The sequence below is a fragment of the Hemiscyllium ocellatum genome, chromosome 2, assembly GCF_020745735.1.
Source record: "Hemiscyllium ocellatum isolate sHemOce1 chromosome 2, sHemOce1.pat.X.cur, whole genome shotgun sequence".
Lineage (NCBI taxonomy): Eukaryota > Metazoa > Chordata > Chondrichthyes > Orectolobiformes > Hemiscylliidae > Hemiscyllium > Hemiscyllium ocellatum.
Window position 1 is genome coordinate 60,300,463 of NC_083402.1, and position 1,153,433 is coordinate 61,453,895.

The window sequence follows — 1,153,433 nt, forward strand, 5'->3', positions numbered from 1 at the left end:
CTTTACATATAGGTCAAAGATAAACATCTCAAACTCTAAGAAGAGAGTCGGTTAGGGTACAACTAATGGCTTGCTTGTGCGTGCAGCCTCCAGACTACAGCACAAAAGCCAATCCCTAGGAGCAGGCGTATGTACACAGACTGAGAGCTGGCAGCTTACAATCTCGTCAGTGTCCTCCAGGCAGCGTCAGTGGAAGATCTTCTCATGAGCATGTGACAGTTGGTGCAAGAGTGACTTTCTTTGTACTTCATGATTATCATTCATCCTGTATGCCTGATATGCTCTTATGATGTGGAAGAGCCGGTGTTGGACTGGGTGGACTAAGTTAAAAATTACACATCACCAGGTTATTGTCCATCAGGTTTATTTGGAAGCACTAGCTTTCAGAGCACTGCTCCTTCATCAGGTAATTAGTGAGGCAGGATCATAAGACACAGAATTTATAGCAAAAGATATGCTGTTATCAGCATTTCCACTGCCAAGACTCTGCCTCACTTTCAGGCAGAAAAGATTGTGTCAGACCAGACAGCAGCAGCTGCTTCAGGATAGGAGCATTGGGGAAAGGCCTTGGCACGATTTGAAGGATGTGGAGGTGCAGGTGTTGGACTAGGGTAGATCAAGTTAAAAATCACACACCAGGTTATAGTCTCCTGGCGTTGTGTGATTTTTTTATCTAAAGGAGGAGGATGAGAACAAAAGGTATTGTCTCTGTCTTGAGGAATGTGGGGCCTTTATTTTCCTATCCTGAGGCATTTTACCATAGTTTTCACAACAGACTTGGGAAGTGACAATAAGATGGGAGGCAAATCCCTGAGAATTGTCTTCATGCTCATCTGCTTTTGGTAGGGATGAAAATTCCTCATGATGGGTTTCGGGCAGAATGTTCCCTCCCCCAACAATTCATGCTCATACCTGAAGCCTTCAATAAGAAGGTCATTTGTTTCCCTGGAAAAGTACCCAGCAGGAGTCACATTCCTCAAATAGAAAAAAAATACTCTGGATCACTGCTGGGAAACTGAATAGTCTGCCTCAAATATAGGCAATACAAAATAAGCAGCACATAAAAGGTAATCTGCATGTTTAATTGGTCTTGTATCACTTAAGTCAGCAGTGTTGAGGTTGAATAAGGCTCTGGTCAGACTGCATTGGAATATTGTGAATTTGCAGTTTTGGGCCTCATATTGAAGGAAGGATGTATTGACTATGGAGAGATCCAGAAGAAGTTTACAAGAATGATCGTGGAGTGAAAGGGCTTGTCACATGAGGGGTAATTGAGGACTCTAGATTTGTACTCGATGGAGTTTAGGAAGATGAGAGGGGGAATCTCTCAAAACTTATAGAATACTAAGAGGCCTCAATAGAGTGGATGTGGAGATGTTTCCTGTAGTGGGAGAGACGAGGACCTGAGGGCACAGCCTCAGAGTTAAAGGATGACCTTTTTGAACTGAGATGAGGACGAATCTCTTCAGCCAGAGGTTGGGGAATCTGTGGAATTCATTGCCACACACAGCTTTGGAGGTCAAGCTATTGGGTGTATTGGCAGTTTAACGTTTGCTAATTTAGTTTAGTCAGAACCCTCCAAATTCTTTGATTTAAACGGATACTTTCACGGTTCTGGACATAGACAAATTCTGCAGCGGTATTTTCAATTTCCTCCAGAGTCTGTTATGATGCGGCTTCCATAGGGTCCCCATGTGCAAGTCCCATCTGCACTGGAATAATGGCTGTCTGACCATCGGAAAATCTGGGCCATGATTGCATTCACTAAAATAAGGAACAGTTTCTTAATCAAGACTAGCATTGAATTTTCATGCAGCAAGTTTAATATTATAACTCAAACAGATTTTTTAAAAAAAATCAACTTGTATAATCAGTATTGGGGAAGAATATACATTAAAAATTAAATAGATAGTAAAATGGAATGAAATATCACTATTTTGAATGTGATTTAAATTGCCACATAGCGCGTAAGAATGTGTCAACAAAGGCAGTCAGTCTGTAACGCAGAGAGACACTAACAGCACAGGTTCAATTCCTGGAACAGCTATGAAGGTTCCACCTTCTAAACCTCACTCCCTGCCTGAGGCATGATAACCCTCACATTAAACCACCAGCAGCTCTCTCTCTCTCTCTCTAATGAGAGTGGGACTAAAGCGATTTTGCCTTTCCTTTTAACATGTGTATGGATTTTAAATGAGGGCATACCTAGGTTTGTATCTGATAGCCTTGTGGTGGAGGATCCTGTCAATGCCATGCGTCAAACACAAATTAAAAACAGTTAGCATTCTGAACATGAAACAATTTTCTAATGACAAGTGAATAGATGTAACATTCACTTTTCTCATGTATGGGGGTTGTACATTAGTTGCCCATGAAAAAAGGCTAAACCATCAGAACAATCCATGAGCATTCATTTTCCATCCATAACCAGTGAAAATCAATTCCAACGATGCAAAAAGGAAGACAGGAAATTAGAATGAAAAAGAGCTGAATATTTGAAGTGTTTGAAAGTAAACCTTATTAAAACCTTTATTTGCTTTTACACAGAATTGTAACAAAATGTAATAAAGCTTCCAGGACTCATAAATAAAACATATATATAAAACAGGACATTAACCTGCAAGAATAAAGGATATTTCACAGTTGGGTGTCATGACACATACACTTTGTTTGTTTACAGCTCAAGATGATTTCAAAGCAATTCAGTTTTCTTGAGGAAGGCAGCAGACATCTGTGGACAAGCCTTGCTTTTCCTTTTAGCTGGATTAAGCAAAATATTTTTCTTTATATTTCCAAGTAAGGTAAATCCTGATGTGTGAATAACTGCAATAATCAGTTTTCTTCAAAACCACAAATTTACTCACTTTTATAACAGTTTACAGCTATTTTTCCTTTTGACTCATTTCTGATTTCTCCGAATAATCCCCTGGTCCAGCTGATTAAGATGGAAATGAGGAGTTCCTGACAATAAAATATAAAGATAGCTGAATATAAATTTCTGCAGGTAGAACATTTTGTATAGCAGCTTGCTTTGCCTGCAGACAATTGAATTTGCCTCTAACTGATTCTTACTTGGAAATCTCTGATACCACCAGAGTATCAGACTGCTCCCAAATATTACCTCAGTCAGGACTTTTCAGGAGCAAGTGAAGGCATTCTTAATAGGTATACTCTGTATAAATTATAATGAACAGCCTACAGTATCAAAAAAAAATGCCAACATTTACAGAACATGATACTACATGTTATATCATACTATTTCCCTTTTTTGGGGGAATAAAGTCTACCCTTAGCATTGCAACTGTACTCCCTTCATTCTGTTTCAAATAATGCAGCATCTCTCTAAATCCACCCTCACCAACCCACCCCCCACACCCCCTCCCCCAGACAATGTGGCTCTCAATCCTTTACATTCCTGGATAACTGTTTCTGTGACATTAGAACTTCCTAAGTACAAACTTTCCTGTTTGACTTCAGCCACAGCAATGGAATGCCATGTAAGTACACATTTCACTTTATGCCAATTTATCCATTTTCCTTAACACAGTGGCTCTGCTGGAAGTTTACATGTGCCTCTTATCTATTATCCTGCTTAATCTAGGTACTGAGAGTCAGGGTCATTGGAAGTGGTTGCATATAAGGGCCATATAGGGGACTCATGTCACTGATGGCCTTCATGCCAGCTTGAGTCTTGGTACTGCCTCTTATTGTCCATTGCTGTAATTTTATGAGGAATCAACTGGGGAGCTGCTACATACTGCTATCCTAAAGAATAGCATTACCTTGCAACTCTGACTCCCAGTTGACATGTTTCGCTTTTTATTCCCCATCACCTCCTCCTTGTATATGCTTCTGAGATGGATATACAGGGAAAGTGGGCAGAAGATTTGAATACTTGAGCGCCACCTGCTCAGAATGAAGAACGTGGAGGAGGTGATGCCATGACTGCAGAGTAGTCGTTCAGTCAGTAAGCCAGTGTGACTAAGATCCGCCATGCTGAACACTCTCCATGGAAAGAACTCCAGGATTCCTTCTTGGACAGCCTGCAATATTTATGATTGGAGAAACCCCTGTTTCCAATGCTCTGCTATTGACAGTGAGTCCTTCAAAGATGCCAGCAATTGAAGACTGTGCACCATGTGGCAGAGGAAGGGAAGTGAGAAATTTGAGGAGATGAGGCTTTTAAAGTTGAGGAAGGGGTTTGAAACTTTTACATGAAATTGCTGAGAGACAAACTGGATTGCCACAGCCACTGATGAAGTCTCTGAACAGGAGAGCACCATGAAGGTTCAATGAACAAGTCTGTTTTCAGAAGGTGAGGAGTTTTTTTTTATTCATTCACAGGATGAAGTTGTCCCTGGCCAGGCAGCATTTATTGCCATCCCTCATTGCCAAAACGCAGTTACGAGCCAACTACATTACTGTGGGTCTGGAGTCACATGTAAGCTAGACTGGGTAAGGAGGGAGGTTTCCTTCTCTAAAGGATATTGGTGAACCAGACAGGTTTTTCTGACAATCGATGATGGATTCATGGTCATCATTAGACTTTTAATTCCAAATATGAATTAAATTCAGATTCTGCCATCTGCTATGGCAGGATTTGAACCTGGGTCTCCAGAATCTTATCTGGGGCAACTATCCAGTGATAATACCACTAGATCATCACTTTCCCAAATGGTCTCAGGGTGCCTATGATGGACAAGAGGAGAGGTGTTTGAAATAGGCTATATTACTTGATTAGCTCAGGTCATGGTATTTTTATGGCACTCTCTTCTAGACTAGGTTTGGAAAAAAATAAACCAATGTTATAGATGCTTCTCATCAGAAGCATGCAGACACAAGGATCTCTTCATCTTACCTTCAATAACCATGAATAATGGCTGAAACGTATGACTAAAAGTGTACATTCCTTGTCTCTGGTTTGGTTCCATATCCTTCTGCTTTCTGGATACTCATCAGTTACAAATTTAAAAATTGCTAAGACAGAAATTATTTGAGAGTTACTGAGCACTGCTCCTTACTTTTCTTTTTGTCAACCAGTCCTGTTAAAAATTGTTTTGAAAGGCTGTGCGTAGGTTTGCAGGCCATTCATTGCTTGTAACAGTTTTACGCTATTCTCACACCAACACTTATATCGATGGAAATGCAAATGAGTAGACCCAGAAAACCTGTGCATAACTGCCTTGAGAAGTTTCCAGTGTATGTAAATTTTTAAAATTGTAACAGCAGTGTAGCTCAAGTAATTTCCAAGTCACTCGAAGACTGTGGTTCTATTCCAATATTTGCAGCAAACAATCTGTAGAAATAATTTTAAACATAGCAAGGTTCCAAGTCTGAGAAAGTCCTGAATTACTTTTGCCAGTTCCCAGTGTTGTTGTCAGATCTTCACTACAACCACATGTCTAGTTAGTGTAGCAAGAGACACACCTCAACACTAGCAACTGGGATCAGGCACTGGAGACCTGCAATCCTCCGAGATGAGTTTTAAAGAATTGCATAAACAAATAACTTAAAAACAAGCAGAATCTTTACAATGCGACCACAGAATATACAATTTGATCCAAATACATCACATCATATTTACAGAAAGGAGAAATGGTGCTGATGGCAGTTCTGTGGTTAATAAGAAAATGCATCATCAGTAGGGTTTTTCCACTACTCACAGCATGGATCAGAAGGCTTGGCAGAGGAATTGGTTCATGAGTGAACTTTTGAAATGTACTAATTTGATTGAAATCAAACAATTCCTCATGCTTTAAGGATCTGGTAATCTGTGCTTCTGTCTAAATCAGACTTGTGCTTTTTATTCTGTCCACTTTTTTAATCTCCTGTGTCCTCCTCCTAAAACCATGTAGTAATTGCACAAGACACTTTACCCTAGTAATTCCCAAAATGTTAGTCTTTACAAGTAACTTCTTACAGGATCTTTGGTACCAGCAGAAAGGGCACCTTTAACTTTTTACAGTTCACATTCAGCACATTACATAAGACAACTGCTTTACATTCATTGAGCTATAAAACTACCAACGATACCGAACTGGAGTGCTAACAGGCCTTCAGTCCTCTCATAACTCTTGTAGCGGATATTACCCTTGGCTGATTCACATAAGTAGATAAGAATGTTGTGACTTGAGACTGTGGCTCAGATGTATAACACCTTGAAAGCACTTTGGCATTGATTGCTTGCTGAGACAGCTGCTCAAGACAAATACTGACCTCTCGTTAACACTAAGCCTGATTATTTCTCAGGTCTTTTGAGGCTACAACAAATGCAGAGCCCTACTTCTGATGACAGTGATCACAGGCCTGAACCATTCTGTCAATCAATATTCAATCATTGTTAACACATCACTGCTTGATCTTTACTCCTCACAGTGCGATTATATTTATTATTTCTTCACAACAATCTGAGGCTGTAAACGCAGCTGGGAGAATGGGCACTTTACAGCATTGTTGTAATTATTACTGAGGCGTTATCTTTTCACATAAAATCTATAGTGTGCAAATATTGCACTAACTCTGGGTTTAGCTGTGGCTTTTAGGGTTACACACATTTCCCCGTTGTTAGCTTCAGAGCTCCTTTGTCATGTAAAGATTTTAATGTTTTGAATTCCAGTGGCATCCGATGTGGCCCAGCATTAGAAAAATATCTATACTTTAGGTTGTCATAGTAGTGGTATTTAACTGGTGCTCCTTTTGAATCTTTTGGGAAGGGCCAGTATCCATACAGGTGAATTTCATCACAGAATCGAGTTGCAAGCGTGTACATCAATAAGCCAGTGCTTGGTCGCTTGATGTAAATCTTGTTTGTCAGCCAGTATCTGTAATGAAAAACATAGAGAAATATTGATAAGGTAAGAGTAAATTCCTTTGTCTTACAATTTCAAAAATGGCCAGGAATGTTCCTAACATAGGCTCAGCACCATATAAAAATAATATACTCATCTCTGCCTACCCAAATGTGCTAACCACTAAGCTCTATGGACATAATCAAGTGCCACCAGACATTTACTGCTTATGCACAGGTATACATTTACATCCTTGGATAGATTTTGGAAGGCTGATCAGGGTATTAGCTGATCAGGGCATTGCCTGGCAGGTTGCCGCTCCAGACCATACTTGGAGGCCATAAGACCATAAGACTTTCCAATATAGGAGCAGAATTAGGCCATTCAGCCCATCAGGTCTGCTTCACCATTTCAAAACCATCCTCCTGCTTTCTCCACATAAATTCAATCCCCTTATCAATCAAGAACATATCGATCTCTGTGACACTCAATGGCTTAGCCTCCATAGCCCTCTGCGGCAATGAGTTCCACAGATTAACCACCCTCTGACTAAAGAAATTTCCCCTATCTCAGTTCTAAGGGGTCATCCCTTCACGCTAAGGCTGTTGCCTTGGATACTAGTCTCTCCTATGAGTAGAAACATCTTCTCCATGCCCATTATATCCAGGTCCTGTCTCAATGAATGAGGCAACCAATTGAATGGATGCTCCACAATAGTTCCCTTGTTCTCGATCACAGGTATTTCAACTGGCAGGGTTACCAGTTCCAGGTGCAGGTAGTGAGATTCTGGAAGGGGATTGAGGTGGGCAAGTGAACCCAACCCCGGCCAGGAGCAGCATGACTTACAGATCCAAAGGACTGCTCCTGCTCCTCTAGGTCCATACAAGATATGTTAATCTTACATTTCAAGGGCTTCACTGGCTGGACTGTTAGCTGGCCATCAATGAGCTACTTCAATATGCAGTCCCCTGAATTCACTAACACGTCCCAAACCCTGCTCCTAGGGTTGTATACAAACTGTGTGTGGTAGCTGTCATAGTGTTCTCCCGAGGAAACTGTGGAAAATCTCTAGGGATGAACCGCTTCAAAATCTGGTCAAACTGGACCCAGTACGAAGGTGAACCAAGTTTAGCTGATCAGACAAAGACTACTCAGTTTTGAGATGTGGGATAGCTTTACCTATAATGCAGTTCATTAACTTTTAATTAAGTGCAGTACTGAAATACCTGCAGAGACCTGTTACTTACACAGTTGATGTTCACATTGTTCAGCGAGTGCTCGATGTTTTCTATTTTATTTAACTGTTGTAATGGCCTAATTTTCTTATCCTTAGATGGACAGGCCTCAATGCAAGTAATCTGGTTTCAAGCATCTTAACCATCTTATTTTACAGAAGGTCGCAGGATATTAACATTCACTGAAAATGTTTTTTTGCAGACTTAGTAAAGATTCTTCGCAAGAAATGAATGTACTAATTGTGTCACAGAACCGTAATCCCTATAGAATGCTTTATTTACAATATATTTACATGGATTAATATCACGTTATGAGAACAATTTAATTTGAACCAAACAAATCCATTATTTACTAATTAGAAAGATAGTAATTAAACCATTAAATCTCAGCATTTAGATACATGATCATTATAAAGGATGAGAGTTACTGAAGAGAATTAAGGACAATTACGATTATACTGCCAGATTTCAGAAAATTAAATGTTAATGTTGGAGAGGAAATCACAAAGGATTAATTGGAAAACTGCATTAATGTAATTGAAGAGGAATTACTTTCAGAAAGGAATGAGGAACGATGCAATTAAAATGCACACTACTGAGAAACAAAAGAATAAAGACTCGACTCTACAAAATTCCGTAACTGGTACAAAGTCTGTAATGTTCTAAGGCTACATCTGACCTATACCCACAGCTCAGTCTTACAAAATATTTAAAAGGTTGAACATGGTTTGAAAATGTGTTGATTAACCTATATTACCAGATCCAGAAAACTTCAGCAGAGATGATTTACAATCATGTTACTGGGACTGGAGGGTTTGAGTTATAAGGAGAGGATGGATAAGCTGGGATTTTTTTCACTGGAGAGTAAAAGGTTGAGGGATGATCTTATAGAGGCTTTTAAAATCATGAGGGGCATGGATATGGTGAATAGCCAAGGTCTTTTCCCGAAGTTAGAACAGCTCAAATCTTGACGGCATAATTTTAGGGTGAGAGGGGAAAGATTTAACAGGGACCTGAGGAGCAACTTTTTCATGCAGAGGGTGTTTCTTGTGTGGAATGAACAGCCAAAGGAAGTGATAGATAAGTGGCAGATACAGTTATAACATTTAAAAGACATTTGAAAACATATACGAATAGGAAGGGTTTAGAGGAAATGGAGGTTTCAGAGGTAAGCAGGTAAGTGGGACTACTTTAGTTTGCGAAATTTGGTTGGCATGGACGAATTGGATTTCTGAGCTGTATGACTCTATGTCTAAGTCCCAGCAGTTGAACAAAAAGGCAGAGAGATGCTCTCATGTACGTCAGTCATGGAAATGCGGCCAGTAACTATTCAAACCTGCCATCACACTCCAATCTGGACAGTATCGTCTGACTTCTACCGCATGCTGTTAATTAAAGGCCCCTATGATCATGCAAAACAACCAATATGATTCAATGATGGAGACCTGCCATCAATTTGAAATATATTTGAAATGTTTACAAATAACTAAATCAATCTGAAAAATAAGCAGTCTTTTGTTAATAAGTTGCTGATAAGTTATTGTTAGTGCTGGGGGATAACTCACCTACTCAATTTTGTCTCTCCCTCACCTCCAATAGATAATATAAATGTGAGATCTCCGACTTTAGTCCTGTCAGTTTTACTTTAATTAAGTTCAAAGGGCCTCTCAATTCATGACCGAATATTAACTCAAAGGGAGTGAACTGAGGAAATTCATTTGGGCATCTTTAATGGCAGGAGAAAGTGATGCTGGAGATCAGAGCTGAAAATGTATTGCTGGAAAAGCGCAGCAGGTCAGGCAGCATCCAAGGAGCAGGAGAATCGACGTTTCGGGCATGAGCCTTTTCCAGCAACACATCTCTAATGGCAAACAATACAAATGGGATGCCTTTATTCCAATCATGCAGGTAATTCTGAGAATATGCTCTCAACATGGTCTTCAAGGTCTGATGCCACCTTTCTAAATTTCCCAGAGATTCAGGATGATACGCACTGGATTGAAAGCACTGTATGCCTAAGCTATTCATAACCTCCTTAAACAGCCAAGCAATAAAACTTGACCCTTGGTCAGACTGAATCTCTCTGAGTAGCCCATATGTGTGAAGAAAGCTACTAACTCCTCTATCACATTTTTTGCCTTGATACTCCGTGTTGGAATTGCCTCTGGAAATCTGGTAGACACATCCATTATGGTTAACAAGTACAGGTTCCCACTTTTAGTTCTTGGGAGGGGACCTACACAGTCAATTATAACCCGCGTGAAAGGTTCTCCTAATGTGGGAATTGGCAACAAAGATGCTGGTTTTATTACTGCCTGTGGCTTACCTACCATTAGGCATGCCTGACACGTCTGGCAAAAGTTAACCACATGCTTGTGCATTCCAGGCCAATAAAAATGTTTTTGTACCTTAGCCTGAGTCTTTCGTACCCTTAGGTCACCTCCTACAGGTAGTTCCATGTGCTACCCGGAACACCTCCTGTCTGTATGTTACCGGCAACACAATCTGGCGCACTTTGGCCCATTCCTCCTCTGCACTCGCCTGCTGTGGTCTCCATATAATAACCTTCCAGAATATTCTCTGCCTCCTTTTCAGAGTACGCATCCACATATATATCTTTTATTATCTTGTCTTGCTGTTGCAAGTCCCTTAGCCTTTCAGCACTAAACACTTCTGTCTGACCCTCTACCTGTTCAGGTTTTTCCTACACCATTACATCAAACAGTGTATCCACCAACTGATCCTCAACTCCTTCATCTTTCTCTTTACTTTTTGCTTTGTGCTGTGACTTATGATAGTGAGATCTGGCTACTACACAGTCTGGGAAAATACCAGGATATTTCTGCTTTAATTCCTCAGTTTCTTGGTCTTCTTTGGACTTCTCCACAACAAGGTGTGTCACTCCCACCTTGGATCCTGCCAAATCATTCCCAAGAATAAACTGAATTCCTAGAACTGACACTCTGTCAATCACTCCTACTGTAACTTCCCCAGACTTGAGTTGGCACTGCAACCTCATCTTATATAGAGGAATGCTAAATTTCTGTCCATTTATCCCACAAGTTACCACACTCTCGGGTAACTGATTAGAAGGAGTGCATATTCACTCATCCCTTACTATCAGCGACTGGTTAGGTCCTATATCTAGGAGAAAGTGAGGACTGCAGATGCTGGAGTTCAGAGCTGAAAATGTGTTGCTGGAAAAGCGCAGCAGGTCAGGCAGCATCCAAGGAGCAGGAGAATCAACATTTCGGGCATGAGCCCTTCCTCAGGATAGATCCTATATATCTCAAGATTATAACTTCTTGTCCTTCTCCCTCTGTTCTTTCTGAGTAAACCTTACCCACAAAGATGAATTCTTTGTGGAGATCAGGTACTAACTCCATACCCAGCCCCTGCCTAGGCTGTGCAAACTTCTGCAGCTCCTTGACTCTTCTTGGGTCTCCTTTACTCCATTCACTAATGCCACTGACTTAGTTTCTTTTATCACATCTTTTCCACAATGCCTTTCTTTAACAACCAGCACTGTGACTTTATGTGTCCCACTTTACCACAGTGGAAACACCTGGAGTCTTTTACCTCCTTTCCACCCTCTTGTGCTTCTTTTTTATCTTTTGGTAAATTCTTGTCAGTGCTCTCTACTCTTGGTTTCGGAGTGTAGGATCTCCCCTTCTCCCAACTTCTATCCCTCGCAGGATGAAATTCTGGCCGGAAGCTTGTCTTAGGCACCAACATGTATTCATCTGCTAATTCTGCTGCCCTTCTCAGTTCCTGAACTTTCTGTAATTCCACGTGAATTTCTACCATCTCTGGAAGTGAGTTTTTAAACTCTTCCAGCAGAATAATCTCTCCTAAAGCCTCAAAGATCTTATGTGTCTTCAAAACATGCAAACATCGATCAAAATGACTGTGTTTAATTCTTTCAAACTCAAAATAAGTCTGACCTGGTTCCTCCTTTGTGTTTCTGTACTGCTGTCTATATGCTTCTGGTACCAATTCATAAGCACTTAAAATAGCCTGTTTAACCTCTTCATAATCTCTTGACCCCTCATCTGACAGTGCGGCAAAAACCTCACAAGCTCTGCCTACCGATTTAGTCTGAACTAGCATTACCCATAAATCCCTGGACCACTCCATCTGCCTAGGCAATTTTTCAAATGAAATAAAGAAGGCTTCAACATCTTTCTCATTAAAACATAGCAGAGTTTATACATATTTATATATATACTTTCTCTTTTAATCTCCATCCTGTTAACTTGACTTTGCTGACCAAATAGCAACTTCTCACGTTCAAATTCTCTCTCTTTTTGTCTCTCCCTTTCTTCTCTCTCTCTCTTTGCTCAGCCAAGAACCTTCTCTCTTCTTTGTTTATCTTCTGACTCCATTTTCCTCAATTGTAATTTAAGCTTTTCTATCTCGACTGCACTTGTCTGTTTCTCTAACAAACCTAAGTGTTTGAATAACTCCCTTACAATTTCAGCTTTACTTTTGTCCTTGGTTAAACCCAAATCTAACTTCTTCACTAATTCTAAAAGTATAGCTGTTTTCTTTCCTTCTCTACTTTCTTGACAAATTTGAGAATCACTTTCAAATCCCAGAATCTCTTTAACAACTTTAAGAGCAATTTCTCTCACATTAAATTTACTCAACCATAAGTCACAAAAATTAACACATTGTCTCACTTACATTTTATTTAAAGATCCAGGACACTAACCTGCAAGTTTTTAAATCTGCTTGCATTTCTCGTACCCCCAAATCTACTTAAGTCTGCCTAATCCCGGACCCGAGCCCCCAAACTGTTACGACACGGGGTCAACTCTCCGACTTAATTTATAACCAGCCACACAGAAAAGATTTATCCCGTGCAGTAATCTGTGAAAATTTGACAGACCAAGAACTAGTTAAAGATAAAAATAACAACGTTATTTCTTAAATTATTGCAGAGAATAATTAACTAACAATTAGTTACAATTCCTCCCTCTAACCTATCTTTTACCTTCCCTTCTATAATGCTCTTTGGATAAAACTCCCAATTAAGATTTACAGAAAAATCCAAATTTTAAAACCAGCCAGCAGTCGATTCTTCCCTTTATCTTCGTCAGTAGATTGGCTCTCCAGGTCAGTGTTGAGGTTTTTCTCTGTGCAAACTGCTTCTCGAGACAGGTATCTCTCAGAGAGTTTGACTAGCAGTCTACATTTGTTGGTCGGGTGGCAGGTCTCCTCCCAACTCTTCAATTTTCCCCAGTCTTATACCCCAAAACAATGGATTGTGTCATTAGCTTTTAAGATTGTCAATATACTCAATTCAAGCATGGTTAAAATTTGGTATTTTTTTTAGGTATAATTTAAACTGATTGGCCGAATTTGAATCTGTTTTGTCGTTTCCAGGCAACCAGCTACCCCAGTAACTGGAGCACATTACATTGTGTGTTACTGAGAACACTTGGTGCTGTCACTGCTAGATTTTACTCTCTTAAAGGTACAGTATACCCACATCTTCATAACACTTCTATCCTCACTCTCCAAACCTGTCCAAATCCTTTTGCAGAGAGAAAGTGAGGAATACAGATACTGGAGAGTCAGAATCAAAAAGTGTGACACTGCGAAAGCACAGCAGGTCAGGCAGGATTCAAGGAGCAGGAGAGTCGACGTTTCAGGCATAAGCACTCCACATTCCTGATGAAGAACTTCTGCTCGAAACGTCGACTCTCCTGCTCCTCGGATGCTGCCTGACCTGCTGTGCCTTTCCAGTGCCACATGTTTCGACAAATCTTCCTACAGCCTCCCCACCTCTGCAATGCGACCTGTCCCTCTACCTATCTTTGTATCATCTGCAAACCATAGCGACTTTACCTTACTAACAAGGACAGGACACTCTGCTTCCAAAAGGAAACAAAGCCCAATGTTTTTTGCAACTCCAAGAAATGCCATCAAAAAAAAAATGACCTGTGGTTCCACTGGATTTGCACCAGATCCATTTGAAAGCAGCATGCTGGTGGAATAATAAAGGAAAGGCAGTTTTTAGTGGTCACCAGTTTCTGCTGGAATGCCTCCCTGGACAGCCTGGATGTCAATATGAAGGTTACCAAACATAAGATAGAAAGGGCCTTCTTTAAGCAGGAACAAATTGGTTTCTTAACTTTCTTTCGTTCTGTGAGTACAGCACTAGTTGTTCAAATCTCTCATTAGAAACACTTTACCATTCAAGCAAATCTACTTCGAATTTATTTCTTGGCCTCAGGATCCTTCTGTATTGGGGTGTCACTGCTGGTTTTCCACCAAGTTTAAAATCAACATGATTCCAAATCTGTTGTTCAGATTCATCACTGTCTCTTTTTTCTTCTCAAAGCCTTTCTTTAAAGTAGCCGAATTTGATTTTCATATCTATCTACGTTGGCAATCTTTGTTTTAAAGATCCATATTCATTCAGTGTGAAGTTGTTTTATTCCCCCTGTCCATTGAGAATGTTACTGTTTAGGCTATATTTCCACACTTTTCTTTTCCGATTCACTTAACTGTCGTACTTTTGTATTCAGTTCTCCTCACAATAAATTATAAGGTCCAATACATTTCCTAATTAATTGCTGTACCTGCATACTAGCCTTTATGATTCATGCCATAGGAAACCCAGATAACTCTGCATCTCAGTGCTCTGAAATATTTCGCCATTTATATCATATGCTTTTTTTTTCTTAAAGCTCTCTTTTTCACCTTTCACATATCAAAAAGGGATCTGGGACCTCCAAAGGTCAGTCCACCAATCTCTTCATGCTGGAGGGCTTCGTAAGACTTCTTACTGTCCTTATTTAGATGGTTAATGAGATTACTGACCACTAATTGGCCTGCATGTCAAAAATCATGAGCGGCATCATGTACCATTGTAATGGGTGGGCAGAACCCTGAAATGCAACTATCATTGGGTACCAAACCAGGAAAAAAATGCAATCCATCATATCTGCCATTTTGTGCGCTTATATTTGTCCATACTCTGCCAGTGGGAGCTGAAATTTATTGTAATTAAAGAGGTATCTTGGTACAACTACAGAATGTATGGGACCTGTACAATCAGGTCAAGCAACTGTGTGTCTCCTTTAAACAATCAAATTGAAGAATTACTAATTAACTACAGCGTTTCACCCAAGAACAGTAAATTAAAACAGTTTATTCAGTATGAAATGTTGCTGTCTGGTACGCTTTAATACTGAGTAGCGTTGTTAGCCTTATTTGTTATATCTATAGTGAAACACAGCTCATTATCTTTAGGGGGAAGAAAGCAAATTTCCAAATGAGTCCTATAAATATTTTACTTCTATTTCCAATGGACAGGTGGATATTGTGTACATAAATACACAAGCCAAAAGAAAGCTAAATCTTCATCAAAATCTCCACTAATGGATTTTCCATTTCAGCCTTGTGGAAGCAGTTGAAATCCTTCAGTTATATCTGACTATTCAGTGAATCGGATATTTTTCTCGCAAGCTTCAGGAGTCTTGATGTCAGCAAGAAAGAACAGCAACATTTTATGGTGCTTCTGAGTTCACCGTTTAATTAAAGACGGAAAGTCAGTGCTAACAGAGGGCCAGGAGCTCTATAGGTTGTCGTAGACAGTACTGAGGCAGCTAGGGAGAAGGTGAATATGTTTCAAAACAAAGGCACCCTAATTGAGGTGATAACTGATAACGTTTTATAGAGGTGCCAAGGATGCAGGCCCCACTGCAGGGAGGAGAATCTAACAGCAGCAATTGGAGGGTGACTCCATTTTTGGAAGAGGAAGAGTAGAATTTTTCCCTCCCTGATTTGACATGAGCAATAATTGGAATGATATGAAACATGGAGGGATGAAAAATTGAGAATCTCAACATGGCGATTTCTTTACTAATGTTCTCCTCATGTCTTCAAAATCCCATCTTTGAGCAGTGACTGCTTTATTTACATGCATTCATCTCTCATTTAAACCTCAACGTGCCTTATTTTTACATCCTTCCCTATTCTCTTTTCCTTCCCCCAGAAATTAGACACACAAATTCCCAACATGCAAGTCAGAGCAGTATTTGGCAGCTATAGTTTACCAAGTGATTCTTATGACCACCATTACACTGCTTCTTCATAACATCTCTCTATGCTCCATGATCACCTTTACCCTTGACCCTTCATCCACACAAATCTAATAAACAAACCACCAATCTCAGCACATCATCATGACTGCTCTCACACGAAGTCATGCATCATTTCAGCCCTTTAACAGTCTACTTTGGAACTCAGGGACACCGATAACTTCTCTGCTTCTGTCAGATCATAATGCAAGCAGGGACACACAAGCATCTCACGTGACCAGTATGTATTTATGGCTCTTAGCTTGCTTTCTTAGTGTACAGGGCCCTTAGCACTCAGCTATAGGCTGCCAGCTACTGTGGCTTGCCTTGTAGTGCAGAGAGAGAGAGAGAGGCAGCTCACTTGTCAAGATGACATCACTGAACAGTGAAGGGGGTAGTTATGTTGTTCTATGGCACCATATTGTGGCAAAGTTACACTTACAGCAAGTGTCAGCAGCTTTTCAAAGAGTCATAAAATCCCTACAGTGTGGAAAAAAGCCATTTGCCACAATAAATCCACCAATTCTCCAAAGAATAAGACATCCAGACCCATTCCCCTACATTATTACTCTACATTTCCCCTGACTAATGCACCTAACCTACACATCCCTGAACACTACGGCCAATTCACCTAACCCTTACATCTTTGAACTATGGGAGGAAACTAGAGCACTCGAAGGACCCACAGGACACATGGAGAATGTGCAAATTCCACAAACTCCAAACCTTTGTGCCAAACACATTGGCTAAATGCAAAAGGCCACATATGAAAATCAAAGAGAAGCTGTTCTCAGCAGGGTGAAGAGGACCACAGTCAACTAAGAGGTATTGCTACTATCAGTTATTAGGGTTGTCCAATTCCAGTCGAGAAAGTTGGCCTTGGGTGTCAAGTCCTTGGTCCAATCAGAGTCCAGGGATCTGTGTTCTTGCATTCCCGGAACTGGATCACTATTGGACCTGTAGGTCAAATGCAACCAGTCCTGGAATTGTAGTTATATCAGTTGAGGTGCCGTGGATAGGCCAATATTTGCTGTGATGGGAAAAAGGGCAGAAATGAGTCTGATGGAAGTGAATGGAAGAGCAGTTAGTGATGGTGCAAAAGCAAGAGAGGTGATGAGGTATTCCTAGTGAGTGAGTAGGAAGTGCAGAGGCAAGAAGGTAGGTAGTTTAGGGGGTTGAGGTGATTTGAGAGTCATTAAGTGGGAACAATGCATGCAATAGTGAACCTTATATCCATTAGCTTTAGGGAGAGTTGTGTGCCACAGCAGGGTTAGAATGAGCACTGGTCTTGTGAATTTGAGGCAACAGAGAAAACATGGTTGCACCTTCCCTCCCAGAATAAAGAATATCATTCAACTTCCTCCTGAACCACTGGGCATCCTCATGATGCAGGACACAGCATTGGCCCAGTCTGTAATTTGTGTCCAGGTTCAATATCGTGACATGATCTCTGTGGTGGTCTGCAGAAAAAAGGGCTGCCTTCCTCTGCACTACCTCATCCCTCAACATGTGCAAAATTCTGCCCATGAGGCAGGAAGCAACCTGTCTTTTCCTGAACCTCCTCCCCATGACTAAGAAAACACTACCCACTCTCTCTGAGGAGAGTGGTATTAGTAATGCTCACTTTTGTACTCAAGTGAACACAGTAACAAAATAAAACAGTTCTGAAGACAATTTAAAATTGATTCTTGGAGCAAAAGGTAAAAGCCCATGTTGGATCGATCAAAACTGGTCTTTATTGTCTGCCTAGCAACCTGTCAGTAAGACTGCTGGAGTCTCACTGGTACAACAATTAACAATGCAATGATTCAATGGGCATATTGCTGACTTTGGATTTTAATGGCCTTAATAGAACATGAAAGGAAATATATCTTTTTCCTAAATCTGCCACTCACCTTACATTACAGACAATGACATAGTACAATCAATGTTTAGTCTGCCCAGGATGCTGTTGATCAAATCACCACTTAACACTAAATGAACCTGAGTTACTGCACGTAATCATTTTTGTATCTGTCTGCATCAAGCCTTTAACAACCCTGAGCTTGTATTGATTTGCAATTACAGAAAGATGGAATTATTATTCTACACTGACATCCTGCCACTACTGCTTGCATTAGTCTAAAGCACTTTAAAAAGTTATCTATAGTTGATAAAGACTATTTTAGTACCTCTTAAGAATTCCAAAATTACCGCACTTGATCTCTACATTCTGTGGAAATGGAAACTATTGCCGACAGATGGAAGAGAGGTTTGATTGTGTTTCATTCTGAGTGAATAAACAGCAGATCTGTATTGATCCTGCATGAAGTCAGATACGAGTTGAAAGTTTTAACATGTCTCCAGTACCATTAAAGCAAAAGATTTCTCTGTTTGCTTTTTTATGTTGTGATTTAACTTTAGAAATGAATTCTGTAATTATTGCAATTCTTGTTGTTTTGGTCTTGTACAAATTTCTGTACTTATGCTGGATTTATACTCATGTTTTCATATTACAGTTTTTTATCCTAAAAGAGAAATAACAAATTCTGGAAGCTCAACGAGAGGAAAGAATATATGAAAACTCCATTTGCCCCGGACTAATAGATAAATGAATAGATCATCATGGCTGCAGCACCAAATAGCACACTTTTAACTTTGATTCTATCAAAACTCTTTCTGTTGACTGCCAGCCAATCAGCCCAGAGTGCTCCTGTCCATACTCAAACAGTAAGGTCCAGAATCAGGCCTTCAAAGCATAGAGCTGCTTAAGGTCATCCTGTAAAGCCATTGACAGTCTCCCCCACTAAAGGTTACTGGCTTTCCAGCAAGCCATACTGCACTCACTGGGACAGCATTGTGTAGGATTGCTAGAACAAAGGCACAGACATAAAGGGTATGCATAAGGGTGACTAGGTGACTACTGTATGCAATGCTGGATGGCTTAGATGTTAAATCAAGTTTGGAATTTTTTTCTTAATGGTGTATTTTGTGGCCAAGGGTTTGCAGTAATAAAGGTAAGAAAAGGCTGTGACTTATTGTTGAATGGGAATGAATGTTGCATTTATCAGCCGGTCAGATGAGTCGAGCACAGGCAGCTCAGCCGGAAAGCAGTCTTTCTCCTTATTTCTACTTCTTCGCAGTTTACCACTGGCTTCAAGGTCTCTGCCCTAATGGCCGTGAGCCATTCCTGATACAATGTGGACCCTGGGCCTGAAGGATTCCTCGAGAGTCATCCAAGTAGCAGAACTATTGCTTACATAGCCACTGGGCTGCTCGATGCCATTTCATGCAGTATGGTCTCGAGTTAAACATGCATTGCCCACATATGGGTTGGTTGCACTCTAAAATCATGAGGTTTGTGTTCAGCAGACAGTCCTGGTGGCCCGCCCTCTGGTTTTTCATGGTGCCTCAAATACAAAAGGCAAAGTAGATAATAGCAGAACAGATGTGTCATGAATACAGCCTGGACACTGATCCTGCTCCTCAACCTGCATATGGTCAGATCAACTGGATATAGATGCAATGGAACCATGTGCAGTTGTAGGACATCTCCAAAGTTGGATTTAGATACTCGCAAAACAATTGATGTATCATCAATGGCAGTCAGCATCATGGGGAAGACCAAGGTCATGTCAAAGCTACGTCCATGCACTGCCAACTTTTCTTTGGAAATGCTCTCTCTGTGTATACTAAATGTCAAAGTTCTAGTTTACACAACACCAAAAAACTAACAGTGGTATTTTAGTGATATTGCATAAGCTAGGGAGGAAGGAACCACATGACAAGATTCAAGGCCAAGGTGATATTTACAGCCAATGGCAATGCTGCTAACCACGCTTTGAGACCCCAATTCTGCTAATAACAGGTGGCCTATTTCAGTGAGCACCATCTATTCCAAGCAAAAACACCTGCTTATGTTAAGGTGTGAAATCACACCCTTGAGGCCCTAGGTGGATGTGGTGTCCTACTAACATTGCCCTCCCCAAGCCATCAAGTACTCCATCCTCTCTAAGTGGTTTCTCCTCCCTTCACTCTCCATGTCATTCTGCAGGATAAGAAAGATAGGAATTATAGCACTCGTGACTTACAGCAAGTAATTTGAACAGAACTCTTGAAGTCAGATCAATGCCTTCACCACATATTGCACAATCCCATGAAGACCTCACCAACTTTAATAAACAGTATAAACTCCAAACTCTTCAAGTTCAGCAACAAGCAATAGTAATCAATCAGTCTCTAGTTTACTCTCAACTTTAAGGTGACAACCAGTTCTATTTGCCTCGAACTATTCAGCTCTAGCACATCAGGTGTCTGAGTTTGAAACAAGGATAAAGAAAACCGGGATCACTGAGAGACAATTTAAAAAAAGGAATGCAATAGTTTTAAGAAGTGTTTTATTTCAATTTATCCTGTGAATGGGATGTAGGAATTGTTGGCAAGGCCAGCATTTGTTACCCATTCTTAATTGCCCTTGCACTGAGTGGCTTACTCGGGCATCTATGAGGGCAGTTACAGTTCAGCCACATTCTGTGGGTCTGGAACCACACATAGGGCAGACCAAATAGGAATGGCAGATTTCTTCCCTAAAGGAATTAAGAAACAAAGTCAGTTTTCATTGTTGGTGTTCATTATCATGGTCACTATCACTAAGATTAGCTTTATTTTCCAGGTTTATTAATTGAATTTAAACTCTACAAGATGCCCTAGTGGGATTTGCACCTGAGTCTCCACAGCATTAGCCTGGACATCTAGATTACTAGTGTCAAAGATTGTGGTGCTAGAAAAGCACAGCCAGTCAGGCAGCATTTGAAGAGCAGGAGAGTCAACATTTCGAGCTTTAGCTCTTCATTAGGAATGGGTTTATGCTCAAAACGTCGACTCTCCTGCTCCTCAGATGCTGCCTGACCTGCTGTGTTTTTCCAGCGCCACATGTTTTGACTCTGATCTCCAGAATCTGCAGTCCTCACTTTCTCCCATCTAGATTACTAATTCAGTGACATTGCCACTTCACTACCATCTCTCCATTAAAACAAAAACTTGGAATCGTTGGAGTAAAATTAAATAAAGCGGTAAAAGAATCAGGAAAGGGTTTAAACTAGTAAAGGACCATCTTAAGACTAACATTAAGAAATTCTTGTGGATACAGTAAGTTTAGGTTGCAAAGCTGAACTTGTGGCCCTTGGAGGAAAAGGAAATGAGAGAAATTCCAATAGAGGTGTACAAGATTAAAACAAGTTTGGAAAGAATAGACGAGGAAAAATTATTCTCATTAGCTGATGATGCAAGAACTAGGGGACACATTAAATACTTTGGCCAAAAGGTGTGGATGATTATAAGGAAGAAGTATTTTATGAGCTGAAATTTGCAGTCTATGTGTTCATTGGAGTGGAGACATATCAATGACTTAAATGATCAATTGAAATTTGTTGGGCACTTAAAGAAAATACTTGCACGACTGTAAGGACTGAGTGGCTCCAATAACACTCAACAGGCTTGACATCATCCTGGGCATAGAAGCTTGCTTGATTGGCACCATATTCCTCCCCCACTGATGCTCAGTAGCAGCAGTGTGTAGCATCTACAAGACACACTGCAGAAAGTCACTGAAGATCCTCAGACAGCACCTTCCAAACCCATGACCATGTCCATCTAGAAGAACAAGGGCAGCAGATACATGGGAACACTACCACCTTCAAGTCCCCCTCCAAGCCACTCATCATCCTGACTGGGAAATGTATTGCTGTTCCTTTACTGTTACTGAGATAAAATCCTGGAATTCCCTCTCTAATGGCATAGCAGGTCTACTTACCTACAGTGCATGGACTTCAGCATTTCAAAAATGCAAATCACCAGCACCATCTCAAGTGTAACTAAGGATGGGCAATAAATGCTAGCCCAACTAGTGATGCCCATGCCCCATAAGTGTATGACAAAAGAGGATGGGGCTGAATCGATTGTTCTATGGACTAGCATAAGCTTGATGGGGCAGAAAGAGTTGAGGAAGCAAAAGCCTTTGAGTTTGTTTTACTATTTTCCTGATCTATGAATGAATAAACGTCAAAAAGTGTTATTCATCAGTAATTCTGATGAGATTCTGTTGACATGCATGCCTCTAACTTGGTTTCATTTCCTTTCTACTTATTCCTTTTCTACTATCATACAGGGTGAACACTGTGATTGCTTTTTCATTCCAATCCTGTGTTAGTATGGACAATACAACAATACAATTGTCGGATTTCAGTGTGCATATGTTTCCCAGACACTGGAGAAGCTCATCAAGAAGAATGCAATACTTCAAATGTGATTTCAAAGACATTTCAAACACTGCCCATGCACAGTTATTCTGCTACTGCAATTATTTTCTGACTTTGCCTGAAGGTATAAATATAAAAAATATGGAAAACAGGGCAATCATATTCCCAACTCTCCCACTTGAATAGCTTATATTACAACGAAAAGAAGTGCAGTTGAGAAAAGCAAGTGGTAGCTGGTATTTAACACCGGGACCTGCAGCAATATGTTTTACATTAATATATGTATTCACCTTTTCAAGGTTAAAGATATGCACCAAACTTTTCACTAGAAATTGTAATCTCATTTGTTTTGATTAAAGTTATTGATGCTCTTTTGTCCCAGACAGTATCTTTATTAATGCTAGTTTTGGTCAGTGGCCACACTAACAATAAAACAAGTTTGCTTCTCAGAACTAAGGGCAGTATTATTGTAAAACTCGTATAAAACATGCCATCAGCAAAAGGAGTCCCAGAAACACAAATGCTAAATATCTGATATAGATTCATAGAGATGTACAGCATGGAAACAGACCCGTCCATGCCAACCAGATATCCCAACCCAATCTAGTCCCACCTGCCAGCAGCCGGCCATATCCCTCCAAACCCTTCCTATTCATATAGCCATCCAGATGCCTTTTAAGTGTCGCAATTGGAGTAGCCACCACCACTTCCTCTGGCAGCTCATTCCATACATGTACCACCCTCTGAGTGAAAAAGTTGCCCATTAAGTCTCTTTTATATCTTTCCCCTCTCATCCTAAACCTATACCCTCTAGTTCTGGACTCCCCCACCTCAGGGAAGATACTTTGTCTATTTATCCTATTCATGCCCCTCATGATGACGCAACATGACCCCCCAACTCCTGTACTCAATACTCTGACCAATAAAGGAAAGCATATCAAACGCCTTCTTCATTATCCTATCTACATGTGACTCCACTTCAAGGAGCAATGAACCTGCACTCCAAGGTCAATTTGTTCAGCGACACTCCCTTGGACCATACCATTAAATTATAAGTCCCGCTAAGATTTGCTTTCCCAAAATGCAGCACCTCCCATTTATCTAAATTACTCTCCATCTGCCATTTCTCAGCCCATTGGCCCATCTGATCAAGATCCCACCGTAATCTGAGGTAACCTTCTTTGCTATCCACTACACCTCCAATTTTGGTGTAATCTGCAAACTTACTAACTATACTTCTTATGCGAGATCAAAAATTTATCAATCTCTGCCTTGCAGACACCCAACGTCCCAGCCTTCACTGCACTCTGTGGCAATGAATTCTCCTCATTTCCGTTCTAAATTGACACCCCCCCCTAATTTTAAGCCCTCAGGTCCTAGTCTCCTCGCCTAAGGGAAACAATTTCCCAACATCTACCCTTTCTGAGCCATGCATTATCTCGTAAGTTTCTATTAGATCTCCCCTCAACCTTCTAAACTCTAATATGTTTTAAAGTCATTCTTGTATTTATAAACCAATATTCAAAAGCTCTGATTAATGGACTCAAAATTACAAGTCTGATCAAATTTTTCATTTGCATCATGGACACTAACATTACATTTCCAACTGTACAGCAGGCAGACAGCTATATGACATTATTTACATTGACTCTTTTGGTTGGTTAATATTTTACTTTCTTCAATATGTCATATTGTTTGCATTAATAGATGGGCTAACAGCTTTGAAAAATTTGCAATGTCACTGGATCTTACATGATTTCAGGACTGCGAGACTGTGCCTCAAGTTAGTAGATTTATAATGCACTTTATAGGCAAACGTTGTCGTTTATAGGGAATTGCAAGAAACAAAATCAATATGAACTGTTGTTATGGCATCCTTCCATCCTTGAGAGACAATGCAGCAACTACTCATTTCAGATGCGGTGAGTTCTAATAGTGCATTTTAGCTGATGCTAAGGAGGCCAACCTTCGACAGGCAGGATCTGCCAAAGTGTCACATACGAAGGTATCAGTCAGGTGTCATTGTGGATTGTTGCTTTCAATAGTGGTATCCATTGCCAAGCTATTGTAGCCACTGGTCACAGTGGTGGTGCATGCGAGCCCACAGGAGGTGTCAGCTATTTCCTCTGGCATCAACTAAAGACCCAGTAGTGTTACAAAAGACTATGAGGTATAGGAGCAGAATTAGGCCACTCAGCCCATCGGGTCTCCTCCACTATTCAATCATCACTGATATGTTTCTCAATATTATTACAAGCATTAGGGCTTTAATGTCAATTTTGCACATATCCTTGAAGTGGAGTTTTGAACACCAACTGGTCATCTGGCTCCATCCATCTCAACATACAGGAAGTCTTGGATATGCAACTGTCTTATACACTGCCTTAAGGCATACTTCCTCCAATGCCTAGAGGAACAACACCTCATCTTCCGCCTCGGACCACTTCAACCCCAGGGCATTAACGTCGACTTCACCAGTTTCTCCATTTCCCCTCCCCCCACCTTACCTCAGTTCCAACCTGCCAGCTCAGCACTGTCCTCATGACCTGTCCTACCTGCCAATCTCCCTTCCCACCTATCTGCTCCACCCTCCTCTCCGACCTATCACCATTATCCCCACCTTCATCTACCTATTGCACTCTCAGCTACCTTCTCTCCAGCCCCACCCCCCTCCCATTTATCTCTCCATCCTGGGTGGGAGGGAGTTGACTATCACAGTATCATCAGTGTAGATGGGGTCTCTGATCATGAGGTAATTCGCTTTTGACTTTGTTTTCAGATTTACTGTACAGCTGTCCATCTGATTTGGTATGTGCAAGTAATGAAGAATCTTTCCACATCTGCACAGAAGATAAAAGGTCAGGAGCCTGAAGAAGATGATGTCAAACAGAGTGCGCGAGTGAGAATACAGCCCTGTTTCACTCTACTCCTTACAACGAAACTACTGGAAATTCAGACATCAAACTGAATAGTGCAGTGCACTGTGTCATTAAAGGAGCATATGACACTGAGGACCTTGCAGTGGGCGGTCAATTTTCCCTATGTTGTTATAGAGTCCTGCTTTGCTTACGATATTGAATGCCTTAGTATGTTCTATGAAAGTAAGATAACTGGGTACTCTCTATTCCCTAACCTTCTTGTTTGGCTGGTGTATAGAAAAGATCTTGTCCACAGTGGATCTGCCAACATGGAAATGGCATTGTTCATCTGGATGCCCTCTATGTGAAAGCAGAACCTAACAAAGGCCTTTCTCACATATCTCAGGAGCAAAATTCCCCTTTACTTGCTACAATCTCACCCGTTGCCTTTATTTTGTATATGATGTTTTTCATGTCTCACATCTCCTGGGACACAGCATATCTTTTAACAAAAAAAAAATTAAATGTGTGGCAATAGATGGGATTTCCATGCTTGAGCAAATTGCTAGGATTTCATTCTAACCAAGTATTTTGTATTTACTAAGATATGTGAGATTCTCAGTGCTTCCTCGGAAATTGCATGGAACTACAATCTGTAGGCATGGAAATGGTTGGCAGGGAGGTAGAGTGGAAGATGGGTGCACAGGACTTGGTTCCTTTGTCTTTATCTGCTTTGGCCTCTTCTTTACTCTCACTAGCAACATTCTCCAACATGGCATTAATAATTGTGATATTACAACTGGCTTGGTAACAAACTTGAGATTGCTGAAAGAAGGCACAAGTTTTTGTGTTGCAAACATCATGACAAGTATCCAACATTTCAAAGGGAGCAACAAATTATGTTGCACAGAAAAAGGATGCTGATTGATTGGCAAGTTGACTCTGTTTAGTTGGGGTATTGTGATGGAGAATGTACTCAAGAATTACTGTCCCTAAGGATAATCTTAACTGATTGTTAGTGCAATTCTTAGCACACACACAATTGATCAGTAAGTGCTGTTCAATCACAGAATCACATCTAATGTTAGACATTACATTTTGTGTTTTCCAAACATGCACTGGATGAACATGGCCAGCATTCTGCCTATTATAATCGGGTGATTGAATGAGTTGTTTAGTATGACATGCCAGTCACTGGGATGCATAGTCTACATACTTAACATCACAGCATATTATATACTGAAATTCATACACGTTACTGACTTGTGTGGTCAACAGATGCTAGATTAAGAGGAAACACAGCCTAATGACTGGTGGATCATGTTGAATGACATTCAGAATTTGATTAACTCTTGTTGTCAAGAAAATGGGTCCTTTTAAAGTTGTGAATGTTTAAATCTTTGGGAAGAACAAGAAACAGAAAAGGACCACAACACAATTGACATTTTTGCCTGATGGAACAATGGTTCATTTAAATTAACATAGCAGGCCTGAAAGTAACATTTGATTGTGATGAAGACCCCAGGCTCCAAAAGCCATTTTGTTGAGCAACTATGACAGGAACATCTTGAAGCAATCACTGCTTCTCAACAGGGAGACAGAAAAAGGCAACATGACCGTCGCATTGAACCAAATTATCAAAAACCATAAGCACCAGTATATGAAAGCATAACAAAGGAGTAATTGCTCTCTCTCTCTCTCTCAGGACCTGATCCATTCAGTCTACCTGTAAGAGCAACTTCCAGCTATTCAACTAAAGACTCCATCAGAGTTGTTGAATCCATCTTCATTTTTTTTCCCCAATATCTTCACTTTGGAAGAAGAATCTTCAAGCCTGCTAGGCTTACAATGATAGTTCATTCTGGTCTTATAATCTTCACACATAACTTTTATGCTGATCATCTTTAAGTCCTTGTGTCCTTATTCTTGTTGATATCTTTATCATTATGACTTGACTAACTTACAGCAGCAGTTTTGCAATAAACTAACCAGTAATTCTTTAATAGTTACTTTAAGTTGAAACACTTGAAAACAAGAAAGGGATGACATGGGTTACTACAAATTCTTAATTCACAGACCACTTCAATATATTGTGATTAGACTGTATCCATTGTAAATGATCTAAACCTCAATTTTTAATGAAAAGTGGAATTTAATCTGTTGTGAGAAAAGCAACATTTTGAACTGCAAAGAAATTGAAAGATGGTCAGAAGTAATAATTCAAACTGTTGAAACCCAAACCACAAGTTGTAACTGCAAGCTTTGTTGTAAAAAACTAACAAGAACCTAAGATGATGATTTCAGTGTTTTAAAGTTTATGTCATGAGTTTTTAAATTGATAGAAGTTATTATCCTCAGATATGCAGCATGTAAAAGCAATTGTTAGGGCATAAAATATCCAGTAAGACAAAGAGGCAGAAATTTCTAAGAATATTGGTTAAGAATTTTGATTTCAGTCCAGATTAAATTGAATTGGAACCAGACAGATTATATTAGCCCAACTAGAGCTAAAATTAAACTGGAAATGGAGCTGGAATTTAAAGATCAGAGAGAAAAGCAATAATAACAAGCTTCAAAAGAGTTGGAAGACAATCCAGAGAAAAGAAGCTCAAGAGGGGCATAGATTTTTTTCAGCTTTGAAGCTGCCATTTGGAGCTACAAGTTCAGAATGAATGAGACCAAAGGCAACTTGAAGCTGTGAAGGAAAATCTTAAAGCAGTAACAACTTCAACTCGTGTTTCACCAAAACAGGCATTGAAGTCCTCAAGTTTTAGATTAGATTAGATTAGACTTACAGTGTGGAAACAGGCCCTTCGGCCCAACAAGTGCACACCGACCCGCCGAAGCGCAACCCACCCATACCCCTACATTTACCCCTTACCTAACACTACGGGCAATTTAGCTTGGCCAATTCACCTGACCCGCACATCTTTGGACTGTGGGAGGAAACCGGAGCACCCGGAGGAAACCCACGCAGACACGGGGAGAACGTGCAAACTCCACACAGTCAGTCGCCTGAGTCGGGAAATGAACCCGGGTCTACAGGCGCTGTGAGGCAGCAGTTCTCTAAGTTTGGTCCCAAGTTTGAAGAGATAGATGTAGAATCCTCAGTTATTTCTGGTCAAGGTACAAATACTTCAAAATGTGTTGCACTGATGATCCAGAAAACTTTACACGAAAAGCCCAGAAGATCTGTTTTACTTTGTCTTAAGTTGGAGAGTGTGACAGCAGTCATCCTCCACACTCACCACCACACCCAACTAAATTAAACAACTGCATGCTTAATCATGAAAATGGAAATTAGGAGAACAACAAAATTGGAAAACTCCAGAAATAAAGTGAATAAGACAAGAAACTCAAGTACCAACAAAATTTAAGGTAACAACAATTATTGCAATCAGCCATGGAGCACAGTGACTCACCTGCTCTCACTATGTCTCTGGGTCTGTCAGCTGAATTGCAAACATTGCCTGTCAGCCAACAGTGAATGAGTTAATCCTAAGAAACCAAAATATTGGGGTTGCTGAAATGAAAAATGGCATTATACCCAACAGTGCATGGCAACGCATTGGTACCAGAACTATGCTGTTTAGTTGACTGGCTTCAAATAAAACTGCAATAATATGCACAATACATTGTCCTGGAGGTATTTTTCTTCAGTTAAAATATCAAGGAATTTAGCATTGAAGTACAAAGTGGTCATGGTCTAATTGACAGGCAGATCAGGCTCAATATACTGTTCTTAAACATGCTATTTGCTGCAGCAGTGTCAGAGACAACAAGAAATTCTCAATTCAATCTTTATTCCATGTTGAATTAGCAAAAGCACAGTCAAGTGATAGTTAAGAGTCTGATGCAATTACTTTTACCACTGCTGGGCTGAAAAACTGAAGAAAATCTGATCAAGTTTCCCAGTCCTAACCATTAATCTGCAATCTTGGTGAACACAGAAGTGAAGCCACCATCAGGTTCAGTTGTGATGACTTCCATTCTCCATAGTTAGGCCTGAGTACTGGAGAAAATACCTGCTGTTTGTGGAACCCCATGCCAGCATGCTTTCTAGTCTTCAATAGAGCAGAACAGAAAGGTTGGGAAAGAGAAAAGATACTATGTTTGCAATTTTAAAAGTTCATACAGTCAACTCAATAAATTTAGAATTAAGGAGAAAAATACTCAAGAAAAATACAAAAATGAGGAACTATTGAAAATGCGAAATGAGCAAGAATGAGGGGCACAGTTTTAAAGTAATTAGTCAAAGTCATATTAAGAAAGACGTTTTCATGTGAAGGTGTACAGTCTGGAATGGACTGTCTAAGAGTGTAGTAGAGGCTAGTTCAATTGAGATATTTGAAAAAGTGCACGGATATTTGAAAAAGATCAGTGTACAAAGTTATAGAGAGAAGGCAAGAGAATGACAGTAAGTGAGATGACAGTAAGTGAGCTGCTCCTTTGAAGAGCTAGCTCATGGCAAAATTATCTGCTTCTGCATTGTAACAATTTTGTGCAATGAGCAGATATTAAGCAATTTTACTGAGATAGTACAGCTCAGCACAAAAGAACCACCACAGAAACATTAATTGGGGTAATAAAATATCAAATAAATAATTGAAATGAGCAGACTGAAAATCTTAGTACTGTACTGTTTGTGCAAGTCTAGTCATTTCAAACTACACTCAGTGATTGTGATTTGCTTCTTGCCAACATCCTATTCATTCACAATATTGACAGTTGTATCTCCCTCAGTGAAATGCAGTGAAATTAACATTCTTCCTGTCACAACACCTGTAATTGTAAATGTTGTATATTTTGTCAGTTGCTTCCTCATTAATTGTGCAGAATATCTGGTTATGGAGGTGGAGGATTAGGGATTTATGGATTGAGGGAAACGGCAAGTAATATTTGCCGTCACCTAACTTGGCCTCTTCCTTACCCTCTCGCGCAGCATTCTCCAGCACAGTATTAATAATTTCGATAAAGGCCAAGTCTATGGATGTAAGAACCTCCTCGTCAAATCGGAGATCCAAATTCAAGGCTGGTGTGACAGCAACAGAAAGCATCAAGAAAGCTGTCAAAGTCAGCTGGAGATGCCCAGGGGAGATCCTCAATAGTGTCAGATGAAGCTGCTTCCTCTGTTGGTGGTCTGAATTAGTACTGCTGTTGGCAGCAGAATCCACTCTCAACTCCACTTGTGAAAAACAGCTGATGTGTATCAAAAAAACACTCTAGCATCTTATCTGACCACAGCCTCCTGATGTGAGGGAAGATGTTTTTGTGAAAGAGGAGTATAGCAAAGGTTTAACAAATTGATTCCTAGGATGGCAGGACTGACGTATGAGGAGAGACTGAGTCAGTTCAGATTGTATTCAGTCATTTAGAAGAATGGGGATTCTCAAAGAGAACTACAAAATTCTAACCGGAATAGATGGGCTAGATGCAGTCAGGATGTTCCTGATGATAGGGCTGTTCAGAACCAGAGGCGATAGTTGAAGGACAAGGGATAAAGTTTCAGAATGTTTTCACAGCATAAACGAGACCAACATCATAGACACCATGTTTGACAATAGAAGCACCTTCTGCAAACTTGAGATTCATCAAAACTCTATTTCTAATTCCTATTTCACACCAAATCACATTCCACTCCTCTCCCTATACACAATGACTTCTGTTGACTCCTGGGTAATGTGGTATAAATAGTTAACTATACATTTATTTTAATAATAACTGAGTATGTCCATAAGGAACTATGGCATAGTGTCCCTAGATCACATGGAACAGGGATCCAAGTCTGTAGAACAGAGGTGTCCCCATTTACCATCCCTTACAAACAGTTGTTCAATAAAGCCTGCTAATATTCACATATGGGAATGAGGACCTGTTCTTATTAGTCAGTAGCAGATAAGATACAAGACTAACAGCAAGGCTGACCTATGATGTATTTAATCTTTTAATCTTTTGTTCAAGAAAGGATCAAGACAAAAGATGGAAAATTATAGGCCAATCAGCTTAACCTCGGTTGTTGGTAAAATTCTAGAATCCATCATTAAGGATGAGGTTTCTAAATTCTTGGAAGAGCAGAGTCTGATTAGAACAAATCAACATGGTTTTAGTAAGGGGAGGTCATGCCTGACAAACCTGTTGGAATTTGTTGAGGTAACAAGTAGGTTAGACCAGGGAAACCCAGTGGATGTGGTCTATCTAGACTTTCAAAAGGCCTTTGATAAGGTGCCACACGGGAGGCTGCTGAGCAAGGTGAGGGCCCATGGTGTTCGAGGTGAGCTGCTGGGATGGATTGAGGATTGGCTGTCTGACAGAAGGCAGAGAGTTGGGATAAAAGGTTCTTTTTCAGAATGGCAGCCGGTGATGAGCCGTGTCCCGCAGGGTTCAACGTTGGGGCCACAGCTATTCGCATTATATATTAATGATTTGGATAAGGGGACTGGGGGCATTCTAGCGAAGTTTGCCAATGATACGAAGTTAGGTGGACAGGCAGGTAGTACTGAGGAAGTGGGGAGGCTACAGAAGGATCTAGACAGGTTGGGAGAGTGGTCCAGGAAATGGCTGATGGAATTAAACGTGAGCAAGTGCGAGGTCTTGCACTTTGGCAAAAAGAATAAAAGCATAGACTACTTTCTAAATGGTGAGAAAATTAGTAAAGCCAAAGTACAAAGGGATCTGGGAGTGCTAGTCAAGGATTCTCTAAAGGTAAACATGCAGGTTGAGTCCGTGATTAAGAAAGCGAATGCAATGTTGTCTCTTATCTCAAGAGGGTTGGAATATAAAAACAGAGATGTGCTACTGAGACTTTATAAAGCTCTGGTTAAGCCCCATTTGGAGTACTGTGTCCAGTTTTGGTCCCCACACCTCAGGAAGGACATACTGGCACTGGAACGTGTCCAGCGGAGATTCACACGGATGATCCCTAGAATGGCAGGTCTAACATATGAGGAATGGCTGAGGATCCTGGGATTGTATTCGTTGGAGTTTAGAAGATTGAGGGGAGACTTAATAGAGACGTATAAGATAATACATGGCTTGGAATGGGTGGACGCACGGAAATTGTTTCCGTTAGGCGAGGAGACTAGGACCCGTGGACACAGCCTTAGAATTAGAGGGGGTCAATTCAGAACAGAAATGTGGAGACATTTCTTCAGCCAGAGAGTGGTGGGCCTGTGGAATTCATTGCCACAGAGTGCAGTGGAGGCCGGGACGCTAAATGTCTTCAAGGCCGAGATTGATAGATTCTTGTTGTCTCGAGGAATTAAGGGCTACGGGGAGAACGCTGGTAAGTGGAGCTGAAATGCCCATCAGCCATGATTGAATGGCGGAGTGGACTCAATGGGCCGAATGGCCTTACTTCCACTCCTATGTCTTATGGTCTTATGGTCTTAATTCTGGCCTTTTGAGCATTCCCATTCACAATCGCACCACTAATGGTACCCGATAGCAGCTCAGGCTTGAAAATCTGACATTCCCTTCCTAAATCTCCTCCCGTCTCTACCTCTCTTTCCTCCTTTAATAGGAGATCAAGGCCATCAGCAACTGTTTCCCAATTTCCAATACTAATATTCACCACCTCCACACCTGCTTCCCAGTGTCCTTATAGTGGAGGGATGGATGCTCTGGTGGTTTTGATGCTGTGGTCAATTCACGACATGTAAAGTCTCAGGATATATGGCTGTCAGTTCATCGAATGAAAGTGGTTGAACCAACACAGATGTCATTGGTTTAATAACAAGTTGATAGTAATAATATGCTGAATTAGTGTACTCCAGAACCAGTGACTTTATCCATCAAGAGATGCAGAGTACATTTCTAAGATAGTGAAGGTGGGAACGGGTTCAGCCTCTTCTCCTGCCAAGTATATGTTGGCTGGCGCTTGAAACCTGTTCCATTCTGCTTCCGCACTTTGCTCATAAGTGCCGGAAAACACGTGTTCAATCAAATCAAGGAATTGATTTGTTAAATCTGATAGTAATATGGCTAACATTGGAATGGGCTGACATTTCTACTTAAATGAGAAAACTTCAAGGTTTATATTCTGGATCAGTGGTGCTGGAAGAGCACAGCAGTACAGGCAGCATTCAACGAGCAGCGAAATTGATGTTTCGGGCAAAAGCCCTTCATCAGGAATAAGGAAGGGCTTTTGCCCGAAACATCGATTTCACTGCTCGTTGGATGCTGCCTGAACTGCTGTGCTCTTCCAGCACCACTGATCCAGAATCTGGTTTCCAGCACCTGCAGTCATTGTTTTTACCTTCAAGGTTTATATACTAAGTCTGGTGCACAGAGGTAGTGACTTGTGTATGGGAAGTGAGCACTACTGGCTCGGCTTACATTTATTATCCATCTCTGATTGCCCTGGTACAGTGAGCTGCTTTGTTAACTTAAAGCAATCTTTTTCAGTTAGACACCCACAAATCTATTAGGTAAGGAGTTCCAAGGCACAGTGACAGTGAAGGCACAGTGATATAGTTCAAGTCAGCTTGGTCTGTGACTTGAAGGTTAACTTGTCAGGGTTGTGATTCAATGCATCAGCACCTTTAAAGGTGCTGGGAGTCATAGACTTGGAAGATGCTATCACAGGAGACTTGGTGAGTTACTGCAGTGCACCTTGAAGATTGTTTTCACTGTGGTCTTATGCTGAAAAATAAATGTTAAAGGTAGTGGATAGGGTGTCAAGCAAGTGGACAATTTTGTCCAATTGGTTTCTTCTGTATTGTTGGAAAACCATTCAACTAGGGCAATGGAGAGTACTTCATCACATCTTTTGACTGTAGGTGCCATGTAGATGGTGGCCACATTGGAGAGACAGGAGGTGAGTTATTCGCCACAGAATCCCTTGCCTCTTGTAGCCACAGTATTTATATATCTGGTCCAGTTTAATTTCTGGTCAATGGTAACCCCCAGGTACTTAACAGTTGGGGTATTCAGCAATAATAATGATATTGACTGTCAAGGGTTTCAATTCTCGCTTGTTCAAGTCGGTCATGTTTTTTCACTCATCGAATATAAGCATCGCTGGTTTGGCCAGCATTTATTGCCCCATTCTGAGCTACCCTTGAGAAGGGGATGGTGAGTTGCACTCTTGAACCACTGCAGTACATTCACTCACAATGCCATCAGGAATGGAGTTCCAGGATTTTGGGCCAGTAACAGTGAAGGAACAATGATATATTTCAATGTCACAATGGTGAGTTGGTCAATGGGGAACATGCATTTTGTGGTGTTCCCAAGGACGCTACCCTCTGGAACTCCTGGAGTGATGCCCTGCAGCTGAGATAACTCTGCCTGGCACTAGTGCGGTATGAATGTTACTCATTGAGAATCTGTTCAGAATCATTTTTGTTGTGATCAGATCCAGCTGTAGTCAACAGCCTGAATGTGGATGTCTCTTGGAGAAACAGGTTGGTAATTACACAAAGCTTGTTGTATCATCAAAGCACAAACAGTCTCTATCCAATCTGGTGTATTTTTCTTCGCCATGCTGTCTAAGCTATATTCCATTCCCACTCATGCACTGTAGTTCCAATGTAGATAAAGATATTCTGGTTTAGGGATGCAGCTGATAGCAATGTCAATCTCATTTCAGAACTGGTCTTTCTCCTCTGTAGAGGAGCAGAGTGTTGGAGTATTGACATGCATCATGTTCATTGACCCTATTCAAGTTGAGAGACTCATGGAGAGAATACATTCTGAACCATTTGTCACGTTTTATCATCACAAGCTAGAATTGATCATTACAGAGGTTTTAGCTGCACAGTTAAAAAAAACACAAGGTAATCAGAAGAGTTACCTTGATTTTGTGAAAGGAAAATCATATTTAACCAAGTTATTGGAGTTATCTGTAGGAAAACGTGCAGCTCGCTAGGATTTAGAATTGAAGTGATTTCAATCTGATTGAAATTTTCAAGATATTGACAGGAAATGAGAGGGTTGATGAAGATAAACTATTTCCACTAGTTGAGGATTCTAGAAATAGGGGACATAGTCTGAGAATCTGGGCCAGACCATTCAGGAGAGATGTCGGGAAGCAATTCTAGAGACAAAGGATGGTAGATGTTTGGACCTCTCTTCCACAAACAGCAGTTAATGCTGGATCCATTGTTAGTTTTAAATCGGAGATGGACAAATGTTACAAAGCAAAAATATTAATAAATGGGGCCATGGCAGGTAAGTGGAGTTAGGCCACAAATCAGCCATGATCTCATTGAATAGAAGAACAGGCTTGAGGGGCTAAATGGACCACTTCTGTCTCTATGTTCTAATGGATAAAGTGTTGCCTATTAATGTACTTGGACTTCCAGAAAATATTTGACATGGTGCCACAGAAAAGATCATTTACAAAGTAGAAGCTTATGGTATAGGGGGTAACAGTCAAGACTGGGGTGCTGGAAAAGCACAGCAGGTCAGGCAGCATCCAAGGAGCAGGAGAATCGACATTTTGGGCAAGAGCACTTCATTAGGAATTGTAGGGGGTAACATACTAGTACAAATGGAACTGACTGAAAACAGAGTTGCAAAACTGGGTCTTTTTCTGATTGTCAGGAAATGTTGAGTGGGGTATTGGAATGGACTGTGTTGGGGCCTCAACGTTTTATAACAGATGACACACAAGTATGTACAAAAGTATGCTGTGAACAGGATGTTGGAATATTTCATGCTGAAATAGATAGATTTGACTATGCAGTCAAAAGTCTCCCAGATTGAGTTTCATGTGGAGAAATGTGAAATTGTTCACTTTAGCAGGATGGATTAAAAGAAAACCTAGTACTAATTCCACCAAGGATGACTACAGAGTTCTGAGATCCAGACAGATATTGGCACTTGAGTCTATATTTTTTAAGGAATAATGTAAATGCATTGGAGATGGTTCAAAGGAGGTTAAATAGAATGAGACCTTGACTGAGAATGTTATCTTATGAGTATAGGTTGGTGTGGCTGGGCTTGTCTATCACTGGACTTTAGAAGAGTGAGAGGAAATTTGATTGATATAGATAAGATCATGAACGATCTTGGCAAGGTGGCTATAGGAAGGATGTTTCCTCTTGAGTGTGAGTTCAGAACCAGGTGGTCCCATTTCTAAATTAAAGATTGCCCTATTAGAACAGAGTTCAGGAGAATTATTTTCTCTCCGAGAATTGTGTGACTTTAGAACTCTCTGCCCGAAAAGGGATGGAAAAGAGATCATTAAATATTTGTAAAGCAGAAAAAGATAGATTTATATTAGGCAAGGATATCAAAGGTTATCATGAAAAAATAGAAATGTGGAATTCAGAACACAAACAGGTCAGAACCGATTTTACTGAATGTCAGAGCTGGCTCTTTTCAGCTGATCTCTCCTTTCTGAAAATTGACGAAGACCGAAGCATGGATATTCAAGGGTAGGTAATATTCCCGGACAGAAAAATGGGGAAAAGGCAAAAAGGTTAACTTTGTTATTTAAAGGTAACATTAATATAATACAGAGATTATCTTATTTCTAAGATCAACTTGTAGAATCAGTCTGGGAGAGATAAGAAATAACAAAGGCAGGAAGTCACCTGACAAGAATAGTTCACAGGTCCTCTAACAGTAAACATTGCATTCAACTGGGTATGCAGGAAGTTATAATGAAAACTCATGAGAACAATGCACTGATAATGGAAGGTGATTTTAATTTATACATAGATTGGATGAATCAGTTCAGCTACAGTGAATGAACAAATCATACTACTATTGGATAATGGGGGCACCACAATGGCAGCCATGGGATGATCCTCAGAGAAAACTCACTAGATCTCAGAGAGATTGACACTTTGCCAAAATTTGGTAAGAGTCAGCCCAGGGAACTCGAAACAGAAACAAATCAATCATGATCTTGTTGAATGGCAGTGACCATAAGAGCAGAATTTGGTCATTTGTCCTATCAAGTCTGCTCCACCATTTGATCATGGCTGAAATGCTTCTCAAGCCCATTTTCCTGCTTTCTCCCTATAATGTTTGATCCTTTTACTAATCAAGTACCTTATCTATCTCTGTCTTAAGGATACTCAATGATTTGGACTCTACAGCCTTCTAAAAAACTGAAGAAATTCCATCTCATCTCAGTTCTAAAGGGTCGATCTCAGTTCTAAAGGGTCATCCCTTCACTCTGAGGTTGTGCCTTCGGGTCTTAGTCTCTCCCACTGGTAGAAACATCTTCTGCTCTTGCAGGCTGAGGGTTTGAATTGCCTACTTCTCCTATTTTGTTTGTTCCTATGTCACGAAGGTGAGCAGAGTCATTGGTTTCTTTTAGGGAAGAAAACCTTCCTGAAGTGTGGTGCCCAGAATTACACAAAATACAACTCTTTTTTCATCGTCTATAAAGGTTCACTATAGTTTATTTTCTTTGATAGTCTATGCTTCTGTGTATAATGCCTGGGGTACCACGTATCTCAATGATCATTTTTCAACGTACAATGCTACCTTCAACTACCTTCAATGACTAGTGCATATAAACATCAAGATCCCTCTGCTCCTGCACAATCTTTAGAATTGTGCCCTTTGTTTTACAATGCCTCTTCTTGTTCTTCCTACCAAAATATATTAAGTTTCATTTCTCTGTATTAAACCCGTCACATGTCCACCTTTCGACCAACCTTCCTGTGACGTCTTGAAATCTATCACTGTCATAGATCATAGATCATAGCTGAGAATAGTTCTAAGTTTTGTACCATTTGCACGTACTGAAAGGTCCGACATCGAATCTATGCTGCCACTGTCCTCTTTATTCCATCAGCTTTGAGTTTGATAACAAGACTATTGTGGAGCATTTTATCAAATGCCTTTTGCCTTTTGCAAGTCCATGTACATGGTATCAACTGCATTATTCTTATTAACTCTCTCTATTGCATCATCTGAAAACGCCAAAAAGTTAGATAAACAAGATTTATCTTCATAGGACATTCACTGAAGAACGTTGAACATGGTTACTTCTATGTTATTGGAAAAATACATTGGATTCATCGCATATTATCTAATTTGTCAAATAGTATAAATATTTCTGCTTCATGACATTATTTTGGTCCAACATTTAATGTACATTTGAGCAATGAACATTTTATACTCCCAGTTCATTCATAAACTTCAACAGTATCCTTACAACTGAGTAGTTAAGGAGGAAAGCATATTCCACTGAGTTGAATCAACGTCCCTGAGGGCTGTAAATGGAAGATTGTTGCCTACATACTGAATTCTCTATTGTCACATATTATATTGTTTGATGTTTTAAAGGTAGTCTGGGAATGAGAGTTTTGTTCAGAGGTTTCCCTCATCAAACATCATTACTCTCCAGGGATTGGATTGAAAACTGAGCATTGAATGAAGAAACTTGCTTCTGGTCAGCAGTTTTAAAGCATAAGACATGATAATGAACACTAAGAAAAATCTGTCAGCATGTAGGTATCACCCATCATCATATTTAGGGATTTGGGAAAATTTGGAACAATGTACTTCCTCTTTATACCAAAGAAACAAAAAAAAATGAACAGTTTTAAACATTTATTTTAAAGCTAGCAGGAAAACATAATGATTACCAGGATTAATAAGGACAATGAAACTCAAATCAACCACTTATTTGAGTAATAGAACAACATGTTCCCGTTGGTTCCTAAGAGGTAACCTCCCATTTAGCTGGAATGCACTTGCAATTTTCCAATAAATTATTGGAATGTGTAAGGTCCACTCCATTAATGGAGTGGAATCTCTGATTCAAACCAGTCTGATATACAATGAACAATTTTCACCTTAAACTAAACATCCTCACTATGCAGTGATTTAATTTGCAACATATTCTTTAACATGGACGCAGGGTATTTGTTACTTGTATAGCACGTGTTTGTAACATCAGTAAAGATTATTTACAGCTTTATTCGTGAGCAAACCATTCACTTCCATGAAGGCAGACACTCATCAGACAAAAGTGCATTACAGAAGGGTGAATGGCTATTAACTTTTCAATAGTAATCTTTTGACTTGCACTGCCTTGGAATGTTGCTGATAGATGGATTTATGGTTGGGAAAGATTGTAACTGCAAAAAAATTAAATGATGATATCAATCATAAGCCCTTTGCACACTATCCTACTGAGAAAGGATTCATTTTTGTGCACTGTTCAAAATAATGGCAGGCTCCAATCAAATTTTTCTTCATGTCACCTATTCTTTATCTCATTTAGTGTTGGGAAGGTTACACACTGACACTTACAGATTCAAGCTCTATGATTAAATTGAAAGGTGATATATTGTTTACATGCACAAGTCAAGTTATGCAGAAAATACATGCAAAACTGATTACTCGTTAATCCCAACAGCTTCTTTTTCTAACAGCTTGGATTAAAGTGTTTGATATTTTTCAGAAAGCTAATTATTCGATACAACAGTTCACTCATATTACCATGCTGAGTGTTTAATGTTGCTGGTCTAAACATCACACATCCCTGACCAGCAGACATACAAAATTCTATCTATTTCACAATCCAACACACATAGCGAACCTCGCCTGAGCACTGAAGATACACTTACCCTCGGACAGCATGTATGAGCCGCAGGGATGGGTAAGCTGTCTGAATGTTCAGTCTGTTCTTCAGAATCAGCTCATTTACATATTCAACGTATTTTTCCCCACCTTTGACCATGAACGCAGGGATCCACAGAACACTGTCATTCAACACTGTCAGTCTGTTGACAAATTTCTCTCGATCTGTCTCATTCCGAAGACTTCCAAAAGCTCTTTGGACGACTGATGGATTCATAGTGACAAAATCAGATTTGAGTCCAACATCATTAGCGTATTCCACAAGGGGTGCAAGATTACACCTGCACAAATAAAAAAAAATGTCCATTAGATTCTGTTCGAATAAATGTATGTATTAGAATTCAGAAATAAATGGGTAAAAATTCCTGATGAAGGGCTTATGCCCGAAACGTCGAATTTCCTATTCCTTGGATGCTGCCTGACCTGCTGTGCTTTAACCAGCAACACATTTTCAGTTCAGAAATAAATGACAGCCTATGGAAATAATCAAAAACTATTCAAACAATCTATTATTTAATGTGAGTACGATTTTTGTTCTTATAATAAGGTACAAATAAAAATCTGTTTGCACCAATTTTTGAGCGTAAGGTCTACGCTCTGCAATCTCTCCATTTCCATTGGAAATGAGGTGGGCAGCAGATAAAATTCACATTTGCTGATTACAGCATGGACACAAGGTACTCCCATGATCCCATTGTCCAGGTGCACTGCTGTCTGCTTCTGCACGATTTAAGTGGCTGACTGGTATTCTCAACAAAGCATGTGCTGCAGGCCAGTTCAACTCAGTGTTGCATAGCATCTGCTGGGGGAGACATCAATGAAACAAGAACCTCATGGGAACAGCTCATGATAATGTACACTGAGCTGTGTGTTGAATTGAAAGGCCCGCCAGATAAGCTCCAGTCACGCTCAGCATTATTTGATAAATGTTGTCCAGTTGTAGAATCAAATCTAATAGTGGACACTGTGTTTTGTGTTTTGCAAGCTTAGATTGATTGGGCACAGTCAATACTTTGCTCATCGTGAACAAGTAAAGGGATATGCTGTGAGATATGCTTAAACAGTTTTGGGGATATATGGCCTACATATGTAGCATAACAGAAGCTGCGTATATTAATATATATGATCACATTCTTTGTTGGCAGAAATAATATGTGCAATCACAGCACAAGTTTAATCTCAACAATGTAAGTGACAACCATTTTCCAATTTGTTTCTTAGGCAATGACATGACCAATCAGAATGAACCTGCTTGGTTTAAAATTTAACAAAGTTTGGCAGTTAACTGTCTATCATCATCTAGATAGTGCATTCTCTTTGGCAATATCTTCTATCAATGAGACTCTAATTGCCAACTAATTATTACTCTCTTCTCAGACTGTATAAATGTTACTTTCCCTTTACATTAAGGTTTCTTGCAAGGGCTAACTAAAAAGATCAACCTCATTGAATTAGAATTTCTATAATTTAAAACATTTGTTCTCAGTCAATCTTCATCTTGTTCTACAACTACTCTCTTCAAAAAGAAAGGGAGTGATAAACTGAGTTATTACAGACCAGTCAACCCAACTAAAGGTGATGGAAAAATTATTGGAAATATTTTGAGAGATATGACAAATAGAGTGATGCAAATTAATCAAGGATAGTTAATATGGATTTGTTACAAGTATCAGCTAATAAAGCTTTTGAATATTTTTGAGTAAGTAACAAGGATGGATGATAAGGGTAGCATGTTTGATGGATTCTAAGTAGATGTTAGGAGGGCTATTGACAATGTCCGAAGTATGACAATCTGGCATACTGACCTCTGCAATTGTGAAGGCTGAGTGCCACCTTTCAGACATGCTTGACCACGACCCCACCACTTAACATCAGACCATTGTGTCCACAATGGCCACTAATTTCATTTCATCCTGTGATCTCCCTTCTGCTGCCTCTAGGCTTACAGGCCCTCAAACCTGCACAGCTCACTTCTAACCCCTTCCCAAAATCCACAAACAGGACCGTCTGGGAAGATCCTTTGTTTTCTGCCTTTTCCTGCCCCACAGAACCCATCTCTTTCTACCTTGATTTGACTTGTTTCTCCCCTTGTCCAGTTCCTTCCCACTTACATCTGTGATTCTTTTGATGCTTTACAGCAGTTTAAGAATTTTTAGTTTGCGGGCTCTAGTCACATCCTCTTCACCCTGGGTGTACAATTTTTTCACACGTGCATCCCCCATCAGTATGATCACAGGGCTCTCCACTTCTGAACTGTCTCCAATACCACCACCCTCCTCCCCTGGCTGAGCTCATCCTCACCCTGTGCAACTACACCTTTAACCCCTCCCACATCCTTCCCATCAAAGGTGTGGCCATGAGCTCAACTTCTGCCTGTCTCCTTGGGGGCACATGGAACACGCCTTGTTCTAGCACCCACCCACAACTCTTTGTCCAGAACATCAATGACATCATTAGTGCTACTTCTCTCTCGTCCAGAATTGGAAAAAATTAACCAATTTCATCTCCAATTTCCACCTTGCTCTGACCTTCACCTGTCCATCTCTAACTCACCCCTTCCGTTCCTTGACATCTCCATTTTCATTTCTGTGGATAGGCTGGCCACCAATATTTACTACAAACTCATGACTCCACAGTTACCAGGACCTTACATCCTCACATCCTGCTTTCTGTAATGATTCTAGTCCATTTTCCCAGTTCTACTGTCTCTGTTTCATCTGTTCTGACAATGCCAACTTCAACAAGGGAGCCTTCAAAATGTCCACCTTCTTCCTCAATTGAGGACTCCCCATCACTATTGTTGACAGAGCTCTCAGTAGAGTCCAACCCATCTCCCACACTTCAGTCTGCACCCCCTTTCTTTCCTCCCACAACAGTGATAAGGTCCCCATTGTCCTCACCTACCATCCCAGCAGCGTCCACATCTAAAGGATCATTAGATGGATTTCTGCCACGTCCAGTGGGGTGCCAACACCAGACGTATTCCCCTCCTCTCCCGTGTCAGCTTTTGCAGGGACCATTCCCTTTGGGACATCCTGGTCCACTCCTCCTCCATGGCCAATGCTTCCTCACACCTCCATGGCACCTTCCCATGTAATCGCAGAACTTGAAACACCAATCCATTTACTTGCTCCCTCCTGACTAGCTAAGGCCCCAGACAAACTTTCTAGGAGAAGCATTGATTTATCTACACATCATTCAATCCAGTCTACTGTATTCAGAGCTCACAATGTGATCTTCTCGACAATGGGGAGATGAAGAGCAGACTGGGCGATCACTTTGCACTGTACCAATGTTCTGTCTGCAAAAATAACTGTGCTTCTGTTTTCCTTCCACTTCAACAGATCACTGTGTTCCCCAGCCACTATCTTTGACTTGGGTTTGTTACAATGCCTCAGCAAAATTCACCCCTGGCTGGAAGAACAACATCTCAGTTTCTGCTTGGGAAACCTGCAGCTACTGGACTCAACGTCGTGTTCAGTAATTTTAGGGCCTGTACACTTTCTCCCATGTCCTTACCCCAACCATCTCACAAACCAAGCCTTGTCATCACAGGAGATGCTACCACAAAAAACCCATTGTTAGTTAATAATGGTTCCCATTAGTAGCTATTCATTCTCTGAGGCTGACCTTTACCCAATCCTTTGTCTGCCCAATTGTTGCTCTCTCTCTGTGATTGGGCTCTAAGTCCACCTATTGTTTACTCCTTTCCCCTCCTCCCACCCTTTTTCTAGGATAAATGCTAACCTTTTCCTAGCTATTATTATTTCAGAAGAAGGGTCACTGAACCTGAACTATTAATTCTGCTTTCTCTCCACAGATGCTGCCAGACCCATTGTGTTTCCACAGCAATTTCTGATTTTTTTTCTGATTGCCAGCATCTGCAGTTCTTTGACTTTTTTCTTAATGACAGGCTAGTCAGAAGTTTAGAAGTTAATGGAATCCAAGGGCTAATGGCAAGTTGGATCCAAAGTTGGTTCAATGGCAGAAAGCACAGGGTAATGGTTGACAAATACGTTTGCAACTGGGAGGTTGTTCCGAGGTGGGGGCAGGGTACTGGATTACAAACTGTTCATTGTTTGCATCAATGATTTAAACTCAAATGTAGTGGGCATGACTAAGAAGTTTGCAAATGATATGGAAATTGACCCCTTGGTCATTAGTGATTAAGAAAACTGTCACTGCAAGAAAATATCAATGGATGGTGACATAAGCAGAAAAGTGATCAATAAAATTCTAGATAATTATAAAATAATGGTACTTGGGGAGGCTAAAAAAATGAAAATATGCACGATAAGTGGTTGAGTACCCAGAAATGGAGAAGAAGAGGACTTTAGAATGCGACCCCACAGCTAACAGGGTTGCTGAAAACACAAGGCAGACAGATAAATTAGTCAAGAAAGTACATAGGACACTTTCCTTCATTGGTCAAGGTCTCAGGTATAAGAGCAGGGATTCTATGCTCGAAATCAAGGGAGCTGAATGAAGGGTAGTTTCATCAGTTATTTGACGAGATAGAGTCATACAGTCATAGAGATGTACAGCATGGAAACACACACTTCGGTCCAACCCGTCCATGCCAACCAGATATCCCAACCCAATCCAGTCCCACCTGCCAGCACCCGGCCCATATCCCTCCAAACCTTTCCTATTCATATACCCATCCAAATGCCTCTTAAATGTTGCAATTGTACCAGCCTCCACCACTTCCTCTGGCAGCTCATTCCAGACACGTACCACCCTCTGAGTGAAAAAGTTGCCCCTGATGTCTCTTTTATATCTTTCCCCTCTCACCCTAAACATATGCCCTCTAGTTCTGGACTCCTTGACTCCAGGAAAAAGACTTTACCTATTTATCCGTTCCATGCCCCTCATAATTTTTTAAACCTCTATAAGATCACCCCTCAGCCTCTGACGCTCCAGGGAAAACAGCACCAGCCTGTTTAGCCTCTCCCTATAGCTCAAATCCTCCAACCCTGGCAACATCCTTGGAAATCTTTTCTGAATCTTTTCAAGTTTCACATCATCTTTCTGATAGGAAGGAGACCAGAACTGCACGCAATATTCCAACAGCGGCCTAACCAATGTCCTGTACAGCACAACATGAAACTAGACCTTGACTAAATCCCAATGAGAAGGAAAACTGTGGTGGAAAGATTAACTTAGAGAAGGTTGAGTGCCAAGATTTCACAAATATTTCTGGTAATCAACCTTATTTAAATAGGATGCAAAAAAAACCCCAGTGTTTTCTCATTTTTCAAGCCTCTATTTTCTTGCACTGGAATCAAAAAAACATAGCAGATGGTGAAAATTGGATTCAGTATGAATCTGGAATTTTAAAAGAACTAGGCAAATGGCCAACAGACAATGTAAGTTATATGTTTATTGTTGTTAAAAACCTATCAAGTTCACTAATTCCCTTAGGGAAGGAAATTTGCCACCTGTTACCTGGTCTGACCCAAACGTGACCCCGGACTCACACCAGCAATGTGACAGCAATGACTCTTAACTGCCATCTGAATGGTTAAGGATGGGCAATACATGATGCCCTAGTCAGTGGTATCCCAATCTCATGATAGCAAGGACTTAGAATCAGCTGGGCTAGTGCCACAATTAGAGATACTTTGGCCATACCGCCAAACAAGGGCTCGATGCTTCTGTCTAGTATAAACAAACATTAAGAATCAATTTATTTCCATGCAGAAGGAATCAGAGACCAACAGCTAACAAATAGACAAAAAGAACTAGAAGCACAATGCAAAGATGTGCCTTAGTCAAAGCACAGGTCACACAGGTCAACTCCTTTACATGACGACCCTATCTCAGTGAAAACAGGGGTCAAACAAAGCTGTGTCATTACTTCTCCCCTTCTCACATTGCAATACATGATCTTACCTCCAGCAAATTATGCAAGACATGGAGATAATATGAATGATTGATGGATAACCAGAAGAGAAAGAGAATAGAAAGAAAAATTGAAAAAGGAAATGAAAGAAAGGAAATGAGAGGTGGAGGTAAAGAATTGTTTGCTTTGGAGACGGAGGAGATAAAAACACAAAGGAAACATGGAAAGGTAGTTGAGGGAGAAACACATGGAGGATGGTCAGAATGAAAGCATTTTTACAACAGTGGAAGAATTATTGAGCACAAGAAAATTTAAAAATGAACTAGTAAAAGAAAATTCAAAAGCCGACCCTTCAGTCATCAGTCTGGATAATACAGAGAAGCTTAAAAAGCTGTATGCTAACTCCCAGAAAACTGTCAAAGTCACTCACAAAATTTACAGACTTGTAAATCTATTTGTGCAGACAGACAAGGAGAACTGTCATGGCTGGACATGTTATTATCAGTGGTGCATTACCAACAAGACCAAACCCTTAGTGACTCAACCGAGCTGTTCATTTTGTCATGTTGAGCCAAACCTGGGAAGAACATTTACGAAAACATGAATGCTTAGATATTAAATTACCTCTATCAAACGTTTGTTCTGAAGTTCAGCACTGCAGTGGCTCCCCTGATGAACTTATTGAAGGCAAGAAATTTGAATGGACTAAACAAGGTCAGGATGCCTTTGACAATGTGAAACCTGACAATCTCACCAGTTTTAGTGGCATCAAGTTAAAAGATGGCACTTAAACAGGTACTGAAAAATGACAGGCCAGGCATTCAAACCATCTCTTCCAATCACTGGAAGACAAGACTTAGTTGAAATGACAAGGAATCATAAAATCATACAGAATACAAGAAGATCCTTCAGCCGAATTAACCTGTTGTGCCAAAATACATCATTACCTCCACTAGTACCACTTAGCTGCACCAAGCCTTGAATGTTATGACATGTCAAATGCTCATCCAAGTACTTTTTTAAATGTTGGGAGATTTTCCACCTCAGCTAATCTCCCGAGCAGTGCATTCCAGATCCCCAACATCCCACAAGTGAAAATATTTTCCTAAAATCCCTTCTAAAATCTCCTGTCTTTCACTTTAAAATTATATCTTTGTCATTGACACGTCAACTAAGGGGCACAGATTATTTCTATTAGCTTTATCCATGCCCATTATGATCTTGCACACCTCAACAGGTTCACACCCCTACCTTCTTTGGCCAACTCTCTCATAGCTGAAACATTCCATCCCAGGCAATATACTGGTGAATCTCCTTTGCACTCCCTCCACGTGCAGTCATGTCCCACCTGTAGTGTGGTGACACAGAACACCAGATGTGGCCTCAGCAAGGTTCTGTACCACTCCAACATAACTCCCTGCAGTTATAATCAATAACTACATAGATTTAGCTTTTTCTGACTTTTTATTTCTTTAGCATAATAAATTTATGGTCTTGTGTTAATCTTAGCAGCCCAGTGTGAATATGTTCAGTGACTAACCACTCTGATAATGAACTGCAAAATAAAACTTATGATCTATCAAGCTAGGTTTCATTCTGAGATCTGATTTGTCCAGTGTTACCATCAGCTGGGTTCATAACTCCAGCAGCAGTTGCTCAGTAAAGATGTGCTCGCTAATGCACAGTTTCAATGACTAATGTCCAAACATGATAAAAAGAGCCGAATTCCAGACAGAAGGTGAAACATTAGACTACATTTAATTGAATATCACAATAAGGAACCCTAGCAAATTTGGAATTAATAGGAACATGTGGAAAAATATGAGCTTATGCACCTTGGCAGGAAGTACAGAAGAGCTGAATATTATTAAAACGGAGGAAATACAGCGGGAAGGTACAACACAGAGGGTTTTTGTACATGAATCACTAAAGGCTAGTACCCACGTTCAGTGGGTATAACAAAAGCAAATAGCTTGTTGACCGTTACTTCAAAGAGAATAAAGTCTAAAATAGACAGGTCAGCTTTTGCTCGAAACATCGATTTGCTGCTCCTCGGATGCTGCCTGACCTGCTGTGCTTTTCCAGCACCACTTTAATCTAAACAAAGGTCTTGTTAAAACCATCCATTAGACCACAATTAAAATACCGTGAACTGTTTGATCTCCTTATCAAGAGAAAGATGTATGGCAATGTAGACAGTTCAAGGAACGTTCACATGTTGATTCTGGGTCTGGAGATATTTTCTTATGAAAGGAGGCTGAGTAGTTGGAGCTTGTACTCATTGGAGTTTAGAAAAATGAGAGAAGACCTTATTGAAACACACAAGATTCGTAGTGGGCTTGACAGGGTCGATGCGGAAAGTCTGTTTCCCTCTGTGTAAACTGGCAACCAAATCTCAGGTTAATGGGTCACTCTTTTAAGGCAGAGATGAGGATGAATTTGTTTTCTGTGGGTAGTGAATCTGTGGAATTCTTTATCACAAGAGGCTGTTGAGGGTGGGTTGTTAACTCTATACAAGACTGAGATAGACAGATTCCTAATCAGTAAGGGCTATGGAGATGGGACAAGAAAGTGGAGTTGAGGATTATCAGATCAAACATGGCTGTATCGAATGGTGGAATAGACATAATGTATTGAATGGTTTATGTCTACTCTTACATTTTATTGCCAACAATGTGTATATATTTAGCTTTGAATTAGTTTATTCCACTTAACTACAGAAAAGCTGTTTTTTTTTTAAAAGCTGTTCAGATTCCTAAGAGCCAAGTTTAAACATAAAGTTAGCAATTAGAATATCTTACACATACCAAGGTAAGTGACAGGTACGTTGACTGCCCCAAAATGGACCATGCAAAATGTATTGTGTGTGTAAACTTCACATCATTTCTAAATTGGTGAAGGGTTCTTAAGCTCCTCTCTGCATGCACATGTGAATAAACCATTCTATTTTGGACTCGGACTGTGAAAAACATTGACTCTGTTACTTAATGCTGCCCACTGGGTCCTTCACAAAGGCTGTAGCACTGCAGCAACACTGCCAAGGCCCTGCAGTCTCAGGCAAGCAATCATCTGGCTGTCTTCATGGATAAGCTGGCAGTTAGCAGGGGGAGCTAAGTCCAGCACTTTTAGAGTTTACTGAATATGCAAATTGATCCACCCTGCGCTTGGTTCCTCAGCATAATAGGGGATCCTGAACACACTCCTGTTACTCCTACCTCACTCAGAGACAGGGCAGTCCCATCAGGCAGCCAACACACAGAGATTCCACACCTCCCCCCGTACCACAACCTGAAGAAGTCTCCTCCCAGCATACTCCAGAGATGACCAGACATTCCACTGGGAGTTCAAGCCAAGGAGGGAGCACAGTGGTTGTTCCTTGGATAGTGAGTTTCAGCCTCTAGCTGAGTAAGTGAAATCCCAAACATCCACCTTCCCTTCCTGGTAGCCCTCTCCATCAATCCCAATGATGTTACACTTCCCTAACACCACACTCAACCTATCTCTCAAAGTCTGCATCTGCTCACTTTACCCTTTGACCCAAGCATATGAGATGAACATGTCATGTCTGGTAGTGCACTGATCCGCTCATGGAAGCCAACGAGTGCAGCTCACTGTTGAATAACCTCACTCCCACATGGCCCCTCTCCCTCCCGTGTTCTGTTATCTCCCACATTTAGTTGAGTTACCCTCTTTGGTCCTGTCAGCTCCCCTATCCCATCATTCAGCCCCCACTCCACATCATAAATCACTCCAACAGGTAAGAAAGTTATTCAGTCATTGATAATAGCGCTGGCTCCCTGTAAGAGGAGCTCACCTCTTTCCACTTGGTGGTAATTTTTCTCATTATAACAAATATTTTTTCTTCAGGTAATTGTCCAATTCTCTCTAGTAGACCATAACTGAAGCTGCCTTCACCATATCTATAGGAACTGCATTCCAGATCCTCACCACCCGTTGCTTCAAAACATTTTTCTTCACATCACTGTGCCTCCTTTCACCAATCACCTTAAATTGACAACCTCTCATCCACAATTCTCCCATCAATGGGAACAATTTGTTTCCTATTTGCTCTGTCCAGACAACTCATGTTATTGAACACTTTGATTAAATCTTCTCTGAATCTTTTCTTCGCCAAGGAGTATAGCTGTAAATTCTCCAGTCTATTCACCTCACTGCTGGAAATATTCTTTCAAGCTTCTCCATGCCCTTTTTACCTCCTTCCTAAAATGAGTACCCAGAACTGGAGATGTACTTCAGTTGAGTCACATAGTGTTTTGGATAGGTTTATCATAACTTCTCTGTTTTTATACTCTATTTCCCTATTTATTAGGCCCAGGATCTTAATTAACTGAGATGACCTGCTGCCTTCACTGGTCTATACACACATAACTCCTTGTAATCTAGCATCCATTTTAGAATGAGACCCTTGAGTCCTGATGAAGGGTCCTGCCCAAATGGTCCACTCTCCTGCTCCTCTGATGCTGCATGACCTGCTGCGCTTCCACATTTTACTAACTCAGAATTATATCCTTTAGCTTGTTTTGCCTTTATTCCATTTTTGTACCAAAATGTATCACTTCACAATTTAGTGCCATAAATTTCAGTAAATTAGTTGCTGCACAAATTCATTGTTAAAGACCTTATCAACAGTACAGACTGTTTGCTTACCCAATGCAACGTTTGCTAATCTAGCCTTAATGAAGGGGAAATAGAACAAAACAGAGCATAGCTAAGTACTGCACCAGTAGTTTTTACTTGTTACTCCTTTTTTGTTAATAATAATGAAAAATAGATATTAACAAATTGTTGTAATTTTTCCACCAAGTGATGAATAATTGCTCTCAGTTAAAGTTCATTCATGTTTAAATTTCCATGCAACATGCCTGTTTTTTATCCTCTGTATTAGATAGAGCATTTTCCTTTATCAAATCTACAGATGTCCATAATTCTCAGAAAACATCAAATCTATATTTTGCAAAAAGAGCACATTTACATACTTTTGTTAGTTTTTACATATCAAAGGCATAAGCAATGGTACCATCTTTATCATACTCATTAAACTCTTTCCAACATTTTTACCTTTCCTCGTAAAAATGATAATCAATCTGGGCACAATACTCCGAAATGTTTACTGAGCCCTTCATTACAAAAAACATTTTAATCATCACTAATTTCTTTCCCTTGACCTCATTTTTTTAGACATCTGTTTGCATTGTTTTCTAAGCTGCAGCCAGGATTGAAGGCTTGGTCTCTTACCATAATGGTACAGTTAAAATCAGGAACTCGACATGTAGGTGACAGTCTGGCTTTACACCACTACGTGGCTTGGTCTACAAAGTCTACAATGTGTAGTATTTTGTAACGAGGTCAACCAGGTGAGCCTCAGAGAGTATGAGTTTTCTGATTGGGGTTGTTAATCTGGTTCAATCATGGAGTCCTGGCTGACAGATAAGGAGTGTCAGAGGTTATGTTCACTCTGACAGCTGGCTCTGAGGAAGCCAGACTAGGGTCAAGTACTAGACATATGTAACTAAAGGGCAATTAGGTAATGGGATACCAACCTCTATGTAGTTATTTCACCCTCTGTACTTGGAGTAAGCAGACACAAGGGCTTTATGTATTCTGCTCTTAAGACTCAATAACGTCCTTCAAGCATTATGCTTTAACGTTACTCTATTCCAAATGTTACTCTACAAAGAAAGCACAAATATACATTGCTTTCTTTATAAGGCTCCTCTTCTGTTGAAATTTTGTTCAATTGGGAAATTTGAAAAATTGAATTTGAAGAAAGGACTTCTTTGAAAGAAAGTGGTTGTCTCTCTTACACATTAGACCTGATTTTAAGCCATTCAAATATGATAAAAGTACAAAGAATTAAAATAGTGTTCAAGCCAAAGGTAGACTCATGCTTTAGAAAACCACTGTTAATTGTAAAGATGATGAGATCCTATTATAGAGAGGGTCCTACCTTATTATAAATTCATGACTGTCAATCTCCTTCCCACATCCACTACCCAGAAGAATCCCAGAATTTCCAACAACTGCACAAGTACTGAATCGCTTGTTCTTCATCGGGGACACTTCAGGGAGAAGCCTGTGCAAATTGTGAGAGATGTTGAGGGTTCGGCGCCTGTCCAGCACATAATGAATTATATCTCCTGGTTTCAAACTGCTTTTCACCACTGATATATCTCTCTCAGCATCTAAAAAGCGAAGGATATCCTTCCTGCATTGGAAGAAGTGACATTCAGTCAAAATGATAAATTACTCAGAAACCGTACTTTACACATTTTGTGGACTAAGACAACATAACAAAAAAAAAGAATAAAATGCATTTTTCTAACAATATGAGGGAATAGGACTGCTGGAAACACTCTCTCCATTATAATAAATTTTCAAATAGACTAAAATGATCATAAGGGCACTTCAAAACAATGATCAATTCAAACATGAAACACTGTATGCATTACTGGGCTCCTCACTAAAGCCTTAGAGAAGCTCCATTTGGTAATCAATAGTGAGGATTCTGAGTCACAGGGAGTAGATACAGCAACTTCTTTTTTTAAAACTTTGAAGGCATGGGGGTGGAATATGATTAGAGGTTTTCAAAAACGACAAAAATGCATGGACGAGATAAACATAACTTATTTTCCTTGGTACATCGGTGAAAATAAGTTGACACAATCTTATGCTGAGAGACAAAGGAGAAAATTTGAAGAAACCTGTCCATGCAGTGTGTTATGAAGTATACATATTGTAGTGGTGATGGTCACAACTAAATTGAATGCAAAAGTTAAAAAGATACCAGACTAATTATGAAATAGAAAATATAAAATAATACGATTTGACTACTTTTGAGAATTCAACAAATGGGACTGCATGTGGAGTAAGCAGACACAAGGACATTTTGTATTCTGCTCTTAAGGCTCAATAACATTCTTCAAGCATTATGTTTTAATGTTTAAACAAAAACTGTGCGTGTATAACTGACTCAGGAAAGGTAAACTAGCACAAACATGTGAAAAACGATGGTCTGCTCTTTTTGATCCTGTAAGATCCAAATGTACACTGTACATTATTACAATGCATTGAAAAACCATTCATTGTTTACAGTTTTGTCTTTGAAATAAAGAATTCACAATATCACTTAACATGCCATCTTCTCGGACGTGAAGGATTTTTTCTTGTCACACAGATTTTCACTTGCAGAATTTTAGGTATTATTTTCAAACAACACTGTCAACATAGTAAATTCCTTGGAAAACACTTTGCTTTGTACATAAATAGGAATTGTAAAGACATGGTAAGTGGTGCTATTAAATCACTGGTCTCATCTGCCATACATTTTTTTTTAAAAGAATAATACTTTGAATAACAATTACAATCAAAGCTGAAAAACTGTTCAAAATGTTCATATAATGGATATTGTATCTGCTGCATTTCTGAATTTATGACATATAGCTGTATAAACAGAGTTTTCAGAATGAAATGTTACAGTGAGCCACAAAACAATTCACTAGCACTGCTGTCCAAGCAGACAAATGTTTTATTTCAATAGCATCCTACTTCAGTTGTAGGATCCTGTTGCTGTTTCCAGTGGGTGCAACACGTAATATTAAAGGAATTGGCAGAGGCTTAAATTGAAACAGCATAGGAGGTTTTCTGAATTTTTTTTAAGTGAGTTCAAAATACTTTTCTTGGAGTCACAATGACTGGATAATTTTCTATCAATCCTTCTGTGGCCCACTTCCCAGACTGCCTCTCCCCATTTCTAGAATGACTATCCAGTTCAGCTGCATGAGGGAGGATACAGTTTCCCCACACCTGGCCATGCCCCCACCCTTCCCTGATCTATGAACTACTGTCACTATGAATTAGGTTGCACACCTCACTGATGCCAAAAGGGCAAGTGGAGCAAATTCAGCATCCACCAAAATAATCTCTAAGTCAGCATCTTGAGTTGTAAACTATTTTAAATATAATATATAATAGCATCCAATTTCAGATGTCTGACTAACAAGAATGAAAATTATATGTGAAAATCAAAGAAGAGTGTTATTGGTGAGTTGTTCTTGTCTCTTATTCCAATACTTCCTGGGAACAGGTCATCAGTCTGGCCCAATGAAAAACTCGATGTGGTCAGAAAGGCTCATCCTCAAAAAACTTCACCCTGCTCCTGTTATGGGCTTTTTTAATCGATAATGTAGCATTTTCTCAAAATTCTCTACATTAAACAATGCACCCCTCAGAATTGCTTTTGAATGCGTTGGGATCTCAAATTGCTTAGAAATTTCAGGGAAATGAATGGAAAAGACTCCTAAATTTAAAATTTCTTGCAATCTTGTTGTGCAAGTTATACCATCTCCGCTTATTTCTTATTTATCTCTAACATTCTTCCTTGAAATAATTGAACACATTATCAGCTCATATAAGTCAAACTCTAGTAAGATATGAGTGGCATGCCATTTCCATTAAATTCAACTTTGTGTCTCATATTATTGTGGATATCACCCTTAAGTGACAAATCTGCGACAGCAGCATATAATTTTGGGATATCACAAGTTTAAATATTTTCTAATCATATTTACTTAGAAATTAATATGTCAGTCACGTGACAGTGCTAGTGTAGAGAAATGGTAGCCTTAGTAGACGTTAAAGTCATCCTGCTACCCAATTAATGTGAAAACCTTGACTCTTAGAAACCATATTTACTATCACTTTCAACATTTTCTGCTCTCCAATACTCTTGCCTTTTGATATTTTAAATGAGAATTGTAATACTGGAAAGGAGTAACCTTCAACACAAACAGAATTCTAAAAGAAAATTATATATTTTGCGACATGAAGAGAATTTTTAAAAATCAGATTCGGTCAAGAAAATATATTTTATCAACCCACACAGCAAGGTATAAGTTGTTGATCACAGCCACAACTAGAATCCAGTTCTATTTGCCTCTCTTTGCTGCTAGTTTGGACTTGCATTCGCTAGAGTCCAGAATGTAAGAGAGTTAAGATAATTGTGAAATAAAAAGCCAAGAGCCGATTTTCAAATTTACACACTTGGTTCCTGAATTTTAAGTTCATCGAGTTAAACAATGCTCTGTGGTAGATGACAATCCAAGTCCTCATTTGGAACTATCTGAATTGGGTACATGTCCTTTCAACTTCAGGTGCAGAGTGCCTGGACTCAAGGACAAGTATCTGGGTGTATTGAATCCAATCACACTCTACTTGAAGCAAAAGAGTCAGTCAAAATTATTACTTCCTTCCTGATAGTATTTAATTAAACTTTAATATCACCAAATACTTTAAGGGTCCAAGTCTTACTTTTCATTAATTATTCCCCCATAAACAGGGAATAGGTTTTGGGCTTTTTTTTTCCCTTGATATACAGAACTAAATGAGATAACTTAAGTTTTTAAACACCTAAATATATATTAAAATAAATCATGCAATTCAGTGTTGATATCAACAGCATAAATCATAAAACTAGATTAAGACCAGAAAAATAAGATCCAAAATTGAAACTTTAACTGTAAAAGACCTAATATTTGTCAAGGAAATGGATAGCCAATAAATGTTTAAGTAAGGCATTTATTTCCCAAGTGTGTGTGTGAGACTTATTGAGCTGACCTTTCACACAGATGGAGAGGCTTTTCATTTTTAAAGAAATGGTGATGGAGACAAAATCCGAAGTCCTGCAGGTGAGGAGTTAGGTGTTGGCTCATCTTTGGTGAATGGGGGTCATTTGCACACTTGTGCTTCATAGGGGCTGACTCAGTAAGTTGCTAATGAGATTTCCAAAACATGACTTATGTACTTTAAGCCTGATCTTTAAGAAGATCAAAAATTGCTCGCTTCTGTGATAAGCTAAGAAACCTTTTCATGAGGTAGAAACCATTTTGAAAAGGGTCCCATAATCTCTTCGGAGGAGATCAGGTGCTCTTTGGTGAAGATAAAGTGTACGTTGTACTTTGGGAAAAGTCATATGCCCTTTCGGATTGTTAAAGTAGATGTGAATGTGCATAATAAGTGCACAAATACATCAGACTGTCAAACTCATTGGAACTGTCCTTATAGACATCAATCTCTTAAGGCATTTAAATCTGCTATTTAAATATTTGAAAAACTGCCTACATTCCTTAGAAAAAACAACACTTACTATTTTACAGTCTGTTGACATAAGCCTGCAGGCTATCATTATAGGATTAATATTGTGTGAAATTTTACAAACTTTTATTATTACAATAGATATTACAAAATCAGTTTGGTTCACATTTCCAAGGGGTTATACACTTTGAAATTTAGACAATGAATTAAAATGTTTTTTTTAAATACGGAATTAAAGAAAATATAATACAATGAAGTTATTTTTATCAATGAGTGGTATTTTTTAAACAGTGAGTTTATCAATAAATAAATAAGAACTTTATTTAACCTGATTATGGGTCCTGAAGTCTACCTAGTGTGTAAAACTGAGTTGGCATGGTAGGTGCAAAGTGAAGGGTGGTGGGATGGGGAGGGGACATTAACTAGTTTGAACTGGCACTAAGTTACAGACTACTAAAAAACATGGGGGAGTGGTAGGGATATGGAGGGACATTGGTTGGCATAGAAGGTATGAGAGGCCATGGAGATGGGCAGTCATTCATGGGCTTGTATGAAAGGTGTGTAGAGACATTGGAGTGGGTAAGGGAATAGATGGAACATGAAGAGTATGTAGGGGATTGTTTAATTGTCAGTTTGCAATGTTTGTTCATGTACAAGTATAAGGGAAATAATCATCAATACACTTATTTTGATGCATGTAGTGTCTTACCAATGTAGTCACAACTGCTGTAAAGTGAGTCAGCCATTTGCTTGCCAACTAGTATTGACTCTTGTGAACAATGTTTACAATAAACTCCATTTTTAACCTCCTGTATAGTTCTTAATGTATTTTTTAAATTTATATTCCTTCACAATTTCCACTAGAAACTAACACCATTAAATTGAATACACAATGAGAGAGGAAGTGAGGACTGCAGAGGCTGGAGATCAGAGCAAAGTCTGAAGAAGGGCTTATGCCCGAAACGTCGACTCTCCTGCTCCTTGGATGCTGCCTGACCTGCTGCGCTTTTCCAGCAACACATTTTCAGCATACACAATGAGAGAATAATGAAGGACCTATATATCTATATGAGAAAGATTTTCTTAAGGGATTGGACACAGGAGGTGAATTAACTGGGAACTTCAAAGTTCTCCCAAGGGTTTAATGCAACATCGACTTAGGTAATTAAGTGTACCATCCCAGTTTCAATCATAGTTCTGTGCTCGGAGCAAATTCATGGCCACTAGTGGGGATGGGTATGGTTAATCTCTACAGGGAAGGAAAGATACTTGGATTTCTGCACCAATCTGTTATGTGAAGTTACATCTGGAGTGAGATACTGTCCCAAGCAAGTGTGCGTGACTGGAAATTTGGTATACTGTGGGAGTTGAACTGGTCAAGTCTTATTTTTATTCTTTCTTTTAAGTTCAGTGGTCTAGTTAAAAGGTTAACAAGGTAGCTGACTCAACAGACTGAGGGACAGTTAACAGTCAATCACCCGTATCGTGGATAGAGCCTCAATAGGTGGTGATTACTATTGTAGTTTAACAACTGTGAGTCATTTCAGACAACCCCAGCTCTATACAAAAATTGTTAAAAGTGCATGTTCAGTAGAAGGCATATCACGAACAAGCAAAAAAAAGAAAATTTTGCACACCATGGGAGTCCAGTATACATGGGAATTGATGTTTTCTGCATTTTATTTTCAATCATAGTAGTTTGAAAAGTTTTTTTAACGGGATAAATTGAACCCCAGGATCTAGAGCCCAGCACCCAACAAAGAGGGACATTACAGAAAACTGTAAGTTCATTGGTTGGCAATAGTTGCTAGCCAGCCAGGTGGAACTCATAGAAAATGAGTTCTGTAATCTGGTCCAATCAGGGAGCCCTGGCTGACAGATAAGAACATGAGTGCCATAGGGTCTGTTCGCTCTGAGGAAGCTGGATCTCTCCATGTGTAAGGAAAGGTGATTTGGCAGGATACCAGTCTCTGTGGAGCTATATCATTTTTGTTATAATTAATTTTTAGATTAAAGGTAGCAAGGAGAAATATTTTACAGATTAAAAACTAAAAACTCTAGTCAAAAACTAAAAAAAACACAAATTAAAATCTAAGTAAATAGAGATTCAAGTACAGGCAATGTGTTGTACCTACATGATGTGGGAGCTGGTGGACCTCACTGTGGTTCATCTGTAGCAAATCTTGGTTGCTTAAGGAACTCTGGCTCAGAGTTGATGAGCTGGAACACATCAGCGAGCAGTAAAGTTACCTGGTCAATGTGTTTCAGTTAGATTAACTACATCAAGTTCAGGTGATCAGGGACAGGAGGAAGTGGCTATGAGGTAGGTCGGCAGAGGAATCCAGGAGATGGTGCTTCAGGAATCCCATCTCTTGAGCTTGTCTAAGAGAATTGCGATTCTTGCTCCCTGTGTGGACGAGGGTAAGGGCTGTAGGCAGAAGAAGCAAACTGACCATAAGCACAGGGCCAGGACGGAAGGCTGTGTTATCTGCCAGAACCTGGGTTCAGCATATCTCATCTGGGCTGCAGAGGAACTTGGAATGGGACAAGCAGGGATGTGAGGGCAAGGTGCAGTAGTGGTGATCCACATGGGTACCAATGATATGGTGGAAAGAGGGAAGAGGTTTTGCTAAGGAAATATGAGCAGCTAGGGGTGAAATTAAAAAGCAGAACCAAAAAAGGTCATAATCTCCAGATTACTACCTGAGTGATGAGCTAATTCACATAGCGCCACTAAATTAAAGAGGTAGAAGTGTGGCTCAAAAATTGGTCTGTGAGAAGTGGGTTCAAATTCGTGGGACACTGGCACCTTTGCTGGGAACGGAGGGAGTTGTTCAGATGGAATGGGCTCCACATGAATTATGCTGGGACCAGAGTCCATTGTCAATCATATAAATAGGGCTGTGGATGGGACTTTAAACTAAAAAATGTTGAGAGGAAGGGTGTCCAGTTGTGTGGAAAATTTGAAGATCAAAGTTAAAGGAGAAGATGAGAGTACAGATTAGTGATGCGTCTGATAGTTACCAGAAAAAGATAAGAAGACTCAGATTGTGTAAATGTCACATTTCACAAGCAAATCATACTAGAGCAGGGAAATTTGATGACAGAACAAAGTTAAAGGATTTCTACCTGAATGTATGAAGCATTGGAAATAAAATTTGTGACTTAGCAGCACAATCAGAGACAACTGTGTTTGATTTGGTAGAGATTACTTAGATGTGGTTGCAGGGAGGCCAGGTTTTGGAACTGAATATCCAAGGTTACTCAATATTTCGGAAGAATATGGAGGAAGGAGAAAGAGGTGGTATAGCTTTGTTAGTGAAGGAGCAAATTAATTCTGTAGTGAAAAAATTTATCAGCACTGGAGATCAATACACAGCGCAGTCTGTATAAGTAAGAAATAGCGAGGGAAAAAAGTTCCTGGTGGGAGTAATCTATAGGTCCCCAAGGAGTAGTCCTGCAAAGGGGCACAATATAAACCAGGAAATATTAGTGGCTTGTAAGAAAGGTACAGCCATAATTATGGGTGATTTTTAACATGCATATCAACTAAATTAATCAAATTGACAAGGGCAGTCTCAGTGGAGAGCTCATTGAATGTGGAGATTGTTTGTTTCTTGGAGCAATATGTTAGAGAACCAACCAGGGAGTAGGCTACTTCCGGATTTGGTGTTGTGTAATGGGGTGGGATTAATTAATGATTTCATAGTTAAAGATTCTCCAGGGGAGAGTGATCATAGCATGCTAGAATTTCACATTCCTTTGGAGGATGTGAAACTCAAGTCCCACACTAACGTTCTGGAGATAAACAAAATTACACAGGCATGAGGACAGATCTGGCCTCATGGGGTTAAGGTAGGAGCAACCATGGCTCATCAAGGACGTTTAAGATAAAATTAAAACCAAAACCAGGGCATACCATATTGCACAGTGGTAAGCTGAAAGAGTTAGAGATCAACAAAAGGATACTAAAACCATTACAACAAAGAACAAAGGTAAGTTGTGAAAGAAAACAAATTCTAAGCAAAAGTTTCTAAGTATATAAAAGGGAAGAAGGAAGCTAAAGTGAATGTTGGTCCCTTGGAGGACAAGAGTGGGAAGTTAATAACAGGGAATGCAGAAATAGCAGAGTCACTAAATTAATATTTTGCTTCAGTTTTCATGGTGAAGAACAATAGTACCATCCCAAAAGTAATGAAGTAATGGTGAGGTTATAGAAAGGAAGGAACTTGAACAATCATCATAACCAATGAAAAAGTATTAAGCAAAGTATTGTGATAGAAGGCAAATGAGAGCCATGAGTTGATGGCTGACATTCTATCATCTTCGAGGAAGTGGCAGCAAAGATTGTGGACCATCGGTTATAATATTCCAAAACTGTCAGGATGCAGGAACGGTTCCAGTGGTTTGGAAAAATGCAAATTTGAAAAGGAAAGGAGGCAGAAAGTAGGAAACTAATAACTTTTTAATTCAGGATGTGCCATTGCAAAATTGTTGACATCCGTTAAGAAAGAATAACAGGGTATTTGGAAAGTCAAAATACAATCCACAGATTTCAACATGGCTTTATGAAGGGAAAATCACGTTTGACTAAGTTGATAGCATTTTTTGAAGAATGAATGAGCAAGGCAGCATTGGGGATCCTGTAAGTGTAGTATGTCTGGACTTCCAGAAGGCATTTAATAAGGTACTACATTAAAGGTTAATAAGCAAGGTAAGATCATTTGGGTTGGTATAATTTATTCATTTGGATAGAAGATTGACTAATCAACAGAAAGCAGAGAGTTAGGATTAATATCTTTTTTTTTCTGGTTGGCCAGATGTAACTATGGGGTGCCATGGGTTTCAATCACTGGGGACACAAACATTTATAGTCCAGGGATAGAAGGTGCGAGGCCAAATTTGGAGATCACACGAAAATACCTTGGGACAAAAGTTGAAATTTACAAATGGATATGGATAAGCTGGGTAAATGGGCCAAAGATGAATTTTAACATGGATAAGTGTGAGTTTATCCATCTTGTTTGGACAAAGTCAGAAGTCACACAATGCCAGATTATGATCTAACAGGTTTATTTCAAAGTACTTCTTTGTCAGGTGAAGACAGTGCTCCAAAAGCTTATGATTTCAAATAAACCTGTTGGACTACAGCCTGGTGTCATGTGACTTCTGATTTTGTCCACCACATTTCAACACCGGCACCTCAACATTTTGGGTGCAGGAATAGGAAGGCATCTTATTATCTAAATGGAGAGAAAATTTAAAATGCATTGATGCATTCTTAAGTCCTCATACATGAATCATAGATAACTAGTACGCAGTACAGCAGGTAATAAGCTAATGCAATTTTGGTATTTATTGCTAAAGGAATAGAGAATAAACATAGGAAAGTATTAGCAAAAGTACCCCCAGAGTATTATGGATAATTTTGATCCCCTTAGTGAAGGAGAGATGTAGTTGCACTAGAGGCAGTTCAGAGGAGGTTCACTAAATTGGGTCCAGAGATGAGGGGTTTGTCTTATGATGAGAAAATGAGCTGTTAGGCCTATACTCTCTAAAGTTTAAAAGAATGAGAGAGATCTAATTGGGGTATATAGGTGTTAAAGGGGATTGACTAAGTAGCTGTAGAAACGATGTTTCCTGTTGTGGGGTAATGTAGAATGCAAGCGTGTGCGTGTGCTGTGCATGTGCGTGTGCATGTATGTTATACCGACTCTCTGCTTTCTGTTGGTTAGTCAATTCTCTATCCAAATGAATAAATTACCCCAATTCATATGATCTTACCTTACTTATTAACCTTTTCTGCAGTACCGTATTAAAGTTTTTGGATGGGAGCAGCAGATTTAAAACTGATGAGGAGAAACTACTTCTCTCAACCATTCATGAATCTGTGGAATTCACCACCCCACACTATGGTGAATGCCTGGACATTGAGTAAATTTAAGGAAGAAATAGAAATATTTTTAATCAGTAATTTGCTGAAAGGTGAACAAGCAGGAAAGTGGAGCTGAGGCAGAGATAAGATCAGCCATGATCTTACCAAATGGTGCAACAGGCTGACTTGCCTTCTCCTGTTTCTAGTTCTTAAGAGTTATAGAATCATACAGCATGATGCATGTCGACCTGATAGTCCAATTTGACCTAGTCCCATTTGCCTGCATTTGGCCTATACCCCTCTAAACCCTTTCTATTCAGGTACCCATCTAGATGCCTTTTAAGTGTTGTTGTTATATCCACTTCCACCACTTTCTCTAGCAGTTCATTCCATACAAGTACCAACCTCGGTGTGAAAACGTTATCCCTGGGGTCCTTTTCCCTCTCATCTATGGCCTCTAGTTTTGGACAACCCCATTCGAGGAAAAGATCTTGGCCATTCACTGTATTCATTCCCCTCATGATTTTATGAACCTCTGTGACATTACCTCTCAGCCCCTGACACTCCAGGGGAAGAAAAGCTCCAGCCCATGCAGCCTCTTCCTATAACTCAAACTTTCCCATCCCGGCAGCATCCTCGTAAATCTTTTCTGTACCCTCTCAAGTTTAACAACACCCTTCCTATAGAAGGGTGACAAGAATTGAATGCAGTATTCTAAAAGTGGTCCCACCAATGTCCTGTACAGCCGCACTATGACATCCCAATTCCTATACTCAATGTTCTGACCAATGAAGGCAAGCATGCCAAATGCCTTCTTCCACTCTGTCTATCTGTGACTCCACTTTTAAGGAACTATGTATGTTCTTATGACCCCTACTGAAAAGTAAAGAGGTAGAGGAGCAGGGCTAACTGTAATGCTGCCCAAAATCAAATATCTATCAAGTGCTACTATCTAGTCTTATATTTCACACTTATAAGTGGAACTGAATAATGCAAGATGCCGATTGTATTTTCCACAACAATTCAGTGCCTTCAAGATTGAAGGGGTAAGTCCATTCTACAAAGCTTTTACATTGTTGTCATAGCCTTTGAATGCAAAGTTGATTCCTGTTTACCTTGGAGATGGTCAGTTATGGAAGGTTTCACATCTAAAAAGGAAATAAAACCTTTCTAAACACCGAAAGATTCAGATAGAATGCGGATGCTACAGTAGTGTAAAGGTTTCCTGTTTGGATAGCCTTATTGCTAAACACTTCCTCTAATTCTAAATCAATAAATGACTGCAGTTGAAATATTTTTAAAAGCTAGCCTTCAATGATTAAAACCGCAAGTATCTTCAACAGGAACTTCCTCACCATTGTCTCTTCAAAAAAGGACATTTATGGAAGAACTTCAGCTTTTTGGGTTTCAAAGTTTAGTGTCACCTTCAGTTTCAGCAGAACTGCTCATGAGGCTGCACATAGTAAAGGCATGTTAATTAATTTCATTTCAGCTACACTGTCCTGTAAGCATTAAATGGGGATACAAAGTCTTAAATGTGTATGATGAACAGAACTAACTGCCATCGCAATACTGACCGCTTCAACCTGCCCACCCCTTTCAACCACTCCAAGCCCTCACCCTCACAACATTCATCCCTCCACACCTTTCACTCCAACCCCAATGTCACCATCAAACCAGTTGACAAAGGGGGTGTGGTGGTAATATGGTGCACCGACCTCTATCTCACTGAAGCCAGACGCCAACTCACTAACACCTCCTCCTACTGCCCCCTCAACCACGACCCCACCTCTCGTCACCAAACCAATATCTCTTAAACCTTTCACAACCTCATCACCTCAGGGGATCTCCCATCTACAGCCTCCAACCTCATAGTTCCCCAACCCCACACCTGATGGTTCTACCTCTCACCCAAAATTCACAAACCTGACTGCCCCGGTTAACTTGTTATCTCCGCCTGCTCCTGCCTTACCAAACTCATCTCCTCATATTCAACTCCGTCCTGACCCCACATATGAACTCCCTACATACGTGTGGGACACCACCCATGCCCTCCACCTCCTCCATGACTTTTGTTTCCCTGGCCTCCAATGTCTCATCTTCACCATGGACATCCAGTCCCTATACACATCCATCCGCTTTGACAAAGGCCTCCAAGCCCTCCATTTCTTTCTCTCCCACTGACCCAACCAGTACCCCTTCACCTACACACTCATTTGATTGATGGAATGGTTCCTTATCCTCAACAACAACTCCTTCGAATCCTCCCACTCCCTTCAGATCAAAGAGGTAGCCATGGGCACCCGCATGGGCCCCAGCTATTTCTGTCTCTTTGTAGGATATGTGGAACAGTCCCTCTTCCACAGTTACACCGGCACCATCCCTCACTTCTTCCTCAGCTACACTGTATCGGCATCACCTCGTGCTCCCATGAGGAGGTTGAACAGTTCATCAACTTCACCAACACCTTTCACCCTGACCGTAAGCTCACATGGATATCCTCCTTTCTGGACCTCTCCATCTCAGTCTCTGGGAACCGACTCAACATGGACATCTATTTCAAACCCCAACTCCTACCTCCACTTCTGTTAAAAACTCTATCCATTACTCCCAATTCGTCAGCTTCTGCCATATCTGCTCCCAGAAAGAGGAATCCCACCTCAGGACATTCCAGATGTCTTCCTATTTCAAAGACTGCAACATCCCCTCCCACATGATCCAACAATGCCATCCAGCACATTTGCTCCACTCCCCGCACCTCTGCCCTCAAATCCCACCCTTCCAACCACAACAAGGATAGAAGCAAGGATAGCCCTCACCTTCACCTCCCGATACAGCGCATTATCCTCCATCATTTCTGCCACCTACAATCTGACTCCACCACCAAAGGTATATTTCCCTCCCCACCCATAACTGCATTCTGCAGACACCATTCCTTCCGTAATTTTCTCCTTAAGTCCACGTTCCCCTACCAACCCACCCGCCACACCCAGCACTTTCACTTGCCACAGCAAGAGGTATAAAACCTATGCCTGTAGCTCCTCCCACACCTCCAAGGCCCTAAAGGATAATTTCAAATCTGGTAGAGATGTTCCTGCATATCCCTCCTCATCTACAGTGTCCATTGCTCTTGATATGGTCTCCTCTACATTTGGGAGACAGGATGCAAACTCACGGAGTGGTTCAGGGAACATTTCTAGGACACATACACTAAACAACCTATCGTCATGTAGCCAACCACTTCAACACCCCCCCCCACTCCCAAGGATATACAAGTCCTGGGCCTCCTCCACCACCAAATCAAAGCTACCTGCCAACTGGAGGAAGAAAACCTCATCTTTGGTCTCGGAACCCTCCAACACCACGGTATCAACATTGACCTCACTAGTTTCCAAATCTCCCCTCCCCCCACCTCATCTCAGATCCAACCCCCCCCCCAACTCAGCACTGCCCTCTTGACCTGTCTTATCTGTCCATCTTCCTTCCTATCTGCTTCACCCTCCCCACCCATCTATCATAATTACCTTCCACCTGCATCCACCTATTGCCTTCCTAGTTATCTTCTCCCCAGCCCCACCTCACCCCCCCATTTCTCTGTCAGCCCCTTCCCCTGTCCACACTCCTGATGAAGGGCTTATGTCCAATTCTCCTGCTCCTCGGATGCTGCCTGACCTCTGTGCTTTTCCAGCGCACTTTTCAACACTTATCCTCAAAAAAGAAGGATCTATTCTGTTCACCATACTAACAGCCTAAAAAACCTCTTGTTTCACTGATACTTTTCCAAGTTAATATTTAGGGACTTTTATGATAATGTATATAATTTCTTTTAAGTGATAAACTGTATGTTGCAATTTTATTCTTCGGAAACATCAATAAGCATTCTTGGAAGGGGATGAATCAACTATATGATTTGAAGATAGTAACCAAACTGAAAGGAAAGATTGTGGCAAAGATTAATGGTAAACCAGAGCATTAGGAAACTTTTTAAAAAATGAACAAAAAGGGAGAGAAAAAACAAAATTCTGAAGGTAAAGGTAAAAGCAATATAATCCCATGTGGCAACTCTCTCAGTGGAGACAGAAAAACCAGTGCTTAAGCTGAGGGTCACAATTTCTCAGACAAGTGGAGAGGTAATGAAGGAGAGCCCTTGATTTTAATCTCAGCGAGTGCAGGAACTAGCAAGTCACACAAAAAAGGATATTAAGAGCTTATTTAACTATAAAATGAAAGAGACAGATAGAAATGAATATAACTTCCTTCAAGAATGAGGCTGGAGAAATAATAGTGGGAGGGAGGACATGGCAAAAGGCTTTTATTTACATCTGTATTCACATTAGAATAAACAAATGGCATTCCAAAAATACTGTACAATAAAGAGATAAAAGGAGGGAAGGAAATAAATGCAATAAATATCTCTGGAGAAAAAGTGCCATGCAAAACATTGAACCGATGACCATTAAGTGTCCTGGATTTGATGAGTTGCATCCTGAAACATTAAAGGAGGTAGCTGTGGAGCTGGGGGATGAACTGGTAGCAATCCCCCAGAGTCCTTAGATTCGAGAGAAGTCACGGAGAATTGGAAAACAGCATTGGATCAGCTTAATGAGAAAGGAAGGGAAACAAAAAGCAGGTAATTATAGATAGTTAGCTTACCATCTGTCATTAGGACCTATGATGAAGGCTGTACTAGGAAAGCATTTAGGAATGTAATCAAACAGAGTCAGCATGGCTTCATGAAAGGGAAATCATGCCGGACAAAGCTATTAAAAGTATTTGAGGAAAGAACAAGCAGGATAGATAGAGGAGAAGCAGTAGATATTTTGATTCCCCAAATGGCATCCAATGAGGTATTGCATATCACGCCACCATGTTAGCTAAGAGGCCATGGTGTTGTGGGTGGTATATAAGGATGAGTAGGGAACTGGCTTACTAATAAAATGGCGTTGGGTAAATCAGACATTTTCAGAGTGGTAATTTTTGCCTAATGGAGTACTATAGGGGTTAGTGTTGGAGCCATGACTATTTACAAGAAATGTTTAAGACCTGAATGAAGAAAGTGCACTCACTATCATCAAGTTTGAGGGCAACATAAAATTAGATGGGAAGACAAGTGGTGATAATACAACAAAGTTTGCAGAGAGATATAAGCAGATCATGTGGGTGTGCAAGAACTTGGCAGATAGAATATAATTTGGGAAGATGTAAGGGACTACACTTCAACAGGAATAAAAGAACTGAATATAATTGGAGAAAGACTGCAGAAACCTATTTAAGCTGTAGCAGGAAGAGATTTGGGTGTCCTCAGGCATCAATCACCAAAAGTAGCATACAATTAAATAGGTAATATGGAAAGCAAATGGGATATCACCTTTATATTATAGGAGTCAAGTATCAACAAAAAGGATTGTTTTCTAAAACAAGGTATTAGTCAGCCCTAATGTAAACTGTGAACAGTTTCCCATCCCTTTTCTAAAACAATTTATTAGCCAGTCCTAACGTAGACTGTTAACAGTTTCCCATCCCTTTTTCTAAGGAAAGATAGACAGGTTTTGGAATCAGTCTACTCAAGGCTCACGAGGGTGATTCCTGATTTGGAGGGATTTTTCTTATGAGGAGTATCAGTAGGTTTAAGACAATGACAAGCACACTTATTGAAACATTCAAACTTTTTAGGGGGAATTGACAAGATAGATGCTGAGACATTGTTTTCCCCTTGTAGGAATATCTCAGACAGAGATGTGGAAAAGTTTCTTCTTCCAAAAGGGTAATGAATCTGTGAATTTTGTTTTACTGCAGAGTGCTGTAGAAATTAGGTTGTTCAAGTTTATTCATGGCTGAGACAAAAAAAATTTAAATCATTAAGGGTATCAAGTGTTATGGGGAAAAGGTAAGACAATGGAATTAAAAATTATCAGCTCAGACTAATCTCATTGAATGGCAAAGCAGACACAATGGACTGAATGGGAGAATTCTGCTCCAATGTCTTATGGCTTTATGAATGAATAACCAGCACACCACTCTGGTGTTAATTCAACAAATAAATACATATGGCATAATGCAAAATACATATGGTAACGCAAGAATATTTTGAAATGTTAGAAGGAATGCCTGGAGTTTCTTTGGCATTTGACTGAATGTTGAATTTTCCAAGTGTATTTTAACTTGCCACCCACGGACACCCTCATCAGTCTGACTGAGCTTGTGGAACAGCACTTGAATGAAGGTGTTTGCATAGCATCACTCAGGACCTATCTTGAACAGAACAACTCAAGGTCAGCCCACAGCAAAACCCCAAAACAAAGTCAAGCCTCAGCCGTATGGTTAACATTTACTTCAGGATCCAGGCCAGCAAGCCATCGTAGTTCCTGCTGGTTATGTAGACTTGCGACAGCAAAAGAATCCTACTGGATCTAAAGAAAAAGATAACTCAGAGGCCGATATTCAGGACAGTGCACACCCTGGAAAGTCCAACTACATCTGATTTGGTATAGTTAAATTACTTAGCAACATCCAAATCAGAACTAATCAAAATAAACATCTGGTTAAACAGCCACCCAGTTCTAATAGAGGTCAATACCTGTGTAGCCATTTCTCTGACCGCAGAACCTGTCTTTAACAAAGTTTGCTCTGGATTCCAACCTTTAAGTTTGCACAAGATCTCAGCCAGACTGAAAACCTATACCAGGGAACCCATACAGATTATGGGTACAACATCAGGTCTGGTCTCATATGAAAAGCAGCTGTTATAGTTACTACTGATTATAGTGAAAGGCTCAGGCCAAAGTTTGATGGGGTGCGATTGGTTGAGAAAGATTCACCTAGATTGGGGGCTTAACTCTTTTGATTTGAAAATGACTACCTAAATAAACACTAGGAGGTTTTTCTAAGGACTGTCAAAGGAACCAAGGCCACCTTGCATGTTGATCAAAAGCAACTCCATGATTCTGCAAGGCTCACCCAATGCCATTTGCCTTATGGACGAAAGTAGAGACAGAAATCAGAAGGTTGGAAAGTGAAGGAATCCTCAAACCTGTCCAAGTGACAGAATGGACAGCACAGGTCTTACAGATTGTGAAGCCCAATGTTTGCTCTTGTGGGGATTTTAAACAAATGGCAAACTGCTTTTCACAGTTTGGGTAAATACCCAATCCCTCACATAGAGGATTTATATGCAAAGCTGGAAGGAGGTGCTATCCTTCATGAAGCTGGACATGAACCATGCATACTTGCAATTGCAGTGAGATGAGGATTCCCAGAAGCATGCTCCAGTTAATGCCCGTAAGGGTTTATACCAATATAAAAGTCTGCCGTTTGGAGTATTGTCAGCTTGTGCAATTTTTTCAGCAAATGGTAGAAAAACTGCACACATCTTTTGCGATACATGGACTTACGAAAGGGATGGTCACAGATAATAGGCTATTGTTTACCAGCAGGGAATTTGAGTAGTTCCTAAAGTCAAATGGCGCTCAACATACAAGGACAGCTCCATAACATCCATCATCCAATGGTCTGGCAGAGGAGCAGCCCAAACCTTGAAGGCAGGCTTGAAGGTACAGCCAACAGCTTCACCAGGTACCAAACAGCATCACTGGCTGCTATTTGGTTATAGGACCACAACTCATACAGGAATAGCTCCAGCAGAGTTGCTAATGGGGACAAGACACTACACCAGGATAAAGCTGATCTTCTGTACTTGGATAGGAGGACGAAATGGCATCAGAAATGCCAATTATGGACATATGACTCTGCTAAGCAAGAGAGACAGTTTACTATCGGGGACAAAGTTTGGTGTAGGAACCACAGGTATAGCCCTGCATGGGTAAGAGGCATCGTTGACAGGGGGTCAGGTCCAGTGATGTATAAAGTTCAGATACAACAGCTCGGAACAAGCACATGGACCATATGAAAGCTGAAAGGTCGCAAATGATGCAGGTGCAAAAAGTGCCCAGCTCCTCGACAGCTTTCTTGACTGTTGTGTAACACATCGTTCTCCCTCTCCATCAAACCTTGAAGGTAACTCCATCTGAGATGGACCTGGAGGATGTCACTGCCTTGACACCTTGGAGTAAGGATGAAGGGCTTATGCTCGAAACGTCGAATTCTCTATTCCTGAGAGCTGCCTAACCTGCTGTGCTTTGACCAGCAACACATTTGCAGCCTTGACACCTTGGCCTCGTGAAGAAGAGAATATATTTATTCCAAGAAGCTGTAGTTGCTAGAGGCCGGCTACTGTGTTTTACACTCTGTCCGCATCAGAGGCCAAGTTGGAGGAATCTGACCTAGTGCTAAAACATCACAGGAAGAGTTACAAAAGAAACATGAACAGGTCTATGTCCTTGGACTCCAAGGAGGAGGTATGTAGTAATTGTAATGAAGTCAACCAGGTGGACCTCATAGAATATGATTTCCCTGATTGGAGCTGTTAATCTAGTCCAAACAGGGAGCCCTCTGTTCACTCAGAGCTGGCTCTGAGGAAGCTGGATCAATGTCAAGGACTTTCCTAATGTAAACAAAAGATGACTTGGTGATGGGATACCAGCCTCTGGAATTATTTTGCTCTCCGTGTTAAGGAATTCTTCCTTATCTCTGTCCTAAAAGGCCTATCCCATATCTTTAAACTGTGACCCCTGGTACAGGACTCCCCACTCTTTGAGAACAACATTCCCCCATTTACCTTGTCCAATCCTGTTAGAATTTTGTAGGCTTCTATAAGATCACACACTCACTCCCCTGACTTCTTGTAAACTGTAGTGAATATAGTCCGAAACGATTCAGTCTCTCCTGTCATTCCAACCATTCCTTCAGTCAGTCTGGAAAACCACTTTGCAGTCCCTCTATAGCCAGAACATCCTTCTTCTGATGAGGAGACCAAGACTGTGCACAATACTCCAGGTGTGATCTCAGCAAGGCCCTGCACAATTGCAGCAAGACATTCCTGCTCCTATACCCAAATCCCCTTGCTATGAGGCCAACATATCATTTGCCCTCTCCACCACATGCTGCATTTGCATGCTTACTAGGGACATACTGAAGCCTGATGGTGATGTCCCTATGATTAAATAAATTACTATTTCAATTGTCGAGTTTCTTGTATTGGCACTTTACAGAAAACAGCATTTGCAACGAATGATCATTCCCCATGAAATTATATTTATCCCACCTTCAGGAGAGTAAAAGAGGGGAAACATATGAATAAAAGAAGTATTTTTAAAAAGTGATTTGCTTAATTGGAATGATCTATGTAATATTCTAAATTAGAAAGCATGATGAGATCTGTAATCCTGACTTCACTTCAAATAAAAAATTGACTATTATCTTATTTGCTTTCACAAATTTCTTACAATCTATAGAAGTATCTACAGTCTTCTCTCTCATGTGGACTCTCCTTTCTTGCAAGCCTGCCTTTGATAACTAGATGTATCCAAGGAGCTGTCCATTAATTTAGTTTCCATTCTGCACTGTGTTGGTTGAGGGCAGGGGAGGGGGAATTAAATATTTCTCTTTCCTGTTCTTTCTTTGAAAATATTGTATCCTGCTTAGTCCACTTTGATTCTCAGTGAATACCATCTAAATTTAGTTGTAACTTCAATATCAACATCAGAATTTAATTATAAAATGCATACAGGGAAATGTATTTTTCCTCTATTGTATTTCCCCTGAATTGTATCTCTGATTCATTTTGCAAGTTAGCTGACTAATAAACTAGACCACCAGCTACGTTACTGCATTTCAGACTTAATCTCTTTCAGTTACATTTTTTTTCACAGCAACATTGAGTATGAGATTGCAGCCCTGTGGACTTGCTGCTATTAATACCAACTAATGTCTGAGGAATATACTTGGTTCATTAAACATTTCTATCATCAATGCTCATATTGCTCAATTATGTAATTCATAAAATGAGTACTGACTACAATTTAAAACATTCAGCTAAATGTCAGGTAGCGGGAGGGGTGTGGGGACAATTGTCAGACTGCAGTCTGGTGACTAATAAAGTAGCAATGAATTTTCTATTACAATTAATATGCTAAAGACCCAAATAGCTCATCTCCTTTTTTTGGTTCTACTTAGACCTGTGATCACACAGATTGGTTACAACATCACAAAAACAGAATGTAAACTTACTGAGCTTTCCTAGGTAAAATGTGGCTTCAACATACAGCAAGGCTCGAAAAACCTTAGATTAATACTGTCTGTGTTCTCTTCCCAACTGTGTTCTAAAGTTCTGTTTTTGCTCTTTTTCTGTTAAAATTGTTTGTAAATCAGTAGGGCACCTCTGAACAAGGGATAAAGTTAGTCATCTTAAGGGTGTTGACTTCACCATGTAAACACAGCTTTTCAATGCTTACAACATTAGATGACTTTTCCGTAATCAACTTCATAAACTTTATACCTGATCTTGATTACTAAGGACGCATTGTTTTTCCAACCTTCCACAGAGTGTTCGAAACGTGGAAGCACATTCTTCCGGTTTGCTTTATTGGAGGTGTTAATCATCAGTCTGGTTGGAATCGCCTCTCCATCTCTGTAACGATTAAGATTTTTTTTAAAAAATAAATTACTATAGATCTTGCTTTCAACCATTTATCGACTCCAGTTTACGCGAGATAACCACTTAAATGTGCATCTCGCATGTTGCAGGAATACTCCCCAGTAGCAACTGACCATCATTCTGGTGACACCAATTGCTTCACTCATCTCACTAGTCACGCACAAACAACCCTGTTTTCCTGTTTATGTCATTAAAGGCACTTCTTTTTTTTAACCAAGCGCACGCGATCTAGCCACAGGTTAACTTGCGAACTATGTCTGAGAGCTTAGTCTTCACCACAGCTCCCCATCCAGCAAACGCGAGAGCTTGGCGGTAATCGTCTCTCACACCATCCAGCGGACATCTGACTAAATGACTTTCTGACAAACGCTGAGAGCTGACTTTCCGTTCTCAAACCGCTGCCTGCCTTGGTTTCGAAACAAAAGAAAATTATCTTCTTTTTTCGACAGACGGCTTGTGTGAAATTATTGAAAGAGTTCAAAAAAAATCGATAACAATCTAATATAAAATAATAACCGACTGCAACGTCATGGAAACCAGTCAAGCGCATTTAAGTCGCAATGACAGTTTCATAAATGAAACAGTGAGCTTAAATGTCAAATCAATATTAACGGGAGAATCACTTAATAGTTCTGCACCCTTGCAAAGTCAGTTAAAAGAGACAGACTCGTTACACAGACGAAAAAATGTGTTCCTTTGCAGTGCTGAGGCTTATTGTGACTTCGCTTCAACATCAGTCAAATCACAACCATTCAGTGTGTGTACCAGACCAAATACTGGCGCGCTAACCACATCTGAGGTGCAGGCACAAGCCCACCTACTGGAGAAAAAGAGATGCCAACTCAGTAAAACACAACACAAAGACGACACTAATTTAGAGGAGGTTTGCTCCCGGAACAGAAATACAGTTCATTTCCAATATCTAGAGTTGCCAATTTTACACACACACACACACAACACTCTAGTACTGTCATAGATTGCTGCCTTTTTCCTTTCACACTAGTTGTATGTGTGTGTTTGTGGGGGGGGGGGGGGGGTACGCGGGAGTGAGGTGGGGTTTCGTGCAGCGCAGACTTGCCTTTCTCACCGATTCACTTCCACAAAGGTTTCATTTCCAACCCAATACTTTTCCTTCACAAAAAAAATGTTAGCGAGCCACGTCGTCAGTACAAGAAATCACAAAGACTAAGCAGCAAAACTAAGTCATTTTTAAATGTGCATTTACAAAAAAAACTCTTCCGGAAACAATAATAGGAGCTCTTAAAATTAAATCACTTGTGGATTAAAACGTTATTTGTCAAATTAAAATCAAAATTAATACAACCAAACCAATTGAATTTATTGATTTGCAGGCAAACTCCTTTAAAAATATTTTCACCACTTTTTCATTTAACATGATAATAATGCACATTACCCCATTTGCGTTTGCTGGTGCTCCGATCTTGTTATATCCTTTGTTTTAAAACAAATGACTATGATACTTATGGTACATAATGTCCAACATTTTCGATGGAGACGCATTTTTTCTAATATGTGTATCTGGTGATATATAGAAATAAAAGAGTCCGCTTTCCCTTCCAGTCTGGGAAATAAGTAAGGCGCAAAGGTTTCTGTCTGAGAGACTGTAGACAGACAGTTCACCACACGCCCCTGCTCCTCCTCTTTCTCTCGCTCAGTGAGGAAGAACGAAGCACAACCCTCCCTGACTGACATCTCCTGACGCCAATAACAGAGCGGACACCGCTCGGCTCCTCGCCTAATCGCCCGAGTTTCACCAATAGGAAAGCGAGATTGCTGTTCCCAGAGGGATACCTGATTGACAGGAGGCAGGCGCTGTGCCAAGTGTCTTTAAAAAGACAGCGGGCGTCTGGCGGATGGGAAAAGAGAAGCGAAAGGGGCACTTTCAGTGTTGAAGTATTTACAGGAGTGAGGGTTTATTTTCGAAAACGAAGTGGGTTGAAATAAGTTGAAATGAACAAACGTTTCCTGCGTGCTGTATATCTCAGAACCGTCCTTTAACCTGATCTGAGTGCGTCCACACTTTTTGCATTTGGTACAGCGTTAATAAGCTGAGTAGGACTTTACAGCGAAGACAGACCTGCAGCAAGTTAATTCCGAGTACATAAACCAGTCTAATCGATATCTGTGCACAGCTCTTGCGTGTACTCATTTGACTCAAACAATTAATTACTGCACATACTTGTTCCGAAACTGACTGCCACATACCGGCCGTTTCCTGTTTGAAGCCTAGAACCGCCTACTTCCAATCGATCTTTACATTGTTCCAAATTGATTCGAGTTGTTTAACTTACAAAGTTTGGACTTTTAACTAGCTGTCGTTTAGTATTGTAGTGATATTCTAATAGTTGCGTAGAAAAGTGTTGTGAGAAAATCTCTGTCCTGTGAGATAAGTGTTGTGCGAATCTCTAGGTATAGTTCTTTGTTTTTAAAACAAAATACATGTCCTCTCCAAAGCCTCTGGTCAGCCTGCAGAGTGCTGATTTTGCTTGTGGCTGATTTGGTGTGGTTGGAGAAAATATTTATAAAGCAGAACTTACATCTCTTATATGATTGGGGAGCGTATATGAAAGCACAGTATTCAGATGGTTAAGTCATTGTTTAGTTATGTTTATAATAGCAATATATTCTGCCCGATGCTGGAATCTGAAACAAAACCGGCAGAAAATGCTTGAATTGGTCAAACGGATCGTCCACTGGGCGCATCAAGCTAAAAGGAAATGCAAATACATTAGCCTAGTAATTTTCAGCGTAGCAAAGATTAGCGATAAGTCACAGGATTGGGGAAAAAAACTAGCAAAACACAATCAAAAAGGAAGAAGGATGAGATACTTTTTGAGGATAAACTTGCAAGAAGTAGAAAGATAGACAGCAAGAGCTTAATATATACAAGTAGAGGCCTCTAATTTAACAAGCCTCTCAGAGAAAGAGGAACCTGAAAATAGTAGAGGTATCTTGATTAAACTTAAAATGTAAGCCATAACTATTAATTTAACCTGAGGCAGTGTTTTGTAGAGGAATAAGATGGTGTTATTTTCTGGATCTGTAGATTGTGAAGGAGCAAAAAATGGCCTTTAGTACAGTGATATGTGCTTCTTGTCAGATGTGGGAGTTTAAAGAGAGTTTCAGGGCTACTGCAGATTATATCTGCAATAAATGCCGTTGCTTGCGAATCTTATCAGATCGAATGGATCAGTTGGAGACACACTTAGAGGCAATGAGGAACTTGCAACAGCTACAGTATGTGATGGATGGCAGTTATAGGAAGTGGGGGAAAGTCTCAGATACGGTCACATAGGTGGGTTAACTCCAGGAAGGGTAAAAGAGGTAGGCACCAAGTGCAGGAGTCTTTTGTGAATATACCCGTTTCAAACAGGTATGCTGTTTTGGAAAATGTAGGAGGTGATGGATTCTCAGGGGAACATAGCATGAACAGCCAAGTTTCTGGTATTGAGACTGGATCTAATGCAATTAGGGGTACGTCGGCTTCCAAGAGATCAATTGTGTTAGGGGACTGTCTAGTCTGAAGTACTGACAGATGTCTCTGTGGCCAGCAGTGAAAAAACAGAATGGTGTGTTGCTTCCCTGGTGCCAGGAACAAGGATGTCTCAGACAGGGTGCAGAATGTTCTCGCATGGGAAAGGGGTCAGCAGGAGGTCATTGTCCACATAAGAAGGGAAAAGAATGAGATTCTGAAGGGAGATTACAGGGAGTTAGGCAGAAATTTAAAAAGGAGGTCCTCGAGAGCAGTAATATCTGGATTACTCCCGGTGCTATGAGCTAGTGAAGGCAGGAATAGGAGGATAGAGCAGATGAATGCATGGCTGAGGAGCTGGTGTATGGGAGAAGGATTTACATTTTTGGATCATTGCAATCTCTTTTGGGGTAGAAGTGATCTGTACAAGAAGGACGGATTGCACCTAAATTGGAAGAGGACTAATATACTGACAGGGAAATTTGCTAGAGTTGCTCGGGAGGATTTAAACTAGTAAGGTGGGGGAGAGGGGAGGGAGGTGGGACCCAGGGAGATAGTGAGGAAAGTGATCAATCTGAGACTGGTACAATAGAGAACAGAAGCTAGTCAAACAGTCAGGGCAGGCAGGGACAAGGTAGGACTAATAAATTAAACTTCATTTATTTCAATGCAAGGGGCCTAACAGGGAAGGCAAATGAACTCAGAGCATGGTTAGGAACATGGGACTGGGATATCATAGCAATTACAGAAACATGGCTCAGGGATGGACAGGACTGGCAGCTTAATGTTCCAGGATACAAATGCTACAGGAAGGATAGAAAGGGAGGCAAGAGAGGAGGGGGAGTGGCATTTTTGATAATGGATAGCATTGCAGCTGTTCAAAAAATGAGGTCTGCAGATGCTGGAGATCACAGTTGAAAATGTGTTGCTGGTTAAAGCACAGCAGGCCAGGCAGCATCCAAGGAATAGGAAATAAGCCCTTCATCAGGAATGAGGAGAGGGTGCCAGGCAGGTTAAGATAAAAGGTAGGGAGGAGGGACTTGGGGGAGGGGGGATAGAGATGTGATAGGTGGAAGAAGGTCAAGGTGAGGGTGATAGGCCGGAGTGGGGTGGGGGCGGAGAGGTTAGGAAGAAGATTGCAGGTTAGGAGGGCGGTGCTGAGTTGAGGGAACCGACTGAGACAAGGTGGGGGGAGGGGAAATGAGGAAACTGGAGAAATCTGAGTTCATCCCTTGTGGTTGGAGGGTTCCCAGGTGGCATCCCTTGTGGTTGGAGGGGAACCCTCCAACCACAAGGGATGAACTCAGATTTCTCCAGTTTCCTCATTTCCCCTCCCCCTACCTTGTCTCAGTCGGTTCCCTCAACTCAGCACCGCCCTCCTAACCTGAAATCTTCTTCCTAACCTCTCCGCCCCCACCCCACTCCGGCCTATCACCCTCACCTTGACCTCCTTCCACCTATCACATCTCCATCCCCCCTCCCTACCTTTTATCTTAACCTGCCTGGCACCCTCTCCTCATTCCTGATGAAGGGCTTATGCCCGAAACGTCGAATTTCCTATTCCTTGGATGCTGCCTGACCTGCTGTGCTTTAACCAGCAACACATTTTCAACAGCATTACAGCTGTGCTGAGGGAGAATATTCCCTGAAATACATCCAGGGAATTTATTTGGGTGGAACTGAGAAATAAGCAAGGGATGATCACCTTATTAGCATTGTGTTATAGACCCCCAATAGTCAGAAGGAAATTGAGAAACAAACTTTTAAGGAGATCTCAGCTTTATTTGTAAGAATAATAGGGCGGTTATGGTAGGGGATTTTAACTTTCCAAACATAGATTGGGACTGCCATAGTGTTAAAGGTTTAGATGGAGAGGAATTTAAGTGCATACAAGAAACTTTTCTGATTCAGTATGTGGATGTACCTACTAGAGAAGGTGCAAAACTTGACCTACTTTTGGGAAATAAGGCAGGGCAGGTGACTGAGGTGTCAGTGGGGGAGCACTTTGGGCCCAACAACCATAATTCCATTAGATTTAACATAGGATAAGGATAGACCAGATCTAAAGTTGAAGTTCTAAATTGGAGAAAGGCCAATTTTGACGGTATTAGGCAAGAACTTTCAAAAGCTGTTTGGGGGCAGATGTTTGCAGGTAAAGGGATGCTGGAAAGTGGGAAGCCTTCAGAAATGAGATAACAAGAATCCAGAGAAAGAATATTTCTGTCAGGGTGAAAGGGAAGGCTGGATAACTAAAGAAATTGAGGGTTTGGTTAAGAAAAAGTAGAAAGCATATGTAAGTTGTAAATCACAACACCAGTTATAGTCCAACAGGTTTAATTGGAAGCACACTAGTTTTCGGAGCGATGCTCCTTCATCAGGTGATTGTGGAGGGCTCGATCGTAACACAGAATTTATAGCAAAAATTTGCAGTGTGGTGTGACTATAATTATACATTGAAAAATTGATTGTCTGTTAAGCCTTTCATCTGTTAGAATACAGTGATAGTTTCACTTCTTTCATGTGTAAATCACAAAACCCTTTTTTTAAAAGTTGCATTCTCAGGTTAGCTGTTAACAATGGTGATAGCTAGACAATATGTTGAAGGTGTTAGCCCCCTGTGTTGTCTGTCTATGACCTGCTGTTTAGATTGATTCTAATCTAAAAAGTGAGATAACAGAATTTTACATAAATTCATGCAGTTTTTGAGCAAGTGCAACTCTGCAAGAACAAATTCACCCCACAAAATATATGTGTCCATATGGGTCTTTGCCTGTCTGTGTGTGTGTATCTGTCTGGGGTGGGGGTTGTAAGTGTGAGAATGTATGTGCATGTGTGTGTAGTGAGTGCAGTGTGTCTTAAGCCTGTGAAGGGGTGCATGTGTGAGTGTGGGAGTGTGTGTGTCTATAAGGGTGTGTGTGAGTGTCTGTGTGCGCGCTTGTGTGTACCTGTGTCCGTGTGTATGTGAGAGTGTGTGTGTGTGTGTGTGCGCGCGTGTAGTGCAATGGTGATCACCTGTAATGTGACATGAACCCAAGGTCCCGGTTGAGGCCCTCCCTATGGGTAGCGAACATAGCTATCAGCCTCTGCTCGGCCACTTTCCTCTGCTGCCTGTCCCGAAGTCCACCTTGGAGGATGGTCACCCGAAGGTCCGAGGCTGAATGTCCTGGACCATTGAAGTGTTCTCCAACTGGGAGGGAACCCTCCTGTCTGTTGATTGTTGTGCAGTGCCCATTCAACCGTTGTAGCTTTTGATTTACACATGAAAGAAGTGAAACGATCGCTGTATTCTAACAGATGAAAGGCTTAACAGACAATCAATTTTTCAATGTATAATTTCAATTACATCACACAGTAAATTTTTGCTATAAATTCTGTGTTATGACCGAGCCCTCCACAATCAACTGATGAAGGAGCGTCGCTCAGAAAGCTAGTGTGCTTCCAATTAAACCTGTTGGATTATAACCTGGTGTTGTGTGATCTTTAACTTTGTACACCCCAGTCCAACACGGCATCTCCAAATTATGTAAGTCATAGATAGGATAAATCAAGTAAATCCTTAGAAGAGTATAAAGGAAATAGGAGTATACTTAAGAGGAAAATCAGGAGGGCAAAAAGGGGACATGAGATAGCTTTGGCAAATAGAATTAAGGAGAATCCAAAGGGTTTTTACAAATATATTAAGGACAAAAGGGTAACTAGGGAGAGAATGGGGCCCCTCAAAGATCAGCAAGGCGGCCTTTGTGTTGAGCCGCAGAAAATGGGGGAGATACAAAATGAGTATTTTGCATCAGCATTTACTGTGGAAAAGGATATGGAAGATATAGAAAGTAGGGAAATAGATGGTGACATCATGCAAAATGTTTACATTACAGAGAAGGAAGTGCTGGATTTCTTGAAACGGGTAAAGGTGGATAAATCGACCTTATAGAGGTTTACAAAATTATGAGGGACATGGACAGGTTAAATAGGCAAAGTCTTTTCCCTGGGGTCCGGGAGTCTAGAACTAGAGGGCATAGTTTTAGGGTGAAAGGGGAAAGATATAAAAGAGACCTAAGGGACAACTTTTTCACGCAGAAGGTGGTACGTGTATGGAATGAGCTGCCAGAGGAAGTGGTAGAGGCTGGTACAATTGCAACATTTAAAAGGCATCTGGATGGGTATATGAACAGGAAGGGTATGGAGGGTTACGGGCCAGGTGCTGGCAGATGGGACTAGATTGGGTCGGGATAACTGGTCGGCATAGACAGGTTGGACCGGAGGGTCTGTTTCTGTGCTGTATATCTCTATGACTCTAAGTAGTTACAGAGATATTGGATGGCCTGTTAGTAATATTCCAGAAATTCTTTGATACTGTAGAAGTCCCAGAAGATGGAAAAACTTCTGATATAACATATTATTGATAAAGGGAAGGAGACAAAGTGAAGGTGACTAGAGTCCTATTAATTTGACATATATTATTTGAAAAATGTCATAACAATAAATTGGATCTAGTTAAAGGTTTAGGTAAGTTAAGAACTCGGGAAATACAAAGAGATCAATTGGAACTCAGGTGGGGCTAGGTTGCATAACCAGAAATGACTAGTACTTGGTAGCCAGTTTCTGAATACGTATATGCATTACTTATTTGTTTGAGTTACATGAGTACACACAAGTGTTATGCACAAATACCTATTAGATTGTGTAGGTTTTGTCATCAGAATAACTTGCTATAGACACACCTTCATTACAAAGTCCCACATAGCCCATGAATGCTGTACCTAATTCAAAGGATGGAATAGCAGAGTAGTTAGTAATGCATAACATAAAAGAGCAGAATCAGCATGGTTTCACGAAGGGGAAATCATACCTAACAAATTTATTAGAATTTGCTTCACTGAATAATAAGCAGGATAATTTAAGGAGAAGTAGTAGATGTAATATATTTAGATTGTCAGATGGTAATTTGATAAGGTATTGCACACAAGGCTACTCAATAAGATGAGCCATGGTCTTGGAGTTAGTGCAACATGCATGATAATATACTGACTAACATATGGAAGATAGAGAGTTGTGAAAAAGGGACAGCTTCATGATGGCAATCTGTAACTAGTGAGAGCCACAAGGATCGACTATTATTTACAATAAATATTAATTAATTGAGTGAAAGTGAATATGCTATCACCGAGTTTATGAATTACTCAAAAATAGATGGGAAGTGGTGAGAATGACACAAAGAGTCTGCAGAGGGAATTTGGACAGGTAAGTGATTGGGCAAAGACTTGGCAGATGGAACAGAATGTGGGAAACTTTAGCAGGGAAGCTCCTGAATGATATATAAATTCTCCATATCATTTAAATGGAGAAAGATTGGTGAAAACTGCAACATAATGGATTTGGGAGTCCTCTTACATAAATCACAAAAGATTTGCTTACAGTAGGTATAGGGAAAGCAAATGGAATGTTAGCCTTTATTTCAAATGAAATGAAGTATAAAAGTAGGGAGGATTTGCTAAAACAATAGAAGGCACTAAAATCACTTCAGCTGGAATACTATGATCAGTTTTGGTCCCCTTATCTAAGGAAAGACATACAGACATTGGAGATAGTACAGAGAAGGTTCACTAAGCTAATGTCAGGTAAGTTTTATGAGGAGAGGTTGAAAAGATTGGACCTCATTGATATTTAGAGGAAGGAGAGGCAACCTTACTGAAACAGAAAAGATTATAAAGGATCTTGTCATGGTACAGTTGGAAAGGTTGTTTTCCTTTGTGGGAGAATCTCAGACCAAGAACACAATCTCAGAATAAGGGTTGCATATTTAAGATAGAGCTGAGGAGGATTTTTTTCTCCGAGAGAAAACCAATGGAATTCTGTGGAGGTTAGATTGTTATTTATATTAATGACTGATATAGACATATTTTTAATAAGTAAGGGTATCAAGGATTATGGGAAAAGGTAGGAAAGTGAAGTTGAGGATTATCAGGTCAGCAATAATTTCATTGAGTGGCAGAGCAGACTCAATGGGCTGAAAGGCCCACCTCTACTCCAATATATTTTCATAAAATCCCTATAGTGGATCAAGCCATTCAACACATCGTGTCCACACCAACCCTCCAAAGAGCATCCCATCCAAATGTGCCCGCCCCCTACCATATCCCTGTATCCCTGCATTTCCCTTGGGCAATCCATCAAGCCTGCATATCCCTGTATGCTACGGACAATTTACTATGAGGATAGCAAAGAAACAGGCAAAGAAGCCTCTTGCTGAATGCTAGTACTCTACCCCTTGACTGATCAACTTAGTAAATGGATAACACAACTAAGAGATTGGATCTAAGCTCTGCAGTACGATCCATCCAGTTTTGACATTAACTCAGAATGTTTGCCAATGGGATTGTGCAAATTGGCACCATTCATGACTCCTCAGATACTGAAGAACACCATGTCCACATGCAACCAGACATAGGCTGACAAATGGCAAATAGTATTCTCACCATACAAGTGCTAGACAATGACCATCTCCAATTAGAGAGTCTAACCATATTGATCTCACCCTTGATTGAAGGGCTTTCTCAGAGGGGAAGAAAATGTAAAAGAAAACACTAATACTTAGAAATTAATGTACTAGTCACACTGGGGCATTCTTCTGAGGTGTATAGATCAAGTCAGACCAGCACATGTCATCTGCAAGTTCTACTGACTCTTTCTTCTGGGCTACCATCACAGAATCCCACACTATTAAAGCTGGAGCATTACCAATGAGCAGAAACTGAACTGGACTAGCTATATACATACTGTGACTGCATGAACAGATCAGAGGGAGTGAATCTTGCCGCAATGGCTTACTTCCTGACCCCCCAAAGCCTGTCTACCATCCACAAGGCACAAACCTGTAGCTTCTGTGTTTTAGGCCTCAGGCTCCTTGTATTAAAATATATTCCAGTTAGGCTCGCTAAACTGTTATACAGGGAGACAGTACACCAAACTAAATCAGCTTCCCCACCCCGGGTTCACGACACAGTAAATTTAAACATTTGGTACCTCTTAAAATTGCTCAACTATTCCTAACCAGTTTTAGAATAACAGGCATCAGACACCAAGTTTATAACTTGAACTGAAATTAACAATTTATTATTCATAATGTACTTATAACAGAATATGGATAGGCAAAAAGGCAATCTACTTAATATCTCTCATCTGAGTTCAATCTTCTCTGATCAAAAGCCCCACTCACACACAGGCAGGCAGACAGACAGATACAATTAAGGGATAAATTAAAAGATTACAATTTTCCAGTTTAAATGTTTCATCATGGGTATCAGGCCTTCAGAAATTCTCAGTTAATAGAGTAGTTGAAAAGCAAGAAAAGTGTAGGTCTTGCTGAAATTCCAAAGTCATCAATGCATGCAAACAGATCCAATAGTCTTCTTACAGAAGAGTATTTTCTTAACAGAACAACAAGCAAGTTAACAACTGCAGTGAAAACCCAAGGGAGAGAGAGCAAAACACAGCAGCAGCATCCGGAAGCGTTTTTATAACACCTTCATGGCAACAAAACCTCTGTCAGAATATGCTCATTCTTTTTTACCTCTTTATGATTGGTTGGCCAGTACTGATCTGCACTTGATTGACCAATTGAACATCACACCAGATGTTTTTTATTCATTGATAGGACGTGGATGTTACTGGTTGACCAGAAATCATTGCCCATCCCTAGTTGTCTTTGAGAAGGTGATGGAGAGTTGCCTTCTTGTACTGCTGCAGTCCATGTGCTGCATGATGACTCACAATGTGTTGAGGAGGGATTTCCAGGATTTTACCCCAGAGACAGTGAGGGAATGGTGATATATTTCCAAATCTAATGGTGAATGGCTTCAAGGGGAACAGGTAGTGGTGTTCTGTATTGCTGTTGTTGTCCTTCTAGATGGAAGTAGTCATGGGTTTGAAAGATGCTGTCTAAGGATTTTTGGTGAATTTTGGTAGTGCATCTTGTAGATAGTACATACTGCTGCTTTTGAGCATTGGTGGTGAAGGGAGTAGATGCTTGTGGTTTGATGCTAATCAAGCGGGCTGCTTTGTTGTGGATGGTGTCAAGCATCTTGAGTGTTGTTGGAGCTTCACACACCAATGGCTTTGTATTCCATCTCACTTCTGACTTGTAACTTGCAGATGATGGAAAGGCTTTGGGGAGTCAGGAGATGAGTTACTCACTGCAGTATTCCTAGCGTCTGGCCTGCTATTATAGTGTTTATGTGGCAAGTCCTCTTGAGTTGGTGGTCAATTGTAACCAGCAGGATGTTGATAGTTGGAGAGTCAGTGATAGTAACACCATTGAATGTAAAGGGGAGGTAGTTATTGTCTCTTATTGGTGAGTCTGGCATTTTTGTGGGGTGAATGTTATTTGCTACTTTTCAGCCCAAGCCTGGATATTGTCCAGATCTCATTGCATTTAGGCACTGACTGCTTCAGTATTGAAGGAGTTGCAACTGCTGCTGACCATTGTGAAATCATTGGTGAACATTACCACCTCTGTCCTTAAAACGGAGGGAAGACACTTGATGAAGCAGCTGAAGATGGTTGGGCCTAGCACACTATCCTGAGATACTCCTGCAAAGGTATCCTGAAGTTGAGATAACTGACCTCCAACAACCACAACCATCTTTGTATGTGCCAAGTATGCCTCTAACGAATGGAGAGTTTTCTCCGATATTAATTGATTACAGTTTTGCTCAGGCTCCTTGATGTCTTACTTGTTCAAATGTAGCCTCGATGCCAAGGGCTGTCACTCTCACCTCACCTCTGGAATTCAGCTGTATTGGCCATGTTTGAGCCAAGGCTGTAATGAGACCAGGAGCTGAGTGGCCCTGCTGAAACCGGTCAGATTGCTCGCTCATCTTGTCCAAAATAAGCTGCTGCCCAAGTTTCAAAGTATCATTCTCAACTTCAGTTTGCAGTTTGAAACCAAAATCAAAAAGAATTAAATTATTTTAAAAATTAAAAGTCTCAACAAAACTCACTTCTTTCTTATCAAGCCTACAGTATCTTACTTTCTAGACTCATTTATTACAATTTTGACTTCTATCTGCATCCCTACGTTTGAATTACTGACTGAAGTCCCTAAAGTCTGAAGCAAACAGAATTTCCTTCCTTTGGAAATTACTCCCATATCACAATTGCCTTTTCACACAGCAGCTGAATTACCCATAGTGCTTTCACACAACTACTGTCACTTTTACTGCTTCCCAATGCCGAAACAACTGGTTTGCGAGTGAGATACACTTGTGCAATTCCTTCACTGTATACATGGTCCCATTCTTCTATCTGGTGGTGACCTGTTCCCTGACAACCTATACTTTCTTATGGCTGCAGGATGTTCAGATCTTAAATGTTCTATCCATGATCCTCTCAACCTTTTGAATGTGCCTCAAGCTGCCACTCAGACCCCAAAACCTGGAGCTTGAGTACCTCCGGCTGGAAGCACCTCAAGCAAATGTGATCATCAGACCATCAGGAGCATCTCGAATTTCCCACATCGTGCAGGATTTGCAATTCACAGGCTCTCCAGTCCTATCATGCCGATGTAGAATAAGGACCCACTCCTTATTTTATCCTACTCCTGCTTAAATATAGATTAGAAAAATATTATTATTATAGAGTCATAGAGTCACAGAGATGTACAGTTCAGAAACAGACTCTTCGGTTCAACTCGTCTATGGTGACCAGATATCCCAACCCAATCTAGTCCCACCTGCCACCACCCAGCCTATATCTCTCCATGCCCATCCTATTCTTATACCCATCCAGTGAATTTGCATTAATGAAACAAGCATTATAGCAGAAAGTACTAGTTTTCATGAGGTTAACTCCAGTTCTCATTTTACAGAGGTTACCTGATCTGCTTATTCCAACATTTTCTGTGTTTTATTTAGTCATATATATTTGGCACAGTACTTAAAAGTTCCATTCTCAACAATAATTTTCACATGTTCACAAAGTTAAGCATTCATTTTCAGTAAGAAAGAAATCACTTTCACATTCCCATGACATCTCAGAGTGTGTTGCAGTTAATTAAATATTTTAAAGTGAAATTAGTTTGGTCATGTATGAAACCAGTCTGCCCAGAGAAAGACCTTTTAAACATCGCAGAATTGCAAAATAGTTGCATGACTGAAAGAGGCCATTTAGCCCATCATACCCCTGTTTTCTGCAAGAACAACTCAGCTAGTCATGCTTCCCCTCTTTTCCCCTGGAGCTCCCCTAAAATGATTTTTTCTTTAGATGTTTAAACAGTTCCATTTTTGAAAGCCACCACACAGTACACACAAGATTTCTAACCACTGACTATGTATGTTAAACAGAGTCGCAGCTGTACAGCATGGAAACAGACCCTTCAGTCCAACTTGTCCATACTGACCAGATATTCTACATTAATGTAATCCCATTTGCCAGCACTTGGCCCATATCCCTCTAAATCCATCCTATTCATATAACCATCCAGAAGCCTGTTAAATGGCATAATTGTACCAGCCTCCACCACTTCCTCTGGCAGCTCATTCCAAATACACATCACCCTCTGTGTGAAAAAGTTGCCCCTTAGGTCCCTTTTAAATCTTTCCCCTCTCACCTTAAACCTATGCCCTCTACTTTTGGATTCCCCCACGCCAGGGAAAAGATCTTGTCCATGCCCTCATGATTTTATAAACCTCTATAAGGTCACCCCTCAGCCTCCAACACTCCAGGGAAAACTCCCAAATAGATCCCAGTCTATTCGGCCTCTCCCTGTAGCTCAGAACCTCCAACCCTGGCAACATCCTTGTAAATCTTTTCCGTGCCTTTTCAAGTTTCATAACACCTTTCCTACAGCAGAAGGACCAGAATTGTACATTGTAACATGCTGCTACAGAGCCGGCAAATTCTCACCCTTACTTATCTGTTCCCTTTCACCAAAAAATTTTCTTGCTCACTATGCAGGGCAGAAGACAACATTGATGCCAGCATCAAATAAGTATTTCCTTCCCCAGAAATGATTGCAGAATTGCTGAGCATTTCCAACATTATTTTAATAAAGCCGAATACATGTTATGTAAAAAAATCACGATTAAAATGAAACTGCAGTCATTGAGGGAAGGAGGGTGGGGAAGATACAGTGACAGGACGACACGTTACCTATTGAAAATAAAAACTTAATTAAAACAAACCGAGTAAACTGGTTTTGCTGATGTTGCTTTGCTTCATGTTGCCAATTACTTCAAAGTTGAGATCTTTGGTTCTCAACTTCTCTATAATAGAGTCATAAAGAAGTATAGCTTGGAAATAGACCCTTCGGTCCAACCCGCCTATGCCGACCAGATATCCCAACCCAACCTAGTCTCACCTACCAGCATCCGGCCCATATCCCTCCAAACCCTTCCTATTCATATACCCACCCATTGTAATTGTACCAGCCTCCACCACTTCCTCTGGCAGTTCATTCCATACACGTGTGTCCCTTAGGTCCCTTTTATATCTTTCCCCTCTCACCCTAAATCTATGCTTTCTAGTTCTGGACTCCCCGACCCCAGAGAAAAGACTTTGTCTATTTGTCCTATCCGTGCCCCTCCTAATTTTTTAAACCTCTAAGATCACCCCTCAGCCCCCGATGCTCCAGGGAAAACAGCCTCAGCCTGTACGGCATCTCCTCATAGCTCAAATCCTCCAACCCTGGCAACATCCTTGGAAATCTTTTCTGAACCCTTTCAAGTTTCACAACATCTTTCCAATAGGAATGAGACTAGAATTGCACGCAATATTCCAATAGTGGCCTAAACAACGTCCTGTACAGCCGCAACATGACCTCCCAACTCCTGTACTCAATACTCTGACCAATAAAAGAAAGCATACCAAATGCCTTCTTCACTCTGCTATCTACCTGCGACTTCACTTTTAAGGAGCTATGAACTTGCACTCCAAAGTCTCTTTTGTTCAGCAACACTCTCTAGGACCTTACCAATAAATGTATAAGTACTGCTAAGACTTGCTTTCCCAAAGTGCAGCACCTCGCATTTATCTGAATTAAATTCCATCTGCCACTTCTCGGCCCATTGGCTCATCTGATCAAGATCCAATTGTTATCTAAGATAACTTTCTTCACTGTCTACTACACCTCCAATTGTGATGTCATCTGCAAACTTACTAACTATACTTCTTATGCTCGCATCCAAATCATTTATATAAATGACAAAAAGTAGAGGACCTAGCACTGATCCTTGTGGCACTCCACTGGTCACAGGCCTCCAGTCTGAAAAACAACCCTACACCACCACCCTCTGTCTTCTACCTTTGAGCCAGTTCTGTATCCAAATGGTGAGTTCCTTCTGTATTCTGTGCGATCTAACCTTGCGAATCAGTCTCCCATGGGGAACCTTGTCAAACACCTTACTGAAGTCCATATTGATCACATCTACTGCTCTGCCCTCATCAATCCTCTTTGTTACTTCTTCAAAAAACTCAATCAAGTTTGTGAGACATGATTTCCCACGTACAAAGCCATGTAGACTATCCCTAATCAGTCCTTGCCTTTCCAAATACATGTACATCCTATCCCTCAGGATTCCCTCCAACAACTTGCCCACCACCGACGTCAGGCTCACTGGTCTATAGTTCCCTGGCTTGTCCTTACAACCCTTCTTAAAGAGTGGCACCACGTTAGCCAACCTCCAGTCTTCCAGCACCTCACCTGTGACTATCGATGATACAAATAGCTCAGCAAGAGGCCCAGCAATCACTTCTCTAGCTTCCCACAGAGTTCTAGGTACACCTGATCAGGTCCTGGGGATTTATCCACCTTTTTGTGTTTCAAGATATCCAGCATTTCCTCCTCTGTAATATGGTCATTTTGCAAGGTGTCATCATCTATTTCGCTACTTTCTATATCCTTTTCCACAGTAAATACTGTTGCAAAATACTCGTTTAGTATGTCCCCCATTTTCTGTGGCTCCACACAAAGGCCACCTTGCTGATCTGAGGGGCCCTATTCTCTCCCTAATTCCCTTTAATTTCCATAATGTATTTGTAAAAACCTTTTGGAAACTCCTTAATTCCATTTGCCAAAGTTATTTCATGTCCCCTTTTTGCCCTCCTGATTTCCTTCTTAAGTATACTCCTCTTTATACTCTTCTAAAGATTCACTCCATCTATCCTGTCTATACCTTACATATGCTTCCTTCTTTTTTTTTAACCAAACCCTCAATTTCTTTAGTCATCCAGCATTCTCTATACCTACCAGTAATATGCTTTCTCTGAATTCTCATTATCTCATTTCTGAAGGCTTCCCATTTTCCAGCTGTCCCTTTACCTGCAAACATCTGCCCCTAATCAGCCTTTGAAAGTTTTTGCCTAATACCGTCAAAATTGGCCTTTCTCCAATTTAGAACTTCAACTTTTAGATCCGGTCTATCCTTTTCCATCACTATTTTAAATCTAATAGAATTATGGTCGCTGACCCCAAAGTGCTCCCCCACTGACACCTCAGTCACCTGCCCACCCTTACTTCCCATGAGTAGATCAAGTTTTGCACCTTCTCTAGTAGGTACATCTGCATACTATATCAGAAAATTTTCTTGTACACACTTAACAAATACTTCTCCATCTAAACCCTTAACACTATGGCAGTCCCAGTATATGTTTGGAAAGTTAAAATCCCCCACCATAACCACCCTATTATTCTTACAGATAAAGCTGAGATCTCCTTACAAATTTGTTTCTCAATTCAATGGAAATCAGTTTTTCTCTATCTACTCCTTCTAACCACTGTTGATTTTGAACACCTCCATCGACTTTCCTGGTGATCTTCTTTAAGGAGAACAGGCTTTATTTCTGTGAACCCCATCAAAAAACCTAATTAAGTTGGTTAAATATGATTTGCCCTTATCAAAATTGTGCTGGTTCCTTAATTAGTCCTCAATTGTCCAGATGGATATCAGTTTCTCCTAATCATCAATTCTAAAGGATTTCCCATCACTGAAGTTAAATTGGTTGGTTTTGTTTTATACCTCATTTGAAAGCTGGCACCTCTGACAGTACAAGGTTTTCTTCAATATTTCAGTGAACTATTACCCTAAACCTAGTGCTCATGTCCTGAACTGTTACTTCAGCCTATTACCATCTTACTAAGAGACAAATTTTACTACTGGGCAAGCTGACATTTTCACTGAAAGTAAAAGTAAAGACAACTGAGGTTCAAAGTAACTTCAACAAAATGCAGGAACATCACTTTTAGCTTGGATACTTTTGAAACTGACAGGAAGAACATAGCAAGCCCATTTGTTTTCTCATTATTTTACTAAACCTGACAATAAGTTCTGTAGAACATACAGTTGCAGAGTAACCTGAATATCCAAATTTAATGGTTCTCCACAGGATGTTCTTCCTCCCTCCTACCGCAGTTCCTTGACCGTAATCAAGGGAAATCTTGATTAGAACTTGATGAGGACTTCCATTCTTAATTTACTAGTCTCACTGTAAATGCCCTTGAAACATTGCGGCCTATAGAATGAGATTTAACTCAACTTTTTTTGAGCACATCGTAAATTCATAATTACTGCTAAGCACCTTCACCGAAGAAGTTCATTTTATGTTTGTGGCATGTAAAATACATAATGCAAAAAACTTTTTAAAATGAAATACATTATTTTTTATAAAATGTAGCTTCTATATTAATCTAATTCTAATAAGTGTTCATTTTGCAAAATAAATAAATATTGAATGAAAGTAAATGCTTTTAACTTTCTGGTTTGCTGGCTGAATACAGCAAACTGATTGGTTGCTTATCTGCTTGTGGATATCACTACTGATGCATGTTTGGAGATCCCTTTAGTTGAGTATTAGATTTAAGCTGATATCATTACAGGGATAACCATGCTATAGAACTCACTTGATTTTTAAGACAAACTTTTCGGATTTCACAGCAAAATGCAATCCATTTAAGGATTTCATGTCACTAAATATTTATGAAGCACGGTGCATACAACAGTCTGTACAAATGCCAAAATATATTCTCAATGAATTAGATTTGCACTTAAAGAAAACAATGATGTGACAGAAAACACAATGAACAATTAACCCTCTACTTTAAAATGATGCAGAAAAATATTTGAAATCTCCAGTTGAACTGAGCAAAGTGCTACAGGATCTTTTAAATTTTGGTTCAAGATCTACGAACACAATGCATAGTCTTTTTTGTCATGTGCAGACAGTGGTAAAATGAAACGTGAAATGTAATATAGTGAAAATCTCAGGATATGTCAAAATAATTATGAAAGTAGGCCATGTTGCAACACAGTAAGAATTCACAGGATGAGAGTATCACTGGCTGGGTCAGCATTTATTTCCCAGAAGGCAGTTAAGAAGCAGCCATGTTGCTATGGGTCTGGAGTCAGATGTAGGCCAGACTAGGTAAGTATGACCGTTTCCTTCCCTTAGTAAACCAGATGGGTTTTTTTTTCCCTGGACAATGGTTTTGTTATCAGACCCTGAATTCTAGATTTTTATTGAATTCATATTCACCATCTGCCACAGCAGGATTTGGACCCAGGTCCCCAGAAAATTAGCTGAGTTTCCTGGATTAATAGTCTGGTGATAATACCACTAGGCCATTGCCTCCCTTTATAAGATTTTTGCACCTCCTGAAACAGTATTCTTGTGTAATATAAAAAATGTTTAAAGTTTGGGAGATTTGTAGCTCGGGTGCTCATTGTTGGTTCTGTTCGCCGAGCTGGGAATTTGTGTTGCAGACGTTTCGTCCCCTGTCTAAGTGACATCCTCAGTGCTTGGGAGCCTCCTGTGAAGCGCTTCTGTGATCTTTCCTCCGGCATTTGTAGTGGTTTGAATCTGCCGCTTCCGGTTGTCAGTTTCAGCTGTCTGCTGCAGTGGTCGGTATCCTGGGTCCAGGTCGATGTGCTTATTGATTGAATCTGTGGACAGAGAACAGCCAGGGAATTCCTAGAGGCATGTCACTCATCCACAGATTCAATCAATAAGCACATCGACCTGGACCCAGTATACCGACCACTGCAACGGACAGCTGAAACTGACAACCGGAAGCGGCAGATTCGAGCCACTACAAATGCCGGAGGAAAGATCACAGAAGTGCTTCACAGAAGGCTCCCAAGCACTGAGGATGTCACCCAGACAGGGGACGAAACATCTGCAACACAAATTCCCAGCTCGGCGAACAGAACCACAACATACAAAATGTTTAGAGAACAAAAACTAATGAGAAAAAGCTACAACAAAAGCAATCACAATTTCAACTATGTATTAGTTAGCATGCAAATATACCCTCAGCTATTTATTAAGAGAATTTGTGGGCTATTGTGAATTGTCAATAAATTTAGATTTTTTTCAATTGTTTATGAAAGTGGACAGAGGTACGTAATCCTCCGTTCTCTCAATCTCATTATTCTCTACGTCATGCACAGTTCAAACTAACAATTTTCTTCCTTGATCTAATCCCCTCTAATTGACATTGGCGCTGTTTTTAAACTCATTTTTGCCTTATTACCTCTTTCCTCACCCCACTCTCACACACCCTGCCACCAGTTTAGCCGCCACAGCCATGACTGTATCCTATCTGCTAGTGATATTCCAGAGGGTCAATTGCTACTGTTATCTGTCGGTATGTTCTGCTCTTGAAAAACTACTACTAATTCCCTCTGTTACTACTGGAGTTTCCTCTGATATTGCCGAAAATATCAGGTTTATTTTAGAATTTACTTCAAGCAGATAAGCCACTTTCTATTTATGTAACATCCAATTACCATAGTTTTTTTCCCTTAAGGAGGAGCCAAGAAGTGGGACAATGATAACTGACTTGTTATAGGTTACATGCATTCATAATACTGTAAGAGCTTTGAATACTGATCTTCAGATGGAATCATTTCGCATTGAGCCAAAACACCGACTCTGCACATTTAATATGCATTCTTGATTTGTATATATATGTATAGGTGGTGAGGGGAAAATGAGCAAGGAAAGAAATAATTATACTCTCAACTCAAAAGGCACATTTTAACCACTTCAATTCCATGAAATTCAAGTTAAAAATACAGAATGGCTGCCAAATGCAAAAAAGAAATAGTGACTTTTGAGAAGATGCATAGTTCAGGTTGAGGTTCTGGATGTAGGTTTGCTCACTGAGCTGGAAGGTTCATTTTCAGACATTTCATCACCATACTAGGTTACATCTTCAGTGGCCCTCAGATGAAGGACTGCTGATGATTCCTGCTGTATATTTATATGTTTGTGGTTCTTTGGGATGGTGATGTCATTTCCTGTGGTGATGTCATTTCCCGTTCTCTTTCTCAGGGGTGGTAAATGGGGTCCAAGTCAATGTGTTTGATGATAGAATTCTGGTTGGAATACAATGTTTCTAGGAATTCTCGGGTGTGTCTCTGTTTGGCTTGTCCTTGGATGGATGTGATGCTCCAGTCGAAGTGGTGTCCTTCCTATCTGTATGTAAGGATACTAGTGTGTGTGGGTCATGTTGTTTTGTGGCTAGTTGATGTTCATGTGTCCTGGTGGCTAGTTTTCTGCCTGTTTGTCCAATGTAGTGTTTGTTACAGTTCTTGCACGATATTGCGTAAATGACATTAGTTTTGTTTGTTGTTGTATAGGGTCTTTCAAATTCATTAGCTGCTGTTTTAGTGTGTTGGTGGGTTTGTGGGCTACCATGATTCCAAGGGGTTTGAGTAGTCTGGCAGTCATTTCCGAGGTGTAGGTGAGAGTGGCTAGGGCTTATGGATGCATTTTGTCTGCTTGTTTGGTTTTGTTGCTGAGAATTTGCAGAATGGTGGCGCAATGGTTAGCACTGCTGCCTCACAGTGTCAGAGACGCAGGTTCGATTCCAGCCTTGGGCGACTGTGTGAAGTTTGCATATTCTACCCATGTCTGTGTGGATTTCCTCTGGGTGCTCCAGTTTCCTTCCACAGTCCACAGATTTGCAGGTCAGGTGAATTGGTCATTCTAGTATTAAGTGCATTAGTCAGAGGGAAATGGGTCTGGGTGGGTTACCCTTCAGAGGATCGGTGTGGATTTGTTGGGCCAAAGGGCCTGTTTCCACACCGTAGGGAATCTAATCTAATCTAAATCGGTGGACAGTATTCATTGGGTACCCATTCTTTTGGACACACTGTATAGTTAATTTTTCTCCACTCTGCGTAGTTTTCTGCGCTCTGCGTAGTTTTCTGCGCTGCCGTGTGTGGTGGCTCATTGAAATCATGTTCTGATGCAGCATCGTTTGTGGATGTTGGGATGATTACTTCTGTAGTTCAATATTTGGTCTGTAGGTGTTGTTTTCCTGTAGATGCTGGTTTGAAGTTCTACATTAGCTGTTCGCTCTACTGTGACATCTAGGAATGGCAGTTTGTTGTTGTTTTCCTCCTCTTTAGCGAATTTTATGCCAGTAAGGGTATAATTGATGGTCTTGAAGGTTTCCTCTAATTTGTTTTGTTTAGTAATGAAAAAGGTGGCATCCACCTAGCGGACCCAAAGTTTGGGTTGGATGGTTGGCAGAGCTGTCAGCTTCACTTCAATTCATTCATCAGGAAACTTTAGGAAACAGTAATGCAGAACAGAATTAATAATCACATGTGCAAGTAGTAAACAAACTTGGATTCTTAAGAGTGATCTTTAGCTAACTTTCTGAATCTTTTTGAAAAGGTAGCAGAAAAGCTTAATGAAGGCAGTGTTGCTGATGTAGTGTATGCAACAGATGTCTGAGATAAATGGACAGTAGCAACAAAAATATTAAATTGCTTGAGTGCCAGAAATAATATGTAATTGTTCATGAATTTTTTGACAGTAACACTGTGGGCTCATTTTATTTTGTCTAAGTGTCATTTCTGTCAAGGTCATTGGAACTTTTTTTTAAGGCCTAATGATACCTCTCACTGAGCCTCACCAAAATCACCTCATCAACATCCTATCCTGCCATTTGAGTCCCCTATTGCTGATTCCTGCACCGTCTTGTCATGTGCTATTCGCAGGACAACCGGCCATCCACCAGATATCTGCCAAGTGACCAGTATCCTGGGTACATCCGGAGAAGTGTTAGCAATCCAGCAATGCTCCTCACCAGCAATGTAATGGCACAACAGCCACAAAATCACGATGTTCATGGCACATAGCCAGAATGACTCTCTGTTACACATACAGCACCATTCTCCCACCCAGTCATTGTTTAACCACCGGGCTACCCAGTTTATCTGTCCTTAACTCTCAATTAAACAGCCTCTTTAGCTCACTGCTACTCTGTTCCCAAATTTGTGTAATAGCCTACAGCTTGTGATTGTCTGAGGGGGAACATTACATGCAGGCAAGGAATCAAAAAAATTACAAATATGATCTTATATTTACAGCCAGCAAAAAAAACCAAACAAAATGAATAGGGGCTGCAGTTCATCCCCAAAATATAAACCAATTGCTGGCACGTTGATCCATGTCTATTTTATATTCCGTGATGCTGTGCTGCATTCAACTCCCACGGACCACAACTGGGTGTCAGTCAGGTCCTGTCTTGTTTCTAGCTTCTGATGCAGCTGAATTCTGTTATGCACAAGGAGACTGTCCTCCTCTCTAATATCCCTGTCCCCCTTCTGCTCCCCAGAAGAAGACTTCTCCCTTTCCCTCAGCATCCTGCACATCAGCTGGTTGCCTACTCCAATTGTACAGAGCACTGTATGCCAGGATAATATGGTTCTCTGTGTCTGGATGATACTGGAGCTCTCCCCCTGTAGGTGTTAGAGTGATAGCTCAGTGTGCCATACAACATAATATTCCTCCCCTCCACCCCCAGCTAGTATCTGACTGGCAAACGTGACACGAAGCCCGTCTGTTTATCTGTGCAAAAGAGCATATCAAAACAACAGTATTGATAGCCTTTGGACTTTGGCTGAAATGTCAATATATGAAAAGGAAAGGTGTAGTTAATTTTAATTAAAATTAACTAATTTTAATTAAAAGTTAAAAATGTCCACAGTACTTTGGGGTTCTGATCACTCACAAAAGTATTGAGAATAAAGAGCATAGATTTAAAGTAGCTAATCAATGAAACAGTAGTGATGCGAGGGAAATCTTTTTCATACAAGTAGTTAGGTTTGGAGTGCACTGCCCAAGAGTGTGGTGCAGTAGGGTGAATCCAAGCTTTCAAAGGGCATTAGTTATTTGGAAAGACACAGAGAAGGCAGGAGAATGGTACTTGGTAAGACGATCATATGAAGAGGTAATGATGGGCTCAATGGCCTCCTTCTATAATCTTACAATTCTATGATTTTGTCTGTAATTCTATGATGACAAATATGAAGATAATACTTCACCAGTTAGTGGCAAAAGTAGTGACAGATTTCTAAAATAACATTGTAACAATGCTTGTAATTCTATCATTTTTTATGGATATCTCAAAATTCTTCACAATTCTGTAGTGAATTAATTGTCATTATGAGATGATATTCTGTACCAATAGCAACCCACAGTTAACAACTGATGAATAATTAGTTTTTTTTGGAGCGACAAAGGGAGACAAGTTGGCTGCAGCAGGTGTATTACTAACTTCTCATCATCAAAGGGTGCTGTGTAATTTTAAAAAGCAGCTGAATAGACATACAGGAGCAGAGGTTAACATCTCATTGATTGAATAAAATTTCCAGCATTTTACATTACCTCAGAATTGCACTGGAGAATGAAACTGATTAGTGCAAAGTCCAATAGAACCAAATGTATATTAATTAAGCACTAACTTGTCAAAAGAATGAATATTTAATAAAATCAGCATCACAAGTTAAGACAATATGCAGTAAATTTAATTAATTTTTAAAATATTTATCACACTCTTGCTTACAATTACTTCTTATAGCTGTGAGTGATAAAATCTATTTACCTTAACTAATGGCTGAATTTAACGCAGGGAGACATCAGGCTTCATGATTTCTCTCCCTGACTCTGTGATACCACCTCCCTCTGGCCCAGGAAGCCACTGCCAAACCTGCTTAATCCATTTGATCAATGAACCATGACTAAATTTGATGTGCTCAGGGATAAAAGATGGAAATTGGTTCATCACTGAACCTAATTCACAACTGACTGGCAGCATCTGAGAATTCTGTCTTCATCCATTCTGCCTTCAGGGAGGTTTTGCTATTTTGTGCTCTGTGCAGTTGTGTGTCAGCACCACAGAATAAGAAGGATGTGAACACATTGGAAAGACGGTAGACATGACTTACAAGAATGGTTCCAGGGATGAAAAATTTCAGTTAGGAGGATAGATCAGAACTGTTCTCTCTGGAGAGATAAAGACTAAGCGAAGATCTGATAGAGGTTTCAAAATCATGAGCAGACTTGATAGATGAAATATAGAGAAACCATTCCCACTCATAAAAAGATCAAGAACCAGAGGGCATCGATTTTAAGTGATTAGCAGAAGGAGCAAATTTGATGCAAGTAAAAGACATTTTCACACAGCAAGTAGTTAGGTATGGACTGCAATGACTGGAAGTGTGGTAAGGCAGGTTCAATTACGTAGAAACATCGAAAATAGGAGTGGAAGTAGTCAATTCAGCCCTTCAAGCCTGCTCTGCCATTCATTATATGGCTGATCATCCAACTGTTCCCGTTGTTGCCCTATATTCTTTGATCCCATTAACCCAAGTGCTATATTCAATTCTTCTTGAAATCTGACCATATTTTACCCTCAACTGCTTTCTGTGAGAGAGAACTCCATAGGCTCATCATCCCTGGGCGAAAAGACATCTACTCATCTCAGTCCTCATAGCTTACTCCATATCCTTAGATTGTGACTCCTGGTTCTGGACTCCCTGGTCATCAATAATATCTTGCCTTTGCTTCTGACTGTCCTCAAAACCGGGAAATGTACTTGACAATGAAGTGGATCATTATAAACTTCATGAGGATGAATAGACATTTGAAAACTTGGCAAGAAAGTGATAGCTTAAGTATAAAGAAGAAAGCTACAAAGTGATCAATTTTGGTTGGAAGAATATTGAAAAAAAGATTTACTGTTATATATTGTACTTTGTGACCTAAGGATGTTCCAAAGCATGTCACAGTTAACTAATTATTTTTTGAAGTGTAGTGACTGTCTCATGTCAGAAATGATCCACCCACAACAAATTCCCACAAATAGAAATCTGATAATGACCAGGCACTTTTATTGTCAAGGTTGATTGAGACCTGGATACTGGGTGTGGGGTTAGTGAGAGCTAGGTGTGGGGTTAGCGAGAGCTAGGTGTAGGGTTAGCGAGAGCTAGGTGTGGGGTTAGTGAGAGCTAGGTGTGGGGTTAGCGAGAGCTAGGTGTGGGGTTAGTGAGAGCTAGGTGTGCGGTTAGTGAGAGCTAGGTGTGGGGTTAGTGAGAGCTAGGTGTGGGGTTAGCGAGAGCTAGGTGTAGGGTCAGCGAGAGCTAGGTGTGGGGTTAGTGAGAGCTAGGTGTGCGGTTAGTGAGAGCTAGGTGTGGGATTAGTGAGAGCTAGGTGTAGGGTTAGCGAGAGCTAGGTGTGGGGTTAGTGAGAGCTAGGTGTAGGGTTAGCGAGAGCTAGGTGTGCGGTTAGTGAGAGCTAGGTGTGGGGTTAGCGAGAGCTAGGTGTAGGGTTAGCGAGAGCTAGGTGTGGGGTTAGTGAGAGCTAGGTGTGCGGTTAGTGAGAGCTAGGTGTGGGGTTAGCGAGAGCTAGGTGTGGCAAGCTGTGCTGATGAAATATAGGCAATGCTGTGAGTTTTATCTCAGAAAATATGCCACTTGCCAAGGTCTTTCAATTTTATAGGTAATTAATATCAAAAAGGGGTTTGTTTTGTTGATTGTCAATAGTAGTATAGTACATTTGGGTGTCTGATAGTTCTAATCTTACCATTTTTCATCATTAGAAAAAAGGCCACTAAATTAAAACACTTAAATGATGGCAATGTCCTTATTTAGTAGAAAATGAAGTTTAGATTATTAGCGACAAACATATTACTATTTCAGTGATTTTTAGTGGCTGTCATTGAATTTGATATTTAATTGGCTAACATAGCAGTCGTTAGTTTATGTAAAAAGCCTTCATTCCTGAAACAAAACCTGCAGTGGTTGTAGTTTAATGATACATTACTTTCTACCCATTAATGGTCATCATGAACATTTCAGGTTAATTTATGATGAATTATGGAACAGAGAAGGGGAATAGAGTACATCTAATTCTTTAACCAGCTTTTAGTCCAGTTATAAAATATGCTGTCACATTAATTATGATAATAACAGAAATACTTGCTAGTACTTCAAAAAAGTATCTTCATTTATAGAATTCTATTCAGAGAGAAACATAATTCTTGATATAACTGAATTTTGTGATCAATCAAATCCATTCTTAATTATATAATTGCAGCAAAAGTTTCAACAAAATATGTCCCCTTTATTTGAATATTTATGATGTTTGAAATTATACTGTTTGATTATGAAAATGTAAATGCTTCTATGCTTACCTGTGGTCCCTCTGTCCACAATGTGTTAAAACATAATTTGTTTATTTAAAATGTGTCAGAAACTCCCAAAATGTAGAAATAAAGACATTAATTATTTGTTTAGTAATATCCGAAATGTCTAAATTAAAGCCATTTGTTTTGAAAATTGTCTTTCGTAATGTTAAAAAAAGCTGAGCTAATTTTAATATTCCACTCTTGCAACATTCTGTATATTACCACACGATTATAAATAGATTTTTAACATAGAAGCAAGCTAAAAGCACTTTTCATTAAACATTCCTTTAGTCGACAACTTAAGCTTTAAATTACAGAAGCAAACTCCTCCTTTCTCATTAAACAAAACTGTAAAAAATGCTGTCTCTAAGCAGACATTCAATTTTCCTGGAATTAATCCAAAGTAATTCTCTGCTCCTAAGGAGCTATTATTTCTCTTCTCTTCCTTTATCAGCCTGGCAATTTTTAACCCCAAAAACTATCCTTCATAATGCACACTTATTTCAAGAGCTTCCTCTCTTTGGCTCAAACTGAGAATATTTGATCTTGTTTAAATCCCCATGAATTTTGGCTGTGCGTTGAAAATGCAAGGTACACTTATGTACCTGAATAGTGGACCTTAGAAATTTTCAACCTCAAACAGCTCTCTCCTGAAATTTGGCAGATGAAAGTATGTCTGTGAGTTTCTGGAATATCTTTGAAACCCTTTGGTCCGAAAGCCCATTTCAGTGGCAATTTGATTAACATAGGCTTTATACCCAGATGGAAATGTTGATTAAGTATCTTTTAGAATTTAACCTTCTTTTGTATGGAATTGAATGGACATTTTAAAGCATAATTTACCTCTCAACACATTCCTGGGGCTTGGAGGCTAACAGTTTATCCATTGGTAGCACAGATGTTATTGCCAATGTCCACAAATATTATGCTGAATGTTTGATTAAATATTGTAAAGATATGCGATTTCATTGAATAATATGTTTTTATGATCTATGTTGGATTATACAGTCAATTATTGTCCAATTCTTTCACTTTTGGAACCAGGTTTGAATCCATTCTAGACATATGACGTGAATCATCATTACAGTCCTAAATGAGGGGCACCAGTATCCTTGGGGGGAGGTTTGCTAGTGCTCTTTGGGGGGTTTTAAACTAACTCTGCACGGGCATGGGAAACTAGACTGTAGCTTTAGGGTGCAGGACCTTGAGTGTAGGGAGGTTAGGAACATGACATCAATCTCGAAGGAGGATGCCTGTAAACAGGAAAGTGGCTTGAAGTGTGCATACTTTAATGCGAGAAGTATACGAAATAAGGTAGGTGAACTTGTAGCGTGGGTTGGTACTTGGGATTTCGATGTTACGGAGACATGGGTAGAATAGGGACAGGAATGGCTGTTGCAGGTTCCAGAGTTTAAATGTTTTAGTAGGGTCAGAGGTGGGGGTAAAAGAGGGGGAGGTGTGGCATTGCTTGTCAAGGATAGTATTACAGTGGTGGAAAGGGCGATGGATGAAGACTCGCCATCTGAGATAGTTTGGGCTGAGGTTAGAAATAGGAAAGGTGAGGTCACCCAGTTAGGAGTTTTCTACAGTCCTCCTAATAGTCCTAGAGACGTAGAAGAAAGGATTGCAAGGATGATTCAGGGATTAGGGAAAACCCAAAGGCTTTCTATAGGTATGTCAGGAATAAAAGAATGACTAGGGTAGGAATAGGTCCAGTCAAGGATAGTAGTGGGAGGTTGTGCGTGGAGGCTGAAGAGATTGGAGAGACACTGAATGAATACTTTTCATCAGTATTCACTCAAGAACAAGACATTGTTGCCGATGTGAATATTGAGTCACAATTAATTAAAATGGATGGCTTTGAGATATGTAGGGAAGAGCTGTTGGAAATTCTGGAAAGGGTGAAAATAGATAAGTCCCGTGGGGCTGATGGCATTTATCCTAGGATTCTCTGGGAAGCAAGGGAGGAGATTGCAGAGCCATTGGCCTTGATTTTTATGTCCTCGTTGTCTACAGGAATAGTGCCAGAAGGCTGGAGGATAGCAAATGTGGTTCCCTTGTCCAAGAAGGGGAGTAGGGATAACCCTAGTAACCATAGGCCGGTGAGTCTCACTTCTGTTGTGGGCAAAGTCTTAGAGAGAATTGTAAGGGATAGGATTTATGAACATCTGGATAGGAAAAATGTGATCAAGGATAGTCAGCATGGTTTTGTGAAGGGCGGGTCGTACCTCACAAACCTTATTGAATTCTTTGAGAAAGCGACTAAGGAGGTGGACGAGGGTAAAGCGGTAGATGTGGTGTATATGGATTTTAGTAAGGCGTTTGATAAGGTTCCCCATGGTAGGCTACTGCAAAAAATACTGAGGTATGGCATTGAGGGTGAGTTGGAGGTTTGGATTAGGAATTGGCTGGCTGGAAGAAGACAGAAGGTAGTAGTTGATGGTGAAGGTTCATCTTGGAGTGCAGTTACTAGCGGTGTTCCACAAGGATCTGTTTGGGGACCATTGCTGTTTGTCATTTTTATAAATGACCTGGAGGAGGGGCTAGAAGGTTGGGTGAGCAAGTTTGCAGATGATACGAAAGTCGGTGGAGTTGTTGATAGTGAGGAAGGATGTGGCAAGTTGCAGCAGGATATAGATAAGCTGCAGAGCTGGGCAGAAAGGTGGCAAATGGAGTTCAATGCAGCTAAGTGTGAAGTGATTCACTTTGGTAAGAGTAACAAGAAGATGGAGTACTGGGCTAATGGTCAGATACTTGGTAGTGTGGATGAGCAGAGGGATCTTGGTGTCCATGTACACAGATTTCTGAAAGTTGCCATCCAGGTAAATAGTGCTGTGAAGAAGGCATATGGCGTATTGGCTTTTATTGGTAGAGGAATTGAGTTCCGGAGTCCTGAGGTCATGTTGCAGTTGGATAAGACTCTGGTGCGGCTGCATCTGGAGTATTGTGTGCAGTTTTAGTCGCCATACTATAGGAGGGATGTGGAGGCACTGGAACGGGTGCAGAGGAAGTTTACCAGGATGTTGCCTGGTATGGCAGGAAGATCGTATGAGGAAAGGCTAAGGCACTTGGGGCTGTTTTCATTGGAGAAAAGAAGGTTTAGGGGTGATTTGATAGAGGTGTACAAGATGATTAGGGGTTTAGATAGGGTTGACAATGAAAACCTTTTTCCACGTATGGAGTCAGCTATTACGAGGGGACATAGCTTTAAATTAAGGGGAGGTAGGTATAGGACAGATGTTGGGGGTAGATTCTTTACTCAGCGAGTCGTGAGTTCACGGAATGCCCTGCCAGTAGCAGTGGTGGACTCTCCCTCTTTATGGGCATTTAAACAGACTTTGGATAGGCATATGGAGGATAGTGGGCTAGTGTAGGTTAGGTGGGCTTGGGTTGGCGCAACATCGAGGACCCAAAGGTCTGTACTGCGTTGTATTTTTCTATGTTCTATGAAATGACTTTAGAGAATCTCAGACCATATTAAGCACAAGTCCATTTTAGAAAGCTGTCTATAAAGCTCTAAAATATGATCACATTGAGAGAAACAACTAAGGTATCTTACACAAGAAAAGTAAACGTCTTAATTGTATTTTTGGAGTTACTTTTTTGAGATTTTAACATCAGAAAAACATAGCTTTCCTCTCCAATTGACCATATGATACTGAACCTGGTGCAAAATTAGAATGATGCTATTCCTTAGTACATATACATCTCATCTTAGTAAATGAAGCTTCTGAAGGAAATAATACACACATAGAAAAATAAAAGTCTGAAATGCATTAGCACATTTTGTTATTCATCCATTCAAGTTAATAATGTGCAGTAAATATACTTTGCATTGATCTTGTTGTGGCTGCACAATACACCAAACTCCTTAGCTTTTAATGTCTTTCTAGCCCAGACAAAAATTCACCTCCTTTCAGTCGAAAGCAAAATAGAGAAAAACAAACGCAGTTTAGAGAGACGAAAGGGCAGTTGCTATTCTCTATAGTCCAAGCATTGTGCCATGTTGTAGATCAGAACAATTTCAACAATGTCAGAAGCTCAAGATTGCAGATGCTGGAAATCTGAAATAAAGCCAGAAAGTAGATCAGATACTATCAATTTCCTTCATATTTCTCTTCTGTTGTTGTAACTGTTTTGCCACATTTTGCTGTGTCTTCTACCTTTTCCATTTGTCTAGACCTGTACTTTTTTTTTGAATACTTTATTTCATTTGTGTCCTATATCTTTTATAATTCCTGGCAGCATTTTTCTTGGCAAGTGGATCTCTTGTCCAAAGTAATATAAATTGCTCCTGTATCATATTAAATTCTTTTTGAACCTCTCCCACTCATCTACTCTTCCAATCACTTATTGAATATTCTGGTAAGTTCTGTTTCAGGAAGGCAAGATGGTTAGAACTGGAACTGCTCTTTACACACTGTTATATTCACTTCCAGACTTATATATATCAAGTAAAACTGAAACCAACACAAAAAAACACAGCTCTAATCTGTGTCTAATTAGAGACCTTGGAGTGCAGGTTCATAGTTCCTTGAAAGTGGAGTCGCAGGTAGATAGGATAGTGAAGAAGGCATTTGGTATGCTTTCCTTTATTGGTCAGAGTATTGAATACAGGAGTTGAGAGGTCATGTCGTGGTTGTACAGGACATTGGTTAGGCCACTGTTGGAATATTGCGTGCAATTTTGGTCTCCTTCCTATCAGAAAGATCTTGTGAAACTTTAAATGGTTCAGAAAAGATTTACAAGGATGTTGCCAGGGTTGGAGGAGTTGTGATATAGGGAGAAGCTGAATAGGCGGGAGTGTCGGAGTCTGAGGAGTGACCTTATAGAGGTTTACAAAATTATGAGGGGCATGGATAGGTTAAATTGGCAAAGTCTTTTCCCTGAGGTCGGGGAGTCCAGAACTAGAGGGTATAGGTTTAGGGTGAGAGGGGAAAGATATAAAAGAGACTTAAGGGGCAATTTTTTCACACAGAGAGTGGTATGTGTATGGAATGAGCTGCCAGATGATGTGATGGAGGCTGGTACAAGTGCAACATTTAAGAAGCATTTGGATGGGTAAATGAATAGGAAGGGTTTGGAGGGATATGGGCCTGGTGCTGGCAGGTGGGACTAGATTGGGTTGGGATATCTGGTCAGCATGGATGGGTTGGACTGAAGGGTCTGTTTCCATGCTGTATATCTCTATGACTGTATATCAGGCAGCATGAGCAGCACTTTGGCTCAATGGTTAGCACTGTTGCCTCACAGCTGCCGGGACCTGGGTTTGATTCCAGCCTTGGGCGAATGTCTGTGTGGAGTTTGCACATTCTCCCCATGTCTGTGTGAGTTTCCTCTGGGTACTCTGGTTTCCTCCCACAGTCCAAAGATGTGCAGGTTAGGTGAATTGGCCATGCTAAATTCCCCATAGTGTTAGGTACATATGTCAGGTGTATATATGGGGAATGGGTCTGAGTGGGTTACTCTTCAGAGGGTCAGTATGGACTTGTTTGGCTGAGTGGCCTGTACCCATACTGTAGGTAATCTAATCTAATCTGCTGTTGTATCTCAAAGAACTAAGACCCCCACCTGAATGATGCACCACTAAGTTATTGTAACAAATAAAAATTGATTTAATTTGATTTTGATTTATTATTGTCACATATACCTAGGTACAGTGAAAAGTTTTGTTTTGCATGCAGTGCAAAATATACCTTACAAACTGCATAAGGGTAATAGAACAGAGTGATGAATACAGTGTTACGTCTGCAGCGAAGGTGCACAAAGAGCATGATCAACATTAAATTTCAAATTTGAGAGGTCCATTCAGAAGTCTAATAACAGCGAGGATGAACTTGTTCTCAAATCTTTTGGTAAATGTGTTTATACTTTTGTATCTTCTGCCCAACAGAAGATGTTGGAAGAGATTATAACCAAGGTGGGAGGGGTCTTTGATTATATTAGCTACCTTCCCGAGGCAGCGAGAAGTATAGATGGAGTCATTGGATGGAAGGTTAGCTTTTGAAGAAACAAAAGTCAAATTACAATAGAATCCCATGACTAATGACAAAACCCAGTTCTTTGGGAGCCAATAATACTTCTCAACCCCCTTTATCAAAGTTTAAACAAGCTGCAAGGTTGGAGAACTACACCTCAACTTTCACAATGAACAATATTCATCAAGTATGTTCTCAGTTAGTCAAAAACACTTATAGTTTCTATCATCAGACACCAACAGGATTGTGTCTACTTCTTTAGGTTAATTGTGCCACTAGAACAGGAAATGCAAATATATCAGCTGACACCACATATCCAGGGCAATCTTCCATGTACAAGGTACGTAAGAGAGCTGGCAGCGGAGTCAAATGACACGCCTCATCTGCCCACTATTATTATTTGAGCTGTGGGGCAATTGCATCCATTAAGCAGACAATTAATAGCCACTCAGAGTCAACTCTCACTAATACTGGAATTTACCTGTATGCACAATTCCCATGGACTATCCTTGGTCTACACTCCTGATCCACTTCTAATGACAGCCTTGAATGATGAAGGATCACACTTTTACTGGTTATTTTGTAACTCCCCAAATGATTTAGCAATAATCACCAGATTGATTAGACGCAAGCCGGAGGAGTGACAGTGGTTAATGCCCGAAGTTCATAGACCTGATCACACCAAGTGAACAACTAACTGTTGCTATGCCTCTGAAGTGAGATCAGTACTCCCCTTCATTAAATGTGGCCATATACCGAATTGACGATAATCCCCTTTGATTTGACTAAGGACCACTCACCTTACACTTTTGCACGTGACTTTTCATTTGAAGCACATGCAGTATGTTTGCCATAAGCTGCTGATACATGCTGCACAAGTGACATGACAAAACAAAATGCTATACAGCAAGATTGCCTTGATTGATGTCTTGTTGGCAAATGTGGAAAGTTGCCTGGCTTTTTGACTGCACTAAAACATAAGTCAAGACATAACTGTTGTGATTTTGTAAATTATGAATGAACTGGCAATGTGCTTAAAGGGCAGACAAAAATGCTTTGACCATTCAAGTGAGTGAACACCAACATTGCAAGCTAACAGCCCTGAGAACCATGCTGTGCCATCACATGAGATAGGTTGCTGTCTCTGCACAGAAGTGGCCTGGCAGTAACATTGCACTGTAATGTGAGCTCCAAACCTCAGTATTCATGCTGAATTGTATAGTAGGTTTGTCTCAGATGTGCTGTGATAATGTCACTAGGCTGGAGCTTTACCATTGTCAATGTCCATGGGCAGAGGTTGCTGGTGGTTGCTACCCACAAAGCATGCCCTGAGATGTTGGCAAATGCTGAACAAGATGGATGCCCATAAGAAGATGTTGGCCAGGTTGCAGCTGCCAGAAAACCACTCTGTTTTGGCAGCATTTGGTTTCTCACCTGTACCTGAGAGAAAAGCAGCTTCATTTAAATGAGCAGAATTAAGTAACAATGAGATGTTAATACATGCATTTATGGGGGGGGGGGGGGGGGGGGAACGGGGCAGCGATGAAGTGCTAATGTCTCTGAGTTAGTAATCCCCAGTTCTTGGGACATGGATTTGAATCTCATTTTGTCAGAAGTTTCAATTCAATAAAAATCCGGGAATAAAATGCCAGTTTAATGGTAAACATGAAACAGTTGTCGATAATGGACATCTAATAACTAATGTCCATTAGGGAAGGAAATCTGCTCGCCTCACTCAGTCTAGCCTACATGTGGCTCCATGTAGACTCACAGTATGAGGTTGATTTTGAACTGACCTCTGAAACGATATAACAAGTTACTTAGTTCAAAAGCCAGCAATGCTGATGTCACATGAAGGAATTAAAAATAAGTAGGCATTTATCATTCACTCATGAGATCTTATCTAGCCATTAAAAGCTTATGTAGAAAATCAGACTTTTGTTTTGATGTCAAGAACCTAATATTTTCATTCTCACTATACTTTCTCAGCTGTCTCATCATTGCCTTTGTCATCTAAAGACTGGGAACATTTAGGCCACAGAACATACTTTAACAAAAAGGAGTAAAAAGGGACCAGATATTCCTTATGTATACCAGCCAATTTTCCTTTCTACTGAAGATAAAACACAACAAAATTGGTTTGAAAAGCTGCACAGACACTTAACAATTCTGATGTAAATTAGAGGGAAGATGAATGCTGCTGGAAAATAAGAAGAGAACAGGAAAGAATTGAAATAACAGACACGCTGCAACTTCAGAGAGAAGCTGCATTTCCATGGCAGCTTGAAGTCAAACCCTGCAACAGACTTTCTTGTTGCTGGTAACAAGCTCAGGAACATTGGAATAGATAAGAAAGAAAAATGCCATTGTAGTATATCTTGCCAGATCCAGTGTCCAGAAAACAATTTTGCAAAATACTTCTCAACCCCCTTTATCAAAGTTTAAACAAGCTGCAAGGTTGGAGAACTACACCTCAACTTACACAATGAACAATATTCATCAAGTATGTTCTCAGTTAGTCAAAAACACTTATAGTTTCTATCATCAGACACCAACAGGATTGTATCTACTTCTTTAGGTTAATTGTGCCTCTAGAACAGGAAATGCATGCTTGTGGTTACCCATCGGAATATCTGCTGAATAGTGTCATTTCATGATACTTGTAATGGGGAGACAATATCACAAATATAATTTAGCTGTTAAGGTTACTAAATACTAAATGTTTATGCTTCAAGATCTTTCCAATTATTCATAGATAATTCAGCAGGAGGAAATTATTCCTTACATCTAAACTGTCACCAAGGCTCTGCTAAACATATACCCTGTACACCACTCATGAACTCGAGCATCAAACAGCACAAATTTAAACGGAAAGATTGTTTAAATTGATAATTTCACAAGTGCATAGATCATCATCAATTGTAGCTTTTCAACCCTATTAAAATAGAAAGGGATATTACTCTATCAATGCACAGTTCAAATGTAAGTCAGCATGAACATTTTCCATGTTAATGATCTGTTATGCTGCAAACTCTATGTCCTTCAATTGTCCATCATTCAACAAGTCTAGATGGATGGCGCCTGAAATATTCTATTTATCCTCTTTCATGTGACACCAGTTCTCAGTCCTATCAATATTGATTTTTACAATCTTCATGTTGAAGACTACTAGAACAGAGCCTTAGATAAAGCTCAGTCTATCAGCGGGTTCTTTGATTGATGTTAAAATAAAATCAATTGGAAAGCTAGCTAGAAAAGCTACCTCATCTTGAAGCAAGAATTCTTGTGCCTAGATGGCTTTGGAATTTGTATTGCATTATTGCCAAGAGAAAGTGCCACCTTTAATGATAAGGTGATATATCTTTCGTGATATTCTAATCGAGAGATATTAGTACTTATGTGACCAATGAATAGTAGCATTCAGGGAATCGGCCAGACTAATCTGGATTTAAGGTTGTAGTGAAATGCACAGTCACCATTATTAACTGGATTTTGCTGTATCTTTCAACTGAAGTTTAATGTTATGACTGTTAAGGTAAAGTGGACCAATTAAGCAATGGAGCCCTGGGGTTCATCAGGGTAAACAAAGGAATTTACAAAGTAAAAACACAAAGTATGAATAACATTCTTTCTTGAAAGGTCAGTTATATATTAGATATTTGAAGTACAATTCAATTGTTAATATCCATTTGAAAATCCATTAAAGTTATGTTGCTTGATCATTAAAAACATATATAAGTGAAAAATTAACAGAAATAAAATTGCATCATAAAAGTCTAAAGAATTAAACTAAAATGAAGAGTAATGTAAAATTCCCTGTTACTGTGTGCAAATGATCTTTTGACATGTCACTAGAAATGGCGCTGGTTACTGGACAGTACAAGAGTGTACTACTTGACATCAGGAACAGGTTGGCAAGGGAACAAGCTTGGGAGGAATGAGGTCTTTGTTTAGTATTTTGTTGAGATGATAGCCTTCTTCTGGAAGCTAAGGATGAAATAGTTTGATACTTTTACAGTAAAGACTACCTTGTTGGTGTCCTCCTTGAAGGTGAGGTTTCCAGACTGAGACTCCATGACCAGTACCCCCGTCCAAGTCAAACAGCAGCAGCAAGGCTTCAGTGTTACTAAAGGGACTAAAGGGTATGGGAAGAAAGTGAGAGCAGGCTATTCAGTTGGATTGTCAGCTGTTATCATATTGAATGGTGGAGCAAGCTCAAAGGGCCAAGTGGCCTACTCCCGCTCCTATCTTCTATGTTTTTATGATACAGACAGAGCTTATACCTTAAGAGAGTCTTCTTAATTCAATGTTTTCTCTTTTGAAAACTGCCATTGCTTTTATTTCTAGCACTTCCACTCATAATCTACTCCACAAATCTCCCACCACATTCATTAAAAACATATTCTCTAATTTATTTATTTTCTTTTGGACCCCTTAAATTTAAGTAGTATCTATTTTATATTCAAATCTAATAGGATTTTGTTTCTGAATCAAAATACTGTAATACCTATGACAACATAAAGATTATAATTAAGTTACATTTTTTGAATGTGAAATGCCATCACAGAAATACTTTCCTTCTAATTCTTTGTAATTTCACTGATCAGCCATATAGACTTCCTTTGAGTCTCTTTAATAATTTACTCTCTTCCCTGGAATCTGAAGGGGAAAAAAAAACTGAAGATAGTACTGTAGGTATGGCCTCATCAGGATTTGAAATAATTTTAGGATTCTGCTTAACTATAGAACCCAACATTTCATTTGGCATTTTTCTCTGTTCTTTAAATTTTCAACTATTTAACAAATATTCAATAAAAGTCTCTTTTCACGTGCACATTTAACATTTAATCCATATTCCCATGTTTTCTACCAAATTGCATTACTTTACGCTGATCCATTTAAACTTCATCTGTCACCTCTCTGTGTACAGCCTGACTAGATTACTTTGTATTATTTCAAGTGGTTATTTTCAATCATTGCAATTGATTTGTTGACTTTAACATAAACTTTTAGCTTCACCAATGAGTAATCTGGTGAAATGATTACCCACAAGTTATAAAACCACTTAAGCTAATGGACCTTTGTAGTTCTATAATTGGCAGGTGGGTTGCTTAGTCAGGTTAACAACATATGATAAAAAGGTGAAATTGATCACTTGGTCCGATCAGTAAAATCTGACCATTTTAGACAATATCTATTTTTATGCCATTTTATTAAAAAATTATAAACATAGCAACATCTAACACATGACTGAGAAACTCATCTTTTAGTCTAGTATTTCCCCGTACATCATCAATCTTTGCCATCTATCTTTAAATCAAACAAATAAGTTTAATTCTTGACTATATATCTCATGAAGGTGCTGGTCCTTAACCAGCCTGTTGCATTCAAATGCCCTTGTGAAAACTAGGTACAGACAGTTCTTCTACAACATGATGATTGTGTTCTTGTGCCACCCCATGCTATACAAAAATCGTGCAATAAAAATAGCATTTAAAGAGTTGACAATGCAATCACGTTATAGCCAACACACATTTTAAAAATTCGTGCTTTAGAAACAGTGCATTATAGCAGAACGACCTGTACATAGTAACTGCTGCCTCATGCCTATGCATCAAATTGTAATCTCTTTGATCCAATGTAAGTGTTCTGTGAAAGTAACAGTTAACATCTGCATACCATACTGGTTCAGTTAGCATCCATCTGTTAAGGTAGTTCAATAGAAAATAAGAAAATATGTTTCCTGTGCTTGGTTATCACAATAATGCAAGAGATAAGGAAATGAAGCACTTATGATTCAAAAGGTTATGTAGTCCATTTAGTTTGCAATGGCTAAATTGACTGTATGGTTCCACATATTCTTCCTTTGTGCTATCTTGACCTGCTAGGCGAAAGTGAAGACTGCAGATGTTGGAGATTAGAGTTGAAAGAGTGTGCTGGAAAAGCACAGCAGGTCAGGCAACATCTGAGGAGCAGGAGAATTGATGTTTCGGGCAAAAGCTCTTTATCAGGAATCCTTGACCTGTGACAGCCAGAGTGACATCAAAGAACATTAAATTACCTATCTAGCACATAGCTTATACTTTGCATATGTTTTAAACTATAGATGTGTCATTACATTAATGAGTGCATACCAAATAAGAAATAATATTTAGAGGAGCAAATCTGATGGGCAAATCCAAAAGATGCAAAGACAATAGAGTTTTGAAAATGGTGTCTTCAATTGTCGTAGTATGGATTGGGACAATAATAGTGCAATTGGCAGAGAGGGGCAAATATTTACGAAACATATTCAAGAGAATTGTATTGATCAACAAGGTTTCTAGCTCAGCAAAGGAGACATCACTAGGTTTCATCCTGGGAATTAAATTGCATCAAATGATAGCAAGATAATCATAGTAATGGTATTAAAAGATTTGAATTAGCTATAGAAAAAGAAAAGGAACTATCTAGAGTCTAGGGTGAAAATGCTTCATTGGACAAAAACCAATTTCCCTGGGATGAAAATGAATCTGTTCAATACGAATCAGAATTAAAATTGGTAGGCAAAATGATTACAGAACAATTGGCTGCCTTCAAAGAATTGAATGTTTGAGTTTATTTAAGGTATATTTCCACAAAGGCAGAATAATCAAAGTCAGATGCTCCTGAATGCTAAAAGAAACCGAAGGTAAAATGAAAAGGATAATGTTTGTGTGTAACTGAGAATAAGACTGGATATGAAAGTGATAAAGGAAACACGAAGCTAAGTCAAAGAAAGAAAAGAGAACAGCAACCTAAATAAAAGGAATGCAAAATTTCTCTGTAAGTATATAAAGCACAAGGATAACAATAGGCGAGTTATTCATGAACCAAAAATGGATCTACACATGAATGCAGATGAAATGGTTAAGCTAAGAAATGAATACTTTGCATCTGTCTATATCAAAGAAGAAGATGCTGGCAAAGTCAATATGAATGAGAAAGTAGTTGAGATGTGGAATGGGTTAAAAATTGATAACTAGGAGATACACCATAACCCTTTCAATGTGAAAATCCATTGATCAGAAATACAAATTGTCCTGAAATATATTGACTAGACCTTTGATGTCACTGACATCATTATAATAGTGTGTGGGTGGTGCAAAGGTAAGTAAAACTGTAGATTATGAAGAGGGTATATAAGAAGTCTGTTGATAATGGAAGGGAGAGAAAGATTTATTTGATAGTGTTATCCTGGAAGAGGCAATGGAGGGCTTTGGGAATCCTGGTACATGAATCATATGAAGATAATTTGCAGGTACTGCAAATGATTAGGGGAGACAATGGAACATTGTAATTTCAAGGAATGGAAAATAAAATTGGGAGGTTTCTCATCAGTTGCAGAGGACTTTTGTGAAACCAGATCTAGAGGATAATGTACGGTTTTGCCCTTCCTTCCTTCCAAAACAAAAGGTTGCATTTGAAAGGTTGCATAGTTGCATTTGAAGCAATTCAGAGAAAGTTAACTTGAATCATCTCTGGGTGAAGGTTTTATCTTGTGAAGAAAAGTTGAAATGTGAGGCCTGCACCAATTAGTGTTTCAAAGAATGATGTGATGCTCATGAAATACATAAAATTTTGAGGAGATTGTATTGGATGGAGTTGAGAGAAAGAATCCTCTTCTGTGGAAGACTAAAATAGTCTCCACGTACATCACCTCACTTCTTCTGGCTGAGCTTGTTCTCACTTTGAACAACTGCTTAAGCTGTCTTACCTTCTCCAAGTCATGTGTGGCTATGATACTCGCGTGGGTCCCAGCCTTACCTGTCCCTTTGGGGGTATGTGGGATATTCCTTGCTCCAGTCCTATTTGGATCCCACACACAACTTAATCTCCCATACCCCATCAATGATGTCGTCAGTGTAGCTTCATGGTCTGATCTGGAGTTGTAAAAATTCATCAGTTCTGCTTCCAACTTCCATCCTTCCCTCACTTTCGTCTTGTTCATCCCTAACTCTTCCCTTACCATCCTTCACTTCATTGTTTTCATTGTAGTGACATTCTTCCATCAAGAGCATTACAAACTCATCCATCCTAACATTTACCACAGCTACACTTCTTTACATCCCACTTCCTGCAAAGTGCCTATTGCATTCTTCTAGTTTCTCCATCTGTTCTGATGACACCATCTTCCATCGAGGTGTCTCTGACCTGGCCTTCGTTATCCTCATTCTCCCTCATTGTAGCTGTCAATACCCTCACCAATGTCCGAATTATTTTCCACACATGTTCTCAGCCCACTCCTGGAAAAACAATAGGGGTCTCCTTGTCATCATTTGCCTCTCCATCAGTCTCCATATTCAAAGGGTCTTCCTCTGCTGTTGTTGCCACATCCAGCTGGATTCCATCACCAAACACATCTCCCTCTTTTTCTCCCCTGCATTGTCAGCATCCACAGGCACCATTCTCTTCATTAGGGCTGATCCACTCCTCCTCTGTCCTAAGATTTCCTCAATCTTATTTACTTCCTTCCTCTTCCCTGTCTGAGGCCCCAAGCACACCTCCCAGGTGAGGCAGTGTTTTACTTGTCCTTCTTTTAATCTAGTCTGCTGCATTTGCTTCTCACAATGCAATCCCTTCTACATTGGTGAGACCAAACACAGACTGGGTGACTGCTTTATTAACACCTCTGCTCTGTAGGAATAATTTCAACCTCCCAGATGTTTGATATTTCAGTCAGCTATGTTGCTCTCATGCTAACATTGCCATTGGCCTGCCACAGTTTTCCAAATAAGCTAAATGCAATTTGGAAAAACAACACGTCATTTTCCATTCAGGTTCATTACATCCTGTAGTGCTCAACAATGAATTCAGACATAAACCTCTGTCCTCTGCTGGCTTTGCTGTCAGCATGCAGACCCACTTTCTCCTTTTCACCTCTGTTATTTACATCTTTATCTGTCCTTTAGCACTGTTAGCACTGACCAAGTCAGTAGCAAATCTAATAAAATAACAAAACTGGAAGTCAAAACACAGGTCTTCAATTGTGGTTCCAACAAAACTGTACAATTACTGCAAACTTTCCATTTTCTTATATTGTAATCTATTTGTCATTAATCTAATACACCACGTGATTTCCAATTGGATTATTTTACCTGAATGTTAAACTCTGAGATTCATGCATAGGGATTATAGATGTTCCCTTCATCCCACCACCAATCTCTGAATTACAACTTTTATTTATTTCACATCTTTTAAAACTTAGGGATTAGCTGCAAACATTAGACTTGCTTGCAAACAATGTCCACATATTATTAAAAAATAAGAAACATTGGAATACCACTACCTCCATCTTTCCTTTTAAGTTATGTATCATCCTGACTTGGAATTAAATTGCTTTCCATCTCACTATGACAGAATCATAAAACTCCCTCCCTATCAGCACAATGGGCAAGCCTATAGTACCTGGTTCAAGAAGGTAATCATCAGAGTCTTAAAAGAAAAGGGTTCAAGGTACAGTGGCACAGTGATTAGCACTGCTGTCTCACAATGCCAGGGACTCAGGTTTGACTCCATCCTATGGTGACTACCTGTGTGGAGTTTGTTTATTCTCCCCGTGTCTATGTGGATTTCCTCCCACAGTCCAAAGATTAGCAGGTTCAGTGGATTGGCCATGCCAATAATTGCACTGGGATATGTAGGTTGGGTGGGATGTTTTTCAGATGGTCAGTGCAAACTCGATGGGCTAAGTGGCCTCTTTCTGCACTGTAGAAATTCTATTCTATGATACAAAGAACTGAAGTGAGGAATAAAATTCAGCATAAGACTTATTGAAACATATCGGTGAGGAAACTTAACACTCTTGTATTTCATTCATTCATGACCCCTCTAGTTGGTTGCTCTGCTTAACTTCCTTATTTGTACTCCCAGGAGATGACCCCTATTCCAGCAGTCCTGTCAGAGTACAGGACCTTCAGAAAGAGACAGGCTGCTGATCATAATACTGCAGAATGATCTTTGCCCACTGTGACCTGACAGGCTCTGCACACTGAGGCGCTTGTGCACCAGTGAAGGATTCTCCTCAGTCATTATGGCTTTTTGAGATGACAATGTCACTGGTAGCGGTGTTGAGAAGCTGCTATTGCCCCTTGGAACTTGCTTAAAGGAATCTCAAGGAGTGGAAGGTAGCAGCTTCACATTTTTTGCAAGGCATCCTTCTACCTCCATGCTGACCAGGGAAGGCTGAGAAGCAGATGGAGACTCCCTGTCACTCTGTCACATCATCACTGCTGCATTAAGCTCCTGACCAAGCTTGTAGGTCTGCATACAGTTCACCACTGACCAATCTGCTTGTTCAGGCTCTTACTGAGGGTTGTCAATCTATCAATGGAAGAAAATATGTTCGCACATCACAAACACAACAGCACTCAAGTGCTAGAGGGACTCCTCCTTCATGTGTGCATGGCTGCACATTGTGTCTAACCTCTGACAGATATTTCATTATCTCCCTCAACAACTGCAGCAATTGTTTAGGTGAAGCTGACTTGAGAGGCATGTCACCAGCCTGGGTGCACAAAATGGGCATTGATGGATTGGCAGCCATTATACACTCCAGTGATTTACATTAATTGAAATGCAATGGGAAAGAAAATCAGAGCAGGGCAGGGTGGGGAGGAATGGGTGTAGAGAAGCACAATGAGCCACCAACCTGCTCTGCTCTGCAATTCTGTGCCAGTCAGAACTAAATTTCACCACCATTAACCCTTGCCTTCTTAACAATTTATCATACTTTATACTGAGATTTTTCTAATTAAATTTGATTTCATTCCAAGGGTAAACATGCAACAAATATTTTCATTTTAAATTATGTGATAGAGAAATAAATTACATGATTTATTTGAATTTTTACCAAAAGCATTCTATCATCTCAGGTTAATTCCCAGTTACCAAAACTGATTTTTGTATCTTTATGCAATTAGCCGCATGTCAAGTCTATTTCTCTTAAGATATAAAAAAAAATTATTTGTGGTAGTCAAAATATAATAGTTCATTATTTTGGTAATGCAGGATTTTGCAACCAGGTTAGATGCCCTGAGTTAAAGCTATGGGATATCCTCAACCTGAAAAGAAAGGCTTGAAGCTGATCAAAACTTAGACCTTGAACTTCATCTTAGAGTCAGAAAGTCATAGAGATGTACAGCATGGAAACAGACCCTTCGGTCCAACCCGTCCATGCTGACCAGATATCGTAACCCAATCTAGTCCCATCTGCCAGCACCCGGCCCATATCGCTCCAAACCCTTTCTATTCATATACCCATCCAAATGCCTCTTAAATGTTGCAATTCTACCAGCCTCCACCACGTCCTCTGGAAACTCATTCTATACATGTACCACCCTCTGTGTGAAGTACCACCCTCAGATTATCTGATTGACACAACTTCACAGACATCCCATCCCTCTCCAGCACTCAATTTCTGAATACTGACTGCAGTCTTATTGCTGATTCTGGGACAGGGGAACAGATTATAGGAATATTGCTAAGACTGTGGGTTCAGAGAGCCTTTCCTCAGCCTACTGGATCCACCACCAGATTTCTTTTATTCAAGGTAGCAAATCACAGAGTCATACAGCACAGAAATGGGTCTGTCGGCCCAACTCATCCATGCTCAACAGAACTCATCCCAATTGTCTGTGTTTGGCCCAGATCCCTCTACACCTTTCCTATTCAAGTACACATCCAGTTGCCTTTTAAATTGTACCCAAGTCTGTCACTTTCTCTGGCAGTTTGTTTTATATATGAACCACCCTCAATGTGAAAAAGTTGCTCCTCAGGTCCCTTTTAAACTTTTACCCCTCACCTTAAGCCCATGCCCTTTAGTTTAGTACTTCCCGAGCCTAACTGGAAAAGATCTTGGCTATTCACCCTATCCATGCCCCTCATGATTGTGACTGGGAATTGCTGGCAAATACTGGTTGAGCAGGACCAACACCTACCAAGTTCACCAGTGACTAATTCTGTGCTGGAGGCTTCAACAGACAAAACTCCCCAAACTAAAATATTTAAGGATCTGCGCACCTGCCTTGGAAATCCATTCATGAAGCTTATACAATAACCTTAGATGTTGCAAAGGCTTTGTACTCTGCTGAGAGTGCACTCTACACTGCTACCACACCATCTTGAAATGTGCCCATCAGCTCTCCATTTACCATTGGAAACCTTAAAAGGAACTTTGTCTTGCTAACACATCATCCTATCTATTGACATAGAGTCAGAGAATCATAGAGATGTACAGCATGGAAACAAACACTTTTAGTCCAACTCATCCCTGCCGACCAGATATCCCAACTAAAGAGTTGCCCCTTAAGTCTCATTTATATCTTTCCCTTCTTTCCCAAACCTATGCCTTCTGGTTTTGGACTCCTCCACCCCAGGGAAAAGACCTTATCTATTAACCCTATCCATACTCCTCATAATTTTATAAACCTCTGTAAGGTCATCCCTCATCCTCCGACACTACAATATTAGTTTTGGACCATGCAACAATTTAGCACTGTACTCTGGAAAGGACAAGTGCTGATCTATAAGTTGGTCTTGGAGTTAGCATTATGTCAGGGTCTAGTCATTCAACTTGCAGATATTTAGCTATGCTAAGAAGATTGATACATTAGGGCAGGAGAAGGCCATTAAGCACTTCCAGCCTTTTCCATCAGTCTAGATCATGACTGATTATCCACCACAATGCCATATTCAAGGGTCACAGATTGGCTGCAACTCTTCTCAGGGAGGGTGAACAGCTGGAGGTCATGATCCACATTGGAACACACAACATAAGCAGGAAGGGGTTTATGGTCCTGCAATTAGAATTTAGAGAGCTGTAAAATGAGCAAACAGGTTCTCTGGATTACTTCCAGTGCCATGTGCAAGTGAGCACAAAAACAGGAAAGTAGGAGAGCTGGAAGAAAAACAATGCTTTAGATTCCCGGGACACTGGGACTGACGCTGGGGGGAGTAGCACCTGTATCAGCCAAATAGAAACTGAAATGACTGCCGATGCTGAAAATCAGAAATTACTGGAATAACTGGAACAAGCTAGATGGGTTGCATGTGAACAGAGCAGGGACTGAATTTGCATAGAGTATTTCGCTAATGCTGTTGAGGAAGATTTTAAGCAAGGATGTGGGAATCAGATGAGAATATTATAAATTAATATCAGGGAACAGAAAATCCTGGGAGGGGGTGGATAGCCCTAAAATAGAGTAGAATAGAGATTAAAGGAGAAATATGTGTAAGGGAGTTCTCAATGAAACCTAAATCAAGGTTACATTGCATGTGTGTTAATGTACAGAGAAGATTTGATAAGACGAGGGAGTTATAGGCACAAACTGCTTTATGGGATTATGAGGATGTAGAAGTAATGGAGACTTGGGTTAAGGATGGTCAAGATCTTGCTACTAAATATTCCTAGTTTCAAGGTGTTCTAAAAAGGTAATAGAATACAAAAAGGATGAAGGGTTACATTTTTGGTTAAGGAGATCATTGAAGTACCAGAGCAAAAACAATACTTCTGATGATTCAAGGAAAAAAATTGATTTGGCTCGAGCTACGAATAAGAACAATGGAAATACATTGCTTGGTATAATGTTTAGGCCATCGACTGGTGGGAACTACATAGACGAACAAATCTGCAAGTTAATGACAGAGAGATGAATTAAAAAAGAGGGGTTGTAATGGGGGATTTCAATTACCTGCGTATAGACTGAGATATTGGTAGTGTAAGGGTCAGTGAGAGTCGAGCATGTCTAGATTGTGTTAAGGAGAATCTCATACAGCAATATGTATCATATCCAATAAGAAAGGAGGCACTTCTTGACCTGATCCTTAGGAATGAGGTGAAACAAGTTGATCAAATGACTGTGGAGGAACATTTAGGATAGAGTGATCATTGTGTCACGATGATGATAGTAGAAAATGACTCTAGTAAATCCAGAGAAAGAAAACGCATGAAAGAATTTACAATGGGACTAGAACACAGCTGGGTAAGACAGACTGAGATTGAAGGCTGATCAGATCAACAGTAGCTGACTAATGAGCTACCTGGTCTAGGCACAATCAAGGTACATTCTCTCAAAAGGAAATAGTAGGACAATCGAATTCCGAACTCTTTGGGTTACAAAGAAAGTAAAAATTAAGTTAAAGAAGAAAAAATGTGCTAAAGATAGATGCCAATTAGAAAATATGATTGAAAACCAGGTTGGATACAAAAGTTTCAGAAAGGAGATGAAAAAAAACAAATAAGAGAAGAAAAGAGGGATAATGAAAATAGATTAACAGCTAATATTTCGGGTAATCCCAAAGTCTTCTATAAGTACATCAATAATGAAAGGAAGGAGTAGGACTAGTGCATGGTTGCCTCACAGCACCAGGGAACAGTGTTCAAATCCAGCCTGTGTGGAGTTTGCATGTTCTCCTTGTGTCTGCATGATTTCCACGGAATACTCCAGTGTCCTCCCACAGTCCAAAGCTGTGCAGGCTAGGCAGAGAGTCCATGCTAACATGCCCTGTGGTATGCAGGGATGCACAGTTGCTGGGTGGGCCATGGTAAATGCGGATTTACGGGTATAGGGTTGGATCTGGATGGGATGCTGTTTGGAGAGTTGGTGCAGACTCAATGGGCCAAATGGCCTCTTTCTACACTTTAGGGATTCTATGATTGTATGGTCAGTGCCCTAAAAGACAATTTACATATGGAAACAAGAGGCATGGCTGAAGCGTTAATTGGATACTTTGCATCTGTCTTTGTTCATAAAGCAGAAGCTAACCAGGCTATGGAACTCAGTCACTGAAAGAGTTTCAAATGATACTTAAATGTTGATAAGGCACTTGGGTTGGATGAAGTGCATTCAAGGATATCGAAGGAAGTGAGAGAGGAAATTATAGAGGCTTTTGCAGTTTACTATCCTTTGTGTGAAATTGTCTAACCTGCATCCTGAGACTGTGTCCCCTGACTCTAGACTTACCAACAGGGAAAAGATTTTCACCCCCACCCCACCCCAATTCTAATCTGTCCAACCTCGTTAGAGCTATCTACATTTCCATCAGAACCCTCCCACACTTCTAAACTCTAGTGAATACAGGCTCAATCAAACCAATCTCTTCACATAGCAAAGTCCTGCCATTCCTTGGTAGCAGCCTAGTGAATCTTCACTGTGCTCCCTCTATGACAAGTGTAACCTTTTCCAGGTAGGGAGACCAAAACAGGCCACAATAAAACAGTGCTGCACAAGACCTTCAGCCCACCATGACTGCACCGATACATGATGCCTTTCTAAACTATAAACATTTTGCCTGTATGCAATCCATATCCCTCTATTCCCTGTCTATTCATATGTCTGTCAAAATGCCTCTGAAACATTGCTATTGTATCCACTTTCACCACCTCCTCTGGCAATGCATTCCAGGCACTTACCACCCTCCGTATGACAGTTTGCTTCTTACATCTCCTGTAAACTTATCCCCTTTTACTTTAGACTTGTGTCCCCTCATAATTGTGTCACCACATCCAAAGATATGCAGGTTAGGCAAACTGGCCATGCTAAATTGCCCATAGTGTTCAGCGATGTGTGGGTTATGTGTATTAGTCAGGGGTAAGTGTCGCGTAATAGGAAAGGGGAATGGGTTCTGGGTGGGATACACTTCGGAGAGTCTGTACGAACTTGTATGATCAACACCACGGATTCTATGATAATTGACTTTTCTACTCTTGGAAAAAGACTCTGACTCTTCATTCTATCCATGGGGCCTCTCATAACTTCGCAAATTTCTGTCAGGTTGTTCCTGATCCTTTAATAATGTTCAATATTCCAAATGCAGCCTGTACAGCTTCAACATGACAATTTTTATACTTCTTGCCCCAGTCGATGAAGGAAGCATGCTGTGTGCCTTCTTACCACCTTATCCACTTGTGTTGCCATTTTCAAGAAGCTGTGGACCTCTAAGTCTAGATCCCTTTATATGTTGATGCTACTAAGGGTTCTGTCATTTACAGTATAAGTGATGTGTAATACTCCAGGTGTGTCTCACCGAGACCCTGAAAAATGAAGTAAGAAATCCATATTCTGAACTCAAATTCTCTTATAATGATGCCAAAATGTAATTTGCCTTCCTAACTGCTAGCTGCATCCGTGTGCCTATTTTACATGACTGCTATACAAGGACACTCTTTGTACACCCAAATTTCCCAGTCCATCACTATAGCTCAAATCCTCCAAACCTGGCAATATCCTTGGAAATCTTTTCTGAAACCTTTCAAGTTTCACAACATCTTTCCAATAGGAAGGAGACCAGAATTGCAAGCATTATTCCAACAAAGGCCGAACCAATGTCCTGTACAGCCGCATCTTGACCTCCCAACTTCTGTACTCAATACTCTGACCAATAAAGGAAAGCATACCAAACGCCTTCTTCACTATCCTATTTACCTGCGGCTCCACTTTCAAGGAGCTATGAACCTGCACTCCAAGGTCTCTTTGTTCAGCAACATTCTCTGTGACCTTACCATTAAGTGTATAAGTCCTGCTAAGATTTGCTTTCCCAAAATGCAACCCTCACATTTATCTGAATTAAACTCCATCTGCCACTTCTCAGCCCATTGGCCCATCTGGTCAAGATCCTGTTGTAATCTGAGGTAACCCTCTTCGCTGCCCATGACACTTCCAATTTTGGTGTCATCTGCAAACTTACTAACTGTACCTCTTATGCTCGCATCCAAATCATTTATGTAAATGACAAAAAGTAGAGGCCCCAGCACCGATCCTTGTGGCACTCCACTGGTCACAGGCCTCCAGTCTGAAAAACTACGCTCCACCACCACCCTCTGTCTTCTACCTTTGAGCCAGTTCTGTATCCAAATGGCTAGTTCTCCCTGTATTTCATGAGATATAACCTTGCTAATCAGTCTCCCATGGGGAACCTTGTCGAACACCTTACTGAAGTCCATATAGACCACATCTACTGCTCTGCCCTCATCAATCCTCTTTGTTACTTCCTCACAAAACGCAATCAAGTTTGTGAGCCACGATTTCCCCATGCACAAAGCCATGTTGACTATCCCTAATCAGTCCTTGCCTTTCCAAATTCATGTACATCCTGTCCCTTAGGATTCCCTCCAACAACTTGCCCACCACCGACATCAGGCTCACTGGTCTATAGTTCCCTAGCTTGTCCTTACCACCCTTCTTAAACAGTGGCACCACGTTAGCCAAACTCCAGTCTTTCAGGACTTCACCTGTGACTATAGATGATACAGATATCTCAGCAAGAGGCCCAGCAATCACTTCTCTAGCTTCCCACAGAGTTCTCGGGTACACCTGATCAGGTTCTGGGTATTTATCCACCTGTTTGCATTTCAAGACATCCAGCACTTCTTCCTCTGTAATATGGACATTTTTCAAGATGTCACCATTTATTTCCCTACATTCTACATCTTCCATATCTTTTTCACCAAAGTGTATAACTTTGCATTTACATCGGACTGTGTCTGAATTGTATTTACTTGATTACTCAACTTGTCGAAATCAGCATGAAACTTCTTTGCATGCTCCTCAGCATGCACATTTCCATCCAGTTTTGTGATGTCAGCAAACTTGGAAATGTTACATATACTTCCATCATTTAGGTCATTTATCCAAATAGCTGGGGCCCAGTACCTTCCAATACCCAACTCATCAATTCCTGACACTCGGAAAAATACCCATTTCATTTCCACTCTCTGTTTCCTGGCTGCCAACTAATTCTCGATCCATGCCAATATATTGTACCCATCTCTGTGCTTTAACTTTGCTCACTAACCTCCTTTAGGAAACCTTATCAAAAACTTTCTGAAACTCCAAATATACCACATCCCCTAGTTCTCCTTTATCTATTCTACTAATGGCATCCTCAAACAATTACAGTGCGATTCAACTTTCGTAAACTTGTGCTGGCTTTGTTCAATCCTGTTAATGCTTTCTGAATGTGCTGTTATCTTGTCTTTTATATTAGACTCCAGCATTTTCCTGACTGTTAAAGTTAGACTAACTAATCTGTCATTCTTTGTTTACTTTAATCTTGCCCACATTTTACAAATAATAGGGTTATATTTGCATTTACACAGTTATTAACTTAATTTTAACAATGTTTACAAAACTATTTTGGTTTTTATTATTTGTCATAGATATTTTATTTGTTATTGCATAAACCTCAAAGATATTATCTATTTTTGAAGCAGTGTTCATTTTGTGTTACATGTGAAGTACTTTGTTTGCTTTGACAGCTGACAGGATGTTTATAAGGGTGTTGGCAGCCATGTTGAAAGTTAAAGGGACTTTGATGGATTTCCAGTAATCTACTCTTAAAGTTTCATAATGACAGTCAGAATTATCTTTCAGTACTAACCCTAAAAAACTTTGTAATGCTGCCAGGCTGCTTGTCTGTATTGTTTTAAAGATATTTTTATTCTCCTTGGATTGTGATCATCTTTAAAAGTATAACTCAGTTAATAATACTGTGACACATGAAAACTCAGTTCTGCCTACACAGCCAAGCAGATTAAATAAAGAATTCAGCAATACCAGACCATAACAATGTAATAGCTTATTAATGCTCAGATGCTTACAAATGAGGTTTAGTACCACCTGGACACAGGAATATCGGCTCTGAAATTCAATGGCAGCATGCCTACTTTTCAGACACTAGAGGGTGCATAAGCTTCCAGTATGCTATCTGGAGGCTTAACATCATTTGTTCCCTGAATGTGGAGCAGGAATACTTATTCTAGTTCCATATTAAAGCTATGAGGTACTGCTTGGAACCATTCACTAATTATTCCCATTCTTACATCCTGAATGACCCGATTCCACAACTTGTCCACCAGCTTAATTCATGGCAATCCAATTTGGTAAAGGAAGCATTAAATGGACTTTAGACCCAAACTCGCAAATTTGCTGGCCAACTGTTCTTAAGCTGCTTAGGAATCTATTTAATGCAAAATGCCTACACATATGCAGCTGACCACATTTATGCTTGGGCACTTATTTTCATTAAGAGGGAAAGAATCATTGATTGTCACTGTATCAACACCAGCAATCCATTCTTGAATTGAGGGCTTCATAGCCAAACCAGATTCTGTGCTCTCATGGGTACTTCCTGGCAGGAGTAAGTAAATAGTAGTTAGCTGCAGACCGATGGGTGATTTTTCTTCATCTTATCCTAGGATAACTGTGATCAAATTGCTAAACATTAAATATTGTTTTAGCTAACACCAACTAATTCAGTGGTGACCAAAAATCAAATCTGACAACACCAATTTTTTATGACTTAATAATTTACAAGGCTATTCAATGCTTTTTCTTAGCTATATAGTCAAGTTATAATTTTTTTGTGCTAATATTCAGCAGTGATAATATCTTTGAAGCTCCTTCTTACAATATTGGTGCTAATATTGACCAGTTTTTTTTAACACAAATGATCCTTATCTAAAGCAGGTATGAAAACATATGCAATTTTCCTTTCTCTATAAGATTGAGGCCATTACACTTCCAACGTTGCACTTTGTTAAAAAGAAAGATTTGCATTTATATGGCAGCATTGGCAATAACAGACTATTCTGTTGCAAATATTGAAGTGTCGTCACTGTAAGGTAGGAAATATGGCAACTTATTTGCCCACAGTAACCTCTACAATCAGCACTGAAATAATTTCCAGCTATCCTGGTTTTGCTGTAGTGATTGAGAGGCAAATATTAGCCAGCTCAATAGAGGCAACTGCCCTTCTCTTTGAAATACTGTCCTGCGATCTTTTACATCTGCCTAAGAAAATCTTAGTCGAAAATCACATCCAAAAGATACTATCGAATGCAGCACTGTAGTGGTACTGCTAGATTATTGTAATTTTTGTCCTGGGGGATAAAATTATTGCGGCACACATGCCTTGCCCCAAACACATTCTCCTTGTGGAAGAAAGGTCAGTGGCCAATAAGATGGCCACCCTATGTGCATGATGTATATTACTGGCTAAATTGATGGATTGTGAACTTATGCCTCTCACAGGGAGACAGACATTCCACAGTCTGGAGATTAGCCAGCAGTTCCTACAGTCCCAACAGTGTGAGAGCTTCTGTAGACTGGCCCAAGTTCAAGGTCTGAAGGATTCCAGAATAAGGTAAGTTGTTGAGGCTTTAAGCAAGGTCACTGTAGGCACTTTGTAATGGGAGCGATGGGAAAAGGTTTTGTGTGTAGGCAGGGAGGGAGGAAAGGGGTGATATATTTTCAGGGATTGCATCACTACGTGAAGTTCAGACTCCCTCTTTCCTGCCATTTTAAATATACTGTGGGAAATGTAACATTTAACAAACTCAATTGTTAATTAATTATTTATTTCCATATGGCGGACAACCTATAGATTTCTACCCCCATCCACTCTATGTAGTATGAACTATATTCAAAATTGTGTGCCAAAGTAATGGTCTAAGTACTGCCACAGCAACCTCCTCCCCACTCCCACCCTCATTAATATCCCATGCTCCCTGGTGAGAACACACCGGAGGTGAATATAATTTTCAATGCGAACATAGAACTTGAACCAATCACTTTCCAAGGCAGAAATAGAAGTGTTAGTAACTCAGCCACAGCTACAAGAATGATTTTAAAAATGAGAAAGAAAAGCTGATTGTTTCCTGCTGAGTTTTCTGGCTGCAGGAAGTATCCAGAGACTGAGAATAAGACTTAAATCTCCAGAGAAACAATTACCCTCTAATTGAACTAATCTGCCCACTTACGGCAATTGTGCTTTGTAGTCTCAAGAGACACAACACCACCTCAATCGTAGAATAGTACATTATTCATTCGATGGAATATTATTGTTATCCTTATACAATACCTCAAATGCCTCTTTTTCATAAGTAATGGAGCTGGAAGTTTTTAATAGTGTCCACAAGGAGCCTGGCTTGGGAAACCTATAGAAAGGAAATTGATTCATTAAGTTTATACCTGATAGTTCAATACTTACTTGCAATATTTTTAAAGTTTTGAATTCTTACAGAAATGTTGCACAGATAGACTCTATTTAAATTTCTGTCAACAACATTTAAAGTATTTGATTAGGCATTAACTGATGTTAAAAATTAACATTAAAAAATCCTAGCTTTGCCAGTGACACTCACTTCCCAATGTCCTGCTTAGTGAGGGCATTCCATTTGGTATGGTTCCAAATGGGATACTTACAAATGGTTATGCTCCAGGTATGAAGTGATGAACTGCCTCCCCTTCATTACTCTATCCCTCCCTCATTTGATCACAACAAGGTTAATGTAAATAGCATTCCTCCCCTGGTGGATACTTTTTCCGGCCCACATATTTTTATGTTTCAATAGGAACCAATTTATGGAGACTTTCTTCAGTTAAAGAATGAATGGATATATTAGCTGCTAAAATGTAAGAAAAGATAATAAAATGTAACTTGCATAAACACTGATTAGAAATGTGAGATAAGTCCAAAAATTAAAGTGAAAAAGAATATGTGAATCAGTACCTCCCACATGCCTAAGTGCAAACCTGGCTTCCAATGATAGGGTCGAGAGCATGTTGCTGGAAAAACACAGCAGGTCAGGAAGCATCCGAGGAGCAGGAGAATCAACGTTTCGGGCATAAGCTGTTCATCAGGAAACGTCAACTCTCCTGCTCCTCAGATGCTGCCTGACCTGCTGTGCTTTTCCAGCACCATGCTCTCAACTCTGATCTCCAGCATCTGCAGTCCTCACTTTTTCCAATGGCAGATCAGTAAAGGCCTGTTTTCTAGTTCGCTCTGTAGAAGCTGGAAATTTGAGCTGTAAGGGACTCAGGTCTACTGAAAGAGTCGTCAATGGATGTCCTGTATGTTGGCTCTGCTTCTCAACATGGATCTCTGGAGGCTTTTGCATCAGAGCCAGTGGAGAGTTAGAGAGCCTGGGTATCTCTAGAGTGTCCTGACAGGAAGCTTCTGGAGGACCTGTGTGTGACTCCTTCTCGTTATGGGTATCTACAGTGCCACCTGTCTCCGTGAATAATGGTGCAGGATGACTTTGGATTTAGTAGTTCCTGCTTACTTCCTGAAGGGCACTGGAGCATAAACAACGTGAACATCAAGAAGTCCCTGCAGCACTGTGCCTTCTGCCCCTTCTGCTGTCCCTTAAGCTGAATATTGCAGGTGCAGGTTACATAATCAGTGAGATGAAAAGCAGAAGACTGCATGGGAAAGTAGCTACGGGCCATAGTGAACCAGGTTTCATGGATATCACTTGGGGAAACATTTTGCTTAAAAATGGGAAAAATTCAGTGCCCTGCTTGCTTTTCCATTTGTCAGCATGCTGCAGTGATTTTGAGGCTTAAGTATAACTTAAATGAAGTCAGGTATAGGTACAATAGTCTGAAAGGGCAGCTCTCTTATTGCAGACGGGGAGAGAAAGAGACAACTGGTGATGATTTTAACAGGGTGAGGTTGATGAAGGCAGAATCTTTATGGTAACCTTAGCTGGTAGCAGGAACTGAACCTTCATTGTTGGCATCACTACGCACTGTAAGCCAGCTGCCCAGCCAACTGAGGTAACTGCCCCCCTCTCAATGAAGTATGGGTCTTGGTATAACTCATAGACAATAATATAATCATGATTTTCTGTTGAATCTGCATTTTCTATGGAATATTTCTACAGGATGAATTGATCCCATGTGTACCTTCACCCCTTTTCTATGGATGTTTGAAGCTACATGTCTGATATTTGATTATTCCTCTTTAAGGATGCTATTACATTTATGATCTGTCGCAAAATAGAGTAAATTAGTTCTGATGGCAAACTATCAAGTTCCTTTTGTCACAGATGCCGCCTGGTTCAGAGTATCTCCAATATTTTCTGCTTTTGTTCGAAATTTCAAGCATTTAAAGTATTTTGCTTTTGAACGAATTAACATCCATTTAATCCAGCATGCCTCCTATACCAATAAACTAAGCAATCGAGCTTGTTGAGCATGGCACACAACACTTATAAATGATTACAGAACTGCAAAGGTCTGTTCACCTGGACCTAAATTATGCTGTGTAAATATATTTGCACATGTTTCAAGTCGAAGAACTGCTGGGTAGAAAAGTCTTAAGTTTTTGTCATTGCAAAATATTAAAGGAACCAGTGTATACCCAGCAGAACCTTATTAGTACCACATACATCTGAGTTATATTAGGCCTGGCCTAGTCTCCTAGGAATTTTTTTGAATGAGTAGAAAAGGGATTAAAGAACGTTTGTGCCAGGCTTGAGGTGGTCTTCAATGTGAACTTTGGTCAAGGGTAAACATTGAACTAAAATTGAAACCCAATGTGAGCTGGATAATTTTACAGTCAGCTTGAACTAGCCTTTAAAATTAATGGTGTCATTCAGAAACAGAGGGGAAAATAGTCCTTCTTATGTGTATGCCATATTTTCTGATTCCTGTTCATTTGTCACAGTGAGAACCAGTAGCAAGCGAGAGCACATTATACATGAAGACACAGCAGAAACATTTCAGTTTCTACTTTACAAGTTTATTGAAGCTAATATTCAGGAGACACCCTGATGATATCCTGATGAAGTGCATCTTTTCTTTCGTTAGTTACCCTTTATGAAGACATTGTGATCCTCTGTTGGTAAGAACTGAGAAGTTGAGATGATGTGATGTCTATAACATAGTAGCCACATGGCGTTGGAAAATGAAGCTGTGAAGCTTCATGCTTCTTGGAGTTTTATTTGATTGACTTTATGTTGTTCAATCAACAATGAGATTAAATGCAGAGAGTACAGCTCAATGGTATGGTGTACAGTATGTTATTGTGTGAAAGGAATGGGATTAATGGTAGAGTCATTAATCTACCTTTAGTTGTTGCTTTACCTTTCCCCAAAGGTTGATAATCCTGATTTTAGTGCTTGGATTTTACATTCAATATGACAAATTCAAGACTTTAGCTAAAAATTATGATTGCTGACGTATATTTGATAAAGTAGGCAGAATTGAGATGACAGAACTGAGTTCTCACTCAGACCAATACAGATGCTTTGTGAGGGGAAAACAATGAATTTGGGGTAGTTTCTAGGGCACAGAAGTGAAAGTGCACCTAAGCTGAGGCTGAAATAGTGCAAAGAGAGAGCAGTAGTTGCCATTACACTGTGCTTTTACTGTAGTGGGTAACAGCTGCATCAACTCAAAACTTCTCTTGGCAAAAATGCAAAGTGCTCTTCCTACAAAAAAAAACTGGACATCTTGAAATTGTTTGCCAAAGTAAAAAGAGTTAAATTCAAAAGACCAGGAAAAACTGACCAAAATAATCACATGCAAGTGACTAAAAGGCCTAAAAACAATAAAATAATATCTTTGGGAGAAATAACAAGATCCAAAGGAAATTATTGAGCTGCTGAAAGTAATGAAAATGAGCACAAACCTAATGTTAAGTTTAGACACAGGTACAAGTGCGTCAATATTTTTAGATACAGAGAATCGACAAGGGCAAGACTTCCTCCACTCCTCCTCCTCCATTCAGCTAGTTAATTCAAAATAAAAACTAGTTGGTAGCAGTACTGTATGATAAAAGGGGAAAAAAATTACAGAGATCCTAAACATGATGCAAAATCAAGAGTTTTCATTAAAGAAACCAGAAAGTTTACATAGATCTGTGACTTATTTTTAAGGTTGATCTTTTGTAACTCTACATCAGACCTTACAGTGGAGCAAAACTTTCATCAAAATGGACTCTGTGCCACCTCTCACATTTAATTATCCTTCTATTGTGATTCTTTGAAGTCACTACATATGGCAACCAGACCTTGAGACTAAGTATGAAAGCAAGTAATTCCTTGTACTTTGTTGAAATTTACTTTGAGCAAGAAGTAAAATCCTCACTGAATCTTATTTTTATTTTTGTTGTTTGCTTCAATGTCCTAGGTCTAATTTACATGAAACGTTAGGAAGCTCTCCACTTGCAGAGCCTGTGCTTGATGTCCACATATGATTCAAGTCAGTTGGTGATATAGATTTTCCATTTTTCTTAATTCGCTTATTTTCAACATATTGTACTCTAATCTAACATATCCTCATAGGTTTCCAATTGTGGTTGGATATAGCATGATTTTGGATCTAACTCTTTAATTGTGCTCATGAAAGAAACTCTAAGTCCACTGAAACTAATGTTACACATTCAAACTCAAGAATCAGACTGAATCATTCACAGTGATGTAAATTGTTGGGAGACTTTGATGAGTATGTACGAACAAAAATCAAAAAACAATGTTTGTTACTTTATTCTTATTGTACGCAGCATCTTTAATGGCGAGTAATCCCCTGCCACTACAAGTGAGATAGGCCACAGGAGCATGTAATAATTGAGAGCTGACCAGAAAGTTTCTTTACCTATCAGGTGCCATGACTAACATGTCTCACCCTACTTGCAACTGCCAACCTCTGATTGATTGATAGCCATGGTGATCTGCAGAGAGCTATCAAAAACCTTGTCTACACAGCCATGAAGATTGGGACTGACAAGGAGATGAGTATTCTTTTGGGAAGTATTGCTGGGTATTGGGTAAAGATGAGGAGGATGGGGAAGGGGTAAGGGGATTTGGAGGCAAGAGCTGGAAGGTGGCTCTTAGCAGGCAGTCCTACCAAGATCTATTGCCCAAAATGTCTCCAGATGTGGGCAAATGGATGAAGGATGTCCTACCCATACCCACTGTGCCCGCAGTGCAAAATGGCAGGCATTCCATCCTGGTTCCTATGCCAACAAAATATCCACTTTTCCTGCTTACCAGTAAGGGAGATAATTGGGCCAGCAGAGAGATGAGGCCTTTGAGTGGTCATTTTCCCTTCCGTTCATCTGCCTGGCCACTCCTAGTAAGCATGGTTTCTACTGTAACAGTGTTTTATTTGTTGTACATTAAAAATGCATCAGAAATTGCATACCGATTAAAGGTAGTAAAACAAAAGGTTCTGTGAAGAGAGAAACAGAGTTAAAGTCATTCTGATTCTTCTTCAGACGTTCAGCATCTGCAGTGCTTCACTTTTATTTAATGATGCTTGACTGGACTTGATAAAAGGGGAACTTGAACATATATTGCAACTTTGATTCCTTTCGACATGTAACCTCTTCCAAGCTAGAAATGACATTTTATGAGTACGAATTACATTTTTCATTATACATGAATGTTTCACATTGTAATTCATTGACGCATATTTCAGACATGTGTATGAACAACTATTGTCCTTAGCCTCCAGTAATACGAGTAGTTGGGCACTGAAGCATTTTTCAAAAGACTCTTGGGCACTGGCATGTAACTTTAATTAGGATGACCCCTTCAGCGAACTCTGGATGAGCACTGTGGGAATGCAGCTGAAATCATTAAAAGTATGCATTTTAAATTTGACATCCTTACATGTACAACATTGAAGTTAAAATGGAGCAAATCAATGTCAAGATGCAATAGATGATTGCACACAAGTAACTTTGGACAAGAAAGGGCAAGCAAACCTGAGAACCAAATGGGAAGAATATGATTTTCTATATTTACTCCTTCAGTTCTTTCAAAAGAAGGTGATAAATTAGGTGATTACAAAGTTACTTGAGAAAGAGATTCTCTAATCCCATATTTTACTTTTCTTAGGCTGATTTTTGTAGCAACACCTACTTAATAATTTGCAAAGTCAGGACTTTGTTTTTACATAAGGTTTCAGATCTAACTTTACATTATTACCAAGGCATGGAAATTCAGGCAGAAATTTCTCATATCACTTCTGTGATAAAACAACAGCAAAATAAAGAGCCATATGAAGATAAGAAGATGTTAAGAAATATGGATAAACAATTGGTCACAGATAAGAAGGGTCTTACAGAGAAAAATGTGAGCCGTACATCAAAGGAATTAGGACTCAAGAAGTGAAGATTTGGCCATTGAAATAAGCAATTAAAATCAGAATAGCGCAAGAAGCCACATTAGGCAACATAAATATCTTAGGACCTTCTGCAGTTGGAAACAAACCCATTGGAAAAAGCCAGTTAGAAGAATCAGTAATGCTTAGCAATGAACATACTGAGCACACTGTCTCCCCATTTCAAAGTATACAAGTTGAGCCAAACCAGAATGTTTCACTTGCAAGTTTTGCAGATTTTCCTTCTGGAATTTTAGGAAGTCAGGGAGAAGAAAGACCATGGAAGAACTTAAAAACAAGAATGAGAACTTTAAAATTGAGTTGATTAGCCAGGAATATACATCAGCAAGTACAGTGGTGAGACATGACAGAATCTGGTGTGAGGTAAGAAATTATTAACAGAGCTTTGGATGCCTCAGAGGATAGAATGAAGGCCAGTCAGTAATTTTATTGGAATAATCAAAACTGGAGACAGCATTGGCATTGGCAAGGAGTTTTAGATTAGGTGAATTCAGGTCAATTTGACTGACTTAACATACATGGAAATAGACAATAATGGCACTAACATAGAGTCATTATCAACTACACCACAGAAAAAGGCACTTCAGCCCACTGAGTCTGCACTGGTCAAAAACAACCACTGAACAATTTTAATTCCATTTCCCAGCACTTGGCCTTTGCCTCATGTGCTTTGGCATTGCAAGTGTACCTCTAAATATGACTTAAATATCAGGGGGGTTACTGCCTCTGCTGCCCCTACAGGCAGTGAGTTGCAGATTCCAACAAATTTCTGGGTGAAAACCTTTATCCTCATATGTCTCTAACATTCTGTTCCTAACATTAAATAACGAAGAGTCAGACTCCCTTAAGCAGGAATTGAACCAGCAATCTGAGGATATCAGTTTCATAATATACCATATTCCTCCATTCTAGTAGCTGAGCTAATGAAGGAGACCTAGTAAATAATACAATCTACTGTTTAATGGGAGTCTAACATGACTCACCTTGGAGTCAAATATGAAACCAAGGTTTTTACTGCCTTGGTTCAACCTTCAGATATTGTGAGTGACAGATTCAGGACCAAAGAAATGGTATCTGTGGTGGAAACCAAAGACAATGTTTTGGGGTTTCCAAACATCTATTTGGATGAAATCCCTGCTTATCCAATACTGGACAATAGACAAACTGATGGACAATTTCTAAGATGCTTGTAGTGTCAAATATTAGTGACAATATGTCAATAAGATAGTTCATATAATCAGTGATATAAGATCACATGATAGCCAGATCTACCGGGTGATAGTAGAATCTTTGTGTAATATTTTGTTCGGGACATAGAAGATAATGTTCAGTAAAAGTTCATGTTTACTGACAACCATGTACTGACTCCTGTCTCAATCTCAATCCTGGATACCAACAAGGGACATAATGTATGATGGTAACAGAGAAGTGAGATAGAATTAAATGCTGTCAACATACACAGGGCAACTGGTGCTGTATCCTGAGATAATATCGTTAAGTGTTTTATGTCATTGAAAAATAAAGGAGCACTGAAGAAAACTCCTTCAGGGGTACCAGACGTAACAGTCCAGAGTGTGAAGAGAAGCCATTGCAAACATGGAGGTACTGCTACCAGGAGACTTCATTAAATCAATACTGTTGGATTTTGCTAATTGCAGTTCATGGAAGACGTATACAGTCAGAAAGGACTCCAGATTCAGTACATCAAACACATATCCTAAGTCTCTGAACTTTGATCCCTAATTATGCAACAACACTTTGATCTCCACAATTCTGTTCAAACATTTCTGCATGCCTTCTGTAAACTTATAAGTTTTACTTCAGTCAATCTTCTGCTTTTTTAAAATTTACTTCAATCTCCCACAGTTTTAATTATTCTTTTTTTAACTTGAGAGTTGGAGCAACATGAATGACCCAAACTTAATCACTGTTTTAACTCTTATTACTACAAAAACTGCTATCCTCTTGGAGTTCCATCTAAAGAAATACATCAAAACTTAAAACAAATTGTGTTACAATTATTTACAGAATATATGGACACCTTGAACCTCAATATGCTATTTAACATATCAGAGGTTGATGGACAAGTCTTAAACAGAAAGGGTAAAAAAGGCATCTCAAAATACGTCACTTTATTAGTTACATGAACAGTGTTGTGATTCTCATTAGTTCAGCGCACACACTATCTGTGTGAAGTTTATATTCAGCAAATTTAGAATTAAAATATCAAATAACATTTGAAGATTATTTACTCCAACCACGCTTTTCATAGAAGCATTTCCAGTTTTTGATATTGATGTTAATGCAATAATGAACTGCCCTTTTAAAAATTACATTCTAAAAATATCACTATAGAATACTTTCAATATATTATTCTCATCAAGCTATGATTTAAATTGAAATTTACCTAATTGTCTTTTGCAATGGAAACAAAATGGAATGATATTAATTCATTAACACAACTTTTTAGATGAACGACAAGAGCGTTTTTCTTGCTGGGAGCACTCAAGCTTTTCAGAGTACTGAATTCTGTCTTGTCGAAATGTATTCGGCTGTTAATAGAACTCTGGTGCAGTAGGATATGGTAGGTCCTCCTTGAACACTGCATAGATTGGCTGGGTAATGAAAATGAAAACAGATTATTCTTTGTACAGCACCTTCATGAGTAAAAGACATCATTAAATGTTTTGCAGCCAAAAGAGCTTGACACGTATAGGTGCTGTTATCAGGTAGACAATGAGGCAAGACTCAGTCAGCAGAGTATCAGCCTAGATTTTCTGCTTGTGTGTGTGGATTGGAACCTGAAAATTCAAGTAGGACTATTAAAAAGTAATTCACAGTGGACAAGTTTATGGGCCAACATGAGGCTAGCTTATTTAAGTGGCAGTTTGGAATATGAGGTACATAGCACATGTTGTATTGACAACCACCTGATGAAGGAGCAGTGTTCCGAAAGCTAATGCTTCCAAATAAACCTATTGGATGATAACCTGGTGTTGTGTGATTTTTAATGTTGTATTGAAGGGCCAAGATTTAGTTCCTGCTGAATGTACTCAGGAAGCGAACTACTTCAAAAAGAAAACTACTTCAAAATTCAAAGTATGCTACAAGATGCATTGTCAGATCAAAATCAAGTTTAAGAAGCTGCTTGCAAACTCATTTCTTATATATCAACAAGGCAGCTGAGTATATTCACAAGGAAATATCATAGAAGCACAGAAAAAGAAACAGCAATGCCAAATAAGTCATTTATATTAAAGCTAGAGTCACAAATAAAAGATATTTCCCATACTGCATCTCATGTTTCAAGTGTTGATAATCTGTAGTGCTGGTCAGATGCTCCATGTACAAAATAAGGCATCCTCTAACAGAATTAACATTAACTTGTTAAAACATAATAAGTGTTGAGACTGTCAATGTTATATTCCCCTTTTAGTACCATTACTGCGCACCATGAAGACCAAAGGTTTAATGTTCTTCAGATTCCACAGCTATGGGAATAATAATGCATTATCAACTCCATAAGACCATAACACCATAAGTAATAGGAACAAGAATATGCTGTTCCACCCCTCCAGCCTGCTAGTGTAATTGGTGAATAAGCTTTGAGTATTCAAAAAATGAGTCACCCACTGCAGGATTCCTTGCATCTGGCCTGATATTGTAGTTGCAGTATTTATATGTAGAACTGTTATAGAATCTTTTACAGTGTGGAAACAGGCCACTTGGCCCAACAAGTCCACACTGACCCTCCAAAGAGTAATCCACACAGACACATTCGCCTACACTATTATTCTACATTTACCCCAGATTAATGCACATAACCTAAACAGCCCGAAACACTATAGACAACTTAGCACGGCCAATTCATCTAATCTGCACATCTTTGGATTGTAGGAGGAAACCCACACAGACATGGGGAGAATGTGCAAACTCCACACGGGTGGGAATTGAATTGGCACTGTGAGGCAGCAGTGCTAACAACTGAGTCACCATCCCACTCCATATGACTAGTTCTGCTCAATTTCTGGTCAATGGTAACTCCCAGGATATTTGTAGTAGGGGATTCAGTGAGAATAATGTCATGGAATGTGAAAGGGTGATGGATAGATTCTTTCTTATTGGAGCTCGTCATTGCCTGTCACTTGTGTAACATAAAAGTTATGTGCAACATCTGAACACAAACACCAGGTCTTGCTACATTTCCGTATGGACTGCTTCAGTATCTAAGGAGTCAGAAGTGGAGCTGGACATTGAACAATCATCACTAAACATCCTCACTTCTGAGCTTATGATTGGGGGAATGTCAGTGATAAAATAGCCAAAGGTGTTTGGTCCTAAGTCATTACAAGGAACTCGCAGTGATGAAAGGCCTGGATCAAGCGGTTGTGGAGAAGATGTTTCTACTCGTGGTTAAACTGTGGAACTCACTGCCACAAAGGGCTGTGGAGGCCAAGCCATTGAGTGTATTTAAGACAGAGATAGATGCTTGATTGGTAAGGGGACCAAGGGTTATGGGAGAAGGCAGGAGAAAGGGGCTGAGAAACATATCAGTCACAATCGAGTGGTGCAACAGACTCAGTCGGCCGAATGACTCAATTCTGCTCCTATATCATATGGCCTTATGTTCTGAAGCTGAGAAGACTGACTTTCAACAACCACAACCAGCTTCCTCTGAGCCAGGTCTGTTTTGAACAGTGGAGAGATTTTCCCCTGATTCTCACTGACCCCAGTTTCGCTAGAGTTCCATGATGCCAAAGGCCGTCACTTTCACCTCCCCTTTGGAATTCAGTTCTTTTGTTCACATTTGAAGCAAAGCTATATTGAGTTCAGGAGCTGATAAATTCTGATGTAACCCAAACTGGGCATCACTGAGCAAATTATTGCCATGCCAGTTCTGTTTGAATGCTCTGTTGATGATATTTTCTATCTTTTTACTGAAACTTGAGAGTAGACTGATGGGGCTGTTAATTGGCTGGGTCAAATTTGTCTTACTTTTTATGAACAGGGCATATCTGGGCAATTTTCCATTTGTTGAGCAGGTTCCAGTGATGTAGCTGTACAACTTTATATAGCTTGTTAGAACTGGAAATATGGCCTATGGCAGGTAACTGAGAGACAGATGAAGTAACTGAAGAAATAGTTGCAATAGGCCCTGAACATTCGATGGTAGTAGCATCAAATGGAGGAAGGAAAAATGGTAAATTTCCACAGGGATATGGAAGAGGAAAACAAATAATAAGATTGCCAGGTAACTGATAGCAAGGAGGTAGGATCTGCAAGTGAAACAATAAGGATGGCAGATTTCCTTGCCTGAAGCCCATCAGTTTTCCCCAAATAATTAGACAATGCTAGTCTTCAGTACATTCTCAATTCCAGATTTTTACTGAATTCAAATATTACTATCTACCAAGGCAGGGTTCAAACCTGGGTTCCCAGGACATTGGATGAGTTTATAGATCAATAGTCTAGCCATAATGTCACCAGGCCACCACCTCTTCAAAGTTTGCAGTAATCAATGATTCCTTCACGGTCAGCATTACTGTGATCAGTTTTCTATTCCAAATTTTATGAATTAAGTTTAAATTCTATCACCTGCCATGGTGGGATATAAACTCACGTCCCTAGAACATTAGCCTGGGTCTCTGGATTACTAGCCCAGTGATGTTGCCAATCTACCTACAAAAGGGCTATATGACAATCTCCTTTTATGTTGATGAGGTATTGACCAGCTCTTTAATTGGAAACAAGGAACACAGCACTCTGTGAAACCCAGCCCAATCATTCAAGTCCTTATATCAACACTTAAAAATGTTACAAAGGTTAATAGGCTTCAGACAAATGAAAGGCAGATGGTTGAAAAAAGAAAAAAAGATGTCTGAAAGTGTGGTGATCAGGGAAGATTAAATGACAGGAATAGCGCAGGTACTGGTGGAGGGCTAAAAGGAATGGTTAAATGACAAGTTGAATGACATAATATTTGAGTAGAGGATGTGTGAGTGACAGAATGATAAAAAGCTGCCATTCAAAAGCAAAAGCAAAAGAAAATAATGTGAAAACCCAAACCTGGAACAGATCAGGAATCAAGATTGGGGCTGAAATTATACCTAAAATTATGGAATAGGATAAATAGACAAAGTCTTTTCCCTGGGGTCGGGGAGTCCAGAACTAGAGAGCATAGGTTTAGGGTGAGAGGGAAAAGATATAAAAGAGAACTAAGGGTCAATCTTTTCACACAGAGGGTGGTACGAGTATGGAATGAGCTGCCAGAGGATATGGTGGAGGCTGGTACAATTGCAACATTTAAGAGGCAATTGGATGGGTATATGAATAGGAAGGGTTTGGAGGGATATGGGCCAGGTACTGGCAGGTGAAACTAGATTGGGTTGGGATATCTGGTCGGCATGGATGGGTCTGTTTCCATGCGGTACATCTCTGTGACTCTATGACTATGACTCATGACTGAGTCTGGAAAGGTATAAAGTGTTGAACTATAGAAAAAGTGGTGCTGTTTCTTGAGCTTACAGATTTTTTTCTTTTCATTTACAGCATGGGGATGCCATCACTTTGGTAGGTGTTTATTGCCTATCTTTAATAACCCTGCAGAAGATAGTGGTGAGCTGTCATGAACCTCTGCAGTTCTCAAGGTATAAGGACACTTGTAGTGCAGTTAGGAAAGTGGCTTAAGAGTTTGACCCAGAAAAAATGAAACACTGATGATATATCTCCAGGCCAGGATGGTGTGTGACTTTGAAGGGAGCTTGCAGGTGATGATGTTCTTAAGTATCTGCTATCCTTGTCCTTCCCAGTGTGGAAGTCATGGGTTTGCTCCACCTTGTTGGGGAGACGTCAGCAATAGTGATGTACCTGTATTGGGTAAAAACAATGACTGCAGATGCTGGAAACCAGATTCTGGATCAGTGGTGTTGGAAGAGCACAGCAGTTCAGGCAGCATCCAACGAGCAGCGAAAGCTGCTCCTTGGATGCTGCCTGAACTGCTGTGCTCTTCCAGCACCATGCACCTTGTATTGGAACAGTTTGACGAGGGCTAAGGCAAGACCTGATGCACAAGCTTTCAGCAATATTGCGGAACGTTGTCAGGACCCATACCCTTTGCAGTTTCCAGTGACTTCTAGCATTTCTTGACCTCATATGGAGTGAATTAGATTGTTTGAAGACTGGCATCTGTGATGTTGGAGAGATCAGGAGGAGTCTATGTCTGCATTCTGAATGGAAGTGTTCTGTGTTTAATGTTCCGATGTAGACTGGTAAGCACAATATGTGGGTGGCACAGTGGTTAGCACTGCTGCCTCATAGTACTAGAGACCCAGGTTCAATTCCTGCCTCGGGTGACTGACTGTGTGGAGTTTGCACATTCTCCCTGTGTCTGTGTGGGTTTCCTCCTGCAGTCCAAAAATGTGCAGGTCGGGTGAATTGGCTATGCTAAATTGTTAGGTGTAGGGGAATGGGTCTAGGTGGATTGTGCTTTTGCAGGTTGGTGTGGACTTGTTGGGTTGAAGGGCCTGTTTCCACACTGTAAGCAATCTAATCAGTAAATTTAAAGGACTATACACAAGCTTATGGATTGCCTGGGGGCTTTGGATGGTTGTAGGAGGTAAAACAGCAATTCCTGCACTCGCACAAAAAGGCCATTTACAGTATTTTGTCCCACTTAATTTCCTGCAACTCATTTCATTTGAGAAACAGTGGCCTTTATTTCAAAATTTTCTAATTTTAAATGCACATTTCCACTGTAAGTAAGCACAGCACAATACTCAATCTTCCACACAGCACTGGTTTCACATTTTTAATCTATATATTCTTTATCTGTGCAGAAAATATGAGATGTATCTATAATTGCAATTGTTTGGAGCTTCTGTCCATCAGTTGTTAAATCAAAGGAAAAATTATGAGATGAATAGTGGTGCCACTGAATGTAACAAAACAAGCAATATCAATTATTTTTAAAAATTCATTCATGGAATGTGGACATTATTGGCTGGGCAATATTAATTGTCCATTCCTAATAACCCATGAGGAGCTACTGCTGAGCTGTCATCTTGATCTGCTGCAGACCATTTGTTTTGGGTAGACTCCAGCGTTGTTAAGGAGGGAGTGCTAGGATTTTGACCCAGAGACATTGACAATATATATATCCAAGTAAGCATGGTCAGTGGTCTGCAAAAGAATTCGAGGTGGCATTCCTAATGTGTTTTTATGCAGAATTGTTACTGTAGATAAACATTCACAGGCATCTCACCGATGCATAACCGAAGCAAAATATACATCAGGAAATGTTAGAATGTATTCCCAGTTTGAGATGTGAAGAGGTTTAAGTAGAAAAACCAACTGCTAATTTTAAAACTGTTAGAAGAAAGAAACAAGAAAAAGTCATGGATTCAGGTTTGGAGTAGACAGCCCCTTGGGTGGAGGTTTGATTTGTTAGACAAGGCAAGAAGAGGCTATCTTGTGGATAGAGTCAACTTTTTAATTGGAAATGAACATAGATGGGTGTGAAAAGGAGCTGGTGGATAATGGAGAAAATGTAGAACACAAGTAGATGCATATTTAATTTGGACACTTTAGTTCTCCAGTATTATGGATCATTGATCGTTTTCATAACAGAACTATACCTCTACACTCCTGCTATCACTGTAGTTCAGCTACTTTACATCTTTTTATGCTTATAATATATTTTCCCTGTGTACTCAAAATTGAACAAAGGAGCAATGTTACCTAACAATTATTTACACAGTTTGTCATCACCTTCTTGATCTCCAAAGTTTCTACGTATAAAACTCAAAACCCTCTTTGCCTATTTCATGGTTTTTATTCACCAATAATCCTGCCTTTAAAGACTTGTGTATTTTCGCCTTTAAATCTCTCTGTTCATTTACTTCATTCTTTTGCTGTTAATGGTAGATATCCATTTTATTTATCCACAGATGAACTTTTTTTTTTAATCTGGGAATATCTGCAGATGAAAAGTAATTACAGGTAAAGCATCCTTAATTATAAGCTGACAACATTTCCAATACAAAGCAATTTCTTTTTTAATAACTCAGCATTAATTATTTCAGATTTTCTTTCCACATTGTCATCCAAATTACTCACAGGAAAACCAATTCTTCTGGTCTCTAACCTTGATTCAGGATTGTTAATTTTGCACATAATTCTCTCTTTGTGCATAAGATCCGTGTCAAACAACGTGTTTATTTCAGTCTGTGAATGTTCCCACTAATGCACTCTAAAAGAAAATAGGAACTTAATTATTAATGTGGGCACTGAGCACTATGGCATAACAGTGGGCCTGTGTACAATCTACAGCTGGCTGGTATCCAAGCCTTAATGTTTAGGTTTTGAGCACTGAGAGCTGTTGAGTAAAGAAGTTTGAAGTGTTAATTTTTATCTAAAATCTGTTTTTTTTTACTTAGCAATTTTTTAAAGAAAACTCCATAAGTTAAGTTGTTTCCTTCAGCCTTAAAATAAGCTCTCTAAGAGCATCTTCAATAAGTTAAGGAGGTGGATGGTTAAAACTGATTTTCAGATTCAGGATATCTCGGAGAGGGTGCAAATTATTCTCAAAGGTGAGAGGGACAAGCACAAGGTTTTTATATGCGTTGGAACTAACAAGTTAGGAAGAGATTCTGAGGACAGAACATAGGAAGGTAGGCTGGAATTTAAAAAGGAGGGCCTCAAAGGAAGTAATACTGGATTTCTCCCAGTGTCACAAGCTAGGAGGATGGAGCAGATGAATGTGTGGCTGAGGAGCTGGTGCAGGTGAGAAGCATTCACATTTTGGATCATTGGAATCTCTTCTGGGGTAGAAGTGACCTGTATAAGAATGGAAGTTTGCTCCTGAATTGGAAGGAGACTAATATACTGTCAGAGAGAGTTGCTAGAGCTGCTCAGGAGGACTTAAACTAGTGGTTGGCAGGGGCAGGGAGTTCAGGAGATAGTGAGGAAAGGTATCAGTCTGAGATTGATACAGTTGGGAAAAGGAATAAGTCAAACAGTCAGGACAGGCAGGAACAAAGCAGAGACTGAGGTTGAACTGATAAATTAAACTGCATTTATTTCAATGCAAGAGGCCTAACAGGTAAATCAGATAAACTGAGGGCATAGCTGGGAACATAGGACTGGCATATCATAGCAATTGCAGAGATGTGGTTCAGGGAAGGACTGGACTGACAGCTTGATGTTCCAGATTTTAGATGCTATAGGAGGAATAGAAAGGGGAGCAAGAAAGGAGACGGAGTGGCATTTTTGATTAAGGATAACATTACTGCTGTACTGAGGGAGAATATTCCTAAGAATACATCCAGAGAAGTTATTTGGGTAGAACTGAGAAATAATAAAGGGATGATCCAATGTTGGGATTGAACTATAGATCTCCCAAATGTCAGCAGGAAATTGAGAAACAAATTTGTAAGGAGATATCAGTTATCTGTAAGAATAATAGAGTGGTTATGGGAGGGGATTTTAACTTTCTAAACATAGATTGGGACTACCATAGTGTTAAGGGTTTAGATGGAGACGAATTTCTTAGATTGTACAAGAAAAATTTCTAATTCAGTATGTGGATGTGTTTACTAGAGAAGTTGCAAAACTTGGCCTAATCTTGGGAAATAAGGCAGGGCAGGTGTCAGTGGAGGAGCACTTTGGGGCCAGTGACCATAATTCTTTTAGTTTTAAAATAATGATGGAAAAGGATAGACCAAATCTAAACGTTAAAGTTGTAAGTTAGAGAAAGGCCAATTTTGAAGGAATTACATAATAACTTTTCAAAAGTTGATTGGGGGCAGAGGTTCACAGGTAAACGAAGAAATAGAAAATGGGAAGCATTCAAAAATAAGATAACAAGAGTCCAGAGGTAGTATGTTCCTGTTAGGATGAAAGGTAAGGCTGGTAAGTGTAGGGAATGCTGGATGACGAGAGAAATTGAGGTTTTGGTCAAGAATAAGAAGGAAGCCTGTATCAGGTATAGACAGCAGAGATCTAGTAAATCCTTAGATGAGTATAAAGGCAGTAGGGGTACACTTAAGAGAGAAATCACTAGGTCAAAAAGCAGACATGAAATAGCTTTGGCAGATAGGGTAAGGAGAATCCAAAGGGATCCTGCAAATATATTAAGTACAAAAGGTAACTAGGGAGAGAATAGGGCCCCTTAAAGATCAGCAAGACCACCTATGTGTGGAACTGTAGGAGATGGTGTGGAAGCTCAGCCACGCTACCTGGCTTCTTGTGAACGCCTGTCCAAGAACAGAGAACCACCACTTGATTAACACATTTCAACAGCACTGTTTTTATTCAAGACTGTCAGTATACGAATATACAAACAATCCTGGGAGAAAAGCCACTTTAAACCACGCCAGGTACTAAAGAGTGGATTCTCTCACCCTCGATAGGGAAAGTTGTTACATTTATACATAACTTCTCACGCAATACAGAGTCCCGTGTCATTAAGCTATCGCAAAGTATATTAATCAAAGTATACTTAATTGTAAGCTTACACATCAAAAAATGCTCTAAATCTAACACACAGACACCAGCAGCCATCTGGTTAAGATATTAACACTATCTTTAAAGTCAGACATTAGCCCCCATTATTCTTCTCCTGCTCTTCAAGGTAACAGTCAAATCTCAGAGATGCTCTTAAATGTAAACATTCAAACCTCATTACTATGTTACAGCTAGACCGTGAGGCACCCAGTACTCATCTGATGGCTGCCCTTTGACCTAGTGCTATGTACTACATCATTCTCGGATTCTGTGGGATCGGACATGTTTATCCAGCTTGTGCAGGGACCCTTACAAGTTGCTGTATTAGCAATTTGTTTCGCTCGGCATGCTGGGCAATACAGCCAATGTGCTTCAGCCATTTTAGTTAACATTCTAAGCTCCATTTTCTATATGGTCACTATATCTATTTCCAACTTATCATTGGGGGAGATACTAAATGAGTATTTTGCAACAGTGTTTACTGTGGAGAATGATATGGAAGATATAGTATGTGGTGAAATAAATAGCGACAGTTTGAAAAATGTCCAGGGGAGAAGATGCTGGATGTCTTAAAATGCATAAAGTTGGATAAAGTCTGGATCGAGTGTACCCTAGAACTCTGTGGGAAACTAGGGAAAAGATTGCTGGCCCCTTGATATTTGTATTATCAACAGCCATAGGTGAGGTTCCTGGAAGGCTGGAGGTTGGCTAACATTGTGTAATTACTTGAGAACTGTATTAAGGAAAAACCAGGGAATTATAGACTGGTGAATCTGACATCGATGGTGGGCAAGTTGTTGAAGAGAATTAGGGATAGTCAACATGGCTTTGTGCATGGGAAATCATGTCTCACTAACTTGAATGAGTTTTTTGAAGAAGTAATGAAGAGGATTGATGAGAGCAGAAAGGTGGATGTGATTTAAATGGACTTCAGTAAGGCAACCGACAATGTTCCTCATGATAGACTGTTTAGCAAGATTAGATCACATGGAATACAGAGAGAACTAGCCATTTGGATACAGAACTGGTTTTAAGGTAGAAAACAGGGGGTGATGGTGGAGGCTTGCTTTCTATACTGGAGGTCTGTGACCAGTGGTGTGCCACAAGAATCGGTGCTGGGTCCACTACTTTTTGTCATTTATATAAATGATTTGGATGTGAACATAGGAAAGCGTAAGAAGGAGGTTTGGTTAGTAAGTTTGCAGATGACACTAAAATTGGAGGTGTAGTCGACAGCGAAGAAGATGACCTCAGAGTACAACAGCACCTTGAGCAGAAGGACCAAGGGGCTGAGAATGGCAGATGGAGTTTAATTTAGATAAATGTGAGGTGCTGCATTTTGGAAAAGCAGATCAGAGCAGGACTTATACACTTAATGGTAAGGTTCTGTGGCGTGTTCCTGAACAAGGAGACCTTGGAGTGCAGCTTCATAGTTCCTTGAAAGTAGAGTAACAGGTAGATAGGATAGTGAAGAAGATTTTTGTTATGCTTTCCATTATTGACCAGTGCGTTGAGTATAGGAGTTGGAAGGTTGTGTTGCAGCTGTATGGGACATTCCTTTAGACACTTTTGGAATATTGCACGCAATTCTGGAGTCCCTGCTATAGGAAGGATATTGTGAAACTTGAAAGGGTTCACAAGAGATTTACGGGGAAGTTGCCATAATTGGAGGATTTGAGCTATAGGGAGAAGCTGAATACGTTGGGGTTAATTCTCCCTGGAGTGTTAAGGCTGAGGAGTGACCTTATAGAAGTTTATAAAATCATGTGGTGCATGGATAGGATAAATGGACAAAGTCTTTTCCCTGGGTGGGGGAGTCCAAAACAAGAGGGCATAGGTTTAGAGTGAGAGGGAAAAATATAAAAGGGGCCTAAGGGGCAACATTTTCATGCAGTTGGTGGTGTGTGTATGAAATGAACTGCCAGAGGAAGTGGTGGAGACTAGTACGATTACAGCATTTAAAAGGGATCTGGATGGGTATATGAATAGGAAGGGTTTAGAGGGATATGGGCTAAATGCTGGCAAATGGGACTTGATTTGTGTCAGATATCTGGTCAGCATGGTCGAGTTGGAAGAAGCATCTGTTTCTGTGCTGTAAATCTCTATGATTCAATTACAATGTTTTTGACAGACCATCATTGTGTACTGCTTAAGGAGGAGCTTAGTGAGTAAGGGTGTTCAATGTGGAAGTGAAGGACATGCTCCTTTCTGATAGAAGCATACACAGAAGAGGGCCTGCAACCCATCAAGTCTGTACTGTCGAAAAAACTACAACCTACACTAATCCCACTTTCTCACACTAGACTCACAACACTTCAAGTACTTTTGTAAAGGTTGTGAGATTACCTGCCTCAAATATTCCTAATAATTGGCTCTGAATTTGATAAAGGGCAAGATCTGAATGGTGAATAACTAGCAACTTATTCTAATTGTAATCAATAGTTTTTAAAGTCAGTTCAGCTGGCAGTTCAGCTTAGCCCAGTGAAATGTACACCCCACTGTATAGAGGAAGTTATGCATATATGTATATGCAACATGCATGCAAGCTGTTACCAGCAATACAACATTGAGCTTTGCGTGTCAGAACTTGAGCAAATGTTGGAGTCACTGCTTATGTATCCACAGGTCTCAGAGCTATGTGAATAGTACACGTAGGCAGGTGGCCAAACTTCAGGTTTGAAGTATACAGGCAGAGTGAATGAGTGACCTATCTAATAGAAACAGATAGGCAGTGCAGGAGTTCCCTGAGTTTTGCTTGTTGGTAACCAGTTTCCATTTTGAATACTGGTCATGGTAATGGCTCCTCAGGGGAGTGCAGCCAGAGCTAACTCTATGGCACTACGAGAAGCTCAACTGAATGAGGAGAGAGGAAGAACCATGGAAGAATGAGAATGATTGTAGATTCCACAGCCAACTATTTCTACGGCAGTAAGCATGACTCCAGGAGAGTGTGTTGCTTCCCAGATTCCAGGGTCAAGGAAGTCAGTAATCCCAGAGGGCTGTAGAAGCACAGTCATTATATATGTTTAAATTAGAGATCGACAGCTTTCTACTTCCATTGACATAAAGGGATTTAGAGATAATGTAAGAAAAAGGCATTGAAGTGAATATCAATCATGATTGCATCGAATAGGCTTGGCTAGCTGAATGGAGCAGGAAAATCAATGCTTCAGGCAAAATACTGAGGAAAGTTACACTTTTGGGAATGTTGCATTTTGGTTAAAAATTTAGAGCATGTCTGGTTTCCAGCATCTGCAGTCATTGTTTTTAACCTATTTCAAACAAGAATACTATACTTATTTCTGGTATGCTGGCCTCAATCACCATCATACAAATGAATTAACTGGCTGTTATCACATTGTTTGTGAGAACTTTCTATGTGCAAGTTATTTGCTATGTTTCCTTTATAAGAGAAAATTTAAATCAACTTGTACAGACATATTACGACACATGTCCAGTGTGTAAAACAGTGACCACACTTCGAAAATATGTAATTGGCTGTAAAAGGTTTTGGGACATCCACTGTTATGAAAAGAGCTATAAAAATGAATGTGTCTCTTTCAAATTAAGTGCATGATTTTATCCTATCCTTACCAAATGGAAATCATATCAGTGGTCATATGATTGCAATCCTTGTAAAAGGAAAAGATTTTTAAAATGTCTTTCAGCATTACAAAAAAGGAGTAAATTATTAGACCAAGTAGGTTTATATAAAGTACAGACTTTACAAATTTTCCCGAATTAGAGTAATTGTTAAAAGTTTTCTCAGAAAAACTTGCACATATTTCTACAAGATCATGAATTAGATATTAAATACATGCTGCCCAAATTTATCGTGACTATCTTTAAAAGACATGGACAGAATATGCTAATTTCTTTGATTCTAACTTGTCCTCTGGTTTCAGTGTCTTGATTGAGCTCCATGGTTTACATTCTTGGCATTTAATCAGCATAAAAGCTACATATTTTTTCACACTCAGGAAGCAATCAGTATTCTGTCTTAAGTCAGTGCAGTATTGCCAAAATTGATGAGGCCATTCCTGCAGACGAAAATCTAACATTTTGTGATTTTAGGTGACTACTGAAAGTTTAGCAATAACTGAGCTACATTGATAAATGCTAATATGAGTATTGCTAAAATATTCAGTCATCATCTTTTTGTTAGATTCTCCACAACAATGCCTGTAACAATCAGCATCCACTTTGCAATTATTTATCATACCACTCTTACATAGTATATAGCAATTATTCGTCTTTGCATTGACATTCTTGGGAATGTCTTGTTGAATCCACAATAAGAAGTTCTGCAATACACTAATGCTGTTCTACCAAATCATAATTTTTCTTTTGAACTTACGCACTTGTTTGGCATGTTGGATCTCTATGGCAACTGAAGTAATGGAGATGAATAATGCAGATTAGAATATTTTCAATGTGTAACATTCAATGTCTCATCAAATACTCTGAGGTCAAATGTTATGCAAATTAATTGAAGCAGTTTATGTACTAACTTACTGATGTATGAGTCTCTATTATTTGTCTCAGTTGGGGCAAATTTAGTACTAAATGTAAAGTATTGTTAATTTGGCGTGTTGGGAATTCGGCACTGGGTTGAGGTGGCAGTTCAGCCCAAAGAGAGGAAGGTTCTGTTGAGCAACACAATCCTCTCTTGAAATCTTGAGCCCTGAGAAGTTCCATATAGTGAGATCAAGTCTACAGTCAGGTGAGTGACATTTTTTTCTGGATAAAGGATAGTAAAAGAAGATATCACTGGTATGCCTCAGACTCAAGTCTCAGTCCATGTGATTTTTCTTCATTACGAGGTACCTCTTTCAGCCTATGCTCAATTTTTTTGGGCAGCACGGTGGGACAGTGGTTAGCACTGCTGCCTCACAGCGCCTGAGACCCAGGTTCAATTCCCGACTCAGGCGACTGACTGTGTGGAGTTTGCACGTTCTCCCCGTGTCTGTGTGGGTTTCCTCCGGGTGCTCCGGTTTCCTCCTACAGTCCAAAGATGTGTGGGTCAGGTGAATTGGCCATGCTAAATTGCCCGTAGTGTTAGGTAAGAGGTAAATGTAGGGGTATGGGTGGGTCGGTGTGGACTTGTTGGGCCGAAGGGCCTGTTTCCACACTGTAAGTAATCTAATCTAAAATCTTTATAGTAAAGTTATAGTTAACTGATTAACCCTCTAGGCTGAAGTGGATACTGCAGATGCTGGAGACTAGAGTCAAGATTAAAGTGGTGCTGGAAAAGCACAGCGGAGCAAGAATTCGAGGAGCAAGAAAATCGACGTTTAGGGCAAAAGCCCTTCCTGATGAGGGGCTTTTGCCCAAAATGTCGATTTTCCTGCTCCTTGGATGCTGCCTGACCTGCTGTGCTTTTCCAGCACCACTCTAATCTTGGTTAACTCTCTACTCCACTTCTCCCATCCCTATCCCTCACCCCTCATCACACCACAGCAAGCCATAATCCCCATTGACTCTTTGCTCTATTTACACATCTTTCTACTCTCTTTCCTCCCAAGGTCTCTACACTTTATAGGGAAAGCCTGAGGGGTAGTTTCACCAATTACTCTGAATGCGTGCAACATGTCTTTGTAGGTAGGGGAGGGCCTGTGCATTCCAGCTCCTTCTTACAACAGGCCCCTGAGCCACATTCAAACTCCTTTTTTCCAGAGTGGACAGGGTGTGAGCCCTGTGTCTGTGTTTGTGGGTGCAGACTTGATTTGCCCTACAATGTTCCTCTCTCTATCCTACATGTTCATGGTCCTGCAACATGATATTTGATGTGAATGTTTGGCAGAGTGAAAGAAGAGGAGTTCCTGGTTTATAGTCCATGCAATGGGGAAAAGTCTACTCAAACTGTAGATTGATTATTGAGTAGGGTAAATGATAATCTTCTTTCTTCCACAAGAGATTTCTAAGGTAGATACTCTTAGCCATTGACTTGTGAGTACCTTGGTGAGCTTGGAATGTGGACAAATCCAAGGACGCAAATGATGAGAAACACTTGTTGGCAAGCTTTGCCCATTGTTGGAAATTACCAGATTCCAGCATTTCTCAGCAGAAAATATAACAAAAACTTTAACCTCCTGAAAAAAATGTTTTTTTTTGTCTTCCTTCCTTGGATTGTTAATGGTTATGCTTAATAGATTCTCAGCAGTTGCTTGTTATTTCATTTGTACAGATTTTGTAATCATGCTATTCCACATCACCCACATTTAACATCTCTGGACTCTGGGAGGCTGGTTCTTTTTGTATTTAATCGAGTTTTTAACAGCTTGAGATCAGTTTCAATCTTGACTGCTGGCTTGATTTGGTCAGAGAATTCCCTGTATATTCATATTGCTGCAGGTGCTTCTTTTTCAATATCTATGTTCTGTGTCGGTAAGAGACCTGGAAGTTCATTCGACTGACAGTCTGATCAGATATTGAATCTGATGCATTCCACACCTGTAGATGATGCAACTTTTTGTGTTATGGTTGGCAATCAGGATGATAATGTGCAAGGATTTTAGATGAAATAAAGTTATCTTTGCTACAGTTGAATTATTGCTGTCAATGTACAGTCTGACACCATACATGATCTTGCTTCAAAGACTGCTGATGGATCATTATCTCTGGCTAAGTTGGGTAAGAACCTTTCTACTTGGTTCACCATTCTTATAAACCTATAGACCTACACTCCCCTTGGTAGTGGAAATGTCCTGATGGATTTCATCTTCTGTAGGGCTGCAATGATCTGCCTGAAATGCATGGCCCAAAACCTTTGTAAATGCTTTGAGAAATCATTGACAATTAACCAAGCATTCTATATCTCCCTTATATTTCTCCCTTCCCTGTTGTCATGTTGAGCTTTAGTGGATGCATGGATGAGAATGTCATCCTTGTGACATATGGCATCTTTCACGCCTTCCACTATTCTTTGGAAGATCCTGAATACAAGCATGAGGCAAAGGGCAGGCAGTAAAAGCAATATGTCCAGAGGTATTATGAACGTGGTTGAAAGTTTAAAGTCCTTGTTTAGGGAAACTTTCCAGAAGTCACTGTTCACATCCAATTTGATATATCTTGTTCTATTTGTGACTTTAGCGATACTGTCATCTGCAAACGTCATTGGATACATTGATTATTGCATTGCCTTGTTCAATTATGTCAAGTCAATGCAAATTCTGATTAAATTGTTCTGTTTGGCTGCAAAGCTAACTACTATGTTGCCAGCTGGGTTTCTTTCGAAATATCCCACAATTGGGCATGGCTTCCACCTCAAATTGTTCACATCATCAGGAAAAGCTTTAAGAATGGAAGCTGGCATAATTTCTCACAAGCCTCCCTGTCACTACCATGGTGTGATCTCAGGTCTGAACACTCTACAGTATTTCTGCCTCTGTTCAACTTGTCTGAGGTTCTATTCTGTCTAGAAAGTGTTTAAGCAGATGAGGGCAAAGATAATTGTTCATGTTGAGTTGAAGTTGATGAGTTAATCAACAGCTAAGTGGAATGAATACGTGTTATCCAGATCTTGCTGTACATGGACACAGACTGCTTCAGTATCTGATGAGTTGTAATGGTGCTGAATGAGAAGTGGTGATCAATTATATCTTCATTATACAAGATTTATCCAGTCAGAAGACTGTGGAGAGCACCACAGTGTGCAAGACTTTCACTGAGTCAGACTGAAGAGTTCCACTAGATCAGTTGGTAGTTGACACATCCAAATCAAATTTTCAGCATCTCAATGTCCTGCTTATTGACCAATTGGGTGGCCCCATGGCAAGTACTGTCATGGTGTATGGGCTCCTTGGTGTCAGACTGTTATGGTACAATGGTAGTGTCTCTGCCTTTGGGTTAAGAGGGCTTGGGTTCCAGTCTTACATGCTTGAAATATTTGTCATAAAATATCTGGACAAATTAATTAAAAAAGATCTGCATGGGTTCATTATAAGTATGAGTGCTCATATCTTCAATAGCTTTTGACCCTGAAAAATCTATCTCTGAAGGGTGTGCAAGATGGAAAAACTGTACCATCTGGGTCTGTTAATATTGATAGTTCTGGTGTCTGCTTCAAGAACATACTGTTCTCATGGTGGCAGATCAGCTGGAAATGAATTAGCTGGAAGCTCTTTCTCCTGATGAAAACTGCTAGCTGGTCTGCAACAGCCTTAATGGTTACACACTTGCAATCAATGACACTTTGCAGCTGTGGGAATGGAACACAGGCCCCAAACCTGCAGCCCTCTCAGTCTAAATTTCTAGATCTATTCAGCACATAGCAGCACGGTGCTCATAATCAATGGCCCGCTTGCCCATGACATTGCTCACACCATTGATGCACAGCCTGGGAGATTCCACTCTTCTCCTCATTGGATCACCAGAAAGAGCCAGATGCATCAATGTTAAGTGCTTGGTGATTATCTGGATTTGGGTGATCACTGAAACCCAAGGAATTTAGCTCATTAACAGCAGGGTGTGTAGTTTGGTAGCCTAACTCTGGACCAAGAGTCCCAGTTTCAGATCCCACTTGGTCAGAGTTTGGTTACATGTCTGAACAGGTTGATTAAAAAATACAATTACTATGCCTGTGAGGCTCTAATGGTATCCCCAAGAATCAATGGTTCAAGTCCCACTTGATCTAGCGGTGTGTAGTAATGTTCCTGAACAGATTTATTAGAAAACACTCGACTGTGGTGAGGTCCTTCTTCATCTGACCAACTGTTGACACTCTGCTATGCCTCTTTACCAGTGTGTCCAGCGAGACATTGGCCCTCTTGTGCTTCTCCTGTTGCTCCTGTGGAGTTGTAGGTGTGTGATAGTCTCTCCCTCCGTATCTCTCCTGTTTCTATACAGGGGCCGAAAAGACTGAGTGCATCAATCTCACGCCAATCCTCTCATGGGTTATCTTTGTAATTGACGTTCCACAGAAAATTCCCCTTGCTACTTCAATTTTAACCCTTTAAATTTCTTCATTCAAGGTGTTGCAATTAAAGCAGTTTTTGTCACACAGGATATCAGTATTCTTCACAAAGGTGGCTTCAGATGGAACACATTTGTCATGCTTTTACTGTGATCAATAATACAGCATGTATTTTATGATTCAGTAAATAATTAGTCATTATATTAACGTGTATTTTATTTAGATTATGTTGTTCTAACATTAATCCTATGAATTTCTTAAAGATAGATCTGCTGTAACATGCAATAAAGATTGTTCATTTTAATATATTTCATTTACTAAAACTTGTTAAAATGGCACTCAGGGACTATCGTCAAGGCTATAGATAGCAACTTCAGCTGATATTCACCGGATTTCCATTGCCTTGATCAGTGAACGTCATCAAAACGGTGAATAAAGAACTATTTTTCAGAAATGATTAATCACATGACTTCTCACTTTCTGAGCAGCCTTAAAATGGATGGCATTCTTTAAACCAGGTTTGGGGAGATGTGGTAGCTGCATCTAAATAACTGCCTAATCCATTCCAAATCAAGTCAGTTCACATATGACCATTCATGTGCATCCGCTACTTCAGGAAATGTATTGGACAGCTATATGGAAAGCAATAAGCAGTGTTAATACTCATTCCCCAAACTTCATTTTGTTTCCCTAATCTAACACATCAATCTTTATCCATTTCTCCAGACTTCATACGTCCCACTATCTGGCCAATGAATTTATTTAAAAGGCTACTTTTGGAAAATGGGGTGTTTTCATTGCAAGAATGTAACTTTACAGTTTATTGTATTTTTTCAATGCTGATAAATCCCTAATGGGAGAATGAAAGGAGCTGATAGCTACAATAATGTTGACTTTGACAGGTGCTATACAGTAGCAGCTAAAGCAGTACTGTATGCAGACTTGTGTGACAGCTTGCCTGAAACACCCTGCTGCACTATCAAAGTACAGCTGTGTCATCCTGAGTAAGGATATTTGAACCGCTGCTTCTCGTTATTTTCTTTTCTGATCAGAAAGGAATGGTAGGAAGCATTTCCATTTCAGAAAAAAACAGCCAATGGCCTGATGAGTTTCCGGTCAATATAAACAGAATCAAAAGACTTTGAATATTACCAGGAGCAGGTTATACTGGCAGAGAAGAGATGAAATTTCCATTTGGAAACATAAATAACTGGCATTTCCTGTGTATTGTGGAGTTCAACTTTACTGCTTGTGTGTTTGATCCCCTCATAAGTTCCCTGCCCAGAAGTCAGTGTGATTTGAAGATTGGATTTGCAGTTGGTCAGGGAAGACAGGCTCCAGGGGCAGATAACTACAAGTCCTGATCCTGAGGATCTTTGATGCAGGGGAATAGGTATAATGGAATTGGCTGTGCTCTGAACGCTTGACCAGTTCATGTATGAAAAATACTTTACCCAAGTGGTCTTGTCGATAAGGTCAGGGTATTCAGTTTAGCTTTCAACTTGATTTTATTAACAAAATATTCCTTATTAAAAACACTATGTGAGCATTTCCCAAATTCCCACAATATTTACTCTCTATCTAGCACTATCCATCTGAGGTGGCCCATTGAAATCTCCTTGCTCTCTGATCTAGGACTGGATGTCTTCCACGAAGGTGGGTCTTGCAAGCCAGAGCAGATCTCCTTTTGGGTCTTCTTGTACTGTTGCATGGTTTTCTGTTGTGAGTCTTCACTGCCAGTCTTCACCGAAGGGCTGGCCTCCAGGTGTGTATGTGCTTTATCCCTCCAGCCCTGGACCTTCTAGAATGTTCTGTCACCTTTGGCCAATGTGGTCATGAGCTGGATTCAAAGCATCTAACTGGGGTTATGCCAACATCCTTCACTGCTGCCATGCATTTAAAATGCACATTGAAGTAGTCAATGTGCCAGAAAGTCTGATCAATGATTCTCCAATACACTGGTTGTAGCTGGTTCCTCTCAATCTTTGTAACCTCTTTGGCCTTGGTTTCCACTGTTCTCTGTCACTGATAACTGCTCACTGCAGTTTAATTTAATTTGGCCAATTGGCCTGATTTCTCTGACAAGGGTGAATTTAGAATGTCCACCTTTGGGCCCGTGGTTACTTGACCACAATGAGATATGGGAGCTTGGGCCTGAGGAAACATGTTTGCACCTCCTGGTCCACTGGAGTATTATAAAAACCCTGAATGTACTGAAATTCCCTTGTACTCCTTCAGCCAATCACTGCTAAACCTACAAACCATAGGGACGGCATAGTGGCTCAGTGGTAAGCACTGCTGCCTCACAGTGCCAGGGACTTGCATTTAATTCCAGCCTCAGGCGACAGCCTGTGCTGAGTTTACACATTCTCCCCAAGCCTTTCCTCAGGGTGTCCCGGTTTAGATTAGATTACTTACAGTCTAGAAACAGGCCCTTTGGCCCAACAAGTCCACACTGACCCGCTGAAGCGCAACTTACCCAGACCCATTCCCCTACATCTAACACTACGGGCAATTTAACGTGGCCAATTCACCTAACCTGCATATGTTTGGACTGTGGGAGGAAACCAGAGCACCCGGAGGAAACCCACACAGACACGGGGAGAATATGCAAACTCCACACAGTCAGTCGCCTGAGACGGGAATTGAACCCAGGTCTCTGACACTGTGAGGCAGCAGTGCTAACCACTGTGCCACCGTGTCACAATCCAAAGATGTGCAGATTAGGTGAATTGGCCATGTTAAATTACCCATAGTGTTCAGGGATGTGTAGGTTCAGTGCATTAGTCAGGGGTAAATGTTAGGGGAATGGGTCTGGGTGGGTTACTCTTCGAAGGTTCAGTGTGGACTTGATGTTTCCATACTGTAAGGATTCTATGACACTCTGTGAGATGTTGTTAAGTTCATTAAAATAGTTATTTACCCATTTCCTGGTACCCATTTTGGGTTTTAAAATTCATCCCCAGAAGTTAAAACAGGAGACTCTTACATATGTTACTGGAACTAACCATTTCCACCCTATAAACAACCCATACATTATCAATGAGTTTAGAAAGCAGACCCCCACTGAACCAGTACAAAACCAGAGGTAGGCAGAATACAAAAAAAGTAAAGATTCACATGTATTCCAAGATGTATGAAAGATAGGATCTATTGTTATAATGTTATTCCAGGACATTTCAATAGTTCACATTTGGTACCAGATGACTGCAATGTGGAGTAAGTTGGCTCAAGGGAAAAGAGATATGGTCGATCCAGAGTACCCCAGTCAGTAGCATTCGGGATGGATAATAAATGATGGTCTAGCCAGTGAAACCCACATCTCTTCAATAATTTTTTAAAAATGAATTATCGTTAATAAAAGAAGGCTTAATGTGTTCATAAATTTTATATAAAAGGGGATTAAAATGGCATTACACTAATAACACCATGTTGAAAGCAATACATTACAAAATTTGAAATTAGACAAAAATCTAATTTTCTTTTCATTTACAAGGTGAGAATTTGTCAATGTCTGTCACATGGCTTAATGCAATTCTATTCTGGCAGGACTGTTACTAGCCAATATCTTTTATAAAAGATCATTAAAAAAAGCCATTTATTTCCTTGTCGAGTATTTTTGTATTCAGGTAGTAAAAGCCAATGTTAATAATGGAAGCGTAGGCTAATCTCACTGAGGTACATTATTTTCAGAAAACATTCACTTTCCTAGATAATATGCTTTAAATTTCACAAATTTAATCCAATATTATATGCAACAATATCACCGAAAGTCACAATAATTCCCTAATTATTATTTTCTCTCTCAAACGTCACCTTGTTTAACTAATGCTTGGAATTAATGATACACATTAAATTGTCTCTACCATAGTCAATTTGACCACTATGAACTGAGCTACTTTTACCTCATTACCGATCTAGTTGAAAGAAGAGAGTTGGGTAACATTTGTTCTGTGGATTTATTTGTGCATAGTGCTGAACTGAGATCATGTCAGACAATGAAATGTAACAATTCTAAAACAGGAACCTAATTCACCTCAAATCACCTGTTTCAGTTTTTTATTGATACTGTGACAAGGGTTGGATGACCCAAACGGCTCACAGGATATCAGCTGGTCGTTTAAACAATGAAATGGGGTTTCCTGCCATAATTGTAGCAGTCATTCTATTTTTAATCATAGGCCAGTGGGTTTCCTGTGTCTCAGGAAACTTGAAAGCTTAAAGAAGGTGGAAGGAAGTAAAACCATACAGCCGATGTATTCCCTTTTCTTTGTTATTTCATGCAGTGACCTCCAAGATTCCCAAAGGACTGCATGAAAACGTATGCTAGTTAATCAGTGCTCAGAGGCAGCTCACATAAGGTATTAAACTTCCAACCTTCTTGCTGCTTCTTGCCTGTTATGATCAGCGCTTGTTTCCCTCTTAGAGTGCATCACCAGGTGTTCCTCTCTGATTCTGCCTGAGTGATTTCCCCTGAAATGGATATCTCTGTGTGTGTGCTTGCAGGGCTGTAATGCCTGACAGATTATAATGTGCAGGTTTGCCTTCTACTTTCCCTCAGTGCCAGCACCAACATCTTGGGAAATCTCTACACAGAGAAAGGGAACATCTGTTAGCTTGGCAGGCAGCCACATATGGTGCATATTGTAACAAAGCCTTGCTGTAGAGGATTACCAGTTAAGTCATTGGTTGAGTGCAAAGGGCCAGCTAGCACAAAGTTACCACACTCTCTCTTTGACCAATCCTTCCCACATGAATTATATGGAAGGACTACTTCTTCTGCCAGGTGAGGCTTCAGTACTCCACGTGCAATGCAGTATGTTTCCTAAGGCCACACTTTTAGCGCTGATGGATGCTTTCAGCACTAGGATGTAACCCAAGGTTACATTCCAGACGATGAGAAAGGAGGAGTAAAGATCATGCAATCAGTTTTAGAGTTTGAGAGTGGCTGACAAAAGACATAAATACTCAATGAGCTGAAGGAATGATTAGCTTTTGTGTTGAATGTTGTGCATTGAGTTGGAGTAAAAGCCTCCTAAGAGGCAATGTTTTAAGGAAAAGGTATCTATTTCCAACTCTGTGACTGTTATTTGTGAAATAAAGTGGCAGGTTTTGCTATCAAACTAACGGTGATACTTATGGCATTCACTGATATTTAATTATTAGTAGCGCACCAATACCCATTGATGAGCAGATGCACGATTGTTTCTAGTTGCAATGTTATCAGTTCACACTTTCAGTAACTGAGTGAACAAATTGTTTTCGGCTGAAAGGCACAGTTACAAGTCCAATTCCAATGAATTCTGTCATATATCTCACTGCAGCAAATCTGCGCCATCAGATAGCAAATTGCAGAACTTGGGAGAGAAAACCTAAGTTATTATTACTGAAAAGACAAATATCTATAATACTACCTGAAAATAAGAAGATACAGGAAATATATAGTGATGAGTTTAAAATAGAAAACCAAAGCTAAACTGTTAAAGTGACAATATTTTGACAAAACAGCAGGCGGGAAACTAGTTCACGCACATTGTCATGGTTATCATAGCAAGAAAGGCTTTCAATACAGATGACAGTTTTCCATATCCTTCATTTTTTTCTACAGCACAGTAGTCATATTCCCATGCGACCCTGCACCATATAAGAATTGCGCAATACAAATGAGACTTAAAGTGTTGGCGATGCGATCACGCCATAACCAACACATGTTTTAAAAGTTCACGTTTTAGAAACAGCGTCCATATTCGTCGATTGTGTTGATGAAATGCACCTTATAGCAGAACAACCTGGAGGAATGGATTCGGCTTGTGCTGAAGGGATATGAGGATGTCTTGAGCACAAAAATAACATAAAAACCCAAGCCATCGTTCTTGTTACTTTCAGGAATAGAATGTTGTGACAAGTCTTTTTCAGTCCCTGCACATGCTGAGATATGCAGTTGGAATGTCCACTGACAGGTACATCTCCAGAATTTTGATCAAGTGCCTTTGAACAGATCAGAAGACTTGGAATATCAATAGAGGGTGATCTGACAATCATCAGACAGAGGCTGTTGCATATATTGAACAAATGATGAATGAAAATAAGGGGCTACTATATTCATATGCATACATTAAAAAAAACACAGAAGCTTGGCTATAGATGGACCGTGTTTTTAAAACTAGTAAACTTTCTTTTTGGACCAGGGAAGCAGTAGTGTTATCGTGAACCTTCCCAACCTCAAACTACCTCCTCCTCAAATGCAGACTTTCCAGTCCCTCCGTCAGTTTGTGACATACCATATTGGCATTCATTTTCACAGGTTTTCAGTGGCTTTCCAATCCTCTATAGATTTTAACTCCTGTCTGCTGTTATGTGCAATTCCGGTCTCCCTCCTATCGAAAGGATGTTGTGATACATGGAAGAGTTCAGAAAAAGATTTATAAGGATGGTGCCAGGGTTGGACGGTTTGAGCAATAGGGAGAGTCTAAATAGGCTGGGGCTTTTTGTTCATGGATAAAAGGCTGAAGGGTGACCTTTGTAGAGATTTATAAAATCATGAGGGGCATGGATGGGATAAAGAGACAAAGTCTTTTCCCTGGTTTGGGGGAGTCCAGAACTAGAAGGCATAGGTTTAAGGTGAGAGGAGAAAGATTTAAAAGGGACCTAAGGGGCAACTTATTCACATAGAGGTTGGTGTGTGTATGGAATGAGCTGCCAGAGAAAGTGGTGGAGGCTGGTACAATTGCCACATTTAAAAGATATCTGGATGGGTATAGAATAGGAAGGGTTCAGAGGAATATGGGCCAGGTGCTGATAAATGGGACTAGATTAGGTTAGGATACCTTGGACCGAAGTGTCTGTTTCCATAGAACAATACAGCACAGATCAGACCCTTCGGCCCTCGATGAAACTGGCTCGCAGGCCCTCCATGCTGCACATCTCTATGACGTGTCAGCTCCTAATGTTACAATTAATTGCCAGAAGTCAAGTGAAGGCGCTTGATGGTGCAGTGAATTAATTTTTAATTTCTAGCATGCATGATCTTCTTTCTTTCCAGTTTGCATGTCACCTGTGGCTGATAATAACTAATGGCGCACTTACCTCTGAATCAACAGGCCCTGAATTAAAGTTCCAGATCAGGTTTGAGCACAAATATAAAAGCTAGCATTTCTGCACAGGACTGAAAAAGCTTTGCACTGTTGGGGGTTCTGCTTTTCAAATGACAAAATAAATATGGGCTTTGCCTGTCTGCTCCTTTGTATGTAAAAGATGTGGCGTGACCTTATAGAGGTTTATAAAAGTATGAGGGGCATTGATAGGATAAATAGACAAAGTCTTTTCTCTGGGGTCGGGGAGTCCAGAACAAGAGGGCATAGGTTTAGGGTGAGAGGGGAAAGATATAAAAGAGACCTAAGGGGTAACTTTTCCATGCAGAGGGTGGTATGTGTATGGAATGAGCTGTCAGAGGAAGTGGTGGAGGCTGGTACAATTGCAACATTTAAGAGGCATTTGGATGGGTATATGAATAGGAAGGGTTTGGAGGGATATGAGCTGGGTGCTGGCAGGTGGGATTAGATTGGGTTGGGATATCTGGTCAGCATGGACGGGGTTGGACCGAAGAGTCTTTTTTCATGCTGTACATCTCTATGACTCTACAAGAGTGGAAGAGTTTTTCTTGGTATCATGGTCAATATTTATCCTGTAAACAACATCACATTGTTTGGCTCATGGTGTTGTTTTAACTGGCTTCAGACACAACTCAGTCTTTGAGTGTAAAAATGATGTGCAAGAGACAAAATATGAAGTGAGAGGGTAACATTGCACACACTTGCATCAACATCTAATTCCCACCCCATGGGAATAACAGGGTTTATTTTACTATCCTCTAGTGTGGTTACAAGAATGATCTTGCCTTCGGTGCGCATATTTATATAACACTACTTATGACGCTTCTGAGAATACATCATATAATACAATTGGAATATAAACTTTGAATAGTTCAGATTGAATCACTGAATTTCTCTCTCTTGCTCCCAATAAACAGTCATTGATATATAAGTACAATGAGTGGGCTCTGGTGCCTTTGATTGAAGATGACTGGGAACAATGCAAGTGCAAATTAATGAACATGTATCGACTCGTTGCAGATGCAGACTTTGGCAAGACTCCATTAGACTCTTCTTTTTTCAAGTTCCACCTCCATGTGATGTGATTTCTTGCTAATAGCATAATAACTATTAACCCCTTATGCTAAACCTCTCCTCAAGTCTCTCAATTTTTCCAGAAACTGTTTACTTTTTTACTCCCTTCCTATCAACCTCCAACCAACTCTCCATAAGAAAGGCAAATCACAGCAGGATTTATACATTTAATAGTAAGGTTCTGGGGGGTTTTGCTGAACAATGAGACCTTGGAGTGCAGGTTCATCGTTCCTTGAAAGTGGAGTTGCAGTAGATAGGATAGTGAAGAAGGTATTTGAAATGCTTTTCTTTATTGGTCCGAGCATTGAGTATCAGAGTTGGGAGGCCATGTTTCAGTTGTACAGGACATTGGTTAGGCCACTTTTGGAATATTATGTGAATTCTGGTCTCCCTTCTATCGGAAAGATGTTATGAAACATGGAATGGTTCAGAAAAAGATTTACAAGGATGTTGCCAGGGTTGGACGGTGTGAGCAATAGAGAGAGGCTGAATAGGCTGGGGCTTTTTTGTTCATGGATAAAAGGCTGAGGGGTGACCTTTGTAGAGGTTTATAAAATCATGAGGGGCATGGATAGGATAAAGAGACAAAGTCTTTTCCCTGGTTTGGGGGAGTCCAGAACTAGAGGGCATAGGTTTAAGGTGAGAGGAGAAAGATTTAAAAGGAACCTAAGGGGCAGCTTATTCACATAGAGGTTGGTGTGTGTATGGAATGAGCTGCCAGAGAAAGTGGTGGAGGCTGGTACAATTGCCACATTTAAAAGGTATCTGGATGGGTATATGAATAGGAAGGGTTCAGAGGGAGATGGGCCAGGTGCTGGTAAATGGGACTAGATTAGGTTAGGATACCTTGGACCGAAGTGTCTGTTTCCATAGAACAATACAGCACAGAACAGACCCTTCGGCCCTCGATGAAACTGGCTCGCAGGCCCTCCATGCTGCACATCTCTATGACTCTATGACGTGCCAGCTCCTAATGTTACAATTAATTGCCAGAGGTCAAGTGAAGGCGCTTGATGGTGCAGTGAATTAATTTTTAATTTCTAGCATGCATGATCTTCTTTCTTTCCAGTTTGCATGTCACCTGTGGCTGATAATAACTAATGGCGCACTTACCTCTGAATCACCAGGCCCTGAATTAAAGTTCCAGTCCAGGCTTGAGCACAAATATAAAAGCTAGCATTTCTGCACAGGACTGAAAAAGCTTTGCACTGTTGGGGGTTCTGCTTTTCAAATGACAAAATAAATATGGGCTTTGCCTGTCTGCTCCTTTGTGTGTAAAAGATCTGTGGCACTGCTTCAAAGAAGAGTGGAAGAGTTTTTCTTGGTATGGTGACCAACATTTATCCTGTAAACACCATCACATTGTTTGGCTCATTGTTATATGACTACCAAGCATTAGTTAGCTGCGCATTTTGTATTTTACAACAGTGACTCTGAAGCAAAAAGATACTTCATTAGGTATAAGTGACTTTGAAATATCCAAGAGTTTGGAAATGTACAGCACAAAGACAAGAATTTCTTTGAATAGAGTATATGTGCTGCTAACTGAAAACACAAAGAAGAGAAATATTGATAAATACAATAAAAAGGAAACAAACTGGGCTCGAGATTAATGTCTGAAGTTGTTAAACTTAATGTTCAACCCAGAAAGTTGTAAAGTGAAATATAAGCTGCCGTTCCTCCTCTATTATGAATTTCACTGGATCCATGTCGTAGGTCAAGGACAGAAATGTTTGTTGTAAGATCAAAGCAATAAATATAATGACAGTCCACTGGAAGCTCAGGTTTATCCTTGTAGATTAAATGGAGGTTTTTCACGTAGTGGTCTCTCAGTCTGTGTTTTGTTTCCTCATTGAGGAGGAGAGAACATTATGAGCTGCGAATGTATTAGACAAGACTAAAAGAAGTACATGTAGATCAAAGCTTCATCTGGAAGGAAAACTGTGGGCCTTGGGATTGTGAGGAAAGAAAGGATACCGCATCTCCAGTGATTCTGTGGAGAGAGCATGTGGTCTTAGCTGTGATTGAGGAGTAGGCCAGGGTGTCACAGAGAATAATGCATTGAAATGCTGAAAGAGGAGGGGTGGAGAACAACACTTTCAGTTCTTGAACATTCTCTTTAACCCTGTGACTTACTCTTCTGTTGTGTCAGAGAATCATGGCCATAATCATAGAGGTCTACAACACAGAAAAAGGCCCTACAGCCCACTGAATCTGCACTGGTCAAAAAAACTACCTCATATTCTAATCCCATTTTCCAGCCATGTAAAGCCAGGTATCACAAGGACACATTTAAATTCCTTTAAATGTTATGAGGATTTCTGCCTCTACCATCCTTAAGGCAGGGGCTTCCAGGTTTCCATCACCCTCTGGGTAAATTTTTCTTCCTCTTGCCCATTTTAAACATCCTGCCACTTGCCTTAAATACATGACCTCTGTCATTGTTCCCTTCACCAAGTGGAAATGTTTCTTCCTGCCTACCCTGTCAATTGCCCCTCTTATACACCTCAATTATGCCCCTCCCCCTCAGTCTCTTCTGCTCCAAGGAAAACAAACCCAGTATATCCAATCTCCCTAGAAACTAAAGATGTCCAGTCCAGGCAACATCCTGGTTATTCTCCTCTACATCCTCTCCAGTTCAATCACATCCCACCAATAATGGCAATTTCAGAAATGCACACAATACTCTCGCTGTGGCATAAACAGCATTTTGTACAGTTTCAGAATAACGTCCCTGTTCTTAAATGCTATATCTCAGCTAATAAAGGCAAGTATCCAAAGTGCTTTCTTAATCACATTATCTCGTGACTCACTAACTTAATTAATCTGTGGACATGCACACTGAGGTCTCTCTGATCCTCAGTGCTTCTCAGGATCTTACTATCCGTCATGTATTTCTTTATCTTCTTTGTTTGGTTTAAGTGCATCACCTCCCACTTATCTGGATTGAATTTCATTTGACAAATCAGGTCAATCATCTGACCAGCCCATTTATATCTAATACTGGAGCGGTTGTTCATTTTAATATGAGACAGATACATTTTTGTTAAGCAAGGATACTAAGGGATATGGGCCAAAGACAAGAGTATGGAGTTATACCACAGATCAACCATGTTCAAATTGAATGGTGAAATTCGGTTTGAGGGACTGAATAGCCTAATGTTCCTATGTTTCTCTCTTTCTACAACTTTCTACAATCTAAGGCTATCCTCCTCATTTTTACCCCCTCACCATATCTTCTATCATCTGCAATATTACTGATCAATTCTCCTCCATTGAAATCTAAATCATTTAGGTATACCACAAAAATCAAGGTCCGCAACACTGACCCCTGTGAGGCCCCACTAGATGCAGACTTCCAATAACAAAAATATCTCTCAATCCATCACCCTCTGCTTCCTGCCACTCAACCAATTCTGGATCCAATTAGCCAAATTTCCTTGGCTCCCTTGGGATCTTACCTCTGCTTTTAGTGTCCCATGCAGAACACTATCAAAAGCCTTGTAGAAAGCCAAGTAGACTACATCAACTGCATTGCCTTCATTTACACACCTGGTCATGTCTTCCAAAAATTCTGGAAAGTTGACCAGACATGGCCTGCCCTTGACAAAATCTTACTGACTCTTCTTGATTAGTCTGTGCCTCTCTGAGTGCAGAATAATCCTGTCCCTCAAAATTGCATCCAACAGTTTCCCTCCCTCTTAGATTAAACTGACTGGCCTATAGTTTCCTGACGTATCCCTTCCTTGATTCCTGAATAACAATACCACATTGGCTGTCCTCCAATCCACTAGCATCTCTTTGTGGCCAGAGAGGAATTGAAAATTATTGCCAGCATCCCTGATATTTCCTTCCTTGCTTCATTCAACAACCTGGGATAGATTTTTTTGATTTGATTTATTATTGTCACATGTACCAAGGTACAGTGAAAAGTTTTGTTTTGCATGCAGAACAGGCAAATCATGCCATACAAAGTGCATCGGGGTAATAGAACAGAGCAAAGAATGCAGTGTTATGGCTGCAAAGAAAGTGCACAAGAGTAAGTTTAACATTTAAATTTAAAATCTGAGAGGTCCCTTCAGGAGTCTGATAATAGCGATGAAGAAGCAGTTCTTGAATCTGTCATACTTTTTACCCAACTGAAGAGGTTGAGAGGGGTCTTTGATTATGTTGACTGCATTCCCAAGGCAGCAAGTATAGATGGAGTCAATGGTTGGTTTGTGTGATGGACTGGACTGTGTTCACAACTCTCAGTAGTTTATTTTGGTCCTGGGCAGAGCAGTTGCCTTGCCAAGCCATGATGCATCCGGATACAGTGTTTTATATGGTGCGTCTATAAAAATTGATAAGAGTCTTTATGGACATGCCAAATTTCCTGAGCCTCTTTAGGAAGTAGAGGAGTTGTTGTGTTTTCTTGACCGTAGCATCAAAGTGGGTGGACCAGGACAGATTGTTAGTGATCATCACTCCTAGGAACTTGACAGACACCTTCGACATCTCCACCCCAACACTGTTGATGTACACAGGGGTGAGCTCTCCAGTTTGCTTGCTGAAATCAATTCCCCTCTCTTTCATTTTGCTGATGTTGAAGGACAGCTTGTTATCTTTACAACATGCCACCAAGTATGAGTATATAGGGAGCTCAGTAAGGGGCTGAGTAAACAGCCTTGCAGGGCACCAGTGTTGAGGATTATGGTGGAGGGGGTGTTGTCTATTCTCATTCTGTGGGTCAGGAAGTCAAGGATCCAGTTGCAGACGGCTGAACAGAGACCCAAGACTTGGAGTTTGGAAATTGGTTTGATTGCAATTATGATGTTGAACGGAGCTGTAGTTAATGAGTAGGAGTCTGACATAGGTATCCTGGAACCCAAGTGTTCCATGGATGAGTGTAGGGCCAGGGAGATGGCGTCTGCTGTGAACCTGCAGGTGAAATGCAAGGGATCAAGGCAGGCTAGAAGGTAGAGTTTGTGTGAGGCATTACTAACTCATCGAAGCACTTCATAATTACGGAGTTCAGAGCCACTGGGTGGCAGTCATTGTGGCACACTGCATGAGATTTTGTGGCATCAGGATGATGGTGGTCACCTTGGAGCAGGTGGGGACCTCAGATCTTAGTAAGGCGAGATTAAAGATGTCAGCAAATAATTCCACCAGCTGGTCTGTGTAGGATCTGAGTGCATGGCTGGGGTCAGTCACTTTCTATGGGCCCTTTCATCCAGCCCTGGAGATTAATTTACTTTTATGCCTTCCAGATCACTCAGGAACTCTACTCTGCCTATGCTAGTTGATTTGACTATATTACTGTCCTGCCCCCTGATTAATGAACGCTGACACAAAGTATTCATTTAGAACTCCAGCTCCACACACAAATTATCACTGTGCTCCATATTTGGCCCTACTCTTACCCTCATTATCCTTTTCTCCTCAATGTACTTGTAAAATAATTTAGAATTTTTCTTTATTTTACCTGCCATTCTCCTTTCATTGAATATCTGTTTTTCTGTCTCCATAGGTGATGCTTTATCTGCTTAGCATTTCCAGTACTGAGTCTTTATTGTGTGTTACAACATCTTTGGTATTCAGCTTTTTGATTTTTGTCTTCCTATTCATTGTTTGATTGCTTCATGCACATAAAGACAAGGATGTTACTGTCAGTATTAAGGTGGGTTATAATGTGTGAGCATCGAACGTAGCCATTGATTAATATTTTAGAACTGTACTGTACTTGTCTGTTTTTCCACTTCCATATCAAACATCACTACAGTATCTTTAAAAGATACTTTCTTTGTAATGTTAATATGACAAATTACAGGAAGTTCATGCTGCAAATTTGTATCAAGAGCAAGTGATTAATGTTGTTTCTATCAAAATCACTTATTCAAATGGTTTGGCCTGAATATCAATCTTCCATACACAATGTTGAAAACAATATGTTAATTCATTTTATCATCAAATGTTTTTTGTTTTATTTTTCAAAACTAAGTTCGGTGGTACATCTAGTGGGTTTGGTTCACTCATTTTTTTTGTGCTCATTCTCTAACTTTTGTTCATTACATACATAAAAATTTAAGAAAACTCCCCAAGGAAATTAGTTCAAGTTAGTTCCAGTCTTGGAGCAGAATCTCAAGTGCATCAGAAGAAAATCAAAATATTATAGGACATAGCTGTCATCGGCATTTTTCAAAGATGTTTACATCTTTCCATGTGTGCATCTCCACCTTTAACATTGGTGGGTTACATACTGAAATGCTGGCCTGGATTTTCTAATGGTCAGACAGTCATTACTCCAACATAGGGGGAGTTGTGCCATTAGACCCCACAGGATCTTTAATTCTGAAGGATTTGACTGGGAATTTTTCTTTTTGCTGGGAATTCTTCGATGCATGGAAGCCTTTAAATGTCTCCATCTAAATCAGGGACTCTGGGGACTTACAAAGAAATTAAGTAAAATAGTTATTAAGGAAAGTTTAAACTATTAAATACACGGTCTAATCTTGAGTAACTGTTCAACAGACCTAACAGTTACCTCATACACACCCAAGTACAACTTCCCCAGATCACTTACAACCTCAAGCACTGACTTGACAGCCCAGTTCCTAACTCCCCTTTCCCTTCTCTATCCCCAACCACACCTCTCCCCAGGACCCTACCCAAACATCCCACTGGAGTGGACTGGCCAATCTCCTTGCCATCAGACAAGGCCCAATTCCACCCCTGGTATCAGACTCAATCCAGCCCAATACCCTGAGCCTGCTGCTACCTTGTATCCTCTGCCAGGTCAGACTGGACCTGACTCCCATGCTGCTAGCCTTAACCTGACCTGATTCCCTGCTCCCATCTCACACACTAGGCACCCTACCCCTACCCAGTTAGCACTTTACCCCCTACCAATCTGTCATCCTGACATTCTATCTGCTTCCCAGTTGGCACCCTAGTGACCTGAAACTCTTCCCCTTATTCTTCTCTAGCCTCTCCGCCAGGCACATGACTTGCCGGGAACTCCACATGCCTAGCTCTTTCACATTATTATTAACAAAGTGGTTGTAAGTCCTCTTAAATTTTAAAACATGGCAGCTGACTGCTGTGGAAAGGTGTCTCTTCCTCGGATTGTTCTTATGTCACACAGAACTATCAGAATGGAAGTACAACTCTGCAGTTCTGAGGGAGCCCTGAGCAGACATATTGAGCTCTCAAGTTTCCCCTGAAATTACAAGTGCTGAGTGGCAATCTGCATGAAATTGACACTGCATGGAAAATCTGACCTGTTATATCTGGTCTTTCTCTCTAAAGATGCTGGGTGACCTTTCAAACATTGTCACTTTCTTTAAGTGTTCTAGCATTTGTGGTTTTTACATTTTATCCTACTGCATCAGGGTGATATTTTAATGAGGTCCTCCAAATGGCATCTCTCAAAAATAGCAATATCTATCAAGGTAGTGTGCAATCAGTTTCACCTCGAAGAATGTATATTAACTACTCACATTTGTTTGAGAAAGGAGCCAGTGATTCTGATACAGTACTAAAAGGTTACATCTGACAAGTTAAAATTCCTTAATAAATTGTTAAACTAAATATGATATCTGTGGATCATCATTCTCCTCTTTCCCTTCCAACCTCATAAGATCTGACAAGATCAAAAATTGCTGAAAAAGCTCAGCAGGTTTGGCAGCATCTGCGAAGAGAAATCAGTGTTAATGTTTCAGGTCCAATGGGTCTTCCTCAGGACATTGCTCATGAGCATCCTTTAGGAAAGGGACTGTGCCACTTGCATCTTTCGTAACTGGTCTATGCTACATAATTAACTCATAGTGACTTGGCAAACCATCATTGATACATCAAGCTTTGGTCCTTGCCCCTGTCTCTGTTTTGCTACTATTTGGGTATTGCAAAACCATCTAATTGTCTCCAACAGCCTTTGGAGAAACGTAAAAGTCAAAGGAAAATATTTACAATCAGTTTCAAAGTTCCAACTTTATGTGTGTTTTGTTGAGACGGAAACCGAATGGTCTCGTCTCTACGTGTTCGTTGGAAGGAGAGATCAAACCGGCTAGAGTTTGGAGCAAAAACACCGTTTATTACAGAATCAAAACTGGTACACTATACAACGAATTCAAAAGCATGCAAATTCGTTGGAGAAGGCGTTCTGTCTCTCCCTTCGGATCTGGTGCAGTTATACTTCGCGCTTCCTCGAGTTCCCGGTCAGGTTCCCCTTGTTCGGCTCTTTCATTGGTCGGTTCACCTGTCTGTGAAGGGATTAGTGTCTCTATTGCCTGCCCCGAGATACCTGTCCCACTCCTGCTGTGCCGAACAATGGGTAGACATCCTGGGTTCGGCAGTTTCCGATCTTGTAAATTAAAAGTTTATTGTTGGAAGGGATTCCTCATTGCCATGCGTCTGGCTGTCTGGGCGTTCACAATAGTTCTCCATAGTTGAATATACAGATATTATCATTTAACATAGGACCCGAATGAGTTTGACGTCAGCGGGGGCATTAGCAAGTACTTTATCAATCAAGTGTAGTATCGGTGCGATTTACACTATCCGATAGTTACCGGTTTCCTTTATTAACAATGAGAGTGTAATAGGATGATCTGAAACTGACGGACATGTTCTAATCCCCCAGGAATGTGGCCTCAGGCAGTCAGTCCTAATTCTCTATTCCTGAGATGCTGCCTGGCCTGCTGTGCTTTGACCAGCAACACATTTGCAGCTGCAGTGGCTGGGTTTACTTTACATGGCTGTGTTTTAGCTGGTACCTGACAGTGTCTGCTTTAATAATGGTGCTCCCCTCCCTAGCCCCAATGTAGGTACCCCGATAGCAGATTCTCCCCAACAGTTTTGTACGTGACCACTTTCTTTTCAATTTCTTCCCATGGTCTGATGAACAATGTCCAAGTCGAAAGCTTAATACAGGCTCTTCAAGTCAGCAAGTATTCTATTTGCTGTGCAGATACTTTGCTGAATTCTGTGGTGCAGCAAACAATATATCCTTTTATTTACTTTATTTCCCTTAAAAATAAAATAACTGTAAATCAATGGCATCTATTTTAAAAATACAGAAGAGTAGAAATGCACAGCAGGTTAGTCAATGATTGAAAAAGAAAGGTTTATGTTACAGATGGGAACCTTTCAGCATTTAAAACTGCAGTTTATTCCCAAGTTACAGTGTGTTCAATGTGTGCCATTTTCACACACAATTGGAAGGATCTATGTACAGATGGAAGTCTGTGAATTTCATCTTATAATTGGAATGTAGACCATCTGGCCTGGAAGGTCACGAAACTGCAAAGACTGACTATGCACTTCCTAAAGCAGACAGTTAGAGGAAAGCTGTTCGGCTTTATTTTCAATTCCAATCTAATACAACGATGAAATAAAATTAAATTATATAGTGCAAGCTTTAATGGCAATCTTCTATGCATGGATCTCCACCCACTGGGACCATGTATCGGTAATGTGGGAGTAGGCTGTACACAATTTATCCAGCCACCATTTTAAATGGTCGGAAAATTGTGAACAATTCTGAAAGACACATTCAGCAGGCAAAAGATCCTGAACTAAGGTCAGGTCTGTACACAGGAGAGGGACTGTTAACTCGTTATATTTAACCTAACTAGATACAAAGTCTCTTCCCTGCAGTAGAGGAGTCCAGAACTAGCGGGCATAGGTTTACGGTGAGAGGAAACGATATAAAAGAGACCCAAGGGGCAACCTTTTAACTCAGATGGTGGTATGTATACGAATGAGCTGCCAGAGGAAGTGGTGGAGGCTGGTACAATTACAGCACATAAAAGGCATCTGCATGGGTATATGAATAGGAAAGGTTCAGAGGGATATGGGCCAGGTGCTGGCAAATGGAACTATATTCGGCATGGATGAGTTGGACTGAAGGGTTTGTTTCCATGCTGTATATCTCCATGACTCTATGTAGCTCCCATTGCACATGCTCAGTCGATTTCTTTTTCACAGTAAAGATAAAGTTATCCCTTTATTCTACATATTCTACATAAAGCTGGCAAAGATATTTATTGAAGTATTGATTCTTTGCATCTGCACATCCAGCAAGGAGTTTAGAACATGAGAAATGCAATGTGGAAAATCGCAGGCGCGGTTCCCGACTTTCCACCCATTAAAAATGAATGGATGGAAAACCATGAGCTGTGTGCCCACAATATGCTTCCTGTATGCAGCACTCCCCTCTGAGAGCAATGAGCACATTGAACAACATACTTCAAATCTTCATTGGATGCAACCTATTTCTTGAGGGTGTTGACAATAAGCTTTTCTGTTGTTTGAACATTCATGCTGCCAAGTTATTTTACAGAAATTAATTATGAAGAAAGAGCTCAGCTTGAGCCTTTCTCGCAGGCTGGCTTATTGTACAATGGCATTTTGATGAGATAACAGTGGCAAGAGAATAACACAATATAGGGGAACAAAGCCTCTGACTAGTTAATTTTCTTGACTGTTAACAAGACATTTCAAACTTCAAGTCATCATTTCCATTTTTTATTCACATTTATCAGATCAGACACTCCCATAGCAAAGCATAAACCAACTACTCTAAGTTCCTAAAAATACCTTGTCAATGGGGGTTTATTTGATTTTTCTTACCAATGTTGGTTCTACTTGTCCACTCGGACATGTCCAGATGAGCATGGTTGAAATCAAGAACTCTGTAATGGAATAAAGTGTCAGACTGGCTTGAAACCACTTATAGTACAGCCATTTGATACGTCACTATAGAACAGAATTGTAGCTTTCAGCCAACGACAGATTTTAACAATATCATAGACAAGGTTTGCAATAGAAACTTTAAAAATTGGAATCACCCTGAATTCAATTTTGGTTTCTAAAATATACACAAAAGCTATTGTGTGAATAGAATATCATATTCAGAAGTAAATTGATTGAAGCAAGCAAAGAACAGTTCAGTATGCTGTGCACCAGGGGAACCATGCACAGACCCCAGGCAAGGTTTTGTTACGGTTCCAGATGGATACTCCAAATTGTTAAACTTACAATAAGAGCTTCTCTAAATAAATGAAAAGGAAGAGAGAGGTCAAAGTGAACATAGGCCCCTTAGAAAAATGAATTTGAGGAGATGGTTTCGGGGAACAAGAAATGGTAGAGGAGTTAAACAGAAAACTTGCATCAGTTGTTAACATTGAAGCTCTGAACTTCATTACTAGTAAAAAAGAGGGGAGGAAATAAAAATGTCATCATCGCTGAAGAAGGAATATTAGACAAACTAATGGAGCTAAAAGCAGTTAAGTCTCCTGGCCCTGTTGGCTTGCATTCTTGGATCCTTGAAGAGGTACTCACCAGGACAGTGGATGCTGGAGAAATCATTGGATTCTGGAAACATATCAGAGGATTGAAAATCTAACACCCCTATTCAAAAAGGAAAGAAGGCAAAATGCAAGTAAAAGTGGGCCAATTAGCATAACATCTATTGTTAGAAAAAGCTTAGAAACAATTGTCATGCAAGTAATAGCAGAGCACTGGAAAAATTGGATCTAATTAAGCAGAGTCGGCATGGCTTCATGAAAGGGAAATATTGTCTGACTAATTTATTACGTTTTTTCACAAAAATGTTTCAACCAGAGTAGATAGAGGGGAACCAGTAGATGTGTAATTTTTTGACTTGTAGAAGACATTCAACAAGGTACCTCACAAATGATTAAGTCATAAGAGGCCATGGTGTTGGAGGTGTTATATTGGCATGGATAGGGCATAAGTGTGTGGCAGGAAACAGCGAGTGAGGACAAGGAGGATCTTTTTCAGGTTGGCGACCTGTGATCATTGGGGATTAACAGGAATCAGGGCTGGGATCACAGCTGTTACAATATATGTGAATGACTTGGAGGAAGGAAGTGAATGTACTTTCGCCAACTTTTGCAGATGACACAAAAATATGTGGAAAGGGAGATTTTGAGAGGCATATAAACAACTTACAGAGAGATATTGATAGGTGAAGAAAGTTAGCAAACAGCAAATGGAACATTATGTTGGAAAATGTGCTGTTGGAAGGGAGAACAAAATAACAGAATATTATTGAAATTGAGAAAAGCTACAGAAAACTGCAAAGCAAAGCTACCTAGGGGTACTTGTATACAAAGCACAGAAAGCTAACATTCAGTTTCAGCAAGTAATCAGGAAGGCTAATGGAAGGTTTGCCCTTTTTTAAAGGAGGTTGGAGTATAAGAATAAAGACATGTTACTGCAATTATACAAGGTGATAGTGAGACCACGTCTGGTATACTGTGAGCAGTTTTGGTCCCCTTATTTAAGGAAAGACAATTCATTGGAGACTGTTCAGTAAAGGTTCACTCGGATGATTCCTGGTATGGATTGTCTTATGAGCAAAGGGGTTGGGACACAACTTGCTGGAGTTTAGAAGAATGAGAGATGATTTCATTGAAACACATAAGATTCTTAAGGGGCTTGGCAGGGTACAGGAAAAGGGGAGGAAAGTGAATGTGAAGAATGCTAGTTCAGGCATGATCCTATTGATCATGAGAAGGCTCAAGAGGTTAAACAGCCTACCCCTGTTCCTATTTTTTATAGTCTTATACTCTGAGCTGGTGGGTGAGTAATAATGAATTGGATCCCTTCTTTATTCATCCATCCCCTCGGCTTGTCACATCAAAGCTAACCTTAAAAGGATCCTTTTCCTAATGGATACCTTTTTTCCAGACCCAGATAAACCTATGTTTTAAAAGGAGCCAATTTCACCAGACTTACTTCAGTTAACAAAGAAGAGCAATAAGAAATATTGTACATGCTTCAATTTACATCAGAAATAAGAGGTGAGTCTGAAAATGTATAATTTTTTAAATAAATAGATATATAGATCAGGATATGAATTGTTTGTGGAGAGCAATATTTGAACTGTACAGCTTTTCCAGTGGATTTTACCACGTGAGCACTGACATTGGAAGTTGACTGCCTGTAGTTATTTCAATTTCCCTAATAGTGCAAATTAGTTGAGATCCTATAGTTTTGATGCCTTTTGACCATGCTTGAATTCCAGCATTCAGGTTGAGACAGAGTCTTTTTTGTTGTCCTAGTTTCTTTTCTCTTTTAGCTTTCTAGCACTCTGAATGAAAGAAAATTTTTATTTGAAAAACTGTAGTGACCAGGGGGTAACCCTTTGACTGTTTCCTTCAAAGTGCTCTAATACTTGAACCCAGGCTGGTACACAGGAGAATGTTCAATCCCAGTGGCACACTCTAGAGGGCTGGGACCTGAATTTTAAACTCCTATGTATCATTCAAAGGGAAAACCCAAGATGCATCTGAGGTTTGGAATGTAATTTATCAAGGGGTGGCATGCTGTTGTGCTGAGATCTTGTCAGTCTCGCATTATCTTTGTAGTAACAAGAAATCACATTCCAGTCTGTAATGATTTGCCTCTTTTCTCCACTGAAGGACTCTTGCTTGAAAATTCACTTTGCATTTGTAGATGTGAAATTCCCAGGGTTTCTCTCACCAGTCACTTAATTTACACATATAGCCATTTTTAGCCATATGAGCCTTTTTTGAAAAACACATTTTGGATTTGCACTTAAAAATTCCCACCGTGCCTTGGGGCTTCTGACCTGTGGTTAAGACAGCACATTTTATCGTTGCCCAGGGAGACTTCTTGAATCGAGCATCCGAATTCAGAGACTGAACATCTATTTCAGGCTTCTTTCTATTGGAAAGGCAGTTTCACTAGGATCCTTTAAAAGGACCCGTAACAGCTACCGGCAAAAATGGTCAGCAGAGCATGTTTTGAATATGGAGCAATAAGGAGTAGGGGTGGGCTTTCCAAACCCATACAGGGGGCTGCTGCTGGTCGCTCAATCCAATTCTCTTCCCCTGCCAGATTAACTATTGGCCCAGGGGTGGCATGTGGCTCAGTGGTTAGCACTGTTGCCTCCTAGCACTGGGGTCCCAGGTTCAATTCCAGCCATTAGGTGACTGTCTGTGTGGAATTTGCACATTCTCCCCATGTACGTGTGGGTTTCCTCCCACAGTAATAAAGATGTGCTGGTTGGAAGAGTTAGTATCCTAGATTGTCCATTGTATTAGGCAGAGGGAAATGGGTTGGTGTTAGATTGGTTGGGCTGAAGGGCCTGTTTCCACACTGTAGGGAATCTAATCTAATCAGTCCAGGTGTCCCCATTGGTTGGTCTTCATTTTCACACCTAACACACTGCCTGTTCAGGCATGTCTGCTGACCCCAGCACACAAGAAAAACAATTCTATGTGGCCCTTCTGTGGATCAGTTTTGGCAGGGCAGCTATCATTGCCAATTTTGAGGTCTACAAACACGTAGAAAGCTGGAATGTCAATTTCTGATGCAGAGTGTGGAGGTTGGATTGAAAACAGGATGGACTTCCCCGGGGAGGGGGGGAGGTAGGGGGTGCTTGGGTTTTCCCATGTGATTATATGTTTCTCAATTCATTACATATTCATACGCAGGCAAAACATCAAATTTTAATGGCGGGTGGACAGGAAGTTCAGTACTACTCTAGCTGCAACATTTGGCCACAGGATTTAAAAGGGGCTCAGTAAGCATAAAGTGCACAGAAAGTAACAAATATTAAAGCCACTTGATGCATAGGTGTCTATCTTTTGTAAAGAACTGAAATAAGAACAGATGCACCGTAATTTTTTGTTTTTGCATGGTTTGTTTTTTTAACAGTTTTGCATTCCCTTCCAGAGTACCTTGAGGTGTTGATGAACACCGTTAATGCTTACAAGTCCAGCATTGCAGACAGTGCTGATCCTCCCAAACTTGGATGTATATTTGTTTGTGCTTTGTGAATCAATCAGAATATTGTGATTCCTAAATCTCTGTGACAGGAATATATGTTGCAAACAAAATGTGGCCCACATCAAAGCCCACAGAACTCCAGGCTGATAATCTGGCCATCAAACTGAACACGAGATTACTGACACAAAGAGAACAAAGACATGTACAATGTATGACAAGAAAAACAACATAAGTTTTCACAGAAATAAAACAAGCATTCCCTGAGGGCAGTAAGACTTATGTTCACAACCAGCTATTATTTCTGAGTGTTCACAAACAGTAATGTAAAGTCACTTGTTCTTAAAGCCTGCCATGATTATGTTCTTTTGGATCTGTCTGCCTTGTATTATTATCGCCCTGGATTCCTCAGCATCCTCAACATCAGTGTTTCCTCCCTCAGCATCTCCTTCAGAATCCCTTTCTACTACATCGGAGGAAAGAGGTGGGTGCTCAGTCTCTCCTCACTTCTAAGTTGTCACTCTGCAGTGCACAAAAATCAGTCACTATCCTGGAGACCCTGCTTGGTGGATGCTGAGTGCTGCAGAGTGGATGTCCATATTCAGAACACTAATTGTCTGCTGTCTGATTGTTCTAGTCTATGTGAATGCACTGTTTGTCATATGTTGGTTTTGCATTAATGTTAATGCGCTGTTCATCATCAGTTGGTTTTGCATTAATACGAATGTGCAGTTTGTCACCAGTCGCTTTTGAATTAATGCCATCAGCTCTGATTCTTTTGGTCAGGGTCCAACCCTGGAAATAATGTGGTGGGAAAAAAATGGCTGAGCTTGATAACTATGCAGAGTTCAAACCAAATGACAGTTGCTTGGTTAGCAAGCATACCACCTGCAGGATTTGCCAAGTGTCATAAATAATCTGATCTTTGAGGAAGTGAAAGCCTTCTAATAAAAATCATGTCAACTGAAAATAATACTCTGCAGTATTTAACAGACTGATGAGAGATGGTATACCCCACTGAATTTGTTCAGCAGAATATTTGGCAAGTTTAAAAGAAGTTAGTCACCATTTTAGTGTATTGTCGCTTGGAAAGCAACAGTCAGGTAAAAAAAATGCAAACAATTATATACTGAGAATAACATTGCCCTTTGTTTTAAGTTTGAGACAATCAATTGTAGTTGATTGAGTATTATGCCAAATAGGTTAAGAGCTATTAAATCATTTTGTCAAATGTGTTATTGTAGACGTTTTCAGTCTGCTTGGAGGGCACTTTAAGAATTCTACCTAGAGCATTTCAAGTATGGCAAGTATTCGGAAACAGAGCTGACATGCCAAGTCCGATACAGCTCTTCTTTAGAATTCCAGTTCAGAATTCAGTTTTGAGGAAGAGTCGCATTAGACTTGAAACATTAATTCTGTTTCTGTCTCCAGTGATGCTGCCAGACCTGCTGATGTTCTGCAGCATTTTCTGATTTTTCTTATAGAATGGAAATCCCTCCCTGTTCAAGACTTTGGCTGGAGGATACCATGGAGCTCTGAGCACGACATGGATGTAGTCAATAGCCTTTTGTACCTGAGTGAACACAGTGATGGTTACAAATCTGACAGTTGAGGCACTTGGTTCACAAAAAATTGAACAAACGATAAAAGCATTGGTAACCTTATGAATGCATAATTCCAAAAATCCTTCATTAGAAATTCAGGTTTGTGCAACATAGCTGTTGTCAGCTTCACTTTTGATTTTCTTTCATCCCCTTTTCAATTAAATGCCTTCTTCTCACCATTATTGTGAATGGCCTTATTGTTTCCTCTTTCTTCACCACCTCCCTCGTAATATCAGTGCTATTACTATTGCCCTTGATAGTCTTTCTCTTCCCCCATCCTACTCCCAAAGACATTCTGAAGTCTAACTGATGCATACCACTTCAAACACACCTTCATTTAGTTCCACTGTTTAGCTCTCTTGCCAGTACACCGAATGACTGACCAGCCCCAGTCTTTACCCTTTTTAATAATAAACTCCCATCCTCCATTACTGTGACTCTTCTCACATGATCCCAATTTGCTGTCTCCAATCCCCAGGATCTTTCCATTGCTCCAACAACCTTCAAGTTGTTTAGCGTCCCATTACTTTGTATCCAGCCCAATTTCCTGTGATTTTTAAAAAAAATATAAATTGTTGCTTCTTTTAATGCCATTAGCTTAATTTAAGCTGATTCCCCCTTCTAAATTATGGAGCACTTGACTGCTTCGGTCAGGTGTGTTTTAATCAGCCAGCCTGGATGCCTTGTTTTTGTAAATGAGTGGGCCTGATCTGCCTTTAGTCTTAACGCAGATATAAATATATTGCAAAAAGCCTGATGGCTTATGAATGTGCCTTATCATGAGATACTGAAGTGCCTTTGCTGCATTTGCACAATAAAATGGTTTATTTCTGAAAGATCTAAATAATGAATTAATGATTTACTCAACTGGAACAAAACATGTTATTGCACCAAATACTCATCTTGTACATACGGTCAGATTGTGAACACACATTTCCTGTTTTGGTCGAACAATATGTGCTTGTGAACATGATTTTGGTGTGCTCGGGTGTTACTGAATATTCATGACACACTGATAATGCAAAACAAGTTCCTGACCATGAAGATCATGAAAAGCAACCTGCCTGAAAAGCTCAGAGAATTTAGGACCAAACCTTTAACCTGTTTTTGGAAAACAGAAACTTTGCTTTCCGGTCATGGCATCTCCTGCCTGTCCTTCTAAAACTTCAAGGCAGTCCTGAAAATTCCACTTGATGCATTTACAACAAATAATTGAAAATAAATTAAACTTGAGACAGAAGCATCAATTTGATACATGCACAATTCCTGGGGACTATTACTGTATCAAAACCATTCAAACATTTCAGAGCAAAAACTACATTTCCCCAAGGACTCGTCATTGTTAAGATAATTGAATCAAAAATTGGAGATATTTTATGCAGGGAAAAATGCTTCTGTTCAAAGCCGGAAAATCAACAGATACTTATTCTGAAAGCAAGCCAAAATGGAAATGTTACAATGTATTTAACACTTTATTAAAAATCAATTAAAGCATTCAAGCTACATTCCAATAGTTCATCTTTCAGTGTCTTGACTTAATGCTTCATTATTTTCTCCAGTCTCGCTCACCTCATATTTTTGCTCAATATCTCAGGCTAGCAAGTCCAATGTGACATGTCAACTGAAAATAATACTCGGCAGTATTTAACAGACTGATGAGAGATGGTATACCCCACTGAATTTGTTCAGCAGAATATTTGGCAAGTTTAAAAGAAGTTAGTCACCATTTTAGTGTATTGTCGCTTGGAAAGCAACAGTCAGGTAAAAAAAAATGCAAACAATTTTATACTGAGAATAACATTGCCCTTTGTTTTAAGTTTGAGACAATCAATTGTAGTTGATTGAGTATTATGCCAAATAGGTTAAGAGCTATTAAATCATTTTGTCAAATGTGTTATTGTAGACGTTTTCAGTCTGCTTGGAGGGCACTTTAAGAATTCTACCTAGAGCATTTCAAGTATGGCACCTTTTCTAATTAGGACTGAAATATCTTTCCACAGTTGGAGTGCAGCCAATATCTTCTACAACACTGAAAACTGCAGCAAAGATTAATAAAAGAAATGTATAAATACAAGCAACAATAAATGTGAATTTATTGTTGATGAGTATGAAGGGGTTGCACGAATTGCCCCTTTCCGAATGAGTGCTGCTGTTTTTAGTATCTAAGGAGACTGCTGTTCAGGATCATACTGTATTTGAGGCATACCCCAGAGGCTGCAGAAATATGCCAGCAGCACAAAAGGGATAAGGCAACATTGATTTTAATGACCAGGATGTAAATGTGCAAATTATGTACCTCATTTCTATGCAAATATACAGAAAGTGGGACAGTAGGTTTCTCTTAATATAACCAGCATTGGAAAATACCTTGGCACGTAGATTAATGAAGGAAATGTCTCAAAATGCTCACATAGGCATAATTCTTCACAAAACCATCTGCTTTCTCGTATTTGTGAATGTGAACTCCTGTGCATCCAAATTCTGTTACAGTAATCTGTGATCACTTCTTGCACCCAAAAGAGATGAGCTAGGGCGGATCTGCAGAGAGAGGAAATTAACATTCTATGAAAGCCCAAAAAATTTGATCCTGTAATTATTCCTTTAGTGTACAGAAATACTGATTCGTTATCTACTGAATAGCTAAGGAATATGTTAAGATCAAGACTCCATATTATCTAACAAGAGTTAGTAAGTTTGCAGATGACACCAAAATTGGAGGTGTAGTGGACAGCGAAGAGGGTTACCTCAGATTACAACAGGATCTGGACCAGTTGGGCCAATGGGCTGAGAAGTGGCAGATGGAGTTTAATTCAGATAAATGCGAGGTGCTGCATTTTGGGAAAGCAAATCTTAGCAGGATTTATACACTTAATGGAAAGGTCCTAAGGGGTGTTGCTGAACAAAGAGACCTTGGAGTGCAGGTTCATAGTTCCTTGAAAGTGGAGTCGCAGGTAGATAGGATAGAAGAAGGCATTTGGTATGCTTTCCTTTATTGGTCAGAGTATTGAGTACAGGAGTTGGGAGGTCATGTTGCAGCTGTACAGGACATTGGTTAGGTCACTGTTGGAATATTGCATGCAATTCTGGTCTCCTTCCTATCGGAAAGATGTTGTGAAACTTGAAAGGGTTCAAAAAAGATTTCCAAGGATGTTGCCAGGGTTGGAGGATTTGAGCTATGGGGTGATGCCGAACGGGCTGGGGATGTTTTCCCTGGAGCTTCGGATGCTGAGGGGTGACCTTATAGAGGTTTAAAAAATTATGAGGGGCATGGATAGGATAAGTCTTTTCCCTGGGGTTGGGGAGTCCAGAACTAGAGGACCCAGGTTTAGGGTGAGAGAGGAAAGATATAAAAGAGACCTAAGGGACAACTTTTTAATGCAGAGGATGAACTGCCAGAGGATGTGGTGGTGGCTGGTGCAATTGCAACATTTAAGAGGCATTTGGATGGGTATATGAATAGGAAGGGTTTGGAGGGATATGGGCCGGGTGCTGGCTGGTGGGCGGCACAGTGGCACAGTGGTTAGCACTGCTGCCTCACAGCGCCAGAGACCCGGGTTCAATTCCTGTCTCAGGCGACTTACTGTGCAGAGTTTGCACGTTCTCCCTGTGTCTGTGTGGGTTTCCTCTGGGTGCTCTGGTTTCCTCCCACAGTCCAAAGATGTGCAGGTTAAGTGAATTGGCCATGCTAAATTGCCCGTAGTGTTAGGTAAGGGGCAAATGTAGGAGTATGGGGGGGTTTCGCTTTGGTGGGTTGGTGTGGACTTGTTGGGCCAAAGGGCCTGTTTCCACACTGTAAATAATCTAATCTAAAAAAAAGGCAGGACTAGATTGGGTTGGGATACCTGGTCAGCATGTCCAGGTTGGACCAAAGGATCTGTTTCCATGCAGTACATCTCTATGACTCTATGAGTAAATCACAGATTGCAGAAAAATCATATATAATACTGATAGAGTTGCTGTGAAGCATGACTACTAGCATTCTGTCTACCTGAAAAGAATGTAAGAAGTATTCAACAGAAACGACGCGGTGTTCACATACAAGATCCTATTACCTCCTAACTATTTCAAAGATATAGGCGAGAGTGAGGACTGGAGATGCTGGAAACCAGAGTTTAGATTAGAGTGGTGCTGGGAAAGCACAGCAGGTCAGGCAGCATCTGAGGAGCCAGTAAACCGATGTTTCGGGCAAAAGCCCTTCATCAGGAATGGAGACATGGATTCTCCAGGGTGGAGAGATAAATGGGGGATGGGGATGGGGATGGGGCTGGGAAGAAGGTACCTAAGAGTACAATAGGTGAATGGGGGTGGGGATGGAGGTGATAGGTCAGAGAGGAGGGTGGAGCGGGTAGGTGGGAAGGGAGATTGTCAGGTAGGACAGGCCATGGGGACAGTGTTGAGCTGGAAGGTTGGAACGGGGGGTAAGGTGGGGGGAGGGGAAATGAGGAAACTGGTGAAGTCCACATTGATGCCCTGGGGTTGAAGTGTTCCGAGGCAGAAGATGAGGCGTTCTTCCTCCAGGCGTCGGGTGGTGGGGGAGCAGCGGTGAAGGAGGCCCAGGATCTGCATGTCCTTGGCAGAGTGGGAGGGGGAGTTGAAATGTTGGGCCACGGGGCGGAAGGTGGGCAGGAGTCCTTGTTGGGGTGTCTCGGAGATATTCCCTAAAGCACTCTGCGAGGAGGCATCCAGTCTCCCTAATGAATCGGGAGCAATGGATACAATAAATGACATTGGAGGATGTGCAGGTGAAAATTTGATGGATGAGGAAGACTAATTTGGGGCTTAGGATGGAGGTGAGGGAGGAGGTGGGCACAGGTTTTGCAATTCCTGCAATGGCAGGGGAAGGTGCCAGTATGGGAGGGTGGGTTGTTGGGGGATGTGGATCTGACCATTTAGTCATGGAGGGAACAGTCTTTGTGGAAAGCGGAAAGGGGTGGGGAGGGAAATATATCTCAGGTGGTGGGGTCCGTTGGGTGATGGCGGAAATGTCGGCAACTGATGCGGTTTATACAAAGGTTGGTAGGGTGGAAAGTGAGGACCGGGGGTTTCTGTCCTTGTTTCGGTTGGAGGGGTGGGATTTGGGGGTGTCGTTAATGGAGATGGAGAGGTCCAGGAAGGCGAAGGAGGTGTCAGAGATGGTCCAGGTGAATTTAAGGTCAGGGTGGAATGTGTTGGTGAAATTGATGAACTGCTCAACCGCCTCACGGGAGCACGAGGTGGCACCGATGCAGTCATCAATGTAACGGAGGAAGAGGTGGGGAGCGGTGCCAGTGTAATTACGGAGGATGGACTGTTCTATGTAGCCAACAAAGAGACAGGCATAGCTGGGGCCCATTCAGGTGCCCATGGCTACCCCTTTGGTCTAGAGGAAGTGGGAGGTTTTGAAGGAGAAATTGTTAAGGGTGAGGACTAGTTCAGCCAAACAAATGAGAGTGTCAGTGGAAGGGTACTGTTGGAGACGTTGGGAGAGGAAGAAATGAAAGGCTTGGAGGCCCTGGTCATAGTGGATGGATGTGTAGAGGGATTGGATATCCATGGTGAAGATGAGGGGTTGGGGGCCATGGAAACGCAAGTCTTGGAGGAGGTGGAGGGTGTGGGTGGTGTCTCGAACGTATGTAGGGAGTTCCTGGACTAGGGGGCTAGGACAGTATCGAGGTAGGTGGAGATGGGTTCGGTGGGGCAGGAGCAGGATGAGACAATGGGTCAGTCGGGGTGGTCAGGCTTGTGGATCTTGAGAAGGAGGTAGAATCGGATGGTGCGGGGCTCTCAGACTACGAGGTTGGAAGCTGTGGGTGGGAGATCTCCTGAAGTGATGAGGTTGTGTATGGTCTGGGAGGTGATGGTTTGGTGATGGGAGGGTGGAGTCATGGTCGAGAGTGTGGTAGGAGGAGGTGTCTTCAAGTTGGCATCTGGCTTCAGTGGTGTAGAGGTCAGTGCGCCAGACTACCACTGCACCCCCTTTGTCCATTGGCTTGATGGTGAGGTTGGGATTGGAGCAGAGGGAATGGATGGCTGCATGTTATGAGGGAGAGTGGTTGGAGTGGGGGAGGGGGGTGGACAGGTTGAGGCGGTTAATGTCTCGTTGGCAGTTGGAAATGAAGAGATCGAGGGTGGGTAATAGGCCAGTGTGGGGTGTCCAGGTGGATGCAGTGTGTTGGAGGCGAGTGAAGGGGTCCTTGGAAGGTGGGCAGGAGTCCTGATTGTAAAAGTAAGCTTGGAGGTGGAGGCGGTGGAAGAAGTGTTTGACGTCACCATGCATATTAAATTCATTGATGGGTGGACATATCCTCCCACTTCCTCCAGACCAAAGGAGTAGCCATGGGCACCTGTATGGGCCCCAGCTATGCCTGTTGGCTACGTAGAACAGTCCATCTTCCGTAATTACACTGGCACTACTCCCCACCTCTTCCTCCGCTACATTGATGACTGCATCGGTGCCACCTCGTGCTCCCATGAGGAGGCTGAGCAGTTCATCAACTTCACCAACACATTCCACCCTGACCTTAACTTCACCTGGACCATCACTGACACCTCCCTCCCCTTCCTGGACCTCTCCAACTCCATTAATGATGACCGACTTGACACTGACATATTTTACAAACCCACCGACTCCCACAGCTACCTGGATTACACCTCTTTCCACCCTACCTCCTGAAAAAACGCCATCCCGTATTCCCAATTCATCTCCTCCCAAGAAGACCAGTTCCACCACTGAACACACCAGATGGCCTCCTTCTTTAGAGATCACAATTTCCCTTCCCACGGGGTTGAAGATGCCTTCCAATGCATCTCATCCACATCCCGCACCTCTGCCCTCAAACCCCACCCCTCCAACCGTAACAAGGACAGAACCCCTCTGGTCCTCACTTTCCACCCTACCAACCTTTGCATAATCCGCATCATCCGCTGACATTTCCGTCACCTCCAAACAGACTCCACCATCAGAGATATATTTCCCTCCCCACCCCTTTCCGCTTTCGGCAAAGCCCATTCCCTCCATGACTAACTGGTCAAATCCACACACCCCCAACAACCCACCCTCCCATCCTGGCACCTTGCCCTGCCACCGCAGGAATTGCAAAACCTTCGCCACACCTCCTCCCTCACTTCCATTCAAGGCCCGAAAGGAGCCTTTCACATTCCATCAACGTTTTACCTGCACATCCACCAATGTCATTTATTGTATCCATTGCTCCCGATTCAGTCTCCTCTACACTGGGGAGACTGGGCGCCTCCTAGCAGAGTGCTTTAGGGAACATCTCCAGGACACCCGCACCAATCAATCCCACCACCCATGGCCCAACATTTCAACTCTCCCTCCCACTCTGCTGATGACGTGCAGGTCCTGGGCCTCCTCCACCACCGCTCCCTCACCACCCGACGCCTGGAAGAAGAATGCCTCATCTTCCACCTCAGAACACTTCAACCCCAGGGCATCAATGTCGACTTCACCAGTTTCCTCATTTCTCCTCCCCCCACCTTACCCCAGTTCCAAACTTCCAGCTCAGCACCGTCCTCATGACCTGTCCCACCTGCCTATCTCCCTTCCCTCCTACCCGCTCCACCCTCCTCTCTGACCTATCACCTCCACCCCTACCCCCATTCATCCATTGTACTCTTTGCTACCTTCCCCCACCCTCCCCTCTGACCTATCACCTCCATCCCCACCCCCATTGACCTATTGCACTCTTTGCTACCTTTCCCCAGCATCCCCCTACCCCCACCCCCATTTATCTCTCCACCCTGGAGGCTTACTGCCTCCATTCCTGATGAAGGGCTTTTGCCCGAAATGCCAATTTTCCTGCTCCTCGGATGCTGCCTGACCCGTTGTGCTTTTCTAGCACCACCCTAATCCAAACACTATTTCAAAGATATTTCCAGGCTACACAGATGAAAAGTTCCAGAACCTTTGGATCACTGAAGTGTTGTGTGAGTAAGAATGCAATTTGCCTTCTTGGATCTTTACCCTGGGTGAAATAGAGTCAGAGTTAAGGAGAAAGAAATATACGTTATGCATTTCAGAGCATTTAAAAATGCATAGCATAATCAAGCTGAGTCAGCCTGGCATCACAAAGGGGAAATTATGCCTAAAAAATTTATTAGAATTCTTTGAGGAGGTATCAAACAGAATAAGTAAAAGGAAAGCAGTGGATGTAATATACTTGGAACTTCAAATGGAATTTGATAAGATAACACATGTTAGACTATTTAATAAGAGAATAGCTCATGGTGTTCAAGGTAACACTATAGCAAGATTAGCTAACGAATAGAAGACAGAGAGTTGGGAAGGGTCGAGGGGGATCGTTTTTCAAGATAGCAACCTAAAACTAGTGGGATGACACAGAGATCAGTGCTGGGGCCACAATTATTTACAATACATCTTCATGACCTTTGGAGAGGAAAGTGAAGGTGCAATAGCTAAGTTTGTGGGTGACTCAAAAATGGGTGGAAAGTATAGTGGTGAGAAAAACAGAGTCTGCAGAGGGAAAGAGATAGGTCAGCGAGTGGACAAAATCTTGGCAGGTGGAATATAATGTGGGAAGATGTAAGGTTATGCATTTTGGCAGGAAAAATAGAAGATTTGAATATTGTTTAAATGGAGAAAGACTACAGACAGTTACAGCACAAAGGAATTTGGAAAACCTCATGCATAACTCGCAAAATACGAGCAAACAAATTTCACAAGAATAGAGAAGACAAATGTATTGTTGGCCTTTATTTTGAAAAAAAGGGAGTATAAAAACGGGGAGGTTTTACTAAAACCATACAAGATACCAGTCAGACCAAAGTTGGATATTGGGTATTGGGCTCCTTATCTAATGTAAAATATATTGGATTTGAAGGCAGATCAGAGAAGGTTCACATATGGGTCATACATAGCTGATGAAAAGTCATTAGACTTGAAATGTTAACTCTGTTTCCCCCCCACAGATACTGTTATAGAGTCATACAGATTATAAACACATACCCGTTATGAGTGAAAAAGTTGCCTCTCAGATTGCTTTCAAATCTTTCCCCTCGTACCGTAAACCTAAGCCCTCTAGTTTTAAACTCCCCTACCGTAGGGAAAAGACTTTTGCAACTCACTTTATCTATGCCCCTCATGATTTTGGAAACCTCTCTAAGGTCACCCCTCAACCTCCTATGCTGTAAGGAGAAAGGACCCAGCCAATTCCACCTCTCCATCTAACTCAAAACCTCTATTCTCGTTAACATTCTTGTAAATCTGTTCTGTACTCTTTCCAGTTTAATAATATCCTTCCTACAGAAGTGTGACCAGAACTGTATGCAGTTCTCCAAAAGTGGTCTCACTAATGGCTTGTACAACTGTAACATTATGTCCCAACTCTTTTACTTAATGCTTTGACCAAGAATGGCAAGATGGCAATTTGATTTGATTTACTTAAAAGAGCTATAATGCCATGGGGTCAGGAAAATTCAGCTTACTGGGCATGATTTCATTATTTGAAGGGGGTCTTACTGTGTCCCCATTGTAAGAGTCAACATGAGCCCTACTCCACTCTCAGGCTGGTTTTCCTCAGCCAGTAAAGCTCACAGGTTTGGCCAGCAGCTCTCGGCTTTTTGATTCCAACAGTACCATCAGGTGTGGTGGCCATTGGCTGAGGTTGCATTCACGCCCAACCAAGAAGTACCAGGAGTCAGATAATTTGATGGTGGGGGTTGTAGGGCTGGGGTAGGGGTGTTTCTCAGCAGGGTCAGTAAGAGATTGATCATTCACAGCAGTACAACATAAACCTCAGTTGCTAAGTGACTTGCTGGAATTCCAATGCTTCCCTCAGACAGACCCCATCCTTCTTGATAATTCTGTGCAGTCCCTTTCCACACAGAAGAATCTTGTTAGTGACTGTCACAGGCTATTGAATTTGATAACCATTCTCATAATTTTACTGATAGAATTCTCACTGAAATAAGTGAAGCCTCAACAAACATGTGTGCACTGTTGGATACAGTTTCCATTTAATTCAAGTTTTCCCTGTAAGCAGTTGTCACTGCAGTTCATTTGGTACATAAATTGCCTTTACATTGGTAAATGTACTTTGACAAAAACAGCAGTACCATCCAAAACTTAGAAACTTCATCTTGATGACAGTGGGCAGCAGTGTCCCTCGAGTTTCTTTCCATCATGTACAGAATGAATGTTATTATGCTGGCCTATTGCAATGTAATATGTGAAATGTGCTCCACCAGCACAAACAAAAAAAGACTACATATATATTTTTAATACTAATTTTTGAAAGGTTTCTATAGATATTGAAGGAACAGTATTAAGGCAAGAGATATACAACAAGCTGCACTCTGAAACTGTTAAGTTAATGTGATATTAAAAAAGAAAATTAAATACTACAGTTTTTTAGTAGTCTTTTGAAATCTTATACTTGGCTGTTCCTTTGAGGCACAAAACAAAGTTCTCAATTTTCTTCACATAGTAAATAAGACAGCTTCTTAGTTTATTTGCATGTTTTATTTATACATGAGTTAAGATGTATAAGTTAACATGTCATGTCATGTTAACTTAGCAAACCTTGATAATGTAACCCTAACACCAACAAAAACAGAAATTGCTGGAAAAGCTCAGCAGGTCTGACAGCATCTGTTGAGAGAAATCAGAGTTAACGTTTCGGTTTGAATGACCCTTCTTCGGAACTGATGGTAGCTAGGAAAATGTTTTTTTTTATGCAGAAGATAGGGTTGAGGGGAGGGAGTAAGAAATTAACAGTAGGTGGGAATAGTGCCCAAAGAGAGAGAAGAACAGTTGGAAAGACAAAGGGGTGGATAACCATCAGGCTGGGAGAGTGATTAGCTATTAATGGGGACAGTGTAACAGCAGACGAAGCGCTAACTAGGCCTGGAGTGTGGGGGTTGGGGTAAGTACATAGGAGGAGCTCAAGCCGTAAACTTGTTGATCTCGATATTGAGTTCAGAAAGCTGTAGAGTTCCCAAGTGGAAAATTAGGTGCTTTTTAAACATTAATTTAAGTCTGGCTTGCCACTTCCTGGCTACAACTGCACCACACTTAACTTGTGGCAATTCAGACACGTACCTTGTCTGACTTGTTCCCTTTCCTGGCTCATGCCAGTCCTGACTCACCACGCAGCAACGGCCCTGATTTGTGCTTCTGCCCTCTCCCAATTTCTCACCTCTACTGACTCACACCCCTCCTGGTTTGCACTCTCCTTAACTCACAGATCTCCTGACCGAAGACCACTCCTGACTCACCATCAATCCCCAGTCACAGCCACTCCTGAATTGTCCCCACTCCTGACTCACTGCCTTCTAAACTCAGTCCTCTTGTGAATCTCTCAGTTCATGCTACTCTCAACATCTTCTCACTCAACTTATCATCTCTCTTAATTGACCATCTCCCCTCATTCCACTTTTGTTCCCAGTTTCCATCTGAACCCTGCCACACCTACATGGTGCTTCTCTCCTGCCTTACCAACTACTCTCCTTGCAACTCTCAGCCACATCTCCTATCTTGATATTTCCCTCCCATTCGCTGTTTCCCTACAATCACTGCCTCTTTTCCTTTCCACTGCCCTTATGAACTCCCCGTCACAGCAGATTGCAGCAAGTAGGAAGGTCAGTGAGTCACAAGAGGTGGGGCAGAATTGTTCAGGAGAGAATTGGTGAGTAGAATGAAGTAGCCGGTAGGAAGGAACTAGAAGACATGACAAGCTATGCAGTGTGAGCAGAATTAATAAACAGTTTCAGTGTACAGATGTACATTATACACAGCCACACAAATGCCCAGCTTAGCAGGGCCTTAGAGTGCCAGCCTTTGAACCTACTTTGTTGGCATAGTGAGAAAATCAAATTGCATCCTGTATCAGAGAGAGTCCGTGGTGGTGGTGTCACTCACAACCTGTGCCATTTTCTTTTAACTAACATAGAAATTGCTGGAAAAGCTCAGGAGGTATAGCAGCATCTGTGGAGAGAAATCAGAGTTGACATTTCGAGTGGAGGAATTCTTCCTTAGAATGGCATGATCTTCCAATACAAACTTCTGAGGAAGGGCCAGTCAACCCGAAATGTTAACTCTGATTTCTCTCCACAGACCCTGCCAGAGCTGCTGAACTTTTCCAACAATTTCTGTTTTTGTTTCTGATTTAAAGCCTCCAGAGTTCTTTTGGTTTCCATTACCTTTAAATGCCATTGGCTCTTGTTTTGACAGGTCATAGAGTCATAGACCCTTTGGGTCTTAGGGAAAAGACAACTATAACTCTATCTATATCTCTCATTATTTTATAAACTTTTGTCAGATCACCTTACAACCTTGTATGCTCCAGTGAAAAAAAGCCCCAGCCTATCCAGCCTTTATAATTCAAACTCGTCCCTTGACATATCCTTTATAATAACCGCTTATCCACCTTATATTTTAAAAATATTTTTCAAATATTTACATAACTCTTTGAACTTCAGACCATTCATCCTCCTGTCACACGGTGGCTCAGTGGTTAGCACTGCTGCCTCATAGCATCAGGGTCTCCAGGTTCAATTCCAGCCTTGGGCAACCCTCTGTGTGGAGTTTGCATGTTCTTCCTGTGTCAGTGTGGGCAGGTAAATTGCCCATGGTGTTAGGTGTTTTGTCAGAGGGAAATGGGTCTGAGTGGGTTGCTATTCGGAGGGTCGATGTGGGCTTGGTTGGCCGAAGGACCTGTTTCCACATTGTAGGGAATCTAATCTAATCCTTTTAACACAGTTTCAAACCACAACTTGATACATCGTTTAAGAGCACCTGTTTTAAATACATCATGTTGCATTATAGTTTTCTTCTTCTTACATTTTTGAGGTTTCATTTTGTAAGCAGTGAATTGCTGCAGGACCATGGCCCATTCACTACTCTTCGAGTAGCCTGACCTCTCATGGCTTGGTGTAAAAGCAACCAGACAAGTGAAAGTTCACCTGCTTCATACACAGCAACGGAAGTTGGATCCCAGAACTTTGTGATGGCTATATTTACTATAATTGGCGTTCTACAATCAGTTCTTTTTTTACACGGAGCAGGGAATCACGAGGCATAGATTTGCTGCAGACAGCTTGTCTGTCATTTAATTTAATCCCAATTTGAATCCCAATTTCTTCAAGTTAACTATGGGATTCAGGAGCCACTGTTATCTGCCTCTACTGATAACTCTGAACCATTATCATTAACGCAGTCATTCTCAATCGCAGTTGACACAGGTTGATAAAACAAGGTGCAGCCTTAGTATCTCATTGGACAGCTCATATTACCTTCATCACAAAGACTGTCACTCACCATCCTGACTTGGAAATATATCTCTATTCCTTCACTGTAATTTGATCAAAATCCTGGAACTCATTCCCAAACAGCATCGCAGGCACAGCTACACAGCAGTTCAAGACGGCAGCTTACTAGCGCATTCAGGTGGCATGGTAGCTCGGTGGTTAGTACTGCTTCCTCACATCATCGGGGACTCGGGTTTGATTCCATCCTCGGATGACTGTCTGTGTGGAGTTTGCATATTCTGTCCATGTCTCACCTGTGTGGTCTAATTTTCTCCCATAGTCCAAAAATGTGCAGATTACGTGGATTAGCCATGCAAAATTGCCCTCAGTGTCCAGGGATGTGAAAGCTGAGTGGATTAGACATGGAAAATGCAGGGTTACAGAGATAGGGTAGGGGATTGGTTCTGGGTGGAATGGTTTTTGGATGGTCGGTGTGGACTTGGGCTGAATGCTTCCACACAGTAGGGATTCCAGGATTTGCAAAGACAATTAGGGATGGGCAATTAATGCCAGTCTAGCCAGTAAAGCCAACATCCTGCGAATGAATAAAAAGATATCATTCCTGTCAAATATTTGCAAGTGCCTCGACTTTCTTTCTCCCAAAATAAATCACTTTACACTTATCACATTAAATTTCATCTGACACTTGTCTACCATCCCATCGCTCTATGTGTCCTTGATGACTAATCACTCTCTTCCTCACAGTTTGCAATGTTTGAATAAATGTATGAGGGATGCAGGATCTAAGTGTATAAGCTGGAGGTTTTCACATTCACGAGTGGTCTGGACAGAGCAGACAGGGAGAAACTACTCCCATTCGAGGAAGGAATATGAACTAAAGGACACAGCTTTAAGATAATTGGCAAAAGAAGCAATAACAACACATGAAAAAATGTTTTCACACTGTATGTGGTTATGATCTGACATGTATTGCCAGGGACTATGAGTTTTGAAGAGAAATTGGACAGACTGGAGTTGTTTTCTTTAGAGCAGAGGAGATTGAGAAGGGACATGATTGAGATGTATAAAATCATGAGGGGCATAGGTAGGTTATAGAGGAAGAGACTTTGGTCCTTGCTGGAGAGATCAATGACTAGAGGCATAGTTTTACGAAAAGGGACAAAACGTTTAGATGAGATGTAAGGAAAAAGCAGATGACGGTGAGAATCTGGCACTCATTACTTGAAATGGGGGTAGATGCAGAAATCGTCAAAACATTTAAAATGTATTTAGATGTACACTTGCAATGTCAAGACACACAAGGTGATCGACCAAGTGCTGGAAAATGAGATTAGAATAGTTTGGTTGTTGTTTTTGACCTGCACAGATGGGATGGACCAAAGGCCTTTTCTGTGCTGTAGATCCCTATGGAGTGCAGGTTCATAGCTCCTTGAAAGTAGAGTTGCAGGTAGATAGGATAGTGAAGAAGGCAGCGATGGGTATGTTTTCCTTTATTGGTCAGAGCATTGAGTACAAGAGTTGGGAAGACATGTTGCGGCTGTGCAGGATATTGGTTAGGACACTTTTGGAATACTGCATGTAATTCTGTTCTCCTTCCTATCAGAATGATGTTGTGAACTTGAAAGGGTTCAGAAACAATTTACAAGGATGTTACCAGGGTTGAAGGATTTGAGCTATAGGGAGAGGCTGAATAGACTGTGGCTGTTTTCCCTGGAGTATCGGAGGCTGAGGGGTGACCTTCTAGAGGTTTAGAAAATCATGAGGGGCATGGATAGAATAAAATATTTTCCCTGGGGTGGAGGAGTCCAGAACTAGAGGGCATAGGTTTAGGTTGAGAGGGGAAAGATATCAAAGAGACCAAGGGGTTACTTTTTCACACAGAGGGTGGTACGTGTATGGAATGAGCTACCAGAAGAAGTGGTGGAGGCTAGTACAATTACAACATTTAAAAGGCATCTGGATGGGTATATGAATAGGAAGGGTTTTGAGGGATAGGGCTGGGCGCTGGCAAGTGGGACTAGATTAGGTTGGGATATCTGGTTGGCATGGATGAGGTTTACCAGTCTGTTTCCATGCTGTACATCAGTATGACTCTATGATGGAGGCAGATCAATATATGAATTGAAGAGGAAGTCAGATTGCCAGCTGAAAAGAAAAATGTGCAGTGCTATGCTAAGAAGTTGGGGCAAAGTACTAGATGAATTATTATTTCAGAAAGCTGGCACAGACACAGCACAATGATTGGCCTCCTTCTGTGATAAAAACTTTGCGATTCTGTGAGATCCATATTTATAGTAACATATCTCACATGAAGATTCTTGTCATTCTGCTAATAATTCCTATGGTCCTTAGGTATATTAGATTCCCTTTTTCATTTCTGTCCGCAGGTTTCTTTTCACTTTGAATACAATTTTATGTTATTAATTCCAATGTACTATGTCATTTTGCACAACAACTATGAGGTGAACTCTGCTGATCTCAGTTCTATATCTAAGTCTAAATTGGAGGTAGTAGAGTGATGAGCATTAAAGTTTCGCAGAGGTGATCTATTAGTGATCTCTGTGATCTCCATCGTGAGAGATGCAACGAAGAGTTGGGATCAGTTAGTGGTAGGCATTTGGTAGACTGAAATCTGTCTCGTTTAATCATATTTTGATTCTTCTTTATTTAACAGGTTGGACTTTCACAGAAATACAAGTATACAATACTGCAGATTTGGTTTTAAAGCAAAGATTTGTCTTACAATAGATTAAGCCAAGTTATTCACATGTTCACATAATTTGAAAGATTTTGAGTCATACAGTAAGAAACAATCTCATCTATCTCAACACCATCACATCACACAACTCAAACATTATTGACAATTGTTTCTTTCAATGCCCAGTCAGATAAGAGCTTGAAATTAGAAGTTCAATGTTACTACCAGCTTTGGCCATCTTCCAAGAGTGTGTATTGCTGAGGCATCCCCTATCTAGATATATGAAGCTCTTAGAGATGCAGCTGCTCCAGCAAGCTCAGAAAGATGATCTTCTGGCAGTCATCAATTTGGTAGGTGTGGCCTTCTGCTCCTGCCTACCCCTCAAAGTACACCTTTGCATTCATGGATGCCAGTTGTCGACCATTGGGAAACAGCTATTCGGCATTATTCCAGTCCACCTCTGAATAGGTGGCCCCGTTATTGGAAAATTGTCAGACACAAAGACTTCACCTTGATGAGGAATAATAACCCTCTCTGTCGCAGAATGCAATAGTTCAGATCTGCTTTGAAAAATTTATCGATGTGCTAGAGTTTTCCTTTGATGAAAAATTACACATATATGTCTCTTCATCCAAGGACTTGCTGCTTTGCAGCAACCTCATCTGCATGGAAGGAGTACTGAAACAGCACATGTAGCTCTGGTAAAAGTTCTGTGCTTTACTTAATTAGCTGTCAACTACTTTCTTAATTATCTTAATCGCCTGTCTCCTGCTACCGAGCAGGAGGTTACACTCACAGAGAAGGCACCTTCAGAAAAATGGTGCAGAGACAACTTTAGCAGGTATTCAGTGCATCAGCAGATAATAGTCTATTTTTGTTCATCATTATGGACTACATGCAAATTATAAAAGGTCACATAGCTTCCTGCTAGAGGAGTTGTGGAACAGTTTTAAAATCATTGAACTGATAATTAAGTGGTCCATTCTAATGCCCTGGGCACATGATTCAAATGGTAGTTGCTAGGATTTAAATTCAATCAAATTATTCATAAAAATCACTAATTTAGAAATGGTAAGAAGCCATCATCAAATGTTGTAAAATCGCATCTGATTTATTAACATCCTTTAAGGAAGAAAACTTGCTGTCCTTATCTGGTCCTGTCTTCCGTGACTGCAGACCTACATCAAAGCAAGTTGATTCTTAACTTGCAGCCGTAATCCTTCTGACCGAAATACCGTTTGAAACCAGTTCAAACTTGGGTTTCTCTATCTGTTTCTTCAAAGCTCTGTTGGTTGGCATTAACCTTCCTGTGATGCCCCCTGTTGGCATTTAAGATTTTGCCATTTGTCTGAACACAATACATCGCTAGAACCAAAATGTTTACAGGGTTCTTTGAACAAGAATTGACTTTTAATGAACTTCCAGGTCTGGTCCCATTCATAAACATTAGTTTGTTTGTTCTCCTGTGGCTTTGACCACACCTTCAAGTGCTTCCTTCTATTAGCAAGGGAACTTACAGTTTTGTGATGTGAGCCAAACCTCTATACAGACGCTGATACACTGAAGCCTTACCTCCAAATCGTCTGACCATATCATGCAAGATAATATCTGAATGCAAGAGTTCCATCGCAATAAAACCAGAAATTGTTGGAGAAGCTCAGCAAGTCTGGCAGCATCTGTGGAGAGAAAGAAGAGTTAACATTTTGGGTCCAGTGACCCTTCCTCAAAAACTCTGTAGTAATGTTCGTCTGCCTGGACAGATGGAATTTATTACAAAAGTAGCAGTCCTCTGGAATGTACCTACACCCTGCACATGGTACAGGAGCAGCTCTCTTCTCACCTTGGACTATTGACATCATGCTATTGATAGGTAGTCTCTGTATTTTCAGTGTTGTAGTTGAGGCTAGACAGAGACTCACAGAGTTGGCTGATGGTGAGAAGAGAACATATATTCACAAATGTGACAATGTACAAAATGACGTGTCACAAGTGCCACCTATGTGCCCTCATGATGTCGGCAATTAGCAACTTCATATAACTGCACAGGCAGACATAAGGGAAGATGAAAGGTCTTTTCAGGGGCACTGGACAACAAATCATAAAGGTTGGACCCATGGTTGGGACTCTGCTTCTGTAGTCAGGGGATAATATCGTTTCTCAGTTGGATAGAGAGTAAACGTTGTGGAAATTTGAGAAATGCTGAAATGGTGTTTTTAATAAGGAGTAATTTGTTCATAAAACGGAATTCTATGTCCCTTTGTCTCCTTGTGCATTTGTATGAATCGCGAATTCCCAGTACCGTGGTGTCCTCTCCCGTATGTTGTAGAACAGGTACATGATCTCGAGCAGTCCTCCAAGGCCTGGTGACCTGAGTTATCTCCCTGGGCCAGCTGTGGTGACGGGGCTGTGATGTTCTCACCAGCTGGTTGGACAGACTTGAGATGTGGCAGGTGGTTGAGTTTGGAATGCTAGCATGAGAAAACTTGCCAGGCCTTGTGGAGAGTAACTCAAAGAAATTGCACTTTGCCAAAATATGGTCAGATTCAGCCTAGTGACTTTCTGTTCTTGTTTGCAAATCTATTTTTCTTTGTCTCTTCTCTGCTGATTAGAAGTACCTGTCGATAAAGGCTCATTTGTGTATTCCTAAGCCTGCTCATTATCATTCCAAAGTGAATACTCTAAAAGGAAAAATTGAGAACTACAGATGCTGCACATTCCTGATGAAGAGCTCATGCTCGAACCATTGACTCACTTGCACCTCGGATGATGCCTGACCAGCAGTGCTTTTCCAGCACAACATGTTTTAACTCTGAATACTCTGCAGACAATTTTCCATCACCAAGTTTTATGTTATCACATAGCGTGAGTAAAGGAGATGCAAATTTCTTCACTGAGTTTTAAGGCTTCTTGATTTAAATGTTAATCTAAAGTAGACACTTTTGTATGCTTTATGTGTGTTAATAGGTCTTGTCAGGTGGTCACAGCAGCTATTTTAGGTCAGTATTTGAACCTTTTAAAACCATTTTGGTTTATTCAAATCTCAGGTATTAAGTCAAATGATGGAAGTTGAACATTGATAGTCCAATTTTACTGTTATTATCCTAGCGAGTAGTTTGGGTCTGGAATGCCAGACCTGAAAGTGTGGTGGGGGCAGGTGCAACCGAAGTGTTCAAGAGAGCATTAAATGATACTTTGATGGAAATAATGTGCAGGGTACTGGGTAATAGATAGGAGATTGACACATAGTTAACCTGCTCAGACAGCCAGTGCAGACATGATGGGTCAAATGACCTCCTTCTGCATTGTAGCAGGTCTGTGAGTTTTAAATTTTCAATAACAAAGAAGGAATGACTATGGGTTTGGACAAAATCCTAATTGATGTACTACTCAATAACTAAGCAGGGCTTACATACTACAATACTTGCATCTATTGGGAAATGAGCAATATTTTCCATATATTCCTGTCCACAAAGACCAAAATTACCATGCCATCTGTCTGCTGTCAATCATCAGCAAAAGGACAGAAGGTGTTGCTAGCAATGCTATTAAGTAGCACCTACTCATCAATCATTGATGATCAGTTTGGATTCTGCTAATGCCACTTATCTCCGGACTTGACAGCCTTGGCTTAATACTGAGACAAAAAACTTGATGTGAGAACAGTTCTATTTGATGTCCATCACTGAGTGAATTCATAGCAACCCAAAGGAAGATGGTTGTGGTTGTTGGAGGCTAATCATCTCAGTGCCAAGACATTGCTGACAGAATTGCCCAGGGTTATGCTCTAGGTTCTGTTATCTCTAGCTGCTTCATCAATGACCATCCCTCAATGATAATGTCAGAAGTGGAGAGGTTCACTAGTGCGCACTCAGTGTTTACAACTCCTCAGAAACTGAGGCAATCTGCAGAAGTATTTTGACAATATTCGGGTTTGGGCTGATAAATAGTAAATAACATTCACACCACACTATTGCAAATGCAGGCACTATCTCTCACAAGAGGAAATCTAACCATTGTCTCTTGACACTCAGTGCTCTTACTGTGATGAAAGCTGTATAATATATTATCATTTTGGAAACAGGATTTTAAAATCAATTCAGCTGGGTTTTGGTCAGTTCTTCCCTTTACTGATATGTTTACTGAACTCAATCTTCCAATGATAATTTCTGACTGTGTGCTCACTGTTGAATACCTCTGACCCACATGCACAAAATAAAGCTGTTTTTAAAAAATTAAAATATAGCTTTAAAATTAATTTAATGCATTATTTATCTTACATGATGTATACTTTCATTGAAATTCTATCATCGGGTATTTGTCATTCTTTTAAAATTATATTTAGGAGTGATATCGCTGTGAATGTGCATGTTCCTTTGTGTCAGAAAGCATTCCCCGCTGGTTTAAGGGTCAGAAAAGTGGCCTAAATATATAATTTTTTACAAAGCCTGTCATTGCAATCAAAAGCCTGAGAGAATCCTGCGGTATTAATGGATAAGATGGTTATATTTTTGTACTCAAGGGATGTGGGCATCAATGAGTAGATACTTATTTATTGCCTTTTCTAGTTGCTTCTGAGAAGATTTTAATGGTCTGCTTCTTGAAGTGTTGCAATCCATGTGGTGTGAGTTCCAGGATTTTGACCCATGGAAACTGAAAGAACATAGAACATCAAACATTACAGCACTGTACAGGCCCTTCGGCCCTCAATGTTGCGCCAACCTGTGAAACCAATCTGAAGCCCTACTAGCATGCACTATTCCATTATCAATCATATGTTTATCCAAGAACAATTTAAATGTCCTTAAAGTTGGCGTGACTATGACTGTTGCAGGCCCTTACTACTCTCTGAGTAAAGAAACAACCTCTGACATCTGTTCTATATCTATCAACCCTCAATTTAAAGTTATGTCCCCTTGTGCTAGCGATCACCATCCAAGGAAAAAGGCTCTCACTGTCCATCCTAACTAATCCTCTGATCATCTTATATGTCTCTATAAGTCACCTCTCAATTTTCTCTTTAATGAAAACAGCCTCAAGTCCCTTAGCCTTTCCTCGTAAGACTGTCCCTCTATACCAGGCAACATCCTGGTAAATCTCCTCTGCATCCTTTCCAATGTTTCCACATCCTTCCTATAATGTGGCAACCCGAAATATACACAATACTCCAAGTTCGGCCACATCAGAGTTTTGTACAACTGCAATATGACCTCATAGCTTCGAAACTCAATTCCTCTACCAATAAAAGCTAACACACCATTTGCCTTCTTAACAACCCCGAAGGAGAAAGTGAGGACTGCAGATGCTGGAGTACCAGAGTTGAAAAATGTGGTGCTGGAAAAACACAGCAGGCCAGGCAACATCCGAGGAGCAGGAGAATCGACGTTTCGGGCATAAGCCTGAAGACGGTCTTATGCCTGAAACATCGATTCTCCTGCTCCTTGGATGCTGCCTGGCCTGCTGTGTTTTTCCAGCACCACATTTTTCAATTCTTAACAACCTTATCAACCTGAGTGGCAACTTTCAGGGATCTATGTACATGGGCACCAAGATCTCTCTGCTCATCCACGCTGCCAGTAATCTTACCACTAACCCAGCACTCTTTATTCCTGTTACTCCTTTCAAAATGAATCACGTAACACATTTCCACATTAAACTCCATTTGCCACCTCTCAGCCCAGCTCTGCAGCTTATTTATGTCCCTCTGTAACCTGCAACATCCTTTGGCACTGCACCTACCTTAGTGTCATCTACAAATTTACTAAGCCATCCTTCTATGCTTCTATGCTCTCATCCAGGTCATTTATAAAAATGACAAACAGCAGTGGCCCCAATACAGATCCTGTGGTAAACCACCAGTAACTGAACTCCAGAATAAACATTTCCTTTCAACCACCACCCTCTGTATTCTTTCAGCTCACCAATTTCAGATCCAAAGTGCTAAATTACCCTCAATCCCATACTTCTGTACTTTCTGCATTAGCCTCCCATGGGGAAACTTATCAAACACTTTATTGAAATTCATATAAACCACAACAATCGCTTTACCCTCAACTACCTGTTTGGTCACCTTCTCAAAGAACTCAATAAGGTTTGTGAGGCACAACCTACCCATCACAAAACCGTGTTGACTATCCTTAATCAACATCTTTCTTTTGAGATTATTATAAATCATAGCTCTTCTAATCATTTCCAACACTTACCCACAACAAAAGTAAGGCTCACTGGTCAATAATTACTAGAGTTGCCCCTACTCCCTTCTTGAACAAGGGGACAACATTTGCTATCCACCAGTCTCTGGTACTATTCTTGTTGGCAATAACGACATAATGATCAAAGCCAAATCTTGCCTAATCGCATCGCAATTGCCTCTTTAGCTTCCTAGAGAATCCTCAGATAAATCCCATCCGGCCCTGGGGACTTATCTATTTTCACACTCTCCAGAATTGCTAACACCTCCTCCTTATGAACCTCAATCCTGCCTAGCCTAATAGCCTGTATCTCAGTATTCTCCTCGACAACATTGTCTTTTTCACGTGTGAATACTGACGAAAAATATTCATTTAGCATCTCACCTATCTCCTCGGACCCAATGCACAACTTTTCACTCCTGTCCTTGACTGGCCGTAACCTCACTCTAGTCATTCTTTTATTCCTGATATACTTATAGAAAGCTTTAGAGATTTCCCTGATCCTACCCACCAATCACTTCTCATGTCGTCTCCTGGCTCTTCTTAGCTCTCTCTTTAGGTCCTTCCTGGCTAACTCGTAACTCTCAAGCATCCTAACTGAGCCTTCACATTTCATCTAGATATAAGTTGCCTTCTTCCTCTAGACAAGCGATTCAACAAATTTAGAAAACCACAGATCCCTTGCTTGACCACTTCCTCCCTGCCTGGCGGGTACGTACTTATCAAGGACACACAGTAGCTGTTTCTTCACCATCCTATGCATCCTAAATCTTGCCTAATCGCATCGCAATTGCCTTTCCACCAGCTGGAACTCTTGTCCTGCAGTACATACCTATTCCTTTCCATCGTTAAGGTAAATTTAACCTAATTGGGATCACTATCACCAAAGTGCTCACCTACCGCCAAACCTAACCTGGTTCATTACCCAGTACCAAATCCAATGTGGCCTCGCCTCTTGTTGGCCTATCTACTTACTGTGTCAGGAAAACCCTCCTGCATACATTGAACAAAAACTGACCCTCTAAATTACTCAAGCTACAGCATTTCCAGTCAATATTTGGAAAGTTATAGGCCCCCATAACAACTGCCCTGTTACGTTTGGTCCTATCCAGAATCATCTTTGCAATCCTTTCCTCTACATCAATGGAGTGTTTTGGAGGCCTATGGAAGACTTCCAACAGGGTCACCTCTTTCCTGTTTCTAACCTCAGTCCATACTACCTCAGTAGATGAGTCCTCATCAAACATCCTTTCTGCCACTGTAATACTGTCCTTGATGAACAATGCCACATGTCCCCCTCATTTACCATCTTCCCTGTTCTTACTGAAACATCTAAACCTGCAAGCCTGCAACATCTATTCCTGTCCCTGCTCTATCCATGTCTCTGAAATGGCCATAACATCAAAGTCCTAGGTACCAACTCATGCTGCAAATTCACCCGCCTTATTCCAGATACTCCTGGCATTGAATTAGACATACTTTAATCACCTTCCTTGCCTACCAGTCCACTCTTGCAACCTTGAAGCCTTATTTATGACCTTACTACTCTCAAACTCCTGTACACTGGAACAACAATTCAGATTCCCATCTCCTTGTTGAATGGCGATACTAATCCAGGTCAGGATGGTGAGTGATTTGGAGGGGAACCTGCAGGTGATGGGCTCCCATGGATCTGCTGTCATTGTCCTTCTGAATAGAAGTGGTCCATGGCTTCGTTATTTTGTTTTGAAGTCAGACCAGAGCACAATTTTTCAGTTCAGAGCACATTTCCCTTCAGAGGAATCAATCCCACATCATTGTGTTTTCTATCTGTACAGCTTCCACACCAGATTTTAGACAGAAATCTTCAAGTGTTTAGAATGGAGAACATTAAAGTAATGGGAATTGTGAGAGTCTTGTGCCAACAGACTTGGAAAGCAATCGTGAAAATGGTACCAACAGTCCAAGAAAAAGAAACTGTAAGGTCAGATGGATGCAGATATAAGAAGCTGGAATGGAAGGGTTATTTCTCTGGGATTGCATCTCTGTAATGGATGATGTTAGGAAACAGATTGAAATGTTGTGTTGATGTTGATGTCTTTGCTTAGATCTCCCTAACCAGGAGGTAACATATAGCTTTGTGTATTTATTTCTTCTTTTTGTGTAATAAACATAATCTATTGTTAAAAAGAAAAATCTGCAGCCTCATGTTAATATGTTTTAGTGACTGTCTGTCATGTAACCAACTGTAAAAGTTAAATATATGATCTATCAAGTGAGATTTCATTCTGGGACCTGTTTTTCCAGACAGTCAGTTCTACTATAACACAATGGTTGTGTTTTTGTGCAACCCCGCATTACAGGCAAATAATGCTTTAGAAACAGCGCTTAAAGTGTTGGTGCTGTATTCTTGTTAGAGCCAACACACGTCTGAAACGTTTGCACTTTAGAAACAGCGTTCCCAATTCACCAATCGCAGTATAGTGAATTTGCATTGACGAAAAACACGTTATAACAGGACAACCTGTAATACCTTTAACTGGGACCATAATGTTACCATCACTCCAACTCTATATCCAAATGTCAAGAACTAATTTTTCTTGGATGTACAATTTTCTTTCTAGCTTCCTGTGAATGCTATTTCTGGTGGGATGCCGTGTTTTATTTCCATTAAAGGTTTTTAATTTTGCAGCAGTAGCTATACTCCTGTGCTTTACTACTGCATGAGAGATGTCCTGTTCTTTGCAGTTGTTTTGGAAGATTTGCATTCTGTGAATTTAATGGAGAATTTCCACCTTGTAGAGCCACAATGGTGTCTCCCAACAAAAGTCCATATTGAACAAGAATCATACACTTCTTCAATTTTCCCTGTGCTAATGTGCTTTAAATGACTTGATTGACGATTTCCCCGTCTGTTCCCAGGTAATGTGAGATATTCTCTTGGTCATTTGGTTCCATTTTTCTCTATGTTTCATTCTGTGGTGGCATACAGCCTGAACTACAACTTTTGATATAACTTTTTGCCTATTCAACAAAAATTACTATAGTTCCCCTCGCATCACATCCGAAGGACTGTCCAGAAGCTGAACTGGACCAATTATAGAAATTCTGTAGCTACTGGTTTATTAATGCACTTGAAGGAAGGAAATCTGCTGTCTCACCTGTTCAGGCTTACACATGACTGGAGACCAATAGCAATGTAGTTGACTCTTAATTACCCTCAGGGCAATTAGGGATGGGCATTAAGTCGCATAAACAAATAAAGACAGCAGTTAACCAGGAGAATTAGAATCTCCTCAGACACAAAAAAATAAAAACAGCAATTAAAGACCAAGAATTCTGTGAGGTTAACTCTTCTCCTGAATCCACCATCTGACCACCATCAACAAGTCACGATTCAAGAGTGTGATGGAATACTTGTCTGGGTTAGTGTGGCTCCAACAATACTTAACAAGCTTGACACCATCCACCACAAAGCAGCCAGTTTGACCTGCACTTCATCCACCACTTTAAACATTCACTCCATTCACCATCAGCACATGGAGCAGCACTGCACAACACCTACTTAAGATAATTTATGATACAACTCCCCAACTCTCTTTCAGCAGCACCTTCCAAACCTGGGGACTTTATGACTTAGAAAGACAGGGCAGCAGGCACATGGAAACAACATCATCAAGTTCTCCACTAAGGCACATTTGATTTTGACTTGGTGTTGGATTGTTTCTCCTTCACTGTAGCTGTGTTAAAATCATGGATCCCCGTCAGTAATAGCATATCTATCTACACCAAATGAATTGTAGCAGTTCAAACATGTGACACACTATCATCCTTTCAAGAACAGTTGGGGATTGGTAGTAAATTCTTGTGCTGTTTCCAAAGACTAGCCCTTTACAGAAACTGGATAACAAGATGTGCAGCAGATGCAAGAGGAGGAGATAGTGTTCTCCATCGCTACATGCCCTTGAACTGATTGGCTCTCTAAACCATTTCAGAAGCTACTGAAGAGTCAATCACATTATTGTGGGTCTGCTGTCACATGTAGGCCTGACCAGGTAAGGATGGCAGATTTCATTCCTGAAAGGACAATAGTGAATCAGATGAGATTTATAACAATCAACAATGATTCTACCAAGAATCTATAACAAGGTACCTTTGTTTGTAAGACTACATAGTAACTGGCGACATGCAAACGTTTCACTGTACTCATTTGAGTGCATGAGACAATAAATCTAATTCAATTCAATTCAGTGGTGGTACGGTCACCATTAGATTAGCTATAAATTCCAGATTATTTTATTAGTTCTAATTTTACCTCTAGCTCGGTGGGATTTGAATTCTAGTATCCAGAAACTTAGCCTAGGGTTCTGGATTACTCATCCAATGATTTTACCACTATACCACTGTCTCTCTCCGAGACTCTGCATTTTTACTCTTCATGTCAAATGAACAACTTGACAATTTTCACATTATAATTCATACTAAATTTTTGCAGACCTACTCAACATAATGGTATCTGTCCACAACTTCATAATATCTTCTTCACAATATAATTTAAAGCCTATTTGTAATTTAGCTACCATCTCTTTGCTATCCTCATTGAAATAGATTAGAAAAGGTTGTTGTCACAACACAGGTCACTTCAGGACTCCACTTGTTATATCCTTCCAATCTAATGAAGAGTTATTTGTATATTTTCTCTGATTTCTGCCTGCCAGCCAGCCAATCTTCTACTGTCTGCACAATGGACATTTTTTTCTACAATTATTTTTGATGTGGCACCTCATTAAATGCTTTCTGGAAATCCAAGCACACAACATCTACAACTCCTCTTTATGCACAGCACATGTTATTCCTTCAAATGAACTGGCCAAATGTGATCTCCCTCTGACAAAACTGTGCTGATTCTTCCTAATTACCTTAAGGTTTTACTTAGTATAGATTACTTACAGTGTGGAAACAGGTCCTTCGGCCCAGCAAGTCCACACTGACCCACAACCCATTCCCCTACACCTAACACTACGGGCAATTCAGCATGGCCAATTCATCTAACCTGCACATTTTTGGACTGTGGGAGGAAACCAGAGCACCAGGAGGAAACCCATGCAGACACAGGGAGAATGTGCAAACTCCACACAGACAGTTGCCTGAGACGGGAATTGAACTCGGATCTCTGGCAGTATGAGGCAACAGTGCTAACCACTGTGCCACCGTGCTGCCCATGGCTTTGTAAGTACATGGCTATAACTTCTTTAATGATCAATTATAACACCTTCCTCATGACAGATATCAAATTGAGTGGGGTAAAATTTACTGTTTTTGTCTCCCTCCCTTCTTGAATAGTGGAGTTGCATATGTTACTTTCCAGGAAGCTTAAAAGGGATTTGAATAAATTAAGTTAGTGGGCAAAGATCTTGTAAATGGAATAACATATGGAAAAATGTCAAAATCTCCAATTTGGCTGGGAGAATAAAAACAGTGCTTTTAAATTATGTGAGAGATTGCAAACAATTTCACTGAAGTATATGGGTGTCCTAGTGCCACAATTAGAAAAAAAAAAGTTTAATATGCTATTGCAGCAAGGAACTGGGAAAGCTAGCAAAATATTATTATTTATTTTGAAAGGAATTGAATACAAAAGGAGGGAGGCTATGTTTCAGTTATTCAAGGCCATAGTGAAACCACATATGCCATACTATGTACCATATAGATGACCTTACTTAAGAAAGGAAATCATTGCATTGGAAATAGATCAGGGGAGGCTTACTGCTCCCACTCCACCAAGGACATGCAGGTCCTTGGTCTTGTCCATCGCCAGACCCTGGCCACACGATGCCTGGAGGAAGAGCGCCTCATCTTTCGCCTAGGAACCCTCCAACCACACGGGATGAATGTAGATTTCTACAGCTTCCTCATTTCTCCTCCCTCCACCTTATCTCAGTCCCAACCCCTGGATTCAGCACCGGCCACTTGACCTGCAATCTTCTTCCCGACCTCTCCACCCCACCCCCTCTCCGGCCTATCACCCTCAACCTCACCACCTTCCACCTATCGTATCCCCAGCGCCCCTCCCCCAAATCCTCTCCCCCCTACCTTTTATCTCAGTCCGCTTGGCACACCAGCCTCATTCCTGAAGAAGGGCTTATGCCCGAAACGTCAATTCTCCTGCTCCTCGGATGCTGCCTGGCCTGCTGCACTTTTCCAGCACCACACTTTTCAACTCTGGTCTCCAGCATCTGCAATCCTCACTTTCTCCTCCTTAATATGTGGAATAGAAGGTTGTTTTACATGGAAAGGTTAGACAGGTTATGCTAGTATTTGTTTGAGCTTAGAAGAATAAGTGACAACTCTTGATTGAAATATGTAAGATTTTATGAGTTCTTGGCAGGTTTTTCTGTGGAAAGGATCATTCCCTCTGCGGGAGAATCCAGAGCTAGGAGTTACTGATGAAAAATAAGGGTCACTGATTTAAGACAGAGATGGTGAGAACTTTCTTTCTCATGAGTCTTTAGGACACTCTTCCTCAAAAGGTGGTGGAAGAACAGTCATTTAATATTTTTAAGATAGATGGATAGATTATTGATAAATACGGAGATAAAAGATTTTTAGGTACTGTATTGATGGAATTCTTTCCTGCAGAGCGCAGTTGAGGCTGGGTCATTAAGTATATTCAAGGCTGAAGTAGATTTCCAGTCAGTAATAGATTCAAAGTTCAGAAGGATAAGGCAGGAAAGTGAAGTTGAGGATTATCAGATCCACCATGATCTCATTGAATAATACAGCAAACTGGTTAAGCTGAATGGCCTCCCCTTACTGCTACCAGTGATGGTTTTGTGGGTCAGCAAGAAAGCAGTGTATTCCCCCAAGGGGCCAGGTAGCCAATTCCACCTCCTAATTTGTATGTTCATGTCCTCTTTAAAAGTATCGCTAAAGTGAAAACCTTAATTTATATCAGAGATGTCCCAAATAGGCAGCAACTAATAAATAGCATAGGGAATGTTGAATTCATGCCTGTATCATTTTAATGAAATCCCAGCACTAACTTTACATGGTAACATGAACAGGTACATGCATGACTGAATCCCTAACCCTTACCTTGGGTTACTATGGAAACACACAAAATTGTTCTTACAGAAAGGTAAAATACCAGCGAATAACTGGTTCAGAGTGTGATGGATAAATTTTCAACATTTTTCCTAGAGTGTGAGAAAAGTGTCTCGTGAAATTAATGCATTTGTTTATGGCTTAATATGAATTTGAGATTTTTTAAAATCATGTTTTTAATTGCATAATACAATCATACAAAACTAATTGGAAATGATTAGTGAAGCAAATAACATGATCAAAATATAACAAAGTCAAAAAGTACCAACAATTTTCTGCTAATCAGTAAATGACCCCTTTCAGATATTGTATTCATACTCAGTACAGGTCATCTTTTGCATCCATCATCAATTCATTATCCTTGCAAATACTTCCCAATTCTAAATGTGAAGATGAAAGTTTTCATTGGTAAGCTCTATAAACAATGCAAAATGGCTTGCTAACAAAATGAGGAAAATTAATCATAATCCCATGCAAACATATACAAACTATCACGTGAGCAACTTTCAATTCAACAGTTGTTGAGACGTCATAAGACTTCTCTTATCAAGAGAAAGAAGAAGGCTTATGTTAGGATGAGATGTGAAGGCTCAGATAGGGAGCTTGAGAGTTACAAGTTAGCCAGGAAAGACCTTAAGAGAGAGCTAAGAAGAGCCAGCAGGGGACATGAGAAGTCATTGGTGGATAGGATCAAGGAAAACCCTAAGGCTTTCTATAGGTACATCAGGAATAAAAGAACGAGTGGAGTAGGATTAGGGCCAATGAAGGATAGTAGTGGGAAGTTGTGATTGGAGTCAGAGGAGATAGAGGAAATGCTAAATGAATACTTTTTGTCAGTATTCATACTAGAAAAAGACAATGTGGTCAAGGAGAACACTGGGATACAGGCTACTAGACTAAATGGGATTGAGGTGCATAAGGAGGAGGTATTCACAATTCTGGAAAGTGTAGAAATAGATAAGTTCCTTGGGCCAGATGGGATTTATCCTAGGATTCTCCAGAAAGCCAGGGAGGAGATTGCAGAGCCTTTGTCTTTGATCTTTATGTCATCAATGTCAACAGGAACAGTGCCAGGAGACTGGAGGATAGCAAATGTTGTTCCCTTGTTCAAAAAGGGGAGTAGAGACAACCCTGGAAATTATAGACCTGTGACCCTTACTTCAGTTGTGGGTAAAGTGTTGGAAAGGGTTATAAGAAATAGAATTTATAGTCATTTAGAAAGGAATAAGTTGATTAGGGGTAGTCAACATGGTTTTGTGAAGGGTAGGTCATGCACAAACCTTATTGATTTCTTTGAGAAAGTGACCAAACAGGTGGATGAGAATAAAATGGTTGATATGGTGTATATGGATTTCAGTAAAACATTTGGTAAGGTTCCCCACAGTAGGCTATTGCACAAATATGGAGGTATGGGGTTAAGAGCGATTTAGCAGTTTGGATCAGAAATTGGCTAACTGAAAGAAAACAGAGGGTGGTGGTTGATAGGAAATATTCATCCTGGAGTTCAGTTACAAGTGGGGTACAGCAAGGATCTGTTTTGGGTCCACAGTTGTCTGTCATTTCTATAAATGACCTGGATGAGGGCATAGGAGGACACTAAGGTTGGTAGAATTGTGGATAGTGACAAAGGATGTTGTAGGTTACAGCGAGACATAGATAAGCTGCAGAACTGGGTTCAGGAGTGGCAAATAGAGTTTAATGTGGAAAAGTGAGGTGATTCAGTTTGGAAGAAGTAACAAGAATGCAGAGCACTGGGCGAATGGTAAGATTCTTGGTAGTGTAGATGAACAGAGAGATCTCAGTGTCCAGCGTCTTGAAAGTTGTCACCCTGGTTGACAAGGCTATTAAGAAGGCATACAATGTGTTAGCTTGTATTGGTAGAGGGATTGAGTTTCAGAACCATGAAATCATGCTGCAGCTGTAAAAACTCTAGTGCGGCCATGTTTGGAGTTTTGCATACAGTTCTGGTCACCGGATTATAAGACCATAAGACATAGGAGTAGAAGTAAGGCCATTCGGCCCATCGAGTCCACTCCGCCATTCAATCATGGCTGATGGGCATTTCAACTCCACTTACCAGCGTTCTCCCCTGTTGGGATGGATATATCATAGGCCTAGGGAGGGTAGAGATGTAGTTACTTCTTGGGAAATCGGGGGGCGCTGCGGAGTTGTTGTTTGGACTGTTTACCAAAACTGCCTGTGCAGCTGGACTACCAAGGTCAGACCAATACAACGGCAGCCTTTACTCGGAGACCTTGTTTACAAGACAGACCATCTCGTGGATACCTGCCAAGGCCGAGGCCTGTTCACAGGAGGCCTTTGTCTGTGAGAGATCACGTGTGTGAGTGATTACGTAGCGTTAGCTTAGTGAACAATATATCAAGCAGGGGTTTTTGGAAAGATTTCAGAACGCCTTCTCCAGCCAGATAGATGTCTTGCTGTAACCCGATTCTCTCTCGAATAAAGCAGTCTGTTTCTTAGAATCTGACCCGGTGTCTCATTCCTCCGAAACGAACACGGGGACGGTAGAACCGTCTCAACAGATGGTGACCCCTGACGTGCGGAGGAAACGGAGACACGCTTGTTGGCAGGGGTTGAGAGCCGCCGGGCGGCCGGCCATTCTGAACTGGGTACGGGGACGCCTCTTGCATAAAGGTCTCCAGTAGACATTGACCACTCTAAATTAGTAGTTGTTCCGACGTCTCGAATACCTTTGCCAACCTAAATTGCAGATGTGAGTAGATGACAGAGAATCGTTTGTTCTAAGTGTGAGTCCTTTAGGTGTGTTGGTCATCCTGGAAAAGCCAGAGGTATTGGACACGGTGAGTTCTTTTTATTTGTTGTTTCTATAGTGAGAAGAGTGAGTTCCCCAGGTGTGCGTTGGAAGATCCCTGCAATTTCAAAAGTCCTGGGGACGGTGAGTGTTACATTTTTTAGTCTCTTATCATTAGAGAAGTGATTTCTCCAGGTGTGCGTTGGAAGATCCCTGCAATTTCAAAAGTCCTGGGGACGGTGAGTTATTTATTTTTGATCTCTTATGTTTATAAAAGTGAATCCTCTAGGTGTGCATTAAAACAGCCCTGCAATTTGAAAGTCCTAGAGTGGATGAATTCTCCAGGTGTGCATTAGAACATCCCTGCAATTTTAAATTCCTGGAGACGGTGAGGCATATGTTTATAGCCTCCTATCGTTAGACAAGTGAACCGTCTAGGTGTGCTTTGGAACATCTCTGCAGATTGAAAGTCCTGGAATCGGTGAGTACTATTTTTTCATTCACTTTCTCTCCTGGTGGTGAGTCGGTGATTTCTCCAGGTGTGCGTGGGAACATCTTTGCAATTTCAAAATCCTGGAGGTAGGAGGCGAGGCGATTGTGTCTTACGGACCACACAGCTCCCGGAACGGGAGTTTGGTCGGGGGATAGTGTAAGACGCGGGTACTGGGGTTACGGGAGTATAAACCCACGCGCTGACGGACTTTGGGGACTGGGAAGCTTCCACTGCGCTGACATAATAACGGACGCAACGGTACGAGGGGACAGAGACAGACACAGAGTTCCGGACAGAGCGACTGTGTGTGTGTGAGAGGGAGTCTGTTTATGAGAAAGATAGAGTCTCTGAGTGTGTAAAAATCTGTGTGTGTGTGTGTGTGTGTGTGTGTGTATTTCTGTGTTTGTAAAAGTCTGTGTGAGAAAAAAGAGTTTCTATGTGTGGAAGTCTGTGAAAAAGTCTGTATTGTTGCCCAGAGAGAGAGAGAGAGAGAGAGAGACTTGCAAAAGGCTGCTCAACTAACAGGCAGTTTAACACTTTGTGTTCTGGCTTAAATTCATCTGCTTGTTAGTGAATGAATGTTTGAGCGTTATCACCTAGAACTTGAGTCCCTGGAGTGCTTTTGAATGTGATTTTTTATGAATGCTTAACATGATTTTTTTCAGGTTGGAGATTTTATTGAGATTCAGTGGAGATAGAACAGACTAGTCGGTAACTGATATTGATATAACTGATATAAAAAATTCTGAGTGGGTCTGTGGAATTACGAACTGTGTGTCATATCCCAAGGAGAGAGAGAATGCGAATGCTGCTGAGCACTAGCAGACCGTGTCTGTGAGAGAGATAGATAGAGAGAGTAGGGCAGCACGTTTGAAGTAAACATTTCGGGAGTACAGCCTGCAAAGACTTTAACCCGTCGTGAACTGATTCAGATGCATCTGTTTGTTTGGTGATTATTTTCTTAGTTTTGTTTCTAGAGCCTGAGTTCCAGGACTGCTGTTTAAAGTGATTTCTTTTTATGTGAGCTTAACATGATTTTTTAAGGCTAATAACTCCTGTTCTTTTATGAGTCATGACTCCCTAACTACTTTTCTTACTAACCTCTTTTATTATTACATAAAAGCAATTTATGAAGGACAGTCGAAGTTTCGTTCGACAGTGGGTAGTTGTAAAAAACGAAAGTTTCCATGGTTATTATCTGTGACCTTGGATTCGACCATTGTGCATGCGTTAGAAGTTTTTAACTTGAATTGACAAATTGTTGTAAGACAGCTCTGATTATTTTTACGACCTAAAGTATTGTAATTGAGAAATGATTGGTCAGGAATACATAAGAAAACTAATTTTGGATCTAAATTAGGATACTAAATCTGGACGATTACAGTGGATTTCAAAATTGGGAACTATATGCATTTTACATTTTAAACATTAAACACTGAATAAATGGACGTAAATATATAAATATGTTTACAAGTTAGGAACAGGCCTTAAAGTTAGTCAAGCATGAATTGATAAATTGGTGTTTGAGCATATGGGAAGATAGGAAGATTAGAAAATTTCTTAAAAGAAAGAAACAGGGAAGAACATAACGACTTGTCCCCTTCAGGAAGTGTTGATAGGGGACAAGGAGATTGGGTTTGTGTGTGACCCCCTCACCAGTGGGGAGGTCGGAACATTTAAAAGGAAATGACGGTCCTGGTTGAGAATCCGATAGGATTGTCAGAACAAGTTAATTTATTTTTGAGGCCCAGTCTGTATTTGTGGGCTGAGTTAATGTCTATTTTGAATATACTATTTACTGTGGGAGAAAGGAGACTTATATGGGGATGCTGGATAGGGAAAGATACGGAAGATAGAAGGGTGAAGTGGGATAAATCCATTAAATGAATTGTTAGGAGGGGCACAGAAAGTGTTTGTAAAGAGAGAGGACGAGTGACAGGAACAGAAAGCGTAAATGATGGTAGCTGCGGTTGATGAGGTAATTAGGAGAAGAATGCAGCCAAAAGTGAGCAACCGGAGCAGCGAGTGATAGCATGTAGGGCAGAGAAGAAAGGGAGTAGGGAGAGACAAGGAGGAGCATTTGATAGAGAGTTTGAGCGACAGGGGCAGAGACGAAGGTCTCCACAGGTAGGATGCCATTATTGTGGAAGGATAGGGCATTTTGAGCGGGAGTGTCCTGATCTAAAAAGGGAAGAAAGAGCCATTCCGCTTATGATTTTGATAACGACAGGGAGGGGAACAACAACTGGCATCATTTCTGAGCAGTCAGGGGTTAAAAAACCCAGTGATAGATTGGCGGAATAGCACATTCGGTAGATGGGGAACTGTGCTGGGACAGCTGGCCCTTGGTTTATGCATCTCTGTTGCTATCTTTATTACCTGTGGTTGTTGTTGTATACCATGTATCAGGACGCTTATGACACGAACGATTGACCATGCCCTGACGGGAAAGGATAACCCCCCACCCGCATACCAGGCAGCGGTGCTGGAGGAGCCTGTGATGGGGGCACCCCAAGGGAAGATTACGGGATCGGTATCAGAGGGAATGGAGGAGATATGCTTGAGAGAGAAGCGCGGGACAACTTATGATTTTACTTTATAACTGTATCTCTCATTTCTAATCCTTCCCATATTAGGGCCTCAGAATGTGAGGGCTGAGGTGCAGAGACCCCCTAGTTGTGCATTTTTTTTCTCTCTTTCCCGTTCAAATTGACAATAGGTAAATTTGTGCTTTTATGCTGCAGTTAGAGATTGTGAAGTGCTATATGTCTCGAGACTCAAGAGACTATTGTTCACTCAAGAGATTCCTAGCCATCATCTGGTATTCCTAAATGGCTTCGATTGGTCTTGATGGCCACTGTTCACAATGATAAGCCAGTTACCACTGCCCGTGTCCGTACTTGACAGCTGTAAAATGGATGTGGGTTTTTATTGGTCAAGTGAAGGTGACTGGTTAGCCAATGACGGGTAAGATTCCTCGAGCGAGGGACAACCTAAGACAGGCACAGTCGTGCATTGACCTTCAGAATAATGGCCTGTGGTCATGTGGTTTTAACAGATGCCTGGCTTTTGTATCCGTGTCGGGAATCTGGCCAAGTTTCTGGCTTGCAAAGCAGCTTGATATAAGGAAAATCGTGGACCCAGCAGTTTGACATTGTATTCACTGTATTTTTGACAGAGGAAAATGCCAGTTTTGTGTCATCTTCCAGAACCGAATTAACAACAAACCTTTGGGAAGGAAGGAGAGCTCATTGAATCCTATTACAAAAAAGATTTGACACTATGTCAGTAGTTTGATGTCATGGTATAATATGACCGATTTTACTGGGAGGTTGTACAATTGGGTGTTCTTTGGACAGCAGACCTTCATTCTGCAGGCGTCCTAACTCATCCACTTTGTGTTTTCCTCTGGTTCTCTTCGCTTTTGTTATCATACTCAGTATGAATGTTTTTTTTTAATTGTTTTGTTGGTTTTGAGATAGCTTTTTGTAGATGTTTTCTTTAAAAGAAGTAACCTAGATTTGCCTACTATTTGTTAATTTTTGCTTGTTGCTTGTTTTATAGAGGTATGCTGCTTAAGGATCCCTTCACTCCGAACTAGTGTATCCCTAGGACCGGTTGGCCTGGTTGAGATAACGTGTTCGGAGAAGCCAAAGGGACGCGAGGGGGGTGTCCGCCGACACACCCGGCCCCGGTTGCCGCACGACATTGCGTTTGTAACAGTTTGGGTTGTTGTGGCCTCAGTAGAGGCCAAGGGAGGGAGTGTTGGGATGGATATATCATAGGCCTAGGGAGGGTAGAGATGTAGTTACTTCTTGGGAAATCGGGGGGCGCTGCGGAGCTGTTGTTTGGACTGTTTACCAAAACTGCCTGTGCAGCTGGACTACCAAGGTCAGACCAATACAACGGCAGCCTTTACTCGGAGACCTTGTTTACAAGACAGACCATCTCGTGGATACCTGCCAAGGCCGAGGCCTGTTCACAGGAGGCCTTTGTCTGTGAGAGATCACGTGTGTGAGTGATTACGTAGCGTTAGCTTAGCAAACAATATATCAAGCAGGGGTTTTTGGAAAGATTTCAGAACGCCTTCTCCAGCCAGATAGATGTCTTGCTGTAACCCGATTCTCTCTCGAATAAAGCAGTCTGTTTCTTAGAATCTAACCCGGTGTCTCATTCCTCCGAAACGAACACGAGGACGGTAGAACCGTCTCAACACCCCGTAGCCCTTAATTCCTCGAGACAACAAGAATCTATCAATCTCTGCCTTGAAGACATTTAGCGTCCCGGCCTCCACTGCACTCTGTGGCAATGAATTCCACAGGCCCACCACTCTCTGGCTGAAGAAATGTCTCCGCATTTCTGTTCTGAATTGACCCCCTCTAATTCTAAGGCTGTGTCCACGGGTCCTAGTCTCCTCGCCTAACGGAAACAATTTCCTAGCGTCCACCCTTTCCAAGCCATGTATTATCTTGTACGTCTCTATTAAGTCTCCCCTTAATCTTCTAAACACCAATGAATACAATCCCAGGATCCTCAGCTGTTCCTCATATGTTAGACCTGCCATTCCAGGGATCATCCGTGTGAATCTCCGCTGGACACGTTCCAGTGCCAGTATGTCCTTCCTGAGGTGTGGGGACCAAAACTGGACACAGTACTCCAAATGGGGCCTAACCAGAGATTTATAAAGTCTCAGTAGCACATCTCTGCTTTTATATTCCAAGGATGTGGAAGCTTTGAGATGGGTTCAGAGGAGATTTACTCGGATACTGCCTTGGAGGGAAGGTCTTACGAGGAAAGGTTGAGGGACTTGAGGTTGTTTTCATTCGAGAGAAGAAGGTTGAGAGGTGACTTAATTGAGACATATAAGATAATCAGAGTGTTACATAGGTTGGACAGTGAGAGTCTTTTTACTTGCATGGTGATGGCTAGCACGAGGGGATATAGCTTTAAGTTGAGGAGTGATAGATGTAGGATAGATGTCAGAGGTAGTTACTTTACTCAGGGAGTAGTAGGAGCGTGGAATGCACTGCTTGCAACAGTAGTAGACTCGCCAACTTGAAGGGCATTTAAATGGTCATTGGATCGGCATATGGACATGAATGGAATAGTGGAGGTTAGATGGGCTTCAGATTGGTTCCACAGGTCAGTGCAACATCAAGGGCTGAAGGGCTTGTACTGTGCTGTAATGTTCCACGTTCTACGTTCTAATCACGGATTTACCTTTCCATGATATTACAAGAACTCTTGGGGAGAACACATTGACATAAGATGCAAAAAAATCAGTTGTTCTGAGATATTGTTAAGGTGACTTCAAAGTATTACAGTCTCCCCATATCGAAAAATATTCAACATATGCTTATGCAGATGCTCAGTAAACTTTAGTTTTAAAGTTTGAAAGCAGCTCGTTACATGTATGTTCTCTCTGACTGTTAGAGTGGTAAGTAAATTTATAATTACTTAAAGTTTTAATGAGATTAAGTGACCTTAAATACTATGCAAATGTGAATGGACTGATTGTTCCTCTTGCACACAGTCACCACTCTAACTCTATACAACGTAAACTCATTTTTGTAGGTTACCAATCATTAAATATGTAGAAATGGTTCTGAGGAAGGGTCACTCAACCCGAATATTAACTCTGATTTCTCTCCACAGATGCTGTCACACCTGCTAAGCTTTTCCAGCAACTTCTGGTTATTTGGGCAAAACTATAAGCATGACCTCATGGTTAGGAGGAAAATATCTTAATTTAATAAGGCAAACTTACAACTATGTAAAAACAAACCTCCAAGCTCTCATATTCTTGAAGAAAGCACTGTTTAAAGATACTCTTGTCAGTAATCTCTAAATTCAAGTAAGTTCACTAGATTTAATCTATGCTAATAATGTGTTTGCCTTTACAAGTAATCCTTAGTGCATTGGAGTTTCAAGTCACAGGGTTCAGTCAATTCCACATTGGCTATCCTCAATACCACTTATTATATTCAGCTACAGGGAGCATCAATGTGCAGTGAAAGAGGCTTTCAGACCTGCTTAGAAACAACAGTGCCAGCAAATTAGATGGCAACCTGGCAGAAATGGGTTGGTTTCCAACTGGCAGGTATCAAAATTTCAAAGTGCCTTTTGTGTACTGAAAGTGCATGTTAAGTGAAAGTCATTTCTTTTGCAGATTAGACATGTTGTATGTTCAAGATAAGGATCATTTGCAAAGTAGTAAGGAAAGAGCTAACTGTGTTCAAACAACAAAACTGCTTAGGTTTTAAGATTTTTGAATGATAACATCTTCATTTCCTTCACTCAAAAACAACTTTCATGCCTTTAAACTATTAATAAACTGCAACATAGCAGCTACTTGAGAACTGCAGTAAAATCAACATGGATGCTTTCCACTCATGTTTGTAGTTCATATTACAGGAAGTTTGTAAATGTTCATTTGTGAATACACTCAGTCAAATTGGAGTAAGGTCACAGGTTAAGTGATTATTCTGGATATAATGCACAAGGAACACAACACAACAACAGTACAATTTTGGCAGGTCATAGTGATTCTACTTTGATGCAATTACTGAAATGGAACAGTTCTGAACCACTGACCCATTGTTTCCATAACCTCACCAGATCTAATGCAGTCAACAAATGCCATAAGTCCAACAGCCCTGATGCTTGTACTGATAAATTCTATTCTTCCCTCGAAGTTAGGGAATGGTGTGCATGAAAGTTGCATTATTTCATCAATACATAAGTGAGAAGAGAGGCTACAGTGTAATGAGGCATCTGAAGTAGCTCTCCTGAGAAAAGGATTGATATAAATGGGAAGAGGTGCTCAGGCCCGAAAATTATTGAAATTGATATTGAATCTTGAAGGGTCTCCAAATGGAAGGTGAAGTGTTTTTCTTCCAAATTGTGCTAAGCTTCACTGGAGCACTTTAGCAATCCTGACTCCGAGGCGCTGTCCAAGGGACACGGTCGTGAGTTGATGACTGCATTTCATCTCCCCAGCATTGTGATGACCACTGTGTGAGCAGTGAATATAGATTGAGTGAAGTGTAAGTAAATCACTGCTTCACCTGGGAGGTATGTCTGGGACCTTAGATAGTGAGAATGGAGGAGATAAATTATATCTTTTGTAATTACAAGGAAAGGTGCCATGGGGATATGAGGACAAGTTGGGAATGGATGAGAAGGAGCCCAAGATGCCACAGAAGGAACGGTCCCTGTAGAATGCTGACAATGAAGAGGAGGGGAATTGTGTCTGGTGGTGGCATCCTGCTGGAGCTGGTGGAAATGGTGGCTAATGATTCTGGACTGGGGGGAGGGGGGGGTGGGAAATAAGGGAAAAAGTGTGGAAGATGAGAGCCCTGTCAACCATGGTGCTGGGGAATCTTCAGTTAAGGAAGATGATGGACATTGTGGAGCCTCCTTGTCGAAGTTGGCATTATCGGGGAAGCTACAACAAATGCTGAACACCAGAAGCAGCAAGAATTGAGCAGTGCCAAGTGATCTTACAATGAATGGATCAGCCTGCCATAGCCAGTCTTGAATAGAGGTGAAAATTAAACAATTAACAAGACTTGGAGGCTCCATCAATACCCCCATCTTTAAGGATGAGCAGGGCCACAGTTTCATTGCAAAAGACAAGGCTGAAGCCAGCCTCAATGTGCCAGGGTCACTTGGCTCCAAAGCTCAGAACAATTTTGCTCCAAATATGGATGAATTAGCTGAACTCCAGAGGTAAAATGAGACTGACTGTCCTGGACTTAAGACACTCTACACTCACTACACACACACATACACTTTCTCACACTCACAACCCCCAACCCAGACAGACACACACACACACAGACAAAGACCCAAATGCGCACATATATTTTGTGGGGTGAATTTGTATTTGTAGGGTTACATTGTACTTTGCTCAAAACCTTCATGCATTCATGTAGAATTATGAACTCAAAAACTGTATGAATTCATGTAAAACTCCGTTATCTCACTTTTTAGATTAGAATAATTCTAAACATCATGGCATAGAGAACACAGGGGGCCAACACCTTCAACATATTGTCTAGCTATCACCATTGTTAACAGCTAACCCGAGCATGCAACTTTTTGAAAAAAAGGTTTTGTGATTTACACATGAAAGAAGTGAAACTATCATGGTATTCAAACAGATGGAAGACTTAACAGACAATCAATTTTTCAATGTATAATTTCAGTCATATCACACTGTAAATTATTGCTATAAATTCTGTGTGTTAGGATTGAGCCCTCCACTACCACCTGATGAAGGAGCGACGCTCCGAAAGCTAGTGTGCTTCTGATTAAACTGTTGGACTATAACCTGGTGTTGTGTGATTTTTAACTTCTCTCGCATACATTTGCTCATTTTCCAAATGACTTTATGTCTGTGCTCTCTGGTTCTTGATCTTTTTGTGAGCTGGAACATCTACTCTATCAAGGCTGCTCATTACAGTGAAAACCTCTCTCAGATTTCCTCTCAGCCTTCTTCTCTCTGAGGAAAATAGTCCCAACTTTTTCAATCTATCCTCAACACTGATATTTATTATCCCCAGAACCATTCTTATAAATCGCTTTTGCAATCCCCCCATATCGTTCACATATTTCCTGTAATGTGGCATCCACAAACATACACAATACTCCGGTTGAAACCCAATAAATGTTTTATACAAATTTGACATTACCTCCTTACTCTCTCACTCTACAAAGGAACTGTATGTTTAATTAATTGCACCCTCTACCACCTTCAATGATTTGTGCACACATACATTTAATTCTCTCTGTTCCTGCCCCCCTTTAGAACTGTGCCCCTATTTTTCTTGTCTTTCAATGTTATTCCAACCAAAGTATACTACCCCTCACTTCTCTGCATTGAACAACATCTGTCACTTATCTGTCCACTCCACCAACTTGTCTACGTCCTTTTGGAGTCCTACACTGCCCTCCTCACTGTTTACAATGCTTCCAAGTTCAGCGTCATCTGAAAACTTTGAAATTATCCACTGCATGACAAGATTGATATTATTAATATATGTCAGGACAACCAACTATCCCAATGCCAAATCCAGGTGAACCCCACTGCAAACCTTCCTCCAGCCTGAAAAATATGCATTGACCATTAAATAAGAACTGAAAGTACTACAGAAGACCGAAACCAGAAGCAAAAACAGAAATTTCTGATATAGCTCAGCAGGTCTGGCAGCATTGTTGAGCAGAAATCAGAAAAATCTGACCTGAAACTTTAACTCTGATTTCTTTCCACAGAGGCTGCCAGACCTGCTGAGCCTTTGCTAGCAATTTCTGTTTTGTTTTCATTGACTACTACTCTCTAGTTTCCTATCATTCAGCCATTTTTTTAATCCACATTGCTATTGTCCTTGTTATTTCATGACCTGTAACTTTCCTCACAAGTCTGTTGTGTGCTAATGTATCAAACACATTCTGGAAATAAACCACATCAACAGCATTACCCTTTGTTACCTCTCCAAAAGATTCCAACAAGTTACTTAAATATGACTTTCACTTTGGAAATCCACGGCAGCTCTCCCGAACCAACCCAGCTTTTTCTATTCTATCCCAAATAATTGTTTCTACATGCTTCACCACCATTGTAATAAATCTAACTGATCTGAAATCACTGGGCTTATCCCAACAATCATTCTTGAACAAGATTGCAATGTTTGCAGTCTTCTGGGATGTGCCCTGAGTCTAAAGAAAACAAAAAGGTTAGGGCCAGAGTTGCTGAAATTTCCACTCTCACTTCCTTCTAAAGAGGTTGAGAAAATAACGTTTCCTCATTACCTCTCATTAGAGAGAGGCAATTAGTGATGGGTTTAATCTGATGAGCCTCAGGTAGCATGGTGGAGAAGCCAGGACCTTCATGGAGACTTCAGCCCATAATGGAATTGAATCCATCCTGTTGGTATCACTCCCCATTGCAAACCAGCCATGTAAGCTAACCAGCCAACTCACTGCGGTTAAGAACAACATGAGATGATCTCTTTGAAACATATTGGATTTTTAAAGGGTTTGGCAGGATAAATGTTGAGAGGATGATTCCCATCATGGGGATCTCTAGAACCAGTGGGCATAGTGCCAGAACATAGGGGAGCCAATTTTAAGACTGAAATGAGGATAAATTTCTTCTCTCAGAAGGTTTTGAGTCTTTGGAATTCCCTGCCATTGACAGCTGTGGTTGCAGAGTCCTTAGGTATATCTATGGCTGAGACAGATTCTTGATCAGTAGGGAATCAAGGGTTAGGGGTAAGGACAGGGAAATTGATGTGAGAGTGACACAGTGGCTCAGTGGTTAGCATTGCTACCAGACCTGGCCCCAGGCAACTGTCAGTGTGGATTTCAGTTTCCTCCCACAGTTCAAAGATGAGCAGGTTAAGTGGATTGGCCAAATTAAATTGCTCATAGTGTCCAGGGATATGCTGGATTAGCCATGGGGAATGCAGGTTTACAAGATAGGGTAAGGTAAGGATGTGGGTCTAGATGGGATGCTCTTCAGAGGGATGCTATGGACTTTATAGGCTGAACAGCCTGCTTCCATACTATTGGAATGTTTCTATGAATGTTGGATTAGCCATGATCTTTTGAATGATGGAGCAGGTTCAAAGGACTGAATGATCTATCCTTGTTCCCATTTCTTATGGCCAATGAATCAAAGAGTATCCAACACTTCTTCATTAGCAATTTTAAATTCTACAAGTGACAGAGTTTCCCTCTCTCTCACCATGGCATTGGTAACATCTCTCTCTTTGGTAGACAGATGTAAAGTATTCAGTTAAAACCTCAGCCATGCACCCCCCTTCTCTCCGCCCCCCCTCCCCCCACCGTTTCAATGTCCAAATCTCCTACCTAGTCTCTAATCAGCACTACTCTTCCTTCTACCACACACAGTTTAACTATTTCCTATACAGACAACAAGCAAAACTAATGTCATTTACAAAATATCTTGCAAAAACTGTAACAAACATTACATTGAACAAACAGGCAGAAAACTAGCCACCAGGATACATGAACATCAACTAGCCATAAAATGACATGACCCTCTCTCACTAGTATTCTTACATAAAGCATAAAGATAAGGAAGGACACCACTTTGACTCGGACAACACATGCATCCTAGGATAAGCCAAACAGAGATACACATGAAAATTCTGAGAAGCATGGCATTCCAACCAGAACTCTATCAACAAACACCTCAAGTTAGACCCCATCTACCACCCCATGAGAAAAAGAACAGGAAATGACATCACCATGGGAAATGACGTCGCCACAGGAAATGACATCACTGACCCAAAGAAACCCAAACATATAAATAGAAAACAGGAATTATCAGCAGTGCTTTACCTGGAGGCCCACTGAAGATGTGACCTAGTATAATGACGAAACATCTGGAAATGAATCTTCCAGCTCAGTGAGCAAACTTACATCCAGAATCTCAACCTGAGCTACAAATCTTCTCAAAACTCGCTAAGTTTACTATTTATATGCCTATAGAAAACTTTGAGACTTCCCTTTATATTGGCTGCTAGTTTATACTCATAATTCATCTTATTTATTTTTTCACCTCTCCTCTGAAACGTTTGTATTCCTCTTGGTTTTCAATTGTATTTTCTACCTGATATATGTCATAAGCACCCTTTTCTTTCTTTATCTTAATTTCTATCTCTTTTGTCATCCAAGGAACTCCTACCTCCTAATTGAGGGAACATACCTCAATTGAACTCAAATCATCTCCTCTTTGAAGATATTTACTATTTTCCCCATTCCAGTTAATCTTGCCCAGCTCCATCCTTGTCCCATAGAAATCAGCTTTCTGCCAAATTAATTTCTTATTTTGGACTTTTACTTGTCATTCACCAACATCATCTTGAACCTTGTGATACATTGATAATGGCCTCCTGTCCGTTCTCTCACTAACACTTGATCCACTTGATCAACTGCATTTTCAAGGACCATGTCCAGAAGTTCATCATTTCTTTTTGAATTGGACAAATGTTGCAGTAAGAAACTCTCCTGCATGCAATGCAGCAACAAATACCTGTCGCTGCCTCTTACACAGCAAGTATCCTAGTCTCTATTTGGGTACTTGAAGTTCCCCTTATATATAGGCTACAATGTTGGTATCTCTTTGTAATTCCCCTGATGATTCATTCCTCTACATCATTTCTACTAGTTGGTGGTCTATAGACCACAGAGAGCAAACTAATTGTATACTTTTTCTCTTAGAATTAGCCAAAGTGATTTTGTCTTTAAACCCCAAAGGCACCCTCTTTCTACAGTAATGCAATCCCCACCTTAACCAGTACTATTGCCCCTCCATCTTTCCTTCCTGTTCTATCTTTTTTGAAAACAGTGCACCTAGTAATATTTAACATCCCACTTTGAGCCAAATCTCAGTTATTACATCATATTTCCACATGGTAATTTGAACTCCAATTTTTTTTTGCTCACCTTTATGCATTTGCATACATGCACAGTAACTCGATTCAAACTTTATTTCTTTCTCTCTGACTCCCTGAATTCACTAATGAACTGGGTATTCTCTATACTCATGTACGTGTGAGTATGTTGCAAACTCTGGTGTTTTCCTTTACTATTCTCTTTTGGTTCATACACATCTGCCAACTTAGTCTGAAGCCAGCCAAACAGCACCACAAAGAACTCTGTTCAGATGTAAATTGTCCAGCTTGTATGGTGGCATCTTAGCCAGAGTCAGCCCCAGTGCGTCAGAAATCTAAAACCCTCCCTCTGGCATCATTTTCCCAGTCATGCATTTATCTGTCTTACCTTCCTACTAAATGTATTCATTTACACATGTCACTGGGAATTATATGGAGATTGCTACATTTGAGGTCCTGCTTGCAAATTGTCTACCTAGTTCTCTAAATTCTGATATCGTTAAACAAATAACTGTGGATGTAGGAGATCTGAACAAACAAAAACTGAAATTGCTGGAGATACTCAGCAGGTCTGGCAGCATCAATGGAGAAAAATAATGGTGAACATTTCTGCTCAAATGCGCATGTACCTTACTAGGCCCAGTGAGTAACATTGTCATAAAATATTTCAAAAACAATGATTTATCTCTGTTTATCTTAACATATGAATGTCAGCAATTTAACATTGAATGCCATTATCCTTCTATTTGTTTTTTTAGGTGTCTGAGGTTGCACAATTTTGAAGCACCAAAATTGGGTCACAGTATGAAAATGTTAGAGAAACACAGATAAGCATGATTTACTGCAGCAACAGGATAACATCTGCCAAACCCATGACCTCAACCTCTTAGTAAGATAAGAGAATCAACTGCATAGGAACACTATTACTATCTCAGCCAGACACCATTCTGACATCAACATTACATCTTGAGGGCAATTGGGGAAGGGCAAGAAAATGCAGACCTTGCCAGTAATGCTCACACTGCATGAAAAAAAGAAAGAGTTGTTTGCACAGCCACCAACACCAAGTACAATGAGAGGCATGCTTCAACCAGATCCATTATTACAGCATGCTACTGACACACTAAAGCATAGAGTCATTGAGTCATAGAAATACACAGCACAGAAACAGACCCTTCAGTCTAACTTGTCCTTGCCGACCAAATATCCTAGATAAACATAGTCCCATTTGCCAAATTTGGCCTATATCCCTCTAAAGCCTTCATATTCATATAGTCATCCAGATGCCTTTTAAATGTTATAATTGTATCAGTCTCCACCACTTCCTCTCGTGCTCATTCCATTCCTACACCACCTTCTACATGAAAAAGTTGCCCCTTAGGTCCCTTTTAACTCTTTCTCCTCTCATCTTAAAACTTTGCAGTCTAGTTTTGAACTCCCCCATTCTAGGGAAAAGACCTTGTCTATTCATCCCATCCATGCCTCACATGATTTTATAAACCTCTATAAGGTCTCCCCTCAACCTCTGACATTCTAGGGAAAATAATCCCAGTCTATTCAGCCTCTCCCTATAGCTCTGTCCTCTAACCCTGGCACCATCCTTATAAATCTTTTATGAACCCTTTCAAGTTTCATAACATCCTTCCTAAAGCAGGGAAAACAGAATTGCACACAGTGCTCTAAAACTGGCCTAACGATGTGCTGTACAGCTGCAGCATGACATCCTAATTCCTAAAATCAGTGCACTGACCAATACACGCAAACATACCAAACACTTTCTTCACTATCCTATCTACCTGCAACCCCACTTTCAAGGAATTATGAACCTGCACTCCAAGGTATCTTTGACCAGCAACCCTCTCCAGCACCTTACTGCTAAGTGTATGAGTCTTGCTCTGATTTGCCTTTCCAAAATCCAGTACCCCAAATTTATCTAAATGTTGCTTTCTAACACCTCACTAGCCAAAGATTCATTCTGGAGCATTTGGATCAAAGGAACTAAATGAGTCTGAGGCACCAAGGGTCACATTGTAAAACATTGCAGCAGAATTACTCTATTCAGCCCATCAAGTCTTTTCCTCCATTCAATGAGATCATGACTGATCTCATAATTCTCAATCCACTTTCCTGCCTTTTCCCTGTAACCCTTGATCCTCTTTCTGTATTAAACATTTTGATATATCAAACTTGTGTATTATTTATGACCCGACCTCGGCAGCCATCTAAAGTAAAGAATTGCATAGGTTCAGTACGACTGAGAGATGAACTTCATCCTCATCTCTGTCTTAAACTAGTAATTCCATACTCAGAAATTATGCTCCCTGGAGCTCGGCTTTCCCACATGGGGAAATGACCATTTTGCATTTAACCTTTCAAGTCCCCTAAGAATCTTGTATGTTCCTTTAAGGTCAGTTTTCATTCCTCTAAAATCCAATGAGTTCACTCCCAACTTACTTAAATCCTTTGTCATTAGACAACCCCTACATATCCAGAATCAATTGCAGTAGTGATTAGTTCCAATGCCAGTATATCGTTCTTTAGATAAGGGACCCAAAACTGATCACAGTATTGCAGCGATGGTCTGAAGAGTGCCTTGTATAGTCTTAACAAGACCTCCTTATTTTCTTACTCCATTTACTTTGACATAAAGGCCAACATTCCATTTGCCTTCCCTACTAACTAGTCAATGTTTATGCTAGCTTTTTGTGATTCGTGCACAAAGAACACTAAATTCTCTGTGCTGTAGCTTTCTGGAGTCTTTCTCCAATTAAATAATAATCAGACCTTCTATTCTTCCAAACAAAAGACATAACGTCCCATTTTCCCACATTCTATTCTATCTGTCAAGCTTTTGCTCATTCAACTAACCTCTCCTATATCTGTCCATATTTGTCATACTGACCACTTGCCTTTCCATGTATTTTTGTGTTATTCGCAAACTTGTCTACAATACAATTACTGTGCTCATCCAAGTCAATAATATATACTATAAATAATTGTGGTCCCAGCAATGATTCCCGTGGCACCTCATTAATCCCATGTTGTCACCTGAAACTGCCTATCTTATCCGAATTCTTTGTCTTCTATAAGTCAGTCAATCCTCTAACCATGCTTATATGTTACCTTTAACACTATGAACTGTCATGTTAGTAGCACAAACATCCTCAAACATAACACTATACAACATACTTGCTTCAAAAATTCTGTTACCTTTTCAGCCTGTTCTTTCCTTAAACCTTGCAATAATAGCATGTCAAAATGGAAATGATTTAAGAAACTAAGTTCAGAGCTGACAAAGCTGTAAATAAACGTGAATGGTGTGATTCATGAGCTGAGCCAAGCAGAGATGTTTATCAAGAGGCAGCTAACAATCTCCTGTCTTGATTGTACTTGGACATGAGGCAGGAGAAGCATTCTCGAACTAAGCCCACATGCAATGATTTGAACATATAATTTATCTGGATTCAGGCTCACTCTGCTCTGCTCAGTATTCTGGGAGGATTGTATCTCAAGAAATAAGGGTGAAGCTACTGCTGCACGTCAATGAGATAGAGAGCAGTTGAAATTGCTTTTAGTTTATGAACTTTCTGGCTGCTGTCCAAAAAGAGAACCAGACAGATGGCAAACTTTCCTTTGGCTTACCTCCCACCTCCTTACATCAATGTTTTCTATCCCCCTTTACAATAGCCATTTTTCAGGGGCAAGATACTATGGACTATGTTTCCGATGTAGGCTGGGAATATTCCCTGCCATATAAATTTAACTGTAGCCCTTCACACCTGTAACACATATGGGCACTGGTATTCCATTCCCCAGCCCCAAAAGATACCTACAAGTCCACATGAGGTGACAAGAGGATCCAATTAATGAACATCCTGAATTTCTGAGAATAAAACATGTTTGAACTTTGTTTGATTTCAAAAAAAGTATGACTTGGCCATAGCTTTCATGTTCATGTAGTTTTCTGCCAAACTTCAATGTCAATGGCATAGGTTAAGCCTTGAGGAAATGTATCAATCAGACAATTCTGCAACAGAACAGAATTGCCGAGGGAGAACATTGCATGCTCTGTTGGCAATTTAGAAGTCAAGCGCAATGTTAGCATTCATTTCAAAGGCCTAGAATACAAGAGCAGAGGTGTATTGCTGAGGCTGTGTAAGGCCCTGGTCAGACTGCATTCAGAATATTGTGAGCAATTTTGGTCCCCATACCAAGGATCAATGTGCTGTCACTGGAGGGATTCTAGAGGAGGTTCAAAGAAATGATCCAAGGAATGAAGGACTAATCATATGAGGAGTGTACTTGATCTGTACTTGATGGCATTTAGAAGGACGAAGGGGAAATCTGATTGAGACTTACCGAATATTGAGAGGCCTGGATAGGGTGGTCATAGAGAAAATGTTTCTACTAGTAGGAGAAACTAGCACATCTCAAACTGAGATGAGGAGAAATTTCTTCAAACAAAGTATGACTTGGCCATAGCTTTCATGTTCATGTACTTCATGTAGTTTACCTGTGGAACACATAGCCACAGAGGGCTGTAGACTCCCAGTCACTGAGTATATTTAAGACAGAGATAGATAGGTTCTTGATTAGTTAGGGGATCAAGGGTTACAGGGAGAAGGCAGGAGAATGGGGTTGAGATACATACCAGCCATGATTGAATGGTGGAGCAGACTCGTTGGGCTGAATGGCTTATTTCTGCTCCTATACCTTATGATCTTCTGATCATTTCACAAACCATCTGGAAAGTCTTTCTGGACCTTGTATTGGCTAATAAGCCTGGCCATGTGACTGAGCTTTCAGTGGGAGAGCATTTTGGAAACAGTAATCACAACTCCTTAAGTTTTAAGATAGCTATGAATAAGGATAAGTCAGTATCTTTTAGCAATGTACTAAAATGGAGGAGGGCAAATTATGCCAATATTAGGCAAGAGCAAAGTAGTGCCAATTGGGAAGACATGTTAACAGGGAAGTTCAAATTTGACAAGTGGGAATTCTTAAAAGACTTGCTGATGAGAGTTCAACAGGGCCCAGGAAGAATATAAATAGAGCAGGAAAGTACTCAAGCAGGGAATTAGGAGAGCAAGAAGGGGTCATGAAATGACCTTTGTAAATACGGGTAAAGAGAATCCCTAGGCATTCTATACATTATTAAAAACAAGAGAATAACTAGAGAGAAGGAAGGACCACTCAAAGATAATGGAGGGAACTTGTGCTTGGAAGCAGAAGCTGTGGGTGAGATCCTAAATGAGTACTTTACATCAATATTCGCCCAAGAGAGGATAATGAGATTTCTGTGGAGCATGCTGATATGCTAGGGCATTTTGAGATCAAGAAAGAAATGGTGTTGGGTCTCTTGAAGAGCATTAAGGCAGATGTTTCTCCAGGGCCTGATGTTATCGTCTCCACGTTATTGAGACAGGCGAAAGAGGAGATTACTGAAGTCTTGACCTAGATCTTTTTATCCTCACTAGCCACAGGAGAGGTCCCAGAGAACTGACAAGTAATTAATGTTGTTCTTTAGTTCAAGAAGGGAAATAAGGATAATCCAGGAACTATAGACCAATGAGTAAAACTATAGACCGATGAGTCTCACATCGGTGGTTGGGAAACTATTTGAGAGAATTCTTAGGGATAGGATTTACATGCAATTGGAAAAGCATGGCCTAATTAGGGACAATCAGCATGTGCAGGGCAGGTCATGTCTTACTGACATGATTGAATTTTTCAAGGAGGTGACAAAGCTGATCGATGAGTATAGAGCAGTGAATGTTGTTTACATGGATTTGATAAAGCTTTTAACAAGGTAGGCGTATCCAGAAGATTAAGATGCATGGGAAACACAGTGACTCGGCCACGTGGATTCAGAATTGGCTTGCCCATAGAAAACAGTGTAGTAATGGAAGGGTGTTTTTCAGGCTGGAGGTCCATGCCCAGAGGTTTTCCGCAGGGATCTATATTGGGAAATCACCTGTTTGTGATATATATAACTGATTGGGATGAAAATGAGATGGGTGGGTTAGCAGGTTTGCTGATGATACAAAGATTTGTTGAGTTATGGATCATGTAGAAGGTTGTCAAAGGGTATAGTGGGCTATAGATCAGTTGCAAATATGGGCAGAGAAATGGCAGATGAAGTTTAATCTGGGTAAATGTGAGGTGCTGCACTTTGGGAGATCAAATGCTAAGGAAAAGTATAAGTTAATGGCAGAATCCTGAACAGTATTGATATACAGAGGGATCTTGGGGTTCAAGTCCATAGCTCCCTGAAAGTGGCCACGCAAGTGAATAGGGTGATGAAGAAGGCACTTGGCATGCTTGCCTTTATTGGTCAGAGAACTGAGTTTAAGAGTCAGGATGCCATGTTGCAGCTTAATTAGACTTTAGTTAGGCCACAATTAATTGCGTTCAATTCTGGTTGCCACATTACAAGGAGGATATGGAGAATTTGGAGAGGGTGCAGAGAAGTTTACCAGGATGCTGCCTGAATTAGAGGGCAAGAGCTCTAAGGAGAGGCTAGAAAAACTCAGGTTGTTTTCTCTGGTGTGATGGAGGCTAAGGGGAGACTTGATAGAAGTCTATAAACTTATGAGATGCATAGATAAGGTTTACAGTCCGAATCTTTTTCCCAGAGTTGAAATGTCTAATATAGGGGGCATGTATCCAAGGTAAGGGGGAAAATTCAAGGGAGATGTGAAAAGCAAGTTTTTTACACAGAGAGTGGTAGGAATCTGGAACGCACTGCCAGGAGTGGTGGTGAAGGCAGATACATTAGGGGCATTTAAGAGACTTTATATAAGCACATGAAAATGCAAGGAATGGAGGGATATGGACCAAAGGGATTATTTTAATTTAGTGTCATGTTCAGCACAACATCGTGGCTGCCTTCTTATGAAGATATAGACAGAAACAGCAAGATCTCAGCAAATAGTAATCCCAGGAGCAGCAGCAGCCCAGTGCAGAGGATGAGGAGCACTCAGCTCAGGGAAAGGTCACAGATACAGGGCCCCTGCACATTTCCTGGAGTTGAGTATGATGCAGTGACAATGCAGGCTCTGTATGTCCTGGAACAGATGCTGGAGCAGGACCTGAGGGCTGCAGGAGTGGGAGGTCATCCTCTCCTATGGCTCTGAAGATCACTCTGGTGCTGAACATATGTGCATTTAGCTCCTTCCAGGGTGCAAGGGTGACCAGTGTGGGAACTCTCAGTCATGCACATGGAAATGCTTAGGGACAGTGACCAATTCCATCTTGTCAGGTCATACCAGCTCATTTTATTCCCGCAAGGCCAGTGTTGTAACCGAGGCATGTAGCTGAGTATGCCCAGATGTGGGCTGCTATCGAATGTATAAGTGTGGCACTGAGATGGCCATTTCACAATGCTGCACAATGTAGCAACGGAAAGGGGTTTTATTCAGTTAATGTTCAAATCATTTGCGATCACACTCACCACTTCTTCTACCCTGCCACGACTTCTACCTCTGGAGCACTCTTGTGTATCTAGTGTGTTAAAAAGTTTGGTATAGTACAGAGTGAGTGTGCTACACATTCCCAGCTTGCTGTGCAAAGCACAATTGGAGCAGTCAGAGAGGAGGTGTGCTGATTGCAGAGGAACTGGAAAATGGGAACAATCTTCCAAGAAGGTGAACTTTAGAGATGACTTTAGAGATTATAAAACTATCCTTGTAAATGACCGAGCTCAGCTGATGTGAACACAAGTCAGCAAATGCAATTCTCACATTTTATTTTTTTTAACTTTAAGAGAATGAACCTAAAAAGGATGTTCTATTTGAAATCTTCTTGAATGTTTAGAAGTGCAATTGGTGATGGTTAATTTGATTTGGTTCCATGAACAGTTTTGTGGGTGAGATTGGCTTCCGAGGCAATGGTTTTAAAATTAGCATTAAAATTCACAGAATGTCAAATTACACCTGACATAGCTTGCACCTAAAATTCTATAATCATTTATGCTGTTTTATGTTGGTCTGGTCAATTCCTGGTGACTTGCACTAAAGCTATGCAGGTTAGGTGAATTGGCTATGCTAAATTGTCCATAGTGTTCAGGGGTGTCTAGGTTAGGTGCATTAATCAAGAAGAGTGTTGAGTAATAGTGCAGGCGAATGGGTCTGGTTGAATTACTCTTCAGACGGTCAGTTGGACTTGTTGGGCCAAATGGCCTGTTCCCACACTGTAGGGATTCTATGATTCTAAAATAAACAAACTAGTGAAAATTCTAACTCAACTAGTTTGGCATTAAGCATTCAAATTTGAACATGATAAATAGAGTGATCACTGATCAACTGCCCATTATACCCACTACCTCGCTGCGTTGTGTTCAACAGAAAGGAAAATCAGAATGGCGACTACTCCAACAATGCCATTTGTAAGCCCATTGAATAAACAACTTCAGTACTGAAATATATTCACCTGTCTTTCAAAGCTTTACCACATGTTGGACATGAAAATTACATTTTTGCTGCTAAGAACAGCTATCTACTAATAATCTTCGAGTAAAAAATGAGGTCTGCAGATGCTGGAGATCACAGCTGCAAATGCGTTGCTGGTCAAAGCACAGCAGGCCAGGCAGCATCTCAGGAATAGAGAATTCGACGTTTCGAGCATAAGCCCTTCATCAGGAATAAGAGAGAGAGCCAAGCAGGCTAAGATAAAAGGTAGGGAGGAGGGACTGGGGGAGGGGCGATGGAGGTGGGATAGGTGGAAGGAGGTCAAGGTGAGGGTGATAGGCTGGAGTGGGGTGGGGGCGGAGAGGTCAGGAAGAGGATTGCAGGTTAGGAGGGCGGTGCTGAGTTGAGGGAACCGACTGAGACAAGGTGGGGGGAGGGGAAATGAGGAAACTGGAGAAATCTGAATTCATACCTTGTGGTTGGAGGTTCCCAGGCGGAAGATGAGGCGCTCCTGCTCCAGCCGTCGTGTTGTTGTGTTCTGCCGGTGGAGGAGTCCAAGGACCTGCATGTCCTCGGTGGAGTGGGAGGGAGAGTTAAAGTGTTGAGCCACGGGGTGATTGGGTTGGTTGGTTCGGGCGGCCCGGAGGTGTTCTCTGAAGCGTTCCGCAAGTAAGCGGCCCGTCTCCCCAATATAGAGGAGGCCACATCGGGTGCAGCGGATGCAATAGATGATGTGTGTGGAGGTACAGGTGAACTTGTGGCGGATATGGAAGGATCCCTTGGGGCCTTGGAGGGAAGTGAGTGTGGAGGTGTGGGCGCAAGTTTTACATTTCCTGCGGTTGCAGGGGAAGGTGCCGGGGGTGGAGGTTGGGTTGGTGGGGGGTGTGGATCTGACGAGGGAGTCACGAAGGGAGTGGTCCTTGCGAAACGCTGATAGGGGAGGGGAGGGAAATATATCCTTGGTGGTGGGGTCCGTTTGGAGGTGGCGGAAATGGCGGCGGATGATACGTTATATGCGGAGGTTGGTGTGGTGGTAGGTGAGAACCAGTGGGGTTCTGTCTTGGTGGCGGTTGGAGGAGCGGGGCTCAAGGGCGGAGGAGCGGGAAGTGGAGGAGATGCGGTGGAGGGCATCGTCGATCACGTCTGGGGGTATCTGCGGTCCTTGAAGAAGGAGGCCATCTGGGCTGTGCGGTGTTGGAATTGGTCCTCCTGGGAGCAGATGCGGCGGAGACGAAGGAATTGGGAATATGGGATGGCATTTTTACAGGGGGCAGGGTGGGAGGAGGTGTAGTCCAGGTAGCTGTGGGAGTCAGTCGGTTTATAATAGATGTCTGTGTTGAGTCGGTCGCCCGAGATAGAAATGGAAAGGTCTAGGAAGGGGAGGGAGGAGTCTGAGACAGTCCAGGTGAATTTCAGGTCGGGATGGAAGGTGTTAGTAAAGTTGATGAACTGTTCAACCTCCTCGTGGGAGCACGAGGCAGTGCCGATACAGTCATCGATGTAGCGGAGGAAAAGGTGGGGGGTGGTGCCAGTGTAGTTGCGGAAGATGGACTGTTCCACATATCCTACAAAGAGGCAGGCATAGCTGGGGCCCATGCAGGTGCCCATGGCAACTCCTTTAGTTTGGAGGAAGTGGGAGGATTGAAAAGAGAAGTTATTCAGGGTGAGGACCAGTTCAGTCAGTCGAAGGAGGGTGTCAGTGGAAGGGTACTGGTTGGTGCGGTGGGAAAGGAAGAAGCGGAGGGCTTTGAGTCCTTAGTGATGGGGGATGGAGGTGTACAGGGACTGGACGTCCATAGTGAAAATAAGGCGTTGGGGACCGGGGAAGCGAAAATCCTGGAGGAGGTGGAGGGCGTGGGTGGTGTCCCGAACGTAGGTGGGGAGTTCTTGGACTAAAGGGGACAGGACCGTGTCGAGGTATTGGGAGATGAGTTCGGTGGGGCAGGAGCAGGCTGAGACAATGGGTCGGCCGGGACAGGCAGGTTTGTGGATTTTGGGCAGGAGGTAGAAACGGGCGGTGCGGGGTTGTGGGACTATGAGGTTGGAGGCGGTGGATGGGAGATCCCCTGAGGTGATGAGGTCCTGGATGGTCTGGGAGATGATGGTTTGGTGGTGGGAGGTGGGGTCGTGGTCAAGGGGGCGATAAGAGGAGACGTCCGCGAGCTGGCGTTTGGCTTCAGCGGTATACAGGTCAGTGCGCCAAACTACCACCGCGCCTCCCTTGTCTGCGGGTTTGATGGTGAGGTTGGGATTGGAGCTAATAATGCTATAATATAGGCATACTATAATAGTCAATCCAGTTTGTACGTGGACCTCAAATCTATATTTACTGCTATCACTTCACAGCCACAAACCAAATCATTGGACTGGAACATTATCTTGTAAACAAACCCAAAATCTCTGCTGTAAACAAGTATGGCAGCATTCTTCAGTACTATAAGCAAATTTACCAGCAGTTTCATTCATTTAACTTTCCTGATGTCCAGTTGTGTCTTCTCCATTCCTCTATTAGAACTGAATTTTGTTTTCCCATGTTCATTGATGGGATTTCTCTCCAATTCTTAAAAATACGGCAACCCCACAAATAACAAGTAAGAGACCTGGATGGTTCTATTAACTTCTGTTGTTTAAAACATCAGATTAACAAAAGGAAATTCTTCTACTGAGTAAAACAGTAATGACAATTGGAAAATTTTAATTACTCTTGAGAGAATAAAATGTTACATTTTCTGTGAAATGTGCAATTGCTGTTTCTAGGGAAAATGAGTAATCACCAATGAATCGTTCTGAATTAAGACCTTGGAATACAAAACAAAGCTGTAGAAAATAATTGTGCTAATTTGGTTAATTATCTTCACCTTTGTTCACATTTTAGATAGGCATAATTCTCACTTTAAACTAGAAAATTGGGATTAGGAGTATAATCCTGCAATTCACCGTGTTCTGTGTGATTTACATTGAAAGAAAAACATCCCATGACAATGCAATTAGTTGCAAAGGATGTTGATAGATTGTGGGGTTGTGAAAAGTACTAAATCAATTCAAGTTTGCTGTTTTCTTTCTTTGCCCACAGACTGTACTGGAGGGTTTTGCACTTTGTTTTATGTTTTGATTTAAACCTGAGCAGTGTCAAAATAAGGTTTGCCTTCCCCCACTTCTATAAAAGCAGAATGATGAATACCACATATTCTACAGCCTCCTGTGGATCTACAGCAGAATCTGCCAAGTAAGAAATTATATAGGTCACATCACTCTAAAGGGAGAAAAACATCTTCCTCTCTTAACAGGTTCCTTGAACATTAGTCATATTCCTAAATATTCGGGTGAGTTTGACCAAAGGGTTTGTTTTCCTGCTGATGACTACAACTCCCCTCAAATTAAAATTCCTGCTCTATCTATTCACTTTTTAAGATTTCAGATTTCTTTTTATTTTCCAACAGGTTTAGCAGTAATGTACTGTATACAATTAAATGAGAATACCAATGTACAAATTGTTTCCAATATAGTTAGTACACATCTGGCATTTTCCTCAGTAGCTGTCGCTTGGTTATCTGCAATATTTCAATTTCCTCCTGTACTTGACCTTCAGGTTTGTTTGATGGGCTAAGTGAGCCAGGAGGAAGTATGTTTTTAAGGTGTGAGCAACAAATTTTATCCACTTTTCACTTTATAACAAATATTATCTAAACTGTACATCTGCAGGCTAAAACAGATCATTTTTATGTCCGTATTGGTTTTACACTGATCTTCGGGAAAATCAATTGTAAAAATTGTCATTGAAGGCTCTCATGGGGACTACAGGAGTCAGTGGACAGAATGAAAATAAAAATCTCATTACTGAATACTCTTGGAGAATTGTACTGAACATTCAAATTCAGTGAAGGACAAAAATAATTTATACTTTCACTGCTGAAAAAACAAGAATACATTTTTCTTGTATTCTATCAAAGATGTGAGATATTAGAATTAGCCAATAGAGTGTTCCTCAATGAAGCACCTAACAACAGTATCAAGCACACTGTTCATTGCTTATACACACCATATGATTACTTCCAAGAATTATTGGAAACTGCCCTGAAACTCTAGAAGGGGAAATACATTTTAGGTACTGAAGGTGCTGACATCATTTAGAATGTTGATGTGAACCAATCAACAATAGCTGATCATGGTGGAATGAAGGCACCAAGGTTTTCTGAAACTGCAATCGAAGTCTTGATGGAAGAGTTGGATAAGAGAAGACCTGTCCAGTATCCACAAGTTCCAGAAGTTCAACCAATGTGTACACACATAGAACAATGGTAGGATAGAAGAGGAGTTAATGCCGCAGCATAACTCTAAGGACATACATGCAGCATAGGAGGAAGTTTGATGGTCTCACATAAGTGGTCAAGTTCTGTAAATGCAGATATAAATACTATATCCTACTGACTGCTCCACAACACTCAACTCTCAATAATCCCTTCACTTTCCTACCAAAACGTGTGCTGATTAGGATTTATGCCTGATATTAATAGGTTTCACCTCAACACATGCACTGACCTCAAAACTTCCAGCCACCATCTCATTGATTGCACACACTGCTGAATGTTCAATCACCATCCAGACTCTGCAACATTCATTAGCACTCTGTCCTCTCTCTTTCAGGAGAAGGTGGTGCACAACCACTGGCACAGGGACAAAAGATAGAGAGGCACATTTCCATGCCATAAACTTTATTGAGAGGATGTGCCGCCGATTATCAGAATGGCCATTACGGAGCTTGTGGGCCCTTGTGGGAATTACATCCTTAGCAATGAGGTCATATACATAACTAATATTTTTCCCTCTTCTCACTTAACTCTGATCTATTGACAAAGACATTGCAAGTGATAAAAGCATATATTTTTTACTTTCTTCTTCCCTGATCACAACATGATTCTTTCCCCATTTCCTTTTTGATAAACAAAATTGACAGCCTGATCAGGTAGTGTTAGAAGATCAAATATACAGTGATGATAAAGAAACACTGCTGTAAAATTCATTATCATAATCACCAGCTCAGGTATCAGTACTGAACATGCACAATACAAAGGATAACAGAGAGGTAAAATCTGTGAGTGGTTAGATATACCCAAAAAAGCTCATTCCAGCCAGAGTTGTGTATCCTAACAAGTAAGACTAAGAGACGTTCAACTGCAGACAGCCATAATTAAATAACTATATTCCTATTACTGAACAGCGAAAGTAGCAGAGTGGGCAAAAAAACAACTCACATGTAAATGTAAAACAACAAACATACATAATTTCTCAGAAAATGAGTATACCAATATCAAAAATACCTGAGGTTGAACGACTTAACATTTGTTTTTATATGGGTAAATTACAAATAAAACATGGTTTTCCAGGCTTCCTTAATAGGGGCATAGAGTACAAGAAGGTTGGTTATGATGAACATGGCATAAGAACCTGGTTAGAGCTCAGCTGAAGTATTGTGTACAGTTCTAGGTGTCATATTTTGGATTTAGAGAGAATGCAGAAGAGATTTACACAATGATCCCCAGGGTGAGGAACTTCAGTTATGAGGAAAGATTGGAAAAGTTGGAACTGTTTTCCTTGGAGAGGAGAAAGGAAAGGCGAAATTTGATTAATGTTTTGAAAATTGTGCAGTATATGGACAGAATGGATAGGGAGAAATTACTCCTCCTCACGGGGAATAATTTTAAAATATTTTGCAAAAGAAGCCAACATGAGTGAGAAAATGTTTTCTCACAAAGCAAGTATTTTGGGTCTAGGATGCGCTGCACAGAAATGTGGTAGAAGCAAGTTCAAGTGAGGAATTCAATGCAGCATTGGATGATTATTTAAAAAGAAGCAAGGTGCAGGGTTATATGGAAAGCCAGGATTAGCACTATGTTAAAATGTTCAGAGAGCCAGTAAGATAGGATGGGTTGAATTGACTTCTTCTGCACCATAACAATTCTGTGATTCTGTACTTTACATTTCAAACATGCTTTTACTGAACATCAATGTGCATTTAAGAAAAATATAATTCGGCAATAAATGAAACAACATTTTTCTCTTCATTTCTATATACATCCAATTAACCTGTTTGGTTTCTTACTCTTTCAATCCATTTAATGATTTGATTGATTTATTGTCAGGTGTATTTTGTTACAAAATACAGTGAAAAAGTATTGGATAGTGTCACCACTATCCAGCGCTATCTCAAAACACAGAGAAATAAACCAAGACATAGAAGATAAAGGCAGAAAGATGGAAAAATAAAGAAAAACTGTCCACTTTTATGGTCATTCTTGTTAAGTGAACCATCATGAGCCTTGGGCCTGATGGCCAGGCATGAGTCACTGCCACTGGAATGAAAATTGCCACTCATCGGCATCATCTCACCTCTACTATTGCCCTCGATGGACACTGCCAATCAAACGCCACCGATCCACTGGGTACTGTACAGACCCAAACATGACTCCACTGCCACTGAGTCAGTTTCAGGCACACATCACCAATGCAGTAGTTGCTGATGTTCCCTAGTCTCGTACTAAGCCCAAACTCACCTCCGCCACCATCTCCATGTGCAGGATGCAGATGCTACCAGGAATGCAAATTTGCCTCTGCTGCAGCAGTCATGAGTCGGCACTAGGACCATTTCAACGATGCAGAAGCTACTGGGAAATTAAACCCACCTTTGTCACCGCCTCTGTAAGTCTGTGCTGCTGGGCCTACTTGATTCTGCTCTGCTGGGCCTATTCAAGTCCATGCTGCTGGGCCTACTCTAGTCTGCGCTGCTGAGTCTACTCAATTCCATGCTATTGGGCCTACTTGAGTCTGCACTGCTGGGCCTTTCTCGAGTCCATGCTGTTTGGCCTTCCTGAGTCCATGCTGCCTACTTGAGTCTATGCTGTTGGGCATACTTGATTTCATGCTCAGGGTCTACTCAATTCTGTGCTACTGGGCCTATTCGATTCCGTGCTGCTGGGCGTACTCAGGTCCACGCTGCTGGGCCGACTTGAGTCCGTGCTGCTGGGCCCACTTGCCTCCGATTCTGATGCCATGAACGAGCTCTTCAATAAGAGCTAAGTGAAAGAAAAGGAAAAAAAAAGAGGAAAGAGAGGGAAAAAAAGGAACAAAAAGAAAAGCGGATGGAGAATCTGAGCTGCTGGCTCAGAAGCCATACTCCACATTAATGGTTAGGATTGTGACTTTTATTTGGCCGGACAAAAACTTTGACTCACTTTGTTCTACTGATGGATTCTATAATAATGACAAACATTCAGTTACTTTCTGAATTTCATCTTTTTTCTGATTTTCACTTTGGGCTGTGAGAGAGGAATTTGGAGTGTAGGAGGGTTATTATATTCTTCTTTTGTCAGACATTCGCTTTCAAACAAATAATCCACTTGATGCTGTTGAAATAGTACCCTTGACAAGAGATCTTACTAAATATGTGAATACCCTGAGTATCTTTACAACAACTCCAATTATATACTTCTCCTTAAATGTCTATGGCTTTTCACCATGACTTTCTGACAAACATTGAACTCTCTTATGTTTCCAAATGTGTACCATGACTCACCTTCATTTTGCTTTCCTTTACCTTTGTTTGCCACTGACGTCAAGCTTAAACAAATTAAAATTCATTCTAAAAGCATATGCAGATACTTACCCATAAGGTAAGCTTCTTATTGTAAGCTATGGGTGGTTTTGCATGAGGACAGAAAATTGTCCAGCTTGTGTTGAACAGAATTGTGGAAATTATTATTTGGTTTCTCACTTAACAAATACTTCTGCAAATATCTTTTTACAATCTGAATATATCTATTTGCAGCACCATTTGTTACTGGATAATGGATAATGGAGCTTGTCAGGCCTTATTCTTACTCAGAAAACTTTCAAAATTTCTGATGTGAACTATGGACCATTATTTGGCACCAACATCTCTGGCAACTCTTAAGCTGCAAATCAATAATTTTGGGAGTTGTGGAATTGGACATAAACCAAACATTTATGCAATTTCTGTAGCTGTCAACAAAAGAAAGTACACTTTCACTCAAAGTAATTGAACAATCTTGGTCCCATTGCATTTTTGTGCTTGATCAAGCAATGATGAGAAACTTGGCTTAATTGTTCCTCATTTCAAGGTACACTTCACAAACTTTCAACAGCACTTCAATATCTCTATCTACCTCCTTAATTGCCTCTGCTCTTTCTAATCGATCCAACTCATTACTTGGTGTTTATAACTGTGCCAAAGACATGAGCTTAGTCTTGAAAATTGTTAACTGTACATTATCCTTTGTCTTGAATTAGCTTTTTGATGCCCGATTTTAGCATTTGCTCCTCCTTGTTCAAAGAAAATTTTGTGCTCTCTTCACACTTTCTCATTGTCAGACATACCCCTACTGATTCTGACTGTAAGTAACTCATTCAGTTCAATCGTATTTTTTCCTTGGCCAATTTACTGCTAGCAGGAAAATGTTGTTCCCTCCTACTCCAAACAATGATCAGGATAAACTATCATATTTTAAAATTTGTTCATGAGTTGTGGGTGCCATTGTTTGGGCCAACATTTATTACCTGTCCTTAATTGACCTGGAGAATATGGTGTTGAATTGCCTTCCTGAACTTCTGCAGTCCTTGAGGTTGAAGGATATCCACAGTGCTGTTAGGAATCCTGGATTGTTTATGACTTGGAAAGGAATTTGCAGACGGAGGTGTTCCCATGCATTTGCTGTCCTTACCTGTCTAGGTAGCAGACATCGCCAACTTGCAAGGTGATTTACAAGAAGGCTTGGTGACTTTTTGCAGTTGGTTCACTTTGTTACCATTGTGTATCAGTGATGAAGGAAGCAAATATTAAAGATAAAGGATAGCAAGCCAAAGAAATGGGTTGCATGATGTCAAGCTCCTCGAGTGTTGTTAGAGCTACATTCATTCACAGGTAAGTGAACAATATTCCTACAGATCCCTGATTTGTGCTTTGTCAATGGTAGAGGGGCTTTGGAGAGTCAGGAGGTAAGCTTCTTCCCACAGAATTCCTAACTTCTGACCTGTGTGTGTACCCATTATATTTAAGTGGCTGATCCAGCTCAGGTTCTGGCCAACGGTAAACCCAGGATGTCAATAAAGAGAGATTCAGCAATGTTAATGCCAATGGACTTCAAATGGTAACAGAGACTCTTTGGAGATGGTAATTGCTTGGCATTTGTGCGGTGTGAATGTTCCTAACTAATTTATCAGCTCAAGCTTGGATATTGTCCAGATCTTTAACAAACGCAGGGAGTGCTGGAGAAAAACAGCATGTCTGACAGCATTTGTAGAGAGAAAACAGTTAGCATTTCAACTCTAATTACTCATGCCAGAACAGTGTTCTGTTCTTGTTTTAGATTTCCAGTATCTGTGGTTCTTTTTTGTTTGAATTGTTGTCCAAGTCTCACAGCATTTGGACATGACTGCTTTAGTGTGTGGCAAACAGTAGTCTGGATGTAGGGTGTAAGTTGAATAAGGAGTTGAAATTGGCCTGTTGCAAAGGTATTACTACAGTTGTTATGTAGGATTTCAACATGCAGGTAGACTGGGAAAATCAGGATGTTACTGGACCCCAAGAAAGGGAGTTTGTGGAGTGCCTCCGAGATGAATTCTTAGAACAGCTGGTACTGGAACCTACCAGGGAGAAGGCAATTCTGGGTCTGGTGTTGTGCAACAAACTGGATTTGATCAGGGACCTTAAAGTAAAGGAGCCATTAGGAAGTAGTGTCAGTATCACAGTTGAACAAAGGGAACTATGGAGCTATGAAGGAGGAGCTGGCCAAAGTTCAATGGTACAATACCCTAGCAGGGATGGCAGTGGAACAACAATGGCAGGTATTTCTGGATAATATGCAGAAGGTGCAGGATCAGTTCATTCCAAAGAGGAAGAAAGATCCTAAAGGGAGGCAGGAGTGGCTGTGGCTGATCAGGTAAGTTAAGGACTGTATAAAGATAAAAGAGAAGATGTATAACATAACAAAGATGAGCAGGAAGCCAGAGGATGGGAAACATTTAAAGAGCAACAGAGGATAACTAAAAAGGCAATACACAGAGAAAAAGTGAGGTGCGAAGGCAAACTGGCCAAAAACATAAAGGAGAATAGTAAAAGGTTTTTTAGATATGTGAAAAGAAAAACATGGTTAAGACTAAAATTGGGCCCTTGAAGACAGAAACGAGTGAATTTATTATGGGGAACAAGGAAATAGCAGAAGAGTTGAATAAGTACTTTGGATCTGTCTTCACTGGGGAAGACACAAGCAATCTCCCAGATCTAATAGTGGCTGAAGGACCTAGGGTAATGAATGAACTGAAGGGAATTTATATTAGGCAGGAAATGGTGTTGGAGAGACTGTTAGGTCTGAAGGCTGATAAGTCCCCGGGACCTGATGGTCTGCATCCCAGGGTACTAAAGGAGGTGGCTCTAGAAATCGTGGATGCATTGGTGATCATTTTCCAATGTTCTATAGATTCAGGATCGGTTCCTGTGGATTGGAAGGTGGCTAATGTTGTCCCACTTTTCAAGAAGGGAAGGAGAGAGAAAACAGGGAATTATAGACCAGGTAGCCTGACGTTAGTAGTGGGGAAGATGCTGGAGTCAATTATAAAAGATGAAATTACAACTCATTTGGATAGCAGTAACAGGATAGGTCAGAGTCAGCAGGGATTTATGAAGGGGAAATCGTGTTTGACTAATCTTCTGGAATTTTTTAAGGATGTAACTATGAAGTTGGACAAGGGAGAGCCAGTAGATGTAATGTACCTGGACTTCCAGAAAGCCTGTGATAAAGTCTCATATAGGAGATTACTGAGCAAAATTATGGCACACAGTATTGGGGGCAAAATACTGACTTTGTTGAAAATTGACTGGCTGATAGGAAGAAAAGAGTAGTATAAACAGGTACCTTTCAGAATGACTGGCAGGAACCAATGGGTTACCACAAGGTTAGGTGCCGGGACCGCAGATGTTTACAATATACATTAATGATATAGATGAAGACATTAAAAGTAATATTAGCAAATTTGCTGCTGGCACAAAGCTGGATGGCAGGGTAAAATGTGAGAAGGATCTTATGAGAATACAGGGTGACTTGAAAAGGCTAGGTAAATGGACGGATATATGGCAGATGCAGTTTAGTGTGGATAAATGTGTGGTTATCCACTTTGGTGGCAAGAACAGGAAGGTAGATTACTATCTAAATAGAGTCAAGTTAGGGAAAGGGGAAGTACAACGAGATCTAGGTGTTCTTGTACAACAGTCAATGAAAGCAAGCATGCAGGTACAGCAGGCATTGGAGAAAGCTAATGGCATGCTGGCTTTCATAACAAAAGGAACTGAGTACAGAACAAAGAGGTTCTTTTGCAGCTGGAGTGAGGGCCCTGGAGTGATACCGCACTTGGAGTATTGTGTGCAGTTTTGGTTTCCAAATTTGAGGAAGGACATTCTGGCTATGGAGGAAGTGCAGCGTAGGATCACGAGGTCAATTCCTGGAATGGTGGGGGCTATCTTATGTTGAAAGATTGGAGTGACTGGGTTTGTATGGGAAGGGTTTTTGCCCGAAACGTCAATTTTCCTGCTCCTCGGATGCTGCCTGACCTGCTGTGCTTTTCCAGCACCACTCTAATCTAGACTCTGATTTCCAGCATCTGCAGTCCTCACTTTTGCTTGGGTTTGTATACACTTGAGTTTAGAAGGATGGGAGGGGATCTGATTGAGACATATAAGATTATTAAAGGATCGGACACTTTGGAGGCAGGAAGCATGTTTCCGCTGATGGGCGAGTCCAGAACCAGAGGACACAGTTTAAAAATAAGGGGTAGGCCATTCAGAAAAGAGTTGAGGAGAAACTTCTTCACCCAGAGAGTGGTGGGTGTATGGAATGCTCTGCCCCAGAAGGCAGTGGAGGCCAAATCTCTGGATACTTTCAAGAAAAAAGATGAATAGAGTTCTTAAATATTGTGGAATCAAGGGTTATGGGGATAAGGCAGGAACAGGATACTGATTGTGGATGACCAGCCATGATCATAATGAATGGTGATGCATGCTCGAAGAGCCAAATGGCCTACTCCTGCACCTATTGTCTATTGTCTATTGTCTAAGCCACAAATGGTGCTGAACATTGAACAATCATCAGCGGCCATTCCCATTTCTGCTGGAGGGAAGGATGTTGATAAAGCAGTTGAACCTATTTGGTCTAGAAACAACATTAAAGAACTCTTGCGGAGTTGTCTAAAAACTGAGCTGATTGACCTCTGACAATTATTTTCCTTTGTATTTAGTAGGAGTACAACCAGTAGAGAGTTTGCTCTTGATTCCCAGTGACTCATTTTCCTAGGACTCTTTGTTGCCACACTCAGTCGAATGCTGCTTTGAAGCTAAGGGCAGTCATTCCTAGCACACCTCTGATGTTCAGATCTTTCATCATCTTTTTTTGGACAAAGGCTATAATGGTCAAGAAAGAAATGGCCCTGAAAGAAACCAAACTTCAATTATTAAGTTATTCCTTTGCAAGTGCCTTCCATTCATTTGTTGATGATAAGGTATAGGCTGATAGTGTGGTGGGGTAGGTTGAATTTGTCCTGCTAGAATGTTGTGAAACTTGAAAGGATTCAGAAAAGATTTATAAGGATGTTGCCAAGCTTAGAGGATTTGAGCTATAGGGAGAGGTTGAATAGGCTGGGGCTGTTTTCCCTGGAGCATCGGAGGCTGAGGGGTGACCTTATACAGGTTTACAAAATTATGAGGGGCATGGATAGGATAAATAGACAAAGTCTTTTCCCTGGGGTGGAGGAGTACAGAACTAGAGGGCATAGGTTTAGGGTGAGAGGGGAAAGATATAAAAGAGAGCTAAAGGGCAACTTTTTCAGGCAGAAGGTGGTGCATGTATGGAATGGACTGCCAGAGGATGTGGTGGAGGCTGGTACAATTGCAACATTTAAAAGGCATCTGGATGAGTATATGAATAGGAAGAGTTTGGAGGGATATGGACTGGGTGCTGGCAGGTGGGACTAGATTGGGTTGGAATATCTGGTCGGCATGGACGGGTTGGACCAAAGAATCTATTTCTGTGCTGTAGATCTCTATGACTCTATGGTTGTGCTGAAGGACTCCTCTGTGCTCTATGACTCTGACTCTGACATACCTGAACAATCTTCCAGGTAGATGGTAGCGTTGTAGCAGTACTGGTAAAACTTGGCTATGAACGCAGCTAGATCTGGAGCACAAGTCTTCAGTCCTTTGCCAAAATGTCAGCAGGGCCCACCATTTGTTTGATCTTCAGTATCTTTAGCTGTTTCTAGATATTACATGAGTGAATCAAGTTGTTGAATCTGCAGTTCTGGAAGCTCTGAAAGTGGATACAAATGTTTCAGCCTTGTCTTTCAAAATGATATGCTGAGTTCTCCATCTGTGTGGATCAGGATATTTGTGGAGCCACCAACTCATGCTAATTGCTTAATTGCCACCACATTCATAACATGAATTGGCAGGACTCCAGATCTGATCTGATCTGATTTTTTTTATTTCAAAAATATACTTTATTCATAAAATATGCATAGAATAATTTGATACACTGTACATTTCGTAATACCATTCATATTTCCACATTTACATACACAGCTCTGAATTATCATTATTCCATACAGATCTGTGCATCTCTCACTCACATATTGAGCTGAGGTGCCAGCAGAGCCCAAATGACTGCATGGGCCCCCTGCTTTTCTTTCGACACGCAGATGTTAAACGGTGGTCTTTCCCCACCGCGCCTTGGCGGCAGCTGCCCCAAGCTTCAGCGCGTCCCTCAACACGTAGTCCTGGACCTTGGAATGTGCCAGTCTGCAACACTCAGTCGGGGTCAACTCCTTCAGCTGGAAGATCAACAGGTTTCGGACCGCCCAGAGAGCATCCTTCACCGAGTTGATGATCCTCCAGGCGCAGTTGATGTTCGTCTCGGTGTGCGTCCCGGGGAACAGGCCGTAGAGCACGGAGTCCCGCGTCACGGCGCTGCTTGGGACGAACCTCGACAAATACCACTGCATTCCTCTCCAGACTTCCTCTGCATAGGCACATTCCAGAAGGAGGTGTGTGACAGTCTCGTCCCCCCCGCAGCCGCTTCGAGGGCAGCGTGCGGTGCGGCTGAGAGTCCGGGCGTGCATAAATGATCTCACAGGTAGAGCCCTTCTCACCACCAGCCAAGCCATGTCTTGGTGCTTGTTGGAAAGTTCTGGCGATGAGGCATTCTGCCAAATTGCTTTGACAGTCTGCTCAGGGAACCACTCAACAGGATCCGCCCTCTCCTTTTCCCGAAGGGTCTCGAGGACGCTACGTGTTGACCACTTCCTGATGGACTTGTGGTCAAAGGTGTTTTTCTTCAAAAATTTCTCCACGAAGGACAGGTGGTACGGAACGGTCCAACTACTCGGAGCGTTCCGCGGCAGCGAGGCCAGGCCCATCCTTCGCAACACCGGGGACAGGTAGAACCTCAGTACGTAGTGACACTTGGTGTTTGCATACCGGGGATCCACGCACAGCTTGATGCAGCCACACACAAAGGTGGCCATCAGGGTGAGGGTAGCATTGGGTGTATTTTTTCCCCCATTGCCCAGATCTTTGTATAGTGAGTCCCTTCGGACCCGGTCCATCTTTGAACTCCATATGAACTGGAAGATGGCCCGGGCGACTGCAGCGGCGCAGGTTCTGGGAATAGGCCAGACCTGTGCCATGTACAACAGCAATGACAGTGCCTCACACCTGATGACCAGGTTTTTTCCCGTGATGGAGAGCGACCGTAGCCTCCATCTGCCCAGTTTCTGCCTCACTTTACTGATACGCTCCTCCCAAGACTTGGCGCACGCCCCAGCCCCCCCGAACCAAATACCCAGCACCTTCAGGTGGTCGGTCCTGACGGTGAAGGGGATCGAGGATTGGTCGGCCCAGTTCCCGAAGAGCATGGCCTCGCTCTTGCCTCGGTTTACCTTGGCCCCCGAGGCCCGTTCGAACTGGTCACAAATGCACATGAGTCTGCGCACGGACAGTGGATCCGAGCAGAAAACGGCGACGTCATCCATGTACAGGGAGGCCTTAACCTGCAGGCCCCCGCTGCCCGGAATAGTCACCCCTCTCAGGCTCGCATCCTTCCTGATGGACTCGGCAAATGGCTCTATGCAGCACACAAACAAGGCAGGAGAGAGAGGGCAGCCTTGCCTGACTCCAGATCTGACTGGGAAGCTATCTGATTCCCACCCATTGATTGAGACTGCACTGACGATGTTGGTGTAGAGCAGTCTGATCCAATTGCAGATTCCCTCCCCAAAGCCCATTTTGGAGAGAACATCTCTCATATACATGTGTGATATCCTGTCAAAGGCTTTCTCCTGGTCCAGGCTGATCAGGCAGGCGTCCAACCCTCTGTCCTGCACGTAGGCGATCGTATCCCTGAGGAGTGCGAGACTCTCAGCGATCTTCCTGCCTGGCACAGCACAGGTTTGGTCAGGGTGAATCACCGACCCCAGAGCAGACCTGACCCGGTTGGCAATTACCTTTGACAGGATTTTGTAATCTGCATTCAACAGTGTGATCGGTCTCCAATTTTTGAGTTCCTCCCTCTCCCCCTTCCGCTTATAGATGAGGGTGATGATGCCTTTCCTCATGGATTTGCTCATGGTACCTGCCCGAAGCATACTGACATACACCTCCAGCAGGTCCTGGCCAATCAAGTCCCACAGAGCGGAATAGAGCTCGACCGGTAAGCCATCGCTTCCGGGAGTTTTATTCTTTTCGAAGGACTCGAGGGCCTTGGTCAGCTCGTCCAGAGATAGCGGCTGGTCCAGCCTCTCGCGTGTTCTGTCGTCTAAGACCTCCGTGATAGATGACAGGAACGACTGGGAGGCCGCGCTGTCGGTCGGCTTCGCGTCATACAGACTGGCATAGAAGGATTTACTGATCCTCATGACGTCAGCCTGAGATGACGTTGTCGAGCCGTCTTCTTCTTTCAGGCTGCTGAGCACAGAGCTCTCTTTGTGCACCTTCTGGAAGAAGAAACGTGAGCACGTCTCGTCCTGCTCCACCGAGCGGACCCTGGACCTGAAGATTATCTTGGAGGCCTCTGAGGCAAAGAGCGAGGCTTGCTGGCCCTTCACCTCCTTGAGGTCCTCTGTGACATCGACCCCCATCGTCTGCAGCAGGAGCAGGTTCTGCATACTTTCCTGGAGCTGGGACAGTTTTCCCCGCCTCTCTCTCGCCTCCTGAACACCTTTGAGGATGAAGAACCTCTTGATGTTCCCTTTAACTGTTTCCCACCAGTCTGCTGGAGACTCAAAGAGGGGCATCACGGTTCTCCAACCTGCGTAGTCCCTCTTGATCTCCTCAATGTTTCCCGGGGTCAACAGCTTAGTGTTCAGCTTCCATGTTCCCTTACCCGCCCGCTGCTCGTCCTGTAGGTGACAGTCGGCCAGCAGGAGGCAGTGGTCAGAGAAGAACACCGGCTTGACGTCGGTGGATCTGACCGAGAGCGTTCGGGACACAAACAGGTAATCTATCCTTGAGCGGATAGACCCGTCTGCCCGTGACCAGGTGTATCTACGCTGCGCTCCGTCTGCAGGGGTGCTGAAGACGTCGTGCAGCTTGGCATCTTTTACCGCGTCCATCAGGGCTCTGGACGTGGCGTCCAGTTTACTGTCCCCCCCGCCGGATCGTCCATCTGCATCAATGATACAGTTGAAGTCTCCAGCCAGAATGACCGGCCTGGACGTAGCCAGCAACAGTGGAAGCTGCTGCAGGACGGCCAACCGTTCACTCTTACCCACTGGGGCGTACACATTGATCAGTCTCAGGGGAGCATTCCTGTACATAACGTCGGCGACGAGGAGGCGCCCGCCCACCACCTCCTTAACTTCGGAGATGGTGAAGTTGCTTCCTCGCAACAGGATACCCAGGCCGGAGGCGCGGCTATCGTTGCCTCCCGACCAAACTGACTGCCCATGGGCCCACAAGCTCGACCATCTCCTGTAGCTGCTGAGGTGCGGTATCCCACACTCCTGCAGAAACAGGAGGTCGGCTTTAACGCTGGCCAGGAAGGCCATCGTTGAAACACATCGCGTAGCCGATTTGATGCTACGCACATTGATGCTGGCAACTTTAAACCCCATTTTAACAATTTACAAGGTTAACAGTGTCCATTTGCTGCTGGTCTTGCTCCTCTGGGGTAGCTGTGTGCATCCCCGTGGTGACGGCAAACTGCTGGACCATCCCAGGGCTGAGGTAGCTGTCCGGCTCCACGCTGGATCAGATACTCACAGAATCACTTAGCATTATCATCTCTTGCTTCTGGCAAGTAGTCATGTTTTATATCTTCACCAGGTTAGCACCTCATTTTTAGGTGTGCCTGGTGCTGCTCCTGTAATGCCCTCCATTGAACTAGAATCATCTCCCAGCTTGATGTAATGGTAAAATACGGTATATGTCTGGAGATGAGCTTGCAGAATGGTTCAGAGTGCAATTATGTTGCTGCTGATGTCTTGAGATGCTAAATCTGTTTGAAATCCACCCTATTTAGCGCAGTCAGAGTGCCACACAACACAATGAAGGCCATTCTCAATGTGAAGATGCACAAGGAATGTGCAATGGTCACTTTTATGGTACGCTCATGGATAGATGCATATCTAACATGTAGATGAATGAAAATGAGATTGGTTAGGTTTTGTCAACTTGTTGATTCTTTCTCACCTGATGAGTTTCATTGACTCTGTTATTATTAAGAAGCAACTTGTTATTTATTCCCTCAGTATAATTATAAGACCATTAGATGTTAGAGCATTTCAGAATTCTCATTGCTCCAGTCAGACACTTTTTATCATGTTAATTAAAATGTAAATGTAAAGTCATCATAGTCAGCAAAAAGCCTGGGAAATGCATTACCACATTCAACCTTAGGCATGAGCTGGGAGTTTCCAGTGGACAGTCAGTGGAGGGGAGAAATTGTTTGATATTCACAGTTAATTGATTTTACTCCATTTGAAGATTATAGCAACATTATTCAGACATACTGCAGAAAAGAAAATATGGCTGTGACTGATAAAAATATAGAATGAAAAACAGAGAATACGAGTTTTAGCTTGTACAATGCTGCTAACATGCCTCATGTTTCCATGATTTGATGGAAGTAGAAATATGAAATTGTGAGGCATAGAAATAAATGGGATATTAATGCAACCAACTATTTAAATTGAAGGTGACAATGTAACAATTATAATTGACTAAATGTAGTCCACTTTAACATTGATTCTTATGGTTGCCAGGCAACAACCCAGCAATAAAGATAAACAGTCAAAAAGTTTGCAATCAAGATTGTGATTGTAGCATTTAAGTTATAGCATCTGCGAAGTATAACTTGTGGTGTGTGAGAAGTTGATGCCAGCCAGTCAGATAGAAGGGCCAAGGGTGCAGGCATTGTGAAAGTACAAGGCAGCTAGAATTCCATTGGAGGCAATAGTAGCAGCTGCCTACTCTGGGCCCTATCCCAAACAGAGCTCAACAACATTTGCTTCATGGCCGTTAGAGTTGATAAAATGAGGAGTTGGAAATGCACAGCAGGTCAGACAGCATCGGAAGAGCAGCAAAGTCACTTTCACTGTGCCTGCCCTTCTAGCTGACTGGCTGGCACCAACTCCTCACACACCACAAGTTATACTTTGCACATACTGTCTGATTTGTTGTGCTTTTCCAGCTCCACATTTTAATGACTGTGACTTCCAGTATCTGCAGTCTTTACTGTTTCCTGGCTGTTAGAGTTGACCTTCTGACATATACAGCAAGTTGGGGAGCATTGGATGATGCTGCAAGATGGCAGTAAGACACACAGGCCAGAAACCTGGTGCTGCTCCTGTAATGCCCTCCTGCCCACCCTATTTAGCGCAGTCAGAGTCAAAAATGGGCCCATGTGACACACGATTCGTGAAAGTCGGTGCACTTTTGAAAGCAAGTAAAGTTGGATCAAGAAGCAGAGGTAAGGGAAAATCAGCTGCTATTGGATGAGAATTGGTGACTAATTCCTCAAAGAAAAGTTGGCGGAATTCTACCTGAAGATGCTGAGAGCTTTGAAGGACTTTGTGTCTGACATCAGAGCCATATATGCTAAGTGGGCTATACAGTAAATCTATGAGATTTATCTTTGTCATAACTTCTACTTAATGCATATTTTCCATGACACATTGATCACTATTTTGCTATTAATTAATCCAAACTTGCATTGATTGTGGCTTGATTATTGAAATGGTAGTTTTAAAAGTAATATATTGGTTTTTGCACCGAGATCATTAAGTTTGCTAGTCTCCACAAGGACGATCATGAAATTGGGGACTCAACCAGAATTAGGCTTTGAAATAGGTTCACTGAAAATTTAGAAACATGAATGTGCACTGGCAATGAAAGGTGAGGTTGACCAAGAACAAACTCCTCGTAGCTTTGTTTTGGCAAAAATAATGCACTTGGTTATGTAAATATAGTGAGGAGAAAGTAGACATATATTCAGTGTCATTCAGGAACATTGCTCATGAACCTGAAATGGCCTAAATCATCTTAAACTATGTTTATTCAAGATGTGTTTTTTCTTTGAGGGTGTATTTATCTCTTTCAAAGAGACAAAGATAAACTGATGTTCTCAATCTCAATAATAGGAAGCCCACAGCCAAGATGCAGAAATTAGCTAATGAGAAAGGTCAAATCTATGTGAGGGTTGCTATAAATATGGAAATGGTGTTCAAATGAATACTCGAGTAAAAAGTGAGGTCTGCAGATGCTGGAGATCAGAGCTGAAAATGTGTTGCTGTTAAAGCTCAGCAGGTCAGGCAGCATTCAAGGAACAGGAAATGCGACGTTTCGGGCATAAGCCCTTCATCAGGGCTTTTGCCCGAAACGTCGAATTTCCTGTTCCTTGGATGCTGCCTGACCTGCTGCGCTTTAACCAGCAACACATTTTCAGTTCAAATGAATACTCCACAATGTTGCACATCAATTGAGGAAACATTGATGGTGGCAAAAACAAAGAATTTGTTTACAATGTGGAAGTTCATTTCCATCTTCATGAGTGGCTTGGTACTGCTGCTATTGACTGAGTTGGTCTTATCCTGAAGGACATAAATCTTAGACTGGCCTACAGAAGGTGATTAATTATTTGTAGGGATTGTACAATCATTATAGATGTGTAGACCCATGCTTGCATTTAGGATATGCTCTATCATGATTTGTTACAGTAATGCGATGCTAAGTTATAGATTTTGAATATACCAAGCAATTCAAGACTGCTTTGGGTCAAACATGACCAAAAGAAATGAAATAAAGAGATGATGCGAGAGTGACACCAAGGCAGCCATTCACCCTGGATAAACCAATCAGTGAGAATCAGGGGAAAATCTTGCACTTGCTGCAATAATAATTAGCACACAGAAAGATTGGTGTGGCTGTTGATGTCCTTACCTCAGTCCCAGAGATTACTGCAGGAATTCCTCAGGATAGTGTCGCAGGCTCAACCATTTTCATTTTTGATCCTCCCTTCACCCTAAGATCAGAAGTAGGGATGTCCACTGATGATTGCACAATTTTCAACACCATTCATGACTCCTCAGATACTGACTATGCTGTCCACGTTGATATGCAAGACAACTCAGACAGCATTCAGACTTGGGCAAATAAGTGACAAGCAACATTCATACTCTACAAGTGGCAGACAATGACCATTTCCAATAGGTATGAATCTACCAATCTCCTCTTGATTTTCAAAGGCAGTATCATCACTGAAACACCAACTATCAACTTCCTGGAGTTAATCTTTGACCAGGTTCTGAACTAGACAGTTACATAAATACCATGACTACAAAAAGCAGGTCAGAATTCAAGAATTCTTAGATGTACTTCATAGTGCTTCTCTGCCATCTACAAGGCACAAGTCCAGGAGTGTGAGAGGATCCTATTCACTTGCCTGGATGAGTACTTCTTCAACAACAGTCAAGGTGCTCAAAATCATCCAGGAGAAACCTGCCCATTTGATTGGTACCCCAGCCACCTCTTTCAACATCCACTCCTTCCACCCTACACACATCAACAAAATGCACTGCAGCATCTATGAAGCCTCCTTTCGTAACACTTTCCAAACATGAGACCTCTACTTTCTAGAGGGCAGGGCAGCAGATGTGTGGGAGCACATGCAAGTCCTCCTTCAAGTCACACTTCTCCTAACTTGGAACCATATCACCATTCCTTCACTGTCATTAAGCCAAAATCCTGGAATTCTCTTCCTAACAGCACTGATGTTTGCCCTACAGCACTTGGGTCTCAACCCATTCAAGAAGACATCTCACCAACAATATCTTCTCAAGGACAATTTGGGATGGCCAGCAATTGCTGTCCTGGCACTGATCCCCACATCAGGTGAATCATTAAAATAATTGGAGCCTTAAATGGCATATGAGGCTGATACACTTTTTAAATGATGTCTTAGGGTCAGATTTGCAAGACGTGAAGGAGTTATAGCCGTTGAAACTAACCTCCTTCCTGCTGGTATGCAGTAGGAGGTTGGGCCGGGATGGGTCAAGTGGGGGAATTATTCCTTAAAATCTGCCAAACAGATCAGCAATTTGCTGATTGGTAGCTTTTAATAGCAATGGATTTCCATGAGTGAGACTAACACATCTTGGATTAGTGGAATTTTCCATTGCATTTAAGTCACGAACTTATATAAATTTAACTACTGGTTTGACTTTCCAAAGTTGCATAATGGAGGCATGAGCAGCTAGCTCCAGAAAATAGCTGTGTTTTTACAGCATTCCTGTTAGCCTAGAGTCATGTGAGTGCTCCCCATAGCCCCTGAAGGATGGCATCAGACAACTTTCTATTGAACATGTCTTTCTCCGCTATACTCTGATCAGTGGTCTACATCCTGTTACCCTGATCTGCAGTTCATCTCATGATCGTGATCACTGGAGATTGTCCCAAGGATCCTCAACTGTGCACTTGTCGTCTCATATGTCTGCTTGTCAATTTTCCCAGCTGCCCAGTATGAAAAGAGAAAAAAGAGTTACGATGAGGGTTGTTGTCAAATTTGGCAGTAGTTCCATGTACTCAGCATGGTTTGCCTGCTCTACTATACTTCATGAGAGTGTTCCTATTCATACTTTTCCAAGGCATCTTCCTATTGTCTTGTATTCTGATAGTTGAGCAGGAGAATCTGCGACATGAGGCCACGGCTGAACTGAGAGCAGATCGGTTCAGTGCAGTTTGAGATGGTTGGTTGGCGACGATGGATGGTAAGTCACGTTGTGTGGAAACATGAATGATGGTCATGGATGTTGTGATTGGTGGCTCTCCAGTTGTGGGGGGAGGGACCAACTGCTGGTAAAGTGGAGAAGATGATTGTCAGTGAGAGCCTGATTGTGGGCACAGAGCAAACTCTTGAGGTGGATGTTGGGGTGTGTGATGTTATACTGAAAAGCATCTTAGGCCAAGGGAAAATTCTTCTCCTCCTCCTGGTTTGCCTACAGTGCTGAGACATACCCAAAGAAATTAACCCCGTCAGTCCCCTTTCTCCTGCTATGTTTCCTGAAGCCAAGCTAACAGGTAGAGTCTGGTTAAAGCAGGATCATTGCTAAAATAAAGGTTCACACCCTACTTATTATACTCCAATATCTGGCCCATGTCTTGAATGTGTTTATCCAACCTTTTATCCTGTTTTTTTTGTTGAAATCAACAGTCAGTGGAGTGTGCAGGGTTTCTGTTTCAGGCTTCCCAGTTGAAGCAAACCCATTCATAAATTGCCCAATATGTTACTGAACTTTTTTAAAAAAAAGATTTCTATGCCTGCTCCCCACCAACTCCACACACCCATCACCAAATCAAAGATCATGGGGAAGATCAAGGTATTCTTTGCACTGTCAGCCAATTCAAAACTGTGCACACTGATAGCCTGCAGGCTGATGGAGGCAGCATGGATTTCATTGGCAAAATAATGGAAATGTTTCTACCAAATCTCTTCCACACCAACCCTCCTGATTGCTCTCCCCAAAACCACCAGAAATTCACTACCTGTGCTGCATACATCCAAAGTTAAAGTAGCAGCATGGTAGAACTTGGCCCAGTGCATCTGAACAAGTGGTCAACTGGGAGGTTCCAAACATTCTCTCATAACTTACCCCTCAGCAAATACAATCTGATCCCAGTGGCTAGCTCTATTGTAAAATTCCTTTTTCATTAGTTGTCCTCTTCAGAGGTCCAGGTCTCGAGCATGTTTTATACCATCAATGGGACTCAATTTTCTATGCCATGACACTGAGTCCATATCAAAGTACCTGATTGGCTGTAAACCACACAGAGAAGATCCTAAGGTTTGTGAAAGGTGCTATGTAAATGCAAGTCTTTTGGTTTCCAAATTTATTGAGATTGGAGATGTGCAAGGTGGACTTTCATTAATGCAATGCTGGGCCTTTATTTACAGCAAGACTCAAGCACTCCAAACTTGCCTACATTTTTCACACAGCCCCATTGAGGTCAACAGCCTTTTCATGGCAGGTACATCCTCTACTATCCCCTAAGCCATTGTTGAATCCTCAACTTAATGTTGGAACTTGAAGTACATGGGTCTCAGTCAAGATAGCTTTGTTAAAACATCAAGAGTGGTCATTCAATTGTCATGAGCTCAGCTGTGGTTCAAGTCAAATATGGCAGAATAGAATAAAACATAATGACTTCTAATGAGAATCGGTCTTTTGCAACTGTTTGCTCTTTGTCAAGTGTCATGGTAAACTTTGTCGTGGAGATCTTCAGCATCCTTGTACTAAAACAACTAATCTTGGGCTTCATCCTCTGTTAAATCAGACCTTTGAGTCACCTAATGCAAATTGTCTCCAAAGCATATTAACTTTGAATATGAGTAACACCAGCAGCAAACCACTAGCAGCTTCTGGATGAAAGGGAGGGCAATCAGAAAGGCATTTGGTAGGGGAAGCAAGTGTGTGAGGTAACTATGTGAGAGGTGCCTAAGTGGGCGCATGGTAATGATCATCGGTGAATGTGGAGAATTCATTTTCTGCCTTGATCCACATTCAGGGAAGTTTCTCTTCTCAAACTTTGCATTTCTGATGGTAATTTCCGTAACTGTTTTGAGAACTTCTGACTAGGCCCCATGTAAGCATAGCTACCTCGAGTGCCCTGCACCAAATATCTAGGCCATTCAGTTTATACTATTTCCTATTTTTATAGTAGAGAGTGTTCATGCATAGGAAGCCTTCCTGTTCATGACACATATAACCAGAACAAATTACCTACTCGCACCAAAACATCCTGCAATATGATGCAACAACAAAGCACTATTTACAAATTATTATGGCAAAAAAATTGCAGCATTAAAAAGAAAGCATCCTTTTGCATTATTCAAATGATTATACAGCCTGAATTGGTTTCCTTACTTAAAGTATCAGTTCAGTTCAAGTTGGTTACACAGTGTACAAATTTAATGATTTCAGGTGAAGTTCACAATTTGCTCAAACTTTGTGGTTTTTGATATAATCTGAAAATTTGATGATGGTGTTTGCAGATTCAAGAGGTATTCCAGATCAACTAAAAACCTAACACATTGCCCTACATTTTATTTCTCAGAACAAGATAGTTAAGTGCCTGCTTGCCATCCTCACAAAACAAAATAAGTTCCCCAAAAGATTAAAGATCTTGGTACACAGATATTTAAAATTCTTTCCTTTAAATGAATTTATGTGAGATTGATATGCAGAAGATAACCCCTGAGTTGTCAATCTTTAATGATTTACTCATTTGCTGAGACAGTTCAGGCAGAAATGAAAGATCATTACTGAGTTGGCTGACTGCTTTATGTTAAAGTTGTTGAATTAAGAGTCAATTGCTCTATTGTCCATTGTTAACTTATTCTCTCAAAGCTATCATTAATTTAATTTGCACCCCTCCTGAAGTCATAGATTATTGGAATGTGGGTTTATTAATATCATTTATTGTTCAATCCCAGTAAAATATTAGTCAAAACTACATGAATGGCAGTCCGAGAGCTGGGATCCTTTGTGTCAGATATAGAAACCTGGTTTGATAATTTGTGCAAAATAAACTCGTGATGTGAAACAACATGTGATAAAGTGACTTCTAAAATCAAGACATATGGATAAAAAATAAGATTTTGCATGCCATTAGCAAATAATTTGCAGTAAAATACTACTTCATTGGATGCAAAATGTGTTCAGACCCTTGAGATGTGAAGGAAGTTATATTAATATGTAAATGTAAGGCTTTTAAAAAAGTTTTTTCCATTGTTCCAATAAGTTGTGACTACTAAAGAAAATTGATTTTTATGATAATTACCATTCATGAGAAATGTTGTTTAAGAAGAGAATCAGACCAGGACTAAATAACGGAACAGGAACAAGGAATATAATACCAGGAAGAAGAAAAATTCCCACTCAGCCCACCCATTTCAGAAAAAATTGTCAAGTAAGACGGAATTTTCATTCTGGGGTGTGGAAAATAGATTACATGGGGATAGTGACAGAATGCAATCAGGCCAGTTGTTCCAGTGGTATTGACAAAAGTAAGGTCTTCTAACCTTCATAGCCCAGATATCCCACACATACCTTAATATATACTCCCCATACCACATCCAGGTTCAAGTCCGGTCTGTATTAGAGGTGCATCCTAACTAACATGTCTGAACATGTTGATTAAAAGCAGGCAAGAGTGATTATTGCTGATGCTGCAGATTAGAGTCGAGAGTGTGGTGCTGGAAAAGCATAGCAGGTCAGGCAGCATCCGAGGAGCAGGAAAATTGACATTTCAGGCAAAAGCCCTTCATCAGGAATATAAGGTTAAAAGCAGGAAAAGCTCTGGAATTCTGATCTCTTTTCTCAATTGCTCAATGTTATTTACATAAGATAAACATTTTGAAGTATTTTTAGTTGGAGAACCGCATGTGAGAATTTGTGTCTGAATTTCTCTCTGTGCAAAGGGGTATGTTTATGGGATATTACTATATTAATAATTGGTACTGAATCTATTATTCTGTTAAGTTTTCCAAAACACTTAAGTCATTCTAAATTCCTCTTTCTATGGCTGTATTTTAACTACATTGTTTAAATGTGTTTGATTTAACATCGAGCAGTTTAACCATTTGCATTACACCTGGAACACACACTTTACGTTTGCTTTTAAAATAAGATAAAGTTAAGGTCGACGCTACCTTCTTAAAATACTTTAAGGGGGTCTGATCTTGTCCATAACAAGTACACTTACATGAAGGTATCATGATGGGTTGTAGCTGGTGGATAGGGTGCACATCTTGGCATAGGTGGCATGAAGAGGATCTTTTGATCTTTCAGATTTTTTTGAGGCTGCATGTGGAGGCAAGTGGGAAAGACCTCCACTCTGGGGGTAGAGGGGGGAGGATGGCAGGTTGAGATGTCCCTGTGCATTACATTCTTCTTAGCTCATCATATACGCATGACTGGATAAAATGACGCATTGTTTGGGCAGGATGTTCTGGTGCTCGGTGGGACTTTGCAGTCTCCACCGTTCAGGTGTCATACTTTAAAAGGCACCCAGATTGTGGCTCATGTCTGCCACCCTGGAGCACCATTCAATATCTGCTCATCACCCCCACCCACCTCTAAAGATGTTAGAGACCTGGTAAAACAGTGGCACCACCAATCAGTGATACTTCCCTAGAAGTTCTCCCACAGGCTGTGCAGGAGAGAAGGGAAATATGTTTCCCTAGAATGACAACAAGAAGCCATCCTGATTATTGAAGGCAGATGTGGCTGTGGATGTCTGCACCCATGGGCAGGTTAAAGCACAGCAGGTCAGGCAGCATCCAAGGAATAGGAAATTCGACGTTTCGGGCATAAGCCCTTCAAGGGCTTATGCCCGAAACGTCGAATTTCCTATTCCTTGGATGCTGCCTGACCTGCTGTGCTTTAACCAGCAACACATTTTCAACTGTGATCTCCAGCATCTGCAGACCTCATTTTTTTGCACCCATGGGCAGTCCAGCAGAATATGGCTCCAGTGTTGCAATAGAATGAATAATTTGGATTTCTGCCAAGGTCTCTCCCACTGTCAAAACAATGTTTCATGTTCCCATTTGGGTAACCATGATGAGGAGGTGCTGGTGTTGGACTGGGGTGGACAAAGTTAAAAATTATACAACCCCAGGTTATTATCCAACAGGTTTATTCAGAAGCACTAGCTTTCAGAGTGCTGTTCCTTCGTCAGGTAACTAGTGGGGCAGGATCATAAGACACAGAATTTATAGCACAAGATCATAGTGTCATGCAACTGATACAATATATTGAACAAACCTAATTGCATGACACTATGATCTTGTGCTATAAATTCTGTGTCTTATGATCCTGCTCCACTAGTTACCTGACGAAGGAGCAGCGGTCCTGAAAGCTAGTGCTTATGAATGAACCTGTTGGATAATAACCTATTGCTATTTCCAAATAAACTTGTTGGACTGTAACCTGGTGTGTGTGATTTTTGAGTTAAAAATGAGGTCTGCAGATGCTGGAGATCACAGCTGCAAATGTGTTGCTGGTCAAAGCACAGCAGGCCAGGCAGCATCTCAGGAATAGAGAATTCGACGTTTCGAGCATAAGCCCTTCATCAGGAATAGGATGAAGGGCTTATGCTCGAAACGTCGAATTCTCTATTCCTGAGATGCTGCCTGGCCTGTTGTGCTTTGACCAGCAACACATTTGCAGCGTGTGTGATTTTTAACCATTTGCATAAGTTAGCTTTAAAAAGTTGCCAATTCAGAGGACTGTCCCACAGGAGTCTGTAAAACTAACATTTCCATCAGATGCTCATGCGCAATCAGAGTCTGTCGTTTCAGTGCAGCTACCAAAATAACGTTGTTGAAACCACAGTGGTTCTGTTTCTCTCACAACTGTCAGATTTTACACATAACAAAAGGAGATAAAACATTCAGCAGCTCACACACCCTCAGCTCGCTGACCTTTCATCACAACTAGGTGGACATACACATCTGATAGTATTTCAGCAAAAAGATTGTACAGAACTTGGACAAGAACATCATGGCAAAAAGATGACCTTTTGAGTTAAGTTCTCTTCGGTTCAGCCTTGCTTGCCTTTGCTGGTGTTCTGTTTGGGTATGCGTTTCAGCCTGGTCAGGCTTCATCATAAATGTTTAACAGCATCAAGCGAGACTACATATGATGGGTTTCTCAAGAATTGATCAACATGGAGAGGCTTCACTCCTAACACTGGAAGTGTTTGCATAAAGAAATTGTTTTTGTATGAAGGAGCCAATATGAAAGAGTTTGTACTCACTGCTTGGGGAAGTAGGTACATGGGATGCTAATGTCTATTGTCAATAAATGACAAAATATGCTCCTGAAAATGAAGGGTGGGAAACTGAACCTGCCTAAAAGATTCAGGGAATTTAGTAGCAATTCTTCAAACAGCCGTTTGGAAAATAAACGTTTGCTTCCCAAACATATAAGTTCCCCCAGGTTCCCTGCTGAAAGCCAAGATTGGGGCTAGAAAGTTCCATTCTACCTTTCAAAGGTTTGCTCATGCAGACTATGTTTTTTTTTGACTCATATGTGCCACAAACCAGTTTTGAAAAGCTAGTCTGACCCCATGCAAATTTGTGGAGGATTAGACCATGCCTCTCTCCGTAACAGAGCCGATCAAGTCAGGAGTACAGGACATGAGCTCAGGACTTGAACCAACCCACACACTGAAAAGGAACCGGTGCATGTTGGAAACTCTTGGAATATGACCAAGCATCTGGAATTAAGTCCCAACCTCCATTTCCATAGAGGTCTCCCCAATTCCATAAAAGTCCAGGTTAACTATTCCAGGGGATTCATGTTTACCAAAAATGAGATGTGTCAATTTCAAGGTATTTCATAGACGGTTTCTCTCTGAGAGCCCAAAAGTTTTTTCACAGTGTTCACAACCTGTCTCATTCACTATGCATCACACCTCAGTAAAGCAAAGCAAAGCAAAGCTTAGATTAGATTAGATTAGATTACTTACAGTGTGGAAACAGGCCCTTCGGCCCAACAGGTCCACACCGACCCTCGGAAGCGCAACCCACCCATACCCCTACATTTACCCCTTACCTAACACTACGGGCAATTTAGCATGTCCAATTCACCTGACCCGCACATCTTTGGACTGTGGGAGGAAACTGGAGCACCCGGAGGAAACCCACGCAGACACGGGGAGAACGTGCAAACTCCACATAGTCAGTCGCCTGAGTCGGGAATTGAACCCGGGTCTCAGGCGCTGTGTGGCCCCTCATTCACACTCTCTTGTGCTCAGCAATGACGGAAGTATTCACCATTGGCTAGCATGTCCCAGGATTCTTGGCGCTGGTAGCCTGTTTAAGGGCCAGCCATGCAGATGGACAAATGCTGTCAGTCTGGAGCTGCCCTTCACTGTACACATAGAAATGCTTCTGAAGGTACATTATCTCTTCTTAAAATCCTGTGGAAAGGCTTGTTACTCTTCCTGTAATGCTCAGCATAGCATAACATCTTGACATTGTTCAATGTGGGAGTATCAAATAAAAACTTCAAATGGTAGAAAATGTTCACTTTTATTCAACAGCAGCAAAACTGTAGAAAGAACAAATAAAAAAGAAACTGCATTTATGTTTGGGAATAGACAGGAAATGCTTGCCTTTCTACCAAATGCAAAGTTGCAGCTAGTGAATGATCAGTGCATCCAGCTCTCTTCTGTTTGAACTCTGGCTGGCAATTTGATCCTGTTTGTCTAGATACTACAGCACTCTATCATGCAAAAGGTGATGGTCCTCCTGATCAATGACCTCATCTTCCTCCTTGGAAAGACTGGCTGACCTCCCAACTCTTCAACTTCCATTGCACTTGCCTCATTGTCAGGGAAACAGCACAACTTACTCGGATTATCACACTCTGTCTGGACTGTTGGAGAGACACATACCAGTGGAATACACACATCAGAATCTTATCTTCAGAAGGCCTAATGTTAGTCCACCATGACCCATGGTTGAAGAATGACCTGCATTTTATCTACAATCAGCCTCAGTTAGGGATTGCATAAAGGGTAGCTCTTGTTTACCAGGAACCATTCTCTTTTTTGTTTGTTCATGGGATGTGACAAGGTCAGCACTTATTGCCCATCCTAATTACCCAAAGTGCAGTTAAGAGTCGACCACATTGCTGTGTGTCTGGGGTCTCGTGTATACTGAATTGGGTAAGAACAGCAGATTTCAACCTCTAAAGGATATAAGTGAACCATATCAATTGACAGAGATTACATGGTCACCATTGGCTAGTATCTTTATTCCATATTTTTAATTGAATTCAAACTTTACTACCTACCATGATCAGAATTGAACCCATGTTCCAGAAAGTTAACCTAGATTTCTGGATTACTGCCCCAGTGACATTACTACTACTACACCATCTTCCCAGCAATGACATTCCCTTTACACCACTCCTTCCTTATAATGTCTTTGGCCCCTGGAATGCAGCAGGAATATGAGTTCTCAAGAGTATCAACATCATGGCAAGTCCCTAGTAGAGACATCTAAGATATTGGATCAATGATTACAGATGACATACACATTGATGGAATGGAATCATTTCCTGTTGACATAGTCTTGAGCAATGGTACTCTCAATGCAGCATGCATAGGCTGCATCACCCTGTACCAGTGCAAAGCCAACTGTGTTGGCAAAGCCCACTGTCCAGGTGGCAGGACTGACCTTGTCACAGGGAGATGAGATGAAGTGGTGTGATGCAGCACAAATTGCATCAGTGACAGCCTTGATTCATTTGTGAGTGAAGAATTGAAAGAGGCTTTTTGGAAGTAAGCAATTGCATAAAAGCAATGTGCTACTCCTCAATTTCTCTGTACTTGCATTGCACTGCAACTACTTTGATGATAACCCCTTGTGCTGCTGAATTTATTGACCATACTTCCAGTGAAACAGAGTATGGAATATCAGAAATAGAATACATTTGCAATGAGAACTGTCAGCATTCGCATTGCACACAAATGACAGTTTAGCATAATTCTTCATGAAGTGCGACAGAGAGGATTCCAAATAAGGAGGACCACGGAATGCTTTTACATGGACTATTAACCTAGGGTACTTATTCAGATGAATGAAGCACAAACCATGCTGCATAAATACAGTCTTTGTGAATAGTGACCCACAGATGACACTTCCACGGTTAACTGTGATTACTTCTGCTTCACAGAGATGACAATGATCAATCTATAATGGCTAATGACGTAATGACAATTCTTTTGTGACCAGATTTTGTATCCTACATAATTGGACACTGCATATGTTTCACAGGAAGTGTGCTATAATTACAGGTAAACTCTACCTATATTCTGCATTTGTCTGATTAATGCATTTGTCTGTTGAAGGGTGCCACAATACTCAAAATACAGCCTGCAAGCACAGACAGAAAACAAACTTCCTCTGCCCACTCCACATGTCATTGCTGCCATTTTCCATTTTCATTATGCATTTCTGATTCACATGTAGAAGATAATGCAGGTCATGCTTGGCCCAACGAATAACAGGCTCAATCTGGAAATCAGAGCCACCCCATTCACTAATGTTCATTGCATTTTTCCTAGCATTCCATGTCAACCCAATCAGTACTAAGTTTCCACACAACTTGTTTAATATGGATTCATCTCCCAATCTTACCCCCAAGCCTTGGCCATACAATGTAGTTGTATAAGCCATTCTGTTCCACTTTAGCCTTGATAACCATCACCCCCCATAGTAACAAAAATCCTTCTATGAGCTATTGATTCCTCACACTGTATCTTGTGTTGTGGCCCTTGACAATTATAGACCTCTCTGCAACACAGCATGATCCCTCCAATTCCCAGCATTGAGTTCCTCAACTTTTCAACTGCAACATAAGTTCCCTTTGGCTTTCATAGAGTTGATCCTGAGGACTTGCTGTGGTCCACCCTTCTGACTGATTTGGATGAAGAGCCCTGACCAGACTTGTGACTGAGTTGAAAATGTGTTGCTGGAAAAGTGCAGCAGGTCAGGCAGCATCCAAGGAGCCTTTCTTCAGGAATCTTCTTCCTGAAGAAGGGCTCATGCCTGAAACATCGATTCTCCTGCTCCTTGGATACTGCCTGACCTGCTGCGCTTTTCCAGCAACACATTTTCAGTTCTGATCTCCAGCATTTGCAGTCCTCACTTTCTCCCAGACTTGTGACTGATCTATGTGCAGCTCCCCATTTGACTTGCTGTGAACCCCCAGAATGGTTACACTGGACCTGCAAGACTGACCATGGCTTATGCCCCAGACTGCAGTGATGCAGACCCCCTGACCACTCCACATAGCTGACTGACTGTATCCAAGCCCCTGTACTGATATCAGAGACAACCCGAAACCTATAGTGCCAAGATTCCTGACTGACGCTGTTTCCCTTCACTTGACCAAGGATTTTCCCCGTATTTTTTAAGCCATGGCTATTTGGTTGAAGCACATGTTGTGTGTTTTCTGCATAAGCTGCTGGCACATGGTGCAGATGAAGCATTGACAGAGCTTGGATATGTGCAGTAACATGTCCAACCATTTGACTGGACACTACAGGCCACCATAACAAGCTACCTGCACAAAACAGCAAGGCCTGACAGTAAGACCAAAAGCCTTTAAGTTCTGAATGAGGGAGCAAAGCACAAAGGATGTGGCTAGGTAGAGAAGCTATGAACATTTGGGTAGGCATAAACTGAGTGGATCCCTAAGAGAGGAATTGAGGAGCCCTGAGGTACAGCCTGGTCAAATCCATGAAATGGATGCTTGTTCCTGTGCAGAAAGTGGCCTGGCAACAGCATTACAATAAAAGGTACTTGTGCATTTCAAAATGTGGAATTGAAATAGAGAAACAAGTAGAAAGCGGATGAGTGCCATGAGGATGCAGAAAGGCTGTATATATCTGTTACCAATTACAGTGAACTAGAGGTGTGGGTGGTCACTGCCCATGGAATTTGCCCTGGGGCACTGGCAACTGCTGTCCAAGATAGAAGATAGAGAGGCAAGTGATGAGCTGCCCTCTCCAGAGACCTGCTCTGCCCTTCCTATCAGGAATTGTCAACATTTGGTTCATCTCTGGCCCATGAGAACAAAGCATTTCAATGAGCTGAAGTTAGGTACTACTATCATGCAATAAATGCAAATAGGCCTCTCACAACCTGTGAGTGAGATTCTCGTACAACAATTCGAAACCTGTCTGCGGAATCAGATTCTTGACATTGACAATCTCATTTCTGTGAACCTTGCCACATTTTGCCACTGGCGCACCGTTGTTCATGTTGTTCAGAGGCTTAGAAGTTTCACCCTCTGTTTTGTTTGTTACAATTATGAAATGGCATAGGAAAGTAAATCAAGGTCCAAGGTCAACTGTGATTGTATTGAATGATTGAATAGATTTGAAGGGCTGATTGGCCTAAATATTCTTATTTCAAGAATCAATATTTTTGAAAATATTGATTTTCAACATTTACAAATCAAAATTATATATGGCAATCTTTTCTGCCGGAGACAGAATCAGTGGGTAGAATCCATTCCAGACTAGATTGCAGACTACAAGTTGAAAGCTGACTTGATAAGCGAAACATGACTATTTCTCATAGCTTATTTCAAATACTCTTATGATTGATTAGAACAGCTTTAGCCATGTTTTAAGGCAATGCTGAGTTTTTTTAAAATTCACTATTGGGATGTGGGTGTGGCAGGCTGACCACATGGTGGTGCAGGTAGTGATGTGCTTTCTTGAACAGCTGTAGTCCATGTGCTGTAGATTGACCCACAATGCCCTTAAGGAGGCAGTCCCAGGTTTTTAACCCAGCAACAGTAAAGGAACAGTGTATTTCTAAGTTAGGTTGATGAGTGGCTTAGGGGTAAACTTGCAGGTATTTGTGTTTCAATGTATCTGAAGTATTTTTCCTTATGGCCATGGGTTCAGAACATGCTGTCTAAGAATCTTAGTGCATCTTGTAGTTGGTATACAACTGCTATTTGGCATCAGTGGTAGAATGGAGAGGATATTTGCAGATGTGGTACCAATGAAATGGATTGCTTTGTCTTGGATGGCGTCAAGTTTCTTGAAGTGTTGTTATATCTGCACTCATCCAGGCAAGTGGTGTGTATTCCATCATACACCTGACTTGTTCCTTTTAGTAGATGCACAGGCTTTGGGCAATCAGAACGTGAGTTACTCACCACAATATTTCTAACCTCCAATCTGCTCATGTAGCAACTGTGTTAATGTGCAGAGTCCAGCTGAGTTTCTGGTCAATGATAACACTAAGGATGTTGATAGTGGGGTATTCAGTGATGTAATACCATTGGATGTGAAGGTGCGGTGGTTATATTGTCTCTTATTGGAGATAGAGTCAGAGAGATCTAAAGCACGGAAACAGACCCTTCAGTCCAACTCGTCCATGCCAACCAGATATTCTTAATTAATGAATTGCCATTTGCCAGCATTTGGTCCATATCCCTCGAAACCCTTCTTACTATATATCCATCCAGATACTTTTTAAATGTTGTAATTGTACTAGCCTCCAACCACTTCCTTTTGCAGTTTATTCCATACATGCACCAACCTCTGCGTGAAAAGGTTGTCCTTCAGGTTTCTTTTAAATCTTTCCTCTCTCAGCTTAAATCTATTTCCTCTAGTTTTGGACTGCCCTACCCTGCGGAAAAGACTTTGACTATTCACCCTATCCTTGTCCCTCATGATTTTATAACCCTGTATAAGGTCACTCCTCAGCCTCTAAAACACCTGGAAAATAGCCCCAGCATTTTCAGCCTCTCCCTATATCTCAGACCCTCCAACCCTGGCAACATCCTTCTAAATCTTTTCTGAAGTCATTGGCCGGCATTTTTGTGGTTATTTGCCACTTTTCAGGATATTGTTCATGTCTCGGTGCATTTGGATATGGACTACTTCAGCATCTGAAGAGTTGCAAATGTTGCTGAACATTGTGCAATCATTGTTGGATATCATCACTTCTGAACTTATGATGGAGGGTAGGTCATTGCTGAAGTTGCTGAAGTAGCTGAAGATGGTTAGCCCTAAGACACTAACCTGAGGAACTTCTGCAGAGATGAGATGACTGACCTCCACCAACAACTACCATTTTACTTTGTGCCAGGTAACTCCAATTAGTCATGTTAAAGTCTTTTATATAATATTCACTCTTAGAAAATGAGTATGACTGTGCAGGCCTTACACCTTGTTAACTACAGCAACCAGATCATGAAACTAAAATAAAATATTTAGAGTCCATGCAGAACTAGACTGGTAAAGTCATATTAACAGTGTAGGATGTTATCAGTGAATGTGAACTTTGATGACTGTTCAAAATAAAAGTCAGATTCTGATCCCCTTCAAGGAGAGAACTCTATACTTAAACAGGAAGGAGACCAATTGGATTTGATACAATGGTAAGGTCAAAAGAATTGAGCAGTCTCTTCCTATTTGTACAGCTAATCTCAAGCAAAACAATTACATCTAGCAAGAAAAGCAGGAAGAAACATTAAGTATCAGACATAAGGGAATTAGCATTTGTTATCGGATTACATGTGATAATGTTTTTTTTTGCTGACTACCACTGCTAGCACTGAAGGTAAAGTACCAGTCATCCTCATTATTGCTGATTGTTTCAATCAAGAAAATAAACCCAGTAATAATGGATGAAGCACAACAACTAAAAAATAAAAATTAAAACCAGTTTACAATTGGACAGATTTCTTATATATTTCAGATTCTCTTACAACATTCTCCTTGGACAATAAAATCTGATGATCTAAATGAAATGAAACCTCAAGTTAGTACCATTGACCTATTTTGATATTTGCTTATGGACATTTGCTAATCATGAACAAAAGAAATGGTAATAGAGTTTTAACTTTAAAGTTTTTATTATTCCTAGAATGATACAATATGGTACACAGCCAGTCAGTCCATCTCACCTGTGCCAGCTCTTTGAAAGACCAATATAATTACTCCTGCTCATCTAATCTATTTCTGCAAATACCCCTACAAATTTCCCCTTCAATTATTTATCAAATTTCCTTATGACATTTATTATTGAATCTACTTCCACCAGCTATTCCTACAGTGCATTACAGATCACCATATTATGCAAAGTTAAAAAATCTTCCTCTTCTGCCCCTGGCCATTGTTCGAATGTACTTCAGCAACTTACTGTGGTTACTATGATAGTATTTTCCTCTCCTCTAATCTCTTTCTGTAAAAAGGACAGCAGCAACAATGGTGTCAGATCACGCCAAATTCACATTTCCCTTCAAGTCACATACCAGATCACACTTTATGGACTCCTGGAAAGCATGTGATAGAACTCCACACAAGAGATCAACAAAAACTCAAGTACGTGCTTGAATCTTTTGACATGGGTCGGCAATGACATGGATTCAAAAATTGTGCATTCAAATTTTCAGATAATGCAAAGTCAGAAGCCACCTCATTTTCTTCATGGATGACTAAAGAGTATAGACTTTGGAGTTCTATACTTGGAAATGGAAAGTCATCCACTTCAGGCTCACTTACACAATCAGATTATTATTCTAAATGAGGAGATACTAGGAGCTCCATGCAAGAGAAAGTATTTAGATCCATGTGATGAAATCACTAAATTTCAAACCAGAGATATACAGAGCCACTCTGTAGCTTTAAAAACTATTTTGACTTATGAGTTAACTATAAACTTCAATACTTACAAATTAGCTACTAATTTCAGACACGTATAAAAAAAACCATCACTAATTTAAAATCCAGACCTAAACGTACCTCAGGTATTATTAGTAATTATAAATCCCACAGTTTGCATCACATTAAGTGGATGAGAATAACATGATTTGCAGCCATCTAGGAATTGAGTATAATCTGAGGAAGGAAAAAGTGCTACTGGCCAAACATAAGTTATGAGATTAAGGATTAGATCAATCAGAACAGTGAACATAATGCACACAAGTTAGACATTTAAAGAGCTGCTTATGTTGCATGGTCCCCACCACAGAGTGTGGATGAAATTTGGAGTGGAGCTTTTCACTCTCTTAGGAACTGGTTATCTTGTCACTGTCTGATATTGTTCTGAATATTGGGATTTTGACCAACTGACAGCAGTGACCTTCAGAGTCACATAGAAATCCTGAAATCACACTTCAGTCATTGTGGCATTCCAGGCATGGTGCTGAATAACAATAACCCTCAATTCATAAGTGAAGCATTCAATCACTTTATAAAAGATTGAGAAATTCACCACCGCACATTCTTACTGTACTATCCCCAGTTAAATGAACAGACTGAGGCAGCAGTGAAAATTGTCAAAGGAATAATAAAGAAATCAAGCATAGACTTTACAAGACAATTCTTGAGAGAAGTACAGCGACTGAAGACATTCATCTAATCCAAAAACTACAATCGTAAAATAATCTGTTGAAGTCAGAAGAAGTGACTGTTGAGAGTGGTGAAACTAAAGTGAAATGACAGAAAACCAAACTGAATGTGAATGACAAGGTATGGCATTGCAACTGCAGACATATACATGCAACTGGGGAAGCTGTCCTTCATTACAGGCAGTGGATCAGGAAAACATTCTCACAGCCTTTATGGAGTACGGAACAACCTCCAGCCCCAGAGGTCCACTGTTCCCCAGCAATAGAAATGGATCAGCAACATCAGTATTCAGCATGGGGTCAACGCTTCACAGGGAAGGAACATCACCCTAAGACTGAACAGATGCTGACAAAACAGCTAACAACAACATGCATGCAACCATTAAGAGACTTGCACTATTTAAAAATGATATATACAGTGCAATCTCAGAGATTGATAAAAGTAAAACAGGCCAGAATTAATCCACAGTTTTAGCAATAAATTATTATTTTCTTTGTGAACACTATATTGGGTAATGTATGAAATTTGTTACAGAAAATGATACTGGTGCATGCAATTTCTTTCTGTTTTTGATTTCTTTTATAAAAAGAATTGTGAATGTTTGGAGAAATGCTTAATACTTAGTATGCTGGCTGACTTGCCTTAGTCATGTGGCTTCCAGCTCTGCTGTAAGTGTCTTTGTGTGCAATAACATGAAACATATAGTGCTTTATATATTTTTCTTGGTGCAAGAAAGTAGCTTGTTTCACCACCTCAGAGGACAATTGAGAGTCAAATATATTAGTGTTTCTGAAGTCACACTTAAGTCAGGTCATGTAAAGAGGCAGGTAGTGTTCCCAAAAGAATATTAGTGAGAAGTTTTGCTTTTACAATTATTACATAGTTTAGAGCTTTCTATTCAAAACAGATTTTGTTAGTCGGAGTTTAAGTCATTGTGGGTTTGACTGTATTCCCCTCGATCACTAGTCCAGTGTAATAACCATGGCACTGCTGTACTCAGGATTCCAGAGCTGTTACGGCTCACTGGGGTAATGTGCTGGAAGCCCAGTATTCCAGGAGTCATCACAAAAGTTAAAGATTTTTAAAGGTAAGTTCCAACTTACCTAACTTTCGGATCCAGGTTTTTAGAAAGCATGGATCAGATTTCTGTACTGAACAAGAATGGCTTTCTATTACCAGTAATTAGACTCCAGCTACAGGTCAACAGGTACAAACCATTGTTATATTATAATAAAAATTAAGCTCTAATCCCCTAAGAAACTCTCCCTTTCATGCAAACATCTACACAAACATACATAATAAAACAGGTTATAGACAGAGAAGAAAAACTGAAAAGTCAGTTGAATAGTCTTTCTTACGGGTACCGTTGCTGAGGTAATCCTTATGATTTCCCAAGGTACACAAAACAGACATGCCATTGCTGCACTCGCAGGAACTCCATCACATAAACTGGCAAAAGAATTTCAATAAGAACTGAACAATCTTGTCAATGGATCCAAAAAGACGTTCCATACAATTATCACAGGAATTCCTAGACAACATCAAGAACACAAACATAGATAAGGACAGAGCAATGGCCTCATTTGATGTAATGGCACTGTTCATTTCGATTGACAAAATACTAGAGAGACAATAGCCAACTTCCTGGAGAACAGAATAGACATCACGTTGGGGACCCTATGAACAAGGACTCATACTCAAACTACTGGACCTATGCTTGACAACACAAATATATGAACAGATCAATGGAACACTTATGGGCTCACCCATCTCTGGCTCATAGCAGAAGCAATGATGCAAAGGCTGGAACAAACAGCCCTCCCACTATTCCAAATTCTTGAACAGATATGTGGACGACACTTTGGTTATTATTAAGAGAACGGAAATCGAGAAAGCAAACCGGATTATCAATACCATGCTCACAGGGATCAGATTTACGAGAGAGGAGGAAACCAATAACCAACTCCGATTCCTGAATGTGATGATCGAAAGAACACAGAATGGTGAATGCACCACAAGAGTGTACAGAAAAGCCACACACACTGACCAGATCCTGAACTACAACAACAACCGCCCAAACACACACAAGAGAAGCTGCATTAGGTTCCTGTTCAAAAAGGCTGCAGCACTCTCAACCTATGAAGAGAAGAAGACCTCTACAGACTCTTCATCAAGAACAAATATCCCCTCAACTTCATCCGCAGATGCCTAACAGATAAACAACACGATAATGACATGCCATGACCTAACTCACCAGCCACGTTAATGAATATAAATCATGGCTCAGAACTGACAGCCAGACTTCCCAAACTACTCAATTCATGACAGCCCATAAGCCGACAGCTACACTCAGGCAACAACTCACCAGACGAAAAGATCTGATACCAACATGTGTGCAAGACAAATGTAGTTTACAAGATTCCATGCAAAGACTGCACAAAACACTATATAGAACAAAAAGGCAGACAACTAGCAATCTGCATCCACGAACACCAACTAGCCACTAAATGTCACGACTAGCTGTCCCTAGTAACTATACACACAGATGACAGGAACAAAGATTCAACTGGGACATCATAATGATCTTAGGACAAGCTAAACAGAGGACAGCCAGAGACTCCATCAACAAACACATAGACCTAGACCAAATATACCAGCCACTACAACAAACTACCTGAACCGGCAAGTGGAAGCAGCAGGAATAGAACCAAGTAAAATCCAGAAGACACAGTACAGCAGCACTTCGCAGGAGGCTCCAAAGCACTGAAGATGTCACCTAGACAGGGGACAAAATGTCTGCAAATCAATTTCCCAACTCGGCAAACATACCCACAACTATAACAACTGGCACCCAAGCTACATATCTTTATGCAAACCTTGATCCTTATGACTGTTCTGCTGGCCAGCACATTGCTTCAGATTTATTTCTCCGGATGCTTCCAGCAGCTGGTGAGATACTGGTGCCCAGTTCACTCATGAAACGTAGGAACAGGAACAGGCCATTCAGCCCCTTAAGCCTGTTCCATCATTCAATGAGATCATGTCTGGTCTGTGGTCTAACTCCATATTCCTGCATTTGGCCTGAATCCCTTAATATCTTACTGAACAAAAACGTAGCTGCATCAGATTTATAACTAACAACCGATTTAGCATCAACTGCCATTTGTGGAAAAAATTTCTAAACATCTACCATCTATTGCGTGTAGAAGTGCTTCCTAACATCACTCCTAAACAGTCTGGCCTGAGGTGTTCGATGATACCTCCCTACTCCCACCCCACCAGCCAATGAAAATAGATTATCTTTACCTATCCTATCTTTTCTTTCAATTAAATCACTCCTTAACTTTCTAAATTCTAGATAAAACATATATTTTGCATAATCTCTCCTCATAACTTAACCCCTGAGGTTCAGGTATCAATCTTGTAAACATATGTTGTTACTCCCTTCAATGCCAATATACTTCTTATGGTATTGTGTCCAGACTTCTGACGCTGGCTTATCTGTTAAAAGTCACAACTTATATCAACTGTTGCAGGAAAGATAAACTTGTTTTAGTCAGGTTTACAGTGAGTAATGGCTGTAGAGAATAGAAAGACTGCCCCTGAACTGGGAAAGAATTCAACACTTCTCTCTCTCTCTCTCTGTAACTTGCTCCCAGCTGCCCAAGTTGGGAACCAAACACAGTTGTTGACAGGCAAAAAGCTCTCTGCTATTGATAACTGATCACTAGTCTAAAGACCAATCAACTTCCAGTGGCCAACGAAAGCTGCAGCTGTCCTGTCCCTTGGCTTTCAATTGCCTGCAACTCAAACTCCGATAATGCTTTCTGAAACAGTTTGTTTATATTTTGCATGTAATTGGTCAAAAAGTGTGGTGCTAGAAAAGCACAGCCGGTCAGGTAGCATCTGAGAAGCAGGAGAGTCAACATTTTGAGCATAAGCTCTTCACCATTCCTGAAGAAGGGCTTATGCTCGAAACATCAACTCACCTGCTCCTCTGGACGCTGCCTGACTGGCTGTACTTTTCCAGCACCACACCTTTTCACTCTGATCTCCAGCATCTGCAGTTCTCACTTTCTCCTGCCTGTAATAAGTGTCAGCTTATCTGCTTTCAAAACACGCAGCCACTATTTCAAATATTGAGTTTAAAACAGCTCTTTCACATTTTAATAAAATAAACAAAATGATAACTCATGGTCCTTACAAAATTGTCAACTTTCTGATACTAACTATTTTCAGCTCAAGTTTGTACTGAGTATGCTTTCACATCATAACCTCCGCACATAACGTTATCACGTTTATCCAAACTGTGGATGCTGAATTCACTAACAATAGTCTGTCATGTTTACTTCAGTGACAGAAATTTCTGCTAACACTTGTTACCTTTATTGTTCTGCAGACTGACAAATTCACTCTGCCATTGAAGAAATGGCCTAATGATGTTATCGCTAGACTATTAATCTTGTGATGCAGCTAATGTTCCAGGAACCTGAGTTCAAATCCTACTATGGCAGATGAAGCTATTGCTGATTGTTTGGAAAAGCTTATCGATTCACTAATGCCCTTTGGGAAGGAAATTGTTGTCCTTACCTGGTCTGGCCTGTTAAAGCCAGTGATGCCCACATCCCAAGAATGAATTGAAAGAATTTTAAAAAGCTGCACTGTTCACATTTATCTGGATTTTAATTTCTCACTTGACTTTGTGGCATAGCTTGGGCACCATTCTGACTTTGTTAGTGCTACATTGGCGATATCTATTCAGTTCTACATTATATATCTCGTGCAATATTAATTTACAGAGAAGTCAAAGGATTAAAATCAGAAGAGATGCATAACAATTGCCTGAATCAATATTGTTTCTTTTACTCAATCACTTAAAGTCAAAATTATCCCTTTCATGTTTGGTCTATCAGGAAGGATTTACAGGAATGGCTCTAAATGCATAATGGATAATGGAGCCAGAGGAAACCTTTGATAGTCTCTTAATTTAAATGAGAACCTCTTCATGAGATCCCCACTAGCCAGCAAAAATGAAAACAGTAAACATGGAAAATACTCAGCAAGTCTGGTAGCATCTGTGGAGACAAAGCAGATTAACATATGAGGTCTGTGATCCTTCATCAGATTATATTCAACTGCTAATATTCTGCTTCATTAAAACTTTGAGAATGAGCTTGTGGCTTATCATAACCTATGGCTTTTCTTGATCCAAGTTAATTACACGCAGAGGAACTCTATTCCATTAGCAAAATTAAAAATGTGTCTGAAGACAGTCATTTTTTTCTACTACAGAGCATTTGAATAGCCCATGCATCAGATCTGTGTGAATTAGCTGTTCCATTACCATTTGCATTGAACAAAACAATGTATTTTCCAACATTTCTAACCAAGTCTTAAGATTCTTAAATAATTCCTGTAATTTTGTACTGTGTCAACTCTCTGCCACTTTCTCTTTTTAAAAAAAGAAATTATATTTCCTTCATCAAAGTTGTGAAATGAAATAATTCCTTAATTCAAGACAGTGGAATAGACCAAGTAAGCACTACAGTTAGTTTGTTTAGCTTAGCATTCATGACACAAGGCATTATTTTGGACTGTCTATGCCTTATGAAAGGAGAAATCATGAAGGTCTTATTATTTTCCAATGAACATCTACTTTTACACATTCATAAAATAAACTAATCTGTTTGTGTCTTACTTTAACATTCTCTAACTAAGCAGAGTGATACACATGGTCTTAAAGCTCCTGCTTCTGGCTGTTCTTCCTATTGATCTTACACAAAGAAAATCACAGCTGCCTTAACATTTGCTAATTATATAAGATATTAGCACAGCATATTAGGACTACTGCTTGGGGTTACACCAGAAATTGAGGATTACTCCCAATGACTGCAAAAGTTTCTAGATAGCAGATCAGAATGGGATAACAAGTAGCAGAAAAATATTAATGGCAAGTAGTGTGAGGTGATGCATTTTGAAAGAAGTAACAAGAGGCAACATGGACTTAGAACAGTTCTTAAAAGTATACAAAGGCAGAGGGACCTGGATGCTCATGAACATAGATCTTTGAACTGAGGTATAAGGTTAGTTATGAAGTTTGAAAGAGATAGGTGATGAATAGCTGTTCTCATTAGAGGATGGTATGATGACTAGGACATTACTTAAGATTATGGGCAGGAGGTGCAAGGGTAATGTGAAGACAAATCTTTTCTGCATCAAGTGACAATGATGATCATGAAACCATTGTAGATTGTTGAAAAAACACATCTCATTCATTCATTCGCTTAAATGTGACACCCAATCCACAGCAACGTGATTGATTCTTAACTGCTCTTTGGGCATTTAAAGATGGACAATAAATGCTGACCTAGCCAGAGATGCCCACATCATGTGAATGAATTAAAAAGAAAAATGGAACTCACTGCTTACAAGGTTATTGGTGCATACAACTTCCAGAGATCATGTCGTCACACTGTTTCAGGGACACATTTTCGTCATCATCAAAATGGAGGAGATTAATGGAGAAAGGTTTGTCTGGGATACAGCATGGAGATGACACATCTTTGGCCAGCTTAAGAGCATTGATAATAGACAGGACAGTGCCATGGTTGGTTAACCTCTTATTTTGTCCCAGTGAGAAGATGCGTGCTCATTGCCAATGATAAGCATTTACAATGATAGGCATTGCAACCTTGAGGGGTGATGCTCCAATCAGACCAGCCAATCTCTTCAAAGTCTACATATAGAGGATGCATCTGACACGCAAGCACCTTGTGATCCAGTTCTGGCTTGCTTTGTTCTGAAGTGTTCCATGAAAGGGAAATTGAATCTCTGTGGCCATACCTGTAGGTGTGGAATATAATGGGTTAAGTCATCTCACATATTCAGGGGCCATTTCAAAACAAAATCTTTTTCTTGCCCTTTATGATTCCAGCACTTTCCATTAAAAACAAAACAAATTTGCAGATTTTGCACATTGAATATTTCCAGCACTTTTCTATTATCTCATCTGTGGAGAGAGAAATGAAGTTCATCTGATCTGAAACTAATCCTCTGTTCTGTTTCTCCTTCCGAAGGAGACTGTCAGATCTAGGTATTTTTTGTTTTTATTCATGCCCTCTATATGTGAGTGTGTCAGCAAGGATTCAATTCTTTTTAATTCCTATGCTTGGAGTCACTGTGACTGAAGCCAGTTTTTCAAAAGGGTTCTGCTGTGCTGGATTATACTGCTGGACTGAATCAGAGAGAAAAACACAAAACAGTCAGAAGTCTTTAAATTTGTTAGCTTAAATCTCATAAACAAGCATTATTATAGGGAGTTGAAAAATGTAATGCTGGAAAAACATAGCAGGCCAGGTAGCAGTTTCCACTCACCACCATCTTAAAGGACAATTAGAGTTGGGCAACAAATGTATGTTTTGCTAGTAACACCATTATTCAGTGATAGCTTTTTGAAAAAAAGTACACTCGTTCTGCAGAGCCTAACGCAATCTACCTCAAACATTACTGAAAACAAAAAATGCTAGAGATCACAACAGGTCAGGCAGCATCCATGGAGAGAAAGTAAGCTAAAGTTTCGAGCAGTTAGAGTACAGTTCTAGTGCACTGTGTCTGAGTTTATCATCCAGAATGCTCCTCAGATACTGCCTGGCCTCCAGCATCTGCAGTCCTCACTTTCTCCCATTATTATAGGGATGTGGATGGAGAGAATAGCTTTGATTTCCACACCTGGTATTGATCTGAAATATCCATTTCAGGCAGTGACCTACCTTTGAGGGTACTAACAACTTAAACCAGCCATGGATTAGTCAAGCAGATCCATTAGCTCTTGATGGCTCAAGATAATCAGGTTAGAGTACAGCTCTAGCATACTGTGTCTGAGTCTACCATCCAGAATGAGGGATTGTGGTCATGCTTTCAAACCCCTCCCAGCTAACCCTATTAATGACTCAATTAACTTCCTTGCTTTTTCTGACATGGTATTAGTTTCCAGTCAGCGCATGTTGACTGTTACAACTGATGTTGTAACAGTTCTTGCTTTGTAGTAAGTCTTTGAAGTAATAAAGGAAAAAACCCGATGTCAGTCAATTCGTCCAACGTAAAACCATATACCTTTCTCCCATTGTATACAGGTCTGTAGCACTTTGGGTGGATCTGCAGTGGATGGATTGTAGCTCCTCAAGATGGCCACTCACCACCAAATTAAAGGGCAATTAGAGTTGGGCAACAAATGCATGTTTTGCTAGTAACACCATTATTCAGTGAAAGCTTTTTGAAAAAAAGTACACTCGTTCTGCGTAGCTTAACGCAATCCACCTCAAACATTACTGAAAACAAAAATGCTGGAGATCACAACAGGTCAGGCAGCATCCATGGAGAGAAAGTAAATTAATGTTTCAAGTCTAGATGACTCTTCATCAGAGCTGATGTGAAGTGTCAGGGTGGGGGGGACATCATTTATGCAATAATGGGGGGAGGTTTTGGGCACGTTTGGAGGGTGGAGTTCTGGGGCAGAAGGAATGTTGATAGTTCAGGTTCAGTGATTGAGATGTAAGAATGGCAGGATAGTGGAGTGTCTAACTGCCAGACAGGAAAGAACAGACAGCCCCACAGGGGTGGGCGAAGGAAAGAGAGGGTGACAGAGAATGTAACAAGCAAAGCTAAAACAAAGTGAAGGAGTGCGAGTGGGTTCACAATTTGAACTCAGTATTAGGCCTGGAAGTTTGTAAATTGCTTGGTCTGAAGATGGGATGTTGTTGCTCCTGTTTGCTTTGTGATTCACTGGAGTGTTGCAGCACACCAAGGACAGACAAGTGGACAAGCGAGCAGGATGCTGTGTTAAAATGACCAGTCACGGGAAGATCAGAGAATTGTTTGTGCATGGACCAGATGTGCTCTGCAAAATGGTCACCCAGTCTGCGTTTGGTTTCTCCGATGTAGAGTAGGACACATTGGATGCAGCAAATACAATGCAATAGATTGGAGCAGGTAGATGTGAAATGTTGCTTCTCTTGTAAAGACTGTTTCGGCCCTTGGATGGGAGGAGGTGAAGAGACAGGTATTGCACCTTCTTCAGTTATATGGAAAGGTGCCATGTGAAGGGGAGGACGTGATGGTGTGTGGTAGTCAAAGAATGGACTTAAGGAGTCCCGGAAGGAATGATCCCTGCGAAATGCAGTTTGGGAATGAGGGGAAAATGTGTTTGGTGGTGGCATTCCGCTGGAGTTGTTTAATTTGTGCAATTTGTATTACCCTAGGAATGCTTTTGTAACGACAGTCGAATGAATCTGATGACAGTTTCTGTCATCACATCACAGTAACAGAACACTGACACCCAACATAAATATATGGAATTCTAACTAACTTCACTGATCAGTCTTCTCCAAATGGTTTGTATTCAAAAGCTCAGTTATTACTCCCAAAAAGAATATTAGCAGCAAGGTGTAGTTATTAGAGATGTGAGGTGTCAACAGTCAAACTTAGCAGAGTGTTAGGTTACTCCATCAGTAATCTAGAGGCTTGGTTAATGATCTAGTTTAATGAGTTCAATTAATCTATTAAATTAGTGAAATAAAAATGGAATAAAATCTAGTGTAAGTAATAGGAGTCATGAAACTACTAAGTTATTGTGCAAACCCATTCATAATTGATCACTTAGGGAAGTAAATCTGCTAACTTAACTCCCATCTGAAATATATCTTACTCTAGAATCAAAGCAATGCAGTTGATTCCAGAATGGCTTCTGCAATGATCCACCGTATCTCTCATTTGCATTAAAACTACTACAAAAAAAAGTCTAATGGCATGAAAACCAGATGGAAAAATCAACATCTTTTTTGAGAGCACACTTTTGTGACCAGAACCTGGGCGAGGTTTCTCTATTTGTTATTTTTCCAGATGGATGCTAAACTGCTAAGTATTCATGTGCCAACATATGAATTAGTTCCCATTCTTTATTCACACAGCCCCTCAGTTAGTTGCAACAAAGATTAATTAAAAGAATTCATTCCATTGTGCCTACCTGTCTCCCACACCCAAAGGAACTTAGATTTTAAAAGGAGACAATTTAGTCAGATTTTCTAGAGAGATTTTATTATTTACTAAATGCAAGAAGGATTAGAAATGAAAAGAAAAGTAAATTAAGGTTAATAGCAGATTGATGATTGATTAGTAGCTTGTTTGGATTTCTATTTTTATAGGCTGTTGGAAGTCCCTTTGCCCTTATTTTTTTTTAAACTGGCTTGCACCACCCATAGTGAGAGCTTACATACCTGCAACTCTGGGAAAACTAGGGGATAGTTCTTCAACAGGACCTTAATAACCATCTAACGTTTGAACACAGGTGGGTGCACATGAGAACATTCAGTTCATCTCAAAGAACAAAGAAAATTTACAGCCCAGGAACAGGCCCTTCGGCCCTCCAAGCCTGAGCCGATCCAAATCTACTGTTTAAACCTGTCGCCCAATTCCTAAGCATCTGTATCCCTCTGCTCCCCACCTACTTATGCATCTGTCCAGATGCATCATAAATGGATCTACCTTGCCTGCCTCGACCATCTCTGCTGGCAATGTGTTCTAGGCAAAAACAATGACTGCAGATGCTGAAAACCAGATTCTGGATTAGTGGTGCTGGAAGAACACAGCAGTTCAGGCAGCATCCAATGAGCAGCGAAATCGACGTTTCAGGCAAAAGCCCTTCATCAGGAATAAAGGCAGAGAGACTGAAGTGTGGAGAGATAAGCTTGGGGAGGGTGGGGGTGGAGAGAGAGTAGCATAGAGTTGAAGAGCTTCAGGGTAGAGGAAATGACCTGGGAGTTGCAGTGGGAGAGGGACTCCCTGAGATTCTTGTAGAGAAAGGAGGAAAACTTACTCTATGCTACTCTCTCTCCACCCCCAACCTCCCCAAGCTTATCTCTCCACTCTTCAGCCTCTCTGCCTTTATTCCTGATGAAGGGCTTTTGCCGGAAACGTCGATTTTGCTGCTCGTTGGATGCTGCCTGAACTGCTGTGTTCTTCCAGCACCACTAATCCAGAATGTGTTCCAGGCACCTACCACCCTCTATGCAAAGTACTTGCTGCGTGTATCCCCCTTAAACTTTTCACGTCTCACCTTGAAAGCATGATCTCTCATTGTTGAATCCTTCACCCTGGGAAAAAGCTTTTCCATATCTACTCTGTCTATACCCTTCATGAGTAAAAAGTGAGGTCTGCAGATGCTGGAGATCAGAGCTGAAAATGTGTTGCTGGTTAAAGCTTTAACCAGCAACACATTTTCAGCTCTATACCCTTCATGATTTTGTAAATGTCAATCAGGTCCCCCCCATCTCCTTTTTTTTAATGAAAATAAACCAAACCTACTCAACCTCTCTTCATAGCTGTCATGATTTGGAGATGCCGGTGTTGGACTGGGGTGTACAAAGTTAAAAATCACACATCACCAGGTTATAGTCCAACAGGTTTAATTGGAAGCACACTAGTTTTCGGAGCGATGCTCCTTCATCAGGTGATCGTGGAGGGCTCGATCGTAACACAGAATTTATAGCTAAAATTTGCAGTGTGACGTAACTGAAATTATACATTGAAAATTTGATTGTCTGTTAAGCCTTTCATCTGTTAGAATACAGTGATAGTTTCACTTCTTTCATGTGTAAATCACAAAACCCTTTTTTTAAAAGTTGCATTCTCGGGTTAGCTGTTAACAATGGTGATAACTAGACAATATGTTGAAGGTGTTAGCCCCCTGTGTTCTCTGTCTATGACCTGATGTTTAGATTGATTCTAATCCAAAAAGTGAGATAACAAGTTTTACATAACTTCATGCAGTTTTTGAGCTCAGAGTTCTACATGAATGTGTGCAGTTTTTGAGCAAAGTGCAATGTAACTCTGCAAGTACAAATTCACCCCACAAAATATATGTGTGCATGTGGGTCTTTGTCTGTCTGTGTGTGTTTGTCTGTCTGGGGTGGGGGTTGTGAGTGTGAGAAAGTGTGTGTGTGTGCATTGAGTGCAGAGTGTCTGTGAGGGGGTGCATGTGTGAGTGAGGGAGTGTGTGTGTCTATAAAGGTGTGTTTGGGTATCTGTGTGTGCCTGTGTCCGTGTGTATGTGAGAGTGTGTATGTGTAGGAGTGTGTGTGTGTGTGTGTGTGTGTGTGTGCGTGTGTGTGTGTGTGTGTGTGTGTGTGTGTGTGTGTGTGTGTGTGTGTGTGTGTGTGTGTGTGTGTGTGTGTGTGTGTGTGTGTGTGTGTGTGTGTGTGTGTTTAGTGCAATGGTGATCATCTGTAATGTGACATGAACCTAAGGTCCCGGTTGAGGCCCTCCCTATGGATACCGAACTTAGCTATCAGCCTCTGCTCGACCACTTTCCTCTGCTGCCTGTCCCGAAGTCCACCTTGGAGGATGGTCAGCCGAAGGTCCGAGGCTGAATGTCCTGGACCATTGAAGTGTTCTCCAACTGGGAGGGAATCCTCCTGTCTGTTAATTGTTGTGCGGTGCCCATTCAACTGTTGTAGTCTTTGATTTACATGCAACTGTTCTCTCTCCCTATTCCTTGACTCTCTATCACGTGGCATGGGTAACAAACCAGAGACAACAACTCTGTTTGTTCTAACTCTGAGCTTCCAACTGAGCTCCCTGAAAGCCTGCCTAACATCCTCAGCCCTCTTCTTACCTATGTCGTTGGTGCCAATGTGGACCACGACTTCGGGCTGCTCCCCCTCCCCCTTAAAGACCTGGAAAACACGATCAGGGACGTCACGTACCCTTGCACCTGGGAGGCAACATACCAAACGTGAGTCTCTCTCGCCCCCACAAAACCGCCTACCTGTGCCCCGAACTATTGAGCCCCCAATAACTATTGCTCTGCTCTTCTCCACCCTTCCCTTCTGAGCAACGGGGACAGGCTCTGTGCCAGAGACCTGAATCCCATTGCTTACCCCTGGTAAGTCGTCCCCCCCACATGTATCCAAAATGGTATACTTGTTCTTGAGAGGAACGGCCGCAGGGGGTCTCTGCACTGGCTGCTTCCTCCCAGTCCCCCTCACTGTCACCCTCTGTCTGCAATCTTTGGAGTTACTACTTCCTTAAAGCTCCAATTATGACCCCCTCTGCCTCACGAATGATCCTAAGTTCATCCAACTCCAGCTCCAGTTCCCTAACATGGTCTTGCAGGAGCTGGAGATGGGTGCACTTCCTGCAAGTGTAATCTTCTTCCCGATCTCTCCGCCCCCGCTCCCTCTCCGGCCTATCACCCTCACCTTCACCTCCTTCCACCTATCGTATTCCCAGCTCCCCTCCCCCAAATATCCCCCCCCCCCACCTTTTATCTCAGCCCGCTTGGCACACCAGCCTCATTCCTGAAGAAGGGCTTATACCCAAAACGTCGATTCTCCTGCTCGTCGAATGCTGCCTGACCTGCTGTGTTTTTCCAGCATCTGGTCTCCAGCATCTGCAGTCCTCACTTTCTCCCTGTTCTTTATCCACCTAGCTAGAACACCCTGCACACCATGTGATTTCACGTTCTCCATTAGTTCACCATAGGGAACCTCATCAAATGCCTTAGTAAAGTCCATGTACATGATATCAACAGCCCTTCCTTCATCCATCAACTTAGTCACTTCCTCAAAAGAACTCTATTAAGTTGGTAAGGCATGATCTCCCCTGCAAAAAACCATGTTGCCTATCACTGATAAGCCCATTCTTTTCTAAATATAAATAGATCCTATCCCTCAGTACCTTCTCTAGCAACTTTCCCACCACTGATGTCAGGGTCACTGGTCTGTAGTTACCCAGAATATCCCTACTACCCTTCTTGTACAGAAGGACAACATGAGCAACCTTTCAGTCCTCTGGCACATCACCTGTGTTTAAGGATGCCACAAAGATATCTGTCAGAGCCCCAGCTATTTCCTCTTTCACCTCCATCAGCAACCTGGGATAGACCCCATCCGGTCCTGGGGAATTTGTCCACCTTAATAACCTCCAGCCTACCCAACACGTCTTCCCTACTTATGTCAATGTGATCCATACTAATCAAACTTCTATCTCTAATCTCAACATTCATCATTTTCCTCTCCTCAGTGAACACTGATGCAAAGTAATCATTCAGAATCTCACCCATTATCAGGTTTGACACACAGCCTTCCTTCATTATCCTTTAGTGGACAAATCCATTCTCTAGTAACCCTCTTGCTTCTTATATAAGAATAAAATGCTTTGGGATTCTCCTTAATTCTGCTCGCTAAAGCTGTTTCATGACCCCTTTTAGCCCGCTTGATTCCTTGTTTAAGATTGGTCCTATTCTTCTGATATTCCTCCAGGCCCATTCTGTTCATAGCTGGCTGGCTGTTCATAGCTGGCTTTTCCTCTTGGCTAGTTGTGTGATTTCTCCTGTCATCCACGGTTCACAAATCTTGCCTTTCCTATGCTTTGCCTTCAACGGGACATACCTATCCTGCACTATCTATCACCTGATGAAGGAGCGTCGCTCCGAAAGTTAGTGTGCTTCCAATTAAACCTATTGGACTATAACCTGGTGTTGTGTGATTTTTAATTTTGTACACCCCAGTCCAACACCGGCATCTCCAAATCATATCTTTAACCTATCTTAGAAAGCGTCCCACATATCAAATGTTGACTTCCCTTCAAATAGCTGTGTCTAATCCACATTTCTCAGCCCCTGCCTAATTTTGATATAATTGGCCTTGGCCCAGTTTAGTACTCTTCCCTTAGGACCACTCTCATCTTTGTCTACGAGTATTCTAAAATTTACAGAATTGTGGTCACTGTTCCCAAAAAAATCCCCCACCGCAACTTCTACCACCTGGTCTGGCTCATTCCCCAATACCAGGTCCAATATGGCCCCTTCCCTTGTTGGACTATTGACATACTGTTCTAGAAAACTCTCCTGGACACCTTTAAAATCTCCCATCACCACTACCTTATTGCCTCTACATCTTTCCATAATCTGTTTACTCATTTGTTCTTCTACCTCACCCTCATTATTGGGAGGCCTGTAATACATCCCCAATTTGCACCCTTATTATTTCTCAGCTCCACCCATAATACCTCACTATCCAAGTCCTCCACAGTGTCCTCCTTTAGCACAGCTGTGATATCATCCCTGACCAACAATGCAACTCCAACCCCCTTTTACTTCCCTCTCTGTCCTGTCTGAAGCGTCTATATCCTGGAACATTTAATTGCCAATCATGCCTTTCTTTCAACCAAGTCTCTGTGATTGCAATAACATCATACTCCCAGACACCAATCCAAGCCCTAAGTTCATCAGCCTTATACACTATACTCCTTGCATTAAAGTAGATGCACTTCAGGCCACTCTTCCCCTTACTAATGCTGTCTTCATGATTCTTACAGTCTCCAGTTTCCACCTCACTGTCTACTTGTCTTCTCTTCTGGTTCCCAGCCCCCTGCCACAAATGGGACTAGATTAGGTTAGGATATCTGGTCGGCAGCCTACAAAAATAGAAATCCAAACAAGCTACTAGAAAATTATCAATCTGCTATTAACTTTTTAAACCCTGTCTTTGTTTATTCTTCAAAGGCAAGTGCACAAAAATCTGTCTGCAATTTGGCACATAATTTATAGAGAGTAATTTGTTGTTAAGCATTGGTTCATCAACACTTCATGATCTCAAAAGAGATCATAGTCCAGTTTGTTTGAAGTTGCTTTGACATTTTATGTGGTAAATCCATACAGGATTTATTTGCCAACAGAGCTCAGAATTTGCAATTACAATAAGTTTGCCCCTATGGCAGTCCACTTGACAAAAACACACATTGGAATTAAGGGGCAAAAATGGGGCTCGATGGTGCTTTGGGGCTCAACACTAGGGTCATACCAACGTCCAGCCCAGTCAGAGAAATATATAGAATGGAAACAGGCTCTTCAGTCCAAATTGTCCCTGCCAACCAGATTTCCTAACCTAATCTAGTCCCATTCACCAACACTTGGTCCATATCCCTCTCAAACCTTCCTGTTCATATACCGATCAGATGCCTTTTAGATGTTATAATTGTACCAGCCTCCACCACTTCCTCTGGCAGCTCAATCCATACACGTACTACCCTCTGCGTGAAAACATTGCCCCTTAGGCCCCTTTTAAATCTTTCCACTCTCACCCTAAACCTATGCCCTCTAGTTCTGGACTCCCCACCCCAAGGAAAAGATCTTGTCTAGTTACTCTATCCATGCCCCTCATGATTTTATAAACCTCTATACGGTCACCCCTCTGCCTCCGACACTCCAGGACTAGATTAGCAGAGTGCAGAGCCGGTTGGGAAAGTAAGTGATTGGTATTTAAGAACTTACCTTGATGCCAACGGTCCTTTTGCAGCAGAGAGCGGCAGGAGCTGGGCGGAAGTGAAGTCGGAGCGCAGAGCTGGTTGGAAGGTAAGTGATTGTTATTTAAGAACTTACCTCGACGCCAACAGTCTTTTTGCAGCACAGAGTGGCGGGAGCTGGGCGGAAGTGAGTATAGAAGCAAAGAGGTTCTTCTGCAGCTGTACGGGGCCCTGGTAAGACCACACCTGGAATATTGTGTGCAGTTCTGGTCTCCAAATTTGAGAAAAGACATTCTGGCTATTGAGGGACTGCAGCGTAGGTTCATGGGGTCAATTCCTGGAATGGCGGGACTATCTTATGCTGAAAGATTAGAGCGACTGGGCTAGTATACCCTTGAGTTTAGAAGACTGAGAGGGGATCTGATTGAGACATATAAGAGTATTAAAGGATTGGACACTCTGGAGGCAGGAAACATGTTTCCGCTGATAGGTGAATGCCGAACCAAAGGCCGCAGCTTAAAAATAAGGGGTAGGCCATTTAGGACAGATTTGAGGAGAAACTTCTTCATCCAGAGAGTGGTGGGTGTGTGGAATGCTCTGCCCCAGAAGGCAGTGGAGGCCCAGTCTCTGGAATCATTTAAGAAAGAGTTGGATAGAGCTCTCAAGGATAGTGGAATCCAGGGTTATGGAGATAAGGCAGGAATAGGATACTGATTGAGGATGATCAGCCTTGATCATAATGAATGATGGTGCAGGCTCGAAGGATGGAATGGCCTACTCCTGCACCGATTGTCTATTGTCTAAAAACAGCCCCAGCCTATTCAGCCTCTCCCTACAGTGGGAAATCATGTCTCAAAAACTTGATTGAGTTTTTTGAATAATTAACGAATTGGATTGATGAAGGCAGAGTGGTGGACGTGATCTATATGAACTTTAGTAAGGCATTTGACAAGGATCCTCATGGTATACTGGTGAGCAAGGTTAGATCTCAAGGAATACAGGGAGAACTAGCCATTTGAATACAGAACTGGCTCGAAGATAGAAGAGAGAGGGTGGTGATGGAGGGTTGCTTTACAGAAGGAGGTATATGACCAGTGGTGTGCACAAGGATTGGTGCAAGTCCACTGCTTTTCGTCATTTATATAAATGATTTGGATGTGAACATACAAGGTTTAGTTAGTAAGTTTGCAGATGACATCAAAATTAAAGGTGTAGTGGACAGCGAAGAAGGTCACCTCAGATTAAAATGGGATCTTGATCAGATTGGTCAATGGGCTGAGGAATGGCAGATGGAGTTTAATTCAGACAAATGTAAGTTGCTGCATTTTGGAAAAGCAAATCAGAGCGGGACTTTTACACTTAATGCCTTGGGCAGTGTCGCTGAACAAAGAGATTTTGGCATGTAGGCTCATTGTTCCTTGAAAGTAGAGTGGCAGTTAGATAGGATAATGAAGAAGGTGTTTGGTATGATTTCCTTTATTGGTCAGAGCATGGAGTATAAGAGTAGGCAGGTCATTTTGCAACTGTACTCGACATTGGTTCAGCCACTTTTGGAATATTGCATGCAATTCTAGTCTCCTTCCTACAGGAACGATGTTGTGAAACTTGAAAGGGTTCAGAAAAGATTTACAAGGATGTTGCCAGGGTTGGAGGATTTGAGCTACAGGGAGAGGTTGAACAGGCTGGGGCTGTTTTCCCTGGAGTGTCAGAGGCTGAGGGGTGACCTTGCAGAGATTTACAAAATTATGAGGGGCATGGATAGGATAAATAGACAATGTCTTTTCCCTGGGGTCAGGGAGTCCAGAACTAGAGGGCATAGGTTTAGGGTGAAAGGGGAAAGATATAAAAAAGACCTAAGGAGCAACTTTTTCACACAGAGGGTGGTACGTGTATGGAATGAGCTGCCAGAGGATGTGGTGGAGGCTGGTACAATTGCAACATTTAAGAGGCATTTGGATGGGTATATGAATAGGAAGGGTTTGGAGGGATATGGGCTGGGTGCTGGCAGGTGGGACTAGATTGGGTTGGGATATCTGGTTGGCATGGACAGGTTGGACTGAAGGGTCTGTTTCCATGCTATACATCTCTGTGACTTTGTGACTCTGAAGTGCTGGCAAATGGGACTAGATTAGGTTAGGACATCTGGTCAGTATGGACAATTTGGACCAAAGGGTCTGTTTCTGTGCTGTACATCTCTATAACTCTATGACTCTATAACTTAAATCCTCCAACCCTGGCAAAATCCTTGTAAATCTTTTCTTTTAAGTTTCACAACATCCTTCCAATCGGAGACAGACCAGAATTGCATACAATATTCCAAAAGTGGCCATATTATTGTCCTGTACAGCTGCAACATGACCTCCCAACTCCAATCATCAATGAACTGACTAATAAAGGAAAGTTTACCAAACACCTTCAGCATCCAACTATCTACGACGCCAATTTCAAGCCAACCATTCCAATGCTGTGCACTGCAGACATCTGCCAAAATTGTGAGAACTGCCACACAGACAAGACTGTTTCACACTTGGGAAGCAGGAAAGTGAAGTTGAGAATGATCAGACCACTTTGATCTCATTAAAAAGCAGAGCAGACCCGGCTGACCGAATAACTACCACTGCTTCTATGACTAACACCTTATGGTTCCCCAGATTGTTATGTGGCTTTTCCCGAATCTTAGTTTCTCACTATCTGAATAACCTTCTCTGGTGTGAAATCTTCTATCAGTTGCAAAATATCTGGATGAGATGAATCAGAAATTTTAATGACAGTTCCATCTTTACTTGGTTCTGGTGGTAATGCTTTACATTCACAAGTTGTCAACAATGTGTAAAAATCATTGATGAGGTTGTCAACAGGTTCTCGTGGAAACTGTATTGTTTTATTTAGTTTTGCAATTTTGATAAAACAATTGCTACTTAAAGTAAACTAGTTGTGTAATACTTTTAATACATTATCCAAGGTATCTTATTTAACTTGTTAATCTGTTAACTAACATAGTCTATTAATGGTTCCACAGAATAAAGTAATGTGTAAACTTGTCCTGTTTGTGATTTGGTGTTTACACTCAGAGTAATGTAAATCATAAACTGAATCCTCCATGCTGACCAATTTAATTCTCTGTTGAAGTATCTTAATACCTGCCTAGGCTAATGTAATAGCTTGCCCAATTTTTTTTGTTGATATAAAATTGCTCAATTTAAATTGTGAAAGCATTTAAATGAATCACAGATGGATAGAAAAGGTACAGCAAGTAATCAGGAAAGCTAATGGAGTGTTATGTTCAATTGTGAGGGGAATTGAATGCAAGAGTTGGGAGTTTATGCTTCAACCTTACAGGGTATCCGGAATACTATGCAGAATACTGGTCCCCATACTGGCAGAAGGATATTGATGCATCAGAAGCAACTCATAGAAGGTTTATTAGATTAATATCTGGAATTAGTGGATTTCCTTTTGAGGACAGGTTAGATAAGTTAGGCCTGTACCCTCTGGAATTTAGAAGAGTCAGAGGTGACTTAATTGAAGATAAAGACCTTAAAGGGACTTGACGAGATCAATGTGGGAGATTGTGTCTTGTGGGAGAATCTAGAACTATAGGTCATAGTTTAAAGGTAAGGGATTGCCAGTTAATCCAGGGATAAGGAAATGTGTTTTTCTCTCAATGGTTGTGCGCCTTTGGAGTTATCTTCCTCAAAAAACAGTGGATGCAGAATCCTTCAATATTTTCAAAGCCAGAGGTAGATAAATTCTTGATTATCAAGGGGGAGGAAAAATTATCTGGGGTTTACAGAAATGTTGCGTTTAGGTTACAGCTAGATAAGCTGTAATCTTATTTAATGATGGAGCAGACTGGAAGGGCTGAGTGGCCTGCTCTTATTCCCTGTTTGTCCGTTCATATCTATAAATTATTTACATTCTGCTGTGCATTTAGCTTTTCTTCTTCAAGTTTGAATTATGGTTGAATTATGAATTCAATTGCTAACAGTTCTTCAGAGAATTTCCATTATAAAACACTTGTACAGAATGTAATTAAATATTAAACACTGATAATGCACGATAAGATCTTTCAATGAAGGTTTAAATTGTATTTGGATATTGCTTTGCATTGTTTGAGGCCTTCTTCCACAAAACATCTTTGATTTCTCTTCTCTCTGTGTTGTTTCTTCAATAAAGCTTTTAGAATCATTTATAAGCATTTGAGGTATTGCCAATCTTCCTAATTCTTTTAAGAAATGGAATGCTACTTTTCCATATAAATTTTTAAGATAGTTGTTTCACACAGGTTTGCCCTTCTAAATGGGTTTCACAGATTTATTGATAATATCAGGAATTGTAACAATATCTCTTTCTTCCCAAACTATTTTACACCTTTTTAACCAAAACAAGGAGCTCATACCTTTCAATGCCTTTAAATAATTTCTATTAGACAATAAATACAAAAGGTTGTCTCAAGTTCACCCATTTAAATTGAATCTTCTTCTGATTTTGATTCATAGGCTTTAATCACTCGAACAATGTCTAACATTTGAGGTATTTTTAAATCTTGGCCCTGAATTGAAGATCTGTTCTGCATTATATAATGGCCCAAATATTCCATTCAGGATCAGAAATCCTACTTCTGACCCTAATTAGATTAAAAATTACCCACCCACCTTTAGACGTGCACTGCATTGGTAATTCCTGTGCAAGGATAAAATAATCCAGCAGCTGAAAATGTGTTGCTGGAAAAGCGCAGCAGGTCAGGCAACATCCAAGGAACAGGAAATTCGACATTTCAGGCATAAGCCCTTCATCAGGAATGAGGAAAGTGTGTCCAGCTAAGATTTTATCTTAGCCTGCTGGACACACTTTTCTCATTCCTGATGAAGGGCTTATGCCCGAAACATCGAATTTCCTGTTCCTTGGATGCTGCCTGACCTGCTGCGCTTTTCCAGCAACTGATTCATTTTCAGCTCTGATACTCCAGCATCTGCAGACCTCACTTTCTCCTCTAAAATAATCCAGCAGCAAAGAAGACCTTCCAGGAAATCATGTCCCCATTGCTCCCATTTTTCAGGGGTCAGTATGCTGTGTTCTGTAATTTAAATGTCCAGCTGTACAGTCAGTAATTTTGAAAGCTCCTGTGAAAGGGAACACATGTAAGATAAATGAATCAGATAGTATCGCAGACAATGTATATGATAGCATAAAATTACAAAGAGATATTGATAGTCAAAGTGAATGTACAGATGGAGTTCAATGTAAACAAGTGTGAGGTTATCCAGTTTGGACTGACAAAGGACAGATTTGGGTATTTCTCGATGGTATGAAATTAAATACAGTGAATGTCCATAGAGACTTGGAGATTTAAGTAGATCTTTAAAATGTCACAAGCAACTGTAGAAAATAACCAAGAAAGCTAGAAGACTACAGTATAATGAGGCAGAAGTTGTGCTACAGTTATGCAAAATCCCAGTTAAACTGGGAATACTGTGAGCAGATCTGGGCATCACAACTTAGGAAAGATATATTGGCCTTGGAGGGAGTACAACCTAGATTTACAAGAATGATAGCTTGACTTCAGGTTTTAAATTCTGAGTAGGGATTATACAAATTAGGCACATTTTTCTCTGGAATATCGAAGATTGATCTGATTGAAGTCTCCAAGATATTAACAGGAAAAGACAGGGATATAAAGATAAAACTCTTTTCACTGCTTGGGATTTTAGAACTCAAGGCATAATCAGAAAATTGGGCCAAACCATTTAGGAGACTTTTTAGGAAGTCTTCCTGCACACAAAGAGTAGTAGATGTTTGGAACTATCTTCCACAAATGGTAGTGGATGCTGGATCAGTGGTTAATTTTTAATCTGAGATAGATTTTGTTTTGTCAAGCAAAGGTATTAAGAGATATAAGCAAAGGCAGGTACAGAAATTTAGGCCACAGGTCAGCCATGATCTCATTGACATAGGTTTAAGGGGCTGAATGGCCTACTCCTGTTCCTATGTCCCTCGGGCACCTGTGGTTATGGTGGCAGCTTTTTGAGGGGCTCGGGTGCTAGTCAGTTGAGGTTATAGTGTGCACAGTGGGTAGGGTGGGTAGCAGGCAAGGTGGGTGAGGTTGTTGGCATGCCAGGTGGGTGTCAAGAGGGGAAAAAAATCCATTAAAAATGGAGTACTTGGAAGTGAACTTACAGGTCATACTGGAGCACTGTTCTAAGGTATACAAAACATGTCAGACCAGTATGCATCATTCAAAGTTTTACCGGTTTTTCCTCTAAGGTGGTGTGCCAGGTATATGAGATTGTTAGGGTGCCTGGTGAGTAGGATACCAGTGTCAGGTAAGTGATTGAGTAATTATGGTAGGTTGAGATTGCGGTGGTGTAGGGTCTGACAGTGGGAGGCAGATTAATGCAAGGTCCAACAGGTGAGAGGAGTATATTGGGTCCAGGGGAACATTTGGGTCTTTCAGGGTGGTGGGGTTGGGGGGGGGAGGTTACTGGGTTGAAGGTGGGTAGAAGGTTCCATCCCCATGCACCCTTTATACCAAATCTTACATCTGTGTCCCCTAGTCCTTATACCAGTGGTTATGGGAACCAGCTCTTACATTATATAAACCTGCCATTATCTTGTACACCTCTATTAAAACCTACCCCAATCTCCTTTGTTCCAAGGAAAAATATAGAAGCTCCTCGAGACTTGTTATGTAGATGCATTCCTGCAAAATGACTTTGCATGTTTTCTTACACTAAAGGTGCTTTATAAATGGAAATTGTTGTTCGTGTTCTCTTTCTACTTAATTTAATTCCATGCTGATGCAATTTAGTCATAAATTATGATATTTCTGGGATTACAGGCTATGTCCTCATTATGCTGTCACAATCATATGTTAGCCACATTGCGAATGTGTAGTCAACTCTTTGCACTCCTACCAAAATAAGAACAGGAGAGTAGACATCACTGAGAATATTCTCTATTGTGAATTCTGATAATGTATTCTATGTCCCTGCAGACGTTCTTTAACTCAAATTAAGCAGGAGAAATGGATCTTGAATTTCCATTAAGTCACATTACTTTATTATAAATATAATATAAATTGTGTTCTCTGATGATCTGAAAAGGTATTTAGACAAACTTAAGCAAATTCATTTCCATTATGATTGGAATAGTGCTTGCTGTAAAACCCATGTAAAACAGCTATAAGTGCCCAAGAGACTTCTTACATCTGAGGGGGTAGATTGGCTTTGACCTTCCAGAAACCTGTAGTTTTTAGAAATGTCCTTGTGAATTGGAAGGTAACAAATGTTATCCTTCTGATTAAGAAAGGAAGAGAGAAAATCTTAGGTAACAATGGGAAAGAAATGTTATAATCTCTTATTCGGAAAATGCTAACAGGATACCTTGAAAATCTATTAATCAGATTCAATGGGGATTGATGAAAGGATATTATGTTTTGAAGTTGTAACTGGTTTTGAAGTAGCAGACTGGATAAAGGAAAACTGGTACATGTGAATTTAGATTTGGATTTTCAAAATATATTTGGTGCTACAAAGGAATCAATTACACTAAGTTATGCTTCAAGGTAGAGATAATTGAGATAAATATATTGGCATGGATTAAGAGGTGGTTATTAGAGAAAAATCGGAGTGTAGGATTTTAGTTGTCAGTTTTGAATTAAGAGGCTGTAATCGCCAGGGTATTAAAAGATTAGGGCTTGTGTTTCAGGTATTTACCATCTATATCAATGGCTTAGATGAAGGGACTGAGATGAAGTTATCTACATTTGACCTGGACAATATTGAGGCGTAGGCAAGCAAATGGCAATTTGCAGACATGCCACACAAATGTCAGGTAATGATTATCTCCAATAACAGACAATCTGATCACTGCCATTTGATGTTGAATGATGTCACTATCACCAAATCCCCCTCTATTAACATCCTGAAGTCTACCATTGACCAGAAACTTAACTGGTTACTCGCCATATAATTGCAATATCTAAAGGTGCAGATCGGAGGCTAGGAATACTGTGATGCGTAACTCACTTCCTGACTCCACAAAGGCTGTCTATCATCTATAAGGCACAAATCAGGAGTGTGATGGAATACTCCCCGCTTGTCTGAATGATTGCAATTCCAACAACACTCAAGAAGCTTGACACTGTCCAAGACAAAGCAATCTGCTTGATTAGCACCACATCCACAAGTATCCATTCCTTCCTCCACTGAAGCTTAGTAGCACCAGTGTGCACTATCTACAAGGTTCACTGCAGACATTTACCATAGATCCTTCGACCTTCAAGATCACTTCAATGTAGAAGGACAAGGACCGCAGAAGGCTTATTTAAGGCATAAAGATTATTGGCAGGATGGAAGATTGGGCTAATTTTAGGAATCAACAAAGGATAATGAAAATAAAAGAGTTATAACTTCTACTATGAGAGAAAGCTACCAAGAAACAGACAATAGAAACATCTACAAGTATTATAAGTGGGAAAAGAATGGCTGAAGTAAGCTTTAATCTCTCAGAAAACAAATCTGGTGAATTAATAAAGGCAAACAAAAATGTGGCACAGACTTTGAATATGTTTTTGTATGCCTTCACAGTAGAAAACATAAAAAGCATCCTAACAGCTGTCGAAAATTAATGGGGAAAAGAGAGGGAGGAACTTAAAACAATCATGTTAATGAGAGAAAACGTACAAGAAAAATAAATGAGACTAAAGGTTGACAAGTTCCTTGGATGATAACTTCCATCCTAGGGTTCAAAAGAATTAGCTGCAGAGATAGTAGACATATTGGCTATAATCTAAGAGTCTGGAAAGAACTGTCTGAGGAAAAAGAACAGGAAATGACATCACCACAGGAAATTATGTCACCAACCTAAGGAAACCATAGCGCATAAATAGAAAACGGGTCACTAACACCAGTGCTTCATCCAGAGGCTCACTGATGATGTTACCTAGTATGGTGATAAAACGTCTGAAAACGAACCTTCCAGCTCACTGAGCAAACTTAAATCCAGAACCTCAAACTGAGCAACAAATCTTCTCAAAATGAGATAACATCTAACTTTGGGAAAATACAAAAATCCATTAGTAAAGAGTTAAGAAGAGCAAAGAGAGGGCACGAGCAGTCTTTAACAAATAGAATACAGGAGAACCCTAAAGCTTTCAATGGGTATGTGAGGAATAAAAGGATGATTAGGGTAGGAATAGGGCCAATCAAAGACAGAAGTGGGAAGTTGAGTATGGACCCTGTGGAGATCGAAGAGATGATAAATGAACATTTCCCATCAGTTTTCACTCAGGAAAAGGAGAATATTGTAGAGGAGAAAAATGAGGTACGAGATGTTAGACTAGAAAGAATCAAGATTAGTTACAAACAGGTGTTATCAATTCTAGAAGGAGAAAAAGTAGACAAGTCCCCTGGGCCAGAATGGAATTATCCGAAGATTCTCTGGGAAGTTAGGGAGGAGATAGCAGAGCCTTTGGCTTTGATATTTGAGTTGTCATTGTCTACAGGTTTGGTACCAGAGGACTGGAGGATTGCAAATGTTGTGCCCTTGTTCAAGAAGGGCAGTAGAGATGACCCAGATAATAATAGACCAGTGAGCCTTACTTCCGTTGTAGGAAAAGTTTTGGAGATAAAATTTATAATCATCTAGCAAACAACAATTTGATTTCAGATAATCAACTAGGTTTTGTCAAGGCAGGTCGTGTCTCACAAAACTCATTGAGTTTTTTGAGAAGGTGACGAAGCATGTAGATGAGGGTAGGGCAGTTGATGTGGTATACATGGACTTCAGTAAAGCTTTTGATAAGGTTCCACATGGTAGGCTGTTGGAGAAAATGCAGAGGCATGGAATTGAGGGTGATTTAACAGTTTGGATTAGAAACTGGCTTTCTGAAAGAAGGCAGCGAGTGGTGGTTGATGGAAAGTATTCAGCCTGGAGTCCGATTACTAGTGGTGTGCCACAAAGATCTGTTTTGCGACCACTGCTGTTTATCACTTTTATAAATGACTTAGACGCAGGCATAGATGGATGGATTAGTAAATTTGCAGACAACACTAAAGTTGATGGAATAGTGGACAGTGTGGAAGAATGTTGCAGGTTGCAGGGAGACTTGGATAAACTGCAGAATTGGGCTGAGAGGTGTCAAATGGAGTTCAATGCAGCTAAATGTGAGATGATGCGCTTTGGGAAGAATAGCAGAAAGGCAGAGTACTGGGTCAATGGAAAGATTCTTGGTAGTGTGGATGTGCAGAGGGATCTCGGAGCCCATGTACATAGATCCCTGAAAGTTGCCACCCAGGTGGATAATGCTGTAAAGAAGGCATACAGTGTGTTAGGTTTCATTCGTAGAGAGATTGAGTTCTGGAGATGCAATATCATGCTGCAACTATACAAAATGCTGGTGCGGCCATACTTGGAATATTGTGTACAGTTCTGGTCCCCATATTTCAGGAAGGATGTGGAAGCATTGGAAAAGGTGCAGAGGAGATTTACCAGGATGTTGCCTGGTCTGGAGGGAAGGTCTTATGAGAGACTTGAACCTGTTCTCATTGGCAAGAGGAAGGCTAAGGGTGGATTTGATAGAGACATACAAGATGATCAGAGGATTAGATAGGGTAGATAGTGAAAGTCTTTTCCCTAGGATGATGACGTCAGCTTGTACGAGAGGATATAACTACAAATTGAGGGGTGATAGTTTTAAGACAGATGTCAGAAGCAGGTTCTTTACGCAGAGAGTGGTAAGGACATGGAATGCCCTACCTGCTAATGTAGTCAATTCAGCCACATTAGGGAGATTTAAACAATCCTTAGATAAGCACATGGATGATTTTGGGGTAGTGTAGGGGGACGAGCTGAGAATAATTCCAAGGTCAGCGCAACATCGAGGGCCGAAGGGCCTGTTCTGCGCTGTATTGTTCTATGTTCTATGTTCTATAAAGAGGTAGTAGAAAAGCATAAAATTAACAGGAAGAATCAACATAGTTTTGTGAAAGGTAAACCTGTGAGAATCCTTTGAGGAATTAACAAGAAAAGATAGATAAAGGAGAACAAGTAGATGTTGTGTCTTTGAATTTCCAGAATGGATTTGATGAACTAACATGTAAAGTTTGACCCGGGGAAAAAGTCTAAAAATAAGGAACCTCATACTTAAGATGATGAGAATTTCCTTTTCTCTCAGAGAGTCATTAGCCATTGGAATTCTCTTTCAAAAAGAGCAGTGGAGGCTAGATCATTGAATATGTTCAAGTCTGAGTTCAACAGAATTTTCAAGATTATCAAGGGTTACAGGGAAAGGCAGGGAAGAGCAATTATGGTTACATGATCTTAATAAATGGCAGAGCAGGCCTGACCTGCCAACTGCTATTCCTATTTCTTACAGATCAATCTGTATATGAGCAGCATTTTGAGGGAGCTCCTTAAATGACCACATGGATGCAATCAGTTGGCTTCTGAGCCTGAGGGAATCCTGCAATTCAGGCAAATCCTCAGCCGCCTGGGCTGAATTGGCCAAATCTGTGGGAAAAGTGGCATATTCAGGCCCTTCTTGTATGGGGCATCTGTTACCTGCATTCTACAGTTATGGGTTGTTATTGTGTCACCATAGTCTTACAGACCATAGGGGCTGCTCTGTCATTAGAGAGTAGTGACTGGTAGTGATTTAACCTGAGGGTCACCAGACCTCAGGTGAGGGAAGAGGTTGAGAAGATATCTCTTTCCTGGAGGAAAAACACCTTCATGGTAAACTCAAACCTGTGATAGGAATTGAACCCAAGCTGTTAATGTCACACTGCTCTGTAAACCAACAATCAAGCCAACTGAGCTAAACTGATTCCCCACGGAGTCCACGTACATAGATCCCTCAAAGTTACCACCCAAGTTGACTGTCGAAAAACATGGTGCTGAGAAAGCACAGCCGGTCAGACATCATCCGAGGAGCAGGACAGTTGACATTTCAAGCATAAGCTCTTCATCAGGAATGAGGGTGTGTCCCATGGGGGCTGAGAGATAAATGGGTGGGGGTGGAGCTGGTGGAAGGTAGCTGGTAATGTGATAGGTAGATGGAGGTAGAGGGTGATGGTGATAGGTCAGAGAGGAGGGTGGAGCGGATAGGTAGAAAGGATGATGGACAAGTAGGACTGTTCAAGAGGTGGAAGGTTTGATCTGGGGCAAGATGGGGGGAGGGGAAATGAAGAATCTGATGAAATCCACATTGATCCCGTGTGGTTGGAGGGTCCTAAGGTGGAAGATGTGTTCTTCCACCAGGCTTCAGTTGGCTAGGCTGGTGGTGGAGGAGACCCAAGCTTGTATGCCCTGGGCAGAATGGGAGGTGGAGTTAAAGTGTTCGGCCACAGGGCAGTGGAGTTGTTTAATGCGTGTGTCCCAGAGATGTTCACTGAAACCTTCTGCAAGTTGGCGTCCTGTCTCCACAAACCATCCTCCACTCCCGGAGAGGTCCATAGCTCTCCTTATTTTCCACCTTGGGACCCTCCAACCATGCAGGATCAATTTAAATTTTGCCAGTTTCTTCATTTTCCCTCCCCCTACCTTATCCCATATCCAACTTGGCACCGCCCTCTTGAACTGCCCCACCTATCCACTCCACCCTCCTCTCCAAATTACCACCATCACCCCCCACCTCCATCTACCTATTGCATTCCCAGCTACCTCCCCCCCAGATTCACCTCCCTCCTATTTATCTCTCAGCCAACTTGGTCACCCCTCATTCCTGTTGAAAATCTTATGCTCGAAGCGTTGACTCTCCTGCACCTCAGATGCTGCCTGGTCGGCTGTGCTTTTCCAAAACCGCACTTTTCGACTCTGATCTCCAGCATCCGGACTCCCCACTTTCTCCTTTTTGCCCATGTTGATAGGGTTGTTAAGAAAGCATATGGTATTTTAGCTTTCATTAATGGGAGACTGATTTTTAAGAGCCGTAAGGTTTTGCTGCAGCTCTATTAAACCGTGTTTAGACAACACTTGGAATGCTGTGCCCAGTTCTGGTCACCTCATTATATGAAGGATGTAGATGTTTTAGAGAAGATGCAGAGGAGATTTACCAGGCTGCTGCTTGGATTGGAGGGCCTGTCTTATGAAGAGAGCTTGAGGGAGGTACAGCTTTTCACATTGGAGAGAAGGGGGAGAGGTAACTTGATAGAGATGTACAAGGTAATGAGAAGCAGAGACAGAGTAGACAGCCAGAGTCTTAGAGTCACAGAGTGATAGAGATGTACAGCATGGAAATGGAGCTGAATGCCGACTAATATCCCAACCCAATGTTGTCCCATTTGCCAGCACTTGACCCATATCCCTCTAAACCCTTCCTCTTCACATACCCATTCAAATGCCTTTTAAATGCTGCAATTATACCAGCCTCCACCACTTGCTCTGGCAACTCATTCCATACACGCACCACCCTCTGTGTGAAAAAGTTGCCCCTTAGGTTCCTTTCCTTTCTTTCCCCTCTCACTATAAACCTATTCCCTCTAGTTCTGGACTCCCCCACCCCAGGGAAAAGACTTTCATTATTTATTCAATCCATGCCCCTCATGATTTTATAAACCTCTGTAAGGTAATCCCTCAACCTCCAGTGCTCCAGGGAAAACAGCCCAGCCTATTCAGCCTCTCCCCATAGCTCAAGTCCTCTACCCCAGCAACATGCTTGTAAATCTTTTCTGAACCCTTTCAAAGTTTCACAACATCCTTCCAATAGGAAGGAGACCAGAAATGCTTGCAATATTCCACATGCCTTCTTCACTACTCTATCTACCTGCGACTCTACTTTCAAGGAACTATGAATCTTACCATTCAGTGTATAAGTCCTGCAAAGATTTGCTTTTCCAAAATGCAGCACCTCACATTTATCTAAATTAAACTCCATCTGTCACTCCTAAGCCTATTGGCCTATTTGATCAAGATTCTGTTGCACTCTGAGGTAACCTTCTTCGCTGTCCACTACATCTCCCATTTTGGTGTCATCTGCAAACTTACTAACTATACCTCATATGTCCACATCCAAATAATTTATACAAATGATGAAAAGTCAACTCTCCTGCTCCCCAGGACAGAAATGGCTGTCACAATGGGTTATAATTTTAAGGTGATTGGAGGAAAGTATAGGGGATTTGTCAGAGGTAGGTTCTTTACTCAGAGAGTGGTGAGTGTGTGGAATGCACTGCCAACAGTGGTTGTACAGTCAGAGACATTAGAGATATTTAAGTGCCTGATGGACAAGCACATGGATAACAGTAAATTGAAAGGTGCATGGGTTAGATTGATCTTAGATTAAGATAAATGCACAGCTCAACATCGTGGCCGAAGGACCTGTACTGTGCTGCACTGTTCTTTGTTCTATGTTCCATGTTCTACACTTGGGAACACCACCTCCTGCAAGTTCTCCTCCAAAACACTCACCATCCTGACTTGGACATATATTGCCATTCTTTTACTGTCAACAGTTCAAAGTCCTGGAATTTCCTCCCTGACAGCATTGTGGCTCTACCTACAGCATATGGACTGCAGTGGTTCAAAAAGGTCATTCACCCATCACCTTCTCAAGGGCAACTAGGAAGAGTCAATAAATCCTGGCCAGCCAGGTCCCATGAGAGAATTTTTTAAAATTGCTGACAAAACAAATCTATATGGATAATTAATCTGTCAGAAGATTGGAAAAGATTACAAATGAATATGGGCAAGTGAGTGACAGTTTGAATAGATTGGCTCAAAGTCTTAGAGTCTGAGTCATATAGCACAGGAACAGACCCTTCGGTTCAACCAGTATATGCCAAACATAATCCCAAACTATTCTAGTCCCACCTGCCTGTTCCTGGCCATATCCCTTCAAAATCTTTCCTATTCATGTATCTACCCAAATCTCTATTAAACATTGTAATTATACCCACAACTACCACGTCCTCAGGAAATTCGTTCCACATACGAACCACCCTCTGTGTAAAAAATTTGCCTCTTATGACTTTTATAAATCTCTTTCCTCTCACCTTAAAAATGTGCCCCTTTGTCTTGAAATTCCCCATCCCAGGGAAAAGACAACCACCATCAGCTCTATCTATACCTCTCATTATTTTCTAAACTTTTACCTGGTCATCTCTCAACCTCCTATAAAAAGTGTAAAGTTATTCAGTTTTTATGAAAAATAGGGAAAAACAGAATATGTTTTTAAAAAATGAGAAATTGACATGAGTTCATATTCAGAGGGACTTGAGTGTCACTGTGTACAAATCATTACAAGTGAATGTAAAGGTATAGCAATCAATCAATTGGGAAAACAAAGTCTTTCTGCAATTAAAAACGGTTTTGTTAAAATTACATCTGGAGTGCTATATACAGCTTTAATCTGCCTGACTTTGGAAGTATATAGATGGCCTGGAGGGAGTGGAGAGAAGGTTCTTTGGAATAATTCCTGACATGAGGGAATTATCCAATGAAGGACGATCAAGTAGACTATGTCTCTGTTTCCTGGAGTTTAGGAAAATAAGAGTTGATCTGATTAAAACTAATAAAATGCAAAGGGACTTGATTGGGGTAGATAACGTCATGTTTCCCCTGGTCTGGAAGTCTAGAGCTAAAAGCTACAGTCTCAGAATAAGGCTTGAGTTTGAGTTTGATTTATTGTTGTCACACGTACCAAGATACGGTGAAAAATATTGTTTTGTGTGCTATAAAGGCAGATTGTATTATACAAAGTGCATCAGGGGAGGAGAACAGAACTACAGGCACAGAGTGAAGGTACAGAGACTGAGATCAGAGTTAACATTGAGAGGTCCGTTATATCTTCTACTCAATAGAAAAGGATGGAAGAGAATATAACTGGGATCAGAGGGGTTTTTGATTATGTTGGCTGCTTTCCTGAGGTAGTGGGAAGTATAGATGGTGTCAATGGATGGAAGGCTGGTTTGCCTGATTCTCTATGATTTTTTGCAGTCTTGGGAATAGCAGTTGCCAAAACACACTGTGTTGTATCCAGATAGGATGTTTTCTGTGGTGCAGCTATAAAAATTGGTAAGAGTCCTTGTGGACATACCAAACTTTGTTAGCCTTCTGAGGAAGCAGAGATGTTGTTATACTTTCTTGACTGCTGTGTCAATGTGGGTGGACCAGGACAGATTATTGGTGATCATCACTCCCAGGAACATGATGCTCTTCACCATCTCCACCTCAGCACCATTGATGCAGAATGGGGAATACACGCTACTCTGCTTCCTGAAGTCAATGACCAACTCTTTCATTTTGCTGATATTGATGGAGAAATTGCTTTATTTACACCATGTCGCCAAGCACGCAATCCCTTTCCTGTACTCTATCTCATCATTGTTTGAGATCTGATGTATAAAGGTGGTATTGTCAGCAAACTTGTACATGGAGTATAGTAGAGAGATGAGTATGTACTATTGGTGTGTGTGAGAGAAAGAGTGTGTGTGAGTGTGAGGGAGTATATGGTTCTAAAAGACTATGCATTGAGTGTGCACATACTCCCTCACACTCGGACACACTCTCTCTCAAGCACTCTCACACACACATCCATACTCTCTCAGATGCATAGACTCTTTCTCACTCGCAAACACACTGTCTCAAACACACACTCATTCTGTCACTCATTCTCTCTCTGTCTCTCTCTCTCAGACATACACACACATCTGTGGTGTGAATTTGCAGATTTTGTCTGCCCACATATGCACATAAATCTATAGGATGAATATGAATATGCATTTGCAAATTCATATTCTATTTTTTTCAAACAGCCTTTTATTTGGAGACAGTCAGTCAATGTGCACTTTATAAACCCCTACTTTGGAAATAAAACCAGGTTATGGTACAGACAGACTCCATACAAGACCTCACATCTAAAATACATTGTCTGACAGGAGGTGTCACCTCTTTTATATTGATAACAACTTAAGTTATCTCAGAGCAGTGACTTGAAAGAAATTCTGGGAATTGCATATTGATTAATTGAAACCTGCACCTCCATTCTAACTGATTAATGATTTACTAGCCATCTTAGGTGTGTTCAATTTGTTCGTATGAGTTGTATAACCCTTTGATATCTTCCTTATAAATCCTGTCTCTAAGGTCTTCCTCTCTCACTAGCACCTGAAGAAGGAGCAGTGCTTTGAAAGCTAGTGTTTTCAAATAAACCCGTTGGACTATAATCTGGCATCATGTAATTTTTACCTCATCCAACCCAGTCCAACACTGGCCCCTCTCCTTCAAGGATTATGGTAGAGGAGATGTTGTTGCCTATTCTTACTGACCTTGGTGTATGGATTAGGAAGCTAAAGATCCAGACACAGAGGGGGGAGTTGAGACCTAGGTCTCGGGGTGCAGAAGAGATTTGGTTTGGAATTATTTGGAACTGTAGTCAATAAGTAGAAGCCTGACATAGGTATCCTTGTTATCTAAATGTTCTGAGGATGAGTGTGGGGCCAGGGAGATGGTGTATGCCATGGAACCATTGCAACAGCAAGTAAATTACAAAGGCGATTTTGTAAACTGGAGTTAATGTAAGCCACGACTAACTTCATGAAGCATTTCATAATTATGGAGGTCAGTGCCACCAGGTAGCAGCCATTGAGGCACACTACGTGATTTTTCCTTTGGCATCACGGTGCTGGTGATCTTTTTGAAGCAGGTGGGGACTTCAGATTGCAGTAAGGACAAGTTAAAGATGTCAATGAATATTCCTATCAGCTGGTCTGCACAGGATCTGAGTGCATGGCTGGGGGCTTTCACTTTATATAGATTCACTCTCAAGAAGGCCCATCTAGCATCTGTAGTGGTAAACCGTAGGTACAGGTGCATCTTTCTCCCCACCCCCACCCTCCTCTAGCTTATCTCTCCACCCTTCAGGTTCTCTGCCTTTATTCCTGATGCCCGAAATGTCGATTTTACTGCTCCTCGGATGCTGCCTGAACTGCTATGCTCTTCCAGCACCACTAATCCAGAATCTGGTTTCCAGCATCTGCAGTCATTGTTTTTACCACAGGTGCATCTGAGGCTGTTTTTGATAGGTAAAATCATGCCAGTGACCTTCTGTTCAAAGTGAGCATAATACATGAAGGACATTGAGTAGGAATGTACTGTTGCCCACATTTTGTTTGACTTTGCTTAGAACAGGGATAAGGTGAAGTTTCTTCATTTAGACATTCTTGGATTTTTGGAATTCTCCACCCTAGAAAGCTCATTCATCAAGTGTAAGTACATGACTAGGAAATGTTGGAGAGCTATGGGTCAAGAGCAGGCAAGTGGAACTGCTTTAGTTTGGGATTATGTTTTTCCGTGCCTTATGACTCTATGTTTCTATGCGTTTATAGTTGATTGATGGATATTTGGATATGGAGGAAAGCAAGAAAAACAGTTATATGGTGAGAAGTTGGAGTCAGCAATGGTTTTGTGCATTGCTGGAGCAGGTGAGACATTGGCCTAGTCCTCTTCCTTATGTTCTTATGAACGTAGTCTCTGAAAAGGCAAATCTGACTAAAGATTGCACCATCTAAGTTCGGAAGTGCCTTCCTCAGTGCGTTGGCTGTGAGATACCTTGACTATGTGCTTAATAATTGTCATTATGCCACTTAGATAGAAAGTTCACCACTGACATTGGCAATCTAACAAGGGTATGCCAAAGAAAGAGAAGAAAATTTCAACATTTTTCAGAAACCAACCTTTAAATCATCATAAACGATTTAAAGACTGCTGGCTGTCCATGACAACCTTCACTGCATTAACATTTAATGTAAATTCTCTTTAACACCAGATTACAAACTAGTGCCACAGCAAGTTCAGTGGTCTGAATTGGGCAGGTCAGGTGACACACTGGAGATTCCGCTTTTTTCATCATTGTGCTTTCTGGTCACTAGCAAACATTTTGCTGTTCAATGGTATCATAATTGCAGGTACGGGCTTCATTACAATCTGAAGCAGGCACCATCATGCACAATAATCAAGTCATGGGCATTGCCTCCACCTGGAATTGCAAACTGTAATTCTGATGGTAATGGAATAAAAAACGTAATGAAATTACACGTTGCCTTGTATATTCTAGTTGCAAAATCTGACCTGAACCTGTTTGATGGCATAAAATTGTCAACAATCACAGGAGTCAGTGTGTCGGATTCTAAAATTTAAATGTCCAGCAGCACAATGACAAACTTTGACAGCATGTTTTTTTTATTCCTACATGGGTTGTATGTGTTGCTGCCTGGGCCAGGATTTATTGTCAATCTCTAGTTGCCCTTGACAAGCTGGTGATGAATTAACTACTTGAACCACTGCAGTCCATATGCTATAGGTTAACCCACAATGTTGTTAGGGAGGAAATCCAGAATTTTGATCCTGTGACTGTGAAGAAATGCCAACATGTTTCCAGAACGGTGAATGGCTTGGAGGGGTATTGGCATGTGGTGGTGTTCCTATGTACCTGCTGCCCTTGTCCTTCTTGATACGAGTGATCATTGGCTTAGAAGGTGCTGTCTAAGGAACCTTGGTGAAATTTCTGCACTGAATCTTGAAGATAGTACACACTTCTTTGATTCAACTTCAGTGGTGGAGGGAATGGATGCTCTTAATTGTGGTTCCAATTGAGCAGACTGCTTTGTCCTTGATGGAGTCAAACTTGGAGAGTGCTGTTAGAGCTACAATCATCCAGGCAAGTGAGGAATATTCCATCACACCACTGACGTGTGTCCTGTAGATAATGGACAAGCTTTGGGGAATCAAGAAGTGAGTTACTTACTAGCAGATGGCTAGTCTCTGCACCTGCTCTTGCAGCCACAGTATCTATATGATGAGTCCAGTTTGGTGTCTGGTCAATGGTAACCCCAAAGATACTGATGGAGATTCAGTGATCCTGATTGAATGTAAAGAGCAATAGTTAGGTTCAGTCTTGTTGGAGCTGGCCATTGCCTGGCACTTATGTGAAATAAATGTTACTGCCTTGGACATTATCCAGAGGAACTTTGTCCTTGGAAACATGGGTGACTTAATGGTAGAGCATAATAGGTGAAAATTGCCACAGGTGATTAGCTGGTGGAAAATCCCATTTGGTTGTGAGTGAGAAAATAAAGAAAAATCGGAGATACTTCTACAGAGGTGCCCTCACCACTAACAAACACAACTGTCTTCCTTTGTGCTAAGTCTAACTCCAATCAGTTATTCCACTACTCGCTGTTTCCCCAACCCCAATCTCCTGACTCCATTGACTCAGGTTTTGCTGGACAGCTGACAGAGGGTAAGCATGTATGCTAAGTCTGGTTAAAAAATAGCAATTGGTTAAAGTGTTAGGGTGCAAGGTGGTAAGATGCCAAATGGGTACGGTGCCAGTTGAGCAGAGTACTAGGATGACAGGGAATTAGGCTGCCAGATGGACAGGATAAATTACGGAGTGCTTAGTGTAGCTTGGGGAGGGGTTTCTTGTGTCATGGTATGTAGGTAAAGGAGGGGAGATGTGGATGCTTAGGATCTTGGGGATGGTAGGAGTGGTGGAGGGAGGGGGTTGGGGTGTTGCAATGAAGTCAGGACTGGAGTAATCCGAATCAAAGGATTCCAGACAAGGGAATGCCTATCAGAAGCTTCAATTTCCCACCTCAAGAAGTCTGTTACATTTGGAATTTCACAGAGTCCTGATGCAGATTTGTAATCAGTGCTGCTCCATTGGAATATCAGGCCCAATGTCCCCAAGGGAATCAATACTGACTCAGTGAAACAATGATCATGAGCTGTTGTGTTGATGTGTAAAACTTGCTATTAGTCTGACCACAGGGGTTGAGTGGACAGGGCAGTCAGTTAAATTTTTAGCAAACATATTTCAATGCACAGTCTGACTACTCCAGCTAATACTTTGGTTAATATAAACATAAGGTCAATCGACCGTGTCTGTATCTCAGAAGGAAAAATTTTACTGCAATTTGTTTGGCTCACAGCTTGTTTTAAAAGTTCATTTAAAAATTATGTCAATTCCTCGAGTCTTGAGGGATATGGAGCTTTGTGAATTTTGTATGAAATAATCTTTATGTGCAGCTGCTTAACCTTTAATGTCTGCTTAGTTAGATATGTCCTTACTGCAGAACTAGATACAATAAACAGTATCTTGCATAGGTCAGGTCTCCAGATCAGGGAGATCAGAATGTTAAAGCTCTAAGGATCTGACAGCTATCATTGAACTAGCCCTTTCAGTGCTCAGTGTGGAGATGAAGTTCAGTGCGATGGTGACAATTTGAGTCCACCTGCTTGATACGGTCATTTCTTCAAGCTAAACTGCTCCTTCAGAGAACCCTATCTGTAAAATGTGACAACAGGCTCCATATAAACAAGTTCCAAAAATGGAACTAAATGAAAAGATCCCCTATCTTATGACTCTTTTGCAGATCAGAAGCAGTGATACTAGCTCTTGGACTGTAGATTGGCAATAAATCAAAGGAAGACTTATGTAAACACCCAAGAGAATTGTTGTTTAGAGAAAAGAGACTGGATTGTGTTCACTTTGAACTTACCAAAATAGAATGTGTGCTTAGGTTCTGCTTTGTTACTCCTGAAGGTTAGAGCCATATAGGAAAGAGTGCACCTATTTATTACTAACTTATTTAAGCAGTCAATAAGGACATTGGGTTCATGTCACAGCTGACTGCACTACACCACACACACACACACACACACACACACTCTTACATACTCACATACTCACGCAGACCTTCTGTCATACGTATGTTCTCATACATACACAACCCTTACTCACACCCATGCACACATCTCTTATAGGCTTATACTCATCACACCCACGCACACACTCTAACAAGCATGCACACACACACGAACACACACTCTCTCACATTCACACTCACATGCACACACTCACTCTCTCTGTCTCTCTCTCATGCATGTGCACACACATATAAGTCTATGGGGAGTATTTGCATTTGCAAAATTGTATTTGGAGATACATTCCATTTTGCTCAAAAAGCACACAATCTGCAGGGAGTCATTTAACATTTATAAATTCCTTGCAAATAGAACCAGTCTGACTCAAGATTAGGATAACCTCACACCTTTAATGCATTGTATGAGCTGAGATGTCATCTTTTTAAATAAATCATTAAGTTATCTCAAGAATATGACTTAAAAGAAGTTCTAGGATTTACATATTAATGAAAAGAAGCCTGCAACCCATTTTAAATGATGATAGATTTAACAGCAATCTAGGGTGTTCAATGTATCATTTCGGTTGCATGAAACTATGGTCTTTTGCTATAAATTCTGTGTCTTATGATCCTGCTCCACAGCTACCTGATAAAGGAGCAGTGTTATGAAAATTAGTGCTTCCAAATAAACCTATTGAACTATAACCTGGTGTTGTGTGATTTTTTTTTACTTGTCCATCCCAGTCCAACATCGGCACCTCCACCTAATACTTATTGAACCAGTGATGTAGGGACAAAGCCAGCTAAGGAATGGCTATTACTTAGTTATGTTCTAAAGCTGATGGAAAGATCCTTTATTTAAAGGTGGACTTAACGAAATTAAAATCTTAGCATCAAAGTAATTTATAGCACTCAGAAATCTCCAAAGATAGTATTTGTTCTGGCATCTGTTGCAGCAGTCACTGAGGAGCCTTTGAAGTGCAGATTAACATAATGTTCTGTATGTGGGAAGGAGCTGGTCACATTTCCCTTAGTCTATGTCTAGACTGTCTTAGATGTCTTAGATGTCAACATTGTGCCGAGCCCACTGGACTACATCTACATGTGGAGCATATGTGGACCAGATGGAAAATGCATGTGCTTAGAGCCACAGTGGTCACCTTAATGATTTGACAAATAAATCCATGAACCTTGATGCAGTTTACATGAAAAATCTTTGTTAAATATAACTAATTTTCACTTTTATTACAAGTGGCAAAACTTAACTTACAAATATATTTGATAGTTTAAAAAGGATGCCACTATCAGGTATTACATTTGAAAAATACAGTCACAATAATATCACAATCTCCTGTGGAAAAGGTCACCTTTGACAGATCGAATCAGTCACTGAACAATTTTCTGATTGAAGAGCATCCATTTGCTTAGTGTTTTGTTTCCTTCGCTTCCTGGATCTGAGCTCAGAGTTTACAATGCCAGGAATTCTATTGTTATTCTAAACGTGTAAAAGAAATAACCTGAATTGTCACACAAGCGCCCTAGAGAACACATCTCAAATCTAATTCTCCATTTAAGTCAACTTTTTTTCTCTGCTGAAAGCAAGTTAATAAAAGGCACTGCTTATTTTCCCTTTTCTTCCAATTTCTAATTACTTTCCCATTTCACCATGTTCACTTAAGCAGCCTCTGGGAACTGAAAGATTTACAGTGCTGATATCTTCTGAACAGTCAAGTGACCTGAAATGTTGGGGTATACTTAAGATTCGGATCACTCAATGAAACCAGAGCACTTGTAAATGATTTGCTTGTCACAGCCTTCAACCAAGGTGTTTAGTAAACTCTGAACTCTGGTCAGCATTACTTCCTGCAACTTTCAAATTTTGTCATCAAGCATAATTTCAAAGCCAGTCACTTCTGTTGCGGATATGTTAATGAATTGTATAGGGATTTTTTTAATATTAACAAGCTTCAAGTTCTTCAAAAAGTTTCCAAAATAAATTTACGTTTCATCCTTATAGCTTTCTGATTTTCTTTGTAGATGCTGTCAGTTTTAATAGCTCACATGCTGTTGCCTTCTCTTGGTCGTATCCTTCACAATTAATCAAATTTTGCATGACCACTGAGAGGGAAGGTATTCACAGAGAATAATGGGCTGTATCCTACCAGAAAATGGCAAAGTGTCAGCTTCTACAAGTTTCCATGAAGGGTTTCAAAACCTTTCACACGTGACTGTTTCAAACTTTCCTCATTACATATGTACTACATCCCTGTCAAACCCCGCTTGTTGAGTGCTAGCCTGACTCTTCTATGCACTGTCAGTGGAAATATTTGCCACTGCCAGGGAATCCCAGATTTTCAGGTGCCAGTGCCGTTTGTAAAAAGCCATTGTGGACCCAATCAAGTGCTGGCACTCTGGAGGTGCCCTGCACATTTGGAGATTCCTGCATTGGTCATGCCAGATAAGAGTGTGTTAGTATCCCGCTTTGTCGACAGGGACATGGAGGTCCTGGTAGGTGGAGTGGAATGGAGGAGGGGTTCCTCTTCTCCTACTACTGGCAAAGCAGGTTACAGGTCATTCTGCTATAACGCGCATTTAGTTAATACCAATTCACAATAGCACAATTGACTAAATTGGGAACGCTGTTTCTAAATGTTTCCATTTTTCACTGTTCCCATGCTAGGTTCATTCAGAACGTAAGGAGTCATGGAATACAAGGAAGTCTGGCTGTCTGGATACAGAATTAATTCGCCCATAGGAGACAGAGGATGGTAATCGATGGAAATATTGATGGAAAGTCACTTCATTATAGGAAAGATATGGAAGGTCTAGAGAGGGTGCAGAGGAGATTTACCATGATGCTGCCTCGTCTGGAGGGCAGGTCTTATGAAGAAAGGTTGAGAGGGTTAGAGCTTTTTCCACTGGAGCGAAAAGGATGAGAGGTGATTTGGTAGAAGCGTACAAGATGATGAAAGGCATATATAGAGTGGATAGCCAGAGATTTTTTTCCCAGTTGGAAATAGTTATCATGTGGGGGCATAATTTTAAGGTGATTGGAGGAAGGTTTAGCAGAGGTAATAGAGATAGGTCGGTGCATGGAATGCACTGCCAGCAATGGTAGAAGAGGCAGGTACATTAGAGACATTTGAGCGACTCTTGGATAGGCACACGGATGATAGTAAAATGAAGTTTGATCTTAGAGTAAGATAAAAGTTTGGCACAACATCGAGGGCTGATATGCCTGTGCTGTGCTGTACTGTTCTATGTTCTAGGTTCTAGGTTCTCGGTTCTAAAGCACGAAGATTTAAATCATGAATTGGTTAGAATGCAATTCCAACCCCCTTAGTTTAAATGGTGTTGTTATTACACCATTTTCTTATAGCATAGGATTGCATGAGAATGAAACTACATCATTAAAACAGAACCGACTGTACGATGCCAGACATTACCACCTTGGTCTGAGGGCACCACCTGGATCTATGCCACGGTCTGGAGGAACACGCATCAAAACTGAAAGAAAGTTAGTGACCTTCTCCTTTCTGTTGCAGTAAGTTCTGCAACCCCACACTACCCGGTTCTACCTCTTACCCAAAATCCACAAACCTGACTGCCCCAGTCAACCTATCATCTCCTCCTGCTCTGTCCCACTGAACATATCTCCTCATATCCCAACACTGTCCTGTCCCCCTTTCGTCCAGAAACTCACCACATACATTTGGGGCACCACCCATGCCCTCCAACCCTTCCATGTCTTACGTTTCCCCGGTCCCAAATGCCTCATCTTCACTATGGACATCCAGTCCTTTTACACACCCGTCCCCCCATGACGAAGGCCTCTAAGCCGTCCGTTTCTTCCTCTCCCGCTGATCCAACCAGTACAACTCCACCGACATACCGACACACTCATTCGATTGGCGGAACTGGTCCTCACTCTCAACAACTTCTCCTTCGAATCTTCCAACTTTCTTCAGACCAAAGGAGTAGCCATGGGCACCGGAAGCCTGCCTCTTCATTGGGTACATGGAACAGTCCCTCTTCCGCAATAACATTGGCACCATCTCCACCTCTTCATTCATTACATTGATGACTGTTTCAGTGCCACCTCGTGCTCCCATGAGGAGGTTGAACAGTTCATAAACATCTTCCACCCTGACCTCAAGTTCACCTGGCCCATCTCAGACACCTCCCTTTCCTTCCTGGACCTCTCTGTCTCTATCTCCAGGGACCAACTCAACATGGACATCTATTTCAAACCTACTGACTCCCACAGCAGTCTTTGACTTCACCTCCTCTCATTTCTCCCGCCTCACCCCAAGTAAAACCACAATCCATTACTCTCAATTCCTCCACCTCCACAGTATCTGCTCCCAGGAGGAGCATTTCCACTCCAGGAAATCCCAGATGGCTTCCTGTTTCAAGGACCACAATTTCCCCTCCCACATGATCAACAATGCCCTCCACCACATCTCCTCCACTTTCCACACCTCAGCCCTTGAACCCCACCCCTCAAACTACAACAAGGATAGAAACCTGGTTCTCACTTTCCACCCACTAATCTCTGGATATAGCGCATTAGCCTCCACTATTTCCACCACCTCCAATCAGACTCCCCTCCAGAGATATATTTCCCTCCCCACTCCTATCTGCATTCCACAGTGACCCAACCCTCTGTGACTCCCTTGTTAGGTTCACACCCAGCATCTTCCCTTGCCTCCACATGAGGTGTAAAACCTATGCCCACACTCCACCCCTCACCTCTGTCCAATACCCCAAAGGATCTTTTCACATCAGGCAGAGATTTTCCAGCACATGCACTAACCTCATCTCTCAATGTGGTCTCCTCTACATCAGGGAGACAGAATACCAACTCAGAATGATTCAGGGAGCATCTCTAGTCCTCGCGCATCAAAAAACCCCACTGTCCTGCAGCCGACCACTTCAACTTTCCCTCCAACTCCATTAAGGCGATACAAATCTTCGGCCTCCTCCACGGCCAAACCAAAGCCACCCGCCATCCGGAGGAAGAATGTCACATCTTCAGCCTTGGGACTGCTTCGATCACATGCTAGTTTTCAAATCTCCCCTCCCCACACCTCTCCCAGATCCAACCTTCCAACTCATCACCAATTTCTTGACCTGTCCTACTTGTCCATTTTCCTTCCCACCTATCTACTCCACCCTCCCCACTGATCTATCACACTCTCCAACTAGATCCACCTATCGCCTTCCCAGCTACTTTCCCCCCCAGCCCACCCCCACCCCCTCTCAGCCCCTTTTCACCCCCAATTCCTGATGAAGGGCTTATGCTTGAAACATCAACTCTTCTGCTCCTCAGATGCTGCCTGACTTGCTATACTTTTCCAGTGCCACACTTTTTAGCTCTGATATTCCTGCATCTGCTGTCCTCACTTTCTCCACAGTAAGTAGTGCTGTCTTGTCTCTGCTACTTCACACACATTACAATTCTGCTACTGCATCCACCTCCCTCCAAGGCTCATACTCTATCTCTGTCATTGGTGCACAGTCATAGAGTCATGGAGTCATAGTGTGGAAACAGATCCTTCAGTCCAACTAATCCATGCAGACCATGTTCCGAAGCTAAACTAAACCCACCAGCCTGCATTTGGCTCATGTCACCCAAACCTTTTCTATTCATGTACTTATTCAAATGTCTTTTAAATGTTGTAACTATACCTGTATCCATCATTTCATACATGAACTGCATAAAAAGGTTTCCCCTTATGTCCTTTTTCAAAACTTCCCCCTCTTACTTTAAAAATATGCCCCCTAGCTTTGAACTCCACCACTATAGGGAAAAGACGCTTGCTATTCATCTTAGCTATGCCCCTCAAGATTTTATAACCACTATAAGGTCACAGGTCAACTTTCTAAGTTTCAGTGAAAAAAGTCCCAGCCTATTCGACCTGTCCTTATAACTCAAACCTCCCAGTCCCAACAACATCCTGGTAAATCTTTTCTAAACCCTCTCCAATTTAATAATATCCTTCCTATAGCAGGGTGATCAGAATTGCACACAGTACTCCAAGATCCTGTACAACCTCAGCATGATGTTCCAACTCCAATATTCAAAGATCTGAGCAATGAAGGCAAGCTGCTAAACACCTTCTTAAGCACCGTGTTCACCTTTGACGCAAGTTTCAAAGAAATATGTCCCTGAAATTTACCTCGCATTTATCTAAATTAAATTCTATCTGCCACTCCTCAGCCCATTGACCCAATTGACCAAGATACCTTTGTAATCTTAGATAACCTGCTTCACTCTCCACTATACCACCAATTTTGGTGTCATCTGCAAACTTACTAACTGTGCCTCCTATAATCTCATGACAAACAATGTGGTCCACGTGCCAATCCCTGTGGAACACCACTGGTCACAAACTTCAGTTCAAAAATAACCTTTCACCACCACCTTCTGTCTCCAACCATAATGCCAATTTTGTATCTAATTGACAACCTTACCCTGAATCTCATGTGATCTAACTTTACTAATTAGTCTACCATGTGGAATCTTGTAAAAAGCCTTTACTAAAATCCATGTGTGCAATGTCCACCACTCTTCTCTCATCAACCTCTTTGGTTACTTCCTAAATGCATGTAAATCCTATTTTTCAGAATCAACTCCAACAATTTACCCTCCAGCGATATTAGGCTCACAGGTCTATAGTTCCCAGGCTTCTGCTTCCAGCTTTTCTTAAATAAAGGCACAACTTTAGCCATCCTCCGATCTTCCAGCACCTTACCTGTGGTTATAGATGATACAAATATTTCTGCTAGCAGTCCCACAATTTCTTTCCTAACTTCCCACAACGTCCTTAGATACACTTGTTCAGGTCCTGGAGATTTATCCACCCTTATGTTTTCTTAGACCTCCGGCACTTCTTCTTCTGTAATGTGAACTGTTCTTAAAACATCAATATTTATTTCCCTGAGTTCTCTAGCCTCCATTTCTTTCACCTCATTCAGAGGAAGCATTAGCTAGGCTGCTGTCTGAGCTCCCCACCAGCTCACGTCATGACAACCTGCTGGGTATTTTCTCTATGTTAGAGTCAGGAGCACAGGCTGGTGAGGAATTCACAGTCACGGTATCGCAGCTAACCAAAGAAGAATCTAGTAGCACTCAGAACGAGACCAGGCTCAGCATAAGCAGGAGAGGACCCTGTGGTGTTGGCAATTTATACAAATGTACAAGCAGATGTAGGAACACCATGTAGGTTTGTCAGGAGCAATTGGAAAACTAAACAAAGTTTGTTAGACATAGTCGGTATCCTGCTGTCCCAGTCATCCAATTATCTGGTTCCCTGTATGGATAGATTTTCACAGACAGGCAGGCCCAGCAGTCTCAAAATTTGCTAGATGTACAAACAGACCAGCACTCCATCACTCTAACCATTGGTGGTCAACACCAACGGCAAGATAACACAGGGACAATGTAAATTGGTTTGTCACATCCATAAGTAAGTGTTCACTTTTCTTCATCAGCTGTGTGTGTAAATGTCTGTGTAGTCACATTTATAACATTGAAGGTACAGAACTTAGCCATCCTTAGCACAGTACAGTGTTCAACAGTCCAAGGTACGCTTTGAGAGACTCCTACGCCATGTGTAAGCTAAGGGTAAATGGCAGGTGCTTGCTATAATGGTGAGTAACGACAATTTGGCCAGGTAGTCAGACATTGCCATTGCATCACAGCCAATGGTGGTATTGATTTGTAATGTGACGTGATATGGTCAAAAATGCTTGGGCAAGGCTTTGTGGTCTACACGGAGTTCATTAACATGCATTGTTCAGAGATGTGTTTCAGCTTTCAAGTATGGGTGTCTGAAATGCAGTTGCCCTTCAAAGGATCTCTTATCATGCAAAGTTGAAGTCTTCTGCCTCGTGGAAAGCAAACCCTCACTTTGCCTGCTCTGGGTGTAGCTGCAGCCATTCGTAGCTCCACTGTGCATTTGTTATTTACAGCACAATGGAAGGCATCAGTGGCCGCTCCCCCAGCAGTGAGTCGCAGGCTCAGCCTCATTGTTGGTGAGTCTCCAAATGTAAACTCCCTTCTTGATAGCCATTCTCATCAATCCCACAGGTTTTGAACTTCACAAGCCCCTACCCAACCCTTCTCACTAAATCTTCACTTGCTCATTTTACCTCTCTAGCCCCATGCTTAAAAATAAATGTACCAGATCCTATAGTTCACTGTTCCCTCATCAAAGGCAGGATATCCAACACCACTCTCCTCCTTCCCCCTGCTCCACTGCTACCTTCTGTATTATCCTATTCCCTTCCACACTTTATCATCTTCTCCCTTACACTGAACAGCAAGGCAAAGTAGAGGTACTGACAACCTTTAAGGTTAGGCTGAGGAGTGAAAGCACAAAAAGGCATGGTTGCAAGGTAAAGCAGGGTCATTGTGAACATCCAAGTAGGCACAAAGTGACTTAAATGATAAAAGAGTGAGCTGGCAGCTCTGAGTTACAGCCTGCGAGCTGGGTAAGCTGAGAACCTGTCCAAGTGCACAGTCTCCTTGCAGCAGTACTCCAATGAGAGAAGCTGGTGCATCAAAGTGCAGCATTGATGTGTATGATAAGTGGATTGGAGATGGACCATGATGATGTGCTAAGGTTGGTACATATCATGTGGCAGTGGCCTTGGATGTGGGGTGGACTCAGCCACTGCTTCACGGAGTGTGCTCTGAGATTAAGGTTCCAAGGAGCAAGTGGAGAGTTGAAGTTACCTGGTACCTCCTCTGACTAGGAAATGCTAGAAATACATAACAGGTCAACTTGAAAGCAATTCCAACTTGCTTCAAATACTTTTCACAAAATATATTTCTAATTTAATAAAAGCTTCTATTTTGATGATAGTATTAGAGAGTGCACATGGCATTATCCAAATCCTGATATCATCAAGAATTTGTATTTAAAACATCCCAGGGGTACCCAGAACTGAATCTCATAGTCAGCCATAATAGAAAACATTCAAATAAATGACCCCGAAGCTGTCTGTAGATTTTCAAAGGGAATTCCAGAGGTTAATGTGGTTGCAATTGAAGGGAATGCAGTTGGAAGTGCAGCGATTAAAATCAGGAATGTGCACAAATTGGAAGGACATAGAGATCTCTTGATCTAGGGTTGGACAAGATTACAGAGAGATAAAGGGAAAGGCAAGCAGAAGGAAATAAACATGAGTAATTTAAAAGCATTGTTAGAGCAGGAATAATAGGGCAGCCAGTATGGGGAGGGGGGATTTGGGCGAGAATGGGACTTTATGTGAGTTAGATTTGAGCTACTAAATTTTAAATGATCGCAAGTTTAGAACAAGGAACAAAGAAAATTACGGCACAGGAACAGACTTTTCAGCCCTCCAAGCCTGCACCAATCCAGATCCTCTATCTAAACCTGTCACCTATTTTCTAAGGATCTGTATCCCTTTGCTCCCTGCCCATTCATGTATCTGTCTGGATACATCTTAAATGAGGCCACTGTTCCCGCCCTTACCACCTCTGCTGGCAATGCGTGCCAGTCACCCACGCCCTCTGTGGGAAGAACTTTCCACATATATCTCGATTGAACTTTTCCCCTCTCACTTTGAACTCCTGGCTCCTGGTAATTGAGTCCTCCACTCTAGGAAAAGGTTTATGGTGTGTAGAAGATGGGAGGCTGGCCAGTACAGCATTACAATAACCACATTTAGAAATTATGAAAGCATGGATGAGAAGTTCAGTAATTCATGAATCAAGGCAGAGCTGAAGGCAGATAAAAATAGATAGTCTTAGTCTCGGTATAGAATCAGATGGAAAACTCATCCCAGGGTCAAATCGAACACAGATACAGAAATTGATCAGCAAGAGAAACAGAAACTTTACAATCATATGACTAAATGCTGTAAATTTTCCTTTATAACCTACAGAAATACCTGTCCTTTGTGGAGCAAAGCAAATGAGATAGCATGCTGGATTTCCTTATGGTTTGATGCATAGTAATGATGTAACTATGTTATTATTGTGGCACAGAAAATTATGGTGTGAATAACCTATGTCAAAACATTATTTCCAGTAACTTTTATATCACACTACTGACATTTTTGCCAAAATGTTAATCATGCCACCTCTTTCAATTGAAATTGGTGAAAGTCACAATTTAGTTGAATAAATGTTATTTCAATCAGTGTTGATGGACAGTTACAGACTGATATTGGTGATTTACAGAAACAGTAATGTAATTTCTCAGTGTATTCCTTCTACCTATTCAATGACCTAATGTTGTAATAAACTTTAAAGCTGTCAATGTCAATCAGTTGAACAGTTTCTAGTCAAAATGTAAGGCTCATTAAGCAAATGGATTTTATTTAATCAGACTATCACACCTTGTACTATTAAGTCCAATGGATATTAGTCTAACAATAATTTATTATATAAAAGTCATCAGTATGACTGTAGATGAGAATGATTTCAATTTGTGTAAAATATATATAGCTTTCAGTATTTCTAAAATGCGTTAGTCACTTAATGATGGTTTCTGTCAGAGTTTGCGATCTTTTTCATCACAATTTCTAGATCTTTCTAGATAAATAATGGCATGTTAATGACACATTATTATTGTATGAATTCAATACTAATTTGAAGGGATTAAGAGATATTCCATCCAATTTGCTACTGGATTTTAAAGTGCTGGTACAAAGTGTAATGTGGCCTTTAGCCTCCCATAATTTGTAATAATTTGTGCATTAATAACCCATTACACATCCCAGTATGTTAAATCCTATAACCTAACAAATAGGTATCCATTTAACAACATTAACATTATTAATGCACTGCCAAACGGCATTCTTCCTCAACATAAGCAATTTAAACTGTAGTCTTACTTGATCAGGAAATAAACTGTTCTTTATAAATTTTAAACAGGCCAAAAGTAAAGTTTATATCACATAGAACATAGAACATTACAGTGCATTAGAGGCCCTTCAGCCCTCAATGTTGTGCTGCTCTATGTAACCAATCCGAAGCCCATCTAACCTACACCGTTACAATCTTGTCCACATGCCTATCCAATGACCTCCTAAATGCCCATAAAGTTGGCAAGTCTATGGGAAGTGTGTTCCACCCCCCAACTAATCTCTGAATAAAGAAACTGCCTCTTCTATCTGTCATATATCTATTTCTCTCTCTGTTACAGCTAAAAGCTGAGATTCTCATATGCTAGAATTACATATGAGACAATCTATTTTACTGAATTTGCCCTTGCCGAAGGTATGTTTTATGGAATGTTATTACATTGGGACAGTTAATTAGCAATGGCTTATGTATCTATTATTCTGTTAAACATTTCAATAGCGTTACAATTAAGCCAATTTTTTTCTTTCATTTGTATTTTGGCTGCATTTGAACTGTATTGTAAAAATAAAGTGTGCTTTGCTTAAAATTTGAGTAGTTTTACCAATCGAATTGCATCTGGAATGCAATGCCCTGCACTCACCTTTAAAATAGGCAAACATTAGAGTCTAGGCTATCTTAATATATTTTCAGAGGGTTTAACTTGGTCCATAACTAAATGTCAAAATATGTTTGATCTGCAACACTAAGTCTAATGGGGTTGGCTATGGAACAACCCACTTCATAATGAGCTAGTTTCATAATTTCCCTTATTGTTAAATCTCTGTTGCCTGTTTTAATTCATAAAATTGAAAGGCAGCAGGTCAAAGTGTTATCTAAGTATCTTTGTTGAGAATCCATTAAAGGTTTTGCTTCAGAGAAACAGAAACATTCATGATACATTGTAATAGCTGGTGCTAGTGCATGACTTGAGAACAAAAATCTTTTAAAATTTTCCTATTGGTGTCATAATCTTTACTGATACAACTTTTTGTTGATCAGTCTCCATTGTTTAAGCTGCGATGAGGTTTTGGTGTCAGTGTGTGCCGGTGTACTTCTGAGAGGCTGCAGCATTAGACTGTACTGTCTCCAGTCTTAGTGTCCTGTATGTAGGTGTCTGCCTTACGTAAGGGTAGCCATTATCTGAGGCTTTGAAATTGCAGCAAACTTTTATTTGTGTAAGTAACATGGGTACAAGCTATCTAATACTGTTTGCTGCATTACAGCTGTGGTACAGATTTTTCAGTTCTCTTTTCAGAGTCTTTATAGCATGTAACTGCTGGTGTAATGTTGCATCATAGAAACCATGTTTTAGAGTATGGATTTCAAATTAGTGGCTTATTGGTGTTGGTTACTTTTGTAAAAGGTTAAAAAGAAGGTCAGAGAGTCCTTTCTGGAGCAGTGACTTAAATAAATATGTCTAAGAAAGCAAATGAGTGTAAAACCCCTGCAGTGTTAATGGAAGGAAGTTAATACTGAGGGTTATGATCAGAAGTATAAACATTTTATGCTGCATTTAGGTTAGAATAATCAAGAATTGATTTTAACTTACAAAACCAAGGGATTGAATGTCCTTAGGGCAGTTTTAATGGAGACCTGACTGAGACAGATATATTGTCTCTCTTAGAAAGGAATATTGGTCAGTTCAGGGAAAGTTCAATTCCCTTGATGTAAAAAGTTTACTTGTGAAATATTCAAACCAGAAGTGTTTTGCAATTGCAATAGCTATTTATTGTCAGCTGTATTCGTGAAAATACAGTGAGATATGTATAAGTCACCATAATACGACACCATTTTAATTTCAGAAATGATAAAAGTAAATAGTTGACACCAAGTTGGGACAAAGTTCATCTTTTGTTTCCTTGACAACTCCTGGGTTTCTGAAGTAGCTACAGGATGCCACTGCCGAAGTCACCCCTGAAGAAGCCAAAGCAAGGATTTCCGGACCGGACCCACCACACTGCCACCAACAAAACTGATGCCAAGACCGCTGCACCACCACCATAGCAAGGAGGGACAAACATGACCCAACAAACCACTGATGCTGAAGCAGTCGCTCATGCTGTCGCTCCTGATTCTGCCACCACTATAGCGACCGCTGAAACCGGCATACCACCTCCAGGATAAATGAACCAGACCAACTGAGTCACTGATGCTGAAGACTTGATAAAGCCATGGCCACTATGGCCATCAGGAGGAGACATCCTGATCTACCACACTGCTGCAGCTGCTGCAGCAGCAGGACCTCATAACCACCTTCCTCCACCACAGCCCATTTGTTCAAAATCAGCAACTTATTAAAAGACTGAGGAAGTCTAAGCTTTCTGAACTGTAATTATTCATTTAAGATAACTTCAAAGTTTACAAGAGAGAATGAGGGAGAAGCAGTTAAGTCAAACTTAAAGATTTAATTAAAAAAGCATAATTTCTCTGGATTTGCCTGGGCAAAAACACTGGTATTGGGAGTAGGTAAAAACTGTATTCAGTATTCAGATAGCCTAGTTTTTTTTTCTGGTTTATTTTTAAAGGAAAGCTGCAGCCTTGTGTGTCTATGATTCAAAAAGTATCAATTCATTAAGTAAAAAAAAGCAATCAAGCTAGATTTCATTCTGAGATTGTGTAGTCCAATAGTGACATCAATTGGGATTGCAACAAAATACATTCTTCTTTTACTTCATTTTCCTCCAAGTTTCTCTCAACATTTATATTTATGTATACAGCATTTCAGCAATTTCTTTAATTTATATACGTTCTCAATATCTCTTCCTGATCTTGTTCTCATTGCTGCTGAATAAAGGTGATAGTTTCTATAATTCTCTTATTCCTGATGAAGGGCTTATGCTCGAAACGTCGAATTCTCTATTCCTGAGATGCTGCCTAACCTGCTGTGCTTTGACCAGCAACACATTTGCAGCTGTGATCTCCAGCATCTGCAGACCTCATTTTTTACTCGATAGTTTCTATAACATCAAGTATCATTTTACATGGCTGTTCTTTACCCCACTATTACGCATGGGGACACCTCCCACCATGTACATGCGACTCAGCTAACATTGTCTATCTCATACACTGCAGGCAAGGATGACCGGAGGCATGGAACATTGGCGAGATGAAGCAGAGACTACGGCAATGGATGAATAGACACCGCACAACAATCCACAGACAGGAGTGTTCCCTTCCAGTCGGAGAACACTTCAGCAGTCCAGGACATTCAACCTTGGTCCTTTGGGTGACGGTCCTCCAAGGCAGACTTTGGGACAGGCAGCAATGAAAGTGGCTGAGCAGAGACTGATAGCCAAGTTCGGCATCCATGGAATGGCCTCAATAGGGGCCTTGCGTTCATACCACACTGCAGGTGACCCCATTGCACTACAGACACACAGACAGATGCACACACACAGACAGACGCAGACTCACAGACACTCCAACACACACACACACACACACACACACACACACACACACACACACACACACATTCTCTCTCTCTCTTAAAGACTCATACACTCATGCAGACCCTCTCTCATACACTCACACATACACTCCCACACTCACACATGGGCTCTCTCACGCACCCACGTATATAAGTTTGTGGGGTGAATTTGTACTTGCAGAATTACATTTTATTTTGCTCAAAAACTGCAAGAATCCAAGAAAGATTCTGTAAATCCATTGTTTTAGATTAGAATCAATCAGATTATTGTGACACAGACAGCTCACACCTTAAATGCATTATCTAGGCCGACATGACACCATTTGTTAAAGTTCATCTGAGAATGTAACTTTTAAATGTTCTGTGATTTACATATGAAAGAACTGAAACCAACATGTTCATTCTAAAAGATGAGAGACTTAACAAACAATCCAGATCTCTTTCAATATATAATTTAAGTTGCATCATGCTGTAAATTTTTGCTATAAATTCCATGTCTTATACTCCACAACCACCTGATGAAGGAGCAGCGCTCCGAATGCTAGTACTTCCAAATAAACCTGTTGTTGTGTGATGTTTTAACTTTGCACACCCCAGTCCAAATCATGACATTCTTTTCTCATTATTCCAAATTTGAAAGTAGTCATCCTCACTCGCTCTTGCTGTTTTGAACATAATTACTGCATTTCTATTTCTTCCAACCATTCCCACTGGAATTCTAATAATGTAAGACCATGGATATTCCACTTGTGTGAGGACTGTACTTTCTCATTTCCTACTTCTGGTCCAAACCTCCTGGACTGCTATCAAAGCTAGATTTATACCAGTATTTCTTTCTCCAGTGGTCATTCTGTAGTGGTTAATTATTCTCATTCCATCATAGCCTTGTAGTGTGATATTTGGTCTGAAGTTTTGCTGTTAAAAATTGAATGTGGGTCTTAAACTCCTGCCTATAAGTATCTTTGCTGGTGAGCATCCATTATTGAAGGTTGCTGATCTGTGGTTAAAGAAAACTAAATTCTATTCACAGTTTTTGGTCATAAACAACTTTATAGTTTTTACTCCTCCTCCCACTTTTCCATTGCATTGTGGACAACTATGTCCTGTGATGTGTTGGATTCTGATTTTGCTGTGAATTTGTTAATGTATTCACTCATGAATTGTGGACTGTTGTCTGAAACAATCTCACCTGGGAACCTAAGCATGGAAAAGATTTTCTGCAGCATTCTGAGAACTGTTTCAGCTATAGTAACACGTAGTCTAGCAACCTCTAGTTGCTGAGAATGGTAATATACCATTATCAAGTATGGTTTCCCTTGGAAGTCAAACAGGTCTTGTCCCAACCTTTGCCAAGACCTACTTGGGAAATTAGAACACTGTTGGTGTCTGGATATTGATTTTACATGTAAGGCAGGATGATATGAAATTTCATTTGAAATTGCTGATCACCATACTTCTGTGCATCAGAATAGAACACAGAACATAGAGCATAGAACATAACAGCGCAGTACAGGCCTTTTAGCCCTCGATGTTGTGCCAACCTATGGAACCAATCTGAAGCCCATCTAACCTACATTATTCCATTCTCATCCATATGCCTATCCAATGACCATTTAAATGCCCTTAATGTTGGTGAGTCTACTACTGTTGTAGGCAGTGCATTCCACAACCCTACTACTCTCTGAGTGAAGAAACTACCTCTGACATCTGTCCTATAACTATCAATCCTCAATTTAAAGCTATGTCCCCTCATGCTAGCCATTGCTAGCGCAGGAAAAAGACTCCCACTGTCCAATCTCTTTAACCCGCTGATTATCTTATATGTCTCAATTAAATCACCTCTCAACCTTCTTCTCTCAAACGAAAACAGCCTCAAGTCCTTCAGCCTTTCTTCATAAGACCTTCCCTCCATACCAGGCAATATCCTAGTAAATCTGCTCTGCACCTTTTCCAAAACTTCCACATCCTCCCTATAATGCAGTGACCAGAACTGTACGCAATACTCCGAATGTGGCTGCACCAGAGTTTTGTATAGCTGTAGCACGATCTCATGGTAATCCCTCTACCAATAAAAGCTGACACATTGTATGCTTTCCTAACAACCCTATCAACCTGGGTGTCAGCTTTCAAGGATCTATATACCTGGACACCGAGATCTCTCTGTTCATCTATACTCCCAAGAATTTTACCATTTGCCCAGTGCTCTGCATTCCTGTTACTCCTTCCAAAGTGAATCACCTCACACTTTTCCATACTAAACTCCATTTGCCACCTCTCAACCCAGCTCTGCAGCTTGTCTATGTCTCTCTGTAACCTACAACATTCTTCGTCTCTATCCACAACTCTACCCACCTTAGAGTCATCTGCAAATTTACTAACCCATCCTTCTATGTCCTCATCCAGGTCATTTATAAAAATGACAAACAACAGTGGACCAAAACAAATCCTTATGACACACCAGTAGTAACTGAACTCCAGGATGAATATTTCCCATCAACCATCAACTTTCTTTCAGCTCACCAATTTCTGATCCAAATCGCTAAATCACCCTCAATCTCATGCCTCCGTATTTTGTGTAATAGCCTACCATGGGGAACCTTATCAAACACCTTACTGAAATCCATATACACTGCATCAACTGCTTTACCCTCATCCACTTGTTTGGTCACCTTCTCAAAGAAAGGTCATCCTCTCAAAGACGCTCTGCACTTGGCTGTTCCTTATTGGGAATCTCCATAAATTTTAAGAAGAATTTGTACTGTTGGAGCTTTTTAGGATTAAAGCTGGCGATTGAAATCAATCATTTAGTACAGGCAAATGCTTCTTCCATTCATGATATCAATGTAAGAACTGTTTTTTTTGGACTGAACTTTTACCAACCTTCTACAAAAGCATTTTTTTTGCTTCTTGAACATACTGTGGATTCTTCTGAGAAACTGCCAAAGAATTTATAATGACTTTAGGAAACATTTGTGCTTCTTCAATAAGGGTGGAATAATCTGCTTTTACTTAATCCACTGTAGATCAAGATAATGTTGTCATCTGAAATTTCCCTGATGCATAGTTGTAGCACATTAGCCTGAGTCTGAACTTTCGGATATTTAATTGTATTCTGTCTATCTTCTTGGAATTTTATCATCTAACAAATGATTTGTAGTCTGTCTTTATCTGAAACTTTAATCCAGTCACGTAGTTTGAGAAATGATCACGTTCCCTCTTTATTGCTAAGGTCTCTTTCTGTATGGTTGCATTATGTTGTTTTGTTTCAGTTAACACTCAGGATAGATTGGCTTTCTTCAACCATCATCCTGGACTAGAGTAAGCATTGTGCCTAACCATACGAAGATGCACCACTACCATGAGGTAACCTGGGATTGCAATGAGCTAGCACATCAGAACCAAGTAATTTCTTTCCTATTTTCTGTAATGCTCCAGTTAGTTCCAAACTCCAAAGATGCTGTTGACTTTTTCAGGAAAGATCTCTTCAAGATTGCATGATTGTAACCAGATTTGCAAGGTATCTCGCTTCCTGGTTGACCATTGCTGAAATGGCTGAATATCATTGACCATTACTTTGCAATGGAAATTCTCTTTTTGTTTTAATTTCTTTAGGATTAGATTCCCTACAGTGTGGAAACAGGCCCTTCAACCCAACAAGTCCACACCAACGCTTTGAAGAGTAACCCATCCAGACCCATTTTCCTCTGACTAATGCACCTAATGCTATGGGCAATTTGGCATGATCAATTCGCCTGACCTGCACACCTTTGGACTGTGGGAGGAAACCAGAGCACCCGGAGGAAACCCGCGCAGACACGGGGAGAATGTGCAAACTCTACATAGACAGTCGCCCAAGGCTGGAATCGAACCTGGGACTCTGATGCTGTGAGCCACTGTGCCACCCCAAATCTATCATTATTCCTCTCTTTTAGATGATAACACACAAGAACTTTTTTTTGCCCTAACATACTCTTAATTCTCTTTCAAAATGAGGCCCTGCATTCTGTAGGAGAAAATTACTGCAGATGCTGCGGTGGCACTGCTGCCTCACAGCACCAGAGACCTGGGTTCAATTTCCACCTTGGGCAACTGTCTGTGTGGAGTTTGCACATTCCCTCCGTGTGTGTGTGGGTTTCCTCCGGGTGCTCCGGTTTCCTCCCACAGTGTACAGATGTTCAGTTTAGGTGAATTGGCCATGCGAAATTGCCCGTAGTGTTAGGTGTAGGGAAATGGCTCTGGGTGGGTTGCGCTTCGGCGGGTCGGTGTGGACTTATTGGGCCGAAGGGCCTGTTTCCACACTGTAAGTAATCTAATCCAGTCTAATCTGTACTGAAAACAAGTGCTGGAGATCACAATGAGTCAGACAGCATCCATGGAGAGCAAGCAAGCTACAGTCTTGAGTCTAGATGACTCTTCATCAGACGTGGTGTGGAGGGGCAGCATTATGCTGTAGTTGAGTGGGTTGGCGTGGGGGCTGTAGTGGTGTTGAATATAGAGTGCTGGTGAAGAAACGATGTTGATAGTCCAGATTAAGTGATTAGAATGTGAGAATGGCAGGATAATGGTGCATCTAATTGCCAGGTTTGAAAGAGAAGACAGTCCCACTGGAATGGGGGAAGGGGAAAGAGGACATGGTGACACAGAACATAACAAGCAAAGTTAGAAGAAAGGGAAGAAATGAGCTCTGTGAGCATGTCGTTGCTTTGAAATGCCATGTATATTTATGTCATTGACATGATAAATTGCTTCTTATTTTCCTTCAAGGTTGAAGAGATTGTGTGTTGAAATACTTATCCAAGGGATAGACAATTAAAGCACAATAAGAATAATCACACTGAAGGCATAACAAAGATGTAGAATAATCTTTTTCTGCAGTTTACTGGTATCAGCCAAAAATTGTTTTTAGTCTTTAATGTCACGAAGACCATGCTATTGACTGGTTTTGTCAGACTACCATCCATTGAAGACTCTGGGTAGCCTTATCTCTGGACTGTAATTCTGCGAGGTCTATATGTAACAAGAGCTTATCATTTAGTTTGGGAATGATTACAATCCCTGTTTGTTCTGTGACCAGGTAATATTATTGCACTGTGCATCATATTGTCAAGCGTTCCTCCCCAGCAATGTGTGTGATACCATAGGAATGTATAAACAAATTAGTTTGGCTTTTTGATATAATGTGATGCAATATTCTTCCATGAAATTTCCTAGATTTTAAAAGAAATGTGGGAATTCTTGACAAAAATCTGTCCTTTGTCATCCTGAAATGCAGCCTTCACTCTTTCCAGAAGAGTTAATTGTACTCATACAATTCTAGGTAAACAAGATGCTGCTTGCTTCTTTAAGACATGAAGAATCTCACTCTTTACAGCTAAATGTGATAGTAAGCTGGACCTTGTGGTCTGGTGTCTGCTGGCTGGACCTTTACTAAGATAAGTCATGACAGATTTTCTGCACTGTTGGTGTCCAACTTGAATTCTGACTCATGGAGCCTTTTACTCTCAGTATAATAGTATCTCCAGACTCTCTGTTTGCCCTCCCTGATTGCACCTAATTTTTTTTTAATTGTGCATCATTTGCAACTTCTCGAATTATCTTTAAGAAATTCCTTCCTTCTTAAGAATTTCCTTCTGTTGGGAATGTTTGGTTATTTGTGGTGGTGATGTGTGTGTAAATTTGTCAAACCACTTGATTTGTCCAATTTTCCCCAATGGAAATACACTAGTCCCCCTGCTGGGTGTTCTTGGTTTCTGGTGTGCTGTATTGCTCTACGATATGAACATCCAAGTATGGCTGCCGTGCCAGTTTCCTGCATTTTCTCCATTTTTATGAACCTCTGAGATGAAACTAACATTCTTATGGCCCAGCCAGCTGACCTGAATCTGGGCTCTGACCTCTGACTTCAGTTTGCATCACATTGTGAATTCCTTGTTTCATGGTAAAATCTTCTGTTGACTTTTAAAAAAATTTTGACAATTTCTCATTGTGTACACCTGTGATGAATTGTTCATGAATCAACCCTTATTGCTTCACATCCATCACGGATACCTCATCAGGAAAAGGTAGTAAGAAACAATTCAATAGACTCCCCTTGCCTGAGGGATCTTTGATTAAATTGTGCTTGCTCAGTTTCGATGCTGAGCTTGAATCTGCATTAAATGTCTCAAGGAGCAAATTAAAATCTGCTGTGGTCTGCTCTGCCTAGTGTTTCACGAGGATGTTGTCAGCATCAAGTCTGACTGCATACAGAAGTGTATAAGCCTGGTACCCCTGTTCCTTGGCTTGCAAAGCAGATCCAGTTTGATACGACTGGAACTGTTTAGATTAGATTCCCTACAGTGTGGAAACAGGCCCTTCGGCCCAACCAGTCCACACCCACCCTCCGAGGAGTAACCCACCCAGACCCATTTTCCTTTGAGGTGATGCACCTAACACTATGGGCAATTTTCCATGGCCAATTCACCTGACCTGCACATCTTTGGATTGTGGGAGGAAAACAGAGCACCCGGAGATAACCGACGCAGACATGGGGAGAATGTGCAAACTCTACTCAGGCAGTCACCTGAGGCTGGAATCGAACCTGGGACCCTGGTGCTGTGAGGCAGCAGTGCTGACCACTGAGCCACTGTGCTGCTTCTTCCATAATTTTCAATGTTGACCTCTCTGAGGGTCTTCTGCACTTTTGAACTGCTACAAAAGGTAGTGACCCAACCTCAGAATATTCTGGCTGAGGTTAGCCTTCAGAATTGTTTTCCCCTGAAGTCTGCGTTGATTGTTTTCCTTTCAGTCCGTAGCTCCAACCTATAACTAAATTTGAGTTTCCATTGCTGCCACCATTGTCTGTTCTGTCTTCACTGAAACAATTCTTAGGGGATCTGGTCATACTGGTATGAGGTTTAGGACTTAGGTTTCTACGTTGTATTGCTCCCTGACAATGGACTGTCTCCACTCTTACTGACTTTATCTCCAAATCATGATTTTACCTAGAGTAAGTTAAACACCACACAACACCAGGTTACAGTTTCGGATTATTACTCCATCATCAGGTGATTGTGGAGTATAAGATCATATGACACAGAATTTGTAGCAAAACATTACAGTGTGATGGCACTGAAATGACATATTGAGAAAACCTGGATTGTTTGTTAAGTCTTTCATCTTTTAGAACGACCATGTTAGTTTCTATTCTTTCATATGTAAATCCCAGAACTTTTTTACAGTTATCTTCTCAAGATAGCTTTAACAATAGGTGCCATCTCAGCTCAGATACTGCATTGAAGGTGTGAAGTTAAAGTCCATCTGTGTCCCAATGTTCTGACTGATTCTATTTCTCAAAAAGGGGTTTACAGAACATTACATAGATTAATGTAGTTTTTGAGCAAAACTAAATTTAGTTCTGCAAAGTACAAATTCTGCAAGCTATATGTGTGTGTATGCAGGGGAGACAGGGTGAGTGTGAATATGTGGGTGTGTGTGTGTGGTCTGGTGTGAGTGTCTATGGGAGAGGGTATGTATGTGTATATGTGTGAGTGTAATGGGATATACGTCTGTGAGAGGGTGTGTGTGTGGATGTGAGTGTGGAAGGTGTATGTCTGAACATAGGAGAGAGAGCTTGTGTATGAGAAAGGGTCTGCATGAGTGAATGGGTCTGTACGAGTGTGTGTGCGTGCGTGCATGCGTCCTTATTGAAGCCACCCCCATAGGTACCGAACTTGGCTATCAGCCTCTGCTCGGCCACTTTGTGTTGTTGACTGTCCCATCTGAGATCAAGTGTTCCTGGACCACTGAAATGTTTCCTGACTGGGAGGGAACACCCCTGTCTGGTGATTGTTGTGCGGAATCCATTCATCTGTTGTCATAGCGTCTGTTTGGTATCGCCAATGTACCATATCTCAGGGCATCCTTGCCTGCAGCGTATGAGGTAGACCACATTGACCGAGTCACATGATTACCTGCCACATAGATGGTGGGTGGTGTCCCCACTTGTACTGGTGGTATCCATGTCGACACTCAGACACGTCTGCCATGATAGGGTTGTATGGTGTTGTCCTGAAGGCCGGGCAGTTAGCTGCGAACAATAATCTGTTTGAGGTTTGGTGGTTGTTTAAATGAGAAAAGTGGAGGCCTAAGGAAGGTCTTGGCGAGATGCTCATCCTCATCGATAATGTGTTGTGGGCTGCGAAGAACATGGTGTAGTTTTTCAGCTCTAGGGAAGTACTGGACAACAAAGGGTACCCTGTTTGGTTGCAGCTTATATCTGTCACCTGCAGAAGTCATTACAGTTTCTCGCTGTGGCACATCGGAACTGGCGGTCGATGAGTTGAGCATCGTGCCCTGACCTTATAAAGGTGTCCTTCAGCACCTTCAGGTATCCATCATGTTCCTCCTCATCTGAAGAGATCCTGTGTTGTGTAGGGCTTGTCTGTGGGGGATAGTTGTTTTAATATGTTTCGGTTGGAAGTTCACACCATTGTGAAGTTATCCATGGGTTTCCAGTGGAGTGAGGTGCTGAGGTGCCCATCCTTGATGGAGACGCATGTGTCCAAGAATGAGACAGATACTAAATAGTAGTCTATGATGAGTTTGATGGTGGAATGAAACTTGTTGATATCACTGCATAGTTGTTTCAGTGACTCCTCGCAAAGGGTCTAGAGGAAGAAAATGTCTTCAATATATCTGGTATACAGTGTTGGTTGGAGATCTGCATAGAGAAGAAGTCTTGTTTGAACCTGTGCATGAAAATGTTGGCATATTGGGGTGCAAATTTGGTCCCCATGACTGTTCCATGTGGCTGGATGAAGAACTGGTTGTGGTCGAGGATGACGCAGATGAGTTGTAGGATGGTGCTCGGAGGTTGGCAGTTGGTGTTGAGTACTGAGGCTGTTGCCGTGATGCCGTCATTGTGGGGGTTGCTGGTGGAGAGTGCTGAAACTATTGCCTGACTCTTCATAGATGCACCATGGTCTTTTAATTTCACTGAAGTTTTCTAGCAGATTATTCCATCTCACTGCTCCAAATCTCAATAGCACATAGCTGCTGATGTCAGTTTTGCATCCTCAAGTCATTAACATATGCATTCTTAGTATACTCCACCTTCCTGTTTGTTTTCCTATATAAGCTGTTTTTGAAAGTGAACACAATCCCAGGCATCTTGAATTTGCATTGGACATTAGCTCTGTTACTGCTGATCCACTGATCTTTCTGCAGCTTAAGATAATGATTTCTTCAGCAAATCTTGCTGTAAATGTGGCTTATTGGCTTAACATAAAGCATTTGGCACCAATATCACTGCTTCAGGAATTCTGAACCATTAAATTGATAAATTTACAGAAATGACAAACATCTCATCGATCTGCAAGTGTACTTATCAGTTCCCAAAACAGTTATTAATTGATCAACTGTTGTGCTGTTGTAAATTTTGATGGTTTTGAGGTATGAAATCCTCTCACTTCAAACACTAGGTTCCAAATTCATTAGTTGTAACAATTGGGTTCCTATTGTCTAAATTGCAAATAACAGGTATTTATGAATTACATGGACTTTAATAGGCAAGATTCATAACTTATTAAATTAACAGTGAAAACTGCAAGGAGGTTTCTTATCCTGCAAGATTAAAGATTCCTTGAAAGTGCTGGGAAAGCAATGTCTTTCTTCTCCTCTCTCTGAAGTGTTTTTGTTTTAAACTATGTTTCAGTACAATTATACTACAGAAGCAATGACAATAGTATGCCACAAAATTCCCTTGAGTTTCAAAGTTCTGCTCTCAAAGTCCAAGGAAATTGTATTCTTTATTAGAATAAGGTTCAAATAAAAGAAGGCATTTGGTATGCTTTCCTTTATTGATCAGAGTATTGAGTGCAGGGGTTGGGAGGTCATGTTGCAGATGTACAGATCATTGGTTGGTCTACTGTTGAAATATTGCATGCAATTCTGGTCTCCTTCCAACGGAAAGATGTCATGAAACTTGAAAGGGTTCAGAAAAGACTTACAAGGATTTTGCCAAGGTTGGAGGATTTGAGCTATAGGGAGAGACTGAACAGGCTGGGGCTGTTTTCCCTGGAGTGTCAGAGGCTGAGGGGTGACCTTATAGAGGTTTACAAAATTATGAGGGGCATGGATAGGGTAAATAGACAATGTCTTTTTCCTGGGGTGGGGGAGTCCAGAACTAGAGGGCATAGGTTTAGGGTGAGAGAGGAAAGATATAAAAGAGACCTACGGGGCAACTTTTTCATGCAGAGGGTAGTACATGTGTGGAATGAGCTGAAAAGGAAGTGGTGGAGGCTGGTACAATTGCAATATTTAAGAGGCATTTGGATGGGTATATGAATAGGAAGGGTTTGGAAGGATATGGGCCAAGTGCTGGCAAGTGGGACTAGATTGGGTTGGGATATCTGGTCGGCTGGACGGGTTGGACTGAAGGGTCTATTTCCATGCTGTACACCTCTATGACTTTATGACTCTTTGAAGATTGTCAGATGTCATCTCAATTCTATAAAAATAGTCATGTAGACTAAATAAATGTCTACCTCTTATTCCTTAGGCCTCAGGAGCTAACTTTTCATGTGTGAACCAATTACATTTGTAGAGAGAGAAAAAGAGCAGTTATGCATTCAATGCTATATCTTCTTAACAATATTTTCAGCTAACATAAATCATTCACCTGACAAGCCCAGGGGTACTAAGACAATTGAGAATAAGTATTTTCAGCAAGTTATTAGGATGTCCTTCAGAAATATAGATGCTTTGTATGATATTCTTAATTCATTCCTGATGAAGGGCTTTTGCCCGAAACGTCGATTTCGCTGCTCGTTGGATGCTGCCTGAACTGCTGTGGTCTTCCAGCACCACTGATCCAGAATCTGGTTTTCAGCATCTGCAGTCATTGTTTTTAGCCTTCTTAATTAATTAACAACCGATAAGTATTACAAATTATGTGATTCTTGTTTAAAAGTAAGGGTCTTATTCAGTTCAAAAAGCTAAATTGAAATATTTTCTTTATTCCCCCAAAGCTGACAAACAAACCTGATCTGCACACAGTTTCATTAAAATAATACAATTATTATTAACCTGCAATCTTTGTCACTATTAGGCCTTGAAGTCTTTAATTACACCAATTCTGATAGTTGTCCAGGAGACAAGGGAAATTGTTTTTCCTATGAATGGCAATCTGATGACTGTGGAAATCACCCTGTCATACAGCTAGTTTGCGAAGGTCATCGCAAGCGATCACCACTCTGAAGACCTTGTATGATGACTACTGGAGTGCTCCTCCTGAGTCCAGGTAGCAGATGCACATCTTCAGAATACCAATTGCATGCTTATTGATGGCTCTAGTAGATGCAAGAGCAGCATTGTAGCACTATTTAGCGTCAGTCCAAGAGTTGCATATTCGGGTCATTAGCCATGTCTTCTTGTGATATCACCTTGTCACCCATGAGCCAGCTCTAGAGATGATGATTGAGAAAAAGTGAGGAACCTAAAGAGTTAATGGAATGTAAATGTTTTGATAGCACCTAGATATCTGCAGGAATTATTGCCTACTGTCAAAAATGAAATGGACACTTGTGAAGGAGGGAAAATCTTTCCTGTTCAGGAATCTGGTTGGACCATGCCATGGAGCTTTGAACCCTTTGTACCTGAGAGAATTCAGTGATGGCTGTAATTTGATAGCTAGACTGCTTGGGTTGACAATGAACTCCAAATGCAGTCATAGGCTGCCGTTTCAAGACTATACATGTCCATAGCAGCTTGAAGGGACCTGGTGGCCAGAAAGTTCAGTGTCTCTGAGATCTTCAGCAGCACAGGCATGGTGCTGCCTCCCAAACTGCCCAGCTGGAGATCTGAATGAGATGTCTGTTTGTCTATTTGAGATTTTTGACAAAGTCAAGTTACCCTTTGGTCATTATCAGGCTGCTCCTGTATTGGATGAAAACTTGCCTTCCTGCCACTTCTACATGGTGAGGTGCATCTTCAATGATCCATAACTGTTTTTTCTTCCTCATCTTGCTCATTCTGCCAATGCAAAGTATTTGTAGCTTTAAGTTGTTTCATTCCTTTCTTTGCATGCTGAAAATGGTTCAATCTGATTCTTGCTGGTCTTCATTATCCCCAAAAACATAGCCCCACCACACTGTAATCTACAGCCTGTATCCCCTTGTCCTTAACATTAAGATACATGGCCCTGTGTATGCACCCACAGCAGTATGTACATTAACCAACCACAATAACCCCAGTTGGTTAGTCTTTGGTGCCTTTCATCCCAGCTAAATAAATGACAGCACACTATAGGAATGTTGCTGTTAGGAATTGACAGAGACTATTCATGTTCATTCTTCACTGAGTGTGTCTCTTCCATACTAAACCCTTCATAATGTGCTTATGCAATAGTATTTTTCTGATTCTATTTCAATCCCCTTAATTGGGTATGTTTGTTGTCATGCAGAAATATCTATAAACAGATTTCAGGCTCTTTGTGTTTTGCTGCATATTCTCTGTGAAGCTTTCTTTTGGGAAACAGTTTGGAAAAGAGATGCTGGTTGTACATTTTTCATTTGAGTCATTCGTTCTCTACCCTCTTCCTCTCTCCTACATACTTCCCCCTTCACTGTCTATGGTCTTCTAAGTTCCTCTGACATCTCCACTGTCTTTCTTCAATTTCCCTGTGACAATCATCTGTCTCACCTGTTTCACTAGCTCCCTTGATATTCCCACTCCTGCCCCTGATCCCACTCCCATCTACATCTCCATGCCCAGCCCCATCTTTAGACTTTCCCTTCCTTACTAATTCACCACCTCTACCTCAGCACATCCAATTACCCTATTGCATTGACCACCTGAAATGTACAGCTCCTGCCCTTCCTTGCCCCCTTGCCCTTTTTGTTGTCATTCTTCCCTTTGCATCTCAGTTTTGTCCCTCCTTCTGCAAGGATCCTTCCAGTGTCTCCAACACATGTCCCTTTTAAATTCCTTCCCCATCCCTTCTTTTACAGCAAACCACCTTTCCCTCAATCTTTTGAAATGAATCCTCTTTTGCTTGCCTGTTCTGGTTAAGTTGACTAACATCAGCAATTGTGCCTGTTTTGTGCAGGCAGGCGTTTTGACCAGGTTTGTTCTGCACACCTTTCAGAACTATGAGCAAGCCTGCAAATGAGTAAGACTTCTCATGAGCTGGTTGACTCTGTCAGGCATCATCCCTTACTTTATAAGAGTCAGCCCAAAGAAAAGGCTTGGTTCTGAAAAAGCAAGTTCAAGAAGAAATTTGGACTCACTTAAGCTTGGAGGAAGAAATCTACCCTGTTTCAAGTATATATGGATAGTACCTCTTATAGATATGTAGTCATGTTTGTGAAAACAGTTGTAGTCTAACAAGATTCTGAACATACTTCCAGGGCGCTGGGGTGTTAATGAATTATCATGATCATATCATGAACATGTGTCTTGAAGATAAACTGAAATACTGACTGAGACATTATACAATGTCAGAATATATAATGGCTAGCTGATTCAATATGTCCTATTTTATATTGTTGTTCAAAATTGAAAATATCCCCAAAGTACTCATCTCATTATATATTAACCCACCTAGTAAGAAGGACATCTATCATAAAGAATATCATGGCAAATGTTATTGAGCTTGGAATGCAGTTCCAATAAACTGTTGTTCACAACAGCACAGACAGGAGTTGTATATCGTGGATACTTGCCAATCGATCATCAGAGTATATTGCACATACTGAGCTTACTGAATTAAACAGAAGTTAGCCTTATTTTGTGTGAAGTGGCTGTGAGACCAGAATTCCAAGCTGAGAATATAGATAAATAGTTATTCTAGCCAACATGTTTGGCCTCATTCGTTATGACCAGCATATTCTCTTCCTCACTCATTGTGTGTGTGTCCAACTCAAGCTGTTTAGATAGATGTTTACAGACTTCTGATTGCAGTGGAAAGCCGAATCACATGGGAAAAAGTGATTGTCTGTAGTTTCTTCAGTCCTGCAGGAATAAAGTACCACATACGTTAAAATGCTAACTGTGTTTAACATCCCTTTTTTAAATGTCAGTAGTGGGTTGCATGAGTGTGCGCAGAAATAAATAACAAAAGAACAGATGGTGTTAGCCCTAGATGGGGGAAGTCTCCAGCAATAGTATATCGTTTGCTTTGTTTTATCATATTAATTTTGTCCTGATATCCGCAAAGTATTGTTGGGATTTGGATGATTTTTGATGCATACAGCAAGCTGGAAGCAAACTCACATCAGCCTGCATGGTACAATCAGTGAAATGGAACGTTTAGGCTTACGGCACTTTATATTTAGCCTCCAGCCTCATTTATATGAGTTCAAGCACTGCAGAAGCCTATTAGGCATCCCCAAGGTAGCTTACTGAGGAAGGTGTTTAGAATTTCAAAGCAAAAGCCCTCAGGCAGGTCCTGAGAGGAGATGGGGATATTGAGCAGGTGTGCAGTGGTCAAGAATCTTGAGAAGAGGTAAAATGATTTGAGAGAGAGGGGAATGATCAGTGGAAATGGAGAGGTGATTGAGAGGCAAGGTGCAATCAAGAGAGATGTGATTTATAACAGACTAGGCATTGTAAGAATTAAATGACACTGAGCATTTTGATACAAGGTCTATTCTGCAAAATCCACAGATTTCACATTGTCGGGATGATGTGTGATCAATGATTGTGTTATTGCAAAGAAGTATATTATTATTAGAAGGGAAAGAGGACCAGAAATCAGTGCTGTCTGTAGATTTATATTCCATCTCATTGAGGATGCACTAATATTTATAAGGTGATGAAATTTAAGCAAACATCAACTCCCTTTCACTAAGACTACATCATTTTATTTTTCTTTGTTTTGGATTGTGGGCGAAGTTGGGAAAAAGTACTGCTTTAACCTAACTACTGAATCTATGTTAAAGTAAAGGTTCAAAGTATTTGGATTTTGGGGCATCTTTTATCTTCATTACTTTCCATTAATGTTTGCTGCTCCTCATATTTTAAAGCCTTTGATTGGTTCTCTAGCTTCAAGAGCCGAGCCATCTTTCATGATGGAAAAAGAACCAGACCTTTGGCCTTTAATTGGCTGCCCTGATGGAAATCACCAGTTTCTCCCTTCAGAGGTGGATTCAGAAATGTTTTCTCTTGAGGGAAAAACCCATGAAGTGTATAGCAATTTACCAAACAGACAAGGACATTAACTGTATTACACATGGAAAAGTATGGGTAGCTGGAAAGGTGATCAGGAAATGACCAAAGAAATGCTGACAGTTGACTTTGAGCCTACAGTAGATCCAGGAGATGCTTTCCCACTTCTCCGAGCTCCACAATCTGACAAGTACCATTGTTGAAAAGCATTTTGTGGGAGCTTCCAATGGTTTTCAAGTAGTTTTAATCAAATCTTTTGGACATGTTACAACACAACACTGTGGAAGGTGGGACTTGAAGCCTGATGTTCACACCCAGAAGTAGGGATACCGCCATGGCACTCAAGAGCCTGATGGCTGTTCTTTCAAAGAGAGGTAATTAGTATGGATCTGTATGATATTTTCCTGAGTATAGCTGTATTCAGGGCAGGCTAATTTTACAAAAAGCGACCTAAGCAGGCAATAAGCCTTCTATTTGTGTTTACAAAAGACTTGATGTCTGTTTCAGACACAAGACCAGACACTGAGTTTCCCTCCTTTGCAAACATGTCAGACAACACACACATTCCATCCACCATTTTTTTAGCTGTCTGCATTGTGCCTGAAAGATTGGCCTAGTGCCACTGAATTTCCGAGCCAATACTATTCAAATGGCCAATGTACACCCTTCCTGCATGTATCACACACTTGTGTGCACTGATTATGCAATGTGGGCACACATGAATTCATAAAATAGCTTTTCAATTTCCTAAATGCTTTCAATTGGTCACTGCCATTCGGTAATTGTTTGGCTGCAAATACTCTGAGACAAGGAAACTTTGCCCACATGCATCATACCAGATTTGGGCAGGAACAGAGTGGGTGATCTGACAAAATGAGGTCAACAAAATTTAATTTGTAAAGCCTCATTAAAAGTATGACTCAGCAATTGTTTGGGCTCTTCCTTTGAGAACATTGAGATCCAGGAAGGTGATGGCTCATCAAGGTGGTGCTGAAGTTAAAACAAGAGGAATTAGAGGCAGAGGGAATGACTCTGAACACAGAGGTACCTCTGTTGCATGATGAGGTCACTTCCCCTGTCACTCATTGGAAAGTTGACAGCTCTCCTATTTCCAGTGATGCTATACATCCAGCTCCCAAGTATGAAGATGAAAACTTCAAAACTGCATCTCTACAAAGTATTATTTTCAATTGAGATCTTTATTTAAATATGTTAAAAAGGTTAATGGCTGTGTAAGTACTGATTATTATCCGTACTTACCCCTTCCTTAAACCATGCTCAACATCTGTTTCAGCATCTGCTTATGCCCAAAGTCATATTAGCATTATGTTTGCAAATGTCATATCATTCAGTCTGCACTACAGTAAGGCACCGTATTAAATCTCAAGTGTTTGTGCTGAGATTCTCCCACTATATGTAAGCACATTAAATGCAGTCAAGAATTTATTAGCAGGTAATTTCAAATACTGCAATGCTACATCATTATTAATGCCATGTCCTTGAAGAGAGAGAATTCAAGTGAAATTACAGAAAGTACTCTTAACAATCTTCTTCAGTATAGGTAAAGGGATAGACAGAGACTTAACTCCCTGTTTAGGTTCCAACAATGTGGGATACAAACACCGAAATATTCATTAAGAGCTAAATTAATTCTTACAGCCAGCACTGCAGAACACATCTTGTTGCCTTGCTATTGAAGATCACTTATGGCACTCAGTGAGCTCAACTTTTCAGATCCCTTATTTTTGCTTGAAATCAAAATACTGCAGATGAGAACTTGAAACATAAACAGAAAATGTTGTAGAAACTAAACAGGTCTGCCTGCATCTGTAAAGAGTGAAAGACAGAGTGAACATTTTGGTTTGGTCTGACACTTCTTTATAACTGCGGTAATTTGCTTTTATTTGATATTTAATTCACTGTCTCTTCTCTTTGTTAGGATTTCCACTTAAATCTTTTGACTTGCTCACCTTCAGTGTTTTCTACCTCCTTCCTAGTTGTCTGATAAAGCATTCGCCAAAACTCACTTTCACAGCCACATCTCCTTCCTCAGCAAGTGTCTCCAGCTTCATGTAGATTCCAACTGATATTACATCTGTCAAACCCAAACAGGATCACAGGTATCTTGGAGACAACTGTTCCTGCTGCATACTGAGAACGACACTCAGTGTCATGCACACTCTGGTTGCCTCTCTCCATCAGCACCCACCTTTTTCTGCCTCAGAGCTGTCCTGCTTCCCACTTCCACTTCATTTATTGTCTTATTATGGGATGACATGGTAGCTCAGTGGCTAGCACTGCTGCCTCACAGTGCTGGTGAACTGGGTTTGATTCCAGCCTTAGGTGACTGTCTGAGTGGAGTTTGCACATTCTCCCCATGGGAATGGGTTTCCTCTGGTTTCCTACTACAGTCCAAAGATGGGCAGATTAGATGGATTGGCCACAGTGATATTGTCTTACCGTATCCAGGAAGTGCAGGCTAGATGGATTACCTATAGGAAATGCTGGGTTACGGGGATAGGACGAGGCGTGGGTCTTGGTGGGCCTTGGGCTTGGAAAGGGAACATTCCTCGTCAAGCACATAAAAATTGCTCCTGCAGCAATACATCACCTTCCCATCCTCTCAAGCCAAAAACAACCTGCTGGAGTCTGCTTATAGTATATAACCGTTCCTGACCCCACTCAGCATGCTGCAAAGGCATAAGTCCTGCAGTGACCTTTGATTGCAACTGCATCATTTGGTCTCCATTCAAATAGCTCGCAGCATTTTGAGGTGCATTTATATCCCCTCAATAGATTAAGGGTCCAATGGCAACTCATTAGGTGCATGATGGATCTGAAATGCAGACTAAATCCCAAACACAGCCACAATTATATATTCAGAGAAGATTGAGTTAACCTAGTTGTTTCCATTTTTTCATTAAGCTCAAATACTTATATTCTAGTTTCAGATCTCTCGCAAGGACTAAAAGCTGATAAATAATGGACATTATCCTCAAAACCTCCAGCTTAGATTGTTTTTCTGCTCAAGTCCTTGGGGTGTACTTTAAACCAAATATAAACGCATTTTGGGGTAATTTTTCAGGAGAAGGACTTTTATGCAAGACAATCCATTTTCTGGTGTTCGTTGTCAACTTCATTGTTGAAGGAATTTCCAGTTTCTTATCTTTTATTTTACATTGCTCACAGAATATAACATTTGTCATGAGCACATCTGTTTTGTGAACATGGCTAATTTGGGCACTTTTTAATTTGATTTGTAATCTGATTTAAAAATAAACAGTAGCAAAGCTTTAGTTTTGATCATAATCAAAGGTTTGTTTATTGCATAATGATTGCTGGATGTTACTAAGTAAAAATATGATGGCAGTTATTAGATAAAACAGAAAGACAACAACTTGCTTATTAGTATTGTAGGGGAAGTTTAAGCTAGGAGCATTTGTAATCAGGTAGATAAATAATCAATGCAAACAGTTGCACAGCATGATTGCAATATAGGAGCCACGGCTGTGGAGTGACCCAGGCTGGGAACTGAACACACAAGAGTCTTTCAGAAGGACAGGCAAAACAGAAAAGGTGATGGGTTGGCATTGTTCATCAAAGCTGAAAGCAGTGAATTGGGAGAAAGGATATTGGTATAGGGAACCTAGATGTAAAATCAGTCTGGGTGATTAGAGACGGGTGGAATTAAAATGCTATGGTAGTCACGAGTGACTTTAATTGACAGATAGACTGGGCAAACTACATTAGCAATAATATTGTGGTGTATTAATTCCTGGAGTACATACAAAACTACCCTCTGAGTGAAGAAATATTTCCTCATTTGAATCCTAAATGTCTATCCCATATCATGAGACTGGGTCTCAACTCCTGAACCAGGGACTCCTTGCATCTAGTCTGTTTAGTCCAATTGTGTTTCAACCAGATCTTCTCTTATTCTTTTAAATTCTAGTGAATGCAGACCCATCAAATCAATCTCTGCACATACAACAGTACTGTCCAGAATCAGCCTAGTGACCTCTGTGGTCAGTATATCTTTTCGAAGGAGGCAAGGCAACCAAGACTGCTCACAATACTCTAGCCATGGTCTTACCAAGACTATGTACAACAGCATTAAGACCTCCCTATTTCTGAACTCAAAACCCCTTGCAATGAAGGCCAATGTTCTTAACTGCTTGCTGCACCTGCTGTGCATGTTCATTGACTGGTGTACAATGTCATCAACACTTCCCAATATATCATTACTTAAATACTGCTGCCTTTCCACTTGTAACACCAAAGTATGTAACTATACATTTATCCACATTGTCCTGCATCTGCCATGTGATTGTTACACTCTCAACTCACCCCAAAGCCTCCTTGTATTCTCATCACAACTTACAGCCCCAGCCAGTATTGTGTCATCAGCAAATTCGGGAATGTTGTATTTGATTCTCTCAGTCAAGTCATTTTCAGATAGCGTGAATACCTGGGGCCCGGGCATTGATCCCTGGGGTGCATCATTCATCACTGGCTGCCAGCCACTCTCTGTTTTCTGTCTGTCAACCAATTCTTGAACCATGCCAGCAAACAACCTCTAATCTCATGTGCTTTGATTTTGCCCACTCGCCTTTTGTGGGTTCTTATCAAGAGCTGTCTTGAAATCCAAATACACCACATCCATAGGTTCTCTTTTATCTAGTTTGCTAATTACATCCAAAAAAACACATTATTTAAGATGATTTCACTTTCATAAACCCTTGCAGACTTTGCCTAATTTATTTAATTTCTAGAAATTTCTCAACAATTGATGCTAAGATAAACGGTCTCTAATTTTCGTTTTTTTTTCTTTTCTCTCTTCCTCCCTTTTTAAATAGTGAAGGTACATTTTCCACCTCTCAATCTGTAGAAACAAAATCATAGAATCACACAATATTTATGGTACTAAAGGTGGCTATTAGATCTATTGGGTCAGTGCAGATTCTATTACCCAGTGTCAATCTCCTGCCTTTTCTCTGTAGCCTTGCACACTATTTCTATCCAAATAATCATCCAAAACTCCTGGGATGCCTCAATTAAACCTGCCTCCACAAAATGTCCATGAGACTTCACTCAGTTGATCCAAGGTATGGTGGAATATTCTTATAAGGTAGTGGTTGAGTAGATCGCACCTGTCCTTATTGGAGTACAGATGACCTTATTGAAATATCTAACATTCTTAGCGGGCTTGATAGGTTAGATGTGGAGAGGTTCTTTCACTTCATGAGAGTATGTGTTCACCCACTTAAGATAGAAATGAGGAGGAAGGTTTTTTTCCTCTTAGATGGTAGTGAATCTGTGGAATTCTTTACTGCAGAGGGTTGTGAAAGCTCTGTCATTATGTATATTTAATGCTGAGACAGACAATTTTTTAATCAATAAAGGTATTAGGGTTTATGGGGACAAGACAGGAAAGTCAAATTGTGAATTATCAGACCACTCATGACTAAATGGCAGAGGCGCCTCAATGAGCCAGCTGGCTTATGTCTGCTCCCACACCTTTACTAAAATACTATCCAGAAAAGCAAGCTCCAACACATTGTGTACATATGATTAGGATGCCATTTTGAATCTGAAACAGCACACATGGTGCTGCAAATAAAGGTGCTACATTGTTGAATTTTGCAGCCGTTATCATTTGCAGCTTTTGATAATCATCTGGTTTATCCAAATAATCAATCAAAAGCCAGAAATATTGCAAGGGATTTGCTGTGCAATATCTCAACATTGTGGTCATGATAGATAGTATGTAACTACAAAATCAGCATACTAAGTCAAGCTTAATACAGCTACAGGTGTTTTCTGCAAAGTTACCAATACCTTTTTCATTATTTATGATGGTTTTGCACAGCAGATGTTGAGAAGTCTAACAGCTTTCATAAATGCAGGTAAAATAGAGCTTTCATATAATTTACTTATGTTTGTTTTTAAGTTGATCCGGTCTCCTTGATTAACATTCCTTTATTTACTCTGTTATTCAACAGTCAGAAATTAGCTGGGTGCATGCTACTATGTCATACAGGCAGGATGCTGGAAGAACACAGCAAACCAGGCTGCTCTGAAGTAGACAGGCAGATGGCTGGGAGGCCTGACTTCCTGTGTTCTTCCAGCCTCCTGCCTGTCTACATTGGATTCCAGCATCTGCAGGTTTCTTTTTGTCTCTAACTACATCATACAGTCAAAGAGTCAAAGAGCTCTTTGGTCCAATTCATCCATGATGACCAGATATTCTACATTAATTTAGTCCCATTTGCCAGCTTTTGGCCCATATCTCTCTAAACCCTTCTAATTCATATACATATCCAGATGTCTTTTAAATGTTATAATTATACTAGCCACCATCTTTGCTGGCAGCTCATTCCATACACATACCACCCTCTGTGAAGAAGTTGCCTCTTAGGCCCCTTTTAAATCCTTTCCATCTCACCTTAAACCTATGCCCTCTAGTTTTGGACTCCCCTATTCTGGGGAAAATTCCTTGACTATTCACCCTGTCCATGCCCCTCATGATTTTATAAACCTCTATAAGGTCACTCCCCAGCCTCTGTCACTCCAGGGAAAGTAATACCAGCCTATTTACCCTCTCTCTATAGCTCAAGCCTTCCAACCCCAGCAACACTTCATAAATCTTTATTGAACCCTTTCAAGTTTCATTACATCTTTCTGATAGCAGGAAGACCAGAATTGAACACAGTTTTCCAAAAGTGGCCTAATCAATGTCCTGTACAACAGCAACATGACCTCCCAACTCCTATACTCAATACACTGTTCAATAAAGGCAAGCATACCAAATATCTTCTTCACTTCCTATCTACCTACGACTCTACTTTCAAGGAACTATGAACTTGCTCTCCAAGATCTCCTTATTTAGCAACACTCCCCATGATCTTACCATTAAGTGTATAATTAATATTTCATGCAACCATTGTTACTCTCTCTAAATGTCCTTCTTCCCAAGTTTTGTGAGAAATTAACTGTTGCACAGTCAATTAAGTTTATATGATGGAGACTTTGCTGTCTCTGTTTCTGGTGATGTTAGTTACAGCAGAAATGTACATCTGTATGTCCTCCTGAAAAGTAGATTTTCGCTACTTTACCTACTGCAGATCAGATGGCATCGAACTGGTGGAGTAGGACAAAGAACCATACGGTCCACTCCTGCTCATATTCCTTGTATTCTTGTGAATCCTGAGATGTTCACAATGGTTGTCTCTCAGGTACCACAGACATGAAAATAGAGGTAAGTGGCAAACAGCATTACTACAGTCAGTAGAATGTGAATTCTTGTCTGTGTCCATAGTTCTTTGTGAACTGATTGATACGTTTTGTACATAGAAACATATAGATGAGTAACATATTCAGAATTAAAGCATTTCTTTAATTCAATTAAATCATCACCAGTCTATACATCCATTCCATTTACTTTTATCTGTTCTCATTTTATGGATGGTCTCCCAGTAGTGGCAGATAAAAGGCCTATTGCCACTTTCTCATAGTCTTGCTTACCTATTTATTGATTGAGAAGTTCAATTTAGATGAAAACGTAATGGCTGATTCTGTGCTCTCATTTGAAATCAGTGATTGCAGAGAGCATTAGTCAGGGCAATTTTGCACACAGCTTCATGAAAGAAAAGTCAAGGGCTGCACTTTGCAGTTTTCTGTCAAGCTGTCCCTGTCAGTGCCAGTGCACACTGCAAAGCATGAGAAACTTTTCATTCAAGGTTATTCCAATAAACATTCAAAGAAACTACATCCATATTGAGACCTTTCATAACATTTTTTAAGAGAATATATTTCTAATTGCTGTCTGAGTTCATCTTTTTTCACTGGAAAGCAGACAATTTGCATCATTTAATTTTGTCCCCATGGAATTATCTTCCACAGAAACCAGGTGCTCATTTCTTTTCTCTCTGGAAGAAGTAAATCAGATTGAAATTGTGAATAATAACTCCTGAATGGTATCAAATTGAATTTGTATTAAAGCAGCGATGCATTTCAGTATCATTTTCACATGACTGTAATTCAACACTCACCTGAGACTAGGCAAAGCTTTAATTTTATCACACACTTCTACAGAAACTCACTTTCTCTTTTACTGATATTTAAAAAAATACCGTGTATATTTTTAGCCAGAGGAGATGAATCAGTATTAGTTTACATTTCCTCAAAGAGAATAAACATATCTGCCATAATTATGCAAACTGAAATGATCAAAGGCTTGCTTGAGCGAAAATTAGCAGGATACAATCGTTGGCAAGCTCTTCCCCCATAATAAGGAATATTTAAAGTTATTTATTATGTACCAAATAGAATATAAGAAAAGAGAAGTTCATTTTTTCCAGCAAGCCCAATGGATAGTTTTATTGTTAGCCATGTATTTTATCTTTTGATTTCAGATAATGGATTTGATGAACATAGGAAATTTTAATATTGCAAGACCTTCTATGGATAATAGTTCAAATTAGAGACATTTATGTTTTTAGGAGCTAGTGATAGCAAGCCATTGTCATTACTCAAGCATGAAGGCAGGAATTCATACACCCCTGTGTATTAAGTTTCCAGAAATAATGTGTTAAGAGAGTAGTCAAAACCTGGCTGCCATTATTTAAATCTACTGTCTCAGCCATCCTTCTCATGTGATATATTATAGATAACTAAAAATATCATGTAAAATTGATGTTAGAAGTTCCACAAAATTAAATCCAGAAGGAAACTTGTATTCTTGTTCTAAACTGACACCGTGAGAGAGACGGGAATGAGTAATAGAACACATAATAACAAAAGTTTAGAATTTGGTTACACAGCTGTCTGAAGGTAGTCTGAAAAGGCTTAGTGACTGAAATGATTTGCTAAACTAATGTCCAGTGCAGTACTTGAAAAGCACAACCATATATCATGAAATGCATGATGCAAGGCCTAATTTAGCCACAGAAGCCAATTCTAGAAATTTTCAAGACTACACCAAGCATGCAAATTTTCTCTGCAGAATTCCAAATGTTCTGATAAATTACAAAGTAGCTTTTCCTTCCATGAAATCCTGACTAAAGTCAAAGCATTATTCATTCAGTTAACTTCTGGAAAAATGCATTTATCTTCAATCTCTCTGTAATTGGCAATTATCAGCCTCATGAGACAATAGTTTGCACCGTGGTGCTGTTAGAAATGTAAATAGTTGTTAATAAACATCAAGACATCTTGTCTCAACAAGTACCCAGTTTTATATAATTTTTTACAAGAACTAATATATAGAACAGCATTCAAGCCATATTATACTGGCAGTGTGTTTCAACCAAGAAACTATATAAGTGTAGCATCAAGGAGGCATTAAAACCTAATTAGTGACAGCTAGTTGGGATCAAAAATTGAAAAGATGACAGCTGTTATGGAAGTTTAATAGTCATTTTTCAGCATCTATCTGAGTTCACACCTTTAGCATCTAGAAATTTATTTCTCTTTTGAATATATTCAGCAGTTTGGCATCCGCAATGTTCTGTCAAGCAGAATTGCATATTTCACCACCCTTTGAGTGAAGAAATTTATCCTCATCTCAATCCAACATGGTCCACTGTTTATCCTGAGACCATGATCCCCCATTCTATTACCCAGCCAGGGAAAACATCATCTCTGCATCCAGACTATTCAGCTCTGCCAGAAGTTTCTATGTCTTAGGCAATCCCCGCCCCACCCCCCACCTAACCTTTCTCTTCTAAACTTCAAAGAATTCTGTCCCAGTTACCCTTGTGTCACCTCATGCAATAAATCTGCCATCCCAGAAAACAGTCTGGTGAATATTTGCTGCACTGTCTGTGGCAAGTAAGTCTTTTCTTAGGTAAGGAGACCAAAACTGCACAGTATTCTCAGCATAGTTTCAGTTTTTAGCTGCAGTAAGGCATCCTTGTACTCAGATCCTCTTGCTATGAGGGCCAACATTCTCATCATAGAATTCTTACATTTCAGAAAGAGGCCATTCATCCCACAAAGTATGTACCAGCCCTCCAAAGAGCATCCCATCCACACACACACACCCCATCCCTGTAACCCTGCATTGCGTTTTTAACCATGGCTAACATACCTAACCCATACATCCCTGAACACTACAGGGCAATGTTAGCTTGCCTATCGCGCATACCTGAGGGGGAAACTGGAGCACCCAGAGAAAACTGACATGGGGAGAATGTGCAAAATCCACACAGTCACCCAATGCTGGAATCGAACCCAGGTCCTGAGCATTGAGAGGCAACTGTGTGAGCAACCATATGGCGCTCAATTCTATTTGCCTTTCTAACGGTTTGCTACACTTGTATACAAGGAAACCAAGTTTCCCAATCGAACACAGATATTCCTTTCACACTCTTTACCCTGCCTGGGATGTGACACACTCCAGGAACTCTACACTTCCACCACAGAATCACGATCCCAGAAACCTGATGATCCCTACCCCAATGCAATGGGAAGAATGAAGGTCTGGAGTTCCTGATAGTAGCGGTTAAGTATAGAACACTCATCTGAAATAAGTCTAAAGCATTTCACAGGCTTTGAAGTCATTGAATGCCATATAGATCCTGGAAGGTTACAAAGATGTCTTTGCAGGTCTCAGATGTCTTGTTGGTGAAGTTAATGAAAGTGAAAACACAATCTCAACATCTTCCAAGGACAGTTCAGGCTACCCTCAAGTCCAGCCTGAAAGAGCTGGAAAAAAACGGAGTAATGAGGAAAATGAGAATTCCTGCAGACTGGGTTAGCAGCATGTTGCTGTGACAAAACCGGCAAAAGTGAAGATTTGGAGATGCCGGTTTTGGACTGGGATGTACAAAGTTAAAAATCACACAACACCAGGTTATAGTCCAACCGGTTTAATTGGAAGAACACTAGCTTTCGGAGCGTCGCTCCTTCATCAGGTGATAGTGGAGGGCTCAATCCTAACACACAGAATTTATAGCAAAAATTTACAGTGTGATGTAACTGAAATTATACATTGAAAAATTGATTGTCTGTTGAGTCTTTCATATGCTTGAATGCCATGATAGTTTCATTTAAATGAAAGGAAAAAGTGAAAGGTGCATTGAGAACTTAAAGGTTCTCAATAACATTATGAAGGGGTTTCACTACCTCATGAAGAAAATTTTGCCATAACTTGCCAAAGCTTTCCTATCGTTGATGCAAAGAATGCTTACTGGCAAGTGAAGCTGAATTAAACTAACCGTATTCTCACTACTTTCCAGACAACATTCAAGAGATACAAAGCCTCTGAATGCCATTTGGCATTTCCAGTACTCCAGAGTGTATTAACATTGAAAATATGAGATAAACAGTGATCTACCCACAGTGGAAGCTAATGTGAATGATTTGCTAGTCAACAGATTTGAGGACACAACGGAGGAAACTTTTGCAGACTATGATCACAAGCTGAAAAACAAAGTGACACAATTGAAGGTGCCTAAAGTCAAGTGCATTGGTCACATACTGACATTGAAAGGGCTTCACCTGGATGCTGATAAGGTGAGAGGTGTAAAAGAGATGCAGTAACTGACAGATTTGAAAGCGATGCACCAACATGCTGAATTTATGAATTATCTAAAAAAATGTCTCTGGCCTAATTTGTCATCAAAATGTGAACTCCCGTGCAGGTTCAGTTCTGAAGGTGAGCATGGTACTAGGGCACAGAGCAGATTTCACTAAAAAATAACTAGAGATGGCAATGCTGCTTGTGGGGAATTAAACATCAATGATGAAGTCAGCTTGCAGCTTGATGCCATTAAGATGAGTCCTGAAGTAACTATTGTGCAGCAAGGTCAACCAATTGTATTTGATTCCAGGATGTTAAGATTAGCTGAAAAATGTTATGTTCAGATTGAGTGAAAGGGTATCTTGCTTGTGAAAATGTAATCAGTGCTTGTTTGGGAGAGACAAACTGGCAGTGTAACCTGGCCACTTCAAAGCCACTTCAAAGCATCCTCTTCAAAGCACTATCTGCTCCAAAGAATGTCACTTCATTTGCAGACCTATTATCTGAATGTGAAATACAAACAAAGGAAACAGATATACTTTGTCAAACTGCTGTTCAGGCAGAACATAAAGAAAGTTAAGGGCACTGGAAGTGTGAAATCCTCCAGTTTCAATGAGAAATAACAGCTCAACAGCTCCGGAAGTCAGACACATTGAATCTAAAAGATAAGCATATACCTCAAATCAAGCAAACTACTCAACAAATATAAGTCTCTAAGTGTTGCAAGGAGTAGTGATGAAAGGAACATAGCTTGTCACTCTAAGAGAGTATTCGGCACATAGAGATGAAAAAAATAGATGGGCATCGTGCAAAGGAAATATATTCATTATAACATTTAAAAGGCATCTGGATGAGTACATGAGTAGAAATGGGTCAGAGGGATATGTACCAAGTGCTGGCAAATGAGACGCGATTAATTTAGGATACCTCTATGACTTCTGGACTCCATGACATATTCTGAAAAACTGTCTGTCACCAAGTAGTGCAATTTTAGAATACCTGACATCTTTTAAGTTTGGTATTAGCAGTGGAAATGGTGGTCTTTTGCCGAATATCTTCCAACATGAACATGCCATCTCAGTAGCCCACTCCAAATTTCTCTCCATACCCCTTGATCCTTTAGCTGCAAGGACCACGTCCAGTTCCCTCTTGAGTATATCTAACAAACTAGCCCTTACAGCTTCCTGTAGGAGAGAAATTCACTGGTTCACAACTCTATGAGTGAAGAAATTCTTCCTCATCTTAGTCCTGAATGCCTTCCCCCTTATTCTTAGGCAGTGACCCATAGTTCTGAACCAAGCCAATGTTGGCAACATTCTTCCCACATCTAGCTGTACAGTCCCATCAGGACTTTATATGTTGCTATGAGATCCTCCATCATTCTTCTAAGTTCCAGTGAGTACCATCCCAATCTATCCAGTCTTTCTTCGTATGTCAGTCCTGCCTCCCTGTTAATCAGTCTAGTGTTCCTTTGTTGGAGTCCCTCGATAGCAAGAATGTTCTTCCTCAGACTAGGAGACGAAAACTGCACAAAGTATTCAAGATGTGGCCTCACCAAGGCCCTGTATAGCTGGATGAGTTCTTCCTGGTACAGAAAGTAGTAAGATGGGGCTAGAATTGAGCGAGAGCAGCCCCATGGAGTCAGGCCTTGTGGTTAATGAGGAGAGTTTAGTATGATATGGTGAGGGATCTCATTTGGCCTCACAGCAAGAAGCCCTCCACGAAACTCAATGAAAATGACATTTAGCCAAAAAAGTAAGTTTCAGTCCATTATTCAGGCTTACAGGGAAAAGGAAGCAAATTGACACTAAGTTAAAATGAAAGAGTTAGTGCAAACACAGGGAGAAAAATGGCCTTCCTGTGCACTATATTAGTTCCGTCACTCAGTGATTTTTCAATGTCTGCTTATTGTAAGATCCTACAGACATTATAAGTGTGTTAAAATTATCATTAAATCTCTTTCCCCTCAGTTATACTACATGATTCTTCTCTTCAAATATCATGGGAAATACAATTGAATTAGTGCATTTCTTCTAATATCAGTTGTACTACAAAAGATAATTAGGAGGTTGTACACAATTGCATTGGGAGAGTATTTGTGTATTTTGAATCATCGGTTTTAAAATATAATTATTTTAAAAAGTGTTGTCTAACTGAAGCTAAAGTGATAAAGTACCTAGCTGATTTCGATATAAAATCTTGATGAATTGAATATCAGGAGAACAACATTCAAATTTATACAAAATATAATTTAAGCGAGATCTAGTTCCCTTGTGAATCTGACTCTTTGTTTCTCACTATGCATTTAAATCATATTAATGTTAAAAACAATATATTCAATTGCTGAAATAAAACCAAATTAAAGCAGGAGGTGCATGAGAAAGGCTTTAATCAATTTGTTCACACTTTACACTGACCTGACCTTGTCAAAAGATGGGACTTTGCACTGATAAGTCTGGGAATTAGCTCCAGAAAAGTTCTAAAATCTTTTTCTGCTTTGTGTGCTGTTTTTGTGTGTGCACCACAATGCTGACCAAGTTGACGTTGAAGTCAAATATGTTTTCAGTGTTATCAAGCAGCAGTGTGAAATCTTGGTCCATCTCGACAGTCTTTGCAGCATTGGCCAGCAAAACAGGAAGCAACAAATAAGATTCATCAAACTCTTCAGTCTCATCAGTCACCTCTGGCTCTTTGTTTGAAGAATATACTGCACTCATAATAGCATCATCTGTCAACTCCAATGTACATTGTACAACATTGGCCATCAGGACATTACTTGCCATGTGTTTCCATGCCAGCCTCCAGTAACGAAGCAAAAATTGCTACATCATTAGATTTATTGGTCTCAGACTGCTCCACCTCATTCTTATAGTCTTTTGTAGCCATAACCTGTTTGAATTTAGCAGTAGTGGAAGCGGTTGGCAACTGTGCATCATGCCAGGGTTTTCTACTTGCCTTATCAACTTCAACTTCTCTTCAATCAACAATGCTGTAAAAGGTAAAAATGATAGACTCAGATTCTGAATGTGTTTTCACAGGGACATCTCAAAGTCAACTGATGGCTTGCCCAGTAATCCATGATCTTGTGCACTTACATGGTGTCCAACTCCATTCTGATTGATTGGGATGGTCATATAACAAGTTTGGACAAAATATGGAGATGCCGGTTTTGGACTGGTGTGGACAAGGTCAGAAGTCACATGTGGTTATAGTCCAATAGGTTAATTTGAAATCACAAGCTTTCAGAGCGCTGCTCCTTTGTCAGGTGAAATCAGGTGTTATGTAAAGTTTGGACAAGCTTAGCTAATCAAACAAATTTAATATCAAATATTTGCTTGTGGCAACATCATTCATTAATATTGACTACTCCATCATTTGGAATGGTTCATGACTTTAACACAACCTAGGTTTTCATCTCAGCTAACTTTGACACATTATAATTTCATTATATTGCATGGAAAAGATAATTATTTGTTTTCATTGGTGCACCTAATTATATAGTTTTAAAATCCTTGTGAAGAGTGAATCATGCCTGACAAATTTACAATAATTCTTTGAGAAGGCAATAAGCAGGACAGATAAAAGAGAGCCAGAGGGTGCAATAGGATTTTCATGTTAGGTGCATGATAAGATGCCATATGTTTGCCCACTTAAAATGATAACAGCACATTGTGTTGGAGGTAGTACATGAGCATGGGCAGAGGATTGGCTAACTAATAGAAGACAGAGAGTTGGAATAGGTGAACATTTTCACGACAGCAATGTATTACTAGTGGAGTGGCACATACATCAGTGATGAGGCCATGACAATTTGTCATATATATAATGGCTTGGATGAGGAAAGTGAATGAAATATATACAAATGACACAAAAGTAGGTGGCAAGTCAAATGGGAAGGATGACAGAATGAGTCTGCAGAGGGATATAATCAGATTAAATGAGTGGGAAAGCCTTGAGAGAGGGAATATAATGAGGAAAAATGTGAAGCTCTGCACTTTGGCAGGAAGAATAGAGGAACTGAAATTATTTAAAATGAGAAAAACTGCAGAAAACTATAGAATAGATTGATTTATGAATCCTCACCACGAATCACAAAAAGCTAGCATCCAGGTTCAGCATGTAATGGGAAAGTAAATGGAATGTTGGCCTTTATTTCAAAGGGAATGGAATATAAAAATGGGAAAGTTTTTAAAACTATAAAAGAGACTAGTTAGACCTCAGCAAGAATAATGTTTATATTTTTGGGCTCCTTCAAAACAAGAGGCAATGCCTTACTTGAGGCAGCCTAGAAAAGGTCATTGGCTGCTACTAGGTATGAGAATGTGCTGCTGAAAAGCCCAACAAGTCAGGCAGTTTCCGAGGAGCAGGAAAATCAACATTTCAGGCAAAAGCCCTTCATCAGGAATGAGGCTTGTGGGCAGCAGGGGGAGGCTGAGAGATAAATGGGCAGGGAGTGGGGCTAGGAAAAAGGTAGAGCTGGGAATGCAATACCTCGATGAAACTGGAGGAGAAGGTGATAGGTCGGGGACAAGTGTGGAGCGAATGGACCTTGTCCATTTCTATCTCCGGCACCTGACTAATGACAGACATCTACTACAAGCCCACAGACTCCCACAGCTACATGGACTATACCTTGTCCCACCCTGCCTCCTGTAAAATGCCATCACTAATTCCCAAGTCCTCCGTCTCTGCCGCATCTGTTCCCAGGATGACCAATTCCACCTCAGAAAGTCCCAGATGGCCACTTTCTTCCACAATTGCAACTTCCCTTCTCATATGCTGGATGATGCCCTCCAGCATATTTCCTCCACTTCCCCCACCTCCACCCTTGAACTCCACCCCTCCCAAAGCAACGAGGACAGAACCCTCCTGGTCCTTACCTTCTATCCCACCAACCTAAGGATACATCTCATCATCCTCTACCATGTCCAACACCTACAAACAGACCCCACCACTAGGGATATATTTCCTTCCCACCCCACCTCTATCAGCATTCCGGAGAGATCATTCCCTCCAGGATTCTCTTGTCAGATTTACACCCCCCACCAGCTCTCACCCCACTCCCAGCACTTTCTCCTGCCACAGCAGGAAGTGCAAAAGCTGTGTCCACACGTCCCCCCCTCACCTCTGCAAAGAATCCTTCCACATCCAACAGAAATTTACCTGTACCTCCACAAATGTCATCTACTGTATACATTGCACCTGATGTGGTCTCCTCTACATTGGGGAGACAGGATGTCAACTTGTGAATCATTTCAGAGAACATCCCTGGGATACCCGTACCCACCAACCCCACCGCCCTATGGCTGAACACTTCAACACCCCCTCCCACTCCACTGAGGATATGCAGGTCTTGGCCTTCCTCCATCGCTAAACCCTTACGACCCGATGCCTGGAGGAGAAACGGCCTGCCTTGGGACCCTGCAACCACACGGGATAAATGTGGATTTCAACAGTTTCCTCATTTCCCCTCCCCCCACATTATCACAGTCCCAAGCCTCCAACGTGGTACCGCCCTCTTCTCCTTCACCTTCATCTATCTATCACATTCTCAGCTACTTTTTCCCCAGCCCCACCCCCCTCCCATTTACCTCTCAGCCCCCCAGCCCACAAGCCTTATTTCTGATGAAGGGCTTATGGTCAAAACATCAATTCTCCTGCTCCTCAGATGCTGCCTGACCTACTGTACTTTTCCAGCACCACATTCTCGACTCTGATTTCCAGCATTTGCAGCCCTCACTTTCTCTCGGCTACTAGGTATGGAGGGATTGTCTTATGAGGAGAGGTTGAATATGTTTTTCCCTATTCATTAGAATATTGATGAAAGAAGGGTGAACTTATTGAAATATATGATTTAGGAACCTTTAGAGGGGAGATGAATAAGGTTGTTTCTGCTAGAATCTAGGACCAGAGCACATAATATTTAAAGAAGTGGTCACACAATTAAGACAAAAATGAGGAGGAGCTTCTTCTCTCTGAGATTAGAGAATCTGTAGAGTTCTTTAACGGTGGAGTCTTGATTGTGCAGGAAGAATATTCAAGTCTGAGGTGGACACCATTTAATCAGTAAGCAAATCACACGTGAAGGGAAAAATGTGGGACTATCAGATTAGCCAGGATTTTATTGAATGGTGAAGCAGACTTTCTACACAGAATAGCTTACTTCTGCTCTTAAGTGTTATAGTCTTATAGATGTCGTAAGATATCATATTATTAATAATTGCTGAAAAATTGCACATTTTGTCAAAGCTTTTCATCTTTTACTTATCAGACAATTTACAAGAACATCAGTGCAAATGGAAAACAGAATATATTGTTTAATGGTTAATGATATTTAACTGCCAAGTTTTATTTAAATTTTAAACTGGCTAAGTGGACACTCATTCATCAAAGCATTTCCCTGAGAAATGAAGCAAAGAATGGATATTAACTTGCTATTTTTTCAGATAAAAAGGCACTTTTTTTTCTATCTGCAAAGAACAAAATTCCCTGTCTTAATATATGTAACTCCCAGTGTGCAGAAACATAATGCTTTGCCAGCCCAATTGATAATCTTAGATTTTTTTAATTCATTCATGGGCTGCGGGCATCAATAGCTAGGCCAGCACTTATTGCCCATCCCTAATTGCTCAGAGGGCAGTTAAGAGTCAACCACATAGGGTCTGGAGTCTAATGTAGGTCAGACCAGGTAAGGATAGCACATTTCATTCCCTGAAGGACATCAGTGAAGCAGGTGGATCTTTCCAACAATCAACAATGGGTTTATGGCCATCATGAGACTCTTAATTGCAGATTTTTATTGAATTAACATCCCCCTCATCTGTTGTAGTGAGAGTCTAACCTGGGTCCCCAAAGCATTACCTGGGTCTCTGAGTAATAGCCGAGTGATAATACTAGTAAGCCATTGTCTCTTCATATATTCCTTGTTGGTGTAATTGGTCTTGTATACCTGAGACAGAGGAGGTATAATTGTATAATTTTTATGTTGCATCAAAATGTATGCACTCTGCATATTATCTATGTGTTGTAGTCATCATTTGTACAAAGGCAACTGGTGTTTGTAAATAATGAGTGCTCTACTACAGTGGTTCATGTAATATTGCTGAATTAAATCAAAATAGTATTGTTTGCTATTGGTTTACACAGTGTTAATGTTATTTAACTGCAAACAAGATTTATGCCAGTGACTGTTTAATAACAGTGAAGATGACTATATCCTCAAGTCTGATTACATAAGTGAAAGAGAAACATGTTGATATGGTTTCATATAAAGAATTGTTGAATCAGTGCAAATATATTGCTGCCCAGGGGCTTTGAGACTACCGAAATGGTCTTGCATCACAATTCTCAAAAAGAATCGCTAGTGCTGATATTTGTTTATTTGAACAAAACTATTTTTGGGACAACAAATGAAAATGATTGTCTCAGAAATACACTTTATAATATAATAGATATCAATACATTCAATTATATACAGACGCATATGCACACATTTAATCCCTGTGATATACTATCTTGCTGATGTTGTATAAAATTTTTATAGATTCTAGCTGAGATATGTTTTTGCAGCAATAATGCTTCTTGATTGATTCTACAGCGAGGTAAGATATACCCATAGTTCATTCTCTCTTCACTGAGGAAAGAACGGAAAAACATAAAAGTAGGTGTAGGCCATTCAGTTAGATCATGGCTGATCATTTAGCTCAGTGGCACTTTCACATATTCCCGATATTCATAGAATCCCTACAGACAGAGGCCCATTCAGTCCATACCAACCTTCCAAAGAACGTCCCACTGAGACCCAGCCCTCCACCCTAACCCTGTAACATCACATTTACCATGGCTAACCCACCTAGCCTTCACATTCCTGGACACCACTGGCAATTTTAACATGACCGATCCAACTAATCTGTACCTCTTTGGACTGTGGGAGGAAACCAGACCACCTGGAGGAAACCTACTAAGACATGAGTAAAACATGCAAATTCCACATGGACATTTCACCCAAGGCTGGAATTGAACCTGCATCCCTGGCACTGTGAGACAGCAGGGCTAACCACTGAGCTGCCATGCCACCCCCTTGATGTCATTACACAGGTGCTACTGTTTATTATGTACGTGGGCCTGACTTCAGATCTTCCGATTGAGTGCAAGTAAAATTTCCATTAACACCACAAAAACATACAATAATCATAATAGTTATTAATTCAATTGGTCAGATCACATTGGGCTTTTGACTGTACCTTTAGCTAAAAAGTCATAATTTTCTGGATTTGCGAACTGATAATGGCACAGTGAGGGCAACGGGCATGTGGGACCTTAGTGGAAAGAGGGACAAATCAGACAAATAGAATGAATTTCCCAACCATTTTCAATGCATTAATGGCACAGAAAATTTATCATTAAATAGAAATTGCATGCAAGTTGCTTCTATATACAGTGTGTCTTTACAGAGGTTTTCACTAGTTCCATCATGCTTTCTGAATCCATTCCCTACCATTTGATCACTGGGAATCACTGTCCTGTGTCAACTGGAACATCGATTCCTGAAGATGACCTTCCTTCTACTTCCATCTCTTAACACTTGTCAAGCCTCTCACCTTCCATTGGGTTTTGCTGGTTACCTGCAATTTCATGCGATCCAGTCTTGTACTGCAGGTTGTTCAGCTCTGACATATGTTTGGTTAACGTGAATTTGCTGTAATATGTTTGACGAATTACGGACACTCTTTCTAAAGCACAAACTTCTAATACGTGTCAGCTTAATGCAATTACGCCACCAACGCTTTAAGTGCTGTTTCTAAAGTGTGATTTTCTATAACATGGAGCTGCACAAGAAAGCAACTATTGTGTTATAGATGAACTACCTATATTAATTTCTTCACCAGGCCCCAATATTTATTTATATATGAGGAATCTACTTACTTTGGATGGTCTTATTGATTTTCTCACAAGGTTATTGAAGGGAGAATGGGAACTAGCAAAAGAGAAATAGTATTTGAGAAATTTATTAGAGTCTTTGAGGATGAAGTTGTTAGGCCATATAAATGAAGTCAACAGGTGGAGCTTTATTGGATTTCCAAAAGGAAGTCAAATGCAAAAGGTTAACGTATTATTTGGGCTCAGATTTGGGGGCAATATTTAAGTACAAACAGAGAACTGGTTAACAGGCAGGTAGCAAAGAGGACAATAAATGGAATTTTCAAATTTTCAAATTTTCAGCCTGTATTTCCATGGTATGCTGCAAGGATCAATGCTGGTGTCTCAGATATTTACACTCTTTATTAATAGCTTAGATTAAGAGACCAAGAATAACTTATCGAACTTGGCTGATGATGCAAAGCTAGATTGAGATGTGAAATGTGATGAAGACAAAAAGATACTGCAAAGGAATATGGCAAAAGTGAGGACTGAAGATGCTTGGAAACCAAAGTTTAGATCAGAGTGGTGCTGGGAAAGCACAGCAGGTCAAGCAGCATCTGAGGAGCAGGAAAATCAACGTTTCAGGCAAAAGCCCTTCATCAGAAATAGAGGCAGGAAGCCTCTAGGGTGGAGAGATAAATGGGGGTGGGAGATGCTGGGGAGAAGGTAGCAAAGAGTACAATAGGTGAGTGGGGGTGGGGATGGAGATGATAGGTCAGAGGGGAGGGTGAAGCGGATAGCTGGGAAGGGAGATTGTCAGGTAGGACAGGTCATGGGGACAGTGCTGAGCTGGAAGGTTGGAACTGGGGTAAGATGGGGGGAGGGGAAATGAGGAAAATGGTGAGGGAAGATGAGGCATTCTTCCTCCAGGCATCGGGTGGTGAGGGAGCAGCGGTGAGGAGGCCCAGGACCTGCATGTCCTCGGCAGAGTGGGAGTGGAAGTTGAAATGTTGGGCCACAGGGCGGTGGGGGTTGATTGGTGCAGGTGTCCCAGAGATGTTCTCTGAAGCGCTCTGCGAGGAGGCATCCAGTCTCCCCAATGTAGAGAAGACCACATTGGGAGCAAAGGATACAATAGATGACATTGGTGGATGTGCAGGTGAAACTCTGATGGATGTGGAAGGCTCCTTTGGGGCCTTGGTTGGTGGTGAGGGAGGAGGTGTGGATGCAGGTTTTACAATTCCTGCGGTGGCAGGGGAGGGTGCCAGGATGGGAGGGTCGGTTATTGGGGGGCGCGCGGACCTGACCAGTTAGTGACAGAGGGAATGGTCTTTGCGGAAGGTGGAAAAGAGTGGGGAGGGAAATATATCACTAGTGGTGGGGTCCATTTGGAGGTGACGGAAATGTCGGCAGATGATGCAGTTAATGCAAAGGTTGGTAGGGTGGAAGGTGAGCACCAGGGGGGTCCTGTCCTTGTTATGTTTGGAGGGATGGGGTTTGAGGGCGAAGGTTCGGGATGTGGATGAGATGCATTGGAGGGCATCTACAACCACGTAAGAAGGGAAATTGCAATCTCTAAAGAAGGAGGCCATTTGGTGTGCTTTAAGATATGACTGCTCCTCTTGGGAGTAGAAATGGCAGAGGCAGAGGAATTGGGAATACGGGATGGCATTTTTGCAGGAGGTAGGGTGGGAAGAGGTGTAATCCAGGTAGCTGCGGGAGTCAATGGGCTTGTAAAAAATGTCAGTGTCAAGTCGGTCGTCATTAATGGAGATGGAGAGGTCCAGGAAGGGGAAGGAGATGTCAGAGATAGTCCAGGTAAATTTAAGGTTGGGGTGGAATATGTTGGTGAAGTTGAGGAACTACTCAACCTCCTCATGGGAGCACGAGGTGGAGTCGATGCAGTCATCAATGTAGCGGAGGAAGAGGTGGGGAGTGGTGCCGGTGTAACTCCGAAAGATGGACTGCTCTGCAAAAGAGCATGAACAGGTTAAATGAATGGACAACAGAGTGACAGATAGAACATAATGTGTGAAAATTAGAAATTATTCCATTTGATAGCACGAGCAGAAAAACAGAATAGCTTTTGAAGGGTATGAAACTTGTAAATGCTGATTTACATACAGAATTGGGTATACTCTTGCAAAGAACCCAAAACATTAAATGTGCAGGTCCAACAAGCAGTTAGGAAAACAAGTTCCTCTACCAATTTATTGCAAGTGGATTGAAATACAAAGATATAGATTTCTTACTGCATTTATATAGGGCTTTGCTGAGCTAACATCAAATACTGTGTGCAGTTTTGATCTCTGATTTCAGAAAAAAATACATTTACATTTGAGGTGATACAGGGAAGCTTCATTAGATGTGTCCTTGAAATAAGAAGGTTGCCCCATGTTGGAAGGCTGAGTGAATTGGTTGTGTACATTCTAAAGTCAAGCAGAATGACTGGAGACCTTATTGAGAAATACAGGATGTACAGCAAAATTTGTTTTAACAGGTACTTTGTGAACTAGTTTTCCTGATAAACCAGAAAAAAAATTATATATCTCAAATATTGCAAAGATTATTCTGTCCAATTATTATAGTTTTTAACATTTATTTAACTCAATGCAAATATACTTGTTCAAGCGAACGCCCACATGTAATATCAACAGCTGATTTAATTTTGAGTCAATTTCTCCTCAAATACTGTGATGTCAAAGTAGTTAGTGGAGGGTACGAGTGAGAAGGCCTTCTGCAGGTAAGTTTTATTAAGTCAATGTTATGTTATTATTTAAGTGGTCTATGCTGTAAAGTGTAACAGTGATGTGTATAACTCCTGCATTATATTTCTATTGCTTACTGTATATTTTTACGTTAATTATATGGATCTCTTGATTGTCCAGAGTATTTGATCAACCAGCACATTCTTGGTCCCATAAGTGCCAGGTAACAAAATGTTTACTGCACTTGGTAGAGACAATGTGGGTTGCAGTCAGTGGCTGGAGATATTGCACTCTATTACAAGCCTATCAAAACAATTAAGAAGTCAATAGCAGGTCTTCCATTATATTTGACCCTGGGGATAGGAAATCCCTCCCACTCAGAGCAGCTCTTGCTCAACAGTGCCGGCAGGTTGGTGGCGGTTGCTGTAGGAACAATGAGCAGTAGAGGCTCAGGACTGTAGATCAACATGGGCCAGAGTTAAAATGATGCGGTTTCATGAGATGAAAGGTCAGGGGGAAGGAACAATTGAGAATCCGCTGCAAAGGTAGATGTTGCTCCTAATAGTGTTCCAATCTAAAGCTGGATTCTTTGCCTTTGAAGGAGAGTCTGCACACCAGGAGGCCACAAAGAATACACACAATTGTACTCCTCAAGTGGTGACAGGCCCACATGCAGATGGGAAGAGGCACTTCATTAGATATTTATTATAACTTAATTGCCCCATATCTTCCCACATTAGGGTAGCAAAACCCACCTACCACCATCTTGCCCAATTAAACATTGTCACTATCTTCAAACTTGTCACGAGGGAAAGCATAAATTACTCAGAATCTAAACTGGCTAACTCAAGATAGATATTTGGGTTTCCTGTGACTGTTAAATCTTGAAGCTGAGAATAGAGTACCAAGATAAGGGTTCAACCATTTAGAATTGAGGAGAAAGTTCTTAACTGAGAGGTTTGTGGAATTCTGTATCCCAGAGTATTGTGAAACTTTTATCATTGCATATATTCAAGGCTACAGTGGACAAAATGAAGGCACCTCAACAGATAGGAAAACAAAGTTGAGGCAGAAGGTCAGCAATGATCATTTTGAATGGATCTTAATAAACTTTTGCTGATCCATCAATCTGTAAGCCCCATGTGAAGGTTTTAAATCAACAGAGTGTTTTCTTGCACTGATAGGTATTACTGAAGTGGTGAGAGTTAATGCTGTTTCTGTGGTGTAAATAGACTTTTGAAGTGTAACTGGATCAAGAGCAAGTAAACTAATTTGCAAAAGAAGCAAATTGTTTGGATCAAGAGTATACTGTCTGGGTGTGTTGTGAAGGCAGATTCAATTGAGGTATTCAAAATGCATTAGATGATTCTTTCAATAACAGCAATGCACAGGGATACAGGGAAAAGCAGGAGAGTAACACTAAGTCACAATGCTCACATGGAGAGCCAGTGCAGATACAATAGACTAAATGCCTCCATGTGCTCCATAACCCTTCTGTGATTCTAGATGATAACTTGCTTTTGACCTTCAATCAGTTTTGTTTCTTTCCCCATTAAACTTTAATTGGAGGCAGTAAATTCAGCTGTGGGTTTTCAATTACTGTAGGTTTCTTTGGATACAAGCTAAAGCTATTAAGAAGGAGAACATCGTTTAAACATCTTAAAGATGAATATATCAGAATATCACCTCGTCAAGCTTTCGCATTTTAATTGACTAAAGGAGTGTTGAAAGCCTTGCACTATTTGATAAAACATGTTCCTTGAAATTACTTGAAAAGCAAAGCACTTGATTGAAAATACTCACAACCTGTTCATTTCTGTTAATAATGTGGTGCTAGGACATGGTTAACCTTTGGTCTCCTGTTGTTTCACTCATTTCCTCCAGTACACTGATAGATAAAGAAGTTGGTATTTGAAAATGCTTTGTAATTAATCAAGTCCTGGGCCATCTCCTTTATTTTTCTTTCTGATAAATATCCATTAATATTGTCCATATTTATCTTAGTCTTTTTAATAATATTACTGCACATTAATCTCATTGAACTCCAGTTTTAGCAGGTGAGTCCAAAAGCCAACTGTAGAACCTATTTTACAAAATCAAAATACTGCAGATTTTGAAAACTGGAAATAAAATGAGGAAATTCTGGAAGTAGTAGACAAGATCAGTAGAAAGAACAGAGCATTGGATTTTACACACCAGGTATATTTTTGGTGAGGGGGTATGTAAAATAGACAGGTGTCTCTCTTATTACATTCCCAACCCCCACTTCCCCTCCACCTCCAGACTCATCCCCATAGTACAATGGTAGCCAGCCAACAACATTGGTAATCTGTCCAATGTACTTAATTATTAAGAACAAATTGAGCAATTGATGTGAATATTACCTTGCCCAATGTCAAAAGATGGCTGGAATATGTGGACAGGCAAGAGTTGAGAGCCTGTTTCTTAAAGAAAATGGCAGAAGGGAACAGAGTAAAAACTTTGAAGGGTCTTTTCCCATTGGAGGTACCCCATAAGAATATTGTACACTGCTTTCCTTTCCTCCTACACAGCCTTTACAATCCAATCCCCAATCCTATAGATGACAATACCAGTTAGGCAATGACCCGAATATTATTGAAGATTTGTAGGCCTACTTGCAGCACGCACCACTGGGCCATGGCACTGCAGGTGAAACTGCACATCCTTAATGGAGAGGAAGTTGTCCCTTATAGTCTGGACCTCCATGCCACAAATTTCTGCTCATATTCAACATTTCAGGTTGACAACTATTCTATAGAACAGGGTGGCTCCATGCTGGCTAAACCTGGGGAGGTTCATTATCAAACACTTTGGAAGTTACTTTAAATCTAGTCAATGAAAATATTTTGTAAATGGTAGCACCAGATCATTGTGAGAAATTGTTAAATGTATGACACTAAAGCATTTGGGTGACTAATGAGGAAGTAAATAACATATAAATTTGTGTACTTCATAAAATCATGAAAAAGATGACTTTTTTGCAAATCTACTGATGTTTCCACAAATTCACGTGACACATCTAATTTATCCTTTTATTAACATAATGAACTGTTTTACTGCATATTGTACAGTATTTCATTGTGTTGGTAACACATGACTGAATGGTTGTGATAAGATTAACAATTCACATAAAGTTTCATGACTGAACTCGGGGCAGAATTTTCTTTGTTTTAGAATAACAGTAAATTAAACATTGAATTCACAAAAGGGATTTGAAGATGTATTACTTAGCTTGTTGCTGAAATTTGTTAGACAAGAGTGTTTAAATAACACTACCATGTACACAGCTGAACTAGATTTCTCTGCATTGCTTTCCTTTTGATCTGCACATTTTGCAACTTGTGCTTCATGATTAATAACCCAGTGCAATAAAAGACCTAGTTAAGCACTTTGTTCTTTTTCCTTTCTGTGAGTTCAATTCCTAATGATACATAATAAGAAATACTGCAGTTGAATAAATCTGCTTGGGGATAGAACAGTACACCTTCTTAATTGCTTTTACGTCTATAGAAAAGTGGCATCAGATATCAACTCGTAATACAATCAGTTTCGAATGTTATTTGGTCTGTTATGGGAAATCATTCCGCTGACTCCAAAAGGGGTCTGCTTTGACTTGCACAAGCGAGGGAAAGGGAATGAGAAGGAAAATCATTAGATAATAGAATTAGTTAGCCCATGATCAACGGCATTTCTGCTGTCTCAGCAAAAACACGGACACTGTTGAGAAAAGGGACATCAATTATCATAATATTTAAATATGATATTGAAGGGGCTGCATAATATATAAAGTGGTGTTTTGAATTATTCTTTTGTATCATTTTCAGCAATAAAGAGGAGTGTTGAAGAATTCCAAGGGATTATTTTAGAATCCCAGTCTATTTTGATGTAAATGGCAGTCACTGGTTTTAAGCCAATTTCATGCACAAAGAAAGAGGATTAACATCTGATTTAGCTGTCTTCTGTCAAATGAGATATTTTAGAAACAAGAGGAACTGGTGCTGCTGACAAAACTACTGTCATCCGTTTGAGAATAGTGTAGTCTGAGGCCAGGTTCTCTAAACTCAAATAATGTCAGGGATCATCCTCAAAGGTCATCTGCAGGCTCCACCATCCATGCCACCAGGATACCATCCTGCAGAAACACGGATGGAAGGTATTTTATTTTGTTTCACCGGTGAGATGTGGGTGTTGTTGGGATTGGGGGATAGATGGATCTGAATTACTGTTAAGGAGAGAATTCCAGGATTCTGACTTAGTGACAGTGAAGGAACAGCAATATATTTCCAAGTCAGGGTGGTGGGTGGATTAAAAGAAAGCCTACAGGTGGTGGTGTTCCTATGTATCTGGGTATCTCTGTCCTTCTGACTAGAAGTGGGATTGGAAGGTGTTCCCTTTAAAGTAATAGGAAGATCTTCATATTCTGTTTGGGTCTCCACAAGTTTTTTTTTCCTCTCTTTTCTTGAAAAGAACTAATTAAGTCTAAGATCGATACAGTCTATTTTTTATCATCAAACTATCATCACAGTAAAGTGCAAAAAGTAGGGACTCTAATTCATAAATTAAACCCAAAATGATTAAGATGGCAGGAGAGGTGCTGCGTTGTTGCTGCAACAGGTGGAAACTGCTGGACACTAATTTGATCTAGAGTCGACACATCTGTAGGAAGTGGTTGCAGCTCAAGGAACTTCAGGTCCAAGTTGACAAGCTTGAATCTGAGCTGCACTTTGTGCAATACCAATGATTGGGAAAGTCATCCGGATACTTTGTTCCAGAGAGTAGTCATATCCCTCAGAAAAGGTCATTCGAAGCTGGTCTGAGATCAGGGCCAAGGAGGGTGTGGATGCAGGTGGGCAGGTCTGAGCAGCCCCTGCAATTGTCCAACAGTTTCAAGGTTCTTGCAAGTGGTATGGGTAAAGTGGGGACTACAGGGAAGATGATCAAACTGCGCACAATACCTTGGTACTTAGGAAGAAGTGGCAACTGAGTAGAAATGGAAGAATAGATACTGTCCTCTGTAGCCAAAACACGGAGTCCCAAAGGCCGTGGTGCCTGTCCAATGCCAGTTTAAGGACATATCTTTAGGGCTGAAGAAGTTGGAGAGGAAGATCCGGCAGTCAGCATCCATGTTGGTACCAAAACACTGATATAACTAGAAAAGTGGCACTAATGGAACAATTAGGAACCAAATTCTACTCTCTGAGCCAAGGACAAAATGTTAGAAGATATATAAAAGTCGAGGAGTTAATTACATGGCTCACTGGGTTGGTACGAGTAGAATGGGTTTCAGCTCAAGTGGCAGTGGCACCAGCATTGGGTAGAAGTGAGCTATTCCAGTCAGTTAAACGGCACTGGGACCAGTGTCCTGGAAAATTGAATAACTGGACCTGTTGAATAGGTTTAAATTAATTTGGGTGGCATGTCGGGGGTCAGAATTGGAGAGAGAGGAAATGCAGCTATTTGGCTAATACTCAGATTGAGACAGCAAGCGACATAGTGTACCAACAGCAATGAGTAGGATTAAAAGGAGAGAAAAACAGTAAAAATGTAAAATTCATTACTCTTTCATGAACACAATCTCATATATGGTTTTGAAATTTAAAGATGCAACATATGAACAACTCCCGTACTTACAAACACCTGCTTTTCATTGTTCTGCATCATGCTTCACCTTGTGAACAACTCACCTTATAAGTGGAACCCATGCACAACCTAGAGACTGCCTGTATTCGGGATAAAAAAGAATTAATAGCACAAATAGAGGTTCATGGGTCTCATCCTTTAAGCATTACAAAGACATAGTTACATTGAGATCAAAACTGGGAACTAAATCCTCAGATATATGAATTTGGAGGTAATAAAGAAGAAAAATGGCAACAGCACACTGGCAGGAATGTTCTAGAGGCCTCCTAACAGTATTGATATGGTAGAACAAGGAGTACATCAGGAGATGGGGACATGTAAACAAGGGTTAATCATGGGTTACTAATCTTCATGTACATTGGGGCAGTCAGATTGGTAGAAGAAGAATTCAGAGAGAATATTTGGGACAGTTTGTTAGATGTTGTGGATCCCAATGTGGGATCAGGTGGTGTGTAATGAGACAGATTCTACAAAATAATCTCAACAAAAGATCCCCGAAGCAAGAGTTACCATAATACCATTAGAATTTAGCATTCAGTTTGAGAGGGGAAATATCTTGGGTCAGAAACAACTGTGTTCAACATGAATAAGGATAAAAAGGAATGTCACAGAGCTAACTGGACAGTTGAGGGACAAAGCAAATGTTGAAGAAAATAATTCATGGCTCACAGCAAAGATTTTCCCAATGAGAAAAAGGATTCCAGAAGGGGGATAAACTAACCATGGTTAATCAGGAAAGAGAAGGGTAACACCAAGTTGAAACTCTCCAACCCACCGACATCTTGGTAAATCTCCTCTGTACCTTCTCCAGTGTAGTCACATCCCTTCAATAATGTGGATTCCAGAACTGCACTCAATACTTCAGCTGCAGTCTAACCAATGTCTTATAAGGTTCCTGAACTGCTTTTGGACCAATGATTTGGTTAACCAAAGACAAGTATCCCATATGCCATCTTAACCAGTCCCGCTACCGTAAGGAACTGGTAGATATGCACACCAAGTTCCCGCGGATCCTTGAGCTACCCAGATTCCTATCATTCACACTCCTACCCAAGTGAGTCACTTCACACTTACCCAGTTTGAATTCCATTTGCCACTGATCAACTAATCTGTCCATATCAATATAGCCTGTCCATATCTTCCTGTAATTGAAGGCTTTCCTCCTCACTATTTCCCATCCCACCAATTTCCTACATAACTCCCAGAAATTTGATTCCTGGACCTCATTCCTCTTCCTACCTACTTTCTTCCTGTTCTATTTAGATGCAGCAGTTGTAAGGGAATACCAACCACCAACTACAGATTTCCTTGAAGCCACATGATGTTTTGATCTGGAGTGATGTTAGTGCTCTTTCACTAATGCTGAGTCTGAAACTTGGATCTCCCTTACAAATATCATTCTGGGTGTACCTACACCTCACGGTCTGTAGTGTTTCAGGAATCTGGGTCTCCTCAACCTTTGCAAGAGGAATTAGGGATGGACAATAAATGCTGGCTTAGTCAGCAATACTTACATCCAATGCAAGTATTTAATATTTTTCTCTCAAACTGCATCACTTATCAGTATTAAATACTTCAGTCATGTTTTTGCCCATTTAATTTAATATCTCCTGATGTCTACAATTACTCTATTCACTATTTTCTAGATTAAGTTTTGTAATATTTTGATTTGGGACTATGTCCTATTCCCAAGTTCATGTCACTTATAGACAATAAAGAAAATAACCCAAACTATGATTGTTCAAGGACTGCAAAACACATTTTTCTGAAGTCAGAAAGCCTACTCTTCACCATTACAAATGCCTTTATTCATATAGGTCAAAAATCAAATGACACCAGGTTATAGTCCAACAGATTTATTTGAAATTGCAAGCTTTTGGAGTTCAGTTCCTTTCTCATGCCTGAGGAAGGAGCTGAGCTCTGAACACTTGCAACTTCAAATAAATCTGTTGGACTATAAAGCTGGTGTTGTTTGATTTGTGACCTTGTCCACGCCTGTCCAACTCTGGCATTTCCACATAATTTGTTCACATAGCCAATCTTACACTGAACTCAACAAAGCCTTTATTATGATGTGCTTCTATTTTTCAAATAAGATTCCATTTCAAATGTATACACATATTTATTGCAGAACCCTCACCAACTGTGTCACGATATCTAGGAAGCCAATCAAGTTAATCAGGCAAGATTTGCCATGAACAAATCACAAGCGTTTGTCGCTTAACAACCTATGTTTTGCTGAGGGGAAATTAATTTTGTGTTTGATAATGGTCTCTAGTAGTTTTCTCAGTACTGATGTTAGACTAACTAGGCTATAGTTGCAAGATTGATCTCTCTCCACTTCTTAAACAGTGGCTTAAACAATGCAGATCTCAAGCCCTTGGAACCTGCTTCTGTATTCATGAAAGATTGGAAGATTCTAATCAAAGATTCTGTTCTCTCCATCCTAGCTTCTCTTAGCAACCTCAGAATCTGTATCAAGAGACTCAATGAATTTGCATTTGTCCAATGTATTTAGTATCTCCCTTTGATCTACTTTTTTTCCTATTCAATGACCCTACTACTATCACACTCTCAGTGCAACATTAACTTCTTCGCTTTTGTGCAGCCGAATGTAGAGGCACATTATAGCTTGGGAACTAGTGTTGGCAATAGTAGTAAATGGCATTTAAAGTATGCATGTCACATTTTAAAACAGGAGATAATTGATTTATTTTAAATGGGTTACTACCTCCACTAATGTAGAGTGGAATGTGATATGCATGCATTAAGCAATCATCTGCCAACATCACTAACAGCAATTTTTACCTTTTAAAGAATTAACTTATCACGGATCACAAAAGTCAATCTACTTTCTCCAAAGAATCATTTACAGCCTGCTCTCACATAACATTAAGTTCCATTTACTGAATGTTTTGCTCCTTTAATTTTTGGGTGATCAAACATAACAAGCACATCTGAATAATTAAGCCATTTCCCAACTATCGAAGTTAGGTAAATTTTCATTTTCAGCAATCCCAGATCTTAATTATTTTCTCTTTACCTTTTATCCTGTTTTTACCGTCTCCAAAACTTCTGGTTGGAAACAGCAATTATGACATCAGCTGTCTTAATTTCTATATATATAATTCATTTTAAACTACCACCTTTTGAATTTGAAAAGCTCAATTTTCTCAGCTATAACCCAAGAATTGTCATTTATTCTGTCAGAAGGGTAGTGCTGCTATTGATTAGCAAACCAACCTTTACTTTTGAAAGGTTGAAATGCAACTTACAGCAAGGTGCCACCATTGACCATCAAGGCATTATCTCCAAGATTTCCTCTGATGATCTTCTCCCCATAGCCTACTAATCTTCTATTCCTAGGAGAAAGGCTGAAGAAGGGCTTATACCCGAAATGTCGATTCTCCTGCTCCTTGGATGCTGCCTGACGCTGCACTTTTCCAGCAACACATTTTTCAGCTCTAATCTTCTAATCCTGCAGACGCTGACTCCACCTCCTTATCAAAGTTCACAGACAGGATTGACCTGTTAACCCAATTGCCTCAAATTGTGTCTTTTTATATTTCCTATATTTCTAATTGTGGATTGAAATGATAAAAAAAACGTTTAAATGCCTAAGATTGCTGCATGTTGAAACCTAAGTAACATTATAAACACAGTTTATGCAATTGCTTGTTTAAGCATTAATTTTAGTATGCAAATAAACCGGAGACAGGGTTGTATACAAATGGAGCTGTGGTTGGCAATTAGAGGCTGATTTGTAGACTAGTGACTGGGTATTGATGGCAAAGGCTTACTGTTTGTCATCAATTGAGCAAAATATTTTGGGCCAAAATCAACGTACAGAAAAGCCTTTGGACTACCATCAGCTAAGGACCTCTTTGTTTCTATTCATTATAGTAAACTATTTTAAGCCGAAGAAATCCAGATTGTCTTTTCTTCAGCTGTGACATTTAATTGATAAGTCAGAAGCCTTTTATCAGTGAACCAGCCACCCTATTTCGCTTGCAAGCTAATGTTGCTGGATGACTGAGAAAAAGCATTTTGACCAGCACAAAACCGAGAAGAATCATATCAATAATCCTTTGGACAATGAATAGCTTTCCCAATATTCCCTTTCTCCATAACAGTTTTTTAATATTTTCCCTGGCTATATCTATCTATCCATCTGCATGTGTAAAGGGGAATTTATAGAAGATGAATGTTTTAATTTATGAAGTTATAAATTCATAGTTCATAGCTATTTACCTTTAGATAAAATATAATTACTTGGAATAAACAGTAACTCTTAAGTACAGAAACCTGGTCCACACTTTCTGTCAACTTAAGTCAAGTAAACAAATAATTTGGAGAATCGTTGAATACTTTTTAAAAAACTTAAGTTTTGTTATGATTCTGGTGTAGTATTTCTCAAACATTCCCAGTGTTGGGCATAAATGGATGGAGTTTTGAACTTTTAAAACTTTTAGAAGTATGCAAGGTCTGCAAAAGGAGTAGACTGCAGGAGTAGCTGGTGAAATCGACCTGCGCACAGAGTTTGAGTATTCTGAACGCAGTTTATTAGGAAATGACTGTCCAGCAGGCAACACTGACTCAATCAACCATTTTACATTTGCAATTAAAACTGTTATGGACTAGGACAGACTACTCAAAACATTCTTAAGCAGGCAACCCAGACCATAACTTTGCAATTTGTTTAGGTAAATGTACAGCGAAAATTATCTGGAGTAAGTTAGCAAGGCTGTCTACTAGGTATTAAAACAGACAAAACATTAATCACAAAATTACACAACAAAACACAAAGAACAGAATAAAGAACCCCTACAGAGCTCGGTCTATCCAAACTAGACTTAATTGTCCTGTTCCGAACATACACAACAGTCCCAGTAAGTAAAATCCCTTTAAAACCCACTATAAATAGAACACACATGCTTATAGGTTGAAGCTGAAGGGCAGAAAGAGAGAGAGAGAGTTTTCACAAAGTTCACTGTTGAACTCCTTACCAAACCAGACTGAACTAAACTGCTCAGCTCAGCTAGAGAGCTGAACACTCCCCTTTCTTTATACAGGTCACTTCTAAAACATGACCACTTTGGCCTGAAGTCCCATCTGTTTACATATAAACAGAAGTCCTCCCAAAATCCTTTTCACCTCTGTACCAAACCAGATTGATTGGAGCCCAGCCTGGTTTATTACCCCTCTGAAAAAAATCAAGGATAGAATATCCTTGAGCCAAGGAACAGCTTTTAGAAACAAAAGCTTTGTGACAAAATTTTGCATCTGAGCCCATTAACCCCAAACCAAAAGGAATCCAGCCTCAAGCCTGTTTCACATCTCTGTTTACACAGCCTATAGAAGATTCTGACTCAAAGAGACAGAGTGGAGTCAAAAGGGCTACTGTAACAACCACCCAGTATTCAAAACCATCCTAAACCGTTAACTCCTCTTCTAGCCATCGGAAATTCAGTTAGACTAATTAAACCCACAAGAAAACATCAATGAGACAATGGACCCTGGAGATTAGCACAAAGATTTGGGAGTCCATGCAGTTGGTATATTTATAAGCCCCGATCTAATGTCCAGGGTATGTGGAGAGACTACGGAGAAAGGAAAGACTGCAAACCCCAAGAAACATTACAACTGACCACATCAAGAAGAAGCTAAGTCTGGCAAAATACAAGGTCACAACAAAACCTGATAGACAATACGAGCCTTCAGGCAAAACTTAGGTGAAGACCAAGCTTGACATTCAAGCATTAGTGAAGAATACTGAGATACTAGAATAGGTGGCATTGAGGTGCACAAGGGAGAAGGTGTTAGCAATTCTGCAAAGTGTGAAAATAGATAAATCTTGGATGGGATTGATCCTATGATTCTCTGGGAAGCCAGGGAGGAGATTGCAAAGCCTTTGGCTTTGATCTGTATGTTGTCATTGTCTTCACGAATACTGCCAGAAGACTGGAGGGTAGCAAATATTGTTCCCTTGTTCAAGAAGGGGAGTAGAGACAACCCTGGTAATTATAGGCCAGAGAGCCTTACTTTGATTGTGGGTAAAATGTTGGAAAAGGTTATAAGAGATATGATTTTATAATCATCTAGAAAGGAATAATTTGATTAGGGATAGTCAAAATGGATTTGTGAAGAGTAGGTCGTGCCTCACAACTTTATCGAGTTCTTTGAGAAGGTGACCAAACAGATGGATGAGGGTAAAGCAGTTGATGTGGTATATGGATTTCACTAAGGCATTTTATAAGGTTCCCTACAGTAGGGTATTGCAAAAATATGGAGGCATGGGATTGAGGGTGATTTAGTGGTTTGGATCAGAAACTGGCTAGCTTAAAGAAGGTGGTGATTGATGGGAAGAGTTCAGTTATTAGTGATGTACTGCAAAGATCAATTCTTGTGCCACTGCTGTTTGTCATTTTTACAAATGACCTGGATGAGGGCATAGAAGGATGGATTCGTAAATTTGTAGATGACACTAAGGTCGGTGGAGTTGTGAATGGTGCCAAACGATGTTGTGGGTTACAGAGGGACATAGATAAGCTATTGAGCTGGCCTGAGAGGTGGCAAATTAAGTTTAATGTGGAAACGTGTGAGATGATTCACTTTGGAAGGAGTAACGGGAATGCAGAGTGCTGGGCTAATGGTAAGATTCTTGGTAGTGTAGATGAACAGAGAGATCTCGGTGTCCATGTACATAGATCCCAGAGTGTTGCCACCCTGGTTGATAGTGTTATTAAGAAGGCATATGGTGTGTTAGCTTTTATTAGTAGAGGGATCGAGTTTCGGAGCCATGAGGTCATGCTGCAGCTGTACAAAACTCTGGTGCAGCTGCACATGCAGTATTGCATACAGTTCTGGTCACTGCATCATAGAAAGGATATGGAAGCTTAGGAAAGGATTCAGAGGAAATTTACTGGAATGTTGCCTGGTATGGTGGGGGAGGGGGGGTGGTGGTGGTGGAGATCTTACCGAGGAAAGGCTGAGGGACGTGAGGCTATTTTCATTAGAAAGAAGAAGGTTGAGAGGTGACTTAATTGAGACATATAAAAGACCATCAGCGGGTTAGATCGGGTGGACAGTGAGAGCCTTTTTCTTCGAATGGTGATGGCTAGCATGAGGGGACATAGCCTTAAATTGAGGGGTGATCGAGAAAGAGCAGATGTCAGAGGTAGTTTCTTTACTCAGAGTAGTAAGGGCATGGAACAGCCAGCCTACAATAGTAGTAGACTCGCCAACTTTAAGGACATTTAAAGGGTCATTGGATAGATATGTGGAGGAAAATGGAACTGTGTAGGTTAGATGGGCTTCAGATTAGTTTCACAGGTTGGTGCAATAGAGAGGGCCGAAGGGTCTGTACTGCTTTGTAATGCTCTATGTTCTATGAAATCTGCTGCCCATACTTGATCTGGCCTGTATATGACTCCAGATCCACAGTAATGTGGTTGACTCTTAATTGCCCTCCTAAATGGGCTAAAAAAGCCACTTGGACATGAAATTCTGGCTTTGACATTAAAAGCTACCTGCCATAAAAGAATGAAGACAAAAAAAGGACTGTAATTTTCCAAAATTTCCCTTGGTTTGGAGATGGTTCTGTTTGATTAGAAAATAGCAAATGTATCTTCGGTATTCAAAAAGGGAGAAGGAATAAAAGCAAGAAACTACTGGCCAGCTAACTTAACATCTGCCATGAGGAAGATTTTTGAAGGGAATAATAAAGAAGTTACAGAAAGGCACTTAGATAAGCAGAGTAAAATGGTATTCTGAAAGAGAAATCATATTTAACCAATTCATTGGATTTCTTGAGGAAGTTCCAAGTATCATGGTCAAAGGGGAATTGGGAGATATAACGTACCTAGATTTCTGAAAAACCATCGATAAAGAAACACATTAAAAGATATTGCTGAAAATAAAAGCTCCTCCTGCAGGAGGTGATTAATAAACATAAATTGATCAAATGGTTACATTTTTGAATGCCCTCCATTTTTATAATTGATATAATTGACTGAGATACAGGGACCAAAGTTATTGTTGGTAGATTTACTGATGACCTCACAAAGATAAGTGAAGCACAGCATAAAGCTACAAAGGGGTATAAGTCTAAGTAGGCAAGTGGAGTATAGTATGGGAATTTATGAAAGTGTCCACCTAAGACAAAGAACAAAAATGAAGCATATTATTTAAATGATGAAAGATTGCAGAGCTGAGAGATGCAGAGGGGTCTGGATATCTTTGTGTATGAATCATCAAAGGTCAAGCATGCAGGTACATCAAGTTATTAGGAAATCTAATAGAATGTTATGATTTATTGCAATAGGAATTAAATATAAAAGTATGAAGGCTTATTTCAGTTCTACAGGGCATTGGTGAAACTGCAATTGGAATAAAGTGGACATATTGGTTTCCTTCTTTAAGAGAAGAATGCAAATGCATTAGAAGTAATTCAGAGAAAGCTTATTTAACCAATATCTAGAATGGACAGCTCTTAAAGGCATGACTCATTAGAATTCTCTTTTTCAAAGGAGGTGGAAGCAGAGTTTTTGAATATTTTTAAGGCAGAGGCAAATAGGTAATCAGTCTCCTTTCAGAACATTCTAGGGTCATGAACAACAGCCTCCTTCTAGCAATGTTGTTTTTTATTCACAGGATGTTGGCATGAGAGGCAAGACTGGATTTACTGACTAAAAGGCGGTTAAGAGTCAATAACATTGCTGTGGGTCTGGAGTCACATACAGGCTCGGTGAGGGTAGATTTCCTTCTCTGAAAGGGATTAATGAACCAAGTGGGTTTCTAACAACATGCTAACTTTTTAACTCCAAGTTTTTAAAAAAAAATTCAATTTTTTTCATCTGTCATGGTGGGATTCGAACCCATGGGCACAATATATTAGCATACAGCTGTGGACAATTAGTCCAGTGACATCACTATTCTGCAACTGTCTCCTCTGTTTGCCCTCAGCAACCATCCGTAACCCATCACCCTGGGTCTGACTTCCTGACCCTGACAGCTTAGGTCTCTTACCGTTCTTCAAGGTACATGCCATTGATGCTTCCTCATCATTCAAGTGCAGTCCCAGCAGTGGGCACCACTAAATGCTGGCATGAGCAGCTGTCCTTCAATAGGGCAGCATTTCTAGTAATCATAACTCTGTTGTCAGTAAGTGGTAACTGTATTTCCCATCAATTTGTCCCCTCACACTCTGTTTTGAACCATGGTGATGGGATCCCTGTGACGTCTACACAATTCCATCTCCGAGTATCGTAAAGGTTCGCAGCACAGAAACAGGCCCTTCAGCTCAACTTGTCCGTGTGCCCAGTTTTCACAATTAATCTAGTCCGATTTGATCCGTATCCCTCCATGTCGATCCCATCCATGTACCTGTCCAAATGTTTGTTAAATGACCAAAATTGCACTCACCTCCACTACCACCTCTGGTAACCTGTTCCAGGTTCCCCCACCCTCTGTTTGAAAAACCTGCCCCCGGACTCTTTTGTATGTCTCACCTCTCGTCTTAGCCTATGCCCTTTAATTTAGACTCCCCTCCCATGGGGAAAAGCCATTGAGTATCCAACATATCTATGTCTCTCATAATTTTATAGACCTCTGTAACGTCACCTCTCAGTCTCCTACACTCCAGAGAAAAAGTCCCTGCTGATCCATACAACTCAAATCTCCCGGTTGAATAGAATCCTAGTAAATCTTTTTTGCACTCTTTCTAGTTTAATAATATCCTTTTGTATCAGGGCAACCAGAACTGTATGCACGAGTCCAAATGTTTCCTTCCAAATGTCTTGTATAGCTGCAAGAAGATGTCTCAATTCCTGCACTTAATTCTTTGACTGACGAAAGCAAGCATGCTGAAAGTCTTCTTCACCACTCTGTCTACCTATGACTCCAATTCTGAGGAGCTATGAACCTGGACCTCTAGATCTCTTTGTTCTGTAACACTCCCCAGGACCCTACCATTGACTGCATAAGTCCTGCTCTGCTTTGGCTGACCAGAATGCGACGCTAACCCCTACTCAACTCACTATATAAATACTGTCTGACCTGTTGAGTATTTTATGTTTTTATTCTTCATGTGCCAAACCCAAATTTTGGCTGTACGCCAATATGGCCTTCAGTCCATTAAAATGAATCAATATGAAGGGCTGAATCCTCCATGGTTTATAAAACTCTCTGTTGGGAGCACTGCAGAGGAAAATCTATTGCGTGATGCCATCAATAAAATCAGTAAATGGTCAATCAGGTTTATTTACAGTAGCTTGAAACAAGAAAACAAATCTTCACCTAAGTCCTGAATATATGAGCTAAATTTGTATCTTATGCAATACTGTCCAAAGGATTAAAATGTTTCTTTAAAAATAACTCATTCAGAATGAAATGCAAAATGGAACTAGTTCTCATGGCACTCAACCTTTCCTGTCTCACAGTATCTTCTGTCAGAAAATCAAAATTAATTAGTATTAGTACTAATGCAGCATTTTTATTCTGAGACCAGAGATGTGGTATAGTGACACATTAAGAGGTATTCTTTAAGGATTTATTAAGCTGTATCTTTGAGGCAATTTAGAAGGTGCTTGCATTTCCTCTGATCCAAGTCAAATTCAACATTAGGCGTTTTCTTTCACAGGATGCAGAACAGAATCATGTTCCATTCACTTCTTTGCCAATAAGCCCACATAATACAAATTAAATAAGATTGCTTAAAGGTCAAGGTCCAACATGAATTCTGGTGCATTGATTCAGTGGCTAGTGTAAAGTTAATGATTTGTTAATGTGATACAGTAACAGTTCTTCATGTTTGTGATTTTGGCTAATGAGGAGGAGAAAGAAATCAACCCAGAAGACAAAGAATAAATTAAAAGCACGCCCCCATGACAATTACATTAATTATTACCCTGAATTAGATCAATTATATCTCCTCCAGTTGTCTCCTCATTTTTCAGATATTGTATTTTTAGACATAAAACAAAATGAACAGAATTTTTGCCTGTTTTTCAATCTCCCAATAAATAAATCAGAGGGGTGCCAGATGACTAACCCCTGATCTTTATTTTATTACATTTAGATATAAAAATTAGCATTGTTAAAATCAATATAATTAATTCAATTAATTTGTTTTGTGTTGCTACATCTTTGATTTTTTTTTGCAATCTCCCATTTCCATCTATGAAGGGATTGATGATTGAATCTTCCATTTAATGATTACTTTGAATGGAGAAGTGGATACTAAAAGGAGAGTTTTACAAGATAATAATATAGTCCACTAATAATATTAATCATGTAGTAGGAAAAATTAGGAAACTTTACTTCTTACATCACTTCAAAAAGATATTAAGATTACAGAGCTCTCTCTTATAGCAAGAATAAGTTTCATCACCTGGACAATGTCATTACAGTATATGTGATACTTTCATTCCTGGTATGCCAAATATTGCAGCCCAAATTTCTCTCAGGAGGATCAGAAGAACTTGAGCATCAAAATCAGAGATATGGGCTTCACTTTTTCTCTTCAATTACGTTAACTATTTTCTAAAGGTTGCTAAGCCCTGAAATTTTTTGCAAGATAAAGGCATAATTTTTGTATCCATCCTAAAATGTTGCCATACATGTTTTCCCCAACTCCCTCCCCTCCAATCCTCATAAACCAAATATTTTGTGTCCCATGCTAAAGGGGTTCCTGCCTCTGGTGTTATTTAAATAAACTGACTCTGAGGTGGGGGGTGGTCAAGCTCTTCCTATCCCAGCTCTTACGATTCCAGCTGATGGTACTACAGGACAAATCAGAAACCAAAATGAAACCTGGTTTGATAGATTTTTTTTATGTAGTTAATTAATGTGGTGGTTAGTCATTAAGGCACCTTCACATGAGGCTGCAAACTTTCTTTAACAACTGAACAGAGTTTATTGCACAAAAGGTGATTTAGAAATAAACAAACTGATTTATCTATGTATTGAAGACAGTAAGCATGACCTAAAACACAAAGCAAAGTTGAAACTTATTTTGCAACACTATCCATTACAGAGATTCAAGTAAAAAAATATTACACCCTAACTTTGAAGCTCTAATTAACTTATTTCTGGCAGTTTCTTGGTGGTAGCATATGAGGCCAATCCATTGAGTCTTTACCAAATCTTCCGATATTAACTTTCAACTAATCTGAGAGCTTAAACCCTGTCAGTTCTCAGAACCTGCAGCTTTATAATCAAATTCTCCTGGTTTGGAAGTTTCAAAAACTAAAATCTTTTGCTGATGTAACTTATTCCCTGAAGCACCCTGAATTCTTCTAGGAGAGAAACTGAACATTCTTCAGTATTCAACTCTGGTGAATTTTAAGCTGAATTGAAAAGCCTGCTTTTGAACTGGATACTTGCTTCTCCAAGATTCTTATGAACTCAAAACAATGTTAAGGACTGAGACTCTATCTGTCATAAACCCAAAAGCATAAAGACATTTCCATTAAAATCGCAGACATCCACAGTTACCTTGTATCTGTCATACGTTTGATTTAATAATTATACCAGAAGGACAGCCTTTTTCTAAAAATCTCATTCTTATTTACATGAATAACAAACAGGTACCCACATCTATTTTGAAATCCAACTTTCAAAAATTGTATTAATCTACATAAATTACACACCTTTATCACAGAGGTCATAAGATCCTTCTTGCTGCATTCGTATAATCAGTTTGGGGGCTGACAAGTTTCTGTACCATAAAATTCACAGAACAAACTGAAACCATTCAGTCAATTTTGTTTGCCGTAGCTTTTCAGAGAACTGTTTGCTCTAATTCTATTTTCTTGCATTTTTCCCTTATCCTTTTATATCCTTCCTTTCCTTTTTTTAAACACTTCCAATAACTTTGTAGATTTGAGGAAAGTGTGTCCATGCTGGACATGAAAGTAATAAATACAATTTGTAGGTTACCACTATTTAATTTAAAATTGGCATTATTAGAAATTTAATCTCAACTGAATTTATGTCTTCTGATAAAACCAATATTCTTTGGAATTCACTTCATATTAGGCCAACAAAATATGGGTATTAACTGAGGTCTCACCATGATTGTTTACATCCCAAATCCAATTGAAATATTAGGGTGTAAAGGCCTAGGGTGAAAGTGCAATAATTTTGTAAATCTTTCAACCAACTCCTTTTGCCTCTGTGTACTACAGTAAGTTCAAGTATAATCTTTCAACAGCATGGGACATACAACTTTCAGGCATTTGCCATTACAAGAGTGAGCACCTCAGGCCCACAGGATACATATCATTGACTTCTGAACTTCATACCTCCTGATAGACCAGCCTACACTTAGGGTTCTAAAAGAGAAAGTTGCAGCGAAAGGTGGCACGGGGTGAAAACCAGAGTAACAGGTCAGCAAGTGAAGTGACTGAGGAGTTCAAAATTAAGGCCAGTAAGACCAAGGGCAAGAACAGACAGGAAGAGGCTACTGAAATGTGGGACTGGCTGCCTGAAATGTATTTGTTTTAATGCGACAAACATGAGAGATAAAACAAATGCATTTAGAGTTTGGATTAATACATATAATTATGCTGTTGTAGTGATTATAATGACTTAGTTGAGAGAGGGACAAGACTGGAAGCTTAATATTCCAGGATTTAGATATTTCAGGTGAGATAGAGAGGAATGTAAAAGAGATGGAGGAGTTGAGTTTCTGACTGTGGAGAATATCCCAACTGTAAAGAGGGAGGACACCTTGCAGGGCTCATTCATCGAGACCATATGGTAGAAAGAATGCAATCACTACAGGCTTCCCAGAACGCATACATGGACAGATGATGGAAAATGTGAAAGCTACAGTGTTGTTGTGGTGGGTAGTTTTAATTTCCCCGATGTAGACTGGGACTCCCATTGTGCCAGGAGTTCAAATGGGGTAGGGGGGATTTGTTAGGTATGCCCAGGATGGTATTTGGAAACAGTATGTAGATACAGGTAGTTTCTCTACAATGTGATGGTTGTGTTCTTGTGCAAACTCACATTATAGAAAAATCACTTTTTAGAAACAGCGCTTAAGGTGTTAGCGATGAATCATGTTACAGCCAATGTGCATTTTAAAAGTTCGGCTTTAGAAACACTGTCCCCATTCGTCAATCAAATTATAACAAATTTGTGTTAACGAGATGCGCATTATAGCAGAATGATCTGTAGACCAAGTAGGGAAGGGCCCATACTCGAGCTAGTATCAGGGAATGAGCCCAGGCAGGTGATTGAAATGTCAATAGGAGATAATTTTGGGAAGAGTGACATTAATTCTGTGAGTTTTAAGTTACTTATAGATAAGGAAAGACTAGTCTTCAGGTGATAGTAATAACTTGGGAGAAGGCTAACTACCACGGTATTAGGTAGAACTGGGGAATGTAGTTTGTTTGAGGGTAAATCCACATGTGGAAACTTTTCAAATGTCAATTGATTAGAGTTCAGGACCAGCATGTTCATGTGAAAATGAAGCATAAGGATGGCAAGATTTGGGAACGTTGGAAGGCAAGACAAATTGAGAGCTTAGTCAAAAAGAAAAAGGAACATATATAAATTTTAGGAAAATGAAGGCAGAAGGAGCCCTCAAAGAATACAAAGAAAGCAGAAAAGCACTTAAACTAAGATTAGGAAGCCTGAAAGGAGCCATGAAATGTAAAAATGTTAAAATGTAAAAAGACAAATAGCATTAGGAAAATCATTAGGTATTTTATATTTATATAAAGGAGCAACAGGGTAGCTTAGGAAATCAATTTTGAACTCCACAGTCACTTCACTTGCTGACCTGTTATTCTGGTTTTTACCCCTCTGCCACCTTTCGCTGCAACCTTCTCTTTCAGAACCCTAAGTGTAGGCTGGTCTATCAGGAGGTATGAAGTTCAGAAGTCAATGATATGTATCCTGTGGGCCTGAGGTGCTCACTCTTGTAATGGCAAATGCCTAGCAAAGACAAAGGAGGGAATTTGTGCCTGGAGTACTTTGCTTTGGTACTCACAAAGGAGAAAGACATAGTGGACAGTGAGTTTAGGAAGGAGTCTTGTGATATTCTAGGGCATGTCAATATAAAAAAGGAGGTAATGTTGGGGTGTTTTGAAAATCATTAATGTATGCAAGTGTCCAGGACCTGCTGGGATCAATGCCAGAATGCTGAGGGAAGCAAGTGAGGAAAATTGCTGTGACCCTGTACAAAATCTTTGTATCCTCTTTAGTCACAGAAGAGATCCCAAAGGACTGGAGAATAGCCAACATTGTTCCTTTGTTTAAGAAGTCCAACAAGGATAATCTAGGAAATTACAGATTGGTGAACCGTACATCAGTGGTAGGGAAATGTTTGGAAAAGATTCTTAGGAACAGGATTTACTGACATTTGGAAAAACCTTTGTTTCTTAATGACAGGTAGCATGGCTTTGTATAGGGAAGGTTGTGCCTCACAAATTTGACTGAGTTATTTGTGGAAGTGACCAAGATGATTGAGGAGGTCAGGGCAGTAGACATTGTCTATTTGGACTTTAGCAAGGCCTTTGACATGAGGACCCTCATGACAGACACATGCAGAAGATGAGGTGACATGGGATTCTTGGTAAGCAGGCAAGATGGATACAGAACTGGCTTAGTCATCAAAGGCAGAGTAGAGGTGGAACGGTGTTTTTCTGATTGAAAATCTGTGACCAGTGATGTTCCGCAGGAATCAGTGCTGGGACCCTTATTGTTTATAACATATGTAAATGACTTAGAGAAGAATATAGGTGCTTAATCAGTAAGTTTGTGGATGACAAAAAAATTAGCAGAGCTGTGGATCATGAGGAGAATCACCAGAAGATACAGCAGGATATAGATAGGCTGGAACTTTGGGCGGAGAAATGGTGGATGAAGTAGCTTGGGTAGTTTGCAGGATAAGAATTGATAACAGGGAACAGGAAAGGGCAGGTAATTTAAACCAAAATCTTGCATTAGTCTTCATGATGGAGAACATGATAACCATCCCAATGATATTAGATAAGCAAAGTTCTAATGGGAATCACAATCTTGTAATAGTCCTATCATGAGGGACAACGTTTTTGACAAATTAATGGATGAAAGGCAAGTAAGCCACCAGCTTACATTGAGAGGCTTTACAGGAAGTGGCTGTTGATAAATTTAATACATTTACTGGATTTCAGAAGAGTTCGAATGGCTTGAAAATCTGTTAATTTGATGCTCCTGATCAAGAAAGGAAAGAAAAAGAAAGCAGGAAATTTAAGTTCAGACATTTGATAAAAGGATGTTGCACAAGATAGGAGCTTTTAGTACGGGGTTAATGTATTAGCATGGACTGAGGATTGGTTAACACACAGAAGATAGAGTCAAGGTTAATGCATTTTTTTCAGTCTGGAAGATAATTAACTGGTGCAATGTTGTAATGATGCCATCGTTTTAAAGAAAGAAAACATTGAGGCTGGAGGCAATTTAAGATGGCAGCTCATTACCACCTCCTCCAAAGCAATTAAGGGTAGACAATACAATCTGGCCCAGCCAGCAAAGCCCAAAACCCATGAAATAATAAACAAGAGGGAGATGATTCAGGGAGGAAAACAATGTTGAACTGAAGATTAATCATGATATTAAACGGTGGAGCAGGCGGAGTGGGCCATATGATGTAGGTGTATGTGTGCACGTGTGCATGTATGTGTGTGTGTGCGCACAGAGGCTGGGAGTTGGGGTAAGTAAATTAGCTCAGTTGGTTTGATGGCTGGCTTGCAATGCAGAATGACATCAACGGCACTGATTCAATTCTCAAAAAAAGCTAAGGCCATCATGAAGCAACCTTGCCCCTCACCTGAGGTTTAGTAATTCGCAGGTTAAACCCACCATTAGTTGTCTTTCCCTAATGAGTGAGCTTTCTCTGGGACTGTGGTTACTTTGTTTTAATGAACTATGCAAGAAGCATATCAATAAGTAGTCACAAGGACAGGGCACAGTGAAAGAAATAATGGCACAATTCACATGTTAAACACAAATAATAACTTAGGATATAGTATCAGAATTTGTTTCAATGCCTGGGATGACAGTATATTGCTTATCTTGAATTACGGTAACTGGATGTCTGCAGAAGTGCCTCACATGCTTATTTTGATCAGAGGAGGCTGTAGCAATGTGTTACTCTGAAGATATAACTAATGATTGGATTGGCAGGGCTTTATTTTATCGGCATTGTACCTTATCTGACTTGCAGCTGAGAAAGGTCTGTCATTGTATTTGTGGTCTTCCTCCAGCTGGGCTTTGTCATGCCACAATCCCTGCTGCTCATTTTCACTGCCTATTTTTAGAGTCATTCATTCATTCTCCATACTATGGAGGTTGCAGTAAGCTGCAGCAAGTTCATGGTTCCTGTGGGATGGTAAATGGAGCAGAAACTCCACTCTCACCTCTAAACCTCTTCCTAATGCCAGATTGGACAAGAAATCTGAAGAAAAAAATACTTCCATCCTAGATCAACTCTCTAATCATTCTACATTCTACATTCCCGTAAGCTGAAAGCGTGTTGCATTGTTTTACAATGTTAATAGCAGTGAAAAATCATGCTAATAGTTAAATGCAATACAATATGGTCATTTCAGATGTATCATGGAATATGACTCAATTTAGTCAACTAACTTTTATTTAGAAAATTACCACAAAAATAGTGGCCTATATGATGTGAATATCCTGGAAATAGGATATTATTCATAATAGCAAGATTTCAACTAGTTTAGCAGATGAATGTGAGCTTGAGTATAGATTCAAAATGGAGAGGGGCAAAGCTGGAAGTAGCAGCCAGAATATTTGCAAATCAGCTGCAGTGGGCAAAGAACAAAGAAAATAGACCAAGGATTTTGACAGCATTTAGTGGTATACATTTCAGTCAAGGCGTTTCGTGAATAAGGACATTGATACAACTTTTGAAGGAAGATTGTATAGTTATTAAAAAAACATAGTTCAAAGAAAGGTAGGAATGGTAGCAAAGCAAAGTTAATGTTTCAGGTTCAAAAATAGAAATTGCTGGAGAAACTCACAGGTCTGGCAGTATCTGTGGAGAGAGAAACTGAATTAACTTTTCACATCTGGTGACCCTTATGAAGAGGGGCTCTGGATTCAAAACTTTAACTCTCTCGCTCCACTGCCAGATCAGCTGAGTTTCTTCAGTAATTTCTGACTCTAAATGCACACAGTCATAGAGTCATACAGCACGGAAGCGAATCCTTTGGTCCAACTCATCCGCAAAGACATTCCAACCTGACTGAGTCCCATTTGCCAACATTTGGTCCATATCCCTCTAAACCTTTTCTATTTGTATCCCCATCCAGATGCCTTTTAAACATTGTGATTGTACCAGCCTCCACCACTTCTTCTGGTAGCTCGCTCCATATGCGCTCTACCCTTTGTGTGAAAGAGTTGCCCCTTAAGTCCTTTTTAAATCTCTCTCTTCATGCCTTAAACCTGGGTCCTCTAGTTTTGGACTTGTCCACCCTAGAAAAAGACTTTGACTATTCATCCTGTCCATACCAGTTATAATTTTATAAACCTCTACAAGTTCACCCCTCAGCCTCCAATACTGCAGGGAAAAAAGCCTATTCAACCTCTCCCTATATTTCAAGCATTCAAATATCGGAATATCCTGGTAAATCTGTTCTCATCCTCTCAAGTTTAATGACATTTTTCCTATAGAAGGGTGACCAGAATTGTACACAGTGTTCTAAAAACGGTCTCACCAATGATCTGTAAAGCCACAACATGATCGCCCAATTGCTATACTCAATGTTCTGACCAACAAAGGTAAGCATGTTAAATGTCTTCTTCACCAACCTGGAGAAAGTGAGGACTGCAGATGCTGGAGATCAGAGCTGAAAAATGTGTTGCGGGGAAAAGCGCAGCAGGTCAGGCAGCATCCAAAGAGCAGGAGAATCGATGTTTCGGGCATAAGCCCTTCTTCACCAACCTGTCTACCTGCAACTCCAATTTCAAGGAACAATGCACCTGCATCCCCGATTCCCATTGATTCTATTGTTCATCAACATTCCCCAGGTCTTGACCATTAACTGTGTAAGTCCTGCCTGGTTTGCCTTACCAAAATGGAACATTACACATTTATCTAAATTAAACTGCATCTCCCACTTCTTGGTCCATTGGCCCATCTAATGAAGGTTCCATTGTACTCTGAGGTAATCTTCTTCACTGTCACTACATGACATATTTTGGAGTCATCTGAAAACTTACTAACCTTACCTCTTATATTCACATCCAAATCATTTATATAAATAATGAAAAGCAGTGGACCCAGCATTGATCCTTGGAGTGTACCTTATGTCTCCAGTCCAAAAAGCAACCCTTTATACCACCTGTGTTTCTTACCTTCAAGCCAATTTTGTATCCAATTGGCTGGGTGCCCCTGGATCCCATGTGATCTCATCTTACTACCATGCAGATCCTTGTCAAACACTTTGCTGAAGTCCATATAGACAGCCTGCTTTCAACCTATTTTATCACCACTTCAAAAAACTTCAGTTAGTGAGACACAATTTCCCATGTGCAAAAAACATGTTGATTATTCCTAATCAATCCTTGCTTTTCCAAGTGCACATAAACTTTGTCCTTCAGAATTCCCTCCAACAATATACCTACCACTGACCTAAGGCTCACCAGTCCATAGTTTCCTGGCTTTTCCCTGTAGCCTTTCTTAAATAATGGCACAACATTAACCAACCTCCAGCCTCGTGGCCCCTCACCCATGGCTGTTGACACAAATATTCAACACGGGTCCTAATAATCTCTTCTGTGGCTTCCCACAAAATTCTGGGAAACACCTGATCAGATTTATACACCTTTACACATTTAAAGATCTCCAGCACCCCTTCATGAATATGAACTCTTTTCAAGACATTACTATTTATTTCGAGGAGAAAGTGAGGTCTGCAGATGCTGGAGATCAGAGCTGAAAATGTGTTGCTGGAAAAGCGCATCAGGTCAGGCAGCAGCCAAGGAACAGGAGATTCGACATTTCGGGCATAAGCCCTTCTTCAGGAATCTGAAGACATTACTATTTATTTCCCCAAGTACCCTAGCTTCCATGTCCTCTTCCACAGTAACTAGTGATTTGAAATATTTGTTTAGAATCTCACCCATCTTCTGTGGCTCCATGTAGGTGACCACATAGATATTTTAAGGGCCCTATTCTCTTCTTAATTACTCTTTTGCCCTTTATGTACTTATAGAATCTCTTTGGATTTTCCTTAACTCTATTTGTCAATGCTTGTGCATGTAGCAACAGTGTATATATGGTGAGTTCAGTTCAGTTTCTGGACAATGGTAAGTCCCAGAATGTTGATCATGGAGATTCAATGGGGTAAGGTCATTGAATGTCAATGGGTGATGGATAGATTGTCTGGCATTTACATAACGCAAATGTTACTTGCCACTTGTCAGCCAAACATTGAATATTATCTCACCATAGTCTGGTACTGAATGCAACATCCTAAAGGAGCCACAAATCATGCTAATTTTGTGTAATCATCAGCAACCATCCCCTTTCTGACCTTAAGAATGGAAAATCTTTGATGTAACAGCTGAAGATGGTTGGGCAAGGACACTATCCTGAGCAACTCCTACAGAGATATCCTGGAGCGGAGATGTCCGACTCCAACAACTATAACCATCTTTCTATGTGCCAGGTATGACTCCATAAATTCTAAATTCTATGTTTCCCCCTGATTCCCATTGATTCCAGTTTTTTAGGGCTTTTTTGATGCCACACTCAGTCAAATGTGGCTTTGATGCCAAGGGCCATCATTTTTACCTCACCTCTGGAATTTGGTTCTTTTGTCCATGTTTGAACCAAGGCTGTAAGGAGCTGAGTGACCCTGGCAGAACCCAAACTGGTCGTCACTGGGCAGGTTATTCATAGAATCATTGAATCCTTATAGTGTGGAAACAGGCCCTTCAGCCTAACAAGTCCACACTGACTCTCTGAAGAGTAACCCACCCATCCTGCTGTCATTCATCATCTCTCCTGGCTTGCTATTGTTGCCAATCCATAACTGTCCTTGAATGGAGTGGCAGGCTAGATTATTTCAGAGGGCAGTTAAGAATCAGCTTTGACAAAGGGTCAGTTAGACTCGAAACATCAGTTCTTTTCTCTCCTTACAGATGCTGCCAGACCTGCTGAGATTTTCTAGCATTTTCTCTTTTGGTTTAAGAATCAGCTACATTGCTATGGGCCCGGAGTCACATGAACTCCAGATCAAGTGAAGATGGCAGATTTTCTTAAGAATGAGTGAACAAGATGGATGATTTTTTTCTCTAACAATTGGTGTCAATTTCATGATTATGATTTCTGAGGCTTAACTTTCAATTCCAGATTTATTGATTGTATTTAAGTTAAACCCCAGCTGTAGTGTTCGGATTTTGAATCCATGTTCTCAGAGATATAGATTTGGCTCTGGATTACCAGTCCAATGGTGTTAACGCTATACCTTCATTTACCCCATGTCGTTCATAAGGATGTTTCATATGAGTGGAATTATAGTCAGAGGCCTGCGGGGGAGCTGATCGATAATATTTCCAGAAGGGTTTGAGTTTTCTTTCAGCACTGGCAGAGGCAAAAGTAACCCCAGAGTGAAATTATGAGCCTCCTTTAAATACCCCTCTTTATTCAGCCTTTTCATGTATATTGATTCAATAATGGATTTGACGGAGGTCTGACGGGAATACGCTGAAATTGCTGACTTAATTTTTGAAGTGCTCCACTTTCTTTATGGTGTAACGTGCACTATTTCCAACTGCCCTGGTACAATCAGAACCATGTTTTCAAAAATTCAGAGGACAGATGGTCATCAGGAAAGGAAAAAGTGTTTTCATATACAGGGGTCATAATTATAAAAAGACATTGGCAGCTGTGTAATGACTTGTGTTCTATTAAATTGGAATGCACAGTATGTGAACCTTAGAGGGGTCTGTTTTGGTGGGGGGGGTAGAATTCAATTAAGGAAAGACCTGTTGGAAATGCCAATACAAAATCTCGGTATCGATTAAATTATCTGTTGATGTTTTTACCCTAAGAAGTAGATTGAATCATTTTGAGTAATTACACATTTGGAATTTCAGGCATGATGTTTTTACTCGCTGTTTTTTGAAATTTTGCAATTAAAAGCTATTTTTGAAATTTGATAATTTTAAAACTAAAAAGACACTTTTAAATGTTATAAAAGCAATCAAAATATGCAAAATAGTACAGATCAGTGGATAATTTGAGAGTCAACAAAATGAACTTGAGAAATCCACTGTAAATTATTTGTTTGTATCTCTCACATAGGGACAGCTTAATCAGTTTTTTCCAACTCAATTATTTGAAATTGTGCTCTTTTGTTAATTCACTGTTTATTCTAATCATTCAATTTGCATAAAGTTATGTGTATCTCATTTAATAATAAAATACTCCAACAATAGCAGGTTTCAAACAAGGCCCTCTGCTGTCCATTTTGCCACAGGCAAGGTCTGATCTCTGTAGTGAGTGATCTGATACAGTCTAACCCATAACTATACTACCACCTACAGGAAACAAAGATTATATCATGCTCTTTGTTAAATAAAGATTATATTATAGACACAGAAAAGTATCAAAAGGGTCAATATCATATTGAAAAAAATGTTGAGCAATCATTTTTGTTTGTGCTAAAATATGATTTGTTAGAAGCTATGTCCAGACATTGCGTGCAGGTCTGGAATCCACATTATGTGATTGCACTGGAACGAGTGCAGAGGAGCAGAGGAGGCTGAGGGGCCATGACTCAGATACATAAAATTGTGAGGAGCATAGATAGGGGAGACAGGAAGGAATTTTTCCCATTGGTGGAGAGATCAATGACCGGAGGGGGGCATAGATTTTAAGGTAATGGGGAAGAGGAATAGACGGTGTGTGGATTCTTTTCTCTCCACCCAAAGGGTGGGTAATCTCACTGCCTGAATGGGTAGTAGAGGCATATTCATCAAATACTCATCATATTTAAATAGCATTTAGATGTACATTTACAATGCTAAGGCATACAAAGCTCTGGATCAAATGCCAGAAAGTGGGATTACAAAGGTAGATGATGCAGACCTCTACAACTCTTGACTATTACAATATTTGATCTAACCGTGACACTAATCTGGATAGCACAAAGCTCTTCTGACTGTTTGCATTACAGTCATAGTCATACAGCACAGAAGAAACCCTTCAGCACATTGTGTCTGTACTGACCTATCTACATTAATCCCACTTTCCAGCATTTTCCCTATAGTCTTGAAGGTTATGACATTTCAAGTGCTTATTTAAGTACTTTTTAAAAGGTTGGGATGTTTCCTACCTCAACTAGGCTCCCAGACTGTGCATTTCCCAGTCAGAAAACAAACTTACGAATAACAGACTATTATAGCCAGACTGCTGTATCTATATACGCAAGAAACACAAGCAATAAAGAGCAGGTGTAGAACATACAGCACAGCTCATTGAGCCTGCTCAGACATTTAATATAATCATGGCTGATCTTGGGTTTCAATTCCAGCTTCCTGCTTGTTTCCATATTCTTGATTGCCAGAGACTGAAATCTGAGAAAAGCAATACACTGCAAAGGCTGGAAATCTGAAATTAACAAAAAGCAAAGTGCTGGACAAATTCAACAAGTCAAACAACATCATTGGTAGATAGATGAACAAAGTTAATGTTTGAAATCTGATATGACTTCTTAAGAATGCATTTTACTAGAGTTCTGGAGAAGAATCATATCAGACTTGAAATTATTTACCTTCCCCAGTTAAAGAACAAACTTGACAAAAATACTCTAAAATTGCTGTATCAACGTATACAGGAAACACAAGAAATTGGAGCAGGTTTAGATCATATAGAGCATGCTATTATTCAAAAACATCTGTGCATTCACAACCCAGTACCGTAGCAAATTTTATCTCAGTCCACAATGATCCCACAACCCACAAACAATCTATCAATCAATCAGAGAGAGAGGGAGCACGAGAATCAGTGAGACATTTTCTGTTCTTCGAGCCAAAGTGTATAATTCCCCACTTCCCTACATTGTAAAGCATTTCATCCCACTCACTTAACTTGTTTATATCTCTATGTAGCCTCAGTGTCCTCCTTACAACTTCTCTTTTCAGCTAGCTTTGTACCATCAACAAACTTAGATTCGTCACTCTCTGTTTCTTCATCCAAGTCATCATATAGATTTTAAATAATTGAAGCCCAGAACTGATCCTTGTGGCTCTCCATTAGTTGCAGAATCACATTGATGTTACAATGTAGAAGACAACCAATCTGCTCCCTGTTCCCCATGACCTGAACATTTAATGTTGCAATCACAGATATTTACAATTACACTGTGTTCAGTTGCACTCATTGGTGAACTGCTGTCTTCTTGTTTCCTTAATTTGTTGACTTAGGAAGTCCAATACTAGCAGAAGATGTACAAAGATAATTCAGCACCATTAGCTAGAAAAATCTGTTTAAACTAGCTACCTAACAAACTAACTGCAACATGAAATTTATTTATAGTCTGGTTGAAGATTTGTAGCTCGGGTGTCCGTTGTTGTGGTTCTGTTCGCCGAGCTGGAAGTTTTGCTGCAAACATTTCGTTCCCTGGCTAGGGAACATCATCAGTGCTATTGGAGCCTCCTGTGAAGCGCTGCTTTGATGTTTCTTCCGGTATTTATACCATGCAAGGACTGCACAAAACACTATATAGGACAAACAGGAAGACAGCTAACAATCCGCATCCATGAACATCAGCTAGCTACAAAACGACACGACCAGCTATCCCTAGTAGCCATACACTCAGACAACCAGGAACATGAATTTGACTGGGAAAACACTACCATCATAGGACAAGCCAGACAGAGAACAGCCAGGGAATTCCTAGAGGCATGGCATTCATCCACAAACTCCATTAACAGACACATGGACCTGGACCTCATATACAAACCACTACAGCTGAAACTGACACCCGGAAGCGGCAAGAACAAACCACTATAAATACCGGAAGAAACATCAAAGCAGCGCTTCACAGGAGGCTCCAATAGCACTGATGATGTTCCCTAGCCAGGGAACGAAACGTTTGCAGCAAAAACTTCCAGCTCGGCGAACAGAACCACAACACAGGAATTTATTTATCCCTGATTAAGACTGAAGGAAACAACTTTAACAGTAAACTGTTGTTAAATACTAAATGGCACCAATTAGATAACAGTTTAGGAAGAGTTTAACTCTTAACATTAACCCATTTAAATTGCCTCACCCAACAAATAATCAGGTACACACTTTATGCCCAGCTACAATCATTGATGAGCTAGTGTCTTTGTGCTTATGTGATTGATTTTTAAATATTTTCAAATTTGTTGCCTCCATCACTCTTCCCAAAAAAAATTTCAACTGTTGATTACTCTCTGCATGAAGAAGAACCTACAGTATAGGATTGAGTTGACTTTAACACGAAGAGCTTGTACTTTCAAATAAATCTGTTGGACTATAACTTGATGTTGTGTGACCTTTAATTTAATATGAAGACACAAGATTGAATTGGAGCCATGACAGATGGATTCAGCTGCAGCAGGGGTAATCAGTGCTGCTGGCCACAGTAAATAAAGGGCAGAGAAATGGAGGAGGAACAGATATACCATCAAGCACTTCACTGCTACCCCAGTGGCAGCCAAACAGCCTCTCCAGGAAAAGGTCATAGGTAAAGCTCCCCTCGATGTGCAGTGGAGGTACAGGAGTGCCAGAGTCTAACATCCTCAATACTATTTCCTCCAGATGAGCAAGGCACAATGCCATCACAGACTGAGGATGTCCCAAGATACCATGAGAGAACTGTGCCATTTGCTGGAGTGGGATCTATGACTGAAGCAGCGTGTCACCACCTCATCCTAGTGGCCATTAACATGACAGATATGCTTACATTTTGTGCGACTAGATGCTTCCAAGGAGCCAATGAGGACTTGGGTGGGATCTCGCAATCCTCACCACAAAAATGTATCATTTCTGTCAACACAGCAGTTTAAAACAGATCATCCCATTATCTCACTTCCCCATGATGGTGCTGGTGATGTAGTCCTGGTAACATAAAGAATAGATAAAGGGGAAACAGAAAGCTGCAGCACAGAGGGAATCCGAGGATCTCATGCATGAATCACAAAAGTTAGCATTCAAATTCAGGTGTAGCAGAAGCAAATGGACTATTCACTTTTATTTCAAAGGGAATAGGAATAGGGAATAGGTTTTGTGGGGGCGACAGAGACTCACGATTGGTATGTTGCCTCCCAGGTGCAAGGGTACGTGATGTCTCTGATCGTGTTTTCGGGGTCCTTAAGGGGGAGGGGGAGCAGCCCCAGATCGTGGTCCACGTTGGCACCAACGACATAGGTAGGAAGAGGGGTGAGGATGTCAGGCAGGCTTTCAGGGAGCTAGGTTGGAAGCTCAGAGCTAGAACGAACAGAGTTGTTGTCTCTGGTTTGTTACCCGTGCCACGTGATAGAGAGTCGAGGAATAGGGAGAGAGAACAGTTAAATGCGTGGCTACAGGGGTGGTGCAGGAGGGAGGGATTCCGGTTTCTGGACAACTGGCGTTCTTTCTGGGGAAGGTGGGACCTCTATAAACAGGATGGTCTGCACCTGAACCTGAGGGGCACCACTATCCTTGGGGGGAGGTTTGCTAGTGCTCTTTGGGAGGGTTTAAACTAACTCTGCAGGGGCATGGGAACCTGGAATGTAGCTTTATGGTGCAGGACCTTGAGTGTAGGGAGGTTAGGAACAAGACATCGATCTTGAAGGAGGGTGCCTGTAAACAGAAAGGTGGCTTGAAGTGTGTATACTTCAATGCCAGAAGTATAAGAAATAAGGTAGGTGAACTTGCAGCGTGGGTTGGTACCTGGGACTTCGATGTTGTGGCCATTACAGAGACGTGGGTAGAACAGGGGCAGGAATGGCTGTTGCAGGTTGCAGGGTTTAAATGCTTTAGCAGGGTCAGAGATGCGGATAAAAGAGGGGGTGGTGTGGCATTGCTTGTCAAGGATAGTATTACAGTGGTGGAAAGGACGATGGAGGAAGACTTGCCATGTGAGGTAGTTTGGGCTGAGGTTAGAAATAGGAAAGATGAGGTCACCCTGTTAGGAGTTTTCTACAGGCCTCCCAATAGTCCTAGAGAAGTAGAGGAAAGTATTGCGAGGATGATTCAGGAGAAGAGTGAAAGTAGCAGGGTGGTTGTTATGGGGGACTTTAACTTCCCAGATATTGACTGGGAAAGCTATAGCTCGAGTTCGTTAGATGGGTCGGTGTTTGTCCAATGTGTGCAGGAGGGTTTCCTGACACAATATGTAGACAGGCCAACAAGAGGTGAGGCCATACTGGATTTGGTTCTAGGTAATGAACCAGGCCAGGTGTTAGACTTGGACGTAGGTGAGCACTTCGGGGACAGTGACCACAACTCAGTGACTTTTACTTTAGTGATGGAGAGGGATAAGTGTGCACTGCAGGGCAAGAGTTATAGCTGGGGGCAGGGAAATTATGATGTGGTGAGGCATGACTTAGGATGCGTGGATTGGAAAAATAGGCTTCAAGGGAAGAACACAAATGATATGTGGAGATTGTTCAAGGAACAGCTATTGGGTGTCCTTGATAAGTATGTACCAGTCAGGCAGGGAATAAAGGGTCTTGTGAGGGAGCCGTGGTTTAATAAGGAATTGGAATCCCTTGTGAAAGGGAAGAGGGCGGCCTATGTAAAGATGAGGCGTGAAGGTTCAGTTGGGGCGATTGAGAGTTATAAGGTAGCCAGGATGGATCTAAAGAGCAAAATAAGAGCAGCGAAAAGGGGACATGAAAAGTCCTTAGTTGGTAGGATTAGGGAAAACCCAAAGGCTTTCTATAGGTATGTCAGGAATAAAAGGATGACTAGGGTAGGTATCGGTCCAGTCAAGGATAGTAGTGGGAAGTTGTGCGTGGAGGCGGAGGAGATTGGAGAGACACTAAATCAATACTTTTCATCAGTATTCACTCAGGAGCAGGACACTATTGCTGATGTGAATATTGAGTCACAAGTGATTAGAATGGATGGCCTTGAGGTATGTAGGGAAGAGGTCTGGGGAATACTGGAAAGGATGAAAATAGATAAGTCCCCTGGGCCTGATGGCATTTATCCTAGGATCCTCTGGGAAGCTAGGGAGGAGATAGCAGAGCCATTGGCCTGGATTTTTATGTCGTCATTGTCTATGGGAATAGTGCCAGAAGACTGGAGGATAGCGAATGTGGTCCCCTTGTTCAAGAAGGGGAGTAGGGATAGCCCGAGTAACTATAGGCCAGTGAGTCTCACTTCTGTTGTGGGCAAAGTCTTAGAGAGAATTGTAAGGGATAGGATTTATGAACATCTGGATAGGAATAATGTGATCAAGGATAGTCAGCATGGTTTTGTGAAGGGCAGGTCATGCCTCACAAACCTTATTGAGTTCTTTGAGAAGGTGACTAAGGAGGTGGACGAGGGTAAAGCAGTAGATGTGGTGTATATGGATTTTAGCAAGGCGTTCGATAAGGTACCCCATGGTAGGCTAATGCAAAAACTACGGAGGTATGGCATTGAGGGTGCATTAGAGGTTTGGATTAGGAATTGGCTGGCTGGAAGGAGACAGAGGGTAGTAGTTGATGGAATAGGTTCATCTTGGAGTGCAGTTACTAGCGGTGTTCCACAAGGGTCTGTTTTGGGACCATTGTTGTTTGTCATCTTTATAAATGATCTAGACGAGGGGCTTGAAAGCTGGGTGAGCAAGTTTGCGGATGACACGAAAGTCGGTGGCATTGTGGACAGCGAAGAAGGATGTGGCAGGTTACAGCGGGATATAGATAAGTTGCAGAGCTGGGCAGAAAGGTGGCAAATGGAGTTCAATGTACCTAAGTGTGAAGTCATTCACTTTGGCAGGAGTAACAAGAAGATGGATTACTGGGCTAATGGTAGGCTACTTGGTAGTGTGGATGAGCAGAGGGATCTTGGTGTCCATGTACACAGATCTCTGAAAGTTGCCACCCAGGTAAATAGTGCTGTGAAGAAGGCATATGGTGTACTGGGCTTTATTGGTAGAGGAATTGAGTTCCAGAGTCCTGAGGTCATGTTGCAGTTGTATAAGACTCTGGTGCGGCCTCATCTGGAGTATTGTGTGCAGTTTTGGTCGCCATACTATAGCAAGGATGTGGAGGCATTGGAACGAGTGCAGAGGAGGTTTACCAGGATGTTGCCTGGCATGGTAGGAAGATCGTATGAGGAAAGGCTGAGGCACTTGGGGCTATTCTCATTGGTGAAAAGAAGGTTTAGGGGAGATTTGATAGAGGTGTACAAGATGATTAGGGGTTTAGATAGGGTGGACACTGAGAACCTTTTTCTGTTAATGGAGTCAGCTGTTACTAGGGGACACAGCTTTAAATTAAGGGGTGGTAGGTATAGGACAGATGTTAGGGGAAGATTCTTTACTCAGCGGGTTGTGAGTTCATGGAATGCCCTGCCAGTAGCAGTGGTGAACTCTCCCTCTTTATGGTCATTTAAGCGGGCATTGGATAAGCATATGGAGGTTATTGGGCTAGTGTAGGTTAGGTAGACTTTGGTCGGTGCAACATCGAGGGCCGAAGGGCCTGTACTGCGCTGTATTTTTCTATGTTCTATGTTCTAAAAATAGGGAAGCCTCACTGAAATTATCCAAGGCAATAGTTAGATCACACATAGAATACTGTGAAGCCTTAGACCCCTTATCTAAGTGGCATTTCAGATAGTTCATGAAAGTTTGTTATGGACCAGGTCAGACTCCCTCAAAACATTTCAGGAAGGGAGCCCAGACCCTAATTTCTCTAGCTGTTTTAAGCTGGTGTAATGTGTATGTACAAGAGTGATGCAGCTGGTTTAACCAGTCAGTTTTAAACAAAAGGGAATTTATTTATGCACGAACAAAAGAGAACAGAATATAGAGTAACATAACTTACCTGAAAACACAATCACCCCTTATTGCAATTAATGGTGCTGTTCTAAATACTTGCAACATTGCCATAAAAATGCCCTTGGCAAAAACAGTAAAAGCAAACATAGATTCTTACAGGATTTATGTCAGAGAGAGAGAGAGAGAGAGAGAGAGAGAGAGAGAGAATCAGCATGGAGCTGTTTCTTTGGGTCCAGCAGCTTCTCTGGGTTCCCACCCAAGACTTGACCAGCAGCTGAAAAACTGCCAGATTGCTAAAACCCCAAGCCAAGCCAGAGAAAAGGTGAGCTGGGAGAACTGGCCACTCCCCTTTATTTGTACAAGTGTTTTTTTGAAAGCCTTTTTTTCCCTGAGGCAGTATCTGTTAGTTATAATCAAATTGTGCCCTAAAATCCATACCAACCAGATACATCAGAACCTCTGCATTTACAATCCCTCTTGAAAAAAAAACCAAGGACAGAATAACCTCGTCAAAGGAGCAGCATCGTCACACCTTCACTACGTTAATTCCAGGTATAGAGGAATTTTCTTATGCGGAGACGTTGAGGAGGCTGTGTTTGTACTGGCACAAGTTTAGAAGCATGAGAGAATTCTTATTGAAACATATAAAATTCTTCCCAGGTTTGACAAAGTAAATGCTGAGAGGTTGTATTCCTCGTCTAGCGTGTACGAACATAGGGCATCCTCTCAGAGTAAATGGTCACCCATTTGAGACAGATGGGGAGGATTTCTTTGCCTCAGAGGTTAGTGAATCTGTGGAGCTCTTTATTGCAGAAGACTGTTGAGGTTGTGTTGTTAAGTACATTCAAGACTGTGATAGACCAATTTGAACTGGGTTATGGAGAAAATGCAGGAAAGTAGACCTGAGAAATTATTAGATCAGCCATGATCCCATTGAATGGTGGAGTAGACTCAATGGTCCCAAAGGCCTACTTCTGCTCCTACATCTTAGGGTCTTTTGGTCTTTATCCTTTGGTTTACATCACTTCCCAAGTTTAATCCTTTGCTCCACTATTTAGTTTAAAATTCTACTACTTCCCCAGCTACGCAGTTGGTAAGAACACTGGCTGCAGCATGGTTCAGTTAGATATTGTCCCATCAGTACCGATGCTGCTATTCCCATGAACCAAAGCCCAGTTCTCTCGTACTCATCTTTTAGCCACACTTCTAGTCTGATGTACTCTATGCTAATTGCATGTGGCTCAAGTAATAATGGAAATATTGAGATATTAGAGGTTCTCTTTCTAAACTGGCACTTAGCTTCAACATGAAAAAAAGGTCATCTGACAGATGGTAGATGATATATTATTATAAATTAAACAGTAAGAGCATGTAACAGGTTGGATATGCAAACAAGAAATAAGCAATATTTGTGCACTGGTGTAAGATCTGGAGTGTTCAATGTAACTTTAATTGTAAGACTTAAATGAACTACACATATGGAGACCCAATAGATGTTATCTACTTGGACTTCAAGAAGCCTTTGACAAGATGCTGCACAGAAGGCTGCTGAGTAAGGTAAGGGTCCTTGGTGTTAGAGGCAAGGTGCTAGCACGGATAGAAGCTTGGCTGTCTGGAAGAAAGCAGAGTGGGGATAAAAGGGTCTTTCTCAGGATGGCAACCAGTAACAAGTGGTGTCCTACAAGCTCAATGTTGGGACCGCAACTTTTCACTTTATACAGTAATGATCTAAATGAAGGAATTGAGGACGTTCTGGCTACGTTTGCCGATGATACAAAGATAGGTAGAGGGACACATAGTATTGAGGAGTTGGGGAGGTTGCAGAAAGATTTGGACAGGTTAAGAGAGTAGGCAAAAATGTGGCAGATGAAGTACAATGTGAGAAAGTGTGAGGTCTTTCACTTTGGTAAGAAAAATAGAAGCATGGACTATTTTCTAAATGGGGAGAAAATTCAGAAGTCTAAAGTGCAAAGAGACTTGGAAGTTCTGGTCTAGCTCTAGCTCTCTCTCAAGGTAAACTTGCAGGTTGAGTCCGTGCAAATGCAATGTTGGCAATTATTTTGTGGGAACTTGAATATAAAAACAGGGATGTACTTAATCTCAAGAAAGGATGCAATGGCCCTGGAGCGGGTTCAGAGGAGGTTCACGAGAATGGTCCAAGGACTGAAAAGCTTAATGTATGAGGAACATTTGACGACTCTGGGTCTATGCTCAACTAGGTTTAGAAGGATGAAGGGGGATCTAATTGAAATTTACAGAATACTGACTGACCTGGACTGAGTGGACATTAGGAAGATGTTTCCATTGGTCGGAGAGACTAGGACCTGACGGCACAGCCTTAGAGATAAGGGGAAACTTCTTCAGCCAGAGTGTGGTGAATCTGTGGAAATCATAGCCACAGAAGGCTGTGGAGGCCAGGCCATTCAGTATGTTGTGGTTCTGCTCGCCGAGCTGGAAGTTTTTGCTGCAAACGTTTCGTTCCCTGGCTAGGGAACATCATCAGTGCTGTTGGAGCCTCGTGTGAAGCGCTGCTTTGATGTTTCTTCCGGTATTTATATTGGTTTGTCCTTGCCGCTACCGGGTGTCAGTTTCAGCTGCAGTGATTTGTATGTGGGGTCCAGGTCGATGTGTCTGTTGATGGATGTTCTTGCCGTTTCCGGGTGTCAGTTTCAGCTGTAGTGGTTTGTATATGGTGTCCAGGTCAATGTGTCTGTTGATGGAGTTTGGGGATGAATGCCATGCTTCTAGGAATTCTCTGGCTGTTCTCTGTCTGGCTTGTCCTATGATAGTGGGAAAACACCACTATCATAGGACAAGCCAGACAGAGAACAGCCAGAGAATTCCTAGAAGCATGGCATTCATCCCCAAACTCCATCAACAGACACATTGACCTGGACACCATATACAAACCACTACAGCTGAAACTGACACCCGGAAACGGCAAGAACATCCATCAACAGACACATCGACCTGGACCCCACATACAAATCACTGCAGCTGAAACTGACACCCGGAAGCGGCAAGAACAAACCAATATAAATACCGGAAGAAACATCAAAGCAGCGCTTCACACGAGGCTCCAACAGCACTGATGATGTTCCCTAGCCAGGGAACGAAACGTTTGCAGCAAAAACTTCCAGCTCGGCGAGCAGAACCACAACAACGGATACCCGAGCTACAAATCTTCAATCAGATTTTAAACCATTCAGTATATTGAAGACAGAGATAGATAGGTTTTTGAGTATCAAGGGGATCAAGAATCACAGGGAGAAAACAGGAGAATGGAATTGAGAAACTTATCAGCCATAATTGAATGGCAGAACAGACTAGATGGGCTGAATGGCCTAATTTCTGCTCCCATGTCTTATAAATTTACAGATCTGAGTTCTCAAGGGTTGTTTTTATACCTTAGGCTCTGAACCTCACCAGAATACTATCAATATATTCTAGTTCAAGGAATTCGTTTTTAATGTTGACTTAACAGTGATTGGTAGTGCTGATAACAAGTTTACTAAAAAGTCACTTCCTTTGTTCTCCAGAGAAATTGGGATCACATTACCAAGCATCAACCATGATTACTGTGCTGAGCTGCAAATTAAGTCCTAAGTAATATATGCATAAAAGCCTGTTAAATAATTTAAATGAAAATGACTATTTCTCTTTAAAACTCAGTCAGTTAAATGCTAAGCCAATTCAAAAATAAAACTATGGGCTGAATTTTACTAAAAATCAACTAAGTGTCAATTTCGGGTAATTTGATAGAAATGTTCTCTTCATGAGCTCTAGTAAGTGATCTCATGCTGCTCACTTCATTTTGTATGTACCAAGCCTCAATGGTATCATACTTTGTGCTAACTTGCATGCACCCGCAGCTGCAAGTACTTACCACTGCCAAGATCTTCCATGATTCACCCCACAGGCACTATATTTAGTCACTGCCTATGCACCAGTCCCACCTCCTGTAAAAAAGAGGAGGGCTTAATTACTCTAACTGGTTGTTCACCTCTGTGGAGCAGGTCACAAATCTATTTCCTAGTCTGGCCATTGGAAAGTTCCCTGAGAACAAGAATGTGTTGGGGAAATGTTCCAAATTGTCTTTTTTCCTATTTTCCTGGCACCACCAGCCCCAGTCATTCCATCGTGGGGCTCAAACAATTCAGCCCTGGCTTCCACCAATGTGGTTCATTGCCAGCAGGCCCTTATTGCCTCCCTCAGCACACATTTGTCTGCACTAATTTTCATTCACCATTGTATGACTCAATCACATTCTTCAGTTATGTCATTGAGTACTTTCTGGGCTGCTACTTGCTATTTCAGAGTACTTTCGAGTTTATTACCAAAACTAATTTCATTGATTTTCAGAATCTAAGTGATTAATGTAGGTTTGAATAAAAAAGATCCCAACACTAGTGGTCCCAATACGTGACCTCATAGCCAGCATAATCTTCACTCCTCCATCTCAAGCAAGCTGGGAGGTCAATCCTGATTCATTGGAGAGTGCAAAAAGGTCTGCAAGGAACAATGGCAAATATACCTATTAATCACGTTACTCAGTGAAGTTACTGCATGTGCTTTTTTGTTCAATACCAAAAACATCTAACTCACTTCAATATCAATGGGTCTGAGAAAATCTTTGTATCTGTACTGCATTCAGCGGAGAATGCTACTGGATAACCAGGCAGTGAAGAGGAGAAGAAGGTTTTGCTATCACCTTTCATGATGGAAGAACCCGGCATATACGTACAAGACAAAGCTGATGTATTTTAAATGACTTCAAGAAAAAAATGCTGAGTGAAATATATCTTGGAGGAGAAAGTGAGGTCTGCAGATGCTGGAGATCAGAGCTGAAAATGTGTTGCTGGAAAAGCGCAGCAGGTCAGGCAGCATCCAAGGAACAGGAGATTTGACCTTTCGGGCATAATTCCTGAAGAATAGCTTATGCCCGAAACGTCAAATCCCCTGTTCCTTGGATGCTGCCTGACCTGCTGCGCTTTTCCAGCAACACATTTTCAGCTGAAATACATCTTGTCCTGCTTTCAAGCTCTTCAATATCAGAGATGCCACTGTCTAGCCAATTCATTGCAAATACACATTGAGAAGTGGATGCAAGTACTGAAGACAGCAAAATCTATAGGCTACAATAGCTAGGCTATAGTGACAGCTCTGTTAGTTTGAATGTATCTCTTGGTTTTGGCAATTTATTAACGTGTCTTTCTATTGGCAAAGTTTGCATTCAACTGCGGTGTAACCTTATCTTCTTATCCCTGCCTAACAAAACTTACATTAACATAGCGCCTTTAATGCAGTAAAATACCCCAAAGTACTTCACAGGAGGGTTACAAAGCAGAGTTTATCAGTGATATGAACTTGCCCATGGTCATCTGCCTTAATAGGTTTTAAATGATGTTTCAAGAAGGAGAGTAAGATTGAGGCAAGGAGACTGAGGGAAGGAAATACCAAGCTACGGGCCCAAGTAGCTGAAGGCTTGGCTCCTAGTGATGAGCATTTAAAATCAAGTGCGTACAAGTAGCCAGAACTGAAGGAAGAAAGACATTCTGGAGGGTTGTACGGATGGAAGTAGGTACAGGGATATTGGCAACAGAATAATGTTTGAACTCACACGGTGTAGTGGGAAGTCAGAGAAGATATTATTGGAATTGTGAAGGCTAGAGGTAACAAAGGTATAAAAGATTGTTTTCTAGCCCATATCTGAGGACTATCTCCAATTCTACACTCTGCTGGTCTCCTCCTCCATAATCAAGGTTATTTCCTAATTAATGGCACAAGCCTCATGTTTACGGCATGAAGCGAAGAGACACAAGACAACCAGCAAATCAAAAAAACAGATTTCTATTTAAGTTATACTCTGTAATTCCTTTTCCTATGAAAGCTGAAACGCATTGGCCTTTCTTGTAACTTTTTGACAACACAGAAATTTGACAAATTCAACTCAAAATGATTTTTTTCTTTGAATGTCTAAAGGGACAAGACTGAGAGTTATTCAGAGGATTTTAAGTTTTATTCATTCATAGTATGTGCGGCTGTGGTTGTCGCTTTTATAAGGTTATAAAATGAGCAATTATTTTTCAAAGATGATTTTCAAGCCTCTTTGCTTACTATGCCATTTTACCAGCATTTCAAGGAGCCCTACCAGGCTTAGCAACGATTTACTGGCTCAGTACGTAGTGGAAATTGGATGTAGAACATGCTTGGGGGTGGTCACTTACCTTCCGTAGTAAGTTCTTGCTTTTTGTCAAGTTTGAAGGCCTTGGTTAGGCATACCAGGTTTAACTGCCCACCTATCAGCAGTGTTTGGATGACAAGTTCACCTTTTAACTATGAATTGGCTTCATGAAGGAAAATTACAACAGGCTAATTGTAGTTGTTATATATCAAGTGGGCCCAGAGAGATACCCTGTGAGCATAAAACAGGGCACAATGGCAAAGGGTCAACAATACAACATTGTCACACAGTTTCTGAAATTTAAACGAGAGGAGGCACCAAATTTGGAAGCCTAATTAGCAAGCTGTTAAGCTTTTCTTTGACTCATTTGTTTGCAATTCTCTGTTAACTGCTGTATTTTTTTGCACATTAGACAAAGCAGTATAAGATCACCAGGACCATGTTTAAATGAGGTAGCAGACTCTGCTGGTAAAAGTGACAGCGCCTGTATAGGTTTAACTCCATTTTAAAATTCTTTTTGTCTTAAAAAATAAAGATTGAGAAAACGAATAGCCTTTATAATTTTTTAAACAATTACTAACCTGATGTTAATTCTATATCTCCTGTGCCACAGATATCCTGACCTAGAATCTTGATTAATTGGATGGCTTTACACCAGACAGCTTCTAAGTGGCTGTTCAAGACCTCATTCGTGGAGCTGAAATGGCAGGGACAGGAGCAAGACAACTTTCAATTTCTCATCTTCCATTCTGACCCCACAGATCATATAATCCTGCGCGCGCGTGTGTGAGAGAGAGTATCAGGGAAAAATGGGGGGAGGGTTGCATTTTATGGCACTCAGGCACTTAAGTTGCTACCAGCAGGTCTTCCCAAATATCAAAGGTGCTGAGGTGGAAATCCTATCCTGAGTGTTATCAGCCAATCAGAGACTATTTTGCTTAGCACTGTCACATGGGGGTAATGGCTGCTGCGGGAGTCTACGACTGAGGATCAACCCAGGCCAGAGGTAAATCAGCAGGGCAGGGGGGAGTGATGGTTGTTGGAGGGGTGGACACAGAAGGAAAGAATTAGAATTAGAATTTGATTTTATTGTCACGTGTACTCACGTACAGGGATATAGGAGGACAGTGAAAAGTTTACAATGTCGCCATTCACGGCGTCAACATGGGGGAGTGGGTTGATAGCAAGAGAGGGAGGTGCTCTCAGCCAACCTCCCTCCCCCAAGGCTAATGCCAGATCCATCAATCAGCCACTAAGTTTAATGTTAAACATATTTGCCAGCAGTTTTAAGTATTGCACATTGCAAACTACAAACAAGATATTTGACCAATAATTATTGCACGTTTGAGAATTAAGTTGTGTATATTAAATATAAGTTATCGCTTGATAGTAAATTTACATTTGAATGGGCTTCTTGACATTAACACTTATAGCACACAATATATAAGTTATTTTCTGCCACACTACTTCAGACTACAAAATACACATTCTGCAAAGGAAACAACACTGGAATCAATTATCAACTTTACAAAGTTGTAATGCAATTGTTCTTTTAAATTTTTGTGTGAAAAAGCATAATATAAATAATACAAACCAACTGGATTCAACAGAACATACATCAGTATTCTTAATGTCCCAGATGTAGAAAAAAATGAAATATTAAAATTTACAATTACCAAGGTAAAGAATGGCATGAATAATACAGGTGGCTTTTTGTTTTCCTTTTCACAAGTATTACAAAATTAACTGGCATCACTGGGCCATTTTAAATGTAGTTTGTTTTTGTAGGTGCAAATTGTGTAAAATCAGCTGCAGTTAGCTCAGTAACACCTGAAACTGGACAACCATGCGGCGTCAGTATGAATTCTACAAGAGAAGGAAAGATTGCCTGGTGGGTTCCAGCTGTGCAACCATAGCCAATTAAAATGTCCTTGTCAAAGCTGTCTTTGACCTCACTGTTGATGCACAACAGAGCTGATAAAAGTAACATTACCTGTTGTAACTGTGCTGCGAGCTAACAACCTTAAGCTGTTGAGGAGCAAATATCTTGTGCCTTAAAAGCTTAATGTCATTCTGGCAGGGGTTCAGTAATAGAAGGAAGTGACCAAACTTGTTTTAAATGTCAACAGTGTCTAAAGGCTGTCGCTCACGCCACAAACTTGCCCTTAAATTTAAAGGAAACCAAAATTTTGCATTAATCCAGCAGGCATCATCTTTTCCTGTTTACTGTAGTTTTTTTTGTAAATTTTGGGTAGCAAAATGAGTATCAGTTAAATAAATAATTGGTATGTCCTGCTTCATTTCCAGATTGATGTTTATGACCTGAGGCACCATTTGGCATTGACTCTGGCTTCTTAGTAGCACCATTGTTTTTGACAGCACAAAATGTAATAAGAATAAGCCAAGTCTCTGTTTGTCAACTAACTCAAATTGCTTCAATGATAATGTTACAGAGAGCATCTGCTTTACAATAACCTGAAAGAAGGAATATTCCAGTTTGAGTCACATGACAGGCAATATGAAATGCCAGTGTTGTGAATGTACAAGATGGCTATAGTATGAAAGCAAATAAAATATTTGATAAACTTTTGAAATCAGAGGTGAAACTATAATCAGACGCATTATGCTATTTGTTAACATGAGCACTAATGATACTGAAACGTTCATTCATTCATATTTTGAAGCAAGCACTTGGATAATGGGATATTCTCAATAGAATCTCAATCTTGTACATTTCATTCATATAGTATACATGACATGTTATTACAATGTGTAGCTTGTATTATATCATCTCAGGAAATGCAAAATAAAGTACTTATAAAAGCATAAAACTTACTCAAATAAGATTTTTGTTGAGAAAAACTGACCACTTGGGCCTACTGTTTATTCTAACCTGGTGTCTGCCAGATCTTGGCACTAATTCTATAATTGTATTGTTAACTTGTTGTGAACCATACTGAATCTGAAAAATGTTATCTATTGCTGTAATTTAAACTTTAAAGATAATAATAAAAACTTTTTTATAAGGACAGCACCTTTCAATGTGTCCTTGTGATGCCTAAGAACCTTAAAATACTTGTTTAAAAATGTTTTTCCTACAAAAGTATATCTTCAAAATGATGCAGTCACTTCATACAAATGTTAAAGAACAGACTCAATGTTTTCACACATTTCATTCTCTCCCAAATGATAGATCAAAGTTGTCCTTCCAGACGATTTGTTTGAATCCGTTGCAGCTGCATCTAATGTTAATGTTGAAGCAAACAGATCTGATGTGGTCATTCGACCGACTGAGTCTTCATCTCCCTGAATATACTCCTTGGAATGACTCTTTATATAATGCCATGTAGTTGTGTATAATATAAAGGCAATTGTTTTCAAGCCTATGGCAATGCTGACATAGAGATATCTATAGGAATCGTTATCGTATACAGCACATGCTCCACTTTTATTGCAGGTCTCTGACCAGATGAGACAAGTAGAGTCAATTGCAGCCCCAAAGATAAGTGGTGGTGGGATAAAACCTAAACAAAAGCAAAAAATAGGTAGAATGAATAAAATGAACTCATCATAAAGATGTATATCACGAGTGTAATGATCACTTGATCGATTTCTAACTTATACATGTACAATATTAAAGATACAAATAAATTATCAAAATCTAGGAATTGAGCAGGAAATTTAGCTTGAAAGGGATCAAATCAAAACTAAGACTACAATATTGAAATCTCAAGACATCTACACTTATCTGAAGGACTTTGGTGTGAATAATCCTCAACTGTATATTTATTCAAGAACCTTATTACATTGAGTTGAGTGATTCCAGCAAGTTCATTGTAATTCTTTTGTTATAGAGCAAGAAGTATAGTGACATTCTTTTTCAATGAAAATATCAGCTTCTGGATACATTTGTTTATAGTCTTTTAAAACTGGTGATGTTGCAAATGAATGAGAGCAATCATAGAGGCAAAGTGGAAAGTCTCCTGTCATGGCTGAGTTCCAAGTAAAGAAGCCACCAGACTCTGAAATCAACTGCTTTAGATTCGGTTAGATTAGATTACTTACAGTGTGGAAACAGGCCCTTTGGCCCAACAAGTCCACACCGACCCGCCGAAGCACAACCCACCCATACCCCTACATTTACCCCTTATCTAACACTACGGGCAATATAGCATGGCCAATTCACCTGACCCGCACATCTTTGGACTGTGGGAGGAAACCGGAGTACCCGGAGGAAACCCACGCAGACACAGGGAGAACGTGCAAACTCCACACAGTCAGTCGCCTGAGTCGGGAAATGAACCCGGGTCTCAGGCACTGTGAGGCAGCAGTGCTAACCACTGTGCCACCATGCCGCCACAGTTCTTTAGGAGAACAACAGAAGGGCTTTAGCGATGTCCACAAAAGCATCCCTCAGAAGGTCAAACATGCCAGAAGAACTGCCGAAGGGGAACAAAATGGGTGTTATGGCAGTTACAGAATCATAGAGATGTACAGCACAGAAACAGACCCTTTGGTCCAACTCATTCATCCATGCCAACTATAATCCCAAACTAACCTAGTCTCATTTGCCAGTATTTGGCCCATATCTTTCTAAACCCTTCTTATGATATACCCATCTAGATACCTTTTAAGTGTTGTAATTATACCAGCCTCCACCACTTCCTCTGGCTATTCATTCCATACATGCACCACCCTCTGAGTGAGAAAGATGTTTCTTAGGTCCCTTTTAAATCTTTCCCCTCTACTTATGCCCTTTAGTTTTGGATTCCCCTATCCTGGAGAAAAAAACCTTGAGTACTCAACCTATCCATGCCCCTCATGATTTTATACCCCTCAACCTCCAATGCTCCAAGGAAAATAGCCTCAGCCTTATAGCGCAAACCCTTCAACCCTGGCAACATCCTTGTAGTTCTTTTCTAAATCCTTTCAAGTTTCGCAACATCTTTCCTATAGCAGGGAGACTGGAATTGAGCATAACATCCTGAAACTGGCCTAACCAATGTCCTGTACGGCTGCAACATAACCTCCCAATTCTGATACTCAATGCACTGATGAATAAAGACAAGTGTACCAAATGCCTTCTTCACTATCCTGTCTTCCTGCAACTTCACTTTCAAGGAACTATGAATCTGCACTCCTTTTTGTCTGGCAACATTCCCCAGGACCTTACAATTCAGTGTAAGTCCTGTCCCGATTTGCCCTACCAAAATGTAGCACCTCATATTTATCGACATTAAACTCCAAATCCCACTCCTCAGCTCATCTGATCACAGTCTCGTTGTACTCTGAAGTAACCTTTTTCATTGTCCACTACATCTCCAATTTTGGTGTCATCTGCAAATTTACTAACCATACCTCCTATATTCACATTCAAATCATTTAAATAAATTATAGTTTCAGAGTTGTGACTGACCAAAATGGAGAAGGTTATTCAGGAAGGTACTGAGCACAAATTTCTTCAGCAACATGCAAAAACAAAATCGAGATGTTGGAGAAGGTGCACAAGCCTCCAAACGCCACAACCACTGACCCCTCACACAGCACCTGTCCCACACGTGGAAGAGTCTGCAGACCGCACGTCAACTTAGTTAGCCATCACAAAACCCATCAAACTGAAGTGGAAGCAAATCACCCTCACTCCCAAGGGATTGCCAAATGGAGTCAAAAATGGGGTCCTTTTTACTGTTGCAATAACATAAAGCAGGTGACAACAAATCAACATCTCATTTCATATCTCTCCCAAATATCATTTCTATATTCATGAGATATTTAAAATTACTGCCAGTGAGGTGATGAACACATTCAGTTAATGATTTGCTTCACATTTTGATGTAGTACAGAAGCAAATTCAATTATCCAAAGCTAACTTCTTGTTTAATACAAAAGCACACTAAAATTGCACAGCTGTTTCAAAAGAGAGAGTTTGAATTTTGTTTGTAGCTGGATGAGAGGTCATAACCAACAGAATGGTCTATTTTTTTTCCCAGAAGATTCCAGACCTGTCAATATTTAATGTGTTCTTGAGATTCCTTTATGAATTTCAGACACATCTTTGATTTCAACCCAAATGTTCATGTAATGTTATTTGTATTACACCTTACTAATAAACCCATGATTAAAGTTGGGAGAAGATCATATTCTTTGGTTCCTTGAGCCACCTTGAGAAAACTGACAATAAATTTGATCACATTGAAATTCTGAAGCATGTTGCATTTGAAGAAGAGTCATTTATTAATTAAACTTTTGAGTGAATTAACTGCTTCACTACGTAAGAATTCTGAAGGGAATATTATATTTATATGTACTTAAATTTACTTATAGCAAAGTCTGTTTTCAAAAAAAAGCACACAGTACAAATAATTCAATGTTACCAATACAATGAGAATTTAATCTGCACAACCTATTAGATTGGTACCAATGCTAATAATGATTCTTGCCAAATTTTCTGAAACCCGAGGACCCATTGCACTTTTTTCCCTATTGTAACACCAACTTCTCAAGTACAATTAGGCATAGGCAACAAATGCCTAGGCAACAAAAGGTACTCTTCCAGCAATGCTCACATCCCAGGAACAAATAAAGACAAGGATACACGTCGATCTTGTCGAATTAAGAATGCCACATAATTTGCAAAGCTCTCCCCTGAGGAATACATGGCAACAAAACATCTCTTCTCACATGTTTAGGTAGTACGCCACATTATTCTTAAGAAGACAGCAATTTCATGCCAAAAATCTCAGGTGTGGTCACATCTAGGAGAAAGTGAGGACTGCAGATCAGAGCCAAAAAGTGTAGTGCTAGAAAAGCACAGCAAGTTAGGCAGTATCCAAGGATCTGGAGAAATGACATTTCAGGCATAAGCCCTTATCAGACTTAGGCCCAAAACTTCAATTCTCCTGCTCCTTGGATGCTGAGCTTTTCCAGTATCGCACTTTTCAAATATAGTCACATCTACCCTTCTTAGTTCCACAGAAGTACAAATTTAGAAATTCCATTAACATCCTAAAGGATTCTTGTACTGATTGGTTTGGATGTTGTAAGGGTAGTAAACATCTGACAGCAGAATTGTATGCAGAGCTGTTCAAATAGCAAACAAAAACAGGCTTCAACACTATTACCAACAGGAGATTAGACTCTTGAAGCTTAGTGAGGTTATTTTCTCCATGACACACAGTTATTAATTTGGCACATAGCTGTAAGGAAAACTCTGGGAAAGGAGAAGTAAATACTGGTAATCTCAACCCAATAAACTAATGGCAAAGAGATAACCATCCAATTTTCGTTGGCATCAAGTTAATTAAAGGTTGATATTTTTGACCTACTTTTCAGATTTAAAACAATAGGAGTCATTCTGCTTAAGTGAGAAATTGTTCTGATCGAAAATGAGGATTTAAAACGTGGGAGGTCAGCGTGTCTCTAAAAAGTTTCCATTTAATTATCATTAAACAAGATGAAACAATTCCCAAAAATAAAAACAAATATTGTGCGTGTAAGTAAATGTTAGGATGTGATATGTTTTCATGATATGGCATCAAATCAAACATTAACAATTGTATTAAATTCTTTTCAGCCAACATGGATGGATGGCATTGGTGATGAATTGGTGCTTATATGCACCAGTACTGTGGTGCTGGTATGTCAAGTTCAACAATAGAAGATTGGACCACAAAAACATTACCAGAATTACAGTCCATGGATTTTCTGCCTTTTGGTGAAGTCAGGCATGAAAATCTCCAAATTGTAACATGGAAGATGCTGTCCTGTTCAACATTTACAGCTAGTAATTACATGTGGTCAGCCCACGACAATCAGTTAATTGACAACTCAGTAGTACCTCTGCTCTGGCAGTGTATTGTTTTCTTAAATCAACCTACTCAGAGATGTTATTACACATCTCTAGTGAATATAGGACATGAATCTCGGCCTCTACTGTTTTACTACCATCTTGTGCCATGTAGCTGGAGGACCAGCTTTGAGGAACCCGGAGGTGAGATATTCACCACATAATCCTAGCCTTCGAATATACCTGTAGCTACAGTTTTTATGTGACAGATCTAGTTAAATTTCTGATCAACGGTAAGCTCCCAAAATATTGCCAATAGGAGTGATGGTCATGCCACAGAATGTTAAGGTGAGATGGTTATATTCTTTATTATTGGAGATGACAATTGCCTGGTACTTCTGTCGTTAAGCCCCTGTGTGCGGCACTAAGTGCTTCAGTGTCTGAGAAATTGCAAATGGTGCTGAACATTGTGTAATCATCAACATATTCCCACTTTTGATTTAATGAGGAGGGAATGTAATTGATAAAGCAACTATAGATGGTTGAGCCAAGGATGTGACTCTGAGGAACTCCTGCAGAAATGTCCTGGGCCTAAGATGACTGAAAACCAACAAAAATATGAACATCTTTTGTATGAAGTATGATTCCAGCCAGTTCACCCAATTCTTACAATCACTCATTTTTGCTAAGGCTTCTCACTGCTGCATTTAATCAAATGCTGCCTTGATGTCTAAATGATGATAATAATTGTAGTAAGCAAATTCTGTGCACGTTACAAATCTTTACCTCAACAAAAATCAGAGACCATAAGAATTTCAGTACATGCAGTACCTCACACTCAGTCTACATTTTGAATAAACATCTAGCAATTTTACAAAGACCTCTGGGCTTCTTCTTCTCATAACGGGTTTCCAAACCTGTAAGTCTGTAAGCAACTCAGGTTAAAAATTTAAAATATCATTCAGTTTGTAACGATGTACTTAAAAATTCCATTTCATCTTCAACCATTGAGTGAAGAGTAGGTCAGAATTAATAAGATTTCATTGTGTTAAAATCTAAATTTATCCTGTTTTGAAGACTGGACCTTAGGAGTGTCATAGCATATTCAAAGCACACAGCTACATATTGCTTCTGTTAATAATGAAATCTACTCTATTTTGTTATGATGTCTCACCAATTTTGCTTTGTTTACAACTGACAATGTTGCCACCAACATTTTAATGGTGTATGACTAAAACTTGGCTTGATTTTCGTCTGCATTAAATTGCACCCTGACCTTAGACTAGGATCACCACAGTCTTAATGGCCATAAACATAAAGTGTGGATCCTTCCAAAACTGACAGGTATTAATATTGCAAGCTTTTCAATTTTACAAACCCACTGAAGCTCAAAAGTATTAAACAATATATATCTGGTTCTTTCTGAAACAGGTTTGAATTTTGACCCAGGTTTGTGTAACATTTCATTCCTGAGAGGAAAGAAAAGCCTTATTGTTAGTTCAGCTCAATTACTGTGATTGAAAAGGAGAATTTGCAGGAGGGGCAAGTACAAGCTAATATTGTGAAATAAATTAACAACAGAGAAAATATTTTAATAATACTTCTAATTTCTTATTTCAGGGAATCTCTGGAAAGATAATCAGCCAGGGAGGTGTTATAATGCAGATTTAATTTACATTATGAGGATAGGTCACATAAACGGGCAGCACGGTGGCTCAGTGGTTAGCACCAGGGACCTGGGATTAATTTCACCCTCGAGTGACTGTCTGTGTGGAGTTTGCACATTCTCCCCATGACTGTGTTGGTTTGCTCTGGATGCTCTTCCTACAGTCAAAAGATGTGCAGGTTAAGTGGATTAGCCATGGGAAATGCCGGGATAGGGTCGGAGGGTAGTCTGGGTGGAATGCTGTTCGGAGGGCGCTGTGGATTCAATAGCCTGCGTCCACACTGTAGGGATTCTATGATAAACTTAGACTATAATTTTCAAGTTGAATTGATTGAAGTTGACCTAATCAAAGAATTACATAGAAATTATTTGCTATGGTGGGGAATTCAAAGAAGGGAAGGATAATTTTAGATCGAGGTCACCTATGAGTTAAAATGGGATGTGCTTTCTCATAGAATGGAAAGCAGAAATCTGGAACTTTCATTCAAAAAGCTATGGGTGCGAGGAGTTTTCAAGACTGAACTGGGTTAATCTAAATGAATGCTGACATTTGTTTATCCCTTAATGGGATGTGACCATCGTTCATAAGGATAGCATTTGTTGCCCATTCTGAGCTGATTTTGAACTAAGTGGCTTGCAGAGAACAACGAAGAATGAACCATACCTCAGTTAGTATGGAGTCACATGTAGCCAGACATTAAAAAACATTAGAGAATTAAAAAAAGCATCATAACAATTGAAAATAGTTGTCATGGTTACCATTAATGAGACAAACTTTGTATTTCATGAATTGAATTTAAATCCCACCAGTTGTGGTGGAATTTGAACTCATGTCTCCAGTACATTAGCCTGGACCTCTCATGACTATCTCTCCAAATGATAGGCATGTTATTAGTGAGGAGATGTTACTTGACTTCACAATTCTTTACTTTTTCCACCACGTTGCTTGTGATTAACAGGAGGCTGATGGCTTTGGGTTAGCTTTTGGTTGTTCTGCTACCTGTGGGCAAGTGATAGCTGGTGAATGTTACACATTGTTTACACATTGATGACAACGCATTGGAAGATCTCAGAAAGGATGTCAGATAGTTTAGGAGCACAAATCTTCAGTGCTGCTGCAGAAATGCATGCAGGGCCAATCAATCTTTCTGTCCAGTTTACTGAGGCTGTTCTTAACATACATTTCTGGGACTTTCACCAGTTGTTAAAAAAAGTTTATCTATCTATCTATATTATGCCTGAATGTGTAGGTTTGCTCGCTGAGCTGTAGGTTTGATATCCAGACATTTCATTACCTGGCTAGGTAACATCATCAGTGGCGACCTCCAAGTGAAGCGAAGCTGTTGTCTCCTGCTTTCTGTTTATATGTTTGTCCTGGATGGAGTTCCTGGGATTTGTGGTGATGTCATTCCCTGTTCATTTTCTGAGGAGTTGATAGATGGTATCTAAATCTATGTGTTTGTTTATGGTGTTGTGGTTGGAGTGCCAGGCCTCTAGGAATTCTCTGGCATGTCTTTGCTTAGCCTGTCCCAGGATCGATGTGTTGTCCCAGTCGAAATGGTTTTTTTCATCCGTGTGTAGGGCTATGAGGGAGAGAGGGTCGTGTCTTTTTGTGGCTAGCTGGTGTTAGTGTATCCTGGTGGCTAACTTTCTTCTTGTTTGTCCTACGTAGCATTTGTGGCAGTCCTTGCATGCAATTTTATAGATGACATTGGTTTTGTCCATGGGTTAGACTGGGTCTTTTAAGTTGGTTAGTTTTTGTTTGAGAGTGTTGGTGGGTTTGTGTGCTGCTAGGATTCCGAGGGGTCTCAGTAGTCTGGCTGTCATTTCTGAAACTTCTTTGATATATGGTAAGGTGGTTAGGTTTTCTGGCTGTGTTTGGTCTGCTTGTCGTGGTTTGTTCTTGAGGAATCTGCGGACTGTATTATTTGAGTATCCGTTCTTCTTGAATACGTTATATAGGTGGTTCGCCTCTGTTTTCCAAAGTTCATCTGTGCTGCAGTGTGTGGTGGCTCATTGGAATAGTGTTCTGATACAGCTTCGTTTGTGTGTGTTGGGATGGTTGCTGGTGTAGTTAAGTATTTGGTCAGTGTTTGTTGGTTTTCTGTATACGCAGGTTTGTAGTTCTCCTTTGTCCTTTCTTTCTACTGTGACATCCAGGAATGCGAGTTTGTTGTCAGTTTCTTCCTCCTTGGTGAACTTTATGCCTGTGAGGGTGTTGTTGATGATGTTAAATGTCTCTTCTATCTTGTTTCGTTTTGTGATGACAAAGGTGTCATCTATGTAGCGGACCCAGATTTTTTGGTTTGATTGTTTGTAGGGCTGTTTGTTCTAGTCTTTGCATTACCACTTCCGCTATGAATCCTGATAGCGGAGATCCCATGGGTGTGCCGTTGGTTTGTTTGTAGACAAACAAAGACAAAACCGATAACACAGGGGCATGGATAAAGAACTTATCAGACCAAACCCTATCAGACACAGAAAAAGCAGTACTAGTAAAAGGACTAAATTTAAATTACCAAGATGCTGACAAGAAGGATTTCCTAGCAGCATTAGAAACCACATTGAAGGACAACAAACTCATGGAAGAAACACAACAAACAATCAGACAGACAGTCGCACCTACTCTGAGCTGAAAGAGGGAAGCAAACAAACTGTACACACAAGAAAAGAAGGCTCTATGTTAAATTTTCAGCAATCATAATGAACATTCTCCAAAATTCTAAAAATATCTAAAGAAGTATGGACAAACTGAAATGTAATGCTATCTGATGAAATAACTGAATTGCAACACCTACCAAGTAGTCTCAGCATGAGAAACTGCACACCAAGAGCATAGGATTTATATTCAGGATTCACAGACCTGCAGAGACAAAGAAAGAAAACTAATTATCATTCACTAGACATCACTGACTGGACAACAGATGTAATTCTAGTGATAACCTTGTCTTCGTGTACAATCTGCACTTACGTCAAGCAATCTGGAGCCACCTGTATTGTAGTATTCTCGTATCCCTACCTAACTAATTGACCTTATACATCCTGCCCTTTCAGAGAGCTGGTGGCATATTGCTAGCAACATCTATTAAAATAACAACAAAAAGAAACAATTTACTTTTAGACAATTTCAGGTTGGCTGCCAGGGAAAAGAACATGTTTCCTTGTTACATTATTTGAGACACTTCTACTACCCTGGAGTGGAACTTGCATAGTATACACCACACAGCACCGGCAGCAATAGAAATATCACAATTATTAATTCAATAATAAACAAGTTACAACTACTCTGTTTGAGTTGTTCATTTTTTTCAGTAGCTGTGTTGATCAGTTCATTTCAGGGGCCAAATTGATCAGTGAGATACACAGAAAAATCTAATAAGTGTTGATTACTGGTGAAAACAATTCAAAATGAATAACTAAGACTAGAAAGTGAACTGTGAAGCCACTATTTTTGTGCAGAGATGCTCTCTGCCTGAGAAAAAATGCTGCTGGGGCACAGTTCTGAAGTTCCACCCCTGAAACTGGTCCCTGCCATTTTCACAGGACAATGGGGAACAGAAGCAGTGTTTATTTTTATTCTCATGAGCTGGCTTGGCAGCATTTAACACCAATCCTTAATTGTCCTGGAGAAGGGGGTGGTGAGCCACTTTCCTGGCCTGCTGCATGTCCTGCCCTTCACCAGATTGCTGCAAAGAAGAGAGTTCCAGGACTTTTACCCAGAGACAGTCAAGGTTCAGCAATATAGTTCCAAGTAAAGTGTATGTAAGGCTTGGAATGAAAGTTGCAAATGATGATGGCCTTTTTCCTTTTCAGTTTATGGGTTTGGAAGCTGCTATCAAAGGAGCCTTGATGAGTTGCTACAGTGAAGCAAAGGAAAGGTTGATGATTGCGGGACATCAATTCATAGGAGTTGACATGGGAGCTATTAAATTGACAATGAGAGTTAGGTCGAGGGCATGGGTTTATATGGAGAGTATGATGATCTATGGTGGCATGAAGTCACATGGATGTTCCATAGGACTTGGTGGGGCTTGATAGGGCATGGGGAGATTGTGTGGCAGTGAGGGGAATATGAGGGTTTAGAGGTGCAGCATTTTAAAATTCTTGTTTCCTCAGATGTAATAAAATGCTACATCCAACACATACACACACTCTCTCTCTCTCTCCGTTGAGTAACAACTTTTTGTCTGCATGACTCGTATAAACAATGAAACAGAAAGAAGCTGCAAGGATCGAAGGTTGAATATTGCACTGCATAGCATTTGAAAGGCCCAATACCATTGTTTCGAACTGATTTTTTCACATACTTGTTGAATCAAAGTGTAAAGGTTTTCTATACTTTAATTAAAGCAGATACAACAATCCTGGAATTTCTTCAAGCAACACTGACATTAAACAACTGAGAAAAAGTCACTTACCTGATCAGAATCACAACTGAAGGAGTCTGTGCCATTGCACCTATTAGACTTCCTACACAAACAACAGCAAAAAATGCCGGGAACGCATTTCCACAATTTGTCCTCGGACATCGTCCTGACATGGCTGTAGCATTGTGGGCAAATTCAGTGTTGATACAGGCACAGTTGGTAAGATTCTAAGAAAGCAGAAAACATTACAAAGAAATCTTGAATACCATAACAAACATTGTCAAAGATATAATATATTAGATCAGAGGACCATAAGTCATGGGAGCAGAAGATAAGCCATTTAGCCCTCAAGTCTGCTCCACATTCAATCATGGCTGATAGGTTTCTTAAGCCCAGTCTCCAGCGTTCTCCCTATAACCCTTGATCCCTTGACATCAAGAACTTATATATCTCCGTTTAAAAAATACTCAACGACCTGGCCTCCACAGACTTCATCACCCTCTGGCTGAAGAAGTTTCTCCTTAAATCTCTTCTTAAAGGTCTTCCCTGTACTCTAAGGCTGGACCTTTGGGTTCTAGTCTCTCCTACCAATGGAAGTATCTTCGCAACATCCACTCTGTCCATTGTGTAAGTTTCAATTCGATCCCCCGCATCCTTCTAAACAAGTGTAGACCCAGAGTCCTCAAATGTTCCTCATGTGTTAAGCTTTTCATTCCTGGGACCATTCTCGTGAACATCCTCTGAGATATAGGGCCCAAAACTGTGACAATACTCTAAATGTAGTCTGACTAGAGCCTTATAGAGTCTCAGAAGTGCATCCCTATTTTCATATTCATGTCTGCTCAAAATAAATTCCAACATTAATTGCCTTCCTAACCATTGTCTCAACCTGCAATATTTGAAGACATTTTTTGAATAATTTCTGTGATTATCATGTTTTTATATGTAAATCTCCCAAGCTCTTATCAATTTGTTGAAATATAAACATTTTGCCTCAAGTATTTGCAAACATAAAGTAATTATACATGAACAAGGTCACTGTCCCACCTTAGTACATCTATACAGAAAAATATTTTAAGTACTTCTGCAGCACTCTAACTGCTCCTAAAATAATTCCACTTCTGTTCTATGCAAGTATTGCTCTTTTATATGAAGAAAATACTTCTGATATCCTACATTTTCAGTCTGTCTGTTTTGAATTGGTATCATTGTGTTTTGTTTCCTTCACTTAATTGTCATGTGTACAGCCAAACAAAAGCAAAGTACTGTGGATTCTGCAGATCTGAAATAAAAGCGAGTAGTTCTGCAAACACTCAGCATGTCTGGCAGCATGTGTGGAGAGAGAAACAGAGCTAATGTTCGAAGTCTAGTATGAGTTTTCTTCAAAACCAAATTGTTCCAAAGAAGATTACAGAGTCTAAAACATTTTGAATCAAAAAGGACTCAAAGAGGGTGCTGCTTGGCTGACAAGTTAACTATTTGCTGAGACACAAGGCCCCTATTCATAACTGCGGGTGACAGGGCCCTCACCTCTATCCAAGTTACTTCTCACACTGTCACCCTCTCTCCACCCTCTCAAAACTATTACGAGGTTTTCCCTTTCCTCACTTTCCATCCTGTATGAAAAAGATCACCTTTCCCATTTCCAGCACCTGCAAAATAGTGCTACAAAACCTATCCTCTCCCTTTCCTGGTTAATGTTCTAAACCAGTTCCTGAGGAGTCCCACTCCTCAATTACCCCCAATACTTTTTCCAATCCCACAATTCCCTTCCGTGCAAATGGAGGAGATGTAACACCTGCCACTTTATTTCCTTGCTCCTCACCATCTGAGGCTCTGTATAGTCCTCCTATTTGAAGCAGAAGTGTGCTTCTTTCAACTTAATATATTGTATTTGCTAGTCAAAATGCAGCCTCCTCTACACTGGGGAGACAAAAAGTGGATTGGATTTCTGCTTTGCCTCATGCATAATCATGATCTTGAGGTTCCAATGGCCTTGTATTTTCATATCTTTTCACACTGACATCTCCATTCTCAGGTTGCAGCTGTGTTGCAGTGAAGCTCAACACAAACTCATGGAGCAGGAAGTCATTTATCATGGACATTTTAAAAAGCCATTCCAATTCAACATGGAGTTCAATAATTTAAGATCATAAACAATGTACCCCAATTCCACTTTTTGTGACATGCACTGGTCTTAATCTTATTTCTCATATTTTTGGTTTTAGACATAACAGTTCATTACTCTGCCAGCCATTCCCACTCTGGAGAATTCTTTTGTTTCTCTACCGCAGCAATTGACTCATCCATTCTTATTATACAATGAAATATTTCATCATCTAATCTTTTCACCACTCACAAACAGACCTCACAGAGAGGAGAAACCCAAATTCAGCAAGGGGTTTGAACCCTGTATTGAGTACAAACAGACACTATTTTGAAACAAGCAAGGTCCTTATACCATAGTGAGTGATTTTTTTTTAAGCACACACAAATACTTGTAAAAGGCAGAAGCATTCTGTGGAATTTTCAGGCTATCAAGTTAATTAATTTTTATTGTCTTAAAACTTTAGGGTAAAGAAAAGCAGCTTCCTGTGCTTCGGAATGAACAACTCAGTTCTTGCATTTTCAATAGGTATTTGTTGACTAAACTCCATGTTTAACTGTTTCATTAACTTGTTATTGTCATAATGAAGAGCTGCAAGTTCACAGTTTGATTGACAGCACCAAGAAGTTACCAATGGATTAGTTGTGTTTGATGTGGCGTTTTGGTTAAAACGTTCTTTTTATAAAGGATTAAGTATTTGCAGTTTTTAAACTTATTGAATGGGATTTCATCAATGAAAGGTTTTTGGGATGCTTGGGATAAATTTTCATTTTTGAAATTTGCAACAGAAGTCAGAAAGGTTTGTGTGTGTGCCTCAATAAATGTTGAAGTAGAATTTTCATTGCTGTCATGGCAGGTGATGGCTGAAGTTTTGGAATAGATCCAGTGAAATTCTTGCATGCTGCACTGGGGCTGCTGGCCACAGTGGTAGGACAGACTTTCATCCCAGCTGTAAAAATAAACAAGACTGCCAAGAAGCCACATCTCTTTGCATTCCCCATCTCCCACACACTCTCATGCACCATCCAGCCCATCTCTTATCCCAAAACACCACTATCCATCATGCCTCTTCATCCATTATTCATTGTATAGAAGTAATTAAACCCATAAAGCAGAATATTCCAGTTCACTGAATGATGTGGGTATTGGTAAGAAAGTTGGGAGAATCACAGGAGAATGGAAGGAGATTCCCGTCATTGATAGACAAAAGTCCCTTTTTCCTATTGAGTGTTGAATGACAAAATTAGAGTCCCTCTTGTGAGTGGCAAGTTATGAAGTTGAAGGTGTGTACTGTATCTTGAAGAGAGAGTGAATGCTGTTTTGCACTGAGAACTTACAAGTACCTGTCATAAGGCTAGCTAGCAATCTCAGAGTGTATTGGAAAATTGAAAATATGTAACATTTAGCTGTGAAAATATGTAACATTCCACCTGAGTTGGTTGCTGTTTTGACAACAATTTGAATTTAACCAATCAGTTTAAATTATGCCCCAGGTTACTAAAACCGAATCAAGTTCACGTTTATTGTTTTTTGAGTAAAAAGTGAGGTCTGCAGATGCTGGAGATCAGAGCTGAAAATGTGTTGCTGGTTAAAGCACAGCAGGTTAGGCAGCATCCAAGGAACAGGAAATTCGACGTTTCGGGCCAGAGCCCTTCATCAGGAACCCCAATTCCTGATGAAGGGCTCTGGCCCAAAACGTTGAATTTCCTGTTCCTTGGATGCTGCCTAACCTGCTGTGCTTTAACCAGCAACACATTTTCAGCACGTTTATTGTTTTTGCCAACATTAAACCAATGAGATTATCGAATGCTGGAGGTGTAAAAAAAACAGGCATTTTGAAAATCAAAGACAGATTAACTGCCATCAACAGTGTAACTGCCATTAAAACACTCTCCATCAAAGGACCTTTTCATATGAAACATCTTCACAGTAAAAAGAAAGAAGATGACCCAGGGAGATCTTCTGCCAAAAGGAAAAATACAGAGATGACAACCACTGTATGGTTTAGAAATTAAGTTAATGTAATTTTAATAAGTGTTTTATTGAAATAGCATATTGGAGGCAAGTAATAAGCAGTTAAGAGAAAGGGGGCTTAGAGTTGCGAATAGTTGTTGTTTAATGTTCACTTTCAGAGTTAAAGAATAAATTGATATTATTTTCTTTAAATAGTGGAATTTGGGGATTCTCTGTCGGTTATATTTTAACAGATTACAAGGTGAGGCGAGCTTTTCTGGGTGTTTAGTTTAATTAACAAAAGGGTTCATTGCCGTGCCGTAACACAAGAGACCAATTTGTATTCAGTAACATCTTCATTATTACATTACCTCACCTCATTTATATACAGTTTTCCATTTTCTTACCCACTGAACAAAAAACTAGAATGCAAGAACTCCCCAACACGAAAGACAGAGCGGCAATCCGTCAACTTCAACTCCCGATTTGCTCCTTGGTCCTCCATCATGAAAACCAGTCACAGAATCGAAAGGAATGTGCACCAGTATCTCCAGGTTCCTACTGGCAAAACAGAGTTGGGACATCTACTTTCTCCTCCTAAAATATCTGAAACAATTGACAGGAACCATGCAAGGCAGCTGCAGACTGCCAGCAGCTAACCGGGCACAACGCTTTAAAACTGTCATTAGCACCAGGAATCCCAAGAGGTGCCAGCAGTGCCAACTGTGGTGAGTGAGAGAATACAATGAATGGGACACTTTGGTGTAGGTAATGGGATAAGTTTGGAAGACAGTGTGTGAAAGCTTGCTAGGACTCAAGCAGAGAAGCCCTCCATGAAATTTGCCAAAAATGACACAGCCATTTTTTTTTGGTAAACTTCAGCTCTTGTTTACAGTTGATATGTGAGAAAAAGCTTTTCAGAAAAGTATTCATTCATAACATTTCACCCTGTTAAAACAACTAAATAAACTTGGCTCTCTGCTATCTTTTTCAATTTCACATATACAAACTTAATGACATGAAGTACCTTGCAGTTTTAGGTACTGAAATGTTAATGGTTCTGGATGATGTACGCTTTTATCAGGAACCAGTGAGCGGCATTTCATATGTGGAAATGTCTTTTTCATTTTTTTTAACACCATCTGAGGACACTAGGGGGTTCATTGCTTCTACAGAGAGTACAATGGGTGAATGGGCATGTAAGTGCCACATATTGGCTGAGTAAGCATGATGGGTCATGGGTTGGGAAGAGGGGCATACCTTACCATGGGAGGCATGATGGGCCAAAAGGATGTTTTGGAGATATACCTTGACAAGGAGATATAAGGAAGATATTTCTTTATCAAATGGTTCACTCTCTCCTATCACTGATGTGCCAAGAATCACAGTTCTTTAAAAGGTTTGCCCAGCTTCAGGAAAATTGCAGGAGTGTACATCATGCCTGTCTTAGCAATCGAGCCAGCTGATGGCCTGCATGTTTTAAAGACCCTGGTAAGATTTTGTTAGACTGGGTATGGGAGCTGGAAATGCTGAAATTGGGTTCTGTTTATCATTTTTAAAGAACTCCTGAATCAGAGCCAGTGACAATCTGACCCTTGATCTTAACATGTCTCTTGAAGTCTTCCCAAGGTAGATATTGGCTGAGGGTTTAAGGGCAAAGTATGATGGTTAGGTGACATGGGTTGGTAAGTTGACATTATATTGGCATTGGACAATGGGGACATTGGGATTGAATAAAGGAGCATATGTCACCACAGTAGGCATGAAAGGACATTAGAGTGAGTACAGGGGTATGGATTAGAATGGATGGAGCTTGAGGAATGTGTGCCTGAGCAGCTACAATGTGTGAGGGCTAGAGGGCTAATACACAAACACAGATAGGAAGAAATCAAAGAGTACCAAAGCTGGCCTTTTACCATCCTACCCACATTGGTAATCAGCATCTGCTGAGGCTACTTCCAACCTGTTTCTAGGAACCTGACTCTAGCACATACTTCTGCATCCACTCCCAGAATTACAAGGTTTGTGAAGGTTTGTAGCTCAGGTTGAGGTTTAGGGTGTAGATTTGCTCACTGAGCTGTAGGTTTAATATCCAGACGTTTCATTACCTGGCTAGGTAACATCATCAGTGGCGACCTCCAAGTGAAGCGAAGCTGTTGTCTCCTGCTTTCTGTTTATATCTTTCTCCTGGATGGGATTCCTGGGGTTTGTGGTAATGCCATTTCCTGTTCGTTTTTTGAGGGGTTGATAGATGGCCTAGAAGCCTGGCACTCCAACCACAACGCCATAGACAAGCACATAGATCTAGACGCTATCTATCAACCCCTCAAAAAATGAACAGGAAATGACATCACCACAAACCCCAGGAAACCCATCCAGGAGAAAGATATAAACAGAAAGCAGGAGACAACAGCTTCGCTTCACTTGGAGGTCGTCACTGATGATGTTACCTAGCCAGGTAATGAAACATCTGGATATCAAACCTACAGCTCAACGAGCAAATCTACACCCTAAACTCCCAGAATTTCTCAATTCGGTCCATGTGGGAATGACAATCAAATCATTAACTCTCTTTTCACAGAAAGCTGCCTATTGGGTACCAGAAATTTATGTTTTTATTTCAGAAATATGGCAGCACCCTCAAGCACATTTCAGAGTTATTACCTCAAAAATTATTCATTCAATTTAGAAAAAGAAAACTGTCAAGAGAATTAACAATTTACAAGCCAACCAATCCATTCTCAGTACATGAATTAATTATGAAGCCTGATTAAAGCAAATCGATAAGTGGGATGATTTCAATTTTACAAACAATATGGGCAGAAAATCACACTAAAAAGATTTTTGAATAAACAAACACAATTATCCCTTAAGATATATCTTATTGATTTTCAGAAACACAATGCTGAGTGGTTTCTAAGTATATTGTTGTGCTACACGACGTTTTGGTGATTTGATCTGGAATTGCAAAGTTACTTTTGCTTGCTTAGTGCCCTCCGGTTGAATGGGTATATCCTATAGATGGCTCAATCTATTTTTGTTCAACCTTCATGTGTGCACATGTTCCAAATGGGAGTTACAAGGGTTACAAGCAAGAGTAGGAGTGATAACTAATTCTTTCTCCCCAAGGGAAATTATAGTTTGAGAACAAAATGATCAATTTGCTTCAATATCATGCCATGAATCTAATAGCTTCGCTCCACATTTTTCACAGCTCATTCCTGATGAAGAGCTTATGCTTGAAACGTTGATTCTCCTGCACCTCAGATGCTGCCTAACTGGCTGTGCTTTTCCAGCACCACATACTCGACTCCCAGCATTTTTCATAAACAGCGACAAGAAGAGCTGACAATTTGAGAGAGAGGGATCTCAGGGAAGCATTGAGTGACCTTACAAAAGGAACCAAAGTCTTGGTCATTGATCTCCAGAACGTAGGATGTATATAATGGATGATTCTGCTGTTAATAGAGGACTAAAAGGAGACAGAGATCCACAAAAGACCAAAGTCAAGGAAAAAGATCAAAGAGGAAGAGAGACGGCAGGAACAGACTTGAAAGATAGAGTGGGGACAATGCCATGGAAATATTTAAAATAAAAACAAGAATAGTTAATGGTATCATCAAGGATCAGAAATTCACTATAGATCAGTAAAATTTTTAAGCCAGTTAAAACAAAGGAAAAAGAAATGTTCATATCTGGGATTGCAGGATTAACTAGCAAGATTCAAAGTTTGGGAGAAGATTTGTAGCTCGGGTGTTCGTTGTTGTGGTTCTCCGAGCTGGGAATTTGTGTTGCAGACGTTTCGTCCCCTGTCTAGGTGATATCCTCAGTGCTTGAGAGCCTCCTGTAAAGCATTTCTGTGATCTTTCCTCTGCCATTTGTAGTGGTTTGAATCTGCCGCTTCTGGTTGTCAGTTCCAGCTGTCCACTGCAGTGGTCAAGCAACATGAGTTCAACTGGGATAACACTACTATTACAGGACAAGCCAAACAGTGAACAGCAAGGGAATTCCTAGAGGCATGGCACTCATCCACAGATTCAATCAATAAGCACATCGACCTGGACCCAATATACCGACCACTGCAACAGACAGCTAAAACTGACAACTGGACGCGGCAGATTCAAACCACTACAAATGCCGGAGGAAAGATCACAGAAGCGCTTCACAGGAGGCTCCCAAGCACTGAGGATGTCACCTAGACAGGGGATGAAACGTCTGCAAGACAAATTCCCAGCTCGGCGAACAGAACCACAATAACTAGCAAGATACTTCAAGAATTGGTGCTTGAGACCAGCTATTTACAATCAATATAGATGGCTCAGATGCTGGAACCTATGTAATAAATCCAAGGCTGCCGACAATACAAAGTGAAGTTGGTAAGTAAAATTTGAGAGGATGTAAAAGAGCTGCAAAGTGATGGAAACTGATTCAGAGACTGGGCAGGAAATTACTAAATGACACAACATGATGGTGTGAAATTATCCTCTTTGATAGAAGAATGGTAAAGAACTTTTTTTTAAAAGAAAAGAGAAAATCAGCAAATGCATGCTTTGATTATCTTTGTACACACATAGAAAGCTAACATGCAGATACAGCAACAGAGAGACAGCTGTCTAATGGTAACATTGTTTGACTAGTAAATCAGACAACAGGCTAATTGAGTTTAAATCCCACCATCCTAGAGGGAGAAAAACAGTAATACCTGAAAATGGACGTACTGGAATGCTGTTCTAAAGCATTAGAAAACAAGCCCAACCAGTATGTGTCATTTGCAAACTTTACTATTTCCCCTTCTGGACTGGCAGATGGTGAAACTTACATTCAATTTTTAAAAATACTGGAATAAAGAAAAGTCCAATAATGACCATAAAACCACTGTCATAAAAACCCATTTAGTTCATCAATGACCTTTCGGGAAGGAAATCTGTCTCCTTATCTGTTCTGGCCTGCACGCGCCTCCAGACCCACACTAATGTGTTTGAATTTTAACTGCCTCCTGGGAAAATTCAGGAAGCCAATAAGTGTAACGCCAACATCACATGAGTGAATATAAAGTAAGCATATTAAGCAAGTATATTATATGTCAGGAGTACTATGGAAACACAATCATAAAAACTAGGAGCAGAAGAAGGCAATTCAGCCCCTCGAGCATCTGAAGCTCAACACTATTTTCCTGTCCACTCTCCATAAGCCTTCAATTCATTACTCATTAAAAGTCTGGCTACCTTCTCATTAAATTTACTCAATGTTTACACATCCACCATGGGTTAGTGAATTCCACAAATTCATGATCATTTGAGATAAGTAATTTCTCCTCATCTGTTTTAAATTTGCTATCCCTTATCCTAAAACTATGACCTCTCTTTCTAGATTGCCACATATTCTTTCTACATCTTCTTAGCGAATTCCCTTTCGCATCCTATATAACTCAATTACATCTCCTCTTCTCCAGAGGGTATAGGGCTAAACTGCTCAATCTCTCTTCATAAGACATTTGCCTTACCTCTGGATTCAATCTACTGAACTCTCCTCTGAACTGCCTCAAATATAACCACATCCCTCCTCAAGTATGGGAACCACAACTGCACACAGTATTCCAGGTAGGGTCTCACTAATGCCTTGTACACCTGTAGCAACACTTTTAATTCTATTCCTTTAGTAAAACCTGTAAGCTCCCCTCCAAGTCACACATCATCCTGACTTGGAACTATAGCACCTCTCCTTCACTATTATTGAGTCAAAATCCTGGATTTGTCTTTTGAACTGGACTATGGGCGTACATCAGATGAACGCCAGCAATTGAAGAATTCAGCTCCATACAACCTTTTCAAATGCAATTAGGGATGAGCAACAAACACTGATTTTTTTTTAGTGATGCTCACACCCCATCAAACAAGCAAAGTTTTCATCCAACAATATTGCAGTAGAGAGTAAGGATATTTTGAAGAGATCATATGTGGTGTACCCTATACTCTTTTGATCACATTATCCCAGGAAGGATTAATTTATTTTACAGGATGTGCAAAAAAGGCTCACTAGATTGTTTTCTTGGAGGCAAGTGTGATCGAAAGATTGAGTAAAAAAAAGGTTTACATTCTCTGGTGTTTAGAAGAGATGATCTCATTGAAATATATAAGACTTTAAGAGTACTTGACAGGGTAGATACTGAGAGACTGTTTTCCTGGCTGTTGAGTCTAGAACCAGGGGTCATGGTTTCAAAATATGATTTAAGCATTTAGAACTGAGATGAGAATAAATTTCTTTGCTCACAAAATTATGAATCTTTGGAATTTTGTAACCCAGAATGATATGGCTGCTTAGACATTGAGTAAATTGTAGACTGAAATCTATAGATTTTTTTTGCATCAAGTTAATCAAGGTATGGAGAGGCTAAACAGGAAATTTTATTCAATACAGGTACAGATACAAGTGGCCACATCATCCACTTTTTATAGAATCATAGAGTCATAGAGATATATAGCATGGAAACAGACCCTTCGGTATAACTCATCCATGCTGACCAAACATCTGACGTAAATCCAATCCCACTTGCCATCATTAGGCCCATATCCCTCTAAACTCTTCATATTCATATAGCCAATTAGATGCCTTTTAAACATTGTAATCATACCAGCCTCTACCACCTCCTCAGTCAGCTCATTCCATATTGCACCATCCTCTGCATGAAAAAGTTGCCTCTTTAGTTCCCTCTTTCCCCTCTCACCTGAAACCTATGCTCTCTAGTTTTGGACTCCTCTACCCCAGGGAAAAGATCTTACCTTTCTATCCTATTTAAATAAAGAAAGAAGCCACTCAGGCCATCAGGTCCACACTGGTTCTATAGGAGCAATTCAGTTACTTCAAAGAGATGATTCAGGTACTGATAAGACACTTCCATGAGGGTGATGAGAAGATCATCCAAACCTAGAGCTTACTTGCTGACTAAACATATGTACGAGGAACTTGTTTGTGTTGTGCTGCTTCTAGTAGCTGCAGATGCTCATCAATTCACAAGGGTTAGAGGAGCAGTAGTAAGCAAAGTGTAGAAAATGTTGCAATGGATATAGACAATGGATATATATGCATTGAAAAGAATATTGACCTGGGAGGGAAATTTCTGATGGAAAACATTGAAGCCTAGGCTTATCTACATATTGTACAGTGTTAGCTACACACTGTGCAACCTCTCTCCTTGACAGATTACCAAATTAAAAGTCAAGCCAGGATTTCAATAATCTCTAGACTGGGATGCAGGAGGAGCTAGAAAACCTACAGATTGTTTCATTTTTCATTCTTCAACACTCTTTTTACCGATTTACATTTTCCAATATTACTTTTTCTACAGTTTCCTATATTAATCATAAGACTACTCTTCCGAAGTACTTCAATAAGGATGTCTAGCTGGACAGAACTTAATTTGGGATGGGAAGCAAAATTAAGATGCACTTAATGGGCTAAAGAGTGCATTGATAAAATACCTTCTTTTTCTGCAGCGTTGTCCAATGCTATGATGTATTTAACTTTGCTATAAAACATGTTCAAAGAGTTTCAAAGAGACAGAGCTGATTGTCATGAGTTGATCAGAATTCTGAGAGTAGTCCATGAGTAGCCTCCCAGTTTCCACTCTCCATAAATGACACTCCCGACTCCTGCCCTTCCGAAGCTAGGAATTGCTTAGAAATCATTTGGGAAAACAGCTGGAAACAAGCAGAACCCCTACTCAAGCAAAATAATACAGAGCTGAGAAACGGGGGGGGGGGGGGGTAAATTGCTAAAAAAGGCCTGATTGGTCAGATGTAGCAGAACACATCACACGATGAGGAGATAGTGGAAGTATAATATAATAGAGAAAAGAACTTTTAAAAAATTAATCTGAAAATAGTCAAGAAATTCAAAATATATTGATGTTAGTTACATATACCTTGTCCTAAAAGTTGATTAATTTCAATAGATGTTTCATTGTAAAATGATAATTAATTCCAAAATTGTGCAGAGATGCAGCTGATTCAATACTTATAAATGCGCTGTCACCTGTAAAATATGTCTGCTACTTATTTTCTGATTTTAAAAATATTACAGCCAAACTGGAGACTATCATTCACTCAGCTGCAAAATGAAAGCAGATGCTCTGGGCGTGAATAATAGGTAACTGACAAAAATATTCTCTTTTACCCTATCATTGAGTTGGAGCAATGTCTCGAGGTATTAATTTGTATAGTTTGAAAGAGAGGAATGATTGCCTGGAATCTGCTCAATATAGATGGATTTGTGTTTTGTAACTGCTATGTTATTACAGAAAAGCACCTACGATTTATGTCATTGGTTTGTGTTTAGATGGTATTGTTGCATTAATGCCAAATACTCTGAATAATTCTGTCATCCCATCAAAGGAAGCGTTGTCCTTATAATCTGTTGCTTTCAGAATCTTCTGTCTTTCATTACTTAGTTTTGTACAAGGGAGAGGTGAAGTTCTGCAAAGTATAATCTCAAATAAATCAATATCAAATAGCCAATGTATATTTACCTTGCATGCAGGGTTTCCATGAGTTCCAGGTTGCAACATGACTTCCCCACCAATATTGGCAGTTTTATCATTCGCGCTGGTATCTCAGAATTCAGTGTTCAGGCATTCAAATAAAGTGAGTGGCATGGACATTTTGGCCCTGAATCTCAGACTTACAGCCTGATTTAAAATTAGCTCAAGTGTTCCCAAGGACTTATTTTTTTAAAAAGCTATAAGAATTTTTGCATCTATTTTATTTTTGTTTTAATATTCAAACTAAGTTATGTACATAGAACTTACAGACCATTCAGTCCATAAGAGCTAGGATAATCCGTCCACCCTATTGCATCTTAACCTGTCAAGATCTGTAAGGTCTGAACTGTTCCAAAGGTTGAGTTACATAGAATAAATAATTACATCAGCAAAGGTATAGGATTACAATATTTTAAGAAGCGGGAGTAGAGCTAGGCTATTCAGCCCATTGAGCCTGCTTCACTATTTAATGTGATCATCTTTGATGTGAATCCAATCTCACATTCCTGCCTTTCTCCAGACCCATGTGGCAAAATGACAAGGATATGAATGCCACAGTGATATCTGATGAACAGGAATATATCATCACTCAGGACCCATCAGTAAGAGGTTTAAAACTTACAAACTGATCTACTGCAATTGAATTGTATGCTCATTTAATAAATATCCCATGGAAAGCTAGAGTTTTTTGTTATTCATTTGTGGGATGTGGGCATCACTGACTGGTCAGCATTTATTGTCTGTCTTTAGTTGCCCTTGAGAAGCTGGTGGTGAGCTGCTTCTTGAACTGCTGCAGTCCACCTGCTGTGGGTTGACCCACAATGCCATTAGGGAGGGGATTCCAGGATTTTGACCCAGCAACAGTATATTTCCAAGTCAGGATGGTGAGTGGCTTGGAGGGGAACTTGCAGGTGATGGTGATCCCATACGTCTGCTGCCCTTATCCTTCTGGTCTTGGGTCTGAAAGGCACTGTCTGAGGATCTTTGTGAATTTCTGCAGTTATCCCAATCCAATCAATATTTTACCTTTTAAAGGCCAGGACAACTGGTCTCTTTCATCTAGCTCCCGATTTACTTTAGACAATAAGATCAGAGATTTGCACATCTAGTTGTCAAGGTTATATCCACAGAGCTGAATCTTTAACATAGTACTGAGCCTTGCCCTACAAACTTTATTTTAACTCACAAAAGAGAACCCATCTTTTTCTTCCAGGCCATCTTTCTTTAACTCACAGAAGAACTGGCACTTGCCTCTGGCTCTTTGTTTTAACTCAACCAGGAGCTATTAAAGAGTTACATGTTCCTTGAATAATACTCACGATACCGTGGACCCTGATCATAGTTGAAGCACTGAGCAGATGTCCAGGGGAAAAGATGTAACTTCCAATGTGTCGGCCTATATCCTGCTGTACAGCAGGGTGTAAAGGAAAGGGTTTGTCTTTCTAATAGCCTTATTCACATGTTCAAAACTTTTGGTGATGAGGGATTGGCTACTCTCTGTATGCTCAGTTCCAGAGTAGATTAGATTAGATTAGATTAGACTTACAGTGTGGAAACAGGCCCTTCGGCCCAACAAGTCCACACCGACCCGCCGAAGCGAAACCCACCCATACCCCTACATTTACCCCTTACCTAACACTACGGGCAATTTAGCATGGCCAATTCACCTGACCCGCACATCTTTGGACTGTGGGAGGAAACCGGAGCACCCGGAGGAAACCCACAGTAGTCTAAGGTGATGTCGCACTTCATGAACAGAGTACGTTTGAACTGTTCCAAAATGCCAGTTTTGCTTATTGCTCGAGTCCCAAAGACTCTACCTGGCTGATATGTATTACACTGCCATCCACCTATTACAATGAAATCAGGAGGAGTTTCAACATTCCCTTAAGGTGATAAAAGCAAATTACTGTGGATGCTGGAATCTGAAACTGGTAGCTTTGACAAAGGGTCAGTTAGACTTGAAACGTCAGCTCTTTTCTCTCCTTACAGATGCTGCCAGACCTGCTGAGATTCTCCAGCATTTTCTCCTTTGGTTCCCTTAAGGTGATTCTTGATGTCAGTGTCTCAATAATCGTAGTTGTTGGTAAAATTGATAAGCTTTCTGATTCATTGTAATCGCAGGCTTTTTGGTCATTTTATTTCTATATTTTCTTTCAGACACTCTATGTCTGTTTAAGGACTTGCTTACCAAAGTAAATTGACTATTACAGTTTTCCACTCATTTAATCCTTGTGCTTCCACAACAGTCAAGTTAATAAATATAACATTGCTCTGTCCAATATAAAGGGAGGCTATGATCCAAGAAAGTTTGAGATTGGTCATGAACATGTAGATGATGGTGGGAGAGAAACATAAACATCTATAGGCATAATGGCAACAATATGAACTTAAAAGTATAGGATATGAGAAGATTTATTTTTCTCATTAGATCTAGGAACATGACTGCAGTCTAAGGCCTGACAGTTTTCACTGTAGTGCTAAAAGCAACATTAATATGATGGGGAAAAAAAACAATTAAAATGTTCAGTGCAATTTTATACAATAATGCTAACCTCAAGCTATAAAAACGTAAAATTTAATTTTAATTAATAATTGGAATATTTTAATTCAACTCACTTGCTTCTTCCTCAGCAATCCTCCTGTACTCTATGGGAGAGTTTTTTATTTTTCTAATGTATTTAATTTATGGAAAGCTCATTTAGGAACATTTTTGAGCCTTTATTCAAATCACAAATCTTGTACTTGCTTTCCAGTTTTTTCCACTTATTTTGGAGATGATGGAGAATTTTTATTTTAAGTCTCGGTATAGCTTATGAGCATGAGTGCTTGGTCAAGTTCATGTACATTCCAGCACTCCAGAGTTAGATGCATGGTTTCTAGGTCTAGTATTTCAGCCGTTCAGCTATGCACCTATGGCATCCACTTGCCCACCTATTCCCCAGTCGCAGACCCTGGAAATGTGGATTGTAGCTAAATGGTTCCAAGATTACCTTGATCAAAATAAGACATAGGAGCGGAAGTAAGGCCATTCGGCCCATCGAGTCCACTCCGCCATTCAATCATGGCTGATGGGCATTTCAACTCCAAATACCAGCATTCTCCCCGTAGCCCTTAATTCCTTGTGACATCAAGAATTTATCAATCTCTGCCTTGAAGACATTTAGCGTCCCGGCCTCCACTGCACTCTGCGGCAATGAATTCCACAGGCCCACCACTCGCTGGCTGAAGAAATGTCTCCGCATTTCTGTTCTGAATTGACCCCCTCCAATTCTATGGCTGTGTCCATGGATCCTAGTCTCCTCGCCTAACGGAAACAATTTCCTAGCGTCCACCCTTTCCAAGCCATGTATTATCTTGTAAGTTTCCTTTAAATCTCCCCTTAATCTTCTAAACTCCAATGAATACAATCCCAGGATCCACTGCCATTCCTCGTATGTTAGACCAACCATTCCAGGGATCATCCGTGTGAATCTCTGCTGGACACGCTCCAGTGCCAGTATGTCATTCCTGAGGTGTGGGGACCAAAACTGGACACAGTACTCCAAATGGGGCCTAAGCAGAGCTTGATAAAGTCTCAGTAGCACAACGATGCTTTTATATTCCAACCCTCTTGAGATAAATGACAACATTGCATTCGCTTTCTTAGTCACGGACTCAACCTGCATGTTTACCTTTACAGAATCCTCGACTAGCACTCCCAGATCCCTTTGTACGTTGGCTTTATGAATTTTCTCACCGTTTAGAAAGCAGTCTATGCTTTTATCCTTTTTTCCAAAGTGCAAGACCTCGCATTTGCTCACGTTGAATTCCATCAGCCATTTCCTGGACCACTCTCCCAAACTGTCTAGATCCTTCTGCAGCCTCCCCACTTCCTCAGTACTACCTGCCTGTCCACCTAACTTTGTATCATCGGCAAACTTCACTAGAATGCCCTTCACTAGAATGCCCTTCACTAGTCCCATCATCCAGATCATTAATATATAATGTGAACAGCTGCAGCCCCAACACTGAACCCTACGGGACACCGCTTGTCACCAGCTGCCATTCCGAAAAAGAACCTTTTATCCCAACTCTCTGCCTTCTGTCAGACAGCCAATCCTCAATCCATACCAGTAGCTCACCTCGAACACCATGGGTCCTCACCTTGCTCAGCAGCCTCCCGTGTGGCACCTTATCAAAGGCCTTTTGGAAGTCTAGATAGGCCACATCCACTGGGTTTCCCTGGTCTAACTTACTTGTCACCTCTTCAAAGAATTCCAACAGGTTTGTCAGGCATGACCTCCCCTTACTAAATCCATGTTGACTTATTCTAATCAGACTTTGCTCTTCCAAGAATTTAGAAACCTCATCCTTAATGATGGATTCTAGAATTTTACCAACAACCGAGGTTAGGCTAATTGGCCTATAATTTTCCATCTTTTGTCTTGATCCTTTCTTGAGCAAATCAATGGTTTGTGGCCTTAGCAGTCACCAATTCTAATATTTGCACAATCTCAATAACTCAGGTCAATTTGCTGAGGAAAGAAATGGCTGGTAAGATTGGATGAAACTATGTAGATTTAATGTTGAAAACAAAAATCAGGAGTAATGTTATGCAATCTGCTGATCTGCCATTACCCATTTAATTTAAGTCACTCAATATCAATTTCTATCTCTTGTCCTTCAGGCATGTCCTGAAAGAAGTAGCCATGGTCTCACCCAGGCTTATACAGCAAATCATAATAGTTGTGTTAGACAAGCCAAAACAATCATTCTACAGTCTAACTGATAGATTCTGCTCTTTCTTCCATTGTTTTTAGCTAGAAGTGTTAAATTCCATTTTTATAACATAACTACATTAAAGCACATAAGAGGAAAATTCTCACCTTGTTAGTACATCCTGCAAAACACGGGGACAGGTAGGTGATGCCATCAGACCCACAGACTGGGTTGAAGGTCTCTTTTGTACAGCCACAGCCTTCATTACAAGGTACAGTAAGATTCCTTTGGAACCCGTTGAAAGAGCTAAAAAAAAAAGTAAGTTACAGAGAGAAAATATCTAGAAACTAATTGCATTAGAACCTTTACAAGGCTGCCAATTTATTTACAAGTTACTCCATGTCCAAGGCAAGATGCTACAAGCACACAGCTTCCACACGTTCTATACATGGTGGGAATGTGTGTTAAATAGGCTGATGAAGTTGATGCTGTACTAAACTGTCTTAGAAGTTAATATAGTTCCAGTTTCACTACATGAATCTTCGTTTGTTTCCAATGGTGACATCTTTATGCTGAGGACAATATTTTTGTCAAGTATTCATTCTGCATTCAGTCACAGCTGTCACATTCAGAGGCAGTGCACTTGATTTGTACTGACTTCACTAACTGCAATTCATTTGTTAAAGTGAACAATGATCTGTAAATGGCCTTGTAAATGAAAGGCTGTTGCCTTACACAGTTTCAATTTTTAACAGGAAGCTTGCTACCCACAAAAGTAATGTGGGACAAAAACAAGGTCAGGCCAGAGAATATAAACTATCTAGAAGTGGAGGCATTGAATGGAGCTAGTTTCCTGAAGTATATGTCCTAAGAATGAATAAAATGGAATCTGCACCAAATTTTCACTTTACTATTGAGTGGCTAGTCTTATGGTACATAAAACATTTTGATTTAGAATGGTATTGTCTTGGATTCATTGTTTACTCTTCTTAACTGATGAGCTTAAACACAGCTTGTTCAAGAGGTAATATTTGCATATTACATTGGATCCATCCTCTACAAAAGTGTTCTATCCCCCAATTAACTGTACAACTATTATCGATGGGTCCACAATGTCATTGTTCTATATTCAAGCTGACATTATATGGATGGGAAGGACAAGAATTCAGTGACTGTCAGTCACCAAGACTGTAATGAGTTCAAGTTTAATTCAGTTGTAAAGCACTGTTTTATTTTGTTGTTTAACCACAAACTACTTCAATGAAGGTATTGCTGTATGTTTTTGAATGAAATAACTTCACATTACCTGGTAGTAAAAAGCATTGATACTTGTGTACATGTCAGCTATCGGCATTGTGCTCAGTTATCATTTTGTTTTTGCACTTAACTGTGTTTAAAAACAAAAAAAATGTCTGCTACATTCAGTAAAAATGAATTTCCAATTTGTACTGGAAAGCATGATTATAGATCCCAGTTCCCTATGTCTGTCTCAGGAGATCTCCAAGGACACTTTTGCAGTGCTAGAATAAATATGGCATTGCCTATCAATTGAACATTATTCATGTGTGGAACACTGGTCCTATTTTGGATTTCTTTGCACCAGTTTTCCAGTTTCAATGAAATGGATGTGAAATATGCTTCAATATGACACCTTTCATTTGTACTCATGAGGTGTGCATTGGCAATGTTACAACAATACTAATTAGGGTAGATAATTTCTCATCAAACTATTCAGAAAGTGATTACACTCTTCTGGAGCAGATGAGAAATGAATCTTGGCCTACCTAGTTCAGAGATAGGGACACTACCACGGTACCATAAGAGATCCTGATGTAACATAATTACAACATGTAGCAAACTCATCAACAGGTAAAACCTACTGTTTTACCTACCCTTTTAATAAAAGCTAAATAGCTATAACTGACTGCCAGGACACAGTCATATTAACAATATCTGTGGCAAGAATGAACACAGTTGCAAACTATCTGGCATAGATGCCACTCAGTATCAATGTAAAATATGGGCTGCTATTAATATTATAAGATGCCAAATGAGCTATTGAATCTAACCAAACTTAGGGAAGAGAGCAGCAATGAAATTAGATACTGTTCTGATTTGTTTATGTATGTTTCTTATTTTTGCAAGGTTCTCCAGCACAAATCCTTCCTATACTCCCATATTCTCAGCACAGCACTCAGAAACTGGGTTGCTTAATTTCATGAAACTGCCTGCAGATTGATAGTCCAGTTGTACTCGAGGCCTTAATATTGCATCAAGGAGAATTATGGGTTGTTCCAGCAATAAATCAAAATGCCTAGGCAATATAAAATGTGTCAAGCCTCAAGGAACAGCAGAATAAAGAAAGATGTTTAGCACAATATTTCTCAAAGATTATTATTTTACTCCCTTACACAATCTCACAAATCAAAACTATAGCTGTCTTCCAAAAAAAGCCCAGCTTTTTCCCTGAGCCATATAGACGAGGAGGAGTCCTTGATTTAATCTATAATTGTGCTGAGTTAATAGGAGTACATCTATGAACTTCACAGAACAATGATCTATCACTGAGGGTCTATCCTTCTCTCTCTTCTCCATCTTGTATTCCCACCCAGCCCTCCCTTTCTGATCACTCCCATCCCCTAAACTTTGTCCACCCCTCAAAGGGAAAACATCAATGAGCCACATCATGATGACCCTTGACTAAGTTATTCTGTTGAGGCCTGACAGTGAATCTGGATTGATCATTGGCACTCTCTGTGCCTGTGTTATGTATTGGTTTTGGACACTAACACATTTAGGGACTAGTCTGAAAAAAGGAAGGAAGTTTGCAGCATGACATTGTTTATGAACTGAACCTGTAGATGGTACACCATCTTTAGAAATGAGATGTAAGGTTAGATATAGGTGGGTGACTGTTGAATTACTTTTCGGGCAAGGAATTATTGTCATGTAAAATACTAAATGGGACAATGATCTTGTTGTTTTTAGGTTAAAAATCGATTGACCGTAAAGTATGAAATGCACTAGAATGCATTATTCTTCATGTAAAATTTCCAAGAAGCTACCCTTCCACAAATGCATCAAATATTTTAATTTCAGAATTCAGAAGAGTCATACTGGACTCAAAATGTTAACTCTGTTTCTCTCTCTACAGATGCTGCCAGACCTGCTGAATTTCTCCAGCATTCTCTGTGCTTGTTTCAGATTTTTAGCATCCATGGTATTTTGCAGTCATTTTACTTCTGGGGTTTCCCTGAAGGCCTTAGTGTACTTATATTTTCCTACAATACATTTGAAGGAATGATTCTGCTTAAGTTGCAAAACCGATGGAGCTGTTTGTTTCCACACTTCAAAGTTATTCTGAGTGGTTAGTCATTTGGGTTGCATTAGCTATTCATCTGTGCTCTATGTACAAGGAACAGAAATTGTGCAGCTTTTCTGGCCCTGCTGATGAAGGATCAGCTAGACATCTTCCCTGCTGGACCAGAGGAGTGGGGGCAAGTTGTGAAGTGAAGTCCTGGATGAATAGGTGCAGGGAGCTGGCAGTCAGCGGTATCTCCTCTTCAACTTCCCATTAACTTTCCTTTGCTTTATTATTGTGATATCAGCTACCTGAAGAAGTTCAATCCCTAAAAATTGGGTTTGATGATAGAGGAGCAATGTTGATTTGGTGAATGCTACTTCCCACTGATTGACAAGCTGTACCAGTAAATTGAAATTTCCCGTTTGAAATTCAACATTCTAATTTTAGCAAATCTAAAATTAAATCAGTGCTAGGAACAAATATTTATAGTTGATTAGCTGAACAGAACTTGAATGCAGCTGAAAAAAATATGCACTTCCTTAAACCTTCCATTCATCAGGCCAATTCACAAGACCATCAATTCAAAGGAGGGGGATGAAAAAAGCTGCACAATTTCTGCTCCTTGTACATAGAGCACAGATGAATAGCTAACGCAACCCAAAAGTCTAACCACTCAGAATAACTTTACTATTCAGAGTCCACTTGCCAACCAATCACTGTTCTCTTATACACATGAAATGTTTATTTTCTCCTTGAATTTTGTGAAATGTTATGATGAGTGCAGGACAACTAAATTTAATGAAATGCATCAGTTTTCAGCTATAAACAATTGTTTGCAGAATGATATATATATTACGAACTGTTTTCCTTTCAACTGATCTCAGTTAGTTAGATGTCCAGAGCAACTCTAAGATGAACTCATAGTTCATTCAACAAAACTCATTCTTCATATTGCTTTCTTGCTTTGAGAAGTGGCAGATGGAGTTTAATTTTTATAAATGCAAGGTTCTGCATTTTGGCAAGACAAAAAAGGGCAGGATTTATACAGATAACGGTCGGGCCCTAGTGCGGTGTTATCAGACAGACAGACCTAGGGGTTCAGGTACATAGTTCCTTGAAGTCACAGGTAAACAGGATGGTGAAAAGATGTTTAGCACGCTTGCTTCCAATGTTCAGATCATTGAGTACAGAAGTTGAAGCATCATGTTGTGGTTGTTCAGGACATTAGTGAGGCCACTTTTGGAGTACTGTGCACAATTCTGGTCGCCCTGCTAAAGGAAGGATATTATTAAATTGGAGAGGGTTCAGAAAAGATTTACCAGGAATTTACCTGGACTGAAAGGTTTTTGTTATAGGGAGAAGCTGGACAGGCTGGAACTTTTTTCATTGGAGCGTAGAAGGTTGGGGGTTGACCTCATAACGGTTTATAAAATCATGAGGGGCATTTATAAGCTACATACCAGGGTCTTTTACCCTAGGGTAGGGGAATTCAAAACAAAAGGGCATAAGAAGAGAGGAGAAAGATTTAAAAGGGGACATAAGGGGCAATGTTTTCTCACAGTGGATGGTTCATATGTGGAATGAACTGTCAGAGGGTGTGTAGATGCAGTTAAAGTTACAACAGACGTTTGGACAGGTGCATGGATGGGAAAGATTCAGAGGAATATGGACCAAATGCAGGCAAGTGGGACTAGTTTACTTTGGGAAACTTGGTCGGCATGGACAAGTTGAACTGAAGGTTTGTTTTCATGCTGTATGACTCTATGTCTCTATGATAAGAAAAATCATCGAGTGCTATTTACCCATTCATATAGCTGACTGTTGCTCCGGCAACCGGCCCTGTTTCACAGCCCAGGAACAATAGCATAACATATGTAGCCGTTGACAGCATGTTTACAGTCATTGTCATTTTAATTGCGCCCAGTGGAGTTAGGCTCATTTTCTTCAGCACAAAGCCACCCAGGAAAATTCCGAGGCACACACAAGGAACTGCAGTTACTCCTAATAAGAGAAACACAGTGAAGACAATTAATCACTCTTGTGAAGAATGTAAACCATAAATTAAACTAAGTAACAACAGCAAAACATGTTTATTATATTAGCATAGAGATTGGATACCTTGAAGACGTGCGATGCCTAAACCTCTAATGCAAACTCCAGGATGCACCTATTGGAAATTATCATGACTGACTCTGACAAACTAACAAGGAAAGGTTTATAATATTTACTCATCTGGTCATACATTTCGCATACTAGAATTAACTCAAAGCTGTTTACCACTTGGATGCCTTCTTGAGATATTTCAGTACCTCAAACTGTCCACTCTTCAAAAAAAATTCTTCAATGTTCAATGTAAAAACAATGTATAATATTGAATGGTACAACTTCAGCCATAGAAACTGCGGGGCCTACTGAATATTTCCAACGTTTTCTCTTTTTATTTCAGATTTCCAGCATCTGCAGTACTTTGCTTTTTGAGTATTAGGTTTTATTCACAGGCTGTTCTGAGTTTACTGATCCTAATCTTGTTGAAACTCTGCAATTGATTACCTGGGAAACAATTAGTTCAGACGCACTCATTACAAGGGTAATGGGTTTCAGTTATGAAGAGGGATGAGACAAACTAGGCTCTTTTCATGAGGAGATCTGATAGAAGTGTTCAAAATTACTAAACGTTTTACTAGGTTGACCGGGGAAAGTATTTCAACTGATCAGAGAGACAGTAACTAAATGACAAGTTAGACCATCAAAAGAATAAAGGGCAAGGTTATAATCTTAGTTTGACTCAGCAGTAATATTTTTGCCTCTAAGTCATAGGTTTCAGTTTCTGTTATCGATGTAAGCACATAATCTGGACAGACATTTAAGAACTGAGGTCATGTCACACAGGGTGTCATGATAAGTTTTGACCCTGTCTTTCCTGTACTGATGGAAATAAGAGATCCCATCAAATCATTTAAAGAAAAACAGGCAAATTGCCCTAACCAACATTCATACCTTAACCAAAACAACTGCAAAAAAGATTAGTTGGTCTAATTTGTCATGTACAGAAAGCAACAGACAGATTTGCCTATCTAATGACAGCATATACAATGCAAAAGTAGTTGAGCAGCTGATAGAATCTTGGAATATTGTGAGGTTGCAAAAGGTGATTGTATAAAATGATGTTTTTCTTTTTAAGTACAAATAGGGATTCAGCACGACTAGAGGATTGACTGAGAGTGGAAATGTTTTGAGTCATAGTGCACAGAAACAGACCATTTGGCCCAATTTGTCCATGCCAACCAGGTTTTCTAAACTGAATAATCTCATTTGCTTGTATTTGGTCCATTTCCTTCTAAACCTTTCCTATCCATGTACATCCAAATGCCTTTTAAATGTTGTAATTGCACTTGTCTCTACCGCTTCCCCTGGCAATTAGTTCCATATACACCACCCTCTGTCTGAAAAAGTGCCCCTCAGGTCCCTTTCAAATATTCCCCCTCTCACCTTAAACCTATGCATCTAGTTTTGAACTTCCCTACCCTGGGAAAATACCTCTGCTATTCACCTTATCTATGCCTTTAATGATTTTATTAACCTCTGTAAGGCCACCTCTCAGCCTTCTAGGCTCCAGGGGAAGAAATCCCAGCCTATCCAGCTTCACTTTATAACTCACACCCTCCGGTCTTGATAACATCCTCATCAATTTTTATTGCATTCTTTCCAGTTTAATAACATCCTGTAGCAGAGTGGTCAGAATTGTAATCAGTACTCCAAATGTGGCCCTACCAATGTCTTGTACAGCCGTAACATGACAACATCCTAACTCTTGTACTTAATGGTCTGAGCAATGAAGGTAAGTGTGCGAAATGCCTTTTTCACCACCCTGTCTTCCTGTAACATCACTTTCAGGGAACTACGTATCTACACCCCAGATCTCTCTGTTCACAACACTCCCCAGAGCCCCACCATTAACTGTGCAAGTCCTGCCCTGGTTTGTCTTACCAAAATGCAATACCTCTCATGAGCTTTAACGCAATTTTTTTTTGCACAAGTAACATTACTGGCACTACTCAACTTTGCAATGCAAGTTACGCTTCTCTGAGATCTTTGGAAAAAAAGAGTGACCCCGCACAGAGATGCTAAGCAGGTCAAGCCATCTGTCGAATGTACATCTACATCTGGAAAGTCACCAAAAGCTACCACCAAAATTTGTGAAGAAATGACTAACCATGGTGTTGAATGCTTCAGTGGGAGTTCCCTATTCACAGTGCATGACTGCAATCATGCTGCGTAAAAGACATTCTCTGGGAACAAGCAAGATGGAGTGTGCGATATGGGTAAAGTAGTGTTACTTCTGCAATTATAATTACTTATACAAAGTAAATAAACTCACACCAGTGTGTAATTGTTTCAGCCAAGAGCTGAGTTAACAGGAATGGAAACTATGTGGAGGAAATGCATACTTGTTTTTTTTGTATTAGCTAAAAGTGTATGCAAGAATGAAATGGGACTGCAAAACAATGGTAGATATTACAGGTGAATAGATAAGATGCTGTGAGGGGAGGCAGTTAAGCTAGATACGCTTGTACAAACAATAGGTATAAACATCTGTTTCCCACTTTACAGAAACACAGGAACAAACCCCAATTAAAAGGGTGTTAATGATAAGATGCTGAGAGGGGAGGCAAAGATGGAGAGAGTAGATAATGGTAAGGAAAGGATATGCCAAACAATGACCCGCAGCGGGAGGAGGTCAAACGGCCTTGTGAGGCCAGGAATAAGCATTTTGACACAGACAAGGCCGGATAAAGCAAGAGATAAACAGGAGTAATGGGTACTGGTCTTAGAGAAGTGGAAGATGTAAACGGGGAGGAGCAATGAAATTAAAAAAAATAGAAACCAAATTATATAAATATCAAGTATACATTGAATTTGGTGTGTGTTTGCCCCTGCTTTGTGGACAGTGGACATCGCACTCACTTGCAAGTGTGAAATAAATGACATTACTGATTCAGATTTTGTCTCGGACTGAAATTATTGAAGTGAGTGAGCTTTGTTTCTCACATGGAGCATATTCCAATTGACCATGTTAGTCAAGGTGACAGCAATCACATCTGTAGGGATCAGTATATTAAGTGAGAATGATCTTGAGGAGATTACAGAGTCTGGATCCAAAGACAGGCACATGTGCAGCCATTGATTACTGCTGGGACATCATGCTGCAGAGATCTGGCACAACTGGTGAGAGTAATGATCAGGTGCAGACTTACATCTGGTTTCTATTCCTTGCAGGCATATTGCAATGTTGATAAATTGGACTTTGAAGTTACAGGAGGGATCAATCTCTTCAGAAACATTTCATGTAGCAGCAGTTCCATTTCAAAAGGCATAAAATAAAGTTCAAGGCTGGAGGTTCCTATCGCTTACCTTCAGAAACATGTTCACTTCTTAGCGATCTATCCCCTTTCAATTGAGCTGTCTTTCTTGGTTCTTCCCCAGGAACAATGGCTGCAACATCTCACTTTGCAGGGTGGGGGTGGTTTGTCTGGCCCCACTTGGCAAGAAAAGTCATCAACCTCCAGACAGACCCAGAACAAGCCCAACTGTCCCAGTCATGTGCTACAACAGGCTGAACAAGCTCATGGTGCAATAAAACATCCTATTAGCTTTTCAGATTATTTACTGCACTGACACATTAACATGCTGTGATTCAGGTATGAAGCTACCCAGAGCTCTTTGCATATCAGAGCTCTGCAATTTGGCACCATTTAGATAATGTGCTCCCATTGGTCACTGAGCACATTCCAATGATAGCATCACCATGCCCACCACCTTAACTCTCCTGCTTCATGCACTGTTTTAAAAACAAATCGTCTGCCCTTCCCTTCCCAGCAGCTCACACTAACCACTTTCTCCAGTGAGCAGCATAATGTTCTCGTTAAAACCTCACATGCATCTTAACGATTAGTTCATATATTATGGGCCAATCTTGGAACCAATCTGTGCTATTGGGTGCATTTGGGGATGGATGGGAAAATAATGAGCTGGATACCTGATGAAAAACTTGAATACACAGTCGAGTCATGTCATGCCCTTCCCAATGTAATTTTAGCTGCTCCCTATGCCTGATCATTTTTTTCTTTCCTTTGAAATCAAACTAATATTGAGCAGTTTACGTCCCATTCAAAGTTGAAGGCTCTGCTGCTCCCTGTTTGCTCCTCATGAGTTGATTCTCAAGAAATTGGAAGGGTTAACAGGTGAAAAGTACCATGCTTTATTAAGATACAGAGCTATACTTCCTTCTTTTCACTGATTTTAAGAAAAATGCAGGTACAAATGGAAACGAGGGAATTGGATACTCTCAGCTTACCCAGTTACAGGGTGCTGCGCCGGATCCAAATTGTCATTTCTACTCAAAAGAAATATATAAATCCCACAATGCCCAGACTGGATTGTCAAATATTGAGACCGGAGACAAAAACCACTAGGAACATGAATATTTTAGTAAACTGGTCTATACTTTTATTTAACATGTTTTTTTTAATTACTTATAAGTCCAAAAGCTTCAAGCAAATACGATATTAATTATCACGCAAAGTGAAGCACAGCACCATTTGATGTTTATGCCTGTAAAGAGAATCACAGTTGCTAGAGGCACTTTCCGGAACAGATTTCTGAAATCCATTAACCGAGAAGACAACACAGAAGTGTATACAGTATCTAAGTTGAGTATGTAGACAGACATCGCCATCCCTTGACCTTGAACGGAAATCAGTAACCATTAAAGAGACCCCTTTGTGTGAAGTTATAGAGCAAGATTTGCTGTGAAGAGTTTCAGAGATGACTAAAGGAGGAGACAAACAATGAAAAGAATTAGTTGGTTTTTAAACTTGTTTTTGACCATAGGCAAACTCCAGGCTTGAACCAGTTTATAAAGGGCAAAATACATCAAACACTTATCATCTCAGCTTTGACCTATATCTAATAACCATTTAAACAGGAAAGGAATGTTTCAAAGGGCAGTTTTTCCAACTATTACAGCTGCCTTCAAACACAAATGAAAAATATGGACAAATAACAAGAGTAGGCCACGCAGTCCTTTGAACCTGATCCATCATTAAGAAGACGGCTGATTGATTTTAACCTCAGCTGTACACATCCTGACTAATCCAGCATCCTCTAGGCAATCCAAAATCTGCTATTAACAAAGAGAAAACTCTGATACCATTTTTAATGAAATTTATATAAAATGCGACCTTATCTTGTAACTTACACACCAATAATTAGCAACATGCATCATAATCTGCAGACTCAAAGTTATAAATAATTTTCTGCCAACTGTAAGCTGACGATCTAAATGTTTAACTAAATTGCTGGAGTCTTTTAATTAAGCATCAGATATTGTTGATGAGGGTAATACTGTTGATGTTGTGTGCATGAAGATCCAAAAAGCCCTGGATACAGCACCAAAAAACAGGCTTGTGAGCAAAGCTATCGTTCATGGATAACAGCAACATGGATATGAAATCAGCTGAGTAGCAGAAAACAGACAGTAATGGTTAATGTACATTTCTTGAGCTGGACAAAAGATTTAAGTGAAATTTCCCAGGAATCAGTGTTGGGACCCTTGCTTTTCCTAGCTCTTGGCACACAAGGTACAATTTCAAAATTTGCAGACAATTAAAACCTTGAATATAAAGCTGTGAGAAAAACAATAAAGAAGGTCAACAGGACAAAGAAAGGTTTATGGAGATTTATGTGGAGGTGTGAATTGATGCATTTTGGCAGGAAGAACATGGGGAGACAATGCAATATGGAGGGTAGAACTGTTAATGGTGTGCAGGAACAGTGAGATCCGAGTATATATGTGCACATATCATTTAAGATGGCAGGATAGGTTGGGGGAGCAGTTAATAAAACAAACAGCTTCCTAGGTTTCATTAACAGAAGCACAGAGTACAAGAGTAAGTATGTATCAAACACTAGATCATAGAATCCCTACTGTGTGGAAACAGGCCATTCAGCCCAACAAGCCCACACACTGACTCTCCAAAGAGCATCCCACCCAGACTCACCCCTCCTACTCTATCCTTGTAATCCTGCTTTCCTCATGGCTAATCCACCTAACCTTACAATCCCTGGACACTATGAGCAATGTAGTATAGCCAATTAATCTAATCTGCACATCTTTGGACTATGAAAGGAAACCGGAGCACCCAGAGGAGACCCATGCAGACACGGGGAGAATGTGTGTGGGATATAGGTAAAGTAGTGTTGCTTCTGCAATTATAATTACGTATGCAAGGTAAATGAACTCACACCAGTGTGAAATTGTTTCAACCAAGAGCTGAGTCAACAAGAATGGAAACTATGTGGAGGAAATACATAATTGTTTTTTGTATTAGTTAAAATTGTATGCAAGAATGAAACGTGACAGCAAAACAATGGTAGATATTACAGGCAAATAGATAAGATGCTGTGAGGGGAGGCAGTTAAGCTAGATACGCCTGTACAAACAGTAGGTATAAGCATCTGTTTCCCACTTTGACAGAAACACAGGAACAAACCCCAATTAAAAGGTCATAAGGATCAGTATGGTAGGGGAGGCACAGATGGAGGGAGCAGATAATGGTAAGGAAAAGATATGCCTAACAATGACCCACAGCGGAATGAGGTCAAAAGGCCTTGTGAGGCCAGAAATAAGCATTTTGTCACAGGCAAGGCCGGATAAGGCAAGAGATAAACAGGAGTAATGGGTGCCGGTCTTAAACAAGTGAAAGATGTAACAGGGGAGGAGCAATGGGATAAAAAAATAGAAACCAAATTATATAAATATCGAATATTAATTGAATTCGGTGTGTGTGTCCCTTGCCTTGTAGACAGAGGACATCACACCCTCTTGCAAGAGTAAAATAAAGAACACTACTGATTCAGATTTTGTCTCGGACTGAAATTATTGAAGTGTGTGAGCTTGATTTCTCACAATGTGCAAAATCCACATCGACAGTCACACAAGGCTGGAATTGAGCCTGCATGCCTGGTGCTGTGGAGCAGTAGTGCTAACCACTGAGCCATCGTGCCACCATAACTTAGCTTCAGCTAGAATACTTGGTCCAGTTTTAGGTGCTGCTCTTTAAGATAGATATGAAGACATTGCAAATAGTGCAGAAAGGTTTCACAAGGATGATTCCAGGACTGAGGAATTTATGTTGTGATGATAGATTAGAGAGGTTAGGACTGTTCTCCCTTGGAAAAGGCTGAAAGAATATCTGAGTAATTAATTTAAAATCATAACAGGTCTCGATAAACAGATGGGGAGTAACTGTTCCCATTTGTGAAGGCAATAAAAATGAGAGGGCTTGAATTTAAAGGAATTGATAAAAGAAGCAAAGGCTTCTTTTTTTCCAGCAGGAAGTAGTTATGGGCAGTACTGAGGTGCCTTAAAGTATGGAGGGAAGTTCAATCCGTGTTTTCAATACAGAATTTTTTTGTACTTTGCTTCCTCACTCTCCATGGGAGTCGTACTGGAGGATTGGAAGGAGGCGACTGTTGTTCCTCTTTTCAAGAAAGGTAATAGGGAAATCCCTGGTAATACAGACCAGTCAGTCTTACGTCTGTGGTCAGCAAGGTTTTGGAAATAATTCTGAGGGATAGGATTTATGACTATTTGGAAAAGCATAGCATGATTAAAGACAGTCAGTATGGCTTTGTGAGGGGCAGGTCATGCCTACCTAATCTTATTGAGTTCTTTGAGGAGGTGACAAGACAGGTCGACAGAGGTCGAGCAGTGGGTGTGATGTATATGGACTTCAGCAAGGCACTTGATAACGTTCCCCATGGTAGGCTCATTCATAAAGTCAGGAGGTATGGAATACTGGGAGATTCAGCTATCTGGATTCAGAATTGGTCAGCTGACAGAAGGCAGAGAGTGGTTGTAGATGGGAAGTATTTTGCTGGAGGTCAGGGTTGAGTGGTGTCCTGCAGGGTTCTGCTCTTGGGCCTCTACTCTTTGTAGTTTTTTATAAATGACTTGGATGAGGAGGTTGAGGGGTGGGTTAGTAAATTTGCAAATGACACAAACATTGGAGGTGCTGTTGATAGTATCAAGGGCTATTTCCGGCTTCAGCGCGACATTGACAGGATGCAGAGCTAGGCTGAGAAATGGCAGCTGGAGTTCAACCTGGATAAATGCAAAATGATGTATTTTGGAAGGTCGAACATGAATACTGAATATAGGATTAAAGACAGGATTCTTGGCAGTGTGAAGGAACAAAGGGATCTTGATGTTGAAGTACGTAGATCCCTCAAAGTTGCCACCCAAGTGGATAGGGTTGTTAAGAAAGCATTTAATGTTTTGGCTTTCATTAACAAGGGGATCGAGTTTAAGAGCTGTGAGGTTTTGCTACAGCTCTACAAATCCCTGGTGAAATCACACTTGGAATATTGTGTCCAGTTCTGGTCACCCTACTATAGGAAAGATACAGAGGCTTTGGAGAGGGTGCAAAGAAGGTTTACCAGGATGCTGCCTGAACTGGAAGGCTTGTCTTATGAAGAGAGGTTGACTAAGCTTAGACTTTTCTCTCTGGAGAGAAGGAGGAAGAGAGGTGACCTGATCGAGATATATAAGATAATGAGAGGCATAGATAGAGTCAATAGCCAGAGACTTTTCCCCAGGGCAGGATTGACTGCCACAAGGGGTCATAGTTTTAAGGTGTTAGGAGGAAGGTATAGAGGAGATGTCAGAGGTAGATTCTTTACACAGAGAGTTGTGAATGCATTGAATGCGTTGCCAGCAGTGGTGGTAGAAGCAAAGTCATGAGGGACATTTAAGCGACTGCTGGACATGCACATGGGCAGAAGTGAATTGAGGGGTGCATAGGTTAGATTATTTTATTTTACATTAGGATTAATTCTCAGCACAACATCGTGGGCCAAAGGGCCTATTCTGTGGTGTACTTTTCTATGTTCTATGTTCTAATTAGATAATTCTTTGAAAAGAGGGAATTTACAAGGTTACAGAGAGAAGGGCACTAAAGTCAGATACATTTGAACAGCCAATCTGACACAATGACTTAATGGCTTCCTTCTGCACAATAATAATTCAGTGACTGAGTGAAATATGCAGAAAATATCTAGGAGGGGCAGTAATAATGTTATTAGACAAGTAATCCAGAGGCCTAAGCTCATACTCTGGAGAAATGAGTTCAAATTCGACCATAGCAGCTGGAGGAATTTTAACTCAATTGATCAATCTTGAACAAATTACTGGCCTCAAATAATGACTGTAAAATGACTGGACTGCTGTAGGAAACCGAGTCTACATTAGAGTGGTGCTGGAAAAGCACAGCAGGTCAGGCAGCATCCGAGGAGCAGGAAAATTGATGTTTCGGGCAAAAGCCTTTCATCCCGAAACGTCGATTTTCCTGCTCCTCGGATGCTGCCTAAACTGCTGTGCTTTTCCAGCACCACTCTAATCCAGACTCTGGTTTCCAGCACCTGCAGTCCTTGTTTTTACCTTGCTGTAGGATATCTGCTGACCGTACCTGAGCTATATGAGACTCTTAACATGGCTGACTGCCCTCTGAAAATGGCCTAGCAAGGCACTTAGTTGTACTAGAGTGTTACACTATGGATGTACTTGCATCACATGGACTGCAGGCTCCCCAAAATTTCTCATGGACAATTATGATGGGCAATAGTGGTTTACCTTTCCAGTAATGCTTACATCCCAGGAGTGAATAAAATAAAACTGAGGATGCTGCCTGAACTGCTTTGCTCTTCCAACACCACTAATCCAGAATCTGGTTTCCAGCATCTGCAGTCATTGTTTTTATATAAAATAAAACTGAACCTACTAAGATGAATTAATCTGGTATGCTTGGACATTCAACAATGGGAACACCTTAGCAAGGAATAGTGATTGCAGCAAAAGCAAACTTGGAAATCACAGGCATACAGCAAGAGCATTCATTTATTTTAATGGATTTTTCACCCTGTGCTTGAAGCCAAAAAAGCCAGCTGCACATCGAGATACTGGTCTGGAGTATTTTGAGTAGTGGATGTCTGCTCATATGCTGTCCCTGAGGCTGCTTGCTCCTTATCTCTAATAAAGGCTCTGTAACTCCTTATGTACTGCAATTCCTCTATTTACACCTGCATATGGTTAGTAATCAAATATGGAACTTCCAGTGCCTAAGAACTCTCTCATGAGCTTATTCAAAGCTGGATAATTCTCTCTTACAGATGTGATCATGTGATCAGTAAAATCATCATAATTTGCATGAAGCTCATTATATACACTGGCTGCAGATTAACACTTGATGGATGACCTGTTCTCCTTTGTTGGACAGTCTAATCACAGACTCAGCTCCTATTTTTTGTTTTACTCATGACTATTTTCTTCTCCAGTTGCTGACCAATTTACAGTTGATGCTAAATTTATAAACCAATTTTATCTCAATTCCAACAGGGAAATTTTTCTTTTGAAAGCACTTCTTGAGAATTTTTGAGGGCTACTTTTTGATTTTTGGGGATTACTTCTTCTTTCTCACTAACTCTTTCATGCAGTAAAATTATGGGGGAAACTTATAAAGCCCTGATTGAGGCCTTACTTGACACCGGGAGCAAAAGTCACATTTTCCAACAGAGTTCCAGGTGTTGAGACGAGATTCTCACTAGAGAGAAGTGATATGTCAATGATCCCTTTTCACTGAATCTCACCTCATTAACATGCAGCTCCTTGTTCTACCATGCTCTGGATTGAAACAAGACAGTGGGAATTCCCAAAGTAAAAGTCAGAGTGGTTACTTGGAAACTCCAGCTTGCCCCCTTGAGCCTTGGTCCACCATCTTAAACAGCTAACAACCAACATCTTAAGAAAGGCTTCATGGGCAGCTCCACATGCACAGACTCCATCTACAAACCTTGGCAGACATACGCCAGCCTCTCCACACCACATCTCTATTCATTTAGTGTGATTTGTGCTACACATTGGGGTGCACTGATGCTTCTCATTGCAACGATGCTGAAAGGACACTTTGCATGCTCAGACATAGATTATAGCAGAGCTACTCCTTGCTCTCCTAGTGCTCTCTCCTTGCATCAACTTGGATGCTCTCAGCATCCCTGCCTAGCCCTGCTTTGCCTTTTAGCACAGACACAAAGTCAGGCAGTTACTCCCGGTTGTCAGCAGTAATGAGTCCAAGGGTGGGCATGCTGTTATATGCTGTTATATGTCACCATACTATGTCAATGTTACACTTGCACCAGGTGTGCATAGCCTAGATGGTGGGCACACTGCATGTGCATCGACCAAATTACTTTCAAATTCAGTGGAGTGTGAGTGCTCAGTCTTGTCAATGGAGACACCATCACTCACAATGAGCCGACTTGGATTCTCACAATATCCCTGCATTGCATTGCTGAACCTTGCCTTTTTGCACTTGGCGTCTAAACTAGAGATACCAGGCTCATTTTTATTTCTGAAATAAAAACAGAAATTATTGGAGTAACTCAGCAGATCTGGCAGCATGGTTAATGTTGAGCAGAGTTAACATTTCAAGTCTTATGATCCTTCTTCAGAACTGATGGGAGCTCAGAAAAATTGGCATTTATGTAGAAGATGTAGTGGGGGAAGGGGGAGGAGTAATTAATAAATACAGATAAAGCTCAAAGAGAGAGAACACTGTATTCTATTGTACTCGTTGTTCACAGTATGGTGTCTTCTACATCTGACAGATGAAGCACAGACTGGGCAACTGTTTTGCAGAACACCTATGTACTTTACACAAAAAAAAGACCCTTAATTTTCAGTTGCCTGCCACTTCAACACACCACCACGTTCCCCAGCCAGCATCTTTGTCTCAGGCTTGCTACAGTGCTTTAGCAAAGCTCAGTGCTTTAGCAAAGCTCAGCTGGAAGCACAGCACCTCATTTTATGTTTGGGGACCCTGCAGCCTTCAGGACTCAATATCCAGTCCAATAATTTTAGGTACTGAACACTTTCTCCCACGTCCTTACCCCAAACCCACACCAGTTACATGTTACATTCACCTATCTGATTTTTCCAGTCTATATGCAGAGTATAGATTGCAGATTACTGTCACAAGTATCCCCGTGATTCAGAAAAATGGCTGGAACTTCTTTTATTTGTCACCCAGGATTAACCTAATTTACCCTTCTTGATTTAGTTTAGAGGAGCTAAGAGGAGCTCTGAAACTAATCAATGTCTCTACAATATTGGACTGGGTGATTTTAATTTCCCCTACATTGACTGGGACTTGCATAGATTCAGGGGCTTGGACGGGGGAGAATTTATTAGGTGTGTCCAAGAAGGTTTTTTCAAACAATTTGCAATTGATCCAAGTCAGGAAGAGGTGTTGGGAAATGAGCCTGGCCAAGTGATTGAAGTTTCAGTGGAGGGGCATTTCAGGAGCAGTGACCATAATTTTGAAAGTTTTAAGTTAGCCATGGATAAGGAAAAGGTTAGTCCTTGAGTAAAAGTACAAAATTGTGTGAAATCTAACTACAACAGTATTAGGCATAAACTGGGGAATGTAGATTGGGTGCAGTTGTTTGAGGGTAAATCCATATCTGACATGTGGAAATCTTTTAAAGGCCAGTTGATAAGAGTATAGGTCTAACATGTTCTGTGAAAGTGAAGGATAAGGAAGGCAAGATTCAGGAACCTTGGCTGACAAGAGAAATTGAGTGCTTAGACAAAAAGAATAATGTTTAAGAAAATGAATACAAACAGAACCCTGTAAGAATACAAAGATAGCAGGAAAGACCTCAAAAAGCAAATCAGGATGGCTAAAAGGGACCATGAAATATCTTCGGCAAACAGGATTAAGGAAAACCCCAAGGCATTTCAAGTGTACATAAGGAACAAGACATTAGACAGGGAAAGGGTAGGTCCATTTAAGGACAAAGAAGGGAATTTATGTGTGGAGCCAAAGGAAGTAGCTGAGGTCCTTACAAATACTTTACATCAGTGTTCACAAAGGAGAAGGACATGGAGGAGTATGTTGGTATTCTAGGGCATGTTGACATAAAAAAGGTGTTTGGTGTTTTAAAAAGCATTAAGGTAGACCCTTAAGGACCCTGATGAGATCTATTCTAGAGTGCTGAGGGAAGCATGCCAAGACATGTCTTCTGTGTCTCGTATTACTGCCATTATAGGATGAATCACAGAAGGCATGATTTGGAGGTGCCAGTGTTGGACTGAAATTCTAAACCTTTACCACCCGATGCCTGGAGGAAGAATGCCTCATCTTCTGTCTTGGGACCTTCCAACTACATGGGATTAATGTGAATTTCATCAGTTTCCTCATTTCCCCTCTCCCAATCTTGTCCCAGATCCAAACTTACAACTCGGCACTGCCCTCTTGACATGTCCTACTTGTCCATCCCACCTATCTTCTTCCACCCTCCTCTCCAACCTATCACCTTCACCCTCAACCTCATCTACCTATCGCATTCTCTGCTACCCTACCCCCAGCCTCAACCTCCAACCATTTATCTCTCAGCCTTCTTGGGCCACCTCCTCATTCCTGATGAAGAGCTTACACTCGAAACGTCAGTTCTCCTGCTCCTCAGATGCTGCTTGAACTGCTGTGCTTTTCCAGCACCACAATCTTCGCCTCTGATCTCCAGCATCTGCAGTCCTCACTTTCTCCCTTGTCATCATAAGTGTTTAAGTGAGAGGGGATCTTGATGAAAAATATAAGAATCTGATAACACTAGACAAGGTGCAGGCTATGGGAGGATGCTTCACCCTTGTGGAATAATCAATAAGGAGGGGACGCAGTTTGAGAATAAGGGTCTCCCATTTAAGATGGAGTTGAGGAGGACAACATTCCCCCCTCCCCATAACATTTTGGCTGAAATTGCTTTTTTCCATAGAATATGCTTGGTAGACAAATATGCTACTCTGCAAGTCTAAACTAATTTAACCAACAATCTTAGTTTGTGAAGTATAGATGTCAGGCTGCAGAAAATCAATGAACTACTGTACTAAATTTCCAGTTGCAGCTTTTGGTTAAAATAGCATGGTACTCAACATTCAAGCGATAGAGTCAGGCACTAATCATTTCATTTGACATTGTAATAAATTATAGCTGCTAATTCCAGACTTATCTGCAAAAATTAAACTACTGCATTTGACATTTATAGCCAAAGGGTAGTTAATGTACGATGCCTTCTAATTAGTTTTGGATAGCAGTGCAAAAGGGTTTCTTAATTTAAAAAGATGCCAATCTATGATTTGCTCTGGTGAAGACTAATCGGAGTCAAAATGAGATATGGAAAGTAAAAATATAACATCACATTCTTGGATGCCTAGGTCCCAGATACCTAAACTAGCAGTTTCTAAAGACCTTTCTTAAATGTAGTTGGGTATAAGTTACAGGGCAGATCATTAGGAAATGGACTGGAATTTTCACTCATGCCAGTGATGGACCCCTGACTTGTTATAACACTGGGAATATTTTACACACAGTTTGAAATGATTACATCAGTCCAAAATGTGCATAAAGAGCTGAATTTTAGAGATGAGGCAAGAATGATCTCCCTTAACGTGAAGGCAGCATTTGAATGAGCACGGAGTCAAGGAGCCATAGTAAAATTGAAGTCAGTGGAAATTGGAAAGAAATATTCAAGTTCTGTTTCACAAGATGTTATTCGCTGACACTGAGTTTGGGTTGAGCCACAGTGACTCAGCTCCTGACCTTATTACAGCCTCAGTTCAAACATATTAAAACAGCTGAATTCTAGGTGTGAAGGGAAAAGTGACTGCCCTTGAATTCAAGTTTGCATTTGACTGGATATGGCATCAAGGTCCCGAGCAAAACTCAAGTCAATGAGAGTAAGGGGAAAACTTTCCATTGGTTAGAGTCATACTTGGCACAAATTAAGATTGTTGGATGTCGATCATCTCAACGCCAGGACATCACTGCAGGGGTTCCTCAGGGGAGTGCGCTAGAACCAACCACCTTCAGCAGCTTAGTCAATGACCTTCCCTCTATCTTAAGATCAGAGGTATGGATGTTTGTTGATAATTGCACAATGGTCAGCACCACTTGTGAATTTACTAAGGCAGTTGATGTCAAATGCAGCAAAACATGGACAATATCGTAGCTTGGGATGCCCAGTGGCAAGTAATGTTCACACTTTAACAAGTGCCAGGCAATGACCATCTCCAAACAATGTCTCAGAGTTTGGGTAAGTGACTGTGACTCTCTGTAATGAGTAGGGTGCCTTTTTTATGGGATATTGGTATTGCTAGCTAGGGCAGCATTTACTGCCCATCCTAAATTACCCAGAGGGAAGAGACAATCATATTCATTTCTGTGCTAAAACATGTAGAATTAGAAACTAATATGCAATTCACTCATGTTCAGAACACAGCACGTATCAATTTCCATCATACAATATGTGGCCACTTCTATTATCAGAGGTAATACATTCAGGAATCCCTTGTGGTCATCTGAAGCATCATTGACTCAATTTAAATATGAAAAGGATCTGAATGCCACTTGGGACAAAATTCTCATGCTTGTTTCTACATAGGAAAAAACAGAACAGGTAATGAAACGTCTGGATATCAAACCTACAGCTCAGCGAGCAAAGCTACACCCTAAAAAACAGAACACTTAGTGAAGTCAGGATTACCACTGTCTGAACTATGGCACATGGGTTTAGATTTTCAAATGGCCAGATATTTATTTCTGAAAAGTAAATGTGAGTTGTACATGGGGAACCTGTGGAACTCTCATTGTACCAGACTCCTAGACGATTCTGGGTAGTTGAAGATTCCATTTCCCAGATTCTTGAGCTCTATTTAAATCAGAGAACACAGGGAGGACACAGGGTTCTACTGAAAGTAAGTAAATTGTTACTTTCGAAAAATTAAACAATAAAAACATATTCTAACTCCAGAGTAACTTTGAAAATGACCCCTAACCTACCCCTCACATGACAAATACACTTCCCCTAGAACTTTTAATCCACCCCCTTCCCAGACATTGTTCCTCTATGTCGAGAGTGTGTTGCTGAGAAAGCACAGCAGGTCAGGCAGCATCCGAGAAGCAGAGAATCGATGTTTCAGGCATAAGCCCTTCATCATGAATGAGGCTTATGGGCCAGGGCTAAGAGATAAATAGGAGGAGGGGGTGGGTTGGGGGGAAAGGCAGCTGGGAAAGCGATAGGTGGATGAAGGTGAGGGAGAAGATGATAGGTCAGAGGGTGCAGTGATGAACGGGGCCGGAGGGCGGTGTTGAGTTGGAGGCTGGGGACTGGGATAATGTGGGGGAGGGGAAATAAGGAAGCCGTTGAAATGCACATTTATCCCATGTGGTTGCAGGGTCTCAAGGCAGAATATGAGATGTTCTTCCTGGCGTCGGATGGTAATGGTTTGGTGGTGGAGGAGGCCCAGGACGCACATTTCATTAATGGAGTCGGGGGGGAGTTGAACTGTTCAGCTACTGGGCGGTGGGGTTTGTGGGTGTGGGTATCCCAGAGATGTTCTCTGAAACAATCCACAAGAAGGCATTCTGTCTCGCCGATGTAGAGGAGACCACACCGGATGCAACGGATGCAGTAGATGACATTGGTGGAGATACAGGTAAATTTCAGACGGATGTGGAAGGATCCCTTAGGGCCTTGGACAGAGGTGAGGGGAGTGGTGTGGGTGCAGGTTTTGCACTTCCTGCGGTGGCAGCAGTGGGGTGTGGGCTGGTGGGGAGCATGGACATGACGAGGGAGTCGCAGAGAGAATGGTCTCTCCAGAATGCTGATAGGGAGGTCTTTGGTGGTGGTTCAGTTTGTAGTTGGTGGAAGTGGCAGAGGATGATGCAGAGATTGGTAGGGTTGAAGGTGAGGAACAGGGGGATTCTGTCCTTGTTGCGTTGGGGGTGGTGGGATTCAAGGGCAGCATTGCGTGAAGTGGAAGAGATGAGCAGGAGGGCATCATCAACCACGTGGGAAGGGAAGTTGCGATTATGGAAGAAGGAGGCCATCTGGGACTTTCTAAGGTAGGATTGGTCATCCTGGGAACAGATGCGGCAGAGGCAGAGGAATTGGGAATAATGGCTGCCATTTTTACAGGAGGTGGGGTGGGAGGAGGTGTAGTCTAGGTAGCTGTGGGAGTCGGTAGGCTTATAGTAGATGTCTGAAGTTAATCGGACGCTGGAGATATAGATGAAGAGGTCCAGGAAGGTGTCTGAGATGGTCCAGGTGAATTTGAGGTCAGGGTGGAAGATGTTGGTAAATTTAATGACTGTTCAACGTCCTCATGGGAGGCGCCGATACAGTCATCGATTTTGCGGAGGAACAGGTCGGGGGTGGTGCTGGTGTAACTGCGGAAAATGGTCTGTTCTACGTATCCGGCAAACAGGCAGGCATAGCTGGGTCCCATGCTACCCCTTTGGTTTGGAGGAAGTGGGAGGATTGGAAGGAGAAGTTGTTGAGGGTGAGGACCAGCTCAGCCAGGTGGATGAGGGTGTCAGTGGAAGGGTACTGGTTGGGTCGGCCTGAGAGGAAGAAACCTTGTTCCATTGTTCTTCAATGCTCAAGATCTGAATATCCCTTCTTTACCTGTTCCATCTAACCTCTTCCCCCCCCCAACGCCAGACCAACTTTCACTCTCCAAGCCATGCCTGATATCCCCTTTCCCTGGTTGGGATCCTTTCTGCCTTGGGACTCAGCAGGCTCTTTGTCTGTCTCAGTCCTGATTCCCACCCCCTAACCCTCCATCTCACCCCAGCTTTTTCCTTCTCTAGAGTCAATGCCCCTCACTGCCCAGCACCCATACTCCAGACCTGATATTGACCCTAAACACTCCATTGCTAACCTAGTCCCCTTATTCCCTGGAACCCTAATCCCACAGCACCCTACACATACCCCTTAGATACTTACTGTTTGGCAGTAGTAAATGGCTATGATTCAGATATTAAGTTTAAATTTTACTTTAATACAATAGTTGAGTCCTGTGTGAAAAGTGGCAAAGTTTGCCTTCTCCTGATAACTCTCCACTCTGAGTGGAGTATGGTTCCGCACTTCTGAAACAGCACTGTCCAGAATTTCCTGTCAGAAAATAACAGCTTTCTCATGGAGTTAAAAAGATGTGGATGGTAATCTGTGTGAGATTACCACCAATTTGAAAATGTGGGTTATGGTTTCCAAATTGTCAATAAGGATCCTGTACACAGGAAGCCCAAATCAGTGGCATGTTAAAGGTTTTAGAAGTGTCCTGCTGGCTCAACTGGAACACCCTTGTTTGTCACTACCTTGGAGTCCTTCAATTACAAAAATTGCTAAATCCACATGGACTAAATCAAACATGCCTTCCTCATTGAATTTTTTAATGAAGTAACAAGGAGGGTCGATCAAGTTACACAGGCACAATCTTCACTCAACAAAAACACTGTCAAGTATCCCTTGTTCCAGTACTCATTAAACAATATGAGTCAGAACTTTGAGAAATGTGGACAAATTGGGATATTGCTATACATAATGAAGAATTATTAACTTTGGTGTTTATTTCTATAGATATCCCAATTAATTCTTTCTTGAGTGTATCACCATCAAAAGCTAGATTGGAAACAGTCAGATTTTGCAGGTCATTGAGTAATGCAAATTGTATATCTCTTGTCCATGACATTCAAATGTCATCATTGATCTAAATGGACATGATTACATGGGTGTGGTTAGCAGGAGTTTGTTGTGGTGTAAAGAACTGACTTACTCAATGATGAAGACTTTGACCAGTCAATGAAACCTTTCCAGCCCATAAAAGCATAGCTTATTAGTAATTCTCTCAGTCCTAACTCTCAGTGTAGTATTCAGCTGCATTTTCAATGACTTCATTATATCTTTCATTTTTTCATAATCAAACAAATTACTCTTAACACTTATTAAGGAATTATTTTTAATATCTGTTTATAAATTGACCTCATACTAATTTAGTACAATATTCCCTGTTGTCTCTGTTTACTTTGAAGAGCTATTCTGAATTTACCGTAGGCCTCGATTCCCTGAATATCCAAATGAAGAAAAACATGACAGGGTCTCAAAGGAACATATGGTGGAGATGGCTACATGGTACCCAAATACACACAGAATGTGATGTTTAATGCTACCTCAGACAAAGACAACCATGATGACTAATGTCACAATGCTCTTGACACTGCGTTCAAGTCCCTTTCTGGGAGTTAAGCATAAAAATTAAGGAGAACGTTCTAGTGCAGTACTGAGGTTGTGCAGTTCTGTTGGAGAAGCTGTTGTTTGGATGAGAAGTGAAACTGAGGTCCTCTTCACTCTTAGGTGGATGTGGAAGGAAAGCAGAGGTGCCATCCCTGATACTCTGCCATTCACCTTATCTATACCCCTCATGATTTTAAAAATTTCAATAAGCTCACTGCTCATACTCTTACGCTCTGGTGAGAAAAAGTCCCAAACTATCCAGCCTCTCCATATAACTCAAACCCTCCATTCCCAGCAACATCCTGGTAAATCTTTTCTGAACATTGTCCAATTTAATAATATCCTTCCCAAAACAGGGAGACCAGAACTGGACACAGTACTTCAGAGAGGCCTCACCAACCTCAACATGACATCCCAACTCTTATACTCAAAAGGTCTGAGTAATGAAGGCAAACGTGCTAAATACCTCCTTAACCATCCTGTCTGTATATAATGCAAACTTCAAAGAATCATGTACCTTAACCCCTAGGTCACTCTGTTCTACAACACTATCCAAGGCCCTACTTTCACTTGTATAAATCCTGCCCTTATTTATTTTACCAAAATCTAATAATTTGCATTTACCCAAATTGTCTGCTGCATTTCCTACAGTACAACAGTACTCTTGAAAACCATTCCCACCATGTGGTCATAAGGAATTCTATGTAAATGCAGATCTTTCTTCCTTCAAACCAAATTATCATGTCTCCCTAGTGAAGGGCCAGACTTAAGTTTCATAACTCCTTTTAAATGACAGCCAAGCAATAGGGAGAAATATTGTGATGCATGTGATATACTTAGTTATTTTAATTTTTTGAGTATACTGTTATATCCAGCTTTACAAGCAAAGTTTTTGTGATATTGAGTCAAAAGCATCCAATAAATATTGTGAATGTTAGGTATTTTATTGAAAACACAGGGGACTTTATTTTTCCATTTTTCCTCAAGATATTTTCAAAGATTGTTCTAAATCACTATGTCTCCAGATGCACTTCCTCATATAAAACTATGAAGCTATGAGGTTGTGCCACTGTGTGTTGTCAAACACCCCTTATTGCTGGTTGCTGAGGAGCATCGTAGACTATTATTCATCACTTTTGTCTCCCAAACTGATGTTCTCCATCTCCTGGGAGAAGAGAGTACAACTTTTCTTTGATATCTCAGTGTTCAATGCATCACAGATCAGGTACTGATAATTCTCAACAGCATCTGCTTTAGAGACATTTTCACTCAGAACAACATCAGATCAAAGTCTCTGAGGAAGGACAAAGACCCCAGGTATTGATAAAATATGTGTCAAAAATAAATGGAAGCATTTAACATAAATAAAAATAACTATGTTGAATAGTAAAACTCTGGTCATTATATCGTACATGCATACGAATATGGAGCAAAGCTAGGCATACCTAGAAATGAGGTGTCAACCTGGTGAAGCTACCAAACAATACTACTTGCATACCAAACAACATAAGCAGCAAGTGATAGACAGAACTAAGCACTCTCACAGCCAATGGATCAGATCTAAGCTCTGCAATCCTGTCACATCCAGCTGTGAATGGTATTGGACAATTAAACAACTCACTGGAGGAGGATGAGGCTCTTCAAATATCCCCATCCTTAATGATTGAAGAGGCCAACACATCAGTGAAAAATATAAGGCTGAAACATTCACAGCAATCTTCAGCCAGAAGTGCTAAGTGGATGATCCATCTTGACCTCCTCCAGAGATTCCCAGCATCACAGACATCAGTATTCAGCCAAATCAATTCACTCCATGTGATATCAAGAAACGGTTGAAGACACTGGATGCTGCAGAGGTTATGAGTCCTGACAACATTCTGGCAATAGTACTGAAGATCTGTGCTCCAGAACTTACCACTCCCCTGCAACACAGTTCCCATACTGGCATTTATCTGACAATGTGGAAAATTGTCTAGGTTTGTCCTATATACAAAAAGAAGAACAAATCCAACCTGGCCAATTACTGCCCAATCAATGTCCACTCAATGATCAGTAAAGCGATGGAAGGTGTCATCAACAATGCTATCAAGCAGCACCTGCTCAGTAATAACCCGCTCAGTGATGCCCAGTTTGGGTTCCAACAGGGCCACTCAGCTCCTCACGTCAATACAGCCTTGGTTCAAACATGGACGAAAGAGCTGAATTTTATAGGTAAGTTGAGAGTAAACCTAAATCATGGAAGATGGTTGTGGTTGTTGAAAATCAGTCATCCCAACTCTGGGACATTCTACAGGTGTTCCTCAGGGTAATATCCAATGTCCAACCATCTTCAGTTGATTCATCAATGAAATGCCATTCATCATAAGGTCAAAAGTGGGGATGTTCACTAATGATACAGATACATGGGAACACTACCAACACTACCACCTGCATGTTCCCATCCCAGCCACTCACTTTCCTGACTTGAAAATATATCACCATTCCTTTACTGTCTGGGTCAAATTCCCAGAGTTTCCTCCATAATGGCATTCTGGTTCCACCCACAGCAAGTGGACTGCAGCAGTTCAAGAAGTCCATTCCCATCACCCTCTCAAGGGCAACTAGGGATGGGCAAAACGTGCTGGCCAGCCTGCGATGCCAAAAACTCAACAAGTGAATAAAAAAGTCATAAATTAGGAGAGGAGTAGGACACTTGGCTCCTTGAACCCGCTCCACCATTCAACAATTCAATATGGAAGATCTAATTATTTCATGATTCCCTATCCCCAGTAACATTTCACTCACTTCCATATCAAGAATCTGTCATTGTGTTACACAAAGACTCTGCTCCCACTTACTTTGGAGGAAGAGTATTTCAAAGACTCAAGACCTTCTGAAAAAAAATTCCTCCATACCTTTTTCTTAAAGGGGCAACATCTTAGTTTTAAACCATGATTTTTAATTCTAGATTCACTCACAAAATGAAACACTTTTTCCACATCCATCCTATCCCTCCTCAGCATCTTGTACATTTCCATCAAGTTGCCTCATTCTTTCAAATTCCAGCAAATACAAGTCGAGCCTATCCAACCTTTCCCCATAAGACAACTCACCTATTCCAAGTGTTAAGTAAATCTTCTCTGAATGGCTATCAATGTATTTTCGTCCTTTTCTAAATAACAGATCAAATGTTATTTACAGTAAGTGGTCTCACCAGTGCCCTGTAAAAGCAAAGCATAACTTCCCTATTTTTATATTCAATTTTCCTTGCAATAAACTATAACACGCTATTAGCTTTCCTAATTACTTGCTGTACTTGCATACTAATGATACACAGTAGGACACCCAAATCCTTCTTGCTCCCAGAGTTCTGCAATCTTCTACGATTTAGATAATGTACTTTTTTTGTTCTTTTGTGAAAATGAACAATTTCATATTTTCTCACATAGTAGTCCATTTCCCAGATTGTAGTCCACTCATCTAGTCAATGAACATCCTTTTTAGCTTTCATGTGTAATCTTCACAATGTACTTTCCTACCTATCTTTGTTCCATTAGCAAATTTAGTTACCATACCTTCAGCCCTTTCACTTTGAAGACTGATGACGTAGCTAAGGATTGAGGGGAAGTGTTTTACATGGTATGATATTAAGCCACTGAGACATGAGGGAATCCATTTGGAGATAAATAATTATCGCACTTGGGACACTTCTGCAGGCCACAACAACACTTGGCAAGGATTATCTGCCAGAGGAGGTGGTAGAAGCTGGTCCAATTTAAAAGGCATCTGGATGGGTATTTGAATAGGAAGGATTTAGAGAGATTTGGGCCAAGAGAATGGGAATGGCACTAAATTAATTCGGGATATCTGGTCCATGGATGAGTTGGACCGAAGGGTCTGTTTCTGTGTTGTACATCACTACGATTCTATGACTCTAAGAAGGGGAAAAATATCAGTCAGCCACAGTAGCTTGGATTGGAAAGTTGGAAAATTAGTGGAGGCCTTAATGGTGTGCACATCAGGCAACGAGTCTGCACCAAGATAAACAATGACTGAGTCACGTGCCTATTGATTTGGCTGAGAAAGCTGCTGGAGACAGTTAAGACACATCACTTCCAAATTTACCTTGTAGGTACTGACATCTTCAACTCAGGCCAAACAAGGTACAGAAGAGAAAGAGGTGCCAGTGACAGGTTACTACTACAATTAAGAGTCACTTGCTCAGCTTTAACAAGGAATAGTGCTAAGTAGGCATGCTCATTCATGTGAGGAAAACATTTGACATGTTTTGTACAATGAACTGTGATACATATGAACATATGAGTTAGCAGCAGGAGTGGGCTCCTTGGTTCTTTGAGCCTGCTCTTCCAGTTAATAAGTGACGCAGCATCTACTGTAACCCCAACTCCACACTGTCACACACATCAACTCCTTGTGCTGATTTAATGCCTAAATTTTCAGGCAGAGCATGCAATTATGTCAGAATGAGCATAATCACCAGCGGAGTTTTTTCCCCCAATGGCAGGGTTATCCTAGAACAAATCCTATTAATGACCTGTTACTTGGCAAGAGTTGGCTGTTTCAGATCACAAGGGCATACAGCAGTATAATTCTACATTTATGGGAAGAGGAACTTTTCAAGCACAGGACACGATAACAGTACTAACACACAAAATGGTAAATGTACTAAGAAAGACTGAATGCAGCAGTTTAACTTCAGTAAATGATATGCAAAAGTGCAATTGGAGTGACACCATGTGGGAGCTTGTTAGAAATACAGATTTATTCAGTGAAGAAGGTGCTTAGGGAATTTCCTTGCTGGAATATCATCTTAAATGTTACTCTCCATTCTTGGTGAGGGACCTTTCTTCTGCTAAATATTCACATCTCGTTGGCATATATGATTTCCCAGCAAGGTATAGATAACAGTAGTTTTGGAATAGTTGGCTGGAAATTTGGACAGATCTTCTCTGAGTGATTCACATAAAAGCATTGTTGTTTTATTATTAGAATCATTACAGTTTGGAAACAGGCCCTTTGGCCCAACAAGTCCATACCGACGCTCCAAAGAGTAACCCTCCCAGACCTATTCCCTTTCCTATATTTGCTCCTTACTAATGCACTTAACCTACACATCCCTATGGGCAATTTAGCATGGCCAATTGACCTAACCTGCACATCTTTGGACTGTGGGAGGAAACCAGAGCACCCAGAGGAAACCCCCATAAACACAGAGAGAATGTGAAAACTTTACACAGACAGACACCTGAGGATGGAATTGAATCCAGGTCACTGGTGCTGTGAGGCAGCAGTGCTAACCACTGAGCCACCATGCTGTCCCCATTCTGATATAATTATCCCTCAGCACAGCAAAGAAATCTGAGCGGTAGCCTGATTGGATATATTTCAACATTACTACGTTCTAGGAGGCTATAAGACATGAGCAGCAAGTCATTTACTTGTTCCCACAAGACCATTGTATCATGTAAAACTATATATTGCTGTACGATCAGAGAGTTGGTGCTGTTTTCCTGATTGACATAAAAGATGACATTTCTGTGGACTGAAACCACCTTCACATTTAAGGGATACAGATTCAAAAACTAGATATACAGCTAATCAGGCATTCAGGCTTGGCATTTCAGGCCCATCCCTGGATCATTATGAGCAAGGTTTTGTGCTGCCAACACAGCCATGGAAAATCAGAATTAAATGTTTTATCTGCTTTAAGAAAAAGCAGAAATGGTGAAAATCTGCAGCTTACTCAAGTAGCAGTGGCTTACAGGGCTGATCTTGCCAGTAGGATTGTTTACAGGACAAACACCAAGTACAAACTAGGTACAAACACCATTTTGGGCTCAGCTCTTTACTGCATCTGCAACCTCTAGTATCATGTATTTGGGGTGGAATTTTGGTGAAAGTAAGTGAGAGTATTTTTTTAGATAAGTCAATGTTTTTGTAAACATTTAGAGAGATGGCTCATACAAAATAATAGATGAACCCTGTAGTTACAATTAAAATTATGGAATTCTATTGATTGATTGTATTATTTGTGAAATGATCCACTTTTCAAGGTGCTTAGTGGCAGAGCCTATTTTCAGTCCCACTGGCATGTTTGGAGGTGGGTGCAGCACATGAAATAAAGTCACCAGTCCTCCGGATTACAGGGGAACCGCAAGGTGTCAGCCGGTCCATTCAATGGCAACCAGGACTGAGGCAAAGGACTGCTACAACTTAGTGCATGCTTAATTTAGTTTGTGGTTGGCATTAAACTGAAAACTAAACTCAGGACCTGCCAGATTACATGGGGTTTGTTGCAAGGGTTCTAGTGAAAAATCAGCTTAAATAAGAACTGATTGAAAATCGATCCTCATTAAATTACTCAGGTAGTCCTTATGCATTAGAAGTATGTGCAAATAGCCAAACTTGCGAATTAGCACTTGAGTGTGACTTAGAATGGAATGCAGGAGTTGAGCTCCCTATGGGGTTTAGGGGAGCTAAGGAAGGAAGTGCTTGGTTGCTTTTGCTGAAACATTTTTCAGTCTCCAGAAACTGATAGAGGAGAAGAAGCTGGTTAATTTGGTGAATATCTGGCAATGAATTAAGGTTTATTCTATTCCTAAGGTAATGCCTTACTTTGAACCAAAAGTGAGCAAGAGAGGATAAAAAGCAGCAATTGAGAGGCCTACAGTGAGACCAGTGATGGAGTGACATCACAAACCAGAAAAAGTGAGGGCTGCAGATGCTGGTGATCAGCATCGAGAGTGTGGTGCTGGAAAAGCACAGCGGATCAGGCAGCATCCGAGGAGCAGGAGAATCAACGTTTTGGGCATAAGCCCTTTATCAGGAATTATGCCCTGATGAAGAGATTATGCTCGAAACGTTGATACCCCTGCTCCTCGGATGCTGCCTGACCTACTGTGCTTTTCCAGCACGACACTCTCGACACTGATATCACAAACCACAGGGAAATGTGGGAGCACATGGAAGCTGCTGGATACTAAGGTGATCCGCAATGAACACAGTGCTCAAGGAAATTTGGATCAGAATTAAGCAGCTGTTTTCTGGGCTGCAGACTGTGAGCCACATTAGGGAGGGGAAAGTTACCTGGCAAGTTTACCATACCAGGCGATCATACTCCTCAGAAAGCATAACCCAAGTTTGGTCTATGATTAGGTTCAAGAGGCTGTGACTGCAGGTGAAGCAAATATGGGAATTCAGGGGATAGCAGAGGACGATTCTTGGCAATTCAGCTCTCCAACAGTTATGCAGTTCTTGCAAGTTGTATGGATGAGAGCAGGGACTGCAGGTAGGACTCGCGGACTGATCTCAGCAACATGGTACAGAAAGCCATTAACTTGGAGGAGAGAATGTGCAATGTAGTAGTGGTAGGAGACAGCATAATTAGACATAAAAGAGATAGTTCTCTGCAGCTTTCAGAAGCAAAGCAAGTAACAGAAAAAGAGCTGGGAAGGCAAATGGTGAGGATTACACAATGTCAGAGAAAGACAGGTTAAGTGAGGGAGCAAATACCTAGTAAATGGGACACAGTGTGGTCAAATGTGATTCTATGTATGTTGACAGGAAGAGTAGAGGAGCTGCAGCCAGGAGGGATTTGGGGGTCTTTATGCATGAATCATCAAATGCTAGCGTACAAATGCTAGCAGGTAATAGGGAAGGCAAATAGAAAGTCGGCCTTTATTATAAAGGGTATAGAGTACAAAATAGGGAAGTTTGGATAAAACTACAAAAGGCATTATTAGTGTGGTGCTGGAAATGCACAGCAGGTCAGGCAGCATCCGAGGAGCAGGAAAATGAATGTTTCGGGCAGGAACCCCTCATCAGGAATGAGACCGGAAATCTCTGGGGTGGAGAGATAAATGGGATGGGGTGGAGCTGGGAAAAAGGTGGGTGGAGGGAAAATGAGGAAACTGGTGAAGACAACATTGATGCCTTGGGGTTGAAGGGTTCCGAGGCAGAAGATGAGGCATTCCCTGAAGCTCTCGGAGGGAAGGCGTCCAGTCTCCCCAGTGTAAAGGAGACTGCATCGGAAGCAAATTGTGTGGAGGAAGAATACCTCATCTTCCACCTCGGAACCCTTCAATCCCATGGCATCAATGTGGTCTTCACCAGTTTCCTCATTTCCCCTCCACCCATCTTACCCCAGTTCCAAACATCAACTCAGCACCATCCTCATGACCTGTCCCACCTATCAATCTCCCTTCCCACCTATCCGTTCCACTCTCCTCTCCAATCTATCACCTTTACCCCTTCCTTCACCCACCTATTGCACTCCCAGCTACCTTCTCCCCAGCCCCACCCCCTCCCATTTAGCTCTCCATCCCAGAGGTTTCCAGTCTCATTCCTGATGAGGGGTTCCTGCCCGAAACATCAATTTTCCTGCTCCTCGAATGCTGCTTGACCTGCTGTGCTTTTCCAGCACCACTCTAATCTCCAACATCTGCAGTCCTCACTTTTTTCAACAAAAGGCATTAGTCAAACCACACCTAGAATATTATGAACAGCTTTGGACCCCTGACATAAACAAAGATATACTGGCATTGCAGACAATCCAGAGAATGTTCACTGGGTTGATCTAATGTATGGAGGGATTTTCTCATAATGAAAGCTTGAGTAAGGTGGGCTTGCATTCATTGGAGTGAAGAAGAATGAGAGGAGATCTTATTGAAATATATACGATTCTGTGGGAGCTTGACAGGATAGATGCTTTGATATTATAAACTTAAAAACTTTCATAACTTGTTCATAGATTGAAAGAAGCAGCAATAACTCTGTCTGGAACAAACGATTAAAGGACAAGGACAAGGAATTGAAAATAATGAGTCATGCTTGGGGGAAATAAAAGGTGTCAAGGCTACATGACAAAACTGTTTTAACAACTGCTTGATACCTGGCTGCCTTATGTCATAAGTACAAATGATTGCCTGGCAGAAGAATATAAGGAGTTAATCACAGGAAAGCAGTGACTTCCAATAGACAGTCAACGTCAAATGTTACAAGGAAAAAGGAAGCTACTGTTGATAAGAAGGCAAGTTGCAGACTCAAGGACTCTAGAAAAGTAATCAATCTTTTGGATGAAAGAATCTAAAAAATCATCAACACTGTTACATTGTAGACTTGATGGGCGAGAAACTGAAAAAGACTTCAACATCAGAACTCTTCTTCAGCAGAACTTCAAAGAACAACATTGCACAAGGGTCAAAAGCTGGTCATCAGAGACAGTCACTAATGGTTGGAACTGTAGTTAAGTTCCACAATTAATTGAGTAATAGCCATATTAAGTTGTAACGTCTAACCTGCTTGAGAGGTCTTATTTTGGTTGCAATACGCAATAAAGTTTAAATTATTATTTCAGTATTTGATTGTCTGTAAGAATTCTTATTAAGTAGACAAATCAAAGGTAGCTTATGGTGATTTACCCACAACAATGCTGAGAGATTAGTTTCCATTGTGAGAGAGTCTAGCAGCAAAGGGCATTATCTCTAAGGAGTTATCTATTCACAACAGAGACTGGGAGGCATTTCCTCTCAGATTATAGTGAATCTGTGGAATACTTTTCCACAGAAGGATGTAGAAGCTGGATCATTATATATATTGAAGTCTGATAAAGACAGATTTTAATCAGTAAAGGAATCAATGATTCCAGGGAAAAGGCAACTGAGGATGATCAGATCATCCATGATCATAGTGAATGCCAAAACAGGCTTGATGGATTGAATGCTTACTTCTGCTCTCATATCTTATGGGGTTGTGATCACTTAAGACTCCATTCCTCCTCCTTTGCTACAATACTTGGGAAAGTGACCAGTGCAACAGATTTTATTGTTGGGAGGGGCAGGAAGATGGAGTGCCATTGGCACATTGGAGCATCCCCATCCACAACAATATCCCCAAAATGTCCTGTCTCTCTTAGCATCAAAAACATGTTGCCTGCCATCTCTCCACCAGCCCACCTGTCTTCACTTAGTTTTCCCTAGTCAAAATGCCGGGACAAACCTTAAGTCCAGGTGACAGCAGTCATTCTTCTGAAGTTTCCCTGTGGTTCCAGCAATGGCCACTATTGTGGTGTAGTGCTGTTGGCACTATCGAGTTGCTGGTCAATCAAATTTGTTGGCAGCTCTTGAGGGTGGGACTTGATGTCCCTGAGGGCTGGTGCTCCCAAGACCATGACATTTAAGCCACGACTGGGGTATTACAGAAGCAGAGGCAGAGATTTATGAAGGGAGACATAAATTAAACACAATAAAGTAATAGGGAACATTCATTAATATAACATTCACTTCCAGATAACATAGGTGTAAAATGGCATTTTGCCTTGGATTATGAGTAGATTATCAGGAAAGGTAGTTAATTCTCCAGTAAAAAGGTAGCTGGAGGAGGCTGGCATAGTGCAATCAGCAGAGAAGCATGAACATTTAAAATTGACAATAAGAAGTGTCCCACAAAGATCTGAAGGCTTCTGTGCCGTAAATTAACTTTTCCTGCTGCAGCCTAAATCTGGAGTCAGGTCAGTGAGATAACATGACCTGCACAAACGCTGATACTGAATAAGAAACTAATCATAATCCTATTCATATAATACAGACCGGTAAGTTATAGTTGCTTAATACCCTTCACTTTTAACTTAAATATTCAAATTACAAGAAAAACAAGGAACCACAGACCATTAACCATACATTAATGGTAGGGAAAGTGCTAGAATCTACCATAAAACATGTAATAATTTTACACTTGAATAAAAATAATCAGCATGAATTTGAGAATGAGAAATGAAAAAATTATGTTGTGAACTTGGAGTCTTTCAAGATGTTACTAATAAATTAATAAAAGGATTGGATTAGATTAGATTAGACTTACAGTGTGGAAACAGGCCCTTCGGCCCAACAAGTCCACACCGACCCGCCGAAGCGCAACCCACCCATACCCCGACATTTACCCCTTACCAACACTTAGGGCAATTTAGCTTGGCCAATTCACCTGACCCGCACATCTTTGGACTGTGGGAGGAAACCGGAGCACCCGGAGGAAACCCACGCAGACACGGGGAGAACGTGCAAACTCCACACAGTCAGTCACCTGAGTCGGGAATTGAACCCAGGTCTACAGGCGCTGTGAGGCAGCAGTGCTAACCACTGTGCCACCGTGCCGCCCATATTGATGGATGTAATATATTTGTATATTCAGAAGGCTTCTGACAAGATCTCTCCACAGGAGGTTGGTTTGCAAAATTAAAGCATGTGGTATATGAGGTAATATACTGACATAGATTAATATCTGGTTAACAGGCAGAAATCAGAGACTAGAAATAAATGGGTTATTCTCGCACTGACAAGCTGAGATGATTAATGTATGCCTGTCCTCCAAGCTGATACAAAAAATCCATCTCAAACAGCGTTGAAGGTACTTCTCAAGGGCCTTGAAGCAGCGTCTCAATGTAAGCCATGCCTCGGGGTCATAACAAAAAGTCAGAAGAGTGCCTGCCTTAAACACAAGGATCTTGGTATCAAAACGCATGTCATTGTTATCGAAGACTGTCATCCTTGGGCATCTGAAGGTGGTGCTCATAAATTGCTGAATCTCTACATCAATGTCAACCTTAGAATTAGGTAGCTTCCCAGGGAAGGGAAGTGTTCCATGTTTTGGAGGATTTCTCCATTGATCTTAATGGATAGATGGACCAGAACTCGACCTGGAATAGTTTGGTAAAGGGTTGGAGTCTTCTTGAAGTTGAGGTTGAGGCCAATTAATCTGTATACTTCTGCATATGCATTAAATGAGGCTTGAAGATTCTCTTCCAGGAAGCTGAAGTTCTATCAGCGAGGTCGGTGTAATTGTCTTCTTGTATTTCAACCGGTCGAAGTTGGAAAGTTTTCTGTTCATCCTGTGGACAATTTCCACATCACTTAGAAACTTGTTCTTAAACGTTGAAGAATGGTGGCAATGAAGATGAGGAAAATGGTGGGGTAATGGCAAATCCTTGCCTGATCCCTGTCTTGACCTCAAAAGATTCTCTCATATTGCCATCAGTGAGGAGCTTCTTCAACATCTTGGCATGGAGGAGTCAGAGGATGTCGACAAATTTCACTGGACAGCCAGCCCTTGACAGGGTCTTCCATAGCACTTCCCAATTGACTGAGTCAAAGCCTTTGTCAGATCGATAAAGGCCATGTTGAGTGGTTGGTGTTGTTCTTAGCCTTTCTCTTGGAATTGGTGAGCAGTGAAGATCATGTCCATAGTTTCATGGTTTGATCTTAAGCAATACTGGTTTTCAGGAAGAATTTCCTTCTTATCCTCAGGGAGAATGTACAAAGATTCAGGTGATGTTCTTCACAGTCATGGAGAATAGAGAGATTCCTCAGTAGTTTCCACAATCCACTTTGTCTCCTTTCTTTAAGATGGTAGCTATGGAAGCATCCCTAAGATCAGCAGGAATTTCTTTTTTACCCCAGGTTTTCAGGAACAGTTGATGGAGATGACAGGTAAGCTGTGCTGTTCCAAGTTTGAAAATCCCTGCTGGAATCCCACCTGCTCCTATGGCTTTTACATTTTTAATGTGTCTAATGGTGGCTTCAACATCTGCCACACAAGGTAGGAGCCCAATATCATCTTTGATGAGGAGTTGAGGGATTTCCTCAAACATCTCATTGTTGTTTGGGAGATCTTGGAAGTGTTCTCCTCATTAGAGGCTGATGTTTTCTCTGTCTATCAAAAGGGTGCAATATTTACACTGTGGAGCTTGGGGCCAAGGGTCTTGGGCCCATATGTTGCCTTGGCAGCACTGAAGAAACCCCAGGTGCCATGTTTGTCAGCAAGGAGCGACTGCTCTTTAGCTGGCTCAGTCCACCATTCGTTCTTGATTGTCCTAGTTCTTCTTTACAACTCTGCCTTTGCTGTTTGATGAGTTCTCCTCTTTGCCTCACTGGCATTGTTTTGCCAGGCATGAGGAGCTTTCCTCTTTTTGTCAATTAAGTCTTGAATGATTTGGTCATTTTCATTTAATCAGTCTTGGTGTTTCCTGGTTTTTTAGCCAATGGTTTCTTTATAGCATGAGTTGATGGCTGTCTTCGGCTCTTTCCAAATTTCTTCCATTCTATTATAATTGATTATTTGAAGATTTTGGTGAAGAAAAGTTATGGACTTTTCTCATGTAAGGCAAGTTGCTGTTAAGATTGTAAACCCAAAGTGAGCAATAGCCCTTCAGCACACTTGTTTAAAATCCTTACATGAAGCATTCAATGCTGCCTATGGTGAACTAATCCTACCTGCTAATCTCAGGTACTTACATTGAGGGAAGGTCCTGCAAAGATTTTTACATTTGATGCCTGAAATTGTCACTTTCTTTAAATCGTGGAATGAAGTGTGCAGTGAGTTGTCTGGCAATGTACAGTTGCCTGACTTTGACCTCCTTACAGACACCATATCAAATCTTAACATTCTGAACTGTGCACTGCATGGAAAGGACAGCGATGTAGCATGTATGATCAGTGCTGCAACTGCATTCAAACTGAAACTAGTGTCTGTCATGCTCCAAATTCAAAAACAAAATATTGCAACACTTCCCAAGTCTAGAGAAAACACTAAAGAAAAATATCATTGATAAAGATTGTATCCATTCAGAAAGGTTAGCAGAGAGATTCAACAAGCAATTTCAGGAACTAGATCTAATGGAACAAATTATTATGTTTGTCTCAAATCCATTCCTTTAAGTAGATATTGGTTGGTTAGCTAATAGATTCTATCAGGTTTTTGATTTATAAAGCCATGCAGTTAATATGGAGGTTATCACAAAAGCACAAAGGGGATTTATAAATAGAGAAAATACCCACTCCTATCATCCTGTGCTTTTAAAGTGAAAGGTAACTTTGGTTCCATATACTTCTGTGAGACAGTGTTCTTGCAAATGAAGATAATCAGATTAGAGCACCACGCACGCCTCACAAATAGCTTGTTCAATGCAAAGTGTATGACTGGCAGTCTCAAACTACAACCCAGACTTGAAGGCCCAGGCAAACAATGTGCAGTTACAGGTAGCAGTCACACTGAGACTAGTTGTGTCAAGGACAAAAGATTTCAAACTTTTAGATAGATTTATACTGCACAAAAAAGGAACTGATTATTCTGCATTTTCGAAGAGTTATTTGCTATGTTGCATTTATGTTCATAAAGTGACCTTGTGCTTAAAGAGATAGAAGCCCCTGAACTATGGGGACAGTCTGAGTAAAAGGGATTAAAGTGTTCGACCAACCATGATGGTATTAAATGACAGAGGAGGCTTGATGGGCTAATGTTCCTCAGTCCCTAAATGATCATGATTGGATTCAAATAGATGGTAAAATAAAATAAGTTAAACTAACATTTCAAATAATAATTTTAAATATATATTTTTATGAAAATGTTGCTTTTTTATCAGTATTGAGAAACTTGATATTTGGGAAGGCCATGACCTAGTGGTATTATCGTTGGACTGATAAACCAGAGACTTAGTTCATGTTCTAGGGACCTGGGTTCAAATCCCATCATGACAAATGGTGGCATTTGAATTCAATAATAATCTGGAATTAAGAGTCTAATGATAACCATGAGTTGATTGTCAGAAAAACCCATCTGGTTCACTAACATCCTTACTTGATCTGGCCTGTATATTGCAATTAGGCATAAGTAATAAATACTGGCCAAGCCAGTAATGCCCTCATTCTGTAAATGAATATTTTTAAAAACCCCACAAATAGAACATGAGCCTTTCCTGGATCTGTTGGCCTGTCCTATATAAAGGACTTGAGGACATTGGGCCTGTACAGTTTAGAAGAATTGGAGATGATCTCATTTAAATTTGCAAAAGTTTCAAAGAGCTAGTGGTATAGAAAAAGTATTTCCCTTAGCATGGGGGAGTCAGGAACTTGGGGACTTAGTCACAGAATAGGGGACAAGCCATTTGCAATACAGATATGGAGAAAGTTCTTCACTCAGTGAAGACAGTGAAACATTGGAATTCTCTACCCTGGACGATTACATAAGCTTAGTTATTGAGTATGTTAATGATAGAGATTGATAGGTTCTAAATACTAATGATTTCAAGGGGTATGGGAAGAATGTGTGATCAGGGCATTGAGGTAGTTGGCCAATTATGATCTAGAACAGTTCTGCAGGCTCAAGAGGCCAACTGGTCTATTCCTATATTTTCTGGGCTAGTGAGAGTGTTTAATAGTAATTGTAAAGTTTTCACATCATTCAACAAACTTCAGCATTGTATCATCTGTTTTTAGAGTAAGACCAACAGCATAGGATTGGGAATTTGCATCAATGTCGTTGATTATAATCTAGGTCAGTGAGGCATGGGTCCTCCACAGAACTTCCTCTAAAAGAACAGAACTGCTAAATGAGTTTTGAGAAGGTTTGTAGCTCAGGTTGAGGTTCTGGATGTAGGTTTGCTCACTGAGCTGGAAGGTTCATTTCCACACGTTTTATCACCCTACTAGGTAACATCTTCAGTGGGCCTCCGGGTGAAGCACTGCTGATGATTTCTGCTTTCTATTTATATGTTTGGGTTTCTTTGGATTGGTGATGTCATTTTCTGTGGTGATATCATTTCCTATTCTTTTTCTCAAGGAGTGGTAGATGGGGTCTAACTCAATGTGTTTTTTATAGAGTTCTGGTTGGAATGCCATGCTTCTAGGCATTCTCGTGCATGTCTCTGTTTGGCCTGTCCTAGGATGAACGTGTTGTCCCAATCAAAATGGTGTCCTTCCTTATCTGTATGTAAGCATACTAGTGAGAGAGGGTCATGTCATTTTGTGCTATTTGATGTTCATGTATCCTGGTGGTTAGTTTCCTGCCTTTTTGTTCAATTCTTGCACTGTATTTTGTAAATAACATTATTTTTGTTTATTGTCTGTATAGGGTCTTTCAAGTATAAGGCAGCCCACAAACCCACCAACACACTAAAACAGCAGCTAATGAACTTGAAAGACCCTATATAGACAACAAGCAAAACTAATGTCATTTATAAAATACTGTGCAAGAACTGTAACAAACACAACATTGGACAAACAGGCAGAAAACTAGCCACATGAACATCAACTAGACACAAAATGACATGACCCTCTCTCACCAGTATCCTTACATACAGATAAGGAAGGACACCACTTCGACTGGGACAACACATCCATTCTAGGACAAGCCAAACAGAGACACACACAAGAATTCCTAGAAGCATGGCATTCCAACTGGACCTCTATCAACAAACACATTGAGTTGGACCACATCTACCACCCCCTGAGAAAAAGAACAGGAAATGACATCACCACAGGAAATGACATCACTAACCCAAAGAAACCCAAACATATAAATAGAAAGCAGTGCTTCGACTGGAGGCCCACTGAAGATGTTACCTAGTAGGGTGACAAAATATCTGGAAATGACCCTTCCAGCTCAGCGAGCAAACCTACATCCAGAATTATTAAAAGCAACTTCTGGTTTTCTGCACAATTCTGCAAACTTGTGGACTCAAGAGGCCACTACTGTTTTCAATGCTGTGTTTATAGTGAACACTGACAGATTTGCTGCCATTAACATGGCAAAACCTGAGCTGTATGTTTAAACTGAATGAAGTTCATAAGATGAAGAATATTATTATCAACACAGATAAATGTGTAATATATCCACACTGACAAATGTGCAATATATTTTTTCCTATTTGTTGGCAATTCTCTCTGTGATTGAGGGGCTCATGTCAAATCCATTAGAAAGTATACAATATACAGACATGAGAGGAGCCCTTGTGGTGCAGTAGTGGTGTCCCTACATCTGACATAGGAGGCCAGGGTTCGAGTTCCACACGTTCTAAAGGTGTGTAATAACATTTCATGAAGATGTTGATAAGGAAATAGCTATTGAGTCATGAGAACAATTCTTGTGGTGCATTCCCTTCCTCTGGGCCTGAAGGCCTAGGTTCAAGTCCCATCTGTTTCAAAGGTGTGCCATAACATAGCTGAACAAACTGATTAAAAATACCCACATTAAAAAAACCCACATGGACTCATGAGAAGGGTTCTTGTAGTGAAGTGGTATAATCTCCATTTCAGATCCAGAAGGCCTGGTTTCAAGCCTACCTTCTCCAGAATCAGCTCTGAACGGGCTGATTCAATAATATAATACCTACAGAGAATGAGACAGAGCCAATTTGATGAGCTTTGTTGATCCCAAAATGTTTCCGAATTATTGCAGCAGGTTTGCAAACACGTTAGAAATGTCAGCAAACAATAATTTCTGTCAAATAATTCCCATGAAATAAGCAATCAATGTGTTATGGTCTGTGTTGTTAAACACAACAGTAATCTACCTTTACCTACTATTAAATGGTTACACTGAATAAGTTGTTGGGTATACTTGGCTGCAATAGGTCCATGTAGATGACCAGAGCCTTCAAGTCCAGATGTGGGAAATCTTTCGTTTAAATTTGCTAACTCACGATGAGAAAAAATGGGGACTGCAGATGCTGGAGATCAGAGTCAAACAGTGTGGCACTGGAAAAGCACAGCCTGTCAGGCAGGATCCGAGAAGCAGGAAGGCTGATATCTCGGGAACGTTCTTGATAAAGGGCTTATGCCCAAAACATCGATCTTCCTGTTCCTTGGATACTGTCTGACCTGCTGTCCTTTTCCATTGCCACACTTTTCGACTCTAACTCACCACAAGGGGAATTGAGAGCTCAAATCCATGAAATGCCACCTTGCAGCACATTTGACTCCAAGTGCATTATATCATTTGCATTGCATGGGTCAAAGTGTGGTGTGCACTGTGTTATATAATTTTAATATCTACTTACTAAAGCAAATAAAGATGTCTCTGTGTACACCACACATTATGTTTGTACCAAAAGGACAGCAAGCATCTTTAATCTCTGCCTCCAGACAATGATATTACAGATCAGAGAGTAAACAAGTCACTATAATTATCTTACCTATGAACTGGTTGGCGTACGAAGCACTGAGACCAAACTGCCTTTCCAGATACTTGCCCAGAAAAGCAGCAAACCCACTGATAGCTGCAACCTCCATGCAGGCAGACAGCACAACACAGGTGAAGACTGGATTCATAAAGAGCTGCTTTGTTACTTGTGGAATCGCTGAAAAATATTACCAATAAAGTATGTGAAAATTTGGCAGAACTTATTTTACACAACTATGAATTCAAATCCAGTTAAATTACATTGTGAAACTGAACAGTAGATGGCGCCAAAATATAAAGAATCTATCCACCTGCGATCAAACTCCTACTGAGATGGAAAGAAGTGGGCCTCACTGAGTTTTATAAAAAATGGCTTTAAGGGACACTCTGCAACCTCACAGTGCTTTGCAATTCAACACTATCTCATAAAAGAAGCAAAAGCTGATAGATGACACGGAAACAGGTGGATGATGAGTGATGAGGATAGCACAAAGAGTCTACAGAGAGACAGAGACAGGTTAAGCGAGGGAAAAGTCTTGGCAGATGGAATATAATGGGGGGAAATGTAAGATTATGTACTTGGCAGGAAGAAGCTGAAAAACAGCAGCTGAATGTTTTTTTTAAAATGAATAAAAACTGCAGAATACTACAACACAGAGGAATTTGGGAGTTGCCGTCAACAGGCAGAGCAGAGCTGGAACACTGTAAACAGTTTGGGCTTCTCATCTAAGGAAAGATATACTAGCATTAGAGGCAGTCTAGAGCAGGTTTATAAGGTTTACATCAACTATGGAATGACTATCTTACAAGGAAAAGCTGAGCAGGTTGGGCCTGTACCTGTTGGAACACAGAGGAATGAGAGGTGATCATATTGAAATATGCAAGATTCTTAAGTGATTTGGCCAAGTAGATGCAAAAGGATCAGTGGGCATAATCTCAGAATAAGTTGCACATTTAAGACAGAGATGAGGAGGACTTGCTTCACTATAAGGTAGTGAACCTGTGAAATTCTTTACCACAGAGACTGGGTTGTTAGGTATATTTTTAACCAGTAAGTGAGTCAAAGGTTAATAGGAGAAGACAAGAAAGTGGAGATGAGGATTATCGAATCATCCATTGAATGGTGGAGCAGACTCGATGGGCTGAATGGCCTACTTCTGCTCCTACCTCCGACAGTCTTACAAAACATCAACTGGGCTTTCCATCAGACTTTCAGGACCATCCTTAGCACATTGCTCATTTACTATTGAAAGTTAAATGTTCATTTAATTTAATTGATACTTGTGGAACAGCAACATTCTTGAAATTGCAACATCAAGACAAACCATTAAATGATAACAAGTCTGGCAATTTCTGGTTCCATGTGGTTACAATTGCTCTCTGTTTAGAAATTATTTTTAGAAATTATTTTACAAGCTTTATTGTGGATAGACTATGGTTATCCTGAATACTGTCATTAAAGATTGGCTCAGGCTAAATTATTGCATTTAAAACTTCCATTTGGAAATATTACACAATTGTAATCTGTAAAAAGGGAAAGCTCCATGGTATGGTATTACATAGAAGAAAATTAAACCTATTATGAAACCTTAACTTATACCTAACTTTAAGTGTTGTGGGTCAACCTGACATCATGTCGGTGAATCATTTATCCCAATGATCTATGACAAGAACAAAATAGTGGAAGGTGCAATCTAGAACATTATTCCAGAATGTTACTTGTAAATTAGTACTTATCGCTTATAATTAAAATCATTCCAAACTGTGGAGTTGATTTCCAAAGAGTCTATTCCTGGATGTTAGTCTTATTGGATGGTATTTAGGTCAGAGATTTCTGTGGAGTGAATCAGCCTGCCCAACTTGTGGTCTTATCAATATCCTGACTTTTTAATTTGTTTATGTGATGTGAGCATTGTTGGCTTGGCTAGCATTTATTGTCCATCCCTAATTGCCATTGAGAAGGTGGGGAGGGGGTAGTTACCTTCTTGAAAAGCAGCAGTCCTTGGGATGTGAGTACACCCACAGTGCTGTTGCGGAGCTCCAAGATTTTGACCAAGAAATGGTAATATATTTTCAAGTCAGAATGATGAGAGTCTTGGAGGGGAACTTGCAGGTGGTGGTGCTCCCATGCATCTGCTGCCCTGGTCCTTCTAGGTTGTGAGTTTAGGAGGTGCTGTTGAGGGAACTTTGATCAGTTGACATTGCTTCACCTGTGTTTTGGTTGTGAAGGGAATAGATGCTGTGGGTGCTCAGTGGGGTGCTTCGTCCTGGATGGTGTTAAAATTCTTGAAGGTTGTTGGTGTTGCGCCAGGTATTTAAATGTATTATGTGTCAAATCTCCTGCATGACAAAATGCCAGTGAGGCCTAGAAAAATTAGTCTATTCTGTGCATGTCTGTACCTTTGGAAAATAGTGGAATCCCATTCACTTTATAGTGCTGCCTTGGATATTTCAGTAAAGATTACAAAAGAATCACTGCTGTAATATAACCATGCCATCAAATCTGGAATAAACAACAACCACCAGTATTCAGGCATCATCGATGTTTATCATGGCCCTTCATTTTCTATGTTTTCTTGCTTTTTATATTAGGTGGTACCTGCTGCTTATTTTGTTCACAGGTCAACTTTCTTTAACAACAGAAGAAAGTCAGCCTTAGCTCCTGGCTAACACAGGTAACAAATTTAGAATAGTAAAGTCACAGTGGCAAGAAAATTCATCTCATTCGCAAACTGAGATGCTTTCATTACAATGTATTTCATTGTGACTGGTGCTTAGTTTTTAAGCAACAAGGGTGGCACAGTGACACAATGGTTAGCATTGCTGCCTCAGGGCACCAGGGACCTGGGTTTGATTCCTCCCTTGGGGAATTGTCCATGTGGAGTTTGCACATTCTCCTTGTGTCTGTGTGGGTTTCCTCCAGGTGCTCTGGTTTCCTCGCACATCCAAAAGATGTACAAGTTAGGTGAATTGGCCAGGCTAAATTGCCAATAGTGTTAGATGCATTAGTCAGGGATAAAATGCAGGGAAATGAATCTGGGTAGGTTACTCGTCGGAGGGTTGGTGTAGACTTGTTTGGCTGAAGGGCCTGTTTCTTAGGGAATCTAACCTAAGATTAAATTCAGCAGACGGAGCACCAGCTGCCATGTTAATATTCCAGCGTGACTGACATGGTAGCAGAGCTGGTGCCTTGTTCAGGGAGTTCAGGTAGACCCTGGAGATGACTCTGACCAAAGAGTCCACCATTCCAGTAATAATACCCTGGGAGCATTTCCTGCTTTGGATCCATTCTCTTATACAAATAGCAGATCTCAAAGTGAAATTGTTAAGATGCAAACAGGGCTAATTATATTTGAAGAAAATACTTCCCTTAAGGTATACAAAAGAAATGCTGAGTGGTATTACTATCAGTTTCTGTTGTCCTCCTTGGCTCTCTTTTTATTCATAATTCTCAAACATGTGAGTTTTGTCACAGCATGAAAAATATTCAATTTTACCACCAGCCAATTATAATTATAAACCGGACTTCTGATACCACAAGTCTGGCTACTTCGAAGACTTCCTAATTTTCATTCAATTTTGTATTCTCTAACACCTGGATGGCTTGAGATTATGAACATATTTCACTAAAATTCTGCTCTTCCAAAGATCTGCTCTCCAGTTCCAAACTCGCACCATGTTTGGTGACTGACACTTGACCACCAATGCTCCAAGCTCAATTTTAAAGTTCTCATCCTCATGGTCCCACACGTTGTAGTCCTGTAACTTCCCAAGGTCCTACAGCCTTTCTCAGGCACTGATCATTTTCTTTTAAAGAATCCACAAAGTGAGGAAACAGGCTATTTGGCCCAATGAGTCCACACCGTACCTCGGAAGAGCATCCCATCCAGACCCATCCCATCCCTGTAACCCAGGCTTTCCCATTGCTGATGCATCGCACCTACATATCTTTGAACACTATGGGCAATTTAGGATAGCCAATCCACCTAAACCGCATACCTTTGGACTATGGGAGGAAACTGGAGCATCCAGTGGAAACTCACACAGACACGGGGAGAACATGCAAACTCCAATAAGACAATTGCCCAAGGGTGGAATCAAACCCAATTCCCTAGTGCTGTGAAGCAGTAGTGCTAACCACTGAGCCACAGTGTTGCCTTCTTGTCCAACTTCACTTCCTTTGTCTCACTCTTGAAAACCTTACTTTCTGCCAATTAGCTTCAAAACTCTTGGTCTGCCTTCCAAAACTGCTCACCCTCTAACTTGCTCTTCTCCCTCTCAAATGTTCTTTGAAACCTCCTTCACTGGCCAATGTTGAATTCACCTTTGTATTCCCAATGTGAGCAACCTCGGCTCACTTCTATTTTTCATCTATATCTTATTACATATCGAAGGCACATATACACTGATGACATCCAGCTCTACCTCACCACCACTTCTCTGGACTCCTCCACTTTTGCTGAAGTATCAGTTTGTGTATCTGACATTCCAGACTGGATAAGAAGCATTTGTTTTCCAATTAAACCTTAGGAAGACTGAAGTCATTGTTCTGGTTGCTGGACCATACGCTGGTTCCTAACAATAGTCAGAAATTAAGCCAGTTTAATTGCAATGTTGTTGTCACATCTTGTCCTGAGCTGAGTTTTCAGTCTCATACCCATACCACCTCTATGTCTGTGTTTTTCCACCTGTCGGACATTGATAAATGTCCAGCCCATCTCTGCACATCTGCTGCTGCAACTCTCATCCATGCCTTTGCTTACTTTAGACTTGGCTAATTCAAGGCAATACTGGTTGGCCTCCCACATTCTAACCTCTAACTCTTGGGGTCATCCTAAACTCTGTTACTGGTGTTTTACCTTACAGCAATTACCTCATTACCACAGTGCACGTTGACCTGAACTGGTTCAACCAGTGGCTTGATTTAAAAAGTCCCATCCTTGTTTTCAAATTCCACCATGGCCTCATTCATCTCTATCCCTAAAATCTCCTCCAACCTCAGAACCATCCAAGTGATCCGTCTTCCTCTAACTCTGGCTTCCTGTGTATTCCTAACAACATTCCCATTGGTGATCAGTTTCCTGGCCCAAAAATCTAGACTTCCTAGATCTTCCTAGACCAGTCTATCTCACTTACTTCCTGTAAAATTCTTCTTAAAACCTCGCTATGTGACTACGTTTTTAGATATTAGACCTAGCATCTCCACAGTTGCCCAGTGTCATTTTTGGTTTTAGTATGTTCCATGTGACACTTTGGGATGTTGCTTTATGTTAAAGTCACAATAACAATACGAATCATTTTTCTTGTTAGCTCAAGATAATTTTGGATTGATAACGCTCCTTTGTATTATTGGATATTCCACCATGTGAAAGCAAGAAAATAAATGAAAGTGGTTGTTGCTTTTCTTAAAATTGCAGTTTTTACTTTACTTCTGATCATATTTTCACCACTGTCTGAAGAACACTAGCAGCTAAAGTGAGTAAAATACCAAATATGTCACTTACAGGGGTTAAGATAGCTTCTTCCTTTCCCGCCGCACCAACCAGTACCCTTCCACTGACACCCTACTTCGACTGACTGAACTGACCCTCACCCTGAATAACTTCTCTTTTCAATCCTCCCACTTCCTCCAAACTAAAGGAGTTGCCATGGGCACCCGCATGGGCCCCAGCTATGCCTGTCTCTTCGTAGGATATGTGGAACAGTCCATCTTCTGCAACTACACTGGCACCACCCCCCACCTTTTCCTCCGCTACATCGATGACTGTATCGGCGCTGCCTCGTGCTCCCACGAGGAGGTTGAACAGTTCATCAACTTTACTAACACCTTCCATCCCGACCTCAAATTCACCTGGACTGTCTCAGACTCCTCCCTCCCCTTCCTAGACTTTCCATTTCTATCTCGGGCGACCGACTCAACACAGACATCTATTATAAACCGACTGACTCCCACAGCTACCTGGACTACACCTCCTCCCACCCTGCCCCCTGTAAAAACTCCATCCCATATTCCCAATTCCTTCATCTCCACCGCATCAGCTCCCAGGAGGACCAGTTCCAACACCGCACAGCCCAGATGGCCTCCTTCTTCAAGGACCGCAGATTCCCCCCAGACGTGATCGACGATGCCCTCCACCGCATCTCCTCTACTTCCCGCTCCTCCGCCCTTGAGCCCCGCTCCTCCAACCGCCACCAAGACAGAACCCCACTGGTTCTCACCTACCACCCCACCAACCTCCATATACAACGTATCATCCACCGTCATTTCCTCCACCTCCAAACGGACCCCACCACCAGGGATATATTTCACTCCCCTCCCCTATCAGCGTTCCGCAAAGACCACTCCCTTCGTGACTCCCTCGTCAGGTCCACACTCTCCACCAACCCAACCTCCACTCCCGGCACCTTCCCCTGCAATCGCAGGAAATGTAAAACTTGCGCCCACACCTCCTCCCTCACTTCCCTCCAAGGCCCCAAGGGATCCTTCCATATCCGCCACAAGTTCACCTGTACCTCCACACACATCATCTATTGCATCCGCTGCACCCGATGTGGCCTCCTCTCTATTGGGGAGACGGGCCGCTTACTTGCGGAACGCTTCAGAGAACACCTCAGGGACGCCCGGACCAACCAACCCAACCACTCCGTGGCTCAACACTTTAACTCTCCGTCTCACTCCACCGAGGACATGCAGGTCCTTGGACTCCTCCACCGGCAGAACATAACAACACGACGGCTGGAGGAGGAGCGCCTCATCTTCCGCCTGGGAACCCTCCAACCACAAGGGATGAACTCAGATTTCTCCAGTTTCCTCATTTCCCCTCCCCCCACCTTGTCTCAGTCGGTTCCCTCAACTCAGCACCGCCCTCCTAACCTGCCATCTTCTTCCTGACCTCTCCGCCCCCACCCCACTCCGACCTATCACCCTCACCTTGACCTCCTTCCACCTATCACATCTCCATCGGCCCTTCCCCAAGTCCCTCCTCCCTACCTTTTATCTTAGCCTGCTTGGCACACTCTCCTCATTCCTGATGAAGGGCTTATGCCCGAAACGTCAAATTTCCTATTCCTTGGATGCTGCCTAACCTGCTGTGCTTTAACCAGCAACACATTTTCAGTTAAGATAGTCAGTTTACTGATGACAGTGCAGGCCGTTCTATTTCATGCTCTTATGAAAAACATTACATCTAATTACAATAATAAATAAAGGTACAATAAGTCTCAAAACAAAACTGGGAAATGTAGGATAAACTCAGCAGTTTCAACAGTATGCATTAAATGAGAAAAAGGTAGCTAACATTCTGAGTCCAATTTGACTCTTCTGCAGAAGGACAATCCAAAGAAGTCATTTGGATTTGAAACATTAACTCTCTTTTTCCTCCTACTGATGCTGCCAAACTTTCTGACCTCTTCTAGCATTTTATTTTTACGTAAGATTTATATCATGCACGGTATTTTCCATCCATTTCAGAATAAACCTCGAGTTGCTTTCCTTTTAGTTGCCATTATTTAACATAAATAGTTGTGTGTTTTTTTGTCAGTTGGCAATGTGTGGTAGAGTGATGATTGTGTGGACAGGAAGCCAGGGTAGGAATGTTGAGCAGAGGGTTTGATTTATGATGGACATCATTGTATTAAATTGAATGTCAATGAACTGTGTTTGTGATGACCTATGTCACTTAGAATTGGTTATCAGGTTGTTTCTGGTTTGACTGGAGCTGCTGTTTTCTTCTGATGTCCCCAGAATGACAAAGGACAAACAATGGATCAGCATCCAAGCCAAACCCTCCCCCCACCCCACCCCACCCCCGCCTAGTTCTCACCCATTAGTACCAAATGTGTTGCTGGTCAAGCAAATGATCCTGACAGCAGAATAATTTCACTAGAAAATGTTGGACTCTAAGATCTTGCTTGCAGAGTCCATGTGTCCCTCAAACCACCCGTCTCAACATTGAGCAATTTTCTGACTTTATGTCAATCAGACGTGCACTCTGAATGTAGAGGACTTATCCGCCTACAAGAGAAACCTCACTGGACATCTCGCCACTCAACACTCCATCAACAACATTCCTTTTAGGGAAATCCAAACAATTCAATCAGGTTTGTACCAATCCTCCATTTCTTGAATACATATTTGCCTATATTTTTATCCAACAGGCAGCTTAATGTTATCAGATCTCTCCATGTTTAAACATATGCAAAGCAAGTGCACTTCATGTTTAAACAAATATATTTACACTGATAGTTGATGCACACCCTGCATTATGGTGTCTGGCCCATATCAAAAAAAAATGCCAGTGCAAGAGTTTGACAGGGAACAGAAAAGCGTTTCTTTTTTAACACTTGACTATCAATGTTGTTGTTAGTAAATAAAAAGTCTAAGTAAGTGTTTAGTGGTTGGATCAGATTTGTAAAAGAAATGTTTCTGCACTGACCTAATTCTAGAAAAACAACTTTTTTTGTACTGAACAATTTTTCTAAAGTGGTTTGAAAGCAGAAGCAATATGCACTTAAAAGGTTAAGAGTTCAAGGTCTGCTCACCACCAAACCTAAATGGATATTTTGTTTTAGCTTCTGGTTAGTTTGTTTGACACATAGAAGCAAGACATGGTTCATTTCTAAGGGACTGGAGGTTAACCAAACTATTATTGACTTCTACGGCAAATGTAACTTCAGTAGGCCACTTAAAGACTTGATTGAGAGGATATTGAAAATGGCCAAAGCGCAGAATATTGTGGGCACAATTTTCCTCTCCGTTGAGCTGGGAGGAAAGTGGCAAATAATTGGGAAAGTCAGACCAAGGGAGGTACTCACTCATTTCTCACCATCTCAGCAATTCAGTATTGGGTAAGAAGGTCCATAGGCAACCTTCATGACTCACTACCAACAATGACCTTTAAGTGGTCAATAAATGGCCACTTAAGGGCTTCAACCTACCACCATCTAATTCCTTACCTTTCCCATGAGGAAAACTGGAAAGCTTACTTTTTTATTGTTGGGGGTGTTACCTGGGAAGAATTGGAAGCATGGATTGGGGAAAGATGCTGGCCGCTGAAAATCACAGCCCTGACTTTGCATCTGACCGCCCCCTCCCAGTTCAACATGCATCCCCTAACTGCTCTCTCCATACTTTCCTGCATTCTGGTGTAGCTTTTCCAGGCTGCATAGCCAGGGCTTCCAGTTAAGTGCTGCAGCTCCCCAACATTGCCAACCTGACTGGCCGGCAGCTTCTACAGGGATGAGACGTGAAGGTGGTGAGGTTCCTGCTTGGACAAGAAGCTCGCTGGGCAGCAGTGAGGCATCAAATTGGTGCTGGCCCCATTGAGCATTCCCCACTGAAGGAAGGGATTTAATCACCCTGATGTCGCCTGCCCCCAAAATAAGTTGCATTGAGCTCTAAATCCTGTCCTATAATTCCTAATGGAAGGTTTCCAAAATGCTATGTAGTACAGATGGATAAAAAGTAGCAAGATCAGTTGGTGATGCCAAAGGGCATGCATCATTTAGTTAGAAAACAAAACACTGTTTATGCAAATATTCCTCCATTTTGCACTTCTGGGAAATCTGGTGGTGGGAAATTTGGAAATAAAGATCTTATAACATTGAGCTAAACCTTGTGTAGTGTAAAAAAAGGCTAAAAAGTAAACAAGGTTTCTTGCTGGGGACAATTGTACTGCACATTGTGTTGACTTTGTACTGCGCTTTCAATATGTAAATTTGGCATTGATAGTAACGTTAGATCTATGTTAATGATGCATTTAGTTCTTCACATTTCTTTCTGAAATTAAAACATAGGAAAAGATTTGGCTATTTTTGTGTATTTTGAATATTTACGATCCCTGTAACTGACGAAGAGGCTGTTAATATTCACTGCCTCTAGGTTTCCATTTTGTGAATGGCCGAATAGGAGTCATACAGAAGACTAACAATCCTTCTGGAAATGGTTGACTAGGAGTCACTGCATTCACAAGGAGGGAAATAAAGGAGAAGACTTTAAAAAAAATCTTTATTAGTTCTGTTTAGTCTCTTGCCTAACCAAAATAAACAAATAACTATGAATGCTGGAAATCAGAAACAAAGCAGAAATTGGTGGAAAAACTTAGCTAGTCTGGCAGTATCTATAGCGAGGCAGCAGAGTTAACATTTCAGTCCGGTAACACATCTTCAGAACTGAGGTTCTCAGACTTGCTGAATTAGTTGCTTGCCTCACAGGAATAAGAGTGGGCCACGAAACCCACTTGAGTTTGTTGCACCACTGGTGAGAAATCTCGCCAGGTCAAGCACCAATCATGGTAGTATCGGTACCTCAATTTCAAGAAGCTGTTATTACTTTACAATACCTTCATACTCTAACAAGATTCTCAGATTTGAACGTTGCAATTGAGCCAGCAATCTTTGGGGGCAGAGAGTAAAGGAGTTCATGACCTTTTTGTGCAAAGATGCTTCCTGATTTCACTCTTTAATAGCTGTCAGACATCAGATAACTTCCAGCCAATGGTAATAAAGTTCCAGTTATCCACCCCATCCTGGTGAGGATCACACCCTTTACGTCTGCAAACAGGTATGGTATTGTTCACACTTTGGGTGTATGCTTGGAATACTTCCAAACATGGCCTGGTCGTACCACACAGTATTTATAAAACTGATCTTCACACGAAACCACAACTTAAAGACTGGTGCATGACACACACTAAGTTTTTAGAACATGTAAAATCAACAAAGCAGCTTATTGTAAGATTTTCTGAGTAACTGGAAAAAGATGTATTTAAAACTCTGTAGCAGAGATCTGAAAGAATATTTTCAGAAGGTAATATTTTTCCTGTTTCGGTTTCCTGTCAACGGCAATTTCTTAAAGGGGTCAATTCTGTTGGCTAGATTGCTAACTAGAAAATCCTCTCAGAGCAAAGATAAACAATTGACTATATATCACCCAAGTGACTTGATGTGCAGTCATGTCAATACATTCAAGGTAGCTCTGTAAGTCTAAAACGGAGTAAATAACACTGCTCTTCTTTGTCAATAGTAACAAGAACTTCAAAAAGTTAGTTCCACATTGATATAGAACTGCTTTTTTACAGTAATTTCAACTTATGACTTTTCTTCTGAATATTCTTTTAGCCAGGCTGCTTATGCTAGCTGTGATGTTCTTAGGCACAACTTCAGATCCCTGCAAACTCTAAAGCCTAGTCCCCTTGCTAACCCCCACCCAGGGTTATTTTCATGAAACAGTAATTCCTAGCAGCATCTTATCATTTGTCATACAACTTAATAAACAAATACTAACAAAATTCCGCACCAAGCAGTACTGAGCTGATAAAATCAACATAGAGCAATTATTCTCTTTGACTGCAATATGGGTAGAAGGCTGTGCTTCAGACAAACACTTACCAAATTCAACAAATACTTTCCAAAAGGCATTTTATAAGATGCATCATCAGAGGCTATTGAGAAAATAAAAGCTCATGATGTAAGGGATAACAAATTGGCAGGAATAGAGGCTAGGCTGATTAACAGAAGTAGAGAAAGGCATAAATGCATCTTTTTCAGGTTGGCGAGACGTAATGGGAGGTGTGCCGCAGTGCTCAGTGCCAGGACCTCAACTATTTACAATTTATATCAAAGGTGTGAAGGAACAGAGAGGATGGTCACCAAATTTGTTGATTAACCAAACATATGTAGGAAAGTAAGTTGTGAAGAGGACATGAGATTACAAAGGAATATAGATATGACAAATGAGTAGGCAAAGATTTGGAAACTGGAGTATTAAATGGGAAAATGTAAGATTCCCCATTTTGGGAGGAAGAACAAAAAGTATATTATAAAAATGGTGAGCAATTGCAGCCCTCTGAAATGCAGAGAGATCTAGATGTCCAAGTGTGTGAATTGCAAAAGACTAGTACACAGGTTCAGCAAGTATAAGGAAAGCTAATTGAACATTATAATTTATAATGAGGGTATTGATTACAAAAATAGGGTGTTATTCTTCACATTTACAGAGCACTGGTGAGACCACATGTGGTACAATATCCATCACATTATTTAAGGAAGGATGCAAATGTTTTGGAAGCAGCCCAGGGAAGGTTTACTAGCCTGATACTTGGAATGGCCAGGTTGTCTTTTGAGGCAAGGCTGAGCAAACCAAGCCTGTGTCCCCTGGAGTTTAGAAAAGAAAGAGGTGACTTGATTGAAACATAAAAGATTCTCTGTGTGTCTCAGCAGAGTACTTGTGGAAATATACTTCCTTCTATAAGGAAATTAGGAGCCAATAGTTAGAAATAAATAGTTGAACATTTAAAACAGAAAGGTGGCAAAACAATTTCTCAGAGATCAGGGAACTCTTTCTGAAAAGACAGTGGAAGCAAAACTAAATATTTTTAAAACCAGAAATGGAGAAATTCTTACTAAGCAAGGGGACAAAACATCATTGGGGGTAAGTGAGAACATGGATATGAGATTACAATCATATCAATCATAATCTTATTGAATCAAGGGGCTGTATACTATGTTCCCTGTAAATAATCCTGGGGTCACATAGACCTTCAAGGTCCATATATTGCAGTCAGTTCCACAATCAGAAATCAATGCATTTGCATGTCGGACAGTGCAGAACTTCTGCATGACTTCAGCAGCACTGCCAAATGGCTGCATGTCTGCCTCTTGCTCATTATTTTTATTGTCATGTATCCACAAGTAAATCTTGAGAGATGGTTTCTAACTTGACATGAGGGAAAGGTCTCAGTGTCCAAGCTGGGTGCAGAATCAGGGCAGAGCATCTGATAAAAACACAGCTATTTGTTGGACTGCTAATTGTTACTAAAAAGGAACCTTTTGGAACCTAAAGATTCAGAATAGTTCTCTATTTTGTCAGTTGGGAAGTACAAAACCAAAACACCCAATTTCCTGCTGAAGAGATGATGCAACTGTAGATGAAAGGAAAGCTTCCTATCTGACAGCCCATAAAAGGGCAGCATTCCAGAGTCTCAGCAAAGCAGTACAATGTCTCACTGCATTTTCCACCCTTTACAAGCTGTGACACGACATTGAGAAGTCATCAAGGCCACAGGACGCCAGCTATGGTCAGATCACAATCCTCCACACTAGAACATCCTAATTCATGTTTCAAGTTGAGAGAAAAAGTATGCACATCACAAATGTTCCCTTATGCGCTGTTACAAGTTAACAGCTGCCTGTGCGACAAACCAAGACTTTCTTTCTGAAATCTGCATGCATATTATGGATGGTTAAACATCATACATCAGAGAGCCCCCTACCCCTTGAATCCTTTCATGCCTGTCAGAATGGCATCCTGGCAGATGCAATGCTCATAATTGCTATTCAACTGCAGAGCAGCTCTGACAGGATGGATTTTCAATCTTCAGTGCTCAGACAGCTTGCCTCCTTGACAGAAAATTGCTACCAACTTTCTGTGCAGATGTTCGTAGGGTTAAGACTTGTGGGTTTCATTTAGTCTTGCAAGGTAAGCATTCAGAACTCCGTACAGCAGCTGCCTTTCTCTGAACACAAATTTACCTTGGCCTAAAAATTGTGGATGATATCAAAACAGAATCATAGTAATAAAAGGAATTTATGCATGAAGAATATATTTGGGACTTAGACTGACCAGGAATAATCATAGACTGTTTAAAGCTGGGTTGGAGGGGGAGTAGATTGGAACGGCATAATTTCTGACTGGAATAGGTGTAGCACACCGATTTTGGCTTTAATGTTTTTTGGAGACAGAGGTTAAGTTATGGGAGCAGTGGTTTCTTCCACTGCTTTGCTGTTCTTCTCTCCCCTCCTATTGTACCACAGGCATTCCTGCTGGAGGGCTGCTGCACCTATGTCATTCACATGGGCATCAATCATTCCTGACAGGCCCCTCTACCTGCTCCCATTTCCAGGTGCGACCACTGCTCACTCCCTGTAATGGACTGACAGAAGTATCCCAATTCCCTCTCCTCACGAGTCTGCCTGCCCTACCTATTCCACCAACCCCTTAACACTCATGACAACTGTCAATGAGACTGACATCAATTCGAGGAGCTTCACCTGTTCTCACCACAAAAGTTCTCCCAGAACTAGAAAAGGAAAATGAAGAAATCACATTTCACCAAGGCAAAGAAGAACTGAGGCATCCCTCACTGGGCTTTCTTTCATGCAGAGTTCTCTAATTATCAGGTTTCCTTCAAAGCAGCTACTGCAATTAAAGTGAATGAAAGTAAAAACAAAATATCTCCAAACATATTATATGGAAAATAACTGTGATGAATTGACGGACCTAATAATATTATTTTCAAAGTTTGTGAGAAGGTTTGTAGCTCGGGTGCTCGTTGTTGTGGTTCTGTTTGCCGAGCTGAGAATTTGTGTTGCAGACGTTTCGTCCCCTGTCTGGGTGACATCCTCAGTGCTTGGGAGCCTCCTATGAAGCGCTTCTGTGTCCATGCAAGGACTGCACAAAACATTACATAGGACAAACAGGAAGACAGCTAACGATCCGTTCCATGAACACCAACTAGCCATGAAACGACACAACCAGCTATCCTTAACAGCCACACACGTAAATGACAAGCAACATGAGTTCGACTGGGACAACACCACTATTACAGGACAAGCCAAACAGAGAACAGCCAGGGAATTCCTAGAGGCATGGCACTCATCCACAGATTCTATCAACAAACACATCGACCTGGACCCAATACACCAGCCCCTGCAACGGACAGCTGGAACTGACAACTGGAAGCGGCAGATTCAAACCACTACAAATGCCGGAGGAAAGATCACAGAAGCGCTTCACAAGAGGTTCCCAAGCACTGATGATGTCACCTAGACAGGGGACGAAATGTCTGCAACACAAATTCCCAGCTCGGCGAACAGAACAACTAGTAATATTATGTAAAATATTTAAAAACTGAAACCTGTTACCACAATTGTTTAGCCAATGCTTCTACAAAACACTACTCCTTCATCAGAAAGAAAAATGCATTTATAAGGTGTTCACCTCTCAGATATTCTGTGCATGTGGCTTCACTGGTTGGTTTACATTCTTTCTTATTTTCCTCCGTAGTTAGCTTTGACTGGTCTTTGTGCACTTTACCAGGGAGCATAGGCTGCTGGGAGCTCTTGCTCAATGTGTGATGTTTCTTTGGCATGGCTTGAGGAAAGCCAAACATAAACAAAGATGAGAAGAACAGCAGTCCAGCACAAAGGAGGAAGCCAGCCCACCAAGCGCCAATCCACCGAGGGTCATCTGGTGTAATGTCCAATTTTGCTGAAAGACAAAAGAAGAATAATATTTAGTACAAATGCTTCAGCCAGCACATTAGCAAGCATTAGGTATTACTAGTGAAATAGGCGGCTCCTTTAAAGAATGTAATGTGAATGGATGGAAACCAAACATTTCTCCAGCTGTTCCAATTATGTTAGAACTATTGTATTAATCAGCCTTAATACACTATAATTACCAAGTCCCAGATTCAAGTACGTGAAAGCACAGACCTCCTCCAAGGTCACTACAATTACTTGCCAATGTACTTTACAGGTTGTTATTTTGTTAAAGCATGGAGTATCATTTAGATCCTTGGCAGACGTAAAAGGGATTGCTTTGGAAATTTATGTTGGCCCTGCCAGAACAAACTTCCATTTATTCTATTATAAATCACTCTGGTGTATATGTGATTCATGTAAATATCACCCCACCATTTTAGAGCTAAAAAGGCACAAAAGAAATTTTTCACATGATTTCACATAATATAATTATAAGTTGGTGTGGAAAGTTCAGTAAGGTTCAGTAATATTTTGAAATTTAAATAAGCAATCAAAAAATTATTTAATGCACTAACAAGTTGACAGAAATGTAATGATATCTAGCCACCATTTACTTCTTATTCAAGCATTGCTGGAACAAGATACATTTTCCAAAGTTTTGCATTTGCATTCATCAGGTGTTTGACAAGAGTACCAGTGAAAAGGAGAACAACATTTTTATACATTATGAGAAGAAAGTGCTTGTTAGTTGGCAAGTGGACTCTGACTGGTTTTGACATCATAATAGAGAATGCACCCATTAGACAATTAACTCAAGTTCTACTTAAATGTAAACCAGACAGGTTGACACTGATTTGTCAAGGCATTACCCTGAGGAATATACAGGCTCTCAGCTATTATGTTTTAAAAAGCTGTAATGTGTGTACATGTTCTTTCTGCCTGCAAGGAATAAGTTCCTATGTTTTAGTATATGTAGCTTCCTAATGTAACCAAAGCCTAACAGTTAACTGTCAGTCATCATCAAACTGGTGTATTCTCCATATCAATATCATTGCCAATCAAAATTTACCTGCCAATTAATAAACACACTCCTCTCACATAATCCAAATAAGTTACTCCTCTTTCCACTGGTATATTTGCAAATGTCTGACTGAAAATTTATAAACTTTGATTAAGTGTGTTTTTTCAGCATGATTCAAGTTCTATATGGTCCAATGATTTTTTTTCTGATTTATCTTTTTTTTCTTGATATATTTTCTGTTCTGCCTTGGCTTAGTAGAAATCCTTTCACCCTTAAGTTGGGTCTGTCAATAAGTCAAGCCTCACTCTAAAGTCATGAGGCCATAATTCAGACTCATACTTCAGTGAATGCAATATTGTGTGACGATGCTGCTCCTTTGGCAAGGTTATTCTGTCCTTGATTTTCCTTTCAAGAGGGATCATAAATGCAGAAGTTCCAGGGTGTCGGGTTTGTATGTGTTTCAGGGTCAATTTGATAACACCGAACAGATACTGCTTCAGGCAAAAGGCTTTCAAGTTCTTTAAAAGAAACTTGTTCAATGAAAGGGGAGTGGTCAGTTCTCCCAGCTCAGCTTTTGCCTGGTTTGTTTTGGTTTTAGCAGTCTGGCTGTTTAGAGTGCTGGTCAAAGAAACAGCTCCATGCTGAATCCTGTCTCTCTCTCTCTCTCTCTCTCTCTCTGACATCTCTCTTGTAAAAACCTGTGTTTGATTTAACCTTTTTTGCTAAGGGTGTGTATATGGAGATGTTGCAAGCATTTGGAACAGCATCATTACGCTGCAATAGAGTTGATTAGGTTTTCAGTTAAGTTATGCTACTCTATATTCTGTTGTTCATGTATAAATATTCTGCTGCATCACTGCTGGTATATATACTTTACACCTGCTTAAAACACCTAGAAAATCTAGGGTCTGGGCTACCTTCTTGAAATGTTTTGAGGGGGTCTGGCCATAACAGCTTGAGGGCTCTTTGCAGGATTTATTCGATAGTTCCAATTTGGGATTAGGGTTGCTGGACTCAAAGGCAGCTAGTGGTAGGTGTTAGTGACATTTGTTCCAGGTTTTGGATTCGGTTAGTTCAAACAGTGCTTGGCTCTTTCAATCACTAAGAGTTTTCTGGGAGTGGGAGAAGCAACTCTGGGGACTTTACAAAAGGTGAATAAGGTTGGAATTGGCAGTCAAGCTGGAGTTGGAGTTACCTTCATCCATGAGAAAATAATTAGTGATAGCTCAACATTTAAACTTGCTGGAAACAACATCAGAATCTTTGGCGATGGCTTAAATTCAATTGAAAATGAAGTTGCATGAGTTAAAAGAAAAAGGAGGAATTATGTTGTTTGACATTTGATTAAAAACAGAGGAAAGGGAAAGAGAACAAATCGCTTTAGCAGAGAAAAACAGAAAGAGAGAAGAGGGAGAAAAGGAGAGAGAGGAAAGAGAGAGAGCTGGAATTTCAGCAATTGGCACTTAGACAGAAAAGTCAGCTTAAAAGGATGGAGATGAAGACTGAAGGTAAGCTTAGTCAGGAAGAAAGTGATGATGAGCAAACCTATGGTAGCCAAAGACCTAGTGAGGATCTGTTTAAGTATATTCAAGCATTGCCTAAACTTGATGAGACGCATGGAGAAGCCTTTTTCACCTCATTTGAGAACTTGGCTCAACAAATGAAGTGACCAATAACCAAGTGGGTTTTGTTGATCCAAACAAAACTTGTAGGTATAGCTAGTGAGGGATTTGCATCACTATCAGAGGGGGTATCTGTGAAATATGAACAGGTGAAGAAAGCCATCTTAAGTGCATGTGAGCCTGTGCCAGAAGTCTATGGACAACCTTTGAGGAATCTAAGGAGGAACCCTGGTCAAACCTACTTTGAGTTTGAAAGGATCAAGCAAAATAATTTTGATTAGTGGAAAGGGCATTAAAAATAGAGCAAACGCTCTGACAGAGATAATTATTTTGAAGGAGTTGAAACTTCACTTCCTGAGGTAGTGAAACCTCGTATAGAAGAGCACAGAGTTAAAATGGCACGATTAGCAGCTGAAATGGCTGATGATTATGAATTGGTTCATAAATCAAAGTTTGGATTTCAACATCAGTTTCAATCCGTGAGGGACAGAAATTGGGGAAAAGAGAAATCCTCATGTAGAAAGGGAAAGGTAGATCTTGGTGAAGATCAGAAGGATAACTTACCACAGGGTAAAAAAGAAACCCTTGTAGGGAAAAAGAAGTTAAAAAGCTCCGGTGGGTTTTTTTTAACTACAATAAAGTAGGCCACATGAAATCATAGTGTTGGCGAAACACTGGGAAGTCAGGTGTAGGAAAACAGTATAAGCCAGTGAATTTTGTAGGAGTGGGAATTAAAAGCACAGTGGAGGCTAGGAAGCTGCACCACAATGTACAACCTGGTCAGAGGTTGGTTAGGGAGGAAGTGCCAGATCTTCTTAAACCATATACCTGCAAAGGTAATGTTTACTCTCATAGGCCAGGTGGAGCAGGTAAGAGGTTACAATATTAAGAGAATGCAGCAGGTCAGGCAACATCCAAGGAGCAGGAGAATCGACGTTTCAGGCATGAGCCCTTCTTCAGCATCTGCAGTCCTCACTTTCTCCTACAATATTAAGAGATATAGGATCCTCTCAATCTTTAATGTTGAAAGATGAGGAGATATGTAACGCTGAGGGACTTTTGCCAGAAAAAGTGCTGATAATGGGAATTCACGATGAGACAAGAAGTGCTCAATAATGACAGCGAAGACGTTTACCTCAGATTAAAACAGGATCTGGACCAGATGGGCCAATGGGCTGAGAAGTGGCAGATGCAGTTTAATTCCGATAAATGCGAGGTGTTGCATTTTGGGAAAGCAAATCTTAGCACAACTTATACACTCAATGGTAAGGTCTTAGGGAATGTTGCTGAACAAAGAGACCTCGGAGTGCAGGTTCATAGCTCCTTGAAAGTGGAGTCGCAAGTAGATAGGATAGTGAAGAAGGCATTTGATATGCTTTCCTTTATTGGTCAGAGTATTGAGTACAGGAGTAGGGAGGTCATGTTGCGGCTGTATAGGACATTGGTTAGGCCACTGTTGGAATATTGCATACAATTCTGGTCTCCTTCTTATCAGAAAGATGTTGTGAAACTTGAAAGGGTTCAGAAAAGATTTACAAGGATGTTGCCAGGGTTGGAGGATTTGAGCTAAAGGGAGAGGTTGAACAGGCTGGGGCTGTTTTCCCTGGAGCATCAGAGGCTGAGGGGTGACCTTATAGAGGTTTACAAAATTTTAAGGGCATGGATAGGGTAAAAAGGAAAAGTCTTTTCCATGGGGTTGGGGAGTCCAGAACTAGAGAACATATGTATAGGGTGAGAGGGGAAAGATATAAAAGAGACCTAAGGGGTAACTCTTTCACACAGGCGGTGGTACAGGTATGGAATGAGCTGCCAGAGGAAGTGGTGGATGCTGGTACAATTGCAACATTTAAGAGGCATTTGGATGGGTACATGAATAGGAAGGGTTTGGAGGGATATGGGCTGGCAGGTGGGATAGATTGGGTTGGGATATCTGGTCGGCATGGATGGGTTGGACCAAAGGGTCTGTTTCCATGCTCTACATCTCTATGACTCTATGTAGAGTGAGGTTAGAGTGTTCAGTGAAGAGTGGAGAAGTCATGCTAGGAGTACTGGACAGTCTCAACTCCAGGAATACAATTTGTGCTTGCTAATGATATAGCTGGTTCACAGGTAGGAGAGCTGTCTACTGCAATTGAAAAGCCAGTGGAATCTCAGACAACTTGAGGTATTGGAGAACACATATCCTAAGGTTGTGTGGTAATGAGGTCACAAAGTCACTAGCCAAAACAGGAGAGATCAAAGAGCACAGATAAGAAAGTTGAAGTGGAATGATCAGAGACCCTGTTTGATCAAATCATCAAGACAAACCAGGAGCATACAGATGACAAAGCAGAGTTCAGAGAGATTAACTGAGTTACAGCAGAAAGATGAGAAACTAAACCAATTGTATCAATAAACATACACAGAGGTAGAATCTGAATATATTCCTGAATGTTACGATGTTAAAAATTATATCTTAATGAGAAAATGGAGACCATCATATATTCAGCCAGATGAGAAATGGGCAAAAGTTCATCAAGTCATATTGCCAGTGGGTTATAGAAAGGAGGTGTTGTGGGTGGCACATGAACTACCAGTGGAAGGTCATTTAGGGGTAAGAAAAACTCAAGCTAAAATACAAAAACTGTTTTACTGGCCTGGATTGCACAAGGATGGAGTTGAATGTTGCCAGATATGTCATACATTTCAGGCAATTGGAAAACCACAGGCAGAAATAAAACCCACACCTTTAATACTTATTCCTGCATTTGAGGATCCGTTTTCAAGGGTCTTAATTGATTGCATAGGACCCCTACCTAAAACAAAAAGTGGGAATCAGTATTTGTTAACAATAATGGATGTGTCCACTAGGTTTCCAGAGGCCATTCCATTACACAGCACCACAGCTAAAAGGGTTGTAGAGGAGTAACAACTCTCTATGACTCTATGACCTTCCAGAGGAAAATCAAAATGACCTTAAAGAATTATTGCTATCACATGGGAAGAGATGTGGATATAAGCTGGAAAGTATTAAGTTAACTATGCATTATGTAGATATAGGAAATGCTGTTCCAATTAAGCAACATCCTTATAGACATAACCCTCTAAAGTTGGAACAGGCTCAAAAGGAGATTAAATGCATGCTCTAAGGCGACATAATCAACGTGAGTTACATTGACTGGAGCTCACCCATGGTAATGCTGCTAAAACCAGATGGTAGCCAATGTTGTATGTCGACTATCACAAAATCAGTGCAGTTACAAAGACTATTGCTTTGATTCAAGTTGGTTATCAATTTGAGTGATGTGGGTGTTGATGCTGTGCTCTTACAGGAGGATGAGAAAATAGAAAGACCTATCATGTATTTCTCCAGAAAACTGAATATTCATCAGCAGAAATATTTTACAGTTGAGAAGGGGACTTTGAGCTTGATGTTTGTATTACAGCATGTTTTCAAATGAAGCCAGCTTTGGATATTGGTGGCTTGTTTTTAAGGGGGTAGGTGTTACGTTGCTGCTCCTTTCATGAAGTTTTTCTGTCTTTGGTTTTTTTTTTAAGAGTGGTCATAAATGCAGAGGTTCTGGGGTGTCTGGTTTGTATGGATATCAGGGCCAATTTGATTATAGCTAACAGAACTTGTACATTGAAAGGCGAGTGGCCAGTTCTCACAGCTCAGCTTTTCTCTGGTTTGTTTTGGTTTGAGCATTCTGGCTGTTCAGAGTGCTGACCCTCTCTCTCTGACATGTAACCTGTGTTTGATTTTACCTGTTGGAGATGCGTCCTGACAGTTAACCATTGCATGTTTACTTTTTGATGAATTCAAATAGCAGCAAAACTTTACACACTAGAAAGATGCATTCTTTACATCACAGTTCATAATGCATTATTTTGCATCACAATGTTTAAGACTGACCTGTGTCAATGAAGATGGCATCCACATAAATTGTTGTAAACAAGGAACCCAACATAAAACCAAACGCAGGGCCAAACAACATGGTAGTGAACAGGACACCTGTTCAAGGATAAAAAAATAATAGAAGTTATCATTGATCAAAACAACAATTACTATTAGAGCCAATACAGTTTTAGAGAGAGTTCTCAGTATGATATTATGACACGTTTTCAAAAACAACTCTTCCAATTCCATAGGAGAAAGTGAGGACTGCAGATGCTGGAGACCAGAGTTGAAAAGTGTGGTTCTGTAAAAGCGCAGCAGGCCAGGCAGCATCGGAGGAGCAGGAGAATCGACGTTTCGGGCATAAGCCCTTCTTCAGGAATGAGGCTGGTGTGCCAAGCGGGCTGAGATAAAAGTGTGGGGGTGAGATTTGGGGGAGGGGTGCTGGGAATACAATAGGTGGAAGGAGGTGAGGGTGAGGGTGATAGGCCGGAGAGGGGGTGGGGGCGGAGAGGTCGGGAAGAAGATTGCAGGTTAAGAGGGCGGTGCAGAATTCGGGGGTTGGGACTGAGATAAGGTGGGGGGAGGGGAAATGAGGAAGCTGGAGAAATCTACATTCATCCCGAGTTGGTTGGAGGGTTTCTCTTAACCTGCAATCACCCCCAAACTGATCCCCATAGGAGAGGGTGGGCAGATACAGAACCCACAACCAGCCCATCATTTGTAAAACAGATAATTCAAGATCAACAAAGACAGTCAGCAGAAGTGGGCAGGCAATATTTAAAGGCCTATATGAACTGAGGTGGGATTGAGGGGACACATTTCATTCAGAGAATGCTTTGTATGCATCAAGGGTGACCCTTTCCAAGATGCCACCCCAATCCTTCCATGTTATCTGTACAACTCCAATGAGTTCTGGAAATCTTACTGACTCTTAAGAACCCTGAGAGCTACCATCTTGGGGAACCATTCTCCTCTTCTAGCTTTTTTCTTTAGTCAGGGCAGTGTCCACTGCGGAGCTGGGGCATTGTCTGGACTGTTGAAGCTGCTGACAAATCAGATTGGTCAACAGGCCTCTAGGGCAACAGGCCAGAATTGATACTTGTTAGAGTATGGTCTAAAGGTATTTAGGACAAAATCCTGAGACAACTACTTCCAGTAGTCTTTCCTGTTTGTGCTCTTTAGAATGTCATAAAACATTTGCAGAAGACAAAATTACCCGTGTGATTAATTGCAGTCAGAATGGATATCACTCAGACTTTGGCCCATTGATGGATTGTCAGAAGCCATTTCACAAAGTCATTTCCAATTTAAGACCACCCCCAATACCCAAGCCTGCTTTACTGCAAGGAACAACAATACACAGATGGGCGAGTGAGCCTGCAATAGCAATCCATTTTATTAAGCTCATTAACTCGATGTTTGACTTGGCGTGAAAAATTTGCTGATTGCACTGTGCAGTTGCAAAACGTTGCATAAATTAATTGTTAATAAAATTAGTATTGCTTTGACAAAATCAACTTTTCACTAAATGTTCATGATGTTTTACAAAAAGTGATTTTTCTTGAAAAGCAGCAAACAGAGATGAAAAGGAGTTAGGAAGAAATATAGGATCAATTATAGGCCTTTCAGCCACTTCAGCCAGTTCGGCATTTAACTACATCATGGTGAATCTGCTTAAACTTCATTTACTCTCCTTGCTCCAACATCCTTTAGCACCCTTTAGCTAACAAAAATAGTTCAAAGTCAGTTATGATTTTCAAAGGCAGAGCATCAACTACTTTGTTTTCAGAGACAGTTCCAGATTTCCACTCTCCTTTGTGTGAAGCATCATCACTGTATTGACCCACTCTAATTTCAAGGTCATTTTTTTCTATTTTCTATGCTCTCCTACCAGAGGAAACTGTTTCCCTCTGCCCATCCTATCACATCCTATAGTTATTCCAATTTTTAGTGCTATCTGTAAACTTAGCAATACATCTTACTTATGCCAGCTACTTCTTTACTAAAATTAGTAAGAATAGTTCTTTCTTGACTGATAAGCATATAGGTGATAGGTAGGTGGGTTAAGGGCACTGTTAAATCAGCTGTGGTCTTATTGAATGGAGGCTTATATTTGTTTCTAACTTGTACATTCCTAAGTTTAACTTGAAACACCTAATTTGTCTATCAGATTTGTTTTACTGAACCAAAGTTGAATCACCCTTCGTAGATATCAATTCATTTTTTGGCATATGTCAGTTAGGTGGGTTGGTATATAATTTATTCATTGTATAATATAAGTTATATGTGTGAAGCATGGGTCTAGTTGAAACCAATCTGTGAAAAACAAGTTGAGATGTTAACACCACTTGAAGTCTCAAAAGAAAGACATCTGTTACCATTTCTATGAATAGCTGCAGTACAGAAACTTAATTATTTTTCCTAGTTATTGTTGTTGCCTGAGCTGTTCTTTATTTTCAATTGGTTTTCATTACTTAAAGTCAGGATGTTTTCTAACACAATCCGAACATTCATGTAGCAAAGTGGTTAACAGGAAATTATCAGAACATGACAACACTCAAGACAAATGTTTACTATTTTTGTCAAAATCAAGATTTTACCATGTATCACTTCAGGAAAGATGTTTGCTGGAAATGTTATTATTAGCAAAGTAATCGTGTACTAATGCATTCCGATTGGTCGTAATATATATATGTCGTATTGCTGTGCGATGTTGCTTCCTGGATTCTTAGCAAAGCTAGGGTGAATATCAAACTGACATTCCTAACTTACAGCTCACTCAAAACATCAGTGTCACCTACACTTGATAGAGTATAGAGCTGAACCGGTTCTCTGTTATCCAGCATTGTGCATCAATAAAACAGCATCAAATATAGTTTCCAAAAGTGGCCTTCTCTCAAATTGCATCAAATGACATTTTCACATCTCCATATTGTCTCTTAATGCTGATTATCCTAATGTGAATTTCCAGCTTTTATCTCAGATTTCTACCACTTGCTTTTTTTTCTTCACTTTTCATGAAATAAATTAAGACAAGTTTATACTATTGAAAAACTGATGTTGTATTCATTGTCAACTTACAGATCTCTTAATCAATACAATACTTATTGTGAAGAAAAGCTCGTTGAATTGTTTAAGATTGTGGAAGATTTTGAGTGGTTAAGGAATTCAATATATTTTCTGCTTGTTCATAATGGATACAGTTTGGGCATTAGAGAAAAAATATTTTTAACCAGAAGAGTATCAAGGTAACGAAAGCAGTACATTGTAGTTGCTGAACATCCAAAGGAAAAACTGATAGTGTTCCAATATCTGCTCAATATTTCAATAAATCTTCTCTTTTACTTTGAGTAGCCATTGAGGCTGTCCCCATGGTGTAGAATTTCCCCAGAGGTGTTCCCACCATTCTGCTATTTCTTCACCAAACCATAGCAGAAAGAAAGAAGACATTTGTGCGTAACAAGCACTTTTCATGACCACAGAGCTTTCCAAAGTTCTTCACAGTACATGAAGTACCTTTGAAGTGTAGCCATTGATTTAAGATTAGGAAACGCGGCAGTCAAGTTCCACACAGGACAGTATCACAAATGGCAACAAAACATAAGACAATATGTCTTTAGCAATGTGGGTTGAGAGATAAGAATTGGCCAGGACACTGTGACAAATACCCCCTTTCTTCCTGCACTTTTTACAAGTGTGCCATTGGACCTTTTATGAGTTACAGGGAGCAATTGCATCAATTAAGTTTATAAATATCAAAAACAGATGCAATGAGTTTTTGGTTTAACGTTTTGAGCTGAAAACTTCACACGATGAATTACAGTCAAAGCCCCTGCCAGCCACACTGCTTCATGCTGCACCCAACCCTTCATTGTCTGTCAAATGCTGATTTGGTTGCATGCCAGTACTCTAAAAGTTTGTTAGCCCGAACAACAACTTTTGTGTGGATTTTTTTTCTTGGAAAGCATCTGATGTTTATTGAACTCTGAATTACATTTTTTTCTTTCATACTTAAACTAAGAATTGAAAAACTTGCCTCTGGGAACATATAAAATATATTTATTCCACTGAAACTGAGCCATGTATGCGTAACATGTCACTAGTGAGCACTGTTGCTTTTCAACATGTGGTGGGACACACCAGAAGTCCAAATTAATTACTTGAAAATCAAGTTTATACAAAAATCTGTAATATAGATAACACACTCCATCACAGTTACATTATAAGAAATTAATCTAACAATGTAAATCATCCTTTCAAAAGCCTGCATATAAATTACAAATGTAAATTCTGTAATAATTTTCACATTATATTTATCAGCATAAAGTGAACAATCGAAAGGAAGAATGCTTATGCTGGTGATTTCAGACACAGTTGATAAAAATGGGAGCAGGGTGATTAAATAAAAACAGACAGTTAAAAGTTTTAACCTGTTGGAGATGATGGATTAGGGGTTGAAACAGGATACACATGTGCAAACAACTTGTCCTAATTGATACTGATCTCATTTGTGACTCCAGGATGTCCTGAAGGTCTAACAAAAAGTTGCCTGCAGTACAATGATGCAAATGGAAATGAACTTAAATTAAGGTATTAATAATGTAAATCATGTTATGTGGCATATGTGTCACCTGGAGAATATGTATGTGATACAAATATGCCGATTATTGAAGTACAGTTTGAATCTACACAACCAGAATGGAAAATTAACAGTTGAAGTTACATTAAGCTGCATTTGAAGAACTGGCCATCCTAGAAAGATTATTGATGGGTAATAAATCACTTAAAGTTCAATACGGGGGTGTGCACCTGGTTCCTGCTATTTTAGTGTGACTTGATATGTCAGAATGCTCTGATGGTTGCGAAAGGCTAATATGGTGTCTTGGGTTTTAAGTAACTTTTGTTGTCTTTGTGCTTTATTTCAAGAAAATGGCTTTATGGTTACAATAGAATCAATTTTATTAATAGTCTTTTGGAGTTCTATAAAGAGGATAAAACAACATAAACTGTAATTTTATCAACAACGCTGTATACAGTGTCTTCATTTAGGTGACATCTATACACCTTGTACGTTTTATATTAAAGGTTATAAACTGCTTGTACATCAGAAGTGGGGATTCCAGCTAATATGTCATTAAATTCAAAAAGACTTTGATACTACATAAGGATTTGCACTGTAGAAACAATGTTCTTCTGTTACACGATTATGCTAGTTAATGTTTACCAAGAACAATAATCAAATTGTATATTAGCTGTTACTTAAACAAACACCAAAGATATAAAGTTTATCAATACAGTTAATTTCTGAAAATAGAATTAAAATATCTGCTATATAGACATTAAAGTAAACCTCACAACTACAATATTTCAGTATGCTATAGGGTACATATCTCCAGGTTAGAAAACTGTGTTCCATTATAAAGCAGTTCACGTTCTCTGCTGCTCCTCGGTCATTGGTGACCAAAATAATAGTTCATTGTAACCAGTAGCCCATTAGTATCTATCTGAGTTCTCAGTTGTAAGTATATATATCTATTAAGTCTTTGTTTCACATTGGTCTTGGCGATGTGCAGGAATGTTTTATCCCATTGAGTCCAAGGATTCCACAGCTTCAGCTTTATGGCTTTGTATTGTTTGGGACTTGGTTGTCCTCATTGACTACAAGGTAATTCATTGGGGCTGTTAAACTGTGCCAATCAGAAAAGCTCTCGCTGACCAATATAACCAGGAGAACACACCTGCACACACACACAACATGGATGCTGGGGAAGAAATAAGCACTACCGCAGTTAGGCAGTAGTGTGGGGGTTTAAAAAAAGAAAAGACAAAAAATATATAACCAGGAGAAAAGCACTATTATTAGGCAGTAGTGTGGGAAAAGGAAAAAAATATATAACCGGGAGATTAGAATCTTCCTCAGTTGAGGACTGACTCCAAGCTGGCTGCTCATATCCAGTGTGTTACTGTAGCTGTTGGTTTCTGGTGTTTTTTGGGGGGAAAACCTGATTCCTGAACTATTCAGCCAAGTTTTAACTGGTATTCTTTTTTTATTATTGAGGAATGATTTCTAAACTGCCTGATTCACACAGTCAATATGTTTCAGGTGTAATTCAGTTCTCATTAGGGTATTGTTGTTTCACTGGCTAGTTGCAGCCTCTGTGTTAATCTTTCTCTCCACTACTTTTGAGGAAAGGATTATGCTGATTTTGTGGTAGCGCTTAGCCTTTGGACTCTAGTTTTTTTTTGTTTTTTTTGTATGTGTCTTCACTTTTTTGGTGTTTGAACTGAGCCCTTGTAAGAAAATACATCTTTCCAGGTGAGCTGTTCCTGTGTGTAGACCTGACCCTTGGACTAGGCCTCTGTAAAGACTGATCACCTGTGTGCACGCTGGGAGGTGAGCACTTGCTGCATCCTGGAGTTCGGGAGTAGACCTTGCCTTTGGGAGTGGACCAAACCCCTGTGAGTTAACAGCACCTTCACAATGTAATGTGGTCCTGTGAGTGGGTCTAGTTCTCTGTGGATGGGGCAGGAATCTATGGAGATGGACCATCTGTGTGCTGTGGGGTGTGCATTTGCTGTGTTCAGGAATGGACTCTGCCCTCAGTTGTGGACGCTGCAGTTTGGAATAGACTCCTTTTGTGACAATGCATTTTGTATACTGGAGTGGACTATGATTCTGGGAATGGACTCTACATTTTGAAGAGAACTGTTTATGGTAATGGACTCTGTACCAGAAAGGAATTGGTTTGTTGGTAATTTTGTCTTGTTGTTTGTTGGGTTTATCACCTGCACTGTCTTGTGTCCCTGGGTCTGGCAGGCCTTACTGTGAGCTGGGAAGCTCATAGATTGTCCTGAAAGCTGTCACCCTGAGAGCCGGAGGGTGGGAAGGCCATCCTGTGAACCTGAAGGTTGGTAGACTGACCTGAAAGCCAGAGGTTGGGTAGGCCACCCCAATGCCGGTTGCCCCGAGAGCCGGAAGGTGGGTAGACCATTCTGAGCGCTGTTGTCCTGAAGAGGGGAGGTTGGCAGGCGTGTCAGAGCGGCCAAAAGCCAGAAGGTGCGTAGGGGCAGGCCAAGATCCGGAAGGCTTGTGGGCTGCCCTATGTGCTGTTGGCCCAGCGAAGGGGACGGGCTGTGCTAGAGGTGGCTGGAAGGTGTCAGGGTGGTCTACAGGCCGGATGATGCGTCTGGGTGAGTGAGAGCCCAATGGTACGTTGGGGCAGACTGAGAGCCAGAAGGTGGGTAGGTCATCCTTAGCGCGGTCACGCCAGGCAGGTACCGGGACTGGATGTCCTGGAGATGGCTGGAATGTGCGAAGGGCAGTTAGGGAAGCCAGAAGGTGAGTAGGTTGTTCTGAGTGCTGCTATCCTGGGGGGTGGGAAGAGGGGGGGAAGCAGGACAGGCCGTCCTAGGTGGCCGGAAGGTGTGTCAGGCTGTACCAAGAACTGGAAGGGGCATGGGGCGGACTGAGAGTTGATAGCGGTGTGGGGCAGGCCGCCTTAGAGTGGCCGGAAGGTGGGAGGGATGGGTGGCTTGCTGGGGGTCTGTATTGGATGCGCTTTTTTTTATGTAATTGGACTCTTATGTACAAATGTCATTGTTACTGTTTTGCAATGATTGAAAATGGGATTTGAGGCTTGTCCTCATTTCCCTGAAAACTGATTGAATAGTAAGGTTTGGGCCTGGTTTGTTGTTCCTCTCCCTTGTAAAATTGCTGTTTTTGTATACAGCTGTAGGATGTTAATTGTTTTGTAAACTGTATATTGTTTAATAAAATATATAACCAGGAGAAAAAACACTACTGTTTGGCAGTAGTGTGGGAAAAGGAAAAAATATATAACTAGGAGATTAGAATCTCCTCAGTTGAGGACTGACTCTGAGCTGGCTGGTCACAGCCAGAAAAAACAAGCCAAACGAAAAATAATCAGGAGAAATATGAGCACTATGTCGGGGGCGGGGGGAGAGAGAAAAATAAATATAAGCAGGAGATTCAGAAAAAAGGAAAAAAGTGGACAAATATGAGCACTACTGCTTGATGGCAGTAGTGCATGGGGGTGGGGGTGGGGGTGGGGGTGGGGGTGGGAGTGGGGACGGGGGGGTTGCGGAAAGAAAAATATATCACGAGGAGATTAGAATCTCCCCAGATCAAGCGACTGACTCCAATCTGGCTGGCCACAGCCTGTGTACTGTGGACAAGTAAGGGGTGACCTGGTGATGACATACTGGACTCTGTGCAGTTATTTTAGACTAGTTTAATTCTGACCTTTCATGGTGAAATGGCAAAAAATATTTTTTCTAATTCCAACATCCTTCTCCGTAAAATTATTCCCTCTTCTTTCCTACTCCTCCATCTTTTCAAACCACTACTTCCATCTTTAACTTCCCCTTTATTTGCAAAGTTCTTGAATATGATGTAATTTCCCAGTTCCTTATCAAATTTTGCATTGAAAGTCCTTTGAATTCCACAAGTCGGGCTTTGCTTCTCTTACAGAACTGAATCAGCTCTAAACAAAGTCAAATCTGTCTCTGTGTGACAATGGTGACTGAGATACTATAATTATAGCACATTATCTTTTATCCTATTTGACCTCACTGCATCCTTTGGTACAATCTATTACACTATTCTCCTCTAAACCTTTCCCTCCATTATCCATTTAACGGGGACTGTTACACTCTCATTTATCAACTCATTAATGATAGTTATGACTTTCCTTCTTACCCTCCTGTTCTCACCTCAGATCTTCCCTACAATCAAGCGTTAGCCCCTTCTCTTCTTCTATTTTGTCAAAACATTAGACCAACATGCAGCCAGCTTCAAGATCTAGATCTAGCACTCCATCACCTTTCTCAATCCATATCAGCATCCCAACTTGGGCAAACCACTATTCTACAACTAATGATCAGGAGGGCCATTTTTGGCCCCGCCTGCAAACTCCATACCCTTATCACTGACTCCATTTCTGACATAATAATTGTATTGGACTAAATGAGCCTACTTTCAATCTTGTTCTCATTCAACTATAAACCAAGTTTTTGGCTATACATAATTGTCATCATTACCACTTCTTACTTTGACAACATTTCTCATCTCGGTCACTACAGTAGTATGGAGACAGTGAATTTGTCTCCATGTCTTGGCTATCTCCTATTTGAACTTTTCAATGCACTGTTTGTCACCTGCCACTGCTCAGAAATTAAATCATCCAAAAGTCCTTCTTATATTCTGCCTGAAAATTTTCTGATTGTGCATCATTTCTAAATACATTAATCCACAATTTATTTACTGTGCTCATTGCATATAAATCCTGCTGTAGCTTTATTTATCTATTAAAGGTGCCATATACCTGTAAATGCATTTCTTAAATTGTTACAATAATAGATTGCTCTCTATTCTTTCCTTGGGACCCCTAAAAAGAATGCATATAGTTTGAAGGGTTTTTTTTAATAAACCCAGGGCGGCACGGTGGCACAGTGGTTAGCACTGCTGCCTCACAGCACCAGAGACCTGGGTTCAATTCCCGACTCAGGCGACTGACTGTGTGGAGTTTGCACGTTCTCCCCGTGTCTGCGTGGGTTTCCTCCGGGTGCTCCGGTTTCCTCCCACAGTCACAAAGATGTGCGGGTCAGGTGAATTGGCCATGCTAAATTGCCCGTAGTGTTAGGTAAGGGGTAAATGTAAGGGTATGGGTGGGTTGCGCTTCGGCGGGTCGGTGTGGACTTGTTGGGCCGAAGGGCCTGTTTCCACACTGTAAGTCTAATCTAAAAACATGGATACTTATCTCAATTCTCTATTATAGAACAATGATGCATATTACATCAGAAATTATGGGGATGTTTACATTCAGAAGACACTGGAGGATTCTCCACATCCAGAATGCATTTGGTGAAATTTCTCAGCTCCTGTTCTTGTTAGTCTTTCTTTTAATATGCTAGTATAACTTTGAGACATGCTCATGATATTATATCCTAACATGTTGGAATATTGCATGCAATTCTGGTCTCCTTCCTATCGGAAAGATGTTGTGAAACTTGAAAGGGTTCAGAAAAGATTTACAAGGATGTTGCCAGGGTTGGAGGATTTGAGTTATAGGGAGATGCTGAACAGGCTGGGGCTGTTTTCCCTGGAGCGTCGGAGGCTGAGGGGTGACCTTATAGAGGTTTACAAAATTATGAGGGGTTTGGATAGGGTAAACAGGCAAAGTCTTTTCCGTGGGGTCGGGGAGTCCAGAACTAGAGGGCAGAGGTTTAGGGTGAGAGGGGAAGGTTTAAAAGAGACCTATGGGCAACTTTTTCACACAGGATGGTAGGTGTATGGAATGAGCTGCTAGGGGAAGTGGTGGAGGCTGGTAAGATTGCAACATTTAAGAGACATTTGGATGGTTATATGAATAGGAAGGGTTTGGAGGGATATGGGCTGGCATGTGGGACTAGATTGCGTTGGGATATCTGGTCGGCGTGGACTGGTTGGACCGAAGGGTCTGTTTCCATGCTGTACATTTCTATGATGTGAAATGTTAAAGGTCTCAGATTCTATCTTAACTTGGGAACGTGAAACATGACATACTGACAGCAACATACTACTCTTGTAACCAAATAGCTTAATGTTATCCCAGAAACTGAAAGGTCTGTAAATATATTGTATATTAGTGAGCTATAACTAACACCTGCTGATGTTTAAATACCATGTTGACCACCTCTCAGCTTCTTATTTTAGAAGGGAACGTCGCTGCATCAAATAAAGGTATACTACAGGAGGCAGAATGCATGCCACTGTATATGTAGACTACTTTAGAAATGTAAACTTTTGGTGGCTGATCAATAAGAATGTGATCGAGTCATATTTTCCTCAGCTGGCCCGCCAATATCATTTGTTAAGAATCACACAAGAATACCCACTTTGGTGAGAGATTGAAATGTTATTAGCATTGTTGGAAGAATACTTAACATGAACCTGCATTTTCAGCAAGGCAAAAAATGATTTACTTAGTAGGTGCCCATTATGCTGGCCATTGCATTCAAGATCCATACATTGTACATAATCCTCATATCAGTTTGTCAGTTGTACTGGTCACTTCAAAGCCAATATTTTACATGAATTGTTTGACTAATATTGTTTTTAAAACCTTGTTACAGCTACAAGTTTGGTGTGAAATTATTGATGAGTATATGAAAGGATGTGCTAGATAGTAATTCATTCCAATATTCAAGTTACAGCCAAATGTAGTATTTTTGAAACCAAATCATAGTAGGATATTAATCAGCAGATGCTGTGCCTTAGTCTGCTATGTTACCCAATGATGCATTCGAGAGGAAAATCAATTGAAGTCTCAGCCATGTTGATCAACTCTTCAATCCTGGCAACATTTCCAACACTCTAGCTGTAGTTATATGTGCATATTGTAGTTCTTACTGTTCTGTTTAAACAAGTTATCTTATGGCACAGTACAAGGGTCATGGTTTTTGTAATGGCATTCATAACCTGAACATATCATTTTTAACTTGCCACATTAATTCATTCACCAAAATTATACATTTAAAATCTCAGTTTACCAGGACTACATGTGGCAGACAAGGCTTGATATCACTGAACACCCCCCAGGAATGAGCACAGAGAATTAAGTCTGTTAAAAGATGGCATTTGACTGCAAAAGCCAGAGTTCATCTGCACAGTGGAAGTAAACTTCAAGATTATAAATTTACTAGTCTTCAAGGTATTACTCAAATGAATTGAAAACAAACCATGTTATAACATGTACCCAGTAAACTCTGACAGAAAGGGTCCCATCTATTTACTCAAGAGCTAAAGATGCCAAGTTCAACAATTAAATTTTTCTCCATCCCCTTTTAGTATGCTGCCTCTTTTTCTCCCTCTCCCAACAGACTCCCAGTTTCCCTGAATGCCCATAAACACAGTTTTGACTCGATAGATTTTCTTTCTGAACCCACTAAACCTAACAGAGTAATTATTTACAACATTTTAACTGTTGCCCAACATTCTACCTGAACGAAACACTATTGCTGCTGTTAGTCATTACTGTAAAATACTTAAGCCATTTCAATCATTCAGTTCATACATCTGTTGTTTCATTAACCAGAAGTGGGAATCCTCCAGGACCAACTGCATGCCCTTTGAAAGTGTTGTGGACCTGGTAATAGCTTGGGAAGTCTCTGTTTTCAGGTTTGGAATTTACAGTCACTATTCTTTAGGACATATATCCGGGAGAACAAGACTTCTACCTACCACAGAAGATCCACCCTACTCTTGAGCTAACCACTGGCCTGTAATTTGTTTAATTTAATTTTTGATTTAATGTAAACACTGAAGATAGGATTCCCAGGGAGAAATTGGTGAAATTAGGGTGAAATGGTGTAGCAGGAAAGCTTGCCACATTAGAGCGGTTTAGTCAAACTCTGCAAAAGTGACATTGCTCTGTGTAGCAATGTCATCAACTTTTCAGAAGGCTTTGCTCTGTAAGGTTCCCTTTTGTATCCAGTATTCAACTTTTTACCCTATCTGCCTATTCACCACTGACAGCCTGCACAACTGACATTGGCCACTGAAAAATGAGAAGAAGGCAGAGATGTGGTGAAATGTATCCTCACTAGATCTTCTGTGTTCTTCAATCCCACAAAAATGGCCCAAAACCCATTTTTCTCTAGTGCACAAGCATAAGAATTGAATTTGGTGGTATTCCCGTACCACTACGGAACAGACTCCCACTGTATTCCTATCTGTGCTATTTTTACAGTCGTGGACTGGTTTTTCCAATTCTTTTAATACTTACATAAAAATAACGTACAAAGCGATGTAACACAAGTGCTTTCAGTATTTGCCTGTGAACATCCACTAGAGATTTTTCCTTTGTAAGTTCTCAAGTGAACTAAGTTTCTCCCTTGCTGATTGTTCTGAAATGGGAATAAAACTGATCCGCCTTAACTTCAGCTGTAAAAGTTCTAAGACAGAGTGACAGCACTGAGAAACCATATGTGCTATTCTGGATCTTATCCTGAAGTGCTTTGAAACCCATAGTCTTGCTGCAGTAATAGATAAAGGGTTGGATTTTAGTGTCTCCCAAGTGAACATGATTTTGTTCAGGGGCACACAACATATGTTGAAAGCTAGCCTATTTCCTTCCCATCTACCCCTAACTACACCCATAATTTGGGAGTTGGGTGAGGCATCCAGTAACCTGCCCACATGTAGGCCAATTGAAGTCCCAATTCATACCTATTTAAGGATCTCAAACCAACTTCATTGTCACTTTAAGATGTGCAGTGGAAGGTATGAAAGAGGGAGAAAGCCTTTTTTCTAAAACAACTTTGATGAAAGACACAAGATGGAGGGGGCACATGCTTCTTGAATACTTCAATCCATTCCTCAAGGATAACTGTAGATGGGCAGAAAATGCTATTCCAGCCAGCAAAGCCCATATTTCATGAATGTAATTTAAAAATATTTATTACATAAAAAAATAAAATATTGAATAAAAATATGGTTGCTGTAGGTTTACATCTCGATAGGTTTATTAAACTCTATTAAAACTAAAGTCTGTTTGCATCACATCTCACCCCAGGATTGAGAGATCATGGATGTAAGATTGCTCGTTGAGCTGAAAGGTTCATTTCTAGACATTTCGTTACCTTACTCGGTGACACCTTCAGTGGACCTCATGTGAAGCAATGCTGAAAATTCCTGCTTTCGATTTATATGTTTGGATTTCTTTGGGTTGGTGATGTCATTTCCTGTGGTGAAGTAACTTCCTGTTCCTTTTCTCAGGGGGTTGTAGATAGAGTCTAACTCAATTGTATTTTTGATAGAGTTCCGATTGCAATGCCATGCTTCTAGGAATTCTCATGCATGTCTTTGTTTGGCTTGTCCAAGGATGGATGTGTTGCCCCAGGCAAAATGGTGTCCTTCCTCATCCATATGTAAGGGTACTAGTGAGAAAGGGTCATGTCATTTTGTGGCTAGTTGGTGTTCATGGATCCTGGTGGCTAGTTTTCTGCCTGTTTGTCCAACGTAGTGTTTGTTAAAGTCCTTGCACGGTATTTTGTAAATGACTTTAGTTTTGCTCATTGTCTGTATAGGGTCATTAGAACATAGAACATAGAACATAGAAAGATACAGCGCAGTACAGGCCCTTCGGCCCTCGATGTTGCGCCGACCGAATCCTACCTAACCTACACTAGCCCAATAACTTCCAAATGCCTATCCAATGCCCGCTTAAATGACCATAAAGAAGGAGACTTCACCACTGCTACTGGCAGGGCATTCCATGAACTCACAACCCGCTGTGTAAAGAATCTACCCCTAACATCTGTCCTATACCTACCACCCCTTAATTTAAAGCTGTGTCCCCTAGTAACACCTGACTCCATTAGCGGTAAAAGGTTCTCAGTGTCGACCCTATCTAAACCCCTAATCATCTTATACACCTCTGTCAAATCTCCCCTAAACCTTCTCTTCTCCAATGAGAACAGCCCCAAGTGTCTCAGCCTTTCCTCATAAGATTTTCCTACCATTCCAGGCAACATCCTGGTAAACCTCCTCTGCACTCGTTCCAATGCCTCCACATCCTTCCTATAGTATGGCGACCAAAACTGCACACAATACTCCAGATGAGGCCGCACCAGAGTCTTATACAGTTGCAACATGACCTCAGGACTCCGGAACTCAATTCCTCTACCAATAAAGCCCAGTACACCATATGCCTTCCTCACAGCACTATTTACCTGGGTGGCAACTTTCAGAGATCTGTGTACATGGACACCAAGATCCCTCTGCTCATCCACACTACCAAGTAGCCTACCATTAGCCCAGTAATCCATTTTCTTGTTACTCCTACCAAAGTGAATGACTTCACACTTAGCTACATTAAATTCCATTTGCCACCTTTCTGCCCAGCTCTGCAACTTATCTATATCCCGCTGTAACCTACCACTTCCTTCCTCACTATCCACAACTCCACCGACTTTTGTGTCATCCGCAAACTTGCTTACCCAGCTTTCAAGCCCTTCCTCTAAATCATTTATAAAGATAACAAAAAGCAATGGTCCCAAAACAGATCCTTGTGGTACACCGCTAGTAACTGCACTCCAAGATGAACATAGTCCATCAACTACTACCCTCTGTCTCCTTCCAGCCAGCCAATTCCTAATCCAAACCTCTAATGTATCCTCAATGCCATACCTCCGTAGTTTTAGCATTAGCCTACCATGGGGAACCTTATCGAACGCCTTACTAAAATCCATATACACAACATCTACTGCTTTACCCTCGTCCACTTCCTTAGTCACCTTCTCAAAGAACTCAATAAGGTTTGTGAGGCACGACCTGCCCTTCACAAAACCATGCTGGCTATCCTTGATCACGTTATTCCTATCCAGATGTTCATAAATCTTATCCCTTACCATTCTCTCTAAGACTTTGCCCACCACTGAAGTCAGACTCACTGGCCTATAGTTACTAGGGCTATCCCTACTCCCCTTCTTGAACAAGGGGACCACATTCGCTATCCTCCAGTCCTCTGGTACTATTCCCGTTGACAATGACGACATAAAAATCCAGGCCAATGGCTCTGCTATCTCCTCCCTAGCTTCCCATAGGATCCTAGGGTAAATGCCATCAGGCCCAGGAGACTTATCTATTTTCATCCTCTCCAATATTCCCAGAACCTCTTCCCTGCATATTTCCAGGCCATCCATTCTAATCATTTGTGACTCCATATTCACATCAGCAACAGTGTCCTGTTCCTGAGTGAATACTGATGAAAAGTATTGATTTAGTGTCTCTCCAATCTCCTCCGCCTCCACACACAACTTCCCACTACTATCCTTGACTGGACCGATACCTACCCTAGTCATCCTTTTATTCCTGACATACCTATAGAAAGCCTTTGGGTTTTCCCTAATCCTACCAGCTAAAGACTTTTCATGTCCCCTTCTCACTTCTCTTAGCTCTCTCTTTAGATCCTTCCTGGCTACCTTATAACTCTCTATCGCCCCAACTGAACCTTCACGCCTCATCTTTACATATGCCGCCTTCTTCCCTTTCACAAGGGATTCCAATTCCTTACTAAACCACGGCTGCCTCACAAGGCCCTTTACACCATGCCTGACTGGTACATACTTATCGAGGACACGTAGTAGCTGCTCCTTGAACAATCCCCACATCTCATTAGTGTTCTTCTCTTGAAGCCTGTTTTTCCAATCCACACATCCTAAGTCATGCCTCACTGCATCATAATTTCCCTGCCCCCAGCTATAACTCTTGCCCTGCGGCGCACACTTATCCCTCTCCATCACTAAAGTAAAAGTCACCGAGTTGTGGTCACTGTCCCCGAAGTGCTCACCTACCTCCAAGTCTAACACCTGGCCTGGTTCATTAGCTGCTGTTTTAGTGTGTTGGTGGGTTTATGGGCTACCATGATGCCATTTCCACCACAGGAAATGACATCACCAACCCAAAGAAACCCAAATATATAAATAGAAAGCAGGAATTTTCAGCATTGCTTCGCATGAGGTCCACTGAAGAGGTTACCTAGTAAGGTAATGAAACGTCTGAAAATGAACCTTTCAGCTCAGTGAGCAAACCTATATCCAAAACCTCAACCTGAGCTACATATCTTCTCAAAACTCACATTGAGAGATCAGTTAGCTAACCACATCTTTACTTTTTGTTGCATTGTACTTGAACCAGCTGCTAAAAAGTATGGAACAAAATAAAGCAGATCAGTTGTAGAATTACTACTTCTCTAATCTTGCCTCTTCTTCTGGGCAGAAATGACTCAGATCTGGTGAACACCTCTAACAGCCAGGCTTTGAACACTAATCCAACAGCCGGCGAATACAAGCATCCTTTCAATTCATTTTTAATTATAATTATAATTTTAGTTGTGCAGAAGTTGAGTATTGCTGAAAAATTGCTTGTGCAAGCCAAAAAACGTAGTCAAATTTTGTCTTTTTTTAGCTTGCCTCAAATTTTAATTACATGATAACGCAGGCTGAAACTTGACAGTCAATGTTTCAACTCTAATTGTCTTAAGAAGGTTGATAGAGGAAGTGAAATTAAAACTGAACTGTATAGGTTAACTAAAAGATGTGAGATATGGGAATGTTGAAACTCAACAGCAGTCATTTCACTGCACTTCAAATTCAGATCAAGATGAGTTACATTTTCTGGAGAAACGCTAGAAAGTAAATGTCAAAGAAATACTTCTGAAACAAACTTAAACTGAACTGGAAAACTAATTCATAGTCCTGGGTTTCAAACATAGTTTCTTATAACAGTGTCAAATTAGTAACAAATGGCAAAAAGACATTTTCCAACTAATCTAGCAACTTGTTTCTGCTCCTAAAACAAAATGTTATTGTGTGGGGGAAGGTGGAGGGAGAGGGCAAGGGCATTTGATCAGGTGGGAAGGACCCAGCCATATTCTCATTATTAATCCAATCTAGTCTACTATAATAAGACCATGCTTCCCCATAATTTATTTACACTTAGAGACTTCATCCACCACTACTGGTATTAATCCACAAATGGTCAGAAGGCATGGCTATGCAAGGAGTTCAACAATCAAACAGAAACACAGTTGTTTTTGTGCTCCTGGGGGTGGGGGGGTGCAGCTCACTCAGTGTCTGATTTGGGAATTGGCATTGGGAAAGAGGGAGTCCACTTACAGCTACCCCACCTTGCTTTTACTGCCAACTCTCCTGCGCGCACACACACGCTGCAAATGTGTTGCTGGTCAAAGCACAGCAGGCCAGGCAGCATCTCAGGAATAGAGAATTCGACGTTTCGAGCATAAGCCCTTCATCAGGAATAAGAGAGAGAGAGCCAAGCCGGCTGAGATAAAAGGTAGGGAGGAGGGACTAGGGGGAGGGGCGATGGAGGTGGGATAGGTGGAAGGAGGTCAAGGTGAGGGTGATAGGCCGGAGTGGGGTGGGGGCGGAGAGGTCAGGAAGAGGATTGCAGGTTAGGAGGGCGGTGCTGAGTTGAGGGAACCGACTGAGACAAGGTGGGGGGAGGGGAAATGAGGAAGCTGGAGAAATCTGAATTCATACCTTGTGGTTGGAGGGTTCCCAGGCGGAAGATGAGGCGCTCCTCCTCCAGCCGTCGTGTAGTTGTGTTCTGCCGGTGGAGGAGTCCAAGGACCTGCATGTCCTCGGTGGAGTGGGAGGGGGAGTTAAAGTGTTGAGCCACGGGGTGATTGGGTTGGTTGGTTCGGGCGGCCCAGAGGTGTTCTCTGAAGCGTTCCGCAAGTAAGCGGCCTGTCTCACCAATATAGAGGAGGCCACATCGGGTGCAGCGGATGCAATAGATGATGTGTGTGGAGGTACAGGTGAACTTGTGGCGGATATGGAAGGATCCCTTGGGGCCTTGGAGGGAAGTGAGTGTGGAGGTGTGGGCGCAAGTTTTACATTTCCTGCGGTTGCAGGGGAAGGTGCCGGGGGTGGAGGTTGGGTTGGTGGGGGGTGTGGATCTGACAAGGGAGTCACGAAGGGAGTGGTCCTTGCGGAACGCTGATAGGGGAGGGGAGGGAAATATATCCTTGGTGGTGGGGTCCGTTTGGAGGTGGCGGAAATGGCGGCGGATAATACGTTGTATGCGCAGGTTGGTGGGGTGGTAGGTGAGAACCAGTGGGGTTCTGTCTTGGTGGCGGTTGGAGGAGCGGGGCTCAAGGGCGGAGGAGCGGGAAGTGGAGGAGATGCGGTGGAGGGCATCGTCGATCACGTCTGGGGGGAATCTGCGGTCCTTGAAGAAGGAGGCCATCTGGGTTGTGCGGTGTTGGAATTGGTCCTCCTGGGAGCAGATGCGGCGGAGACGAAGGAATTGGGAATATGGGATGGCGTTTTTACAGGGGGCAGGGTGGGAGGAGGTGTAGTCCAGGTAGCTGTGGGAGTCAGTCGGTTTATAATAGATGTCTGTGTTGAGTCGGTCGCCCGAGATAGAAATGGAAAGGTCTAGGAAGGGGAGGGAGGAGTCTGAGACAGTCCAGGTGAATTTCAGGTCGGGATGGAAGGTGTTAGTAAAGTTGATGAACTGTTCAACCTCCTCGTGGGAGCACGAGGCAGCGCCGATACAGTCATCGATGTAGCGGAGGAAAAGGTGGGGGGTGGTGCCAGTGTAGTTGCGGAAGATGGACTGTTCCACATATCCTACAAAGAGGCAGGCATAGCTGGGGCCCATGCGGGTGCCCATGGCAACTCCTTTAGTTTGGAGGAAGTGGGAGGATTGAAAAGAGAAGTTATTCAGGGTGAGGACCAGTTCAGTCAGTCGAAGGAGGGTGTCAGTGGAAGGGTACTGGTTAGTGCGGCGGGAAAGGAAGAAGCGGAGGGCTTTGAGTCCTTCGTGATGGGGGATGGAGGTGTACAGGGACTGGATGTCCATAGTGAAAATAAGGCGTTGGGGACCGGGGAAGCGAAAATCCTGGAGGAGGTGGAGGGCGTGGGTGGTGTCCCGAACGTAGGTGGGGAGTTCTTGGACTAAAGGGGACAGGACCGTGTCGAGGTATTGGGAGATGAGTTCGGTGGGGCAGGAGCAGGCTGAGACAATGGGTCGGCCGGGGCAGGCAGGTTTGTGGATTTTGGGCAGGAGGTAGAAACGGGCGGTGCGGGGTTGTGGGACTATGAGGTTGGAGGCGGTGGATGGGAGATCCCCTGAGGTGATGAGGTCCTGGATGGTCTGTGAGATGATGGTTTGGTGGTGGGAGGTGGGGTCGTGGTCAAGGGGGCGATAAGAGGAGGCGTCCGCAAGCTGGCGTTTGGCTTCAGCGGTGTACAGGTCAGTGCGCCAAACTACCACCGCGCCTCCCTTGTCTGCGGGTTTGATGGTGAGGTTGGGATTGGAGCGGAGGGAGTGGAGGGCTGCACGTTCTGAGGGTGAGAGGTTGGAGTGGGTGAGAGGGGTGGACAGGTTGAGTCGGTTGATGTAGGTTGGAGTGGGTGAGAGGGGTGGACAGGTTGAGGTTGGAGTGGGTGAGAGGGGTGGACAGGTTGAGGTTGGAGTGGGTGAGAGGGGTGGACAGGTTGAGGGTTGGAGTGGGTGAGAGGGGTGGACAGGTTGAGGTTGGAGTGGGTGAGAGGGGTGGACAGGTTGAGGTTGGAGTGGGTGAGAGGGGTGGACAGGTTGAGGTTGGAGTGGGTGAGAGGGGTGGACAGGTTGAGGTTGGAGTGGGTGAGAGGGGTGGACAGGTTGAGGTTGGAGTGGGTGCACACACACTCTCTCATCTCCATGATTTCCATCCCCAAAATTCCCAGTTGCCATTGCTCATCTCTGAGCTGGGATCGAGAGACAATCGTAACCTTTGGGTGATGGCCCTACTGACAGTGGCCTCCTTCTCCCTGTTGATGCTGCCTTTGAACATAATTGCAGAAATCAATTTACAGACAGCTAAAGCATGTGATAATAATCAATAGTTTGTTTGAAAATGATCGTCAAGAAATGAACATGGAGCACATATAAATGTTCTAACATAATAGCATCTTTTACAAGATGGGACAGTGATTTAGCTCTTATTAGCCCACAATTTTACCTTTCATTTTTTCAGAAATGGGATTTAAGCCCACAACTTTATAACTCAGATGTGGGAACACTGTCTACTTAGTCATAGTCATATTATAGTGCCACAGCTTAGGGCCTAAATTCAATAGTCGAGAGAGTAGTGCTGGAAAAGCGCAGCAGGTCAGGCAGTATCTGAGGAGTGGGTGAATTGATGTTTCAGGCCAGAGCCCTTCATCAGGAATGAGGCCCAGTGATTAGGCCTTATTTCTGATGAAGGGCTCCAGCCCGAAACGTCGATTTTCCTGCTCCTCGGATGCTGCCTGACCTGCTGTGCTTTTCCAGCAACACACTCTCTCCAGCATCTGCAGACCTCACTTTTGCCTAAATTAAATAGCGCTGAAAATGTGGGATCAAACCATGCCAATTATATCTGAGATGTGGAGGTGCCAGTGTTGGACTGGGTGGACAAGGTCAAAAATAACATGACACCAGGTTTTAGTCCAATACGTTTATTTGAAAACACAAGCTTTCAGATCCTCATCCCTTTTTCAGATATCTATACTTTCTCACTGGCACCTGAAGGAGGAGTGAGGCTCTGAACATTTGTGCTTTCAAATAAACCTGTTGGACTGTAACCTGGTGTCCTGTGTTGTACCTGATATAATTGACACACCAGCTTCAGACTACCTGTTAGTTAACATAATTGCAGCCTACCACCAGTCACTATTCAATGACTGCACACCATCGCAGGGAGTTGAACATTTGGAGAGGCCAAAACCAACTAAAGAACATGCGCAACAATTTGCCATGTGCATCAGTTAGAAGAAAAATACACTGATTGCAGCAAATGCCAACAGTCATTGTACAAATGGAATCAAATTAGTGTTACCTACTGATTGATGTTAGAAATTGCCCAATTTGCAACATACCTGACAGACATGCACTGCATACATGATAATGCCCTCATCACATGAATCTGTCAGACATCAGTTTGGAATACATAGGTTAATTGTGTTACACACAAAGAGGTGCTACTATCTGAATTTTATGTTTTTTTTCCCCTCAGGCTGCCCAAAAATGCAGTTTCAGAGCTAGACCCAATGATTGTTTTCTTTCCCTGAATCCAATGAAATAATGCAGAAGAAATCGGAAAGCCTCATCTCACCTGATTGGTATCATGTGATAGGCCTATGTGGTGCACATACAGATATAGCTCTATACTTTCCATAGGGCAGCAGTAACACATATTTACATATCATGAAATATCACAAGGTGTGAAAGAAACAGGGTTACAATTAAACTAAGAATTATCATCAAGCCACATAAGATGTTAGTTCAGCATGATCAGAGAGTTAGGTTTTAAGAAGAGAATTTAAGAAGGAAAGAAAGATAGAGAGATGGTGATTATAAGGAAGGAATTCCAGGGCTTGGTGCTGAGGCAACTGAAAGCATTACCAGCAAAAATGGAACAAGAGGTCAAGTTTAGTGAAGTGCAGATTTCTCTGAGGTTATTGAGCTGGAGCAGATTTCAGAGATAGTGATGATAAGGGAATGGAAGGATTTGAAAATAAGGATAAGAATTTTAAAATGAAGCTGTTGTTTGACAAAGAGCCAAGTCAGATCAGTGAAAGCAGGATTGATAGTGAAATGAAACTTACTGTGGTTAACACATGGGCAGCAGAGTTTTGGATGAATAATATGGGACACCAATCAGGACTGCATTAAAATCTTCAAATCTGGAGGTTAAGAAGGAATGGATGAAGATTTCATCATCAGGTGAGCTTAAAAAAAGTCCAAAGTCGAGCAATATTACAGAGATGAAAATAGGCAGTGTCAGCGATAGCATGAATTTGAGGACAGAAGCTTACTTTAGGGTAAAATGTATTGGCTTAATTTCAGAGAATGCCAACTGGAGGGATAGAGTCAGTTTTAGAGAAAAGAGTTTGGAATGAGATTGAGAGAAGCCTTGTAAATTCTAGGGCAATATATAGGGTAAGAAAATCCATCTTGTTTTGTTTTTCTCTGAACAATGCATGCAAAAGTGAGCATTTAACGGATTAAGAAGGCAGATAATTTCTGGGTCAGTGTTGACTATAACAATTGACTTTATACTGAAGGACAGAAACTACAGATCAACCGTCTGCACCAGGGCACAGCTCCATCTCAAAATGGCTGTGTTCTATTTGAGTTCCACACTATCACTAGCCTGGCACAGTGAGAGTGTCCATATCTCTGGACTGGGAGGCCTGGGCTCAAGTCACACAGACAGTCTCTCAAGGGTAGAATCAAACCTAGGTCCATGGCGTTTTGAGACAGCAGTACTAACCACTGAGCCACTTTACCACCTATTGGAATTTGTGGCTTTCTGGCAATAATATCCTTCATGAGATGAGGAGACTGTATCCACAGATATGGATTGACCAAGCTCCTATAGAATAAAGCAAGGTATCATTACTCCTGCACCCAAACCCCCTTGCTAATAGCTTGCTGCTCATGTACATTAGCCTTCAGTCACTTATCAATAGGATACCTAGGTCAATTTGGACATTTTTATTCACTCATAACACGTTCACTGGCTGGGCCAGCAATTACAGGTATCCCCTGCTTTTCGTACATTTGCTTTACACAATTTCACTTTTACGAAAGAGCTACATTAGTACCTGTTTTCACAAATCTAAAGAGGATTTTTGCTTTTACGAAAAACGGCGATACTTTTTCCCTTATAAATCATGCACCCTCCCTTCATGTCATATTTGGCTTGCAGCAGTTTTCCTGGGGACGCTCTACTTTCAGATGGGGATGTGCTACCTGTACTCCTCATAGCTAGCTGCTCTTGAGAAGGTGACAGTGAATTGCCTTCTTGAACTACTGCAGTCTATGTGCTGTAGGTAGACCCACAATCTACACTTTTTTACCTCTTATAAATTAAGAGACATTCTTCCTCCTGTTCCTCCTCCCAAACTAGGAGGTGGAATAGAAAGTGAGTATTGCTCTCCTCTCATACAATAGAAATGTTGCTCACCCTTTACTTATGAGAACAATTTAAAATAAATGCTAAGTACAAGACAAAAATGTAAACAAAATCCATGTTTACTACAGCACAACATTGCTTCTATAAAATATGCCATTGTATTTTGCAACTGTAATGACTGCATTCTTCAGTTTACAGCAAATGGAGTTTGCTCATTTTGGAAATCAGTTTATCATTAATATATACATTTAACCAACAGTGATTGACTGTCATCGTATGAGACTGTGAATGCCAATTGCTCCTTTTGAGCAATTGATGAGACCTTGCTGATGAGAAAGTAGACCTAGGCTCATCAAGAAGTTAATCTTCCACATCCTGATGCACAATTTTATTGATATATGAAATGTACTTTTGGACTAATATTTTCTGAGTTCTCACTCATTTATACACAAGAACCTACACTGAAAGTGCCTATTAAATACACATTTATCAGAAGCCTCAAATCTGATGACAAATCATTAAGTTTGGTGTCATACATAGTGCAGTCATTCATGAATGTGTCTGGCTGATAAATCACATCTCCAAAGCAAGATATAGTGAGCATCGAACACAGATTGCAGCAATGTGTGGTATTTTAAACTACTTTCCTTGAAATGTCTAAATTGTATTTACAAATAACACTTTGTGAAGCATAAATAATTTTTCCAGCTTATTCATGAATAGCACAAATCAATTCAGGAAGCTGTGATTTTTTTTTCAGACTTTGTCTTGGATGGACAAAATCTACATTATTTCAAAGTCAGAAATCATACAACACCAGATTATAGTCCAACAGTTTTATTTGAAATCACAAGCTTTCAGAGCACCGCTCCTTCGTCAGTTTCAAAGTGTCCTGAAACTGGCACAAAAAAAAATGGGCTATAGCTTTTTTTCAATTTACATTCATAAATATTTGCTTGTGATTAAATTGGACGACCAGGACGGGAGAATGAAGCTTGTGATAAGAGGCTGTGAACCTCCCAGTACCAATACAGCAACACAGTGAAACATTCTGAATCAGCACAAAGCTGCATTCGGTTTATCTTTGGCTTTCTGCAAATTCACAGTTGCAGTTCAATTTAACCCTCAAATTTTAGATTTTTAGTGACCAACATCAACCAAACTAGTTAACTTGAGATTGCCACTTCTAGTTGAATGTATTCCTGGAGGTTTCAACATGTCCTATTACCTTCTCCTACTCTGCCTGCACACTCCCACCACTGGTTGTACAACATTTCCATGCTCCCAGCACATCCCTGCCAGCTGCAAAGCGAAAAGACTATTTATTACCCAATTGAATGAACTTTGACCATTGGCCAAGGTGCCTTTTTTTTCCTGATTATCATTATTTATGTAAGAAGTAAAATGTAGAAAGAACACATCTTATTTAGTGACCTCATGAATTTTCACCTGGTGTTACTGATAGCAGCATTTGGAGATGAATTTTTAATTTCTACAGACTCCAGGTCAATCCTGGACAACTTCAATTAACCTCCAAAAGCAAAGCACTTAAAGCATTCTTCATAATTTGATCCAGTTAGTAAACACTGTAGATCAACAAATTTGTTTACCCCATACATCATCTGTGGATAGGGTTTGAATGAAAGCAGATTCCATTCCACCTCAGATCCCTTGCTCCATACTCGAGCTGACAATTATTGTAGTCAAGAATCATGCAATAACAGTTCTCTTCATACACACAGGAAAGATGTTATGTGATGCCCGTGTTGGACTGTGGTATACAAAGTTAAAAATCACACAATACCAGGTTATAGTCCAACAGATTTATTTGGAAGCACTAGCTTTCGGTTGTGTCCACAACCACCCGATGAAGGAGCAGTGCTCCGAAAGCTAGTGCTTCCAAATAAACCTGTTGGACTATAACTTGCTATTGTGTGATTTTTAAGAAAGATGTTTACTTTATTTTTCAAGTACAATATATAGTCTCTGAGCAATAGTAATCATTTCAGGCAAATATTTGGATAGTCAGGTCATCTTATTAATGCTCGCAATTCATTTGTGTACATAGGTAAAGTGTGCAGAAATAATCTGATAACTACCAGTACACCTGAAAACTCAATATGACATTTACAAGTCAGCATGTTTTTATCAAGAAATAATGCAAGGAGATGAATGTGAGTAGTACGTCACATATTGGGAAACTTTGGATTTTAAAGTATAAGAATAAGATTATCAATTGTACACAATGCACACAAAGAGATTAATTTTATAAATCTGCTTCAACGGGCAATGATCCCTACCAACAATATACTCATTGGTTCAAAATATACCAGCCTTTCAGAGATGAGTTGGGAGACCTATAAAATGATGAGGGAAGATAGGAAGTTGCATGCTTATCCCTTTCCCACATATCTTGACAATGGCAGGGAAGGTGGCAGATAACTGAACCACATATGTACCCAGCAAAGGAGTGTCCACTTGCCACCGCTAAAGTTTTCCCAATTGTGAGGTGTCCCTAAGCCCTGTGGAGAGACCATCCACTGAACTGTGATGTTCTCCCAGAAGGCACATGGAGAAGCTTCAGGCACTCTTTGACACACAGAGGTTGTGATGATCCATTTAGATGGAAAAAAAAATAAGAGGCTTGAATGGGGCCAAAATGCCAACATCAACTCATTGGGCTGAATATTGTTTGTGCACCATATATCCTTTGTAATCCCACAATGATTTAAAATGATTGACCTTGAAATTTCTGATCCAGGAATGACCCCACTCATCTACTAAAACATTTGCAACAGGAGTTAGGGAGACTTCAAATGAACTTTCAGGGCTGCTGGCGTTTCCTGCAGCACAGTTTTTCAGCTGAGTGCAATTAGAATAAATTGGAAAATACAGCGTGGAAGGAAGCCATCTGCCCATCCTGCCTGTGCCAGCTCTCTGTAGCAACTAAAAGGTCTTAGCCAACTTCGTAGATTCTTCCTCCAGACTCTCATTCTCAATTATTCCTATTATTCTGCAGATGTTGGCCGAGATTAGTTCCAGTCTTTTTCTGTTTTATTTTCAGAATTCCAGCACCTGTCGCATTTTACTTTTATATTGCTCAAATATAGGTAGGGGCCTTCTCTAAATTTGGAGTTTATTACTTTCATGATTGTTTTTGCCTAAATTTTATGAGGCATCATTTCACCACATCTCATTAATGGATAAAAAAATCATGAACTTTGAAGCAGCAACACCAAAGGAGTGAAAGACTCTCAGACTTTCAACTCATAGGCTTCTTACAGGCATTAAGCAAAAACATTTACCGTGTAATCTCAATTAATCTTAACCATTGTTAGGCTACTCTTAAAAGCTTTCACTGATAATCTGCTTTGGTATGAAGTGTGATTACATATGCCAGTCTGCTCCAAGATAAAGTGTGATTAAATAAAGGATTATGAGTAATAAATTTTGCAGTTTAGTTTGAACCATGAAAATGCTTTATTTCTGTAAAAAGATCTAAAATAGAATTTTCCATCATTGGGAAATTCCAATTGCTAATGCCAAACAGCTGTACGTAATCAGAATTTAAAAGGAGTTTCAACTGTTAGACAATATTGCGACTTGAGAACGAAATCATTATAGTTGGATACTTACAAAGCAAGGCTGGTGTATTTTCCAAACCAGGTATTCCACCCATACAAACATAGCAAGGCCTATCCTAAATCACACGTTTACATTGGTATTAAGATAAGACTTTCCTAAGGCTGAATCTCATTCGCAATGCAAAAGATATGGAATTATACAACTTGAATGACATAATGCCATGACTGAAGGAGGTTAGCAGAAATGCTATACAAAGTCAGTGGATTTGTCTCCTTCTAAACTTTTGAGTTTTGCATCACCTTTTCAAAACAACAATACTGCACCTGCAATTCCAAACACCATTTACAACAATCTATAAACAGGAAGTCACAGTGTTCTGCAAATGTTTATTCTAGGGTATTTACAGTAACGTTAAAAAAAACTGCTGGCCACAAACGTATTTGTATTACCAATGCAAAGCTCCTCAGTACAGATTCAAAACTCACTCAGAGGCAATCCTGATTTCTAGCAAAGACCCTGAGGCCCAAATTGCTCATCATTCTTGTAGGCACATATCTATAAAATTTAACTACTTTCAGGTAGAAGTTACAACTATGATCTGGCATTCTGCATTGAGCATTCACATTCATATAAAGTCATCATCAAAACAACAATACTTCGCCTTCATAACATTGCCCAACTTCATTTCTGTTTTGGAAGCTGCTGAGATCATTGTTCCTCAAAGGAATGCAGACAGCACCAAACTTCTGATGCCACAAGCTGCCTGGCTATACAGGGAGTGGGGGAAGAAGATTACAGAGGCAATGGTGTTGGGATTTCATTAGTTTGGGGATAGATAGGTGCTTCTCCAGCCATAGACAGACCTTGATGGGATTGCCTCTCTGATTCCATGGTCAAGGACATCACTGAGTGGCATCTTTGAATCGCTGGAACCCCTTGCTGCAAGGACAGTGTTGTTCACGCCATTGAGTATATTTAAGACAGACAGATAAGTTCTTGATTAGTAAAGGAATCAAAGGTTATGGGAGAAGGCAAGAAAATAGAGTTGAGAAATTTATCAACGATGATTAAAGATGGAGCTGACTCAATGGGCTGAATGGTCTAATTGTGCTGCAATATCTCATGGTCTTATGGCTGTAGGGCATCTTAAAGAGGGAAGATGACAAGACAGAGGTCATGATACACATTGGTATTAACTGTATAGATGGAATGAGGAATGAGGTCTTGCTTCAAGAACTTAGGGAGCTAGACAGTAGACTAAAGAGCAGGAGCTCAAAGGTTGTAATCTCTGGATCACTCCTGGACCCACATCTTAGCAAATATAGGAATAGGAGAGAAGGGCAGATGAATCTGTGGTTCAAGTATTGGTGCAGGAGGGGGATTTATAGATTCTTGGGTCATAAGACAGTAAGGCAAGGCTGGATGGACTCTATTTTAATGCTAGGATTATTGTAGATAAAACAAATGTGTTAAAAGCATGGATAGATATGTGGAATGCATTACTTTTGCCATCACAAACGCATGTTTGAGGAACAGTAAGACTGGCAACTTGACATTCTGGAATATAGGATTTTCAGGAGGGACTGGGCAGAGTGTAAAATGGGAGATGATGATGTATTATTAATTGAGGAGTCAGAAGCGAAAATAGCATTGAAGGGTCTTCAAATAAGGTTTTGAAAGTATATCTTAGGAATAAAAAATGGGTAGTCACAGAGATGGGAGAGTTTTACAGACTCCTAGACTGTCAGTGGGAAATTGAGGACAAGATATATAGACTATTCACTGAGGTGTGTAAAAACAAAAATAGGTTAGCTATATTAGGTGATTTCAACTTCCCAACAGTAATTGGGGTAGTCTTAGTGTAAAGTGTTTAGTGGAGAGATTTCTTGAAATGTATTCAGAAGAGCTTTTTATATTCACATGCAGAAGGTCCAATAAAGGATGGTGAGCATTGGGTCTAATTCTGGCGATCAAAGTTGGAAAAATGTTTGAGGTGACTGTGGGAGAGCATTTTAGTTTTTTGTTTAATTCAGTCGTGAGGTGTGGGCATCACTGATGGACCAGCATTTATTGCCCATTCCTAGTTGTTGTTGAGAAGGGGGTGGTGAGATGCCTTCTCAAACTGCTGCAGTCCACCTGCTGAGGGATAACCAACAAAGGCATTAAAGAGAGAAAAAGGAATTTGATCCAATGACAATGAAGAAATGGCGATATAGAGTCAGTTCTGATATAACAAGATCATTCTGTGCTCGTGCGATCTCGTGTTATAAGAAAATTGCACAATAGCCTCACCATTTAAACTAATGGGACCGGGATCACATTATAGCCAATGCAGGTAAGGAATGTTTGCAGTCTACAAGTAATGGTTTAAATTCTTCAATCACATTTAAACCAATTCGTGTTGAAGAAACACACATTATCGCAGATTTTGGATTAGTGGCTGCTGGAAGAGCGCAGCAGTTCAGGCAGCATCTGAGGAGCAGCAAGATTGACGTTTCGTGCAAAAGCCCTTCATCAGGAATAAAGGCAGAGAGCCTGAAGCGTGGAGAGATAAGCTACAGGAGGGTGGGGATGGGGAGAAAGTAGCATAGAGTACAATAGGTGAGTGGGGGAGGGGATGAAGGTGATAGTTCAGGGAGGAGGGTGGAGTGGATAGGTGGAAAAGAAGATAGGCAGGTAGGACAAGTCATGGGGACAGTGCTGAGCTGGAAGTTTGGAACTGGGGTGAGGTGGGGGAAGGGGAAATGAGGAAACTGGTGAAGTCCACATTGATGCCCTGAGGTTGAAGTGTTCCGAGGCAGAAGATGAGGTGTTCTACCTCCAGGCTTCTGGTGGTGAGGGAGCGGCGGTGAAGGAGGCCCAGGACATCCATGTCCTCGGCAGAGTGGGAGGGGGAGATGAAATGTTGGGCCACAGGGCGGTGTGGTTGATTGGTGCGGGTGTCCCGGAGATGTTCCCTAAAGCGCTCTGCTAGAAGGCTTTCCGCCTCCTGCAAAGACCTTTCCCTCCGTGACTACCTAGTCAAGTCCATGCCCCCCTACAACCTACCCTCCCATCCTGGCACCTTCCCCTGCCACTGCAGGAACTGTAAAATCTGCGCCTACACCTCCTCCCTCACCTCCATCCAAGGCCCTAAAGGAGCCTTCCACACCCATCAAAGTTTTATCTGCACATCCACTAATATCATTTATTGCATCCATTGCTCCCGATGCGGTCTCCTCTACATTGGAGAGACTGGACGCCTCCTAGCAGAGCGCTTTAGGGAACATCTCCGGGACACCCGCACCAATCAACCACACCGCCCTGTGGCCCAACATTTCAACTCTCCTCCCACTCTGCCGAAGACATGGAGGTCCTGGGCCTCCTTCACCGCCGCTCCCTCACCACCAGATGCCTGGAGGAACAACGCCTCATCTTCCGCCTCGGAATACTTCAACCCTACGGCATCAATGTGGACTTCAACAGTTTCCTCATTCCCCCTTCCCCCACCTCACCCTAGTTCCAAACTTCCAGCTCAGCACTGTCCCCATGATTTGTCCTACCTGCCTATTTTCTTTTTTCCACCTATCCACTCCACCCTCTCCTCCCTGACCTATCACCTTCATCTCCTCCCCCACTCACCTATTGTACTCCATGCTACTTTCTCCCCACCCCCACCATCCTCTAGCTTATCTCTCCACGCTTCAGGCTCACTGCCTTTATTCCTGATGAAGGGCTTTTGCCTGAAACGTCGATTTTGCTGCTCCTCGGATGCTGCCTGAACTGCTGTGCTCTTCCAACACCACTAATCCAGAATCTGATTTCCAGCATCTGCAGTCATTGTTTTAACACATTAGTGCAGAACCAACTGTATTTCCAAGTCAGAATGGTGCGTGGCTTGGAGGAGAACTAGCAGGTGATGGTTATCCCATGTGTCTGCTTGTCCTTCTTGATAGAAGTGTTCGTGGGTTTGGAAGGTGATGTCTCGGGACTCTTGGTGAATTTCTGCAATGCATCTTGAAGGTAGTTCACACCGCTGCTACTGAATTCCGATGGTGGAGGGAGTGGATGCTTGTGGATGTAGTGCCAATGAAGCAGGCTGCTTTGTCTTGGATGGTGTTAAACTTCTTCAGTGTTGTTGGGACTACAGACAGGTGGGAAGTATTACATCACATTCCTGACTTGTGCCTTTTAGATGATGAACAGGCTTTAGGGAGTCAGGTGGTGAGTTACTTGCCACGGTATTCCTAGCATCTTGTAGCCACTGCGGTTATGTGATGAGTCCAGTTGAGGTTCTGGTCAATGATAACTCCAAGGATGTTGACAGTGGGAGATTCAGTGATGGTAACACCATTGAGTATCAAAGGATGGTGGTTAGATTGTCTCTTGTTGGTGATGGTCATAGACTGGCATTTGTGTGGTATGAATGTTACTTGCCATTTGTCAGCCCAAGCCTGGATATTGTCCAGATCTTGTTACTTTTGGACATGGACTGCTTCAGTATCTGAGGAGTCAAGACTGGTGCTGAGTATTGAGCAGTCATCAGTGAACATCTCCACTTCTGACCTTATGATGGAGGGAAGGTCATTGATGATGCAACTGAAGATGTTTGGGCCAAGGACTGTACCCTGAGTAACTCCAGCAGAAATGTACTGGAGCTCAGATGACTAACCTCCAACAACCACAACCATTTTCCTATCTGCCAGGTATGACTTTCATCACCATAATGCCCAGTAATTCGAGTTTTGCCAAGGCTCCTTGGTGCCACACGTGGTTGAATGCAGCCTTGATGTTAAGAGTTGTCACTCTCACCTCACCTCTGAAATGCAGCTCTGTTGTCATGTTAGAATAAAGGCTGTAATGATGTCAGGAGCTAAGTGGCCCTAGTGAATCTCAAACCGAGCATCACTGAGCAGTGAGATTTAGGATACTTTACTATGGTGCAGACCTGATGGGCCGATTGGCCTCTTCTATACTGTATGATTAATCCATGTCTCTCCCCATCTAATGCTAAAACCCTAATTCATACTTCTTTTTATCTTGAATTTGACAATTCAACATACTCCTGACTGGTCTCCTATATTTTAATTTCTGTAAACTTGAGTCATTCCAAAACTCTTCTACCTATATCTTAACTTGCAGTAAGTCCCGTTTTTGTAATAATCCATTTGAAAACAGGTCCAACTATTCTTTCTCAAAGCTAAGATCAATTATTTTATTCACTAGACAGTGTCATCAATTTCAGAGTTACGAGGATCCAATGACATCACACATCATTGAGTTCAATTCCATTTTTAGATACTGTTGAGTAAACAGATTCCAGCTGAGATCCACTGTTGAGCAGAGAATCTCATTATTATGAGCAATATTAGGAGAAAAGGGAACAAAACTGGAATCAAGAGACAAAAAAAAGCACGTAAATGAGGACAATAAAACTCAACAGAGTGTTGAGAGTAGCAAGTCATTGGAGAGGGCAAGAAACCATAAATCACTGGTCATAATCCACCACACTTAACACAGATCTCATTTTCAAGCAGGTGCAATGTGCATCCTCTGGGAACAAATCTGCCAGTGGGGCCTTGTAGTGGGCTGACATTATATTGTGAGTGTTTGGTAACCAATTAGAGACAATCATTCCAGTGTGAATAATGCTTATATACTTGTCTATGCACATTGTGTGAATTTCCCTACTGCGCTGCTCTCTGCCATACGTGGTTCATTACCTCTAAAAAAGAGACACAACAAATTGTACATTACAGGAATACAAAAATCTCTGCAAAGGTTTCTAATTTACTTACAAATTCTTCAACTTGCTTAAGAATTGTCTAGTGAGATTTGCCTCGAACAACTCTGATGACTTTGGCTTAAACCATGCGGTCCATTTGCAGAAATAAGGAAGTGCCTTACAGCAAGAAGACATACCCAATTGCAAAATCCAGCATATGAGGTCAAGATTCTCATGCACAACACTAGGTCAATAAACTATCCTGGCTTTTATTTCTATTGCAACTACTGTTACTTTGGGGTGTTACTGTGGTAGAATTGTTGGCACTTGCTTTCTAAATCTATTCAATGTCATCTGTTTTTCTGTTTCAAGCTGACACTAATTTCAAATCCGGATATACATTTACAAATTTGATTCTAACAGCTCCTCACAGTAGACCTAACCAGTAAAGCCTATAATTGAGGCTCATTTTAAGTATGGACTTATTTATTAGAGTGTACGCATGTGCTCATTTGTTCCTCATTAGTATTTACATAATGCCTTTCCTCATACATCAGTCTTTAGTCACTGAGCTGTAAAATCCCATTTAGTGTTGCTAAAAATGTTGCAGGCCAGCACAAGTGAAAGTACTCTCAATTTTATAGAGTATTTCTCAAGAAGTTATTATTTCTGAACAGTCAAGAAAAATAAAATTCATACTCTACTTTTTGGGAAACTTGTGCTGTTTGGGAACCACTGAAGGAAAATTAAACATGTAACGAAATCATGATATTGCTAAAAAAAAGGTAAACTATGAATAAAGGGGTAAGAATTTTTAATGATGCAGGTTCCAATTTTCAGGTCAAGATTGACACAAACGGATTGAGCCAAATAGCTATTCCTGTCTTGTAACTTTTGCAAGTCAATAAATTTCTGTGCGCTCAATTCTTTTATATAACCAATTTTTAAAAATATTTGATTCTTGAAAATTAGGTAGCCTCTCTGGAGCCAGCGCAATAAACACTGCATTATTACTGGCTATTAAAGAAACATCACAGAATAAACTCAGGTGATAGACTTTTGCAAATGCTTAGATCATTTAAATGCTAATTTGATTTTAACTTTCAGAGGGCTCCTATGTTTTGATGCTCCAGATTTAGCAGACATGCGAGAAACAAGACAAAGAACCAACACAAAACATGAATATGGCTGAAAAAGCAATGATGCTGTTAAAGGTCTTCATCTTGCATTAATCAGGACAGGTGTAAGAATACTAGATTTCAAAGGGAATTACCATTTATACAGTGTGAGAAAATGAATGCTGCCTGTTGGCCTGCAAATTGATTGGTTGAGGTATTGGCATGGAAAAAATGAAGGTACATGAAGAGAATTTACTCACTTCCTGCAGAGTTTTTATTGCTCTTTTCTTGATCACGCTTTGTTCTGCTGAAAACAAATATGTCCATCTTATGCCAAAAGTATGCAAACACTGATGAGTTTCGGGCATGATTATCAGGATGCTGTATACCTTTGCCTAACAAACAACTCAATCTCATGTAAGCACCTCTTGCTAATTAGTATGTAGAAGTTTAATAATGTTCATGCTGCTATTAACATCAGATGATGGGCTTAGTTTTGTTTATACAGCTGCTGTGCCTACCTCTCATACTAAGCAACAGATGGATTATGTGATACCAAAGATTCTTCCCAAGAAATCCAAGAAGCCTGTTTGTTTTGTATGTTATCTACTGAATATGGAGTCCCCATTAAAGCCTGTTGATAAGATGAACCCCAGGTTACATTTGGGCTCAATCCCTGTGTTCAAATATCAAACACAGGTAAAATAATCCAAACTTAACCATAAACTCTCAGCCAAACCTTTGACTCAGATGCAAAACACTCAGCACTTAAATAGTGAAAACAAAAGCCAGCAAACTTTCCCACACCTTGCATGAATATATGTTTCTTCTGTTCTCCCTCCCCGACATAATACCATCACACCTCTAAAATGGTGAACTGATTGAGCACAACATTTCCAACCTTTCCTTTCAGCCGATGCAAAAGACCCTGAGGGCAAACTGTACGTTACATGTAGTTTTTTGAGGTCATGTCTACGTTCACGCAAATAATTAGCGAACTAATAATTTAAATTACCAACAGCTTTATAAAATCATCATGTGTGAAACCCTTCTGGATTGGTTGTAGATAATAGAATCACTTATAATCAGTATGATAACATCTATCACAAGTGCCACTCTTTTCATTGCCTGTTCAGTCAAACTCTACTCAACACTAATTCAATTCTACAGAGAATTAATTATTCACAACACAAACAGGAAACAACTCTTCAGTGAGATAAGCCACTAGCAAACAGTATATGGTTAAGTATGAAAGATAGTAAATGCCCTAAAATCTTTTCACCTACAAGCTAGTACATGAGCACTTCCTCTAATCAGTTTTAGATTTGTTATTTGAAACATAACTGCTGTTTAGTGGCGTATATATAGCAAGTGTAGATAAAAACTAACAAGTAGTTTGGGCAGCATGGTAGCTCAGTGGTTAGCTTTGCCGCCTCATAGAAACAGGATTTGATTCCAGCCTCAGGTGACAGTGTGTAGTTTTCACATTGTCCCTGTATCTCCATAAATTTTCTCCAGGTGCTGTGCTTTCCTCCAGGTTATGAGCGCCTCCCCCCTCCCCTCCCACCCTGCCCCACCACCACCATCCCCCACACACATACACACCTACACAAACTGCATGAATCCATTAAGATTCTGTAAATCTGTTTTTTAGATTAGAATCAGTCTGACCATTGTGGCACAGACAGCCTCACACAGGGCACCTCACACCTTCAATGCATTATCTGGGCTGACATGCAATTGTTAAAGTTCACTTGAGAATGTAATTTTTAAAAAAAGTTTTGCGATTTACATGTCAAAGAACTGAAACCAACATGATCATTTTAAAAGATGAGAGACTTAACAAACAATGCAGGTCTTCTTCAACATATAATTTCAGTTATATCACGCTGTAAACTTTTGCTATAAATTCTGTGTCTTACAATCCTTTACTCCACAACCACCCGATGAAGGAGTAGCGCTCCAAAAGCTAGTGCTTCCAAATAAACCTGTTGGACTATAACCTGACATTGTGTGATTTTTAACTCCCTTATAACAGAAGGCAGAGTGGTCTGGGATAGGGAATTATTCTCTTTGGAATACCCTAGGGAATTGTGTTTGGATCTTTAAGGATCTAACACTAACATTTCTCTTCCTAACAAGTTAAAAATATGGTATAACTATTTGAAGATGACTGTGAAGTTTATATATCAGGGAAAGCACAATATCATATCAATTCACTGCAAGATGAGCTTCTGGAATTGAGAGGAAAAATAGGAAATGACATTTAATGTGAAATAATACACTGTCTATGCATTAGAGACAAAAACAGAGAAATGAGTAAACTACAGGGTAGTGAGCTTAACATCTGTCATAAGGAAGACGATAAAAGCTATTATTAAAGATTATAATAGGACATTTGGAGAAGTTCAAGGCAATCAAGCTGAGTCAACAGGTTTTGCAAAAGAGAGATCATGTTTAACCAATCTAATCACCTGAACTCATTCCCTTCTGAGGAGGTTTCTTCAGAGTTTCCTGCACCCTGCAGAGTCTTATATCTTGATTTCTTTCTACCTGCACCACTAATGCCTCCAATACTAGATCTATCCTCCAGATTCCCCTAGTTTTTCTTTTATTAAACATATTGCAGCAACCTTTTAGTTATTTAAAGAAAAGAAGCTTCCTTCTACTACATAGCTGCCAAGATTTCCTGCTGTGTGCAGCGATTGTCTGCAGCCTGCAGAGCAGAGGGAGAACTGGAGGTGCAACAGTTAGTGCCATAATCATGAAAAAAAGTCAGGTAATTAACTTTGCGTGTTGCTCACCTCAATCTGAATAGACAAGGTGATATTATGAATTATGGCTCCAGTACCCAAAAATCAAGGCAACACAATTGTGAATTAATATAGCAGAGAAGCTGCTCATCAGAGCATCTCATAAGCAGGACTGTACTCAGATTAGAGATTAGCTATAGAACTATTTCAATTCGATAGACAGTGAAGTCAAGTTGAATTACTTCAAAGATTTGACGTAATTCTGAAGAATTACTGAAGAAGGGCTCATGCCCGAAACATCGATTCTCCTGCTCCTTGGATGCTGCCTGACCTACTGCGCTTTTCCAGCAACACATTTTCAGCTCTGATCTCCAGCATCTGCAGTCCTCACTTTCTCCTTACTTCAAAGATTTGTTAATATTAAATACATTCAGCATATAAAACCAATAACACAGTGCAACAAAGCAAAGGAAAACACAAAGGAATTCTGTTCTAACACCACATCAACAAGCATTTGTTAACAATACACAAGAGACCATTCAAAACAAAATAATGCTCCACTTCTACAAGTCTCATTTGAAGAATACAAATACTGTTTAAAAATTAAGCAGTTAACCAGTACTTTTGCTATTGATATCATAACATAGAACTTCTCCAGAGGACAACAAAATCAAGGAACATTTCAGTTAGGAATGATGAAACATAGATTAATAAATGTTTTTATGTTGAAGGTAACACATTATGCTTGGAATTAATTTAACTCATATTTAGATATCATGTAATTATGCTATGTATCAAAAAGCAATTCAATATTTTTCAGTAAAGTTGTATAGAAAACTGATTTAAAGAAATTGAATATGACTGAGAAGTTTTAGTTGCTGCAAATGATAAGCATTTTTTCTTTTTTCCAACTAAATTTCTCAATGAGATGCATTCTCTTTATCCAGGATAGGCAAGAGACTGCTCTGAATCCTATTATATATCCTGTCACTAGAGTGTTAATCTCCTTCTAATTTTACCTCTGTCACTATATAGCAAAACAGACTCAACACATCTCCCAGGTATGCCAAATATGAGTGTCACATATCGCTATACTTCTCAACATTACCATGTTCTGATCAACTCCATACAGAACCACAAACTGGGAGCATTTCATTTTCAGAGAAGTAAATAGTGCTGCCACAGCACCTATGTTCATCTTTCTGACAACCTTTCTGTAATACCTCAGGGAATCTAAACAACTGCAAATGTTGACACCTGGAAGATAAAACTTATTAATACATTTATCTTGATGACAACATTCCATTCCCTCACCACAAAGAATTGTGCAAGTGCTTTTATGTTTGACAATGTTTGTTTAATGGAATTTATGTAGGGTTTCTGCCAAAGATTTTTACCTTGTATAACATGTTTCAACTATTCTCCCTACTACCAGGTGCATTCTTTTAGACTTCATCGTGCAGCTGAATATTGTCACAATCAAGCTTTCCTTTTTCAAGTGCACTGTTCATTACCAGAGTGATGGAGTATTTGGTTGTCTGGTAGCTTTGCTTTCATCCTGCGAACTGATGTTATGGATGAATGCTCAGGCAATTTTTTAATTTCAGAGGAATCTCTGGAATCTTGTGAGCTTGGTTAAATTCCTTTTACCTAGTGCATCTCCACAACTTTGTTATTAGGGCTTACGGCTATGTTTATTGAAGCTGTCTGATATTCTCCTTTCTTCAGAACATGGTAAATTTGGGAAAAAAATTCCATACTACTAACATCTTAGTTCAGAATTAGGGTGGAAAATGGACTTGTCCCCATATGAACTCAAGACCACCAGTAGAAATAAATCTGTATTTTCAACAAATAAAAACCTCCCATAAGTACTTGATTTAAGTTTCACATCAAATAAATTAAGAAGGAAAGGCAGACAGATTTTACATGGTCTCCAGGTCAATATGTATTCTTTGCCAACTGCAATTCAACCATGTTATCTGGTCATTATTTCAATGCTCTTTGTAAACTGTGCTGCTCACGTTTTGGTTACAGTGATTCCTCTATTAAATTTCAAAAGTACTTTGTTAGCTATAAAGTACTTTAGGACATGATAGCTAACAATAATAATAAAATAATAGCACTTAAAACATAGTATTAGAAAGGATCAATGTTCGATGGCCGGCATGGGCACTTTGGGCTGAATGGCCTGTTTGTGTGTTGTAAAAAAACACAGCTTCTTTATGTTTGGACATTCAGTATAATCAATACATCCAAATCACAGGATATTGTGGTAATGGCAGATAAAAAAATTACACAATAACTTCAAAGCTGTTGGCAAGCTACAGTGGTACTCAACGTTTGTCAAATCTTATTATTATACACAAAACCTTGTTATTGCAAACTGCATTAAAATCTGAGTCAGTGGGAAAACAAGTTTTAAGTGTTTCCATGTTGGGATGTAGGTCATGCTGACCACTTGTTACAAGTTTGAAACACCTGTCAAATACAGTAACTTCAACAGCCATCTGGTATTTTAGTTCACCAGAGTCAGCATGTACTTTCAGTGTCAAGACACTGGGTGCCAGTACAGGAATGTCTGAGCCTGTAATAAAAGGCTGTCAGTATACTTCAACCTGAGATAAAAGAACAGCAAAAACTAAAATGTAAAATTCTTCTTCAGAAGTAACTTCTTATTATACCTTCAGTCTCTATTAAAATACTACCTATTAATTCCATATGTTAGTTATCCACAAAGTTCGAGTCATAGATGCAGCACTATTCTTGGAGATTTATTTCCAATAATTGGCACCATTTACAACCTGCATGAAAGATTATCTGCCACATGACAAGTGGCTCCTTTATTAACTACTCCCCAAACCCTTTGCCTCATTAATGTCATTATTCGTTGCTTGGCTAACTTCTCACATTCCTTCTAGCTGCAGACTGCATCAGCTTCAATTGTACCTCCAATCCCATTTATCATTGGAGTGGAAACCATAATAATGCCTCCTGCAATAGCAAACCAAGGCAGGAAAGAATCTAGGCCTCAAAGTACATAACAGGCAGAGAGCAGTAGAAAAAACAGAGCAAAGGGGTGAGATGTAGATGTACATATTCTCTCTATTGTCCTACCACCCCAGTCCCAAATTAATTGCATAATGACTGCTAAGTGCTTATTGCACGACTCCAACAGATTGCTCCCACCTCCAATCCTCAAAATGAATGTCCATCTCTTTCAGATCATTTCCTGCATACTTTTCATGTCTTGTGAATTCCCATCTGCTAACATACAAAGGATTAGAGTGGTGCTGGACTGAAATGCTGATATTCTTGCTCCTCGGATGCTGCCTGACCTGCTATGCTTTTCCAGCACCACTCTCATCTTGACTCGAACCTCCAGCATTTGCAAGTACCCACTTCTGTTTAACATACAAAAGGACCCTTAATGCAATTTTAACCGACAACTGAACAGAACATATCCCATGCACTCACTTCCCAGTTCTATCAGGTGAAAAAAATCATAAAGCATAAAGGTTGATGTAAAATTATTTTTTGGGCCAAGAATGCATTCCAGTTGCCCTGGGTTTTGATCGAAGCTGCCAAACTGCAGGTGGGCACCAATTTGATGCCTGAGCTCGTGAGGGCCATAGGATCTCAGCCTCGAAAACAGACTAGGGCTCTCGCTGGCAGGAGCAGATGATGAGTCCAGCCACCAAATATCTTCTCAACTATCGTTAACTGGATGGCTTTTACATATTGCATCATATATAGTCGTAAGGAGAAGATAAAAGGGGGTAATTTTAACTTCCTCTGAGAGTGTAAAATAGATGTTGGTGAATCAAGCAGTTGTGTTACATCTCCCTTACTTTTTATTTCTATTAACATCACCATCTCCAGTTTTGGGCTATGAGGCAAAGTAGGAATTAGCCTATATAGTTTAATTCAACAGCATACGGCTGCTTTGTAACTACAAATTATTAAATAAAAAGGAGTTCAAAATCAGGGCTCTGTACCATGTACTGGAATTAATTTACAAGGAAGGAATTGCTCAATTGTTAGTACACTCAGCCATGTATGATTATGCCAAGTTTTGGTCATTTCTTGTTTAACCTGGCACATCTTCAGTCCAGTGTTTGAATACCCCTGTGCATTTGCGTTTGCCTAATAAATGTTTTAAAGATATCGTAACTGTGTAATTGAAAAGGGCATGAAACAGATTGAAATGGAAAAGCAACCCGGATAGCAGGTGTTAATGTCATCTGCATTGTGCTCTCTCCTCCTACCATCTCCATTTTAAGCTTGCTTCAGTGATGTAACCATATTTTCCACACTGTCAAAGGAGACAATGAATACATTTAGATCTTGGAGATGTCTGTTTAGAGTCTGAGTAATTCATAAATTAAAACAAGGAGCTAGCTTCAACAGATTTTCAAAGACACAGAAAGCTCCACATTTCAAACAATCATCTAAATTACATGCTAAAAATGAAATAAAACATCATTTAAATTTGTGTAAAATTTTATAATCATTGATATTTTACTTTATTACTTATATTGTGTTTTTATTTAGGCTATATCAAGAAATTAGTCATAGAGTCATACAACATGGAAACAGACCCTTCAGTCCAACCAGCCCATGTCGACCACAATTCCAAAGATAATCCCAATCCCAGTCATTCTCCCTGATGCTACTTAGTCAGGCCTCCCTCGCACCCTCCTTAATGATCACCAGGATCCCCAGGACTGCATTTGACCCAGGTCATTGATCAATTTTGACAAACAGCACCTAGATTGTACTGACCAGACTCCTAATCATAGTCTTTGCAGCTTCTTTAGTAATAGTACATGATTCCCTGATTGCTAGTGCTGTCCCACAGGACAGCCCATTGAACCCTCCTCAGACTTCCTTCAGACCGACCCCTGATCGTAAGTGACCCAAGCTGATGACTGAGTATGGACAAGCCCCAAGACTGTGTGTGTCTGTGCCCCCCTGACTGACAGCAGCCTCTCCCTCCACCGCAAAAAAGATTGAAGACTTGAAGACCAACACCTAGCCAATTGTGATGAATGAGCATGCAGTATGTTTGCTGTGCAGGCAAGTGGTATATGTTCTAGGTGTTAAACTGCCATATTGGTGTGCAGCATGTTAAGATGACCAACCCCCCACCTCCTCCCTACCCACACTTCCAGACAGATCCATTCTACAAATAAGAGCACATCAATGCAGCAGTACTGACAGCCCTTAACTCCATCTGAAACACGAATGCGCTGACAGCACGAATGCTGCAAGTATATGTCTAAGTGTTAAGTGAGTGAATGCTGAGACAGCACGCAAGCAGCCCTGAGGTGCAGCCTGGTAAAATCTGAACTGGGCGCATGTTCCTACATGCAACATATGCCTGCTGCAGCCTTTGAACACTAGTTGACAGTGTGCCCTACTGTGCAGGTCTGTGCTTCATCACTGCAATGTATGTGAATCAGAGAGGAACTATGATGGTCTTGAGGGTTTGTTGAATGTCAACATCTGTTGATGCAGGGTGCACATGGATTGTGTTCATCCAAAATGAAGGCTCCTTACAGCCAGCAATGAGCTGAAGTCACTCAGATTTCTTGCCGCTGCCCAGTGTGAAACTCACCTCGCCAGTTGACAAAACTGTAAAAGATGCAGTAAGATACCCCAGATGTCAAAACTGGTCTTGTCTGACTCGGCCACAAAGCTCACCACAGTCTACGTGGCTTGAAGCCATATAGGCACATGCATTCCATCTCTCCAATATTTATTTGGAGAAAAATCTCTTTGTAAGATGAGCGTCATGTAAACTGACTCTACAGAAGATACAATCATTAAGTTTATCATCCATTGTTCAGGAAGCAGTTACAAGCTGCTAATCAGAAAGCAGATGTGAGTTTCAAGACACAGCTCATAAAAAAAGAAGTTTCATAACTTTTGTCACATAACTTCTTGTTCCGTCGCTGAATAAATTTAAGGCAGACTTTTGGTCTCAGGGGATCAAAAGAAATGTGTTACAATCAGTTAAGTATCATTGAAGCCAAATATCAGCCTTGATCAAATTAAATAAAGAAGCAAGCTCAACAGACCATGTGGTCTATTACTCCTATCTCCTTGGGTTCTTGTTTCTCTCTATACTATTGGTTCTTATCAGCAATATTTCCAAATTTGCAAAAGTTAAACATCACACAAAACCACATTATCGTCTGGCTGGTTTATTTGAAAGCACTAGCTTTCGGACTGCTGCTCCTTCATCAATCAGTCAGTCAGTGCTTCCAAATAAACCTGTCAGCCGATAATGTGGTTTTGTGGGATTTTTAACTTTGCCCAACCCTGTCCAACACCAGCTCATCCACATCCAAATTTGCAAGCAGCGTTTCATAGAAAATTCAAACCTAGCAGAAACTGTGTTGATTCCATTGAATTTTATTTTCTCTCGGATCTCATAAGATGAGTAGTCAAGCAAAATTTATCTTGCATCAGTGCGATTGAAATTCAAACCAACTGTAGAACGATTACCACATGCTAAAAGATACCATGGCTCTCAGTTTCTGTTGGGAACTTTGCATTCTCTTGTCACAAATCTGGTGTGTGACCAACAGAACTTCTAGAGAAAGGTCTGTTTTCTCAAGGACTTTATTTTCCCTTCACCAGGCAGCACATATTAATTCTCTGCACAATATTGAGGCTCTGCACAAATGGCACTACCAGCTTTACCAGCAGTAAGGAGTGTCTTTGTGGTTGCAGAATGTCCAACTTATTAAAGCTGTGGTGAGACTTGCAACAGCTAGACTGTGATGGCTGCAAGAGATACGGTTTCATTCCTTTTCTAGAAATATCTTTCACTTAAATGAGTACAAAAAACAATAATTTATCCACGCAATGTTCCACAAAAAAGTTTTTCTTATTATGTTATTATACCAGAAAATACTTTACCAGGAAAGCAGATGACCTGGTTCAAAAAAAAATCGAGCAATGGTATTACTGTGGGCTATTAAGCACATTAAAATTAAATGTTATGTCAATTTGAATCTAGTTGCTAGCTGAAGCAGAGCAAAGTGTCTAATTGATTTAATCCTATGTGGAACCTTCTATAACCACTGTTAAACTCCTCATGTTACACTGACATTGATACATCTGGTCTAAGATAGCATATTCTGTCATTGCCTAATTCCAAATAAAAAAGTGATGTAAGCCAAAGCTCTGACAGTGTAACTCTACTCCTGCCATATTTTATGCTTTCATTACAAACAGGCTGGTGTACGTATAATCTAGGTGCATTAGGATTCAACACTGAAAACGTTCCACAAGTTGGAAAGTATAAACTAATTAAAATGCTATTAATGTCCTTCCGCTTTACAGCATTTAATTAGTTTATGTATTCCTCAGCAACTAGATTTTAGCTTCAACTTTCATACATTTTGGCAATTGTATCAAAGACTAGTGCTCCAGAACTTGTTGCTCCCCTAGCCAAGCTGTTCCAGTACAATTACAACATTGGCATCTACCCAACAATGTGGAAAATTGCCCAAGTATGTCCTGTACATTAAAAGCTGGACAAATCCATCACTATACTCTCAGTCATCAGTAAAGTGATAGAACATGTCAAGCAGCATCTGTTCGGCAATTACTCCCTCAGTGATGCCCAGTTTGGATTCTGCCTGGGCCTCTCAGCTCCTGACCTCATTACAGGCTTGGTTCAAACATGGTCAGAAGAGCTGAATTCCAGAGGCAAGGTGACATCAAGGCTGTATTCAACTGAGTGTGGCATCAAGGAGCCCTAGCAAAACTGGAATCAATGGGTATCAGGGGAAAATTTTCCAGTTGTTAGAATCATATCTGACACATAAGAAGATGGTTGTGGTTGTTGAAGATCAGCCATCTCAGGTCCAGGACATCTCTGCAGGGGTTTCTCAGAGTATGCCATAGGCCCAACCATCTACAGTTGCTTCATCAACGATCTTCCCTCCATCATAAGGTCAGAAGTGAGGATGTTCACTGATGACTGCACGATATTCAGCACCATTCATGACACCTCAGATACTGAAGCAGTCCATGTCCAAAAGCAACAAGATCTGGACAGTATCCAGGCTTGGGCTGACAAATGGCAAGCAACATTCACACCACACAAATGTCAGCTGATGACCATCACCAACAAGAGACAATCTAACCACTATCCTTTGATACTCAATAGTGTTACCATTACTGAATCTCCCGCTATCCTGGGAGTTATCATTGATCAGAAACTCAACTGATTGCACCACATAAATGCAGTGGCTACATGAGCAGGCCAGTAGCTAGGAATACTGTGGCAAGTAACTCACCACTTGACTTCCAAAAGCCTATCCACTATCTACAAGGCCCTAGTCAGGAGTGTGATGGAAGACTCCCCATTGCCTGGTTGAGTGCAGTCCCAACAACATTCAAGAAGCTTGACACCATTCATGAAAATGCAGTCAACTTGACTGGCACTACAACCACAAGCATCCACTTCCTCCACCACCAATGCTTAGTAGCAGCAGTGTGTCCTATCTCCAAGAAGTGCTATAGAAGTTCACCAAAGATCCTCAGACATCACCTTCTAAACACATGCCCACTTCAATATAGAAGGTCAAGGGCATAAGATATATGGGAATACCGCTACCTTCAAGTTCCCCTCCAAGCCACTTACCATCCTAACTTGGAAATACATTGCCATTCTTTCACTGTAACTGGGTCAAAGTCCTGGAATGCTCTCCATAATCGCATTGTAGGTCAACCTACAGCAGGTGGACCGCAGCAGTTCAAGAAGGCAGCTCACTATCACCTGCTGAAGCGTAATTAGGAATGGGTAATAAATGCTGGCCAGCCAGTTACGCCCATATCCACAAAATGCATTAAAGCAGAAGAAACATGGTCTACCATGGAGTTGAGCAAGGCTCTTGACAAGATCTCTCATGGCAAATTGGTCAAGAAAAGAAGAGCCAATTGGGTCCAAGGCACAGTGGCATGATGTATCCAAAATTAGCTGACAGGCAGCTAGCAGTGAGTTATGGAATAGGGATATTTATATAACTAGATTTCTGTTTCTATTGAGGTGTAACAAGACTCAATGTGTAACAAGACCTTGCTATTTGTGGTTATAAATAAATTATTTTATATAATAGGGCATAATTAAGAAATTTGTAGATGACCAAAAATTTGTAGCATGGTAGATATTAAGGAAGTAGACAATTGCAAGATGATATCAATCAGCTGGTCAATTAGGTAGAGGAGTTGCAAATGGAACTCAAATTCAAAAAATTTCAGGCAATACATGTGGAAAAGGCTAATAAGGCAAGGAACACAGAAAGTACTGAAGATCAGAGGGTCCTTAGTGGGTATATCCACAGATCCCTGAGGGTAGGAGCATAGGTGGATGAGATTGTTAAGAAGACATATGGGATACCTGCTTTATTAGCCAAGATACAGAGTACAAGAGTATGGGGGTTATGCTAGAACTGTATAAAACACAGATTAGACTACAGCTGGAATACGGCATGCAGTTCTGATCACCATATTATAGGAAGATTGTAGCTGTAGTAGGCAGGGTGCATAAGAGATTTCCCAGAATGCTGCCAGGGTTGGGGAGCTTAACTATGAGGAATAATTGGGTGGACTTGGGTTATTTTCCTTGGAGCAACAAAGGTTGACCAGAGGGTACCTGATAGAGGTTTATAAGATTATGAATGAACAAAGATAAGGTGGATATGAAGGCACTTTTTTTCCATTAGTACCGGGGTCAATAACCAGGGGACATGATTGATGTTAAGCGGTAAAAGGCTAAGAGGAATGTTGAGGAGAAAATGTTTCACCCAGCAGGTGGTTGAGTCAGAAATTCTCATAACATTTTAAACAGTATTTAGATATTCATTTGCATTGTCAGAGACTTCACAGTTGTTGGCCAAGAACTGGAAAATGTACCACTTAGTGCAGTCATGATGGGCCAAATGGCCTCCTTCTGTGCTGTAAATGTCTCTGAGTCAATGAGCCATGGTGATTCTTATTTGGGGACAGTCCCGAGGGTATGAACAACTTCTCACCTCACCCAGTTGGCATGGATTTAAAGTACTAACGTTGGTGCAGTATTAGGTCATATTAAATCACAGTCAAACCAGATTGTGTCTTCATCTGACAAGTAACTTATATGGAGCATTACTTGGATGAAAATATCAAAGCAGAAATGGCTGATGTTTCACCACTCTCAAGTCCAAACGCACTAAAACTGACTATGAGTCTCCTGCCACTATAGCCAAGATCAGGCTGGTTCAATGCGATTCAAATCCAGGGCCTCCTTTATCTATAGCATGAGGCAATCAACCAAGTCATGGTGGTATTCACATGACGGAATCCTCTGCCAAAACTACAAAAAATATAAACAAGTGAACACATACAACAATCATGTGACATTTCAATTCATCTCCGTTGCTTGTAAATTGTTTAGATTCAAATGAAAAATCAGCTGATGATCTTCACTGACTTAGAAACACAAAACACTATCTCATAATAATCTACATAACCATTACTGTTGACTATAATTGCTTTCCTTCACTTTTCATATTTCTTAAAAATTCCACCATATTGCAGCAGTTAATTATATCTACTCAATATAATTAAAAAACTGTTGTCACAACATTATATTGATGCTTTTTATAGCCAATCAATCAATTATGAAAGTGCAGTTAGCAAACATCAAGCTTTACTTGGCATTTGTGGTTCTTCTTCAGTGCAGTTTTTCCACTATAGAAGAGGCAACATTGTTCAATAAGAAAGAAGGCAAATACCTGAAACTATGTCAGAATCCTTATTGCTCGCCTTTAACTTACACAGTCGCACCCACAGAACTAATATACTTTGGGCAGGATTTTAACAACGACACACCATTCTAGACCACGGGACCAGAAATATGCACCACCTCACTGCCTTGCTTTATCCTATTTCCCATCAACTACAATTAAAATTTAACGTGTTTGTGACATGCAGTTCTGTGATGGGAGAAGCTTCTCAGTAATGAACGCTGCTGTCAACTAACATTATTGCAATATTGATTAGATTACTTACAGTGTAGAAACAGGCCCTTCAGCCCAACAAGTCCACACTGATCTGCTGAAGCGCAACCCACACAGACCCATTCCCCTACATGTACCCCTGCCCCTAACACTATGGGCAATTTATCATGGCCAATTCACCTAACCTGCACAATTTTGGACTGTGGGAGGAAACTAGAGCACCTGGAGGAAACCCACGCAGACACAAGGAGAATGTGTAAACTCCATACAGTCAGTCGCATGAGGTGGGAATTGAATCCAGGTTTCTGGCGCTGTGACGCAGCAGTGCTAACCACTGTGCCACCGTGCTGCCCAATAAGAGTGAGCTAGAAAAACATCTCCTGTTCAAACAGCGAGGCTCTGTAACATGGTCAAAAGTTTTCTGCTGAACTCCATGGCAATTAACATAAGGCTTATTGAGAGTACCAAGGCAGCATAAGTGCATTTTGAAATTAAATTTAACTTGCAAACATTACATTGATTTCACTTTATACATATATGCATCATTGTTATTTGTTGAAACAAGTTTAATCAGAGATCTAATTGTACTGACATGCTTCACAATTGGCAGGCATTGATGGCTCTTGGGTTTCTTACAGACATTTCCTTTATTGAGGAAGAAACAATGTTTTTTTTCGTGTTATCTGTTTATTGAATGTTTACATTAGTTCCAATGTAGTACTTGCCACTCTGTAGGACATACTTGAACTTGTAAGTTATACTAGCCCTCCTTTCTATATATTGTAAATGTGTTTATCTGATATCACGCTCAGCTAGGATAACTGAAACATTCTAGGTGAATGGAAAACTCTGTAAGGACTCTGCCAGCCAACAGCCTACAATGAACCCACATATGGACAGTGCTGAACACCAACCACCATTTCAGTACCTCAATCTCATACCATGTGTAAACAACACAGCTTTTTTTTAGTTTGGACTGTGGACTGAAAATGGATAAAGTAGACACTGCTTTAAAAAATACTTATGCAAAAAAGTTTGATTCTAACTTATAAAAACAAGTGAATTTAAGTGATGCATATGAGACAATGTTACTTTTTACGGTGCACTGTATCCAGAAAAACTGGCACCATCTGTTGTGAGTGATGGGGAGCTCAACAGAGTAACAGCTTTCTGATTCTGATTGTTCTGAGTATAGCTTAAAACGGATCCAGTGAGTGAAATGCACATAGAAATGTCCAAGAACTTCAGCAAAATTTTGTTGGCCCTGTCTTAGCTGAGTGCTCCCAATTTCTGTCAAAAGCGCAAGTAAAGACTCCATTCAGAGACATTGAGGATTCCCGACTCAGGCGACTGACTGTGTGGAGTTTGCACATTCTCCCCGTGTCTGCGTGGGTTTCCTCCGGGTGCTCCGGTTTCCTCCCACAGTCACAAAGATGTGCGGGTCAGGTGAATTGGCCAAGCTAAATTGCCCGTAGTGTTAGGTAAGTGGTAAATGTAGGGGTATGGGTGGGTTGCGCTTCGGCGGGTCGGTATGGACTTGTTGGGCCGAAGGGCCTGTTTCCACACTGTAAGTCTAATCTAATCTAATCTAATCTAATTATAAAACATAAAAGAAAAGGAAACACCTTGGGTCCAACTGATCCACCACTGAAATAAAACTATCCATTGCTTTGTAAATAATATTGTCTCATTATTGATAAGAAGCAAGAGGACAGCGACAACAGCTTATTCTACTCTTGCGGTCTGGACTTGTGATATCGAACTGCTATTTTCACCAACTCTGTTTTCTTTCCCTTTCTATGGTATTTCTGTCAAAGGGACTGATGAGGGCAGAGCGGTAGATGTGAACTATATAGACTTCAGTAAGGCATTCAACTAGGTTTCCCATGGAAGACTGATTAGCAAGGTTAGATCTCATGGAATACAGGGAGAAATCGCCATTTGGATACGGAACTGGCTCAAATGTAGAAGACAAAGGGTGGTGGTGGAGGGTTGTTTTTCAGATTGGAGGCCTGTGACCAGTGGAGTGCCACAAGGATCGGTGCTGTGTCCTCTACTTTTTGTCATTTGGAAGCGAGCATAAGAGGAATAGCTAGTAGGTTTGCAGATGACACCAAAATTGGAGGTGTAGTGGACAGCGAAGAAGTTTGCCTCAGATTACAACAGGATCTTGATCAGATGGGCCAATGGGCTGAGGAGTGGCAGATGCAGTTTAATTCAGATAAATGCGAGGTGCTGCATTTTGGGAAAGCAAATCTTAGGAGGATTTATGCACTTAATAGTAAGGTCCTAGGAACTGTTGCTGAACAAAGAGACCTTGGAATGCAGTTTCATAGCTCCTTGAAAGTGGAGTTGCAGGTTGATAGAATAGTGAAGAAGGTGTTTGGTACGCTTTCCTTTATTGACCAGAATATTGAATACTGGAGTTGGGAGGTCATGTTGCGGTTGTACGGAACATTGGTTCGGCCACTGTTGGAATATTGCGTGCAATTCTGGTCTCCTTCCTATGGGAAAGATGTTGTGAAACTTGAAAGGGTTCAGAAAAGATTTACAAGGATGTTGCCAGGGTTGGAGGATTTGAGCTATTAGGAGAGGTTGAACAGGCTAGGGCTGTTTTTCTGGAGCGTCGGAGGCTGAGGAATGACATTATAGAGGTTTATAAAATCATGAGGAATATGGATAGGACAAACAGACAAAGTCTTTTCCCCAGGGTGGGAAGTCCAGAAGTAGAGGGCATAAGTTTAGGGTGAGAGGGGAAAGATATAAAAGAGACCTAAGGGGCAACTTTTTCACTCAGAGGGTTGTATGTGTATGGAATGAGCTGCCACAGGAAGTGGTGGAGGCTGGTACAATTGCAACATTTACAAAGCATCTGGATGGGTATATAAATAGGAAGGGTTTGGAGGGATATAGGCCGGGATTTGGCAGGCGGGACTAGATTGGGTTGGGATATCTGGTCGGCATGGACGAGTTGGATGGAAGGATCTGTTTCTGTGCTATACATCTCTATGACTCTATGACTGCCAATTTTGTTATTCATGAATGAGTAGGCATTGAGGTAAAATGGCAATTGAGCTTAAATTTGGTAATAGTAATTTAGTAATTAATAATCTGTCTTTTTTATTATTTTGTTAAAGATAACTGTTTACATCATTAAAGATACTTTTCCCGATCATGACAAAATCTGGTCTCTACTGTCTTACCTTTGGGTTTTGACTTGCAATCAATCAGGTAAATTGATTTTAACGGTATAATTAGATTCATATACATCTGTCACAGCTTATGGAATAGTTAAGCTCGATTATCAGAACACTCTTCCCAATTGAATTGTGACACTGACTGCCCCACTGCCAGACCCCTAGCATCCTCAGGATGTCAAGTCTTTCCCACTTCACCTCATACCATTCCCATACCATGTGTCCTCCCCTGGATCCTTCCTTGGCTCCTGAATACCAATCTTTTGATGCCACCAGCCCATCTCACACCCCCTGTAATCTGACTCACCCTTTCCTATTCCAAGCCTTCATGCAAACTGATATTCTCCTGCTCCCCACACTTGTACTACAGAGTTCAATCAGTGAAACCACTGACCTTACACACAACTGCAAAGCAGAGGCGGTGCACATGAACGTACACCATAAAATTCTTTTGCACCATTGCCCTTGAATTTAGGACATATATGTCCATTGCACACAAATGCATTACAAGGATGAACCCACAAATAGCTAGTCTGAGGCCCAATATGCCAGTCATGCTGGCAACTTAATCTCTGCATCCCACCTTATTAAATGACTCTGTATGCCACATTTCCCACTCTTGTGGGTTTCATAAATCTGTCCCACATTATGGAAACAATTGTGACATGGGTTTCCTCAAAGTGAAAAGTTGCTCTCATAGATCAATGAAAGGTGATACATTTTGTTTGTTATGCTGAGACTACACTCACGTTAACACCAAACATATGGCATGTCCTTACACATCAATGCAAGTAGAGGATAAGCAGAATACAGAAACATCAGCTCACTGACCCATTCCATAGTAATTTAACTCAGAAACAGATGCTGGGCAGATGCATTAATAACGCCCCAGGCTAGTGTTTCCCCTTGGCATCCTCCTTGGTGTAAACAACTCCATGCACAACAACAAATTACATTATCATTCAAGTTAACCTTTTCTTTTCATTAACACTATTTTATCCCTACTTCGTTAGATATTCTTTCTTAATAAACCTTTCCCCTCAATTATTAATACTCAAGACGACTGTTATGACTCGTCAGTAAAGAGAGAAAATGAGATAACACAGTTAGTTACAATTTTCAATTTTTATCTCCCAAAATGATCTTACTGGTGAGATGAAAAACTCTTGACTCTGCAAACTGCAAAGGATGAACATGAATTTGGACAGTCCTGATTAAATCAACAGTGGTTGCAATCCCACAGCTCAACGATATTCCGAAAGTAGCATGAAAGCGAGATAACCTCACTCAGTCAGGACATAAGGTCATATTTTCCTATCCAGTGTTAAGGCAGATGAACCAGAATACACTCAGTTTCCCACATATATCAAGCAGGATGATCAAACAGCACTGGATTTTCACATCAACCTTCATTTAACACGCAAGTCAAGATCCTACATTGGATGAGGTTTGCAGACAAAACTCTGAGAAGGAGAATAGGATTGTGGAAATACCAGCGCCTAGACTTAAAGGGCCACATTCAAAATTAAGCCAGTCATGCTGCAGACAAAACTATTTTTCAATTTAAAACATGAATGGGATGTAAAATGTATTGGGCAAGAGCTAGTGGAGAAAAAATATGGTGGCAGGAAACAGAAAGTGGATAAATATCTAAATCACTTTATTGATAGCTGACTAAATCAAAGTGCTGTTGCAACAGATAGGTACAAGAAGGGCTATCTTGTTAATTCCTCAAGAGTAACCTCCCCAAATAACAAGTGGACAGAAGGCCTGTTAGGAGGTGACAACTAAGTTCACTAAAGTGTGACCCTATCAACATGACCCAGGAAAAAATGCACGAGGAGCGTCGAAGGAAGCTGCCATGCAAGTCAATGCAATAGATCAATATTAATTAAAGGCAGAGTAAGGTCAAAGGCTGAGTTGCTTTCCCCTATGTACGATCTACCAGAGGATCACTGCAGTTTATACACTACTGTAAAATATTGCAGTCAACCTGATCAAGTCTTCCTTCACAATTTTTCATTACTAATTACTTAAGTTAATATTGCACTGCTGAAAATGCAGTCATATACTGATAGATGAACTGCAGGTTGGACACATTGCTATGTGCTTCTCCCAGCTGGCATGTCAAATCTATTACACAATTTATATAATGATAAGATGATACATAATAGAAAAGAGCAGACCTAACCTGAAAGATGATAGGATAATAAAGGCTTTATTAGAAGAGGTTAGACTCGACAGCTTTCCCCCAAAATAAGGGCTTGGACCATCCTGCTTTTAGGCCTCAAAATCAATTCTAACTGATTCCAACAAAGACATGAACACAACATAGCCATTCAATACAAACTCAGTTTGAAGATTTTACTTTGAGCCGTCAATCTAACATCTGTTCTGTACAGAACTGATTTTACATATTTTGACAAAATGGAGAAAACCTTTCGTACAGGGCATTGGAAGCTAGCACTATTCTGTGCAAAAGTTAATGTTTTATTGGTCACCTATGAATTTGTCCATATCATTTGGGATAATGAGCTGTAAGGAACCTCAGCTTTTAGAATCTACTTGGTTTTATTATTAGTGGAGATTACTGGGATGCTATTCATATTAAAAATATCACAACCGCGAAATAAACTATTTTATTACTCAATAAAACATTCTTTATTACTTGGAGTTCAAAGTCTGGAGCTTAGTATATGTGATGGTAAGCACATGGCAAAACTAAATGGTAAAACTTGTGGTTCTCAGATTGACACTGGAAAATAAAAAGACGTGAAAACAGATGCAATCTCCACAGGTACTTTGACAAGAGGATGAGATGGAGTACACGTCTCATAAAGAAGAGAATTATTTACACAGAGTTTTGTATGTCAGTTATTACTAAAAACATTAACATCTTTGCTCTGATCTCCATTGCACATATTTCTGACTATGCATGGACAATATACTAAATTTGACTACAGGACCGAATGAAGATACAACAGTAAAAGACTGGGCTATGGAAGTTACAGGTGTATGTAACGTTTCCTTTTAAAAATATTTTTTCTTCAGATGTTGGCACTGCCAGCAAAGCTACGCTACTGTTTCACTTTAGATAACTTTGGAAAACAATCATATAGTGTGAGAGTGAAATCACAAGGAGGCCAAACCAGACAGGACAAAAGTTTATTTTCCAGTGGGACCTTAGTGAACCAGTTTCTGCGTGTATTTATTTCTTACACAAGTTTGCCATTACCAGGTTTGCTACATTTCAAATTTACAACTTGACATAAAACCATAACCACTCTACTACATACCCAGATCCTCCAGGTACATAAATACAGCTGTTTATGCCACCAAATCTTACTTGTTCAGTTCAAGATTCCCTTAAGTGAATCAGATGCCAATCAGTTTTCCTTAATCTTCCTACTACTCCTCTAAAAAGACTGATGATAGCCACATTAAGAGAAGTTTTTTTTGTTGATATCTTCTTGCTGGTTATAATAGTAGTAATTCAGTTCTTTCATAAGAATTTTCTGACCTTAACTTCCAGCCAACATCCAAGTATGTGAGGTATGTGAATGATACCTCAAAATTACATTTAATTGAGCCGATCAATTATTGTCAACTTTCATCATCCTGAAGGTGCCATAAAATCTTTGCCAACAATTTAGACTTGTTGAAACTGTGATCATCCAATTATCATGTATGAACTTTTCAGATTGTGCTACATATCAGTAAGATTGCCAATAACAAAAAGCATCCAAACCCAGAACCACGATATTTCTTTTTTCATTACCAATAATCAGATTGAAACAGCACGACAATTTAATAAGGAGTAAAAGCTAGTATTTGCAGTGACAAAGGTCACGTCAAACAGCTGGAATGTGAAAAATGCTATGCCATTGCCTGAAGCAGCAACTTATTCACCAAGTTGCCAAAAAAGTTAATTGAATTTCATCCTATCCTACAAAGTGCCTTGCTTTGTTCTGCAGTCAGCAACAACATAAAATTTCTCGTTTTGCATTTTAAAAACATTCTCCACCCTTAAAGTTGGGACTGCAGTCTGAGACGATTATAGCTGCTACCACCTAAAATCAATAATATCGTCAAGATTGCTAAAATCAGTAGCAGAATGACAGAAATTCTACAATCAACAATCTTGAAAATTGCACTTAATAACTACTTCAATTATTGATTTCCAAGATCAATTTTTACAAACGAATGCTCTGTATCTTGATTTTCCATGTTGGAATTGCATTGCTTATTCCAGTGTTGTCAAAAAAAAACACCAGGTAAAAAAGGACACATCAAATTGCATGGGTAAGCAATGATAACTGTGGAGAAGAAGGAAAAATAAAGCAGCATTAACAGACAGCAGTTGAGAGTGTAGGATTAGTTTGAAGGCAAAGAACACAGCTTATAATGTGAGAATAGAGGTCTGGAGAAGAGTTCCAGGTTGAATAAATGGGATAAATGGAATTAGTTCAGCCTGAACTAGGAGAGTGGAAGAAAGATTCTAATTTAAAATAAAACTTTGGAATAGGAGAAGGCAGTTTGCTCAGTTGAAATGTATGTAAATTTGCTATTAAGATTAAAGTGGTCAGTTGTGAAGATGACATATTATAGATGCAAAGTATGTCCATGAATATTCAATGCTTCAGATGGAATTTAAGGGCCAAGAACATGTCTCATAAAGATGTTCCTACATTGAAATTACTTACCCATTAAAAGGTTATCAGCAAAGAGGTTGAGACTGTATACACGTCTCATCACATAGCAAAACAAAGATTTTAGCTTATCTTTGACAGATTGATATCTTTAGATAAATAATTGCAAACAAAGATTAAATGGGACCAGGTGAGCTATTTTTAAACACAGTAGCAGAGAATAATGTTACTACTCATCATGATCTGACTGTATGATTCAGAACAATCGGAAGCCTTTCAGCTGTCCTAACATTGCTATATTTTGAAGTCCTTACTGAGGGGATCAAGGAAAAGGATGGGAATATCCACCATGGATTTCTCTTTTCTGCTCTCCTCTTTTTTTATCTTTTTTATGAATTTTGTGCCATTCAATGTGGCAGCTACTAAAACCAATACAAAATTTTTCAAATGCAAACTTTCTTTACAATCAGATTTTGATTTTAATTCATCATATCTCAGATTAACATGGTTAGTGATGAGTCAGATTGTTGTGATGACCATAATTTAAGAGGAAAACAGATAGCTAGTCTACAGGGAGAATGAGAACTAATGTTGCAAGTCACTGACTATGTGTTTGCCCTCATTATTGATGCCGCATTTGGCTCTTGTAAGATTAATTTCTATGGATTTGATAGTTTCTCAATTATTGACTATAATCCTTCTCTCTTGCTTATGTGTGCTTTGCAGTTTTCCAATACATTGCCAACCACCATTACTCCAGTATCAGATCCAGAATCAGATTCCTGAAGAAATATGTGATTGGATTACAAACTTCTTAAAGGTTCTTACTTATTTTACAATTTGTGAAAATTATGACAAGAAATTCCAAAATTCAAAACTTCATTCACATATAGCTTATTTTCTTAAACTCACCATAAACATAAAAACTTCAAATCTGGTCACATTTTAAATCTAGATTTCTGTATTATAAACTGCTGAAGTTTCAACCAAAATAATTTCACATTCAACCTTAATCCAGTAAGTTTCTTTTCAAATTTCCCCCATAAAGGTGTTTTTGATGACTAGGAGCACCATATCTTAATTTGAAAATATACTTATTTAATCAATGTACCATACCTTATTCTGTGAGCATGATTAAAAATGACTACTAAGCTAGTATGTCTCAGCCTTCAGATCATTTACATACTATTTAAAAATCGTCCTTGGAACATGCTGAAGTGAAAATGTAAATCAAAGTTCCTCAAGGTGAATTAGATCTATTCCCTTTTCTCCAAGTGTCACTGGATATAAAGACCAATAAAGACTCAAAGTACAACAAGCTACTGTACATTAAAACATGCAGCAAACTGATGTAGGTAATCACAATGCATTACTTCAGAGTAGACAATGGACATCAAAAAACTGTGTCTTTAACTGCTGATTCAAGCTCAAATGAAATTGGAAACCCTCCAGGGGACACGTGAAGGTGTCTTACTATCTTTTTAGCACATTAATTACCTCCCTAAGGTAGATACTAACTCTAGAATCTTTTGATATTCCAATAATTCTCCTTGTGTATGAATGAACTGAAACTACACAAAAAATATTCACTAAGAATATGGGAAAGATAATACGCTAGGATACTCAGAAAAGGTGCAAAATCAAGGATTGCACTGTTCATTGCCCTGAAATTCATTGTTTCACATATTAGTCCCTATTGTATTAGGGAATGATTTTTGATATTAATTTAGCTGCTTCATATATATGTTATTATTTTGGCATGTTACTGAAAATTCATTCATTAATTATCATGAGAAATAATTTCCTATTTTTCATTCTTTCACTATTTATTGGATGTTTCTGAAACATGTCTCCTATGATAATGAGGGCTCCCTGAAGATTTTTCTGAATATTTCAACAAAGAAAGCATTTAGAAATACATTAAATAATCCTGTACTTCAATATACTGACCATGTGGAATACCATGAAATAGGGTGAAACAGCAATTGTGCTTTTTCCAAAAGCAGCTATCATAATCCACCAATGTTACCAAACACCCAATGTTCATTTGACATGATAAAGTAAATAGGTTTTTCCAATAATTAACTTTTAGTTTAAAGTTTATTTCTTTTTATGTTATTTCTTAGACATCTCTCATGCCACACATAATACTCCAATTGAGAAAGACATCAGGTGAACTTGGGTCTCAACCTTTTGAGTGCACCTGTTTCCTGATCTTTAACAACAATATTCACGACATTAAAGATAACCTGCCTGTCTACAGTTTGAAAGCAAACATTAAAGCTTCTTTCATGCAGTAGTCTCACGTCTCATCGCCATGTCTCTCCAGACCTCTGTTGCTCCTAAATTGTCTGACTGATTTTCAGATACAGTATGATCAGAAGTTTCCTCCAGTTAAGACTGGGAAGACTGAAGCCCTTGCTTCTGAGCCCCACTTCAAAATTAATTTCATAACTATTGACTTAATCCCTCTGTCTGAAAACAGTCTGAGGCTGAACCACGCATATTGATGAACTTTTAACTATGTATTTGGACCATCATGAAGCCCACCTACTTCCACTTCTTTAACATTCCCTGGCTCTGCCCCTGCCTGAGCTCTTCTGCTGCTTAAACATCCTTCATGCCTATGTTACCTCCAGGTTAGACATTCTTATTTACTCTAGCTAGTCTCTCACATTCTATCAATTTAAACTTCTATTGTCTAATTCCTAATTCTCATCAAATCCCATTCACTAATCACCTCTGAGCTTGCTGACCCACCTTGGCATCCATACTCTAGAAACAACTCAATTTTCAAATTCTCACCCTTGCTTTCAAATTCCTCCAGACCCGACCTCTACTCTGTCTCGAGAATCACTTCCAACCCAAAAATAACCAATTTTAATTTCTACAACTTTGGCAGCAAATTATCAGATGTCTGACCCTAAAGTTCTATAATTTCCTGTTTAAATCTCTCTGCCTTTCTAATTCACTTTTCACCTTCAAAATTCTCCTTAAAATTCCTTGGACAGTCTGCTCTAATGCTTCCTTATATAGCTATTGTCACATTTCATTTCCTAATGCCTCAGTGAAGATCCTTGGGATGTTTGTGTTAAAAGGGGCTATATAAATGCAAGGTACTGTTATTGATTTGTGTGAAATAATTTTAATGGCATGCACAAGACTACTTTAGCTAATTTTCTTCCTAAGAATGAAAAAATGTGAGGAAAAACGCTTTTATGCAGCAATTGGCCAGGATCTAGAATGTACTTCCCCAGTGTCTGGTGGAGGCAATTGTGCCTTTCAAGATGCATCTAAATAAGCACATGAAGAGACAACATGGCAAGAGAGTGGGATTAGCTGGGGTGCTCTTGAAAAGAGCGGCAAAGACCAATGAGCCAAAAAGCCTCTTACTGTGATGTAATCATCTACTATTCTATGAAAAAGCTTACTTGTCGTAGAATTGCAAGCTGACTACTGTATAAACACTTCCTGAGTTGTCAGGTATCAAGGTGAAGAAGACAGTTGTCAGCAGGTTTTAGGAAAATGAAATGTGTAGAAGTTTGCAACAGCGGTTTCATTGGAAGTTCCTATTTATGCAAATCAAAATGAGACGGCCTGAGAGACAGATGACCAAATTCACTCTACAGCCATGAGGCAGCATGTGTCTAGTTGCTACAAAACTTGAAACAGGACACACTTGTCATATTCCAGGGATGGTAACACTTGTATATATATCACTAAAGCAGAATTATAACTCCTTGTGGCAATTCTAACACTCCTGTCCTAATAAGTATTCCATTGGAGTTGCTGATCTGTTAATTAACACACAGCTTGCAATCGTAACAAGTCTCTGCAGAATGTGATACTGATAGCAACTCCAGAAGGTGATCACAACAGGATGATATTACATGCCTATATTGGGAACCATGCCATCTGACTAGTTAGTTTTTAACCGAACATTGCCGATACTAGACCTACCTGGAGAAAAGATTATGAGGAAAACAGCAATGGATTTGAATGGAGAGTAAAGTTGTATATTGCCAGACTTGAACACAACAGGGCTTAAATAAAAGGGTAAAAGTTATGCAGCCATAGTCTTAACAGGCAATTAAGTCTCTCTCTCTCGTTACAGCAATAAAACTGGTGGTGGTGCAAGCAGAGGGTCTCCATGTTTCAGTTGAGGGGAGAGGTTGAAAATAACAGACCCTCATAGCAATCCTCCCTAATGCAGGAATTGAACCCATATTGTTGGCATTACTCTGCATCCCAAACCAGTTGTCCAGCTAACTGACCTCCCGCAGGACTTTTAAATATACACTAAAAAGTATGAATCAGACGGTGGCTCAGTGGTTAGCATTGCTGCCTCACAGCATTGGACATTTGGGTTCGATTCCAGCCTTGGGTGACTGTTTGTGTGGAGTTTGCACATTCTCCTAGTGTCTGTATGAGTTTCCTTTGGGTGTTCGGATTTCCTCCCATAGCCCAAAGATGTGCAGATTAGGTGAATTGGCCATGCTAAATTGTTCAGGTATGTGAAGGTTGGGTGTTTAGTCAGGGGAAATGTAGAGTAACAGGGTAGGGGAATGGATTGGAAAGGATACTCTTTGGACGGTTGGTGTGGACTTATTGAGCCAAATGGGCTGTTTCCACACTGCAGGGATTCTATGATGAGGACATCACATTTAAATATTAAGCACATGTTTCTTCCAAAGTACCAATTTTCTCACATATTCCAAACTCTCTTGTTTTAAGTATTTTGTATTTTATACATTAACATGAATACGATTTCCCAATTTAACTCAAGAACAACACTAATTTTTTTTTAACATAAATATCAAGAGAAGGGGAGTAATTTAGGACCAATAGTGACAGATGCAGATAATGTTGCAATTGTAAATCAGAAAAAGCTAATCTTGCAAATTAGAAACTTCTTTATTATTTCATGGGATGTGAGCATTGCTAGCAAAGTCAGCATTTGTGCTCATCTGCAATTACTTTTGAAAGGGCAGTTAAGGATCAACCATGTTGTTGTGGGTTTAGAATCACATGTAGGCCAGACTGAATAAAGATGGTAGATTGCCTTCTGTAAAGAGCATCAATGAATCAGACGGGTTTATTAAAACAATCGAGAACAATTATCATGGTCATCATCGAAATGCTTAAACCACATCTCTGATTGGCCAACAGCTTTTGGCAGCCTGACACACTAGGGTTGAAATGACTGACAGAAAAAGAAACATGCCTATGCAATGCCTAACAGTTCTAAATGACTAGATGGATGTGCAAAAACAATGAATTATCTCATCAGTTTGGGCAATGTGAACACTACTACCCTGCAAGTTATCCTCCAAGTCACTCACCATTCTGACTTGGAAATATATCAGTGTTCCTTCAGCACCTCTGAATCAAACTCCTGGAATTCCCTTCCCATTGTAGGTCTACATGGAGCACACGGACTGCAGGGGTTCAAGAAGGCAGCTCACTACTACTTTCTTAAGGACAATTAGGGATAGCCAGCTATGCCCACATCTCACAAGAGAATATTAAAGAACATGTTAATATCTCACAAGAGAATTTTAAAGAGCACGTTAATCTCCACCTGTCCCTTAGCCAAATATGGGAAGATCCTGGCTTTGGATTCCGAAATTGTATACTTGAATTTGAAACCTGCCAATACCTATCTAATACTTAATACTTAAGTAGCTTAAAATAAATAACTTAAATGAATGTAGAGCCACTTAGCCTAACATTTGTTGTAGAGAAATTCTAATATCAGTTTAGAACAGAGTGACTAGCTAGTTGAACAAATATGAGCTAATCAGTGGGAGCAAATATAGATTTGAAAAGAAAAAGACATGTCCAACAAATCTAGGTGTACATTGCTTAAAAAAAGATATAATCTGCTGAAGCTTTTCATCTTGCACATCTGGACATTTCACAAAAAGTAGCTCAAGATGCCACTTGTCAAAAGGACAGCACTGATTGGTAGAGGCATTGCCATGGAGATGGACAGTTAAACAAAGCTTGGCAGTTAATTGGCAGTATTCATTAACTGATACATTCTCCAAGACAACACCTTTATAATGTTTATCTGTCAAGCAATTAGTCCTCTTCTTTGATACATTATAAACATTATTTTTTCCATACATTGGTATTTATTGGTGAGTGTACAATGAAAGGGTTTGACTACTTTTTATTTCAGTAATACTCAAGTTCTGTGCTAACAAATGATTTATTGTAAACTGAGCTGAAATTTGTGAAGTAGAATTAACATAGAAGATTAAACTCTATAGATGCTATTGATATGAACTTCAAGAACATTGAACAATGTTTCACTTGATTGATATCAAAAATAAGGGTGAATGGAGTTGAAAATAATTTATTGAAGTTGTCAGGGAATTAATAATGAGATAGTTAACAGATAGCAAGATTAACACATATATAATCCTATTTGTATTGTGATAGGAGATTACCCCTCAGTTTCTGTATTGGATTTGCAGTTTTTGAAATGACCTCAATTGAATAACAGACAGTTGAATATCCAAGTTTCCTGATGATAACAATTATAAGATAGTGATCATCATGGGGAGAGGCTGTGGTCGATGGCAAGAGTAAGGGGATGGCTTTCAACAACCACACCTGCTCAATTCCCATCTATTAATCAGACAGAAGGTATTGGGCCTTGAGGGACTAATCCCATTAGCAGCCACTTGCAAACTCCCAACAGGACATGCTGGGTGGACTTCCAAGGACATTGGATACATATATAAGGCCTCCACTGAATTCCTGAGTTATCACTAAATTGTGGTGGGCTCAGGGATATGGGGTGAGTAACTGGCTCACTTGTGAATCAACAAGTTTCAGATAAATGAATTGCATCCAAGGTAAGTAACTTGCAAATATCTAAATCAAGCAAAATTGCATTTACTTTAGGATGAGGCAATGGTATGGTGGGTAATGCCATCAGCCTTGTAACCTAGAGTACTCGCACAAATGTTGTGGAGAACTGAGTTCAAATCCCACCATGGGAGATGGTGAACTTGAATTTAATGAAAATCTGGAATTGAAAAGACATTTGAATAGGTCCATGAATAAGAAAGGTTTGGGGGGATATGGACCAGGCACAGGCAGATGGGACTCGTTTAGTTTGGAATTAAGTTCAGCACAGACTGGTTGGACCAAAGGGTTTGTTTCCGTGCTGTATGACTCTATGATTGTAAAAACTATTCTGATGGCTATGTAGCAATTATTATAAAATCCTATCAAAAGTTTATACAAGGTACAACTGCCTATTCTTATTGCTTCTCTAGCACCCTCCTCTCCCAAAGGCAGCAGCCAAGTAAAACTTCAGTGTCAATCTATTGTTGATGTGTTGAGATATGGTGGAGTTGGTCAAGTGCCTTGCAGGTTCAATGTTTTAATAACACACACTGGTAAAGATTCCTTTTTTTATGTTCCCTAAGTGCATAAAAAGTGACATAAGAGACAGGATTGTCCCAGTGAGGCATGATGGAAGTTTATATGGATTGCAATTTTTAAATTTGTTTTTTTACTATCACTTTATAGCTCAGTGTCATCAAGATATTCCAGCAAACAAATGCCTGCACAATTGTACAACAAAGTCAGAGTGTCAAGGAGTACATTTACTCACAATAATACTTTACAAAACAGCATTCATCAGGAATTATTGAGTAAATTATTCTATGAATGAACAGTGATTCCTAATATCTATTCACTAGGCTGCAGTCTCACTCTATATTAGACGTTCATTCAATGGAGATTTGATTTATTTCTTAAATATAATACAGCATTATGAGAATGATGAAATATGGATATTTCTTTTCCTCACTGCACAACACAAATAATGTCATATAATGTCATTTATTGTTAAAATGTAAAAGACCATACATAAAACTTAAGTTAGCTTAAATTATCTGTTTCTTCAAATGTGTCACCCAGAATAGGAATTTATAATATCATCAGCTGAATATCCCGTGTTCTTTTAAAAAACTTCGCTGAAATTTTTTTTTGAAAAAACACTTTTCAAAGTAAATGATGTAGATTGATAATAGCTAACATGCTGCATTTGTGAAGAATACAAGCCATTTTAGAGATGCACTCTAAAGACCGCTGAGAGAGAGATGACAAGACTTAGCGTTTGAGGGTATATAAACTACTGGACTTTTAACTAACTAGGAGAACATATGCCATGGACCAGAATGGAAACAGCTTCCGCCCTTTTTTTTCTCTTTGAAATAATCTAAATTATGCTGAGCTGTTGATTTGAAGACTCATTGCCACAATCCAAGAGTTCTTGAGAGAGAATTCCAAATCAGTTCTGCCAAGACAGCAGAGTGACTGCTCCAGTAAGATTCTAGTACCGGTTAGTACTGCAGAGACCCTTCAGCTGGAAATAAATCTCTAGACAATCTGTGAATCCATTTCCTTCCTGACTTTATTTGTTACTTGGCCTAGTTTTAAGGTCTGATAAGACTGGACTGAAGGGCCAATCAGATTTGTTTCATTGGAACAATATGTGCAGCTCCTTAGTAAATTTTGAGTTGTGTCTCATGGTCAGTGTGTCAGTATAACTTTAAGAAATATACTCATAATATCATCATTGTATCATCACATGAGCCTTAAGGAAATAATGATTTCACACTCCACCTTACCTTGGTTCAGTTGGAGCATGGTACTCTAATGGAAGCATGCTTCTCTCTTCTAAACCAATAGCTTAAAACTAGCCCAGACATTTGTGAGTGAGTAATATAATGTTTGTACATAACAGTTAGTGATAATAAATGTCTATTGGCCTCTTCAATTCTAAAATGTCAACATCCAATTTCTTAGGTTCGGGGAGATAACATAAGCATTGCTGCACCAGATAAAGTGCCCCTTTGGAAGTAAACTCACACCAATAAGTATGAAGAATAAAAAAAACCCCAAAGGCATCAATTGCAATTATCGCTGGAAGTTTCTGCAGCCTCAGTAGGGCCTATAAATTGGGAATAAGACTCAATCTTGACAGGTTGATATTTTGAGTGACAGATTTAAATATCATAAATTTGTAGGTGGTACTGTTCATATAAAACATTGGAATGGGTAATCTATTAGAACACGAAAGCAAGATTATCACGGAGTCAAACTACAATAATTTCGACATATATGCACCCATTGTAAATGGTGATTAATTTAAAATGGATAATTCAAACTTAATAAAGATGATTTATTATCAATCAATATAATTCTTTTTTTTCCCCATTCCCCATCTCCAACAGGTTATCTCCAATACAAAAGAAGGGATATCTGGATGGGAAGCTACAAATTTGGTTCAGATGTCAAAAGTCATTTAATATTAATGACATACTTTACAGTAGTGAGGGACTATAAGTACAATGCCTCATTCCTGAGAAATGAGAATGGCATTTCAGTCTTTGAAGATTATATGTTAAAACTGCTATATGGTCATAATCAAACACAAGGGATTCAATTATGGTCTGATCATTTTACAGCTAAGATCAGGTATAATCAATCATAAGATGTACTGTACATTGTACATGATGCTTGTTCTTGCTGGCTGGTCATTGCTCACTTGGGGGTTGGTTAGCTCAGTTGGCTAGAAGGCAGCACAGGGCCAGCAGCATCAGTTCATATCCTGTGCCAGCTGTCATAATTCATGGAGGTCTGCTTTAACAATGCTTGTGGAGTGGCTTCCCCCAAGCTATGCATAAGCAATTGGCTTTCTCCATGGAGAGAGATGCCTATGGTCATTTGTGGACTATGGCTCCTCATCTTACCTACCTCTCACTGTAACAAGTATTTGCACATACAGGCTGGCACCTAATAATCAGAATTCTCAGCTTGAGTACAGTCATTCATTCTTGTGTCCTCCACTATTACTCAATGCTGTTTAATATGAACTTACTCTAAACAATCTATCAGTGCACTAACAGATTTTGCCAATAATTTTCAGACACTTTTTAAAAACATTTTCTATTTGTATTTGCTATGGGAACTGGTGGAGCACGCACATCAGATTGGTAAGGGCAGTAAGTTTCATTCATTGATAGATACTAGTAAACCAGTTAGGTTTTGTATGAAAATTCAACAACACTAACTTTAATGATACTTGCATTTTATTTGCCAATAGCTTCAAGAGAAGTAAGGGAGAGTGAATATTATTGAACTAAAACCTTGCAATGGTGTTCTGTTGAGACACACATAAATACAAGCTATCTTTTCCTCTGAGCAATCTGTCATACATTTCAAACCTAAGAAGTGAGGAGAAATTACTCATGTAATAATGGCAGATAAATGTTTCAAAAGGCTGTTCAGTATTCTGTGCTCTGTTATTTTAACAGATGATTGCAGGATTAAAGTAATTTAATAATTGGATTCATTGCAGTCCCCTTTTAAAATTTCAAGTAAAGGAAAGTCATCTGTTCACCTGCAATAATGTTCAAAAGTAATTCCTTACATATATTGCTTTTCAAAAATCAAAACATAATTTTCTAATTTTGGGAATTAAATGCATTGCATACAAAACTCATGATATAATAACTAAACTCCACATAACCACTATACAGCTGGACCCTCTGGATCCTCTTAATTGTTAATATCACACCTCTCATTTTCCTGGTACATGTACTATTCAGTTCATATATGGTGAAGGCTTTCTCTTTGGTTACTAGACAGTTATGAAGAGAATCTCCAATATGGTACTAATAAGCTGAGTGAAAATCATTTTCAAAATTACAGATTTATCTCAATTCTATACAACACTCACTGACAGGACAACTGTCAATAACACAAATAGAATTAACATAGAGTAGTAGCTGTGAAAACATGGGATCTCAATGCTTTAAATTAGGTAAAACTCTTCATCATTCCAACCAACTATTTCTACATTCTTGCCACACCTGAAAGTGCAGTGATAATTGTGCTAAAATAAAGTCAGTTAACATCGGTACAGAACAGACAACCGAGTAAAATGTGAGGTCTGCAGATGCTGGAGATCAGAGCTGAAAATGTGTTGCTGGTTAAAGCACAGCAGGTTAGGCAGCATCCAAGGAACAGGAAATTCGACGTTTCGGGCCAGAGCCCTTCATAAGCAAGGGCTCTAGCCCTTCATCTTTCCTGATGAAGGGCTCTGGCCCGAAACGTCGAATTTCCTGTTCCTTGGATGCTGCCTAACCTGCTGTGCTTTAACCAGCAACACATTTTCAGCACAGAACAGACAACCTCCTTATTTCAAAAATGCATCTGAAACTAGTCTTGAAGAAAAGCAGACAACTATCTGATATATTCCAGAAAGTTCCTCTGAGATTAACAATTTAACTAGTTTATTCCTATTGTAAACATTCATGGCATTTCCTCAGAGGTTTCAGTCTCCCATTATAGCTCCAGGAGAAGGTCTTGATGAACCAGTGAAGTACGTCTGTGCTTGATTCCTGCTAGTGTTTCAGTGGAAGACCAATAAAGCTATTATGAAACCTCAGGTCCATCTCTTTTGGTGATGAAGATTAAGTAGGCTCAAGTAAATAGATAATACAGAAGATACAGGAGATCTGAAGTAAAAACAAAATGTGCTGGAGAAGCTTGACAGGTCTAGCAGCCTCTGCAGAGTAACAGAGTTAATATTTTACATCCAATGATTCTTCTTTATCTATGACCCCCACACTATGTCCTGTTAGCAGAGGTTTGCAATTAGCAGAGGCCTATTTTCACAATTAACACCAAGCATTCACAGTCATTTTACATCTTAGTTCTTCTTTTCTACCATCAACATTCCCTTTGTCTTTTGCACTTGGCACCTTCACCACTTGCTACTCTCGTCAGCAACATAAAATCATCCCTTTCCAGCCACCTCCATTCTGAAGAGAAATTGCTGGAGAAATTCAGTATCTCTGGCAGTACATGTGGAGAGAAAGCCTGTGACCATTCTTCAAAAATTGTAAAGTTAACTCAGTTTTCTCCCCACAAATGCTGCCAGATCTGTTGAGTTTCCCCAGTGTTTCCTGTTTTTTTGTCCCAGATCTACAACATCCACAGTTCTCATTTTTATATCAAAGAAGAATTTAGTTTGTTTCTTTCTCAAATAATGCTGCCAGAACTGCTGAGTATCTCCATTACATTCTCTCCATATATTGAATAAGTATATCCATTCCTGAAACTGCCAAAAGGTAACAGCTTACCTGAGGAGATATATACCTCAGTTTCTGTCAACAGTGGAAAAAAGGTAAGAGCTAATAGCCCAATAAATGTTAGAATCAGTCCCCCAATGATTTTATTTGTTTGATGTAAAGACTGTCTAAACCTTGGGGGGAAAAATATTTATCTGTCTTGTGAATAGCTAGTATGTGGGTTAACATGTTGGAACAGTTGAAATAATGGGAATGTGTGCAATCTGCAGCAGCTGTGCAAACAACCTGAGACCAACTACTGTGCTTGAAGCCCTGCTCTGACTGAAATCAGCTAACTTAGCAAAGCCAATGATTCATCAATTCTTCAACTCACAAATCTCGGTGCAGTTATGTACTGAGCCATCACTCAAGACCTATCCCAAACAATTTCTCACACAGATGTTACCCCGTTACTGGACTGTAATGCTAATATGGATAAGCTGTTGCATGATTACGTGCAGCTTGTTGTCATGGTGACAGCAGGGTTCTCATTGGCACTGAGAGTCAATGTGAGACCTCTTGATTTTAATTTTGTGTTAACTCAGTGAGCTGGGTGTACTTTGTTTTTTGGTACTGTTACCACAGAAAGCTAAGAGCTGTTGAAGGAATAAGGTGCTAGTAGTTAAGTTGGTGTTAGATGTTTGTTTGGGCAAATACACAACTGTTGGCATTGATGGAGCCAATTCTTCAATTAGACATCCCAGTGAAGAACATTGTTCCGTTTGGGAAATCAAAAGCCTACATCTATAGTTTTCTGTTAATTTATTTAAATATCAAGGTCTGCAAGCCTGTAATTTTCTGACCAACGCTTCCTGCATAGTTCTCCATCAGTCAAATCCTTTCAGGGAATAAATAATGTATTTCAGTCCTAATATCTCATCAGGAATATAATTTCATTTCAGTTATTTTTCCTAATTTGCAAAATACTCTAAACCATTTGTGTGGCTTGTAAAACAAATAAAGTCATTGTTTACCTATGCAATAATTGAAAGAGTGTCATTGAGGGCTCTTTGAGGATTTACAGATCCATGACAACACTGTACATTGAATGCTTATCCTTAACATCAAAATATCCCTGGCATAATCAACATAAACTGTGATGACAGCTAGCTAGAGCAGTACAATCCACAAGTCCGTGTACCTGATGAAGGAGCATTGCTCCGAAAGCTAGTGTGCTTCCAATTAAACCTGTTGGACTATAACCTGGTGTTATGTGGTTCTTAACTTTGTACACCCCAGTCCAACACCGGCATCTCCAAATCACAATAATGTGAGCATGGTGCATGTGTCTCTGACATTACCACAGTCTTGTGCAGAGTAACGTGGACATCAATGCATTTATCACTGACAAGGTATCAAAACAGGCTGGGAGTGAGGGAGAGATGGATGTGGGAGTTGATAAAGCTGAGCTTCCCTTCCATGGAAGAGACAAAGGCTGCTGCTAGGAGTGGGAGATGTGTGATGCCTGCACCAAGTGCAGGGAAACACAAGCTAAAGGAGCAAGAGCCAGTCTCTGTTCCTGAAACTGGAGGGACAAAAGACCAGCACGGGAAAGACCGTCTCCTCTGTGATTTATTTCATAGAAAAATAGCCCAGAATTTGTTATAATTGGTCAATTAAAAGCTTTTGATGTTAGACTTGCCCGCACCCATTTAATCTACTGGTATGGATTGTGGATTGGCTGTCTGACAGAAGGTAGAGAGTTGGGATAAAAGGTTCTTTTTTGGAATGGCAGCCGGTGACAAGCAGTATCCCGCAGGGTTCAGTGTTGAGGCCGCAGCTGTTCACGTTATAGATTAGTGATCTGGATGAAGGGACTGGGGGCATTCTAGCGAAGTTTGCTGATCATACGAAGTTAGGTGGACAGGCAGGCAGTACTGAGGAAGTGGGAAGGCTGCAGAAGGATCTAGACATTTGGGAGAGTGGTCCAGGAAATGGCTGATGGAATTCAACGTGAGCAAATGCGAGGTCTTGCACTTTGGATTAAAGAATAAAAGCATAGACTATTTTCTAAACGGTGAGAAAATTCGTAAAGCCAAAGTACAAAGGGATCTGGGAGTGCTAGTCGAGGCTTCTCTAAAGGTAAACATGCAGGTTGAGTCCGTGATTAAGAAAGTGAATGCAATGTTGTCACTTATCTCAAGAGGGTTGGAATATAAAAGCACCGTTGTGCTACTGAGACTTTATAAAGCTCTGGTTAGGCCCCATTTGGAGTACTGTGTCCAGTTTTGGTCCCCACACCTCAGGAAGGACATACTGGCACTGGAACGTGTCCAGCGGATATTCACATGGATGATCACTGGAATGGTTGGTCGAACATACGAGGAACGGCTGAGGATTCTGGGATTGTATTCATTGGAGTTTAGAAGATTAAGGGGAGACTTTATAGAAACGTACAAGATAATACATGGCTTGGAAAGGGTGGATGCTAGGAAATTGTTTCCGTTAGGCGAGGAGACTAGGACCCGTGGACACAGCCTTAGAATTAGAGGGGGTCAAGTCAGAACAGAAATGCGGAGACACTTCTTCAGCCAGAGAGTGGTGGGCCTGTGGAATTCATTGCCGCAGAATGCAGTGGAGGCCAGGACGCTAAATGTCTTCAAGGCAGAGATTGATAGATTCTTGATGTCATGAGAAATTAAGGGCTACGGGGAGAATGCAGGTAAGTGGAGTTGAAATGCCCATCAGCCATGATTGAATGGCGGAGTGGACCCGATGGGCCGAATGGCCTTACTTCCACTCCTATGTCTTATGGTCTTAATCTCCATGGTGTTTTGTGGTGACAAGTTACTGGACCTGTGAATTGTAGATGATGTAGTAATCTTCATGGGCATTTGGGATTTGAATAAACAAAGCAAATAACTCCTTAACCCAGAATCAGACCACAGAATTCTAAAAATAGCAGGATAAAAGTGACACCAATGTCAAATCTTGTACAAAAAAGGGAAACAAAGAGGGCAGGAGAACTGCACTAATGGCAAAGGGAAAAAAACGAGAAAAAGAAAGAAACTGCATTTTTCACAAGATCTCCAACAATTAATACTTCAAGGATTGAGACTTTGCAGGTGTAATGATTAAAGTGCCCAAAAGTTTACTTGATAATAACATTTAACACATGGTAAGAAGTGTATTTAGAACTGAAATGTCAACATTCTGTGTTGAGTTTACTTCACATTATTCGCTTGTGAACTTCATGCTTTTTGATGATTAAAATGGGGAACCAGGCAGTGAAATATTGCTCATGCAAAGCTAATGTCACCTCTGACTGCAATTCCTCAAGTTCTGCCTTTAATCACATATCTGCCATCAAGTGCTGCAATAAGTGGCCTTTTTCTTTAATAGAATTATCACACTTGGCAGTGGATGGTGGATAGTTTGTACAAAACAATTATGGCCAGTTGCAATTTGCTTCGAGCACCTACAAAAGCAGTCATGAGGGAGGGAGCCAGAGAACTTACAGCTGCCCACTATTTCAGCCTGACAGTGTTCTGGGGTTTTCTAAGGCACTACCTTCCAGCAGTAACATATGTGCAGAAACACAGAAGGAGTCAAACGTCTCTCATGTCAGTAACAGTTCAGTGCTAGTATATAACCACATACATAGAAGATTGCTGGAAAGCAGCCAAAGAACTAATCCCACAAGAGTTCCTTCAAGTGCCTGTAGAATCTCACGCAGCTGGTCAGATATTTGAACAAATACCCGAAAGCAGGAAATCTCTTAGATTCAGGTGACCTCAAGAAGCAGCATGAAGGAATGTGCCTTTAAAATATAAAATACTAGTAAAAAAATTCTACATAAATCAACTTTAAAGCATGCGGTTAAAAAGAATGTGCACTAACACACAATATATACTTAAATTTACCAAACATCCTTAGATACACCTTCCAAACCCATAACCATGACAAGAGGACAAGGGCAGTAGACACACTTGTAAGGACCCCTCCTCGACACTCACCATCCTGACTTGGAAATATATCACCATGCCTTCACTGTCACTGGGTCAAAATCCTAAAATTCTCTCCCTAATAGTACTGCAGCTTTACCTACACCAAATGGACTGCAGCAGTTAAAGAAGGCAGATCACCACCACCTTCTCAAGGGCGAACAGAGATGGGCAATAAATGCTGGTCCAGACAGCTATCCAACATCCTCTGAATTACTGTTTTAATAACCAGCAGAATGTTCACAAGTTCAATAGCTGATATCTGTATTTCCCAAGGTTTCAGCTGATATTTTTCCAACACTACTGCCGGATATCATCAGAAATCCTGGCAAAATCCTACTCCCGCCACCTGCATATGTCTCCCACGGACTCTGTCACTGGAAGCCAATAATTTAATGAATGTAAATAATGCTGAAGCCTGTAATTTTTTTCTTGCACATTAGAAAGCCAGGTATATGTCCATTAAAACTGCCACACAGGTGAAAATTCCATTCATTCTGGGCAGGAAGAGGACCACCATCGCATTAATGGAGTTAACAGTTAAAATCTGTGTGGTTTCACACTGCTATAGGCAGACAGGATATTTACTCAAATCAGTGGTTTCCCAGCAAAGGGCAGCTGGCAGTTACCATCCTCCCTCCTCCCCTCCCTCTGGCCAACAATCCTTTCCCAAGAGAATGAGAAAATCAGCTAAAACATCACCTCAGGAACAAACATAGTAAAAGGAAGACAGTAGACATTGAACACTGAATTCATTCCTGGTGGTTTTACCAAGACTAATGGTATATGCTAAGAAAGCTAGAAAATTTACATGTAATCTTTTGTCTTTAATCATTGAGTGCTCAAAACATAATGTGTCCATGCCGACTCTCTGCAAGAGGAGTTTAGCCATTTCTACTTCCCCTGAAAACCTACTTATTTTCCCTTTTCAAGTGTTTATCCAATTCTCTTATAGAATTCTAGGATGGTTACACCAGACAACTTGGTAACAAGACGACATCTATTAGATGCAGTCGACTATACATTTGTTCACCCCACAGACACGTGTAAGTTCATCTATTATGGTACTTTCGAGAGGATGGTAAACAGTTCACATTTCTGAATTGTACTTTCATTCTTGCAGCTTGTGATCTCACACCTTTGTTTGGGTCACTCATTTCCCTTGGCTGTTACCAAAATGGCCAACTGCATGTTCAATACCTGTGCCGGTTGACGTTACTATAAAGTTACTCCCACCTTCTCAAACTTGCCTCTCACCTGAGGCATGGTGACCCTCAGGTTAAAACCACCACTAGTCATCTTTTTCTGAAGAGAGAGCAACCCTACGTTCCTGTGGGTCTGTAGCAATTTTACTTCACCAGAACGGAATTTAGCAGTCACTGTTACATAATGATCTCAATATTCTGAAGAATTCAAGTAAAAAATACAACTAATTCATCTGTGACTTAACACACATCACTGAAACTCCTGTAATTACATATTCATACATTATTCATGCATTAGTACCATCCAGGGCAGAAGCAATTAATCAGAGCAATAATTCTGTCAGTTATTGGGTAAGTTCATGCCCACAAAGTGTACAATTTACAAATTAGAATTTTGATACAAAAACAACATATAAAGACAAAGGTGATCACAGAATTTACATTACCAAAGGAAATGATTTATTTCCTTTCCACATGTTAAAATTTTTAATATGCTTATATATTATTCCTTCTGTATATTTACCACATGCATGTTTAAATTTCAATTTTACTGTTTTATTACATTTTTATTTAAATCTAGGTGATTGCATTTAAGTCAATTTCATTTAAACTGTGCCATAATTCATTCACTTTGAAATATCTTTGCAGACTACTACTTAAGCTGATGTTTCTGCAACCAATCCATTAACTTATGTTTTGAAATCATTTCTTGGATTCCTCTTTATTATTATTGATTTCCTGAGTGTTGTCACTTGTCTTCTTCAGTTCACAAAAGGTTAGATCATTTCTCCACCCATTTTGATCACAATTATTTTCTTACCAAACTCTATTTCAAGATAAAGTCCCTATTGTCCTACAAATCTCAACCTTAATTTCCTTTGAGGTGCATGATTGTTCACAGCATTTGCTCAACATGATAATAGACATCTTATTATTTTTGTTAATGCATTCATAGGATGCGGGGGTCAATGGTTAGGTCACCATTAATTACACATCCTTAATTAGCCTTGATAAGGTTTAAGAGAATCGACATTTCGGGCATGAGCCCTTCTTCAGGAATCACTCATTCCTGAAGAAGGGCTCATGCCCGAAACGTCGATTCTCCTGCTCTTTGGATGCTGCCTGACCTGCTGCGCTTTTCCAGCAACACATTTTCAGCTCTGATCTCCAGCATCTGCAGTCCTCACTTTCTCCTCCTTGATAAGGTTTAGGTGAGCTTCCTTCTTTAACCACCTCAGTGCATTTGATCTAGGTGAACCAAAAATGCTGTGAGAGAAGTGGTTCCAAAATTTTAACCCAGCAACAATCAAGGAACAGGAATACTTTTCCAAGTCAGGATCACGACAACTGGAAAGGGAACCTAGAGGTGGTAGTGTCCCCATATACCTGCTATTCTTCTTCTTCTCCTAGATGATAGCAGTCGTGGGTTTGGGAGGTGGTGTCTAAAAAGACTCTGTGAATTTTAGCAGTAAATTCTGTAGAATGTTGGTGGTAGAGGGAGGGAGTTTTTTTTTGATGTGCTGCCATTAAGCAGGCTGCTTTGTCCTGGATGGTGTCAAGTTTCTTGAACTTGTTGATGCTGCACCCATCCAGGCAAGTGGGGAGTGCTCCATTACACTCCTGGCTGATGCCTTGTAGATGGTGGTCAGACCTTTGGGGTCAGGCAATGAGTTACTCATGACACAATTCCTAATCCTTTACACATTGTTATAGCCACAATATTTATATGACTAGTCCAGTTCAGATTCTGGTCAAGAATGTTGCTATTTAGAGATTGAATAACGATAAATCCATTACATGTCAAGAGATGATGTTACATGACCTGGACTTTTCCTAGCTTTAAAAGATTTACACATGTCAGTGATCAGACCATTATCAATAACCTTTTTTACTATCTCTCCTGAAAATATTATTATTTGGGAATATTTAGTTCACAATCTTGCTCTAGCGGAGACCAATTTCTGATACGGCTATGGCATTACATCCTTATCAATGCTTCTCTTTTTAACATTATGTCTAATAATGTCACTTTGCGTATTCACATTTAAATGTTGCTATTGTAATCTATTCATGTCATCCACAAAAACATATCTTCTTTTTTTTCCACTATCTTTACAATTGTTATGCTTTTTTTTTCCCTTTCATCCCTCCCATATGATGCCAGTAGGTTTCTATGTGCATCCTTGGAACCTTTGTTCCAGAATGACTACAACTTCATTATCTGTCTACTGACAGATCTTGGGCTTCATCATCTGCTGGAAAAAGGCTCACTTCACCCGAGTGTAAATGTCAAGGCTGGCTCAACTCTGCTCAGGCAGCTCACCTCGCGTTCATTTTCAGGCAACATTCTGTCAATTAGTATAGTTTCCATCCATCTCCAGGAGGTAAAACTTTGTGGAGAGACCACTATGCATCATGTGGAGACCAGCAGGAAGCATTCACCTCCTGTTAACTGGGCAGTAATCCAGAGGGATACATTTTTCTCAGCGAGTGCCAGCCTCTCCCGGTTAACGTTCAATTAAGGGCTTCATCCCAATTTAACAGGAAGTGCAAACAGGAAGGGCTCGATTAAGACACGGACAGGTGAACCATCCACATTTCCCCCACCATTCAAAATGGCAGTGGTGTGGAGCAGGCTAATCAACTGGGGCCATATAGCTGATAGCACGGCCTATTAATTTATGGGTACATCTGTCTGCTTCCCCCTGGATGGATTGCCTCTAAAGTCTGGCCCTTAAAATCCAGCTCCTCACATCTGATTGTCCTCCCTCGATGCTTGTGGTTTGCAGAAACACCCATAACGTATGGATGTAAGGTGGGTTTGGGGAAGCAGGATCAAATTTGATACATATTCACTGGTCTAGATTCCAAGGCACGGGATCTCATTTAGAATCATGGAATGGTTACACCATTGGAGGAGGCCATTCAGTTGAGATATTCTGTGCTGAAGAAAAGTTTATTTAACTCTATACCCTGGCATTACCATGTAAGCTGCAAAGTTTTTCTCTTCAGATGCTGATCTAATTTCCTTCTGATTGAACTTAAAATGCCACTTTCCACCCAGTGTGGACTTGCAGAGTGTGGAGTGTTTGCTGGCAGAGAAAATGTATGCAGCTCTTCACTCCCTGGGAGGGGTTTTGGAAGGATGCAAGGTGTAATCCATGGAGTAAGGAACTACAATTCCTTGTAATCAATGGTGTTATGAAAGATTCAGTTCTCGCAGATTTTGTTTTGAACCCACACATATTGGCAACCCACTGTGTACACTAATAGATACTGAATACTGGACTGCTTCAAAATTAGTTTTGGGCAAGCTTCTGAAAATATTGGCAAGGCCTCATAATTAACATTTTTAATTGGCTACCGCAACTTGACATTTCTTCAGCTTCCAGTTTACAAGTGTATGTGATTAACATGTCATGATACAATTTGTTTGCACAGCATATGTTTCCCTTGCATCAATGATTTCTACTTGGTGGTTTGTTCTTTCACTGAACTTTGTTTGGGAAGAAAGCAGTTTCCTTTTTCTCTTTAAGTCACCTCCTTCTGACTTGCATCACATTCATTTTCACTTTTATTTTAAAGAAATGAAAATGTATATTTTTAAAAATTTTCAGATTGCTTGCCAACGCATCAACTGTATCTCACAGCCTTTTGTCATTTGCTCAATCTGTGCAGGCACACTTGCTTGTGATCACAAGAGTCCAAAAGAAAAAAAATAATTTAAATTTGAGAAACTTATCAACACGGTTTACATCGTCTAATTGCTCTTTGTTTATTTTTCTAAATAGGGCACTTGGAGGAGATTAATCGTTTACAGCGAGTAATGCATTTGTGCTGAATTTATCACGAATTGGTACCTGCCACTGGTTCCTCATTTTCTATAAAAATTCTAATACCTCGACATTTACTTACACAAGGTATTAGCTACTCTTTTTTGACAGAGGTTTACAACCAGTTGTTTAAATATTTTAGGGTATATAAACATTTGTCACATAGTGGCAAGAAAACACACAAAGTGAGATATCGACAGGTAAATCACCTAAGTCTCCCCAATCACGAGTAAATTCATGTTGTGCAATTGTGGCCACATCATCAGTGACATGATCTGCTAATTTATGGATACACTCACCTGCTTCTCCATGCAGCAAGACAATGATGGTTGAAACCAATCACTTATGTAATTGAACACCACAGGTTTATTCAGACCATTTTCTATACTATTCTCCTACCTGCTTAATATGAACACATTCTGTGCTAAGTCCAAATATTATTAGCTATTGCCATCTTGTTTAAAGACCATCAGATGATAATGAGCCTCCAGTTACCACAATAAATAATTTGAAAAAAATATTTTAATAGTTAAGTTTTATCAGATTAAAACTATTGTATAAATGCAAGTTGTAGGGCTCTTGCAGTGCAATGGTAATGTCCCTAACTCTGAGCCAGAAGACCATGGTTCAAGTCGCATCTACCTCATTCATGTGTCAGGACAGAGTGAATGAAAGCAAAATACTACAGACACTGAAAATCTAAACAGACACAGAGAATGCTGGAGGAACTCAGCTGGGGGTGTGGTAGTATTTGTGGAGATAGAAACAGAGTTAACACTTTGAGTGTAGGATGGCATTTCTTTTGAAGTATTAACCGTTTTTCTCTATTGACAGATATTACCAGACCTGCTGAGCTTCTCCAGCATTCCAAATATGTGTGTCATAACATACCTGAACAAGTTGATTAAAACAATTACAAATGTAAGTTGTAAGGAAAGATATCTCATAGATACATCTGACTTGTAAGTGCAAAAATTTCAAAGTTACTTCCAGCATCAAAGCCTCAGAACCTTTCCTTTTTAGTTTCTTTCGGTCAAAACCATGTTTTAATTTTTTAAGGGAAAGTAATTAGGATGGTTAAGAAGGCATATGTCATGGTTGCTTGTATTGGTCGGGGAATTGAGTACGGGGTCAGGTTATCATGTTGCAGCTTTGTAAGACTTTGGATAGGCTACATATAGAGTACTGTGTTCAATTCAGGTTGCCACGTTACAGGAAGAATGTAGAGGCTGTGGAGAGGGTGCAGAAGAAGTTTACTAGGATGCTGCTTGGATTAGGGGGTATGAACCAGAAGGAGAGGCTAGAAAAACTCGGGTTGTTTTCTCTGGAGCAGCAAGACTAAGGGGAGACTTCGTATACCTTTATAAAATCATGAGATGCACAGATAGGGTTTACGCTCAGAATCATTTTTCCCATAGTTGAACTGTCTAAAACTAGGAGGCATGTATTTAAGGAGAGAGGAAAAGCTACAAAGGAGATGTGCAGGGCAGGTTTTTTTCTTATACAGAGAGTGGTAGGAGTATGGTACACACTGCTAGGGGTGATGTTGGAGGCAAACCTGATAGGGGCATTTAAGAAACTTTTAGATAAGTACGTGATTATGCAAGGAATGGAGGGATATGAACTGAGGGCAGGTAGAAGGGATTAGTTTAATTTGGCAACATGTTTGGCACAACATAGAGGTGAAAGAGCCTTTTCCTGTGCAATGCAGTTCGATGTTCTATGTTCTTGCTCTTAATCTACAGAAATCACTCTGCTTGTAGAAATAGCCCAGTCTGGAAATGGGTTTCCAATTTTACACAGATAACCATGTATAATGGAGGAAACGCAAGACCCTGGTGCACGGTGGCACAGTGGTTAGCACTGCTGCCTCACAGCGCCTGTAGACCCGGGTTCAATTCCCGACTCAGGCGACTGACTGTGTGGAGTTTGCACGTTCTCCCCGTGTCTGCGTGGGTTTCCTCCGGGTGCTCCGGTTTCCTCCCACAGTCACAAAGATGTGCGGGTCAGGTGAATTGGCCATGCTAAATTGCCCATAGTGTTAGGTAAGGGGTAAATGTAGGGGTATGGGTGGGTTGCGCTTCGGCGGGTCGGTGTGGACTTGTTGGGCCGAAGGGCCTGTTTCCACACTGTATGTCTAATCTAATCTAATACCAGCAACTGGAATGTATTGAATCTGTCGTGAAATGAGAATCAATTGCAAACCTTTCCTATTCCTCTTTTCTAATCCCAAATTAATTCACTTCCAAAAATGATAGCCTGAAGCATTTAACCTTGGCAATAACTCTGCTGAACTTCTTTATCTCTTATATCCAATGCGCCAAAGGAATACATGTCAAGTCCCATTACATCTTACCATGCTAGTGCATCACACTTGATCATTTACTTTCTCACTCCCAAGGACCAGATCAGAAATGTCCAATACTGGAGGTTTGCTTCTTGCCTTCTATTAAATTCAGTACTGGAAATGCATTGTCCATAAACATAATGATGCTGATATGACTGAACATCATGGTTAACTTGAAGATGCTACTCACCTGAAAATACTAAATGAAAATGAGGGAAATGGAAGAGAGGAAATAAATATAATAACTATAAATAGAGAAAGTGCAAGGAAATAGTGCTAAAGACCAAGTCGCCCCCAGACCTGATGGGATGAATCCTCAGATATTAAGGGAAACAGCTATGGAGATAGTGGAATCACTAAAGTCCCAGAATATTGGAAAACCACAAGATAACACTTTTACTTAAAAAGGGAAGGAAACAAACAATAGGCACTTATAGTGTAGTTAGCTTAATATCTGGGAAAATTTAGGGTCTTTTGTAAAGAATGTTATCACAAAGCATTTAGAAATACATAATATGATCAAGCAGAGTCACCGTGGCTTCACATATGGATAATCATGCCTGACAAAGTTACTAGAATTCTCTGAAGAGGTAACAAGATTGAGAGATAAAGGAAAGCAGTGGTTGGAATATATTTCGATTTCCAGGAGATGATAGGTAAGGCACTGCATGTACATAGGAAAACAAGAGTCCACAGTTTCAGAGGTAGTAAATGAATAAAGGATTGGCTAACTAATACAAGACAAAGAATTGGCATAAAATGAGGAATTACCAGGATGTCAACCTGTAACTAATGGAACACCTCAAAGATCAGTGCTGGGGTCACTATTATTTGCAATATTTCATTCCTGATGAAGAGCTTATGCTCGAAACATCGACTTTCCTGCTCCTCGGACGCTGCCTGACTGGCTGTGCTTTTCCAACACCACACTTTTTGACTATGAATATACATTAACCATTTGGATAAGGAAAGTGAATGCACAATAGCGAAGCTTGCATATGACACAAAAATAGGTGGGAAGGCAAGTCATGAGGATGACCCAAAGAGTCTACAGAGGGATGTAGACTGGTTTTGTAAATGGGCAAAAGCTTGTCAGATGGGCATAATATGAAGAAATGGAGCATTATTCATGATAGAGGTGCTGAATATTCCTTATATGGAATATTCCTCAGCACTGTTATAAGCAAATGGCGGTGCTATAACGCACATTATACAATAACTACCTGTATTGACTTAATGATAAACTAAACAGCAGAAAAGCCTTGAGTCATCAAAAGTGCTCTCAAACAAGATGCATTCTCCAATAACTTATTCATTGATGCTGAGTTGATATTCAATTGCTCTATAATCACTGAAGCGACACGTTATCAACAAGCTGGTGTACAGCATTGACCAGAAACAGAACTGCACTGGTTACATGAATGCTGTGGCTATTAGAGCACATTCAGGGCTGGGTAATGTGTGGCAACTCATGGATCTACAAATCCATTCCACCACCTATAATACATCAATCCATGGAATTAACTGGTTCGGTCCAAACATAGCAAGGTTCAAAATGTTCAACACCCTGGACAAAATAAGCTGTATCATCCGTATGTCACTTCCAACCTCAACATTCATCCATTTCATCACTGGCAAACCCTAGCTCCAGAAACTCAGCGAGATTAAATCATCAGCACTTTCCAAACCATATGGGTTAAGAGCAGGAGGTGAAAAAAAAAGGTTGCCTTTGCTTAAGGGCATTTTCAAGAAGTTTTCTTCCAGCCTGTATAGCCATTACTTTAATAATGCTCATCAGCTCTATACTTCACTCCATTGTAGAAGTACCTCCAACTTGCTCATTGTTGATTTGATGGCAACCTATCACTTGCTTTTCAAGGTCAATCAGTGACTACACTCTAGAAATTATTTTTTAAAAGCTGTTATTTGATATAACCTTTTGATTAGAGCTCTCTCCCCTCTGAGGCAGAGCATTTTGTATTCAAGTCTCGTTCCTGAGAGTTAAGCTTATAATCCATGTTGAAATTTTAGTAAATCACTGCAGGAGTGCTATGCTTCCAAAATTAGTCTTTCAAAAGACCTCATCAGTTCTCTCAGGTAGACATAACACATTTCAAAGGGTAGGGGAGTTTTTTACTGTCACAGCCAGAATTTACCCTTTAAGTAACATCATTAAAAGAAATTAACAGTTATTTCAGTGCTGTTTGTGAGATCTTAAAGCTATACATTTCTATGAAATAGAAGTGACTACTCTTCATAAAGTGCCTTACTTGTTGTGAAAGAGTTTGGTGCTATCAAAGCATTATGTAAGTACATGTTACTTACCATACATTTTACTCTGTAAATTATGATATGGGTGTAACAGTCTGTCACAGAAGTGATTTTGAGTCTTTTGATCCAGTTTTATCTCTGAATCTAAAATTGTTTTCTCTTATCAATAGTACGTCAAATACAAGGATAGCAATAATGTACTTACACAACTGACCACAAAAATTGTGTTTAGTTTTAGTTCAATATTATCTGGGGCACATTGATATAATGTTGACACAATAAGCAAAGTGACCTATGTTTTTAAAACAATATCCAAGCAGGATATTAAAATTTAACAAGGGTGAATTCAGTTGCAAGGTGGGTAAGTATTGCAAGATTCCTTTGCTTTTATGAGCTGCCAGGAAACTTTATATCAATACTGAAGAACATATATTCACTTAGTAAAACTAAGGTAGAATGGGGAGGGGGGTGTGGTTGGGATATGATTGGAGAAGTTTATTAAGCCTTTAGCTCAGGATAATTTCTAATGCGTTAATTAGAGCCAGAACAGCACAATGTAGTATGTGCTGATTTTTTGGTTCATCAAATGGTACTTCTGTAGCCTAACTCCATATACCTGCCTTTGGCTGATATCCCTTAGCACATTTGCTGAACAAAAACCTCTCAATCTGAGATTTAAAATTAACAACTGATCCACATCTACTACCATTTGTGAAACAGAGTTCTAGATATCTACCACTCTTTGTATATAGAAGTGCTTCCTAACATCCTCCTGAATAGACTTAACTCTAAGATTATTCGCTTGTTTCAGAATCCCCAACCAATGGAAATAGTTTATCTTTATCCGCCCTGTCTTTTCCTGTTACTGTCTTGAAGACTTCAAACCGACCACCACTTAACTATCTAAATTCTAGAGAAAACAGGCCTAATTTGTATAATCCCACTTCATATCTTAACCCCGGAGGTTCAGATATCATTCTTGTCAACCTATGTTGTACTCTCTCCTTGGCCAATAAATCCTTCTTTATGGTGCCTAGAACTGCTCGCAGTATTCAAGTGGCATCTAACTAGAGTTGTGTATAATTGCAGCATAACTTGTGCATTTTCATTTCAAAGTCACATTCTGCATCCTTAAACTCCTCTAAATATAAAGATTTACATTCCTTTAGGTTTCTTGATTATTTGCTGCTTCTGTTTGTGACATTTTCAAGATCCATGCTGCTGAATCCCCAAATCTCTTTTGACATCCACCATCTAGAAGGTATCCTCATCTATCCTTTTCTGGTCCAAAATGGGTAACCTTACACTTGCTTACATCAAATACAATCTGCCACAGTTTTGATCATTCAACTATGTTATCGATATTCCTTTGTAATTTTATGCTATCTACATTGTCTACAATGCCGCCGAACTTTGTGTCATCAGCAAATTTGGATGTATGACTTTCTATGCCATTCTACAAGTCATTAACAAATAATGTGATTAACTGAGGCACTAACCCAGATCTTTATGGGCCACAAATTTGTCTAATCCTGCCAATTTGAGTACCCACATATTATTTATATTTTCTATCCACATATACCCACTTTCAGAAATTGCATGTACAATCAATGGTCCAAAGTACACTGAGAACACAGTTTGGCCAGCTCAAATTAAATAACTAAATAGTGTGCACATTTTAACATAAGACTTTAGCAGAAGGGACAAATCTCATGATAACTTTATCGGATTATCCTGGAGGAGCTAAATTGGCAAAACTTAATGATGTTAAAGTTGCGCATTTTCATTTCAAAGTCACATTAGTAATGTTTTGTTTGTTCAAAGTCATGTTGGGTCAGAGTAAGAAGGCAAAACAAGTATTGCCAACAGTCCATTCACAGAATATATGACATTCCTTCTTTCCCAATTCCCCAAATCAACCAGAGAGCAGAGAGTCAAAGAGTCATTCAGCATGGAAATAGACATTTCAGCCAACTCAGTCATGTCGACCAAGTTTCCCAAACTAAACCAGTCCCATTTGCCAGCACTTGGCCCAAATCCCTCTAAACCTTTCTTATTCGTGTGCTATCCAAATGTCTTTTAATTGTTGTAACTGTACCTCCTCTACCGCTTCCTTGGGCAGTTCATTCCACTTATGAACCATGCTCTATGTGAAAAGTTGTCCTTCAGATCCTTTTTAAATCTTTTTCTTCTCACTTTGAAAATATGCCCTCGAGTTTTGAACTCCCCTACTCTAGGGAAGAGACCTTTGTTATTTACCTTATTTATGCCCTTCAAGAGTCACTTAAAACCATCATAGCTTTTATACGAATGGTACATAAATGAGAAAACCTATCTGTCATGATCTAGTGGACAAATTGGACACTGTAACATTTGTAGATCAAGAGCAGCAATGTTCTCCTCCATCTCATACACCATCTTGACTTTGACAGATATTTCCTACCATTCACCATCAGTGGTTAAAATGTCACAGATACTTACTCAATACTATTCTGGCAGCCATCATGCAGCAGTTCAAGGAGGAAGCTCATCACCACATTCTCAGGGTAATTTCTAATTGGCTACAATGATGGTCTTACCACTGTCACCCATGCCTAACAACAAAGTAAGAACTCACCCAGTAAAATGATGAATAGCAAAAGAAGAAACAATATCACACAGAATTACAGTGCACTTCAAAGCAAGACCCTTCACCTGATGATGGTCTAAAACCTTAGCAAATCAAACAGCATTTGAAAGAGAATGATGAGTTAACATTTTAGGTGTGAGCCTGCATCAGAAATTAAAATTAATTCAAGGAGACAGTGTTGTTTACCCAGTCAGTCGTTCTACTATTTTAATGTAGTTGCTTCATATTTCAAACAACGTAATTTCTCATTTTGTCTCTAATTTTAAATAATGGGGAAGTCTCCTGATGTATGTGACCATCAGTTCAGGCTTCCTGTTAGCCAAAAGAGTTCAGAACGTCAGCCCTGGTGGTGATTCATTTGTTATCTATTCTCATCAACTGAGCTGATGGAGTGCTTTAATGGCATTGTTTTGCCATTAAAAAAAATACAAATGTGGAGTCTCAATTTTTTGCGTTTCAATTGCTGGAAATCTGTATCTAAGTGCTCTTCTCTCTCACTACACTTGACAAAGGGACTGCACTCCAAACATTTGTGATTTCACATAAACCTATTGGATTATAACCTGGTGCCGTGTAACTTCTGACTTTAAAAATTTTTTTAAATCTTACATGTAACATTTAATTTTTTTTGTGGTTTCTTTTTCTCTTTTTTTTCCAATCTGTACTTTCCTCTGTTTGTCTCCCTCCTTATTCTTGATCTGTCTTTGCACACATCCATTTAAGCGTTCTTCTTGAACCTTGCACTACTGATTTCATAATGTTTCAAGCTTTTGGTTAAGGAGTAATAGTTGCTTACACATTTCACCCAGATCCCAAATGCTCTCTGCCCCTCACTGTACTATGTTCAGTTCATATTCTGAGCAAGTTTCCATGCAAAAATGTTTTTAAAAACCTAAACATGCAGGGAAGTCTAAGTAATTAAATGTTTAAATGTCTGAATACTGTACTTTGTGAACAATATTACATTTCCTTTCCCCCCGCCAGACTAAAAGATTGCACATCACCATTCAGAGGCAAATTATTAGCACTAAAGGAAATGGAGTGAATTTACTCAAAATTGCCACTCTATCAGTAAAATAGTTGCCTCAAAACATCAAGAACATTGGACCAATTTTCATTTGATGTCAACTTTGAACATTTAGGAAGCAGATCTAAATCTGAATTGGCTGCAAAGAATAAATGTGAAGATTTCCCAAATAGACACAATACTAATCTTGAAATTTTATATCTGGTAGTCTTCCATATTGTGAAACCATGGTTTGCATCAACGTTGTGATAAACCTCATTGGATACAAGCGGCTCAGGAGTCCCATTCTGGTATGGCAGTTTCTGCTGCACATGCTGCAGATGAGAACATTGGGTGTAATATGGAGGATTCATAATCCTCTGTTTTCCTGAACACTTTCCTCATCCAACACGGCTTTCAGCTTCTCCTCACCACTTCTACTACCTCTTTCAAATTGTCAGTCTCAGGAGGTCCCAGCCATTGGTGACAAACTCTTAGCTGTACATATTGATATCCACCACCTGTAAAGCTCATTTTCAGGTGTCCTCATTGAAAATGCATGGTCATCTAGCAGAGAGTGACAATTTACCAGCAACAAACCCTGCAACATCCTCTGGTTTTCAGATGAGTAGTAATTGGTCAAGTCTGCAGTGAGCAAATAGCTGCATTTTCTGTTGAACTTAACAAATTAAGCCGCAATTCGTTGATCATCTTCCATACAGCTAGACGTCATGCTGTCTTGCTGAGAAACATTAAGCTGACAAATGACTAATCGCATATGCTATTTATCTGTGTTCAAAAGACTTAGCATTCTTATATTAGTCCATCAGTCATCAAGCACACAGACGTTTGCATTCCTGCAATGGAATGACTTCTCTTAGAGTCAACATGCTTTGAGTTTCAGCTTGAGAATTGGTAAATTTTCATGCAGATCAACATAAACGTTTTCAGGGTTGCAGAATGGAAATGCGGGTAGTTTTTGCACAAAACATCCTCATCTAGCGCTTCTAAATGAGGTATGGCATGGATCATATGCAAAAGGTAAAGCTTCTTTTACTCTATCCATTAATATGCTTCAATGCAAATGTCCCTCAAAACTGCCACCCTACAATAAAATGTCATCTAACTGAATCTATTGGGTCTATGAGCATGAACAGTTTCCTGTTGTGGATTGCCATCCACCTAAAAGCCAATGAGGTCAGCCTAAATTAGCATGGTGCGGAGACTTTCACCTTACAAAGATGAACAAAGTTTGAAACTAGATCTGAGTTGAAAGGAGTCATTTGGAACATGTTCCTTAATTGCATCCAAAATCATCAAATTAAATTCTGTCAAGAATCTGGTAAATATCCACCTGTACAGCTGATTTTGGTTTTTTTAAAAAAAAATTATTGATTATCGATGTGGGAATGACTTGATTTGAACAAATCTGTCAATCTGGAATCATGTGTCCTTCTTAACCCAAATTGAACAATTTTTAATAGTGCAACTGTTTGCATACAACATAGTCAAATGTGCTAAATGATTTTTCTATGCCCACTCTAACAACCAAATAATTTGAGAGATAAAGTGTTTGCTAGTTATTGACTTGACTGTTTCTGTTGGGGGGATGGAAGAATTACTGTTGGAATAAAGTGTGGTAATATGAGGGTACTTTAGATATGACTAGCTCAAAGCATGAGAGGTGAATTCAGTCAAAAGGTCATCTGTTTTAAATATACTCGGCTCTTAGTTCAGATTTCTTTGACTCTTTTTCCACAGTAAAGGCTTTGGAAAAGAGTTATTTACAATTAGATTTTATAAAAAGCAAATCATAAATTCCAAGGAATTTAAAAAACAGAGACAATCAGATGAATGGCAGTTAATTTTGAACATGGAAGGCGTGTTCTCTTCTCCTCAAGACTAAACAGTAAATAATTAATTAGTTTGTCAGGATATCTAGAAAAAAGTCTTTTACCCGTTCTCCTGAAAACTTTCTGATCTCTTTCTGTGAAGCAGGGGTTAAAAAGACACTTAAAAAGGAGTCAGAGAGCAGACTAACATGTAATCATTAATGAAGACAGGGAGCCTGAGAGAAATGAAATCATTCCCTGAATGTAGGGGAAGTGTGAAGGGCTAATCACGGTGTAGAGGAGGAATAGGAATTAAATTGTCCTTCAATACCAGTATTGAGAAAGGGCAATCACAGAACAGCAGTCTATTACACACCCAGCCATCTTATATTCACTGAAATCAATAGAAAAGAAAAATTGGAGTGGTCGTAAAACCAGTTGATAAACTCACTTTTCATTGTAACTGAAAACTTGCAACCTCAGGCCCTTCCAATTCTGTTTCAGTAGAACCACAAAGTGGGATGGTATCCTGACTGTTATTTCTGAATCATTTCACAATAATATTTTACCAATTAAAGTAAGGAAATCTGTGTGTATATGTCACTCTCACTGCCACAACTCAGTTGGGCTATTGCAAAAGTAGGTAGAGAGAAATCATTAAAGTGAGCAGTGGTCGCTGCCCTTGATTCGACAATTACAATTTCTCAAATTCACATATTTCTGGCCTTCACATGACTGAACAGGCTGATCCTTGACCCACAGCTCTTTGAGCACATAGGGCAAGGAATTCCATGTGATAATGAGATAGCGAGTGCACGATTTGCTTCCGGTTCTTGCTTTTCTGTTGCCACTGCCTCATTTTTCAGATATTTGGACTGAAAGTGGAGAGTGTGATGCTGGAAAAGCACAGCAGGTCAGGCAGTATCTGAGGAGCAGGAGAATCAATGTTTCAGGCATAAACCCTTCTGCTCCTTGGATGCTGCCTGACCTGCTGTGCTTTTCCAGCACTACACTCTTGTCTTTGCTTTCCAGCATCTTTTTCCCAGTTTGGGCTGAAAGCATGATACAACTTGATGGGAAAGTTCTCACCATTTTGATTGATTAGAAGCTAGCTCCTACAAGTTATTAAGGTCAATATTGTTTCATTTTAAGGAAAGCCTCTGCAGGTTTATGTAGATTTTTTCTTATCCTCTCTGGAATCCAGGCCATTCACGATTTGAGAAAATGACTGAAATTGGAGAGACACTTTTCAGCCATCCAGTACAGTTGATTTTTCAGGAGGATTGCATAAATACGTTTGAAGCTAGCTTCAAGAAGGATACCAGCATTTATTTTAATGTACTCAATTAAATCTGGAGAATGTGCAAAAACTTTAAAAGTAAGTCATTCAAATCATATACGATGCCACTGAACTCCAGATGTACATGCACCAATAATAGTGTTACACATGCAGATATTGCCATATTAAAGGTAATGGAGTTTCCCAGAGAATCTGATCACAAAGGCACATAGTATAATAACAATGTAGCTATTAAAAATTTAGCCGCTCATTACTCCCGTAGGTCAACTTGAATCCACTAGACACAAGGACGGATGAATAAAGATAGAATATACAACAGAAAGAGAAATGGAAAGAGACAATGAAATATATGAGGATAATTATTCTTACTTTCTCTATAGTTTTTAGAGACAGATACATATATAAGCTCAACATATGACGTTATTTTTAGAAAATAAGATCAAAACCTGGTTGGCAAAAATTGTTTAAATTGCTATTAGGAAAAGGCTAATGAAAAATATGTACCCCTGTTTTTAAAACATACATTCTTCTATATTGACTGTGCACTATTATTTATATCGTATGATGTTTACTCTACAGTTTTGATACTCTATTTAATTTTTATGATCAAAAAACTTTAAGAGGATAAACAAAATGGTAACTATGTCCTTTTCATACTTCTATGTATATATTTTAGTTAAAAAAGAACTGCAGAAGTTAATGCGATCAATGACTGCATCATTGTTCATATAGTAGTCTCATAACTATGATTAAACAAGATAAAATTTTGGAAAATATTTACCACACTATGCTCACTATCCTCCCAGTACTATGTATGGGAAATTGTCTTTTAGCACAAATGTCAAAGAAATTAAGAAGTGAATGCTCAATTAATGCAAACCAGACTGATTTCCCAATGGATTCTTCTTGCCTTTAATCAAGCATTAAAAGAAAAGTGAAGAAAGTACAAATAATTATTTATCAGTAAACAAGCTGACCTTTCCTATGCGCAGTCTTCTCCACAAGGTATAGTTCTAGATTTTCCCTCCCATACTAGTATCACAAACAAAATCACAGGAAAAAGCTAAGTTATCCTATCACCTATTGCTTTATAGTTCAACTACATTAGTTTGTTTAGCAATAAGCATTTGAAAGATTAAATATTGCCAGTTAATGTGCCCTTTTTCATTCGGGCATGGGATGTGGACATCGCTGGCAATGCCAATATTCATTTCTCCCTCCCTCTTTGCCACAGGGACACTAGGAACAGAATTCCAGGATTTTGAACCAGTTATAGAGAACCATGCGTGACAGAATTTCCAATCAGAATGTTTGTGTGACTTGGAGGGGAATTTGCAAGCATGGTCTCACCATATACCCCTTGTGGTAGATATCATGGATTCAGAATGTGTTGTCAAAGAACCTTGTTGAGCTGCTGCAATGTAGCTTTGGCTACCATTATCTGCCAGTGGTGTGGATAGGAGCATCTGAATATTTAACATGGTGTATAAGACCCTAAACATTGAATTCCAAGCCTCCTACCTTATGCTTGTGCTTAAAAAGTAATGTTTTCTTTCAAAACAAAATGTAGAAAGTTAGCTAGCTCTAAATATCCACTAATTCCAAAGAGAATAATGCCATCCCCTCATATTAGTAAAGGCCCAAATACTAGAATGCAGTAGACATATGTAAATTAGCTGTCTCAAATATATTTAAAAACGTATATATAGGCTAAATGGTAGTCCCTAAAGAGACAGCTTGTTGAGCTGTCGGCAAAACAAGTTAAACATATTCATGAAGCCACAATGAGTACCTTTGTTCCTCCTAACTGCAATTGTTATGTCCTCCCAATCAGCTCTGATCATCCCAGCAACTGATTCCCACCACTGCCCAGAACAATCATTCCATTAGCCATCAATCCTGATGCCATCTACCAAAAGTGAAGGCAACAATTTTGCAAACAACAGTAGAAATTCAATCACTATGTGGAAGTATTAATTCTCAGTTTCACATTCAGTATGGAATAAACTAACCAACCAAGGAATAACCTGCAGGTAACAAGTGAAAGCATCTTCAAGACCTTGATATTATTGCACATTTTAACTCCATATCTAATTGGCTTCTGAAGGGTAGTCATGAATATTAACCATACTAAAAGGACTTGCAGATCTTTGATGTGTAATTTTCAGATCTTAGTCTGTACTGAATCCATTTTACTAAAATATACCAGTATGCAGGAGACTTCTTTAGAACTCAGCAAGCACAAATGTATAATCCTCCTACCCTGCCAATGTAGTTTTTATAATGCTGATCTTCTTCGTAAAATTTCTAGTTACAATTTTACACAGCAACCCAAGAGAATCAGAGACCATTGCAGCATCTATATACAAGATGTGTCTGCCTTATTATTAATAATGTACAAAGATTATACTGACAAAACATAATTAAAACCATTCTGAATATTTGCATGTAGATTGTGGGTATGCTTATAGGAATTCTGCAAGTGCAGAGATGGATGGAACTACCACAATAAAGCAAATAGCTCTGTAAATTGTGTGATTAAAGCTTTATTGAGCATGTGTGCCAATTCATTGGTATATTAGTGTGGAACAATTACTGTTAATACATTTTAAATGGTTATGATGTGCCAATGTATGTGTATGTTTCTGAATCAATCCATTATGCAGCAATTTACCCAAGCAATGCTTTAAAGATATCAGGGTCAGTTCTGTGTCCATTCCTAGAGTAAAGTTGACACAAGAAAAAGTCGACATATATGATGGAATTTACATAACCTCAGGATATCCCAAAACCTTTCACTATCAGTTAAAATCATGATAATTTGATCAACTACTTCTACGTCCTTACGTTCAGCAAATTCTACTGATTCACTAAAATTCCTTAAATTCCTGAGGTCTCACCATCTTATTTCTCACCTAACTTTTCTCAGTCCCTCTCCAAGCTTATCTTGTTCAGGAGATTCACCTCTTACTCCCTGGACTCTATTTTCACTTCACTGATGACCACACAATGTCTACTCCTGGTCCCGAAGCAAGCTGCTATGTTAAAGCTTCTCACTCTTCAAAAGCTTTCACTCTATCTTCTTAAATTAGCTGCCACCAAACCCACTCCTAAAAAACTCAAGTCTTGACCACACCAACCTTGCAAATCTTTATCCTACATCCTACTGTTTTCCAAAGACTTTGAAAATATGTCACCTTCCAAACCCAAGCTCATTTTTCCCAATTTTCCTCCATGTTTGAATCTCTCCAATTAGATTCTATTTTCTCTATCTAATCATACACAGAGTATTACTTACAATGGGTCTTATCTCACTTTCACACCGTTACCTCTAGTATCCCCAAGGGGCGGCACGGTGACTCAGTTGTTAGCACTGCTGCCTCACAGCACCAGGGTCCCAGGTTCGATTCCAGCCTCGTGTCTATGTGGAGCTTGCATGTTCTCCCTGTGTCTGCATGGGTTTCCCCCAGGTGCTCCAGTTTCTTCACATAGTCCAAAGGTGTGCAGGTCAGGTGAACTGGCCATGTTAAATTGCCCATAGCGTTAGGTGCATTAGTCAGAGGTAGATGGGTTACTCTTCGGAGGGTCGGTGTGGACATGTTGGGCCGAAGGGCCTGTTTCCGCACTGTAGGTAACCTAATCTAAAAAAAAACCTCTTTTTTGCTCCCTCCTTTTTTTAATTCAAATTCTGCCCTTTTGACAACATAATCCATAAGCACAAAATTTTCTTGTGCATGTTAAACTGTGAGATTTTTATCTGTTTTAAATATTATTTATTGTAAGCTTCTGTTTCTGGCTTTTGAGATAGTAACTGGTGGTTTTTCTGGTGTGTTTGAAGTTAAACTTGCAAGTATTACTGTAGCTTTGGTGGTTTCTTTAAAAAACACAATTTTTGCGGCCCAGCCTCAGCGAGAATGAGTTTTGTGTACACTTAATGAATTGTTGCTTATTTTAGATTGTTTTGTAATCCAGCAAGTTAAATAATAAGTTTTCAGGTTTGTTAGAGATGGCAGGCACTTTTTTTAAGCCTAAGCGAAACACCCATAGCTAAGAGAAGGAGTCATGGATTTTAGCTTTTGCTTTGAGTGGGGCAGTCCCATGAAGCCCTGAGAATAGGATGAGATTATACTGTTACTGAGTGTTTACAAATCTTTGAATTTGGATGATATGTAAATGGTTTGGTTCAGTGTATTTTATCTTCATTCCTTTTGTAAATAAACTCCTGTTTTATTATTAAAGCAACATCTGCAACATGGGTGCTTATATTTCAGCAAGATACAACTTTGTTAAAACTAAAATAAATCAAAATGGGATCTATTAAGCCCAGGCTCCTGCCTGGGATCTGATTTGCCAAGTAATAACATCAGCTGGGATTGTAACAATACTGATGTCAGTTAGTTCTAATTCCAAATTATCTCTCTGATTTCTCCACTGTAACTAAATAGCCAGACTAGGGAAGATGGTGTTGTAATGGTAATGTCATTAGACTAGTAATTCAGAGGCCCTAGCAAATGCTGTGGGGACATCTCAACTTTGTAGCTGCTGCAATTTAAATTCAATCAGTAATATCTGGAACTGACAGTTTCATTGTCACCATTATTGAGACAACCATCAGTTGTTGGAAAACAACTCATCTGGACCACTAATGTCCTTTAAGAAAGCAAATCTGTTATTCTTACTGGTCTGATCTATATCTGAATCCAGATACATAGTGATGTAATTGACTCTTTGGTGCCTTCTGAAATGGCTGTTCAGTTTAAGGGATGGCCAACAAATTTTGCCTTGCCAGTGATTCTCTTATCCTACGAAAGAATGTGAATAAATATAAAAAGACCACTTAACTGACATATGAATCAGTAACGAATGAGCAGAAATTTCCACCAATTAAATATTAGGAAGACTCAAAGTTTGGAAGAAGATTTGTAGCTCGGGTGCTCGTTGTTGTGGTTCTGTTCGCCGAGCTGGGAGTTTTTGTTGCAAACATTTCGTCCCCTTTCTAGGTGACATTCTCAGTGCTTGGGAGCCTCCTATGAAGCGCTTCTGTCATGTTTCCTTCGGCATTTATAGTGACTTGTCTCTGCCGCTTCCGGTCGTCAGTTGCTGTCCGCTGCAGTGGCCGATATATTGGGTCCAGGTCGATGTGTTTGTTGATAGAATCAGTGGATGAATGCCATGCCTCTAGGAATTCCCTGGCTGTTCTCTGTTTGGCTTGCGCTATAATAGTAGTGTTGTCCCAGTCGAATTCATGTTGTTTGTCATCTGTGTGTGTGGCTACTAAGGATAGCTGGTCGTGTCATTTCATGGCTAGTTGGTGTTCGTGGATGCGGGTTGCTAGCTGTCTTCCTGTTTGTCCTACGTAGTGTTTTGTGCAGTCCTTGCATGGGATTTTGTACACTACGTTGGTTTTGCCATTGCCTTTGTTTCCTGTTCCCTGCCTGCTGACTCCATCCTTCTCCCATGTAATGTTCTGACACTGTGCTTGAGAGTTCACAAACTTAATATCATACTTGAAGCTAAAGTAACATGCCAACTTCATATTTACACAATAAATAAGATCACCTATGTCTCCCTCAGTAACCTTTGCCAGCTTCAGCTAACCTGTGACTGGAACCTGATGAAGGGCTTATGCCCGAAACGTCGAATTTCCTGTTCCTTGGATGCTCCCTGACCTGCTGTGCTTTAACCAGCAACACATTTTCAGCTCTGATCTCCAGCATCTGCAGACCTCACTTTTTACTGGAACCTCTCACCCTATCTTTGTTACTGCTGGACTTGACTATACCACATTCATTATCATTGTGTTGATTTTCCTTCCACAGTCTATCCCCCATAAACCTGAGATCACCCTGAGCTCTGCTGGCTAACAGTAAGTCCCATTCATCTGTCATCCCTTTGCTTCCTAGCTGACATTGGCTCCTAGTCTAACAATGCTTTGGTTTTAAAATTCTCTCATTTGTTTTCAAACCATTCATGACCTTACCCTCCCCTATCTCTGTAATCTCATCCAGTTCCACAACCCTCTGAAAAATTAGCACTGTGGATTGTTGAGAGTTTCTGATTTCAATCATTTTACCAATTGTGATGGAGCCTTCTGCTGTCTGGTTCCTGTGCTCTGTAATTTATTCCCTCAGATCTCTGTCTATCTCCTTCCCTTTCTGCTTCTCAAGTACTCCCTCAAAGTTAAAAATCACACAACACCAGATTATAGTCCAACAGGTTTAATTGGAAGCGCACTAGCTTTCGGAGTGACACTCCTTCATCAGGTGGTAGCTGTTCAATCAAGATTTTGTCCTCATATCATTTATGTCTCTCAATGTCTAATTTTGCTTCATAATGATTCTCTGGAGCACGTGGGAGCATTTTATGCACTGTCAGTACATTATAAACATAAACTGTTGTTGAAATAATTCTGCAGTGTAAATACTATTATAACACAGGGAAATGTAACAACCAAGCATTGCACACAAAAATCTCAAACATTATAAGCAATACAAATCAATTGTTCTAATGCTGGTTGACAGAATAATATTGGGAAGAAAGTCAGGACTCCATTTCTGTTCTTTGAATTGTGCCCTCTGATATTTTAAGTCCATTTAATGGGCAGATATGAATTTATTTTACTGTCATTCAAAAGAAAGCATCTCCAGCATTACAAAACTGTAGTGCAGATGCATCAGTCTAAATAATGTGTTCAAGCTCTGGAGTGAGGTCCAAACCCATGATCTCCTAACACAGAAGCAAAAAAATGTCAGCATGGCATCAGTCGCACTCCAGATCATATCTAGATGAATGTATCAGGTGTAAAATCATCCAGGGGCTGCAATCAGTGAAATTAGTAACTTGAATATGGAGAAGACCATAAATCGACAAGTTTTGAGAAGATTTGTAACTCAGGTTGAGGTTTTGGATGTAGATTTGCTCGCTGAACTGTATGGTTCATTTCCAGACGTTTCCTCACCCTACTAGGTAACATCTTCAGTGGACCTCAGGTGAAGCAATGCTGAAAATTCCTGCTTTCTGTTTGGGCATCATGGTCGCCCACAAACCCACCAACACACTAAAACAGCAGCTAGTGAACTTGAAAGACCCTATATAGACAACGATATTATTTACAAAATACCATGTAAGGACTGTAACAAACACGACATTGGACAAACAGGCAGAAAACTAGCCACCAGGATACATGAACACCAACTAGCCACAAAAAGACATGACCCTTTCTCGCAAGTATCCTTACTACAGATAAGGAAGGACACCACTTCGACTGGAACAATGCATCCATCCTAGGACAAGCAAAACAAAGACACGCATGAGAATTCCTAGAAGCACGGCATTCCAACTGGAACTCTATCAACAAACACATCGAGTTAGACCCATCTACCATCCACTGACAAAAGGAACAGGAAGTGATTTCACCACAGGAAATAACATCACCACCGGAAATAATATCACCAACCCGAAGAAACCCAAATATATAAATAGAAAGCAGGAATTTTCAGCATTGTTTCATCTGAGGCCCACTGAAGATGTTACTTAGTAGGGTAACAAAATATCTGGAAATGAACCTTGCAGCTCAGCGAGCAAACCTACGTTCAAAACCATAAATCAACCTCAATAAGTTTTGTCCCCAGTTAAAGAGAATGTTCTCCTGTTAAGGGTGACTTTGCAGCAAAAGCAGTAAATGCCACCAGCTGTTGTGGTAGAATGTGAACCCATATCCCTTGGGACTTAATCCATGCCCCTTTGAGTTACCCGTGATCTGCAATGATAATACCACAATGACTATACCACTATCTTACATCAAAACCAAAGTCCCCTGAGTCAAGCCAGTACATTAGAATGCCAAGATATCCAAACCAATGTTCATTTTCTTAGATGAGGTTTCTGCTGTCAAAGTGTCAGTCATTTTCTCCACTGTCTTTTTTAAAAAAGGGGAATAAAGGGATAAAGATCCATAAATCATAAAGGGACAATGAATTGTTCAGTAACAGTCATGCACAAAAGCATATCTATCACTTTTCACCATCCTTAGAAAATAATGTTTCCATTTGATATTGGACTCTTTCATAATTAGAAACTAAATTAAAATCTATTTATTGCCTCAAACAAAGGAAATCAAAATCATAACAATTCTAGGAACTGCGCACAAACTGTTACTGGCACATGGAGTAGTTTCTTTATGATACAACTTCCTGTCTGTGGTATCACACCGCTTCAATCCTGCAACAAACATGTAGTTCAAAGCCAGCTTTATGGGACTTTTGTAGGAAATGCACGGTTTTTAGTAGAACCTGTATATTTTTAAAACCTAACCATTAAATGCTTGCTCTGTTGCCACATGATCAAAGTTCTTAAAACTTCATATTTATTTCACATCTTCAAAAGGACTGTTTAGTTGGTCTCTGTATTTCTTCACAGCTATATGCAAGGAAACAGAATGATACTCATGTATCTATGCCTGTAACTTGAATGGCCCATGAAATAGCATGGGGATTTACCAGTTTCTTGACATAGTGTTTACAGAAAACAATAGAAAATGCGTCACTGCTTCTTCAGCATCACTGAGTCAAAATCCTGAAATTCCCTCTTTAATGGTCCTGCGGCTCTACCTACAATCTAAGGACTGCATAGATTCAAGAAGACAGCTCACCACTACCTTCCCAGGGGCAACTAGGAATGGACATAATCAGTGGCCCAGCCAGTGACACCTGTAATGATTGTAACAAGGTCAGCCAGGTGGACCTCGTAGAATATGAATTCCCAGATTGGACTGTTAACCTGGTCCTACGAGGGAACCCTGGCTGACAGATATAAACAGGAGGATCAAACATCCAGATCACTCTGAGAGCTAGCACTAAGGCAGTTGGATCAGTGTCAAGAACTCTCCATGTATAAATAAAGGGTGACCTGGCGACGGGATACCAGCCTCTGTAGAGTTATTTCAACACCTACATCTCACAAGTGGATTATAAAAATTCAGAAAATGGTTATATTACTTCCTCACATTCTTGTTGCCTTGAGTTGTGTGAAACCTCCATTAACTTCTTCTGTGGCAAATGTTAGGGCAGGATACAAGTCTGGGCTGGGAGAACAGAAACTATTGCACTGAGAGCTGTCATTACGAGGCCTCATTTCGACCACAACCCAATGTTCCAGCAATGGGCTAAGAGAGGTGAGGTATGTTGGTCTGTACATTTGTACAAGCATTGATTTCCAGTGTAGTCTATGCCTACCTTGCCCTAAACCCACAAAGAGGATTATTTAAAAATCCTAGCTTGGCTCAGGAGTGATTCCAGGTGTTACAGGGTCAGGAAGTGGAGCTAGGCAATTACAACAATCTTCCACCTCCACCCTCCAACTCCCATGGTGTGAAGGCAGCTAGCTAAATATCCAGTGGCAAAGTACAATAATGGTCACGGCAGTGGACACAATTCAAGAGCAACTACCAGGTTGTACATCTGTGATTCTTTGGAGTCTTTATTAGGGAAATTGGGTTGGATTGTAAAGAGACTTAGGTTCAGACTAGTCCTATACTGACTGATTACAGAACTCTCTTGATTCTCGCAACTCTTCCAACAACACAGCTGTGGCTTACATCTTTTGTACTTTAATTGGAAATGAGAATCTAAGACCTTAATTCTAATGGACAGAACATTTTCCAGTTCATGACTAAAAAGACCATGCATCCTGTGAACATGGGTGAAATGCGTACCGGCACTGCAACACTGTTTTGACAGAATCTTGTCAAAACAGGTTGTACACAGTTGCAGCTGTGCCTCTGCCATCATGATCGATATGCACTGAATTCCTATCCTTTTTCTGTGACTACCCATGTGATAGCTGTCACTTCACCTGGATTGTGAGAACTGATTTGAGAATCCATCAAACAACTGAAATAACATTCAGAGCCTGGGAGGAAAACAATTTTTTTATTGAATTTTTCTTTCACTGACAGCAAGGTTCAAATACCTATAGCCCTGAACTATGCAAACTGCTTTACACAGTCACAACTCTCTCAGAGATTTGATTGAATCAAATTACAGGATGAATTGAGTAGTTTGAGATGTAGATTTATAGCTATTTTCCAGATTTCCTTCTCTGACACAAGCCTTAACTGAACATTTACTCAAGTCTTTTCCTCAAATCTGATCAAATGGCATCCCAATTTGAAAACATTAACAATATACTGTATGTCTAACAAGAGCTTAATGTTTTGAAGTATTATCAAAGCATCAGGTTTAACAGAATGGGAGGTGCAGTGCTCGTTAGGAAGCACAGTCCGTAAAATTGTATTGCAGTCTACTCTGCTTTAACAAAGATAATAGTGAACTCAGTTCAGAGACTTTCAAATTCACGTGATTTTGACACATCATATGCAGGACTTTATGCAGTAATAATGGTTCAGTTACATGTTGAGATACCTCACTACAGGGAGAAAATGAAAGGTCTTGGGTGATAAATTGTTACATCTTGTTGTTTTGACTGGCTACCCTCAAGTAACATTCAATGGACAGTGGCATTCATTTCTTTAAAAACGAGTCAGTTAGAGTTTTGCCGTGTGCACATTGCATTGTGTGAAACATATCTATAGCAACAGAAGGGAAATTGGCTAAAATACTGTACCATTAAACTTCCGATAAACATTATGCAGTGCTTTTATTGTGTCAAAGGCTCCAGGCTAAAGACACCCAAGGGTAAATACTTCATGTGTGCTCTGTTCCTCTGCAAGCTGGCTGAGGGAATTACTCAGTAAACTGCCCTGAGCATGTTGCTCTAATTACAACAGCTGCTTCAACCCAATATTCATAATTTTCTAAATGTTAGATAAGCTAACAATTCTTCATTCATAATGACTGCTTTTACTGTACCAAATTCCTGTTTCTTTTAAATTTATATATTTCAAACCTTTTGGACCTTATTTCATCGATAAATTGATTAAAGAAAACGAATGCTTGCCTTTCTTCTTGCTTGACACAACGTGATTTGTATTCTCACATTGGTAATTATTCTTTTAAAAATCTCCATTTATTTCACAACCACATCAGAGCAATTCAAACAGGCAATAAATGCTGGCCTTGCCAGAACTGCTCACATCTATGTATGAATTAATAAAACGAAATGAAAATGTAATTCTGCCTTTCCTTACATTCTTTGCTTTATGTTATATATATTGTGGAGAAACTCATGAGAGTCACGCAGAGATCGATCAATAGTTGAGATAACCAAAGATTTTTTGGGGAACAGAGTCATGATCATGCTACAGTAGGTCTTAATATGAACTGGCAAATTTTAACTTTCATCATCTTATTGTTATACCTGGCACCTTTCATCAACTGAACAGATATTTAAAAAAAGACACATCCTGTTATAAATGGCTGCCATCATCAGCCGACCATAGGTTGAGGCAAGTCTAGGACACCCATCAAGAATGAATAAAACTGACTGCACTGAAGTTATCATTTTATCTCAAAACATTTAAACTAGGCAACTGAGTTTGGGTTAAAAAATTTGCACCTCCTGTTAGGTCACACTCAAGTGATACTTTGACATATTGGAAGATTAAAGGATTGCTTGCAATTAGCCAGCTTTGAAAGACAGTGTAGCCCGACTCAGAAATACACACAGCAAAAATTTCAAGTAATTCTTCCATAAAGCAGGATGGAGAAATAGCGTAGATTTGCAACAGCAAGAACCAAAAGATCATCTCTCCTCAGTATCTTATCATCTCATAAGACAGCACTTGGTGAAAAAGTCCATATCCATCCAAACCTTTCCTATTTTTCTATGTATCTAAACGTTGCAACTGTACCCACATCCATCACTTCCTCAGGAAGTTCATTCCACACATGAACCACTCTCCGTGTAAAAAAAAAGGAAGATTTAAATCATTATATTTTCAAATCTAAATGATCACCAGTGACCTTCCCTTTAATTGAATCTGTTTTAGTGTTTGAACGATCCATGACTTTCTCCAGTCTCTTTTATTTCACCTCGTGACCTTGATAAGCTCAGTGTTTATGAGTCCAAGCTTCTTTCTCTCAACCCAATTCCCATTAAGCTGCTTGGCACCCAACCTATCCTCCTGGATTCCATACTCATTGATATTGTAAAGGGCATTCCAATTAGTTACTGTTCCATTTCTTTGAAACAGATCATCATCCAAACACAACCTCCCCAAGCCAAAACTCACCTTTATTCTTTTATCTTTGGTAATTATCATCTCAACCTTCATCTTATCCCTCTTCAAAGTCTTTGAGTCTGTTGCTGCTTTCCACATCTGTGCAATCTTTCAAACTCCACGTTTACCATATTCCAGAAGTGAAAGGCACTTACCAAAGTTAAATATGATATTTTCTCTGAGCATGGTGCACCATTCAACATGATCTTTTTGACATCTCTGCAACCTTTGGCACAACTGACTTTAACATCCTCCATCATTATCCTCCATCTTCATTGTCCACTTAATTCAAACTGCCACATATTCTTATTATCCTAATCAGCCAAGAGTCCAGCAATGGCTTCTTTTCATGTATCCATGCCTCTTGAGCTCAAAAAGGATTGCCCTTTCACTTCCTCCTCTTCATTATTTATCTTCCGTCCCTTGGCAATACCATTGCATGAAATGATCAAGTCACACATGTAGGCAAATTACTCTTAGATTCTACATTCCATTATCTTTCGCTAGTCCTCCATCCTCCCTGTGTTTCCAGCCTGTTTGTCAGATATCCAATCCAAAATATTTCATTTAATTGTATAAACGGAAGCCCAAAACGATCACCTTTGTTCCAGCCAAAAGCTCTCCACCCTCATTCCATTTCCTCCTAGCTATTTTATTTAGTTTAAGATAACCATTCACAATTCCAGTAGCCTGTTTAACTTTGAGCTGATCTTCTGACCCCATAACTCTCTTTATCTCAAAAATAGACTACTTTGACAGCCCTAGCCTGTCTACTCTTTAAAGCCTCATTTAATTGTTTGCTATATTTAGGTTCCAATGCTACTTTGAAGGGCTTCCTAGCTTTAATTATTAGAGATTAACCAGAACTCTTCTGTCCTATCCTATTCCTCAAAATGTTCAGCTCAGCCATTGTTCCCATGCCTCTTGATCAAATTTGACTCTATGATCTCTAAAAGCCTCTAATTTAATACCCTACAAGGGTTCAATTCCATCCATTGCTCACTCACCCAATGCCTCTATCCTTGTCCAGTCCCAAAATCATCTGAGAATTCCGTGTTTCTCCAACTCCATCCCATTGATACTACTCTACTCCCACTTCTCAACAATTACCCTTCACTGTTGCTTCAGCTTACTAAGACCCAAAGTTTTACAATTTCCTCCCTAACCTCCAGCACAGTTCTTAAGGCATTCCTTAAAACATATCTCTTTGGCAAACTACTAGTCAAGATCTAAAGTTCTTTCTTTTGTTAGATGCCAATTTTTTTCTCTAATGATGCTTCTGTGGAACCCCTTGTGTGTATTTTGTCTACTTCAAAGGAACAAATCCATATTGCAAAATTTGTGGATCCTGCAAGCCATCGTCAGACCCTGAGTTTTACAAAGCATTGAAGACCCTTTCTGCCTATGGCAGATGCCTTTCCTGTGAACAAAACAGCAGGACACAGCTCAACATTATTTTAACCACCAATCTGCATTGTTCTTGCCAGACAAGAAAGGTTACAAGAAAGACTCAACAAGAGTCAGTCTCTTCATAACAATTTCCTGCTTAAATTGAATTATGATTTAATGTTGCATGTTTATGAACAGGAAGAGTAGTTGTTGAGTATTTGACAGACATTGACTCTGACTCCAAATTCCATTAAACATTAATCTGCAGCATATTCATTTCCACCTGTCTCTTCCAAGATTGCTAAAATAAAAATGGGTTTGTACTATTGGGCTTTGCCCATTATTAAAAAGGGATTGAGACTGTCCTAACTAATTTCATTAAAGGCCTTAAAGTGATGCTTCATTCCATTAGGCTGCATTTCTCAATCGTGACAGAATGCAGCCTTTTCATTTTCAGAGTTAGAGATTTTATCAGTAGATTTTGATGTGGGATCAGCAGTTTGGTTCAATATATTGCCTAGCTTTACCAATGTATTCAGTCACTCAATTCACATTTCTGATTATATCTTTAATCATTTTAAAAAATGTTAGAAATTCTATGAGACAAGGAAAGAAAGATTTATTTAATCAAAGCAAAAATTACTCTTTTGGCATGTCTTTAGAGGTTTACATCCCAGGCAATTGATAGTACTTGCATAGGAAGAGAACCCAGTAATATTTAGTATACAAGAGTAAACAACAACAATTTGTACTTCCATAATGCCTCTGACATAATAAAATGTTTCAATGCAATTTAGAAAATGATTTTGAAGCAAACTTTGATACCAAGCCATATAAGGAAATAATTTGATGTCACATTAGAACAGAAATCTTAAGACAGGTAACCAAAAGATTTGTCAATAGGTAAGATTTCAGAAATCTTTTAAAAGAGAAGAGAAGTCATAAGAAGTCATAAGATAAAAAGGACATTGAGAGTTTAGGGCCCGGCAATGCAGGCCAAGCTATCAATAGAAAAGCCATTAAAACAGGGAAATGTTCAACAGACTAGATCAGAGATGCAGAGATATTTAGGAGAAGTGTGGAGCTAGAAAAGATTACAAACATTGGGAGAGGCAAGACCATGGAGGGTTTAAAACTAAGGATGCGAATGTTTAAAGTAAGGTGCCATTATAAAATATAACTAATTATAAGTCAGTAACCTCACTGGTTTTGAGTTAATCAGTCTTAGGAGGAGTAAGGACATAGAAGCCAGAGTCTTGAAATAAGATGGCTGTATGTTCGAAGCTGGCCATGGTATGGGCAAAGGTTCCAGCAGATTGAATGGAGACATATGATGTTATGCAATTGAGCATAGCATAAATGTAGATGATTGGTAAATCAGCACAGGGTCAAATACAACACCAAAATTGTCAACCATATTAGATTCAAAATGTTAACTTTGTTTCTCTCTCCACAGATACTGACAGGCCTACTGAGCCTACCCAGCATTTAATTTTTATTTAAGATCTCCAGTATTTGCAGTACTTTATTGTCAACAGTGGGTTCACATTCTGACTGTGCCTGGGAGAAGAATGCAGTCAATTGCTGCAAATGGAATTTATAATGGGTACTGACTAGGCAATGATGCAACTGAAAGCTATTACTGTGTTTTCAGATAATATCACCAGAGACACCATTAAAATGAAAAATAGGAGGGGACCAAGGAGTGAACTTTGGGAAGACCAGAGAAAATGATACATAAGTGGGAGGAGAAACCATTGCAAATAATTGTCTGGCTATGATTAAATAGCTACAAATGGAACTAGGCAATTGGAGTCCTGCCCAGTGAAAAGACAGTGGAGATGGTGTGTTTGATTAGTGTCAAACTCTGCACAGAGATCAACTAAAGTGAGCTAAAATAGTTTGCCTTTGTCACAAACCCATAGGGTGTATCTTCTTAAGAGCTGTTTCCGATGTTGTTGTGGGATTAAAGCATGATTGGCTGGGGGATAGGGGTGGGTGGGTGGGGAGGGTGCGGTGTTCAGCATGGATTTTGAAGTTGACAGGAGGTTCAAAGATTTTGGAGAGAAAAAAAAAGTACATTTAGCTGATCTGACACTAGTTGAAAGGTTCAACTTTATGACATTGTCCTATAGGAAATGAATAATTAATTATTTTATTAGAAGTTACATCTATTTTATTTACCATTTGTATAGGTACTGGCTCACAGAGTCTAAAGATGGGTTTGGTTAAATTGTGATATATGTATATTGGTTTAAAAGTTTACTCTGCAAATCTTGAACCAAGAACAATGGGTTATATCTTTCATGCTGATCTGTGTTTCATGGACCTTACACTTTCAATAGCTGCAGTCAGAAACATTGAGGTGGATGAAGGCTGATTAGCATTTTTGCAATTTTTAAAAATCACATATTATCATAAAGAAAGCCTTTGAGCTTATGACTTCAAATTACCTCAGGACATCCCAAATTACCTCACAATCAGTGAAATATTCTTATAGTGTTGTCACTATTGTAATAGGGCAAATTAGGCATATAGCATGATGTAAACAATCTGCTTTAGGTATTGGTTGAGGGATTAAGATTGATCTGGACACCAAGCTGAACTATTCTATTCTTCTTGAATAGTGCTATGCAATTTATCACTTCCATCTGAGAAGTGGACCTTCAGTTTAACTTCTAATCTGGATGACAGTACCTGCCCTAACATAGCACTGAAGTATCAGCCGAAAGCAGTGCTCCTAAAATATCTTCCCAGTGTAATCTCAATTTGATGCCTTTGACTTTACATGAGTCTGTAGAGGGAAGTGGAGTGGAGGTCGTTGCTTAGGTTTGTTGACCAGGAAAGCAGTGGGGTGTGACAATTAAGTCATGGCTACTGACAAAAAAAACACAAACGTTTAAGCAGCCCTTGCAGCTGTCAAAACTCAGTCTGAGTTCCTTACAAGCTTACTGCTGCCTTGGTACTCAACTCCAAAATCTTACCCTGCAACCTCACTGGTTGACAAGTTGGGAACTTTTGGTTTTAATCATAAATCATAGATTCTGGCCTCTGGAAAAGGAGTTGACCTTCTGGTTTAGAGGTGAAAGCACTAGCAATAGAAGAAAATACTTAAGTTTCTTCGGACAGTGTGAGGATTTCAGTTAAAATCACTTTACTCGGACAATAATCTTTGTGATTGAATGTGACCGAAGTCTGTCAATTATTGCAAGTTCACAAATAGTTTCAAAAGTACCTGAGAGGTTTTGTCTTTCTGCCTCTATCAATAATGCCAATGATACACTGACCCTGCCTTGTGCAGTTACTTTTGTCAGAATAATCCTAGCAATTTATTTATACCAATTAAGAGACTGTGTTACTATCTGAGTGACATTCTCACAGATCATTGCTAACAGTGAAATAAAGTTAATAATAGTGAAACTCTGCATTATACAGAATAATTACATACAAGATAATCAGTTGAAATGAAAACACTGCTGAATAATAGAATGAATTAAATGTTAAGTGAATGAAATTTATAGTGAAGCATAGAGTTATTTTGATCCTAAAACTCGTGAAAAAGTAAATAATCTAATCAAGGGAATCAAATAGTAAACAACTATGGATTGCAGTGGAGTCAGAGCAGAATTTTAATGAAAGTAGTTGGAGCTGTCATATGCCACAGGCCTGAAACATGTCTGGCATTTAGCCATACATATTTCATCACCTTAACCTCAAAAGAACTCAAAAGTTAGTGGGTGGCACTGCTGCCTCACAGCGCCAGAGACCCGGGTTCAATTCCCGCCTCAGGCGACTGACTGTGTGGAGTTTGCACACTCTCCCTGTGTCTGCGTGGGTTTCCTCCCGCAATCCTGCCTAGCTCCTTTTCCACCTATCCACACCACCCTCTCCTCCCTGACCTATCACCTTCATCCCCTCCCCCACTCACCCATTGTACTCTATGCTACTTTCTCCCCACTCCCACCCTCCTCTAGCTTATCTCTCCACGCTTCAGGCTCACTGCCTTTATTCCTGATGAAAGAATTTTGCCCGAAACGTCGATTTCGCTGCACTTTGGATGCTGCCTGAACTGCTGTGCTCTTCCAGCACCACTAATCCAGAATCTGGTTTCCAGCATCTGCAGTCATTGTTTTTACCTAGTTTTTTTTATATGGGCTGAAAATGTGTTGCTGGTTAAAGCGCAGCAGGTCAGGCAGCATCCAAGGAACAGGAAATTCGACGTTTCGGGCAAAAGCCCTTCATCAGGAATGAGGAAAGTGTGTCCAGCAGGCTAAGATAAAAGGTAGGGAGGAGGGACTTGGGGGAAGGGCGATGGAGATGTGATAGTTGGAAAGAGGTCAAGGTGAGGGTGATAGGCTGGAGTGGGGTGGGGGCGGAGAGGTCAGGAAGGCGGTGCTGAGTTCGAGGGAATCGACTGAGACAAGGTGGGGGGAGGGGAAATGAGGAAACTGGAGAAATCTGAGTTCATCCCTTGCGGTTGGAGGGTTCCCAGGTGGAAGATGAGGCGCTCTTCCTCCAACCGTCGTGTTGTTATGTTCTGGCAATGGAGGAGTCCAAGGACCTGCATGTCCTTGGTGGAGTGGGAGGGAGAGTTAAAGTGTTGAGCCACGGGGTGGTTGGGTTGGTTGGTCCGAGCGTCCCAGAGGTGTTCCCTGAAGCGTTCCGCAAGTAGGCGGCCCGTCTCCCCAATATAGAGGAGCCCACATCGAGTGCAGCGGATGCAATAGAAGATGTGTGTGCAGGTGAATTTGTGGCGGATATGGAAGGATCCCTTGGGGCCTTGGAGAGAGGTAAGGGAGGAGGTGTGGGCGCAAGCTTTGCATTTCCTGCGGTTGCAGGGGAAGGTGCCGGGAATGGAGGTTGGGTTGGCAGGGGGTGTGGACCTGATGAGGGAGTCACGAAGGGAGTGGTCTTTGCGGAAGGAGGCCATCTGGGCTGTGCGGTGTTGGAACTGATCCTCCTGGGAGCAGATGCGGTGGAGACAAAGGAATTGGAAATATGGGATGGTGTTTTTACAGGGGGCAGGGTGGGAGGAGGTGTAGTCCAGGTAGCTGTGGGAGTCAGTCAGTTTATAGTAGATGTCTGTGTTGAGTCGGTCGCCCAAGATAGAAATGGAAAGGTCTAGGAAGGGGAGGGAGGAGTCTGAGACAGTCCAGGTGAACTTGAGGTCGGGATGGAAGGTGTTGGTAAAGTTGATGAACTGTTCAACCTCCTCGTGGGAGCACGAGGCAGCGCCGATACAGTCATCGATGTAGCAGAGGAAAAGGTGGGGGGTGGTGCCAGTGTAGTTGCGGAAGATGGACTGTTCCACTTATCCTACGAAGAGACAGGCATAGCTGGAGCCATGCGGGTGCCCATGGCAACTCCTTTGGTTTGGAGGAAGTGGGAGGATTGGAAAGAGAAGTTGTTCAGGGTGAGGACCAGTTCAGTCAGTCGAAGTAGGGTGTCGGTGGAAGGGTACTGGTTGGTGCGACGGGAAAGGAAGAAGCGGAGGGCTTTGAGTCCTTCATGATGGGGGATGGAGGTGTACAGGGACTGGATGTCCATCGTGAAGATAAGGCGTTGGGGACCAGGGAAGAGAAAATCATGGAGGAGGTGGAGGGCGTGGGTGGTGTCCCGAACGTAGGTGGGGAGTTCTTGGACTAAGGGGGACAGAACCGTGTCGAGGTATGCGGAGATGAGTTCGGAGGGGCAGGAGCAGGCTGAGACAGAGTATTTATATTTTTATATGGGACAGGCTATTTGAAATTTGACACATAATTTAGAACAATTATTGATATTTGAGAGCCTGTGATGCTGATTGTGGATGTTTATTTGTTTAATTAAAACACATCACTCCAACTCTTATTTTTTCCAAGGATTAGCATTTCTACATATAGAGTGTCGGGAATTGTCACAAATAAAGCCAGTTACCATACACAACAGGGAACATCGCCTTATCTCAATAAAGCAGCTGCAAAGCAGCAATTAAACTGCTACACACGACAGCCAACAGACAAGCTTCAGAACATATAAAACCAAAATACAATGAATACTAAAACCCTAAAATAAACAGAAACTACTGGTATGCTCATCAGTATGCTCTAGTTCTAATGAGTTAATCTGAAACATTGTTGTGAATTTCATAGTGGGCATCAGGGTCCTAATAGCGGGCGAAACGTCAGATCCCAAACTTGCCCTTCCCGAAAGCAGAACCTGCTCAACGTTTTTATCACCAATAGTCTCATGACTGGGCTCTCCAAACCTAATCACAGGGCTGGTAGCCCTGACGCCTCAGCAATGACATGGAAAGTGGTGGTCACTGCTGAAGAATTGTGACAGACTCTGGACATACAGCAAGTCAGTGAAGAAAATATTTTAAAATTTCATGAGACTAAGGTCAGGGAGGAAACTCTTTCAAAGAGCTGCTTGCAGCAGTGGGGCTGCCTTCCCTTCCCACTGCCCTTTCTCTGGCCCATCTGCTCTTTCCTGCTGGGCTCTGCTCATAGGACACCTCTATTGAACTGGCAGCTTGCCACATTGCAAGAAGCCCCTGAACCATTGGACAAATGTCAATGGCAACATAAACTGGGCCTTAATTGGAGTCTTTATATGCCTTCCACATGTCTGACCCTGCTAGTATAATCATGACTGATAATTCTGTTTATTTCTTCATTGTTGCTGCAAGACTGGCTGTGTACTGTCAGATCTTTTTATTCTTGCTTGGGAACATTCCTTGTAAGGAAAATAACAGTTTTTTTAAAACTTTCTTTTAGTAATTTTTTGGTTACATGGAATTTACTTGGGAATAAACAGTAAATGAATACACTCATAGTGAGATACTCTGGAATCAACTTAAAGTTTTCTGCGTTTGGTTTGCACATAACAAACAACGGGGAAAAGTTGCATCTGATTGCTAGTACTGAAGTACTGCTGTCAAACTTATATGTTTCTTTTGGACTCCACTCACTTCTTGCGAAATGGTCAAATCGGTTCAAATTGACAACCTCCTTTTGTTTCATTGCTGTCAAACAACCTTGGAACTGAAATGGTGATTGAAAGTTTAAAAGAAAAGCTGACAACTGTTACGCATTCACGAAAGAAAGATAGACAACTTCCTCATTATCAAGGGGAGGCAAATTTGTCATCAAACCCATTTCACCATTCAATTACCTTATTGTTAATCTGAACCTTGACTTCACTTTACTCCTCATTCAGTCAGCTTTGAGGAACAAGTTAGCTAAAAGGTTACTGAGAAAATTAAGTTGCTGCTCTGGCTCCCACCAATAAACAAAAGGGCAATTAAGTCAAGAGATAATAGCACCTGAAATGCTATCTTGTTCATTCCTGCAAGTTTAAATAAAATTCATATTTAAAAAAGAACGAAAATATTTAATGCATTTTCTATTAAAACTGACAAAATATGGAGTAATTTTACATAGATGTCAATTACATAATATGTACATTTTCCGTTACATCTAATTTTGTTCTCCTAATGGAAATCTTTTCTGATTTATGTTGGTACTACGTTCAATGAATATTGTCTGTTATTAGGAGAAAAAGATAGAGTCCATTATAAAGGATATAATAGCAGCACATTTTGAGATGTATAATGTGAACATGTAGAGTCAGCATGGCTTCACAAAGTAGAAACCAAGTCTGACAAATTTAAACAGAATTCTTTGAAGAGGTAACAAGCAGGATAGAGAAAGGAGAGTAGAGATTGTCATATATAGTTGGATTTTCAGAAGGTATTTGATAAGGTACCACGTTTGGCTACTTAATAATGTTGAAGCCTATGGTGTTGGATATAATGTATTAGCATGAATAGACAATTGGTTAACTATTAGATGACACAATTAGGATAAGTCAGTATTAGCTGGATGGCAACCTATAATTAGTGAAGTGCCACAGGGATCACTGCTGGGGACACAGTTATTTACAATATATATTAATGACTTGGATGAAAAAAGTGAACGTACTACAGCCAAGTTTGTGGATGGCACAAAAATAGGTGGGAGGGCAAGTCATGAAGATGAGACAAAAGGTCTGCTGTGGGATATATTAAGCAAATGGACAAAAAAATTGGCACAAGGAAGAAGGTTGTACATTTTGGCAGGAAGAATTGAAGAGCTGGATTCATAGCATCCCTAGAGTGCAGAAAGAGGCCATTTTGGCCCATGGAATTTGCACTGACCCTCCAAAGAGTATCCCACAAATACCTATCCCATCCCCTGCATTTCCCATGTCAAACCCATCTAGCTTGCACATCCCTGAACACTATGGGGAAATTTAGCATGGCCAATCCCTCTAACCTAAATATCTTTGAACTGTGAGAGGAAACCAGAGCACTGGGTAGAAACCTACACAGACAAAGGTAAAACACACAAACCCTGCACAGACAGTAACCCAAGGCTAGAATCGAACCCAGGTCTCTGGCACTGTGAGGCAACAATGTCAACCATTGCACTATTGGCACCTAAATGTTATTTAAATAGAGAAAGACTGCAGAAAGCTGCAGCACAAGGGATTTAGGAGTCTCATGCATAAATCACAAAAGGCTATCATACAATTTCAGCATGTAGCAGAGAAGAAAGCTGGACTATTGGCTTTTACTTCAAAGGGAATGCTAAAAAAAAGGAAGGTTTTCTAAAACTAAACAAGATACTAATCAGGCCACAGCTTGAATACTGTGAACAGTTTTGGACCCTTATTTAAGGAAAATTATATTGGAATTGGAGGCAGTGCAAAGAAGGTTCACTGGTCCAGGATATGGAGGGACTTTTCTATGAGGAGGGGTTGACTACATAGAGCCTGTACTCATTGGAGTTTAGAAGAATAAGGTACATACAAGATTCTGAGAACATTTGATAGTGTCATGCAGAACAGTTGTTTTTGCCTTGTGGGAGAGTCTAACACCATAGAACATAACCTCAGAATAAAGAGTCACCCTTTTACCACAGAGCTGAGGAGGAATTTCTTTTCTCAGAGGATAGCGAATTTGTGGAATTCTTTACTGTAGAGGACTGTTGAGGTATGGTTGATAAGTACTTTCAAGACTGGAATAGACAGATGTTTAAACAGTAAGGGAATCAAGGGACATGGGAAAAGAATAAAGCCAAGTTGAGGATTATTAGATCTGATATGATCTCATTGGATGGTGAAGCAGAGTCAGTGGACTGAATGGCCTGCTTTTGGCTCTATCTTCTGGTCTATTGAATCCATTGCCTTCTATTATGGTTTCACAATCTTATCGAAAGGAAACTTTGAGATGGTTGTGAACTTCATTTTGAAAACATATTTGGGCACAAACTCAAACAAGTTGCTAACACACTGAATTTGTCCTGTGGAACAAGATCTTGCCAGGCACATATTTTTGCCACGTATCTTTCAAACTTTGTTTAAGATTTTAGATGAGTTGTATTCAAATGCTACCGCTGTACCATCAAGAAATAAAGGCTACGTCAGAATGTTTTTTTGTATTGCAACACCACTTCCAAAATCCTTTTTGTTCTAATTGATCTGATATGTTGAAGAGCTCTTGTCTTTTAGGAGATAGAAGCCATTTAGTAATGAGCTCTTTCACAGCCTTGTTATCTATAAACAGAACTCAGCAACTGTGTATTGCTGATTGTGGTACTAATGTCACCAATATACATAATAACTTAATTGTTCCCTTATTTTCAAAAGTCACTGAAGGAACTTCTTTGTATCAACACTGAAACAGTCAACTAAGAACAAATCTAAAACCACTTAACAAATTAAAGGAGAACAAGTGTATGCCATTCAGCCTTTCAAGCTTGCACCATCACACATTTTAAAAATCATTCATGGGATGTAGGTACTGCTGGCTACATAAGTATTTGTTGCTTATCTTTAATTATTGTAATTAATGTGGTGATTAGCTGCCTTCTTGATTTTGTCCCAGAAACAGTGAAAGAATAGTCATGTATTTCCAAGTCAGGATGGTTTGTGTCTTGGAGGAGAACATACAGGTGGTGGGGTTCCCATTGATCTGCTTCCCTTGTCCTCCTAGATGGTAGGGATTGTGGATTTGGAATGCATTGTCAAAGGAGCCTTTGTGAATTACTACAGTGCTTCTAGTAGATGGTACAGACTGCTGCCCCTGTGAGATTGTGGTGAAGAGCTTGAAAGCTGAAGGTGGTAGGTACAATGCAAATCAAATAGGTTGCTTTGTTATGAATGGTGTAAACCCTCTGAGTGTTGGGGGAGCTATACTCACCTTGACAAGTAGAGGGTATCTTATCACACTCCTGACTTGGGTCTTGTAGAGGTAGACCACCATTGAGAAGACCGGAGGAGAGTATCACACCATAAAATTCCTAGCTTCCAATTTGCTCTTGTAACTATAGTACTTACAAGTCTGGTCTACTTCAATGTTTAGTTAATGGTAACCTCCAGAATATTGATAGTGGAGGATTCAGCAATGATAATACTATTGAACATCATGAATTAAAAATTAAAAGATTCTCTTTTGTTTTTGTTGGCATGAATTTTGTTTGCCACTTATTAGCCCAGCCTAGATCTTGTCCAAACCTTGCTGTATATGTCCATATGGGTTTAGCTGTTTGGTTCATTCTTGCAAGTGCTCAGCTATTCTATTTTCAATAATAAATGCTAATAACTTCAATACAGATATTAGTCTAATATGCTTACATTCTTCTAGTTTTCTCCCTTGCCCTTCACAATACAGTGATAATATAGGTAATAGATACAACAAAGGTGTCTTTGATGACTCTGAGAAATAGAAAACTTGTTTATTGACACATTATACTAACAACCTTTCATGCAACAGTTACCTTTAAAGGAAAAGCAACTTTATTTAAAACGTTGCTACATGTGTTTTGAAATGCATTGTGGAAGTGTTTGGATTAATATTCTTGGATACCTGTTAAAGTATTTTTATCATTTTTAAATTTATATTTACGTAGAATCATTCAGCAAATCATTAGATTCAAATCTCATACATTTGGAGAGTTAGATTCAGGCCCATTATATTTTGGGGAACAAAACTAGAACTGTAAGAAAGCTAGCTCATTTTTTTTTAATCTCACTATTAAAGTCCATAAATAGGCAATGACAAACACATGAAACAAAAAAATTGAAAATGTGAAATAAAAATCATTGGAACACACAGCAAGTGAATCATGCATCAGGCGAAGAGAACTGAGAAGTTTAGGATTCTGCCACCCCCACTGATATTTCCAGCACTGTCTGTTTTTCTTTTTTTCCAAAGGGAGTGTTTTATTCAACAGACTGTGTTTAATAATTGAACAACCAGTAATAGTTTACTCATTGACATGACTTTCTATGACACTTGTAATAGATTTTTAGGACAACCAGATTTTCCTTTCTTCCCAGAGGAACCAGCTTACACCAACCTTACATTGTTGGTGTAAGGACATGCTGATATTACGATTGGAGGTGCTAAATACTGGTGCTTCACATAAATATAGAAAATTCCCCAATTCTTAACTATCATTCTTCACCATCAAAATTACAAAATATATTGCACAAAACTTCCAAATTACTTCAACTTTCCAATTCATACTGGAGCCTTCTATTTGTCCAGCTTTGCCTGTAGTTAAATGCCCAAATAGATAACATTCTGCAAAATGTCATTCTGACCCTCTGTAAGCCTCAGCTTACCAAGTTGACATTAGGACCCAGGTTATTTAAATGTAAAATTACATTCCAGAAATGGCTTTCCCATGTTTCAAGTACAAAGGACGTATAATTTGTCTGCCTTGTTTAAAGACTGATCCTCATAACATTTAGTCCTGTTCTTGTGTGTTACGATAGCTTGGTGGATCACACTGACCTTAAATTCAGCAAAGCCAACAGTTCAAGCCTCCCTCTGAGTTGAGTACACACTTGATATGAACATTTAAATCCAGGTGTGCTAATATCCCCTGAGGTTCAATCATTTGTATATGTTAAAAATGTCTGTTCAAAGATGCATACAAATTCTCCCTGTGTTCACGCCAACAACCAACATCAAAACTGATTACTTAGCCACCTACCTCATTTGTTACTTATGTATGTTTAGTGGCACAAAATGATTTGCTTTTTCCACGTAAAGAAATAATTAATTTCATTCACACTGAATAACTTTGGAACTATGAGAAAGTAAAAGATGCAACATTAATACAAATTCTCATTCTTTTTCTTTATCAAAATTTAAAAGTATTTTGTTTAGTACAAATTATTAACTGGAATCTCTTCATAAATCTGTGGTAATACATCAGTTGTTAAGCTTGTTGTGTCTTGTTAGTTTTTGTACTCATGCCCTCTTACTGCTATTTCAGGGCTTAGTTATAACTGGTTTGTTTCTCGATTAATGATATTTCTAAGCATTTTGAACCATGGTTCCCTTTTTAATAGAAAGTTCAGATACACTAAGTCAGCACTTCTGAAAAAGTTTGACACCGAATACTCCTCCATCATACAATGTGTTTATTTTCTAAAAGAGCAATTTTTCTGTTCTTGTTTGTTGTTATTTCATTCCCAGAAAATCCAGGAGGTTACAAACTTAGAGCCGAATATGAAATCAACTGAGGTGAATGTGGCAATGCTGATATTATTTCTTGTAACATAAGAAACTGGGCATGACTGGTATCTTGGTATTCATCCACAGACATTTATTACAACTAATAATTATTCACAAACATTACATTTTTCAAGCATAGAGGTGTCTGGGTGATACATAAGCTGTTAGGTGCAACCGAGTGTCAAAAATAATTATAAAGATTTTTGCCTGGACTCTGCAATGTAATGGAGGAGAGTATGTGCAGCACGCACAATCAGCTTGCATTGTGAAGGTCAACCTGCTGAAATTAAACCTGTCAGTAAATTTTCACAAGTACAGCTTCTGCCAAATCGGGAGTACGAATGGGATAGTGAGCTTCACCCTGCTACTTTATGGCTGTACTGCCCTTTCCTTGCCCAAGAGCATGGGGAAAAATCTCTTAATTTTCTTACAATCTGCCTGTAGCTTCTCCAATGTGGAAGTGGTGAACGTGTTTTTGTCAGTGATGAAGTGTGTCTGCAAGGCAGATTACTCATATACAAAACGGAAGCATGAGTAGACAATTCAGTCTCTCACATCTGCTCCACCTTTTACTAAGATCATGCCTGATCTGAGTACAGCCTCAACTCCATATTCCTATCTACCCCAATCTGAATAGGAAAAGTTCAGAGGGATAGGGGCCAAATGCAGGGAAAGCTAATCGACATGATGCCCATGATGATGCTGCTGCTGTAACACATCTCATTACATTGGGGGCCCAACTTCCCATTGCCTGTTTGGTCAACTTCAGCTTGTAAAAACCCGAACAGTTAACAAGACTGCACCCAAAATGTACATAAGACATATAAATAGCCTGAAGCAGAAAGATTATATCATCTCATTCTTAGTAAAGGACTTAGTGAGCATCAATTGAGAAAAACCTGCATTAACATGTTTTCAGCATCAGAATGTCTGGGTTAGTTGTGCGTTAGGTTGTTAAAACTGAGGCTTTATTGCAACTAAATGAGTAATTCATCACTAGACCTTTCTCTAACAACTGGCAAATTGAGGAAGTTGCCATTAATACAACTAGTAATACATATTATTAGCAAAGATAAATCTTCATTCTCAAACTTAGACATTAAGCCATTGCATAGAAATATTTATAAATCTGAGACAATTTTTCATTTGTTTTTTCTGGTAATTAAAACCAAGCACAAGTTTCAACTAAAATGTTGTTTCATTACAGGGGATTAATGGGGCAATGTGATCCAATTTTGTATGATATTTTGATTATTTCATTTTTCATCGAAATAATATTGTTAAATCACCACATTTACTGAAATGTGGGAAATAGAGAAGTACAGTTGGGTGGAGCAATCGCTTGCTAAATCTATCTCCTTCCCAAAACACTCAAACAGAACTGCCCAGACAGATCCACTGTTTTACATTATTCCTGCCCGACTGTATTTAATTTTCTCTACCCTGGCTCAATTTTAACTCCTTGCGTCCAGTCCTTTCCAACTTACATCTATGATTCATCTAATGCTTCACATTAGTTTCAAAATTTCCAATTTGCTTACATTAGCTGCCTCCTCTTCACCATAGGCATGTGATCCCTCTAACATAAATCTCCCATTGGGATAGTCTGATAGCTGTCCGCCTCTTCCTTGAGAGAAGGCTTGAACTGTCCCCATAGAGTACCACCCTCCTGCAACTGGCTGAGCTTGTCCTCACTTAAACTTGCCTTTAATCCTCTCACTTTTTTCAGATTAAAAGTGGCCATGACTCCTCCCTTCCCTTCCTCTTCATTTGTTTCCACCGCTGGGGATAGGCTGGCCACCAATATCCACTACAAATTCACCAACTCCCTCAGTTACCTCAACTATATATCCTTACAATCTGCTTCCTTTAAAGACTCCATTCCATTCTCCCAGTTTCTCCATCTCCATTGCATCTGTACTGATGATACTACCTTCCACAGTTTCCTGGCCAACATCTCAGTCTCAGGCCTGCTACCAAGCTCCAGAGAGGTTCAATGCAAGCTGGAAGAACACCAAGCAGGGGGCTTCAGAAATGTTTACTTTTTTCCTTAACCAAGGAATTCCCCACCACCATAGTTGACAGAACCCTTAGCCATGTCTGAACCATTTCCTGCACTTCTGCCCTCATCCTTTCCCTTCCCTCCCACAATAACAATAGGGTCTTCCTGGTGATGACTTATCACCTCACCAACCTCCATTTCAAAAGAATCATAAGCTGCCACCTCAGCGGCATACATATGCACATCTCCTTCTCAGCATTCCTCCAGGACTATTCCCTCTGAGACAATCTGGTCCACTCCTTCTCCACTCCCAACACCACCTCACAACCCCACAGCACCTTCCAATGCAATCACAGAAGATGCAACATTTGGCCACTTACTTTCTCCCACCTCACATCCAGACACACCTAAAGTGTTGCCCTTGCCTTTGACACAACCTTCCCTCTTCCCTGCAACTCCAATCCTGCCTTCACTCAACTTTGGCCCCAGCACCCTTGTTGACCCTGAGCCTTTGGTAACTGAATTGCAGTAACTACAAGCTCTGTCTGTATTGGAGTACCACCAGCCTCTAACTGACAGCAGTTCACATTGGCGCAGGGATCCATTCCTATATCCCCTTTTCCAAATCACTTAAACTCAGGGAAGATGTAACATTGACCAATTAAATGCATTTTGCACAAGTAAAGGGTGGGTCTTCCTCAACCAAACTGGGGCTGTCGCCAACTCTCCAACTCGTGGGTCAGACTCTCATCAACTGGATTAAATTCTGTCCACTGACCTTCCCTATTTTGTTTGTACCAATGATTTTCAATCGCAGATGGTTGAATCAGCGAAATGAAGCACTTTCAAAGCACGATCAGATACAAGTATTATTGCACAAATGTTAAACACTGATGTATCAATTTGGCTGAGTTGACACTGAGAATGTTCTGTGTTCGAGCTCCAAGCCAGCGCTTGAATACATTTACTAAGCTGACACTCCACAGAATATTGCAGTATCAGAATGGTATTAAAATACTTCTGAGAGATGTAATAAGATGCTAAGTAAGTTGATTAAATAAGTACACTTTCGTTATCCGTGCTCACCTCACACTTCTGTTGTTCTACCAGTAACATGCTAAGACTCTTGAATACATGCTTTTACTCAAGAGCTTTCATCAAAAAACACTAACAGGACTAGTACTAATTTTGTTTGCGTATGTCAGTCAATCATATATAATCATGATCACTATTGTCCAGCCAGAAGATTCCATACCATTTGCCTGAATGAATTATTTTTCCATGAAAGCACATTGAAAAAGGATTTAAATAGGTTTTTTTTTGCATACTGAGCTCCACTGCCCTTTGATCCTATTTTTCCTTGATCTATTTTTCAATGTATTCATTTTTACTAGAATAAATGGTTAGGCAGCTGTTCTTCAGCACTTAGCACATTGATTGCTTCCTGTGTGATGAGGCAAAGCCAAAGCAACATTAACATGCTGAAGTACTGTGTTTAACTGCATGACTAATTCCAGTGATATGTTCCGAATTTTCAACGCCCCAGCGTACATCATAAAATAAAATTTTGGTTTTTAGTTAAATACATTTTATCAAAACTAGAAGGGATCTAAATATTTGGTTGTGGATAGCACAATTATTCATCTTGTTTTACTATTTACTCTGAAGCATGCAGATCACAAGTGAAAGGACATCACATATTAGGTATAATGTTCCAAACTGTAATTTAAACTATTATTGCCAACCATATTCAAATTTGATGAACCACTTTTCATTCTGTACTCAGTAGAACAGTAGAAAATAAAAATGTCTATTCAGTCCATAATATCTGTGCTAGGGGTTATTGTTTTCAACTGGAGCTACCCATTCCATTTCAATCTTTTTTTTATTTTAATAAGGTTTACATTCTTCAGTTCAAAATAGTTCTCCAGTTCTCTACAAAGTGTATTGATATATTTTCTCTGGAAATGAATGACAGTGACACATTCACCTTTAATGCCTACCCTGATGAAAGATAATAACCTTCAGTTTCATTTCAATTATTTGTATAAAAAGGGTGGCTTACTAAGTCATGTCAACAAGCATTATCACACGTCATCGTTGGAAAATCAATTTTGCTTTACTTATTTTTGTGTGGACATCAATTGCTGAACCACCCTATTTGGAAACGTTGCTTCACAGTCAGGGTAGTGATGGATAGCCTTGTTCTTCTACTGCCCAATAAGGGGCCTTGTTGTTGTCCAGTCAACATTGTCCTGGTTTTCTCACTGTTGATAACAGATCAACCTTGAAACCATTGCACTCAAGACTGGAGGGCATATCTTGAAGCACATACAAGTTTTCAGCTGGTAAGATGATGTGGTCTGTGAAATCCAGGTTTATTCATCAGCCATGATGCAATGAGATGCCAAGGTGTGTGCTCATCATCTTCCTAATGACAAAACTAGTAACCAAGAAGTAAAGAAAAGTCTACATCTGTGCTGTTGTATGTCAATGGTCCCCATACTGGTCTTAATGCAGCTAGTGTGATTGCCTAAATCTTTGAAGATGTTACTATGCTGCCCAGGTTGAACACTGTGGTATGACATACCAGAGTGATGGATGTAATTGAAAATACTCTTGAAATCAAAGAAATTGCAAACAAGTGGCTTCTGATACTCAATGTTCTGTTTTATGATATTTCTGATAGTAAAAATCTGCTTGGAATATGATCTACCTGTTTTCAATATGTTGAGGAGTACAATGTGCATCCAAAATCATTAGCTTAACAATTTTTAAGTTACAATTCTACAATCCAGTATAGTACCTACCACTATCTATGAATTGCAGATATGGAAGAGAACAGCAAAGATGACATGTAAGTTGAACATCTTTCACCACCACTTCTTTTGAATGATCCACTTGGAGAGACAATGTCACCAATAAAGAAGTGCTCAGAGGACTGATCAGAGATGCCTACAGAACATTTTGACAGAAAGAAGACTGACACTAGCACGACAGGTGTTTTGAATCCTGGACAGATGCCCACCAGAATGAGGGTAAAATCAGCACAACAAAATTGCAATTAGAAGATGGGATGAGCCAAAGAAGATTTAGTGAAGAATATATTTAAGGAAGACCTTCAACAGGGGATGTTACCTGGCCTGAATAAAAGTAACTGTGAAGGATTGGTTCAGAGTCTGAGGCTTGCTGCCCATTTAATTGCATAGAACCAAGGAACTGACTCTAAACTGAAGTCAGATGTAGGCCAGATCAGACAGATCAATTTGTGTAAGGGTTTTAGGACCGTGGAGCAACCTTGCAATGATGTTACAATGATGCTACTCCACACTGGGCATAGGTAGCAGAGTGTGGGAAGAATAAAGATAGAAAAGAGAAACACGCGGAGAGCTAGACAGAAGCCTGAAATCTAGCCATCTGAATGTTGGAAATCCATGCAAGAAATCACATGGGGTAGACAGAGTTACATTAGGCAGATTGGTTTATGGAGTAGTGTAACAGTAAAATGAAAACATGGTATATCGCTCAATATTATGTTCGTAGTATTTAGTTTTAATATTTACTAAACAATGGTGTAAAGCAGCCAAGCCTAAGAACCATTATTGACCTTGCCTTCTCTCTGATATTCCTCTCTCCACCCTCAAGGCTCCCAGCCTCATTCCTGATGAAGCGCTTTCGTCCGAAACAACATCGATTTTCCTGATCCTCAGATGCTGCCTGACCTGCTGTGCTTTTCCAGCACCACTCTAATCTTGACTCTAATCTCCAGCATCTGCAGTACTCACTTTCACATAATTGATTTTCTCCCTGACAGACCTGACTTGAACCTAAACTCAAATGTAGTACAAAACCATACAACAAAAGAATTATGAAGGATAACAGTGAACCAGTTAGGTTTCAACAGCAGGTTTTCAACTTTCAGTCATTTTCTGGTGCTATCCCAGAGACTAATAGATTTCAATTCACATTCTCAAATAACAACTAAAGCATCTGCTCTTATAAATATAAATAGTAAAATTATATTTATTGAACTTGTGAACTATAGCCATGAAACTAATACTACCAAGCACTATATATAACATTTAAAGTTGCTGCCTCATAAGCTGTATGGTAAAATAGTCCATCCTCTAATGATTCTGATGTGCAAATATGTTTGGATCTTTCCTTTTATTTCTTCAGTAATAGTCTTCAATCTGTCCCATGTTCCCAGTTTAAAATCCCGACCACAAGTTTAAAAATTGGCTAAACTCTATGAAAATTGTAGATTCAGACATGTCTATCACTATATTGTAGCCAGCCAAATCAGAAGTGCCTGGTTGATGACCTGAATCAACCAACGTCCTTAAGGAAACACCAGAAAAGTCAGAAAGCCCAGTAATGAGGTCAGGAATCCTGGAACTGTGACCAACACACCATTATAAAGAGCTCTCAAGTCACCTCGACTATGTGAAAATCCAGGTTAATTGGTACAAGAATTCTATATAAAATGAATAGTAAATTATATTCATTTATATTTATGTCACATCTGAGTTTAAGGTTCAAGTCAGGCCTAACAGGGAGAAGGCAAGATCAAGAACTGTCCTCAAGCTAGGACTTCTTTACACCACTATTTATGAAATATTAAAAACTAAATGCTGCAGCACAGTATTCAGCAATATACCAGACTCTAATATTACTGTCATTTTTGTTTTAGGTTTGTTCAATTTTAGCTTTGGGGATATTGTGATCATATCCTATCATATCATATCCTAACAGGAAAATAGAGACAGTTTGGCCTACTGGCTAATGACAAATCCCACAAAGGTTTCCTGCAAAAACACTACTGAGGTGTTGCCTAGACCGAACTTTGGCTGCTATTTGTAACCACTCGGCTGTTGACAGCTGGAACGAATCATGGGGGTTTAGTTCTTGGACACTCTCCATCCCACTGTTCCAGCTCATCAGTTTGAGAGGGAGAAAAAAAAAACAAACTGAAAATAACTGAAGAAATATAATGAACAAAGCAATTTAATATTAATGCAATGGAACTTATAAATAATGTAGAGGTAAAAAGAAAAGAAATGTTAAATGAAAAAGCCGAGGATAAAGTAATTATGAAGTCTTCTATTTCTGACAGGAAATTTGGCACACATCATCCAAAAATTTCTTGTTATTGAAGAGCTTTCTGTGACTGGTTACATAGAGATGTTGTCCCCATTTTTCTTTCTTCATCTGAAAAATCACAGACCAATCTGATGTCAATAATGGGTAAAGTTTTGTAAAAAAAATCTATTGAAGAGAAGCAATAAAATCATAAAAGAACTTCTTGATCTAACTGAAAGATTTTCCTTATGGGTATAACAAAGGAGTTGTATAGGAATAAAGTGGATAAGGACTTACTTTGGATTTCAAAAAGCCTTTGATATTAACAGCTGGTTTTGAAAATGAAAGCAGGAGACGATGGAAATAACTTATCACAGATATATAATTGGATGACCATTAAAGCCTCAAACATGATAGTTCAAGAATGTCAATAGCCAAAAATAACATGACCCAGTGGGATTCCACAATGTTCTGTTTTGGCTTCTAATCTGTTTAAAATGATCATAAATGATCAGGCGGTACATGTCACAAATATAAAAGTCAAATCACAAAGAAGACTAAGCTAGTGAAGGAAGAGGTCTCTAAAAGTGAATGGTATATGCTACACATGGAGCTAAATGTGTTTAGGAATTGGGCAGGTTGGCAAAAAAAAATTAATGAGATTTAATGAATAAAATTGGAGTACTTTTCAAGGGGAAAAATAATCCAGGAAGGCTCTTGATATAAAATTATAAGAAAATTATGTGCACAAAAAAAAACCAAAGGAATCTAAGCATCCTGATTCCTGTTTTGGTTTCTCTTTGGGCTTTTCCTTCAGCAGGACTGAATGGTAAGGTCCTAGGGAGTGTTGCTGAACAAAGACCTTGGAGGGGCAGGTTCGTAGCTCTTTGAAAGTAGAGTCACAGGTAGATAGGATAGTGAAGAAGTCGTTTGGTATGATTTCCTTTTATTGGTTCAAGTATTGAGTACAGGAGTTGGGAGGTCATGTTGTGGCTATACAGGACATTGGTTAGGTCACTTTTGGAATATTGCGTACAATTCTGGTCTCCTTCCTATTGGAAAGGTGTTGTGAAACTTGAAAGGGTTCAGAAAAGATTTCCAAGGATGTTGCCAGGTTTGGAGGATTTGAGCTGTAGGCAGAGGCTGAACAGGCTGGGGCTGTTTTCCCTGGAGTGTCAGAGGCTGAAGGGTGACCTTATAGAGGTTTACAAAATTATGAGGGGCATGATAGGATAAATAGACAATGTCTTTTCTCTGGGGTCAGGGAGTCCAGAACTAGAGGGCATGGTTTTAGGGTGAGAGGAGATAGATGTGCAGGTTAGGTAAATTGGCCATGCTGAATTGCCCATAGTGTAAGGTGTAGGGGAATGGGTCTGGGTGGGTTGCTCTTCGGAGGGTCGCTCTTCGGAGGGTCGGTGTGGACTTGTTGGGCTGAAGGGCCTGTTTCCACACTGTAAGTAATCTAATCTTAAAAAAAGTATGAGACCTAAGGGGCAACATTTTCACACAGAGGGTGGTATGTGTATGGAATGAGCTGCCAGAGAAAGTAGTGGTGGCTTGTACAATTGCAACATTTAAAAGGCATCTGGATGAGTACAAAAAAATAGGAAGGGTTTGGAGGGAAATGGGCCAGGTACTGGCAGGTAGGACTAGATTGGGTTGGGATATCTGGTCGGCATGGATGGATTGGACCAAAGGGTCTGTTTCCGTGCCGTACATCTCTATGACTCTGTTCCATGTATTTCCCACGTGCTGATTGATCACCTTCATATTAATCTTCACTTTTGCAATTGTTGAGTTTTTTTTTAAAGAGGTGGATGTTGTTCCTGCCATTCATCCTCCCCATATATCCAGCTGGGGACCAGTACTGATATAGATGGCTGGCCTCTGCCAATGGCTGGTTTATCTAATAGACTTGATTACACAACATGAGTACTGCTGCCTCACAGCACCAGGAACCCAGGTTTGATTTGAGCCTCTGTTGACTGCATGGGTTTCCTCCGGGTGCTCTGGTTTCCTCCCACAGTCCAAAGATGTGCAGGTTAGGTGGAATGGCCATGCTAAATTGCCCACAGTGTCCAAGGATGTGCAGGCGAGGTGAATTAGCTGTGGGAAATGCAGGGTTAGAGGGAAGGGGTAGGGAGTGAATCTAGTTGGGATGGTCTTTGGAGGGTTGGTGAGACTCGATGGGCTGAATGGCCTGGTTCCACACTGTAGGGTTTCTATGATTAATATTATATGAAAGTTCTCATAATTGCTCAGTGGCAGCAAGTAATGCTGTATCGAAAGACCAGATGTTAAAATATAAATTAAAAGGCCAATACAGAACCAAAATATTGACATAATTGTGTCATTTAGAAGTGTAATGGTAATGTTCCTAACTGAGCCAGTAGGTAGAGGTTCAAATTCCACCTGGTTATAACACGTCCAAATGGAGAGTTTGATTTAAATATCATTTCTAAATCAAGAAAAAGATTGTGTACAGTCCTGGTCACCACTATAAAGAGGTTATTGCAGTTATTGAAAAGACAAATAAGAACAAAATGATTAAGGCGATGAAGGAGTGAAGAGTTTCACTCAAGAAAACAGAAGCTTGTAAGCTGATATAAGTGATGTTTCTCTAAACAGACTGGATAATGTGGGCCTCAACAAGCTATTTCACCTTGCGCAGCACCAGAGGACACAGCCTACAATTAAGATGGAGGTAAATCTATAAGTAATTAGAACATAGAAAAGTACAGCGCAGAACAGGCCCTTAGGCCCACGATGTTGTGCCGAGACGAAATCCTAATGTAAAATATAGTAACTTAACTTACACATCCCTCAACTCACTGCTATCCATGTGCATGTCCAGCAGTCATTTAAATGTCCCCAATGACTTCGCTTCAACCACCTCAGCTGGCAAGGCATTCCATGCATTCACAACTCTCTGCATAAAGAACCTACCTCTGATGTCTCCTTTATACCTTCCTCCTAATATCTTCAAACTATGACTTCTCGTACCAGTTGATCCTGCCCTGGGGAAAAGTCTCTGGCTATTGACTCTATCTATTCCTCTCATTATTTTGTACACCTCTATCAAGTCTCCTCTCTTCCTCCTTCTCTCCAGAGAGAAAAGTCTGAGCTTATTCATCCTTTCTTCAAAAGGAAAGCCCTCCAGTCCAGGCGGCATCCTGGTAAGCCTTCTTTGCACCCTCTCTGAAGCCTCTATCTTTCCTATAGTAGGGCAACCAGAACTGGACACAATATTCCAAGTGTGGTCTCACCAGGGACAAGTAGAGCTGCAGCAAAACCTCACGGCTCTTAAACTCTATGCCCCTGTTAATGAAAGCCAAAACACCATATGCTTTCTTAACATCTCTATCCACTTGGGTGGCAACTTGCACACCCAGATCCTTCTGTTCCTCCACACTGCCAAGAATCCTGTCTTTAATCCTGTATTCAGCATTCGAGTTCAACCTTCCAAAATGCATCACTTCGCATTTACCCAGGTTGAACTCCAGCTGCCATTTCTCAGCCCAGCTCTGCATTCTGTCTATGTCGCGCTGCAGCCTGCAGTAGCCCTCTGTACAATCGATGACACCTCCAACCTTTTGTCATCTGCAAATTTACTAAACCACCCCTCCACCTCCTCATCCAAGTCATTTATAAAAACTACAAACAGCAGAGGCCCAAGAACAGAGCCCTGTGGGACCCCACTCAACACTGTCTTCCAGGCAGAATACTTTCCATCTACAACCATACTCTGCCTTCTGTCAGCCGACCAATTCTGAATCCAGATGGCCGAATCTCCCAGTATTCCATACCTCCTGACTTTTTGAATGAGCCTACCATGGAGAACCCCATCAAATGCCTTGCTGAAGTCCATATACACCATTTCCACTGCTTGACCTTTGTCACCTCCTCAAAGAACTCAATAAGATTTGCAAGGCGTGACCTGCCCCTCTCAAAGCCATGCTGACTGCCTTTAATCACACTATGCTTCGCCAAATAGTCATAAATCCTATCCCTAAGAATTCTTCCCACAACTTTGCTGACCATAGACATGAGACTGACTGGTTGGCAATTGCCAGGGATTTCCCTATTACCCTTCTTGAAAAGCGGAACAACATTCGCCTCCTTCCAATCCTCCGGTACGACTCCCGTGGAGAGTGAGGAGGCAAAGGTCCTCGCCAACGACTTAGCAACCTCCTTTCTCACTTCCCAGAGCAGCCTAGGATAAATCTGATCTGGCCCTGGGGACTTATCAATCTTAATGTTTTCCAAAATTTCTAGCACATCGTCTTCATCAATCTTGATCTGGTCAAGACTGTATCCCAGTTCCTCTAAGTTTTCATTTACAGCAAGTTCCCTCTCCTCGGTGAAAACTGAAGACAAAACTCATTCAGGGCTTCCCCATCTGCTCAGACTCCATGAACGAGTTCCCTCTACTATCCCTGATCGGCCCTACCTTTTCCCTGATCATTCTCTTATTCCTCACATATGAGTAAAACGCCTTTGGGTTCCCCCTAATCCTTCTTGCCAAGCCATTTTTCTGCCCCCTCCTGGCTCTCCTCAGTCTATTTCTGTGCTCCCTTCTAGCAAGTCTGTAATCCTCAAAAGCTGTGCTAGATCCTTGCTTCCTCCACCTTACATAAGCTGCCTTCTTCCTTTTGACAAGAAGCTCCTCTGTTCTCATCATCCAAGGTTCCTTAATCTTGCCTCTTCTTACCTGCCTCAGTGGAAAAAATTTGTGCATCACTCGCAACAACTGCTCCTTAAATAGTCTCCACATGTCCGCTGTGCCCTTTCTGTGGAACAACTGCTCCCAGTTTGTACTTCCCAACTCCTGTCTAACAGCATCATAATTTCCTTTTCCCCAGTTAAATATCTTCCCTCGGTAACTGCACCTTTCACTCTCCAAGGCTATGCTAAATGTGAGGCAGTGCCACTAAAGTGCTCTCCCACCACGATATCTGACACCTGTCCTGGCTTGTTGCCGAGCACCAAATCCAAAATGGCCTCTCCGCTCGTCGGTCTGTCGACATTCCAAGTAAGGAAACCCTCCTGAACAAACCTGACAAAAACTGCTCCATCCAAACCATCTGCACTTAGGAGGTTCCAGTCGATATTGGGAAAGTTGAAATCTCCCATAACAACAACCCTACTACTTTTGCATTTTTCCAGAATATTTCCGCCTATGGGATCTTCAATCTCTCTACTGCTATTAGGTGGTCTATAGAAAACCCCAATTCAGTGGCTGTTCCCTTGCTGTTCCTACCTTCCACCCATACTGACTCAATAGACAAAACTTCCTCAACAACCTTCATTTCTGTAGCTGTGATGCACTCTCTGATTAGCAATGCTACACCCCCTCCTCTTTTTCCACCCTCTCAGTTCTTTTTTAAATGTTCTATTCCCTGGAACACCAAGCAGCCATCCCTGCCCCTGTGAAACCCATGTCACCGTTATGGCCACAACATCATAGCCCCAAGTACTGATCCATTCTCTAAGTTTGTCACTCTTATTCCGGACACCCCTTGCATTAAAGCAGACACACTTTAACTGACCCCTTTGTTTAATCGCATGAGAAACCTTCCTGATTGATTCAATATATCCTGTCACTGTCCTGTCTGCAACTGACCCCCTCTCAAACATGTAATTGTAGAATCACAAAATCATAGAATACAAAAGCGATTCTTTGACTCTTCAAGTCTGTACCACCAAAAATACACAACTCCCAACACTAGTCCCACTCTCTCGCACTAGGCCCATAGCCTTGATTATAATGAGGCTTCAAGTGCTCATTCAAGTACTTCTCAAAGATTGAGATTTCTCGCCTCAACTACCCTCCTGCATTCCAGATACCCATCACCCTCTGGGTGGAAACATATTTCTTCAAATCCCCTCCAAATCTCCTGCCCTTCATTAAAATTATGCCCTTTCCAGTTGACTCTTCAACTAAGTAGAACAACTGCTTTCAATTCACTAGATCCCTGCTCCTCAATCTTATACACTCCATCAAGTTCTCCTGCAACCTTCTCTGCTCCAAAAGAAAACAATCTGAGGCTATTCAGTCTCTCTTCTTAGCTAAAATGCTCCATCCCAGGCAATATCCTGGTGAATAAAATAAAGAACTGTGGATAGTGGAGATCTGAAACAAAAACCAAAACTGTTGGCAAAACTCAACAGGTCTGGCAGCAAATGTAGGAAGAAAGCAGAGTGAACATTTTAAATCCAGTGACTCTTTACCAGTACTGACAGCAACTAGGAAAATTTGGTAGCTTGGTGAATCTCCTTTGCACCCCCTCCAATGCAATCACATCCTTCCTACAGTGCGGTGACCAGAACTGCACACAGTACTCCAGCTGTGACATAACCAAAATTTTGTACAGCTTTAACATGACATCACTGCTCTTATAGTATTTGTCATAACTGATAAAGGCAAGTACCTTCTATGCCTTCTTAACTGCCCTTTTAACCTGTCCTGTCACAATCAGGGATGTCGAGACAAGCACCTCAAATTCCCTCTGAGCTTCCTAGTGTTCTGCCATTCACAAAGTATTACTTTGTCTTCTTTTATCTTCCAAAGTTCATAACCTCACATTTATCAGGGTTAAATTCCATTTTCTGCCAATCTGCCCATCTGATCAATCCATTTCTCTCCTCCTGTAACCTAACACCTTCCTCTTCACCATCAACCACCAGCCAATCTTTGTATCATTCGCAAATTTACTTATCACCACCATTCCCACCCTCCACCCCCAAATTCTCATCATTTTTGAACATTATAAACAAGAAGGGATCCAGCCTTCAACCTTTACCCTCTGTCTTCAGTCACCAAACCAATTTTGGATCCAACTTTTATGTTCTTTATCAATTTCCCATGTGGGACTTTGTAAAAGGCCTTGCTCGAATCTACTAGACACTGACATCAATCTTATCTCAGTAGTGGGCGGCACGGTGGCACAGTGGTTAGCACTGCTGCCTCACAGCGCCTGAGACCCGGGTTCATTTCCCCACTCAGGCGACTGACTGTGTGGAATTTGCACGTTCTCCCCGTGTCTGCGTGGGTTTCCTCCGGGTGCTCCGGTTTCCTCCCACAGTCCAAAGATGTGCGGGTCAGGTGAATTGGTCATGCTAAATTGCCCATAGTGTTAGGTAAGGGGTAAATGTAGGGGTATGGGTGGGTTACGCTTCGGCGGGTTGGCGTGGACTTGTTGGGCCGAAGGGCCTGTTTCCACACTGTAATGTAATGTAATCTAATCACAGAAGAGGAGGCCATTTTTTCCAATCCTATTGAATTTAATGACAGAACCTCCTCACTGTATTTTACATATATTTCCTGGGTGTAGCCAAACACCTGCTGGCTTTCAGATGGATAGAATGTCAACCTCAGAATATAGCTGACGTTTAGAGAGGAGAAAACTGGGAGGAAGATGAAGAGTCAGACAAGACATCAAAAGTCGGAGGTGGGGAAAGATAGGGTTGCAGAGCAGAGCAGAGGGATCAAGGAAAGACTGGAAGGTTCAGACCATTGTTCAATTATAGTGGAATACCTGATGCCAGTAGACTGGATCCAGCAGATAACTGGTGGAAATCAAATCAGCTGGGAATTAATTATTAAGTGGTGGCTCATTTAGAGGTAGGCTGCCTCATAACAGTAGGTAAGTGATCAAACTGCCCGCTTCGAGCTGTTTGATTGCCAATCATACCTCACTTTCAATAAAATTAAATGTGGAAGGCACAATGTTGAATAATCCCACTTTAATCAGGCACACCCATTTTCAAAGTTGAAAATGTCCTTTCATTTGAGTGAGGACTGGTCAACCTGTGGAACTGCCTCCCAGGTGAGATAATAGAATTAGTTATCATTTAGTAGTGCTGAAAATGTGTTGCTGGTTGAAGCACAGCAGGTTAGGCAACATCCAAGGAACAGGAAATTCCAGCATCCAAGGAACAGGAAATTTAGCCATTCAAGTACAAATTAGATAAATATTCCTTTTCCAGAAAACTGTACTTGAGCAATTAAAAGTACAATATATGATAAGCTTGCGAAAAACAGTTATCTTTAGTTCCAATAGTTCCTAACTTCCCCATCACGGTTCTGATGATGAGTCACCGGGCTTGAAATGTTAACTCTGTTTTCTCCCCACAGATGTTGCCAGACCTGCTGCATTTAACCAGCAATTTCTGTTCTTGTTTGCATTTAATTAGTTGGCGAATATTTTCTTAATGTGCTATTTACAAGTTACTTCAACAGGATGGCTTCAAATATTTGTGTAGCAGCTTCCTTTTATAAAATAAAGTCTCTAAGAACCCCCATTGAGTTGTCACTGTTGGTGTGCAATGTGACTGGTCACTATAATATCTCACTTACACCACTAAAGTAAAATCCCAGAAGATTTAAACACTTCCTGGAAGAGAAATAACTGTATAAACAGTTGGATTTTATGCTCCAAATATTAACATGTAAAAGTGAAAGTTATCCAAATAGCTGATCTGATTTCCTTCTCCACCCCCAACTGAAACCATAATAGTACATGCAACATTTAAAATTTTTAATTCAATCCTGGAAAAAACACAGCTTTATAAAGTTTCTGAAACACTGACAGGATACATACTCTGAAGAGCAATATTGCAAAAAGATAGCTTAACAGTAATGAAAGGAATAAAAGGTTTTGTATTTTTGTTGTCTTTTATGACTTCAGGACATCTCACTTAGTATCTACACTTCAAAAATATCTATCATAATGTTATCTTTGCCAACAGAACAGTATTGGTGGTCATAACATTTCTGTGAATCTATGATTCTACACTTCACAAATAACTCAACTGATTCTGGATAATTCTTAAGCGTCCTGAAGATGTGATGCAAATTCAGAAAAGCTAACTGTAACATGCAAATATTTTAAACAAAACTTGGTTTTTATTGTATTTTTCAGTTTGACTAAAGATCGGAATGTGGAAAAGTGATGTCTGGAAGAATCAGCATCCTCTTCAGTGAAGGCAAATACATATTATTCATTTTCTTCTTTCTTTTTGAGTTATTCACAAAACATTTTTTATTAAAAAGTTAGTCATTTGATCCAAAAGATTCGTATCTCTATTGTGTCTTTTATGACTTCAGGATGTCCCAAATATTTCAGACAGTTAGACACTTTTGTTCCAAATGACTGTTAATTTTCTTGAAAATTGTATCTTCCTGGAGTCTAATGAAGAACTGTAGACAATAGTAATTGTGAAAATTGTCAATTAATCTCGTACTAGCAACAATTATGTTCACTAGAGACAACACAAGTCAGTTATCAGTACCCAATTCAAGTATTCTTCTTTGGACATAGGAGTTGTGATTCAGCTAATTATCCAATTGAAAGTCATGGTTCTTGTTTACTACATTAATACTTCTCAGCCCAGACTTTGTTGCTAGTTAGACTTCTTTGTGCACATTTCTGTATCATCACTTTGCGTGGCTAGTTGCTGAAAGTGCAAGATGATCCTTTCGGAGCGAGGGAAATGGGCGTCCTGAGTGAATAACCTGAGTACCTCCCTAACTAATTAGATCAATAGATTGACAAATTATAAGGAATGATGGAGAGGGAATTGGAAATTAGGCTGGATGCATTTAACATCAAATCAGGTAGAGGAAAATAAACAAGCAAGGAAAATAAAGAATAGATGGAAAAAAAAGAGATAGAGATGAAAAGTAAAAATAAATTAAAGTTGACTTTGCTTACACATCCAACATTAATTCTTCTGCAGAAATAGACTACTCAGTTGTAGTCATTAATTTTCAGTGCCGTAGAGATTATACAGCATTAATTTACACTTGTCACCTTATTAGAAGAGTATTAACTCTTATAATGATACTGAACCTCATTTTGGTGAGCTTAGTCCAAACTCATCATGCAATATAGCACCTGCATGATATTCAACACCCTTCAGTAGTGACGCAGACAGCAAAACACTGTTTTCACATTGCTGAGTCAGAAGTCAGCTTTTGGGGTTTGGCATTTAACGTGTCCTCTGATACAATGGCCATAACAAGTGTTTTGCTCCACTAATTAAACAGTTACCATTTATGGATAAAATAGTAGCAAGCACCATTAGCCTGACCATTATTTTGATATCAGTCAATTAAAATGATAATGTATGCATTTATGAATCAGATTTGTATATTAATATAAGCATACTAAGTTGCACTGTCACGTTCCTGAAGTAGCTCTATTTGCAGACAAATCCCGATAAAAAAAGGGAAGTGCTAACAAGTGTACCATTTTTCTGAGAAATGATATACAGTAGCATATATTCAGGACATTTACCATATGTAATTTGTAAATTTAATTCCAAAGCAATGTTAGATTCAATTGTCAAAGAAAACAAGTTTTCAGTTTAACTGTTAAATAAAAAGGAGAAAAAGAGAAACTGAAACATTTGACCATACATCTTCATTGTAGGGTTGTGGTCTGTTGTACCAATCTGTAAGCATAAATATCTAGAATTATTTAATGAATAGGAGAATTCCACTTAATGTAAGTACACTATTATCAGAACTAGAATTCATGATCTTCACAAAGGAGAATCATGTTTAAGCCAGAAATGTCGTTTGATGACTGGCAAATAAAGGGCCAAATTTCTACCTTGGCTTGGGAATACCTGGCCTGTGTGTGTTTGCAGCTTGCAAAATGACCAATTTAGGATTGTAGACATTTTCCACACAGGTGTCAGGTTTGCATTACGTTTTGCGAGCAATAGTGAAGCATGTAAGGAGCGTGCTGTAGATATGGGCCAGTTAGAATAATGTACCGAAACTACTCCACAGAAACAGAAGAAATAAACAACTTCAGATACATAGGATGTCTGATGTAGTACTATGCAGCTTTTTATCCCCAATCTGGTTTACATTTAGCATGAAGAGGCAACATTACAGAGTGATGTTCATCTTATTTGAACAAATTACTATGGGCTAACTCATCTTGCTGTTTCGACACAGCAGTCCAGCTCTCAACATTACTTAAAGTCCCCCTAAAACTAACTACTCATCACTGCACTCCAATCCATTCCCATGCTCCTCCAAACATCTACACCACCTATGTGCCCCCATGCATATCATGCTATTTCACATCCCTCAACCCATCTCATGAGCTATGCAGTGGCAATGAAATTATTTTAAAATCATTAAAAAAATCCATGACACCCTCTAAAAACCAAAGAAAACCCTGAATTCAAATTCATTACCATTAACACTGAACCAATAAACCCAAAGGAAAAAGAATGCAATCCTTGAAGTTTCTGTTAGTTTGCAAACAACCAGAACTCCACACGAATAACTTATTCTAATAAGGCTCCAATTTTTCATTAGCTTATGGGTCAAGAAGTCTAGCTGTTGGTCAAAGCTTTTGAAATCAAAACAAGCTATCTCATTAGATCATCGGTCATAACAAAAGAGTTTTGCTCCACTAATCAAACAGTTACCATTCCCATTTTAAAGCTAGGAATGAACTGTGGATGGTGGTGGGGGTACAGGTGCAAGTCATTTTTTTCTACTTTCATAAGCAGTTATTTTCACAAACAGCAAAATTTGCCAGTCTGGCTCACTCCAAGGACATGCCTTATGTTTTTAATACCTTATAGTACTTTATCCCTTGGAAGGAATACTGTAATAGACCTGAACAATTAGACAATCATGATCAATGTAAAACCAAGTTACCATTCCAGGACAGATCTCCATGATAGATCACTGAATTAAAAACACATTGACGTAGAATACAGCACCAAATAGTGACAATTGAATGTGTGAAAGCATGTTACGCTCAAATTTTAAAATATTCCTAGCTCCGCGGTAGACTTTCCAGTTTGTTCACAAGCTATCAAGTGTAGTCTGCGTTTAGTGATCTTTCAAAACCAGCACTGTCAGATGAAGGCGTTTGCAAAAGGAAATCAGATTCTGATCCCCCATTTAGAATTGAAAACCTAAGGTTAATGGGGATGGGTGTTTGAACATTATATGTTCATATCCTGCATGGGAAAAATCAGATTTCCTCCAAATAGTATCTAAATGTGACCTTTTGTTTACTGAAATATGCTTCTACTCCCAAAATAAAATTCAGACTGAGGTTAGAATAATATACCCAAAACTATTCCATAGAAACAGAACTAATAAACAACTTCTGACACACATCATGTCTGGTGTAGTGCTATGCAAATAGGTATATCCAGGTTAAAAAAAAAAGCAGCTTTTGTCCCCAATCTGGCTTACATTTGACATGAAGAAGCTACATTACAGAGTGATGTTCATCTCATTAAAATAAATTACTGAGCTAGGTCATATTCATACTGCTGACACTTCATATTTATATCAATGAAGGTTCTTATATAAAAACGGGATGAGGAACAGACTTAGATAAATTTATTTGAATCAACAATGAGAAAGGTGACTAACTGTTACAAACAAAGGTACAGATTAATCTGGGATAATCGGCATTGATTTTTTTTTAAAAAGGAAGGTCATGTATTATTAACACAATTTATGTTATTTTGAAGAAGTAACAGGGAAGATTGAGGATTTTGCAGTGGATGTTGTTTGTATGGATTTTGACAAGACATTTGAAAAGATCTCACATGGCATTGTGATCAGAAAAATAAAAGCCCATGGAATACAGGGAAATGTGGTGAGTTAGATCCAAAATTGGCTCACTGACAGGAAACAAAGGGTACTTGGGCAACAAAATGTGCAAATAGAAAATGGTTTCCAGTGATCATTGCCAAGGCTCAGTGTTTGCTGTTTAAGGTTTAGATTGATGATTTACATTTGTATGTGGGAGGCATGATTGGGAAATTTGCTAGTGACACACAAACTGGCTGTGCAGTTGACTGTGAAGAAGCTGGCTGTCAACTGCAAGTATCCATGGTGTGAATGTGTGGGTGGAAAAGTGACAAATGGAATTCAGCCTGGAAAAGTATAAAGTCACAAATGTAATGAGGACAAAAGAAAAAGAATACACTATAAATGAAAGATACTGAGAGGCACAGGAAGTGACGTGAAAATGGGGGATAGTATATTCAACCAATGCTGATGCAATGTACATAAATGTTCTGCTGTGACTTCTGCTATTCTCTCGTCTTATATGCAGATGTACACTTTATAACAGCAAGGTTGTTTCAAGTCTCTGTCACTTTGAGATGTGTAGCAGAAAATCTTAACGAATTGGCTCAATATGGCTTCTAAACCCTCACTCAATATTTACATTATTAAGGACCTGTCGTTAGATGTTTGGAAGTGTACTTACATGTATTGTGTAAGTGTACACAGTGTTTTCTACCATATCCTGGATTATATGCATGTGAATGAAACAGTAACATTGTAACCAAATGCAAGATCAAGAGCAATTTCTATTTTCAACAATCCAAAAACATGAGTTGTACATTTCTTTTGTGTTAGCCAGACACTTCCACGAAGTTTCAAGAACTATACCATATCATATTCCACGTGTACCATTAATCTGAATTCTGACAAAGTCATCAATCTGTAAGCATTCGATTTGGTTTTCTCTCCAAAGATACTGCCTGACCTGCTGAGTATTTCCAGCAGTTTCCATTTTTACTGCTAATTTGATCCAGTTCTGCTGCTGTTCTATATTCTGCAGTTTCACTCTGTTCATATTCAAAGTGGCAGCAAGAAATAATGGAACTGGTAAAAATCAGAAACTGAGTATTTCTAACCAGAATTTCTAGCAAAATAGTAGCCACTGTCAAATTGAGCAAATAGGAAATAAAATCAGATCAGTAATATTAGGTAACTCGTGGCAGGGAAAAAAGAAAAACGTGTATTTTCACATATTTTCCCTCCATTTTCAATCAAAACATTTTCTGAGTCTTTTGATCACTTGACTTGATGCTTTTCACTCCATACAGCAGATTAATTATTTATGAAGACAAATATCTGGACTGTTTGTCTGAAAATAGCATTCAGGTTAATCTATTTAGTCTGAATTAAATAAGGTTTTTAGGAAATGATTGGAATGATCAATGAAGCTGAAACCTATAGACTAAAACCAGTTCCAACAGAGTTGGTGAGGTGTTTAATTAACACCAGGGAATCACTGACACAGTCATCTCATTAGTGAAAATGGTTCTCTGTTTATGAATATTAAGGTCAAAGGGATTCAAAAGTTCACTGTTTAGTTTTTTTTCTCACATGGTAATGATTTTAGGAATTCGCAAGCTGCAGCTCTTCTACACTGCAGACTGCATTGTAAATCCTTCACAACCTGGAATGTAAATTCTAGATCTTCACAAAACATGACAAAATCCAAATATGAATTTCCCTCAAGTCTGATCTGAAGGAAAAAGATGAAAACCAAATCTTCAACTCTCACAACAGTGTTTGATTTAGAATGAAGTTAGCACTTCAGTGTGAATAAGAATCCAATCAGATACCCTTTAAGAAATGTATCCTCTGTGTTCACATAACTATCCTGAAATAAGCTGTTTTTGGCTTCAAATTAACAACAATAGAACATTTCAATCGTCTGGAAACGGAGCGTAAAATGCCAATGCACAAAATGTCCTGGCTCAAAAGCTCCCAGCAAATATGTGCACCGCACCAGCATGGCTCAATTTTTCCTTCAGAATAATCCATCAGTGCAACATTGTATTGTGGTGTACAGTTCTTACTAGTTGGTTTTTTCCTCCCACAAGGTTTTCCCTACAGGCTGCTATTCGAGTCACAGCTTCATGATCTCCTGCATTTGGGGCAGCACAATGGTTCAGTGGTTAGCACTGCTGCCTCAGAGTACTAGGGACCCGGGTTTCATTCCTGCATCGGGTGACTCTGTAACTCCACAGACATTCTCTGTGTCTGTGCGGGTTTGCTCTGGGTTTCTCTCTGTCCAAAGATGTGCAAGTCAGGTGAATTAGCCATGCTAAATTGCCAAATCAGGGTTAAATATAGGGTAGGGAAATGGGTCTGCATGGGTTACTTTTCAGAGAGTCGGTATGGACTTGTTGGGCCAAAGGGCCTGTTTCTATACTGTAGGTAATCTAATCATTTCCACTGTCCAGTAACTGTTTCTCTCCCCATGTTATATTTGAGCTACTCAGGGTCCAGTTCTGAGAGAAATAAACAACAACAATTCTTGTTGTGGATCTGTTCGCTGAGCTGGGAATTTGTGTTGCAGACGTTTCGTCCCCTGTCTAGGTGACATCCTCAGTGCTTGGGAGCTTCTTGTGAAGAGCTTCTGTGATGTTTCCTCCGGCATTTATAGTGATTTATAGATCACTACAAATGCCGGAGGAAACATCACAGAAGTGCTTCACAGGAGGCTCCCAAGCACTGAGGATGTCACCTAGACAGGGGACGAAACGTCTGCAACACAAATTCCCAGCTCGGCGAACAGAACCACAACAACTAGCACCCGAGCTACAAATCTTCTCCCAAACTTTGAACAACAATTCTGCCACCTTAGCCTTCGCCCTCGAGTTAATGATGTTTGTTGTGTTACACTATCTGTTGAATTGTCAGGTTATTTTGCAGGCTGACTTAGCTGAGTGATAGGAAACAGGAAAGTATTTTCGTGTGTAGGCTGGAGAAAGTCTAGAAGTAGAGCTTTTTGGGATTGGGGCCTTTGGCTTTTCTTGATGTGAATGATCTAGACATTGGCATACAGGGAACAATTTTCAAGATAGTGGATGACACAAAATCTGGAAACTTTGTAAACTGTCAGGAGGACAGTTTAGAACTACAAAAGAACATTGACAAGTTGGTGAAATGGGCCGATAGGTGGTGGATGAAGTTCAACGCAGAGAAGTGTGAGGTGATATATAGAGAGAATATAGAGACACAATATAAATGGCACTACCTTACAGTCAAGGTCTGTTCCCTAAGGTTGGGAGTCCAGAGCTAGAGGGCATAGGTTTAAGGTGAAAGGGGAAAGATTGAAAAGGGAGCAAAGGGGCAACTTTTTTAACATCGTGGTACGTGTACAGAATGAGCTGCCAGAGAAAGCGGTAGAGGCTGGTACAATTACAACATTTAAAAGGCATTTAGATGGGTATGTGAATAGGAAAGGTTTGGAGGGATATGGGCCAAATGCTGGCAAATGAGATGATATTAATTTAGGATATCTGGTCAGCATGGACGAGTTGGACCAAAGGGTCTGTTTCTGTACTCTACATCTCAATGAATTTCTGTCACTGTCATACTTTCTTTACCTAACTAACTAATATATGACATCTTAACTGCTGTTGCCAGTTAAACTGTCAGAAAATTCCTAGTAGTCAACTGCCTATGACCGTGATCACAATTTATGATCATTGTAACTGTGATCACAACACACACCCCTCCTCCCACCCAAATCAACAGTAGCTTGTGAAATTAACCCCTGTGTATCTGTTCATAAATTATGCCTCAAAAATCATATCAATAGCAATGGCATCAAAACTTCTGAGGGGCACAGTTGAACTTGAACTTGAATGGATTTGATTTAGTTATTCACTGCCAGATCTGTCTGGATGAGGTATATCTTTATCAGGTCATGTTCTGCGAAACTATTCACTCCTACAAAACCATCCTGGAATACACAAATAACTCATTGCTTTTTTTTTCTCTCTACTCCAGACTCTATCATCCCGTTTCCTTCGCCATCATTTCCAAGCAGAAGTGCATAGACTTCTTGGTCTTCTTTATCTCTAAGATCAAAGCTATCTGGTCAGCTGTTCCACTAGTTAACCAAACTTCCTTTTAACAGTCCCCTGACCTAAAATGTTATCTTTCTTTCATTTCTTACCTAACTCCTCTCATGTCCTCTCAGAAAACATTTGGCCCCTCAGACTTTCTTCCTGTTCCCTTGATCCTGTTCCAACTAAACTGCTGAACAACTAACCTCCCTTCCTGGTTCCTGTGTTGGCTGATATTATCATAACTTCTCCCTCCTTGAGTATTTTCAATTTCTGCTTTCTATCAACCATCACTGAATGATGGAACCACAGAATTTGCAGTATGGAAGGAGGTCATTCGACATCAAGACTGTACTGGTTCCTCACCTCGCTTCCCAAAGAAACCTTTGTCCTTGCAAACTACCCTTCACATTTCCAACTCCCCTTTCAACCTCAAAGCCCTTGAATTTGTTGTGACCTCCCAAATTTATCATCTTTCCCAGGATTTCATCTTACCCACCAAATCTCAGTCTCTGCCTTAGGACCAAAATAGCTGTTACCTAAATCATAACTGATGTCCTACTGATACCTAAATTATTAGACTGCTTGACCAATACAGTTTGAACAGAAATTTGCTCCATTTTTGAAATGCCAATGCCATTGCTTTTGGCCCAATACAAACTCAGTTTTCTCAATACCATCTCCATTCCTCCCTCGTTATGACTGAACCAGACTACTTGTAATCTAGGGGTCATATTTGTCCCAGAGATCAGCTTCTGACCATTTATTTGTGACATCACCAGTGCTGCTATGTTTCATCACATAAATACTGCAGAAGTGTCAGCCTTGACTGAGCTCATCTGTTACAGATATCACTATTCACAACTTAGTTATCTTTGGACCTCACTCTTGCCCAGGCACTACATTCTGCTCTGCATTAATTTGAGATCATCCACAATTCTGCTGCCCATGTCCTTACTTGAACTAAGTTCAATTCACCTATCACCCCTGTGCTTACTGCCCTGCATTGGCTTCTGGCCCAGCAAATCCCTCCATGGCTTCACACCTCTCATTCTCAGTGATTCATCCAGATCACATTCCCTCCAGGATATCTGCACTTCTGATTCTAGCCTCTTGTGTTTCTCCTGGTTCAAATGGCATCTTCATATTTCTGAACTCTAAACTGTGGAATTTACACCCTACTGATCTCCACATCTCTGTCAAACACTTCCAATTTAGTTATGATGAAACTATTTTCCTATTAAGTTCCTTTGTACAGCAACCAAAATAAATTTGAGACAGCAAAGACTCGAGCCATTTGAAAGTTCCTCTTCAAGCTGCACACCATCCTCACTTGAAATTATAATCACTGTTTCTTCACTGTTGCTAGGAAAAGAAAGCTGGAATTTTCTTCCTATTGAGTGGCCCATACCCCAATGACAGCAATGTTTTAGAAGGCTGCATACCACCAGCTTCTCCAGAGCAGTGATGGATGGGCAGTAAATGCTGGCCTAGCCACTGATATCCACAACCTTTGAGTGAAGTGAGAAAAACACAATGGCTTTGGATAAAACAAGTTCTCATTTGGCTTTCTCAGAGGGATGTATGATATCCCATGGCACTATCTGAAGAGCAATGGGAATTCTCCCAGTGTTCTGGTAAACATCTGTTCCTCGGCTGGAATCACTAAAACTACCTGACTACCAACAAAAATGGAAGTTGCTGAGAAAGCTCAGCAGGTATGGCAGCATCTGTGGAGAGAAATCAGAGTTAGCTCTCCAGAATTGTTGCCAGACCTACTCAAATTTTCCAGCAATTTCTCTTTTTGTTTCTGATATACAGCATCCGCAGTTCTTTCAGTGACTACTAATATATTGCTGTTAATTGGACTTTGCTTTACACAGACTGGTTTGCTATGCTTATCTACATCCTTCAAAAGTAAGGAATTGGCGAGATAGCTCTTTGAGATGTACTGCAGATGTGAAAGGCTATCTTATTACTGAAAATTGTTTGTTTATGCCACAACTTGACATAGCTCTTTCATTTCAAAATAGATCTTTTCTTGCATTGCATTGCCTTATGTGGAAAAACAGCAGAATTAGCAACAAAAAGATATTTTTAAAGCACTTTGTTCATTTACTCCATGGAATATTCTTCAGCCTTGAAGTTAAGCTGCTTGAAGATTGCCATTAAGGAAAATAAATGTATTTGCAATTCCACTGTCTGTAATATAAACATGAACAAGCTCATTTTACTTAAAATATTTGCTTCCTATATATTTTTGCCTTCTCACAGAAAACCATTAAGACAAGTTTCAGGATGACAAAACATATATATTTTAGGCAAGAACTCATGGATTTTCAGATTTTGAAGATGAATTCAGCTGGAACTGCCCAAGGCAAAATTTAACAGTCAAATTTAGGACAGTCTGAGCTGAAAAGGGAACAAAATAGCCAATTACCCTTATCTTCATTCAGCTGAATATCCAGCCAGCATCTTTCCAATGACTGAAATATATTGTTTTATTCTGGGCAGGACTGAGAGGAAAGGGAAGCATTCACATTCTATGTCTTGGAAGTGTGACAATAATGCAATTATAAATGAGGTTTTAACAATAAAAACTTTCAATAGTCTTTCCACTACCCAAAGTCTGGGAAATAAAAAAAATAATGAATGTACCTCTGAATACAGGCAGTCAAGGCATAGTGACAAATAATATTAGCTCTTCCATCAGCACTGATTGACATCAATCTTATAAGAAAAGCGCAAAATGAAAGCAGATTTAGAAAGATAATATGCTTTCAATCATTAGTCATGTAAATTGAGCTGCGTTTTCCGGGGGACCTTGAAGGCCAGCTGTTGAGATCACAAGTGGAAGACATAGATCTATGTCTGCCTAAGTCACTGCTGGGCCAGTATTTAGTGCTCGTCCCTAGTTGTCCTTGAGAAGGTGGTGGTGAGCTGTCTTCTTGAAATGCTGCTGTGCATTTGATTTAGGTACACCCACAAAGTCATTAGGGAGGGAGTTCCACCTTTTGGATCAAGCTGCAGTGAATAAAACATATTTTCAAGTCAAAAAGGTGTATGCTTGTCCTTCTAGATGTTTGTGGCCATGGGCTTGGAAGGTGCTACAAAAGGAACCTTGGTGAATTTCTGGAGTAAATCTTCTAGATGATACACACTGCTATTACGGTGCATTGATGGTGGAGGGAGTGGTTGACTGTTGATGTGGTGACAATCAAGTGTGCTGCTTTGTCCTGGATGGTGTCAAGCCTCTCAAATTCTGCTGGAGCTGCACCCATCCAGGCAAATGGGGAGTATTGCTTCACAATCCTGACTAGTGCCTTTCTATATAGAGAATGGTCAGAAGGTAAGTTATTGAATGCAATATTTCTAGATTCTGGCCTGCTCTTCCATCTATTGAGTTTATATAACAAGTCGAGTTCAGTTCCTAGTCAATGGTAATCTCCAGGAATTTGACAATGCAGTATTCAGTGATGGTAATACCATTAAATGTCAATGGGCATTGGTTAGATTGTCTGTCTCTTGTTGCAGTTGGTCATTGCCTGGTGTGTGTGTGGCATGAATGTCATTTGCCTCTTGTCAGCCCAAGCTGAATATTGTCCAGACCTTGCTACATTTGGAATAGACAGCTTCAGGAATCACAAAAGGTGCTAAATATTGTGCAATCATCAGCGACAATCCCCACTTCTAACCTTATGAAGGGAAGGTCGTTGATGAAGCCGCTGAAGATGGGATGAGCCTATCCAAAGGAACTCATGTCCTAGTGATGACTGACCTTCAACAACAACCACTTTCCTATGTGCCAGGTATGACTTCAACCAGTTCGAGTTCAAGCCAGAAGGGCAGGTCTGAGTGACAAAAGTTGTACTTGCTTCAGAAGACACTCCACCACAGGAAAAATGCTCTCAGAGGAAAGGATATGGTATTAGTTAGCAACTTAATTGACTCAACAGCTGCCTGGTGAGTGGTCAGGCCATCAAGCTCTCGGTTACTAATAGCATATCATGGTGGCAGGAACACTTCAGTGCAAGTAAGGAAGAAGAACCAGACTAGGATGGCTCTCTCAAGATTCCTCAAGTAGTGGTTGAGCTACAGGAAGTGATATCATTGCTGGAGACATTTGAGCTGTGTTTGCATTGGGAATGATGGAACAGGGAAATGGTGGTGTAATGGTAATGTCAAGAACCTCAGGCTAATATTTTGGGGACATGGTTTCAAAAACAACATTGCCAATGATGATATCTGAATTCAATGATTTGTTTTTAAAATCTGGAGCTAAGAACTAGCTTAATGGCGACCACATTGATTGTTGTAAAAAAGCCCATTTGGTGCACGAATCCCCTTTGGTGAAGGAAATTCTTATCTTTACCTGGTCTGGCCTGTATGTGAGCTACACTCTTAACTGCCCTTTCAGCAAAAGGGATTGGCAATAAATGCTGCCTCAGCCAGTGATGCCTATATCCCATGAATAAATAATAATAAAACAAAAATCCTATGCAATTAGGCAACAAAGATGTCAGGAAAGGAGAAAATTGGTTCTTGGTGTAAAATACTGCACTTTGTCAACGGAAATAAGAAAATGTCATGTACCATCATCACGGTCTTCACATGATGTAGTTTGTTACTTGGAATAGTGATGATTCAGTGTAGAGACAAAAACAAAACTTCTGTATTTGATAAGTTTCAATGTCTCGTTGCAGATTATGTGGAAATAGAAGGCAACAACCTTGGCCTCCCTTGACTAGTTAAAAAAGTGGGGCAACTGTTGGTAAGGACAGAGGAGTCAATGATAGGCTCTTTGAAAATTTGAGTGATGGATTATTCAGTCTGGAGGAGTGGAAACTATAGCTGACAGAGAGGGTGATAAGCCATTTAATAGGAATGGGTCAACTACAGCATGGAAATTGGTCACATCAACAATCTAGCTTCATAAAAGGCTTGAGGATGCATAGAAGAGAAATTAGAACTAACTGTGATTCAGAGCTAGACCGAGGTGGAGCTGAGGGGAGATTTGTTTGTTGGGCATGGGGAGTTGGGGATATGAAGCAGAAGCAGATAACGGCCCATCTCAATCTCTCGAAGATTTTCATGAACTCCTCACAAGTAATGTTGAAAGTATGGGCAGTGGTAACAAGAGAGAATGGCTTACAAATACGGTTGGTAGTAGAGGTAGAAAATTGGCAATGTTTCTAAATCAATGAACAAGTTTGCTCGAGGGGACAAACTGCAATAGCTTTCAATTGTATCCAGCTTGATTTCGCAATTAATAGCTAAATACATTTGTGTGTCAGACATTTCAAAATCTATGCAGCTGACTTCAGAGAGCCATACTACTGTGGCAGAGAAGAAAGGTTGTATCTGAGACACTATATCAAATGTGGTGATAAGAGTGTTATTGAACATACTAACAGCTGCAGTAATATTATGGCATATGGAAGAAATTTGAAAGTGTAGCTGTCAATGATGTGGGGAATGTTATTTTCCAAGACTTGTGCAGAAAGAAACATGGATGGAAGGAAATGGACAAGAAAAATGGCTTGGTAGAGATAAAGAGTAGAAATGGCAAGTTTGAGTAAATAGATTCCAATGGGAAAATTTTATGTGATGGGAAACCCTAAAGGGTGGCAGGATAGCTATGAAATTAGAGGAGGAAAAGGATGTGAATTTAGATGGATATTGAATCAAGAAGAGCAGCACAGTGCAAAGACTGGGGAGAAAAGCAGGAAGGGTATCTGTTAGAAGTTCAGTACTGTTGGGGAGAGATAGAACAGCTGAATTTTCAACGAGTCATTAAAATGAATAAATGAGCAAGAAAGAACAAGGTGTCTTTACTGTTGATGGGGCTGCTAGTCTTGATGGCATCTATCAATAGAAAGTTGCATTGATAAAAGCCCTACCGACGAGGCTCATGTTTATATTTTCATGGGCACTGGAGTCAGGGATTGTTCCTATCAACTTAGGCAGGTCAAGTCACCTGCATTTTAAAACCAACAATGTATCAAAACAATCACATTTTTAACCAGTTAATCTTCCTACAACCCAAGTCAAGTTTTTAGAAGAGATTACTATCGATGCTCAGCTTAGCTAGAATTTTTTTTATATAACTACAATAGTTAAGTGGGAGAGAGAGACATAGGCATTGTAGTACTTAATGAATCGCATAAGTCTGCAGTAAAGGCCAATATAATGCTGGGTGTTAATGCATGGACAATCCAATCTAAAAACAGAAAGCACCAACTTTCATAGTTTTAAGCTGGTTGGAGGAAAGTATAGAGGGAATGTCAGAGGCGGGTTCTTTACACAGAGTTGTGAGAGCATGGACTGTGTTGCCAGCAGCATTTGTGGAAGCAAGGTCACTGGGGACATTTAAGAGACTCCTGGATATGCATATGGTCACAGAAATTTGAGGGTGCATACATGAGGATCAGTGGTCAGCACAACATCGTGGGCTGAAGGGCCTGTTCTGTGCTGTAACGTTCTATGTTCTAACTTGTTCTTGTACAAATCCTCAGTTTGGCTTTATCTCGAATATTGCATCCAGTTTTGAGCCCTGGACATTGTGAAAAGTATCAAGTTACCAGGAAAGGTACAAAGGAAGGTCACTAGAATGATACCTAAAGGATGTTACTTTCTACAAAAGGTTTGAGGATCTGGAGATTTTACTCTCAAAGACTTTGGAAAGATTTAATTGAAGGATTCAAAATAATGTCAGAATGAGACCCTAATGAACTGAATGAGATAATTCAGAAAGGACAAAGAGAGTGAATATAAAATACCAAAGTACAGTTTTCATCGTAACTTCAAAGCTCCAAGGCCAAAACATTGAGCCCACCTATCAAAGAAGTCTCACCAGATCAACTGACTTGATGGAGTATGAATCTCCTACATATTAGGAAGACTGCCAGATAATCAGCAGGAGATCAACTGAGTAGAGACAAACCATTAAGATAGAATCATTTGGTAAATGGGACTCAGGCTATGAAAGGAATTGTCTAAACCATGTAGGCTATATAATCCGTTATCCACTTTATCACATCGATATTTGGGGTAACTGTGCAGATGGAGCAAGAGGGTAACGTGACAAGCCAGCTAACACTTTGTGTCTGAGCAGCTGTTTTTGTCTGCAAACCAGCACAGGTGCACAAGACACTGAAAAAGATAATTCTTTAAATGGGTCCTTCTCCAGATGACCTACAATTTCAAAACTTCTGTTTCTTGACTCTCAATGTGCTGCAGATTGACTCTGACTCTGAGATTCATTTTATAAAATTCAACATAGCAGCTGCTATCTGCAGCAAAAATTAAATTGTCCATTTATATCTTTAAACTGCCTCAAATTGAACTGAAGAACCATTGAGCTCAACCTGAAGCTAGTCAAAAATATAATCTTCAAGAACTATAAACCCATTCATTTCACTAGATTTTAAATGTTTTAATTTATCTTCCAACTCTGAAATTTAGTTATGTGTGAACTTTGAGAGGTCTATAAAAGTCAGAACATTCTTAACTGATTTTTCTTAAGTACACTAAAAAAGCTGTTTTTCATTTCATAACTCAACAAGATTTGGCTGTGTGTGCCTATTATAGGTACAGCACCTAAACAGTTCAATATTCAACACATTGGCAAGCACATTCATTTTAAAATAAAATGAAATATCCTTCCGAAGAACATGCCTGAGGAAAAACAACTTCTGTAACAGTGGGAACTATGTCCTTGAGATCCAGGATTGCAAATATGATCCTAGTATTGCAATTTGTGTGTTTGTTAGAATTTATTCTTCTGAAGAGGTGTCATATTGAACTTGAAACATTATCTTGGTTTCTGACAGATGCTGCCATACCTCCTGAGCCTTTCTAGCACTTTCTACAGCAGAAACCCTGCTCATCTGGAGGCTTGATTTTTCAGTGCATTTTCAGCAAAGTTATAGAAGTGGATTCTGACAGTTCTGAGCAAATTCACAGTATGTATATTCTGAGACAGCCTATAAATTCAAGTATTTCTTCAATGCACAAAACATCTTAAGTCTCCCCGAAGGAGGTCTGATGTATTATAGAAAGTATGGAAAGACATAAATTACTTAGTCTGAAGTTCCAGCTACCGCTTATCTTCCAAAAAGCCTGTCTGTATAGATCACCAACATAGGTGTTAAGTGTATTCCCTGTATCTTATCATTCTCTCCTCAGCAAAGAATTGGAGAAATAAATATCTATACAATGTGGGTAAAAATAATTGGAGGTGGGTATTTCTGTTTGCCTGTGTGAATTGGACTCAATGAGCTCAATAGCCTACTTCTTATAGCATTGTTTTATCAGATCATTTTTGATTGAAAGTACTATCTAAATGGCTGCTGTAACTTTGGCTTATGTCGCTGGCAGCCATTGCTTCAGACTAGATGCATATCCCTCAGCTTTTCTCAAAACTCAGCGATGAGCATTTTTCTTTTGCTTTAAATAGTTTTGCTGTAATGTAGCTATGTGGTTATAAATGCAGCTAAAACTTATTTTGTTTCTTTTTACATTAAGAAAGTTGTAATGGAAATCTTAAGAAAAATGACTGCATGCATTACTGTTGACAATATGCTCCTTGAATGATTTGTTCATTTGTTTTAAGTTCAGGTGGCCTTCGCTATTTTTTCAAAATTTTTGAAAAGTCTTGCACAATATGAACTGAAGCTGTATTTAAAAAGGATGCTGTTAAATGGAACACATCTTTCACCCTACATTTGTCAAAGCCATGTTGATAAATGAGCAATTGAATACCAAAGAAATATTTCCTTTGTTTTGTAAGAAAATAATGCTGAAAGGGATAATGTTAGACACTGCATTGAATCTAACGATGTCATCCAGACTACTGAAACTAAGGCAGAACAGCTGAGGATCTTATAAAGTGCAGATCTATGTCTTTAATATCTTCATACTCTTAGTAACAATGTCCAACATACTTGTGAGCTTGTAGTTTATTACAAATTAGCAATCAGATACATTTTTTTTATGACAGGAGGCGCCTCTTATTAAGATTCACTCCTTGTTTTTCTCTACCACACTAATTCAGTAGGCTCTCGGACCTAATCAAGGAAAAATGATGGCAGAGGCAATCTGCTTCAACCACAAATTAATGGTTAGTATCACCACATATACAAAACTCTTTACTTCATAGAGTCACAATTTTAACAACACAATGGGAAGCAAAATGGCTCTGTTTATAATCAGCAGTCACAAGTACAAAAACAAACAGTTAATTCCATTATCCTTTCCTCAGACAGTTTTTTAAAATTTCACTTTCTGCATCAAACATTTATTTACTTCAATTTAAAAGTTGTTGTGAATTCTGTTTTCAGTATCATTTCTTGGAGGAGATGCTGACTTCTTCCTCGTGTATCGTGCCATGGGTGCCAGATATCCTCCAATATTGTACTCAAGTAGCCAACTTTCATGTACAAGCATTGACAATGCATTTTGTAAGCTATTCAACCCACATTCTGTCAACATCCCTGCAGGCCCTCCACAGGATCAGCTGGTTCAGTAGAATCTAACAATCCAGCCTGCCATCCTGATTATCTCTACACTTCAGCTATTTGCTGGAAAGAAAATCTGATCCAGTGGAACAGCTAAATTGTTTTAACAGCATTTTACAAGGAGCAGGGGCTTCTGGTATTCTGCTGTTCAAACTGCCATGTCGTTTTCCTATTGCATGCACATACAGATTGATTATCTCTATTTTAACTGCTGGGAACATCTAACAAAACATTCCATTGAACAAAACTCAGCTCATGTTAAAGATCATATGATCAGCCAGTTCTATATACTTCAGAAACTGATCCAGTGAGCCCAAAGTACAGCCAGAAGTGATTTATATTTGCAAAAGTGGAAGAATTGTGTTTGTAATTTTAAAAGAGATTGCCCTGGCATTGTAACATACATCTGTATTATATGCTCCATCACACGGAATATGAAAACACAGAGCCAGTGAAGGGTTGTTCCCTTCTCCAAGCTGCAAGAGATTTGCTCCAACACACCATGGGACTGAAACACAGAAATAGATGCAGAGATCACAATGTGCGATTAACCCACACCGTTAGGATATAATAAATACAGCTCACCATGGTTCCTTGCATCAATGGGGGACCAAAACTGATACTCATGAGGACAATTTAAAAATTAATTCATGGCCTGTGAATATCACTGTAAAGACTGACATTTATTGTCTAATTACCCTTGAGAAAGGAATAATGAGTTGCCTTCTTGAAAAGCTGCAATCCGTGCTGTGTAGGAACATAGGAGCAGATCATTCAACCCATCAAACCTCCCATCAAACTTCCTCTGCCATTCAATGTGACCATTGTTGATATTCTACTTCACTGCTTTTTGTTTTCTCCCCGTATCCATTTACGTCAATGGTATTTGGAAACCAATCTACTTTAAAACATACTGAAGAACTGAGCTTATGCAGCTCTCTGGGGTACAGTCCTCTGAATAAAAAAGGCCCTCACCTTGAAGGCTGAATGGGGAAGCATGAACACCTCTGCTATCCCCACCCAACAATTTCGAAAATTCCATATTTTTTTTCAGGGAGCATCTCAATTTTAAGGCACTCTTGGAGTCTCCTGCCCACCTCAGCAAGACAAATCTTTCCCCATTTTAAGACCCGAATACTATAAGATCATAAGAAATTTGGCTCAGGCAACCATTAAGGGCCTTCCAATTGGATTGGCCAGTTGCAAAGTCAACTCACTGGTATGAATTGAATGGGATTCTCAGACGCAGCTTCTTAATTTACTGGAGCGATCATAGTGAATGATCACACAATACAACTTCTAGGTTCTTGATACAGAGTTTAGTTTGACTTTGGATCACAACCCAACCTGGAAAATACAGCCCACTAGCATGACCTTCCTCTGCACGGATGCAGCCAAACATGTGTGTATTTCCAGCATTTTCTGCTTTTGTTTACCTTTCTCGGCCTTCCAAAATTGGTTGAATAAAAATTCTGGGGCCATTCTTGAACTTGGATCTGCCGTAATTCATTTTGATCAATGGGTCAGCTGAAGCAGTCAGATATGGACCTGATGCAATTTTCCCAGAAATGAGAACCATATCCCATTGATTATCACTATGTAAGAACAACCGGATGCAAAGTAAAACAATGATGTGATCCATGTCACTCTTTCATATCTCTGGTAAATATTGGTGCTTTGGAATAGTCTGAGAGCTGGTTTCTTGATTTTGTTTTGTAGGATATGTTGAAAGACCATAGAGCATGGAAACAACAGAGCTAAATAATTTCTAAAGCAAGCTTGAGAGGACATGGGGATTGTTGGTCATTTCAGAATCTCTCAGAAACAGAGATACTAGTAAGTGGAAAATACTTTTGCATTTATTTTTCTAAAATTTGCTAAAAATAATCATGCATATATTACTGTCCTCAAATTATTCTAATCTTCATATTATATGCTAATTGATATTGTATGAGGTTGTTAAGAATTTTAAGCACAAGAATAAATGTTCCATCACTTTTGATAAAGGAAGGTAAAGTGAAAAACAATGAAAACCTGTAGATCGAATAAGTCTCTTTCAGTCTTAGTTAAGTCATAAAGTTAGTTCTTCATTATATTAGCAGTCTCAAACAGAGATTGTAGAAACCTCACGACAAAACTGTTGTGTCAAATTTGCCCAGTAGGTGTTTATATTACACTAAGACAAGTTAATTTCCAGGAAAGGGTGCGAGACCTGGAATGGTGTGAGTTGCTCACTGAGTCAGCAGAGCTAAATGCACAGACAAACTCGTTGTAAGCCTGGGTGGAGTTAGTTTGCACTGCTCAATGCTTATCATATAACGTATAAAGTGGAATTTCCCAATGACATGAAAAACATTCCCATGTTACAATTTTTTTTTACTTCCAGTCTTCAACATCCGTTGAGGTTTGTGCTAACAGTTCTGTGCAGTGCTAAAATAAATGTAGCTAAAATGAAGCATTACTGTTTATTCAACGGTTCTCATTGATCTTTATTTGTAAATGGTAACGTCTGTAGCTACTCTTGAAACTAAAGTACTAAATTCACAGACCATAGCAATCAGAAGCAGTGAAAGTAGTCTGAATAGTCCATGACTACACTCTTATCATTGTGCAGACTTGTGTGACATGCCACTTCCCACATCTTACAATGGGAAATGGAGTTAATTAAAATTAATTTTTTCATGTAGTAGCAGCAGCACTTTATATAGATTCTAATCTGTAGCCAGACAACCAGTAGGACTAACCTCCACCCCACCAACCTTCTCCACCTCTCATGCACCTGAAGATCCCCTTCAAGGATTTATGTAAGATTGATATGTAGTTCCTAGACGTCAATTATGTCATTTGGGAATCATGAGCTGACAACAGAGGAAAAATGGCAAAATCATCTAAAGGTCAGTATGCAACACCATGATAACCAGTGACTACAGTAGATATGCTACAAAAATCTGTGCTGGAAATGGTAGTTCCATGTGTAATGCTTGTGGCAGAACCTTTCTGTCAATGTTCGGCCTCACTCACAAATATCAGCAAATGTGCTCTGCATCAAAACACTTCATTGAAAATTGATCGTTCGCTGCAGGTCCATCACCTTTCACAGATGGATTGTGCCAGAACTGACCGGAATCTGAAACTAGAATGTGCTGAATATTTTAGACAGATAGTATTTACAATTAACCATTTGAGTGTCCAGTAAACTTCAACAAAGACATAAAATTATATTGCTTCCCTACTTCTACATTATAGCATCAACTCTATTTTGACATAATAACTAGTACTGGAATAAATTTTATCCTAAGCTACAGGCTGAGGCTGTTTTCCCTGGAGCATTGGAGGCTGAGGGGTGATCTTAGAGGTTTACAAAATTATGAGGGGCATGGATAGGATAAATAGACAAAGTCTTTTCCCTGGGGTCAGGGAGTCCAGAACTAGAGGGCATAGGTTTAGGGTGAGAGGGGAAAGATACAAAAGGACCTAAGGGGCAACTTTTGCACGCAGAATCTCAGTCCTTGACAGTAGGACCCCTCAAGCTATCTGAAATTGCCATAGTCACTTGAGTCCCAGAGGCTTGCTTGCTCATTGGAGAGGATATAACCAGTGGTGGTCTACCTGCAGGGTTACCATATCTCAGGCAAGAGGAGAGATTGAGAAAGTTGAACCTTTATGGTAACCTCAGTCAGTACAAGAATTGAACCCACACTGCTAGCATCAATCTACACCAGAAATCAGCTATCCAGCAAATTGAGCTAATAGGTCATTATGTCATTGTAAGGCTGTACAGTGGACTTTGGAACACTAGCATCTGACATCAAATTCTTCTGAGGAGACAAGAGGCGAGAACAGAAGAGAGGCACGGAATTACACTGATGTTTTGGAGTCAGAGGAATGCTCTTATTTCTACTTACTCACCATGAATCTAACTTTAACAAAGTATATATAATTTATTTCTTAGTGACAACCTTGTCCCTTTAAGAACTGGTGGTCGACTGCAGAACTAACCACAAACAAAGTCAGTACTGCCAAATCACTGTGAGCTGTTCTGAAGTGTATATTTGGACCTTTGTTAACATATGCTTGTTTTAGCAGATGTCATCCCACTATGTAGGAAGGAAGTGAGAGAGAAAACATAGAAATACAGACCTGTTAGTCTTACATTAGTAGCAGGGAAATGCTAGAATGTATTATGATGGATGGGATAAGTCGACACCTGGTTGCAGCATTTATGCTAAGTTCTTTTTCTTCTGCACAGACCTCCAAAGTCCAATCATGGCAGCAATATCTGGAACTGCAAGTCAATGCTGCAAATGGTGTCAGCACACCAATCAGTGCAAACCGCCTTGGAGCAGCTGGGTACATGCAGCCTGGAGAGAACGTTGCCTTATTGATAGTCTGATTAAACATGGTCACCATAGATTTGAGAGCAGGAAATCATGTTTGACAGACTTGTTAGAGTTTTTGAAGATGTTACAAAGTTGATAAAGGAGAGCTTTAGTCTACTTTGATTTTCAGACTGATAAAGCACGCCATGGAAGGCCAGTTCGATAAAGTAAAGCACATGGAGGTAATTTATTGCCATGAATTGGATTGGCTAACAAACAGAAAACAGGAAGTAGAAATAAATGGGCCATCTTCAGATTGATAGGCTGTGACTAATAGGGTACTACAAGGATCAAGGAATTGGGCCTCCGCTGTTCACAAAATATGTCAATGATTTAGGCATGAGGGCCAAAAGTAATATTTTTAAAGTTGCATTTGATACAAATCTGTGAGGAAGATGTGAAGCAGCTTTATGAGAATTTGGATAGATCCAATCAATGGGCTAGAATATAGGAGATAGAATATAATGTGGAAAGATGAGAAATTATCCACTTCAGTAGAAGAAACAGATGTACAGAATTTGTCTTAACGGTAAGAGTTTGAAAGCGTAGACGTACAAAGGGATTTAGGTATTCTTGTGGATGTACATTCAGCAAGCTATTAGGAACACAAACGGAATCTTAGTCTTTAATTCATGAGTATTTGAATACAGGATTAGTGATGTCTTGCTTCAATTTGTTAAGAGCTTGATTAGACTGCACAAGATGTCTGTGTGCAATTTTGGTCTCCCTATCTCAAAAAGGATATTATTGTCATAGAGAGAGGGTAACGGAGATTCACCAGACTTGTTCCTGGGATGGTGGGACAGTCCTATGAAGTGAGTTTGGACAAAGTGGGCCTGTACTCTCTGGAGTTTAAAAGAATGAGAGGTAATTTCATTGAAAGATACATAAAGGGGTAGGTAAGGTAGATGCAAGTAAGATATTTCCCCTGGTTGGGGAATCTATAACCAGGCCTCACAATCTAAAAATTTAGAGTGATGGCACGCAGATCCAGGATGAGGAAAAATATTTTTATTCAAAAGGACGTAAACTCTTGAAATTCTCTACCACAAAGAATCATGGAAGCACAATCTTCATGCATGTTTACGGTAGAGATTGATGAATCTCTGATTACCAGCACATGCATAGCTTTGGAAACGGGTGAGTAAAATGTTTGAAGTATTGAATGGCGGGGTAGGCTCGACAGGCTGAAGGGCCAACTCATGTTCCCATGTTCCTATGTTTTAGGAATCGCTAGGGAGGATTTGGTACTATGATCTGATATGACACCAAACATATTTTAGATAACCTTGTTGACCAAGAGTTTTTATTCTTCACCAAAAGGCGGGCACAATAGGATACAGTTCTCCCCCATTAAAATAACGAGGGAGAGAATAAGGCCCCTCAAAAATCAGCAAGGTGGCCTTTGTGTGGAGCCACAGAAAATGGGGGAGATACTAAATGAATATTTTGCATCAGTATTTACTGTGGAAAAGGATATGGAAGATATAGACTGTCAGGAAATAGATGGTGACACCTTGCAAAATGTCCAGATTACAGAGGAAGTGCTAGATGTCTTGAAACGGTTAAAGGTGGATAAATCCCCAGGACCTGATCAGGTGTACCCGAGAATTCTGTGGGAAGCTAGAGAAGAGATATTTGTATCATCGATAGTCACAGGTGAGGTGCCGGAAGACTGGAGGTTGGCAAACGTGGTGCCACTGTTTAAGAAGGGTGGTAAAGACAAGCCAGGGAAGTATAGACCGGTGAGCCTGACCTCGGTGGTGGGCAAGTTGTTGGAGGGAATCCTGAGGGACAGGATGTACATGTATTTGGAAAGGCAAGGACTGATTCGGGATAGTCAACATGGGTTTGTGCATGGGAAATCATGTCTGACATGATTTTTGAGTTTTTTGAAGAAGTAACAAAGACGATTGATGAGGGCAGAGCAGTAGATGTGATCTATATGGACTTCAGTAAGGTGTTTGACATGGTTCCCCATGGGAGACTGATTAGCAAGGTTAGATCTCATGGAATACAGGGAAAACAGAATTTGGATACAGAACTGGCGCAAAGGTAGAAGACAGAGGGTGGTGGTGGAGGGTTGTTTTTCAGACTGGAGGCCTGTGACCAGTGGAGTGCCACAAGGATCGGTGCTGGGCCCTCTACTTTTTGTCATTTACATAAATGATTTGGATGCGAGCATAAGGGGTACAGTTAGTAAGTTTGCAAATAATACCAAAATTGGAGGTGTAGTGGACAGAGAAGAGGGTTACCTCAGATTACAACAGGATCTGGACCAGATGGGCCAATGGGCTGAGAAGTGGCAGATGGAGTTTAATTCAGATAAATGCAAGTTGCTGCATTTTGGGAAAGCAAATCTTAGCAGGACTTATACACTTAATGGGAAGGTCCTATGGAGTGTTGCTGAACAAAGAGACCTTGGAGTGCAGGTTCATAGCTCCTTGAAAGTGGAGTCACAGGTAGATACGATAGTGAAGGCGGCGTTTGGTATGATTTCCTTTTATTGGTTCAAGTATTGAGTACAGGAGTTGGGAGGTCATGTTGTGGCTGTACAGGACATTGGTTAGTTCACTTTTGGAATATTGCATGCAATTCTGGTCTCCTTCCTATCGGAAAGGTGTTGTGAAACTTGAAAGGGTTCAGAAAAGATTTACAAGGATGTTGCCAGGGTTGGAGGATTTGAGCTACAGGGAGAGGCTGACCAGGCTGGGGCTGTTTTCCCTGGAGTGTCAGAGGCTGAGGGGTGACCTTCTAGAGGTTTACAAAATTATGAGGGGCATGGATAGGATAAATAGACAAAGTCTTTTCCCTGGGGTGGGGGAGTCCAGAACTAGAGGGCATAGGTTTAGGGTGAGAGGGGAAAGATATGAAAGAGACCTCAGGGGCAACTTTTTAACGCAGAGGGTCGTATAGAAGGAGTTAGGGTTAGGGTGCATGGAATGAGTTGTCAGAGGAAATGGTGGAGACTGGTACAATTTCAACATTTAAAAAGGCATTTGGATGGGTATATGAATAGGAAGGGTTTGGAGGGATACGGGTAGATTGCTGGCAGGTGGGACTAGATTGGGTTGGGATATCTGGTCGGCATGGATGGGTTGGACCGAAGTGTCTGTTTCCATGCTGTACATCTCTATGACTCTAAATAAGCTTTAATAATTGCTGAAAATCTCAACAGTAGAAGAAATGGTGGAATCTGTTCTCTGCTGAGCCCAAAGGTTTCCAAAGTTAAAGTAAATTAAATTTTCTGTGTGATGAAGTAGTATAGATAGTGCATGAGAATAATGTGTTCAAAATAGATTGTGAATAAATAAGAAACATCAAATATGAGTAAAGAAGCTAATCTCAAAATGTCATTCAGATTCATTTTGGACTGCTTCTGTTACTACCACACAACTTAGCAACAATTTGTAGTATTCATCACAGTTTGAACACTAAAATTAATTTCATTAGTTTTTATTTGAATACAAAGAAAATATTGGTAAGTAGGAAATCAGTGTTACATCAAAACATACAATGTAATAAAATGAGGAACTCCTTTATGCCATGGTCCTTTTTTTTTGAGAAGTCTGTTGTTGAACACCTTTATATTTATCTTAGCTTACCCATTAACGTTTCCCTCGGCCAGTATATTTCAGACTATACTTTCTTCTTCAGCATGACAAAGTCGAATTAAGAGAAGCCACAGAGTTTGCTACTAACACAGTGTGGTGAACAGAAAAAAAATCAGATCAGTACTTTACTCTTAGTATGTCCAAAGGGCTCACCCCAGCAACCTACTTCAGCCAAAGCAGCATGAATATATTTCTAAATGTTTACTTTTTAACAGCAGCACTGAAGAAGTGTGCACTTTGTCCTCTGAGTGATAGTTAATTAAAGCTGTATTATTAAAGTCATTTTGATTTTACAGAAGATGTGATATACTAAACTTTTGAAACTGATCAATTCATTTTATGTTGTGCGCAATACGCTGCTGTGAAATGAACTTGTTCCGTCCTGTCAAGCTGTGAGCTGACAATCATACATTGTAACAAGTAACAAAACGTATGAAGAATAAATGTAAAATAATTAGCAAAATGAATATAACAATGAGTATTTCAGAAGTCAGCCAATAAACATCATCATACTATTATCCTGTTACATCCATCACCTCAGCCACATACACCTCAGTCCATGAGGGTCTCTCCATCACGTTCTCTCCAATAAGTAATGATTTATCAGTTTCAAAATGAGAATTCAGATATGTTTCTTTGACACCCATAGATGAATCAATACCTACTTTTAGATTAACCTTATACTGTGCTAATACTTCCAGAGCACAGCTGGCATTAACTCACTGATAAAGTTTGCAGAGTCTGCAACAATTTGTTAAGAAAAAGGTAAAGACCTTTTTTTTTCCAAACAGAAATCTAAATAGTTCTTGATATCTTTTTATGTTATTACATATACAAACAAGTACAGCAATACCAAGAATGAAACATTTGGAAGATCAATTTAAATTCCAACTTAAGGGACAGTGTAGACCTGATTGGAAAAGCACTGTGAAAGACAAAAGAAACTGGGGGTGGGGGAGAAACAGAGGCAGAGATCAGGGGCAAGAGTCCTTGGTACCTGATTGGGGTACCAGCAACAGCAGCAGGTCATGAGTGCAATCCTTGCCAGTATATTCCAAAAAGAAGCAATGAGTGACATTGTGTTTTGGAAGGTATTCATTTACCAACCAGGAAATTAAACATTTCAATCAGGCTAATGTGAATTAATATGAGAAATGGCAAAAAGATCCAGAAGCATTACTTAAAATTAAGAATTTTAAACAAAGTACTATTTAACTTCTGAAAAAAAAGTGGAGATTTTCTTCTAGATTATGAACAGACAGCTGAGCCCTGTTGCTTGCAATTCCTGCATCATGCAGCAACTTCAGGGTGTTTCACCGGCTTTGCAGACCATAGGTGTACAAACTTTCTCCAGCTGCTGAGCTCAAGATCAGATTTGCGATCTGGAGTCACTGCAGATCGTTGCAGAGGGCTGGTGTTTTCCTGGGTTGCGTGCTCTCACAGGTGGCTACCCCCGAGGCAGTAAGATTTCAGGATAGCAGATCATTGTCTGTCTAAAAGAGTATAAAGTGTCTGGAAGTACTCGAATTTTCAGGCTTTCAAACAGGCATTCAGAACTGGAGACCATTTTGGGAGCAATAATATTTAGAAGGATTGTTAATCAGATGATAATCAAACAAACATATTACAAAAGAAGGGATGCTGGATGTCTTGAAATGATAAAAGTCGATAAATCCTCAGGACCTGATCAGGTGCACCCTAAAACTCTGTGGGAAGCTAGGGAAGTGATTGCTGGGCCCCTTGCTGATATACTTGTATTATCGATAGTCACAAGTGAGGTGCCAGAAGACTGGAGGTTGGTAAAGTTGTCGCTCTTTAAAAAGGTGGTAAAGAAAAGACAGGAAACTATACACCAGTCAGCCTGACATAGGTGGTGGGCAAGTTGTTGGAGGGAATCCTAACGTACAGGATTTATATATATTTGGAAAGGCAAGGACTGATTAGGGATAGTCAACATGGCTTTGTACGTGGGAAATCATTTCTCACGAACTTGATTGAGTTTTTTGAAGAAGTAACAAAGAGGATTGATGAGGGAAGAGATCTATATGGACTTCAGTAAGGTGTTCGAAAAGGTTCCTCATGGAAGCTAGTTAGCAAGGTTAGACCTCATAGAAAATAGGGAGAACTAGCCATTTAGATAAGAACTGCCTTGATGGTAGAAAACAGTCGCTGGTGCTGGACAGTTGCTTTTCAGACTGGAGGCCTGTGACCAACAATGTGCCACAAGGATCAGTGCTGGGTCCACTACTTTTCTTTGTTTCTATAAATGATTTGGATATGAACATAGGAGGTATCATTACTAAGTTTGCAGATTATACCAAAATTGGAGATGTACTGGACAGCGAAGATGGTTAACTCAGAGTACAACAGAATCTCAATCAGATGGGCCAATGGGCTGAGGAGTGGCAGATGGACTTTAATTCAAATAAATGCGAGGTGCTACATTTTGGAAAAGCAAACCAGAGCAGCGAATACACACATGATGGTAAGCTATTGGGGAGTGTTGCTAGACAAATAGACCTTGACCTTGAAGTACAGATTCATAGCTCCTTGAAAGTAGAATTGCAGGTAGATAGGAATAGTGAAGGCGGCATTTGGTATGCTTCATTTTTTGGTCAGAGCATTGAGCAAAGGAGTTGGAAGGTCATGTGCGGCTATACAGGACAATGGTTAGGCCACTTTTTGAATATTATGTGCAATTGTGGTCTCCTTCCTATCAGAGGGATGTTATAAAATTTGAAAAGGTTCAGGAAAGATTTATGAGGATGTTGTCAGGATTGGAGGGTTTGAGCTGTAGGGAGACGCTGAATAGGCTGGGACTGTATTCCCTCGAGTGTCGGAGGCTTAGGGGTGACCTTAGAGGTTTATAAAACCATGAGGGACATGGATAGGATAAATAGACAAAGTCTTTTCCCTGGGGTAGGGGAATCAAGAACTAGAGGGCATAGGTTTATGGTAAGAGGGGAAAGATATAAAAGGAACCTACGGAGCAACTTTTTCGCACACAGAGTGGTACAAGCTGCAAGAGGAAGTTGTGGAGCTGGTACAATTACAGGATTTAAAAGGCATCTGGATCGGTATATGAATAGGAAGAGTTTCGAGGGATATGGCCAAATGCTGGCAAATGGAACTAGATTAGGTTAGGATATGTGGTCAGTATGGGCGAGTCGGACAAAAGGGTTTGTGTCCATTCTGTACATTTCAATGACTTTATGACTCTATGACAGACAGCAAACAGCAGAAATGCAATCATTATGGAATATTCCAAAGTCAGGGGAAAAGCATGCACTCTATAACCATCATTGTGAATCCTGTATGGCATATTGCTGGAGGAAAGGACATCATAGGGAGGATACATGATGTTCTGTGGGAAGAAGGGAATAATGCAGATGTTTGTGATATACATTAGTACCCTCTGCAATCTCTTAGTTCTTTATCACAACTTACTTTCTTGCCTGTGTTTGTGCCATCAACAAAACTAACAAACATCCCTTCCATCCCTTGTCATAAATTGTAAATACTCAAGTTCCCAAGGCCAATCCCTATCTAATCATAGCCCGTCAAAAAGTTAAGCCTTAATGAGCAGCCCAATGAATCACTCCTACATAGGAAATCCAAAGTACAGAAACACACCCCATTATTATTGGGCTAAAATCTGCAGTCTCTTCCTCATAAATAAACCCATCTGTCAGCATCATTAATTTCAAGACACAGCTCTGTGTATGAGCATTTTTCTTCTGACAAGCCTTTTAGAAAGTTAATTGTTTATGTGAGAAAGTTTAATAACTTAAGACAGATTAGCCCAGGGACTGAAGCATTTACATAAGTTTACCATTTTAGAGGCTTAAAAAATGGTTAAAAGGAATACTGAGAAGTAACTTCACCGAGCATTCAATTTAAGAAGTTGTGGTGAAGAATGTTCCACTGTGTTAATACTGTGTGTTAGAATGCTCACTCATTTTTCATTTTTTTTTAAAACCATTTTTGATTTGAAGCTATGAAGTATGAGCTGAGAGCTGAACGTCACCTTTACAATGGGAGCAGCAGCTTTTTCTAAAAACAGCAATCAAGCAGTCTGATATTTGCTTATGAGGTCAGGCTTGGGAGTTAATTGCAGATGGATTCTTGTTCAAAGAACACTCTAGATATTTTGGAGATGCATTTTTCTTCAGCAGATGTTATATGTTAGCTTGGGCCTCCTAGGGAGACAACCAGTCTAACAAAGAGAAATCAAATTTAAACTATGTTTAATTCAGAAGGATTGTGCCTGTGAAAACTAGAGGACTGGGGTTTGGTTGCTCCTTGGTTGTCCTCCCATTATCAACTTATCGAAAGTTCAAAGAATAGAATCTCAATTATAAGTATTTAGTGAATATTCCTCAGAAGTGACTGAAAGTTATTTGCATGCACTGGTGTCTTCAGAAGCCAAGCGAGATACAATCCCATGTGCCTGTGAGATTATGGATCATGGAGTCTCATTTATTTTCTTTCTGTTGATTGATCCCTTAGCTGTATCTGATATCTGTCTACCTTTGTGTGAGTGGGTGCTTAAATCAAAGAAGATTGGATTTAAAAATAGACATTAATTAGGCTGTCTTGTTGCTTGACTTTGCTCTGCCAAAGTTATTGTATTATTAGTGAGTTTTGAGAAGATTTGTAGCTCAGGTTGAGGTTCTGGATGTAGGTTTGCTCGTTGAGCTGGTAGGTTCATTCCCAGATATTTCATCAACCTACTAGGTAACATCGTCAGTGGGCCTCTTGGTGAAGCACTGTTGATAATTTCTGTTTTCTTTTGATATGTTTGGGTTGCTTTGGGCTGGTGATGTCATTTCCTGTGGTGATGTCATTTCCTGTTGTTTTTTTTAAGGGGATGGTAGATGGGATCTAACTCGATGGGTTTGTTGATAGAGTTCTGATGAGAGAAAGTCATGCCGTTTTGGGACTAGTTGATGTTCATGTATCCTGGTGGCTAGTTTTCTGCCTGTTTGTCCAATGTAGTGTTTGTTAAAGACATGACCTATTCTCACTAGTATCCTTACATACAAATGAGGAAGGACACCACTTTGACTGCAGCAACACATCCATCCTAGGACAAGCCAACAGAGACATGCACAAATCATGGCATTCCAAACAGAACTCTATCAACAAACATATTGAATTAGACCCCATCTACAAACCCCTGAGAAGAACAGGAAATGAAATCACCATAGGAAATGATGTCACCACAGGAAATGACGTCACCATGGGAAATAACATCACTAACCCAAAGAAACACAAACATATAAATAGAAAGCAGGAATTATCAACAGTTCTTCACCCAGAGGCCCACTGATGATGTTATCTAGTAGGGTGATGAAACATCTGGAAATGGACCTTCCAGCTGAGCGATCAAACTTACTGTATTATTAATAAATTGTTCATTAATTTATTTAAACTATAAACTGTATGTGTCTGGTATTGCTTATTTACAAAGTCCAGTACTGGTTATTCCAAAAGTCTGGTTGAGAACCAATGGCATCAATCTTGATGGTCACTGAATGTTTTAATTTTACTATGTTGTGAATAGAGGGACAGGGAGGCCAATTTGATATGACTATCAGTCTTTATGTGTAACAGTGGCTGTCAAGGTCTGGTCCTGGATCAGCCTCCAGGCTGTTCATTAATGTACAATGTCACGGCTGTGGCCTAACAAGGAAACAGGCCTAACTGCAACCTAACCATCAGGCTAAAGTTAAACAATTAGAGTGCCACAAGCATTGGAAAAGTAATTGCGTGCATTGACTTAGATTACAGATAGTGGGGAAATAGGCCCTTCATCCCAACAAGTCCACACTAACCCGCTGAAGCACAACCCCCCCCCCCCATACCTTTATATTTACCCCTTTCACCTAACACTATGGACAATTTAGCATGCTAAATGCATGTGGACTGTAGGAGGAAACCCACACAGACATGGGGAGAATATGCAAACTCCACACAGTCAATCACCTGAAGCAGGAATTGAACCCGGGTCTCTGGCACTGTGAGGCAGCAGTGCTAACCACTATGCCACCAACAAGTCAGAGCTTTTACAGAAGAGAAAAGGCCCTCCAGCCCATTGAGTCCAGGCAGTCATCAAGCATCCACCCATCCTAATCTCATTTTCCAGTACTTGGTCCCCATAGCCTTGTATATCATGTCATTCGAAGTATTCATCTAAGCATTTCTTAAATGTTTTCAGGACTCTTCCTTCTCCCTTTTTAGACAGTGAATTTCAGATAAACACAATCCTCTGGGCAATAACATTTTTCCTCAAATTCCTTTAAATATCCTGCTCGTTACAATAAAACTGTGCCCCCTGGTATTGACCACTATACTAAGCCCCTCAGAACTTGCTCTCAGGTCAATCAGATCCCCCCCCATCAACCTATCTCTGCTCTTGGAAAAACAACCCCAGCCTATCTAACCTTTCTTCACAGCAGAATTGTTCCAGCCCAGGCAACAAGCTGGTGAATCTCTTCAGCACCCTTCATTAGCCAGGACATAGAATTTAGGAGCAAAGAATTCTTATTACAACTTTTTAAAACATTGGTTAGACCACAGTTGGAATACTGCGTGCACTTCTGGTTACTATACCATCAGAAGAACATGATTGCATTGGACAGGGTATAGAGGAGATTCACCAGGATACTGCCTGGGATGGCAAGTCTCAATTATGAGGAGAGACTGGATCGGCATGGTTTGTTTTCCTTGAAGCAGATGAGACAAAGGGGGCATCTGATTAATTGAGGTACACAGAATTATGACAGGCTTAGACAATGTAGACTGAGAATCTTTTCCCCATAACAAACATGCCTAAGACCAGATGGCACAACTTTAAGGTGAGGGGTAAATGGTTTAGAGGAGATCAGAGAAAAGAAAATGTTACCCAGTGGAGGGTACAATATGTGGAACATGCTGCCTGACAGGGTAGCAAAGGCAAACACTCTCACAGCATTAAAGTAGTATCTAGAATTTAGTTATTTGAAAATGTGTTTGTTGTGCATTTGACTGCACTTCAGCATACACTGTGGAGGTGCAGAGGAGTATGGGTAGACCCAGAGGACCTCCCCATGGATGTACTTCCTGGCTCAGCCAGGCAGGCTTTATGTGTGTCTAGGCAGCAGGCTGTGGAGGAGTTCATCTCTGACACCTTTTCTGGAATTATGTTTGTGTAATTACGTTTCTTTGGAGAAGAAGCATGTGGTACCCATCAATGCTGTCAATGCCTCTAGAGAGAGATGGGCACAATGGGGATACAGTGCCTTATTTCTCCCTCTAACTCCATTTGATTTAGTCCTTCCCACGTTTTCCCCCACCCCCACCCCTCTCACCTTTGATGGTTTGTATTGGCAATAACGGGCTTTGCTTTTAAATACAAAATTGATTACACCAGTGTTTTTAATGGTGATAGTTATTTAAAAAAAAACAAAGAAGCCACTAGATGAGTACTTAAAATGCCAGGGCTGTGGACCAAGTGCTGGTAAATGGGACGAGTGTAGTTTGGTGTTAGTTGGTCAACATAGACATCGTGGAAGAAGGGCCTGTTTCTCTGTTATATGACTCAGACTCTAAAATGTGAGATGGTTCAATTTGGAACCCAGTGTGAGTCTTAAGCTCTCAAGCTTGGAAACAGACATTGATATCTCATCAAAATCGGTGCCATTCTTCCCATTAATTCTCCTGACTTTCTGGTGCTTAGAAAAAACAGCAGATTACGATTGGTGGGCGAGCCATTAATATTTGCTCTGCTCAGTTGTGCATGAACAAAAGAGTTTGAGAAACACCAACGTGCAACATTTTCTTAAAGTAGCTGACAGAGAGAAACAGTATGGAATTTATTTGAATGTTAATCCAATACTTCGATAAAATGTGACGACGGCACCAATGTGACAGCCTCCTCCACTGATAAATCCAAGCCACCTGATGAATGGAGGAAGAACACCTCATCTTCCACCTTGGGACTCTTCAACCACACAACATCGATATCAACATCAACTTCACTAGTTTCCTAATCTTCCTTTCCCCCAGGTCATCCCAGACCTAAACCTCCAACTCAACACTGCCCTACCTGTCCATCTTCCCTCCCATCTATCCATTCCTCCATTCTCTCCAACCTATCACTATCATCCCTCACCTCCATCTACCTATCACCTTCCCAGCTACTTACCCCCACCCTCCTATTTATCTCTCTTTCCATTACCTCTCCCCATTGTACCCCACCCCACATTCCTGATGAAGGGCTTGTGCCTGAAATGTTGACTCTCTTGCTCCTCAGAGACTGCCTGACTTGCTGTACTTTTCCAGCACTATACTTAGTTAGACACCTTTCAAATCAATGAAGGATCTTATCATTGAGAAAAAGAAATTCCTAGGACTGACTTCCATACCCACATAAATAAGAAGATGAGTAAGATTACTTTTTCGGCAATCAGCTAAAATACTAAGAAGACAAAAGCTTTCAGCAAAACTCCACGTTTTTGAACTCAAATCACTATTTGAATACATTGTGGTTAGGAGAAGAATGAATTCTTTCTTAATTATATAGATAGGAGTCTATAGTTCATGATGTAGATTCTATGTGGTATGTATTAGAAAGATTAGCCTGCCTCGGTTAACAAAATGACAGAAAACATTTTAAAGGGAAACTAGAGCTATTCCAGCATAAAAATTGGCAATAGTAATAAAACAATAGCAAACTGATATAAGGAAGAGGATCATAAAATGGGGAAACTGCACCAAAGATGACCTGGAGCATTCCAGTGCACTCTGAGGAAAATATTTCAAACATAACAGCGCCTGTAGACCCGGGTTCAATTCCCGACTCAGGCGACTGACTGTGTGGAGTTTGCACGTTCTCCCCGTGTCAGCGTGGGTTTCCTCCGGGTGCTCCGGTTTCCTCCCACAGTCACAAAGATGTGCGGGTCAGGTGAATTGGCCAAGCTAAATTGCCCATAGTGTTAGGTAAAGGGGTAAATGTAGGGGTATGGGTGGGTTGCGCTTCGGCGGGTCGGTGTGGACTTGTTGGGCCGAAGGGCCTGTTTCCACACTGTAAGTCTAATCTAAAATAAAAACATATTGTGTTGCACAACTTCAGTACTGTTAACATTTGTGCTGGTTTCAACAATGTCAACCTTGGCAAACTTGATCTGCTAAATCATTTAGGGTATTGTGCCCTTCAGGATTTGGAGAACTGGAAGGAAGCTAACACTCATCCTGTTGAAGTGACACCGACATGTCTTTCTCCATCTCTCATTCTTCCTTATGCTGCTTCTTTTCTTTAGTAGCTTTTTGTACCTCATCCCCACATTTTCACACATTTCCAGTGCATTCTTATTAACATTCTCACAAGAGTGATGAGGCATGAGAGAACTAAATCTAATATCTCCAAATCTGTAGATGGCATAAAGCTGGTGGGAGGAGGAGTTGTCAAGGTGCAGAGATGCATCACTGTGATTGGACAAGTTGAGCTAGTGGGCAAATGCATGGCAGGTGCAGTCTAATGCAGATAATGTGAGATCATCCATTTTGGTAACAAAAACAGAAAGGCAAGTTATCATAATGGCTATAAATTGAGAGAGGGGATCGTGTAACGTGACCGAGGTGTCCTCGTACATTGGTGTACTAGGCAATAAAGAAGGCAAATAGCATGTTGGCCTTCATAGCAAGAGGATTTGAGTACTTGAATAGGCATGTCTTGCTGCAATTACACAGGGTGTTAGTGAGACTACACCTGGAATATTGAGGGAGGTTTTGGTCTCTATATCTGAGGAAGGATGTTATTGCTACAGAGGGAGTGCAGTAAAGTTTTATAGGAGGATTGACAAATAAGAGCAGATTGAGTCAGTAAGGATGCATTTGCTTAAGGTCATCAAAATGAGGAGAATCTCAAAGAAATTTATAAAATTCTAACAGAACTGGAGGCTAGATGCAGGAAAGATGTCCCCAATGATGGGGGGGGAGGAGGGTTCCAGAAGCAGGCATCACTGTCTTTCTGGACTGTCATTGTTTATAGAATAACGTTTTTAGAGCTGGAATGAGGAGAAATTTCAGTCAGTGAAGAATTATGAGTCTGGAATTCACTACAACAGAAAGGGGCCCAGACAAAAACATTGCATGGTTTCAAGGAATTGGGTACCCCGTTGGGGCCAATGGGATCAAAGGGTATGGGAGAAAAAACAGGAACAAGCTCTTGAGTTGGATGATCAGTCATGATCATAATGAATGGAGGAGAATGCTCAAAGGCTTGACCGGTTTACTTCTGAGTGTATTTTCTACTTTTCTCCATGTGAAGTGAAAACAATTGGCCTCCTCTGATAGTTCAATTGGTACGAACACTATCCAGTGCGAAATGGAGTCAGACTGAACGTGTATTTATAATCAGGTAAGCACAGAGATAGAGTTTAAGAGAGTTATGTGATGGTATCTGTTTGAAATCATGCCAGGTGATATCCTTGTGTATCTAAGTTAATAGGCTTCAGCCGGCACTGTACAGATGCCTTTGATAGAATTGTAATGTATTTAGTTGCTCAGTGAATAAAAATTCTGATTCTTGTTTTCAATAAGAGGTCCATCTCAGTGTTCAAGCTACCAGAGTTAGCGAGACCACAAGACTATAAGATATGGGAAAAGAGGCAGGCTATCTAACCCATCAAGCCTGCTCCATCATTGGATAATGGCTGATCTGATAATCAACAACTCCATTTTCTTGCTTCATCCCCGTAACCCTGATTCCCTTATAGATTAAAAATCTCAGCCTTGAATATACAAATGACAGCTTCTGGAGTCCCCTGTGGTAAATATTTCTGTAAATTCATTCACCCTCTCCCCTGCCTTGGGAGAAGAAATTCCTCTTCCTCTCTATTTTATATGGGTGACCCTTATTCTGAGTTTATGCCCTCTGGTCCTTGACACTCCCACAAGGGGAAACAAACTTCCCCATATCAGTAGTTACAAGCAGCAACAGCATAGAATAAATGGACCATGAACCCATTCACTGTACTTCTCAGAGTATAATAATAATGAATTGTGTTTAACTTTGATAACAAAGGTCCGTTTTACTCTCTTAATTGGGTCCTTTTCCTCCAGAGTAATTCATTGCATAATTTGGGTTGAATGAAAGGTTAACTTTTGACAAAGTTGGGGATAAGAAAAAGTGAAACTGGTTTTACACAATGTGTGTTGTGTTATGGACAAACTGAGTGAATTACTGAGATGTCTGATGACAGTGAAGTGATCTAATCAAACTGAGTAGCATGTTAATTGCTCAGATCTGACCTCTTCTATGATAATTTATAAAACTTCACAAATAATGTAATCAATGTGAATGGGTTTGACTGAATTAAATTCAGACACAACATTATGTCCTCATCATAAAAGCAAAATCTGGAGGTATGATTTTTTTAAAAATGTTGGATATACTCAAAATCAGGCAGCATACATGGATGAAAATACAGTGAACTTTTCAGGTTGATGATTCTCAATTCAAACAGAAGGAAGATTGATGCATGTCTCTATCACTGGCAAGGGCAGGATTTTCTAACACTGTTAATTGATTTTGAGAAGGTGATGAAGAAATTCTGGAATGGTTCCTCGACCATTTCAGAGAGCAGTTAAGAGTTATTAGAATCCCTACAGTGTGGAAACAGGCCATTTGGCATAACAAGTCCACACCCACCCTCAGAACAATATCCCACCCAGACCCATTCCCTTACACCTATTACTCAACATTTCCCCTCACCAATTCACCTAGCCTACACATCCTGAATTATAAGGGTAATTTAGCACGGCCAATTCACCTAACCTGCACATCTTTGGATTGTGGGAGGAAACCGGAGCACCCAGAGGAAACCCATACAGACATGGGGAGAATGTGCAAACTCCACACAGACAGTCGCCCGAGGCTGGAATCAAAACCGGGTCCCCGGTGCTGTGATTGAAACACATTGCTGAATTCACATGTCAATCAGATGCATTAAGGACAGCATATCTCTTGTTTAGTCCCTAAAGGGCATGCATGAACCAAGTTGATTTATATGACAATCTAGTGCTTTCATTAAATATACTAGCTTTTAAATTCTATATTTATTGAACTAATTAAATTTTAACCATCCGACTCTCATGCTGGGATTAAATTCATGTCTCTGATCATTGGTATCCTCTTTGAGAAATAAAAGCTGATGGAAATGCAAATCAGACAGATGGCAATTTACAATAATCATGTTATTTTGACCAGTTTTACAGAATATGTTTTGAAGTAGTAATGCTGTCTGTTAAAAAGACAAGCCACCACAAAGGTTGTGAAGAAAATCAACCACAGAGTACTTCGAAAAAAATGTAGGTCATGGAGAAAAAGGAAACTGAAATAAAATGCTGGGAACAGATGAGAAAGAACAACTAAGACATAAAGGAAAAAAGAACTAGAATATGGAAAAGAAATTGATAAAATCATGAGCAATACTATCATCTTTACGGTGCACTGTAGGATATAGTATTGACAGAATTTCAGGTAGAGTGGTTGGACAAAAATGCAAATTAGAAATAATGGGCACAACTCTCCCAGCCCCGAATGACATGGGCAATGATGAGAAAATATGGAGAGACTGGAAAAAATGAGATTATTAACATCAAGACGACAAAAGTCCAATTTTGCCTGAAAAGTTTGAACAGTGAGTCAAGAATCTTGCAACAGAGTGGTGAGAGGGCTATTGACGTCCATTAACATCTCATTATTTCCTCGTCTCATCACCACCTTCTCTAGGGCAACTAGGGATAGGCAGAAAATGCTAGCCAGCCAGGGATGCCCATGTTCCACGAGTGAATTTAAAGGAAAATTATATGCAGTTTACCTTTCGCCAATGTAATGAAGAAAAACTGGATGGCAAGACTTCCTGTCACAAACCTCAGAGTGGGTACCTGGCAGCTCTACCTCACCTCTTGGTTCTCCTTCGACATCAAACAGTCACCAGCATCTCAGGGCACATTCTATGGGCAGCAACGACATGCATTCTTCATCCATGGGAGGTAGGTATCAGACACACGCCAGTCTCACTACATCATCATGGCATGTATCCAATCCATTTAGAAAACAGGCATCTATTACAACACTGAACTTGGGAATGTACCAACACCTTGCATTTAATATCAGGCCATTTTGCATCCAGGGATAGCATGGATCAGGTTGCATCTCAGGACTCACAGCTTGCTATCTTAGCAGTCGCTCATTTCATACTTTTTTGAATGCTCACAGCACCTTTGCCTTGACTTGCATTTTTTACACTTCACCATTTCATTCAGAACTTACAGGTTCACAGCCCCTCTGTCTTACCTTGCTTTTTACTGTGGATCCAATGTCAGACAACCTGCTATGGTTGTCAGTAGTGATCAGTCAAATGGATGGACATGTTATTATATGGCACCGTGCAACATCAATCTCTCACTACAGCAAACGCGGCAAACAAACTGCATCTGCTTAAGTTAAATGGCCCCATCTCAAAATCTAGGGATAACTAGTCTTTTGCCCGATCAAGAGGAATTGTCTTTAGTTCGGCAATCCTGGCGCAATAAGACAAGATCATCATTCACTATCAATCAGGGATTTACACACAATCATTCAGGTGCTTAGGCTGGTCATCTTGAACTTTAAGCTTTTCCCAACATGCTCTCACATGTAATGTTGGCTTTTCTTGGGTGATGAAGGAGTTGAAGGTGTTTGGGGTGGAAGATTGAATAGTCCCACCACCCTTACAATTTTGTATTTGTGTGACATACCTTGTGCTGCATATATCAGAGTAAGGTTCCTTTGTCAAAGATCCATGAAGAGGCATTCCAAGGCCTTCTCTGTCAGCGATCTCCAGTTCCTACTGTATCAAGGACTATGCTAAACTGTCATATGTGTGTGATACAAATGCTGACTGCTCATATTACTAAGGATCTGTTCTGTATATGATATTCCACACACAAATTCACTGGCTGGATCCATTGGTCATCGTTCTACAATAGGGGTCATTATCAATGTGGTCTGGGTGCAACACAGGCAAAGAAATTGAGGAGGAAAAGCTGTAACCCCAGGACCAGCAATAACCTCCAGCAGCTGCCAAATAGCCTCACCATGAAGAGGTTGTAATTGAGGGTCCCCTCAGGATGGGGAGGAGGTACAAGGAGGCCCACAGACTATCATCTATGCCATTTCCTCCAGATGAGTGAGGCACACTGCCACCACAGGTTGGCGATATCCTGGGATACTGTCACAGAACTGTGTTATCTGCTGGAACCTGAAGGAATGGGTGGCCATCCCATCCTGGTGGCCTTCAAGGTGACAATTGCACTAAACCTTGATAAAACTGGCTCTTGCCCCTTCCCCCATTTGGGGTCCTATGTGAGGGCTTAATAGCCCTTCCCTACAAATGAATCTAAGCTGTTACCAGATCACATTTCTTCTATTTGTTTCCCCGCAACAAGGTTAGTGCTTCAGACTTCCTGTAGGTGCAGGATGCGATAGACTGTGCACAGCACACTGAGAGCACCATGTCATAGTGAAGCTGAGTTCATCAACAGAAAATACTTTGATTCTATCAATGTGCCAGTCATCTGTGATCATCAGTACCACATGCATCAGGTACCCTGGAAGTTGCCATGATGCCCACATTGTTGACAAGTTCAAGGTTCCTGCTTCATTTCAAAGACTGGATGCCTTACGAGGATATTGCTGGAAGATAATAGCTACTTTTTGCAGCTATGGCTGATGATTCCAATATAAAACTCCTTGAGATCAAGTACAATACAATGTTGCGTATTCTTCCATCAGAACGATGATAGAGCAAATGTCAGGCCACTGTAATATGATATTTGATGCACAAATCAGAATGAGGGGGCTTAGAGCATGATCCAGACAGAATGACATGCCTAATTCTTGAATGCAGTGTTTTGTATAAATGGAGCAGTCAAAGAGAGGATATGATGGTGTCTGATGAGCTGGGAGAGTGGCAGGAGTCTTCCAGGGAAGAAGATGAGGATATTAAACAGGAAGAACTTCACCTACCCAGGTGTAGCATAGTGTAAAACAAGCCAGAGAGGATTTAGCTGACAAAGGCCTGAGTAGTGTGAAGTAACCCCACATTGACTAAGTTTGTTGCTGTTCAAAAGAAAAAAAAACCCTGCTGAGTTCCAGAATGTTGCTTCTTTGTTTTGCAACCGATGTTGTTCAATTTTAAGGTGACATTTTCAACAGTTTGAAGGCCTTCTACCAAGAGCTGCACCCACATTGAACAATTACAAGATATTATGCAATGTTGCACATGAAAGGACTTCCTAATGCGGGGTTCCAACATGGTATGGTGCTAAGGACAGGCAACCTGTGTAGCTTCATTCCTGTAGTTGCAGTTACAATGATGGCCAGACAGGTGATTATGTAAGGCAATACTCATGCAAATATGATGTTTTGTTCCAATGAAGTTTCACCCATGCCACTTATGTTCTGTTTCCTTCATACTAAGTGCACTGTGGGATCTGCGTGTGTGGCCAGCAGCAATCATGTGGTGAACAGCTGGCTGTCAAATATAGCATTAGTGGCAAATATTCCAGGAAGTCTTGGCAGTGGTGAACTGGGGAGTGCGCAATGATGCAGTGCCACAGAGGCATGGTGTGTACATAATGAGGTGAGCAACAGAGTATTGCGTGAGATTATTTGCTAGAGCTCACAGAGAAAAACCTTCTTCAAAACTCCCTGAAATTGACACTTAGTCAATTTTGCTCAAATTCAGCCCAATGTCTTCAATGGCTGTCCAGACTGGTGTGAAATGGAGAAGTTGAGCTTATAAAGGACAGTCAAAAAACATGCAAAACTTCATGCACTAGTGTGATAGAAATGAGTTAAAGTAATAACTACCTGCAATCATTACACTACATATAGTTCCACAGTGAATCATTAAATATTGGTTTTAACTTTAAATGCTAATCATTGTTGTTAGGACTTTGACTTATTTTGAACGGCAGTTCATGCATATCACAATTTAAAGCTATCTCTTCAACGATTTTGTTCAAAGCAACTGATGTCTATTTTTCCATTTCACTTTTACAATTCATATTCAAATAATGAGTTACTGCATATTGTGGATTGGGTTCTTCACTGGTTTGATCAGAGTTTGAGAGGTGTGTTTGAAAAGCTTCAAAACAATTCAACCACATTAGAGGTGATGAGTATTTAATTTCTACCAACTGTTACGGGAGGTAACCACATTGGATACTCTGGGTATAATTGGAGTTAGGAAAATAGGCATAATATGAACTGGAAAATCACACTTGTATTTTTCACTTTATTAATCTTGTGGAATCAGTACTCCAAAGGAGACTGAAGGCATACATGAAAGATTAAACATGAAAATTATTACTTCAATGATTGTATAAAACAACTAGTGCTGGGCTGTTCCATTTTGAGGCTAAAGTACTGCACTGAGCACTTCAAATGAGCCAAAATCTAAGGCAACGTATCTCATGTGATCATGTGCTCCTCAACTCATTACCTATGCAATTGAGACATTGCATGAATTAGTCATCAAATGACATAGCAGGCAGTTTCTGGCACCATATTTAAAAGCCATCTGGTCAGCACTTCATCCACGGCAATCCCGGAGCTTCTATTCAGTTGTGGTGACCTTTCCTAGAACGCAGAGAAGACTCCTAAGAGGTAAAAGCTGGCTCCCCGGTTCACCAATGCTGTCGTCAAGACATTGCTGGGCAAGCTCAACAACAGATGGGACATCCTCTTTCTGGGTTACTGCACTAGGGGACTACCTCATCAAATCTATCCCGGCTGAGCTGAGATTGCATTTAGTGCCAATGGCTCAAGCCAATGGACAGGAAAGAAAGATCAACGATCCTTCCTGTGCTCCACAAAGGTAAGTGGCACCATCTGTTATCTTGGAGAAAGTGAGGGCTGTAGATACTGGAGATCAGAGTCAAAACGCGGCGCTAGAAAAACACAGCGGGTCAGGCAGTATCCGAGGAGCAACAGAATTGACGTTTGGAGAGCTTATGCTCAAAACATTGACTCTCCTGCTCCTCAGATGCTGCCTGACCAGCTGCCCTTTTCCAGAGCCACACGTTTTGATCCCCACTCTGCTAACTTCTTTTCAGGGGGCATCACTCAGACTGACTCTGCCATCTCATGAGCATTGCATATAGCCTGAGCCTGCAAACCTCAGCATCAGGTGCACACAAGAACTTGCACAGGTCTCATCTTTCTCAAGCTATTAGCCTTTCCTGCCAGTTGAGTTTTCTTCTCACTTCCAGGACATGTCTCACCACCTCACATTGTTGTGTACATTCACAAACTGGTCCTGCACCTATTCACATATGATCACACAACCAGGAGCAGGAATAGGCCATTCAGTCCCTTGACCCTGTTCTGCCCTTCAATAAGATCAGATTGATCTGATTGCAAATCAAATCTTCACTTCAGCTAACTCTGATCTTCTTTTACTCCCTTGCTTAGCTGGAATCTATCCACTTCAAAATCATCAGCGTTTTGCTTCCACCAACCATTCAGGAAGAAAGTTCCAAAGGCTCATGACACATCGAAAGGAAGAAAAAAGTTTCATTTGTTTTAAATGAGCAACCACTGATGTTTAAAGTGGTCCCTAGTCCCTAATCACACAAAATCCTTCCTCATTTCTTAATGTGGAAAAATTAGTCAAAGCCTAGTCAAGAGACGATGACTATAGTAAGGATGGATGCTGAAAATGTGTTGCTGGTTAAAGCACAGCAGGTTAGGCAGCATCCAAGGAATAGGAAATTCAACGTTTCGGGCATAAGCCCTTCATCAGGAATGAGGAGAGTGTGCCAAGCAGGCTAAGATAAAAGGTAGGGAGGAGGGACTTGGGGGAGGGGGGATAGAGATGTGATAGGTGGAAGGAGGTCAAGGTGAGGGTGATAGGCCGGAGTGGGGTGGGGGCGGAGAGGTTAGGAAGAAGATTGCAGGTTAGGAGGGCGGTGCTGAGTTGAGGGAACCGACTGAGACAAGGTGGGGGGAGGGGAAATGAGGAAACTGGAGAAATCGGAGTTCATTCCTTGTGGTTGGAGGGTTCCCAGGTGGAAGATGAGGCGCTCCTCCTCCAGCCGTCCCTCCAAGGCCCCAAGGGATCCTTCCATATCCACCACAAGTTCACCTGTACCTCCACACACATCATCTATTGCATCCGCTGCACCCGATGTGGCCTCCTCTACATTGGGGAGACGGGCCGCTTACTCGCGGAACGCTTCAGAGAACACCTCTGGGACGCCCGGACCAACCAACCCAACCACCCCGTGGCTCAACACTTTAACTCTCCCTCCCACTCCACCGAGGGCATGCAGGTCCTTGGACTTCTCCACCGGCAGAACATAACAACTCATCTTCCTCCTGGGAACCCTCCAACCACAAGAAATGATCTCAGATTTCTCCAGTTTCCTCATTTCCCCTCCCCCCACCTTGTCTCAGTCGGTTCCCTCAACTCAGCACCGCCCTCCTAACCTGCAATCTTCTTCCTGACCTCTCCGCCCCCACCCCACTCTGGCCTATCACCCTCACCTTGACCTCCTTCCACCTATCACATCTCCATCGGCCCTCCCCCAAATCCCTCCTCCCTACCTTTTATTTTAGCCTGCTTGGCACACTCTCCTCATTCCTGATGAAGGGCTTATGCCTGAAACGTTGAATTTCCTATTCCTTGGATGCTGCCTAACCTGCTGTGCTTTAACCAGCAACACATTTTCAGCTGTGATCTCCAGCATCTGCAGACCTCATTTTTTACCCTATAGTAAGGATGGATATCAAGACCCTTAGCTCCTTAAAGGAAATGGTCAGTGAGCTGATCTGGAGAGGTCAGGCCCATTCTTGTAGTGATATGGAGACATCAGTTGGTCAACAACTCAGTGAAACATCATGCTTGCTGTTCTGTTCTCAACTTCCAAAAAGACAAATACATTATTCTGCATAAGCTTTCCTGCATCTTCAACAACTAACTGACTCTTCTTTTCTACAGGCACCCACTCCACCTAGGATCACACATGGCGAAAGAGGCTGTAGCCAGAGTTCCTCTGGACCTAACTCTGAGGAGGAAAATGGTTAGACCTCAGAATATTGACTGGCAAGATATTCACTCACACTCTCCACCAGCACAGAGCCAGTCCCCTCGGTTAGGCACAGACATAACCAAGTAAGCATATCACTGACATGTGGCTGCAGCCAATAGAGGAGGAAATGCCTGATGTCTCTAATGCTCAAGTGCATAGTGATAGACTGGGCACCAGCTCAGCCCCCTGTTGAAATGTGGCCATAACTAACAAATACAACTCAGAAGTATAGATTAGAATTACCTTTGAACCTTACAATGCCCCTTTCTGTGCACATTAGTGATCCTAACCAACATTCCCTTCAAACGTAAAGAAGAAATACTGGGATCATGTTCTGGTGAGACCTGGTCTTGTGGCAAAATGCCTAAACTTCCTGCACAAACAGTTAGCATGTTAAAACTATAGTCACATGCAGTCCTAATTAACCCATCATCTGACAACAGTTATCAAATTATTCCAACAATCATGATTGATCCTACACTGCATATCATGGATCTAGTGGAAGATCTCTTCCTTGTGCAAATTATATCAAATTTGTCAATATATTGCTCCAGGATATTCTTCAGAATTTATCTATAAGTACTGCACAAAAGAAATCCCATGCCTTTTATGGAATAAACTTTTATGAATCCCTTTTGAGTTAAATTGGTATCATCATCACAGAGAATGGATCACATGCTACATTCCTCTCCTTTGAGAACAGAAATGAGCTTACAGGGAACCAATAGTCTCTATTAACCATCCTCCAGCCTTAGTTTGCTTAGTTTACTGTTCGCAACAACTCAAGATGCAGACATCGTTTTACTGGAGTATACATCATTTAGCTATGATTCACACCACGAGTTACTGTTTTTTTATAAATCTACATGGTTTCAAAGAATGAAGAATGCAGTATTCAGAGAAATAAATATCTCAACTCATCAGCCACCGTGACATGTCCTAGGAGAAAGAACTCAAAATAAAAAAAATATTGAAACACTACAAACATACTAGAAACCGGGCTCATCCCGTTTACTGAATTTGGTGAGCTATGTATTCGGGATGGCACTGGGTGGAGGCAAAATCCAAAGAGATCCTCAATCTGTGCCATTATCTCTTGTACATCAAAAGGCTATGAGACATGGTAGTAGAAACATCAAGCTTATATACACAGTCAAGGAAGATGAAATAGGATGGCAATGGGTGAAGCATTAAAGGGAGAAGGAAGCAACTTACAAGACAGAGGAGCAACAAAAAGATAAAAATTGAAACTTTGTTCAACTGTTTTGTACAAACATTTGTTAGAATACCCATGTTTGTGTCATGCAACCCAGGGCAATACCAAATTGTAGAGGTGAATCTACAGGACAGATCCAAAGGAACTTTGTGAAAGGTCACTCCTGACACATATCTCATTTTTGGTGCTGGCTGTTTTTTTTTATGTTTCCAACATTCACTGGAACTGAGTGTACTCAGTCTATGATCACAACGTTTATGTTAGAATCACACTCACTCAAGTGTTGATATCACTTGCGGAACGCTTCAGAGAACACCTCCGGGCCGCCCGAACCAACCAACCCAATCACCCCATGGCTCAACACTTTAACTCCCCCTCCCACTCCACCGAGGACATGCAGGTCCTTGGACTCCTCCACCGGCAGAACACAACTACACGACGGCTGGAGGAGGAGCGCCTCATCTTCCGCCTGGGAACCCTCCAACCACAAGGTATGAATTCAGTTTTCTCCAGCTTCCTCATTTCCCCTCCCCCCACCTTGTCTCAGTCGGTTCCCTCAACTCAGCACCGCCCTCCTAACCTGCAATCCTCTTCCTGACCTCTCTGCTCCCACCCCACTCCGGCCTATCACCCTCACCTTGACCTCCTTCCACCTATCCCACCTCCATCGCCCCTCCCCCTAGTCCCTCCTCCCTACCTTTTATCTTAGCCTGCTTGGCTCTCTCTCTCTTATTCCTGATGAAGGGCTTATGCTCGAAACGTCGAATTCTCTATTCCTGAGATGCTGCCTGGCCTGCTGTGCTTTGACCAGCAACACATTTGCAGCTGTTGATATCACTAGACAACAGAGTAGAGTGAAATCAGTAAATGCGGTGTGACCAGGTTATTAGTCCTCACTAAGGATGTACCTCAAATGTCACCTCCTCAACTTTGAAAATATCCACCATTAATGCCTCTTGTCCTGAATTATCACTTGTTGATCTCTATGAAATTATGGATAATTAATCTTGTAATCTCCAGTCCAAAGGTATCCCTACCAACACCATCTCCAAAGTGAAGAAGGGTCAGTGGACTTGAAGCTTTAACTCTGCTTTCTCTCCACAGACACTTTCAGAACTGCTAAGTTTCTCCAGCAATTTCTGTTTTTATTTCAGATTTCCAGCATCCGCAGTTCCTCATTTGCTTATCCCAGCCTACGTCACCATCTCTATCAGTACATTTGAATCTAGTCTTATCCACTGACTATCATAGTTTCTCATACTTTCATTAGAGGCGATTGCCAAGCTTAGACTAAACAGCTTCCTGCTCAATGTGGGTGGCCCAGAATTTGTTGAAAATGTTATTATAGGGGCTGCCGAGTGAGACTGGTACATAAACCTCTACTGCAATTCAAGACATGGTATAGTTTCTGCAAAAGCCTTTTATCTGCTAACTTTCCAATGAGCTACAGAATTTTAGTTTACATAACATCTAATGACAACAGTTCGACTTGAGAGAATTATGCCCCTTTGTTTCAGAGTAGGAAGCATCATGAGCCAGTGCTGTAAATTTCAACTAAGCTTTAATTCTTGAAAATGTAGTGTTCTCTCTAAGATATAGAAAAGCCAAAACTGCAAGATATGCAGATTGGCTGATGCAAGGTTTGAAAGGTTTGCACAGATATGTGCATGTCATTGTGGATCTACTTACATACCCTTGAGGATGGGGTAGGGAATTCAGATCTACAACAATCCAGAGTCTTGGACAGCATGCCCACCGGAGATCTTAGTTGGGTGTGACTGAAGTAACTGTGCACAGCATCTGCGCCTCTGCACTTGTTGACAGTCAGCAACTGGGAAGTGGAATGAGTTCACCCTGAGCAACTAACTGAAACCAGGTAAACTCCAGGTTTGAAGTTCACAGCCTCTGTTTTGGAGAAAAGTTCTTAATTTTGAGTCTGAGCATAATTCGGTTTCAAAAACAGACAACTTAAGAAGAGCAACTTCAGCATCTTTCTCACGCCGAACAACATAGAATGACATCACTGCACTACAGCAAGCCACTGAATGTTTCTAATTTCACAAACAGCTTTGGAAGAACCAAAATAAAACTGTGACATTGACATGTTGAGTGAAAAGGCTAAAACCATTTCAATAACTGCAATTGATTTCAATTGCATTTTGAATGCTTTGTTGGTTTGAATACTATTAAAAAAATGATTCTTCATTTAGGTTTTAAATATTTAACATTTCTGAACTGAATCTTGATTCATATTCAACAAACTTCACTGCATCACTTTCTAGGCAAAGCTGACAAATGTGGCTGAATATTGTCAGTCTGGCCTGTACTACATGCCTGACATAGCTCACATCTTATGCTTTCAGATGTTGCTATTTTCAACCCATGCTTAATTTCAGATTTGAAAATGAGCCCAAGCTTGATTGAACAAACTGCTTCGAGTATCAACTCTAACAATCCTGAAATAATCCAGCCAATCTACAATGGGTCTCTAAGTCTGGACTATAATTTCCACAGAGTCCTGAATAATTATCTTTGCGTCTCCTGATAAGTTAATCCAAAAACTGCTTTACCACTAAGTAATTAAGGCTCTTTTTTAGTATACTTGGTATTTTAAACAGTAAGCAAATAATCATTCCATTGTAGTATAGAACTTGAGATTGGTGACTGATGAACATCTGATAACTGTATTGCTACTGTATTGTAGCAGTATGAAACAGCTAGCTTCATCCTAGCGGCACGGTGGCACAGTGGCTAGCACTGCTGCCTCACAGCGCCAGTAAACCCAGGTTCAGTTCCCGCCTCAGGTGACTGACTGTGTGGAGTTTGCACGTTCTCCCCGTGCCTGCGTGAGTTTCCTCTGGGCGCTCCGGTTTCCTCTCACAACCCAAAGATGTGCAGGGTCAGGTGAATTGGCCATGCTAAATTGCCCCTAATCTTAGGTAAGAGGTAAATGTAGGGGTATGGGTGGGTTGCGCTTTGGTGGGTCGGTGTGGACTTATTGGGCCCAAGGGCCTGTTTCCACACTGTAAGTAATCTAATCCTGCTAGGCCAAATTTTGAGATACCCTACCCAGGTATCTAAGGTGGACTGGGCATTTTACATTATGAAAAGAGATCCCCTCCGAGCCATTCGTGAGTTGGTGTGATAAAAAGCAAGAATTGATCTGGCCACAGCAGCCATTCAAAATTGCTTTGTTGTGTGTATTTCATCATCATGATTGTCAATCAGAGTCAAGCTGCCTGAATTAATATTTAAGCAAAGCTTTGTAATGACTTGAATGAGGAAAGTGAACGTACCGTCACCGAGTTTATGGAAGACATAAAAATAGGTGAGAGGGTACATGGTGAGGATGATACAAAGAGTCTGCAGAGGAATGTAATCAGATCAAGCGGGTGGGCAAAATATTTGGCAGACTGAACATAATGTGGGGAAACTGGCAGGAAAAATATAGGAGCTGAATATTATTTAAATGGAGAAACAGTTCAGAAGCTGAAGTATTGAAGGATTTGGAAATCCTCATGCATAATTCACAGAAAGCTAGATTATATGCTCAGCAGGTAATAGGGATGGCACATGGATTGTTGACCTTTATTTCAAAGAGAATGGAGTATAAAAATCGTAAAGAGTATAGAAGGCACTTGTAAAACACCACCAAGAATTCCGTTATTCCCTTATCTAAGGAAAAGTATACTGGCATTAGAAGTATTCCAGAGAAGGCTCCCTAGATTAATCCTAGGTCTGGAGGGACTGACCTATGAGGAGAAGCTGAATAGATTGGGCCTGTAGTCATTATTTGTAAAGTAGTGTTGAGGTGAACTTAGCAAGAGAGTCTATAATCAAATTATTCATGGAATTAGGATAATTATGGAAGAATGAGAAGCAATCTTATTGAAACAGACAAAATTCTTAGTGGACTTGAAAGGGTAGATAGGGAGAGGTTGTTTCTCCTTGTGGGAGAGTCTAGGACCAGAGGGTATAATCTTAGAGTAACAGGTTGCCCATTTAAGACAGAGATGAGGAGGAACAACTTCTCTCAGAGGACAGCAAATCAGTGGAGTTCTGCAGAGGGCTGTTGAGGCCAGATCATTAAGTATATCCGAGGCAGAGGTTGACTGATTTTTAATCAGTAAAGGACCCAAGGATTATGGGAAAAAGACAGGAAAGTAGCGTTGAGGATTATCAGGTCAGCTATGATCTCTTTGAATTGAAGAGTAGACTTGATGGGCTAAATGGCCTCTTCTGTTCCTTCATCTTAAATATTGTATCCTTGTCTTCCTGAACATTGTTGAATTTTGTGAAATGTGTAACGAGTTCATCTCTGTTCAACAACAGTAATTGGGAGTGACAGAATCAAAGAGACACAAAAAAATTAGATAAAATGCCTAGTCTTTAAATTTGTAAAGCTGTTAACACTGTGAGTTAATATTCTTAAAACTTCCATTGCCATGGAGTTTGTAATTTTTGGAAGAAGTAGCAAAGAAGATTGATGAGGGCAGAGCAGTAGATGTGATCTATATGGACTTCAGTAAGGTGTTTGACAAGGTTCCCCAGGGGAGACTGATTAGCAAGGTTAGATCTCATGGAATACAGGGAGAACTGGCTCAAACGTAGAAGACAAAGGGTGGTGGTGGAGGGTTGTTTTTCAGACTGGAGGTCTGTGACCAGTGGAGCGCTACAAGGATCAGTGCTGGGCCCGCTACTTTTTGTCATTTACATAAATGATTTGGATGCGAGCATAAGAGGTATAGTAAGTAAGTTTGCAGATGACACCAAAATTGGAGGTGTAGTGGACAGAGAAGAGGGTTACCTCAGATTACAACAGGATCTGGACCTGATGGGCCAATGGCTGAGAAGTGGCAGATGGAGTTTAATTCAGATAAATGTGAGGTGTTGCATTTTGGGAAAGCAAATCTTAGCAGGACTTATACACTTAATGGTAAGGTCCCAGGGAGTGTTGCTGAACAAACAGACCTTGGAATACAGGTTCATAGCTCCTTGAAAGTAGAGTCACAGATAGACAGGATAGTGAAGGCGGCATTTGGTATGCTTTCCTTTATTGGTCAGAGTATTGAATACAGGAGTTGGGAGGTCATGTTGCGACTGTACAGGACATTGGTTAGGCCACTGTTGGAACATTGCGTGCAATTCTAGTCTCCTTCCTATCGGAAAAGGTGTTGTGAAACTTGAAAGGGTTCAGAAAAGATTTACAAGGATGTTGTCAGGCTTGGAGGATCTGAGTTATGGGGAGAGGCTGAACAGGCTGGGGCTGTTTTCCCTGGAGCTGAGGGATGACCTTATAGAGGTTTACAAAATTATGAGGGGCATGGATAGGATAAATAGATAAAGTCTTCTCCCTGGGATCAGGGAGTCCAGAACTAGAGAGCATAGGTTTAGGGTGAGAGGTGAAAAAAATAAAAAAGACCTAAGGGGCAACTTTTTCACGCAGAGGGTGGAACGTGTATGGAGTGAGCTGCCAGAGGAAGTGATGGAGGCTGGTACAATTGCAACATTTAAGAGGCATTTGGATGGGTATATGAATAGGAAGGATTTGGAGGGAGATGGGCCGGGTGCTGGCAGGTGGGACTAGATTGGGTTGGGATATCTGGTCGGCACGGATGGGTTGGACTGAAGGGTATGGTTCCATGCTGTACACCTCTATGACTCTATGACAATTGCAATGTGTTATAATTTACGCCACACGTATCTTTCTCTCAATGATTGATGTTTCTTCTAGAAATGTTATTTAAGTTATTTCTGCTGTTTCTAAATAGATGGCAGTGAAGGAAGATATAGCTTTATGAAGTGGGTGAGTAAAGCACACTGACAGGAATACAGCTGCCAAAATTGATAAACATAATTCATGTACAGGTTGGGATTGAAACAATGGCTGGTGTAGTCATAAAAATCTAGTAATGTGTCAGTGGGTTGTATTTAAATGAAAATAAGATTACATTTCAATTTGTAACTTGTTTGCAAAATTCACAGGGTGAAATCTGTTGAAAATTTGCAAAAAAAATCAATTTTATAGCAATATTACAAATTAAGGAGCTTCAGAAAATGATAATTGCAATAAACTGACTTCAATTGCAATGGATAATGAAGCATTGAAGTTGTGCTTAAACAAGCAATTAATGAATTAGTACTTGCGGAGGTAAACATTAATCAACTACACAAGTTAAAATCTTGATAACAGACTTAAGTCTGATTAAGGCTGTAAACATTCTTAAAGTATTAACCGTTGAGTTGCTGTGTTTGTCCTGCAAATACTGGAAATCCAAAATGAAAACAGAAAATGCTGCAGGTCAGGCAACATTTATGGAGAAAAAAAAAGCAATGTTTAGATTACTTACAGTGTGGAAACAGGCCCTTCGGCCCAACAAGTCCCCACACCGACCCGCAACCCACCCATACCCCTACATCCTTACCTAACACTACAGGCAATTTAGCATGGCCAATTTACCTGACCCACATATCTTTGGACTGTGGGAGGAAACCGGAGCACCCGGAGGAAACCCACGCAGACACGGGGAGAATGTGCAAACTCCACACAGTCAGTCGCCTGAGTCGGGAATTGAACCCGGGTCTCAAGCGCTATGAGGCAGCAGTGCTAACCACTGTGCCACCGTGCTGCCCACGGTGTTGGAGGGTGGAATTTACATAACATGGAGGGATCTCACCCATCAACTGGAGAAATGGCGAGAACCCAGCATTATTTCATTCTGTCAAACCTGACACTATTCCCAGCTGATCTGTTATCTGTTTATCATCTTGATATCTGGTCAGCATGGACGGGTTGGACCAAAGGATCTGTTTCCTTGCTGTATATCTCTATAACTCTAAAATTCCTACTGCAACCAAACTCTTTGGACATATTTATTGCACATAAAAACTTTACTGCACATAAAGATTGAAAAGTTGAACGTTGTGTTTAATCAGTAACTGATGGCCAATTAAAATTAAGGCAGAGTCAGGGAATTAATGACTCTAATAAGATGTGAATCAAAAGGAGGGTGATGTAATAAACTAGCCATTTAGAAAAGTACAAACAATACATAAGATGTCTTACATCACAAAAAATGCAAGTCTTCTGTTTTCTATTTTTATCATCAAGACCAGTTTGTTTGTTGCTCTTCTATTGGATTCAATATCCAATCCCTCGAAAACAAATTTAATAACGGGAGACACAATTGAAATATATCAAGCTTCCTTCTGGCAATATTTTTAAACTCCAAGCCATCTCACATTAAAAAGAAAATAATCTGCCTCAAACTTGTGGTTCAGCTGGTAACATACTTATTCACACTTGCCTCTGGCTCTCAAAGGCACTAGATGCAAGTGCTACTCCCCACTGTCGTGGACAAAAACAAAAGGTGGCACTCCAGCATATTACCAAGGGTGTGCTGTCCTTTCAGAGGAGTTGTCTTTTGAATGAGTCATTCAAAACAGGTTCGATCTACCCTTCACAAGAAAAAAAGTCTCATTGACTTATGTTAAAGAAGAGCTGTGGTTTTATTCCTGATGCCTTGGTGAATATTTATCTCTCGGTCAACATCATACAAATCAGGTTATCACTACGCTGTTTGTGAGCTTCTGCGCATAATCTTGCAATTCAGGCCCTACTTGAACATTCTTGGCAATTGATGTCTTTTCCTCACTCTTGTTGGATTCAAAATCTAGAATTACTCACCTAACCACATTGTGGAAGCACTATAAATACAAGGACAACGTTAGTTGAAGGTGAGATTTCACTAATACCTTCTTAGGCAACAAGGGTTGGATAATAAATGTGACTTTGCAAATTGCAATTACAACCCTGAAGAAGAGTTTAAAATTAAGGATGTGGTTTTGATATATGATATATGAACAGGTCACAGATCAATACTCAAGGTGATCGTTCATGTCATTTGTCCCAACTCAAAAATGCATTTTGTTTTTAATTATCTGAAAATGATAGTGTTTAAACTTGGGTAAATAATTGTTTAAATTCTTTCTTGATATATGGGATCACTGACTAAGCCAGATCTATTTCCCATCTCTAATTGTCCTAGAGACGATGATGGTTCAAACCTTCTAAACTGTTGCAGTCGATCTGGCATAGGGACTCTCAAAATATTGTAAGGAAGAGAGTTCAAGTATTTTGACCAAGTGATAGTGAAAGAATGGAGATTTAGTTTCAAATTCGGCTGGCATGTGGCCTGGAGGGAAATTTGCTGCTGTTGGCATTCTTAGTGTCTGCTATCATTGTCTTACTGGGTGGTAGAGGTTTTGGTTTGGCAGGTACGGTCATAGGGGCCTTGATGATTTTGTGGAGTGCATGTTGTAGATAGCATAAAGATCACGTTCCATGTTATCACATTCTTGATTGGCATCTTATAGATGGTGCACAGGCTTTGGGAAGTCAGGACACAAGTTTTTCATCTCAGAATTATAGGACTCTAACCTGCTCTTAGTCATAGAGTCAGAGTTGTACAGCATAAAAAACAGACCCTTCGGTCCATTTTGTTCATGCTGACCAGATATCCTCGATAAGTTTACTCTCATTTGCCAGCATTTGGTCCATTTCCATCTAAACCCTCCCTATTCATATGCCCATCCTGAAGCCTTTTAAATGTTGTAATTGTACCAGCATCCACCACGTTCTCTGGCAGCTCATTCCATACACCACACTCTGAGTAAAATAATTGCCCCTTGGGTCTCTCTTAAATCTTTCCCCTCTCATTCTAAACCTATGCCCTCTAGTTTTGGACTGTCACATTCCAGGGAAAAGACCTTGTCTATTTACCCTATCCACGCCTCTCAAGATCTTATAATCCACAATAATCTATAATCTATAATCCTCAGCCTCCAACACTCCAGAGAAAATAGCCCCAGCCTATTCAGTCTCTCCCTTCAGCTCCAACTTTCCAACCTTTGCAACATCCTTGTCAATCTTTTCTGAACGCTTTCAAGTTTCCAACATCCTCCCTATAGCAGGGAGACCACAACTGCACACAGTATTCCAAAAATGGCTGAATTAATGTCCTGTATAGCCTCAGCATGACCTCCTAACACCTATACTCAATGAACTGACCAATTAGGGCAACCATACCAGATGCCTTCTTCACTGTCCTATCCACCTGCAACTCCATTTTTAAGGAACTATGAACTGCAGTCCAAGGTCTCTTTGTTCAGCAACACTCCCCAGGACCTTACCATTAAGTGTATAAATCCTTCTGTAATTCGCCTTTTCAAAATGCAGCACCTCACTTGTACTTACAGTATGTACACAACAAGTCCAGTTCAGTTTCAGGTCAATGGTAACAAAATGTTGACAATGGCATAATTCAGCATGTGCATATTGCCATTAAAAGTCTAGGGAAAATGTTAAATTCTCTTATAATTAAACATTAACTATTTTAAGTAGAAATGCTAATTGCTTGTCATTTAATGGTGAAAATGTTTTCCATTAAAACTTTACGAGAAGTGATGATAATTTGTGGTGGGGTGGACTGCAGTTTGAGAAAATTTGCAATATCACTGACCTAAGTTTCAAAAACATAATGCCATGCATTTCTCCTCATTAAACGCTTCAGGAGTACTGTCCCTTTGAAACACTAGAAGCAGTGGAAATTGAAAAGCATTTGTTTATACTAATTTTGACTTCAACTGAGAAAAGCTTTATACTGGTTACTAACAGATAATGCACAGTTATTTTTAAAAGGCATGATTATTTTCCACAAGAAAATTTGTCTTTCATGAAAAACATTGTAACTGAGTAAAAGGGGACCATTGGATCATACAATTTTACAGTAAAGAAGGAAGCTATTCAATCCATCATTTCTGTACTAGCTCCTAAAAGATCTACCCAGCTAGTCTCATTCTCCAGCCCTATCTGAATTCATCACTTTTAAATATTTATCCAGTTATCTTTTGAAACATTATATGGAATCCACCTCCAACACTTTTCCAGGCAATGCATTCCTAATACAGTGCTAACAATTCTCTGAATAAAGAAGTTTCTCCTCACCTCATTCCTAGCTGTCTTGCTGACAATCTTGAAACTGTGACCCCTACTGTCAAACTTCTACTTCTTCATGCACCTTTCTAGTAACGCAAGGTGATTATGCATGTTCTGACAGTAAGTGCCCACAATTAACCATAAGTACCTTTATTAATTGAATATGTCTCTTCACAATAATCCATTGGACATCTCCCCTAGATTTCCACCCTCACATACTCCATCCTTTCCTCACAATCTACAATTAAGAATCTCATCAACATTTTGGTTTTTAAACTGAGGCCATCTGTTCAGCTACCTGCGCATTCCTTTTTTTTTAAACACCACTTCTTTCAAACCAAAACAAACCGCATTCTCTGCACAGATAAGCATCATTTCCTTCCTGAGATCTTTCAGCGCTCTAATTTGTGAAACTGCTATTTAAATAAACACTAGATAATACAGTTTAAGATTTGATTAAAGAGGACTAGAAGTTGAAGCTGTTCATCTACATTGATCAGAACTGGGACATAAGAGACAGACTTTGACACCTTGTTGTACAATATGAGAAGAGGGTGCTGATTGGTTGGGCCATCATTAACATTGAGATGCAGCAAGAACAATTAACGGTCAAACTCAATGCTCATACCAGGAAGCAAGATTTTGGTTGGTCAAAGTGTTGCCATGGCTGTCTCAATTACCTTTTTACCCCAGTAAAAGATGGAATATTTGTATAAATTCCTTTTGCCTACATAAAACAGGGACCTGAATATTTTATGTACGGAGCTTTAAACACAGGCAAATGTATCACACTGTGGGCCTGACTGATAATTTAAAATTGGTTTCTGGTGAACTGTTAGCATAATCTTGACGTTTTAATAAATTATTTCCAATAGCAGAATCATATCTAAAGGTGGATATACAAGCACAGATTGGTTGAGCATGAACAGCATATTACCTGCGGTGAATGTTGTTTGATATGGTCTGCCAATCTAAATACCTGACATCACACTGGCACTGAAACTCGTATATCACATTATTCATTTGTGTGGTAAGATAAATATGTTTTTGGCTTAGCAACATCCTGATAGTGCAGAAAACCAGCCATGCATTTACTGCAAAGTGGCAGTGTGAGACAGCTAGCTTCACCTATTGTTCTAAAAGTTGAGACACCTTGCCCTTCCAGAGCAAACTAAGGTAGACTGGACACCACCCAGGATCAGAAGTGGTGGACATGGGCACTTTCATGAGTTTGATGTATGCAACAAGTAATGGTTTGCGCAGTATATTCATTATTATATCAGACAATTTTGATATATCCTATCTCATTCAGCTGAGCAGATGGCTAGGGCACTATGTAGGCAATAAAGAATGATCTTATTGGATTGGAGGGATCCCAGTGTGTACATTGACTGGTGAACATAGGTTTTCAGTAAGTAAGAGTTAAGAATCGATTTTTTGACTTCTCAACTGATGAGCCATGCGGTTGGACCCTGTCACATATTTCACCAGGCAGATTACCATTCATGTGCAAGTCTAACAAGCACCTCTGAAGCATGACTGATGGTCATGAAAACTGGCAAGTCCTGTAGTTATGAATTTGGAGCTCCCGTTGAGTACAATGTTCCTGCTATTGGAAATCATTTATTCAATCACCTGAACTGTTCCAAGAGTTACATCACAAGCCAATTTTAAATACCAGCCGGGTTTGCAGTGCGACGCATTTATGTGTGCTCAAAGCTACACACATTGGTGTGTAGTGGAATTTGTGCAAACATTGCACCTTTTTCAGAAAAAAAGGTCATTGAGCCAGCCAAACTCTGCTACATCGCCTTGACAATGCAGTGATGAGTCAGATATCAACCTGCCTGGTCTGACAATTAAGACTGACCATGAACTTTCTCATTGCATCTCTATGTCAGTGATGACCCAACCAATCAGTACCATCTCTCATGCTGGAAAAAGGGTGTCTCTTCTTTCAATCTGTTTCTTATGTCCTAGTTCTGATGCCTACAAGAGAAAATGTTTCAATTCCTTGTCTCCTTCAAGTTACTGCCATTTATTTTCTAGCATAATCCTGCAATTTTAATGGAATTCAAAATAAATAACAATGGTTTTGTTCGAAAATCAAAAACTTCTAGTATAAAATAGCTCTGACTATGATGAACGCTGAAAATGTGTTGCTGGAAAAGTGCAGCAGGTCAGGCACTGAAAACAACACATTTTCAACACATTCCAGCAACACATTTTCAGCTCTGATCTCCAGCATCTGCAGTCCTCACTTTCTCCTGACTATGATGAAGTCAGCTTTTTCCTTTAGACCCAGAGAAAGAATAGTGAGGTCTTGCCCTTGAATAAATTCAGTCTGGATCAACTTAAGTGTATGTCAGCTATACCATGTTTCTACCACTATCCATACACAAGGTAGGTAAATGACATATCAGCTAAGTTACATGTAGCCATTGCCTCAACACATTAAATATGTACTGTACATATCCAAGTACAAAATAAGCTGATAAGAATAAACATTCTTCAGTGAAAATGAGAATGATAAAGAAAGTACTTGCCTATATAAAGTGATGAATCTCTCTTTCGAACATGGTCATCAATGTAGGAGACACCGAGTGGTTGAATTGGTGTTGCACCAGCCCCAATGATAACCTGAGCCACAATAACCAACACATACATCATGTTTGTTGTTTCTGTTTCTGCACACGTCTTGAGATTTTTCTCCTTTGCCAATTGTTGTTCTTCCAATGAAAGGTTTGCCATGCAGGTGTCCTTCAACACTGAAGTATCCACCTGCTTATATTGATACTGATGACTTAGAAACTCTGGCAGTGCACAAAACAAAGAACCAATGGCCATTATGATCCCACCACACCCTATCAGGCGTGGTCGATGTCCTTTGCCACCAAAGTAGCTCACCAATAAAATTATCATGAGGTTTCCAATCTCAAAGCTGCTTGCAATTACTCCTAGTTCGGTACTATGTAGATCGAAACGCCTCTCCAGGGTTGTTAGAATACTGACCTGTAGAAAACATGAGAAAGAACTGTAAAAATTGAAAACTGAAAAGACAATTAGAGTTAAGCTAACAACTTGGTTTAATGTTTATTTATGGTGAGACTTGAATGCTTGTTAGCACAGACATGTTGTAATACACGATCATTATATATTATATGTCTCGTGTAAGTTATATAAAAACAATTTTGCTGAAAATAGAATGAATCGTTAATGGAGTGCCATTTTATTTGTGTATGCAGTTCAGCCTTTCTTTCTTGCTATTTCTGACCATGATACTGATTGTATTCTGAGTGTACCAATAACTGGTATTACTAAAGAATATATGGCATTCCCCTGCTGGTGATTATGGATGTGTGACAGCAAATAAAATCCAGTAGAACTTCCCAGTGCATACCCACCCACGCTAATCTGTTAAAAATTTAACAGGGAATGAGGTGTGTAGGAGTTGTCAGCAGGCACATCCTACCTTGAGATTATTGAGGCCATTAATTGGTCAATTAATGGTCAGGTAATAGTCTAATCCACAGCAGTTATTATTTTATCAATGGCAAGGGAGACTTGATGTATTAGGGCATAGTTCTGAAAAAAGTTCAAGTTGTATTAGTTCCACCCAATTTTATGATGTCAAACATAGTTTTTGGATGGAGACAAGACATTCTACACTTCATTGTGAACAGATGTGTTCTGCAGAGCTCCCAAGTCTCCTTAATAAACATACCTGTCTAGTAATGTAACCTGTACTTGTTACTATTTGTTATGGAATGAACCAGCTCATTAACTAAGGATTCACCAGTGGTCTATCCCCAACACTGATAATTAGACAGACCCCAGAATAGTATAGACAAATGAGGATTAAGCCACTTGAAACACTTGCACTTGGTTGAGGTGGCAGATACAACTTGCCAACAGCAGCAGTCAGGGTAAACACCACATGGTAACAGCAGTGTGGATTCAAATTCACCTTGAGGAGAAAGTTCCAAACCAGCGAGAACAATTTCATGAAACAAAGCGCATTTAGCATTTTAAAAGCAAGAATTTGTTAAGCAGAGGTTTACTGCTTTTGGTCTCTGTACCAAAGGAAGGATATAGAAGAATGCAGCTAAGGTTCACTAGGCTAATAGCAGTAATCACAGGACTGTCCTATAAGGAGAGGTTGGTTCAACTGGGCCTATATATACTACTGTTTAGAAGGATGAGTGGAAATCTGACTGAAATATCAAGTTCTAACAGGGCTTGACAGGCTAGATGAAGAGTTTTATTTTCCCCCGGTTAGAGAGTCTAGAATAAGGGAACATAGTCTCAGGATACAGGGTAGGATTTGGGACTGAGATGAGGAAAAATAACTTCACTCAAAGGATAGTGAAGCTGTGGAATTCTCTACCACAGAAGGCTGTGGAGGCCAAGTCACTGAATATATTCAAGAAACAGTTAAATAAATATTTAGATTATATAGGCGTCACAGGGTGAGCCAAAAGCGGAAATATGGAAATAATGCAGAGTAAGGTTGAAGAGCAGAATGGTCCACTCCTGTTACTAGTTTCTATGTTTCAAATACACAGATAATCAATTTGAAGCTGAATCACAACTATCAATAGAGAGTGCAACAGCAATGGAAGCAACAACAGAGCAAATTCAGTTTCCCTTCATCAAGAAACTCTTAAACGTTGAAGTGAAAAGAGGGTAGGCTAGGAAAAGACAGAAAAGGAAAAAAAAACAAAACAGAACAAAATAGAGCAGAATGGAAAAACATGTAAGGAAGAAACTAAAGCCTTAGCAAAGGAGATTTTATCGTGAGCAAGAGATGGCTTTAGGTGTAAAGTTTCTAACCACTTCTAAATCTAATAACTTGCGGAATTACATTTTACTTTGCTCAAAAACTGCATTAATCCATGTAAGAATCTGTAACTCCGTTTTTTAGATTAGATTCAGTCTAACCGATGTGGCACAGACAGACAGTCTCACACAGAGCAGCTCATGCCTTAAATACACGATCTGGGACAACATGACACCAATTGTCTAAGTTCAATTGAGAACGTAACTTCTAAAAACGTTTTGCAATTTACATCTGAAAGAACTGAAACCAACATGGTCATTCTAAAAGATGAGAGACTTATCAAACAATCCAGGTCTTTTTCAATATATAATTTCAATCGCATCACACTTTTGCTATAAATTCTGTGTCTTACGATCTTATACTCCACAACCACCTGATGAAGGAGCAGTGCTCCAAAAGCTAGCGCTTCCAAATAAACCTGTTGGACTATAACCTGGTGTTGTGTGATTTTTAACTTTGTACACCCCAGTCCAACACTGGCATCTCCAAATCATAAATCTATTGGAAGAGTCTTACCAAGATTTACAGAGGCTGGGACTCTGTAATTAAACTGCAATTTCAAGGGGAAGCTTTATAAAGAATGCAGTTAGATAACTTTATTTTAAAATTTGTGTGGAAGAAAGTGGAAAACTGGAAAAGGCAGAGATCTATTGATTTTTCTCAGGAGAGAGAGGGTAATTCCATCATAGCTACAGAATCTGAGGAAGGTGGGAAGCTACCACCTTGATCACAAAAAGGTGAGAAAACCCCAAAAAAAGTTGGAAATCCCTCAGCAGAATGGAGGCACAGTATTACAAAGAAACAGAATTTTGAACCTTGAAAACACTTGATCACTACAGAACAACTAGTAACACAACTTAAAGCTTTACTGAACAATTTTATACAATATCGCAATAATGTAGTATTTAAAAACACAAGCAAACATCACAGAGAGCCTTGCAAGCTCTGCAGTAATTCAGTTTAGAACAGAATACAAGAATATAAGCTTAAAGAACAGTAGATTAAATGCAGCATGGAAATGATACAGACTAAAATGGTTTCACAGTTCTAATAATTAATAAGCACATTGAGAAGAAATGGAAAGTGACATAATACTTCTTCAAAGATTGCAGGTCAGAGATGAACCATATAGAACACAAGATTGGATTTCCTGGAAAAAGACTTTTCCCAAGATATGGAATGGCTTCAAAATTGAAAACAATGCCTGAAGTTCACCAAGTGAATACAGCATTGCGGTCAGCGGGTCTCACTGTGGTGGTATTATTAATTCTCAAAATATTAAAAGAGAGTACAGATACTTTTGAAGATGCTACATTGATAAAAAAACTTCTATTTGAGAACAATGACAATTCTTGAAAAAGCAACTTTCAGGGGAACCCAATGACAACGTTATCACTCACCTCCAAGATCAGTGGAAAACTGAGTATGGGATTCAGATAAAACTCATAGGAGATAGAAGTATTGTTGGAAGTATTGATGGAGATTGTCAGATTTCCTTCAGTCCAAAGAATACATGAAGCATGAAGTTATTCAGATCATGCTGGAAGCAAAGCCCAAAGGATTCACAGACTGATCCTGAGAGGAGAGTATCATTCCGAGTGCAGGGGAACAACAGAGTTTATTCACTTTGTAAAATATGGGCATTCAAACCAACATAGAAAAAGAGCCAAGCACTAGATATTAAGAACCTGGATCAGCACTGTGGGACAACAATGCCTACTATGACCTAAGAATGACGCAAAGCTGTAGGTCATTTTCAAGAGACACGAAAAATTAAGATAAAGTTTCAGAATGGCAGAAACATTGGCGATCAGGCATGAGAAAAGTTCAATACTCTGCAACACCTAACACCATTAATAAAAATACGTGCATTAGATTAAGCATGTCCATTTGGAGGTATTCCTAGCAGAACCTGCAGATCCAGATGAACCAGAACACATAGAACATATTTATGTTGATTAGCATTCAATTAATTTTATGTTGTTACAGGAGCAATTGTTACTGTTGAATCATATTAAGATACTATGGCTAAAAAAACATAATTAATAGCTACAGAAATGAGACTATATCTGGAATAGTTGTGGAATATACAGTCGAATAATTGTCAAGAACATAGACATTATACAGATTACATCAAAATGCAATGCATAGAAGAGAAATGAAAATGTACATATTGTACCCAATCAAAAAATTCATTTCTGAGTCTGCACACATGTCACTGGAAATTTGGAGGAGATTGATCACCTCCCAGAGAATAATTGGTCCATGAACAAATCATTATTGATCATTTAGTTAAGGGGCAACTGGGAGAAGACTTAATTAGGTTTCTTTGACTCATGGTAGGACTCAAACAGATGAAAGAATTCCCAGAGATTACCTATGTTGGCATAAGAGCACTCTTCAGCATTGTGCACACAAAGGAAGTCACAAACTATACTGGACTAAAAGAAACGTTCAATCCTCTACTTTCCAACCTGAAAAATTAATGCCAGTAACAAAGCATCTGTTGAATTGGCAGTCATCTGCAATAATATGATTGAAGTCTGGAAAATTCTACTTACGTAATCAATCAACAACAGAGTGCAATAGAAGATATCCAACTTGAATAACAAATTGAGGGAGATGGGTTCTATTCAACTCCATGTGAACCAGACCAGTGCCTTCAGATACAGAATATGGTCAAACAGAATAAAAGTTCTTGTCTAAGCATCCAGGATGATGCATGCTAGGAAGTTAGCATAAGAGTGCTGTTTCACATTGTCCACAATGTTAACACATGGTCAACAGAGCATCCATCTTCTATGATGGACATTCATGAGTGCAAATGTTCCCCAGATAATACTATGGGACAACGATCTGAGTTAGCAGAGAAGATTTCCTATGCAAAGGCAATTCAAGAGATTAACGATTCTTCAGATAAGGAAATTGACCTATAATTGCCTACAAGAAACAACATCCTCTGCAGGTGACATTAAAGAGATAAAGGTTCCTTCAGCAGGGATATGTTCTACAGATGTAACCCAGGGTCAATAGTCTTTAAGCAGGAGAACAACCCAATCTTTACAAATCAGAAAATAATATGTTCTGGGAAAACTTTTGAAATACTCAGACCACCTGCATTTGTGAAATCAGGGAAGGTGAAGTAGCTGTAAAAGTAAAATAGTAATATACATGTCTAATACAATATGATAAAGTTATGAGAAAAATAATAAAAAATACAAACATTTAAAAAAGCATTAGTGACAATAAATTACTGTTACTATTATTATTATTAGTGGGAGATGTTACATATAGACAGAAAAAGAGTATGAAGGCAGTACAGGTGTCCTCTGCGGTCATCTCCCTCCAAAACAGTTATACCATTTTAGATACTGTTGGGGGAGATGGCTCACCAGGGGAGGGCAGCAGTTGTCAACATCATGGCACCATGGCAGGCACTGCTATTCAGAAGGGCGGGAAAAAGACTTGTAGGGCCATAGTTATAGGGGATTCTATTGTGAGGGGAGTAGATAGGCGGTTCTGTGGCCGAAAACGGGACTCCCGGATGGTATATTGCCTTCCAGGTGCTCGGATCAGGGATGTCACTGATCGGCTGCAGAGCATTCTAAAAGGGGAGGGTGAACAGCCAGTTGTCTTGGTGCATATAGACACCAACGATATAAGTAGAAAGCAAGATGACGTCCTGAAAGAAGAATTCAGGGAGCTTGGAGAGAAGTTAAAGGAGAGGACCTCAAAGGTAATGATCTCGGGATTACTATCTGTGCCACGTGCTAGCCTGTGTAGAAATGAAAAAATAGGTAGGATGAACACGTGGCTTGAGAGATGGTGTAGGAGGGAGGGATTCAGATTTGTTGGACATTGGGACCGCTGCTGGGGAAAGTGGGACTATTACAAAAGGGATGGTCTACATCTGAACCAGTCCGGAACCAATGTCCTTGAGGGAGTTTTTGCTACTGCTGTTGGGGAGGTTTTAAACTAATATGGCAGGGGACCGGGAACCAGAAGAGAAAACAAGTAGGCAGCGAGGTGGAGACTGTATGAATTATGAAGAATAGCACTAATAAAGGGAAGAATAGGCAGAGAGCAGGTGAGCGCAAAAGAACTGGTGGCCTGAAATGCGTCTACTTTAATGCAAGGAATATAGTATGTAAGGCAGATGAACTTAGGGTTTGGAGCGGTGCCTGGGAGTATGATATTATTGCCATCACAGAGACTTGGTTGAAGAAAGGGCATGATGATTAGCAACTGAATGTTCCAGGATATAGACATTTCTGACAGGACAGGGAGGGAAGTAAAAGAGGGGGTGGAGTTGCATTGCTAGTCAGGGCCGATATCACGGCTGTGCTAAAGAAGGACACTATGCTGGTCTTGGGTAGTGAGGCATTATGGGTGGAGCTGAGAAATATGAAGGGTGCAGTTACATTGTTGGGGCACTATTATAGACCTCCCAACAGCGAGCGTGAGGTAGAAGAACAAATAGGTAAACAGATTATGAATCGATGTAGAGGCAATAGGGTAATGGTGATGGGAGATTTTAATTTTCCCAACGTTGACTGGGATACACTTAGCATCAGAGTCTGGATGGAGTAGAATTTGCACGAAGTGTCCAAGAGAGTTTTCTAGAGCATTATGTCAATAGCCTGACAAGGGAAGGGGCCATACTGGACCTGGTACTGGGAAACGAGCCAGGACAGGTGGTAGAAGTTGCGGTGGGGGATTTCTTTGCAAACAGTGACCGCAATTCTGTAAGTTTTATAATACTCATAGATAAAGAAGAGAGTGGTTCTAAGGGAAGAGTACTAAACTGGGCCAAGGCCAATTATATCAAAATTAGGCAGGAGCTGGGAAATGTGCATTGGACACAGCTATTTGAAGGGAAGTTCACATTTGAGATGTGGGACGCTTTCAAAGTTAGGTTAACGGCAGTGCAGGATAGGCATAACTCATTGAAGGCAAAGGATAGGAACGGCAAGATTCGTGAACCGTGGATGACAGGAGAAATTGTACGACGAGCCAAGAGGAAAAGGGAAGCGTACTTAAAGTCTAGGCAGCTAAGAACAGAACAGGCCCTGGAGGAGTATCGGAAGAGTAGGACAAGTCTTAAACAAGGAATCAAGGAGGCTAAAAGGGGTCATGAAATAGCTTTAGTTAGCAGAATTAAGGAAAATCCCAAAGCATTTTATTCTTATTTAAGAAGCAAGAGGGTAACTAGAGAAAGGATTGGTCCACTAAAAGATAATAAAGGAAGGTTGTATGCCGAACCTAAGAGAATGGGTGAGATTCTGAATGATTACTTTGTATCAGTGTTCACTGAGGAGAGGAACATGATGAATCTTGAGATTAGAGATAGAAGTTTGATTAGTCTGGATCATGTTGACATAAGTAGGGAAGATGTGGTGGGTATGCTAGAGGTTATTAAGGTGGAAAAATCCCCAGGACCGGATGGGATCTATCCCAGGTTGCTGAGGGAGGCGAGAGAGGAAGTAGCTGGGGCCCTGACAGATGTCTTTGTGGCATCCTTAAATGCAGGTGAGGTGCCGGAGGACTGGAAGGTTGCTTATGTTGACCCCCTGTACAAGAAGGGTAGTATGGATATTCCGAGTAACTACAGACCAGTGAGCTTAACGTTAGTAGTGGGGAAGTTGCTGGAGAGGGTACTAAGAGACAGGATCTATTTATATTTGGAAAGGAATGAGCTTTTCGGTGATGGGCAACATGGTTTTATGCGGGGAAGATCGTGCCTTACCAACTTGATAGAGTTCTTCGAGGAAGTGACCAAGTTGTTAGATGAAAGAAGGGCTGTTGATATCATATACATGGACTTTAGTAAGGCGTTTGATAAGGTTCCCATTGTAAACTAATGGAGAAAGTGAAGTCACATGGTGTGCAGGGTGTTCTAGCTAGGTGGATAAAGAACTGGTTGAGCAACAGGAGACAGAGAGTAGTAGTTGAAGGGAATTTCTCGAAATGGAGAAAGGTGACCAATGGTCCACAGGGTTCAGTGTTGGGGCCACTGTTGTTTGTGATATACATAAATGATCTGGAAGAGGGCACTGTTGGTATGTTCAGCAAGTTTACAGATGACACAAAGATTGGTGGAGTAGCAGAAAGCATAAGGGACTGTCAGAGAACACAGGAGGATATAGATAGACTGTAAAGTTGGGCGGAAAAGTGGCAGATGGCTTTCAATCCAGACAAATGTGAAGTGATGCATTTAGACAAGTATAATTCTAGAGCAAATTATACAATTAATGGAAGAGCCTTGGGAAAGGTTGATGAACAGATAGATCTGTGAGTGCAGGTCCATTGTACCCTGAAGGTTGCTGCACAGGTGGATAGAGTGGTCAAGAAGGCATATAGTATGCTTGCCTTCATCGAACTGGGTGTTGAGTATAAGAGCTGGCAAGTCATGTTAAAATTGTACACAACATTGGTTCTGCCGCATTTAGAATACTGTGTACAGTTCTGGGTGCCACTTTACCAAAAGGATGTGGATGCTTTGGAGAGGGCGCAGAGAAGGTTTACGAGGATGTTTCCTGGCATGTAAGGTGTTACCTATGAAGAGAGGTTGAGTAGGTTAGGTTTATTTTCATTAGGCAAAAGGAGATTGAGGGGGGACCTGATTGAGGTTTACAAAATCATGAAGGGTATAGACAGGGTGGATAGAGACAAGCTTTTTCCCCAGGGTGAAGGACTCAATAAAGAGAGGTCATCTTTCAGGGTGAGAGGTGGAAAGTTTAAGGGGGATACACGTGATAAGTACCTCACACAGAGGGGGGTGGGCATCTGGACCGCATTGCCAGCAGAGGTGGTAGAGGCAGGCACAGTAGATTCATTTAAGATGTATCTGAATAGATGCATGAGTAGGTGGGGAGCAGAGGGATACAGATGCTTAGGAATTGACCGCCAGGTTTAGACAATACATTTGGATCGGCTCAGGCTTGGAGGGCCAAAGGGCCTGTTCCTGGGCTGTAAATTTTCTTTGTTCTTTGTTCTCTTTTAATGAAACTTCAATATTAAAGTTTCATTAGCTCCACCCAATTTGTTGATGTCACACAGTCTTTGGATGGAGATAAGGAGTACAACATTTGGCTTCATAGGGAGAAGATGTATTCTGTAAAGTTCCAACAGTCCTTAGTAACTATACCTGACTAGCAATATAAACACATATTGCCATCATGAAATATGCCACCTTGTTAACCAAAATAAGAGGTCTTTTTTAGACTTATCAGAACTCACTCCTCTTTCACTGATAATGATACAAATCTTAGATTTAGCATAATCAAAGGCTTATACGTGGCAGCAAACTACCTCAAACCTTTATCCTCTGCCATATAGCAGTAGTGGTGACAGATAAAAGCACTGCAATCAAGGGAAACACAATGCTAGAATACTGGCAGTTTTACACCTTCTTTATGGGGCCTTTCAGCCTATCAGATACAGCTCCAACAAAATTATTCCCCTCTTTCACTGTATTTTTCAGTTACCAGTTATTGTTATCAATCACAACCCTACTATCAGCTGTGTATTACAGAGCCTGCTGAAGGTGGGGAACCTTGTAATAGGACAAGTGCCCTTGCCTCTGCCTTCCTGCTCACCCCAATCTGCTGAACTGCCTCACACATTATGGTGGGTGGGGAAGCCACAAAAAAAACTGCACCTTTTCACTTTTTCTCCATGGAGCTCATTGTAAAAAAAATCTTTCACTACTAACCAAATACAAAACTATTCCTTTGGAGACAGCATTCTGAACAGGAAAAAAGAGATGGGCTTGTTCTTTCGCATCACTTGGAATAAATGCAAATATAACTAAGGTGATTAAAATTAAGTTTAAGATTAAATTAAAATGATATATTATTATGATATTGCTAATGAACGAGAATAAATAAATCCAAGTTTGTATGAACATGAACAATATTATTTTACTACAGACAGTGATTCTGAATCAGGAGCTGGAAAAGCACCATCTGTCTCTATTGGGATCCTAGGGATTAATTAAGGGTTAGCGTTACATTGAAAGTAGGTTACATTGTTTGGATGACTCCCTTCCCAATCTCTCTTACCCTTCCACACTATGAAATTTCAGTAATGTCAGTCATCTTTCATGACATAGTATTTCAATTCTTACACCATTGTGTAAAGCCGAGTGTAGAGTCATAGAGTCATACAGTATGGAAACAGACAATTCCGTCCAATCCATCTAAACTGACCAAGTTTCCCAAACTAGTTAGTGTCACATGCCTTCATTTGGCCCATATCCCTCTCAACCTCTTCTGTTCATGTACCTGCCAAAGTTTATTTTGAATGTTCTAACTGTAGAATAGAATAGAACAGTCATTCATTGTCACATGTACCTCTTACAAAGAAAATACAGTATGAAGTGTTTAAGTCACCATACCACAGTATGTTAGTGATAGCAGGCATAGATAAGAAAAAACATTTTAAAAAGTTAAAACAAAGTCCATCTTAATTCAATTCCTAGGCTCCTGGTTTCGGGAAGACAGTACCGCTGTAAGATTGCCATGGCAGACTGCTGGAATACCAGGCTGCAAGACTTTATGGAAGCCACCACAAGGACCATGTCATTGCCAATCCTGCGAAGGAAGGTGTCGCAAAAGCCACCCAAAGGATTCCAGGACTGCCAGATGCCAGGCCGAAACCACCTCAACACCAAAGCTGCCATCAGTCCTGCCAACGTAGCAGCCAATACCAGTTATCCAGTCCCGCTTGGGACACACCAGCTGCCTCACCGCTGTTCTCCAGGTCCCGCTCCAGGGTCATCAGCTCCATCTATCACTTCCTCTGGCAGTTCATTCCACATACGAATCACCCTCTGTGTGAAAACGTTGCCCTCAGGTTCCTTTTCAATCTTTCTCCACTCAACTTAAAAATTGCCCTACCCTAGGGAAAAGATCTTTGCTATTCATCTTATCCATGCCCCTTATGATTTTATAAACCTTTATAAGGTCATCCCTCAACCTCCAAAGTCCCAGTCTATTCAGTGTCTCCTAATAACTCAAACCCTCTATTCCTGGCAACACCCTTGTAAATTTTTTCTGAATTCTCTCTGATTTAACAATATCCTTCCTATAACAGTCTATTATTTTTGTGCTTTTTAAAATTGTGGTCTGAAATGAAGAAGTACTATTTGAAGCCAGTGTATTCCTAGGATTATTGTTTGGTTTGAAAGCAAGTAATTTGTAATCATTGTGAACATGTATGAGCATGTAAATATAGCTGTAGGCAAGAGCAGTATTTGCAGATGAACTGGAGCTGAGATAGAGCTTTGATTGGAAGAAGTTGATTGGCCTATGGACTAGAGACTAGTAATCAATGTCAAAGATCTTTTGTCTGGCAATAACTGTATAATTGATTTTCAGGTAAATGAACAACTTGGGCTGGGAACACGATTCAGAAAGAAGTGATCAGATCTCCATCAGCTCAGGAACTATCTCTCTCTGTATTCTGCAGTCAAAACCAACTTTAAACATGAAGAAATCCAGGTTATCTTTCTTTCAGTAGTTCTTCTAAGCTGTAATTATTGATATACGATTCAGAGAACTTTGCAGAAAAGGAAGTAGAAGAGGAAACCTTTTCATTACTTAGAAACAACTCAACAGATCTTGTGAACAAAGACTACTGAATTACTTTTCTAGTTTCCCTCTGCCCATCTGCTTTTTCCTTGTCTATGACCACTGTCCATGTGTGTGAAAAGGAAGTATATAAGGGGATCAAGTTTTGATTAGTAGTGTTATATACCGATGGTTTATAACTGTTTACCTGTAGCTAGAGTCTAACTACTTGAAGAAATAGTCAAAAGTCACACCACATCATGTTATAGTCCAACCGCTTTATTTGAAACCACAAGCTTTCAGAACATCCACTCCTTCCTCAGGCAGTTCTGAAAGATTTGTGGTTTCAAATAAACCTATTGGACTATAACCTGGTGTCATGTGATTTTTTTACTTTGTCCACCCCAGTCCAACACCAGTATCTCCACATCATGTAAGAAATAGTAATTCCAGAGACCTTGTCCATGCTTTCTATTAACTTCAGTCTAAAAATCAGGTAAACTGGAGAATCATCATGTAGTTTTTAAACATCTTTAACTTTTGTGATAATCCTGTGAATAACGCAGCTTGATTTTCAGCGTGCTTAGTGAATCCCTAACAATTATAGACTTGCCTTATTTAAAAAAAATACTGCTTTTGATCATAGCATAACTCAGATCCAAACAAAGTTTGTATTTTTTTCAAATTCTCCAAATTCCACTTTGTTTCTCCTCAAGAGATCATTCAGTTCTCCTAAGCAAGTCATGTCACAGCAACACCACTTCTAGATTTGTTCTAATAGATTTTGGTGGTGTCAAAATATTCAAAGATATACCGCAACACTTCTGAATCCAGTCACAGTATAATAATTTGCTGGAGATATGATGCAGGTCAGTTGCATTTAAAAAGAAGTTGCTGTAGATGAGATACCGGGTGTTCTAATTCAAGGTTCAACACTGGAATTTTTTTTATTTCTGCTTTTTGTGAATTGTCAATATTTTCATTCTACTTTCAGTTTTGCAGTGTTGGTGTCTTTCATAGAATCTCTACAGTTGGCCCAACTAGTCCACACCCACCCTCAGAACAATATCCCACCCAGACCCATTCCCCTACCCTATTACTCTACATTTATCCCTCACCAATTCACCTAGCCTACACATCCTGAGCACTATGGGTAATTTAGCATGGCCAATTCACCTAACCTGCACATCTTTGGATTGTGGGAGAAAACCAGCGCACCCAGAGGAAACCCACACAGACAAGGGGAGAGCGTGCAAACCCCACACAGACAGTTACTGAGGCCAGAATTGAACACGGGTCTCTAGTGTTAGGGGCAGCAGCGCCAACTACTGAGCCACTGCGCAGTATACAAAACTAACTTCTGATATGAAGCCACATTTTCAGGAAGGGTGGTTCTGATAATCAGCCCACAATGCTTTAGTTCCATTTCTGACCTATATTTCTTGTAAATGCAGTTTATGTACTGGGGTGAATGATGACTCTCAATATTCCACTGGTTGAAAACTGGGCTTAAGAAAGCATTTTCAGTTTCAGTATTTTAAATTCAGAAAATCTGCCCAAGGTGCTTTATAATGTCAGTTTGTTTCCAATGTTACCACTGGAAATATAATTTTAGTTTGCACTGGCATTCTCCACAAGCATCATAAATGTCAATGTAAACTCAAAATACAATTAGGTTTCTATCAATATTATATAATAATGTAAAATATCTGGCATACCTGCCAAGGATATTTGTTTATTATAGTGATTCTTCCCTTCTGTCCCAACATTAACAATGGTAATTGCATCTTCAGTTCTAAACTGGGCATATTTACCTAAATTACACCAGATAAAAATGTTTGACGAGGTGTTCATTTCATCTTTGCCAATTCAGCATGCCCATTCATCAAATCAACTAGTTCATTTACCACTGCGAACTGTAAAAGGATGCATCCTCTTTTTTCCATAACAAACATGGGAATAAAACATCTGTGTGGCCTGTACTACATCAGGAATGTAGCCATATATATGTATGTATAAACAGAAGAAGCAAAATCTGAAACAAATAATATTCTGATATTCAGAGAGGAATTTAGCAGTTTGTTTTTTTGTCTCAATTTGGCTGATAATAAACCATCACTACAGGTATTAATGTTTCAGAGATGGTGCTGAAAAACCATTTGAGTTGCGCAGTTTTATAGTTTTCAGTGTTGAGATATTAATCTCTGATGCTTTGTAAGAGGACAGTGTGCATAATATTGAACATGTTAAATAATATAGACATTGTTGAGGTACCACCACTCTATGGATCACTGTCAAGGAGGTAATGACAATCTGATAAATAGATGATTCATTAGCCTTTGCTAAAAAGAAACAACAGAAATAGCTCTGTCATTCCTGCTTTTGTTGCTGGATTTAATCATGCTTTAAGTTTCATCCATAAAAAATTATTTTGCTATTTAATCCAAGAGCTCAATATTAGTTTTAGTGACTGATTTAACTATTGGCCTGTCCTGTTTTTCTCCAGGAAAGGGAAATTAATACAATTAATAGAATGCAAAATTTTATGCATGGTTTAACTTAGGGCCTATATGATGATATTACAACTGCGGAGGGCGCACATCCAGTCACAGTGCCTGTATTAATGATATAGACCACATACCACAACATACCACATTGTACATGCCTTGCTTAATTTTAATAGTCCTTCATATTCAGATCCAGAGTTGCACAATGGCTTCCCAGCACCTTCCACCAAGCATGGTGCATCCACTGGAGTAGTAGTGCAAGCAGCACCAAGCAGGGCAAAGGCAGGCACTAACGGAATGCAAAATGTGGAACAGTTCAGTTTTGTTCTTAATATTAGAAATTATGTTAAATAAAGTTATTATGGAATATTTTTGGGAGGTTGTTCATGCTTTGGCAAGGACACTGTGATGGCCCTTATCTCAGAGGTGGAAAGGTGGCAGCTAACTCTGTCTCCACAGCTGTCATCAGAACAGAAACACAAATAGATATTTAAAAATTCTATTTGATCATATGGATGATATGGGCCAACGGGCGGAGAAGTGGCAGATGCAGTTTAATTCAGATAAATGAGAGGTGCTGCATTTTGGGAAAGCAAATCTTAGCAGGACTTATATATTTAATGGTAAGGTCTTAGGGAGTGTTGCTGAACAAAGAAACCTTGGAGTACAGGTTCATAGCTCCTTGAAACAGGAGTCGCAGGTAGATAGGATAGTGAAGGTGGTGTTTGGTGTGTTTTCCTTTATTGGTCAGAATATTGAGTACAGGAGTTGGGAGGCCATGTTGCGGCTGTATAGGATTGGTTAAGCCATTGTTGGAATATTGCGTGCAATTCTGGTCTCCTTCCTATCGGAAAGATGTTGTGAAACTTGAAATGTTCAGAAAAGATTTACAAGGATGTTGCCTGGGTTGGAGAATTTGAGCTATAGGGAGAGGCAAAACAGGTTGAGGCTTTTTTCCCTGGAGCATCAGAGGTTGAGGGGTGACCTTATGAAGGTTTATAAAATTATGAGGGACATGGATAGGGTAAAAGACGAAGTCTTTTCCCTGGGGTCGTGGAGTCCAAAACTAGAGGGCATAGGTTTAGGGTGTATGGAATGAGCTGCCAGAGGAAGTGTTGGAGGCTGGTGCAATTACAACATTTAAGAGGCATTTGGATTTATGAATAGGAAGGGTTTGGAAGAATATGGGTCGGGTGCTGGCAGATGGGGCTAGATTGGGTTGGGATATCTGGTCGGCATGGACGGGTTGGACCGAAGGGTCTGTTTTCATGCTGTAGATATCTATGACTCTATGACCAGCTACTCACTTAAGTATAGGGAAATTCACTTAAATGTTTTACTTAACCACAAGGTTGAGGGATGACCTTACGGAAGTTTATAACATCATGAGGGCCATAGATAAAGTGATTGGGAAGGTCTTTTCTCTGGTGTAGGGGAGTTCAAAACTAGAGGGTATCATTTTGAAATGAGAAGAGAAAGATTTAAAAGGGACCTGAGGGGCAGCTTTTTCACACAGAGGGTGGTTCATGTGTGGAATGAACTGCTAGGGTAAGTGGTAGATGCAGGTACAGTTATAATATTTAAAAGACATTTGGACACATGCAATAATAAGATAGTTTAGAGGAATATGGGCAACACAAGCAAATGGGATTACTTTAGTTTGGGAAAACTGGTCAGTATGTACAAGTTGGAACAAAGGAACTGTTTCCATGGCTGTATAACTCTATGACCCCATGAAACAGTGATGAACTGAAGTTTAATTAATTGCTCGCATAGTAATGGGGTGACGGATATTTCCTCACTTTCTCCTCCTCTTGCTCCGCAGGGTCGTCCACCAAAAAGCAGCTGACAAGGGCTACGCCTTCATGAGAGTTAGATCATGCAACACACAGTACACCATTATGAATTTAGGGACATGATCTAGTTAAGATCGTTTTCCAAGCAATCCAGAAAGTGGGGTCATTGTTCTAGAATTCTAGCTGCTTGTTTCATGATGATTTTTGGTGGAAATATGGTTTCCCCAATACAAATATTATCCACATATGTTCAGCTGGCAGAGGGAGTCAGAAGCCATGCATTATGCAGGCATTCCTTGTCACATGAAGTTCAGAGATAGCTGCAAACCAGCTGTATGCCAAGAGAACAGTATGCTTGCAGTTCTGGTCTACCTCCCCATTGTGAAGTGCTACCCTCAGAGCCACTTCCATATAATTGAAAGCTCTCTGCACCATTGGAAATTCTACTAAACTGTCAAAGTCAAATGTCCATTCCCCCTGCTTCTCTCCACTTAGAAATCCAGGTCATAAAATCCCTCTTCTGGCACATAGGCCCAGTGCTGCAATGCAAGACAAATTGTGAGATGATAACATTGTTGCTGGCTCCAGTCTGAAAGGATTTACTGGAATAGAAACCGAGGGCACCAGTGCTGATCATTGGGACTGCAACACTAACATTGTCCTGCCGTGTGGTGATAGATCAGCATAGAGGAGGTCATATTGTTTAGTGACCATCTCCTGGTGATCTGTTGTCTCAGATGCTATTGTTGTCTGACTTAGCAGTTGGATAGTGCTACTTGAAGACCCAGATGGGTAGAATCTTTAGTTGAGGCTCGTATCCTACTCTCTCCAGCTGTCCTTCTCAGCTGCTTGAGCTCCATATCTCTACTGTTCCACAGCACATGAGGGATTGCAACAATGGCCTCCATTAGTGATAGAAGGCCTTCTAACTTCAAACTCCACTGAACTCCTGGGAAAAGCCCAGCAACATGGCCTTGTCTCTCCAACAAAGTTTCAAAATTCCTCCAACAACGGAGTACTTCGAGTAGCAAGTCAAAAGCAAAGAGTTTCTCATGGATTTCTTTTGAACAATGCTAGTGTCGGGGAAGGTCCCTCACGCAACTGTTAGACTTTAAAAGAAGGTGTTAACAGGATCTGTGACATCTAAGTTGAGAGCTCACTGCCAAATCAGTGTTCGATGCTGAGTAAAATGACAATCTGATTATTCCGCATGCTTGCAACATGTGCACAACACACCTTTGGTTGTATTTTCACAATTATGATGCATCATCGCATTGCCACAGAGGGAGACCAGAAACATTGCAGCAATCAATTTCAGGATTCACTTTCCTGTTGTATCAATACCAGTAGTGCTACCACGCTCACTTTTGCAACCCCAGACTTTTAGATGACTGATGCAATACTGGAATGCACTATTAAAAAATGCAGATCAAAGGATGCACCAGCATTGATCCTAGCAGGTGTGTGTGCTTTGATGTAGACTGAACTGATGGTATTTAAAATAAAAAAAAGGGAAATAGCCTCAGATGTATTTGCACCTGGGATTCTGTGAAGTCACAGCAAATAAATGGTACAAGAGTTTCAGGCATTTCATTAAAGTTTCCCACTGCTATTCTTAGTGGCGACCCATATTGCACATTTTACTTTCAGGGAGCTAGTTCTTATCTCGTCATCATCTTCATTTGTCTATGCAAATAAGGTTAAACACTTCATTCAGTGCTCGCTAATTACAAACAGGATGTTCTTCAATGGGTGTGTGCTTCAGCTGTCCTGCACAACAACATTCCGGCCTACACTCAGATCGTGAAAATAAATATCTCTGTATATTATTTTCTTCAATTACGCATTAACATCACAGTTAATGTAACAACTAACATTAAAGTCCAACTTCTATTCCTTTGTTCATAACATTTGTTTGAATATTTCCAATCTCCTTTTGTCTTGTCTGAACATCTTTGTCTAATCAGCAAATTGCTGTCATATTGTACATGACAGTGCAAGACAAGAAGGAGCCCAGGCTGTGAGTTAATGATCCTTGACATGACTATTTCCATTTACCCATCTTCTGTGATCGACATCCAAACTAGATTTGATTTTAATTATCTGATGCTGCATTAATTTCACAATCATTAGTCTTCTTTAATATATAGGACTTAATAATATGTAGGACTTCTTCAAATAAACTAAAGTCCACCTAAACAGTAAACTTCCAATTGCTGAGTTATCTTCATAGAATTTCAGTAGCTATATAGGGCATGACCTCCTGTAAGCTGAACACTCATTTTGGCGACTGTGTCTTTTAGACCAGTATTAATAGCACTCCAAAACATATACTCAAGCATTTTCACTGCTTAGAATGTTTGATTAGTGTAGGCATTTCAAATTTACACTTTTACTTTTTGGAATGTTAGGGTACCTTCCCATAGAAAGGTACAATGGCATATTTGTGGAATCTATACTTTTTTGGTAAAGCATAATGCTATGTTATTTACTTTTTAGCTAAATTCACGAGCTTCAAGAGATGAGAACATTTAAAATCTACAAATCGATGAAGAAAACAGAAGCTGAATTCTAATCATCCTCAATTTCTGGTCAGAGGTTTCACAAGGCATCAAAATATTCAATAATGAATCCACTCTACGTTCTCGAAACAATCTTGCCCCACTCTTATACAGAATCACAGAATCATATAGTTCAGCCCATTTGTACTGCCAAAGCTCCACTAAATCGACACTTGTCCCATCTTCCAGCTTTAGGCCCAAAGCCTTGAATTTTATGACTTTTCAAATGTATATAAACTGCATCTAATCCTGAATCTGACACAAATATCTGCAGGAAAATACCATGTCATTTTGGGAACAAAACAATTTAAAATGAGCATTACTTTTGTTTTGACCTCTGAATAATTGTTTGTCCTTCATTTTATTTTGTTGCCAGGGAGTGCACAATAATGTTAAAGATCTGACCATTCTGCGACTCTATATATGCCTATGTGTAGGACATGGATGGCAGACATACCAATCCTTTTTCATTCATTCACAAGATGTGGGTGTCTTTGGCTAGACCAGCATTTATTGACCATCCCTAATTGCCCAGAGAGCAGTAAAGTGTCAACCACATTGCTGTGGGTCATGTGTCATATATTGGCCAGACCAAGTAAAGATGACAGATTTCCTTCCCTGAATAGCATCAATGAACCAGATGGGTTTTACAATAATCGACAGTGGTTACGTAGTCACTATTAAGCAAGCATTAAGTCTGATCTGGATACCCTGGGGATCCAAATTTGCCAGCACCATCCCTTTTCTTTGTACGGAGATGTTACATGGTGCCTGTAGAATCTTGCTTTCAGTGCCTCCCATTTATTTGCCACTGGCTTTCCTCGAAGTAGATGTAACCACTTTTGACATACCATCTCTTAGGTTTGTGACATTTGCCTTCCCCTAATTTAGAACTTTTGCTCCTGTTATGTCCTTATTACACATATTTTGATCACTGTCTCTAAAATGGTCACCCACTGCTACTTCATCCAGCTGCCTAGCTTCATTTCCTAAGCCTAAATATCGTATAGCACTCTCTGGTTTTTGGGCTTGTTATATGCTGGCTAAAAAAGTTCTCTTGAATACAGTTCAATAATTTTATGTCCTCTATGCCTTTTATACTGTTTGTTTCCCAGGGATATCTGAGTAGTTGAAGTCCCCAACTATTATCACCGAGATCCCCAACTATTTGCACTGAGAAATGTGTCTGCATGTTTGCTCCTCTAACTCTCTTCCACTATTTAGGAGTCAATAGCATACACCCAACACCGTGACAGCTCCCTTTTCCTTTTTAAGCTCCACCCATATGGCTTCATTTGTTGTTCTATTAGCTTATCATCCATCTTCAAATCTGTGTTTGATTCTTTAGTCAGTAAATCTATGCTCCCAAGTCTGCTATAGTACTGTCATGTGTCTACCTGTGCCCTCAGCTCATTAGTTTTATTCACTATATGCCTAGTGTTTCCATATTAAACTTTTAATAATGCCAAATTCCTGTCCTGTATGCTCCTTAACCCCTCCTTCCTCTGTCTTTTAGAGTTACTTGCTCAATTTCTGACTCCTGTTCCCTGCTCTGAATTTGCTTTCAAGTTTCCATTCTCCTGCCAACCTTGGTGAAATTTCCTTAACAGCACTAGCAGATCTCCTTTTGAAGATATTTATCATTCAGGTGGAGACCATCCAGTTTGTACAGATCACATCTTCCCCAGAACTGGTCCCAATTTACCTGATGCAAACCCTTCTACACCAGCCTGCCAGCATGTGTTTAATCACTTAATTCTTCATGTCTTATGCTCATTGGCATGTGGGACTGGGAGTAATACTGAGACTACTGAGTTCCTGCCTTTCTACCCCCTACTTAGCGCCTTTAAATGTACTTTCATGATCTTATCCTCAGTGCTATCTAAGTAATTGGGAGCAACATGGACCATAACCTCTGGGTGATCACCCTCACCCAGAAGATCCTTTAGGCTCTGTAATATCCTTCACCCTAGCTGTACTACACTCGTATTGACAACCACAGGAACAACTGTCTAATCTTCCAACTCTGGAATGTCCACCCAGCCTCTACAGCTGAGTCACTTCTGGTGCCACCAACTTATCTTTGCCTGCACACTCCTCAGGGACCATCACTCCCACCAGCATCCAAAATGGGATACCGATCAACAAACATAATACACTCCGGGAACTTCTGCAACACCAATATGATTTCCTTCGATAATCTGTTGCTCATCAATTGTCTCTCTGCCACCATCTTGCAATGTCACCACCTTGATAGTTGTACTATCCACATAGTAGATGCTTAACAGAGGCTACAGTCACTGTACAAGTTCTGAAACCTGGAATTCAAGCTTATGCAGCCATTGTCATTTCCTGCCAATGTATTCACCTTGGACACATGATGTATCAATGACATACTGAGGGATGAACACTCCAATTGGCTAAGCTTAGCTGCCATCAAAAACATCAAAGCTATTTATTAAAATGCAAATAGTAGAATAATTTGCCTGCATTCACCAATCAGCTTCTTCCCCTGATCTGAAGATAAAGTCATTTGTCGGGAGCTAGTAGAATAAAGGAACACTTCATACCCACACCAACCATCCCACCCACTGAATTCAGTCCAACTCACTAAAATCCAACATTACAGTCTGTACAAATAAAACAGCTCTCAGTGCAGACAGGACAGCACTGAGGAAGGTCTATATGCTTCTTGAAAACAATTAACTCAAGGTTCAAAAAACAGTCTTAAATGAGGCAGTACCTAACTAAATATAGCTTCTCATAGAGCTTTTTTAACCCTGATATAAAACTGCAGTAAAACTTAACTTCTCTTATGCTTGTAAATGTTTCTCATTAATTGTTAAATTAAAGAAAAATACTTGACCTTAGATAAAAATTATCCCTTAAGACTTTGCCTGACCAGCTCCCAGAGCAGACCCATAGCTGTGGTGCCACTTTGTGTCTCTTTCTTTCTCCTTCTCTCTACATTCAATACACAAAATTAAACAGCCCCTAGCTCCTTCTCCCTCTTGCAAATGAGATATCAAGAGTAACTATTAATTCTCAGAGAGGTTACCTCATGGAAACTGTACTGCAAATTTCCTAAACTGATTTAAGTAGCTCCTAAATATGCTTAATTCCAACAATCCACTATAAGAATGTGGCTATCAAGAATGTTTGAAAGATAAGCATTATAACAGACTTGTTAAACAAAACTGACATCCACAGGTATAAAAAGGTAATGTCTGTAACAATAAGAACTTGGCTAAGGGACAACCCTAAGTAGTAGTGAGCTGAAGGACAATGATTTAAGTGTGGGTTCCTTCAAGTCTGAAATGGTTTAGTGTGAGTTAGGATATTAACCATTCTGGTCTAACGACAAGAGTTTTGGTGAGTAAACAATATGAAGTTTATTGCATTACTACAGCTATTGACAGATTATATGAATATGAGCTGTTTTACTCCAGAGACTGTCAGTATACTTGCCCAAGGTCAATCTGCCATTTCACTTTGGCCAAGTCTCCATGACATTATTATAGTTGATGGGGCTTACTGAACTCATAAAGTCATAGAGTTGTACAACACAGAAACAGACCAATTCATCCATGTCGACCAGATATCCTAAATAAATCTAGTCCCATTTGCCAGCATATCTCACTAAACCCTTCCCATTCATAGACCCATCCAGATGCCTTTTAAATGTTGTAACTGTACCAGCCTCCACCACTTCCTCTGGCAGCTCATTCCATAAATGTGCCAGCTTCTGTGTGAAAAAATTGCCCCTTATGTTCCTTTTAAATCTTTCCACTCTCACCCTAAACCTACACCTTCTGGTTTTGGACTCCTCACTCAATCAAGTATTAACCTTTCCAGACTCATACACCAACACAACTTAACAGACATTGATGAAAGGGACTACTGTTGGTTTTGAAATATGTATTAATGACTTGCACTCGGATATGACAGGGAGGTTTTGAGGTGACATGTAAACTAGAAATGTAATAAACATCAAGTAACAATATCAAGAGGAAAGACAGTCTGATGAAATAAGCAGACGTATGGTAGACAAATTTTAATGTAGAGAAGTGTGAAGTGATTAATTTTGTTCAGAAGAATATAAACTGCCTGGTACAATTTTAAAATGGATGCAAGAAGAAGCATATCTGTTGGTGAATGCAGACAAGTCTTTTTCAATTGGCAAGAAAAGAAGGCATTTAAAAAGGCAGATCCTCAAATATATAAATAGAGGCAAAGAGTGAAAATAAAAGGAAGGATATTATTCTAAACATTTACAAACACTGGTTGGGCTGCAGTTGTAGTATCAAGACCACCTCTGGATGCAACAATTTAGGAAAGATGCCAAATTTCAGAGAGACAGCCTAAGATTTACTAGAATGCTACTAAGGAAGGAGGTCTTCAATAATATAGAGACATCATGAAAAATAGCATTGGGAAGAGTTAAGGGGAGATTGGAGAGAGTTTTGTGCTCAAAATCATAATCTGTTTTGCTTGAGTAAATAAGGAGGTGCTGCTTCCAGTGACAGAAGGGCCAGCAATTAAGATCCAGATTTATGATAATTGGCAAAAGAACAAGATTAAAAAAAAGAACTGATACAGAAAATTGTACTCATCTGAAATGCACTGCCTGAAAGGCAGCACATTCAGAAAGAGCTTTCAAAATGTAGCTGGATAAATCCTTGAAAGCAAAATATTTACAGAGTTACAGAGTGCGAGCAAGATACTGCAACTGACTGTATAGCTCAACCAAAGGGCTAGTAAAATAATGATGGTCCCAATAGCCTCCTTATGTGTTGTGTCATATAATAATTCTAAATTATACTTCACAATGGAGATAAAGGCAAGTTAAGCCCTCTCCAGGTGCCAAAGCTTTTATCTTTAAAATATAGCGATGAAAGATATATCATTTTTATATATATTAATAACATTTTCAGAATTTGGATTTCAACATACAGGCAGATGGATATTGATTACTTCTGTGAGTAATTCACTTTTATTAAAAAAAAAGGTCAGAGTTCTTTCTGAACAGTTACTTAAATTCAGCACACATTAAAGCAGAGGACTATGGACCTTTGTGGAGTTATTGGCAAGATGTTAAACTGTTCTTATACTTAAGGTAAAATTTGTGGTCATTCACTTTATTTCCAGTTCAGAAGACATCAGGGTTGATTTTAAAAGCAAGATTAGTTTCTTTTCTAGAAGGGGTTCAGGGATGGTTAAGGAAATTTGTCACCTTAACATAAGGATTTGTCTTGTGAAATTTCGAAATCGGGAAAAAGTAGGTTGATATTTACAGGTTATGCAAACTGAGAAAGTTTAGGCCCCTCAGATTTGTGAAAAAGTTCACATAGATTTAGAAAGGATTCATTGAATTGTCCAGAGTCCCTGGCAAAGAAACTGTAAGGAGTCAATAACTAGGAATTCTAAAGAGTTGAGAGCAGTGTGCAATTCTTTGTACTTCAATTGCTTTAATGGAGAGTTTGGGGAAATAGGTTGAAGCTTTGTTTTGCTGCATGCTTTTGATCTTGCTAACAGCCTTCTGTATTTAGGTAACTTGATTTGCACATTTCTTCTTTCGTATAATAAGCTTCTGTTTAGTTGTTAAAGCAAGTTTACAGCCTCGTGTGAATATATTTTAGTTATGAACCATTATATTGACAAACTAAATTAAAAAAAATCAACTAAACCAGATATCATTCTGGGATCAGACTTGTCATTTATATCACCTGCTGGGATCATACAACAATCATTGCTTTCTATCTCAGGTTTCAGGGCTACCTAAATATTCAATTAGGACAAATCCCAGCAAAAATTGAACCCTCTTGACTGTATAATTGCCAGGATTAAAAGAAAAGTAATTTTCAGAGTCCACCTAAAAAACCCTGGAAATATTGATTCCATTGGACCTTAAGGAAGCACTATCAACTGTGTTGTGTGCAGGTATGCAAATATAATGTTGAACCAAATGTGAATTTGACAATTCGTAAGTGAGCAATGCATCTATCTCTTTGCTGTGGATGGGGATCACTGCAAACAGGTTCTACTGTTTTGTATAGCCTGATGTGTTGTGGAATCCTTTATAAAAGAGTTGAATGGGTATAGCTTGACTAAATCGTGTTGATAGTTTTTTTTTAGTTAGCTTGTTTTCATTTCAGGTTTCTTTTTACACAACTGAAAAATATTTTAAAAATACTCAAAAAGAAACTGGAAGTCAGATAGAATTTTAAAAGATAAGAGCCTGGTAATGATTAGGCAAAACTCTTCATTTGAGGCTGACTGATATCAAGTAGTGCCCTAAGTTTTTTTCTCAGTCGATAACGAATTGATAATTTCTGAGTCCTCTCTGATAGTGGGCACTTGGAAATCACTTCTCCTTGGGACATCTTGAAAAATGTCCATTTTACTGTGGAGACGGTGCTAAATGTCTTACAATGCATAACAGAATATAAATCTCCAGGTCCTGATTAGGTGTACCCTCAAACTCTGTGGGAAGTTAGGGAAGTGATTGTTGGGCTCTTTGCTGATATACTTGGATCATCGTTAGTCACAGAAGATTGCAGGTTGGCTAATGTGGTGCCACTATTTAAGAAAGGTGGAAAGGAACATGAACTATATGGAATTCAGTAAGGAGACTGGTTAGCAAGGTTAGATCACATGGAATACAGGGAGAACTAGTCATTCGGATACAGAACTGGCTTAAAGGTAGAAGACAGACGGTGGTAGTGGAGGGTTGTTTTTCAGACTGGAGATCTCTGGCCAGTGGAGTGCTACGAGGATCTTTGCTGAGTCAACTGCTTTTTGTCATTTATATAAATGATTTGGATGTGAACATAGGAGGTATAGTTAGTAAGTTTGCAGATGACACCAAAATTGGAGGTGTAGTGGACAGCAAAAAAGGTTACCTCAAATTACAACGGGATCTTGATCAGATGGGCCAATGGGCTGAGGAGTAGCAGATGGAGTTTAATTTAGATAAATGTGAGATGCTGCATTTTGGTAAGGCAAATCAGGGCAGGACTTTTACACTTAATAGTAAGATCCTTGGTAGTGTTGCTGAACAAACAGACCATGAAGTGCAGGTTCATAGTTCCTTGACGGTGGAGTCGCAGGAAGATAGGACAGTGAAGATGGTGTTTGGTATGCTTTCCTTTATTGGTCAGAACATCGAGTACAGTGAGGTCATGTTGTGGCTGTATAGGACATTGGTTAGGTCACTTTTCGAATATTGCTTGTAAGGATATTACTGGAATATTACTGGAAGGATGTTGTGAAACTTGAAAGGGTTCAGAAAAGAATTACAACAATATTGCCAAGGTTGTAGGGTTTGAGCTATAGGGGGAGGCTTAATAGGTTGGGACTGATTTCCCTTGAGTGTCAAAGGCTGAGGGGTGACATTATGGAGGTTTATAAAATCATGAGGGGCATGGATAGGATAAATAGACAAGGTCTTTTACCTGGGGTGGGGAAGTCCAAAAATAGAGGGCATAGGTTCAAGGTGAAAGGGGAAAGATTTAAAAGACCCTAACGGCCATTTTTTTCAGCCAGAGGGTGGTGCCTGTATGGAATGATCTGCCAGAGGAAGTTGTGGAGGCTGGTACAATTACAACATTTAAAAGGCATCCGGATGAGTATATTAATAGGATGGATATAGAGGGATATGGACCAAATGCTGGCAAATGGGATGAGATTAGTTTAGGATATCTGGTCAGCATGTATGAATTGGACTGAAGAGTCTGTTTCCATGCTGTATTAACTCTATGACAGTGGAAACTATTCATGAAGGATTCAGAACACTAAATTCTCACTGGCAAGAACCAATGGGTCACAATCTCAAGTTAGTTAAGGGTCAAAAGTAGATAAGATGTTCGGATGTATTTCTTTTCTGAGATAAAAGTGGACCTCTGGAAGTCATCTAGTTGATTTGTTATTTCAAGCAAGAGTCTTCCTAGCCTCTGGTTGGAGCAGCAATCATCCCTTGTAAAAAAATTAATAATGTTTATAACATTGTTCAAGGCCAGAGCGGTCTCCTGGATTAGCTTTAATTGCACATCAGAATCAAGCAGAAATATTCCAAATTTTTCTTCCCAAGTGGCCTGAATTTTTACTGGCTTTTCCATTTTATCCAAATGTTAGTTGGATTTCAGACTAGTTTGGAATTGTAGGTCCTGAAGTACAAGACATCACAGTTATGTGGGACAGAGGGTCTGTTCCTGTCTGTCATTCATTGTATGTTTGCAAACTTTCCTAATTTTCCAATTCTTTGCTCACCTGTGACAATAATACACATTTTTCTTTTGAGTTGCACACCAACCAAAATACACTCAGCAACAGAGTATTCAAACCTTATACGCTGGATGTGATGACATTTAAAAACACGAGCATGTATCATATAATCAAATGTCATGGCATCAGCCTTCTAAGAATACATCCAAATCATTTTACAACACTAGCCATCATAGCCTTCTGACTAGTGGATTAAAGTTAGCTAACTCAGTGAAGATTAGGGGTTGAGTCTGGGCTCTTCGTCATCTTTATGGTTAAATAATTCAGTAGATAATCTCAGTGAACCAAGAACAGACACAGATGGACTTATTTCACCAATTCTACCATATTTATTCATCTCAAGCTATCCCTATATTACAACCTGCCAATCATGTTGACAAGAATTATGTTCCCCTCCTTGTTACTATTCTTCTTAAGTGGCTGTGCCTCAACTTCTTTTGCTGGGAGTCTGTTCCACTTAGGTGAAAGTGAGGACTGAAGATGCTGGAGATCAGAGTCAAGATTGATGAAGGGTTCTTGCCTGAATCTTTGATTTTCCTGCTCCTCAGATAACACCTGACCTGCTGTGATGTTCCAGCACCACTCTAACCTTGAGTCTGTTCCACTCAATCTACTATGATATTGCTGAGAAAAAAATGCCTTTGTAATCTCTAACCTAATTAAAAACTTAGCTTAAAACCATGTTTTCTAGTTTAGCTCTAATAATCCAATTATGTCAAGTCATCTGTATCTTGTGAATGAATCATGGTTTTCCTTTCCAACTGCCTACTAGATGAATAGTAGAACAGCAATATGAAAAATAAATATCTTTTTCAAATGAGTTATGAATAAGCAACTCAATAACAGAGGCACAGAATTATTTATAGACTATATGCACAAAACTAGAGATGCTTGAGCACTGTCAAAATAATTGCCTCGTTACTCACAGTTATAGAGTCCATTAGGTTAGATAACGTTCCCATTCCAAAATGAAACACCAGTCCATTCACACAAAACTTTCTTCGCTTCATAGGTTCTATGTTTGAGTCACCTCACTAGTGACCATATCTTTCCTATCAAGGCTTGAAAGAGTTATCTGCCTGCTGTTTAGTGTGACTGAGAACATGACATCAATCTAGATGGAAAACATTTTACTTTGAAGTCTTCAATTTCCACTTTCTAGTGGGAGACCATAAGTAGCGCATGTCATAAAAATGTATCTGTCATTATTTATGAACAGCACAAACTCAAGACTAAATCTGTACTATCCCTCAATTATATTTCTAACAGGAGCTGGCTGAAAAAGACCAAACAAAGAGTATCTTTCCTTCTGCTATAACTATTTATTCTGAAGAAAATAAAACATTTCACATCAGAAAGTTGCAGCCTCATATACATGTTCATCACTCTGATCTCTACTCATTTTCTCGATTTGGGAATCTGACAGCTTTTTTAAAATCCAAGTTTCTTCTTCTCTTGCTTTGTCTAAAGGTGTTGACTCATCCTGTTGTCTAAAACCTCAAATACCTTCGTAACTTACCCAGCTGAACAATTCTTTTTGTGTGAGTCTCAACTGCAGGTTCTAGTAAATAATTCAGTCATGGGGGAGGGAGAGGGAAAGGAAAGCTACACCACAGGGGAACCAGATGAACACACGATCATTTTCCACCACCAAGAAAAAAGAGATAAAATATTCATACAGTACTTTTCAATAAGCAGATAATCTTGCTTGTGTTTGTTGGTGAAGTGATACTGGCCAGGCATCAAAAGAATTCCTCTGTTCTTCTTCAAATAGTGCATAGGATCACCTCAGAGAACAAGGCAAGGCCTTAGTTTAATCTCCTATCAACCTAACTAGTCAGCAATCAGATGCTGGAACCCTGGCCAACAAAATTGAGGTCAACTGAAGCACTCAGCTGAAATGAACTGAATCAGTGCAGACTAGAAATTCTACATGTGACTTTTCCAGCTTTTATGGTTCAATTCCATATTGCACATTGAACTTACCAGCTGAGCCATCATCCCCCTGGGATCTGGTTATGTTATTGCTATAAAAAGCCCAAGCTGACAAGTAGAAGACCAGAGGTATAAACCCATTACCCGCAGATTCCTCAAACTGATTTTTCTAAAAACATAAACATTTTCAAAATAATAATGTTCGATAAGGAAACAAAAATCTCTATTAAATAGGCAGATCAACTTTGCCTTCAAAGACAGTGTCACAACATAGTTCGGGACAGCCGTTCTAAGTACAAAACAAGGAGCACAACTGCAGCACCAGTTGTATGCACTTTAAATAAAACCTTATTTTTAACAGCTCAGATTAAAATTGGACAGCAGAAAATAAAAGACAAAATATACTGCCATTATATCATCAATACAGTGCAATGATGTATCATGTTCACACTAGTGGCGCATGAATAAAATGGTGTTTTCCTTTTATTTTCCCACTGAAAAGGGAGTGAGGATTCAATTTCATTACTTTGGAAGTACAGCCAATGTGCTGTTTGCCATGCAGCACATACAGTGTTCACATGTCTGACCAGTATTTCTTTCTAAGATTCTGTGCCACTACTCAATAGCATCAATAATAATTTGCATTTATACAAAACCCATTACGCAAAATTATTTGGCATTTTGGAAACAAATTAAAGTCTATGGTGGGAGAGACTAACATGGCAAAGTGTGATGAGAAAAATCTAGAGTTAGAGGTGTATAACAGAAGAAATGAGGAAGCGCAGGTGTTTACAGGGGAAGTTATAGTGGAGGTTACATTTTTCAGCATCAATAGTGAAACAAATAGATGGGGAGGGAAGGATACTATCCAAAAGTTACTGGATTAAAGAATATATTTAAAGGATAACAAGATGATGGAAGATACAGAGCTAGGATAGGGAAAATTGAGAAATAGAAGCAAATCAAGATTGTAAAATTTAAAGTTTATACATTGAGTAAAAAGAAGCCAGTGTAGATCAGCTAGTGGAAACCTAATTGATGATGGGTTTCAGCGGATATTGGCAATATGCAGGATATAGACAATTTCAATCTGGACAAATGGATGCTTTCCACAGATGGATAATTGGCCAATAGTGAACACCAGTGATGTGATGACAAAAGTAAGCTTAAGGGATTCATCAGAAAAAAAAAGCTTGATATGAAGTAGAGATGCACAGCATTCTGCAAATGTAAGTGGGCAGTTTTGATGATGTGGGGTTTGAAGCTCTGCTCAGAATGCCAAGGTTTCACTCTGTCAGAGTGACTCGCGAAGGAGGGGGTGGAATCACTGGCAAGCTGCCTAAAGCCTTAGATGTCTTGGTGTTCACTGGGAGAGAGCTGGGGCTGAAATGACATCCTGTCAGACAGGCAGCTGAGCTGCACTGAGGCGGCTGACAACTCCAGAAAACTGATGGGCCACGAGGGCGGGGCCATCAACAAGTGAAGTCGACGCTGCTTTATGTGGATACATCGACAGCATGTTTTACTCTCAGTAAACAATGTTAGGGACAGGTATCACAGACACGAGCCCAATCTCACCCCAACTGTCCAGCCACTGAGCTAACTTCATCCGAGAAGCAGAAACGAGGCTATCCAGACAATCTAAACTTCAGTAAAATCCCCAAGAGGGAACAGGCACAGTAACTTTCAAACTACGATCGTGGCACCTATAGCTACGGCTGAAATAAGCAATGACTCAGTCCAACTGTCAGACTTTCATAAACTGCTCCAGATGTGGTCAATGATGAAACTCTGAGAGAATAAAGTGAGTCTTTTCCCGTTGCTCCTGTGCGCTGACAGCTCTCCCATCCACTGGGCAGGCAGGCAGGCACACAGTGGGAGGGTGGGCTGCTCCCTCAGCTCAGGACATCTTTCAACTATGTGCGGTCGGTTTAAACACTAAAATAAGTGTTCCGTCTGAGGACGGCGCTGGCTAACGGAAAGGAATGCACGTTATTGCCAGAGCAATTTGGTGGGAGCTGCTTCGCACAGAAAACAAAAGCAAAGGTAGATGAGGTGTTTTGGCCCCGACTGATTTTCCGATCAAAGCAAACCCCATCCCCAGTCTGGCCGGGGCTGAGGAGGGAGGGGAGGCGGGGGAACACGCTGCCGCTCCTTACTTACTAAGTAAGCGCCGCTAATGCCCTGGGTCAGCATCAGCAAACACTCGGCGATCAGAAAGGTTCGGATATCAGAGAAGTAGGAGTCCCGGGGAGCCGCTGGCACCGCCCGCCTGTTGTCCTCCTGACTGCCCATCCCGGAGAGGTGCTGCTGACGGTGTCAACTCAACAGAAAGGCCCGCGGAGTTGAGAGAGTTTTCTCAATGCGTTAGAAGAAGGCTCCTTGTCTGTTCGAGAATGCCACACCCACCGGCCCTGGCTGGGTGGGGACCGACCGCTGACTGTGGCAGAGAGAGAGAGAGAGAGAGAGGCTGCTGCTAGATAGAGGGAGACTGTCAGTATCCAGAGAGAGAGACGGGCAGAGAATGTGGGGGTGATTGAAGGGAAGCAGAGAATGTGGGGGTGATTGAAGGGAAGCAGAGAATGTGGGGGTGATTGAGGGAGAAGGGAACAGATAACGTGGATCTGAGTGGGGAGGCAGAGATAGTGAGTGCAAAGGAGACTGAATTAAGGGGGGGGTTGAAATTGTGAGATAGACTCTCAAAGTGAGATTGCAACAGAGACGGGTGTGGGAGAGACACTTTGTTAGTTCTGCATCTAAATAAACTGGAGCGGGAGAGAAATACTTCAAAGGCGAACGACTGTGAAATAGAGAGAAACTACAGTAGACTGACACAGACTGTGAAGAGACTGGAACAGAGAGACTGAGGATATGAAAGCTGGGACAGAGACTGTATGGGAGAGAGAGATACTCTGGGTTCGAGAGGCAAGGGGACTGTAGACGTGGGAAAGAGAGAGGCGTTTGGTATGACACTCGGCAGAGGCGGTGACATAAACTGAGAGGGAGATTGCGGCAAAGATTGTGGCAGAGAGAGAGATTTTGTGGGAAAGAGGGACTGTCTTCCAGAGTGAGAGAGAGAGACTTAGAGGAGGGTGTGAATAGTCAGTGTGGGTGGGGGGAGAGTCTAGTTGGAAGAGGATGAAACTGAGAGGAAGAGGCAGCGAGAGGGTGTGCGTAATAGATTGTGCGAAAGGTGGAGTTTAAGACGAACACAGAAAGAGGGAGATAGTGGATGAGAGAGATTGCATGTAAAGCTGTGAGACAGCAAGTCACTGGGGGCGGGGGGTGGTGAGGGGGGGAGAGAGACCGGAAGAAAACAACAAAAAGAGCTTGGAAAACTTATTTCAGATTTTCAGCATGTGTAGTATTTTGCTTTAGCATTGTGTGAGAGAGAAAGTAAGGTATTGTGTATGTGAGAGGGGAAGATTGTATGGACAACTGTTAGAAACTGTGCGAGAGATATGTGAGAACTGTAGTGGAAATTATGTGTGAGATTGTGACTAAAACTGGGAGAGACTGAGAGCCCGTGCAGTGTGGAAAGCTGTGTTACTGTGGGCCAGGCTGAATGTGAAACACTGACAGTGTAAGAATGTTTCAACGTGTCCACTCCTTCAAGAATGTCAGTTAGAGCGAGCTGGCAGAAATAAAGATTGAAGTCCTTTCAGACGGCTTTGAGCACTGCGGATCGCACCAGAAGGAGAGCAGGATTTGACTCAAAAAGGGGGCGTTTTACTTTTCTTTTCAAAAGCACCAGCCGCCGCCAAAATGACGCGTGTTGTTCCTTGACAGTTCTCGGTTCAGGTCATTCGTGCGAACAGCTGTCAATCGTGGCTCTCTGAGCAGACGCTGGGCAATCGTTTCCCCCTGATCTCCGCCAGTAAATCTCCCTCTGCAACACCGACTCCGATCCAGGGTAATGCAAGCGGGGCGATCGGGAAAATACACTTCTATTGGATCGTGTCCAAACCGCTCTGTTGCTCCAAACTTAGCTCAGCGCGAAATAAAACTTTGTTCGCGTTCGACTCGGCGTTAATTGCCCGAATTCTCGCCAATCAATTTAGATCACAGCCAGCACCAACATCTCTTGTGCCCTGAAACTCATTTATTTCACATCTCCCACTCTCTTGGTGGGTGTCAGGATTTAAGACAACTTCCGTCCTCGCTGTTGGAGTTTTGCAGGCTGCTCTTTCTGCCTTCCCCTCCCCAAACAGCTATTTTTGGCTGCTCTGGGACATGCTAACGTGCGCCCTGGCGTGTGCTGTACTCAGAAACCGCAGAAGGCAATGGAACAACATTGTAACTTCCTCTTAGACTGCTATGTGGAGGCGGAGATTTCACTGAAAGTGAAACATCAGCCAACCATTTGATCTGTTCTCGTCCATTGGCCGCCTGTAAACAGCGCCATCCTGTGGCCCCCACGTCTGTTCAAATCGGTGAATGGGACAGGCCCATCTCCAGAATCATTGTGGGTGAAAAGAAGACTATTCTGAAACTTTGGTGCATAATACACACTATTTACAAAGTATTGCTACTTGCACTCTATATGGACTGATTTTCTTAAAAGCTCCAAATTAGAGCTAAATCCCAGCACCTCCCTAATATTAATTGCCTGAGGCATCAACGTTCGAATAATACAGGAGTCGCAATTAAAGTCAGTCATGAATGGACCTGTCAACATAAAATGTTAGCTACCTCAAAAACAAAGTCATTTTCAGTGGGGGAGCGTTGTGGTATGGAAAGTGAATCTGAAGGATCTCCAAGAATAACAAAGCAACTGAATCAAGAGGGAGTGTGAGCGTTAGGGACTGTGGTTAAAAAAAAATTACTCAATTTCCTACCAGTGCAGAAGACGATGCTGGTTAGTGAGCAGCTAGTGATTTCGTTTTAGAAGTTTTTAATAAGGCCTTCGTTTAAATATAAGCTGAACTATCCTATAAATAAAAGCAGCTGAAAATGTGTTGCTGGTTAATTTTCAGCTCTGATCTCCAGCATCTGCAGACCTCACTTTTTACTCGAATATAAACAAAAGCACAACAGGGTGCCTGTCCAGTGGAATGTATATGTGCAGGTTCTGGGATCTCTATATGCTTCTTCACCTCTTAGATGCTGGACAGCCACATGCACAGGATAGATCACCAGCTTGGAAATCTCAAACTCTGGATCATTGCTGTGCAATTTTGAGGTTGAGAATTGTATTTTGACTGATGGTCAGTCACACCACAATCAGGAGTGTGCAGTCATAGAGAAAATGAATCATCAAACAAAATCAGGTAGGTAAATGTAAGTCTGTCACGATGGTATGTTGCCTGCTAGATGTTTTGTGAACATATAAATTAAGAAAAGAGTGGGCCTTCTAGCCCTCTATCCTGCTCTGCCATTCAATAAAATCATGACTCATCTTATGGTAGCTTCAATTCCATTCTTCTTGCTGCACCCAATAAACTTTGACTCCCTTCTTAGTCAATAATCTACCACTACCTTGAAAACACTTAATGACTCTGCACCACAGCTGAGTGGGGAAGAGAGTTCCAAGAGTCATGGCCTTCTTAGAGAAAAATAAAGCTTAATCTGTCTTAAATAGCAAAACCCTAGTTCTAGGTTCTCTAGAAGGTGAAACATCCTTTCAGCATACTATGAATCAAATCCCTTTAATGCCTTAAATGTTTCAATAAGAATACCTCAGTCTTCTCAACTCCAGCTGACATAGGGCCAGCCAATGAATCCCTATTCCTATCCCAGTTGTCAGTTCAGTGAACCTCCCCTGAATTGCTTTTAATACATCTGCATCCTTTCTTAAATAAAGAGGCCAAACTACATACTGTACCCCACATGTGGCCTCATAATTCTCTATACAAATGCAGCAATGCATCCTTATTTTTATATTTCACTTCTCTTGCAATAACTGATAACTTCTCATTTGCCTTCCTAAACACTTCCTGTGCCTGCATAATAACTTGTAGTGGTTTATGTAGTAGGACACCTAGATATTTCAATGCCTTAGAATTTTGCAATCTCTGTCCATTTAAATAATATGCCTTTTGTATTCTTCCTGCCAAAGTGGAGACATTTCACATTTCCCCACATGATATTCCATCTGACATCTTTTGCCCACTCACTTAACCTTTTTATGTCCTCTTCACAACTTACATTCTTGTCTTTGTATCACCAACAAATTTACTAACCAGATACTTGGTCTCTGTATCAAAGTCATTTATAGAGTTGACAAATAATTGTGGCCTCAACACTGAACTCAGTCACATTGTACGACCCCAAGAATGAGCCTACACTCTGCTTCCTATTAGTCAATGAATCATCTATCCATGCTAACAGTTACTGCCTAAACCATGAGCTCTTATTATGCACAGTGATATTTTATCTGGCACTTTGTCAAAATTCTTCAGAAAATCCAGGTTCCATGTAGCCACTAGTTCTATTTTAACTATGTTGCTTCTTACTTCATCAAAGACTTATAATAATTTAGGTAAAACCATTTTTCTTTTAAAAACCATGTCAACTTTGCTTACCTGTATAAACATTTTCTAAGTGCCCCCTGAAAATTTCCTTACAATGGATTCCAACATTTTCCCTCTGAGGGATATTATGGATGGGTTGGACCGAAAGGTCTGTTTCCATGCTGAACATCTCCATGACTCTATGATAACTTGCTGTAGTTTCCTGCTTTCTGTCTTCCTTCCTTTCTGAATAAGGAGTACATTTGCTATTTTCCAAATTGATATGACCTTCCCAGAATTTGGAGAATTTTGGAAAATGAAAACCTACTATCTCAGCAATTTCTTTTAAGTTCCTAAAATGAAGTCCTTCAAGGCCAGGGTATTTGTTAGATTTCAGTTCTCATAATTTTCTAAGTATCCTTTCCCTAGTGATTTTAATTGTTTTACGTTTTTAAGAGTCATCAAGTCATACTGCATGAAAATAGGCCTTTTGGTGCAACAAGTCTATGCAGGACATAAACCTAAACTAAACTAGCCCCACCTACCTGTTCCTGGCCATATCCCTCCAAACCGTTCCTATTCATGTACATATCTAAATGTCTTTTAAACATTGTAACTGTGCCCATATTCACCAAGTAGAAAGTTCATTCTACACACGAACCACCTTCTGTGTAAAAAAAAATTACTGCTCATGTCTTTTTTAAAATCTCTCTCCTCTCTGCATTTGCAGTCCTCACTTTCTCCTAGGTAGATAAGATGGCCAGGAAGGATGTAGAATACTTTCCTTTATTGGCTAAAGCTGGGGGAATAGGAGTGAGGAGTTATGTTTGAACTGAATAAAGCACTAATTAAAGCGCACCACCCGTTTTGGCCACTTAGTGAGTTACAGCAGCATATCTTGTAGATGGTGCACACTCATGCCAGTGCATATCGGGAGAGAATGTTGTAGGTAATGATTGAATGCTGATCAAACAAGCTGTTTTGTCCTGAATGGTATTGAGCTTCTAGAGTGCTGCTCAAGCTTTACCTTAAAAATCTATGTTGGAAATTGGATCTCATTTAACTGTGCTACAGTGGTAATTGGTCTTCCACAAGTCAAAGTATTTATAGGGTTCTACACCACCTTATTATGAGTGCAATGTTTTTAGAAATAGATATCTTCTTCTCTTATTCGACCCCTAAAATGCATCACCTTGCACTCTTGGAATTGAATTCCATCTGCTATTGTTTTTCCCAATTTATCAGCTGATCAATAACAGACTGTATCCTCCACACTATCAATAACGCCACTAACTCCTGTGTCATCTGCAAACTCTCTAATTAAACATTCTGCAATCACATCCAAGTGTTCATTCTACTGTGTCTCATCTCACCTGCCTCTCACCTTTGGAGAATTATATGCTTTTTCTTTCAGCTCGATACATTTTTAATTTCCTTAGTTAGCCACAGATGGTGCATCCTGTGTTTTGAATTTATCTTTGTCAATCAAAGGGCCAATATCAAGATGTTCACTGAGAAGCTACAGGCATTCTGAGGTAGCAGAAGCAAAGAATGTGGTTCATATTGATACCTATGACATGGGTAGAAAGAGGGTGAGTATAAAAATAACAGGATTGTGCAGCTAAACATGCAGCTGGAGAAACAATGTTAGCTGTATGAGACTTATAAAGACTCAAGATTCCTGGGAAATTTGGATTAGTTTTGGGTAGCTTTGCTTAAAATGTTGGTGAGAGTTTAAACAGCTTGACAAGTGGATGGGAATGTGAGTGTAGGCTTGGAGGGAAAAGAAGCAAACTGGAAATAGAGGAACAAAAATAAGTAAATAAATGACAAAGACTAAGGAAGCAAAGGCTAAAAAATAAATAACAAAAAAGTTGTTCATTAAGTAGTGGTATTTGCTTCCATGTAAATAATCTAGTGAATAATACAGAGGAGCTGAGGGTCTAGATAGAAACTTGAATGTATAATGTAGCTATTACTGAAATCTGGCTTATAAACTGACAAGGGCAGCTGGTGAACATTACTGTGCTTTCAGGGCACCAAGAGTGAGATAAAAAGGGAGTATAGTGTTTGCAATTTTAGTTGAAGGAACAATCACAGTTGTGAGGAGGATGGATATGCTAGGTGGAGTATCAAATAATGCCAAGTGGGTTAAACTGAGGAAGAAAAAGAGAGACAATAGCATTGCAAGTAGGCTACCAAAGAATCCTCAGCAGTCAGAGGAAGAAACAGGAACAGGTATGTTGGCAAATTTCTGATAAGTGCATAAAACATGGAGCAGTGGTAAAAGGGATTTTCAACCACTCTAGTATTAGCTGAGATAAATTCAATACAAAAGGTATGCTGAACACAAAATGCTTAACATGCATTCAGGAAATCTTTACATTTAGTGTGGCAAGCCCAAGAAATGGAGAAAGTGAGGACTGCAGATGCTGGAGATCAGAGCTGAAAAATGTGAAGAAGGGCTTATGCCCGAAATGTCGATTCTTCTGCTCCTTGGATGCTGCCTGACCTGCTGCGCTTTTCCAGCAACATATTTTTCAAGCCCAAAAAGTGGTCAGTTCTGGGAAGTTAAGTTTTACAGGAGGAATCTGGGCAGTTGAAGGGGAAGTATTTCAGTGCTAGCTTTAGAATTGTTGTCGCATAGTTAAAGATTGATTAAAAGTAAAAGTTTTAAATTGAGGAAATTCTTTTTGACTAAGTTGAGGTGTGGCATGAAATAGGTGGACAGTTATTTGAGGATAAATCAGTACCAAGCCTATGAAAGGCATATAAAAAGGGGCTAATGAGTTGAAATTAAAAAGGAAATTACAAAAGCAGAGTGTAAATTAAAAAATATTGACATGTAAAATCAAAGAGAAACCAAAAATGTTTATAAACACATAAGGCTTCAAAGGATAGCTAAAGAAACAGTAAGTTCTATTAAAGATCCAAAAGATAACGCCTATGTGGAGGTGGTTATTAATGAATACTTTACGTTATTTTCACAAAAGAGAGAGACATTGTAGTTAAAGAGCAGGGTGTGTGAAATATTGGATTCAATAAACATAGCAAGGGTGGAAATATCTAATTAGATAGTCTGCTCAACTTGAAAGAGGACAATTCATTAGGCTAGACTGAAATGCTTCCCAGAGTGTTAAAGGAAACAAGGTTTAAATCAAAGACTTAATCATAATTTTTCAATCCTTTCTGCATAAAGGCAGCATGTTGGATGAGCGCTAATTTTGTACCACTGTTTAAAAAGGAAGGGTTAGCCCAAATAATTATAGGCCAGTCAGGCTCACTTCAGTAGTGTTCAGATCATTGGAAATAATTCTGGACATCTGCATAAGTCACAATTTATAAAGTCACAAGTCAGTCAAGAACAGGTCAGGCATATTTTGTTTGAATAACTTGATTGAATATTTTGAGGAAGTAACAAGGAAGATCAATGAGGCAACATGCTAGATGTAGACTTTATGGATTTTTGGAAGGTTATTAATGAAATCTCAGTTGGCAAACTGCATAGAAATATGGTGTCCAAGGGAAAGTGGCAAGTTGGATATAAAGTTGGTTCAAAGGTAAGAAGCAAAAAATAATAGCCAAATGATGTCTGTGTGACTGGAAGGCTCTTTCCTATGAGAGCATTGCAGGACTCATTGCTGGGTAATTTGGTGATTTGCTGTTCATATCATTTGTTAATGATCTAGATTTAAATAAAGGGCTAGTAGTATTTAGGCAGAGGAAACAAAAAATAGCAACACTTGATCATGAGGAAGTAAACTGTAGACTGCAGGAAGTTATCAATGGAATAGTCATCTGTGGAAAGAGTGTCAGATTTAATAGATTTAGAGACAACACAGAAGGCAATAGAATACACAGTAATTGATACAGAGGAATAGGGAAAAAGTAGGACTTGCCTGTCTTCAATTGCTAAAGTTAGCAAGACAGGTAGATAAGATGAAAATGTGTTGCTGGAAAAGCACAGCAGGTCAGGCAGCATCCAAGGAGCAGGAGAATCGACGTTTCAGGCATGAGCCCTCCTTCAGGATTTTAACCAACTGCGAATCCTCTTGCAAGGATGCCTTTCTTGAAGAAGCTCTCTTCCTCCCTCTAATTCCTGAAGAAGGGCTCATGCCCAAATGTCAATTCTCCTGCTCCTTGGATGCTGCCTGACCTGCTGTGCCTTTCCAGCAACACATTTTCAGCTCTGAACTCCAGCATCTGCAGTTCTCACTTTCTCCTAGGTAGATAAGATGGCCAGGAAGGATGTAGAATACTTTCCTTTATGACTGAAGCTGGGGGAATAGGAGTGAGGAGTTATGTTTGAATGGAGAAAGCACTAATTAAAGCTGACCACCCGTTTTGGCCACTTAGTTACAGCAGCATATCTTGTAGATGGTGCACACTCATGCCAGTGCATATCGGGAGAGAATGTTGGAGGTAATGATTGTATGCTGATCAAGCAAGCTGTTTTGTCCTGAATGGTATTGAACTTCTTGAGTGTTCCTAGAGCTTTACATATTCAGGCAAATAGAGAGTCTTTGATCTTACTGTTTGTGCCTTCCAGATGATGCACAAGCTTCGCAGAGTCATGAGGTAAGTTCTTTGCCACAGAATTCCATTTCCACTGACGTGGTGTCATAGCCAGTTTTTGGTCAATGCTATTACCCAGGCTGTTGATGTTGGGGGTTAAATGATAGTAATGCCATTGAATATCAAGGTGAGATGGTTATATACTGTCTTGGAGATAGTCATTTGCTGGCACTTGTGTGAAATGAATGTTACTTGCTACTTATCAGGTGCTGCTGCGTACTGACAATGAATTCTTCAGTATCTGAGGAGTTGGAAATGGTGCTGAACAATGTCCAATCGTCAATAATTATCTGCACCTCTAACCTTATGATAGAGGGATACAAGTATGTGACAGCAGAAGATGGTTGGTCCAAGGGTGTCGGATCAGGAGTGCCCCTGCCCCTTGAGTTTGTAGGGAAGCCATTAGCTTTTACTGCATTTCTTCTGACATGTACCCCACCCCATCCCCCAGCCCATGTCACACGCTGCCAAGTGCACCACTGGTGGAAATCCAGTTGCAGGGGATGGAGATTATTAATTGCCCTTAATTTGGCTACTTCAGGGCATCAATTACCCTCTGGGTGGGAAAGCTACCCATGAAAGGCACCCTTTCTTCAAGAAAGGCATCCTTGCAAGAGGATTCGCAGTAGGTTAAAATCCTGAAGAAGGGCTCATTGCCCTCACTGAATTGGTGAGTGGGATAGGGATGGGATTGGTTGAGGGAGTTGGGGAGGGTATTCAGTCAAGAAGGTGATGGACATTCCTGCCTCCCTCCCTTTCCCGCACCCGTTCCCACACCGCCCCCCTCTCTGCCCACTACCATGGGGGGAACTACATTTTGGCCTTTAACTTTTGACCTTCTTACTTCTATCTCACCCTCCACAGCTACCTTGCAGTTATTTTCACGAACACTTATCTCTCTGATTTCCCTAGGGCCAGCTCTTGTCCCTCTTTCATTTCAGATGTTGTAAATGTGGCGACGCATCTTTTACTTCAGGAAGATACACAGTTGCTAAGAGCTGAAAATGTGTTGCTGGTTAAAGCACAGCAGGTTAGGCAGCATCCAAGGAACAGGAAATTCGATGTTTCGGGCCAGAGCCCTTCATCCTGATGAAGGGCTCTGGCCCGAAACGTCGAATTTCCTGTTCCTTGGATGCTGCCTAACCTGCTGTGCTTTAACCAGCAACACATTTTCAGCTCTGATCTCCAGCATCTACAGACCTCACTTTTTACCCACACAGTTGCTTAAGGCCAGTTTAAATATTGGTGCACTGCATATCTTAGAGGCACGGCTAAAAGTGGGATTTTTATATGATGGATCTCTGATTGGGCATTGACCTGGGATACCATAGTTGCTGTTTTCCAGAGGGTGACATCACTTGCTATTCCTACTTTTGCAGTGTTGGGGGTAGCCTTTAAGAGCCTTGTTACAGCTTCCTTCTGTGGGAGAAGAACACTGATGTCCCCCTTGAATTGTATATGATTCAGTAGTTTTATGGCAGATATTGAAGGAGGAATTTGCTCAAGTCACTTTATGGAACTCAGATGAGAAGGAAGTTAGTTTTGCTTTTGCAGTATCAAGCTAAAGTCAATTTTGAAAATTTGACAGCGCCAGGATGCACTGATCAAAAAGGGTGTGGTGCCTCTTGTGTTAAATTTATAGCGGCAAAACCAATTAAAAGCAGTAACCAACACCAGGTAACTCGAACCATTGCAATTTTCAAACAGAAAGGGAGTCAACATTGTTATTAAATAATTTATCACCAATGCTGTTAGCAAGCTGCTAGCTTCAAATCTACTGCAGGTTGTGAATCCTGATATTTAATAGGGTTCCATTTCATTCTCCCCCTCCGACTTCAGTATTTTTAGTCACATTAACAACAGTGTGGACTGTTGTATTTCCTGAGATAAAGCAGTCTTCAATCAACACTTAACCAACAGGAAGGAAGATGTAATGACATCATATGACAATTTATAAAACAAAGTATTCATTGCCATTCTTCAGATTTATGTCTCTGCATTTTCTACTGTCTTTGTGTACAGGCATACAGCCGAACATATGTCAAAATAGAAATGGAAACATCGTATATTAATTCTAAAGAATAAAACATTTTATAACTTTCTTAGTGTTGATGTGAATGGAGTTCAAATATAACGTGCTTATGAAGAGTAAATATAATTTCTACAAAAAAGATGCTTTCCTCCTCCCACAATGTGTATAAGTCAGCAGAGGTGACAGTTTTGACTCAGTGATAGCACTGTTGCCTGTGAGTACAAAACGTCAAGTTCAACCCAGACCTCCCAGAAACATGAGTACTCAAGACCATCACTCCTGTGCAGTAATAAAAGAGCATTGCACCAGGGAAGTACTTTTTTGGATGAGACATTAAACCAAAGCTTGTGGTTTGTTCATGTAAACAATCACCCTTGACAATGTTGTCTGGAAAATGATAAGTTGAAAAGATATTTAGTGCTCTGAGCATTGTTTCTGCTATTATAGTGTGGAGCCTGGAAGCTTCTAACTACTTTGAATAATATTGCACAATGATCAAGAACACTTCTCCTCTAGATTCAAAGTGACCTAGTCTCAACATTTACTAAGGCCTGTCTGGAAAAGTAGATGGTAATAAAGGTTCTGCTGCTATTGGCTATTTATTGCACAAGTATTTGCTATACTTAACTATTCCCAAATAACCACCATGGAATCCAAGAAAAGGTTTCTCCCTCATTGCCTTAAGTAATGACAATTTTTGGTTTAGGACTGGAAGACTATACAATATTTGTTGGATGCTTCTTCTGATCAGGGTAATTCCTTAAGAGCTACTTGCTGAGCTATATCATGACCAACCGTCTTAGCAAAGTTCTCACATCTGGGTACACTCAACATCTTCCATTTGTGCTTTCTGATTTCTTATTGTCTTTCTCACAAACTGGTAGGTCCTGATGAAAATACTTCCACTTCTGTAATAAGCGCTACATCTTGAGTTTCAGCTTGATCAATTGTGTCTCTGGAGAATGTGTGATCAAATATTTTAAGAAATATGAAGAAGGATATGGAATCAGGAATATGGAAGCATATGGAATCAATTGCGTTCCCACTTCACTCACAATGGAAAGACTGGGAGAAGAGGGAAATCCATTAAAATGCGAATGACTTAGAATCATTATTGGGACTTAACCATGGCAGACTTAAATGGTCATGGATTTTCACCAGCTGCATAGCATATGAGCTGAAGGTCAAATACTCAAATTCCATTGTTGAAGCAGAAACTGAAGCTAAACGTTACTTCAGATGAGCATGAGAATGTAAGACATGTAGAAAACTAACAAACAGAAAAACAGAAGTATTGATATAACTGCAAACATAGAGTGAATACTTTTGTAACATTAGTACCTGGTCAAAAAGCTATGGATCAAAGATCAAAAATCTGCAGAACTTAACAATCACAATTCTATCTCAGTAAAACCCCATTTTGAATGATCAGCAGAAATTTTCTAATATTATTGGAGACTGAAAGAAGAAAAGACTACATCAAAATCATTTCACAATGGTGATTGATTCAAGAAACCAGTTGAAGATGAGATTGATAGATTTCTATATATTAAAACAGCATGTGATATGAGGATTATGGTCATAGTCTTAGAGTCATACAGAATGGAACAGATGCTTCAGTCCAACCAGTCCATGCTGAATATGTTCCTAACGAAACTAATCCCACCTATCTATATTTGGCCCACATCCCTCCAAACTTTCCTTTTTATGTACTTAGCCAAATGTCTCTTAAATGTTGTAACTGTACCTGCATCCATCAGTACCTCTGGCAGTTCATTCCACACACAAACCACTCTCTGTGTAAAAACATTGTCCCCGCAAGACCTTTCTGAACTTTTCTCTTTACACTTTAAAAATATGCTCCCTCGTTTTGAATTCCCCACCTTTGCTATTCACCTTATCTATTCCCCTCATGATTTTATAAACCTCTATAAGGTCACCCCTCAACCTCCTATGCTCCAGTGAAAAAAGTTACAGCCTATCCAGCCTATTTCTTTTTATAATTCAAACCCTCTATTCCTGCCAATCTCCTGGTAAATCCCTTCTGAACTATCTCCAATTTAATAATATCCTTCCTATAACAGAATGCCCAGAACTGCACACACTACTTCAGAAGGGGCCTCACCAATGTCCTGCACAACCTCAACATAATGTCCCAACTCCTATACTTAAAGATCTGAGCAATGAAGGCAAGCACAATAAATGCCTGTCTACCTATGACACAAATTTCAAAGAATTATGTACATGATCCCCTAGGCCTCACTGTTCTCCAACATTACCTGGAGCCTTACTACTAATTGTACAAGTCCCTCTCTTATTTGTTTTACCAAAATGCAATATCTCGCATTTAACCAAATTAAACTCCATCTGCCATTGGCCCAATAAGATCAACAATGATTTATAGGAATAGTGAAGTGGGTTTGTTGGGCTAAATACCCTTCTCCCAGTTCTTATATCCATATGCACTTAGATCATCACTTCCAAAAAAAACATCAATGAGAACAAAATCAGGGAGAGTTGTAAAGGCACTATGAAGATTTAAACTTTCTGATGCTGGGGGGAAATGATGGGAATTCAAATGATTCAAGGAAATAGTTTAAGAAAATGGTTTAAGAATGTTATTTAAAAATTAAGATTATATTTAGGGGGAGATACACAGTAATGTGATAGCAATGTGTATGATGAAGGAACAGTGACAGCAGCAGTTGGGAGCTAGAGTTTGTATCAGAGAGAAAGATGTAATACCTATAAATGTAGACTGGAGTGTAGAGTATAAAAAGGAATTATGAAGAAACCTACCAGAGTCAAATCTTAGTCACTCACTGGGAGACGAAACCCTTGCTACAATAGAACAGGTTACAAGTTAATTACCTGAAGAAATATCTAAATATTATTCAATGTGGGCAAAAAGCATAAACCAATATCCACTGATTAGGGTTTTAAGGGGTATCCCAATTTTAGCAATATGATATACCTGCTTCACAAAAGGCATCATGACCAAAATCTGTCAATGCTTTAGCCACTGTTGCAACATCAAAGTAATATCAAGTAATGGTTGAGTCCACAACATTTGTCCTAAAAATTGCTTTAAAAATTGACTTTTGCACAGTATATATGGTATCAACTTTCATCATATTTTTCTGTCCTCCTGATGTAAAGAAGAGCACTTTTCCAAGATCTGAAAATACAGATTTTCCCTCCAAACATAGATTTACCAAAGATTTTGTGCTGTGTATCAAAATACCCATTGGTCTTAAATCTTGTCTACCTGAAATGTTGGCATATCCGACAAATATATAAAGTAAGGGAAGCCATTCCACTCCAACAGAAATACATAAGGGGAAAGTGATTGATTTACTTTCCAATAATAGACATCAAAGTGTCAGTTTCCAGCTTTTAGTGAACTGCCTGAAGCTAAAGCAGAATGAAAGATGCCTTTCATATATTTTCATGAGCTTTATTAACTGTAACGTATTTATCACAATGAATGTCATCTCCCACCAGCAGCTTCAATTTAAAACTTCTTCAAATCAAAATTGGCCTTTATGTTGCACAATATACAGGTAACTCCAGCTCCTGGTACTTTGGTCTCATATTGCAGCCTGCAGGCCAATAGTTGTCTTACCAACTGGATAAATTTAATGGAGTCTTCCTGGTAACAGTGTTTACAATGTACTGATGGGTCGCAGTTGGCTGCAGAAGACTTCAGTTTAATATCTTCTAACCAAATTGATTTTCTGGGCCTTATGAGTTTTCTTCATTTTCCTATAAAAGCCATTTTATGGAATAATTTTTGAAGAACTTGTGCAATAAAATGTGAGCGCATTTCCTTGTTATTATATAAGCTTCAATTACAGCACTGTAAATGAGTTACAGAACTCACACACATCTGAAGTTTGAATATTAGAAAGTAGACAGTGACAAAAAAAGACAAGCCCCTCAATCAAGAATAGCACATGAGCAATGCAGATGAGTTCACAGAATATCTGTCCATCCTCGAGTATGTAGTAGTTCCAGGCAGAGTCTGCAGTCCAGACCCAATGTCCCAATCGAACATGATAACTTTCAGTTTTGTACAGTTTTGTATGCTATGATTTTGCTTTATTCATTCATAGGATGAGGGTGTCACTGGCTAGGTCAGCACCCAGGTGGCAGTTAAGAGTCAATTACATTGCTATGGGTCGAGGCTCACAAGTAGGCCAGATCAGGTAGGGATGGCAGTTTCCCCAAAGGACATTAGCGAACCAAATAGTTTTTTTCTAACAATTGATAATGGATTCATGAGTACCACAATAGAATACCTTCGACTTCTTTACCTTCATAAATTTAATTCATATGCTTGGATTTATTTTCCTGCTGGAGTGACCATGTTAAGCCATTGCTGAGTACTAGCCATATAGGAATGTCCTTAAGTTGTATTGCTATCAGGATTGCAAGACATAAATGCTCTAAATCATCTTCCTCGGGTACCTGTTCATAAAGCAGGAAGGAAACGGGACCACTGAGGGTCCTTATATAATCTTGTTGGTTTTACACTGGCAATTACTTGCCATGAAACGAGGGCTAACTCAATTTTCTTACAAAAGTCTGCAGTATAGAGTAGACTGGAATCCTGGTTTCAAATCCCATTTTATGATGACATTGGATGTAATGGGATTAAAGTCATTTACCAATCTGACTGTGAATTGTTTTGTGACTTCCAAGAAAAGTCACATTGAACTCAAAACATTAACTCTGTTTCTCTCTCCACAGGTTTTGCCAGACTTGTTTTTTCTCCAGTACTTTAAGATTTTTTTAATTTAAAATCTTTTTACCATTCCAAACAATTTATTAAGAGAGTAAATGATGTGAGGATTTCCAAAAGAGAGTGCGATTCACAAAAATCTGTAAAATAAGTGTATCTGCTGATGTGAACCAGAGTAGTAACAATTGAGTGTCTTTTTTTCTGCCTTCAGTCCATGTCTTTATGTATAGTCAGTTCTGCTATCACGCAGTAGTTCAGTTCTTGTGCAATCCCGTGTTATAAGAAAATTGTACAATAGCAACACCATTTAAACTAATGGGGTCAGAGTCGTGTCATAACCAATACACATTTTAAAAGTTTGCATGATAGAAACAGTGTCCCCAAATCATCATTTGCATTATAGTAAATTTACGTTAACAAAACGCGCATTATAGCAGAACGACCTATGTTTTACCTTGCAGCAAAATGCATTTAATTTTGCTTATCCAGTGTATAAGGAGTCATGCAAGTTAGAGCAAAATTTGAAAACTAATTTTAAAATACAATAAAAAGTAAATTAAAAAGTGATAAATACTGTAGACTGAAATGTGGTTTGAGCTGCAGTGTGTGTGAATTTGTGGACACTGCAATTGGCCTGAGAAAATATATTTACAGGCAATTTATCCATCTCAGAATCATTGAGTTAGAGTGTACATTAGAAACAATGCAGCACATCAATGATGAAAAGTAGTATCTCATAAATATCTGCAACTTCAGAAAAGGTTTGGTGTTACCAAGTGTATACAATGGAAAGAGAAGCAGTGAGAGAGAGAAATCAAGGATGCACAGAACCTATTTCTATTCAACAAACTTTAAAAAATTAATTCAATTATATAGTTCTTTAAAAAATATGACAACCCAGCCCAATAAAATTTTCAGTCAACTTGACTTTTCACAAATCAATAGCACAAAGTAGAACCACATGACACCACCTTATATGTAAATAAAATTGTAAAGTTGACAAACTGTAATTGAAGCAAAAAGAGTAGATACATAGACCCTAAAAATGTCATGAACAGATACATGAAATTATCAAAATGACTAATGGAATGTTAGTCTTTACATCTAGGGACTAGAATACAAATGATTCAAATTCACACTTGAGATGTACAAAGTTAAACCTCACCTGGGCTACTATAAGCAATTCTGACAACTGCATCCTAAAATATTATATTGGCTTGGTCAGCATAGCATCACTTGAATAATACCTGGAGTCCAAAGGTTAAATTATGAGAGAGATTACACAAATTTGAATTTTGTTTCTGGACTTCAAAAGTTTAAAGAGATTGCAGTTTTCAGCAAATTAGGGGGAACAGAGAGAGTGAATAGAAATGATTTCTTCTGTGTGCATGGAGTCTACTGCGAGGACAAATTGGTCCAGAATTAGAACCTCAAACTGAATTCGAAAAGTTTCAGTCATGAAGTTAGGAAACACTCCTGTATGCAAAGGGTGGCAGAATGGCCTCTTCCTGCTTTTGATTCATGTGTTCATACGTTTGTTCATAAGAATTCTAAATCTTTTCAGGGTATATATCAATATAAGTATTTTTTCTCCACCCTGATTTAGCCTGTTTAGTCACATAAAGTGGACTTTCTCCCCATTGTGGCAGATTATATGTGGGTCACAATTGAGAGATTAGCTTTTTCACTAAAGATGTGTTAAAGTCTGGTAGTATCCACCATTCCTTGTACTTTTCATACCCTAATCTAGGAAATGTCAAGTCTGTTTAGAATTCAAAGTGGAGGATGACTCTTAACCTGGCAATAGTACAGTCAGGAAAAGTCGTAATTTCTGATTGAAATTTGTGATTGTTTTTAAGAACGTTTGAAAAGGTCTTTTTAAATTTGCATCATGTAGAGGATTTTTTTAGTTACTCGTGGGACATAGTTTTCATTGGGTGGGCCAGCATTTTATTGCCCATCTGCAGTTGACCTTGAGAAGATGGTGATGAGCTACCTTCTTGAACTGCTACAGTTCGTCTGCTGTAGGTAGACTCACAATACTGTTAGGAAAGGAATTCAAGGATATTGACAGTGACAGTGAAGGAACAGTGATATATTTCAAGTCAGGATGGTGATTGGCTTGGAGGTGGTGATGTTCCCATGTAGCTGCTGTCCTTGTCCTTCGAGATGGTAATGATTATGGGTTTGGAAAGTACTTTATAAGGAGAATTGGCTAATTTCTGCAGTGTATCTTGTAGAGAGTGTACACACTGACCAAGGAACTCATGCAAAAATCTTTCTCAGCAAACCAAAATCATTTCTGCAGTTTGGAAGAAGACAATGTGTGAAAATGTATGGAAATCTGTGTGAACAGCTCAGCAACAGTAAAAAACTGGATTCTCTTTTTTCTCGAAGTTACCAAATGAACTTCAAAAAGCTACATCCTCAGAATTCTCATGACCCGGGAAATTGTGCCTAGCTGAAGATACGAATACCAATAAGGGGCGGCAGAGTGGCTCAGTGGTTAGCACTGCTGCCTCACAGCACCAGGGTCCCAGGTTTGATTCCTCCCTCAGGTAACTGTATATGTGGAGTTTGCACATTCTCCCTGTGTCTGTGCGGGATTCCTCCGGGTGCTCTGGTTTCCTCCCACAGCCAAAGATGGACAGGTCAGCTAAATTGTCCCGTAGTATTAGGTGCATTAGTCAGAGGGAACTGGGTCTGGGTGAGTTAACCTTCGGAGGGTCGGTGTGGACTGGTTGGGCTGAAGGGCCTGTTTCCACACTGTAGGAAATCTAATCGTTGAAACTTTGCAGTGAAAGTGATTTCCAAGTAGGACTCCTGATCTACCCTGCGTGAATATAGAACAACAAATTGTTGAAGTGTTTGGTACATCATGGCATAAATGCTGAAGGGGAATGCTTGTGGTTGTTACCTTGCCAACTTGAAGTGAAATTTATCATTTTATTTTAAATCACATTTGCCAGTTAGCTCATTTTTACTGTGTATTGGTTCTGCTCTGAGTAAAGTAAAAGCTACAAAATATGAAACTTGCCGATAATTCCCTCATTTGTGGATCACTTGGTAAATTTGGTTATTTTGGTTGACGGTTTCCTCACAGGGATCATAAACAGGTGCATGTGAAAGTTATCGAATATGCACATTGTATCATTATAAACCACACACTTAAAATTCTTAATCCTAATCTGTTAAACAAATGTCAAGTATTAAAATATTAGTAATACTTTCTTTTATTATTTATATTGTTTATAGGATTTTATGCTCAATAAGATGAGAAATGTCTTTTAGAACTTTTTTCATTTTCATTACACATTGACATTTAAAAGTGACAAATGTGTTGCTGGTCAAAGCACAGCAGGTTAGGCAGCATCTCAGGAATAGAGAATTCAACGTTTCGAGCATAAGCCCTTCATCAGGAATAAGAGAGAGAGAGCCAAGCAGGCTGAGATAAAAGGTAGGGAGGAGGGACTAGGGGGAGGGGCGATGGAGGTGGGATATGTGGAAGGAGGTCAAGGTGAGGGTGATAGGCCGGAGTGGGGTGGGGGCGGAGAGGTCAGGAAGAGGATTGCAGGTTAGGAGGGCGGTGCTGAGTTGAGGGAACCGACTGAGACAAGGTGGGGGGAGGGGAAATGAGGAAGCTGGAGAAATCTGAATTCATACCTTGTGGTTGGAGGGTTCCCAGGCGGAAGATGAGGCGCTCCTCCTCCAGCCGTCGTGTAGTTGTGTTCTGCCGGTGGAGGAGTCCAAGGACCTGCATGTCCTCGGTGGAGTGGGAGGGGGAGTTAAAGTGTTGCGCCACGGGGTGATTGGGTTGGTTGGTTCGGGCGGCCCAGAGGTGTTCTCTGAAGCGTTCCGCAAGTAAGCGGCCTGTCTCACCAATATAGAGGAGGCCACATCGGGTGCAGCGGATGCAATAGATGATGTGTGTGGAGGTACAGGTGAACTTGTGGCGGATATGGAAGGATCCCTTGGGGCCTTGGAGGGAAGTGAGTGTGGAGGTGTGGGCGCAAGTTTTACATTTCCTGCGGTTGCAGGGGAAGGTGCCGGGGGTGGAGGTTGGGTTGGTGGGGGGTGTGGATCTGACAAGGGAGTCACGAAGGGAGTGGTCCTTGCGGAACGCTGATAGGGGAGGGGAGGGAAATATATCCTTGGTGGTGGGGTCCGTTTGGAGGTGGCGGAAATGGCGGCGGATGATACGTTGTATGCGCAGGTTGGTGGGGTGGTAGGTGAGAACCAGTGGGGTCTGTCTTGGTGGCGGTTGGAGGAGCGGGGCTCAAGGGCAGAGGAGCGGGAAGTGGAGGAGATGCGGTGGAGGGCATCGTCGATCACGTCTGGGGGGAATCTGCGGTCCTTGAAGAAGGAGGCCATCTGGGCTGTGCGGTGTTGGAATTGGTCCTCCTGGGAGCAGATGCGGCGGAGACGAAGGAATTGGGAATATGGGATGGCGTTTTTACAGGGGGCAGGGTGGGAGGAGGTGTAGTCCAGGTAGCTGTGGGAGTCAGTCGGTTTATAATAGATGTCTGTGTTGAGTCGGTCGCCCAAGATAGAAATGGAAAGGTCTAGGAAGGGGAGGGAGGAGTCTGAGACAGTCCAGGTGAATTTCAGGTCGGGATGGAAGGTGTTAGTAAAGTTGATGAACTGTTCAACCTCCTCGTGGGAGCACGAGGCAGCGCCGATACAGTCATCGATGTAGCGGAGGAAAAGGTGGGGGGTGGTGCCAGTGTAGTTGCGGAAGATGGACTGCTCCTGCAGGTTAGTGATGTCAGTGGGGGCGGAAGTGGCTGCGCCGACGGCAACCGGAGGGGCGGAAATGGTTGCGGCGACGGAGGAGTGGTGGTCATTCCCGGTGGCCGCGTGGGTCGCGGGTCCGTCGGCGATCGTGGAAGCGGTTGTGTGTGTGGTGGTCACCGGGGCAGTTGTTGGGGCGGCGATCGCGGGGGCTCCGAGGTCGGTGGGGGCGGAAGTGACGTCACGGTCGGCGGCGGCCTTTGGTGCCGCGGGCGCTGTGGAGGCCACATGTGTAATGGCGTCCGACAGGCCTGTGGAAGGTTCTGGAATAGTTGAGGGGCCACGAGTGTGGGGGTAAGTACATGAAAGTTTTTGGTACTTACTGTCTTTAATCTCTGATAGGGCTAGGAAGAACTGTTTGTTGAGTTTGTGTTTAAAAGTGACACATAGCAACAAATAAAACTTCACATATAGCATCTGAACAATCTACCTAAAATCCGCTTTCAAAAGAGCAGGTTACTAATTGCTTTTTGATTTCCTACATAATACAGTTGTAGAAGAACTTGTACTCAGATAATTGCATTCAAACCTATCCCAACAGTCACTGCATCACAGGTCAGATCAATTTTCCTTTGTGTGAATCCAAGGAAAGCCATGAGACCAGACCGAGTACCAGGCCGTGAACTCAGAGCAGTCGTAGATCAACTGGCAGAGGTCTTCTCAGACATGTTCAACCTCTCCCTGCAGCAGGCCACTGTCCTTGTCTGTTTCAAGAGGGTCAACATCATCCCTGTGCCTAAGAAGGCTCATGAAGCATGTCTCAATGACTACTGCCCAGTGGCCCTAACTTCGGTGGTCATGAAGTGCTTTGAAAGGCTGGTTATGGCATTAATCAACTTCCGGCTCCCCACTACTCTTGAACCACTCCAATTTACCTGTCAGACCAACAGATCCACATCAGATGCCATATCACTTGCCGTTCACTCCTCCCTGAAAACATCTTGACACAAGAACAGCTACGTAAGAATCCTACTCATTGACTGCAGTTCAGCCTTCCACACTATTATCCCCTTGAGACTGATTGCTAAAATTAGTAATCTCAGACTAAGCCCCATTCTCTGCAACTGGATCCTCAGTTCCTGACTCACAGCCCACAAATAATGAAGAATGGGGGCAATATTTCATCCTCACTAACACTCAATACTGGAGCCCCCAGGGATGCGTACTCAGCCCCCTACTGTACTCAATGTATACCCACGACTACGTCACCAAATACCAGACTAATGCCATTTACAAGTTCGTTGATGACACCACCAGAGTCAGTCGAATCTCAGATGACAATGAAACAGACTACAGACAGGAGGTGGAATACCTGGAAGAATTGTGCATTGAGAACAACCTAACTCTCAACGCTGGCAAAACCAAGGAACTCATGATTGACTATTGGTGGGATGTTACTCATGCCCCCCTATACATTCATAGCACAGAGGTGGAACGAATGGAGAGTGTCAAGCTCCTGGACGTGGTCATCAACAACAACCTCTCTTGGACTCTTCATGTGGACGCACTGGTTACAAAGGCCCAACAACGTCTCTTCATCCCCCAGGCAGCGAGAAAATTTGGCATGATGGGTAATACCCTTGCCAATTTTTATAGGTGTGCCGTCGAGAGCATTCTGTCTGGATGTATCACTACCTGGTCTGGCAACTGTACCATTCAAGATCGGAGACAGTTACAGAGAGTGGTGAACTCGGCCCAGACAATCACAAAGGCCAACCTACCATCTATAGAATCCATCTACCAGGCCCGCTGTCAAGGAAAGGCTGCCAGCATTCTCAAAGATCCATCCCACCCTGGCAATGCTTTTCTACAACCTCTACCATCAGGGAGAAGGTACAGAAGCCTGAACACAGGCACCAGCTGGTTTTGAAAGAGTTTCTACCTTAGTGTTGTTAGACTACTGAATGGACTCACAAACTCTTAACATTCACCTGTACCTATGTTTTGATTTTTGCCGCTGTTTACTGTTATTTACTTATCTATGCTATTTAACTCTGTGATCTGCCCATATTGTTCGCAAGACAAATCTTTTCACTGTGCTCACTACATGTGACAATAAATACAATTCAATTCAATTCAGTTCAGTGTCTCATGATATCCTAAAGCAGCCATTGAATTAACCTTAAAAATGCAATGTTTAGGAAAGTATAGCAAGCAATTTAAATACATTGTTTCTGAAAATCTCACCTGATTTGTGAATAGGGTCTTTCTTTAATACATAATCAAAATAATCCTACAATGCATCACCCAACAGTACCAATATGTTAGATTGGATTATTGACCCAAAATTCCTTAGCTCCAAGAATGCATGATATGTGCCTGAGAATGGGGCATATCCAAGAATTTAGGACTGCACTTAACTCTAAAAGAATTCCAGCCTCTCTGCTGTTTCATGGAGGGGCCTGAACATGCTTCCTAATTTCTTCTGACTGGATTAGAGAGGGAATGTCAGATGGAGTTCTTGTGATGTCCCAAGAATGCAACATTTACATCCATGAAGGTAGAGTAGGAGCAGTTGTTCTCAAATGATTTCTTGAGTCAAGGTCCTATATTTTTGCTTTAGTGGATATACAAATGCATATTCCAGACATATCCTGCAGAGGTCTATTTGAAGACCCTATAAATTCTCAAATAAAGGTCATATCCTATTGCTGCAGGAAAAGGATGAGAGTTGGCCCTAGAATGTCAAGACATTATGTTCATCCTGACTTTGGCATTGAGTTCATAATCAGCTGATTCAAAAATATGAACAAAATGAACTGCATCAAGATCATACTCAGCTCTGGGTTATTTGAGTTATATTAATTAGTATTATATACTGGATAAATTTTGTGCTGTCTAATTTCACCTATGAAGAGTTAGACTGAAATAAATAGTTTAGCAAAGCCAACTTGTTTTTGACACTTCACACCTACCATTAGTGCTCGCTTTGCAATCTATGTCTTTCTTCTACTCCCATTAGCTCTTTCTTTGTCTTTGCTCTGGGCACCATCACCACCTGTTCCCTTCCCTTCTTCTCCCCCATTATTAACAGCATAAAAATCATTATTTTCCAGCCATCTTCACTTCTGGAGAAGAGGGATATTGGACACAAAATGTTAACACTATTTCTCTCTCCACAGATGATCCAGATCTGCAGAATTTCTCCAGTACTTTCTGTTTTCCACTTCAGAGCTCCAGCATCTGCAATAATTTGCTTTTTAACAGTTGGACTGAGGCGGCTATAATTAATTTCACTTAATATCTATGAAGCCGAGGAAGAGAGTATAATTCCAGTTTTAATCTGCCCTGAATTTGAACTCAGATCTATAGAAATGAAGGGACTATGCAAAAAGTTCTATACAGCATATTTTGTCAAAGAATGTGACTTACGTTTGTCTTCCCAATTTTTCTTTGTATTTTGAGAGTAGGTTGGAATGTTTTAACATGTTGAAGATATTACGTAAACTAAAGTTGGTATTGTTCTCTTTGATGTTCTAATTTTTCATTGAAAAAGATTAAATGCCTATTGGTAAGGTAATCAAATAAGTAATTTTACTTTCTTCTTTCATAACAATTAGATCCACTTACTCCCACTAAATTTATGTTCATAGAATTGGAGCACCTGTTCATATTTTCTTCAGGCTCAGATGTTGCCTACTCGTACCACTAGAGGGCAACAGATGTTTCCTTGCTGTGTGTTGTCAGTTGGTTAATCCAAAAATAATTTTATGTTGGTGTTGATATAAACAACAATTGATTTCTAAGTAGGCAACAATCCCGAAACTATCATATATTTTAGTGTCCATAACCTGATCAGTGTACATTCTCAATTCCCACCATGCCATTTTTATTATCCTTCTAACAATATCGTGTCTCCTCTAATGTATTCACAATACTAATTTGATTTTATATGATAAAATATAAAAAGCTAAAATAATCTTGTTCATGAAAAAGCACTGTATATCATAAGCAAGTTGGTTTGTAATAACATTAGAAGAACTTATACTCAAAGTTTTTTTTTATAAAGAAACAACTTGTTATTTGTTAGGCTTTTCATGACCTCAAGATGTCTTGACATGTGCTAGGACCACATGGAGTGCTTTAGAGGTGAATTACTTCATCAAAATGCACACAACAAAATCTCACAACCAGCCATCAGCTTTTTCACAAATAATCTACTTTCCCATGGTGTTGATGGATATAATGGATAAATGTTGCTTAGAGCATAAGATAAACTTGATTTCTGCTCTTCAAATAAATCATAGAAACTCTACAGCTATCTCAGAGGGGAGGTAAGGCCTTGGTTTAATATCACGTTGAAAAATTTGCACTCTAAGGTTGCAACATTGCTTCAGGACACCAATGATGAGCCAGTCTAGATTATAGGAAAGAGGCTTGGCCTACAAGTGCTATGGCTAAGCCAAATCTGACACCTGCTGGCAAAAATGAAATGGCTCTGTCATTGTTTTAAATGCAAGGGAAGAATGACTTTAATCAGCTTTTTTCTGAACTCAATGCACCTTACATCTCAATACAAACCTATCAGAAATTGCATGTTTCAAAATAATGATTTACTAATCTTGCATTTAATTTTGAAAAAGAAACATGCATATTTCACTGGCTTGATTGTTGTTTTTGTAATGTTTAGTATTGAGTGAATTTGTCAAATAGTTGAAATGTGCATGAACTATTAATTACTTTAATTAATGGTGATCATGTCACATTAATGAAGGGCTTTTGCCCAAAACATCAATTTCCCTGCTCCTCGGATGCTGCCTGACCTGCTGTGTATTTCCAGCACCACTCTGATCTAAACTCTGATTTCCAGCATCTTCAGTCCTCACTTTCGCCTACACTAATAGTTAGTATCTTGCACACAACATATTTTCCCAATTGGACTCTGGGTTCAACTCCCATCTGCCGTGAGGTGTGACATAGCATGTTCAGATAGGGTGATTTATAAAGTTGTTTCTTTATACCATTTGTAGTTTTATAAGATTTTGTCAGCATATTATGGTGAATAAAATCACAGCCAAACTCCTCTGAAGAAGTTGAGCCGCATAAAAAAACTAAATGGACATAATTGTGAATGTTTAAGAAGCAGTTTTTTTATTTTGCATTAAAGTTAGGATGTAGAATTTATAGCAGCAAATACAATCAGCAGCATATTATCATTGGAACACAGCAATTTATAGTGTCCTTGGAAAGTATCTCAGAATATATCCTGTTAAGAATATTCCTTTTGACATTCCCTTTCTTTTTCTTGTAGTTTAATAATTTACCCATCTGCACTGTTCTTTCACATATATTTCTCAGCAATTCAGCCATATAAGTTTGCTATTATGTTTCATCCTTTAAAATATTTTGGCTCTTATACAACACCAAGTAAACCAACAGCATGCTTTTTAGCCAGATGGAATGTGCCTCCTTTTATAGCACAGGCTGAGAAAATGGAAAATGCTGCTCTGAAATTATTTTTGGATGTGCTACAGAAATGTTACTGTGAATCTTAAAATGCCTCAGTGATGAACCAACAATTTTTTAAGTGCTTTGAAATAAAGTGTAAAATACCTGTATGACATGTCACCCTTATAAACATTAGCTTTACTGACTAACAGTGGTTCTTAGGATATTTAGAATAATTGGGCATTGTTCCTCTAGCTATTCAGTGAGCTAATCCAGTAAGTAACTAAACCCTTTGTATGAGAAAACACACATGATCAATTTTGGTGCATGATGAGCTGGCAAATTTCAGCAAAGGGAGACATAGTGGAATTGTCACTATTCTTGGCACTTACTGGTACGCGAGTTGGTTTTTCTACTCCTGATTGCTTTTCACAGGTTCTCTTCTCAATTCTAGAACTGTATGTGCACAAAGTCAATATAGAATATGATTACTTCTAGGGCTAAGTACCCTGTTAACCTTTACTATCCAAATTCTTGTGTAACTAGAAGTTGGTAAAGGGTGAATCTCTTCAGGAGAGGAAGCATAAAACTATTGGTGAAGAATATCGGCATAACTGTACCCCAAAGTTAAGCTTATTGCTAAACAGAGGAAAAGTTCGTACAACGTCTGATCACAAAAACTGAAAAATTCAAAATACTTAGTTTCTGTATTTTTAGTGCTTAAATAATTCTCATTTTCTCATCTTAATAACTGGCTTGAAAATATTCCAACCAATCATTTCCAATGTTGGTTAAATATCCAGAGGGGAATATACCGGCCACTGCAGCGGACAGCTAGAACTGACAACCGGAAGCGGCAGAGACAAATCACTATAAATGCCGGAGAAAACATCACAGAAGTGCTTCACTGGAGGCTCCCATGCACTGAGGATGTCACCTAAACAGGGGACAAAACGTTTGCAACACAAACTCCCAGCTCGGCGAACAGAACCACAACAACGAGCACCTGAGCTACAAATCTTCTCCCAAACTTTGAAATCCAGAGAGGAAAAAAAAATTGCAGGGATTGTGGGGAAAAGTCAGGTGACTTGGACTCAGTCAGAGAGCCAGTACTACCATGGTGGGTCTAAAGACCTCCTTTTGTCCTCCAACTATTCCATGATTGTATGATATATTTCAGGCAAAGGTATCTGAAACTTCTTACTAATATGATTGGCTGTGATTTCCCGAAGAGACAGTTGCCTTAGCCAGACTTTTCTCAGTAAGTAAGCAGCGCTGCTGCTGGGAACAGAAATGGAACCAGACCTGCACCAACGCCTGGCACCTAACCTGGGGGTGCCGGGTACAATTTACCTACTGCAGCCAATTGGCACTCACCAGGATTACCATCAACCTGAAGAGGCAGCCTTCTCCGAGAGCTTCTGGTACAATCAGAAGGCCAGCAGCTCAGCACCATTTCTGCTAACAAAACAAAGGCATCATGTTGCTTTCATATTGAGTCACCCTTGAAGACAATTTTTTTTTGTCATGTACCATTCCCTGACTAGCAGATGGACCCTTGCCACTGTGAAAGGTCTACCTCTGAGAAGCCCTCAGTAGGTCATGAAGCAGCCACTTTGGCAACATACCGGGAGACTACCAGTGTTTATCTGGTGGACTTTCCACATGACAACAGAGCCTCCAGTCAGTGTTTTACTATAATTTTGCTACCACTTACACCTCCCCAGCCACCTCAACTTACACCTCCAGAGGCCAGCTAACATCTAGGCTATTGGATCCTCCTTTGTAGAAGCAGAAGGTGACTGCTGAAGATGGACACTTAAGCAGCTGCAAAGCGTGGTTCATCATTAACTCAGTTAATTGTTAAACATGGATATAATTCAGTTGCTTCATAAATTTTCACATTTTTCTGACTTTGATGTTGAATGAACCACAAGGATAATAAGGCTGTACTGATCACAGGAAATAGGAGCAAGAGTAGGCCATTCAGCCCTTTGACTGTTCTCCATCATACAATAAGGTCACAGATAATCTGGTCCATGGCCTTAACTTCACTGTCTTCATAACGCTTGACTCTCTTGTCAATCAAAACTCTGTCTAATTCACAATTAAATAGGTTCAAAGGCCCAAATTCCATTTCTGACTGGGGGAGAGAATCCTAAATACTAATGACCATCTGAGAGAAGAAACCTGTCTCATCTCTGTCTTAAGTTGAAAACTCTATATTGTGAAACTGTGCCTTCAGCTCTGGCTTGCTCCATAAGCGGAAACATACTCTGAAATCAACTTTAATAAAAACTTAAAATGTTTTATTTCAATAAAATCACCTTTCATTCTTCCAATCTCATTGAATATAAGTTCAACCTGTTAAACCTTTCTTCATAATAATGCCTTTATCTCGGAGTTCAGTCTCATGAAGCTTCTATGAACAGCCTCCGATGGAAGGATATTTCTCCTTAAATTAGGATATGAAATTGTATAGTAGGTGTGGTCTCACCAATGTCTTGTGCAATTGTTGGAAGCTTTCTCAACTTTTATACTTCACCCCCTTGCTATAATATTCTTTCGTCTCACTCAATGTGTGTAATATCTTGCTTTTCCAACTTCCCCACTAAAGTAAATAACTTCACATTTTCCTAAACTATACACCATGTTCCAAGCTTTTCTCTAATTACTTAACTCACTTATATCCTTTTGAGGACTCTCTCTCTCTCTCTCTCTCTCTCTCTATATATATATATATATGCTCCCAACTTGTTTCCACCTATGTTTGCATCATCAGGATATTTGACTGTAGTACACCTTGTCCTTTCATCTACCTCATTAATGTCCTCTCATGAAATTGGCGTTATAATATTATATACCTTATTGATAAAGCTAATCGTCTTTACAAAGGTCACAAGGAAGCCTGCTGAAGTTACATATATTCTCAGATTCAAAAACAAAATCAGACAGAGCTATCATAACAGAAAACCTCAAAATGCCATGATTATCCATTAAGCCCACATTGGGGAGAGGGGTGTGGGTCAAACGTTTCTGTAATATTGAACAAGAGATTGGAGGGATACCACAAGGAATTCCCAGTACCAATCTCCTCCTCTCTTGCACCAACACCCCTTTGCCATTCAGCATCTCGCCTTCTGTCCTGTTTTCCTTGACCTTTACCTCTTGTCCTTTTCCCTCCATCTCATCTTTCCTTGCCCACATGCTTGGGAAGTAATGATTCATCAAAATTAATCTGGAGAGCTACACCTGTATACACTACATTAACTGGGCATGATGTGCCTCAGGAGAGTCAGGACTGATGAAATAGCACCCTTAATGGTTGAGTCCAGAACAGGCTTCAGTGGAAACAGAGATTCAGTACATGTTGGAAAACCACCACTTGACTGAACCTAGTGATTGAGCAGCTGATAGGATTACAAGTATTGTTTTGAATAGTGTTCCCATCCATGTGCATTTAATGATTTGAATTTGTGACTACGGCTGCACATAACTTCAAGCAGACATTTGTGCAATGGCCGTGTATGCACTTTGACACCAAAGTGGACAGGTTAATACTTTAAGTTTGATTCTGGCATCAATTTGAATTTATGCACAAACATTTCCAGCAATAGTTGGATATCACATTTCTGGTAGACCAGAAATTGTTGGTGCTCAAAGAGTTTCTCAAAGGTACTCTGGTGGCTAATGCTCTGTATGATGCATGTATTATAATGCATCACAGTCAAGTTATTTGTTGGAATTTTCTGAATGTACATCACAAAATACATTACTGCATTGAAGTTCCAATCTAGATTAAGTACCTAAATCCTGGAGCAAGACCTTAAAGGTGCCGTTATGCTTGATTAATATTGATTTTGTTCAGTGATTAGTTATTAATTTTTGTGAATTCCACTTCAACTTACAAATAATCTTCATTTTACTAGTATCATTTACTTCTTTCGCTATTATGAAAGGCTTATCTAAACTGGTCATTAAAACTATTTTTTGATAAAACTTAGACAAAAAATGCTTTGTTTTATTTGCTCTTTGGATGTGAATATTGTTGGCATATTCAACCTTTTCTGTTCAGCCCCAGTTGCTATTGAGAATGTAATGGTGAACCTTGAATCCCTGCAGTCCATCGAGTGTAGGTACACCCACAATGTTTTTACAAAGAAAGTTCCAGCTTTTGACCTAGCAACAGTGCAAGACTAGTAATATAGATCCAAGTCAGGATGGTGTGTGACTAGAAGGGGAACTTGCAAGTGAGGTATTCTCATGTAGTTACTGCGATTATCCTTCCAGATGGTAAAGCTTGCAGATTTGGAAGGTGCTATTAACGAACTTCAAATGTTGTAGTGCAACTTGTAAATGGCTTAGCACTGGTAATAGAAAAGATTGAATGTTTCAATGGGTAGATAGTGTATGATCCTGTGGAATGCTTTGTCCCACATACTGTTGACCTTCTGAAAGTTGTTGGACCTGCATTCATCCAGGTAAGTGGAGCATTCCATCATACTCCTGACTTCTGCTTTTAGATGGAAGACAGAATCTTTTGAGACAGGAGAGGAGTTCCTTTCTGTAGAATTTACAGCCTTGGGTCTGCTTTTATACCCACAGTATTTATTTGACTGGTCAAGTTAGGTTTTAATCAATGGCAATGTTCAGGATGTTTGTAACCTTCAGGATGTTAGTTACTAGGAGAAAGCGAGGACTGCAGGAGCTGGAGACTCAATGTCAAAAAGTGTGGTGCTGGAAAAGCACAGTAGGTCAGACAACATCCGAAGAGCAAAAGAGTTGACATTTCTGGCATAAGCCCTTCATCAGGAATGTGGAAGAGGAAGGGGGCTGAGAGATAAGTAGGCTAAGTGAGGGTGGGGCTGGGGGAAGGAAGGTGGGGAGGGAGGTACATGTGATAGGTCGATGGGAGGGTGGAGTGGATAGGTGGGAAGAAAGATGGACAGGTAGAACATGTCAAGAAGGTGGTGCCAAGTTGGAGGGTTGGATTTGGGATGAGGTGGGGGGTGGGGAGATTTGGAAACAAGTGAAGTCGATGTTGATGCCAATGTGCTTGAAAGGTCCCAAGACAGAAGATGAAGGCGTTCTTCCTCCACTACTAGGACGGCTTTGATTTGACAGTGGAGGAGGCCCAGGACTTTTATGTCCTTGGGGAGTGGGAATGGGAGTTAAATTGGATGGTCACGGGGCAGTGGGGTTGTTTTGTGCATGTATCCCAGAGATTTTCCCTGAAACGCCTTCCCTGCAGCCCTACACCGCCCCCCACCCCCCTCATGACTTATATCTGAGCACTCTTCCTCCTGAACTTTTCTGATGAAGGGCTTCTGCCCAAAATGTCGATTGTCCTACTCTTTGGATGCTGCCTGATCTGCTGTGCTTTTCCAGCACCACACGTTTCGACTCAGGAAGTTAGTAACCTCAATAATCCAAAATGCTAGTATTTTGATAAATTTTCTTTATTGCTCAAAATGACAAAATTACAAATTTGAAAACGTTTTTTTGGCAATTTTTCAAGAAAATCACACAATTGAAAACATTTCAAAAGTTTTTTCATTGACACTTTGCCAGAATAATTATATTTACAGTTATATACATGCTTTTTACTGATTCAAGATACACGAAGTGGAAACAGAAATAACCAAAGTCCAAACAGGGACAAATAGTGACTTTTCAAATATTTTGCTTGGAACACTTGGGCATTAGTGTGTTTGGAATAGTGCTTGGACATTGCCTTGTTTTTTATTAGTTAGTCTAAACAGACAATACGTTGAAGAGGTTTAATACGGAATCGAGAAAAGATAGTCATGACACTACATTCAGATAATCAAATAGTTGCTTATTTGATGGTTGCATAGCTTTGTATCAATATTTGCACTAGAAAATGGTTGTAATGATCATTATGGCCTGGCACAGGGACACTTTCCATTAAGAGCTATTGGGGTGAGATTAGACACTGTTCATTTTCCACGGGCTGAAACAAATTGTTCTTCTCAGTGAAGAGAAATTGCTAATAGTGAAACAGCCTTATGTTTAATAATATTTTAGGCTCCTTTAATTTTGGTCTTCCAATTTCTGTGCTAACTATAACTAAGATGATCAGAAGCTGATTTACACCAAGGTCTTCCACTAATACCATTCTTCAGTGGCTACCAAAAACTAAAACAAAGAATTGCTGGAGAAACTCAGCAGGTCTGGAAGAATCTGTGGAGAGCACATATACAACCATTTCCTATCTGATATCAATTCTGAAGAAGAGTACTGGACCTGAAATGTTAACTCTGTTTTCTCTCCACAGATGCTGCCAGTTGTGCTGGATTTCTCCAGCAATTTCTGTTTCTGTTTCAGATTTCCAGCACCCACAGTTCTCTGTTTTTAGTCTTCTGTGGCTATTTAGTAACATCAGAGAGAAATCAAGAGACAACTTTCCTCCAATTTTGCCTCCTTTCCAGGTTGAAATTGCTTGATAAATGTTCATTATTTGTCCACAAGTGAATAATCTGGGACTAGAAGTACAAACCATGGGCAAATTAAACTTGCAGACCAGCCCAACATTCCTGTCGTGCTCATTTGGATTCCAAGATTTTCCCTTTTATCTTCTATTACTTTTGTTGTTTTTAATTCCATCTTTTTGGGTTGGATTCAGCTCATACCAGGATACAGCCTCAGAAGCATTTCTGGTTTGCCAATACCATAATCAATCATTCTTAAAGCAGCAGTAACTCTTAAACAAGCACCGTGCAAGTTGATACGGATAGGATTTGGGTTAAAAGGGTATTTTCCCTCTTTTTCAACTCAGGGAATTTAATGAGAAGTATCACATCACTATTATGATCCAGTTAAACAGCTTGACATTCTAAATTGGGGCTCCTTCGTTCTGTTTGGCCACGAAAAGAAAAATCTTAACAAGATAGCTATGTGGAAGGCTAGGACAAGACGACATAAGGGTATAAAAGAACATTGACCTAGAAACGGTTATTCAATGGCACTAGACCTGAGTTAGAAAAGTATTTCGGCTACAGGATTGAATTAATTAATGTAGTTTCAAAGTGGGCTGCAAGAAACAATAATGAAAAATAGAAGTCAAATCTGAAGCAGAAATACATGGGCACTTATAGTTATTATATATGTAGTTTCTATATTTAGTTCTATTCTATTCATTTGTTAAAGGCTTCCTAAAGTATTTCATTGGCAATTTATTTAGCAATAACATTTAATTAATTACTATTTTTGGAGGATGCCAAAATAAAGGCTAGATATTACTTTCTTCACTTGTGAAACATCAAGAACACTACATTGTAGACAGTCATTGGGCACCTCCAATATCTACTAAAGCAGTTTGCGTATTTCTCATGCTTTCATATAGTGGTAATGGGCATTTTTAAATCAATTTCCACCACTTGTTGTGTTTACCAAAAAATCATAATGAGGAAAAGGTTAAGAAAAAGGAGATGGTTTCTGATCAGACCTGAACAGTAGAGCAAATTTACATCAAAATCAATCTAATTACTTTAAATGATAGACATACATTTTAAAGTAGAAGCCATCCAAGACAGAAATTTCAAATCATTGTCATACTTAGGAAAGAAATGTATATATAAAATGTTTTTTTGTGTGTGTTTTACAGTATGTTATGCATTCATTATTGCACTGCTTTAAAGGTTGGTAAACACATTATTTCTAAACCGCAATTAAAACTTGGTCTTAGCCCAGGATTTCCACCGTTGAACTGGCTGATCAGTTGTTTGTTCTGCAGCTTCACTAATCTGTGGTGGTTTATACAGCAAAGAAGCTGCAACAAGTGCAATAATCGAGATTATTTTGGCAGATGTGCCTAGAAACAGAACATGTAGATTTAAATTATATTGACATAGAATTTTCCAGCACAAAAAAAGGCTTCTGTGCAAGTTCTATAAAGCATTTGTTCTATTAGAAATGTAATTTTTTTTAGGTATATATGAAACATCATTTTGAAATTGACCAGGGAATCTGTTTCAACCATCTCTCAGGCAGTATATTCCAGATTGCCAAAAATGTTATCTCCCACACTCTTGCCAATTATCTTAAATCAGCCTTTTCTAGCCATCGTGCAAGTGGAAATATTTTCTCGACCCACTTGACCCAACCCCTTCAAAATTTTGCAGATTCTGCAGTGTTAGCTATGGCTCAGTTGGTGGTACCTTTGACTCTCAATTAGAAGGCTGTAGATACAAGTCTTACCCCAGAGGTTGAAACACAAAATGTTAGGCCGACATTCAAGTGCAGCACACAAGGAAGCGTCATATTGTAGAAGGTACCGTATTTCAAATGTGAAATAAAACTGAGGCCATTTCTACAGTTTCAGATGGATGTAAATGATCCCATGGCACTACATCATAGATGAGTGGGGAAACCATCCCTGTGCTCTCAACAATATTTAACTCCCAACCAACATCACAAAAATCAATTACAACTTGTCGGCCAGTATTTCTGACTAGCTAAATTAATCAAACCTAACTTGTACAATGATTATACAGACATTGAAATGTAACAAAATAGCGGGGACATAATCATTTTCATCTCAGACACGAAGAGAAAATAATTAGAGGCATACTTAGTAAATAAGGGTTAATTTCATCTGAAACATATTCCACTGTATGCAAGACTGTGCCTTTTATACCAATGCAAATTATATTTGTCATTCAGATGCACCATATAAAAGCTGTGGGTATGAATGTTAACTTGCTTATATACTTATTTTGCAGCAAATAAAACATTATAGTTTGGATTGACCATAGAGTGCTGTGAGCAGAAACATTTCATCATTTAATACAACTGAAATTATCATACACTAAATTCACTGTAACAAATCTAGCTGCTCTAGTAGCTGAATTATATTGGAAGCCTCCTTATATTATGCTAGCACTTTAATTCAATGAGACATTAAGGAATGTGTTTGCTTATTCAAGTTTTGAATTGATTTGCATATGTTCATATTCTCCTCAATGAAACAGAATGGAAAGCTTACCAATGGCTGTAATCAAACTGGCCATTTTTGGGTTATCATATGTCCAGCATGCACCTTTAACACCACATGCATCCATATTCCACAGGACGCAAGATAAATCAATCACTGTACCAAACAGAATTGGTCCTGGAATGGTGCCTATAAGTCAGTAAATGAAAAGTTAAAAGTCCAACATTAGGAGTTTTGGTTTTAGTGAAATAAATGAAAATAAACAAAAACAACCTGTTTAACTTATTAAAGGAACAAAGGTGAGAGGGTGGGTGAGAGGAGCTGAGGCAATGAAAAGATCAGCCATGATTTATTGAATAGCAGAGCGGACTCGAAGGGCCAGATGGCCTACTCCTGCTCTTGATTCTTAATTTCTTATTAAAGCTAATAACATATTTTCTTATTTCTATACAAGTTGTCCAAAATAAGGCTCTTGTGGTACAGTGGTAATGTCCCTACCTTTTGGCCAGGATATCCGGATTCAAGTTTCACTTGCTCCAGAGTTGTGTCATTGTATTTTGGAATAGATTGATTAGAAAACATCGATAGATTTTCTGAACAACTCAGCCCAACTTTGTCTATATCAGATGCCCACAAATGTGGACATCTGGCCGTTTTTTAACCCAGACACTGAAGTGTTTTGCAGCAACTTTACAACTATCCTGGCTAATATACTAAGTATATCCCTGTCCATATATCAAGCCTTGGACCTCTGTAATCAAAATAGAAGAACTGCTGACTATCTTAACTCACTATGCTATTGGGTAGTTATCTATAGTTTTACTATGAACGCTATGTCCGATGTAATTACTTTGCACGTCTTATTCTTTAGTTATAGGAATATTACTGAACAGTTAATTCTATTTTCTGCTGAAATTGACATTTTTATTCTAATACACTATACTGTATCCACCCTCTATCATGGGTTTGTGTTTAAGAAAGGGTTATTAGTGGTTTTTGCCAGAAACAACTATTCAGTAACAATGTACATTTTCATATTTAACTTAAAATTATCTTTAAGCTTTAATTTGGTAGTAAAAATAAATCATCCAATACTTGCTTCCCCTCCAAAATGAATGTTCAGTTACATGCTAAAAGAAAAGGAATTGGACTTGCTTTAAATTTATTGATAAAGTATATTAGAAGTCAAAAAAGTAAAAGAATGAGACAGAAATGAAAGAAAATAGGAAACAGAAAATGGGGGAAGGCAAATAAATTAATGCTTTAACTTTTAATGTTTTAAAAATGTATCTTAACAGAATATGATTAATATAATCTCAACTTCTAAAAATTTTCATTGTTACACTGTTGATGTCAGTTTTGATTACACAGTGTATAATTGGAAACTTCTTTAATAAGTGGTAATCAGAGCCTGGATTTCTTCCATACTTAGTGGATGTCGAAGAACTGAAAAGGATGTTTTTGTTTTAAAATGGACTCTGATCAATGAGCTGTAATATTTCTTCAAATGTTTTGTCTGCTCACTCACTCTTCCTTCCCATTCTTTTCTTCCATATTTTTGTTGTTGACTTCAATCACTGAGCACTCCCATATTCAGTCCTTCACTTTTTTGTCAGAACAATGAATCTCAGATTTAGAATGACTTATCTCCAACTGTGTAACATTTTCCATTTCTGATGCCAGCTACTCTGATTGCCAAAATGTGATTGCTGGTACTGAACTCTGGCCAATTTTGTTAATATTCACTGTAAACTAAGTTAAGCCCGCCAAAGCATACTGTGAAGATTTCTTGGCCTAATTTTTCACAGAGTTCCAGAGACTCCAAGGACTTTAAAAAATGTTGAGCAAGACTCACAACAGCAAGTCCCACCCCCATATGACTTAGACATGAGGGAAACCTGAACTCAGGCTGTACTATTGATACTCAGTATCAAGTTCAAGGTACTCAATATTCAGGTTCTCTCCTTAGTCTAGTCTCCAGTGTAACCACCCGGAGATCAGTGAATTTGTTTCCAGTTTCAAACCAGGTCCTGAACTTTTATTTATTAATTAATTTGTTGGGAATGGGTGTCACTGGCTGGCTGGTGGTTATTGCCTATCCCTAATTGCCCTTGAGAATATCACAAGTTGTAAGGAGAGATGCAAATCTTGCTCCAAGGCAACAGTTCCTATTACTAAGCCATGTAACTGACAACCTGAAATGACGCTTTTTATCCTCTCTTTCCCTCTGGGTTCCATCTCCACTTTCCATTCATTCCTTTTTCACTTCTCCTTCTCCACCAGAAGAAGTACCAATTTTCCTGGATAATATCAGTTCTGAAGATGGGTCACTGGACTCAAAACATTAATTCTGTTTTCTCCCCACAGATATGGCCAGACCACCTGGGTTTCTCTCACAATTTCTGATTTTGAGCTTGAAACTGAGTCCCTGCTGCTTTATAATGGATTCCACTTGAACAACAGTATCAGTCCAACAGAAATCCAGGACACTTCTTAGGCATTGTATCATGTGCTTAGTTCCTCGTGAATGCCTGAATGCCATTCTATATGTGAACCTGTGTGAGATTCCTTCATTTGCAAGTGGGATTTTCATTCAGTGTGATCTGATCCTGATGCTTGCCTTGATGAAAAGTTATTTTAATCTAAAACTCTATTGCATTCTGTATATGCTGCCCGGTCTGCTGAACGAATCAAGCATTTCTTGTTTTTATTTCAGATTTCCAGCATCTGCAGTATTATATTTTACATCTTATTTGGTTATTCATTTAGAATACCAACAGTTTCATAGAACATTACAGCGCAGTACAGGCCCTCATTGTTACTCCAAACTGTGGAACCAATCTGAAGCCCATCTAACCTACACTATTTTATTTTTCATCCATATGTTTATCCAATGATCATTTAAATGCCCTTAAAGTTGGCAAGTCTACTACAGTTGCAGGCAGGGCATTCCACGCTCCTGCTATTCTCTTAGTAAAGAAACTACCTCTGCCATCTGTAATTTTAGCTTCTTACCTAGGATCCTTACAAACAGCCATTGAATGCCCAACGAAAACGAGCGTTGGTTATCAGGAACAGACCTGTAAGTAATTTTTTTTAGAATTCTCGTTAAAATTATGAAACCTAAATAATAATATGAAAACAAAAAGAAAGATTTAATAAGGAATATTTATTATCATTTCATATCGAATACTCCATGTTAAAGATCATTCTTCCCAGCTCAGGTAGAAGGTGAGCACCCTTTCACTGACTAATCGGAAGAAAATGAAAGCATTGGTTAATTTGTTACCTTATCTTTTTACAACAGTATAGTGAAAGTTAAAAATTTACCAAGTGGTAAATTGCAACACTGAAACTATGTCAGTGTTCTGTGGTGCACTCAGAGCAATGTTATTGATATGGAGTGGGAGCAGCTTTAAGAAATTCCAGTGATACATTCAGTATTTTGCACATCTGATGCACACTTTGGATTCCACCAGGGCTACTTAGCGCCTAGCGTTATCAAAGCCTTGGTTCAAACATGGGCAATTGAGCTGAGCTCAAGAAGTGAGGTGACTGGATAAGAAGGTACCATTGAAGACTCCATCTAAAATTCACCTTCATACTAAGAAGCCTCTGAAAGCACCAATTGATAGAGTTCAGTGAAATGAATGCAGCAGCCCAATCAAATTGACCAGAATGGGTAGTATATGCATTTTTCAGGTAGTCAGTCTAGTTTGAGGAAACGTTAATTTAATTTGTGTAAGGGTTGTTTTCTTTAACTTGTGAGTGTCTTAAGTTTGAACCACAATCCTTTGTTTGTTTCACACGATAATTGCACTTATTTTAGGAGGAATAAACCGGTCAAAGTGAATGCATCGAATATTTTACGGACAGCAGATGGTAATACGATCATTAGGGAGGAGTGGTCTGGTCGGCTATGAAGTCATAAAGAAGCCATTTTCAGTGGAGTGCCCACCAAGGGATGGATGCTTGCATGCTGGTCTTGAGAGTATGTCTGCAGTGAATAGCAAACCTCAGCAAAGCAATCCAATTAGACCACTTGTTATGTGCCCTTGTGTGCCGAAAGTCCAGGTAAGGAAGGAAGCTCAACATCACGTTCTGATAGCTAAATTTGTCAAATTCAGCACGGATTCGTTGTCAATGTAGCCTGGAAGGCTCCTCTCTTGGGTAGAGAAGATGGATGTCAGTTTTGACCAAAAAAACCCAGAATTTTAAATGAATGACTACTGGGAGATAATCAAAGCGCTATATAGATGACGTAGAATTCTCTCCCCTTTGTAGTCTGACCCTCTTGCATTAAAGGCTAATTTTACCACAGCCCTTCTGATTACTTTAGTACCTGCCTATTAGCAATAAATGATTTATGTTTCCCCAAACATATTTGCTCTTTAACAGTTCTTGGTCCCTTACCACACATAAAACATACTTATAAACTTACGGTCCTTAGGTTCAAAGTGTTTGAGTTCACATTTGTTCATATTGAACTCAATTTGAACTTGAGAACCATATTTTAGCAACAAGTCTGGTAAATAGGGTTGTGTAAATAGGGTTAATTAAATCAAGTTTCACATTTTTAAAGGAGAATAATGTTAACAGTTAGATGTCTATCTTTGACCTGTTAATTAGACAGCACAAGTATTAGATCCAGTAGCAGGCAAACCTAAAGATCCAAATCCAGAGATGTGCAGGTCAGGTGAATTGCCCATGCTCAATTGCCCATAGTGTTAGGTGCATTAGTCAGGGGTAAATATATAGTAGGGGAATGGGTCTGTGTGGGTTACTCTTTGGAGGGTCGGTGTGGACTTGTTGAGCCGAAGGGCCTGTTTCCATACTGTATGGAGCCTAATCTAAAAATGTGTTATCAGCCTGGTGAAGCTACAAAACAGGACCTACCTGTGTGCCAAACATCATAATCAGCAAGTGACAAACTGGGCTAAGGGATTCTACAATCAATGCATCTGTTCACAACTCTGCAGTCCTGTCACATCCAGTCACAAATGGTAGTACACAATTGAACAACTCATTGGAGGAGGTTCCACAAAGATTCCAATTCTCAGTGCTGGGGGAGCCCTGCTCAGCAATGCAAAAGACAAGGCTGAAGCCTTTGCAAGAATCTTCAATCAGAAGTGCTGAGTGTATGATTCATCTTGGCCTCCTCCAGAGGACCCCAGCATCACAGATGCTGGTGTTCAGCCAATTCGATTCACTCCATGTGAAATGAAGATACATCTGGAGGCACTGGATACTGCAAAGGGTGTGGGCCCTGACAACATTCAAGCAATAGAACTGAATAAGAGTATTCCAGAACACGGTGCTTGTTCCAGTGAAGCTAAAATTTGGAAAATTGTCCAAAAGCTAGGACAAATCCAACCCCGCGAATTATTGCCCCATCAATCTACTTTCAATCATTGGTAAAGTGATGGAAGGTGCTATCTAGTTGCACTTGCTTAGCAATAGCTGTTCACTGATATTCAGTTCAGATACTGCCAGGGCCACTCTGCTGACCTCATTATAAGCCTTTGTTGTAACATTGACAGAACAGCTGAATTCAAGAGGTGAAATGAGAGTGACTGCCTAGACATCTGAGCAAAGCTAGATGCAATGGGAATCAGGGGATAAAACTCTGTGGCAATTGGAGTCATGCATGGCACAAAGGAAGATGATTGTGGGTGTTAAAGGTCAGTCACCTCGAGGACATCTCTGCAGGAGTTCCTCAGGGTAATAATCTTGGCCCAATGACCTCCAGTTGCTCCAGCAAAAGGTTAGAATTGAGAATGTTTGCTGATGATTGCACACACCCATTCATGACTCCTCATATGCTAAAATAGTCCATGTCAAAATGCAGCAAGACCTGGACAATATTCAGGTTGAGCTGACAAGTAGCAAGGAACATTTGTGCCATAAATATCCCAGGCAATGACTATCTCCAATAAAAAAGAATTTTGCCATCTCTCTTGGCATTCAATAGCCATTACAATTACTGAATCCCTCACTATCAACATCCTGAGGGTGGGTTACCATTGAGCATAATCTGAACTGGACTAGCCATATAAGTGCTGAAGCTACAAGAGCAGGTCAGATGCTAGGAATACTACAATGAGTAACTCACCTCCTGATCCCCAAAGAGCTATCTACCAGCAACAAGACACAAGTCAGGATCAAGGTAGCATCCACTCCACTAGCGTGGCTAAGTACAGCTCTAACAACAATCAAGAAGTTTGATTCCATCCAAACAAAGTAGCCCACTTGATTGGCACCACATTCACAAACGTCCACTCCATCCACCACTGATGTTCAGAAACAGCATGGTACTATCTACATGATGCACTACAAAAATTCACCAAGGCTCCTTAAACAGTATTTTTCAAACCCAGGACCACCAAATCTAGATGTTCAAGGGCAGCAGATTCACGGCAACAACATCACATGTAAATTCCCCTGCAAGCCACTCACCACCCTGACTTGGAAGAACATTGCCGTTACTTCAGTATGGCTGGGTCAAAATCCTGGAACTCCATCCTTAATAGCATTGTGGGCATACACCAAACAGACTGCAGCTGTTCAAGAAGACTCACCGCCAGTGATAGGGATGGACAATAATTGCTGGTCCATATTTCTGTCGATATCCCAGATCATTTAGAAATTGAATTGGTTTATCAGGAATGGAGACTCTTGAGCTACTCGGCACTTATATTCTTATCTTATACAGTTACTGTCTCAGAACATTTCATTGATTAACTAATCTGAGATCCAACAAGCCAATTTGCCCAGAGCGAAACCAGAAGGAACAGAAAAGTCAGACTGTAATGAGCTCAGGTATTTTAAATGTTTTGAAGCAGACCTCAGAGTAAAATCACTGCTGCTCTCTCAGAAAGCAAAATAAAAAGCTACGAAGCTCAGAATGCATGAGCCATTTAGATAAGTGATTACTGCCAATGCCAACAAATTGATTCCTTACTTTCACCCCAAGCGCAGTGGTGCTTAGTTGTTTGTTCACAATAATATCTGGCAGTTGCTGAAAGACTATTATCACGTGAAAGGCAAATCTGCCTCTATTCAGTGCAGGGATTGGGGTGGGGATGTGGCAGGGCAGAAACTAACAACAGAACTACACATGATCCCCAGGGATGGATCCACCATGCCATCAGGCATTTTAATTGTAGATAAGTAGCTCAGTAAGAGGAGGTCCGATTGGCACGATGTTGGAGTATTTCAATTGTCTCCTGCAAGCTGCAGATGTTATCACTGAATTGTACAAAACTGTAGGGTCCCTCTCACTGTAATCAACTCGGAGACAAAAGTGGTTGCCAGTGGAGAGCTTCCTTGTTTGTTTTCAATCACAGGACATGCAAGTAGGATGACATCAAGCAGAACACCAACCATTTCACAGTCTGGGCAAGTGTGGAGGGTACAGACTGAGAAATTTGGAGATGTGTAAGTAATTAGTAAGTAAGTAAGTAATTAGTGAGGACACACAAATGTCATACATTAAAAGGCTTCATATTTTGGGCAAATATGTTCATGCAAAGTATCAAATAATAAACTATGTTCTTTTATGCACTACTGTATGTACAATTCAGATTAGGATAATCAAAAGGATAGAGATAAAATATCCAAATTATTTATTCCACAAAAACATCTTACCACATCGTATGTCTCGAAGCTTGGCAAAAATAATTAGGTATGTCAAAATAGCTGTTGTGTTTTGGATATTGCATATCCAGCATACCTGAGAACAGATGTTGTAATTGGTGTGCTGGTCATGAACGTGAAAAAGATAGCAAGTAGAAACAATCCCATGAACAAAGGCAGCTTGCCGCATGAAGAGCCACATTTTCCTTCTTGTGCAGCAAATGTATTTCCAACTTGTTGGATACATGAACAGTTCTGATAAATCTGTAATACAAAAGGGGAACATTATTAAAGTGCCTGGAATTTTCATCAGAGCTGTTCCCATGGGGCTGCTCTGATTCTGATGGAGGTGTTGAGTAAAAATCTTTTGCAACACAACTCCCGATTGAGTCACATAGATAGAAGAGCAATTTGCACACTGTTGGCACTTTCTGGTTCATATCTCCGTATCACAATATTTTGTTGCATGTCTGATAGTTATATTTTCATATTGTTACTAAATACATTTCAGAAAGTGAGCCAATTATATGACTAGGGATAAGACAATCTCATACATAAGTGGCAAGTTCCAAAATGTATTTCTGGTTTGGAATGAATTCTCAAGTTTGCCATATGGTGTACCAATCTTCACAGCTTCAAAACATGTTGTTATTTTCGAAGTGAGGAAGAGAAATCCAACAACCTTCTCACTTTCGGTTAACCTCAGCACGAAGGACATATGCATACTAAGTGCACTGTACTGGTTCAAGCAGGTGGCTCATTTTGTTTTCACAAGGGTAACTGGGATGGGCAACAACTGCTGGCCCTTCACTTCAACAGCACCAACATTTCATGAAAGCATGAAAAGAACTGCTCATTAAGTCCCTTGAAGAGCTTGTTTTTGGGCTGCAAACATATGGAAGATGACTTTCATGTCACTGATTGGGAAAAATAAACAGCTAAAGCCATGCAGGGAGCTATTGGTGATGTTTCTGTTGAACTGAAAAATGTGTTGCTTGAAAAGCGCAATAGGTCAGGCAGCATCCAAGGAGCAGGAGAATCGACGTTTCGGGCATAAGCCCTTCTTCAGGAATGAGGAGGGTGTGCCAAGCAGGCTAGGATAAAAGACATCAGAGGGACTTGGGGGACGGGCATTGGGAATGCGATAGGTGGAAGAAGGTTAAGGTGAGGGTCATAGGCCGGAGAAGGGGTGGGGACAAAGAGGTCAGGAAGAAGATTGCAGGTCAAGAAGGCGGTGCTGAGTCCGAGGGTTGGGACTGAGATAAGGTGGGGGGAGGGGAAATGAGGAAGTTGGAGAAATCTGCATTCATCCCTTGTGGTTGGAGGGTTCCTAGGTGGAAAATGAGGTACTCTTCCTCCAGGCGTTGTATTGCCACGGTCTGGTGATGGAGGAGGCCAAGGATCTGCATGTCTTTGGCGGAGTGGGAGGGGGAGTTAAAGTGTTCAGCCACAGGGCTGCTGGGTTGGTTGGTGCGGGTGTCCCAGAGGTGTTCTCTGAAACGTTCCGTAAGTAGGCGGCCTGTCTCCCCAATGTAGAGGAGGCCACATCGGGTACAGCGGATGCAGTAAATGATGTGTGTGGAGGTGCAGGTGAACTTGTGGCGGATATGGAAGGATCCCTTGGGGCCTTGGAGGGAAGTGAGGGGGAGGTGTGGGCGCAAGTTTTGTATTTCTTGCGGTTGCAGGGGAAGGTGCCGGGAGTGGAGGTTGCGTTGGGTTGGTGGGGGTTTGTGGACCTGACGAGGGAGTCTCAGAGGGAGGGGAGGGGAGGGAAATATATCCTTGGTGGTGGGGTCTGTTTGGAGGTGGCGGAAATGACAAAGAATGATATGACGTATCTGGCGGTTGGTGGGGTGGTAGGTGAGGACCAGTGGGGTTCTGTCCTGGTGGCGATTGGAGGGGTGGGGTTCAAGGGCGGAGGAGCGGGAAGTGGAGGAGATGCGGTGGAGAGCATCGTCAACCACGTCTGAGGGGAAATTGCGGTCTTTGAAGAAGGAGGCCTTCTGGGTTGTTCGGTATTGGAATTGGTCCTCCTGGGAGCAGATGTGACAGAGGCGAAGGAGTTCGGAATATGGGATGGCGTTTTTACAGGGGGCAGGGCGGGAGGAGGTGTAGCCTAGGTAGCTGTGGGAATCAGTAGGTTTATAGTGAATGTCCGTGTTGAGTTGGTCGCCCGAGATAGAAATGGAGAGGTCTAGGAAGGGGAGGGAGGAGTCTGAGAAGGTCCAGGTAAATTTGAGGTCGGGGTGGAAGGTGTTAGTAAAGTGGATGAACTGTTCAACCTCCTTGCACGAGGTAGCGCCGATACACGCATCGATGTAGCGGAGGAAAAGGTGGGGGTGGTGCCAGTGTAGCTGCAGAAGATAGACTCTTCGTCGGATATGTGGAACAGTCCATCTTCTGCAGCTACACAGGCACCACCCTCCACCTTTTCCTCCGCTATAATGATGACTGTATCGGCACTACTTTGTGCTCCCATAAGGAGGTTGAACAGTTCATCCACTTTACTAACACCTTCCACCCCGACCTCAAATTTACCTGGACCGTCTCAGACTCCTCCCTCCCCTTCCCAGACTTCTCCATTTCTATCTCGGGCGACCGACTCAACGCGGACATTCACTATAAACCGACCAACTCCCACAGCTACCTAGATTACACCTCCTCCCACCCTGCCCCCTGTAAAAACACCATCCCATATTTCCAACTCCTTCGCCTCTGCCGCATCTGCTCCCAGGAGGACCAATTCCAATACCGAACAACCCAGACGGCCTCCTTCTTCAAAGACCGCAATTTCCCCTCAGACGTGGTTGACGATGCTCTCCACCGCATCTCCTCCACTTCCTGCTCCTCCGCCCTTGAACCCCACCCCTCCAATCGCCACCAGGACAGAACCCCACTGGTCCTCACCTACCATCCCACCAAGCTCCAGATACATCGTATCATCCTTTGTCATTTCCGCCACTTCCAAACGGACCCCACCACCAAGGATATATTTCCCTCCCCTCCCCTATCAGCGTTCCGGAAAGACCACTCCCTCCTCCTCTCCCTCGTCAGGTCCGCACGTCCCACCAACCCAACCTCCACTCCCGGCACCTTCCCCTGCAACCGCAAGAAATGCAAAACTTGCGCCCACACCTTCCCCCTCACTTCCCTCTTTGGCCCCAAGAGATCCTGCCATATTCATCACAAATTCACCTGCACCTCCATACACATCATTTACTGTATCCGCTGCACCCGATGTGGCCTCCTCTACATTGGGGAGACAGGCCGCCTATTTGCGGAACGTTTCAGAGAACATCTCTGGGACACCTGCACCTACCAACCCAACCGCCCTATGGCTGAACACTTTAACTCCCCCTCCCACTCCGCCAAAGACATGCAGGTCCTTGGCCTCCTCCATCGCCAGACCATGGCAACACGACGGCTGGAGGAAGAGCGCTTCATCTTCCTCCTAGGAACCCTCCAACCACAAGGGATGAATGCAGATTTCTCCAACTTCCTCATTTCCCCTCCCCCCACCTTTTCTCAGTCCCAACCCTCGGACTCAGCACCGCCTTCTTCACCTGCAATCTTCTTCCCGACTTCTTTGCCCCCACCCCCTCTCCGGCCTATCACCCTCACCTTAACCTCCTTCCACCTATCGCATTCCCAACGCACCTCCCCCAAGTCCCTCCTCCCTACCTTTTATCTTAGCTTGCTTGGCACACCCTCCCCATTCCTGAAGAAGGGCTTATGCCCGAAACGTCAAGTCTCCTGCTCCTTTGATGCTGCCTGACCTGCTGCGGTTTTCCAGCAACACATTTTTCAGCTCTGATCTCCAGCATCTGCAATCCTCACTTTCTCCTAGATGTTTCTGTTGAAGTAAACTTGGTAAAAAGAGTTATTCATACAAAGCAGGACTAGCACCTCGTCACTGATTGTTTAGCTATTTGTCTGTGCTTCAATGCTGCTGGATCTCTCACCTATGTTATTTAGGATTTGGAGCTGGTGTTACTGGTGTGGACAAAGCGAAAAAAATCACACTACACCAGGTTATAGTCCAACAGGTTTATTTGGAAGCACTAGTTTTCAAGGCACTGCCTTTTCATCAGATGTAACCTTGAACTCTGTTTTATTTAACAAGACAAAGCAAATCTAGGAATGCTGAAATTTATCTTTGAAAATTTCATTCTGCTGTTGTTGTTCCTTCTGCTGGTAGCACCTGACCAGCTTTTAGACATTGCAAATCTTGCCTCCGGTGCAATTAAAGGATCTGTATTTTAATGCAGGATTGTGCAAGTGACAAGGGTATGGAACAAATCTGGGGATCAGATTTGCAAGCCCAGATTGAAAGTAAAGCTCTTAAAAACAGCAATGGTCTGCACTACAATAAAAAAGACAAACTGCTGAAAATAGTCAGCAGGTCAGGCAATATTTGAGAAAAAGAAACAAAATTAACAATTTGCTTAGTATTATCAAAATTTAATCTAAATGGTAATTCTTATTATTTCGTCTTAATTTCTTTGTAATTTTCCAATGTCAAATGTGTCACTTATCTGCAATGTACATCATATACTCACCGTGTCTCTCTCCTTTTGTGTAATAATAATGCAATTACTGTGAATTTTAAACTATAACAATGAAAAAATATCAAACAGCACTATGATTTCTCTTTCATCAGAGCTACAAATGGAAGCTAATTATATTTGGGGAAGAATTACTATAAAAGGAAGAGCATGATTACCTGATTACCCATCTTCCAGCAAAATAACATCCAGATATAGTTATATATCAAGATATTATCCGGATAAAAGAAAAGTAGTGTGATACTACAGATCTGAGATAAAATGAGAAATTTCTGAAGAAACTCAGCAGGTTTGGTAACATCTGTGGAGAGAGAGGAACAGAGTTAATGCAAGGAATCCTGTGGGATCTGAATGACATGGTGGGATGTGTGGCAAAATTGGGTGACCAGGGCAATGAGGTTCATCTTGAGATCATCCTGCTCCATCTTTCATGCTTTACACAAATGGCGTGCAATATGCTTGCAATATGCTTACAGCATTCTGTTTTCATTGCCTTGCTTAGTCTTTTTTGCGCTTTGCTCCCTCACCCAGAGATAACAGTTTCATTAACACTTTTTTGCAGAGCTGTTTAGACACAAAGCCAGGAAGTTTGTCATAATTGTCAGCAGATCTCAATCAAGTCAAGGGCGCTAGCCTTTGTTCAAGAGATCCTGCCACTGTGAGCAGGGCAGCATCCAGATACTAGTCCGAGCCCAACTCGGGGAAATCATGATCAGGATCCTCTCCTCATAAGGAATGAGGAGATGAATGATGGACAACACACCACCCGACTTGACTCTTAAGTCATGTTAGAGCATGAGTCTAGGGGGGAGGTGGGTACACTAACAGACATAGAGTGAGTTTGAGGTATCAGAGAGAAGATTACCGAGGCAGACTGGAGAAGGACATAGGCCTTCTTCTTACATTGCAGGCCATCTTCCTAATGGCTGAGCCTGCTTTAATCAGGAAGCAAACTCAGACCAGACTGGCATACCTTGGCAAGATGGCCTCCACTCCTGCTTTTATGGGAGAGGAAAGTCACACATTGGCACCACCATCTAGGATGAATTCCAGGACCCTGCACACAAAGTGAGGCAACAGTTTCCTCTGTCTGCCATGTCTGAAGTACATGTGGAAACTATGCAGGGCAGCTCTCAATTTAAAGTTTGGCTGGCTGCACAATAGGCTTTTAAAGATTACGCACAATGATGCCAGTGTTTAAGCAGATATCTACTGAGCTGTTGTGGGAATGCCATATGGTAGGATGCGGCAGAAATCAGGTGCAAGCGACACCATGGGGTGTGGATAGGTAATTTATGATGTGAGGTAAATGGGGCAAGAGGATTGACAGTGAAAGACCTCCAAAGTACTCAATGCAGCTCAAATTTAGACAAATAAAGTAAGATTCAGCCCAGCATATTGAGGCTAGTTGATCCCTTTCATTTACAGAGGAAGTTCATGGATAACAATTATCAATGGGATGTTTGGTTAATTTTTCTCTCCCTAGTTTGATGATGCATCTTCAGAGTCTGAAGATCGTTCCAGCTGTCCGGGAAAAGATCATCTAATTCCTCAGCAGGTGAATACTAACTCATCCCAAGGGAGTAAACCCATAACCTTCTGGTCTGTACAGCTCAGTACCACAAGATACGATGTATCTATGGACAAAACCATGCCAGTGTATGTGTTGTATTTACTTTTTTTTGTTCTTTAAAAGGCAGTAAGTGATGCTCAGAAAATAGAACATTTGTTGTCCATCTCTTTTTGCCCTTGACATTGTGGTGGAAAGCCAAATTCTTGAACTATTGCAGTCCATCTCATGTAGGTACATCACAGAACTGTTAGTCAGGTGGTTACAGGTTTTTGGTCCAACAATAAAGAAAAAAGAGTGATTTAGTTCCAAGTTAGGATAGTCTGGGGCTTGCCAGAAACTTGCAAGTGGTAGTACTGCTGCAGCTTCTCGGTGGTACAGATCATAGGTGAGTTCCTCGCCGTAGAATTCCCAGTATCTGAACCCACTCTTGCAGCCACCATTTTCATAACGTTTTACAGATAATCTCCAGGAAGTTGACATTGTGATTCAACAATGGCAATGCCTTTGAATGTTAAAGGCAGATGGTTAGACTATCTTTTTTGTGGGGATGGCGACTTCCCATCACAGCACTCAAACATGTCTTGTTTGTGCTTTGTTCATTTTGCTCTCAACACAGAGTGGAACCATTTTCTCCTTTCCACACCTATCACTTATATCTTTTCTTAATCTCCATTTTACTTTACTACCATAGCACTGCTTTTACTCTGGGCATTCTCACCCTTTATTCCACTTGATCCTCCTCCCTGTCTGTCAATAGCTAAAGAAAAACTTTTCTTACCCACTTCAGTTCTGAAGAACAGTCAGCTTGGATTCAAAACGTTAACTTTGTTTGTCTCTCCACAGACCCTGCTACACCTGCTGATTTTTTTCCAGCTTTCACTCTATTTTTTTTCAGATTTACAATATTTATTTGAGTTGTGAATGGGACTGCATACTGTACAATCATGAGCAAATCTCCATTTCTGACCTTATGATGAGGGGAACATACAAACAAGGCAACTCAAACACTACGGAGAATCTTGCTTTCCTTACTGAACAAAAATTTATTCACTTCTGTTTCAATCATCTTTTAAGGAACAGAGTTCCAAAGACTCATGGCCCTCTGAGACAGAAAAATAAAAAAAAATCCCATCTGTGTTAAAGGGGTCATTATTTTTAAAATAATGAAACCTGGTTCCAGATTTTACCACAAGACAAAACATCTTCTTCACGTGACCCTGTAATTTGACCTCAGGATCTTATCTGCTTCAATCAAATCACATCTTACTCTTCTAATCTCATAGATCTATGTTGGAGCTGTGCAGGACTTTGGTTAAGCCGCACCTGGAGTACTGTGTACAGTTCTGTTCACTGCATTGCAGGAAGGATGTGATTGCACAGGAGTGGGTGCAGAGGAGATTCACCAGGATGTTGCCTGAGTTGCAGCCTTTTAGCTATGAAGAGTGGCTGGATAAGCTCAGGTTGTTTTCTTTAGAGCAGAGAAGGTTGACAGAAGACTTGAATGAGCTGTATAAGATTATGAGGGGCATGGACAGGGTGGACAGAAAGAAACTGTTCCCCTTGTTGACCTCAGATAACAAGGGGGCATTATTTTAAGGCAAATGGCAGGAGGTCTAGAGGGGATTTGAGGAAAGTATTTTTACCCAGAAGGTGGTGGGAATCTAGAATGTACTGACTGGGAGGGGAATTGAGGTGAGAAACATCAGAACCCTTAAAAAAGTATTTGGATGAGCACCAAATATCATAACATTCAAGGCTATGGGCAACTGGGAAGCAATGGCCTAGTGTTATTATTATTGGACTTTTAACTCAGAGACCCAAATAATATTCTGGGGACCTGGGTTCAAATCCTGTCAACGCAGATGTTGGAATTGGAATTCAATAAATATCTGGAATTGAGAGTCTGTGATGATCAAGATTTCATTATCAATTGTTGGAAAAACCCATCTGGTTCACTAATATCCTTTAGGGAAGGAAACTGCTGTCTTTACCTAGTACAGCCTACATGTGACTCCTGACCCACAGCAATATGGATGACTCTTAACTGCCCGATGGGATGGGCAATAAATACTGGTTATGCAGTGATGCCCTCATCCCGTGAATGAGTTAAAAAAAAGTGTTGCAAAATATTGTAAATTCTTGTCAGTGCAGACTTGATGGGCCAATGGGCCTGTTCAATACTGTATGATTCTATGACTCCAGCAGATACAAGCGGAGCTTGTTCAACCTTTCCTCATAAGATAAATCACTCATTCCAGGTACTAGTGTGGTACTGCTTTGAACTGCTTCCTACACATTGATATCCTTTCTCAAATCGTAGAATTATAGAATCAATACAGTGTGGAAACAGGCCATTAGGCCCAACTAGTCCACATCAACCCTCCAAAGATTATCCCACACAGACCCATTCCTCTACCCTATTACTCTATATTTACTCCTGACTAATGCGCCTAACCGACACATCCCTGAACACTGTGGGCAATTTAGCATGGCCAATTCACCTAATGTGCACATCTTTGGATTGTGGGAAGAAACCAGAGCACCTGGAGGAAACCCATGCACACACGGAAAGGGTGTGCAACTTCCACACAGACAGTTGTCCGAGGCTGGAATCGAACCTGGGTCCCTGGAGCTGTGAGGCAGCAGTGCTCACCACTGATAAGGTAAACGATATAGTGAACAGTATTCCAGATGTGGTCCCACCAGTGCATGGAATAAACTCCTGTATCAATGTCCAGAGCTGAAAGGTTTGATGTCAGTGACCAGAACCACCTTCCTTAGTGCTAAGTATGACTCCAATCATTAAATAATATTCCTGTTGATTCTTATTGACTTCAATTTTGCCAGGGTTGCTTGTGGCCAGACTGAGTCTAATTTTGCTGTGATGTCAACCACTTTCAGCTCATGTCTTTTGTCCAACTCTTTCTTGCCTATGTTTGGAACAAAGCTTAATGAGGTCAGGAGCTGAAGACATGTTGAGCACTGGTGAGTAGGTATTGTTGTGCAAGTGCTGCTTGTTAGCACTGTGAATGTGAACGTCCATCACATTGCTGATGTTTAACAGGAGACTAATGTAGTACTAACTGGCATGATTGGATCTGACCTGCTTTTGTGTAAAGGACATCCATGGGCAATATTCCATGTTGGCAGGGAGCATTCAATGTTGTGCTCTGTTTTTCACATTGCTGGGAACCAGTGGTGAAGGCTAAAAATAAGAAGCAAACGAGTGCACAAAACCATAAAGCACATTAACTCTCCTTGCCCAGATACCAAAGGCATCACATCAATCTGACAGACAGATTGCTCAAGAGTAGAAATCAAAGTTCCTACAATGCACTCTGTCATTTTTCAAAAGGACAATTTGCATACTCATGACACCATTTAACTTTGATAAAATAGCCAATCAGAAATACTGGTAAACCATCTTAAAATTAGAAAACCTACCGGTGTGCCACCTGCTATTGTTGCATTAGTACAACCTGCATAGCATGCAGAAAAGTACTGGACATTATTTGCGCCACATACTGGATTGAAGTAAGAACGGATGCAATGACACTCCTTATTGCAGGGTACCACCAAGTCGATTTTTTCTGCAGTGCTGTTACTGTGAGACAATATGGAGAGAAAGAAAGAATAATGTTTCTCTCAGTTCACATAAAATCACAGATTAACATTGAAGGATAAAGTCCTGTTGCTTCACCAATCTTTTGTATAAGAACCAATATCCTGAGGATGCCATTGATGTTGGTTTTGCTATTAATTTAAGCATAGCACTCAAAAATAGACCCCAGTATTGTTTAGGATTTACAGCTTGCTGCTAAATAACAATCAGCATCTGTCTTATTTTTCTGTAAGGTAATTTAAAATTATCCTTGAGCACATGAGAAAATCCCCCTTCTTGGATCACCTGTAACAAAAATTAAGATAAGGATTTGAAAATTGCTATTCTGTGAATTTAATTACTTGCACAAAACATGTAGGACCAAAAATCAGTTTGTGCTATGCTTATCCAAGTAAAATTCTTGAGGAAGTCAAAATGGTTGATGGAGGGAATTCTATCTATGGACTTTAAGGAAGTGTTTGACAAAATATTGTATAAAGTTTGTTTAAAAAATGAGGCTATGGAATAGGGGGGTCAGTGTCAGTCTGGATAAAACCTAGCATAAGGAAAAAAAAAATTAGTGAATCGTAGACAATGTTTGTTTTTCAGATTGAAGGATGGTAGACATTGGTGTTTTCCAATAATCAGCACTGAGTAAAACATCAAAGTTTGATGATGATACCAAATTTTGAAATATGACATTCAGGATGATACCAAACAAATAAGACATTGGTGGGTTTGTAGGTAGGGAGAAAGATAAATGGAATTTAATAGAGACGAGTTTGAGCTGATGCATAAGACAGAGACAATGTACTGGTACCAGGACTAAAACTCCCAATGTACCAGGAATTGGAGATTTTAGCCACAAGATTAGGTTGGAGAAATTGGTGTTGTTCAGTTTGAAGCAATTGAAGAGAGATTTGATAGCGATGCTTCATGATGACTTACAAGCCATGATCCTCACCAACGGATCCAGCACAGACTCAATACGAGGGTAAACTGGTGTCATCGCAATAACACTCCTCTCCACTTTTTTTTTGCCATAACACACCACCCCATCTCCATGAAGCTCCCTGCCAGAGTGGAGCTAACCTACAGGTCAAGTGGGGAAACTGTCAGCTTTCAACACCTCCAGGCCAGAAGCAAGAGCAGCGTAACTTCTGTTATTGAGCTGCACTATGCAGACAATGTGCACACACTCAAAGGTTGAGCTCAAAGGTTGACAATTCAAACCATTGTCAACATATTCACCAAGGTGTAGGAGAGAAAAGGTCTTAGACTAAATATCTGGAAAATAAAGGTTCTTTACCAGCCCACACTTGTCACTTATCCATCAAAATCCACGGCAAGCCCTTAGAAAAGGTGGGTCATTTCCCATACCTTGGGAGTGTCCTCTTGGTGCAAACTAACATTGATGATGAAATCCAACACCGACTCCAATGTGCCCATGCAGCCTGAGGAACAGTGTTCGAAACTCGAGACTTCAAACCCGGCACAAAATGCATGATCTCCTGCCTGGTATGGTCCCTACTCTTCTGTGTGCATATGAAACAAAATCATGCAAAACAGACACTTCAAATCCCTGGAAAGCTATCACCAATCCCGCCTCCACAAAATCCTGCAAATCCACTAGCAGGATAGGCATCCTAACACAAAATCTCAGGCCAATATTGAGGCACTGGTCACATACAATCGATTGCGATGGGCCGGCTGTATTGTCCGCATGCCCAACTCAAGAATCTATTCCGAGCTCTATAAAGGTAAGTGATCACTGATAGGGCAGAGGAAATGCTACCCTGAAATTCCTAATCAAATGCAACAGACCCAACAATAAGTAGGAATCACCTTGTTGAATGCACACACTGGAGAAAAAGCAACTGAGAAGATTTTGAACATCAATGAGTTTAATAACTGGAGGCCAGGCAGCAGAAAGAGCATGCAAAGTGCAGACTGTGCCACATCTCCCCTCCTGAAACACAACCTCCCCCATCTGCAGCAGATTATACAGCTCCCAGATCACTGAACGCACCCAAACCCCCAGTCCAGAGTGGAAGCAAGCCGCCTTAGACGCTGAGGAACTGCCAAAGAAGAAGAAGAAGATGTGGTCATGACAGGTTTGAATAATGAACACAATGAGAAGCAATGAAATGTTCTTATTCGCTGATGGCTCAAGGACTAGAGAACACTGAAGCTGGGGAAGATATGAAGAACAATCTTTTTCCACAGTAAATGGTAATGTCTGGAACTCACAACTTGTAAAGTTGGTGGTAGTAGAGATGATTGATGATTTCAAAAATACATGAATGGGCAGTGGAGGGAAATAAATTTGAAAGATTATAATAACACAGCAGAAAAATGGTCCTCCTTGATTTTCTCTGGAGAATCAGTATGGACTAATTGGACTGAGTGTCTACCATCTGTGATTTAAAGACTTTATGATTCTATGACTAACAGCCTATCATATTTTAAATTGACTGTAATATCTCTTATGCCTGTAAATGATACTGTACTCAACATTTTTCAAAGCTAATTGTATTACAGTTTCTATTGCATGGCAGGTTCCACACAATAGCTGCAATTTATAGTGAAAAATGATTTTAAAAACCTGTTTTCAGTATATTTGTAGTTTGGAGAGTGGCCACTAGATGCTCCTGTTGAGTTTTTAGAGAGAAAGTAAGTTACAGATATGTTTATTTTCAGTTTTTTTTACTGTAAGCTGCTGAGGAGTTAGTTTTACAGTTACATTCAGGCACGTTTAAACAGTCTTTGTTTACTTTTTCCTCTCCCTTCATTCTTCATTCCACTGTTCCTGTTAATGTTTCTTAGCATCTTTTATACATACGAGCCTACTAACACATATGCTGTTTTTGTACTATTTGCCCGGACATCCTCTTCGATGAAACTTGTCTCACCATCACCCCAGACATACCTGTTTAGTCCAACTACAATTTGTCAGGCTGCTTGTCACCTCCAACTGTTCCATCATCTCTGTGTTTTTAAGGTAAATTATAGTTTGAGCAGTGATGCTTTATGAGCTCGAAACTATTTTCAAGCATAGGTCAATGAAAAGCAGAGTTAACCTATCATCGGCCAGAAAGTACCACAGTAAAAACACAGAAATATAAACATCCTGGGATCAAACAGTGATTGAAGAACAGGAAAACGGAGACTAAGAAAGGGATAGATTAGAGGTCGTGGAACAGGCAAAAGATCAAAGACCACAGGTAGCCAAACACGACGGCTACAAAGACAATGACTGGAGGAACAAAGGAGTATGTGTTATGGGACAGAGGAAATTACATATTGGGATTGGAAACATAGAAAAAGATTTGGAAAATAACCAGAATTTCAGAATGGAAACACAGAGATGAGATAAAGATTATGATGAGAGAAATGTCCATTGTTGTTTGCACTGAATACCATATTGGTATAGGAAAATTTTAAAAATGGTCCGCAGAGGGCTTCTGTGCCAGCTGCTCCACTTGCGCTTTCTATTTTTTTAATATATTCTTGTCTCACAAAACCTATTCACAGTCTTATTTTTATTTGACTGCCTAGATTGTTTGAATGTGTGGCTACTACTACAGCCTGATCACTCTTCCACTCTTGTTCTTTCCTTATTCAATAACCTGTCATGCTTCATTCATTCTCCATGTCATGTTGTATCCTGGGAAAATACCTAACAGAATATCCATGTCTGTGAGAACTGTTTTGTGTGGAAATCAGCAAAAAGATTTACAGAATCTGTTGCAGCAACCCATGTAGAATTTTGCAAAGTTTAAGCAACTTTAGAAAGAACTAAATACTTTTGAACATATTCTTTTCCTTCTTGCAACATTTCACCCCATAACCGTGAAGTCTCCTGATGATGTCAAAATAATTTTGAGGATGAGTATGAAACTATTCAAACTATGTTGACGAAGTCCACCGTAACCACCATTGTCAATTTGCAGGATACAAACAACACTTGTGCATGTACACACTGAAGAGAACGAGCCTCAAGCTATCATTGATGCATTCACAGAGCAACAATCAGAAAGAAAGTCAATTTGCAGCTGAGATGTAAGTTGTTGATGCTTTCTTTAGGTGCCACACTAGGGCTCACTGCTGCTGCTCAATGCATATTTAGCTGTATAGGCGAAGAAAATATACAGACAATTCAAAAAGAATGAGGCTTTTGCATGTGAAAATAGGAGTGCTAATTTCAAAGGTCCTCTATACAAAATTAGGTTGCTCTGAATGCAACAGACAGTGGGTTTGAAATTCAAATCTGTTCACTGACACAAATAGAAAATCCAGGAGAGAGTCAGCAGATCTGTCAGCATCTGTGGAGAGAAACAGATTTAACATTTCGAGTCTAGTATGAAAGAGAGAGATAGACAGCACAAAGCAGTGACAAGAATAATTCACAAGGATAAAGTGCTGAAACGTCTAAAACAATTAGTGAGAGAAACTCAACTCACATCGTTATTTGTTGTTGTCAGTTTGAGTAAGATTTATTAGGAACGAATTACTACAGATGCTCGAATCTGTACTGAAAAATCAAATGTTGGAGATCACAGTGAATCAAGCAGCATCCATGGAGAGAGAGCAAGCTAGCATATCAGCTTCATCAGCTCTAATGAAGAGTCACCTAGACTTAAACATTAGCTTGCTCTCTTTCCATGCCTGACCCACTGTGATCTCCAGCATTTGTTGTTTTGAGTGAAATTTATTGTTGGACTTGCTGACTATGTTTACTCCTTTTAAGGCAGCACAATGGCTCAGTGGTTAGCACTGTGCCTCACAGCGCCAGGGACCTGGGCTTGATTCCAGCCTTGGATCACTGTCTGTATGGAGTTTGGACATTCTCCCCATGTCTGCATGGGTTTCCTTCAGGTCCTCGGTTTCCTCCTACAATCCAAAGATGTGCAGTTAGGTGAATTGGCCACACTAAATTGCCCATAGTGTCCAAGAATGTGTAGGTTAGGTGTATTAGTCAGGGGTAAATGTGGAGTAATAGGGGAATGGGCCTGGGTGGGTTACTCTTCGGAGGGTCAGTGTGGACTTGTTGGGCCGAAGGGCCTGCTTTCACACTTTAGAGATTCTAATTTTAAATTCTTTTAGTTTGTTTTGGGAAATGTTTCTCTTTCTTATTTGCAGACTGAATAAATTAACTTAATCACCTATATTTTTCACTGATGGTAGTTCATAATTTAAATACTATACTTTAACATCCCTTGGATCTCTGAATTCAACAGAGACTTCACCAACAGAATTAAATGTGGGTTTCCTCCGGGTGCTCCGGTTTCCTCCCACAGTCCAAAGATGTGCGGGTCAGGTGAATTGGCCATGCTAAATTGCCCGTAGTGTTAGGTAAGGGGTAAATGTAGGGGTATGGGTGGGTTGCGCTTCGGCGGGTCAGTGTGGACTTGTTGGGCCGAAGGGCCTGTTTCCACACTGTAAGTAATCTAATCTAAACCCCATTGACAACTGACGCTACAGCAAATATCAACATGTTGAAGGAATATATGTTCCCTTTCCATCTTCTTAGGCTGCCCCTTGAGATGGAGGAAAACTTTTTCTCCTCTGGTGTTATGGAGGAATTTGATGTCTGTCCTTACTGAGAGGAGGCTCACAAAATATGGAAATTCATCCACTTTGTTCAGTGGCTAGTTGAATGCATTAGTGATCTCTTGAGTGTGTACAGACAAGCATTGTTTGCATATTGCAACTTGATGATAAAGGCTGATAAAACTTTGTTCGGGATTAGAGGCAACACAGTTTGAATAGTTTCCTACTCATTCTCTAAATTAGCTTGACATCAGCAAGAGGCTTCATAGTTATGGGGTGGAATGTTGCAAACAAAGAAGACGAATATTGGCACAATGACATGTCTGGCTTGACCCCAGTTTGCACACTATTGGGGGTGTAATGGATACAGTGGTGAATATCACAGCTTTCATGCCATCGTGCAGCAGACCTGAATGGTGATAGACTTCTGCAAGCAGCAAATTTGAACAGGGCATTCCAAGTCCCTCCCAGAGTCAAAGGTCTTTGTGAGGACAAAAAAGCCATGCGTATTGGTTGCTGTTGCACTATGAATTTTTCTTGCGCTTTGTTTTGTTGTGGAGACCATGGCCATTATACCTCTTGGTAGACAGGATACACATTGCAATTTTGGCAGAAGATCTTCAGCCACTGGGAGGGAAGAACTAACGAGGATTTGTGCAATGATCTTCCCCGTGGTTGATAGCAGGGTGGTTACTCTAATTTATCTTATCTCCTTTGTTGAAGGTGATCACAAAACAGCATCTTGGATATCCCATGGAAAATTTTCCTCATTCCAAGTGAGATAGGTGAGTCATGTATATGAGCTAAGTGTACTTCTCCCCTCTATTTTAGTATTTCAGCAGGATTTCCATCTGCATCACCTCCAGATGCTCCAGTTTCCTCCCACAGTCCGAAGTTGTGCAGGTAAGGTGGATTGGCCATGCTAAAAATTGCCCTGTAAGTCCAAGATGTGCAAGTTAGGTGCGTTGGCAATGATGAAAATGCCATACAGGATTATGGGGATGGGCTGAGGCTGGAATGCTCTTCGGAGGGTTGGTGCAGACTCAATGGGCCGAATGGCCTCTTTCTGCACTTTAGAGACTCTATGATTCTATGATCAGTGGTCTTGTTGGTTCTGAGCTAGTGAATAGACTTTCATCTTCATGATTGGCTGGGATCATGCTGAGACATTCACAAGTGGCATACCATAATTTAGTTAAGGGCGCTCACATCGACGATGGAGTTTCCACTTTGAAGTGCTCCTTCCAAAAGCACTCACTGCCTCTACATTTTTGATGAGAACCAGCTCATTCTTAGCTTTCAGTAGGTTAGGTGCCTGGCTGCTTGGCCATAGATGGTCTTAAAGGTGCTGAAAAATCCATGCATGTCATGGCTGTTGGTAATGTTGGTAAGTTGATATATTTCATGCACTCTTTCTGTCTACCAAATGCTTTTTAGATCATGTGATTTTACTTGTTGGACTTCAGCCTTCGTGTGCACATCAATCTGCTTTCTTTCCTTTTGGTTTTAGTTTCCAGTACAGGGACACCTCACAATTTAAACTGGTTTGATGAAAATGATCAGGAGACCTAGGAGCTACTAAATCTAAAGTGCAAGGTGTTCCTGATATGTTCTCTATTGTATTTGTGATATTATAATGAAGTATGTAATCAACCATTAGTAAGGAATTACTGAATTTGAAGATGCCTTCACTAACACTGATTATTCATATAAAGCCATTGATTTTATTGAAAGCACAGCACTGGGGCTTCAAGGCCTTAATAATTAGTGTTGAGCTCCACAGCTACCTGTTCCCATTGGTCTTTGACAATCTGTCTAATGGGTCTTCTTCCCAGCTATCATTCTTTGCAACTTCTCCATAAAGATGTACAGTGTCTGAAAATCTTGGAGCTTGTGCTCATCCCTACTTTGCCGTTCTTTACTTTTCCCAGGTCTGATTCTCTTCGACCAGCCTCACTGCGATTGTTACGCTGCGCATCCCCTTTCACAACTGCAGGTTAGCTTTAAAGTGATGCTAGTTACTCATTATTATGGCCCTCTGCTGATGCATCCTGTCAGTGAACAGTGCAGATAGTGTTCTTTGACAGCAGAGTTCATTCAAATGTCCAGTCAGCTCAAAGTTAGTGTTCAGCCTGCATTGCAAGCAATAGGCATGATTTAAGGATGTCTGTCAACTCCTGTTCCTGGTTTAAGGGCTGTACAATTTGTTGTACCTCCTCAATTTCCTTGTTAGAAATCTCTGTGCATCATGATTTAGTTATTAGTCACCAGTTACGTTTCACCTGAACATTATGCCTGATCCTGACTATGTGTGAAAGACCACAGAAGATCAACTAGTTAAATTAGTTATATTAAATGATGAGAATATTAACCAGTGTCACATCTTTCATCAGAAGTTTACATTGTGATCATCACATAGGTGACATAAAATACATTTCAGATTGTAAATACAGAAAAACTAAAATAATTTCACGTTTACTTACAAGTTATAGTCCTGGTTGACTCCAGCAAATGGGTGGTTTGAACATTTAGCAAAAACAAAAACTAAAGCACAAAGCAGTGATAATACACATGTGACTGCACCCATTCTCAACACATCTCGACATTGAAGTTTCATCTTGGAAATGATGAGCCCACCAATAACTTGACCAATGAAAGCTCCAGGGATAAGTACTGCTCCTTAAAAGTAAAAGATTTGAACCGATTAAATCAGTTTCAGGTCACATGGTTCACTAGAGTACTTTTTGGAGAAATGTTTATCTGCTACTACCAAAAGTATCTCTTAATAACAGCGATATAACTTTGTTCACAAAGCCATTCATGGTGTTTTCAGCTCACATCAATTTGAAAAGTAGAATATCAACAATTTCTAAATTAAAGCAATATTAATTATTACATTAAGACGCAATGAATTTAAAAGAGAGAACTTTTCACTTTGAAACATTTTTATACTTAAGTGTGCCTTGTCTTTCTATCATAGACAATGTAAAATTATTTCTGAAAGGATGAATACAAAGAATAACATGCTGCATGGTCAATCAGTTAGAATTTTAATTAACCCTCAAGTCAATCTGAATAATCCCCCGAATCTCCAGTTCAGTTATAGTGGCAGATGCAATCGTAAGTGGATTGTAATGGATATTCTGCTCAACAAGATCTATATTAAGGGCTTAGATCAGAGTGGTGCTGGAAAGGCACAGCAGGTCAGGCTGCATCCGAGGAGCAGGAAAATCGATGTTTTGGGCAAAAGCCCTTCATCAGGAATATTCCTGATGAAGGCCTTTCGGCTGAAATGTCGATTTTCCTGCTCCTCGGATGCTGCCTGACCTGCTGTGCTTTTCCAGCACCACTCTGATCTAAACTCTGGTTTCCAGCACCTGCAGTCCTCACTTTTGCCTAAGATCTATATTAAGTCTGTCACTGTCAAACATTCTACTCATGGAAAGGACTAGACACTAGGTGGTCAGGAATGTACAACAAAAGGAATCTAATTCAAAATTTTCAGTGTTAACAGGAATTATCATGGATTTTGAAATTGTTTGGCAATAAGTATGAGGAACTCATGGAATTCATTTGTTGCTAAATTTCCAGCCATCTGTTCAGCTGCCGTTGATTTTAACCAACTGCGAATCCCCTTGCAAGGATGCCTTCCTTGAAGAAGCTCTCCTCCTCCCTCTACAAGGATCTCAGTGAGTCCCTTCTCACTGCATCCCCCAGGTCATCTCCTCTGCCCTGAAGCTCTTCAACCACGTCCTCAAACAGAATCACCACCTATCGCATTCCCAAAGCCCCTCCCCCAAGTCCCTCCTCCCTACCTTTCATCTTAGCCTGCTTGGCACACCCTCCTCATTCCTGAAGAAGGGCTTATGCCCGAAACGTCGATTCTCCTGCTCCTTTAATACTGCCTGACCTGCTGCGCTTTTCCAGCAACACATTTTTCATAGCCAATTCTCTGCCTTCCACTAGCTCATCAAGCCAAACATTTCTGTACATCACTCTATTGTTTTCACCCTAGTTCCCATCATGCCTTCTTGAACCATAACATATCCATGAGATCCTCCTTCTGTTCCCTCAATGTCCCCTCCTGTTCCCTCCTTCTGTTCTCAATGCATTGCTAACAATCCAAATTCTCTTCATGATCTTCATATTTGGTCACAATGTTCATATGTGTTTTGAGATAGCGTTGTTGTGTCTTTAAAATCTGATGCCACCATCACTTCCCTTAATAAACCAGACCTTCACCTCACTGGAAGAAAATGAAGATTGCAGATGCGGGAGATGGGAGCCGAAGGGTTTGGTGCTGGAAAAGCACAGCCAATCAGGCAGAATCTAAGGAACAGGCGAATCAACGTTTTGGGCATTAGCTGATGAAGGGCTTATGCCAGAAACGTCAATTCTCCTGCTCCTCAGATGCTGCCTGACTGGCTGTGCTTTTTCAGCACCACACTCTTCACCTCACTGTCCTTGCAAATTACCATCACATTTCCAATTTCTCTTTTCTTTCATAGTCCTTGAATGTAATTGCCTCCCAACTCCATGCCTATTTATTCCTAGAACTTCACATTAGAATCTCTTCAATCAGATGTTTACCTCTGACATAGTACAGGAACAGTTCTTGTCAAAGTCACAAATGACATCCAAAAATCTCTCCATCCTGGTCTCTGTATTTTGACACAGTTTACCATGAAGCCCTTGTAATGACACTCTGCTATCACTGGCTGGGTGAAACTGCACTCAGCTGGTTCTATTCTTATGTATTAAACCATAGCTGAGTATCCTTTTTTAAAGCTTCTCCCCCCATTGTTTGATATCTTCCTAGGATCTCTACTTGACCGTCTCCTGTTTCTCATCTACCTGCTGCCTCTAAATAATATTATTGAACAGCACACATACACTGACCAGACCCAGCTCCATCTTACCAACTGTTTCAACTCCTCCACTATTGTTAAATTATTAAACTAAATTTGCCAGCCATTGTCCTCAGTCACTGCTCCAAACTCTGCTCTCTAACCACTGCTCCATTCTTTTCCCAAATAACTGTCTGGGACTACACTAGACTATTTGCAAGACATACTAAAATGATAGAAATATTTGTGGTAGTATTTGCGAAGGGAGAAACAGAGTTAACATTTGTTAATGCTATTGATTGCAACCAAATCAGACCCTAAGATGAGCTTCCAACTACATATCTGTGGCATCCCTAAGGCTATCTATTTCACATCTCTAATGTTATCTGATTTCATTCATGCCATAGATTATCTGCTGTTGAAATCATCAATCATGCTTTTGTTAAACAAGAACTTACAAATTTTCAGCAGGAGGAGACTCCTTCAATCTGGTCACTCATTTGCTCTGATTATAGCTGATCTTCAACTACATCCTGCTTCTCATTCCCATATCCCCTAATTTCCAGACAGATCCAATTGCTATTGTTACTTCTAGTTATTCTTACTCGAAGATCTGCTGTCATGGTATATTACACTTACAATAGGACCTGGATAACTTTGGGGCTTGGGCTTACAGTATAAGTAACATTTGTACCACACAAATGCCAGTCAATGACCATCTCCAATAAGAGGCAATCTAAATACCGTCTGTTCATATTCAATGCTGTTACCATCACTGCATCCCACTATCAACATCCTTGGGGTTACCATCGACCATAACCTCATTTGGACTCACCATATAAATACAGTGGCTACAAGAGCAGGTCAGGGGCTAGGTATAGTGTGGTAACTCTCCTCCTGACTGCCCACAATTACCATGCACAAGTCAGGATTGTGATGGAATCGCCCTCACTTGCCTGGATGAGTGTTCCTCCAACAACATTCAAAACGCTTGATACCATTCAGGACAAAGCAGCCACTTGATTGGCATCGCACCTACAAACATCCATTCCCCCCACCACCGACATTAAAGAGCAGCATTATGTACTATCTACAAGATGCACTGTAGAAATTCATGAAAGATACTGAGACAGCATCTTTTAAATGCATGACCACTTCCACCTCGAAGAGCAGATGCCTGGAAACAGCACCACCCCCGCATTCCCCTCCAAACCCCTCACTATATTACCATTTTTTCACTGTTGCGAGGTCAAAATCCTAGAATTCCCACCCTAAAGGCATTGTGGAGCCATTAGCTCTAACCCACTGCAGATAGACTGCAGCTGTTCAACAAGTCAGCTCACCGCTACCTTCTCAAAGGCAACTAGGGACAATAAGTGCTGACCAGCCAGTAACACCCATGCTCAACATCTGTTTGGTGCTATCCTCACACATTGACTATAACTTATCTGAAACTACTCTGACATCTGCCATCCAACTATGTCTAAATTGACCTCTCTCACTGCTGCCCTCCACTCTGCCCTCTGTAACTTTTCACATCTGATCAAGTGGTCAAAATACTGATAGTTTCTTTCCTGGATGACATATTTTTGTTCTTTCAATTTCCAGTACCTCCTCATTTGATTTATAGTCATTACAAGTATATAGAATTTTTAGAACTCAAATTTCAAAGGCCTCTAATTTCTTCTGCCAAATTTTACTGTTAACCAAATTTCTGAGGTATACAGGAAAGCAGACAGAATGGAGCCATAGAATGTTCTCTTGTTAACATTAACACAAATTAATTGTCACCACACTTTTTTGCTATCTCTATCCTTCTAACTTCTGCAACACATCTGTAATTTTCTACTATCATTTTTGCAAATAGAAAAATATACCTATATACTCCAGTGTGACACCATCCACTCTTGTATTTTCGATGTATTCCTTCTAACTATTATTGTTTTTAGCCTTTTTAGACTTAATATTTATACTCAATCCACATTCTAAGCTTCTCGACTTTACTTGATCTATGACTGTTTTTTGGTATACTTGTTATGCTCTCGCCTCATACCCCTATTATCAGTGGCAAGTATATTGGATTCTTGGATTTTTTTTATGTGTACAGACTGAATTATTTAGATGACTGTATACACAGTCTAGTTACACTGCCCCCTTATTTGAAAAATACCTGTTTGCCCCTCTTCCTCCCTGATGCTTGTAATTTGGTCCCATTATAGGCTATGTATTAAACCCATAGTTTTACTGTTAGTGTAACATTATATCAACTCATCTATTAATTTTTGTTGATCAGTACAATTTTATATGTTTTGCTATTCTATGAATTCTATATAATTTTGCTTTGTTACATTTAGATATTTATTAAAAATTATTCGTATGTAAATAGTTCATTTAATTTTCCTTTTCTTTGTTTAAAATTAGATCCATGTAGCTGAGCCTTAAATAAACTCAACGATGAAGAGACCACTGCCACCTATAGACCATAAGACCATAGGACATAGGAGCGGAAATAAGGCCATTCAACCCATCAAGTTCACTCTGCCACTCAATCATGGCTGATGGGCAGTGCAACGCCACCTGCCCGCACTCTCCCTGTAGCCCTTAATTCCTTGTGAGATCAAGAATTTAGCAATCTCTGCCTCCACTGAGCTCCGTGGCAATGAATTCCACAGGTCCACCTCTCTCTGGCTGAAGAAATGTCTCCTCATTTCTATTCTAAATTGACCCCCTGTAACCCTAAGGCTGTGCCCAAGGGTCCTAGTATCCCTGTCTAACGGAAACAACTTCCCAACATCGACCCTTCTGAGCCACGCATTACCTTGTAAGTTGCTATTAGATCACCCTCAACCTTCTAGATGCTAATGAATACAATCCCAGGATCCTGAGCTGTTCATCGTATATTAGGCTTACCATGCCAGGGATCATCCATGTGAATCTCCACTGGGTACGCTCCAGTGCCAGTATGCCTTCCTGAGATGTGGGGCCCAAAACTGGACACAGTATTCTAAATGGAGCCTAACTAGAGCTTTATAAAGTCTCAGAAGCACATCGCTGCTTTTATATTACAACCCTCTCTTGAGATAAATGACAACATTACATTTGCTTTCTTAATCACAGACTCAACCTGCAAGTTAACTTTGACAGAATCCTGGACTAGCCCTCCCAGATCCCTTTGTACTTTGGCTTTATGAATTTTCTCACCATTCAGAAAATAGTCCATGCCTGTATTTTTTCCGAAGTGCAAGATCTCACATTTTCTCACGTTAAATTTCATCAGCTATTTCCTGGACCACTCTCCTAAACTGTCTAAATCTTTCTGCAGCCTCCCCACCTCCTCACTACTACCTGCCTGTCCACCTAACTTCGTGTCATTGGCAACTTTCGCGAGAATGCCCCCAGTCCCTTCATCCAGATCATTAATATATAAAGTGAACAACTGCGGCCCCAACACTGAACCCTGCAGGATACCACTTATCACCGGCTGCCATTCTGAAAAGCATCTTTTATCCCAACTCTCTGCCTTCTGTCAGACAGCCAATCCTCAATCCATGCCAATAGCTCACCTCAAACATCATGGGCCCTCACCTTACTAAGCAGTCTCCCGTGAGGCACCTTATCAAAGGCCTTTTGGAAGTCTAGATAGATAACATCCACTGTGTTTCCCTAGCCTAACCTAACCTCTTCAAACAATTCTAACAGGTTTGTCAGGCACGACCTCCCCTTACTAAATCCATGCTGACTTGTTCTAATCCAACTCTGCACTTCTGTGAATTTAGAAATCTCATTCTTGACGATGGGTTCCAGAATTTTACCAACAACCGAGGTTAGGCTAATGGGTCTATAATTTTCCATCTTTTGTCTTAATCCTTTCTTAAACAAGGGGGTTACAGCAGCAATTTTCTAATCAGCTGGGACTTTCCATGACTCCAGTGACTTTTGAAGATCACAACCAACGTCTCCGCTATTTCCTCAGCCACCTCGCTCAGAACTCTAGGATATAGCCCATCAGGGCCAGGAGATTTATCAATTTTAAGACTTTCTAGCTTTTCTAGCACTATCTCTTTTGTAATGGCAACCATACTCAACTCAGCCCGCCGACTCTCCTTAATTGTTCGGATATTACTCATGTCTTCCACTGTGAAGACTGACACAAAGAATTTATTAAATTCTTCAGCTATTTCCTTATCTCCCAGCACTAGCCTTCCTGCATCAATTTGAAGCGGCTCAATGTCTATTTTCACTTCTTGTTTGTTTCTTCTGTATTGAAATAAAACTTTACTATAATTTCTAATATTACTGACTAGCCTACCTTCATTTTTGATCCTCTCCATTGTTATTTCTCTCCTTGTTGTCCTCTGTTTTTGTAGTCTTTCCAATCTTCTGATTTCCCACTTTATAGGCTCTCTCTTTTTATTTGATATATTTCCTGACTTCCTTTATCAGCCATGGCTGTCTAATCCCTCACTCCTCCTCTCCCCCAAATCCACAACCCCACCCCCCCACCCCCACCCCCCTCAAACCCCCAGACAATCTTCCTTTTCTTTGGGATGAACCTCTGTACTGTGTCCTTAATTACATCCAGAAACTCCTGCTACTATTGCTCTACTGTCTTCCCGTTAGGTTCTGCTTCCAGTCAACTGTGACACCATTACATCCAATTTTGCCTTCTCTCTTTCAAACTGCAGACTGAACTCTACCATATTATGATCACTGCCTCCTAAGACCTCTGGACTCCAAACACTCCTTATTCAATGCAGTTCAGAGGAGGGTCATCAGGGAGATATCTAGTTTGATAGATTTGTATTAAGAAACAAGGTAGTGCACCTTTGCTGTATTGCCTCCAAAGTGAATATGTCCTTCCTTCAATATGAGGACCAAATCTGCACAGTATCCTAAACATTTAGTTGGAATGGGGCACTGTAAAGTTAGGTAATGGATACCATTCTCTGCAACTGAAAATATGAGAAGGTTGTGATATCAGGATTAACGTCATGACTTTGGGCCTGGATAAGAATTAGAACTTGGAGGAAAAGGATCCAATTTCTGTAATCCACTTAATGACAGAGCTAGGGCTAAGAAATTGGTTATGCTATGGGAGCATGAATGGTTAGGGGCTAACAAAGAAAACAGTGTTTAGAAAAGAGTATATATGGGTGAGTATTTTTGTTCATAAAGGATGAGATCATTACAAAAGTTAGAAATGATCTTGACTTGTAGAAGGATTATATAAAAATCAATTTGGGTAAGAATAAGAAATAGCAAAGGAAGAAGGCACCAGTGGGAATAAGTCCGAAGGCCCTTAACATTTGCTACCGTGTAGGACAGGATATCCATGAAAATGAGGTCTTGTAAGAAAGGTTTGGCAATAATCAACAATGGTATTAATCTTCATATTGATGAGATGGAGCAAATTGGAAGCAGAAGCCTCAATGTAAACAATTCAGACTTTAATACCTCTCTGGGACAGGATGGCAGTGTGCATGGCACCAAAATTCTCAGTTATTATCTCTCAGTAATAGTACTCCGGGCCTAATTCAAGGAACAGATGTGGGTAAATGGGGCACCATAGAAAATCATCCCACTATCCTTGCTTACAAATCCCCCTGCCAAAGCCACCATTCCCAGTGGTGCTACAGGTACTGAAGAACTGTAGGTCTCTAATGTGCAGGCAGCTCCCAGGCAAGGATTTTCTGTCATACTGAAGGTTTAATTCTGTAGGGGGCCTAACATTGCCCGGTTAAGTGCCTGATTGGAATTAAATAGTATCAGGCCTCCTCATGAAATGTAATTCCAAATCACAAATTATTCTCCAGTGTCACCCACACCAAGTCACAAGCTTACTTTCTAAGGAGTTTGAGATCTCTTTAGTCTTCCTCAAAATATTACCTCCACTGAAGTTCATTTACCAATCATATACCCATTCTTCAAGTATATTAATGCTTTCTTATATTTTGTCACAGTTTTCCACTGTATTAACTATATCCTCCAATTTCTGGAATCCTGGAAAATGCTGAAATCTACTATTAAGAAAGTCTTAACAATGCATCCAGAAATTCATAGTATGGTCTGACAAATCAACATGGTTTTTCAAAAAGGAAATTATATAGACAAATTCATTAGAGTATTTTGAGGATATAACTGGTCAGCTAGATGAAGGGGAACCTTTAGATGTGATGCACTTGAGATTTCCCAAAGGTATTTGAAAAGGTAAACACTGAAGGTTGTTATGTAAGTTCTGGGTAATAATTAGCACAGTTGGAGGACTGCTTAATGGACAAGAAGTAAAGAGGAATAAAAGGAGCATTTTCAAGTTGCCAAGCTGTGCCACAAGGATTAGGGCTGGAGCTTCAGCTACTTACAATCAGTATTATTTAACACTGGCCAAGACATGAAATGAAATGTACATAAGTTCGCTGACAATGCAAACCTAGGTAGGAATGTAAGTTGTGAGGAGGATAATAAAAACATGAATAAACAGATTAAGTGAATGAACAACAAGTTGCAGGTAATGCAGAAAGTGTGCAAGTCTGAGTTTATTCATGTTGCTAGTAAGAATTGAAAAACAGAATTTTCTTAAAGGCATGAAACTTGTAAATGTTGAGTCTAAGAAGCATGAGGGTACATGTCAAAGGAACACTGGATTTAGCACGCAAATAAAGCAAATAACAAGAAAACCAAAAGACATGTTGACCTTTAGTTCAAGGGGTTTGGGGTTCAAGAATAAAACAGCATTACTAAAATATATCGGGCTTTGGCAAAACCATATTTGGAGCACTGTATGCAGGTTTGATTTCCACATTTAATGAATGATTTATTCACAAAACAGTGCACAAAGGTTTAGCACTAGATTGATCCAAGCAATGAGAAACTGAGTGAATTGCTTGTATACTCTCTGGAGTTTAGAAAAATGAGAAGGGATCTCATTGTAACATTCCTGATGCTGAAGCAGCTCGAACAGGTAGACACAGAGTTGTTTCCCCTAATGAAGGAATTTAGAACATATGCTCCACATTCAGGATATGCAGCTAATCATTTGGGATTGACTTGAGGAGAAATTTCTAGCCCAGAGTTATACTTAAAGCCAAGACAAATAGTGAAAAAGGACACATTTTTGGCATCCCAGGAAATCAAAAGAAAATGGGAATGAGTGAGGTTGAAGCCAAAAATCAGCCATGATCATACTGAATGGTGGAGATTCAAAAAACATATGGCAACCTCCTACCGCTTTCGACTGATCCTTGCATTCAAATCATTTTCTAAAATGGTGCACACTGGCTTCAGCACTTCAATTTGTGAAACATCACTTTGCAACTTTTCTCTGACTCTTTTTCTTTCACTCTAACTCATTGTTTTGTAGCCAGCTTATCTATTTGTTAACTATTTCTAGACTGCACTTGGTCTGAAATTAGTTGTGATTCCATAATGTAGTACCTTACTGATGGCCTTTTGAAACTTCAGATTTAATTTCATGGTATTTGGCACAAAACTAATGGTGAAATCTGACCAACAATATATTCTGATATATTATAATTCCAGTGTATCTCATTTTCTTGACAAGCGAGTGGCCAAGTTGTGTGTCTGTCAATCATCCATCAACTGATATATTTTCAGCAACTTCTGATCAATTATCCCTTTTAATGAATTACTGAAATATGATCTGTTAAGGAAGTTAACTAAACTGCTTACCTCCCAGAATTGCTGCTAGGCTAGCAGTTAGGCCAAACTGATTTTCAATGAATTTTGGCATAAATGTGACAAATCCAGTGATGACCATTGCTTCAGTGGTGCCTGCTATAACTAAGAATACGAAAACAGGGTTCTTCAACAATATCTGCAAGGAAAGATATATTTAGCAATTAGTGAGTACAAACTTCTGATTGGATTAATGTCATTTTCAATGTACAGCTGAACTGAACCATAATCTCATGTACAATCAATATTATCCTTTGCGCAAGAGGGTGAAAACTTAATCTGAGTTCCAAATTCTAAATCTGAGACTGATGGACTTTAGGCAGAGACAGAATTGAACTCAATGATGAACCAGGTTGTCAACAATGATATTAAATAGCAAATGTTCAGCATTAACTCACTCAATAAGTTTGCACTCTGTAATCACCATGATGCTCCTGCAAGCCAATAGTGTCTGGGTTAGAAGGCAGAGTTAATGTTTCGAGTCTGGTGACCCTTCATCAGAACTTTTATTGCTTGGGTTAACGATGAACAAAATAAATTTGGATGATGGACTGAAAGGCAGTTGAAGGCTGTGGAACTGCACCCCTAAATATTCTAAGATGTCTAAGAAAAGTGGGAATGGAGGGGTTGCTAAGCTGTGAAAAGAAATGCATAATTCAGTACAAAGTAACCAAGCCACCAAAAACCAAATATACATTCTAATATCAATATTTCCTGTGGAAAGATTTATTCTGTGCAGGAGAGGTATGAGGGGAAAAGCCCTTAAATTTCTAAATTAAAAAAAACTGAAAGAACCGCAGATATTGTAAATCAGAAACAAAAAGAAAAATTGCTGGAAAAGCTCTGCAAGTCGACGTTGATGCCATGGGGTTGAAGGGTCCCGTTGCGGAAAATGAGGCGATCTTCCTCCAGCTGTCGGATGGTAAGGGAGTGGCGATGGAAGGGGCCCAGGACCTGCATGTCCTCGGCAGAGAGATAGGGGAATTGAAATGTTCAGCCATGGGCTGTGGGGTTGTTCAGTGCGAGTGTCCCGGAGATGTTCTCTGAAGTGCTCTGCGAGTCGGCGTCCAGTTTCCCCAATGTACAGGAGACCGCATCAGGAGCAACGGATACAGTAAATGACATGAGTGGAAGTGCAGGTGGAACTTTGATGGATGTGGAAGGCTCCTTTGGGGCCTTGGATGGAGACAAGGGGGGAGGTGTGTGCGCAGGTTTTGCAATTCCTGCGGTGGTAGGGGAGGGTCCAGGAAGAGGGAGTGTGTGTGGGTTGTTAGGGGGCATGGACCTGACCAGGTAGTTGCAGTGGGAACGGTCTTTACAGAAAGTGGATAGGATTGGGGAGAGATATCTCTGGTGGTGGGGTCGTTGGTAGGTGGCAGAAATGGTGGCAGAGGATGATGCAATGTATACGGAAGTTGGTGGGGTGGAAGGTGAAGAACAGGGCGATTCTGTTCTTGTCGCGGTTGGAGGCAGGGTTCAAGGGTAGAGATGCAGGAAGTGGATGAGGTGCGCTGGAGGGCATCATCAACCATATGGGAAGGGAATCTGTGGTCTTTAAAGAAGGAGGCAATCTAGTATGTTCTGTGATGGAACTGGTTCTCCTGGTAGCAGATATGGCAGACAAATGGGGAATAAGGGAATGCATTTTTGCAAGAGGTAAGCTGGGAGGAGGTGTAATCAAGGTAGCTATGGGAGTCGGTGGGTTTGTAGATAATGTCAGTGTTGAGTCGGTCATTGTTGATGGAGATGGAGAGGTCTAGGAAGGTGAAAGAAGTGTCAGATTTGGTCCAAGTGAACTTAAGGTCGGAGTAGAATGTGTTGGTGAAGTTGATGAACTGTTCAATCTCTGCGTGGGAGCATGAGGTGGCGCTGATGCAGTCATCAATGTAATGGAGGAAAAGGTAGGGAGTGGTGCCGGAGTAACTCCGGAAGATAGACTATTCTATGTAGCCGTCAAAGAGACAGGCAAAGCTGGCGCCCATGCACATGCCCATGGGAGGAACTGAAGGAGAAATTGTTGAAGGTGACTGCCAGCTCAGCCAAACAAATAAGAGTGTCAGTGGAAAGGTACTGGTGGGGATGTCGGGGGTGGAAGAAACTGAGGGCTTGGAGGCCCTGATCATGGTGGTTGGAGGTGTATAGGGGCTGGATGTTTATGGTGAAGTTGAGGCGTTGTGGGCTAGGGAAACAGAAGTCTTGGAAGAGGTGCAGCCATGGGTCGTATCTTGAACGTATGTGTGGAGTTCCTTGACCGGGAGGATAGGTCAGTATCGAGATAGGTGGAGATGAATTCAGTGGGGCAGGAGTAGGCTGAGACGATGGGTCGGCCTGGGTAGTCTGGCTTATGAATTTTGGGTAGGAGGTAGAATCGGTCAGTGTGGGTTTCCTGAACTATGAGGTTGAAAGCTGTGGATAGGAAATCCCCTGGGGTGAAGAGGTTGTGTACAGTCTGGGAGATGATGGTTTGGTGGTGCGGGTGAGCTCATGGTCAAGAGATGGTAAGAAGAGATGTCTTCAAGTTGGCGCCAAGCTGCAGCAGTGTAGAAGTCAGTGTGCCAAACTACCACTGCACCCCCCTTGTCTGCTGGTTTGATGGTGAGTTTGGGGTTGGAGCAGAAGGTGTGGAGGGTTGCGCATCGTGAGGGTGAGAGGTCGGATTGGGGGAGGGAGGTAGAGAGGTTGAGGTGTAAATTAAGAGGTCGAGGGGGGGTAACAGACCGGCATAGGGTGTCCAGGTGGATGGGGTGTGTTGCAGGCTGGCGAGGTCCTTGGTGGGTGGGCAGGAGTCCTGAATGAAAATGTAAGCTTGGAGGTGGAGGCGACGGAAGTAGTGTTTGACGTTATGACACTTATTGAATTCGTTGATGCGTGGACGTAAGGAGATGAAGATAAGGCCTTTGCTGAGGACAGTGGTGGGGGGGGAAACAAACTCGGCAGGGAGTGTGGGGGCGGAGACTGTGGCTGGAGTGGGAGTGGTATTGGGGAAATGGGGGTGACATCATTTGCTGAAGTGATGCTCACCCGGGGTTCTAGGGGAGCGGACGTGCTGACAGTGGGATCCATGGGGGGGTGTTAGCGGTGTGCAGGTGTGGTGCGTAAGTGGGAGCAGAAGTGGTGGCAACGACGGCAGCTATGGGGGCGGAAGTGACCAAACGTGTGATGTAGATGATGTCATTGGAGGTGGAAGTGGCTGCAGCAGCGGCAACAGAGGTGTGGTTCCAGTTGGACCTTGCATTGTCTTGGCGGCAGCGGATCCCGTCGTGATCGGTAGTGGTTGTCTGGCCGCCAGTTGCAGCAGCTGTTGTCTGGCCGGCAGTCATGGAGGTGGCATGAGTAGCCATGGCTGCAAGCTGCCAAACGGCGGGGGCAGAGATGACATCCTCAATCACCGCGACGATGATGGCTGACATGGCCTCATGGCTGATGGCGGCCAAGCAGTTCCAGAGGCTGGGGGAAGCTTCTGGAATATTCGAGGAACGCTGACTACTGAGGTGGGTACATGGAAGTTTGTTGTACTTATGGTTTTTGATGTTTGAAATGGTGTAGAAATATATAGAACAGAAAAGTACAGCACGGAACAGGCCCTTTGGCCCACGATGTCGTGCCGAGATTTAATCCTAATGTAAAATATAGTAACAACCTACGCACCCCTCAATTCACTGCTGTCCATGTGCATGTTCAGCAGTCGCTTAAATGTCCCCAATGACTCTGCTTCCACCACCACCGCTGGTAACGCATTCCATGCATTCACAACTCTTTGTGTAAAGAACCTACCTCTGATGTCTCCTTTATATGTTCCTCTTAATATCCTCAAACTATGACTTCTCATACCAGTCAATCCTGCCCTGGGGAAAAGTCTCTGGCTATTGACTCTATCTATTCCTCTCATTATTTTGTACACCTCTATCGGGTCTCCTCTCTTCCTCTTTCTCTCCAGACAGAAAAGTCTGAGCATATTCAACCTTTCTTCATAAGGCAAGCCCTCCAGTCTAGGCAGCATCCTGTTAAACCTTCTTTGCACCCTCTCCAAAGCCTCTGTATCTTTCCTATAGCAGGGCGACCAGAACTGGACACAATATTCCAAGTGTGGTCTCACCAGGGACTTGTAGAGCTGCAGCAAAACCTCACGGCTCTTAAACTCCATCCCCCTGTTGATGAAAGCCAAAACACCATATGCTTTCTTAACAGCGCTATCCATTTGGGTGACAACTTTGAGGGATCTATGTACTTGCACACCCAGATCCCTCCGTTCCTCCACATTGCCAAGAATCCTGTCTTTAATCCTATATTCAGCATTCGAGTTTGACCTTCACTTCACATCACTTCGCATTTACCCAGGTTGAACTCCATCTGCCATTTCTCAGCCCAGCTCTGCATTCTGTCTATGTCGCGCTGCAGCCTGCAGTAGCCTCTATACTATCGATGACACTTCCAACCTTTTGTTATCTGCAAATTTACTAACCCACATCTCAACCTCCTCATCCAAGTCATTTATAAAAACTACAAACAGCAGAGGCTCAAGAACAGAGCCCTGTGGGACCCCACTCAACACTGTCCTCCAGGCAGAGTACTTTCCATCTACAACCACACTCTGCCTTCTGTCAGCCAGCCAATTCTGAATCCAGATGGCCAAATCTCCCTGTATCCCATACTCCTGACTTTATGAATGAGCCTACCATGGGGAGCCCATCAAATGCCTTGCTGAAGGCCATATACACCACATCCACTGCTTGACCTTTGTCACCTCCTCAAAGAACTCAATAAGATTTGTGAGGCATGACCTGCCCCTCTCAAAGCCTTGCTGGCTGCCTTTAGTTACATTATGCTTTGCCAAATAGTCATAAATCCTATCCCTCAGAATTCTTTTCAAAACTTTGCTGACCACAAACGTAAGACTGACTGGTATGTAATTGCCAGCGATTTCCCTATTACCTTTCTTGAAAAGAGGAACAACATTCGCCTCCTTCCAATCCTTCAGTATGACTCCCGTGGAGAGTGGGGAGGCAAATATTCTTGCCAGTGGTTTAGCAACCTCTTTCTCACTTCCTGAAGCAGCCTAAGAAAAATCTGATCTGGCCCTGGGGACTTACCAATCTTAACGTTTTCCAAAATTTCTAGCACATCATCTTCATCAATCTTGATCTGGTCAAGACTGTATCCCAGCTCCTCTAAGTTTTCATTTACAACAAGTTCCCTCACCTTGGTGAAAACCAAAGCAAAAAACTCATTTAGGGCTTCCCCTATCTGCTCAGACTCCACGAACAAGTTCCCTCCACTATCCCTAATTGGCCCTACCTTCTCTCTGATCATTCTCTTATTCCGCACGTATGAGTAAAGCACCTTTGGGTTCTCCCTAATCCTTCTTGCCAAGCCTTTTTCGTGCCCCCTCCTGGCTCTCCTCAGTCCATTTCTGAGCTCTTTTCTAGCAAGCCATAATCCTCTAAAGCTGTGCTAGATCCTTGCTTCCTCCACCTTACATAAGCTGCCTTCTTCCTTTTGACGAGAAGTTCCTCTGTTCTTGTCATCCAAGGTTCCTTAATCTTACCTCTTCTTACCTGCCTCCGTGGAAAAAATTTGTGCATCACTCGCAACAACTGCTCCTTAAGTAGTATCCATATGTTTGCTGTACCCTTTCTGTGGAACAATCGCTACCAGTCTGTACTTCCCAACTCCTGTCTGATAACGTCATAATTTCCTTTTCCCCCAACTGAATATCTTCCCTCAGTAATTGCTCCTTTCACTTTCCAAGGCTATGCTAAATGTGAGGCAGTTATAATCACTGCCACCAAAGTGCTCTCTCACTGCGAGATCTGACACCTGTCCTGGCTCGGTGCTGAGCACCAAATCCAAAATGGCCTCTCCCCTCATCGGTCTGTCGACATACTGAGTAAGGAAACCCTCCTGAACACACCTTTCAAAATTGGTTCCATCCAAACCATCTACACTTAGGAGGTTCCAGTCGATATTGGGAAAGTTGAAATCACCCATAACAACAACCCTGCAACTTTTGCATTTTTCCATAATCTGCCCGCCTATGAGATCTTTAATCTCTCTATTGCTATTAGGTGGTCTGTAGAAAACCCCCAATGCAGTAGCTGTTCCCTTGCTGTTCCTACCTTCCACCCATACTGACTCAGTAGACAAACCTTCTTCAACAACCTTCGTTTCTGTAGCTGTGAAGCACTCTCTGATTAGCAATGCTACACCCCCTCCTTTTTTTCCACCCTCCCTGTTCTTTTTAAACATTCTAAACCCTGGAACATCAAGCATATAGTTTGTTAAGTGTATAAATTCTTCTGAGCATATAATACAGTAGTGGTCCTTTGCAGTTCTGAGAGAGTGTGGCCCTCAGTTGAGGCAGGGCTGACTGTAGAGAGCTTAGATGGTAGCGCATTGCTGCGAGTGTGGAGCGGAGGATCCGGATGGAGAACCGTTGCTGCAGGTTTTGAATTTGTAGTCTGTACTGGTTGTCCTGTTCAGATCCAAACTGTGTTGGTCTGAATGTGGTTCGGAATCCATGTGGGATCAGTTGGTTCCGTAAGCAGGGACTGAGGAAGGGGATGTGGCTGTAGTAGCGAGTCTATTTCAGGATATGGCCAAAAAAGTTCAGGGTGGAGGAGATGACCTGGGGTTGCAGTGAGAGAGAGAGAGACTCACTTAGATTCTTGTAGAGAGTGGAAGAGAACTTCTTCAAGGTAGGCATCCTTGGAAGAAGATTCGCAGTAGGTTAAAATCAACTAGGCGGAAGTGACTACTGCAGATGCTGGAGATCAGAGTCAATGTTAGAGTGGTGCTGGAAAAGCACAGCATATCAGGCAGCATCTGAGGAACAGGACAATTGATGTTTCAGGCAAAAGCTTCTTGCTGCAGCTTCTTGGCAATGATGGCCATTGCATCCTATATACCAGTCCATCAATCCTATTCTCCTTGAACATTCGGACAAAGTCCCTGATTATTCTTATGTCACGGTCCTCTCCTCCTGGGACGAATCACTCCTCTAAGTGCCAGTTAACAGGAGGAACTTCTTCCTTAGATGGCTGTGGAGTCAAAGAAGTGAGATGCTCAGTAGATTATGCTACCGTATTTTCTAACGCAACGACGTCGGTAACTGAACTGGTGCGAGAGTGCAGAAGCCAGTCTCGTGCTATAGAGACCTCAAGGTCTCTGTACTCTTGTTCTCGAGGTCGAGGAGGTGACTTCTCACAGAGCAGCCCATTTCTCTAAGGAGGATATGGCACCAGACTTTCTGGTCTCTTGGTAGTTATCTGGTTTGTGGCAAGTTGTTCCAGAAACAGTACATAGTAAGATGGGTATGGAGTCAGATGACAGGCATGCCAAATGGGCAGGGTAGATACTTTATGAAGCGGATTTAGAAAGATGTGGTGAGAAGTTTTTCTTGGCCTTGCAGCAAGAATCCCTCAAACAGTACAACTCAACTCGCACTTGTCCATTATCTTTATCCCCTTGGTCCCTGGTTAGTTCAGTAGCTGAGAAAGCTGGTTTGTGATGCACAGCAATACTAACAGCAAGTGTTCATTCCTACACCAGCTGAGGTTACCATGAAGGACTTAACCGCTCCCGTTACTTGGAGGATAGTGATCCTTGGATTAAGCCAAAATTAGTTGCCTTTCTCTAATAAGACAGCAGCTCTATGGGCACTTTGTTCTTGCTTAATTTTGCTCCTGCTGTGTAGAACAGCTAATATGTTGTCACTAACTAGTGTTGATTGTATCCTGAATGAAAGGTTAATTCTTTTACTAGTAAATGACACATCACGTTACATACTCTGAAGTATGTAAAATATTTTCTCTCAACTTTTCACGGAACCATATCTTTTGCTCCTTTGTTGAAAACTGAGTTATGATTTCAAAAGACAAAGTTCAGACATGTCAAATCTTGACAGTGAGTACTAACAGACTGAAAGCTGAGCTCAATCCTATTCTCACTGTATAAATGGCATCTCCGAATCTTCACTGTATATGTGCTGCATTTACGTGTTCCAGCATAAATTTTATTGTGAGTAGGAACTCTAACTGATTGTTTCCCCTACTTTGTGTTCACAGTGTAAAGCTTTTGCTGCTAACTCATTTGAAATCATCTAACACAGCATACACAAAGAATGAAATTGTGGATTGTTCAGAACCACACACGGCCATACATTTGCTTCTAAACCGTCAGGATTACCTGATATAAACACGAGTTTTAAAATTTTGTTCTTTTATCACTATTTTCTTTCATCAACGAACACCTAACTTACTTGCCTTTTAAATTTGCAGATTAATGGAGATGGGAAAGGTGGAACTGTGACAAAAGTAATCCCAATTCACCTGACTTTCATTTATTTCATTTTTCCCGATAGCATCCTTTCACTGTCTTAACGGGATTGGATTGGCAAGGGAAATGACTCATCAGGGGGAGGAAGAGGAGAAGGAATAGAATATGAAATTCAAATCAAATGATTGACTAACACAATTTGTAAGACTGCATTAAAAAGCAAAGCAGGAAGACACAGATGGTGGAGGAGAAGGACAAAAAAGACAGAATAGTTAGTCTTTCTGTCTCCAAGGCCAAAAATAGAAATGGAACTCACGGGCAGTGAATTTTGCAACAAGTCAACGATAGTAAATGCGTTTCAGACTTCATGTTATATTTTTATTGGAGCCATGGAATATCTTGCTTTTTAATTATCAATGATCTTCTTCTTAGGCAGTCTCTTGAGATTGAAGATGACTTTCTTCCATTCCAGAATTATGGGTCCTGAGGTGACTAAACAGACTAATGATCTGTACACTCTGCCATAGGTGGAACAGGAAGTGTTTGATGATATAGGTGACTGGAATGCTCGAATTAGCTCATAGTCCTCCTGGCGTTTGAACTTGGTCTCTATCTGGGTTTGTCAAGAGATGCTCAAAATGGATTACACCCTCAGAGATGCTTTATTTCCAGTCAGGGCGATGTTAAGTGAGACAATCCCATGAGGGAGTAAGGAAGTCGCATCTTCCAGGGAGGAAACGAAGCATTTTATCTTCTTGTCTGGTAAAAACTTTCCATGACATAGTTCAGAGTTGAAAGCTTGCTTCAAAGCACTTGTGTGAAGCACACAGATAATGTGGCTCACCCCAGCACAGTTGATTGACTGTAATCAGTGCCTCTATGCTGGGGATGTTGGTGTGAAAGAGGATACTAACATTAGAGCACTCATTCTGCCATGACATTTAGAGGACTTTACAAAAGCATCCTCCAGTGGCGCTTCCTTGAGGGATTTGAAGCATCAGCTGTATATTGTCTATCTTTCCGTGCTGTAGAGGAGGGTGGTTATCAGAATTGTCTGGTCGACTATGAGATTGGCACCAGGTTTGAGGTCTTTGTCATCAAACATCTGTTCTTCACATGATCAAAGAATATCCTGGAACAATGGAGATGTTGTTGAATTTCATCACTGATAAAATACTTCCTCAGTGACAGTATGCTCCCAAGAGAATTGATCCATGCCACCTACTGTTGGACCACCTCCCTCACCCCCCACCCCTCCCCCGCACCTCCACGACCAAACCCCTATCAACCCATGAATTTTGATAGTCAGGGACAATGTGGTGTGGACAAGCAGGCTGGCAGAGGACCTTTGCTTCCCTGAAATTTAGCTGAAGGCATATTTTAAAAATGCTTCCATGAACGGACAGAGGTGGTCAGTCACTCCAGCATAGTCACATGTGAGTATAGAGCTTCCTTCACAGCAGAACAAAAAAAGAAATAAATGAAAACCAAGCTATCTACATATAGAGCTCAGTTAAAAAAATCTTAAAACACACAGTAAAACAAAATTTTCCACCTACCTCCTAACAACACAACTTGATAGAAATTCAAACCAAGAAGAAAATATACCTCTACATCAAAACTTTTTAAGTTTTGCTTAACTGATTCTCCTCAGTTTCTGTCCTGTGAGCTGTGGAGTCTTCTTATGTGAATATGCACAAATTGGGATCTTTGATTTTCTCAGCATTTTTATAACCTGCAGATTTCTAACAGAATATTCCTGGTTTTTAAATTGCAGTTAAATCTTCCAGCTGTGACAACTGATTTCCTTGACCCACTCTAAAGACTTCTACCTCGCAGGGAAACGAGTCAATCACCTCTGGACTGCCTCTAAAATTTCAAGCTTGGATTTTCTAAATCAAAAGTCAATCCTTACTGATTCTGAACTGAAAACAAGTTAATACCCTCTAATGTTTAATCTACTTGTCGTAAACCATAACAGTGTAAAGCACTCGATGACACATTCCCGAGTACATTAGCAGCTGACCGAGTTATTTTTAGAACTCCGTACAAAAGTAACCAACATCCATATGCCGCTATCTTGAAATCTGAATTTAATAGTTAATATTAATATCTCTATAAATTATCACACTTGCTCACCACTGCACTCATATCCATGAAGTTTCCTGCTGGAGTGGTTCTTCTACACAGAATGAGTGGAAAACTGTGTTCAACAAATCTCACCTCCAGCCCAGAATTAGGACCACCCCATTCTCTGCCTTTGAGCTGCAGCATAAAGACGACACCTGCTACTTTCAATGCTATTGCTTTGCCATGTCCTGAGCTAACTGGCCAATGTCATGCTGAATAATTAAAAGTAAATAAATATGTCCAGTGCCTTTGTGCAAACTATAACCACTTCTCTAAGTTTTTAATTGACTCATTTTTCCAGAAGAATTGTAGACACTTGTTTTCAGTCATTGGAAACAGCACAGCAGACAAATGTGGCGACCATGAAATACCAAGGTGAGAATATCTAGTTAGTAGATGGCTCAGATATGGCTGCATCAAAATGTTGCCTATTAATTGATATAATACATTTAATGCTGCACGTTGAAAAGTATAACTGTTAGACAGTTTACCACGCATGACTATAAGACATCAAATTAGACATTCAAGCAGCTAATAACAGCTGAAACCCTGTGTGGCACTTCCAACAGAAGTACAGGCAGGAGAGGGCCCAAAACAGTTTTCCAATGCAGAAAGAATAGAGCCATAGAGTCTTAGAGAAGTACAGCACGGAAACAGACCCTTCGGTCCAACTTGTTCATGCCGACCAGATAACCTAATCTAGTCCCATTTGCCAGCACTTGGCACATATCCCTCTACGGCGCACCAATCTTTATATTGCTGAGGCTAAACGCCAGCTTGCAGACACTTCCTCCTACTGCCCCCTTGGCCATGACTCCACCTCCCACCACCAAACCATCATCTCCCAGACCATCCATAACCTCATCACCTCAGGGGATCTCCCATCCACCGCCTCCAACCTCATACTCCCACAACCCCGCACCACCCGTTTCTACCTCCTGCCCAAAATCCACAAACCTGACTGCCCCGGCCGACCCATCGTCTCAGCCTGCTCCTGCCCCACTGAACTCATCTCTGCATACCTCGACACGGTCCTGTCCCCCTTAGTCCAAGAACTCCCCACCTACGTTCAGGACACCACCCACGCCCTCCACCTCCTCCATGATTTTCACTTTCCCAGCCCCCAACGCCTGATCTTCACCATGGACATCCAGTCCCTATACACCTCCATCCCCCATCACGAAGGCCTCAAAGCCCTCCGCTGCTTCCTTTCCCGCCGAACCAACCAGTACCCTTCCACTGACACCCTCCTTCGACTGACTTAACTGGTCCTCACTCTGAACAACTTCTCCTTCCAATCCTCCCACTTCCTCCAAACCAAAGGAGTAGCCATGGGCACCCGCATGGACCTCAACTATGCCTGCCACTTCGTTGAATATGGGGAATAGTCCATCTTCCGCAGTTACACTGGCACCACCCCGACCTTTTCCTCCGCTACAATGATGACTGTATCGGCGCTACCTCGTTCTCCCACGAGGAGGTTGAACAGTTCATCCACTTTACTAACACCTTCCACCCCGACCTCAGATTTACCTGGACTGTCTCAGACTCCTCCCTCCCCTTCCCAGACCTCTCCATCTCTATCTCGGACGACCGATTCAACACGGACATATACTATAAACCGACTGACTCCCACAGCTACCTAGATTACAGTTTTTCCCACCCTGCCCCCTGTAAAAACGCCATCCCATATTCCCAATTCCTTTGCCTTCACCACACCTGCTCCCAGGAGGACCAGTTCCAATACCGAACAACCTAGATGGCCTCCTTCTTCAAAGACCGCAATTTCCCCTCAGATATGATTGATGATGCTCTCCACCGCATCTCCTCCACTTCCCGCTCCTCCGCCCTTGAACCCCGCCCCTCCAATTGCCACCAGGACAGAACCCCACTAGTCCTCACCTACCATCCCACCAACCTCCAGATACATCGTATCATCCTTCGTCATTTCTGCCACCTCCAAATGGACTCCACCACCAAGGATATATTTCCCTTCCCAACCCTATCAGCGTTCCGGAAAGACCACTCCCTCCGCGACTCCCTTGTCAGATCCACACTCCCCACCAACCCAACCTCCACTCCCGGCACCTACCCCTGCAACCGCAAAAAATGCAAAACTTGCGCCCACACCTCTCCCCTCACTTCCCTCCAAGGCCCCATGGGATCCTTCAATATCCATCAGAAATTCACCTGCACCTCCACACACATCATTTGCTGCATCCGTTGGACCCGATGTGGCCTCCTATACATTGGCGAGACAGGCCGCCTACTTGCGGAAGGTTTCAGAGAACACCTCTGGGACACCTGCACCAACCAACCCAACCGCCCCGTGGCTGAACACTTTAACTCCCCCTCCCACTCCACCAAGGACATGCAGGTTCTTGACCTCCTCCATCGCCAGACCATGGCAACATGATGCCTGGAGGAAGAGCGACTCATCTTCTGCCTAGGAACCCTCCAACCACAAGGGATGAATGCAGATTTCTCCAGCTTCCTCATTCCCCTCCCCCCACCTTTTCTCAGTCCCAACCCTCAGACTCAGCACCGCCTTCTTGACCTGCAATCCTCTTCCCGACCTCTCCGCACACACCCCCTTTCTGGCCTATCACCCTCACCGTAACATCCTTCCACCTATCGCATTCCCAATGCCCCTCCCCGAAGTCGCTCCTCCCTACCTTTTATCTTAGCCTGCTTGGCACACCCTCCTCATTCCCGAAGAAGGGCTTATGCCCGAAATGTCGATTCTCCTTCTCCTTTGATGCTGCCTGACCTGCTGCGCTTTTCCAGCAACACATTTTTAAGCACATATCCCTCTAAACCCTTCCTATTCATATACACACCCAGGTGTCTTTTAAATGCTCCACCATTTCCTCTGCCAGCTCATTCCACACACCATCCTCTGTGTGAAACCTTTTATACCTTTCCCCTCTCATCCTAAACCTACGTCCTACAGTTTTGGACTCCTTCCCCCCACCACCACCCTACCATACACACTGCGAAAAGTCTTTGTCTATTTATCCTATCCATGCCCCTCATGATTTTATAAACCTCTATAAGGTCACCCCTTAGCCTCCGGTGCTCCAGGGAAAACAGCACATCTGCCACTTCTCAGCCCATTGGCCCATCTGATCAAAATCCCAATGTAATCTGAGGTAAGCTTCTTTGCTGTCCACTACACCTCCAATTTTGGTGTCATCAGCAAACCTACTAATTATACCTCCTATGTTCATATCCAAATCGTTTATATAAATGTTGAAAAGTGGTGGACCCATCACCAATCATCTGTGACACACCACTGGTCACAGGTCTCCAATCTGAAAAGCAACCGTCCACCTCCACCCTCTGTCTGCTATCTTTGAGCCAGTTCTGTATCCAAATGGCTAGTTCTCCCTGTATTCCATGAGATCTAACCTTGCTAACCAGTCTCCCATGGGAAACCTTGTTGAATGCTTTACTTAAGTCCATATAGATCACATCCACCGCTCTGCCCTCATCAATCCTCTATGTTATTTCTTCAAAAAACCCAATCAAGTTTGTGAGACATGATTTCCCATGCACAAAGCCATGTTGACTATCCCTAATCAGCCCTTGCCTTTCCAAATACACATAAATCCTGTCCCTCAGGATTCCCTCCAACAATTTGCCCACCACCAATGTCATGCTCACTGATCTATGGTTCCCTGGCTTTTCCTTATCACCTTTTTGAAATAGTAGCACAACATTAGCCAACCTCCAGTCTTCTGGCACCTCAACTTTGACTACCTATGATCCAAATATCTCAGCAAGAGGTCCAGCAATCACTTCCCTAGCTTCTCACATGTTCTAGAGTGCACCTGATCAGGTCCTGGGGATTGATCCACTTTTATGCATTTTAAGATATCCAGGACTTACTCCTTACTAATTATGGACAACTTTCAAGATGTCACCATCTATTTCCTCACATTCTATATCTTCCATGTTTTTCTCCACAGTAAACACTGTTGCAAAATACTCCTTTAGTATCTTCCCATCTCCTGCAGCTCCACACATAGGCAACCTTGCTGATTTTTTGAAAGGCCCTACTCTCCTTAGTTACCCTTTTGTCATTAATGTATTTATAATAAGTCTTTGGATTCTCCTTAAACCGATTTGCCAAAGCTATCTCATGTCCCCTTTTTGCCCTCCTGATTTCCCTCTTTAGTATACTCCTACTGCCTTTACAATCTTCTAAGGATTCATTCGATCTATCCTGACTATACCTGACATATTCTTCCTTCTTTTTCTTAACCAAATCCTCATTTTCTCTAGTCATCCAGCATTCCCTATACTTACCAGCCTTTCTTTTCTCCCGAACAAGAATACACTGTCTCTGGTCTCTCGTCATCTCATTTCTGAAGGCTTCCCATTTTCCAGCCATCCCTTTACTTGTGAGCATCTGCCTCCAATCAGCTTTTAAAAGTTCTTGCCTAATAAGGTTAAAATTAGCCTTCATCCAATTTAGAACTTCAACTTTTAGAGCTGGTCTATCCTTTTCCATCACTACTTTGAAACTAAAGAATTATGTTCACTGGTCCCAAAGTGCTCCCCCACTGATACCTCAGCCAACTGCCCTGCTTTACTTCTCAAGAATAGGTCACATTTTGCACATTCTCCAGTAGGTACATGCACATACTGCATCAGAAACTTTTCCACCACAGGATTAACAAATTCCTCCCCATCTCAACCCTTAACACTATGGCAGTCCCATTCTATGTTTGGCAAGTTAAAATCCCCTCCCATAACTACCCTATTATTCTTACAGACAGCTGAGATCTTACAAATCTGTTTCTCAATTTCCCTCTGAGTATTAGGGGGTCAATAATACAATCCCAATAAAGTGATCATCCCTTTCTTATTTCTCAGTTCCACCCAAATAACTTCCCTAGATGTATTCCCAGGAATATCCTCCCTAAGTACAGCAGTAATGCAGTCCCTTATCAAAAACGCCACTCCCCCTCCTTTCTTGCCTCTCTTTCTATCCTTGCTGTAGCATTTGTATCCTGGAACATTAATTTGCCAGTCTTGTCCATCTCTGAGCAATGTTTCTGTAATTGTATGGCATCCCAATCCCATGTTCCTAACCATGCCCTGAGTTCATTTGCCTTTCCTGTTAGGCTTCTTGCCTTGAAGTAAATGCAATTTATCAGTCCGACCTTGTTCACTGCTTTGTTCCTGCCTGCCGTGTCTGTTTGACTCACTCTCTTTCCCAACTGTGCTAGTCTTATCCTCCCAAGCAGCTCGAGCATATCTCCCTGCCAGTATGTTAGTCCCTTCCAATTCAGGTGCAATCCATCCTTCTTGTACAGGTCACTTCTACCCCAGAAGAGATTCCATTGATCCAAAAATGTGAATTAATCTCCCATACACCAGCTCCTCAGCCACGCATTCATCTGCTCTATCCTCCTATTCCTACCCCCACTAGCTCATAACACTGGGAGTAACCCAGATATTACTACCCTCAAGGACCTCCTTTGTAAATTCCTGCCTAACTTTCTATATTCTCCCTTCAGAATCTCATCCTTTTCACTTCCTATTTTGTTGGTTCCAATGTGTACAACGACTTCCTGCTAGACCTCTTCCCTTTGAGAACATTCTGCACCCTCTATGAGACAGCCTCGATCCTGGCACCAAGGAAGCAACACACCATTCTCATTTTTCACTGCTGGCTACAGAAATGTCTGTCTGTGCCTCTGACTAGAGAGTCCCCTATCACAATCAATCACTTGGACCCCGACATACCCCTTATTATAGTACAGCCTGTCTCGATACCAGAAACTTGGCTGTTTGTGCTACATTCCCCTGAAAGTCCATCATCCCCCACATTTTTCAAGACAGCATACTTGTTTGAAATGGAGATAACCACAGAAGACTCCTACCCTACCTACCTACCTCTCCTACCTTTCCTGGAGTTAACCCATCTATGTGACTGTATCTGTGGCTTTTCTCCCATCCTATAACTGCCATCTATCTCACACCCTAGCTCGTGTAAATTCCTCATTACCCCTAACTGGTGCTCTAACCGATCCATTCGATCTGATAGGACTCCTAACCAACGACATTTATTGCTGATAAAATCCTCAGTTGCATGTAAACCCTCTCAAAACTCCCACATCTGACAAGAAGAGCATATTACTCTACTAAAGGCCATTTTTGCTCCATAATCTACAGATCCAAAAAATAGCACTGTCATTTTGTTCTAAAAAAACATGCTTCAGGCTTAGTATTTACAGTTTATATTTTTAAAATTTAATCAAGAGACAGGTTTCAATAAGACATATAATCAAGAAAGAACCCACTCTCCTCACTACTGTAGACTTACAGCAAGGTTACATGTTAAAAACTATGCACTTATCTGTTCCTGTGTTGTGAGCTCTCTCAGATAGGTTCCTCTAAGATTAGTTGTGAATTTTGCTGTTTGTTAATTTTTTTTATGAAGAGCTTGAAAACTTGCTGCGATAAAAAATAACCCTGGTAGACTTTGTGGAATGTGAAATTGTCAAGTGGGCTTTGAAAGCATTAGCAAGGATGTTCTTCAGCTGAAATAATCTCTGTTCTGATAAAATTGCTGAACAACAGTGTTATCAATTTGGTTTGCAAATACTGGGTCAAGTCTAAAAGAATGACTTGAGGCTTTCTGGATTATACGCCATATGGGTTATCCTCTTATCCCCTCGTTGACTGATTCTTTCTCACTCTTTTACTAATTATTCACTTTTTTAGCCCTAATCCTAACCTTGTCGCATTTTGTTCTATTATTCAGGCAACATCATGGTTACAGTCAACATCCTTTGTGCCTTCCTTTTTTAAATGTTGGCTTGATCTAGCTATATATCAAATGGGAGTGAAACTTAGACAGCAATTCATCTCAACTGAATTCAGTACAAATTAAAACTGAATGGCATATAAAATGAGCATTTCACAGAATCACATAGCATGGAAACAGGCCCTTCAGCCCACTTTGACCATGCTGACTAGCTTCCTAAACTGAATTAGCCCCATTTGCCTGCATTTGGCCCATATGCTGTTATTATCCATGTACCTGTCCAAACGTCTTTTAAATGTTGTAACTGACATGCCTCTACCACTTCCTCTTGCAGCTCGTTCCATCCACACACCGTTCTCGGTATGAAAAGGTTGCCCCTCAGGTCCGTTTTAAATTTTCCTCCTCTCACCTTAAACCAATGCTCTGTAGCTTTGGACTCCCCTACCCCGGGGAAAAAGATTTTGGCTATTCACCCTACCTTTGCCCCTCTACAAGGTCACCCCATTAGCTTCCTCTGCTCCAAGGGGAAAGGCCTCTCCTTATACCTCAAACTTTCCAGTCTCAGCAACTTCCTTGTAAATAATCTTTGCACACTGTCCTGGTTTAATATCATCCTTCCTCTCACAGGGCAACCAGAATTATATACAGTACTCCATATGTGGCCTTATCAATGCCCTGTAAAGCTATAATATGACATCCCAACTCCTGTATTCAATGCTCTGACCAATGAAGGCAACTGTGCCAAATGCTTTCTTCACTATCATGTCTACCAGTGATGCCACTTTCAAAGAACTACGTATCTGCACCTCTAGCTCTCTCTGTTCGACAACACTCCCCATGGGCCTGCCATCGATTGTATAAGTCCTGCCCTGGTTTGCCCTACCAAAATGCAACACCTCACATTTATCTGAATTAAAGTCCATCTGCCATTTCTCAGCCTATTGGCTCAGATGATCAAGATCCCATTGCACCCTCAGATAACCTTCTTCACAGTCCACTATACACCAATTTTGGTGTCATCCATAAATTTAGTAACTATGCCTCCTATATTCTTATCCAAATTGTTTATATACGACAAACAGCAGTGGATCCAGCATCCATCCTTGCGGCATAATAGTGATTACAGGCTTCCAGTTTGAACAACAATCATCAACTACTACCATCTGTTTTCTACCTTCAAGCCAATTTTGTATCCAGTTGGCTAATGCTCCCTGGATTCCATGTGATCTAACCTAACTAACCAGTCTACAATATGGATCTTGCTAAAGTCCATGCAGACAATGTCTCCCACTCTGCTTCCATTTATTTTCTTGGTCACCTCTCTAAAAAAATCAACCAAAATTTGTAAGACATGATGTCCCACACACAAACCCATGCATACTATCCTTAATCGATCCTTGCCTTTCCAAATGCATGTTGATACTGTCTCTCAGAATCACCTCCAGTAACTTACCCACTACTGACGTTAGCCTCACCGTTTGTAGTTCCCTCGCTTTTCCTTGCAGACTTTCTTAAATAATAGCCCTAAATTAGTCACCCTTCAGTCTTCCAGGATCTTGCCCATGGTTATTGATGATACAGATACCTCTGCTTGGGGCCCAGCAATTTCTTCTCGAGCACAATGTCCTGGGATACACTTGATCAGGTCCCGGACATTTACCTACCTTTAAACATTTTAAGATGTCCAGCATCTCCTCTTTTGTAATGTGGACTATTTTCAAGACATCACCATTTATTTCCCTGAGTTCCTTAACTTCCATGTCTTTCTCCAAATACGACATAAGAACCAGGAGCAGGAGTTGAAACATCTGGCCCTTTGAGCCCGTTCCACTGTTCAATAAGATCATGGCTGATCTTTTTGTGGCCTCAGGTCTACTTATCTGCTCTCTCACTGTAACCCTTAATTCCTTTACTATTCCAAAAAAATCCTTCTCAGCTTTAAAAACATTTATTGAAGTAGCGTCAACTACTTCACTGGGCAGGGAATTCCGTAGACTCACAACCCTCTGGGTGAAGAAGTTCCTTCTCAATTCAGTCCTAAATCTGCTTCCCCTAATTTTGAGGCTATGCCATCTTGCCCTAGTTTCATGTGCCAGTAGAAACATCCTCTCTCTTATCTTATCAATTCCCTTCATAACTTCATGTTTCTATAAGATCCCCCTCATTCTTCTAAATTCAAAAGAACATAATTCCAGTCTACTCAGAATCTCTTCATAAGCCAACCCCCTCAATTCCGGAATCAAGCAAGTGAACCTCTTCTGCACCCTCTCCAGTGCCAGTACATCCTTTCTCAAGTAAGCAGACTAAACCTGCACACAGTACTCCAGGTGTGGCCTCACCAGCACCCTATAGAGCTACAACATAACCTCCCTGCTTTTAAACCCTATATGTTGACCTATGGAGGACAAAATTCCATTTGCCTTCCTAATTACTTGTTGTACTTGCAGGCCAACCCTCTGTGAATCATGCACAAGGACACCCAGGTCCATTTGCACAGCAGCATGCTGCAATGTTTTACCATTCAAGTAATAGTCCTTTTTACTGTAACTCAGACCAAAATGGATAAATTCACATTTATTAACATTGTATTCTATCTGCCAGTCCTTTGCCCATTCAAAGTATTTATGCTCCTCTGCAAAATTTCACAGTCCGCTCCACACTTTGCTCTGCCACTCATCTTAGTGTCATCTGCAAACTACACGTGGTCCCCAACTCTAAATCATCCATGTAAATTGTGAATAATTGCAGTCCCAACACTGATTCCTGAGGCACATCACTAATTACTGATTGCTAACCAAAATAGCATTCATTAATCCCCATTCTTTGCTTCCTGTTAGTCAACTAATCCTCTATCCATGCTAATACTTTACCTGTAACTCCAGGCATCTTTATCTTATACAACAGCTTCTTGTGCAGCACCTTGTCAAATCCCTTTTGGAAATCAAGATACACCACATCTCCTGGGTCCATGTTGTCTACCATGCTCATAATGTCTTCGTAAAATTCCAAAAGACTAGTTAAGCATGACCTGCCCTTTATGAACTCATGTTGCATCTGCCCAATGGGACTATTTCTGTCCAGATACCTTGTTATTTCTAAAGTCATAGAGGTGGACAGCACGAAAGTAGACCCTTCAGTCCAACTCATCCATGCCAACCAGATCACCTGATCTAATCTAGTCCCATTTGCCAGCATTTAGCCCATATCCCTCTAAACCCTTCTTATCCATCCAGATGCCTTTTAAATGTTGCAATTGTACCAACCTCCGTCACTTCCTCTGGCAGCTCATTCCATACACGCACCACCCTCTGCGTGAAAAAGTTGCCCTTTACATCTCTTTTATATTTTTCCCTTCTCACCTTAAACCTATGCCGTCTAGTTCTGGACTCCCCACTCCAGGGAAAAGATTTTGTCTATTTATCCTATTCATGCCCCTCATGATTTTATAAACTTCTATAAGGTCACCCCTCAGGCTCCGACACACCAGGGAAAATAGCCCCAGCCTATTCACCCTCTCCCTATAGCTCAAATCCTCCAATCCTGGCAAAATCCTTGTAAATCTTTTCTGAACCCTTTCAAGTTTCACAACATCCTTCTGAGAGGAAGGAGGCCAAAATTGCACACAATATTCCGAAAGTGGCCTAACCAACGTCCTGTTCAGCTGCAACATGACCTCCACCTCTTATACTCAATGCTTTGATCAATAAAGGAAAGCATACCCAATACCTTCTTCACTATCCTATCTACCTCAGACTCTCTTTTAAAGGAGCTATGAACCTGCACTCCAAGGTCTCGTTGTTCAGCAACTCCCTAGGACTTACTATTAAGTGTATACGTCCTGCTCTGATTTGCTTTTCCAAAATGCAGCACCTCACATTTATCTAAATTAAACTCCATATGCCACTTCTCAGCCCATTGGCCCATCTGATCAAGATCGTGTTGTAATCTAAGGTAACCTGTCCACTACACCTCCAATTTTGGTGTCATCTGCAAACTTAATATTTGTACCTCCTGTGTTCACATCCAAATCATTTATATATGTGAGGAAAAGTAGTGGCCCCAGCACCAATCCTTGTGGCACTCCACTGGTCACAGACGTCCAGTCTGAAAAACTCTCCACTACCATTCTCTGTCATCTACTTTTGAGCCAGTTCTGTATCCAAATGGCTAGTTCTCCCTGAATTTCTATATCTTCCATGTCCTTCTCCACAGTAAACACTGATGTAAAGTACCAGTTTAGTATCTTCCCCATCTCCAGTGGCTCCACACAAAGGCCACCTTACTGATCTTTGAGGGGCCCTATTGTCTCCATGGTTACCCTTTTGGCCTTAATATATTTGTAAAAACCCTTTGGATTCTCCTTAACCCTATTTGTCAAAGACATCTCATGTCCCCTTTTTGCCATCCAGGTTTCTCTCTTAAGAATACTCCTACTACCTTTATACTCTTCTCAGGATTCACTCATCCTATCCTGTCTATACCTGACATATGCTTCCTTCTTTTTCTTAACCAAAACCTCAATTTCTCTCATCATCCAGCATTCCCTATACCTACCAGCCTTCCCTTTCACCCGAACAGGTATATACTGTCTCTGGACTCTCGTTAGCTCATTTTTGAAGGCTTCCATTTTCCTGCCATCTTTTCACCAACAAATATCTGCCCCAATCAGCTTTTGAGTGTTCTTTCCTAATACCATCAAAATTAGACTTCCTCCAAATCAGAACTTCAACTTTTGGATTCAGTCTACCCTTTTTCATTATAATTTTAAAACTAATAGAATTATGGTCACTGCTCCCAAAGTGCTCCCCTCTAACACCACAGTCACCTGCCCTGCCTTATTTCCCAAGTGTCGGTTGAGTTTTGCACGTTCTCTAGTAGGTACATCCACGTACTGACTCAGAAAATTTTCTTATACACACTTAACAAATTCCTCTCCATTTAAACCCTTAACTCTATGGCAGTCCCAGTCTATGCTTGGAAAGTTAAAATCCCCGAACATAGCCACCCTATTATTCTTACAGATAACTGAAATCTCCTGACAAATTTGTTTCTCAATTTCCCACTGACTATTAAAGGGTCTATAATACAATCCCAATAAAGTGATCATACCTTTCTTATTTCTCAGTTTCACCCAAATAACTTCCCTGATGTATTAGTGAGAATATCAGCCCCAAGTAGAGCTGTAACGCTTTCCCTTATCAAAATGCCACTTCCCATCCTCCCTTGCCTCCTTTTCTATCCTTCCAGTAGCATTCGTATACTAGAACATTAAGCCACCAGTGTTGTCCAGTCCTGAGCCACGTTTCTGTAATTGCTGTGATATCCCTGTCCCCACATTCCCCTAATCATGCCCTGAGTTCATCTGCCTTCCCTGTTAGGCCCCTTACATTCAAATAAATGCAGTTTAATTTATCAGTCCAACCTTGTTCTCTGCTTTGTCCTTGCCTGCCCTGTCTGTTTGACTCACTTCTTTTCTCAACTGTACCAGTCTCAGATTGATCTCTTTCCTCACTATCTCCCTGGCTCCCAATCCCACCAACCCCCTAGCCCCACCCCCACCACGCACCCCCCACCCCAACCCCCCATCCCCTATCATTTACTAGTTTAAATCTTTGTGAACAGCTCTAGCAAATCTCCCTGCCAGTATATTAGTCCCTTCCAATTCAGGTGCAATCCATCCTTCTTGTACAGGTCACTTCTATCCCAGAAGAGATTCCAATGATCCAAAAATGTGAATCCTTCTCCCATGCACCAGCTCCTCAGCCACACATTCATCTGCTCTATCCTCCTATTCCTACCCTCACTAGCTCATAGCACCAGGAGTAATCCAGATATTACTACTCACAAAGACCTCCTTTTTATATTCCTGCCTAATTTTCTATATTCTCCCTTCAGAATCTCATCCTTTCATCCTTTTTCCTTCCTATGTCATTGGTTCCAATGTGTACAATGACCTCCTGCTGGGCCTCTCCACTTTGAGTACAGTCTGCACCCTCTCTGAGACACCCTTGATCCTGGCACCAGGGAGGCAAAACACCACTGTCGGCCGCAGAAATGACTGACTGTGTCTCTGACTAGAGAGTCCTCTATCACAATCAATTGTTTGTAACTCGACGTACCCCTCATTACATTACAGCCTATCTTGATACCAGAAACTTGGCTGTTCGTGCGACATTTCCCTGAGAATCCATCACCCCTTATATTTTCCAAAACAGCATATTGTTTAAAATTAGGATAGCCACAGAAGACTCCTGCACCACCTGCCTACCTCTCCTACCTTTCCTGCAGTTAACCAATCTGTGACTGCATCTGCTCTGCACCTTTTCTCCCTTCCTACAGCTGCCATCCATCACACCCACTTCCTCTTGTAAATTCCTCATTGTCTCTAATTGTCGCTCCAACCGATCCATTCGATCTGACAGGAGTGCCAACCTATCATGTAAACGCTCTCAAAACTCCCACATCTGTCAAGAAGAGAATATCACTCTACTAAAGGCCATTTTTGCTCCTTACAATCTGCAGACCCAGAAAATACCACCATCTTATTGCTCTACAAAACACTGCTCCCAGCTAACAGTTTTAAAGTTTAATCAAGAGATAGATCTAAATAAAACACATAATCAAAAAAGAACCCACTCTACTCACGATTGTAGATTTATAGCAAGGCTGCACTTAAAATTATTAGCTTATCTGTTTCTGTGCTGTGACCTCTCCCAACAGGTTCCTCCAAAATCAGTTGTAAATTTCGCTGTTTGTTCAGTTTTCCTCAACGCACTCCCGTGTCCAGCAATACATGAATTCAAACAGCAAAGGCAGTAACTGCGGAGATTCACTGCTGTGTCAGTTAGCAATGTGGGTTTCTTTCTCTCTCTCTCTCTCCTTCACTGATCACATGCTGTCTATTGTCTGTCCTTCTCCCTTTTAAAAGTGCTGTTGTTCTGACTTTTCTTTTCTCCAAAGTTCCAAAACAATGCAACAGCATGTAAACCAATAATTGCTGCTCCTGGAATTTGAGGCAATCTCCTCCAACACTTAAAGTACCTCAAAAAAGAAGCAGCTATTACAGCCATAAATTGTTTGTTAATAGACTGAAGCATCTTCTCCACTACAGAAGTTAAGCTAACCAGACTATAATTTCCCATATTTTGTCCACCACCATTTTAAACAGTGGCATCACATTTGCCATTTTCCAATCTGATGGAACTGCCCCAGAGTCCAGAGAATTTTGGAAAATTACCATAAGTGTACTTGCTATTTTTCCCACCATCTCTTTTAGTACCCTGGGATGCAATTCATCAGGGCTAGGAGACTTGTCTATCCTTAGCTTCATTATCTTGCCCAACACTATTTCTTCTGTGATAGTGATTGTTTCCAGCTATCTTTGTCTCTTTGACAAGTATTCATTTAAAATGTTACCCATCTCCTGCAGCTCCACACATGGATGACTTTGTTGATCTTTCAGGACCTTATTGTCGACCTAGTTACTCTTTTGCCCTTACTATAGCAGAATCTCATTGGATTCTCCTTTATTTTAACTGCCAAATCTATCTCATATCCTCTTTTTGTTCTCCTGATTGCCCTCTTAACTGTACTTCTGAATCCCTTATACTACTTAAAATATTCATTTGATCCCAGCTGTATATAGCTACATATGCCCCCTTCTTTTTCTTGACCAGAGCCTCAATATCTGTAGGCATCCTTTGTTCCCCACTCCTGCCAGGTTTGCCCTTCTCTCTTTAACAGGAACACACTGGCCCTGAACTCTCATTATCTCGCTTTTGAAAGCCTTCCTCTTGCCAGATGCTCCTTTATGTGAGAACAGCCTAACCCAATCAACTTTTGCAAGTTTCTGTATAATACCATCAAAATTGACCTTGCCCCAATTTAGAACTTTAACATATGGATCAGACCTATACTTTTCTATAACTATTTTAAAACGGATAGAATTATGGGTCACTGGTCCCAAAATGCTCCCCCACTAATACCTCAGTCACTTGCTCTGCCTTATTTCCCAAGAGCAGGTCAAGTTTGTCCCTTTTCTAGTCGGGCCATCTCATACTGATTGACACGAATCTACTCCATTCTCACCATACCTTTGATCTTAAAGAAGTGTAAACAGGAGGAGACCTAATTATCACCACCCTTCCCCACCCTTGTGATATCAAAATCAGAATCTTACCAGTAGTACCACAAAGAAATCCTTAAAACTCTCTCCAAAATTAGGCTTTAAGAAAGCTTTTGTAGTTACACCACTGTGGGCCTGAGAAACCTTTCGAAGTTGGACTTCTGCTGTACCTGCAAAAATAAAAGAATGTGTGCATTGTGAAACCACGTGTAGTTGAAGTATTGAACTGGATTTTCTGATGGCGACACAGACATTATTCCAGCAAAAATAGTAATTGCACATGGTATCCTCATGAATCCTCATTTTGGCAGGCTCTGAAGGAATTGCCTGAGAAATTGAGGATTCTATTCTTGGAACCCTGCAAAAATTTCTATTTAAATCAGAGATTTCAGAATGTTCCGATGACATTGAGTAAACTAGCTGCTCAGGAAAAGTTAGACTATTAAATATATAGAAAAACATAGAACAGTACAAGCCCTTCAGCCTTCAATGTTGTGCTGATCTTTTATCCTACTCTAAGATCAGACTAAATGACATACCCTTCATTGTACTATCTTCCATGTGCCTATAAATGCCCCTTGTGTATCTGACCTACACTGCTGGCAGTGCATTCCATGCACCCACCACTCTCTGTGGAAAGAACCTACGTCTGTCATCTCCCCTAAAATACATTGTCTAACTCCTGAGTAACCATTAAACAGACACCATACTTATCTGATAGAAGTCCTATTACACATCTTCCAAACCATTTACTACCTCAGACCCTGACCTGACACTCTTTCCCCCAGTTCTGCACCCAACGCCCTGACCTTAATGGTTGACACTCTCCCCCTTCAGTCATTCCACACTCAAACATCTTTCTACCTGAAGTTGGAAATACTCCTCCCAGCCACACTCTGCAGCCTAGTATCAACCATCACCACACACACACACACACACACACCTCCCTTGTGGACTCGAGCCCCCCACCCCCCACTCCCCCAGCTGCTGGACACTTCCCTTTACCAAGTATTGGACATACCTTTTCTATCAGCTGCTCTGCACATGACCTCTTTCTCCCATCTCTGGACACAATCCTCCCTTCACTTGACACTCAATCCATTTTCCACAACTGGACTCCCCTCCCCTGCTGCGAATCACACTCACCATTTCCCAAGTTCTGCACTCAATTTCACCTTCTGCTATTGCTGGACCCTTTCCCCTATTCGAGGAGAAAGTGAGGTCTGCAGATGCTGGAGATCAGAGCTGAAAATGTGTTGCTGGAAAAGCGCAGCAGGTCAGGCAGCATCCAAGGAGCAGGAGATTCGACATTTCGGGTATAAGCCCTTCTTCAGGAAGAACACTCCTGAAGAAGGGCTTATGCCCGAAACGTCGAATCTCCTGTTCCTTGGATGCTGCCTGACCTGCTGCGCTTTTCCAGCAACACATTTTCACCTCTCCCCTCTTCCTCCATTCTCCACCCAACTGCCCTTCCCCCTGTCCACACTCAAAGTCCTTCCCTTACTGCTGGACACACTCATCCATTCCTCCAGTCGCTTTCCTGAAGGCTAGATATACTCCACCCTTCTCCTACTCTGGACCTGTCCCCCTCCCCTGCTGCTGGGTACGCTTATCCCATCTTCTACTCTGCATGTGAAAGCCCACCCCCACAGCCAGACCTAACTTCCCTCACCAATCCTGACCTGTCCTGCGCTGGGTGCCTTATCTGGTTTCCTTGCCAATTTGCATCTTAGTATCCTGTCCACTTTGCACCCTACTCCTTGGCAGCTTGCCTCCGATGCAACTGGCACCCAACTTATCTGACACCTGCCTGCAGTCCCTATTGATCTGGCATCTTACTTAATTGGCAATCTATACCCTACCCATCTGGTATCTGAATGCCTGACACCTTATCACCTACCTAGTTGGTATTCCTCTTACTTGGCACCCTACGCTCACACACAGCATGCTACCCTTATTATCTAGAGTATGACAGCCTCTTTCAATTTCTGACTGGATGTTTAAAACTCAGAATATGGCAGCTGACTGCTGTGTAAAGGTGATGTGGCTTACCTTCCCTGATACCTCTGCACTATGAAAGAATTGTTAGATGGAAGTACAACTCTGCATTCTTGATGGTGCCCCGATCACAATCTCTTCTCAGAAATATCATGCTCCCTCCTTTCATAAAACATAATGGAGGAAGTACAATTTGCGTAAGATTGCCACTCCTCGGAAAATTGGCCTTGTGATTTCTGAAGTCATGTTTGGCTCTAACCAGTATAATTCTTGTCCATGCTTTGTTTTTGAAAAGCCATCAATAAAGTCAAGAGCCAGCGCAGAAGCTAAGTAACGAAAACAACCAATGCTGGAGATCACAGCATCCATGGAGAGAGAGGAAGCTAATGTTTTGAGTCTACACGACTCTTCACCATAGCTGAGTAAGCTCACTAAGTTGTTTTACAAAACTAATGATATATTCAAATACAATGTCTTTATTTCAATACTTTTCTGAGTTCTGAATACTTGATCAAGGAGAAAAACTGAGAGTGGATGTGGTGATCATATAGGGGCTGTGGCATTTGGAGAGAAAAAAATAGCACAAAGAACTAAATTGCTGGAGCTTGTTTTCATCAGTCTGCCATCATCAGTTTATTAATCTATGATAGTGTTGGTGAAAATAGTCATGGCACAGTCCTTGTGGAGATCATTTTGTCTTCACACTGAGAATACTCTCAACTAAGAATACTCTCAGCCATATTTTGTGGTATTACCGCTGTGTACCAAATGTGGAATGGTTTCATCTCACAGGTTAAAGCTGCATCTCCATGAAGTGATATGGCCTATCTGCAGCAAAAGAATTTTAAATCACTGTAACTTGGAGACTTAATGCCCGGCATATCTCTCACTCCCTCATCACCATCAAGCCATTTGATGAACTGGTTAAAAGGAGAGTTCAGAAAAACATGCTGAAAAAAGCACGAAATGCTCTTTAAAATGAGATACCAATTTGGTGAAACCACATTACATAATAATGTGCTTGTTAAACAGCAGAAGAAATATGCCACAAATAACTCAAAGTGATTCCACAATTAACATATAAGAGAAATGTAAAATTATATTGAGATTCTACAAATGGTATCGAACTTTGGTTAGAAAATTGGAAGCAACCTCCATCTGAAAAATGTAGGGAAGCCACAATTTTCCATTACTGGCTGAAAAATTGTGTCAGTTAGAACAGGCTGATAAGTGCTGCACTGTGATCTTCATCCTAACAGAAGCCTTGGATACTAACTATCCTATGAAAACATTGTCCAAGGGCCTCAAGCATTTGGATGGTGAAGGATGCTAACTAGCTAAAATACTTCATTTTCCACAATTTCTTATGTGGTTAGAAGGAGTAAAAGTGAGTTCCCTACACCATAGTCATGAAACCAATGTTCAAATGCACATACATATTTAGAAGGAATTAAATTTGGACATACGTTCTTAACACAGTTCTTTAAACTGTGCTGATGAGAATGTGAAGAATGTTTGTAATTTGAACTTCTATCGTCTTCCCAATAATACTTTCATCTATTTTAAATAGTTTATGTAGAGTGAGATTGATCAAGGGTCGTGCTTATTGACATTCGATCAGACAGCCCCTTTATTTCTACTCAAACTCAGAGATTGGCACTGTGTCAAATTTATGTCTGTGATTATAAATGGTAGTTAAAGACGAGGAAAATCATCAGGTGGAAAGTGGGAAATCAAAGGATAAGTCATTACAGTCCACTATAATAACTATGCAAGTAATTGAGACACATGACACTGAAGAAACTTAGTGAACCCTTGCATGAAAAGCATTGGGTTAATTTTTTTAATAGGTATTTTTAATTGAACGAAAAAAGGACATTTTAAAACATTTTTTACAAAATTACAAAGTAATACAAACAAGTAAAAACACTAATATACAATTAAATATATATAAAAGAAATAAATAATAATCAAAACATAACAAAAAAACTCAACTAACTACTAATCTATCCTACAAACAACCAAAGTATAAAATATCTTACATTACTAGTGAAACATAATGTAATAATTAAATAATTAAGTACATACTCAAAATGGATTAACACCAAGTCATAATAAAACCCGTATTTATACGGGATTCCTCCCCCGGGGGCCCCCAGACCAGCCACTACCATTACCACAGCCAGACAAAAGCCCTTGACAATATGGCCGAAAATCTGTATCGATATAGTTCAGAAAGGGCTGCCATATTTTATAGAATAATTCATTTTTTTGGTGCACCATATTTGTGAAGTCAAGGGGGATACATTCCATGATTAACCTGTGCCAATTCAAAAGTCCTGGAAGGCCCTCAGCTACCCAATTCACTAAAATATTTTTCCTTGCACGGAAAGAGAGAATGGAAAATAGTTTCCTCCTGTGCACATCCAGGGAGGGCAGATTTGAAAAGCCCAAAAGAGACACTGGATCCAATCCAATCTCCGTTCCCAAGATTTCTTGTCAGAGCATTTACTACTCTGTCCCAGTATTTGCGGATCTTGTGACATGTCCATAAACAGTGCGTGAGAGTGCCCACTTCTATTTTACATTTAGGACATACTGGGGTTGTTCCTACCCTAAATTTTGCTTGTCGTTCTGGTGCTATATGAACCCTATGGAGCATCTTTAATTGAATAGCTTGAGTTCCATTACAAATAGAGATCTTTCTGGCATTTTCCCAGATGTCCTCCCACATTTCAAAAGGGATTTCTAACCCCAATTTCTGGTTCCATGTTTTAAACAGTCATTCTATGTCTTTCGATACCTCGTTATGTAATAAGTGATAAAGAGTACTGACCAAGGATGAACTCTTCTCTCTCTATCCGATTTGTAGGGACTGTCTAATAATGTGGTCTTCTTCTGTATATAATCTCGTATTTGGAAACACCGAAAAAGGTCTCCATTGGGCAGTCCAAACTTCTGGTGCAGCTGCTCAAAAGACATCATAACCTCCCCACCGAACAGGTCCCCTAAGCAAGAGACACCTCTGGACCTCCAGGTTTTAAATGTAGCTTCTGGCAGCCCTGGCTGAAAACTCCATGCTCCCACTATAGGAGTATAAGGAGAGGTTTTCTTGTAAGTTACTCTCATCTTGCCGCATTATCCTCCAGGCTTTAATTGTATTTAATACAATAGGGTTTTTGCAATAATCCATAATAGTCCTCATCTTATCTAAAAATAAAAGATTGATGAGGGGACACTTTGCTTGGGAGGCCTCGATGTCTAACCAAATTGATTGTGGGTCACAAGAGACCCAATCAGCTACGTAGTCTAATGGAGAGCTCAACTGATACCTCCTAAAGTCTGCAAAATCCAGTCCTCCCCTTGCTTTTCAAAGCTGCAGCTTTCCTAATTTGTTAAGGGGCCATCTATGATTCCAAATAAAGGAACCAAGCCAGCCGTGTAGTTAACACAACGCCAGTCTCAGCAACATCAAAGGAAGCATTCTCATAGGATAAAGGAGACGACGCAGAATATTAATTTTAACTCGAGCTACTCTGCCCAACCAGGATATTGGGCAATTTCCCCAGCGTTGAAGGTTCTGCCTTATTTTCTCTAGTAGGTGTATAAAGTTGGCATTATACAGCTGGCCAAATACAGGGGTGATAAATATACCTAAGTATAGAAAACCTTCCAGTGACCACCGAAAGGGAAAGCAAAATCTGTCCAATAAATTGGATATACTGGCGAGACTACCAACGGCATGGCCTCCATTTTCATAAAATTGATTTTATAGCCTGAGAACATACTAAATAGATTGATCACTTGAATTAAGTGGGGCACAGATATCAAAGGATTACTTAAGAACAGGAGGACATCATCTGCATAGAGAATGAGTTTATGTTTACCCGAACCAACCCGTGGAGCCACTATGTTAGAGTAGGTTTGTAAACCTTCCACTAGTGGTTCAATTATTAGCGTGAATAATAACGGTGAGAGAGGATATCCCTGACGACAGCCCCTACTCACACTGAAGCTATACAAACCTAAACTATTGGTAGTCATGACTGCTTTGGGGTCATTGTACAATATTGAGACACATTTAGAAAATACCTCTTCAACACTGAACCTTTCCAGAGCGTAAAAAAGATATGACCATTCAACCAGGTCAAATGCCTTCTCTGCATCCAAGGAGACAACTATCCCTGGTATTCTTTCCTGTTGACAGGCTTGTATCACATTTAAGATCCTTCTAACGTTGTTAGATGATCTACGGCCCTTGATAAACCCTATCTGGTCCTCTTTTATGATATATGGTAAGACCCTCTCCAATCTTAATGCTAACGTTTTAGAAAGGATTTTAAAATCTACATTTAGCAAGGATATTGGTCTATATGGATGAGCGATCTTCTGGGGCCTTTCCTTTTTTGAGAGAAATATTTGCTTCTCTCAATGAAGGCGGGAGGCAGCCCTGACTATATGAGTAATTATACATGTCCATGAGTGGACCAGCCACTTCCCCTATGAATTCTTTGTAAAATTCAAACTGGACTCCATCTGGTCCAGGTGCTTTGCCACTCTGAAGCTGTCTACTTGCATCGGGTACTTCCTGGGTTATCAGGGGAGCATTCAGGATCGACATCTGCTCCAAGATTGAATCTGGAAAGGCCAAGTTTTTAAAGAAGGACTCCATCTTCTTAATTCTATCCTCACAGTCCTGCAATTTATACAGTTCAAAATAGACCTTTCTAAAGGCTGTATTGATCCTTTTACAATCACAAGTCAGAGTACCAGCACTTTCCCGAATGGACATGATAGCTTGAGGAGCCTTTTCTGTCCTAGCAAGAAATGCTAGGTATCTGCCAAGTTTGTCGCCATATTCATATAGTCTTTGCTTTGCAAATAATATTTCCCTCTTTGCTCTTTGGGTAAGTGCGGTATTCAAGGCTGTCCAAAGGGCTGTGATCCTTTGTAGCTTAGTAATAGAGGGCCTATCAACATCCGCTATCTCAGTTGCCTTCAAGAGAGCCTCGAGTAGGCACTGTTTTTCTCCCTTTTGTCTTTTCTGGATCACAGAATATGAGATGATCAAACCTCACACATAAGCCTTAATGGTCTCCCACATCGTCGAGGGGTTACTGGCTGTACCTGAATTAATTTTCAAAAAGGTTTTGAATTCTTGAGAATACGCCAATGTCGGGAGCCTGTCCTATTGTCCCTAGTCTTAACTTCCATATATACTGCGGCACGATCAGAGATTGCTATATTACCTATTTTGCAGAACAATATGGAATTTAAAAGGGTTGAGGGAGCAAAAAACATATCAATTCTAATATGACACTTGTGTGGGTTACAGTAGAAAGTAAAGTCTCTGCCCTGGGGGTGAAGGCGCCACTACACATCTACTAGCCCTAACTCCTTATTCAGATCCACCAATTGTCTAGATCTAAGAGATATACCCATAGTACTCTTGGGTATCCTATCTGTCTCTGAGTCCATAATACAATTAAAATCTCCTCCTATAATTGTATGGCGGGCCCCAAAAGTCATCAACTTGGAGAGTGCTTCTGTTATAAATTTGAAGAGGTATCCCAGGAGGCAATGAAGATTCAAAATCCCACACCCCTCTCCATTTATTAGGGCTTTGATCAGTATATACTGTCCAGATTCATCTTTTATCTGGCTTAAGATTTTGAAAGGAAGATTCTTCTGAATGAGAATTATTACTCCCCTACTTTTTGAACTAAAAGATGAGAAAAAGGCCTGGTCAAATCCACCCTGTTGTAATTTTAAGTGCTTTTTGTCAAGTAGATGTTCTCCTGTAAGAGAGCTATATCAACCCTTTTGAGGTTTGATAATATCTTCTTCCTTTTGATTGGTGAATTACTCCCCTTGACATTCCAGGATCACCACCTCAGCAAATAGCTAGCCATGATCGTCCAGGCAAGCCCGAGACCCCCCAGGAAGAAGAACCCCACCAAAAACACCTGAGTAAAGACCATGGAAAATTCACAAAAACAAAAATTCTTTAAGACCTTTACATCAACACAATTAAAACTATTCCTAAGTAAAAAAAATATAAAACACATTTGAAAGGAGATTTACCCCCTTGCTCCCAGGGGGTGTAACTACTTATCAATAACAACCCCCCCCAACTAGTGCCCTGCCCTCATACCAGACATTATAAAATGGAGTAGACAAATTCAAGTGTTCTCTAAAACCAAAGTTAAAAGTGAGTGATCCACCACCTTCCCCCACAACACCAACACCTAGGTGCGTTTAGCAAGCATAATACAAAATATAAATATATAAAACTACGAAGTTACAATCCCAGCAATTATTAGAAAGCGAAGTAAGATGACAGAAGAAGAGAACTCCACTCTAAGAAAAAGGTAGGGCAAAACAACTCCCCCCTCCCATCCCCCCCGCTCCCAAACCACCGCCCCCCCCCCCAACACACACACACACACACACAAATCAAATAAGCCGCATGGCCTGTAAAAAAGTAAATCACATAGTGAATAACAAATAAGCCCCCTTCCCTGCCCCCCAGAAAAGGTAATGAACAAAAAAGGGATGGAAAAGAAAAGAAAGGGTAAACCGGGTGTGAGGGGAGTTGAAATAAAATCATTATCCATAAGGTTTGAATCTTACAGTCTATATAAGAGACTTCAAAAATTCCTTAACCTTCGGTGATCCAAAGTTGTATATGGATCCTTTGTGGCTGAAGTGCAGCGTTGCTCGGTAACGAAAGGAATATTGGATATTTAGGTCTCATAGGCGCTTCTTCACTTCATCGAATGCCCTCCTCTTGCGGACCACGGCTGGAGAAAAATCCTTGAATAACATAATCTTGGAACCCTTGTGCATCATGGCCTGGGGATCCTTCCCCAGGACTCTGGAGGCTTCCAGGAGCATCTGCTTCTCTTTATAAGTTGGAGCCAGAACAGAACCGGGCGGGGGCACTGGTCCGGCCCAGGCCTGCGTTTAGCAACCCGGTGGACCCACTCCACTCACACCTGGCCTGGTCCAGACTCCAACTTTAATATCTGAGGGAGCCATTGCTCCAAAGAAACTGTGAGCTGGCCTTCCCCATCCCATTCGGAAAGGTCCAGCAACCGAATATTTTTTTGACAACCCTGACTATTGAGGTCGTCGATGTGCTCTTCCAAGGTCCTGACTCAGTGCTCGAGAGCCCAGACCTGGCCCATGGCTGACTCGGCAGCAGTTCCCAAGGGCGCGGCCTTTTGCTCTGCCCCTCTGACTCATTGTTCGAGATTTTCAATTTCTCGGTCACGCTTCTGCAGCACGACTCCCAGCTGGTCCTGGATTCTTCAATGAAGGCGCGATCCTCTCCTGCAGCTTGTTGATCGTGGAGATCAGGCTCGCCTCTACAGGAGAGTCCCCCGAGGCGGCCACGGACATCTCTGCTGCTGCTGGAGGGGGTGGGGGAGGGGTCCCTGCCTGTTGCGAATTTTGGGAATTTTTGCCCTTAGTCATTTTAAGAACAAACCAAACTGTTCAATTTTGATGTAAAATGACTAAGTATGATGGGCAAAAGCTATTTTAAATGATTTAAAAGGTATGGTGAAGGTGGGTGCCCAACTTGCCAGAGTCTTAGGCAGAGCACTACAGACTCAGAATTGCTGGGTCGCCGCCATCTTGAATCTCCCGGGGTTAATTGTTAAGGTATTTATATACCACTTCAAATGGAAGCATCCTTCTAAATATTTTCAGCAATGCTGAATATAGCCATCTACATATTTTACTTTGACCTTCCAGAGTTTTAATATAGTAATAATAACATTAAAGTGAATGAGTTAAAAATTAATTTGAGCACAGGAGTTTTAATGTATGATTTGGTCTGTCTATTGAGCAATCTATTGAAGGTCCCCTCAGTTGAAAATAGTCCAGCACAATCCCCACTGCTAACTGGCTGTACACTAAACAGTAACCAAAGAGTGTCCAGGCTCTGAAAGGCAGTCTGTCCTCTTCGGGGAAAGTGGAATCAAAAAAGAATATCTGCTGAATATCACAGCTGTAACTGAACAGAAAGAATTGGAGTATCAGGACAAGAATGAACTCTTGGGCTGAGTCATGGGGGTCAACAGGGGGAGAGAAGGGAGAGAAAATGTATTTAAATGAGAGATCAGTAGCTTTTCAGGAATTAGAGAAGGGGACGATGGACCTTTTGTTTAGAATCAGAGAGTCAGAGATGTACAGCATGGAAACAGACTCGTCCATGCCGACTAAATATCCTAACCTAATGTATTCCCACTTGTCATCACTTGGTCCATATTTCTCGAAACTCTTTCTATTCATATACCCATCCAAATATCTTTTAAATGTTGCAATTGTTCCAGCCTCCATCACTTTCTTTGGCAGCTCATTCCATACACACACCACCCTGTGGAAAAAGTTGCCCCTTAGGTGTCTTTTATATCTTTCCCCTCACGCTAAACCTATGCCCTCTAGTTCTGGACTCCACCACTCCAGGGAAAAGCCGTTGTCTATTTATCCTATCATGCCCCTCATGATTTTATACACACCTATAAGGTCACCTCACAGCCTCTGACGCTCCAGGGAAAACAGCCCCAGCCTATTCAGCCTCTCCCTAGAGCTCAAAACCTCCAAACGTGGCAACATCCTTGCGAAATGCTGCATTTAGGAAAAGCAAAGCAGAGCAGGACTTATACACTTAATGGTAAGGTACCAGGGAGTGTTGCTGAACAAAGAGACCTTGGGCTGCAGGTTCATAGCTCCTTGAAAGTAGAGTCACAGGTAGATAGGAGAGTGAAGAAGGCGTTTGGTATACTTAGCTGAGTCACAGAGGCATACAGCACAGAAACAGACCCTTCAGTCCAACCAGTCTCTGCCTATCATAATCCCAAATTAAGCTTGTTCCACTGCCTGCTTCCTGGCCCATATCCCTCCAAACATAGAACATAGAACAACAGAGCGCAGAACAGGACCTTCAGCCCTCGATGTTGCGCCAACCTGTGAACTATTTTCAGCTCACCCACCTACACTATCCCAAAATCATCCATGTGCTGATCTATGGATTGTTTAAATCTTCCTAATGTGGCTAGGTTGACTAAATTAGCAGGTAGGGCATTGCACGCCCTTACCACTCTCTGCGTAAAGAGCCTGCCACTGACATCTGTCTTAAGTCCATCACCCCTCAATTTGTAGTTATGCCCTCTCGTACAAGCTCGTACATCCTAGGAAAAAGTCTTTCACTGTCTACCCTATCTAATCCTTTGATCATCTTGTATGCCTCTATCAAATACCCCCTTAGCCTTCTTCTTTCCAATGAGAATAGACCCAAGTCTCTCCGCCTTTCCTCATAAGACCTTCCCTCCAGACCAAGCAACATCCTGGAAAATCTCCTCTACACCTTTTCCAATGCTTCCTGTAATAGGGCGACCAGAACTGTACACAATATTCCAAGTGTGGCCGTTTTATATAGTTGCAGCATGATGTTGCAATTCCGGAACTCAATCCCTCTACCAATGAAACCTAACACACTGTATGCCCTCTGAACAGCACTATCCATCTGGGTGGCAACTTTCAGAGATCTATATACATGGACTTCAAGATCCCTCTGCACATCCACACTGGCAAGAATCTTTCCATTGAACCAGTATTCTGCCTTCCTGCTATTCTTCCCAAAGTGCATCACCTCACATTTAGCTGCATTGAACTTCATTTGCCATCTCTCAGCCCAATTCTGCAGTTTATCCAAGTCCCCCTGCAACCTGTAACATTCTTCCAAACTGTCCACTACTCCACCGACTTTAGTGTCATTTGCAAATTTATTAATCCATCCACCTGTGCCTGCGTCTAAGTCATTTATAAAAATGGCAAACAGCAGTAGTCCCAAAACAGATCCTTGTGGCACACTACTAGTAACTGGACTCCAGTCTGAATATTTTCCATCAACCACCACTTGCTGCCTTCTATCAGAAAGCCAGTTTCTAATCCAAACTGCTAAACCACCCATAATTCCATGCCCATGCATTTTCTCCATCAGCCTACCTTGTGGAACCTTATCAAAGGCTTCACTGAAGTCCATGTATGCCACATTAACTGCCCTATCCTCATCTACATGCTTGGTCACCTTCTCAAAAAACTCAATGAGTTTTGTGAGACACAACCTGCCCTTGACAAAACCATGTTGACTATCTGGAATCAAATTGTTGCTAGCTAGATGATTATAAATTTTATCTCTTATAATCCTTTCCAAAACCTTTCCTACAACAGAAGTAAGGCTCATTGGTCTATAATTACCTGGGTCATCTCTGCTGCCCTTCTTGAACAAGGGCACAACATTTGCAATCCTCCAGTCCTCAGGTACTAAATCTGTAGACAATGACAACTCAAATATCAAAGCCAAAGGCTCTGCTATCTCCTCCCTAGCTTCCCAGAGAATCCTCGGATAAATCCCATCCGGCCCAGGGGACTTGTCTACTTTCACTCCTTCTAGAATTGATAACACCTGTGCTTAACAAACCTTGATCGTTTATAGTATAATATCTCGTATCTCATTCTTCTCCTTTACAATATTTTCCTTTTCCTGAGTGAACACCGATGAGAAATGTTCATTTAGCACTTCTCCGATTTCCACAGGGCCCACACTCAACTTCCCACTTCTGTCTTTGATTGGCCCTATTCCTACCCTAATCATCCTTTTATTCCTCACATACCTATAGAAAGCTTTAGGGTTCTCCGTTATTCTATTTGCTAAAGACTGCTCATGTCCCCTCTTTGCTTTTTTAATTCTCTCTTTAAATCCTTTCTTTGCCTCATCTGTACCATCTTGCCTCATCAACACAAAAGCCTCCTTCTTCTTCTTAACAAGGGATACCATTTCTGTAGTAAACCACGGTTCCCTTGCCTTATCACTTCCCCCCTGCCTGACAGGGACATACCTATCAAGGACATGCAATATCTGTTCCTTAAACCAGCTCCACATTTCCATTGTCTGCATCCCCTGCATTTTGCTACCCCATTCTATGCATCCAAATTCTTGCCTAATCGCATTATAATTGCCCTTGCCCATTGATAACTCTTGACCTATGGAATGTACTATCCCTTTCCATCATTAAACTAAACACATTATGGTCACTCTCTCCAAAGTGCTCACATACAACTAAATCAAACACCCCTGGCCTGGTTCATTACCAAGCACCAGATCCAGTGTGGCCTCCCCTCTTGTCGGCCCTTCGACATACTGTGTCAGGAAACCCTCCTGTACACATTGTAAAAAACTGATCCATCCGACGCACTAGAGCTATAACATTTCCAGTCAATGTTGGGGAAGTTAAAGTCCTCCATAATGACCACCCTGTTCCTTTCACTCCTACTCAGAATAATTTTGCTAATCATCTCTTCCACCTCCCTCGAACTCTGTGGAGGCTTATAAAAAACACCAAGCACTGTGACCTCTCCTCCCCTTTTTCTAACCTTAGCCCACACTACCTCAGTAGACGAGTCCTCATCAAAAGTTCTCTCAGCCACCGTTATACGATCCTTGACTTACAAGACCATGCCTTCCCCTCTTTTACTGCCTTGCCTGTTTTTAATGAAAGATCCAAATCCTGGAACCTGCAACATTCATTCCTCACCTTACTCTATCCATATCTCCGAAATGGCTACAACATCAAAGTCCCAGGTACGTATCCATGCTGCAAGCTCATCTACCTTATTTCGGATACTTCTGGCGTTGAAGTAGCCACAATTCAAACCAATTTACTGTCTGCTAGCACATTCCCGTGACCCTGAATTCCTGTCCCTGTCCTTCCTACTCTCATCCTCCTGTGCACTGCAACTACACCTCAGGCTCCCATCCCCCTGCTGAGCTAGTTTAAATCCACCCGAATAGCACCAGCAAATTTCCCACCCAGGATAATGGTACCCCTCTGGTTCAAGTGAAGACCATCCTGTTTGTACAGGTCCCACCTACCCCAGAATGAGCCCCAATTATCCAAGTACCTGAAACCCTCCCTTCTGCACCAAGCTTGCAGCCACATGTTCAGCTGATATCTCTCTCTATTCCTTACCTCGCTGTTACGTGGCATGGGTAACAAACCAGAGATAACAACTTTGTTTGTTCTAGCTCTCAGCTTCCACCCGAGCTCACTGAAATCCTGCCTTACATCCCTATCCCTCTTTCTACCTATGTCGTTGGTACCTACAGGGACAATGACTTGAGGCTGGTCGCCCTCTCCCTTCAGGACCCCAAAGAATCTTTCCTGTTCATGTATCTATCCAAATGCCTTTTAAATGTTGCAATTGTACTCGCATTAACCATTTTCTAAGGAAGTTCATTCTATATGTGAACCACCCTCTGCGTAAAAAAATTGTCTCTTTTGTCTTTTTTAAATCTCTCTCCTCTCATCTTAAATATGTGCCCAGCAGTTTTGAAATACCCCCATCCTCGGGAAAAGACAACTACCATTAACTCTATCTATACCTCTCATTATTTTATAAACCTCTATCAGATTGCCTCTCAACCTCCCATGCTCCAATGAAAAAAGACCCAATCTGTCCAGACTTCCTTTATAAATCAAACCTTCCATACCCGACAACATCCTGGGAAATCTCTTCTGAACCCTTTCTGGCTTTATAATATTCTCCCTTTAACTGGGCAACCAGTATTCCAGAAAAGGCCTCACCAATGTCCTGTACAATGTCAACACGACTTCCCAACTCCTATACTCCAAGGACTGAGTAAGATTAGCATGCCAAATGCCTGTTTAACCACCCTGTCTATATGTACCTGAACCCATAGGTCCCTTTGTTCTTCACCACTACTCAGGGCCCTACCATTCATTGTACAAGCCTGAGCCTTGTTTGTTGTACCAAAATGCAATACCTCACAGTTATTCAGATTGACCTCCATCTTCCATTTTTCAGCCCACTGACCCATTTGATCAAGATCCCTTTGTAACCTTAGAAAACCTTCTTCACTAGCTAGTATACCAGTAATTTGGTGTCATCTGCAAAATGACTAACCATATATTCTCATCCAAATCATTTATGCAAACGACAAACAAAAGAGGACCCATAACCCAATCCCTGTGGAATACTGCTGGTGACAGGCCTCCAGTCAGAAAAGCTATCCTGCATCACCACTTCTTGTCACCTGCCATTAAGCCAATTATGTATCCAATTGACAAGCTCACTTTGAATCTGATGTGGCCTAACTTTACTAATTAGTTTACCATGCAGAACCTTGTCAAAGGCTTTATTAAAATCCAAATAAACAATGTCTAATGCGCTGCTATCATGATTTCTTTGGTAACTTGCTCAAAAAACTCAATCAAGTTTGTAAGACATGATTTTACTAGCATAAAACCATGCTGACTGACTATTCCTAATCAATTTTTGCCTCTCCAAAGGTCCATATATCCTATCTTTTTAATCACTTCCAACAATTTACCCACAATCGAGGTTAGAATCACAGGTATATAGTTCCCTGGTTTCTCTTTACAACCTTTCTTAAGCAATGGCACGGTGGCTCAGTGGTTAGTACTGCTGCCTCACAGCGCCAGTTTCGATTCCAGCCTCGGATGACTGTCTGTGTGGAATCTGTGCATTCTCCCTGTGTCCGTGTGGGTTTCTTCCGGGTGCTCCACTTTCCTCCCACAATCCAAAGATGTGCAAGTTAGGTGAATTGGCCATGCTAAATTGCCCATAGTGTTCAGGGATGTGTAGATTAGATGCTTTAGTCAAGGGTAAATGTTGAGCGATAGGGTAGGAGTATGGGTGGGTTACTCTTCAGTGGGTCGACGTGGACTTGTTGGGTTAAATGATTTGTTTCCACATTGCAGGGATTCTGAGATATTAGCCACCCTCCAATCATCAGGTACTTCACCTGTAGTTATAGATGATGTACATATTTCTGTAAGAGGTCTTGCAATTTCCTCCCTTATTTCCCACAACATTCTGGGATAGATATGTTATATTAGATCCCGGAGATTAATCCATCCTTATATTCTCTAAGACCTCCCAAACCTTCTCTTCTGTGAACTGTTTTGAAACAAATATTATTTCTCTGCATTCTCTTAGCTCCATTTCTTTCTCCACAAAAACTGATGTGAAATATTCATTTTAGTATCTCTTCCATCTCCTTGGGTTCAACACAATGATGATCTCCTTGATCCTACTTCTCTCCAATTATCTTCTTGCTCTTAATGTATTTGTAGAATCTCTTGGATTATGCTTAATCTTATCTGCCAATACTATCTCATGTCCCCTCTTTGCACTTTTGATTTCTTTCTTATGTGTGCCCTACACACTTTATTTGATTAAGAGATTCAGTTGAGCTAAGTTCTATTTATCTAAAATAAGGCTCTCTTTCATTCTTGACTAGAACCTCAATAACTTTATTCATTCATTGTTCCTTCATCTTAGCAGCCTTACTCTTCCTCTAACATGAACAAAATGCCACTGAACTCTTGTCATCACATTCTTGAATGCCTCCCATTTGTCAGATGTCCTTTTACCTGTGATCAGTCTACTCCAATCAACTTTTGAAAGTTTTTGTCTCATACCATTAAAATTTGCTTTACTCCAATTAAAAACTTTAATTTTTATAGATGGCTTATCCTTTTCCATAACCATTTTGAAACTAATAGAATTATGATCACTAGACCCAAAGTATTCCCCCACTTTTACTTCAGTTATCTGACATGATCCTTCTCTGGTAAAGAGCACCCACATATTGAGAAAGAAATTTTTCTGGAATACATTTGACAACTTCTTCACCATTCAAACCTTTGACACTATGGTAGCCCCAGCCTATGTTTGGAAAATTAAAATCCCCATTATTACAACCTTATTATGCTTACATGTATCTGAGATCTCTCAACATAACTGTTTCTCAATTTCCCTCTCACTTTTGAGGGGCCAATAGTACAATCTCATTAAAGTGATATTTCCTTTCTTAGTTGTAATTTCTACCCATATATTTTAACTGGATGACTTTTCAGAAATATCTTCTCCAGTTATAGCAGTAATGTATTCTTTAATCAAAAACAACACTCCCCCTCCTTTCTTGTCTCCTTTCCTATCCTTCCTATAGAATCTAAAATCCAGAACATTGAGATGCCAGTCTTATTCATCTCCCAACCAAGTTTCTGTAATAGCTATGGCATCCCAATCCCATGTTCTTAAAAATGCCCTGAGTTCATCAGCCTTCCTGTAAGACCCTTGCATTGAAATAAAAGCAATTTAGTTTTTCAGAGTTACTACATACTCTGGCTCTCTCTTGTCTTTCTTCTCTAATTGATGCACTCTCTTCACATTCAGAACCTTCCCGATCAATCCTTTTATTTACACTGCCACTTAGAATTCCTCCACTCCCCTCATCAGTATAAAGTCTCCTTTAATAGAACAAGCAAGTTCAGGTTACCTATTGCTTTTGAACAGGTCTTTTCTATCCCAAAAGATATCTCAATTGTCCAAAAACCTGAATCCCTGAACAATACACCAGCTCTTCAGCCATTGAGTTATCTTCCTTATCTTTTAGTTCCCTCCCTTGTTTGAGTTTGGGATTGGGAGAAAACTAGAAATTACTATTTTTAAGGTTCTACTTTTTTAATCTTCTACCTAACCACTTAAATTCACTATGTATTGCTTTCAACTTTTCCCTAAAAATTGGTCATTCCTACCAATGTGTACAATAATTTCTGGTTTCTCAATCTCAACTTTAACAATATGTTTGAAACATTTAGAAATGTCCTTAAACCTAGCACCAGGGAAGCAACAAACCATGTTAAATTTATGCTCACTGCCACAGAATTTCCTTCTATGCCTCTGGCAGGACAATGCCCTATAACAATAATTCTATTAAATTTTGTCAAACACTGCTTAACAAAAGAATCATTCTAAGTGTCTAATAATTGACTACCCCTTCCATTTTCCTTGGAGAGACTATCCCCTTCAAAAGTTCAGAAAATTGAACATCTATTTAATAGAGGATTAGCCAGTGGAAACTTTTGAACTATCTTCTTACCTTTTCTGACAGTCACCCAACTATCTGACTGATCCTGCTGTGTAATAACTTGCCTAAATCTACTAACCATTTCACTCTGTACTTCATATATGGTCTTAATAACATTAAGCCTAAAAGACAACTTATATATAAAATAAACTACCTTTCATTACCTACAGAAAATAATGTTGAAATGGAAAAAATGCTATATATATATATCAAACATATAAAAATTATTAAAATCAACCACTTTGCTGATTAAGTGAATTAAAAAAAAGACTCCTCTTCAATAAATTTCTCGAATAAAACCTTCTTCTCCACAGCTGGCCACGTGCAGGATTCTCCAGAACAAAATCAACTCTTTATTTTAAAGAAAGCTGTTCAGTTTTTCAAAGTAAAACTTTTGCAATGTTAAAAAAAACTTTTAAGACACATATGGTCTTTTTTAGCTTCCAAAGTTAGAATAAGAATAATCTCAGCCATTCACCACAGGCCTTGAAAAGCTCGTTTAAAGAAAAAGTCCGTTAGAAAAAATCCGTCTTTGTTTGGTTTGTTTGTTATTTTCACACGTTAATGACACAAAATGAATGAAATCTTACATTAGTGAAATATAATAACTATAAAACCTGTAAAAAAAACTATATCTTTAACTAAGCTTGCAACTGCAAGATCCATGCTGCCTGCAGGGGAATCTCACTCTTCAACTTTTAATTTTATGCTTTCAGATAGCCAGGGCCACTCACCTCCTGATCTCATTAGATTAGATTACTTACAGTGGGGAAACAGGCCCTTCGGCCCAACAAGTCCACACCAACCCGCCGAAACGCAACCCACCCATACCCCTACATTTACCCCTTACCTAACACTATGGGCAATTTAGCATGGCCAATTCACCTGACCCACACATCTTTGGACTGTGGGAGGAAACCGGAGCACCCGGAGGAAACCCACGCAGACACGGGGAGAACGTGCAAACTCCACACAGTCTGTCGCCTGAGTCGGGAATTGAACCCGGGTCTCAGGCGCTATGAGGCAGCAGTGCTAACCACTGTGCCACCGTGCCACCCTGTCGCCTTGTTCCAAACATGGACCAATAGGTTGAATTCCAGACATGAGGTGAGACTGCCAGTTCTTGACATCAAGACAGACTTACTGTATCATCAAGGAACCCTTGCATAATTGAAGTTAGTGGGAAGGAGGAGGAAAACTCTCCACTGGTTTCATATCTAGCACAAAGTTAGATGGCTGTGGTTGTTGGAAATCAATCATTTCAATCCCAGAAAATGGAGGAGGCAGGAGTTTCTTAGTATTGGTTCCTTGGCCCAACCATCTTCAGCTGCTTCATCATTCATGTTCAATCCAGCATAAGGTCAGAAATGAGGATGGATGCTGACAATGGCACAATGTTCAGCAGCATTTGCAACTCTTTGATGTTGAAGCAGTCCATCTCCACTTTGTAATATGACCTGGACAATATCCAGGTTTGGCCTCAGAAGTAGCAAGTAACATTCACGCCCACAAATGACAGGTAACAGCCATCTCCAACAGGAGAAAATCTAATCTTCTGCCCTTGATATTTAATGGGATCACTATCACTAACCCACTCACTATCAAACATTTGCAGAAGTTACTATTGGTCAGAATGTAAATCAGACTAGTAAGATAAATACGGTGACCAGAAGAACAGGTCAAAGGCCAGGAATTCCACAGCAAATAACTCACCTCCAGACTCTCTAAAACCTGTCCATATCTATAAGCACACGTCAGAACTGTGATGGAACACACCCCACTCGCATGGATTAATGCATTTCCAGCAACTTAAGATAGTGCACGTCATCCAGGAAAAAGTAGCCCACAGATTGGCATTCTATTCACTGCCGTAAACATTCCCTCCTTTCACCATTGATGCAGCAACACACCAGGGATCCTTTGATGTAACACTCCAAACCCATGACCTTTACAACCTAGAAAGACAAAGGCAGCCAGAATATGGGAAAACCACCACCTGCAAATTTCCCTTCAAGCCACATAATATCCTAAGGTGGAACTTGCGTTTCCACCCGTTCTTTACCTTTTTTTCCCATCTTTCCTCCCCTCTCTCTGCCTCAGACACCTGGACCCAGCCCCCTACCCCTGGCCTGTGAAATGGGGTCAATGGTCCGAAGCTGAGGCACCAGCATCCAGCAGCCCGGTGCGAAGCGGGTCAGCGGCCCACTGTGGAGCGTAATGGCCCAGTGGAGAGTATAGAACATAGAACATAGAACATAGAACATAGAAGGATACAGCGCAGTACAGGCCCTTCGGCCCTCGATGTTGCGCCGACCGAATCCTACCTAACCTATACTAGCCCAATAACTTCCAAATGCCTATCCAATGCCCGCTTAAATGATCATAAAGAAGGAGAGTTCACCACTGATACGGGCAGGGCATTCCATGAACTCACAACCCGCTGTGTGAAGAATCTACCCCTAACATCTGTCCTATACCTACCACCCCTTAATTTAAAGCTATGTCCCCTAGTAACACCTGACTCCATTAGCGGTAAAAGGTTCTTAGTATCTACCCTATCTAAACCCCTAATCATCTTATACACTTCTATCAGATCTCCCCTAAACCTTCTCTTCTCCAATGAGAACAGCCCCAAGTGCCTCAGCCTTTCCTCATAAGATTTTCCTACCATTCCAGGCAACATCCTGGTAAACCTCCTCTGCACTCGTTCTAAAGCTTCCACATCCTTCCTATAGTATGGCGACCAAAACTGCACACAATACTCCAGATGAGGCCTCACCAGAGTCTTATACAACTGCAACATGACCTCAGGACTCCGGAACTCAATTCCTCTGCCAATAAAGCCCAGTACACCATATGCCTTCCTCACAGCACTATTTACCTGGGTGGCAACTTTCAGAGATCTGTGTACATGGACACCAAGATCCCTCTGCTCATCCACACTACCAAGTAGCCTACCATTAGCCCAGTAATCCATCATCTTGTTATTCCTACCAAAGTGAACGACTTCGCACTTAGCTACATTGAATTCCATTTGCCACATTTCCGCCCAGCTCTGCAACTTATCTATATCCCGCTGTAACCTACCACTTCCTTCCTCACTATCCACAACTCCACCGACTTTTGTGTCATCCGCAAACTTGCTTACCCAGCTTTCAAGTCCTTCCTCTAGATCATTTATAAAGATAACAAAAAGCAATGGTCCCAAAACAGATCCTTGTGGTACACCGCTAGTAACTGCGCTCCAAGATGAACATAATCCATCAACTACTACCCTCTGTCTCCTTCCAGCCAGCCAATTCCTAATCCAAACCTCTAATGTATCCTCAATGCCATACCTCCGAAGTTTTAGCATTAGCCTACCATGGGGAACCTTATCGAACGCCTTACTAAAATCCATATACACAACATCTACTGCTTTACCCTCGTCCACTTCCTTAGTCACCTTCTCAAAGAACTCAATAAGGTTTGTGAGGCACGACCTGCCCTTCACAAAACCATGCTGGCTATCCCTGATCACGTTATTCCTACCCAGATGTTCATAAATCTTATCCCTTACCATTCTCTCTAAGACTTTGCCCACCACTGAAGTCAGACTCACTGGCCTATAGTTACTAGGGCTATCCCTACTCCCTTTCTTGAACAATGGGACCACATTCGCTATCCTCCAGTCCTCTGGTACTATTCCCGTTGACAATGACGACATAAAAATCCAGGCCAATGGCTCTGCTATCTCCTCCCTAGCTTCCCATAGGATCCTGGGGTAAATGCCATCAGGCCCAGGAGACTTATCTATATTCATCCTTTCCAATATTCCCAAAACCTCTTCCCTGCATATTTCCAGGGCATCCATTCTAATTATTTGTGATTCCATATTCACATCAGCAACAGTGTCCTGTTCCTGAGTGAATACTGATGAAAAGTACTGATTTAATGTCTCTCCAATCTCCTCCGCCTCCACACACAACTTCCCACTACTATCCTTGAAGTATAGCGGCAGTCACTCAGTGAGGAGCATAGTGGCAGCAGCCCAGTGCGGACCATAGTGGCAGTGGCCCAGTGGAGAGTATAGCAGCAGAAACCCAGTGTGAAGCGTAATGGCAGTGGCCCAGTGGAGTGTAGCGGCAGTGACCCAGTGTGGAGTATAATGGCCATGACCCAGTGCGGAGTGTAGTGGCAGTGACCCAGTGCGGAGTGTAGTGGCAGTGACCCAGTGCAGAGTGTAGTGGCAGTGACCCAGTGCGGAGTGTAGTGACAGTGACCCAGTGCGGAGTGTAGTGGCAGTGACCTAGTGCAGAGCATAGTGGCAGTGACACAGTGTGGAGCATAGTTGCAGTGACCTAGTGCGGAATATAGTGGTAGTGGCCTCGTGCGGAGCATAGTGTCAGTGGCCTAGTGGAGAGTATACTGGTAGTGACTCAGTGGAGAGTGGAAGTCAATAGCCCAGTGAGGAGCATAGTGGCAGTGGTCCAGTGGAGAGTGTAGCAGTAGTGACCCAGTGTGGAGCGTAATGGCAGTGACCCAGTGGGGAGCATAGTGGCAGTGGCAATGGCCCAGTGCAGTGCGTGGCAGGAGCCAGCGTTCAGACCACGTGGAGGCTCCCTGCACTGGCCTGCTGCAACGAGCCCTCAAGAACTTTGCTTCTTGCTTTCATGACCTATGATTACATTGTGTACATCTGCAATGTAGCATTTCTTTTTCTTTTCCATTTCCCTGTTCTGTAACTAAAGATTGTACCTAAGTACTATCTACCTAAGATGATGCCATATGTTGGTGACATTGTTACACTGTAACTAATCTTGTAACTGAGGAAGGTGTACTTTGGCACCTTTGTACATAAGATGGCGCTGTAAGTGGCAAGCTATAAACTTGTCATTGTATTCATTTGAGTACATTTGACTAAAGCAAATTCAAATTAAAATTCAAAATCAAATGCATGTAAATCCTATCACCCAGAATCACTTCCAACCTACCCTTCAGTGATGTCAGGCTCACCCGTCTTTAGTTCCCTGGCTTTTCCTTATCACCTTTCTTAAATAATGGCACCACATTAGCTACCCTTCAGTCTTCTGGCACCTCACCTGCGGCTGTCGATGATGCAAATATCTCAACATGGGGCCCAGTAATCTCTTCCCTAGCTTCGCACAAAGGTCTGGTTTATGAATATCAGTGTAAGCAAACCCCAGCTGCCATAAGTAAGGTCCATTTCTTCTGGATGTACTATAATTAGCAGTAAACTTAGAAGCAGAAAAAGCAGAACAGATTATTGTCAGTGTGAATTCACTGGCATTTCAGAAAATTGGATGACCAAATAAACTTCCCACATACAACAGGTGAAAATATTCTTCTCAATGTGAACAAGCTTGCACCAGTTCAAACATTTTAAGTTTTGTCCCAAAGTGAAAGTATCATAAAATGTGACAGAAAAAAATTGTACACCAAAAGTAGTTTGTGTTTTCCATCAAGGTGAGACTTATAAGTTCTTAAGTGTAATTTCTAGATCTCCCTTAATATTGGCAGACATAACAATAGAAATTGCTGGAGAAACTCAGCAGTCCTGGCAGTACCTGTGGAGAGAAAGCAGAGTTAGCATTTCGAGTTCAGTAACTCTTAGGAAGGGTCTGCAGAAGGGTCATTGTAAAAAAATGTTAATTCTGCTTTCTCACCACAGGTGCTATCAGACCAGCTGAGCTTCCCCAGTGATTTGTTTTGATTTCAGATTTCCAGCATATAGTCCATTTCACTGTTTAATAAAACCAGATAATCAGATTCTTATATTTGTTTAACCATTGTACCATTGTGATTACACTAACTATCAAAATTCATAGCTGTGAGAAGGGCAAACAATATATGTCAAGTTCTGTTTTCGTCAGAATGCCACATGAATTCAACTCACAGGCTCATAAAAGTCATCCTGGTTCAGAAGGATTCAAGTGATAAAAGTCTTGAAAATCCTACACTTCTTTCTGATATTCTTTCTGAAATGGGAATATGCTTTACCCAAAGCTCCCTCTATTCTGTTTCAGTAGGGAATCTAGCTTTCTAATCTCTAATAATACTCTACGTGTGACGTACTGCCCTCCAGGTGGATGGGCTCCATCGGGGCAATTTGGAGGCCAAGAAAGCCAAGGACCCAAAGACAGGTGGATTAATATTGTTTCTGCCAATATTAAGGGAGATCCTTATAAATGGTGTCATAGAGGATTTGGCTGAACCACAGCAATTCAACCTCCTACCCATAAAGAGCTGCTTTCCAGACAACCATTAATGTCTCAAATTGATATGTGATTCCAGGCACTACCACTCCCTTAAAAATGTATACATTAAGTTACTTAATTTTTTGAACTCCATTTCTTAAATACAATGCAGTCAAGACATATTTTTCTGATTTCGAAGAACGGGGTGACATTATAGAGGTTTATAAAATCGTGAAGGGCATGGATAGGGTAACTAGCCAAGGTCTTTTCCTCAGGGTAGGTGAGTCCAAAACTAGAGGGCACAGGTTTTAGATAAGAGGGGAAGGATTTAAAAAGGACCTATGGGGCAGCTTTTTCATCAGAGGTTGGTGTGTGTATGAAATGAGCTGCCAGAGGAAGTAGTAGAGAGCAGGTACAATCACAACATTTAAAAGGTATCTGGAAAGGTGCATGGATAGGAAGGGTTCAGAGGATGTGGGCCAAATGTTGACACATGGGACGAGATCAAATTAGCATTTCTGCTTGGCGTGGACAAGCTGGTATGAAGGGTCTGTTTCTATGGTGAATAACTCGATGACTATGTAATTGAAGTGGGATTTTAATATGCCACCATGTGCCAAATAATTTTCTTTTAATACACAGTAGCACAACTGTGGGTAAATGGAAAATAGCTGAGGACAAAGTGAAAGGTGCTATTATAGTAGACTTGACAATCAATACACCTGCCTAACCTGGCACAGTAATCGTCAAGGCCCAAATAATATTATTTTGTTATTCATTCACTAGATGCGGGTACTGCTGGCTGGGCTCGATTTGTTGCCCATTTGTAATCCCTCGAGAAGATGGTGGTGAGCTGCCTTCTCGAATCACTGCAGTCCAAGTGCTGTAGGTTGATTCACAATGCCATTACACAGGAAGTTCCAGGATTTTGAGCCAGTAACAGTGAAGAAAAATAATATCTTTGAGAATGGAGACTGGTTAGAGGAAACTTGCAAGTGGTGGTGTTCCCGTGGATCTGAAACTCTTGTTATTCTGGGTGGTAGCAGTTTTGGATTTAGAAGGCGCTAAGGAGCCTCGGAGAATTTTTGTACCTTGTAGATGGTAAACACTGCTATTACTGAATGTCAGTGTGAAAGGAGTGAATATTTGTGGATGTACTGCCAATCAAGCTGGCTGCTTTGTCCTAGACGATGTCAAATGTCTTCACTATTATTGGAGCTGCACTCAGCCAGGCAAGTGGGGAGTATTCCATCAGACTTCTGACATGTCCTTTATTGATGATGAATAGGCTTTGAGAAGGTGAGTTACTTACAGCAGGATTTCTTGCTCTGAACTACTCTTGTATGCACTGTATTTATATGTTTAGTCCAGTTCAGTTTCTGAGCAATGATAACCCCAACAATGTTGATATTGGAGGATTCAGCGAATGTCAAAGGGCAAGAGATTCTCTCTTGCCGGAGATAGTCATTGTCTGGCACTTATGTGGCATTATAGTCACTTGTCATTTTTCAATCCAAGCCTGGATATTGACCAGGTCTTGCTATGTTTGGACATGCACTGCCTCAGTACCTGAGACAAAATAAATGGCTGAACGTTGTGCATTGTCAGTGAACACCTTATGATGGAGGGAAAGACATTGATGAAACAACTGAAGATGGGAGGGCCTAGAACACAACCTTGATAAATTCCTGCACAGATGTTCTCGAACTGCGATAATTGTTGTGCAACAACCAGTATCGTAGTCACATCGGAGGAGCTTGGCTAAGGACACAGCACATTCTGGAACACACATCTTATGTACTATTGACAGAATTGTGCAATATCTTGTGTTTCCAGCGGTTTCTTGATATCATGTGGAGCAAAGTGAAGTAGCCTAAGAATCGTGACGCTGGAGATCTCTGGAGTAGCCAAGATGGATGATCCAATCGACATTTCTTGCTGTAGATTGTTACAAATGCTTTAGCGTTTTCCACTGATGAGTTGGACTCTCCCCTCTTTGATTCTATGGTTTTTTTTGTGGAATGTCCACATCCAGCAAGTTGTTTAATTGTCCACCGCCCTTTGGGTTTAGATGTGGCAGGATTGCAGAGCTTGGCTGTCAGTTGGTTGAGAGATCACTTAACTCTGTCTAACACTTTCTGCTTAAGCTGTTTGGGAGGCAAGTACTCTTGTGTTGTAGCTTCACTAGGTTGACACCTGCCTTATGGGTAAACCTGGTGCTGTAACTAGCCTGGTCTCCTGCACTCCTCTTCGAACCAGGATTGGTCCCCTGGCTCGGTGGTAATGGTAGAGTATGAAATATGCTGCACCATGAGGCTGTGGATTAGTTGCAGAATGTTTAACTGAATAACCAAAACAATTAAAGTATCAGTTGAAATAAGTAATAATGCAACCGTACAGTGCTCTGGTTGGACTGCATCCTCTCTGCTACATTTATTTCTGGTTACTGAGACATATGCCCATAAGCTATGTACAAAACCCTACCTATTCAGCAATTATTCTTTTAATGTTAAACTGATTAATGGTGAACTTGAAATCAATTCTTCATATCCTTGCTAATAATGTAACAATGTAACAGTGCACGATTCATTTCTTAAGTTGCTAAGTGGCAGTAAGCATTTAAACAAATCTGTGCTCCAAAGAAATTTTATTTCTCGTGGCACCTTAGGCAAAAATACATCTCATAAGATTATACATTATTAATATCAGGATGATGATTCCTCATTATTAATGTCAAAAACCAATGAGGGACACACTTTAGAGTCATGCAGTATGCAAACATTCCCTTCGGTCTAACTAGTGGAACTGTAGGTAAAGAGGTTGTGAAGAAGGTTTTTTGCTATGCCTGCCTTTATTGGTCAGTGCACTAAGTATAAGAGTTGGTATGTCATGTTGCAGCTGTACAGGGCATTGGTTAGGCCACGTTTGGAATACTGCATCCAATTCTGGTCTCCCAGCTGTAGGAAGAATGTTGTAAAACATGAAAGGGTTCAGAAAATATTTACAAGTATGTTACAAGGGTTGGATGGTTTGAGCGATATGAAAAGCCGAATAGGCTGAGGCTATTTTCCCTGGAGCCTCAGAGGCTGAGGGGTGACCTTATAAAGGTTTATGGTAGAGATAATTTCTGGATAACACGTGTTTTGGCAGCGCAATTTGGCTATAATATCGCTGAAGAATTAGGGAAAGGTATTTTGGAGAACCCTTACCCCTGTTGGCAATAGCGCAATTCTAGCAGGGATCAGTTTGCGTGCTTCGTTTTGCACATGTGCTGACGTACACACCGAAATCTCCAGTCTATTTTGCACATATACCGATGCCAGCTGCTAACAGAGCAGCCTTCTGTGAGAGCCACTGTACCAAGAGCAGCTTTCTTACATTTTTTTTAACTGTACTGTGCTAAATTTACTTTAGTTTTGTTCATAAATATGATTTTAACCTTCATTCAGGCTGTGCTATACTTTGTGTTAGATTTTTGGGTGATTTTTGAGCAATTATGAGTGATAATTTTTGCTGGTCTGTCCCTAACCCCACTTTTCCCATAGGCTCCATTATTTCTACTAAGCGATTTTCTATTAAGCAAGGCCTTGCTGGAACACAACTACAACATTACGGGAATGGATAGGGTGAATAGCCAAGTCTTTTCCCCAAGACTAGAGGGCATAGGTTTAGTGTGAGACAAGAAAGATTTATAAGGGACCTAAGGGGCAACTTTCTCATGCAGAGAGTGGTGCATGTATGGAATGAGCTGCCAAAGGAAGTGGTGGAGGCTGGTACAATTGCAACATTTAAAAGTCACCTGAATGGGTATATGAACAGGAAGGGTTTAGAGGGATATGGGCCAAATAATGAGATTAATCAAGGATAACTGGTCTGCATGGACGAGTTGGACCGAAGTGTCTGTTTAGTGCTGCACAACTCCATGACTCTAGTCCATGCCAACCATGTTCCCCAACAACTAGTCCCATTTGCCTGCATATGGCCTATATTTCTCCAAACCTTTTAAATGTTGTAACTGTACCTGTGTTCACCAATTCCTCTAACAGTACATTCCACACACAAACCACTTTCTGATTTTCTTTTCAAAAGTTGTCCCTCATGTCCTTTGTAAAACTTTCTCCTTTCACTTTAAAAATATGCTACCTAGTTTTGAACTCCCCATCCTAGGGAAAATATCCTTGCTATTCACCTTATCTATGTCCTCATGTTTTTGTAAACCTCTATAAGGTCACCCCTCAACCTCCTACGTTTGAGTGAAATAAATCCCAATTTATTCAGCCTACTTTTAAAACTCAAACCCTTTATTTCCAGCAACATCCTGGTAAATCTTCTCTGAACCCTTCAATTTAATAATATCCTCCTGTAGCAACAACCAGAAGTGTAACTAAATTAGCATGTATGATGAGCCCATCGGCACAGTTTCAAAATATTTTGGATAATTGTAATAAGCAATTGAAGACATTAAATGAAATGAAACCAGCAGAGGATCAAGGTCAAGTTTAGACAATGAAAGCTGAACACTTAGTTAGGATAGTGAGGGTTAAATTGGATAATGGGCACAGGGACCGGCATGTGCAATTAACCTGCATTCGACGACTGCAGTGTAGGAAGTTGATTGCTGCATGCAACTGGTGCTATGTACACTGTTCATTGATTGCATGAGTCAGCAAGAGGCCTATTAGCATAATTGCCTAGTGTTATTTAAAGCCACTCTGCTGCTCGTAAAGAGGAATTAATTTGCGGCTGTTGAATATGAGTATCTTTTCAAGTGTGCTATGAAAGATTCAACGAAACCTGTCTGTGGTAAAGAGCTAGCATTGAGATTTTTGATGTTGCACCAGAGATTTTGGAAGAACTAAAGTAAAGAGATGATGGAGGAATTGTTGATATATATTCAAGAGACAGTGGGAAGACATACCAAAAAAATGCCAACAAGGAAAACATGAGTGCAACATAGAAGGAAGTTGAATGATCCATGTGAGTCAGCAAGGTCAGAGTTTATCATCAAATATCATTTTACCAGATGTACTATTGGTATCACCCACTAATAAATTCACAACATCTCCATTGCCCATCACCTTTATCAATTGGAACTGAGCTCTCCCGTTCAAATGCTTTAACAGATCATATCAAACCAGACATCACATTTTGTACACATTTCACTATTCAACCAGGCAGATCACAACATCAAAATATATCACTTGCATCATGAAGCTCAAAAAAATGTGAAGTCAATACAATCAATAATAGGTCACTTTCCTATTGAACAAAGGACATGGAGTCATAGAGATGTACAGCACAGAAACAGATGCTTTGGTCCAACTCCTCCAGGTCGACCAGATAATCTAAATTAATCAAGTCCCATTTACCAGCATTTGGCTCATATCCCTCTAAAGCCTTCCTATTTATAGACCCATCCAGATGCCTTTTAAATACTGTAATTGTACCAGCCTCCACCACTTCCTCTGGCAGCTCATTCCGTACACACACCGCCAGCGTGAAAATGTTGCCCCTTAGGTCCCTTCAAATCTTTCTTGTCTCACCTTAAATCTATGCTCTCTAGTTTTGGACTCTCCATCCTGGGGTAAAGACCTTAGCTATTCACCCTGTCTATGCCACCCGTGATTTTATAAACCTCTATATATAAACTCTAAGGTCACTCCTTAGCTTCTGACGCTCCAGGGAAAATAGCCCCAGGCTTTTCAGGCTCTCCCTACAACGCAAACTTTCCAACGCAGACAACATCCTTGCAAATCACTTCTGAACCATTTCAAGTTTCACATCTTTAATTTAGCAGGGAGACCAGAATGAGACGCAGTATTCCAAACATGGCTTAACCAATGTCCTGTACAGCTACAACATGACATACTGACTCCGATACTCAATGCATTGACCAATAAAGGCAAGCATACTAAGTGCCTTCTTCACTACCCTGTCCACCTTTCAAGGAACAATGAACCTGCACTCCAAAGTCTCACTGTTCAGCAACATGCCCCAGGACCTTACCATTAAGTGTAAAAGTCCTGCTCTGATTTGCCTTTCCAAAATGCAGCACCTCACATTTATCTAAATTAAACTCCATCTGCCACTTCCTGGCCCATCCGCCAGTCTGATCAAGGTTCTGTTGTACATTGAGGTAAGGCGCTTCGCTGTCCACTACACCATTTAATTCTATAAACTGAATCTACACAGATGTATAAGCGAATAATATGGTTTTAAACTCAATTATCCAAGTTCTAGACTATTTGATCACTCTTTCCATCATGTTCTTTTGTGTTTTTCAATGCCCAATCTAATGCACACCTCATAATAACATATAGGTGGGTAACACTTCGCAATTGATTTCAGACAGTTTTGACTTACAGTGAACAGATATTTTTCATGTTTGAAATCAATTAGCCATGAGATATACCTGGTAAGTGCTTTGGGAAGCAAGACAGGGGTACAACTAGACACCAGGCCAGTATCCAGCACAGAAGAAATCCGATCCACCAAGCACCAAGCCATCGAGGGTCATCTGGCATCAAAGGAATTCTAAAAATTAAATTCAAGCTCTTATCATCAAAACTTCATGATAATGTCACAATTTTACATTATAAGAGCATAAGAACATAAGAAATATGAGCAGGAGTCAGCCATCTGGCTCATCAAACCTGCACCGCCATTCAATAAGATCATGGCTGATCATTTTGTGCACTCAGCCCCACTTACCATAACCCTTAATTCCTTTAATGTTCAAAAATCCATCTATCTTTGCCTTAAAAACATTCAGCGAGGTAGCCTCAATTGCTTCACTGAGTAGGGAATTCCACAGATTCACAACTCTTTGGGTGAAGAACTCCTCCTCAACTCCTAAATCTGCTCCCCCTTATTGCGAGGCTATGGACCCTAATTCTAGTTTCACCCACCAGTAGAAACAATGTCCTTGGTTCCAACCTACCTATTTTTTTCATGATTTTATGTGTTCCTATAAGATCCCCACCTGATTTTTCTAAATCGCAATGAATACAGACCCAGTCTACTCAATCTCTCCTCATAAGGCAACTCTCTCAATTCCAGAATCAACCTCATGAACCTCCTCTGCACCCCCTCCAGTATCAGTACATCTTTTTTCAAGTAAGGAGACCAAAACTGTTCACAGTACTCCAGGTGTGGCCTCACCCGTATCCTATACAGCTGCAAGATAACCCTTCTATTTTAAATCCCATCTCTCTAGCAATGAAGGGTAATATTCCATTTGCCTTCTTAATTACCTACTGCACCTGCAAGCCAACCTTTTGTGATTCATGCACTGGGACACCCAAGTCCCTCTGTGCAGCAGTTTATTGCAATTTTTCATTTAAATAATAGTCCATTTTGTTAGTATTACAACCAATGATGACCATACATTTACCAACATTATACTCCATCTACCAGATCCTTGCCCACTCACTTAACCGATCTATATCCCTCTTCAGACTTCCAGTGTCCTCTGCATACTTTGCTCTACCACTCATTTTAATGTTATATGTGAACTTTGACAATCTATACTTGATCCCCAACTCGAACTCATCAATGAAAATTTTAAACAATTGTGGTCCCAACACTGATCACTGATTGCCAAACAGAAGAAAAAACACCCAATTATCCCCACTCTTTGCATTCTGTAAGTTTACCAATCCTCTTTCCATGCTAATGCATTACCTATAACACTGTGCACTTTTATCTTATACAGTAGCCTTTTGTGCAGTCCCTTCTCAGATGTGTGATGATGTTGCTCCTTTAACAAGGTTATGCTGTCCTTAGCGTTTTTTTTTCAGAGAAGTCATAAAAGCTGCGATGCTGAAAAGTCTAGGTCTGAAGAATTTTAGATACTGCCTCAGGGAAAAGGCATTCAAGTTAAGTAAAACACTTGCACAATGAAAGTCGAGTGGCAAGTTCTCCCAACTCATCTTTTCTCTGATTTGGTTTGGTTTTAGCAAGTCAGTCAGTTTTGAGGTTGCTGGTCCAAGAAACAGCTACATAGAAGAAGATGTTCCATGCTGCCATCTCTCTCTCTCTCTCTCTCTCCTGTAAAACCCTGTGTTTGATTTTACCTTTCTTATCAAGGAGTGTTTGTGGGATTGTTGCAAGCATTTTAACAGCATCATTAAATTGGGATAATCGGTTGGTTTTAAGATAGATTAAGTTATTTTATACTCTGTTCTCTTTCACTTATGTTTCAGTCAGTAAGTTTGTAAATAAATTTTGTTTTGTTTAAAACTAAGTGGTTTAACCAGCTGCATCCTGGAATACCAACTTTACACCTGCTTAAAACAGCTAGCAAAGCTAGGATCCAGACTACTTTCTTGAAATGTTTTGAAGGAGTCTGGCCTGGTCCATAACAGATGCCTTCTGGAATTCCAGATACACTACATCCACTGGTTTGCCGCTTTCCACCACACTAGCAATGTCCTCAAAGAATTCCAGTAAATTAGTTAAACATCACCTGCCTTTCATGAATCTATGCTGTGTTTGCCCAATGGGACAATTTCTTTCAAGATGTCTTGCTTTTTCTTCCTTGATGGTAGATTCAAGCATTTTCCCCAGTAAAGCAGTTAAGCTAACAGGTCTGTAGTTACCTGCCTCTTGTCTACCTTTTCTCTTCAACAGTGGTGTCATATTTTATGTTTTCCAATCTGCCAGAACTGTCTAGAAACCACCAAATTTTGGTAAATTAACAAGAGCACATTTGCCATTTTCCCCATCATCTCTTTTAGTATCCTGGGATGCAGTCCATCAGGCCCAGGAGGTACTTGCCTACCTTTAGGTCCATTAGCTTGCCCAGCACTAACTCTTGTGATAATGAGCATTTCTTGGTCCTCACCTGCCATAATCTCCTTGTTCTCAATCATTGGCTTGTTATTTGTGTCTACCACTGTGAAGATCGATACAAAATACCTGTTCAATGCTTCGGCCATTTCCTCATTTCCCATTATTAAATCTCCATTCTCATCTCTGAATTATCAATGTTTACCATAATCACTCTTTCTCCTTTTATATATTTGTGGAAATTTTTGCTGTCTGTTTTTGTATTCTGAGCTTGTTTACTCTCATAATCCATCTTACTTTTCTTCATATCTTTTTATTGTACATGGATTTCTGTTGACTTTTAAATATTTGAACAATCCCCTAGTTTCCCACCAATCTTTGCCACTCTGTATGCATTTGCTTTCAATTTGATACCACACTTTATTTCCTTAGTTATCTATGGCTGATTATCCCTTTTCCTACACTCCTTTCTTTTCACTGGTATATAATTTTGCTGAGCACTTTGAAAAATCACTTTGAAAGTCCTTCACTGTTCCTCAATTGTCCCACCATATAGTCTTTGCTCCAGTCTACCTTAGCCAACTTCTCCCTCAGCTCATTGTAGTCTCCTTTGTTTAAGCACAAAACACTGGTTTTGGATTTTACCTTCTTACCTTTCCATCGACTATACTGCGATCGCTCCTTCTGAGAGGATCCCTAACTATGAGATCATCAGTTATTCCTGCCTCATCATACCTGAGCAAACCTGAGGTAACTTGCTCCCTCGGAGGTTCCATTACATACTGTTCGAGGAAACTATTGCAGGTACATTCTACGAACTCCTCCTCAAGACTGCTTTGACGGACTTGGTTAGACTCATCAATATGTAAGATTAAGAACTTCCATGATAACTGCCATACCATTTTTACATGCATCAGTTATTTCTTTGTTTATTGCCTGCCCCATCATGAAATATTATTTGGTGGCCTATAAACTATGCCTATCAGTGACCTCCTCTTACTATTTCAAATTTCCACCCACATTGATTCAACCTTTTCCTCCACAGAATCTATATCATCTCTTACTACCACCCTGATGCCATCCTTCAATGTCAGAGCCAAACTATCTCCCTTCCCTCTTGTCTGTCCTTTCAAATTGTCTGACACCCCTGAATAATCAATTCCCCCCTCCAACCATGTCTCTGTAATGGCCAATAAATCATACCCATTCATGATGATTTATATAGAAGCGCATGAAATAAAAACTACGCAATTTAATGTTCAATATTAGTTTATTTTGAACAATTCTGTTTGTTTTCTTTCTCTTGTTCTGCTGAGGGATTTCATTCCAGAATTTTGCAAGGTGACACAGACCATGCTACCGGGCTGATAAACAACCTCTGAGACTCCGCCTCAATCAAATTGGTGTTGTGTCTCCAGTCTCAGTCACTGGGAGTGGTAGTCACTTCTGAGTCTCCAAAAAAAAAACTGACCCTGACTTAAACATAAGTTCAGGGTCTTGCCTGGCTCTGGCTGGCAGGCCCCAGTGAGAGGAGCAAGTTCATCAGGGTAGAAATTGAGTGAAGATACAAGGAGGTAGATAGCATCTGTTGGCCATAAGGGACCTGAACAAGAGCCACAAAGTTCCCAAGTTTTACTTGGTGGTCTGGACACTAGGCCTGGGTGCCTGCTGCACTGGGTACAAGACCATTGGGAAGAGGCATTTCATTTGCTATTGTTAACCCATGAAGAAATGGCCCAGCCAATGTTCCCTTCTATAGTGGATGAAAAACCAATAGTGGCTGTTAGGCCCCAGACTTCATGTTTTTTTCTTAATGACAGTGGTTAATATTTCATTTTAATTGTATTTTCAATGTTACTTACAATCTACACCCTGGAAGCTAAAGGTATCTTTAGAAAAATAAAGAGTAGTTTCATCAAAAGAACATCCAAGTTTGGATTGAAATATTAACTATTATGCTTGTGTAGAGTAGTATGTTGTAGTTTCAGAGAGGAGTGGTGGTTGAAGACATGATCAGAAAAAAAGGACGGAAACAACGGTTTTTTCTTGTACTGGAGATTCTAAAGTAGGAATTAGTAGACCCCTGTCTTTGGACAAACAACAGCTATTACAGGCCTATAATAACTAAAACTGATAAGGTATGTGGTACAATTCATTTCATTTAGTAATAATTTCTTTTCTTTTGTATTTCTACTGATATATAAAGTTACAATCCTAGATTTTAATCTTTTCAACACAGAATCTTCATAAGTCTATTTTAAAGGTATGGCATGTATTATAACATAAATAATATGAAAGGATTAATCTGAATAATTAGCTTAGTTTGGACACTCTTAGGCAGCTCATGTAGACAGTAATGGAAGTTTCCTCATGGAGACTCATGTGTCTTACCTGCCTCCTGTTTATAATAGCTAATGTGTCAATCTTTGTGATTTTTATAAATGACTTGGATGAGTAAGTGGAAGGGTGTGTTAATAAGTTTGCCAATGGCAAGAAGATCGATGGAATTGTGGTTAGTGTTGAGGGCTCTCATAGGTTGCAACAGGGCATTGGCAGAACTCCATAAGTGACAAATGGAGTTCAACCTGGAAAAATGTGAAGTGATTCACTTTGGAAGGTCAAATTTGAATGCAGAAGACAGAGTTAAAGGCAAGATTCTTGGCAGTGTGGAGAAACAGAGGGATTTTGGGGTCCATGTCCATAAATCCCTCAAAGTTGCCACCAAGTTGATAGGGTTGTTAAGAAGGCTCATTGTGTGTTGGCTTTCATCAGCAGGATGATTAAGTTTAAGAGCCACGAGGTTATGCTGCAGCTGGTTAGATCACTCTTGGAATATTGTGTTCAGTTCTGGTTCCCTCATTATATACTGGCAAGAAGCAAAAGAGGGAGAATACAGCAAAGTCCAGTTACGTTGGTCAATGGATGTAGATACTGTGCAGATGCTGACAGCAGAACCTCATTATAATTTGTTCATCCATTTGCCAATCAATAGCTGGCTCAATTCACAGTTTGATTTGTTGCATATCAGCAACAGGAGGCTAGAATGGGAGAAGCTTGGCACACAGTCCAAGCAACTTGCAGCTGTCAAAGGAGCCTTTGACAGCACCCTCCAAAACCATTTACTGTTTTGGTCTTATTTAAGAAAGAATGTAAATGCATTAGGGGTGGTTCAGAACAGGTGATAGTTGATGTAGGTTTTGTAATTGAAATGCTGTTTAACAAAAAGGAACTATAAAGTTGAATTTTATGACTTTTTCTGCCTCTATATTCTGTGTTCTGTTTTAAAATGGCACTGGAGAATGGCAACACAATACACCACTTTTCACTGTATCTGTAATATAATAAAAATGCAATAAATAAATACATTAATTAATCAATCAATCATTGGACTTCTGGAAGATTCTGTCGTTGTGAATCTTTCTTTTTGTGACATTTTTAATGATTTGAACTTGACTGCAAAGATATGATTAATAAGTCTGTAGACGATTAAAAAATGGTTTTCTGGTTAACAATAAAGGAGGACTGTAACTAGGAAAAGATGAGTATGCTAATGTTGGGGTCGGGGAAGGGGTGAGTAGATACTAGGTGGCGATAGACCCCAGAGAAATAAGCAAAAGGAATGGGTCATGGTCAGCCTGGGAGAATCAATAGTTGCTAATGGGGACCATTAGTAGTTGACAATGGGCTGGTTGTGGTAGCAGGCAATGACATGGGTGTTGGGTAAGGAAATGGGAGAAGATGTTCAGGCCCCAAAATTATTGAATAAGTTAAGTCCTAAAGGCTGGAGGGTCCCCAAACTGAAAATTAGATGCTGCTCTTGCAGTATGCACTGAGATTTACCGGAACATTGCAACCAGCCCGAGACAGATGTTGGCCAGGGAATCTGGTGGTGTGTTAAAGTGGCAGGCAACAATATCTCTATTGGGTTTCCTGCTACTTTCAGCATATATACTAATGGTTTTCTAGCTACAATAAGTTCTGAAGAGTCACTGGACCCGAAATGTTAATTTTGCTTTTTCTTCACTGATGCCAGACTTACTGAGATTTTCCAGCAGTTTCTCTTTTTGAGTCTGATTTCAACCAGTTTTTTGGGGTTTTTGTTTGTTGTTTAGAGTCAATAGGAATCAGGGAGGAAACTCTCTGCTGGTTGGAGTCACACTTGGAACAAAGGAATATGGTTGTGATTATTGGAGGTCAATCATCTGTCTCAGGAAATCACTGCAGGAGTTCCTCAGATTAATGTCCTCAGCATAATCATTCTTAAGTTGTTTCATCAAAATTTCATTTTCATCAAAAGGTCAGAAGTGGGATGCTTGCTAATGATTATGCCATGTTTAAGCACCATTTGTGACTCCTCAGATATTGAAACTGTTTGAGTCTATATGCAACATGTCCTGGACAACATCTAGACTTGGGCTGAGAAATGACAAAAAACAGACAATGACCATCCCCCAATAAGAGAAAAATCTAAAGATCTCCCCTTGATGTTCAATGGCATTACCTTCACTGAATCACTAGTTATCAATATTCTGGGGGTTACCATTAATTAGAAATTGAACTGGAGCATCTGTATAAATACCCTGGGTGCAAGAACAGTTCAGAGGCTTGGAATTCTGTCATAAATAAATCAACACCTATCTCCAAATGCCTATCAACTATCTACAAGGCACAGGTTAGGAATCTGATGGAGTGTTCCTCTCTTGCCTGGATGAGTGCAGCTCCAACAACACTCAAAATGCTTGACACCATCAGAACAAAACAGCGCACTTCATTGGCATGACATCACCATCTTCAAAATCCATTGTCTTCAACAATGAACACAGTTACACAGTTTGCACCATCACAAGATAAACTTAAGTTCCACACCAACATCCTCTGATCAACTTTTCCACTCAAAAGGACAAGGGCATTTGATGCATTGGACCATAGTCTGTGAGTTTCTCTCCAAGCCAAGCAGCAACCTGACTAGGAAATATACCAACACAGGGTCATAATGTTTGAACTCTCTTTCTCACAGCACTGTGATGTCTCTAGACCACATGGAGTGTAGCAGTTCAGGAAGACAGCTTATCACCATCTTCTCCAGTGAAATTGGGGATGCCTCACTAGTGACTCCCACATCCCATTAATGAATAATAGAAAAATAAACCTCAGAATTGCAGGCACCAGCATTAAGGGGCCAACTTTAACTTCTAAGGAGAAGGAGAGAGCCTCAGAGAGTTCTCACTCAATTCTTGACATCGTGAGGATGAAATGAGCCTTAAGATGATGGATGAATAGCAGCTGTCTCAATCATGGAGCACTCTCAGGCCACTCCTGAAATGGACATCTCCTCCTTTCTGTCATTAACGCAAATGCCTCAGAGACCCCAACTTTGGCAAAAACTTCACAAACAGAGGACATCTACCAACATTAATCCAGGCAAAAGGACATAAGGGTCACTGGTCTGTGTCTACGATTAATGCAATTGTCACCATCTTGATGCAACCATCTGCCATAGTTTGAGATTTCTGCAAAAGGCTCTTTTTCTGCAATCAACCCAGTGCATAAAAATTCAAGGGAATTGTTATCTTGAGAGCAGCAGCAATAGAGAGAGGCAATGTATGCAGTTTAAATTAATCTCCCCAACCAGCATTGCAAACAGGGATGTCACTAGCTCCCTGGAGAAACCCAAGCTTGGAAGGTTCTGATGCTCTGACAGTTGAATGTAGGTCACCATTTGCCTATACACTGCGTCTGGATAGGATAGTGTTTTCTCCCTACCTTCGTCAACCTGCTGTTGTGGTCTCTATTCTACTGGCCTATGTGCAGCAGCAGGACCCTTACCTGCTTAGCTACATGCTATACATATCCCTGGACAGCCGCTCTCCACTGTCTCCTTTTCCTTTTCTCCTTCTTTCCTTCACTATGTCCCTGAGCAGAGGCCCCCTTCCTACTCAGGCTGAAAACATTACCCAATTTATTCAAAAATAAAAATCAACATTAAAATGCCACTTTCACCAACTGATTCTGTAGCTATATGTGCAATGGATTAACCACTCCTGCACCACCTCCTCTTACCTGGCGTGACTCACTTCCAATATTTTCCCATGGGGTGGCTAACAAAAACAGAAGTGGGAGACCTGAAATCATAGTCGATTAGCAGTTAACATTGATCTTTCATTTTTTTTAAAACAACAAACGAACTTCCAAATTCAGCATCCACAGACCTTCTGTGTTTTGAGAGCAAGGCATCATGATATTTAATTGCTGACTTCACAGCATCCTGCCAAATTTTACCCAACAGCACAGAGAAAGTTCTATCTGATTTGCTGGTGTAAAATCTGTCCTTGGGAGCAAGTGCTTTAATAGGAGGGACCTATTCAGCCTGTTGAATCTATGCTGGCTCTCCTTTGAATAATCCAGTTTGTCCGATTTCTCCTGCTAACCCTGGAGCCTGAGGATTAATTTTGTTCAAATGCTCATCCAATTTTATTTTGGAATCTTTGATTGTTAACACTATCACCACATGGCAAATTCAAGGTTGTTGTATTCACTGGATAAAAGACATCTTCCTCACATTCCTTGCATCTCTTGCTGTTTAAATTCTAATTTTTGTGCTATCAGCCAATGAGAACAATTTTCTTTGCTCACATTACCCAAACCTGTTGCAATTCTGGACACCTTTGGCAAGTTTCCATGTAATCTCCTTTGCTGTAAGAAGAGCAAGGAGGAGAAAGTGAGGACTGCAGATGCTGGAGATCAGAGCTGAAAAATGTGTTGCTGGAAAAGCGCAGCAGGTCAGGCAGCATCCAAGGAGCAGGAGAGTCGACGTTTCGGGCATAAGCCCTTCTTCAGGACCCTTATTCCTGAAGAAGGGCTTATGCCCGAAACGTCGATTCTCCTGCTCCTTGGATGCTGCCTGACCTGCTGCGTTTTTCCAGCCATACATTTTTCAGCATATACTAAGAGCAATCCTAGTGTCTTTAACCTAATATTGTCGCAACATCAAACAACGATGAGTCAGAATACGGGGCTTGGTGATGTAGTGCAATGATAACAATCTCTCTCTCAAAGCCAGCAAAATAAATGAACTGATCATTGATTTCAGAAAGAAAGGAGGAGTACACGCCTCCATCTACATCAATAAAGTGAAGGCTGAGAAGGTGGAGACCATCAAGTTCCTAGGAGTGACGATAACCTGATAACCTGTCCTGGACTTTCCACATAGATGCAACGGTCAAGAAGGCACAACAATGCCTCTTTTTCCTCAGGCAGCTTAGGAAATTCAGCATGTCCATAACAACCCTCACCAACCTTTGTACTATAGAAAACGTATTATCTGGGTGCGCAATGGCCTGGTATAGCAACTGCTCTGCCATGACCGTAAGAAATTACAGAAAGTTGTGTGCATAACCCACACCATCATGGAAGCCAACATTCCATCCATGGATTCCATTTCTACTTCGTGCTGCTGCGGAAAGGCTGCCAACATCAAACACCCATTCCAGCCCAGTTATGCTCTCCTACAACCTCTTCCATCAGGCAGAAGATACAGAAGCTTGAGCACATGCATCAACAGGTTCAAGAACAGCTTCTTCCCTGATGTTATTAGACTGATGAATGGATTTTCTAACTTTAAGGAAAGTTGATCTTGTTAATGCTGATCTTGCTTCGCACATGCCCTGTGCAGTGTAACCTATACGCCTCACTCTGTCCTGGTTTTTTTTAACTCTATGACTTGTACATCCTTGCGAACTATCCTCTGCCTGTACTGCTCATAAACAAAGCTTTTCGCTGTACTTAGGTACCCATGACAATAAATCAAATCAATCAATTAATTTGAAACCATGTTGGTAAATCTTCTCTATACCGTCTTCACAGCTCTCATATCCTTTCTTAAGTTTTGTTATTGGAATTGACCATTGTCTAAGAATTGGAATTATACGTGCTATGGACCAGGCCAGACCCCCTTAGACCCTAACTTTGCTAGTTGTTTTAAGCAGGTGTAAATTGGATATCCCAGGAGAGAATCAGCTGGTCAAACCACCTAGTTTTAAACAAAACAGAATGTATTTACAAGATTATCAAATGAAACACAAACAAAAGAGACCAAAATACAGAATAACGTATCCTATCCAAAAACCCAAACGATTTTCCCAACTTAATGATGCCGTTGCAAATACATGCAACAGTCCCCATAAATACTCCTTGGCAAAAAAGGTAAAATCAAGTACAAGTTCGTGCGGGATAGAAGTCAGGGAGGGAGTACCAGCCTGGACCTGCTTCTTTCGGTCCCGCAGCTTTTTTCACACTGCTGTTAAAAACCAAACCAAACCACAGAAAAGTTGAGCTGGGAGAACTGATCACTCGCCTTGCATTGTTCAAGTCTCTCTTTTTTTTAACTTGAATGCATTCTGCCTGAGGCAGTATCAAATTGGCATTAAAGCTCTTCACCCCAGAGTTTTCAGAATCTGTGTCATTTATGGCCTCGCTGAAAAAAAACTAAGGACAGCATAACCTTGTTAAAGGAGCAGCTTTATCACATACATCAGCTTTATGAACACTGCAGACCTTTCTTGTTTTTTGTACTCATTGTACTTTACTTATCTATTGTCTCTATTAACCACCCCCTTAAACATGCCCTGCTGCCTTCAAAGATTGATGATACATGTATATACAGATCCTTTTTTTCCCACACATCCTTCAGGAATGTACTAACATTTTACATCACTTCTCCAAAATGCATCACCTCACACTTCTCAATAATACATTACATCTGAACTGATGAGTGAAAGATGAAGAGCACTAAAAAAAACATGGCTTTTATAGCATTACACAATCAATAGCCAACTAACAAATTGCCAGCAATATTTTAAATGTATGTATACATTCACATTATGCATCAAATTGTGCATATGTTAGACATGAAGATTAAAGATAAATTCTGTTGAATCCACTCATCATCAACAAATAATGAAATCATAATACCTATATACAAAATGCATAACATATAATCATTTCCTAAATAAAATGTATGAACTATCTGTATAACAAATAAATGATGTTAATTATACAACAAAAATATGCCTCCCTCCTGCTTGCTTCAGCATCAAGCTCTAACCCTGTTTTGGCTCAGGTCAGGTTATATGCATGAGCCAATTTTGAAAGAAGGAAAGATTATAAATTAAGTATATTATTAAAAGAATACATGCTTGAGGCAAGTTACAAATGGAAGCAATACAGAAATGAAGATTAAAAAAGAAAGAACAAATAACAGAAAATGAGAGGAACAGAAAAAGAGACTAGGAGTTGTAAAGACAATAACATGAGGAATTTATGTGTGATAGATATAGAAGGAAAGAAGGATAAATTTTCTACTTTGTCATTGCTAAATAGTTCGAAATTCTAGTTCATGGAAAACAGGAGGTGGGCGTGATAAAATGGAAGACAACAAGAAAAAGACAAAGGACTGAAGAGTGGGAAACAAGCAGAGACTTAATTATAGTGCATAGTGAAATGGAATTTTTTTGAGAAATATCACAAAAAACAATTATTCACTTCAAAATAGCTGCTGTAAAAGTAACCGTAACAATATCACATGGAATGGCTTGGTTGCACATTTATCTCATTAAGCATCAACCTGTCATTGCCCTGATTATCAACAATTAAGCAGAGAACACAAAAACAACAAGAAAATGAAAATCCACTTACTTGGAAATTCTATTAACATCAATATAAATGTCCAGCAACTGACCACCTAAGATATATCCAAACGCAGGGCCCAGAACTGACATACCACTTCCAATACCTGTAGGTTGTGACAGCAAATGTGTTTAATTATTAAATTATACACACAATAATAATTTGAAAATTCCTCATTTTGTTGTGATTTAAATTGCTCCTCCCTTATAAACAGTGTCTTCAGTTGCTTGGGCCGTAAGCTCTAGATTTTGCTTCGTAAGGCCCTTTGTTTCATTATTGTACTCCACTGCTTTCAGACATTCCTTGAAAATTCCTTGAAATCTGCCATACATGATCCCATATTTGACATACTGTCATGAAGCATCATTGCCTTTTATTATGTTAAAGGTGCTATGAAAATGCAAATTGTTATTACATAGTTGGTTAGAAGTAGAGTTAGTTACAAAGAGTGCAGCCAGACATATACTATGAATTTGAGAATTTGCTGAGTAAAGAAACATATAAGTCTTTTTCTAAGATCTAATTTAGTTTGCATTTAGCAGTTAATGACATTTTGTTTTCAGTCAAGATAGTTAATTAAGTTCTAGTTTTAACTAGAGTTTTTGAGCCAGCAATATTGATGTCCTGCTGTTGAATTTCAACTCGAACAAATACAGGAGGTGTTACCAAGCACACAAAGTCATGAAGTAGGAAGAGAATAACTTGTCGCTAGGTGCAATGACTCATTATATATAATTTGGGGGAGTAAAGAAATTTGGTGCATAAAGGGAGGAGATCCAGTTTAAATATCAGGCAGATTAAAAATTGGGGGATCTGCATGACATAGATAGCCATTTGCAGCAGAAAAGCAGCAACCTGAAGTCTGATTTTGGGAATGTGAGTTGGAGCTAGTGTCACTCAATGATTTGGATGTGAACATAGGAGGTATAGTTACAAAAGTTTGCAAATGACACCAAACTTGGAGGTGGAGTGGACAGTGAAGAAGGTTATCTCAGAGTACAATGAGATCTTGATCAGATAGGCCATAAGAGCATAAAACCATAAGACAAAGGAGTGTAAGTAAGGCCATTCGGCCCTTCGAGTCCACTCCGCCATTCAATCATGGCTGATGGGCATTTCAAAGCCACTTACCCGCACTGTCCTCAAAGCCCTTAATTCCTTGCAAGATCAAGAATTTAAGTAGAAAGCATGTTGCCAGGTTGGAGGATTTGAGCTATAGAGAGAGGCTGAAATAGGCTGGGACTGTTTTCCCTGGAGTGTCAGAGGCTGAAGGGTGACTTATAGAGGTTAATAAAATCATGAGGGGCAAGGATAGATAAATGAACAAGGTCTTTTTACCTGAGGTTGAGAAGTCCAGAACTGGAGGGCATAGGTTCAGGGTGAGAGCGGAAAGATATAAAAGGAACCTAAGGGGCAACTGTTTCACACAGGAGCTGGTGCATGTATGGAATGAGCTGCCAGAGGAAGTGGTGGAGGCTGGTACAATTACAGCATTTAAAAGTTATCTCGATCGTATATGAATAAGAAGGGTTTAGAGGGAAATGGGACGAGATTAGGTTAAGATATCTGGTCGGCATGGATGAGTTGGACTGAAGGGTCTGTTTCCATGCTGCACATCTCTATGACTCCAAGACTCTTTGTTGATAGAATATTTATTGACATAAGCCCACAGTTTAAGAGTATGCAGATGAGAGGGAAGGATTGACTACCAGAAAATCAAAGGGGAAAAGGCATGTAGTACAGGAGGCCTCTGAATGCATCCCACTCTCCAATCAATTGCAAGAGTTGATTTGATAGTAAGGGAAATAGTTAGATGTTACTGTGGCTGCAGAAATAAGTCAAGATGATTCTTGCCTCTCTAGTGCCAGGGTCAGGGTCTTCACTGAATAGCTGTAGAGCACTATGAGGAAAGAGGGTGAATAGTCAGCAGTTATAGTCCCCAGTGGCATGACCAACATGCAGTTAATAATGTATCTGGTATACTAAGCTTCATCAATGCATCCAGTACTAAGTGCCATACTTTACAGGTGAAAAGAAACTGCCTCTCTCAAAGAGTCATGAATCTATGGAATTCACTATTTCAGAGTGCAAGGGATGATAGGACACTGAGTAATTTTGAGGAGGAGACAGAGGGCACAGCCTGAGGGTGAAAGGATGAATTTTAGAACTGAGATGAGGAGGAATTTCTTTCAGCTGGAGGGTGGTGAATCTGTGCAACTCATTGTTGCAGAGGGGTGTGAAGGCCGAGTCATTGCACGTATCTAAGATAGAGATAGATAGGTTCTTGATGGATAAGAGTTCCAGGGAGGAGGCAGGAGAATGGGTTTGAGAATCATATCAACCCTGATCGAATGGCAGAGCAGACTCAATGCGTCAAAAAGCCTAATTCTGCTCCTATGTCTTACAGTCTTCTGGCCTGCTCAGATAGGAAGACTGAGAAATCCTTTAATCTCTCTGCCATTCAGAACCAAGAATGTCCTCGACTCAGTAGAAAGGCATGTTTAAAACGGAGATTGGTCGGATGAGATGACTGATGTTGAACTAAGGATTGAATTTCAAAGCAAATTTACAAAATGGTTCTCAGGGTTGAGAAAATTATAGGTCAAATATCACATCACCCTCTGAGGTGATGCTCATAAATTTGCTTATTCATGTTAAGGCAACTCCCTCTCTGCATATTTTTGCACAAAGTTAATGATGAAATAAAAAAGATACATTAATAAGGATTAATAATCTTACCAGTTACCATGCTAACAAGATGATGTTTTGGTGCGGTTATGGTCCTAAAGTTAAATGTCTCCATAATGGTCTGCATGGATTTAGTTAAATTTAACAAAGCAGTGCTCTGTGAGACTTGCCCAATGGGGTTATAGATGAAATTCCTTCAGCGTGATTCAGATAAATTGAGTGAGTGGGAACATACAAGACAGATGTAGCATCATGTGGATAAATGGGAACTTACTGAAACAGATTGGCTGAATATTAATTAAATGGGGATACATTTTTTTGATTAAATTAGATTAGATTACTTACACTGTGGAAACAGGCCCTTTGGCCCAACAAGTCCACACCGACCCACCAAAGTGCACCCATCCAGACCCATTCCCCTACGTTTACCCTGCACCTAACACTACTGGCAATTTAGCATGGTCAATTCACCTGACCTGCATATTTTTGGATTGTGGGAGGAAACCGGAGCACCCGGAAGAAACCCACGCAGGCACAGGGAGAATGTGCAAACTCCACACAGACAGCCACCTGAGGCGGGAATTGAACCCGGGTCTCTGGCGCTGTGAGGCAGCAGTGCTAACCACGGTGCCACCATGCTGCCCACAAATTAGGATATATTGGTGTACAAAGGCACCTGGGTATCTTTGTACAGTGGTGGAGGCAAACCAGTAATACTGTGAGCAGTTTGGAATGCAAATTGTAAATTGGTCTCCATTAAAGGAGGATTTCTGCAAGGATGCCTTGATGTTTTTGAACAGGATCTTGATGCCATCGCATCTGCAGTACTCTGTGCAATTTTGATCTCCTTAACTGAAGAAAAGATGTACTTCTCATAGAGGGAATACAGTGAAGGTTCACCAGGTTGGTTCTGAGGATGACACATTTGTCATATGAGGAGAGGTGGGCTGTAGGCCTGTATTCATTAAAGTTTAGAAGATTGAGTGAGGACCTCACTGAAATGTATACAATTCTGATAGAGATGGACATACTTGCATGTAGTATGATGGTTCCCCTGGCAGCGGGGAGGGGTCTAGATCAAGGGGTCACAGTCTCTGAATTCGAAGTCGACCAATTTGAACTGTGGTGAGAAATTCCTTCACTTAAAGGGTGGTGAACCAGTGGAACTCTCTCCCAAGTAAGACAGTGGAAGACAAGTCATTGAATATATTTAAGAAATAAATAAATAGATTTCTGGACACTAAAGACATCAAGATGGAAGAAGGTGCTGGACCAGAAAAAGTTTTGAAAAGATTAATTAACTTTTGGAATTTTCAGAAATCTTAACACTGTGAATTTACTGATTATAGTGTAGGCAAATGCATTGTCTCCAGGAAGCAGCAGTTTCAAGTGCAGAAGATGGCAAACATAGATCAGCTTTATTATGGGTCTAGATTATTAACTGACAGAACAACATTAAACAATGATAGATAAAGAAGTTTTAACAGTCAAATAAGTGTGTGAAAAAAATTATTATGTAATCAGATTACATTTTAAATTGAAACTGACCATAAACCATTGGTCACTTGAGTGAAATTGAAAGAAATTGGTAACATGGTACTCAGAATTCAACAGTTCAAATTAAGACTTATGAAGTATGATTCAATCACTGAATATGTACAGGGCAAGTATCAAATAATAGATGCACTCTCAGGGATACTATCAACTGGAAGTGAACAGTTAATCAAGTATGTCGAAGCGTGCACATTCTCAATCACTCAGAACTTTGTAGCTACTGAAAAAAAGTTTCAGGAGGTAAGACAGGCCAGGAATGTGATGAAGAATGTATTCAAGACTGAAAATATTGTCTGGATAAAAGGCCAAACTATATATCTAAATATCCAGTACTACGTCAGTACTTTAAACAATGTGAACACCTCATGGTTATTGATGACTCAATAGCCTTCCATGAGAAATTAGTTTCACGGACAGCACTTTGTCTTCATATTCTCCTAAAACTTTGCATTTTGGAAAAACTTCTATAAACTATGTAGAAACTATTGTTAACTACAATAAAAGTGTTGTAAATAGCCAAGAATAAAAATGATCACTCTTCTTTTCCATCAAACAATGCAAACATCAGAGCATGGATTTCTTTGAGATCAATGAAAAAATTGAATTATTAATTGATGTTTATAATGGATTGAATTTAAGCATTTGTGTACATTTGCAAACACAATAATTCAATTTATTAAAATAATTTACTTCTTACTTGGGATTCCAAACATTGTAGTGTGCCACAATTTGCAAATAAGCAATGTCAAAATTTTAGATGAAAATATGACTTTGTTTTTGTTACCTATTACCCTCACTATCCCTTTTTTATTATTTGTTTAAGGGAATGTGGGCATCACTGGACATGATTTTGAAAACCTCTGTCAAATATCCTCTCAGCTGACTTCTTTTTTACTAAAGAGAAGGATCTCAATTTCTTTAATCTATTTTCGTAACTGAAGCTTCTCATTTCTAGAATCATTCTTGCAAATTGCTTCTGCACTCTTTTCAAAACATTTGGATCTTTCCTACAATGCGACACCCACAAATGTACACAATACTCCAAGTGAATTCTAACGGGCATCTTATATAAGTTCAATATTGCCTCCTTGCTCTAGTACTCTATGTCCTTATTAATAAAGCCAAGAACACTGCATGTTGAAGGAGCAAGTAATTTAGAAGACAAATTGACTTTAAAAATAGAGAAATCTTATTACAACTGTACAGAGTGTTGGTGAAGCTGCATCTGGTGCCCCGTACAGTTCTGGTCCCTGTATTTAAGAAAGGATATATTGCTATTGAAGACAGTACAAAAGGCATTACAAAAGTGAAAGGGCTGATTCATCGAGAATGGACTCACTGGTTAGATTTTGTTCATTAGAGTTTAGAGAATGAGGAGACAGTGAGGTCTGCAGATGATGGAGATCAGAGTTGGGAATGAGTTGCTGGAAAAGCACAGCAGGTCAGGCAGCATCTGAAGAGCAGGAAAATTGACATTTCGGGCCAGAGCCCTTCATCAGGAATGAGCTGGGAGCCTCGAGAGTGCAGAGATAAATGGGAGGGGGGTAGGGCTGGGGAGAAGGTAGCTGAGAGTACAATAGGTGGATAGAGATGTGGGTAAAGGTGATAAGTCAGAGAGGAGGGTGGAGCAGATAGGCAGGAAGGAAGATTGATAAGTGGGACAGGTCATGACGATGGTACTGAGCTGGAAGGTTGGAACTGGGGTAAGGTGGGGGAGGGGTAATGAGGAAACTGGTGAAGTCCACATTGATGCCCTGGAGTTGAAGGATCCCGAGGCGGAAGATAAGGCATTCTTCGTCCAGGCGTCAGGTGGTATGGAGTGGCGATGGATGAGGCCCAGGACCTCGCATGTACTCAGCAGAATGGGAGGGGGAGTTGAAATGTTCAGCCACGGGGCAATGGAGTTGGTTGTGCGGGTATCCTGGAGAATGAAGGGTGATCTTGTTCAAATATACAAAGTTCTCAGGGGTTTGACAGGATAGATGTTGAGAGCTATTAGGAGTTGGGATAAAACAGAAGTTCAGTCCTGAGGCAGATCAGTCATGATCTTATAAAATAATGTTATAAATCACACAACACCAGGTTATAGTCCAACAAGTTTATTTGGAAGCACTAACTTTCAGGGCGCCGCTCCTTCATCAGGTGGTTCTGGAGAACAAGGTCATGATTACAGAATTTATAGCCAAAGGAGTCCAGTGTCATGGAAATGTGATACATTAAACAATTTTAGATCAAACCTTTCATCTTTTAGAATTTGATATGCTGGTTTCTGTTCTTTGATATGTAAGTTCCAGAACTTCTTTTAAATTACGTTCTCAAGATAGCTCAGCTTTTCAGGTGTGAAGTCTGTCTGTGTCCAATAACCTCCTCAGGAGACAGACATTGGCTAAAACAGAAAGGATACCGTTCGTTGTCCAGTACTTCCCTGCAGCCAAATGACTACGCCATATTCTTCACAGACTTCAACACATTATTGATGAGGATGAGCACCTCGCCAAGACCTATCCCACACCTCCACTTCCCACCTTTAAACAACCACCAAACCTTAAACAGATCATTGTTTGCAACAAACTGCCCAGCCTTCAGTACAACAATGTTACAACACTGCTTTGGTGGCCACTGCAAGAAGTGTCAAGAGTATTGACATGGATAACACCATTGCACGTGGGACATCTCCCACCATATACGCGGTGAGTACTATGTGACTCAGCCAATGTGGTCTATCTCATATGCTACAGGCAAGGATGCCCTGAGGCATGGTACATTGGCGATACCAAACAGACGCTATGACAACAGATGAATGGATACTGCGCAACAATCACCAGACAGGAGTGTTCCCTCCCAATCGGGGAACACATCAGTGGTCCAGGACATTCGGCCTCGGACCTTCGGATGACCATACTCCAAGGCGGACTTCGGGACAAGAAACAATGCAGACTGGCTGAGCAGAAGCTGATAGCAAAGTTCGGTCCTCATCAGAATGGTCTCAACTCATATCACACCACAGCTGACCCCACTGCACGAAACACACACAGACAGACACACACACACACACACTCTCTCTCTTTCAAAAGCATACGCATTCACAACTACACATGCATTCTTTCACAGACACATACCACATCACACTCACACACACAATTACCAAGCTTACACGCATAGGCATATACACACACTCTATCATGTGCACTCACACCCACAAGCACACACTCCCACACCCACAAGCATACACTCCCACACCCACACACACTCTGCTCCAACACGTGCATACATATAAGTTTATGATTTATATGTGTGCTCCTCCAATTTGCGGTCTGATTCACTGTGGCAATGGAGGAGGCCGAGATGGCCATGTCAGAGATGGAATGGGAAGGAGAACTGAAATAGGCGGTAACTGGGAGGTCAGCTGACCCTTACAGGCAGCTGAGATGCTCAGCGAAACATGCCCTTAATTTGTGTTTGGTCTCACCGATGTAGTGAACAAAGATCAGGAACACACCGTAAACTCGGTTGGAGGAAAGGCAGGTGAACTTCTGTCTCACCTGGAAGGACTTTTTGGGCCCTGGATGGTGGTGAAGGGAATGGTGAGCTAGCAGGTTTTGCATCTTGTACGGTGACAGGGGAAGGTGCCAGGGTAGTTGGTGGGGTTTTTGGTGAGGGTGGCGCAAACCAAGGAGTGGCGAAGGGAATGGTCCTTTGGGGTTGAGAGCAGCACGTGTTCTCGTGGTGGGGTCAGATTGGAGTTGGCGGAAGTGTTTCAGGATGATACGTAGAATCCATAGACTGATGGGGTGGAATATGAAGACAAGGAGGACCCTGTCTTTGTTATGTTTGGAGTTTAGAGCAATGGAATGGAGGAGGTGCGGTGTAGGGTTGTCTGGATGACAAAGGAGGGAAAAGGACATTGAGTAAAATAGGTGGACATCTGGGAGATAGAGATGAACACAGAGTGGTCAAGGAAGGGGAAGGAGGTGTCTGAGAGAGACTACATGAGTTTATGGTTAGGGTGGCATTGACTTTGCCAACAGTTTCCACTTGGTCCACCTCAGCTACCTCCCTCCCCTTCCCTGACTTCTCCGTTTCCAACTCTAATGACAGCTTATGGACTGACATTTATGACAAACCCACAGATTCCCACCCATATCATGCAAAAACTCCATCCCATTTTCCCAAGTCCTCCGTCTCCGTTGCATCTGCTCTGATGTCCAACTCCCAAGCATCCCAGATGTTCACCTATTTTAAACAATGTTCTTTCCCCTCCTGTTATCCAGGCATCCCTTTACTGCATCTCCTCCATTCCCTGCTCCATTGCTCTACACCCTGCCCCATCCAAACATAATAAAGACAGGGATTCTCCCCTCCCCCTTTGACCTCACTTTCCACCCCACCAATCTACACATCCAACATATCATCCTCAAACACTTACACCAACTTCAACTAGACCCCACCACCAAGAACATTTTCCCCTCCCCACCCCTCTCTGCCTTCTGCAAGGGCCGTTCCCTTCACCACTCCCTACTTATTCCCCCTGGAACTTTACAGTATCCTCCCCTGCAACCATAAAAGATGCAAAACCTGCGAGCACACCATCCCCCGCACCTCCATCCAAGGCTCCAAACAGTCCTTTCAGGTGAGACAGAGGTCCACCTGCCTCTCCTCCAACTCAATTTATTGTGTCCGATGCTCCCAATGTGGTCTTCTCTACATCGGTGAGATAAAACGTAAACTCGGGGTATATTTTGCCAAGTATCTCAGCCGGAACCATTTCAATTCCCCTTCCCATTTCCTCTCCGACATGACCATTCTCGGTCTCCTCCACTGCCACAGTGAATCAGATCGCAAATTAGAGGAATAATACCTTATCTTCCACATGGACAAGGTCGTACGTACCATCTATATTCACCTATCACCACCTCACCACTCTGCCCCTCTCCCCACCCATAACCAAACTCCCCCTACCCCCAGCACAGATCCTGAGGAAGGGTTGTATCTGTACCATCAGACTTCTCCATCTCCTATTGCTGTCTGTCTTGCTGTGTTCTTCCAGCCTCCTGCTTGTCTACTTTGGATTCCAGTAACTGCAGTCTTTTTGGCTTTAACTAAGTTTATAGAATGGCGGGGCAGGCTTGAGAGCCTGAATAATCTACTCCTGCTAGTATTTCTTATATTCTAATGTTCCCATGCATCTGCTGTTCTGGTCCTTCTTGATGGCAGAGGTTGCTAGTTTGGAAGGTGCAGTTGAAGGAGCTTTGCTGCACTGTATATTGTAGATGCACATACTGCCTCCACTATACGTCGGTGGCTAAAGGACTGGATAGTCAAGGTGGTGGACAGGAGCCAATCAAGCAAATGGCAAAAGGGAAAAAAATGGCTAAAGCTTCATTGAAGAAACACAAAGACCTCAAACTTGCTTTTCTTGTAATTCCTTGTTACAGTGGACATTTCAGCACTCTACATCAGCAACTCCCACAACTATGGCATCACTACAACAGCCTCAGCACTCAATACCAACAACTGCCAGGCACCATCCTACAACTCATTCATTTCATCTTCAACTACAACGTCTTAATATTTGACAACCAGTTCTTTATCCAGACACACAGAACGGCCATGGGGACCAAATTTGCACTCTAATATGCCAAGATTTTCATGCACAAGTTTGAACAAGACCTCTTCTCTTTGCAGGACCACTAATGAACACTATATATCAGATATATTGATGACACTTTTCTTCCTCTAGACCCATGGCAAGGAATCACTGTAAAAACTACATAATGATATCAACAAATTTTATCCCACCATCAGAATTACCATGGACTACTCTTTAGTATCTGTCTCATTCTTGGACACACGCATCTCCATCAAGGATGGAAACGTCAGTACCTCACTTTACCACAAACCGAAGGATAACCTCACAATACTACACTACTCGTGCTTCCACCCTAAACATATTAAAACAGCCATCTCCTACAGACAAGCTGTATGCACACACAGGATCTGTTCAGATGAGGAGGAACGTGACGGACACCTGAAGGTGCTGAAGGATGCTCTCATAAGAACAGGATATGATGCTCAACTCATTAACCGCCAGTTCCGATATACCACAGTGAAAAACTGCAATGACCTCCTCAGGAGACAGAAATGGGATACGACCGATAGGGTACCCTTCGTTGTCCAGTACTTCCCAAGAGCAGAGAAACTACGCCATGTTCTTTGTTGCCTGCAACAAATTATCAATGAGGATCAGCACCCCACCAAGATCTTCCCTACAATCCTACTTCTCACCTTCAAACAACTGCCAAACCTTATGCAGACCATTGTTTGCAGCAAACTGCCCAGCCTTCAATACAACGTCGACCACAACACCATACAACCCTGTCATGGCAACCACTGCAAGCCATGTCAAAGTTTCACGTGGGAAGACCATCCACCATGTGCGTTACAGGTACACATGTGCCTCGGTCAACATTGTCTATCTCATATGCTGCTACCAAGGCTATCCCGAGGCATGGAATATTGGTGAGACCAAGCAGACGCTATGGCAACGGATGAAAGGACACTGTGCAACAATTGTCAGACAGGGATGTTCCTTCCCAGTCGGGCAGCACTTCAGCAGTCAAGGACATTTGGCCTCAGGTCTTCAGGTGCCTGTCCTCCAAGGCGGACTTTGGGATATGCAACAACACCAAGCAGAGGCTGATAGCCAAGTTCTGTAGCTATGTGCATGGCCTCAACCGAGTTCTTAGGTTCATGTCACACTACAGGTGACCCCACTACACTAAATACTCTCACACATACATACACTTATATACACACACTTTTACACATGATCACACTAACACAGACCCTCTCTCATACAAATGCTCACACATATACTCTCACACACTCACGTGCACACCCTTTCACAGGCAAATACTCCATCACACTCAATAAGCACAGTCACACATACACTCACTCTCTCTCTCTCTCCCTCACACACATCCACATATAAGTTTACGGGGTGAATTTGCATTTGCAGATTTGTATTTGCGGATACATTCCGTTTTGTTCAAAAAGCACACAATCCATTGGCAATTAGTCCATATCACGTTTTATCTATTCCTACTTTGGAAAGAGAACCAGTCTGACTCAGACTGGAATAAAGACAGACTCTAACCTCACACCTTTAATGCATTGTCTGAGCTGAGATGTCACCTTTCTTTTATATAAAACCTTGAGTTATCTTGGGAGTGTGACCTGAAAGGAGTTCAGGTACTTACATACTAATGAATCGAAACCTGCAACCCAATTCTAAGTGATTAAAGACTTAGCAGCAATCTAGATTTGCTCAATACTTCGTATCAGTTGTATGACACTTTGATCTTTTACTAAAAATTCTGTGCCATATGTTCCTGCCCCACTCGTTAACTGACAAAGGAGCAGTGCTCCAAAAGCTCGTACTTCCAAATAAAACTGTTGAACCGTAACTAAGTATTGTGTGATTTTTGATTTTGCTTTTATGAATTATTGATCTTCACGCCTAAAGAATGGTTTGTCAAACAGGTACAAGATTAAGAACACTGCTTCCATCTCTGTCACATGTATTAAAATGCGATGGTGAATGACTACAGAAGGGTACAACAATGATAGAAAGAACAAAGAGACAAGAAGCTTAAAACTCTATTAATGGGCACATAGCACAAGAATTGCTGGAGCTAATATTCGGGAAGTGAAAAGATGTCATGTCCCAACAAACAGAAGTTACAGATATTGAAAATTATCTCAAATTAAATCATATATGATTCAGATGGAATACGATACCACAAGGTGAAGCAACACTGCACTAACATTATTGAACAAGAAGCCAATAGAAACATGGAGGTTCAGAAGAACAAAGCTTAATAAACAGGATAAGACAAATCACATCAACACAATGGACCTTACAGAACATCTTTGACATCAAAATGATATCATAGAAATATCAGGGGGACTGGTCAAACCACCAGAGAGGCTATCCTGTAAAGGCTGAAAGTTTGCAGAGGGAGATCCAGTGAATGTAAATATGATAGGAAAAAGACTTGGGAAATGTAGAGTCATGAGGTTAGCATCAGAATATAACTGATGCCAGAGTCACATGAGATGGTAGTGATCAAGAAGGTAGCAGATGCTCCCATCTTGTGAAGAGAATATGTGATAATCTATCTGTAAACAATGAGCATTTGAGTAAAAAGACTATGGACTTAATAGTATACTTTTGGGTGAATAAGTAATCCTAAACTTAGAACACACGACAATATAACAGCATTTTTGTATGTGTAAATGTATATAAATAGTACATGTAGTATATATAAATGGTTTACAATAGTTAGCTATTGAGGAAATTGTTTTCTGCATAATGTGAAACATAATTATACATAATTTCTTTAAGAGCAATTCCAATTTTTCTGCACACAAAATTAGTTTTTGCCCCTTGCTATTTTGAAAAAATACGACAATTTCAAAAGACACAATCTTCAAAAAAAAGTTACTAGGTGTTGGAGCTGCCCATAGCTGAAGAGAATTGATAGCCGAGGCGGTTGTTTACATAGTCAGAATCATAGCCTTCATATACCTAGCAACTAGACAGGATAATGAAGTGCCTAATAGTGAGACAGGGAAAACATGCTATTTAGCAAAGTGTAGAAAATAAAGTCTGACCATAATTAAAGGCTTTTTTAAGTAATTGTCATTACATATTATGTATGTAGATTTACTAAAATGATAAGAACAGCTAACAAACTAAAGAAATTTAACTGAATTCCTTTAGACAAATGGCTGTAAATAGTAGCTCCATCCCATCAGCTAAGGGGATTGAAGGACAAATGGTGTAAACACTAAGGACTGAATGACGTACAACAAAGAGTATAAACAGATATCCTCGTGAAAGGACACAAAAAAACATACAGCATTGTAAGGGGGCAAATGCAAAACATTACATAATCATTATGACATTAGGAAAATAAACAATCGCAGTTTCACAAGGTAACAAAAAGCACCTACACAGAATGATGCTGCTAGCACGTGTCTGGGGAGGGGATGTCAATGTTGCACGTAATCATTGTAGCGCGGAATATATAAATATCCGGTACTTTATTGGGAGGGGGTGAGTGTCTTGAAGTCTCTTGCCAGAGACCTCCCCCAGCCTGCGTTGGTAAGGAGTTTTAAATAAAGAGCAATTTGTGCAGCTGAACATGGGACTCAGACTGCTCTTTAAAATCTCTGAGCCCCAAATTGGTACTACAAGCAGGGTATTACACTTGTCTGCAACCGGTTGTGTAGGTCCTAATTGGGTGAGTATGTTGAACATTTCTATCCTTTACAAATGCTGTAGTCAGTCCCAGATGTAAGTTGTGGTACTAAAGTAACTAAGGGAGAGACTGGAATTGTGCTATGTGAGATGGACCATGATTGGGTCCTAGTTCATTTCAGGAATAGTAGAGAGGCTTGCAGTTGCGCAGTAAAATCCACACTGGGTACAGGAAAGAGCGTTACAGCAGGACAGTGACCCTAGTCCACCCCAGGGATGGTATAGAACCCCACAGGTAGAGGGACAGGGACAGGGAGATTAGAGTCTGTACAGAAAACTAAGGAGGGTTAAGAAAAGAAGGAACCTCACACCACTTTAAAGCTGTTTAATGAGTCAGAAGCTGTGTCAATGTAAAATGTTGAAGAAGGAGAAAGGACAGGAGGAAGATCAAGGGTGAAGTTCCCTGATACATTGACTGGAGAGCAGAATGCTGCCCCTACCACTACACCAAGACTAAAACATTCTGTGCTAACAGCCTGTTTATCCTCTACTATTGGTAAATCATCCCCAATGGTCATGGTTGTATAACTTTTTTATCTACCCAACTAATGTATCACAGTAGTAACTGTTTAATTGGCTTTGTTTTGCAAACTGTGAGAAGCAGCAGTCTTTAATGGAGGTTATCACATCACTGGCATATTAAAAAATGCGACTTGTTGCTAGTTAAATGGAACAGTTAGGATCATCAACGACGGGAGCTGTACTGGAAATTGGAGAAATATGCGGTGACAATGTGTCCTTGATCGGCTTTTGAAAGAGGTTACAAAAGCAGTTTACCGAATTAAAAACTGTCCACAATAGGTAAGCCCACAGTGCCCATTTGTATGCTTTACAGTTAGATGAAGAAAATAAAAATCTGCTGAAATTGGTAAAAGACCTACAAGGTAAAAATGATTATCAATATGAATGATTTGGATGTGAATATAAGAAGCACGGTTAGTAAGTGTGCAAGTTATACTAAAATAAGTGGTGTAGTGGACAGTGAAGGTTATTTCAGAGTACAGTGGGACCTTGATCAGATGGGTCAATGGACTGAGGAGTGGCAGATGGAGTTTAATTTCGATAAATTTGAGGTGCTGCTTTTGGATTAGGCAAACCAGGGCAAGACTTACACAGTTAAAGGCCGGGCCCTAGGGAGTGTTGTCAAATAAACAGACCTCTGGGTGCAAGTATATAATTCTTTGAAAGTGGAGTCATAAGTCGACAGAATGATGAAGAAAGCATTTAGCATGCTTGCTTTCATTGTTGAGAACATGGAGTACAGGAGTTGAGAAAAAAATGGCTGTGCAGAACATTGGTGAGGCCACTTTCAGAATACTGCGTACAACTCTTGTCATCCTTCTGCAGGAAGAATGTTGTTAAACTTGAGAGGGTGCAGGAAAGATTTACAAGAATGTTGCTAGGACTGAGGCTAAATAGGCAGGGAATTTTTTCTCTGGAACATCAGAAGATGTTTTATAAAAGTTTATAAAATCATTATAGGCATGGGTAAAATGAATAGTCCAGATCTTTTTCCTACGCAGGGGGAAACCAAAGCTCAAGAGCATAAGTTAAGGTGAGAGGGGAAAGACTTAAAAAGGACCTGAGGGGTAACTGTTTCACACAGAGGGTGTGTGTGTAAGGAATGAGCTGACAGAGGAAGTGGTGGAGGTGGGTACAATTACAACATTGAAAAGGCACCTGGATGGGTATATGAATTGGAAGAGTTTATAGAGACATAGGCCAAATGCTGGCAACTGGGACTAGGTCAGCTTGGGATGTCTGGTCAGTGCAGACAAGTTGGGCTGTAGGGTTTTTATCAGTGCTCTTTGACTCTATGACTCTACAACAGGAAATCACCGTACCTACTGTACGAGGATAAGGGTACATATAGACCCAATATTGCAACTGGAAGAATTGGATATTGATTTTGAAACTAAAGATGAAACAGACCTCATACAACACCAAAAATCAAAAGATGCCCAGCCAAAATCTGTAAACAAACAGCAACTGCGGCTATTATCTTGCAAAACCTTGAGAATATCATCGACAGCATTGCCCTCTTTCACCTGTGTAGTGAGACAAAGCTGGTGTGCAATGTCACCTATGAACCAGAAAGGGTGGACAAAGGAGTAGAATCCTTAAGTACAGTTGAGAAGAGATCTACAAGTCCTTCAATTTCAGTGAAGTTAAAGAATTCTATCAAACAAGGCAGCACTGTGGCTCAGTGGTTAGCACTGCTGCCTCACAGCGCCAGGGACCCGGGTTCAGTTCCCATTTCGGGCAACTGTCTGTGTGGAGTTTGCACATTCTCCCCGTGTCTGCGTGGGTTTCCTCCGGGTTCTCTGGTTTCCTCCCACAGTCCAAAGATGTGCAGGTCAGGTGAATTGGACATGCTAAATTGTCTGTAGTGTTAAGTGCATTAGTCAGGGTTAAATGTAAGGGAATGGGTCTGGGTGGGTTGCTCTTCAGAGGGTCGGTGTGGACTTGTTGGGCCGAAAGGCCTATTTCCACACTGTAGGTAATCTAATCCCTCTGTGAAAATTGGTTTGCATTTACAGAGAGTTACCATGGCAGTTACTTTTGACTGAAATCAGCACCAAATAGGGAGTAGTTTGAAAACATCATAGATTCAAGACTTTCAAATCTTATTTCATTGAAAAGTTTAAATAGTTTTTTTTTATGCCGCTGTAGAAAAGATGTTGTAGGCAAAAAATAGTTTAGCTTGTTCTCAAAAACATAGATAAATGATTTTGGAAGTCATCCAATTTGAACTCTGAATTTGGAATGAGAATTGTTTTTTCCATATACCTTCTTCAAAAATATTTTCTTTAAGATAATAGAAATTTAAAAAGCCAGTTTGAAATTATTAAAAGATTGTCTAACTGTTTTTTGAACTGAATACGTGAAAGTATTGAGATCACCTGGTGACTTGCACTCTGTCCTTTCTGAGACTAGCACAGCTAACTCTTCCTGCTGGCAGTTTTAAAGTATCTCAAACATCTTATGTGTGGTGGGATTTGTGATTCTGGGTATTAATAACCCAGTGCGAGTGGGTTTTGCTTTTCATTTCTGAATAGGTTTCGAGAACATAGCAAGAGAGCTGGAAGTCTTGTGGAGGTAAAGTCCTTGAAATCAGGAGAATCCTAAACTGACTACAATCACTGGAACCCCTAAATATAAGAGCACTATTTAAAATCACCAGACCAGGATGTAATTGCTTCTGAAATTGGGACTGATAAAATTACTTGACACAAGTAACTAATTCAACATAACCTGAATCTTAAAGGGCAAATAAATTTAAATCTCTAAATGTTAATTTAAAACAATAGCCAATGGAAACAATCTAGGTGGCTTTAATTTGTATCAGTAAAAAATGGAATAGATTGTTTTGGAAGAGATTAATTGAAGCCAGTTGGCCAACAACACTACAGAGGCTGTACACAAAAGAAACATGAGTCAGTTGTTGTCAACGTTAAATTTGGAATAATTTTGAGAAGGAAAGTAAAAGTATAATCTAGCAAATTACAATTGAGAACTGCGTACTTTTTAATAAAAAAAGACTAAACAAGCAAAATGTTGTAATGCTTGAAATCACACAGTAATCATGTTTATTTATCTCTTTTAAGGTTATTATGAAAACGTACTTCTTTTTACTTATACTCTGGTTTCTCCAGAGATCCCGAATCAGTTACAATGGTAATTAATGGGGCCTAATTTAAAATAAAAGACTAGTAACAGAAAAAAGTATCAAATGGAAATGGGAATGACTCACCTTGGACTTAGTTATATCCTATGAATATATTCAATAAAATCAAAGTGTAGATCGAATTGGATAATTAACAGTTTTCTATTGAAGATATGCGAGCCTTACACTTATGTTAAGGGAAATTAATTGGCTGATTTGCCACCATCTTGAACACTAGACCAGGCAAGGAGGATACACAGGCACCCTCCAGTGAATTTTGAACTTTTGAAAAGATCACCTAAAAGTCAAGAATGCATTGCATGATTTTGAGAGACTGATGTACATTGACAGTGGTGATTGTTACATCTGAAATAACTGACATGCAGGAATGCAAGGTGAAAATGCACTGAAGAACAGGCCCCAGACATGTACATCTCCTTGACAAAATGATCAGTGTGCCCTGGAGGAGCACAAAAACACAGTTTAAATGTTGAGGTACTGACACATCCATAGGGAAAGTAACTTTTGGTATTGGTGAGAAGGAGGTAAAAATTAGAGATAAATAAAAACTGAAGAAATATTCACAAAGTGGATAAAAATGAAGGAAGAGCTGGAGAATCTTTTAAGTCCATGCATAACCTGTCACCATTTAAGCATGAGTCAATCTTAAACTTTATCGTATGTATAATCAGCCTGTGATTATTGAACAGCATGCTTCAAAAATTATATCTTCAAAACACACCAATAAGAGTTAATCATTCAGGGTTAAATCATATGACAATCAGCAATTGAAATAAAGTGTAAAAGTAGGCAGCAAAGGTTGAGAAAAACGGGCATTATTGCCTCGGGCCAGCTTAATGCCTAGGCCAAGGACCTAACGGGGGGGATTGTTGGAACTGCCCATGGCTGAAGAGAATTGTTACTTGACACAGCAATTTTCATAGTCAAAATGATGGCCTTCATGCTCAAGGCAACCAGACAACTTAATGAAGTGGCTCATAGAAATCTTAGTGGCAAAGAGGAAACTTGCTGTTTAGTAACAGTGGAGAAGGAAATGTCTGATCTCACCATAATCAATGTTTTTTAAGCAATTGTCATTATATATTATGCACATATGTATACTGAAATTATCAGTGCAACTAACAAAGTAATGTGTAGGAATTTAGCTGAATTCTTTAGACAAACAACTGGAGATAGTAGAGAGAAGCCTCTAACACATCAGCTGGAGGGATTGAAATACAAATGGTAAAAACACCAAGAACCAAATAATGAACAACAAAGGGAAATACACTTTGTGAAGGAATACCAGAAAACAATCGCAGCCACACAAGGTAACAAACAGCATCCACTCAGAATGATGCTGCTGGAAAATGTCTGGGGAAAGGGATAACGGTCGGAGGGGAGATGGGAAATGCTGATGCTCATGTTGCATGTAATCGTTGTAACACAGAATGTATAAATATCCTGTACTTTACTGGGGTGGAGGGGGTAGTGGGAGTATTTTGAAGTCTGTTTTCAGTGACCTCTCCCAGGCTGCGTTGGTAAGGAACTCCAAATAAAGATCGATTTGTCAGCTGAACACGGGATTCAGACTCCTCTTTATAATCTCTCTCCAACACTGGCAAAACATTTTCTTCAATCAGATCAAAACCACCAATGCAACACCATATTACTTGTGAACGTGGTGATAATTACCCCTTGTTGACATGGCCTTCAACTGTCAATTTAATGATGTAATATCTGTGCCTAGCCATTCAAAAATTAATATCAAATACAGTATCAGAACTATTCTCCTATTCAAAGTACTACAATTTTCTGAACATCTAGTAACTTAGATAATAAAACTGAACATGATTTCACATAAAATGACAAACTATCATGTAAACATACCTATATAAAGGGAACTTTTCTCGATAGAGACAGAGTCATCAATATGGGCCGTTCCCAGTGTGTACAAAGGGGTTCCTCCTACCCCATGTAGCAGTTGACCCAGAAGAAACACAAGTAGAAAACTGGAGGATTTTGTAGCTGTGGAGGTAGCACAAGCTGGTATGCTAGCATTACTGTGAGGGGTAGAACAAGTATCTGAAAGAAAAGAAATAGTAAAACTATCATAACAGTTTGAAAGCTGTGTATCTGCAGAAATTTCTTACCTGTCTAATCAATTTTTTTTAGGAGCTGTCCATCCCAATACATATGAGACTACATAAGTAAGATTGCCATTAGCTGTCACCTGTACTTCACCCCATCAATTATGGTCCTTTCGAACAATACTATGATCAAGAAGTCAGCACAAATGAACCTTTAATCATGGGAATAAGAACATAAGAAAGGAGGTCAGAACTAGGCTAAATAAATCATTTGATGATTTGAAAAGATGAAAAAGTGGCAAGGGCTTTATTTTTTCTTTCATGGATTGGAGGCCTTATTGGTAAGTCGAGCATTTGTTGTCACCTTTAATTGTCTTTCTTAGCAGTTAAGAGTCAATCACATTGCTTTGAAGTTGAATGCAGGCCAGACCATGTCGGGAAATTGATTTCTATCCCAAAAGGATCATAATGAACCAGTCTGGATTTTCCAACAATCGATAATAGATTAATGGTCACCATAACTGAGACATACTTTCAATTTCAAGATTTCTTTTCATTCGAATTTTTAATTAACTAATTAATTTTAAATTTCACCTGCTATCATATGGCATTTATATCAATATCCTCAGACAACATTAAATAACTGAGGTTCCATAGAATTCCAAAGACTCACAACCTTCTGAGTAAAAAGGCTTTCTTTTCATCTTGCTCCCACGTAGCTTTTCCCTTATTTACCCAAAAACATAAGACTTCTCAGAGTCCTGAGACAAAGCTGAGGGTGTTCAAGGTCACTTCCAACTGACTGAATATCATTGTGTCCTCCCTCTGATGAGGTTGGCATGCAGTTGAAAAAGAAGAAACCCAAGAGGGTGAAGATCTCTGAACAGCAGCTAGTTTGAGGCAGAGGCAGAGTGACCAAGACACTGTTGTGCAGGGGCTGAAGAGTTTGAAGGAACAATGAAAATTTACAGGGATGGGCAGATGTTACCATGCAGGAGAAAGCCACTAATGGCAACTTTTGAGGAACATCAATTATATCAGTTTTTGAAAGAATTTCACATGGACTGGCACGTATGTTGTGAGCGAAATGTGTGTGCATGAAGACATCAAGCCAATCACTGTCAGCAGTTACAATTAATTCATGAACAAAGAATAACTATCAAAGGTTCTGGGAAGCAATCAGCACCACAGAAGACCCTCATTTCCATCAACAGAAGAAGCTACAAATTACAAAAAGAAAGGATCCAGACGAGTATTGGATATAAAATCTTTCAGCTAATATTGTCATTATGTCACCACCTCACCCTACGTTTTGAATTATTACAATCAGTATGATCTGTTATGCTACCTTGTTTGCATGTTTTACTGAATTCCTTAACATCTGTAAATTGATTTTAAAAACATTATTAGAAGATCATTGACTCATGGAAAAGAAGTGATGATGGCACAGTTTTTCTATCCTGGGACAGACATAAGGGGTGGGCGAAGGAATAGGATGCAGGACTCAATCAAAGAATCTGTCAACCATGATGGAAGGGAAACATCGCTAAGAAATGAAGAACACCTTGTAAGATTTAGTTTGAATCCAGGCATCATGGGAACAAACCTGTGGAAACACAGTGAATTGAGTGTGGACTGAGTGCATGCATTTGTTGGGTAAAGTAGTGTCTAAATCTTTAATTTGTACAAACCTAATTTAGCCTAATTTAATGTGGAGTTGGCATTAAAGTGAAATCTGATGTTTATTTTCACAGGTTCCATTGATGAAGCAGCCTAATTAAGAACCATTTGAAATGGAATCCTCACTTACTGACTCAGATAGGCCCTTTACATTGGGGGGATGTGCATGACTACACTAAGAAATGTTTGGAGGGATATGGGCCAAGTGTAGGCAGGTGGGAAGAGTTTAGTTTGGGATTATGATCGGCATGGACTGGTTGAACTGAATAGTTTGTTTCTGTGCCGTATGACAGACGTAGTTGAGCTTATGACGAGTTCAGCAGAGGAAAGAGAAAGGTATTTGGTAGCTTTTGAATAAAGAAAACAGCTGATTGATGAATAGGATTGGTCAGGCTTTTTAAGGAAAAGTAAGGTCTTCATGTTTGTGTTCAGGTCTTATGTCTTTTATTTCTTTTTTTTTAAAAGATTCTTGCTAGGTATAACGTTGATTCTGGCATTAAAAAAAAGTATATAAAGTTAAACAGTGGGATGCTTCAAGTGTAACAAGCAAAGATACCAGAGTGATTAAAAAATAACTTAAATAAAATGCAATAGAGATGGCAGTTTTGGTGCCATGTTACAGCCGCTGAATGTGGGAACTGCTAAACACCAAGATAATCCACAGCAAACAGATCTGTAGCAAGTGGTTACAGCTTGAGCAACTTTAGATCTGGGCTGAGGAGCTGCAGTCCATTGTGCAACATCAGTTAATTACCTGAACACTGATCTATCTGACACCTAGATTAGGTAGTTTAAATTTGGTACGTGATCAAGGACAAGAGGATGTGACTACAGGTGAGGCAGATACGGTAATTGAAAGGACAATTCTCAATGAGCCTTAGTCCTTGCAATCATTAGGCAGTTATGAGGTTCTTACAAATTGGTGGATGAAACTGGGGACTGCAGGCAGGATGAGTGAACTGGTCATAGCATAATGGTACAGGGAGCCATTCAAGTGGCAGGACAAAATCAGAACATAGTAGTGGTACGAGTATATATTCTTGTCCCAGCAGACCTGAACACAACTTCTAGATGATATGTTGCCTGCCTAGTGGCAGGGTTAAGGACACCTCCTAGATGCTATGGAGAAACCTGGAATGGAACAGCAGGCATCTGGTTGTCACTGACCACTTTGGTACCAACACCAGATACAGGATTAGAAAGGAGGTTCTACCAAACAAAAAAGACAGAACATCCAAGTTATAATCTCAGGATAACTGCTCGTGCCATAGGGAAATTGACATAGGACAGATAAAATCAATGAATTAAATGCGTGGCTCAAAGATTGGTGTGGGAGAGTGGGTTTCGGTTCAAGGGGTGCTAGCACCAATAGAAGGATAGAAAGGTATATCAGAGCTTTTTTAGTGGCATGGGCTTCCCTTGCGCTTGCTGTTTCCTTCTGGGCCATGCAGCTGGGAGAAAACTCTGTGCATGTCAATCTGTGTGCCGATGAATAGCTTTCCTCTCCAGAAGCTGCTGTCCTGGGTGAATATCAGAGAAATAACCTGGGAATATTGACTTCAGACCAGTGTCTTGGCAAATCAATAAACGAGGGCTACTGAGAGGGGTTTAAAGTAAACAGAAGAGGGGGAAGGATTTGGGAGAAGCTCATAAAGAAAAAGAATATTTCAGCATGACAATGCAGGTGTTTAGATACTGATAGCCAGAATGGGACAGAGGATACACAGTGTATAAGCATCTAAAAACATCTGCAAATAGGATCAAAGGGGGAAAACAATGGGAAAAACCAACATTAATGGCTCTTTAATTAAACCCTATATTGTATGCAGAAGAAAGTATACAAATAGAAGTTAATGGGTATGATCATATGCCCATTACAGAGTCATGGATACAATGAGATCAGAGCTGGGAACCAAATGCTCATGAGTATGTGAATTTTTAGATGGACAGGAAGGAAGGAAAGGGTGGCGGGGTGGCTTTGTTAACATGAGGTGGAGGAAATACAATAGCAAGAAATGGCCTTGGGTCAGAAGATGTGGAATCTATCTGGGTGGAGGTAAGAAATGACAATGGGGAGAAAACGCTGGTGGCACTATATATGCTGCCTAACAGTGTCTGGTTTATTGGACAAAGAATAAATCAGGCATGAATAAAGGTTTATATAAACATGGCTATCCATTAAGGTTGAGTGACTTTAATCTTCATGAAGCTTGCGAAAATCAAATTGATAGAAGTAACCAGGAGGAAGAAATCAGAGCATGTATTCTGATCCATTTCTGAGAATAATATGATCTCAGGGCGAAAGATCCCCAAGAAAACAGTAACCACAACATAATAGAATTTAGCATTCAGTTTGAGATAAACTTGGGTTTGAACAACTAATGCTAACTTAAATAAGGACAATTACATTGGGATAAGATCAAAGTTAGCTGAAGTGGACTGGGAAAGATGTTTAGCAGAAAGCATAGTTGAGGAATAAGTACAGCAGATATGTGGTACCTGTAGGTTCCCCTCCAAGCTATTCATTATCCAAACTCAGCATACTGCTGTTCCTTCAGTGTTGCTGGGTTAAACTCCTGGAACTCTCTCACTGTTTTCATGTGAATCTACTACAACAAATGAAGTGTGGCATAGAGTCATACAGCACAGAAACAGATCCTTCAGTCCAACCAGTCCATGCCGAACATAATCCCAAAATAAACTAACCCCACCTGCCTGCACTTAGCCCATATCCCTCCAAACATTGTTTATTTATGTACTTATTGAGATATCTTCTAAACATTGTAACTGTACCCATATCCACCACTTCCTCTCGAAGTTCATTCCACACATGAACTACTCTCCGTGTAAAAATGTTGCCACTCATGTCTTTTTTTAATTCTCTCTCCTCTCACCTTAAAAATATGCCCCAGTCTTGAAATCTCCCACCTTATGGAAAAAATACCTGCCAATCACCTTACCTAAAGCTCTCATGATTTTATAAATCTCTATAAGGGTACCTCTCAACCTCCTCCACTCCAGTGAACAAACTGCCAGCCTTTCCAGCCTCTCCTTATAACTCAAACCTCCATTGCTGGAAATATCAGCAACAACAGTTTAAGAATGCAGCTTACCACCACCTTCTCTAGGGCAAATAGAGATGCGCAAGCAATGTTGGCCCAGCTAGCGAAGCCCATATCCCAGGAATTAATAAAAAATAGTAGTGTCAATTTATGGAAGTCTTTACCGCAGAGGACTGTCGAAGTTTAGCTACTGAGTATATCAAGACTGAGAGGGAACCCAGGATTATGGGGATGTAGTGATCATAATAAAGTCAGGCAGGTGTACCTCACAGAATATGAGTTCCCTGATTGGGGCTGGTAACCTGGCCTACTCAGGGACCCTGGCTGACAGATGCAAACAGGAGTGTTGGAGGCTCTGTTCATTCTGAGAACTGGCTCTGAGGAAGCTATATCAGTGTCAAGGACTCTCTCCATGTAACTAAAGGGTGACTTTGAGATGGGATACTGGCCTCTGCGGAGTTATTTCAGTGGCAACAAGACTGGGATTAATGACGTAACCATGCAAAAGCACCAACTAGCTAAAATTCAATTGGTCTTCAAACAGGCATTCAAACTGGCTTTGTCATTACAAAATGCAGCAAGTGAATCAAATGGAGTATGAGTTACAGGGTGTATCAATGGATATGGACACCTTCGCAAGGTCGACTGAGGTGGGGGTACACCACTTGAGTGAAGGCAATTGCATAGCCTTACTCAGGACATATCCTGAACAGAGGGACTCTAGGTCAGCCCACAGCAAAATCCCAATACAAAGGAAGGCCTCAGTCAAACAGTTAACGTTTTCTTTAAGATCTGGGCTGGCAAGACATTGTAGTTGCTGTTGGTATGCAGACTTATGACAGCAAAAGAACACCGCTGGACCTGAATTGAGTCAGATAACTCATAGGCTGGTAACCAGAAGAATGCTCATCTTGGAAGCCCACCTACATCAAAATCAGAACCAATCAAAATAAACGTCTGGTTAAATGGTCACCTTGTTCTAAATGAGGTCATTAGCGGGGCGACTGTTTCAGTGCTTGCAGAACCAGTCTTTAACAAAGTTTGCTCTGAACTCCAACTCTTAAGTTTGTGTAATACCTCGGCTAGACTGAGAACCTATCCGGGGAACCTTTACAGATTAAGGGTACAACTTCGATTTCAGTCTCACATGAGAACAAGATAGTTGCGTTACCACTGATTGTAATAATAGGCCAACATCTGATGGGACAAAATTGGTTGAGAAAGATTCGCCTTGAATGGCTCAACATTTCTCCATTAGAAAATGGCTGGCTGAGTTAATTCCTAATTAAAGACCTGGAGGTTTTTCAGGAAGATCTAGGGACTTTCAAAGGAGCCAAGGCCACGTTGCATGTTGGCCAGGAAGCAATTCCACAATTTAACAAGGCCTATCAAATGCTATTTGCCTAATGGGCAAAAGTAGAGGCAGACATCAGAAGGGTGGAAAGTGAAGGAATCATCCAACCAGTCCAGTTTGTGGAAAGGGCAATACAAGTCATACCGCTTGTGATGCCCTACAGGTGGGTTCACCTTTGTGGGGATTTTAAACATACTGGAAGCCACTTCTTGCAGCTGGATAAACACCCAGTCCCTCACATACAGGACTAGTGCAGGGTGGGGAGAGGGACTGTGCTGCTGTCTTTCACAAAGCTGACCAGGAGCCATGCTTACCTGCAATTGCGGTTAGATCAGGATTCCCAACAAGTATGCTACAAATAATGCCCTTAAAGGTTTGTACCACTTTCCTGCCATTTGGGATATCATCAGCCTATGTCACTTTTTGGATCCCAGGTTCCTATTTATCTGGAAAACATGCTAATAACAGGGAAGACCAATAAAGAGCATTTAAAGAACTTGGACATAGCTCCTGGACATTTCTCCAAGATGAGCTTACCCATTAGAAGGGAAACATATGTGTTTCATGCACCACAAAGTGACCTATTTGGGCGACAAAATCAACAAGACCAGGTTACACCCTTGGGAAGATAAAGTGAAGGAGGTCCAAGATGCCTTGGCTCCCACGCCTGTACGTGAACTTAGGTCTTTCGTTGAGTTGGTGAATTATTATGAAAAGTTCATTCATAGCCGATAAAGCGTGGCACTGGAAAAAGCACAGCAGGTCAAGCAGGATCTGTGGAGCAAGAGAATCAACACTTTGGGCTTAACCTTTCACCAGGATTGGGGAGGGGAAGAGGTCTAAGAAATAAATGGGTGGGGTTGGGCTGGGCTAGGGGAAAAGTAGTTGGGGTGGCAATAGGTAGCCAAAGGTTGGAAGTGATCGTGATAGGTCAATCAGATGTATGGGGTCGATAGGTGGGAAGGAAGATGGACAGGTAGGTCAGGTCAAGAGGGTGGAGTCAAGTTGGAGGGTTGGATCTGAAATGGGATGGGGGGAGGGGAGATTTGGAAACTGAATTCAATGTCAAGGGCATGTGGTTGTAAGCTCCCGATGTGGAAGATGAGGTGTTCCTTTTCCAGTTTGCAGGTGGCCTTGTGTAGGCTGTGGAGGAGGCCTAGAGTAGACATGTCACCAAGGGAGTGGGAGGGGGGAGTTGAAACGGATGGCTACAGGGTGGTGAGGTTGGTTGGTGCGTGTGTCCCAGAGATGTTCCCTGAACCATTCTGCAAGTTTGTGCTTTGTCTCTGATGTAGTGGAGACTATATCGAGAGCAATGGATGCAGTAAATGTATTTTGAGGATGTTCAAGTAAATCTCTGCCAGGTGTGGAATGATCCTTTGGGGCTTTAGATGGAGTTGACGGGGGAGGTGTGGGTGCAGGTATTGTAGGCGGTAGTGGAAAGTGCAAGGTGTGGACGGGAGGTGGTGGGGAGTGTGAACATAACAAGGGAGCGAACGGTCCCTACAGAATGTAGATATCTTAAACTTCATTTGCAATCTGGTCTCCATCCTGGCACCCTTACATATGCCACTGAAAAATGGTTACCCTTAAAAGCAATCTCATAGCCAAGATGTAGTTCTTAGGGAAGTGAAGAGGCAGCTATCATCATCTAAGGTGTTGGCACATTATGATCCCAGTGAAATGGGGTGGCGTGGTGGCCCAGTGGTTAGCACTGCTGCCTCACGGAGCCAGGGATCCAGGTTTAATTCCAGTCTCGGGCGGCTGTCTGTTTGGAGTTTGCACAATCTTCCCCTGTCTCCAGGTGCTCCAGTTTCCTCCACATCTCCTGGTGATTCTCTAAACTGGCGCTGTGAGCCGGGTCGTGGACTCTCCAAAGATGTGCAGTTTAGGTGATTTGACTATGCAGGTTAGGTACGTCAGTCAGGGGTAAATATAGAGTATTGGAGTAGGAGAATGGGATTAGGTGGGTTACTCTTGAGAGGGTTACTGTGCACTTGTTGGGCCAAATGGCCTGTTTCCACACTGTAGGGATACTATGAGATCTGGTGCTGAAATGGAATACCTCCCTGTACAATATCAGGGTCGTATTGGCTCACAGATGGCCTAACAGGAGTGTCCAATAGTGTATGCTTCCCGGATTTTGACCGATCAGAGCTCAAACATCCATAGATAGGAAAGAAAGAAAATTCCACCAAAATCTTTATGGATGTAAAGTTGTAATCATGACAGACCGCAAGCCCCTGTTAGGTCTACTCAAAGAGGACAAGACCATGATGACCATAGCTTCAGGTTGAATTCAGTGGTGTGCTCTCATTCTAAGTATGTACAATTACAAGTTGGAACACCATCTTCGAGGCCAAGTAGTAAATGCAGGCACCTTGAGCCATTTCCCACTGGTCATGCCACCACTTGAACAGTCTGTTGTGCTTTTAAATTTTCTGGACACCTTTCCAGTCACCACTGACAATATTAAGACTCTGATACAAAAAGACCAGGTTCTAGCGAATCTAAAACACCTGGTGATAATGGGGGAAACAAAAAAGTTTCATTTCTGGTTGCTATGGTCTTTTCTGGACCCAGCAAGACCAAATCATCATTGTATTATGGGGAGGAACAGTGATTATCCTGAGCAAAGGTCACTGCCAGATACTGGCTGAACTCCACCAGGATCAATAAAGGAGTGTCCAAAGTGAAGATCTTGGCAATAAATTATGCTTGGTAACCAAGATTAGTTGCGAGCATAGTCATTTTGGTGTGGAGTGCCCCGAGTGTCAACAGGACAGAAATTATTGCCTGCAACTCCATCACATTCGTGGGAATGGCTGGGTAAACCCTGGGCTTGATTGTATGCCAAATATCCTGGCCCTTTCATGGGCTCAATGTTCTTAATTATTGTGGATGCTCACTCAAACTGGTTGGAGATGCATTGAGTTCATTCGTCAAACATAGGGACAAGGATCAAAAGGTTGCGAGCAACTTTTGCATTACACAGGTTCCCAGAAGTGTTGATCACAGGCAATGGACCATCATTTACCAGTATTTCCTAAAGTCGAATTGCATTCAGCATATAAGGACCGTTCCATACCCTCCACTGTTTAATGGTCAGGTGGAAAGAGCAGTCCAAACTTTGAAGACAGACTTAAAGAAACAGGCTACAGCTTCACCTGATACCAAACTGTCCCAGTTCCTATTTGATTATGCAACTACAGGGATAGGTCCAGCAGGGTTGCTAATCGGGAGGAGCCTTTGATTAGATTAGATTAGATTACTTACAGTGTGGAAACAGGCCCTTCGGCCCAACAAGTCCACACCGACCCGCCGAAGCGCAACCCACCCATACCCCTACATTTACCCCTTACCTAACACTATGGGCAATTTTAGCATGGCCAATTCACCTGACCCGCACATCTTTGTGACTGTGGGAGGAAACCGGAGCACCCGGAGGAAACCCACGCAGACACGGGGAGAACGTGCAAACTCCACACGTTTGAAACCGGTTAAATCTAATCTTCCCAGACCTGGAGAGGGAGAAGGTGAAACAGTATCAGGAATGTCAATGCTGGATACAAGAGTCCTCGAAGCAAGAGAGAACGTTTACTTCAAAGAACAAACTCTGGTGCCAAAACTATGGAAATGACACTGCATGTGTAAGAGACATGGTCAAAGCAAGGTCAATTCCTGTGGTGTACAAAGTCTGGATACATGAGGTGGTCGTGAACCAGCAAGTGGACAACATGAAAGGTTCAAACTCGCCAATGGGGCAGAAGCAATACGTACCCAGCCCCTCAGAACAACCAGAAAGGCTGTTGGAAAGCATGGGTACTCACCCTCCATCTAGCGAAGAAACCTCGGAGTCAGAGATGAACATGGTGATGTCACAACCTTGATACCTTTATCACCTGAAGAAGAGAATGAATTTCTTCCGATACACTCCAGGCACAAAAGGCAGGCTACAGTCTGGTATTGATTCAGAAGAACTGGACATGGTGCGAAAACACTTCAGGAGAGGCTACAAAAAAGAACATGCCTATATTCCCTGCCTTAGAGGGGGAAAGGTGCAGTGATTCTTACAAGGTCAGCCAGGTGAACCTCATAGAAAATGAGCTCCCTGATTGGGACTGTTAATTTTGTCTAATCAGAGCCTTGGCTGACAGATATAATCAGGTATGTCAGGGATTCTGCTTGCACTAACAGCTGGCTATGAGAGAGCTAGGTCAGCATCAAGGATTATGCATGTGTATATTAAGGGTGTCTTGGTGAAGTGATACCAGCCTCTTTTGAGTTATTTCAGGGATAAGGTAGAAAAACTGAGTTGAAGATAATGAGATCAGCCATGACATAATTGAAAGGCTGGGCAGACTTGATTGGCTGAATTGCCGACTTCTGCTCCTAGTCTTCTGCTTTAACACAGATAAGATCTATTTTAACAAACTGCCTGTGAAGTCTTTAGTTTTGCTTTTTTTAATTGTTAAAACAAAACTACCATGACATTAGATGGCTAAATTTGCTAATTACCAATATTATAACACTTACAAGCATTTTATCGCACCTCTTCGTCCTTGTGCTTATCTTTTTGTAAACTTATTTATTCATGGAACAGATAAGTGTACCAGCTTGTAAGGTGATATGATCATATCCTTGTCATTGTCAGCTGAAATATTGCTTATCTTGCACTCAAAATGCAATAACAGTTCCAATTTATCATTCATTTAAGATAACATTTTAAGATAGCACAGCAGTTGCTCGCTTAGTATTATTTATAAATAAATACATACTTTTCAAAGATCATAAAATTTGACTCATTTCCAAACAAATTAATTGGTGTTCTGTCTTCCATTTTTTCAAGCCTTACAATACTTCTTCTAGTTTCTTGTCAGTCTATTTAATTTTCAGCCTTAGACAACTGTTGAGCTGCATGTCAAACTCTCTTATGGACATGAAGTTTGATATTCTGCATGGTTTGCCACTTACACTGCTTTCTTGTTTGCAATGAATCAAGCCAAATCATTGATGCTTCAGATTACTGCAGTCATAAACTGGTTCTGTAAATGTTATTTAGCACTCCAAAAAACCTATTAAAACCTTTGAAATTACACTAATTTAATATTTTCCTCAGCTTGGCCTCTGTGGCATATCTCAATAATGAATTAAAATATTATAAACCAGCAAGAATAGGTAAATGAAATAAGTCCCACAAACTAGTCTGCTGGACCTATTTGCTGACCACTTACATGCAAGATCTGTAACATGTGTGCTCCCCACCATCTGATGGACTTTTGATACAGATACAATAACTAGTCAAGTTTTAAAATTGGAGAAAAGTTGCAACTTTCCATGAAAATTATGGTACTTCATAGAGGGTCTTTTTTGAGTAGCAGATGGTGACTCGTGGCTCACTACAGCAATCAGTGCTTCGGCCACAGCTATTCACAATATATTTAAATGAAATGGTTGAAGGATTGCAATGCAATATTTCCACATTTGCTGATGATGCAAAACTAGGTGGAATTGTGAGTTGTGAAGAAGATGCAAGGAGACTTCAGGGCGATCTAGACAAATTGAATGAACATGGTAGATAATCACAGAGTCAGACAGCATAGAAACAGACCCTTCAGTTCAACCAGTCCATGACAAACATGAGCCAAAATTAAACTAATCCCACCTGCCTGCTCCTGGCACATATCCCTCCAAACCATTTCTATTCATGTATTTATCCAAATGTCTTTTAAACATTGTAATTGTACCCACATCCAACAGTTCCTCAGAAAGACCATTCCACACATGAATCTTTGTGTAAGAAAATTGCCTCTTGCCTGATTAAAATCCCTCTCCACTCACCTTAAAAATGTGTCTCCAGTTTTGAAATCACCCATCCTCAAGAAAAAACAACTACCATTAACTTTATCTATGTCCTTCATTACTTTATAAATTTCTACAAGGTCATTGTTGAACCTCCTATGCTCCGGTGGAAAAACTCACAACCTATCCAGACTTTTTTTTAATCACTCAAACCTTCCATACACAACAACATCCTGGTAAATCTCTTCTGAACCCTCTCCAGATTAATAATATCCTTCCTATTACTGGGCAACTCCAGAAGAGTACTCCAGAAGAGGCTTCACCTATCTACCTTAGGGACTGAGCAATGAAGGCAAATGTGACAAACGCCTTTTTAATCATCCTGTCTATATGTGATATAAACTTCAAATAATTGTGCCTGCACCCTGAGATTCTTCTGTTCTAAAACACTATCCAAGGCCTCTCCATTAATTGTAGAAGGCCTATCCTTTTCTGATGTCCCGAATTGCAATATCTCACATTTATCCAGATTGAACTTCATCTGCCATTTTTTATCCCATTGACCCAGTTGATCAAGAACCCTTTGTAATCTTAGAAAACCTTTGATTACTATGCTACCAATTTTGGTGTTGCCCACAAACATACTAACCATGCCTTCTATATTCTCATTGAAATAATTTGTATAAAATGACAAACAAAAGAGGACCCAGAACTGATCCCTATGGAACACCATTGGTCACAGGCTACCAGTCTAAAAAACAACTCTCTACCATTACACTCTGCTCACTGCTGTTAAGCTAATTATGTGCCCAATTGGCAAGCTCACGCTGAATCCCATGTGACCTAACATTACTAATAGTCTACAATGCGGAACCTATGCCATCATCAATCTTTTGGGTAATTCCCTCAAAAAACTCAATCAAGTTTGTGAGACACGATTTTCCTCATACAAAACCATGCTAACTATCCCTAACCAATTTTTGCCTCTATAAATTTTCATAAATCTTATCTTTTACAATTACCATCAATTTATCCACAACTGAAATCAGACTCTCAGGTCTATAGTTCCCCAGTTTCTTCTTACAACCTTTCTTAAACAAAGGTATAACATTAACCTCACTCCAATCATCAGGCACCTCACCCGTAGTTATAGATTATGCAAATATTTCTGCAAGGGGTCTTGCAATTTCCTCCCTTATTTCCCACAACTTTCTGGGATACATTAGATTAGGTCCTGGAGATTTATCCACCTCATTTTCTATAATGCAAACTGTTTTTAAAACATCAAAGTTTATTTCTCTGCATTCTCTAGACTCCAATTCCTTCTCCTCCATAAAAATTAACTAATATTAATTTAATATCTCTTCCATTTTCTGGGGTTCAACACAAAGATTACATTTAAGAGGCATTATCCTCTCTATAGTTACCTACTTCCTCCTAAGGTATTTGTAGAATCTCTTTGGATTATCCTTAACCTTATCTGCCAAGGCTATCTCATATCTCCTCTTTGCCTTTCTGATTTCTCTCTTAAGAATGCTCTTACACCCTTTATATTGATTAAGAGATTCAATTGAACCAAATTTTCTCTATCTAAAATAAGGTTCTCTTTTATTCTTGACCAGAACCTCAATATCTTTGTTCATCCATTGTTCCTTGATCTTACCAGCCTCACCCTTCATTCTAACAGCATAGGAAAAGGCTGAACAGGCTGGGACTGTTTTTTCCTAGAGCATCAGAGGTTGAGGGGTGACCTTGTAGAGATTTATAAAATCATGAGGGGCATGGATAGAGGAAATAGACAAGGTCTTTTCCTTGGGGTGGGGGGAGTCCAGAACTTGAAGGCATAGGTTTAGGTGAGAGGGGAAAATTTTAAAAGGGACCTAAGGGGAAACTTTTTCATGCAGAGGATGGTATGTGTATGGAATGAGTTGCCAGAGGAAGTGGTGGACGCTGGTACAATTACAACATTTAAAAGACATCTGTATGCGTGTATGAATAAGAAGGATTCAGAGGGATATGGGGCAGAGTTGGCAAATGGGACTAGATTAGTTCAGGATAATTGATTGGTATGGATGAGTCGGACTGAAGGGTCTATGCTGTACATCTCTGTGACTCTAAAATGCCTCTGAACCCTTGTTATCATACTTCCATTTGTCAGATGTCCTTTTACCTGCAAACAGTCTCCTCCAATCAACTTTTGAAAGTTCTTGTCTGATACCATTAAAATTTGCTTTACTCCAATTAAAAACTTTAACATTTATGGAAGGCTTATCCTTTTCCATAACCATTTTGAAACTAATAGAACTATAAACACTAGACCCAAAGAATTCCCTCACTTTTACTTCAGGCACCTATCCTGCCTTATTGCCCAAAAGAAGATCTAGTTTAGCTCCTTCTCTAGTAGGAGCATCCATATATTGATAAAGAAAATGTTCTTGAACACATTTGACAACTTCTTCACCATCCAAACCTTTAACACTGTCAATGTTTGGGAGATTAAAATCACTCATTAATACAACCATATTATGCTTACATGCATCTGAGGTTTCCTAACATATTTGTTTCTCAATTTCCCTCTTAGTGTTGGGAGACTTATAGTACAATCCCATTATTTCTAATTGCTAACGATATATTTTCACTGGACAATTTTTTAGAAATATCTTCTCGAGTTGCAGCAGTAATGTGTTCCTTAATCAAAAACACCAGCCCCCTCCTTTCTTGCCTCCTTTTCTATTCTTCTATAGTATCAAAAACCCAGAACACTAAGCTGCCAGTCTTGTCCATCTCTCTGCTGAGTTTCTGTAATGGCTATGATGTCCCCATCCCATGTTCTGAAACATGCCCTGAGTTAATCAGCCTTATCAGTAAGACCCCTTGCGTTGCAATAAAAGCAATTTAGTTCTTCAGAGTTACTACATACTCTGACTCTCTCGTCTTTCTTCTCTAGCTTACGTGTTCTCCTCACATTCAGAACCCTCCCCATCAATCCTTCTGTTTACCCTGTTATTTAGAATTTCTCCACTCCCCCCTCTCTATCAGTATAAAGTCTCCTTTAATGGAACAAACAAACCTCTCTGATCAGATATTGGTCCCTTTCCAGTTTAGTTTAGACCCATCCTTTTTGAACAGGTCTTTTCTACCAAAAAGAGATTCCAATTGTCAAAAAAGCTGAACTTCTGAACAATGCACCAGATCTTCAGCCATTGACTTATTTCCTTTAACTTTTTTTTCTTCCTTTGTTTTGAGTTTGGTAATGGGAGTAAACCAGAAATTACTACTTTCAAGGTTCTATTTTTTAATCTTCTACTTCACCTAATATCATTCCTACCAATGTGCACAATAGCTTCTGGGTTCTCAATCTCACATTTAACAATATGGCTTGAAATGTTCAGAAATACAGTATAACCAAGAATATTATGAGATTATACAGAACAATGTGAAATACAGAGAGGAATGTTTTATTTCCATGGTGATGTATTGGGAAATGTGGACATGGGATCCCAGTGTCACCAGTCAATGAAAGAAAACAGATAAGTGCAGCAAGCAAATTAGGATGGTCAATGGTACATTGGTTTTCATTGGAAGAGGATTCAAAGTAGGGATGTCTTACTGCACTTTTACAGGGATTTGTTGGCACTGCATCTAAGGCGAAGATATACTTGCCATAGAGGGAGTGCAGTTCTCTAGGCTGATACTAGGGATGGCCAGAATGCTATATGAGAAGAGATTGATTCAACTGAGCATGTATTCAGGAGAATATAGAGGAATGAGAGGCAATACAATCAAAAAGTTTAAAATTCAAACGGGGCTGAATAGACTAAATGCAGGGAGGATGCTTCACCTGACTGGGGAGATTAGAACAAGGGGACATGGAATGTAAGGATATGGGTAGACCATTTGGGATTGAGATGAGGAAATATTTCTTCATTCAGAGGGTGGCCAAACTGGAGTTTGCTATCTTAGATGGATGAGGAGGCTTAATCGATGAGTATATTCATGAAAGGAATTAATAAAACAGATTTTAAAGACATCAAAGAGTATGGAAAGAAAGCAATGTATGGCATTGTGACAGAATCATCCATGAGTACATGAATGGCAGAGCAGGCTTGAAGTGCAAATAGATGAAAATGTGTTGCTGGAAAAGCCAGCAGGTCAGGCAGCATCCAAGGAGCAGGAGAATCGACGTTTTGGGCATAAGCCCTTCTTCAGGAAGAAGGGCTCATGCCCGAAACGTCGATTCTCCTGCTCCTCGGATGCTGCCTGACCTGCGGCGCTTTTCCAGCAACACATTTTCAGCTCTGATCTCCAGTTTCTGCAGTCCTCACTTTCTTCTTGAAGTGCAAATAGCCTACTCCTGCTCCAGTTTCTACGTTAGTAGATAAAACTTTCACTTATTACATGCATTTTTGGACTTTTTTTAAAAGAACGAAATAATGCTATTTTCCTAAGAAAATAGATTTTAAAATATTTTAAAAATGGGAAAGTCTTGCTAAAACTACAAAGGCAGTAGTCAGACTACAGCTGGAATACCATGAACAGCTTTGATCTCTTTAGACAACCGTAAGACCATAAGAAACAGGAACAGAGTAAGACATTCGGCTGCTCAATCCTGCTCTGCCAGTGAATAGGATCATGGTTGATCTAACCCTCACACCCACTTTCCTCAGTTTTCCCCACAACCCTTCATTTTCCTACTGTCAAGAATCTATCTATGTCAGTCTTAAATACACACAAGGATTGTGGCAAGGAGTTCTAAAGACTTACTATCTTCTGAGAGAAGAGATTAATCCTCATCTCAGTTAAAATTGGCAGTCCTCACTTCTGAGATTATGCCCTCTGGTCCTAGACTCTACCATGAATGTAAACATCCTCTTCATACAGAGGTGGGGAGCCTTTTCATGTTGGAAGGCGGCATTATGTTAGTTGTAATCTAATAAGGCCGCATCCAAGAAACTTCAATTATATATTCTTCAAAATTTACCTTTTTTTAATTGTGGCGATCAGTCTGTGAGGATTATTTCATTGAATTTTCTTTTACTCTCTAGTATTTTAAGTACTTTCATTTTAAGATTAAGATAAAAATAATAAAGGACAAAGAAAAACATATTAATAAAAAACAAAAGATTTGTTCTGCAAGATTTGGATTCATTCAAAGGCCACACACAATGGTCTAGAAGGCTGCAGGTTCCCCACCCCTGTCTTAGCATTTACCCTTCCAAGCCCCTTAAGAATTCTGTGCATTTCAATGTGAACATCCTTCATTCTTCTAATCTCCAGTGAATGGAGTCCCAACCTATTTAGCCTTTGCTTATACCACAGGTCATCCTGGTGAACCTTCTCTGAACTTCCTTCAATTAAACAATCTCTTTCCTTAAATAAGGAGATTAAAAATGCTCACAGATGTGGTCTCACCAGCACCAGTAACATTTCCGGACTCTTATACTCCAATCTTGGAATAACAGCCAACATTTCATTAGCTTTCTGGTTGCCTTTTTCACATATGTGCTGGTTTTCTGTAAGATGTGCCCAAGTATCTTCAAGGCAAAAGTGAGGAGTGCAGATGCTGAAAACCAGAGTTTAGATCAGAGTGGTGCTGGAAAAGCAAGCAGGTCAGGCAGCATCCAAGGACCAGGAAAATCGACGTTTCGGGCAAAAGCCCTTCATCAGGAATAGAGGCAGGAAGCCTCCAGGGTGGAGAGTTAAATGGGGGGGTGGGGGTGGGGTGTTTACACCCCCCCCCCCATCCCATCCCTCCACACTCCTCCCCAATTATCCCTCCACCCTGGAGGCTTCCTGCCTCTATTCCTGATGAAGGGCTTTTGTCCGAAATGTCGATTTTCCTGCTCCTGGATGCTGCCTGACCTGCTGTGCTTTTCCAGCACTACTCTGATCTAAACCCTAGTATCTTCTAGTTCTTTTGTCTTTCAGATTTCTGCAGTTTTGCTCCATTTACATAATACTTTGTAGTTTTGTTTTCCCTTCCAAAATGGACAAATTCACACTTCACATTTTCTAAGAAAAGCTATAATGGCATTGAAGACAGTTTAGAGAATGTTCATTAGCTTGATCATGGGTATTGAGTTACTGTATTATGAGGAGAGGGTGAGTAGGTGGAGCATGGATCCATTGGATTTTTGAAGAATGAGAGGTAACTTTATTGAAGCATAGAATATTCTTAAGGGTCTAGACAGGGTAGATACAGAGAGGTTGTTTTCCCTTGTGCGAGAGTCTAGGACCAAAGGACATCATCTCAGAATAAGGTTTTACATATTGTGATATTAAAAACTTCACAGTTTTAATAACTGTTCATAGATTGAAAAAAATCAACAGAAGATAAATTTGCACATGTAAATAATCAGTAATAACTGTCTGGAATAAAGTATTAAAGATATGGTGGCTCAATGATTAGCACTGAGCTTGCACATTCTCCCCATGCCTGAGTTGGTTTCCTCTCGGTGCTCCGGTTTCCTCCCACAGTTCAAAGATGTGCAGGTTACGTAGATCGGCCTTGCTAAATTGCCCATGGTATCTAAGGATGCGCAGGTGAGGTGGATCAGACACAGGAAATGCAGGGTTACAGTGACGGGATCAGGAAGTGTGTCTGGGTGGAATACTCTTCAGATGGTCTGTGTGGATTTGATGGGCCAAATGGCCTATTTCCACACTGTATGAATTCTATGATTCTATGATAAGGAGACACCTATTCAAGAAATCAAAGCAATTAGTTATGTCTTGGAAAGGAAGGTGGTTGAGATTGCAAAGGAAAGACTGCTTTGATACCTGCCATAAAGGACAAGGATTGCCCTACAGAAGATGTTAAGGAGTTAACTGCAGGACAGCTGAGTCTTTACAGACAGGTAAGGCCAAATGGAACAAGGAACAAAAAGATACTTCTGGTAAGAAGGCAAACTGTGGACTTGCAGTAATTTAGATGAAAGGACTTTAAAAAAATCATCAATAACAACCCGAAAGACGGAAACCTGTAAAAGAATCAAACACCAGAACTCCACCCCTAACAGAGTATTGAAGAACAACACTGTACAAGGACACTTCCAGACACAGACCACCACTGCTTGGAATCCTGGCCAGATTCCACCATTCATTGGGTAAATAGCCAGATTACGTTGCGAGGTTTAATGTGCTTACTTGAGGATCTTAGTTTGGTTGCCGCATACGATAAAGTTTAAATCATTGTTTCAGTTCTTGATCATCTTAGCAAGCGGTTGAATTAAAGGTAACTTTTGGTGAGTTTGCCCACGACAATATTTAAGACAGAAATGAGGAACAATTTTTTTCTCTTAGACAGTAGTGATTCTGTGGAATTATTTACTGCACAGCCTGGGTCATTAAGTATATTCAAGGCTGAGAAAAGCATAATTTTCATCAATCAGGTAATCAAGGTCATGGCAAGAAGGCAAGAAAGTTGTATTAAAGGTTATCAGATCAGCCATGATGTCATTAAATGCAGAGCAGAATTAATGGGTTGAATGGTCTACTTCTGCTTCTCCATCTTAAGGTCTTATGATTACATTTTTTAGTGAATGGTAAACAAACTGCACTTGTTATTTAGTACAATTACACTTGCCCAGAGATTTCCTTTGGTATTTTGCACAAGAACTTGTTGTGACATGAAACCTATTTCAGTGCTGTTCTTTCTCTCGAGGTTCTACTAATTGTGTAACCAGGATAAGTAGCTGGGTATTGATTTCACTCATTTAAAAAATTCTGACTGAGTTATACAGTCTGAACCAAGAAATATAAATCACAACAACTAATCAATGTCAAATCATTAGCAGAAAGTGAAAAGGGGGAAGAAAACACACAATTAACAATGAGGGATTTCCAAGACAGAGAAAAAAAGGAAGTAAATTTTTAGTAATCTCCAGCAATAATTAAATTCTGATGGAATGACTGCACTTATAAATGTTAATTTTCAGTGCCAGAGTGGTTGCTTGGCTATAATTAAGACTTAGCATGCCCTTAAAATTTCACAATACTTAAACAGACAAACCATAACATTTTCTGGCAATTTTAGCAGCTAATTAATATATAAGTACACCAACTTCACACTCTTTAATGCATTCAAAGCTGTGGTTCTCAATGGGACTCCGTGTGCAAAGCTTCTAGAGGGCAATAAGAACTCAGTTGTGTATTCAGCATTTAGTCACACACTGAGAGTTACTAAAGGTCATCTGATTTATTCTTTACAAGTTTTGGCCACTATTTGTCCAGCATAAAATTTGTACTGTTCACTGCCACAGCATGTGATATCTTCATCTACTGAACCATTAGGAATGTAATGATTGGGGTAATTTTCTCAAGTCAAATGGTACAAATTAGAACACTTCCCTTTTTTTCTCTTTGATCCAAGTTTAACATCGGTTCGCATTATATTTTTGAAAATACCATAATATGCAAAACTGTATTCAACAAATAATGAACAAAACAGTACTTTATAAACAAGCATACCTCTTATTTGTGCACCATAATTATACAGGCCACTAGTGAAATGAGGAAGACAAAACACAAGTGATCCCAATCCCAGCATAAAAGACGAGAAAGCCAGCCATCGTGGCTTGTGCCCCTTTTGTCCATAGTAAGAGACAAAAAGGCATAAAACACAGAAGGACATATCGTAGCCTGTAGAAATCACTCCTGTGGTGAAACTGTTCAAGTTGTATCGCTTCTCAATTGTAGTTATGTTGATGTTCACCAGACCATTCACTAAAGTACCTGCAACATAAAGAATATTTATCATTTTAAAGTAAGAAACATGTCCCAACACTAATACCATTGAGAATGACAAGAACATCCGTATCAAAAAATTCACAAAGATTCGTTAAAAAGCACTTTCCAAACCCACAAATACTGTCATCTGTAAGGTCAAGAGCAGAAGATACATGCGAACATCATCAACTACCATTTCCTCTCCATGCCACTCACCAGCCTCATTTGGAAATATATTACTGTTCCTTCATCATCACTCAGTTAAAACCGGTAACACTATCTTGAACTGCACTGTGGGTATATCTACACTAATTGGACTGCAGTATTTCAAGAAAGCAGATCACCAATATCTCCTCCAGCAGAAATGGGCAATAAATGCTGGCATAGCCAGCAAAACCCACATGTCCTGAATGAAATACAGCCGGAGCAAATTGCTTTTTAGAAATACTTCTGATGCCTTACCATTTAGCCAATTTTACATCTTTTTAAATCTGTAACTGTGTGAGTGTATTTCAAGTTCCATTTTGGGAGTTATATTGACTTTTTAATGTTCCAGAACCATGTTAGAAAGTAAAAAAAAAGCCTGATTTGATAATCCAGTAAAATCAGCACATAAACAGTTAATTGGATTAGTAAATTCATCTTTCAAACTTTAATGCAGCTACTATAATCAAACAAGAGGAAAAGACACTCCATCCCCCCTTACCCAGGCATAACTGCGCCAGTGACTCAGTTCCATGTCATTTGCCTCAACAAAGCAATGGAAGTCTGGTTGTAATTTCCTAAGTCAAGTGATCTTTGACATTGCTGTATTACGATCTCAGCAGAGATTGACAATTTTTTAAAAGAATTCAAACTTCCAGTTGTTAGCTGAAAGAATGATATTATGTGTTAAAATATTTCTGTAACAAAATTATAATAAAACATTGTGTAAGCAGGATTTTCTTTTCACACACAATTTATATATGAAACTTTACGGAAGAGATTCCTATTTCACTTTTAGTAAAATTGAAAATTATATGTTACATTGTCTATTAGGTGGGAACTCTATCTTGCGGGTGCCTAAAATTGTTATCTGTGACAACCTCTCTCTCAATGAAGGCAAAAGAACTGATCATTGACTTCAGGAAGAAAGGAAGAGGACACATCCTCATCTACATCAATGGAGCTGAGGCAGAGAAGGTCAACAGCACCAAGTACCTCGGAGCGATGAAAGTCACAATCTGTGGACCTCCCGCGTAAATGCGACAGTCAAGAAGGCACAACCATACCTCTTCTTCCTCAGACAGCTTAGGAAATTTGACATGTCCATAAGGACCCCCACTAACCTTTACAGATGCAACACAGAAAGTATTCTTTATGGATTTTCAGGGAGCGGCACAGTGGCTCAGTGGTTAGCACTGCTGCCTCACGGCACTAGGGACCTGGGTTCAATTCCAGCCTTGGGTGACTGCCTGCATATGGGATTCTTTCCAGTGCTCTGGTTTCCTCCCACGGTCCAAAGATGTGCATACCAGTTGGATTGGTCATGCTGAAGTGTCCAGGGAAGTGTAGGCTAGGTAGGTTCGCCATGGTAAATGTGGGGTTACAGAGAGATGGTGTCTGGGTGGGATGCTCTTTGGTGCATTCTTGATGGGCTGAACGGCCTCATCCTGCACTGTAGGGATTCAAACTGAAGGGAATTTTTAAAACATCAATCAAAAGTGAAAAGTGCACTTTATAAAGAGGTGAACAATAATCAAATCTAGCAGCAAGGGGCAAAAAATATAAATAGAGAATGTAGCAAAAATTGGAACAAGAATAAATAAAACAGGTAGAAAGTCAAAGCTTAAGGCTCTCAAACTGAATCATGAAATATTGATAACAGGTTAGATTAGTTGAAGATGCAAAGAGAAATAAATTAATGTGACTTAACAACAAATACAGTGACACATTTTCAGGGTGACAGGACTGGCAACTCAACATTCAAGTGTATTTGACTTTATGCAAAAATTGGTTAAAAGGATGGGGGGGTGGGGTAGCATTGTTAACAAAGGATGGATGAGTGCCGTGGAGAATAGTAATACAGCTACCATTAATTGTGATGTGGAATTGGTTTGGGTGAGAATAAGTAATAGGAACGAAAAGAGGTCAAGGATGGGAGTCATCTAAAGGAACCAAAGAGTATTCTCACTTTAAGAGAAAGTATACATCCGGAAATAATGGAGTGTGTAAGGATCCTATAATTATCGTGGGTGATTTTAATTTAGATATTGACTGGACAAATCAGATGGACAAGAATAAAATGGAAGGCAAATTTTTACAGTGTATCAGGGATCTTTTTCTTAGACTGTACATCCTCCCTGGGGTCATGATATTTTAGATCTAGTAATGAGATAGGAATAATAACAGATCTCGTATTTAGTGGACTGGGAAACTAGACTAAGGGAAAGGTAACTAGATGAGCAGTGGCAGACATTTAACTAGATATTTCATAATGCTCAGCAAAAATTTATTCTGGTCAACTAAAAAGATTTGATAAGAAGGATGAATCACCCATAGTTAATTGTTATGAAGATTCAGGTGTGTACTGTACCTTTGAGAGAGTTGAAAAGCTTAGCAAGGACTGAAAGCACAGAGAGTCCCGAGCAAAGTAAAAATGTAACACTTGGTTGAAACAAAAAACTGGAGTTGTATTGCTATGGAACAAAAATAAATTCAAATTAGGCCAATCTACTTAAATTATGCACCAGATTTCAAAATCCAATCGTATTTGAGTTTTACTGTTTGAGATCACATCAAACCAATGAAATGAACTGATGTTTTGGGGTATAAAACTGGACATTTTGAACAGTTGGGGGAAGAACTGCTAAGGACACCAACAAATAGACTGCTAGCTGAAGAACTCTCTGAAAGATACCTCTCTATAAGAAGTTTGTGCAGCAGAACATCAAAGCTGACCTGGAGAAAAATCGACAGAAGAAAAGCTACAAGGGAGAATCGACAAAGCTGACTGATTTTGAAACATGATTCTTTTTTTGTAAGTCTTAATCGGAGTTTTAATTGAACCAGTATTGTGGAGTGGGAGGTAAAAGATACGTTTAAGAGAAAGGATTTGTAAATAGTTGTTGCTTTTAATATTCTCTGTTGGAATTAAAGAATAAAATTGCTCATTTTTACTTTAAAAAAATGACCCCTGGGTAGTTCTTTGCCTCTCAAATTTAACAGATTACGGCATGAGATGAGCTTCTCTGTGTGTTGGGTTTAAATTAGCAGAGGGATTTATACCATGTCATAACATAATTTTGGCAAAGAGAGCATCCAACCGAAAAAGAAAGGAACTGCTTTGGTTGATTGTTATGACTTAACCCAAAGACACAAAAGGTGGCAACAAACTGTTGATCACATCTATGCAGGAGTTGGACAGAGAAGTAAAATGATCATGAATAAAACATTAATTACAATGGGTGGGGGGGAGGGGTAATAATACTTAAAACATTGATGCTCCTCAAAATAATAAAACAGATCATATGATAATATTTCTATTAAAAAGTATTCATATTGTCACAAGACAAAGACTGTCAAAAGTGCTGAATTCCAGAGATGAGGTGAGAGTGACTGCCTTGACATCAGGACCACGTTTGATCAAGCGTAGAAGATCAGAAGTAGGGATGTTCACTAATGACTGTACAATTTTCAGAACCATTTGCTAGACCTCAGATACTGAATCAGCCCATAATCAAATTCAGCACAATATCCAGGCTGAGGCTGACAAGTGGCAAGTGGCACCACACAATAGTCACATCACACAAGTGCCAGGCAATGACCATCTCCAACAAGAGTGAATTTAAATCTCATACCTTGACATTCAATGGCATTACCATCTCTGAATACCTTACTATCAACATCCTGGGGAGTTACCATTGACCAGAAACTGAACTGTACTAGCCAAATAAATATTGTGGCTACAAGAGTGGTCAAAGGGTAGGAACTTTGCAGTGAGTAAGTAACTCATACCTCTTGAATGTCTGTCCACCATCCACAAAACACCAGTCAGGCCTGTGATGGAATCCTCCCCACTTTCTGGGTGAGTGCAATTCCAACAACGCTCAAGAAGCTTGACATCATCCAGGATAAACAACCTGTTTGTTTGAATCCTATCCACACACCTTCAGTCCATCCATCGCCAATACTCAGTGGCAGCAGTGTGTACCATTCACAAGATACACTTCAGAAATTCACAAAGGTTCCTTAGGCAGCACTTTCCAAATCCACAACTATCTCAAAAGCACAGAGGTAGCAGGAACATTGGAACACCACCATCTGCAAAGTCCTCTCAAATCACTCACCATCCAGGCTTGGAGCTATATGCCATTCCTTCAGTTTTGCTTGGTCAAAATCCTGGAACACCCTCCCAAATGCCATTGTGGGTATATCTAGTTAGTCCAAATAAGGCAGTTGGTAGAGTGGGGATGGAATCAGGTGCACTCTAGTGTTTCAAGAATGCAGGTCATCACTACCTTCTCAAGGGCAACTAGGGCTGGGCAAAAATGCTAGTAAGTGAATGTTTAAAATGTCAAGTTATAATTTTGGAGATTGAAACTAAAACTGATCGTATTAGTAAATGTGCTTGGTGTTGCTGCAGAAAATGTTTTACCGTTAGGAAGAATTGGTGACAAACCAATGTCATGTAACGTATTTTCAGTGGGTTAAAAAATAAGAGGATTTTACATTGGAGAGTGACTTGATTCATTTTTGTCTGACGAAGAACGTAAAAAGATGAAATCTTTGGGGATATAAATTTGACTCAAAGTTTTATCATGGTAAAATTCAGAAATTTTTCTCAAGAGATTTTGCTTGACATAGAAAGGTTAATATGTGACCATTAAGGGAAACAGTGTATCTGTTACAACGTGTAAACTTGAATTTATATTTATTTAAACGGTCTGTTATTGGAGGCGTCTCTGAATTGTCTACTCGTAACGTTGATTTCATTATGAGGAAATGAGCTCACTGGGAAGAAAATTTTGCCCACTTTTACAATGGGAAGCATATCAATTAAATTGATGGGTGTACTCCAATAATCAGAGACTAGGCGTAATCCCATCGTAGAAAGCACTGCTTTGACAAAAGGTTTGTCCTGAGAGTCAAACATTCAATGCAAACAAACTTACTCTATCTGCTTTGAACTTGCCTGTGAATGTTAACTCAAAACAGTTAAAAGAATGCAGCAACAGAATTTCAAGTAAATGAACAAACAAAGAAAGACAATGCTTTGAAGCAGAAAGACTTGACTGAAGGAAATGTATTTTCGAACTGCAACGGCAAGTTGAAGTTTTCGTAAACAAACTGAAACTTCAGAAGAAAGATTGTAGTCCCATGTTTACCTGCACAAAGATGAATTGGATATTTGTTTGGCTGAAACCTACTTTTGTGACGTTCACATTAAAAAATGTACAATTATGAAGGAGAATAGAGATCATAAGATAAAATCTGAACAAACGGAGTTTAAAAAATCAACAGTCTAATGACAATGGAAAACCTAATTTTAAAAAAGAAACAAAGGAAATATGAATCTAGACATTCCGATGGAAAACTTATTTGAGTTGACATTTACAATTACAGTATGCAAAAGTCATAAAAGCATATTTGAAATTAGTAATATCGTTCTGGACAGAGGCTTCCAGATTGAATGAATTTTGCTACCTTCTAACTAAGGACATGGAATTAAAATAGAATGTAATTGTCATGAGAAAGGAGCTATGAAAATCACTTCTCAGTCATTTGAGAGGAAAAAAAAAATAAGAATCATTGCAAGGAAGATTTTAAAAATTAACTATTACCTGTATTGAATGCATAGAGGAAAACATTGTAATACTGTTAAGGTACACTATTGAATGGACAATGTATCATCACATGGGGAGAATATACTTGCACAAATGTAATAAAATAATTGTAAGTAAGCTCTTAAATTTTACAGAATGCTGTCAGCTGGTACTGAAGCTGTTTATGAAAACAGTGATGAGCTTTAATTCTTTTCGGGGGTGGGAGGTTTCATAAGTGTGAGGTTATCAGATTGGTTTATTTTTGGACTATGTGGTTTGGTTTATAGGATTCCTATCATCTGGGACTGTGGACTGAACCTTACATATTTTTGGCTAAGTATCAATTTTGTTATTTCATGGTTGGTTTTTCTCCACGAGGACTAAAGAGAGCTCTCATTACAACTGACAAAATTCACTTTATTAACTATCTAACCAATTCCTTTGGTAGCTGCCTGATCTGTCTCACCTGATTCCATCCCCATTCTACCAATTGCCTTATTTGGACTAACTCGCCACTGCTGTAGTGCATCCAGATAAGCACTGTCTGGAGGTACCATGTATGGTTCTTGACATAAACCCAAGGCAAGGGAAATTTGGTGTCTCACTTTGCAGACAAGGATGTTGGGGTCCTGTACATAACAGTCAAAGAGCATGGTGCTGGAAAAGCACCGTTGGTCAGGCAGCATCCCAGGAGCAGGAGAAAGGTCTTATGCCTGAAACATCGATTCTCCTGCTCCTGGGATGCTGCCTGACCAACTGTACTTTACCAGCACCACACTCTTTGACTCTGATCTCCAGCATCTATAGTCCTCACCTTCCCATGTAGACAAGGTAATGCAGAGGTAGGAAGACCTCTTCTCATGAGCAGCAGAGGTGGTCACAACACTTATCCTTACCAGGTCTGAAGTTGCCACCCAGGTCAGTGAGAAAGTCAGCTTGGAAAAAAATTTTCAAAATGGATCTGTCACAGGCCTACTTGCAGATGGGGATGCAAAGAAGTCCCAGTTACTGCTGATGATAGTGACACAAAGAAGCCTTTTCTTCTACGTGACTGCTTTTTGACATCATGTCTGTTACACAAGACCATGGATCAAATATTAAGTAGCTTGCACTGTGGTTGACTCTTAATTTCCCTCTGGGCAATTATGCATGGCCAATAAACGTTGGCCTAGCCAATGTCACCTCTGCCCCTTGAATGAGAGTAAAAGGTACATGCAGCAAGAAGAAAAAAAATCTAGGGATTGCTGCCATGCCCACATTCAACATCTGAGCAATGCAAGCCAACGCGGGGCCCTGGAAACAAATCACAACCACAGAAGTGACCTCCCTTGCCTCTACGAACATTTCAGATATTCCAGAGATGTGACTCCAGAGGCTGATCTGCAGCATCACCAGGGGTAGTAATGGCGCAAACTACAAGGTGAAACAATGATGATGAGTGATGAACTCAAACCATCCAAAAGGAAACCAAAAATATGTACAACTTCGAAACAGAATGAGAAAATGAATTTCTGTTCTCAGTTGTAAATAAAATAACTGGAAATAAGATAAAAATTATCAATAAGAGGATTTCCCTTATATGTCAGCAAAATATATCAATAAGCAAAAGGAGGAATTTGGAACAAGACCACACAATGAAGCACAGTAAATTCAAAGATAATTTTCCCTTCAACAGCGTGCCTCAAACAAAGCAAGTTGATTGGATGTATGCCACTTTGAAAGCTCAAGTCATTTTTATCTAAACAAGCAGCAAAGACCTGTTCTGAAGCATCATTTCTCATTTGCACTTTCTGGCAAAACACAAAAAATCATTCACAGATGGTGAAGTAATTAAACAAGCAAAGACTACGGCTGATAACTCTTAATTCGCAAATTTTAAGAGCAAAGAAGAAATTTTAAAAAATAATCCAGAGCTTGTCGCATGGTACTCCCACAACAGCAATAGCAATGGGATTTATGTGCAAAAACATCTTTCAGTAACATAGCAGGACCTGAAGGACTGTGAGAGAATCTCACTACAGTTTGACAAGTCCATCAGCATGACTAACACAGCTCAGCTAATTGCTTTTGTGCATATAACTTTTAAGGATATAAAAATGAAGACAATCTTCTCACTCTTTTATCCATGAAAGACAGAACAAGAGGTGATGATCTGCAACAAATTTAGAAGGTTGCCGCTTGAGAAGAAAAAAATTCCAGTCAAAAACTGGTTTCCATCACAACTGATAGCACACCAAGTCATGCTTGGTGCAAATGTAGTGTTTGTTGGATTTTATAGAAACAATCCTGATTTCCCCTCTTCTATCAACTACCACTGGATAATTCACCAGCAAGTATTAGTAAATAAAGTTATGAACTTTTCTCATGTAATGAATGTTGTTGTTAAGAATCTAAACTTGCTTCAAATAAGGAACTTCTGGAACTGTTTGTTTAAATCCTTACTTGACAAACTCAATACTGCCTCCGATGAACTCATTCTCCATGCTGATATGAATGGTTAAGTCAAGGGAAAATCTTACAATGATTGTTAGGTATAAGGTCTGAAATCACTATTCTTAAAACAGCTTCTCTTTCTGATCTGAAAGGTCAATTAATAAGGGACTTAAGTTTAAGGTGATTGGTTGAAGAATTTCCGGAGACATACGGAAAAACTGTCTCATGTAAAGGCTGGTGGGTATTGATATTCACTGTCTGGATTGTTGGGGCTTATAGATTGACATTACTTGTACAGTCAGTGTCACAGGAGAAGTCCTTGATTAAGTTTCAGTTCTGCAAGAGATTCAACAATGATTCATGATGTGGAAGCTTGAATCCAACCTTCAAAAGGTTACATACACACTTAGCCACACATTCTGTCAAATAAGCTTAAGCTGAGGGGTCATAGAATACATATATAGCTGTTCACCCTTTTGAGGACTGTGTACCCAGGACACTGAGTAAACCTGGCAGCTCAGTACTTATGGGAACAGATGATGAGTTCAATATGCCGCCCCACCACCCCTCCTATTGGAAGAATTGCCTTTTTAAAAAATACTTTAATTAAATAGGTGCACAAGGCCAAGGTGATGGTCCAAACTAGAAATGGAACCTAAATGTTGAGCTACAGTTGGGCAATTGAAGATATGGCTGTGCAAATAACCAGGGTCACACTGTAGGAGCAAATTGGTGATGGGCGAGACCATCATCTTATGTGCACACTGCTGCTGAACAGACCCAAACACACACAGTGTGATGGTGGGGGTGAAGGTATTGGGTGCCTCATCTGAAAATTTGACTTTTGTTGAATTGGTTTATGCTTCACCCTAATGGCCTCCTGATATAACCTTGTTGTGACACCAGGACCTGACCACCACCATGGTTACTCAGAAAAACTCATGCGCTAGACGGCTCTTCCTCCACGTTCACTGTCTCATCCTCTCAGACACTGTCACCTTCACCTCAGTATCATGTTTTTGTAACTTCACGGGTCACTCTCCTTTACTGGGCCATGTTATGAAGTATTGAGCAGATGATCATAGAGTGTGTACAGCATGGAAACAAACCCTTCATCCCAACTAATCCATGCTGACCACATATTCTACATTAATCTTGCCCATTTGCAAGCATTTGGTCTATATCTCTCTAAAAACCTTCATTTCATTTACTTATCCAGATGCCTTTTAAATGCTGTATTATACCAAACCCCACCACCTCCTCTGGCAGCTCATTTAATAAATGTGCCATCCTCTGTGTGAAAGAATTGCCGCTAGGTCCCTTTTAATTATTACCCCTCTCATCTTAAACCCATTCGCTCCAGCTATGGACTCCCCAACCTGGAAAAAAGACCTTGGCTATTCATTCTATCCAGTTACCTATAAGGTTATCTCAGCTTCCGAAACTCCAGAATAATAGCCCCAGCTGATAGCTCAATCTATAGCTCAAAATCTCCAACCCTGGCAACATCCTTCTAAATCTTTTCTGAACCATTTCAGATTTCACAATCTCTTTCCTACTGCAGTGAAATCAGAATTGAAGGCAGTATTCCAAAAGTGGTCCAACCAATGTTCTGTACAGCCCAACATGACATCCTAACTCCTATACTCAATGCACTAGCCAACAAAGACAAGCATTTCAATGCCTTCTTCATTGCCCTGTCTACTTCCAACTCCATTTTCAAGGAACTATGAATCTGCACCCCCAGCTTTCTTCGTTTGGCAACACTCACCAAGGAGGTGAAAGTGAGGACTGCAGATGCTGGAGATCAGAGTTGAGAATGTAGTGCTGGAAAACACTCACCAAGACCTTACCATTAAGTGGATAAATGCTACTCTGATTTTCGTTACCAAAATGCAGCATCTCATATTTATCTAAATTAAACTCCACCCGCCATTCTTGGTCCATTGGCCCATCTGATGAAAATCCCATTGTACTTTAAGGTAACCTTCTTTGCTATCCTCTACACACCACTTCCAGTGTTATCTGCAAACGTACTAACCATATACATAGTGCTTTATATCCCAACAGAGGATCACGTTTTGCTCCTTCCCTAGTACGTAGAAACACATACTGAATAAAAACATTTTCTTGTACACACTTAATAAATTCTTCTCCACCTGAGCTGTTAACACTATGGCAGTTCCATCTATATTTGGAAAATTAAAATCCCCTTCCATTACAACCCCATTATTCTTACGGATAACTGAGATCTTTCCTTACAAATTTGCTTCTCAATGATCCCTTTCTGCCTTCCTGATTATCCTTTTGAGTATAATCCTAATGCTCTTATACTCCTATAGGGATTCACTCAATTCCAGTTGTCTACAGCTAACCTATGCCTCCTTCATTTTCTTCACCAGCGTCTCAATTATCCCTTTCTTACTTCTCAATTTCATCCATATAACTTCACTGGATTTACTCCCAGGAATATCCTGTCTAAGTACAGCCACAATGTTATCCCTAACCAGAAACACCACTCCCCCTCTCCTGCCCCCTTCCAACCTTGCAGCAGCATCTATACCCTGAAACATTGAGCTGCCAATCCAGTCCATCCCTGACCCATGTTTCTATTATAGCTATGATGTCTCAGTTCCATGTTGCTAACCATGTCCTGAGTTCATCTACCTTACCTTTTGTATTGGAATAAATGCAATTTGATTTATCAGTCCTACCTCAACCCCTGCCTTGCTCTTGCCTGCCTTGACTGTTTGACTTGCTCCTCTTCTCAACTGTACCAGCTTCAGACCGATCTCTTTTCTCACTATCTCTTTGGGTCACCACTGAACCTCCCTTACTAGTTTAAAGTCTCCCAAGTAGCACTAGCAAATCTCTCTACCAGGATATTGGTCCTCTTCCAATAGCGCCTGAAAACAAATGCTTCACAATTCACTAATGGAGGAAGTCAGTGATCCAGGCAACAAATCTCATCTTGAGAAAAACGGATTCACTGCTTTATGAGGTTCTTGTTCGTAAATGGCTGTCACTGTAATACCTCTGGGGTTTTATTCATGGAGCATGTGCAGAGGTGAGGAATAACAGCTAAAGTGGGTAGCCCTTATCCTATACAATTCATTCGTAGACCTAGGAGAGTGGGATGGAAGGATAACAGAAAGTTGTACACAGAACACCAGCTATGTATTTATAGAACAGTAGACGTTCCTGTTATTGAGCCTCTACAGCCTGTAACTCGGTGCCCTAATGGCCATATGGGTGCAGCCAATGCTGCCCTTTACATATGGAAACCTAATGTTGCAGTAAATCCAAATGCCATCTGAGTCCTTAGGTCCTATCAGGTGGGCATTTAAAGGCTTGGCAAAGCGGTATCTATGATTATTGAGATATAGCTGCTTGTAGATGACATTAAAATATTATAGAGTACTCCAGTTGAGACCTTAAATGATCCAGAGGTGAGGTTACTTGTATGCTACTGCCAGGGGCTGGCTATGAATGCAGAAAGGTGTGGATTTCTTACTGTCAGGTGCATTGCTGTCTGTGACCATCTATGTAGAAAATCATAGTCTATTTCAGCATGGACTTTCTGACATGTCCAAATAACTAGGTCTGGCACAGTATATTATGTCACTTGGATAAGCACTCCTTCTCCTCCAAGCCTCTGACTCAATGACTGTGTCCTCCTTCTGCTCGAGGCCATTCCTCAATGTCCATGTGTGATACCTCAATTGTCTCAGAGTGTGGTGGAGCCTATCCCATTTTCAGGTGCACTTTCCTGCTATCCAAGTAATGTTGAGGATACTGATTCAATGTAATGAAGCCCAGGCAATAGCAGCTGAGCTCACAGCCCCTGAAACGGCAAGGACTTTATTTCTGATCCTCCACCTTCTCTTGACATGGTCCGTAAATTTTTCAGTGCATACCATGAGGCATTTCAGCCAATTGAGACAATTTAAATAAATTTTCAAAGACTTAATTTGCACACTCATTGAAATCTACTCCTACTCACGAGGTGTGATTGCTAAGGGCTCTTAATTCTCACCCTTCTCCTGGAAAACTGCATTGCATCTACAATTGTGGCATTTTCTGTGGTCTCAATAAGCTTCATGGCTACTTTAACAGGCACAGTTCTGGTTTGACACTTATACCCTTTCTCGCACCCACAAAATAATGGATGGAAGATTTGGAAGTGGGATTTCTGATCATATTGTTAGGTCACTGCCTAGCTCACTGCTAGCTGCCTTTTCTTGCCAACTCACCTCCATTTGGGATGAGGAAATATTGGCTTAAGTTTTTTATAACAATTTGAACAGTAAAAGCATGCCATAAAAATGACGGGGTTGATTAGAAACCAAAAAGAATGGTTGAGAAGTGGATGAGAAATTTGCACTTGTCTTTTCGGCTAATGTCACTATAAGGGAATAGGAAGTAAATAAGTTGGATACAAGACAAAAATGGCATGCCTGGTTGTTGAAGAAATTAAAAGTGGAAAGAAATAGAAGCTCTGGCCCCCAAAATGCAATTTTTCTTAAATAAAGGAGTGGTGCCAGAAGACTGGTCTCCAACGTCATACTCCTATTAAAAAAAAGGAGAGAGATATAAACCCCGTAACCACTGCCAGTCTGGAAAAATGTTCAGGAGGTAACAGTCTAGAACAAAACTGTCAATTGGAAAAACATGGGTGAATCAATAGCATTTATTTCTTAAAGTCAATTTATGCTTTACGAACTTGAAAGTTCTTAACAGTATGGAGAGGGTTTATAAGTGCCACTGATGTTGTGTGTACTGGCTTTCAAAAAGCATTTGATACAGCACCACAAATAAATATGTTAAAATAATTAAAGCCCATGGGACTAAAAGGAAAGTGGTTCATATAAAAGGTTACACAGAATATGGATACAGAAACAAGCGGCTTGGCTTCATATGCTTGTCCAGTTTCCTATTCAATACTTTTACAATACCAGCTGTTTCAGTAATTCCTTGTAGTTGCAAGTTCCATATTTTTATCATTCTTTAGTTAAAGACCAAAATAAAATTGGCTAAGGGACAGAAGACAGGTTACAGTCATGAGTCAATATCCTTGATAGGAAGTGGAGAGGAAATTCACTGAGAGCTCAATAATCGCTCTTCTGCTTTATTTCATTTTTATTAATGAGCTGGACTTTAATCTACAGGACAATTTCAAACAATGAAGATTACACAAAATTCAGAAAAGTTAGTCAATAGTGAAGAGGATAGCATAAGGTTCAGGAGGATGTAGACAAATTGGTTAATTGGTAGAAGGTTGGTGGAATTTAAGGTAGGGGAGTGATGAACTGTGAAAAGAAGAAAGTAGACTCAATATAATCAAAATGGTACAATTTAAAGGGGATGCATATATACACAGATGTGAGGATTTGTGTACATCAATCTTTGAAGGTACACAACTGTTGTGAAGGTCGTTAAGATGGCATAGGCATACCCATAAGGCCGAGTGTACAAAAACAAGAAACTTTCATATATTTTAGTAAATCTCTGATTGTGCCCAGGTAGAATATTGGGTACCTCACTTTAAGAAATATGTTAAGGCCTTGGATACAAAAAAATTACCAAAATGGCACTATAAACACATTACTTCAATTATATGGAGAATGTGTACACACAAGGATGATTTTAGTTGGAGCAGAGATTTTACAGCAATTTAGTATATGCTTTTAAAATCATTTACAAGAGTTAATAAGGAGAAACTGTTTGCACTTGATGTAACCAGATGGTACAGATATAAAATAACTGGCAAAAGAACCACAGGCCAAGTTCAGTGGGTTTTTAAAAGTACTAAGTAATTATGATTTGAAAGACAATAGCTGAAAGTGTGGTGGAAGCAGACTCAACAGTTTAATCGTAACAGTCTAAAAGTAATTAGATTAATGAGAGTTAATTGCAGGGCTATGGAGATTGGGCCTAAATAGATACTTCTTTCAAAGAGCTAGAATTTGTATGTTGGGCCAAATGGCCTCGTTCTTTATAAGATTCAATGGTTTTCTGATTTCTAAATGCATTGCTCTTGTCAATCATAATGTCTTATCCCAACCAATTACAGTTATTTTAAATACTTTAAAAATATTCACCCATAAACTTTCTAGTGGTAAAGCAATATTGTATATGCAATTTCTCATTCACACTTGTATAGATAACAAGGAAGCATCCTGCCATATGGGAAAAGGCTAATACAATCTACATTAGACAACATACTCAGTTTAATTCTAGTATTGCAAAAAAATAAATTGAACCACATTGTCAATTCTAACTTGGTGATGATATGTGATCCTGTTAAGTAAATGATGTCAAAATTACAATAAACATCTAAAAGGATTTCTAGCTTCGTACGGGGAGTCTGACAACTCCTGTGACATTTTTAGGATTTATTTTCTATCTATGCACATTATTTTTCATTAGAGAGAGGATTAATGTAACTCATTGAAATACTGGTAAGAACTAGAACTAACAAGGAAACATTTGAAAAAAGCTGGTACAGGCTTGCAGATGAGGCAATGAGGGTCTTTGAAAGCAAGGATGAGAATTTCAAATTTGAGAGTGGGATTGGCCTGCTGCAGCACGTCTACTGCTAATATTCCAATTCGTATTTTTTTGTTTTCACTATTAACCATGAACTTCAATATTCCAACACACCCCTGGCCAGATCTCCATCTTCCATCCTCCAAAATTCCTCAGAATTTTGAGCACTCTGAATTTTAATCATTTCAGGCATTTGTAGTGTTATGACACAGAGACAGACAGCTAAACAAAAGCGGTTTTTCTACCTCTGTATTCCTAATCCAGTAAAATGAAACCATCAAAGGTCCCCAAAAAGACACTCAAATGGTTCCTCATCAGACTTTTGTATAACCAATCCCAGATTTTGTGAATAATTAATTCTCAGACACTTGAGATTTGTATCTCAAAGCATTTGTCTTCAGCCCCATGCACATGAAAGAACTTTTAAGTATTAGAGTTCGGACGACATGTTGCGGCCGCATAGCATTTTGATGAGGCCATTTTTAGAAAACTGTAGACAATTCTGGTCCACAAACAAAAACAAAAATTGCTGGAAAAACTCAGCAGATCTGGCAGCATCTGAGGAGAGAAATCAGAGTTTACATTTCAGGTCGAGTGACCCTTGCTCAGAACTTCTGAAGAAGGGTCACTCAACCTGAAATTTAACTCTGATTTCCCTCCACAGATGCTGCCAGATCTGCTGAGTTTTTCCAGCAATTGCTGTTATCATTTCTGATTTACAGCACCTGCAGTTCTTTTAGTTTTTATTTACAATTCTGGTTGCCCTTCTATGGGAAGAATGTTGTTAAACTTAAAAGGGTGCAGAAAAGACTTACAAGGATGTTGATAGGATTAGAGGGTTTGAGTTATAGGGAGAGGCTGAATAGGCTGGCCTTTTTTCCCTGGAGCACCACAGGCTGAGGTGTGACCTAGAGGTTTATAAAATCATGAGGAGCATGGATTGGGTGAATAGTCAAGATCTTTTTCCTTGGAGTCCAAAACTAAATGGTATATGTTTAAGTTGAGAGGGCAAAGATTTAATAAGGACCTGAAGTGTAACTTTATCATGCAGACGGTGGTGTGCATGGAATGAGCTACAAAAGGAGATGGTGGAGGCTGGTACAATTATAACATTTAAAAGGCATCTGAATTGGAAAATGAATCAGAAAGATTTAAAGGGATATGGATGCATTTTGGTAGTGAAAATCAAGGTAGGACTTATACATTTAAGTGTAAGGTCTTGGCCCATGTTCCCAAACAAAGAGACCTTGGGCTGCAGGTTCATAGTTCCTTGAAAGTGGAGTCACAGGTATACAGGATAGTGAAGAAGGCACTTGATATGTTTGCCTTTATTGATCAATGTATTGAGTATAGGAGTTGGGAGGTCATGTTGCCACTATACAGGTCATCGGTTAGGCCTCCTTTGGAACACTGCATTCAATTCTGGTCTCACTGATAGGAAAGATGTTGTGAAACTTGAAAAGGTTCAGAAAGGATTTACAAGAATCATGTCAGGGTTGGAGAGTTTGAGCAATAGGGATAGGCTGAAGAGGCTGGGGCTATTTTCCCGGGAGCATTTAAGGCTGACGGTGACCTTATAGAGGTTCATAAAGTCATGGGGGGTGATGTGAATAGGGTGAATAGTCTTTTTCCCAGAGCAATGGAGTCCAAAACTAGAGGGCATAGTTTTAAGGTGAGAGGGGAAAGATTTAAAAGGGACTCAAGGGGCAACTTTTTCACACAAACAGGTGATGCATATATGGAATGAGCTGCCAGTGGAGATGGTGGCGGCTGGTACTATTACAACATTTAACAGTCATCTGGATGGGTATATGAATAGAATGTGGGACAAGATTAATTTACAATATCTGTTTGGCATGAATGAGTTGCTGGCAAATGGATCTAAGTCACATTGGGATGTCTGGTTGGCACAGGTAAATTGGATTGTTGTTTCCATGCTGTATGACTGTGACTCTATATAGACAGACAAACAAATAAACACAATGAAGGGATAAATCAAAGAAACAAACAAAATTGACCAAATTACTTAAATATTCTTCACAGACATGAATGTGGACTCCTTAGCCATTTTTCCTGAAACATTGATCAGAGTCACCTTCACCATTCATCCAAGCAAAGACATCCATACTTCTAACATAGATTTCTTCTCTTTGGTTTCTGGAAGCTGATGTATTGATTAGGCAGAAAGTTCTCAAATCTTTCTGCCATCCTAGCAGCATTCCAGAACCAACTCTCAGGAAACATAGTTTGAAAAAACTACAATTCTGCCTTGCCTTGACTGATCAACTCTCCCTGAGATGTCAGTCACCATTCAATACTGTCAACTGTTTGAGCATGGAGACTTCTTTAGATGTACTGGTACAATTTTCTAGCACTAACTTGATAAATAGCCAGCTTCTGCTTTCTGAATAAACACAATGTTCTTCTGGGAGCAATCGTGTTTGTTAGAACCTTTTAAACAACACTCAGCCTGCAACTACCCTCCAGGGCTGTCCTCACAAATAAAAAATGCTTCTCTGGTCTATTCTTTTCTTTTTAACCCAAGCTGCCCAAAGTCCATCTGCTATTTTCAGCTTGTAATACAAAACAGTACTAAAAGAATAAAGTAAAATAATGAAAAACTCAGCGAGAAATCTAACAGTGGTCATAGCTACGGCAACCATATTTCCTCCCTGCGTCTCAGTATATTTCTATCTCTTTCCTCCCTTAGGCTGCAGCTTGAAACCTGCCTCCTTGATAAGCTTTTTTTTAACACATTTGTGGGGTTTGTGTGTTGTTGGCTGACCCGCATTTCTTACCCATCCCCAGTTGCCCTTGAGAAGTGATGGTGAGCTAAATTCTTGAACAGGTGCAATAGATGTACGCTGACCCATGAAGCCTTTAGGGTGGGAATTCCATGATTTTGATACAACAACACTGAAGAAATAGTGACATGTTTCCAAGTCAAGACGGTGAGCGGCTTGGAGGGGAACTTGCAACTGATGGCATTGCCATGTATCTGCTGCCCTTGTTCTTCAAGTTGGAAGTGGTCATAGGTTTGGAAGGTACTGTCTAAGGATCTTTGGTGAATTTTTGCAGAGCTTCACGTAAATTGTACACACTGCTGCTTGTGAGTATCAGTGGTGGAGAGGGTAGATGATTGTGGATGTGGTGCCAATCAAGCAGGCTGCTTTGTTCTGGATGGTGTTGCGCTTCTTGTAATTTAGTGGAGCTGTGCTCATCCAGTCAAGAAATGGTCAGGAACTCAAAAAAAAACAAATAAAAAACAAAATAATGCAGTTGCTGGAAATCTGAAACAAACACAGAAAATGACAGAGAAATTCAGCCGGTTTGACAGCTTCTATGGAGAGAGAAATAGAACTCAGTTCCAAAGAAGAGTCATACTGGACTTGAAATATAACTCTGTTTCTCTTGTATTCTCTGTGCTTGTTTTGGAAAAGTTCAAGCTTTGCCATACAAAAGAGAGAGAGTTACTGACAGGAAAGTTATATCTGGTTTCCAGAAGATATGTATTTTAAATTTTTTTTTGTAAACACTGAGCTTGGAAGCTCTGTATCAGAATATTTGTTTGGAGTCATGCAAAAAAAAGGACTGCATAAAACCAATCAAATGACTGGTTTTGCAAGTTTTGGTTAACAAATGCTTCAATTGAGTGCAAGTCACAAACCTCCCTGTTATAATATTCTGTGAACTTGCAGACATTATGCACTTCTGCTATCTTTGTTTAAAATCACAATGACAAGTTTGTTTTGTTGGAGCTGTTGTGGTATCCAAACAGTAGAAAGAATATATTATGCGATATTACGAACCAACATCCCTTACATAATTTTACCAGTCACTTACCTTATTGTTGTTACATGACACATGGCTCCAAAAATGGTCCTTATTTCTGAGCCTGAAGTCCTGCCCTTTAATCTGACTCCTAATTGCTGAGACCCTATAACCGGAACTGTTATTAGGATTTCTTCCAATGTCATTAGTTATAATCGGAATAATATTGAAGATTTTCTGTCTGGTCTATGACAACCCTTAATTTGGCACTAAAATAGCACACCAGTCAGGACTTTTAAAATTGCATTGTAAATTGATGATCTATTCCTAACTAAAAGAATCCTGTTTCAGTACTACATTTCTCTGACTCTTCTTTGAGTTGTTTCTGTCAAATTTACATATAATTAAATGCCTCTAACTAGTCAACACTCCCAGGCAGTCCCTACTTCCTGTTCCTAACGTGACAGATGGTTGCTCACTGCCCTTGCTCAACCTGAAGGTTGCCATTTCATTAAAGGTGCGTTTTGAGAACCCATGACTTACCAAACATGGATGACATTTTCCTTGCCCTATGGAGGCCATTAAAAGCTGGGTTAGAGTTTGAGAAATTAAAATGTCATACTGACTCCCTGTTGTGTTCCTGCTGCCACATGCTTTATCTGGAGATGCCATTAGTGTCAACAGCAGTGCACCTGAATTGGCAGATAGAAAGCTAAGATAATTAGTGAGATATTTGTTTGGCATTTGCCAGTGTCACAGAAGCTTCCCACCTATGAACTCTGGTAGGTAAGAGGCAGCAGCTGCACAATGGGAAGTGAAGGGTGCATTACATACCTAACTGAGATTTAATTGATAGCGACAGAAATGGGCAAGGCTGCTGCTGCTCTTAATCAAGGCCAATATTAATTGCCAACATTAACTGACCTGCTTGCAAATGAAGTCAGGAGTTGAAATGGCTCAGGCTTTAACTTAACCTTCATTGGATTTTCCCTCCCAATTTACACTTATGGACACACTCTCCATTAACTCAACCTAAGTCAGGTGTTCTGAAATATACATTGTCCTGTCAACTTGTTTCCAGTATTATTATGTCAGCATTTGTAATGAAACAGTTGATGTTAAATTGTCACAGTGTAATTTTACACCCCTTACTGCCAGCAATTCAACCTGTAATCCTTAGTGATGGAGACAGCAGAGTTTTGGATGACATTTTTTGCATACACTCATGGGATGTGGGCATTACTGGCTGACCAGCATCAATTGCCATCCTTAGTTGCCCATGGGAAGGTGGTGGTGAGATGCCTTCTTGAACCATTTTAGTTCACGTGTTGTAGGTTGACCCACAAGGTCTTTTGGGAGAGAATTCCTAAGGGTTAGAATTCTTTGTATTTTAGATAGTGAGAGTGAGGAAACTGATCTGGAAAGCCAAGTATAGCATTTAGCTAAGCATGGACAAGGGTTTCATCAGCAGGTGAAGCAAGACAAATATGAGCAGGAGCACAGGAAGTAGTGGATTTAATTTTCTCAGAATTGCTTTGAATGCTTGGAATGGAGTTCTATTATAACTATAAAATGTAGAAAAGAACGGATGGTCCTGCATTACACTGAAGGAATAAAGAAGCAGCAATAGATGTGGAAGATTCCCAGTATTTCTTGTCATTCATGTCAGGCCATAATTCTCCTATCTTCACATCAACAACTGGAACTGGGCCAAATTGCTGGAATTCGTGAACTGCCCTGAGGACCTAAGTGAACGGGGATGATCTTAGTGATGATACAGATGAGGTTAAAAACTCATCTTGGGACCAAATGACACCAAGATTGTAAACAGTCTGTTTCAACCTCACTGTTGCAAGAGAGAAGGATGAAGCTTGGGAATGTAGATTGTGGTGGCAATCAAAGATAGTGATTTTGATATTCTCAATATTAAATAGGATACGTTTACATTCATCCAGTATAGTCAGATAAACCATCCGTTAAATCAGAGGCTTGGTTTGGTTTGCTTTATTATCATTTTTTATGTGTGTAATAAATTTCTGTTTTATTGTTGAATCTGCAGTCTTGGCTCCTTATGTTTTAGTGAAATTCCATTGGGGAACATAGAACATTACATGCAGTACAGGCCCTTCAGCCCTCAATGTTGCGCCGACCTGTGAAACTGATCTAAAGTCTGTCTAACCTACACTATTCTATTGTCATCCATATGTGTATCCAATGACTATTTAAATGCCATTAATGTTGCCTACTGTTGCAAGCATGGCATTCCATGCCCTTACTACTCTTCGAGTAAAGAACCTACTTCTGACATCTGTCCTATATCTACCACCCCTCAATTTAAAGCTTTGTCCCCTTGTGCTAGCCATCACCATCCAAGGAAAAAAGCTCTCACTGTCCATCCTATGTAATCCTCTGATCATCTTGTATGTCCCTATCAAGTCACCTCTTAACCGTCTTCTCTCTAATGAAAACAGCCTCATGTCCCTCAGCCTTTCCTCATAAGATCTTCCTTCCATACCAGGCAACATCCTGGTAAATCTCCTCTGCATCCTTTGCAATGCTTCCACATCCTTTCTATAATGCATCAACCAGAACTGGACGCAATACTCCAAGTGCAGCCGCACCAGAGTTTTGTACAGCTGCAACATGGCCTTATGGCTCCAAAACTCAATCCCTTGACCAATAAAAGCTAATACACCTTATGCCTTCTTAACAACCCGATCAATCTGGGTGACAACTTTCAGAAACCAATGCATGTGGACACTGAGGTCTTTCTGCTCATCAAGAATCTTATCCTTAGGCCAGTATTCTGAATTCCTGGTACTCCTTCCAAACGGAATCACCTCCCACTTTTCCAAAATAAACTCCATTTTCTACTTCTCAAACTAGTTCTGCAGCTTATCTAAGTCCCTTGGCAACCTGCATCCTCTTCTGCACTGTCCACAAATCCACCAACTTCAGTGTCATCCGCAAATTTACTAACCCATCCTTCTATGCCCTCATTCTGGTCATTTATAAAAATGACAAACAGCAATGGCCCCAAAACTGATCCTTCCAATACACCACTAGTAACTGAACTCTAGAATGAACATTTTCCATCAACCACCACTCTCTGTCTTCTTACCGCTAGCCGATTTCTGATCCAAACTGCTACAACACCCTCAATCCCATGCCTCTGTATTTTCTGAAATAGCCCACCATGGAGAATCTTATCAAACACTTTACTGAAATCCATATACACCACATCAACCACTTTAACCTTAGCCACCTGTTTGGTCTCCTTCTCAAAGAACTCAATAAGGTATGTGAGACATAACCTACCCTTCACAAAACTATGTTGACTACTCCAATCAAATTATTCCTTTCCAGGTGATTATAAATCACCTTATAATCTTATAATCTTTTCTAAACCTTTTCCCCCAACAGAAGTAATGCTCACTGGTCTCTAATTACCAGGGTTGTCTCTGTTCCCCTTCTTGAACAAGGGGACACCATTTGCCATCCTCCAGACTTCTGGCACTATTCCTGTAGACAATGATGACAAAAAGATCAAATCCAAAGGCACTGCAATCTCCTCCCTAGCTTCCCAGAGAATCCAAGGATAAATCCCATCTGGTTCAGAGGACTTATCCATTTTCACACTTTCCAGAACTGCTAACACCAACTCCTTATGAACCTCATCTATTCAGTCTAATAGTCAATAGCTTAGTATCCTTCTCAACAACATTGTCTTTTTCCTGTGTGAATACTGACGAAAAATATTCGTTTAGCACCTGTCCTATCTCTTCGGACTCCACACACAACCTCCCACTACTATCCTTGACTGGTCCTAATCTTACCCTAGTCATTCTTTTACTCCTGACATACCTATAGAAAGCGTTAGGGTTTTCCTTGATCCTATCTGCCAAAGACTTCTTATGTCCCTTCCTGGCTCTTCTTAGCTCTCTCTTTAGTTACTTCCTGGCTAACTTCTAACTCTCAAGCACCCGAACTGAGCCTTCATGTCTCAACTTTACACAAACCTCCTTCTTCCTCTTGACAAGAGATTCAACTTCTTTAATAAACCATTATTCCCTCACTCGACCACTTCCTCCCTGCCTAACAGGTCCATACTTATCAAGGATACGCAGTAGCTGTTCCTTGAACAAGCTCCATATTTCAATTGTACCCAGCCCCTACAGTTTCCTTTCCTAACTCTTGACTAATCGCATCATACTTGCCTTTCCCCCAGCTATAACTCTTTCCGAGCTCTATATACCTATCCCTTTCCATCACTAAAGTAAACATAACTGAATTGTGATCACTATTACCAAAGTGCTCACCTACCTCCAAATCTAACTCCTAGCCTGGTTCATTACCCAGTACCAAATCCAATATGGCCTTGCTTCTTGTTGGCCTGTCTACATGCTGCATCAGGAAATCCTCCTGCACACACTGGACAAAAACTGGAAGATACTTCAAACTTCCCAACAATACCAAAGAAAAGAAGGGAGAAATTAAATATCATCACCTTCATTAGAGGTAGTATTAGACACAGTCGTGTGGCTAAAGGTAGATAGGTCTCCTGGCCCTGATGGTCTACATCCTTAGATCCTAAAAGAGGTAGCTGAAGAGATAGTGATAGATTGGTTATAATTTTCCAAGCGTCCTTGTACTGATGTCCGAAAAGACCTGGATGCCTTGTTCAAAAGTCACTGAATGCTAACACACGTAGGAGCAATTCAGAAAGTAATTAGTATGATGATCTTTATTGCAAGACCATTGGAGTACAGGAGTAAAGATTACTTTATTCAATTATATAGAAACTTGATGAGGCTCTACCGGACCATTCTGTGCAGTTTTGGTTGCCTTACCTTTGAAAGGATATAAGTAGGTGACTAATTCCTGTGATGGTATGTCTGTCCCATGAGGAGATATTGAGAAGATTGTGCTTATAACTCTCAAGTACAGTAGAAAGAATGATTCACCTGGTTGGGGTCTAGAACTAAGGGATACACACAGAATAAGAGAAAAATTAAATAGGTCTGAGTTGACGTCTTTGTTTAATTCAGAGGATAGTGAATCTGTAGAATTGTCTACCCAGAGGGCTGTTGAAACTCTTACAAATGTGGAAGCCAACCATAGCCCCAAACACAAGCACTCACACATTCTGACCAGCAGTATTGCAAAACAAAAGTATATAATACACAGTTGCTGTTGTATATATTTGTGTGCTACTTATAGAAAATCCTGCAGACTTCAGGGAGGGTTCAGAAGCAGGCTGGTTGGAGGTGGTGTTGTGGCTTTGACAGTCACTAGTGAAGCATAGCCATTTGATCTATTTGACAGTAAGTCTTATTTCAACAGGCTGAATAACTGCCCCGTTAATTTACCTTCCACAACAACACCCAAACCCAGGTATGCAACTATGTTAAAATTCCCTTCAGAGATTAATTTGCAACAGTAAGCGCCAGTGGGAAGGATGCACATCTTCTTAAAACAACATCCTAGTCTCCTTGTTTCAAATTTAAAATATGTCCATTCATCTGAAGAAAAAGCAGTAATACACAGATTATGATCTAAATGTAAAACCAATTTTACACCTAAATTTATTTGACCCATTGGTTCCTACTTAATTCATGCTAAATAAAAGAAAATTCAGGTTAAATATTTTCAGCCGGTTAAGTCGAAGACGAAGAAGAAAAAATAAATTTCAATACATTCTGCTTAATTGTGTAACATCATTCTTCACAGCTGTAGAAACATGAACGATCCACAATCCCCTGTCAGCCTAAAGGGAGTTGTATGATAGCATGTCCTGACTGTATGACTCTATGACCCTATTCTCACATATCATAAGCATTGGTTTAAGACTTTAAGAAGTAAAACGTTTATCTATTTGTTTTCTTTTCAATGACAGACTAGATTCAGCAAAAATCAAATAAAAGATAAAACAAGAAAGAAAATTATTTTTAAAAATTACCTTGAATGACACCTAGCAGACTGTAAAAGACCAAGTATCCTTTTGGATTGTTGCAGCACTGAATCCAGTTTGGTGTAAATCTTCCCCAGCCACACGGCCCTTCTTCAATCTCTTGCTTAGGCACTTCCATTTGTGCAATGTTTCCTTGTTTTGACTTTTGTTCTACTTTGAGGTTGTCATCGGTGATGAATGCAGGATTATCCATTCCTTTGTCCATTTTTTAAATTAACTATGTCAAATCAATAGTGTCAAGCAGTTTAAAAAGGCAGTTTGAGGACAGTGAACTGTATAACCTAAAGTCCTTTCATAGAACTAATTCTTTTATATAATGTTTCCTATTCTGGACGTTACTTAGTTTCAGCACACCAAATTCCAGATCTGCCAGCTGACTGCAAAATCCAGATTAGTTTTTTTCTGACAAAGCAGTAGGTGTGTTGGCAATCTATGCAGTTGTAAATTCAGTTCATCTCTGCCCAGAAGCAATGTGTAGTACTGTATTTCCATCAACTAGAGGCGGAACAGGAGTTCTAGTTAACCCAATCAGCGTGCGTATATCTGCAGTTATCTGATTAATATACATACCAGTTAACATACATTTTGCGAAATATCCCATCTACAGGAGATATGTTTTTCAATCAAACATTCATTGTAGTTCCGTTTTAATACAAATGAAATCTGATATTCAGAGCAAATATTCAGTCAACTTGAGATCAAATTCGAGCATTTCTGAACTTTAACTTCTAGAAAAGCAGAAAGTCCACTATGGTTAACTTCCTTGAAACGCAGCCACTTGCTTAACCCATTCAGCCCCGAAACATCTTCCTCCCATTCAGGTTTCACTGGTGCTGTGGGGAAAAAAATGTGGTAGGAAAGCGAAAACTTGAACAACGTGGGAAAGAAACAACAGGTACAGGAAGGCGGCCAGGGCAAAATAACGAAATAAATATAAACACATACATACGCTTTAGTCAGTTTGAAGGCGTTAATTACCCTCTAGACTGCATGTTATATAAAAAGGAAGAAATGTATTTCACTGAGTTACCAAATATGTGAATAAGGCACCAATTATATCTCATCATTTAGTGAGATGTCACAAAAAAGGGGGAACAAGGAGAAAGTGAATAATTGAAATAATAAAATAAAACCAAGGTGTCGAGGTATTGAAGAAACCAAAAGGAAGCCGCAAACTGAGGAATAGGGGTGGGGGAGCAGCAGTGGCTAAGCTGGGCCTGGCAAGGGGGCACAGGTCAGGGGGCGCAGGTCAAGGGGCACACGCCAGGCTGTGCGGGGCGGGTACCTGGAGAGAACCGGAGGGAGCTGAGTGACAGAGGCTGTGATCCAGTGCTGGGAGTGGGACAGCTCCCACACCGAGCAAGGGTACTCATTCCGGACTGCTCCACCGCCCTTTGACAATTGCACTGTCTAGGCCGGGGTATGGAAACAAATGGCCTAATAATCTGACCACGAATCTCATTTCTTCAGGTTGCCTTCTTCTTCCCGCAGAGGAAGGTCAGGCAGCAACCACACAGAGTTCAGAAAGAGACAGACAGATGGAGGCTGAGCCAAAGTTTGGTTAGCTGTTGCCGAGTATCAACATCGACTCAACAAGTTCCAAACTGACCTAAGTTTCATCTTTTATAACTGAACCTCTTCTTTTGTGGTAACATTGAAGTAGTTGTACATGTTACAATTGCAGTTTCAAAAATAATCCAGGAACGAACAGAAGAATGTTACCTCTATCAAGATGTAAAGGTAAGGATTTAGAGTGTAGACGCTTCGAAGCCGAGATTGGTGCCTTTGCTCAATCGCCTCAGCGTCCTCCTAAGTTGGCCCCAATGAGCCAAGAGTAGTTTCTTCACCTATCTAGATAACTTTCTCTCTCTGTGAATATTTCCTCCACGAGGACCAATTCCAAACACTTCCAAACCAGTTTGCAACCATAATTTTCCAAAGCCTTTATTTCCATCAACAATGTCAATGATAACAATAATTGCTGATGCCAGGACACAGTGTGAATTCACAAAATGGTGACCAATGAAAAAGCAGTAGACCATTCTGTCTCAGCCAGCACTGAAGTATACTAATAGTTTGAAACAAAAGGACAGCTAACACAGCTTAATTTGTGAAAGGGACAAAAATAGTTTAGACTTAATTTTTTTTTAAATGACTCATACCTTAATTCATATGTAGGAAATATGAAAGACAGAAGTAACAGGAAAAAGAAACAAAAAAAGTATAAAATGTAAAAATCAAAATTAATGTAAGTCTGAGAAAATCAAAATAATTAAATTGTACAGTTAACAAATGCATTCATTATTCCACTGTGTGGCACATCCTTTCTGTAATAGATTTCCACTCTACTATCATTTTCAGTTTTTCAAGAAAATTAGCAAAAGGAAATATTAGAGAATCATTGATTGTTTACCCAGTTTAATAATTTACCCTTGTCTCGACTGGAGTTTTTTGTCTTCATTTTTCCTTCTGGTAGAGTAATAAGTGTGATCTGACAATTTTTCATGAGAGTTAGGAAAATGCTTTTGAGATTCTGGATAGGGAAAGGGATTGGTGTCATGACTTGAGATAATCACATATGCATTGTGCAATGGATCAGATTAAGGAGAAAATATCCATTCCTCATTTTAAGCTTTATGTTTCCAACAGTTACCACAAAGCTTGTTCCATGGATTTTTGTTTTATTGGAATGTTTCCAATTTACATGCTGATGATTAATTCCATCATTGCAACTATCTGCTTAGTTAGCATCCAAAGACTAAGAGCATATCAAACATAATTACATTAATCTGAATCAAGATGTGAACTTGAACCTTTTGAATGGTAGTGCAAAGTCACCTATTTCATTGAAGTATGCTATAATGATAAGTTAGGTTTACATAGAACCAATAGCATCCCAAAGCATTTTACAGAATAATTAAATAACAAATGAATAACACCAGTCCACATGGAGTTGAGGTCAGGTGACCAAAAGCATGGTCAAAGTCATGAGCATTAAAGACCCTGGTGTTGTATGATTTTTAAAGCTAAAAACAGAGTAGAGGAGGAGAGAAATGTTGGGAGAGAATTCCACAGCAGCTTCAGACATCTGCAAGTGTGGCCATCGGTTGTGAGGTGACTGAAATCTTAACTGATCATTAGAAGAGCACAGGCGCCATGGCTAGTTATGGGACTGCAGGAGACTAATAGAGACAGGGAGGTACACCCGAGTGAAACCATAAAGTGACCTGGAAACAAAGATGCAAATTTTGAAATCAAGTTGTTATAGAACATAGAAAAATACAGCGCAGTACAGGCCCTTCGGCCCTCGATGTTGCGCCGACCAAATCCTACCTAACCTATACTAGCCCAATAACTTCCATATGCCTATCCAATGCCTGCTTAAATGACCATAAAGAGGGAGAGTTCACCACTGCTACTGGCAGGGCATTCCATGAACTCACAACCCGCTGCGTAAAGAATCTACCCCTAACATCTGTCCTATACCTACCACCCCTTAATTTAAAGCTGTGTCCCCTAGTAACAGCTGACTCCATTAGCGGTAAAAGGTTCTCAGTGTCTACCCTATCTAAACCCCTAATCATCTTATACACCTCTATCAAATCTCCCCAAACCTTCTTTTCTCCAATGAAAACAGGCCCAAGTGCCTCAGCCTTTCCTCATACGATCTTCCTACCATGCCAGGCAACATCCTGGTAAACCTCCTCTGCACTCGTTCCAATGCCTCCACATCCTTCCTATAGTATGGTGACCAAAACTGCACACAATACTCCAGATGAGGCGGCACCAGAGTCTTATACAACTGCAACATGACCTCAGGACTCCGGAACTCAATTCCTCTACCAATAAAGCCCAGTACACCATATGCCTTCCTCACAGCACTATTTACCTGGGTGGCAACTTTCAGAGATCTGTGTACATGGACACCAAGATCCCTCTGCTCATCCACACTACCAAGTAGCCTACCATTAGCCCAGTAATCCATCTTCTTGTTATTCCTAAGTAGTAGTTGTTGCTTAATTGTGATCCATTGCAGATCAGCAAACACAGGAATGTGAATAAGGTGAATGGGACTTGAATCAAGCTAACTTATAGACATAGAACTTTAGAAGAAATGATCTCAAGTATACAAACTGTTGCATACAGGAGACGAACCAGGAGTGCATAAAGTCTAAAGGCATGGATGAGCAAATCAGCAGCAAATGAACCAAGATAAGGTGACATGTTATACAATGGAAACAGGTGTTTTTTGTCACACTGCCAATATATGTTTGGAACCTTATTTCAAGATCAAGTATGACACCATGATTGATTGATATCAGATGAAGGGAGAAGGATGAAGCCAATAATTAAAGAACGGAGTTTTAATGTACACGATACAAAATTTTATGAAGCAAAGTGAGTTTTCTGAAGGGATAGTTCACCCTGCTGCAGTCTACGTCTCTATCACAATCAATACTTCATCTCCCTCTTATGTAATTTACAAATGTGTAACATATGACTCTATGACTCTATTTGCCCTTTTATTTCCTCCCTTCCCAATGTCCAAGGCTTCAAACGCTGTTTCAATGTGAAGTAGCCTTTTTTTTGTAAATATATTTATTAGCAAATTTTGTTTAAATTTACAAACATATAAAATTATTGAAAAAAAAATCAATAACAAATATCAGTATAATAAAAAGAAAAAAAACACAAATTACAATACAACTACTATCTACTAACTACTAACCTACCCTCTAATACAAAGCAAACCCTAATACTGTACAAAGCAACATCAAAAAAAGAAAGAAAAGCAAAAAAAACAAAAAAAACCCACAAAATACAGAACAGCTACACTCAGCTCACAGTTCCCAAACAAAGGAATGGGAGCATTGTATACATACCCGTATTAACTCGGGAGACCCCCTCCAGGCACAAGGGCTTGACAAATAATCATCCTGGTTAAACAAACACCCTAGTTAAGATAACTGAGAAATCTATATCCAAATAACTCAAGTAGGGCTGCCATGTCTTATAAAAATTGTCTGTTCTTCAAGGACCGCAGATTCCCCCCAGACGTGATCGACGATGCCCTCCACCGCATCTCCTCCACTTCCCGCTCCTCCGCCCTTGAGCCCCGCTCCTCCAACCGCCACCAAGACAGAACCCCACTGGTTCTCACCTACCACCCCACCAACCTGCGCATACAACGTATTATCCGCCGCCATTTCCGCCACCTCCAAACGGACCCCACCACCAAGGATATATTTCCCTCCCCTCCCCTATCAGCGTTCCGCAAGGACCACTCCCTTCGTGACTCCCTTGTCAGATCCACACCCCCCACCAACCCAACCTCCACCCCCGGCACCTTCCCCTGCAACCGCAGGAAATGTAAAACTTGCGCCCACACCTCCACACTCACTTCCCTCCAAGGCCCCAAGGGATCCTTCCATATCCGCCACAAGTTCACCTGTACCTCCACACACATCATCTATTGCATCCGCTGCACCCGATGTGGCCTCCTCTATATTGGTGAGACAGGCCACTTACTTGCGGAACGCTTCAGAGAACACCTCTGGGCCGCCCGAACCAACCAACCCAATCACCCCGTGGCTCAACACTTTAACTCCCCCTCCCACTCCACCGAGGACATGCAGGTCCTTGGACTCCTCCACCGGCAGAACACAACTACACGACGGCTGGAGGAGGAGCGCCTCATCTTCCGCCTGGGAACCCTCCAACCACAAGGTATGAATTCAGATTTCTCCAGCTTCCTCATTTCCCCTCCCCCCACCTTGTCTCAGTCGGTTCCCTCAACTCAGCACCGCCCTCCTAACCTGCAATCCTCTTCCTGACCTCTCCGCCCCCACCCCACTCCGGCCTATCACCCTCACCTTGACCTCCTTCCACCTATCCCACCTCCATCGCCCCTCCCCCTAGTCCCTCCTCCCTACCTTTTATCTCAGCCGGCTTGGCTCTCTCTCTCTTATTCCTGATGAAGGGCTTGTGCTTGAAACGTCGAATTCTCTATTCCTGAGATGCTGCCTAACCTGCTGTGCTTTGACCAGCAACACATTTGTTGCTGTTGTGTGGTGCACCATGTTTGTAAAAAGGTCCACGGGAATGTGCTCCATAATTACTTTCTGCCATCCCAGCAAATCCGGCGGGTTCTCAGACACCCAGTTCACCAGAATATTCTTCTGTGCACATTAAGCAAGAATATTAAATAATTTCTTCCCATGCCTGTCTAAAGATGGTAAATTCAGTAGACCTGTCTAAAGATGGTAAATTCAGATGGGTCTACTTTGACTTCAGTCCTCAATGCCCTCCCTATCTCTTCCGCCACAGCGCTCCAATAAACACAGAGCCTGTGGCATTTCCAGAAGCAATGGGTAAGAGTACCTACACTTATTTTACATTTGGGTCACACTGAAGATGCCCCTTTTTTAAACTTCGCCAGATGGTCTGGCGCCAGATGAGCCCTGTCCAGAATTTTTAACTGCGTAGCACATGTCCTATTACAGACTGAGATCTTTCAAGTATTCTCCCATATGTTCTCCCATGTTTCAGAAGAGATCTCCACTCCCAGCTCTTGCTCCCAGACCTCACATAACCGGTTAATATCCTGACATGCCTTGCCACCCAGCAGGTGATAGAGGGCACTAACAGAAAGGGTGCTTGTGGAGCGCAGCAACAACCTCTCTGTATCGGGCTTATAGGGCTCGGTGAGAAGCGTAGTCTTCTTCTGGATGAAATCCCTAACCTGAAAAAAACGGAAAAGATTTCTGCTGAGCAACCCGTATTTGCGGCTCAGTTGCTCAAAAGACATTATAACCTCCCCCTCAAACAAGTCTCCGAAACTAAAAATTCCTCTTGCTGCCCATAGTTTGAACCCTGAGTGCATCATCTCTGGTCAGAACCCTGGCATGGCAACTATAGGTGTAAGTGGCGAAGTCTTGGATAAACAACCCTCACTCTGACGCATCACCCTCCATGTCTTGACTGTACTAATAACAATGGGGTTCCGGCAGTGGCTCATAACTGTCCTCATCTTATCCATGAACAACAGGTTAATAAGAGGGCACTTTGCCTGGGAGGCCTCGATATCCAGCCATATTGAGTTTGGATCGTTACCTACCCAATCGCAGTCAAAGGACAGCAGGGAACTCAATTGATACCTACTGATGTCTGGGAAAACAACTTCTCCCCCTCCTTGAGCAACTGCAATTTAATAAGTTTGATGAGGGCTGCCCTTGATGCCAGACAAAGGAACCAAACCATCCCATAAGCTTCCGCAGCGTTGACCTGGGAAACATTATAGGGAGCATGCGCGTGGGATAAAGCAAACGAGGAAAAACCTTCAGCTTCATAAGAGATATTCGGCCCAGCCATGAAATTGGAAGAGCCTCCCATCTCTGGAGATCTCGTCTAATGTTGTTGAGCAAGTGAGCAAAGTTAGTCCGAAATAACAGATCAAACTTGGGGATAATAAAAATGCCTAGGTATCAGAACTCTGCCCATGACCATTTGAAAGGGAACTTAGGGCGACCCTCAACTTCTGGCACATCCTTAAGGTTCCCCAAAGGCATAACCTCCGATTTTGCAAAGTTATATCCTGAAATAGCCCCAAATGCATTGATACATTGTATCAAATGGGGTACAGAGGTCACTGGGTTCGATAAAAACAGAAGGCCATCATCCGCGTACAGTGTAATCTTGTGTGCCCTCAGTCGCACTTCCAGAGCGGTTATGTAGATATTCTGACGAATGGCCTCTGCCAGCAGCTCTATCATCAATGTAAACAACAATGGTGAGAGGGGGCAGCTTTGCCAACTACCCCTACCAGTCGTAAAATTCCCAGACTTCACCCCGTTGGTGATGACCGCATCCAGAGGGTGGTGATATAAAACCTCCACCCACCTCGCAAAGACCCCACCCAACCCAAACTGTTCTCAGACGTAAAAAAGATATGGCCATTCCCACCCGGTCTGATGCCTTCTCTGCACCTAAGGAAATCACCAACCTCTGAATCGATTGTTGCTGACAAACCTGGACCACATTCAGCAACCTTCTAATATTATTAGAGGACCTACGGACCTTTATAAAGCCCGTCTGGTCCTCTTTAATAATATGGGGCAACACCCTTTCCAATCTCAACGCCAGGATCTTGGACAGAATCTTGAAATCTGAATTTAATAGAGAGATGAGCCTGCACGAGGCACAGTCCTCAGGAACCTTCCCCTTTTTAAGATTTAAGGAAATATTAGCTTCTCTCAAAGATGGTGATAGGCATTCATGGAGTGATTGTACATCTCCAACATCGGCCCTGACAGAACCCCTATAAACTCCTTGTAAAATTCATTCGGGAGACTATCAGGGCCAGGCGCTTTCCCACTCTGAAGTTGCCCAGCTGCCTCCTGTATTTCCTGAACAGTCAAGGGGGCATTAAGGAGAGAGGCCTGTTCCAAGGTTACCCCTGGGAGGTCCAGGTTCTTAAAAAAGGTCTCCATTTTAGCCCTCCTGTCTTGCAACCTTTAGAGCGATACAATTCAAAGTAAAAGCTCTGAAAAGCCTCATTAATCTTTTTAGCATTGAATGTAAGGACCCCGGTGCTGTCTCTGATTGCAATAATGGATTGGGGAGCACGCTATTTCCTAGTCAGGTACGCTAAATACTTCCCTGGCCTATCACAATATTCGAACAACCTCTGCCTAGCAAAAGCAAGTTCTTTCTTTGCGTTTTGTGTCAGTATTGAATTCAAGGCAGTCCGAAGGGCCGCGATCCGTTGTAGCTTAGTCACCGAAGGCCGTGCAAAATGTGCTGCCTCCGCGACTTTCAAACGTATCTCAAGTAGACGCTGCTGTTCCTCCTTCTGTTGTTTCCAGCTAGCCAAATAGGAAATAGCTAATCCCGTAGCAAAGGCCTTAGCTGTCTCCCATAGCATGGACGGACTACTAGCCATGCCTGAGTTGATAGTCAAGAATTCCTGAAACTCCTTCAAAAAGTATTCCACAAATTTGGAATCCTTAAGGAGAAAAGGGTCCAAACATCAGTGCTGCAAACCTAGTCCTTCACTCTTGGCCTTAACCTCCAAATATACTGCCACGTGATCAGAGATAGCTATATTCCCAATTTTACAACTCATAATCGAATCCAGAAGGGCCAAGGGAGCCAGAAAGAGGTCATTTATGTGGGTTTGAAAAAAAGGTGAAGTCCCTGCCGGTAGGGTGACGACATCTCCAAATATCCACCTGCCCAAACTTTTCGCATAAGTCAACCTGCTTAGCCTGCGAAGATATAGTTGGGAGCCCACAAGATATCTGTCTACTGTCAGATCCAAAAGACAATTAAAATCCCCCCTATAATAATGTGCCATGTTCCAAAAGCAATCAACTTAGAGAAAGCACTAATCAAAAATTTGAGGGGATACACCGGAGGACAGTAGACATTTAAAATGCCATACTCCTCCCTATGTATCAGGGCTTTAAGTATCACAAACCATCCCTGCTCATCTTTCACCTGCTCTAATAATGTGAACGGAAGATTTTCCTGGATAAGTACTGCCACTCCCCTACTTTTAGTGGTAAAGGATGAAAAGAATACACGGTCATAACCTCCCTATTGTAATTTCAGATGTTCCCCATCATCAAGATGGGTTTCCTGCAACAAAGTAATATCAACCCTTTCCTCTTAAGGCTAGAAAGCACTTTTTTCCTTTTAACAGGCTTCCCTTAATGTTCCATGTGCACCATTTAATAAGACACTTAGCCATATCCCCTTTTAGGTACCCTTGAACCCCTTGGAGGGAGAACCCTGCTTACAAAGTGCCGAGCATAAGTAAATAAAGACTCATAGAATCGAAAAACTATATATACACAAATACTACTCTATCATAACTGTAAACAACTATTACCACCAAAAAATTACAAAGAAAACCAACTATAGAACTATAGAGGGTACTCACTCTACCCATCCCCTCCTTCACAGCTCCTTCAAACCTGGACTGTGTCCCAGCCTTAAGCCAGGAAGCAAAGCATGGAGATGATCCTTAAGTCAACAGAAAAAAAGACAAAGCCAGGATGAGCACTCGACCCATCCCTGGCTTCATGTCACCCCTACTGTGACTAAAAGAGAAGCAGAACAAACAAAAAACAAAGGGAGATAGACAACAAAGAACATCCACAAAAGTTCCTATCAGAAAATCCAGTTATTAAAAAAAAGGAACAACTTATTCCAAAGTCTTTTCCCCTTTTCCAAAAAGGAAATTATTAGGGAGAAAGAAAGGAATAAAAAAAGGAAGGGAAAACATGGAGAAAAATAGAAAAGACAACAAACATTAACCATAATCTTCAGGCCAATCTGTCTATTTTAAAGTATCCACAAAGTTTTTAGCCTAAACGGCAAGTCAAATGTATAAACTGAGTCCTCGTGGCTGAAATGAAGTACTGCGGGGTATCTCATGGAGTACTGGATGCCCAGGTTCCTCAGCCTCTTTTAACTTCATGTAAGGACTTCCTCTTTCGAATTACAGCTGCAGAGAAATCCTGGAAAAACATAATGTTTGACCCCTTGTACAGTAGTGCCTGCGGATCTTTTCCCAGGGATCTGGAAGCTTCTATGACTTTTTGCTTGTCCTTATATGAGTGGAAGTGCACTAGGATTGAGCGGGGGTGCTGCACTGGGCCTGACCTGTGCAGTGTAAGTCCATACGCCCTTTCAATCTGCAGCCTGCTGGACTCGATGTGAAGGCCAAAAAACTTCTGCAGCAAGCTTTCAAAGAAGCTGACTGGCTGCTCACCTTCAGGGAGCCCGACAATTCGGAGATTTATCCTCTGACCTCAATTTTCTAGGTCATCGATAGGCCCGCACCTCTTGCTCCAGCACCTGAATCTGACTGGATGAGGACTCCATTGTAGCTTTCGAGGCCTTAGTTCGACCCTCCACCTCCTCCAGCTTCTCCCCAAGGCCCTGGATCTCCTGCTCATGCTTCTGCAGCATGGATGCAATAGGTTCGACCTGGGCACGAATCTCCCCACGGATTTCCTCAATTGCAGCTACAACTTTCAAGGTAAGTCTCTCCATCACGCAGCCAATTCCTGTGAATCTGTCAGGTCCCCGGGGGGTCCAGGAGAGGCTGCTGCTGCAGTCTCTGGTGTGGTAGGTGCTGCAGGGGAGTGTCCTCCCTGCTGCAGTTTGCTTGCTCCTTTTCCCTTTGGCATCCTTCCCACTCCCAAATATTAACAAATATGTGTTCTGTCAGGTTTTAAACTAATAATTCCACCACATAAGTTGACCAGGGATGGCAAAAAACACCAGTATGCCTTGGCTGTTAGGCAGAGCTGTCTACCGCAGTTCTACAGAATCACCGCCATCTTGCCGATTCCAGCCTTTTAGTTTTACTTCTTTCCAATGAGTGTCGTGTATTCGCTGCTTACATTGCTGACAACAAATAAAACAAAAAAACAAACTGCCCAAATTACTTCAGTGTCTTTCATGATGCGTTGTTTCACAGGCATAAATGTAGACTCCTTGGCTATTTATCTAAAACATTGATCACTTTTACCCAGTTCAGCCAGGCAAAGGCAGCAACCCATCTAACTAAGCTTTCTACTTTTTGGGCTTCCAGTAGTTGGTGTGTCAGATAGCTTTCATCCTATCTCAGCTGTATCTCAGAACCATCTCTCAGAAAACCTCGTTCAAAAATCAATTTCAACTCTGGTTCTGCCAGATAAACCAGTCAACTCTCCCTGAGACCTCCATCACCATTCAATAGCTGCCATCTATTTGAGCATAGAATCTCCTCCAGATTTGCCAGAACCAACTCCCAGGTGCTGACCTTGTCAATAACAAACGTCTCTGCTAGGAGACAGTGAGGACTGCAGATGCTGGTGAGTCAGAGTTGATAAAGTGTGGCACTGGTAAAAGCACAGCAAGTCCGGCATCATCTGAGGAGCAAGAGTCGACGCTTTGGGCATAACCGTTCTTCAAAACCTTAAGCTATCTTGGGAATGTGACTTGAAAGAAGTTCTGGGATTTACATATTAATGAATCAAAACCTGCAGCCTATTCTAAAAGGTGAGAGTTGGACTGAACCGTCTGTACATTTCTATGAATCTATGTTACATCAGTTGTTTGACACTATGACCTTTTGCTATGCATTCTGTGTTCTATGATCCTGCTCCACTAGCTACCTGATGAAAGAGCAGCGCTCTAAAAGCTTGTACTTTCAAATAAACCAACTGGACTATAGCCTGGTGTTATGTGATATTTTAAACTTTGTCCACCCTTGTCCAACACTGGTACCTCTCCACATCATTTTTTTAATCAAGGCTCAGCCTGCAACAAGCCTCCAGGCCCAGACTGACAATAAACAAATTTTGTTTGTCTGACCCTTTGTTTTCAACTCAAGTTGTCCAAAGTCATTTTAAGATCTTAATTCAAAATTCATAAAAGAATAAAAATAAAACAATGAAAAACCTGTGTGAATTCTAACACCATTACCATTCCTGTTACCTTTTGGTCAATGACATATTTTGTACTTTTTCACTTTCATAAAACCAACATTTCCATCTCTCTTCAATTCTGATCTAGTGCGATTTTGCACTCAAAATGTTAACTCTGTATCTCTCCCCACAGAGGCTGCCAGACCTACTTGAGTATTTCCATGATTTTCTGTTTTTGTCCAGAGTTTAAGTCATGACTTATTGTAGGCATAGCCATGAAATAATTAAAATCATGAATTCTAAAGGGGGCCCGTGTGGAGGAGCATTGATAGCCTAAAGATATGGGAGGGCTCTTATGGTGCATGGTTGTATCCCAACCTCAGATCCAGGAGACTTTGGTTCAAGTCTAGCCTGTTCAGAGGTGTATAATAACATCTCTAAACAGGTTGATTAGGAAAATATTATATAGCAAACCCACAGGGCCCTTGTGGCACAGAGGTAGTATCACTACCCCTGGGCTGTGAAGGCCTGGGTTGAGAGGTGTGCACAGGATGATTAGGAAAAATATAAAGCATATCCATACTATCTGTCCCTCTTCTGCAGTTATGTTCGTACCAAGGTGTCATTGGAGAGGAAGAATATAGTGTGCTTTATTCCCCATTTTGATTTCCCCCTTCCCACTCTCCCGACTCCTCCCTCACTTTTTGTATTGTCCATAACGGGTTTACATGTAAATATCTAATTGGCTACATGGGCGATTACTGGTGACGGTTAGTAGTTGAAAACAAAGTCAAGATGATTTAGGGGTAAGAAAGCTATTTGATTGTGGTGTATAAAAGTCATGTGATTTGGTGGTGGGAAAACTGTTGAGTTGTATGTGATAACACTCCCTGATATAAAAGAAAAGAAAGAAGCAGAATCTACAGGGATGATTTACTGTGGTGGTGATGGTTAATGGTTAAAAAAATAGTCACAGTGATTGGTAGTGAGAAAGCCATTTAGTTGTGTGTGGTAGGAAAGGTAAGAGAGGTAGACACCTAGTGCAGGAGTCTTTTGTGGATATACCCATTTCAAACAAGTGTGCAGTTTTGGAAAATGTAGGGGGTGATGGATTCTCGGGGGAACGTAACATGAACAGCCAAGTTTCTGGTATTGAGACTGGCTCTAATGCAACGAAGGGTACGTCGGCTTCCAAGAGATCAATTGTGTTAGGGGATTCTGTAGTCCGAGGTATAGACAGACATTTCTGTGGCCAGCAGCGAAAAAGCAGAATAGTGTGTTGCTTCCCTGGTGCCAGGACCAAGGATGTCTCAGAGAGGGTGCAGAATGATCTCACAGAGGAGAGGGGCCAGCAAGAGGTCATTGTCCACATTGGAACCAATGACATAGGAAGGGAAAAGGATGAGATTCAGAAGGGAGGTTACAGAGAGTTAGGCAGAAATTTAAAAAGGAGGTCCTTGAGAGTAGTAATATCTGGATTACTCCCGGTGCTATGAGCTAGTGAGGGCAGGAATTGGAGGATAGAGCAGATGAATGCGTGGCTGAGGAGCTGGTGTATGGGAGAAGGATTCACATTTTTGGATCATTAGACTCTCTTTTGGGGGATAAGTGACCTGTACAAGAAGGATGGTTTGCACCTAAATTGGAAGGGGATTTAGCAAGGAGATTTGCTAGAGCAGCTCGGGAGGATTTAAACTAGTCAGGTGGGTGGGGCGGGGAGGGGGGATAGGACCCATGGAGATAGTGAGGAAAGAGATCAGGCTGAGACTGGTACAATTGAGAACAGGTGCGAGTCAAACAGTCAGGGCAGACAGGGACAAGGTAGGACTGATAAATTAAACAAGGGGCCCAGCGGGGAAGGCAGATGAACTCAGAGCATGGTTAGGAACATGAGACTGGGATATCATAACAAGTACAGAAACATGACTAAGGAATGGGCAGGACTGGCAGCTTAATGTTCCAGGATACAAATGCTAATGGAAGGATAGAAAAGGAAGCAAGAGAGAAAGGGGAGTGGCATTTTTGATAAGGGATAGCATTACAGCTGTGCTGAGGGAGGACATTCCTGGAAATACATGCAGCGAAGTTATTTGGGGGGAACTGACAAATAAGAAAGAGATGATCACCTTATTGGGATTGTATTATAGACCCCCTAATAGTCAGAGGGAAATTGAGAAACAAACTTGTAAGGAGTTCTCAACTATCAATAAGAATAATAGGGTGGTTATGATAGAGGATTTTAACTTTTCAATCATAGACTGGGACTGCCATAGGGTTAAAGGTTTAGGTGGAGATGAATTTGTTAAGTGCATACAAGACAATTTTCTGATTCAGTACGTGGATGTACCTACTAGAGAAGGTGCAAAACTTGACCTACTCTTGGGAAAAAAAGGCAGGGCAGGTAACTGGAGTGTCAGTGGGGGAGCACTTTGGGGCCGGCGACCATAATTCTATTAGATTTAAAATAGTGATGGAAAAAGATAGATCAGATCTAAAAGTTGAAGTTCTAATTTGGAGAAAGGCAAATTTTGATGGTATTAAGCAAACAAGCTGATTGGGGGCAGATGTTCGAAGGTGAAGGGACGGCTGGAAAATGGGAAGCCTTCAGAAATGAGATAATGAGAATCCAGAGAAAGTATATTCCTGTCAGGGTGAAAGGAAAGGCTGGTAGGTATAGGGAATGCTGGATAACTAAAGAAATTGAGGGTTTTGTTTAGAAAAAGAAGGAAGCATCTGTAAGGTATAGACAGGATAGATCGAGTGAATCCTTGGAAGAGTATAAAGGAAGTAGGAGTGTACTTAAGAGGGAAACCAGGAGGGCAAAAAGGGGACATGAGATAGCTTTGGCAAACAGAATTAAGGAGAATCCAAAGGGTTTTTACAAATACCTTAAGGACAAAAGGGTAACTAGGGAGAGACTAGGGCCCCTCAAGGATCAGCAAGGAGGCCTCTGTGTGGAGCTGCAGAAAATGGGGGAGATACTAAATGAATATTTTGCATCAGTATTTACTGTGGAAAAGGATATGGAAGATATAGAATGTAGGGAAATAGATGGTGACACCTTGCAAAATGTCCAGATTACAGAGGAGGAAATGCTGGATGTCTTGAAATGCATAAAGGTGGATAATTCCCCAGGACCCGATCAGGTGTACCCTAGAACTCTGAAAAGCCAGAGAAGTGATTTCTGGGCGTCTTGCTGAGATATTTGTATCATTGATTGTCACAGGTGAAGTGCCTGAAGACTGGAGGTTGGCTAACGTGGTGCCACTGTTTAAGAAGGGTGGAAAAGACAACCCAGGGAACTATAGATCAGTGAGCCTGACGTCGGTGGTGGGCAAGTTGTTGAAGGGAATCCTGAGGGACAGGATGTACATGTATTTGGAAAGGCAAGGACTGATTAGGGATAGTCAACATGGCTTTGTGCATGGGAAATCATGTCTCACAAACGTGATTGAGTTTTTTGAAGAAGTAATAAAGAGGATTGATGAGGGCAGAGTGGTAGATATGATCTATGTAGACTTCAGTAAGGCGTTCAACAAGGCTCCCCATAGGAGACTGATTAGTAAGGTTAGATCTCATGGAAAACAGGGACAACTAGCCATTTGGATACAGAGCTGGCTCAAAGGTAGAAGACAGAGAGTGATGGTGGAGGGCTGTTTTTCAGATTGGAGGGCTGTTTTTCAGATTGGAGGCCTGTGACCAGTGGAGTGCCACAAGGATCGGTGCTGGGTCCTCTACTTTCTGTCATTTACATAAATGATTTGGATGCGAGCATAAGAGGTACAGTTAGTAGATGACACCAAAATTGGAAGTGTAGTGGACAGCGAAGAGGGTTACCTCAGATTACAACAGATCTGGACTATATGGACCGGGTGCTGGCTAGTGGGACTAGATTGGGTTGGGATATCTGGTCAACAAGGATGGATTGGACCGAAGGATCCGTTTCTATGCTGTACATCTCTGTGACTCTATGACTCAATGAGATACAAACAGGAGTGTTAAGGTCTCTGCTTACTCTAAAACCAAACTCTGAACTAGCTGGATCTGTGTCATATACCATGCGATATAAATAAAGTTAAAAATCACACAACACCAGGTTGTCTTCCAACAGGTTTAATTGGAAGCACATTAGCTTTCGGAGTGCCGTTCCTTCATCAGGAGGTTGTGGAGGACACAATTGTAAGGCACAGAATTTATAGCAAAAATTTACAATGTGATGTAACTGAAATTATGCATTGAAAAATACCTTGATTGTCTGTTGAGTCTTTCATCTTCGAATACCATGATAGTTTCATTTCTTTCATGTGATTTACATGAAATGATGTGTGATTATGATTTAACCCTAGTTGAGATGCTGAGAGACTGATACATTTGATTAATAATGTGACCACGTAAAAGTATCCATTAGCTGAAGCCCATTTGGACTTCAAACAGGCACTGCAATTGGCTTTGTCATCAAACAATTGACAAAGGAGTTAACTGAGGTGGACACCTTTTCAGGCTGAATTAGTTTAGGGAACACCACTGAAGTGAAGGCAACTGCACAGCCTTACTCAGGACCTAACTCGAAAAAAAAAGAGGTTCTCAATCAGCCCACAGCAAAACCCCCAAACAAAGCCAAGCCTCGGGCAATTGGTTAAAATTGTCTTGAGGTTCCAGGCCGTCAGGTCTATGGACAATCAAAGGGGTCAAAGCCACTTTACATGTTAACCAAGAAGCAATTCCACAATTCTGCAACGCTTGTGCAGTGCCATTTGCCTTACGTGCAGAAGTAGAGGCAGAAATCAGAAGACTGAAAAGCGAAGGAAACATCAAGCCAGTACACTTTGCAGAATGGGCAGCACTGATCATACTGATTGTGATGCCGGATGGGTCGGTTCACCTTTGTGGGGAATTCAAACAAAGGGTAAACCGCTTTTTGCAGCTGGATAAATACCCAGTTCCTTGCATAGAGGATTTTCATGCAAAGCTGGGAGGGCACCTTCCTTCATGAAGCTAGACATGAGCCCTGTGTACCTGCAATTGCAATTAGATGAAAATTCCCAGAAGAACGCTACAATTAGTACCATAAAGGGATTTATACCAATATATGAGATTATCTTATCAGCCTGTACCATTTTCCAGCAGAAAATGGAGAACATTTTACAAAGTCTACTTTAGGTAAACTTTAGAGAATTTGAATATAGTGCTTAAATGTTTCTCCAAGGCAAGGGTCCTCCATGTGAGGAGAAACGTGTGTTCCAGGCACTCCAGGTGACCTACTTGAGCTACTGAATTGACAAGCCAGGCTACACTCATTGAAAGATAATGTGAAGGTGATCAAAAGTTCCCAGGCTCACACGTCTGGATCAGAGCTTAGGTCTTTCCTTGGGTTGGTGAATCATTTCAGAAATTTCATATGTAATGAAAAAGGGTGAGTGGTGAAAATTATCTCATAGCCAAGATGTAGCCTTTATGGAAGTGAAGAAGCAGCTGTCGTCATTTGCGGTGTTGACCACTATGCACCCAAGCAAGCTGTGCTGCTGACATGCGATGCCTTCCTATACAGTATCGGGATAGTGTTGGCTCACTGGTGGCCAGCAAGAGGAATGCCCAATAACATATACTCCCTGGATTTTGGCTGATGCTGAACGAAGATCTGCCCAGATAGAGAAGGAAGGTTTGGCGGTCATCTTTTGGTGTGAGAAAGTCCCACCAATACTTTTACAGATGTAAATTTGTAATAGTAGTGGACCATAAATACCTGCTAGGGCTACTTAAAGAGGATAGGGCCATGCCACCCATAGCTTCAGGTTGAAATCAGTGGTGGGCTCTCATTCTGAGTGTATATAATTATAATTTGAAATAGCATCTGGAAAACCAAGTGGCAAATGTGGATGCTTTGAGCCACCTTCACTGGCATTTACACCACTGGTCATGGTGCCAATAAAAGAGTCCGTTCTGATTTTAAACTTCCGAGACATCCTTCTGTTCAATACTGACAGTATCAGACTGTGGACATAAAAAGATCCAGTCCTGGAAAATCTTAATCAGCTGATGGTGTTGGGGGAAACAAAAGAGCCATCGCAACGAGAATTGAATATTTCTTGACCTAGCATACTATAGAGACCAGATCACCATAGAGGAAGGCATATTACGATGGGGAGGAACAGTGGTTGTCCTGAGCAAAGGATATTGCTAAGCTCCACCAGGGTCATCCAGGCATTTGCAAATGAAGATGTTATATCTGATGGCCTGGATTGGATGCTGACATAACCGCATTGATGGGGCAGTCCCCAGAGTTCCAAAAAGGATAAAAATTACCATGAGCACTCCCCTACATTTGTGTGAATGGCCAAGTAAACCCTGGACTTGGTTATCCATCGACTATGCTGGTCCTTTCATGGGCTGTATGTTTTTAGTCATTATGGACACCCATTCAAAATTGTTGGACATGCACAGAGTTCATTCGTCAGAGATGTGGACGATGATTGAAACATCGTTTGCAATACACAGACTCCCAGAGGCGTTGGTCACAGACAATGGGCTGTTGTTTACCAGCAGGGAATTTGAGTATTTCCTGAAGTTGAATGGTATTCGGCATGTAAGGACAGCTCCATAATATGCATCGTCCAATAGTCTAGCAGAAAGAGCAGTCCAAACTTCGAAAAAAGTCTTAAAGAAACAGCCTACAGCTTCACTCAATACTAAACTGTCCTGGTTCCTTCTCTAAGCAAGAGACACAATTTGCTTCAGGGGACAAAATTTGGTGTTGAAACCACGAGAATGGCCCTACATGGGTAAGCAGTCAGGTTCGTTGACGGACAAAGTTCGGATAGGTGAGAAGGTTCTGAAAAAGTGTATGGACCATGTGAAAGCTGCAACCTCGCACACGGAGCAGGAGCAAAACATACCCAGACCCTCAGAACATCTGGCAAGACTGTCAGAACCCGTGTGTTCTCTCCCTCTGCCCAGCATCAAAGAAACCTCTGAGGATGAGATAGACACATCAGATGTCGCAGGCTCAATGTCGTTGCTACTTGAAGAAGATGAGCTTCAGCTGAGGCACTCTGGGCATAGGAGGTAGGCTATGGTCCAATGTACACTACCAATAGCTGAGGCAGAGTCGGAGGAACCGGACCTGGTGTGAAAATGCCCAGGATAAGCTGTAGATAAAAAGAATGGACTTATGTCCCAGGACTTAGACAGGGAGGACTGTAGGGATTGGAATGAGGTCAACCAGGTGAACATCACAGGGACTATTAACCTGGTCCGATCAGGGAGTCCTGGCTGACAGATATAAACAAGAGATTAAATTGAATAAAGATTCGTACACATTGTGTCTCACACCTGCACACACACAACAAAACAAACAGGAGTGTCAGAGGTTCTGTTCCCTCTGAGAGCTGGCTCTGGGGAAGGCGGATCAGTGTCAAGAGCTCTCCACACTTGGTGACAGGATACTGGCCTCTGTGGAGTTATAAAAAAAAAATTTTTTTAAATAAACAGGAGATTCAGAGTCTCCTTAGTTTAGGGAACTGTGCTGGCTGGTGTTATAGTCAGTATGTTACTGTTGCAGTTGGTTTCTGTTCCTTTTTTTCTGGGGTGGAAACCTGATTCCTGAACTGGCTGAATTATTTAGCCAGTTTGTTAACTGGCATTCCCTTTAGTGAGGACTGATTGTTAAACTCCTGATGCACATGATGTATTTTAGGTGTAACTCAGTTCTCATAAGGGGATTGTTGTTTCACTGGCTGGTGACAGCTGGTGTGCTACTCCTTTTTTTTTTCTCTTTTTTGAGAAAAGAACAGAGAAATGTTAGTTTTGTGGTAAGGCTTAGCCCTTGGACTCTAGTGTTCTGTTTTTTGTATGTATTCTCACTGTTTTTGGTGTTTGGACTGAGCCCTTCTGGAAAACATTTTACCAGAGGAACTGTTCCTGTGGGGAGGCCTAGGACTGGGCCTCTGAAGATTGAACACCTGTGTGTGTGCTGGGAGGTGAGCACTTGCTGTATCCTGGAGAAGATCTTGCCTTCAGGAGTGGACCAAAAACCCCTGTGAGTTAACTGCACGTTTAAAATGTACGGTGTTCCTGTGAGTGGCCCTGGCTCTCCAAGGATGTGCTAGGACTCTATGGAGACTGAACACCTGTGTGCTGTGGGGTGTGCATTTGCTGCCTTCAAAAGTGGACCCTGCACTTTGGAGTAGACTCCATTTTGGACAATGCACCACAAAAACTGGAGTAGACACCATTCCTGAGAATGGACTCTACATTTAGAAGACTCTATTAGGACTATGCACCAGAAAGAACTCTACCAAAAAAAATTAACTGTGTTGATTGTTGGGTCGATCACCTGCACTGTCTGGTAGGCCTTACTGTGAGCTAGGAGGCTTGTGCTTTGTCCTGAAAGCTGTCACCTCAAGAGTCAGGTGGTGGGTAGGCCATCTTGTGAACCTGAAGGTTGGTAAGCTGTCCTGAAAACTGGAGGGTGGGTAGGCCATTCTGAGCGCTGTTGCCCAGAGAAGGGCTAAGCAGAATGGGCTGCCCTAGAGGTGGTCGAAAGGTGTCAGAGCAGCCGAGAGCCAGAAGGTGGGTAGGGGCAAGCTGAGATCCGGAAGGCTTATGGGTTATCCTGCATGCTGTCATCCCAGGGAAGGGGACGGGCTGGCCTAGAGGTGGCCGGAAAGTGTGCCAGGGTAGCCCACTGGCCGGACAGTGCATCAGGGTGGCTGAGAGCCCAATGGTACATAGGGGCAGACCGAGAGCCTGAAGGCAGGTGGCCCTCCTCAGCACTGTCATCCCGGGCAGGTACCAGGGCTGGCTGCCCCAGAGGTGGTCGAAAGGTGTGTCAGGGCGGACCAAGAACCGGAAGGGGCATGGGGTGGATCTAGAGCCGGAAGGTGCGTAGGGGCGGGCTGCCTTAGAGTGGTCGGAAGGTGTGAGGGACGGGGCTTGCTGGGTCTGTATTGTCTGCACTCCCTTTATGTAACTGGATTGTCTTCTGTATAAAGGTCATTGTCGCTGTCTTTTTCTATTCGAAACTGGGATTTGTGGTTTGTCCTCTATTCCCTGTAAACTGGTTGAATGGTAGGGTTTGGGGCCTAGCTTTGCTGCTCCTCTCCCTTGTAAAATTGCTGTTATATACAGCTGTAAATGTTAACTGTTTTTTTGTAATTTGTTTAATAAAATATCATAAATAGGACTGGAGAAGTGGGTGCCACAGGGAGTAGAGTGTATTATTTCCCCCTCCAACTCTATTTTGATTTAATCCCTGCCCCCCTCTTCACTGTTTGATCACACAGCATTGTCCTTTGTGAAGGGCACTGCTTGTCACTGGCCACTCGGGTGTTTTCTTTCTTCCTGCTGGCAGAAATTTGAATAAAGATTCGTACACCTTGTGTCTTTCACTGTGTCTCACATCTGCATGCACACAGCATGGGTGCTGGGGAAGAAAAAAGAACAAAAAAAAAACAGGAATATCAGGGGTTCTGCTCACTCTCTAGGAGCCCAATCTGAGCTAACTGGATCAGTGTCCCAAACTGTGCACATGCAAATAAAGGATGACTTGGTGACAGGATACCACCAGCGTTCATGGAGTTATTTCAGTCGGTACTCAAGGCTACAATGTTTTATTTTCCTGTCCAACTCCATTTTAATTTAGCCCTTTACACTTCTCCTACCACTCCTTCACTTTTGATGGTTTGCATTGCCTGTAATGGCCTTGCCTATGAATATCCATTTGGATCCATGGGTGATTTACTGGTAGCAATTAAAATAAAATTCAGTGATTTGGTGTGAGAAAAAGCATCAATGTGTGTGTTATTGTACTTCTGGATGTAAAGGCATACATTTTTTTTAAAAAGCAGCAGATCCTGGCTGAGCTGTTGTGATACAATGGTAGTGTCCCTGCTTCTGAACCAAATGACTCTGGGTCAAGCTCCACTTGTTCCAGAGGTATGATGAAAAATATTTATCTTTTTTTGATTTCCCTCTTCCCATTCTTCCTACATCTCTCTCACTTTTTTGATGGTTTGCATTGCTTTTAACAGGTTTTGCATGTGCATATTAACTGGCTGCATGACTGATTTACTGGTGGTGTTTAATAGTTAAAACAGTTACATGATTTGGTGATGGGAACACTCAGTCTACCAACTCAAGAAGGAACCAAGCTATGGCTTACTAATCAGCAGCTCGCTTAAGTGCAGCAAAGTGCTACCCAGCTTTTGGCTAACAAAACATGCGATGGGCCAGAAGAGATAAGGGAGCATCCTGCTCCTCGGATGCTGCCTGAACTGCAGTGCTTTTCCAGCACCTAATCTGGAATCTGGTTTCCAGCATCTGCAGTCATTGTTTTTACCCAGAAGAGAAAAGGGGACCATAATTCCCACTCCCTTGACTTGCTGCCTCCTGTCCTGTTGATTGAATCTGAGGAATCTTTGACACAGATATTAAACTCGAGGACATCAGCTGAAAGCATTTCAGCAGTCAGATGGGAAAGAGTATTCTGTCTGTAGCTCTGTTAAAGCCACAATGGCAGCACCATGTAGGAGTAACAGGAAAAGGAAGAGAAAAGGTTTTGTAGTTTCACAAGGGAAATCAATTGGGTGTTTCAAAGTGTGTTAAATTATAACTGTTTTCATTAATGTTTATGCATTATAAACTTTGCTTCAAAGCACCATTGTTCAGTCATCTCCATTGTTGCCTGTTGCTGAGGATGGGTGTCAGTGGGAGGAATGTTTTGTTGGCTGCGGAATTGCTTTTATGTTGAGTGGGATCGGAAGAGTACTTTCAGAATTGATCTTCCAGATGGCTGCATTGCTTCAGATTAATGTCTGAATGAATCTGTGCTGTACAACCCTGAACTTACATTTGTGGCTGCTGGTACCCTAGTCACAGTGGATTTCTCCTTTTGTGTTTTCATCTCGTTCCTCCTCTGAAGATGCAGAGCAGTCTTCACCTTCATGTTTCTGCATATTCAGTGTCCTCACAGTTTTATGTTGTGCGCACATGTCAACAGCAAGTTGATGTTCAGCTGTAGGAGTGTAATTGAAGGTTATAGTTACTGTAAATGGATACAAAATAGAATCCCAGTTATGGCAGATTGAAGGAAAAATGTAAGAAAATTTAAATAATCTGTCATTGAAAAAGTGTGGGTTTTTTTTAATGCTTTGCCTGATCCAACACAAGCAACCCATGCTTTAAAAGTAGCAAAATAATATCCAGCAATCTTCTAACTTGACAGTTTCAGCTTTATTCTTCAGTTTAATTTATTGTTTGCAACATACAATACTTGGATTCATTTAAAAATGTCTTCTTTTTATCAGTAGCTCTGAAATGGAATGCAATTGGCTGCTATGAAATAGATTCTAAGGGTAGTGCATACTGGAAGAGTTGTTTTACCTCTATTACTTCATCTGCCATTATATGTTTCACTTGATGTCTCAGTGGAATACTCCAATTACCTCTATCCCATCCAGGATAAAGTACCAGTAATTATATTTTCTTTCTCAGAAATATGTACAATTTTTATGTTGAACTTCGGCAAATCTAATCTCCATCTGAATAATCTTGGAGTTTTATTTTTAAACTTATCAATGAAATTTGACCGATTTTAATCGGGTAGCGTTTCTGTGGTGGACATAAAGTCTGAATTGTTAAAGAATTGTTAACACCTCCAACATTTCTATTTTCATTGTCAAAATATGTGGGATGTTCTTAACTTCCAATAGAATAACTCAACATTGCTACAATCCATTAGATGTGAGAAATGCAGAAATGCCATCCACGCATTTGCCAGTAGTATTTGCTATATCCTTTTAACAAAATAATTTTATAAAACCATGATGCAATCTTATCAATGCAGTCTTCTAGTCTGGGAATAGGGCATGAATCCATCCTTGTGACTGCATTCACTTTCCTGTAGTCTACACATTTTAATTGAACCATCTGGTTTAGCAACCAACACTACAGAAGAACACCACTTAGTGACTTGGTTCAATCAATTCCCAAACATAGACTGGGACTACCATAGTGTTACGGGTTTAGATGGGGAGGAATCTGTTCAGCCTGTATGAGAAAATGTTCTGATTCAGTATGTGGATGTACCTACCAGAGAAGGTGCAAAACTTGGCCTACTCTTTGGGAAATGGGGCAGGGCAAGTGACTGAAGGGTCTGTGGGGGAGCTCTTTGGGGCCAGTGACCATAATTCTATTAGTTTTAAAATAGTGATGAAAATGATAGACCAGATCTAAGTGTTGAAGTTCTAAATTGGAGGACGGCTAATTTTGATGGTATTAGGCAAAAACATTCAAAAGCTGATTGGGGACAGATGTTTGAGGTAAACATGTTTGAGGCTGGAAAATGGGGAGCCTTCAGAAATGAGATAATGAGATTCCAGAGACAGGTTGAAAGGAAAAGCTAGTTGGTGTGGGGCATGCTAGATGATGAGAGAAATTGAAGTTTTGGTTAAGAAAAAGGAAGCATATGTCCAGTATAGACAAGAAAGCTTGAGTGAATCCTTAGAGTATAAAGGCAGTAGGAGTTTACTGAAGAGGGAAATCAGGAGGGCAAAAAGGGGACATGAGATAGCTTTGGCAAAGAGGGTTAAGGAGAATCCAAAGGGTTTTTATAAATACATTAAGGGTGAAAGGCTAATTAGGGAGAGAATAGGGCCCCTTAAAGATCAGTAAGGCAGCCTTTGTGTGGAGCCACTGGAGATGGGGGAGACATTAAACAAGCATTTTGCATCAGTGTTTACTGTGGAGAAGGACATGGAAGATATAGAATGTGAGGAAATTGGTGACATCTTGAAAAATGTCCATATTACAGAGCAGAAACTGCTGGATGTCTTGAAACAAATAAAAGTCGATAGGTCTTAGGGATTTATCAGGTGTACCCTAGAACTCTGTGGGAAGCTGGGGACGTGATTGCTGGGCCCTTTGCTGAGATACTTGTATCATGGATAGTTACAGATGAGGTGCCAGAAGACTGGAGGTTGGCTAACGTGGTGCCACTATTTAAAAAAGGTGGTAAGGAAAAGCCAGGGAACTGATATCAGTGGTGGGCAAGTTGTTGAGGGGAATCCTAAGGGACAGGATTTACATGTATTTGGAAAGACAAGAATTGATTATGGATATTCAGCACGGCTTTATGCATGGGAAATCATGTCTCACAAACTTGATTGAGTTTTTTGAAGGAGTAACAAAGAGGACTGATGAGAGCAGAGCAGTGGATGTGATCTATATGGACTTCAGTAAAGCGTTTGACAAGATTCCTCATGGAATACTGGTTAGCAAGGTTAGATCTCATGGGAAAACAAGAACGTAGTGGACAGCAACGTACAATGGGATCGTGATCCAATGGGCCGAGGAGTGGCAGATAGAATTTAATTTAGATAAATGAGAGGTGTTGCATTTTGGAAAAGCAAATCAGAGCAGGACTTATATTTAATGGTAAAATCCTGGGGAGTGTAGCTGAACAAAGACTTTGGAGTGCAGGTTCATAGTTCCTTGAAAGTAGAGTCGCAAGTAGATGGGATAGTGAAGAAGGCATTTGGTATGCTTTTCTTTATTGGTCAGTGCATTTAGTATAGGAGACATACTATCTTGCTCTTTATCTTGCTTTTGAGAAGTTTTTAAATGTTACAGTACAACTCTACACATTTGAACAATGAAGATTCATTTTTTTGCTTAGCAATTGATCATTAATCAGGTTTTCATAATTCAAATGCAAATAGGCTTAAGCCGACAGATTCATTTGGAGAATCTCTGGTTGCAAAAAAGCGAAAATCTAATCCTTTGACTCAATGCTTTGGGCACTCATAAGAATATGTTTTGATCATGGCTTTGAGAGTTTGGTGAAAAAGATTTGACATAAAGTGTGTCCTTGATCAGACTGTACCTCACTGATAAACAATGATGAATGAAAAATTGGGTGAGTTTCTTCCACAACTATTTTAGCTTTGACTTTTCTTAATGAAGTAGCCTCTGGAAATCAAGTAATCATCCATAATGGTAAAGATATATTCATTTCTGGCTTTTGTTCTAGATAATGCACTACACAATTCATGAGTACACAACTGCATTGTTCCTCAAAACTGGTATAACAATTCACACTGTTTAATCACATGTTGAGGTTCAGGCGACTGACTGTGTGAAGTTTGCACGTTCTCCCCATGTCTGCGTGGGTTTCCTCCGGGTGCTCCGGTTTCCTCCCACAGTCCAAAGATGTGCGGGTCAGGTGAATTGGCCATGCTAAATTGCCCGTAGTGTTAGGTAAGGGGTAAATGTAGGGGTATGGGTGGGTTGCACTTCGGCGGGTCGGTGTGGACTTGTTGGGCCGAAGGGCCTGTTTCCACACTAAGTAATCTAACCTTCGAGCTGACATGTATGACACATTTTAGAAATCTGCACCACATTAATATCCAACTATGGCCAAGTAAAATACCTATTTATGAACACCTGAGTTTCCGAATCCCTACATGTCCTGCCATGGAAATCTCATGTGCTACTTGTAATATCTCCCTAAGATAGCTGGGCAAAATCATGACTTGATGTGAACCAACTATTCTTCATCTGTGGATCTATGACAAGGTCTCCACTTCCTCGTAGGCACTCCATTAGTTAGATGATGCACTCTGCAACTCCTTTGGCCGCTACCTCAATTTGAGCTGACGAATTAAATAAATTAACAAAGCTCTGTTTTTTTGTGCTGTAATGTGGAATGTTCTACCAAACACTCCACCTGGAATATTTTCACCTTTCAGAAAACTCTCAGCTGTCCTTTCACTGTCTTGTGGTGTCATATCAACCCTCATTGATGGATTTTGTTTAACCATTGCCCTGGCCACCTATGGAAAGAAAAGATACCAGTAACTTGTTCCTATACTTGTTTTGTTTCTTGTCCATCCTTTGGGCATTCTGTAATTATCAATGAAACTACTAGCTTTACTCCTGCCAAATCATTTGTCAGAAGTAAATCTACTCCCTCAACAGATAATTTTTACTACTCAGTTACTTTTCCTAATAACAAGACACATTTTTGTTGTACATTATAAAATGGAACTGGAATATATTCTCCATTTATTAATACCTTAGCTGTACTCAAATTCTCTGGTGGGAAAAGTCCAAAAAAGTGATTGTGTTATCCCTGTATCTTTTGGTGTGGTTATGGGTTTAGTTACCTCACCTGAAGAAAAAAGTCATCATTCCTTTTGACAAAAGTCCTGTATACCTCTCATCTACCTTGCAACTTCATTTACTAATGACAGAATTCAGCTCTGGCCTTTTCTTTATAGACAGAGCTACACTCTGGTCTGTAGTATTATGTTTTTGCATTCCCTCTAAATAATTTTTGCTTACTCCTAATCTAACATCAAACACTCCAAATGCACATGTCCCAAATTATTACAATAAAAGCAAAAAGATTTCAAACTTCACCTCTACCTGATAAGCTGATTAATATGTATAATTTAAACTTGGACCATCTGTTTGCAGCCCCACTCTCACAAAAGACAGACATAGGAACAAACAGTTATGGGATAAATAAAAGTAAATAATAAAGATGGCCAGATTTCTCAAATGTCCTTTACAATGGATTGTTAACAGGGATAAATGAGGACTCTTTGTCAGTTTTTCAGTGTCACCTTCCCATTTCACCCTGCCAAAGGCAGCAATACTTCTAACTCAGTTTTCTTCTTTTTAGGCTTCCAGAATCTGGTGTATCAGATTAGGCAGGGAGCTGTGATCAAGTGAACTCAAAACTGAACATTCTCTGCAGAGAACATTTAGGGCGGCATGGTGGCACAGTGGTTAGCACTGCAGCCTCACAGCGCCAGAGACCTGGGTTCAATTCCCAACTCAGGTGACTGACTGTGTGGAGTTTACACATTCTCCCCGTGTCTGCGTGGGTTTCCTCCAGGTGCTCCGGTTTCCTCCCACAGTCCAAAGATGTGCAGGTCAGGTGAATTGGCCATGCTAAATTGCCTGTAGTGTTAGGTAAAGGGGTAAATGTAGGGGATTGGGTGGGTTGCTTCGGCGGGTCGGTGTGGACTTGTTGGGCCGAAGGGCCTGTTTCCACACTGTAAATAATCTAATCTAAACTGACTCACAGCTGGAGAAATTGGGCCTGACAGCAATTTGGTCAAACTAAATTTACCAGCAGCCAGCAGCTGTCAACTGCAGAGAACAGTGGAAACCAAGGTATAAGAGCTCGCAAAGATTCAGGGGTAACATTACAACCAGCCAGAGGGTTGTATATTGGAGAAACATTGATCAGACCTCCTGGCACCTCGACTTCTAGCCAATGCCTGAGATTACACACTTCATACTTCCCAGCATAGCAACACTTAAGGGTGTTGGCATTGGATGCTTTGAATCCATCTCATGGCCTATTGGCCAAAGGCCACAAAACATTTACGAAAATCTGGTGCAAGGGGAGATAAAAACACAAACCTGGAAGCCACCCCCATAGCGAAGTTTTGCAGCAAAAACACAACCAGGCCCAGCTACGGAGCTTCGATAATGTTAAGATCCACCCTTCCCTCTAAGATTCAATTTTGTGGAAGAGAGCCCAGCCCTGCATCTGAGAGGAAGGGGATCCAATGGCCCACCTCTAGCATGTGGATTGTTGTAAGTAATGTCCTTTCTCAGATTGATTAATTCATTGAGCTGGATGGAGAGTGAATATTGTAGGAGTTTGGAAAATGCTCACATGGTATTTTTAATAAGGGTTATTTGTTAATAAAGTTGAGTTGAACAGCAAACCAAATTCTGTGACCCTTTATCTACCTCACTGACAGTGAGGTCAAGAGTGCTTTGGTGACATGTTTTTAATACGCAAACTGGACAAAGTGTCCCAAGTATGGAAAACAGATTTTTCAAATCTTCATGCTGTCTGAACAACATTCCAAAACCATCTCAAAGAAAGCAAAAAAAGCATAAAGATAACTCAGCCAGTATAGCCACTCTGTACTGCAAACCAGCCATCCAGCTAATATATTGCCCACAGGAAACATAGTTCAAAAGTACAACTTGAATTTTGGTTCTGCCCTGGTAGATTGATCGACTCTCCATGAGGCCTCAGTCACCATTCAACAACTGTCATCTGTTTGAACAGAGTGTCTCCTTGAGAACTGCTGGAACCAACTCCCAGCTACTTTCCTCATTAATAGCCAACTTTCTGCTGTCTGAAGAACACAATGTTCTTCCCAGGAGTCACTGTGTCTGTTGGAACCTTTTTAATCAAGGTTCAGTTGCAATTAGCCTCCAGTCTTCGCCTTACAAACAAATCTTGCCTCATCTCTTCATTTCTTTTTAACCCCAGATGTCCTAAAATCCATCAATCATTTCTAGCTCATAATTCAAATTTGAAAAAAGAATAAACTAATGAAAAATCAGCAAGAGTTATAACATTAAGTATCACATCCGTCTTTCATTTCAACTTGTTCTCCTTATTACAAAGTACTCCAATTCTGTTCTCACAAATTGACATGTTTCATATCTTTTTTTAATTATTCAGAGATATGATTCCTCAACAGGGCTCAACACTGTTGTAACACTAACAGAACTGATCCATAATACATCATTGACAAATGTGGCATATTTCTGGGCCAGTGGCAGCAGAGAGAATAAGAATGAGGCTAATAAGAATTTTAGCAAATGAGAGACCACCACTTCTGATAGTCGTGTTGGATAATCGGACAAAAATACTTCAGAGACATCAATAATGAGAGGTATGACTGGTGAGGGAGGGTTTGACAAGTTTGTACAGCAAATTCTATTATAAATACAAGTGTTAGAATTCCTAAAATAAAATTGTTGATTAAAAAAATGACAGCAGGACATCAATTGAAGTTGAAAATGTGTTGCTGGAAAAGCGCAGCAGGTCAGGCAGCATCCAAGGAACAGGAAATTCGACATTTCGGACATAAGCCCTTCTTCAGGAATTGAAGTTGACAGAGTGTTAAAAACATAATAGGGTAGTTTTCCAGGCTTTCACCTGATGGAATGAGATAGTGCTCGAAACATTCTTGCCATGCTCTTGAAGTCCTAACACTAGATTCCACAGCATCCTCACCTAAACTTAGAAAGTATGTCTACTGAAATGAAAATGTGGCTTCCATGAGAGAAATTAGACCACACTTTTATTTTTTTAGTACTGAATTAGAGGGTATGCCTGAATCCAGCCAAACCCATGACCCAGGATTTGTTTTCTGCCTGTCTCATGCTCACCGAGTGTTTTTGATTTACTCTTGAGAAAGCACACCATTGTCCAGTTATCCAGAGTCAGCTTTAGGACAGTTCCATCTAAAAATTATTGTTTGCATTACCATGTACCCCCACTTCTTTAATCACATCCCCTATATTCCTTTACCTTTCAATTTGTTTTCTTCATGTTGTTGACATCCCAAATGTTGCTATTTAACCAAAGTATAGCTTTGGTTTATTGACAATATCATTGTCTCTGTAATTGTACTATAGCAAATTAACCCACAGTGTGTATTTGTATAAACCATTGTGGGCCCATGAAAAGAATGCACATGAAGTCAAATTTAGATGATTGTACAGGTCTCAAAAGGCAGTAGGATATAAAAGAGCTATGGTAAAGGTAAAGCCAGGAATTGATTTGCATTGCTTGTATTTTATGCTTCCATGAGCTAGTTAAAATTAATTGAAAGAGTTAAATATTAATTACAGATTTAAATAAAGAAAAGATGTAGATTTCTGTTTTGTTTAAATATAGCTTTTGATATTGGTCTAACTTTTAGAAATCTCCAATTTGGCTCATTTAAAAATTGACCATCTGGTCAAAAGGTTGATGAGTTGAGAAACTATTTGAACAATATCCTGTAATTGAAGTGACCGTGGAATTTGGAAGATTGGCATGATGTGCTTTGAGCTGTATTGTCTTCAATGTGCCAGGGTGTGTGATAGGGAGCAAAACTAGTCAGAATAGAAGAACAAGATTATATGTTTATTTTTTTATATTACTTTTTTATGAGACTGTACTAGTATAAAATGATTCTATTAATGTGTACTTTGATTGATGAATCATTTGATAATCAAACTTGACTTTCTGATTTCATAACATGGTTAAACGTTAATAAACATCTTTTAAATGCATAGAAGAAACATACCTGAAATACACTGAATTTATAATAGCTGTCGTACTTCAAAAATCCATTGTCAATAGCTCACCTAAGAATCTAAGAGTTATAGATGGTTCAAGTTTGAAAGCAAGCCACACAGTCAAAAGGTTTGTAGCTGTATTGGCACCAACAACTCAATTTAAAATTAGGGTTCTTGCCACAGAATGAAAAATGCATGTGCATATAAATAGCAACTTTAACAAGGCAAGTTGCCTCAATGTAATGAGTGTTAATTACTGCCAAATAATCTGTTCATTGAAAATGCACTTTCATACTCACCTTTTGTGATTTGTGCATGAATCCCTCTGCATTTCAAAGCTATTCAGTATCTTACCATTTCAATAATATGCTTCATTATTTTTCTTTGTTTCCGGTCTAACCCTTCTTCAGGGCTCAAGCTATGAATGGATCTGCATTTAGGAGAGTAACATTGCTTGTATTTTATGCTTCCATGAGCTAATTAAAATTAATTGGAAGAGATCAGTATCAATTCCAAATTTAAATAAAGAGAAAGAAGTAGATTTCTATTTTGTTGAAATGTAACTTTCGATATTGGTCTAACTTTTAGAAATCTCCAACTTGGCACATTTAAAAAATTGACCATCTGATCAAAAGGTCAATGAGTTGAGAAACTATTTGAACAATATACTGTAATTGAAATCCCCATTGAATTTGGAAGATTGGCATGATGTGCTTTGATCTATTTTGTCTGCGATGTGCCAGAGTGTGTGATAGGCAGCAACTAGTCAGAACAGAATAACAGGATTATATGTTGATTTTTATATTACTGTTTTATGAGACAGTATAAGTATAAAATGATTCGAATATGTACTTTGATCGATGAATCCTTTGATAATCAAACTTGTCTTTGTGATTTCATAATATAGTTGAATATTAATAAACTTCTTTTTAAATGCACGGAAGGAAATATATTTGGAATACACTGACAATCAGTCCTGAAGAAGGGTTACACCCAAAAGGACGACTTCTCCACATCCTGATGTTGCCTGGCTTGCTATGTTCTTCCAGCCTCCTACTCGTCTACTTTGGATTACAACATCTGCAGTTGTTTTGTTTCATTATTTTTCTTGCTAAAATAGATAAACTCACCTTTGCCAATGTTATATTCCATTTGCCACATTGTTGGCCACTCATTTAACTATCACATCTTTTCATTGTGTTCTTTTCAAAACTTACTTTCATATCTTCAAAGCCTCAACAAATTTGGCAATGAGACCTTCATCTCTTTATCTATGCCATTTACATAAAATGCAAATAGTAGAGGTCCCAAAATCAAGCCCTGCGGCACATAACTTGGTACATCTTTCCAACTTGAACAAACCTACTTATGCTTACTCTTTGCTTCTTATTAGCTCGCCAATCTTCAATAGAAAGTAGGAACACAAGTAGGCCAATCAGCCCCTGAAGCCTGTTCTATCACTGATTGATTGATTAGATCCTGGCTGATCTGTGACCTAACACCGTATACCTGCCTTTGACCCTTATACCTTTGCTTGAGAAAACAAAATCTGCCTCAGAATGAAAATTTACAGCTGGTCCAGCATCAATTGCTGTTTGTGAAGAAGAGTTCCAAACTTCTGCTATCCTTTCCATGGCAATATGTTATCCTGCATACTGTGAGTACTTATTTTCCAAAATATTCTTTGATTTGGCACTTTATTAAATGTCTTCTATAAATCTAAGTACATCACATCCACTAGGTCCCCTTTTATCGACAACTCATGTTATCTCCTCAAAAACCTTCAACAGATGAATCAAAGTTTCCCTATCAGAAAGCCATGTTGATTCTCTGTTCTATCTGATTTACTTGAAGACATCCAATTGTTCTGCTATAAAATCTTTAATAACAGGTTCTAATACTTTCCCAACACAGATATTAAACTAATTAGTTTGTAGAATCTCACTTACTGTCTCCAACATTTTGAATGGGAGAGTTGCATTCATTATCTTCCAGGCTATAATAAGGGAGTTTTGGAAAATCAAAGTCAATGCATCAATCAACATACCAGCCCCTTCTTTTCAAACCCTGGATTGAAATCTGCAAGAATTATAAGTATTTCATTTTGTATTTCTAGCTAACTTTCTCTTGCACTTTTTTTTCCACCTCCCCTTCTAGTCAATCTTTTTCTTATGTATTCCATTCGATGTTTGTCGTACTACCTATATTATGCAAATATTTGTTTTTTTATTGACCTTGGTACTATCTTTAAGCTTTTTGGTGAACCTAGTGAACCTTCTCTGAACTGCCTCCAGGGAAACAATACCTTTCCATAAATAAAGAGACTAAAACTGATCAAGTATTCTAGATGTGGTCTCACCAGCACCATTAACAGTAAGACTCCCTTCCTTTAATACTCCAATGCGCTTGAAATAAGGACCAATAGTCGATAGCACCTTGCATTTGGGGAAGTTTGTTGTGTTGGTAAAACTCACTGTCAAAGCTTCAGCACTAACCTCATCATGGGGAAACGAAGATGAAGTAGTATGGTTTCTCAGAAATTGCATTGGTAACAACCTTGATGCATTTGTGCAACGAGGGTTATTAAATTTTGCCCAGGTCCCCAAAATGGATCCTTGGAAGCACCCACTTTATACAGGTCACCTTGATGGCTATGCACTCCTTCAGGTTACAGGTCCTATTCTAGTAGTTGTCAAAGTTCTGTGACCCTATCCTGGGATGTCCTTAGTCTCCAATGCCTTGCTTATTCGGTATAAATGGCATTGAGGATGATAGACTCTGAATCTACCATACTTCCTCCTTTAGCTGTGAGTTCCTTGTGTGGAGGCTTTTTGACAGCAGCTGGAGTTTAGTTTTGGTCTTGGATTTGCTGGCTATTCTTCCTCCATTTCTCTATACTTTTGCAACAGCAACAATGAGCCCTTCTGTGACTTACAGGGGATATCAGCAATGGCTCAGTTCTTTGGTAATGTGAGCAGTCAGTATTCACATCGTTTACAAATGACGGTTTAGCATAATCCTCCATACAGTGGGACATAGAGGACTCTGACAAGGAGGGCCATGGAATGCTTCTAAATGGATCTTTGGCATATGGACCTTATTCTGATGAATGCAGCACAAGCCATTACTTGCAAACACAGGAGAAGAGTAAGTCCTGTATGATTACTAATATCTTGTCTCCACCACCCCCATGTAGAGTCACAGAGTCATAGAGATGTAGAGCATGGAAACAGACCCTTCGGTCCAACCAGTCCATGCCAACTAGATATCTCAACCCAACTTATCCACTTGCATGCATTTCAAGACATCCAGCACTTCCTCCTCAGTAATATGGACATTTTACAAGATGTCACCATCTATTTCCCTACAGTCTATATCTGCTATATCCTTTACCACAGTAAATACTGATGCAAAATACTCATTTAGGGTCTCCCCCATTTTCTGCGGCTCCACACAAAAGCCGCCTTGCTGATCTTTGAGGGGTCCTATTCTCTCCCTAGTTACCCTTTTTTGTCCTTAATGTATTTGTAAAAACCCTCTGGATTCTCCTTTGGATATCACCCAAGAATATCTCCATTTAACTCCCCATGAATCCTCAGACTGTGTGCACTACACCAGCAGGACTGACAATGGCCTGTTTTCCAGACAATGGCAAAATATCCCCTTTGGCCCAGTAAATCCAGATTAACCATCTGAAGATATCCCCCCAGACCTATTCTCTTATTACTCTACATTTACCGCTGACTAATGCAACTAACTGATATATCCTGAACACTATGGGCAATTTAGTAAGGCTAATTCACCTAGCCTGCACATCTTTGGATTGTGGGAGGAAACCGGAGTACCCGAGGAAACCCATGCAGACATGGTGAGAATGTGCAAGCTTCACACAGACAGTTAGTTGCCTGAGGTTGGAATCAAACCAATGTCCCTGGCACTATGAGGCAGCAGTGCCAATCACTGAGCCACTGTGCCATTCCTGAGAATTTATATTGGACTCAAAGCTTTAATTCTGTTTCTCTATCCACAGTGTTTCCAGAACTGTTGAGATTTTCCTGCATTTCAGTTTTTATTTCACATTTCCAATATCCATAGTATTTTATGGGGATCCCTTAAGAATTGCGTATGTCCTCCAATGGAGGTATTTCTTCAAATTCAAGTATTGCTTCTCATAGGGTTAGATGATTTAATCTTTAGATCGCTTTATTGCATATCCATTCGTACTTTTGCTGTTCTGACATGGTTTCGACTTCTACACATCCTATGGAAGTGACTTTCTTTAAACGAATGAAACACAATTTCACCAAAGCTCGGCACTGCTTTTGACTGTGAGTTTTTCTTCTGTTTCATATCACTGACACTGAATTAGCAATTTTTGAGAAGATTTTTGGTCAGGTTGATAATAAGTATGTAAGTTAGCTTATTGATCTGGAAGTTTGGTTTTCAGACGTTTTGTCACCATGCGGAGGTAACATCATCCATGAGATTCACCGGTGAAACATTGGTGATATGTCCAGCCTCTCTGTTTATAGATCTTGTTTTCTTAAGGTGGATGATGTCATTTCTGGTCCTTTTTTTCAAGGGAAGGTTGATTGGATCTAAGTCAATATTTTTATTGATGGAGTTCTGACACTGAATCTTAAAATCTGTTTATAGAATAATAGAATCTCTACAGTGTTGCAGTAGGCTAGCTGGCCCTTCAAGTCCTCACCGACCCTCCAAAGAGCATCCCACCCAGATCCACTCTCCTAGCCTATCCCTGTAACCCTGCATTTCCCTTGGTTAGTTCACCTAGCCTGCACATCCCTAGACACTATGGGAAATTTAGCATGGCCAATCCACCTAACTTGCATATCTTTGGACTGGGAAGAAACCAGAGCACCTGGAGAAAACTCATGCAGACATGGGGAGAATGTGCAAACTCCACATAATTGCCCAAGAGTGGAATCAAACCCAGATCCCTGACCCTGTGAGGTAGCAATGCTAACTCTGAGCCACCGCACCACCCTGGTTGTTTCACTGCTTTTTGTGTTTACTTGCCCTATCATGCTAAGAGTGTTCTTCACCTTTCAGAATTTGACTGTGATTTTTTCTGGTCTCTACCTTCAGTATGACTTGAATTGCTCTTCATAATTAGATCTTTGATGGACTTTAATAGATTTAATAAAGAGAATTCTGGCAATTTGCTGTCTTATCAATTCTCATTGCAAGGCTCCATTTTCACAGATCTGTACAGGTTATTAGTAAAATTGCCGATAGATTCTCCTGGAAGATTCTGTTAAAACTTGTCCTTTCAAGAAATCTATTCGAGTTTTAATTAAAACAATTATAGAAAGCTTTTATAATGTTAGCTAAAGAGTGCGTATCCTCTAATTTTCTGGGAATTCTAAACATCAGCCGACTGATGTCTATTAACTTGTTCTGCTTCTGATTTGAAACAATTCTGTATCTTAGGAACTGTTTTCTCCATGATACCTCATCTTCTGTTTAATTACAATTATCTCTGACCTTGAATTTGCTTGGACGGAATATGTCTTTCTCCATTTCACCTTAAAATGTTGATTAATCTTTTAACTTTAAAGGTACAGTATCTTTAAGCTGTATAATATCAATATTATTTTAAATTTGGTGTGTTCAAATCTTATCTGCTGTTTTGAAACACAGTTTTACTTTTAATCACTGAGGCTTGCTCAAATGTTTTTTTCCTTTTTTTTAATTATCCGTCTTTTTTAATTATTTATCACTGTTGAACTGTGTCAAATTCTTCAAATAAAATTTAAGCTATATTTGCTGTTTGTTTTGGAGTGATTTACTACTTCCAGCTTTATGATCTTGTTTTTCTTGTACAGCATTTTTGTTTTTAATATTGTTTAGTTTTAATATTTTACACTATAACAATATTCTTTCAATTAAAGCTTTTGCAATTCTTTTAAATATTTCAAAGTTTGTAAATTCTGTCAAATTGTTTTTTTTACTATTTTCTGGGGAGAATCAAATGGATATTTTGGGCTTTGTTGCTACTTCTTGGAAACCTTCCCTCTTCATTTTCAGATATTTGCAACTTTCCCTTTGGCAAAATGTCATAGGTGTTCTCTTTCCACCATTAAATATATATTCTGACTTTTCTAATAAAATATGTTCTTGTTTCTGAAATGCTTTACTGGTCTTAACCTTCTTCTGAAGTGGACCAAAGATGTTTAACTTTGTTTCTGATGCTCATGACTTCAACGTAAATTGGAACCATGGCCCCATTTGTATTTCACAGCTGTATCTCATAGCATCCGTTCATGATACAACAATTCCTGTTCTATCAGTAAGTATTACCTTGCTCATTTTCAGCTTCCACAGTTTTTTTTTGTGCTGTTTGAATACGTTCTCTACTTTACTTCTCTCTAAGTTACTAATGGAGCTGAATCATTTCTCATGAATATGCATCCCTGTCCAAGTATGATTGTCTATTGTCCACACTGGCTCTTTTGTGCTTTTTGTCGCCCAGGTCTTGTTGCCTTTGTCGCACAGAATATAGCTCAGCCGTATAGCTTCCAAGCACTAATGGATGTCTGTTTAATGGTTTTTAGCTATATACATGACTGGATGAACCTTTCTTTATATCAGCAATGCTTTTAAAATTATACATTTCTAATGTTTTCAGGGTCATTAGTCTCTTTTGGAATTTATACAATAGTGTCTGCCGTTGCCACCATGTTATAATATGGGTGATATGTAGGTATCAACCACTGATGATTTATGTTTGAGGTGGAGTGTTGTCACCAGTCTTCCTTCCTTTGCTCATTAAAGGCTGTTCAGTAGTTTGTGGTGGAGGATAGATCATTAATGAGTCTCAGCAGAAGGATGACATTTTTTCTTAGATTTTAAAAATGCAGTATATAGCAGAACAGTACAAGCTACATTAATTTTGAGGCATATTAACCATTACGATCAAGAGGTGGAGAAGACATGTGTGCCTCCATCAGGAGACTGTTGCAGAGTCCAACTAACTGGTTATCTACCTGGAGGCTGTGTGACAGCAGACTGGGCAGAGCTCGGTTCATCTGAAACATTAGAAGGTTATGCAACATCTGTGTTGGAACAGGCAAAAAAAATGTCCTTCTCTCCTACAGTCTTCAATTTGTCTGCTTCAAATACAAGTTAACATTTCTGTTGCTAATATTCTCATTACAATATATTCCATGTGCCAACAATTCTCTGTACAGAAATATTTTCTAATCTTCTCACTCTTAATGAAACCAGATAAACTAACAATTGTTCAAGATTTGGAAAAAATACCCTTATTTGGAGCTTACTTGGATTTAAGACAAGCTAACTTTCTAATTACTACCAGCCATTCTTACTGGCCAAAATAAAATTATTTTATATTTGTGTAATGCCATACACTGATTAACACTTTTAAAAACATTTTTTTCTTCTTTAAAGTCTGTTCACCTATAATTTCTATTTTGCTATCTGCAAAGTAAATGCTTTAAAATTCCAAGTTTTGCCGTGTGTTATGAGAATATTCAACATTGCTACTCTAGGCTCTGCTGTGGGAGAAACAGCATAGCACAGACGGGAATGTTTGCAATGCACCGCAATGAGGTGGCTGGGTGTTGCTGAGGATTGCAAATTTTGACATGCCCAAAGTTCCAGCACAAGCTTGGTGTGGGTGGGGAAAAGCTGTGCAAGTGTGAAAACTGGCTTAAAGCTTTTTTAAAGTGAAAATCCAACCTTGGGATGAGGGGATTTGGTGCAAAAGTTATCCTTGTGACTGGATATGTGGTACAAAAACCTGATAATGGGACAGGGTGGTGTTGGGTGGAGAACAAATGTAGGCCTTCATGACAGTTAGTTCAGAGCTGAAGAGGCAGCAGAAGGTGCTAGCTCAGTGCAGCTGGCAGGAACAGTTGATTTCACAGTGCTGCTGAGGATCTCTGGCTCTGAGGTGCCCAGGGACAGCTGTGACCTCTGTGAAACTGGCAGTCTGGACAATAAATAGCAGTAGCTTGCTAGAGTGCCTGGATTTTGTCAGTGACTTGATGCTGTTGGGGCATTCTGTGGAAAGGGTATCAAAATCTATATCCTCAAAAGGAGGAGCTGAGCTCCCTAATGAGGAACACAGAGTTTAAAAAAATTTCTGTGACTCAAGTGATTGCTGGGAGGTTTGCTGAGAAAATGTATGGAATTTGTCCTAGCTGTGACTGTTAGTTAATATGCAATTAGTGATATGCTTGACCTAAAGTTTGCCTGTTATTTTTTTGTCTACCTCATCTTAATTCTGAATGTTAGAATAGAAGATAAATACTTGTGCAGTAAAAAGTCTTCAGTTTGTTTCATGTCATGGAATCTTTTGGCTATTGAAAGGATTTTGAAAGAAACATTTGCTATTTTAGAATTATATTCCTCAAAGTAAGGCAGAACGTGGTGGAATTACTCTAAAAAAGACCAACCATGAATCATAAACAATTAACTGAATCTTTAATTGAAGAACTCAAGGTCTATACCTGTATCCTGGTTGCAAGTGGTACTGAACATTTGTGCAGTCATCAGTAAACATCTCCACATCTGATCTTATGATTATAAATGTTTGGGCCTAGGACACTACCCTGATAACCTCCTGCAGAGATGTTATGGAGCTGAGATGACTGACTACCAACAGCACAACCATATTCTTATGTGCCAGATATGACTGCAACCATTGGAGAGTTTTCCCCAATTCCCATTGATTCCAGGTTTGCTATGGCCCAGTCAAATGTGGCCTTGATATCAAGGGCTGTCACTCCCACTTCACTTCTGGAATTCAATGCTTTTGTCTATGATTGAACCAAGGCTACAATGAGACCAGAATCCAAATTGGGCATCACTGAGCAAGTTATTGCTGAGCAGCTGCTGCTTGATAGCACGATTGTTGCCACCTTCCATCACTTTACTGATGATCAAGAGTAGACTGAAGGGGCAGTAATTGTTCTGCAATTGAAGGGTTAGATTTGTCCTGCATTTTGTGTTTTGGACACACCTAGCAATTTTTACATTTTTGGGGGGGATGCCAGTTTTGTTGCAGTACTGTAATAGCTTGGCTAGGGGTGCTGCAAGTTCTGGAGCACAAGTTTTCAGTACTTTTCCTAGAATGTTGGCTAGCCTTTGAAATATCCAGTGCCTCTAACCAATTCATGATATCATGTGGAGTGAATCTAGAATATGTGTGCTGAAGACAAGGAATGAGATTGAGAGAGAGAAGGGCAAGCATTCTCGTGCACACTCCCGTCTTTTGATAACTTGTACATGGTCGTTTTCTCTCTCTCAAATACACATGCTTTTGCTCTTGATCGCATACACACTCTCACTAGATCACACAAGCTCTTGCTCACAATCATGTACTCTCTCTCTCTATCTCAGTCACTTGGGCTTCCCTCTCTCTCTATCACTCATGCTTTTGCTCTCCTTCAGTCTCACACACATATGCTCTCTCTTTTTCGTGCACTTTTTCTTATTATGCATGCCCTTTCTCTCTCCTTTCTCTTGATTGCACGCACTCTCTTTCTCTCAATCACTCTGCTGTCTGTCTCTTTCTCTCGGCACCAATGCGCAAAGTAAAACAAAGGACTCTCAACTGTCTGCATTCTTTTTTCTATCTTTTGTACAGAATATTATCTCCTTTAAGTTTTGTGTATGTCCACATATCTATGTAAAGACCATATACTTGATGCCTTTATTATTTTTCTAGGTGTTAGCAGGTAATAAAATTGCTCTTGCTGTCATTCAAGAAAAGATGGTAATTGGCTCCTGAATGTTTGCAGCAAAAAATATTGACTTCATTTCGACTATGAAAGGTATAGCTGTGTGCTAAATATAAATATATCCTGTGTTCCTGTGGAGGTTGAAATGAGGACAGCCAATTCATCCCTCTTCACATGACCATAACAATAGTGTGATGAGATCTTTTAGATTCATCCAAAGATAGATATCATCCAAAATATAACACTAACACCCATGATTGTACTGGAGTGTCAGCTTCGATTTTACGCTCAGGCCTCAAGAGAAGAATTTAAACCAACAACCTTCTGACTCAGAAGTAAGAATGATATTACTGGGCCATAGCCAACACTGTAGTATACACTTGATAAGACCATAACCATAACATTTCGGAGCAGAATTAGGCCATTCAGCCCCATGTTTGCTCCACTACTCGATTATGGCTGATATGTTTGTCAATCCCATTCAGTTGCCTTCTCCCCATAACTTTGATCCCCTTGCTAATCAGGAACTATCCATCTCTATTTTAAATGCAGTCAATGACATGGCCTCTGGCTATCTCTGCAACAATGATTTCCATAGATTAACCACCCCATGGCTGAAGAAATTCCTCCTCATCTCAGTCCTAAAGGATCATCCATACAGTCTGAAAGCTATGCCGTTGGTCATAGTCCCTCCAACTAGTGGAAACATCTTTTTACATCCATTCTATCCAAGTCTCTCAGTATCCTGCAAGTTTCAATAAGAACTCGCCTCATCAACCTAAACTCTATCAAATACCGACCCAGAGGCCTCAACCGTTCCTCATATGATAAGATCTTACTTCCCAGCATTATTCTTGTAAGCCTTCTGTGGACTCCCTCCAATGCCTGCGCAACCTTCCTTAGATATGGAGCCCAAAACTGCTCACAATATTCCAAATGCATTCTGACCAGAGACTTGCACAGCCGCAGCATTACATCTCTACTCTTGTATTATAGGCCTCTTGAATTGAATGCCAACATGTAAAAACAATGACTGCAGATGCTGGAAACCAGAGTCTGGATTAGAGAGGTACTGAAAAAGCACAGCAGTTCAGACAGCATCCGAGGAGCAGGAAAATCAACATTTCGGGCGGCTTTTGCTCGAAACGTCAATTTTCCTGCTCCTCGGATGCTGCCTGAACTGCTGTGCTTTTCCAGCACCACTCTAATCCAGAAAATGAATGCCAATGTTGCATTTGTCTTCTCTGCCAACTGAGCCAGCAAGTTAACCTTGAGAGATTCCTGAACTCGGACTCCCTAGTCCCTTTGCTCTTCAGTTTCCTGAAGCCTTTCCCAGTTGGGGAATTAGTCTATGCCTCCATTCTTCTTACCAAAATGTAAAACCTCATATTCTGCCACATTTTATTCAATCTGTCTCTTCTTTTATTGAATCTGCCCATTCTCCAATCTATTCACATCTGTCTGCAACCTCCCTGCTTCACCTGTACTCCACTTATCACTCTGTCATCTGCATAAATGTCAAATAGCCTTGCACCAAGACTTAATTAGCAATAACTAGTGATAAGAAAGTAAGGATGCATTAAAGTATTTTTGTCTAAAAAGTAAGTTCATTCCACATATTAAGGATATCCTTCCATCTCCTTGGCTCTACCCCATTGTTTAAATTTACTGAGGTCAAGTTCGTACCGACAGAAATAATTGGGTAGGTTAGTTAGCTGGATGATTGGTTTGTGATGCAGAGTGATGTGAACAGTAAGGGTCCAATACTTGCATTGGCTGAAATTACCATGAAGAACTGTCCTTCTCAACCTTGCGTCTTGTGTGCAGCATGGTGACTGTCAGGTTAAACCCCACCAGTCATCTCTCTGTCTCTAATGGGAGAATAGCCCAATGGCCCTGAAGGTCTATGGTCATTTTACCTTTACTTAACCTTGACAATCCCAAATCCCTTTTCAACCAAATATTTATCCAGATCATTTTCTCAGTTTTAATTCTGAATTCTGGATCTTTGAGCACTTAATTTGGGCATTGCATATTTGTTTTGCAAATGGGTTTTATATTTATTCAAGAATTAATATAATAGAATTTTCTAAAGCAACATACTGCCACCTTCAGTTAGGTCTTAAGCATAATCATTATCGAACAAACTTTTTTTCATGTGAGGACCATCAATCTTTATATATTTAGAATCCTACTTGGGATGTGGACATCACTGGCAATACTAACATTTATTGCTCATCTATATGTGTCCCTGGAGAAGATGGTGAGCTGTCTTCTTGACTGAAGCCTGTACTGTCCTGTTGGAAAGGAAGTCCCAGGAGTTTTACCCAGCAACAATGAAGGAATGGCAATATATTTCTAAGTCAGGGCGTATTTGGCTTCGAAGTCAAACTTACAGTTGCAATGTTCCCATGCATTTGCTTAACCTTCTTAGTAGTAGAAGTTGGGGGTTTGGAAGATGTCAGTGAAAGAGTCCAGGAAATTACTGCAGAGCATCTTGTAGAAGAATACAATGCGACCATTCTACATCAGTGGTGAAGTGTGTGAAAACTGAAGATGATAGACGGGGTGCCAAACCAACAACATGCGTTGCTCTGGATGGTTTTTAGCTTCCTGAATGATATTGAAGCTGCAATCATTAAGGCAAGTGGAGAGCAGTCAATCACAGTTCTCATATATGCCTTGTAGATGGCAGTGTAGCACTGCAGAGGCAGGAGTTAAGTTACATGTTGCAGAATTCCTGGCCTCTGACTTAGTCTTGTAGTCACAGTATTTATGTAGATGATCAATTCACTTTCTAGTCAATGGTAACCCCAAGCTGTTGATAGTGGGATATTCAGTGATAGTAATGCCATTGAACACCAGGGAGAGATGGTTCTCTTATTGGCAATGATTATTAACTTGTATGGCCCAAATGTTACTTACTATTTAGCACAATCCTGTACATTGTCTTACTTTTTAATCTGTTTAAAAGGCTGTTATTTTTTGGAACTGAGACTTTGAATTTAAGGCACAATGAAGGGGATCATGTGTCCTGTTCTGAAGTCTGCCTTTCAACAAACATGAGTAGTTTGATTGCTAGAAACTAAGGGAGCCTTGAATTGTTTTACTGGGAAGAAGATGCAAGGTATGTACAGTTAACGACAATGACAGGAGCCTACATACTAAGAGTGAGAACTGAGAGTCCACAAGATCCCAGAGAGCTGTTGTATTTTAAATTCATTTGTTTGTAAGATGAAAGAGAGTTGTTGTCACAATGATAGCTAATCGCCATATCTATCTAAATACAAAACCCATATCATTCAGATTGCCACTGGGAAGGATATAGAAGAAGTCAATGCAGAGTTACAGGCTTTCTTGCATATTACAAGCAGATGGCAGTCAGGAGCAATCGAACGAAAGAGGAGGTTGTTTGACTTTGTGAACTGCAACCGCCGATGTAGGGGAGAGACAGACTATGCTTGAAAAGAGATATGCTGCAGTCAACATGAAGACAGGGCTTCCCAAATTGAGAATGGGGACTCCAAATGAGATAATAAGCCTGAAAATATGGGTTTGTGTGTCCAAGGTAGCAATGATTCATAGGAAATTATTCTGAATAAAGACTAATCAGGAAAAATTTGGTATAAAAAGCTATTGTTAATTTGAATATCTGAAGAATTTATGTTCAATGTTTTTTTCAAAAACATTCGAAAATAATTTTGTTCTTTGATTGTTAAAACTAGGTGACATATTTGTATTAGTACCTCTCCGAACAAAAGAAATATATATTATGAAATCAATGTGGACTGTTTTAAGACTTGACCATACGGTTAAACAATGTCCAGCTTAGGACCAACATACATTTCAATTGGAAAACACATGCTTAACCATCGGTGGTTGTATTGCTAGGCTGAAAGTACCTAATAGATTCTTGAAGGTCAGATCAAAATGATTATGAGATGACAGTGCACTTCAATATGTAGCTAAATTATTGGATAAAAATATGAATGAATAATTGTTAGTTTTTACTACTGATACATAAAAATTAACAATAGTAGTAGAAACTAACAATTATTCATTCATATTTGTATTAGCAATGTTTATCCAATAAATTAGCTACATATTGAAGTGCACTGTCATCTCATAATCACTTTGATCCGACCTTAAAGAACCTATTAGATACTTTCAGCCTAGCAATACAACCACCAATGGTTAAGCATGTGTTTTCCAATTGAAATTTTTATCAATAGGTTAGACAACTGAGATAAATAAATGAGTCTCACACTGCCTTCAATCCATCAGGGACTTTAGCAACAGTGACATTTGGAGCTCAATCTCAGATTCCACAGCACTGGTCGCGCAAACCCCAACCTGATGGGACGAAGTCCAATGAGCGGGGCAAAGCCCCTTATATTAATACATCTCTGAATCTAAGGTTTTATGCTAAATCCCCAGTTTGTGATGACTTCAGTGCTTTTCCAGCCATCGAAAGTAAGTGAAAGTAAGTCCAGTTGGCTCCACCTAGGTTGCACAAGCTTCCTAGACACTTCCCACTGATCCTTAAGGTCAAACAGTCTCCCTTTAGCCAAAACAGGCTGGTTTGCATTTGGCCTGTTTTTCATGGACTTTTCCACCTTCCTTCAATTGTTCATTGTCATGTCCAATTAACCCTTAATGATTAACCCTTAGTGATCTGATTTGAAAGTATCATTTTTCTGATGATGACTGAAGTGGTCCATATAATAATTGGTTAAGATTAAGTTTTTATTGGTACAGTTTGGACAAATAATCTGTAAATATAAGATATTTGAAAACAGTTTAAAGGATTTGGGGAAAAATATAAAACAAATGAAGAATAGGTTGATCAGCTCTTCCTTTTTACTAACCTGTAAGCTAATGCTGATCATAATACCATAAGATGTAGGACTCCCTTATCCCCACTCTCTGTCTCCTGCCAGTCAGCTAATCCTCTACTCAAGCCAGTACCATACTCCTCAAACTATGGGCTCTTGTCTTATTTAGCAGCCTCCTGTGGTGAACCTTATCAAAGGTCTTCTAAAAATCCAAATAGATCACGTCCATTGTCTCTCTTTTGTCTAACCTGCTTGTTACCTCATCACAGAATTCTAAAAGATTTGTCACTCGAATTTTCCTTGATGGAGTCATGTTGACTCAGCCCTATTTTACCATGCACTTCCAAGTACTCCACAAAGTCATCCTTAATAATAGTCTAAAATCTTACCAATGATGAAGGTCAGGTTAACCAGCCTATAGTTAGTTTCCTGTCTTCTGCTCCATCCCTTCTTAAGCAAGGGTGTTACATTCGCCTTTTTCCAGTCCTCTGGGACCCTCCCTGACTACAGTGATTCCTAAAAGATCAACATCAACGCCTCTAAAATTTCCTCAGCTGTCTCCTTCAGACCTCTGAGGTGTATCTATCAGGTGTGGGTGTTTTATCCACCTTCTGACATTTCAGCTTCTCCAGCACTTCCTCCTTAGTGATGGCCTTTACTCTCATCTCTGCCCCTTGACTCTTTTGACATTCTGGTATGCTGCTGTTGTATTCCATTTTGAAAATCAATGCAAAGTACCTATTCAGTTGCTTCACTATTTCTTTGTTCCCTATTACTACGACTCCAGCATCACTTTCCAATGGTCTAATATCTACTCTTGCTTCTCTCTTACCTTTTAGATTTCTAAAAAACACTCTTGCAATTTTCTTTTGTATTTGTGGCTCCTTTAGTCTCATATTTCATCTTCTCCCCCTCTTATTGCTTTCTTAGTTATCGTCTGCTAGTTTTCAAATGCTTCTCAATTCTCTGGCTTCCCATATTATATGCTTATTTTTGGGTTTATGGTGTCCCTAATCTTGTGAACCATGGTTGTCTGATCCTCCCCTTAGGTATGTTTCTTCTTCCTTGGGATGAATTTCTGCTGTGCCTCTTGAATTCCCCTCAGAATATCCTCTGCTCCACTAAGTTACCTGCTGGTTTCCCCTTCCTATTAACTTTAGCAAGCTCCTCCCTCATATCTTTGTAGTTACCTTTACTTAATTGGAATACTGTGCTATTGTAGCCACTGAGCTTTAAGGGTTTGTTCACCTTCAGCTCCATAAACAAATCTGCATTATTACACATCACTAAATCCAGAATTGCCTATTTCCTAGTCGGCTCACGAATTCCTTTTCTTGAGATCTGTTACCATTCTGTAGGCAATATGGTGACTTAGCAGTTAGCACCATTGTTTCACAGTGCCAGGGTTTGATTCCAGCCTCGGGTGACTGTCTGCATGGAGTTTACCCCTTTTTCCTATATCTGTGTGGGTTTTCTCCGGGTGCTTCAGTTTCCTTCCACAGTCCAAAGGTGTGCAGAAATTATCCATACTGTGCAGGCTGGGTGGGTTAATCATGGGAAATGTAAGGTTCTAGGGATAGGGTGGGAGAAGTGTGTCAAGGTAGGATGCTCTTCGAAGAGTTGGTACGGACTCAATGGGTCAAGTGGCCTACTTCCACACTGTAGGAATTTGATGATTCAATCTGCTTTTTTAATGTCAAACTGTACAAGTTCCTCACAGTTCCTTTTCCTGAATTTGTACCTTTTTCAGGTGAAGATCGAAGAGAAGTATTTATTCAATATCCTTCCAATATCTTATGCCTCCTTGGTCCCTAATGGGTCCTACCCTTCCTCTGCTTAACCTCTTCCCTTTAATGTATTTATAAAATAGCTTATGATTCTCCCTAATCCTGTTTGCAAGTCCTTTCTCATGCCCCCTTTTCGCTCTTCTAATTGCTTTCTTAACTTCCCTTGTGCACTTCTTGTATTTCTCTAGGACTATAGATTAATTGTTCCCTTTGGACTTGCTAAAAGCCATACTCTTCTTTTTTTTGTCCAGTCCTGAATAGTCCTAGCCATCCAGAGTTCTCTGAAGTTATTGATCCAACATTTCCCTCTAAAGGCTACATGTTGGATGTAGACTCTCCCCAATGTTCCATTGTAGAATTACCTGCAAGGAGCTTTCCTTAGTCTACTGTGGCCAGATCCTGCTTTGTTTTAATAAAACCTGTCTACACCAGATCTAAAGCAATATTTTGGAGGCCATTCTTTTCCTTGTCCAGAACAAACCTGAACCACACTGTGTTGTGGTTGATATCACCTAAATGATTCTCTACTGCCACATCGAACATGCGTCTGGCTTCTTTCCCCAGAACTGGATACAGCATTGTGCCATCTCTTGTTGGGCCTTCTGTGTACTGATACAAAAAACTTGCCTGGATACATGTCAAGAAATCTGCCCCTTTCCTAAACCCTGAATGATAGGACTGTGCCAATTTATGTTGAGAAAGTTGAAATCCCCTAGTATAATTACCTGATTATTATTTCCACTACTTCGTGAACTGTCTACATATTTTGTCCTCTATTTCCTGCTGACCCTTGGACGGGCCTGTAATACACTCCCAGTAAAGTAGCTGCACCCTTAAGATTCTTAAGTTCTACCCACAAAGCCTCGTTTGAGGATCCTTCCAAGATATCATCTCCCCTTATTGCAGTAATTGACTCCTGAATTAATAGTCCTATACCACCACCCTTTTTTCACATCCTCTGTCTTGCCGAAAGATCCTATACCCTAGTATGTAGAGTTGCCCATCCAGTCCTTCCCTCAACCATGTTTCTGTCATGGCAACAATATTATACTTCCATGTGTCAATCCATGCTATTCAGTCATCAGTTTTACTTATTACACTCCTAGCATTAAAGTAAAGACCATCCAAGCCTTCTTTTACTCTCTTGACACTCAATATAACTGAACTCACTATGACTTGTTTCCTTTGCTGCACCATGATGTACCTCTGTTTCATCAATATTCTGTGTGTCCCCTTACCAAACTAATTTAACCTCCTCCCAACAGCACTAGAAAGAGTGTTGGTCCCAATTTGGTTCTGATGTAGTCTGGCCCATTTGTACAAGTCCTGTCTTCTCTAAAAATGGCGCCAATGATCCAAGAATCTAAAACCTTCCCTCTTGGAGCAAATTTTAAGTCACACATTCATCTGTTCTATTTTCCTATTTCTAAACTCACTACCATGTGGTACCAGGAGTAATCCAGAGATTACAACCTGCTCTTTATTCTACTACCTAGCTTCCTCAATTCTTGATGCAAGCCCTCATTCCTCACTTTACCCATATTGTTACCATGATTTCTAACTCATCGCCCTCCTCTTTCAGGATGTCCTGCAACCTTTCAGTGACATCCCTGACCCTGGCACTTGGAAGACAACACACCATCTTGGTGTTACATCTTCAATGCAGACATGCCTGTATGTTCCCCTGAGTAAATAATCCTCTTTCATTCTTGCTCTTCCTTTCTTCTTCCTCCCACCATACACGGTCAAGCCGTTTGTGGTGCCAGAGGCTTGGCTCTAATTACATTCCTTCAAGATACCAGCATCGTCATCAGCCTCCAAAATGTAACAGTGGCGAATGAGTGGGACCCCAGAGGTCTCCTGCATTACCTGCCTCTTCTTTATGGACTGTCTAGTGGTCACCCATTCCCTTCTTTCCTCTAGTCCCTTGAGCTACAATGTGATCACCTCTTGAAACATGCTATCCACATAACTCTCAGCTTCGCTGATGTGCCACAGTGTCGCCAACCGCTGTTCAAGCTCTGAGACTCAGAGCTCCAGTTTCTGCAGCTGGGAGTATTTCCTGCACATGTAGTTATCCAGGACACTGGCAGGGTCCACGACTCCACACATAAGACAAGCTGCACATTCTACTTTCTCAATATTATAATTAATGGTTTAGACTAGAATTACTGGTCTTATTTTGTTCGACTTCGTACTCTATCACTAAGGTTATGAAAAGGTTAACTGTAAGTAAGTCCCACTGCTCTAAAACTGTAGGATAACTAGTAATTGTCAGGTGCCTTTCTCATCTTTTGAAGTCATGACATCAGCAGGAGCCATACTGAAGATTCTCTTGATGTTCCTGCAGCTTACCTTTTACTGTGCCCCTCCCAAAATCCTGGTTCCTGCTCCAAGCTAAATGCCTGTGAACACTAGGCCCAAATCCACACTGCAGTAGATTTAAGGCTTACCAGTTACTGTGCCCACTGCCCCAAAAGCACCCCCCCCCCTTTGTTGCAGATTTTCCCATTTGCTGTCCCAAGCTAAATAAATTTACACATATAACACCAAAATTGGAGGCATAGTGGACAGCAAAGAAGATTACCTCACAATAGAACAGGATCTTGATCAGGGGAGCAACAGATAGAGTTTAATTTAGAAAAATATGAGGTGCTGCATTTTGGAAAGGTAAATCAGGATAGAACGTATACACTTAATGATAAGGTCCTGGGGAGTATTGCTGAACAAAGAGACCTTGGAGTACAGACTCATAGTTCCTTGAAAGTGGACTCTCAGGCAGATAGGTGGTGAAGAAGACATTTGATATGCTTTCCTTTATTGGCCAGAGCATTGACTATCGGAGTGGGGAGGTCATGTTGTGGCTGTACAGGTCATTAGTTCGGCCATTTTTGGAATATTATGTGCAATTCTGGTTTTCTTCCTATAGGAAGGGTTCAGAACAGATTTAGAAAGATGTTTCCAGGGTTGAAGGGTTTGAGCTATATGAAGAGATTAAATAGGCTTGGGCTGTTTTCCCTGGAGCATCGGAGGCTGAGGGGTGACCTTATCGAGGTTTACAAAATCATGAGAGGCATGGATAGGATTCATACACAAGGTGTTTTAACTGGGTTGGGGGAGTCCAGAACAAGAGGGCATGGATTTAGGGTGAGGGATAAAGATTTAAAAGGGATCTAATGTGCAACTTTTTCACGCAGAGTGGTGCACGTATTGAATGAGCTGCCAGAGGAAGTAATGGAGGCTGGTACAATTACAGCATTTAAAAAGCATCTAGATGGATACATGAATAGAAAGCTTTCAAGGGATATGGACCAAAGTATTAGCAAATGGGACAAGATTAATTTAGGGTATCTGGTCAGCATGGATGAATTGGAATGAAAGGTCTGTTTCTGTGCTATACATCTCAATGACTCTGTGACTTTATTTGCCCGCAAAAGCCTCGGCCTGAATCTGCAACGTACCAGATTTATATTAAGAGAAGTATTTCCCTGTCCCCAGCTCTCCCAAGCTTACATGCTTTGGTGAGGTTCGATCCTTTTCTGATCAGCTATTCCTCCCTCGAGAACCACTAACTGCTTGAAAATAATGATTGGATCTTACTACCATGCACAACCTTCAGGATTGGTACATCCAGCCTACGTCCTCTCATTTTAGTCAGATTTTAAAAGTTTTTGTTTCATTTTTAGTACATTCAAGGAATTTCTTTTAGTAATTTTGTTATTTTTGATTTTAGTATTTTAGCTTTCATATTTAAATAATCACATGGGCAAAACAGAGTGTCCTTCCATAATTAAAATAATCTATCAACAAAAAATGAGAGAATAGTTTTATTATCAAGATATAATTAAAACAGAAATATTAATCACAGTGGAGGTGTATAAACACAGCTTAACATAGATGTGTCTAGAGGTTAGGCTCCTCACCTGTTTAAACATTTGTTCTGAGCACAGTACAACACTTAAACAAAAAGTTTATTGAATGTTTAACAGGAACCAAATTGAGTACTTGTAATATGCTGAGAAGGTTTCAGGCAAAACAGACATCTGGAGCGGAACAAACAAAAGAAACATTACCTGCTGTTGACTGAAACCCAAAGGGGACTGCACACTGCTTTTACAGACTTTGTCAAATCAACAATTAAGTTTAAATTGTTTGATAAAATTACTACATCTTTTGTTCAAACACTATATTTTTAATCAATTGTTAAAAAAGTCTTCCTTAAAAAAAGGATGTACAGAGGACTTGTATGTTTATGTCTTTGGAAACCACTGCTGTCTCGCATAGGCTTTTTCCAGAGATCACATCTGAACATCAATGTGCTGAAGCTTTGAACAGTCAACCACATCTTGCTTCATTTTGGATGATGCCATTAAGACCAAATAGGACAGAATTGATAAGTACTCAATAACAGCTGACAATCCTTTTTCCACAAACAAAAGGAATTCCAGTCTTTTGTTTTTGTGACTAGGTCAGAAAGAACAACTTCCAAATAAACACCTCACAACACAGCCAGCAAATTCATGCTAACACCAAATAGTAGGAAGGAGCTAGAGCTGCAAGTGTGCATTCAAATTTCATAAAGATGAAAATACAGCAGAGTAGTAATAGTGTCTTCTAACTATCATAATCTAGACACAGAAAATAAGAATTTAAATGCAAAGGTAAAGAGGAATTCTTGGTAATGTGTATAAGAGAACTTTCCATCTGTTTACATCTAAGGAGGAAGAAAACAGTGCTTGTTCTGAAGAATGAAGTGGGGCATTTGCACCATAGTAGCATAGTAAGAGTGGGTGATTTAGGCTATCTTCCATCATTCAGTTACGTTATGGATGCTTTTGCACTTTTTTATTCATTTATGGGATGTAGATATCATTTCCTGGTTCAGTATTTACTGTCTTTCCCTCACATCCGTTGAGAAAGTGTTGGTGAGCTGCCTTTTTGGACTAATACTGATTTAGGGGTATAGGCACCCATTCAGTGGTGTCTGAAATAGAGTTCTAGGACTTTGACTTAGTGACAGTGAAAGGAAGGTGTTAAAGTTCCAAATTTGTATGGTGTGTAACTTGGAGGGCAATCTGCAGGTGGTGGTATTCTTGTATATCTGTTGCAGTTGTCTTTCTAGATGATAAAGATTGAAGGTTTGGATTTCAGGTAGTCTAATGAGTCTTGATAAGTTACTATAATACATCTTGTAGATATTACTCATTGCTGCCATGATGGTGAAGGGAATGAATGTTGACATTGGCAGATGGGATGCCAGTGAAGTGGGCTGCCTCATCCTAGATGATGTCAAGCTTCTTGAATGTTCTTGAAGCTGCATTCATCTGGGCATAGGGAGAGGATTCCATTGTACTTCTGTCTTATGCTCTGTAGATAGTGAACAGGCACTGGAGACATGAGGTGAGTTACTCACCACAGGAATCCTATCCTCTGACCTGGTCTTGTCACCACATTATACAGCTGGTCAGATTGAGTTTCTGGTCAATGGTAACTCTTATGGATGTGGTAATGATTATGTATGAGGATTCCATTACATGCCAAGGAAAAATTGTTAGATTCTTTCATATTTGAGGTGGTCATTTCCTGGCATTTACTGTATATATTTGTGTAAAAGTCAAATTTTCTAGACTATTTTTAAAGATTCAATTTATAGGGTCAACTATTACATGGGTACTAGTTTTGAGGGGCTGAAATTAATGCTGCAGTTTGAAATACCATGTTAGTAGCAGATTTGATCGTTCAACTAATCCTGGGTCAAGAAGAAAAACACAATGAATTACAGTAAAGGTAATTACTGGAAAAAGCAAAAATGAATTACTGGTATGTTTTATTTATACGTACCGGTATGAAAATTTAACATGTCAAAGATTCATTGAAATCCTGCAAAATCACACTGTTCAACATCATCATGGCCTGGTATATTGGCACACTTAAAAGGAAACACTTTTTAAACTCTGAATGTGTAAGCATCTTGAACTTTCCTGCCAAATTCTTCTGTTTCCCTCACAGTTACTCTTGTATGTAATGAACTTCAGCAATATTAACAAATGTGTCAAAGAATTAAAGATATATGTAGCTAATATATCTCACTTTGATTCAGATATAACGACACAATTAAAATACTTAACTTTTAAACAGATATTAACTTTTGGATTGTTGGGACAGATCCTCTGTCCCCGTGTTCGTTTGGAGGAGAGAGACACCGGGTCTGATTAAAAGTATAAACAGGTTTAATGAGAGAGAATCGTACACAGTACAGTGAGGTGTCTAGCTCACTGGAGAAGGCGTTCTGACTATTTTTTAATTTGTCTATCCTTTTGTTCTCTCACATTCCAGAGTTACATCCTTATTTGGTAAAATGCAGAATTTTCGTATGTCATTGGTTCTCACCTGATAACGTTCTATTACCTCAGTTTGAGCTACGTGCGTCCAGACACGGCTCCAATGTCCTGTTATCTCTCACCCTCCCTGGGGCCTCTTCAGGCTATGCCATCAGCTTTTCAGTCTGTTCTTAGTGTAACATAATGGCTTACTGTTGTCTAGTGAAGCTAACAAGTTCCAGACTTGCTAATACTACCTTACGTGAGCATTACCTAACAATAAAGTTTCTTACACTACCTAACCTTAATAATGGATCCCAACGGGATGTATAGTGAACAAAGCATGATAAGTACTGATAGACTTAGTACTGGTCTGAATGAATGAATGAATCAAAATATGCTGTAGTAAACCAAGTGGGTTAAGTAGAGTTATGAATTAATTAATAGAGACACAATATAGTAAACAAAAGGCAATGAGTAAAGTTGCCAATATGAAAGAATTAATGTGATTTTGTTCAAGTAGGTTAATGGGAACATGCAGTTTCCTTTGTAAGGCGTTTATAATGTGATCTAGTAGGAGATATATGGAAAATACCAGATGTTTTGGCCTAACATAAGGGGTTGACTTTTGTGAGATCGACTTTTACACGAGTATATATGGTAAGTGGTACGACTATTAGTTGCCACTTATGAGAAACTTCTCTTGCCTTAGATAAAATCGGCTTTTTTGCATGTTAGGAATTATGTACATGTTGCATTGGTGTGACCGTCAGTCTCTGCAACAATGAAGTGGACCAAACTATGTCTTAATCCCACAAAACTCAAGGCTGTTCTTCTCACAAGTCCATATGATATCATCATTGCAGATAATGTTTAAACCTTCCTCAGTATTAAACCTTTCAAACCCTGGTAGTTATACTACAGAAGTAGTAACTTGTGCTGAACATTGTACAATCATTAGTGAACATCCTCACATCTAACCATATAACGGAGAGAGGGTTAATGAGAAAGCAGCTGAAGTTAGTTAGATCTTAAAGTTATGTCCAAGGGCTCAGATGATTGACCTCCAACAATAAAACCATTTTTCCTTTGTGCTAGGTATGACTCCAACCAGCATTCTATCGTGCCATTCTTGGTCAAATGTTGCCTTGATGGCTCCCAAATCTTTGATGCTGAAAGCCATAGCATGCCCTCTGGCACTTTTCATTGAACTTAACTGAACAGTAATTTGAAAGCAAATTTGACCCACATGGATTGAAATCAGAACTTGACATGAAAACTAGTAAGTGGGCATGGGAAGCTTTCAAAGAGGAGAAAGTTTTGTTACAGATAATATTCAAACCCACAAGGTGAGTAAGGAAGAATATCCAATGCTGGAGTTCTCTTATCCAACTCAGGATAGAGGTCAAAATGAAACACAGAAAGAATAAATACAAAAAGCAAACTATAGTGGATGGTGGAAATCTGAAACAAAAGAAACAGAAAATGCTGTTCCAGCTATACCTGTAGAATCTTCAATTATTGATGCTAAATGTGGAATTGAGCTTGTTAGATATTGTCACCTGCTCAGAGCCAGGGTAAATTCTCTTCCATTTCTTGACATCACCAGGAGTGAATCAAAGTGGTTGAAGACTGACATCTGTGTTGCTAGGGACTTCAGGAATAGGCCAAAATAGGTCTTCCATATGTCACTGCTGGATGAAGACCAGATGTAAATACTGCAGCCTTCTTCTTTGCACAGATACATTGGGCTGCCTGTTGTTGAAGATTAGGATAGTCATGGAATTGCCATGTTAAATGTTTAATTATTGAAAATTGTTTAATTGTCCACGACCATTCATGATTGAATGTAGCAAGATTAAGTGCTACAAAAGGGAGTGGGTTTTGATGATGATGCCACCCTCTGCTGGTAAGAGAATACCTGGACAGGATTGCTCAGTTTGCGGAAAGGATTCTCCTGTCCAGTAATTTCCACAGTAGGTAATTTAAATGTACCTACGCACCTTTTTTTTTGTCTGATCAGGGTCAGAAATACTGTTTCCAACCCTAACCAACAATTGTGGGCCAGTATATTCCACTCTCCTGTATTATTCCCAAAGTTCTCTTGATTCTTTATCATCCAGAGCACCTTGGAATTCTTATCACTTATTACTCTGGAACTTATCCTTATTTCTGCCAAACTTATTCATATTAGAGTCAAACCATCATAGAGATGTACAGCACGGAAACAGACTCTTTGGTCCAACATATGCAGGCCGACCAGGTGTCCTAAACTAATCTCATCCCATTTGCCAACACTTGGCCCACATCCCTCTCAACCTTTCCTATTCATATACCCATCCAGATGCCTTTTAAATGTTGCAATTGCACCAACCTCCATCACTTCCTCTGGCAGCTCATTCCATACACGCACCATCCTCTGCATGAAAAAAATTGTCCCTTTTGTACACTTCATCTCTCACCCTAAACCTATGCCCTCTAGTTCTGGACTCCCCTACCCCAGGGAAAAGACTTTGTCTATTTATCCTATCCATGCCACTCATAATTCTATAAACCTCTATGAGGTCACCCCTCAGCGTTTGACGCTCCTGGGAAAACAGCCCCAGCCTATTCAGCCTCTCCCTATAGTTCAAATCCACCAACCCTGGCAAATCCTTGTAAATATTTTCTGAATCCTTTCAAGTTTCACAACATTCTTCTGATATGGGGAAGAGCTGAATTGCATGCTATATTCCAAAAGTAGCCTAATCAACATTCTGTACAGCTGCATCATGACCTCCCAACTCCTGTACTCAATGCTCTGACCAAGAAAGGAAAGCATAACAAATAGCTTCTTCACTATTCTATCCACCTGCGACTCTACTTTCAAGGAGCTATGAACCTGCACTCCAAAGTCTCTTTGTTCAGCAACACTCCCTAGGACTTTACCATTAAGTATATAAGTCATGCTAAGATATGCTTTCCCAAAATGCAGCACCTCACATTTATCTGAATTAAACTCCATCTGTCACTCCTCAGCCTATTGGCCCATCTGATCAAGATTGCATTGTAATCTGAGGTAAATTTCTTTACTTTCCACTACACTTCCAATGTTGGCGTCATCTGCAAACTTACTAACTATACTTCCTAAGTTCATATTCAAGTCATTTATATAAATGGTGAAAAGTAGTGGCACTCCACTGGTCACAGGCCTCCAGTCTTAAAAACAACCCTCCACCACAACCCTCTGTCTTCTATCTTTGAGCCAGTTCTGTATCCAAATGGCTCGTTCTCCCTGTATTCCATGAGATCTAGCCTTGCTAACCAGTCTCACATGGGGAACCTTGTCAAACGCCTTACTGAAGTCCATATAGATCACATCCACCACTTTTCCCTCATCAATCCTTTTGTTACCTTTTCAAGAAACTCAATCATGTTTTTGAGAAATGATTTCCCATGCACAAAGCCATGTTGATTATCCCTAATCAGTCCTTGCCTTTCCAAATACATGTACATCCTATCCCTCAGGATTCCCTCCAATAACTTTCCCACCAATGATGTCAGGCTCACCAGTCTATAGTTGCCTGGCTTGTCCATTCCTCCTTTCTGAAATGATGGTACCATGTTAACAAACGTCCAGTCTTCTGGCACCTCACCTGTGACTATCGATAATATAATTATCTCAGTATGGGGCCCAGCAATTATCTCCCTAGCTTTCCACAGAGTTCTAGGGGACACCTGATCAAGACCTAGGAATTTATCCACCTTTATGTGTTTCAAGACATCCAGCACCACCTCCTCTGTAATATGGACATTTTTCAAGATGTCGTCATCTATTTCCCCACAGTCTATATCTTCCATGTCCTTTTCCACAGTAAATACTGATGCAAAATACTCATTTAGTATCTCCCCCATCTCCAGCAGCTCCATACATTATTGCCTTGCTGATCTTTAAGGTGTCCTATTCTCTCCCTAGTTACCCTGTTGTCCTTAATGTATTTATAAAAAATCATTTGGATTCTCCTTAACCTATTTGCCACAACTATCTCAAGTCCCCTTTTTGCCCTCCTGATTTCCCTCTTGAGTATACTCCTACTGCCTTTATACTTTTCTAAGGATTCACTCGATCTCTCCTGTCTATACCTGACATATGCTTCCTTCTTTTTCTTAACCAAACCCTCAATTTATTTAGTCATCCAGCATTCCCTACACTGAACTTTCCTTTCACCCTAACCGGATAATACTGTCTCTGGACTCTCATGATCTCATTTCTGAAGTCTTCCCATTTTCCAGCCGTCTCTTTACCTGCGAATATCTGCACCCCCAATCTGTTTTTTAAAATTCTTGCCGAATACCATCAAAATTACCCTTCTTCCAATTTAGAATTTTGACTTTTAGATCTGGTCGATCCTTTTCCATCACGATCTTAAAACTAATTGAATTATGGTCGCTGGTCCTAAAGTTCTCCCCACTGACTTCTCAGTCACCTGCCCTGCCTTATTTCCCAAGAGTAGGTATATCCACGTACTGACCCGGAAAGTTTCTTGAACATACCTAACAAATTCCTCTTCATCTAAACCCTTAAAATTATGGCAATCCCAGTCTATGTTTGGAAAGTTAAAACCCCTACCATAACCACCCGATTATTCTTACAGATAACTGAAATCTCCTTATAAATTTGTTCCTTAATTTCCCTCTGACTATTAGGGGGTCTATAATATAATTCCAATAAGATGATCATCCCTTTCTTATTTCTCAGTACCATCCAAATAACTTCCAAGAACTGTATTTCTGGGAATGTCCTCCCTCAGCACAGCTGTAATGCTATCCCTTATCAAAAATGCCACTCCCCCTCTTCTGTTGCCTCCCTTTCTGTCCTTCCATTAGCATTTGTATAATGGAACATTAATCTGACAGTCCTGTCCATACCTGAGCCACGTTTCTGTACTTGCTATGATATCCCAGTCCCATGTTCTTAACCATGCTCTGAGTTTATCTGCCTTCCCTGTTACGCCTCTTGCATTAAAAGAAATGCAGTTTAACTTATCAGTCCTACCTTGTTCTCTGCTTTGTCCCTGCCTGCCCTGACTGTTTCACTCGTTTCTTTTCTTAACTGTACCATTGTCAGATTGATCTCTTTCCTCACTATCTCATTGGGTTCCACCCCCACCTTACTAGTTTAAATCCTCCCGAGCAACTCTAACAAATATCCCTACCAGTATATTAGTACCCTTCCAGTTCAGATGCAATCCATCCTTCTTGTACAGTTCACTTCTACCCCAGAAGAGATTCTCATGATCCAAAAATGTGAATCCTTCTCCCATATACCAGCTCTTCAGTCATGCATTCATCTGCTCTACCGTCTAATCCTACCCTTCCCAGCTTGTAGCACTGGGAGTAATCCAGGTATTACTTTCCTCGAGGACCTCCTTTTAAATTCCTGCCTAACTTTCTATAGTGTCCCTTCAGAATCTCATCCTTTTCCTTTCCACCAATGTTTACAATGACCCCGTGCTGGTCCCTCTCCCTTTTGAGAATATTCTGCACCCTCTCTGAGATATCCTTGGTTTTGGCACCAGAGAGGCAATACACCATTCTTATTTTTTGCTGTTGGCTGCAGAAACATCTGTCTGTGCCCCTGACTAGAGTGTCCCTTAACATAATTGATCACTTGGAACCCGATGTACCCCTTATTACATTAGAGCCAGAGACTTGACTGTTCGTGCTGCATTCCCCTGAAAGTCCATCACCACCTACTTTTTACAAAACAATGTACTTGTTTGAAAAGGGGATAGCCACAGAAGACTCCTGTACTACCCACCTACCTCTCCTATCTTTCTTGAAGTTAACCCATCTACCTGACTGTACCTGCGGCTTTTCTCCCTTCCTATAACTGCCATCGATCACATCCCTAGCTCTTGTAAATTCCTTATTGCCTCTAACTATCATTCCAACCGATCCATTCAATCTGACAGGATTTGCAACCAACAACGTTTATTGCAAATATAATCCTCAGTAACCCTTAAGCTCTCCCAAAACTCCCACATCCGACAAGAAGAGCTTACCCCCTGCTAAAGGCCAGTTTGGTCCTTCCAATCTACAGATGCAGAAAATAGCACTGTCTTATTGCTCTACAAAACACTGCTCCAGGCTAACTTAATAAATATGGCTTATATTCTTAAAATGTAATCAAGAGACGTATCCCAATAAAAACATATCATCAAGAAAGAACCCACTCTACTCACTACTGCAGATTTACAGCCAGGCTACCTAAAATTATTCACTTACACTCCGATGTCTAGTGATACATGAATTCAAACAGCAAATTCAGTAACCGCAGATTCACTGCTGTGTCAGTTAGCAGTGTGGGTTTCTCTCTCTCTCCCTTACAGACCATGTGCACGCTACCTTTGTCTGTCTTTTTCCCTTTTAATGTGCTGTTGTTTTGACTTTTTTTCCCCAAAGTTCCAAGACAATTGCAACAGCATATAAAACACTAATTGCTGCTCCTGGAATTCAAGGAAATCACCTCCAACACCTAAAATACTTCAAAAAAGGAGCAGCCTGTTACAGCCAGAAATTTTTCCCATCCTCCATCTTGGATTACCCAGAATCCTATTACTTCCCAACTTTGACCTGAGCCCCTAACCATCCAGATTCCAATATTCCTCCTGAGCTTCTACCCTCCAATCCTCAAGGTCACCTGCACTATTAACTTAGAATACTACCCCTACAAGACTCTACACACCCTGATCATGACATTTTCCCACTATTCCCCATCTCTCTAAGATCCAGTACAACAGATGCATTTTGCGTCATGAGCTTATCACAACAATTCCTTGCCAGCCATTGCTCTAAATGCCCTGGGATACAACAGAAATTATAAACAACACTTCCACACTTGCCTGAAAAGTGACCCATTCCTGCCCTACAGACTTTCACTTCACCCTGCATTTGGGTTTTTGAAAACATGAATTTCTCAATTGGACAGAGGTTACTTGGGCACAAACACCTAATTCTATTGAACTGTACTTCTAATTTGATGCAACTTGAAGCAAATAGACTTAGAATTCCAGACATCTGTACTCAGAACATAATCTTGCTTTTAAGATGAGAGAATTTAATCTTAAAAATTTATCTCACCAACGAAATTCATAATTTTTGATTAAAACTGAAAGAACTGTGGATGCTAGAAATCAGAAATAAAAACAGAAATTGTTGGAAATGCTTAGCAGATCTACAGGCATCTGTGGAGAGAAATCAGAATGAATGGGTGAGTTCTGAGTAAGGGTCACCGGACCTGAAACATTAACTCTGGTTTCTCTCCACAGATGCCTGTGGACCTGCTGAGCATTTCCAGTAATTTCAGGTTTTGGTTCTTAATTTTTGACTTTCCCAGTTAGGTTTTCATGGCCATCTTTCTTAGTCATAAAGACATACAGCACTGAAACAGACCCTTCAATCCAATCAGTCTATGCCAAACACAATCCCAAAATAAACTTGTCCCACCTGCCTGCTCCTGGCCCATATCCCTCCAAACATTTCCTATTCATGTACTTAACCAAATGTCTTTTAAATGTTACAATTGTTCATTCCACATGGAAACCACCCTCTGTATAAACAATTTGCCCTCCATGTCTTTCTTAAATCTCTCTTTTTGGTTTTTCTGTGAATTGAAGATTCTGCTCTGTCTTAGAGCAATGACCTTTTACCAGAACAGATTTGATGCCTTCATATAAAGAGTAGAGCAAGAAAATATCAGAATTAAAGAGGGTGTATGAGAACAGATTGACAAGCAACATAAGGTGGACGGCCAAAATTCATCTATAAATATATAAATATTAAAAGGCTCAAAGGAAGATTGCGGAGGCTAATAACTTGTCAGTATGAAATTTGGCAGTTATACTTTAATGCAGGAAAGTGTGGAATTATGCAGTTTAGTGCTAAGAATGAGAAGAAGCAATCTGGGAAAAAAAACAATACTAAGCGGAATGCATGAATCGAGACACCTGGGAATGATAAAGGTATTGTAATGGTAATATCACTTGATTAGTAATCTAGAAATGCAGACTAATGTTCAGGGGACGTTGGTTTGAATTCCACGAATGATAAGATTTTGATTCAATTAAAAAATACATCTGTAATAAGAAGCTGGTCTAATGATAACCATGTATCTACTGTCAATTCCTGTTTGGAAAAAAAATCTGGTTCATTAATATCAATTAGGGAATGAAACCTGCCCTTCTTACATGCTTTGGCTTATATGAGACTCCAGACCAACAGCAATATGGTTGACTTTTAACTGTCCTCAAATTACTGGTTGGGTAATGGCTGGGGTGTAGTACTCTTTTCTGTACTTCGAGGGAATACAATTTTTAAAAAATATATACTTTTATTTAAAAATAAATTGTTTAATATTACAAGTACAAAACAATACAAATAACACAAAAATATATTTTTAAAACCCCAAACCCCTCTCATGTACAAATGTATAAGTATATATATAATAATATTTTTTTAAAAACCCAGTAGAGGGAAATTTGATATCAAATAGTTTCTTCACACCCTTTACAAAGTGTCATCTTTCTTGCAAAATAGATGTTATTCATAAGTTATTTCTAAGTAAGTACAAAGATATGGGAGAGTTCTGTACAGACTTTGCAGAAAAAAACAATGGAATTACACATTCCTCATTTGAGTGTTAATTGAAGTACGGGAACTACAAAACATATTTTCAATCATCATATGAACCATAACATTAAAGACATTTCATAATCTCAAGAAAAAGGTACCAATTTAGAAGAAAGTACAGCACAGGAACAGGTCCTTCAGCTCACCAGGCCTGCACAGACACATGACACATTTCTAAATTTAAAAAAACCTATTGTCTTTATGTGGTTTTTATCCATCTGTTCCCTGCTTATTTGTGTATCTTCAAGATGCTGCTTAAATATTGCTATTTTATCCACTTCAACCATCTCTGCTGTCAGTACCTTTTAGGCATCGACCATATCTCCTTTAAACTTACCCCCTTTCACCTTAAACCTATGTCCCATCGTAATTGATGTTTCTACCCGGTAGAGACTCCCAATATCCATTCTATCCATAGCTCTCATAATTTTGAAAACTCCTATCAAGTCGCTCCTCAGTCTCTTGATGTTCAAGTGAGTCAAATCTCTCTTCATAGCTAGTATCCTCCAAACCAGACAACATCTTGGTAAACCCTTTTCTGTACCATCTCAAAAATCAACACATACTTCTCTAGGAGAAGTTTTCCTCCTCTCTCTACAAGAAGCTCAGGGAGTCCCTCTCCCACTGCAACTCCCAGGTCATTTCCTCTGCCCTGAAGCTCTTCCACCTATCCACTTCACCCTCCTCCTTGACCTATTACTTTCAACCCCTCCCCCACTCACCTATTATACTCTATGCTATTTTCTCCCAACCCCCACCCCTCTCTCATTTATCTTTCCACCCTTCAGGCACTCTGCCTGTATTCCTGATGAAGGGCTTTTGCCCGAAACGTCGATTTTACTGCTCCTCGGCTGCTGCCTGAACTGCTGTGCTTTTCCAGCACGACTCTAATCTAAACTCTGGTTTCCAGCATTTGCAGTCATTGTTTTTACCTAGATTACTTACAGTGTGGAAACAGGCCCTTCGGCCCAACAAATCCACACCAATCCTCTGAAGAGCAATCCACCCAGACCCATTCCCCTACATTTACCCCTTCACCTAACACTATGGGCAATTTAGCATGGCCAATTCACCTAACCTGCACATTTTTGGACTGTGGGAGGAAACCGGAGCACCCGGAGAAAACCCACACAGATACGGGGAGAATGTGCAAACTCCACACAGACAATTGCCTGAGGCAGGAATTGAACCCAGGTCTCTGGTGCTGTGAGGCAGCAGTGTTAGGCGCTGTGCCACCGTGCCGCCCACTTCCTTCAATCTCATCTGCTGTGATCGTTGTTCATGATGTAGTCTCTGCAGAGCTATACACAATATTCCAAATGTGGCCAAATTAAAGTTCCATACCCCTGCAACATGACGCTGACTTTTAAACTCTTTGCCCCAACTGATGAAGACAAGCATGCCACATGCCAGTTGTATTGGCATTTTCAAGAACTTTGGGCCTGTGCAGCTTCGTATGTTAATGCTTCTAAAGGTTCTGACATTTACCATATACTTCCCTCCTTTAGACCTTTCAAAATGCATTTCACTAGATTAAATTCCGACTGACATTTCTCCATCCAAGTCTCCAGACTATTTGTGTTCCCTGGCAATCCTCCTCACTCTCTGCAGCTCCTTCAGTCTATTTGTCATTTGCAAACTTACTAATCAAGCCATCTACATTCTCCTTCAAATCATTTACATATATCACAAACAACAGAGGTTCCGGCACTGATTCTTATGCAACACCACTGGTCACAGATTTCCAGTCAGAGAAACATCCTTCCATCACTACTTTCTGTTTTCTATGACAAAGCCATTTTACCAGCCCATCATGAATATCATGTGACTTTATCATTTGCATCAGCCTTGTCAAAGGCCTTGGTAAAGTCCATATAGATAATATCCAGCGTCCTGCCCTCATTAATTATATTTGTCACTTTCTCAATGGCTCAGTGATTAGCACTGCTGCCTCATAGCCCCAGTCACCCGGGTTTGATTCCTGCCTCGGGCGACTGTCTGTGTGGAGTTTGCACATTCGCCCTGTGTCTGAGTTGGCTTCCTCCCACAATTCAAAATGTGCAGGTCAGGTGAATTGGCCACATTAAAATGCCCATCATGTTAGGTGCATTAGTCATGGGTAACTATAGGGTATGGGAATGGGTCTGGCTGGAATACTCTTCGGAGGGCCAATGTAGTGAATCTTCCATATTGTAGTGAATCTAAAAAATCAAGTTTGTGAGACGTGACTTCCCCCACACAAAGCCACATTATCTATTGCTAATTATTCAATATTTTTCCAAATGTGAGTAAATCCTGTCTCTTGGAATCTTCACTAATAGTTTCCCTACCAGTGACATAAAGATCATCGGCTTGTAATTTCCCAGATTATCCTTGCTACCCTTCTTAAACGAAGGAATAATCGCTATTTTGCAGTCTCTTGGGACTTCTCCTGTTACTAAAGGGGATACAAGGACCCAGAAATTTCCTCCCTCACCTCCCTCAATATTTTGGGTTAGATCCCTCAGGTTATTGGGACCTGACTACCTTAATACTTTTCAAAAACACCCAATACCTCCTCTTTTTCTATATTGACAGGCCCTAGATTATTAACATACCTGTCTCTAGACTCACCATCCAACATGTCCTTCTTCTTTGTGAATATTAATTTAGGATTTCAGCTGCTACCTTTGGCGCCATGCATAAATTCCCTCCTTTTTCCTTGACTTGGGAGTGTGGCAGGGGATGAAAATGCCTTGGAATTTTCCTTAATTTCTAGATTAGATTTACTTAGTGTGGAAACAGGCCCTTCAGCCCAACAAGTCCGCATCGACACGCCGAAGCGTAACCCACCCAGACCCATTCTCCTACATTTACCCCTTGACCTAACACTACGGGCAATTTAGCATGGCCAATTCACTTAACCTGTACATTTTTGGATTGTGGGAGGAAACCGGAGCACCCGGAGGAAACCCATGCAGACACGGGGAGAATGTGCAAACTCCACACAGAGAGTCGCCTGAGGCAGGAATTGAACTCCGGTCTCTGGCGCTGCGAGGCAGCATGCTATCCACTGTGCCACTGTGCCGCCCACTAATCTTGTTTGTCAATGTTCATGGCTCCTTTTAACCCTCAAAGCTCATTGTTTAATTTCTTTCCTGCTATCTTTGTATTCTTTGAGGGCTCTATCTGTCTTCAATTTCCTAAATCTCATATATGCCTTTTTATTTTTGACTAAACTCACAATTTCTCTTGTTATCCAAGGTTCCTGAACCTTGCCATCGTGATCCTTCATTTTCACAGGAACATGCTGGTCTTGAACTTTAATCAACTGCCCTTTCAAAGATTCCCACATTCCAGATTTTGATTTACTGTCAAACAACTGTCCCCCCAATCTACTTTCCCTAGTTCCTGGCTAATATTGTCATAGTTAGTCTTCCCTCAATTTAGTACTTTCACCCAAGGACTACTCTTCTCCTTACCCATAAGTAACTGTGGATCTAATTGCCGTTAATGTCTGAGGAGGCCAAGTTATTGAGTGTATTTAACATAGATATGTTCTTGATTAGCAAAAGGATAAGTGTTATGTGGAGACAGCAGGAGAATGGAGTGAAAAATGTATCAGCCACGAAAGAAATGCGCAGCAGACCGGATAGGTTGAATTACCCAATTCTGCTTCCACATTTTATGGTCACATGGTAACTTAAAATTTACAGAATTATGGTCATTGTTCTCAAAATACTCCCCCACTGAAACTTTGGTTACCTGGCCAGGCTCATTCCTCAATACCAGGTCTAGTATGGTCCCTCCCTTGTTTGGATCATTTACATAATGTTTCAAGAAAGACTGAAATGAAGAACAATTTCTCCTGTCAAAGGGTTCAGAGTCTTTGGAACTCTTTACCAAAGAGAACTATAGGGGCAAGGTCCTTGTGTATCTTTAAAACTGAGCTAGACAGATTGGTGATAAGGAGAGGAATTAAAGGTAATGGAGTATGAACAGGAAAATGGACATGAGGAATTTTGAGTCCATAATGTTTCTGTTGAATGGCAGAGCAGGCTTGAGGAGCCTAACAGCTTACTCTTATCCCTGTTCTGTGTGGAGTTGTTATGCTCTTCTGGAAACTCCACACTAGCTGTATGCTCACTGAGAACCCAAAGATGTCAGGGATAATTCCATCCCTCCCCACGGGTGGCATAGTGGTTAGTATTACTGCCTCAGAGCACCAGGGACCTGTGTCCAATTCCAGCCTTGGGCTGTGTAGAGCTTGCATGGTGCCAGTGTCTGCATCCTTTTCTCTGGGTGCTCCAGTTTCCTCCCACAGTCACAAAGATGTGCAGCTTAGGTGAATTGATCGTGGTAAATGTCTCTAGCATCCAGGGATGTGTGGGAAATGCAGGGTTACAAGGATAGGGTGGGAATGATGAGTCTGGCTGGGATGCTCATCAGAGAGTAGATATGGACGTGTAAGACCAAATGATCTGTTTCCACTTTGTAGGGAATTCCAGTCTGTTGCCACCCCTCCGTTCGCGTCATCCCCTGTCCGCCCCGCCCCAAACGTCACCCTCGCCCCAACCCCGCCTCCCGACCACGTGTTACCATGACCCGCCTTATCCTGACGTGAGTCGACCACGCCTCTCCCCCATTAGCCCAGCCCCTCAACCGTTCCCGAGTCACGCTGGCCCCGCCTTCTCGCGGGCTGCTTGGCGACGAGAGGCTGAAGTGTGTGCACAGGCGAAGGCCAGCTGATGGTGAGAGCGAAATCAGTCGGAGAAAACTTCCGAGGTAGCTCATTGCGCGGCTCCCACCCCGGCCCCCCGAGGCTGTGGAGTGGGGTCTGAGGACGGAGAGACCGGGGAGGGACATTGGCCCGGTCCTTGTTAAACTTCCTGTTAAAAAAAAAAGTCACTGTTGTGGGAGAAACCCGTGGGCAGTGTGGAAACTGAAACTTCATCAGATACAACTCCGGGGGAGAATGGGTAAACAAAAAAATAGGGATAGACCGAGGGAGACGGTGAAGGGAGAGGGGAGGGAAAAGGAGGGTAAGTGGATGGAGCAGTGACCAGGAGGAGGATGTGGATCCCCAGGCGTGGAGTTAGAAAACGTGCGGAATATTTTAAGGGTAAGGTATGTTGGGGTTGGAGGAAGGGGAGAAGGAGACGCAGATTGAGTAAAGGAATAGAGGGAAAGGGCATGACTGTCGGAGGCAATGAGAGGCGAGGGGTCGACGCCAGGGAAGGTGAAAGCGTGCTAGAGGGAGAGAGGAATAGTGAAAGGAAGCGAGGGAGGGGAGGATGAGAAAAAGTGGAAGGAGTTGCAGGGAGACCGGGAGCTCGAGGTGGTGATGGGAGGTGAGGAGGATGAAGGGGTTGCGAGTGTATGAGGAACAGGACAAAGGATGTTGTTTAGAACAGGGGGAGGGGAGGGAGATGAAAAAGAGACGAGGCAGGAGCTGGGGGGAGGAGGGGGAGAACGGGGAAGCAGGATAAAGGGTGCAGGGAGATGGGGTGGAGATCTGCCTGAGAGGAAATTAGGATTAAGGTGAAAGGGATAAGGTTAGGAGCAGCAGGACAGAAAAAGGCCAAAAACAAAACCAGTTGCTGGGAAAGCTCAGCAGGTCTGGCAGCACCTGTGAAGAGAAATCAAAATTAATGTCTTGGGTCCAAGTCACTCTTCCTCAGAAAAGGCCAATGGAGGACAGAAAGGTATTGAGAGAATGAGGGGGGAAGATGGAACAAGAATGAAGTGGAAAGAGAATTGAGCTGATTGCCTCCAGCTTCAATCTGTCAGTGGATTATAAAATCCCAGGAGAGAGTTTATATAAGTACATTTTCAGTTTAAATTTTGTATTTATTGTTTATTTCCTTCATTTGTCTGTCAAATTTTGAGTTTGTCTAGATGGTATTTTTGAGTAAATAACACTGATCAAGAAAATGGTTGAAGGTAGCTTACTGTGGATTTTGATAATTCATTGATGGAGGTTTTACCCCTTTGTTTCTTCTCTGGTTCTGTTTCTCAATCATGGTGTGAAGTTAGTTCAGAGCATTAGAACTGTAGCATTACAGTTTTGAAACTATACCTTTCTTTTAGGCAATGAAAACTATTTTAGAATCTCTTTCCCTGAATTTTTTTGTCGACTAAGAATCTAATTTAGTGTATTGACTTTAAGAGTCAAAACACAATTTTAATAGACAAATTCATAGAAAATAAATTAATACTTTTCATCAAAATTTTAGGTATGTTAGCATAGTTGTGTTACTGCTAATCAGCAATCCAAAGGCACAGTTTAATTGTTAAAAAACATGACTTCAAATCCGACCATGCCAATTTGTGAATTTAAATTTGATTAATTTATTTTTGTTTGTTCATGGAATGTGGCATGGCTAGTGAATAGCTACATGTCAAATACAGACTAATGAGTGGACAATTCCAGAAGTTCCTTCCTTAGCCCTTAATTATTCAACATCAAGGCGATCTTGTTGATCCATTGATGATAATTTAATGTCACCTTCTGCAAAGCGATGGCTGTCCCAGTCAGAAACAGGACTATTTTTTGATAGAATACTGAAAATTAACATTCATCTCATGAGCTGAATGTTGTATTTGTAATTTAAAATATAACATTGGTAGTGCATATAGCTGTTAAATATTATATTCTAAATTGGACTGCAAGGCTTCTCATTTGGAGGACAACAAATTAAATGGACAGAGGAAATGCCAACAACAGTGTTTTATTTGTGGACTAAAGCAAGTATTTCTCTTATAAAAACAATAACTACTTTAACAATGTGTTCATGGAAATGCCAGCTCTATTTGCATTTTGCAATGCCTTGTGTTTGCTTTCCTCTGGAATAACTGCTCTTTGTGGTTAATCACTGAATAAAAGACATGTCCACATGAACTTGAAGACTTTTGATCATGTCAGTCCTACATCACTTTGAGATTGAGATTTGAGACTGCCTTAAATATTTTTGATTAATTGTGCAGACTTGTAAATTACATCAATTTTGGATGATTAATCAACTGAAAAGAGTCATGTTGTTAGAGGCTCTGAGGATGCATGCGCATTGGCCTGTCTTTTATCTGCAGTACAGTGTTCATGCTTGCAGCATGTGAATTATGTGCAGCCAGTAGATTCTTTCCAATGGTGATTGTTGCTTGGCGACATGGTGTATTATTGCTTTGGGAGCTGAGTGAAAAACTAATGCTTATGAGTGTTCAAAGCTGTTTTTACATCACTGTCATTTCTAATCCAGAATATTTAATGTAACACAGTAACCTGCATCTAAATTTTAATTTTTGAAGCTGAAGTTTGCAAAAATCTAGGTTAACACCTTTAAATTGATTTTTATAGGATTAAGGTAGTTCTGCTTTCTTAAATCTTAATTTAAAAATAGCTTCCTTGTTATTTCCTAAGTAGAATATCTTACCAAAATTGGACTGGGCCCTAAATGAAAAGAAATTGTGTAATTGGCCTGTTTATGCATAATCTAGAGGCAAACTGTAAGGTGTCATTTGGTCAAAGAAAATCAGCTGCTTCATCTCTTCTGTTGATTATATAAGTAATCCTCGAATTCTGTGGACAATGTTATGAAAGTTGTTTTTGTGTTTCTTGCTCACCTTTTGTGATGTGTTGCAGAATAGCTGTTCCAACTTTTGACACGGTAGTAGTCAGCCTGTGGGAGTGAAATCAGGTCCGCAGTCTCTAATGTTATTTCATTCTATACTGCAGCTTTATCAATTCAATACATCTTAGAACTTATATGTCATTGTTTTCCTATGCTTGATCTAACTGCACTAATTTTTGGTTAAAATAAAAATATTTTGTAATAAACAGGACCAAGTGCCAACTCTTTTGAAAGGGAGTATTCAAAGCAATAGTATTTTGTCCAACATTCTTTCCATTCAGCAATTTTATGGTATTGATCTATTGCTAGGAGTGCAAGATTTACAAAAGGTTTTATATTCGTGAAGATGAGAAGAAAACTAATTGGGCTGTCAAGGCTAGGGCATACAACACCTTCACGTACATTGTGACCCTCCCCATTTACCCTCAACAGCACATCATTGTCTTCTTGGAGAGGCAAATGGGTATAAACACTTTTACAAATTTAGGAAAACAAACTGGAGAAAATGTGGACTGATCCTGAGTGTGATCAGCAAAGGTATTCCAGATAGTAGTGACTGGAGAATTCATTTCCCCAGTGGCCCATTCAAGAATGTATTCAGCTATCTTATAAATGCCTCCAGAAAGCCTTTGAAAGTTTAAATGTTGTTCGTGAATAACGATGGACAAGAAAAGGTCTATTGTCTGTTCTGCACAGTTGTGATATCTTGAGTATTGATGAAAAAAAGATTTGGAGGTGCCGGTGTTGGCCTGGGGTGTACAAAGTTAAAAATCTCTCAACGCCAGGTTTATTTGGAAGCATTAGCTTTCGGAACGCTGCTCTTTTATCAGACACCGTTTTAAATCTTTGGATTTGGACCCAAGAGGATATTTTGCAAGAATGCAGATTTGAGAGAAAACCATCATTATTCTGCATTGCATGGCAGGTGGACTGTGGTAAAGGTACTGCTATGGAGAATGCACCAATTGACAGTTAATATCAGGATGTGTAAAATTTTAAGCCAGGCATGTTGACTCTGATTATTCAGCACATTGATCTGAGAAATGAACTAGCTGTCATGTATTTTGTTGTGTTAAGACAGGCAGAGTTCGTCTACGTGTTCTTTGTTTGCAAAGAAGGATGGTTTGTGTATTAGTGTATACGTAGCTTTCAAAACCTGCAAAACTATCGCTATTAGTTGCCATTACCCCAAATCTGATAGAATGTGTATTGATAGGCATAATTTGCACTTTAGTTCCATCTCTAGTACAGCTTTTTGATTTGAACCCATCAGGACATTTTGCAAGAATGCAGTTTTTGTCAATGTCGAAGAACCCAATAAATAGGAGCAGTGGAGGCCATGTGGCTCCTCAAGCCTGCTTGACTATTCAGTTAGGTCACGGTTGATCATATTATGGCCTCAACAACATTCTCCGGCCGCTCCCCATTACCTCAACTTCCTTACTTAACAATAATTTAACTCACTTGACCTTGAACATATTGAATGAATCCGTCTCTTTTGCTTTCTGGGGAGAGAATTTTATATATATTAGTGACCGCAAGAAAGATTTTTTCTCTTCTCAGTCTTTAATAGACATCCCTAAATGTGTCCCTGAATTCTAGACTGGCCTGTACTTAGTTTCCTCTGTACCCTGATGTTTTGTAGTCTCTCTCCATTTAAATAATATAATTTATGTTCTCCTGTTAGTGGTCCAGTGTAGATTGTAGATTTGGATTTAGGAGACTTGTTTCCTATTCAGCAGCTATATATTCAGAATAATAGCAAGAATTTTGATATTGTCAAAAATATACAATTAAGTTGGATGAGGAATAAGATATGTGAATTCAGCAAGTTTGAAACAGTGGTGGTTCTGTGACAGGGAGTGTAGCACTGTTTGCTTTTCAATTTCATAACGTTTGTGATGTTAACATAATATTTTCAAATCATGGACAGTGGCTGTAGTCAGATGTCTTGGGACTTCGTCAGGCTTATCAACTAACAGTGATTCATGCTTGTATACTGTAAGACCTGGACCACATTCACACATGGGCTCGTAAATGAACAGTAACAAATATAACTTGCAACTTGGTGACTGGGCTAACTTTGAATAAGAACAATTCTTTAATGTATAATTAAGTATAAACAATAGTATGCTTGTTCTTTGGCAATTTGAAATAATTATTAACCTAGTGCTGAAGCAGCTATCAGTTAGTTTCTTGTAGGACTGTATTTGGTTTAGTTTGGGAAGTTTTTTATTTGTTCATAATGTGGCCATTACCTGTCAGGGTAGTTAACAGTCAACCACATTTAATTTGCATTAAATTGCACTTCTTTTCAACCAATAGCAAGCAGTTAGAACACCTCTGTCAGTACGCCCATGTTATGATCTGGTGTGGATAATTTGGCTTCAGACCAAATACTTTTGTATCTGACAATGTGATTGTGAGGAAATTTCTACATATAAGCAACATAGAAGCTTTACAGAAAACGTTGCAAAACACTCTGGATGCTGGGGATTAAAATAAAAACACATTGCTGATAACGTTCAGTGGGTCTGGCAGTTTCAGATTTCTTTTTTTTAATCAAAACTTCAGTGAAGAGGTTGTATTACTTTGGAAATGGAAATATCATTTTAAAGTACATGTTTAAACTATTTAATAATATTGGTTAACTGTTTAAATGTTAACATGTGTGTTTACTAAAAATGAGGCAATGTTTAGCTCTGTAGTTTAAATTATATTCTCCAGTGACGAAAAACAGCAACAGATAGCGTTACAGGAACAGCTGTAGCAACGTCATACATAGATCCTCAAACATTACAAATGCCTTCTACAATTTTTATCTCATGTCTTTTGAACATTAGCTCAATACATTAATAGCAAGATCGATGCTTATTGATTAGTTGTTTACATATCTGGTAAAGATGTAAAATAGTAAAATTTCTTCGACCAACTGAAGTGTTATACCTTTTATAGCTACCAAATTTTAAATTCATCAATTATTTGCTGAATCTCTAAGTTTATTGATGCTCTCTTGTGATTTGTTGTGATGTTCATCAGTACTACTGCAAATTTAGATAGTGATTTTGTTCCAAATTGTTTATGTAAATTATGAACAGTTATAGTGTCAGTTTTGATTCCGTGGAACTCCACTTCCCACCTTCTGCTACTCTGAATAAGATAAACCCTGTATCCTCACTGTCTGTTTGAGGCCAGCCAGCAAACTGTTAAACTTCATTGTCTGAACTTTTGTGTCAGAAGTTACCAAGTTATAGTTCATCTGACGAAAGGGCAGCGTTTTGATAGCTTGTGATTTCAAATAATCTTGTTGGACTATAACGTGATAATGTGTGAATTCTGACCTTGTCCACTTCAGTCCAACACTGGCACCTCCACATCATGTCTACCTGTCTTTTGTTGCCTGTTTGAAAGCGTTTTGAAAATCTAAATGACAATGGTGATATAGTAAGTGTCATTGCTACTATATAACACTGAATACTGTTTGTGGAGTTTTTCTGTTTTAAATGTTACTTTTAAATATCAGCAAAGCAATTCCTGTTCAGAGTTCTTTGAATAATTTAAGAACTTTGGTAATGTATGCAACTTTCATGCCAGACAGATGCATACTTTAGTGTTTAAATTGTGCAGTGTGTTTCTAAATCTTGAAAACTCAATTATTTACTCTAAAGCAGTGCTCTTTGAAAGGATATTTTCATTTTGTGAGAGATACAAGTGAAGGCAATGGTTTGATCCGTAACACACACAACTGAATGCTGGTTGTGCTAATGCTGTCTAGAGAGGGTAATTGGATAACCTAATAATTGGCACATGGCCGGAGTGTCTTGAAGATAATCAGATATTCAAACCTTTTGATGTTTCTTAAAGTCAGCAAGCCCCTTTTTGATTAATTATTGATAATTGATAACTCGGTGCAGGATGCAAATTATTCCAAGGCATAAAGCGCCACCTCCATCTGCCTTAATTTATTCTTGTTGAAAACTCATGGTGGAGTTATTGTTTTAAATATCTTGGTCATGGACTTATTTAAATATTAAAACTCTTGCCATTGTGGTAACTCAGCCACTGTAAAAACTACAGGGGTTCCCAGAGTAGTCCAACACCATCAGGGCGAGGAAATTGGCAATAACTGCATCTTGTCACGTATCTGCCGCAAACTGAAAGTAAATAAATAGATGTAGAGAAAAGTAGCATTTATTTAGGAAGAAATTAAATGTTTGCCTGGCTTGCTAGCTCCAGGTAGTTTATCTATGAGTTAAAGGTTGTAGAATTAAGCCTCACTTGAGCATTTAATTTAGGCTGGCAGTTGGAGTACTGAAGTAGTGCTGCACTAGTTAAAATCCTGTTTCGGATGTTACCTTAAACTTGAAGCCAAGGATGTTACCTCGTAGTTTTAAAAGATTCCATTAAACTGAGCAAGATGTTGTCCTCCAGTCCCAGCTGTTATGTATCTACCAAAGAGTGGAGAGGTGGTGGTTTAGGGATAATGCCACTGCTAGTAATCTAGAACCCTAAGCTAATTTTCAGGGGATAGTGTGTTGAATCCCACTATGGTATATAGCCAAATTTGAAATCACTATCAACCTGGAATGAATAATAAAAAACCTGAGTTTTGTCAGCAATTTCTGTTTTTGTTTCTGATCTTCAGCATCCACAGTTCTTTTATTTGAAAATGAACATATAAAACACTGTCAAAATGTAGGATTTGCAAACAAGCCCACAATAAATGTTGAATGAGTAAACTGAATTCTGTAGAGACAAATGGTAGAGAATGCTTATATGAGAGAGCTGAGTGCTACTTAATCCCTCTGCCCCTCAAAATGGCACTTCTCAGACCTGCCTGTATTTGAGAAAAGAGCAAGACAGAATGAGAGGGGAGCCTGAAATTAAAAATACATGAGAGACTCTGTAAAGTCATTGTAGATCTGTTAATGAGTTAAAGGCCGACTTCAAGGGTTTTGTCTTTAGCACATAGCATCAATATGGGCATGGCATCCCAGGTTTGTATCTCGCTATTGGTATCCCCTGTCATCTCCTTGATGGCTTGACTATTTTGGCTACTACAGTCTATGAAGAATGCAAGACTGCAGTTTTTACAGTGGCCAGTGGCATAACACTTTGCTACTGACTACAAAGTCTAGTTTCCTTGCCAAAGTATATTTTGGGGGGCTACACCAAATGAGTACCTATCAGTTGAGAAATTGTTTTTCACATTTGAATAATAGGATAAAAGAAACAAAAGCAAATGGGTATAATGTTGATTGAATGACAAGAAACAAAGATTGATCATTCGATATTTTTTTGGACGGGGAGAAACGATTGTCGTAGATTTACCCAGGGGTTAATGTGAAGTTTGCTCTTCCTGGAATACACTAATGACCTCAACACAGAATGCTGTTTCAAGATTTGTAACAGATATGAAACTTGAAAGAATTGCGTACTAAAAGGATGATAGTTTAGAACATAAAAAGAACATGCGTTACTGCTACAGGTGGACTGGTGACACAAGCAATTTAATACAAAAATGTGAAAAGGTTCATTTTGGTCAGAAGAATGTTGAAGCGATGATATAAAATGAGGGTACAATTCTAAATTGAATGCAAGAAAGGAATGTTCTGTGTGTATACATGCATAAATCATTGAAGGTGGGCAGGACAGGTTCAAAACACAATAAAACATCCCAGCATAATTTAGACTTTATTAGTAAAAACATGGAGAACAAGAGCAAGTAATTTGAGCAAGAACAATAAATTAGAACATATAGCCTGTTCCTGTGCTACATTGTTGTATGGCCCACATTTGTGAGCTGACCATATTGCCATTTTGAACTAATCCCATCTGCTTGTAATTTGTCTATATGCCTCTATTCCCTGTCTGCTCATGTGTCTGACTAAATGCTGCTTAAATGTTGATTTTCTATCTGCTTCTACACTTCCCTTGACTGTGTATTCCAGTCATCTACCACACTCTGAATTTTAAAAAAAACTTGCCTTGCACATTTAAACTTTAAGCTCCTTTTAAACCTTTCTCTTCCACTCACTTTTTAAACCTGCTCATCCTAGTATTTGATATTTCCACCTGAGTAACAGACTCCGACTATTCACCCTGTCCATGCCCCTCATGATTTTATATGCTTCTATCAGGTCGCCCCCCTCCCTCTGCCTCTGACATGCTTGTAAAAACAATCCAGGTTTGTCCAATCTCTCATAGCTAATCCAGACAACATCCTGGAAAACCTTTTTTTTGCACCATCACCAAAGCCGCCTCATTCTAGTTTTGCAGGGATCAGTGTTGAAATTACAACTATTCATAATCATATGTTAATGATCTGGACAAAAATCTGAGGGCATTGTTGCTTTGTTTGCAGGTGACACAAAGATAGCTGACGAATAGGTTGTGTTGAGGAAGTGGGGAGACTGCAGAAAGACTTGGACAGGCTGGGAGAGTGGGCAAAGTAGCAGATGGAATACAGATGGAATGTGGGAAAGTGCGAGGTTATGGAAGAACAGAGGCATAGATTATTTTCTAAAATGATGAAGCCTTCAGAATCTGAAGCACAATGGGAATCCTGGTTCAGGACTGTCTTAGGAATAGCATGCAGGTTTACTTGTCACTTAAGAGGGCAGTGTAGATAGGATAATGAAGAAGGCATTTGATATGCTTTCCTTTATTGGTCAGAGTATAGAGTACAGGAGTTGGGAGGTCATGTTGCGGCTGTGCCAGACATTGGTTAGGCCACTATTGGTATATTGTCTGCAATTCTGGTCTCCTTCCTAAGAGAAAGATGTTGGGAAACTTGAAAGGGTTCAGAAAAGATTAACAAGGATGTTGCCAGGGTTAGAGGATTTGAGCTATAGGGAGAGGCTGAATCGGCTGGGGCTGTTTTCTTTGGAACATCGGAGGCTGAGGAGTGACCTTTATAGAGGTTTCTAAAGTCATGAGAGGCATGGATAGGATAAATAGACAAGGTCTTTTCCCCCAAGGTGGGGGTGTCCAGAACTAGAAGACATGGGTTTAGGGTGAGACAGGAAAGATAAAGAAGGGACCCAAGAGGCAACATTTTCACACAGAGGGTGGTATGTGTATGGAATGAGCTGCCAGAGGAAGTGGTGGAGGCTAGTACAATTGAAACATTTTAAAGCCATTTGGAAGGGTATATGAATAGGAAGGGTTTGGAGGGAAATGGGCCAAGTGCTGGCAAATGGGACTAGATTGGGTTGGGATATCTGGTTGGCACGGACGGGGTTGGACCGAAGGGTCTGTTTCCATGCTATGCACCTCTATGACTCTTTGACCAGAATGGCGCACAGTGCTCCAAATGTGGCCTAACTAAAATTTTATACAGCTGTAACATGTGCAGACTTTTATATTCAGTCCCTGAACAATGAAGGCAAGAATGCCTTATGCCTTCTTTACCATCTTATCCATTGGTGTTTCCACTTTCAGGGCCAAGATCTCTTTCCATATCAGTGCTCTTAAGAGTCCTGCCCTTTACTGTATACTTTCCCCTTTCTTTTGACCTCCAAAAATACATCACCTCCCATTGACTGGATTAAACTGCATCTGCCATTTCTCCACCCAACTTTCCAACTAATCTATATCCTGCTATATCCTTTGATAAGCTTCCTCACTATCCACAACCTCCATTTTCATGTCATCTGCAAATTTACTCGTCAGACCACCTACACTTACAAACTAGAAGCAACAGATGTCCTGACACTAATCGTTGTGGAACACCACTGGTCACAGACCTCAAGACAAAAAAATCACCACTCCACAACTACTGTCTGTCTTCTATGACCAAGCCAATTTTGTATCCAGCTTAACAACTCAATGTCCCATGTGACTTAAACTTCTGGACCAGCCCACCATGTGGAACCTTGTCAAATGTTTTAATGAAAGCCATGTGGACAACATCCACTGCCCTACTTTCATCAATCATCTTCATCGCTTGGTCAAAAAAAATCAAATTTATGAGGAAGACCTCCTTCACCCAAAACCATGCTGACTACCCCTAATATGTCCATTCTTTTCCAAATGAGAGAAGAAATTCTGTAACTGAGAATCTTCTCGAATCGTGACCCTACTACTCACTAGCTGACAATTTCTTGTTTTATCCCTGTTGACCTTCTTAAAAGACAACAACTTTGTCTATTTTGCCATTCTTCTGGAACCTCGCCTGTGGCTAAAGAGGATACAAAAATATGTGTCAAGGCTCCAGCAGTCTCCTCCCCCAAAAAAGCAGAAATTGCTGGAAAAGCTCAGCAAGTACAGCAGCAGCTGTGGAGAGAAAGCAGAATTAACATTTTGGGTCCAGTGACTTTCCCTTAGAACAGTTCTGAGCAAGTGTCACTTGACCCGAAACATGAACTCTCATTTCTCTCCACAGATGCTGCCATAACTACTGAGCGTTTCCTGTAATTTCTGTTTTTGTTTCTGACTTACAGCACCTGCAGTTCTTTTGGATGTTATCCAGCAATCTCTTCCCTTGCCTCCCTCATTATCCTGGAACAGATCCCATCAGGCCCTGGGGATTTATCTATCAAATCGTTTGCAACACACCTGGGCTACATCATTGAAGTACAGAAGCATTCTGTAAGTGGATTGGAGATCGGCCATAAGAGTTGTTAAAAGTTGGCACATATCTGTGTATGTGGGACATGTGTGGCTGGTGACTTCACCAGGTACCTACTCTGATTTCTATGTTAGGATTTCTCAACATTAAGCTTCATTCGAGTATTTCGTAAGATAGGAAATCGAATGGCGAATTGGGCCAATAACGAGGTGTTTAACAAACAATATTCTGCTTTATTTGGCAACGTTCAGCTCCATTACCCGAAACTGACTTTACAGCTTGTCAAAAGCTTCAAAGATGGTGCAAGATGTTCCTGCTGTTGAGATGGGCCTTAATGGGCTTCCCCTCTAATTCTGCTACAAACCTCATCACATCCAATATCTCTCAGACTTCTGTAAGATTCTGTTCAATATGTTTCAATCAAGTCACCTCTTGCTCTTCTAAACTGCAGCAAACCTAACTGTTCTTCATAAGACAAGCCGCCCTTTCCAGATATTATTCTCTTTAAGTCTTCTCTGAACTGTCTCCAATACATTTTAAACAGATAACCAATGGTGCACAGTAATCCATGTATGGTTTCACCAGTGCCATATATAACTGAAGCATAGATTCCCTACTTTTGTGTTAAATTTTTCTTGCCATAAATTATAACATTCTATTAGCATTCCTCATTATTTGTTGTATCCACAAACTAACCTTTTGCGATTCATGCACTGACAGCCAGATTCATCTGTACCTCGGAGCTCTGCAATCTCCAATTAAAGTCTTTTTGTAATTCTTCTGTCAAAATAGACATTTCTAACATTTTGCATATTATGCTCCAACAGCTACATCTTTGTTCACTAACTTAACTGAGCAAATCTTTGGATAATCTTATGTTCATTTCACAACTTAAATTTCCTGTCAAGGTAGGAAAGTTAGCAACCATGCTTTCTGTCACCGCATCTAAGTCAAAATAGTAAACAATTGAGGTCCCAGTCCCAATCCTGTAGCATACCATACAATATATTTTACCAACCTGAAAATAACACATTTACACCTACTGGCTGCTCTCCAGGACTGAGATGTTTCCTCACCGCCCAACCTGTGACATTGGGAAGCAATTGCAAACAATCAATGAGAAGCATTGCCAAGAAAATAGATGGGGATAAAACATCAGTAGACAAATCTTCAGGTAGAACGCACGTGAATAAATGAGTCATTCAGTCCCAAATTAGAAAATCTAATATCATCTTCGCAAATTATTAGATTAGCAGGTCTGCTGTTACATGGATTTGCTCTCCCATTTTAAAATGCTTGCTATTTTCTAAGACAGTGGCATCATTACAAATAAATTGTGCTTCTCCAGTTTGAACACTCTGTATTAGAAACTATCAGGATTGGAGAATATTTCATGCATCTTTTCTTTGGTTACCTTTTTTAAGCATAAATCAAGTATGGTCCTTTGCTTGATCCTTTATTTTTCATTGTGCCGCTGTTATTTTGCCATCTTCAAAGGAAAATTGATGCAATGTTGTAATTTAGCAAATCTGCCATTGCCAACCTGGTATGTTCCCACATGTCCCTTGGCAGCTTTGTTTTGTCTGTGTTCTTCTGCTCTTTGGTCTTGAACAAGTTTTTCCTTTTTGCAGTTCTTAATCATCTGGATATTTTCCAAGCTAGTTTTTACAGTTTTCCAAATCTCCTGGACTTTCTGTTCAAGTAAATGTGAAAGATAAGTCCTGTGGCACTTTTCAAAGAATTTGTTGCATGTGCTGGTGAACCTCTATATCTCTATTAATATACCTAAAATGGATTAACAAATGACTTACCAACGAGCATGTATACTTCAGTAAAATAATTGCTTCGTCAAGAAGCATGTGTGATAAAGGTGATTTATATGAACAGCTATTTCTTCAATTAAGTGAACTTTTTATCCTATATTGAGTATATTTCAACCAAAACTAGACATTTTCACCTGTTAGGATTGCTGATTTCAGCATTAACTTGAATAGTCGAGAAATTTTCATATGTTTCTTTGTAACAGCAGTGTATTGTTCCTATCAGTAACCCTGTAACACTTTATTTTTCTGCTTTTTTTTTCTCCTTTTTGTTAATTGTAACTTTTCTCATTCTGTGTAATAACTCTTTGATGAGCAAGCATTACACAAAAATGTACCCCTTAAGGTGACTAAGGAAAAAATTGCTTTTATATACAGTAAACATTGTGAGCAGAGCTAATGATTCAAGCGTGAGATTATTTGTGAAATATGCAGAGTATGCTTGTTTGTGATACTTACATTTCCATGGGGTAGAAAATGAACATTTCAATATGTTAAATTTACAATACATGTGCAATGATATGAGGATATTGTTTATGGATTTTCAGAAATAACAGCTGTGGTTTGCAGTGCAGTGAATTCCAGCTACTTTGGTAGATCCCCACAGTTCTTCTAATTCACTGAATCATAATTTCTCTGTTGTTCTTTCTTTCCTTTCCTAAAACATTTCTTACCATCTGGTGAATCACCCTTTCTACTTAATATACAATTCATGTTTTTGCTCTGAGATTAACTGGAATTATGTAGAAATTGCAAACTTGCTAACTGTCCCATTGTTGTTCATTTTCCGTAAGACTAGTAGTTCTGTCCATAAAACTTAGTTCCAGCCCTATATAATCTGTCTTGTTTACATATACTCTCTTTTCCATCTCTGCACCCCATTCTTAAATCAATCTGTCTGTTTTATTTACTTATTACCATGTGTATTTTGTTACAAAATTGGTGAAAAAGCATTGAATAGAGTCACCACTCTCTTGTGCCATCCAAAAATATGGATAACTAAACCAAAATGTAGAATACAAAGGCAGAAAAATAAACAGAGTTCAACTTTACACCTGCTTTAAATTACTAATCCTATGGTTGCACTCCACAGCATCACAACTCTGCATAAAAGCTACTTTTCTCTGTTCTATATCTCTTAAATGTCATTGTGGATTTATCCCACTTTCTTCCAATCACTTCATATTGGAATTGAGTGTTTCTTTGAAGATTTTGTGGAGGTAGATCTTATTGCATCAGAGACTTCTGCATGGTTGCTAGTTAGTTTCCTTATGTAATTGCATTCTTAGCTTGTTGCTGATGCATGTGTGGGTAAAATGTCAGAGATTCTGAACCCCTCCAGCATCTTCCAAGCTCTAGTATCCAAGTGTCAAATGTAAATAGTCTCCTGGACTTTAGTCTCTGCAACTCATGAGTACCACCTGGGGGACAGAGTGAGGTAAATTGTTAGATTGTAAAGGCATCGAGAAATATGTGGAGAAAATGGGAACATGGAATTGAGGTAAAGGATCACTTTTAAATGGCAAAGCAGGCTCAAAGTGTGAGATTGCAAATTTCTGCTTCAAGGTTCTGTTTCTACATTTCAACCTTTGCTTATTAGCTCTACCCACCTCTGAAGATATCAGGTTCCAAGCAAAATGTGGCAGTATGCTTTAGTGATGCCTACCTAAAGGTTCGACTGAAGCGTAAAGACCTTGGGGGAAAGCAAGTTCTTTCCCTGTGTGTAGCGCAAAAGACCATTTCAGATGGAGAGAGATGACAGCAGAAGTCGGCGCTAGTGGGCAGCTCAAATGAAATTGGCTTCAGTGCCATAAGATGAATAATATACCCTGGCAAGAAAAGTGCCACTATCGAATTAATGCTTCATGCTCCTATGCCTCTCAGTATTATAAGGTTACTGCAGGGGACTTGCACAGGAGGTTGTGTGCCAAACATTTCTATCAGATGCTTCATGTGCAATTGATGTTTGTCACTTCATTGCAGTTATCAGTGTGGCACTATTGACACCAGAGTGGTACTGCCTCTATCACATCTGCCAATGTTCACTGAAGATATGAAAGGAGATACAACCTCTCAGATCCCCAGCTCAATTACATTTCATCACAACTTGGAGCTTTCCACCAGAGACTTGAATGGGACAAGGTACAACCATAATAAATGGTCATTTGAGTTGAGCTCTCTTTCAAGTTCACTCCTATTTGCATCCTCTGGTTAGATCCGCTAGCAGCAACCAGTGTGACTGCCTTGCTTGGATAGGCTGGTTGGCCTGGTCAGGCTTCACCCCAAACGGTGCAAGCATTGAACAACAAGCTAGACTGCATATGACTGAGACTTCTTATGAATTGGTCAATACAGAAAGACTTCATTGCTAACACTGTTCAAAGAAATGCTTTGTTTATGAAAGAGCTAAGTAACTGAAGTTCTTCCTCCAATCTCTATTGAGTAAAAAGTCTTTCCATTCAGCTATACTTAAGATTTGTGATCACACAGAACTGTGCTTGTGAATGTAATTCCAGTAAGCTGCAGTGCTAATAAGTGTTTATAACATACTAATGAAAGCAAAACAGTTTCCTGACCGCGAAGGTCAGAAAAGCTGATCTATCTGAAAGTGATAGTTCATGCAACACAATCTTGTGGCACAGTGGTAGTGTCCTTACCTCTAGACAAAGACCTAGATTCAACTCCACTTGCTCTGTAGGTGTATAATATCTGAGCAGGTACATTAGAAAAACAGGTTAAATTTATTTTGAAAAGGCTCTTGTGGAGCAGTGGTAGTGTCTCTAACACTGAAATAGGTGGTCTTGGTTAAAGTCCAACTTGTTCCAGTGGTGTGTAATAACATTGTTGAACAAGTTGGTTAGAAAAATATCTGGGAATTAAAAAATATTTAACTCGTGGTTGGGAAACTGAATTTTTGCCACCTGCCCAATTGGGTTTCCTATTCACCCTTCTAAAAGCTCTGGGCATGGAAATTTCCAGAAGTGTTCACATCTATTTTCTATCACACATTTGAAGTCATCAATAAATGTATCAAATTCTCATGCAATATTTTTGTTCTAAAGAAAATAGCCTTAATTGTGTGTTTGCTTCCGATTTTTACTCCTTCATGCTAGACAGTCTTGTGTTTAATCTTTGTTTAATTTCCATTGTCTTAATATCCTATCTTTGATTTGCAGCCTTAAGTTATTACAGCTTCAAATATGGTCTGACTAGGGGGTTTTAATAATTATTCTCATTACATCTCCGTTTCTACACTCTGATTTGCCATAATATATGTATTTTTAAAAGATGACCCTAGTAGTAAAGTTGTTTTTAATACCTTGTGAATCTAACTTCAAATTTCTGTCCAAGCTTATTAACATTAGCCATAGAATAGATCAGAGAGAACTGATCGATGTAGTATTTTTGGATTTTCATGAAGTTTTTGATGCAGCCTCACATTGAGGTTGATGTACAAAATTGAAGCACATGGGATTTGCAGGTATTATATGATTTGAAAGCATGGTTACCTGACAAAACAGTACGACTAAGTGTTTCTATTGCAAAGCAGAAGGTAATGAATAGTGGGGTACTGCAGGGATTAGTGTTTGGGGCTCCAGGTATTCACAATATACATCAAACTCCTGATCCAAATTGATGCTGGATATTTCCAAGTTTGTTGACAATGCAAACTAGATAGGTTTGAGTGGTGAGAAGGATGTAAAAAGGTAATTAAGACAGGTTGGGTGGATACATCTGTGAAGATCCAGTATTCTGGGTAAGTGTGAAGTTGTCCACTTCAGTAGGAAAAACAGATTGGCAAAAGTATAATTAAATTGTTATACTTTGTCAAATATTTCTGTACAATGGACCTGATGTTTGACTTTGTACAAAGCTAAGTTCGAATGTAGTCAACAATTAGAAAAGCAAATGGAATGTTGGACCAATTGGAATATTGCGTGCAATTCTGGTCTCCTTCCTATCGGAAAAATGCTGTGAAACTTGAAAGGGTTCAGAAAAGATCTACAAGGATGTTGCCAGGGTTGGAGGTTTTGAACTATAGGGAGAGGTTGAATAGGCTAGCGCTGTTTTCCCTGGAGTGTCAGATGCTGAGGGGTGACCTTATAGAGGTTTATAAAATCATGAGGGGCATGGAAAGAATAAATAGACAAAGTCTCTTCCCTGGGGAGAGGGAGTCCAGAACTAAAGACCATATATTTAGGGTGAGAGAGGAAAGATATAAAAGAGACCTAAGGGGCAACTTTTTCATGCAGAGGATGGTACGTGTATGGAATGAAGTGGTGGTGGCTGGTACAATTGCAACATTTAAGAGGCATTTGGATGGGTATATGAATAGGAAGGATTTGGAGGGATATGGGCCAGGTGCTGGCAGGTGGGACTAGATTGGGTTGGGATATCTGGTCAGCATGGATGGCTTGGACCGAAGGGTCTGTTTCCGTGCTGTACGTCTCTATCTCTGAGAGTCTGAGTACAAGAGCAAAGAAATTTTAATGCAGTTGTCCAGGGCCTTGGTAAGGCCCTAATAAATTATGTACTGCCATAGAGCAGATGCAGGGAAAATTCATCAGACTCCTAGGATGGCAGCATTTTCATAGGAGAGGTTGAACTTTACTGATCTTCCCAGGGCTGGACAAACTAGATGCAAGGATGGAGATCAAGAACATATCTTAGAGTATGTGGTAGGGCATTTAGGAGTAAAATAAAGAGAAATTTCTTCATTCAGTGGATGAACTTGTAGCTTTCACTAGCATGAAAAGCTATGAAGGTCAAGTTACAAAATATAATTATAAAAGAAATAGATTTTTTGGCACCCAAGGTATAAAGGGATATGGGAACAGTGCAGGAATACAATATTGAGATAGTGAAGCAAGCACAATCATTAAATTGCAGAACATACTTCCATTTTCTTTGCTCCTATGTTTAAGGAGCATTGTTGCAAGCCAAGAGGAGTTTTAAAGGCTGGTGCCATTGAAAGCTGACCATTGTTCATAATTGGGAAGTGTTCACAGTTAGAAAGTGCCTGTTCTGTAATTTACACTGAACTTTATTAGTGTGACTGACTTAAACCATGATTGAATTTATGTGGTACCAGGGTCAGTGATAAGTTTACTTTTATATAAGTGATTTAGTTTTGCACAGAGAACAGAATCTGCTCGGAGGCCAGATTAAAGCAGTCATCTATCTTGAGGGCTGAAGGAAATTGCAGTATCGGAGGGGCATAGCTACAAAGGGATTTTAAAATGGGAATAAGAACTGTGCTAATGTTAGGGCTTCCTCCGTGCAAGATAGAACTGCCCTCCTCCATTCCTTCCCCATATCTCCATCTCTGTCAGGCTGCTCTTTGTACACAATGTTTAGCTTGTGTTGCATCCTTCGCTTGAATTATTTTTGTGTAGTGGAAAATTTAGCCTTTCTTTATACATTTAAAACTCATCCCCATGTTCATGCCCTCTTGCAACCAAATCACCAACCAGTTGAAATAATTTTGGTCTTGATAGAAAAATGTTGAAAAGTGTATGAACATGCCGAGTAGTTCAAAATCACTAATTGTGAACACATTATCGGATGTTGCACAGGTACTTAAACTACCACCAAGTAGCCACAGTCCAACAAGTGATTGCATTATACAGTGATTAAACTCAACAAAACTCATCATCATACACATTTCTAAATCTCCTGATTCTCTCTAAACTGTTAACAAATTAGTGTGAATGTTAATGAAAAACCACTCTTAATATGCCAATAAATCTTATTTTATAGATCTACATGTACACCTATGACGTCAAACTGCATACTAATTGCACAAAACATAATATAAAACTTGAGAGATTTAACAGCATAAGAGTACTTGTGGTTGGGTGACCTGATAACAAGGAGGCATACATACAAGGTGAATTCTGTGTTTATTGTCCTTTGTGCAAATACAATACGATAAGTGTTGCAAATAATTTTATATGCTTTTAATATTGCTTATGAAGTACAGTGCATAATATTAAAGGGGGTGAGTTAGTCTAGTATAGTGTGGAGGTAGTAACAGCACAGGCTTCGGCCAAATGTCTCTGTTGTGCTGAAGGTTCTGTGAACAGAGTGTGTCTGATCTTTTATGTCCACACCGCTGATGATTACATGATATGAATACTCATACAACACTTTATTCTGACACACATTTGTTTAGATTTTACCCAATTTTTAATTAACTAGGAATTACAATTGAGCTTGAGCATCTTAAAATTAATGAGTATAACAATTTTTGTTTAGAATTTTAAAGCTACCCTCCCAAAGGTGAGCTAACCCTATCCTGTTTGTAATTGTTGAATTGATAAACTTGTCTACCAAATATTGGTGCATTTACTTGCTAATCAGTGGAAAAGAGGAGAAAGCTTGGGCTAAGTTTAACAATCAGGAGCAAAAGGTAACAAAACCGGATACTTAAGATCACAATTACATCATTTGAAAGGTTAATTCATACAATGCTCGTTCTGGTGTTTTGCCCGCTGATATTACAAATCTTCTTTTCAGTACCGTGTATAAATGAATGTCTGAAGAATGGTATTTACGAGTCCCAGTGCTGATCAGTACTATTCTGTAATTAGAAAAGTAGATCTTTCATAGATATCTACTGCATGGAAAGACACTGTATACCTATTCAGATGTGAAGTTCAGTGGCTGAAACTCTAGGAAGTTGCTAAAGCAATTAGAGGCTTCTTCTGTCTCTCTGTGCAAGATGTGGTTGCCATAGTTGCTTCTGCAGCAAAGTCAGCAGTGATGATGTCAATGGGAATGTAGGCTGATGCATCGCGTCGACACTATAATGACTCACTCGTTTAAAAGGAACTGGCAATCCTACAGCAATCTATCACACTTGGATGCTTGTCTTTGAAGAAAATGCAGGCTTTTCATAGTGTAAGTGTTTTATGCAAGTTCCCTTGATTTTAATTATTTTGTTGATGTCCATTTATAATTCACCATTTCATTTGAAGATGCACCTAAGATAAGACTAAAGTAAATTGATGTCTACTACATCATTTAAACATTTATCATTTAAACATCTTGAAATAGTGAAAAAATACAATGTGTTATTTGGGACATGGGGCTTTTTTTTTCTTTTGTTTTCACAGCGCACACATTGTAGGGCTAATCTATTTAGTTTGGTGCAAATTTATTGTGATTGAGGTTTCTGTTCTGATATTCCATGGCTGCAGAGATAGCTGGAGGCTCCTGTTGAGTTTTTAAATGGATGTGTGAATGCTTGCTGAATTTAGACTTCCAAAATGCATTTTAAGATTAAGAATAAAGTCTAGTTTCTCGATCAGTAGGATTTTATACGATGCATGTTAGTGTTACAGTATATGAAATACTAAAATGGAGCAATAAATCAATAAAACTTAGTGCCGAACAACAAGAATCAGTTGTATTTAATTGTTAAATCGAGTATTGTTGATGTAGAACATCTGAATTTTTTTAAACTATGATGCATTTTGTAAGATACAGACTTTTATCCCCTCTTTTCATTTCCAAGGACTTATCAGCAGATCATTTTTCAATAACTTGAGTTAGTTTGCATTTATGAAATATTCCCATCTGTGGGATATTTTTTTCAATTGTGGACCTTTAAGAGTTTAAAAAGATTCTGCTTTTGGAATTTAAATACAAATTTGTGTCTGCCATGTTGTTTATTTCATGGCAATCATAAGTTGCTGTTTTCTGCAAACTAAACAGTGTGTAAATGATTGGCTGATACAAGCACTTCTGTTTCGTATAGATTAAAAAGAAATTCCCACTTAGATTGTCATTTGTTTTAGATCGAATTTAATATTTTGTAATTTATCCAGCATGAAATTGGAAGTATGCTTTCACCCTGCTGCCTAGCAAACATTTCCAAGCTAATATGTGCATCAGGAATGAATGCATTAAGTTCAGAAACTCATTGGCATATCAGTGCAGCATAAGTATGGGAACTATCAGGGCTGACCATTTAATTGGGCTGTATTGCAGAATTTTGTTTTGGCATTTCACATCGTAATTATGTGGGACTAAAATTCTATTCGTTTCTAAACTCAAAGTTTACTGCACCTAGCTGTCCTGCTAATTTATGTATGCATTAAAGTCTGATTCTAATTCTGCAGTTCTGAAGTATGGAGATTTTAGTTTTACAGACATTTTGAACCAAATTCTGTTGTATTTATAATGCAAACGAATGCATTTTCAAAGACCATAAGAGGTAGGATTAAAAGCAGGCCATTCAGCCCATCAAGTGTGCTCTGTCATTCAGTGAGATCACAGCTAATGAAAATACTGAACTTCTCTTTCTTGCCTTTCCCTGCAAAACCTTATTCCTTTCCTGATTAAAAATCTGTTAGCTTTGAATATATTTAACCTAGTCAACAGCCTTCTGCAGTAAAACATTTCACAAATTCAGTATCCTAAGAGATGAAATGTCTCCACACCTCTGATTTAAATATGTGACCCTTATACTGAGATTTTGCCCTCTGTTCCTCTGTGTTCTGGCATTTGTTGTGTATACAAAATATTGAAACGAGTAGCTTGTCAGCTACTGCTCCTGGCTGAAAGCTGAATTCTGAGTATATCCCCTGCCAGATGCCATCAACCTCTTGCACAATCAAATATTTATAATGTATTTCTTCATAAAATTGGCAGTTTATCTAAAGTATACCTAAATATGGTAGGAAAATTAAAAAGGAGTTATAATTTTCAGGAATGCTTCTAGTAATATTTCCTATTTGTGCATTAGAATATGAAAAATATTTTAAGTGGAAGCAGGAAAAATGCATTTTGAAACTGATCCCTCGTGTAAAAGCTTGAACCTCTTGAAAATCAGGAGGGGAGGATTCACCATTTAATTTTGAACAGACCTTTCTGGAAAATATATTTCATGATGTAGTTGCCATAGTTGCACCTGCAGCACTCTGGCACCTTATGCAAACGGTCACTTTCATGTGTGGGTATCGGAAGATGATTCAGCTGTGAAGGATGTTGTAGCTGAATCCACTTTCACCTTCAAATAATGCCGAGACATATGCACTTTCCAGCAAGCACTACTGGGTATCAATCTGCAGTAGAAATCTTCAGTGATGTCTACTGAAGATACTTTTAAACAGGGAAGTAACACTTTTAAATACTGCAGTTTTAAAAAAAACTGTAGTTTTGAATACTCCACAATAAGCTAATCCAGTGATTGAGAATTAATAAAGAGCAGAAAACATCCAGTCCAACAGTAAATCTATACAGTAATTCTGATTTGGTGCAATAGGATTATGTTGTGACTCTGACATGGGTGTTGGTCATCTTGTAAGATTCCCAAAAAAAGGGGAAAATACAGCAGGATAAAAACTCCTGTGTTAATTAGGAATTGTTGAATCTAATGTACTAATATAGCATACTGGTAAGTGATCATGTTAAGTGATTTCTGTTTAATTTTCTTTGGCGTGAAGCGAACACTTTTATCGGTTGTGAAAGACCGACAAAAACGTGTTGGTCAATAGGATTTTGATTGCCAAACAAGGTTATCTTGGTTGTCATTTTTGCTACAGGATGCAAAATATATGCAACTTGTACTCTTTTGTGTAAAAAGGGTGTTGAGGGTAAGGCCAACAATTAACAAACATCAATTTGCAACACATCGATGTCTATTTTTCTAAATGTGGCTAGTGATAGGCTATTAGACAACATACATTTAAAGAATGAAATGCAAATTGAATTTATGGAAAGGGGTGTGCATTGTTTACTGCAATAAGAAGCAAGGAATGTGAAAGATCATAATTTTAGATTTTGTATTATTTCCATTAAAGCAATCCAAAATAGTGCGCAATGCTGCAACTGTGTATCTTTGATCTTACACTAATTCAATGTAACATTCTTTTATAGTAGCTCAATGTACTTTGGATGCTGGAACTCGAATAAAAGCAGAAAATGCAGAAAGTACTCAGCAAGTCAGGCAATATCTATGGAGAGAGAAAGAATTCACATTTCAATCCTTCATATGATCTTTCAGGTGCGATGAAAGGTCATCAACCTGAAATGTTAATTATTTCATTCTTCACAGATGCTTCAAAATATTTTGAGTATTTTTGGCATCTTCTACTTTGATTTTTCTATCTATAAGAAAGCAAGCAGGGAGTTGATCAGAGATTCTGTAGTGCTTTTGAATGGTGGTGTTTACTTTAGGACCTTGTTACAAATGCATATGTTCCTGTACTCCATTGTTTTTGCATTGAGAGATTTTCGTTGTTTATTACATTATTGTTTGGATGCAACAACAAAACTAAGCAAATTTTGAGCTGAAGACTTTGGGTTTCTGATTAGTAGCACATGTATTTCTGGGGTAGTGTGGTCAATGCTATTTCAAAAGTACTTTCAATTTAGTCTTGTACTTGTGTTTTTCTGTGAGCATTAATGCATTTTGTCAATAGCTATTTTGGGTAGCAACCGGCATTTTATCAGATTGTATGACTAAAAGGTGATCATTTTTAAAAGTAAGCTATTTCGAGGATCAATTATCATATGTAAGCAAGCGATGGTTCATATATAAAATTCAAATATAATCTGAATAATAAGGTCATTGCAGTCCATTTGAATTTTATTATAGATGGCCATATAGGTAATTTGATGCACATTTCATTGTTTCAAAGTTGTTGTGATTTCTTAAAAAATCTCCAATCATCTGTTAAACTTTGTCTAATGCACCTCATTTTAAAACTCCATTTTTTTATGATTTGATTAGATTAGATAACTTAATATGGAAACAGGCTCTTCAGCCCAACAAGTCCACACTGACCCGCGAAGCGCAACCCACCCAGACCCTTACATTTGCCCTTCACCTAACACTACGAGCAATTTAGCATGGTCAATTCACCTAACCTGCACATTTTTGGACTGTGGGAGGAAACCGGAGGAAACCCATGCAGACACGGGGAGAATGTGCAAACTCCACACAGTCAGTCACCTGAGGCGGGAATTGAACCCGGGTCTCTGGCGCTGTGATGGCAGCAGTGCTAACCACTGTGCCACCGTGCCGCCCACCAACGTGCCTAACCAAAGAATGCAAATTTGATCAAAAGTGGAAAATATTTAGATTGGCTGACGAGCCCATGTCATTTATGTTTCCAACCATGAATGTGGTTTTAATCTTTATACAGCAGAGAGTTGTAATTATCTCTATTTATCTAACTTTATGCCTGGAAAATTAAAGTTTTGACGATTTGATTTTCTACATGTAAGATGGTTACATCATGGCCTCCGAAACTCTTAGCTCGGCGCTTATTTGATACCACAGAAACATGTACTTATCATACAATGATCTTCACTGTAGCATCGTGGGATCGTCTGGAATCTCCCATTGTGCTCCCTCTTTCCATGCTCCCAATCACCCAAATTCTGACTGACCTAAATTGTCTCCTGGTTTCGCAGGGTACCTCCACTTAATAAATTCCCGTCTTTGTTTGCAATTTGTTTTATTGCTTCATGCTATCCTATCTCTAATCTCCTGTAGTCCTATGAAGCTCCAAGACATTCCTTTTTGTTATTTTCTAAGATGTTGACATCACTGGCAAGGTCTGCATTTTTTGCTCATCCCTAATTGCCCTTGAGAACACTGGATGTGAGTTCTATGATTTTGACACAGCTTGTAAATATGCCAATCGAGTTCCAAGATGGGATGGTGCATGGCTTGGAATGGAACTTGCAGGTAATAGTGCAAGGAAGCCTACATTTAAGAAGCAGTAGGAGGTATACAGCTGTTCAAGCCTGCTCTGTCATTCAATAACATCTTAGTTAATCAGGTTGTGATCTCCAGTTCACTTTCTGCACCCCCTAATGCTTGACTCTCTTTTTAAACAAAAATATATAAATTAAATGTCTTCATTATTTTCTCAGAAAAAAAAATTCATAGACCGATGACCCTTTTGAGTAAAACAGTTTTTCCTCCTTTCCATCCCATTTTTTAAAAATCGTTTCCTCCTCATGTCTCCAATAGGGGAATCATCATCCTCAGAATCCACCTTGTCAAGCCCCCTCAGAGTCTTGTATATTTCGATGTCACCTCACGTTCTTCTAAACTCTATTGGGTAATGACCCAACCTGTCCAATCTAACTTCCTGTGTTGAGTGCTACATTCCTAGGAGTAAGTTGAATGTATCTTCTCTGAACTGCTGCTAAAATAGTTATATCCTTTTCTAAATAAGGAGTTCATAATTGTGCACAATACTCTGGATATAGTCTGGATATAGTCTCACCAAGGCTCAGTGTAAGTACAGGAAAATTTTCCAGCTCTTAGAAACCATTTTCCTTTGCAATGAACAGCAGTATTCCATTTACCTTCCTAATCACTTGTCCTATCTGCAAATAACTATTTTGTGAATCATGCACCAGGTCACCAAATTTCCCCTGCATCTAGTTTCTAAATTTCTTTCCATTTAAGTAGCATTCTGCTATTTTCATTCTCCTGTCAAAATGCCCACGTTTACATTTGGGCCAGTTTATTTCAAGTTATTTATACCTCTTCTCAGATTTTGTATGTTCTCTTGATAATTTTGAACATGTGAATCAGAAGCAGGAATAGGTCATTAAGGCTTTCAGGATTCCTGATCAAGGGCTTTCGCCCGAAACATCGATTTTATTTTTTCCCTGCGTCTCCTGCTTCCTGACCTGCCGTGGTTTTCCAGCACCACTCTAACCTTGACTCTAATTTCCAACATCTGCAGTGCCCACTTCTGCCCATGAGGGCTTTCAGGCCTATTCTGCTATTCAATAGGATGGAGTCATGTAGCACGGAAACATCCTTCAGTCCAACTTGTCCTTGCCGACCAAGTCTCCCAAACTAAATTATTCCCACTTGACTGTAGTGGGCCCTTTCCCCTCTAAACCTTGCTTATTCATGTACCTATCCAAATGCTGCAACAGTACCTGCATCTACCAAATAAAAACCAAAAGAGCTGCAGATGCTGTAAATTAGAGGTAAAGGAGAAATTGTTGGAAAAGTTCAGCAGGTCTGGCAGCATCTGTGGCGAAATATCAGTTAACGTTTCAGGTCAGGTGAATATTCTAAGGAAGGGTCACTCGACCCAGAACATTAACTCTGATTTCTATCCATGGATGCAGCCAGACCCGCTGAGCTTTTCCAGTAACTTCTATTGTTATCTCTGTACCCACTACTTACTTTGGCAGTTAATTCCACACATGAACCACACTGTGGAAAAAGTTACCCCTCGGGTCCCTTTTCAGTCTTTCTCCTCTCCCCTTAAACCTACGCCCTCTAGTTTGTAACTCCCACACCCAAGAGAAAAGACCTTTGCTACACACCTTATCAATGCAGTCATGAATTTATCAACCTCTATAAGGTCACCCTGCAACCCCTTATGCTCCAGTGGAAAAAGTACCAGCAGATCCTTAATTCGAAAAATCCAGTTCCAGCAACATCTCGGTAAACATCTTTGAACCCTTGATAACCTTTCAACCCCTTTCTTAACAAGAATCAACTGATCTCTGCCTTAGTATTTCATGACTTTACTTCCATCACTACTTCAATAACACTTATGACTCTTGAAGAAGATATTTTACCTAATCTCCTTGAGATGGTTACCCTGATTTTCTTTTTCTCCCGTCACTGGACGTGTTTACTCAGTCAAGATTCTTCAGGATTTGTATGTTTTAATCAAGTTGTCTCTATTCCCCTAAACTTCAGATACATTCTTAACCTGTCTAACCTTTTTTCATAAGGCACCTTGCTCATTGAAGGTATTAGGTAAAAACAATGACTGCAGATGCTGGAAACCAGATTCTGGATTAGCGGTGCTAGAAGAGCACAGCAGTTCAGGCAGCATCAGGAATAAAATGTTCCTGATGAAGGGCTTTTGCCTGAAACGTTGATCGTACTGCTCCACGGATGCAGCCTGAACTGCTGTGCTCTTCCAGCACCACTAATCCAGAATCATTGAAGGTATTAGTCTAGTTAGCATTGTCTAAACTGTCTCCAACATGTACATATCTGTCTTTCGTGAAACAAGGTAACCAAGTTTGTACACAGTACTCCAGATGTGATCGCCAGTGCCCCGTAAAAATGTAACACAACCTCCCTTCTATCATATTCAATTTCCTTTGTGGTAAATGATAACATTTAATTAGCATTTCGAACCCAGTGGCACACTTGCATCTTGCCAGCTTGAAAAATACCTATTTATGATTCATTTGTTTCCTGTTAGCCAGATAATGCTCTACTCATGCTAATATGGTACCCCCCCTCACCTTGAACTTTAATTCGGATAAACCTTTTGTGGTTTTTTACCATATGCCTTCTAGAAATCTAAGTACATTACAACAACCAGTACCCTTTCATGCCCAGAATATGTTACTTCCTCAAACCATTCCAGGACATTGGTTAAATATGCTTTCCCTTTCACAAAACCATGTTGGCACTGTCTGATTAACTGGAATTTATCAAGTCCTTGGTCATAATCCAGAGTCAGAGTCATAGAGATATACAGCATGGAAACAAACCGTTCGGTCCAACCTGTCCATGCCAACCAGATATCCCAACCCAGTCTAGGCCCACCTGCCAGCATCTGGCCCATATCCCTTCAAACCCTTCCTATTCATATACCCATCCAAATGCCTCTTAAATGTTGCAATTGTACCAGCCTCCACCATATCCTCTTAGAGGCATACACTTACCACCCTCTAAGTGAAAAAGTTGCCTCTTGGGTCTCTTTCATTTCTTTTCCCTTTCACCCTAAACCTATGCCCTCTAGTTTTGGACTCCCTGATCCCAGGGAAAAGACTTTGTCTACTTATCCTATCCATGCCCCTCAATTTTGTAAATGTCTATATAGTCACCCCTCAGCCTCCGCTCCAGGGAAAACAGCCCCAGCCTGTTCAGCCTCTCCCTATAGCTCAAATCCTCCAACCCTGGCAACATCCTTGTAAAGCTTTTTTGAAGCCTTTCAAGTTTCACAATACCTTTCCGATAGGAAGGAGACCAGAATTGCATGCAATATTCCAACAGTGGCCTAACCAATGTCCTGTACAGCCGCAACATGACCTCCCAACTCCTGTACTCAATACTCTGCCCAATAAACGAAAGCGTACCAAACGCTGCTTTCACTATCCTATCTACCTGTGACTCCACTTTCAAGGAGCTATGAACCTGTACTCCAAGGTCTTTGTTCAGCAACACTCCCTAGGACCTTACCATTAAATGTATAAGTCCTGCTAAGATTTGCTTTCCCAAAATGCAGCACCTCGCATTTATCCGAATTAAACTCCATCTGCCACTTCTCAGCCCATTGGCCCATCTGGCCCTAATCCTTTTGTAATCTGAGGGCAGCCTCTTCGCTGTCCACTGCACCTCCAATGCTGGTGTCATCTGCAAACTTACTAACTGTACACTTACGCTTGCATCCAAATCATTTATGTAAAATGACAAAAAGTAGAGGACCCAGCACCGATCCTTGTGGCACTCCACTGGTCACAGGCCTCCAGTTTGAAAAACAACCCTCCACCACAACCCTCTTGTCTTCTACCTTTGAGCCAGTTTAATATCCAAATGGCTAGTTTTCCCTGTATTCTATGAGATCTAACCTTGCTAATCAGTCTTCCATGGGGAACCTTGTCGAATGCCTTACTGGAGTCCATATAGATCACATCTACTACTCTGCCCTCATCAATCTTCTTTGTTACTTCTTCAAAAAACTCAATCAAGTTTGTGAGACATGATTTCCCACGCACAAAGCCATGTCGACTATCCCTAATCAGTCCTTGCTTTTCCAAATACATGTCCCTCCGGATTCTCTCCAACAACTTGCCCACCACTGAGGTCAGGCTCACCGGTCTATAGTTCCCTGGCTTGTCTTTACCACCCTTCTTAAACAGTGGCACCATGTTTGCCAACCTCCAGTCTTCCGGCACCTCACCTGTGACTATCGATGGTACAAATATCTCAGCAAGAGGCCCAGCAATCACTTCTCTAGCTTCCCACAGAGTTCTCGGGTACACCTGATCAGGTCCTGGGGATTTATCCACCTTTTAACCATTTCAAGACATCCAGCACTTCCTCCTGTAATCTGGACATTTTGCAAAATGTCACCATCTATTTCCCTACAGTCTATATCTTCCATATTCTTTTCCACAGTAAATACTGATGCAAAATATTCATTTAATATCTCCCTCATTTTCTGTGCCTCCACACAAAGGCTGCCTTGCTGATCTTTGAGGGGCCCTGTTCTCTCCCTAGTTACCCTTTTGTCCTTAATATATTTGTAAAAACCATTTGGATTCTCCTTAATTCTGTTTGCCAAAGCTATCTCATGTCCCCATTTTGCCCTTCTGATTTCCCTCTTAAGTATACTCCTACTTCCTTTATACTCTTCTAAAGATTCACTCGATCTAGCCTGTCTATAACTGAGATATGTTTCCTTCTTTTTAACCAAACCCTCAATTTCTTTAGTCATCCAGCATTCCCTATACCTGCCAGCCTTCCCTTTCACCGTGACAGGAATATACTTTCTCTGGATTCTTGTTATCTCATTTCTGAAAGCTTCCCATTTTCCAGTCGTCCCTTTACCTGTGAACATCTGCCTCCAATCAGCTTTCGAAAGTTGTTGCCTAATACTGTCAGAATTGGCCTTTCTCCAATTTAGAACTTCAACTTTTAGATCTGGTCTATCTTTTTCCATCACTGTTTTAAAACTAATAGAATTATGGTTTCTGGTCTCAAAGTGGTCCCCCACTGTTCCCTCAGCCACCCGCCCCGCCTTATTTCCCCAGAGTAGGGCAAGTTTTGCACCTTCTCTATCAGTACATCCACATACTGAATCAGAAAATTGTCTTGTATGCACTTCCTCTCCATCTAAACCATTAACACTATGGCAGTGTCAGTCGATGTTTGGAAGGTTAAAATCCCCTACCATAACCACCCTTACAGATAGCTGAGATCTCCTTACAAGTTTGTTTCTCAATTTCCCTCTGACTATTAGGGGGTCTCTAATACAATCGCAATAAGGTGATTATCCCTTTCTTATTTCTCAGTTCCACCCAAATAACTTCCTTGGATGTATTTCCGGGAATATCTTCCCTCAGCACAACTGTAATGCTATCCCTTATCAAAAATGCCACTCCCCCTCCTCTCTTGCCTCCCTTTCTATCCTTCCTGTAGCATTTGTATCCTGGAAAATTAAGGTGCCAGTCCTGCCCATCCCTGAGCCATGTTTCTGTAGTTGCTATGATATCCCAGTCCTATGTTCCTAACCATGCCCTGAGTTCATCTGCCTTCCCTGTTAGGTCCCTTGAATCTGACTGATTCACTTCTGTTCTCAACTGTACCAATCTCAGATTGATCTCTTTCCTCATTATCTCCCTGGGTTCTATCCCCCACCTTACGAGTTTAAATCCTCCCAAGCAGTTCCAGCAAATTTCCCTGCCAGTATATTAGTCCCCTTCCAATTTAGGTGCAATCCGTCCTTCTTGTACAAGTCACTTCTACCCCAAAAGAGATTCCAATGATCCAAAAATGTGAATCCTTCTCCCATGCACCAGCTCCTCAGCCATGCATTCATCTTCTCTGTCCTCCTATTCCTGCCCTCACTAGCTCGTACCACCGGGAGTAATCCAGATATTACTACCCTTGAGGAGTTGTTTAAATTTCCGCCTAACTCTCTGTAATCTCCCTTCAGAATCTCAACCTTTTCCCTTCCTGTATCGTTGGTTCGAATGTGGAAAATGACCTCCTGCTGCCCCCCACCCCCGAGAACATTCTGCTCCCTCTCTGAGACATCCTTGATCCTGCCACCAGGGAAACAACACCCAATTCTGCTTTTTCTCTGCTGACCACAGAAACGTCTGTCTGTACCTCGGACTACTGAATCCTCTAACACAATTGTTCTCTTGGAAGCTGATGTACCCCTTGTTGCATTAGAGCCAGTCTCAATACCAGAAACCTGGATGTCCGTGCTACGTTCCCCTGAGAATCCATCTCTTTAAAAATAACTTCTAACATTTTCCCATGACAGATGCTAAGCTAACTGACTCATAGCTGCTTCCTGTTTTGAACAGGCGAGTTACATTCACGACTGTCTAATCTAATGGGACCATCCCTGAATCCAAGAGTTTTGAGAAATGAAAACCAATACATCAATTATCTCACTAGCCACTTCTTTTAAAACCATAAAATGAAGTCCATCAGGACTAGGGTGCTATATTCACCAGCCTGCAGTCCAGCAATTTATTCAATACCGTTCTCTGTTGATTGTGATTTTCCTGACTTTCTCCTTCTCTTCCATTTCATTTCCTGATTCCGAGATGTTGCTTGTATCCTCTATGGTAAAGACTAATCAAAAATACCCATTTAACTCATCTGTCATTTCCTTGTTTTTTGTAATTAATTCTCCAGTCTGACTTTCTCGAGGACTGATGTTCATTTTGTTAACTCCATCTATTTATTTCCAAAATATCTGTTAATCTGGTATCATCAGTAAATTTTGCCAAGAACCATTGTGCACATCAAAGACTTAAATATAGCTGGTAAATTATTGAGGCCCCACCAGGGATCCTAGTGGCAGTTTCTCAGTCACAGACTGTGAACCCATTTATCCCTACTTTCCAGTTGCTGTTAGCTAGTCAATCATTTATTTATGCCTGGTATCTTATTCTTTGGTCACAATCTCTTTTTTTTTGTGTGGAGTAACTTCTGATGTGGTACCTTTTTGTATGCTTTGGAAATCCAAGTACACTATCTTAACAACTTTGTATTTACATTTCTTACTGCTTGTTTTAAAAAAAACTCAGTCATTTAGTTGTTCAGAATTTAAGTATTGCTAAAAACAATATGCTTTGCCTTGGACTGGCTTTTCATCTCGGACTTTTAGGTCAATTTACAAAAATCAATATTTATACTGTCAGAGAGGAGGATGTTGATTGGTTGACAAGTGAACACTGATAGAATTGTTCCAATGGAGAATATACCAATTAATGACTTAATTGCAGCCATTTGCTTTAAGACTGGATGGCATGCATCGTACAGTCTTGGGGAATTGTCAGCTTCTGGGTCTAATAACTTTTCACCGTCATTTCCCTGCTGCTGCTGATGATTGTTCGTCCCACCCTTTGTCTCTCATTTTTCAAATACATTTGGGCATTTTTAAAAACATTTTCGGCAGTGAAGATAGACATAAAATGTCTGTTATTGCCTTGACCATTTTCTGGTTTTGATCAGAGTGGTGCTGGAAAAGCACAGCAAGTCAGGTAGCATCCGAGGAGCAGGAAAATCAATGTTGCGGGCAAAGGCCCTTCATCAGGATTGGAGGCAGGGAGCCTCCACCGAAATGTCAATTTTCCTGCTCCTCGGATGCTGCCTGACCTGTTGGGCCTTTCCAGCACCACTCTAATCTAGAGTCTGGTTTCCAGCATCTGCAGTCCTCACATTTGCCCACTTTATGGTTTTTCGTTGTCAATTCCCTGGACAAAAAGAATTAGCATTAGCTTTAGTTTGTCTTTGTTACATATTTGTAGAAACCCCAGTTCTGGGCCCTCTTTTGTTTGTCATTTTTATAAATGATTTAGAAGAGAATGTAGAAGGCATGGTTAGCAAGTTTGAGTACAGCACTGAAATTAGTTGCATTGTAGGCTGTGAGGTGGTTTTCTAAGATTACAAAGGGATCTTGATCAAATGGGTCAATGGGCTGAAAACTGGCAGATGCAGTTCTCTCTGGATAAATGCAAGGTATTGCATTTTGATAAACAATTAATGGTCGGACTTTGGGTAGTGTTGTAGAACAGAGGGACCAGATCCGTAATTCTTTGAAGTTTGTGTTACACATAGAGTGGTTAAAAAGCCACTTGGCATGCTTGTCTTCATTGCTCAGTCCTTTGAGGATAGGAGTTGGGAAGCCATGTTGAGGTTGTTCAGGACATTGGTGAGGCCTGTTCTGGAAAACTATTCAGTTCTGGTCACCCAGTTATAGGAAGGATATTTGTCAAGCTGGAGACAATTCAAAAGAGATTTACAGGATGTTCCTGGATATGGAAGTTTTGAGTTATAAAGAAAGGCTGGATAGGTTAAGAATTTTTCACTGTAGTGCAGGAGGTTGAGAGACAACCTGATAGGTTGTAAAATAAGAGGTATAGATAGTTGATGGTAGTTCTCTTTTTTTCTGTAGATGGGGAGTTTCAAAACAAGAAAGCACATTTTAAGGTGAGAGACTGATTTAGAAAAGTCATGAGGTGAATTCTTTACCTTGAAAGTAGTTTGTGTGTGGAATGACAGTACAGAAGAAGTGGTGATGGGGGTACAATTAAACATTTCAAAAGCTATTTGGATAGGTACATGAATAGGAAAGGCTTGGAGGAATATAGGCTCGGAGCAGGCAAGTGGGACTACTTTAGTTTGAGATTGTTTGACATGGATTGGTTGGACTGAAGGGTCTGTTTACGTGCTGTATGACTGTTACAACATTTCTAGCTTTTTTTGTTCGATGCTATTACTTTTTCCTGTTATGTTTTTGGTCATTGTTTGCTAGTCCTTTAAAATATGTTACATCATCTTACCTACCACTAACTTTCACAAAATTTCACAAAATATTCAGTGTTTTGGACTAGCCTGCTTTCTGTGGCAGAGAATTTCTCAGACTCTCCATTTTTCTGGGTGAAGAAATTTCTCAGTCTTAAATGGCATGCCCTAGGATTGAGGAACCTGTGGCCTTTTCGAATACTAGTTGCAGCTTTCTGCCTATTTGTCTGCAAATACTAAGTCAGCCTTTTTAAATCTGAACCGTTTTTAAAATTGTTTACTGGTGTAACCCAGTCATGTCCAGAACTAAGAAAAGAACATTAAAGGAAGAGAATAGAGTATTTAGTGAAGAATGGGGGTTGCAATATTATGTAGCTGATGTGAAAGATAAAATGATGTGCTTGCTCTGCGATGCCATAATTGCAACTGTGAAGAAGTACATTGTATATCAACATTGCACAACTCATATGGACCCACAAATACTTTAATGTAGGAAAACCCTTAAAGTCTACACTTTTTTAAAAAAAATTTAAAGGTCAAAAGCAGCAGCAACAAGTATTCAAAATGATGTAAGGACAAGGGACTGATCTCACTGAAGCAACGTATAAACTATATGATTGGAAGAAGAGGTAAGCCATTTAGTGATGTGGAAATCATCAAGAATGCATTGTTGAAGTTGTGGGATATTTAGATTTAGATACAGTAAATAAGTATAAACAACTATCTCTTTCAAGAAGGATCATAACTGATCACTAAGCATGAAATAGCCCTCAGTGTCACATAAGAACTTCATATAATATGCCAAAGCGAAGACATTTATTGTTTGGTTGCCTTAGATGAATCCACTGATATTACCGACTCAGCACAGGTTTGTTTTATTCGTTATAACTGCGGATTTTCATTGCCATGGAGAGTTTACTGGCTTTGGTACCCTTACAGCAAGGACACGTGGAATTGACATCTTCACTATCCTTGAAGAAAAATACCATGAAGTGAAACTGAATTTATGTAAGTGTATGCACAGAAGGTGCACCTTCAATGAGAGGAAAACATGAAGGATTTGTTGTGTTACTACAAGAACAATTGCCAGATGCAGACACTGATTCCTTTTTATTGCCTTTTTGTATCAACAGAATCTCTGTGCCAAATCTACTGTTTTAAATGACACATCAAAGAAAGTTTACAAGTATTATACACTACATTTGAGCAAATGCACCATGGCATTACCAATTTTGAAAATGCTTCAGCTTGATGAAACATCAGTGTGGATTTGCCCTATCATTCTAAAGTGTGCTGGTTGTCACAAGGACAAACACTTGTAAAACTTATCTTTGTGAAAACAAATCTCTCAATTTTTGAGGGACTGAATGAACCATGTGATTTGTCAAGAAATTTCTGTAGCAGGGCTGCATTTTTGTGTGCTATAATGTCAAAGTAAAATGTTCTGAATTTCTTTTGCAAGGTAAAACTAAATCTATGTGAAATGTGGCTAAAAATCTAGGCATTTCAGAAAAAGCTGACCTTTTTCATCAGAATTTTCAGCTGCACACTTTCCTGAACTGGCAAAGGTAATTAGTGAACAGGCTGCGAGCGAATTATTCAGGAAATGTCAAGTGAACGAATACACAGCTGTTCTATATGCCTTGATTGAAGAATACAATGAAATGTTTGCAGATTTTAAGAAACACTATCTCTCAGTGAAACTAGCTTTTCAACCACATCTGGTTGATGCCTCCAAAGCACTTCATGACTTATAGATGGAATTGATTGAGCTCTTGGAACATAATATTCTGAAGTATCTATTAGGAGGATCCCATTGAAATATCAAAATGCTGGTGAATACCCATGTCTACGTCAATATGTTCATCAATTACTGTCTTGTTTTTGGCACAACATGCTGTTGTGAATCAACATTTTCAAATTAAGAAGTGCTTGAGATTTCAGGTGATGGATATTCACCTGGAAGACCAATTAAAGCTATGGTCAACAATGTTGGAACCAGATATCCAATTCATATCTAGCAGTATGCGATCACAAAGTCGTTAAATGGTTTATTGTCTTAAGTTTTTAATTTATTAGTTTAATTGTCAATGTTGCCAAACATATGTGTCTTTGTTGAATTTTTATTTTGTTTAAAATCCTCATAGCAGGCATTAATTAAAATTCATAAGTATGTTGGCAAAAATGACATTTTGTATATAAATTCTCAGCATATGGCTGAATAGAATCTCGGTTAAATAAAATGTGGCCTTCCTATGTAAAAGTGTTCCCCACTCTGGCCTACCCCATAGCCTTGGGTTGTGACCCTTGGTTCTAGATTCCCTAGTCATTGGGAGCATCTTTACTGCCTTTAAACTGTCTAGCCCAGTTACATTTTTATAGACTTCTGTGAAATTTAGTTTGTTACCACCCCCCCCCCCCCCCCCCCCCCCCATTCTTCTTATTGTTTGTGTTACGAAGATGTGGGTGTACTATATATTTAGAGTAAAAGCTAGCAGTGATAGCACCAAGTATTTTCAGTAAGACATAATGTAACATGCTCCAGCTACTGAAAATAGCTGGTTGCCTGGAAACGACAAAACAGATTTGAATTAGGCCAACTTGAATTAAATTATAGTTTAAATTATATCCCAGAAAATACCAAATTCCAGTCAAGTTTGAATTGAATATATTGACAGTCTTAAAAGGCAATGACACAATCCGATGCTTTGAGGTGTAAGACTGGGGAAAACTGAACAGTTAGGAGGAGAACTGCCACCCAACCAACAGATGTAGATTGCTAGTCAGAACTCAGAGGTACCTTTTGGATGTAGGTTTGCTTGCTGAGCTGGAAGGTTCATTTCCAGACATTTCGTCACCCTACTAGGGAACATCTTCACTGGGCCTCAGGCATCGCACTGCTAATAATTTCTGCTTTCTATTTATATGTTTGGGTTTCTTTGGGTTGGTGAAGTCACTTCCTTTTCTCATGGGGTTGTAGATAGGGTCTAACTCAATGTGTGTGTTGATAGAGTTGCTCCAACAAACCTACATCCAAAACCTTAACCTGAGCTACAAATCTTCTCAAGACTTGCTTAGAGGTACCTATCTAGAGAAGGAATTTGCACAAAGAAAGACTTCAACACTGACTTGGAGAGCCAATCTGCTGATGAAGATTAAAGAGAAGGTTAGACTGCTGGCTGATTTTAAAATTTGGGTTTTTCTGTAAATTTTAATTGGAGGTTTATGGGCTAGTATCATCGAAGGGAAGGTAAAAGATAGGTTAGAGGCAAGAATTGTAAATAGTTGTTAGTTAACTATTCTCATTTATACTTTTAAAAAATAAAGTTAATTTTTACTTGAATTTTTATAGATTCCTGCACATTTTTTTTTTTGTTTTGCTGGTTTAAAATTAAGCAGGAAGGGTTTACCCTGTGTCATTATGTGAGAAGCTATTGGTTGACTAATGGATCTTGGTTGGTAGAGGTATTAGCATAGCGAGTACACCAATTAATGCAACTGCTTTTCTAATATCCCACCTTGGTTAGCCCTGACTTTGTACTCCAATAATTACCTCTCTTCAGTTTTAAAACACTGGTCTTAAGCCACAGTTCTCAACTTGAAGTGGACACGTGTTCAATTCTATGAAGTTCATTACAGAGGCTCTTTTATTATGAGGCTATTGATTTAATCCTGTTTCATTGCATATTACCAGGACTAGATTAGCCTGATCCCTGTTTGGCACCAGAATGCTTTCCTCTAAGAAATTGTCTCCTAAAGCATCAAGTTATGGATGAATACGTATATCCGAGCCTTGACCACCTTGCAGTCGTGTCCTTAAAATGGTATCTGGGAATGCATCTATCTGTGTTGGCAGTTTACCCATTTGTTATGAATGCAGCATACTTTCACAGATGTTTTACTTGGTTCTTAGTTACCTGATGAAGGAGCAGTGCTTTGAAATCTAGTACTTCCAAATAAACCTGTTGTACTATAACCTGGTGTTGTGATTTTTAAAGGTTTTAAACAGTTGTTTAACTGTCAACTTGATTAATTCTGATTTATCATGCAGAGTCCAATGATGGCTAATCACCACTTCTACTTGGGTATGTGTCATGCTTATTGGCTTTTAAAACTGAAGCATTTGGAGGAGGCAATTGTGCTATTACAGGCATAGCTAGTCTGTCAGGGTCTGAGAGAGGGAGAGCAGCTATTGGCAGTAAGGCACTGTGGTTTAAAAGAAACGGTGCAAATCTGAGCTTGTGCTCTAATTGAGAAGACCAAAATCATGATTTAGTAAAAGGCTTAAAGTCACAGCTTTCACCGAGACCAATCTCAGGGAGAAAAGATTTACTTTGAAAGACAATTCTGAAATTTATAATTTTTACCCAAAGAACAGAAGGAAACCCTCGGAGCTAAGCATTAGCTTGGACTGATTACTAGGAGAACTGAATCTATTTAAGTTTTGTGTTCAGTATAATTGTGAAGTGTCCTTTTGTATGTGTTCAAAAGAAAATATGAACATTCCGACTGTGACTTCAAATACAAGTTACGGACAAAGATATATTTAGTCATGGGTGCTTTTGGTCCTCTTTTTACAGTAAAAGCCTTAAACTTTGAAGTCATGCGGAATCATCCTTCTCATTGTTTGATGTTTCCAGAATTCCAGTTATTAATCTCTCTGACTGCAACATTTGAAAGTCCTCAAAAGTGGCAACACTTTGCTTTTCAAAAACAAAAGCATGAAATGTGCAAACTGAGTGGCGGAAACTCTTTCTAGAGAAATCTAATCATCACTGCTTTTAGATTCTATTAGATTAGATTCCCTACAGTGAGGGAACAAGCCCTTCGGCCCAACAAGCTCACACTGACCCTCCGAAGAGTAACCCACCCAGTCCCATTTCCCTCTGACTAATGCAATTCACCTGACCTCATCTTTGGACTGAGGGGAAACCGGAACACACGGAGGAAACCCACTCAGACAAGGGCAGAATGTGAAAATTACTTTCAACATGAGTTGGGCAAGATCTTCCAAAAGTGAGAATCAGAACACCAAGTGGAGGCCCAAGGTGAAATTTTAGCGTTGTAAGCTCAAAGGCAGCAACCAGCTGACCCTCCTCTGCCTGCTCTCTCAAGTCTGCTCAGCTAGGGTTTTGAATACTTTTAAGTCTGTGTGACCTGTGGGAAAATGTGTGTGAGGCTCTGGGTTACACCCAGTGTACTGAGAGCAGATCTGGACACCACATTTTAGGAAGGATGTATTGGCCTTGGAGAGAACATAACATAGGTTGACCAGAAGGATATCTGGTCTTTAGCAGCTCAGCTATGAGGAGAGATTGTACATGGAGACAAGCTGTTTTCTCTAGGATCTAGAAAGTTAATAAGTGACTTAATCGAAGCCTTCAAGACATTAACCAGAACAGACAGGACAGATAAAGGTAAACTATTTCCGTTAGTTTGGGATTCTAGAACTAGGGGTTCAAATTAGATTCCCTGCAGTATGGAAACAGGCCATTTGGCCCAACAAATCTATACCAACCCTCCATAGAGTAACCCACCCAGACCCATTTCCCTCTGACTAATGTACCTAACACTACAGGCAATCTAGCTTGGCCAATTCACCTGGCCTACACATCTTTGGGTTGTGGGAGGAAACTGGAGCACCCAGAGGAAACCCATGCAGACATGGGGAGAATGTGCAAACTCCACACAGACACTCGCCTGAGGCTAGAATCGCACCCAGCTCCCTGGTGCTGTGAGGCAATAGTGCTGGTCACTGAGCTACCGTACAGGTGAGAATTTGATTTGAGAATCAGATCTATTCAGGACAAATGTCACCAAGCAGTCTTGTACACAAGGTGGTTGACATTTGGGACTTTCGCCCACAAATAGCAGTGGATACTGTTTAAGTTTGTTTTATTTTAAATCTGAGATCCTTTGTTAAATAAAGTTATAAAGGGATATGGACCAAAGACAGGTATATGGAGTTAGGCTACAGATCAGCCATCATCTCATTGAATGGTAGAACTGGTTTTAGGGGCTGAATACCATACACCTATTGCTATGTACCTACAGTGCATATTTCTTCATCCCTCAGACCTGACGGTTATGAAGTCAAAGGTAATGGTGGACATGTACATTTCAAGGCAGTGAGTTTAAACTTCCTTCCGCCAACTGGAGCTCAGAGTCGTAGAGATGTACAGCATGGAAACAGACCCTTCAGTCCAATCCATCCATGCCAACCAGATTTCCCAACCCAATCTAGTCCCACCGACCAGCATCTGGCCCATATCCCTCCAAACCTTTCCTATTCATATACCCATCCAAATGTCTTTTAAATGTTGCAATTGTACCAGCCTCCACCACTTCCTTTGGCAGCTCATTCCATACCCATACCACCCTCCTGGTAGAAAAAGCTGCCCCTTAGGTCTCTCTGATATCTTTCCCCTCTCACCCTAAACCTATGCCGTCAAGTTCTGGATTCTTTTCTCAACCCCCCCCCCCCCACTCAGGGTAAAGACTTTCTCTATTTATCCTATCCATACCCCTCATTATTTTGTAAACCTCTATAAGGTCACCCCTCAGCCTTCGGTGCTCTAGGGAAAACAGCCCCAGCCTGTTCAGCCTCCCCCTAAAGCTCAAATCCTCCAACCCTGGCAACATCCTTGGAAATCTTTTCTGAACCCTTTCAAGTTTCACAACATCTTTCTGATAGGAAGACCAGAATTGCAAGCAATATTCCAACAGATAAAATAATTTAACACCATAGTAATGGAATTTTAATATATGTAAGGATAGTGTATAAATAGGCTGTTTAAGAACTGTATTTCGGGATTCTATTGACTTGTGCAACTTGTGGTTGCTGAATAAGACCTTTTCACCACTGCCCGATTTTTGGTTGTTATTTGAACGCGATCCCATAGAGTGTAACTCATTTAGGACTAAGGTAAGGAAAAATTTCTTCACTGAGTGGTGAGCCTGAGGAATTCTCTGCCATAGGAAAGCAGTTGAGAACCAAAACTTTGAATATTTTTAAGATGGAGTTAGATACAGTCATCAAGAATTAAAGGTAGTAAGTAGAAAGATGAGCAATGACCAAATTGTTTTATGGAGCAGGCTCAGAGTCAAAAGGCCTGCCCTGTTTCTATTTACTATGTCTCTCTCAGTTATTAACATAGCTTGCAAATATATGATGCTCCGGCACTAATACATGCAACACTTCACTAGTCGTAGCTACCAACTTGAGGATGTACCATTCATACCTACTCTTTGCTTCCTGTTTAGTAACTAAGTCTCTTCCCATGCAAATATATTGCCCCCAACTCCATAAGATCTAATTTTGCCTATTTGTGGTATCTTATCAAATGCTCTTTGCAAATATAGGTATACAGTACCCTTTTACCTCCCTTGTTATATCTTCAAAAAGCTTTAAATTTATCCATAAGCCCACAATAAATAGGAGTCAGTAGGCCATTTGGCCCATTGAGCCTGCTCTGCCATTGAATAGAATCATGGCTGATCTGACATTCCTCACATCCACTTTCCTGCATTTTACCCGTAACCCTTAATTCCCCTTCTAATCAAGAAGCTACCTATCTCCTCTTTAACTGTATCCAGGGAATCTGCTCCACTGCTCTTTAGGACAAGGAGTTCCAAAAAACTATCAACTGGCTCAGAAAACATTCCCCCTTATCCCAGCTTTAAATAGCTGCCTCTTGATTCTGAGATTGTGACCTCCGGCCCTGAACTCTTGCATGAGGGAAAGCATCGTTTCAACATTTCCCCTGTCAAGCCTGTTAAGAATCTGGTATGTTTTAATGAGATCACCTCTCTTTCTTCTGAATTCCAGTAAGTAGAGTTCCAGCCTGTTTAGCCTTTGCTCATAAGATAATCCCTCCATACCATGGATCATTCTAGTGAATCTTCTCTTAACTGCCTCCAACGAAATATCTTTCTTTCGAAAAAGGGAACCAGAACTCCATCCAATATTCCAGATGTGGTCTCAACAGTACTATGTATCAAATACAAGTTCTCTCGTCATAAAGCCATGGTGACTTGGATGATGCTATGATTTTTTTGAGTGCATCGTTAAGGCCTCTTTAAAAAAATTCTAGCACTTTTATGAAAACTGATATCAGGCTGATTTATTGTTTTCTCCTGCCCTCCTTTCTTGGATAGTGGTATCAAATTTGCTAACTTTCTATAAGCTATGAACATTCTGGAACCTAGGGAATTTTTAAAATTCATAACCCAGCCACAATCTCTAACTATCTATTTTAGAACCTGAGTATGCAAGCTCTCAGGCCAAGGGAATTTGTCAGATATCTATTCAGTACTAGGCTGAAATAAATTTCATTACTTATGTTCTTCATTCTTGTAAAATAGAAAGCAGAGAACTCCTCCACCTTCTTGGCACTCATGCTTTGCCACCGCTGTAGGAGTTTGTTTTGGAGAAAAAAATAAATCATCATTTGCAGAACTTGATAATATCTATGTAAAGGTATCTCTTTACAGTTTCCAATTCATATTTTCTGGATGTGTCTGCTGTCCTTCTTGATTTTTTTTTCTGTTGTGGGAGAACTGATTGTACACCAGTGCATTATTACAGATGAAAAATACATCTGGTGAAGATGTTTTTCAATGCATGCACCGGATTTGGGTTAAGCCCAATCATAATTGCCCTTGGTGATGCTGGTCAACTACCTTCTTGAACCACTGCTGTCAGTGTAGCGTAGGGGGTACTGCTGGAGAGGATATTCCAGGGTTTTGTCAGTGAAAGATCAATGATATAGCTTCAAGTCAGAATGTTGTGCAAGTTGGCAGGGAATGTGCAGGTGATGGTGTCCTCCTGTATCTGCTGCCCTTAGCCAACATGATGGTGGAGGTCTTGGGTTTGGAAGGTGTTGTTGGAGAAGCCTTGGTGGGTTGCTGCAGTGCATCATTCCATTGCTGCTGCCACTATGCATCAGTGATGAAGGTGTCCACATTGAAAGTGGCTGTGTATAGGATATTGCTAGGCAATTTTTCACAATATTGGAGTAGATGCTGGTGTTGTAACTGTACTAGCTAGTGACACAGCTAGTTCTAAAACACAGGTCTAATGTACTATTTTAGGGATGTTGTCAGGGCCAATAGCCATTGCAGTATCCAATGTTTTCACCTGTTTCTTGATATTATGTGGAGGGAATCAAATTCATTGAATGCTGGTATCTGCAATGTTAGGTATGTCAGGACAAGGCTAAGTTTTACCTTCAAGTAATCCAGTGTTCAAGTTTCACCAATTTGACACATCTTTAGATTCACCTGATTCCGCTTCTGGTATGGCCTCAAACACTCATCATTGAACAGGGATTTTACAGATTGTGGAATAACAGAATTTTGCTGGTGGTGATAATGGCCCACAGTGCTTTGTGGGTGTTCAGTTCAATTTATTCCACTGAGCAGGAAGTCTTGCCACACCATGCAATGGAGACCGAATCCTTTTCTCCAAAGTGACCATTTTTGAGTTTATGGGAGACAATTCATCTTGAGAACCCAGTATCATTGTTCAGACCACCTGTTTCCAATTTACCTGCTCTTGAACTTCTCTAGCGAGCATAAAAACTTTAGTAGCCATTTATTTAAATTGTGGCTGATCATCTACCTCAACACTACTATGCTGCATGTCCCTGTCTATCAGTTTCTGCTCAAATTGAATTTCCACAGCCCTCTGGTGTATGGACTCCCAAAAATTCACCATCTGAGTAAGAAATTCCTCCTTAATCTCCGAATAAAGGGTAGGCATTTCAGACTCTCTCTCACGGCTTTAGATCAGTGCGTTCCAAATTGGGTGTTAAGACCTCAAAATGGGGTCATGAGCTGAAATGTTTGAGATCATGACCTTCAAAACAGTAGCGCTGCCATGGAGTTCTGATTTTTCTCCCACCTGCTCTCAGATGTTTTCTCCACTACCTCTTGGTTATCATTGGACTGCTCCTTACTGAATTTTAATCAAGGAGTTGCGACAATTTTCAAGGTTTGAAATGCAGTTACAGTGGGAAGAGTTTAAGAAGCACTGTACTTGACTTCCCGCCAAGGAAAACATCTTATCTGCATCTACTCTAACATACCCTGTTAAAATCTTGTGATTTCCAATGAGGTTATCTTTTTTTCTTCAAAACTCTGAAAATTATTTCCTCAGTCTCTGCTTGTAGAACAATTCTGCCATCCCAGATTTGTCTTGTGTGCTCCCCTTATGGCAAGAGTATTCTTCCTTAAATAATAAGACTAAAACTGTGTACAGTACAGTAGTTGGGTGTGATCTCATCAAGGCAGTTTTCCATGTCAATATTTATGGTACCACTTTGTCTGACTTGAAAGAAAATCTTAAGTTGAATTTTTCATGAGTTGGGGTCCATCACTGCTAATCTTACATTGATTAGTCTACCTTCAGAATGATTACTGATTCATTGGTGTGTTCAAACAGCAACTTGTTTATTACATAGTAAGGAACTTTGTACAGCTCTACATATTTGATTTTACACGGCTGAAGCTATGATCATTTTCCTTCCAAGTCTGTAATTCTGAGATCACCATTGTAGGAGATACTGTTTACACAGCCTCTGACATTGCCCCATACAAACGATCATATTATTGTTCACAAAAGGAATTAGCAACAGAGAAAGAGGTATTTATAGGGAAAGGTGAGTAACATCTGTTTCTGAGCAGGGCCATGAAAGATTAGTCTATTCATATGAATATCAGTGTAGTGAAAATATTAGTGAGCTGGTCATATTACTGATTGACCTGTTAGTATAAACTATAGTCAGTTCCTCTATAACATAGTGGTTGCACTCTTCTGCAACCCTGTTACAGAAAGCTCCCGCTTCAGAAACAGCACTTAGTGTTGATGCTGTGATTGCTTTCAAGCCAACACATGTTTTAAAAGTTTGCGCTTTAGAAACAGCATCCCCAATCGTGTTATAGCGAATTCACATTGACAAAACGTGCATTACGATGGAATGACCTGTAATTAGAAGATTGAAAATGAGTTGCTTTTGGTTAGCAGCACAGTTCCCAATTTCTCCCTTCATTAACATTCCACCTTGCACTTCATGCACACTCATGCCCCAGTTTTGTCACCTCATCTGCCAATTTTCAACAGAATCCTGGTGTACCCTTTATTCCAACGTAAACGACATATCCCAAGCTATTGATCATATGATGGGGAAAGTTCACTGATGTTCATAGTTACATGCAAAAAAATGATTTGCAACTTTGTAAGAAATTTCTCAAAACCATTGAGAATTTACTTAAAACACATGTTTTTCATTCTGTTAGTAATATGTTTAGTACTGGTCTGAGAATGGTAAAATTATCCAATGGTCAAAATTCCACTGTCAAATGTGCATTTTATAACACTGGCTCTGAGAAACTCATCTACTTTTGTAGGTATCCTGTTATTCACTGAAACCCTCGGTCGGTGCACTGGTTGGTAGTAAAAACATCTTAAAGACAATTGGAGTCTGGCATCAGTCAACATGTTCGAAGAGTTTTTGAGTTGTATTTGTAAATTTTATCTTGGCTGAAGATGCTTAATTTCAATTGATTTGAAGTAGAAAGACTAATTCTTGTGGAGTTAAATGTCTATCAACTAATTCAATACAGGGCTCTCCAACTTATGAATGTCTGACTTATGACCGCTTGCACTTACGAACATGATCTCATACAGGAATGTAATTTTAAAGAATCAAGATAAGAACGTTTCCTCTAGTTATGACTCCTTTATATATTGTCCTGCATTGTATTCTGATTTGTGTACAAATCACTCTGTGAATGGACTTGCATACGGAATCCATTTGCAACCCAGGGACTGTCTGAATAGATATTCTGCCCCTGATATTTTTAAATTGCTAATAGTAGTGAGAAAAAAAATCAAATAATTACTTTAGAAAATACATTTTCAAACATTGCTTTATTTGTTTTATATACATGTATTGCAAATCACAAGAACAACTGGATTCATAAAATAAAATATTAAAGTATTCCTCTTTCCTGTATATAGTCCAGCGAAAGTTCCAGTTTGATCTTGAGCTGGTGGGATTCTGTCATAAAGGAGACGTTCAACAAGTTAGGCCAGTACTTAAAGAAGTTTATAAAAATGAGAAAAAGGTTATTAAAACATGTAAGATTTTTAGGGAAAGCTCAGGTCTGGCAGCATCTAGTGTAATGGTGTAAAAACAATTTGCTGCCATTCTTGTTCACTGTATCTGAATGTTAACTGTCAGTGACTCATGGACAAGAAAATCTGTTCTTTTGACGTACAACACTTCCTAGCCCCCCTCCATTTTAAAAAGTGGTGTTTTGCATTCCTGTTTGGCTAAGTAAATTGGGCATCCTTGCATTTCTTCACATTTATATCATCTGCCTTTTTTTTGTCCATTCATATGGCCTCTCCAAATTTCCTTTGTCTTCATGTCATTGTCCTACTTCCCTCCAACCTACTTTTGTGTCATCTGCAAGCTTAGAAACTTTGTTTAATCTCTACATCCATGTAATTGACATAGATTGAGTGTAGTTGGAGCCAAAACACCGATCCTTGCAAAACCCCGGGAGTCACAGCTTGCAAATCTGTGAATTATCTATTTATTTCTACTATTTTGTGTTTACCATTTCTTAATGCTTTCTGAAAAATCTAAATATACCACATCTGTTTCCACCTCATAGATTCAGCTAGTTAAATCCTCAATGAACTCAAAAAAAAAAACTGAAAACGAAAGCAAACTGGGAAATGTCAAAATATTACCGAGGTACAGCCTCAGGCAACCTTTGTATGACTTGGTCAACTGGCTAATCTTAATGTGTGAATCAAGGTAATGAATGTTGGAATCCACTCAACCCATAGAGGGTTGTCCTTATGGAGAGTCTACTCATGTACTTTCTGGTTAGATCAAGAGCCAGTGATCAGGAACAGAAATAATGGTTAGATTCATTCCACTTTTGGTATCGGAGTGGGAATGTGTAATTTTATCCTCCTCTAACTATTAATCTTTCAGCTGTTTGTGATTAGACCAAATAGCTGATTATTTTGCAGTGAGCATGTGCTGAATAACCAAAGCAACATAGGCACCTGTTTAAAAACGAACACTAATTTTATACCAATAAATTATTTTTAACTGGATTTTTAAGATTCTGTGACAATTCCTAGCCATTAAAAATTTTCCAAGAGCAATACATTCTATTATAAACTTTCTTGAAGCAGTAAGTAAATGTGAATTGGACTTATTTATCCAAATGTCTTATCTTAAAAAATGTTTTGTCAGATAATATCTTCCTTGTACTACTGTATCAAGTCAACCTTGAGCTGGAAAATTGAAAGGAACATTTGATTATGATGAATGTAAGGAGTGAAGCTATAGTTCTACTGTTTATTGTTAAACACGCTCAGAATTTTATTTAGTCACAATTAAAGTGCATAGGAAAGACTTTATGGAAAATGTCTTAAGACCATAGAGAGCCGCCTCCACATGAGAAAAAGCGAAGGTCGTGTCTAACAAATAGCTTTTATGCCTTTTGTTGTTAAAATATCAGAGCCAAGGTGAATGTTAGTTGTCTGTGGAACTCATTCAAAGCAATACAATTTTGCTACAAGAATGCCAGAACTCTTAAGAATTATTTTTACTTGAAATTATTTGAAAAATGCAATTCAGTGGTTCCATCTCCTTTTGTAGTAAAAGTTTAAAAAGTTTACGTTTCCTCTAAGTTTCAAGCTTATTTCTAATCATATCTTTTTCATGCTCTCTGACTGAGGGAACAGCATGACTGACCAGGTAACAATTAAAATTTTCAAGTTAGAAGGAAAAATTATGATTTAGTGTCATGTCTTCCCTTCTGCTAAGTTGAGTTCTTAACCAGTTATTTTAAATAAATGGTTTTTGAGAGAGTTTTCAGAAATTCAGTATTAACAATGTGCTATTCTAATATTACCAACATAATTTCTAACCTTAACTCATTATGGATGGTGATTTTTATTTTTGTTTTAACTAAATCTCAGCATATACAATGACTTTTGACACTTGTAACCACGGCTTTTGGAAGGTTTTATTTTATAGTCGGTCAATAAATTTATCAGTCCAAGAAAGTATCTAAATGTTTGGACATGGCTGCAATGGAAGTACACATTTGTGTAGGAATTATGGTAAAGTTGGACTCTGAAAAGTGCATGACTGGATAGCTGATAAGGACAGGAGTAATCATGGGTTGAGTAGGCTCCAATATTTATTATCTTGACACTCATGGGAAAATTAGCCTGTTGACCTAGTTATAGACTGGCTGCCTGAAGCTGTACCTGAGTAATATTTTGAAATTTCCCTGTTAACTTTTTCAAATTTTTTTTTGTTCTTTTTGAGGTTTAATTAGCAGAATTGATGAGGAGGAACAGATGGATGTGGTATACTTAGATTTTCAGAAAGTATTGAGAAATGGTAAACAGACAGAAAACAGAAGAAATAAATGGAGAATTCATAGATTTGCAGACTGACTAATGGATTCTGCAGGGATCAATGGTTAGGCTCCAGCTATTCACAATTGATAACAATGAATGTGGAAATTAAATATAATATTTCAAAGTTTGCAGATGACACAAATTAAGTTGGAAGGAGTTGTGAAGATGATGTAAATGAATTTTAGAAGATTTTGGGGAGGCTGAGTGGCAAAAGAATTGGAAGATGATATAAAAGTAAAGAATAGCAAGGATATCCACTTTAGTCATAGTGTTACAGCATGAATACAGACCCTTTGGCTCAAACTGAACCTTGCTGACCAAAATGTCCATCCATTCTAGCTTTTTATTTCCTCCACTTGGCCATATCCTTCTAATCCTTTCCTATCCATGTATTTGTCCAAATGCCTGTTGAATGTTGATAACGTACATGTCTCAACCACTTCTGCTGGCAGCTCATTCTGTATGCATACCACCCTCTGTGTTTTAAAAAGTTGCCCCTCAGGTTCCCTTTTATTCATTCCGCTCTAACCTTAATCTGATACCCTTTACTCCTCGATTCCCCAATGCTAGGAAAAAGACTGAGTGTGTTCAACCTATCCATGCCTCTCACGATCTTCTACACCTCTATAAGGTCTCAGTCTCCTACGCTCTAAAGAAAAATGCCCTAACCCCCTCCCTGTAACTCAGACCATTGAGTCCAAGCAACATCCTTGAAAATTTCTTCTATATTCTTTACAGTTTAATAGCATTCTTCCTATAATATGATGACCAAAACTGAACACAATACACCAAATGCACCCTCACCAATGTCCTGTAAAACTGCAATATAACTTCCCAACTTATATATTCAGTGCCCTGACTGATGAAGGCCAGTGTGCCAAAAGCCACCTTCATTGCCCTGTCTACCTGTGACTCCACTATCAGAGAACCATGCACCTAAACTCCAAGCTCCCTCTGTTCCACTACACTCCTTAAGGCCCTATCATTCACCATGAAGCTCCTACCTTGATTTGAATTTCCAAAATGCAAGATCTCACACTTATCTATATTAAACTCCCATTTGCCATTTCTCGGCCCACCTCCCCAGCTGATCAAGTTCCTACAATTTCTAATAACCTTCCTCACTCTCCACGTACTGCTTTTCTTGTCATCAGCAAACTTACTAATCATACCTTGTACATTGCTCTAGATAACAAACAGTAATGGGCCCAGTACCGACCCCAGAGGCACTCCACTAATCACTGGCCTCCAGTTCAACAAGCATCCTTCTACTATTACCCTCCGTTTCCAACTATCAAGCCAATTTTGTATCCAATTTGCCAGATTGCCCTGGATTCCATGTGATCTAACCTTCAAGAACAGCCTACCATGTGGAACCTTATTTAAACCTTATTGAAATCCATATCGGCCATGTCTACCACCCTTTCCTCGTCAACCTTCCTGGTCACTTCATCAAAGAATTCTAACAAATTTGTGAGCCATGACCTCACACTTTAAGTCATGCTGACTACTCCTAATCAAACCCTGTCTTTCCATATGCATGTATGTTGTATCCCTCTGAATCTTCTCAAGTAACATACCCACTACGGATGTTAAGCTTACTGGTCTGTAGTTCCCAGGCTTTTCTTTGCAGCCCTTCTTGAATAAGTGCACAATATTTGCTACCCTCCAGTCTTCTGGGACTTCACCTGTGGCTAATGATGATGCAAAAATATCAGCCAGGGCCCCCACAGTTTCTTATCTAGCCTCTTGCTGTGTTCTTGGATATACTGATCAGGGCCAGGATACTTATTCGCCTTCATACATTCTAATACATCCAACACCACCTCTATTGTGATATGGACTGTCCCCAAAATATCACCACTAACGTTCCCAAGTCTTCATGTAATTCTCCATGGTAAACATCAAAGAGAAATACTCTTTGAGAATCTTGCTCATCTCCTGCGGTTCCACACTTCCATGTCCACTTTGATTCTTGTGGTCCCCTATTCTTTCTATTTGCCTTTAAAATACCTCTTAGGATCCACCCTAATCTTCTCAGCCAAGGCAGTCTCATGCTCCCTTTTTGCCCTTCTGATTTCCTCCAGGGATTCCCTTGATCCCAACCTTTAGTACCTGAGCTACGTCTGTTTTCTCTCTCTGGTTAAAGCCTCAACATGTCTAATCATCCAGCGTTCTCTCTTCCTGCCAATTTTTCCCTCCACTGTCACAGGAACACACAGACCTTGAACTCTAGCTATATCACTTTTAAAGGCCTTCCAGTTGCTAGAGGTCTCTTTGCCTGCAAGCAATCTACAATAATCAACCCCTGCAAGCTCCTGATTAATTCCATCAAAATATGCCTTGCCCCAATTTAGTACTTGAACAGTGGATTGGTTTTGCCCCTCTCCATAACTATTTTAAAATTAATAGTTCTATGGTCACTGGTCCCAAACTACTGCCCCACTGTCATCCGTTACCTGCCCTGTCTTATTTCCCAAGAGTAGGTTGAGTGTTGCCCCTTTGAGTAGAACCTCTATATGCTGCTTGAGGAAACTTTCCTGAATGCACTTAACGAATTTCATCCATTCTAAGATCTTCACGCTCTGGCAGTCTCAGTCTGTTAAGACAATTTAAAATGCCCTACTAGACAACCCTATTACTCTTGCAAGTCTCCCTGCATATTTGTTCCTCTAGTTCCCGTTGACTGTTTGGGGGCATATGGTGCAATTCCAGTAACATCACCATCTGTTTCTTATTTCTTAGCTCCACCCACAAAACCTCACTGGATTACTCCTGTGATACTTGCCTTAATCAAAAATGCAATTCCTCCTACCCTCATTCCATTATCTCTGTCCTGCCTAAAGCACTTGTACCCTGGCACATTAAACTGCCAGTCCTCTGCCTCCCTTAGCTATGTTTCTGTAATTGCTATAATATCGCAATCTCACATACCTATCCACTCCGAGTTAGTCGGCCTTGCCTTTCAGCCCTCTTGCGTTGAAATAAGTGCAATTTAATCCCACAGGCATTCCTTGCTCCCTGTCGTGTTCCAGCCTGACCTGTCTCTTCATCCTACTATTTCTGATTACTGTATCTCCTTTGAGTCTTGTACTTGCCTCCCTGCTGTTGAGGATTCCACCCCCCTGCCAGTCTAATTTTTAAACCCTCCTCTCCTTGCAGCGCGAGCAAACCTGGCTGTCAAGATATTGGATTCTGTCTAGTTCTCCTCTGTCCCAGAAAAGAACCGATTGATCTAAAAATCTGAATCCCTGCCCCCTACCAATTCTTTAGCCAGGCATTTTTTTGCTATCTTCTCCTGTTCTTACCCTCACTGGCACATGACACTGGAAGTAATCAGGACCTCAGCCCTATATCTACCTATGTCATTTGTGCCAACATGCTAAATAATCTCAGGCTGCTCATTATTCCTTTTAAGAATGTTCTGCACACATTCACTCTGATACATCCTGGAATCACTAGTTTACAGCCTCAGGATCTCCTATCTGTCCCCCTGACTATCGAGTCTCCTATCGCTATAGCCGTGTTTTCCTTTTACCCTTGCCTATTGTGCCCCAGGGCCAATTGTAGTGCCACCAACCTGGGTACTCCTGCTTCCCCCGAACAGTCATCTTCCTTCTCTTTCTCTCTCTCTTTCTCTCTGTCTCTGTCTCTCTCTCTCTCTCTGTCTCTCTCTCTCTGTCTCTCTCTCTCTGTCTCTCTCTCTCTGTCTCTCTCTCTCTGTGTCTCTCTCTCTCTCTGTCTCTCTCTCTCTCTGTCTCTCTCTCTCTCTGTCTCTCTCTCTCTCTGTCTCTCTCTCTCTCTGTCTCTCTCTCTCTCTCTGTCTCTCTCTCTCTCTGTCTCTCTCTCTGTCTCTGTCTCTCTCTTTCCCCCCCCCCCCACCCCACCCCACCCCACTCCAACAGTATCCAAAATGGTATACTTGTTTTCAAGAGGCATGGCCACAGGGTATTCCTGCACACTCTGCCTAGGCCCTTTATCTTTCCTGGTGGTCACCCAGCTACTCTCTGCCTGCATCTTAGGTGTGACTACCTCACTAAACCTCTTGCCTATGATGCAATCAAAATCTTGGATGATCCTGAGTGCATTCAGCTCCCTAAAATGGCCTTCCAAACAGAAATGTTGTGCACTTTTTAATGGTGAGACTAGGAAGTATTGCACTTTCTTGTCCATGAGTCACTGACGGTTAACATGCAGATACAGTGAACAATTAAAAAGGCAAATGTTTTCACACCATTACGCTAGTTGCTGCTGGACCTGCTGAATTTCCCTTAAGAATCTTGCATGTTTCAACAACCTCTCCCCTCTTTTTTTTCTGACCTCCAGTAAGTACAGGCTCATTTTGTTTGAACCGCTCCTCTCCGTGCCCAGAATCAAACTAGTAAACTTTTTCTGGACTGCCTCCAATGTCAGGGTATAGACCTGATGAAAAGCTTATGCTCAATGTCAATTGTCATCCTCGGATGCTGCCTGACTGGCTGTGTTTTTTTACTCTGATCTCCAGCATTTGCAGTCCTCACTTTCTCCTGTAGAGTTCCTTTAGACAAGGAGCCCAATATTGTTCACTGTATTTTTGGTGTGGTCTAATTTGTATAATTTTAGCAAAACTTCCCTATATTTATATTCTATTTCTTTTGAAATAAAAATCAACTTTTCATTTGCTTCTCTGATGACCTGCTGAACTTGTATGTTAGCACTTTGCGATTCATGCGTGAGGGCACCTAAATCTCTCTTCGCTCTTTCACAATTTTGATTAAATTCAGCTCCTTCATTCTTCCAAAATTAATGACCTTACATTCTCCCACTTTATGTTGAATATCCCAAGCTTTTCCCCATTGTAGACTCTTTGTGCCATGCGCATCACTTAGCTTCCCACATATTTTTGTCTCAACTGTAAACCTAGCTATAGTACATTAATTTCCATCATCCAAGTCATTAAAATGTATTGTAAATAATTGTATCTTCAGCATTGGTTCCTGGTTGTTACAGGTCATTGGGAAATGCAGCACATACCTGATCTCTGCCACCTTCTGTCTTTGCAAAAATACTATCCTAGCACCATGCTTTATTTTCATTAAATTGCCTTATGTGTGACACATTGGAATTGTAAATGGCATTTCTTAAATATATTACATCTACTGGTTTCCTTTTATGTATCCTGCTTGTTAGCTCCTCAAAGATCTCTCAATTTGGTCAGCATGGTTTCACCTTCATGAAGCCATGCTGACTTTGTTTAATTATTTTATGTATTTTTAAACGGTCTGCTATCACAATCTTTAAAATAGACTGTGACATTTTCCTCATGACTGATTTAGTTAACTGGTCTACAGTTATGTTTTTTGTCTCATGCTGTTTTTGAAGAAGGATATTATACTGGCAGTTATGAAGTCTTCATAGAAATGCCAACAATGAAGTTTCCAATGGAGTTTGTGATTTATGGAAGATTCTTAATGTTTTGGATGAATTAAATATTTTGATTTTTATCTACTGAAATGACACTGACTTGAATGCTGTACAGCATTGACTGAAAGTGAGTTTCTAATATTGTAATTATTTTTAAATGATCTTAAAGCAATGCAAACTAAAATGGATTCAGAACCTCTTTCACATACTTACCTGTTTTTGCTCGATCTTAAAGAAGTGTATATGAATTAGTTTTAGTGAATACTTAAGTCATATGGCATATATATCATGATGCCATATAGTAAAAGTTGTGCATTTCACATGGATGCTGATGAGGGGAGCATTTATTTATTTGCATATTCAATTTTAAAAAAATAATTCTAATGAGGTATTTTAATCTGTTTAAAATCTGTGCTTACTACGTATGCTTTCCCTTTACTTATCCAATTAGTTTCCTCTTCAAAAACCTATTAAAAGCAAGACATGCTTGGTGAATTTATCAATATTGTGCCTGATAACTAAACATGAAAACCTCTGCAAGTCTTTTGATACCATAACCTAATACAATGTTGAAATCTTAAACGCAACTGCTGGAATAATTGAGCAGACTGACGTTGACAAATCAGACATTGCTATTGTACATTGTGCAAATGAGCCATACCCATAGCAATCAGTGCTGACACAGAATTTACATGTAATGAATAAATTATTTCTTGGTATCAGAAATATTACAAAGCATATTACATGATGTTTTCTAATACACATCATAGTACTTAGAGTCAGAGAGATGTACAGCATGGAAACAGACCCTTCAGTACAACCCGTCCATGCTGACCAGATATCCCAACCCAATCTAGTCCCACCTGCCAGCCCCCAGCCCATATACCTCCAAACCCTTCCTATTCATATACCCATCGAAATGCCTCTTAAATGTTGCAATTGTATCAGCTTCCACCACATCCTCTGGCGGCTCATTCCATACATGTACCACCCTCTGTGTGAAAAGATTGCCCATAGGTCTCTTTTGTGTCTTTTCCCCTCTCACCCTAAACCTAGTGTTCTGGATTCCCCAACCCCAGGGAAAAGACTTTGCCTATTTACCTGACCCATGCCCCTCATAATTTTGTAAACCTCTATCAGGTCACCCCTCAGCCTCCAACGCTCCAGGGAAAGCAGCCCCAGCCTGTTCAGCGCCTCCTTTTAGCTCAAATCCTCCAACCCTGGCAACATCTTGTAAGTCTTTTCTGAACCCTTTCAAGTTTCACAACGTCTTTCCGATAGAAGGCACGCAATATTCCAATAGTGGCCTAACCAATGTCCTGTACAGCCGCAACATGACCTCCCAACTCCTGTACTCAATACTCTGACCAATAACGGAAAGCATACCATATGCCGCCTTCACTATCCTATCTACCTGTGACTCCACTTTCAAAGAGCTATGAACCTGTACTCCAAGGTCTCTTTGTTCAGCAGCACCTCCGAGGACTTGACCATTAAATGTATAAGTCCTGCTAAGATTTGCTTTCCCAAAATGCAGCACCTCGCATTTATCTGAATTAAACTCCATCTGCCACTTCTCAGCCCATTGGCCCATCTGGTCCAGATCCTTTTGTAATCTGAGGTAACCCTCTTCGCTGTCCACTGCACCTCCAATGCTGGTGTCATCTGCAAACTTACTAACTGTACACTTACACTTGCATCCAAATCATTTATGTAAAATGACAAAAAGTAGAGGACCCAGCACCGATCCTTGTGGCACTCCACTGGTCACAGGCCTCCAGTTTGAAAAACAACCCTCCACCACAACCCTCTTGTCTTCTACCTTTGAGCCAGTTTAATATCCAAATGGCTAGTTTTCCCTTTATTCCATGAGATCTAACCTTGCTAATCAGTCTCCCATGGGGAACCTTGTCGAATGCCTTACTGGAGTCCATATAGATCACATCTACCGCTCTGCCCTCATCAATCCTCATTACTTCAGAAAACTCAATCAAGTTTGTGAGACATGATTTCCCACGCACAAAGCCATGTTGACTATCCCTAATCAGTCCTTGCCTTTCCAAGTACATGTCCATCCTGTTCCTCAGGATCCCCTCCAACAACTTGTCCACCAACGACATCAGGCTCACTGGTCTCTAGTTCCCTGAGTTGTCCTTACAGTGGTACCACATTAGTCAACCTCCAGTCTTCTGGCACCTCACCTGTGACTATCCATGATACAAATATCTCAGCAAGAGGCCCAGCAATCACTTCTCCAGCTTCCCACAGAGTTCTCGGGTACACCTGATCAGGTCCTGTGGGATTATCCACCTTTACCCGTTTCAAGACATCCAGCACTTTCTCCTCCGTAATATGGACTTTTGCAAGATGCCACTATCTATTTTCCTAACGTCTATATCTTCCATATCTTTTTCCGCAGTAAATTCTGATGCAAAATACTCATTTAGTGTCTTCCCCCATTTTCTGCGGCTCCACTTAGAAAACTATTTTAAGAAATCTGTGACTATTAAAAGTTGAGTATTGATTCTTTTGTAATGAATGGCTTCTATCATGTTCTTAGTGCTTGGATTTCTTTTAGTGTCCTTTGTCAGATCTGAATGGAATAAATAAAATAAATAATCTTTTGAAACAAGATGAAAAAGTTGTAACTAAGTATGTAGCATGCTGCTGATTGGTCCAACACATAAATTCAGAAGCAATTTTAACAGCAGTGGTGATACAGTTAAAAATTTCTCCAATATTACTTGTGCAATTTCCAGAAAAAGACCAAACCCTTATGATCTGAAATCTACGTCTGTTAAATTCTGTCAACTTTAGTTGCCAATCTCTTTCTGAGAATTATGCAGAAATCCTATGATAGATGGAAAATATCGCAACACTGAATGTTGTGACAATACTATGCATTTAAGAGGTGTATTTTTTGTTTCAACCTTTTTTCACAAAAGAAAGAGGTATAGAGCTGTCTGCTCCAACCCAATAATGTTAAACATTTTGAGAGGCCTTGGGTATTTTTTTTAAAAGTTGGAACAAAAGGAGCAGCCTGAATAGGTAGAGTCGGCTCCCACAGAACCAGGATTTTAGTTTGTTTCGGTAGTTGCTGGGGTTTTGAAGCTGCCTGTGGAAGCAACTCTATCCTTGTCTGTGTCTCTCTGTTAGAGCTGAAAGCTTGGACTCGGGGTCTCATGCAGTTCTGGCAGCAGAGACACTAACTTTGCATTTGCCAAAGGTGTGTTACTATATTGAAACAATTGCTGTTTAGTAGTTAAATAATATATTGTTTTGCTAAGGTTTCCAATCAAGTTAAAGTTTTGGATTTTAACTGCAGGTAGGAATAAAGTAACAGATCAAATTGCATCTGGGACACAGGACCTTATATTTCAATAAAATGAAAGTCAGGGTCTAGGCTCTCTCCTTGATTTATATTTGAATAAGATTTGGTCTGGTCTGTAAATAACCTTGTGGAGGCAAAAAATATACTTCATTGAAAATGAGATGTAAGCACGCAGATCTTGAAAATTACCATATCATGCAGTAGTATGTAATAAAACATTGTTGTGTAACCCAAGATGTTACACAATTCCTTAATTCCTTAAAAAATTTGACATTTCCAAATTTCAGACAGACACTACTGTAACAAATTTTGAATTTTTTTAAAAAGTGACAATTTGTTACTAGAAAATTACACTTCAAGGTTTCATATTTTAAAATCTATTTAGTGGTAAATGATCAACTTTATTGACTAAAACCTTATAGTTTAAAGTCAGGAGAGTAAAATTGTCCATTTATATTTTTCATATGTTGTAATCTGTGTGGAAGTACGGGCTTTTTACAAATCTATCTACATTTGTTCCTAGCTTCTAGTGGGTTTCTGTGCACTTGATTCATTGCATAGCTACTTGGAGTGACTGTGTCTCGAGTCAGTGTGCTCAATTATCAGAGTGTCCTCTAAAATCTTCCATCAGTTATAAAGTCTGTCCTGATAATTCGTCTTCTCTTTGACCATATCAAGATAAATCTGCTGAAGTTTAGGCCGGAGTATTAGATGTTGTTGGTTTGTTGTTGTTGATCTGTAGCTAGAGTGTAATTATCTGTGATACCTCAAATAATTGATATGTTTGAAAATTCTCCAAGTGAGTGTTGTGGAGACAGCAGCTTCCAATTTAGTAATTTCCTTCACCCCTCAGAGCCTCTTTTCAAATAGTGATGCTAGTGTGTATTTCTAAATGTTTTTGCTGATAGCCATGGTGTAAGCGTCCAATGTTTGTGTTGCTCACTTCTTCCTGACACTGCAATATCATGTTCACATTTTAAAACATGGATTAGTGGAGTATGTTGATACTTGTACTTAATTAGCCTTCTCATATTCAGTAACTATACATGGTATCAATAGCTCATTATTTCATTTGTTACCTGTTTTCACTATTTATTTACATCTATTTTCGCAGTGGAGGGCAAAGTTTTAGAATGTGAATGACTGGCTGCATTATGTTTCTCTTTTTTTTTAAACCTGAGTGGAATCATGGAATCAAGTATCATAGAATCCCGACAGTGTGGAACACTGTCCACCGTGTATTTACAGAATCCCTACAGTGTACACCTCAGCACCATACTCTTCTGCAAACCCACAGACAACCTCACAATGCTCCACTTCTCCAGCTTCCACCTAAAACACATTAAAACAGCCATCCCCTACGGACAAGCCCTACACATACACCGGATCTGCATAGATGAGGAGGAACGTGTCGGACACCTGGAAGTACTCAAGGATGCCCTCACAAGAACGGGGTACGATGCTCAACTCATCGACCGCCAGTTCCGACGTGCCACAGCAAGGAACCGTAATGATGTCCTCAGGAGACAGACACGTGCTGCAACCGATAGAGTACCCTTCATTGTTCAGTATTTCCCAGGAGCTGAAAAATTACGCCATATTCTTCGTGACATGCAACACATTGTCAATGAGGATGAGCACCTCACCAAGACCTTCCCCATACCTCCACTACTTGCCTTTAAACAACCGCCAAACCTCAAACAGATCGTTGTTCGTAGCAAGCTGCCTGGCTCTCAGGACAACTCCATACAACCCTGTCACGGTAGATGCTACAAGTCCGCACTCTGACATGCCATAGATACCACCATTATGCATGGGGACACCTCCCACCTTGTACATGGCAGGTACTCGTGTGACTCAGCCAACATTGTCTATCTTATACATTTGCAGGCAAGGATGCTCGGAGGCATGGTACTTTGGGGAAACCGAGCAAAAGCTTTGACAACGGATGAATAGGCATCGCACGACAATCAACAGATAGGAGGGTTTCCTCCCAGTTGGGGAACACTTCAGTGGTCCAGGACATTCCGTCTCGGACCTTCGGATGACCATCCTCCACAGTGGACTTCGGGACAGGCAACAGAGAAAAGTGGATGAGCAGAGGCTGATAGCTAAGTTCGGTACCCATAGGGAGGGCCTCAACCGGGACCTTGGGTTCATGTCACATTACAGGTTGTAGTGGTTCTGTTCGCCGAGTTGGGAATTTGTGTTGCAGACATTTCATCCCTGTCTAGGTGACATCCTCCGTGCTTGGGGGCCTCCTGTGAAGCCCTTCTGTGATCTTTCCTCCGGCATTTGTAGTAGTTTGAATCTGTCGCTTCCGGTTGTCAGTTCTAGTTGTCCGTTGCAGTGGCCGGTATATGGGGTCGAGATCGATGTGCTTATTGATTGAATTTGTGGATGAGTGCCATGCCTCTAGGAATTCCCTGGCTGTTCTTGGTTTGGCTTGTCCTATAATAGTAGTGTTGTCCCAGTCAAATTCATGTTGCTTGTCATCTGCGTGTGTGACTACTAAGGATAGCTGGTCGTGTCGTTTTGTGGCGAGTTGATGTTTGTGGATACAGATCATTAGCTGTCTTTCTGTTTGTCCTATGTAGTGTTTTGTGCAGTCCTTGCATGGGATTTTGTACACTACATTGGTTTTGCTCATGCTGGGTATCAGGTCCTTCGTTCTGGTGAGTTGTCTGAGAATGGCTGTTGGTTTGTGTGCCGTTATGAGTCCTAGTGGTCGCAGTAGTCTGGCTGTCCGTTCGGATACATTACCATCCAGCACCATTCTAATCTTGACTCTGACTTCCTGCATCTGTAGCCCTCGCTTTCTCCTAAAAACACCATTCCCTATTGTGTTAATTAGGCAATGTCAGGTAAATATCAAACTTCTCCCATTATCATCATCCAGCACTGCACCTCCCATCTGTTTTCTGGTTGTGACTAACTTGACAGAATCTTTCTTAATAGTTTAGTGCCTTTTTGCCCTTTTCCCTTCCTCTCTTTAGCCTTGCTTATATAGTGACTTTAAAATATAATTCTTTTCTAAATTAAAAGCTGCTTACTACTACAGTTCAATGTGGGTTTACTGAGAGTTTCAATAGTTTGTTGTTGTTCTGTTATGCTGCCCGAGGCAAATTCTGACTGGTGTGCGGTGAAATAATGCACCATTTGTAATTAGCAAAGCCACATTTCTGTATTTGGATAGCTTACTTATTGGCAATCTAACTGGAGGCGAATTAACTACTTGATCTTTCAGAAGATCTTGGCACTGACAGGAACGTAATTTGCGTAGAATTATCACTTGATTGACTTCATTGCAGTTAGTGTAATAATGAACTGTCATTGCATTTCGCACTAAATGCAGATGTGATCGACTTTACCTTCCTTAAATGCCTACAGAGATTCTGTATTTGAATGATTTTGTTTATTCCAGTTGATGGCATCTTAAAAACATAAGAGCTTTTGAAATAAAGTTAGTAGTTAGCATAGCAGGCTCAAGGGCAGTACAGCTGTTACTGCTGATCACATTGTGGTTTTAAATCTATGTTCCTGCCTTTTCACCATAATGCTTGACTGTCTAATTTTGTTCAAGAATTTATCTCACCCTTAACTTTATTCAGTGATTCACCTCTACTGGCCTGTCAGGTACCCAGTTGAAAAATGAACTGCTGTACTTAAGAGTTTGCATTGAGCTTTGTTTGAATGCTGTAGCAGACCAAGGACAGGAAGATCAGTGTAGGAGCAAGGTTGAGAATTAAAATGATGGACAACTGAATGCTTGCAGTCATTTTTATTTACAGAATGGAGGGATTTGAGAAACCCATTCTGGATTAGATTTCCCCAGAGTAGAGGAGACCATATTATGAACAGCAAAACACACAGTAGATTAAATCAAAGTAAATCACTGGGAGGATGTTTGAGGCCTGAAGAATAAGAAAGGAGGTGGTAGAAGGCTATGTAAAGGTTCCGGATGACTGTGAGAGGATTTTAAAGTGTGACTAGAATGTTGCAGATCTGACTCTGTTTAGAATACTGCAAGGGAAACAGCACTGTGGCCTTAGTGGGTCATTAAGGAGTGTGGTCAGTGTGCAGGAGACCTCAGTGCGATGAACACTGAGTGAGTGTACTGACTTTACTGTTGAAATGTCAGTTTAAAAGTTGATATTTAGAGTAAATTGGGGATCAAGATGCTTCAACTAAGGTTTACTGTAAGAAACTCTCCAGAATGAAAGTTGAGTATTGATCGTGAGGCTGACTTGCAGTAAAAACCAGCGGAGGAATGACATCACAAACAATAACAGCGTGACACAAGTACAGGGAACGAACCTGGTTGGTGAGAAGGATTAATGAGTATTTCCAGGCTTTTAAAGTAAAAACAAGCTCTCTTTAGTTTGTATTGAGGTCTCCGGTGTTTTATTCTCTCTTAAAGCTAACTGCTTCAGTATTACTTGAATTATTTTTAGTTAACAAAATATCATTACAATGAAATAGAAGAGAAGGGAAGCTCAAATAATTACTTTCGAAGTTAAATCAAATATGATCGTGGTGGCAGGGCAGGTAATGTTTTACTGCCATAACATGTAGAAGCTGCTGGACACTAGTGTAATCCAGAGCAAATGCATCAGTAGTAAGTGTTTGCAATCCCAGGAAATTCGGATCGGAGTTGAGGAGCCGAGTCTGAGCTGCAGATATTATGCCACATCAGGGAATAAAGTTATCTGAACATTTTCCTCCAGAAGGTAGTCACAACCCTCAGACTGGATCATTCAAAATTGGTCTGTGGTTAGACATTGGGTGTGACTACAGGTGAGGCAGGCATGAGGGCCCAGGGGAATTAAGTAAGGAACCTCTGCCCCTATAATTGTCCAATAGTTAGTGGATTTTTACAAGGGACTGCATGGAACATGAACAAAATGTTGACAATGCCTTGTTATGGGAAGCTATTCAAGTTGGGGAAAGGAAATAGGATGTTACATATTGGAACAGCTAATTAGTAGTAGTTAATACTGTATATCTTATTTTGTTTAGCATTTTGATATTACAGTTAAGCCAATTTTAATTTTTATTGGATTTTAACTAGTGCAAACGAAAGTGCGTTTTTGCTTAAAGTTGAATATTTTTATCAACTGAATTGAGTCTGGAATGCAACACTTAGTGCGCTTTACATAAAATAAGAAAACGTTATGGTTGAGGCTATATTCTTAATATACTTTTGAGGGTTTGGGCTGGTCTATAACAATGTACTTAGCATTAGTTCTGTAAAAATCTTGTATGTTTAAAAATAATCAGTGTTTCAAATAGTCACTCTTTGTGAATTTGAGTTTGTTACCAGCACTCTGAAATCTGTGTATCAGGAATTAGTGATTCTAGGTACTTCAGCAAATGCATTAAAAGGGGACCTGAGTTTGTACATTTATCATATTCCTATCTTTAAAGCTTTTAATAACTGCTCTTGTGAAGTAATTGGGAAAAGGTAATACCAAAAATAAACTGAATTTAATGGTCTGCTTTGCTTATAATTGGATTAAATGTATCTGTCTTGCCATTAATGTGGGATTGTTTGTTGATAGCATTGCACATATTTTTAATCACTCTTAAATGCATTCTAAAACTCCCATGAGCTCAGCCATATTTCAACCAGCCTTTATATCTGAAAAAAATGTTTGTAAGAAGGTAATAGAAAATCTGTGAATTGTTTTCCCTACTCAATCTTTTCTATGCCTCCACATAACTCTTAATACGTCTGTTAAAAAGCAATCAAAACATCACACTGCATTTTGCTGAAAAATTAATAAAAAAAGTATGAACTAATTAACGTGTTACCATAGTCCATGTTAGTCATATTGGAAATTTGTTACCAACTCATCTGCTTTGTAGCACAGAACCCTACTAGCTGATAAGCATTTATTGCCCATCCCTAATTGCCCTTGAGAATGTTGTGCTGAGCTGCTCCTTGAAACCCTACAGTCCACCATGCCAGGTTGATCCACCATGCCATTAGGGAGGGACTTTAGGATTTTTATCCAGCAACCGTGAAGGAACGGTGATATTTCCAAGTCTGGATAGTGAGTGGTTTGGAGGGGAGGGGAACTTTTCAGGTGGTGGTGTTCCCATATATCTGCTGCCTTTGTGCCCTGCAGATGGTGGGCAGGCTTTGGAGAGTCAGGAGGTGTGTTGCTTCAGTATTTCTAGCCTCTGACCTGCTCTTTGTGTGAGACCACTTGAATTTCTAGTCAGTGATAACCCCCGAGGGGTTCTCCTGAGATGATCAATTTGAACATGTTTGAAGCTTGGTAGAATGTCCTGATGAAATGCTGATATCTGTTAACTCTCTCCCTGGTGATGAAAACTCCACCGTTGTGAAAACCAACCAATTGCAGCAGCCCAACTAAGTATCGCATACTTAGTTTGAATGACTGACCTGTCCGAACCACACTAATCCATAGTAGACATAAATGGACTTTGGTTTTGTGCACAGCCGATCCCTTAAATGCTGTTAACTGTGCAAATGTTCCGTTGTGAGTAAACCAGGAGCTATCATTCTGGTTGGTTCTCTTGGTGGCCTTTTGAAGTTTGTTTAGTGCAGTCCAGTAGAATATCTGCTAATTGTGTTGCTGCAGTCAACCCTATTAAGCATCATCACAGCAAAAGTACTTCATTGGATGAAATACTTGTTAATGTAATAAGGTTAATATGAACATATGCATTTATATATAAGTGAAGAATGTCGGTCCAACCACACTTTTTCATTTAAAGTGATAGGTGTACTTTACATCTTTATCAGATGTAGCAATAACTCATTTAGGCTTTCTTTCATTATTTTAAGTAGCCTTCAACATGTACAATAGTTGATTGCTTGTTCCAAAGGTTGTTCTTCAGCTGACTGTTAAAACTTAGATTTAAACAGTTGACCTTTCCTTCCCCTTTCCTCCTGTTGAAACATCAGACTGTTCTATGGCATGGTAATTTACTGAATTTGCATTCTGAGGATTGAGTAACACAGATTATAGAACATGAGAATATCTCATGAGTAGGCCATACCGTCCTTTGAACCTTTGTGCAATTCAGTACAACCATTGATGATTTTATGCCTCAACTCCACATTTTCATTTGCTTCCTGTATTAATTGATTCCTCTGAAAGACAATCTATCTACTCCAGCCTTGCTTAGAGCATCTACAACCCTCAAGGTTGAGAATTTCAAATATAAACAGTGTTGACTGAAGAAAGCTTTCATTTTGAAGGATCAGTCGTAAATCCTGAGGACTGTCCTCCATATTCTAGATTCCCCAGTTGAAGGAAATACACTTAGATTTCAGAGACTACTTGAATTTGTTTTTGTTTGTGAAAGTTATATGCTTTTTTAGGTGCCCTAATTTCACCACTTCTGCACTTAGTGAAATATGTGCATGATAGGCATGCATATCATTAATTTTAGTTAATGTACAGTGTAATTTTCTACCTTTTACACTCTAAGGTGTCATTTGTTGGCAAATCTGTATTGCATATGATTTCCTAACTGATAAATTTCCAACTATTAGATTAATGCTGTGACTTTTGTTTGTGGGGTGGGAGACATGTGGAGGTTACATCTGCTCTGAATCATCCATTTAACATTTCGTCAAGTCACTTAAAATTCTTTTTTAGTAATATTAAATCCTCTCTAAGCCACAAATAATATCCAAGATTCCACAGATTGATAAATAAGTAATGCACAGGAAAACCAAGGATCAAACGCAACAGGTATATCGCTCGAAATAAGTTTACAGAACAATTTTGGCATGAGAAGAGTTTTAAAGGAGAAATGCAGCACTGAACGAAGAAAAATATTCAACTAAGCCAACAGGGTTCAAAATGAATTCTGTTACACAATTTGTTTATCGTGTATTTATTGTGGCAATCATACACTCATTCTTTGTACAGGTGCTACAAATATACTTAGCAATTTCCCTCAAGTGTTTATGCCTTTTTGTGCAAATAGCATAAAATTGACTCCAAAAAATAACCTTTACCTCATGTTGGTATTTGACTGAAAATTGCAAACATTGTTTGCCAAATTAATAACTCTTAAATGCTTGACAAAAGGATTTGTAAAGAACTGTAGTGTAGGTTAATCATTTTGACAAACAACATATGTAGTATTCAGAGCCCTATTTTTAGAATTGTATTTTGATGAGAGATGTTGAGAATTACTCATTTATAACTTGTTTCACTTTTAATCCATTATTCTATAATCTAGTATATATTGTTTACTTTTATGTCATCTTAATGGTTTAAAAAACCTTTAACCCGTTATTTGGAATGAATACTGGATGATTAAATGTATGACAAGTGAAAATGTGCTAGCCTGGTCTAGCAGCTGAATAATGGCAAGGCAGCAACTGCACCTAACCATTGGGTGGAAGAAGCACCGAGTGAGAGAAGGCTTGCTAGTAAGGACTCGGTAGAGGAAGATGGAGGTGCCTACGCTATATGTTCTGGGAGGAATGAATGGAGAATGAGGACAAGATACATAGTTCAGCATTTGTGATCAGATAATCACCATGAAAGACATTACTGTTCTTGTCAGGTTCAAAAGTGTGTCTTATGAATCAGTGCTTTCCTCTGAACTGGTCATGTCATGGCACCATCATCAATGTCGACGCAACAACAATTGACAACCCTGTTAAGGTAAAATTCTATGAGAATTTGGATGAACTCATTCTCTGTGCGTTTGTTGGTAATGAATTCATAGTTTGAACATCCGAGTACATGATGTCTACAGTTTCCCCTTTATCCACAGAGCATGTTATGCCTTCAAATAGCTCTAATAAATTGGTGAAACATGATTTCTATTTGCAAAACCATGACGACTTTTTACAAACATTGTAGTTCTTTTTAAATTCCAAACTATTACTGCCTTAATGATCACGTAATAGTCTCTCAACTCTATCGTGTCAGTCCCCTATGAATCTTGTGTGTTTCGATATGGTCACTTATTATTCTTTTAACCTTAACAAGAACAGCCTCAACCTCTCCTCGTGAGAAAACCCCTCCATGTGAGGAATCAGCCCAGTGAATCCTTTCTGGTCTGTCTCCATAACCAGTATATACTAGTTTAGGTAAGGGGGCCAATCCTATTCACAGTATTCTAGGTGTGATCTAACTAGTGCGCTTTATAGTTTGTGCAAGACTTCCTTATTTTTATACTCTTGTAAACACAGTGGCTTTTAAATAAAGGATAAATTCTATTTCCCTTACCTAGTACCTACTGAACATGGATGCTTGGTTTTTGTGATTTTTGTATGAGGTACCCAAATTTTTGTGCTCCGTTTTTCTGCTGTCTTTCTATATTTGAATAATATTCACCTCTTTTGTTCTTGTTGCTAAAGTACAAAACATTACATTTTCCCACTTATTCTATTTTGTCAATTTTTTTGTTACGTAAAAGTGTAGAAAATAGGAGCAGGAGAAAGCCCTGTTGAACCTGTTGTACCATTCAGTATGATCATAACTGATCATCCAGCTCAGTACCCTGTTCCTGCTTTCTTCCCATAACCTTTGATCACTTTAGCCCTAAGAACTTAATTTAATTTCTCTGTGAAAACATTCAATGTCTTGGCCTCAACTACTTTCTGTGGCACACAATTCCACAAACACTCCATTTTTTCAGTGAAGGAATTTCTCCTCATCTCATTTCATTCACGTAACTTGTTTACATCCCTTTCTAGACTCTCTGTAATGTTCATCCCTCACCTTCCCATCTATTTTTTGATTTTCTGCCATCTTGGGGATTGTAAATTCTGTTCTTTAATTCAAGTCATCAATTTCTACTGCAAATAATTGTGGCTCCTAGCTCTGATTCCTGAGGTTCTCAAGGAGTTGCAGGTTGTCATTATGAAACTGACCATTTTTCTCAACCTTTTTACATCTATTAGTTAGCTATTCTCTGTTCACATTAATATACCGCACCCGACACTTAGCTCATTAAGTAGCCTTATCTGCAGTACCTGAACAAATGACCCTGGAAATCCAAATATATAATACTTTTATCTATCCTGCTTATTATTGCCTCATTGAATTCAGGTTTGTCAGGCATAATTTCCTCTTCATGAAATAATGACTCTACTTGACTTTTTAAAAAAACTTCATTTGTGGGATGTGGGCATTGATGGCTGGGCACTTATTGCCCATCTCCAGTTTCCTTGAGAAGGTGGCGGTTAGCTGCCTCCTTGAACCGCTGCAGTTGACCCACATTACCATAAGGGAGGGAATTATAGGATTTTGACCCAGTAATAGAGGAGGAATGGCGATATATTTCCAGTCAAGATGATGATTGGCTTGGACGGGAACTTTCAGGTGCTGGTATACCCATATATCTGCCGCCCTTGTCCTTCTAGATGGAAGTGATTGTGTGTTTGGAAGATGCTGTCTGAGGATCTTTGGTGAATTTCTGCAGTGCATCTTGGTGGTGGAGGGAGTGGATGCTGTGGATGTAGTGCCAATCAGGTAGGCTGTTTTGTCCTGGATGGTGTTAAGAGTGTTGGGTCTGCACTCATTCAGACAAGTAGAGAGTGACTCATCATATTCATGACACATGCTTTGTAGATGGTGGGCATGCTTTGGGGAATCAGGAGGTGTTACTTCAGTATTCCTAGCCTCTGACTTGCTTGCAAGTCCAGTTGAGTTTCTGGTCAATAATAAACCCCAGGATGATGATAGTGGGGGATTCAGTGATGGTAACATCATTGAATGTCAAGGGAATGTGATTAGAGTGGTTGTTATTGGAGACAGAGTCATAGAGTCACAGAGCATGGAAGCAGATGCTTCAGTCCAACTTGTGCATGCCAATCATTCTCCCAAATGAAACTAGTCCCACCTGCCTGCACTTGGCCTGTATCCATCCAAGCCTTGCCTATTTATGAACTTATCCAAATATCTTTTCAATGTTGTAACTGTACCTGCATCCACACTTGCTCTGGCAGTTCAGTCCGCAAATATTACTCTCTGTAAAAAGTTGACCCTCGTCGCTTTTAAATCTTTTTCCTCTCACCTTAAAAATATGCACCAGAATTTGAACTCCCCCACCTGGGGAAAAGTTTTGTCATTCACTTTATCTTTGCCCCCAGTGATTATATAAACCTCGGTACGGTCACCCCTCAACCTCCTGAGTTCCAGGGAAAGAAGTCCCGGACTTTCCAGACTATTTTAACATCTCAAACCCTACACTCCCAGATTTTGAGTAAATCTTTTTCTCAACTCTCTCTAGTTAAATAATATCCTTCCTGTAACAGGGCAACTAGAACTGCACGCAGTACTCCAGAAGGGGTCTCTCCTGTATAACCTCAACTCCTAAACTAGTTTTGAGCAACGAATGCAAGCATGCTAAATGCCACCTTAACCATTCTGACTACCTGTGAAGCAAATTGCAAAGAATTATGTGCCTGAATCCTTAGGTCTCTCTGTTCTACAACACGATCCAGAGGCTGACCATTAAGTATATGTAATACAAACAAGGATAGGACTAAAGTGTGATACCTCATATTTATCCACATTAAACTCCGTCTGGCACTCTTCAACCCATTGACTCAATTGCTCAAGATTTCTGTGTAATCTTAGATAACCTTCATTGTCCACAATACCATCAATTTTGGTGTCATCTGCAAACTTATTAACTGTGCCTCCTATATTCTCACCCGGATCATTGAAATAAAATGACAAATAAGTGGACTGTGTACTGATCCTTGTGGAGCATTGCTATCACAGGCCTCCAGTCTGAAGATAACCCTCCAATACCATCCTCTGTCTCTTACTATAAAGCCAATTTTGTATCCATGGTAGCTCAGTGGTTAGCACTGCTGCCTCGCAGCACCAGGAACCCAGATTTGATTCCCACCTCGGGTAACTGACTGTGGAGTTTGCACATTCTGTGTGAGTTTCCTCCCACAGTCCATGGATGCGCAAGTTAGGTGGATTGGGTATGCTAAATTACCTAGTGTAATTTATCTCCCCCATTTATCTCTCTACTGTGGAGGCACCCTGCCTCTTTTCCTGATTAAGAACTTTTGCCCGAAATATCGATTTTCCTGCTTCTCAGATGTTGCCTGACCTGCTGTGCTTTTCCAGCACCACTCTAACGTAGACTCAGGAGTTACGTGGCCTGGTGGAACCAAACGATGCTGCTTGATAGCAATATTGATGAGACTGACTGATGCAACAATTGGCTGGGCTGGATTTGTCCTTTTTTTTTTAAAATGTGCGGGATATATACCTGGGTAATGTTCAACTTTAACCTCATCCTTTTATGCTTTCCTGTGTTTTGATTTAGGAACCCAGTTTTGTATTAGAATACGTATTCTTCATTGGGATAGAAATCTTGTATCTTGTTCTGGTCCTCTTTTCCCTAAAGAACTTCTCACAACAAGATTATTAAATAAGCCCTGTCATTGTACAAAATCAAGTTTCGGACAAGTGTTCCTTAGTTGATTACTTGTTCCGTAACACTATTTGTTCAGTAACAGTGCATATTCCAGGAATTCTTTTGCCACAGTATTATTGCTAATGTAGTTTGCCTGGTCTATATAGTTTAAGGTCTCTTGATTACTGCAGCATCCTTGTGTGTATTTTCAATCCCCCTACCTTATCATTACTTTGTGGAGACTTGTCATTAATTTCAACTGATATTTCCTGTACCTTGTTTCTTAACTTCAAGTCAGGCTGTTTCAACATCTAGATTTTCTAGCCAACATCCTTTTTAACTAATGCAATGATTTTTTTTTACATTAATAGCACCATCCTTTGTCTGTTTTACCTGTCCTTCCTAAATCTTGAGTCACCTTAGATTGTTAGATTCTGGCCTTGTCATCCTGAATTTGTGACAGCAATTTGCACTGTTAATTCATCTACCTTAATGCAAATATTCTGTGCATTCAGATATTGGAACTATAGATTTGTCTTTTTGACATTTCTATACTTTTTTCACTCTAACCCTATTGGAGTCATGACATGATTTAGATTTTACAGCATAGAAAGAAGCCCTTCAGATCACTGTATTTGTACTGGTTATCAAGCACATCTCTGCTCTAATCCCACTTTTCAATTCTTGGCCCATAGCCTTGTATGTTATGGATTTTCAAGCATTCATCTAGTACTTTTTGCATTTTCTGCTGGTACTTGCCTCTACTATCCTTTCAGTTCAGGCTATGCCTTTCAGATAACTACCGTCCTCTGGGTGATTTATTTTTGGTAATTTTCTAAATCTAGCCCTCAGCTTAAATCTCTGCTGCCTGGTTACTTACGCCCTCCCTCTTCTTCCACTGTTCCCCCGATCTTCCTTCTCCACTCTCCTTCCTCCCTGCCACCTTTTTTTATGCTCCCCATTTTTCCCTAACCCATTCTCCTCTCATCTTCGTCCTTCTCCTGACACTCACCGTCTTCCTTTCCTTGTCCCCTCCCCTCACCTCCCCCCTCTGCTTTTCATATTCCTCCTTCACCTTGTCCTTCCCCTCCTTGGTAAACCCCCCCCTCACTTGGCCCTGCAAACCCCTCATGCCCTCTTGGCTCTTTGCCCCCTTCCATTCTTCTCCTTCCGCCCAACCCCCACTTCCCTTCCCCCTCTTTCCACACTCTCCTCTTCCTCCTCCTCCCCTTCCCTTCTTTCCCATCTCCTGTTAGAGCTTGAAGATTCATGCCTGCAACTGACCGTTCATAAGGCGTTTTCTGATAGTGTATTCAGTTTAATTGGCAGCAGTTTAGATATGAGGTATGAATTAGCTAGACAAAGGAAAGTATACAATCATAACACTTAGAGATGGTTCACTGATACCAGAGGCCCAGCAAGCTGGCACAGAATGTGTTGTTCTCATTAAAATTATTGTTCATTGTCACCAGTGTGTTTCTTTCTTTGGTCTTCCTCCTCCTTGTCTTGCTCATCTTCAGTTTGGAGAGAACTGCTCCCTGCTTGATGAGAACTGCCCTCTGACCCTGAGTGCTAAACCTGTTTCTAGTGGCTACTTGTCTATGCTATGTCAATTGCCTATTTGATTCCTTCCAGCTAATTTTGCCACAGGACAGCTACTCATGATGTTTGGAAATTCATTGTCCCCTTGCCTGCCTTTGTCTGAGGATTAATTTATTATTTCTAAGAGCAAAGCTTTCATTTGGCCAAACACAGCAATGATAGAGCATAAACGGTGTCAGGTAAATCATTTCTGTCAATTGAATGGAGCATTTTACCCCAGTGATATTTGTGACCTTTTAAAAATTTCATGTGCTTGAAATATGTTTGTTTGTAGATGGATCATTACTATCTGTCTCATGCAACACAGGAAATGTTGATTCTCAATGTTTATGATACGTTAAAAAAATTGAGTCAGAATTTGGTCTATTTTTATCTCTCATGTTGCTCAGTATTCTGAGCTGTAATCCACCACACCTTAATTTAACTCTCACTTACCCCAATGCCTTTTCAACTTCATCTGGTTCATGATCCTCTCCATACAGAAGTTTCTTTTCTATTCGATATTTCACCTGACTTATCTCCGTCTTATCAGGTACTATTCATTCACCTTTCAAACAGGCAATTTTATTGCAGTACTGACTGCTAGTGAGTTTTGAGATGATTTGTAGCTCAGGTTGGGGTTCTGGATGTAAGTTTGGTCGCTGAGCTACAAGGTTTGTTTTCTGATGTTTCGTCACCATACTTGATAACATCAGTGAGCCTGTAGTGAAGCACTGGTGGTATGGCCCACTTTTTATTTGTTTACGTTTCCTTGGCTTGGTGATGTCATTTCCTGTTCTTTTTTCTCGGTGGTAAATGGGATCCAAATCAATATAAACTCTGGTTGGAATGTCATGCTTCTAGGAATTCTTGTGCATGTCTGTTTGGCTTGCCATGAAAAGACAAGACCCACTCTCAGTATCTTTACATACAGATGAAGGACACCAGTTCAACTGGGGCAACAGTCATTCTAGGACAAGCCAAACCGAGAGAGACTCGAGAATTCTTATAAGCATGGCATTCCAACCAGAACTCTATCAACAAACGCAGTTTACCATCCCTTGACGAAAAAGATCAAGAAATGACATCGCTGTAGGCAATGACATTGCTGACCCAAGTAAACCTAAGCTCCAATAAACAAAGCAGGCCATACTACCAGAGGCTCATTGATGATGTTACCTAGTAAGATGATGAACTGTCTGAAAGCAAATCTTCCAACTCGGCGAGCAAGCTTGCATCCATACTGACAGGTTCATAGCTTGCAAGTATTCTTCAATTTCTGTCTCTTCCAAGAGTTGTGGAAGCCATCTGCCAAAGTCTCTATTCGACATCTTTTTGAATGTACCCATTCAGAGTTCCTTCCTCACGACAGCACTAAATGGACCGAACCAAAGTCATTAAAGACATTCACTGTAACTATGATACATTGAGTCTCTCGATCTTTGCGTTCTTTGACCAGGTGACCACAGTGCTTTATTGTATTGGGACTACCTTCTGTTTTGGTCATGTCTTAATTATCCAATTTTAGTTGTAAAACTTCAAGTAAAGGCATTTCTTTCAGCGAATGTCTTCCTTTGAGCCTTTTGCAATTTAGGAAAAAAAATACTTTAAGTTTGTTCTGATCTGATAAGTTGATAATATTAGTTGGAATTTCATCAAAATCACTATCAGTGAGAAAGCTCTAGATGTAATTATCTTTATTTAAGTGAAGATATTCTAAAATGGGAATACAATCTGTTTGCATTTTATAATGGGAATGCTTTAACCTGGGTGTTTACAAACTGAATAGAAATCATCATTGGTCAATAAAGAGTATTGTAGCAATTGAATTTGTAATGTAAATGCCAACCTGAGTTGAGCAAGGATTCACCAAGAAATATATTGTATTTTGCTAGCATATCTTTTTAGATTAGTGTGCTGTGGTAGGTATCATTGGTTGAAATTGGTGGGTGGACTTTGAAAAAGCTTAGTGAGAATGGTCGGAATAGAATCCAAAGGTTAGTTTATGTTTAACAAAGCTAGGCGTGAAAAAGTTCCAGAAGGATTTGGATGTAGGTTTGCTCACTGAGCTGGAAGGTTCATTTTCAGACGTTTTGTCACCATACTAGGTAACATCTTTAGTGAGCCTCCAGACGAAACACTTCAGAAGTTTCCTGCTTTCTGTTTATATGTTTGGGTTTCCTTGGGTTGGTGATGTCATTTCCTGTTCTTTTTCTCAGGGGGGGTGGGGTGGTAAATAGGGTCTAGGTCAATGTGTTTGTTAACAGAGTTCTGTTGGAATGCCATGCTTCTAGGAATTCTCATGCAGGTCTCTGTTTGGCTTGTCCTAGGATGGATGTGTTGTCCCAGTCGAAGTGGTATCCTTCCTTCTCTGTAGTAAGGATACTAGTGAGAGAGGGTCGTGTTGTTTTGTGGCTAGTTGATGTTCATGTATCACCATTTCCTATGATACACCATAGGAAATGACATCATTAAAGGAAACCCAAACATAGGAAACACCGGTGTGCTTTATCCAGAGGCTCACTGAAGACATTACCTAGTATGGTGATGAAACGTCTGAAAATGAACCTGACAGCTGAGTGAGCAAACCTACGTCCAGAACCTCCAGAAGAATTTGCTGAAGTTTAATGTTATACTATATTAATTATACACTCTCTTTTTCAAACAGTTTCAACCTGAATGAAGACTGAAGCTGCTCTGTGTGCTATCAATCACAAATTCTGAGAAGAATAATAGTCTGGTGCTGCACATGTTTAGATGGATCTGAATCTCAAGGGAAGCTCAGATTTATTATGTTATTGACTTTGAGTGAGATGTCCAAATGAGAAGAACATTTGAGACTTTAGTGTTCACTAACAAAGACAGCAAAAAAGCCTCATACATTTGGCTGATCCAGAGTGCGGCACCTCTGTGAATGGTGGATTGTCAATTGCTATGTCTGCAGTGTTGCTGATGGCCCAGCTCTGAATTCATGCTACTCAAGGATTCTTACATTTATAGCTAATAGAATTGCACAGCTTTTGGTCCAAGATTTGAATAGAAATAGCAAAGTGGCCATGGCTGCTTTCATTAATAAATTGCTGTTGGTATTTCTAATTCTCCAGAACAATTGTATGTGCCATGAAAATGCACTGTCTCTGTTAACAAGGTAGGTGTTGATGTGAAATCCTCTTTTTGCTAACCCAAGTAAGTAATTTCGCGCGAGCTTACTACTTAACAAACACATGCACATAATGAAACATTTAGAAATTTACTGTGCAAAGTTGTCTCATTATAAAAGTTGATATATTAGCTTTTGAGAAAACTGGGATTTAAAGATGTGTCATGTGGGAAAAGTGCGTTGTAATTAGAAACTGTTCATTTAATAATTGTGTGAATCTGTTTCTTTTCTGACGAAGTACAGGAACATTTTACATCTTTGTTTCTCAGGTATAAACAAAACCCATGGACATTGCCATCCAGTTGTCCCCAAAACAGGCAGCCAGAGAAACCAAATTCTCTGAACTTTAAACTTGATGTTAGAATGCCTGGAGTAACACCTTTGACGGTAAGTTTCATATAAATTATTTGCTTTGTCATTCTCTGGTATTCTTACTGCAATCCTTTTTGTACATTAAAATCAATTATTTCACGTATTGAAATGTAATTTCTTATCCAGAATTATCCATATTTATTGAATTAGGGTATTTTTGTGAAATCGCAAGTAAATCTTGTTAAAATGTTACAGCAGTAAAATTATTCAGTGTTTTTTATGTCCCTTCTGTTAGAATTCATACTGTGGATGTCATTGCATGTATTTTGTGGTTAATGTAGTTTCTGTGATATCTGTTAATTGAGCCAGCCAGGTTTTGTGGCAACGAACCAATAATCTCCATCTTGAGGGAAACAAGAGTTGGCTTTTACATTCAGCAGAAGGAGTAATATACTGGAGAAATGCTGTTCAAACAAGATTCTCCATAAGCATTAGCATTTATTTTGCATTTTCAGTGCCACTACTATAACATTATCATTACAGATTCTATTTTTTATTTTACAAATCTGTGCTGTTCTTGAATCTGCTGCTTAATTAATTTTGCATTCCTTGATAGTGAGGAACTTTGGTAATGCCAATTTCATTTTGTACTGATACTTTGAGATCCTGCAATGATGTAACCAGAATGGCACAATTTAAAAGGAGTTGCTCTGCAGAAGGGATGACTCATTCTTGCGGATAATGCTCATTATTTCATGAAGCCTAGGGAAAATCTTTGAAAGGCTGCTTAAATTTGGGGAATTCTATTTGTATTTCATATTGAGTTGTTGTAAATAGGTGATATGTGAAAAGGGCATGAATTTGACAATAGAAACTAAATGCAACTGGACTTTCTAAAAATAAAGCTAGGTTGCTTGAATTAAAACAAACTGCTCTTTCCTTGTGTAATAAAAGATAGTTGAGGATAAGTTCCCAGCTTGATTGTTATTCACTGATTTCTGCAGAATAGTGTGCGTACATGTGATGAGAAGCGTACTTTAATCTCCTGTTGCTGCCTGTAGTTGAATATCCTGTCAACATTTATCATACAAAATTATATGAAGAATAGGTGCTCAATTGAATGTTTGGGTATTGCTGGCAATCGTTATCATACTTGCGAAAATTGGGGGAATTAAGGGCATAAAATGGCAGCATAAGGTCACTGTACCTTTGGATATGCACTGAGCATATTGAGAAACCTTGAGTGTGAGGTTTCATAATGTTTGCCATTGTTGATACATTTAGTTCACTGCAGTTTGTTTTCCAAATGTGTTTTGGATTTGATGTTTTTAGTAGTTATGGTTCAGGGAAGTTAGATTCTCCAGTGAAATCCAGTACATCCAGATGACTGTTTAAAAATACAAATTATGAGGAGGATAGTGTGTTTGAGCATCTTAATGGATGTTTCACAGGCCATTTAATAAGTGCACGAGTTGAGTGTGTGGTGCTGGAAAAGCACAGCAGGTCAGGCAGCATCTGAGGAGCAGGAGAATCAACATTTCAGGCAAAAGCCCTTCAACTAATAAGTGCAGAAATCCTGTAATAAATGATGATAAGGAGATGCCGGTCTTGGACTAGGGTGTACAAAGTTAAAAATCACACAACACCAGGTTATAGTCCAACAGGTTTAATTGGAAGCACTAGCTTTGAGTGCCACTCCCACCACTAGATGAAGGAGCGGCTCTCTGAAACCTGTTGGACTATAAACTGGTGTTGTGAACACTATAATAAATGATTGAGTAAATATTATGCATTCCAAGTCTTTTGAAATAATCAAGACTTTGTTTAAAAAAAAGACATTAAACTATTATGTGATGATATTTCACTTATATTTACAGAAGATATATGTTGAAATTCTCCAGAAGCTTATAAAGCTTAAAGCTTTTGGAATATTTAGAAGAGTAAATTGAATCAGAAACTGACAGCAGTAGAAAGCAAGTGATTTTAATGGTAAACATTGGTGCTTAGTCATAGAGCTCCTAATTGAGTTCTGTAAAGATCTACTCTAATTTACCACGATGTTTATATCTTAAGTTAGGCTGGGATGTGGGGTGGTGGTAGCTTAGTGGTATTGTCACCAGACTAGTAATCCAGAGATCCAAGTAATGTTCTAGGCAAAAAACCCAAAGAACTGGTGCTGGAAGTCAGAAACAAAATCTGAAGTCACTGGAAAAACTCAGCAGGTCTGGCAACATCTGTGCAGAGAAAGCAGTCTAGTGACCCTTCTTCAGAACTAATTACATCTTGGAAAAGTTGATATGTATGCTTGAGCAGGAGTGGGGGAGGGGGATGGAATAAACGATAGGTGGAAATGGAACCCAGAGAAAGAGAGTGAGAACAGCGGTTGGGCAGAGAAAGGTGTGAGTAAAGGTCAGCCTGTTAGAACAAAAAGCTGCTAATGGGAACCATGAGGGCCTGAGAATGGGTTGTTTGTGGTAGCATCCCATGTGGTGATAGGTAGACAAGCATGAGGCTGGAAGAACATCGAAAGCCAGGCAGCATAAGAAAGTGGAGAAGTCCCAGGTTCATATTCGAATTCAGTAACAACAGAATTAAAGATTTAATGAAGACCAGAAACCTGTTGTTGAATGGTGTTAAAAAAAAACCCATCTGCTTCATTAGTTTCCTTTTAAGCCCATGTGTAACTCCAGATCCACAGCCATGTTGTTGTGTCTTAACTTCCCTCTGAAATGGCCTATCAAACCACTTGGTTATATAAATTGCTACTAAGTTTAAAGAAAGGAATTGAACCAGATTGACGACCTGACAATGACTAAGGCATTGGAAACAGCAACAGCAAACACAGTCCTGTCAACTCATCATGGTGGCTCAGTGGTTAGCACTGCTCCCTCACAGCACCGGGGACTCGGGTTCTATGCTAGCCTCGAGTCAATGTCTGTGGAGTTTTTGTGTGGGTTTCCTCTGGCTGCTCCAGTCCCCGCCAATAGTCCAACAATGTGCAGGTTAGGTGAAATGGCCATGCTGAATTGCCCATAGTGCTCAGGGATGTGCAGGTTGGGATTAAATGTTGAGTAATAGGGTAGGGGAATGGGTTTGAGTGGGATACTCTTCAGAGGATTAGTGTGGACTTGGGTCAAAGGGCCATTTTCCACAATGTACGTATTCTAATCTATGGTTTTTACTAATATCTAGGGGCTACTGTTAAAATTGGGAGGGCTGTCTCACAGACTGCAAAAGCAACAGTGTGACATAATCACTGACAAAATCATACCTTATAAATCATGTCCCAAGCGATGCCATCATAATTCCTGAATGTCATGTTTGACAAAACCAGGTGACACTACAGTGCTCAGGAACCCATGAAGTGTCACTGTAACAGGTCAAAGGTGTGCAAGGAAATCTCCAGCTGATTACCATGCAGCTTCTCATCACCTGACAAATCAGTACTCTGCCTGCATGTTGAAAACCACTTCGCAAAAGCATCGATAATGGAAAGGGTGCAGAATATAGCCAGAGTACGAGACTTCAGTGTTCATCACCAAGAGTAACATAGCAGCATTACTACTGATCCAAGTCATTGAGTTCTAAAGGACATAGCTACTAGAAAGAGGGAAAAACATACTTGACCACATCCTCACCAATTTGTCTGCCGCAAATGCATCTGTCCATGACTCTGTTGGCAAGAGTGACCACTGCACAGACCTTGTGGAGACAAAATCCCAACTTTATCTTGAGCATATTTTCCATTGTGTTGTGCAGACTAACTGGATCAGATTCAGCAATTCCCAGCATCTATGAAGTGCTGGGAGTCATCCAAATTCAGTTCCAATACAACTGATGACCTTTAGGCATGGCATAATTCCCCACTCAACCATGACCATCAAAGCAGGATCAGCCTTGGTTCAAAGAAGAGTGTAAGAGGGCATGCCTGAAATGTGTCAACCTGGTGAAACACAAGACTATTTGAATGACAAACCACATAAGCAGCAAGTGATAGACAGAACCAAAGAATTCCACAAACAGCGAATAATATTTAAACTTTGCAATATTGCTATATCCAGAGGTCAATGGTGATGGACAATTAAACTCATTCTAGGAGGAGGCTCTGTAAATATCCTCAAGCTTAATCATGGGGAAGCCCAGCACACTAGTGCAAAAGATAGAGTTAAAAAATGCAGAATGGGTGATGACCTCCTACAGAGGTCCCCAGCATCACTGGCAGTCTTCAGCATGTTTGATACAATGTGATTTTAAGAAATGGCTGGAATTATTGAATATGATCAAGGCTCTGAGCCCTGAAAATCTTACAGTAGTGCTGAAAATGTGCTCTAAAACTTGCTTATTCCCAAGCTAAGGTGTTCTGGTAGACCTACAGTACTGGTACAGTTATGTATCCAATCAGGTGAAAAGATTTCCAGTTATGTCCTGTACACAAAGCAAAACAAATCCAAACTGGCCACATTCCACCCAATCAATCTACTCTTAATCATTAGTGAAGTGGTGGAAGGTGTCGGCAAAAATGCTGAGCAGTAATCTGCACATTGAAGCTCTGTTGAGTTCTGTCAAATGTTTGGAGGCACTGGATGCTGCAAAGGCTATGGGCCCTGACACAATTCAAGCAATTGTACTGATGACCTGACCTCCAGCAGTCGTCTCATTCCATGCAAAACTGGAATCAGTAGGTACTGAAGCAAACACTCCATTGATTTGAGTCATACCTGGCACACAGGAAGATGGTTGTGGTTTTTGAAGGTCAGTCATCTCAGCACCAGGGCATTTCTGCAGGATTTCCTCAGACGTGTCCTTGGCCCAACCATCTTCAGCTGCTTCATAAGCGATCTTCTCTCTGTCATAAGGTCAGATGTAGGGAAGGTCGCCGATGATTGCACAGTATTATGAAACTTGAAAAGGTTGAGACAACGTATACAAGAATGTTGCCGGGGTTGGAGGGTTTGAGCTATAGTGAGAGACTGAAATAGGCTGAATATGAAAGGTTTAGAGGGATATGGGCAAAATGCTGACAAACGAAGCAGTTGAAAAATTTGGACCTAGGACACTAGCCTGAAGAACACATGTAGCGATGTCCTGGAGCTCAGATGACTGACCTCAAGTAACCAACTTCATTTGTGCCAGGTCTGAGTCCAACCAGCAGACAGTTTTCCATGCCAATCTCATTGATTCCAATTTTGCTGGGGCTCATTGATGCCACACTGAGTCAAATATGGCCTTGATATCAAGAATTAGATTATTTAAGGTATCTGGTTGGCTTGGGCCAACTAGGCAGAAGGGCCTGATGCACATCTTGATGACCCTAAGTGATTTCACTGGCTGGGTCTGCAATTTTTATACACATCCTAAATACACATAAGATGGTGGTGAACTGGTTTCTTGATTCACTGTAGTCCATTTGATGGATGTATACCCACAATGCCATCAGGAAGAGATTTTGGGAATTCTGGAACAACATCATTGAAGTAACAGTGGTTTATTTCTAAGACAGGATGGTGTGGGTCTTAGAGGAAAACTTGCAGGTGATGGTTTTTCTTTATATTCCTGCCCTTGTCCTCTTTCATGGTCGTGGTTATGGTTATGTAAAGTACTTTCCAAGGAGCCTTGGTAGATTTTTGTAGTACATCTTGTCATGATGCACATTGCCTACACTGAGAATTGATAGTGGAGGAGTGAATGTTTGTTGTGAATGTGATGCCAGTCAAATGGACTGTTTTGTCTGGATGGTGTCAAGCTTTTTCAGTGTTGCTGGAGCTGCACACATCCAGAAAAGAGAGGAATATTCCAACACACTGACTTGTGCCTTGTAGATGGAAGATCGTCTTTGGGGAGTTATGTGGTGAGTTGCTAGCTGTTATTCCTAGCTTCTGGTTTATTCTTGAAGCTAAAGTATGTATGTAGCTGGTTTGGATGATATTAGCTATGAGGAGAGATTGGAAAAACTTTGTTCTTTTGCCCTGAAGAAGTTAGTAGTGAGAGCAACCACCTTAAACTGCTGCATTTCTCACTGTCGCAATATCTACATTGCTGTTAGGAAAGGAGTTCCAGGATTTTGCTCCAGTAACATTGAATGAACGGGGACATAGTTTCAAGTCAGGTGGTTTGGAGGGGACCATGGTACAGGTTTTAGGTTTGGAAGGTACTGTCGAAGAGGCTTAGGTGAGTTACTGCATGCATCTTGGAGATGGTACACACTGTTGCCAATGTGCATCGGTGCTAAAGAATGTGCATTTTCAAGGTGATGGCAGTGGGGTGGATTGTTGTCCAGGGTGGTGTCAAGCTTCTTGATTCTTCTGACAGAGACATTACAAACGTGAGACAAATATTTATAGTTTATGCTCACTGGTAATTGATCCCTCTGTTAGGGAAAAAGTCCATTCCTACCCACTCTATGCATCTCATAAGTTTGCAGCTCTGAATCAAGCCCCCACTCATTCTTCTCTGTTGCGAAAAAAACCCCTAACCAATTCAGCCTTTTTTTTTTCAGAACTGAAACGCTCCAGTAGTTTTCAGTTATAGAATTGCATCTATAAGGCAGATTTTGTAAGTACAGGCTGGTTGCAAACAGCCACAGGTACATGCTGTTTGACATCATTCATCAATCTTTGGATGTATGGCCATCAAACATGATATCACACCTGCACTGAATTTGATATACCATTATTACCCATTTGTGACCTAGGCAGAACATGTTTTGGCTTGATGGCAGCATCCTGTTTGTGGTAAATACCACTCGTATCACTAATGCATAGTGGAAGTGTGAAACAGCTACCTTAATCTGTTTCTCAAACTTTTGAGACACTTTATTCATCATGGGTAATTGGAGGTAGACAGGGCAAATTGTCCTGATAAGTATGGGGTTTATTGTAAGGAGAAAGCAGTGATTTAATGTCTAGGTGTGATTGCAATTCTGTCAAAGGGATTTTCAATTCATTGTTTGTTTTCAATATTTATATTTGTATTTAATTTCATTTTTTGTCGTCATAGTGCACTAATAAATAAAGTGGAAACACTTAGCTAAAGAGTTACAACACTGAAAGTCACTATTTATACAAGCAGGATGACTGCAATCTCATACTGGGGTAAGGTAGAGGGAGATTTCCTTCCTTGTAATAAAACTGCACTAGATTATTTCCTTGTAGCTTTATGGTGATCCTCTGCTGACAAAATGGTTGCAATCGGATTGTATCACCTGAAGCTATAAAACCCCAGCTAGTTGAGATTAAGGGACAGGAGATACATTTATATTTGGAGGTTCTTGGCAAGTGTTTGTCTACCGGAGGCCATAATTCTGTTGTCAGCATCACATTTACTGTCAATAATTTTGTGATTCAACATCACACACCTATCCAATGCAAATCGTCAAAATCCATCTATGCTGATCTGACACAGATGCACCCAGGTCAGATCAGGGGAAAGTAACTGATGTCTGTGCTTCGGAAACTTAACTGCTGAGTGTGAAGCTCTGCTAGGATGACATATTAATAGTTTTTTTTCTTCTCAAGTTTTGATTTACTTGCAGGCTAAGAAGTTTAAATGCAGCTTTGGTAGTTCTTTACATGGATGTGGGCCAATGCAACAGTTACCACACCTTGCTGATAATCTATTGGTAGATCTGTTCTGCATTAAAGTAGTCAGTTGGCTCAGTTTGGATGGTTGGTTTGCGATCCAAAGTGGCACCAGTAGCATGGGTTCTATTTCCTCCTTGAAGTACTCTCCTTTTCAAACTCTGCTCACCTGAGGTTTGGTGAGCTTCTGGCTAAACCACAAGTTGCTTCTCTCTAATGAGAGCACAGCCCTGTGGTCCTCTTTGAATATAGTGATTACCTACAATGGTAGTTGGGTTTTCAAAATTCATTGTTTTGGACCATGTGTTAGCTGTCTCAGCACATAGGTGCACTAATTTAAAATGTTCTTATAATTTTAAAAAAAACTCTAACTTCAGGTATTAATTCCATTTTCACAGCAGTTAATCTATTTAATTTGAAACAGAATTTGTTTCAATCCTGGTTATAAAAATGGCTGAATTTTAAATTGTCATTAAAGAGTTCTAAAGAAATTTATTTTTGGCTTTTTACAGTCGGATAGCTACTTTTGCACGTTTGTTCCAGTGCCATCTGGTCAGAAGTCCTATATAGGTGAGTGTTCATGATGAGCAACGATGAAGCATCTTCATTTTTGTGCAGAATATGTTCTCCTGTAGTATTTTCTTATTGAAAAATACGCAAATTCCAATGTCCCTGGAATCTTTCATCAAGACAAGGTCATGGGGTGTATATAATTTGACATAGGTAGGTTGGTCCAAATGTTTGTGTTATGTAGACAGTGTAAATATAGGATGTTCCATTATTAGCCAATTACATTTGAAGTCCTAAATTGCTGGGTTTTGCTTTAAATGCAAAAAAAATGTTCTGATGAATTAACCAATGTTCAAAGGGAAAGAAAAGTACAATAAATAAGGCCTTCAACTTTGTGTGTTCAAAATGTTCTTTATTTGACTAATATATATGTAACGGTTTGAACATATCAAGCTCTGTTTTAAAAATAACTTTAAAAATAAATCTATGTCTAGACAAAAAGGCTTGACAAATGTCCCAAGTTTTCTTGGTAATTTTTATCAAATCATTATAAATGATCTGGATGTGGGCGTAGAATGATGGGTTAGTATATTTGCGGATAACACCAAGCTAGGCAGAGTTGAGGATAGTACCAAAGGATATTATGGGTTACAAAGGGACATAGATAAGATGCAGAGCTAGGTTGAGAAGAGCAAATGGAGTTTAATACTGCAAAGTGTGAGGTTGTACATTTCAGAAGAAATAACAGGAATACAGAGTATTGGGCTAATCGTGAAATTCTTGGCAGTGTAGATGAACAGCGATCTGTGTCCAGGTGCATAAATCCTGAAAAGTTGACACCCAGGTTGAAAGGATTGTTAAGAAGGCATGTGGTGTGTTGAGTTTGAGTCACAAGGTCATGCTCCATCTGTACAAGACACTGGCAAAGCCGCACTTGGAGTATTGCGTGCAGTTCTGATCATCGCATTATAGAAAGGATGTGGAAGCTTTGGAAAGGGATCAAAGGAGATTTATAGGATGTTGCCTGATATGGAAGGGAAGTCTTACAAGGGAAGGCTGAGGGAACTGGGGCTGTTTTCATTGGAGAGAAGAAGGTTGAGAGGTGACTTAATTGAGATGTATAAGGTAATCACAGGATTAGATAGGGTGGACAGTGAGAGCTTATTTTCCTCAGATGGTGAAGGCTAACATGAGGGGCATGGAATAGCCTGTCTGTCCAACATTAAGGGCATTTAAATGGGTATTGGATATACATAGGCATAATAATGGAACAGTGTAGGTTAAATGGGTGTCATTATTTTCACAGGTTGACGCAACATTGAGGGCCAAAGGGTCTGTACTGCGCTTGTTATGTTCTATGTTCTATCCAGAGAAATTATTCAGTTGAGATTATACCCTTGTCCACACTTTCCTGTATTTTTGGAAGTTTAATTGGAATGTATAGAAGATCAGAGAAACTGTCACTTGTACTGTTTTTAAAAGGTTCCTTGGGTACTCTGAATGCTATATTATAGACAATGCAGACAATCTGACAATACTGCCCTGGATTTGCAATTGCATTCAAAAATGATCGAAATATAGGAGCAGGAATAGGGTATTCAAGCCTTTTGAGCCTCCTCTTCCATTGTGATAATTTAACTGTTTACCTTAATGTACTATTCCCCCCACTACTTGGTGCCATTAGTAGTCACTAATTTGCTGACCCCTGTTTTGAGCATACTAAAGGTCCTGAACCCTCCAAGCTAGAAAATTCTAAAGATCCGCAACCTTCTGAGTGAATAAATTTTTCCTCACCTCAGTCCTAAGTAGCATGCCTCTTATTTTGAGGTTATGTAACATCCTTGAGCTTTTCAAGAACTTAGGAAATTCTAATTAGATTGTGTAAACTTCTAAATTACGACCATAAGGCGCCAGAGCAGAAATTGGGCCTTACAGCTCATTGAGTCTGCTCTGCCATTCAATCATAGCTCTTAGAAAGTGGGAAAATGTGGTTGAGAAACCTTTCTATAGCCTGTGATCTCCTTGGCAATCAAGAACATATTTATCTCTGTTTTAAGTATACTCAATGTCCTGGCCTCCCCAGCGTTCTGTGGCAATGAATCTCTCAGATTCACCACACTCTGTAGCTGAAGAAGTTTCTCCTTACTTCATTCTTAAAAAGTCTTCCCTGCACTCTGAGGCTGTGTCCTCGGGTCCTCATCTCCTGCCAATCTTTCCAATGTCCATTCTTTCTAATATTGTATAAGTTTCAATCGGATTCCTCTCATCCTTCTAAACTCCATCGAGTATAGTCCCACAGTCCTCAAACCTTCCTCCTATATTAAACCTTTCATTCCTGGGATCATTCTCACGAACCTCCCCTGGACTCACTCCAGGGCCAAGGCATCTTTCCTGAGGTATGGGTCCCAAACTTGCTCACAGTACTCTAAATGTGTCTGACCAGAACCTTTTAAACCCTCAGAAGTACATCCCTGGTTTTATAATATAATCCTCTTGAGATGAATGCCAACATTGTATTTGCCTTCCTAACTACTGACTCAACCTACAGGTTTGCCTTAAGAGAAACCTGGACTAGGACTCGCAAGTTCCCTTTGCACTTCAGACTTCTGGATTTTCTCCCCATTTAGAAAATAGTCCATGCCGTTATTCTTTTGACCAAAGTGCACATAGTTTTTCATCTGCCTCTTTGCCCACTCCTAACCTGTCTAAACCTTTTTGTAGCCTCCCCACCGCCTCAGTACTACCTGCTGCTCCATCTGTCTTTGTATCAAGTATAAACTTAGCCAGAATACCTTCTATTCCTTCATCCAGATCATCGAACAATACAGCGCAGAGTAGGCCCTTCGGCCCTCGATGTTGTGCTGACCTGCTAACTATTCTCAGCTCGTCCCCCTACACTACCCTGTCGTCATCCATGTGTTTATCCAAGGATTGTTTAAATCTCCCTAATGTGACTGAGTTAACTACATTGGCAGGTAGGAAATTCCACACCCTTAACACTGAGTGAAGAACCCACTTCTGACATCTGTCTTAAATCTATCACCCTCAATTTGTCATTATGGCCCCTCGTACAGGCTGGCGTCATCATTCTAGGCAAAAAGACTTTCACTGTCTACCCTACCTAATCCTCTGATCATCTTATATGCCTCTATCGAATTCCCTCTTAGCCTCCTTCTTTCCAATGAGAACAGACCTAAATGTCTCAGCCTTTCCTCATTAGACCTACCCTCCAGACCAAGCAACATCCTGGTAAATCTTCTCTGCACCTTTTCCAATGCTTCCACGTCCTTCCCGCAATATGGTGACCAGAACTGTACACAATATTCCAAGTGTAGCTGCACTGACTTTTTGTATAGTTGCTGCATGAGATTGCGGCTCCGGAACTCAATCCTCTACCATTGAAACCTAACACACCGTATGCCGCCTTAACAGCTCTATCCACTTGGGTGGCAATTTTCAGGGATCTATGTACAAGGACTCCAAGATCCCTCTGCACATCGACATGACCAAGAATCTTGCCATTTGATCCAGTATTCTGCCTTCCTGTTGTTCTTCCCAAAGTGCATCACCTCACATTTTAGCTGCAGTGAACTCCATTTGCCACCCCTCAGCCCAAATCTGCAGTTTATCCAAGTTCCCCCTGCAACCTGTAACATTTTTCCAAACTGTCCACTACTCCACCGACTTTAGTGTCATCTGCAAGTTTACTAATCCATCCACCTATGCCTGCGTTTAAGTCCTTTATAAAAATGTCAAACAGTGGTATCGAAACATATCCTTGTGGCACGGCACTAGTAACCGAACTTCAGGCTAACTATTTTCATCAACCACTACTCGCTGCCTTCTTTCAGAAAGGCAGCTTCTAATCCAAATTGCTAAATCGCCCTCAATCCCATACCTCTGCATTTTCTCCAACAACTGACCATGTGGAACCTTATCAAAGGCTTCACTGAAGTCCATATATACCACGTCAACTGCCTTACCCTCATCTACATGCTTGGTCATCTTCTCAAAAAACTCCAGAGGTTTGTGAGACATGACGTGCCCTTGATGCAACATGTTGACTATCTGAAATCAAATTGTTGCTTGCTTGATGTTTACAAATCTTATCTCTTATAATCCTTTCTAAAACCTTTTCCTACAACGGAAGTAAGGCTCACTGGTCTATAATTACCTGGGTCATCTCTACTGCCCTTGAACAAGGGCACACCTTTTGCAATCCTCCAATCCTCTGGTTCTAAACCTGTAGACAATGGTGACTCAAATATCAAAGCCAAAGGCTCTGCTATCTCCTCCCAAGCTTCACAGAGAATCCTTGGATAAATCCCATCCGGCCTAGGCAAATTGTCTACTTTCACTCCTTCTAGAATTGATAACATCTCTTCGTAACTAAACTCAATCCTTTCTAGTCTAATATCTCCTACCTCATTCTTCTCCTACAATATTCCCCTTTTTCTGAGTCAAAACCGATGAGAAATGTCCACACTCAACTTCCCACTTCTGTCTTTCACTTGCCCTATTCCTACCCTAGTCATCCTTTTATTTCTCACTTACCTATAGAAAGCTTTTGGGTTCTCCTTTACTCTATTTTTTAAAGACTGCTTGTGTCCTCTCTTTGCTCTTCTTAACTCTGTCTTTAAATCTAGGGAGGTGTAACCAGGAAAGGGTTTACACTGTGTATGGTAGGACCCTGGAAAGTATGAAGGCAATAAGATCTAGGACCACAAGTAACCCATTCAGAACCATTGGGTCAGCTCTGCCATTCATTGTGGTCAACTCCATTTTCTTGTCTTTTTCTTATGACCCACGTTTCCCTTACTGATTATTCAAGGTGGAGTTAGATTTTTATACTTAACAATCCACCTTGACAACCTCTGCATTATAGAATTCCACAGTTTCTACACTCAGAAGAAATTCCTCATCTTTGTCTTAATTGGATGACCCTTACTCTGAGATTATGCCTTCTGGTCTAAACTTTTCTGCATCAATCCTGTCTGGTCACTAAAAAGTCTTTTATGTTTCAATAAGATCTCCTTTCATGCTTCTGAACTTCAATGAGTACAGGCCTAATAAAATTAACCTCTTATCATAAGTAAATTCCTCCATACATGTTACCAGCCTAGTGAACTTTCTCTGGACGGCCTCCAATGCCAGTATATATCTCCTTTAGAAAGGGGGGGCCCAAAGCTATTCAGAGTGTTCCAGCTGTGGTCTGACTACTATCTTGTATATTTTTAGCAAAACCTCCCTACTTTTATACTCCCTTTGAAATAAAGGCCAACATTCCATTTGCCTTCTCTCATATCCACTGGACTGAAATACTGGCTTTTTATGATTCATAGATGAAGACTCCCAAATGTGTCATGTATCTTTTTGCAGTCTTTCCCCATTTAAATAATGTCCAGCTCAAAAGTGGAATCTTGGTATGCATGTTAACAGATCTGTGGAGATAGTAGGATGGGTAGATAAGGTGAATAAGAAGGCATTTGGGTTTCTTGCCTTCATTAGCCAAGATGTAGAATGAAAGAGCAGGGAAGTTATTCTGGAACTGGGTGAAATGCAGATTTGGATCAAAATGGAGAAATGTCTAGTTCCAGTTTCACAAGAAAGATGTGATTGCATTAGAAACCATTGAAAGGAGATTTGGCAGGGTGCTGCCTGGCTGAAAGGTCTGAAATATGGGGTAAGACTGGATAGGCTGAAGTTGGTTTCCTTGGAGCAGCTAAGGTCGAGAGGGGAACCTGATTGAGGTATATAAGGTTGAGTGGCATAAATATAATGGATAGGAAAGCATTTTTTTTCCTCCATTAGAGGGTCTGCAGTCAGAGGATGTCAATTTATGATAAGAGTTAAAATGCAAACAGATTTGAAGAAAATTATTTTACTTCATGTGGTGAGAGTTTGGAACTCCCTTCCTGAAAGGCTGATTGCATCAGAAACTCTTGTAAAGTAAGCAGGATTTAAATATTCACTTGTGTTTCCATAACCTCTAGGGCTATGGGCAACAGAAACATAGGATGAATGTATTCAGATTCTTTTAGACTGACAAGGGCATGGGCTGAATGGATGCCTCCTGTGCTTTCAAAGTTTAGAAGTAAAATTAAAGTAAATAAAAGTCTCAAAAGATAAAATGCATATGAGGTATGGGAGGGCAGCTCAATTTAACAGAACTCTGCCTTTTGTTAAGTGGAGAGTTGTGGACACTTCTCATAAAGCAGCTAAACCCACGTACAGGAAGTGTCACGAGCTGCACACACTTGAGCTCCAAATTTTGGAGCTTGAAAAGCAGCAAACGTCACAAAGCTGTATTTCCAAGGCAGAAAGCTACATGGAGAGCACATTCTGAAAGATCGTCATGCTGCAAATTAGGGGCAAACAGGCAATTAGGGAATGGGTGATCACTAGGCAGTCTAAGCAAAACAGGATGGTGTGTTTCCTTCCTAGAATCAAGGATATCACAGACCAGCTCCAGAAAATTCTCCTGAAGAAGAGCAAACAGCCAGAGGTCACGGTGCATGTTGGTATGAATAAAATGGGGAGATGGACGATCTGGTTCTACAATTGGAAATTAAGGAGCGAGGTAGAAAAATAGCAAACGGGGCCTCTATAGTAGTAATCTCTGAATTATTCTCAATGCCACATGCAAGTAAGTGCAGAAACGTTTAATAGAACAAAAGAATGTGGTACAGGAAAGTTGGCACAACAGGGAGGGCACTGGGACTAGCTCTAGGGGAGATTGTATCTGAATAAGTTCCTTGCAGGGTGTTTTGCTGGTTGGGGAAAGTTTTGAGCTAAAAATGTGTTGCTGCAAAAGCGCAGCAGGTCAGGCAGCATCCATGGAGCAGTAGAATAGACGTTTCGGGTATGAGCCCTTCTTCAGGAACCCTTCCTGAAGGGCATTGGATAATTGTTTCTGTTTAACTGTACATGTTATGGTAAAAAGGTAGTAAGATAAAATGCATAGTGAGTCAATGCAGATGCAATGGGCTGAATGGCTTTTTTCTGCACCATAATGATTCTGTGAACATGCCATTTCCATCCCAAATTTCCAATCTCTCTCAATTTAAGAAATACTCTTACCTCATGCTTAACCTCATGCTTAGGTAGGTAACCTCATGCTTAAACTCTTTTATATTTCATCTGTTATATTATCACCCATTCACTCCCCCTGTCCAAATTCCTTTGAAGCCTCTTTGCATCATCCTTAATTTATGTTTTGAACTGGTGTTCTGTCGTTTGCAAAACTGAAATATTACAATTGGACCCAAAGTCATTAATATAGATTGTGAACAGCTTGGGTCCAAGTACTGATGCTTGTGCTCACCCACAAGTCTCCGCCTGTCAACTATGAGAATAGTCAATTTTCTTTCCTTACACTTCATTTTCTTTACTTTGACCAATCCTCAATCCATGCAAGTGTATTGTCCCCATTTCATATGCTCTAACTTTGTTTACTAACCTTTTGAGAAGAACCATATTGAAAGCTTTCTGAAAATCCAAATACACAATATCTATTTAATCTTATCTGCTCCAATAACATCTCAAAAATCTGCCAACAGGTTTGTCAAACATGAGGTCCCTTTCATCAATCATATTAATTCTGCCTAATCACACCATTATTTTCTAGGTGTTCAATTTCTCATCCTATACAGTTCCACTCCTTTTCCTACTACTAAGATCAGTCTGCCAGGTCTACAATTCCCATTTTCTCTTTCCCTTCTTAAGTAGCCTGGCTGCATTTGCAACCTTCCAGATGCCATAGAATTTTCAACTGTTCAGTATTTCTATAACCACCTCTTTAATAGAATCAAAGACGCCTGTTGAATCTGCACCGATCTTCCAAACAGCATCCCACTCAGACACAGCTCCCCATCATAAAACCCTTAATCCCTTATTTACCATGATTAATCCACCTAACATGCATGAACCCTGGACACTATGGGGCAATTTAGCATAGTCAATCCACCTAATCTGCTTTGGAGATGCTGGTGTTGGACTGGGGTGTACAAAGTTAAAAATTTCTCAACAACAGGTTATAGTCCAACAAGTTTAAATGGGAACACACTCAGTTTTGAAGAACTGCGCCTTCATCAGGTGGATGAAGGAGCCACCTGATGAAGGAGCGGTGCTCCGAAAGCTAGTGTGCTTCCAATTAAACCTGTTGGACTATAACCTGGTGTTGTGATTTTTAACTTTGTACACCTAATCTGCATACCTTTGGATTGTGGGAGGAAATCAGTGCGTCCTTTAGAAACCCAAACAGACATGGGGGAGAATGTGTTAATTCCTTCCTGATAGTCACCAAAGGCTGGAATCGAACCCAGGTCTCTGGCACTGTGAGGCAGCACTATTAACCACTGAGCCACCATGCCACTCAAACGCTGGGATCTAATTAAATCCAACAAGTTTTTAAAAAACTAATGAGTAGACAATGTTGTTTAAGCAAAGCAAGTTTATGCAAATCAAACCGTGATGTGATATAAATTGATCACCAAATACTAAACTTTCCAGATTCCATATCTTAGTGCAATAATACACAAATTAGCTAGTAGATTCACAAAGTTGTAAACAAGTTATTAATTTACTAGGAAGATTTCACTTTGTTTTAAAATTCTGAGAGCTTGATCATAAAATTTGTCACATTCAGTTTTATTTTACATTATTTTCTCTTTTTAAATCCAAACATTTATCAACACTGTTATTGAATCAATTTCTGCAAGGTGTTTGAGAGTACTTAGGGTTGATCTTCCTGCATCTTTTAGTTCCAGTGATGGTTCATTAGTCTTCCAATTATCACCTATCGCTGAAGGTGTTGCTATAAACCAAAGCTTCTTGGGCATTAACAGCATGAGCCCTTATTGTGCCGTTCCAAGACCTTTTAAAATACCTCAATCCTGCAATATTTTTAAAATGACTAACTCATTCAGTTACCTTTTAACTGTCTTAAATTACTAAGTTTATAGTTATGATTTTGATTGTTGTGTTATATCGAGGGGAAAAAAATCTAGTAACATTGCTGGATCATTGAAAACTGGCAGTGTACACAATTTCCACCTTTCTGTATAATTTATAGAAATAATTAAATAACTTTGGAAAACTATCAATTGGACTGTTACTATGATTGAGATATAATGGATGGTCATTGTGAATGTCCTTTTCCTGCAGATTATTTACATATTTAAAACAGACCGAATTGCCCAACCTTGCACTTGCTATATCTCAATTGTTTTTAATTCGGCTGCAAGCTTCTAGCTTGGATATTAACTCCTGTAAATCACTAGGACTGAACTAATTAAAATTTCCATTTTATAACTGCTGTTGCATCATATGCAAAGCCTTGACGCACATTTTATTTTTTGTTGGTTTTTCTGTCTGTGGCTATGTTCTGTATTCTGCTCCATTGAGCAGCCTGTTTATTTACTTTGCAATAAACACAGTAAATTCTTCACTTTCTACAATCAGCATACAGTAATGCACAATATCTGCAGTCCATTGACAACGAATTTGTTCATTAAAGCAACTGAAAGATGTCAAAGTAGCATCATGTTAACTGCATAAACCTCCTAACTTCTGCAGATCCAGTGTGAATGGAAATAATATTGTTTCATCCATCCTCCTGTTTTGCAGTGATCTTTTCGATTGACTTGCATTTATACACTGTTAAAGTGAACAGTTCACTCGTCAAGGTCATGTGATTTATATTTGAAGCTTTAATTTTACAAAATGCTAAATATAAATGGTGCTGTCAGTACAGAAATTGCCTTCAAGCCATACCCTAGTGCTGGATGGTTGGTTTACCATGATATACATTTGACCTTCTGAAACGTGCATAGACTGCTTCCCTGTTATACTGTCACTACAGTAATAGCTGAGAGGGAATCTAATGCTATACAGAGGAAAAATTGAGCATGAGAGAAAGTAAGTGAAGCAATAAATTAAACTGTCTGAATCTTATCCTTGCTTTACGCACTCAACTGATTAGCAAATAAATGTTGCTCTTCATGGACAGATTCATGCCAAATAGTCAACACTTCCATTAGGTAAACCATGTAAGCAGCACATAATAAAATTCTTGTCCAAGAAATCTTCACTGTGTGTTTATTTTAAGAGGATTTTGCATTTGTATTGATATACCAAGGTTATTTGTACTTCATATTACTGATCCAATATGGACTGTTACTACAAATTTTCTGAGTAAAATCCAAATCAGTGACAAATATATTACGCGCTTGTTCAAAGAAGGGTATTAGGTTAAACCCAACAACAACAGAAAAATCAACAGATAAGTTAATCATGATGGATAATGGCTTTTAAAAATGATGATCTAAGACCAATTAAGTACTTTGGAACAGACATGTAGTAGATAGCAGTCAATATAGAGAAGTTAATAAAAATAGTCATAAAAAGGAAATCTTATTTTCGAAGATGCAGTGTCTAATTAAAGATGCTTCAAATAGGATGAAATAAACTTTTGACTGAAATTCATTTTGTAATAACATACACCAAATTCCCATATCAATAAAAAGCATTCTATTAGCTTTCCTAATTACTTGCTATATCTGCATACTAACAATTTGATATTCCCAGATCCCTGTGTATTTCAGAACTATGCAATTTCTTGCCATTTGAATATTTTTTTTTTATTTTTCCTGCCAAATGGGCAATTTCACTCTTTGCTACATAATTCTCCATTTGCCAAATCATTCACACACTCTTAATGTATCTAAACTCCTTTTCAATCTCAATGCTCTCTTCACAACTTACTTTCCTACTGTTTCGTTGTGTCATCAGCAAATTTAATAACAAAACATTTGGGCCCTGCATTAATGTCATTTATAAAGAATATAAAAGCCTTTGGAGCTAATCCCTGTGGCACAACAGTGCTAATGTGCACCCAAACAGAATTTAGAACTTGTAGTCAGTAGAGGCAATCTTTGAGTCAAGAACTACAGGCATTTTTGGAGCAGTTTTCAAGCTAGAAGCAGTAGAATAGCAGATGCACAAATCCTACTTTGGACTCTGGTTAATCCAGAAAAATCAATCGAAATTTAATAGAGATCTATTAATAATCAGGCTTCACCAGTAGGGTATAGGATCTTCCCTGCGACTTATATGTGGGACATTGAACTGCAGAATATTTCACAGTTAGAAAACTACCAAAACGGGAAAGCTGTCTTGTTCTGCCTTTATCTCTCAATGTTTTGCAAGTTATAAAGCACATGCCACCCTACACTTATAGTCAACAAAATACAAAATGTCAAGGTGCAGTTGTAAACTTATGATTAATTAGAAATAAAATCCTCACTTGTAGAAGTTGGAGCCCATCTCATGCACGGTGGACAAAGATTGCTGTGGGAGTGCATTTGTGGCATTCTGTAAATCATCGCACATCAACTTCCGGTAGTGAGATTTGTCACTTTTTCAAAAGGTGAATGCACAAGTATGTGCTCAAAGTTATGAGCTAGCAGTTACCTCAATTAGATGTCATTACTCAGGCAAAGGAGGATATTGGTCCAGAAATCAAGATTATGGACTGAGTATCTTGAGCAGATTGCAATGCAGAGTGTGGAGATATTACTTTTCAGCAGGTTTAAAAGTAGACAAATCTCTGGGTCCAAATGAGGTGTGTCCCAGGCTGCTGTGGAAGATGAGTGAGGAAATCTCCAGGGCCCTGATTCCTTTCTGACCACAGGGCAAGTGCAAGAGACTGGAGAGCAGCTATGAAGTGTAATAAAGATAAAACACGGAATTGCAGACCAATGATCATTCTCACAATAGAAAAACCATTGGAGAAAATTCTGAAGCAGAGAATTCAACTCAGTTTAGAAAAGCAAAGTTTGATCAGGATAACAGCATGACTTTGAGAAAGCAAGGACTGCAGATGCTGAAGATCAGAGCTGAAAAATGTCGCTGGAAAAGCGCAGCAGGTCAGGCAGCATCCAAGGAGCAGGAGAATCGATGTTTCGATCATAAACGTCCGAAACGTCGATCTTCCTGCTCCTTGGATGCTGCCTGACCTGCTGCGCCTTTCCAGCAACGTATTTTTCAACAGCATGACTTTGTCAAAGGAAGGTCATGCCAAACAAATCTGGTTGGCTTTGTTTTGAAGAGGTGACCAAATGTGTCGAGGAGGGTAGAGCAGCTGATGTATGGATTTCAGCAAATCCTTTATCAGACTCCCACGTGGGACCTTGTTAAAGAAGGTCAAAGCACATGGGATCCACTTGACAAGTTGGATCCATAATTGGCTTAGTGGAAGGGGACAACGTGGTAGAAGGCTCCTCATATGACTAGAGACTAATGTCCAAGCAACATGTCCAAGGGGGAATCAGGGATGATAAGTTTGTGAATGACATGAGATTGGCTGGGTGATTTGACAGTGAGGAAAAAATCTTAGTTTACTGGACGATATAAATGGATTGGTCTGGTGGGCAGATTAGTGGCAGATGAAATTTAACCCTGGTAAGTGTGAACTAATGCGCTTTGGATAAAGTAACAATTCAAAGGAGTAACTGATGAATGGCAGTGCATTAGGAAGTTCTGAGGAACAGGGAGATTTTGGGATATTTGTCCACAAATCATTGAAGATGGCAGTCCTGGCTAATAGGATAGTTAATAAGGCATAGAAGACACTTGCCTTCATCAGTCAAGCTTTGGATTATTGAGTGTAGAGAAGTTACATTGGGTTTGTATAGGACTTTGGTTACGCCATAAGTAGAGTATGATGGGCAGTTCTGGTCAATGCACTATAGCAAAGACGTGATTACATGGGAGGGGTTGGAAAAGGGATTCGCTACACTGTTACCTGGGATCGATCCAATTAGCTATGAAAGAAGGCAGGATAAGCTCAGGTTGTCTTCAGAGCAGAGAAGGTTGAGGGAAATCTGATAGAGGTACATAGGATCGAGTGGCGAGGACTTGGCAAGATGCCAGCAATTCTGCAGAACTGCTGTGGACAGCTCTGCCTAACAGCCAAGGCATACTGATGTTTTTTGCCATCCCAGGCCAACTTATGTGGTGGAATTATTAGTTTAAAACCTTACAGAACAAATATTTGTTAATATTTAGGAGTGGGAAGGATGCCAAAGGGAAAAGTAGCAAGCAAATATCAGCAGGGAGGACATTCCTCTGCAGCACCAGGCATACCAGAGACTGCAGCAGCAGCAGCCTCTCCTGAACCCCCCGGCGACCTGACCAATTCACAGGAATTGGCTGCGTCATGGAGAGAATTACCTTGAAAGTTGGGGCTGCATTTGAGGAGATCCGTGGAGCGATTCGTGCCCAGGTCCAACCTATCGCATCCATGCTGTAGAAGCATGAGATCCAGGGCCTCGGAGTGGCTGGAGGAGGTAGAGGGTTGAACTAAGGCCTCAGAAGCTATGTTGGATTCATTATCCAGTCGAATCCAGGTGCTGGAGCGAGAGGTACGGGTCTTGCGCGACCATATCGACGACCTCGAAAATAGAGGTTGGAGGATAAATCTCTGAATTGTTGGGCTTCCTGAAGGTGGGGAAGGTGAGCAGCCAGTCAGCTTCTTTGTAAGCTGGCTGCAGAGGTTTTTGGGCCTTCAGAGAGTCCAGCAGGTTGCAGACTGAAATGGAGTATCGGGTTACAGTACATAGGTCAGGGCTAGTGCAGCACCCCCATCCGGTCCTAGTGCGCTTTCACTCGTATAAGGACAAGCAAAATGTCGTAGAAGCTTCTAGATTATTGGGAAATGATCCACAGGCACTGCTTTACAAGGGATCAAAAATCATGTTTTTCCAGGATTTCTCTGCAGTTGTAATTCAAAAGAGGAAGTCCTTCGATGAAGTTAGAGGCTGAGGAACCTGGGCATCCAATACTCCATGAGATACCCCATAGTGCTCCCTTTCAGCCATGAGGACTCAGTTTATACATTTGACTCATCGGATAAAGCTAAAAACTTTGTAGATACTTGAAAATAGACAGATTGGCCTGAAGATTATGGTTAATGTTTGTTCTCTTTTCCTTCTTTCCCCATGTTTTCCCTTCCTTTTTATAATTCCTTTCTTTCTCCTTAATAATTTCTGTTTTGGAAAGGGGGAGAAACCTTGGAATAAATTGTTCCTTTTCTTTAATAACTGGATGTTCTGATGGGAAATTTTGTGGATGTTCTTTGTTTTCTCACTTTTTGAAAAGTTTGTTCTGTTTCTCTTTTCATCGCAAGTAGGGGTGACGTGAAGCCAGGGCTGGGTGAAGTGCTCATCCTGACTTGGTCTTTTTTCTGTTCATTTAAGATCATCTTGTTTTTTTTTCTGGCCTAAGGCTGGGGCACAGTCTGGGTTTGAAGAAGCTGTGAAGGGGGGGATGAGTAGGGTGAATGCCCCCTCCGGGCAGGAGGAAGAGTCTTCCATTCAAGGTTTTATAGTTCTGTGTTTTTGTAGCGCTTTGGTAGTAATAGTTGTTTATTGTTATGATAGAATAGTTTTTGTATACGTAGTGCTTTGACTCTGAGTCTTTCTTTACTTGTGCTCGGTGCTTTGTAAGCAGGGTTCTCCCTCCGTGGGGTTCAAGGGGATATGGTGAAGTGAGTTGTTAAATGGTGCACCTGGAATATTAATGGAAGTCATTTTCCTGTTAAAAGGAAAAAAAGTGCTTTCTAACCTTAAGAGGGAAAGGTTGATATCACTTTGTTGCTCGAAACCCATTTTGATGATGGGGAGCACCTGAAATTACAACAGGGAGGTTATGACTGGGTATTCTTTTCATCCGTTACTACTAAAAGTAAGGAAGTGATGGTACGTGTTCAGAAAAATCTTCCGTTCACAATATTAGAGCAGGTAAAAGATGAGCAGGGACGGTTTGTGATACTTAAAGCCCTGATACATGGGGAGGAATGTGGCATTTTAAATGTCTACTGTCCTCTGGCGCATTCCATCAAATTTTTGATTAGTGTTTTCTCTAAGTTGATTGCTTTTGGAACACGGCACATTATTATGGGGGTGGGGGGGGGGATTTTAATTGTCTTTTGCATCCGTCAGTGGACAGGATGTCTTGTGGGCCCCCAACATTTTCTTTCCAAGCCAAGTAAGTGGTTGACTTATGCGAGGAATTGGGGCTGGTGGATATTTGGAGATGTCTTCACCCTACTGGCAGGAACTTCACCTTTTTTCAAACCCACATAAATGTTGCACGAGGATTGACCTCTTTCTGGCTCCCTCGGCCCTTCTGGATTTGATTATGGGTTGTAGAATTGGCAATATAGTTATCTTTGCTCAAATGGCGGTGTATTTGGAGCTTAAGGTCAGGTGTGAAGGGCTAGGTTTGCAGCACTGGATTCCAAATTTGTGAAATACTTTTTGAAGGAGTTTCAGGAATTCTTGACTATCAACTCGGGCATGTCTAGTCGTCTGACTATGCTATGGGAGATTGCTAAGGCCTTTGCTAGGGGATTAGCTATTTCCTATTTGGCTAGCTGGAAATGACAGGAGGAGGAAAAGCAGTGACTACATGAGACGCGGTTGAAAGTCACTGAGGCAGCCCATTTTGCACGGCCTTCGGTGACTTAGCTATAGTGGATCAGGCTTTCCAGGCTGTCTTGAATTCAATACTGACACAAAAGCAAAGAAAGAACTTGCTTTTGCTAGACAGAGTGTTCGAATATGGGGATAGGCCAGGGAAGTATTTCGCATTCCTGACTAGGAAAAAGCGTGCTCCCCAATCCATCTCTGCAACCAGACACAGTGCCAGAGTCCTTACATATGATGCTAAAAAGATTAATGAGGCTTTTCAGAGCTTTTGCTCTGAGTTGTATCGTTCTAAAGGTTGCGAAGACAGGAGGGCTGAAATGGAGACTTTTTTTAAGAACCTGGACCTCCGGGGGTAACCTTGGAACAGGCCTCTCTCCTTAATGCCCCCTTGACAAATCAGGAAATACAGTAGGCAGCTAGGCAACTTCAGAGTGGGAAAGCGCCTGGCCCTGATGGTCTCCTGGGTGAGTTTCATAAGGAGATTATAGGGATTCTATCAGGGCCTATGTCGGAGATGTACAATCACTCCTATATGCATGAATGCTTACCACCATTTTTGAGAGAAGCTAATATTTCCTTCCTTCTTAAGAAAGGGAAGGTTGCTGAGGATTGTGCCTCATATAGGCCCACCTCTCTCTTAAATTCAGATTTCCAGATTCTGTCCAAGATCCTGGCGCTGAGATTGGAAAAGGTGTTGCCCTATATTGTTAAAGAGGACCAGACAGGCTTTATAAGGGCCGTAGGTGCTCTAATAATATTAGAAGGTTGCTGAATATGGTCCAAGTTTGTTAGCAACGATCGATTCAGGGGTTGGTGATTTCCTTAGATGCAGAGAAAGCATTTGTCTGGGTGGAATGGCCATTTTCTTTTATGTCTTAGAACAGTTTGGGTTGGGTGGGGTCTTTGTGAGGTAGGTGGAGGTTTTATATAGTCACTCTCTGGCCACGGTCATCAGCAACTGGGTGAAGTCTGGGAATTTTAGGATTGGTTGGGGTAGTCGGCAAAGCTGCCCCCTCTCACCGTTGTTATTTACGTTGGTGATAGAACCACTGGCAGTGGCGATTCGTCAGAACGTCCGCATAATCGCTCCAGAAGTGGGAGCGAGTGCACACAAGATTACATTGTGGATGATGTCCTCTGTTTTTATTGAACCTGATGACCTCTGTACCACATTTAATATAATGTATCAATGCTTTTGGGGCTGTTTCAGGATATAACTTTGCAAAATCGGAGGCTATGCCTTTGGGGAACCTTAAGGATGTGCCTGAAGTTGAAGGTGGCTCTAAGTTCCCTTTTAAGTGGTCATGGGCAGGGTTCTGATACCGAGGCATTTTTATTACCCCCAAGTTTGACTCGTTATTTCGGACTAACTTTGCTCACTTGCTCGACAATATTAGACGAGATCTCTAGAGATGGGAGGCTCTTCCAATTTCATGGCTGGGCCGAATATCTCATTAAGATGAATGTTCTTCCTCGTTCGCTTTATCCCATGCGTATACTCCCTATAATGTTTCCCAGGTCAACGCTGCAGAAACTTATGGGATGGTTTGCTTCTTTTCTCTGGCATCAAGGGCAGCCCCTCATCAAACTTACTAAATTGCAGTTGCCTCAAGGAGGAGGAGGAGTTGATTTCCCAGACATCAGGAGATATTAATTGTGTTCCCTGCTGTCCTTTGGATCATTACCTACCCAATCGCAAACAAACTCAATATGGCTGGATATTGAGGCCTCCCCTCAGGCAATGTGCCCTCTTATTAGCCTTATGTTCATGGATAAGATGAGGACAGTTATGGACCACTGCCGGAACCCCATTGTCATTAGTACAGTCAAGGTATGGAGGGCGATGTGTCAGAGTGAGGGTTGCTTATCCAAGACTTTGCCACTTAGGGTTCTGACCAGGGATGATGGGCTCAGGGTTCAAAGTATGGGCAGCGAGAGCAGTTTCGAGTTTGGAAGACTTGTTTGAGGGGGTGGTTATGATATCTTTTGAGCAACTGAGCTGCAAATACTGACTGCCCAGCAGAGATCTTTTCCATTTTTTTCAGGTTAGGGATTTCATCCAGAAGAAGACTACGCTTCTCACGAAGCCCTATAAGCCCGATACAGAGAGGTGGTTGCTACGATCCACAAACGCCCTTTCCGTTAGTGCCCTCTATCGCCTGCTGGGTGGCAGGATATTAACCAGTTATGAGGGGGCTGGGAATGGAGATCTCTTCTGAAACATGGGAGAACATATGGGAGAATGCTCGAAAGATCTCAGTCTGTATTAGGACATGTGCTACGCAGATAAAAATTCTGGACAGGCTCGTCTGGCACTAGACCATCTGGCGGAGTTTAAAAAAGGGGCATCTTCAGTGTGCCCCAAATGTAAAATAAGTGTAGGTACTCCTACCCATTGTTTCTGGACATGCCACAGGCTCCGTGTTTATTGGAGCGCAGTGGCGGGAGAGATAGGGAAGGTATTGAAGACTGAAGTCAAAGTAGACCCGATATCTCTCCTCTTAGGTCTACCAAATTTACCATCTTTAGATGGGCATGGGAAGAGACTATTTAATATTCTTGCATACTGTGCACAGAAGAATATTTTGATGAACTGGGTGTCTGAGAACCTGCCGGATTTGCTGGGATGGCAGGAATTAATTGTGGAGCACATTCCCTTGGACTTTTTTACAAACTTGGTGCACCACACAACAGACCATTTTTATAAGATTTGGCAGCCCTGCTTGAGTTATTTGGATATAGATTTGTCAGTTATCTTAACTACGGCGTTTGTTTAACCAGGATGGTTAGGTTTGTCAAGCCCTGGGCCCTGGAGGGGGTCTTCTGAGTTGAGATTGGTATATACATAATGCTCCCGTTCCTTTGGGAGCTTTGTGCTGAGCATAGCTGTTCTGTATTTTGTGAATTTTTTTTGCTTTTTTTGATCTATTAGTTATTTACTTAATGTTGCTTTGCACAGTGTTAGTGTTTGTTTTACATTATAGGGTAGGTTAGTAGATAGTAGTTGTATTGTAATTTGTTTTGTCTTTTTATTATACTTATTTCGTTATTGTATTTTTCAATAATTTTGTGTTTGTAAAGTTAAAAAAAATTTGCTAATTAAATATATTTACAAAAAAAGTCGTATGAATAGAAAGCTGTTTCCCTTAGTTGAATGGTCAATAACAAGGCAACATAGTTTTTAGGTGAAAAGCAGGAGGTTTAGAAGAAAGTAGTAGGTGTCTGGAATTCACTACCTGAAAATGTACTTGATGGGCTGAAGGGCCTCTTATACTATGATTCTAAGATGTTGTCAAACCTATTGAGTTTCTCCAGCATTTTCTGTATGTTTCAGATTTTCAGCATCTGTGATATTTTGTTTTTAATTAACTGAGCATATTTTTAAAATATTGATAAATTTGATATTCACATTTGACTTGCAGATCTGGATAGGTGAATTCTGCATTCATAACAACCCATTGTTTAATGGTACACAAATGACAGTAAGCAGCCACAACAGAGACAACTGTTTGGTCTTAGGTACAGAATAACCTTGATTATCTGAACGAGGCAGGTGGGGAGTATTTTATTTGGATAACTTTGTTTGTATAACGTTTTTACGGGATCTTAAGGTCCGAAATTTGGATAATTGATGTTCAGATAACCGAAGTTGTTTTATAGGTGGAAACTAGCAGTCTTTGAGACATGGTAAAACTCCTGACAAAAATACTTTTTATAACTTTCCTTTTACTTGAAAAGCAGTTTATAATATTTGGTGCAAGAAACATTCCATGCCCTTTTCCCTTTTCACTAACCATGAAACCAGAATCATCATCCAATCTGTTTTGACTCTGACACTGTCTTGACTCAAATGGACAACTGTTACTGCGACTTTCAGTCAGACATTGAATTAGAACAGCTGTTGGTGGTTACGACAGGGATTGTTTGTGGAACAGGCCGCATACGATGATTCATCTGTTTATTGAAGAAACAACTGTTATCTTCTACTTGCTACAATTTACAATCTGGTAGCAACCTAAGCACATGTGAAAATGCTATCTGGGAAGGGAAATGAGAAATGGAAAACCTTTTAAATTTATAGAACAAATTTTTTTTTTCATGTTTAATGTCTCCAGTATAAGGCAAACCATTTTGTTCCTAGTTGTGATGAGAATTTGATTTTTGAGCTGATTAACATCAGAACATCTGGAAATTACCTTATTTATTTTAAATAGATTTAGTTTATAAAGGCATGTTAGCACAAAGCCCAAAATGTGTATCAAACTGTAGTTCAGCATCAAATGGAGCATAATGTCCAGTTCTGGTATTCTGCTTCAGGAAGGTTGTGAAGGCTTTGCAGAGGGTTTGGAAGAGATTTACTGCAGAGGATAAACTCAGAGGAAATGCAAATAGCTAAGATCAGATTATTAAAACATTTCAAAACATGAAGGGTTGTGAAAAATAAAGGAAGAAAACTATTCCCAGTTACTGAGAAAACCAGATTTAAGATGATCAGCTGAAGTTCCAAAAGAGGGACAAGAATAAACGTTTTTAAAGCAATGAGTAACAGGGATTTGGCAAGAGTAATGAATATGGATTGAAAAGTAATCTTACAAAAGTTATAGATAAATATGTGAAGGGAAAAATATTCTAGGCAATAGGGAAAGAGTAAAGGAAAGGAGCTTAGCTGGATTGTTGTCCCTGAACTTTTTGACAGCACCCTGTACTGAATTATTATGTGATTGTGTAATTAAACAAGAGCTCCACTATTGCACTGCAGCAGTTATTGCCTGTGATCAGTGCATGGTTATTTTATATTTTGTGCACAAAACCTATTGGAGTTGGTGAGAGTGCTATACTGTCAAAAGTACCAGTTTTTGGATGAAAAATTAAACTAATTTTGTGGACTGAAAAGACCTTGTGATACTATTCTGATCATCTTGGTAGCAATAATATTTCAACCAGCTGCATTAAAGTAGATGATATTGCCATTTAATTTCATCAATGTTTCTGGGTCTTCAGTTGAATTTGGCTATACTTCAGTAGTACTTGTTGGGTTTGGAATAACTGGAGAGGCTGCTATCCTGTCACCAACTATAAGAGGTGTAAAACCTGTACCCACACCTCCCCCTTCCCACCCCCCTCCCTTTAATGCAGTTGGCTGAGAGATAAATACTACCAAGAAGATCAGAATAGTACCACAAGATCTTTTCAGTCCACCAAAGTAGTTTAGTTTCTCATCCAAAACTGGTACACCTGCCAGTATAACACATTCATTACTGTGCAGTTCAGGTGCTTTAGAAGAAATAAGTTCTCTCCATCAACTCCAATGTGTTTTGTGCACAAAAAAATGACCATAACCTGACCATAGGCAATAATTGCTGCAATGCAATAGTATCGCTCTTGTTTAAAAGCCTTAACTTCAAATCAACAATTGCTAAATGCTTATGCATTACTGTACAATATACACTTCACTAGTATATTAATCATTAAAGGATAAGAAATCTTTGAAATAGTGCATAAAGCACCTGAACTGCACAGAAATGAATGTGCTATACTGTCAGGTGTACCAGTTTTTGGATGAGAAACTAAACTACTTTGGTGGACTGAAAAGATCTTGTGGTACTATTCTGATCTTCTTGGTAGCATTTATCTCTCGGCCAACTACATTTAAAGTAGATTATTTTAGCATTCATTAGTGTTTCTAGGTCTTCAGCTGGATTTGACTACAGTTCAGTAGTAGTTGATTGGTTTGAAACGACTTCAGAAGCTGGTATCCCGGCACCAAGTCCCCCTTTATTTACACTTTGAAAGTCCTTGACACTGATCCAGCTTCCTCTGAGCTGACTGAGTGGCAGGTTGCTTGACACTCCAGTTTTTGACCGTCAGCCAGCAGTCCTAGATTGGATCAGATTACCTGCCCCAAGCAGGGAACTTATTCTATGATGTCCACCTGGCTGACCTCATTACAATCACTACGGGTCATTAAGCAATTTGAAAAGAATGTACTTACATAACATCTTTTGCAAAAACAGGATGTACCAAAGTACAGTCAGTGAAGTCCCTCTTGTGGCAGGCAATTTGAGCACTGCAAATGTCCACGATTAGCAATGTGAAAATTACACAATTTATTCTAGTAGCATTGATTTAAAGCTTAAAAATTGACCAAGATACCAGAGAGAGCTCCCCTGATCATCTAAAAACCACCATGAAATCTTTAACATCCCTCCGTTAAGGCAGTACGTCAATTTAAAATCCCATCCAAAGGCAACACTTTCGGCAGTTCAGTACACCCTCTCTACTGTACTAGAGTGCCATTTTTTTTGTACCCAAGTCCTGGAGGAAAATTTGAACCAATGCTCTTCTGCCTCAGGCAAAAGTGCTTTGGCTCCTTGGTGGGTATAGCGTGGGGTTGTGCAAAAAATGTTTTTTCATGTTGAACTTTCTTTTCTAATTTAGTGACATTGATAAAATTGACAACAAATGCAAATATTCAAATGCTGATTGTAAAATCGAGAAATTGTCATACTATGGTTAAAATGTTTGCCTTAAATTGCTAATAGTGCAGTGGTTTATATTAAGGAGTTGCAATGGTTATCTTGATGAGTGAAACTTACACCATGGTTAAGGTAACATGTGCAAATGTCATATGGTAGTTGTTTTAGTATTGTTGTTGTTAAGTTATTTTAAAGTCAGAACACGTATTTCAAAATAGCATAAAACCAAGAGTATACTTTAATTTGAAGAAGTGACAACAGTTCAAGTGTATTTTAACCATGTTGTTTGGATAATACTCAAACTCTGCAAGTGAGTGTAAATTATGTCACAAGTTAATGATATGCAAAGTATAATTGATTTCCCTTCAATTTTGCAGTTGATTTTAAACCTCATGCAAGCATGGAAACTGTTCACCATATGTTACTGTTTGGATGCAGCAAGCCAGCCACAAATGAAGACTATTGGTAAAGATTTCAACTTTTTTTTCAAAAATTATTTTTGAAGATGCTAACAAGGGAGCTTGTTTTCCAAATGTATCATTTATAATACAAACTCTAAGGAATAATAATAATCCAGTGTTCATTGAATGAGTTTGTTCTTTCCAACTTCTTTTCAAATTTATGCATGTATGCATTGATAATGCAAAAATAAAGCTTACTCAGTTTAAGAAAATATAGTTTGAGTGAATAATAAGGCTGAACCCACACGAATGATGCTCAGGCCATGGTATAAAATTCTCATCTTTATTTTCAAATCTTTCCATGGCTATGCACTCCTCTCTCTGTAACTTCCTCCAGTCTTATAGCCCACTAACATATTTGATTATTATAAAGTTTAGTGTTTGGTTTCTGAGTTTAATGTCACTTGAAGCATTTAATAGAAAGCAGAATTATAGTCATGGTAACAATTAGTAGCATTCTGAATTAACTTGTTAAAAGTTGTAAATGAAGAGGACAACAATATTAAATTGTGCTGAATTTGTGTTTTGTTTTTGGTGGCCACAATTAAGTTGCCATGGATTGCCTAATTTTATATAAATCTCATTTGTTTGATCTGGTATGAAAGAGAATTTGTTTGGTGTTGTCTTATCTTAATTCTGGTTGCACCATTGGGGTGTTGCTTTAAAATAAGTTATGTCCTAGGTCGCACAACAAACTTACAGCTTTGTACACTGTTTATGAATGGTTATTTGAGGCATATTTATTCAGCAAACATGTTTGTTAATTTTATTATGAGGTTAATACAATTTGCCCCGCAACATCATGTGAATAATTAACTATTTGCTAGTTAATTTATACATCATATAAGATTATAACAGCTATAAAAACATAAGACAAATTAGCATAAGTATTATAACTTTCCTATTTTAAAAATGAGGATGATACTCCAACATTTGTTTGTACATTATGGGACAAAGCGGTATTATTTCCAAGTTTACAAATTTCTGAAGTAAGAAAAAGCCCCATCGCACAATCTTTTCATATCCTAAAGACATTTCTAACATGTTGTTAGATGCAAGATTAAGTCTTAGCATGCTGTTCAACTGTGGAAAGACATAGAAAATAAAATCCATTCTGTCTTTAGCTAACAGTAATACGAATATATAAGTTATTGAAAGAATAACCACTAGATATTGATGACACATGGAGATCTGTTTAGATTAGATTACTTAGTGTAGAAACAACAAGTTTCGGCCCAACAAGTCCACACCGATCCGCCGAAACGCAACCCACCCAGTCCCAGTCCCCTACATTTACCCCTTCACTTTACACTATGGGCAATTTAGCATGGCTAATTCACCTAACCTGCACATTTTTGGACTGTGGGAGGAAACCGGAATCAGGATTGCTAGATTTTATTTTAATAAAGCAATATTTTAAAATGATCATTCACTTTTAAGATATGAGTGAAGACATTCAGTTTTGAAGTTAAAATTGTTTTTAATGAAATACCTTTATCTTTAACACATTCTGCAATTTAGTTAATTACATGGATTTATTAATAAAAACTATGTAAAATGGTTGTCCAGAATTTGGAAGTTTCTGTTGTATACAGTAAAGTTTAGATGGCAGTGTCGAGAGTGGAAGAGTGAATTTGGTTTAAATTGCAAAAAGGAAATATTTCAGAGATTACCATTTGAACAATTGTGTTGCAAAGTAATTTGGTCCCTGTAGCAACTCCACTTTTGACAGAACTCCCATCATGATTCACCCTCTCTCTTTATCTTTTTTTTTCTAGGGACTGTGGCAGCAGTTATGCAACTTGTTTATATGAAGCCAAAGTTATGTATGCCTGGGCCAGAAATGCTCCTCCCACGCAATTACCTACTGGTTTGTCTCTTTCAAAACTTATTCCATTCAAATGCAGATGGTTGATATCAATGTTTATATTATTTTTAATTTCTCCTCCATCACTCCATCGCCTTGGATAAACTTCAAAAACCATCATAACCAAAATTCCATAAAGGTTCTCTGTGGGTGCACTGCCACACAGCAAGCCTCAACACGTGCAATGAAAAAAATCAAGGAATGGAGAATGAGAAACATTAGAGTAAACCTTGTGTTCTGACCTCCCTTATTCTTCCTTTTTGTACTATTCCTTGGTGAATTAATTCACAAGTATGTGCATGGTAATAAGTATGGGTTTGTGAACACTGATAGCCAGAACAATTTCTTCATCCCTTGGCCTGCTCTTTGACTGTCCCTATGCTGTCACAGAATTTGTCAAATGTTCATTATTTGGTTGAGCATCATCTACCTCCAAACAAAAAGGATGAATTTGCATATGCAGAGTTCCTTTTGTGGCTTCGCACTGCCCCAAAATGCTTCATAGTCTAATAATATGGTAGATTGTAATTGGTGTATAATCAAAAACAGTAGATAATTTCTGCATTGAAGTTCCCATTTCAGCAGCATTCAGCTAAGTAATGTTATGGACTAGGCCAGGCAACTCAAAACATTAAGCAGACAGCCCAGACCATAACTTTGCAATTTGTTTCGGTAAGTGTACAATGAAAATTACCCAGAGTAAGGTAGCTAGGTTGACTACGAGGTTTTAAAACAGACAAAACTTTATTCACAAAATTACACATTGAAATACAAAGAACAGAATAAAGAGCCCCTACAGAGCTCGGTCTTTCCAAATTAGACTTAATTGTGCTATTCTGAATATACGCAACAGTCCCAAGAAGCAAATCCCGTTAAAGACAAGTGAAAAATGGAACAAATGCTAACAGGTTCAAGTTAGAGGGCAGAAAGAGAGAGAGTTTCTACACAATTCATTGTTGAACTTCTAACTACTTCTGGACTGGACTACTCAGCTACAGACCTCACCACTCCCCTTTCAGTATACAGGTCACTTCTAAAACATGACCACTTTTTGGCCTGAAGCTTCACTGCGTTACATATAAACAAACGGCCTCTCAATACCCTTTAATCTCTGTACCAAATCCAAGTCTAATCGGAACCAAGACCTCATTTATGACCCCTCTGAAAGAAACCAGGGACACAGTATCATTGCGAAAGGAATAGCTTTTATGGAAAAAGAGACCCGCTTTGTGACAATAACCAGAAGATATATTTGGCTATGTTGATTGAGGGGTTGGAAAGAGGAATAAACCTGACAATCTTTGCATGATTTTTTTAAATAAGAAGAGGTCAATCATAAAATGGAAAAAGGTGGCCTGACTTTGGTAGCAAGGGAAATTAGGGATAGTATTAGGTCCAAGGAAAGGACATGAAAATATGCCAAAGGGAGCAGTTTTGGTACAATGATAATTGGACAGAGTCAACATGGATTTATGAAAGGGAAGTCATGCTTGTCAGATCTGCTGAAACTTTCCAAACGTATAACTATTATTAGCATTGATCGGGGAGAGCCAGTAGATGTGGTTTACTTAGCTGTTTAAAAAGCTTTTGATAAACACCTGGATAAGTGATTAGCAACTAAAGGCAATGTGCGTCGGACTGAGTGGTGCCAATACAGTGGAAAATGAGTCAGAGAATGAGAGAGAATCAATTGACAGAGATCCCAATATCTCAAAGTACATTCACACTTTATGGAACCGTACTTTGAATCCATGAAAGTATAGAATTTGCCCACTTTAAAAGTTTATTCTCGATTGACAAAAATCAAAAGTTGTAGTTCCAAAAATCAGTGCACAAAACATTGTTAATATTTGTAGAAGCAGTTCAGTCATGTACTGTGACCGTTTGTTTAAGTGCATTGATCCCTTTGATTTGTTTTTGTGGGACTCGTGCATGCTAATGTAGAGGGGTTGACTTGCATGGGGATTTCAGTGCATGGACGCAGAGGACATTGATTCGAAGATGGGAGAAAGATTTATTTTAAGTGTAAAATTCGGAAGGAAATTTCCTCCATCTCTCTCTCTTGCACTCTCTCGCTCTTTCTATCCAGCCCTCCCTTCCTACTCCCACCCCTGACTAAGATCTTTCAGTGATTGAATGCAGCAATAGCTCTGGCAGCTCTTGGAACTTGAGTGCAGATGAGTCAATCCTATTTTAGCAATTTCCAATATTGCAATCCTGCTGGAGGAAGAGTACAACCAGGGACTTAGTGATTTGACAGCTAGTTGCATTCCCACTGTGAGAACTGCTCATGCTAGCATTTTTAAAAAAAATTTAGCTGCTACTTGAACTATTTGACTTAGATTTCTTCTTTGTCTGAAGTTAAGCTGTAGATTAAAAATGTGGTTTTCTGGTAGGCAGAGTGAAGCACTATTTTCTGGGGTTGTTCTGTGCCTGTGATCTTGTGATGTCTGGTTTATTTGCTATGAAGAGAAAAGCATAAGTCTGTCATAAAAATTGAACAAATAATTTAGGCCAAGTTTCATGGGGTTCTTTCTCCCTTGTGCCAGATTTTCCTTCCTCACAGTTAACAGAATATTTACATGGGAATGGATTATGGATGTATTCTTTTCAGTCAATGTATTCAGACTAAATGAAGCATATTTATTTTATTCATCTTTCTCTCAAAACTGAAGTAGAGAAAATCCAAGAGCTGTTATAATATTCATTTGCCAGTGAATTAATTAAGTTGCAAAAGTTCTTTTTTTTAAAAAAGTGGACTATTCTACTTGTACTCAACATTACCAATCATTTTCTACAATATTTATGATCCAGATGAATTATTTGCCTGTTACTTTGGTGACCAATAGTCAAATGGAAAGATTGAACAGAAAATGTATGTTGGCTGAAGATCTTAAGTTTACATCCTCCCAAGGCCTCCCCATTGTAAATGATCATTCACTTTGTTCCATGTTACTCAAAGCAATAGCTAAATGAGCTGAAAATATTGAAAGCCATAAGCCTGATGATATCTGCGACAGTGCTGAAGATCTTGGAGGTATATTATAATATCAGAGATTTTTACAAAGAAATTTAATTTTCTAGTGGACTCCCTTCTCCCTGTCTCGCTGGGTTGAACCTTAGGGTCCTTCAAAAGTCATTCTATTTAGTTCAAAACTGGCTTTTGTCATTAAAGCCCACCTTGGTGACTTATTGTTGCTGATCACTATTTTTCTAAAATATCTCTAATGTTCAGGTCAGGAGTCTGATATGTAAACCACTTAACTAGATGGTCACAGTTGTAATAACACACTAAAGGAGCTGATCACCATCCAAGCCCAATTTCTTGATCAGAACGTGCATTGCCCTGATTAGGCATTGTCTAATTTTCTACCATTAATCAAGAACCATAAAGGCAGGGATTCCAATGGTTTACTGTACCTTAGGGCAGTATGAATGGGTTTTTTCCATTGTTCCCCAAGTTCTCAGCATTAAAGTGAAAGATTTCCTGCCACTGGCTATCCTGCAGTGATGTAAAGAAGGGGTTTTGGCCCAGCAACAGGATTGGGGTGATGTGTGTCTTATAGGGGAACTTGCAGGCATTGTGTTCTCCTCTATCTGCGATCCTTGTACAGCAAACTTTGTTTTAACCAGCACTAATGATAAACTGGCAAAAGTTATATACCTCTCATACTGCGAAGTTTACTGTATTATCACGATCGCAGCAATATCTAAACAGTTAATGGAAGATGCGAGTGAGGAAGTGCTCTGCTGATAAATTTTAATTATGGTGAAGCTGCATTATTGTGATTTATGCTATAAATCAAGTACTTTTGATGTATGTACACCTTGCATTATATTTCCATTGCTTAGAGTGTACTATCATTCAATTAGAAACTTGGTCACACTAAATTAAAGAATGGACTGTGTTGGTGGAAGTACATAAGTAACACACCATTTTAGGCATTGCTGTCTCTTTCATATTGTAATGTCTGCAGCCAATCCTATTCACCTATCACCCTTGCTTTAGCTTCTGGTCTGGTCTGGCAATTCTATTTCTGTTTCCCTCTGTGCATCTCTCTCTCTCTCATTCCACCACCATCAACTACCCCTCCCCACCACCATCGCCAAACCTCCCCAGGTATTCCATCACACATCTGACTTGTACCTTGTACGTAGGGGACAGGCATTGGGCAGACAGGAGGTAAGTTGTTTGCAGGAGAATTTCCAGTTTCTATACTAGCCTTGTAGCCACAGTACTTCTATGGTTGCTCCAGATCAGCTGCTTGTTACTGATAATCGCCATAATGATATTGCAGAAGACACTGTTGATAATGCCATTGAACATCAAGGGCAATGTTTACGTTCACTCCTGTTAGAGATGGTCATTGCCTGGTACTTAAGTGGTCTCGATATTACTTGCCACAATTCAGTTTTTGGTATCAACAATTATTTTGGAGTCCTGCATGACCACAAGAACAAGTCAGAACCTAGGAATCCTGCAAAGGGACAGCTCACCTTCTGAATCCTGAAAGTCTGCCTTCCACCTACAAGGTGCAGCAGGAATGGGAGGAATTGCTTACAATTGTTTGGATGATTGCAGCTTCAACAACATTCGAAGCTTGACACCACTCAGGACAAAGCAGCCACTTGACTGGCATCCCATTCACCATTTTGAATATTCAGTCCTTTCACCATGCACACACAGCAGCACTGCATACCGTCCAAAAGATACATTGCAGAAAATCACCACAGGTCCTTTGAATCTCAAAGCCGCTACCATTGAGAAGGACGAGGGCAGTAGATTTATGGGAAAACTGCCAGTTGCAAGGCACATCAAAATCACTCATTATCCTGACTTGAAAGTGTATCGCCATCCCTTCATGTCATTCTGTCAAAATCCTTGAACTCCCTCTATTATAGCGATGTATGTGCAACTACACTAAATGGATTGCAGGAGCTGGACAGTGCAGGTCAGCATCACGTTCTCAGAGTTGTGATGAAGGTTCACTGGACTCTAGATGTTAGCTCTGTTTTTCTCATAGATGCTGCAAGACTTGCTGGATATTTTTCTGCATTTTCTGTTTTTGTTTCAGATCTCCAGCATACATGGTTCTCTATTTTATTATATAACATTACTTTTGACCTGGACATACAGAAACTGTTTAATAACTAGCTACAATTAAGCAAAATCTAATTTGCTATTTCACTTTATTAAAAAAAGTCAAAATTGTTAATAATGAAAAATAACTCAATCCTGCATTATGAATAAGTTTGATGAAATAAGATTGGATATGGGAGAAGAGAATGCAGAATATTGCCAGAATTAAGGCACACTTCAGGCAGAAACCGTTCCATGGTGCATTCCTCTTTTTCAGCTGAATTGATTGCTTATAGACCTCATATTTACTTGTATTTACTATGGTTACGGCCTTACTAGAGAACTTTGCTACATAGTGCATGCAACAATCAAAAACGTTTAATGTTTCAAATCCATCAGAATAAATACACTGTCTTCTAATGTGAGCACAAACACATTTTCAAAACCTGCTCAGCTGTTTGTCAACTTCTCTGCAGATGGTACATTCAGGGAAAGGGCATGCGACATTCCTGTCCATGAAAATCCAAAGGCCAGATAGCTTTCATTGTACTGTCTCTGAACAGCTTTTGCTTTTTTTCCCCTTTGGGTTCAGATGATTCTTCAGTTGAATTAGCAGAATTGAATCATCTGTTTTGGCAAGAAACTTAGCCATTTCTTCTTAGAATCAATTAGAGGACTTAGATCAGCGTTCTAGTTAAAATTAAAAAAAATTCACTTCAAAATCCATGCTAAAGTGGAAACTTATCTGGACAGGCAGGTCTGTTCCACAATTGTTCGCTTCTTTCCTGCACATGCTCAGACCAAACAAGTGCATTTCTTTACATAAACCGTGTGGAATATGGTATTGGAAGTCTGTGAAATGCTGCAGCTTCCTAGAAATCTTGCAGCACGCTTCTCGCCTCGCCACACCGCACAATTGTGCCAGAATGTAGAAAGTTCTGCAGTTGTTTTCTTAAAATGTGAGTCAATTGAAATGCAAATAGAATATGTTCATAAACATCCTTGCACATCATCTTTGGATTTGGCTAAGATAAGAGTTCCATACTTTCTTCTTAGAAAATCTAGATTATAGCTGATCACTGGTGGCCTAAATAATTTTTTTTCCCCTTTTGGATGTGAATTTCAAATGTAGAGAATTTGATTTATTGTCACATGTACCTAAATACAGTGAAAAGTTTTGTTTTACAAGCTGTGCAGGCAGATCATAGCATACAAGGGCATTCAGATCATAGGGTATTCAGCCATGTGAGGCATTCAAGGTTATGGCTGCACAGGAGGTGCACAAAAGCAAGATCAACATTAAGTTTGAAATTAGAGGGGTCAACTCAGCAGTCTAATAACAGCAGGGAAGAAGCTGTTTTTAATCTGTTGGTACGTGTGTTTAAGGTTCTGTATCTTCTGCCTGACAGAGGAGGTTGGAAGAAATATTGCAGGGGTGGGAGGGGTCTTAGATTTTCGCAGCCTAACTGGGGCAACGAGAGGTGCGGATGGAGTTCATGGCAAAGCGTGATTTAATATATAAAGCAGGTATCTAAATATACATTTAGATTGCTTCTTATGGTTTACTTACTTTGCTTAAAGTTATGCTTTGTCTTACTCCATTTTCAGATGTTGGATTCAGAGTTGGTGGAAGCACAGGTATCAACTATATTGTTCTTCAAGTTCATTATGGAGACATCACTGCATTTAGAGGTATGAGGACCAAAGTAAAGAAAGATAAAAAGTTGCATTTACAAATAATTATAATACAATACAATTGACATTTTATTATCTCATTGTCTGACAATGCATCTGTATCTCAGTAATCCCTTTTATTTCTAATAAAAGCTGATGGTAGCTAGAATATTTGTTTGGAAAGAGATTATTAATTTCCAAAGAGCATTATAAATGAGAGCAGTAGTAGTCCATTCGTTGCTGGCAAAATACTGAAATCTCTTATGAACGAAGTCTTAACATAAATCTAGAAAAGCATCCTCAGTTTTGAACAAATCAACATGATTTTACTCCCATTAAATCCTGTTCGACCAAATTCATTGCAATTTTTTGAGGGTGTAACTGGTAATCTAAGGAGAGTCAACACAAAAGTCATTCAATAAAATGTCTCACAAATGATTAATGGGCAAGATAAGAGGTTGAGGAATTGGGGTCTTCACATTAGCATTGAGAAAGGATTGGTTATGTCCAGAAAGCAGTCTGCAGGCATAGGTCAGGCATTTTCTGGTTACTGGGAATTGATTAATGCCAGTACCACAACAGTCACTGCTGGAGCCTTGCCCTGTTTACAATGTAAATTAATGATTTAAGAGATTAGATTACTTAGTGTGGAAGCAGGCCCTTCAGCCCAACAAGTCCACACCGACCCGCCGAAGTGCAACCCACCCATGCCCCTACAATTACCCCTTTACCTCACACTATGGGCAATTTAGCATGGCCAATTCACCTGACCTGCACATCTTTGTGACTGAGGAAACCGGAGTACCCGGAGGAAACCCACACAGACATGGGGAGAATGTGCAAACTCCACACAGTTGCCTGAGTTGGGAATTGAACCCGGGTCTCTGGCGCTATGAGGCAACAGTGCTAACCGCTGTGCCACCATGCTGCCCACGAGGTGGAGTAGTTTTTCTAACTTTGCTGATCATACCAAGTTAAGTGGACAAGTAAGCTGTGGAAAGGATCCAAAGTGGCTGCATCTGTCAGAGAGATTAGGTGATGGATGGATTATAATGCAGAGAAGTGTGAATCGTTCCCTTCAGTTGTGAGAATAGAAAAACAGACTACTTTTAATAGGTATGTAAATTTCTGGTAAACTTCTCAACGAAGTCTCTTTAGATTCAAAATCATTAGCTCCTTTTTACAACTGACTCACTTGAAGGTGTTTGACATTCCTTGAATAGGTTTTTATAATGTGATTTTTGGATAAAATTGAATTGCAGACAAGCATATAAGTCAGAATTGAGGGATACTGTAGAATCCCTACCTGTGAGCCAGAAGGCCCAGGTTCAAGTCTCACCTGCTCCAGCGGTGTCAAACACATCTGAACAGCTTAACCAGTAAACTGGAGACTTATGTGTGAACCAGCCATCCTATACTTTCTGCAAACAAGTGAAAGTAGCTGGAGAAGAAGAATCAAGGTGCAGCACATCTTGAAAAGCCAAAACGATCATATCAGTAAATCCCGTGGACATGGACCATTGTACTACCTTCCCATGACACCCACTCTTCCTCCCCCCGCCCCCCCCCAGCCCCCCCACCATGTGTCTCACTGCATTTGAGAGGTGGGGGAGAGAAAGTATAAAGGGGCAAAGTTTGACCTGGTAGAGTTACATGTTAACGGTTTATAATTATTTGTAGCTAGAATTTGACTTGTACAGAAACCAGGAGTCTAAAAGGCAGGAAAATTAGGGAATTTTTGCATACTTTAATAAAATCTTGAACTTTTGTTATGACTCTGAATAATGGAACTTGATTTCCTGCTGGCTACCCCAATAAGTTTTAACAATTTTAATTGACAGTTCCTGTAAAGCTTCTGGTTTGTATTTGCCATTGAATGCGAGTGATGTTCTAGAAATTGTTTTGTATACCACCAGCACAAAATAATGTATCAAAATGACATTTCTTAGAAAGCATATTTACAGCAAATATGCAACTATTCTTTGTGGCTTTTTTTGGGTCTGGTTAATGTTCCATCACTTTTAAGCTGAACAAAAATGTTTTTATTGAGATCTTCCATCTCACTGAGGAGGATTCAGGTTATTCACTATCCAACAATCTGCTTAAAAATCTGTTTTTACAGCTGTGACAAATTGCATCATTGTAGCCTCAACAATCTACAATGTTCTCAAACAGTCAATAATAATAAAGCAACCCATAACTGTCATTAAAAAAAATTCAGTTTGCCTTATCTCCCAAAATTAATACATCATTTGAAAATTTCCAGGATCTTCTCCACAGCTTTTTTCAAAACGAATCAGTTTTTCGATAGGTCATATCCTACTCCTGTATCGAATTTCATTGAAATCCATTTGTTAGGTTCTGAGATATATTGTTTACAGATTAACAAGGGAACATCACGTTTAATCTACAATGTACAGTAAACAATATATTGTGTAATCTAACATCTGTTCCAGCTCAATGTGCAAAGGTTATTGATAAGTAATGTTTGCTAAAAGAAGGCATGTTTTAGAGTGTAGGTTTGCTCGCTGAGCTGTAGGTTTGATATCCAGACGTTTCATTGCCTGGCTAGGTAACATCATCAGTGGCGATCTCCAAGTGAAGCGAAGCTGTTGTCTCCTGCTTTCTATTTTATGTTTTGTCCTGGATGGGGTCTTTGGGGTTTGTGGTGATGTAATTTCCTGTTCGTTTTCTGAGGGGTTGATAGATGGTATCTATATCTGTGTTTGTTTATGGCGTTGTGGTTGGATTACCAGGCCTCTGGGAATTCTCTGGCATGTCTTTGCTTAGCCTGTCCCAGGATAGATGTGTTGTCCCAGTCGAAATGGTGGCTTTTTTCATCCATGTAGGGCTACAAGGGCAACACACAAACGAAGCTGTATCAGAACACTATTCCAACAAGCCACCACACACTGCAGCACAGACGAACTTCGGAAAACAGAGGAGAACCGCCTACACAACGTATTCAAGAAGAACGGATACTCAAAAAAATACAGTCCACAAATTCCTCAGAACAAACTGCAACAAGCAGACCAAACACAGCCAGAAACCCTAACCACCTTACCATATATCAAAGAAGTTTCAGAAATGACTGCCAGACTACTAAGACCCCTCTGAATCCTAGTAGCACACAAGCCCACCAACACACTCAAACAAAAATTAACAAACTTAAAAGTCCCCGGTACAACCCATGGACAAAACCAACGTCATCTACAAAATTCCATGCAAGGACTGCCATAAACACTACGTAGGACCAACAAGAAGAAAGTTAGCCACCAGGATACACGAACACAAGCTAGCCACAAAAAGACACGACCCTCTCTCCCACGGAGGAAACAAAACACCATTTCGACTAGGACAACACCTCTATCCTGGGACAGGCTAAGCAAAGATATGCCAGAGAATTCCTAGAGGCCTAGCACTCCAACCACAACGCCATAAACAAACACATAGATCTAGATACCATGTATCAACCCCTCAGAAAATGAACAGGAAATGACATCACCACAAATCCCAGGAACTCTATCCAGGACAAACATATAAATAGAAAGCAGGAGACAACAGCTTCGCTTCACTTGGAGGTCGCCACTGATGTTACCTAGCCAGGTAATGAAATGTCTGGATATCAAACCTATAGCTCAGCGAGCAAACCTACACCCTAAACCTCAACATGAGCTACAAACCTTGCGAAGGCAAGTTTTACTGAAAAAAAGAGTTTGAATTTGTCCAGAGGAGTAATGATACCGGTATAAAATGCTGAGAATTTTAAAGTCCTTTGCAATTTAAATTCTGTTAAAGCTTTATTCATATCTTTTCCTTTCAGATAATCACAAAGATTGCTCTGGTGTGACATTACAGATGACATTTCGTCAGTAAGTATCCAGATTTAAGCTCGTATAAAACAGTGTATCTTTGTGATATCCCATAATAGGGCCACCGCTAAAATACTGTATTATCGTACAACAACTTCCAAAAAATACAAGTTGCGACCCTAACTTCTTTATGAATTCACACTTCTACAGACCAAACTCTTAATATGGGCTGTCAATGTGCTATGATTTAATAATATCTACAGCCATGGGATCGGCTTCTACATAAACAGTGATAGCGTCCAAGTAAAACAACACAAAAATGTAGTGCATTTAGAAACAAAAAATGCAAAATGTGACTGCAGGAAATATTATTCTAACAGCTGTAATGTAGACAACTAAATCTGGAAGAATACATCATGTCACCTTGGGAGAGTTAGAAAATGTGACTGAAAGTTTAATTGAGTGAATTTAAGAAACCATCTAAAAGACTGGAATGAAGTTCTGAAATAGAGTTTCGAGTTTGAGTTCTGGTGAATAAGATTAAATTTGCTGAAGGCAAATGGTAAAATAAATAGAGAAGGATATACAGAGGGCTGGAGTTAAAGAACAGAATGAACGAAGGAAGTAGTGAGTAAAATGCTTGTGACTACAATAAAAGATTTAATAGCAGAGCATTTGGAAAACTAATAGAATTAGACTAAGTTATCATGGCTGTATGAAAGGGAAATTATTTTTGACAAATCCCCTAAAGAAATCAAAATGTAAAATTAAAATATGGTATTAGGTGTACTTTACTAATGTGAATTGAGAATTGGTAGGCAAGAAACAAGGAGTAGAAAGAAATTGATATTTTTCAGAATGGCAGGCAGTGAATGACTGGGTACCGCAGAGATCAGTGCTAGACTCCAACTCTTCGCAATACATATTAATGATTTAGATGACTGATCTCAAGGTTTGCAGACAACACAAAACTGGGTGGTTAGATGAATGGTGAAGAGGATATAGAGATGCTTCAATGTGATTTGGATAAATTCAGAGTGGCAGATGGAAGTATAATGTGAAAAAAATGTGAAGCTATTCCTTTGTAACAAAAATAGGAAAGAGGATTATTATCTGAATGGCAAAAGATTGGGAAAGGAGGAGGTGCAACAAGACCCATGTGTTCTCCTAAACCAACCACTGAAAGTAGACATGTGGGTACAAAAGTGAAGAAGGCAAATGGTATGTTGTCTTTGCAGTGACTGGATTTGAGTAAAGGAGCAGGAATGTTTTGCTGCGGTGGAACACAGCCTTGGTGAGACTGCGCCTGGACTATTGTGTGCAGTTTTCGTCTCCTTTTCTAGGAAGGATGCTCTGGCTATGTAAGGAGTGCAACAAAGGTTTCCAGATTGATTCCTGGAATGGCAGGACTGATGGATATAGACTGGATCTGTTAGGACCACATTCACTGGAGCTTAGAATAACGAGGGGATTATCTCATAGAATTCTAACAGGACTATAGAAGGTAAACGCAACAATGATATTCCCAATGCTGAGGGAATCAAGAATTAGGAATGGTAGTTTAAAGGTATGGAGTGAGCCATTTAGGACTGAGCTGAAGGGAAATTTCTCTTCTTGCTCCAAAACTTCTCTTGAATCTTTTCTGCACTTTCCAAAAACTGGACAGAATAATTCAGTTGAGGCCAAACCAACATTTGTGCAAGATAGGAATAATCCTTTGGTCTTTTTATTCTCTACCCCATTAGCTGAATGCTCTGTGCTTTATAAGCCACACTTTCTACTCCTATTGAGAGTTCCAATTGTTTCCGTGTACACAAATCCAGGTCTCTCTGTTCATGCACCTCTTTTAATATTGTACTCTTTTTGTTGTCTCCCCAAGCACTTGTCAAAATTAATCCCTTCACGTTTCTCTGCATTTTATTTAACGCTTGTCCAACCAGTTCATCAACCTATTAGTTTTATCTAGTTTTTTGTTCTGCACAATTCTTGTGGTTCATAATGGTTCCAGGTTTCATGTCATTCATAAATTTTTGGAGGTCATGCTCTGTACTTCACATTCTAAGTCAATTATGCAAATCAGAAGAAGCAAATAACCCTGTACCAGCCTAGGGGAAGCCCATGACAAGCCTTCCTACAGTTTTACAAACATACATTGCACAGTAGTTCCTGTTTCTTTTACCAATTTTATACTTCTACTCAACTTTTAATTACTTATATTCAGTTTGGTAAAATCATCCCAATTTTTGATAACTATTACTGATTTTGTAGCTGGAATACAAAATCCATACTGTAGAAATAGTATTGTCTGTTTTATTTATATTGAATGATGCAAGATTTTCAATGAAACTGAATATAAAGTAATCATCATTCTCTATCTATTATGGATCAGAATTCGTTTGGCATCTATGAAGAAAATGTTTTAGTATAGTCACTGAACTTGCAAGGTAATAGTAACGAACTTTGTTTTCCTGCAGGCAGCCTTTGATTGCTGGGATTTATCTCCTCATGTCTCATGATGCTGTCATACCACCAGGAGAAAAGGGTGAGCTTCAACTGTCATTTTATATATTTCCTGAAGAAGGGCTTATGCCCAAAACGTCGATTCTCCTGTTCCTTTGATGCTGCCTGACCTGCTGCGCTTTTCCAGCAACACATTTTTAAGCTCTGATCTCCGGCATCTGCAGTTCTCACTTTCTCCTATTTGTATGTTTTAGTCAAGCTATTTTGTTACTTTTACCGAAGGTACCTTGTTATCAATTAATTAACTTTGAAAAGTGGTTACTTTTGTTATGTATTGTAGAATATATTGGCAGTTAGATGCACAGAGCAGGGTCCCAAGAACATTAGAAGTTAATGAATGAAATCTGTTTTGATGATTTAGGGAAGAATGACGTCAACGAAATTAGAAGAACTCTGTTCTTTTCTTTTAATTGTGTTTTTGGACTTTGTGTCTACATCAGCCGATAAATGAGGCCTTAATATTATCTCATCAACGCATTATCCCCCTCTAACTGACTGCTGAGACTAAATGCTCATACTCAAAATGAAGAATGGTATATCTCCTTTCCACTTCCACCTTCAGGTGACAATAAGGGTTGGCTTAATAATGGATGCGATTGTGCAGTATAAAAAATGACTTCTGATGGACTCTGCTGATTATGGCAGGGCAATTTAGAACCCTGTACCAGTCCTAGGTGTGTCAAAGCTGCTTGAGTATTGTTGCAGATGCACACATTCAAATAGTGAGTATTCTGTTACATTTTTGACTTGTATCTTGTGGATAGTGGAAAGGCATGTGGGGGGGGTGGGGGGGGGGCGTTGGGGTTCAGGAAGTGGGTTACTTGCAGCAGAAATACTTGCTTCTGACCTGCTCATGTAGCCACAACTAATCCAATTGAGTTTCTGGTCAATGGTAACCCGCAGGATGTTGATAGTGGGGGGGGCTTCAGCGATGATGCTTAAATGTCACGGGATGATGGTTAGGGTCCTTCTTGATGGAGATGGTCATTGCTCATTCTTTGTGTGGTGCAAATGTCACTTGCCACTTATCATCCCAGGCCAGAATGTTATCTAGCTCTTGCTGCATATTGACATGGGCTGCTTTAGTATCTGAAAAGTTGTGAATGGTCTTGAACTTGTGCAATTACCAGCGAACATCCCTACCTCTGTCCTAATGTTTGAAGGGAGGTCATTGATGAAGCAGCTGGAGATGGTTGAGCGTAAGACACTCACCTGAGGAATTCCTTTCATGATGTCCTGGAGCTGAGGTGATTGACCTGTAACAATGACTCCTGCCAGTGGATTTTCCCCTGATTCCAGTTGTCTCAACTTTTGATAGAGCTTCTTGATGACACTTCATCAAATGCTGCCTTGATTAAATGCAGATTAAGACTGGGAATAATGGGCAGATGCATAGACTCATATAGAAATGACAGTGATAATGCTTCACTGAGGGCAATAAATCTTTGTCACTCTCTGTCCCAGAGAGTTGTTGGCCATAAGGTGTTCTGAGTGCATTCAAGACTCTGATCAACAGATTTTTATGTATTTTAAACATCAAGAGTTAGTGCAAAGTTGAAGTAGAAAATTAGTCTTTATCCCATTGAATGTTGGAGCGTAATTGAGGACTGAGCTGCATACTGTTGTGTCTATTTCTTATAATAGATTCTTATCTTAAAACTTCTTTTTACCTTCAGGAAATATATTAATGTAAGTAATAAATTTTCATGCTTTGAATTAAATGTATAGCATCAGTTTGCGGATTGTTTATGTATCAAACTGTACATAATTTAAACAACTTTCATGGTCTTTGTACCTACCCTTTCTTGAATCACAAATACTCTATTGCCAAATTGGCAGATGACCTGCTTTTCGTCATTCCTAAACTTCGCATTAAAAAAAAAATCAAAATGCTGCAGATGATGGACTATAAACAGAAAATGCGAGAGAAATGTAGCAGATTGAACCACGTCATTTCTGATACTTTCTCACCCCTATGGCAATTTCCATGCAGTCATAGAATGTCTAGTACTTGACATTGTTACCTCACCCCTCCTCATTGTCCAGGGCCACCAAGTATTTACTGTTCCGATGTCCATACAAATTGGTGGACCAGCTGAGTTCCTCCTGTGTTTTCTATTTTTATTATCTTAGCCTAAGCTATGTTTATTCCTTCCCATAGCAACCTCCTTGAATTTAGAAACTTGCATCTCACTATTATGTGAATTAAATCCTATGACTCAGTGCAGTATAAATTTAAATATGAACCACAGTATTGAGAGCAGAACACTGGTGGTATATCTAATTTATCAGCAAAGCCAGTCCTTTGCACTCCGTAGGAAAATGGACAAGATCAAGAAATGTGTTCCTAAAAATAGTGTAATATATCATATCTTCCTATTGCCGTATTCTTAATGTAGATGCACTTTATTGCTGCAAACAGTAATTGTTTGAAATCAAGTTGTTGGTAAGATGTCTGAGAAACGTCAGTACTCTGTGACAAATTTGGCTTGCAGGTTGATCCAAATGCTGCAATTCCTTAACTAATTCTATCATGAAAACACTATTATTAAAGGAAGTATTGGAGTTTAAGAATGATCGCCACCTTCTCTAATAATTATCAATAGGCAATAAATACAACTTGCCAGCAATAACTGTAATATAGGAATCCTGAATTAATATAAATGGGTAGAATTGAAGTGTGATCCCAACATACACTATTCCAGAATTCCATGGGATTGAAATAGTATATGATCTTCTCAGAGGCTTTAAAACCATTACTGTACACATACTTGAATAGGTTATATTGTTTGCCTTGCTTCAGCTCATTTATATCTAAAAAATGTGAAAATTTATCATGTTTGGGATTTCATATAATATATTATGAAACAATTAGAAAAATAAATTGCTGATATCTGTAAGCAGAAAGTTATTTCTGAAGTTTAATTTGTAGGAAGGCGAGTATCTTTAATAATCCTCATATGTTTTACTGGAATGAATCACATTAGACCAAAACTATACGTTGCTTAATTTATTTTTCATTTCATAGCTTATACCTTTCTTAGAATTTAGTTGACATTCATATTTCAATGTGCAAAAGTGGAGTTTTATGAGGCCTTTTAAGGATATTTTTTAAAAAAAGGAAAAAAGTCAGTCTAAATTTAGTTTATTTTTCTCAGATAAACGACAACTTTTATCAGTTAGTCTAGTTAAATAACTCTGCTATTAGATACAAAATGAGAATTAAAATAAAAGGACTAGTAATAAGCTTCAATTGCACGCTCAAGAATGTGCTACAAACCTGAAACCAATCCAGAAAATGCTAGAAACCCTGAAATGTTTGTGAAGAGAAACAAGTTAGTTAATCAGGTGAGTACATCAGAAGCCTTAATGAAATCTTAGATCTTGTGGCTTTGCATTTCACTCTGGATCCCACCAACCGGTCACAGAACCTTGTTTTGTGATTTACAGAAGCAAGAATAAAGTAAATAATTGCTAGTACAGAACTTCAGTATTGCTGGGGAAACAAAAAAGTTTATCAAAGCTTTTCATCAGGACAATTAGCAAGAATAAAATTTAGGGGAAACGCAACATTTAATCAGTATGAGTGGAAAGTGCTTATTGGTTGGCATATAGACTCTGGTAGAGGCATTACATGGACAATGTACCAGTTAATGATTTTTGACTGCTGCATGTCAGACTTATTTAACTTTAAAGGTAAAAAGTTGACTCTGGTCAAGGCATTGCTCTGAAGTGAACCAACAAAGGGCTGAGTATTTTATTGAGTTGAAACAAGTAGGGTGTGTGTACATAGTGCAAAGAAGTCTTCTTTGCAGAAAGAAAGACTATTATCTTCGAGTGCATGCATGTATGACACATTGTGAACCCTGTGGGCAATCTAAATTGATTGTCAGCATTATTATCCACACATTGTGGATTATCCAGCACATGTTGATCAATTTAGGAATGACATCTAATGTTGGACACTGGCACTAAAACCCATATATTCATACAGTAAATGTTAATTTTCAACCTTAATTGGTATTCTTGTGAATTGTCCTTGAGAGTGCAGGATGATAAGGTTCAACAAAATGTGTTGTCTTTAAGGTAATGTAGGGAGGTTCCCAATTTTTAATTGAGCCAAAATTATAGGTTCTAAATATGAAATGATCCATAATGATCCAGAATAAATTCAGGAGATGGTTATTCACTAAAGAGCAATAAGAATGTGGAACTTTCTTCCTTTTATGAAGTGTTTGATGTGAATAACATGAATACCATGAACTTGTAGCTGGATGAACAAGTTGTGGGGGTAAAAAAAGATTTGCATGGTGATATGATGAAAGGGAGGAGAAGATTTGAGGAACATAAAAACTGATATTAACCAAATGGTCTGAATAGTCTGTTTCTGTGTTGTGATTTTTTTAAATGTTATCTATTGCTCATAAGTATTTTTTCTTTCAGTTGTAAATGCAGATATTGCTTGTTTGTATAAACAAGCTACAATACATCCATTTGCTTTCAGAACTCATACTCATCAATTAGGTAAGAACCGTGTATTCTTAAATAATTAAATTTCTTGAATTTTCTGAGAACATTTCTTAAAATGCCATAAATTTTGGAACCGTCTCAAAACATTGGCATTGTGTTTATGTCAGCCTCCCTGGTATTTTTATGTAGTTATGGAATACGTAAAGGTGATTCCATCCATCAAGCCTCCTTTTGCTGCAAATCATAAGAATTTATATCCATAAATTAAAGCAAATATTTAACAGACGCAAAAAGGAAATTAGTAAATTTCAGTTGTGAAGCTCCAAAGATATGAGAGCAAAGCCTAACGATACCTTGTTTCATGTCGCACACAATGCAGTTGTCACTGCACTCCGTAGATGACTTCCTATTGAAAATAACACATGAATCATGTTTCTTTAGCGAATTTAATCATCTGGGTTTATTGTTATTTTAAATCTCCTTGTTTTGTTAATGACTGTCATTGCAGCATATTGTTGCAAATGTTCCTGTCTTGGAGTCTGTTAATCAACGTACTAATTTTTGAAATTTAATGATGAATTTCAGGGGACTAATCATGTCGTCATCAAGGTTGTACATGGTACAGGCATCCAAGTTCAACTGATTACAATAATAATAAGTTATAGAGTCAGAGAAATGCACAGCACGGAATCAGATCCTTCTGTCCAACATGTCCATACCGACCAGATATCCCATCCCAATATAGTCCCACCTGCCAGCACCCGGCCCATATCGCTCGAAACCCTTCCTAATCATATACCCATCCAAATGCTTCTTAAATGTTGCAATTGTACTAGCCTCCACCACTTATCTGGCAGCTCGTTCCATAAACGTACCCCCTCTGCATTAAAAAAAGTTGCCCCATAAGTCTCATTTATATCTTTTCCCTCTCATCCTAAACCTATGCTCTCTAGTTCTGGACTCCACCACTCCAGGGAAAAGATTAACTGTTTATCCTACCCTTGCCCCTCATGATTTTATAAACCTCTATAAGGTCACCCCGCAGCTTCCAAACCTCCAGGGAAAACAGCCCGAGCCTAGTCAAACTCTTCCAGCAGCTCAAATCCTCCAACCCTGGCAACATCCTTGTCAATCTTTTCTGAACCCTTTCAAGTTGCATAACATCTTTCCAGTAGGAAGGAGACCAGAATTGCACACAATATTCTAATAGTGGCCTAATCAGTGTCCTATACAGCTGCAGCATGACCTCCCAACTCCTGTACTCAATACTCTGACCAATAAAGGAAAGCGTACCAAACGCCGCCTTCACTATACTATCTACCTGCAACTCCACTTTCAAGGAGCTATGAACCTGCTATCCAAGGTCTCTTTGTTCAGCGACATTCCCGAGGACCTTACCATTAAGTGTAGAAGTCCTGCTAAGATTTGCTTCCCAACATACAGCACCTCACATTTATCTATATTAAACTCCATCTGCCACTTCTCAGCCCATTGGCCCATCTAATCAAGATCCCATTGTAATCTGAGGTAACCTTCACTGTCCACTACTACACCAATTTTGGTGTCACCTGTAAACTTACTAACTATACCTGTTATGCTCACGTCCAAATCATTTATATAAATGGTGAAAAATGGTGGACCCAGCAATTGATTACAAACCTTTTTTCTAATATTTGAATTATAACATCTGTTATAGGCAATTTTTTAAGGCAAAATAATCATATAACCATATGATATTAAGTAACTTTGTTAATTTCAGAAATATCATTCCTTTCTTGCATCTGAATGAGGTAACGCTTATATAGTTCGTAAAGTAGAGAAATAGGATTAATGGAATGAAAATGTCTGTTAAACAGCCTGAGGAGCTGAGATGCACAAAACTAAGCCATTGTAGCACCACTATTGATGGATGCTGTAAAAGCATTACATCTTTAACCAATCAATTGCCGTCATAAACTCATTATAAGTACAGAATAGGCAATTTCCAGTAGTGAAAGTGGACAACTGGAAGTAAAACTTTGGTAAAATTAGATAATTTATTTGGGTCCTGAAAATCTGTTACACGGGTATCAAGAGAAGATTGCCAGTGACCTCTATCAGTAAGCCTGCCAGAATCCTCCATGTCAGGGTGAAGCTTCCAAAGGACATGTCTCAGTTACCTCCTTAGTGGCAATGTCAAAATTTGGATGAAGTGCTAATTGGGAGTGTCAGGGGAGTGGGGTTTTTTCTCCCTCTCCTCGAAATTGTACATCATAACAGTCTGCTTTAGAATATTTTGCCTCCAAAGTAGTTCTGTCCTTCAGCGATCCAGGATAGGATTTTGTCCTGAAGTCAGCAACAGGCCTTATAATCAATTATTATTAGTGTCATTGATCTGAATGAGGATACTATTGGATCCCTTTGAAAATTGGACAAGTAGAGCACTCATTTTGGCGAGTCCTGCATCTTTTAAAATAGTGACTACCTCAACTGCAAAGCCCCAACCCAGTTTGTCTGTGTTCATATTGACATTCCAACAGATTGGGCTATGAATTTGAGGCATGTTTTAAAATTATGCTATTCGCCATAGATCATTTATTTGAGTAGTGTTTCTGCTCAATAGAAAATATTTCATTACCTAGCATAAAATGTAACTTGGGTATTCCTGAAACCATTATCTACTACCTTATCAAAAGTGTTCGAGCATAAGTTCACAATGTATGATTAATGTGAACTTAGAATTCCAATACATGTATATGAATGAGGAAAATTTGCTGATGGACCCAACAAAGTTGTAATTTGAAGAAACTCGATCCAAATTTTTTTTCTTTCCCTTAAATAAAAATGCTGTTTTACACTAATTGTCCACTGTCAAATGTTTGTGCCTTCGCAAAACTTTTGAACAATTCACTTTGTGAGAAGTATGACATAATGGATCAATTGAAAACTACACAATTACTGATCAGATATTTGAGAAATACTAGTTTGCGTCTGTAAGTCTCCTCCCTAACTGTCAGAAATGCTCTGCACCCTTTGTCAGCCTGACAGCACTTCAGCTTAATTTTTCAAATAGTTACAGGACCACCATCTCATTATTTTTGTCAAGTTTTGGCTGGTTATATGACATGCTAACAATGTATTTTTAAAAATTAGACTCTTAAATGCATTAAAGATACTTGCTGTGAAGCCATATTAAAAAATGTATTTATTCTGGACATCAGCCCAAGTAGTTTTAGGGTACAAATTGATTATTTTTCAAGTTATGGTGCAATGTAGAACATAGGTTGGATACAAGAAGCTAATGTAATGCACAAGACGATAATGGGAAAATTTGAAAGGTGACAGTTAAAGTAGGTTTTAATCATTCTGAAGCACATTTTGAGGTAAGGGACTCAAAATTTGGTTATTACATCGAGAAGAAAGAAAGCTCACATTGCTATATAAACAGCTTTGCCATGCACACTGTGGACTAATTATGACCTGATGCTCTCAGAAGTGGAGTTAAGTGTTCAACCTTTCAATTAGGTAATTTCAATGGTTGAATCTGATGTATGGACTTAAATACTATTTACGTGTAAGAGTGATTGAGTATGATTTGTTGATGGAATGCTTGGCTGAAACTTAAGTTTGTTGCTTGTAAAGTACAATTGCACAATGAAAATTTAAATTTGTGTAATCAGAAATTTTTTAGAATATGTTCATTATATAGGAAATAGTGTCAATAATATATTAAGAGCATGCTTTTTCAGATAAAGTTAAATTTGGAACTATAAAAATTGAGTCGTCTTAGTTAACTCAGATCAAGTAAGTCGGAAAATATTTTAACGTCCTTGTTTAAAGTTGTCAATCTTAAAGTTGTACATGTAAAATCTTATACTAGAAATATTGCTGCTGATGTATGCTCGTGCACTTTTAAATGCACTCTGCTGAAATGTATATTCTGCATTTTCAGAATTGACAATGAAAAAAAAATTCAACATCAAAGAAATTAGCTGAACTGCATTGAATACCTAGAATAAACATTTAATTGTCCCTAACCCCTCTGACAGCAATTGATGTGTGGGGAAAAAACATGAGTCTGTTCAAATCTGCAGTTTTGTTTCTAAATGTAGAAATGTATTTTCATCGATATATGGTGGAAAAAGTAATATGTTAGAGTGACCCAATTGTTTTGGTCTCAGCTGACTGCACATGTTAACCTGGTATGCAATTTGTAATTTATGACCTTTTGTCATAGCTTCCAACTATGCCCTTTTGTGCCCCGAGTACCACAAATGTTCAATATTTATGTTTCAATGCATTTTTTCCCTTGAGGCATGCCAATAACTTGCATTCAATGTTGATTTCTGTAATTTTAGGTCAAGTGGTTAGTGGATACAGAGTAAGGGATGGAAAATGGACATTAATAGGTCGACAGAGTCCACAAATGCCCCAGGTATGTTTGTTCCTCAGTACAAAATCATAGAGATGTACAGCACGGAAACACCTTCATCCAACTCATCCATGCCAACCAGGTATCCCAATCCAATCTAATCCCACCTACCAGTACACGGCCCATATCTCCCAAACCCTTCCTATTCGCATATCCATCCAGATGCCTGTTGAATGTTGCAATTGTACCAGCCTCCACCATGTACCACCCTCTGCGTGAAAAATCTGCCCCATAGGTCTCTTTTATATCTTTTTTCCCCCCTCACCCTAAACCTATGCCCTCTAGTTCTGGACACCAGCACTCCAGGGAAAAGATTAACTATTTATCCTATCCATATTCCTCATGATTTTATAAACCTCTATAAGGTCACCCCTCAGCCTCTGACGCTCCAGGGAAAACAGTCAGAGTCTATTCAGCCTCTCCCTATATTCAAATCCTCCAACCCTGGTTGTAAATCTTTTCTGAACCCTTTCAAGTTTCATAATAACATTCCGATAGGAAGGAGACTAGAATTGCACGCAATATTCCAACAGTGACCTAACCAATGTCCTGTTCAGCTGCAACATGACCTCCCAATTCCTGTACGCTATACTCTGACCAATAAAGGAAAGCATACCAAACGTTGCCTTCACTATCCTATCTCACTGCGACTCCACTTTCAAGGAGCTATGAACCTGCACTCCCAAGGACCTTACCATTAAGTGTATCAGTCCTGCTAAGATTTGCTTTCCCAAAATGCAGCACTTCACGTTTATCTAAATTAAAATCCATCTGCCAATCCTCAGCCCATTGGCCCATCTGATCAAGATCCCATTGTAATCTGAGATTACCTTCTTCGCTGTCCACTACACCTCCAATTTTGGTGTCATCTGCAAACTTACTAACAATACGTCTTATACTCCTATCCAAATCATTTATTTAAATGACGAAAATTAGTAGACCCAGCACCGATCCTTGTGGCAATCCACTTTTCGCAGGCCATCAGTCTGAAAAACAACCCTCCATCACCACCCTCTGTCTTCTGCCTTTGAGCCAGTTCTGTATCCACATGGCTAGTTCTCACTTCCATGAGATCTAACCTTGATAACCAGTCCCCCATGCGGAACCTTGTTGAACTCCTTACTGAAGTCCATGTATGTCACATCTACCACTCTGCCTTCATCAATCCTCTTTGTTACTACTTCAAAAAACTCATCAAGTTTGTGAGACATGATATCTCACGCACAAAGCCATGTTGACTATCCTTAATTAGTCCTTGTCCCTCAGGATTCCCTCCAACAATGAGCCCATCACAGACATCAGGCTCACTGGTCTATAGTTTCCTGGCTTGTCCTTACCACCTTTCTTAAACAGTGGCACCAGGTTAGCCAACCTCCAGTGTTCTGGCACCTCACCTGTGACTATCGATGATGCAAATATATCAGTAATGTCCCTAAGAGCTCTAGGGTACACCTGAACAGGTCCGTAGGGTTTTTATCCACTTTTTTGCATTTGAAGACATCCAGCATTCCTCCTCTGTATTCGTGACATTTTTCAAGATGTCACCATCTATTCCCCTACATTCTATATCTTCCATGTCCTTTTCCACAGTAAATACTTATGCAAAATACTCATTTACCATCTGCCCCATCTCCTGCATCTCCACACAAAGGCCACCTTGCTGATCTTTGAGGGGCCCTATTCTCTCCATAGTTACCCTTTTGACCTTAATGTATTTGTAAAAACCCTTTGGATTCTCCTTCACTCTATTTGCCAAAGCTATCTCATGTCCCTTTTTTGCCCTCCTCATGTCCCTCTTCAGTATACTCCTACTGCCTTTATACTCTACTAAGGATGCACTCTATTTATCCTTTCTATACCTGACATATGCTTCCATTTTCTTAACCAAACCCTCAATTTCTTTAATCATGCAGCATTCCCTATACCTACCAGCCTTTCTTTTCACCCTAACAGGAATATACTTTCTTTGGACTCTCAACCGGTGACAAGCAGTGTCCCGCAGGGTTCAGTGTTGGGGCCGCAGCTGTTCACGTTATAGATTAATGATCTGGATGAAGGCACTGGGGGCATTCTAGCAAAGTTTGCCGATAATACAAGGTTAGGTGGACAGGCAGGTAGTACTGAGAAAATGGGGAAGTTGCAGAAGGATCTAGACAGTTTGGGAGAGTGGTCCAGGAAATGGATGATGGGATTCAATGGGAGCAAATGCGAGGTCTTGCACTTTGGAAAAAAGAATACAAGCATGGATTACTTTCTAAACGGTGAGAAAATTCATAAAGCCAAAGTGCAAAGGGATCGGGGAGTGCTAGTTGAGGAATCTCTAAAGGTAAACATGCAGGTTGAGTCTGTAATTAAGGAAGCGAAAGCAATGTTGCCATTTATCTCGAGGGTTGGAATATAAAAGCACCATTGTGCTACTGAGACTTTATAAAGCTCTGGTTAGGCCCCATTTGGAGTATTGTGTCCAGTTTTTGGTCCCCACACTTCAGGAAGGACATACTGGCACTGGAGGGGATATTCACACAGATGATCCCTGGAATGGTAGGTCGAACATACGAGGAACGGCTGAGGATCCTGGGATTGTATTCATTGGAATTTAGAAGATTCAGAGGAGCTCTAATAGAAACTTATAAGATAATACATGGCTTGGAAATGGTGGACGCTAGGAAATTGTTTCCATTAGGCGAGGAGAGTAGGATCCGTGGACACAGCCTTAGAATTAGAGGGGGTAAATTCAGAACAAAAATGCGGAGACATTTCTTCAGCCAAAGAGTGGTGGGCTTGTGGAATTCATTGCTGCAGAGTGCAGTGGGGGCTGGGACGCTAAATGTCTTCAAGACAGAGATTGATAATTCCTTGTGACATCAAGAATTTAAGGGCTATGGGGAGAATGTGGGTAAGTGGAGTTGAAATGCCCATCAGCCATGATTGAATGCTGGAGTGGACTCGATGAGCCGAATGGCCTTAATTTCACTCCTATGTCTTATGGTTATCTCATTTCTGAAGGCTTCCCATTTTCCAGCTATCCCTTTACCCACAAACATCTGCCCCCATCAGTTTTTGAAAGTTCTTCCTTAATACTGTCAAAATTGGCCTTTCTCCAATTTAGAACTTCAACTTTTAGACCTGGTCTATCCTTTTCCATCACTATTTTAAAACTAATAGAATTATGGTCACTGGCCCCAAAGGGCTCCTCAAGCCACTTGCCCTGCCTTATTTCCCAAGAGTGGGTCAAGTTTTGTACCTCCCCTAGTAGGTAATCAGAATATTTTCTTGTACACTCTTAACAAATTCCTCTCCATTTAAACCCTTAACACTATATGACAATCCCAGTCTATGTTTTGAAAGTTAAAATCCCCTACCATAACCTATTATTTTTATAGATAACTGAAATCTTACAAATCTATTTCTCAATTTCCCTCTGCCTATTAGGGGGTCTATAATACAATCCCAATAAGGTGATCATCCCTTTCTTATTTCTTCGTTCCACCCAAATAACTTCCCTGGATATATTTCTGGGAATATCCTCTCTCAGTACAGCTGTAATACTATCCCTTATCAACAAAGCCACTCCCCCTCTTGCCTCCCTTTCTATCCTTCCTATAGCATTTATTTCTTGGAACATTTAGCTGCTAGTCCTGTCCATCCCTGAGCCCTGTAATTATGATATCCCAGTCCCATGTTCCTATCCATGCCCTGAGTTTATCTGCCTTCCCCATTAGGTCTCTTGCATTGAAATAAATGCAGTTTAATTCATCAGTTCTACCTTGTTCTCTGCTTTCCTCCTACCTGCCCCTTACTGTCTCTCGTTTGTTCTCAACTGTACCGGTGTCAGATTGATCTCTTTCCTCAGTATCTCCCTGGGTCCCACCCCCCTACCTTACTAGTTTAAATACTCCTGAGCAGCTCTAGTAAATCTCCCTGTCAGTATATTAATCCCCTTCCAATTTAGGCGTAATCCGTCCTCCTTTATACAGGTCACTTCTGCTCCAAAAGAGCTTCCATGCTTCAGAAAAGAGCTTCAGAAAAAATGGGCTTGAATCTTGCTGGGGTAGAATTCTTGCAGTGGTTCAATTTACTGGACTTAGTACTTCTCTTGGATTAAGAGTTTTGTATCCTGAGAGTTGATACTGCAATGACAGCAGCTGGACAATTGAGGGCTTGCTAACAACAGAGCCACTAATCTATCTCATTCATGAATGATACTTGATTGTAAAAGGAAGCAAGTAATGACAGAAAAGGAGGCTGAATGTGATTTGAATCATGAAGTAATAAAGGAAAGAGATTGGATTAAGGGAGAATGAAGACAAAGGGTAGAGTAAAGAAGAATACATATAAATTTTGAAAACTCTTGAGCTATTTGCTACCTGTTTTTTAAAAAAAACCACAATTGAAGTTATTCCCTTTCTGTATTCAAACGGCTGATTGGTATTTCAAGAACATGAATCTTGACATCAAATTAATTAGCAGATCTAATTTTCCCCAAACTTCATTGTTAACTCTTACATAAATACAGCAACAACTTGAAACTCATGGAAAGGTCAATGGCAAGTTGCCATTTCTTGAGGGTAATAGCAGGAATCAGCAAATTATTACAATTTCTAAATTGTAAATTGGACCATATTTTCCATGCTACAAGTTACTGCATCATATATTAATAATGCAAAGAGTTATTGGTGGCAAATTCTGGGTCATTGTCTTTAAAAGCTATTTACTTAAAATGATTGCCATGAAATTTTCTAAACTGTCTTTTTGGAACTTTGCATGTTCTTCTCAGGCTTTCTATCATGTGGAACACCCAATAGACATTAAATATGGCGACACCATAACAGCTAGATGTGTGTTCACAGGAAAAGGAAGAACAACTGTTACACTGATAGGGTAAGTCTTAAATTGACGTGTTTGATAAGTGACATAGTATTTTTAAAGTTTTATTTGTCAATTGTTATGCACCAGACAAAACCTATGAAAATATATTTAGTAGACTGCCTGTACCCTAACCTTTTTCTTATTTTAAAGTGTAACGTCTCCTGTTCCAGATACAATTCAATTAGTCAAACTACTCGATATTAAGCAGAACACACTTTATTAAAACATAAAAAGAAATGAATTGGATTAACTATAACAATAAAAATGTTTAATAAAATAATACATGTATTAACTACCACTAACTGACTTCCAATATAATAAAATCCCATATGTACACCCTTGGCGAAGAAAAATTCAGTAAAACAGGTTATCTCACATGCAGTTGTAGCAGCAGGAGGAAACTCCCAGCTTTTCGCTGTAAGAGAGGAATAGAAGCTTCCACATCTAGCTTCAAGACCCCAGCAACTGCAGAAACTAAAAATCTTGGTTTTGTGGGAGCTTGACCCCACCATTCAGGCTGCTTCTATTGTTCCAATCTTTTCAAAAAAATAAAAATCCCTGGCCTTGTAAGCTGTTTACTCTATTGGCTTTCAGCAGACAGTTTTTCATCTCTATCTCAACCTTTCTTCATAAAATAAAATTAAAAAAAAGTAAAGACATAGTATTTCGGTGTGTTTTATAAAAATATTTAATATTTTTGATTCTTCAGTGATAAATTGATTTAATAACATTATTCAAATTGCCATGGCTTATGAAAAGTAAAGTCTCCAAATTCCCAGAGAGAGTGCTCTCTCGATTGAGAGACAACTGGTGGTGAATTTCACCTGAAGGTCACCATGCCTGAGGGGAAGGGCAAAGTTGAGAAACCAGAGTGGTGACTTTATCTGGTATAGAAATTGAACCTGCGCTGTTGGCATCTGCACCCCAAGCAGCCATCCAACCAACTGAGCTAAGTGACCACCTCATGGCTTAAATAGAATATATTGCTGCATTTTGTCCATATGATTGGAAAGTACATTATTGAAAGAAACAAAGTCTTTGCACTTGTGTTCCAAACCTTTAGCAATAAAAGCTTTTAAGCATATGATTTCGGTAATGCATGTTATGACACTAGAGGTTAAGCCAAACACTAGGAAAAGCTCGCCTCTCCTCATAATCTGTCAGTGAGTGGCAGCAAACTCTCAAATTCCACTATTTAAAGAAAATGACATCAATTTATTTTTTAAAATCAAGAAGCACACATTAAGCAATGTTAAACTATTCATAACTCAAAGCTCCCCTTTCTCTTAACTGCTTACTATCTGCCTCCAACTCTATAACAATATGCTGTGACAGTAAGACATTTAGTAAAATTAATCAACTTACTTTCAAAACCACACAGCCACTGTTGTCATCTGTGTCTGTATATCTTCCGGTTGAGGATCTTCTTGGGTTTTTCTTTTTACTGCGGGTATGTTTCATATGAAAAGTTACCTTTGATAGAGATTGTTTCCTAATTTCTTGGAGAGCAAGATGTTAGATCTCCAGGAGCTCTGCCTTGATGGCAATTGCTCTCTCTAGTTTTCAAAATGTCCATAATTTTATGCCCTAACATTGGATTGTCTCATTGGTTCGATGATAGCAAAACACCAAATTCAAACTTGATTGGATTTTAGTATCCTGGGGCATAATTTAAACTGATCAGTTAATTTTGAATTGTTGTCAAAACAGCAACGCAAACTCAAGTATCCATTTCACAGCCAAATGTTACATATTTTCAATTTTCCAATAAACTCTGGGACTACCATCTCGTCAGCTTGTAAGCTCTTTGTTAAAAACCACATTCCCACTCTCTTGAAAGTACAGTACACACTTTCAACTTCATAACATACAGAAACAAGGACTGTTACTTGAATCTCTATGATTGCACTGTTGATTGACGTGGAGCTACCATTTGTTCCAGGAAGAGTTGCAATACCATGCAGTCATCTAGCTTCTGTTCACATTCTTACTGTATTGCCATGGGTTGCATGCCCCGTTTTTCAAACCTAGATAGAGAAGTGATGATTTCTTCTCCAGCCAAATAATCTCTTCTATCTCTATTGCAAACTCTCCTTATTTTCATGTTTTCTCTCAAGCCCTGGGCATTTGGCTTACTAGCTATGTCCACTTAACTGACTTGTTTAATAGTCAAGTTTTTTGAGACAATTTATTTTGTGTGGGTGTCAGTTTTTGCAAGGGGAAAATTTTTTGAAGTTTAATTTCGAGTGAAGGGTAAAGTGGGGAAGCAATCACTGAAATGAATGGGGAATACCTGATCAACAGACTCTTTTCTTTTGGATGGCTCTCTGTACAGCCCTAAACGATAGAACTAACTTTATCCATATAATCTGCCAAGGTTTTGTCAGTTTTCTATGTGCAAGGTAACCTGCCACCATGAAGATTCCTCCTTTTTAGGCAGGATTGGTGTACAAATTGTACCTTTTGTAATTGCATCCTCAGGTTGCTGTCAGATCAGAGGAATTGCCAGAATCACTTGAGGTCACTGAGCCTTATGCTTGTCCGCACAACCAAGGAAAGCACCAACCAACCCCTCCATAATATCTAGGCTTTGGCTAACAAGTGGCAAGTAGCTTTTGTTGAGACAAGTGCCTGGCAATGATCACCTCCAAGAAGAAAGAATCTAACCATCATCCTTGACATTAAATTACCATCGCTAAATTCCCCACTGTCGACTGTATGGGTTAACCAAATAAATACTGTAGCTACACGAGTAGGTCAAAGGCTAGGAATCCTGTGGTGAGTAACCCATCTCCTGATTTCCCAAAGCCTGTCCACCATTTATAAGGCACAAGTCAGGAGTATGACAGAATACTCCCCACTTTTTGGATGAGTGCAGCTCCAACAACAATGAAGGTTTGACACCATCCAGGATAAAGCAACCTGTTTAACTGGGACCACATCCACAAACAGTCATTCCATCCACCAGTAGCATCAGTGTGTTTTATCTACAAGATGCACTGCAGTGGTTCCTTACACAGCACGTTCCCAACTCGTGTACCCTTCCATCTAACAACAGCAGGTACATGGGAACAGTACTACATGTAAGTTCCTCTCCAAGCCATCCTAGAACTTTATCCCTGAAGACATTGTGGGTCTACCTACGATACAGACTGTAGCAGTTAAGGAAGGCAGCTCACCACCATCTTCTCAATGGCAACTAGGGATGGGACATAAATGCTGGCCTTACTCGTAATGCTCACATCCCATGAATGAATTTTTTAAAAAAGCTGAGGCTGAGTTATACTCAAAATTATTCTTCATGGCCAATTTCCTTAGAATTAATGACCAAAGATGGTCATATAGAAATAATTACATATGAATGTTTAAGGTTATTTAAAGTTAGCAATGCTAGATTTTGGTTATGAAATTGTAACTTTACTACCTGTACCCTAAGTTGCAACAAGTCTTGTTCACACTTTGCTTGCTGACTTACCTTGGCTAAGAAACATCTCATATTAAAATACGCATCTTGCTTTTGAATTCCTCTGTTGCCTGGCCCACCCTATCTTAATAAGCTTTATCAGCCTTCAACTCTGAAAGATCTCTGCACTTATTTTCTGACCTGGTTAGTGTCCACAGTTTTTATTGCTTTATCACTTTATCACTGACTGTTGTGCCCTCAGTTGACTACTACTTCGAAATTCCTTTGGAGGTAGTTGAGAATTTCCTCCCAAAGTATCTTGAATTTTGTTTAATTTAGTTAAAAGTTGCAGCAAGTGTCTCCCAATGTTTAGAAATACCTCACAGGACTTCTGTCATGATCCTGCCACACGTCTCATCATAGTACAAGTCATTCACGCCCCTTTAAGATTCCATTCAATGATTTCTCCAGAAGTTTTTCTCTGGTTATGTGATGTTTTGACTTTGTCTTTGCAAGCCTTTCCTTCAGTCTCACTCCAGTCTAGATTTGAAATTAGATCCCTTATCTAAAGTTACAACCCTTTCCACATTTCTGGTATTTCATTGTCCTGCTGGGCAGTGTTCTGGACTGGCCAGACCACTCAAAACATTTTTAAGCCGGTAGCCCAGACTATAACTTGGCAATTTGTTTCAGTTGTGTACAGTGAAAATTACCCAGAGTAAGTGAGCGAGGTTGACTACGAGGTTTTAAAATTACACAATGTAACACAAAGAACAGAATAAAGAACTCGTACAGAACTCAGTCTATCCAAACTCAACTTAATTATGCTGTTCCAAATTTACGCAACACTCCCAATAAACAAACCCCCTAAAAACACAGTAACAGGTTGAAGTTAAAAGGGCAGAAAGAGAGACAGCCTGTTTACACAGTCCCTGCTGGACTCCCCACTAGTTCTGGACTGAACTGCTCAGCTAGAGAGCCGACCACACCCCTTTCATTATACAGGTCACTTCTAAAACATGACCACTTTGGCTTGAGGTCTCATCTGTTTACATATAAACAAAGGCCCCTCATTACCCTTTAATCTCTGAACTAAACCAGTCTAATCTTTACCGGGAGCATTTTATTACCCCTTTGAATTAAAAACCAAGGGCACAGTATCCTTGAGAAAAGGAACAGCTTTTAGTAAAAAGGGACCAGCTTTGTGACAGCAGTCTTCTGGTTTCCTTGGCTTGTTTCCTCAATATTGTGACCTCTTCAAAATGGCAGCTGGTGGACTGCGCTGAAAGTGTCCTTCATACCTCATTCCATGCCCTTAGCAAATTGGTAAGATGGACAGCAAGGGATGCGGCCCACAAGATGACGCATGGAGAGGGGAGCAGCCAGGAGCAGTGGGACCGCAAAAGAAGACAGTTAAGGGGCAATCAACGTGATGGTAAGGGAAAGACAACAATAAAACTGGTGTGTTACATCCAAATCTGCAATGGACACATTCATTCCAGTTCTGCAGTGTGGGCCCACAATGATGACATTCATGGCAACAACTTTCCAGTAAAATGCTTTGACAAAGGATGCACTGATGTTTTAAGCGGAAGCCCAGGGAAGTGACATGGAGAAAGGTATCATGAGTGGTCTTTGCATTAAGGCAGGATCTGTCAATTCCCTGGACTAAAGCGACTAAACAGTGCTTTTATTGTTAGTGATTTATTTTAATCAATCTGTTAGGTCATCCTATGACGTGTGACTTGAGCCAAGCCCATCTAGCCCAGAAGTTGGCTAGTGGTTAGCACTGCTGCCTCACAGTGCCAGGGACCTGTGTTTGATTCCAACTTCGGGCGACTGTCTGTGTGGAGTTTGCACATTCTTCCCGTGTCTGTGTGGGTTTCCTCCCACAATCCAAAGATGTGTATGTGAATTGGCCATGCTAAACTATCCATAGTGTTCAGGGATGTGTAGGTTAGAATCATTAGTCAGGGGTAAATGTAGAGTAATAGGGTCAGGGAATGAGTCTAGGTGGGATAGTCTTCAGAGAGTCGGTGTGGACTTGTTGGGCCGAAGTGCCTGTTCGCACACTGTGTGGATTCTGAGATTCAGAAGTAGCGACACTACCACTGCACCATAAAGCCTTTCAAAGGTGCTTTTATATGCTGCTAAATAATTGAACCTACATTTCAAATTGCAGTCATCACACCCACATCTTTGATGTTCAAATATGGTCGCAGTGCAGCTGTTGAGCTTCTCTGTTTCAGATATGCGTCATCTGCAATTCTTTGTGTTTACTTTATTTGAGCTTGTCATTCTCATTTAACATGCGTCATCCAAGATGTGCCTGAAAGGACTTATTAATGGAAGATTTAAATCAATTATTTAGGTCAAATGTAATAGAAATATGTTTTCATAGGCTGAAATGTTTGCAAAGGCAATGAAAAATGGGTGGTTAAAATAAAGCATTTCACAAGGATCACACTAATTTGTTGATTTTTTTTTATTTTGAGAGGTTGAATAGCTGATCAATTAACAGATGAAATATGTATCATTTTCTTTTCATCATTCATGGACTAACATCCATTGAAGGGCTCCTATCTAGGGAAATTGATTTCCGTTCAATTTAAGGTTCTTAAATGCGTGCTGAGATTAATCAGCAGTAGGAACCCTAGCAGGTATCTGTTAATGGAGCGGAGGTGGATTGTTTACTACTTGTAAAAATACATCAATGGTTTTGTCTGATGTCATACTGTATTCACTTATTCACCGTGGTAACAATAATGACATCCCATCTATTTTGAACAAGCTGAAGAGAAAACAAAAAATGCTTCGGCCAATTTGACAAACCTTTTAGGAAACATTCAGAATCCTCGAGACTCACTGTATCCGGATCTGTCTGAGATAGTTGGAAACTGCATCCTATGACATCTGTTAAGACAAACTCCAAATATAATGATGCCAATACATTACCAGATACACAAACATCTTTCAGCAAAATATATGTCCTCCCAGGTTACCAGGAAGAAACAAAAGCAAAATATAATAGATCCTGCAAATATAATTCTCAGCAAATTGGGCAGTATTTGTTCACAGATAACCAGAGTTAGACCATTTGTTCTCCAAACACCCAATATGCCCTTTTCCACTCATCACCACCTCTTCTTCCGCTCCCCTCCAAAAAAAATTGCTTAAATATGCAGTTAAGTGTCACATGCAGCAGTTTATGCAGAATGTTTATTCTGCAGTAAATGCATGTGAAAGATACTAGTCTGGTAGAGAAATACTAGTAATTAACGCAAACTTTCCTGCGGCAAAATGTTGATTTTTGTTAGAATTTAAATGTTTGATTGTTTTGCAAGACAAACTGTTAGAAGTGCAAATTGAAAAATAATCATCCGTAACCTGAGTGAAAAGTGCACCAGCTGCGTATCTTTTTAACTGCTCAGATGTAAGAATTCAGGAATAAGCACTGAACAATAAAGGAAGTCTAAATTCGAGTAAGTGAATGTAATATCAAATCCGTTTCAGAGAGAACTAAAGCTGTGGAAAGAAAGATTGATTGAGACCAAGGGAAAAAGAAAAGAGAAAAGTAAAATTCAAATCGACATTTTTTAAAAATCTACAACATTATTATTATTGACAGAATGAGAACCCACTTGGTTGTTAATTTTCAATATCAGAGAGGCTGGTTAGTATCAGTTATTACTTGTTGTGTTAGTTACTTCTGAAATAACTGGACTGAATTTTCTCGCCCAGGTTTAACTTGTACTAAGATCACAAAAGCAATTTCATAACACATGTCATGTCAACTGGTGAACTAGCGAGTAAAATGCCACTGTGGAAAAGCACAAAACAGACATCGATGTTTGGATCTGTCATTTAATTATGTCCTTCATCTGAAATTGGTGTACTAATTGCACTTGGAGAAAATGAGGACTGCAGATGCTGGAGATCAGAGTCAGAGTGTGGTGCTGGAAAAGCACAGCCGGTCAGGCAGCATCAAAGGAGTAGGAGAGTTGACATTTCGGGCATAAGCCCATTAGGAATGATCTGATGAATAGCTTACGTTCCACACGATTCTCCTGCTCCTTGGATGCTGCCTGACTGGCACACGCTGATTGATTGCACTTGAGCAGAGAGCACCTAGCTTAATAATTTTAAAGCAATACCAATGCCCAATTTTGCTTTAAATTAAGCTACTTGGTTTAAAGTTCAGTCAAGGGATGTGGACATTCCTGGCTAGGCAAACAGTTGTTGTCCATCCAAAAGTACACTGGAGCAGGTGGTAGTGGGGACTGGCTCTAATGCAATGAGGAGTACATCGGATTCCAAGAGATGGTTGTGTTAGGGGTCTGTCTTGTCCGAAGTATAGACAGATGTTTCTGTGGCCAGCAGTGAAAAATCAAAATGCTGTGTTGCTTCACTGGTGCCAAGATCAAGGATGTCTCCAGAGGGTGCAGAATGTTCTCGAGAGGGAGAGGGCCAAGCAGAAGGTCATTGTGAACATTGGAGCCAATGACATAGGAAGGGAAAAGGATGAGATTCTGAAGGGAGAATAGAGAGTTTTGCAGGAATTTAAAAGCGGTATAAACAGGGTGGATAGAGATGAGCTTTTTTCCAGGGTGAGGGATTCAATGACAAGAGGTCACGTGTTCAAGGTGAGTGGAGAAAAGTTTGGGAAATACACATGGAAAGTGCTTTACACAAAGGGTAGTAGGTGCCTGGAAAGTGTTGTCAGAAGAGGTAGGCATCGTAGATTCATCTAAGGTCGTCTGGATAGTTGCATGAGTAGTTGGGGAGCATAGGGATACAGATCCTTAAGAATTGGGCATTAGGTTTAAACATGGGATTTGGTTTGGTATTGGCTTGGAGGGCCGAAGGTCTAGTCCTTGTGTTGTAAATTTTCTTTGTTCTTTAAGCTGATTGAGGGCAGATGTTCGCAAGTAAAAGGACGGCTGGAAAATGGGAAGCCTTCAGAAATGAGATAGCGAGAGTGCAGAGACAGTATATTCTTGTTAGTGTGAAAGGAAAGGCTGGTAGGTATAGGGAATGCTGGATGATTAAATATATCGAGAGTTTAAGAAAAAGAAGGAAGCATATGTCAGCTATCGACAGGATAGATCAAGTGAATCCTGAGAGTATAAAGGCAGTAGGACATCAGGAGGGCAAAAAGGGGGCATGAGATGGCTTTGGAAAATACAGTTCAGGAGAATCCAAAGGGTTTTTTTTTACATACATTAAGGACAAAAGGGTAACTGGGGAGAGAATAGGCCTCCTGAAAGATCAGCAAGGCAGCCTAAATGTGGAGCCACAGGATATTGAGGAGATACTAAATGAGTATTTTGCATCATTGATTACTGTGTAAAAGGACATGTTAGATGTAGAATGTAGGGAAATAAATGGTGACATCTTAAAAAATGGAGAAAGTGTTGGATGTCTTGAAATACATAAAAGTGGACAAATCCCCAGGACCTGATCGGGTGTACTTTAGAACTCTGTGGAAAGCTAGGAAAGGGATTGCTGGGCCTCTTGCTGAGATATTTGTTTCATTGATAATTACAGGTGAGATGTTGGAAGACTGGAGTTTAGCTAACATAGTGTCACTATTTAAGAAAAGTGGTAAAGACAAGCCAGGGAAGTATAGATTGATAAGCCTGACATCAATGGTGGGCAAGTTATTGGAAGGAATCCTGAGGGACAGGATGTACATGTATTTGGAAAAACAAGGACTGATTAGGGATAGTCAACATGGCTTTTTGCATGGGAAATCATGTCTCACAAACTTGATTGAGTTTTTGAAGTAGTAACAAAAGATTGATGAGGTCAGAGCAGCAGACGTGATCTATATGGACTTCAGTATGGCATTTGACAAGGTTTCCCATGGGAGACTGGTTAGCAAGGTTAGATCTCATGGAATACATGAGAATTAGCCATTTGGATACAGAACTGGCTCAAAGGCAGAAGAAAGAGGGTGCTGGTGGAGGGTTGTTTTTCAGAGTGGAGGCCTGTGATAAGTGGAGTGCCACAAGGATTGGTGCTGGGTCCACTACATTTAATCACTTATATAAATGATTTGGGCATGAGCTAATGAGGCATAGTTAGTAAGTTTGCAGGTGACACCAAAATTGGAGGTGGAGTGGACAGCGAAGAGGATTACCTCAGATTACAACAGGATCTTGATCGGATGGGCCAATGGATTGCAGGAGTTGCTGCATTTTGGGAAAGCAAATCTTAGCAGGGCTTATACACCTTAATGGTAAAGTCCTAGGGAGTGTTGCTGAACAAAGAGACCTTGGATTGCAGGTTCATAGCTCCTTGAAAGTGGAGTTGCAGATAGACAGGATAGTGAAGTGGGTGTTTGGTATGCTTTCCTTTATTGGTCAGAGTATTGAGTACAGGAGTTGGGAGGTCATGTTGCGGCTGTACAGGACATTGGTTAGGCCACTGTTGGAATATTGCGTGCAATTCTGGTCTCCTTTCTATCGGAAAGATGTTGTGAAACTGGAAAGGATTAGAAAAGATTTCCAAGGATGTTGCCAGAGTTGGAGGATTTGAACTATCAGGAGAGGCTGAATAAGCTTGGGGCTGTTTTCCTTGCAGCATCGTGGCTGAGAGGTGACCTTATTGAGGTTTATAAAATCATGAGGGGTGTGGATAGGGTAAATAGCCAAGTTCATTCTTTTCCCTGGGGTGGGGGAGTCCAGAACTAGAGGGCATTGATTTTGGGTGAGGGGGAAAAGATAAAAGAGACTTAAGGGGCAACGTTTTCATACAGAGGGTGATGAGTGTGTGGAATGGGTTGCCAGACGAAGTGGTGGATGCTCATGCAATTGGAACATTTAAAAGGTATCTGGATGGGTATATGAATAGGAAGGGTTTTGAGGGATATGGGCCAAGTGCTGGCAAATGGGGCCAGATTAGGTTAGAATATCTGGTAGGCATGGGCAAGTTGGACCAAAGGCTCTGTTTCTATGCCGTGCAACTCCATGACACACTCTGACTCTATGAATGTGTTTCTACAAGCAGCACACTGGTCCCAGTTATCCCATATTTACCAAGTTGTAGCATCAAGGGACTATCAAAAGAGGGCTTTTCTCAGCTTTTGGAGAAACTCTGAACCAAATAATGCACTATAGCCTGCTTAAACAGTATGTGTTTTCTGGCAATCCCCTATCAACTGCACTAGGACAAATCTTCCAGATTCTAGAGAATACAACTGTATGTATGTCTTTAACCAGAGACATTGTTCATTCCTGCATTCTGCCTGATCGTCCACTGGAAAAATACATGCTTTTCTATGCTGTCCTTATTGATTGTAGTTCTTTCCTTCTCTTTAACACTCTTTTTGAGCTGTTTTGCTCTTTTTTTCTCTTCTGTGTAAAACTTGGAGATCACAAATCTGAATAGCTGGGATGGTCATTGTTTGCAAATGTGAGCAACTTGCACTTTCTTCCCAGTAACTCTACCTGAAACCCACCTCTCCCATCAAAAAAGAGTCACCCAAGCTTAGCTTGGCCAGAATTCAGAGCAGGTCACATCCAATTCATTTCTCTATTTTGCCTATCTTAGAAATAAAACAAGTATTAAACCATAATAATCTAATAATATTATAAACTTGGCATTCGTAAGGCAGCCAATAATAATTCTGACTTACCTTCCAAAAGAAAGCAACTAGCATTTGACCTTTTATCTCTTGATAGCACAAGTGAGATGGTGAATTCCTTTCTTTTAATATAATGCATTATAATTGCACTGATAATTTGTCAAGGTTTTCTTTTGGATACTGTTGTAAAGAATATTTTAACCAAGCAATCATTTACTTTGTTTACAGAGGAACAGCGAAAGATGAAATGTGCAACTTGTATATTATGTATTACATGGATGCTAAGCATGCCAAGCCATATGCATATTGCATGCAAACTGGTAGTCCTGAATTGTTTAAGCAAATTCCTCCAGAGGCAAATATTCCAATTCCTGTCAGCCCAGATATGGCTATACATGGACATCATACAGGTAAATAGATTATATTAAATCTCAATGGAATGGTTAACTTGTAGCCAAAGATATTTTGTTATAGGAACATCACAATTGCAATTCTGTTCCATTACCGAGATCAGAGCAAATGAATGAAACACATGTGGAAAGCTTTCATTTTAGGAAGTGTGTAATTCTGGCTTTAAAGGTCTTTGGTTATGTGTTTATTAACCATTCAAGGACACCCCTTCAACTGGTTTGAAAGATTTTGATTTCTATTGCATTACAAAACAATGTTACCAGGGCCACCACTTTATAGATGAGCTAGTAGTTATTCTGTTTCTACATGTCCATTGAATATTCTGCAAGAATGAACTAATAGGGAAGAGCACTAAGACTGCTATGATGGGAGTTTCCCTAAAAATAAGTGGTTGGAGGCTATTGTTTCTCCATATTTTAGATATAGGGAAGTAGATTTTGAACTGTGCTGCTTGGAGGATTGGATAGTCCATTAATATGTGTGAAACTAATCTAAGCATGGAATTTCAATCCCTACTTCCCAAACAAATTTGCCATCAATGTTATGCCTTCAAGCTTTGGATATTTGCTTGAACTTTCCGAGTTTTCTTTCAATATAGTGTGTAATGTATTGTTTCCCTAGTATAAAGTTATACATGCCACAGTCATACATATTGCAGTCAGCTATTAACTTGGGTTTCTTTCTTGCATTGTACATGGTTGTGACTTTTTTTAATTTATAAATTTGGAAAAAATTCAGTTTTGACAAACATCTAAACAAATCTAAAAGTAAGCTTCCTCTCTGCTGAACTTGGAAGATACAGTCAGCTCTTGTGCAACCCCGCATTATAGAAGAATCACACTTTAGAAACCACGCTTAGTGTTGTTGCAATCATGTTAAATCCTTTGAAATTGTGTATGAAAGAATAAATTGTAATTATTGTATAATATCTTTTTCATCAATGAAACTAGTCAAAGACAGCCCAGATGAAAATGTCATACTGCAGCAACCTAAAAGAGAGGAAGAGGTGGTTCTTGACCAGGGTATGTACAATCCTATACTTTGATAATAGGTATTAAAACGTATTCTCATATATTCTGGCAATCATCAGGACAGCATTGCTTACGGATGGAATTATAATGGAATATAAAAACGCACTGCATTTTAACACTTATTGTGGCAGACTGTCCTGTCAGTGGTGAACAAATGGTGCTACCTGTGGATTATACTTGTCCACACAGATTTTGCACTGGTACTTTGCATAGATTAGAAAGCTAAAATAGTGTGACACTCGTTGCAGAGCATCTATACAAACGGGACAATCATTCACCTTTCACAAAAACATTGAAAAGGTTTAAACCATGAAGTGCTGCTTTTTTTTATCAATCAAGATTGAATGAGGTACAGACAGAAAAAGTTAGGCTGAATTAAAGAAAGTGACATGGAAAAGAAAATGCAACTTTTCTAAATTGCTCAAGGGTAATGAAAATTTGTAAGAATGAGACTGTGCCTTTGTAAGAGATCATTTTTAGAGCAAGAGAAGGTGTTTGGCTAAAGTTGAAAAACCTCACTCTATTAGAAAGGTTCGCACTGGGATGGACATGACCTAACTCTCTGAGAGATTAGAAATAGTTCATGTTAGTCCTGAGAGTATTGGGATGATATGCTGTATCATCCCATTCCTGTGTTTCACTTATGAGTCAGATATTGAATACTGTTTTCAGGAAGCTTTTTGAGGAGCAGCGCACCTCAGATAACAGGTTCTGGATTTTGAGTTTTCAATGGCACATGGATAGCCACTGTTATCTGATTTCTAGGTAAGTTACAATAAATATTGTTAGCTTTACTGTTATCTCTGCAAGATTTGAGCTAATTATGTTGAAAAACTGCAATGTTGCTATGTATTTTCCAATCTACTCACTGCAATGTAAAACTGTAAGGCAAAGGAGCAGAAGTAGTAATAGACAAGGTCTTTTCCCTAGGTTGGGTGGAGTCCTGAACTAGGCTTAGCGTGAGAGGGGAAAGATTTAAAAAGGACATGAAGTGCCACTTTATCATGCAAAGGGTGGTGCGAGTATGGAATGAGCTGCCAGAGGTGGTGATGGAGGCTGGCAAAATTGCAGTGTTTAAAAGCCACCTGACTGGTACATGAGTGGGAAGGTTTAGAGGGATATGGGCAAGTGCTGGCAAATGAGACTAGATTAATTTAGGATGGTTGGCAAGGATGAGTTAAGTAATGAGACAAGAGAGTACTAAATGACAGCGCACTAGGAAACTCAGGAACAGAGGAATCTTGATGTGCTTGTCTACAGATTCCGGAAGTTGGCAGGACATGTTGGTGCCTTTATCAGTTGTGGCATAAATTATAAGAACAGGGGAGGTGATTTATAGAGTCATGATGCTGTCCAAAACTTTGGTTCAGCCACAGCTGGAGTACTACGTGCAGTTCTCATGGAAGTGGACAAAGATGGACCTAAAATAAAGATTCTCAATTGGAAAAGCATGACTTAATATGACAAGGCAGGATTTGGCTAAAGTAGACTGAGAGCAGCTTGTTGCAGGAAACTCTATTTCAGAGCAATGGGTGCCTTTTTAAAAAAAAAAAGGCAGTAAAATCGATGTTTTGGGCAAAAACCCTTCATCAGGATGAAGGGCTTTTGCCCAAAATGTCGATTTTACTGCTCCTCGGATGTTGCCTGAACTGCTGTGCTTTTCCAGCACCTCTAATCCAGAATCTGGTTTCCAGCATCTGCAGTCATTGTTTTTACCTAGTCTTTTAAAAAAGGTAGTGTGCTTTCATTCTCCTATCAGTTCCCATAAAGGTGAACATAGAACATAGAAAAAGACAGCGCAGTACAGGCCCTTAGGCCCTCAATGTTGCACCGATCCAAGCCCACCTAACCTACACTAGCCCACTATCCTCCATATGCCTATCCAATGCCTGTTTAAATACCCATAAAGAGGGAGAGTCCACCACTGCTACTGGCAGGGCATTCCATGAACTCACGACTTGCTGAGTAAAGAATCTACCCCTAACATCTGTCCTATACCTACCACCCCTTAATTTAAAGCTATGCCCCCTTGTAATAGTTGACTCCGTACGTGGAAAAAGGTTTTCATGGTCAACCCTATCTAAACCCCTAATCATCTTGTACACCTCTATCAAGTCACCCCTAAACCTTCTTTTCTCCAATGAAAACAGCCCCAAGTGCCTCAGCCTTTCCTCATCCGACATTCTTACCATACCAGGCAACATCCTGGTAAACCTCCTCTGCACCTGTTCCAGTGCCTCCACATCCTTCCTATAGTATGGCAACCAAGACTGCACACAATACTTCAGATGCGGTCGCACCAGAGTCTCATACAACTGCAACATGACCTCAGGACTCCGGAACTCAATTCCTCTACCAATAAAAGCAAGTACGCCATATGCCGCCTTTACAGCACTATTTACCTGGGTGGCAACTTTCAGAGATCTGTGTACATGGACACCAAGATCCCTCTGCTCATCCGCACTACCAAGTATCCAATCATTAGCCCAGTACCACATCTTCTTGTAATTCACTTTGATAAGAGTAACTTCACACTTACCTACATTGAACTCCATTTGCCACCTTTCTGCCCAGCTCTGCAGCTTATCTATATCCCGCTGTAACCTGCCATATCCTTCCTCACTGTCAACAACTCCGACTTTCGTATCATCCGCAAACTTGCTCACCCAACCTTCTAGCCCCTCTTCCAGGTCATTTAAAAAAATGACAGAGCAATGCTCCCAAAACAGATCCTTGCGGAACACCACTAGTAACTGCACTCCAAGATGAACCTTTGCCATTAACTACTACCCTCTGTCTTCTTCCAGCCAGCCAATTCCTAATCCAAATCTCCAACTCACCCTCAATGCCATACCTCCGTATTTTTTGCAGTAGCCTACCATGGGGAACCTTATCAAACGCCTTACTAAAATCCATATAAACCACATCTACTGCTTTACCCACGTCCACCTCCTTAGTCACCTTCTCAAAGAATTCAATTAGGTTTGTGAGGCACGACCTGCCCTTCACAAAACCATGCTGACTATCCTTGATCACATTATTCCTATCCAGATGTTCAATAATCCTATCCCTTACAATTCTGTTTAAGACTTTGCCCACAACAGAAGTGAGAGTCACCGGCCTATAGTTACTAGGGTTATCCCTACTGCCCTTCTTGAACAAGGGAACCACATTTGCTATCCTCCAGCCTTCTGGCACTATTCCTCTAGACAACGAGGACATAAAAATCAAGGCCAATGGCTCTGCAATCTCCTCCCTTGCTTCCCAGAGAATCCTAGGATAAATGCCATCAGGCCCAGGGGACTTATCTATTTTCACCCTTTCCAGAATTTCCAACAGCTCTTCCCTACATGTCTCAAAGCCATCCATTCTAATTAATTGTGACTCAATATTCACATCGGCAACAATGCCCTGTTCCTGAGTGAATACTGACGAAAAATATTCATTCAGTTTCCCTCCAATCTCCTCTGCCTCCACATGCAACTCCCCACTACTATCCTTGACTGAACCTATTCTTACCCTTGTCATTCTTTTATTCCTGACATACCTATCGAAAGCCTTTGGGTTTTCCCTAATCCTATCAACCAAGGACTTTTCATGTCCCTTCCTTGCTGCTCTTAGCTCTCTCTTTAGATCCTTCCTGGCTACCTTATAACTCTCAATCGCCCCAATTGAACCTTCATGCTTCATCTTTACATAGGGATTCCAATTCCTTATTAAACCACGGCTCCCTCACACGACCCTTTCCTCCCTGCCTGACAGGTACATACTTATCAAGGACACTCAATAGTTGCTCCTTGAACAAGCTCCACATATCGATTGCGCCCTTCCCCTGAAGCCTACTTTTCCAAGCCATGCATCCTAAGTCATGCCTCACCGCATCATAATTTCCCTGCCCCCAGCTATAACTCTTGCCTGCAGTGCACACTTATCCCTCTCCATCACTAGAATAAAAGCCACCGAATTGTGGTCACTATCCCCAAAGTGCTCACCTACCTCCAATTCTAACACCTGGCCTGATTAGTTACCCAGAACCAAATCCAGTATGGCCTCACGTCTTGTTGGCCTGTCTACATATTGTGTCAGGAAACCCTCCTGCACACATTGGACAAACACTGACCCATCTAACGTACTCAAGGTATAGCTTTCCCAGTCAATATTTGGGAAGTTCAAGTCCCCCATAACAACCACCCTCTTACTTTCACTCTTCTCCTGAATCAACCTCGCAATCCTTTCTTCTATGTCTCTAGGACAATTAGGAGGCCTGTAGAAAATTCCTAACAGGGTGACCTCCCCTTTCCTATTTCTAACCTCAGCCCAAACTACCTCAGATGGCGAGTCTTCATCCATCGTCCTTTCCACCGCTATAATACTATCTTTGACAAGCAATGCCACACCTCCCCCTCTTTTGCCCCCACCTCTGATTCTACTAAAACATTTAAACCCTGGAACCTGCAACAGCCAATCCTGTCCCTGTTCTACCCATGTCTCCGTAATAGCCACAACATCGAAATCCCAGGTACCAACCCACGCTGCAAGTTCACCTACCTTTGTATATTTCTCGCATTGAAGTATACACACTTCAAGCCACTTTCCTGTTTACAGGCACCCTCTTTTGAGATTGATGCCATGTTCCTAATCCCCCTACACTCCAGGTCCTGCACCCTAATGCTACAGTCTAGGTTCCCATGCCCCTGCAGAATTAGTTTAACCCCCCCCCCCCCTCCAAGAGCACTAGCAAACCTCCCCCCAAGGATACTGGTGTCCCTCAGGTTCAGGTGTAGACCATCCTGTTTTTGGAGAAGGTGGGACCTCTATAAAGAACCCCAGTTATCCAGAAACCGGAATCCCTCCCTCCTGCACCATCCCTGTAGCCACGCATTTAACTGCTCTCTCTCTCTCTTTTCCTCGACTCTCAATCACGTGGCACGGGTAACAAACCAGAGACGACAACTGTTTGTTCTAACTCTGAGCTTCCAACCTAGCTCCCTGAAAGCCTGCCTAACATCCTCATCCCTCTTCCTACCTATGTCGTTTGTGCCAATGTGGACCACGACTTCGGACTGCTCCCCCCTCCCCCTTAAGGACCCGGAAAACACGATCAGAGACGTCACGTACCCTTGCACCTGGGAGGCAACATACCAAACGTGAGTCTCTCTCGCCCCTACAAAACCGCCTATCTGTGCCCCGAACTATCGAGTCCCCAATAAGTATTGCTCTGTCTTCTCCACCCTTCCCTTCTGAGCAACGGGGGCAGGCTCAGTGCCAGAGGCCTGAACCCCATTGCTTACCCCGGTAAGTCATCCCCCCCACAAGTATCCAAAATGGTATACTTGTTCTTGAGGGGAACGGCAACAGGGGGTCTTTGCACTGGCTGCTTCCTCCAAGTCCCCCTCACTGTCACCCATCTGTCGGCAATCTTTGGAGTTACTACTTCCCTAAAGCTACGATCTATGACTCCCTCTGCCTCCCGAATGATCCTAAGTTCATCTAACTCCAGCGCCAGTTCCCTAACACGGTCTTGGAGGAGCTGGAGATGGGTGCACTTCCTGCAAGTGTAACCAGCAGGGATGACCATGGCATCCCTCACCTCAAACATGTTAAAAGAGGAACATTGCACTGGCTTCACTGCCAACCCTCTAAAAGTAACCTTTTAAAAAAAAACTAGGTCTAAAGAATAGAACAAGCAAAATGCAGCACTTACCTGCTTACCACAACGGGTCTTATTATTAGGTTAGAGGAGGAGGGCGTGTGGGAGGCACGACCCCTGTAGTGCCTCTGGTTCCTCTCCTGTGCGCCTTTATAGAAAAAAACCTACCCAGGTAAGCTTGCGCTAAACCACTTCCGGGTCCGCTCCGCGCTTTTTGTAAAAGAAAAACTTTCGAATTTAAATCGTTAAACAAACGTCACCTAGCCTTCAAGCAGCCACTGCCAAACAGCCCTTACCTGCTCCGCTGAGAGAGTGGGACCAACAGGTATTGAGAAATTTGGATATGGAGGAATGTACAGATTTGGATTAAAAAGAGAATAGAACCTACAGTAGATAAAGAAAGCTCAAAACACCTGCAGTCCTTGACATATAGAAGGTACAGTGGATTACTGTAAGAAAACATCATTGAGAAAAGTGAGGCAGCATGTAAAACATTGGTATGTAAATAAAAGAACATCCAAAGGCATTTTATAAAAATAATAAGGCCAAGAGGATAATAAGGAAAAGAGTAGGGGTCATTAGGGGCCAAAGTGGCAAAGTCTGCTGGAAGACATAGGCAAGGTTTTAAATGAGTATTTTCTGTATTCACTACAGAGAAGGGCAATATAGATTTCAAAATTGGGAAAGAGGACTGTGAAATACATGAAAATAAGTTTGAGAGGGAAGAGGTATTAGCAGTTTTAATGGGCTTAAAATTGAATAAATCTTCAGCCCCAGATGAAAGATATAAGTTGTTTTGGGTGGCAAGGGAAGAAATTGCAGGCATTAAGTTCTGGAATTTTCTCTGGACACTGGAACAGTTCTGGTAGACTTGTACTCCTTTTTGTAATTCATCCTTGGGATGAGGGCATCCCTTGCTCAGCCAACATTTATTGCCCATCCCAGAGGGTAATTAAGAGTCAACTTCATTACTGTCGGTCTGGAGTCTCATGTAATCCAGACCAGGTCAGGAAATCAGTTTCCTCCCCTAAGGAATATTTAGTGAACTAGATGATGGGTTTTAAACATGATAGCTAATGTAGTGGTGGTAGCATTGTGTAAGAAGAGTGTGGATAAACCTGGGAACTTTCAGCCAGTGATTTTAAGATTAATGAGAGAGAAATTTTTCGAGAAAAAAAGATTGAGGGGCAGAATTAATCTCTGTTTGGAGAGGCAATTATCTTGATGAGCACTTTTGTATGCAATCTTAATAATCTTGCCTCCAACAACTATGACCGACAGTAGTCTCTGCATCAAATGTGCAAGAGCCATTGCCAGGTTCAGTGTATAGAATACTTGTATCATTCCAGACACTTGTCCTCTGAATTGTTAGGGCTAATATTTTGAAATTTAGTACTCTGGATAATGTCTCACATGGGACTGTTGTTACTGGGAAATCTCTACTGTGCAGTCACTCTGCAAATAAAAGGTAGTTAAAATATTTGTCTGTAATTAATAATGCAGTATTATTTTCCAGACTGAATTTTTCAACAGCTGTGCAAAACATTTAGCCTTGAAAATAGCATTTAAGGATGGGAATTACAGGAAGGATGAAAAGTACGATAAATTGAAATTTTGACAAATGTGAGATCATACAAAAAGTGCAAATGACAACAGGGGAGAACTTTCTTTGAAGAAATATGTTTTACAGACATGGTGTCATCAGAATCCATAGATGGTTGAAAGAAAATTTACAAGGGCAAGAGCAAATAAGTGAGACTGACTGTACAATTTTGTGGAAAGCTGATATTGGCACAAGGGGAAAATTGGACCTCTTCAAAATTTGAGAGCTTCTTGAGTTCAGTTTAACCAAAAATAACATTGAAACAACTCATTGTGAACAAAAGAAAGTCTGCATAATCAGCAAATACATCCATCAAAAAGTTCCTTCCCACTATTGGCAAGTAAGTTTTTTTGTCAAGAGTTTGCATTGTAGGTACTTTGCATAACAGATGTTGAATAGGATACTACAATATCATACATGATCTCAAGCTTGGAATTACTCTTTCATTTGTTTGTAATTCATTGTATTTGAAAGAATAAGAACTGAACCCATTTCTGCAATCTTTTTTTCCCCTGTTTTGAAGTGTAGACAATTTTAATTTTTTTCCTTGGCCATGGTTTTTTGTTTGAGCTTGGAAACACACAGTTTGTATTTCTTTGCCTTTTTATTGCATATCTGAGCTATGGTTGACTTTGACCAAGACTATTGCCTTTACATGTTAGAGCTCTGTTTGAAATGCGTTTTTGACCCTGATGGTGTATTTGAGAAGTATGCATGCAGAGATAGCCAATTTAAGTGGCCTGCCTCAGTTATCCACACAGCTGCCCAACAAAATTTAAAGGCCTTTCCTAAATCCCAGACTTCATCACACCAAGCTCCCACCCCATTACTCCCATATCACCCTCAACTTCTATCAGTATGCCACCTTCATACCTTTAATATCCTCTGCCATGTACCATGTATTCCTGAGAAGCCATGGAATAGTAAAGGGACTTCCCTTGAACTAAGGGACTAGTTGCTTTCTACCCACCCTGCCCATGTCCCTTATTATCTATACTCTAAAGAAAAAAAGCCTGAATAATTGGACATCTTTTCATAGCTAAACAGACTTCAATCCAAGCAACATCCTGCTGAATCTCCTTTGCATCACTCCAGTGCAATTGCATTCTCTGGTCTAATGACCAGAACAGCAAACAGTACTGTGGCACAATCAAAGTTTTGCACAGCTCTGATATAACCTCCCTACTATTTTCATCTACGCTATAAATGATCCCTCTAGGGATCTGTAGTTAAGAACCCAAAGATCCCTGCATTATTCTGAGCTTATTATCATTCAGAGTTCTGTTCATCTCTTCTTTTAAAGTGCATCACCTCGCATTTTCCAGGATTAAATTCTATCTGTCACTGATCTGTCCACCTGACCAAAACATCTGTATCCTCCTGTAACTCAAGATCTTTCCCCTCACTGCTGGCCCCTTCCATGGCCCATCTTCATGTCATCCTCAAATTTACTTAGCAACCCCTCATTTTTTTTCTTGGGCTGCTTATTAACCATAAATACTCGAGTAAAAGTCAATCTTATGTAAAAGTCAACCCCCCCCCCCCCCCGCCTCTATTTTTAGCCAAAAAATCTGGAATTTTCCATATATCTCATAACGTCAACCGTAGTTCTTCACAGATAACATTATTTACCCTGTACATAAATGTTATTTAGTAGTTAAAAGTGAGGTCTGCAAATGCTGGAGATAGAGCTGAAAATGTGTTGCTGGTTAAAGCACAGCAGGTTAGGCAGCATCCAAGGAACAGGAAATTCGACATTTCGGGCCAGAGCCCAAAATCAGGAATGAGGATAGTGTGCCAGGCAGGCTCAGATAAAAGGTAGGGAGGACGGACTTGGGGGAGGGGCGATGGAGATGTGATAGGTGGAAGGAGGTCAAGGTGAGGGTGATAGGCCGGAGTGGGGTGGGGGCGGAGAGGTCAGGAAGAAGATTGCAGGTTAGGAGGGCGGTGCTGAGTTGAGGGAACCGACTGACACAAGGTGGGGGGAGGGGAAATGAGGAAACTGGAGAAATCTGAGTTCATTCCTTGTGGTTGGGGGGTTCCCAGGCGGAAGATGAGGCGCTCTTCCTCTAACCGTCATGTTGTTATGTTCTGCCGATGGAGGAGTCCAAGGACCTGCATGTCCTCGGTGGAGTGGGAGGGAGAGTTAAAGTGTTGAGCCACGGGGTGGTTGGGTTGGTTGGTCCGGGCGTCCCAGAGGTGTTCTCTGAAGCGTTCCGCAAGTAGGTGGCCCGTCTCCCCAATATAGAGGAGGCCACATCAGGTGCAGCGGATGCAATAGATGATGTGTGTGGAGGTGCAGGTGAATTTGTGGCGGATATGGAAGGATCCCTTGGGGCCTTGGAGAGAAGTAAGGGAGGAGGTGTGGGCGCAAGTTTTACATTTCCTGCGGTTGCAGGGGAAGGTGCCGGGAGTGGAGGTTGGGTTGGTGGGGGGTGTGGACCTGACTAGGGAGTCACGAAGGGAGTGGTCTTTGCGGAACACTGATAGGGGAGGGGAGGGAAATATATCCCTGGTGGTGGGGTCCATTTGGAGTTGGCGGAAATGACGGCGGATGATACGCTGTATACGGAGGTTGGTGGGGTGGTAGGTGAGAACCAGTGGGGTTCTGTCTTGGTGGCGGTTGGAGGAGCGGGGCTCAAGGGCGGAGGAGCGGGAAGTGGAGGAGATGCGGTGGAGGGCATCGTCGATCACGTCTAGGGGGAATCTGCGGTGCTTGAAGAAGGAGGCCATCTGGGCTGTACGGTGTTGGAACTGGTCCTCCTGGGAGCAGATGTGGCGGAGACGAAGGAATTGGGAATATGGGATGGCGTTTTTACAGGGGGCAGGGTGGGAGGAGGTGTAGTCCAGGTAGCTGTGGGAGTCAGTCAGTTTATAGTAGATGTCTGTGTTGAGTCGATTGGCCGAGATAGAAATGGAAAGGTCTAGGAAGGGGAGGGAGGAGTCTGAGACCGTCCAGGTGAACTTGAGGTCGGGATGGAAGGTGTTGGTAAAGTTGATGAACTGTTCAACCTCCTCGTGGGAGCATGAGGCAGCGCCGATACAGTCATCGATGTAGCGGAGGAAAAGGTGGGGGGTGGTGCCAGTGTAGTTGCGGAAGATGGACTGTTCCACATTTCCTACGAAGAGACAGGCATAGCTGGGGCCCATGCGGGTGCCCATGGCAACTCCTTTAGTTTGGAGGAAGTGGGAGGATTGAAAAGAGAAGTTATTCAGGGTGAGGACCAGTTCAGTCAGTCGAAGGAGGGTGTCAGTGGAAGGGTACTGGTTGGTGCGGCGGGAAAGGAAGAAGCGGAGGGCTTTGAGCCCTTCGTGATGGGGGATGGAGGTGTACAGGGATTGGATGTCCATCGTGAAGATAAGGCGTTGGGGACCGGGGAAGCGAAAATCATGGAGGAGGTGGAGGGCGTGGGTGGTGTCCCAAACGTAGGTGGGGAGTTCTTGGACTAAAGGGGACAGAACCGTGTCGAGGTACGCGGAGATGAGTTCGGTGGGGCAGGAGCAGGCTGAGACAATGGGTTGGCCGGGGCAGTCAGGTTTGTGGATTTTGGGCAGGAGGTAGAAACGGGCGGTGCGGGGTTGTGGGACTATGAGGTTGGAGGCAGTGGATGGGAGAACCCCTGAGGTGATGAGGTTATGGATGGTCTGGGAGATGATGGTTTGGTGGTGGGAGGTGTGGTCGTGGTCAAGGGGGCGATAAGAGGAGGCGCCTGCGAGCTGGCGTTTGGCCTGGCCTCTTACCTGCCCTCGATCTATTTATAGCCAACTGCCGTCACGACATTAACCGACTCAACCTGTCCACCCCTCTCACCCACTCCAACCTCTCACCCTCAGAACGTGCAGCCCTCCACTCCCTCCGCTCCAACCCCAACCTCACCATCAAACTGGCGGACAAGGGAGGCGCGGTAGTAGTTTGGCGCACCGACCTTTATACCGCTGAGGCCAAACGCAAGCATCATTCTGGTGATTTCATCCATCTTGGTCTCACTCATCCCCTCATTATTTAGTCAATAAAGTTCCTCTGCCTGATTCCCTTTTAGGGGCATCTGTTTCATTAAGGCTATCTCAATCAGTCTTTGGGTGAGTCCTCGTATACAGGGTATGATACAAAAGCCAATGGCCACCAATACCCCGAATACTACTATCAGGGAAGTAAGGATGGAAACCACCACCCCCTTCCATCTTCCAAACCATGATTCAAGCCATCCCATGAGAGTTGTCTACTCCTGAATTCTCAGCCAGTTCCTCTGCTAAGGTAGTCAATCCCCTTGAGGCCTGAGTAATTGAACCATCAGGTGCAGTGTTATTAGGAATAAAGGTACAACAGCTTCCTCCTAACATCACACAAACGCACCCTTTTTCTGCTAAAATCATATCAAGGGCCATTCTGTTCTCCCATGCCATCCTGCTTGTCACATCAAGCTGTTCTGATATTCCTTGAACCACATCGCTTGTATAATTTATAAATCGCTGTTGATTATAGAAAATGTAATTTATCCAATCTACATTTTTATTAATTGTTACCCACCAAAAGAGAGCTGACTCAAAGCCTGCTGCAATCTGGTTACCAGCCTTGAATTCATCAGGTACCCCCCTAGGGACTCCTATAGAATCAAGGTAAATCCGGTCATCGAAAGAAGTGTCTACAGTAATCTTTTACCCCTTCTCTTTTTCTCTACTATCTTTTCCTTCTCAAATGCCAGGGTAAATGGAATTGCCAATTGTACATATCCCTCTCCAATCCGGAGGTAGGGTGGGTCTCTATATTTTGCCTCCACAGTACCACCACAGGTCCGCTCGGGGAACCTTTAGTGCTGAGTAGTTCCCTCCCTTCTCCGTTTTAGTGACATTTTTAATCTCTGTACATAATTTCAGCTCCCCCAAATCTCTAGACTGACTTGTACCTCGTCTACGCACACACGACGTGATTCCCAACTGCGGCAGAAAATGTGGGGGGGGTCTTTTGCATTTTTCTTCTCCAAGGGAGGGAACATCAGAGATAGGGAGGTACAATTCCTATCATTCCATGCAGTCTCATCCTGATACAGGGCTATCATACATTTCATGTCCTTCCTGTCTCACTTCCACCCAAGCGGAAAGGGAACCACCTGGGCCACTGGCCTACCAGAGGCACATGCATAGCAATTGCTTTTGTTCAGACTTTTTACAGTATACTTTACCCATTCAACCCAGGCATTTGCATCCCCGTACCTAGTTTCTATTTCGATTGTTTCAAGTCCTTTACCTCTATAATTTTTACTACTTTAGGGTCATTGGGAGGGGTGAAATGTTGTATCTCATTATCCAGTAGTTCCGCCCGTTTTCCCTGTCCTATGCTAATTTGAAAACAACAGCCCAAGAAATCCTTCCCATTTGCTTTCATTTCTATCCCAAATGTTTCATTTAATTATATCTCATAGGTTCCCCCCTTCCCCCACCCCCAGAATTGCTTCGTGCCATGTGGTTTTCTTTATCGTTAGGTATATTGGGTTACATTTTTTATCAGGATAATTGCGAGCTGGTCGGAAGGGGGTCCGGTGTACTGTGACAAGACCGTTATACCAAGTACCATCCCCAAGGCCATCCCCATAGGACTTAAGATGTATCTCAGAGCTGCGGTACTGTCTCTGATTATCTACATCCCCACAATTTACTAAGCTGCATGCATCAGCGTCTATTACTTGTAGATTATCAGACTCAGGAATGGTTAATAATACATATGAAAATAATATTTGACAAAATCCCAATACTAAGAGGGCTAGCATCATAACTCTAAGCATTCCCAGTATTCTAAACATCATGTTGAAGCACAAAAAGACTTGATGTACAATCCTACAAAAATAATCCCGCGCTCGCGTCGCCACTGTATAATCAGTTACTCAAAGTCTCTTCAGTCTGAGTTTCAGCGGGTCTTGCGTTGATTCGGCTGTCCAGACATCTTCCTCAACTGGAGAGTCCGCTGGCCCTTTGATCCAAGTGTAGTGAGTCCAGCCTTTTTCTGCCATTCTTATCGCTGTTTCAGGGGTCAAAAGAGCCTGGTACAGCCCTTCCCAGTCCGGTTGCAATTTAGTCTCTGTCCATGATTTTACTAAGACCCAATCTCCCGGCTGGATGGGATGAGCAGCGGGGCAGAGTCTGTACCAGTAAACTCTGTTTCCTGAGGAAAGACGAAGAGGACAAGCCCAGTATATACTTCCTTAAGAACAAATCTTTAGTTTCGGGAATTGGCAGTGGCCAGAGATAGAAGCTTCCTGAGGACCTGGGACAGTAGGTATTAGGGAATAAACCACCGCTTCCTGTGGATTCAGGGCTGCTTCTTTCATTGCCTCATCAGCCAGTAAAGTAGCATTCCATTCTTTAATTAACAATAAATTAATGCAGTTCATGTTTTAAATTAACCATGAATCAATATGACCGGTCACTGAGAATGCATGAAGGGATCATGCCAATTAATATTGATTCAGGCTAACACAATCGATTTATTGTAAATATTAATTATTAATTATATAAATATAAAAATCATTCTCTGTAATTCAGGGTGGAAATGCAACAAATGACTAATACATTTTTAAAACTGTAATTGCGCAGTTCTATTTGTTTACCAGTCACTTGTGCTTTCTCATTCTGTTTCTGTAATTGTTTTGCTCGAGCACATTCATTTTTAAGAACCCCAACAGATTTCATAGCATCATTTGCAGTTACTTCAGTCCCAATTTGGTGGCAGTATTTTGTCATGAGTGCATAATTGATTCTTCGTGCCTCTCATCACAGAACTGTCATCATATCCAATTAATTCTTTCATTCCCACTGCCTTGGGCTTAAATTTTAAGGATGACCTTGCTGCCCCTGTATCGACGAGGAAAAATACATCCTCTTTATAAAGTCCCATCTTTAAATTTATCAAGGGTTCCTGGTGGGTCCCCGGGGGCAGGAACTCCTGACACCCCTATTTTCATCAAGGTTCATAAACAGTACTGTCTTTACTTCCTTTTTCAAATCTGGACACTCTCTCTTAAAGTGACCTGTCCTCTCACAGTAATAACATCCCGCCTGTGGGGATTTCACTTCGATCCTTGTTCCTGTCCACCAGACCCCTTAACATTTCCTCCCTGACCATTCCGGTTTCTTTCTCCTTTTAGTTTTGTCCTTTTCTTTATTATCTTATCAACCATAGGCTATCATTATTTTTGCCTTTTGTTTCCACTTCTTACGTCACGTTGCCGGATCAATTGCTGACCCGATTTAATCAACTGAATAGCCTTAGGGCCCCCTAATGGCCGTTCTTCATCACCCAATGTTTTATTTAGACCTTGAATTTTTTTAAGAAATATTGCAATATTTCTTGCTCCCCATTACTTCAAACACCAATTTATCAATTCATGCTCGACTAACTTTAAAGCCTGTTCCTAACTTGTAAATATATTTATATATTTACATTCATGTATTCAGTATTTAATATTTAAAATGTAAAATGCATACAGTTCCCAACTTTGAAATCCGTAATTACCCAGTTTTAGTCCCTTAATTTAAATCCAAAATTAGTTTTCTTAAGTAGTCCTGACCAATCATTGCTCAATTACAATGCTATAGGTCGTGAAATAATCAGAACTGCCTTCAAAGAATTTGTCTATTCAAGTTACAAAAAAAACTTCTAATGCATGAACAATGGCCAAATCCAAGGTCACAGATATTAACCATAGGATTTTGTTTTTACTACAATCTAATGTTGAACTGAAACTTCAACTGTCCTCCATAAATCGCTTTTATGTAAGGATAAAAGAGATTAGTTAGAAACTGATAGTAAGGCAGTCATGACCTGTAAAAAGAACAGGAGTTACTATTTTGTTTTTCATAATCACTATAGAATCCTTAACCTTAAGACATCGTTAAGTTTCCATAATAAAAATCAGATTCAAAACAGTCCTGGAACTCAAGCTCCAGGGAATAAAGCAAACATTCAATCACCAACAAACAAATGTGCATTCAAACCAAATCACAAAGGGTTAAACTTTCTACCAGCTGTACAGCTCTTTTCGTGTTCTCTCTCTCTCTCACACACCATATCTCAGACACTTTCTGAGCTTCCCTCAACAACACCTATAGGTATTCCTCGCTTCAGTCCTCTATATTTTGAATATTTTTCTGGATGTCTGGCCATGATTTAGTTACAAAGTGTACCCTCAGTAGCCCTTCAGCCACTAGCCCTTCCGACTTGAAGCATAATCTGATTCCTCCTGACTGTAAGGCTGTTTTTCATTGACATAAATTCAGATATTTACAAACCCAGTCTTCGTCCGACCCATATTTTGGCCAGAAGACGGTGGGACGAAGAATGGATTCCTTAGTCCATACAAAGCAACAATATTTAATCATTTTCTTTTTATCTTTTACCCTTGTACAAATATTATTTTTCCAATTCCACAACATCCTGCCCAATGGAATTTCTGGAGGTATGTTGTAAGGAACCCCGCCTCCATTTCCATTGCCTTTTTCTTCTTTTGTTCTCCCGGAGGCTTTTTCCTTACCCGCGGCACAGCCCATATTGAGTTTCTTTGTTAGTCCCTTATTAACTACTAAAACTCAATCCCGGCCGTCAAGGCAGTACTTAAAAGTCAGTTTTCTTACCCTGGTCTGTGGACAGAGTTGCTTGGCCCCTTTTTGCCATATTTTCTATCGACCTTCTTTCACTGTCTGATTCAGATGTTTCTTGTGGGATTCCAGTCACCCAAGGGAGTGGACCAAACCGGGACACGAGACCACTCCTCAATTGGGAACGGGATGCGTCTCCCCAGTGTCCAGGGCTAGCCACTCCCCCGGCGATGGAAGAACATCCCGGACAGTCCCCAATTGTGAGAAACAAAGCTCTCACACTTCAATAATTTCAGTCCAAGACAAGATCTGAATCGGTAGTGTAATTTATTTCACGCTTGCAAGTGGGTGCGATGTCCATTGTCCACAAGGCAGGGACAAGCACACACTGAAATCAACGAATACACGATATTTATGTAATTTGGTTCCTTTTTTTTATCCCATTTACATCTCCCACTTCTCTAAGACCGACACCCATTACTCCTGTTTATCTCTTGCCTTATCCGGCCTTGTCTGTGACAAAATGCTTATTTCTAGCCTCACAAGGCCGTTTGACCACATCCCACTGTGACTCATTGTTAAGTACATCATTTCTTCACCATTATCTACTCCCTCCATCTGTGCTTTCGCCAACCATACTGATCCCTATGACCTTTTAATTGGGGTTTGTTCCTGTGTTTCTGCAAAAGTGGGAAACAGATGTTTATACCTACTGTTTGTACAAGCTATTCTGGCTTAACCGACATCCTCACAGCACCTTATCTATTTGTCTGTAACATCTACCATTGTTTTGCAATCACGTTTCATTATCGCACACAATTTTAGCTAATACGAAAACAATTATGTATTTCCTCCGCATAGTTTGCATTCTTGTTGACCCAGCTTTTAGTTGAAACAATTACACACTGGTGAGTTCATTTACCCTGCATAAGTAATTATAATTTCAGAAGTAACACTACTTTACCTATATCCCACATTGCTGATGGAACTACTGGGCAAATCAAATCATCTTAGGAGACCTGATTAGAAATATTTTTGTTTTATTTGATTAGTTGGGTGGCTCAGCCCTTGAAACACACTCTCTCAAGGTACAGACTTTTTTTTCATGAAAGAACAGAAATTTATTACACTGAAGGATAAAGAACCAAACCAAGCTAAGTAAGGCAAGTATAATTACCTAAAAACGCACAACAAACCAGACTGTCAACCTGTTTTCTGACACTATCCATCATAGGGTTTCCAGTCCAGAGAATGTACACTCCTATCTCAATTCCTTAAGTTTTGGCTTAACTGACTCCTTGTAGTTTGTGTGTTGTGAACTTGGAGACAGTTTTGAGTCCTGTCTAAATCTTCAGACATGAACTTTACATCAATCTAAGAAGCTGTTCTTTCGCTGTTCTAATAATATGCTGATTTGTAAGTAACTAGACCGTCTTACTTTGAAAGTTTTTACAAAGAAAAATGCTTCTACTGAGGAAACTTGTTCCCTGAACTACCCTAAGCTGCTGCTAGAAGAGAAACTAAACTAAACTTGCGCCAAACTAAACCTCTGTCTTCTGCAGTGATTTTAGTAGGACTCCAACCTCCGTTCCTGCCTGGCATGAATGAGTGAATGATTGATTTGCTGTTACACAATATACAGAGAAAAGTTTTCATTTTGCATAATGATCTGGCACCATTTTTGTAGTTTAAGAACGAATTTAAACAATGTAGCTTTAAAGTGAAGTCCATTAACACCGTTCTGAGCCAGCTCACACCACCGCCTTCACCACTGGGCCAATTCACCTTCACCACTGCCCGGGGCAAAGCAGAGACTATCGCCAAGGACAGTGGTACCCTTCCATCAGTGCTTTGTCACTGCCAGTGCCAGACCCAGCAAACGACCAAGTTGCCAATTCTCGGGCGCCATCTGCTGTCACGTCAGTGTTGCTCATGAATTCGAATTTAAAATGGGTGGATACCAAATTAGTTGGTGAGTATTTCCACACTTGTGTTCCTTCCCCAATCAGCCATGTTTAGAAGCTAAGAACCATATGTGGATATCTCCACAGACGTTTATTTTTAAATCTTGTGGATTGGCCTCCGCTGAATTTGATTCATCAATTAACATCAGACAACTCTGTCCAGTGTCTGTTTTGTTGTTGCTTTTCGATATGTGAAGGTAATTATATTGAGAACTTTTCTTGAGAGTTGATTTTCTTCATAAAAATACTGACTTATTTTGGATTAAGTTTTATTTGATGTAGTTGCAATCTTGTGTACACCTTGCACCCTGTTCCTCTTTTCTTGATTTGGGAAAATTGCCCCCCCCCTCCCGAATGCAGCAAAAGCCAAAAGCCTGCTCTTTCCCTTTCCAGCTTCTACAGCTTTGTTACTACAAAAGACAACATCATCTTCCTCAGTGGCTCCCGTTCTGCCAGCATTCCCTTACCTAACCGGTGGCTGCTGCTCCAGTCACAGCTTGCGCCTCCTACTGTTGATATATTTTATAGTGAGCAAGCATGGGATTCATTGACACAGCCTGCGATTGGATGAGCCGCTCCCCAGTAATTCTATTTACGGGTGACCTTTCTCTGGTAGTTCCAGTGCTGAATTTTCCTGGGCCTTGAGTGTACTTTGTGTTGGCAATTCCTATTGTTCTTGAATAGGGCTGTGCATGTACTGGAGGGCAGACTACATGACCCAAAATGCATCCTGGCTGCCCATGGTCACTTGGATCTTGCTCTTTGAAAATCATATCTCGAGTGTTGTGGTACAGAGTGCCCAATATGTTTACAATCACATTGAGAGGTAGGAACAGTATTGTCTGTGCCTGGCCTCTTGAAGGCATGGGTTCTTCCCCTCTGCCTACAAATAGGGACGTGTGGGCAACCATGCTTTTTTGGATTTAGCAAAAGCTAAGTAGAGTAATTCCAGCCTTTGGGACTTGAATAATATGCATCAGATAATTACCTTTTTATATAATCTGATTGAAGCAATCAAAACTGATTACCTGTAAACCGCAAGAGATTCAGAGCACTCCTGTCAGGTTTTGATGTGAACACAAAACAGAACAGAAAGGGATATTGTAAACCTCCTCAAGATTTGTTTTTTAAAAAAGTTTTCATGGTCACAAAACCAAGTAGCTTAAAAGAATTCAAGAAAACAGTTGTAGTGGTCAAAAGACAGAGCAGTTGAATAGCAACAAAAGATTTAGTTTAGTTTATTGGAAAGATCAATTCACAGATTTGTTAATTCACTCCCTAGACTCTCTGAATCACTCCTATGTTCCTTTGCAATAATTTGAGCCCAGTACATTTGTTTCATATCAGAGGGTAACATTGAAATGCATCTTACTGAGTAATGACAAGTTACTGTGCGACAAGGTTGCAGTAAGTTCTTATCTGTGAGTCATCATACTACCTCACGGTTTCAGCCATACTGGTGACCAGTTATTATATACAGATGTTAAGCATTTTAACATGGATTACAGTTGTGGACCTGTTGCATAGACTCTGAACACTATCGGAAATAGTCTCCTGCAGAAAGAAAACAAAAAAAGATTCATGGAAAAGTATCTATATTGTGTTCCTGTTTGGTCAAATATTACTGCTAAAGTGAATCATATTAATATTCAAATGTTTCCAGGAGGGTTTGCGTTAGTCATTAATTTTTCAATATGGATATTATTATGCATTCAGTGTTCAGTGGACTGTCACAGTCAAGCTAACTATTTCTAATCTCTTATCAGAAGAAGGTTCTTTATTGATTTCCCTAATTCCAGTTTGATAAATAATGTATGTTATAAGTCTTTTAATAACATTTAAAATAATGATCACTATCTTATTGCTGTCCTGCCTGTTCTATTATCTTTAGCAGCTTATTAACCTTTTTCGCATCCTATTTTCTCACTACTCTGCTTTATTTTTTTCTACTTCTGTTTCCTTGCAATCCCTATGCAGGTAATTTTTATGCACTAATTTCCAAGCTCCTGGGAGAACGAGAAGATGTGGTTCACGTACATAAGTACAATCCTACACACAAGGCAGAATCAGACCTTGTTGCTGCAATTGCTAATGTGGTGCAAAAAAAGGACCTGACTTCTGGTCCGAAGGAGTTTTTGAGTCTTGATGAAAGATCTGACCCCGTCCTAATAAGAGACAGAGTTCATAAATTCCACAGGATAGAATCCACTTTAAGGCCTGCTGGCAATAAATTATCAACTCTGCAGCCCAGATCTGGGTTGAACAGCAGAGAGATTGAAAACCGTAGAGGTGGGTCAGACTCTGTATGAAACCATGTCATGTTTTTGCTCTCGTCAAAATCTGAAGGGATTATTCGTTTATTTAGAAAGTTAACTGATCATTTTTACTACCAATATTGAGTATTAAAGAATTAAGTTGAGAGTATTAAATGCAAATTTATAAATTTGGAGTCAAGTATTACATTGCTTATGCAATACCAATGCATAACAAAAGTTTGTAATAAATATGGAATTTGCAAAAGATGTTTTGGAATTTTAATTTTTTTTGGTGGCAACTTACCAATTTTCTAAAATTTGCTTTAGACTGTATTTTATTTGATATGTGCTGCTTTAAAAGTTTTGAAAAATTTATTCATGCAAAGATCCATGTAAGTCTCGAATAAAGTTATTGACTTTGCATTAATATATAAACCTTGTATCTTATTCCCTTCAGGTTTATATGAAAATTAGTGTGATGGTTTCAAAGCTTGTGATGTGTTGGGTCCTGTGTATTGAATGTGTTCAGTGTTGCCTTCTAATAAGTTACTGGCTTTTACAGTCATTTTTAAAATGACTAATATGTGCACATAACAATGAACCTGTGAACAATGTTCTGTGTTTATGCTCTTTTCTTCCATGGCATTGTTCAATTTATTGTGATTCTACCAAGAAGCTTCACTTATTTGTCAAATTTATATCCTATAAATGTCAGATTCTATTTAAAGATTATATAACCTTCAATCAGAATCTTATTTTTCAAAGGATCTACCACTGCTGCTTAAATTTCAGCAAAACTGTTATTTTATGTGAAAAACATTCCAGATTAATCAAAGCCTGACATGCAGCAATTTATTTTTTAAACATAATGTTCCAAATTGCTGTATTGCCATCGTTATTTTAATGGTGCATAGTATAGATGGACGCTAATGAGTTTGTAAAAAGGATCATTGAAATCATATGGTGACTGTGTGATATTTAGATCTTTTATTAATTCTGATTGAGCCACCTGTTGGAATTAGCAAGTGGAAGTGAATTGCTGCTTCAAGAAAAACTGTAGAATAAACCCCTTGGAATGTTGCAAGTAATGCAAGTCAACTCCAATTCATTGGTTATAGATACACACCTAGAAATATAATAGCTGGAATTAACTGCTTACAAACAAAACCAAGAAGCATAAAATAATAAGGCATTGAAATTATCTTTAAAGATTTGAATAGAATTTTTGACAACAGTTAAATTACAGTCCTATCCTAAATCAGACTTTTTCACAATTAATACAGACTTAATTCATATGGTGACTTTGTCTTGTCTTTAGCACTGTTATGAAATGATTTAGTAAATGAATTAGTGAATATTCTCAGGTCAAAATTTTGCCTTATTGCTATTATAATTTAATTTGTATTAATACTACTGTTTAGGATAAAACCACAGCCAGCTAATGTCTTAAAGGGATATTTGATTAATGTGGTGAAAATAGGTTTAAATTTTAATTAAATTCACAGGTTGGAGATCACAGGAGACAACAATGCAAAATCTGCATCAATTCCAGCTTAAAATTATTTAGAATTATCAGATTGACAGCTGTGAGTTTCTCTTCCAGTTATTGTAAGTCAAAGATTATAGTCTCAATTGAAATTGAAATTGAAAGCCATTTCCCATGATTCTTCTGATTCAACGATGGACTAGCTATTAGGCTGAGCACTGAATATTCCAGGTCTCTGTTAGCCATCATTTTTACTGTCCCACTTCTTTGGGCTTGTTTCTCTGGTCACCAAGCTTGGAAAATGCATTGATCACATTGAAAATGGCAGTGAAGGGCAATGAAAACATCTTTCTAAGGATTTTCAAAGTTCTTTGTCTGCATTTCTGGAGCTTCCCAACACCTTCATGCTTCATGTTCAGCAAGTCTGGATTTTATGGCAATTAAGATATATGCATTACAATGTGGCTATATGGCCAGTATACGAAAGTTAGTGGATTCTAGTACTTTGAAACAGTGGCTATTGATGGTTTGCCTTGACACTTCTGTTGGGATGTTGATCGCTGTAATTTTTGTATTTTGGTTTTATCCTGGGTTACTCTTATTACACTTTCTAGTGGCGCTTTGCATTTGACAATAGTGTGGCTATGATTTCCAAATTAGCAGGTTGAATGTGATATACCATAATTAGC

General features: G+C 40.4%; 4 protein-coding genes and 1 long non-coding RNA gene across 12 annotated transcripts in view; 1 reads left to right on the forward strand and 4 right to left on the reverse strand.

Annotated features, from left to right (window-relative positions):
* Window positions 1-2,503: 2,503 nt before the first annotated feature.
* On the reverse strand, window positions 2,504-73,758 carry st8sia4 (ST8 alpha-N-acetyl-neuraminide alpha-2,8-sialyltransferase 4). 3 transcript variants are annotated; one of them, XR_009645531.1, is made up of 6 exons: window positions 73,560-73,758; window positions 71,987-72,118; window positions 51,577-51,834; window positions 39,751-40,044; window positions 4,859-6,821; window positions 2,504-2,961 (listed from the first exon to the last, which is right to left on the reverse strand). XR_009645531.1 is itself a non-coding variant. In XM_060836994.1 (5 exons), exons 1-5 carry the CDS (start codon window positions 73,664-73,666, stop codon window positions 6,545-6,547), a joined length of 1,068 nt encoding a protein of 355 aa, XP_060692977.1. In that variant the 5' UTR covers window positions 73,667-73,758; the 3' UTR covers window positions 2,504-6,544. The 3 variants fall into 3 exon arrangements, 1 of the variants encoding a protein (XP_060692977.1); XR_009645530.1 differs by having other exon boundaries at window positions 2,504-2,760; window positions 2,865-6,821; XM_060836994.1 differs by having other exon boundaries at window positions 2,504-6,821.
* A 327,431-nt stretch (window positions 73,759-401,189) lies between these two features.
* Window positions 401,190-716,647, reverse strand: LOC132823324 (solute carrier organic anion transporter family member 3A1-like). Its single transcript, XM_060837014.1, has 10 exons — window positions 714,844-716,647; window positions 683,733-684,198; window positions 495,461-495,559; window positions 488,660-488,929; window positions 473,675-473,839; window positions 436,332-436,530; window positions 431,393-431,531; window positions 413,980-414,155; window positions 412,360-412,424; window positions 401,190-403,633 (listed from the first exon to the last, which is right to left on the reverse strand). The coding sequence occupies exons 1-10, from the start codon at window positions 714,973-714,975 to the stop codon at window positions 403,251-403,253; spliced, it is 2,094 nt and encodes a 697-aa protein (XP_060692997.1). The 5' UTR covers window positions 714,976-716,647; the 3' UTR covers window positions 401,190-403,250.
* A 31,706-nt stretch (window positions 716,648-748,353) lies between these two features.
* On the reverse strand, window positions 748,354-917,721 carry LOC132825857 (solute carrier organic anion transporter family member 4C1-like). The gene is made up of 13 exons (XM_060841427.1): window positions 917,517-917,721; window positions 892,743-893,006; window positions 872,176-872,370; window positions 853,061-853,157; window positions 840,990-841,111; window positions 810,449-810,564; window positions 785,079-785,223; window positions 775,029-775,224; window positions 766,836-766,989; window positions 757,351-757,517; window positions 752,634-752,698; window positions 749,670-749,807; window positions 748,354-748,496 (listed from the first exon to the last, which is right to left on the reverse strand). Exons 1-13 carry the CDS (start codon window positions 917,719-917,721, stop codon window positions 748,354-748,356), a joined length of 2,007 nt encoding a protein of 668 aa, XP_060697410.1.
* A 67,325-nt stretch (window positions 917,722-985,046) lies between these two features.
* The window catches only part of pam (peptidylglycine alpha-amidating monooxygenase), a 214,185-nt gene continuing 45,798 nt past the window's right edge, over window positions 985,047-1,153,433 (forward strand). For 2 of the 6 annotated variants that reach the window (XM_060837028.1, XM_060837056.1), the window contains exons 1-15: window positions 985,047-985,130; window positions 1,058,743-1,059,222; window positions 1,059,504-1,059,621; window positions 1,067,636-1,067,693; window positions 1,089,978-1,090,065; window positions 1,091,840-1,091,931; window positions 1,098,617-1,098,700; window positions 1,102,506-1,102,554; window positions 1,104,969-1,105,036; window positions 1,109,458-1,109,538; window positions 1,113,822-1,113,898; window positions 1,118,673-1,118,776; window positions 1,129,984-1,130,165; window positions 1,131,117-1,131,188; window positions 1,150,981-1,151,292. In XM_060837028.1, coding sequence (XP_060693011.1) covers window positions 1,059,131-1,059,222; window positions 1,059,504-1,059,621; window positions 1,067,636-1,067,693; window positions 1,089,978-1,090,065; window positions 1,091,840-1,091,931; window positions 1,098,617-1,098,700; window positions 1,102,506-1,102,554; window positions 1,104,969-1,105,036; window positions 1,109,458-1,109,538; window positions 1,113,822-1,113,898; window positions 1,118,673-1,118,776; window positions 1,129,984-1,130,165; window positions 1,131,117-1,131,188; window positions 1,150,981-1,151,292 — 1,477 coding nt within the window. In that variant the 5' untranslated portion in view covers window positions 985,047-985,130; window positions 1,058,743-1,059,130. Of the gene's footprint in view, window positions 985,165-985,337; window positions 985,359-1,058,742; window positions 1,059,223-1,059,503; window positions 1,059,622-1,067,635; window positions 1,067,694-1,089,977; window positions 1,090,066-1,091,839; window positions 1,091,932-1,098,616; window positions 1,098,701-1,102,505; window positions 1,102,555-1,104,968; window positions 1,105,037-1,109,457; window positions 1,109,539-1,113,821; window positions 1,113,899-1,118,672; window positions 1,118,777-1,129,983; window positions 1,130,166-1,131,116; window positions 1,131,189-1,150,980; window positions 1,151,293-1,153,433 lie in introns of those variants that run through there. The other 4 variants (XM_060837066.1, XM_060837075.1, XM_060837036.1 and 1 more) reach the window with 3 other exon arrangements.
* The window catches only part of LOC132823361 (uncharacterized), a 23,617-nt gene continuing 20,541 nt past the window's right edge, over window positions 1,150,358-1,153,433 (reverse strand). Inside the window, exon 3 of the long non-coding RNA XR_009645538.1 lies at window positions 1,150,358-1,150,557. This is a non-coding gene — a long non-coding RNA (uncharacterized LOC132823361). The remainder of the gene's footprint in view (window positions 1,150,558-1,153,433) is intronic.

Coding starts and splice junctions, on each gene's coding strand:
- st8sia4 (XM_060836994.1), bottom strand. CDS start 73,666: ATGCGTCTCCATCGAAAATGTTGGACATTATGTACCATAAGTATCATA. Junction 72,119..73,559: donor CACCAGCAAACGCAAATGGG/GTAATGTGCATT, acceptor TAATCGTTACAG/AGATGGAGAGGCGATTCCAA. Junction 51,835..71,986: donor TCCTTAGTAATCAAGATCAG/GTATAAAGTTTA, acceptor CTTCCAATGCAG/GAAGGATATCCTTCGCTTTT.
- LOC132823324 (XM_060837014.1), bottom strand. CDS start 714,975: ATGGGCAGTCAGGAGGACAACAGGCGGGCGGTGCCAGCGGCTCCCCGG. Junction 473,840..488,659: donor ATGCACAGAATATCTGAGAG/GTGAACACCTTA, acceptor AATATTTTTCAG/CGATTCCACAAGTAACAAAG. Junction 431,532..436,331: donor ACAGTCAGCTATATGAATGG/GTAAATAGCACT, acceptor TTTTTTTTTTAG/CTCTTTCAACGGGTTCCAAA.
- LOC132825857 (XM_060841427.1), bottom strand. CDS start 917,721: ATGGATAATCCTGCATTCATCACCGATGACAACCTCAAAGTAGAACAA. Junction 810,565..840,989: donor CTTCCCAAAGCACTTACCAG/GTATATCTCATG, acceptor TTATTTTTGCAG/GTACAGCAGAAGTCCAACTT. Junction 749,808..752,633: donor GCTGTTTGTAAGGATCCTAG/GTAAGAAGCTAA, acceptor ACTGACTTATAG/GCACCATTCCAGGACCAATT.